At 40.5% G+C, this 1,153,433-nt stretch overlaps 1 protein-coding gene, 3 long non-coding RNA genes, 4 other non-coding genes and 1 pseudogene across 44 annotated transcripts; 7 read left to right on the top strand and 2 right to left on the bottom strand.

Annotated features, from left to right (window-relative positions):
- LOC100514051 lies at nucleotides 207,032-352,983 on the top strand. Of its 37 annotated transcripts, none has more exons than XR_002344223.1 (17): nucleotides 207,317-208,044; nucleotides 208,313-210,410; nucleotides 210,826-210,886; nucleotides 211,619-236,195; nucleotides 237,110-237,317; nucleotides 237,904-238,015; nucleotides 238,573-238,761; nucleotides 239,804-239,932; nucleotides 268,154-269,487; nucleotides 270,782-270,897; nucleotides 273,558-273,762; nucleotides 294,259-294,466; nucleotides 302,729-302,891; nucleotides 302,990-303,235; nucleotides 342,278-343,018; nucleotides 343,212-343,311; nucleotides 351,864-352,983. It is a non-coding gene; the product is annotated as an uncharacterized LOC100514051 (long non-coding RNA). The 37 variants fall into 37 exon arrangements; XR_002344226.1 differs by having other exon boundaries at nucleotides 207,318-208,044; nucleotides 208,313-208,459; XR_002344225.1 differs by having other exon boundaries at nucleotides 207,347-208,044; nucleotides 236,047-236,195.
- On the top strand, nucleotides 305,994-306,093 carry MIR135-2 (microRNA 135-2). The gene has a single exon (NR_038483.1). It is a non-coding gene; the product is annotated as a microRNA 135-2 (primary transcript).
- LOC102160458 lies at nucleotides 405,693-975,267 on the bottom strand. Its single transcript, XR_002344204.1, has 18 exons — nucleotides 975,035-975,267; nucleotides 798,478-798,619; nucleotides 637,460-637,556; nucleotides 590,570-590,682; nucleotides 582,966-583,094; nucleotides 564,612-564,724; nucleotides 526,654-526,958; nucleotides 521,267-521,330; nucleotides 484,392-484,580; nucleotides 481,935-482,138; nucleotides 478,753-478,864; nucleotides 469,208-469,342; nucleotides 462,931-463,056; nucleotides 460,735-460,783; nucleotides 459,087-459,206; nucleotides 436,767-436,881; nucleotides 413,107-413,706; nucleotides 405,693-409,538 (listed from the first exon to the last, which is right to left on the bottom strand). It is a non-coding gene; the product is annotated as an uncharacterized LOC102160458 (long non-coding RNA).
- LOC100621777 lies at nucleotides 1,011,621-1,012,260 on the top strand (annotated as a pseudogene).
- On the bottom strand, nucleotides 1,033,002-1,055,444 carry LOC110260789. Its single transcript, XR_002344205.1, has 2 exons — nucleotides 1,053,220-1,055,444; nucleotides 1,033,002-1,033,601 (listed from the first exon to the last, which is right to left on the bottom strand). It is a non-coding gene; the product is annotated as an uncharacterized LOC110260789 (long non-coding RNA).
- On the top strand, nucleotides 1,089,040-1,089,111 carry TRNAD-GUC. The gene has a single exon. It is a non-coding gene; the product is annotated as a tRNA-Asp (tRNA).
- TRNAW-CCA lies at nucleotides 1,089,749-1,089,820 on the top strand. Its single transcript has one exon. It is a non-coding gene; the product is annotated as a tRNA-Trp (tRNA).
- TRNAW-CCA lies at nucleotides 1,091,336-1,091,407 on the top strand. Its single transcript has one exon. It is a non-coding gene; the product is annotated as a tRNA-Trp (tRNA).
- Nucleotides 1,100,750-1,129,630, top strand: TMPO (thymopoietin). The gene is given in 13 exon segments (NM_001348754.1): nucleotides 1,100,750-1,100,991; nucleotides 1,100,994-1,101,034; nucleotides 1,101,036-1,101,148; nucleotides 1,101,151-1,101,169; nucleotides 1,101,171-1,101,266; nucleotides 1,106,513-1,106,639; nucleotides 1,109,839-1,109,997; nucleotides 1,115,301-1,115,398; nucleotides 1,124,533-1,124,652; nucleotides 1,124,752-1,124,847; nucleotides 1,125,249-1,125,359; nucleotides 1,126,281-1,126,369; nucleotides 1,127,346-1,129,630. Coding segments are annotated over 13 exon segments (1,359 nt in total). The 5' UTR covers nucleotides 1,100,750-1,100,987; the 3' UTR covers nucleotides 1,127,632-1,129,630.

The raw sequence follows: 1,153,433 nt of genomic DNA, 5'->3' as shown, positions 1-1,153,433 counted from the left end.
TGTTTTCCCTTCGATTCTGTCAGTTTTTGCTTCATATATTTTGATGGTCTGTCATTAGGTGCATAAGTATTTATAATTTTTCAACCTTCTTGCTGTACTGAACCTTTTATTGATATGTAATGTCCTTTGTCTCTTTTTTTTTTTTTTTTTTGTCTTTTTGCTATTTCTTGGGCTGCTCCCGCGGCATATGGAGGTTCCCAGGCTAGGGGTCCAATCGGAGCTGTAGCCACTGGCCTACACCAGAGCCACAGCAACTCGGGATCCGAGCCGCGTCTGCAACCTACACCACAGCTCACGGCAACGCCGGATCGTTAACCCACTGAGCAAGGGCAAGGACCGAACCCGCAACCTCATGGCTCCTAGTCGGATTCGTTAACCACTGCGCCATGACGGGAACTCCTGTCCTTTGTCTCTTGTAACCTTTTTTAATTTAAAGTCTATGTGTCTCATGTTAGGAGGGCTATCCCTGCTCTCTTTTAGTTGGTTACTCTGCATGGAGTATTGCATGTGCGTCTCCTGTAGACAGGATATAGTTGAATCATATGTTTTCACCCATTCTGCCAATCTTTGTCTCTTGAAAGGAGAGTAGGAACTTCCTCAGTTTCTACTCTGTGCAGTCAATGTGCTTGGCTCTGGCAATAAATCCATAAATGAGATAAAGACAGTCACAGAATTTATGACTTCAGAGAATTTATGTGTTCCAGGAGGTATACAGTCATTAAAACACAATCACACAATTAACTTCTTACAGTTATATAAATCCTACAAAGGACAATATATAGAAGAATGAGACTCAGAATGACATACTTGAGATTAAAATCAAGCTTCAAGCCCTAATTAATTATTTAAATCTGGAACTGACAAAAAAGTAATAGTGTAAATGTTCCTGTCTCTCCATGACTCTACTTGATGTGCAACTTACATGTAATTTTTTGATGTATCACTATTCCTCTTAATGATTAAAATACATTAAGAAGCCATTTAAATGTTTAGAAATAGACCACAAAGGATATACCAGTAATGATAACTTTTCTTAGAAACAAATAATATTGCCCTATTTAATACTTGACTCCATCACAAGAACAGACACTTTGTGCTCTTTTTAACAGCTAGATTATAGGTATTAGAAATGGAAAAGGCAGAATTGGCCACAAAAGTCAATCCTCCCCCCACCCCACCCCCCTTAAGAAAACGTCTAAATCTCCGGGAGCCTGTCTGACCTCCTCATTTTGGTCCACCACTTTAGAATGATTGCATCAGCTCGCCCATTGTGTTGGGCGGTGATAAGCACTCCTAAATGTAGCCCACAGGAGGTAGCTGTAGGAAGGCAGGCTACTTCCCAAAGCCCTGTGATTGTCTCAAGTGCTTCTATGGACTGGCCAGCCACATAATTATCTGATTACTTCCTTATCCACATTTTTGAGTTTTAGTTCTCTTAGCTAAAAGTTAGTGTAACTTTTAAAACTCTCTGAGATGTGATTATTTAAATACATTTAAGTGGATTCAATATCGACAACCTCATTATACACTGTTCCAAATCCATTAATAAATTAGCCATAATTCAGCTGGCTTCTATATATTAGAGTTTTTGCTAAAGGTGCTGTAATTGGAAGAACACCATCAATTGCTTGATTTATAAAGATTTTAAAAAATGCTTATAATCGGAAACCAAGTAGCATTAGTTGGGAGTGTTATTGCTCAATTCATTCCTGGACTCTCATAATTAAACACAGCTACCTGAAATAGCTGGTTATGAGCTGCAACATGAGGAAAAGATAAATGTTAAATTGACTCATCAACTCATGTGATGCAAACTGATTAGTTAACATATTTTTAGGAATTTGAAAAAAACATCTCGTTGGAAGAAGAGGGTTGAGGGTGGCCATGGCCATAAGTAAGAAACTCTAATTTTCTCCTTCAACATAAGCTTTGTGAATAGTTTTAAAAGCTCCAAACATCTGGAATTAAAAAATGGGCTTTGATAAAGGTGGCAGGTGCTGGAAGCCGGTGATGTGACAACTCGGGGAGATTTTTGTCAGGCCATGCGATTTTATCACAAAAGCCTATGGCCTGCAAAGGAGGGCAGGTTTCCACGTTTCTGTTTCGGTCAGCTCTTTGCATTGTTGATTGATTCACTGTAGTGCTGTTGTCAGGATTTTGTCAATAGTCACAAAGATCTCATGACTGGCATTTTGCCTTTTTAAAACCATCCCCGTTGCTGTTATAGAGAATTGGAATCTAGAAGCCTGGTGGGACAGGTTGGTGCCTTTTTATTATTATTTATGAATTCATCAGAAAGGAATATTGACCTCTAATTAAAGCCAGAAAATTACTCCTGGAATAAACTGCTAAAGGTTAGTCTCTTTGCATAGAGCTTGCTATGTGTCTCTTGTACCTCATGTTATCGCCATTATAAATAAGGCAGCACTCAGCCTATTTGTAAGAATAGGTGAAGATATTGAATCATTGTATTAGTTCTTGCTTTTTGTATTGAATTTCAATTAAATGTTTCTAATGCTTTTTCCATTCCCAATGTTTTTCTTCTGAGTGTAGGAAAAAAAATGCTCTGTAATTAAAAACAATTAGAATGTGCAATTTTTTTTTCCTTAAGAAAAGTAATATGTGTATTTTTGGTCTAAGGAAATTAAAATGGCAAAAATGCTTTAGAACCTGCTTTCCTAACAAAAGAGAAAGTTTTTCCTCCCAATTATAGGAAGGTCTAGAAAAGCATTTGTCTATTTTAGATTAGGAAATCAAAGTGAATCAAAATACTGTAATAATCAAAAGAAATAATCAAAAGAAACAGCCTCACTTGAGATTTTGGCACAGTGAATAGATATTTAAATATTTAACAACTCTTTTTATCTTTATCTGTTCACAAGTTATAAACAGGAATTTGGAATGAAATGAAAAAAAGCCGCCTATTGACTTTGAAATTAAAGTAGGTATTATGCCCAGGTATTGAATAATTTGCCTTTTCTCTCTCATAAGGATCTCAGTGACATGAGCACATAATCCCTTGCCAGGGTTAAATTAATTGTGTGCCTAAGAAGATTTTCATCATGCTGTATTGATGCTAAATACTCAGTTATATATTTAGATTATTGGGCAAGTTTTGAAATTTATCAACCCTGAAAAAATATTTTGGAGGTAATTTCTGAAATCTTCTTATTTATTAAGTTAACAAGTAAATTTAAAAATTACCAACTTTCTAATTAGGCCTTTCCAGCAGAGGTTCTCAACTGCGAGTGATTCTGGCAACATCCAGAGACATTTTGAGCGTCACTAGTGGGGTAGGGGTGCTACTGGCTTCTACTAGGTGGAGACCAGAAATGCCGTGAACATTTTACAATATTTATAAGACAGCCTTTAACAACAAAAAATAATCTGGCCCAAAATACGAATAGTGCAGGGGTTGAGAAACTCTAATTTAGAGAAATATGATAAAATGTTTTTCAGTGTTAAGAGTGATTCAGCACAAAAATTTCACATGGGGAAATACGAGTTAAAATAACCATGAGATGTCTTTTTCCATCTGAAAAGCATACATCAGAGGAACTAATAACACTCAGTTCTGGCAAAGATGGTAGGAAACAGGTACACTCATGCATTGCTGATGGGAGTAATTTGGCAAAATCTACTAAAAATAAAAGCATAATTTTTCTTTCACTTATTAGTCCTTCATTTGAAAATATTTGTATACAAAGATTCGGACTTTTTGTTATAGTTAAAAAATTACTGGAAAAAACCCTGAATATTAATAGATATGGGAGTAATTTGTGGTATATCAATAACATAGTATATTACATACTTAAAATACAATGTGTTAGATTTCTATATATCTAAACATGGATAAGGATATCCATGATGTTTTATTAGGTGAGAAAAATCAGTTTCATAATAACATGTGTATTACGAGCTTATTTTTGTAAAACAAGCAGCAATGTCTTCTGTACATTTGCATTTTTTAATGAGCGTGTAACAGTCTCTTTAGCAGCTACTTAACTTGGTTATCTTAATGGAATAGATAAAAATGAAGGTGGCTGAAGTTTAATTATTAACTTCCCCCTTTTCTCTCTGCTTTTCATTTCCAATCTTAATCTTAATTTCAACATTACTTTTGTAATTTACAAACAGTTTAACAAAGAAAACCTTAAGGAAAGTTTGTGTCATTCTTCAGCAACTGTTTTATGTTTAGCATACTTGTCTTGTAGGCCTCATGGAAATTTATACCTGAGCATAATTACAAGAAGGATATTGGATTTTGTTTTTGTTTTTAGCAGGTGAATAATGCTGAAATTTAAGGTTTTCTAAAGTGCATCTATGTCGGTACTTCTTTTTTGTATACATGGCAAATATTTTATTCTACCATTTATGGTAGGATACAGATTTCATGTGATAGAAATTGCCTGCATTAAGAAAATTGTAATAGAGTATCATGAAATGATGGCCGACAACGAAGAGGAGAACTGGGAGCTGCAGAGCTGCTCCCTGGCTTGGGCCCATGGGTGGGCCATCCCGAGCTGCCCAGGGACCTGTGGAGGAAAGGGCACTGTTGTTTTCCAGGAGTCAGCCTCAAAGGTTAGGAACCTTCTCTGAGTCTTTTATCATCTCTATGTTATGGGTAGTTTCGGCATCTCAATAACATAGAAGTTGTTGGAGATGAGACTTGATTTAGTTACAGTTTGAGAATAATGTTGAAATGACTTCCTCTACTTGAAAATGACATGTGAACACTTCGGTGTATAAATTATGGTGAAAATACGGCATTGGCTACTATCTAGAAAGAGAAAGAACAGTGAGAAAATATGAGGGTCAGCACCGTCTTTAGAATTTAAGTGTGATGGATACTGAAATCACAACCGGAAAAGTATTAACTGACTCTCTGACTCCATTCACAGCTCCTCCCCCCAAAAAAATCAGGCAGCAGTGTGGATCCTAGTCTAGCCAGTTCATATGTATTAACTGTTTTAATTTTATCACAATTTAGTGAGTCATATGCTATTTTAACCTCATTTTACGTATAAGAATACAGACACAGGGAAATTCGGCAACTTGCCCAAAGTCACACAATGTCCATGTAACATGGCCAGAATGCTGGCCAGGGAAGAATGACTCCAGGGCCATTGAAAGTTTAATGGAAATTCAAGACTGTGGAAAGAGAAGAATTTTATTATTTTCTTCTAAAGATGATAAAAAGAAAAACCCAGACATCCTAATTCAACAGATTCTTAGCTTTCTTAATCAGTATTTGGTAAAGATGACCCTTGTGAATTAATTTGAGAATTGACATCACCTACTGTGGAGGTTGGTGTTTGATGTTTCACTAGGAGCTGTTGATAATTTTTAAGATGGCATTTATTTTTGCCCAGTAAGTAAAGAATAGAATTTCTTCAACGTCTCCTCTTCTTTCAAATAAGTATGTCTATGTACATATATTCATGTAATTAATTTGCCTTGGAGGTCTGTTTGTAGGCAACACAACCTGCTATAAATAAAAAATACTGAAAATTTAAACCATTTGAACCAGAATCCAGCTTTTCTGGCCTGGTGATTCTGTGACTACAGTTATCATGAATGCAGTTCTATTACCATTTAATATCTCATGTACATGTTCAACTGAATTGTGACACCAATACATCACAGAATGCAGGTTATTAGGTGAATAAAAATAAATAGTTTGAGAGTACGTTCTCACATTTGAGGTTTAATTCTCTCTCTGCTGGGAGTGTTATATTGAGAAGGACATAGTTTGCAATCTTTCCGCCTTTGCAATTACAGTTCTCGATTTCTGTCCTCCCCCTGCCTTTATAATTTCCATGTTCTTATACAATTCTTCAGCCGTGAAGCCTACCACTAGATGACTGACTCTGGGGGGGCAATTTTGTATCTAAGTTTTCTCGCCACTAGTGACTCTTTTTTTCCCTTCTCCTTTTATTGCATAGATTTTTCACATAGCTCACAAACCACACATCCCAAAGTGGAAACACTGGTATAAAGTCCATTTTTCGGAGGCTGAGCACCCCCTCCTTTTTTTGCCCCCAGCAACAGAAAATTCAAAATGTGAAGAACTGTAACAACGTATCCACTGCTTTTGATGAACAAACACTTGTACTGACAAGGTGAAAGGATGGCGAAGTGTGAAGGTCTTTGAGCTGGAAGATTGCTGACAGTTGAGGTTATCAGAGACGGGAATGAACGATGAGGTGGGGGAGGTGGTGGGGTCTCTCATTCCTAGAGATGGCTGCCACAGGACAGACGCCCTCGGGCCAGGCTCCCTCAAGGATAATTCTTCATGAAGGCGCCTGGCGTGATGGGGGGTGGGTGGGGTAATATCTGCTAGTCCTTCTTAATGCTTTCCCAGAAATAAAATCTAGCCTGAGGAAGAATCAACACGGAGGTATTATTACACCATGGGGTTTTCCCTAACGAGGGTAATGTCTTTGGGAACAGTTAATCCTATTGAACCAGTGTACTTCTCTTTTTTCATCATAACAATCTTTCACCTACTAGATGGAGAGGGTGAACAATGTTGAGTAAGACATGGCTGGCACTTATTGTCCAGAGATACATGATCAATTGATTATGTGGAGATAAGCATCCCCAGAGCTAAGTCTAGAACAAGTCAGATTGAAGTAAGAATTGTTATGGAGTATATAAGTTATATGAAATGGAAAGAGAAAAAGGGGAGAAAATCTAGGAGTAGCTCATGGAGGAGGTGGCATGAGAACAGGGCTCTTAAAGATGCTTAGGACTTTGACAGCAAGGAAGAGAGGGATGTGTGGGAGGAGCGTTGAGTAAAAGCAGAATGCAAATTGTATGAAGTGACTCTTTGGAGATGGTAGGAATAGAGATCATCAAAGAGGCTGTAGTGAGATTTGGGATTTAGTCTTGGAAGACTTGGTGCCTTTTAATCCTTTGCTTTAAGGGAAGGAAACCTTGTTGCATAATGCATTGCCTGGCACTCAGTAGATGCCCGCTATGTGTTTCTGAATAAATATCCAGTTCTCTGTAACCTAAAGAGTTAATTCCAGTCTGGCTGTGAGCTCAAGTTTATGTTGGCAGTCGTCACTTATGTCCATTGTCGGTGTAAATTTCCATCATTAATCCAGTTTTCAGCAGTATGTTTCCTGATTTTTAAATCTTATGCAGAGTGGAACATTATCCTGTGACACAGCATTGTGCACATGGTTGTAAATATGGAATAGGTAGCACTCGACTGAAATGGAATTAACACAGTCCCCCACTTGTTTGGCCAATTTGAAGGAGATAAAATACTTCTGTATCTGGCAGAAATGCCCCCCAATGCTATAACTCTTGGCATTTAAAAAAAACTGATGAGAGGTGGCCTGGCTACTCCATCTTTTTCATCCTCTCCATCTTGAACATCGGATTGAAGGGAAAGCAGGCTCTGAATAAGGCAAAACAAATCATGTCAGTGTGATTGATCGTGGCCGGGCTTGGCACACCCCAGGTGATTGTGTTGAGTAGAAGAGTCATCAATTTGCTCCCCCAAAAGCATGTGTGGTAGTCATAAATATTTCACAAAATGTAGGGTGGCATCTGCCTTTTTGTTTATTGAGAACAATGCCTGCTAGAATGTTCCTCTTCCAGACAGTTTTTCCTAGTTCTGACCTATGAAAAACTTACCTACCATTGGGAGGTGTTGCTATTTGTTTATTTCCTTTGAATTTTCATTTTGATTTTTGATAACTGCATATTTTCCAGAGGCTGAACTATTTTTTTTTGTTATGCTTTTTGTGGGAGGCAAAAGAAAAATACACATTCTTGGTTACAGGTTTGAAGTAGCAGTTTTAAAGGGCAGACTCATTTTTCATGTATTGGTATTTTGCGATTCAGGAAAGAGAAGCTGAGGTCTTATAACACAATCGAGAGAGATCAATGTACACTTTGGAAATTTTGGTTGGACTCCCGTTACTTTTGTACGTTTTCACAATACTTTATATTTTAAAAGTGCTTTTATATATATAACCTTTTATGGTGATCACAAAAGCCCTGCACGGAAGGGTAGAAATTTTTTAAAAAAATTTTTAGAGAGGCGCAAACCAAGCCTGAGTTGATGCACAGCTAGTTAGTGGCAGAACTAGGATTAGAACAGTGACCATCCTTATAAAATTCTTAAAATATACACAAAAAAGGAGCCTTTAAAATGCAGCATCTTTTTGCCTGGTAATTTTGTTATGTATGGAGCATTCAAATGTCAATGGAGATTTAAGATCATGGTTGGTTATGAATGTTGTTGTTTATGTATTTTTGCCCTCTTTGCAGTTAGGAGACCTTGGGGTGGGAGCAGAGGAAGTGAGTGATTTGTTTGTGGTCAAAGATCGAGCCATGGGAAAGAGACAAGGCTCCATGTATTTTTAGGCGCATCTTAGGTCATGCTGCAGTTGAAGCCTCTCCCTCTTAATCCAAGTAATGAAACTGCAGAGGTGACTGTGCACTAGTAATCACCCAGCGGGTCTGTAGGTGAACTCTGCTGTCATTGTCATGTGCTGGAAATGCAGCTCCTACCCAGCTTGCCTTAGCGAGCCCCATCCATTGTTAACAGTACGGTAACTCTAAGTCATCATGAGGCCAGGCTGCACTCAGTGCTGTTTCCAGTAGAGAGGAGTTGTCGCCTGGCTCCTGATTGTACACACTAGCAATAAGTTTTCTTTTAAAAATTTCCAGGAGTCCTGTTGTGGTGCAGCAGAAATGAATTCAACTCGTATCCATGAGGATGTGGGTTCAATCCCTGGCCTCACTTAGTGGGTCAGGGATCCGGCATTGCCTTGAGCTCTGGTGTACGTCGCAGTTGCAGCTTGGATCCTGTCTTGCTGTGGTTGTGGTGTAGGCCGGCAGCTGTAGCTCCAATTCGCCCCCTAGCCTGGGACCCTCCATATGCTGTGGGTACAGCCCTAAAAGGCAAAAAAAAAAAAAAAAAAAAAAAAAAAAAGTTTCAAATAAACACTGGAAATAATTTTGAAATAGAGTTTCTGCAGTTGCTGAACATTCAGATGGACACAACCTGAGGTTATTTCAATTTTAATATTGCTCCCTCTCTGGGGATCTCCAACCGAAAGCAGCTTATATTTGCAATAGGATCCTACTTTCAGTTTTTTTTATTTTTACAAATATTTGAATTGAGTGCTGTTTCTCCTATTCCAGGGCCAATTTTTTTTTCCAATGAAAAATTGAGGGGGCATAATATTGAAGAAAGATAGTATGAAATATTATTTACAAGGATATATTTTAATGCTTCTGTCTTTGCAGTAATTGGCTTGTATCTGTCATCATTTACACTTTGAGACAGCAGTGAACTCAGTTTGCCACTGTTGGTGGTCAAGCTGTCTTAGAGGGAGTTGGGCTGGGGTTTGTCACCAGGCTCTTGCTTGTGGAAGAATACAAGTCATGTTGGTATTTTTTTGGTTGGGTTGTTTTTGTGTTTGGTATTACTAGGAATGTATTCAAAGTCATAAATGGGACCTTGGGGACACAGAAGTGGTGCCGAGCCAGGAGGCTTATTCTTTAATAGTGAGGCTTATTCTTTATAAGCCAAGTAGGAAGCCTTACTAGTTATGAGCGAAAACTTGGTTTGGATGGATTATTCATCCAGCCCTCCATTATAACATAAACCAGTGCACAGGGGCAAGAGGCTGATGCTCTAGGGGGCACTGTGGAGACAAGCTGTCCCTGAAAATGCCAGGTTAGTCTTCCAAACCATCTCAGGCCTCTTTGATGACATACTCTGATTGGAGTTAGCCAGCTCTTGAGACCTAAAATTTCTGAAGATTTTCTTTCATTCTCTAAAATTGAGTTTCTTATGAGTTTTCAGTTTGGGGCATATTTTGGCTTCCTGAATAAATTTTAGGAAATGATCAGACTTGTCTTTATGTAATTCATATATACAATGGTTTTTCCATTGGTTTTAAGTTAATAATAGTTGATTTGGGCATGGGAAATAGAATCAGATGAATTTCTTACCTTGAAATGAGTTTATTGGGTCTGATAGACAACTCTAATATCCATTCATTTATTTATTAAGTCAGTCATTCAATAATGCCCAAGGTGTTGGGATAAAACAATGAATAATTAATATAACAAATATTAAAAGGTTGAACATTTAGTGTTCACTATGTACCTGGGATGATCCTAATTGCTTTTTACATATTCACTTACCACAAACCTATGAGGTGATTTCCTATATTATTTCCCATTTCACAAATGAGGGAATTGAGGTACAAGAAAATCGCTCACATAAAAGTAACTTGCCCAAGGTCAAATCCAGTGTAACTCCAGAGCCCAATCTCAAAACTACAGAATCTTACCACTTAAAAGGCTATAAGCTGAAGGACACTGGGTCACATTTTAGCTTATTCTAGAGTGGACAAATAAATGAATGTACTGATTTCAAGACGGGGCTTTTGCGGAAAGTGGGGACCACATGAGCTGGTGTGTTCAAAGAAGGCCTCGTTGAGGAGTTGACAGTGGAGCAGAGAGCTGAATGACTAGAAAAAGCCGGCTTTACACAGTCCTGGAGGAACTACACACTGGGCGAGGTAGCCGCAAGAGTGATATCCGTAAGGTATGCACAAACCAAACATATTCTAAATACAAAAGGAAGGCCACAGTTCCCAGGGTGTGGAGAAGATGAGATTGTATAAGACAAGGTAAGAGTGGGCAGAGGTCATATCATGAAATCAGGGAGTTTGGGTTTTATTCTCAGTGCAATAAAGAAATTTAAGCAGGGGCAAGAATGCACCTGGTTTGTATCTTACAAAGGTTCCTCTGACCTCTCTTTGAGAAGAACTTGCTGGCTGCCCAGGGTAGAAGTGGGGACCCTGAGCCTGATGTAGTGGCCCAGGGGGTGAGAGTGGCTTGGCCTAGGTGGTAGCGGTGGAAGGGGAGGGGCTCCTCCAGATCTGGAGGGATATAAAACTGCTGCTTATTCATCCACTTGTGGGCTAGGGCTCTTCACTTTCATTACTCATGCTTGTGATGGTGTCCTGCTTTCAGGGTTTTTTCCTTATGCTTATTTTTGCAACTCTTTGAATGAAAGGCTGTTTTCCCCGTCTTTCCAGGCCCAGGCCAAATATGTTTGTTCTTTTATTAAGAACCTAAACAGGAGTTAATTGATTAGGCCATTCAAAACATTGTAATAGAATCACATATAAATAAATCATATATCTTGCCCTCAAGTAGTGGATAGTCTAATTGGGGAAATAAAACATAAATACTAAATAAAAGGCAGGGGCTAAGGAAGGAGATGAGTGTTTTAAGAGGCGTGTAGATAAATACTAGGGGGGTGCTTAGGAGACAATAGGAAAATTCAGAGGAAGGAGGTAATACTTTTAAAAGGAAGAAATCAAAGAAAAGAGAAGTAGCATTTGAATTGGGTTTTCAAAGAAGGTCTGTTCAAACAGGAGGAAACACAGGATGGAGCAGTCAGCTAATGCCACAGTGGTGCTGTGTCATAAACCACCCCAAACACCATGTATTTAATATCACTCATGTGTCTATGGGTTGACTGGGGATTGGTGATCTAGCCTGAGTCTGGCAATACCGTAATTTTACTTTGGGTAGTGAACCTGCCCCCCTATTAACTCATGTAACACTGACTCCAGCATCCTAATGCCAGGGAAGGAACATTTGACCTTGGCTGCACCAGTCAGCACTTGGTTTGGGGACAGGCACGTGAAAGAGTCAAGCCAATAGGAGCCAAAGAGACTTAATTCTGCCTTTTTTTTTTTCTGAGATAAAGAGAAAGCTCCCCCTCCCCGTGCCCCCGCATTCTCCTGCAGTTATGAAAAGTCTAGAGCAGCCACAGCCAATGTATGATCTATGTGATAATGAAGCCAATGCACAAAGGAGGGCAGAGGTCAAGAAAGAAACAGAAGCAAGTGGTTCCAGTGCCAGGGGTGTGGCCTTGCCATCAAGTGACGTGTGAAGCCAGAATTACCTCTTGCTTGTAGTCTACAGACAAGAACAGACCAGTGGGCTATCTCTGCCATACTTAAATAGTTCGGGGATATAGTTTATTGTTTTGCACTTGCTGATGATGTCTCTCACCAGAGTTCTTTAGCCACTTCATGTGTCTGTCCATAATTGTAAAACTCCTCAGATGGGAAGGTTTCCCTCCAGGAGGACGTAATTTCCTTTTTGCCTTCTCCATACCTGGTGCAACAGAGAGGGCACATGGAGGCTGATGCCTAATTGAAGGCTGACAGCTCTTGATGAGGAATACTCACCCCAGAATGTGACCTGTTTCTCTGTGTTAATTTTACAGTTTGCGATTTGAGCTAGTGAAGAAAAATGGTCTTCTACCAACTGGTACCACTTGTCTCATCTATACACTTTTCCCTCCTAAAAATAAGCAACTTTACTCAAGAGGACACAGCCCCAAGCTTCAGAATATGTAGTCTCTCCTGAAATACCCCCGCCCTGAACACGCTCATGTCTTCCTAACAACCCACTCACTGGCCTTTTCCACTAATTATTCTCAGAGTGGGTTTGCACTGTACTTTCTGTAATTGCTCTTTTTTCTTAATCCCTAATATGTCATTGACACAGCACTAAGATGTATTGTATGTTGCTCTGGAAATTATCTTAATTTTTTGGAGTTCCTGAAACATCCTTAAGATGGACAGCTTTATCTCGTATTTACTTCGTATTCTTCTTTCCTTCTCTGCCTCGTCAAATTTTGGGCTCAGTTCAATAATAAGGTTGATCTCTTGAAATATAAAATGTAGACAAAAGGGGCAGAGCTTCTGTGCCTGCCCACTTGCATCTCTCACAAGGGTCTTATCTTAATAAATCTATGTCTTGCCCATCAAAAGAATGTAAGCAAAAGATCATAGTAGTTAAGAGGGCAGACTCTAGAAGAGAATGGTATGCGTTCAAGCCCTGGCCCTGACACCTGCTGGCTCTGTGACCTAGGGCAGACTATTTAGCCTTTGTGACTCTCAATTTTCTAATCTGTAAAAGGGGAGTAATGTTTGTACCTACATCAGAAGGTCATCCTGAGGATGATGGAGGTAAAACATATATGAGTTTAGACCAATACCTGATACCTGGTAGTTGCCCAATAAACATTAACTATTGTTATTAATAATAGTCTGTGATTAACTGCCATCCAGCTTTAAAGTTTGACATTTTTTACTTATTCGGTGGTTTCTAATCCTTAAAAAAACATAGACAAATTCTAAATAAATTGTAAATGCTTTCTGCCTCAAAGACATCTTGTATCACCCCACGTTCTTTATCTGTGTCTCTGTGTGTACACACACACTTATATACACAGATATTTTTAGATCAAAGTTAAAGACCATATAGATTTTGTTCAAGAAAATAATAGAAGTAAAGCTTAACATTCTTGCACAAAGAAATATGTTTGGAATGCATCTAGTTGAGAGGAAGTGAAAGGAGATTTCCCATGCTCTTATTGCTATGTTATGTTTAAAAATTATCCTTGGTACTCTCATCATTTACTAAACACATCATTTTGTTCTTCACAACAAATGTGTGCAGTCAGAATAGCAAGTACTGTTTGTACTGTTTTTCATGGATGAAAAAACCAACACAGGAGGAATTTGCCCGAGCTTCCATGTAAATGACCAGGCAAGGATGATTCCAGCTCCCTCTCCCTGTCCCGAACACCTCTGATTCTCACCTCTGCTGGCATTCTTGTTCACAATGCTTTTGCAGGATGGCCGGCTAGATTTCCTAATGTCTCCACAACAATCAAAACCAGTTGGGAGTATACCGGGATCCGGACTGGTTAAAATTTTGAGAGGAAGAGAAGGCTTGTGACTTGGAGATAAGCCTGATGAGCCAGTCACTGTGTGGCAGTCATGATTTCTACGTGCCCAGCAGGTGTGTGAGGGAGCTGCCGTCTTCCGCATCTCACGAAGAGACGAAGAAACTGTGGTGCGGTGTTGTGAAGGATTTATTCAGGGCAAGTCGCGGAAGCGGGATTCGAGCCCAGGCTGTTGTACTTCTTCAGTCTGTCCACTTCCCCTTGCACAATTCTGTTTTCCATCCTTATAAGAGAATCAGTTCACTGCAATTCTCAGTATTGCCATAATCTTCAAAGGGATGTGAGAGATAATGTAAAGCTGAGGTGGAGGGAAAAAAGCTGACCCTATTCCATTAAAGAAACAAAAAATACTTCTAGAGAAACTGTTTTCACTGCTTATTAACCTGTGTGCTATTAAAAAAAAATGTAAGGGACAAAGACAACGAAAGCTTTATAATATTCCTTTGAAATCTACATATTCAGTGAATTGCCTTTTGAGTAGAATGTGATTAATTTAGTCTCTTATTTTGAGAAGTCAAAAAGGGCCGTTTCTCTTGCTTATTCAACATCTGTGAATAAGCAACAGTAGGATGTAAAGGGCAGAAAGAAAATGCGACCGTATCAGGCAGGTTCCCATTAATAACCTGGATGGTTCTGGAAGCAAGCCTTTGGCGGTTGCTCTGATGATTTATTTGGGCATCTGCCCCAGTTCTTCATCCTCTCCAGAGTCAGGAGTGCAGTCCAGTGGCATCAGAAGCAGATGCAAGTCCCTAAAGTTCATGGTGTGACTGTGGACAAGTCATTGCTGGCCCCTTCAGGCCCGTTTCTACCTCTGAAATTCCACCCAATTATCTTTGGAAAGGTTTGGGGAAAAGATTCATTAAGGAAATTACCACTCATTTAGCAAACTGCTGCTCAGGCTCCCTAAATGTTTCCCGGGTGGGCTTAACGAGCACGAGGCCCTCCTCAAGGTGGATGAATCACCTCTGCTTCCCCGGGGGAGAGCTTGGCTTCTCCCCCGCCTCACTCCTTCTCTGGGGTGCCCAGGACTAACAGTTGGTTTCTTTAGGAAGAACACTGACCTATTTACCCAATCTTTAAAAAGAGCCTTGCTTCTCCAAAGCCATCTGGTTTATTTTGAATATTTCCTTCCTGTTCATTCTAGGCATGTGAACACTGGGGGGCCGTGTGGGGGAGGGTGTAAAAGGCAGAGGCCCCCCTTGGTGTTTCTATAATCACAAGTGATTATTCACTCTGTAATTCCCAGAGATGATTAGTCAGGATAAACACTATTCGGTGCCGAAATGATTTATAAAAGCACATGAGAGTGGCATGCCAGACGGTTCAACCATCTTACCCACTGTTAAGTATTTCATAACCTACTCGCTTCTCAAGTCATCAGTGAACACAGGAACAAAATGCCAAAGACAGCCCGACTCCTTCAGTAATCAGGCGGGTAGTTGAAGATGCCCAGTAAGAATCCTCAGTGCGGGGAGTTCCCGTTGTGGCGCAGTGGTTAACGAATCCGACTAGGAACCATGAGGTTGCGGGTTCGGTCCCTGCCCTTGCTCAGTGGGTTAAGGATCTGGCGTTGCCGTGAGCTGTGGTGTAGGTTGCAGACGCGGCTCGGATCCCGCGTTGCTGTGCCTCTGGCGTAGGCCGGTGGCTACAGCTCCGATTCAACCCCTAGCCTGGGAACCTCCATATGCCGCGGGAGCGGCCCAAGGAATAGCAACAACAACAACAACAAAAGACAAAAAAAAAAAAAAAAAAAAAAAAAAAAAAAAAAAAAAAAAAAAAAAAAAAAGAATCCTCAGTGCGTATTTGACTGTGGGAACAAGATGATGAAGTAGACACTGTTATTATCTTGGAGCTGATGGGTGGAAAGACTGGAACGTAAGAAACGCGTCTGTTTTTTCCCTTGTTCACTGATAACTTCAGGCTTCAGCCGTCTTCCATCCACATTCTCCTCTTGAAAGAGAAAACACGGGAATTATTCTGATTGACTGAGAACACTGGCTGATGGGATATTGTTCTTCTCTTCTCTGTCTGGCCCTGTGCGTCTGTCACATAATGAGCTCTAAAATCAAGGACTGGGCTGGCAAAAGCTGTTAGCAGAGACCCCTCCAGTGGAAGCTTGGTGTGATAAAAAAAGTTTTTGCCTTTATCTTTTTGTTGATTTGGGGGCCCTCTTGTCACTGGCGAGAGGCTCTCACACAGGGCTACAAACTCACACCTCAGGTGACTTTGCAACTTCTGATGTGTGCTTTCTCTAAGTCTATCATTTCTTAATATTTCTCTAACATGTCCCAAACTCATGTATGAGGAAATATGAGTCCATTTATTCATTCGTCCATGGAGTATTTTATTGAGACTTTCTAAATGGCATTATCTCTGCCATACTATCCAGAGGGTAGTATGTCTCCAGTCATAAGTAGTAGAGAGAACACAGAAAAAGACGTGGTCCATGAAGCTCAGATCCTTTTCCTCAGTGAAAAGCAGACAGAGATGGTGGAGTGTGTGTGTGTGTGTGTGTGTGTGTGTGTGTGTGTGTGTGTGTGTGTGTGTGTGTTGGAGGTGGTGGGAGGGACAGAGATCAAAGGCCTATAGACACATTGGCCAGTTCATCTCTCCTTTGAATATATTTGTTCTAAGCATTGGGGGAAATTATGGTGACTGGGTCTCTGCCTTCATTGTGTTTTCATTTGAGTTTATGGAATAGTTTGGAAAATTCTGCTTCAAATATTTAAGTTCCTTTAGTGGTATCCCAACATTTGATAAGTAGTGGAGGGAGGTCCAGGTCTTTGGAGGTCTGTGGGGGCTGGGGCTAAGGAGTAGATGGAAGGAGGTAAATGACACTTCCTTGCATCCCTCCTGTGAGCCCCTACCCTGCCTGGTACCTTCACTGCTCTTATCTCACTCAGGGCTTCTACAGTCTGGCCGGTAGGTCAGATTCTCTGTTTCAATGACAAGGCAGCCTCGGTGAGATAATTTAGCATCTTTAAATGAGGCAAGAAAAGAAAGAAAACCACCCACATCCAAAAACTACGTCATAGTTAATAAGTGCTTCTTGATCTTGGCTGCACATTAGAGCTTTTACCATCCTTGGTGGCCAGGCTACACCCAGACCAATCAATTCCCACTCTCTGGGGGTGGAGTCATAGCATGGATATTTTTTAAAGCTCCCAAGATAACCCCAATGTGCAGCTCATATTGAGAGCAACTATTGTAAATGACTCTTAAAATATGTTACATGTGTATTTCTTTCTTCAAGATTCATAATCCAGGAATGTTAGGGCAGAAAGGAACTGTAAAGTCACCCGATTTAACCACTTAATTGTACAAAGGAAGAAACTATGGGTGAGATAAGTAAGGTGACTTACAAAGTCTTATAGAAGGGCTTGAACACACTTACTTCCCTAGAGCTAAGGCGAATGTTTACTCTTTGAGCTTTATTACGAATTTTCTTGATTTTTTTTTTTTAAACTGTGGAAGCCATTTCTAAACATACCACAGCACACCAATATTTTAGTAAATTAGTATCAGTTTTGGTGGGCTTTTTGTAGGGGTGGCAGTCTTTTTTTTTTTTTTTAATCAAAAGAATATCCAGAAGGCGAGGCTAGAAAATAGAAAAGTAATTTAAAATTTATCAAGTTTTTGCATAACCGGTGTGTCTTTGCTGTCTCAGAAAAGGACTAGGGAATCAGAGGTCAACTTGAAGCACCTCATTTATATGGTAATTACCAGTAAGCAGTGGCCAGTGATTCATGATACAAATCATTTGTTCCTCTGGGACGTGTATGTTTACTGGGCAGAAAGTATGTGATTATGTCGTACTAATTAGTTTCTAGGTGACAGAAAGAATGTAGCACAATTGAGACTGAGTTTGTTAATTGTGTGCTGTTTAGTTTCTTTATTTACTTGTTACGGCAGAGTTTTTAATTTAATTTTTAATCCACAGGAAGTCTCTGAGTGAATACACACCTGGATGACTAGATACGAACTTCATATTATCACTTTCATAGTTTATAGCATACTTTAATATGCTAATCTTAGGTAATCCTACCACCAGTCCTCTGAGGCACATATTACCATTGTTATAAGACCCTTCACAGATGAACAAGCTGAAGGTAGAGAAGTTAGAGTAAGACTTGGAGATCCTACAGCTCAGAGTGTATCATATTACTTGGTGTTCACATCATTAATAATTATGAGGAATGATAATGAACGGCCAGAAATGATCATAGTTTAGCTGACTTCTCCTAATTTCCTCAACTCCCAAGAAAAAGACTATGAAGAAAGGAGATAATAAGAAACATAGAAACCATCGTATAAAGGGATGGGGAATAAAATTACTAGGGGAGTATAGATTTGGAGAGGTCGTTTCTTCACAGCTGGAGAAAAGAGCTTCGGTGAGCAGAAGCTGAATTAAAAAAATAATGGAATTCTCTTTGTACGTTAGCTGAAAAAAAGACAGAAAAGCAAGGAGAAGGTAAGAGCAACAGCACAGACCCCCACAAAGAACAATAACTGTAAATAGGGAAGGACAGAAGAAAATGAAAAAGTATGAGCAGATACAGTGGGAAAAAAATTCTGACATTAAACCAAGACAAGATGGGAAATTAAAATTGGATGCATAATAAATTTGGTTTTTAGTGATTTTCAAAAATGTTTCTGTGGCCCAGAAATACTCATTTAGATGATAGATGGAAAGTCATTATGATCTGAAATGGAACAGAAAGAATGGATAGGAGCTACTTCTACCTATAGTGTGGTGTTCACTGCCTCTGTTTCCCAGGCAAATGTTTCTGAATATGTATGACAGAGCCTTTCTGACAAATAATACCGAGAGTTGTATTGCCTGAAATATTGGAGAAATGCTAGCTAGCATGGAACCCAGAGGCCCTCAGACATGGCTTATGTGGAAAGAATATTATCTCTGCGATGGCAGACTTTGCTACATTTATAAAAAGCCTTGGGCAAAATGTAGATATTACAAGAACCTGAGACTATCATTCTAGAGGTAAAGCATTCCACAATCTGATAGGCAGAATGGCGCTGCCATAGAAGATTAAGATTCACAAATGCTAAGGGCATCAAGTTTGATTTAATGCCTTTCTTAAGTTCCAAATGCTTTCCCGAGGAAATCTTTCCACATTTCCATAAATTCACAGTCAAAAAAGAATTTGGGGTCAAGGGTTTGCTATATATTGTTACCTGTTAGATCTCCATTAAATAAACTTTGATCATCTTAGGTCTTCAAGTAGCCCATCAGGAGAACATCAGAAATAACGCGGGGGAGAGATTTATTATAAGGAATTAGCTCAGGTCATTATGGAGACCATCAAGTCCAAAATCTGCAGGATGGGCTGGCAGGCGGAGAACAGCAGAGCTGGTGTTGCAGATGAAGGCTGAAGGCCATCTGCTGGCAAAATTCCCCCTTGCTCAGAGGAATTTATTCATTTGTTCTATACATTCCTTCAGTTGATTGGATGAGGCCCATCCATACTAGGGAGGGCAATAGGCTTTACTCAGATTCAGCCAACTTAGATGTAAGTCTCATCCACAGACCCCCTGCCAGATCCAACCAGAGTAATGTTTTACCCAAAGCCGGGCTCTGTAGCCCCACCACACTGACACATAAAATTAACCAGACTGGTGAGATTTTATAGTCGCTGACTTTCCCACTATCTGAACTCTAATATTTAAGCTTTTACAAGGAGTAAGTGTGTGTGTGTGTGTGTGTGTGTGTGTGTGTGTGATGTCACTTTATCCCCACAAAAGAAAGGGAAGCATCATTGGCTGAATAGAGAAATCAGTACCAGAATTCACCTTTTTATTGGCGTGTATGGGAAGTCCAAGAATAAACACATAAAGCTGGACATAATTTTTGACAACTGATTCTAGTAGCTTTGGATAACGGTTACTGTGGAAACTACTATATACGATTATGGAAGCATAGAGAAGTATATTTTCATTTAAAAGGAACATTCTTTGGGTATGCCTAATAACAGAGACATGTAAAATTCACGGAATGTTCCCAAGAATGGCACTTGAGACCCCAAAAGAAAAAGGCACTACTGTATTTGGTTTATGGAATAATAATAATAATGGCTAACATTATAACAAGTCCTTTAAATTTATGATGTTTATATAATCCTCAAAACAGTTGTTCTGAGTCTCCAAACGAGGAGCCTAAAGCACAGAATGGCTAAGTAATCTGCCTGAGATCAAGAAGCCAGCAAATGCTAGGCAGAGGCAGTCCTTGGGCAGTAAGGGACTTTGACAGTCATGTGGGATGCTCTTGAACCCAGTGTCCAGTTCCTCCTGACAGTAGCGCTGGCAGACAGCCATCCTGCTCACACTGATCTCCAGACACAGATGACCACCGGCCTGTCATGTCTGCAAATCAAGGAAGGATTCTGGGGAGGTGTCTGTTTGTGAACCATGACCTACATTTCATTCTAAGCCCTGCCGATCCCATTGGGCCCTCCATGCAGCTTGTCCATCATTTCATTCATCTCTAGCTGGCAGTTTTCCCTTGTTCCCTTGATGGATATTTTGAACCCTCACCAGGTTTCTCAGTACCCTTCCCATCCCTGGTCGCTCAAGGAGAATGATTTCTTGCCTCACTGAAAATGAACGGGCTGGTGGTCATGCACTCCTACACCTTACTTCTCTCCATCCAAAGTCAGCCCCGTCTTCACCGTCCTTGCATCCTTCAGTGCCCTCAGGCCTTTATTCCAAACTGATCAGTTCAAACTGGTCCAGGTCATAGTTAAATACTTCACATGGAGGGGAAAAAGGGGAATTCCTCATGTACACTTTTTTTTTTTTGGTTTTTTTAGGGCTCCACCCGAGGCATATGTAGGTTCCCAGGCTAGAGGATGAACCCAAGCTATAGCCACTGGCCTACACCACAGCCACAGTAATGCAGGATCCGAGCCACATCTGCGACCTACACCATAGGTTAAGGATCACGGCAATGCCAAATCCTTAACCCACTGAGCAAGGCCAGGGATCGAACCTGCATTGTTATGGATGCTAGTCAGATGCGTTTCTGCTGAGCCATGATGGGAACTCCATGTATACTTTCTATACAAGCCAAGTCTTGAACTTTCCCATGTGATCTTTTCAAATTTTGTCCACCCTATTTTTGAATTGCCTGACTCAGGGCTGTTTATCCTATTTTCTACTCACCCTTTAGATTTAATGCACAGATTTTTGTTTTCCTTTTTTTAAATTATAATTTTGGCGTTTCTCTCAACCATAGTGATGACTTGCCTTCCGAAGTTCTTCCTTGAAGTATTTAGAGCAGACTGTTGGCTACATAATAATAATAGCTAAATGCTTACTGAGTGCTTACCATATGGCAGGTACTATTTTAAATGCTTTCCAGGGGCCTCCTCATATAAAGATACTTAACTTGTCTTGTACCACTAATTCCTTTGAGAATCTGAATCCTTTTCTCAGAAGAATCTGCCCTCAGGAGCACCCACATATCTTCTGTTTTACTGTCTGTTACTGTGAAACAAACGGCCCCAGAACAACAGTTTTTGTTTTTTAAAATTTTCTCATGATTGCATGCATTGACCAGTGATTCTTCTACTTCATCTGTTATCAGCTGGGACTCTGGGGCAGCTGGAAATTCCAGAAAAGCCAGAGTTGGTGCCAGCTGCTAGCTTTTGGCCATGGGCTTCAGTTGTCTTCCTTGTGGGCCTCTCAGTGTGGCTTCTTGGACTTTTGACAATCTGGTGGCCGTAGGGTCACAGGAATTTTTACATGGCAGCTGGCTTTCCTCAGAGCTTAAAATCTTAAGGCTAGATCTCAAAACTGGCTCAGAGACATTTCTTCTTCCAAATTATACTGGTTAAAGTAGATCACAGAGCTTGCCCAGTTTCATGGAAGGAAACTACATAAGCACATGAATACTGGGAGGCATGGTTCAGAACAGGCCACCAAAGTTCCAGCCTACCATGTGCATGCACAATTCCGTATAATGATTCCAAGAGGTATGCGTGCCTCACAAATCTACTTAAGGACCCCAAGGAATGGATAGACCTCAGGTTAACAATTCATGACTTAGGATCAAGCAAGGGAACCCTTTTACCCAACCAGTCTAATGTAGAGACTGGGGAGATGACCTCAGTTTGAAGGGAATTGCACCTGCTGGTACATTGATGGGCATTTTCATGGTATGTTCCAGGGACAGAAAGAGATCAGTTAACTAAAAGGCTCAGAATTAAGGTTGGAATAAGGTTATGGAATATTTTGAAAGGAGCATTAACTTCATTAGTGGGCACTGGGGAGCCATCACAAGTTGTTTTTGTTTTTGTTTTTGTTTTTGTTTTTGCTGTTTGTTTGTTTTTAAATAGGCATACTAGCACAAATGCCAGAATAGTTAGGAGAATTACAGGTATTAAGACATAAGGAGAATGGTGAAGAGGGAATTACGTTACAGAGCTTTAGGAGGTGGTGGAGTTTTTTGACTCAGAAGTAACTTTTAGAGTCAAGACTAACAAAATCACCCTAATGAAAAACGGAAGCATTAACATTTAGAAAAGTGTTTGTAGTGCGTGATGTAGCAAACAGATGACAATATAGAAAGCATGATATATCTAGTATCATTTTGTGTGTTTGGATTAAGGAAGAGCTGTCAGCCTTTATGGCTTCAATTGATATGAAAAAAAAAAAAAAATCAGGCAGGGGATTTTTGGAATTTCTTTCTACCCGGAGTTAATAGAGTTTTCAAGAGTGACTGTAAGGGAGTCTCAGACCGAGACATTCTGATTTGGGTCCCTGAGAATAAAGATGCCCGTGGGGTCAAAGTTAGTAGGTTACTTCTCACTAAGAGAGAATATTAAATATACAGCAAAAAATCCCAAAGGGCAGAAAAGCATCGTTAGTGGTTCAATTACGGTTTGTCAGCCATAAAATTTAAAAGGGGACCTCCCCACTTTTGGTCCTAAAATGATACCTGCAGGATATATACAAAAGTTTAGGTGGTTAAATTTCTTTTGCAAACTTGAATCTGCTGCTTGTTTTCTGAAACTGCCTCTGTTGGTCTTTATCATTGAGTTTTGACTCTGTGGTACCTCAGGGTGGCTCTGCTGGCTGAGGAGATGAATTGGTGCTGAGCTGTCTACATTTACCTTGGAATTTTCTAAGGCCTACTGGCCAATATTTGAGGAATTGGACAGGATGGGTTGAGAGTGCCATCCAGGGGTGTGGAACTGATCAAAGTCAGTGAGGCTGCAGGGATTTCTCAATACCGGTGGTTCTCAAATTTTTTAAAAAAGAATGCTTCTCTCCCACCCCAGAAATTTTTATTTAATTGGTCTAGCATACAACCTTGGAATGGGGAATTTTGTGTGCATGTGTATTATTGGTTTTCCTTTTCCTGTTTTTGTAATTTTATTGAGGAATAATTGACAAACATAATTGTATACAATTAAAGTTTAAAATGTGATACATATACACTGTAGAATGATCACAGATATTAAGATAAGAGGAACTTTGTGCCCTTTGGCCTACACCACTGGCATGGGGCATTTTAACGACCTGACGGGGTGATTCTAATGGGCAGCTGCATTTGGAAACCACTGCTTTACACTCTCTGCTTCTGAGTATGGGGCTCTTAGCTATCGAGCTAACGTACCCCGCCATGGTTTCTGATTTTGTGAATATTCAGATTACTCGGGGGAGGTGTTGTCAGGCACCCATCAGGAGATGGAGGATGGCAATAATAAGACCTGTGTTCATGGTGTCATAAGGTATTGGCTCAGAAAATGCAGAGAATACTGGCACAGGTCTTAGAGGGTTTTCAGCTTTCTGTTTTCTTAGCAGTTAGGTCTCTGTGGTGGAAGCCAGGCAAAAACCAACCTTGGAAATTCAGTTGCAGCAACACTTGGACTAAGAAGGAAAGCAAAAGAAAGAAACCCTAGCTGTTGGATTTTTCACAGAACTGATATTCGGGTTGGTGGCTTGGATGTTTTGTCCTCTTGTACTTGATTCAGGCAGTTCCAGCCTCCCTCCTCGGCAGCCTAGCACCGTGGCTTCTGGGTTTCTATCCTCTCCTCAGCCGTTTATAATGATCTCTTCCTTGTTGCAGTGCGTGGCTTCCAGCCCTCAATCTGCTAATTAAACTTTTAAGCTCTAATTCCACTTGGGCTGTTGTGCACTAAGTAAGGCCTTCCACCTCTCAGATCTGTGTTTTCAACACTGTACCCACCAGCTAGGGTTGTAGTCAACCAGTCTTCTCTCTCTCTCTCTCAGTTCTCCCCTACCCCCACTTTATAATACTATTTCATCTCTCTTATTCTAACCTTCAACAACACAAATATGCTCTCTCAGGCAAAAGTCACATTCAATAACTTTAGGTTTCCATTTCCTATATTGGAGCACACTTTTTTTTCTCACTTCAACAGCAATAGCCTTTATGCTGACACAGCAAGAGCTTTGTTCTCAGGATACCAAGAGCTACAAATAAATATGTGTGTGTGTGTGTGTGTGTGTGTGTGTGTGTGTGCATAGCGAGGGAGGGAGGAAACAAGAGGGGCTGAGAAACTGAAATGTGGACAAAGAGAATGGTCTACGCTGGGCTTGAAAACTAGTTGTCTTGACTTTAGTTGAAAACTTTTCTTATTGAATTGCCCTCTTGGAGATTGGATCCATTCAGATTGATCTTTTCTATGAGAAGGCACATCATTCTAGAAACGTTTCGGTGAAGATGTGCTGTTTTCATGCTTAGGGAAGCACACTGCGTGCTGAGGGAGACTGGAGGAAATGCCAAATTAATTCATTATTTCCCTGGCAGTGTTCTTTTCCCAGGAAAGGACTGCTTTAATAAAGCAGGTGGCCGTGTGTGCCGGGGTGTGCCTGCCTCTGTAGGAAGCTTGGTAATCCTCTCCCTGGAAAACTCAGCTCCGGTGTTTGTTGTTTGAAGCTCTGAAGTGTAATGTTAGTTTATAGTTCCATTCCTGGCCATATTTTATAAACAGTGGGAGAAGAACAACAATGGAAATTATGGCATAGAATGCTTTACTTAAGCCTTTCAGAATGGACAGCGTTGTGCATGGCTGTGGGTCTGTTTTCAACACCCTGCCTGAAAGAGTGAATGGCTGCTGTTTCCAGCCAAATACTGGCGACAGTAGGGCCACTTCAAACCGTCAGTGTGACAATGTTATCAGGCAGCTGAGTTCCTGCTTCTGTCAGTAAGCCATCATTATTCCTCATGAGCCAACTGCAGGAGAGGGCCACCGCGACAGGTACACTATTATGTTGCATTTTAATGTGTGCCAGTCAGCTTCATGCTGGCCCTGACATTTATCTCAGGTATTGCTCTTTGCCACAGCAGATGCCTGCGTGTTCCCTTCAGCTGCAGCTCCTGAAGGGGTCTGAGTGGGCCAACAGGCCCCAGGAGAGGTCACCTCCAAAGAAGTAGAAGGGAACCAAACCTGTGGGATGATCGAGCTCCTTCCATTGAAGTTCAGAGATAGAGTCCAAAATCGTGTCAACATCGGTGGCTGAGCTGTCTGCACGCTCGCTGTTGAATTAGGGAATCAGAGGCGGACATACCTGTCTGGCCAGGATGGGCTTCTGCTACCAGATTTCACCAGAGTCTGCTGAGCTTTGAGGACCCGTAGGTCCTGTGGGGACTTGCTTTTGTTCCTTAGGGAGCAGTGTACAATGTGGATGTGATGCTTGCCATCACTCGACACTTAGGCTTGGGTTTGGAGGGCTCCAGAGGTAATTTCCTTTGAGCTTCCATACCTCAGTTCTAGATGGCAGCCACCTAGATGCTGTGGTAGCTGGTTTATCACTTCTGGGTCTCTGTAACCTGTCCTCCCGGTAGAAGAGACACTGAGACACTGACTCGGAGTAACATTTCTGCCTAACCATGTCTGTCCTGTGAGGGAAGGGAAAGAATTTTGTTAAAATTTCTGAGTCTAATAATCACTACACTTTTAAAGGTCTGAAAATGTACTTCAGAACAAGGCTGAAAGAAGCATATCCTTTGGTAAACTTCTCAGTAATCATCAGCTGTTATCATTTATACATCTGGACTTTATATTAAAAAAAGTTGACCTTGAATTTCCTAAATAAGTTGAAGCTCCTTAGAGGTGGTCTAAGCGGTCTTAGGTCAAAAGCCCATTATCTTTTGCTCTGTTAGGATATCCTTCAGCCCAGGCTTCCCAGATGCTGTGATGAGCTGGCAGGGAAAGAGAAAAATATGGACAATGTGATGAATTTAAAGATGGATTTATTTTATTTTTTTCGGGCTGCACCCATGGCATATAGAAGTTCCCAGGCTAGGGGTTGAATTGGAGCTGTAGCTGCTGGCCTACAACACAGCTACAGAGACATGGGATCTGAGCAGTGTCTATGACCTATGCTACAGCTCACAGCAGCACCAGATCCTTTAACCCACTGAGCAAGTGCAGGGATCAAACCCACGTCCTCATGGATACTAATGGGGGGTTCGTTTCTGCTGAGCCACAGCGGGAACTCTGAGATGGATTTATTGAAATTACAGTTTTGTTTTGAGATTATGACTTTACTGCTTCTGGTTCAGTTGTCCTTTCTTTTGAAATGACAGTGACAACATTTGTTGTTTTCAGTGTCCTAACTTGGCGGAATGAACTTACTGTCTACGGCAGTATACTCAATCCATCTTGTCATCTACCTACCTATGTTTTTAATTTTAATTTTTCCTGATTCTTGAAATCCAGAAGTCTAGGAACTATTGTTTCACCAAATAAATCATAAATTCTTAGGCGAAAGATTCGAAATGTCTGGGGGCTCTCCCAGCTGCCAAATAATAACAAACCAGACTACAACAAAGAACCAATTATGTAGTGACATAATGTGTAAACCTGTAAAAAAAGCCACAGTATCTTCTAATTGGCAATTCTGTACTCCCTAGTTTTTCAATCCCTTCAGTTTTCTCTCCCACCGAGTATCTGGCTAGTAGATATTTACCAATTAATGTACCTCACATATCATTTATATACTTAGTCACGAAGGGCTCACCTTACTGTTACACTGTGTAGCTTTAGCTCCTTTAAAAATGTTTGCCCAGCTACAGAGACACCTAACATAGACTCTTTTAATGTGGCCAAATTGCCGGCTTCTTTTAAACGTTACTTTTGGGACACTGAGGCCAAGGTTTCCAACAAAGTTATCATGTGAATCCTTAATGATGGTTGCTTATACTTTCAAGCATCTACCAGGTAATACAGAGGACATTCGAAACCTCTCCCGCGTGATGGCAGGGCTTCCACGACCGGACGTCCACACTGAATATCTGGGTCACAAGGGCGGCTCCTTTGACAGGTGTACCTTTAACGGTGAGAATCACACAGCTAGCCTTTCACATCCTGTGTGTGTTTTCCATCGCTGCCTACAAATCTCTACACACTTAGTGGCTTAAAACAACACGCCTTGATCATCTCACAGCTTCAGTGTATCAGGAATCTGGGCACAGCTTAGCTCGGCTCTCTGCATCCAGGTCTCTCATGGGCTGTCATCAAGGTATTGAGGCCCGAGTCTTCTGAGGGATCCACTAGGGGAGTATCTACTTCCAAGCTCACGTGCTTGTGGGCAGAGTTCTGTTTCTGGAGGGTTGTTCTGGTGGAATAAGGACCTCAGTTCCTAGCTTACTTTTGGCTGGAGGCCACACTCAGTTCTTTGCCATGTGAGCCTCTCCAAAATGGCTACTTGTGGAGTTCCTATTGAGGCTCAGTGGTTAACGAAACTGACTAGCATCCATGAGGACACAGGTTCAATCCCTGGCCTTGCTCAGTGGGTTAAGGATCCGGCGTTGCCATGAGCCATAGTGTAGGTCACAGATGCAGCTCAAATCCTGTGTTGCTGTGGCGAAGGCTGATAGCTGTAGCTCCGATTTGACCCCCCTAGCCTGGGAACCTCCATGTGCCAGAGGTGTGGCCCTAAAAAAAAAGAAGAAAGAAAAGAAAAGAAAAGAAAAGAAAATCCTATCCAGCACAAATGAACATCTCCTCAGAAAAGAAAATCATGGACTTGGAGAAGAGACTTGTGGTTGCCTGATGGGAGGGGGAGGGAGTGGGAGGGATCGGGAGCTTGGGCTTATCAGACACAACCTAGAATAGATTTACAAGGAGATCCCATTGAATAGCATTGAGAACTATGTCTAGATACTCATGTCGCAACAGAAGAAAGGGTGGGGGAAAAAACTGTAACTGCAATGTATACATCTAAGGATAACCTGACCCCCTTGCTGTACAGTGGGAAAATAAAAAAAAAAAAAAAAAAAAAAAAAAAAAAAAAAGAAAATCCTGAACAAAATGGCTACTTACTTCATCAAAGCCTACCAGCAAAAAAGGCAAAAGAGAGCTAGCAGGACAGAAGTCACAGTCTTATGTAACACAGTCATGAAAATGACATCTCATCCCTGTGCATAGTCTGTTGGTTAAAAGCAAATCATACATCCCACCCACCTTCCAGAAAAGGGGGTTACATAAGGGCATGGACATCTAGAGGCCAGGATAATTAAATAACTTTCAGATTAAATAGCTTGAAAAGCATCATTATGTCCAATTCTCTTTGAAATGTCATTCCAATTCAATTCTCAAAATTGAGTTACACAATTTTGTGCAATAACATTGACCCGAAATAAATACGGGGAAATAGTGGAAAGAGCTGAACTGTTTTTGTTTGTTTGTTTGTTTAAATTAAAAGTTAAGAACATCACCAATTCAAAGTATTTGTAGGATAAAGTGCATCAAGAGGGCGATGAAAACCAACCCTCAGACTCGGAGTTGCACTTTCAAGTGGAGTTGTCCTTGTTCAAAATTCACAATGGATGCTCTGCCGAGATCCCGCGCCATGCCCTCTTTGACCACCTTTAGGAGGAACCTGGTCTCCGTGGTCACACGACATGGCCTGAAAGCCATGCAGAGACTGTCAGAGTAGTGCAAAGGGGTTTTGGATTGAGTGAGGTCATATACAAACATCTTAGGGTTTGCCTGTCGCATTACCCTGGACTTTGGAGATCTGAAACCTAAGAGCCAAGTGTCTTAGGTTAGTTCTTGGTTTCCGTCCCTTCTTAGAGAAAAGAGGTCTTTGAATCCATTTGGAGGAAGTCAGTCTGAAATGATGAAAGATCCAAACTATATAATGGCATTTAATTTTCCTGCTTACAGTATAGAGTATCTTAAAATTAATGCCGGTAAAGTATTACCAAGCAAAGTTCCTGTTTGGCCTTCTTTAATAATGACATCATATCCATTCATAATTATCATTTTGTTTTCATTCCAGTCTATAATTGAGGAAGTGCTTCTTATGATTCCAGTGAATGATAAATGTGGTAGGGAATACAAATTAAGATTATGACAAGGTTTGCTCTCTGAAGAGACTTGTGTTTAGAAGCAAGGAGTGATGAGAGGGGAACAAAACATACACAACTATAATGGAGAACGAAATGGAATTAATCAGTCCAGTGCTAAATGCATTTAACACCGCCCTCAGCTCTGAGGTACAGGAAGGAGAGATCAGTGTTGGGTGAAGTGACTAGAGGCCTTCCTGAGGGGAGTAGAATTGGAAGATGAGTGGAGCCTGGATAGGAAGTGAGAAGGAGAGACTCTAAAAAGAAAAGAAAGGAAGGCAGGAAGAGCCCGGGACTCAGAGAGAAAACTTTAAGAAGCTGTCCTCAGTGAAGGGAAGGGGAGCAATGAAAATGAAAGTCAGAGGGACATGGCTAGCTTTGCTTTTGAATGCTGAGGTGCGGTTTGTGACTTTATGGGCAGTGGAGTATCATTCTAGATTCTTCAAGCAGGGGAGAAAGGGGCATCGGTTTGGTGGGTATGTGCTTGATGAATAAGAAAAGAGAGCCTGTAGGAGACAGGTGAGGTGATGAAAATCCAGACGAGGCTGATTGCAGTGAAAGTGATAATGAAGAAGTATTTATGATGAAGAACTCCACGGTTTGGAGAGACCGACTGGATATACTGATGGCACCAGGATGTGTTCACCCTGCCCGTGGCCAGCCTCGTCTCTCCCTTTGGAATTGGACAGCATCTAGGCAACGAAGGGGCTAGTTAGGATTCCCACTGCTCATTGGTTGTGCTTGTTATCTCTAGGCTTTATTCCTGAGAATTTGTCTATTAATGAAGGCCTCAAAAGCCCAATAGCTTCTAAGAGTTCTTGATATTTTGGGGCTTATAACTACTGTAGAACACGTGGAAACTTTATATATTCCTCAAATAACACCATATATATGATCAGATGCAGGCTGTAACAGTACTTTCTAAGGTGTTTCGGCAAACCAGTGGTTTCCATAATATGTAATCAGTTTTCTGAAAAAACAGAACCATATGTATGTTGTCAAAAGGTCCATGGTCAAATAAGTTTGGGAAATCCTGAGTTAAAATTTAAAAAATCTCCAAAATTTCAATGTTAATGAGCTACCAAGAGGAATGTGGGAGGAGTTATAATCAGAAGTGTTTCCCAGACTTCTTCCTGGTGGAACCCCTTGTGTCTGTGTAGCGGGCATGCTCATCATCTTAGGACTGGTGTTTTTCCCAACACACTGAGTATTAACAAGTTTTCAGTGATGTCAGTTGATGTTTTGGCTTGTGGATCATTGGGTTTCTCATCATAACTTCCTTTGATATTTTATATGACTGAATTTTTTTTTTTTGTCTTTTTGTCTTTTCTTGAGCTCTCCCACGGAATATGGAGGTTCCCAGGCTAGGGGTCGAATTGGAGCTGTAGCCACCAGCCTACACCAGAGCCACAGCAACGCAGGTTCCGAGCCGCATCTGCGACTTACACCACAGCTCACAGCAATGCTGGATCCTTAACCCACTGAATAAGGCCAGGGATTGAACCTGCAACCTCATGGTTCCTAGTCGGATTCATTAAGCCACGATGGGAACTCCTATATAACTGAATTTTAAAGCTGTTTCTTTCCCCAAAGTACCTGTTCCAGAAATTGGAAAGGGAAGGGAAGGGGAGAGAATGGAAGGGAAGGAAGGAAGGTAACTCTTTTGGTTGATGTTTCTTTATAAAAGATGTTTGAGAAAGGCTTGGGGAGGGAAATGACTCAAGCTAAGGTCGCTACTTCCCTGGGTTGTCTTATTGCCCCATTTTCAAAGATTCTTTGCGTTCTGCCACTACCCTCATTTCAACAGGCAGACGTGGGTTTAACTCCTGCCTGGATCACTCTCGTCATCAGGCCTTGGATAATTTATTTAACCTTCCAGAGCCCTCCCTCTTTTTCTTTTTTTCCCCCATCCATTTTTCTATTATGTGAACTTTGTTTCTTAGAGTTTCTGTAGGAAGAGCAAGCATCCCTTTAAACTCATAATTTGAAATGTATTTAAGCTTTTTTTTTAAACTACCACTAAGCTATTTTATTAAATTGGGATTCTAGATTATAAATTCTAAGATGCTAAGAAAAGCATCATAAGAGGTGGTGGTTGGTACATAGATTGGTGTTGGCCTGAGGTGTCCAGTTGACCTACTTTATTAAACGCATTTTCACCTGCTATTGAAATTCAAAAGGTGCTATTTTGTTTTGCAAAGTCAGTGTCATAGTAGAAAGTGTTTTGTCTGTCCATGTCATGTTATGTTTATGCTTTGTTTGTGAGGTTTCTAACATGATTTCAGTCATGTAACTTTTCATACAGGGAGAGAGAGGGAGAGAGAGAGAGGTGGGGAGAGAAAGAGATTTTACTAGGCTACTAAAATGGTTATAGTTTCTGCATCTTTAAACTCGATGCTATATCACAAAACCTATAAAATCCTCCCTGCAGAGCCCACCTGATATGTGTTGTCATCATTGAAATTAATTTTATTTTCATCATGTGGGTCTTGGGTAAATCTTTGAAAAATAGAGCTTGGGACATAATCATTTGAAGGTTCTTTTAAGTAGGTTATAGCTAAAACCATGACACTGGATGAAGTTGCCCATGAAGAGTGTGTACTTGCATGTTGAATATAAGTTCTGGGGATGTAAGTTCTCCGTGTGATTCCTCGTTCAGATTTGTTAATACCAAGAGAGAGCAGTCTTGACATATAAAAAGCTACACTCAGTGAAAAATGACGGCTCTTATTTTTATTATTTATTGAGCACCTGCTATATGTGAGGTGGTGGTAATGCAGCTGGGAACAGCAGCACCAGATAATGACAACACTGGTTTAAGTCTGAGAGCAACACAGAAATGTTGCTTCCCCAAAGGCACGCATACTAGATTCTCACTCATCCTCGACATGCTAACTTCCAAGGCATCTACCTACCCCTAGGACCCAAGGTGGAACCCGCACTGATGTCTCATCATGATAGAAGTTCTTTAATTATCAACCGCCAAAAGCACTAAGGTACTTTATCCATTTTTTTTGTTGTTGTTGTTTATTTGAGCTGCCCTTGCCTCTCCCAATTCCTCATGGCTGTTATTGAGCTAAGCAGCAGTTAGCTGCCCATTAATATTCTCCAGTTTAAGGTTTCCCTGTGCATCTCATACCTAGCTTTTTTAGTACCAGTTAAAATGCACCTTAACTTTTAAATTTCTAATTTATGGAGTTCAAATTCTGTCATCTCATGAGGCTGCCTCTGTGCAATCTTCCTGACCTCCCACCCACCCCAGATGGAGCCAACTGCTCTCTCCACTGTATTCTGCCTCTATTATACTCCTATCGCATGAATGCCATTTAATTATTTAGATGTTGAACTCACAGAGCACAGGAGCTATATATTAATCATCTCTGTGTTGCTATCACATAGCACAGAGCCTGAATCATAAATATTAGTTGAATTGGACTGAAAAAGCACAAAAAAAAAAACAACCACTGCCAGGAATTAGAGATAGTAATATATTTCTGGCCAGTCTTTTCCTTGTCTCCAAGCCACCATATACAAAGCTGGGAAGAGAACCAGGTATGTGAAAACTCATTTGTGAAATTCTTGTGAGTGTTGCCACGATTATTAGAACAGAGGAGACCCTTTTCTTGCTTCTTTTGATGAACACTCACCAGAAAACCTTAATAGGCAGCAATTTCTAAGGGTTCATATCAAAATAGGACATTTTCAACATACTTAGTGGCTTGTAAATATTTATCTTTTGAGCATATGAAGACAGAAGTTGTTGAATCTGAATGTGTATGCAAGGGAAATGCAGAATTTGCCCTTCTGACAACCTGCTATGAATTTTAACAATATTTGAAATATTTTATTGCTAATTAGCCAATTTGATATTTGGCTGCTGCCTTGGGGAATTTACAGTGACCTATTAACAATTTAACACTAGGCCAATTAGGTAAAAATTTGAGCTTCCTGGAAATGCCTACGTACTGTAGAGGGAAACCATGACATCGTAATTGGGTAACTAGATATTAACCAATGCCCTCTTCACTCCCACCTAGGAGACAGGGATAAGGTTCCCAAGAACCACAATTCTGTGGCCCAATGAGCAGTTGATAGCCGTCCTGTTCCCTGTGGCTGGGGCGGTGATGTCGGTAGTGATGGGGGAGGGGGTTGGGGTTAGAGGGAGTGGGCTTCCTTCCTCCTGCCTTCTCTCTGACCTCTTTCTCCCCTGCCCTCCCCTCTGCTGAGCTACCTTACTGCCACATCAATCTTCATGAAGCCCAGCTCACTCCCTGGTTTCTGAGAGAATTGAATTCAAATTTAGTAACTTTAGTAAAGAGTCAGAGAATGGGGTAGAGGAGGAATACAGGGCTGGACCATGTGGGATGCAACCGTTAGCATTCTTGTTGCTTCCCCCATGCAACTCATCCTCCTCTCTTATATCCAGTACATCCAGGTTTTTCCATTTCCCTCATGCAGAAAGTTCTGTCTGCATTCAGGGCTAATATCTACTCTAATGTGACTTGTCAAAGCCTCTTCCCACAAAGATAAAGCTTTTCTTGAAATGAGTTCTAGAGCCAGCAGCTACATTTTTTTTCCCATATTGTTATTCCCATGATATTTTAAAAACTAATTGGTGTTGTTTTAACTTAAAACTTATGTGACTTAGGGGGTTTTATTTAACTCTGCTCGGTTTTGAGTGAGGCAGAGGTTGGAAGTGACCTGGACTATAGAAGGTCTGCAACCAACAACATTTTTAGTTCTATCCTATCCATTCGAGTGTCAATTCATTTTTTTTTAATATTCTTGACACAATTGGTTGTAGGGACCAATGCATGGTATATCAAGGTTCAACCAGAGAAGTAGAACCAGTAGAAGATATGGATAGATAGATACAAGGGATTTATTACAAAGAATTGGCTTACATGAGTGTGGAGAGTGGCTAAGCAAACCTGAAACCTGTGGAATAGGAAGGGAAGGCCATGGGCAGATGGGCAGTCCGAAATTCATAGGCCAGGTCTGGAGCTACTGTCCACAGACAGAATTTCTTCTCTTCTGGGGAGAAATGTTAGCTCTAATTTATTTTTTTTTAATTTATGGTTGTAAAATACATATAACAGGTCTATTCATATTATATAGGATGAAATCCTGGATGTATTTAGACTTTATGTAAAATCAGTTGGTTAGGAGCTTTAATTACATCTGCAAAATACCTTCATAGAACCACCCAGGTTAGTGTTTGATGGAATAACTGGGGATTGTCCTAGCCGAGCTGACATATAAACCATTATTGCAGATGAGTAAGCTGAATACAATGTTTAACAAAGGATGATGGTTTGAATGTATTCAACAGAGACTGTAATAGTTTAATAATGACAAAAAAGGAAATATATATACCGAATAACTCTCCTTCTGCTCTCTTAAACTCTTCACCAAAGTGTTTTTCCTCACATTTAAAAGCATTGATTGCAAATATATAAGGAGTTATTTTGATTTGTATTGGGAGAAGTAATGCTTATTTTACTTATTGCATTTTCAGAGTTCTACCTAAATTTATAATTATGGCCCGAGGAGGAAAATGAGATTAATTTCTTTTTAAATGGACTGCTAAGTTGTTTTTCTTTATAATTAGAACTCATGAAGCCAGTAAATTCATTCATTCAGCAAATATGTAATGTGAATGTAGTATATGGCAGACACCATTCTAGAGTCTGTGGATTAAATGGTGAATAAAACAAATGCTGAACCTACCTTCAGGAATTCTACAGTCTAGGAGTTGCCTTGTGGTAGAGCAGGTTAAGGATCTGGTATTGTTAGTGTAGCAGCTCAGGTCACTGCTGTGGTGCAGGTTCGATCCCTGGCCTAGGAACTTTCACATAATGTGTGCATGGCCAAAAAAAGAATTCTATAGTCCAGTCAAGGAAAAAAAGTATTAAATATTGACACAAACAATTTCGCCGATAGTTTCTAGGAGTCCACATTAAATGGTTCCTGACCTTCTGTGGGATGTCAGAAAGTTTACTTGAGGGCAGATATGTGAGTTGGGATCTAAAGAATGGAGAGAAGTAATTGGGGTAAAGAAAAGGAGGAAGAGATTTCCAGGCAGAGGTAAAAGCCTATTTAAAGAACCCGACCAGCGCCATGAAGGCTGGAACACAGAAAGTGAGAGGGGACATGGCAAAAGGCAATGCTGGAGAAGTTGGCAGCAGCTGGCACCTTAAAAACCACATTAAGAACTCTGGTCTTTCTCCTAAGAGCAATGGAAGGCATTAAAGGATTTTAAGATTTCACACAATCAATATATAACTTCTAGCAGGACTTTGCAAGATAGAAGTTCCATTTTAGCCCCTAAGGCAGAGATAGCAAAATTTAGCATCTATATCAGTAAATCCTTGTTCCTTATCCATGGCAGACATCACCAATCGATCATGAGAAAAAAATTTTTTTCCCCTGACTGAACCCAGACTTAGTCTCAGAACATTCCAGACAGCCAATACCAATGTGATTTAATACTTAAGACAAACCCTATTTTACTAAATTCCTTGGTTCTTCTTAATAAAAATATAAGATTGTTTGGATTGAGGTTTCCAGATAAATACAGAACACCTAATTAAGTTTGAATTTCAAATAAACAAATAATTTTTTAGTGTAAGTATGTACCAAATGTTGGATGGGACATATTTACACTAAAAAAAAAAATGTCGTTTAGGTGAACGTCATATTTAACTGGGTATTTGCTGAATCTGACAGCCCTCATTTGAGAGAATTACATAGGTCTAAAAAGCCCACAGCACAGTACCAGCCCCCAAATAAATGCTTAATAAATGTTTATTCATTCAATCAGTTCATTTGTTCTAAAGGTATAACATTAGAACAGTGTAAAAAGTATTGGTTTATGACTTACCTTAATTTTTTTCTTCATGTGTTATTTATAAGAAATAGTCAAAGAATATCTGAAGCTATCATTCAGCTGCTTTTCCACATTCTGTGTCCAGACTAATGGCTTTCCATTATGCTTTCCTGTACCCCAGAAAACAGTGCAGGAAACCCATAGTCCACTCACTCCGTCCATTTCCACTTTCCAATGGGAAAAAGCAGGATCAGAACGTGACAGTGCCTGAGAGTACCACATGGTTAAACAACCCACCCACAACAGCCTACCTTGATGAGGATAAAAATAGTCTTTTTTTTTTTTTTAATTCAGAAGGAATAATGGCAGTTATTCAAATCATGAACAACTTGAGAAGATTCTTGATGCAGTAAAAACAAATCACACTTCCTGAATTTTGTGGGATTTCTGGTAGTCTGCAAGTGATCATAGACAGTGGGAGTTTCCCTCCCTGTCGACACTGTGTGGCAGTCCGATGTCTTAGAAGGATGTTGAACTATATTCCTCAGTAAACTCTAGGCACTGCCTAGTTTTAGTTTATGAATGCCAAATTTTAGTGACTGTCAACTGATTTAGGAATTTACAGGAAAATAAACCTGAGTTATTTATAGAAACTAAGCCTATGGAATTAAGTGTAATTCACCCCAAAAGGCTAAAGCAGAGACTTGCAGACTGAGCGTTACAAGCTGGCCCCATGTGCTCCACACTTTGAGAATCGCTGTCTTTTTCTGACATTTGAACTCTAAAGTACATGGTAGATATTGCAGTGTCTCAAACTATAAATTCAGGTAAACCTTATGAAATAAAAACGTGATTCGGGCTTCTAATTTTATCATCAGGAATTGGGGAAAATGTGAGTTAACTAAATATATGAAGCACTTGGACCTCTTGGGTCCAAAATGTATTATTAGGCACATTATCTAGTATCTGTAATTAATTCCAGCATCTCAGTGTCTCTAAGCTGGCTGGAATTAGCATCACCTTTTTTCTGAAAGAGATTACACCGTAAGATTAACTACCATCTTTCTTCATGGTTGTGACCTGGCTTGACCATGGTCGTATTATATTCAAGACTGATGCACTTCAAGCTCCCTTGCGGTCTCGCCCAGATTCTTTTCAATATAAGGGTCCTGTAATTAAGGCTGGGAGGTGTGGTTTTGACTGAGTGCCCTGCAGATTGCTCATTAACATGCCATCTGAACAATTTAATAACCTTTTTAATTAATCCAAAATTGGCATGTCCCCCTTCAGGCTACTGTGCTGCTTTTACAAGAGTTGGTCTCTTGGTAGTTCTCAATTTAGCTTATTATTTGAAACTTAAATCTGCCCAGGCTAATGAGCGTGACCAATTCCTCTTACCAAGACCACATAGGAGTCTCCATCTGCACTTCATGAAAGGAGGAGAGGACCAGATGTCTTGGGGTGATATTCTGGTTCTTGGTTTTTTAAAGAAGTTCCCGTCAGACTAGAGATGAAAGAAAATAATTTATAGGGTGGTTGAAAATCACTTTTTACTTTCACTTTCTTTTTCTTTTCTTTTATTATTATTTTTTTCACTTTCAGGTTTGATGTTTTAGAACTTTCCGTCTCAATCACTCCTTCATACTTTGATGCTAGATATAATTTAAAGTAATTTAATGGTTTTTGGTAATTTGATATGCTGAAGCTTTTAGTGTTTCTGAGAAAAATGGCTATTCAAATGGACTTAAAATATAATTTTGGCAAGGTTAGGCTTGTACTTTTTTTTTTTAACTTGGAAAGATAGGACTAGGGGATACTCTTTTTTAATTTTAAAAATTTTTAACAAATTTTTAAGGATTGCACTCCATTTATAGTTATTACAAAATATTGGCTATATTCTCCATGTTGTACAAATCCTTGAGCCTATCTTACAACCAATAGTTTGTACCTCCTACTCCCCCACCGCTGTATTATCCCAGCACCACCATTGTTATCACTAGTTTGTTCTTTGTATCTGTGAGTCTGCTTCTTTTTTTGTTATATTCACTAGTGTGTTGTATTTTTTAGATTGTACATATATAAGTGATATCATATTGTATTTGTCATTCTGTGATTATTTACTTAGCATACTGCTCTCCAACTCCCTCCATATTGCTGCGAATGGCAAAATTTCGTCTTTTTTATGGCTGAGTAGTATTTCATTGTGTGTATATGTGTGGGCATATGTGTATCACATCTTCTTTATCCATTCATCTGTTTATGGGCACTTACATTGCTACCATATCTTGACTATTGCAAGTAGTGCTGCAACGAACATTGGGGTGCATATGTCTTTCTAAATTAGTGTTTTTTTTTTTGTCTCTGAATGTATTGCTGGATCCTATGGTAGTTCTCTTTTCAGTTTTTTGAGAAACTCCCATACTGTTTTCATTGGATGCACCAATTTACATTCCCACCTCAACAGGGGGACAACTCACTCTTTAAAGCCTGAAAACAGTGTGTGTGTGTGTGTGTGTGTGTGTGTGTGTGTGTGTGTGTGTGTATTTCACTTGGCCCTGATCTCCAGTGTTTACTTACTCCCAACCAAACAGAAGATTTCTCTCCCCCCTTAAAATGTACCCCCGTTGTTTTTGGAGGCCCATAAAGGAATGCCTCACATAGGCCAGCACTCTTCTGCCTGCCAGTTGCATTCCCTTTCTTCCCCATTTTTAGACGTATTTGTTTCTGCCTGGGACAACAGCTCTCAGCTGCCATTCCTGAGAATCTCAATCATTCATTCTTGCAATAAGGATTAGTTGAGTACCTACATGTGGCAAGTGATGTGCTAGAAATTTGTGAAAATCTAGTATCTTTGCCTGTGATGCTATCTCCATACACCCCCTAAAAGTGTCTTCTTAAGGCTGCAGACCATAACAATGATAGAATGCCCTCTCCGCACTGGCCCCTCTTGACACCAGGACTTTACAGCGGCTTGGTTCATGCCCTCGATTTCATAAAAATCTCTATAGCCTCTACCTCTTACAAAACAAAGAAAGGTTTGAATATAGATTTTCCTGGCTATCCTCACTCCTTCAAAGACTGTTTTAGTAGAGATTTTCCTGACTGTAAGCTCTGGCCACCCTCTGGACAGCCATGTATGTGAGAAGAAAACTTGTCTAAGAGTGTTGCTCAGCCCTGTGATCTGGCAATGGGAAGTCTGCTTGTCTGTCCCACATGGATTAGCTTGAAGAGAAAATATTTTGCATCTGAAAGTACCAAGTCCCATCAGAGTTTGGCCCTGGCCCAGTTCACATACTGCCGTCTCCCACGTGATGGAAATCAAAAATCAAGAAATTCTCCCCCCCATTATCCACATCAACATCTTCCACCAGAGTGGAACATATATTGTAATGGATGTGCACATGGGAGGAGGTGAGGCCATATGTGTGTGTGGGGGGGCATATGGGAAACCCCCATACCTTCCTCTCAGTCTTGCTCCCACCCTCTCCCACAGACCTTGGCGACCCCAGTGCAGCTCTCCAGCCTCTGGCTCTTAGTCTCCGCCACCATAGTGTCCCGGGTTCCTGCTCCCAAGAACAAATCCAGATGGAGGTGAAGGGAGACAAAGCCCTGCTCCTGGTGGAATGGGAAGTGGGACTCACCTCTGTTTGTAAACAAGAAGGAAACTGATTCCACCTGAACTTCACTGAAGCCTGAATTATCCTTTTTATATTCTGTAAGATTATTTTTTGATGCTCTTGTACCCTAGGGTAAAAAAATAGCCCTTCTAAAAAATATATCAGATGTCCTCCCAGCCCTACAGACTGTATTTCTGGTACAGCTCTAAGCTGGGGACCAAATTTCTTTTTCTTTTCTTTTTTTTTTTTTTTTTTGGTGGTGCCTGAAGCATATGGAAGTTCCTGGGCTAGGGATCAAACCCATGCCGCAGCAGCAACCGGAGCCACAACAGTGTTATCACTGTTGTGTTAAACTGCTGTGTTACTAGAAAACTCCTGGGAATCACATTTCTTTTAGCCACACTCCGCACGTTCCCTGCATGCCTGGTTAATGTGGGTGAAGTGCTTTGTCCCAGATTAGGGCTTCTTGTTGAGTTGCTGCGGAGTGTTTCTCCCTTCTGCTGAATTTCTTCATTCTGTCTGTGGATGGATAGTGAGCATGTTACTGACAGCCAGAAGTGCTAGAGGATATATTATATAAAAATGATAAACAGAAGAGGTCCTTTGGGCATATCTTTTTAATTGGAGGAAAATGTAGGCTTTTGAGTGACAATATTTTCCACGTTTCCTTAAATATAGCACCTTTAAAGAGCCAGAGGGCCAACAGGTATGAAAAGGAGAGAGGCACTGAGTCTCAGGTGTCCTATGTATAACGTGAGAATATTGGGATGTGGAAGAATTAATTGCAGTAAAGTACACTGATTCACAAGATATATAGTTCTTTTTGTCTGTTTGTTTGCTTTTTAGGGCCGCACCTGCAACATATGTAAGTTCCCAGGCTAGGGGTCTAATGGGAACTACAGCTGCTGGCCTACACCACAGCTCACGGCAACACTGGATCCTTAACCCACTGCTCAAGGCCAGGGGTCGAACCTGCATCCTCATGGATCCTAGTCAGGATCGTTAACCGCTGAGCCATGAAGCCATATATATTCCAAGGTACATAGTTCTTATATATCTTCCTCCTTCCCCCTTTGAAGGCTAGAAAAAGTGGGGAAGAAAACCCATAGGTCAGGGCTTTACACTGAACTCTATAGAGAAGGAAAAGGTTTTTCTCATTTCTCTTAGGCTTCTTAGCTGGGTCTGAAAATTAAGACAGATTAACAGGAGAAAACTTACAATTTTAAGTTTTACATAACCCAGGAACCTTCGTAAGGAAATGAAGACCCAAAGAAACAGACCTGAGTATTCGTCCACCAGCTTTGATGGAGCCTGCTCAGGGGTGGAGGGGTGTGACCAGCCAAGGAATATGCGGTACCTGCATAAACTGGGGGAAAGCTCAGCAAAGCCTGTTTGTTGTGTTTCTTCTTGGCCTCCCTTTGTCTTTGGAGATAAGCATGTCCCTTCCTTCCAAGTGTAGGGAGGGCACCACTCACAGGACGGTTTGGTGACCTGTTTCGGCCAAGGGAGGAGTTCAGAGTGCCCTTTAGTTTACAGTTTTCAAGATGCCAAGGGTTGGGGGGCAGTGTGGCTGAGCGCCATCCTCTCCAATAACTCATGCACAAGAATTCACTTACAAAAGCACGTATCAACTTGTGCCCGGTGGAAAGATCACAGTGCCTTTTCTCCTTCGGTCCCTTCCCATGCCCCCTCTCAGAACCCCATCTCTCAATGTCTGTTTTTTGGTGTGAGGAGATGGGAGGGGCTGCCTTCCGTGCCTCTGTCCCCGTGGACAGAAGCCAGCTCCAGCGGGCTCCACTCTGCTGAGTGTTTTTCTGTCATTTTTAAAGGAGAACAGCAAAGATGCAAATTGCTGAGCCTGCTGGGGGCAGGGGGGTGCGGGGCCGGGAAAGACACACAAAGAGGCGATTCAGGGGGCCGAGTGTGCAGGGGGCGGAGGGGAGGAGGGGCCAGGGCACGGCGCAATCTTCAGGTTCTTTGTTCCGCCTTTTGTGATCAGATTTGCTGGGCTTGGTAAGGACTTAGGAAACAGTGTGAGGCTTGGCAGCCTCCAGGCCTGGGAGGCCCTTTAGAATTCTAAACTCAGGCCTCTTGGGGCTCTCTGCCTCCTAGGATCCCCTGAGACCCCTGGGAACAGGCACCTGGGCTCCTTAGAATGCAGAGATGAATCACCTTTTCGTTCAAGGTGGTGGGGATATGACAGTCCCTGACACAGGCAGGTAAAAGTCACAGCCTCGTAGTGTCTGACACGGCGGCCCTCTTCCCACCCACACCTACTCCCCTGCCTTCCTCAGCGGCCCCCCACGCACCCCAGACCCCAGGCTTCCTTTCAGCAGTAGGTTAGGCCTCCTCCTGAACCTGGCCCGTGTGCCCTGAAGGAAAGCCCAACCCAGGCCGCTCAGAGGGAGCCCTGAGCCGCCTTCTCCTCCCCTGGGTCTCAGATGCAGCCCTTCACTGGGTGGGGTTTGGGTCCTGGCAGAGGCAGAGAATTATGATTTCTGGAGACCTGGTTCCCTAGTTGGCACTGTGACTCTGGACAAGTCCCTCTCCCCAGCTGGGCCTCCATTATTTCTTCCGTAAACCAGGGGGTTGGCCTGGGGTCTTCAGAGCCGCCCTGCTCTGACAGGGGAAACCTCAGTGGCTCTAATTGCCTCATTAGAACACCAGGGAATGCCTTTCTAGGAAGGGCCTCCCTGGCTCCTGCGTCGTACCCACTCCCTCCTGGGCTCTGCCGCCAAGGGAACAAAAGCAGCTGCTCTCTCCTCTGGGGTTTCCACAGAATCTGTGAGCCCTTCTTGACAGCAGATGTGCACAGCCGTCCTCTGCCAGCCTTTTCACGCTGTCTGAGGCCTCCCTCTGAGGGCCGCGGAGGGTGGATGGTACCCTTTTGAGCCGGCCCCTTCTCGCGTCTCCCTCTTTGGCTAGCATCCGCGGTCCCCATCCCAGGTGAGATTAGAGCTTCCTTTATTGTGCTCCATGCTGCACGTGGACTTGGTGGTGAGAGCTGCGATGAAAGCTGAAAAATCTCTTATAACTGTCCCTGGAGAAATTTACATGCAGAGATGCAACAGCTGCCCTTAAGAAATGGTCCCTTTGCTAAAACCTAGGATATTTCATTTTGTGTTTTAAGAACCAGGCTGAGTTGACAGTGAGGCTTTAGAATTTGCCAAATGAGCCAGGCCTGTAAGTCTCCCACAAAACCCTTAATATGTTTAGGATTGTGCCTGTTTCTGAGAAGTAAGGAAACAGTTTTTGCGTATTTTTCAGGGCACACGCGGGGATGGCCCAGTGCAAGGTCGGAGATGTGTGAGGGGCTTGGTGGGGAATGCAAATTTAGTTAGAGACCAGAGAAAACAGTAAGTCTGGGAGAATCCAGAACAGCAGGATCTAAAAACAGAGAGAGCGAGTCTAGGAAGGCAGCCAAGGTGGGAAGGTCAGTTACTCTGGGGAGGTTATGGTAGGTGGGGTCTGGCATCCAGCAAGGTGGAGGATTTCCCATCCTAGACAAGAGCAGCTTCTCTCTGCCCTGCGGAGGGTGGGTGCTCGGAGACCTGTGCCCAGAGCCAGAGCTTTCTTCATCCCTGATTTATTCAACGTCATTCCTTCAGCTGTGTGGTGTGAGGTTGAAGAGTGTTAAGCAGAAGGGGTTCAGATCTCAGGTCTGCCAATTTACTTGCCAATAGCCTATGCCTCAGTTTTTCTCATCTGCAAATTGGGAATAATTATAACAATTGCCTCATCGGGTGTTTGGGTGGATTAGAAGTGCCTACTCTAGAGCTTAATACATTGGAGGGTTCGCTAAGTGTCAAATACCATTACTTATTTTGATATGTTTTTATTTAGCTCTCTAATAAAAGCCAGAGGACAGAACAGACTTCAACATGCATCCGAATCACCCAGAGGACTTGTTAAAACTCAGATTCCTAGAACCTACCCCCAGAGTTTCTAGTTCACTTGGTGTGGGATGTGGACCATGGAGCATCCTTTGAGAACCACCCTTCTGTATCCCACACACGAGACATGGGTACAAACGGGACCACTATTTACTTAACGAACACTTCATTAGCACCTACCCTGTGCCAGACTTTGTATGTATACACAATACATAGTATTACAATTATTGACTCATTTACTCATGACAGAGACCCTGTGAGGCAGGTTCTGTTGTACCCACTTTTATAAAGCAAAACCCAAGGCCTTGCCCAGTTTTAAGTCCTTTGCCCAGGCACTCTGAGCTATTAAGTGAGCGTGTTATACAACTGAATAAAGGCCGCAGGAGGTGCAAAACCTTCCACAGGAGGCATGGAGATTTTAGGGTTCTCAGAAAGTCTTCAGGGTCTGACGCTGAACTATGCCTGGGGGGTTCTCGTAAGAACCGTGTTAAGGCAGGGGAGGTGCAGGGACAGGAGCGGGGATGCTGGAGCCAAACTAGGCTGGAGACCCCGTGCTGCCACGTTCCAGCTGAGTGGCCTTCCGCAGGGGAATTCATGTTTGTGTGCCATGCTCTTTGTCTAGAAGAAGAAGAAGAAAGGCTGAGGAGAACCACACCCAACTAGCAGGGTTTTCTTCTGGGACCAAACAAGAGAGCCCACGTGCCGTCCTTGGAGGAGACCGGCTGCTTCTGGCAGGACAGCGTCCCATGTTTTCCTCATCTTTTTGAGCCATCAGCAAAGGCTTTTGGTTGATGGCGATGCGAATTCATTTCTCTTCCTGCAGATCACCCTTTCCTCAACCCAATTTCAGCTTCTCTTTATCAGTTGACAGCATCTTATGACGGTAGAAAGAGAAAATACTTCAGGTTGTTTATTCCTGACTGCGGATGAGGATTAAAAAAAGATACTCAATTTCTTGCCTCCTGGGGCGAATCGGATTATTCTTCAAAAGTATTCACTCTGTCCTCCTAATTTCCTTGGGGAGAACATACTTCCTCCTCCCGTGTTAGCCCCGGCTTTGCTTTGCTTAACAGGGTGTTAAACAGACATGATGTAGTAGAGGCTTGAAAGGAGCTCGTGAAGTTAAGCTGCCTCCTTTGGAGCTCTCCTGTGGCCGTGGGAAAGCACTCCTGCTCCGGCATGCTGTGCCCTGGCGTGGGATAAGATACACATCGATCGGAACTGGGCCACCTCCATGGAGCCCAGCTCTCAAAGGACAACCCCCAGGGGCCCCCAGATGTGACGACTGGGTGGCCAGGATCGGCAGAGGCACTCGGCTGAGCCCAGCTCAGGTCCAACCAGCCCAGACTTGTGACCTCAATATTTGAGATGTTGTGGTTCTGTGTTAAGGGTCTGAGTTTGGCTCCTTCTCCGGATGTGCTGAGTAGGGCCCAGGAATCTGTTTACAGAAGCTCACCTATGTGATTCTGTTCTGCAGCTGGATTTGGACAAAGTATCTGACCTAATCTCTTCTCTGAGAAGGAGATGTTGAGACCCAGAGAGGTAAAGTGACTTGTCCAAAGTCCCAATACCTGGCGAGGTTAGTATTAGAATTCTTGATATTTCGCTTTAATAGTCTTTCTACTATATCACACTGTTCCCATAAAAAAATTTAACGTGGAAGAAGAAATTCTGCATGTCCCCATAACTTAGGCGCTTTGGACTGGAGGATTTCAACCCCATACTGACATCAACCCTTTGAAACCCACTGATGAAAGGAAATACACAACGGGAAGAGTATATTGACTTTGGTTGTAATTGTATTTGCTATGCCAAATGGCTCAACTCAGGGTGAAAACGTGGTCACTAGATCATGTGCTTTAGAGGGAATTTAAAGTGTGGTATTCTTTTTCAACTTGGGAAAGTTTATGCGATTTCTAGGCAATTATTTCCTGTAGGAATAAAAATATGTGTTCCTCTTTCATCCTATTCCTCTTGCCGCATTTTCTCCTCATTAGTGGTTTCCTTCCTCTTGAGCTGCAGTAATGCCCACAAAGTACTGAATCTATTACAGCTGAGGCTGGTCTTTGCAGACCTGACAGAAATACAGATGGGCAAACGGAAATGTCTATCTCAAATCAGGCTAATATTTATTGAGCACCTGCTATGTACCCAGCTTATGCGGACTGCTTTCACATACACTGTTTTTATTAAGTGTGCAGGCATTTGCAAGGAATGGGTGTAGCCTGGGTAGAAGAAAAGAAGAGAAAAGAGACACTCACGGCTTAAGGCTGTTATTGCAGACTCCTTTCGTGACATTTCTCTATTTGCCAACACTCTCCTGTTTAATCTCCCCCATCTGTTAAGTAGTGAAGAATCATCTCTTTTCCGTATCAGCCCTCTAGCCGAAATATCACCTTTTCCTTCTGTTTACTATGCCAGGGACGACTTGAGTAGATATAGCCAGACAAGGTGTGAAGTATTTCTCGGCTGAACCAGGCAAGAAGAGGGCATCCTTCTTGGTCTGAAACTCTTTCCCCATGCGAGTCATTACAATATCCCCTCACGTCTTCTGCCCACCTGTTTCTCCCTTGTGTAATCTCTCCTGCCTAATTCTCAAAATGTCACAACACCCCCCCCCGCCCCCGACTCCTGAGAGGCATCATTCTCATAGAGCTCTCTGCTGAAACTCGTCACTGTCCTTCCTTTATTACATTGCTCAGCGCCCATCAGATCCGTCCATTCTGCTCTAGGTGGTGCCATCACTCACTTTTTACCCCCCTGACTTGAACGACATCCAGATGCATGCACAGACACACAGCCTGATAAACTTTCGGTCCTTTGCATATACTCTTTCCCCAGCCTAAGTATATCTGCCTGCACTTCCAGTCTCAATTTCCCACAGGGGCCATGCAGTGTAAATGGGTGAATTTGATGGGTGTGACACAACAGGGAGTGGTGGGGAGCACGGCAAACTGGAGCAGGCACACCATGTCTACAGGGAACAGGCACCACTCCCTAATGAATGAATGGAACATCACAGCATAGCCTGGTGTTGCTATATCGTCTACATTTTTAGAAGCTAGAAATCCAGATTTTATGTGAAATCTCTAGGTGTTTTTTTTTTTTTTTAATTTCCTTCTTTTTTTTTTTTTGGCTGTGCCTGCAACATCCAGAAGTTCATGGGCCAGGGATTGAACCTGAGCCGCAGCAGTGACAATACTTAACCACTAGGCCACCAGGGAACTCCGGAATCTCTAGATTTTTGAACGTGTGAAGTACATTAAAATAAAGATGAAAAAAGTTTGTATGCCAGATGATCCAACCTACTCTGCACTTTTTGCTTATTGAAATCCTGCCAAACCTTAAAGTCCAGCTTAGGCGTCCCCTCTCCCCCAAAGCCTTCTTTGGGGATTCTGACTGCTGCATTCTTTCTTCTCTGACAAGGAGAACTGGATTGTTTTGTGTACGAGGTCAGGAGCAGAGTGTCTGAAGCAAAACCACCTACTAGCTGTGTAACCCTGGGCAAGGTAATTAACCTTCAGAGCTCTGTTTCCTCATCTTCAAAAGGAAGGGGCAGCCATAATCTCTATTTCATAAGCATGTGATGAAGATAAGATGGAAATAGGGCTTTGGAGCACTCAACCTAACGTCTGACATTAGTGAGGTCTCAGAAAATGTCTTATTACTTATTGTCACACAACCACAAGCATCATCATTCCCCTTTATGGTGAGCATGCTGTTCGCCATTGCCAGTAGAGGGCGCTGGAGGAGCTCCATGGGAGGAGGGAGGGGGCTCACATAAATGGTGCTGCTCTGTCCCAGCCATGTGCCCAGAGGGTGCCACCTTGCCCTGGCCCTCCTGACAGGACACTTCCCACTTCAGGTCAAACCTACAGCAGTACCCACCCTCCCTGCCCCTGGCTTTGACACACCTGCGCATGGAGGTCTGGTGCCTGCTTGCTCTGCAACGGTGCACCAGCTCTGGCTCAGGCAACCCAGCAGACCTCTCAGCGGTCTGTTCCTCCAGTGGGGACTGATGACAGCAGTGGGTCCTCTCCTTCCGCCCGAGGGCAGGCTCCCTTTAGATTGCTCTCTACATCTTTGCATCTGTTCCTCTACCCTGGTTTAATAATTTTTTATATTAAACTTTCTCTGTTTAAGTGACTGTGTGATTTCTGTCTCCTGATTAAACTCAGACTGATATATACCTTGAGTCTAAACCTTCTCCCTGACAACCCAGACCTCCTGGTCATAGTCCTTTCTCTGGCTCTACTTATACAACAGCTGCTTCCTTTCCTACTAACATGTTATTTGGTACATAAGAGATACTGAGGTCACACACAACCTGGTTATAGGTATGTTTGCAAAGCCCCTTAACCTAAAGAAACTCATATGGGTTGTGGAAGACACTGTTGCTTGTCAGTCTACTGTCTGTGGTGAAGATCATTTTTGAAAATTTAATTTCCAAATCTTTCATAAACCGATATTTTGTAAAGCATAATAAAAATGAAGTATTAGAAACATAAAAAATTTTAAAAGATATACAGAATACAAGCCCAATGTTTTAGTGCTAGATTCAGTAGACAGACTTATTCTCTGAAACTGCCATAGAAGTTTGTAAACACCCTCCGTTTGTGTCCTTGTGTTGCTGCAGGTGGTGACACAGTGTGTAGAGGACGCATTGAACAGCCCTGATCTGGGCTCTTTGCCACTGTCAGGAGCTGTACGGTGTTCTACACCCTGATTCTGAAATCTTATCCTCTCCTTGCATCTTGCTTGCATTTGTGGGTTTGCTTTGCTGCTTTACTGCTTCAGGGAGATAGTGACAGGATCCTCTTCCATCCTGTGGCTCTGGCCGTGTGCCTTCCAGCACCTGCTCCTATTCAGCCTCACTTTCGTGAGCCGTCTTAGCCTAGTGCAGTAACTTTGATCTCTTTTTCAGAACACAGTTCCTCTTCCATTTATCAGGTTGTAGCTGTGGCAGTAAAATGTCCCCATATTTCCCTGGGCTCTAGGCCACTGAATTAAAAAACAGACATGCCACCACTCCCCTCCTCCACTATGTTTGTGGCTGATAAGAGCCAGAAGCTGAGGGTTATTTGCACCTGTGACTTTTCTTGATAGGATGGGTTGCACCTACTCTTAGAGCCAAAAGCCATGTGACAAAACCGGAATTCACCCAGTCAGGCAGAAAAATACAAATGAACTGGCTGTGATGTCCAGCAAAAGCACCACAATTGGAGCTTTAAATGTCAGAGTGGAAGCTATAGTACCCAGTCTCCTCGTCCTTCTGTTCTGATGTGGGCACGGCAGCCCTGTCTCCTAGTGCTTATCATTATACTAGTCTATCTAAAACTGTATTAGTGGAAGTCTTAGTAATCCATGGTAATCCCACTGAATTTATTTCCCCATCTTTCCTTTGGGTTTAAGACCTGCCTTCTCAGTTCAGTTTGTCAGCCAAAGATTTATTCCGTATTCACTAGAGCTGCCATCCCATGGCTGGTGTTCGCTAGATTGTAATAGAAATACCATGCCACCGAACTGTGAGTCAAAGCTGTATTACAATGACACTGCCCCAATTTTGCAGATGCCGTCCAGTGCCAAAGAGCTTCCATGAAATGCTCAAGGTCACAGAGCAAATCTGATGTAGAATCAGGGGTGGGACCAGCTGTTGTGAATTTTGAGCCCAAACCTCTTTTCATTGTATCAGATGGCCTCTCAAAACTGAGATACTCTTATCAGTGTTGTTTGGTCGGTATTCAGTTCACTGCAGTTGACGCTGTCAAATGAAATCTTCAAATGCCAGAAGTATGCTGTCAGACGCACCACCTTTATGAACCTTAGCGTTAAAAGCTGCAGCAGCGCAGATGCAACCGGGAAATCTTTACCTGCAGTTAACACTAGTTGTTAAAGGTATGTCTGCTTAGAAGTTATTCTACGGTGACAGTGATCAATGCTGGCATTCATGAAAACAACAGTGACAAAAACAGCAAAACCCACAACTCGCCTGAAACAAAATCTACACAACCAGAAATACAGTCCACGGCTCCTATGGAGAACCGGGAAACGTATCGCTAATTATCCAAGTGATCTGATTCAAAATAATAATATTGAACATGCTTTTTTTCAAACATGACTCTTTCCCTCCCTCCTTCTCAGGATATTCTGATCCCTTCTCCCCACAACCCCTGGGGTCAGGCCAGTGGAAATAAAAGTGTGGAAAACTAGATTAAAGAGAATTTGATCCACGTTGCTAGCCTAGAAAGGTATTTAACATTTATGTGTGACTATGAAGAGAAATGCCGTGATGGATATTTTACATACGTTCACTCTAATTCCTACATCAGTCTTGGAGGATAAAAACTGAATCTCAGAGAAGATAATTTGCCCATGATCTAGATGGGAAGTAACTGGGTTTCAGCATTTCTGGTTCTAAGTTATCCTTCTGCTCCACTCGCAGCTTTCCTTTAAGAAGTGATTCGTTACAGTAATTAATGGCAGTAGTTTATTTATTCACCTTTAATACCAACTATTGGTGCCTGGTTGGAGTTGCACCAATAGTCAATGTGAATTGTTCAATCTATAAACAAACTCTGGATACTGAAAGCAGAACAACCTAAAAAAATTAAAAGTCAGAATTCTGACTGTTTTATAGGTTCTATTTTAGATTGCCACCTGCTAATCATAAAATCAAAGGAAAATAATGAGAACGGAATCATAATTTTCCTGGCATTCAAAGCAGTTTGTTCTGTCTCACTTTAAAGCTTGGTGATTGCAGGGCATGAGAAGGAATTTGGACTGGGGAAACAAGGCATTCAATGGCAGGTTTAGAAGCTTTCTTTGTTTTACTAGCACTCCTCCTCTCCCCAGTTCCATGTGTATCTCAACCTTTTCACTTTTTTCTTTTTCTTTTTTTGTGCATTTGAGGGCCACACCCTCGGCATATGGAAGTTCCCAGGCCATGGGTCAAATTGGACCTACAGCCGCCAGCCTACACCACAGTCACAGCAACACAGGATCCAAGCTGTGTCTGTGATGCACACTGCACCTCACAGCAACGCTGGATCCTTAACCCACTGACCAAGTCTGGGGATCGAACCCTCATCCTCATGGCCACCAGTTGGATTTGTTTCTGCTGAGCCATGACAAGAACTCCCACTTTTTTTTTTTTTTTAAACTAAATTAGACTAAAGCAGATTTAGGAATTTACCTTGTCGGTAGAACTGGTAGAGGTCTGTGATAATGTGTCTAATTTGAGGTAAAGCAGAAATGATAATAATTACAAGGATATCTTGAATATATTTGATTACTTTTTTAAGCTTGATTGAAGTATAATTGAAAAATAAGAATTGTATATATTTAAGGTATACAACTTGATGTGTTGGTATATGTATACATTGTGAAATAATCACCACAATCAAGCTTGATTAATGTTTCCAGCACCTCACATAGTTACCGTGTGTGTGTGTGTGTGTGTGTGTGTGTGTGTGTGTGTGTGTGTTGGGGGGGGTACTTAAGCTCTACCCTCTTAGCATAAAGTATACAATGAAGTATTGTTACCTATAGTCACATCACTCTAATTAGGTTTCCGTAACTTATGCCTCTTGTGTAACAGAAACTTCGTACCCTTTGACCAACATCTCTCCATTTCCCTTTTCCCCTAAATCCTGGTAACCCACGTTCTCGCTGTTACTATGGCTTCAACTATTTTAGATTCCACATATAAGTGAGGTCATGCAGTACTCATTATTATGTATCTGGCTTATTTCCTTTAGCATAATGTCCTCCAGTTTCATCCATATTTTTTGAAAAGGCAGGCAGGATTTTTTTTTTTTTTAAAGGCTAAATAACATTCTATTACACACACACACACACATAAACACACGCACACGCACTCTCATCCATCGGCGGACATTTAACTTGTTTTTCATGTGGTAGCTATGATGAATACTGCTGCCATGAACATGGGAATGCAGATATCTCTTTGAAATTTCTTTCCTTTGGATGGCAGTTGTATTTTTAATTTTTTTGAGAAACTTCCAGACTGTTTTCAGTAATGGCTGTAACAATTTACTTTCTTGTAAATATCATATGAGAGTTCCCTTTTCTCTACATCCTTGTCAAAACTTGTTATCATCTTATCTTTTTGATAATGGCTATTCTAACAAGTGTGAGGCGATATTTCACTGTGGTTTTGATTTGCATTTTCCTTGTGATTCGTAATGTTGAGCACCTTTTCCATATGTTTTGGCTTTTTCTATGTCTTCTTTTGGGAAATGTCTGTTTGTGTGCCTTGCTCGTCTTTTAATTAGGGGTGTTTTGTTTTGGCTTTTTTTTTTTTTTTTTTGCTATTGGGTTGAGTTTCTTATATATTTTGGATATTAACCCCTTATCAAATAGATGGTTTGCAAATCTTTTCTCCCATTTTATAGGTTCCTTTTTAGTCTGTCCGTTGTTTCTTTTACTGTGCAGAAGATTTTTAGTTTGATGCAGTTGAACTAGTTTTGCTTTTGTTGCCTGTGCTTTTGATGTCAGAACCAAAATATCTTTGCCCAGACAAATGTTTAACTCCTTTCTTTATTTCTAGAAGATCATGGCATTCCAAAGCCTTATTCATAGAATATTTTGAACCTTAGTTTTTTCAGAATTGATAGACAATAGTTAATGACTTCATTTTGCACATGTCAAAATTGAGGCATATGGCTACATTAAAAGATTTGTCTGAGGGAATAAAGTCAATGAGGGGGAATATAAGCTGGAACTTCTAATTCCTCATTTGATGTCAGTTTAACAACACATCAGATGTTCAGGTATTGCCAGTATTTTCCTCATTGTAATCATTTTAATTATATAACAAATTCCTGGATGAAATATATAGAAATATCATCCAAACTGGATTGAAGTGTAGCACTGTGATGGTTGCACTTTGCTCAATAAGCAGTGACTATGTGCGAAAGTTCTAAATGTCAAGCAGAGTTTTAGGTCTCAGGAGGATATTAGGAAAACATGAGACATGATCCTACCTTCAAAATGCTCAGAGTCTGATCTGAGAAACTAAACTTACTCCTATAAAGTCATCATAGCCCCAAATATGAGGTGCTGACCAAACAACAAGAGCAGTCGAGGGAACAGAGATTGACTGAAAGCCTCAGAGTCCATGGAAGACATATTGCTGAATCTTAAATGTGGATACATTTCAACAAGGACAAAAGGAGAGAAGGAGAACATCCCCTACAGCATTTGCATAGCGCTTGTTGGTTGACACAGTACCTTCATGTTTATCTTGGAATTGATCCCTACAGTAACTCACTGGGAGATGTTATCATGCTTTTCATTTTACTGTTGAGGATCCCGAAACTCAGGTTAATTAGACTTTTTAAGATGACACAGCTTATAAGAGGTAGAGCTTAAAGTCATATTTACATCTGATGCACATGCCTTTGCGCCAGATTCTGGAAGGTTATAAAGCCAGGTAGAGGGATTATTGTAAATTCTGGAGCAGGGGTATAAAGTAATAAAAATGGACTGTAAGAGAGTTGGAGAAATAGGAGAACTTAGGATCTCCCCCAGCCCGTGAACCTCTGTCAAGTGTCCGTGACCTACGGTTGTGCTCATTCATTGCTGCTCTGTCTGTCCCCTCAACTCTAAGCTCCTGGAGGGCAGGGCTTCAGCTTTGATATCAGTGAGGACCAGCCTGTGGTTCATCTAGTAGGAGGTGCCGGTAATATTTTAAATGACTGAATGAAGTAGTTACAGCTTTGATCTTGGTATGGGGTAATGACAACCTGTTGACAACAATGAAATTAGAGCAGTGAAGCCATGGGAACTGGTGAAGTAAGAAGTGATAGGATTATCAGGGTTGAGTCCATAAGGGACCTCTAAAGGCTCTGCTAGTGTTCTGTTTTTTTTTTCTTTTTTCTTTTGGGGGTGGGGGGCATGGTGCCACACCTGTAGCACATGGAAGTTCTCAGGCTAGGGGTCAGATTGGAGCTGTAGCTGCAGTCCTATGCTGCAGCCACAGCAACGCAGGATCCAAGCTGCATCTGTGGCCTACACCGCAGCTCATGGCAATACCAAATCCTTAACCCACAGAGTGAGGCCAGGGATCGAACCTGCGTCCTCATGGATGCTAGTCAGATTGGCTTCTGCTAAACCACGATGGGAACTCCCCTATATCCTGTTTCTTAACCTGGATGGATGGGCACCAGGTACTTGTTATTATTCTTTAAAATGGACATATACTTTTATGTATTTCCTATTTCAATAATAAAATGGAAAAAAATTGAAATAGATCAAAATACATAACATTTGGTGATAGACTTTATATGAAGAGTAAAGGGGAAGAAAATAAATAACAAAAACAACTTCAAGTTCGTTATTGTGACACACTTAAAGAATGGTTACCTGGCAGAAATGGGACACTTGAAGGCAGAGATGAGAAGGTTAAGTTTGGACATTTTCAGAGAGCTGTGTGCTCCCTTGGAGGTTAAGTCCTTTCCATCCTGGGAAGTCCCTTGTTTCCTTTGCTCCCATGTCCCGGAGAGTTGACTTACTCCCCTTTCTTCTTTCAGGTGCCAGCATCCATTTGACATTGAGGGGCTACTGTTCTCCTCAAACAGATTTGGGAACCGAGGATTCTTTTAGACATCCTCTTCATTATGTCCCCTCCTCCCCAGATAAAGTCAGAGAGACTCTATTTAGAGATTTCACTGCTGACCTCTGTGGGACTATAGATAGAGGTTAGCAAAATTACAAGCACTTGGGGACCTATAAATTTTGAAGAAGTCTTACCAAGTTCTGTAACAGTCCAAGTCAGCATTTCTGTGTTTTGTAGATAATATCCAGAAATCTCTTTTATGTAGTCCTGAGAGCCTTTCTTAGATGATTCTAAGTGAGCATCTAAACTTTTCATATATATAACTAATCCTGGTGGTGTGCTTATCATATACCAGGCAGCAGTCTGAACACATGGCACATATCATCTATTTTAAACTTCGCAAAGACAGCCCTAGAGGTCTGTACTATTATGATCCCCATTTCACAAATGAAGAAATTGAGGCATAAAAAATACAAACACTGAGACCCAGATGGCACGCTAGTAAATGGCAGAGCTAAGTCTTGAACCCAGGCAGCCTGACTTCAGAGCCTGTGTCTACTGTGTACACTGCTTAAGTATCATCCCCAGAGGGCTGAGGCCAGGAACTTTGGGAGCTTTGATATAGTCGGTGGCTCTTTTCTGAGTCTCATGGTCCAAGGATGGTCCTAGGCACTTTTTGTCATCCCTACCCTTTAAACATCCCTCTTCTGGGCTTTAGGCCATTGCACAGCAGCATCCAAGCTGCCCCCTGGCTGCTTCCCAGGCTGCCCCCAAAAACTCAGCTTTTGTCCCAGGCTCCCTCTCAGGGAAGCTCTCTTCCCTATCTGGTTTCTACAGATTCTTCCCCTGGGTTTTGAAATCATTCTGCATAGACTTGAAATTGTCCCTCATTCATCCTTCATTCACTTATTCATTCAACAAACGTTCAACAGCTTATTACTTGCTGGACTCCAGGGGATACTTGGATAAATAATTCATCACCCTCATCCTCTAAGGTATTCTCAGTCTTATGGGAAATTCAGGTGTTAAAATAAATACAGTTCACTGTAGTAAATGCTGTGGTGGAGGTATATATGAGCAATGAAGAAAATGCATTTGGAAGTTATTGTGTGGGGGAGAAGAGAGGGTTCCACAGTAGAGATAAGTTTACTTTGGATGGATAAAACTTTTCTAGAGTATCAGGATAGAGGAAGGTTATTCCACAGACAGAAAAGAGCTCATGTATAATTTATGATTGCAGAGAATCTTGAATGTGAAGATTTAGTTCAGTGATTCATTCACTCATCCATTAATATTTATCAAGTACCTACTTTGTGGAAAGCCTCATGTTACATGCTGGTGATGCCATGTAAACGTAGAGTTCATTGCCCTTTCGGAACTTTCTATCAAGCACTAGGAAAGACCTGTTTCCCTCACTTTTCCAGCATCCATGGTTGGCCTGCATGACTTGGCTCGTGGTCCCTTCCTCCATCTTCAAAGCCAGCAGAGTAGCATCTTCCAACCTCTAACTTTCATCCCTATTCTGTCATCATAACTCTTCTGTCTCTGCTGCCAAATTGGTTGTTCTATAAATGCCTTTTACACTGTGCATGTTCCAAGATCCATGTACATGACTTTTTCTAAGACCTGCTTATTCCAATTTTAACTTCCATGCCTCTGACCAATATGTCCAGCCATTCACAATGTCCAAGAGTCTTTATATATTTTGCCACACAAAGCAGATGACCAGATGAGCCACTGTGAAGTTCTGTACAATGAGAAGATTTTCTCTCCTTGCGGTCTTTCAGGGCATCGGAAGTCTATTTTTTGTGGGGTTTTTTATACATTGTACCAACTCTTTTGTAAAGTAGGCACTTTTTTTCTTTTTTCACCAGCTGGTTATAAGGGTTCCCACTGTGGGACCATAGGTGAGAGTCGAGGGTGGTGGTACAGCAATGCTGACATGGGGATCTGAACCATTCGCTAGTATAGCTCACTTGTTTACTATGATCTTGCTTATGCCTGACCGCAGGTGTACTATTTCTACCTGATACTAGATTGTTAATATGATTTGAAGTGTATGCCAGGACCAGCTCATTATGGGCACTTCCAGCTGTATAGACACTGGAGTTCAGACACTCGGTTTCTAAGGCCCAGTGTGCCAGGAACTGTTTTGAACAGTGTATAATTTTCCAGTGCAGCTGGTATGACCTTGCTCCAGAATACTAAGGGGCTATATTGTGACTCTCCTACTGAGCCTTGGCCCATAGCTCCATGCAAGGTAGTTTAGGACAACTACAAGGTTAGAGGAAATAGCCTCCTTTGGACACCAATTGCATGTTTTGGGTCGAGGGGGGGTGGGAGGGGGCAGGGTTTCTAAAACCACCCTCAGATTTGATAATTTGCAAAAGAGACTCAGAGAATTTTATGAAAGCTATTATACTCACACTTATGGCTTATTACAGGGAAAGGATACAACTTAAAATCAGCCAAGGAAAAAAGTGTCTAGGACGGTGTCTGGGGAAGTACCAAATGTGGAGTCCTTGCTGTCCTCATCCCAGGGGCAGGGTACAGCACTTCCCCAGCATTGATGTGTGACAGCACTCTCGGGAGTATTGCCAACCAGGAAAACCATCCGCACCTCAGTCTTCAGAGTTTTCATTGGGCTCTGCTACCCGGACCAGATTGACTTTCCACATGCTTGATCTCAGTCTCCAGGTCAACTGCTATCATGTGACTCCAAGCCCTCCCTCTAAATCACACTGTGGATCTTTTTGGGATAGTCGCCACCTTAAGGTGACATCACGTTGTTACTGGAAATCACTTCGTCACTCCACAGCTTGCCCCCAGCCTCCAAGCAAACACTGATTACCTTCCAGGAGCCAGACTTAGCTACGCACTCTTTGCGGTGCTTTTTCCTAACCACGGGTATCTCTCCTGCCATAGGGACTGACTTGCATTGAGGTCTGACCTGCTCAGGCAGCCTTCTGTGCCACGTGGTGAGTGAGGTGGAGCAGACTATCCAAGCGTAGACTGTGTTGCCTCTAGAACCCCATACCCTGAGGTTTTCCTTGTCAGCTGGCGCGCAGGCAACCATGTCCACAATGCTTCCTTAAGTGGGGTGGCGGTATGAAATGCCAAAATCTGCCCTTTCTTTTGGAGTGGATGTTCTGGCATGTCCCAGGTTACTTGGCTCCTTAAATCTCCACCAAGTCAGGGGGCCCTTGAATCCTCACAGAGTTACTAATGCCTCCAATCAACTTGTCGTGTCTTGATCATCACGTCATTGATGTAGCCAACCAATGTGCTGTTCTGAAGGATATCCAGATAGTCCGCTTCATTTCACTGTGTTGTAACAGGGGGTGGGAAAATTTGCCTAGCCCTGAGGTAAGAGCACAGATATATACAGGGGTTTTTTTTTTGGTCCCATGTGAGTTCAAACTGCTTCAGATCTTCCTTCGTAACAGGATTGAAAAAGAATGCATTCATCCAAAACTGTATTGATCTCCTCTAGCAGAGATACCAATTCTGCACACTCCTGCAGGTGAAGAAGTTTCTGCGGAATCTGGGGACTCAAGGTTCCCAAATGCATTGATCCAGATGTACCCATATCAGGTTTTGGGCCCCTTCCTTCCCAATTAGATCCCTAACTTTGGCATAGCAGACTTGCTCGCGTTGAGAATTCAACATTTGCTGGAGCTCTCATCTCCTCAAAATAAAGTCCTGGCCTGATCCTCAGCTTTTCTCCCCTCTGCCTGCAGGAGATAAGAGCCTTTCATATACTGCCAAGGAGGCCCTCTGGTTTTCACAGTTCACCTTAAATTAGAAGTAGGTTTATCCTCAGATTTTCATTGTCTTTCTCCATTTCACTGATAGCGCACAATAAGAGCCACTCAATACCATAGTCCTTCTAATTATCATTTTCCCCAAACCTCTCTAACTTTGTAGCTATTGCATCTGGCAATGTACTTTCTTTTGCCGTTAGCCCATTCTGTTTGAAAGTTTTAAAAATTGTACCACTTCGGCACACCCGGGGATATGAGTACTTTACCTTCCAGAAGTGATGGGTGTTTTCTTGCCAGCTGGCGTGCAGTTGATTCATCTCCAAAGTCCCATGTTAGAGTCGGCTTCCTAGGATGCCCTTCAGCACCAACTGTCATAGGTCTAATTCCCAAGGAGACAGAAGACTCTCAGCAGGGATTTGCATACAGGCATGTTATTGGTGGGTGTTCTCAGGTACAACACCTCTGAAGGAATAAAGGGAGAACGTAAGGACTGGAGAAAAGCAGATGAACTGCTATGAAGTTGTGTTGCAAGAGAGACTTGGCCAGTCCTCTACGGAGCTCTCACATGGGGATGGATGGCCCTGAGAGTTGTCCTTAGGTGAGGGAAGAGGCCTGAACCTTTCTAGCCTATGCCAGCCGGTCATTATGTACAGGCTGCCCTGTGGGAGGGGCATGGCCTTGGGAGTGGCACCTCTCTTTCTCTGAAGACAGTGGAAGGCTTCAGCTGTAAGTTGCAAACAGTCAGCATTCCTTGATGCTGGAAGAATGAACTGCATTCTAGTTGTACAGCCTCTCTCAGCCTAGACCTCCAAGTGAACATGTGAGGCTAACCCATGGCGAACATATTTCTCTGTGAGAGAGAAATAAACTTTTGTTTGGTTAAGCCCTTGAAGTTTCAGCCTTCATTTATGGCCTTAGTATAGTCTAGTCTTTTCTAACCAATGGATTCTATAAAGTAATAGTATTATTTCCATTATTATTTCTAACCAATGTATTTTATAAAATAGTTGTTACTATTTCCAGATCCTGCACAGAGAAATTAAGTGACTTGATTAACATTACAAAGTAATTGACAAAGTAAGAATTCAAACTTGGACTTGCCCAACAAAAAAGGCTGAAGGTGAAGTAAAGGGGTATTTTTGCGATCTTGGAATAGGCAATGGATTCTTAAACAAGACTCCTAATCACAAACCCTAATGTTGATGGATTTGGCTATATCAAAACCAAAGATTTCTGCTCAATTCAGGACATATAGACAGAGTTGATAGTGGGGAAACAAAAGCTGTGATGTTTCAAACCAGCAAGGGATTATTATCTAGAATTAAGCAAGACATTGGGGGTAAATCAGCAATAAAAATTGGAGAAATGAGAAATGGGGAGAAATAGGTAACTTCTAAAGAAGAGATCTGATTGGCTAATAAATAAATGACCAAATACACAACCTCACTAGTAATCAGAGACTTCCAAATTAAAATGACAAGGAGATACCACTTTATACGCGATAGATGGGCAGAAAGTGCTGGCAGAGATGTGGGGATGCACATGCCTTTTATGCCCCTGAGAGTGAAGCTTAAGTAGAATAGCCACTCTGGAGAGAATTTGCCTCATGTAAATGCATTTAAGTGTATACATATCTCGTAACCTAGAAATTCGGTCCCTGAGAACAGACCTTTGACAGGTTGGCTCAGGGCCATATAGGTACTCTTATGAAGCTGTTCCTTGCCATGGGGTTTGTGGAATGCTAAGCACTGGCTCGCCCTGTATGTGTTTGTCCCTAGGGGAATCAATATGTGAAATCAAGGCAAACAAATGAAAAGCTCAATTTCTTTCTTTCTCTCTCTCTCTCTAAGCATATGTATGTGTGTACATGTACTCATATGCACACACACACGCACAAACACATACATTTATGGAAGGTGAAATGGAAGAATATGTACTGAACCATTCAGTGTGGAGGTGAGGGGAGTTGAGTATGGTCAACTAAACTTGATGCATTTGAGATTGTAAAAGAAAAGGAAAAAGGGAGTTCCCATCGTGGCGCAGTGGTTAACAAATCCAACTAGGAACCATGAGGTTGCAGGTTCAATCCCTGGCCTTGCTCAGTGGGTTAAGGATCTGGTGTTGCCGTGAGCTGTGGTGTAGGTTGCAGACCTGGCTCGGATCCCGCGTGGCTGTGGCTCTGGCGTAGGCCGGCAGCTACAGCTCCAATTCGACCCCTAGCCTGGGAACCTCCATATGCCGCAGGAGCGGCCCAAGAAATGGCAAAAAGAACAAAAACAAAACAAAACAAAAAAAAAAAAGAAAAGAAAAGGAAAAGGAAGGTTAGCAAAAAAATGGTTCATGGAGTTCTCATTGCTGTGCAGTGGGTAAGGATCCAACATTGTCTCCGTGGCAAGCTGCGTTCGATCCCCAGCCCTGCGCAGTGGGTTAAGATTCTGGTATTGCTGCAGCTATGGCATAGGTTGCAGCTACGGCTTGGATTCGATCTCTGGCCAGGGAACTTCCGTATGCTGTGGGTACAGCCAAAAAAAGAAAAAAATTGTTTCATAACTGTGGCTTTTGCAAATACATATTTATACGTTATTAATCCATGAACTCTAATAATGCTTATTATTTAAAGTTACATAGAGACTTCTTCTGATCCCCATTCATAATTTCATCCCGGTGTTGGGGGACTCTTAAACGAAAACATTAATTAGCATTCTCTGAGGGTTTGGCTAACATGATGGCCCTTTCTGCAGACCTCTGAGGAAGGAACCGTATGTAGTCTCTGTTTTGTAGTTGAAGGGAAAAGGTTCCGAGAGGTTAACAGCGTGTCCTTGGTTGTGCAAGTTCTCAGTGAATTGGAATTGAGGTTGATCTAACTCCAGCAGTTACATTCTTTTCTCATCAGTTGGTTTAGTGCAAGTCTTTGCAGAGTGTTGTACAAAAGCAATTGAAATTTGTGGAGTGGCAGAGTGCTTATGCTACCAACAGGAAGAAAAGTTGAATTATTTTGGAGACGAATTACAACCTTACACCAGTACTGGAGTCTTTTCGAGGCTCAACTGTTCAATGAACCATGCCTGGCAAAGTTCAGACTTGATCTGAGGAAAATGACTTTCTCTTTGGAAAGTGAGGTGGTTGGCCTCTCAGCTTTAGCCAGTTTCTCTCCTCAGGAGCTTTCCATTGAGAATTAATTTACTGGCATAGAAGAATAGAATCTTCATAATCTCCCCCATGTCCAGCGCTGTTGTCTCTATCTCCTTTTTATGTCCTTTCTGTACTTTGCTCAGGACACAGATAGGATTGAACTTGGCTGGTGATTCATCACATACTGTTTCAGGAACAGCCGCTGGAGCTGTCTAGTGCTTTACAGTTTATAGAGGTCTCCTCCCTGGCATCCTCTCATAGCCTCTGAAGGTGGCCCTCCCCTCTTGATGCAGAAGAACAGATGAGGATTCTAAGAGGTCATGTGGTTTCCCTAAGGAGTAGAACATGAATTTGAATCTTACTCTAAATTCCACGCCTCTCTCATAGGAGCCAAAAAGACTGTCACATGTCCCAAAAGCTTTCCCGTATTCCAGCCGCCATTCCCCTCTTAGAGCTGAGACCCAAGTGCTTGTAGAGGTTGGGAGACTTGCCTAATATCAGACCATCAGCTGGGCTGGGAAAGCAGGATTTGAACGTGGGGGTTCTGCCTCCACGTCCCTGAACTTTGTTCGCAACTCTGGACATGAATACTCCTCCAGTCTCATGTGCGGTTTCGCTAACGTTCGTCAGAGATTGCGCCAGTAATATCATGCTCCGGGTGATGAATGGTGCTTCCCCTTCTGTGAGGCTCTGGGGGTGAAGCCGAAGTTTCAAGAGAGAAAATAACCTGTCGGGAGTTACTCAGTGGAGCTGGAATGGGAGCTCGGAGCCCCAGGCCCAGCCCATTTCTCAGTGACTCTTAGTCTGTGAAGGACAGCCCACACGGGAGCAGCAAGTGGGCTCTAAAGTGGATGAGACTTGATGAAGCTTCCTTCCGAGCTTTGTAAAGCGGCTGACATGCGAAGGGTAGTCCAGAGGTCCGGAGGAGTCAGAGGGTGGTCGTCAGCGGTGCCTTCTGGAAGCCCCCTTGGCTCTCCACCTCCCCGGTGCCTGCCTCCCTACCTTCCCTTTTACATTTTCGCTGCTCTTTGGCACTTCCAGGAGAGGGTGTTAAAGAAAGTGAATGCTGGAGCAGTTGGTTCATTGCTTAAAGCTGTGGACATTTTGGGGTGTCAAGGAGTTTTTCCTCAGGCTTCTCAGGTCAATAAGCCCATATACCCAGAACACATCTCCAGATCCTGGGAAGAAGCATATCTTGCAAATCAGGCTCGGATTAGTAAGCTTAGAACTGGGTCTTCCAGAGAAGGTCTGGCTTTTAAAGGCAGTGCTCAGAAGGAGGTCCCTCTTTGAATCACGTGTAGGATGGCGTCTTATATAGAAGAGGCATTCTTTTACAAAGATGCTTTGATAGTGGGCTGGTTAGCCTGAGAGCATAAACACAGACAGACTATGTTTCTCACTTGCTCAGTCTGTTCCTAACCTTGGTCTTTTATTTATAAATGCATGTAGACCATAAGGTGACTTGGTAGATGGAGTTTTGATGACTCAGGGCCCCTGTCATCTCTGCTGGTAGATAAACAGCCCTGAGCACATGTTTGTGGCATTATTTCTGCAAGTGAAAGGACAGCCCTGCTGTATCACTACGGTATGAACCAATTAGCAGATCAGTCTCGATGATGGAGCTTGTGCAGTGTACTTGGAATCTGTCCTTTCCTCCCCATTTCATCAGCCTCCACACTGACTCAGATCCTTTTATGCAGTTACATTCATGGGCTCTTACATGGTCTCCTGTCCATTGCGTCTTTCCCCAGGATCCACCCAACCCAAGGCATTCAGATTCTTTTTCTAAAGCATGACTTTCTCTGTGCTACTTACTAGCAATGAATTTTTCAGGAGACCAAATGCCTGCATTCCTGACCCTTTTGAGATTTCAGAATACTTTGTTTTTGCTGTGTTATATAGAGACTTTAATCCTGCATCCTTTTCCAGCTGTTTTATAAAAATGAATAGGCATGAGGGTCTCTTTCCTTACATGATGAGCTTCCCCAGGGCAAGTCCAACCTTCTTGATCTTGCTTGTCCTAAAAACCCAACCCAGTATGTGTCCCATAATAGGGACCCATCATATGACCAGAGAATTAAAATATTTAATGTGAATTAAAGTTTTAAATACATATGTCCTGTTACTTCTCCTGGAGCATGGGATGACAAACTATAGCCAGCCTACAGCCAACTAAGCCAAAGGCAATCATAACTACTTGGTTTTTATAAATAAAGTTTTGTTGGAACACAGCCATGTTCATTCATTTATGTATCCCCATGGCTTCTTTTTTTCCTTAGGATAGAGTTGAGTGGTTTTGGCTGAAATCTTCTAGTCTGCAATACTTTCCAGTATTTACCACCTGGCACTTTACATAACCCATAAATGCTCTGATAGCAAGCATTGTGTTTTGTTTATTTTTATATGTAGTCTCCGTAGGCGAAGCAGAATAAATACTGATTGAACAAATTAATCAGTGAATCAATACTTTCTGAAGTACTGTAATCCAAAAACTTGGTCTTCTTTTAACTTGTGAGATGACCCAAGCTGGCTAACGTCCTGATGATGGATCCATCCTTTCCATTTATTTCTTTATTCATTGATTCATTCATTCAGTGATTATTGAGCATCTACTGTGTCTCAAACACTATGTTTGGTACTGAAACAAATGGTGAGTTAGGCTAATACACAGAGGAAGGCTGCTGTCCTGAACATCAGGGTTTTCTGAGGGAGACAGACATCATTCAAAGGTCAAGTGTATCATGTTAATTACAACAGGAAGAGAGCAGTACGTGGGGTGCTGAGAGCCTGTTTCCAGTGGAATGAACTCCATTAGGGAGTTTAGGGAATGCTTCTCTGAGAAAGTGGCTCTGGAACTAAGATTTCAGGGAAGAGTAGGGGTTCGTTGGCCATCAGTTAAGGGAAGAGTGGCCCACACTGAAGGAACAGCGTGTTGAAGACAGTGGCAAGGGGAGCTTGGTGAGTATGCGGAACAGGGCAGGGTGACTCAGCCTGGAAGTAGGGGCTGTGGCTGGAGAGAGGGGTCTGGTAGAGAGCCTTCCAGGGATCTTCTCTCTCCTGGGAACAATGAAAGGTAAGCAGCAAAATGTTAGTAGAAGGAAGGTGAGAAGGGGTGGATTTGAATATCATTTGCATTTTGCAAAGATCACTCTTTTAGTGACAGCTGCTTTCAAATCTTGATTGCCTGTTTCTTAATAAATCAGCCTCAGGAAAATGACAGCCCATGTTCTTATTAAATATTGTGATAGTAATACCTTATACTTGTTCAGCTTAAAAAAAACCCCAACCCTCTGTTTTCACATTTAATGCTGTCTCCTTTAATAGGTATTGTGCATGTGGGACTGAAAGGTAGAATATGTGAGCCAGCCTACTGTGTCACCCTCCCAGGAACTGCACACAATTGTACATTGATGGAGGCTTTGGGACACTGGTTTTAGTTCTAGGGCTGATTGATGTTTCTGGATCTCCTTAAGCTGAATGCCCCTAGTCCAGGCTAGTTGCTTAAAGGTAGGAGGGCTCCATTGCCTGTAACGGTCTTGGTAACAGCGAGTGGCTGCTACATTTTGTTCTAAGGTTCAGAAAACCTTGGGATTGGCTGCAATGAGCCACTCTTCCCTACTTGTTCTCTAGCTAAGCATCGTCTTATTTCTTTCTTGCCTTTCTTTTACCTTCCTTTCTACTTAGTCATTAAAATCTCTCTCTTCTGCCTTGTTGTTCTTTCTCTTAACAATTTCCCATCTCGGAGTTCCCGTCGTGGCGCAGTGGTTAACAAATACGGCTAGGAACCATGAGGTTGCGGGTTCCATCCCTGGCCTTGCTCAGTGGGTTAAGGACCCGGCATTGCCATGAGCTGTGGTGTGGGTTGCAGACGCGGCTGGGATCCCGCATTGCTGTGGCTGTGGTGTAGGCCGGCGGCTTCAGCTCCGATTAGACCCCTAGCCTGGGAACCTCCATATGCTGCAGGAGCAGCCCTCAAAAGGCAAAAAGACAAAAAAAAAAAAAAAAAATTTCCCATCGCTTCTCAGCTGAAGCAGATGCTTCCCTGGCTCTTCTGAGAAGAGCTGTGAGATGGGGGGGGGCGGGGGGGTGGTACCAGCTGTTGGAAGCACAGGGACACCTTGCCCTGGATAAGCTAGGACAGAAACACAGGATGTAGGCCTCAGTCTTTTTGTTCTTATTTTCCTTTAGTTGAATCATGGCAGCTAAATACGTGAAGCTGTCATGCAAAACCAGGAGAAATCATGTTGGTACGCTGGGTCTCCTGACAGTTGCAACCAGGATACCTGGCAGAGCCTCTGGAAGTTGGAGGACTCTTGGCCAATGTGTACCTTTTTTTGAGGCAGCGAGATAGGTTAAGGCGAATGTCATGGTTTTCTCCTTGGTGCCATTCTGTATCACATCATTTATTTATTATTTGATGAAGACATTTTAATGAAACCACAGCCACTGTTTAGAAAGGGAGGGGAATTACTCATCTTTAAATTCAGTTGTCTTTGCCATGCCTAACTCAGCTCATACTTTCTTTGTATCTAACCTGGTATTCGTTTACCATTTTAATTGCAATTAAATGTAAACTTGACAATTACATCAGTAAAATGCTGTGAAAACATTTTTTTCTGTTTGAAAGAGTCCCTTTGGGGTTAAACTCTCTTTAGGTTTTTCTTCCCTATTTTTTTTTTTTTCATTATCTGTAAATGCTTATGATGCTCACGTTTGATTGCCAGATCTGTATTTCCATTCACCTTCCTTCTTAGGCCTGTTTTTTCTGTCCTAAAATTGTCTGAAATATATTTACTCATTTATCATCCTTTGGTTCACTAGGTTCTTTTTCACTATAGCCATGATTTCATTAATCTCTTGGTCCAGAAAGAAATAGTTGGCTGTAGAGAAAGAAGGGAGAGAAAACAGATTCAATTTGGGAGCAACCCTGATGATCAAAGAAGAGATGAGATCTGTGAACCATGAAAGATAAGAACTCAAAGAAGTCTGATATTCATGCCCTTGCTCTATGTTAAGTGTCCAGAGTATCATCGTTAGTGAAATTACAGTAGACATCCCCTGTTCTGATCAAAACAAAACAAAAAGTAGATTGAAGGGGAATATTATTCTATAAATTGCATTACAAGATTTTGACTAAAATTATTTAAAAGTCTCTTAGGTTTTTCTTCCTCTAAGCAGAACTGATCTTAGATCGATGACATCCCAGTCTCTCTCACTGTTAGTGAAACAAAAACAAATTTGCAATTTATTTTCATCTTAGATGCTATTCGATAAAAGCTAATTTTTGGTTACATAAAAATATAACTCTGCGTGTTTGGTTCTGAGATGCCCTGTGGATAGGACGAACTGTTCCATTCTCTGTTTGAGGTAGTGAGGCCAATTAGCTAGGAACTAAATTAGCCACAGATAAAATGCTGCGACCCTGCACAGACTGGTAGGATAGAGAGTAAGACAAAGAGCCTTTCCCACCTTTAAGTTGGTTGGGATCAGCTGTTTGAATTATCCCACAGAGGAGCTAGAGTGACCGACTGACTCACATGTTTAAAAAAATGGTAGTGAATCCTTGGAGGACGCCATATGTTCTGTGCTTTGCAGCAAGCTGCTGACAGTACATGACAATCACAGACCTGAGAGGCTGCACCACCCCAAAATCCAGGGGACAGGAATTTCTCTAGGCTTTTTAATCGCTCATGGGGACACACGTCTCCATTTCTGATATTTATCGCAAAGCGAATTAGTTAAAATGCAAATTCTCTCTGCCTAGAGATCTCTGTATGTGGACCGAATTAATAAAACATTATTTTTAAAGTACTATGTTGGAGGTATGGTTAGAATTCGTCGTGCCTCTCAGTCATCCTAGCCTTGGACATCCTCACATTCTGAAGTTTTGGCCTTTTCAACTTAACCTATTTGATTGCAGCCCCAGTCTAAAATGAAGTTGTTGTTCCAGAAGCTTCTTTATAAATATTCATCTCAAAAGGCAAGGGTGACAGTGTTATAACAGGACAGTTTTGCATGCAAAGCAAGTGGACATGGGCCTGTATTGTTAAAGGCACTTTTACTTCCTTTTTCTCCGTGCCCAGGAAATTCTCGTGCCTGTAATTACTGGCGAGTAGCATGGCTCATGCAACATGGAGCAGTTGGCCTCTTGTACAAGCCATGATGGATGTGTACTGCGCACGGCAGAAGGAGCGTCTCCTTTAATAGGCATGGTTTGCTGCATATTTATGATGTATTATTATAGTCTTCTTTGTAACCTAGCCTAGAGTGAGGATTGCAGTGTGATTTCCATTGTAATTTCTTATTTTCATTCACTCACAGCACTGAGAAATGAGGTGAATTCTTTCATGAGGGCACTGAAAGACCCTTTAGTTGTACTGGGGCTATTCACCTGCCTCCATCTGACCCAATGAATGTAACTATAACGGCGCTAATATATATTTCAGAAGATTGAAAGACGGATTCATGAGCCAGTGATATTTTGCTCTGGCTTTTGCGTTATATTCACTCTCCATATTTTTGCTGCTGATAGCTCTCTCTATTGGCATGGAAGCATCCTATGTCATGTTACAGCATCCTAGTTAGTGCCCAGTCAAGAATCCAGCCTGTCTGCTAATGACTGAGCAAAACAATAGGCCAGAGGAGAGGGAACTCAGTTCCAGATTTAGAAAATCCAGGTTAGGGAGGCCTTTGCCGGCTATTCTCAATGAAACTCTTCTCATTTGATCACCGCTTTACTTACTCTCTTAGTCTCTTAATGGTTTTTGTCTATTGCTCTAAATTCAATGTTCCAGAAATTATAACTCTGTTATGGAGCTGTTTAACTTGAGATAAAGAATTCAGCACAAACACTGAGGTGCTGGACAGGTTGATAGGAAGCAGTGACATAACCAGCAAAACATTTAATAACATGGAGATAAGGGCAGAAGAAAAACAATGGGATGACACAGGACATGATTAAAATATCAACAGAATAACAGTGTTATTGGATTGAGTTCCAGTCAGCCAGAATGTAGCTTGTTGAGCTCTAGAATGAAGCTTTTTTCCCCCTGTATATGGACATGGTGTTATGTTGATTGTGTAATGCAGGCTTTGGCAGAGAGCAGTGGTTCTCAAAGTGTGGTCCTCGGACCAGCAACAGCATCACCTGAGAACCAGTTAGAACTGTAAATCGTTGGGCCCCACTGTAGACTTACTGAATCAGAAACTCTAGGGGTAGGACCTACAGCCTGTGTTTTAACAAGAACTTCCAGGTGCTTTTGCTCCAGCTTAAAGCTTGAGAATCACTGGCCAGTGAGGGCCCAGTTGAATCTTCAAATGTTAAGAGCCACTCAGAATTTAGTACTCTTGACTTGAACTCTTATTTATATTTTGAATGATTTGTTATCAGCAATTGGTCACACCAAAGGTGGGGAACTTCAAATCCCAGATTTCTCTTAGTTGTGTGGTCAGGCTAATGGCTGGCTTCTAAATCAATGACCAGGCAGCTGTTTTGTAGTGTAATTCTCATTTTGATGCCTGTGTTATCACTAGGGAATGAGGATTTTTTTATTTTAGTTTTTGAAGTGAACAATCTGTTGATTACCAGTGTGTTGTTAACCAGGCAACTGCTAGTTTCTTCCTTAGTATATCAATTTCCTATTTTTTCATCAGTGGAATGCCAGTAAACACTGTCTTTCTGAGAACTTTTTTTCTCAGTATGTGTGTGGTGGGAAGGAGGTAGTGAGGGTCTCAAAGGATGCGTGACATCGTCAGTCATTTTATACAGTGACCACAAAGTTCAGATTTCGGTAAAAGTGCTTCCTCCTCTAGCTCTTTTGCATTTATTAAAATTTGGTCGTCCAGTGTATCTGTTAATAGTGACCTCTGCTGTCTAGAAGCAGCACTGCAATCATACAAATCAACATGGGAATTAGCTAAGAATAAGTAATGGATTTGCTGAAGTTATGTCAAAGGAAAAGTAGAACAACTTACTGCAGAATTGGCTCTTCCCAAATGAAAATGCATTGCACTTGTCTTGAAAAGAAAAAAAAATAGTATTTCATCGTCAGATATCAGATGTCACCTTGGATGGCACTCCCCAGTAGGGTAGGAAATTACTAGTGTTAAAGGAAAGGAAGTCAACATGACCTAAGTACCAAGACGATTCTCAGTCTTTAACAAGCGACATAACTTAACATTAGGTTACTTGACACTTAGGTTATTGCTGATCATCTGAAATAAAATCTTACAGTTCTCAAAATAAAATACTCAGTTTTATGTGCCTTAAAATATCAACTCGAATTGTGGAATTGGTGGGACTGGAGTTCCTGGCATCCAGTAGGTGATCGAAAATATTTGTTGAATTGTTCTCTAAAGACAAGCGGTACAAGGTCGAAGTGGTACATCTGCAGCATCTAAGACAATCCTGCTTACAGTAAAGATGCCATCAGCGGGTGGCTTGCCTTTCAAAAATGTAGGATCTGACCCAGAACTAAAGGGCCATTATCCAAATTCCCTCTTCCTGTGTTTATAAACTTTGCCAATGAGTAATTTAAGTACTTTGGGACAAATATTAACTATTCAAGGTTACTTGGCTAGTATTTTATAAACTACAGCCTTTGGATGCTACTCCTGTGTCAATCAATTTAGAAATATTTATTTAATACCTAACTGTATGTTATGTGCCTAACTATATTATGTGGTAGAAGCAAGTCAGACTTTGGAATCAGACAAACTTTAGCACAGATTTATGATTCTTCTACTTTTTTTGTGGTCATAGCAAGGTCTCCCAACTACTCAGTTTCCACATCTTTAAAATGGGGATAAGTTATACCTTCTGTTAAAAACTTCCAAAACAAGAAATCAGGCAGAGAGAACATAAAGGTATTCTTTTAATGTCATTGCTAAGAACATTTTCTAAACGTCATCTAAAGGTCATCTGACTATCTAGGGAAATGTAAATTTGCATAATCGACCAGAGTCCAGATATTTTCTAATTCTGGAAAATTAATGTGATGATATATATTTCTGTCCAATGGAGAAGATAGCCACAAAAGTTATGGTTTTATTGCCTTGTAGGACATTAACTAGTTTTGCAGCCAACTTAGCAATACTTCCTCAGCATTTCTTTCTCCCCCCATTCCATCCCCCTCCCCAACTATAATACTTGATTTCATAACTCTTTTGAATTCGCTTAACTATCTTGCTTGTTTCTCTTAATAATGAGCTAAACAACATTTGATACAAGCTCACTGTATGTTTATGTAAGAATTATGTTTTTAACATTTGGAAAATTAAGCTTTGAGATAACACACCCTTGCAACCCCACCTTGAAGAGTTTTTATCAGAATTAAACGAGAACTCATGTGGGAACCCTCTAGCACAGTGGTTGGCACATAATATGCTTATTTTCCTCTTTCCCTGAATTAAAAATGTTTACACATTGTTTTGCCTTTGAGGAAGAAAACTCTAGCTAGGAAAACACGGTGATTACTTAAGAGGAAACTGGAGAATGCCTGTGATCTGGGCTGTGAAGTGTCACTCTGAGGGCAGAGCTGAGAGAACAGAAAGATGAGGGGCTGCAGGAAGTTGTTAGAGAAGAATATTTCATGGTGTCCTCTAGAGACTGGCACTTGCCATCTGCCTCTACAGAGATTGAATCACGAGCTGCAGTGGCTGCTGACTTTCAACACCCGTTGAAAGGGTTTAAGGTGGAGATCGGGAGGGAGGCCTCTGTGCTCTGGAAGAACTGGTAGAACAGGTCTTCAGATAGTTAGATATTTTCAGGAGAAGGTTTTATGAGCCAATTCCTATATCTTCTCATATCTAGAAAAGCACGAAAATCCTTCATGGTGACGTCTGCTCCTCATGACTAGTAGCAACCTCCAAAACACAGCAGCACCTTCTAGAAATTGTGTGTTTGGTTGCATGTACCTCCTTCTTCACCAAAAATCACAGATACACTGACATTCCATCCTGCTTCTTTGGAACAGTATTTCAGAGCTGGATACATGCTGCCTCCGGGGCTAAAGTCCTCATTTTGCCCCAAATAAAACTGAACTCACAACTTTGACTATGTGCTTTTTTTTTTTTTTTTTTTAAGGTCAACAATGATCTTGGACTTGTTGAGGCTGATTCCTAAGACCCAGGAACTTGCATTTTACATAAATACCTCTGGTGACATGGATTATAGCAGTTTAAAGGCCAAAGACAGTTTAGCTTTTTAGCAGAGAGAATGGAGAGGGTGATGCTTCTTGTCCAAACACTTATTTGTAAAGTGACAATATTTGGTGACAGACAGGATATTAGGGTTGAAAGAGGATAAATCCTATAGTTTAACATATTCAGACTGCTGGAATGGGGAGGAAGAGTAACAGGTATGAATCTTGGTTGAAATTTCCAGTGTGCCAGAAACGTACGTTTATTTCTCTATAACTGAATTTAATTTCTACGTGGAACTGTCTGTCTGCCAAGAGATACCACAGTGCTATCTTGGGCTACCCTTAAAGCTACAACCTTCACAACCATACATAGCAACCCTGGCGGTCTGTTCTGGGTGTACTCACTGTGGTCCTAGAGCTGTGGTAACCATTGGTTAGAGGAAGGGGCTGGATTTTTGACTGGTGCTGTGGCTGCCTGGGCTGGCATCTGCTAGAAAAGTGGTTTCCCTTTCCATTTCCTGAACTGCTAGGTGTCCAGTCACCGAGGCTGGCAGGCTATTTTCAGTATTTACAAATATTTCCCTGACCAAGTGTCCATCTCCCATTCTTTCTGCAGACTGAACTCTCTCCTAATAATCCATACTCCATCCTAAAGTTCTTAACTAGATCTTCCTACAAACACTCAGGGAGTCTAAGTCTGGTTTTCCTTTGAAATGTAGATGTGTCTTCCAACAGTCCTTGGAGAGCTCAAAGATTTAGGATCAGCATCTCAGAGTGCCTTTGTTTTTGTCTTCTGCGTTTCTAAATGAAGCCTCCACCTGGGGCTGGCAAATGGCTTGGGTGGGGGTGGAGTGTACTTTGGTGAAGGCAGAGCTTTTATTTTTTCCCACTTTCCTTGCCCTCAGTATAAAAGACTTTTAAGAAATCATTAGAAGAAGTGGAATAGAATAAGGAAAGGAAAGTAGGCTGGCTTTCCCTGGGGCCAGGAGAGATGCCTTGGGAGAACAGATTCTGTAACACTTTGGATAAAGGTGATCGTGGCTACCTGAGTTTCCATTTTTCCCTGTAGCATCCCTTCCCCATCCCCCATCTCCACAAGTATCTGCCTTTGCACACAGTCTAACTTCAGAGAGCCCATTCCCACTGCATTTCTAGCCCCTATCCAGGTGGGAAAGGGGGCTTATTCATTCGTTGAGCAATGTTAATATGCATTGAGCACAGGGCACCGTGTGGGGAAAGGTCCTGAGTGTTCCTCCTAGCTAGAGCGAAGGAGGCAGATGGGAGAATCCCTGCTCCTTCCACTCTCCTTCATGGGCAATCCCTGACTCCAGTTTGAAAGAGGGATCCCTAACTCCATCTTACTATTTTTTATTACTCAATGAATTTATTACATTTATAGTTGTACAATGATCATCCCAATCCAATTTTATAGGATTTCCATCCCACAACCCCAGTGCATCCCTCCACTCCCCAAACTGTCTCCTTTGGAAACCATAAGTTTTTCAAAGTCTGTGAGTCAGTATCTGTTCTGCAAAGAAGTTCATTCTGTCCTTTTCTCAGATTCCACATGTCAGTGAAAGCATCTGAGGTTGGGGTCTCATCGTATGGCTGACTTCACTTAGCATGAGAGTTTCTAGGTCCACCCATGTTGGTAAAAACGCCAGTATTTCATTCCTTTTAATGGCTGAGTAATATTCCGTTGTGTATATGTACCACATCTTCTGGATCCACTCCTCTGTTGGAGTAATATTCCGTTGTGTATATGTACCACATCTTCTGGATCCACTCCTCTGTTGATGGGCATTGAGGTTGTTTCCATGTCTTGGCTATTGCAAAGAGTGCTGCAAGGAACATCGGAGTACATGTGTCTTTGCGAGTTATGGTGTTCTCTGGATAGATGCCCAGGCGTGGGATTGCTGGATCAAATGGTAGTTCTATGTTTAGTTTTCTGAGGCATCTCCATACTGTTTTCCACAGTGGTTGCACCAATTTACCTTCCCACCAACAGTGGGAGAGGGTTCCTTTTTCACCACACCCTCTCCAGCACTTATTGTTTGTAGACTTTTGGATGATGGCCATTCTGGCTGGTGTAAGGTGGTCCCTCAGAGTGGTTTTGATTTGCATTTCTCTAATGATGAGTGATGTTGAACATCTTTGCATGTGTTTTTTGGCCATCTGTATGTCTTCGTTGAGGAATTGTCTGTTTAGCTCTTCTGCCCATTTTTTTGATGGGGTTGTTTGTTTTTTTGGTATTGAGCAGTAGGCAATGTTTATAAATTTTGGAGATTAATCCCTTGTCAGTCGATTCATTTGCAAAGACCTAACTCCATCTTAAATAATGAGAAATGTTACAGGCCTCCTGGCTTGGAATCCTAAATGTATTTTTCCATGCGAACTTCAAATCTTTGCAGATGCTCTAACTTCCCTCTGAAATGCCCTTACCTTTTTCTATCAGTTTCCTTTGGAACATTCCTTAGCACCTCCCCCAACCATGAAGCCTTCTCTGCAGTGTGTCAGGGTATCCCCCTTCCCTTCCCAAGACAGAGACCACTCCCACTGATTTTACAGCATCTTCCCATCTCAGGGACACTTCTGCTCAAGCATTTATGTTACCAAACCAAACTCGGGCTGGTTTGCCTATGCTGGTTCACCAGTCTATTGATACCAGGTTGTGAGGAAGGAAAGTGCAGGGTTTGTTGTAAGGAGTCTGGGGCAGCTCATGCTCAGAAAGCCCTATCTGCCCATGGGCTTGAGGAAAGCATCGTAAAGGCCAGGTGAGGGAGGGGAGTTACAGGGTGTTTGATGAGCTCGTGCACAGTTCTCTGATGGGCTGACGGTGAGGTAACAGAGCAGCGTCACAGGGGTTAACGTATCCATCGTCAGGCTCTAGTGGGTCTGGGGGTTACATGCTCAAAGTCATTGAGTATTTAACTTCTTCCATTTGGTGAGAGTCTTAGCAGCTGTAAAACAACTCAAGAAATGTGCATCGAATACTTTTCTCTATATATTTCAGAGAGGAGCTAAAGCAGAGGTCCTGGGGACAGGGTCTGTCCTAGGAAGGCCTCAGAGGGTCCTGCTCAGTTACACTTAGCTCTCTCATTGCAAATATTAGTTGAATTCAAAATCTGTTTAATGAGTCCCTACCAAGAGATAGTGTGGAGTAGTAGTTAAGAGCATATGGCTTTGCAGCCAAGAGTCCTGGGTTTGGATCTCACTTTTGCCACATATTAGCTGTGTGATCTCAATTAAGTTACTTAACCTGTCTAAGCTTCCTCCTCTGTAAAGTGAAGGTTAGTAGTAGAATTAATCCAGAGGATTTCTGTGTGTTAAATGGTGTGATATGTGTGAAGTTCTTTGAACAGCGTTTTGTTTAATAAATATTATCTGTTACCCCGTGCCAGATATTTTCTATTTGAAATTGTGAAGCAGTCTGTATCTTATTAATTTTTGCCTTGCTTTTGTGTGTATATACACACGTATAATACATGTATGTAATAATATATACATACACATGTATGTTATGTATATATACACATATATTGAGTAAATGGATAAGTGAATCAGTGACAAACATTCACATACCATCCACCTGCCAATCTACGTAAAACAATCATTTTACGCTTTATACATTCATTCTGTGATTACCGGTTCTCAAATGGATGATTGATTTATACTATATTTTCGAGAAATGTTTTTCTCCCAGATTTTTTTGTGCTAAAGATCGTAAGTTAATGGCTTCTATGAATGCATCCATAATATTGTCACATCATTGTCATCATTGTCAACATTATGGAGCGCTTATATAGTAAGCTCTGGGCCGGCTTCCTCCTGCCATATAGGCCAGGCGCTGTACCAAGTCATTTATGAAAGTGATATCATTTACTTCCCTCAGCCGCCCCAGGAAGCACTTTCACTTTATTAGCCCCACTTTATAAGACAAGGCAGTGTTCCTGGCTGCCTCACTTAGCTGTCTGAAGGTGGATACATTGTTTGGCCAAGGGAGTGAACTTGTTGGCATCAAGCCACCAGCGACTGGAGGAGAGAGAGTGAGGAGAGAAAAAGTAGTCTCATTCCTTGTAGACTGTCCTGGAAGTGCCTGGAGATCCTCATGGAGACAAATATTCCGAAGTATTCCAGAGCCAGCAGATGGATGGCACAGGATTTGCAGAGATGCTTGGGTTCAAGTCCTAACTCTGTTCATCTGTAACTATATGACTCCAGGTCAAGTCATTTAACCTTGAGACTTGATTTCTTCACCTGTAAAACCAAGAGTGACAATAACCTACCGTCAGGGATATCCTGAGAGTCCATTCAGATGAAATTATGGTGAAGGACAGTATGCAAGCTTCTATTGTTTTGTTATCGATCTTAGCTAGGAAAAAGCATTAGGTGTCTGAGGCCAGAAGGATACTAGCCTGGGAACTTACAACTTGCCATATCCAGTCCTCTAGAGATTAAGTATCAGTAGCAATCTCTATGTCAAAGGGAGGATCTTTGACGTTGTCCACTGCTGGCTGATGTAGAAACCTGCAGCAGCCAGCCCAAGGGGTTCGGAGGCACTCGGGTCTCCTAGTGACCTTTGCCCTCTTGGGAGGTCCCTCCTCCCCTCAGTGCCATATAGTTTATATTTAATTTTTAAATTACAGTGTGACCACTGAGTCTGTGAGGACAAAGAACACGGAACTAAAGCCAAGGGATCTGATTTTTTATCCTAGCCCAGTCAGTTACTATGTGGGTGACCTTAGATAAATCCTTTAACTACTGTAGTCCTTTATTTCTTAATCCAAATGTGAGATCATAATTTCTCACTGAAGCTTCATGGTTGCTGTGAGGGGTAAACATATGCCAGCATTTTGAAACTGATATAAAAATTAATGTAATGTTGGAGATAAACCAAGATTAAAATCTTGTATTGACCTACACCTCTGATAAATCTTCAAAGCTGCCATATGGAAAACATTATCCTAGACATTCCAGGGGTGCGGTGGCAATTGTAGTTTGCTGGGTGGTAAGTGAAGAGGATGGGTACATACAAACTACAAATATAGGCCCAATGGCAGATGTCTTGTGAAGGTATAAGGTACAAAGTTTAAGACAGGGGGAGGTTGAGGTGACCTTGGAATTGAATCTGAAAGATGAGTGCACTGTTTCTACACTTGGGTATGAGAGGATCAGAGGAGAAAGAAATTGAATCGCGGAAGGAATTCCGTGGCTGGACCACAGCTACTGCAGACGTGATTTCCCTTTTGCCCGGAATCCCTGATGAAACAGTGAGCAGTAGAAGAAGAGGAGGATGGTTAGGAACTTTATGACCTGGATAATTTCTTTTTCTAGTCCAGAGAGTTTAAAAAATGTTTTTGAAATGTACTTAGCCTTTCTGCTTATCAGTGGACAGATCTGAGCTATTGCAGGACTAACCAGCCATGTCTTTTTGGCTTTGGGATTCTTATGTGCCATACCTAGGCCATGATGCCTTAAAGGAATAGCTGTGGCCAATTTTATCCCCTAGAAATTGCATCCATTTTTATCCAGTGTCAGAATGTGTAAGTGGTATTAACAGGAAATGTAATTGTATCGGGTTGGCTGTTTGTAACAAGAGGAACATACTAAGGAATATCAGGTACCTTGATGGGCAGAGTCACCTAGAAGAAGCAACCGTAACTGATCCTGATTACTGCCACGCAAGAATGCAAGCGAAATTACCAGATGTAGGAGACCGCATACGTACAAAAATAGCTGCAGTTGTTCATGCATCCCAGTATCCACTGCCCTTTGCAAAGGGCCTTCGGACCTCCTCCCATCAAGAGATGAAACCTCTTTTCCCACCCTTAAAACCCAGATTGGCTTTATAAATTACTTTGCAAATAGAATGCTGTGGAGCAACTAGATGCCATTTCTTGTATGCTTCCTCGAAACTCTGCCCAACCACGCTATGAACAAGCCCAGGCTAGCCTACTGGAGAATGAAAAACCACGTGGACCAGAGTTGAGACAGCCCAGTTGTCCTTCTCTAAAGATGTCACAGTGTCCAGCCAAGACCAACAAAGCCTGCAAGTAACTGCTGATGCAGAAAGAAGCCCAACTAGAGAACCACCTCGCAGAGCCCAGCCTAAATTGCCATTCTGCAGAATTTCAAGCTAAATAGATTTTGTAGGCCAAATAAAACAGACCTACAGACTGAATCAGTTCTCAGGCTATCAATTTGTATGTATGGTGTGCCCTTGCATATTTTCCCTAAGCCATTTAAGGACCTGGCTGGAACCTAGTTAGACCAACAGTTTGTCATTCTTTCTCTTAGGAAATTATCACTTTATAACTATTCTGTAGTCCCCCTTCTTGTTACCCCTGTCCCACTGCAACAGGGTCCCCATTCTGAGACTGTCTCTAGTTGCTGCACCCGTAATGCTTACTCTAATGTAGGACATGTCTTCCACATCTGGCCCTCTGCTGTCCATCTTCCCATCTGCCTCTGAGGCTGAGTATTCAGAGGCCACAGAGATCATCATTTTATAAATAAGAGCTGGAATGAAAAGGCACATGAATGGATAAGGTTATCATCATTGGAATGCTTCTCTCAATAAACCCGAGAATCTTCTTTGCTGGGCAGGAGGGCTCCAGTGAAATATGCATCAGTTATGAAATTGTTCCTGATAACCACTTGAGATAAAGCGGCTGTTGTCATTCAGACAACTCAGATTTCATACTTTGTCCTCCTGCCTCCTCTCTTCCTTCAGCATCCTCCCTGGTTCCCTCGGCAATCAAGCCTTTATTAGGTGTGTGCGTTGCCTGTGTCTATCCCTCTTCCTAGTTTAATATTATACCCATTTTTATGTGTCCTACTCAGCAAATCCTTTCTCCATACATTCTTTGTTTTGTTTTGTAAAAAAATATTCCAACATCTATGAGAGAAGAGTTTTTAAATAAAGGCACATGCATGTACCCAGTAAAGTCCTAGTTTAGATGTCCCCTTATTAGCTTTCTGGACAGGGTTTCTATGGAGAATTACATTTTAGGTTGAATCTGAGAGTGAGTGCACTTGCGTCCCAATGCTTGTGTCACTCTTCAAGTGACATCTCTTGTAGATTTGTAGGACAAACCATTCAAAATTCAGTTTTATTTTAAAGGCGCATTCCCTAAGTGTGGGATTATTCTCTCTTCTTTGGTGGCTAGTTAAATAAAATTCAGATTGTGGTTGAAGAAATATTATGATTGTGTTAGCTGATTAGTTACATATTTAGACATAACTGAAATTAGAAATTATATGACAACAATCCTGATTCTCATTAATTGGGCAAACCTGTTCCCAGGATACATGTGAAGGGATGTCAGGACGGCAGGTGACTACTCACTCTGCATTACTCATGTTTTGATCTTTATTAACCAAGAGTTGGCGCCACATGTTCCTGCTAAAGTGACTGGCTTATTCAACACCCCCACTCCAAACCCCAAGCCTTTGTATTTGAGTGTTGCTCTTAAAAAAAAGAAGAAGAAGAAGAAGAAGAAGGCTTTCCATTTCAGTTCAGTGAGATGAAAGAAATCAGTGTGCTCTTGGGCATGGGAGCCCCCCTCCCAAGCCCAGCCCCAGCCCCAGCGCTCTCCAAAGACGCCATCTCTGTTGTGGGTGTTTAACGTGCCCTTCCAGAGCTGAGAAGCCCCTTTCCTCTCACAATAGAGGAAGCGCACCACGTTCCTGGACCGGGTCAGAAAGGGGAGAGCTAAACATCAGACTCTCCAAGAGCTCAGATGAGCCTTTGCAATGCAATTTTAAAGGGAGCAAACCTCTTCTTTCAAGTCAGGTCTTAGAGCAAAAACAATACTGCTCTGCATACAGATATGGCTGGCAAAGGGCCCCAGAAGCAGGTGAATTTAGGGAGCATGAGGGCCATGAAATGAAGCCTGTTATTGTGCTGGAGTTTTTGCTGTTTACGGTGAGGGAAGGTGGTGGCGGACTGAGTCCAGTGTGGGCTGGAACACAGGTCCTCGTCTATTATGTTCCAAACCTCTCCTATTAGCGAGACCAGCCCTGTTTCCAGCAGTTCTGGGGAAATGGGAGAGTTATTTGGGCTGTGTGCTTTATTGACTCGAGACCAAATGGGGCCACAGATGTCATAATTTCCCTATCATCACTTTGTCGAGCACTTCCTGGCCTCCCTTCATTATCTTGCTCCACATTAGCGGTTATAAGTAGCTTCTTTATAGGATCCGAACGCTGTTGGCTCCTCTGGCAGTGCTTCTGCTTGTGGGGACCCAGTGGGAGGATGTGCAGGAGCACAGCCCCCGTGTTTCCAAAGTGGCTCGTGTGGAGGCCAGAGGAGCACACAAACACCAGAAGGTGGAAGGCACGGACGAGGGCTGTGTCCTGACAGAAAAGGTTAGGACAGATCACGCGCAGCCCTTCAGGGGACAGATGCCACCCAGGGTGGCTTCGCACTAGGTATGTGCGCATCAGCGTGCCAGGTGACCCAGCCGAGCCTGTCAGGCCATCAATTTTGCATTTGTACTCTGAGCCCGGGTCTTTATTTTCAGGTGTCTTTTCTCGGAGGCTTATTCAACCTGGGCTTAGAAAGTTACTCTTTCATGAAAGAGACCGTACCTGGCACATAAGGCAGAGAACTCAAAAGAGGCATTTCTGACAGAATATTTGATAACCGCGGTGCATATTTCTTTATCGTCTTTATGTCATTACAGGTCTGGCTGCTCTGGGCATAAGTAAGAGTGAATTAAGTTGTGTTTCTTCTCATTCCTAGTAATGCAGGTTGTACGTATTTGTACACAAATTTTAGCTTCCTTAGCAAAGAGGTCCTGTGGAGTGCAGTGCCTGGAACAGTGCCTGGCTCACAGTCAAGGCTCAAAATAAATTACTGTGGGACAGAGAAGTGACCCATCCTGATTCCACCATGTACAAGCTGAAAAAAGGCCCCATTTCTTTACCTTTGTGAGCATGGATCATACTCACTGTGATCCAGCTCTGTGTGGCTGGCCCGAAGGGTTTAGTGAGATTGTGTATATAAAACCCACTAAAGGTGCCTGCTTTTGGTAGCTAGTCATTTAAAGTTGGTTTTGTTGGTTTTTTCCCCTTATTCCTTTTCTTCCTTCCTCCTGGACTTGTTATAAGCTGCTGAGGGAATACTGGGTGCAAATGTTCCAGAACATCTACACAAATACACGGTGGTTTTATCGTCGTCTGGTGGGACCTCATGGACAAATGCAGATGCGTACTGGCTCCACGTATGGCCCATTTGAAAGCCTTCCCATTCTCCCACAGGCAGATATGCACAGGAAACACAGTGAAGTCTGCCTAATGGTGCTTTGTCGGAGCCGGGGGAGAAAGAGAAGGAAAGCGCAGCGTGTGTAACGTGCAAGCGTTTAGCTGGAGCGTCTTAGATGCCTGTGCCACCTGTGCTGCTTGCAATGCTGTCTCTTCGAAATTACTAACTGGCCGCCCTGAGCATCCAGGACTGGGGAGATATGACCTGCATCCTCTTTAGACATCCAGGCCCTGCTTGAGATGACCCAGCGAGTAGATACAGAACAAGCAAGTTTGGACAGCGTTGCATTTTTCAAAAGCTCTTAGGGAAGAGTAGTCCTTTATGTCTTTTTTCCACTAGCTTGTTTATAGACTATGTAGGGTGAGGAAGTAATTGTCTGCATGTGTTTGTGTGGGTTTGTGGAGAATAAAGAGAAAGAAGGAGGAAGCTTCGTGCCAGGGAGAAAGATGGTCAAGGTCCCGCCTGGAGACTAGAGACCCTGGGGCAGGAAGGAAGGGGGCCGGGGGAGCTAGCTGAGCGCACGCGTGAAACGGAAAAATGTAAACGGTCCAGTTTATATAAAAGGAGCCAAGAGGTGGACTCACAGGAAGAGAGAGTGATGGTGGACCCTGGAACAGCAGGAGAGACACAGGCCTGGTGGCTGCACACAGCGGGGGGGCGTCGGCACCTCCTGGGGGAGAGGGAGCGGGTGTCAGTAGCAGAGGACGCGCTCTGCGGGGGAGGGGCGAGTGCGAGACGGGCGGCAGATGCGCACAGCGGGGAGCAGCCGAGCGGCAAAGAAGTTAGGGATGGAAAAGCCCTGTTAGGTCACTCCTTGCTCCCCACCGCTGGCTAGTGCTGCCGGCTTCTGTTGTCTAACAGCTATTTTCTAAAGTCTTCTGGGTTACTGCACCCACTCCTTCCCCTCCAACGCTCTGCTGGAGGATAAGGTTTCTTTCCACCACCTTGAGTTTCTGAATATACATACAGAATACACAAAGCAAGCCCGGGAGAAAGATAAAAGAGAGCGAGGTCCTGCCTGCGGAAGCACACACCTGTTTGGTACTCATTAGGCTGCCGCTTCTCCCACGGCCCCGTCGACAAAGACAACCAAGATAAAGATAACGAAATTTGCAGATTTCCAAAATGTTATTCAGAGAGCCGTTTGGATCTTGAATTGGGGAAAGGAAGAGGTGAGGAGGGAGAAGGGGTAAGAGGTAGACAGCTGGGCTGGAAGGACAGGAAACCATCTTCCTTGGGGGCGCGGTGGGGGGTGGGGAAGAAAGCAGAGGGTACAGGGGAGGTGTCGGGGTGTCGAAGGGGCGCAGGGGAATATAAAGTCGGTAGTTTGCTTTGAGAATTGAGAGGCCAGGAGTCATTCATTGTCAGAAACGTTTTACAATCAGTACAGCTGTTCTGCACTGGGAGGATTTTTTTTTTGCTCACCAGGAGATGTTAGGCAATGTCTGGGGACATTTGCGGTTGTCCCACCTGCGCATGGGGATGGTGTGTAGAGCATCTGATGGAGGCTAGGAATGCTGCTAAACAGCTTACAGTGCCCAGGACAGCCCCTCACAACAAAAACCATCAGCCCCAGAACTTTAGCAGTGCTGAGTTTGAACCGTATCCACATGCTTGCAGAGTTTGTACACATGGGTGAAATGAAGGTCCCACAGATAATACTTATCCACCCTTCCTATGCATTGTACTTTCATGTGTGTATTCTGGTTTATTCTGTCACTATGTTGATCACATGCCACTGAATTAATTTTTTGACCCACTTTTTGCAAATATTACAGAAGTGATGGAAGGAGCACAAAATTCTTTGCTCCTTGAAGAGTGCCTTGCATGGTAGTGGGTGCTCAGGAAAGCCCTAAAGACCTTTATGATGTGACTCCTGCCTACCTTCTCTGACTCCTCCTCCCACAGTCTGTCCCTGGCACAGTGTCTTCCCGTTCCTTCCTGCCTTAGGCCTTGGCTGTCTCTCTGGGCTGCGCCTTTTCTGGCTGTGCACAGGGTTGGCTCTTTCTCAGCACGGAGGTCTTGCTTGTACATTTTCTGTATCTGCCCACCAGAATGAGGCTTCTGGAGGATGCGGAAGAAGCCTCTGTCTGTCTTGTTTACCATTTTATCCCTCAATGTGTGTGTGTTTAGCACAGTGCCTGGAACATAGCAGTCACGCAACAACAATTTCTGGAATTTCTGAATGAGTAATGACTGAATATCTCCTAGTGCAGAGTGAAACTCTGCCGTGCAGTATTCTTTAGGAGATTTTTGAGATCAGAATATTTCTGCTTAAAAAGAATATGAATAAAATGCATCACAGGGATATGGTTAATATCTCTTGCCTTTGTCTTTTCCCCAGTATCATCTTTTTCTAAAGGCCATACTTTGTGCCAGCACTGCTCTTTGAAAGGAAATGCTAGCCTTTTCTATTCTAGAAGCTTTATGGAAGGATCCTAGGGGCACTGGCGTTTGCAGTGGTTTTCACACCACCTCATATTCTTATGATGTGAGCATAATTAATAGATTCATGTTACTCCTTTACAGTCAGTAAGAGGGGCAACCTTACCTCTTCTGGGTGAATTTAGATAAGTCTTATTTCCAACATTTGACATGACTTGTGCCTCTGTTTTGGGTGGACACTGGCAAATGATCCCTCAAATCATATGAGGAGGGCATTGTTACATCTTTCTTTTTTCATCCTACTTTTATCATTAGGTTATTGGGTTTAAAGTGGAGACAGGTCCATGCAAATGATGTGGATAGACTTCCTCATTTTTCAGAGGAGGCGACTGAGAAAGGGTCAGGTGCACTCATCGCGATGGGTCTCACCACCACCCATGAGTGAAGTTTCGTTGTTATGTGTCCCCCTAAAATGAGAGTAGGGGGCACGAAGAGAGTGTGGTGGCTCAAGCTGATCAGGTAATATGTGGCACAGCGAGGCTTCAACCTTATGTCTTCTGACTCAAAAAGCAATATCCATGGATAAATGTTGAGGAAACATCAGCATTTATGTGGTGCCAGAAGCCGTGGAGGTAGAAGATTCCTTCGGGTAAATTGTGTAGCATGAGACAAGAAGGGGGCCTGGGAAGGAGTCTAGTAAACATGATGGTATAATATCCAGGCAGAGGAAGCTGAGCCTGAAAAGGGGGTGACTGAGAAGCAGCAGAGACAGGCCGGGCAGGGGAGAAGAGGATGGTATCACAGAAGCCCAGGGGAGAGAGCTTCACAAGGACAGGAAGGATCCAGGAGGCCTAGTACTGCAAGAAATAGGGTCACAAGTATCCTGGTGGACAGTGCCCTAAGGACTTGGCAACGTGGGTGTAAGGAGATGGTTGATGACCTTGTCGGCAATTATTTGAGTAGCCAGGTTTCAATGAATTGATGAGAGAATGTGACGTGATAACTGGAACAGTGAATATCCATTTTGGTGTTTGGTTGAAGAAGAAAAGGAGGATATAACTCAAGGTCAACATAGGTTGTGTTTGTTTGCTTGTTTTTAAAATAAGAGAGAATGACTTCAATTTAAGGGCTCTTAAGAAGTCTTCAGTAGAGAGTTAAGGATACAGAAAGAGAAGATCGTCAGGAGCTGAGGCCCCTGCGTTCAGGAGGGTGTTGGTTTGCATTCTCCTAATTAACAGGAATTGAAGTGAGGTTTAGGACATAAGAAATTGAGAACTCACAGAGGGAAATTTATAGCAATCCAGGCCTTTCTCAAAAAAGAAAGATCCCAAATTGACAACTTAACCCTCCACCTAAACGAATTAGAAAAAGAAGAACAAAGAAGTCCTAAAGTCAGCAGAAGGAAGGAAATTATAAAGATCAAAGAAGAAATCAATAAAATAGAGACTCAAAAAACAATAGAGAAAATTAATAAAACCAAGAGCTGGTTCTTTGAAAAGGTGAACAAAATTGACAAACCCCTGGCCAGACTCACTAAAAAGAGGAGAGAAAGAACCCAAATAACCAAAATTATAAATGAAAAAGGAGAAATCACAACGGATACAGCAGAAATACAAAAAACCATAAGAGAATACTATGAACAACTGTATGGCAACAAGTTTGACAATCTGGAAGAAATGGACAATTTTCTAGAATCTTACAGTTTGCCAAAACTGAATCAAGCAGAAACAGACCAACTGAACAGTCCGATCACTAGAAATGAAATTGAAGAGGTCATAAAATCACTCCCTACAAATAAAAGTCCAGGACCAGATGGCTTCACAGGTGAATTTTATCAAACATATAAAGAGGAATTGGTGTCCATCCTCCTTAAACTCTTTCAAAAGGTTGAAGAAGAAGGAATACTCCCAAAGACATTCTATGAGGCCACCATCACCCTCATTCCAAAACCAGACAGAGATACCACCAAAAAAGAAAACTATCGGCCAATATCATTGATGAATATAGATGCAAAAATTCTCAACAAAATCTTAGCCAACCGAATCCAACAACATATCAAAAAAATTATACACCATGACCAGGTTGGGTTCATCCCAGGTTCACAAGGATGGTTCAACATAGGCAAATCAATCAGCATCATACACCACATTAACAAAAAAAAGGTCAAAAATCATATGATCATCTCAATAGACACAGAAAAAGCATTTGACAAAGTTCAACATCCATTCATGATCAAGACCCTCGCCAAAGTGGGTATAGAGGGAACATTCCTGAATATAATCAAAGCCATTTATGATAAACCCACAGCAAATATAATCCTCAATGGGGAAAAACTGAAAGCCTTCTCACTCAAATCTGGAACAAGACAGGGATGCCCACTCTCACCACTGCTCTTCAACATAGTTTTGGAAGTCTTAGCCACAGCAATTAGACAAAAGAAATCAAAGGCATCCATATAGGAAGAGAAGAGATAAAACTGTCACTGTATGCAGATGACATGATACTATACCTAGAAAACCCTAAGGACTCAACCCCAAAACTCCTTGAACTGATTAATAAATTCAGCAAAGTGGCAGGATATAAGATTAACATTCAGAAGTCAGTTGCATTTCTGTATACCAGCAATGAAACATTAGAAAAGGAATACAAAAAAATGATATCTTTTAAGATTGTACCTCACAAAATCAAATACCTCGGAATACACCTGACCAAAGAGGTAAAGGACCTATATGCCGAGAACTATAAAACCTTAATCAAAGAAATCAAAGAAGATGTAAAGAAATGGAAAGATATTCCATGTTCCTGGATTGGAAAAATCAATATTGTGAAAATGGCCATCCTACCCAAAGCAATCTACAGATTCAATGCAATCCCTATCCAATTACCCATGACATTGTTCACAGAACTAGAACAAACAATCCAAACATTTATATGGAACCACAAAAGACCCAGAATCGCCAAAGCAATCCTGAGAAACAAAAACCAAGCAGGAGCATAACTCTCCCAGACTTTAAGAAATACTACAAAGCCACAGTCATCAAAACAGTGTGGTACTGGTATCAAAACAGACAGACAGACCAATGGAACAGAATAGAGAATCCGGAAATAAACCCTGACACCTATGGTCAATTAATCTTTGACAAGGGAGGCAAGAACATCAAATGGGAAAAGGAAAGTCTATTCAGCAAGCATCGCTGGGAAACTTGGACAGCTGCATGCAAAGCAATGAAACTAGAACACACCCTCACACCATGCACAAAAACAAACTCCAAATGGCTGAAAGACTTAAATATACGACAGGACACCATCAAACTCCTAGAAGAAAACATAGGCAAAACACTCTCTGACATCAACATCATGAATATTTTCTCAGGTCAGTCTCCCAAAGCAATAGAAATTAGAGCAAAAATAAACCTGTGGGACCTCATCAAACTGAAAAGCTTTTGCACAGCAAAGGAAACCCAAAAGAAAACAAAAAGACAACTTACAGAATGGGAGAAAACAGTTTCAAATGATGCAACTGACAAGGGCTTAATCTCTAGAATATATAAGCAACTTATACAACTCAACAGCAAAAAAACCAATCAATCAATGGAAAAATGGGCAAAAGACCTGAATAGACCTTTCTCCAAAGAAGATATACAGATGGCCAACAAACACATGAAAAAATGCTCAACATCGCTGATTATAAGAGAAATGCAAATCAAAACGACCATGAGATACCACCTCACCCCAGTCAGAATGGCCATCATTAATAAATCCACAAATAACAAGTGCTGGAGGGGCTGTGGAGAAAAGGGAACCCTCCTGCACTGCTGGTGGGAATGTAAACTGGTACAGCCACTATGGAGAACAGTTTGGAGACACCTTAGAAATCTATACATAGAACTTCCATATGACCCAGCAATCCCACTCTTGGGCATCTATCCGGACAAAGCTCTCCTTAAAAGAGACACATGCACCCGCATGTTCATTGCAGCCCTATTCACAATAGCCAGGACATGGAAACAATCCAAATGTCCATCGACAGATGATTGGATTCGGAAGAGGTGGTATATATACACAATGGAATACTACTCAGCCATAAAAAAGGATGACATCATGCCATTTGCAGCAACATGGATGGAACTAGAGAATCTCATACTGAGTGAAATGAGCCAGAAAGACAAAGACAAATACCATATGATATCACTTATAACTGGAATCTAATATCCAGCACAAATGAACATCTCCTCAGAAAAGAAAATCATGGACTTGGAGAAGAGACTTGTGGTTGCCTGATGGGAGGGGGAGGGAGTGGGAGGGATCGGGAGCTTGGGCTTATCAGATACAACCTAGAATAGATCTACAAGGAGATCCTGCCGAATAGCATTGAGAACTATGTCTAGATACTCATGTCGCAACAGAAGAAAGGGTGGGGGAAAAAACTGTAACTGCAATGTATACATGTAAGGATAACCTGACCCCCTTGCTGTACAGTGGGAAAATTAAAAAGAAAATAAATTAAAAAAAAGAAAAAGAATTTAAAAAAAAAAAGAAATTGAGAACTCAAATCTGATATTAAATAGCAACCATTCATTTCCCATAAACATCAAATAATTCACATATAGATATTTATCCTCTTCTAAAGAAGTCACCGCTCCATCTTTTTTTTTTCTTTATAGCATTTATAACTTTAATATACTTACCTTTGTTTCCTTATGTTTGTCTCTGTTCTTCAGTAGAATATAGGATCCAGAAACAGGGCCCAATGCCAGAGAAATGGCCTGAAGACTTAGGAAATTTCCCCCTTGAAACCATCCTATTTGAAAGCTAGGGTGATACCAAGACATATCTCCCATAAGAAAGTTTTAGATTCATATTGAAAAGTGAGAAAAAATAGTGAATCTTTTTTTTTTCTTTTTTGTCTTAGGGCCACACCCACGGCATATAGAGGTTCCCAGGCTAGGGGTCTAATCGGAGTTGTAGCTGCCGGCCTACACCACAGCCACAGCAACTCAGGATCCGAGCCACGCCTGCAACCTGCACCGCAGCTCACAGCAACACCAGATCCTTAACCCACTGAATGAGGCCAGAGATCGAACCCGCAACCTCATGGTTCATTTCCACTGCGCCACAACAGGAACTCTGGGAATCTATTAAAAAAAGATGTGTGCGTGGACTTGGATTGCATTGGACAAGTAATAAGCCTAAGGGCATATAAAAAACAAAAACTAATTCTCTCTTGAGCATGCAGGGCTCTTGAAGCAAGCTTACAACATGGCCTTCCTCTTAATTCTTGCCACTCTGCTGGATAATTTTCAATTTAGAACGTGTTTGTACTAATTTGAAGAAGGTAGAGCGTCCGGACAGGAGTCTTCAGTGGAAACTTTGTATGTTCTTCACTTTCTCCTCTCTCAGTTCTCTCATCTCTCTCTCACTAGCTTACCCCCACTTGCAGAATGAAGTTGGCATTGCCTGGGAGAAAACCGGGACACACACCACCTCTTGTCCTATTGGTGGGTGTGATGCAGACTGTGGCAAACTTCCCCTCAGCTGCCAGGGCAGGTCCAGGAAGCCAGACCTTTCCCTTGAGAGGATCTTGTTGGTTTTACAGATTTCAGACTGATTCTTGAAACCAAGTAAGATGGAATAATGCTGCATTTTTCCCCAAACTCACAGAAAAAATAGGTACCTTGGGCCTGTGTGGGGAGGATAGTGAAGGAGAGGGCAGCGGGCGCCATGCGAGGAGCAGGGCCCAAGGTTTCAGTTTAGAATCAGGGGCCAGTAGCATAGAGTAGAGTGCTCAAGGCCTTGAAGGGAGTCAGGGCTGGATTTAAATTCTGTTCTGTCATGTATAGCTTGGCCTGTACCTTAACCTCTTTGAGCACTGGCATCCTCATGTGGAAAGTGGAGGTGATTATGCTGTTGTAGAGCTGTGAGAACTGAATGGGATCATCCGTGAACGTTACCTCTTCAGGGCCTCAGCAAATACAAATAAGCCATCTTGTCATTGAATTTGCATTCTAGATTTCTCCCCTCCTCCAGCTCTGTTTTGAGTGACAGCACCCTTAAATAGGTCTTTTTTTCTCAGGTACAGTTGGCCCTCCATAACTACAAGCTTCGGATCTATGGATTCAACCAACTGTGGATTGAAAATACTTAGAAACAAACTCCAGAATGTTCCATAAAGCTAAACCTGAATTTACTGCATATCAACAACTATTTACATAGTACTTTTATTGTATTTACAGTCTTTATGTAGCATTTGCTTTGTAATGGGTATCCTAAATAATCTAGAGATGATTTGAAGTATACAGGAGGATGTACCTAGGTAAGATGCAAATAGTGTGTAAGAGACGCGAGCGTCTGTGAATTTGGGTATCTGTGGGGGGTCCTGGAATCACTTCCCCTCGGATAGCAAAAGATAACTGTATGTGGTGTGGTGATGAGGACCTGGGGGGAGGAAAGTCAAAGGAGAATTAGGACGTGGAGGCAGGAGATGAATTTGGTTTGGAGCATGTTAATTTTTTTTTTTTTTTTTTTTTTTTTGGCTACGCCTATGGCATGTGGAAGTTCCCAGGCCAGGGATCAAACCCATTCAACAGCAGTAACAATGGCAGATCCTTAACCCACTGAGCCACCAGGAAACTCCTGGAGCATATTTTTTAAAATATCTCTGAGACTTTCAAGAGGGGAACTAGGAGTCAAAACTTCTAGAGAGATGTTAGGCTATAAGTTATTAATATATAGATGGTAGGCTCTCTCTGTGTATAATATGTATAGTTGAAGAGAATGAAAAAAACTTGAACCCAAGGAGTACCCTTGAGCCAGGCAATCTGAGAATGAGTTGCTCTAGGAGGCTGAGATAAGTGGAGCAGGGAACCACAAGTACCAAAGGAAGAGAAAAGTTCAAATAACAGAGTCATCACTATTGTCAGATGCAGCAGTGCAGTTCAGGGAGATGGTAGAAAATCTTTAAAATATGGAGCTTGTTGGTGAACTCGATGGCAGCATTTCTGATGAAACAGTGGGGGCAGCAGCCAAATACTGTGGGAGGGATGGAAGCTGAGGAAGTGGAGACCCTGAGTGTCAACTGCTCTCCCAACAAAACGGGTCATGGCTAGAGAAGGAGGCAGGGTCAGGGTGACCTTCATGCTCTGGGAAGCAGAGGTCTTCCCGTGTTCATAGCGGAGAGGAAGGAGGCTGAAGGAAGAGGAAGACATTTGAGACATAAGAAAAAGAGAGTAATTTGCAGAGAAATTGAGGGAGATTGGAGGCAATTGAATTAGGAGCCTAGGATGTGGGGTTGGCCTTACACAAGATGAGGGTGGGGTTACCTTGGGCTCCTGGATTGGAGGAAAGGGGTTAAGGATGGGTGTGCAGGTGGAGGGACTTGAGATGGACAAGGATGACAGGTTGATGAGGCTCATGGCAAATCATTTATTTTACTTTTGCCTGTCAAGAGGCGGTGAGGTTTGGGGATAGTTATTGAGGAATTTGAAGATTTTTAAGGATTTTTGAGGTTTAGAAGGTGTTTGCTTAGCTCTAGGCCCTTGACTCCTATTGCATTTGTCCTACAAGTGTACAAGAGGCCTCTGTGTGGCTGGGTCCTGCCCACGCTACGGCCCAGGCTTCTAAGCTGTGGCCTCTGCACCCTTTGCCACTTTTTTGTTGCCAGCCTTAAGCATTTAGGGGTGGAAGCTCCTTTGTTGTTGTTGTTGTTGTTGTTGTTGCTGTTTTCCTTTTTAGGGCCTATGCCACAACCACAGCAACACCGGATCCGAGCCATGTTTGCAACCTACGGCGCAGCTTGCAGCAGTGCTGGATGTGAGCCTTTAACCCACTGAACCAGCATCCTCACAGACACTGTGTCGGGTTTTAACCTGCTGAGCCACAATGGGAACTCCCTCCATTGGTGTTTTTAGGACAGCACTTATCCAGTAGCAGCATGAGCCCCTTCTAGGGGCTAAGTCTGTGACTAAAATCGCATAGTTCCAGTCTGCATGGGACCTTCCGTCTGGTGAGGGTGATAACAAAGCTAAGTATAAACTACAAAGGCTGCTTAGAAAGTAAAGCACGGGGCATGATGCTAGGGCATCACAGGGGCCCAGACGGGTCTGCAGAGTCAGGGACGATTTCCTGCTGGAGGAAGAGACATTCGACGGGAGAACGGAAGGTCGACTAGAAAATTGCTTACAGGGGAGCTGCGTGGTGGAGCTGAGGGGAAAGCCTCTCAGGCAGAGGGAACACGTTGAGCAGTTGTTCAAAGGAGAGGGTGAGCATGGTGCTCTCTTTCAAAGAAGAATGTCATTTGAGTAAAAGATGTGGAGAGAAAAGGACAAGCAGTTGATGGAGAGAGGGAGATACGGCCAGACTTCACTGCACCTTATCAGCCATATTAACATCTGTGGACCTTGTATTGAGTACAAGGGAGACCATCGGAGAGGCCGAAGCCGTACGTGGGGCCAGGAGAAGGGGAACCTAATCGGATTTGCTACTTTAAAAAGATTCTTGTCACTTTATGGAGAACCACAGAAAGGGGACCCAGTGTGGAAGGAGAAGCAAGGCGACACAGTAATTGTCCAGTGAGAGAGGGTGGGCGTTCGGGTGAGGGTGATGATAGAGGCTGTGGAGGAAAGAGCCCTGACTCCAGGTCTGCTTGGGGAGGTGGATTCAACAGGCTTGGACATGGAAGAGAGACGGTGCTGTCATGATGGCTCTCGGGTTCTGTTCCACCGAGGTCACCAGACCTGGAGAGTCCTTTGGTCTTTGTTTCTTCCAGTGTGTTCTCTCTGGAGCTTCAGGAAAGGACCCATTTTAAACTAAGACTGATTCAAGCAAGCAAGCCCTGAGTCATGTTATTCTGATTCTTTGTGATCTTCAGCTGTTTCATTGTGCAGTGACCTTAGGTAAGTCACTTAATCACTCCAGCCTTAATATCTTTATCTGCAAAGATACAAATTCCTGGATGAAAATTTCAGAGTTCCCCTGAGGTTATGAACTAAGGGACTATGGTAAAGTTGCATTTTTATGAGATTAAATTCCAAAGTCAGTACTTAGAATCAGCTATGAAGTGGTCTTACATCTAATCAAGCATATTGATTCATCTGATCTTCAGGTTACAAGAAAGTCAAGGGACAACAGAACAAATTAATTAGTGCTAAGAAACAATCAGATAAATTCAGCATGTGGGATCTCCTATAAGATACCAAGCTTGGTCTTCTAAACAGTCGATATCATGGCAGAAAAAAAAAAAAAAAAGAGAGAGTAAAGAGACATATCAGTGAAATGCAGTGTGTGAAGCTTGATTAGATCACAATTTGAAAAAACTAGCTCTGAAAGTTATGATAGGGACAACTGGGGAAATTCGAATATGGATCACATGACTCATATTAAGGAACTACTGTTACTTTCATCAAGTGTGATCATGGTATCTGGAAGGAGTGAAGTGCCATGGTGTCTGTAACTTTTAACAGTTACATAAAAATACAAATAAGGGTGGAGAGATGGGTGGAGAGATGGAGCAAAGTATGACAAAATGTGCATACTTGCTGTAGAAACTGGAGAAACGATAGTCACCATCCTGCTCTTTCAACTTTTTTATATACTTGAAAATTTCAGGTTGAAAAGTCAGCACAAAAGGCAAAAATTATGTATGACCGGCATTGCCAAATAAGGAAGTTGGTTTCTATTTAGGCTCCATGTTGTATGAAATCGAGTGTACCTGAAAACACTAGACTCAGGCTCAGCCAGGAAGGCACTGACACTAGACGAGGGCCTTGGGGACTTGAGAGCCAAGGAGTAGTGGGTCTGGGTGTCCCACGTGACACTCTTGGGTAGGCTGAGTTTATGCCCCACCACGGAGGGCAGGGGCACTTGTATGATGCAAACTGTTCATTTCTCTCTTTGTAATCTGTTTGGCCTGGATGGTATGATTGACCCTCCTATGAGGTCAGTGCAGGCACAGTGCAACTATGGTGTAATTTATTTTTGGAAACCGCTCACCACTGTGTATATATAATGTGATAAACACATTTTAATACCATAACCCTTCATTGTTCCAGACCAAAGACTCCCTGTCTTTGCATTCTGTTCCCACTGACCTACTCTGTGCCATCAGCATCTGCTTTCTACTCTTTGTCTTCTTTTCCTTAGATACCATATACTTTAATTTTGGAGGAAGATGGAGTCTTAACCATATGGCTGGTGTCTTAATCAAGTGGTTATGGGCTGATGCTTGTGTTTCCTGAGTCAGAAGTGGCTCTGGGTGGGGAGGGGGAGCTGATGTTTTGAAAGGCTCTCTTTGAGGAAAAGAATTCAAAATTGCAAGTATAAAAATTTATATGAAACTGAATGTTTATTTAGAATGACAAAAGAAACCACAACAAATTAAACTTTAAAAAAAATCTGTGAAGTTCATGGACACATCCACACCAAAAATTAATAACTTAAAAAAAAAACCTGTCTTTCTGGCACATACCTGTAATACTCCCCCCGCCTCCCCCCTCCCCCACTTTTTGGCTGTATCTTTTAGTTCTTAAATATGGCAACAATTTTGAAAATCATTTTCTGTGGAAAAAAATAAAAAAAATAATCCCTCCTTTCCTCCAGCACTCATTATTGAAAGGTATGAAAGGTTCCTTTCATCTTAAAAGTTTGTTGTTGGTAATGTCAGATACATTATCGGCGTTATTGTTGAATTTGGGAAAGGTTCTATTAAGTTTCTCTCAGAGATGGGCTATGTAAGACTTCAGGTCATTTCCAGTTTTTCATGTGCATTGACTAATCACAAATTCCCCTCAAATTGACAACATTCATTAACCAATTTTTCATCAATGTCACAATGAGTTTTTTGTCAGCCCTGAAATTTCATGTCACTTGCCTGGGTAAGTCAGTGCATGGGCAATAGGAATATTTCTGCAAGTCATTGCTGTATTAGGACAGCTAGCAATAACTTCAGTATACACAGAAATGACAGTAAATCATGTAAATATATTCTACTACACCAAAACTAGTAGAATATATATCCTCAACTCAATTTCCCTTTCCCCACAAAAGTGTTGCTAACCACTCTGACACCACCAGGCACAGGGAGAAATGTGATGGGACAGTTAGAGGGAAAGAGATAGCAGTGATATAAAACCATATGATTGTTGCAGATTTTATAAAAATATATGAAGATGTCAACACATTGCTATTGGAAGGGCTCTGTGAACATGAAGGCCCTAGAATTTAACTCATTAGCTTTCTGGTAGGTCTTACTCTGCTTGAGGGAAGCTTGTATCCTTTTCTCATAAACTTACAGCATCAAGAAAAGTGTCCTGCTTAAAATGGGCTCCTAGTAGTTGTTAAAGTTAAGTTGATTTTTTTTGGGGGGGGGGTATGTTTTACGTGGTACTGTTCATGCTATTTAAGCGCTCCAAATAAGGTAGGCCATGAAGAAAATATTTTTAAAATATGATTATTCAAACTTCCCCCTATAACTTATATATTTCCAAAGAATCTTTTGGTGCTGTGTTTTTCAAGCCTGGCTGCACACTAGAATCTCCTGAGATACTTTTAGAAAAATACCAATGGGAGCGACTTGGACAATGGTATTTTTAAAGAGCTCTCCAGGTGATTCTAATGTTCAACTAGAAATTGATATCTTCTATTTTAAGGGTTGAAATTCCTTTGTAAAATTTTTGTCTCTCATTTTTTTTTTTTGCTTAAATGCAAAATATTATTCTAGTTCTCCCAGGACTCTTTTGAATGAAGTATAAAGATATGATATTCAGGAAATGTGTTAACCCATGCATGGCAATCTAGGCATTATGTAAAATATAGCTTTGCTAGAAAAGAACTCTTCTGGTAAAAATTCCTGTTTGTGTAGAATGCAGGACCACAGTGTGCTGACAGGATGAGATATGAACCAGATGATGTGAACAGCTCCTAATTAAAAATAAAATTAATTTTCTACCGAGCATCCTCTGTTGTACTTGAAGGCAAATGCAATTTTTCCCCTGTAATAAAAGGTGCCTTGAAGGGGTCAGCTACAAGGATATTTCAAACAGAAAAGTGTCCGGCATGATAAATCCATTCCAGCTCATCAGACACCCACGCTTTCTCACTGTGGTTCAGGTCACCTATGGAGCCAGGCTGGGCGGCCAGCTGGCTGTGCCTCTCTCATCTCCTATAGAAGTGGACTGTGCATTACAAATGATTAATATCTGCTTGTTCAATCTGTCCACCTTGAATAGATTGCACTTATTTCTCCTAAGATGGCTACTTTGAATAATAAATATAGTAATTTTATGATGATAGAAAATTAGGATTAAGAATTTTTTCATGTCAGATATTTAATGCTTTCAAAAATTATTAATATTGCCTGAATACAGGCTTAATCTCCATTTTCTTAGACCTGTTTTTTTTTAATAAATTGAGGAAATTCTACATGCCCACTTTTCATAGTTATTTCACTCACACCTTCCATAGTTATCAATGAAAGTGTTTTTATATGTCCATTTAAAACTCCGTATTATATGTACACAGTCCTCTCTAATCTTGGAATATAATCTTGCTCTAATGTAAAGAACTTACCTCAGATGTGATACTGGCCCATGATGGCCTGATTTCATACACTTAATGCTGGGCAGCTTAGCTACTGGAAGGTTTGAAAGTGGTTTCCAGCCCAAGAAGGATTTATAACATGAAGAAGAAAATGACATAAAGATTGTCAAACTTAAATAAATTCTATAATAAAGAAAAAGTAAGCGTTTGAATCTGCTCCATGCCAGAGCTAAAAATTTCTTTCTGTTTTGATCTCTTGTAATTTGTCAGGCAGGGGCTCTTAAAGCTGTAGTAAGAGCATATCCTATCAGATCTATATTTCTTACAACAGGAAAGAGGGCTGCAGAGTATATCCTCAGCCATCTGAGAGAAGAAAGAGAAGCCGGAAGTACAATTTGATGCATCAATACCAAGTATACTAAAAATCCAACCAGAGAAAGTAGGCATGAGCAGGCAGTTGCAAGAAAAAATTTCTGAATAATGGCTCAACTGTTTTAACTTCTTCTTTATCTAGAATGAGAGATGGCCGCCTGGTCAGGTCAGGCTCTCGATTTCACATGGCTCAGAGAAATCTTCTTAAAACATAAAATCTTATCACCTCTGCTTAAGACCCTACAATGCCTTCCTCTAACTTCACGAATCAAGTGCACAGAATGCAAGATTACTTTAAAAATAGAAGCCCTCTGCTTTCCTCTCCAGTTTTTTTCTCCTCTTTCTTTAAACATTAAAATACTTGCGGACACATACAGTGTCATGGATCTTCAGGCTCTTTTGTCCTTGCACATTCTGTTTGCTTTTTTCTGGTTCACTTGAAAAACTCCTTCTCCTTCATGAACACCTTGCTTTAGTTTTGTTTTTTCACGAAGTTTCCTCTGAACTCTGACAGGATTATTCACACCCATATCGCTAAGTCTTCTGAATTTCTAAAATTTCATAAATTCCCCTGTAGATTTACAATATGGTTTTTCTACCACAGACTATTAGTGCCTTAGAGTAAGGGGCGTTTCCTTTTACGGGGTCTCCACTACTTAACTGTGGACCAGCACAAAGAGGCACTTGATAATTGTCCTATGATACATAAGGGGCTCAAGTGTATTATTTCCATTCACCCTCACTTGTTCTGCTCTCTCACATTGGGTGAGTCCCAGGATCACAGATGAACACATACTTCTTACACAAGTCCATTAGCTTATTCATAATTCCGCGTGGGTACAAACATAACCACAGCAGCTAGTATTTAACTCTAAGTTCTGTCTGCATATGTCATTGCTTTTATCAGATTATTTGCCAAAAAAGCTTACCTGGAAAGATAATTATAGACTATGGCAGAATAAAGAAGGCCTCAGATTCTGTACCCTTCCTTCCATTGAGAGGGAGAGTCTTATTCTTCTCCTCTTGAGTGTGGGATGGCCGCTAGGTATTTTTGACCAATAAAATGTAGAAGAAGTTATATTCTGGAGTTACTGAGGCCAGGTCATGCCTTGAAACATCTTCCTGACCCCCTTGGGACCCTCCAGGAACTCTGAGCTATCATATAAGATTCCATCTACCCGAGACCACTATGTTAGAGGGCCCATGTACAGGAGTTCTGACTGACAGACTTAGAGGTGCCCCAGCCTTCCAGCCATCCCTGCCAAGGGGCTAATGTGAGTTAATCCTTCTTGGATCTGCCAGTCTGCTTCATCTGCCAGCTGGATAAGTACTACTATGTGACCTCTCTGGATACCACATAGAACAGGAGAATCACCAGCTGAGTCTGGCCTTAATTCCTGGCCTGCACACTTATGCAATAATAATAACGTAGTTGTTGTTTTAAGCCACAAAGTTTTGGAGAGGTTTGTTACACAGCAACAGATAACTTCAACACAGCCACTTTCCCCCACCACTTCTGCCTGATTACTGAGCACCCTTACTGGCTGAGCAATCGAGGATTTCTGCTCTGGGTTCTTTAATTATGGGATAAATTCACTGCTACAGATCCCTTTTCCCCATCCCTGGTGAGGCATGTTTTCTATTCCTTTCTCAGATAATGGACTCTCTGCCTGACTTATTATTCTTCTAAAATTTCCAAACTTTTTCTTATCATTCTCTAATTTGCTTCTGTCCCACCACACTCCCACCTCTGTTGTGTTGTTATTATGGACATCAGTAATTCCTGAATCTCCTTGCCTTTCTCCTCAAAGCAGTGCTATAGAATTATCCAGCAACCAAACTGATGATAAGTATTAAAAGGGGCAGTTAGAAATGTTGGAGACATCCCTGGAGGACTTGAAAATAGGATATGAAATAAGTAATCTTTTGGGTGGGTGGTTTAAATATTCCTCATCCCAGAATCATTGGGCCTGGATTAGACAACCTCTAGTGACTTGTTTAAGCTAGAAGGTTCTATAATAGATTCAGATGCATAGATTCCAGGCACAGTCCTGAAACATGTAAGCTGTAAGTTTCTTAATCGCATAATTCGATTGCAAATAAATAACTGCTTGAATCATGTTTTTGACATATATTTGAAGAATTTCATCTTCAAGGAACATGTTTTATTTCTTGAAAAGAACTGTTAAGTATGAGGTTTTTCCAACTATAATCAATGTTTAGCTCTACATTGATTTTCTTTCTGGTATTTTGCAGTCCACGAATATATCCAAACCTTAGCTATAACTTTTCATTTCTGGTGTATTGAATTGTTACTCCAGAGTGTGTGATTTATCCTCCTTGTATGTAGAAGAAAGAGAGAGAAATAAACATTTTTGCTTTGGTGAGTAATTTGTGCACTTTAGAAATGAGTTAAGATTCACTTCCCTACTTGATGGCAAGATGATGTCCCCATAGCATGTGGAGAAGGTGTACAGTGCTGCTTATCTCTCCTCTGAAGGTCTTTTTTATTACTCAATGAATTTATTACATTTATAGTTGTACAATGGTCATCCCAATCCAATTTTATAGGATTTCCATCCTACAACCTCAGTGCATCCCTCCACCCCCCAAACTGTCTCCTTTGGAAACCATAAGTTTTTCAAAGTCTGTGAGTCAGTATCTGTTCTGCAAAGAAGTTCATTCTGTCCTTTTCTCAGATTCCACATGTCAGTGAAAGCATTTGAGGTTGGGGTCTCATCGTATGGCTGACTTCACTTAGCATGAGAGTTTCTAGGTCCACCCATGTTGGTAAAAACGCCAGTATTTCATTCCTTTTAATGGCTGAGTAATATTCCATTGTGTACATGTACCACATCTTCTGGATCCACTCCTCTGTTGATGGGCATTGAGGTTGTTTCCATGTCTTGGCTATTGCAAAGAGTGCTGCAAGGAACATCGGAGTACAGGTGTCTTTGCGAGTCGAGGTGTTCTCTGGGTAGATGCCCAGGCGTGGGATTGCTGCATCAAATGGTAGTTCTATGTTTAGTTTTCTGAGGCATCTCCATACTGTTTTCCACAGTGGTTGCACCAATTTACCTTCCCACCAACAGTGGGAGAGGGTTCCTTTTTCACCACTCCCTCTCCAGCACTTATTGTTTGTAGACTTTTGGATGATGGCCATTCTGGCTGGTGTAAGGTGGTCCCTCGGAGTGGTTTTGATTTGCATTTCTCTAATGATGAGTGATGTTGAACATCTTTGCATGTGTTTTTTGGCCATCTATATGTCTTCTTTGGGGAATTGTCTGTTTAGCTCTTCTGCCCATTTTTTTGATGGGGTTGTTTGTTATTTTGGTATTGAGCAGTAGGTGTTTATAAATTTTGGAGATTAATCCCTTGTCAGTCGATTCATTTACAAATATTTTCTCCCATTCTGTGTGTTGTCTTTTCATTTTGTTTAGGGTTTCCTTTGCTGTGCAGAAACTTTTAAGTTTAACTGAGTTCCATTTGTTTATTTTTGTTTTTACTGTCATTACTCCAAGAGGTGGTTTGGAGATGTTGCTGTCATTTATGTGGGAGAGTGTTTGGCCTGTGTTTTCCTCTAAGAGTTTTATAGTATCTGGTCTTATATCTAGGTCTTGAATCCATTTTGAGTTTATTTTTGTGTATGGTGTTAGGGAGTGTTCTAATTTCATTCTTTCCATGTGGCTGTCCAGTTTTCCCAGCACTACTTATGGAACAAGCTGTCTTTTCTCCATTGTATATTCTTGCCTCCTTTGTCATAAATTGGTTGGCTATAGGTGTGTGGGTTTAATTCTGAGCTTTCTATCCTGTTCCACTGATATATATTTCTGTCTTTGTGCTAGTACCATATGGTTTTGATGACTGTAGCTTTGTAGTATAGTCTGAAGTCAGGTAGCCTGAATCCTCCAGCTCCATTTTTCTTTTTCGGGATGTTTTTGGCTCTTCTGGATCTTTTGTGCTTCCAAACAAACTTTAAAATATTTTGTTCAAGTTCTGTGAAAAATGTCCTTGGTAATTTGATAGGGATTGCATTAAATCTGTAGATTGCCTTGGGTAATATAGTCATTTTGATGATATTGAGTCTTCCAATGCAAGAGCATGGTATGTCTTTCCATCTGTTTGTGTCATCTTTGATTTCTTTCATCAATGTCTTATAGTTTTCAGAGGATAAGTCTTTTGTCTTTTAGGTAGGTTTACTCCTAGGTATTTTATTCTTTTGGATGTGATGGCAAACGGAATTGCTTCCCTAGTTTCTTTTTCTGATCTTTCATTTTTAGTATATAGAAATGCCATTGATTTCTGTGTATTAATTTTGTATCCTATGACTTTGCCAAATCCATGGATGAGCTCTAACAGTTTTCTAGTAGAGTCTTTAGGATTCTCTAGGTATAATATCATGTTATCTGCAAATAGTGATAGTTTTACTTTTTCCTTTTCAATTTGGATTCCTTTTATTTCTTTTACCTCTCTGATTGCTGTGGCTAGGACTTCCAAAACTATGTTGAATAGTAGTGGTAAGGGCGGACATCCTTGTCTTGTTCCTGATCTCAGCGGGAATTCTTTTAGCTTTTCACAAGAAGAGATGTAAAACACAATAACTGAAGTAAAGAATTCGTTAGAAGCAGCCAACAGCAGAATACAGGAGGCAGAAGAACAAATAAGCGAGGTAGAGGAGAGATTAGTAGAAATCATAGATGTGGAACAGAAAAGAGGAAAAAGATTGAAAATGAAAAGTGTCTCAGAGAACTCTGGGACAACATTAAACTCACCAACATCCATATTATAGGGGTGCCAGAAGAAGAGAGAGAGAAGGGGACAGAAAAAATATTCTAAGAGATAATAGCTGAAAACTTCTCTAACGTGGGAAAGGAACCACTCACTCAAATCCAAGAAGTGCAACGAGTACCATATACAATAAATCCAAGGAGTAATACCCTGAGACACATATTAATCAAACCGACCAAAATTAAAGACAAAGAGAAAATCTTGAAAGCAGATAGGGAAAAGAAACAAATAACATACAAGGGAACCCCAATAAGGTTATCTGATTTTTTAGCAGAAACTCTGCAGGCCAGAAGGGCATGGCATAATATACTTAACATGATGAAAGCAGAAAACCTCCAACCAAGATTACCAGCAAGGCTCTCATTCAGATTTAAAGGAGAAATCAAAAGCTTCACGGATAAGCAAAAGCTAAGAGAATTCAGCAACACTAAACCAGCCTTACAATAAATACTAAAGGAACTTCTCTAGGCAGAAAGGAAAAGGCCACAACGAGAAACAAAAATACCACAGATGACAAGGCTCACCAGTAAAGGTATACATACAGTAAAGATACAAAATCATCCACACACAATTATGCCACCAAAATCAGAAACTGTGAGAAGAGGAGCGTACAAATGCAGACACTGGAGATGCACTTGCAATTAAGAGACCAACAACCTAAAACAATCTCTTACATATATAGACTCATATCAAAACTTCAGAATAACTGCAAACCAAAAATCTACAATCAATGCACAAACAAATAAGAAAAATCAACTCAAATACAACACTAAAGATAGTCATCAAACAACAAGAGGAGAGAACAAGAGAAGAAGGGAAGAAAAAAGAGCAACAAAAACAAATCCAAAGCAAGTAATAAAATGGCAATAAGAACATACATATCAATAATTACCTTAAATGTTAATGGACTAAACGCCCCAACCAAGAGACATAGACTGGATGAGTGGATACAAAAACAAAGCCCATATATATGCTGTCTTCAAGAGACCCACTTCACTTCTAGGGACACATACAAATTGAAAGTGAGAGGACAGAAGAAAATATTCCATACAAACAGGAGTCAAATGAAGGTCTTCACCTCAGACCAAGCCGGGAGAAGCAGCACTGCCAAGAATAATTGCTCAATAGCTTATTAGGTTGACCTTTAGAATGTGCCCAGTTACCTGAGGAAACAATTTTTGGCCAAAAGAATCAAGATGGTGAGTGATTCTGTGTCCTTCACCAAAAGCAGTGAAAGTAAAGGGTTCTCTGAATGTGATGTCTTGATCAGCAGAGGAGAGCTGTCATGGATCCACATCCTAAAGTAGCAAGAGGGGAACTAGGGCAAGGGATGGCTGTGGGGGAAGTATGCCCTAGACAGTACCCCCACTCCAGCACCACTTGCTGGCTCTCCCCACTGTGGCAAAATTTAGTTGCTGTAACTAAGAGACCCAACATCTATAAAGAGATCTTTGAAAAAAAACTTTATTCACTTTTTACTTTGAAATATTTTCAAACTTATAGAAAAATTGCAAGAGTAGTATAAAAACAGTAACTTCTCAAAAGATTGCCCGGCTGTTAACACATTAGCACATTCTTTTTATCATCTTCTATCTGGGTAGATGGATGCATAGACACACAGACAGACAGACAGATAGGTGATAGAGTACGTATGTGTAAATTAACATTTTTCTGACCATTTTAGAGTAAGCTGCAGACATCATGCTGTTTCCCCAACACTTCAGTGCACATTTCCAAAGAACACAGTATTCTCATACAGTTATAAGAGTTAGGTTATTTAATCTTAATATAATGTTGATACTCTATTATTATTCAAATATTTCCAGTTTTCCCAATAATAACCTTTATATATATTTTTTCCATCCGTGAACCAGTACACAATCACACAATGGATTTAGTTATGTTAAAGAGTTCTTATTTCAAGTCTAATTCAAGGTGTGGTTGGAATCAGGTTGGGTTAGACTCCCAGAGAGATTCCTCAGTGTTATTGCAGGTAAAGGCAGTGTCACGTGGAGTCCAAGAGCCAGACACAGTCCTCTGGGAGAGCTGTCACACAATGCATGGTGCACTGCAGAGCCCAGAATAGCAGAAAAGCCCAAAGACTCAGGAAAGGGAGAGGGAAAAGGCTGGGCCTTACAGCAGGAGTGTGCCCACAGGTGAAGAAGCCAGGTTAGACAGAAAAGCTGCAGAGCACATCAGCCTTAACAGATGTGGGGAGCCACACATGGTGCCATTCCTGCCTCTCTGCTTAAATCACTCGGTGTCTTTGGGCAAGGTTTTACTCCCTCTGTGCCTTAGTTTCCTTCTCTATGAAAATAGCACTCCAAAAATTATTGTGATATATTAAATACATTTATTTTTGTAGTTCCTAGAACACAGAGTACTCAATAAGTATTTTATTGCATCTATCACTGTAGATTTCTTGAGTCCTCTTTTCTGTTTATATTGTTTGATGCATTCTGTACTTCTTTTATAGACAATCAATTATTTATTGATAGTATTGCCTTATTGGCCAAGATGACCCTAAAACCAGATACTGGAATTAATCAAATTCTCTTTTATTAACTGGGATAGAAGCCACCTGAAATATTAGCTGTCTCTGCCTACCTAATAGCCTGATAGCTGAAACCACAAAGGGGAAACCAAACCAACAGAAAGCCGAAATAAACTTCCTAAAGGGTATTTTGCTCTTTCAGCCTTCTGCATAATAGACCAAATAATACACTAGACATGTAGCTCCTCTAACATTGGTTGGAGCCTTTAAAGCCGGAGGCAAAATGATTTTTTCACCAGGATGCTTAAAAATTAGTAGCAACTTGTTTTCCATTTAAACTGTTGACGTTACGAGAACAGGGACTGTATCCATCATACTTACCATGCACAAGGCCTAAGATGGAATGGATAGTTGTCTAATGAATTTTGTTTTGCTTGGTCAATATTTATTGAGGGTCTATTACATGCCAGGCGCACAGTGCTCAATGGTGCAGAAGACAGCCAAAGCCCGTTCCCTCATAAAGCTTATATAGCAGTGGTGAAGACAGATAATTAACAACAACAAAAAAAAAACAATGATAGATAAATCAATCAATGGATCAGTGTTTAATGTCATGTCAAATGATAACGAATTCTGTGAAGACAAATGCAGCTGGGCAGGTAGGGAGAAAGTGATGGGGGCTGCTGTCTTAGACTAGTGATCAGCAGTAACCTCTCTGTTCATGAATGACCCAATTGAATCAAGAGAGTGATTCTGAACATCCCTGGGGAAGGTCGTGGCTGTAAAGAGTAGCGAGGCTGGGGTGAGGGAAGCCGAGGGGAGCAGAGGGAAGAGAGTGGGATGAGGGAATCAGGGACCAGGCCATGTAGCAGGGCTTCCTGTGCTGTGAGAGAACTTCAGAGCTCACTCATGACGTGGAGTGTCATGGAGAACTCTGAGCAGTGGAGGAAAATGGTCTGACTTCCTTGCAGAGGTCACACTGTGGTTATGTGAAGCATCAACTTCTCAGGGAATGAATGAGTCAGAGACCGGATCTGGAAGAACACTATTAAACACCTGGTTGCATTACTACCCATGTAGCTGGGCTCTTCTCGGAGTCAGAGGAGCAGGAGGAGAAGGAGGTAGACCTTTTCAGAGAAATCTACCTACTCCCTTCTTGAGAGGTACGGACCTTGGAGCTTATCATCGTCTTCCAGTTTTCATACACGGATTTAGGTGTCTTTCTTGAATTTGTTAGGCTATCATATCATATCATAAAATATTATATTTTTTGGTTCATCTGGTAATGAACCAACTTGTGTATCATTGAAATAAAATTACAGATTGGATCACTGGGCTCTAACTATGCAGGAGAATTTAAACTCTATGTCAAATGCTATAACTGCATAAAAGTTGTTATCTAGTACTAACCAATCACCTCCTAAAAAATTTGCCACAAATTGCTTAACTCAAAAGCAGAGAGTAAACATGAAAGAAGAAACTTGACTGGGGTTTAACCTTTAAGAGACTGAGGTTGCCCCTCCCCAACGCAGTAGGTAGAATACCATGTATCACTTACGTGTGGAATCTAAAATATGGCATAAATGAACCTATCTACAAAACAGAAACAGACTCACAGACATGGAGAAGAGAGTTGTGATTGCCAAGGGGGAGGGGGATGTGTGGGATGGACTGGGAGTTTGGGGTTAATAGATAAAAACTATTACATTTAGAATGGATAAGCAGTGCGGTACTAGGAATGGCACAGGGAACTATATCCAGTCTCCTGGGACAGACCATGATGGAAGATAATATTAAAAAGGAATGCCCTGTGTGTGTGTATGTATCTATATCTATATCTATCTATATCTGTATCTATATCTATATATCTCACCTTGCTGTACTGCAGAAATTGGCACATTGTAAATCAACTATAATAAAATATGTATATATAAAGAAGCTTATGACTTTTTTGCCAAGGAGGTTGGTTAATCAAGGATTACCCTGTGAGCCAGGAAAGTTGGCAGAAGTTGCTCTGGGAAGTATGAGAAAGTGGCCAGGGATAAGAAGAAGAAAGCGTTGAGGGTGAAATGACATTGAAGGTGATAGTTGAAAGGAGGGTACGGGGGGTTGGGAATAAGTGGGAGAAAGTCATCCTCAGCACCTTGTCCAGAAACACAAGGAAGCGCAGCGAGTCCCACACTGAGGGCAGCAGAGGAGAGGGAGGAACAGCCATGAAAGCCTCATTCCCAAGGCAGGAAGGAGCAAAGGAGACACTCTTCCCAATCCCTTGCTAGTTACGTGCATCGATTATCCTTATACTCTGGGACCACATCTAGGTGGAAGGATGACCAAGAAATATAGTCTTTATTCTGGGCAGTCACGTGCCCAGATAAATGTGGTGATTACGTCGCCAAAGCAAGAAAGAATGATCACGGAGGACAGTACAGATCTCTGACTCGTGTGTGTGGGTGTGTGCACGCACGTGTGTTTGTGCCTGTGCATGTGTGTGACGCTGGGCACATATCTAAGTGGCAAGGGAGAGAGGTGAAGATTGAATGGGATGAAATGTAAGAAGTTACCTTGTAAACAGAAGACTTACAAATAAGGAATTATCCTATGACAAGTATGTATGTTAGTGGTGACATATTTAACGTTTAAAAAAACTCACCTGCGTTTACAATACATTGGCAGATAAACAAATTTGGTTACTTCCTCATTTATGTTTCCGTGACACTTTATACCAATATTACTACATAACCTATTTTTCTTGTTAATAGTTTATCTCCGTTTCTCCAGATTATAATTTTTTCATTTGGGGAAATTGTCCCCCCCTCTTTGATGCTTCCTTCCACATGGAGGAGAAATCTATCTGTGTAATACTTCTAGACTTTCCTTGCCTCTTGGAATAAAGTTGGAGGTGGGGGAAATGGCATAACTGAGAGGATTGGGGTGAAGAAATTGATGTGTACAGCTCTATCCCTCCCCTCTTTCTCTCTCTCTCTCCCTCCCTCTCTCTCTCTCTCTCTCAAAAATTCTGTCCCCACAGACCATATATTCTGTCCTGCTTCTCTAAACAAAACTTTAAAATTGGGGAGTTAGTTCAGTTCAGGAGTATCAACATCTGGTGCACAGGCACAGACTATTGAGCAAAAAATCCAGCAGGTTAGGTTTGGAGTGGCTGGAACAAGTCGATTTAAACTTTGGGAAGAAGGCTGAACTCCTGAGAATGTGTGGTGCCTTGTTTCTATTTATTCTTTCATCCAAGAAGTATTAATTAGTGTCTACTAGCTGCCAAATACTGTTCTAGGCACTGGAAATGTAGCAATAATGAAAGCAGTCACAAAGCCTGGTCCTCAAAGAGCTTACACTGCAGCCAGGGAACTAGCCAATAATAGACATTCCTTTTTGTAATTGCAGAGTGGCAACCAATGCTTTGCAGAAAAGTAAAAGCAGAGCAAGGGGGCCAGAGGGTGAGATGGATGAGCGCTTTTAGTTTTAAGCAGGGATCTCAGAAAAGGTGTCTTTGATAAGGTGACATTTGCGTGAAGGTCAGGGGGTGAGCAATGCCAGAACCTCAGGCAACAGCAAGTATGGGTTTAGTTGGTGTGTGGCTCTGCCCAATTTGGAACCTGGGTTCGGTGGTGCCGGGGTATCTGCAAAGGAACAGTGTGTGCTGCAGATGGCTGTAATATAGCTCAGCAGCTACAGCTCTGATTGAAGCCCTAGCCTGGGAACTTCCATATGCTGTGCGCGTGCAGCCTCCCCCCCGCCCCCCAGTAGTGGATGTTATGATAAAGAAAAGGCATCTTTGGAGTTCTGGCTATGGCATTTCTGCAGTACCGGAACACAGGTTTGATACCCAGCCTGGCACAAAGGATTAAGTGTCCAGTGTTGCCACGCTGTGGCACAGGTTGCAACTGTGGCTCTGATCTGATCCCTTGACCCAGGAACTCCATGTGAGAACCTGCAGAATTTTGAGAGAACACTGGATGGTCTGAGAATCTAAAAAGGTGTGCTTCACACTAACTGCACTTCCTTGACTTTGGGTTATTTTGTGATCATGTTTAAAAGTGTTTTTTTTTTCTTCTTACAAAGTTATTGATGAGCCTAAGGGCTCAGACAAGAGAGTAAAAGCAGGAATCGTGCGAAAGACAGTTTGCTTTTCTTTTGTATTTGCTGAGCATTAAAATTATGTTTCTGTTTTTAAATAGAAATTGCAGCATAAAGAGATACCATAATCCATATTTTGGTTCATTTGGGTGGCTGAATTAGGGTGTAATGGGATTTGCTTATATTCTACTAGCTGATAAATGTGACACCATAAACCAGCCTGGAGCTTTTTTATGTAAACAAAAGACCAGAGAAATTAGCATTAGGATGAACTGCATTTATAAAATGCTATTAGCTTTTGAGGTGGATTTAGATTTTTTTTTCCTCTAGATTGTAAAAATCCTCTGCTTCAGTCTCTTTTCTGCTCTGTTTTCTGCTGAATTCAATATTATAAACACAAAAGTATTCACTAAATATAACCCGACAATGACAGGCTTGGATATGAAAACAAAACAGCGCTGAAAATTGCTAAAGTAGGTTGGTTATGGTTAGTGTTTTAAAGGCCATGGTGGTACAATTTGGTGGAATTCCCAGCTCCCTGTACATGATGACAAAAGGTACATGATGACAAAAGGAGCCAGGGCTGTCTCTGTAAGGCCCCCAGGTGTCAAGAATAAAGATGAATTGAGGAGAAAATGTCCAGGAGACTTAGCAAAGAGCTTTGTCATAATAGGATGTAGGGTGGCATAGTTCTTAAAATTCTCCGTAAGGATCATATCCATTGATAAGTTCCCTACCCTCCTCAGAAAGGGCACGGCAGAACTGCATTAACTTGCCGTGTGAAATAATACATTACCTTGTCACATCTGGCGCATTATAACCGACTTGGTGAGCTTCACCAATATCCCTTCTCTGCGAGTTCATCTGGGATGCTTTCTGAATGACGGCCAAGCTCTGAAACCCACACAGCCTTTCTTATATAGAATTGGTCATCCATAAAACTACCGTCCCTTTAAAGAAATGACCAATTTTGAACAGATTTGTGAGAAAGGGGACCTTTACTTCTAAACTGTGAGATCACATTAATGTGAATAGGGACAGAGTTGGGAGAGAAATCACCCTGAAATATTACTATTTCAATTCTTTTTGAAGACTAAAACTAGGAATAATTACACCTAATACATTCTTTAGGGATTCTTTATTTTCGTAGAAATTCGGTTTAAACTACCAGGTACAGTTTTTCAACTTTGTGCTTGGGGATTGCTTGACTCTTCCTTCAAAAGACATGAGGGTGGTTTATTGGCAGTTAATGGTTGGATTTTCATAGCCAGCATAAAATAGTTGAAGCAGCAAATGATTTGTGGTGCATGTGGTGGGCAGAGGTAGGGAGGTATGCATTGTTTTCTCTGGCAATCTGCAAATATACTGCCACTCCTGCCTTCTTTAATGATTTACTTGTACCTCTGTGTTTCTTGCAATTTCCCTGTCCTTAGATGTGCTTTGTAGACCGAGGGAGAGCAAAATTAGTACACATCTCAATTGCAAATTATTTATCAGCTTCCTTTTTAAAAAAATTCACTTTTTAGATTTTCTCCAGGTTATTAGAGACCAGGCCTGAATATGTGGCATGGTTTAGCCTCTCCCATTGCTTTTCATACATAATAAAGCCTCTTTGTTCTTCAGAGCCCATCTTATTCATGCAGATTTATGCTAATGTTACTTCCTATGCAAATATTTCAATTTAGTATTTATAATAGAGAAAGCACTGACCAGTAGATCTGAAATTGAAGCTTAGCTCAGCTCTTAATTGTAAGACCTCATATGTTTTACTTAATCTCTCTGGGACATGGTTTCCCCTCTGTAGCATGAAAATCTTAATAACTACCTTACAAAGTTGTGGTAAAGATCCAGTAAATGAAAAGCTCTACGGACTTTGAAGCACCTTACAGGTGTTAGGCATGTAGCAGAAACTGCTGTCTTTTCACCCAGGCATTCCCTTCTTAGTAATGGCATTCTGTCTGGATCTGGCTTGAGACTATACTTTCTAGCCTCCCTTGCAGCTAGGTGTGGCCCTGTGTTTAAACTCTTACCAGAGGAATAAAAGAGGGAGAGATGTGTATCATTTTTGCTTTATTGACCTTGCAGGATATAGCTGGCCCTGAACTTCAACTTGTCCCGTTTCTGATGGCTAGTAGGGTTATTAGCAGAGTGACCTTGGAGAGCAAGTGCTGTTACATCAGTTCCCTGAATCAAAGGAGGGGGCAGAGCTGTCAGCTGCTCTAGAACATTTGTCCTGGACCTGTGCGACAGGAAAATAAATTCTATTTTGTTCAAGCACTTGCACTTTTGGGTCTATTTGCAACAGCAGTTTAGCCTACTGTAACTAATACTGGCATTATTTTGAGTCCCGGTTGGTAGAGATTCACAGAGTAATAGAGCTGGAAGGAGTTCTAGAGGTCATCTGGCAAATAAAAATAACAATCAGAGAGGAAACAATTTTTACTTGGTTGCAAAGCAGGTTAGTTATGGGACTAGAATAAGACCCAGGGTTCACAACTTTGCTTCTTTATAAAGTGAGTAATAAATATATGGAATCTGATACTTGAGAAGTGGTACAGACACATGATTAGATCCCAGAAGTACCCATGTAAACTTTTTATAACCCTTCTAGAAATAACAGGTTAGAGAAGTGGCATTTTACCCCACTTTTTTACATTGAGATCTGTGTAGAGAGCCAGCTCTTTGGAGAACACAAGCTCTGGAGTTCCTTTATCAACAGCCCCCAAGCTGGAGGGTCCATGTGCCAGGTAAAGGGTTACAACCCCTTTTGGTTCTTTGTGAGGACAGCCTAAGGGAAAAACGACCAACCTAGCCATGGTGCTGGGTATGTTTTAGCCACAGCTGCTGGGAGCTTCTGTACTCAAAAAAGATTGATCTAAAATGGCTTCTCAAAACATAACCCAGCGAGAGAGAAAGAGACGAGATTATGTTTCTAACATTTGAACCAGAACACGTTCACTCCGCTTTAAAAGGTCTTATGGGACTGAAAAAGCCCAGGGAAATAGAAGTTGCTGTTCTCATTAAAAGAGAGAGGTATTTTTATTCATTGTTTTTATTCACATCAGTTAATTCAACATGCCTTGGAGGGGCCTCTTCCAGGCTCGCAATATTAAAGTAGCAGCTTACTCACTAATTATAAACAAACATTAGTCAAGTTGACTTACAAAAGATGGTGCACGGATAAAAAGCAAAAGAATCACCTTCTACCTGACAGATGGAATGAGTCCCCAAAGTCTCCTTGGGTCTTGTGATAGTCTGCCGTGCAAGAAACTTAAAATGAAATCCAAACTCTTTGGTTAACCAGGACTTGGAAGCCTCTCTGTGATCTGGCCCGTACCTACCTCTCACCTTATCTCATGACCCTTCTCTCATAGCTCATAACCAAGAAGCTGCACTTGGCTTTTCTGTTCTACAATCACAGCCTCTTTCCTGTGCTGCGAGGTTCTGCGCTTGCACTTGCTGTGGCTGGCTACCTCTCCTCTTCTTATACCTCAAGATGCAAACTACCTCTTTAGAGATATCTTTGCTGACCAGCCTACAAAAGGAGGGTCATGCCACTCCATTTTTCCTTCAGTTTAGTTTATTCCCTTCAAATCACTTATAGAAATTGCTATTTATTTTGTTCATATGTCAATTTATTTACTTTTGGGCATGAATCTCCCCCACTGGACAATGACTGAATCAGCAAATGACCCATTTTTACCATAAAAGGGGCAATAAATCAAGTAAGGGCCAGAAAACCCCATGTTGAGGCCAAGCTAGAGCTCAGGCAAGAAGACATTGAAACCTCTTAAGAGACTTGGGTGGAGAATGGGATTTGTGACCTGAGAGAATTTCCTTGGAATGACAGGCCAGCTGGGGTAGACTCCAAGTGGAGATCAGGCTAGTATGGGAAGATGGACAGGAAGACCTTGAAGGTCAAGGACCTGAGAAGAAGCCAATGAAACAGAAGCTATGGCAGAGAAAGAGGCAGAGTCTTAAATAGACTTATTCCTGGGCCAGTGATTCACATCCATCTGAAGACTGTGCTATTTGTCCTTGGGTCAGATAATAGCAGGGTGATTCTCGCTTCTATCTGTGTCACCCCTGACCAGTTCTTAACTTTACACCATATCTCAGCAATAGGATATTTTCCTGCAGCTCTGACATCTGACTTCTCTGATAGAAGCGGTGCACCTTTGGCCGAGAAGCAGCTTGTGAATCTTGAGCTGCCTGTCTACCTTCCCCCAATCCTGACCGCCCTATGCCCCATTCATACATCAAACCCCTCTTCAGTTCTGCTTCTTTTAATGAAAATTCACCTTTCACTTCTTAGAGAGGAACCCAAGAATCCTCCTGGTGTGTGGACTGCCCTCAAGTACAGATGATTCTCTTTAGACACTGCCTTTCTGTTGTTATAGTAACAGCAGATGTGCCTTCTGGAATGTTACGCTTCCTGAGGACACTGTTGTGAGGATCATAAGAGAGATTTACTTGGTCCCAACTCTATTTCAGACTTAAAAAAAAAAAGAAAAGCTTGTGCCCACAACTGTATTTTTTTTTCTCGCAATACTGAAACTAGGAGAAATGGACGGGGTAATAGAACCAAATCTTTGTAAGAAGTAGGGCATGTAACATGATGAAATCTGATATCTAGCATGTTCTACTTTACTGAAGAAAACATAATGCTAATAATTTACCTGTACTGTGCTTATCAGCATAAGCCGCGCAATAAAATATATGAGTATAATGGAAACTTCGAAAGTGTCCAATAGATGATAAATGATATAAGACACAGTGGATTACTTTACTTAGCTTCGATTTTAGTGTTGGTAAAATGAATGAAACAATGCATTTCAATGCAGAAACCCATATTATCATAAACATATTTGCCAAAACAGGAAACATAAATGGTGGTTAAATTTCATAATGTCTGATGGTATGCTTGAATGTTTCTTTGTGATTAAATGTGAACAATTGCTCCTTTAAGGTAAAGGTCTGTGTATATGTGATTAATCAGATTGAAATGAAAGTGCAGACAGCTCATGCCATGCCTAGTTATCAGAATGATTGATTTTAGTCTGTGCTTCTAGGTGAAAAAATATCTGTTAATAATCCCGGCAGCCAAACCCCTGATGTCACTGATAGCTCAGTGATTTGTGCGCATCCTGCATTATCAAGCTCATTTGCAGGTAGATAGTCTACACAATGATCCATCGGATTGCAAAATTATAACATGAAAAAAGTGACATCCAGATTTATGCAAGCGTTATGACTGCAAAGTGCATTTCATCAGCGAGAAGTTTAAAATTGCTGCTGTTGTAGCTGTCACAGGCATGTTATTTTCTTTGGTTTGTGTGTAGGCAAAGCTGTCAAGCTTTTATCACGCAAACTGGTGTTTTTGTGTACCATAGCTCTCTGCCTGCTGGTGACAGCCAGTCTCTGAACCGGGTTGTTATTAAGTCTTCAGCTTTAAGATAGTACTTTACCAACTTGGTTGAATTACGCTTGATCATAAACACCTTAATGTTTTACTGGGTATAAAAGCTTCAGAGGAAAATCGGAAAGCACTCTGAAGTGAGTATTGGTGCATTGCTGGTGGAGACTTGTTCTTTAACCCTGCGGAGGAAGCAGTGTCATACTTCAAAGTCTCTGTTCTGGGCCCTCTCAAACTGAAGGACTGAGTTTAGCCAGAGACTTTGCATGTGAAACTGGGATGTCTTCAAGCCACCCTGTAACCCCTGATTTTTCAGACCTAGTCACTGTATTGTCCAATTGCCAAGCACTCCAGCCCTGTGCCCTTCTGCCAGGAAATGTTTTCTCTCTACCAAGCTGTTTGTTTCTGGATGCATGTTGATCCAAAATATCTAGGGGAATTTATTTGGCACCAAGTGTCCTTCAAATTAAATTTTTTTTTCTCAGACTCACAATTGGTTTTGGTGCTTTGCTGTAAAGAAACCAGGAGGAATTGGCAGAGCAATAGAGCCAAATCTTGGCCAGAAAGCAGTGAAGATGTTTTTTATATGGTGAAATATTATACATAACATGTTCTGCTTTTATGGAGGGAAGCGTAATGCTAATACTTTATCTGCTTTTGCTTATTAGCGTATATTGTGAAGTAAAATATACGGATATAAGGGAAACATCAAATGCTGCAGAAAACACATCTAAACCAGATTGGATTCATTTATTTGGCTTCAACTGTTATACTTGTGAAATGAGTGAAGCAAAGTACACCAAAACCTTTCTTAGAAGATTTTATGCGGTTGTGTCTGGTACGACATCTTGTCCTCAACAGGCAATCAATAAATAGGAGACATTGTTATTATTATCGATATCATAAGCAAAAAGGGATATAAATACATGTACATTTGTGTGTTGAATGGCCAAATAATGAGTAAATGAGAATTCTTGAAGAAATGGACACCCATGGGGCCTGCACCCCAAGAACTTTTCCTGGCTATGTGTGTATATATATGTTTATATTTTGCTTTTTAGGGCCACACATGTGGTATATGGAGGTTCCCGGGCTAGGGGTCAAATCAGAGCTGTAGCTGCTGGCCTACACCACAGCTACATCAATGCAGGATCTGAGCCTCGTCTGCAACCTACACTACAGCTCATGGCAATGCCGGATCCTTAACCCACTGAGTGATGCTAAGGATTGAACCTGCGTCCTCATGGATGCTCGTCAGGCTCATTAACCACGGAACCACGGTGGGAACTCCAGCCTGGCTATACTTTTAAATAGCCTGTATTAATCCCAACCTAAATCCCTAGGAATATGCTATCCAGCACAGTAGCCATTAGCCGCATGTGGTTATTTAAATTTAAAGTTCAGTGAAATAAAAATCCCTTCCTCAGTCACACTAGCCACATTCCAAGTGCTAACAGCCGCCACATATGGCTACTGACGACCATATTGGCCAGTGCAGAGAACATGATTGTCATCCCTGCCCAGAGCTGTACGAGGCGGTGCTACTCTAGGGTAAATTCTGCGAAGAATCTGGGATTTATAGCCTGAGGTCCACAACATACAGGAGAAAAAACCTGTGCAGTCAAGTGAGTACCAGACCTGTTTGTGGAAATCAATTAGCAATGAATTGAAGAAGAACAAATTGCACCATGTGGATGCATTTTAAAGGCTTTGGCGCCTCGTGAATGAAATTTACAAGTAAGCAGAAAGAATCATGGTCACCATTCAGCATCACCTCTCAGCAGCCCGTGGGCCCTACGGAAGTGTGATGGAAGGAAAACCAAAGCTCAGCCCAAGTCCCAAACTGGGATTATCTAAGAGAAATGTAATTTGTTCAAATGGATATGGAACCATATGAGTCATCTTAAAAGTGGCTCTTTTCAAACACAATTTGATTTGGTAGTTTTTTTTTTAATATACCTGAATTTATTTAATCACACTTTGAAGGGGAGCAAACTCAGTCTTGGCTCTTCATTCTTGTGTAAGTTCCCAGTGATCCATCACATCATCCTGAGTTGTGCTACATTTATTAATGATACTCACTTAATTAATCCCAAGAGAGGCAGGAGCTAACGTCTGTCTTAGTCTTGACAATTACTAGAAATGAAACCGATGGCTTTGCCTTCAGAATAAGTGACTAGAATTAAATACGTGTAATAGTATGTTGACATTCTGTCACAGAAACAATGTAAAAATATGTGACATTTAAAGGTTTATAGGTTTTTCTCCATAGAAGTTTTTGTTTTAAACTTCCTTCATATATTTTTCAAACAATTGAAGTCTCTTCAGTTAGAGAAAATTGTAGAACCCTGTTTTAAAATATTCTACCATGTGTGACCTCCTAGGGAATTTGAATACAGTAAATTTTGCTGAATTTCCCTGAATTGAAAACTGAAATTGTCACTTATCGCAGAGTGCAGTGGATTGTATGGTATTGTCCGCGTATTAGATCTTGGGTGAAAGTTATAAATGTTATTGATTGTTTTTAAATTAGAGAAGTGTCTGTTCAATATCAATTTCAGTTCATTTTTTAGAAATCATGACACATATTAGAATTGTAATGCTGGCAGGGACCTCAGCTAACAATCTTGTCTTTCGTCTTTGGCTCTAAATCAGGCTGGATCAAAGTGGTGCTCGGAAGCCTGTGGGAGAAGGGACGTGGGATGGGGAAAAGAGCACTGACTGGACTGTGGCCTATGCTCTGGTTCCAGCTTTACCACCATCTCCCCCCAAATTCTACAGCTTCCTGGGTCTCAGCTCCCTTAATGATAAAATGAGGGAAATGACAAAATAGTTTCTATAGCACTTTCTATTAGTTTTCTGTGGTTACATAACAAATTACCACAAACTTAGTGACTTAAAATAATGCCCCCTTAGGGCAAATGACCTGAATAGACATTTTCCCAAAGAAGACATCCAGATGGACAACAGGTATATGAAAAGATGCTCAAAATCACTCATCATCAAGGAAATGCAAATCACAACTGCAGTGAGATATCCCCTCACACCTGTTAGGATGACTTTTATCAAAAAGACAAGAGATATGCTGGCAAGGGCTTGGAGAAGAGAAAAGCTTGGTGCACAGTTTGTGAGAATATAAATTGCCAGAGCCAGTTTTGGAAAACAGTATGGCTGTTCCTCAAAAAATTAAAAATTGAACTACCACATGATCCAGCAATGCCACTCCTGAGTATATAGCTGAAGGAATTGAACTCAGTATCTTGAAGGGATATCTGCACGTATGCGCACGCGCGCGCGCGCGCACACACACACACACACACACACACACACACACACACACACACACACACACAATGGCACAGGGAAGGAGCAATCCTGCCTTCAGATCCTAGTAGCAGCCTTTGTTCAGGCCATTTATAGGGAGGCATTTTAAATTAGGTTGACCTTTCTGCAATCCAGTCCCTTTGTGATGATTTCAAATGACTTAAATGGTTATAGCAAATGCTTTTTCATGTGATTTTTTGGGCACAGATAAATGAAGTAACATCTGAAAATACGGAAGATCCAGGAGGCAAAATGAAAACCATCACAATCCCATCATCCAAGGGTACCCACTGAGAATGTTGGGTTGCATGTCCTTCTAGGATATGTGCAAAAATTATTTTCAAATGGATATTACACAACATTTATCAATATATAGTGAAAATTTTCATGCCAGTAAAGAATATTTCTATAGTATTTTAAGTAACTTTCTCTTTTTTTCCATCTTGTGGATATAATAGTGTTTATTTAATCGTTTGTGCTAAACATCTGTGTTGTTTCCATTTCTCAGTGTTATAAGTAATGCTTCAGTGAATATCTGTATAACTAGATCTTTGGAGTTCCCTGGTGGCTCAGAGGGTTAAAGATCTGGTGCTGTCACTGCTGTGGTATGGGTTCAATCACTGGCCCAGGCATTTCCACATGCCATAGGCATGCCCCCCCCCCAAAAAAAGAGTATATAGCAAGATCTAATTATTTAGGATAAGTTTCTAGAGGTGAGATTTTTTTTTTTGGTTAGAGCATACAGACATACTGAAATCTTTTTAAATGTATTGGTGATGCCTTCTAATTGTAAAATGCACATTAACTAATATGATAGCCTGGAAAGAACACTGTGTTTGTGGTAGGAAATTGGGCTGGAGTTTTCTTTCATTGATTGCTTAGTCTCTAATTTTGATCAAATCAATATCCCTCAAACTCAGTGCCCTCATTTGTAAAATAGGAATAATAAAATTATCTCTATCTACCTCAGATATGAGGGTTTATATGCCAGCAAAGAGGGAGACTATGGGGCAAGAACGTTTGAAAATTGTAAAGTTAAAAGGATAAGTACAGGGCACTCATTTATCTTTTTGTCTAGATGGAACAGTGGTCTTCAGAAACAATGCCCGTCATCTCCACTTCTGTGAACATGTCCTGTACGGACATCCCCCAAGAGGGTCCTGTGGATTCGATGCCACTCTGTTGAGGACACCACTGGCTCTAGTCCTGATCCAGAGGTATGCTTCCATATTTGTGTGCCTGTTTCTTTTCTTGCACAATGAAGTCTAGGAATGGGGAAGTCTATTCTGTATGGTTACTGTATTTATTTATGTTTTTGTCACCTTGCTTTTTCAAGCTGGCTATTCACTCATTCCCCTGCCGATCTATTGTGTTCTCTATGAGGTTTCCTTTATTGGTACTCAGAGGTGGCATTTACCACTCATATGGCACTTTTCATCTTGAAAGCACTTTACAGACATTAGCTAATTAATTTTCACATCACAGCATGATAGGTTGGTAGGGAGCTAATCTAGGCATTTAAGCTATGACGATGAAAGGTGTCTTACAAGTACAGTAAATTATTTTTTTTATTATTCTTGGGAGGAAGAAGAGATGGTTATGTAATTTGTCCCAAACTGCATAAAGCATTTACGTTACAGTTGAAATTCCAGCCTAGTCTCCTTTTTAAAATAAATTTTATTGTATAGTTGACTTAGAAAGTTGTGTTAGTTTAGCAAAGTAAATCAGCTGTGCATATACACATATCTGTTCCTTTTCAGATTTTTTTTCCCAGATAGGACATTACACAGACTGAGGAGAGTACCCTGTGCTATGCGATAGGTCCTTGCTACCATCCACTCTATACACAGAAGTGTGTATATGAATCCCAGTCCCCTAATTTATCCCTCCTGCCCCACGTTTCCCATTTGGTAACCATACATTTGGTTTCAAAATCTTTGAGTCTGTTTCTGTTTTGTAAGTTCCTTTGCAAATTTTTGTTGGATTCCATATATTAGTGATCTCATATGACACTTGTTTTTCTCTCTCTGACTCCCTTCACTCAGTATGATAATTTCTAGGTCTATCCATGTTGCTGCAAATGGCATTATTTCTTTCTTTTTATGGCTGAGTAATAGTCCATTTTGTATATATGTACCACATCTTCTTTATCCAATCCTCTACTGATGGACCTTTAGGTTGCTTCCATGTCTTGGCTCTTATAAGTAGCACTGAAAGGTACATTAGGGTGCATGTATCTACCAGCCAACTCTGGTAGATACATGGTAGGCCTTCCAGCTGGTCCTGATCGGGCTTCCTCCCAAAAGCAGAGTCACGGGAGTGAAACCACCCAGCTGGTTTCCCTTTCCACGCTGCAGGGGTAGCAGCATTATTGGCACTCGAGTCACTTTCTTTCCTCCTTTCTTTTTTGAATGATTCATTTCTTATTGAAATGAATCTGATAAGAAGTTTGAAAATATTTCAGAGGGGCTTCCAAGTTTATGAGAGAAAAGGATGGAGAGCAGCAGGGGGAAGGAACACCCCATATGGGGCAAATACGGTTGGATTGTAATTTGTTTGTTTGTTTGTTTTTTGCTTTTTAGGGCCGCACCCTTGGCATACGGAGGTTCCCAGGCTAGGGGTCCAATCAGAGCTACAGCTGCTGGCCTACACCATAGCCACAGCATCTCGGGATCTGAGCCATGTCTGCAACCCATACCACAGCTCACGGCAGTGCTGGAGCCTTAACCCCCGAGCAAGGCCAGGGATTGAACCTGCACCCTTGTGGTTCCTAGTCGGATTCGTTTCCGGTGCGCCACGAAACTAGGTTGTAGTTTCATAATTTGCTTTTGAAACTAGGTTTATCTAATTGGTAAAATGATGCTGTCGCTCTTGCTTGGGGAGATGGAGAAGTAGTAAGGGTAAACCCCCCTGGCCTTGGCTTTCCTGAGCTATAGCAGTAGGGATCTTAGAGTGAAGAAAGGCAGGAAGAGGAAGACCCAGGAGCTGTGCTCTGGATTTTGTTCTTTGGTCCCTGAGCCTCCACGGGGATGAGATTTCCCAAATGCTCTCTGATCTTGGGGCACCAATCTGAGTTCCAGCATTGATTTCAGAGAAGAAAGAATGCTAGTAAAACCGGTTATTAGGAAGAAAGGGAGCTTGGTCAGGATTCTCTAGAATTCTTCCTGAAGTGGTCCTGGATGGAACTTGGGCGGTGATGGGCTCTGAACCCACCGTCCTTCTCTTTTCGGTGATGTAGCTGAAGGTAGCGTGAGAATCACATTCTTGCCAGAGATGATGTAACGCTGTCCCTTGTGTCCTGACTTTCACGGCAGGAACGCAGATGGTAAAGTCTTTAGACTGTGGAAGTTGCCGGTGAGGGTTCTAGTGGAGGAGAAGCCAGAATGAGCAAGTCCTGATGTTTGATCCATTTGCCGGTAGCTTCTCTCCGAGAGGCAGATTTCCCTCGTCTGTATAATTTCTCATGCCAGTGGGTATCAGTCTGAACACCTCAGCAGATGGCCTAAGTAAGAGGGGAGATTTGACATTTAGCTGTTAATTTATTTTACGATGTGGGCTGCCATGTATTATACATGAGGTAAATAAACGTGATGGACTAATTATGGAAGTGTGCGCTGCCTTCCAATGACTCTTAGATTACATGTTTACTATTTTGAAGAATTCCAGTGAGGGGGTGATTTGTCACTGCAGCAAACTTTTATTTGTGGGATTCCAACTTTGTCTGCTGTGAGGCTCAGCTGATTTTGTTCTGCTAAGTAAATGAACATCCTAGACTTTCCAACCCAATTGGGATTTTTTTTTTCTGGTCGAATCATATTTTAGACTTATATTTTTGACAACCTATTTCGCAGTTGACTGGCTTCCCCTCCCAATCTGGGATTCTGGTCCACTTTCAAATAGTAGATCCACATTTGTTATCATAAAAGGGCAATCTTGTCATTTTAAAAAGATCACTTCTGGTTAAGTCAAGATCTGTAACTTGTTTTGGTCTATTAACTCTCTCATATTTCTTTCAAGAACAATTTGATTGGGAAAGGAATGGATCAACACAGCAAAATGGTTCAACATTATCCAAATGCATGGTTAAAAATTATATATATATTTTAAAAAGCAGAAACAGCTCAGGTCTTTGAAGCTTAGGTTAGCAGTAATAGAAACTAACCTTCTATGTTTTAAACCCAGAGGATTGTTTGAAAACGTAGGGGATTGTTTTATGTTGTATCTAAAGACTTAATGAAACTCAATTTTGGTTTTTTTGGACTTGTATTCTAATTTATGCTAACCACACAACCCAGAGTCATCCTTCACAATTTCATAAAAATTTGAAATTTTGTAAAAATGGAAAATTTTTTTTGCTTTTTTTTTTTTTTTTGCCTTTTAGGGCCACACCCATGGCACATGGAAGTTCCCAGGCTAGGGGTCGAATCAGAGCTGCAGCTGCTGGCCTATACACAGGCACAGCAATGCCAGATCCAAGCCTCATCTGTGACCTACACCATAGCTCATGGCAATGCTGGATTCCTAACCCACTGAGTGAGGCCAGGGATCGAACCCGCATCCTCATGGATGCTAGTTGGATTCACTTCCACTGAGCCACAGTGGAACTCCCCAAAATGGAAATTTTTGCTTTGTTTGTTTTTCAGTTTAAGATAATTATTGCCTCTAGTCCAGAGCTTACCAGTTTTATTTTGATCTTTTAAAAATGTAAGCTTCATATAATAAAGTGCAGTAGCTTTATTACAGCGGAGAGTATTATGCATTTTATGGTTTGAGCATTATATCCATAAATGGTTACACTAGTTTTTTATGCTTATATCTAATCTCATTTCAAACAATCATTTGAGACAGTTTATACAAATGCATAAACTGAAATAGACAAATTATAAATGAGTTATAAATCAGGAATAAGAACAGAATAGGAAGTCAAAATTTGGGAAGAGTGAATATAAATAAGAGGACACAGTTGCTAAAGAAATGGAGGTTCCCAGGCTAGCGGTCTAATCAGAGCTGTAGCCGCCAGCCTATGCCAGAGCCACAGCATCGCCAGTTCTGAGCCATGTCTGCTACGTAACATCGCAGCTCACCGCAATGCCGGATCCTTAACCCACTGAGGGAAGCCAGGGATTGAACCATCAACCTCATGATTCCTAGTCAGATTCATTAGCCACTGAGCCATGACAGGAACTCCCAACTGTGTGTTTCTTGGTATCCAAGTGAAAAGGGAAGCAGGATCAATTTTATAAGACAGATGATCCTCAAGTAACAAACATACCTGTTCCTCAGGGGAAACAAAACATTTTTTTCCAGGTACTTAGTTTTTAATATTAGTGTCTTACTATACATAATATTAATATATTAGCATACATTTTTTGGACTAACCCTCAATACAAGTTGTGTCATTTTTTGTGTCATTTATTTTTCTATAACAAAATCCAAGCATGGTGGCCTAAAACAACAAACATTTATACTGTCTCTCTCTTCTGGAGGTTGTGTGGGTGGTTATTTTGGTCTGGGTTGGTTCCACTGGGGCTGGATGGTCTACGATGGTCTGACCTAGAATTCCTGGCATGCTTGAGTCCTATCTCTGCATGGTTCCTCATCCTCCAAGGCGATTAGGCTCTTTCATTGGGTGGCATTTCTGTTCCCAGTAGTAAGAGAACATGCTCCAATAAGCAAGCACTGTTCAGGTCTTTGTTGGTTTGCTGATGTCCTGTTGGCTAAGGCAAGTCATATGATCAACCCAGATTCAAGGAATGAAGAAAGAGACTGGCCCTCTTAAGGGTAAGAGCAGCAAGATCCCATTGCAAAGAGCATGGATGCAGAGAAGGGAGGAGTTACTGTGTTCTTTTTGCATGTGGTCTACCACAGTCGGAAAGCACATCTTTCTCTGTACCACCCACTAGTCGTTAAGGCTTAGCCCAGGCCTGGAGTAGAGAAACTGTCAGCCATCAGTTTGTTGCCTCTCAGCTTGAAATGCACCCTTCAATATATGTTCTCTGTGATAACCAGTGGAATTCATTTAAACGGTTCTCCTTAACGTGAGCACAGTGGTAGGCTTTCTCAGTAGAGGGCCTGGGAGGGACACTACAAGAGAAAGAGGCTTCCTGCAATTGCTGATGGACTGAGAGGTCAGCAGTGTGGGTGTGAGGCACCCTGTAGAGCCTGCCTTAGCCAGAGGCCCTGGGTCCCTCTGGGACTTTGTAGCCTTGGCCTAGTGATAACCTTCCACAGTCCTCTCCACGTGGAAACCCAACCCTGTGCAGCCTGCAAGCAGCTGCCCCTAGCCCAGAGAGTCACACACTGAGATGGTGTCCCTTCTGCAAGCACTGGCTTCTTCTCCACCACCCTGGGCAGCCTGAGCACTGATGGCCTCTGCCCCAAGCCCTCTAGCACCTAGACTCTCACTGTGCACCTGTCTCTGGTCGCTGATCGTCTCTTCCCCTGCCTGCTTGCCTCCGGGTTGCCTAGTGTTTGCTCAGCAACTGCAGACCAGCTCTGGCCTTGCTAAGCCACTCATTTCTCTGCTCTCCAGGGGCCAAACCACCCCCCACCCCAAGTTTGTCCTTCCCTGGGTGCTCTCCCTCAGCCCTAAGGTACCAGAGTTTCCTTTTCTTACAGCTTCTCTTTAATCAAGGATAATAATTCTTGGAGTTCCTGCTGTGGCACAGCAGAGTCAGCAGTGTCTCTGGAGTGCTGGGACGCAGGTTCCATCCCGTCTTGGCACAGCTTGAATCTGATCCTTGGCCCAGGAACTCCTTATGCTGATAGACAAAACCAAAAAAAATAATAATAGTAGTAATTCTTATATTAAATTTCCCCTGTTTAACCTACTGTGTGGTATCCATCTTCTGGTTGGACCCAGACTGCTGCAGACAAGAAAGAGAGGACATGGCAAAGCTGAAGACTGCCCTCCTTGATCTGGGAAGCAGGTGGACAAAGCAGGTGGATGGGAAGGGAAATGAAGGAAGAGGGTTGGGGAAGAAGGAATGGAAGCAAGAGAGCTGGGTTTCTGCTTTCCCCTGAGAGCAGAAGCTTGGGAGGCATGTTTTGGAAATTAGAGCTACCCAGGCAGTGGAGATTCTGGATTCTCGTACGTTGTTGTGAGAGGATGTCGTGGCACATACCCTGACAAATGCCTGGCAGTTGTTGTTTTTTTTTTAATGAAACTGAAAATATGAATATTCTATGACCCAGAGATTTCAATTCTAGGAATTTACCCAAGAGAAATGAAAACATGTCTACAAAAAGATTTGTACAGGACTGTTCAGAACAGCTTTTTCATAACAGGCCTAAACTGAAAATAGCTTGTGTCTGTTGATAGGAAAATTGATAAAACAAGGTATAGTCATACCCTGAAATACTGTTTCGTAATAAAAAAAGATGGACTTTTTTTTTTTTTTGGTCTTTTGTCTATTTAGGGCTGCACCCATGGTATGTGGAGGTTCCCAGGCTAGGGGTCAAATCGGAGCTGTAGCTGCTGGCCTACACGACAGCCACAGCAACGCCAGATCCGAGCCACACCTGTGACCTACACCACAGCTCACGGCAGTGCCTGATCCTTTACCCACTGAGCAAGGCCAGGGATTGAACTTGCATCCTCGTGGATACTGGTCGGGTTTATTAACCCCTGAGCCACAACGGGAACTCCAAGATGGACCATTAATACATGTGATAACATGGATGAATCTCCCAGACATTTGCTCATTCATCCATCCATTCATCTTATTTTTTTATGTATTTCAAAGTAAATTCCAGATGTCTGTATACTTTCCACTAAATATTTGAGCACACGTATTGTTAACTAGTTCTGTTTGCACACAGTTATGTGAAAGAAATTTTATGAAAAGGAACGCAAGTACTATTCATCCTTATAAAGTTCTAGAAAAGGAAAATCTAATCTATGGTAAATAAAAATAAGAACATTGATTGCCTTTGAAGAGGTGGTATGGTGGGGGTGGTGAGTGGAAGGGGACCTAAGGAAGTTTTCTGGGGTGGTGGTAATATTCTGATATCTTGATAAAAGTTTGGGTAGCACAGAGATAAGTAGGTGTATGCGCTTGTCAACATCCACTTCAGATTTGCATAATTCATTATATAAATTTTATATCGAAATTAAAAATGGACACAAATATAACTTGCTAATGATAAATATGCTGATGGATAGGTGGTTAGGTATGTGATAAAGAGAAAGCATCTTTAAATGTTAATGGCGGAAGCGAGGTGGTGAGTATATATGTATTCACTGTGGAATTCTCCCAAGTGTGCTGCATGTTTAAACTTTTCATAAGAGGAAATGCAGACAAGTAGGGGGAGCTAGAGAGCATCAGCGTAAGAGCACACGTCCCCTGACTACTGGGGAAGACTGTAGTTTTTTAGGGTGACAGTCTCACTGCGGGCACTGGGGTAGCAGCAAAAAGTGTGTAGACAGATGTGTCCAAGGCAAAACTCCTCATGCTTTGACCGTGATGTTCTTATGCCGATGGGGACATGGAGGTGCCTGTGAATGACATTTTTGGGTCAGGGTGAAGAGGCCATTGTAGGTGACCATGAAATTAGGGGCAAAAGGCCAAGACTTGGACAGAAGGCCCACACAATAGGTGTTAACATGATGTTAATGAGCCAAGGATCAGAGAAACCTCCTAGGTCACCTGCCCATTTATTCATTCAGCAAATATTTAGTGATCATATCCTATGCACTGTATAGTACCCGAGGTACGAGAGGTATAGCAGTGGACAAAGCCAGTTGAGTCCCTGTGCCAAAAAAATCTTGTGTCCCGGTGGGAGAGACAGAGACAGCAAATGAATAAGCAAGTATAGAGAAGATGCCAGAGGATGACAGATGCTATGGAGAAAATAAAGTAAGGGAACTAGATGGGGAGTATCGGAATAGAGGGATTAGTATTTTATAGAGGGTGGTCAGGGAAGAACTTAAACATAAGGTGGTATTTAAGCACACATCTTAAGTGTATGGAGAATGAAACCATATGGCTTTCTTAGGAAGGAGTATTTTGTGTTAGGAAAGCAGCAAGTGCAAAGGCCCTGAGGTTGAAGTTTGCTTGTCCTCTTTATAAAAGAGTTAGGGGCTTAGTTTGACTTGAATCAGCAAGGAAGGAAGTGAGATTAGAGAGGTGGTTGGAGACCACAGCAGATAAGCACTTAGGCTTTTACTTTAAAATAGGTTTTGAGCTAAGTCATGAATCAGAAGTACCATTTTAAATGGATCACACTAGCTGACTGCAAACAGACTGAGAGTAAAGGGTGGAAGCAGGGAGGCCAGTTACAGAGCCTTTACATTTATCCAGGTGGTAAATGATGGTGGTTTAGACCAGGGAGAAGAGAAAATGGAACTGGTCAGGTGCTGGATATGTTTGAAGGAAGAGCCAATAAGATTTACTTATGGATGCAAATAGGATCAGGAGGAACCAAAAATGACTCCAGAGTCATATGGCGTGAACACCTAAAATGATAAGCACCTGCCACAGCAAGAGATGGGAAGGACCCATCTGGGAAAATGATTAGGAATTCAGGATTAGACATGTTGAATCTAAGATGACTTTTAGCTGTCTGATTGAAATTGCTGGGTAGGAAATTGGACAAACGAGTTGGAGTTCCAGAGAGAGGTGTGATCTATAGATATATATTTGATAGTTACTGCATCTAGATGCTTTCTAACACCATTAAGCTGGTAAGATTTTCTAGAGAGTAGGTGTAAGTAGAGAAGAGAGAGGACAAAGGATTGAAGCTTGGGGGCTGTAATGTGGAGAAGTCAGGGGATGAGGTGCAGCTAACACAAAATATTGAGAAGGTTTGGCCGGGAAGTGGGGTCTTATGGACTGAATGTGTGGACTGAGATTCAGATATTGATGTGATGGTACCTAAGGTGATGGTATTTGGAGGTGGGGCCTTTGGGGAGAGTTAGGTCATGAGGGTGGAGCCCTCGTCAGTGGGATCAATGCCCTTATTTTAAAAGGAAGAGACACAGGGTCTCTCCCTCTCTCTCTGCTCTTCCCGTGTGAGGACACAGCAAGAGGATGGCCATCCACCCCAGAAAGGGGTCCTCACCAGAACCCACCCAGGCTGGCACTCTGTCTTGGACTTCCAACTTCCCGTACTGTGGGAAATAAATGTTTGCTGCTTAAGCCACCCAGTCTTTGATGGTCTGTTATCACAGCCTGAGCTGATTAAGACAGGCAGCCAGAGCCAAATGAAGAAAGTGTTTGAAGGAGAGGGCGTAATCAGTTACATCAACTGTTGCTGATGGTTCAGGGAACAGGGAGCAGCACTGTCCAGCCACTTTGTGACAGAGAGCCACAAGGACCCAGGGAACACTGTGCATCCAGGATTCTTGCTGTCTCTCCGTGGGTCGTATAAAACACCCTCTTAGTGCCACAGATCCAGTCACCCCTCAGAAGGAGATGGCCAGGTTCAGAAAGATTCCAAAATAGCAAGACACAGCATTTAGGGAAAGGGGTTCCTGAAATAATTTCACTGGATTAATGTACCTTCTGGATTAGAAGGTTCTGCCCAGCAGGAAGAATCTCTGAGGGAGGATGATGCATCAAATAAATAAATAAATGAAGCTGCATTTTCTTTACACATCTGAATGTGTGATAAGTAATTAAGTGACCTTATTTCATTAAGAAATAGTCACACTCTGAAGGGTTTGTTTTTAATGTACTTGACTTAAAAATCACTCTCATTTTTAAAAGTATAATTAACAGTGTGGACCCAAGTTCAATGTGTGTGTTGATTGTAAATGAGATGCATAGTTTTTAATAATGCAGAGGGTGATCCAAATGTATATGCAGCATACAGGAGATTGTAGGCACAGTGCTGGGCAGTCAACACATTTTTTTGTGTGTGTCTTTTTAGGGCTTAGCACTCATGGCATATGGAGGTTCTCAGGCAAGGGGTTGAATCGGAGCTACAGCTGCCAGCCTACACCAGAGTCATAGCAATGGGGGATCCTTAACCCAGTGAGCAAGGCCAGGGATCGAACCTGTTGTCCTCCTGATCCTAGTGATACTTGTTGCCACTGAGCCACGATGGGAACTCCAACAAATATTTGTTAATTAAACAAATCTAGTTGCATTTTTAGAGTTTACTTTATCTTTTTTTTTTTTCATGAGATTCCTACTTTCAAAGATGAGTCCACCATATAGATGTCTTTCTTAAAGGCTCTTCTGGTTGTTTTCGTGGTGATACAAGAGCCATCACAAAGTCGTCAGACTGCAGGAGGGACAGGTGTTAATAGATGAAAGTCTTAAACCAGCAAAGAGAAAAGATTTTTAAAAAGGGGATAATTAATTAAAACTCTTGCTTAATTAAGCACCCTTTAACTAAGCCAGGGTCCACGTATTATTCATAATGAATGCAGCCTCTGTCTGTAACAACCTCCTAGAATCAGTGTCAGAACCAGCTCTATTACTTTCAGATCGGAAATTGAGGACCAGGGAGACTGTGAGGTGTGCTGGGTTACTGGCTAGATAATAGCAGTGATGGCTCTTGAACTAGCCTCTAAATTTTCTTCCAATACCTTATCAATGATCCTAAATTCATAACCTGTGTTTCCTTATGAACGCCAACTATTCATTTTATTTTATTTTTCCTTTTATTGAAGTATAGTTGATTTACAAATGTGTTAATTTCTGCTGTACAGAAAAGTGATTCAGTTACATGTATGTATATATACACTCTATCTCTTTTATTCTTTTTCCTATTCTTTCCAGTTATGGTTTATCACAGGATGTTGAATATAGTTCCCTGTGCTATATCGTAAGACCTTGTTGTTTATTCATTCTATACATAATAGTTTGCCTCGGCTAATCCCAAACTCCCACCCCTTCCCTCCCCCATTCTCCCTCTCCCTGGGCAATCACAAGTCTCTTCTCTGTGAGTCTCTTTTTGTTTCATAGATAGGTTCATTAGTGTTGTATTGTAGGTTCCACATAGAAGAGATATCATGTGGTATTTGTTTTTCTCTTTCTGACTTCACTTCACTTTAGTATGATAATCTCTAGGTCCATCCATGTTGCCATAAATGCATTATTTCATTCTTTTTATGGCTGAGTAATATTCTGTTGTATATATGTACCACACCTTCTTTATCTACTCATCTGCCATGGACATTTAGGTTGTTTCCATGTCTTGGCTATTGTGAATAGTGCTGCGATAAACACAGGCGTGCATGTATCTTTTCAAATTATAGTTTTGTCAGACCATTCATTTTAAAGATACTCAACAATTCTGATGTGTGCGCGAAAAGAAGAGACTGAGAAATCATCAATATTTGCAAAGTATTTATATCAAATGAGTCCTTATTTTCCACATTCCTTGACCCACAAAGGGAGTTAAAGGGATCTCTCAGAGAGACCAGAGGTAGAAAATTCAAATACTTACAGGACCTGAGGTAGAAAATTCAAATACTTACAGGACCTTTGATAAAAATGAACAGGCCACATGAAGACTATGGCAAAGGAGTGGAGAGGCTGATGGTCAGCTCCAGCCAATCTGTGCAGGCTCATTGTTGCATCACCTTCTGTTTTTCCAGCATGCACTTTTTCTATGAGAACTTTCCAATTTTGTGTATTGGCCACTAATTCAAAATTTCAAAAAACCGAGTCGACAAAACACTGTGCAAGTGAGGACCCAAAAATGAACAAACATGTCTGTGAGGTGGATTTGGCTGGAGGCTTTGTCTTTGCAGCTCTTGTGTAGAGGTGTGGAGGTATTTTGCAAAGTCTGCTGGTACATAATATACATTAAGTTGCTCATGTGGGCCTAGCATTGTACTAACACTGTGGAGATGGGGAGAAGGAAAACCTACAGCGATTTAGGGCATGTTTCTTATCTTGTGGAAATTCCTTATTTGGAAAGACCTAAATATGTGTATCTGTGTGTGTGTGGTGTGTGTGTGTATGTATGTGTAAAAAACATAACTAGGGAGGGATGTAATCAATATGAGATTCCAGTAGGTGCTGTTGGAATTCAGACGGTGATTAGTAGAAACAAATTGAAGTGTGGGCTGATTATTGGTGTATTATCTCTCAGTTCCAAATGGATTCTTTTTTGCCTGATCAGTGAAAATGGATCTGGGCCCTTTAAATATTTCCCTTTTACCAGCTGACCTGGTAAGCTTTGTCTTTTTGTAAGGAAATGGTCTGAGGGGCTAGCTCGGAAGGCGCCCTCAACCACTCAGCATCTGGCTTCTCCAGTCCCAGCTCCTTCTGTGCACAACAGCCAATAACTGCTGTTGACCAGCAGCTCCTCCCCCATCCCCCTCAGGCATTTCTAGTGGATTTCTTCCAGTGAGAAACCTCCCAGTGGGCAGCTCTTCCTGATACCCTAGGCAGTGGGTTCTGGAATGTTTCTTAGGGAGGACTTCCAGCATAGTTCAGCAGTGTGATACCACCCAGCCATTCAGTAAGTCGTGGGGATGTGCTCTCTAAGGCCTGGACCTCAGCCCTGGGAGGGGTGCCTCTCTCCAGGATGCTCTGTCTCAGCCCTAGGGATAGAGGCCGTTCCTTTTATAACAGCAGTTTTGACACTCTTTAGAGTTCTCTTTGCTTCTTATTAGCCAAACCCTTGTTATAGTTAATATATTTTATACGAAAATTTCCCTGTTAACATTAGTATCTTATTAGTATCTTGGTCTCCTGATTGGACCAAGAATGAGATAGGATACGTCCCCCCTCCCCAGACTATTAATGATGTATCCAGGAATCACCCGTAGGCTACAGACTGTACCCTTTGTTCTTTCTCTACTCCAGCCTTCCAGCATATGATATTAGCGGGGGATGGGGTCGGGAGCTGTCCATCTTGTTTCTCAACTTCGTGATGGTCAGTTTATAGAACACGTACTGACCCAAAGCTCGCCAGAGTCCTTTAGGTTTTCTAAAGCTCGAGCTGGCATGCTGGGCATAATCTATAGTGAAGCTGTAAAGATGGTTTTATATAGATGTGTACATTTGCTACAACTCGTTCAAATGTACACTTAAAATGGGTATATTTATTGTATGTTAAGAATGTCTCAGTATAGGTAATTTGAAAAAAACCCACTTGTTTTCTGGGACTGAAGCTGAGACTCTGTTCTCAGAGCTGCCCGAGACCTCAGTCCCAGCCCTGTGGGGAAGGCCAGTCTGGGAGAGAAAGCTGGCGTGCACACGCACAGGTGAGGATGAGAGACAGGAAGAGGAACGCCTTCCGGTTCTGGCCTCTTGTTCCTGATGTTTCCAAGAGTGACTCGATCCCTTTCCTTTCTGCTCTTTGCTCTTGTGAGCTAAGAAATTCCCCACTTTGCATAAACTAGTTCAGGTTGATTTTCTTTCCCCCGTAACTAAAGTATCTAACACAGAAAGAAAAGGCCATCGTAGGCTGAGCTAATCACTGCGGGCAGACTTTGTCTCAGAGATGAGCGTGAGCTGGACCGCATAGGATGCACAGAGAGGAGGTAGAAAGGCACTGTAGGTGACCATGTAGAGAAAGCAGAATAAGGATGTGAGTGGCATTTGTGGTGAGAGGCCCACAAAATATAGCAGTTCAGAGCAGGGACTTTGAAATCAGATGGCTTTAGGCTTAATTCTTAGCTGTGTTGTTTGCAAGTTAGTGTCCTGGGATAGAGACCCAAGGTCTCTGAGCTTCAGATAGTTTTTGCAAGGTTTAAATGAGATTAAGTATTTAAAGCATCACAGTGAATGGCATAGTAGTAGAAATGATAAGAAAAACAGTATCAGTAGTTATTCGTGCTCATGATTATGGGAAAAATTAGCACTTGAAAAACAATTATTTATTTCCAAATTAATAGGTGGTGTAGCTGACATTATTCTCTAGAAACTCTAAGAAAAAATATTAACCAAATTATAGTCTCGTATCAAAGAATTAGGTGGTTCCTGAGTGTCAGCAATGGCTCACCAAGATCAGGTTGTGTCAAATGAACTTCCTGACCCCTTTGTTAGTTTTATGAGACAGAAGGAACAGGGAAGTGTTATTGGCATGGTCTGTCCTTTTTGGAAGACCCTGGATAAAGTGATCCTGTGGGCTGACTTGGATGCTTCCAGCCAGGGGACCTCTGTGTGCCCAGAGTACCCTCGATTTCTCATAGCTCTTTTCAGTGTTTAGAAAGCCTTTCCTTTTATGACCTGAAATTTTTATATTCACATCTTAGTTTCATTTGGAAGTGCACAGAAAGAAGACTGGTTCGTCTTTCCAGTATTTACAAATCCCTCTTTTGTCTTTTTTTCAGATATTTTCTCCTCTGTTACATCAATCCTCAGCTTCTCACATTGCTCTTCATTCCAAATAAATTCTAAACATTTCCAGTTGTGCATCTCTTTGGTGCTTTATTTTGTCATGAACCTTATGAAATGTAGAATCTCTTAGAATGGTTGTGATTTTTTTTTTCTTTTTAGGGCCGCACCTGCAGCATGTGGAAGTTCCCAAGCTAGGGGTCGAATCAGAGCGGCAGCTGCCAGCCTACACCACAGCCACAGCAATGCAAGATCCTAGCCACATCTGTGACCTACACCACAGCTCATGGCAGTGCTAGATCCCTAACCCACTGAGCTAGGCCAGGGATCAAACCCGCATGGATACTAGTCAGGTTTATTACCACTGAGCCACAATGGGAACTCCCTAGTTGTGATATTTCTGATATTTCAGATTTATGCAGATTATAGAAAGACTGTTCCATAGGATGCATTAGTATTTTTATCTTTAGATTCCAATATTATTAACATTTAAAAGGAACTCCGTCACTTTGTGAATTCATTTTGAACGTGAGAGGAAAAAAATTTAACAGTTCCATTTAAAATATACCTTTATAAAAAAATAAAATAAAATATACCTTTATAAATCTAAATCTGTAGCTGTGCTATAACTATTGATTTTTTTATCTAAAATGTAGGGTTTTACCATTATCCTTCTTGTTAGTTTCAGCACAGTAACTCAACCTGTCAAAATCTTGATCCCGTCATCTGTCATGTTAGTTATCCCTTCCTGGCTTCATTTCATCCTCAAATTGGATTTGCATGATCCTATATCATAAGCCACTGACAGAAGTGTTGAATAGGACAGAACCAAGTGTGGAGCCCTGAAGCATGTCCCAAAGACTTCCTTCTGCATTGACATAGTTTTACTAATTGGTACTCTTTCAGTAAAGTGTTTCAACCAGCTAAGAATTTTTTTATTTGCACTCTGGTCATCTTCTCACATGGATATCAAGAAAAACTTCTTTGGAGTTGTGAGAAGAATCCAGATTCTAAATTCTGGTTATATTAGAGCTCTTCAGAGAAACAGAACCAATGGTGTGTATCCATATACATAATACTATACTATATACATATATTTTTTGTATGTATATATATATATATGATACTATATATACATCATACTGTAATAGACGTGTGTGTCTGTGTGTGTATATTTATATATCTATATCTACGTTAATATAGATATGTCCTTTGACTGATAGGGTGAGGCCTACCCACATTATAGAGGGTAATCTGATTTACTCAAAGCCCACTGATTTCTTAAAAATATATTTTACTGAAGAATAATTGATTTATAATGTATTAATTTCTGCTGTACAGCAAAGTGATTCAGATCTCTCCCTCTGTCTCTCCCTCTATATATATAGATATATGTAATTTTTCATTTTCTTTTCCATTATGGCTTATCGCAGAGTATTGAATATGGTTCCCTGTGCTATATTGTGGGACCTTGTTCAGATCTGCTAAGCCCAAACTTCCCTTCCCTTCCCCCTTGAAAACTACAGGTCTGTTCCGTCTGACTGTGAGTCTGTTTCTGTTTTATAGATAAGTTCATTTGTGTCAGATTTTAGATTCCGCATGCAAGTGATAGCATATGGTATTTGTCTTTCTCTTTCTGAAAGTCTCCTGATTTAGATACTAATCTCATCCCAAAACACCTTCGCAGAACTACAAAATATTGTCTGACCAAATATCTGGGCCCTGTGGCTCAGCCACACTGACACATAAAATTTAGGATCTTTCTGGGAAGGTTAGACATACCTGGCCTGCCACGAGGACTGCCAGGAAGAATTGTTCAGTCCACGCCCTTCACAAAGGCACTGTGCTGAGGGAGTGGGTGCTGAAGTGTGCCCTGAACTGGGACTGCCTCTCCTAGCAGGACGGGCAGCTTGTACTAATTAGCAAGGAGGCACAGTCTGTTCACCAAGCCACGTGCCCTTCGCTACTTTTTCTAATTTGCACAAAGCCTTTGAATAGGCAAGCCAGGGTCCTGCACTTGGCTTCTAATCCTGACTTAGCTTCCTAGTAGCTCTATGCCCATGGGCCAAGTTACCTTTTTCCTATGAAGCCAGTTTCCTCGATCTGTAAAACGGGTATATGCCCCTGGTTGTAAGACTTAGATCAAATGGGTTAACACGTATGAGATGCCTGGCCAGCCTGATATCTGGCCCACAGTAGTTACACAGGGAAGAGTAGCCAGGGTGACGATGATGAACAGCTCCCTGCTCCGGTATTCCCTCCAGAGTTACCCCTTGGCAGGTGCTCCGTTCCAAACATCCCTTCTTTAGTTGGCTTAACTGTGGATCCTATTTGGAACCATTGGCTGACCTCAAGGTCTGGATGGCCCCCAGGGCCGCTTTCCCAACATTTCGAAAACAAGAGGCTCAGACATTGAAATTCCTCGTCTGGCTTAAGCAAAGACCGTCAGAGTCAAGGGACGGTGAGACAGGCCCCCAAGTTCCCACTGCCTGGAGCACACAGCTGGCAAGTCGAATTTTAAGTCCTTGCTCAAGTCCCTTTTGACACTCATAAATGCAGAATGTCCTATCTTATCAAAACAATGACTTCTAGAGAGACACTCAACAGATGACAGCCATGCAGCCTTCCCAAGTGGAGCAGAACACATGGTCGCAAGTAGTGTTTGTAAATAAATTAATAAGTCGTACAAAGAAACACAGGATTGGGAATGGATAACTAACAAGAAAACTGCCCCTTAATGAAAAGGGCTTGGCTGCATAAAATACCAAAGCACCCTTTGCCTTTGTAGAGGAGGGATACTTGGAATCAAGTGTTCAATCTCTTCTGATAATCTGATGACAGCCTAAAATTTCAAATGTGTAATGGTTTTAGTGTGACACTCTTCTCCAAAAAAGGGGCAGTGCTTTGAATAAATCAGTTGTCAGTGAAGAGAAAATTAAAAAAAAAAGTTGCATGAATTGATTTTTATCAAAGTCACAGTTTAAAAAGAGCTAAAGATGCAAGTCCTCTATGGAGGATATTCTACCACAATACTGTGTTCCAGATTAATTTAAAGATTTTCTTAACAAGCCTGCTAGCATTCTTACTGTCTTTCTTTTTGCCCTTCTCTTCCTCTTCTCTGTAAAAAGGCAGACTTGACATTGACAGTGGTATCTGTGCACACCTGGCAGAGAAAATACCAAAAGCTGGTAATTCTCTGTTTTCTTTTCAGTAATTTCCCCCTACACCTGGCTTTCTCTCTCCTCCCATCGCCAACCCCTCTCTGCCCCTACAGTCAGGCCTTCCTGTGTGTATGTGTATAAGAGAGCAAGAAAGAGGGAGGGTAGGAGGGAAGGAAAGAAAGAGAGAGAGAAAGAGACCAGTAGGAGATGGGACAGCAGGAGCGAAAGGGGGAGGGAGCGACACGATCTTGCTGGTCCGTTGGCTCTTTCGCTGGTGTCCACTGAGGGAGATTGATTCTGGGATAACTTCGAGAGGGTAGAAAGAACTTTGGGCTTTGGATGAGATTTGTGCTTCTATTGCCTTAATCTACTCACAGCTCCCAAGACCCTCCATGGATTCAATCCCCTCTAAGCCATAGATAATAGCATCACAGCCTCAAGAAAAGGAAAAAAAAAAAAAAAGCCTTTGAGGTTGTCTAGTTCATATTGTAGAGAAAAGGACTAAGACCTTGTGAAGGGTGACTTAGCCAAGGTCATTCAGCCAGCGATGGCTGCAAGCTGTACTGGAAATTGCCTTTCCTGAAATCTGTTCAGAGCTTTTGTCACTGTCATATGCAATGTCCCTGTACTCAGGTCACCATTCCCATTATCTCTAGTTCGATGTCACTTTGAGCTGTCTTAAAAATACAGTCAGATAAATGCCAGTTGGTTTGTGCATTAATTTACTTCCCTTACACTTTTCTGGGAGACCGAGGAAACAGGCAGTCTTATTAACTTTAAATACTTTGGCTTAGCATAAAAGTTTCTCCACTATCATCACCTTCTCTGGTCTTCCCAGGGCTCATGCCTCAGGGGTCTTCATCTAACCTCTGTCCCTTGTGCACATCTAGTCTCACTTTGGCATCCTTGCACATGCCACATCTTCTGCCAGAAAGGTCATAACAACAGTGGCAGTGGTGGCATTTACTGGTGGCATATAGTGCTTCACCGGGAGCAACTGATTGGCAGGCCACTGGGATCAATCACCTAGTGACTTAGAACATTAACGCACTGATGAAACATGCAGGGGTATTAAGAAACCACAGCACTGTCATCCATTGCTTCTGGGGCTGACAGAAATATTTCGCTGTATTATCCAGGGGATATTATGGTGTATCTGTCAAGGCTCAGACAGGAAAACAGAAACTGCTCTAGGTATGTCCAACAAGAAGGGCTTTAAAGGAGGGAATGGATGCATTAAAAACCACTGGAAGAAGGAGTGTTTTAAAGATCAGGAAAAAGGCTCTGCTAGTTCTCAGATTCCTACTAAAGCTTTCTTCAGGGCCCATGGAATGGTCACTGCAGCCTTGAACACTAAACCAGGTGGTCTTCAGAGACCACTGCAAAACCTTTTGCCCACCACCTTGCAATCCTACCGCCACTCTGCCGGAAGAGCGCTAGTGTCCCTCTGTTTCATTCTGTTTCTCCTCTACTGCCTACATTTCATGGGACTTCATCTTACTGATGCAAACTGGCCTACAAACCTTCTAGCAAGGGGTTCTGGGAAATGTAATTTCCAGACCGTTAGCCTGTGAGATACAGGGGATAATCTAGGATAGAGAATAGTATCAAACTTCCACCAACCTGGCACAGGTGGCATCCATATTTCTTCATGTTGTGGTGGGAGAAGGGAGAGGAAAATCCCTTTTTAGTGTTTATTTCCATTCTAAGTAGATTTTTCTCATCAAATGGATTTTTTTTTTTTCTTTTTAGGGCCACTCATGTGGCATATGGACGTTCCCAGGCTAGGGGTCAAATCAGAGATGCTGCTGCCAGCCTATGCCACAGCCACAGCAATGCAGGATCTGAGCCACGTCTCTTGACCTACACTCCAGAGCCTTAACCCATTGAGCAAGGTCAGGGATCGAACCAGAGTCCTCATGGATACTAGTCAAGCTCAGGACCCGTTGAGACCGCTGAGCCACAATGGAAACGCCCTCAAATGGATTTTAAACTTCCTCCTCTCATCACCATAGCCTGCAAAGAATGCTGTATAGGGAATAAACACAAGACACAAGTGTGCAAAGGGCTGTAGTCATTCCCAGGTTAATAATCTAGATCAAGAAACTTCATGCAAACACCAGATAGTATATGCTTCAGGTTTTGTGGGCTATCTGTTCTATCACAGTTACTCAGCTCTGCCCAGGTAGTGCTAGAGCAGCCATAAACAGTATGAGAAAGAATGAACATAGCTATGTTCTAACAAAAACTTGACATAAATATAGATGGTGAGCCAGATTTTTCCAGCAGGCCGTAGCTGTCTGATCTCTGATCTAGATCATTGATAAGCAAAAAAAAAAAAAAAAAAAAAAAAGCACCCCCCCAAAAAAAGCGAAAACAAACAGAAAGAACCAGCCTCCCAACAACCTCCTCCTCCCAAACAGAAAGAACCAACCAACCAAAAAATACAAAAAAAAAAAAAAAAAAAAAAAATTTGAACCACCTAGTAGAGCTATCTGAGACAAAGCCAGTGCAGGAGATATGAAGAGGGTACAGAATGGGCAAGAATTTTTGCCTTGCTGTTTTGATTAAGAGGTGGGATAGAGATGGAGACGTCCCTAAACTTGGGTGAGGAGAAACAGAGACTAGTAACACAAGCCACGTGTATCCTTTGTCTTGCTTGTACATGGCAGTATGCATAGTACCTGGGACATTTGATTCTCACTATGGAGTTTGAACCTACGCATTCTCTACAACACGTTTTTTCACACCATTATCAACAGTCTTTCAGTGGCAAGTGATGAAAACCCAGTCCACGTTGGCTCAGGCCAAAGGAAGGATGCCTTGGCTCACATGCCTGAAATCACCAGGGCTGTTACCCACTTGCTGTAAAGCTGGCTCTAGGGGTGTGTCGAGAGAGATCAGTCTCCATTGCTCAGCACTGCCTCTCTCTACTTTTCTTCGTCACACTCAGGCCGCTTCTCCCTTTGGGGTGGTGATCCGTGATCAGGCGGCTCACAAGCTTCATGGTTGAAGAAGGGCCCCCCGACTCTAGGTGGTCTGAATTGAGTCTCAAGCATAGTGTAAGACCACTTATTCTGGCAAAAGCCAAGGAAGATACTGGGTGCCTAAGCCTGAGTTGTGTGTCCTGTTGCAGGTGGGATCAGGCCTGTTTCTGCCACATAGACTGGGAATGGGGAGGAAGCATCATTCCTGAAAGAAAATCAGAATTGTTGTCAAATTGTAGTAAAATGGAGGCTCTGCAAGTAAAACCCACAGCTCTGCAGTGCGGCTTGCTTTCTTAGAGGTCCAGCTTACCCATGCCTGATTAATCTTGGATACTGAGCAAGGCAGATGATCTCTGATGCACACAGTGCAGCTGCCAATGTCCCTCTAAGCGGCAGTGCTGCCTCGGCCTCAGGCACAGAGCTGATGGGAGGCAGATGAGTGAATAAGGTTGAAGGACCAAATGGAACTCCCTGAATTAGCACAAGTATAGCACACTTTCTGGAGGGATACCTTTCTGAAGAACCTTAAACAAGATGGAGACCATTTTCCTTAATAAACCAGAATCATTTCATTGTTTGTTCTTCTTTCTCCTTCGTTCTCTCTCGTGAGTGAGAGAGAGAGGGAGAGAGAGAAAGGTCACAGTGAACTTTTCTAGGAAGCTGTGTCACTTGACTTCACCTTGGCTTCAGCTTATCCACTGAAATGGATGAAGACTTTGAAGCTTTTAAAAGCAAAGAGCACATAGATTCATTTGATCGGGTTAGAGAAATGTGAGTTTCATCACGCCTGAAAGAGACCCTCCCCTACCAGCCGTGGGTATGTGTTTAAGCATGGCCACCAGTACCATGGTGTGAGCAGGCACTGACCTTTTAGATTAGTGCCTAAGCCTTCATTAAGAAGAGCATCCAAAATGACAGCCATGCCTCTAAGGAAGCCCGGCATTCCACACTGGTAGCCCAAGCAGTGAAAATTGACTTGGCGTGGGATTCTCCTCTCTCGGGCCCCCATACTGGGAGCCAGGAGCACAAGACAGCACGTTGGCAGATTCCAGTCACTTAGGAGCTTTCCTTTATGATGCTGCTTTGTAAGAATGCATCTAGTTAAATTCACAGGGTCATTGACTGTGGCTTTCAAAACACAGGCTTTTATGAAGGAATGCGGACCTGGAATCCAAGGTTCAGAGCCCAGACCTTCAAACAGATTAATCGCCATGGGGAGCATCGTAAGAGTTTTCCAACTTTGGCTTCATCCCGTGCCCTAGCAACCGTGGGGCCCCTATTCAGCAGACCCAGGTGTCCACTCTGGTCTATTGGACAGAGCCCTGGGCGGGGAGCCAAGAACTGGGACAGTCTCATTTCAGCTCCCCGACTGGCTCCCATGTGCCCCCTTGAGCAGATTTCCAGCTTATTAAGTTAAGAGGAGAACAATAATGCCCCAAAACACAGGGTTCCAGGGTGGGGGTAGAAATGTGACAGGGGTGTGTGTGTGTGTGTGTCTGTGTGTCTGTGTGTCTGTGTGTCTGTGTGTGTCTGTGTGTGTGCTTGTCTGTTGCTGCGAGGAGTGTCTGGAGGGCAAGTAAATTATTTGCGATGGAGATAGCAGCCTGCTCTGTCTAGTGGATAAGACAAGTGACTATTTGCTGCGTTTACATTTCCTTCTGATAAGCTGAAGGGGAGACAAAAGATAAATAGGGCTGAGGAACAAACGAAGAATTGACAGTCTATCTTGTGAGTTTAATGTAACCTTCCTTAAGAATTTTCTGGCACCCTGTATTAAAATTTAAAACTAATTTTGTCTAAATTTGAATTTTAAATAGTATTTTCCTCCAGATAGGGGGCATATGGGAGATGCCAAGTGTTTATCACATCAGTAAAATAATTTTACATATTAGCTAGAATGCAGCCCTAATTAGCAAGTAGATTACCCTCTGTACTAGACAAGGCAACCTGCGGCGATTACTGTAGCTTAATAATGGTAACTGGCATTTATTGAGTGCCTACTGTGTGCCAAACATGGAGCCTCACTTTACAGATTGTGTCGCTTCCTCCTTACAACAGATGCATAAAGTAGGGTATTTACACTCAACCCCATTCTACAGATTGGGAAACTAACTGATGTACAGGAATTAAATGCATTTTCTTGAGGTGATAGAGCTGGGATAAAAAGTCAAGCAGTACAGTTCATTCGCGAGTTCACATAACCCCATCTGCTACCCTGCCAGTGATTACCTTGTCTTCCTGTCACATGTAAGTACGAGGACCTGGGACTGCCAGGTGGGAAGGCGCCAACCAGAAAGAAGTGGGAGCGTTGCCAGATTTGGCAAGTAAAAAATACAAGATGCCCAGCTCAATTCGAATTTCAGATAAATAAAATATTTTGCTGTAAGTATGTCTTATGCTATATTTGGGACAGACTTATACCAAACAATCATTTCTTGATTATCTGAAATTCTAACTGAACTATAGTTTATCTTACAACCCCCTGCCTGGCTGACATGGCTGCCATTGAAGGGCCAATTTCTTCCATAAATCCTGGCTGGTCTGGGATCCCAAAGGACCTGCGCCACGAGTCCCTCTTCAGAAGTTACCGCTCAGTCTCAACTTCTCACCCAAGGCTGCTTGCTTCCCCCAGCCAGCTGAAATCTAAAGTTCCCTAGGTGCTTGGAGTGGGGTTAGGTGACTGAGCACAGTAGAGAAAACCACCCTTACATACATGTGTTTGTGGGAGAGCTCAGGGGGCAATTTCTGCCCACATATATATATAGTAATAAGACCTGATACTCCAGCTGCCTGTGGCTAAGAGGTGTGTTTCGTTGGCTCTGTGGTTATTGTTGAGGCTCTGCCCTTTGTCCACTTGAGTATCCACTTATCTTTTTTTTTCTATTTAGCTATTGGCCCGCTCTATTTATGTTATCTCTCTGACCACCTCCACAGCCATTTGAGTTAACTCCTTTTAAGAAGACACCTCCCCAAGAGATAGCCAGAATTCAATTTCCATTCTAAAACTGCCTTGGATGAGATGTCATAATTTAGGCAAATGAATGCAGGTTTTAATATGATTTATGCAAATTCCTTGTGATCCTCCTCTTTTGTACACATGGCAATGGCCGTTGGTAAAATCCTAGTGAAGCCCACAGGTAGAAAATATGTGTCATTGAGCACTGGACTGAGTCAGAGTTCTCTGAGCCTGGAAAGGGCAAACGGTGCAAATGTTCACAGGGGCTAACGTGGAGAGGAAGGCTGGAGGGGCTGGACTGGAACGTCTTTGGTTTAGAAGCAGTGAAGCACTTAATCTCTGATTTATAAACAACCCAGAACCAGATGTAGGAATATTCGTTTTCTGTGAATATAATGCATCCTGCTTATGAGACTCTTTCTCCAAAGAAATAAAGAGAGGATCTGCCAAACCATTTAAATGAAGAAAAATGTGTCTGGTGCTTTCATTTTGCCTGCCTTGGTGTAAACCAGATTGTGAATTTAGAAGACTTCAGCCTTCCTCACGGCTCCATGTCTGAACAGGATTGTTCTGCAGACTGCCGATTGAGATCTGCTCAGTTGTAGAAGAATTGTTTAGGGTTTTAAGAGATGATGTTAACATGTTTACAATTTCATTAAGGAACTAGTTTTCGTTTTTTTCTTTCGACCTCATTGTTATTTCAACACCCTTTATTGTCAGTGGATTAAATAAAGTCATACCATGGAAGTGATTTGAAAACTATGCAAGGTGAAATGGTGTTGAGGCAACCATTAAGTATTCTGTAAATTTCCTTTGTCTTTGGTCAAAACTCAATTTTTGATTTATAAACGGTCTGCTCCATGTTGGAAGAGAAAGACTTCTACAAATGAAAAGTAGCATTTGGACCGGGGAGCAAAATGCGTCTCAGCTTCCTTTCCTGTTTCTAGCCTTGAGGAAGATCAGTGCTGAGGGCCCATAGGAGGTACTGGATATGGGAGTATAAAGGCCAAAGCCTGTTATGTATTTAAAGCTAGCTAGTGACTCGCTATCTTCATGTTCCTTTTATCCTCACCCAAACCATTAGGTAATCAAGTTTACACTATTCAGATATGCATTTTCAATATTTATCTCCAGGTCATTTAAACCAAGGTGCATTTCCGTGATTAAAAGTGGCACAATCAGGAGAGTTATGAAAAATGACTATATAAAAGAAGAAAATTGGAGAGATAAGCTAAATAAACGAAACCAATTAGAAAACAGGCTTCACAAAGAGATGAAAATACATGTAATTTTGTGGAAGAAATAGATAATGTTAGTTAAAGGTTTATAAAGTGCTCGGGGGGAAATGAGAGTCAGCCATTTAAATGAGAGGCAGAGATGAACTAGAAATCAGTAGACTTGATGGAGTGGGCGAATAAATTATTTGAGATTCAAGGTTTTAAATAGAGTTTCAATAGTGTTTTGAAACAGAATGTCAAAAGACCAACATGGGTGAATTACAGAGATCAGGATGGGAAGTAATGAATAAACTGGAGGAGCCTGGATGAAGGAAAGAAAGAGAATGAATTCTAAAAGGATGAAAGCAGGTTTGAGTGGTAATGAATAACATATTGAGAGTAAAATATGAATATTCAACAGTAATATAAGACCATCAGATTAATAGTTAAGAAATGATATGAATATAATAGGAAATAGAAAAGACAGAGCAGATGGAAAATAAGGCATTTTCCATTTCTCTTTTAGGATTAAGGGTTCTGATTGCAAATGGGGAGAAATAAATGTCAAGATAAATAAAATTAATGTGCTTTTGGCAAATGGAGGAAGGTAATACCAAAGAGAAATGAAATGACATCCCTCTTCCTCCCCGAAACGTAACACAAACTAAAGTAAACCATATTTGGCCATTTTTGCTCCTTCCAGGAAAGTTTTCACAAAATTTCTTGTTTATTATTATATTTGGACTTTTAAGGTGGCACAATTTATAGTATCTTTATGTCTTCATTTGCAATGATCTTTGATTTTTGGGTCAATTTTTTTTCTCTCATTGTTATATACATGTGGGTTTCATGTCTCTTTCACTATTTTTCAAGGGTGAAGAATAGAGCCTTAATTTCATTTCTCCTTTTCCCCACTCGATAGCAGCTGCTCACGATGTTTTTTGACTGCTTTACCAACTCTTACACAAACAAATTAGGTATGTAGAGAATGTCATATTTTACAAAAAGAGACTAAAATTTCGAGTGAAAGTTAAATTCAGAAGTAAGTAATCTGGATAAAAATATAGAAAAATATTAAACTGATGAGAGCTAGTTCAAGCACATGTCTGTCTTCAGGGAGGTCATAATGACCGTGATACAGCAAAGACCTTTCATGGTGAAAATGGAAAGTTAACTCCCGAATTATTTCACCTGGCAAGGAATATCCACATACTTACACAAATGGATGTTTTTCTTTTCCTTGGGCAGGCAAAATCAATTACATTTTTTCTTTTTTTTTTTTTTCTGAAAAGGATGTCTGCTTGCTCTCTGGTAATGATGGAAGGGTTTGTTCCTCACCAAGATGAATGTTCTTAGGTCCCTATGTCTGACCTTGAATTTGACCAGAGTTTCCGCTAAGCTTTTTTCAAAGACATTGAAAATTCCCATCTATAAAGTAAAATGGATTTAACAATCAGAGCCATTGAGAAGACCATGCTAGTCAACCCACTCTCAGTTAAGCAGTCAGCTAGTGTACTTTTTTTTTTTAATGTGAAGGATGAGCTGGTCTTCAACGGAAATCACAGCTAAAAGGCAGAAAATTGTTGGTGACTTATTAATTTAGAGGCAGAATCAAAAGAGAGGTAATTTGCTCTTCTAAGGTATATTCAGGTAGTTTGTAGCAAGTCTGTCTAGAAGCCATGCATATGCTCAAATATTGTTTCATTAACTCTCCAGGCTTCACTCACTAATAGATCTATTGGCAGAATGCAGAGATCTCTATTCCTTATCATCAAATGACCCGTTGAATTAGGTCCCTCATATTAGGTCTCCATAAAGCCATCTTCCTGCTCTCAAGTGATTGCCCTCTGACTGTGTGATTAAGGATATCCATTTGCAGTTTTCCAGTGCAAAACAAATTGAGAAATTTTTCTGTGGAACAGAAGTCTGAATTACAGGGCATTAAGCTTTCTTTATGACACCAGCAAGATTCAAGCAGAGCACAGATCCTTTCTCTCCTGAAGTGCTAATGTGGCACTTCCTGGAATCAGAACGTGGCACAGGAAACGGGAGACAGTATTGTGCACTTGAAAACTCCCCAAATTACTTTCTACTGAGTTTCACCATGACTCAGGCCCTTGAATCCTTCAGGTGGGGGCAGCAGTTGTTTCGATGGAATGAGACTGAGAAGTGGTGAATTTATGAGCATGGTGTCCAGAAAAGAGAAAGCACATTTCATGGTGCTTGCTCAGGGCTTTGGATTGTAGGGTGGGATTTGAATGGTGTATGGCTTTGTACAAATTGAAATTCTTTCTAGATTTACCTCTAATCTAGGTTTAAAAGGATTGAGATGTTTTGTTTCCCCTTCCCCTGACTTCTTTAAAAACCAAAAACCAACCCCCCCCCCGACACTGCAGTCTTCTTTCCATGTCTTCTTTTTGTTTTCATATAATAGAAGTCAGTTTTGTGACCCTATTCTTTCTTTCTTTCTTTTTTTTTCTTTTAAATCTTTTTAGGGCCGCACCCACAGCATATGGAAGTTCCCAGGCTAAAGGTCAAATCAGAGCTGCATCTGCCAGCCTACGCCACAGCTATAGCAACACCAGATCCAAGCAGTGTCTGTGACCTATACCACAGCTCACGGCAGTGCCGGATCCTTAACCCATTGAGCAAGGATGGGATAAGAATCTTCCTCATGGATACTACTTGGGTCTGTTCCTGCTGAGCCACTATGGGAAGTCCTGTGACCCTATTCTGACCTCTTTCTCTTTTCTTCTTTCCTCTATCCTTTCTTACTTTATTTCTTCCTCAAGCCTTGTTATGGGCCAAGCAGAGGTGGTGGTGGGGATTCAGAGAAAAAAGATGGTAAAACTGCAAGGAGAAATGGATAAATCCACTATTACAGCTGGAGACTTCAACGTACCTCTCCCAGTAATTGACAGAGAGAAAGGAAACAGGAGGGGCTCACAGTCTTGTGGGAGGTGAGAGATGCGTAGCATCCATCATGGGACAGGTGATGAGTTTGCCAACAAAGATAGTCTCCCTGTGCTTCGTGAGAGGATGGCCAAGGGGGTCTGAGAAGGGCTTTTGAGTTGGACCTTAAGCTCTACAAGGGCTCAGAATAGCCAGTATCACACGCTAAAGGAAATTAAGGATTGGATGAAGATGGATAGATGAATGAAAGGAGAAAGAAAGAAGGAAGAATTAAGTGAAACAATTTGCACCTCGAGGATGAGTGAGCAAATCGCAGGGTGCATGAGAATAGCATACTAAGTGTGTGAGTTTAGCTGCTTGAGAGGGTAAAGCAGGAGACAAAGTTTAAAGCTTTTAAGACATATGTATATTAAATTTATATTTTATGTAGGTCTAATGTGTTATTAGGGCCCAGACTGTCTTTTTACCTTTTTAACTCTGGTTATTACAGAGTGGCCCTTAGAGATTCACAATGTAAAAGTGTTGTTGGAAGGAATGAAGGTAATAGCGGCCACCAGAGGATTTTAATTAAGGGAGTGAAATGATGAGATCCGTATTTTAGAAAGGTGACCCTGGCATCAGTGTGGGGTACAGCTTTACAGCTTTAGTGTATGGATTATAGCCGTTTGGGTTATGGCCCGTACTTGAAAATGGAGAAAGTGTGTGTGTGTGTATGTGTGTGTGTGGCTGAGAGAGAATAGAAAAATCAGCATGCATTGCTCTATTTTTATATATTTGCACAGCTACCCAATGTACTTCTCAAAGTGTCATGGACAAAAGCCGTTTAAGAAACCATTTAAGAAACATTGGATTTGAGTTTGGAGAAGTAGAGAGCAACACAGGCTATATCTGCAATTGAGACAACAAACAAACAAACAAACAAACAAGAAACAAATGAAGGTTGGACAAGGCAGCTGCTTTATATTGCAGGGAACTGCATTGGGCTAATTTTCTGACTCATCATATCTATTCCTGTGTTGACCTTTGCAGGACACTGAATAACGGAGGAAATTGGTAAATTGGAAGGAAGCTCTAAATTTAAAGTCAAGGAACTTTGGTTGAGTAGTTCCCTCTGTTACCAAGCTGGGACATCCATCTTCATCCTAACGTACTTCATTTGTTTTAGAAAAAAGAAATCTTTTGGAATTCCCGTCATGGCTCGGTGGTCAATGAACCTGACTACTATCCATGAGAACATGGGTTCGATCCCTGGCCTCTCTCAGTGGGTTAAGGATCCGGCCTTGCTGTGAGCTGTGGTGTAGGTTGCAGACATGGCTTAGATCCCGTGTTGCTGTGGTTGTGGTGCAGGCCGGCAGCTGTCGCTCTGATTCGACCTTGACCCCTACCCCGGGAACCTTCATATGCCTCGGTGTGGCCCTAAAAAGACAAAAAAGAAGGAAGGAAAGAAGGAATGAGGGAAAGAAGGAAGGAAGGAAGTCTTTGAAAGTATACATTAAAAGTGTAGCTCCTGATTTCCATGGTGTCTGAGTCCCACTCCAGTGCTGAAGTGACCAGATTCCTCATGTTTTAGAGAAGGAGAAATGGCTATGTTAGGAAGAATCAGGCTGGGTCATTGGAGGCTGTATTGGTTTCCTAGAGCTGCTATAACAAATCCACAAGCAACAGAAATTTATTCTCTCTCAGCTCTGGAGGTCAAAAGTCTGAAATCAAGGTGTTGCTAGGGCTACACTGCTTCCAAAGGTTCTAGGGAGAATCTGCTCCTTATCTCTTCCAGCTTCTGGCGACTATTGACATTCTTTGACTTGTGACCATATGGCTCCAGTCTCTGCCTGTGTCTTCATATTTCCTTCTCCTCCATATTGGTCTTCTCCTCTCTGTGTCTCTTATAATGACACTTGTCACTGGATCTAGGGTCTCCCCAGGTAATGCAGGATGATATCCTCACCTCGAGATCCTTAACTTAAATTTATACCTGTAAGGATCCTTTTGCCAAATAAGGTAAGAATCACAGGTTCTGGCCATTGGGACATGAATATGTCTTTTGAGGGGCTACCACTCAGCTCCCTACAGAGGGAAATTGCACTTTGGTCAATATTTGTGTATGATACATCAGCAGAAAAGACCTGGCCCGTGCATCTGCTATGGACCGAATGTTTGTGTTCCCTCCCCTCTGCCATCCAAAAGCATAGGCGACTTTCCATCCCCAGTGTGATGGTGTTTGGAGATGGGGTTTTGAGAGGTAGGTAGGAATGGAGGCGGAGCTCTCACAATGGGCTTAGTGCCCTCTTAAGGAGAGAGAGGAAGGTATGTTCTCTCTCTCTCTTTCTTTGTTCTCTCTCTTTCCCCCTCTCTCCCCTCTCTCCGTCATGTGAGCTAAGCACCTGTCTCCAAATCAGGAAGTGGTCCCTTACCAGGCATGGGAAATGCCAGCACCTTCAGAGATGCCAACCTCCAGAACAGTGAGAAATAACTGCTTGTGGTCTAAACCACCCAGTGTATGGTATTCTGCTGTAGCAGCCTGAGCTGTACCAGAGAGCAGCCTAGTGAACACACAGTGGAAAAGAAGCCTCCATTACATGGATAATGTTGAGGAAAGTGGGTGGCCAGGTGAGCAAGGTGGCCAGGATCCAGAGCTGAGATTTTGTGTCTTTGTTGTCATGGGAAAAAAATGTTTATTAATGGGAAAAGAAATATATGGCACTATTCCGGGAAGTAACCCCAAATATTCAATGCAAAAGTTTATTAACAAGGGATGCCTATGTATATAATTTGGGGCAATTGCCTGAACTCTCAGATTGTCCAGATCTCTTCTATTACATGAGTTAAACTGGATTATTCCTTTCCACTTTTATTTTCTTCTGTAAGAACTTGAGAGCAGGTGTCCAGCTCCCCCAGCCCCCTTTCCTTTCTTCGTGCATTGCTCTGTGCTTGGAGTTTCCTCCTGTTATCACAGGCTGGTTTGCTGGGGTGTGGGAAGTCTGTTTCTCTTCTGGTGAATGGGTCTTGGGAGAAGTCCAGAATGGAAGCTGTGTCCTTGGGCAAAGTAAAAGTTTTACTGGGAAAATAGAACTTGATAATGTCCGTATACATTAGCATTGCAACTTAGCAAAGAAGAGGATCCTGTTCGAAACACCAGCCAAAGAATAGACCTAAGTTTGCATGTGAAGCACATAGCACAGCCCCACGGAATTGTTAGGGGTTCAGTAATCGCTTGTTGAATTTAAATGCAAAGGTCTAGGAAAATCATTCCCCGCAGCCTCTAGTTTGGAAGGAACCTACGGAGCCCTGTCATGGGACTTGCCCACTTTTCCTTCCACTTCAGAGCTGGAAACCTGGGGTGGTACTCGCCGCAGGGTTCAACACCACTTCAGCCTGGAGAACTCCAGCCTTGTTAGGATGTGGCTCTCTTCCCTTCCCTTCAGGGTCTGGAGCCCCTGGCGTTGTATTCACTCCAGGGCTCCAGGATTCAAACGGCCCTGCAGCCACTGGCAGCTTGGTTCTAAATGGCCTCAAGCAGTTTTGGCACTTTGAGCCTCTAAAGCCTGGCATCTCTGCGTTTGTGGCTTCAGCGTTGAGAACCCCCTGTACTGCTGCCCACTCCCTGTAGGCATCAAACCTGCAATTAGATGCTTATCGGAACACCCAGCAAACGTGCTTCTGTGGGACCCCCTTCCAGTCCGTCAGAGCCTCCTCTCTTCCTGCCACACGTCAGCATTTCCTTCTTCCCAGATAGAAAAGGGCAGGGAGTGGGGTTCAAGTAGAACCAATGCTTATGTGCAAATCTACAAGATCTGGCCCAGCTCTGGGGTCCCCCACACCCAGCAGCTCCTAGGCTGCCTCAGTTACTGTGGCAACTGGACAATCACAGGGCTCCCGGCCTTTGTTAATATTTCATACGGATTCAGCATCTTACAGTTTCTCCACTTCAGACTTGTCAGTTTAAACACAACTTCCTTCTACCTTCTTTAACTGATTAAACCTGTTGTTGTTTGTATTTTTAAAGAAGCTAAGATTTCACACATAAAAAGTCTCCAACAAATATTCAATAAATGAATAAATGGTTTGAAATGCCTCCTGTCTGTGACAATACAACATAGCAAGCTCGGGGGAATGGATTCCTCTAGAGAATGAGGTTAAGATTCGAGAAAATCTATATGAGCTTGGGACACAACCTTTTGTCATGCATGATCTACTCTTTTCACAAAATGAGTCTGCAGTTATTTTATAATTCCATACTATAATTAGCTATAGCTATTTAATCATGGCAGACGCTAGTCTTCAAATAAACATTTTTACATAAACTGAAAAAATTTAAAATTGTTGTCATTCCTCAAAGACATTGCCTTCCATGTCAGAGCTTGTGTGCATTTTTATGTGGTTTCCAATCCACTCCATTCCTTTGTTCTCAGTGGTCACTAACTAATCTTAGATGTGTGTCTATCATCAAACATGATATGTTATTAAATCTGGGTGTGCCTTTGCCTCCCTCAAGCTGAAGGCTTCGTGGTTCCAGACTTAAACCGTCTTATTTTCCCAGCGTCCACGCCCTTGTTGAACAATAGCTTTCGACTTTGCTGAACAGTGTTGGACGTTGTCATTGAGCAGTGTTGAACACTGTTTGTTGAACATTGTTGAACATTCCTGCTTTTGATTTCCTTGCTCCCTCCCCTCCTCCCAGAGGGCCTTTCTATTTTATGCTTTAGTTTCTGCCGTGGGCCTTTGCACGGCTATTCAGCTGTGTGCTTGCTGTCTGTTATGGGGAATGGATATCAAGGTGGGGCTTGGGATGGAAAACAAGGCCAAGGACTAGTCTGTTTAAGAAAGAGTTAAATCTCTAGCATTAGCTATAAACTGTCCAGCTAGGGAGAGGTTCCTAGAGCTCACAAGCTCCCTTTTCTGAGGATTTTTCTTGATAGGAACAGCAGGAGAACTTTCCCCCAAAGAGTAATATGCATCCTCCAAATCACAAGCATTTTCCGAGCGCAATACTCACTTGCTTGTTTAGTGGAGAGATATTTATGGTGCCTACTATGTGCCAGAGCCCTTCAGATCTGATGGGCTAGAAACCAGGGGTGTTTTAGAAACAGGCAGCCCGTTGAACAGGTATCTGCATGGCAAGAAAACACGACAAAAGGAGTTTCAAATCCCCATCTTGGGTGGTCAATATTTTCCTACTTTAAAGTGGCTTTTTGATGTTGAAAATGAAAACCAAAGTGCTACGACTTCTTCAAGAACCAAATACCTCCCCACCCCCAAAGAGATTCTTGTTTTTCTCAGTCTCAAAGGATAACTTTAACTTTTCAGAGCAGAAACCGGCTTTTTATGGGCTTCATCATAATTTTTCCATGCTTGCTGTTAAGCTGTAGGCTTTCAAAAGATGGGCCATTCCATACCCACTTTTCCCCCTTGTAAACATTTAGGTTTCTGGGCTTAGGTAAAACTGCTTAACTCTTTCAAATACCCCTCCTTATTCATCTTAAGTTTCTTGTGTTTTAATTTTTATGTGACTTTTAATTTTTATGACTTTATTGCAGCAAGATTTACTGATGAGTGAAAGTGATGTTGATTGTTCTGCAGAGTTTCTATTTTGGTTTTGTTTTGCAAAGAATTAATTTCCAAAACTTTCCTCATATATATATATATGAACATATAGTTTTCTTTTTAAAGATATCAGAACTCTGGTAAAGAGGTGAGGAGACTTGGGTTTGAGCCCTAATTCTGCTACTTTCTAGCAAGACAGACTAGCACATCACAGCTGTCCGTGTGGGTCACGTGGGAGTCAGATAGACCTAAGCCAGGAACCCCATTCTGCTCTCTCTTCTTTTCTCCATTTTTCTACCCTGTAATCCTCTCCACCTCTTAGCAGTGATTCTCATTGCCAAAAACTTCTCACTATAGGATCCGCCAATCTACCTTTTTAAAAAGGTTCTTGGTTGATATAGCCCAAAAGACTTACCATTGCTTTGGTTTTATTCTGATGACCAGCTAGGTGACCTTGGACCAGTCTCTTAACTCTTTAAAATGGACCTCTAAAGACTTCTCTAGCTCTAAAATTTAAAAAGTGTAACATTCTATACTATATAGTCAAGGTAGGGTCAAATTCACCCTCCTTAGAGGCAATTTTGTATCCTCTTTATTCCTTACCCTACTTGAATCTTCAGGAGAGTTTCCAATTCAGTCTTTTATTCATTCGGCAAACATTTACTCAATACACACTAGATGGCAGTCTCTATAATAGACACTGGGTTTAAAGATAAATAAAATGTAGTCTCCCTTGCTGAGATGTCTACAGAAAGAGGTACCAGGTAAACACTGTATTAGAACATATATAGAGATATGGAAAGAAGTGTGTGGAAACTTCTGGAATATATGCTTATGAGAGGATGGGCATTTATAAACAGGAAGAGAGAGAGTTTTTTTTCCCCCCCTCTATTTCCCCTGCCTCCTACCTCACAACATATGAACACACAAATGCACATGTATTCAACACAACTTAACAAATGTGAAGGGCCACTATGTGCAATTGATTCTGAAACATATATAAATGAGAGGTATACTCCATTTTTATCAAATAGTTTATACCCCATAAAGGAAGGTAAGATTGGTTCATAAGTGTCTGCGCTGTTACATAAAATGAGTACATACTATAAGTCAGGTCTAAAGACATCGCTGAAAGGATTTCTAAGAAGAGAGTATTTCCAATAGAGCATCAGGAAAGGCTTGATGGAGAGGCTGATATTTCAGGCAGAATTTCAGAGTGGCTGAGCAAGTCCAACTAAATACTAGGTATCTTAGAACTATTGACTTTCAAGGTGAAATTTACAGCTTGAAGTAAATTCACTTTGTATTTCTCTTTTGGTACCCTTCCTTTTCTATTTAGATGTGTTTACAACTTCTGATGTAAGTTAGCAATTCTGGCCAAAAGAAGCCTGTTTAACTGACTCCCCAGTTTACCTGTGCCCTTCCACTCCCACCAGCTGCTTTGTATGCTTACCAAGAGTCTGTTGTAGTTGTTCCCAAACTGGGTGTAATTTAATTAAATATGATGTAAAAAACTGATGAAATAGGAGAGAGAGAGCGAAGACAGGAATTGTTATTTCTATAAAAATTAAATTGCTTTAGAAAGTCTAAATAAAGGTGAGTCATTTAAAAATTGCTATTAAATTGGAAGCAAATGAAAAAATAAAAGATTTGAAGTAAAGTAATGAAAAAAATCCTTTCAGCAGACCCACACTTAAAAGCTGTAACTTTACTTAAAAATTTAGTTGAAATAAAATTCTTGGGAAAAAAAAAAAAAACTATGGAGTGAGATATGCATCATTTTTAGAATCCCCTGCATAAATTGACTTTTTATATTGAATTTTTAAAATTGTGTTGGGGGGGTTCTCATTGTGGCTTAGCAGGTCAAGAACCCAACATAGTGTCCGTGGAGATGTATGTTCAATCCCTGGCCTCGCTTGTGGATTAAGGATCCCACATTGCCGCAAGCTTATGGCATAGGTGCAGCTTGGATCCAGTGTTGCCTTGGCTAAGGCATAGGCCAGCAGCTGCAGCTCCAGTTTGACCCCTGGCCTGGGATCTTCCATATGCCACAGGTGAAGCCATAATAAGAAAAAAAATATATTTGGTAATAAGGTCTCTATACTAACTCTATCCTCACTCTGAGTCCTTTTGTATCATTGCAGACTTTATCAGAACCTTTAGAGTAACACTGCAGGAGTTCTGTGGTTTGAATGACTGTTCTAATATGTACATTTATTATTAAGCTTCATCTCCAGCTTTCACAAAACCAATGCACATGGCCAACAATGTGCATTCTGACAAAAGAGTAAGAGAAGCATTTTCTCCAGGGATAACCTCTACCACCTCTACTTTCTTCCCACAGGCTAACTCTTAAGTCTGTATTTTCTGCCCCATGTTCTCCACATCTTTCTTCTTGATGATTGTACATCTTTCAACTAGTTTTATAAAGCCTTTGGCTGCTCATGATGACATTTTTAAACCATATTATGATAGTTAGTCATCTAACCATATTTGTTGATGTATATTAAAGTTCCTTTCCACCTCCCAAAACAGAATTTCCAAACAACAGCCTAGCCAATGAGCATGCATTACATGCAGAAAATGTACATAACGGGAAAGTGATCCAAAACAGAACATCTCACGGAGATTAAGGTTTCATGGGGTCCTGGTGGTTTTCTGAAAAAAGATAATAAGGCACAGTTGTCCTTCTCCTATCATTTGAGATTTAGGAGTTTGCGAATGTATTACCACTACGACTCTCGATAGATGCCAGAGTTTACTGATGCCAGCGTTTTTCTGTTTTAGGTGTGGGGTTTTTTCCAGGTAGCAGCCTGTACATTCCCACTTTTCTCTCAGCCTTGTGCTTTGTCTGAATCGTCTTTGGTCATGGTAATACTTCTAAACTGCAGTTCGTTCTGGAGAACACTGTCTTTTGCAGAGACTAACTGGCAAGAGGGTTAGTGATTTTGGAAATAATGGTTTTCTTGGCAGAACAGCTTTGTGGTTTCCTTGACGTTGCTCTCCTTGGCTGTCTTTTGTCACTGGTCTGACAGTCCCACACCCTTGATTTTCTGCCCAGAGAATCGGGTTCTTGATGTTCAGCTGCCATTTGCCTGTTCCTTTCCCTTGACACTTTCCCCTGGTTCCTCTAAGTGGGCCAGTTTCCAATTTATAGATTGAAATTTTTTTTCTTTTACCCTTCTTCCTGTCTCAAATTGTTCCTCCTGAGCTTTCCTGCTTAATACCTTTCTGCAGGAGTCCAAAGGCAAAATCAACAATCTGTTTATTACTGAGAGAAAGGTTATTAACCCAAATTCCTGCAAGGGCCCGACGAATACAGTAATGAGTCAGGCATGCAGGTCGGGGACTGGGGTAAAGGACCAATAACAATTTGCCCAGCTGGATATTGTCTTGCTAAAATATGGGCTTGGGGTGCCAAGCCACCCAGGGTTTTACAGAAGGTAGTAACCCAGAATTCTAAGTGGAATATCCTGATTTTCAATGTTTGCATCTTATTTAAGTATTTTATAACCTTGTGAAAGGAAAAAAAAATAGAGTCCTGGGTAGAAGATGGCTTGCAGGGCTTTTTTGTTCACTTTTCTAGAAACGATGCTGTCTTTCGTGTTCTTATCTCCCCTTCTGCCCCTGGAGGGTCTCACTGTTGCTTAAGTTCAGGTCACCTCCTATAAGGAAAGCCACGAAGATAGTAAATGCTCAGGTCTTCCCTGGGTGTTCTGTGTCTCCCCCAGATTCATATGTTGAAACCCTAACTCCCAATGTGATGGTATGAGGAGGTAGGGCTGTTGGAAAGTAATTAGGTTTATATGAGTTCGTGAGGGTGAAGCCCCCATGATGGGATTAGTGTCCTTATAGGAAGAGGACCCTACAGCTCTCTCCACCGTCTGAGGACACAGCCAGAAGGGAGCCTTCTGCAAACCAGGAAGACAGCCCTTACTAGATACCGAATCTGCCGGCACCTTGCTCTTGGACTTTCCAACATCTGCAGTAGCAGTGCTGCCTGTGACTCAGTGAATAGGTTTTTATAATTCCAAGCTTCAAATTAGGAAATCCTTGTTGCTGCACACCTAAGCTATGTTTTCTACAGGCCAATAAAGCTGGCACGTGGGTTTCCATCTGCCTAATGTCTCCATCTCTTCTGCCTGTCTCTAAATTGGTTCAAAATTCTAGCAGTGAATTGGGTATAATTTCTAATTTCAGACACCAACTTTTATATTCTTTGAAATTAAATACACTCTAATTTCAGGCCTGTTCAGGAATCATCTGTCTTTCTGTGCTTCCCTAGAAGCAGATGTAGGATTCTGATCCTGTCTTTTCTCTCGTGTTCCAAGGATCGGCCCAACTTATCCTCAAAAGTGGGATGCCAGACACAGTTTTGTTTTGCTCTCAGGGCTTAATCAAGGCAAAATCAATGTGTATTCTTAAAATATCTTTCCAAGATCTCTGTTTGGGCATCATACTTGGCTTTATATTCTGTTATTATTCTGTAATCATTAGCTTTCTTGTAATTTTCTTCATCCCAGTAAGTTCATGGACTTGAGTTATCATACTTCATCTCTTACGATATTAGATCAGAAAATAGGACCAGTACCTTTCTTCTTCTCATCAGATGTCATCAAACATCATCACATATTTGTATCAGAAATGTTTGTTTTCTTCCAAATCTTTTCATCATGCCCGTATTCAGAAAGGAAGGGAGAGAAGAGAAGCCAGTGTGGAGTATAGCGCAGATCCTAATTATACTAATCAAAGCCAAGTTCCATTCAGCTGAATTCATTAGGAGCTATGAAGATCATCATCAGGGACTCAACAATGAAGAGGAAAAAAATGTAGGACTTTATGAAGAAAACCACAAGCTTCAAACTGTAAAGAAAAATAATATTATTCTTATGGTGGTGTGATTTGCTAAGGCTCAGCATGTGGCATTCCTCACTATCCACTAACCATGTTAGGACAGAAGATTTCACTGTTAGAGTTATAATCCTGACCCTTTTGTAGGAGGGTCTTACCAGGAAGGCAGTAGGTCCTTCCCAAGCCTACTCGGAATCCCCTGCCACTCAGACAACCCTTTTCATTATAACCAATGGAACTCTTATTCATTTAGGGTTGAATTCCACCCCCACCTTTGCCTCAAATCCTTCTTCCATCTTCCCCTAATTAAAACGCATTTCCCTGTGACAATATCATTTCTTAGAATCTGCCTCATTTGGAGGGTACTCTTTTGTCCATCTTTGGTCAGTTATTTAGGAACAAGTATTGGCAAACTATTTTTCGCCATGAGAACTCCCAGGTCTTTGTTTTATTGCCAACCCTCGGCAAAACTCTTCCTTCTGAAGATGGATACAGTGTTTTGGAGAGGTACCATGTCCTTGAGATACATCGCTCCCATCCAGAGACTTCAGTACCTAAGTCTCTTCCTTACCCTACCCCACAGAATGGCTGTCTTGATAGCATCCTGGGTGTGCATGTTTTCAATGACCTGTCTTAATGTGGGCTCTCACACTATCTAATATCACTCCTGCTCTCTTTCTAATTGCCCAGACCATTTCTCAGCCTCCATTCAGCTTTTGATTTTGTTTTGCTTTTTTTGTTTGTTTGTTTTTGATTCACCCAAGCAGTTGTCATCTTTCTTCACTGAACACTTTCAGTGCTTTGTTTCTCTCCTCTTTCCATCTCTTACTATGTGTCTTGCGTTAGAGTCATTTATGTTCCTCTCTCCCTAGTACCTTATCAGAGGCTGAATGGAGTGGAAGACGAATGTGGAGCAGAGTCTGACTGATTTAACTTCAGATGCCAACAACTCTGGTTATTGGCTTTGTGATCTTTGGTAACATAGACTTTTTGAGCCTTAATGATTTGGGTCATTTCTGAAAATTTCAGTCAGTAGCATCTAGTTATATAGGTTGGTTGAGGATTAGATGGAAAAATGTATGTAAATCTCCTAACAGTTTTTGTTGGACAGCAGTCAGAAACTACAGAAAAGATATTACTACTAGAAACTAGAATAATGAGTCTAGTACTGATCCTCATGCTTAGTGCCTTGCCCAGCAGATATGATGGTTAATATTTATGCAATAGGTAAACAGGTGAATAAGTGAATAATTGAAAGATATGTCCAGCACACTGTGGTGTTTGGAATGACTGGCCAATGGGGACCTGCTGTATAGCACAGGGAGTTCTATCCAATATTTTGTGGTAACCTATATGGGCAAAGAATCTGAGAAAGAATGGATTGTGTGTGCATATATACCTGAATCACTGTGTTGCATAGCAGAAATTATCACCATATTGTAAACCAACATTTCAATAAAACTTTAACAAATAAAATAAAAAGGATGATACTTCCTGCTAAAGAATGATTTTATTTCTTAATAAAAATAAAAGCTATTGAATTCGAAACTGAAAATGACACAAATTAAGTGATTAGTGTTGCCTTCTATATTAGTTTGCTAGGGCGGCTGCAACAAAGTACCAGAAAAACCAAGTGGCTTAGGTAATAGAAATTTATTGTCCAATAGTTCTGGAGGCCAGAAGTCTGAGATCAAGGTCCTGCCAGGTTTGGATCTTTCTGAGGAGGGTGAGGAAGGGATCTGTTCAGGGCTCTCTCTGAGCTTCCGGTGGGTTGCTGGCACTCCCAGGTGTTTCTTGCCCTGTAGAAACATCGCTTCGTCTGTGCCTTCATCTTCACATGACATTCTTCCTGTGTCTCCACCTTTTCTTTCTCCTGCACATATCTGTCTCTTGTGTCCAGCCTCTCCCCCTCTTTTATAAGCATGTAGTTCTGTTGGGTTAGGACTCACCCTGATGGCCTCGCCTTAGCTTGATCGTCTGCAAGGCCCTAGCGCTACATCAGGTCGCATTCATATAGTGGGGACTGAACTTCAACATCCTTTTGGGCAACACAGTTCAACATATCACAGCTTCTCATTTTTAGTAATTTTAATAGAGAGAGAGAGATAAAGACCAAGATAAGAATAATTAATGAACAATATAGAAAAGAGTATATTCAACCATTAAACTGAATGATGTAAACCCCTAAGTATTCTAAAACTTAATAAAAATGATGGTTTACAGGGTCAAGGAAAACTTTATGGAAAAAGAGTGATTTGAAGGTGAGCCCTTTCCTTAAATAAGTGTTATTTCTAAATAAGCATATTTTCTATGTATTATTACTGGTTAACATTTTGAAATAGCTTTAGATTACTCGAGCTAATGAGACAGCTCAAACAATAGGATCAGGCTATTAATGCTGCACACAATAAATGTGTGTTGCAAGAAGGAAGTTTCCAGGGAACACGAATTGCTATGGTAACCTGATATATCATTAAAAATGTAATGAATAAATATCATCAGGGTCTCAGATTCATCGCACAGAAAAAACTTCAAGACTCGTAGTTCTCATGCTGATTGCTCGATGTTTTGTACGCTAAATCAGAATGATTGTCCATTAGCAAAAAAGTAGTAATAGTCAAGGAATTCAGGACTCTGTAAGGTGCCTGAAAACTCCTTCAGTATAACCTTTTGATTTAAATCACTGCCGTTTTCCTCAAAATATTAATTTTAGCTGCAAGAAATAGTCATAATAGTAGACCTGATTATACACGTTTCAAAAGAAATAATATTTTGCCAACTCTTAGAGTATAATAGACACTGTAGTATCCTGGTATTCAGCACAGAATTAGGAAGGCGATCTTTTTCTTTGCTCTCTCTCCTGCTGTTATTGGATCCACCTTCACACCCCACTTTTCTCTCTCCCTGCAACTTTACCACTCACGTAATCCCTAAGTCATATCTTGCTGTTTGTCCATTTCTTCCACCTCATTGCCTCTGTCTCTGAAGAAATGGGGCAGATACGCTAGTGCTCCAAGTGTTAAATAAAATTCAGTGTCCTTCTTGGGAGGCGTGATAGAGGAAACATTGCAAAGACATCCCTGCTCCTATTTCTATCAGTTCTTTCTCCAGTAGCTACTTTCTTCCTACCTGACATCTTAAGTATCTTCTCAGTTTCTTTCTACGCATTTTCCATGAGAGGAATGTGGTTATATCACCAGCATTCTGTGTCTTTGCCACGATCCTCCTACCTCAGGGCCTTTGCATGGGCAGTTCCCTCTCTCTGGAACACTGTTCCCCCACATGTGGTCTAGGTGATGACCCATTTGTCCTTCACATTTCAGCTTCAGCTTTACTTTCACAGATAAGTCTTCACCTGACTGGTCAAATCCCCTTTCTATGAGCTCTCATAGCACGTGTACCTTTTGTTCATAACACTTCTCATGGTGGCACCTGTGTGACAGTTTGATTAAAGAGAGAACCATCCTGGCACCTACTGTGCATTCCTGCTCACCATTGTGTTTCCAGTTCTGGTGTGTACTATGGTCTCAATAACTACGTATTGAATAAATGAATGAATAGCTTGTGTTCCCTGGATTACGCTTAAGAATTTCTGACTTAGATATGCTTGCATCCAAGGGGGATTCTGTTTCCTGTTTGCACTGGCACAGTATGTTGGCGATTAGTGTGCTGTTGTCTCACAATCTACAGTGATACCATTAATGACTGTTGAAACTGAAACTTTATATAGCTCTCTTATTTTGGGTAGTATGTTTTCTAAATAGCGTCACACAGTTATAATTTCACTGGCCCTGTTGATGTGTATTGTTCATCATATAATGCACACAGTTGTTGATGTAGTGTAGCCAGAAATTTTCTATGGAGAAGAGTGTTAGGCTTTAAAATGGTTTTTGATGTGCTGAATGAATGAATACCCCTGTGAAGTAGCTGGAAAAAATGGTAATAGATGTGCAGAAACACTTTGAAGTATAATTAGTTCTTTAGGATTCTGAGGCCATATTGATATTTGGCAGGAAAGGATTAATGTCACAGACCTTATGGTCTTAGGAAGCAGGAAGTGATGATATATTTGCCCTCTTTGGTGTAGTATTTTGGAATCTCAGAGAAATCTCCAAGAAATATAAGATATGTTCTCTATCTTCAAGAGGCTCATAATCTTGTTGGGACATGGTCCATACAAAAACAGAAAGCAAATATGGATTTTTAACGATATGGTAACACACACACACACAGGACATTCTTCCAGAGTCATAGTTACGAGGGAGAAACAGATCATGCTAATGATCTATAGTCCCTGCTCAGTCTCTGACTCCACCTTCTGTTGTTCTTTCCTCTTTCACCCCATACTGATCCACTCGCTGTTTCTACCTCAGGGCTTTTACACTTGCTGGCCCCTCGCACTGGCATGCTGTTCTCCCAGATAAGCGCGTGCCTGGCTTCCTCAAATCCTTCAAGCCCTGACCCAGTTACCTTCTCAATGAAGTAACTGTTAAAAACTGTAAGATCAGCCAGCCTCACTGCCCTCAGAAAGCCTTTCTAACAATAGCAACAGTTGTCATTTATGGGAGCACCCATCGTATGCCATCAACAGGGCCACCGGTGTAAGGATGGGGGCATGACTATCTCACTTGTACAGTTCAGTTAGAGGTGGCACCTAGAAAAATAGTTCTAGGTAGTAATGGGGGGGTGACTCTTCATTTTACAGATGAGGTTCACAGGGGCCAACTCTTGTGCCTGGGATTACCCAGAAAGTACAGAGAGAAAGTCTTTAACTCTGAAGCCTGTGTGCTTTCAAACCCTTTTATCCTGGGCAGTGCTTTCGTTCATTTATTCAGCAAATCTTTATTGAGCTCCTATTATGTATCAAGTGTTGTTCTATATACACTGGAGGTCCAGGAGTGAGAAAATGACAAAAATCTCTGTTCTCAGGGAGCTTATGTTTTAGAGAGAAGGCACAACACAGCGGGATCATATAGTGTTATTTGAATAGATAAGGACTTGAAAGCAGCATTAGCAGAGTCTACAGAAACAAGGAGTTATGTGTGGGGATTGAATGAGATAACGAATATTAAATTAAGTACAGAACTTGCCTATAGTAGGGGTTTGATACCAGTGGAGGAGTGTTTGCTGTTCTTATGGTGCTTAAGCATAAGGTCTGCTCTGCCCAGAAAGCAATGAGAGCCTTGGAGCAGGCTAAGAATCACCAAGCTGTGAGAAGACAGCAAGATGAAGAAGCAGATGTGGAAACCATCTTAGGAGGCTGTGACATGACCAACTATTGTGTGGGGAAAATTCTTTCTTGAAACTTGTGCGGATGTTTGGAATTGTGAAAAGCCAGTCGCGAGGGCTGAGAAGTGGTGACAGGTAGCCTTCTGGGGTACTGGAAATATTCTTTACCTCCATCTGGCTGGCGGTTACATTGATGAATACAAATGTTAATTCATGAAGCTCTTCACATTACAGTGTGTTAGCCAAAATACATCGAGCTGTGCACTTGACCGTGTGGAAGTTACACTTCAGTAAAAATGTAAACTTATGCCCGTGCGTGTGTGTGTGTGTGTGTGTGTGTGTGGGGTGGGTGGGGGGGTCCCAAGGAGACTTGCTTTGCAATGATGAACTGATGATGATACGGAAGGCTATGCAAACCACTAAGAAGGGAGAGATTCAAGCAAGAAACGTCAGTGATGAGCGGCATAGAGAAGAAGGTGGACTTGAGAAACCAGAAAGATGGTGGCGCGACTGCTTGTAGTCTGTCCATTTAAAGCTAAAGAGAACTTAAATCTGCAATTGTTTCTTAGACTCCTCGCTCTCCCTTCCTTCCTGAGTCCTTCCTTTCTTTTTCAAATTAGGAAGGCACATTTAATAATCCCCTTCAAAACAGGGTGAATAATTACTTTTTAGATATTAAGAAATTGTATTTATTTCAGTTCACTCTGGTCGACAAATTGTTATTTGGATTGAATTATTTAATATATTGAAATGTATTCCAAGTTCTTTACCTAAATAGCACTGTGAAGTAAAATAGCGTATTTGTTTTCTGTGTAGGCACTTGTTTTAAAATGTGTAATAAGATTGTTTTAGGGTCAATAGCACCTTCACAAAAGGAAAGCAGAAACATTAATATTATAATCCTTGGTAAGCTATTCAAACAAACACAACAGCACGCTTTAATTTCTTTAATTCACACTAAGTTGTTAGGAAAATTACTCATGTTCACAGCATGGGTTCTTATTTCTGGGTCTGTAAAACTAAAACAAAGGGAAATGACATGGAAATATTGAGAGAAAAGTCAACAATTAAAATTTTCATACTTAACCTACTCATCATCAATTAAACAACCGAGGAAGTGAGTCAGTTTTGAGATGAATCTTAGAACATTTTCAATTAAAAGGAGCAAATTCATTTACATCTCTTAGTTGTATCTAAGGTGCAATTGAAATCTTAAAATATTATTTTTGAATTAGGCATTATGACTAAAATTTAATAGATCATCCTTCATTATATTAAGGCTTTTCCTTTTTATTTCAAGTATCAAAATGTGAAAATGGTTATTATTACCTTCTGGTAAAAGAGAATATATTATGTGAAAGAATTAAGACATTTTTCTATCCATGTAAGTTCATCTGGGGAAAGAATTTGAAAATACTTGTACCTTGAGCTCATAAGGGATTCTGCCCCTAAATGGACTTTGCGTTGCTTGTTCTGTTCCCACATGTGAATCGTTTTGACCTCTAAGTCGGGAATGGAAAGAAAAACAGGAATGAGATGTGTCTTTTCTTTGATCCATTCTCTGATCGTAAAGGAAACTGGGAATATGGAAATGCGTTTTCTCTTTGATGCAGGTTTTGATCAGCATATTTATAAGCAGCACAGGGAGTTCCTGCAGAGAAATGAAGATGGGAGAAATCTCCCACCCTGGTGCTTCTGGTGCTTCCAGTGTGTCTGACATGATTATAGAAAATACAGATGGGCTCAGCTTTCATGGTGGGGTTGAGTCAGATAGTCAACAAGTGTTTGTCAAGCATCCACAGGGAGGATAACTTTGAACCACACACACCCCAGGCATAAACCGTAACCTCTCACAACTCAGCTCTGTGGGTAGGAGATTTAAGCATGGTTAAGAGCTTCATACTGGCAAACATTGCCTTATTTATCCTTAATCTAGAAACTGGCGTTTAAATCTCGTATCAAGCTGCTGTTGCTGTGGTCGCATTCACAAAGTTGGAATAGAAATATGTCCATGTCCTGGGAAGCCTACGTCTGTGCTGTCTGTTGGCCTGACGGGAGGATGGTCTTATCATTGTTTGAGTTCTTCAATTCCCAACATCAAATGGAAATCTCACTCCGTTAGTGATCTTAGTTGTACCCCTAGCAACTCAGAGCGTGTCAGTGACATAATAGGGTTGTACTTGGATTTAGTATTTCCCCTATCTCCTCTCCTCCTCTTCCTTCTCTCATTCATTTCTGTTGCTACCCACCTCCCCAGAAGAGCTCTAAATGCTTACCCAACTTTGTTTTTATGGTCGTTCACTCCTGCACCCAGTCAGGTCAGGATCCCTCCTGGGGCCTTGGCGCCATAAAGTCTGGTCTGGGTTGCTTGATTCTGGAACTTCATTCTCTGCTCCTTGTTCGCAGAGTGTGACAATCCAGTCAAAAGGCAGGGCAGTTGGGAGTGATGCTTCTCACACCCTGATGATGACCTGCATGATCTAGGGATTTTCTTTAAATAAAAGAAGTCTCTTGGCCCCAACCTTAGGAATGTTGATTTCAGTAGGTCTGAGATGAATTCCAATGATGGACCAGATTTGGGAAACAGTGTTTTCCTAGAGAGTCTACCGTTTAGAGTGTGGACTGCAGACCAGCAGCATCAGGGTCACCTCGGGGCTTGATAGAAATGCAGACTCTCAGGCCTCACCCCAGATCTCATGCATCAGTCAGAATCGGCATTTTACCCACTCCCCGTGCATAAGCATATGGAAGTTTGAGAAGATCTTCTGTGGAGAACTCTGACTCTGAAGCAGAAAAGCTAGATCATACCCTCAAAATTACTAGTGACTTAGGACGTGTGCTTTAAAACCTTCCTACTCAAGGAGTTCCCTTCGTGGCTCAGCGGTTAGCGAACCTAACTAGCATCTATGAGAATTTAGGTTCGATCCCTGGTCTCACTCAGTGGGTTAAGGATCCGGCGTTGCCGTGAGCTGTGGTGTAGGTCGCAGACGCGGCTCGGATCCCGCATTGCTGTGGCTCTGGTGTAGGCTGGTGGCTACAGCTCCGATTAGACCCCTAGCCTGGGAACCTCCGTATGCCACGGGTGTGGCCCTAAAAACAAAAAAACCTTTTCTACTCATTTCTTCATAGGAAAGAAAGACACCACACACACAGCGGAAGAGTTAGTGTAAGTATTTTATTTTGCAGGAGTCTGATCAGTTTTAAGAGTTTTGGTGGGTTTTGTTTTTTTTTTTAAGCAGCAAAGGTGAGTTAGAAAGATATTTAATAGAAATGAGAATGTCAGGGTGTGTGGTATGTTCAGCATGTAGATGTGCTGTGTGTATGGTGTGGGGGAGTGGGGGATGTGTGCATTTTTGTGCTTGGTGATGGGAAAGCAATGATTGCATTCCCCACTGTATTCCTTTGCTAGGACTGCTGTAAGAAGGCACCAACACTGGGTGGCTTGAACAACAGAAGTGTATTGCCTCATATTCTGGAGGCCAGAAGTCTGAGTTAAGGTTTCAGTTCCTTCTGAGGGCTGTGGGAAGGAGGCTTCCCTCCTTACTGCTTCATGCTTGTGGTGACACAGCCGTAGTCTTCACATGGCACGTCTGCCTCTGTGTATGTCCCCAAGTTTCCCCTTTTTTATAGAGACACCAGTCATACTGAATCGGGGCCTATCCCAACGACATCATTTAACTTGATTATTTCTGTAAAGACCTTATTTCCAAACAAGGTCTCATTCTGAGGTTCTGGGGATTAGGATCTGGACATGTGAATTTTGGAGACACGACTCAACCTGTAACATCTAGAAGAGTAGCAGGCTACACATGACAAGATGGGGGTGGGGTAGGCTCCCGAATCTCCCTCTCTGTCCTCCCCACATCCACCTGGGATTAGATCAGAGCTATTGTGGAGAAATAGCTCCTGAGAAGGCCCATTCCCTGGCTGCGAGGTCACACCAGCCTAGGCTGATTATGCTCAGCATCAGTCGAAAAACACAAATCCTTCCACTTTGCTGACTTTTACTTCTTGAACATAAGTGAATGGAGGACCAAGACAAATGATCCTTGATGGACTACTGGCAAGGCTTATTTCCACCAAAAATCAAACCCACCATAATTTCTTTCTAATGGCCCAACTGATTCCTCATCGAGCCTACAAATCTACCCACCCCTCTGTCCTCCCAGCTTAAGGGAGACAAAAATGTCAGTGATTTTCTGAACTAGGCACTCTGCCAGGGTCCCTTGGGTCCTAGTTTTATTATTGCTGTACTCATGAGGTGTGGTCTGTGCATAATCTGAGAAAGTCAGCCGCATGTTGGGTGACCTTGATTTAAAGCAAAATGCCGTGGATGGACTAACTTCCCCAGGTAGTCATGGGCTCAGAGAATGGAGTGAAATGAAGTCTGTAGTGAGAAATGGCTGGGATTTAAATTCCTTCAGTCCACAAAACCTGAGGGAACAGGGAGCACAGCTACAGCTAGGAGAAACCTGCACCCCACAAGTATTTCTCTGAGAGCCAACAGAATTACAGTCAGTGACTCAAACAGTGGAATAAAATATATTCATATTAAATCTGCCAGTGACACTTGCTTTTGTGAACCTAAATCAAGTTCAAGGTGACCTTGACAAATTGGAGAAGTGGATACAGGCAAACAGGGAGAGGTTTCACAGGTAATTCATGTAGAATAATTCAAACTTTGTAAATATAAGCCACTGATGGGATTGATTTTGCAAAAGAATGGCAACTAGGTATCGGAGACAGGTCAAGGTGATGGAGTGTGACGCTGTCCTGATGTGGATTAATATGTGCACGTTAATTAATAGCATTAATTAATAGGATGGATAGAGCCTAACATAAGCATTTTCAAACTTTTTGATCATGACTCACTATAAAAAGTAATTTTATATTGTAACCTACTATATGTGCATTACACATATGTATCTGAAACAAATGTTTAGCAAGATAATACTCAACCTTACTACATGTGAGACTCTATTTTCTCCCTTCTCCTCCCCTTCCCTCTCTCCCCTTCTCTTCCTTCCCCTCCTCTCCTCTTCTCTTCTCTCCCATCCATCCCATCCCATTCCAGGCTATTCTATTCTATTGTATCCTACCTAATCTATATCTTTGCATTATTTTTTAAAAATTTTAATGTGGGTATGAACTAACTACATTGATTTTATAACCCACCTAATGGGGTAGGTACAACCGGGAAAGGATGAAAAGATTATCGCTAGATCAGTGGTTCTCGACAGGGCAGGGGGCAGGCAGTATTTGACAATATCCAGAGATGCTTTAGGTTGACTCAGTTGAGAGGATACTACTGGAATCTGGTTGGATAGAGGCCAAGGATGTTGTACAACATCCTGCAATGCACAAGACAGCTCCCCGTGACAAAGAATTACCCTTGCCCAAAATGTCACTAGTGCTGCTGCTGAGAAACTTGCTTCTGTGCTTTGCACTCTTCTAAATATTCTTGAAAGCATGATTTTCAGTCTGAGTTCCTCGGAGCCTTGGGAGCTCTGTCAGAGCGCGTCAGGGGGAGAATGATAGGACCCTGGGACCCTCTGATACCAGTCCTCCCAAACAAAAGCAGGATAGACTTTTATTTGTAACCACACATCCCCATTTGCCTAGGATGTTCGATCATGATTTTAGCACTGCAAGCCCCATATCCCAGGAACTGCCTCAGAACCCAGCAAACCAGGCCAGTTCATCATCACCCTATACTAGACAAGAAGAATTTCTTTTTTTCTTTTTAGGGCCACACTTGCAGGATGTGGAAGTCCCCAGGCTAGGGGTAAACTGGAGCTACAGCTGCTGGCCTGCACCACAGCCACAGCAACATGAAATCTGAGCTGTGTCTTCCACCCTATGCTGCACCTTGTGGCAACACCAGATCCTTAACCCACTGAGCCAGACCAAGGATTGAACCTGCATCCTCACGGAGACTACTTTGGGTTCTTCACCCTCTGAGCCACAATGAGAACTCCAGAAGAATGGTTCTTGTGAAGAACGGGTCTTGCTTAAAATAAGAGGGGAATGCTGTTATTCAGAAGCATAAATCTTACAGTGGAAGAGTGTTGAGAACTTGGAGGAGACCTCTACGGGTTCCTTTTTGAAATGTTATTAATGGTTTGGGGAAGGATCTTGCGCAGAAATTTTAAAGAACCAGGGTTTTCTTCCCAGCCTGAGAATCCTGGGGAGAGAAAGATCTTAATGATCATCTTCATGGGAAGGAAGCAACCACACTATTTAAATGCATTTGAGCAGCTGTTCTCTGTTCTGACATCTGAGAGGTTAAGAAGGATTCATCTTGCAATATCAAGAAGATCTTCTTGCCTTGAAGAGCATGTTTGGAATGTTATATTCTGGGTTTTTTTCTGAGAAAAAAAAAAAGAATTTACATTTTTAAAAAATGTTTTTCTTTGAATTGGCTATTTCTTATAGTCAGGGGACTTTCACTGTGGCCCCTTGAGCTTCTTTTCGTCCATAGTTCTATGAATGGCTTGAACCTTTGTCTAGCAAGTGCCCTGGGCTAAGTTCACTCTGGAATTAATGAAAAAAAGACACAAATCCTGTCCTTTAGTCCTTAATTCCCCAAACAGTCAATCAAAAATAAACTGCAAAAAAAAAAAAAGAATAAAAAAGGAGTTCTCTTAGCTCAGCGGTAATGCACCTGACCGTATTCATGAGGATGTGGGTTCGATCCCTGGCCTTGCTCTGTGCGTTAAGGATCTAACGTTGCCGTGAGCTGTGAGCTGTGGTGTAGGTCAAAGATGTGGCTCAGATCCTGTGCGGCTGTGGCTGTGGTGTAGGCCGCCAGCTGTAGCTCCTATTCGACCCCTAGCCTGGGAACTTCTATATGCTGTTAGTACAGCCCTAAAAAGACCAAAAAAAAAACAAAACCTGCATCTTTTTTTAGGTCATAATATTCTTGAAAGTGTCTCTGAAAGGATATGCTTTTTTTCTGTTTCCTGCAAGCCAGTTTATTGTGGTTACCCAGGTACTTTCTCTCTGACCTCAGAGGTACAGCTAATTAAACTTGAACAACGTAGCACCTGACCTCACTGCCTGACCTCCTTTCGGTGCCATTTTATTATGCTGTGGTTCAGGGTTCTCATATACCCTTAGTCGAAGGTCGACAAACTATTTCAAAGCTGTAATTACTAGTATTTTTGGTTCTTTAAATGTTTAAAAGCAATAGAAATCCCCCCTGATCTCTATTAGCTGCCCAGAATTAACATAGCTATGTATCAAGATAATTGCATTTGAAATTCCTTTCTCTGGAAGAGTCTATAATAACATTTGCTCTTGTGAAGATGAGTTATCCACCCAGAAGTGAGGAGAAGACATTCCTGTAGAGAGAGTGTCTCCAACCATTTTAAAAATAGAAACTACTTTTTCTTTCCCTGATGCGTGGAGGTCTTTTAGAGTGTGACATGATGGTGAAGTCTGACTCAGGAAGTGAGAGGGCTGCTCACTGAGATGGAAAGCCTTAGAAAGAAGCAGTAGAGTGAGCTCGGCGGCAGTTGTCTTTTACTGCCCTCTTCGTGGCAACTTCAGGGGAACTGCAGAGGCAGGGCAGCCGAGGGGCCACGGGGTCATACATGAGGCTCTTCCACCAGCCTGTCACGACACTTCTAGACGTAAACAGTGCATGTCTAACAAGGCAACACCTCATTTCCTTCCCTTAGAAATAAAGAGAATCTCTTTGAAGATGCAGGCACTGTGTCACCACCGGTGTTTACAGTATTTTAATTATTATAGACCCATTTGTTCAATTTAAGAGGCCATGGATAACACTTAAATACCTGAACGGTCTATCCTGCATTCACAGAGTCACTGAGCGATAAAACACTCATTTGCCAAATCCTGTTGTCTTAGACCGTCAGTCACCACCGAGATCCGTAATGGTTTGGCCATTTCCAGCGATAAGCGAAAGGGAAGCGGCTCATTATCTTTAGCACCCACGACTAAAATTACTTATTGCAACTCTTAACTGAATGGTTCTATTTGCTAATAGTTTTTCCAAAAATTGAATTTTTTTAGTCAAAGAAACATCATTTTTTCCTCAGATAACTATGGATATATTTTGTTCTGGAATACCTATTATGTCTTAGCAAAAATTGAATGTGGCCCTCTTTTTCGCATTTAGAATAAAAATATCATTAAGCAAAGTTCTTGCTGCTTGAGTGAAAAAAATCACTGTGTAAATAGTATCATATAAAGTAATGGCTTTATTCCAGTTCCCTTTCCGATGGAACACAATGGCTCAGCACAGACGTCTAAGAACCAAGTTGGAAAAAGGAACAATACAAAGAAAATAGACAGGAATCGTAGATGCAGGATAGTTTAGTAATTGCCTAACATTTCTCAGCTGGGTGAGGAAAAGAACTTAATAAATATCCCAGGGTTGGAGGATGAGAACCTGAGGGCCTGGGTTGGCAGGGGAGTGAAAACCAAAGAGGACTCAACTAACTTAAGTACATAGTAAATTGGAATAGGGGTGTGAAAGGGAACAGATAAGGAGGAGGAGGAATCTTAGAAAAGGAAGGCTGAGGCAGCTGGTGAGGAGTTAGCCTCTGAGCAGCAGAAATGATGGCCCTCGAAGCCGAATATTGAATTTTGCATATTTGAATGTCAGCCCCCTCATTCTCTCAAAACCTTTGGTAAACTCTGAAGTGGCTCTTGCATCCTTGTCTCACACTTGTTGGTTTTGAATTGTTTGGTTTTTATTTTGCTTTGTTAGAACTTGTCATTTTCTGAAAATCTTATATAAGAGTTTATAATCTATGTGTTTGTTTATGGCCTGGATTTTCCTCCTAGAGGAGGGGATTTTGTCTGTTTTGTTTCCCCCTGTAGTCCGAGGCCCTACAGCAGTGCCTGATTCAGAATAGATCCTGATGCATATTTTTGACTGAATGAATAAATGATTGAATGAGAGCCACCGCTACCCTGAGGCTTTCAGAAAAATTGGGGGAAATCCAGAGGAGGTTTGATGGCATGCCTAAGATGGTCTTATGTAAATTTATTGGTTCCAGTTACTTTAAAGTTCTAACAGTTCTTCCTTTTTCCAGTTTTCTCTTTCCCAGAAGCCCAGCTTTTACCTGCATAAATTCATGGCCTCTCCCAGGTGCATGGACCAAATTATCTACTATTTTGTTTAATGAGGAAAAGGATTATGGTTTTTCAGATTCTGTTAATTTGTTTGGTGATAGACCTTTTTTCGATTCTCATTAATAAGTGGTTAATGATAAATTAACAATAAACAGCATTTAGCAATGATGTATTTCCAGCTCTAGAAATACGGATGAGATTTATATGACTCTCGATACCTCATATTTTACATTCTGCCTTCGGATTTTCAACTCTAGACTCTGAAATTTAACAACCCAAGCATTAAACTTGCTTGATGCATGGAAGTTGTTATGAGGATGGCAAACGGAAGTGCTTCATGGTCCAGAATGGGAAAGCAAAGCAAAGAAGCAGACCTCCCTAGAAAGTACGGGGGGGCCAGTGGTGAGTTAGAAAGTGCTGGCTTCATCTGAAGGTATTCTGATTCACATTCTGAAAAGTTGTGATAGCCAAATGCAATGCATTTATATTACCATTTGAGGAATGCTGTTATATAATTATGATTCCTAATCTTAAGCATAATAGGGTGATAAAAAGCTGATTTTGCTCATAAATCTAATTTTTGTTTTACAAGTTCTTAAAAATTGTCCAGTCAGTTGTGACTCATATGAAGATCTTATATGAATATACATGTACACACACACACACACACACACACACACACACACACAACACACACAAGTTGTCTTTCAAATCTATGGTGTTGAGATACACAACAAAAAAATACGCAGAGGATGATAAGACAATATATGAACTGCCGTAATTCCGCAAAATATGAAATTGGAGCCAGAGGTGATGAGGAAAAATATAAAGTGTCACCTTGTCTCTAAAATTCCTGGAGAGGAGTTCCCGTGTGTCGCAATGGAAATGAATCTGATTAGTATCCATGAGGATGCAGGTTTAATCCCTGGCCTCGATCAGTGAGTTAAGGGTCCGGCATTGCCTTGAGCTGTGGTATAGGTCACAGTCGCAGCTCGAATCCCGCGTTGCTGTGGCTGTGGTTGTGGTGTAGGCTGGCAGCTGTTGCTCTGATTGGATCCCTAGCCTGGAAACCTCCATATGCAGCTGGTGGGGGCCTACAAAAGACTAAATAAAATAAAATAAAATAAAATTCCTGGAGAGCTCAGTAGGAATGAGGCTCTCCCATCACACGTGGAATATGATGTAACAAATTCTATGTGCAGCTAATTCAGATCCCAGTTCCTCCCTTACTAGTTGTTTGGCCTTGGACAAGTCACTTAACTTGTGCTATTTCTGTGTTAAAGTGTCTTTATCCGCATGGTGGGGTTTCTAATGGGAGGTGCTCCTTGGTTCAACCCAGGAAGGGCTGTTACGAGGATTAAATGAGGTAAGGCACACAAAGGCACACAACAGGAACTGAAAGGATGGATGGACGGATGGATGGATGGACGGACGGACGAACGATTATCACTGTAACTTGGCTGCTATTTCAAAAGGCTCTGCTGACACGTAGGCTATCCTAATTCACCCCCTCTGCCTTCCCTGCCACATATGCCTACTTGTTCAGGACAATTATAATGAGTTGTCCTGATCAGTGTAACTCCAGAACCCCTGCCTATCATCAAGGGATGTGCCCTTTATATATTGAAAAAAAAATTCATAGGTGCTGTTGATTTCTTCTCTATGATAAGCCACTGAAATACAGGAGCTATGCCCCATCCTAGACCCAGATTGCTGATAGTCCCAGACCTAGCATCTTTTGAAAACTAATGCCAAGCCCTAGTGGCAGTGTTTCCCAACTTGGCACAGCACATAATGGATCCTCAATAGGAGCCTGTGGAATATATGAAAACTTTATGCACCATGTTTGCTAATCAATGGAATCTTAACTCCTGGAGATTTGATTAGAAAAGCATGCTCAGTGTTTTGTGTCCTAAAAGCACTGTGGCTTATGCCCTTAATTTTGCAGTCCTTCTGCAACCCTGCTCTTCAGCTTCTATACTTGATTACACTTTCCACAAGAGAGACTTGAGTGCATCTTTCAGCTAGTACGCATCAGATGTCCTGCCAACCTGTCCCCAGTCTGCATCATTTTTCCCTCTCCTGGTTACACACACACACACACACACACACACACACACACACACACACGCATGCAAAGCAACAGTAAAATCTTTTCCCTTGAGCCAAACGAAACAATCCCCTATTCTGCCCAAAACAAACCCTCTGTGCCTGTCAACACATGACATCAGTGCCCACTGAAGTGATTGAAAAACCAGTTCTGCAAACAGGAAGATTAATCTGTTCCTTCATAACCTGACTAAAATGGCAGGTTCTCTCCAGGCCCTCAGAAAAGATGGGCTCACATCCTATAGCCAGAGATGAGATTGCTCTCCATGGGCTGTGTGCCTCTCTGAGGCTGCTCAATCCCTTTCAAATCCATTTTTAGGCATTTAATTGCATCAATAAAGTTCTAAGCAGGGCAGCATGTATTTGAAGAGGCTGCATGAGATTAGCTGCTCACCACTTTGAGTTTTCAGACTGGTTGTCTCATCTTTCTGAGCTTTCAGCTTTCTTATGGTTGAAAGGAGAATAATGTAGGACCTTGCCAAGCTGAGGGTAGGTAAAAAGAGGCAACCTATGTAAATGTGCTAAGCCAATCCCTAGCATTTTCTCTACTTCTTAGATAAGGAGTGTGGTGACCAACCTGGGACCAAGCAGGTGATAACCCCCACCTATCAGTGCCTCGGCTCCTGGCTCACAGGTTCTGAAGAATACATGTATGTATAACTGGGTCACCATGCTGTACAGTAGAAAAATAAATAAATAAATAAAAGTTTAAAAAAAAAGAGAATAGTTTGGGAGTTGTTAACAGTGGTTCACTTTTTTATTTCCTAAAGATTTTTCCTTGACTTTTTTTTCTAGTCTTCACAATCATTATAGCCCCTAGACCCAAACTCTATTGCAAAAAAAGTGTATTTAACATTAAAAAAAAAGTATCAGCATCATGAAATAACTGCAATTTTCAAATGTTCCACAACCTCCGGGCAGTTAAGGAGGGATACAGCCCCACCTAAGCCCAAATAACAAAGATAAAGCAATTGCAAAATGTTACCGCAGGAAGGAATTTAAAACCTGACAAATTTTGAATGTCAAGGAACTTTTAGAGGATTTTTACCAAATAGTCCACTATAGCTAAGATCCTCAGGAAACTTTCTAAAATCGACATTATTGCTGCATACCTGTTGAAAATGCACAGAATTCCAGAAAGTTATAAACCATTTGTTTCAGCTAAACAAATATTTGAAAATAAATGATTACTAATAAGCATACTTTGAGTGTACACGGTGTGCCAGACACACTTCCAAGTGCCTTATATTCATTAATGCCCTTAGTCCTCATAAGAATTGAATAAAGACTCTCATCCAAGGTCATACAGCTCATAAGGGGTGAGCCAGGATTTCATCAGAGACAGATTGCTGTTTTCTAGTACAGGTGATACCACACTAAGTCAAGAATTTGCAATGAGGAAGTGCTGCTGTTCCATTCTTCCTGTCCTGTGTGGTAACAGTACCCCAACAGCAACTGTTGACATTGTTGCCTGGTTTTAGACAACATCACTCCGTCTGCTTTACAGTTACATGTGGCCTTATGACCATGTGCTGACCGGTGAGATGCAAAAGGAAATGATGCACAAGAATCCCAGGAAACCTGTTTAAAGGGAGCTGATCCAACTGAGAGGCATCCTTCTGTCCTTCTGCTTGTCCTCCTTCAGGTTGGCAACGTGGATCAGAAAGTTGGGATAGTCACATGATAGCATGATTTTAAGGTCAAAGCCATGTACTAGGATGGTAGAGTCGAAAGAGAACCCCCCCCAAGCCTGGGTCTGTCTACATCCAAACTTTTTTTAAAGACATTTTTTTAATATCTAAGAAAGGCCTTTTATAACCTCTTTTCGGAGGGTCTCACTTGACCTTAGTTTCCTTACCTTTTCCTCCAGTTTTGTCTGTGATGTTTTATCTCTTGTTCGATTTCCATCCAGTCCCTTGATTTTTCTTTCTCCTCAGCCCTTTCCTTCTCCACCTCCTCCTTTCATCACCTGTGGCTCCTTTTCTATTCCTTCTGCTTATTGTCAATCCTAGCTCCCTTTCATGCTCTGTAACTAAGTATAAGAATTAAGGATGCACATGGAAGGTGCTATGCAACTTTGAGGGAAATATGGCCATTGTATTTGCATGGTACAATTATGTATGCTTTCATTACTACTCTACCACGAATAAGACATTCTAAAGTTACATGTGTTTTTCAGTACAACAGTGATAAATTGTACATTTATAATTCTCTCTAAAAATCAGTATTAACCATTTTGTGTTTATTCATAGTTAATTTTCCTAACCCTCATCACTGAAGTGTTCAGAGGTTACCATTGATGTGTGGCCTGGATCAGCAAACCCATTTTAGTATTAGGGCAGGGTAAATATAATTAGAAAGTTAAATATATATTTTAAATCATATAATACATTTTAATCCCCCAAAACAAGGATTTGGGGATTGTCTGCGGGTTTGTATTATCCACGTGGGTGAACTCCTCCATGCAGGAGTTGCGTTAATTGAAAAATAGCAGTTGGCTCATGCAATCCTAGAAGTACATTCCCTAAAATCACTTTCAGTTGTAAGAAAACCAAATGTATGCTGGGAGTGAACAACATAGCATACGGTATAAGCACCCTCTCTCTTCATTACCGATACCTGGGTGTTTGTACAGAGAGAGGAGCCCTTAAAGTTTCTAAGTATCTTCTTTCATAAACTCAGCGGAACCTTCATTCTCAGAGCCATTAAGTATTGTATAGATTTGGGAAAGAAAGGTAAGTCCCTTCCAAGTTCTCCAATTCTTAAAAAAAAAAAAAAAGAAATTTACTGAGAAAATCTATTGTTTAACAGAGCCACACGACTTGAAATGAAATGATCCTTCATTAATACACATTTTCATTTCTTAAGGCAACATTTAGCTCCACATATAGAAGAGAGAATTTAATTTTTCTTTGAATGTTGACATTATGAAGATTCCAGTAGAGACTTCTGCTGAGGAAACTAAGAAAAGGGGAATATTATCCATGTCTGTTTCTTAAAAGAAGAACATTCCTGGCAACTATAAAATAAAATCTACCTTCATTTCTAGAACTTGTGATGTTTGGGCAAACTGTACTCCATCATCGACTACCTTGGAAAAATTGCATGTATTCTGATACTATCATGGATCTGTATGTATTAAATCATTCTGCAACAGGGATCTATTACCGTAAGAGGAAAATAAAGCATTTTCCTGGGCATTTAGCTTTCTTCAAGCTTTCACTGCTATTTGTGCTTTCAAGAGCAGCCTGTCAAGTATTGCAGCTTCATTACTCCCAGGATTTCAGCTGTTCTTTAACCCTTCCATGCTACCTGATTTTCTCAGAATGTTTTCTTCTGCTATCAATGACAAAGCTGGAAATTTTGATTCCAGAGAAAACATAACCTGTAGTTTACAGTCAACTATCAAGAAATATAATTATGTTCTGTGAATTGTAAATTGTGTTGTCTCCTGTAGGTAGTTCAGATTTTTGTTGTCTGCTTCTACAGTCTCTCTTTTTTCCTTTCTCTCTCCTTTTTTCTTACAATATTAAAAGCCAGTTCAATGATTTCCTTATCTAAGGAGACCAGCTGTTTCCTGGAGGTTGGATCGAGTCCCTCCTTTCTAAATCAATGTCTGTCATAGGGAGACAGAAATATGTGTATGACTTACAGGATTTGTCTTCATAATGATGAATGTTTAGTTAGAACATTGATTATAAAAATAGAAACCAGACTTTGAAAAGCAATTTAAAGCTATGGTATCTGTCTGTTACGATCATTAAAAGATAATGAGTATATTTCTTTGGTGTAGTTAATCTTTCCACAGTCTAAAAACAAGTTAATGTGAGAAAGATTACATTTTAGTGTATGATAAACATTTTGCTGATTAGTCCCCAAATTATATGCTATTTAGCCCATTATTTAAATGTGGTATAGAATAGAATCTGCTTCTTAACTAACAATCAGTGAGAAAATAATCCAGATTCAGGCAGAATTGAAAGACCATTTTTATGTTCTATACTTGAAGATACATTACATGTGATTAAAATTTTAAATTGTTGCAGGAACAGTTGTTTTCAAAGAGATCAAAGGTTGGTTTTATGCATACATCTTACTGCAGTTGGTTTATAATTATTTATCAAATGTATGACAAGGCTAATGAGCTTTGTCTACATTTTCCATCCATCTTACTACAGTTTATTCTCTCCATTTTTCAAGACTGTAAATATGCATAAAACTGCAACTGGCAGAATTTTCTCTAAATTGGGGGAGCTTATCACAAAGCACATGGCTTCATGAAACACCTGAAGCTTAAGTTTGAGACATCTAAGATTAAAAAATTTCGTGTCATTTTAGTTTTAATTTTCAAAGAAGCATGGGCTTTTAGATCTGAGAAGTAGATATGGAGAGTATCTAATTCATTTCCTATTTATTTTTTTCAAAAGAAAATATTGAAGAAAAAATTCAATTGGAAAGTCACTCTTAAAGCATTTACTTAAAAATTTGAGGTACTAGTGCAGAGGAGTCTCTCTCTATACACTCTTATGAATGGTATATACCCCCACATCTGACTCTGTTGCATAAGTAATAGAAAATGTAAGCTGGCTTTCATGATAAAGGAGACCCATTGGCTTCTGTAACTGGGCAGTCTAAAGATATGCCACGTTCAGAGCTGGCTTGATTCAGCTGTTCATCAGCAACATGGAGGTCTTTGTTTCTTTCCGTCATTCCTTATCGTCAGCTTCATCCTGGGGCTGACTTCTCTCTTTCTGGCCTTGGCATTTTTAGGCTTTATATCTACATATCCTGCCAACCAGATCAAAAGAGAAAATCCTGGTTTTTCTCAGATGAGCAAATCACCTTCTTACCCAGAAGACCCCAGAAAACTGCCCAAAATGTTTCAGTGGGAGCAATAACTCTGGCCAGAACTACACCACAGGTTGAATTGATTAGGGATTTATTTGACAAGTAGCCAGGGGTGTAAGTAAAACCATAGGTTTAACTATGGGTTGAACTGACTGAGTTGAACCATCAGAGACTATGCTTTGAATAGGAGGAAGACCCCACCACTGTCGCATACTTACAGGGCAAACAACTATAACTTCTCCCACTATCTATGCACCTTTTACCTTAAGTGATCTTAAAAGTAACTTCTGCTTATTGTAGAAAAATTGAAAATGTCTCCCAGAATAATAAAAAAATCATCCATACTCTCACTTATAGAAATTATAACTAGTCAGATGTTAACTAACCACAAACATTTGGTGTATCTTCTTTTAATTGTTTTTAAAAAATGCAATGTTAAGATTTCACTGTAGCTATGTCTATCTGTCAACCTGTCACTTTCGGTACCTAGCTTCGGTTTTATATCTTATTTTATATTTCAGCCTAACACTATTGGAAAGCTTTCCCCATAATGTTTAGAACCTTTATTTTTAAGGGTAGTTGAGTAGAACTATTAGGGGAGACAATAAACAGTTATAGGCAATCCCTTGTTTCTCACCATGTTTTTTATTTTTTTTAATTTTTAATATAGTTAATTTATATTGTCCTGTCAATTTCTGCTGTACAATAAATGACCCAGTCATACATCTATATACACTTTTTCTCATATTATCTTTCATAATGTTCCATCACAAGTGATTAGAGATAGTTGCCTATGCTATAGGACAGGTCCTCATTGTCTATCCATTCTAAATGTAACAGTTTTCATCTATTAACCCTGAACTCCCAGTCCATTCACCTCCCTCCCCTTACTCATTGGCAACCACAAGTCTGCTGTCCATGACTGTGAGTCTGTTTCTATTCTGTAGATAGGTTCATTTGTGCCATATTTTGGATTCCACATATAAGTGATATCATATGATATCTGTTTTTCTCTTTCTAAGTTACTTCACTTAGTATGAGAATCTCTATTTGCATCCATGTTGCTGCATTATTTTGTTCTTTTTTATGGCCAGGTAATATTCTATTGTATATATGTATGATATCTTCTTAATCCATTCATCTGTTGATGGACACTTAGGTTGTTTCCATATATTGGTTACTGTGAATAGTGCTCCAGTGGACATAGAAGTGCATGTATCTTTTTGAATTACAGTTTGGTCTGGATATATGCTGGGATATATATATAGGAGTGGGATTGCTGGACCATATGGTAGTTCTATATTTAGTTTTCTGAGGAACCTGCATACTGTATTCCATAGTGGTTGTATCAGTCTACATTCATACCAACAATGCAGGAGGGTTCTCTTTTCTCTACACCCTTTTCAGCATTTGCTATTCGTAGTCTTATTAATGATAGCCATTCTGACTTCTGTGAGGTGGTACCTCATTGTAGTTTTGATTTGCAGTTCTCTAATAATTAGTGATGTTGAGCATCTTTTCATGTGCATGTTGGTCACCCATATGTCTTCTTTGGAGAAATGTCTCTTCAGGTCTTCTGCCCATTTTTCAGTTGGGTTGTTTGTTTTTGTTGTTGAGTTGTATGAATTTCTTATATATTTTGGAGAGTAAGCCCTTGTCTGTTGTGTCATTTGCAATTATTTTCTCCCATTCTTTAGGTTGTCTTTTTGTGTGTTTTTATGGTTTCCTTTGCTGTGCAAAAGCTTGGAAGTTTGATTAGCTCCCATTGGTTTATTTTTGTTTTTATTTGTGTTGCCTTAGACTGACCTAAGAAAATATTTGTACAGTTTATGTCAGAGAATGTTTTCCCTATGTTTCTTCTAGGAGTTTTGTGGGATCTTATCTTATGTTTAAGTCTCTAAGCCATTTTGAGTTTATTTTTGTGCATGGTGTGAGGGTGTGTTCTAGTTTCATTGCTTTACATGCATCTATCCAGTTTTCCCAGCACCACTTGCTGAAGAAACTGTCCTTTTCCCATTTTATATTCTTGCCTCCATTGTCAAAGATTAATTGACTGTGAGCATCTGGGTTTATGGTTTCAGGTTTTTTTGGTCTTTTTAGTGCCACATCCACAGCACATGGAGGTTTCCAGGCTAGGGGTCGAATAGGAGCTGTAGCCTATGCCACATCCACAGCAACACCATATCTGAGCCATGTCTGTGACCTACACCACAGCTCATGGCAACACCAGATCCTTAACTCACTGAGCGAGGCCAGGGATCAAACTTGCATCCTCATGGATACTAGTCAGATTTGTTTCTGCTGAGTCACGACGAGAACTAAGTGTCTGGGTTTATTTCTGAGCTCTCTAGTTTGTCCCATTGGTCCATATATATGTCCCTTTTTGTACCACTACCACACTTTTTTTTTCACACTTTCTTGATTACTCTAGTTTTGTAACATTGTCTGAAGTCTGGGAGAGTTATGCCTCCTACTTCCCCCCCCCCGCCCCCTTAGGATTGCTTTGGAAATTATGAGTTTTTTATGGTTCCCTATCAATTTTAGGATTGTGGTTCTAGTTCTGTGAAAAATGTCATAGGTAATTTGATAGGGGTAGCATTAAATCTGTAGATTGCCTTGAGTAGTATGGCCATTTTAACAATATTAATTCTTCCAATTCAGGAGAAGGAATATGGTTCCATTTCTTTTAATCCTCTTTAATTTCCTTGATTAATGTTTTCTAGTTTTCAGCATATGTCTTTCACCTCCTTGATCAGGTTTATTCCTAGGTATTTAATTTTTTTGGGGTGCGATTTTAAAAAGTATTATTTTTGTATATTCATTTTCTAATATATTTCACTGTTAGTATACACAGATGCAGCTCACTTCCGAATGTTAATCTTGTATCCTGCTACTTTGCTGAATTCATTGATCAGATTGAATAGTTTTTGTGTGGAGTCCTTAGAGTTTTCTGTATATAGTTTCATGTTATCTGCATAGAGTGACAATTTTACCTCTTCTCTTCCAATTTGGATACCTCTTATTCTATCTTATTTTGTCTTTTTAGGGCCACACCCATGGCATATGGAAGTTCCCAGGCTAGAGGTCGAATCAGAGCTGTAGCTGCCTGCCTATGCCACAGCCACAGTAATGCCAGATCCGAGCCATGTCAGTGGCCCTTACCACATCTCCTGGCAGTGCTGACTCCTTAACCCACTGAGCAAGGCCAGGGATCGAACCTGCATCCTCATGGATAGTAGTCACTTTTGTTACCACTGAGCCACAACAGGAATTCCTTGATACATTTTATTTCTTTTGTTTATCTGATTGCTGTGGCTAGGCCTTCCAATACTATGTTGAATAAAAGTGGTGAGAGTGGGCATCCTTATCTTGTTCCAGATTTTAGCAGGAAGGCTATCAGCTTTTCTCTGCTGAGTATTATATTGGCTGTGAGTTTGTTAAATGGCTTTGATTATGTTAAGGTATGTTCCCTCTTTACCCACTTTGGTAAGAGTTTTTATCATGAATGAATGCTGGATTTTGTCAAATACTTTTCTGCATCCATTGAGATGATCGTGTGGTTTTTGACTTTTCTTTTGTTAATGTGGTTTATGACATTGATTGATTTGTATATGTTGAACTGTCCTTGTGAACTTGGGATGAAACCCATTTGGTCATAGTGTATGATCTTTTTTATGTGTTGTTGGATTTGATTGGCTAAAATTTTGTTGAGAATTTTTCTGTCTGTATTCATCAAAGATACTGGCCTATAATTTTCTTTTTTGGTAGTATTTTTGTCTGGTCTTGGTATTGGGTCTCACCAATTTTAAAAGTGTATCTTTTAGCATTGTTGGACTGAAAAGGTCATTAAGACTTTACCTCATCTCTAAAATGGTTCTAAAAAATTCCTCAAAGGTTGAAGTCTTGCTATGGAATAATTAGATGTGTAGAGGTTGTCAGCTGTCTGTTTCTTCCCATCACTGAAATGTAAGGCACCAAAAGGTAGAAACCATGTCTCATCTGTTCCCCATTATAACCCCAGCAGCCAAACACAAGGCAAGTGCTCAATAAATATTTGCTGAATGAACAGATGTAAAATCGATCAGAAGGGATTCACAATAAACTGTTAACAGTGATTTCCTCTAAAGTAGGGAGAAAACTACAGGAGCTAGGTGAAGGGAGTTTTTATTTTTTACTCCAGTTTCTAAATAGTTGGTTTTAAAATAGTTAAGTATGAATTACATTTATCACTAAAATATAGAACTGTGCCAAAACATTTAGATTTGACTAGGAAAGAATTGCTGTTCATTATCTGTCTTTGCCTTGAGCATCTCTCTCCTTCTGGAGTTTCAGTGGGGGCCAGCGACAGTGAGAAGTATCTGTGTCATCACCCTCCACTTCTGTTGGAAGGATCTTTCAGGTTTCTGAAAGAAGGCAAAAGTCTTACTGGCAGATCTACTCTTTACCTAGGATTTCTGTTTTCCTTAAGCATATTATTTGATTATACGTACATTGCTAATGAGTTTATTTAAAATGCATTTTCTAAGAGCCTCTTCAGGTGTGTTGAAGTATGGACACAGGTGGTTGGGAAGATTATTTACCTATTAATGGTGATGAGTAGGGAGACAGAAAGTCTTAGAAAATTAGTGCATAGCAACACAGGCTTAAAGGGAGAGTCATTTCTATCCTTGTCAGATGAACAGGTGCTAAAATTGCAGATGGGACAAAAGTGTATCCTGAAGACGTGACAGTACTTCCAAAATGATGACAAGAGGCTACCCCAAACTGCAGCAACTCAAACCCCCACCTGGAGATATTTTAATGATTCAGATTTGAAGCTAATTTTCTATGTACTATTGAAACCGTCTTTCTACATAAACATCTGCTGTTCCTTCTATAAAGGCAGCCTAAAGTTGCCATTGGGTGATGATGGCTTGATTGGCAAAATGCTTATCTCAGACACACAAGGTTCAGCCTCAGAAAGCTGGATGCCCAGTAGGTGCCTAGAACAGAATGGAAGAGAAAACCTTGACTCTACAAATCTCCCCCCCCCCGCCCCCCCCCCCGCCAACACATACACATACATACAATGATGTTGTATCTCTGCAGCTGCACAAAACAAACACTACCCTTCCACTAGACTGGTTTCTCAGCCTCAACGCCATTGACATTGGAGCCAGAAATTCTTTGTTATGGGAGTCTGCCATGTGCATTGTAGGTTGTTTCACAGCATCCTTGACCTCTGCCCACTAGATGCCAGTAGTACCCTCCCACCCCAATTGTGACAACCAAAAATGTCTCCAGACATTGCCAAGTGTCTCTTGGAGGGCAAAATCACCCCTGGTTGAGAAACACTCCTCTAAATCACAGCTTTCCAATAATGAGAGCAGTTATTAGTGTTACACCTTCATTTGTCTAGCACTTCATAGTGTGCAAAGCCCTAAGAATATGTTTCAGAAAATCAATTTTATTGCCACCAGGGAAAACAGTATGAAAAAGTGGTTGACCGTGTCTTACAGTGATCTTCCACAAGCTCTTATCAGAAGAAATTGTTGGCCAGCGGGAGGCTGATGAATGGAACTTTCCTCTTGGTTTTTGTTCCTTTGATGCCACCTGCAGTTTGGAATCCTGGGGCAAGTTTTTTGTTCACTTTTTTTTTTTTCTTTTTAGAAAACGTCAAAAGAAATACTGGCTGTAAAGAATTTAAGTCGTAACTTAAATTATTAACTCTATTTCATTAGTTTATCTCTTGTATTCCTATTCTTTAGGGGCTTAGGGGAGAGTGTGAAGGAAAGTCAATGAAATCTCACCCTTTCCCTGATACTCAAAATTCTTGAGTCAGATTCTGTAAGAGAAAAACCTAAAAGGTGGCTTAAATGCATTCAGTAGGAAGAGGCTGCTGGTACATGAAGTAACCTTTGGTTCTTTAACGCTGGGTGACTATTCCATTTAACGGCTGTATCAGCTTTGTTCAGGGAGTTTTTGCCCCTTTATTTATTGATGTCTTTTCTCACACATGATGCTGTTGTCTAACACTGTTATCCCTTCTCTGGCTCTGGCTCTCTCTGTTTATGTCTGTCTCTCCCACTCTTTGTCTTTATCTTCCTCTCACTGGTATCTGAGACCTCAGCATCAGGGTGCTGTAGGAAGAATGAGGTCTTTGGAGCCAAATAATCCTGAATTTAAATCTTGTTTTCAACGATTTTAAAATTCTGACATTGGGCAGCATATCTAGCTTCTCAGTATTTCAGCAGTCTAGAGTTTATGGGTCAGGAGAATAACAGCTACTCTGTCAAGGCTATTTAGTTATGAGTGACATATAACCTTACTCAAGTTGGCATAAGGAAAAAGGAATTTTTTTTTTTTTTTTTTTTGTCTTTTTGCCTTTTCTAGGGCCGATCCCGTGGCATATGGAGATTCCCAGGCTAGGGGTCTAATCAGAGCTGTAGCCACCAGCCTACACCAGAGCCACAGCAACGCAGGATCTGAGCCACGTCTGCAACCTACACCACAGCTCATGGCAACGCCAGATCCTTAACCCACTGAGCAAGGCCAGGGATCAAACCCACAACCTCATTGTTTCTAGTCAGATTCGTTAACCACTGAGCCACGACGGGAACTCCCGGAAAAAGGAAATTTGTTAGCCAGTAGGAACAAGAAAGTCTGTGAGTAGAGCTGTCTACTTTCAGGAAGGGTTTGATCTAGGTCTCAAATAATGTCACAAGAACTTATTTCTCATTGTGCTTTCACTGACTGAGTATATTCTCAGGTCTACTTAGTGATCCCTGCTCTCCCAGCTCCCCCCACCATCCACTTTACTTACATTCAACACCTGCTCAGTATAAGAGAGTCTGCTCCTCAGTAGATCAGCCAAATGTTCCGGGCTTGAGTCTTGTTGTCATTGATTAGCCCCAGTTGGTGAAGAGTTCAGATCTGAAACAGTAACTATGGTAAGATGGTAGGAATGCACTAACTGGCTTGATCTGAAGCATGTGGTGAAAGAAATGAGAAGGATGATTCTTCAAAGTCAAAATCCAGGGCATGCCCTAAGAAGAGGACTGGATGCTAAGCAGAGAAATAAGACAAAATCAAAACAGAGAATAACACAAAACTCGTAAGTCCACTAAAGCTACCTTGAAATATTGAAATATATATTAAATTATATAATATACAACTGTCTTCTGGAGTAGTTTTCTCCTACTCCAGAATTTGGAAAAAGCAAGATGTTATTTCATTCATTTTCCTATACTTTTGTATGTCTTATGTGCAGGTGAATGTGTGGATGTGTGTTTAGTTGGCATTAAACTCTTTCTGTAATACCTGGGTCACTTAAATTATGTATTTATTTGTTTTGGGAAAGAGGTATTCTCAAAATAGTCTTCTATGTCACCTTTAGAAAAAATAAAATGTTATGTTATACACAGTCTTCTCTCATCCCTGTTCCTCACCCACCTAGTTGTCCTCCCCAAAGGCATTAAGTATTAGCAGCTTCCTATATAGACCTCTAGAAATAATTCATGCCTGTACAAACAGAGACCTATTTAAGCTTCCCCTCCCCGGCAGTGCTCCCCCCAACCCCCACCTTTTCTGCTCCTCGATTCTTCTTTTTCTGCACAAAATAGTAGCATATTTTGCACAAACTACCACCTATGACATTTTTTCCCTTAAAAATATCCTACAATTTATCCGTAACTATACATAAAGGGCTTTTTCATACTTTTGCATAATATATCATTAATTTGTCCAACAGTAGGTGTTTATTCTATGCCAGGCCATCGATGAACAAAACAGAGAACAAGTTGGGCAAAAATATCTGACTCTGAAAGTTACATTCTAATGGGAGCAGACAATAAAAACCTAAGAAAATAAGCACATTACGTAGAATGGTAGAAAATAATAAATGCTGTGGGGAAAAAAATGATGCAAGCAAGGGCAATGTAGTGTGAGAATTCACATGTTTAGATCAAGAAAGGCCTCACTAAAATGACATTTGAAAAAAAATGAAGACGTAGTCCCTCGTTCATAGTACACCATAGTTATGTGGGCTAAAAATTTCCCAGGCAGAGGAAGTGGCAGGTTCAAAGTGCCGCTGAAACCGAGGTGTACTTGGTGTATCCAACAAAAACCTGAGAGGCCAGTGTGGATTGAGTACTGAGCAAGAGTGACAGGAGGTGGTGCCTGGGAGCCAGTGAGGGGAATAATGGACGGCCTGCAGCAACTGTGATGACTTGTTTTACTGCATGAAATGAAGAAACATTAGAAGGTCGTCAGCAGAAGAATAATGCGATTTTACTGCATTTAAAAGCCATCCCTGTGGTCAACATGTGAAGAATAGACTGTGGTGGGGAGCAGAGCAAAAAAGGATGCAAGGAGCTATGTTAATATCTTTTCCCATAATTTCTACTTTGTTACGAATGTCTCTCAAGAATGTATTTTGAATTTTATCATGCATTTATTTTAGCGTGTTTGGCAATAATTATGACTTTTCTCCATAGATCTATCTTACTAATAGAGTGAATTATAGTAATAGATCTCCAAGTAAAGACTCAATCTCGCATTCCTGAAATACACCCTGCTGGGTCATAGTATACTTTCTATGCTCAGTTTCCTCATAATAATACTTGATAAGGGGTTTGTTTGCTTATGCTTGTAAGTCTGGTTGGTTGTTTTCTTTCTGCAGTGTTTTAGGAGTTCTGCATCAATGTTTTTATCACTACAGGAAAAAAATTGGAAACTTTCTTCTCTTTTCTACGGACTGAAACAATTTAAAAGAGCGCGAGAATTAGCTGTGCTTAGCAAAGTTTGTTAGAACTTTTTTGAGGGGATAGGGAAATGAAACTGTGTCACTAATTTCTTTATTTCTTTTGTAGTCATTTATCAGTCTAGATTTTCTTTGTCTTCTGAAGTCAGTGTTGGAATGTTCTACTTTCCTAAAAAATTATCCATCTCAGCCAGATTTTGAAATTAATTTGGAAAAGTTTGTGATCAAAGCCATCTGATGTTATTACTTAAATTTCCTCTGTATTTATAATTATTTCTTATATTCTGTTATATGTCTCCTCCTTTCTTGATTATATTAGTTAATAGTTTATCCATTTTATGTGGCATATTGTTGTTCATTATTTTTGAAAACCGTCTTTTAGATTTATTTGTCACATCTCCTTTATTCTGTATTTTAATTAACTAATTTTTGCTTTAGTATTTACTTGTCTTCTGGTTCTTTGTCTTACTAGTCTGTTTCTAATTTCATAAGCTGGACACTCAATTAATTTAATTTCTTCTTTTTTATTAATATGTGTTTATGTATGACTTCACCGATGATTGCTGCTTTAACTGAATCATGTAGTTCTTATATGTAGGGTTTTTATTGTCAATTTTCAAACATTCTGCAATTTTGATTTATGAATATTCTCTTTGACCTAATAGTTCTTTGAGACTGAGCTTTTAAATTTTGGGGTGGAGGTGATTTCTTTTCTTTCTTTTTTTTTTTTTTTGTCTTTTCAGGGCCCCACCTGCGGCACATGGAGGTTCCCAGGCTAGGGCTCTAATCGGAGCTGTTGCTGCCGGCCTACTTCACAGCCACAGCAACACCAGATCCAAGCCATGTCTGCGACCTACACCACAGCTCAGAGCAACGCCAGATCCTTAACCCACTGAGCAAGGCCAGGGATCAAACCCGCAACCTCATGGTTCCTAGCTGGATTTGTTTCAGCTGCACCATGACAGGAACCCCCAGGAGTGGGGTGGGGGGAATTTCTGTTTTCTGATTTGTTATGCTGTGTTGGGATCAAGTAATATTTTCAGTGCTACTTCTACTACTCAAAGTTTTTTAACGTTTACTTTATGGCCTAAAATATGTTTTTTTCTAACGATATTCATTTGATATCTAGCAATAGGGATATTCTGTTTTCAGGTGATAGGGCTTGATATGTATCTATTAGAGCCACCTTATTCATTTTTTAGGCCTCTTATATATGTATAATTTTTGTACTTTTGATATGTTATGGACTAAAGTGAAATAAGTTTCTTCTAACTGCTAATGTGGCTTTATTTCTTATTGTATCACTTACAGTTTTTGCTTTAGGAGTGTTCAGGTATTATCTGGTAACTAGATATTGAGAACGTCTTTGTGGATTGTACCCTTTGATTTTATGAAGTTGTCTTTATTTGTTTTAGCTAATATTTTATGCAGTGAACCAAACTTTGAGATTAAGATAACAACCCTGAATTCTTTTTTATGCTTATTTGCTATGCATTTGCCTATCTTTTTGTTCTCAACCATTTTGAATATCTTTGCTTTGCCCATTTTTTAAAGGGGTGGGGGATAGTACGTTTGGTTTTTTTTATTTTGGTTTGGTTTTGGTTTCACCCAAGGCATTCAAAAGTTCCCGGGCCAGGGATCAAATCCACACCAAAGCAGCTGCCCAAGTCACAGCAGTGACAGCACTGGATTCCTAACCTTTGAACCACCAGGGAACTCCATTTACCTACTTTTTATATAGCACACAATGGAGTAGTGGTGGACAGGCAAAAAAATGATTTTTCCTTTGCTTCCTTGTCTTTTTCCCTTCCCCCTCACTCTTCCTCCCTCACTCTCTTCCTTTTTTTCTCCTTTTACTCACTTCTCTTATTTTCTCCTTTTATTCAATTTTCTTATTTCTGTTCTTTGTCTCTCTTACTGCATTTCAGCAGTGTCTATACTCTCTTATACTGCTAATTTCATATTCATTTCTTTGTTTAATTTTTCTTTCACTCTTTTTTTTTTTTTTTTTTTTTCAGATCTCTGGGAGCTGGTGTTTCCTCTCCAGTGTCCTAACCATCTCTTCTCTGGGGTCCTCGACTCCAAGTTGTGTTCTTACTTCTTAGAAGCAATTGTCATAATAATCACAGTAGTAGCATTTAGATCGTTAAATATTCATCAAAATTTTCATCTACTCCATTGAAACATTTTTTTCAAAAAATTTTTGGTGAGTGTTCTTCATTTATCATAATATTTGTGAACCTTCTTAGGTTTTTATTATAGTATCTGTATGTATTATCCTTATCTGTTCCCTTTTGACTATTCACCTGGAAGTAGAAAAGTTTCTTTTTCTGAACCCACCGTTTGCAAGAGGTTTCTGTATGTGGGTAGGGAAGAACCAAGATCATGCTTTAGTTGAGTAGGAATTTTCTTTTTGGCCCAGGGGAATTAGGAGACTTTGTTTAGTCTTTAAATCTCCCAGTTACTAGAAAGAGCCAACTATGGGGTGGTTCATGATGCAAACTCTGTTTTCTCATCATTGCCACAGGCTGCTTCCTGCAAATTTTGGCTTTTCCATGTTATTCTTCTTTGGCTGGGATTCTTTGTTTTTCAGAACCAAATCATATCTGAGGAAACTCCTGTCTCCAGGTGGTTCATATCATTCTTATGATAGTAGAGCAGGTATTTAGATTTTAAACTTGTGTTTGGGAAAGAATAATTTAGTATAATTTAATATCTCTTCCTGATTTCTGCAGCTGAAGGACCTCCCCTCTTCATTCTTCTGCATATACCTCCATATGATCTATAATGCTGTTGGTAGCCACTCCATCTACTTTCTGATACAAGGTTTCAAGTTATCCTAATTTCATAAGATACAGAGCTTAAATTTCTTATTCACATTCACCTAATTTCTTTGAGGGAAGAGAATTTCCAACAGGATAAAGGGAAAATACTAACTTCATATCACCATATTAGAACCCAAATATTTTTATTTCAGTTGTTTAACCCAAGTACTTGTTTAAAGTTTTCCAGCTATGCCTTTTCATTTTGATCAGAAATAATCACATGGCACATAACCCAAGTTGACAACATTGTTTTATTTATGAGTTATTCTAATCCCTTTTCTTTCAACCAATTTTAATGAACAATACATTCTTTTTGTTATTTTGAACAATGATTAAATAAGTGAAGCCAGATTTACCTTATAAAATTTATATTTTAGCTTTTATGTTAAAAGTAGCAACTAGTGGTCCCCAAGACCTAGAAGATCAACACCTACTTCTAAATTGTTTTTCTTTTTTAAGTAAAAGTAACAGCATAACTAGAAATACATACTGCCTTAGAACTGTCATTGTTTGATAACCTACCTGGTTTCTGGGTCTGCTGGTTAAAGAGTATTTATGGCTGTATAAGTCAGATCAGCACCAGCAATGTAGGAAATTAAATCTAAGCCCACCATAATAATTAATTTTATTAAGAGAGTCATTTCCTTTTTTTTTTTTTTTTCCTTGCTTTTTATGGCTGCACCTGCAGCATATGGAGGTTCCCCAGGCTAGGGGTTGAATCGGAGCTATAGCTGCTGGCTTACATCACAGCCACAGCAACTCGGGATCCGAGCCACGTATGCAAGCTACATAGCAGCTCACAGCAACATCGGATCCTCAACGCACTGAGCAAGGCCAGGAATTGAGCCCGAGTCCTCATGGATACTAGTTGGATTCATTACTGCTGAGCCATGACAAGAACTCCTGAGAGTCATTTCTAATTGAAGAGATTGTAATAGAAAGTATCCCTTCAGGAGTTCCCGTTGTGGCTCAGTGGTTAACGAATCCGACTAGGAACCATGAGGTTGCGGGTTCAATCCCTGCCCTTGGCTCAGTGGGTTAAGGATCCCGCGTTGCCGTGAGCTGTGGTGTGTAGGTCGCAGATGCGGCACGGATCCCGCGTTGCTGTGGCTCTGGCGTAGGCTGGCAGCTACATCTCCGATTCGACCCCTAGCCAGGGAACCTTCATATGCTGCGGGAGCGGCCCAAGAAATGGCAAAAAAAAAAGACAAAAAAAAAAAAAGAAAAAGAAACTATCCCTTCGTTATGTGAATTGGAAGTAAGGAAAAAACCTAAAAGGAATTCCCAAAAATTATAACAAAATTATAATAATAAATTCAGAAAGGACAATCTACTGCTTCCCCTCTCCCACTCACCCTATTTCTTACAACTCTTGATTGGTTTTCCATTCCTTTTAGAATAAAAATCAGAACTCCTAAATATAGTCAACCAGCCTTTTTGTGATTTGGCTCTTAACTACATCTCCAGCTCCATCTTATAACATGTCTTTAAATTGCTTTTTCTGGGAGTTCCTGTCATGGCTCAGCGGAAACGAATCCAACTAGGAACCATGAGGTTATGGGTTTGATCCCTGGCCTTGCTCAGTGTGTTAAGGATCCAGTGTTGCCATAAGCTGTGGTGTAGGTCGCAGACGTGGCTCGAATCTGGTGTTGCTGTGGCTTTGGTGTAGGCCAGTGGCAACAGCTCCAATTGGACCCCTAGCCTGGGAACCTCTGTATGCCACGGGTGCGGCCCTGTAAAAGGGCAAAAGACAAAAATAAATAAATAAATATTTTTTTCTGGAGCAGAAAATCTTTACTTCTCATACTTGGCATACCCTTTCCTACTCTAGGGGCTTTGCCCCTGCTTTTTCCTTTGCCTACAGAAACTTGTCCTTTATCTTTGCTTACTTAACAAACTTTTATTTTATTTTATCTTTTGTTTTTTTAGGGCCACTTTGCATTTATTGAGAGCTAACTTTGTGTCAGGCATCTGTGTTATCTTACCACAAATGCAGATCTTCCTTTCAGAAAGTATGAAGTAAAGCAAGGAGAAAAAAAAAAAACTAGAGGAAGAAAAAGGAAAGAAATGGATCTAATTGTGTCCTTGCAAAAGAATTTTTGATCTTGTAAAGTTTTGTCTATTTACTTCTTACGTTGGTTGAATATGAAAGATACCCAGGAGTCCAGAATTTGCATCAAAGCTATCTAAACTCTTAAGCTTATAAAAATGAGGAAGGAATCTAATGATGGGTTTTTAGAAGATATGTTTGGCATTTTCTGCTTGTAATTGGATTAGAATTACAAGCCGATCAAATTTTCCCACACATTTCTTATTTCTACCCTTGATCCTATACTAAATCAGAAAGCCTGAGGTAGCAAGGGGGAAATACAGTTTTTTTTTTTTTTTTCAATGTGTTGTAATCTAGGCCTTTGTCTTCTGAAACCTAATGAGAAGTTTGCTTCAGGTTTTGGTTTTTAATTTCTCATATTTATTCCATTTTGCAATGCCTGCTGGATATTTTCCCATCCAATGCTACTTTGAATTTTGAGAGAAGAAAATGAACAAATTAAGAATTACAGAAGTTTTGAGCTAGAATAGGCCGAAGGAATGATCTGTTCAGTGCTTCTCATTTTACAGATGAAGAAACTGCTGCCCAGAGACCATATGTGCCAGAACAGTGGTGAGAACTCTGGTTTCCATGCCTCCTTCCCAAAGTCTCTTCCCACCAATATCTGGTCATAGAAAAAGACAAAGGTTAGACCCAGTGTTGAACCTTACTTGTATAGGTAATAGCAGAAGTAGTTTTCTCACTGACTTAGCTTCAACATAGAATGATGAAAAAAATCACATCTTGAAAATACATGGATTTTATTACTGTAGCAATAGTAACATAAATGAATTTCAACTTTTGAATCTATTTTCATTGTGGGTTTTTTTATTTGTTTATTTTTTGGGTTTTTGTTGTTTTTTTTTTTTTTTTTTTTTTTTGTCTTTTTGTCTTTTTGCCATTTCTTGGGCCACCCCTGCGGCATATGGAGGTTCCCAGGCTAGGGGTCGAATCGGAGCCATAGCCACCAGCCGCAGCCACAGCCACAGCAACTCGGGGATCCGAGCCGCATCTGCAACCTACACCACAGCTCACAGCAATGCCGGATCCTTAACCCACTGAGCAAGGGCAGGGATTGAACCCGCAACCTCATGGTTCCTAGTGGGATTCGTTAACCACTGAGCCACGATGGGAACTCCTGTTTTTTTATATCATAGAGAAGTTACCACTTTTTTTTTCCTTTTTTTTTTTTTTTGTCTTTTTAGGGCCGCACCTGCGGCATTTGGAGGTTCCCAGGCTAGCAGTCTAATCGGAGCTGTTGCTGCTGGCCTACACCAGAGCCACAGCAACACCAGATCGTTAACCCACTGAGCGGGGCCAGGGATCGAATCCACAACCTCATGGTTCCTAGTCGGATTCATTTCCATTGTGCCACAATGGGAACTCCGAGAATTTACCGCTTTTGATCCATATATACATATACAGCAGAAAGCTTTGTTATAAACATATATCTATGTTCAATTCCTGTCTCCCTTCACTTGTTACTAACACCTTAGGCAGACTATTTACATTTAGAACCTTGGTGTCTTTATGAGAAAAATTAAAATATTAGCACCTATTTAATATACTACCTGAAATATTTTCTTGGTATATTAATATTCAGATAAATATGTATTTAATAAAATAGTTTACAGATTACCACGAGGAGTAAATGATATGACAGTGCCCGGCATATAAAAGATGTGTTCTACATCTGAATTTCCCTTTTTTTTTCTAAAATTGTGGAGCTGTTCCACTCAAGTCAGCTTGGGTGAAGTTCTGCTTTTCATCCTGCAGAGGCAGGCTATTTGAGATCTCTTAGGGAAGGCACCATTGGAAATAATTCATGTCACTGTTACCTGACATAGAACATGTACTGAGAATTTTTTTTTGTACTGTTTAAGTGGTTTATAAAATGACCCCTATGGTGGTTGCTGCTGTAAATGACAGGAAAATGCACACACTCTTATGATTGAAAATTGCTGCTTACTGGTATGCCAGACTTGTTAAAGTATTGATGGAGAATATTTGCATACTAGGTTTAAAGTTCTGTCAGTTTAATAGATTTGACTATCAACCAGAAAATAACAGATTCTTTTGTACAAACAAGCAAGTCAAATTCAATCTGCCTTATGAAGCAGATTAAAGTCTTTAGAAGAGAACCATTGCTCCATGACACTTGAAGAATATACCACCTCAGGGTGAAATGTTATTTCAGACCTGGAGATCCTGGCTTTTCCTGCTTAGAACCCTAAAACCTTGGGGGAAGGCAATAGAATTTAGTGGGATAATTAACACTGCTTTCCTCTAGTTCCCAGAACCATGAAGAAAGAGCTGAATTAGCTTCCAGGTACCATATTGTTATGGAAGAACCATTGAACTAGAAACTCATAATCTTGGGTTTTCTCCTACCACTGTATGGCATTGGGCAAAAGCACCTAACCTCTTTCAGTTCTCAGTTTCTTTATTAATAAGTCATAGAATAGAAGCAGACTCTCAGTAAATCTTTACAATCAATGAAGTCATACTTAAATATATTTTAATGAAAAAGGAGAAATGAAATGAAGTGAGTATCCAACTCATGAAGTTAGAAGCAAATTAATAAAACAAATATAAAGAATCAGAATATAAGTAGATACTAAAGCAAAAGTTAGTATCTAACTTTTTGTCCCAACAGCCACAGGGGCTCAGCAACTGGGATGCCATTCTCCTATAAGGGAGTCTGTAATATGTTTGTTCACACCTTACTCTTCTTTTATATAACACACCTTAAAGCTTTCAAAGATAGATTTTTGTACCCACTTCCCACTCTTGTCTTTTCTAGGCCAAATATCCTAATATGGTTCCAAGTTATTTTACTGACCTGGCTGTGTCCTCTGGATGAGGTTCCACTGCTCATGGTCTTGTCATGGGCTGGGTCCCTTGACTGCAACATAGTGCTCTTCATAGAATGTCTCCAGGGCAGAAAGCAGAGGCAAGATGTCTCAGCTACAGTTCTATCTTAGAGTTCTTCATCTTGTCTGCAAGAGGTCCTAAGGCAATGATCTGCTAGCCCGGAATACTCTTATCAAAGAAGGAAATATATTTTGCTCAGGATTACGTATTTCTTAAAGAATCCAGGAGGCCTTCCATTTATTTCCATTTCCTTTGCTAATTGCTCACAACTTCTCTATTCAATTGTCTCTACTAGAATTTTCCCCAGAAGTTGATGTCACACTCATTGATTCATAGGCTCAGGAATCTAACATTTTTCCTTTTTCTTGGGTACACCATTTATCCATGTTCCATAAGCTGGACTTTTACCCATTCATCTATTTGCACTAAGACCAAAAATGGCCTATCTGTTCATTATTTTTTGTGACTTGACTTCTTTTTCAAAGTTCCTAAATGCTCTTTTTTTGAGTAAAAAAAATGTGTTTATTGTCCAATCAGTGCAGATGAAGTTTTTTTTTGTTGTTTTTTGTTTTGTTTTTGTTTTTGTTTTGGCCACACCTGTGACATACAGGAGTTCCTGGGCCAGGGATGGAACCCATACCCCAGAAGTGACCTGAGCCACAGCAGTGACAATGCCAGAACCTCAATCCACTGAGCCATCAGGGAACTCCTCCAAATGTTCTCTTTCTCTCTCTTTAAAGTTAGAAGATATTTATTGAATACACTGCTAAGGGAAGGAGTGGGCAGGAGAGCTCATCTGCCCTGGGGTAATGGTTGGGCTCTTTATTAAGGGAACTGGCTTCTGACCATCTTCTCTAAGTTCCTGCCATGCAAACAAGGGATTGAAACATGGCAGTTCTGGTTAGCTGATATTCACAGCCACTCATTAGGTGGTTGGAAGTTAACACAAAATGGCTTATATATCAAACAGCTTCCACACTCCCCACAATAGATTGACAACACCAAATCTTTGGCATTTAGTCTAAATGCTTTTTAAATCATCCTACCTCTAAATTCCCCTAAGCCAAAGGATGCAAAACTAGTGCTCCTGGAAGTCTGAATTTGAATGCCTTGGATCAGGCACCCAATCTCCAGTCCACCCAGTCCTTGCTAAGCTTTCTCTTTTCTTTTTTTTGTTTTTTTTGTCTTTTCTAGGGCCGCACCCGCAGTATATGGAGGTTCCCAGGCTAGGGGTCTAATTGGAGCTGTAGCTGACGGCCTACACCACAGCCACAGCAACTCAGGATTGGAGCCACATCTGCGATGTACACGACAGCTCACGGCAATGCCGGATCCTTAACCCACTGAGCAAGGTCAGGGATTGAACCTGCAACCTCATGGTTCCTAGTCAGATTCGGTAACCACTGTACCACAACCGGAACTCCTGCTTTCTCTTTTCTTAACCTCACATTTTCACACATTTATATGACAGGACTGGTCCAGGAAGTGCTTTGAGTTTGCAACCCCTGTTATTTCTACCCCTTTCATCTTGAGGATTATTTTCCTTGGTGAAGAAGGAATCACAAAAGGAGTTGCTGCCAAAGGTCCCTACTTTTGTTCACAGAGAGTTCTTTGTCCACTCCTCAAAATCTTTCCTACATTATCTCATGTAATAACAACAATAATAGCAACTATTAATTGTACACCTACTATGACCTAGGTGCTATGCAGGGGATATGGATATGAATGAGACCTAGTCCCAGGCTCAGGTCCTTGGTCCTGTATGAGGGACTGACGTGTACGCTGCCCTTATAGTATGCTGTGTATGGTGTATTTTTGCACATGGACTTAGGAGCCAGAGTGCCCGGGTTCAAATCCAAGCCTCAACACCTAGTGACCATTTAGCCTGCAAAAAGCTTTTAACCACTCTCTGCCTCAGTTTCCTCACCTGTGAACTGGGGATAAAAGTAGTACCCCCTTATCAAGCTTTTGTGGGGATTAAATATGTAAATTAATGCATATAAAGCATTGAGAATAATACTTCAGCACATGTCAGGTCTCAATGTTTGCTATCATTTTCATTATTCTTAAAGTATAGGTGTAATAAGGAAAGCATTCTCTGACATCCTTCCTGCCTCCCTAACCACTCCCATGGATTATGTGTTCCTTCCCTTTGCTGTACCACTCTGTGTATATATTTATAACAACCAAAGCTGAAATGATATAATGTAATGGTCTCTCTCCAAGGTACTAGCTGGTAATATTTTGAAATCTTTCCTCTTGTTTGTTTTAAAAAGCTGTCACCTCAAGTTTACCTCTCTCCCCACTGTTCCCATTTATGGTCCCCTTGGAAGCCCCAGGACCCATCTCTGGTGTTCTTTGGCCTTCCTTAATGTATAGCATTAAAAGGTTAATTCTTGACATGGAGGGGTCTTTAGCATCCCACCCCAGTGCTAATTTTCCTTCTTTCGTTCTGAGCTATGCTTTGTTAAATATTTGGAATTTCACTGTCGTTTTATCCCTCTGCAATTATATATAGAATACAGGTCTGCAGTTCTTCATCCATGATCCCCAAATTAGAAAAGAACTGAAAACCAGGTTTCCTCTTCCTCCCTCCCTCCCTCCCTCCTTTCCTCCCTCCCTCCTTCCTTCCCTCCTTCCTCTCTCTCTCAGCTTATACTTAAAACATATTTAACCACAAATCTTAACCTGGACTGAGGGATGGAATTTACAGTCTTTATCTGTTATCCCATTTAGTATTAAGCTAGTATGTTTCACTACAAAATTATTAAGAAATGTATCATAACCACTACCTCAGACTATACTGGGCATTTTAAAAAATAAAAGTGTATATATTATGTTATATTCTGAAGTCCAAAAAAAATTCCTGAATTCTAAAAGATGTCTGGCTCTAAGAGTTTCTGATCAGAGATTTATGATTTTTATGGACTCCTATCTTGGATTTAAACCTTGACCCTTTTATATAAGTTGTGTGATTTCAAACAATTTGGTCACCCTTTCTCTATGTCAAAAATACTAATTTATAAAATGGAAATAATATTAATACCTATACCCATAGAGTCGCTGATGGTATTCAATAGCTATTACTTTTAAATTTGTTGTTGTTTTTATTTGAAGGCAAGATTTGTGCTTTGCAGCTTTGTGCTTGTACAGTGCCTTCTGCTCAGTGGGGAATCCATGAAGTCTTGCGGGATGACTGCAGGAATGTGTGGCCCCATTTTCCCCAAGTGGTGACTTGATCCCGTTCCTGTTTTTTCTTTAGAAAAACAGACTAATCAGGTTAAAATGCCTGTTTCTTTTTCTTTCTTTTTTTTTTTTTTTTTTTTTTTTTGCATTTTTCACACACCTTGACTTATTCTAGCCTTTTTCTTTCTGACAGCATCTTACAGATCTTTGGCTTCCTGTTCTTTCCATCCTTGGATATATGTTTTTCTTTCTATCTTTTATATGTGACTTCATTCAATCAAGCTTGGTTAAAGTGTACATTGTCAAGCAATACTGCTTTCTTCAAATTTTCCTTCTTCATCATTTTTTTTCCCCAGGGTTGAGATTCTAAGAATTTCTCATCATCCTTGAGACCTCTTCCCTCTTGTATTCCTCCTGGAACACACAGACTCCCGTCTGCATTTCTTTGAAACGTTCTGAAATGTGCATCACAATGTACATATCTCCTTCCTGCAGCTACTATAAACTATGAGGAATAGGGATGTTCTTCTGAGGCTACCATCATTTTAACCCCAAGAAACTTTGTCTCTGGTCCTTAGGGTTCACTTTTGGTTTCCAGCAAAACGCATTTCAGTACATTTTTGTTTTGGAAGAATTCAAAACAACTATGCAAAACCACCTCACACCAGTCAGAATGGCCATCATTAATAAGTTCACAAATAATAAATGCTGGAGAGGGTGTGGAGGAAAGGGAACCCTCCTGCACTGTGGGTTGGAAAGTAAACTGGCACAACCAATATGTAAAACACTGTGGAGGTACCTCAGAAAATTAAATATGAAACTACCATATGACCCAGCAATCCCACTCTTGGGCATATACCCAGACAAAACTTTCCTTGAAAAAGACACATGTACCCGTTTGTTCATTGCAGCACCATTCACAATAGCCAAGACATGGAAACAACCCAAATGTCCACCGACAGGTGAAAGGATTAAGAAAGTGTGGTGTGTATATATATATATATATATATATATATATATATATATATATATATATATATAATGGAATACTACTCAGCCATAAAAAAGAACAAACTAATGCCATTTGCAGCAACATGGGTAGAATTCAGAGCTTTTTTATTGGTCAGAGTGAAGTTCAGAGAATCTGCCCCAGTCATTTCTTGTTCCATCATCTGAGAGGTGAAATTGTTGCAAAAATTGACTAGGCGGTAATAGGTTGTTCTGCTTGAAATAGACTTTATGAACAAGTCTAGATCATTGGAGTTGTTCAGGATTATCATGTCTGTCTTCTGTAGTTATTTATTTTATAAATCGTCTTTTCCAGCGGGGAAATCTGCAGGACACCCCAACAGCAATAGTCTTCCCATTTCTTTTCTCTTTCATTTTTATCCAAGTTCTTTTTATCTGCAGTTTCATGCAGTTCTCTGCTGGCATCCTCTTTTTCGATACACTGTTTTACTTCCACCACTTCTGTTAAATATATTGCTTTTGAGCAAAGTATAACTTTTAGTTCTCATAGTCTTTATAATGACTTCTATCCCGTCAAACAGCAGGAATATTTAAGATCATACTTGCTTCCTTTTTTTGGATTTTCCTTTTCAATTAATTATCCAGTATTGCTCATTGATACCTATGTATTGGAAGGTAATTTATATTCGTGACCCATTTCCTATTACTTGAGAACTTACGTACCTCTTTCCTACTGTTCACTAGGCGTACGTGCATCTTTTCTACGATTTCAGGCTTTTTTTCCTGTCTCACAAATGCCATTTTTATCACCCTTATGATCTAGTTGGAAAGTCTCTGCTAAGAACATTCTTCCTAGAACACATTATTCATTATCAAGAGTCCTCTATTCAGGAAATATTTACCATGTTACAGAAAGGCAACGCTGTTCCTTGGTTTTTAACTTCCTGTTGCCAGTGGCCTGTGTCTTCCTTTAGTATCAGTTACGTACTCATGGCCTTGATTGGAACCATGCTACCTCTGACGTCTCAGTTCCAGACTGTCTCTCATCTTTCCAGCTCATTCATTCAATCTTCATCCTTGTTGATACCTACAGTCCATTAAACCTACCCATTCTCATTCCTGAGGAGAAAGGAAAGTCTTCTCTTCCCTCCTTCCCAAGATAAGATTCCATAATTCATTAATATTGCCAGGGTCAAGCAAATGTCCCCAGTTCATCTTATCTAATTCCCTTTGTTGTTTTTCTTGGCAAAGCCCCAGTCTGGTACCTTTCAAATTGAACACTTAAAGTTTATTGGAGAAAAAAATCAAATGTGTACCTAGATTTTTGTTTCATTTAAATTCAAGATTGTCAACCTCAAACCTACTTGATAACTCTTCTGTGTTATCTAGTAAACTTATATTTCTACCCAACCAATGATAAAGTTTCTCAATGACCAAACTCTGGACAAGCTCCTCTGAGCCCTTCTATGACTAGGCCCCAACCTTGGGCTCTGTCCTTGGTCTGCTTAGCCTAGTTTTAGCAAGAATCCTGCTGAGTCAGTTGAGAAAAATTTACCACCTTTGGTATCTGATTACCTTCTGTCTCTGATCAAATCTCTCATGCTCCAGCTCTTGATATCTTATCACCTTGGCCTGCCTTCAGCAAGAACCCTGTTGAGTTGGTTTAGCTGGAATCTTCTCTACCCTTGATGTTTCTTTCCTCTTGGTAATTTTCCATGCATTGACCCCCTACCCTGCCCCTTGTCTATAAACCTCCACTTGTCCTTGTTGTATTGTGAAGTGAACTGATCTCTCTTCCCTACTGCACACCCTCCACCCCCACTGCGGTAGTCCCTCACAAACAAAGTCTTCTTTACTCTCTTCAACAAATGCTATGAATGATTTTTAGCATAAGGTGATGTATTTTATACTTTCTTTTCAAACTTCCACATCCTCTCTTCTTGCCTTGCTCTTAGCTGATCACCTTGACTCATACTTATTATGTAAGTTAACTTGCAGTTTAGATAACTTTACTTATAGATCGTATAACTTAACTTATCGATTATCGAAGCACTTGGTTAATCAAGAACTCACTCCTCTTCTCACCACCAGATCTGCACACCTGACTGCATCTTCTCTTTCTTGTCTCCTGTGATAATGATGGAACTATCCCCTCTCTAGAAAGGTCCAGTCTTCCACTGGTGCTCTAAATCTCTTCCTTTCTTGCCTTATCAAAGATGTCATTTCTTCTCTCATTCTCTCTTTCTCCTCAATCAATAAACTCTTCTTTATAAGTCAGTGCATCTCATCACTGTTCACATACTCCATATTCTTCAAGATTGAAAGAATAGAAAGAAACCTACTTTGACTGGCTTTCCCAACAGCTACTGAACCATGTGTTTTTTCATCACTAAGCTTCTCAGAGATTTGTCCAAACGTGAGATCTCCACTTCCTTATTTCCCAGTCATCCCTCCACCCATTCCAAGGTACCTTTTACCTCCAGCATTCCCTTATACCACCAGTGAACACTTAATCCAAAATGTTCTTTCCTATTCCTGTCTTGCTTGACCTTTTAGCAATATCCTGCACAGTTGACCATTCCATCCTTCCTGAAGTAGCTTCTTTCCTTAATTTCTGAGGCACCACTAACTTTGTTTTTTCCCTATCTCTTTGCTTCTTTCTCATTTCCTCCTCCTTTTGTCATACCTTTAAATGCTGACATTTCTCAGATCTCTGGTTTAGGACTCATTTTCTTCTTTCTGTGTAGATTTTTTCTAGGTGATTTTTTTTCTGGAAGAGAAAGAAATGTCTTCATAAAATATCTATACGCTGACAACTCACAAATTTATGTTCCCAACTTAGACTGTATCTCTGAGACATCCATGATGTCTAAAATCCAACATATCTGGAACTAAACTTTTGCTCTTCTCACCTCACCGAGCATTTTCCTGCCTCTGTATCCCCCTCCCCCATAGTCCTCATTCACAACAATCTGGGAATTGTTAACTCCTCTTTCTGACTCACCGGCCTCGACCTATCCCTTTCCACATGCTAACAGTTGTACCTTTCCTGTCTACTGAAATCCATCTTCATCTTCTCATATTGACAGCATTCCCCTAGTCTAGGTCATCAGCATCTCTTTACTGAGTCTCTGCAGTAAGCTCCTAATTTATTTCCTTCTCTCTACATTCATGTCGTTCGAATCTATTTGAAATGTAGCATCCAGAATGATCTTTAAAAAATAATTTTATCATGTTACTTCTCTGCTTAAACCCTTCAGTTAGTCTAAGACTAATTGACTTCGAATCACAGTCTATGCCTTCTCTAACCAGCTCATGAGCCACCATCAATCTCACTCATCTTACACTGGTCTCATCTTACTTCTTCAAGCAAGAATGACCCTCCTTTGCCTGGAACACTCCTCCCAAACAACTGGTGTGTGGCAGCTTCGTTCTAAAGGTCTCAGATTACAAATGTTCTCAGAGGCACTATGGTTTTCTTTAATACAATATATAGTTTATTTGCTTGCTGTTTCTTTTTCCTTCCATCTCCTCCCCAGACTAGAAGGCAAAATAATGTCTCTTATTCACAAATGAGATACACCCAACACCTACCAAAGTGTCAGTTGTATGATGAGTTTAGTAAAAATTTATTCAAAGACTGAATCTGGAATTATAGCTGGCAAGGTCTTTAGTGATTCTTTGACTCCCATTTTTGTCTCTGTGAAGTAGTATGGTTCGACAGACTGTTAGGAGATTTCTATGTTATTTATCACTTGGTGTCTTCTTGTACTCAACTATGCCACTAGCCAAGGTAAATCAAGGGAATTCTTATTCCTTGGTCCTCAATGAGCTTGTCTAAAATAGCATCCCCAACCATGTCTACCTTCCTTACCATCCTTTGGCATTCTCACCATATAAGTCAATATATGTATGGTTTTTTTTCAAAATCCATTTTACAGTCATTTTCTCTGATGAAAGGGGGATGCAAAGGAGAAGAAGAAATCTCATTATGATGTGCAGTTTTGTTCATACTGAGTAAAAGTTCAGACATAGCTAGCCTATGTAGGCTAGGTGTTCTTTGGATGTTAAAAAAAGCATGAGATGGAGTAGAGTATACGTGGTAATAACCACAGGGTAAGAAGAACCCACATGGTCTATATCTTACAGAAATCCAAAAGTTTTAATATGAAATGTATGCAAATATATCATGTTAACTGTCTTAAGTACTGTCATAGAAATGTTCTTTTTTCCTAAAATGACTGTTATTTTTAATTTATTACCATTTCAACAGTTTAATATATATAAATAGAGCATATACTTAAGTGGTAATCGACAATGGTGCTATTTTACTCACAGTCTTAAAAACATAGTCAAAGCTAAAAGTTTACTTGCAAAACATCCACAGAATCATGACAAGAATTCAATATATTTAATAAGTAGTTAGAGAGCAGACATTTCTCTTAGGATTATAGCAACCTATGACTAGGATTATTCAGGTGCCAACATCACTAAATAATATGAGAGTTGAAAGAAAAATCTGTGTAACATTTAAACTTCATTTAAATACTCAGTTTTAACAGGGGGGAGAAGTGCACAAAACAATATAGATCCAGATTAAGTACTGAGCCCTCACTTTATTAAGGCTAGAAGGAAATGCATGAATTTCTTCCCCAGGTTTTTACTGTTTTTCTAAGGACAGCCTAGATTAATTTGAAGAAACAGTGCACTTTTTCTTAACAGAAAAAAATTGAATCAGCTGAGAGATAAGCAGAATAAACACTGAAATAAACATTGCAGCCGAAACTAAAGTAACTGAAGTGAAAATGTTTTCATAATGAACTTTTATGTTTAACAAGCCCAGACACTTGGAACAGTGTAAGCTATATTAAACCCTTCTATGAAAGGATTACGTTTTGTATGATGAGTGTTTTAATATAAGTACGGTACACAGCGTAAAATACAACTACATTTAACTCAAAGTAATTATGAGAATTCAGGCAAAATTATTTTCTCCTGTACTATCACACTGATACAGGGAAAAAAAATTCTTCTGGAACCTTTCACCAACATGTCTCTGTTTCAATTATTTTTGGCAGTATATATATTGCGTCTCTGCCTCAGCTACCTTTTATATCGACAGTTGGTAGCACAAGCCTTTTAACGCACAAAGGGTAGCAGCTCTTCAGCCAATCTGTGATAAAAGGGAAAAAATGAAATCACTATGGAAACTGCAGGAAGGATCTAAAAGCTCTCTTTATAAAGTAAACGTCTGATGTTTGTGACTGCAGGGGTAAAAAATTCATAAATCTCTATGATGCTATCATTTCTGATTTGTTATCACTGCAAATGCCAACTCGAAGCAGCCTGACCTTAGCTTCATTAAGTGTTGTCTGTTCAGAAGTAGTTACTCTTCAACAGGAGGAAGACGTGGTCTGCAGAGAGGTCAGGGGTTTAAGGGGATGGTGTGGGACAGAACGCAGAAACTCATTTGCTTAGACTGTTTCCTTTCTTCTCTCATTTGAGTGTCTTTTTCTTTTAACGCACAGTGACTTGATGGAATCAGGCACACAGAATTGTTCTGGTCTGTGGTCTTTTTGGGAGGTTTCCTGTGTGTATGTCTGTGTGGTTTTTTTGGTTTTGTTTTGTTTTGGGTTTGTTTTTCATTCAGAAATGCAGCAAATCCCAGATCCAAATTCAACTTAGAAAACTCTGTCTGTCTTTGCTCTTGAATTGAGAAAAAAAAAAAAAAAAAAAAAAAACTAACCCTCTCCTTCCAATCAAAAAGCAAATACATACCAGGGAGAAGCCATTCTTACTTCAGCACCCTGGACCCTTCAGGAGGAAAAAAGGAAGGAGACTGTGGCTATACACGCTCTGATCTCTGATGAATTTGAACTGACAACAGACAGCAAGGACACCTTTGTTAAGGAATAAGTTTCAGAATATCTCATCAGTTCTCAGAAGTTAAGTGACTTAGAAGAGGGTCGCATGGATGTTGGGGTGGGAGCTGTTTATTTAATAATGGTTCACCTGTGGAGGAGGGACTAAGAGGGCAAGAGGACCCTGAGAAATTCTCAAAGGTGACATTCTGCAAATTCAAGAGTAGTCTTAATTCAGAGGAAGATGAATAGTCAAGTAAATAAAGCAGTTCAGCACTGCACATGCTACCAGATGCTTATTTTTTCCATGTTTGAAATTGAATAGTACTTCATTAGGTGTTCAGGCAATAGAAATTAAAAAAAAAAAAAGTTTATGGTAACTTGACTACAGTTGAAATGCATTGAAATGTCAAAGATTGATGTGCATGGTAATTGATTTCATATCGTCATGCCGTATTTAGACAACTATAAACATTGCTAATCTAATGTTTCAAGGTACTTATGAACAATTAGCGATTCTGCACTAGCATCTCAAACACACTTTTGATGATAATAATATATTGAGATAAGTTCTATGAATCCTAAAAGGGCTGTTGTGTAAATGATGACTAGAAAAACAATTAGAGTTTCTGTTTCCAGTGAAATGATTATGGCTTTGCAAATAAAAACAGGAGGATTCTAGTTGTGATCATGCAAGAATTCAGCACAATTCTCAGGGAGACTACATTGCTTTACAATAATATCCTTGTTTAAAATAAAGGAACATGACATCTGCCATTCTAACTTTATGGAACTTCTGCTACTGCTAGTGACTAACTTGGCTGTTTGTGCAGCCTTTACAGTTTCCAGAGTGCTTTTTCTCCTGCTGGAAGGGTGTTAATGGCCAATGATATAGAATGGAATGGAAGTGTGTATTTGGGAACCCAAACATAAATACATGCGGACTTTCATTTGAAAATATTTAAATGCCTTATACATACTGACTTCACTGATGCTTTTTGTGCATGTAAAGAAAACCAATTATCTGTGGAGAAAACTTGACTGGGTGGAAGGAAATTAAATTGGTGCTTAAAGACTTCCTTAAACAGCAGTAGCTAGGGAAAGCGCCAATAACATTTTAGCTCAGGATTGTAATGACTTGGCCATATTAATAAATCATGCTTTATCCTGACTTTTATCAAAAGACTTGGATGGGGAAGACTGCACGTGACAGAGGAGGAGAGAAGGGCACTTTCAGCAAAGCTGTGCCTGTGTCAGGCCACTCTCCCAGTGCCTCTGACGCTCTGGAAACAGCTGTTGGAGAAGTCAGGTAGGTCCTAGTTCACTCAAAGAGCGGAATGCGGGATAATATATGTCTCCTAAGAAAAAAGTTCCAGTCGTAATTTCTTGAAGGCGATGTTCCTGTTCTGGAATGGTCTGTGATTTTTAAAAGGCTGTACAAAATAAATATGAGGAAATCTCCACCAACTTTTCTGCCTAATTTCCTTCCGGGCGTTTCCTAACTTCTATAAGATGCTTTGTGTTGAATATCAACTCTCATCCATCAGCTCCATGTTAATTTTTTTTTCCCATTGTGCTGTGACTCTGAGCTCCCTTAAGAGGACATCCATGGAAACATGGAAAACATATTGTTCCATTTACACATGGGACAATGCAAATACTTTCCTTTTGTTACTCTTCAAAATCTTAACGTTCTGTTCTCTGTGTGCGTGTTCCCAGAGTTGGCTTCCCAGCTATTGTAGAATAAGGAAGGCAGAAGACTCTATCATTAGCTCCAAATATTGGATTGCTTACTAATTGATGAGTAAAATATTTCATTGAGTTTTCCTGAAACCAGATATTTATCTAATTTAAACTCTATATCAGGAAGTCGATTAGGTAGACTATCTAATATGTATTATTGTGCTGCAGTGAGGGGATTGTTAGAGAAAATGCGTATTTTCCTTCTATTAATTATCAAATGGCCAAACTATTACATATTGCAGGCATTTGGAGGATGTAAAGTAGCCTCTAATGTTTTCCACTAAATTTTCTCTGACTTTTCAGAACAGTGCTCTTAGAAGTATTGTTTTCATGTAGTGACTTAAAGGAAAACCTCTGTAGCATTTACCCCATCCTAGATCTTAAATATTGAGACGTTTAAGGTGATATATTTCATGATGTGTTTCTAGTCTGCCAGCTGCATGATCAGATTTTTAAGATGTTGGTTTTAAATATAATCATAATACTAGCCTCTCACACCCTGTAGAAATTTCATCTCTCCTGTTTTTCTCTCTCTCTCCAGTTCTCAAGAAAGTAAAGTTCTATGGAATAAGTCCTCAGGGAATCTCTTGATGGCACTAAATACCTAGGGTCTAAAGGGGGTTTCTGAAGTTGTTCACCGTTGCTGGTTTTTTCTTTCTATTCAGAGTCCTTTGTAACACTGCCATTAACTGACAACTTGCAACCTTCAGAAATCTCAGTTCCACATGAGCTTTCACTCTGAATCAGAATTTACCCTCTAATCTCAAATCGGCCAACTGAGATAAGACAAAAACTTTTAATTAGAATTTTAATATGTAATCCAAGCCATTTATAGATTACGCACAGAGGTGATCGTCTATGTATTTAAATAACTGTGTGGAGAACCTAGATAATGTTTAATTTGGTAGAGAGACTATTTTTAACTTTGCTGGAGTCGGGTTACCTGAAAGATTCCCAGAGAGTCTCTTAGAAGTTCTGTCAGCATGAGGTTTATTGTGTGAATGAATAACTGAATGTGTCCTGGGGGGAAATTATAAAAATTGGAATATTCTGTAATACAACGAAGGCATTCTGTTTTTCTTTCCCATTTCTTCCGGGAAGCCTAATTTCATGTCTCCAAGTTCAAACTCTGTGGATGAAAGGAGAGAAATACCCAGTGGTGTCCCAGGGGAATTAGCTTACCCCTTGCTACTGTTAATGAGTGGTGCCCCTAACCTCATGTGTTTATTCCTCAAAAACCCAGCACATGAAACAGTGTTGTTTTTTTTGTTTTTTGCTTTTGTTTTTTTTCTCTTTCCTTTCAAGAAACAGTTGGCACTTTATGTTGGACTTCTGCTTGACATGAATTATTTGGCAAATTGGGGACTGAGGTGTGAATTACAAACTTAGGGCTATGTAATAGGCTTCAGGGGTGTTCTAGGACAAAGCCATCCTAGTAGGGTTTTCACAAAGAACTTTATTGAGACAAAAATGGTCTTTTCTCCCACTCCTGAAACAACAAAAACATGTGTACCTTGCTAAAATACTGATCACGCACACACACACATGCACACGTTGCAGGAGTGTGTCCTCTGGTTTTTGTTTCCATGTGCACATGACTCATTAGTGTTGATAACCCTCTGCATATGCCTCCAGAAAATAATGGACCCCGACTGTGAGAACTGTCTGTGTTCAAACATGTTAAGAGCTGAATATTTAAAATCTGTTTGGCACACCAAGCTTGGTTTTTTTGAAGACAGCAGAAGTTGGACAGAAAGATCAAAAGAAAAAAAAAAAACAAAACGTAAAAGATAATGACATCTGGATGGGGCCTGGGTAATGCTCTCATTAAAGGTACTTACACCTAAGTCTTATCACATGCTCAGGAGCAAAGCTTAGATGCCCCTTTTAAACTGCAACATTAGAGGCAGTCGTGGGAGCTTTGCCTGTGAGCCGGAGCTGTCACCTCCCCTGTGATCCAGCTCAATTCTGTATGTGTACCTATAACCTATCTTACTTTCTTTTCTTGGATGGTCTTCTGCCATTTTGCTATTAAGATGGTCATGAAAAATTAGGTTATCCCTTAAGCTTACAAAGATATGCATGTTCTCTAGAATGGGTTTGAAAAGACTCTAGAGAAAACCGGCTACAGGATTCTTTTGTTTTGTTGCTGTTTCATAGTTGAAGATGAGCTGAGTAAGAAACCCTGTAGACTTCCTGCTCAGGTAGTCTTTGAACACCCTTCCTTTCTGAGCATAATAGAAGCTCTCCCTGAGGACAACACACAAGGTTGACTTCCAGGAGTCACCACGTCTAGCAGTGTTAACTTCTAAAAGAGTTCTATATTAATTGCACAGAGTTCTGGTTAAATTAGCATGCCTTGAACGGGTTTCAAAATGCTGGCATTAGAGACAGCGTGAAAGGAGGAAACTATTTGCTAAGTCATTTTCTTCTTTTTCTTTCTTTTTTTTTTAATAAGGTTTAGAAACGTGCAGTGTCTTATTTGTTTCCTAAAAACGTAAATAAAACAACCCTAGATATTTAGAAGAAGCTGCTGGGCAGTGCATAAACATATACTGCCTATCTCATTACCATTAACAGCCATGCATGGTTAAACCTCCCCCTATTGCTTTGAGTATTTGCCCTCTGGCTTTGTAAAGTGATGCTTGAGTGTGGGTTTTACTAAGGACCTTCATAACCATTTTATAGACTCGGCAGCCTACCTACTATATCAAAATATGCATACTGTTTCTTGGGTAAGTGTTAACAATTAATAAAATTGGTGTTCATTCTAGGAAAAAAAAAAAAAAAAAAAAAGAGGACCTCCAAAGGGCTTTATATTGTCTTTGGAGGAGGGTGGAGTATAAGTCTATCTCTTATTTTAACTCAATGTGAAGCTACTTTTTCTCTTGCTTCTACCTTCCCTACCTTCTAATGGTGCTAAACAATCAAATGCAGAGCCCTTTGCCTTCTTTCAGACCTTAGAAGAAGAAAATTATTCAATTCATACACAAAGATGAAGGTTAGAATCTAGAATCCAGAAAGGTCTAGGAATTTAGAGAATCAGATGTACTCTCTGGATCTCGGGATCCATCAAGGAGAATCAGAACGAGTTATTTTTCTCTGAGCTTCCTGAATTTTGTTTTATGCTTTGGGCATAATTAGAACACCCGCGAGGCTTTGAGGAAGGGAGATGTTTGCAGGGGTGCTTCAGATGTCTAGTGGGGTCTAGAAAGAGGGAGACCAAAGAGACTCCAGCCCCTAGGAAAACAGAGGTCTAGTGGGGCAGCTTTTGTGTGGAATTCAGTGTGCCACACCCCTCTGCAAAATGTTGGGACCCCTTTGGCTCAGGTAACCCCATTCACGTTCTAGGGTGCTTTCAGCAACTCCGGTTTCCGTCTTCCCTTTGCAATCGGCTGTGCTGTTCATCTAGGACGTCAAGGTTTTCCTTTCCTCGCTAAGTCTTCCCTGTGTAATCTAATGCTTCGTTTCTTCCCAGAAAAATAAGATAGTTGCTCCAAATTCAGCATTTCAATAAGTCATGGAAAGTCCCTCTTTGCAAAAGATAGGGGATTAGTTCCTGCCATGAGCTCATCGGCATCATCTCCATTTATTTCTCAGGGGTGATGAGAAGACCTTTGCATTTGACCAAAAAGCACTAGTAAATAAGGAGTTAAAATGAAGGCAGGCTCGCTGGTTTGCTGAGATCTGTCAGAGTCTGACTGGCTGGCTACATATCTGTCTCTGGAACAATAGGTACCTGTATTCTGCACGGACTGCCGGGCAGCACTGACACTCTGGAGAAGGTCTGCCTCTGTGTGCGCTGCCCCGGTGAGAATCCCCAACGACAGCTCCACTTTCCAGTGGAGGAGGAAAAAAATCTCCGTCTACTCTCTTGATGAAGGACAGAGCTTTGATCATTTTTATTCAGGCTTGTTTTGGCCGGAGGTTTCAGGTTCTTAGTCTCAAATCAGCAGTCTCTCCCTTCCTCTCTCTCTTTCTCTCTCTCTCCCTCCCTCTCTCTCTCTCTCTCACACACACACACCCACTCTCTCCCTCTCCCTTACTCTCTCACTCTCTCTCTCATTCCCCCTCATAGGTTGCATGCGAGCAGATGAATTCCACAGCTGGAACTGAGGCACAGAGCAATAAACACAGTGGAGCCCATCTCTGCCGTGGTGAGAGGGGGCATCAGAAGTGACAACAATGACAAGGACCCAAGGACCGTCCTTCTGACAAGTTTCAGGTAAGATTCTATTTATGCCCCAATTCTTGTATTTTTGCATCCTTGTGGTTGAAAGGGACATTGAGCTAGAAGGCAAGTGTCGAGAGGGAAATCTTTCCGTGAGTAGCATCTGCTGTCACTTGCCTGCAAACCTGTGTTCTCAGGGCTTTGTGTTACTGGAATCATCGGAGGTGAGGTGTGAGCGGGGCTGGGCAGAAGCATGAGTTGCTTTTTATGTCTGTCTGGTGACATTTATCATGCTGTATAAATTCCTATCTGGAAAAAATTCTGTTTGATGATAGTTAGCAATGTTTTGTGCAATATAGAGCATATGGCTGTGGAGAATTCAAGTGATGCTCTTTCATTCTTAATTTGTAATTATTTTTACACTCAACTGTACTGAGGTCAGAGAGTTTTAAAAATTAATGAGATTTCCTGTGGAGTTCAAATAGTAATGCCTACGTGAGCTGCCACAAAAAGATAAGCTGATGCTGGTATATTTTAAAGATAGACTTAACTGTCTTTTTTGAACATACTCCATTGGAAATATTTGGGTTTTCTATGGTTGAATGGATGCTTAAGTATGTGGGGATATTAGTCCTTAAAAAATTTTTTTTAATGACCTGGAGAAATTTTGTCAAAATTAGACTGTAGAAGATGAGTGTATTTTGTAGAAATAGTGCTAAAACTCAATCCATTTATTGTTATGGCATTGGAGAATAGCTTATACTTTCGAGGAAATGACAAATAACGAGTGAGACACATGCTAAGAAAAGCTGCAAATTGCTTTCATCTGAAGTAATAGAGAAAAATTCAGGAGATACTTAGGGTACAAAAATTGCTGGCACGAACAAAGAAGCAAGTATACCCATAGATGAGAATTCTTTGTCACAAAAATGAATCCAGGGCATGGATTTAGAAGGTTAAGTGATTTCCACAGTTCTTGGTGCCCCCACAAAATGGGTGAGTGCAGGCATTTTAAAACATACCGAAAACTTTCATTTCCCACAATTTAAAAACATTGTTTGTGTTCCTGATACAACACGTTGTTTAAAAGAGCGAGATTGGAAAGCAGTCTGAGTATACAGTAATGGGGCTCAAGATGCTTTTTATCCTGAGTCCCCCATTTACAAGACCCATTCTGAGCTTCCTGCGATATATTGTTATGTAAATACTGTGCAGCCAGGGAAAGCAGTACTATGGAGATTCAATTTACTTTGAAAGTTGTTCATTATAGCAGGGATGAATGTTATTTATTTGATGTGATTCAAAGGCTGGAAATGACTTTTTCATTGTGGCGCCTTTTGTAAGGGGTGCAGGGTGATCTAATCTTTTTAATTTTGGCTTTCACACCAGTGGAGATGAAAAGAGATCTGAACTCATTTATTGGTTGCTAGGTCTTTCTGGAGACCCAAGTCCTGTTCTTGGTTGCTATGGCCAGTCTGACCTCAATCTCTGTGGTTTGGGGGACTTAAGCAGCGTGGGTTTTTTTATTTTTGTATTTTGTGTGTGTGTGTATTGAGGAGCATGTACCTTGAATTATGTCCAAAATTGTAGCTGAACGTCTTTGTCTGCAAGTGATAAATGGTGGCGAACAATTCATCAGTTCTTACAAGTAAACACCGCTGTCCCACTAAAAATATGTTTTGTTCTGAGTTAATGGTATGGAACAAGGCAGCCTCCACACACAGCTATCTTTTATTGTAGAGGGGCCTCTGAAACTTGGAGCAAAGTGGAGGAAATTGGCATTCATTTTCGTGTCCATTAGCATTTCATTTGTGATTCGGACGATGCGGCTTTAGGTGGATTGAGGAGGAGAGGGTAGACCTTCCATTCCCTTGCTTTCTCTTTAGTGGGGGCTGCCTGTGAAACAGGCCTTCTTCCGATGCCTGGATTCTGCTAGGGTGCCGAGAAGTCAGGACTAGTTTCTCCTGCCCAGCTTTGCAACTGCCAAGAGCTGAGGCACCAATAGGTGGGTGTGCTGTGGCTCTGGCGCCTTCGGTCTCCTGCTGGTTCTCGGAGGGAAAGTTGTGTCTGTCATTGGTGACTCCCAGGAATGTTTGTGTGCTACTTAATGGTCCCTGGTCGTCCTTGCATTCTAGAACCTTGTTAAAAGGAGCCGTGGTGATTAAGAGGCTGTGGAGTATACAGCCGTGCTTAGCAGATGAGCCCTCGTACTTGTCCCCGTTCCCTTAAAAAACTGCTTAATTGATGCTGCGGGGAGCACACACTCTGATAATAAGACAATGATGACAGAATAGGTATCAGGAAAGGCTTTTATTGCTTATAAGCGCCATCGGCTTCCTTCCAAGAGAGATTGCTGCTTTGTGGTATAGTTTTTTCTTTTAATAGTAGTGTGCTAATGGTTTTTATTCTAACTCGGCCAGCACTGAGTGTCTCCAGGAAAAAGGGGTTCCATAAGAAGTGGCATCCTCCTCCAGTTGAAAGGTAAAAACTAAACATTTTTAAAAGCGCAATTTTCAAACCATTTCATGTACCTCTTGCCGGTAGCATTAGAAAACTCCTTTCTAAATGAAACTGTTTAAAATGTAAACTATTGTTCTTAACATAAAAGGTTTAAAGAAGAAACTATTTCAGGGAATTTTATTGTTAGTCATTTGCTAAAGATTGCCTAGCTTTTCTGAACAAAATAGGATCAGGTACCTTGTGTTTTACCTTCAGCCTGGAAAATAAGTAGACTTTATATTTTAGAGAAATGATCATTTGGGGATCAATAAAAATGATCTTTATTTTATGTAGACTTTATTTCTAGAACTGGCCGAAAAAACACAAAACAAAACAGGATTAGGTGATATGGATGGTCTCTTCTGGCTTAAAAACTCTTCAAAGAGTGCTAGTTTTCTGAAAAAAAAAAAAATATATATATATATAAGGATGCCTTTATTAGTATAATTGGACTAATTCATCTAATGTTTAGCTCTTTCATTGAACAGCAGTTAGAAGTTCTATGCCCTGTTGTATAGGTAATAATTGCGGTGGAGGTAATGTCCAAAAAATTGAATTTTGGAAGTATTTTTAAACTGCTGCTTTAGTGCTTTATTAAGAGTGAGGTTTTGCAAAGCTCAGTTGTGGCTGCTTAACTTGGGTTTCTTACCTAGATCTTCTTGAAGGTAATACTTTCTATGAGGGGTTAATTTCAGAAGAAATATTTAATTCCAGGTACCCGAAGACAAATATTCCCGGTATGTGGTATGTATCTATGTATGTATATGAATGTATTTTAATGTAAAATGTCCTATAAATTTTACATTGTGTTTTGCTTTGCTCTTATTTCAATGGATTTAAGTGAATGTTGGATAGCGCTCAATTTCCTGAAATGATTAAATTCAGTCTCTGAAGAATCTGGGGAAAAGGCCTGTAATGACATTTTGATGACTTTCATTTTAAGGTGTAATAGAAATTGAGTAAAATATTTTAATAGTTATTCTCTAATATCTCATTCCAAATACAATGTTTTTATTGCTCATTCTAGCTTACAATTTTCTGGTGATAATAATGTTAGCTGGTAATTGTTTCTTGCATAGAAACCATTTTCACCTTATGTAAAAGTATTTTAGAAAAGTCTTCATGAATTTATCTCAGCTGAAGCAATTATATTGAACTCTAGATAAAACAGTGAGCATTCCCAGATTCCTCCTGGTTTAATTTAGTACTTCCCTATAAGATTTAGCTTTATCGGAAAAGGAGGACTACTCCATATGATAGTTTGTGATTCAAAGAAGAAAAACAAAGAGTCATGTAAGTCAGGGCAGACTGAGAGAACAGAAGGAATAAATGCTATTGCTACCCATTCTCACAAAAGTGGCTTGGCTTTTCTTCCAGATATCCTGTATGTTTTAAAATTTTAGAATGTACTAAAGTGTGTGTATAAATACGCAGTTATTGTATCTATCTTTATTGAACAGATACATGCAGATGTGTAAACTTAATTTGATTGCTGCTAATGGTACCAGAAATATCTTTGTTTCTCAATTCTTTTGGGAGATGTAGACACAAGTAAAGTTAATCACATAGCTTTTAAAGAATCAAATCTTTTGGGAAGTGGAGTTGTGACATATTAGATCAATTTTCACGTACGTCAAAATGAAATCCTTAAATCAGTTTTTCTGTGTATGTTACACAAAGCCATTAGCTTCCAAATTGCGTTCTAAATACTAATTAGAAAAATTTTATGCAATTTGACTTGATTGTAGTGAATATTTGAAGTCAATAGAATATTATTGCTGCATTAGCATGCCATCAGTGCATTTTTTAATAAGAGTAAAATTAAATTCTAGTATCAGGTTATTCTCCTCCCCTAATGTGTTTACTAAATTTCTCCAAGTTTGCTTTCTTTTTGTAATTAACATTCCTTTCCAAATACCAGTGCTGCCCAGTAATCGGTTACTCTTAGTTTCTTTCTGCCACCTATAATTTTGTTTTTTGTCTTTTTGGTGTACCATTATTCTTACCTGTCACCTGGAAAGTTGTATTGACTTTGAAGCTGTTTATCTGACCTATTTGTCTGAGTTTGGGGTTTAAAAAAAAAAGCAAACTTGTTTTATTAGACATTGTGTATAAAGTGCTGAAAGATTTGAGCTGGCCTTGGGATGTTGTTCAAGGGCTTGATATTAGGATGTAGGATTTTCCCAGTAGTGGCAACTTACTTGCGTAATTCAATAACATCTTTCCTTTATCTGTTAGATTATTTTCCACAAAATAGTGTGCCAAGTGGTAAACCTCAAATTACACTGAGCATCATCTAAAAAATTTATTTTAGACAAAGAACTGGCAGGGGAGGCGGGGCTCTTAGAGAGCTAATGGATTTGCCCCAAGTTACCACCCTAGCATGTTGACAAGGACACATGGTAGTTTTATCTACTGGTATTTTGTGTTTAATCACCTCCAAGATCCAATAGCAGGTTTTAATTTGCACAGCTATCACTCAGATACTTTTGTTTAAATGATACCAGAGTGATTTAAGAAAACAAAATTTTGGCTAAAAGGCCTAATTATATATATATATATATATATATATATATATATATATAATCTGCTCTAGCCCTCAGTAATAATTAGCTGAAACATTGAGAATTTGTTCAGATTTTAACATGTGAAAGTGTAATTTGCTTAATGGTGTTTATAAATTTTTTTTATCAAAAGATGGCCTATATAGACTTACAATGACCCCAAGTCCTTCTAAAGATGCTAGACTTTATGATCCCACACCATATGGTGAACAGAAGCTTTTTACATTATTAATAATATCTCTAAGCCATTATTTACATTCTTAATGTTGCTTTGCATTATTATTTAAGCACGATGTACTTGTGATGCATAAATCCTTGAATTTCCTGTCTTTTTCACAGTCCAAAAGCAAAGACTGAAATATACCATAAGGCTAGGAGTGTCCTTAGAGAAAGGAAGACAAGGTAGCTTACCATGGTCAGGAACATCTGGTGTGTAGTTAATTATCACAGCCTCAAGGGTTTTAACATAGTTTACTGCAGGCATCTTTGAAAATATTGGATTTTCAGAAAATACTTAAAGAATTCAATTTGCTAGAAATCTGAAACATGGACATCTAATAAATTATAAAGATGTCTTTCCATATGGATTTAGAAAATAGTCATTTGTTCATTCGACAAACACTTATTCGGGACCTACCCCAGGCCAGACACTCTTCTCGTAGCTCTTAATTTAATATTCACCATTGATTCAATATTCATTATTTGCCTCGTTTGCATGTATAGGAGTCTCACCAGCTATTCATACATCATCAGTTAATCACATCACAATCCATATTATTTTGGCACTTGTATTTCTCATGGTTTAAAATATATTCTAGGCATAAACACTGATTTAGAAGAATGTATTGGCAAAACAGTCACAATGAGTTTTAATAATTCATTGATATTCAGGCCCACGATGCCACAGACACTTTGTTGGCTTTATTGTTACTTATACTATTTTAAGGGAACTTTAATTCTAATTATTAACGGCTAACACTTATTTTCTCTGTGCCAATCATTGTGCTTAGCTCTTTACCTTTGTTCTTTCAATTACATTGTGAGAAAGATGGTATCACTGTCCCCACTTGTGGATGAGGAAGTGGAGACTTTAAGAAGTTAAGTACCACCCTGGAGGTTACAGAGCTAGTTTAAGCAGCTGAGGTGACTTAAACCCAGGTCTTTCAGGCCCTAGTCATTCAACAACTATCATTGAGCATTTGCTCAAGAGGTTTAGAAAAAAGCTGTGGATACAACAGGCAAGTCCGTGCCCTTAGACAGGGACTCAAAGGCACTTTGATGCTTTCATTGCGTCATTTCCCTTTGCATATGTGTTCCCTAGAGCCAATAGGATAATGTTTTAAAAGTTCCAAACTTCTTCAGCCTTCTCTCCATTTGGCTTGAGTCTTTCTTTCTGATTTCAGTATTGCCTATTTCTAAACAGGAATTTTCTGCAATAGGCTGATCTGCTCATTGCCCCCACAGTTTGCCTATATTTCCTCTGATAATTCCTGCACCTGAAACACTTTTGCTATTGCTTTCTCAATGCCTTCCATGGTTGTTGTGAAGCCTGTCTCCAAAACAAAGCCCTAAAATTCTTTTATTTATGTTGACATTTGACGTGGGACATTTGCAACAGCTAAGGCCAGTTGGGATTATTTCACACGTTTCCTATGTCCTGACTGTTTCCATGTTTGTGGATATGCCCAACTGATGTGTTGACAAAAAGTTCAGAGAACCATCAGTAAAATAAGAAAGTAAAAAAGCTAACACTGAAGGGCTTGGAAGCAAGAGCCTTGCTGCCTGGTACAGCACCTGGCATAGATCATACGGTGCTATACATTTGAGGCTGGGATAAGGGGAAGAGAGGACCAAAGGAGGGAGAGATTGACAACAGAAGGAGAGTTCACAGAGAAAAAGAAACTAGCATCCCTAAATTTATAGCCCAAGGCCTTCAAAGGTCTTTAACTATTGAATGAGGGTCAAGGGTCCTATTGAGGAAAATATTAGATTTACATAGTAATCTTTACTTTCAAATATGTTTTTGCTTTTTCTGAGAATAAATTGTCACTCTTATCAATATTAATACATTCAGTATATAATGAACTTTCTGATGTTTCTAAGAGAAAGCACAGTTGTGTTCTGTCTGTGTATGTTTCCATCGCTACTTAGGCCCACTGTGCAGAAGCTGCTGACCAACCCTCCTCGAAAAAGAGCCATTCTCGTAACCATCATAAAGTTTCCTTAGTTAAAACTTCATGTTGGATATTTTTTTCAATAAAATTTAAATTCAGCATTCAAAATCCTGGTTCAAATCTCCTATGTCAACAAGCTGCTCTTATGGTTAATTTTCTTTATATTTTTTTACCTAGTTGTACTCAAAAAAAGTAGCCTTGAAATCTCAAGAGACATTCATATGTCTATATTTTTATAGATTCTCAACTCAGTGTTTCAGGTAGGAAGTTTGCTTCATAGAAAAATCCAGGTGAATATTTTTTAAAGGCTACCTGATCTGACCTCTGCCATGGAGCTATGTTGCCGACTGTAAGAGCCATGATGTGTATATATAGATATGAATACAGGGCTCACTTCAAGGAGGTATTGCTAATGCATAATCCATGTGTACCACATCCTGATGGTGTGAAGCAAGCTGGAACCAGTGAACATGGCAGTCTACGCACACCCTCTGATTTATAGGGAGGGCCTCTGATGAAGCAGTCCCATTCATTGGGCATCCCTGCCTGCTAGTTGAGATAAGTGAGGATGAAGTTTCCCATGAGGCTTTTTATCTATATCCTGCTTTTAAGAAACAAGGAATATTTCTGCAGTACCAGTTACTGTAATAGTAGCAGCTAAACAGCCCCTAAGAGTTCCGAAAATAAAACTGTGTCCCAAATGCTTATCTATTTATCACATGCTGTGTTGATGTTGGTAAAATGCAAAGGATAGGCTTGTTTCCCCTTTAACCCTAATTTTCTTTGGTCCTTTCATTTTGACACTAATTTCAGGCATGGACCTTGGCACTTAGCTGCAGTGTGTAATTGTTGGTATCTCGCTGCCACCTGGGTGCACAATGGAGAACAATATTTAGCCCCTGTGATTTGCCATAAGAACACACCACATGCAGTTGGAAAGGGAAATATTTAATCAGCCAGGTTTCTCCATGCATTTCCAATCATTTGAGTCCTTTGAAGATTTTATTTGCTCTAAATTAACTGCTTGTTTTGTCATTGCTCAGGTAAAACCGTTGGATCCCCCTTGAATTCATACTGTATAAATTTGGGGACATTCCATATCAATTTGAATGTATAATCAAAAAGATATTTTAAAATATGCTAAGTTAATAAGTCATTTTGGTCAAAAGATTTTTTTTCAAAGTTCCTTGAGTCCTCTGTTCTGTTGTGGGCTCTGGACTTAATATGTGAAAGGCTCAACGTGACGCACGAATAATACCATTCCATTTTTAGGCACGTTGTGTGATGATGCTGTTGATCTTTAGAAGAAATTCCATTTGGTGACATTTACAAAAATAGTTTCACGTTAGCAGCTTTTAATTTTAATTTTTAAAAAATAACCAGAATGATATAACTTGCAAGTGACAAGAAAGTCACCTAGGAAGTGTGTAAACTTACATAATGAACACACGAAACATACCTGGCCTCCCATCTGATGTTGTGCTTATATGTAGTCCAGGGATACTGTTTTGACAAGTGGAAAATGGTATAAGAGTAGAATTACCTGTTTAAATAGGCACAATATCATCTTAAAGATTGAGATCTATTTTTGCAAGGCTGGTGCTTTCAAAGTGCTGGAAAGATTTGAATCCAGAGTTTAGTCTTCATTGTAACTTTAATCCTGCTAATATAGTGCAGTGCCATGCAATCCAGTCCACTGCATTTCACCCAGTTGCTCACTGAATTTCTAATATTTATGACCATTTTAACCTCCTGTATTTCATTATGTCTTTAATGGTTTCACATTATATTTTATTTTCTTGGTCGGGCAGATACAATAGGAAATGTCAGTACATATGGCAAAGAATCTCTGGTTCTTTACTACAAAACAAAATACTTTAAAAAGTTCGGAATTGCTGTGTGGTTCAGGGCATTTTTTTTTTTCCATTCCAAGCTAGGTAAAAGATGGTACAGAATACGATCTTTCTAACAAAATGCTCTCTCTTTTATCAATAATCATAATTATTGTCATATATTTGGGAAGAATTCAAATCATTTATTTACTCAGTTATTCAATTGGCTTTTTTCCCTAATTATCTTGTCTGACCATTGTTGCTAAAGGCACTGTGGAGGATTTTATAAAAGGAGAAAATGTGATCTTTCCCTCATCAACTATGGTATAATTGGAGAAAGAAAAAGAACTCTAAAGAACTAATTGGATAATATAATAAAATTACTCTTAGTAATCACGCTTCAGCACTGTGAAGGGAGAAGCTATTTTCCCACAGGTGGAAAACAGTATTAACAATCAACTATAGCTTTTTGGCTCAGAATATTGTTTCAGATTATTTGTTGTGAGAACAATAATGAGAACATTTAGAATAAAGGCTAGTTCTTGAAAATAGGTTTTACAATTTTCAATTGATTTCATCAGCCAAAAAAAAAAAAAAATTCATTTCACGAAGACTTAAAAAAAAATTTAGCCGAAATAGCTTAGCTGGGAGAGTGTTAGACTGAAAAAAAATTAACTGTGTTGCATGGTTAGTCATTAATCCAACTGTCCAAAACTTTAAAATGCCTTATTTTAATTGATGAATTATAATAAAATACGTGGGTGTTGGGGAGAAGGGGGTGAAGTTTACTCTATTTCCAAAAACTGTATTCCTAAATTATATTTCCAGATATTGGACACAAATGTAAATTGAAATATATTTTTAAATACTTCAACTTCCTTGCTATTTTGAGAAGACAGGCTAACACATTCTATGAAATGGAAAACTTTTCAAAGCTGTCTTTAACAACTTCCCTGGATGTATAAAGCCCTGCCCATAGCTTTGCTCTCTTGACAGAAATGTTACACCATTCACCCACGTAGATAAAAACACGATTCCAGATAAAACCTAATGTCAAGTGAAAAACTTTGGGATTGGTTCAACTTAGTTTCTATCTCAAATATAAAATTTCACGATTTTCAGGAAAAACAACTTTTTTTTTGGTATCTGGATTATCATTTTCCAAAGCCAAAGATTAGTCAGCCAAAAATTTTAAAAACTTTACTTAGCAAGCCTTGAAGTGTTTACCTTTATTTACATTGACAGCTGTATTGAAAAGCACAGTAATAACTTAAGTACTCTTTTATTTTGAAGAGTTTGTATTTTGTAGCCATAGAAGAGCCTGTTTTCTCTGCTCAGGAAAGGGAAGAATGGGGTAGAAAACTGCACAGCCCAGACCTACCAGACATTTCCTATGGACAGTGTATGGCCTCCACTCAGCAGAAGAAGGCAAATGTCCTGTTTTAAGAGGCCGGGGTGGGGGACAAAGAACAGATTCTCCTGGGTCTGCTTGCCTGGGAATGGACTTATCCTTGACACGTCATGGAAGGATCAGACAGAAGGCTACTTACTGAGACGCACTGGGAAACTAGACAGGAGCATCCTCTCTAGAATGTAACAGTTCTCGATTCTCAGGGTCTTTGGGAAGCAGGGCTCACCACCTACCTGTCTAAACAGGTGCTGAGAGCAGAGACACGACACACCTCCCTGCGACGGACTTGTGAATGCTTCCACTGCCCCCAAATATGGAACCCCCCCAACTGCCGTCTGCTCTGAGCTCCATTTCGTTTTGACAGCCACTTGCAGTAGGCACTTTTAACTCCATGCACTGTAAAAGGTATGGTTGAAAAATTCTTCAGTAGGATTTCTCTCTACCCCCCAAGTAGGACCTGGGACATGAAGATTAGAGACTTAGAGACATTTTATCTAGCCTACCTCTCAATTTACACATTTAGGCTCACACCCTTTGAAGAAAAATCAAACAAACAAAAACCTTGAGAAGGCCAAAGTATTCTACATCAGGCAATATGGAAAATGGTGAAATTTGTGAATTGCAAAAGATAAAAGAAAAATATTTAGGGAAAAAAGAGATCAAATTTTTGTTGAGTTACAGATTCACCAATTCTCAGTTTCATTTTCACTTGCTGGATCACGAAGCCATTGTCTTCCCCAAATGTAAATTTAGCATCACACCCCTAAAAGTAAGTACGTTTAGCTTGGGCATCATCACTGTGTTCACTTTTTCAGGGGGCAGCACACCTCTTCCATCCCCGGCATGCTCACTCTTCATAATTTCACTTTGGCATAACTTGCTCATTGTCACTCAGTTTTTCCTCTCAATAAAATAGCCAAATTATTTTGATGAATGGTGCTTCTCATGACCAACACAGCTTTTAATGTTTCATCTGGAGATACTTAAATGAGAAATTACTGTATCAGTGTCCCGGAGCACAGAGCCTTTTCTTGCACCTGTGGTGAATCCACATCTTGTTAGTGATCTACAGGTGTCAGACTTTCAGATTCATGTTCATTTTTTAGACTGTATTGACCAGTCATAGTTTTAGTCATTTTCACATTTGAGTTTAGTGCTCTGTGATTTGAGGACCTTGAATGGTTTTTGCAAGTCTAATATTCTAATATATGAATACACACTTTGGAAGAAAGGGTAATTGGGACACAGGCATCTTTGAGTGAGCATCAGGGTAGCATTTGGAGAATCTTCTCAGCTGATGTCTCCTTTTCTGGTCACTTTGGGGCTCTCAGTTAAGCAGCAGCCTTTGAGGCAGGAAAGATAGAGTCTTTGAAATCAAACCAAGTTAGATCAAATCCCAGACCTGCTATTGTCTTGCATCAACCTCTGTGAAACACAGTTTCTTCCTCTGCAAAATCAGGATTATCACACACACTTTACTAACATTCCTTGACCATTTCCTGCTTGCCAGGCCTCAGAGCCACGTGGCTGTAAGGCAAGTACTATTATTATCCAGTTTACAAATTACCACGCCGAGACTTGGAGAGGTAAAGAAAACGCACTTAAGCATACGTGTTTGTGAAGTTTCAGGGCCTCTTGTTGGTTCTTTTATTTCTGTAAAATTTGTTTTTAGGAAAAGAAATTCAGGGCCAAAAGGTACGTACAAGATAAATTTAGTTAATTTTCAAAATGTTACTTAGCGTCAAGCGCCGGATGGTGGAAAGCGATGTTAAAGCAGTAACTTGTATTTCCCCATGTTGCTGCCTTGCGGACTGAGGCCGTTTGAGAGTGCGCTTTCTAAGGGGTCGTGGAGAGCTGTGGGCTGCTTTGTGCTTTTCTTCGTGAAGATGGTGGTGGGGCTCTCATCCTGATGAGCACAACTCCTTTTCAGTAAAGAGTCTAGATAAATGGCTGTTCCATCGAATTGAATGCTAGTCCACATGGCCATTGTTATGCCCTCGATGAGGAGTGGATGCCTTTTCCAGAAGAGCTTGACGTTCTCAGGGAGGGGTTTCATGACCTTGAAGAACTGGCTACCTGTGATTTGATTCTTGATAAAGAAAAAATGAGAATTGTTTACTAGAAATTTAAGACTTTTCTTCTCTTGTGGCTTCGTTTGCTGCCCATTCCCCATGTGCAAGACACTGCCAACTTTGGTTTCTTCTCTTGCCTCATCTGCAGGCTCTTGAAGTCTGTGGGATGCCCAAGTGTGTATAGAAACAGGAAATAGCACAGTCCCTTTGGTTAAGAATAACACGTCAGTTTTCTTTCCTTGCTTTTGTGTGCTCTCTGGAGCTCACCCATGCATGATGTTCCAGTTGACTTCAAAGACAAGTCTGTGGTTGGATTAGCTCCACGGGACCGGGAGCAAGGTAAGAACAGGCTTAGTGCTTTCAAAGCCCCCACTGGGGAGCTGATAGAGCCAAGCTATGTGGTTACCAGGACAACTCGTTCATTGTGTCCCCCTGGAAGAACAGGTAAATTTGCATAATGCTTTCTATATTATTGTTACTACTAAAATTATTTTTTAAATGATGACTGGACAGTACCCTAAAATGGTTGACTTACAGCTGTATAAGTCCTGCACTTGGGGAGTTTCGTGCCTAATAAAGCAGGCATTATAAATTTGGAATGAGATAATACCACTAAAGTTATGAAGGTATAAAACATGCAAATCATAGGATGATTTTAGGTTTTAAAAAAGGAAGGGCATAGCAAGTTGTGTGGGCTTGAGACATTGCATCTTAGGTATGTTCATTTCCCAGACATTGCCAGCCAAAGTAATCTTTCTTACAGAAGACTAAAACCAGGCATTTCTGAGGGAAGGAAGGAAAAAGGCTGGACGTCTTGAAGGCATCATCAGAACCTTACTTTGGGAGAAGGCTTAGTAATGAAAGAGGAATGGTTGGAAGCCCTGGGCATGGAGGTGACTTGCTGGAGGAGAATATGGTAGACTGGAGAGGGTTAAGAGACAGAGCAGATAGGGCAAAGTGAGCTTTCCCCATGGACTGTGAACCTAGAAGAGCCTGCAGGATAAAGTGTCAATGAGGAGGAAGTGGAAGTGATGGGGTCCATGGGAAAATAAAGGAAGCAGCCCCAGTGTTCTACTGTGTGGTTATTGACCATAGGCTTTCTTAGGAAGTTTCAGAGCCATGTAAAGGCAGATGGAAAGTCTTAATTTTCAGAAATCAGAGGACCAGACAGAAGAGGCCACAATAATTCAGGTGAATGACTGCCAGGTCCTTCCCTGAGACTGTAGGTGTGAGGTGAGGGGAAAAAAAAAAAAAGCCATAAAGTTAATAGATGCGAAGGAAATAATCAACAGAAAAGCAACAGCCTTGACAAAACCCAACACCGTGGAAGAAGGACTCAGAAACAGTAAGGGATAGGAAGGAATTAAAAATTGTTTGAAGGTTTTTGCTTATTTGATGGAGGAATTACAGGTAGAGCCAGACTCAGTGAGGGTATAGAGTAAATTCTAGACAGAGGACCAAACATACTCATTGCATGGTTTTCCTTCTGAATCTGGAATGAAGAAAGAGAAAAAGGCTGTTTCTTTACACTTTGATTTATACCATTCATTTTAAATCCAGGATCACAGAGTATTAACATCTACTAACATGTGGAAGTTACATGAAGCTAAAAGCACCTTTTAATCCCCTGGCTCCCACACGCTGGAGTTCTTTGAGCCCATTTCATTCAGCATTGTTTCGGGAGACACGGCGGAGAGAAACTGCTGTCTGTGTGGTAACCAAAGGCAGAGACTTTGTATTACTGAACCTCAGATTGAATCTTGACTGTGGTTCTGTTCTAGTGAATAGAGCAGAAACAGAAATGAATCACTTGTCTCCAGAAATTGTCATTCTGACTTTGCTTTTGGAGACACTGGCATGTGTACTGTGGCTGGAACAATTCTGCTTTGATTTGTTGTCAAATACTTGATATTGGCCTTTGAAAGAGAAGGAAAATATTGTGTGATTCAAATGGGCTTTTCATTTGAAAAAAGAAGACTGTGGATAAACTCTCTCTTCTAATTATTACCAGTAGGTATTCCTCTCCCGAGATATATGCCATCATTTTATGACCTTGGAACTGCTCAATATTTGTTTCAGCATTCACAGAGCATTTTTTTTTTTGTCTTTTTAGGGCCCCACCTGCAGCATATGGAGGTTCCCAGGCTAGGGGTCGAATTGGCGCTGTCGCCGCCAGCCTACGCCACAGCCACAGCAACGCTTTAACCCGCTGAGCAAGGCCAGGGATTGAACCTGCATCCTCATGGATACTAGACAGATTCTTTCTGCTGTGCCACAATGGGAACTCTTCACAGAGCATTTTTGTATATAATATCCTAAATCTTAGGAAATATAACAGGAGTTTTAGTCTAGCTGGAAATTCTGGAAGAGAAAATTATCAGGTAGAAGCCCCTCATGTCAAAGTTACTATGAAGGCTGAACCTGGAGGAAGGATTTTGAAGGTCAAGAAGGCTAGGTAGTGACAAAGCCAGGAGAATTTCAATTCTCTTTGTATCCAGATGAGCCTCTTTTTACGCCCTGCTGTCCCTTCCAAGTGTAGGAGATTCTAAATGGTTAAAAACTAGTTGCACATATAATTGCCACTGACCAGTAAATCATATCTCACATTTGATGTCTCCTAATGTGACCACACACCTTATCACAAAAGCATTATTCCAAAACAAAGCATAAGCACTCAAGTCATGATTGATAGGGTTTAAATAGGAATTAAGGAAGATTTAAAAAAAAAAAAAAACTAATTATTTAAGAAAAAAATCATATTTTCTCTGATTTCCTCAGGAGATATAGTAAGAGAGTTAGGGGTCTACCGCTATGTCATTCCATGTTTGCTCGCTCAAGAGCCCGCCCTCTTAGGATGAGGGCTGATTGCCCAGAAAGTTTGTCAAATGTAAACGTGGTCGAAGAGTAGAAAGGCCAGAGGAAGAGAAAGGAAGGGGGATGGAGCAGCCGTTGACCAAGCCCCAGCTGAGCTTGCCGTGGTCTGGGTGGCCCAGACTCAGACATGGAGGGTCATCTCTTCAGGCGTCTTTTCCTGTCCTAAAAGTGCTCTCCTTGCTTTTGGTCCCTGTCCGTCTTCATTCCCATCTCTCTCCTCCCCATCCTACTCAAACCTCTTGAAAATTTGGTCTGGATGTGCTTTGCACCCTGCCTTGTCTCCACTTTAGAGTTCCCAGTCTCTGATACCTTCTTTCACTTCCCAACTGAGCGAATGGTTCTTGGATTGCTAAATCCAGTGGGTTTGGGAGTCTTTCCTGGACCTCTCTGTGCTCTCGGCCCCACTGATCGCTCCCTCCTCCTTCAAGTTCGCTGCTCTCCTGTCTTCCAGGCATCATACTCGCCCTGATCATCCTCCTCTACGTCTCTTCTCTGTCTCTTTCATGGCCTTCTCGTCTTCCTCTTCCCCAGGGGTCATCCTCAGCCCATTGCTTTTCTCACCCCCTACGCTTTCTTTTTGCACATTCGTCCATTGTCACAGTTTACAATTGCTCATAAATTTTAAATGCAGTTTGAATCTCCTTCCTGCAGTTCAGATTCAAATATCCAACATCCTGAACGGCCCATCAGGCACCCAACCCAGCATGTATTAACCTGTTGTTGTTTAAACAACCTCCTCATTGTTCCCATAACCTGGTTTTTCCATCCGTGCTCTCTGCAGAGTTTTGGGGAACTGCTATCACCTCATTCGCCCAAACTGCAAACCCAAGGGTAGTTTTTGGCTTCTCATGTCCCACTTCTGTTGTTTTTCACATCAAACCCATTACCAGGACCTGCTAATCCTCCATTCTAAATAGTTCTTGAACCCAACTCTACTGCTCATCATTAATACCGTTATAGCTCAGACCTGCTGCCACTTGCTGTGTCCTGCTAGGTCATCTGCAGCATTTGAATGGCCTTTCCTACACCAACCTTGTCACCATCGAATCCATCTTACATATAACCCAAAGTCAACCTGCCACTTGCAAGCTTAAAGCCCTCTTGTGTTTTCCTGCCCTGCTGGATAAATCCCCAAATAGTCCTATCTTAAATTCTACCCTTAAAATGCTACTTCCTGCCTCTCTCTAGTCTTATCTCTAACAATTTCCTGTTTTAAACGGCTGTCCAGCAGCACACAAGAGCTGGGGAGTCCACATATAATCCATATCATTTCTTTGCTTTTGCAGACTCCCCAGCCTCTAAGTCTCTCCTCCTCTTCCCTGGTCACTCTTCATCTTCCTATAGGCAACACAAGTGTGTCCCCTCCTCCAAGAACCTTTCCTTTATGTGTCTTGTCCATCCTTCATCCCAACTGTCCTTATCAATACTCCGTGCATACTCCAGTGATTGAATTAACTGTCATTTTCTAATTTGTATTTTCGTGAGCTGTACGGCCCACTGATAGCTGTTAACAGCTTGTTAGCTACTTATTTCCTTCACTAAATTCGGATGTCTTTGGGAAAGAATTTGGTACAGACATAGAACAACCTTTGTTAGTTCCACTGCTGACAGTTGAGTTAGGAGGCTGTCCGTGTGTGTGTGTGTGTGTGTGTGAGTGTGTGTGTGTATAAAAGGATATATACATATATATAATATATATATAATATAGTGTTTTTAATCTTGCCTTTCCTTCGAAACAGTAACTGAGTCGCAAATATACAGGTGTCTTTACCCTCTCTCACAACATCCACAGTTCACCTATATTTTACCACCAAAAAGAAGCTGAAATTTAAAAAGAAATTTAAAAAGAAATTTAAAAAGTTGTTGGCTTGCACGGAACACCACGTATCATGTAGAAATATCACAAGAGTCTTTTTTTCTCAATTTCCAGATCAACCCTTTTAACTTTTATGGTATTTCTTCTCTGATTTTTTTTTTTAAACACTTAAAGGGATATTTTATGTGACCTTTATTCAGTCACATGCCTAAAACATGGATTTTCAGTTACCATGTCAGAGAAATCATTTTAAAGCTTTATTTGTCCGTATTTCAGATATATGATTTTTCATACCAAGAGGTAATTATGCTGAGCTTTGCTGTCCCCCAAAATATGGCAAATGCTGTTTTCTCAGGCAGAAGAAGTGAGGTTTATTTTTTGTTAATGAAGTGCCAGACAAGCTGAGCCAACTTGCCCGGCATGATTAAATTGGAGCATCTTTGGCAGTTAGCAGAGTAGCTCTATCCATGCGAATGTTTTGTAAAAATTTATCTTAAGCAATTTTTTTTTTTTTTTTTGCCAGATTCTTTTCAGGATAAAGTTGAGACATTCAGCAATTGGGGCAGTTTTCACAACATCATAAACATTTCTAAAGACTGGTCAAATAAGTTCTATTATTGTCTTAATTATTCAGCTCCAGTCTTTCTTCCCCTCCCCCCACCTCCCCCAGAGGCACCAGAGCTTCAGCATTTGTCCCATATGGGTGTGAAGGAAGTGGCAGAGTTCAGATTTAGAAGCATGGCTTGTAAAGTCACTTCATTTCCAATTTACATTTCCTCTACTTATGCTTTATAATGCTATTTGTTCACTATCTTTTTTTTTTGTTCTTCCTGGTATCAGAGAGAGAACAAACACACATTTCTTAAGAATTCACTCTTAGAATATCCTACAGAAATAGATTCCCGAAAAAAAACACACCAAAAGTGGAAAAATAGACAAATGGGTACATTCTGTGTTTTAAACATACCATCCAATTTTATTTAATATGTTTTCTATTGTGTCGACTCACCTCTTCTGTCGTAGCTCAAAAGCAGCCATAGGGGAGCAGTGACTTTGTTCCGGGGAAACTTGATTTACACGAATAGGTGGCAGGCTGGACTTGGCCCGCGGGTCATAGTCTGCCACCTCTCTGTTTAACTCATCACTTCTATTAGTGTTATTTTTTAAAGTCATAGACATAAAGATTAATCCTTACTTCAGTAATGAATAAAAATTTAGGTTATATCAAAGACAAACAGGAATTCTTCAAAGCTGTTAAAAAGGATTCATTTTTAAGGTTTTTTTTTTAGAATTGAAGTTATGGCTTTCACAATGGTCAGTTTCTTGAGGAGAGTGAATAGATAATTCATCATAGGCTCCCACCTTGACCAGAGCTCGTGGTAGAGGCGTATTTTAACACCAACATGTGATTAAGGCCAACTCCTAAGTCAAGTTGCTCATATTGTAGACAAACTATGAGACCCAATTTTTAAGATTCTTTGTTCTTTGTGCTCTGTTACTTCAAAGGATCCCAGAGTAGCTGCATTGATAATGGGATAAAGAATGGAGCCTTTGGCAGTGAGGAAGCTTTATGTGCTTCCCCCGAGGCTGTGTTCTAAAGCTTGTGGGGTCTTCTGTGGTAAGCATGTAGGGATAGGTTTGTGATAAGTAAGATATGTGTTCTTTCACTAGTGCTTCAAATCTGTTTCGTTACAAACAGGAAGAAAAACACTTCTGGCTGTGAACATGGGCTGACGGTGGATTTACTAGTATTTTCGACTCCTTAGATTTGAGGTTATCATGGACTAGTGTCCTGGGTGAAGCTTTGAAAGTACTCGTGACCTGTAAATGGCCATATGTTGGAAAAGGTGCTACTTGGCAATTAAAAACATCTCTTCTGTGGAACTCTGTGACCACCACAGTAGGCTCCATTACAGAGTACCCGAAATATATATCTTAACCATTCCAGGCTAGCGGGTGTAAATCTCCCTCGTTCTTTTATGGAAGTACTGCCCGTTATAAAACCACTTTATGCTTTTCTTCCCCCCGCCCCCCATAAACACTGTGCGGTGCTTACGGTAGTATTCCAAAGATGCTTATGGTAATTAATTAAGGAGGTGAAAAACATCCTTCCCATGGCGGGGAAATGAATATCAACTTTTATTAATCTAGTTTTAATTGGTTCGAGGATGATTGCGGATAGCCTTGTGCCAAATGTGTCCTTGATTCTTACTGTGGCATATTTTTTGCATAACTGTGCGTTTATAATTACACAGCTATAAGGGCCCATGCCTGCACACACGCACATGCACATATGCAGATTAATTAATTTCAAGGAGACAATTCCGATGGCCACGCTCAGAATGGAGATCATTATGGCATATGTCTGCCTCTTGTGACAGGGGCGTCCTAACAGATAGAGTTGAGCCTCAGAATAGTCTACCATCCTACAATAATTGCTGTATGCTTTTAGCCCCATTAAAAAAGCGCATCTTTAACCTTCTGTAAGAAACATCTATACCTTACTATTCAGAGACAGCTATTTTTAAAGTTTCCAAATTCACTTACAGCTGTTCTCTGCAAGGTCTTCCCGTCTAGTCCAGCAGCGTCCAACTGTGTCCAAACCAAAGGAAACACGAAGAGACTCTCTGTCCCTCACGGTGGCTGAGAGATGAGTTAAGAAAGCAAGAATTGGATGATGGGGGAGTAAACGTGCCATCATTTGAAAAAGAACTCTTTTCCTTTAAGCTATATATAACTTATCCATTGTAAACTGAGTAAGGCTGTTAATAGTAATGATTAAAACAACAACTGACCCTACATTTGTCTGTGCCAGTAACCTACAAAGTCTTCCTCAAACTTGAATTCACTTCATCTTTTTGACAGTCCTATCAATTAGGACAGAGCTGATTATTTCCTCCCTATTCCCACCTCTGCAGTTACTTCCAGCTGCTCTTTCCAAACCTGGTGCCCCAGATTTGGAGTAGACCTCTCGCCTTGAACACCGCCAGGAGGCATTGTGTTTGGGCAACATGTTTGGTGATCCATTATGAGGCTGAAGCACTACCTACTGCGCTACTGAGTCACCTAGCTGATACCTTAGAATGTGGAAATTTCTGCTGTGGCAAGATCTCCTTAGAGAGAACTCAAGTCAATAAAAAGTGCAGATCAGATATCTTAGAATTATCAGGGTGATGCTACTTTTTTTGACATAGAGACATGTGACAGTATTAGAAATGAGCAGCATGGATTAATTCCTAAAATTTCTTCTCAGTTATAGAGTCATTTAAGTTTCCTCCATCTCTCCAGTAAATTAGCCACGGATAATCATAATTATGACCCTTAGGTGTGATAAGACAGTGAAATGCCTCCTGAATTATTAAGAAGTGTTCACTTCTGTCTACCTTGTATGTCATTATCACTTCTTAAAAATCGGTCACCTGTATATATGATATATACATAAAATTAAATTTTAGTAATGGTAATATTTTTTAGAAGAAAGCCCTGTTCCCAGTGTTGAATAAACATGATTATATTTTATGTGGATGTTCCCCCTAGATTTCTGTTTGTTGTCCATGACTTCTTTGCTCATTCAGCATAGGTTATTTGAGAAGATATAATGCTGAGCATTTGTATGATGCTTTATTATGAACCATTGCATTCGTTGTCATATACCCTGTCCAATTTATTCTGTTAGCTTCTGGAGGTATTATTACTAGTGTTTTATGAAGTAAGCCGTGGGGAGTGTAAGTGGTTTGCTCAAAGCCACGTGGCTAATACGTGGTAGAGAGGAAATCCAATCCCATCTGTCCAAGTCAAGAGTTTTTTCCATAAGCCACAGCCATCTCAGAAACTCATCTTCCAGAATCGTGTTGTTGGGAAGTTCCAGCCAGCTTGGGACTCTCTACTTGTAAACCCATCTAGCGGAGTTTTTTTCCTAGAGCCCATCAGAGGAGCTAATATCAACCAACAAACCTGACATTCAGAAAATGTGTTGTAATCCTGATTATCAATGCAAAGGGATAATGTCCCCAACATTAGATTGCATTCCACCTGCCTGGAGAGGTACATAGAATGCATCGTTTTGCAGAGAGACGACTTTATTTATCAAACAATACGACCAAGACTGTGCTAAAGAGGACCCTTTGTAACAGCTTTTTACCATATCTGAGAACAGTAAGCTTTGAAAAGAACTATGGATGTGGGCATTCTCCATTTACCTTCGACACAAAACAGATTTTCTGCCTTTGATGAAAAGAACAGGCAGTGCCCATTCTAAAGAGAGAGTATGAAATAAGAGCTCTGAATGCAAGGTTTTATCGTCACATCCTGGTTTTATTATTTTTTTTTCCATTCTAATCAGAAACCTGCTTTAAAACAAGCTGCCCTGATATTAATAAGTGACAGAGAAAAGTCACTGCCTTGAACTTGCTCACATGAAAAGTGGCACAAGAAGGCGAGGGACACATTAGAGGAAGAAGTGCCTTCTCCATTAATAATTATCTATAAGGAACAAACAGTGCCTGGAGGTAGGGCTGGATCCAGAGAAATAGAACTCGGAAACATTAGGGCAGGCCTCTGCTTTTTCAGGGGATACAGCTGATGCTGAATGCAAATTTACAACTAGAACAGAGCTGCTAACAAAGTCTTTCTACACTCACCCATTCTGGAACAGTAAGGAGAAACATCTCCTGTTTTTATTAGGCTCCTTCTAATTACTTCTGACGTGTCAGTATATATTGGGGATAGAGAGAAGAGGGAAAGATTGGGGGGAACCTTTTTTAATGTGATGTCAGTCTTTAAAGAATTGAATGAGTCGCCCCAGAAATGATCTTCTGTAAGCATGACACTGCCACTTAATAAAGCAACAGAGAAAATATTGAAAGGAATGCTGTCAACATTCTGGGACTGGTGTAATTTTGAACAATCAAGCATAATGGCAAGATCAAGTTTGATGCCATGCTGTACAGCTTGCAATTCTGTGAAATTATAAAACTTGTGAACGGAAGGGATGGAGAAGTACGTAACCGCCGGATGGAGGTAAGGATACGGGAAGCCTGAGATTCCAGTGGGGTCGCGTCTGACCTTACTGATGTGCGGAGTGTTCTCTTGAGTCAAGGTAACAGAGGGGAAACAGTCAAGGTTTCCAAAGGAAAGAATTTCCAGTTTCATAACAGGAAAAGTTTTTGCATTTGGAACATCTGAGAAGTGTTGTCTCATTAAAATTTATGATCAGAATTAATTCTCATTCTGCTAAGAACCAAATCACCTGGGTTGAATCTGGATGTGGGATCATATAAAAAGGATAATGAGAAATGACAGTGAGGACCACTCAGCAGATCTGAGCTTTCTCTTTTTCCTTTTTTATTGTTTTAAACTTTCCATATGATGTTTGGAGGTTATATGGTGTTGGAAAGTCAATATCCTTGGTTGGCATTATTATACAGTATGAAATAAGTAGGATCCTTTTTCAAAATCACTCAGGTTAAATGATTTAAATGGCCTTAAATGAGACCCAAATATGTAGCCATAAGGAGATACAACACTGCTGCAAGATAATGAGAATTTATTTATTTTGTGCCTGGCACAGTGTCTCTGCTGACTTAAGGATGCTCACATATAGAAAAACTAAATAAGCATGGGATAACTTGCCCACGGGGTTGTTGAAACAGTCCATTTCCTTTGCTCTGAATGGCTCCTCATCGCAAGTAAGAAACCAGATTTATGCTCTTTGGCTCCCCATCACCCCTGTTCTCTACATCCTCTTGGTGGCAGAAGGCTGAGTACTGCATCTCCTCTTTATGCCTTTATTGTTGCATAGATAATTCCAGCTAAGGATATTTACATCTCTTGCCGGTATTGTTTCTCGGTCTTTCCATTTTCCTTGGAATAATTGAATTGCTATCAGAGAATCTATTTCTCCTCTGACACTTCAGCCCCTTCCTTGACCTCCATGAGTTCTAATCCTAAAATTGCCCCCCTCTCAATGATACTTTAGGCGGGTGTCTATTTCTGGGACACACCATGCCTATCTGGAGAACTGTAGGCCAATTCTTGCTACATTCTCATTTCAGAATGAGAGTCTGGTGGTCTTTGTGTTTGTAAGTCCAAGCCTTCTGGAGGTTGATGGTGGTGCACTTTCACAGGCGCAAGTGTGGCATTAAATTTAAGACTTATATTTGCCTCACCATTACTTTTTCTGTCTTCTCACTCTCTCTCTCTTTTGTCTTTTTAGGGCCGCACCTGGGGCATTTGGGTGTTCCCAGGCTAGGGGTCGAACTGTCACCTGTGCCACGGCCATAGCAACGCCACATCGGAGCTGTATCTTCAACCTACAGCAATGCTGGATCCTTAACCCACTGAGTGAGGTCCAGGATCAAACCCACATCCTTAAGGGTACTAATCAGATCCGTTACACACAATGGGAACTCCTCTGTCTACTCTATATACCCGATGAGGCTACACACTGACCCCTTTATTCAAAATTTTAATTCTAGACTAGGTATACGCCAATACTTTCTTCCTCTCAGGATTACCAAAGAGGATCCCGTGTCTGAGACACTGGTAAAGGAGGCAAATGTTCCCTTCCTCACTGCCCACCTCTTGGGTACCAGCCAGTGATTCCCAAGTCCATTGGTGCCTGGACCACAGAAAGGCAATTTAGTGCATCCTGGGAATATCCCAACAAAAGTGGGAGCTTTACCTAGAATAGCTTCTCATGTTTCTCATTTGGGGCCTCCAGGCTTCTAGCTCTCTCTCTCTCTCTCTGGTGACCGAGTCCATTTTAGAACTGAAAGGAGAAAGGTGTCAGTCTGTTCCTTTTTCTTTGTATAATACTTACTGAAGAGCACAATGCTAGTGGGCATTCAGCACGTCATCTTCTAGTACCTACATTACTTTCTCTTTGCGATGGAAATTTCAATTTTAGGTTCCTAAGTAGCCATTTCTAAGTCTCCTTTTGGCTTCAAAGAGTTGGAACTTAAGCATTAGCCTAAGCTTCTAGAAGATAAAGAAAGGAAGGGAGCAGAGAGAAAAGACAAGCTGAGAGTGTGGACAGTTTTATGGCTGCTGAATCGTGCAAGTTAAATCACATCTCTGCTGTCTGGGTCAATTTCTGTTCAGTAACTCTGCAGAGAAATCTGGATTATGATCTAATCAAGCAAGAGTTAAGCAAGCCGTCCTTTTATGTAACTTAAAACCTAACCATATAGAAAATCTACTCTTGACTTTTGAGCTGAGTGTCTGACAACATTGTAAGCACTTATTTTTATTTAAGATAGTTCTGTCGTGTTTTGTAATTTGCCTGTGCTCTCACCAAATAGAGGGGGATGGAATTATTTGTAGAGCTATGTCACAGTGAATTTTAAAAGCCAAATTGTCCCTGGGCTGAAAGAATTTCCTGTGACCACAACCAATTTTCCTAAAATCTGTATTAGTGCTTTTACACTGAAATGGCAGAATTTGGATTGTTAGTGCTTAGTTGCAGTTCAGGTAGTCTATTCTAGGTGAACTAAATGTAAATAAGAACAGCGTATATTTATTGAGTGCTTGCTGTGTGCCATGCACTACATCAAGGATTTTATGGGGATTAATTTACTTAATCTTCACAACCCTAAAATGTCGGATCATTTTTTCTTCCTATTTTATAGATGAGGAAATTAAGTTGTGGAGAGATGAATCACGTGTCCCACTTGCAAAAGGTAGTGTTAGGATTTGACCTCAGGAGGCCTGACTCCATTAGGCTGCAGTTCGTTCGGTACCTGCTCTACACAGAGACCCTATTTAATAATGTCTGTTCTTGCAGTTCCTTTCTGACTTGAGATTTTCCACATTCAGTGAGCATCTTCAAGAATTTAAGTTTTAAAGGAGTAAATGGTATCCCCAAAATGACGATCAATGGGAATCTGTTTTGCATTTGAGTACATGGAACTTGTTGGAAAGAAGGAGATGCTAGGAGCAAAGTAGAAGAAGCAGATACGTGAGCCTAGAGCCCAGAGCAGTTCGTAGGATAAAGCTTTAGTTCCAGGCATATTAATTCCACTTATATGGAAAGAGCCAATGTAAAGAACTCATGTCTTGATATAAATCTCTATCCATAATGACATTTGTTTTGTAACCATGCTGGGCAAGGAGAATAGAAGCAGTGAAAAGGACTCGGGAGCAAGACTGCCTGGATTCAAATCCTAGCTCTACCACGTCCTAAACATGTGGTCCAGGGTCAGTGCCTAGATGCCTCTGAGAGACTCTGTTTCCTTATCTGTGAAAGAGAGATAATGGTACCTACCTTACAGAGTTGTCATGGGGGTTGAATGAGTTCATATACATGAAGGATTTAGAACAGCGCCTGGCCCATAGTAAGTACCCTGCTGTGAGAGTGTTTGCTCTATTATCATCACACCACCATCACCATTATCATCACAGGGTGCTCAAACATGATAAGGCAAGGATATCAACAGGTGTTTTATATTTAGACATTCCTGGGGCTTTCGTATAGGAAAAGAAGATTCTAGATTCGGTTGATCTTAGGTAGCATTTGCTATATAAAGTGACTCAAATCACCTGGATTTATTTTGGTTTTAGAATTTGAGTCATAATTTATATGTTAGCCAACAAATGTGTTGCCATACCTCAGTCTGAGGGTGGGATTTTGCTCCCAGCAAAAGGGGCTTTAGCAGCCACATCGAATGATTATTAAGCAGAGAGATTAAGCCCTATCCTCAAAAATCTGAAGCTGGAAGTGGCAAAAAATGAGAGCTAATCCTACCTGCATTTGGGAAAGTGGGGTTTGGAACTTATGTAGCATAGCAAATCAACATAACTGATTTATTTTGGGATAACGTCAGGAGAGGTAAAATGTGGCTTATAGAGCACAGTTCTGATAGAGTTCCACAAATTTAAATGTTTATCCCTCCTTTCTTAAAAGAATTGGAACGGATGCTCTCTGACACCCTTTGAAGGCATCTGTTGGGGTGAGAGAGGCTTTCTTCCTTCAAGGCAATTTGGTCCAACTCTGCCCACTCACTGATGGGGGGGGGGTCCTGGCCAAATTCCAAATGTGATTAGTGTTGTAACTATTATTTCACAGGGTGGAGTGTGTTTGGGTGGATGGAGGGGGAAGCCTATAATTTCAGAGTTGTTAGGGGAACATTTCTGCTAAACCTCTTTTTAGTCCAAAAATTGATGAAAAGATCTCAATGTTCAAGATAATTTGAGGGCATTATACTGTCCCCAGAATAGAATGCACCCACGTTGTTACTGAATCTTGATGGTGCAGGTTGGAAGAGTGTAAATATTTCCTCCAGAACATTGATAACCATTTTGACCCATTTTTTGGTGAGGTCGAAATCATCTTTTTAATTATTTGAACTCTGAGAATCACTCCACGTAAACATAAAATCAGAGGTAGAAGCTTAACATAGACCAGTTAAGAAAAAGTATTGCATTTATTTATTTATTTGGCCCTGACCGCAGCCTTTGGAAGTTCCCGGGCCAGGGATCAGACCCTTGCCACAGCAGCAACCCAAGCCACTGCAGTGACAACACTGGATCCCTAACCTGCTGCACCACAGAAGAAGCCCCAAGTATTCCATTTTTAAATCATGCCACCATTTTCCTATTTAGGAAGAATATGACTTAGGTTAAACTGAATGCTATCGATTATTTCAGTACCCATATTCATCATTGCCTGTGAAGTGTAAGCATTTTTATTTTTTATAGGTTATTTGAATTACATTCTAAATGACTACCATGTAAATAAATTAGGACAACAATCATGCCATGCTTTTTTGTCGTCATGGGTCATTTTCGTCAAATGCTGAGTAATTTCATTGCACTTGTGTAATTAGGTGAAGAAGCTCCCCCCCCCAAGCATCCATGGGTCAGCTATGTGGACTCTAGCTGCCAAAGGCGCTTCTCCTTCTGAACAGAGCGCTTTGCTCAGCCAGTGTAGACATGGCCTGATACACAATGGAACTTCTCCCTTGAGAACTGGAGTTTGGACCGATCTAATTCTTTAACTCAAAAATGTGCACAGGTTTGATGAGCAGTTAAAATGCCTACATTTTAGCAAAATGGGCGTTTCAATTGACAGTAATGTTAAGAATAGCATTAATTTATAATGAACTTGAAAGGCAGTAGCACTCACGGTTTCACAAGCTAATCAAGGGACTATCACATCGAGGTTTTAACGTGAGCTTAAATAGCTGTGGCAGGGAGGTTGTTCTTGCAGGTTTATATCTGTCAGGTCTTAACACTAAACCTGTCAGAGTGCACCACGGCCGTGTCACTTTTAACCAAGATGTCACATGTCACATACATTGTGGGAAACAACCTGCTTTGTGTTTTCTCTCCTCTAGGATTTTAAGAGGAAAAGCAAATGTACAAGGAATTTTTTTTTTAACACTGCATTTTTATTTTGCAGATTCTTGGGCTGATGGAGTAAGTGAGTGACGGAGTGGGTTGCCAACTGTAGTTACTCCACTCAATGCGGAATGGCTGCAGGGAATATATTCTGATGTGCCCAAAGAAGTCTGCCCAGGGTGAAACAAATACCTTTGAGGTTTAAATCAGGTGTGTGAAGAATGCTAGGGAGTCTCATACTAAGTGAACTCAGTCAGAAAGAGAAAGACAAATACCATATGATATCACTTATATGTGGAATCTAAAATGTGACACAAATCATCTTACCTGCAAAAGAGAAACTCACAGACATAGACACACTTGTGGTTGCCAGTGGGGAGGCAGGCTGGGGAGAGATGGATTGGCAGTTTATGATTAGCAGATGCAAACTATTACATATAGGTTGGATAAATGAAGTCCTACCGTATAGCACAGGGAGCTATAGTCATAAATCATAATGGAAAAGAATATGAAAAAGAATGTATATATGAATAAGTGAATCACTTTGCTGTACAGCAGAAATTAACGTTGTAAATCAACCATATACTTCAAGAAAACTTTTAAACTGTAAAAAATAATGACAGTCACAAAACAAAAAGAAGGCTGGAAATATGACTTCTTGGGTTTTAGATTTTGTTTTTTGTTTTTGTGTTTATATGTCTCAAGCAAAATGGTGGCTCTTGACTGTTCTCCCAACTCTTGTAATGTGGTAAAATACAACCAAAAGTTTAACCCGCCCTCTCTCCTAGGATTGGATATGCTAGACTCCACTGCCTGGAAAGGTCCTCTACTTTATCAAAACTTTTGATTTTAAAGGCATGTTTGTGGCTTTTCATATTTAAAAAGCATTTTGATTCTGGATAAATTTTTAAACTGGGAATTTAAGTTTGATAGGCTTTATTTTACCATTTGTCTATTTTCTTAGAAAAAAATAACTACTATTTATAATATAGGAGTTAGCTACAAAATTTTTAATAAAAGTATGTTCAAACTGTCTTTTAAAATATATGTTCACATTATCCTTAAAAAGCTAAGTGGCTCAGAAAAATCAATCAAAGGTGACGTCTTTTTTTTTTTTTTTTTAGAAAACATAAACACATTTCCCTTATAGGAAGAAGTTGTATTTAAAAGCCTCTGTTTAATTTATTCAGAAACTACACGATTTTTGTTGCTATATTTTGTTATAAAGGAAGAGAGGCTGTTTCTACAGGTGTCATAGAAAAGTCGATGCTGAGCCATGGATTATTGGATCTCATAGAACCACGGAGACTTGGCAGTAAAATCCTTCCAAAGGTGAGTAAGGACATTGATTTTCCTTCTTGTGCCTGAAGAAATATGACCCAAAGAACAGAGGCTAAATTTAGACTGGAAACAAGTCTGATTTGAAAGGATGCCTTTAAAAGATTGGTGACAATTTTTTCAAAAAAATTAAATTTGGCAATCCAATAAAAATTTGAGCACCTAAATTTTTCACATATATCTTCTTAGATATGCTTCTTTTCTTTATTCCTTTGGGTACTTTTGGGGGAAAAAAATGGCTCTTTGACCAACATTTTACCTGCAATTGAGATCCAGTGATTTTCTGGTGACACGCTTGTGTTGTACAATGCAAAACAATCTCTCTCGTAAACTTGTAACCAAGAAAGCTTTGGCTTCCAAGAAAACGTGTTTTTTACAACAAACCAAAAAATATGAGCCCATCACTGATCTTCTTTATTTAAACTGTGTACTATTCCAGGAATTAGAGCCATAATTTTTAGACACATACTTGCTTATTTGTGTACTTATTTTACAGTTTCTTCTAGATTTCACAGCGTTGAAAAGCTATACCTAATGCGTTGGTTGTTTTACTGCATTGCTTAGCATTCCATCCATGCAGGCAGACGGTGTTCCTAGGTTTGGAAACGTACCTCCCAGGGGAAGTGAGCTGAGGAACATTTTATGCATCATTCATCCGGTTATGAGCCCTTGCTGCTCCATCTCTGCACAAGGTAAGTGATATATTGTGAGTTGGCTTCCGGCAGTGGAAAATGACGTATGCTAATGGCTCTTGCTGCAAAGGGTATGTTTTGGGGACTCATCATGGGGAATATAGAAATCATTTTAGAAGCAAAAGAATAACTGAAACAATTTAAGTTACTCACACACACTCTCGCTTGCTCATCTGTCACACCCTCTCGCTTGCTCATCTGTCCCCAGGTAGCGTTTGGTTGTTTTATCCTGGGACCCACATTCTGTAGTATGGTCTTCCTCATGTGAAGTGAGGTGGTAAATTGGTCATTTTTATAATGAATTTGAGCAGAGTAGGTGATCAAGGAAGGTAATTCAGGCCTCCAAGTAGAAAATTGCCAAATGATCACCACTTTGCTATGTCCGGGGGTCGATAAAATTTGACTTTGAATGCTTTATGGGATCAACAATTGATTATAAGTTAAAATACAGAATGCTAGCAGGTTCATGATAATATGGAGAATTACCTTAATACGTTTTTCTCTTTGATGTCCAGTGGAAAATTTTTAGCACTTTTTCTCTTATCTTGAACTTTCAGATGTTGAAACAACAGCAACAACAAAAATTGTTTATAATGTGTATTCTAACTTTGGATCATCTGGTTAACGCCCTGATGCTATTACCCAGAAAGACAATGCTCTGTCAGAAAAAACCATTAAAGCTCGCTGCTGCGTGATTAGTAAAATAATAGGGAAAGTTCAGCATTCTGGATGTCCCATCTAATGAGGTAAGATTTTATCATGTCCCTTAAATTGAGATTACATTTCATTTTATTTGTTATTATCCCAGCCTAAAGAAAGTTTTGCGTTTCAATTTGACACGAATCCATGATATAAAGCTTTGTATTCATTGTCTCATCTGTGACCAGTTTGAGGCATTTAAAGCCAGGCTATTTAATGTATTTTATTTATGAATAAACTACATTCTTTTCAATGTTTTTCCATCTTTTCCAGCTTAGACAATTGTAACTCAGTATGTCATGCGTATTTAAATAAAAATAAATTATGTACATCATTATAATCCTTATGGGCGGGAAGGACGTACATTGTCTAACCTTTGATGAAGTTTAACTTTGGACATGTTAGTTCTTAAATTTTGAACAAACCAAAGTCAGTGGGATACTTTGAAGTATTCTAAAGTTAAAATGGAAATTAAGATTTCATGGTAAGTGGCAGTCTCATGTTTACTGTTAAAATAGTATAACATCTGCGTGGGAAGAAAAAATGTACAACAGACAGTGGCGAGGTGATGGAGGAGCCAGACATATGGAAAGTTCCAGGTGCCTGTAGACACAGCCTGAGAATTCTCAAATACTCAACCTTCTTTATTTGGTACATATACTGTCATCCACCAAAGTCCTCCTATTTTGCAGACCAAAAATATTAATGTTTCCAACATCACTACCCCTTATATTTATACCAAAATCTCCCACAATGTGTGAAATACAGTTTATTCAAGCCTAAGCACCATGATAGTAGCCATCGTCTCTTTGTGTTAACTATATCATATGACCTTTCCTAAAATATTACAAAGAGGAATTTCTACTAGATAATTTGTGGTTTGTAAAACCATGAATTTTTGAAGGGAAAGAAATGGCAGTTAATTGAAGCATCATTGTCTTCAGTGTGAAAACAGTCTGGGATGCCAGCCTTGGCGGGCAGTGTCTTTGACTCAGTTTCATTTTCTTTGCTTGCTTTGTTGTCACCCTCGGGCTTCTTTCTGGTTCCATCTCTTTTTTGTCTCCCTTTGACTCCCCTATTGTATTCCAGTTGGCAGTTACAGAACAGAAACAGAGCAATAAGACCGCATGGTTACATTTTCCCAGTGCCACCAACTGGGAGTTAAGCTGACTAACATTTCGAAAGCCCAGCCCATTTCATTCACAGCAGGCATGGCAGGTAAAAGCATTTCTGTATTAAAGTACACACTTTGTTTCTTCAAGTTCTTGGTCTAATTTCTCTTGTTTGCCAGTTGGGGGGAGAAACAAAAGTAGATTGGGGACCAAATGCCTGGGGTATTTAATCAAACACCCAGCAACTGTTGATTATAGGATGCAGAAATTTCACTTTCGAGGATTAACTATGGTGGATTTTGCCAATCCAAATGGGTATCCCCTTCCACTCAGCATGTTATTGGGCTCCTTCCTACCACTGGCTAAATAAGATGTAGTGGGAGAATTCCAAGTAGTTGTAATAATAACTCTCGGGTTAGCAGAAGCTGAATGTGCAGGGTGAAAATTCTCATTAGATGTAAGTATTTGTGAAGGTCCTCAAACAGTACATTTTAGCATGTTATTGTTTGCTTCTATTAGAGCACGTAATTGAGAATTGATTTCACTGTGTTCTGTTAATTTGATTACTGTTTTCTAAGTGGTAAGTATAAACTCCTTAAATATTTTATGAAGCTCACTTCATCAAGCCAAGCCCCTAGTGCCCATCACTAGCACATCACTGTATTGATCCCTGACCTTTTGACCTGTCACTCTGCCACGCGGGATGCCTTTCTCTCTCGTCCTTGCAGAGGAGAGCTTAGGGAGCAGGAGTGAGGAAAGGCGTTAGTCTTTCTCCCTGAGTAAACTCGGGCTGTGGAATTATCAGAAGGGATTTCCTTGCCAGCGGTGAAGTTGGGTTGGATAACATCATTTTGCATCTATGCTGAATATATTTTGGAGGAAGCCTGAGAGCACTATGTGAGAGTCATCTAGGAGGGATGAATGTAATACACCTTTCAGGTGGGAAGATGCAAGTTCTGAGATGCATGCAGTTATTGTAATAGTAGCTCATTTTATGAATAAATAAGAAAATTCCTCAGCTGGTGCGCCCATGCTATATATTGAAACAAATTTTACAAACCCTCTTCTTTGACTAGAGTTAGAGCCTTCACATGCACCCTATTAAAATGTAGGATAACCCTAGTTTGTTTTGTTTCATGTTCTATGACCATCCTATGGCTATTTCTTATCAGACTGGATCAAAAGTTAATAGAGGGTATAGTGGAAAAATAACTGTTCTTTAAAATGTTAGCAATGAATAAATAAATAAATAAATGTGTGCGTATACACACGCGCGCACACACATTCATGATTAAAGGCCAGTGGATGCCCACACCCTGACTGTATCTGAAATCTTTTCAAGAGTGTGAGATTTTTTTTTCTATTTTAGCCATTAGATGCTTTGGCCAGTTTGGCCTCAAAAAATTTTTGTGTTCATAAACATCACTTGGGATCCATGAAGAATCTCCGGTACTTACTTATTTTTAAAGAAACATTCAGGATCAATAAGTTCAAAATATTTCACAGTTACCAGAGTAGGTCTTTCCTTGACTAAAGCGACACAGCCATGGTGTAACCGGATTCTCTGGGACGCGTGACCCAGCGCACCGCTGGCGCACTTCACTGGATGAAGCGGTCTCCTGCTTGTCGGATAGCGTGAGACCTCCCATTTGTTTCCACAGTGCTTTCTGCTTTTCAAACCCTTTCCCAAGACAGTCATGGTTAGAGGCCAAGGGTAGAATAAGGGGGAATAAGGGTGATTTTTGTGTGTTTCTTTTTCTTACATGGTAGATGAAAAATGCTAGAGAATGAAATGTCTTTCTTTAGCTTTGGGTCAAATTACTGCATGAAATATGAATCACAATGTAATTGTCACGGTGAAAAGAGAGGGAAAGAGGCATTTACCCTTCAGCTACTGTGATTCTTGGGGCCACTGTGCTGTCTGTTATTGAGCTAAGAGGCAACTCACAGCATTTCTCTCTAACATAACATGAAGGTAGCACTTCCCTTAAACAGATTCATTTTTAAACGTGAACATCTGTGGTCCATGATCCAGGTTAAGTACGTGTACGTACGTATTCATATGTATATGCTTGTCCAGATTTTTCAGCCAAGCAATAAAAATGGTGGAGGGGAGGGAACAGAGGTTCTTTAAGGGTCTAAGGGTTGGGGGGGGGAGTGTTACCTTAAACAGAAGCCAAAGCAAGCGCATTTTTAATTTGAAGCTTTGGGTTTTAGCTTAAAACTTCACTCACATTTTACTTTCTGTTCTATTATATATTATAATTGTTCTACTATTTTAGAAAATTTTAATTTGCTTACCTTTGAGTAAATCTGCTATTTGAGAAGACTGCAATATTTACCCTGTCATGACTCATTCAGAGAACATTTATTGAGCTTCTACTATGTGCCAAGCACTATTTTCCTCCCCTCCCCCAACACTCTCAGGTATTCTAGATACTCCTATTCAAGTCTGAAAAGCACAGAATAGAGGTATACACATTTGTGAGACAGATGAATAGATAGGTGAATTGTAAATTACCACAATTACCTAAAACTGTGCACATTTTTCTATGAAGGGATTTTAGATAATCATTGTCAGAATTTAGCAGAAAGCCCCAGGAAGTCTCTAGGTTTTTGTTGAATTTAAAGCAATTCCTTCATACTTTAGAAGGTTACATTTTCGTTGTCTGTTTTTCAGAGATAAAGTTCTTTCTTTTCCATTTCTGCTTTGACACGTGTTTCACGTTTTATATCCTTTCAAGTTTTATATCCTTCCTCTTTCACTCTTTCCCTCCTGTTTCCCATCTTTCCTGAAGTTGAAGTGCTGCATTGTTTTCCTTCTTAATCCGACTTTTGTGAACTTGCTGTATACAAGTACAATCTCCTGGCGTATATAATCCAGGAGATTAAAAACTCAGGAGATGGGGCTCTGGTTTCTGTTACAGGGTCTAGAATATTGATGTGTGTGTGTGTGTGTGTGTGTGTGTTATGATGAAAACACTGCAGCTTAAGTTTAGTGTACAAAGGTAGTAGTTACGCTGAAATTGGATTGGCTGGTTTGAAATCTTGCTCTACCACTTACTGGCTATATAAACCATTTCTAAACTTGCTTCTTCAGCTATAAAACAAGGAAAGGAATTGTTCCCATCCCTATTTGGTTACTGTAAAGATTAAATGGAATAATGAGTGTAAAGCACAACACTTGGTAGATAGTCAGAGGTCAAGAAATACGCAATGGTCTTCAGTATTGCGTGTTATTACTTAGTATTTAGTAAATTATTATTATTTAGCATTATTTATTGCATGTCAATGCAGATACATGCATACCCGGTAGATGCAGTTTTCTATGTGATGCATCATTCCAAGAATGATGGCTAATCTTAGGCACAGTTGTGAAAAGTCAGTGTCTGCCTTCGGCATTGCCAGCTTTGACTGAGAAGGAGCTCCTTCCTCCCTTTGAGTGCCTCGTGCCCTGCCCCTCTTCTTCCCTTTACTGGTAAAACCTCCTTTCAAATAAGGACCTGAAATTTATCCACACAAAGGTCTAGATGACTGAGACCATTTGAGGTGTTGTCCTTGTAAAGGTCACGGACCTCTTATCAAAGATCAAATACCGAGCGGATGAGATTTCAGGCTTCTGACCACAGCAGCTGGATGTTTGACAGTGTGATTGCTCCCTCGCCTTCTGGAGATCTCCCCAGAGTGGGAATGGTTAACTGGGCCAAGGGGTAAGGTTAGTTCTGCTACTGAAGAAGGCGCCTGCCGGGGCTCTCCTGGAGGGTGTCGGACATCCTCAAAGGCTGCCTTTCTCTCAGCCTGGGGCTGTTTAGGAATGTCTATCAGCCATTCTTTTTTTTTTTTTTCATTTGTGTCGATGGGTTTTGAATCTAGTTATGACTTAGCCACAAGCAGTAGCCCTTTGAACATTTTTTTCTTAATACTCTTCTTTATCTTGGGATATACATCCATTTTTCTTCTACCTACATCCCATCCATATATTCATTCTTGGTTGTCCATTGTGTTTCTTTCACAAAGACCTGTATTCATGATTTAAAGTTTTCACACATCAAACTATTATTCTGAGACATTCTCCTGAAATAGTCTTTTTTTTTTTCTTTTAATGTAACGCCACTTTATCTGTGTATTCTGTGCCCAGGTTTGAGGATTTGAAGGGCTGAGTTCATGTTTAAGGTATGCCTTCACCAGCAACGTAAGGTTGGAAAACCACTCCCTTTCTCAGCTTTAGTTGGTCAATGAAAGGGGCAGAGAAGGCTCTGCCGTGGTGTTGTAAGAATCAAATGAAAGAGTTTTGTAAACTCAAAAGTGAAGTAGAAGCTTTTTGGTCTTCTTTTCACCCATTATGACTACCTCCTCAAGCAAAAAAAAATTTTTTAAAGGGAGGGCATGAAAAGACAAATTACGCTTAGTGCTTTGTGAAAGAAGAGAGAAGAATCTCTCTCTCTGACATTTTCCCTTATTACCTGACATAGATCATTCTGCACATTCTTATACTATTGCTGTCAGTTGCCTTCCACCAGCATGATACCTTTTCATGCAGAGACAGCCCAGAGAGAACTTCTCAGATAAAACTGTAAGAGGAGAAATGTCTCCTGGTTAAGAGAAGGGGCCTGTAGGGATGGGCTAGATAACAGTTTCTCAAAGGGTCCAGAGCATTCTTTCGCACATCTGCATGCAGCGTGGTCAGGCTGAGATACTTCCAGGTCACGCAAAAGTTTGGACTGAACCAATGAGGCATAACATTTTCAAGATCCTCTATACAAGTGAGAAAAGATAAAAGCTCATATTTTATCCAGTAGCTGCCATGTGAGACAACACTTTCGACAATAATCACTGCCAACTTGGGGGTTTGGGGTGACAACTACTAGTTACCGAGCTACAGACGTTACCAATAATCTAATCCTTACAACTTTGTGACACGGTATTATCATGCCTGTTTTACAATGGAGGAAACTGAGGGCTTTCTGACACTAAAGCCAGTGCTTTTGGATTTTCACACATATCCCGGGATCTAAATAGTGTGTGCATTTTGCAGATGAAGCAATTGACAACAGGGAGTTGAAATAACTTGTCCTGTGGCTCTATGTGGAAGAGCTGGAATCTCATCCGGTTGGGCCTGACCTTGCACACTGCCATTCTGAGAGCCCTCCTTCCCCAAAAGACCTCCCTCCCCACCTTAATTTACAGTCTGATGCACAACATAGGATCAAATTGAATTACTGCAGGAAAATTACAAAAGACACATAAAACACAAGCAATTATTTATTATTAGATTCAGCAAACATAGACTTTCTCTCACATTGTTCTAGACACTTCTAAGTGCTTCCTCGAAATTTCTGGCTTATCTCATGGTGGACCAATAACAAAACTGCTTGCACCGGCACCAATGCACGGACAGTGCTTTGGAATATGAAGATAAGGCAGTTTCCTCATTAACTGAAGTCTTGTAGCCATAGATTTAATTTCAGTATTTACCTGAGAGGCCTTAAATAATACCCACGTTGGAAATATACTAAAACACAGTTAAAAGTTAAAAGTCATGGCCCCTACTTTTTGTGTTTTTTTTTTTTTTTTTTTTTTTTTAATCTAACTGAAGTTAAATAGAAGGTCTTAGCAATGTACCCATAAGAACAAAATTAATTTTGTATGGAGTACAGCTAGTATGTGAAGGCCTATCCTCTCATAACCAATGTAACCAAGACATGAGGACAACTGTAAATTAGCTTATTTGATAGAACAGAGATAGCACTACATTGCAGGTATATGCACTTTTTCTCCAGAGGACAGGTTCATTGTTGTATTGATTAATTAATTTCCTCTCCCACCGTATCAAAATAGGTGAGAGAAATTAAAAGTATGATAACAAAGCCAGCAAAGCAAACATTTCTGGTTACTTCTCCCAGTGACTAGAGAAATGCTTGTCACCTTCTTCCTCTTGCTGGGCAGAGCAAGTTGGCTTAGCAGCAGTCCCTTCAGCATTCCTAAAAGCGAGTCTTAAAACAGAATGGCCACGAAAAACAGCAAACGCGTGTTTCTCAGGGGAGAACAGGGTCTGTGGCAGGTGCCCGTCTCCGCATCCATCCGTAGATTGTCTGCAGGAAATAGATGAGGGGAAAAGGCTTAATAAAGAGAAAATGTCAGAGTCGCTATTTTTGATGTTTATTTAGCAACATCATATCTTGGATTTCAAGACAAAGCTTCGTTTTTGCCTAATTCCTGGCCCACCCTTCCAAGCATATGGCTGCTGTTCAGAGCACTGTCCTCACATAGTATTAGTGCTAGCTATGATTAATCTTAATTGGGCTCTGACTTCTCAGAAGAGGTGCTAGATTCGAAGATCTGTCTGCGTCAGTCATTGTGTTAACATCATGTCACAGATTCTTTGCCATCCGTGGAGGTATAAATGACGGCAAAGGTATGATGATCTTTATTCGTCCTTGGAAGGGAGCCCTTTGCCGACTGTTACCTGGGTGACCTTAGTACCCTGAAATTCAGATGCATCTCCCTTCTTGTCGTTAAGCAGTGCCCTCACTCAATATCTAATTTGTTATTGAAATTTGCTGCAATCATTCACACACTGCTCATTCGTTTATGGAGGACTGACCATGTGTTAGGTCCCGTGGGAGATTGCTGTGTATTAGAGATACAATTATGAAGACACGTTTCACCTTCCATCCACATCAAGAGTTTCCAGCCTGGTGGGGGAGGCGCAGGGATGCAGAGATAAATTTAAAGCATTGTAGCACTTGCCATAATAAATAGGGATTGACTGTCCTGTGAACATGGAAGTGACAAACTAGGCTGTGGAGTCAGGAATTGCTTCACAAAATGAGTGGCATGCAGCCTAGATATGGAAAAATAAAGAAGACTGACATTTAATCATGGTAAACACTTACAACAATATTTTTGCACAGTGTGACTTTCCTTGAGTTCTTTTCATTCTTGACCTGTTTCCTTGGGACTCTTATTATTAAGTCTCCCAAGGGACCTACTGTTTTTATGGAATATTTTATATTGTTCCTCTGATTCTCCACACCATATTCCTTGTGCCTGGACAACAGCTAAAAGTTTAAGTGGTTAAAAGCATGTTTTTATTTATGCTTTCAGCCTACTGGCTGTCTTTGCCATATTGATTGCCAGCAGCTTTCTTCTAGTTTCAAAAACTCACCATCTGCTAATGATTTTTATTTCCTTCTTCCCCTATGATAAAATTCATTAGTAGTTAATGAGTTCCTAACAGTTAAATAGGACTTTAGCCTTGCCTCAAAGATCTATAAGACAAGATGTACCTAAGATAGCATTTAATTAAAAAATAAGCTTATACTTAATCAATTTTAGTGATGGTAATTTTGATAAAACCAAGGCTCTTGTTTTTTAAAAAATTAGTGAACTTATAGGGAGATTAGAGAATGTTTTAAAACATCCTTTTTCATTTTTTATTTTTTTAGAATTCCAGGGGAAAAGTGTGGTGCTTTTAAAAAAGTAAATAAGCACTTTTGAGAATAAAGGCTGTCACCATGCATTGCTAACTGGCAATTTAGACAAAGCCAACCAGAAAAGAGATTATATTGAACAACAAGAAAATTTGCCCAAATGAGCCAAATAGGCTGCTTCAGAATGCTGGCTACAAACTGGACATTGGGTGAGGTCACGTAGAATTTGAGGTCATTGATAAAGAATGCCACAGCTGTGGTGTATGTCCGCTAAAGTGTGAAGGTAGCACATCCTTCGACGTGTCAGGAAAGCAGACAGAGTAAATCCCAGTATTCTAGTTTTGAACAGACACATACTCTGCCACATCCAGAATCCTGCTGTTCTGACATGAATAAAGACATCTGAACATCTGAAGAAGCTGATGAAAAATGCTCGATAAATGTCAGTCACTGTTCATTTATTAAGTTAGACTGATATAATTAAAACAGTATTTTTAAAAACAAAACCAGAAATTTGGCACCAGGTCTTTACATGTGCCAGACAGTTCTTCTAGGGATTGAAGGCAGGATAGTGAATGAGAAACACTTACTCCCATCCTGTAGCACTTATGCCCAAACAGGGAGACAGATGCTCATCTAGAGTTAAGCATGTGACAGCTGGGTAGGTAGAGGGTACAGTGGGGAAAATCTTGGGGTAGCTGGGAAAGTCTTCCCGGAAATTGAGGAGTTTTTTTCAAATTTTTAAAAAATGTTTGGGCTATGCCCACACCATGCAAATTTACCTGGCCAGGAATCAGACTTGTGCCAGAGCAGTGACTATGCTGGATCCTTAACCACTGGGCCACCAGGGAACTCCAGGAAGTGAGTTTTTGTTCAGAACTAGAGCAATTGAAGTTAGTCATTTGTGATTAGAGGCTGAAACTCAGTGGCATTTGGAGTCCAGTGGCAGGATGGGGTGGGGGAAAAATGTTGAGCAAATGTGAGAGATGGGAATAGATTTCATTATAAGGTAGACTTTTTGGCTAAATCACAGGGTATAAGAATTGGAATTTAGTCCTGGGAGCTTGGAGGAGTGGGAAGACCAGTTACCCAAAAATGAAAGATCTAAGACCTAATGTCAACTCAGACACTTACCAGGGGTGAGCTTCAGTATATGTCTTTTGGTCTCTTCCAACTTCTTTTCTCTAAAATGGTGGGAATTATATGGGATAACTGCCTAGCTCATGGGATAACTGTGTGGATAGCATTATAAGAAATGAAGCATATATGATGATAGACTTTGTTTATTAATACTTTATATGGCAAGGGAAACTGAGAAAATTTATTTCAAGGTATAAATACATTTTGGAGGATACAGATCTGAGATTTGTGACCTCAACTGAGCCAGCCCTTCACATTAATAGTGAAGGGAGCTCAGTCAGGGCAATGATGTAAAATAGTGGGGACTGTGGCAAAATGGAAAAGGCATGCTCCACGTGAAAACCAAGACAATGTGGCATATAAAAACATGGCAATGCTAGCTAGGTCTTCGAATTTGAACTTCTAAATGTAAAGTAGGAAATTCACATGCTTCTGTGAAGCTAGTTGGTGGTAAGTTCAAATATTCAACACTGACACTGTGTGTTTCAATGTGAAACAACCCTCACTCTCCCTCCAGCACACATACATGCACACACGCACACATGCACACACACACAAACTGTGGATTCTGACCTGCAGACTGAAATCAGGCTAGGGGTCCAACTGGAGCTACAGCTGCCGTCCTATGCCACAGCCACAGCAATGCAGGATCCGAGCCGTGTCTGTGACATACACCACAGCTCACGGCAACGCCGGATCCTCAACCCACTGAGCGAGGCCAGGGATTGAACCCGCAACCTCATGGTTCCTAGTTGGATTCGTTAACCACTGCGCCACCAAGGGAACTCCTAGGTTAGGATATTGAAAGATGTAAGTGACAGTCTTTATGTTCCATGTTATTAGACTGCTAAGACAGTTTGCTTACTCTTTCATCTTTTTCCCTTCTGTAAAACCCATTGCAGCCTTCAGAGTCGTATTTGTTGAATTCTTTATTGAACATGTCCCTCCCTTGCTCAAGAACTTCAGATGGTTCTCATCATATATATCAAAACTCAAAATCGATACTCTGTCTTCTTCACTCATCACACCTGATCCATTCTTTCTGTTCTCCTCTTTGTTTTCTACATCTTACGAAGAGCCGGCTCTGCCTTTTTCCATGCACACTGAGTCTTCTGAAACCATTTATTGGCTTTTAGCTCTCAGAGGTCTTTAGAATCACAAACACACAATTGAAGTGCTAATAGTTATTTTTAATGGACTTTCAGAAATTTTCTTAGGCTGAGCAAGAAGTGTGGCTCTGGTTAATCATTTATTATTTTGGCCCTACCTCATTATTAAACTGTATTAAATCTCAAGCCGATGAAAGCAGATGTAAATACATGATGAAGAACACAGAGACACACCCACTTCAATGGCTAGGTTTAGTCCAAATTTCAATGTCTACACTTCCTAAAATACATTTCTTATTTTATGTTAATGTTTTTATCATAATATTAAAATATTGCCCTAAAAGTATTTTTAGCACAATAACCTGCATGTGTGATGTGTGTGATATCATATAACCTCAGTTTTTATCTTTGGCTTTTGAATGCCTGATAAAAAAGAGCTCTGAGTACTGTATGTCATTTTATAAACATGAAGTTCAGAGACAAAGTTATATTTGTTAAAAGTGGTCACCAACTTATATTTATTTGTATATTTCTGTTTACCAACTCTTGGATATTCTAATACATATGGTCTCAGACTTTAGTTTTTTTTTATATCCAGGATATGGGATAGGGAAAGTTAATTATTTCTTTTCACTTATTGCTATACTTCGTTCTACCCTTTGGAAACATGGCAAAAAGGCTCTTGGTCATATTCAATATGATTAGAGAAGGAAATGGTAAAGGAAGTAATATAAGAAGGATTACTTTCCTGGAAACTTTGGTCACCCCTGTTTGAGAGTCTCTCATTTTAATTTTCATGTTATGTTCACTTTAATTTCACTTTGCTGTTGATGCCTTATGAAAGATGTTAATGGAAAATATTAGGTTCCCTTTTTCTCTCTGTGATTTCTACTTTGATATAAGCAAAATTTAGTTGTCAGATCTGTGCACATTATTTAGAAGTGTCTAAGGCAAAATCAACATCAACGTAACAGGTTCCCTTAAGGTACTCAGAAAGCAATTAGGAAAATACTAATACTCAAATCCTATTAGTATGCTTACAGAATCACAGGTTAGCGTAAAAACATTTCTGAGTTAAGAATGCCTAAGTGATCAGTGATGAATGCTAATCTTCTTAAATGAATGACTGCTTGCAAAGAACTTGCTTTTGTCAAAAGTTTAAACAAAAATTGACAGCTGCAGAGAGTTGTGTGTGTTATTTCTTCTACGGTAGTACAACAAATGCGTGCATGTGGCAACAAAGATGGAAGAGGTTTACAGTGGGAGACTGAGAGTAACACTTGTCCTCTGCAGTAATGAATACTTCAGGCTCCTTCACTGTGAATTGAAAATGGTTTTTTTTTCATGAAAAGCATAAATATATATAAGGCGACAATGCCATGTATAGCTAACTCTGTCATTCTTCTGATCCAGCAGCTAACGAAATGTTTGTAGTTGCTGTTGTATATTGACAATGGGTAGGTATGACATAGGTACCTTCTGTTTTACTAAGATCACTTTTGTTTTTATTCTTCTAAAGATTTCAACATAATACAAAGAAATTTCAGAACTGGATTTAAGTTTTGATATCACTGCCATGACAGAGTGTTTAAAATGAATTTAAGAAAACTTCCACATATATAGATCTTGTCAAAAAAATTAAAATTTTGATTTGTACATTTTCAGATAATATGAAAAGAAAATATAGTCAGATCTAGGTACCTGAAAAGCAGTTTCGTTTCTTATATGTTTTCAATATACAATAAATTTAATACATGAAAGCGTGAACCATTTAAAATATTTATTGACTTCTGTATATATGAAGTCATTTTATTACTAAAATGTTTATTTTAATAAAAGTGGCCATTATAGCTGTTGTGAGTACGTTTAATGGTGAGTCATATTCTTAATATATATATATATATTAGGTAGAATGAAAAATATGAACATGTATGACCAAAAAAGATATTATATTAAAATATAATTGATTAGTTATGTATTAGTTATCAAGCAATCTTGTTAACTGCCCCAAATATATTCCATAAATACAGTTCATAAAGTGGCTTAAAAATCTACTGTCTTTATAACCTATTTACCTAATTTGTTTTTTTGGTTTTGGTTGTTGGTTTTTTTTGTTTTTTGGGGTTTTTTTTTTGTTGCTTTTTAGGGCCATACCCACAGCATATGGAGGTTTCCGGTCTAGAGGTCTAATCAGAGCTACAGCTACCGGCCTACACCACAGACACAGCAATGCAGGATTCAAGCCACATCTGTGGGCCTATACCACAGCTCACAGCAATGCCAGATCCTTAACCCACTAAGTGAGGCCAGGGATCAAACCCACAACCTCATGGTTCCTAGTAGGATTGTTTCTGCTGTGCCACGAAAGGAACTCCTGTCAACCTAATTTGTAAAAGTAATCTTTGTAACATGGGAGACATACTGAAAAGAAAATAGTGGAGAGTTTCTTTTCCTATGTGAATTCTCATCATTAATTTTCAGTGATTAATGTAAAGCATGTATGTATAAAAATATTTATCAATTTGGCATTTACTACTTCCTATGATCCAGACTCTCTACTAGGCACTGGGCATTACGGAAATGAGTAGGATAAATTCTTTGTTCTAAAGGACTAGATTGTCAAGACAGGGTGACAGGAAAATGGATATGTTGCCACACAAGGAATTGGAGATTTCGTTGGTTTTGGTAACTCTCTGGGGTAACTGTGGGGTAACTTTCCAGGTTGCACCTAAAAAGATAAAATTCAAGCTGTTTACTAAAAGATGTAGAATGAAGACATGGGGGGAAATCATTCTAGGCAGAGAAAGTAACACCTGCAAAGGTACCCCCATGTTATGGTGAGAATTTCAATATGGCGAAGCTTGGAGTTGTATGTACATATGAAGAAGGAGAGGTGATGAGCTAGAAAGATGAGATGAACTTTGAATGCAATGGAAAAGAATCTGAATTTTTAATCTCGTAGAAAATAGTCAACCAAAGTGTAGGATTGCATTGTTTTTTAAATAGGCTTATGATTTGAAATGCTTAATTGTTGTTATTATTTATTTAAGATGGTAACTCTGCCAATGATGGCAAAATATACATACTGGCTAAAAGGAGAAACAGGAGGGAAAGATAAGGAAGATTTTATAATTTTCTAGCCTTCCAAATAATAAAGAGCTGATTTTAAGGATAATTATGAGATTGAAGCAAAAAGGACTAGATTGAATAAACATTTCTGAGTTAATATTGATAAACATTAGCAACCAATTGAATGTGATGTGACAGAAAAAAGGGAACCTCTAGGGATGGCATTGAATGTTCTGGTTTAGAAGACTATAATGGATGATGATGTTGTTACGGTTAATATTGGAAGTGGGATAATTTACTGGGGATGGAGAGAGAAATAAATATTAAATTCGAAATACTTGAAAGAAATTCTGGTAGAGATCTCCAGAGATTAGTAATGGGGACTTGGAACTCAAAAGAACTGGGACTTTTATTCTTATTTGTACTTTTTGAGGCGGGTGAATGTCCGTTAACTGAGAGGTGGTGTTTATGAAGCAGTAGAGTACCTTTCCTCCACCCCCAATCTAGGAAAATGAGTGAAAGCGTGAAAGAATACCACAGATGGAAACTTTGAAAATCGGTTCACGTTTAAAGAATGGGTAGAACGGAAGAGTCTGTCAAAGGAGACAGAATGAAGCCAGGGAAGACTTAGAGAATAGATTTTGAGCAGAAGGGTGTTAGGATGGTGCCAGATCACTAAGCTGCCAAGTAGTGTGAAGATTAAGCATCATTCCTTGGGTAGAAATACGGACGTTCATGGTCATCTCAAAGAGACTGAATTAGTGGGACTGTAAGCCACGTTATAAGGGGTGGAATATGAATATGACTTGAGGAAGTTGATTCAGTAAAGGCAGGCAGCCTACATTTTCTACACGTTTGGTGTTGAAGGAAAGGAGGGGATGGATTAACAGCTACAAGTGCTGGTAGGATCAAAGGAAGGCTCTCGAGAAAGCAAGGGGTGTGAGAACATTTATAGGGAAAGATATCTGTAATGAAAGAGAAATAGATTATCTAATGGAGCAACTCCTGGTGGGGGTGGAAGAGAATATAGTCCACCTGGAGGAGGGACCTTGGGGAAAAAAATGTGTGCCTTTCTCCACCAAGAGAGGAGGAAAGAAGCTCAAGACAGTTGTCAAATATAAAATGAAGAGGTTTCTCCCTCTTTGGCTCTTTTATTCTTTAGGAAGTAGGAAGCAAGGTAGTCAGCTGAGAGTTGACCAGAGAAGAGGAAGAGTAAAGATTTGTAACAGCTGCCTTGAGGATTGGGACGGAGAGATGCGTAGGTGTAAGTGAAGGAGTTTCTAAAGTCATCCCTTTGTCGTGACAACAATCTGCTCCGTGGTGTAGGTTTGTTCAGCATCACTGAATAGCTTTGGAGCATAAATAGAGAAGAGCTATTACCTTGAGTTAGAAATTGGTCCAGGGGTATGACAGAAGGACAGTAAGGCAAAATATAGAAGTCTGAAAGTGGTAATGTAGTTATGTAGGGTGAGAGAGACTAAATAATCAAGATTTATAACATAGCTTCTATTTTTTACTACAATCTTGGAGGTTTAGTCAGAAAGACTTAATTTATTCTAAGTCAGCTTTGAAAGAAGACAAATATTTAGACAGGAATCAGCTTGCCTTCTTTACTAGATTCCTCATTGTGTAAAGCAGCATAAGTGGAGGAAACCTAGACTCACTGGCTTAATTTTCTCGCGCTTTTATAGTAAAATGAGTTCTCAGAAAGTTCGTCATTTGAACAGGGTTTTAACCAGGAGACCATCATTACTTTGTCTCAACAGCTGTGCTTGTAATTGCTTAAATTCTCACTTGCACTCTAGTTAGTCAGGGGTAGTAAAGATAAACCTTTGAGAAGGGCGATTGTAAATTTATTTAGAAAGATTCCGTTGTAGGTATACAGCTGATGCTAGGGTTCCTCTCTTCTGTTCGTGTCTGAAGTCCAATCTTTAATTTACTGTCACAGAAATTTATTGAAGTCTGCCTTCAAGTATTAAAAGCGTTTTCATTAGTACACTCTCGAGGGGTGTGACAAAGTGGACGACATACCGAACTTGCTGGCCTGATGCTGCTCTCAACCACTTAAATCCAAATATGCCACTTTACATCTCACGGCCACAATGTAATCAGCATAAAAATAACTGCTTTCCTCCAAGGTTCAGGCTGAAAGCCTGCCATTTAGGAGAAATCATATAATACAATCCTAAAAGGTAGTGAAGGTAGAACCGCTCTCACTTAATTAAGATGGACAATTAAGATGGTTCTGCCTTCTCTTACTACCTTTCCCTTTCTCCCTCCCTCTCCCTTACTGAATGAGGTCAGAATATTCTGGAGGCAAATATAAGTAGAGTCAAATATCTCCTCCTTATCCATCACCCCAGGCCCCAGCACGAGAGCCCTGGCTCCATATAGGCATCTCTCCTCTTTGTTCCTAATATAATGTGATGCATTCACTTGCTCCTCTAGTCAACAAGTATCCTTTGAGTGCCTACCATGTGACAGTCACATTTCTGGACACCGGTGACATCTGTGAACTTAAATGATTCTCTGTAATGCGTTTTTACCTCACCGAGTTGAAGTTTTACTCTCATGTTTATGTCTTACCCACTAGACTGTACCTACCTGAAGGAAAGGGATTATGCCTTATTTCTTCAAATCCCCATAATCTAGCATAGTGTTTTATACATAGTGTGTGGCCAAAGTTTTGTTGAATGTGTTATTTATTTTGAATAGCTCAGTTAACATGAGCACAATTACACCCCGAGACACATAATGGAGGAAACATACTTATAGAAGACTTGGATTAATTGTCTCTTAAGATTTAATGATCTGCCATGTTAAAATCAAAGAAATACATTTAATTAACTTGATTTGTTTGTGACCTCAGAAATGAAGCCACTTTGTAATTTTGGAGAAAGTTACAGTTAAACTTCCATGAGACACGTTTTCTAAAAGTTCCAATAATAGATGGAGGCATTAAAAAGTCCTATTCATGAAAACCAGAGAAGGGCAGGTTAAACCCATAGAGATAATAAAAGCTTTGGTTTCCATCATTGCCATCTAATAAGTGATTTCTGTGAGCTACTTATTTACTTTGTAATTGAGCAAGTTGTAAAATGATTTGAACATCTGAAAAATCTGTGGGAAATGAAGGTGACCCCAACATGTGCTTTTATTTTATAAGAAACTGAATTTTTAAGATTGTTGAAAAACTTGGTGCATAGTGTGGTCACAATGCCATTATTTCAAACGAGTGATTGTCCTGTCCAGTTCGTCTCAGTAGAATGTTAGACTATTTAAGAGCAGTATTTCACTAAATTGGCTTTTTGAATTCACAAGTCAAAATTATCTTATCTTTTTATCACATAGAGAGTTACTTCTGGAAACTCAATAAGTGATGGAAACATTTGTCATGCTTGTTTACTCTATGTGATATCCACCAAATTGGTTACTTTTTTAAAAATTAAATTTATCACATTCTAGCTCATTCTAAATAAGCTAAATTTTTTTCATGCACAGTCTTTTTTTTTTTTTTCTTTTTTGTCTTTTTGCCTTTTCTAGGGCCGCTCCCTTGGCATATGGAGGTTCCCAGGCTAGGGGTTGAATCGTAGTCATAGCCGCTGGCCTACACCACAGCCACGGCAACATGGGATCCGAGCCACGTCTGCAGCCTACACCATAGCTCATGGCAATGCCGGATCCTTAACCCCCTGAGCAAGGCCAGGGATCGAACCCACAACCTCATGGTTCCTAGTCGGATTTGTTAACCACTGTGCCATGATGGGAACTCCTTTGCACAGTCTTTTAAGTTGAATATAGTACTTGATTTATCTTTGTGCAAACATAACTTATTCACACGGAGTCCATGACTGGGATCTTGTTTCTCCTCTTGTTAACTTTTTATTGTTTTCTACCTCCACCAGCTTCTTTAGTCATAAAGAATGGAAACTTAAAATTTGACATACATTTCAAATTTCTTTTATTATTTTGATCTCAAATTGAGACTGTATAGCAGAGATGGAGATTATGTTAAGGAGAATTTTAATAAACTCTTTGGGAAATCATACTTATCAGAAATATACAAAGCATTCCAGCCGGTCTCTCTTTAAAAATTCATTGTTGTTATTTTTCCTTTCACATTATCTTTCAATATTGCAAAGAAGGAGAGCTTGGAATAGTGAAAAACATTTAAGATGTGGTCCTAAGGTAACTGAACTTGAATCCTGACCCTGAAATTTACGATTGGAGAACCAGGGCAAGTTGTCTCTGTTGTCTCAAGTAGGAGATGATGAGTGTTATTTTGAAGAGTAAATATAACTAATTATAGCAGAACTTAAAATGGAGTGAAGCAACTCATAGAAAGATATTCACTTTGTTGTTGAAAAGTATGGGGTGTGGTAATGACAAAATGGCTTTGAATCCAATGATTCATAGGCTAACCAGAGCCATTGCTTTAGCCACATTTTGTTCATGTATATGCATTTGGATATCGTTTTAGCTGTTGAAAAATATGATCAAAACCAAAATAGATGTCTAGATACTCATGTTGCAACAGAAGAAAGGGTGGGGGAAAAACTGTAATTGTAATGTATACATGGAAGGATAACCTGACCCCCTTGCTGTACAGTGGGGAAAAAAAAAAAAATAGGATCAAAACCATACTCATCAATACAAAGCTCTATATTTAGATTTTTTAAAATCAGTTTTATGAGTACAGAATGGAAGGGACCTGGCTTGTCAACAGTGCAAATACGCAAAGATCTAGCAGCTTTAAATGAATGCTTTGTTCCTACATTCATTCACCAAATATTTATTGGTGCATACTGTGTGCTCAGTGCTGGAGAGGGACAGTAAACAAAACAGACAGGATTTCCTGCCTTCGTAGAACCTCTACTTGGTCATGAACTCAACCCAAAACAAATCCACTGAAGCTGCTATGAGAGAGAGGGAAAGAGAATTTGCTTTTATATAAAGAGAGAATTTTATTTCATATTCTATTTCCAATTTTAATAAATCTAATGGATTTTATGCTTTTTGAACATGCTTGTTGTCTTATGTTTATTTTTGATGGAACAAATGAAAAGTGATATTGATAAATTGAAATGGTTTGGGAAGACAATGCCATGAATTTTCTGAAACCATGTGCATGATAAATGGTGTGCTGGGAAGAATAGGTGAAGGAATTAGATAGGTTATATCTAAAAAAGAAAAGAGCCAGAAGAAGTGATAGCTGACCTTAAGCATTTAAGGGGTTGATTCAGAGGAAAGGCAACAGCCTGCCTTTATGTTCTTCCAAATATGGGACTAGAAACAAAGAGTAGCAGTTTTTTAGAAAGTAGGTATCAGCTCAAGTCAGAGAATGTTCTATTTAGAAGAGTTACTCTGTAGACAAGAGGTTGTCAAGGGTCAAGCATCCTCTTTGCTGAAGGTAGCTCAGCAGGAGCTGAGGGTCAGGGATCTGTTCTGAGTGGGCGACTGACAAGATGTGTGTCTGATTCTCCAATTGAGCCGCATCCTTACCACTGCAGTAATTTAAAAGCTCAGAGAAAGTGTGAATCCCTATAAGGTACACCTGTTAACTTATATAATGTTATGTATCAACTATACTTCAATTTTAAAAAGTTTTTTTTTAAAGTCCCCAAACAAATTCCAATGACAATATCTCTATAGATTTCTTGCCTTTAAGGTTCCTTACAGTTTTTCAACTCTTAAAATTATCTCTACGTGGTAAATTTTATAGGAAAAGAGAATGAAGCCTTTCTTATTTATCAGCCATGTTCAAGAAATGTTTTCTTGGAGTTCCCGTCGTGGCGCAGTGGTTAACGAAGCCGACTAGGAACCATGAGGTTGCGGGTTCGATCCCTGCCCTTGCTCAGTGGGTTAAGGATCCGGCGTTGCCGTGAGCTGTGGTGTAGGTTGCGGACGCGGCTCGGATCCCGTGTTGCTGTGGCTCTGGCGTAGGCCGGGGGCTACAGCTCCGATTCGACCCCTAGCCTGGGAACCTCCATATGCCGCGGGAGCGGCCCAAGAAATGGCAAAAAGACAAAAGAAAAAAAAAGAAATGTTTTCTTGGCATGTGATTTCACTTTTGCTTTTTAAAATTGGTGACCCCTTAGAGATTTACCTGTCTAAATCCATTTTCTTGTCAGGATTGGAGATGACAGGTTATTCTGATACCTAAATATTAATTTCTATGGCATATCTATGTATTTCATTGGCCAACCCTCGGTGAATTTTCTGGATTTCTATTAGCTTGTCTTAAAATCCTGGCAAGCTAAATTTCTCTAATGGTTTTCAATTCGATGCATTAAATGTCTGTTCAGCCTTGGAAGATATATTGATTTTTTTCCTCAGCAAAGTGACAAATACCATTTTCATGACTATAATAGAGATTGATTACATTTTATGGAACACAGAGAGAATGCTGATCTTAGTGAGACAACCTTGGGGCTTACAAAAATGAAGAAATCATTTGAAATAATAATGAAGTTAATGAATTCATCTCTTGCTGATGAAGTGGAAGTATTTTGAGAAAAAAATGAAAAGTTCTGCAGCTGCACAAACACTAAGAATTAAGACCAATTTCAATACTTTGGAGGTGCGAGTTTTGTGAAACCTTCTTAAAAAGTTAATAGTAATTGTTCTTAAACTCAAAGCTATGGCATTAACCCCCAGCACACCTGGGCAGGTTGTGTGACAGTGTTTATATTGAAAGACGGCTCTTCAGTTAAGTCAGAATGAAATTAAATCATGATCAGTGCCAATCAAATTTGAAATATTAAGAAGTCTATGGGAGCAGTCTGTGTTCCTGTTATGATTTATGTAGCCTAAATTTACAATTGAACCAGTTTCCTTTTTATTCTAAGCTTCTTAACAGGCCTAAACTAGAACAAATGTTAATGTGTTTTTACTATTCTCTCTTGCTGTTTTTTGCTCTTCTGCCTTTTAAATAACGTAAAAGGTATTTAAAAAACAAACAAAGTGGAATTCCCTTGGTGGCTCTGAGGAAATGAATCTGACTAGCATCCATGGGAACGCAGGTTTGATCCCTGGCCTTGCTCAGTGGTTTAGGGATCCGCGTTGTTGTGAGCTGTGGTGTAGTGTAGGTATGTGAGTCTCAGATGCGGCTTGGATCTGACGTTGCTGCGGCTGGGGTGTAGGTCAGTGGCTGCGGCTCCAGTTTGACCCCTAGCCTGGGAACCTCCCTGCACCTCAGAGGCATCCCTAAAAAGCAAAAAACCCATGCATGCATGAGCTTAATATGTGTAAAAAGTATGTACTATATTTTGTGAGAGCAAATAGAAATAAGGAACAAAGGTAAGTGTTTGAAGGCGTTGGAAGTCAGCTATGGTGGCCCTGCAAACATTGCTAATGGAAGATTGTAGAATTGTTTTCTCTGAAAAAACCTTTAAAACAAGGAAACCAGCTCATGTCTGTTTAGGGACCATATCCATTTATTCATTTTCTGTCCCCCCCCCACCTCTCATGTAACAAACACCATTTCTTGCACACAGGAGGAGCGCAAGTAGTAGTTGTTAAATGAATGAATACTTTTTCCCTGATAGCAGAAAGAAACTCAAATCATCACAGCAAACAGTGTTTGTTGAGCTACCAATATGTGCCCTGGAACTTTACCTTTTTTATGTCTGATTTTTGCAATTCTTATCTGGCTACAGGGTGATAAGTCCCAGGACAAGACTAGCATTGACGAAGCTGAAGAATATTTATGCATATTCTGAAATATATATTTTTACATGTTTACTGTAGTTATGAGGGAAAACGAAGAAACCTGAGGATTTGGGAAACACCAGAGAAATTATCACGTGTATTTTTGCAGCCCATCTCTTTATTCTATGATTGTACTACACATAGTAACACCATTATTGTAAGAATACTTTCTAATTGTTTCATACGTATATATTTATCTCTTCTGTAAGCTTTTTGTTGAGAATTTTTGGTCCATCCTAGATGTTCTCTGTATCGACCTTACTGTGACTTTAGAGTCAGAGAGTTCTAAAACTCTTAGGTCGCTGACCCATACGGTGAAGAGATAAAATCTTCAATTTTAACAAATTCATACCTAAATGATACAGAAACTGCTCCAACAATGGTTGACTACTTCCTTTGATCATATAGCTAGAGAAAAGCTTTTATGTAATTTTATTTTATTGAACTTTCCAATTTTACAGTTTTAGAAAGAATACTTTAGTTCAGTGTTTGCCGAGTCTTACAGTTTGTAAATCATGACTTTAAAAGTAATTTAAATAAAATAATAGCTGTAGGACTTGCTAATTAAAACTCCGCAGTAAATAATTTTCTCATCATTTCCTATCTGAATAGGCTTCGTAAAGCTATTTCTTTCACTGTAACACAACACAGCCTGCAAAGGATGCATGTGTACCTTTGGTACCATTAAATATATGAGAATATGATTTAATTTACACCATAACTATTTGATATTTTACTTTCCCACTCCTGTTTCTTACAATTAGAATGAAGCTAGAATTCAGACTAAAACCAATTGCTGAAAAATTGGAAAATTAAACCTAAGAAATAACATAATCTATATAGAAATTCATGATGAAATTATGTCCTTTTCTATAATGTTTGAGTAAAAAGAGACTTCCAGACTTTTTAAAAGATACATATATTAGTTTCGTGTTAGTTGTTTTTAATTGCTAGGTTGGTGTGGAAAAAAACCCCAGTCTTTAATATAGTATGAAGTTAGTGATTTAAATAGCATCTCTTAGATATATTTTGACAACAAACAGCTATTACACTTAAATGTAAATTAAATATTTATATTCATCTTTCCCATATGTCAGTATATTTTATGAGAACTAAGCACCTAACAGTGTTAAATCGTAGAATGAGTGAAGATGGTCTTATGAAAGGTATCTAACGAATGATTAAGTAGTATAATTACATAATTTAGTCTATATGCTCTAATATCATGGGTGTATATTTATTTCATACTCTTTAAAATGTAAATATAAAGTTCCCTTCATATTAAGACTAATAGATTAATTAAGATGAAAAGGTTTTTGTAAAGTGGAAGTCAATATATACACTAGTAGCTTTTATGAATGATTTTAAAAGTCTGCCATTCCACTAATTTTTAAGAATTAACTATTCAAAAAGAAAGGAAGCCAGTTTGCCCTCCACACCATCTTCAAAAGTGACACTATTTTCAGAAATTATTAAAATCCTTGGCAAGCATTTAATAGATTTCAAATGCTATATTTTTTAGTTACTTCAAAGTTACATTTTAAAGCTTATTTTTAAGTTACAGAAGTGTTTTTGCGCATTGTTAAAAAAAAAATCAGTGATACAGACACATGTAAATTAATAAGTGAAAGCCCTACCCTCACTTCTTATTCTATTCACCAGCCCGGCCAATGTTAACTGAGCTTTTTCTGTAAGCAGAGAAACATATACCTAAATACACTTCTGAATACACGTTTCTTTTTTCATTAAAAATTGAATTTTTCTATACATATTTTCTGTTTGTCTCTATGCATTTTGAATATTCTACAATAACACAGATTTTCAGAATTCATGGCTATAACTGCATAGTTTTCTGTAACATGTATGTACCTTGACATAACTATCCCCTTATTAATGTTCATGTAAGTTGCCTCCCCTTTTTTTCTGCATATTAAGGATAACACAAGCATCTGCGAGTGTGTGCACACATGCACATGATCTGTCATTCCTCATGCATCTCTGCTAGACCACTAGAAACACTTTTTCTTTTGTTAGAGTGTTGGCATTTAAAATTTTGTTAGGTTTTACCCATTGCCCCTTGAAGTGGTATATCAATTTAAACTTTCAAACTAGATATAAATAATCCTCTTTTCTCAATGCCTTCATCAGCAGTGAATATTATTTATTCTCTTAATTGTTAAACACTCTGATAGTATTTGTGGATGCCTAGCTGATTTCTCTAGGATTAACCAAACGAATGTTTATCTGAAGGGTTAGAATTGAGTGAGACCTTCTGAAAACGGGCACCTAAAAAAGAATTATCAGAAGTAGGATAGTGTACTTTAAAAGGTTTATTTTTTAAGGGAATAGTATTCTTACCAAAATCGGTTGAATTTCAAAGCCAGTCCTAAAAACACATAGATAGGAATATTGATATGTAGGAATTTCCGATGAGACTTTGGATTAAGTTTCTTTGAGATAAGTGAAAACATCAATGTTTATTTGGAGCAAAAGTGATTATTGTTGCCACACACGTGGATTGAAATAAGAAATTCTGGTTTTGGTTTCTTGCCCAGAGTCTCTTCTCATCTCCCAGTCTCCCTTCCTCAAGTCCTTCTAACACATCCTTCAGTTCAGTCTTCCCCGAATACGCTAAAGGTTCCCTTTAAGCAATTAAAAATAATATCACAACTTGCAAATTTGTTCAGAAATGCAGTTTTTCAGGTTTCATCCCTGAAGATTCTGATTCACTGTGTTTGGAGTGGGTCAGTTCGTCTGGGTTTTCAATAGAAATGCCAGTCAGGGAGTTCCTGTCATGGCTCAACGGAAACGAGTCTGACTAGCATCCATGAGGACACAGGTTCGATCCCTGGCCTTGCTCAGTGGGCTACAGATCCGGCCTTGGTGCCATGAGCTGTGGTGTAGGTTGCAGACGTGGCTCGGATCCCGCGTTGCTGTGGCTGTGGTGTAGGCCGGCAGCTACAGCTCTGATTCGACCCCTAGCCTGGGAACTTCCATGTGCCTTGGACACGGCGGTCAAAACAAAACAAAACAAAACAAAACAACACAGGCGGTTCTCCAGATTACATCTTGAGAAGGACTGGAGGAAGAACAGTTCAGGACTAGCAAAAACACCTAAAAATTACCTTTCTTACCTTTTTAACCTCACACTTCATGTCTCTCCAGCCAGTGTCTGTCTAGCCGATGGAATGACCTGCTGTCTCTCAAACTGAATGCTAGGTCCTTCTCTCTCTACTTTCCCCCAGGAAAACCAGTTCCCTCCGCTCCACCTCTTGCTTCCCCTTATCCCTCATGCCCTCATCAAATCCCACCTCTTAAACAAAGACTTCTGTTTCTTCACCCCCCAGGGGCCCCTTCTCCAGCGTTTATCCACAGCACGCACTTGGTGCTATGGTGTAGTGCTGTTACTTAGGGTTCGTGTGGAATTCTTCTCTGCGGCTCCCCTAGTGCCTGGCACATAATCAGCACTCAAAGTGTGTGGGTTGACTGGTTGAGTGAGTGAGTGATAATGTAATTAGACTAATAGGGAGCAGGTCAGAGACTGCACTTCGACTCTACGAAGCCACTTCTTGACATTTTGCAACTTGTTCTGTTCCCCAGCGACTCCGTTGCCCTCACTTCAAATTGGATTGCTTGTTTTGGTGAATAAAACAAAAGCTAACGCTTACCATTTATTTGGGTCTGTCAATTACATGTTTAAATCATCCCTACATGCAGGGCTTGAGAAAGTTAATCCATAGCAAAGGCAGAGTTTAAAAATTGTATTTGAAATCTCCTGTTACAACTCTATATAATTTTTATCCCAGTGGGTGTCTGTTGCTAAAGGTCCAGACATCTTAGCTTTCTTAAAGTAGTTGAGCTTTCTTAAATCTGGTTTTGTGTTCAGAATAATTTCTTATCCACAGTTACAACAAAACAGTGCAGTGAGGTCTTTAGAATAAAGGCAGCATTTGTCACAGGCACAGCATTTGAAGTATGTTGGTTCCTGTGCTATACTCCTGCTGTATAGAGCCAAATTATGCAGTTTAGCATAGCCAGTGTGTGTTTCGTAAAAACTGGCATGTCCTTCATGCTACTAAGAAAACGATCATTTCTGAAGAATGCAAAATGGAACGAGCATGTATTTACCAATGATATGCAAGGTTGTGTTAAGAAAACACTATCCATTTGAAGAAATCTAATCATGAGGTAGGCATCTTCCTAATACTGTTACATGACGTAGGGAGATTTGCACTATTTTTTCTCAATTTTGAGAAGCAAGCACTTAGAAAGTCACCTTGGAAAAATGGAAGTGATTTATTAATTTGTCATTTTCCAGCACTGAAAATATCTTGACAAATAACAAGTCGTCCACTGGACATATATTCCTTTTTCTTAAAACCGGCAATTTAGTACATTAGTGGAACGTCTTTGGCCAGGCTGGTCTCCTGTAGGTTTGACTGTGGAGGAGCAGGTGTGTGCTTCCAAAGTGTCTTTACAAGTGTCTCAGTGGGGCTTCCCTCCCACGCCTCCGCAGGAGACAGCTCATCTGTTTAATCCTTATGTTTTAGTCAACCTTTCTTATTATGCAGACAGGGCTTCGAGGCTCAGCTGGATTTTGACTCTCTGAATGAATTGATGGGGCTCTTTGATCTTAACTGTGTATTGCATCTGTTTCATCTTTCCTCTTCATGCTTAGTCTTCCAAACCCCGATTCTAGCTGGTGTTCTTAAGATAAATGGATAATTAAACAAACAAATAAACACATAAAAATTGCCGTTTAAAACTCAGGTACAAACACCACTTTTCCTGTTGGACGTTTTTGTTGTTGTCGTAGTAAACTTTCTTGGAAAAGAGTCCCCAGAGCAATGTAATGTTACTCGGTAAGGGACTCCCAGACTTCGGAGTATCTAACTGTGTGTGAGTGTGGATGTGTTTTTGTAGAACAGATTTGCACAGAGAATAATAATGAGTGATCTTTGAAGGTTAGTATATTGTATGATGTAAGTAATATCTTATTAATAGACCATATTGGAGCAAGAGGTATACAACTCGCTTAGAAAAATCTATCTTAGAACTATAATGAGTCTGCTGGGTAATATTCCTCTTTTTAATGGGGCTAGGGAAGCCCAAATTGCAGAGGAAAGTCAGAGTGAGAATTAATCCATATGGGAAGATCATACGGTTATAGGATGCTAAAATAACATTTCTTTTAAACGAATCTCTAAAATGGAAAGGGTGGGTATGAAGTTGTGTGGGGTAGGAGTGGAGCAATGTTGAGGGAACAGCATGGATTGTTTGCTTCCTCACATTAAAGCATATAAAGTTATGATTAACTGAATCGGAAAATATCAAGTTTTTATCTGAGTAGCCTTTGATAGTCTAATCTGGTATTTTGGAGACTTGTATTAATTCTTTTTATTTTTAATCCCCCATAAATCTTGATTTATCTGTAAGTATACCATGATCTGGTGATGATAATTTAATGTCAGAGCTGTCAGAATAATTTCAGCTGAGCAAAAAACTGATGTTTCATAAGAGCCAGAGGCCCTTGAGAGAGTATGAAAAGGTTTCTCCCCAAGAGCAGGAATATTGTGATAAGACCTTCTGGTCTATTAAACATGTGCTTTATTCCAACGTACATACCCTAAATATACTAAGAGCTCTTAGTGAATTTTCAGAATAAACATTTTCCTTGGAAACATTTAGAGATAAAATATGTAAAGAATTCAGACCCTACTCGTAACCTTATACTATTACTGTTTTAAAAATATTCAGCTAACTTTCTTCCGCTCAAAAGTACCTCTCAGGCCCCCGCATGGTGCTCAGCTCTGAACTGGGTAGACTTTTCATCATTATTTTTGTACTTTCCATATGGAATCCGAGAATAGTGCTGCAGGAAGGAAGGAAGGAAGGAAGGTCACTAAATCCTTCTTCGAGCAGAACTACTCTAAACCACCCACTAAAGATCCTGTTACTCCTCACTAACCAGTTTGCCTGCTTCATTACCAACTGGGAAGGGCTTCCCGTGTATTTATTTTTTCCTTATCTCCTTACTTCTTTCCTACTTACTTATTTATTTATTACACAACACTTCAGTTAAAAAAAAAAAAAAAAAAAAGATCCAGCAACCAGCCAAGCAAAAATGTGTGCTTTCAATAAATTTCATTTAGGCTCCCTGATTTTATTTCCTTTAGTGTCTTATCTCACATACCTGATTGCTGTGTTTCTTCTGTAAAACTGAAACAAAAGTGCCTACCTTCATAGTCTATAAAGATTCTGTGCTGCTTGAACTGCTAAAAGCTTTGGCCTTGTCCTCATGAAATAGATCAAAACATGTCAGAATCTTACTTAATTTCTATGCTTTTCTGTGATTTACAAGTTCTGAAAATTTCCAGTTTATGTTAGAATGTGTTCATTTGCTTCACTAATGTAACTCCCAGGTCGATGCAGCTCACAGTGTTAGAATTTATTTTAAAAAGGCTAAATTGCCACCTGCACATTTCCTTACGTTCATAGATTCTGACCCACATTAATTCTTAACTTGCTTTCTTATTGGTTCCTTATAGTAATTGAGTGATTCATTGGACCTCTTGTAACCTTCCTAACCGTGAAAGGTGGTTTTCTTACATTATCCTCCAGAGAAGGGAGAGAAGAAAACATGAATGGGGGGTGTATTGGTGGAGATGTGGTTTCTTACCACTAAGTGCCCTGAAATGCCCTTGTACGGGCTCTCGGACTGTCTCTCGTGCTGTGGCCTCACCTCTTGAACACCCCTTGCACCTATAAATTTCTAGAGAACCAGAAGTTACCCCAAGCTATGTTATCTTCATCTCAGAAGTTTGCATGACTAATTAGTGGGTCATGAAATAAACATAGTACATAGACCATAACCAGCATTAAAAGAAAAAACTAAGAGGGAAAAAAAGAGTTGTCGGAACGCATTGGGAGTTCCTGTTGTGGCGCAGCAGAAACAAATCTGATTAGGAGCCATGAGGTTGCAGGTTCTATCCCTGGTCTTGCTCCGTGGGTTAAGGATCTGGCATTGCTGTGAACTGTGGTGCAGGTCATAGATGCGGCCTGGATCTGGCGTGGCTGTGGCTGTGGTGTAGGCCAGCAGCTACAGCTCCCATCAGACCCCTAGCCTGGGAATCCCCATATGCCGCAGGTGCGGCCCTAAGAATACAAAAAGACAAAAAAACAAAAACAAAAAAAGAATGCGTTGAATGTAGTAAGATTAAATATCATTTCATGAACAAATGTTTTCAAAAATATTTTAAGTGTTCTATGGTACTTGGTTGTGCTGTAAATATTTTCTTACCATGGATCTCAGTTTAAAAAAAAAAAAAAAAAAGCCTGAAAAACCAAACCAGACCCAAACTGGATCATATAGCCTCTAATAAGGTTTTGCCTGGTTGCTGGTTTTAGAATTAGAGTATTATTTTACCATATTTGAGTTATACATTTCACCAGTTAACCTCAAGCAAATCAAAGGAATTAGCTCAAAGCAGTAGAAATAATAATGGAAACTTAGCAAATGTTTGTAGAAATGTTAAGAGGTAAGCTGTATCATGACAATCTTCTCATCTTCAAATGATTTAGCTTTAAGTAGTTGTTTTAGTTACATAAGAGAAGCATACAGATCACAGAAAAAGTATTTTGTTGGTACCTTATTTTGTCATTGGCCCAGACAGAATGAATATAAACTATGACTATACACTTCTGTTGTGACAAGAGAGGAAATAATAGTTATCACTCTTTTAAGTTAAAAGGATAAAATCTCAAGGCTAAAATCCCCTTCTTTCACTTAAAAAATCTCTATAAATGTGATCCTTTCGCTTTGAATGATATAATCGGGTTTTCCCCCATTGTCTTTGTATTCATCAGGAGTTAACTAGGGAGGAGACTGTCATTGTCATTGGATTGCACATTTGCATTTTATTTCAGGACTGAGAAATACAGGTGCTGCTCAGCAAGGTAAGATGAGAGGGATGAAAATTATAACTTGGTTGCACACATGTGTATATGGTTTAAGGTTCATTGTCATGTCATTGTGTGAAGTCCACAGTGGTAAATAGCCTTTGTACTCCGAGTAACTTCAGAGCCTGTCAGAAATGTGGGGTGTCAGGCCCACCCTAAACCTACTGAATCAAAATCTGAATCTTAAAAAGATCCCAAGGGAATTACATTATCATGAAAGTTTGAGAAGTGCTAGTGTATAGAATAAGTATTACCAATTCCTATACAGACTGTATCCATTTCAGGGATAATATTTGCTTGACATTTGCTGCCAAGGACAGTTGACAGGTGAAAAGAACCAACAGTTTTTCATATCCTAGAGCTGCAGTTGACCGTCTAATGGTGTTTGGAATTGATGATGATGACTGTGCTGCTGCTGTTGATTAGAGCACCATTATCCAGTGCTCCCAAGTCATGGCTTTTGTGTCTAGGACCTCAGGTAACCCATTTAACCATTTTTTTTTTTAACCCTAATCAGCTGGATGCCTTTTTACAGATGCCACAGTAGAGGCCAAAGATTGCCTAAGGTCACCAAGCATCTGATGGCTAACATCTGTGATTGGTAGTCTCACCTTTTAAAAGTTAAAAAAAAAAAAGCCTTATTTGTTTCAAATAGGGAGAAAACTTGCCACTTGAAAGATTCCTAAGAAGGGATCAATGAACATTTGTTTAGATAATTAACAGTGACTTCTCATTTTTCTAATTAACAATGGCTTCTCAAATTTGCATACTTAAGTAGACAAAAGTCTTACATTTTAAGCCCACCTCAAACTTCAAGGTTATCAGTTTACAGTTTATTATATACTAATCATATCTGCTGTGCTGCATCTCGTACCCCCTTGGCTCTGGATATTCTGCTGGCATCTTGGGAACTTAGCCTTGAGAGTGAACTTCCTGTCTCAGGACAAACATTTATACACTTGTACCACGAAGAGAAGACACCTTCCTTGAAATGACTCTAAAATTGTACATAACGTAGGATGTACATATGCGAAATGAAATCCTTTATGAGGAAGACATCCCGTGAGAAAGGAGATGCTGCAGAAATGTCAACATTTTGGCATGTATTGGCTGAGGAAAATCAACTCATGTAACAAATGCTGTTAAAAATTAAATGAAATATTTTTTTCTTTTTCTTTTAGCATGTATGTATATGAGATGATGGATATTCACCATACTTATTGTGGTAATAATTTCACGATGTATGTAAGCCAAATCATTATGCTGTATCCCTTAAATTTAGACAGTGCTGTATGCAGTTGTGTACCAATAAAACTGGAAGGAAGAAAGAAAATCCCAAATTACATAGAACTGGAAAAAACAGCCCTGAAATGAGAGTTGGAAGCAAAAGTTGGCAAGGTCATGTTGTGGTGCAGAAAAATGTCTACGTCCTTCAGGTCAACTGGGCAAACCTGAGCTGGTGAAGCAAGTCCCTAGCCTGGGGAAATGAAGGGCGTTTGGGCTTTTTTTGTAAAGAAACTAAAATAGACTGATTGCAGTCTATTCAAGTAAGGATACAGAAAAAAAAGTTTAGATGTTAAATTTGTTATGTTTTAGGAGTTCCTGTTGTGACTCAGTGGACGTGAACCCCACTAGTATCCATGAGGCTGCAGATTTGATCCCTGGCCTCGATCAGTTGGGTTAAAGATCCGGTTGCCAGTGTAGGTTGCAGATGTGGCTTGGTTCTGGCATTGCTGTGGCTGTAGTACAGGCCAGCAGCTGTAGTTCCGATTCGACCCCTTGTCTGGGTGCAGCCCTTAAAAAAATTGTTAATGTTTTAAATACACACACACACACACAAATTCATATAATAGCAAAGAATCTACAATGAAGAATAGTTGTCCCTCCGCTCCTGCTCCTCAAGCCCCAGTTTCTATACTGAAGCAACCATTGTTAGCAGTTTCTTATGTATTTTTCAGAGCTATTCTCTCTATATACAAGCATTATGTACACAATTCCTATTAAACAAAATGATAACATACAGGACCCGTGGTTCTGCACCATTCTCTTTTGGCATAAAATGTATCATAGAAATAATTTCATATCAGTATCTTCATTTTAATTCCAGGCAGCACTCTGAAGTATGAATATAACATAACTTATTTAACCAGTTACCATTGGTGATCTTTTAGATCATTTTTAGCGTCTGGCTATTGCAGATAGTACTGCAGCTAGGATTACTATCCATGTAATATCAGTCATATGTGAATATTTGTATTTTTAGGCATCCACAATCAAAGTCCTGATTTATTTTTACTACGCAGTAGTTAAGCCGTGGGGAAAAAGAACCAGTTAGCACAGTGGGCAGAACAATACTAATAATTGCAAATATTATTTACTGTGTGGTATGTACTTTAGAGTAGTTGTTTAATTCTTATAATTCTATGAGGAAGTTATTACTACTGTTAATGTTGTTGTTAATTATGTAAATGAGAAAGCCAGCTGCTGAATTCCCTTCAAAAGCTTGACTCCTGACCCCTTGCTCATGCTTTCCAGGCTCTGCTGCTTCCCGGTGATTCCATTGCCTCTGCAGCAATAACAGATCATTTATTAGACACCTACTATGTGCTAAACAACTGATATGTATTCTTGAATCACAACAGCATTCTAAGGTGATTTTTTTTTTTTTAACAGTCTGAACAAAGTTTAGTAATTTTCACCAAATCCCCAGCCTAGTGAGGAGCCAGGAATGGGATGGAAGCAGGATGTCTGATTCTGGAGCTATGGCACAACAGTGAAGGGAATTCAGGCTTTTGATTCTTCATGCAGCAGGCTGGAAGAAGGGAAGGAACACATCTATGACATTTAGTTAAACATATTCAAGTGATCAGAGGGTTTCAGAGGGGCTGTTGCTGAGGCCAATGGATGATAGTTTGTGGCACCCCTGCATACCATCTGTAGCCCCAGGGCTTTGTGGTCTGTTTGGATCCACCGTGGATACTTCATGGTTCTCCATGGACAGCGTGTCCAAGTCTAGATTGCCTCATTCTCACTGACTGCTTCCATCTTTACAAAATCCACACCCTTTACATAATACGCAACCCATTTGATATGTGGTGCCGGCATGCCCTAGAGAAAGAGCAGCCTTAAGAGAAGTTAGAATTTGTGCCCACTGGGATCCAAAATCAGCAAGGGCTCACCCAGGAAAATGAAAGGAGAAGCACTGAGATTGCTCAAGGTGTTGACTATTCCTCCAGGTCAATTTCTGTTTCAACTTCAGTGTTTCTAGCAGTCCTGCCTCTTATGGGCATGTTATAAGTTGCCACAGAAGAGTCAAAATTGGAGCCCTCTCTATAAGACCTATATGTTTTATAAAATCTTATGCAAATTATAATTTGTCACCAAGGTCACAAGTATCTGTTTGTTGTTCTTATTGTCATTATTTTAGAAATCAGTTTTACTACCTAAGCCATGTTTCTGTGCCTCATCTCTTGTGTTTAAAATACTGAGTTTTCCTTGTTGTAGATTGCCTCTCTTAATTCAGTGACTCTTTGGTAAGGTTTCCTAGAAAAAAATAAAAGCTGTAGTTTAGATGGACAAGCCAGGATTATTTATGTGGTGGTTATAGTAGAGATAATAAGTAAGGCATGTAATGAGTGTATACTAAGCAGGTCACGAAATATGCAAAAGGTTGTAAATACATTATCTGAGTTAACACCCAAACCCGATCAGGAGAGTATTATTATTGTTGTTGTTGTTCTCATTTTGCAGGTGGGGTTTTTTATTCCTACTTTTTGAGATTGACAGAATGCCTGAAGGCATACTTGCCCCTCCCATCTCTGTTCTAGCTCAATTTAAGAAACTCTTGTCTTCTTAGAATGAAGATGTCTTTCTCTACAATTGGAAGGGTTCCTCAATCATCTTATCCTCATTGTATATATTTTAGATTGTATCTGAATACATTTATCTTTTCAGCAAGTTAGCCTAAATAAACCAAGTGCAGAGGCATTGGACCCTCGATTACAAGAATATCTTCATGTGAAAATAAAATGTAAATTTAGGCCACATACCATGATGTACTAATACAGTGCATTGTAAGTACAATTTTCACAGGTAGAGATAACCATTTTGGTCCCCACTTGGGGAGCCAAATATAAAGAATCACTATGAAAATTACCCTTCAAAATTGCATCTTAACGTTTTACCAAAGTCTTCCATCCCAGAAAAACCTATTGATTTCTGGATGAGTATAACTTTTTATCATATTGTCTACTATTCTTTTTTAAACTCTGCAGTGCAAACGTTTTACGTCATTGATACTGAAACGTTGCAGTGGGAGAAGCTAATTCTTTAGTAAATATTACCTCCGTCTAATGGCTTACCAAGCAGATCAAGTGAATGTTTCACTTTCAAAGATATTGTCATATCATTTTATAGGAGTGTATGTTACCTAAATATGCACTTAAATTTTACTAAATTCTCCATATGGACATTTGTGTATTTCTAAGCATTTCTATATGATTCAGTAGACCGACTTGTAGGAGGGAGAATATGAATTAGAATGTAACGATATCTGTGTTTCTAGCCTAAAGTTTTATAAGTTATTGTTAGCATAGATGCCCAAATTAGTTTCTCACATTATTCTGTATAAATATGATTTGAACTTTTACATGAGGTTATGTTCCAGATATTGGAATTTATAGAGTACACTTCTTGTTGAAAAAGAGAAGGATGGAAATGACTCATTAGTGTCGGATCACCACTTCCACGAGTTGACTAAAAGCTGTGTAGCCATTAAGTTGGCTCCTCCTGGTCACAGTATGCCCATAGACATTACCAAGCTAGTAAAAGGTAGAAAAGAAAATACAAAGGCATCTGAAAATGGAGCTCCAGTAAAAGTAAAAATTCCTCCTTATTCTAATATCTCATATCTTTAACGTTGAGATTTAAGTCCTCCTTATTGTAACTTTGCACATACCCTACTGTTTGAACTGAAAACCCCAGGAACTACACGTCTGAGATCTGAATGTATTCTTGGTCCCAAATCAATCTTGTCACTTCTCGGAAAGCAATGCAAGATAATAAGTAGTATTCACCTGATTGCTTTCCTGCTCCGAGACAGCTGGTGACGCGTGTCTTCCTGATAACCAGGAGTTTCAGATCTAAGACAGGGATAAAGGGAAGCTGGGAGCTTGCAGAATCTAAATTTGACAGTCGATGGCTGAGGAGAGGGGTCAGAAGGGATAGAATCTGTGACACATATGAGAAAAGAACAAAATTTATCTGCTCTGGTTGCAATGATTAGATGTCTCTTTGTCTGGCTTTCTTACAGCGGTTGACTGATTGTACCTGCCAGCTGGCTAATATCATAATTAACAAAGTTGCTACTACGTGTGCAAAGTTTAATCGAAAAATTTGCCAGTGCTATGATGGCATTGTCACAAAGATCACAAGGGACTCGGAGTCGACTTTTGCTCAAGGTGGAACGGCAAAGCTGTGTAGGCAAAATGAGAAATCTTGAACTTGTTCAGCCAAAGGTAGGTTTCTTTCATTCTCCAACCTTCTGGGCTTTCTTATTAAGGTTTTTTGTTTGATGGTTAGTGAGCTTTTTTGGGGTTTGTGACCAAAATGATTCAGAAAAAGAACTATATACTTCTGGAGCACTTACAGCACCATCTCGGAAAGCTTTGGGGTTTTTCCAAATATGGAAATGCAAAAATATAATGGAATAGCTTTTGATACTGAGAACGAAATATAAAGCCATGTATTTTTCTGTTGTGTCCAGCTATATCTGTTTACAAGAATCAGTAACAAATATCAATTGAACATTTATATCGTATAGCACTTATTTTGCTCGACAATGTAAGAGCCATTACTCTGTTTTATTCTATTGTGTCAACTTAGGTATAGGAGTGAAAAAAAAAGCCATCGTAGTTCTAGAATATGTTAGAGGTTCTATTTCAGTTTCAAGAAATGCTCAAAGGGGCGGGGGGGTGGGGGAGAAGGCTGAAGTCTTAAGTCAACAAAGTGACTGGTGCTTTTTTTTAAACACTAAGACTGGTAATTTTTTTGGGGGGGTGGGGGGAATTATGTGCTATTCGTCAGTGTCAATCTGGCCATTGAATATTATACCTGTATTTTCTTTTTACTGTGATTGGCTTTGCTTGATTGAATATTCGAGCTCTGAGGAGTTTCCCAAATGATAGCCTTCACATACTGCTCATTAGTGAATGTGAATATCAATGAGAATGCCGGTGCCCTTCCTCTGAGTACAGATAGAGGGGAGAGCGTCTCAAAAAATATGCAGGAGGTGAAGTTTGGGTTATTTATGCCGTGTCACAGCACCAGTATAACAATAAGGCCATCAATTTGCAATGTAATTGCGGACATACCTTAAGTCCCAATTACTTACCCTACATAGTCATCCAGGCCACTATATCATGGCAAAAAAAAGCGCAATAATTTGTTTTTTGTCCATTGCTATTTGTCTTTAGTGTCAATAGCAGTTTTTAAACATAGTGAAATAACATTTTGGATACAAATTAATGCATAGCATGTATATTTTTTAATAAACCATAAACCTTCTCATGGTTTTATTCCTACCCATAGGAGACTAGATACTCTGAATATACTCATTTTAAAATTTGCCAGTCAAATTTGATATGCCCAAATTTAAAACAAAGAATCCTTTTATTGGAGTATAAATTTCAAAATCTTTAAGAGTCTGGATACTTTAAAAAAAAACTCTTTATTGACATTTTGGTGAAAATTTAACTGAATATGTTTCCGCCCTTCACTAAAAATTTTGTGACGTCGTTAAGAAAAGCTTAAAGTGAGGGTTTAAATCATTATCTGATTATATTCTGGACATCATTTGCAGAAGAGAACGTTGTTCTCCTGATCAAGGCTTTCTTTCTTTTTTTTCTTTGACTTTGTCTCTCCCTTCTAGTGTCTGGCATATGGTAGGTGTTCAATATATATTGAGTAAATGAATTAATGAATTTGAGTTTTTCTACTGCTATTCAAATGTTTACCATTTGCTTCCTCCAAATCAATAACTTTTGTACACAGTAACAAGTAAATGAATGGCACAATTACAGACAATAGGGAGGATTAGGTTTCTAAAATAATATAATGTTGTTTTAACCTAAACCACCATAATATTTTGTGTAATTGAGATTTGCTATTGTAAGAACTCAGTTGGAGGAGCAAAGGTCTATGAGGATTAGAAAGGGCTAGGAAAGTGGTTCACAGCTGATGTACCCGTTCTTTTAAACAGGATTATCTCCCGAGATGTGTAGAAGTGAACTCTTGTCAGAGTTTCAAAGGAATTAATATATTGTGGTAAAATGTGCTAATGTAAAGAGTTAGAAGATGAGTGATGCATAATGAAAGCAATGCATTCTTTCACATGGAAATAGGAATATAATAAATGTCCTGCAGGTGATTAGGCTGTAGCAATTTTATTCAAGATTAAAGTTTGATTGACCTTTGTTAGGGTGATTAACCCTTCTGAAATTAAAAGCCAGAGCTGAATTATTCTGGCCAATTTAAATGCAAACATTGAACAGGTCGTATGTCATTCAAATAATAATAATAAAAAACCCTCCTATTTTAATTTTCATTTGTGCACGTCTGAATGGGATGCTGCTTCGGAAGGATTATAGTTCAGGCCAGAGCCTGCTGGTGGCAGAGAATATGGAATAATGTACAGATAATTGGGAGCACGTGGGAAGAGTCCCAGGCATCGCTCCCTCCCCCCCCCAGTTCAAAACATCAAAACCACCACCCCAACAAAAGCAGGGAGCCTGAAGGCAATCTCCACACACTGAAAATGTGTGCTCTCCGTAGGAAAACAGTCTAGGAAAATGCTGAGAAGGCTAGGGATAAATAACAGTGACATCTCTATTCTAATCCAGTGCCAACCACCTAAACTGCGTATGAGAGCCACATGAAATTTATGTGACAGCTCCTGAAAATGGGGGCTTTGGGGTACGGTGGCTTATGAAGCTGTGCATGAAAGTTGATTATTTGCGATGTCTGGGATTTCATTCCCCATGGTCTCTGAGAGTCTGAGGACAGAGCCAGTGTTTTCAAAATCCTTCTAAGAGAAGCAAACTCTGGTCATTTACAAAGCTATTCAGTGGTTTGGTTGGGTTTTTCTTCGTTACATTTTCTTGAAGCCTTGTAAAAAGTTGCATATTCATGTCGCTTCAAAAACCCATTTCCATTTTTCATATTATATTAAATTTTTTTATTATTAAGTCAGTGAATATTTTTAGTTTTGGTTCCCGCCACGTAGTGAACGCATCTTCCTTTTATGTGTCTGTGGACTATTAAAATGATAATAAAGGCTCTCTTCCTTCCATGTGTAATTTATTTCTCTCTCTTTTCATCAAAGAATTTACTCTGAATGTGTCAAGGTAGGAAAGTCCAAGATATTATAGTGTAAAAATTAAGAAGCCCGAGGTGCTATAGTTTATTTTTGCACAAGCTTTTCATGTACTCTTTTAACATCCTTCTGAAAGATAGGCTTCTACTCCAGGCCTGTGAAGAAAGTCAAAGACGAAAAAACTTGTGATAGACTGACTGAGATTATTCAGCAGGCAAAGTGACTCTGACAGCCTCCAGAGAGCTGGATAATACCTTGCAGCATAGATTAATAACATGTTTAACTAAGATCTGTTTGCTCTAAGGATAATTTCCTAATTCTTAATCGTGAGGCTAGTACTCAGCCATAAATGGTAAACAAAGGCTTTCTGTCCCTTGCCTGATAAAATGTAGATTATAGGCTTTAGTTTGGGGTACATCGAATTGTCAAACTTTTTAAAAAGCCCCATTCCGTGCTAATATTTTCACGAAAAGAAAACAATCATTACTGCTTAATCAAATCCCTAAAATAAACATTTCTAATTCTTCAGATTTAAGTCAAGAATCTTCTCTAATTTGATTATTTTTTCTTTTACTTCTTACTAGAGCTGAATGAAAATAATGTGGGACATTATAAATACAGTGTAAATATAGCATTTTCAAAGCATAAAAGGCTAATGTACCAAACTACTGATAACATCTTCCCTGTGTTGCCATGAATTGTCAGCAGTCTTTTCCATAAAAGAAAATCATGGCTCGAGAAAGTGAAATTCTTATTGTCTGTGGGTAGAAAAAGAATTGGTGAAAAAGCAAAGGCACATAAGATTATATTTTGTTAACTCCCAAATCCAATCATTTGTTCTTCTTCAGTGTGCTTTGAAGACATTTTTATTTCTTTGTTGCCTTTGTTTTTGGCAATCTGTTCCCCCACAATCCATCCAGGCCCAGACCTGACATTTTTGCTTCTAGTTGTGAAATAATGTTCTCTGCCATTAACAGGCCAAAATTAATCTGTTTGATATTTTCATGGGCCACATATTTTGGAGTCCTTCTGTTCAAAAAGCAGACAGTTTAAAAAGCAACCAGTGGTGTTATTTTATACATCGTGTATTATTTGCGAGTCAATAATTTAATTTAATTTAGAGTAGGCCTACCATGAGCAAATTTTATTGTTCTGGACTAAAGAGAGAGAGCGAGTGGCAAACTCGAGGATTTTCAGGGTTTTATTCATCATTAATAGTGAAAAAATAGCCACTTATGAATTTTTCAAGATGTTATTCTCAACGTACACTCGTTCTCAAAAAAATTAGTGGGTTACGCAGGTCCAGTGAATTATTTTTCATAATTTGTTTGGCAAAATAATATGCTCTAAAGACAATAAGTGCTCTGATGTTGATTTTCCAGCTAAGTGTGAAGGTTAGTTCCCTAGCTTTAGTTTTAAAGTGAATGGGAAGGCTACTTAATATAGTGCAGTGACCTGTGGCCTGTTGATGCATTCCATTCTATTTGTATTAAAATTATCATACTAGCTCTACATATTACCTTGGAATCTAGAGAACTGCTTAATATGATGACTTTGAATAAAATGCCTTTAGCATTAGTAATTCTGAAGCCATTGCTAGCTGCCCCTTAATTCAGTTTCAGCAAGTATTTATTGAGTCCCTCCTATGCTCCCGATACACCCTCCAAGTGGGCGGGTGGGTCCATGAGCACATTTTATGGACCAGAAACTGAGACTCAGAATGGAAAGTGATTTGCCTGAAGTCACACAGCAAATCAGTGACACAGCCTGGGTTGGAAGCTGTGCCATATTTCAAGGCCTTCAAGATCAGAGCTGTCCTGTATTATCCATAGCCTTCCACTTGGCTAAAACTTAGTGATTGTGAGCACAAGACTTTTAGCACTTTGCCCAGACAAAGGAATTTCCTAAATTGCAGGAGCTATAATGAAAGAGTTAATTCTCCGCTGATTCCTTCCTAAAGAAGTAAGAGAAGAGGTGGTTTAGAATGACACATGTTATTCGCGGTGCGTCCAGGCAGTGAACGGCACTGAGCTGGCTCACTTCGTGGAGACCAGAAGTTTTCCACCACAAATATTAGTTAGTTGAAATCCAGTCACTGAACTCTTTGAAAAGTTGTCTCTAAAATATGTGTGTTTACCTATCTTTCATTTAAAATTCATAAATAAGAGTACCCGTTGTGGTGCAGCAGAAGACAAATCTGACTAGTATCCATGAGGATGTGGGGTTTGATCCCTGGCCTTGCTCAGCGGGTCGGGGATCCAGCGTTGCTGTGAGCTGTGGTGTAGGTCGCAGATGCAGTTCAGATTCAACCGTTAGCCTGGGAACTTCCATATGCTGTGGGTGTGGCCCTAAAAAGCAAAAAAAAAAAAAAAAAAATTCAAGTTCTGTAGGGTTACTGCAGTATGAGAAAGATACATCATGCTACACGGCAAAAACAATTTTGGTCATCATTTCCCGATTTATTATGAGAATAGCAGAATTAGCATGGGTTAGACAAAAAGTAAACTCTGCAAAATTGGCCTAGGAGGTTCCCAGAGTTTGAGATTGACAGATAAATTTTCCCTTGGAGACTTGTTCTACCTTTTGAGGTCTATAAATTCTTAGAGCACAGCTCAGAGCAGTGTAATGGGTCTAAATCATCTCTATACCTACACACAGGGCCTAGAAGAGTGCCTTATTGATACATGCAGGTACTGAGGAAATATTTAAGTTGGATTGAAACCATTACCGTTAAATACAGCTAGGGATGCTGAACTCAATACTTCATTTAAAGGCCTGGTGTCTACACTAAGAAATAAACTAAGAAATAAACTTCAGAGTCAGAAAAGGGAAAGGAGAAATCGAGAGAGAGAATGAGAGTTGGAGATGTAGAGATAATTATAGCTATATTCCCATCTCTATTTCAGAATGTTTTTAAAAATGGCCAAATTTCTCCTTTACTTCCACCGCCTCTAGGCCTATGCACCTTCCCCAATCCCAACTTGTTAGTCACAGTAGTTTAGTCACTTATAACCTACTGACCGTGAAACTAGTTTTTCTGAACTGATTAGAATAGTTATTTGAAATGATCAGATTGGTTTAGATCTGCAGGAAAACAGGGAAAACAATTCACAAAATTCACTTTGAAAAGGGTGTTGTGTAGAACCAGGAAAGTTTAAGAGTAATTTGCAGGAAAATAAGAAATTACTGTTATGATCCTGACTGCAAATAAATGTACTTCGTAGCAGAGAAAATGAACATGTGTGATGAGCCGAGACAGACTGAGAACATCTTCCCTAAGAGATGCTCGGCAAGATGGGAGAGCAAGTTTGACCAGCCTCTCTTCTAATGAGATAAATACTTGAGCGTTCCTTAACCATTTGGGTCCTGCTGCATGATGATTAAACCCTCCAGCAGATGTGAATCAGCTTTACTATGTGGAAACATTGAGGAAAACATTTATGAAAAATATGATCCAATTTCTGAAAATACAGGCCAATTAAAGTTTGAGATTTAATTTAGGAAGTTTTATCCCGTCTGCATGATGTATATATTAATGATGATTTCTCTCCCCCTCATTCTTCTTCTTCTTAAGCAAAAGGAGATTTTTACTTATTGACATATTACTGAAGAATCTAGCTTTTCTCCAGAATTACAGATTTTTTTTGCATAAATGTGCCTAATTACCTGAATTCAGTTTTGATTAGCAGTGTTAATTGATGCAGCTGTGGATGGTATCTGTTTACCTAAATTACCATGTGCAAACAGCAATATGTCTGGAAGTGAATATGCTAAACTGAAAATACTAATTAGCTAAGACAGATTTTTATTCAAGTCACATCGTGGAGCTTTCTAATGAAAGCCTGGATGTGTCAGGGTTTTCTGATATTCAGACAGAAATGTCTATATTACATATGATTTCTAAATTTAATTCATAAGAACAGATGGGATGTCAGCCAGGGCTCTTCTGCCATATTCCAGTATTAGTGTGAATATTTGACTCAACTGGAGATAAATTCATATGTTTTTTTGGGTCAGAAATGGGTTGTGTGCTTTGACGGCGTGCCAGCGCTGCACATGCAGAGTCTTTTATTTCCTGACCGGTATATTCCCAGATTATATCCACCTACTGTCCCAAAGATGAAGACGAATAAACCACCTTGTAAGTTTAATCACATCAGCTGGCTAATTTAGTGAAATCAAGTAGCAGAAAGTTTCCTTAAATAGACAACTTACACCAAGTAGTATTTTATGGGTGTTTTCTTCTTGTATCCCAAATAATAATAATAATAACAATAATAATAAAAGTTTGATCGTAGGATTCTTAAGAATCAGCCAGCAGCTTGCAGGGTTGAACCGTTGATTTCTCATTGACTGTCTCTCATCTTTAATCATTTGAAAACGAATAGCAAGGCAGTGCTTATCTTAAGTGCCCAGTTTTAAAGTATTACAGCTTTTTCTGTGTCTGTGGTTCCCATTACCTTTGTCCTGGAGCATGATCTGCTTTACTTAAGATTTCTCCCCAAAGAGAGCATTAATCTTTCATCATTTGCCGAGGCCCTTAGCACTCATTAATGGCCATGTGTCTTAGAGGTACCCAAAGAGTATAGTACAAATCCTACACATTATATAGTGAAGAAATAATGGACCCGTATTCTCTTTCCCAAAAGGCAGAGTAACAGTGCTTACTGCATAAGAAGTCTCTTCTTCCCAAGGCTGAGAGAATAAGGCCTCTTGACTCAAACTTAAGAGTTTAAGATCCTTTATTAGATATTTTAAGATGCCATGAGCAAGACGGGGATAATTTTCATGGTGCAAATTTGAACATAATTATAGTTTGGCATATTTAATTTAGGTTTAAGTGAGAATTATAATTACCAAAAATTGAATTATTTCAATTATGTTAATTTCTATCCCCAAAGTTTTGTGTAATTTGGATTCTCAAAGATAGGTTTAGACCCAGCAAAATCACAGTGGAATCTAATATTAAAAATAAGGAATTTGTGAAAATGACTCTGCTTTTAGCTGCAAAAATGTTAAAGTGCTGTTAACTGGCCTAGGAGAACATGAAGCGCTTGGAAGAGCTTAAATCAAAGCAGAAAAAAGGAACATTACACACTGCTTCAACTGTTAGCATTCCATTTTCTGTATCAATACCAACGGTAGTGTATTATTGCTGTTTGCTATCAAATCAATAAATCTAATCCCAGTATTTTTAAAATAAAATTCATGGAGGTTATAGTTATGATTATTCAACAGTACACTTTGAAAAGTCACCTTCCGAATAGTCTTGCCTTTGATTTGCATTTTAGCGTCAGTCCTTTCAAAGAGGCTTCATGTAAAATTCCTTTATTCTTAAAAACTTGGAAGGTCTTATCTCCCAGTGGCTGATGGTAGTTGACTGAATTGTTCTGTGGACAATCCAAGAGCGTTCGCTGTTATAAAACCAAAGTGTGTCTGTGTGTGCGTGTGCGTGTGCATGCATGCATACACACATTCATAAAATCACCTAAGTGCAGAGTTGAATTCAGACACTAGAGTCAGCCAACCAGTTTGATTGTCGGGTGTGTTTACGTTCTGTGCTGCTGGATTCACCTAAACAACTGTTGAATTACTATAAGTCTGCTTTCCAAGTATCGAAAAGGACGAGCAGTCCTCTCTATGAAGTTCAGCCATCTATTCTATTCAAAGCGATGTTTGGGGAATTCTTTGCTCACCATGAGAGTCCCTAAATATTGTGGTAAAAGGGATTTTTTGTTTGTTTGTTTCCATGTATAGAACATGCACATGGACTCGTGTCAGAATCTTTTCTAGAATCTTTATTGACCCATGTGAGCCTTTCTGCATGATAACCTTAAAATGGGAAAACAGGTCAGTGATGTGGAATGTGCAGTGGAGTTAAGGAGTTTAATCAGACTGCCCGTGAATTGTCTGTAGGCAAATCACTTAACTTCAGGGTGCAAATTAGTTAATTTTAAGAATAAATATAGCTCTCTTTCTGACTTATGAAGGATTTATCACTTGTGCCCAAGGTTCAATGGATCTGTAAATGAAATGTATGAATCTTTTCTTTGAACTCTAATTGGCTAGTGAGGGAAGCAGGTCAGACTAAGTTAAAGGCTGAGGAACTTAATCCTTTGAAGAAATTTTGATTTAGTTTTATTACTTCTAAGTATTGCTAATGTATCCTAAGATTAATTTGACTCTTTCACTTCTTCACCTATGCTGGTTTCTTTTCAAAAGGATAGATTGCAGGCTCCCTGAGGGATCTCTTTTACTTTGTTGTTAAATCACCCCTCTCCCTTCACACAGCTTTATCACAAGAGAAGTGGAATGCTCATACCTTGTTTATAAATCTCAGTAACTTATGACACAGGATACCATATATTATCTGACCTAGAGGCTGTAAATGCTCTGAAGACATTTTAAAAATTTTAAAGCTCTTGGTTATTTTGAAAAAAGAAATTGCATATTTTTCATCAGTTTACATTCTGGTCAAAGGAACGCTAACATTTTACAAAGGATAGAATTCATTTGAACTTGCTCCCTGAAAAGCCTAACATATGCTACACTTGAATTAATGCAAATTTCAAATGACTGGGATTTGAATTGGTAAACAAAGCTTTGAAGACAGGCAGACCTGAATGCAGATTTTGCTTCTGTCATTTGCCAGGCAGTGTGACCTTGGAGCATTTCCTTAATTCTTCTGGGCCTTGGTGTATCCATGGACCAGAGAGAGAACGATGCCTACTTGTAGGATGTTATGCTGAATAAACTATGTAATGTATGTAAACACCTTAACCCGGTGCCCATCAAGTTAACAATAAATAGCAGGTATAATTACTGTATAAAATACAGTAGCTCTGCATTAAAAACCAGCAGAGGCCATTAGAGAAATGCTTTTAATGTGCCATTCATTAACTCTTAGTTTTATGCAATAAAGTGATTCAAATTTCCCACCAGTGTATATACAAGCTCATTTTGCCCCAGGTATATATGTATGCATGCGTGTGTGTACCCATACGCGGATCATTTACATAAGAAGGAAATTAAACACCTGGCTTCCCAGGGTATGTGGTTCATGAACGTCTGGCTTCCTTCTTTTCCAGTAGTTTCTTACAGCTATGTAACAGTTCAGAGCTCAAAAATTATGCTCTGCACATGATCATCCATAATCTTCACAGTAACTAGGTAGGGCAAATGGCATTACATTCTTCTTTATAAATGAGATGTGCAGAGAGGTTAAATGACTCACCCACTGTCTCTTGGGGTGGAGTGGGGTGAAGGAAGGCAGGAGAATATACTCTGAGTCTTTATCTGCACCGTTTGGAAAAAAAGAACCTAATGATGCTGTTTCTCCATATGCAATATTGGCAGAGGTCTGTCCTAAAAGAATATTACATTTTTGTAGAGGACCCAGGGATGAGCGTATTATAAATTCCAGGGCATTACTCAGGTTTTGACAGGTGGAGTGGAATTTGCTTCTCGTCAATAAACCTTTATTAAGATATTCTGACTGATCGCATGGTTCACAATGGTTGGACATTATCATTTCCACAGCTGTCACTGGGGCTCATATGGAAAAGGTGTGGGCCATATTTGGAAAAGCTGGAACCTGGAATTTAGGTCCTCCTCAGGTCTGGAAAAAGGCCCAAATGTCTAAACATGAATGCACACCTAGGGATTTCTCAAGAAATTAGTACCTAGAGCCAGATTCCAGAAAAATGTATTCTTCCTTCACATAAGGAAAAGAAAAATGACCCAAACATGCCCTTTTACTCACTTGTAATTTATTGTGTTGGGTTAAAATAGTCACTTATTCAACAAATATCTTACAAATACCTTGTATTTGTGAGGTATTGGAAAAAGCACTGTAGATATGTAGAATAGAAATATGGAAAGATAAGATGCAGTACCTTCACAGATTTTAAGTCACTCTCCTGTCATTGTATCCCTGTTATTGCAACAGCAGTAGAGCTTCGCTGGTAAATAATTCTTCCTTTAATTCTAAAGATATTAAGTGATGCATTTGTCCATTCATGTACTCATTCCACCAGAATTTATTCCTTCCTGCACTGGGTAGTGTAAGCCAAATGTGGTCTTTGAAATTGGATGGCCTGGCTATAGATGATTGGTTCTTCACTAATTAGAGGCGGGGCAAATTATTTGAATTTTAGCTTGCTTATCTATAAATTTGGGTTGAGCATAATAAGATTGATATGAGAACCAACGATATTTGTAAGGCTCTTCTCACTGTGCAGGGCACACGCAAGTGCTATTATTTCATGACTGTGAATGCTCTTCCACTCAAGGAGCGTTAAAACAGTTGGAATGGATATACACCCACGCAGAGCAACTAGTGAGTTCTAACATGTGAGTAAGTACAAATGAACATTGTCCAGACTCCATAGGTGTGGACAGAATTTGGAAACAGGAAAGGTCTTTTAGAGAAAGAGAAACTAGTAGACAAGGTGCTTTCTGAACAGTGTGGTGTCTAGATTGTAGCCATGCATTTTTCAGTATATGCAGCTGGATGAGCATCTCCCTGGAGACCACTGTTAATTTAGGAACCTACCCCGTCTGTGCAGTTTAAATAGGACCAGAGCCCAAACCCAAACCACATGGAACACGATTTCTTATGCAGTGTGGTTGAATAGGACAACATCCGTCCCCAGGCTTTGATTCATAAACGACGTGGACCTAACTGACATCAAGTTGTTGCCATTTCAGATAGTACTCATGGTAGCGTTTTGGTGTGTTTGGATTTGGTCAGGGTTCTTATGTCCAGAAATTCCAAATTAGATTTTTGTCATTAGTTTGTCAAGCTTCTCTTAAGCCCATTTAATGAGGTCTGCCAGTGGCATGTCTTTTATGTTCTCTGGCCTTTATGCCTAGTCTCAGCTCACTCTCATTGTGGCTGAGAAGTTAATGAAGTTATCACAGTGCTCGCTTTTCTGCGGCTTTTGAAAACACACCTCGTGTGTGTTTGGATATTTAAATTCTGTTTTCTAGCTTTTAGGGTTTATATCCTCGTAGTGCATTCAAGTGCTATGGAAATAAGACCAGATGGATGTGACAACCAGCCATTCGGGAAATTACATACACATTACATTTTAGGAAACCAGTGTACATATGTCTTTCTGGATGCCTTCATATGCTGGATTATTTTTGTGGCATGCAAACGGTTGGGCTTTCAATGAACCAGTTACCTAGAATGTCAGCCTGAGAATTCCTTTCAGAGGAAGAGCATGGCCTGCAGTGAGCCTTTTTGTGAAACACAGCTGAACGTGGAGGCAGAGTAAGGGTCACTCACATTTCCCTACCTTCCTTTGGTTTTCTCCTTAGTCCTCGTCATTATAGACATCACAGTGTACGTTTGTTTGTCTATAATCCCCCTATAAGGTGAAATCTATAAGGAGAAGAAATTTTCCTGCCTCATTTAATATTGTACTGCTCGGCACATGGTAAGCATGCTATGTGCAATATCGAATAAATTGGCTATCACTGAGATAACGAAATGGTGTTTAATTCCCCCTCGTGCTAAAACTGACATAACATGGAGATTTCCTTTTGTCTCTTAAATGATGAATATATGATGGTGAATAATGATGGTCATACCTAATACCTATACCGTATTTGCTGTGTGCCAGGCACTGTTCTAGGTGCTCACAGGGACCTTTGGTTGGGGAGGCTAGTATTCACCCTATTTAATGGATAGGGCATCTGAGCCCCAATGCTATGGCATGACAGAGCCAAGACACAGCCAAGATTCACACTCCTCAGCCTGCCCTCGTAGCCTGCCCTTTCATGTGCTGTTAAATGTGGCTCCCAGGATTTGACAGTAAGTCATCTCAGGAATTCATCCACCCTTTCAATTAGCAAAAATCATCACATAACCATGATTTATTAGTTCTGCCCTATTCTTAAATATGCTATTCATTCAACTCAGTGGTGCAAGAATAATTACTCGTATTTTACTCTAAGAAGTGGGAATCTGTAGAGACAATCACTTTTCTTATTTTGTATTACCCTCATCATTGATTTGCCTACTTACCCCTCTGTGGAAAGAAGCCTAGATAATAAATGCTGTAAATAAATATGTCACCTTTCTGTGCTAGTTAAAATGTTATGTTAATAAGCCTGAAACATATTGTCAAGCTAAATGGAATGATTGGTATTGGGGATTCTACCTTGGCTTACTCATAGTTACTCAGGTGTCACTCTTACTGATACAAAGGGTGATGGAATAATCTAATTTAGAGTTGAAATCAAAACATAGAACATAGCAACAAATGTGTCTGCCCAACTGGGTTTACTTGGATTGATTAAAGATTAATTTATAGGGAGTTCTCACTGTGGCCCCCATTGTTGGCTTAAGGACCCAACATAGAGTCCATGACGTTGCAGGTTAAACCCCTGGCCTTGCTCAGTGGGTTAAGTCCTGCATTGCCGCAAGCTGCGGTGTAAGTCCGAGACGCGGCTCAGATCCTGTGTTGCCGTGGCTGTGGCGTAGGCCAGGAGCTGCAGCTCCAATTTGACCCTGGCCCAGGAAATTCTATATGCTGCAGGTGTCGCCATAAAAAGAAAAAGAAAAAAAAAAAGATTAGTTTCTGTGCTTCCGCACAGATCTTCCGTGGTGGTGTAGGCTTTGTTCCAGGTGAGTATCAGAATGGAATTGTTAATTCCTACTAATTGGCAAAAGTCACCTCTAGACATGGAGGTAATCAGGCAGTAGATAGAATATAGAATGTAGTGGCTAACAGAGCTTCAGAAGACTAGTGCAGTTTGCAAGGATGCATTTGTGTACTGAGGGAACAGCGTTCCATGGCCATGGGAAGCGTATCTTCACTAGAATGGGGAGTTATGTCATTATCAGCAATTTTCCCTGAAACCTTTGCTCTTGTCCATCCATAAAGCAGCATTATTTTGCCAATTTTTCCTAACACCTCCTCCAATTAGTTCACATGTTCCAACGAATCTTCCTGCAATCCTTGTTTTCCTGAATTTGTCATCTCCATGAAATCCCTTTAAAAATGAAATAGTTTTATTTTGGGTTTATATAGTCCTATATATTCCTTGTATATAACATGCATTCATATACTATGCAATTTTGATGTTATGGTAGGATATCAATTCCTGCCACAACTACCTGCATGAGATAACTAATGCAGAATTGCTGAGCAATGCTACGTACATAAGAGCAAAGCTCAAGAAATGGCTTCTGTTATTAGGCACCTATTCCTTGTAAACATATTCAAATACACTAGAAGAGGAGTTCCCATCATGGCTCGGTGGAGACGAATTTGACTAGCATCCATGAGGATGCAGGTACTATCCCTGGCCTTGCTCAGTGGGTTAAGGATCTTGCATTGCCATGAGCTGTAGTGTAGGTCGCAGGATCGGCTCAGATACCACGTTGCTGTGGTGTAGGTTGGCAGCTGTAGCTTCGATTGGACCCCTAGCCTGGGAACCTCCCTATGCCGCAGGTTCAGCCCTAAAAAGACAAAAGACCAAAAAAAAAAAAAATACACTGGGAGAAAGCTGAAGAAATCCATTTTACACAAGAACTTTTGGATGAGCCCAAGATTCTTCCCATTCAGAGTCAGAGAAACAAAATTGTGTGTGATTCAAATGACACTCTTGGACCTTGTCGTGGTACTCCAGCTTGCTTCTTCATGCCTTCCCTTTCGTATGTTAGGACATCCGCTGGTCCACATCTAACAATCATTGTCATCAATGTCATCATCGCCACCAACACCATGATAACTGTATCTCGGAAAAATACCACCAATATTTACAGACCACTTGACTGTTTATAAGGCACCTCTTCTATGTCTTCTTCTTTCCAGAACCCTCTGTGGTTGACGTTGCAAGTATAGAGGAAACAAATCATCTTGCCAGGATGGGACAAATCTAAGGTTCAGAATCTAATGCTCAGATTGTGTATCACAATAATAAATGGGAGATGTGTGTGATTATTAGTGCTACATAGAGTTTTAATAACACCGGCGGGCATGCCCCATCTTTAGAGAACAAATGTTGGAAAAGACTTTTTTGAACTCACCAGTGATTGAGCCTGCCCTGCAGGGATGTAGACATTCTCTCCTGCGTCTCTTCTCCCATCACCTCCAGGTCGTGACCTGAGAAAAGATTTCTCAGACGTTGGCTTCCAGCTGTTCCCAAGCTCTTCTAGCAGGCCGAAAGGCAACCAAGTATTCAGGGTATAGGGTGGAGAATATTTGATTTTTCATCAGGATCATAATATAGCAAGGCCAGTAATATTGGAAGGCCATGGGACTTTTTTTTTAAAGATTTTATTGTTTGAGAGCAGTTTTAGATTTACAACAAAGTTGAAAGGAAGGTACAGAGCTTTCCTCATATAACCCCTGCCCTCACATTGCATAGCCTCTCCCATTATCAGTATCCCTCAGCAGAGCAATACATTTTTTACTAAGAATGAGCCTACACTGATGCAGCATAATAACCCAAAGTCCAAGGTTTACCTAAGGTTCGACTCTTGATGTCATACATTCTGTGGGTGTAGACACATGTATAGTGACGAATGTCCGTCATTATAATATCAGAGTATTTTTATGGCCCTAAAATTCTCTGTGCCCGTCCTATTCGTCTCTCCCCAGCCCCACCTTTGCAACCACTGATCTTTTCTGTGTCCATAGTTCTGCCTTTTCCAGAATGTCATATAGCTGGAATCAAGCAGTCTATAGCTGTTTTCAGGTTGGCTTCTTTCACGCAGTGATGTGCATCTGAGGTTCCTTCATGTCTTTTCTAGCTTGATAGCTCCTTTATTTTTATTGCTAAGTATATTCTATCGTCTGGATGCATCACAGTTTATCCATTTACCTACTTAAGGATATCTTGGTTGCTCAGGTCGTGGAATTAGGTGAGGAAAAAATCCTAGTGATGGAAAAGTTCTACTCATTCTTGTTTCTAACATTGCAGTGTTACTGCGACATCACCCAAATAAGTCCTAACAGCTTTAAAGCTGATGAGATGAATGGGACATGGTTTTTACAAATTATATGCGTCATTGGATGGCATGAGAAATGGGACTATGCTAGGTTTTATTTAAGCAACAGTTTACTAGGTGACAAAACAGTCAAGATAACGAGAAGGACTTATCTGTAAGTGCAGTGTTGAGAGTTTAGTCACTGCAGGCACAAGAGGAAGTGAGAGACGGGGAAAAGATGATTTAAGAGAACTGAAGCAAATGTGACTCAATCATTACTATTATCAACTAGCTATTGTTATTTTCTATCAGATATCCCCAATCTGGATGCTCTCTTCATCCTAGAAGGGCTGATATCTTGGTGAATGTTGGTATTTTTGTTATTTTCTTAATTATTGAGAATATTTGAAGAATATGTGTGTGTATACACATATGTGTGTATATGTATATACATATATATTTTTTGATGACAAAGGTTTAACCTTTTACATTTATGTTTTTAATCAAGGAAATATTAGTGTCCAAGTAAATTTTTGTGACTGTGACTATTTTGATGTGAGAGTAAAGAAAAATATTTTGATTATATAAAGAACAAATAAAAGTCTACCAACTGAATATTAAAAATAACCAGCGGAAGGGTCCCCTGGCGGCTCATTGGGTTAAGGATCCAGCATTGTCGCTGCACAGTGTTGGTCACTGCCGTGGTGAGGGTTAGATCCCTGGCCTGGGAACTCCCACATGCCACAGGTGCAGCCTAAATAAATAAATAAATAAATAACCAGTGGAGGTAGACTTGAAAAATTTATTTTTATTTGATCAAGCTCTGACTCTAAATTCTGAAAGCAGGAACTTTGGGGAAGAATGATTTGGGAACATAGCTAAAACAGAAAAAAAGATACTAGATTTTGCAGGAATACAGAACTCACTCCCTGTTACTCACCTCGAATGGTTTTAAACTCTGAAAATGTTGCTAAAACAAACACATCTGCACATCATTAGCTGTAAAACAAGGCCTTCTAACACGTCAGAAGATCCTTATGGGCACAAATCTGTAGAGCCTGAAATCCTTTTTGGGTTTCAGAAGGGAATGTCTTACCACGTGACTGGTAGAGTGTTGAGAATGCCTCTGTATACAGGTGTTTTTATTTGATTTGTGCAACAGGCCCTTTCCCTTTATAGCCAGAGGAGCCAGTCTCAGAAGGCATGCAGGCAGTCAAAATATTTTCAAATCCTGAAAGCCAAAGAAACACTAGATTTTGGTTTATTCAATGGGCTGTGTCTTTCTAAACCTTTTCTTTCTTAAACTGGCCCTAAAGGGAAATCAACTAGGCCTCTCTTAGGCCTGAGTGAATAGAAAGATGAGGATTAAATGACATTCAGCAGGAGGGTCACAGAGATGATGTCTGTCTCCTGATGGATGGTGGTTGCGCTAAGTTGAAATAGGAAAAGGTGAACAGAGGGCCGATTCTCCATGTTCGTACCAAACGGCCAAAACAGACGCAGCCGTCTGCTAATCACAAACTCCACTAGGTAGCATACTTGTCAAGAAAACGTGCATATGAGGGGTTCTCTTTCTTAGTCTTCCCCTATCCCTATCTCATGTGTCAGTGGTGTGCTAGGTCTTGATGAGGCAATATAAACATTCAAGAAATTGGAGTTCCCGTCGTGGTGCAGCAAAACGAATCCGTCTAGGAACTATGAGGTTTCGGGTTCGATCCCTGGCCTCGCTCAGTGGGTTAAGGATCTGGCGTTGCTGTGAGCTGTGGTGTAGGTCACAGACGCGGCTCAGATCTGGCATTGCTGTGGCTCTGGCATAGGCTGCTGGCTACAGCTCCAGTTGGCCCTCCAGCCTGGGAACCTCCATGTGCTGTAGGTGTGGCCCTAAAAGGACAAAAGACCAAAAAAAAAAAAAAATTCAAGAAATTGATGGGTGTGTTTTACTGGAAAAGCAACTGTTGATCCATAAGCGGGTATTAATAATAAAGTGTAGGTTCAAGACTATGCTCCACAGAGAAAATGAAGTGACATAAGCCAAATTGGAATTTCCAGTTTCTACAGAATTCAGTATTTTGTCCTTTGCTGTTTTACACGCCAAGAGATGAAAACATACAATGTTTGTTAAGTCACTAGCATCATTTGAAGGTTTGAAGACAAACTGAGAAAATCAAATAGTGCTATTGGCAAAGGACCCTTTCTTAGAGTTCTGGGTGCTGGATTGACAGCCATTAAAAGCAATGATATAGTATAAGAACTGAAATAGTGTAGATGTGTCCAAATCTAGGGACGTGGACTGGGTTCGATAGCCCGACATGGACTTTCCAGAGAATTCACCTGTGTTGCATAATTTAAGATGTGATTGACAAATCCTTACTTCCTCACCACATGAGACAGTTGTGGACCCCTGTCAGTTGCTGCAAAGTTAAATTTAAACCCACACTCTTGGCTTCATGAGATGAAGTATTTCGGTAGTATCTTTATTTTTCCTGACTTTATTATTTTCAGTGCCATTTATACTGCCACCTTCCTAATCCCCTGCCACCAGGGATCCAGAACAAAACATATTTTGTGGCATCGCTCCTTAATGGCTGTCTTTTGGCCATACATTCACCCACATATATCCCAAGTGGGGCTGGAAATGCGAGTTTAGAAAGTCGCCTTATCAAATCTCAGGATCTCTGAACGACAGAGTTTTCACTAAAACCATCAAGGAAAGGGAGTTGAGCTACCTTTATTGAGCATGTACTTTATTCCAGTTTACATACACAGGTTTCCCCCATCCCCCTGCTATCCAAAAGTAGAGTGTTTCTAAGAAACCTTTTGTAAGCCTAAATGGGCATAAAGCAAAGAAGCAATGACCTCAGGAGACATCTTGGCAAGAGACACAGAATAAAATGAGGTAAAACACAGATGCCCACAAACATAGTTCAAAGCTATGGCGACTTGATGCCTAGATACTGAGTGTGGTTCCCGGGGAAAGGAGCTTGGTAGAGCCACTTGCTGCTGGGATGCACTGTCTCCAGGATGGATCACTGTAAAACAAACACTAAATACTATCTTTGCTTTTCTCCTTGATTCATAAAAGCCAAAATCCTCTTTGGATTTCTTTCAGTGAGATATATATATATATATATATATATCTCACTTTTATATATATATAAAAGTACTGGAGTTCCCGTCGTGGCGCAGTGGTTAACGAAGCCGACTAGGAACCATGAGGTTACAGGTTCGGTCCCTGCCCGTGCTCAATGGGTTAACGATCCAGCGTTGCCATGAGCTGTGGTGTAGGTTGCAGACATGGCTCGGATCCCGAGTTGCTGTGGCTCTGGCGTAGGCCGGGGGCTACAGCTCCGATTCGACCCCTAGCCTGGGAACCTCCATATGCCACGGGAGCGGCCCAAAGAAATAGCAAAAAGACAAAATAAATAAATAAAGTACTAATGCATGTCTTTTGTACGAGCGAATTGGCATAAACTTTCGAAAATCAGGGGATACCTGTATAACCTCTGATTGTTACCCAGCCACTCCGAAAAGTAGACAACACTGTCACTATTTTGTAGCTGAGAAAACTAAAAACAGAGTGTTAATGAACTTTTCCAAGGTTGCCCAGATCAGATCTGTAAATGAGGGTTGACTCTGGACACCCTATTCTTCGTATCACAACACAACGTGTTCTCTTACCACCCGGAGAGGCTGTACCAATCTGAGGTATAAAAAAGAATCAATGGTCCCTTGTTAACAAACACGAAGCCCTGTTCCAGTGGCCCTTTAGTTGTCTTGGTGATTGAAATGACCAGGCCCGCCGTTTTCTTTCTTTCTTTCTTTCTTTCTTTCTTTTCTTTCTTTTCTTTCTTTCTTTCTTTCTTTCTTTCTTTCTTTCTTTCTTTCTTTCTTTCTTTCTTTCTTTCTTTTTCTTTCTTTCTTTCTTTCTTCCTTCCTTCCTTCCTTCCTTCCTTCCTTTCTTTCTTTCTTTCTTTCTTTCCTTCTTTTTTTTTTAGGGCCAAACCTGCAGCATATGGAAATTCCCAGATTAGGAGTTGAATCAGGCTACAGCTGCCAGCCTATGCCACAGCCACAGCAACAGCAACGAGGGATCCGAGCCACATATGCCACCTACACCATAGCTCACAGCAAAGCCGGATCCTTAACCACTGAGTAGGGCCAGGGATCAAACCTGCATCCTCATGGATACCTGTCAGATTCAGTTCTGCTGTGCTGCAATGGGAACTCCAAGCCTGGCATTTCTTAGGTCATCTTGGGAAAGATAGAAAGTTAGCTGAAGGAGGGAAAAAACAGAAAAAAAAAAAAGGGGGATACCAGACCAGTTCTTGGTGGTGGCTCTGAGAGGAAATAAAAGGAAGATACATGTTTTCGTGCTAATTTTTTCAGTTTAAACGAGAGCAGGGCTGGCCTGCGGTGAAAGGCAAATCGAGAATACTGATGCTGTGATAATGAGCAAAGGAGGGTTGGTCTGGGGATTATTTCTCCATTTCCCTGGTCATCCCATTCTTCACAGAATGAGAATATTCTGTTTGGCTTTCAGGCCGGGGTTGTCATGCGAGAAGTGTACGTTAATTTCCTATTTTCTCTTAACTTTCTTTGGGGGATAAGCATTTTGGTTTTTCTGCTGTTTATTATTTCAAAGGCATCTATATGCTAATATGTTTTATGCTAATTATTTTCATGTTTTCCCCTTAGGTTATGCTTCATATCACCCACCAGGGAGGATCATCTCTCATGAAAACTTTCAAATTTGATTTTGAAAATTATTCAGAAAAATTTAAGCCATGCTCTCTCCCAATGTAGGAAAGAAAATACTCTGGAGATTCCTATAATTCAAAGAAAATGGACTGGAGTAACATCTGAGTTCTCATGCAGCCAGAATCCTCTTGAGAAGAACAGCCAGGTACACAAAGCATTTAACATTGTGACATTGAAATGGTGGAAGAATAATTAAAATACAAATCTAATAATAGGTTTTCAGCAACCACTAAATTACTCTTTGGTCCAGAGAGGAGAAAGGAAAGGCTGTTTTCCTTCTCCGCAGTGTCTGAGGTGGACTAACCACTTCTATTGCTACGAATACCATGTTTTAATTGTATTTCATCATTCCTTCGCATCATTTCTCAAAAGTTAATTGCAAAGATATTAGTGCCTGAAACGGCATTTGTGCTGACAGGAAGAATCAGGTGAGAGAGGAATTTCATATAATAAGCTAGCTTGATGTTTTCCTCCATTTTTTAAAAAGGCATTGCGATTGGTTTGGAGAGTAGGTTGCCCTTTTTTAAAAAACACAGAAGTCAGCCAATCTGTCTTAAACCATTTTGCCAGCATCTTCTTTAGAAGATACCCAAGGCTTAAAAACTGATTCCTCAACAGGAGATATTAAAACTTAGGTCCCCTTGGAGAAGGTTTTGCATTTTTCTTTGGTGAGGAATTGGACTTCTTTGGTTCCCCAGCACTTTAGGGGTGCAAAGAAAAGCCCCCCATTTCCCCACTCCTCTGCATTGTTCTCTGCCCTGTCATGTGCTTGAGAAAAGCGAGGAATCAGAAGCGCTGGGGGATGCACCCTCCAGACTTCAGTTCCTGCAGTGTCCCGCCTCCTCTTACCTCGTCCTCTCCCCACCTTCAACAGCTGCACCTCATTCCGTTTCTGTGTTTAAAGGCTCTCCACTTTAGACCCCAGCAGTATCTTCAGCCCTCGAGAAGTACAGCCCAGCTGCTGCTGCTTCCCCTCTTGGTTCACTTCAATACCTCTCGAGCTCTAAGGCAGCTCTGTGAGTAGGAGCGCCCCCTTTCGGGGTGGGGAGAAAGGTCTCCCCCTGGAAGGGAGCCTGACGAGTAAGCCAAGCTCCCTTCCAGGCCGAAGGGGCTCAGCGTCAGCCTCCAAAACTCAGGTGAAGACAGGTACCTGGGCCACGTGTTCTGGGGCTGCCAACCAGCTTTTCAACACTTGGTAGTCATCACCTCACTCCAGATGGGAAGCATGGTTGCTGGGAAGACATTTGGTAAATTGGTTAGAACAGGTAACTGTCAGTTAACAGGAAAATAACATTTTGTTGAAACCTGGCTGTGTTGGGTACATTCTGTTGAAATAAAAGACCTGTGATAGTTTATGTCCTAAACCTTTATGACCCATCATTTTTTTTCTTTTCGTTCTACTTATTTGTAGGTGACAATAACAAAATTGCTACACATTTTCTCTTTTAAAGTTGTGTTAGGAGAAGGGTTCCTTGAGCGAACACATTCGATCTTAAGGCAGCCCAGCTGAGAGAAAACTTTCCCTTCTTGCTCTTCTCTGTACATAATTCAAAGGTGATTCAAATAGAAAAGCAATTTGCGTACACTTAGGCTCCAGAATGGATGAGGTGCAGGCGAACCAAGTGATTCGATTAAGGAGCCCGCTATGAGTGTATTACGCCCCTTCGAGAACTAAACTCCATGAGGACAGAAGGGAGATCCATCAACAACTATTAGCCTGTCGTAGCTCTAGAAGGTGGCTGCGGTTGGTGGCTTGAGTCCATCTGTAAGAGGAGTGAAACCGGCTCGGCTCAGCTCCAGAAGTGCTGCCTGGTCTGAGAGGAGTAGCACTGCTTGGTCTTGAGCGTGGCTGAAAGTACACAGCTTTGAAACGATAGGAACTACAGTTGGAGGAGCGGGACTTACCATCCACATCAGCTCCTGCTCGTTTTCTGACCTGGATGAGCTTCTTGACCTCCTGAATCTCATTCTCCCTGTGGGTCATGTGAGAGGGAAAAAAAAGAAATCCCACTTAATTTTTGAAGGTGGCTCCGAGGATTAAAGGAGATGAGGTCTTTACGTGGTGCCCACACCTAATAAAATGCTCAGTTAATGGTCTTTCCTTCTAGTCTCATCATTATTCTTACTTTTAGGATTGTTAGTATCATCAGCAGCATTAATGATATTAATGGCTTTGGGAAGGGTTCACAATTTTCCTTTATGGAGAATTTAGGTAGTGGAAATGCAAAGATGCACACACCAGATACTCGTTCTGCTGGTATTGCAGCTCCTGTGAAATGAAGATGTGGACAAGCTCGAGCTTTAAATGGTTCACTGGCATCCTCTGAAATGCCAGCGAGTCCCTGGAAGCCTTTATACCATCACAGACTTTCAGTAAACACTGATTTGGGGGCAAATTTCGCACGAGATGAAAAATTTTTTAAATCCACCAAATGTTACTGCCTATATTAACCTGATGCCAGATATTCAGTAAAGTAGGAAGAGAGTCATCCAGAAGGTTGATATTTTTACCCTTACTGCCAAGAACTCAGACGTCTAGCTAATGAGCTGGCTTTTTCACTTGTCTTTTCCGTACCTGAGACTATGAAAAGCTTCTAGTGCTGGCGGTATTGGTGGCCTTGTTGATTATGGGGTACAATTTGAAATTCCTGAATCTCTCACTAGGTGTGGAGTTGCTCAGTACGAAGACTTTTTAGAGGAAAAGCCATTTTGCTGATTGAAAGGCCCTAGCGAGCTTCCAGGCCATCTTCATGGAGCCAGAGCATCGCAGAAAAGCATGCAGTCAGGTCTCAAGGCCATTAAAAAGTGCAGCCTCGCTGCTAAGCAGGAGAAGAGTAAATAGGTTTGTGTTTGCCTCCAAAACACATGGCTGTTTCCCAGACAGAAAAGCCAGATGTTAATTAAACCATTGCAGGCTTAGAAAGGATCATGCCATTCTGTATTGAACAGTCAGCTTTGACTTTCAGCTGCACGCCAAAAGAAAAAAGAAGAGAAGCTCGCAAATGTATTTGCTAACAAAGGTTCCTATTTCATACAAGGCACATTTAAAGAAAAAAGAGAAGTCTTTTCTCTTTGTATGTAGAATGACTCTAATCACAAAAGCCTTCATTAAAACAGTATCTCGAGTATATATTTATATGTTTTATTTAATTTCCATCCTTTGCATTTAATTTTTTGTTTAATTCTCACCCTGTGTATTTTCCTTTTTCATTTATGGATATTACTTAATCAATAAGTTAATATCCATACCCTCCATTCGATTAAGGAGCCTGCTATGAGTGTATTTTGAGGTGTTTCGTTTTAAATATTCACACTTGGGCTAAAAGTGAAGTAGGTTTTACCTTTCACAGTGCTTAGCATATAGTAGAGGCTAAATAAATAGCAATTACAATAAAATAGCCTTACCAGCATCATAGTGAGACTCTCCTAGATTTCATTTCCATTCTGTCCTTCAGTGAAGTTGGTGTAATTTCTCCTCAAATGGGCAAGATTTGGGGTTGTTCACAGTTACAAGTGAGAGGACAAAATAAGAGAGATTTTCATTTGCAAGATCGCCTCTCTCTTCTCTATTGGTCTTGCCTCCCAGACCGTCTGTCTGTCTCTGGAAAGCAAAGTCAATAAAAATGATTAGAGCTGGCATCTCACAAATGTACACCCTTAAACCATGAAGCAGTAATGCTGTGCAGGAAATATTTTTCTGACCTTTTCAAATTGCATCCAACTGTCTCGGGAATTTCTCAGTGACTAGAGGTAATAAGGTTCAATCCGTTTTACTGGCTGGCTTCAAATTTAGTTCCCCGAATCTCTAACTTATCTATTCTTTGCATCTCGGCTCTGGCATCTATTCAGCACAGAAATCCATGCATCTAATCTTTTTTCCCCTCCTCAGGTTTTGCTAAAGGATCACACCGTGGAACCTACAACCATGACAACTTTCCACTTATTGCCCCTTCAAAAGCAAAACATTAGCAGGGGGAAGCTTCGTGGGCATGATGTCTTTTGAGAAGCCCCTGTTGAGTTTAATTAGCTTGTAGATTTCACCTCCATCTTCCATCTCAGTTTTTACCTATAAGATTTATGCCTCAGTCATCTTCACTATATAAAACTTTTTCAGCCCTACTGCGGGCACTCTTGCAGAATGTCAAAGAGGCAAAAATAGGTGAATTTCTTCTGTGTTAAATTGATTTGGGTTTTTCTTCTGTGAGTCCAAATGCAAAGAACACACTCTCCCAGTCAGGACAGGAGTCATCCAAGTGTGACTTGCTAAAAGGCAGCTGGGCGGCCCCGTGTTCCCTGAAGGAGAACAGAAAACAGAAGCTGAGGACACATTTCTTGACCTCACCAAAGTGTTGGATGTCAGGAAGCCTTGTCAAGGAGTTAAAAGGCTTGCCTTACTTTTCATATTTAGAGCACCTCCATGCTGCATGTGGTGCAGGGGAGACGTCCATGTTTTCTCGTTTGTAGGAAACACCAAATTCAACACGTTTTGTTGCTCCCATCCATCGCCTTTGTACTGCCTTCTGCAGCAGTGATTAGAATCTTGGCTTGGTTCCTGTGGTCAGCGGAGCTTGGAGCCTCTTTCTGGAGACTCTGTTCATGGGCAAACAGCCACCAGGAGGAGGAAAATCTTTTTGAAGTTCCCCTTCTAAGAGTCTGTTTTTGCTTGTTCGGTAATTGTCGAGTTAGATCATCATAAGATATTTGGCTTTATGAAAATGAGATTATTTCAAACAACTCTATTCAGAAAATAGGTTTAGAGGGAAGAGGATAAAGAGCAGACTCTTTAAAATTCACAACAGTGTACTTTTTTCTTGAAAGAAACTGAATAAACTGATGCCAGAGTTTATAATATAGCTTATGGCTTCCATTTTAGAAAACAAAAATTATGGAGTTAATGAAAGTTAAAAGGAAACGTACACAGTACATTTAAGGATACGAGTGTTTTTTGAAGTTCCCATTTTGTCATTTGAAATTCAGTTCATCTCAACAGTAGAGTCACAGTCCTGACCTTGTTCTCTTAGAACCTGGGTATGGTTGGCTGGTTTGTTTTGTTTTTAATAGAGACAGCCATTTGGGCAGTTTTGCACAATCAGATCACCCAGTATGTGCAGTGCAGCACAGTGGTTTTACCACTAGCTGAGGAAGAGTGTAGACTTTCAGGTGAGGTAACTAGAGGTCTGTCCTTTGAAAGGAGCTGCAGTCCACCGAGTAGGTTGTTAATGAACGTGTGTGTCAGGTGTGTGCACGTCTGCGTGTGTATCTGCACCCGTGTGTGAGGTGTGCATGAAGACCTGAATTCAGCCTCTGAAGGCACCCACTCCGGAACAAAATGCATTCCAGTTTCTCCCTGGGGTCATCATTTCAGTAAACTGGAAACGGCTCTACCTACGAACCAGAGTAGCTTGGCCCACTAGCTCTGATGATTACACATTTCCTGCCTCCTCTTTCCCAATTTCAGGTAGATCATCTTCCCACCCTTCAGGACTTGGAGGTAAAGCAAAATCAATGTCCAGACCTTTCACTGAAAGCGCAAAGTGATTTGACTCTGGTGGAAGAAGGGAACGACGGGGCGTCGGGTTCCATGTGTCATGAGTTATTCTGCGTGGCTGGCCGTTCTTACGTTTGGGGGATGGTTGGGAGCTAATCAGGAGCTCCCAGGTAGAGGCGCAGGGGGAGTGAGACATCTGCTTAGCAGCGCTGGGAATACGAACAGCTGTTCCGTATGGGATAACTGCTCATAGCAGGTGTGTCAAAGGGAACTCAAGTGGCCTCCCGTAACCTTCTGGGAGCCCCATAAGACAGGCACGACTACCTTTGATTTACAGGAGCAGAAAGCGAGGCTTAGAGTGGTGAAAACTGAGTTTGCTTGTGAGTGGCGGGGCAATGTACAAAGACAGTTGTTTTTCAATGAAAAGGAGGAAAATACTTCATTTGTTGAACTCTTTGACATTTTGGGTCTTTGACATTTTCTCCTCTTCTTTCTTCTTCTCCTCCACCTCCTCTTCCTCCTTTCTTCTTACTTTGCTTCTCCTTCTCCTGCTCTTTTCTCAAAGAAATAATGAAAAGAAGCCCCAGTGGTAAAGCCCTCTCCCGCTGTGTCCTCTTCAACCAGATGGCCATTCTTCTCTCCAGCACCATAGAGGTGCTTTCAGGGGAGTTACGTATTTAATGATGTTGAAAGTTTAAAAAGAGCCAAGAGTTCTGGCTAGTGGCCGATATTATCTTCACCTAAGGTCATGCTTATTACCTTAAAATAATAATGCAGGGGCAGAAATGGTGATTCTGTGCTGGGCTCACAAGCTCCCATTCAGCCCTGTCTAGGGTGTCTTTCGTCTGTATTAATGATTTACCCGGATGAAAGAAGGGATTGAAGAAAGCAGAAGTTCAAAGGTATTTTTCGTGAGTAACCCAGTAAAACCTCATGTTTCTAAATCAGGATATCTAGGAGATGAAATTCCTTCAGATATATAGCTAAGATCTTTTTGCTTCTTCTATTTACTTCACATCTCAAGATTACCAAAATAAATATGCTTCATTGCCAAAGCAGGCTTATTACCGTGGCCTTAGCCCAATGAAGATATTGACACCTAAGGATTCAATTTCACTCATATAGCAGTGCCTAATATACTTCCATTTGTTTCTCGGTGAAGGGGCTTGGTTATTTATTCTGGGTAAACTGGGCTTGTGTTGCTACAGCTCCACTTAATCTCTTACGCCAAGGCCAGCCACCTGACGGGGCCTCATTTGTCCCCGGCATATCGGAAGACAGAAAATTGATTCAAATCTAAGCAGAGTGGTAGAATCTCAAAAGCTCTGTCACCACTGTTCATGGCAAATATATTTCTTCCTATAGTGGGTGTTATGAAATTTTGGTCCGCATCTCCCCTGAAATAAATTACCCCCTTGAAAAAAATCTCAAACGGAACTGCCCAGGAAAGGCTGCATGGCATTAGAAGGAAATATGATTTCAAGGTTCCCTCTCTCTCTCTCTCTCTAAGGCCTCTTGAATAGGCATGTGATCCCCGCACAGATTCTTCTATGAAAGCCTTTATGTTTTGCTCAGAGCTCCTTTGGTTCCCCCCATCACCCTTATTGGAAATAAATTTAAAATAACATAAACAAACAAGAATAAATGGTTCTGAAATGTTCTGTCACACAGAGTCCCCTTCAGCACTTTGCTCTCCATCACTGCTGAAGGAAGGAAAATGACAGCATCGGCTCTAAGTGTGTAGATTCCGGCGTGGGCACCTGCCTGGGCTTCTGTGATATACTGACAGTCTCCACTTCCTGGCGGTGTTCAGAGTATTTGTTTGTCCTTAATTGGAACCCCACTGTTACCCTTGGGATTTCCTCTCCTTGGCGAGGCGATATATCCATATAGACAGAGAGCATAGCCACCGTGGCCTCCTGTAATATTATAGTCAGAAATACCAACATTGGGATCAGAATTAAACCAACAGCTAGGCAGGCAGAGTCTCTAGACTGCCTTTTGATATGATTAGGAACTTGCCGTTTTCCTCAGTGTTTATCTTTGGACTTGATGGCAGCAGAAATGCCAACTGAACATGCGTCATCACAGTGGTCCCTCTTTTGTTGGAATTGCGTTGCTTCCAGAAGGGAGGGGAAGCCTGAGAAAGTTACAGACGATGATGCGATGATGCGTAATGAACACATATACAACGGACACCAGGGGTCTGGGCCTCCGTATAGAACTGTTAACGTTATGCCTCCTACCTTTCCAAGTGAATCAATACAAGATCAGCTTTATGCAAACATACCTGGAAAGCCTTATTTTTACTAAAATGAATTAACATGACATTAACAAATAAGTCACTTTTAAGTTGCCGTGTCAAAATATAGGACCTTGGACATCAGAGGGCCACTTCATTGTCTTTATTTATGGTCACAGCATTTGCATTCCCGTCTCCCTCGTGCTGTTTTTATTTTTGTCACTGGAGTCCATGAAGACTTAATCATCAGCCCTCTAATTTTCCAAAAGAAAAAAAAAAATGTTGATTTATCGAAATGGCTGCAGAAAAAGAAGAAGAAGAAGATCAATCTGACATTGTAGGTTAATAGTAGGGAACAAAACACATTCATAATTAGAAGAGAAAAGGACCTTCCTTGTTCATTCCAGTTTATAATAAAAAGCGCCTCGCCAAAGTGTCTTAGAAAATAATGCATTCAGACTGAGTCGAATTACCGCCTAGCAGATTCTATTTATCTGTAGCTTAAAAAGCAGCTGCGTTTTTGTAAAAAAGCAATGAATGTGGCAGTCCTACTTAAAGGTAGAAGAAAAAGAACACCCCTTGTTTTGTAATAAGGGGATTTTCCATTTAAAAGAGAGAGCGAGCCTGTTGTGTGAAGTCCGATTATTACATTCACTGTATTCTATCTCACCCACCAGGAGGCTAATAATGGAGGGGCCAGAGAAGGAGGCCAGTGCTCCGAGGGTTATCTCACAGCCTCAGATGCTGGATAAGCCGAAGGAGGCAGAATCGCTTCTGGATGACATTCAGAAAGGCCGGAGTGATTATTGGAAGAGAAAAGCCTGCCTATTCTTTTCCAAGGTAAACAGTTCATTTCATCCGTCCACTGCATGTTTTATTATAAAAATATGTTTACATAAAGCTCTCTATAAAGTTTGCCTTTAAAAAATTATTTGTAGGTGCCTGACTATTCCCCGGGCCCGCCCGTCCGGCCACTGATGAATGATTAGCCACCTGCCTCAGACAAAGGATGCCCTGGGAGCCTCCCCACACCTACGGCCGCTTTGAAGGCTCTGCCAAGCTCACTTTTAATCACGAGAAAGGAATTACCCACATGGAGTCAGCAGAAAATGAGAAAGTAGAGCTCGTGCTGCGAATCATTCCAGCAAGTGCCAAGGGGCTAGTTGAGGAATGGCTTCAACGAGGTGAATATCTTTAGCTTGTACTTAGGGTTTGGGTAGCGTATAATCATTTTCTCTTTTAGGAGCGATGATTGTCCTAAGTGCCTTCCCCAGCCCGAGAGCATCTGTCAGGCTGCCGGCAGACTTGATAAGCGTCTCCGTCCTTGTTGGTATTTACTGTTACTCCCTGTACCTCTGCGACCGCGCCACCACCATCCGCCGGGGCGGGGAGGCCGCCGAGCCCGTGCCCGTTCATAGCTGTGTGTCTTTGTTGGCGTGTGTCCGGTGATCTCTGTCTCTGTGTGTGTGTGTGCCCTCGTTCGCGTCTTTCTCCCTGTTGTGCACAGCGGTGGGGAGGACTGGCCAGCCAGGGGGTTCGCAGATGTGGTCCGAGGCTTTCATTTGAGTTTTGGACCTGGGAAAAAAGAATGTGTCACATCATGATTAATGGTCAATCTGAATGTTCAATTCATACGGAAGGAGAAGGGGGAGGAGGATATGAGCCCAGTGATGAGACCAACCTTTTCCCTTTGGGAAGAGCAGGATTTAAATTAAACATCACTTTCGGTGTGAAATTAGTTTGAAGCCCTCTCTCTCTTTTTAACTCCTTAACGGGCTGCTCTTTCAGAGAGCATCCTCTCTGTCGAGCCCCGTGCCCGAGTCTGTTCCCAGCAGCCACCCGTAGTTCTTCCTTTGTTCTGTTTTCCTAAAGATCGGGTCTGAAAAACCAAGAGGGTAGTATTTTACTGTTTTCAAAACTCCATTATTCACGAGTTAGCATTCGCCCTAAAACATGTTATTTCCTTCTGTCCCAAACTCAAGTCTCAGATAAACAAACAGAAAAAACGTTCTTCTTTTAAGGCTAAGTCTGCTGGGGGTTGGGGCGGGGGGAGTGGAGGGATGCTTTCGAACCCCCCCCCCGCCAGCCCCGCTCTAGGCCAGTTTCTGCTGGCCCAGGGAGCCACAGAGGAAGAGCAGCAACACGCAAGCCCAAGCTGTCTCTCACTGACCTGGTCTCCCACATACCTGAGTCACAGGATTGCCACGCCAACCTACAGCAACTTGGGCTTCAAGCAAGCATGTGCCCGGGATGCTCTGAAACTGCCCTTCAGTACTTACTGGTCCAAGGACCCAGGCCCAAACATGTAGAAAGAACCGCTGTCCGTGGACACGCGAGGCCGCTTGCCCATCTGGGGGCGTCCTTGCTGCCACTGGTAGGCACCAGCAGGCTTGAAAATGTGATCAGTCTCTTTCTGGGGTTTGCTGGCTTGCGGGGAAAGGGACAGTACTGAAAAGGCTAAGAGACAAAGTTGTTCTTCCAATGTATTTTCAAAAGGAAAATGTTGGGGCCTTGCCATTCCTTTTCTAAAGGAAGGAGAGGTGTGGCGGAGGAGGCCGTGAGGCAGCTGGGAGTGGAGTGAGGCTGGGGAGGTGAGGCAGCTGGGGTGGAGGTCGAGGCGGGGTGGGAGGGAGGTGGAGGCGGAGGAGCAGCTGTGTTTATTTTAATACATATCATTTAACCCTCCCCTAAAAACAAATTGGAGAGGTTTGGGAGTGCATTAATCTGGACCCAATTAGCATGTCTTCCTCCTTCAAAAGTGCAACCTGAGATTAATGAATATAAACTAGAGTTTCAAATGCAGGGCTTAAATCATTTGCATGTTTCATGCATGATGATTGAATTTATGTCTGCCCTTCCTTTCCCTTAACTATTTCCAGTCCCCTTTCTGTGAGTCCCATAAAGCAAGATTTTCTTTCTTGTCACTTCTAGGTGGGAAAAGCTTGCCTAGACCTCACTCCTAACAAGAAACTCAAGTGCTTTGTTTCTCTTATTTGAATTTGAATAATACAGTATGTTTCAAAAAACAGAAGGCAGTTTTTAAATAGTCTGGGATGCTTTTTCAGGAACCGGTAAATAGGCAGTCCAAGTTTGTTTTTTGAAAGCCAGGCAAACGGCAGGCCTTGAGTTCTCAGGGGTCCCAGAGACTGGGGTTTCAGTGTGGCCACTTTTAAGTGTATTAAAAATTCCAAGAGCAATGTCACTTTAATGCAGCTTAAAGAATGTTCTCGGGTTCTGGACCGGAGGTACTTAGATCACAGGGGTTTAGCGTGCAGCCTTGTTTCTGGCACAGTTAGAGATTTGCTTCTGCAGATGGGGGTGGGGCGGTGTCAGCCTCCACGAAGGTCTGTGGATGTGCAGTTAGCACGTGTGAACCCTTAGCATGCAATAGGTTTTTTCCGTCTTCTTCTTTTTCTCTCTTTCTTTTTTGTTATTTAGGTGTAGAAAGCTTAATGCTGACTTAGTGCAAGCCGGTGATGAGTCCTCCCAGCCCCCCATCTGCTCCAATGTGAAAGGTCTAGAAGCTGGCAGTGGGCATATAAGAACGCCTCCTAGGGAAAAAGTTGAAACCAGCGGCTGGAGATAGTCCCCCTGGTTTCAATGTGTATCAGTGATTTGTGTGTCTTCTGTCTTTCCTCATGTGTTTCCAAGTCCAGTGTCAAAGTAATGAGCTTTTCTCCAGGAATTCTCCCCAGTGTCCTTTGTTTTTGGTGAATTCAGTGGTTGAGTGTTGCTGAGTGTCTTCTGGTCTTGTTTCCTGGTCCCTGTAGCTAAGAACATTGTTGAAGGATAAAATCTTGTTAATTTGTGATGTCACAATTTAAGTGTGCTTCCTGTCACTTATGTGTAGTTTAAAATGTTCCTTAATGTAGCATGAAATGATTGGTTAGCTTTGAAATGGTTGTGAAGTCATGTGAAGAAAATAAGTTTTGCATCCGACCAAGATAAATTCACTCTAGTGCTTTATGGCTTTTTATTCCTATGTGATAGTAATAAAGTCTCATGTAGGGATGGAAGCCATGAAATACATTGTGAAAAATCATCAACCAAGAAGGGGCCATCAGGATAGAACACGTTAGCCTGTGGAGCTGGGAGCATGCTGGAGAATGGATTTAGCTACAGCTTTGCTTCGTGCGTGGTGTCTGTTTGTTTCTTTACTTTTAGATTTTGATAGCCAGAGAATCTAGGTGCCAAGAGTTGATTCATTTTTGTAATCATTGATTTACATGCACTTCTGGGTGTGCACCTGTCTGTCTCTCATACATTTTCTCCATTTTCTATTAACGACCATGCTCTAGGGGAACTATTTATAGCCCACCCATCGAGGAGGCCCACGTTTTAGTCACGCCAGGCCTCCTTTCTCCCGTGTGGTCTTTCTTCTGAAACAAAGAAGAAATAGTCAAATCAGACTTACCCTCTTGGAAATGTGGTCCAGATTGCTCTACTCCCAAGCTCCAAAAAAGGTATCCTTGAGTGGGCTCGAGCCACACCTCCTCGGAGCCGTGAAGCCACGGAGGTGTTTTCCACATTGCAGGTGGGGCAGAGAAAAATCCCATCTCAGAGCAGAGGGGGGGCTTTGGAACAGAGATGGTTACTCATCTCTCTGCCACTCCAACTTCGAGACCAGGGGCAAGTCATTTAGACGCTGTGAGCCTCTTTATCTTCAAAATGGGGAGAAGTAATGCGCCCTAAGGGAAGATTGTAAGAATTAAGTGAAATAATGCATATCCATGCCTAACAAAGCGCTTAGCATGTTAAAAAAATAGTTCATGAAATATTACTTATTCCCCCTTCCCTCTCTCTTCCCTGTCTCTTCCTTTTTCTCCCCCTCTCCCTTCAGATGTTAGTCTAAAACCAGCCCCTTCAAGAGAGAAAATACTAGAAAATGCCTAATAAAATACAAGCAAGCAACTAAAAAAAAAATGCCTAGTTGCCTCCTTTCCATATGTGGCTGACATCCGTCAGTTGGATCAATAGTTTAATTCTTTTCCCTTGAACTGTTTTAATGATGATTGACCTATTTTCACTTCTGCTGTTTTCTGTATGTTTATTTTTGCTTGACTGTTTTAATATTGACTATTGATCTCTACTCATTTTTACTGGTTTTCTGTAATTTTTTTTTCAATGAGAATTCCAATAAAACTTACTCTGTTTATCTTTGGCCTCTCCATTTCCTCCACACAACGGGATTTTAGCCTACGCTCTGAAAATATCTGGGCTGCTCCAGAAAGATAAATGATGCCTTTTCCTTAGAAACTGCCCACTGGTAGTGCCAGGAGAACTGGATCCTTTCTGTTCTATTTGCATATCAGTGTGCTTGGGGTAATGGGTCGTGTTAGTTGTAACTTTTGATGCTAGTTTAACTTTCAAACATACAGAAATTATAGTCGACTTTATCGCTAAAGTCTATAGGATAATTGCGGGCAAGGAAAAGGACTTCACAACTGCACAAATGCCGAAACAGTAAAAAAAATTTACAGAGTTCCCGTCATGGCTCAGTGGTTAATGAATCCGACTGGGAACCATGAGGTTACGGGTTCAATCCCTGGCCTTGCTCAGTGGGTTAAGGATCTGGCGTTGCCATGAGCTGTGGTGTAGGTTGCAGACATGGCTCAGATCCCGCGTTGCTATGGCTCTGGCGTAGGCCGGTGACTACAGCTCCGATTAGACCCCTAGCCTGGGAACCTCCATATGCCGCAGGAACGGCCTAAGAAATGGCAAAAAAAAAAAAAATTACAGAGTAATTTAAATGTATTGCTATAAAAAACAGAGTATAAGTAAAAGTCTGTAAAAGTCTGTGAGACCATATTTGTATCCAGAGTTCTTCTTTAATTGAATTTGTTTTTCAAACCATATTCTTAGCCATATATATAGATATATATCCAGATCCTATTAGCATCTCTCCCCCTTAGTACGTATTCAAATAGTAGTGGATAAGTTAATGGGAGAGAAAGGAAGGGAGAAGATGTGGGGAGGGAAATAAAGAAGTAAAAGGCCCTATCACCATCAGAAATAGACTGTATGGTGAGGAAAGTAGGGCATACACGCATACTCAGCTAAAGGTCTACTACAAGAGTTCAATTCTGGAGCAGGATAGATATTACTAGGACATTCCGGATGAAATGTGATGAGTGACATAAACAAAATTCCTGTAGGGATTCAGAGCAAGGAAAGTTCTCTAGAATCAGGGACGGATCTGTGTCAGGATTTAGGACATCAGCCAAATTTCCATGGGCAAGAGTCAAGGACTTAGAAATTAATTTATCAAGGAATTTATGAAAAGCTCAAGTGAGTAGTTCTTGGAAATTTTTCCAGCATACAAACTGTTCGACCCTGGAGCACGTATTTACTTCTAAATATCATGGCAAGTGCCATTAGAAGCAGATAGTAGAGTTTAACGGACACACTTGCTCAGATTAATTAATTACTGCTGAATCCCAGTGGGCTGCAATTAGCTCTTACCCATGTGGGAGAAGACAAGTCTAGGCTGCCAGCAGGCCTGTGATCTTAAGGATGGCCATACACTTGTCCGATCTTTCCCCTCTTTTCTTCTTGCGTGGTTGTCTCTAAGCTCCAATATTACTGAAGTTGTGAGGCAGCTTGTGCAAAAGTGGTTGCCTTCAACAAGGACCCAGCATCCTCCAGCAGCTCTAGATATTGAATCTGTCACTAGACACTGGCCTTTCAGGGAGATGGGGTGGCAACAGATCTCACACTGCATTCCTTTGTAAAGTGCGTATCAATCACTGCCCAGTGGAACAAAATGCTGTCGTAAAAAGCGATGTCACCCAACAAACAAATGAGTAAAGACCTGACCGTGGTCATGCCACAAGCAGGAGACACAGGCATCGGCACAGGGTGAGAGTGAAATACGGGACAGAACAATCCTTTTCACTTTCTTTCCTTCCCAAAACCTCATCAAAAGTTTCACATCATCAGAGGTTTCACCAACAAAATTACCTTAATCAATAGACAGTAATATCCATGGGATCTGGGTTGGGCAGCTTCAAAAAAACCACGCGTTGTCTTCCACATTCAAATCCTAAAGCAGCACTATGGAATGATAAGACTTCCTGTTTGGTGGAATAACAAGTTCAGAATTATGTCATTCTTTGGACAGTTGCAGGAACTCTGAAGCCATGGTTCCTTGCAAAGACTTATCTTTCTCGTCCCAATCTGGACCTCCCACTTGTCTTTGCCTGAGCGAGAGTGGACGTATGCTCACCCCCACTCTCACCTGCCTACATTTATGACCCAAAGTCACTCATATCCACATGTCAGGCATGACTGATGGGGAGGTTCAGCAGCAGCTCCAGGTGAGAGTGGAGTCTACACAGGGGAACAGAGCCCAGGACCTCAGGGAGCCCAAAATAACATGACCCTCTTGGTCGTGAGCTTCAGGTCTTCCATCTCTAAACTATTCTTAAAATCAGATCTCCCAAGGGCAGCCACTCCAGAGAGAGTAGCCCCAAACCTGTACTTACCCAGTTCTCCTTGGGTTGGAAACACTGAGGGTCAGTGGGTAGAGTGGGAGAGGGTTTGAAGCAATCTCTCATGATGCTACTTACTGGATGGCTCTTCTCTTCAAGACCTTTCATCAAAGAGCCCCTAGACATAGGACTGTCTGCTAGTCCAGGCCTCCTCATCTCTCTTTTCACCTTTATCCAGATGAATATAAAATGAATTGGTTGGTTTAAGGTAATAATATTATGGCCCTCATGGTTCATTCTTTCATTCCATTAGCTCTTTTCTCTTTCATATGTTTATTTGGACATTACAAAATAGAGCTTCCTGGCCAAGAGATATAAACATATTCTGGGAATAGGTTTTAAAAGGGAACATACAAGCAACTTATTGCTCATCCAAAATCAGATTGCAAAGAGGGCTCAGTGAATATGATGACTTAGTTGCTTGCTGAATTAAGTTCAAAGTGCCAACCGTGACCATCAAGTCCCCATGAGGCCTGCATTTGTCCCCTCTCTCTGACTTCATCTCCCGCCTCTAGTTCAACCCCTCGCGGATTTTTTTCATGTTCCCTAAGTAAACCAAATGCGCTTCTAGTGCAGAGCCATTGAAATTGCTGTTCCCTCTGCCTAGAATATTCTTCCTAGACACCTACTTGTCTCATCTTCTCATTGCTTCAAGTCTCTTCTCAAAAGTCTCCTTATCAGTGAGACCTGTCACGTGACTAACCTCTAGCAAATAATCAGTCCCATGTATATATAATATAGATATATGAGTCTGTGGATAACTGAATCACTTTCTTGTACACTTGAAACTAACACATTGTAACTTAACTATACCTTAATTAAAAAAAAAAATAAGTACCCTCTTCCTCCACACTCCCACCACCTAACCCTGATTCATTTTTGCCATAGGTAACACCTTTCATTTATCTGATATACTCCATGTCTACCTAATTTTTAAAGATCGCTTGGTTGCCTTTCCTCACTAGAATATAAGCTCCAGGAGGCGAGGGGATAGATCTGTCTCTTGTTTACTGCTTTATCTCCAGAGTCTGTGCATTGTAGACATTCAAATATTTGTTGAATGAGGTAATAGTCATCAGGTACTTCCTGGCATCTTTGTGTCTAGATGCTGACATTATGTATCACAATAGCAAATAATTGCTTGTATTTCTGCTCATTTGAAGTAACGATGCTTTAAGCATTATCTTCTCATAAGACCAAAAACAAAAAAACAACAAAAAAAAACACTTTATGTTTTCCAGTGTCCCCCCCCCTTATAAGTAATAGCATGGTGTGCATCTTTGCCCATCAAATTTTATACAAATTCTTCCCTATGAAAAAATGTTTTGTTGTGGAATTACTGAGTCAGAAGTTAATGGGCATTTTTATGGCTCTTTATTTATGTTACCAAATTGCTTTCCAGGGAGAGCAGTCCATACTCCAACAGAAGGAAAGTGTCAGAAATTTTTGTTTGACTTTTTGGGGGGCAGTATCATGTTGATTTCTAACCAAGTTAACCAGATTCCCTTGTTCTCCCGGTTCTTTTATCCCTCCTGACAAAGTCCAATTGTGCTATTCTTATTTACATTTTGAACTTTGATTCTAGATATAGGAGGAAAGAAATTTTTTAGAAATAGAAGCAAGTCAGAAACTGTATTTTCCAAGTCCTCTATTATACATAAGAGGCAAGGAAGTTCCAAAATCAAACTATTGGTTGCGAGCAAGGCTAGGCATGAGGGATTAGGGCCTGGTGGCTCTCAGGTCAGCACCTGAAAATATGTGAAAACAGCGAGTTAGTTTACAGGAATCAGAGTACACCGTGCTACCTCTGAATGATCAGTGTCTACCTGTTCCTTGTTGAAATTAATGTCAAAATGTCCACAAGAGTCTCTCTTGATGTCGAGAGATTAGATAGATTTCTGGCGAGTAGGATGTAACTTTTAAGCTGAACTACCTGTTCCACTTGCTACATTAACTTGTTCTGGAATGCTGTTTATCTTATTTTCTCTTGCACAATCTGACCTCTTCACATTTGCCTTCTTTATTTCATAAAATGACAACCAAGAAACTAGTTGCATTTGTTGCAAATCTTTGAATAGAAGTAAAACAATTAGATAACCGGTCTCCTTCCCAAAGGAAAAGGGTTTGTGCTCCTCTGAGCTAACACAAAATTGTCGTTTGGACACTGTGGGAATGACTATTCAAATGAATGCATACATTTATAGAAAGCTATATGCCTTTGAAGACATTTCTCTCACATATACACACACACCTCCTCTTTCTCTCTAGGGAAATGTAGGCTAATGAAAACTTGGAATTATATTTTGCCTTTCCTTTTAAATCCTCAAAACCAATACTGTATTTTGGTTTTTGTTTTTTTTCTTTCTCACATGTGTATGCCTTCATAAGATCTCTTTTCAGATAAGGTGTTCTTACCTTATTCATGGATTGATTTGCTACAAGAATGTCATAGCAGAAGATCAAACAGTGCTTAACATCCGTGGTAAACAAGAATAATTAACAGAGCTCTGTTTATTTCTAAAAAGATCTTGAGGGACGAATCAATTAATAGCTTAAATAGAACACTGTGTCCTGATTAAAAAAAAAAAAAAAAAAAAAAAACCTTAATATATGAACATGTGTCTTAACCTGGGTACCTCCTCTCTAAATGCAGGAAATCTGAAATTCCAAACTATTTATGGAGAACGCTCTGTTACTGATCGGCATTAATGTCTCTAAAGAAAATGTAAGAGGAGTTCCTGTCGTGGTGCAATGGTTAACGAATCCGACTAGGAACCATGAGGTTGCGGGTTCGGTCCCTGCCCTTGCTCAGTGGGTTAACGATCCGGCGTTGCCGTGAGCTGTGGTGTAGGTTGCAGATGCGGCTCAGATCCCGAGTTGCTGTGGCTCTGGTGTAGGCCTGTGGCTACAGCTCCGATTGGACCCCTAGCCTGGGAACCCCCATATGCTGAGGGAGTGGCCCAAGAAAAGGCAAAAAAAAAAAAAAAAAGAAAATGTAAGAGCCCAAGTAAAATAAACAAATTGCTCAAATTCACAAGAAACCTCGAAGGGAAGCAGAATGCATGAACTTAATTGTCATTCACCATAGCTGTGTGGGCTAGACGTGTATATGTAAGCATTTCTATTTGTTTCAGAAGCATACATTTATTTTATTTTATTTTTAAAAATTTTATTAGAATCCAGTTGACTTTAAAAGTGTTCATTTCAGGTGTACAGCAAAGTAAATCCCAAGACGCTGCTGATACTGTTACATCATAGCAGGAGCTCCTAACACACACACACACACACACACACACACACACACACACACCCCTCCATCCGTTTTCAAATTCTTCCCCCATGTAGGTTAGTATACAGTATTGAGTAAATTTCCCTGTGCTATACAGTAGGTCGTTGTTATCTATTTTATATGTAGTAGAGCACACATTTATTTTAACTTCATGGGCCGAAAGTTGTGAGGCTCACCTGAAAGAAACCAGGCTTTGCACAAATAACACACATGATTTGGAAAATTCTGTTTTTTACTTTGAATATATGTGCCTTGGTTATGGCCACTTCTTCCTTATGTTGTAGGAAATAATTCCAATAAATATTTTCCTCATTTTATCAAATCTAGATCTTTAAAGCCAATGGACTTCCAGTATGTGTCAACAGCTATACCTTCTCAAGTGTAGAAAATAAACTTTTCTTAAGATATCCAAAGCCTCATTCGCTCTCACTCCATCTCCACACCATCTTCCCTTCCAAGGTGCACAGGAACTAAGAAAAAAAAAAAAAGCAATAATCCACCAACAGCCTGTTTCAGGCGATGTTGTTTATGTGTAGCATCTCGATTAATCCTCGGCCATCTCACCAGGAAGTTATTGTCCTCATTTTTTTTTCCAGTTATAGAAACTGAAGGTCTGTGAGATGGTGAGTCACTGGGCTGCTTTTCGCCTCCTCTCATTGCATCCCTGGTGTCTGTCCTCAAACCCAGGGCATGACTCATGCTAGATGCCCCGGTTGTTAAGAGAATGTGTCTCAGTTCCAAACCCATACTCTGTGATACAATAGGACCCCCTATCCTCACTTCTCCTCGGAGGGTTGAGTTTGGAGTGAGTGCCCAGCCCCATCCCCCCATACACATCCCTAAGGGTGGAACCTGCCCAGGAAAAGGAAGATTCGTGAACCCCAATCGCCCCACACCCTCTGCCTCCCAGGTACTGCTTTCAGGCTGTTGTTGCCAATATTTTCCCATAACTCTTGCTCAAAAAGTGATGCGAGAAAAGGCAGGGCAGGCCCTATCAGGGTGCCTGTCCTCTGGGTACCTGAGCAGTAAGCTCCCTGCCTCCCATGAGGGAAGCACAGGGCCACAGATCACTGGGTCCCTCGGGAAGGCTTTCCAGACCCTTCCCCACTTCCTTGTTAGACAGCACAGTGGAGGAAGATCTGTATCCTAATTCTACTAGGGCAGGTGGCATCAAGAATAAAAGGGGGTGGTGGAGTAGGTATTTCATAGTGACTCAGCCATCCTTTTGCAATCCACAGAAGCTTTCTGAGGTCACCGGGTACAGTGCCCAATGATGGATGGCACATTCAACAGTAGAATTACAATCAGAAGGCTCAGCTCTGCCCCTGGCTAGACGTGTGAGCATGTGAAGGTCACTTGCTCTCCTGACCCAAGTTCCTCATCTGTAATCTGGGATAGTTTCCATCCTGACTCCAGGTGATTTTGAGGCTCAGCTCTAGCGATTCATGAACAGAAACGCTTTGGTGAAATACAGCACTTTGGAGATGTAGCATCTAGGGGTTATTAGGTTGGAAATGGACACAAAAATGGCAGAAATGTAATTACACTTGAAATTTAACCTGGCGATTTTAAGTTCACCCACTGATTCATAGGCCAAGCCCTAGGCCAGGGGACGGGATGCTGCCAAGAGCAAGGCAGCCACAGTGCTGGGTGGGGGGACTCATGGTGCGGGTGGAACACGCAGACGGAGCAAGTGGTCAGAGTGGAATGAGGGCTGTGAAAAGGAATGCCCAGGGTTCAGGAGTGTTGGAGGGATCAGGAAAGGCATCCTAGAGAGGCGACACTGACGCCTGCTTTCAGAGGTGGGAGGCCACCACTTCCCAAAAACTGTAAAACTAGCGCCATCAATCTGCCACTGTCTTCTCTGACTTCCACTCCTGGAGAAGAAGAAGTGCTTTCTGTCGCACAGATGTAAAAGTAAAATTCAAAGGAATTCTTAGTCTAAATGTGATACATTTTTACACAAAGCACTTCCCGTCCCGATCCTCCTTGGATCTGCTGAACCGTGACTGGGACACACACCTCCTTCTCCTCGTGGGGATCAGATGGGAGCCGTAGCTCCGTTCCTTTGAGGGGATAAAAAGGACATTTTCCTATCCCTGCAAAAACAAACCTCTAAGCTACTTTTAAAGTCAACCCCTCCAGCTACTTTCCCAAATAAATCTCTCTTCTCCTTCATGTACAGAACTTTTTCAAAGAATGATCATTGTGTGTGACCTTGGACGAGTTATTTAACCTCTCTGTGGAGGACTAGTAAAATGATAGGGTGTTTCTTTTGGGGTGTTGTAAGAGCTAAATGAGTTACGATTTAAAGTAGTGCCTGGAACGTAGTAAATGTTAGACAAATGGAAATCAATGTTGTGATATAATCACCTTCTCCCTTTTCCTTCTCCGACTTCCTCTCAGTTCTCTACAATATGCTCATAACCCATCCATGACTCATATCCTTAAACAGCTCTTCTTAAAGGTCACCAATAACCTCCACGTAGCTGAATCTAAGCAACTGGTTCAGTTCTCATTTTACTGCTGACTCCATAGCCAACTACCCTGTTCATCAGAGCCTTTTAAACATAGATATTCTGTGAGTTCCCGTCGTGGTTCAGTGGTTAATGAATCTGACTAGGAACCATGAGGTTGCGGGTACAATCCCTGGCCTCGCCCAGTGGGTTAAAGATCCGGCATTGCCGTGAGCTATGGTGTAGGTCACAGACGCGGCTCGGATCCCGCGTTGCTGTGGCTCTGGCGTATGCTGGTGGCAGCAGCTCCGATTAGACCCCTAGCCTGGGAACCTCCATAGGCCACGGGTGCGGCCCTAGAAAATACAAAAATATATATATATATATATTCTCATCTGTTGACACAACAATTTTCTATTTTCTATTCCCTTTTCTCTCTCTGGCTATGGCTCCCATTTTTTGTTGTTGTTATCGTTGTTGGCTTTTTCTTCTGTGTCCAAAACTTTAATATGAAGCTACTCAAAATTTGGACCTGAGTCTTTCTCTTCTCTCCCTGGGTAAGCTTCTTTAGGCCGATGGCTTTATAACCTCTTCTGCTATCACTCTTCTGGTTCCAAATCCATATACTTAACTGTAGACATCTCCACAGGACATTTCAAAGGTATATCACTTGCAACACGTTCAAAACAAATTCATTCTCTCTCTCCCTAAACCTGGGCCTCCTTCACAGTTTCTCCCCTCTTCAAATTATACCCACTGCATAAAGCAGAAATTCAGGAATAATCCCTGGTATAGTTCCTACCCCATTTCTAATGTCAAGTTATAGTTTCTATGTATCACTTCAATCCATCACCTTTCCTCTGACCCCACTGCTAACAACCCGAGGTCAAAATGCCAGGACGACTGCAACAGCATGGCACTTCCAAGCTGTCCTGCACCCTCCCTGGGTCTCTAGTCTCAAGGTGCAGCCTGACATAGCTCTTCAAATTCAAAACTGGGAATTCCCGTTGCGGCTGTGCTCAGCAGTAATGAACCCGACTAGCATCCGTGAGGATGCAGGTTCAATCCCTGGCCTTGCTCACTGGGTTAAGGATCCAGTGTTGCCCTGAGCTGCAATGTGGGTCGTGGAGGCAGCTTGGATCTGGCGTTGCTGTGGCTTCGGTGTAGGCTTGCAGCTTCGGTGTAGGCTTGCAGCTACAGCTCCGATTAGACCCCTAGCTTGGGACCTTCCATATGCAGTGGCTGTGGCCCTAAAAAGCGAAAACAAACAATCCAGTTCCAAACTGACACGTCACCATCCTCTCCGTCTTAAAACCTTTTCTGTGTTTCCCAAACTGTTAGAATAAAGGCCAGAGTCACCACCATGCCCTCCAAGGTACTATAGGATCTGGGCCCTGGCTCCCCGTCCACCCCCAGCCTCGCCGCACGCCCCTCTCCTCGCGTCCCTCTGTCCCTGGGTTCTGTCCGTGCTTTCCACCTCTTTACACTCGCGGCTGGGCTGGCTGCCTCCATCTGAAGGCGGCCTCGTTGACGGCTCCGTGTCTGTCTTTCCAGGAAGGGACATCTCTTCACCCTTCAGACTCTCCCCCTCCCACAGCTTCCCAGTCCAGGTCAGGTGCCTCTGTTCCATATTCCCAGAAAAAAATGGTCTTTTTTTCAGGAGTTTTGACTCCGTTTATAATTAACCCTTCATTGTATAAGTAATGAGGGGTCTCCGTCCCACCTGTAACTTCGGCTCCATGAAAGAAAGGACTGGTTCTGGCCTTGATCCTCTTCCCCTCAGGCCCTTGGCAGAGGGCCTCGTATAGAGAAGGAACTCAACATTCACTGAATAAGTGAAGGAGTGATTTGCCCATCCTGGGTTATCAGAATGTTTCATGTTTTCAAAATCCTCAAATCCCCTCCAAAGCTTGTGCTTACCACGTTGTAAGAAAGATTTGAAGGTTATCATTAAATTTTGGGCTAAAACATAGCAAGGGTTTCTTTTTAATAGATGGCGTTTCCCTATAAAAGTGAGATTCATTAACGCACACGTTGAACGATTGTATGTAAACAGCCTCAAATCAAGTACACAAGATTCAAACAGGAGAGAAGCTGCAATTAACATGAAACCTAAATTGTATTTCTACATCAGCAAGGTTATAGAAAAACAAGTCATTAAGTAATTGCTATTGTGACATAGATTCATGCTATAGTTGAAGTCCTTTGCACAGCTGTAATCTCAAACTACCCGGAGGTTTGCCACATTCTTTAATTTCTGATTGATTAAATGGATTATTTGACATTCTGGCAGATCATAGAAATTGCTGAATAACAAAGACGCCTTTCATTCCTCATTATTTGCTCTCTCAGAGCTTCATGCAAATTCTTTAGAAACAAAGGTGTGATATTTCCTTTTCTCTAATTTTGTTTCAGCGTTGTATTTTTACTGATAATAGGAGCAGTTCCTACACAAAAATTTCGCATTATTAACTTAGCACTCCCTCTAATTAAAATGTAATGCATAATAAGATATGAACTTCATATCATATTCAGCCTTTTATCTCCTTGTCATTTGTGTAGAGAATTGCGTACTTTTATATTCTTATCATTGAAACAGAGGATTTAAAAAAAAAAACCACCTATGATGGAAAATTTCTTCAGTTTTGGACACCAGTGCATCCTTTGGGAGATTAGGTATTTCCAGGTGGCCATGATGATCGGACAGTGTTTACATTAACCAGACTGGCCAGGGAAGGGCTTTTTGGTTCCAAGCTCATTTTCCCAAGTCTATTCAGTTAGTATGAATTTTATAAATATTGCACAGTTTTCATTCATCCACGAGGACACCCGGGCTACAACTAGGACCTCTATTTACAACCTTGATCCAACTTTTGACTTGGGTAAAATTCCATAAGGCGGCCTCTCCCATCAGGTTCTCATGCCCACTCAAGGAGAGAGCATGTTTGTTAAGGGGCTGACTGCCTAGAAAGACGACCCCAACGAATATTCATTGTTTCTACTAATTGATAAGGAGCTGCGCAGGGCATTAATTAGAAGGAGATACTAAAAAGACACGGACTTCTCTTTAGCACAAGATACTCAGACTCCAGTGGCAAAAATAATTGTGATGTAGTATAGTAACTGCCATATTGGATGATTAAACCATTCCCTGTCCAACTTGGCAAGCAGAGAAGGCTGGCCGGGGACTCGCATCTCAGCTGAGATTTGAAGGCTAAGTAGGAGGAAACCCAGGGAAGAGGCAGGTGGAGGAGAGCAGTCCTCGGAATAAAGCAGCAGCGCAGTTGGAGCTTGGAAACTTCATCCACTGATTCAAGATAGGCGATCAAGTCCAATTCACGGGGTCCCAAGCACAAGCTCTCAGAGGAGTAGCTTGAAGAGGAGATTCAGGTAGAGACCTGAGAGGTGCTTCAACTACAGAGCTCTATGTTAATCTTTGTAAGCAGCTGAGAGACACTTAAGACTGCAAGGCAGGGAATGCTATGATCAGCTTTGCTTCTTGGGAAGATCTCTCTGTTGGCAGGGGTGGAAGGAAAAGATAAGGTGGACCAAGGAAGGCCCACGTGGAGGCGAATTCAGTAATCCTTTACTGTGTGGTCAAACCACTGGGGTGGCAGTGGAGATGGTGACGACAGGAGACAGATTGGAAAGCCAGTTAAGAGGTATATGAGGGAGGAATTTGCACCCATTGGATGCAGTCAGGGTGAAGTTGAGGGATGACTTAGCCTTAGTACTTAGCCTTCCTGGGGCTCCAGCATGGATGGCATCAGTCTGTGAGATAACACAGGCTGCCCCCTGGCAGTATTAATTAAAAATAGCTAGACACGGAGTTCTGGCTGTGGAGCAATGGGATCAGCAGTGTCTTAGGGATACAGGCTCGATCCCCAGCCCAGCACAGTGGGCTAAGGATCTGGTGTTGCCACAGATGCGGTGTAGGCTGCAACTGCGGTTCAGATCTGATCTGATCCCTGGCCCAGGAACTCCATGTGCCATGGGGCAGCCAAAAACAAAAACAAAGTAAAGAAAAGAAAAGAAATAGCAGGACACACCCTTGGATCCTGGACCCTTTACCAAAAGGATCCAAAGCATTCCTCAGCTGGTCACTCTCCTCTCTGTGGAAGAGATTTGAGACTGTGGACCTTCTCCTCCAAGGGAGTCTCCAATTAGGTGGCTTTGTATTCTCAGCCGCCCGCCCTCCTGAATCCCTCTCTGTATAACATGTATCGGATTGTGCTGCAGTTGTCCCTTTGTTTAACTGTTTTCCTCTCAGGAACACCTTTTGAGCAGGAACAAATCATCACTCAGACATTCCTGACCTCAGCAAGGTACTCGGCCTTCACAGTGAATGCTAGGCCCCAGGCACGAATTATAGGGGGCCCCTCAATGAATGCTTGGTACATTGAATGCAGGCCAGTATTTGACTTAGTTGGCTACTGGTCAAAGATTTTCACTCTCATGTGAGGAAATCTCAGAGTAGTAACCTTGCAGACAGGTTGTCCAGACTAGTCTTTTTTTTAATTTCATTTTTATTTTTACAGAATAAAATACATATATTTAAACACAATTACATTCACACAGATTATTATATCATGGATTTTAAGAAAGCGATTAAGTGACTCCCTCTGGAGAAGTGGAATGGAAAATATGCTGAGACAAATAGGAAATTTATTCTATACTTTATCCCATTTTGTATGGCCTTCATCTTAATTATTTAGTATTATCTATTACATTTCAATTTTTCTTTAAAAATTAGCATTATATTAAAATTGTGTATATTATGCAACTAAAATTTATAAAGAAGAAAGCCTTATATACCATTAAATATTTTACATAGCATAATAAAAAGAATAACTGGTAAGAATAACAAAAATAATACACCCTCTGAAGATAAGTAAAATATAAAATGCATAAATTGGTTAAAAACCAGTGGAACTGTGTAAATATGTCCTTACAATTTGTTACATCTTATTGATTCTTCAATATAGGCATTACGCCATTCTAGGTGATGTGATAAACAAGACCTTATAGACCTTACATTGTACCATGGAGAGAAATGGTTATTAATAATACAGCGGTAGAACTGTATTATTTAATTGCACAGTTGCGTTATTTAATTCAGACTAGTCTTTCTACTCATGTGGTCCAAGGACCAATAGCATTGGCACCTCCTGGGAGCTTGTTAGAAATACAGAATCGACCTACTAAATACCCACCTCAATCTACTGAATCAGAATCCGTGTCGTAATGAGGGCCCCAGGAGATGTGCGTGCCTGGTAAGGTTTGAGGAGCTCAGCCCTGGGGCATCAGTGTGAATTCCTCTGGGCCTCAGATGAGGAGTGTGCAAATGGTGATGCCCCAGGATTCCGTGATTAGCCCTCAGTGGGCTCCAGTCCAAACTAAACTTTCTTCTTCACTCCCTGCTAGCACTAAACGCTACTCACAAAAGGTCAAGTTTTCCTCCTGTTCTTGTTTTATCAGCCGCCTACCCTCTGATCAGGTTGCATGGTGGTGATGCCCGATATAGAGAGCAGTAACAGCCGCCGTTTCTTTAGGGTGGTGGTGATTAACCATTGGTGCTTTGCAGTCATTCAATTTATGTTCAAATCTTGACATTTGTGGGATGTCACAGCTGTTGTATTTTATTGTCTGGGCACCCATTTTCACATCAGTAAAATATGGACAGTAATAGTACGCACATCCTAGAATCAAGGGGGTGAATAACTGAGGTATTAAGTGCCTATCTCAGTAATTGATGCACAGAACTCATTAAATTTATCTACAGTTATTTCACTTATTTCCTTTTCAACTTTTCAGCACTGATGTAATATGACTTATGAGAAAACTATGATGTATAAAAGCCTCTGACATGGAGGATGCAAAGATGCTTACCTAAGATGCTTACCTTGAGTCTAAGGAAGGAGATAAAATAACACATAGACAATTTACTGTACTAAAGGGAGCATATACTAAGTGCTGCAGTATGGAATGGGCTGTTGTTATAGGTCTGTGGTTTTTCATGTCGCTGTTGAAACCAGACCCTACCCCAGAAGTTCTGATTCACTTAGCCTGGGCAGGTGGTATTTTTTAAGTACCACCTGGATAGTTCTATATGTAGCAGGCTTCAGACCAGGGACATTAAGAAATCCAATGAGGGAGAAATTTTTTAAGAATGAGATTCCCAAGGAAGGCTTCTTATAAAAAGAATTATCTTGTGGGGTGAATATGCTAAATTTTTTTTTTTTTTTTTTTTTTTTTTTGCTTTTTAGGGCTGCACCCACAGCATATGGAGGTTCCCAGGCTAGGGGTTGAATCTGAGCAGCAGCTGCCGGCCTATACCACAGCCACAGCAATGTGGGATCCAAGCCCTATCTGTAACCTACACCACAGCTCACGCAGTGCTGGATCCTTAACCCACTGAGTGAGGCCAGGGATCGAACCCAAAACCTCATGGTTCCTAGTCAAATTTGTTTCCTCTGTGCCACAACGAGAACTCTGTGAATATGATAATTTTAAAATGTAATTAATCATGCATTTTATCATAAAAATTAAATGGTAAAGACTATTTTAAAAATGAGCAAATGCACTCCCAAATCCCAGCATTCTTCTCTTTCTATATCGTTTTTGCCTTTTTTTTTTTTGTCTATAGGCATACATATTTGTCATGTTAAAGCAGAACCACTCAATAGAAATACAATGTGAGCTACAAAATTCAAGCCACACATGTAATTTTTTTTTTTTTTTTGTCTTTATAGTGCCGTGCCCACAGCATATGGAGGTCCCCAGGCTAGGGGTCTGATCAGAGCTGTAGCCGCCAGCCTACCCAGAGCCACAGCAACACCAGATCCAAGCTGCATCTGCGACCTACACCGCAGGTGACGGCAACGCTGGATCCTTAACCCACTGAGCAAAACCAGGGATCTAACCCGCAACCTCATGGTTCCTAGTCGGATTTGTTTCTGTTGCGCCACGATGGGAACTCCCACACATGTAATTTTAAATTTCTCAAGACTGACACCACAAAATTTAAAGAGATACAGGTGAAAGTAATTTTTAAAATATTTTTATTTAACCTACTATGTACAAATATTGCCAATACAAAATTAATGACACATCATACATTATTATACATGCTGTCTTCAAAAATCCAGTGTGTATTTTACACTTGATGTAAAATCCAGTGTGTATTTTACACTTGATGTAAATCTTAATTGGGACCAGCCTCATTTCAGGTGCGTGTGGCTTGTGGCTACATGTGGCTGCATGTGGCTTTTGGCTACCATACCGAACAGCATAGTTCTAGAAGGTATGATCTATACAAAACATTTAAGGGATTAAAAAATGGTGACTGTGTTTCAACTATTATTCTTTTTGTTGATATAGAGCTACAGTAAGACAAATCCCATAGAGTCAGATCACAGTATGGGTTATCTCAAATCCTGAGTTAAAGGATTTGAATTTTGCTTAATGGCCATGCGAAAGCACAGGCAATTTTGAATAAAAAACGCTCACGTAACTGGGCTATGTTAGAGCAACTGGAAGAAAGGGTGGTTGGAGGTAAGAAGACCAATGAGAAGTCCCAGGGAGAGAGAATGATGGCACGGATTCCAGCCAAGGCAAGGAAAATGTAAGGAAAGGACCAATGGGGTACTGTTTCGCAAAGACGTGTCAGTTGGGATTGGGGTAGAGAAACAGTGGAGCCCAAGGTGACTCCCTGACAGGTGGGAACGTCGGGGGAAGCGCTTGTCCAGGGGTGGCGGGACTGGTGCTCTTCAGGCTTGGTCACGTTGCTTGAGCTAGCTCTAAGCAAGATGAGCTCCTGATCCAAATGTCTAGCAGGTGATGACGGGAATTGGGCTTGGAGTTTACTGAGAGTGAGCGTTAAACCAAAGAAGAAGGGAGAGAGCCTAACAGGAGAAGAGGAAAGCTTTCGAAACACTTCATATTGGGGGAAATGGACACGGTGGGCCGGTGCAGTTTAGCAAGTGGCATTAGTGAGAAAAGGTAGAGCGAGGCAGAGTTTAGCTTCCTATGTAAATAAATTACTTAGCATTTTGATAATTGTCCATTCAGAGAAGAAGTGGCCTCAACAGGTGGTCAACTCCTTGGACCGTTTTCAGAGCAAACGTTTCGAAATAAAAGCACATGTAAATACAAACCACATGGCTTTCTTCTTTTCTAACTAGACTTTGCGTCATTTCTGTAAGAGCTTATTTATCCTCCAATCTTGAACATAGACCGTGAATAAACTGTTGACCTCTATCAAACTCCTTTATTCTCGAGTGGCTGGGCCTCTGCCATCCCCATTCATCCTTTAACCGCTGACAGACAGGTTTCATTAGCCTACCTGAAGTCGTTCTTCCTCTGCTTGCTCCCTGAGCCCTTCTGGTAGAGTGTTCACACGTCACGTGGCCCTTCTGTTCTCCAGCCAAGGATCCACCTTCTTTTAGCTTTCTTCTCTCTGTTTAACCAGGGCTGACGATGGCGAGGCCATGCTTGTTTGGGCTTCTAGGAAGATTTCATTATGTCCTTTGCTTCTCCTCCCTGTCCTCAGATTGAGTCGGAATCGATAAGAAGAAATTTAGTCAGTTGCAGGATTGTGTTGTGATATGAGTTTGGTGTGAGGTGAAAAGAAGTCAAGTCTGAACCACGTGAGGTTCCCCTTGCCTCCTTCGTTCTCCCCTTCCCTCCTTCTCTCTTTCCTTCCTCCGCCTTTCTTCTCTTTCTCCCCTTTTCCTTTTCCTCTTCCTCCTCCTTTCGACTCTGTTTGTGGCTTTGGCTTGACGGAGGAATGGGCCTCACTCTTTTTCTCCCCCACTGAGGATGGGATTCTTTCTCTGCTATCCTCATCTGTGTAGAAAATAAGTAAGACTCGGGGAGGCTCCAGGGCATCCGACATGACACCATTGTATTGTCTCCTTTGGTTTCAGGCAACAATCCTGAAAGCAAAAGTTTTGTGAATCCACATGGTTTTTGTTCATTGAAACCTCCTCCATTAGACAGACTGCAGTGTAGTCAATAAGAGCACAGACTCCGGAGTTAGGCTGCCAGGTTCAGGTTGCTTAACCTCTGTGTTCTTCCCATTCCCAACCTGTAAAACAGGGATGCGTTCTTTCTACAGTTTTGCGGCTGACATTCAGGATAAAGCAGTAATGAAACAGATACCATTCCTACTCTGAAAGAGCCTGCATTCTAGCAAAGACAGAACCCAAACAAATACATAGATGATTGGTTGAGTGGTGATAAGAGCAAAGAAGACAAGCAATACAGGGTGGAGTTCCCACTGTGGCTCAGTGGTAACAAACCCAACGAGTATCCATGAGGATGTAGGTTCGATCCCTGGCCCCGCTCAGTGGGTTAAGGAAACGGCATTGCCCTGAGCTGTGGTGTAGGCACAGACACAGCTTGGATCTGGTGTTGCTATGACTGTGTGTAAGCCAGCAGCTACAGCTCTGATTTGACCCCTAGCCTGGGAACCTCCATATACCGCAGGTGTGGCCCTAAAAAGACAAAAAAACAAAACAAAACAAAAAAAAAACCACAAAAAGCAAAAACAGGGTAAAGGGACAGAGAATGCTGGAAGGGGTATAAGTTTTATGCAACAATCAGGCAAAGCCTTTGTGAGGAATGATGTTTCAGCAAAGACCTTGTATGATGGACCAGCAGGTACAAGGTCCCAACGGAGGAAGCTCCTTTGAATGTTGAAGGAGTAGCAAGGAGACCGGAATCACTGGAGTAAAGTGAGAGGGCAGGAGGCAGCAGGAGATGAAGCCAGGAAGTAGAGAGAGGACGGATCATCTTGGCCTGTAGGTGGTGGCACGGAGTTTGGACTGTATTTCTAAGTGAAACAGAAAAAGCCACTGGAGAAGAGACAGAGGTGATTGAAGCATCTGGTCGGTGCAGTTGAAATTCTGTACAAAGTTGTCCTTTACTGAGGTGAGGGAAGATTGAGAGAGAAACATAATGGAGAGATCAAGAGTTTATAGCTAGACACCTTAAATTTGAGATGCCTATTAAATTTGTAATTGGAAAAGTCAAGCAGAAGGTTTGGTATCAACCGTCAGAGTTCAAATGCTGCTGTGCGCCTTTCTGAGATGAGAACTAAGAGTTGACCTTCGAATTTGATAGCACCGAGGTCATTAGTGACTTGGACAGGGAAGTCTCAGTGTTTCAGTATTTTAATATTTCACTGAGAGGATGGAAGCCTGATGGTAAGGAGTTGGAGAGAGAATGAGAAGATTCTGCTTTTGGCTATGATAGTTTTTTTTTCTTTTTTAGCCCCACACGCAGCATGTGGAAGTTCTGAGGCCAGGGATAGAACCTGAGCCACAGTTGTAACCAGAGCCACAGCCATGACAACACTGGATCCTTAACCCAATGGAACTCCTTGGCTATAATGATTGAGCTTGTATCAAATGAATCTCTTGCTGAAATAACCAGAAAAGATGGATTTAAAAAGTCTGTTTGAATATATTTGAGATATACTAGTATTGAAACTGCTCAAGAAGCCAAGATGCAGAGAGAAATGACATGCACGGAGGAAAGCTCAATATTTGATGGGGTTTTTTTTTCCACTTAAGGCATTTGCCTGTTCATAAGTGGTACTGAGAAGAAACTAGGAGACAAGAAGAAAGTGATAGCCAAGGAATTAAGAAGTTGAGTAAACCTATGAACGGTCTAATGGAACTGCAGAGAAAAAAATTAGGGAGGGGAGAGCTGGTGAAAAACTCAGGATTTCATTTAGGGCCCCTGAAGGCCTTCATCCTAAGAGTAAGAACAACCATGGAGTCCCCGTCGTGACTCAGTGGTTAATGAATCTGACTAGGAACCGTGAGGTTGTGGGTTTGATCCCTGGCCTTGCTCAGTGGGTTAAGGATCCAGCGTTGCCATGAGCTGTGGTGTAGGTCACAGACGCGGCTCGGATCTGGCATTGCTGTGGCTCTGGCTGTGGCCGGCAGCTACAGCTCCGATTGGATCCCTAGCCTGGGAACCTCCATATGCCATAGGTGTGGCCCTAGAAAGAGACAAAAAGACCAAAAAAAAAAAAAAAAAACAGAAAGGGAACACACTTCTGAAAGAGTAAAGCCCAGATTCTACTCGCCTCAATTATACCTGGAGTAACCTTCTTCCAGAGGCAATAATAAACCCTCTGAGCAGAGCTGTCCAGAACGTTTCATGATGATGTCAGTATTTTGCATCTGTGCTCCTGATGAGGTAGCTGCCAGCGTATGGGCTGCTGAACACTTGAACTGAACCTAGTATGACCAAAGAAATAATTTTTACTTTTATTAATTCTAATTCAAATTCACTTTTTAAGTAGCCACATGTGCTATTAGACCTGTAGCTCTGGCGGAAGACAGTATATTTAAAGCCTCATATTACCCCTTTAATTTTTCACACATCTTGTCAATTTTCAATGAAAAATCATCAGGCATGTCAGAATGTAAGAGCCCAAAAGACAAGAGAAAGAAATTATTAAGGAGAAACATAGATGATCCAAATGGATCAACTGATTAATATATTCCTAAAAATGAATGAAAAGATGGGGAATTTCAGCAGACGCTTGTACCAGAAATAAATGGAAACTCAAACAGAAAATTGGAAAACTTCGATGAGTATGATTATAGATTAGAAACCACTGATGAAAAGATCGGTGAACTGAGAGGTAGGTCATTAGAAAATATTTGGATGGAAATACAAAGAAAAAAGAATGGAAAATAAAGAAAAACATCAATAAGTCATCTGCAACACAGTGAAGAGTTCTAGCATATATGTAGTTGAAGTACCAGAAGGAGAGGAGAGAAAATAAGCAATCATTCAAGGTATAGGAATTTTCCAAACTGATAAGAGATTTCAGACCACATTCAGGAGAGGTGAGCTATAATGGTATAAATTTCAGTGTTATGGGTTCAAACGAATCTTATAATTCCCTTTCAGATATCTTATAGCAGCTCTTGGCCAAAATGAGCCAAGAGCTATATCTCTTACCGTACCAAGAGAAGCTAGCATAAATCCATGCACAATGCTACATTGGTTACCAGCTTACCCCTGTAAACCTAAGCAGTTGATCTTATTAGAACAACCACAGGTAGAAAAATTAAGCACACCAAAACAATGCATTGAAGAGAACAAATGAAAATCATGATTTTCGTGCTGAACTCCAGACTGTCCTTCTCACCACACTGGAAACTGCCAGCCTGAAAAGGATGTGCCATGCTAAATTCCTGTGCACCTCTGTTTTGTTTTAAGACAGTAGACTTGAGCTTGAACACATACTTTAGAATAATCTGCCTTCAGGCTCTCTTCTCCATTTTATCCTCTTTTTTTTTTTTTTTTTTTTGTCTTTTTGCCATTTCTTGGGCCACTCCTGTGGCATATGGAGGTTCCCAGGCTAGGGGTCCAATCGGAGCTGTAGCCACCGGCCTACACCAGAGCCACAGCAACACGGGATCCGAGCCGCGTCTGCAACCTACACCACAGCTCACGGCAACGCCGGATCCTTAACCCACTGAGCAAGGCCAGGGATCAAACCCGAAACCTCATGGATACTAATCGGATTCGTTAACCACTGTGCCACGACGGGAACCCCTCTTCTCCATTTTAATCAGAAGTGCTTCACTTATTTTAAACATTGATTTTAGAAGAAGAATGCAAAGAATGAAAATACCAACAATGAACCAGACGCTTGAAATGGAAAGCTTACATAAAGTAAAATGGTGGAGCTTCCATAGGGTGGCTCAGCGGTTGGTGAACCTGACTAGCATCCAAGGACACAGGTTCAATCCCTGACCTCACTCAGTGGGTTAAGGACCCGGCATGGCTGCGAGCTGTGGTGTAGGTTGCAGATGTTTCTTGGATCCCATGTTGTTGTGGCTCTGGCATAGGCTGGCGGCTACAGCTCTGATTGGACGCCTTGCCTGGGAACCTCCATATGTTGTGGGTCTGGCCCTAAAAGGACCAAAAAAAAAAAAAAAAAGTAAAATAATGGAAGGAGAAAGGACCTAATGGTTATTTAGTTCAAGGTGTTCTGAAGCTTTGGTAGAAGGAAGGCGGTGGTAGGGATGAGCAAAAGATCGGTAGGGGCTCTTCTGATTTCCTTCTTCAGCCAGAATTGTTCCGGGTGTTCGAATTGGGTTTCATTTGAAGGAGTTTCCACTGATTACAAGAAGGGAAAGAAAAATACTTTGCGAATTAAATGGCAGCCACTGGTCTAGTGTAACCCACTTAGCGGGGAAACTGCCTCCGAGAAGAGAACAGCTCTATGTTAGAATTTTGTAGGGCTTCAAAGCAATTTTTTTTTTTTTTCTGCCAAAAAAACTCTCAAGCTTTATCCAGCAGGAGTGCTCATGTGTGAAATCTTACATTAGTAAGGTTGAGAAAATTACCTGGATAATTTTACTGGCAAATAAATCAGTAATCTGAAATGATTTAGCATGGGACTAATGACGCTTTATATCATTTTAAGTACAGTTAAACTTCTTAATTACAGACACTCTAGAGACTTAGAAAAATGGCTACAATAATGGCATGTCATTAATTCTAAGGAAACAGCTTCCTGGGCAACACCTGCTAGGTCCATGTTATTGCCAGGTTAATAAGGATGATTAGAAATTAATAGTTTCCTTGCTCTTAAACCACAGTGAACTCCTGAAATCTTTACCCAGAGGTTGAGAAAATTCAGTGCAAGTATCGAGTGCTGGACACGGACTAAGTAGAGGCTGTCTCAAGACTGCATGTGTTAAACATGAATATTTTAAGAGAAGTTACATCTGCTTAGTGCAAATGTAGAGAAAGGGAAATAAAAGATGGCACTCTCCGGATAACTTTTTCATTTCCAACTGCCAACGTTGAGTAAACAATAATGCACTTACTGTTTTATCACGTCTTCCGCTTCTGATGGGCTTAGAAACCTGTTCATTTTCTTCAGCCTTGATCAAATGATCCTCCAGCTTTACCCATGAAAGCTTTCAGATCTCCCACTTTTTAGATTTCAGGCATAATTCTGCCTTCACAGGCCACGAGCGTTGTATAACTATAAGAAGGAAATGGCAGCCACACAACACAGCCGTGTCCTTTCATATCAGGCTGGTGATAATGACAGCTAACACCGAGTACCGGCTGCGAGCCCAGTCATGGCTTTACACGCATTACCCCAATATTATCCAACCAATAACCCTATAAATACTGTCATTATACATGTTTTATAGATTCAGAAACATAGGATCGGAAAAAAAAAAAAAGAAAAGAAATTGCCTAATATCACAGTGTGCATAGGGGCTGAGCTGGGCCTGCAACCTTGCTTCTTACTCCAAAATGCATGTCTGAATGAGAGTGATATTTCATGCTGCTTGTAATGCTATGGCCAGAAAAAAAAAAAAATACCATCTTATTTGAATAATAATGCTTTGTATTTACAGAATTCTTCATACCTCTTGGTCTCACTCGATCTGCAGAGTTTTCCGCTGAGATAAGAAAGTGAAGAATTGGAGACATAAAAAGATTGTCACGCACAGTCTTCCCTACGTGGTTTTTATTCCAAAGCCCGAGTTCATCCCACTAAACTCTCCTTCTCTACCATGCAGTGAAATACATCATCACAATAATAAATAATGTAAACATGGGCGTTCCCATCATGGCTCAGTGGTTAACAAACCCGATTAGTATCCATGAGGACACAGGTTCGATCCCTGGCCTCGCTCTCTGGGTTAAGGATCCTGAATTGCTGTGACTCTGGTGTAGGCCGGCAGCTGTAGCTCCAATTTGACCCCTAGCCTGGGAACCTCCATATGCCGCGGGTGCAGCCCTAAAAGACCGAAGACGCAAAAAATAAACATGTGTTGAATGCCTACCGTGTGCCAAGAGGCTTTTATCCTCTCTACCATTTTTTTTTTTTTTTTTTTGTATTTGCAAATCTCCACTGTTTTTAAAAGATGTTTGTGTCTACAGCAGTGTTAATGCCCATGATTGTCTCGGCTTTCCACTTGGATTTATCTTTCCACTGTGCGGTCCCAAACATCTGCACACATTCATTCAGGAGCCTTGTAGATCATTCTTTTATATATGTATTGCTTTTCCCAACGTCACTAATCTAGTACAAGATTTCGGTTTTTTTTTTTTTTTTTTTTTTTTTTGTCTTTTTGCCATTTCTAGGGCTGCTTCCACGGCATATGGAGGTTCCCAGGCTAGGGGTCTATTCCGAGCCGTAGCGGGATCTGAGCCACGTCTGTGACCTACATCACAGCTCACGGCAACGCTGGATCCTTAACCCACTGAGGAAGGCCAGGGATCGAACCCGCAATCTCATGGTTCCTTGTCGGATTCGGTAACCACTGAGCCACAAGGGGAACACCAAGATCTCTTCATTTTATACCTGATTTACTACAGCTTCCCAATAAATCTTTTTTTTTAGAGACTTCATTTTTTTTTAAGCAGTTGGAGATTTACAGCAAAGTTGAGAGTAATGTGCTGAGATTTCCCACATATCCCCCTGTCCACACCGATGCATAGCCTGTTCCATTATAAACATCCCTCCCCAGAAGGGTGCATTTTTTTAACAAGGATAAACCTGCACTGACGTCATACTCACCCAAAGTCCAGTTTACCTTAGGGTTCAGTCTTAGTGGTCTGCATTCTGTAAGGTTGGACAAATGTATAACGACATATATCCATCATTATAGTATCATTGAATATTTTCACTGCCCTAAAATCCTCTGTGCTTTGCCTATTTTCTCGAGTTTCCCCACCCCCCAACCCAGGCAACCACTGATTTTTTTTTTTTTTTTTTTTTTTTTTTTTACTGTGCCCATAGTTTGCCTTTTCTAGAATGTCCTACAGTTGGAATCATAGAGTGTTTGGCCTTTTCACATCAGCTTTTTTCACTTAGTAATATCCATTTAAGTTTCTCCATGCCTTTTCATGCTTTATAGTTCATTTCTTTTTAACACAATATTATCCCCTTGTCTGGATTACCCCAGCCTATTTATCCCATTTGTCTTGGTTGCTTCAAAATTTTGGCAATTATTAAAAAAAAAATTGCTGTTAACATCCATGTACAGGCTTTTGTGTGGACATAAATTTTCTTTTTTTTTCTTTCTTTTTTAAAAATGAGAGTTGCAGCATTTATTTCAGGTTCTCTCTTGTGGGTTTTTTGGTATTTTTTTTTTTTCTTTTTTGCCACACGGGCAGTACGTGGGAATTCCTGGGCCAGGGATTGAACTTATGCCACACAGCAGCAACCATAATCACAGCGGTGAGAACGCAGGAGCCTCAACCTGCTAGGCCATCAGAGAACTCCTTGGATATAAGTTTTCAAGTTTGAGTAAATCGCAAGTAGTGTGATTACTGGATTGTATAGGTTATGCTTAATTTTGTAAGAAGCCACAAACCTGTCTTCCAAATTGGCTGCACCCTTTGGTGTTCCCATCAGCAATGGATGAGAACTCCTCTTGCTCCATATCCTCGTCAGCATTTGGTGTTGTCCGTGTTCCAGATTTGGGCTGTTCTAATAGGTGTGTAGTGTCATCTCGCTGTTGTTTTAATTTGCATTTTCCTGATGACATATGATGTGGAGCATCTTTTCATATATTTATTTGCTATCTTTATATCTCCTTTGGTGAGGTGTCTGTAAAAATCTTTGGCTCACTTTTTAATCAGGTTGTTTTCTTATTGGTGAGTTGTAAGAGTTCTTTGTACACTTTGGATAACAGTGCTTTATCTTTCGAAATGTTATCTCCGAGACTGTAGCTCGTCTTCTCATCCTCTTGACAGGCCCATCGCTGTGCAGAATTCTTAAATTTAAGTGAAGTCAGGCTTATCAATTCTTTCTTTCATGGGTCGTGTCTTTGATATTGTATCTGGAAGGGCATCACCAAACCCAAGGTCATCTAGGTTTTCATATAGATTATTTTTCTAGGAGTCTTATGGTTTCACATCTTAGGTTTTTTTATTTATGTTGAGTTAATTTTGGTGAAGGGCATAAGCTCCATATCTAGATTCATTTTTTGACATGTGAATATCCATCTTTTCCAGCACATTTGTTGAAATGATCTTTGCTCCATTTTATTTCCTTTGTTTCTTTGTGAAAGATCAATTGATTAAAACCATTTCTTGATTTCTGGACACTCTATTCTTCTCTATTGATCTGTTAGTCTATTGTTCCACCAAAACCATGCTGTCTTGATTAGTATAGACTTATAGTAAGTCTTGAAGTCAGGTGCTGTTGGTCCTCCAACTTTGTTCTTCAATATTATGCTGGGTATTTTTAGTCTTCCAATCAATTTTCTTGCCTCCTCCAGTTTTACCTATTACCTCACCTCTATAAAGTGTTTTCCCTTAGTTCTATGCTCTTGAGCAAAGGAAGTTATCTCACAAATTCTATTTCCTTCCCTGTAATTAAAGCACTTGTGTCAGAGAAAAAGACAAAATTCCTTAAAATTCTGATATCTACTGATCCCTGGATTTTTTTTTTCCACCAGATCTGCTTCCTGCTTGACCTTTCGTGGTTCCCTATTTACCTACATTATAAACGCCAATATTTCTAACTTAAGGTAATTCTCTTTTAAAATGTGTTCCAACATATTTTCCAGTCTCTTAATTCTTTGTTTTAATCATGTTTACTCCACGAATGTCACCTGGTGCCGGGCTTCATTCCATGTTCTTTCTTCTCCAATAACTTTTCTTTTTAAGCCTTATAACTGTCCCCACAGAGAGTTCCAGAAGACTATGACAAATAAAAGAGCACAATCTGAGACAATAAAACAAAATGCTTAAAATATTTAGATAAAGGAAGGAACAGAACCAATAAAGAAAAAAATAGGATTTTATGAAGCATAAAAAAGGAGATTTGAAAAGGAACCAAATAGAGTTTATGTATGAAAAACTAAATGGCAGACTAAAGCATAAATTAAAAATAGTTGAAAAGAGAATCAGTGAACAGGAAGATTGATTTAGAGAAATCATCCAGGATGCAAAACACAGAGATAAATAAGTGGAAAATTTAAAAGAACATTTAAAGATGTGAAAGCAAGAGTGAAAAATTCCAATAATACATCTAAGAGCTTTAGGAATGAGAGAGTTCAGGGAGTAATTTCAAAGAAATATTGATTCAAAAAAGTTTCCTTAGAAACTTAAAGATTTTAAGTAAGTAAAGAGGAGTTCCCATCATGGCTCAGCAGTTAATGAACCTGACTAGAATCCATGAGGATGCAGTTTGATCCCTGGCCTTGCTCAAGGGGTTAAGGATCCAGCATTGCCATGAGCTGTGGTGTAGGTTGCAGATGTGGCTCAGATCCTGTTTTGCTGTGGCTGTGGTGTAGGGAAGCAGCTACAGCTCCGATTCGACCCCTATCTTGGGAACCTCTGTATGCCGCGAGTGTGACCCTAAAAAAACCAAAATAAATAAATAAATAAATGCATAAATAAATAAAGTGATTCAAGGAACACTGATTATAAAGCTATTGCAGAAAATAAAAATAAATCTGCTATTACATAAATCGAAGTAAAGTTGCAGAACATGAAATAAAAAGATACTATGATATGGAATAAGACAAAAATATAGATTGCCTTCATAACATTTTCAAAATGACAATATAGAAGTCTATATTCTGTTAATTTTCTCTACCAGATAAGAATGAGATATAAATGTATTTCTTACCTTTAAGGAATCTATATACTGCTAGATAAGATGATGAAGATTGGCTACTTAAAATCATATAAATGAAGGGTCAGCAAACTCGTTCAGTAATTACTTTAAATATTAAGTGAATATTTTAGACTTTGTTGATCACATAAACTCTGCTGCATATTCCTCCTTGTTTCACATCCCTTTTAAAAATAGTGAAACCATCCTTACTTAGCTCATGTGTTGTACAAAAACAGGTTATGAGCAGATTTACCCGAGTCATATTTGCCGACCTTGATCTAAACTTTCAATTTGTGAGTTAATGACCTCTACTTTCTTTTCAGGCTTTTTTATCCTTCTTTTTTAAAGAACCAATTTTTTAAAAAAAATATCAGTTCTACATTCGATTTTCTTTGCTCTTTGGACAAACAAACAAACAAACAACAACAACAACAAACAAGCTATCTTTTCAATGCTGTTCTGCAGAGACACTCTATTCTGATATATTTAACAGGATGGAATACGTTTACTACGAACAACAGCAGAAAAATATGTAGTTCTTTCTGTGCTGTCTCAAATGCTATCGGTTGACCTGGGCAGGGGGTAGTTGTTGGGCAATGGGATTCAGAAAAATGTTTCTCTTTAACAAGGATATAATGTAAAAGTGAAGCAGTCAACTAGAGGCTTTGTCCATTCATATTTATCCTTGTAATTATGAGCATATATACTAAGACTACAAAAATTAATAGGATTCTCATCCTAGTTATGAACAATTCAGTTGAATATTTGCATTTTACAAATACCCTGACCAAGTCAAGCACTGTCTAATCGCGGGGGTTCCAAAGATGTTGTTTTTTTCTTCTTTTTCTTTTTGCCATTTCTTGGGCCGCTCCTGCGGCATGTGGAGGTTCCCAGGCTAGGGGTCTAATCGGAGCTGTAGCTGCCAGCCTACGTCAGAGCCACAGCAATGCAGGATCCGAGTTGCGTCTGCAACCTACACCACAGCTCACCGGCAACGCCGGATCGTTAACCCACTGAGCAAGGCCAGGGATGGAACCTGCAACCTCATGGTTCCTAGTCGGATTCGTTAACCACTGCGCCACGACGGGAACTCCCCCAAAGATGATTTTAACAGTCACCTACTTGGACGACCTCAGAATCTACAAAGAAGAGAATTTAGATGAAGGGGGTCAGTGAATACGTTTAAATTCATGATCATCAGTTTCAAATGATTGTCTATCAAAGGACCTTGCAAGCAAAGTCTAGAGATTAATCTTGCATGCTCACCGTTAAGTCACTTTAAAAACAAAACCAGGAAGTTCCTGCCATATCAAAAAATACATAGCTATTTCATGATTCTGTTTTCTTTGGGCTATAAGTTATTACACAAAAATTTTAAAGAAATCTGTTTTTTTCCTCAGGTACTTATCTTTTCAGTTACACTTTGTCATCTTGGTATCAACCACTAAGCTCAGGGACATAAAATAAAGACCATTCTAACTATTTCATGCTTTCTGCAGAAAGTGTGGCTGACTATCGTGTGTGTGTGTGTGTGTGTGTGTGTGTGTGTGTGTGTGTGTGTGTGTGTGTGTGTGTGTTGGGTACGGGGTAAAGGGATTGCGTATTATTAACAGGGGGATGGGATGATCTCCCTTAACAGAGAAACTGCTTTGCTTTCCTGATCTTTGCAACAACCAAGACGTCTCTGTGGCATCTCCTCCCCATCATCCATCACATCCCTCAATCAAAACCCCAGGGCAGGCTCCTCCCAGCTCCCCCACACAGTTCCGCAAACCCTAACACCAGCCGTCTCAGCCCTGAAGCACCGTCTTCACAGAATGTATCAAGTGGCTTGTGCTGCTTCCTTCGCAGTAATCAGAAAAAGAAGTCAAGTGGGCACATTTATCATGGTGACCTCAGAATTGGTAGGTGAGCTGCTCCGAAGGGAGAAGATACCTTCGATTAAGTTAAGACAAACTGTAATGGATGAGAGTTCTGCTCCAGTCCAATAAATCACCAGAGCTAGCAGGAAGAGGCGTCGTTGGGAAATTAAAATTTGCTGCAATGGCTACATTGACGCCTTTCGCGTGGATTCTGCCCGGATACCTCTGCCGAGGAGAGCTGGAAAAGGAAGGCTAAATAGTCTTGAGGGGATGTTTGTGATTGACGACTATAAAATGTATTACCCATCAGGCTTCTTCGGGGCTATGCTTTAATAAACCTCAGGCCCTTTTTAGCTGTGGGATGCGGTGAGATGTTTCTGGGCTCGGGTTTAGCAATCAGACTGGCAGGCTGAAATGGCAGTGGTGGTGTGACCATCGTGTATGTGAATCAGCCTCTGAGAGTCCGAGAGTCAGAAGGTGTCATTCGAAGGAAGAGAGTGTGAGCCTGTTTGTTTGGGGTTGCTCTGTGTCTATAAATTTTTGGATTTTTTTCCCCCCTGGGATTCTGAGCCATGAATAAAATATGAGTAGGTTCTATTTCTCCTCTTCCTTAATGAGAGGCTGCCTCGGATGGGAGGCCATTCCTTGCACAAAGAAAGCCACACGCTGGATTTATTAACTCTTAGCAAATGTGTGTTCGATGCTGAGTAATGAGGAGGTTTGCCAGTGCGGCAAGATAAAAGGCTTCCCCACTTTGTGTGTATCCTCTGGGTAATGAAAAAACAAATTGGCGATTTTGTATTTTTCCTGTTGGAAATCCATACGGTCACCCGGGGAAACCAGAGAAGGTTAACCGGCAGGACCACTTGCCTGTAAGCACGGTGTCGGGGAAGAAAGGTTGCAAATGGATGAAATCCCCCAAACCGTAACCAGGGCCCCTGTAAAGGTAGGGCCCGAGGACAAGACGCTGCGTTCAATGAAAGCAGAGCCTCGGGAATAGCCCTGACTGCCGGGCGAGGAATCCTGTGTTCTCAGCCTGCATGTTGCAAAAACGTTTGTAAACCTGTGGGATAATATCTCCCTTTCAAAAGTTTTGCATTTGTGCCACGTGCCATTATCTCCCCCTCTGTGGGCGTTTTTTTTCCCTTTCTGCCTTTGTAGTCCGTTCGTCCACCCTCTCTCATTTCACATCTCTCACTGCAAAGAAAAGCTACTCGCTAAGGATCAAAGGGAGATGGAAGGAGAAGGCTGCGAACCTGAGGCTGAGATTGATATCTCCCTGGATTCCGGAAGGTTCAGACCTACCTTAAGCGTCCGTGGATGACTTTTCTTAACGTGGTCCAAGATCGGTCCTTTTTTTTTATCCTTTGTGTAACTCATGAGGAACCGAGAAATGGGATTGCCTACAAGTTTGCAGGGAATGTCAGTTGAATATTTTGTTGTGAAGTCAAACCTGTCATTCCCTTTGGATGAATGAACCTGTGTGGCAGATTCAGTTAAGTTCATGGGCAAAAGCCATGGTCATTTCCTGCCAGCGAGCTTATTTCTCTGCCCTGGGGAAAACTGCTTTTTTCAGCCCTTTAGGAATCCCTGTTTTGCTCCAGAACAATCTAAATTGGGTTAAAATTGGAAGAAGATTCTTCTGGTTGACTGCTTTTGCTGAAGATGAAATAACCCCTGTCCTGGATGGGGAGGTAGGTGATGTCTGCCCCAGAATAGGAAAACTGGAAGGCGCATGAGAGAAAGAAAGTGAGACGATGGAAGGGGAAGAGGGAAAACCTGGAAAGAGCAGTGGAAAGGTGAGAAGGGTGAAGGCCCAGGCTAGGAAAAGAGGGGAAATTGTAGGAAAAAAGAGGAAGAAACGGAGAGAAACCAAACTGGGCGGTCAAGTCAGCATAAGCTAAAGTGGACAAAGGTCGTGGGAAATACATTCATTCCGAAGAGGCCCATATTAGATTTTAATTGTCCCCCCAGGTCTTCTCTCCGTCCCAAGTGACAATTACAGAGTTCTGATGGGAGAAATGCCACCTCTTCATTCTGTATAAAAAGGAAGGGGAACCCAAAATGGGCTCAGAGGGAAAGACGTGCAAATGTCCACGCTCCACGTTGAAGCTTTGAAGAAAACTACATGGTCATAGAATCTTCAAGTTGAGAGGACTGTTGACCTCTATCTAATCTAATTGGCCCATTTTACTGATGAGAAAATCAGGGTCGAGATTATTGCGAGGGCTTATCCCTATTGCGATATTCGTACGAAGGATGCAGCTGGGAACTGGACCCCGATTGGCTGCCTCCCTGTCATGTGACTTCTAGAGCTGCTGCTGGAGTGGACCATTTATTTCTCATTGTCGGTGCCTGGCCCTTGATGGAGTGCTGGGCTCCTGTCTGCTGCGTGCCCCCCACAGTTTGGACCCTAGAAACAATAGGGGACCTCAAAACGTTTCCAAGCAGGGGAGGGATGTACCAAAACGGGGCTGCCAGAGGATCTTTCTAACAGCAAAGTGTGGTAAGCAGGTGGGGGATAGAGAAACCACAACACCCTAAGCTCTGATAAAGTACCTGTGTGACCTTGAACAAACCCTGTTAATCCCTGAACTCAATTTGATCACGGATAAAATAACAGCATTGGCTGGTCCCATGCACCTGTAACGTTTCACGATTCTGAGCCACCCCCTTCTGCAGTCGTGGCAGTTAATGTTACTTAATTGCAGCAGCCGGCAGGCTATGCCATGCCTGTCATTTATTTCCCTCTACGTTGGCCACACAGGCCCTGAGGTAAACTGGCCACTCCACAAACAAATCCCTGAGAAACGGCAACTCCAGCAGCTTGCCAGAGGCTGGGCCGTGCCAGTCAAATGGGGAGAGAAACAGGCGCACACAAATACCTGTTTAACGCTACTCCCTTTGATTAATGAATATTACCCAAGGTAATAGTCATAAAATACAAGGAATTTACACAGCCAGAGACTCTACGCCAGTGTCCCCAACCCCAACCAGCTAATAGGAATAGAATCCCAGGGGTTCAGCTGATGTGGTTCAGTATCTAATTGAAGGCAAAGAAATAAGTCAGCTAATTTTGGTGCTGGTAACATGTCATCGTGAAGAAAACTCAACTCCTCAATTGTTTCAAACCAGTTACTCTCCTCTTTTACATTTTAAAAGTTGTCATTTCAAAGGAAAGGCTGTCTCTTGGCAGAATTTACCCTTTAGAATCAGGTGGATAATAGCCCATTATATGGAGAAAGAGGTCAGTAATGAGAGTTCTGAAAAAATAGTACGCCCTTGTCATATATGAAGATAGACAAGTCTTCTGAAAGAGAAAAATGTTATGGAGAGAATATTGTTCTAGTATTTTCATAAATGTTGCATGGGTTGTTCATAAAGCATTCTCTGAGGTTTGAGAAAATTAAGTTACTTTTCTGACTAAATTAACAAACAGCTTAGGGATATATGATAAGCATGGGGAAACTAAACTAGAATTTATTACTGGGTAATCAAACTTTAGACCCACAACCAGTAGGAGGAGCAAAAATGATGTCAGGGGGAACAGATTTGTCTGGAAGGAAGAAATGGGTCAGCATTGAGGGTTCATGTCCACTCAAAAGTGCAATAGTGTGTGAATCTAACTCTCTGATCAGACTGAAGAAAGACCTGGGATTAGGGGGCGCCATCTAGTTCTTCACTGAATTTTTTTTAAGAGGAATTAAGTCAAATCAGAGAATTGACCATTGCGTAACTGGGGCTTTTATTTTTTGGTAACTATTTAGAGGTATTTATATTTATATTAGAGATATCTATTTACCTTAACTAAAAAGACTTCTGTTTGATTTCCTGGTAAGAGATTTGTCTTGGGTGCTAGGCAGTGACATTCAGCTGAGTCTAAAAATCCAACTAAATGTTAACAGCATGGGCAACAACTGTGGGGGAAAAAAAAAGAAGAAGAAGAAAAAGAAAGGGAGTTCCCATTATGGCACAGCAGAAACAAATCTGACTGTTACCCAGGAGGATGCAGGTTCGATCCCTGGCCTCACTCGGTGGGTTGGGGATCCGGTGTTGCCATGAGCTGTGGTGTAGGTCACAGATGCTGCTTGGACCCCAAGTTGCTGTGGCCATGGTGTGGGCCGGCAGCTGCAGCTCTGATTCGACCCATAGCCTAGGAACTTCCAGGTTGTGGACCTAAAAAGCCAAAACAAAACAAAAAAAAGCAACCCTAGATGGGAAATGAGAGCAAGTTTATTAATTCTCCATACAAAAACATAGTAGGGCTTCTATGTGCCAGGCACTGTATATATGTTCATATATAGACCTCTGTTTGAGTTTTCAGAAATTTCCTTTGAATATTGTGTCAGATGACCACTACCTAACAAACGCTTTCATGCATCACTTATTGGAAGTCATATATTTGAAAAATAGGAAGAAAAGTGATACACTTTCACTCTCAGTTTTAATTTCTGATTGTCTTTTAAATGTACGTATTTCTCAGCACAGTTTTAAAAATCTCTCGTTGTGAAATTTTAAATGAAGGTAATACCAATATTATCTCTTTATCATCTCTCTTCCCTTCCCTCTTCCCTTTCCCAATGTTTTCAGATGTAGGATATAAAAGTACTTTTATTTTTACTTTTATGTGATCCAGGGTCATAGCATTTACATTTTGTTCTCTATTTATAGTGGAATCTTTGCTGCTTTTCCTAAATATGGAAAGCATTGAAAAGCACTCGCATTATGATGACTGTGTAAATATATTTTGCTGCAGAGCCAGTGTGTGCTCATATTCCATCTCTTTATGTTTCTCTTGGCTACTCAAAAATATAATGTTTTCAGAACCAAGGTCAAAAGATTCTTTACTCTTACGCTTCGTTAAATTCTAATTTGTTTTATTTTGGTGACACAATATTCTTTTCTGAGTTTTTGATTGTCTCTTGTCCTGAGAAAAAAATGGCAGTGATACAGTTCAGCTCTTGTTCATTGCAACTGCTCTTCGAAACCAATTCCCTTCCTCCTGAAGCCGTGCTTGCTGGATGGCAGTAACTTTTTGTGCTGTGGTTTGCCAGGTTTTTTTGGCCTGTTGTACAGCTGTCATGCTGATCGTTCTTCTCACTGGACTCTTGTTTTAGTTCCTGTTTCTTTCCCCCTACATCTGCATTTTTTTGTTCTTGGCTTCTATTTTGCCCGAGTATATCCTTAAGTACTTTGAAATAGGGTGATAAACCTGCAGAGTCCTCATAATTCTGAAAATGACTAGAATTTCCTCATATTTGATTATTAGATTCTGTAGTTACAGGATTCTTGAATCAATAGAATAGTCTATGAATTTTGAAGGCTCTAATTTACCATTTTCTAGCATTTATTACTGATGGTGATATGTTCAATGAGGATCTGCCTCTAATTCTCTTTAGAAATTATACAGGGTTTCTTATTGTGGCTCTTTGTTGGCGCTTAAAAAACTCTTTTAAAGTAAAACTTCATCTTTTTTCATGCTGCAAATTTTTTCTTTTGTTTTATTAAAAATTTTTTATTTATGGATAATCTACTTAGAAATGCACAAGTCATAGGAGTACATTTAATTATTTTTCATGAGCTGAAAATATCCTTGTAACTGCACTGAGAACAAGTGCACCCCAGAAGCCTGCCTCGTGATCTCTTCACATTATTCTGCCAATGGAACCACTATCCTGATGTCTAATCGGAAGATTCGTCCTGCTTGTTTTGTTTTCTTATCTAAATGGACTCAATAAATTATTTGGTTTTAACTTCTGTCTACGCAAATTTTTCACCCTTTCTCTGGATAAAACTCGTAGTAGTCAGATTTTAGACCTTCTGGATTGATGCTTTCTCTCTATTATCAGTTCACTTGTATATTCCTTCTTCTGCTTTTTTTTTGTTTGTTTGTTTGTTTGTTTTGCTCTTACTAGTAGAACAAATTCTTACCTTCCAGTATTTTACTTTGGGGACATTTTATTTTTTTCTCTGTTACTTTTCTGTATAATGTAGGGTATTGATATAAATAGCCTACATTGGTTGGTGTCACCATAGGCCTCCAAATATGGTGACAAATAATACAGAATTTTTTTTGTGCTCATGCAACTGATATGAAATGGATGGGATAGCTGTGTCACCTGAAGACTTTCAGAAATCCAGGTCCCCTCCATCAGTCACTGTGGGCACATGAACATGTTAAAACATTAAATTTATATAGGAGTTAAAAAAAAAAAAAACCTTACTCTCTTTCCTTCAGGATTTTGACATACTTTTTCTTCTGTTTAATCATTCAGTAGATCTGTAGAGAATGATTGCTGTTAGGGAATCTTTCTGCCACCAGAGGTTTGAGGGTATATATTCTAGCTCCTACCTTCTTTTCACACACACACACACACACACACACACACACATATATATAATTTCACAATGTTTATTTTTTCCCCTTGTGATCATGTTATTTTCTTATCTATTTTGAATATGACTTTTTCCACTTATTTTGTGCTGTTCTAGTTTGAGTTTAATATGTTCAAGAGAGAAAGTATGCTTAAATGATCATACACCACCATACACCCACCATCTTGAAACGTTTTTTCCGGAAGGAATATTTGTAAGACATATGCATGCATTGAGAAATTATTGGATTCATACTGGACCCCAGGTGAGAATTATGCCTAAAAAAAAAAAAAAAAAAAAACCTAGATCTGTCCAACAGTGTTGCTAGAATACAGCAGAGCAGCTAAGAAAATCTGTATTCTTTTCACATGTAATTGAAAATGAAAGAAAAAAAAGCAATTAACATCCCAGTATTTTTGAAATGTGCTTATTTTTTATTTATTTTTGTTTGTTTATTTTGCTCTGAAGACCAAATTTCAAGAGAAATACTTGAACTGCTTGGTTAGTCATAAGTTTAGCAAAGATTGCCATTGGTTATAAACTTGATACGAATCAGCATTGCTGCGCTATGGTGGTAAAGCTACCGCTATTCTGAGTGGTGTTAACTAAGTATGAGGCAAAAGAAATCAGAATTGATACTTCCAGCAATCTTTGTCAGACTTTTACTTTGAAAAACTATCTAGTTTTGCTCATGAATATTTATTATGCATCTTCTATCTATCCCAGGCTCTGTGCTGGGCATCGATGACATAATGGGGGAAAGTTTTATCCCCTCTTGCCCCTGCTTTGAAGTGCCAACTTCCTCTCCATTACTGTACGGACCCAGTGCTCACAAACACCTTCCTCAGAATTTCCCAGGTACCCATTCCTCTGTCTCAGGAGATGCCGTCCAAACCAGCAGGTGGGGAGGCTCAGGTACCCCAAGGAGTTCTGGAACTTGGGCCTTTGCAGACATCCTGGGCCTCAGACCTGGCACCCACTTCCGGGGTGGCAGGGGGGGAAGCCTGGCAAGCAAATCCCTTCTGCTGACCAGTATGATATTTCTTTCCAGGATCTCTTGAGCTTCCAGAATGGTTCTGACTCATTGTTTATATCAGCAGAAATCACTGGGAATTGCCTGGGGCGCTGCCTACCTTCAAGGTGAAGCTGGGGTAAGAAACACACTTTCTGTTCGTTATCAGAACATTCAGAGGCCAGATGCAGGAGAGCACACTGGAACCAGGGAGAGTAATTTAGATGCTAGGATGTGAGGTGCTGTGTATCCCCCAGAGAGAAAGTAGGACTTCACGTTGAGGTCAGTGGGAGCCATGCTCAACCTCGGAGCTGGGTGAATGGGACCAGCCTCACCTAAGGGCCTCAATATGATAAAGAGCTGGTGGTGGGTGATGCCCAAAATTATATTAGCGTGATTTAATAAGGATGAAGAAAAATATGCCAGACAGGCAAAACAGACAACAACAAAACAAAACTCATGTCCCTGCCACACCCGCATATGTCCACTCTACCCTTTACGGCCTCTGTAAAGTCTATGTTTACCGAGTTTCATATCTTCAGATTATGAATCCAGCCAAGAGCATTCCTAGATTTACTAAATTTTACGCTGCGATCATTTGTACATGTGCCGTCATCTTCTACAAATGTGTTTTGTTTCCACCCTGCACACTTTGCAACGAAAGCCAAGGCATCACGAAGCGAACTCCTTGGCTCTGGATCACCCAATAAGCGGTGTTCCCGTATATGCTCTGGACTGGAAATACCTCTTGGCAAGAAAATAATGGAACTAGCTGCCTTCACCACAAGGGAGAAGAGCCATGTGTAGCTTATGCCTGGAATAAAAAACCCAGTGTACCACTTTCAAACAACGGATTGTCCCCAGCAGTAGTGAGCCCTGGGCAGTGACAAATGAAGCCTTCTCGGGCTGTGCCCTGAACCTTAGTTGTGTTTTGAATTGAGCAGAGCCACAGCTGAGAGTGGTTGAGGCAGGCACAGTGCCCAGTTAATCCTTAGCGCTCATGCCAAGACTGTCCACAAAGGGCCCCATTGTCAGGGCACCGTGGGGCGGCAGTACCAGTACACTAGGAACTGAATGGAGACCACCAGGTCATTGACTGAATGCCGTCTCCGGCTCCCTTCCCCAGACGGAAATCAGTGGTGGGCACTTAGCATTCATGAGCCATCTGACACCACCATTCTTGATGTGCACATGCTCGTGAGCAAAAGGAAATGGGGGTGCTAACAGCAGCCTGCACTTCCAAACCTCCAAGGGGTGGCACATATCATTGAGAAAAATTGATCTAGCGAAATGATGGCTGGTCCTGAGGGGCCTTTTAATTACATGCTGAATTTGGAGATGACGTGTCTGCGTTTCCTCATGCGTTATAAAAAGAAAAGAGTAGAAAGAAAGAAAAAATATGGGAATCAAGAGTCCCTGAAATTTCCTTTTAAACTTTCAGTCTCAGTACTTACGGTGCTGGCTCTTTCTCTTTATTCCTTGCTAAATGATCTCACTTTCAGTGTTGGAGGTTATTCTCTTGAACCGTTTCAGACAGTTTTCTGTTATTACTTTAATTCTCAGTAAGCTGTTGGCAATTGCTATCAAATTGCTTCATGGATCAATTCTTCCCTCATAGCCCATTAAATTTTGCTTTTTCGACCTGAGCAAGAAGTCACAAACACATTTGGCTACATTTGGTCAGCGGGCCATAAGCCCTTAACTCTTCTTTAGAACTTACTGCAATAGACTCCCATTAGAATTTCTGAATGCCCCATATTTATGGGGCTTTTCCATATTCAGCACCATACCTTGCTATTACGGAAAGGTCTGTTGGGAGGCAATGTTATTTGCTTGGATATGTAATCAGGAAGGGGTGTGAGTATACTGGATGTGGTTATTGTCTAAATCCCAGTAGTCTTGCTGTAGATGGCAAAAATGGCCACAGATTAGTCCTCTCCCTTTTTACCGGCCACTCGGCAATATGACTTCGCAGCACCTTTAGCCAGTAAGTGGGTCCCTGTCCCCACCTCTTAAATGTGAGTTCGTCCTGTGATCAACAGCATGTGGCGGGAGTCATGATGAAGCCTGGGCTTCAGGAGGCTGTGCCCGCTATTGCTTGCTCTTCTGGAAGCCTGCCTCCCCCAGGTGACCAGACCCAGACCAGCCTGCTGGGAAACGAGAAGCCACTTGGAAGAAAGCCACAGTGTCCTGACCGACAATAAACCAGACCCCGGGTGATTCCAGACATGGCCCAAATTACTGACCACAGAGCCAAAATAATGGTGATGATTTTTAAGCCATTGAATTTGTAGTTTATTATGCTATAAAAGTTAATTGATGGAATCCTTACTTTACTGAGTCTGGTGGTCCTTGCCATTCTTACCTTGTAAATATCACCTTCTAACATTTACCCTAAACTAAGAAATCCTTGCTGTACGCCTAGTTGGAAAATTAATGAAGATGAGGCTCTATCGCTGTAACATTTATATCTGTGATGGTATCAGCCCTCTGTTAAAAGATTGAACAGCTGGTTACTGCCTTCTGAATAATTCTCAAGCTTATTAATCCAACATTTAAGACCCGCCACAATTTGGTTTTAGCCCACCCTTTCAGCCTCGTATCTAATTTCATTCAAAATATTTTTCTTTTTTGTCCTGGGCTATCTGGATTACTCTGTTTTCCCAGTTTTCTGTGCTGCCCCACCTCCTGCCATTCTTCACACTGTTTCCACTACCTGGAATGCCTTTCCCCTCATCTCTGCAAGGTCAAATCCTGCGTAACAGCCAAGGTTCATTTCAAACACGAACTCTCTAATGATACTTTTCTAAAACATCCTCATCCGAAGGGATGATTTCTTCCTCCCCTTGAAAGGCTGGAAGAGCTTGCCTTCCAGCCTTCAGGAGGCCCCCAGGGGTCTGGGGTTCTCGCTGCTTTGACCGCGCTGTCTGGGATCAGCTCTGCCATCATCGTCACTGAACCACTGAACACGTGTCGTGCTAGACCCTCCTGTTACTAGCTCATTTAATCCTCTTAATTATCCTGTCGAGGAAGCGCTATTGCTCTCAGCTCCTATGTGATAAAAGTGAGGCTCGAAAACCTAAGTAATTGGTCCAAGGTACCACCACTCTTGAGTGGCAGGTGTAGCAGTAAAGCTGAGCTTTTATGGTGTCTCTTAGGTTGCCCTCACAGCCTCTTGTTCAGGGACACACAGCCATTGCTAAGTCCAGGTCTTGGAGAGGGCACGGTCAGAGCTTAGATCACACATTTTAGACCAAAGGAACCTCTGTAATGAGTTCAGGAATCAAACAAAGAGAAGACATTGCTGAGAAGAGTCAGTGGGGGTAGCTGGTCGGTAATACTGAGCTCTAACAAGATGTGTTTCTTCAACTTCCTTTGCCTAACCTGGAAAGTTCTGAAATATTTTATGAGTTGCTATTGCCAGAAAGTGGTTCACCGTTAGGGACCGTTGTTAAGCTTCCTGCAGTTTACTGATAATTGGGAACTAATACCACCACCCCCCGCCCCCCGCGGCCACTCTTAGTTGTAATGAATTTCTGTTTGTGTAGTCTAGCTTGTCTGTGAGGTTGGCTATGTGACACACAAAAGGTTGACCCCAATGGACCGGATTTCATTGTGGCAGCTGCCTTTTGGCCCAGGTACTGGGAGCACATCGTTGGCAATGGAGACCCAAAGGTGAGAGGCAGAAAGTTTGGCTTGGCCACTCGGGAAACGCAGACGAGGCCCCTCTCCTTTTACGGGCTTATTTTATGCTTAGTTTGACCAGGGCTTATTTTATTGCTTAGTTTGTTTGGAAAGGCACCGTTCATTCTCTCATACTCATGAGGGAAGTGGAACAATTTCCCTATACATGTGAGTGATTTTGTCTTTTTTTTTTTTTTTTGTCCTTTTTTTTTTTTTTTTTTTTTTTTTTTGTCTTTTTAGGGCCATACCCATGGCATATGGAGGTTCCCAGGCTAGGGGTCCAATTGGAGCTACAGCTGCCAGCCTACACCACAGCCACAGCAACACCAGATCCAAGCCACGTCTGCGACCCACACCACAGCTCACAGCAATGCCAGATCCTTAACCCACTGAGCGAGGCCAGGGATCGAACCCACAACCTCATGGTTCCTAGTTGGATTCATTTCCGCTGCACCACGGCAGGAACTCCGAGTGATTTCTTCTTACAATAGTGGAAGAGAAAGGCAATCAAAAGGCAGCATGTTTGGTTTTGGAAAGGTGTTCGCGTAGACGGAAGCATTGGGGTCTTTGCTTTGAAGGGCGGGAATGATGAGTTGGACTTGGTGTCCCTGGGCCTGCCTGGCCACAGGCTTCAGCACAGCGATCCTGCTGGCAACCTTCCATTGGGTCGGGAGTTGGTGTTTGCTTGACAGAAGGCGCTCACAACTGGGGCCTCACACTAGGAGAGGTTTGTCCTTGAACCTGCCTTCTATAGGATGTAGGCTTCCCAACTAACCCTGTGTTCTCATCAAGGAGATTCCTGGGGCTCATTTGCAAAGGGTCCTCCCCCGGCTAGGAGCTCAGAAGACAGCACACATGCCTGGAAGACCACAGCAGGACTCCACTTTACCTGAGGAAATAGCTGCCACTGCAGAAGGCTCTGGCTGTGTGCGGATCTTGCTACCACCCGGGCAGTACCTAATTTGGGAGAGGGTGAGCCATGCCAAGTTCCCTCCTTGGCTTCTTGAACGTCTCAGCCGCAGAGGCGTTGCAGCAGGCCAGTGCCAGACAGGTTCCCAGCTCAATCTGATGCAGCAACTATCTGTAGACACTAGGAAGGCCTGGCAACCACGCGAGGCCCAGAGGGGAATTAGACTTGGTTTCTACTCTCCAAAATCTCTTCGAGGCTGTGATACAAATACATGGATTAGAGAAGAAAATCAAAAAAACACAACAGATCTGGTAGTTCACAATGCTGCTTCTTATGTTTTCCCTGCGTTTCCTCCATGGGGTCTTATTTGCTTCCCCTTTCATGAAGTCACTTGCCTATTTTCATTTCTAAAAACAGCAGCGACAGCAGCTAAGCCATGTTTCTTTAGCATCTTCTTGCCAATTATTGTGCTTCACTCCAAACTAATAACCTGCCATTTGAGAAGAGCTGTTACCGGAGGCTCATGGTTGGACTCCGGCAGTGCCTTGCACAGAATAGGTACGGAAAAGGCTTACGTCGGGGAAGAATTATTCAGTATTATCAAGGAAGGGTAGCCAAGGGTTCTTTAATATCAGGAAGCCTGAGTGTGCGACGTGGTCCTGCCACTTACTTGCAGTGACACCATGGGGCAAATGTCTTTACCTCTCGAAGTCTCTCCGTGTCTTTGTCAGTTAAGATAATAATAATAATAATACCTAAATTATAAGTTGTTATGCGGTTTAAGCAGTAAGCTCAGTAGGTAGGACGTATTAAACACTTAATAAATATTATTATTATTATTCCCATTATGATTGTTCTCTTTGCCAAGCATCTACAAAGGGCTTTGTCTTTGTCACTGAATGTTCATGTGTACGCTTTGAAACAGGTATTAACATATATGTTAATTATATACATTTCCCAGTGGAAAATGAAAATCAAGACTCAGATAATGAACTTCTGCAAGGCCATAGAAGCAACTGACTCTGAGATCTAGTCTCTCAACCCCCAGCAGCTACAGCAAGTGAAGGTGCGAGAAAAGAAAGGCTCTTTATGAACTTAAAAAAAAATTTTTTTTAACACTCTGTACAATTAGTGGAAGGCTCATTATTCCAGAACTGGCAAAGGTTATTCTACGCGACTCAGTTGGTCAATAAGTCTGGCTGTGTCCTTGAAGTGGGATAATTCAGTTCAGAGCTAAGAGTCTCTGAAATCTCCTTGCCGAATGCTCATGTTATTTCCCATCAAATAGAAGACAGTGGCTCTCTTTTCCTTTGTTACTGGAACCTTCCCTTTCTCAGGCCACTCGTTATCCCAAGAAGGAGTTACAAATTAGGTTATAAATGAGGATCCCTTCAGCAGTCTTCAGTCCCATCCAAGTTTGGGTCTTCACGAAAGAAGACTAAACAATTCTCTCTGTCTGATCAGCTCCCTCCAGGTCACACCCAGACAGAAACAAGGACGCACACACGCACCGTGCCTCGAGGGGCCAAGGATGTCTTGGGCAGGTGGAGAGGCTGGAGTTCCTGAGCAATAATATTTGGGGAGTCCCCCTTGTGGTTCAACAGGTTAAGAACCCGACTAGTATCCATGAGCATAAGGATTCGATCCCTGGCCTCTCTCAGTGGGTTGAAAATCTAGCGTTGCTGTGGCTGTGGTGTAGGCCAGCCGCCGCTGCTCCACTTTGACCCCTAGCCTGGGAACTTCCATATGCCACAGGTGCAGCCCTAAAAAGACAAAAACAAACAAACAAAACAAAAGCCCAATAATATTTCTACAGCACTCAAATCTGGAACTGGGGGTTCCTGTCGTGGCTGAGTGGAAACAAATCTGACTAGCATCCATGAGGACACAGGTTCGATCTCTGGCCTTGCTCACTGGGTTAATGATCTGGCATTGCTGTGGCTGTGGCGTAGGCCAGAACCTGCAACTCCGACTCTACCCTAGCCTGGGAACCTCCATATGCCGTGGGTACAGCCCTAAAAAGGCATAAATAAATAAGTAAATCATAAACATATCAAAGTTTTTTTTTTTTCTTTTTAAATCCGGAATTGGGTCACTCCTGGTCCCTATGACCTCAGGCTTTTCTGCAACTGCAGATTCCTAAAGGGCCAAGCTCCAGTGGCTCTCCCGGTGATGATGGCGGCAGCTCCAACAGCAAGGTCTTCATGGACCTAGTGCACAAGACAGCCTGTCTGCCTTAGGAACCCCCCTTTGAGTGTGGGGCTCCTGGCAACAGCATCTCTCAGTGATGGCAGCTGCCGACATCCTGTACTGGTGGCCGTGGACCTTCCTCCTGGCAACGGCACCAACCTCTGTACCTCTCAGGTTCTCTGGGGTCTTAAGAGCCCATCCTGAGCATCATCCCAGATGGCTGCTTCCAGCTGGGCCTCTACAGAGCCCTCTGCTGGCAGCAGTGAGAAACAGGCTCTTAAAGAACCACTGCAGCCTTCAGGACTGCTCATGTCATAGCCATCGCTGCTACTAACGATAATAAAATTAACAATAGTTGCCATTTTTACACACTTCCTGCATGCAGGCACTATATTCATATATTTTATCTTCATCACAATTTTATGAAGTAAACCCCCAATACCCATTTAAGATGTGAAGAAATGGAGGCCCAGAGAAGCTAAATTCAAAGCCACTGGTTGGTAGGTGGCAGAGTTAGCATTTGAATTCAAATTTATCTGACTTGAGAGTTCTTGCAGGAGTTCCTGTCGTGGCGCAACAGAAAGGAATCTGACTAGGAACCATGAGGTTGCGGGTTCGATCCCTGGCCTTGATCAGTGAGTTAAGGATCCGGCATTTCTGTGAGCTGTGGTGTAGGTTGCAGATGCGGCTCAGATCTGGTGTTGCTGCGGCTGTGGTATAGGCTGGCATCTGTAGCTCCATTTGGACCCCTAGGCTGGGAACTTCCATATGCCGTGGGTGTGGCCCTTAAAAAAAAAAAAAAAAAGAAGAGCCCTTGCTTTTATCGCCAAACTTCCATTTGTCAAGTGATGGGTGCTGTTCTGGGAGCCTCGTACACGCTGCCTCACATAAAGAAAGCGTGGGCAGTTAGTGCTGCGCCAACCACCCCTCCTTCTGAGATGGCCCAGGTATCCAGCTAGCTCCATCTGAGCCCTCAGGTTCTGGGCAGGCACTCCTGGCTCCTGGCAGTACCTGTCAGGACACTGGCAGCAGCTTAAATTCTACACCCCATCCCTAACCTCTGTGCCCCCCCTCCCCCCCGCCGCCCCACAGAGCTAATCCCTAAGACATGCAAACCAAATTCCCAATTTTGGCTGACCTAAGTTCACTGAAAACTGGTAGCAATGAATGTGTCTTACACAAAATAAATGGATTTGTGGGTCCCCCAGAAAGCCAGCTGAAGTCAAATCTAATAACTGGCATAAAACTCCAACTTCTATCGCCGTGAGTAGAGTATCTATGGCAAGTGTTTAGTCCCCCGTGAGGTAACATATGCAAAAGGGCTTCGAACAGTATAAAATATTCTGCAAATGCCAAGTACGATTATTCTTGCCAAGGCCATTTTGGCCTCTCAGGTACAAAGTACTAAGAGTATATAAATGACTTCAGGACTGGTCCACGCAGGCACAGCTGGGAATATAGCACGTGTGAAGGGGAGGCCCGGTGATGTCAGAATAAGAGCCCTCAACGACAGGCAGGAAGCCTGGGTCTGAGCCCTCACCCTGCCATCGACAGGCTGGGGAAGCTTCGGGAAGCCGTGGCCCTCAGCGGATCTTCAATGCAATACGCATTCGATAGCAATCATAGCTACATATAAACAAAATGATGTATTATTACTCGCTCCAGGCCCCGTCCTTGTCTGAGGGCACTGCATACCAGAGTTCGCTTCACTCTCCAACAGTCCTCTGTGCTGTTAGCAGCCCATTTTACAGGTGCCTAAACAGAGACTGGGAGGGATGAAACGACTTTGGCTTCCTATCAAGCGCAGAAGGAAGCCTGTGTTGGATCCAAGTCGCGTTCTGTTTTGCTCTTCGTTGCAAAATCAAGTGGAAGGGGTTATGCGAGCCCTGTTTCTATTTCACTTGTAGGAAAATGAGCTGTGGCTGGATTTCGAATTCTTAAAGAAGGAGGACGAATCATGTTAGAATCCCAGAGAGAACAAACAGACTCCTGATACGTGAAGCCGGCGCGTGATTGATTATGACGTTTTCTTAATACATGAGCTGCGCCTGCGCTCTCTTTGGAAAATGCTTCTCAGACGGAGCGCCTTGCTCCCGGCAGAGGCTACCTTGGGAGAAAATGGAATATTGTACTTCACTCCTCGTGTTACCACTATCGATCGAGCCTGCTCTCTTGCTGCTTCTAGACCGTGAGCTTTTTAGGGAAAGTGCTGGAACTCATCTACACCCCCAGCACCTATCACAGGGCTGGTCACACAGTGGATCAGCGTGCAGTGGCAGGATGAATGGACGTGTGTTTGCGGGATGAATGGATGTGTGAATGAATGCATGTCTGGCTCCTTGCCCTGGCGATGCTTTGTTCTTTTCTAGCAGAGCTAATTGACTCCCGGGTAGAGCTCCATGACGAGTCTTGTCCTCTGTCACCTGGAGCCTAAGAAATCTAGTGCCGCGGCTCAGGTATTGAGTCCACCTTGGCATTCCTGATTCTCGGCTGTCGTCGGTCTCTGTCTGACTTCTCATGAAAGCACAGGGGACATTTACTGTTCATGAATACCCAGATCCCATTTTACCTTCTTTCAGAAACACCTGCTCCGTCCTCTCGTTCGGGGTGATTCTGATGAGGGTGACACTCCTTTCCTCCCTCCAGCCCTAGGAGTGGACCGAGGGTCCAGGTATGAACAATCAGGGTTCCCCGTCCTCTGGCCAGAGTGATTGCTTCATTCAGAAAAGACACATCACTCCTCAGAACACCTTCCAGTGACTCTTAGGACTTCCGTTGAGCCAATAGGGGAAAAGTAGCTCTTTCCCACTGGGGATGCCAGGCTAGTTCAGTGTGAGCCTCCAGCCGCTGGTGGTCATCTTGCTCCTGCAGGAGAATGACCTGCCTGAGAATGAAGCCACATTAGGAAGGGGTGTTTTAAGAGATGCAGAGAGAGGTATTCTGGACAGCACGATGTACATGTAATTTAAGAGTTCATCCATGCTTGGAACCCAGTCTGCTTATTGGACTTCCACCTATATAATCCAGTAAACCCAGCCCGCCACCCCTTGTGTGTGTGTGGCGGGGGCGGGGGGGATCTGACCACCAGCTCAGACTGCCATGCAATCCACTGCCATGTTTGTTGAGTCCTGTGCTTTAAGGACCTAACCTAACCCTAACCTAACTTGTTCCTAGTACAGTTTATACCCCTCTGACCAGTGTCTGCCCCATATTGGTGGTGATGTGTAGTCTCTAGTTCTTTGTTCTTTTTTTTTTTTTTTTTTGCTTTTTAGGAGGGCCACACCTGGACGTTCCCAGGCTAGGAGTCAAATCAGAGCTGTAGCTGCCAGCCTACACCACAGCCACAGCAATGTGGGATCCAAGCCCTATCTGTAACCTACACCACAGCTCAAGGCAACGCCGGATCCTTAACCCACCGAGCGAGGCCAGGAACAGAACCCGCGTCCCTCTGGATACTAGATGGATTCTTAACCTGCCGAGCCACAATAGGAACTCCCAAGTCTTTGTTCTTTCTTTTTTTTTTTTTTTTTTTTTTTTTTTTTTTTTTGTTGTTGTTGCTATTTCTTGGGCCGCTCCCGCGGCATATGGAGGTTCCCAGGCTAGGGGTTGAATCGGAGCTGTAGCCACCGGCCTACGCCAGAGCCACAGCAACTCGGGATCCGAGCCGCATCTGCAACCTACACCACAGCTCACGGCAACGCCGGATCGGTAACCCACTGAGCAAGGGCAGGGACCGAACCCGCAACCTCATGGTTCCTAGTCGGATTCGTTAACCACTGCGCCACGACGGGAACTCCTAGTCTTTGTTCTTTCAGTGTGGGTCTGTTCCATCAGGAAGAGCATTCTGAAGTTGCTGTTTTGACGTATGTCAGTGGAGAAAACTGGTGGTTTTCAGTTAAAGATACAGTAGCCTGGCTTAATAGATAAGAGCCTTTGGTCTCAGGTAAATGGGGTTCAAATTCCACTTTGACTATTCAGAAGCTGTATAACCTTAGAAAATTGCTTTATCGCTCTGAAACTAAGCTCTCTTCACTATAAAAAGGGGGGCTGGAATGACTCCACTGCAAGGAATTAGATAAGTTATGTGAAGCGCGTAGAGCTTGGCAATACATAGTAAATGCTCCATAAAGGGTATCTATTGTATTATTTTTTTTATAAGCCTAAGGCAATCTACCAAAAAAAAAAAATCCTCTTGGTTTCCCTTAAATCTGTATACTGACTGTCGTATGAAAAGCAGATATGCGTGTGCCTGGATAGAAAAAACTGTAAGAATGACCATTACAACAGATTGTGTGATTATTAAAATCTTCAGAAACAGGAAATGATCAGGTGTGTATTGTTGTGTAAGGCGGACTTTGGAAGGAAAACAAAAGCCCCTGAGGGTTTTGGGGGGTTTTTTGTTGTTGTTGTTTTTTAAACCGAGAGCTCTTGGGAAGAACAATAAAGACGTTAAGATTTAAAAGGCACCCAATAATTTACATGAACACAAAAAATGTGGAAAGCCATTTTAGATTTCATTAAAAAGGATTAGGGAAATATGGGTAGGACTTCTTGATATGAATCCAGCTAAATCAAACATCACAAGTAAACAAATATGTGGAGGGCTTTATTACAATTATTTACCCATATGTGATCTTGTACTATGAACTTTTTAAAAGGCAGGCATATAACGTAGAAGGAGACAAAAATAGTTGCTGTGCAATTTTTTCGAGTGAAAAAAAATAAAGATGAAGCAGGGAGTGAAAAAGCAAAATAATTGCGGTCGAAAAGAAATATTAAGGGAAATATAAAGATGTACGGAGAGCAATAGTTCTAAAGATACGAAGGTCCTTAGAGAAAAAATAAAGTGTGGTTGACAGAGGCCGTAAAACGTAATGTCAGCGAGGGGACCTTCCCTTTCTGTCCCTCTCGGGTTCTTGTGGCCGAACTCATAATAAAATTGACACAGGACAGATTAACCGGAGAAAGGAGAAACAAATTTAATTCATGTGCACAGAGGTCTCATAGAAATGGGATCTAAGAAGTGGCCAAAGCCAGGCAGCTTTTTATACTTTTTAGACAAAGAAACAATGCATGTGAGAGGAATTGACAGGACAAAGGAACTTAGGCTTGGCTGCTTAATTAGGAAGGAATTTAAGCAAAGTTTGGGCCTGGGGAGTAAATTAGCAAAGAATAACAAGTTGCTATTATACCATCTCCTCCGCTGTTATTTCTCTCTCTCTGGTGCGAAGGATTTAGTCTTTCTGCCTCCGGGTCCCAGGAGGGCCCCTTTCACAGGGGAGATTGGCTTCCTGCCTTCAGGGAGACAGAGGAGGGTCAGAGTGGCTCTTGTGTTGCTTGTTTCTTAAGCAATTTTTATTTCAAAATAATCCATATGGCACTGGGGCGTATTTGGGGAAGGCCTGCCCTGGGCCCCCATGTTACCAAGCGAAGGGCTAGTTGGCGAGGCCCATAAAAGCCAACACGAGGACAGCGGCTTTTGAGAGAAGAGAGGTGTTGGTGTGAGGTCCAGTTAATTCCAGCAAGGGGACTGGAGGCTGGGCTCAAATCTGTCTCCCCAATCTGGGGTTTGGTTTATGAGTCGGGGAGGAGGTGCGTACCCCAAAGCGCTGGTGGGCAGGTTTGGATGGGAGGGCTTGGGAACTTGGCCTTTTATGGCAAAACGTGGGACAGGGGCTTCACCGCATCTTCCTGGACAAGAGACCCTTCGCCTCTGGAAGGGTTCTCACCTTCAGGTTTCGGTCCAGTCCCGCCCCTTGGTTTCAAGGGGAGGAGAAGCTCTGGTTCCAGATGTTATGTGAGATCAAAATTTGCTCCGCTGCATATACTTTGGCTGCATGATTTGTGGCTTTAATCTGTTGTCTCCGAAAACCAACTCAGTATCATGTTAGAAACAGGATGGTGCCAGCTCAGGGTTGGTTCTGCGATCCCATTGCTAGCCACCCACCGCAGTGAATTCTTTCCTCATTGATGCATTTTTTAGGAGGCCAATGCCTTATCCATTAGGCTACCGGGGCTGCCTGATGCATTTTTTAATTGGTGTTTGCACCTCTTCTGCATCCCATTAAGGAAACACTTAATGTATTCATAAATGTTAACTAATGGCTCTAAATTCAGGCCTCAAGCCCTAACACCATCAGCGACAAAGTCTTTGGTCCAGTTTCTCAGAGTGGGCTCTTGCCTCGGGATTGATGGCTGCAGGAGGGAGAGGAACGGAGGAGGCGCCCTCTCCTAGGAGCGCCCCAGACGAAGAGATGCAGGCTCTGCAGTGGCAACTGATTTCCTTTTTCAAATGAGGCTGAATTCCGTCTCCGTTGCCTTTGGCCCTCTCTGCCGTCCCTTTAAATGTCACATCTGCCTGCATCATTCAGAATGTTTTTGCATAGGTCAAGATGCCTCTCCAGCTCGGCTGAGGAGAGATGGAGTCTTGGGCACTGAGGATTCGTCATCTTTATGGATGTTGAATGTGCTCAGTGTTCGAAAGAAAAGCCACAGAGCAAGGCCTTTAGAGAAGGGTCTGTGCCATCCCCTAATCCCGGGAATTTTGTCCCAGGAAATACGTTGAATGCCATCCTGGGGCTCCTTCAGTGGCATCAGAGAAGGGCGACTACTAACTGCTTGGTAAAACCCACTTGCTAATGGTTGTGTAGCTGCCGTGTGGTTATTATCTTCTTATGACTCCTGGGTTAAGTGTCCATCGGGTACGAGCATCCAGGGCTGATGGAAAATCAGTCTAGATTATTGCAGGGGAGGTCGAGCAGCCTTCATGCCTCTTGGCCACCAGCTGATTATTGCAGAACCCAGGCAAAGCTCCACATGCAGCATGTGTGGTTTCCATAGGAAAGTTATCCTTGAATCTTTTTCTACTCCCCCCCCACACACCCCGAAACTTGTAATTGGTGTGTCGTGTTTAAATGGTAGTTTAAGTTTTGTTTGCCATTAACTCTCCCGGGATGTCTATTTGAACAGAAATAGCAAGAATAGGAGGCGAGTGTTTTGCCTAGAGAATTAATCTAAGAACCCAAACAGAATCCTTTCCGGAGGCAAGAAAATTGACAGAAAATGATGGGTGAGACACGGCTTGCTGTCAGAGTCATCGTCTTTAGCCGTGGGAAGGGGGGATGGAGGGCGAGCATGATCCCCATTAAGTGAAACAGGTATCACGGAGAAGGCGTTTCTGGGAGCACATTTTCATGGAGATGCCTCATCAGCTGCCACGTCTCTCGCAGCTCAGCGAAGACGGTTCCGCAAATGGCCATTACGGCCTGGATTTCATCGCTTCACATTCGCACCTTGCAGCTTTTAAGGGCCATTAGAACCTAAGTACTGCCCCATCGGAAGCCCGATCTAAAAGGGGTTGTTGCTGGCAGCCAGGGAGCCCCTGGAATCTCAGCCTTCGAGCGTTCTTAATAGGTAAATACCTTTGCTTATGAGAGAGAATGATGATCTGGAAACGCTGATGCCCTCAAACGCTGACGGCATCCACACACACTTGGAAATTTGACACTGATGCCCACCGCCACCTTGTGAGAGCGTCATTACCCCGCAGGGGTGGGTGGGGGGTGGCTGGAATATCAGAGACCTCGCCTTTTGAAAATTTTGCCTAATGTGAGGCATTAAAATTAAAGGTGGTGTTCCTGTGCAGCTCTTACCTCGCTATTCCCAGGTTCACAGCGAGATATTATTTCCCTTGAAAATGCTTTCTGTCCCTGCCAGTTACCGAATGCAATCAGATAGCTTTGCGTGGGCTGGCATACCAATTAGAGGCCTTGTCTGGGTGAGACGCAAGTGTGATGTCTCCCCTGCTAAACTCAATAGCACATCTGCACGTAAACAAGAGAGAGAGAAAGGAGAAAGCCCGACCGACTCCCACAAAAACCTAGAGACGGTTTCTGTTCTTAAAATTCCGTGTGTACGGAGCCTCAAAGTGGGAGGCAAAATAGCCACACAGCGTGGCGAATAAAAGAAGATTAATGAGGGAAAGAATCTGACAAAAATATTTAAGTAGAATGCAACCGCCTGGCCCTATTACCTTGTATTATTATACATCTTGTCATTAACCAAATCTGTAGCTAAACGGTAGGCATTTGTCTTCATTATGTAGTAAAACATATAACGAGCAGGTTCCCAACAACGCAGAACCGTCCTGAAATCATCACAAACCCGGAGAATGGTAAACATTTCCATTTCGAGTCCATGGGCTCTGGCAGCTAGAGCTCAGGCCTGCTTTGAGCAAAGAAGCAAGAGGGCACCTCCTCTGTTTAGAACGGGGAGTGGTTGCATCAAACCGAGTTGTCACAGGCTGTAGAATTCCACGAAAACGGCATCCAGGGGCCCAGAGGCCGGGCTCTGCTGTAAAGTCACCGTGAGACCTTTTGGGATCGTAGTTTCCTTATCTGTCCATGAGTCGTGTGTATTAGTCCAGCCACAAGAACTCAACGGAGGTTGAGGGGGGATTTTCTCTCCCCAACAGAGGGAAAGCAGATGTACTCCTGGAAGAGAGTTTTGGGGGCATCAGACAGCCCAGCGGTGTCTGGAATCTCAGAAAGTTCAGTATGGCCAGAGCCCAGGGGAAGGGCTCACCAGATGAGGTTTAGGAATGAGGTCCTTTGGGAGTTCCCTGGTGGCTCAGTAGGTTAGGGATCTGGCATTGTTACTGCCAAGGTTCCATTCCTGGCCTGGGAGCTTCTACATGTCATGGGTGGGGCCAAAAGGGATAAAGCACTTTGGTGGAAACTGCTAGTGGTTCCCCAATAACCCTTACTTAGTTTTAAGGGGAGCCTGTAACTACCCAGTTAGCGACCACCTTCCCAGCGCTCTGGCAACCAGTTATGGCGACAGATCTAAGTTCTGGCCAATAGGAATGTGACTAGAAATGATGGGACCAACCTCTGGTTTTAACATCCTCGGGTAAAACATCTCCTTGCCTTCACGTCCTCTTTCTCCCTGCCCGTGAGTTGAAACACAAAAATTGTGCCGCAGCCATGCTGGTCAACAGCATCCGAGGGAATGAAAGATAACAGATCAGAAGAAATCCCTTCTCTAAATGATACTCGGATCATCCACTAGCTTCCACGGATACCCCAAGGGAGAAAGAAAGCTTTCCCTTTTGCTGGAGTGACTGTTTGATATCTCACACAGCAGTGTAAACTCTCCTCTAATTAATACACCACTGGAAGGTTACTTTCTGGCAAAGACAAAGAGATCACTGCTTCTGGAGGGGTGGCTTTTATAAACAGCAGCTTTCATGAAGTTCTCTTGTAGAAAGTACAACATGGGGCCTTTCTCAAAATCCCAGAAAAGAAAGACATCGTCTGAATGACAATTTTCTGCTAATGACCCCCTTGCTCTCAATGCAGTTTTAGTGTATCTGACATGGGCTGGAGTGTCTAAATATCTCAAGATGATAGGTAAACGTGCTCATTCGTGACTACGTCTGTCATGGTTTAAGGCAGGCCCACGTGGTGTAATTCCAAAGATCTGTATTCTTAGAGTGGGCCTGGAATTGGCCTGTCATTCAACATTCTGGAATATGATTTTAGCGTGCCCTACTCAGCCTTCAGGGTGGTACAAGCCCTCCGACACTTCATTGGGGTTTGATTGAGAATATTTGTGGGAGCGATTTCCAGGGGACACTTAGGTGACCTGCCTCAGGAGGCTGCGGAGCTGGCTGCAATCTCAGGTCCCGAGGGGAAGGAATCACCAGTGGAAACATCGGGAAAATAGGTCTTCGTGACAGATCATCAATCAGAAGCTCTGACCAGACCTGGCAATGGAAGTGGCCTCGGTCGTCCTCCGAGAGCGGAGGCGTTCACCTCGTCTGAATGCCTGAGACCGCCCCCCGCCTTGACTCTAGGTCATTCACTGACATGTGTGCAGACACTGGGCAACCGGGGGCCGTGGGTCCAGTGTGTTGTGAGGTCTGTCTTCCCAACAGATGGGCTGAGTTCTCTCACTCGGTCTCGCCCCTAAGACTGCATCAGGGCCAAGGGCCCTCTCCCTCCCACCTCTCAGGCTCCTATTCTCAGTCTCTCTTGCTGCTGTGTTGGTTCCCAGTCCTAAAATCTTTCATGGGAACCCCTAAAATCTTTCATCGGGTGGCTCCAAGCTCTTCCACCCTCCCCGGGGCCTCTCCACTCTAAGGTCATGCTGTAGCCACAGACCCTTCAGGAGCACAGGTGCGACCGTGCTGCTGGCCTGCTCCAGCCCTCCCGCGCCTTCCCTGTGCCCAGCTGCTTCTTATCGGACCAGGTCTGCCAACGTCCTACAGCTCCCTTGGTCTCCCTCCTCATCTTCCTTCTCTAGATGGGCAGACGCCTGGCTTCGCCTGCTTTTGTGAGTGGGTGACATGATTTTCTTTGCAAGAGATGAGGGAGGCATTCCGTCCCTCAGGGCGTCTCTGAGCCCAGAGTTCCTGCTCTGCTTCCGTTCGCCTTGCCTCTTGGGGAGCAGCATTTCTGCCCAGTGGATGCTGCCAAAAAGTCCAACAGCTGTCTTCATACATGTAGGTAGCTTCACCATCCGTGGTGCTTGTGCTCTCAGGGTAAGAAATCAGATGGGCTGTGGATGGTTTGTATGATGCACCCAGCCTGTGGCAGGAGAGGCTATTTATTTTTTTTTAATTTGAGGTATAGTTGATTTACAATTGTGTAAGTTTCAGGTATACAGCAAAGTGATTCCATTATGCATATGTGTGTATCTATATTCTTTTCTCTCATAGGTTATTACCAAATATTGAGTAAACAGATGCTCCTTTCACATGTAGTATGATTCTAGAAGCATAAATAAGCCTCTTCCCAACACACACACATCTGATTCCTAAGAATCAAAACATTATTTAGAACACCTCGGACAGCAATAGAGAACAAGAGAGTATTAAATGGGGTGACGCAGTGTCAAAAAAAGAAGCTGGGAGCAAATGCTTTTGAAAGGGAGTTTAAGAAACCAACTTGGAAACTTTGAATATTTAGTTTTGTCAAGAGCTGACCGGGACCCAGGCCAGAGTCGTTTGGATTTAGGTGGCCTGTGTATCAGGGGTTGCAGAGATGCCGAACATTTGTAACAGCCTATGTGAAATCCCTCTAAGGAGTTGGCATTCTTGATCACTCGTCCACTTTCTCCGAATCGCTTGAGAAATGAGGAAGCAAGATATTGAAATGCAAAGAGCATGACGCTGTAAACAAGAAAAATTGGCTTTCGGTCCCAGCTTTCCCATGTACTAGCTGGGTGCCCGCAGATAAGTAGCTTAACTTCCCTGAGCCTCCGTTCACATAATGGCAAACACGGGAACACAAACACCTACGTACCAGCCTATCGTGAGTCTCAACGAGATAAGGACGTTCAATTGTCGGTATTGAAGCAGCACACAGAGGTGATCAATAGATGCTTTATCTCATCTCTTCTAAGCATGAATCTCCTCCCCGTCAAAAGGTGGAAGGACTGTTTGCCTTGTTTCTCACAGGGCTCTCAGGACCTGTCATTGGATAATGTGCATTGAAAGACCGTGGCGCCTTATATCCTTCTGCGTGATGTACGTTACCATTGTTGCTTTGTTCATTATTCCCGTGATTCCTTACAATGATTATTTGTGAGGATCTGAAACTTAACATTCTGTTTTTGAACGGTTAATGATCCTTAGTCGAAGAAATGCAGATCCCTGGTTCAAAGGCAAAGGCAGGTCACTCCTGGCAGCTGCCTAACAGTATCAGAGAGAAGGGAGAAAAGCAGTGACAGAGAAAGGCCTGGCAGTGCCCTGGGAGGCAGCATGGGTGGAGACCTAGTGAGGATGTGGTCTGTGCTGCACAGTCTCTGGCTCTCGGATGGTAGGAGAAAGCTCAGAGCTGCTTTGCTGAAACAGGGTGTTGGTGAGGTCACGATACGGTGTCAGTCTTACATGACGGGAACCACAGTCTACTGAACTTCTACCCCACCTCAAAACGCAGCTCAAGCACCCACTGTCTTACGTGGGTTTGGCTTCTTCTCCTCTGTGCTCTTATGACACCCCGTAATTCCCTCTGCGCATGCAGCTACCATACTGCCTTACGCTCTACCTGTCAACCCAGCCAGCCAGCCAGCCATCGTTCGATAAATAGCTATTGCATGTCTCTCACGGACTGGGCACTGTGCTAAGTACAGAAGTTATCCAGGTGGTTCATTCACCTGTTTCTTCCACTAGACTGAGTGAGAGTCCTGTGACTTTTTTTTTTTTTTTTTTTTTTTTGTCTTTTTGCCATTTTCTGGGCCACTCCCGCGGCATATTGGAGGTTCCCAGGCTTGGGGTCGAATCAGAGCTGTAGCCACCAGCCTACACCACAGCCACAGCAATGCAGGATCCGAGCCACATCTGCAACCTACACCACAGCTCACGGCAACACCGGATCCTTCACCCACAGAGCAAGGCCAGGGATGGAACCCGCAACCTCATGGTTCCTAGTCGGATTTGTTAACCACTGCGCCACGACGGGAACTCCCCTGTGACCCTTTTTAATTCTTGCCTATATCCTTGAGGCCTGGCCCAGGGCCGGGTACATGATAGACACTCAGGAGTCGGTATAGCGTGGTGACTAAGAGCATGCCAAGTCCTGTATTAGTTGCTTAAGCCTTGAGCCTCATTCTCCTCACCTGTTACACTAAACCTACCCCTATGTTTACTCTGGGGATAAAAATAAGATACATAAAGCACTTGGAAAGGTACCTGGGATGGAGTTAGCGCTATATAAATAATCAATCACTCCGACTTACGCTCTCAGGCGGAAGAGCCAGCCTGTCACCATGGATGAGGGGCTCAGGCTTCCTTTCCCCTCCTCTTCTCATCCGTCCCCTCCTGCCCCTGTGACCACACACACATACGGAAGCATCTCCTGGGATAAAGAATTTGCTAAGATCTCTGACAGGCCTCCCCAGTTCCAGATGTCCTCTGTCCAATTTTTAGCAACTTTGTCCCTCTTTCTGTTCGCACATCAAGGAGCGTCCCAAGGGGCCAAACCCACAGCCGAGCACAGAACACTCTAGAAGCAACGCGGGAACTGTCTGACCACGAACCATGCCCTTTTCCCCGGGATCAATGTTCCCTTCTCATAACCGCTGATCAAATTAAGACGACAACGTGAGCAAAGGCAGAGAGGGCAGAAGGGAAAGCTTAGGGTGCAGAGAATTCTTCTCCCCATCCCCTGCCCCGCCACCAGCTAACCACACGGGGCTAAAATAAAATTAAAGGGAAAGAGAAAGAAAGGGGCCAAACTGATTAGGTGCTGGTATGCAGTTTAGAAAATCAGTTTAACAGAAGTTTAAAAAAAAAAAAAAAAGTGCTGTGGAGGTTCCTGCAATTGGATTTAAAAAGTCATCTCTTGTGCTCAAACCTTCTTTGTCACTCTGCTGCCTCTGTCCCTCTGTCCTGCCTCCACGTCATCCCAGTGTGGGGCCAGTTGTCTCTGAACCGTGTTCCCCATCTCCGTGGCCAGTCACTGTGACGCTCCGCTAGGGACCGTCACCAGGAAGAATATTAATAAAAACACGGGTACGGCGTCAGTGAAACCTGGGCTCATTTCTAGATCCGTGCCCTCTGAGTTCCGTGGCTCTGAGCAAGTTTGCAAACTTCTCCGAGCGTGTTTCCCATCTGTAAAATGGGTATAACAGCCCCTCCTTCACAAGGCAGCTGTGGAGATTGCACAGGCTTTGTCCATTGCTCGGCATACAATAGGTGGTCACAGTTGAGCGTTCCTTTCCCTTTGACTCCTGAAGATGCTACTTTTGTTTTTGTTTTGATTCCCATTAACAGTGTAGCTCTTTCAGCTGTGCTCAGTTATTTGCTCCCAAATGGGTTTCAGATTTCTTTTTTTTTTTTTTCCCCGGAATACAGGCTTTGATAGAGGAGAGAGTGGGCAGGCGGAATGGGATGGATACAGAGTAACCATGGAATCGGGGGGGGGGGGGGAAGACAAGTCTGGACTATGGAAGGAAGGATTACAGAATCACGAGACCAGGAGCCCAAGGCCACCACGTCTCCTTTTAAAATTCTCAATCCTGCCCTTTCCTCCCTTCCTCTTTTCCTCTCTTCCTCCCTCCCTCCCTTTTCTCCCTCCCTTCTTTTTTTTTCTGATCCTTTTAAATATTGATGTTCCAGATCACAGCGGCCATATCATACAAGGACGTGAGGAATTTTAAAAAGTGATCTGTCGCCTAAATACAAGATTAAAAGTGTCCTGGCATTACGGGATTTTGCAGCTGTGGGTAGAACTTAAAGCCTCGGCTGTTCTTCTGCTTTTGTCTCTTTGGGCAACTTTCACATGCCAGAAGGAGAAACATGCGCATGCCACACACACCACACACATGCATGCAAACAATGTATGACTATTTATTAAACTCTTACTATATACCCTGTATATAGTATATACTAAGCACTCGTGCACATTATAACTTAATTCTCAAAACCCACGTATAAATTAGGTTTATTTCAATTAAGATTTTAGAAATCCAATTCAAACAATCCAGTATACAAAGGAGAATTTGTTGACTTTTAGAACTAACTAGTCTAGAGCTACAGCAGGATCCAGGGACTTAATTGTCTTTCTCCGTCTCCTGTCTCTGACTGTCTCCATCAGGGTCGTGCTTGGACAGGCTTCACCAAGGCTTCCTGCAGCTTCAGGTCTAATTTCCACCAAGGCTTCCAGCAGTTTTGGGTCTAATTTCCACCGGCTCAGTTACTCCAGTGCCCAGAGATCATTTCCCCTCATAATTCCCTAAAATATCTTCAGTGACAGTCTCATGGGCCCAGCCCGTGTCACATGCATGCATGACCTTGAAACAGCTCCATGGCCAGTGGTTGCACAGGGGTCTGAAAGTCCAAGGACACCTCCCACGTCCTCTCCCAAGAGCTGGAGGCAGGGTCACCCTGTGAAGCCACGTGCCTTGAGGGTGGAATGTGTGCTCCTCCAAAGATAACTGAGGTCCCATCACCGAGAGGGTTGAAATGGTGGAATAAAGAGGTGCCCTGGAATATTCCAGAAAGTGACTATTACTGTCCTTGTTCTACAAATAAAGAGATTGTGGGTTAAAGAGATGAGTGACCTCCGGCGAATGGCGGAGCCAGGACCCGAGCTGACGTCTGCCACCACTTTCAGGGCTCCTCTCATCCAGGGCTCTGGTCCAAAACTGGAGGTTGATTCTGAGTGAAGCAGGCAAGTGTTAGATGGTTCCTCGATGGAGAAAACTCATTTTTGTTTGTTTTAAAATCAATATCAAATGAATGTTCTTTCCCAGTTCACTCTGTTCAATCCATCTCGCTCTCCTTCTTCCTCCTGGACAGTGAATGCTTCTTCCTACCTCCACTTCTTCCCAAGCAGAGCCTCCATGTAAATCAGTTATTTTTTTCTTTTTTCTTTTCAGGGTCGCACCCTCAGCACATGGAAATTCCTGGCCTAGGGGTCGATTTAGAGCTGTAGCTGTCGGTCTACACCACAGCCCTGGCAACACAGGATCCAAGCCATGTCTGTGATCTACACCAGAGCTCACAGCAATGCCAGCTCCTTAACCCACTGAGTGAGGCTAGGAACCGAACCCGCACCCTCATGGATGCTAGTCAGGTTCTTAACCTGCTTAGTCACAATATGAACTCCTAAATAAATTCTCATTAGTAAATTTGGGGGCATATTTAATCTGCTTCCAGCTTAAAAAAAAAAAAAGGAAAGAAAAGCAAGAATTTCTCAGCAGTGTCAGCCTCATCAAACTGAAAAGTGTGGAAATCTTAGTGTGGCAGCCAGGGGTCCAAAGTGGGGATGGATTTTTTTTTTTTAATTTATTTCTACATTTGTGTTAAGGTCAGTGTATTCATTTCACAGTAGGGAAGGATGAATTTTGACATTTTTATAAGGGTGATTGATTGGTTTGTGTCCATTTGTGAGACTCGACATGGCAAGAGGCCATGGCTAATGGAAGAGAAAGAAAAAAGAAAAAGAAAAAAAACCAAACAACTACTTTTGTCAGAAGTCTGCCTGTCACCGTTTTGGAAGCTGCCCAGAAATGTTGAACGTGGACACAGATCTGAGCAGAAGATAGAAAAGTGTTCAACACACATTAATTAAAGTGCAAAGGGAAGGTGACTGACAAATATTTAATTTGAAATATGCACCCAGCTGCCCTGAGCAAGACTTACCCATCTCCCCGCAGCCCCCTGCTTTTTGCTGACCAAGCCTCTGTGTTGGTCCCACAGAGGAGTGACCACCCCACCAAAGGGCCCTTCTTCCTGGAAGCCTCTTGCCCACACTTCATGTCTCCATTGGAGGTTCAGTTTATGGGGACCTTGGAGCATAGGAAGCTTCCCGAGCCCCAGACTAACGCCAGCATCTCGCCTAACCTTTGACCTCCACATGATTAGAATCAGAGTAGCTCCTCCCTCAATCATTGTCCTCTTGGCTAGATCCTGACTTTGACGAGTTGGTGAGACCAAAGAGCACACGCATCTGTCCCTCGTTGTAGCTCATGTGCCAAGCATAGGGCAGAACATTGATAGCAGGTGTTACCAGCGTTGGTTAAATGAATGAATGATTGGCCCTTAAGCCATTTCAGTTGCTGCCTTTTGCACTGTAGCAAAGAGCTATGCTCTCATTTTGGAGAGACATGCCCCAGCTATTTTACTCAACCACCCTCCTGAACCGTGATATTAGTCCCTTGGAGTTCCCGTCGTGGCACAGTGGTTAACGAATCTGACTAGGAACCAGGAGGTTGCAGGTTCGATCCCTGGCCTTGCTTAGTGGGTTAAGAATCTGGCGTTGCTGTGGCTGTGGTGTAGGCCGGCAGCAGCGACAGCTCCAATTAGACCCCTGGCCTGGGAACGTCCATATGCCATGGGAGTGGCCCTAGAAAAGGCAAAAAGACAAAAAAAAAAAAGAAGTAGGAGTTCCCGTCGTGGCGCAGTGGTTAACGAATCCGACTAGGAACCATGAGGTTGAGGGTTCGGTCCCTGCCCTTGCTCAGTGGGTTAACGATCTGGCGTTGCTGTGAGCTGTGGTGTAGGTTGCAGACGCAGCTCAGATCCCGCATTGCTGTGGCTCTGGCGTAGGCCAGTGGCTACAGCTCCGATTGGACCCCTAGCCTGGGAACCTCCATATGCCGTGGGAGCAGCCCAAAGAAATAGCAAAAAAAAAAAAAAAAAAAGAAGTAGCCCCTTATGAAATAGACGTAAGTTTTGGACAGCCCACAGAACCATGAGTAAAGTGTAGCAGGAGTGCTTCTTGGCTGGTTAGGGCACTGCTCAGGAATACGCAGAAGCAATGAGGTTAGCCAGGCATGTTGTCATATTTCTGCTCTGAACACCCAACTCCTTTCCTTCTCACCAAGAATGAGAGCGAGCTTCATCTAAATTATGATGTTTATAGTTGATGGGTAGGGAGTCATAAACATTTAACTGGAAAGCATTTCTCTGTAAAAACACAACACTCTTCCTTGGTGACGTCACATTTTTCTGTGATGACCTCACCTCCTGTTAACCACACTGACGCTTCCATGTTGACTCTTTATTCCCGTGAGTTCTTGCACTTTTGGCTTTGTGATAGAGTGTGTGAAGTCAGAGACTCTGTGTGGACGTCAGGGTTGGTCCCTCCAGAGCCCTCAAGCTGAGCTTTCTAATGGTGATGGCCGGGGTTTGAGCAGTTCATGATGCCTTGCTAGTCCCATGGGGCCTGGAGGTGAAAGTCCTGTGGTTCGGTTGACACCCCTGCCCCCACCACAGACAGTCCCTGGAATAGTAAGTTACATTGTTCAGGGATTCCCTGGGGTCAATAATACCCAGAAGGGTAACCTCAATTTTCTCGTTTGGGGTTCAGCTTGCATGCTCTCATACAGGGTTGGATATTTACTCATGGATATTCCCAGTCTGTCTGTCCCCTTTCCACTCTCTCCCTCCCCTCAAAAATTCCAGTGTTAGGGTCAGATTTTTTTCCTCCTCTGTTCTAAAAATTCCCAGGGTGGTTCTTTGGTTTCTGTGTTGCAGAATCTGAAGGGAGGGTAGAGTAGGAAATGTCTAATCTAGGAGTTCCCATCATGGCTCAGTGGTTAGCAAATCTGACTAATATCCGTGAGGACGTGGGTTCCATACCTGGCCTCGCTCAGTGGGTTAAGAACCGGCATTGCTGTGAGCTGTGGTGTAGGTCGCAGATGCAGCTCAGATCCCATGTCACTGTGGCTGTGGTGTAGGCTGGCGGCTGCAGCTCCGATTCCATCCCTAGCCTGGGAACCTCCATAGGCCAAGGGAGTGGCCCTAAAAAGACAAAAGAAAAGAAAAAATCTAATCCAGGAAGTGGTTTTGCAGTAAAATGGGCCTGATCAAAGTGCAGGCCTCAGGGCCACCCGGTGAGTTGAAGGGGCAGGAGGAGTAGGATGCACAGAGAGCCCATTCCTGCCTTCACACCTGCCACACAGTGTGGATCGCAGGTGCAAGGAGAGTGAAATGGCATGAGGAGGAAATGAGTTAGAATTCCCAGATGGCACAGGCTGTTAGAAAAGTGGGTGATGACTAAGGTTGCTGATAGCCGTTTCCGTGAATTATCTGCAGCCGTCTGCTCTAGCATTTTCAAGAGGCTTGAGGATGATTGGAAATTCTACCACCTTCCTCTGCTTAGAGCTCTGCAAGTAGGTCAGGCCCAAACAAGCAGACGGGCCAGAGCCCTTCTGCAACTTTCCACACGTCGCCAAAATAAACGGGCTTCCTCTATGCCTGGTTTCAGGCCCCTTCGTAAGGCTCCTTCCCCTTGATTTTAATACCCTCTGATCCAAGTCCCTCATCCCATCCCTTCCCATTTGAACTTGACGTTCACGTCTAGACTAAGCTGACTATGGAATCCACCACTGGGGGTGAATGGCCCTCTGGGAAGCTTCTCTTACTTTCCCTTGTGGTAGAAGGCTTATCACCCAGGATCAGACGGCTGCTGACTGGCCAAGGGATCCGTAGCTGACCTGCCCTCAGAGCAGAGTTGAAAAAGTTTCACTCCGCCATCCAGAAGCATCACCTAGAACGAAGTGCGTCTCCAGGGCACAACACACCTGGGCCTTTTCCTAACTTTGCCCTTTTCAAAATTCGAAGGATAGCTAATCACATACACATTTTCCAAAAATTTAGCCAGCCCCACTCCTGTGTTCTTCAATAGCACAGCTCTTCCTCCTTCTCCAAACCCGATTTATTCCTTCGTGTTTCACCTGTAAACTTGGAGTCTGCCATTCTGCCTTCTTCCCAGAAGCTCTGCGTCAGGCAGAGGGGCAGAACCAACCAGCGGAGAAGCTACTCTTTCCCAGGCTCAGCAACTAGCACCGTATTAACACACAATAGGTGCCCAATACGTATTTATTGAATGAATGGTTCTGCTTCAGAGACCCCTGGAACTGGGTTCTCACAGTATGGGCAGGAGGGTGGGTTAAGTTATCGAATCAACCTACTTAAAAATTGCTCAGCTGTCTCACATGGGGTTTCATGTATTCGAACAACAGGATCTGCCCAGGCTTCAGGACAACATCCAGGGCCATGGTCTGGTCTTTATACCTCTTTCAGATGGATAACGAACTTGAGTTTGGTTAAGAGGTTGGTTCCAATCTGGTTCCAATTTGGTCCCAATCGGTTCTATTCCATTTTACTTGTGTGAGTTTAGGGAGGTGGTTCAACCTCCCAGGCTTTCATCTAGCCCATCTGAAAAGTGGGGATAATAACGGCTTCCTCCTCGAGTTATAATGAGAATAAAATGAGATAAGAAAGCCTGGCACGTGTTGAATATTCAATAAATGGTCCCTGCTGGTATTGATTGATTCACTGAAGAGTCTGCTCTGGAAAAGTCAAAGTTTTGGATTCACTTGAAAGAGAAACAAAAATCCATTTTTATTTTTATCACAAGACGGTTGCTCCAGCCTCCCTCTGCAACTTACCTATCCTTCATTGCAAAAGTCTCGCTGTTGGAAAATTTAGGCTCACCTTACCTAGGCAGGGGCTAATTCCCTCCATAGAAAATAATTTCTCAAAATTCTGGGCAGAATAACTCCTCACATGCTTGGTGGTCATTCGTCGACATGAAGCTCCACATGGTAAATTTTTCATTTGCGCTAACACGTTCGTTGTTTTCCCAGGTATAAGGGAAATAGCTCCATGGCCACGCGCCCTGCATCCTGGGCCATTGCCCGTGGAGGAAAACTATCACTAATTAGCACCTTTGTGCGAGCCTGTGGAAGGGCTGGTTTTTTGGTTTTGTTTTTTTTCCTCCTCCCACTTTCATCCCTTTGGCAAACATCCCTGGAAAGCTAGTCATAAATGCTAATGAAATCGCCATTTCTGTTGGACGATGCAATCCCAGAACATTAGAAAGCTCAAAAACTCCCTTTTCTGTGTAGTACATTGTTGTGTATGTTAATATGCCTTTGAGACTGGCTTTTTTAAATATATACTTTAGTATCTATTTAAAGAGCATTTGTCCAAAAGTAAAGCACAGCCTATCCCGCTTCCCCCTTCTGCAGCATCGGCAGGGAAAGCGCATCCTGACCCCGGCGTGGGAAGAGTACGTCACCTTTATCGTTCGAGCTTCAGGGTGATCTGGTCATGAGAACTACATAAACACCTAGGTGGGTGGTTACCAACCGTCACTCTTTCGAGAGGGATGAAAATATGGGTCCCAGGAGTTCCCCTGGTGGCTCAGGGGTAACGAACCCAAATCGTATCCATGAGGATGCGGGTTCGATCCCTGTCTTCACTCAGTGAATTAAGGATCCCGCCCTGCCGTGAGCTGTGGTGTAGGTCGCAGATGCGGCTTGGATCCCACTTTGCTGTGGCGGTGTTTGAGGCCGGCAGCTGCAGTTCCAGTTAGACTCCTAGCCTGGGACCTGAACTTCCATATAACATGGGTGCATCCCTAAAAAGACAAATGCATATATACATTCATATATACATATATGAATCCCTACAAGAATATGATATAGCTGTTTCAAGAGATGCGCTTTCTTAGAGCTCTGGCTTTCGTAGGATGCAGCACCTATCAAACCCCGAAAACTGAACAGCGGGAGCAATCAGAGTCAGAGCCGCAACATTTTGCCTTTCACCGAAGCTTCTCGATAAGCAAGTCCATCTGCTTTCTGATCCTGGCAAAAACGTCAGGGTGTCAGGCCTACGGTCTACACACGCGTGCTTAGATTCCACGTGAGGCCACGTGGAGGAGAAGCCAGCCAGGTGCCCTAGTTAGTGGGTGACGTGCACCCTGGCTGAGCACCCTCTGGAGAGGGGGGTGGTCTTGGTTGTTTCTCCATCATTTCCCATTCCGGCTCGCCGGTCCGTTTTCAGCACCCTGTCCCTCTTTCCCCCACGCAGCCCTACCCCTCACTTTATCTGCGATTTCACACTGGTGTCTGAGGCTTCGCTATAGAGTTTTGGGTCTTGACAGTGTTTCCCATCACAGTGTGAGAATTTTCTATTTTCCCAGGCCCTAGAGATCAGCTCTGTCTTTTGTGAGAAGGAGGCTTTCAAAAGACAGCTCAAGTGGATAAGAGCAGCGGCCGGCTCGCCAAGGAGGAGGCCGCGCATGAGCTGCCAAGCGCGGCATTAGCCCTGCTCCGGCTCAGCGCTGGAAGAGCTTGCTCTGAGGGGGTTGGCTTAAGCCTACAGAAATACAAAGACTTTTCAACTGTACCTGTCCCCGGATGGGCCGGAGTTATCATTCAGAGAGCACAGGAGGACCCAGCCAGGAGGAACACCAGCAAAACTTATTTTAATTGGGCAGCAGAGGCCCGCAGCCCAGCGGCTTTCACAAGGTCAGAAATACACAGCCCTGACTTTCCTGGCCCTCTGTTATTTCCTTGGTTTATTTCTATTTTCTTTTTAAGATTTTTTTTTATTACTGTTGATTTACAATGTTCTGTTGATTTCCGCTGTCCAGCCAAGTGACCCAGTTATTCATATACATAAATACACACACACACACACACACGTTCTTTTTCTCACCTTCTCCTCCATCATGTTCCATCCCAAGTGACTAGATATAGAGTTCCCTGTGCTGTACAGCAGGATCTCATTGCTTATCCACTCCACATGCAATAGTCTGCATCTACGAACCCCCAACTCCCAGTCCACCCCGCTCCCTCCCCGCCCCCCTTGGCAACCACAGGTCTGTTCTCCAAGTCCACGAGTTCGTTTCTGGTCTGTAGACAGGGTCATTTGTGCCATATACTAGATTCCAGAGATAAGCGATGTCATGTGGTGTTTGTATTTACATTTTCAATAACACCATCAATGGTAACTTGAACCCTTTCTCTTTGAGTCCACGATGCCAGGAGCAGACTTCTGAGCAAGAGCTTTTACATTTCAGACAAGAAGATTGCTGTCCAGGTTCAGCAAAGAGAATGTTGTCATGCGTGTAATACAAGAGAAGACGATTGTGCAAAATCAGTATCTCCTTTAACACAAATTACGCTAATTAGGTCGGGACAATGGAAGGACTGATCTGTGAAGAAGCGAGCTGACTTGTTGCAACACTTATTTATTCTTTCAAAATAATCTTCCATCAGGTGAGTCAAGACATTTTGGAAGCTCTTCCCGACATCCCAGAGCTGACTTCCCTTTCCTCCTCGGCTTTTTGAGCTGCAGCAGAAAGACTATGAGATTGCGTGAAGATTATTAGGGGCAGCCTAGGAAGTGGAAGCTGGCATTAATATGAGCTCAGACTGGCCCTTAATGTCACCTATGAGACAGTGTGGAGACGTGAAAACTAGAGGCATTTCTTGCTGGTTCTGTGGGAAGCAATGCATGGAAGGAACGTTGGTGTTACTTTGGCTTAAGTTTCAGTAACATTAATCTTCATTCCGTTATGCTGAAATCAGAAAGCAAACACAAATGCCTCCATCAGAAGCATTACTTTCTACACAATAACGTTTTGGAATAAAATCTTGGTGTCGGTGGAGACTTATTTCCACATATTAGAGAGGTTTTGACTTTTTGCTGTAAGAAACAATCCCATATATGTAATTAAAAATGCAAAAAGATAGTCTCAACAGAAGACATCCTAGCTACTCGATCACAAAGACAAACCTAATGAAAATGATATTAATGTTGAAGCCTGTAGCAGTATTCATAGCTCCGCTCTCCAGTGGGAACAATAAGTGTGCTTTTATCAGGAGCCATAGGATGCTCAAACATTTAATGTTCTCCAAAATCTAAAGGGAAATAACGCACGACAGGCTCTTGGCGTGATGGTTTGGCTGATAGGATGAAGTGTTAGCCTGACTGTGGCTGGTGGAAGCAGAAGAGGCTCCAGCATGGATGCGAAGAGTGCCAGGTGCTTGATTTTGGTCCAGAGGAGCAAAAGGAGAGTAAGAGAGGGATGGGAGATGGGAAGAAGGCAACACGCTGTCAGCACATGTTTGTACGTGCTTGCGGAGAGGGTGAGCAGCTTCTGAAATGGCCCCTAATTGTCTCCCCCTCCTGGTGTTCATGCCCTTGTGTAATCGCCTCCCTGTGAGAGCAGTGACTTAATTATAACGAATTGAATACGGCAGAAAGGACAGGATGTTACCTTCAAGATTCGTTTACAGAGAGATGCTGACTTCTGTCCCATTTGCCTTCTCTCTCTGGTACCGCCTGCTCGTTTGCTCTGATGAAGCCACTGCCATGTTGGGAGATGCTCTTTGCAGTGTCTCGAGTGCCCAGGAACGGAAGGGAGCCTCCAGCCAACAGCGTGGCAGGAACTGAGGCTCTCCGGCCAGCAACCCGCGAGGAACCGAATCCTGCCAACCGTCAAGCCTGCTTGGAAGCAGCTCCTTCCCCGGTAGAGCCTTGAGGTGACTACACCTCGGGCCGACACTTTGATCATCGCCTGTGAGAGGTCCTGAGCCAGAGGACCCGGCTCAGCAGCACCTGCATTCCAGGTGTATCTCACAGACTCTATGAAATAATATGTGTTGCTCTAAGCCTCTGAGTTTGGCGGTAATTTTTTTTACTTGTATTGATCACACAGCAATCGATAATGAATGTGGTGCAAAACTGAAATTTTGTATCAAATCAGGCATCACTTCTGAACTGGCTCAAGCCTCGTTATTCCTCTTTGCATAGGATGAGAACAGCAATCTTGTCTATGCCTGGGTATATATACATTTTCCTTTTTTTTTTTTTTTTTTTCCCAGCTACTCTTAGGCACTCCAGTTGCTTAGGGTCTGATTCTGATTCTCGTGGTGCTAGATTTGATCCCTCAGATCCTCTGGGGCTTTCTGGTGGCCAATAGACCAGTGCTCATGTGGTTATCAGGATGGAGAACAGTTATGGCAGATGGGAAAGCATCTCGCTCCCCGAGTTCGCAAGAAGCGGACTGCAGAGCCACAGCGGCAAACGCATCAGGCCTGATGCATGGAGTTCCGTCCTACAGCTGACACCTCTCTGACAGCTGTGTATCTCGTGCACCAATGGGAAGGCACCGTGCCAGGCCTTTGAGGGATGCCAAAATAAATAAAACAGTTCCTGCTGTCTAAGAATGCCCGGAATAATCAGGGAGACAGACATATCTGTGAATAATTCTACTTTGAAGGTGGAGCAAACATCTGAGTGAAGTTACTCCCTGGCTTCTTTGAAGGAAATGATTTAAGAGAGAGGAAGTTTGGGGAAGTTCATGTCTTCGGACTCTGTGAACTTGGGACCGCCAACCGAAGTGATTTTTCCTGATGGAACTTTCCATTTTCTGAGAGAAGATGAAACGGAGGGGGTTCAAATTTGACATGTTGTCTCACGGCTGACACGGGGTGGCTTGGGCCGTGCTGACGCGATGATCCCCGGGGAACCTCCAGAAAACCTAATCAAAGGCCCGAGCTGGTGGGTGGTGGGTGTAGCTTGAGGCAGGAGATCGAATGGGAGTTAACTCTTGCCCTGATAGCGTGTGATCTGCGAGCTGACTTAACAAATGCCCTCTTGCTCCCATTTTTGGCAGTTGGGTGAAAGCCCCAAGAAAAATGCCCTGGGCTGTGGTTCCTGGAGCACAAAGAAACAGAGTTCAGTATCAGGGGAGCCCAACTTCCCTGATATTACATTGTTTCTCTTCTTGCAGGAGGCAGAGCAGGGACAATGAGCTTCGGCTGTAAATTCCCACAGGTTTACAGGAGAAGAAGAGGGAGAGCAGAGGAGCAAGGGTGCCCTCCTGGCCCTTTCCCGAGGCCGTGTGCCCTAAGGAGAAGGACTACTCCTCTCACAGGTGGCATCACAGGTGTCGGTTGGACCCCACTTACTAGCGGTCGGTTTGCCTCCTGTCAAACGGTCATGCGTGCACCTCAGGCCCTCTTCCTCGTTGCCATTTGGCTGTGTGGCTGAGGCTGAGGTGGGGAGAGGTTTGGAGCCAAGATCTGCCACAGGGAATCTCTACTGTCTCGCTGCTGTGTTTTCTTCTCACGACCGACTCGGGAGTGTTTACGGAGACTCAGTAGAGAAAGGCCTGCCTTCGTCTCAGGGACGAACCCACAAGCGCCAACCAAGCATTAGCAGAGCCCTGGATTGAGGCTGTGGCCCAGCTGGTCACGGACACCTTCTTTCCCATTTGGTTATTGGTCCCTGCGTGTGTATGAATACACGTGTATTCCTTCAGAAGTTCAGATTTGCTGTCATAAAGTTGTACAGCGCTGTGGTACTTTCGGGGGTAAAGACATTAATTTTGATGAGAAAATCTAGGGAAACTTCATGGAGCTATGAAGTGATTCTTGAAGAATGGATAAGAATTTGGTTAAGCGGATATGAAAGGTCGGGGCATGCCAACCTGTTCCAAGTTCAGGAAGCTAGCTCTGCTGCCTCCCCGGGGAAGGCATTAAAGCTAGAGGCCTTAGGAGACCGTTGTTGTGGTTCTGAGATGAACCTTACAAAATACTATAAAGAGTAACATCTGCAGAGAGTGTGGTAGCATCAGGAGTGGTATAGATTGAGTTATTTTTTAATAGGGGATATCTTAGCAACATCTCAAACTCGTGGTTTTAAGCGAGATCTTAAGCTAGAAGAACATGAACTGTGTTGAAAGCATTGTGTCCAACAAAGAAACATGATCAAAAGGAAATGAAATGCTTCGGAACCTCCTTTGAGGAGGCTTATGTATAACCTGTTTTACAGAAAATACCCAGATGTTCAAAATGATTGAAAAAAGCTTCTGAAAAATTTGCCTCAGAAGTGCAAATACATGTGATTCTTCCATCACCCATTTCGGATTGGTGAGCGAAGGGGAATGGAATGGACTGAAATGCCCATTGCTCCAGGGCATAGACATGTACCCTGAATGGATAAGCATATTTATTTTCATTCCTGGGCACTGCACTTGCCTACAAATATCCCATAAGAATCTTACATCTAGTGTGTGTCGTCCAGGAGAAGTAGGTTCTGCACAACTTTAATGAAATGAGGTGCATCTGTTGGTGGAAAGAAGTGGGTTGTTTGTCTCCACTGGGAGAAGAGGACTGTGAAGTGAAATGTATATAGGAGTTCCCGTTATGGCTCAGTGGTTAATGAATCCAACTAGGAACCATGAGGTTTCGGGTTCAATCCCTGCCCTTGCTCAGTGGGTTAAGGATCTGGCGTTGCCGTGAGCTGTGATAAAGGTCGCAGACGCGGCTCGGATCCCGAGTTGCTGTGGCTATGGTGTAGGCCAGCAGCTACAGCTCTGATTCGACCCCTAGCCTGGGAACGTCCATATGCCGCGGAAGTGGCCCAAGAAAAGGCAAAAAGACCAAAAAAAAAAAAAAAAAAAAGAAACTATATAAAAGTGATTTAGGACATTCCCTTAGTAAGAGATGAAGTTTAGAAAAAACTAGAAGCCAGATATGAGCAGATTTAATGGCCAGACTGAGGATTTTGGTAGAAGTCTTGGTGACAGATGGTTATCACACTTAGAATACCAAGTGGTTGCTTTTGCATGAAGTCTGAAGGATGTACGAAGATTTGCACTTGAACTAAGAACATCATGTTTGAAATGGACCATTTCTTTGTGTAGGCGATAAACTCTCTTAAGCACAACTACCTTAGAAAAGCTAACATATGAAGCTGGCCTTCGATCATTCCCACTTACATTGGTGTGATAATGTAATGCTTTTCTTCTGAGATCGATGTCTCCAAGGTCCAAAGTTTCCAGAAACCAGGAGAGGTCTGAGCAGAAACTTAGAAGTTGAGGGTACTGCCCAAGAGGGACATTCTGAGTGGGTTATCTCAGGAAGGCATATTCCATGAAGAGAGGAATGATGGATGAGACTGGACAGAGGTGGATAAGAAAGTTAAAGAAAAGTGGAAGTGGGAGATAAACCAAAGCTAGTTTAAAAAAAAAAAAAAAAAAGTAACAAAAGATTCTCTATTGGAGGAACACATAGGAAGCAAGAGCCAAGAGGCTTCTCCTCTTAGAATCATGGTTCTGAAAGAAAAGCCAACATGGGTGTTGCTAGTTGGCTTGTGTTCCTTGATAACCATGATAAGCAACAGAGGAGTTGTTATCTCAGAGCAGGGCAGGCCAAGAGACTTATAGACAGTATTGGACCTGGCTGGAAAGTCAGCACAGAATAACCATGTAAAAAAAAAGAAAAAAAAAAAGGTGCTACATCTGGGGCTTCTGTGAGTATCGTACAGTGGTCAGCAAAGTTTTTCTTTAAAAGTCCACGTATTTAAACAGTTTTGTGGGCCATATGGTCCCTGCTACAAATAATAAATTCTGTTATTATCGCATGAAAGCAGCCATAGACAACAACAACAAATGAGTGTGTTTGTATTCTGATAAAATTTAATCTACAAAAAATAGGCTATGGGCTAGACTTGGCCTATGGGCCAGAGTCTGCCCACCCTGGCATAGATCAAAGTCTATTGCTGGTATAGTACATTTTTTTAAAAAAAGCAACCAGGGCTAGGTTCAGCATATCCTGGCTAACAAGTAGTTATAGGGAAGGTAAAGAGTCCGGCATCAGGATCTCGGTATCAGAACTGGGCAGGATGGCCCCGACAGCTACTCTGTCTGTCCTTGGGGAGGACTCCTTGTTCAGAGTTCAGACAGGCCAGGAGAAGCTGGGTGAGGATGGAGACCATGGGGGAAATCTCAAGAACACACAGTGGCTGTTAATGAGATGAAAGGACAAATTTGGTTCAAAACAAAAATGGGAGTTTCCATCGTGGCTCTGTGGAAATGAATCTGACTGGCATCCATGAGGGCACAGGTTCAATCCCTGGCCTTGCTCTGTGGGTTAAGGATTGGGCGTTGCTGTGAGCTGTGGTGTAGGTCGCAGATGCAGCTCTCATCCCGTGTTGCTGTGGCTGTGGTGTAGGCCGGCAGCTACAGCTCTGATTCGACCCCTAGCCTGGGAACTTCCAAATGCCATGGATGTGGCCCTAAAAAATCCAAACAAACAAACAAACAAAAAGCAACCAACCAACCAAACAAACAAACCAACAAAAAAACAAACAAAAAAAAACCACCACAAAAAAGTAGCATAGAAACCAATGAACCATATGGATCTAATGTTAGGCATCCTTCCCTATGGACAGGTAGGGCTGGCAGGTATGATGCTGACTGGCTACTACTTCACAGGTGAAATGGCACCTGTGCTGGAGCATCCTGCCCTTTTTAACAGGCAGTGGTTTCTCAGATGTCTCCACCTCCCACAGCCCTGGAGTTCAGCCCCCTCACCAGAAATGTACTGACTGATATTCCACATAGTTAATTTGTTTCTGAATTTATTAAAAAAAAAAAACTCAAAAAGAGCAGTTTGGGTTGGGACATTCCATTTACACTCAGAGAATGAAACTGTAATTCATCTTTTACGCCTTTCTGCCTTGCATGCCAAATAAAAGCCAAATTGTCATTTTCCCTTCAGAACCAAATACCATCTTGAAATTGTTTATTATGGTTTAAAACAATTTTGATTCTAGATGTTCATCTATCTTGATGAAGCAATGCACATTTAAGAAATTAAAAAGTCAGATTATTTTTTTCTATTGAAATAATTTTCTTTTAGGAAGAACATTGTTTTGTCAAAAATTGGGATGTCTCAACGCTTCTTCTTGTTTTAATAATGATTTTTATTTTTTCCATTATAGTTGATTTACAGTGTCAATGCTTCTTATAATTTTTTAATGTGTTAGGTAACTGCCTAAAATCTGAGTCCTAGTTCTAATTCTGCCACTTATTAACCCATGTAATTTTGGGGAAATTGTCTAAATTTATTTTTATTTAATTTTGTTGCTTCTCTTTTTCATTTTTGGCTCAAAAAAGAGATGCTACTTCTTACTCTGGCTCTCTACTAAGAATCTGAGTCAATATATATAAAAGTATAAGACTCTGGAAGAACAGTAGGTATTACTATTCATCAGTCATTGATTTTTTTCTGATTTTTTAACCAGGAACTATAAAATGGGTGAGGGATATAAAAATGAATAAGACTAGTCTCTTCTCTCCAAATGCTAACTATATTAAATAGTTAACTACAATAGATAATACTTTTACAGCATTAGCTATTTTCTAAAGCAGTCTGCGTATGTTTCATCTAATCTTTATAGAATAAATACAATTGTTGTTCCCATTTTTAGATAAGAAACACAGAGAGGTTAAGCAATTCGCCCGAAGTCACACAGCTAGTGAGTGGTTGAGCCAGGATTCCAACATAGGGTATTCTACTGAATAATAGGACTACAAATACTTCAGGTGATTAGCATTTTGATTTTAAAAAGCAAGTAATCAGGAAATAAAAGTAGGGATGGCCAGAAGTAAGAAATATTTCCCTAAATGTTTTCCATGAAGCCAAGTCCCATAGATGCTCTGTTGAAAAAAAAAAAAAAAAAAAAGGTTTTGTAGAAATTCCCTGGTGGCCTAGCAGTTAAGGATTCAGCACTGTTACTGTTGTTGCCTGGCTTTGATCCCTTGCCCAGGAACGTCAGCATACCATACCCTGGATATGGCCAAAAAGGCCGGGGGCGGGGGGCAGGGGATAAAAGTTAGGTTATGCTTAGAAGCCTTGCAGAAAAGATATCTCTTTTTGGTTGGTCCAGTGTTTCCTAAAAGTAATTGTCAGACTCCATTTTTTCAGCAATAGAGGTTTGGTTTTTTTTTTTTTTTTTTTTTTGTCTTTTGTCTTTTGTCCTTTTTTAGGGCTGCACTTGCGGCATATGTAGGTTCCCAGGCGAGGGGTCTAATCAGAGCTGTAGCCGCTGGCCTACACCACAGCCACAGCAATGCCAGATCCGAGCCGCGTCTGCAACCTACACCACAGCTCACGGCAACACTGGATCCTTAACCCACTGAGCTAGGCCAGGGATCGAACCCGAAACCTCAAGGTTCCTAGTCGGGTTCGTTTCCACTGCGTCACGTCGGGAACTCCGAGCAATAGAGTTATAAATGAGTTCTACTGAGTATTGTGTCTCTTGACCCACTGGTGTAGAACTTACCTTTAAAGAAACTTTGCACGGAGTAGGTAGTGATTTGAAACAGCTGAATGAGAATAAGAAAGGGCTCTAACCAGGGGCAAAGTAAGAAATTGCTGAAAAGCTTGTGAGTGCAGCTGGTCTTGAAAACCATCCATTGGTGATCGTGCCAGTTGGCATGGTTATGGGTTATCTGTAGCTGTGCTTGGCAGTCGTAAAGTAGGCGCAGAGAAAGTGGAAGTTTGAATTGATCTAGGATTAAAGACTGGCAAGAAAGATGAAAGAGAAGAAGGGAAGAAATGAATTCTCTATCAATATTTTAAAAGAACAGGCAGACATAATGTTGTTATACTGTTAGGTTTCTTGCACGTTGTACAATATTTAAATCAATAAACCCACAACCTTCAGAAATGTCCTTGTAACTTGACAAAGAAAACAGAGAAACCTGTGCTTATCAATTCTGAGGGCAAGATAACTCTCCCCAAGTTCACTTAGCATCCCTTACGTTCTTGTTGGGGGTCTAAGACTTCCAAAGTTCTGATGCTCAGACACCTCTGCCGTTATTCCCAGTACCTAGTAAATGCAGGGGTTTCCAAGCCATACGCATATCTTGATATGGAGAGGTTCCAGCCTAACCGGTTGTTATCGCAGACGCTGGGGGCTGGGTAAACAGCCTTGCCCAGTTGTGACTAATGCATAGAAGCTGGCTAAGGAGGGCACTTCACATGGCATCTGAGGAGTGTTGGAGTGTGGCTTTCTGAAAAAGAGAAAGGAGTGGGGCTCAGAAGGCAATGCTACGTTCTGGGCTCTCTCCTGTGCTATTCCAGAAGAAATAGTGGCCTCTCGCAGCAAATGCTGGTTGAGTTACTAAGCAGGGCGCTTCCTAGGGCCGGGGTCCTTATTTTTAGCTCTTCAGGACTCCTCTGCATCCTTAAAATGTATGAAAGTCCCCACAGGGCTTTCGTTTATGTGGATTGTATCTATCAATATGTATTTTATTTGAAATGAAAACTGAGAAACATTTAATATTTATGAATTTATTTTAAAATCGAAATAATAAACCCACATGTGCACATAAATATTTTTGTAAAATATGCATATATTTTCCAAAGTAAAAGAAACTTTCACGCGAAGTGTGTCATTGTTTGCGTTTCTGTGAGCCTCTTTAATGATCGGCTTAATAGAAGACAGACTCTCCCTATGTTTTTCTGCCATCAGTCTGTCATGATCTGTTGTACACATACATATAATTGGAAAAGGGAGAGGCATTTAATGGCTTTTTCAGATAAATGTGAACATTCTTCTGTGAGATCATACCAAAACTCAAAAAGTGGTAGTTTCTTAATGACGAGTTGCAATATAGAACCTGAACCCATGTGAATGAACTCTCAGTACTTGTTGTATCAAAATTCATTGCTCATTCTCAGACTTTAAATGGATGTTTTATCCAGGCAGGATTTTGTACATCATCCATTGGCCATTTGGAAAATATCAGTTCACTGAGATGTGCAGATCTTCCAAATGTTCATGTATCTCACAAACACTATCAAATATCACATTCCTAATATCACCTTCATCTCGTCAGAAAAGTCAAGTTTTGTAAAGCCGTGAAGCTCACAGTGGCCAATGCAAGTTTTCCAAAATTCTAATTTTTGCTCGAAAGCTCAGATTTTATCCTGGCAAGACAAACTGTCAGTGTGTTCTCTGAAATGACAGGTTCACTTAGGGTGACCAACCATCCCACTTTGCCCAAGATTGAGGGGCTCCTGGGAACGTACGAGGGTTTCAGCACTAACGCTAGGAAAGTCCTTGGCAAACCTGACGAGGCGCCCTGGGTTCCTTCACTTTTGAGAAAACATTCATCAAAAACTCAAGTCAGGGTAACCAGAGTTTGCCTGTCAGTCCTACTTTCCAGCAAAACATGGTGTTCCAACACAGAAACGAGTGCGATTTGGGAGTTCTCCTGCGGTGCAGCGGGGTAAGGACCTGGCATTGACAGTGCTGGGGCTCTGGTTACAGATGTGGCTCAGTTTGAACAGCGTGGCCCAAACCACAAAAGCAACAACAAGCACAAACCTCGTTCCGTTTGTAAATCAACCACGCACGTGCTTTTCCTCGGATGACCATCTTCTTGGCCTGCGGTGGACAGGCTTGGAGACTGCTTCCTCTTTTGTCACACAGAATGTTAAAAAGACACGTACTCCATGGTCAATGTTTAAAAAGATATTAATTTCTACCACTTCGTTATAGGCATTCGCAAATGCAACTGGCATTTTTAAAAAGGAAGCCTGCAGCTGTGACGTCTCTCATAACTGCAGGAGTTTGGTGCCACGGCTTTAATTCACGCTCAGGTGTCAGTAATTGGTCCCACCACGGCTTTTGCACCATGTGGATAAAAGTTAACACAGACAATAAAAAGGCAAATAAGGTCTTAGTATATTATGAAAATAGCTTTGGGCTCACAGACTGCCTAGTCCCAGGGTCTAGAAACCGTATTTTGAGAAGCTCTGTCCTGGGGCACAAGCCTCACCAGGGGAACCGGTTCAAGCATCTGCCCCCTTGTGAACCCAGAATCACCATCCTCTTTTCCCACCTCCGAGGATCTTGCCAAGGTTTGGAAAGGTTTTCCTTTTACATCCTCAAAGTACAAAAGCTTCAAATATACCTTCTTTTTCATAACAGAAGACGGACCCTATGCCTACGCTTCTGAATAAAGTCACTTGTAGTGATTCGAAAGCTCTCCATCTTCATCCTTCTAAGAATCTACCTGCTAGACCCCAACGTGGTCTCTGGCCCCATCCATCTAAAGAAGAGTGAACAGAAAATAGAAATTTCATCTCCATTGGGTCACAACCCTGCTACATTTTTTCATACACCTTGATATCCTCGTAGTCGCCATCAAGGCGGAAGACTGGCACTGAAAAGAGAATGGGATCATTTTCAAATTAGTCCATTTACTAATGCTATCATGTGACTAAAGGTCTTAACAGATTTTATTTTTGGCTCTAACCTACACCTGAGGTTTGAGGTTGTTCTTGCCAGTAAGAAACCTCCGTTGGAAGTATAAAAATAAAAATGATAGCTTGTAACCTTGAGGCCTCTGCATAAAAACAAGGCTTTGTAACAGAAAGTAGACGCTGAGCTACTTTTCCTCAAGTCTTAGAGCTGTCCAGGATTCTCATTATCTGGCAGAACACCTTCCATAGGCTGATGAAGAATGAAATAAATGTAGTCAGTGGTGACATTTTGCTGCATTTAGGGTTTGAAATGAGATAGATATATATATGAGACAGATGAAGAGACGTTCATGACAAGATAGGTAGACATATTCCCTGGAGACGTACACTGCTGTTCTTTGGAGTCAGAAACATAAGCCAGAATTATTTTAACTACATAGTTCTACTTTCATTTCATGTGGCATTTTAGAGTTGATTAAACATGTAACATGCACGATCTTATTTCTCTTCACAGCATTTGTAAAGTAGGTATATATTTTCCCTCTCCGTTTGACAGAGGAGGCCAAAGGCTGGACGATTGGCCCAAGGTGACACCTCAATTAGTATCCTATCTATGTGTGTGGACCCAAAATGCAATATTCATCCAGTGGACAGCAGTGGCTTTGTGGAAACCTTGACGGCAGAGAGGAAAAAGTGGGGGTTGAGAAGTTAAACAGAGCAGCCTGAAGCACTCTTGATCTCTGCCAGCTCCTTGTGCTACTGGAAACCCAGCACCACTCCCCTCTGTTTCTCCCTGGAAAACACTTTTCCCAGAACCCCTTGCTAGGGTGTATCCAGATTAGGTGAAGGCAGAAGAGAGATGGGCATGGTGCTATCGGTGCTGTAGCAAGAATGAGTGGAGGCGCAGCCTCAGTGGGTCTGAGTTTACAGCTCTCTGCAGGTGGTTTGCAACGCTGCACCGACCTCGGGGCTGTAAAGATCAGTGAGCACCGTGGGCGGTTTCTCATGGTTCCTGCAACTTCCTGACTCTGAAGGCTGATGGGGACCTGAGGACAGCAAAAGTTTTCCTTGCTTGGTCTTTGAAACGCCAGCCCTTATCACGACAGTCTAAACATCGACATTCCCTAAATTCTTTCCTGCTTGAAATACCTGCGAAGCTTATTATTTTCTGAAAAATACCAACTGGTAATTCCTCAGCCCCACAAAAAGGACAATAAGATTTTTTTTTTTAAAGCATTAGTCTTTAGGGACAATGAAAATGTAAGTTAAAACAACACAGGGATAGCAATGATTTTGGGGGGAAGATAGAGTTGAGATGATTGAGTTGTGACTGACCCATCAGAGAGGAGAAAACAACTTAACTCTGTGTGGTGGTGAAATGCTGATAAGAAGTAAGCAGATTTAGGCTGTACTGTTGATTCCTGGAAAGTTTCGGATAATTTTGAGGTTGATAACACAGGATGAGTTAGAAATAGGTAGACTGACTGGAAGTCTATAGAAGTATAATTTAGGGGCTGGAACACTTTTTCAATAAAGGGCCAGATAGTAAATACTTTAGGTTTATGCCTCATATGGTCTCTACCACAATTATTTCACGCTACAGTTGTAATGAAAAAGCAACCATAGACAATATTTCAACAATGGATATGCACTGTTCCACTTTACTTACAAGCCCAGGTGGCAAGTCAAATTGTCTGTAGACCACAGTTTGTGGACCTGTTTGGATCATTAGACTCTTTAATCAACTTGCAGAGGTCTTCCCTTCCAGAATAAGACAAAAGTTGACTCTCTGGAAAGGCTGAAATAAAGAGATTCTATCCGTGGGGACACCAGACACAGCTAGGGTGTGGATATGGAGTAAAGAATCATACAGAAAATAGAAGAACTATGTGCAAGCCTGCAAACTGAGCCAGGGACCCATAGAGACTTCACCTCACCTGATTCCTGAAAAGCATGCCTTTTGGAAAAGTGGGGGTAAAATACAAAGGGAAATTGAAAGTGGTTGCCGAAGGGGAATGAGAATCAGGTGGGGGGTGCTTTTTTCTTTTCATAGGTATCAAAGTAATTATTTGACTTTTAGAAACATGGCATGTATTATTTAGATAAAAATCAATATTATATTAAGGAAAAACTTGAAGTAGAGGAATTCAAGGTACTGCGTTTATATTGAATGGCCCCGGAGAGTGGGCAGGGCAGGTATTACTGTCCTGATTTTTCCCAGTGAAGAGACCGAAGTGTTAAATTCTGAAGCTGGATAACACAGAGGGGAAACAATGGCACTGCAGAAGGGAAATATATTGGGTTTAGGTGGTAAAAGTGGAAGGGATTATCAGCAGATTAATGGGAGGTATTGGTAGAAACCCACAAATACAGGAAGCACTGCAGTGTTTATACTTCTGTGATCACAAGTGTGAGCCAAGAATATGGTTGGACACCAACAGCTCCAACCGAGTGGAAAATCTTGGCGAAGACTGAGCAATGCTGGCATCACTCCTAGTTGCCCCAACTCTGAGCACCCTCATGTTAATGATATCATGCAAAAAATGCAAATTAAGTAAACAATCATTAGGTGCAGAGCACCACATGGCCCAATTAACTCCATCTTGGGGGACGTATTGGAATGGAATTTACAGGGCTGGGGTATAGACAAAGGATGAGATCCTGAAGAGATGGACTTGAATTATAAATAAATGTGAGGGAGTTCCCGTTGTGGCTCAGTGGTAATGAATCCAACTAATATCCATGAGGACGTGGCCTCAATCAGTGGGTTTAAGGATCCAGTGTTGCCGTGAGCTGTGGTGTAGGTCCCAGACAGCTCGGATCCCGAGTTGCTGTGGCTATGGTGTAGGCTGGAAGCTACAGCTCTGATTCGACCCCTAGCCTGGGAACCTCCATATGCTGGGGGTGTGGCCCTAAAAAGATAAATAAGTAAATAAACAAATAAATGTGAGCCAGAGGTTCTCTTGGTTAATGCTGACCTGCGCCATCTCTTTCTGATATTGAAGTAGGTATATGTTGGTGAGTTTCAACCCCTTCCCTGTTCTGTGCGGAGCCATTACTTCAGGGAAGGGAACTGCAGGGCAGGCAGATGACAGAGCTCATGCTTCACTCCCCATGGCTTTGGAAATTTACTTGGAATTATCACTGCCGCCTTTCCTAGTTAGTTTTCCCAATAACAGTGGCATTTCTTGCCACCATCAAAACAGAAAAATAACCCTTCCAACAGGTGTGTATAGGAGGAAGGAGGCGCCCACAAGAGGCTAGGCTTTAGCACCAATGCTTGGATATCACACCTCCTTCTCATCAGCGAGATGACATCAAGCAACTTCTGCAGAGCCCCAGCTTCCTCTTCTGTGAACAAGCATTTGGGGGGACTGTGATGGTTAATTTTATGGGTCAACTTGACTGTGTCGTCAGATGCCGGGATATCAGGGTAAACAATCTTCTGAGGGTGTTTCTGCATGAGATGAGCATTTGAATCGGTGGACTGAATAAAGCAGATTGCCTTCCCTGCTGTAGATGGTCCTCATCTGGTCTGTAGAAAGAACAGCATCAAAAAGCTGAATAAAGGAGAATTTGTTCCCTTTCTGCCCGATTGTCTTAAGCTGGGACATTTGTTCTTCTCCTGTACTCAGACCATTGGCTTTCATGTGTCTTTTGTGACTGAAGGTCTTGGGACTTCTCAACTTCTCTTATTATGTGAGCCATATATATATATTTGGGGAATGAGAATCAGGTGCGGGGTGTTTTTATGGGGAGACATATATATATATTTCTCCTCCTATTGGTTCTGATTCTCTGGAGAACCCTGGCCAATCCAAAGATAATAATACCTTCTTTCTCTCATTTGGGTTTCTAAGAAAACATTTTACTTCATACCATACCAGGTCAATTTTAAGTATACACACAGGCACAGAAAGATAGGTCTTATTATAACCTATAAAGATAGGTCTTATTTCCATCCTCTTGGGGAAAAAACAAAGTCCACAAGTGTAAATGCCTATGGGTTATTCTTTGGGAAGAAGCAGTAGCATGTGGGAGATTGGGATATGAACTTTGGGATTAGACAGAAACTCTGCTGCCACATATTATATGTAGGATTTTGGACAAATTCCCTCACTTTACACCATCTCAGTATCCTCTGCTTTAGAATGGAGTCAATAACACTTTTTTCCCCATAAGATTCTTTTTTTTTTTTCTTTTTATTTTACTTTTGTCTTTATTTATTTTTAGGGCTGCACCTGAGGCACAAGGAAGTTCCCAGGCTAGGGGTCGAATTGGAGCTGCAACTGCCAACCTGCTCCACAGCATCAGCAACCCAGAATCCAAGCCTCGTCTGTGACCTACACTGCAGCTCATGGCAATGCCAGATCCTTAACCCACTGAGCCACAATGGGAACTCCCCCCATAAGCCTGGCTTGAGGATAAAATGCAGTTAACATAAACATCTCTTACTCAGCAAATAGTGGCTAATATTGTTAAAGGTCAAATGATTACTAAAACCACTTAATTGATTAACAAGACAGGGCCCCCATCCAAGCCCATGACTGTTCAGTCCTAGGATCTCCCACTTTATTAGCCCTCTAGTGGTTGGAGAGCCAATCCCTGATTTTGCTGGGTGAGGAAAGATTTTTCCGGTGTCGCTTGAACGTGAATGCACACTTTTCTGCATGACCTTCCTGAACTGTACCCATTTATGAGCGAAGGGAATCTTCATTTGGCATCAGCAGTTCCTTCTCTCCTCTGCTAACCACTCAAGTCAGGCTGTCCCCTAAAGAGAGCCTGTGATCCTAAGTCTTGGGCTCTTTTTTTTTTGCCTTTTTAGGGCCACACCTGTGGCATATGGAGGTTCCCAGGCTAGGGGTCTAATCAGAGCTGTAGCTGCTGGCCTACGCCAGAGCCACAGCAATGCGGGGTCCGAGTCTCGTCTGCGACCTACACCACAGCTCACGGCAATGCCAGATCCTTAACCCACTGAGCAAGGCCAGGGATCAAACCCGAAACCTCATGGTTCCCACTCGGATTCTTTAACCCCTGAGCCACGACGAGAACTCCTTGGGCTCCTTTTTATTAAAGCTGTGAACGGCTAATGAGCAGGCTTCCAGGGGTGAGTGTGGGTGGGGGACAAAGTATGAGGAAGTCCATGAGGAGTAAGATGCTAGTGGCGGAGTTCCCGTCCTGGCGCAGTGGTTGGCGAATCTGACTAGGAACCATGAGGTTGAGGGTTTGGTCCCTGCCCTTGCTCAGTGGGTTAACGATCCGGCGTTGCCATGAGCTGTGGTGTAGGTTGCAGACGCAGTTTGGATCCCGCGTTGCTGTGGCTCTGGCGTAGGCCGGCAGCTACAGCTCCGATTAACCCCTAGCCTGGGAACCTCCAGATGCTGTGGAAGCGGCCCAAGAAATAGCAAATAGACCAAAAAAAAAAAAAAAAATGCTAGTGGCTGTACAGGCTATTGCATACCAGGCATCCAAGCTCATTATTCACAATTGCTCCAAATGATTTCTCAGATGTGGCATGTATGTATCAGGCACACACCCACCCAATGCCCTCGGCTGTCTGAGGCAGCAGTGGGGCCCTTGCTTTTCCAATGGGAAATGCCTTTCAGGGCTGTATAACCCAAGAAATTTGAACTTCTGCAGGTCAGCAACAAATAATGATAATTTGTTTCTGGATAAAATCCCGAATCTGTCATCTCGTTCAGCTTATTGCACATTTCCTGGAATGTAGGACACGGTTTATCACAGTTCTGAGCAGTTTTCAAGAGTGTGGATTGGGTCTCTTGATACAATGCGGGGTAGCTCAGGTCACTATTCCACTTTTGATTACAAGAGTCCCCTTGAGGCTTTGCCTATGGGTAGATGAGTGCTTTGAAAACTGTAGAAGCCTTTTAAATGATTTTTATCTTTTCTCATGTCTTGTGAGTTAAGGTACAACAAGCTCTATGCAGCTGTGGTTCTTCTTTAGGAAGTTAGAGGAGGCAGAACTCAGTCTTCTCGGACCCTCTCTCCAAACTGAAACGTATGCACATATAGGCGCACACACACACACACACCACACACACACACACACACACACACTTTCACACTTTGGATTTTAAGGAATCCTTGTTCTAAAAACCACTGGTTGGGGTGAGGGATGGAAAGAGTCTGAAGAGTAGTATTTCCAGGGCACAGCATGAATATTCCTGGGAAAATAGCCAGACCAGGTATGTGCGTCCATGAGTCACTTTCTTGAACCCATTAAAAGGGTTTAGGTCCTAGAAGGAGAAAAGAAGGAAGGAAAACTGGAGAGAAGAGAGGAGGGAGGGAGAGGTAGAGCGCTGGAGGGTGAAGAAGGCCGGTGGCAGAGACAATCGGAGAAGCTCAACCAAGACTGATGTCTCCTCTGCAGCAGGCACATGCGACTATTGGTTTGTTGGAAAAGGTTCACAGGACAGAAGGGAGCAAACGTGCTATCATTTAGCCTGACAACAGGTGCACGGAGCATCCAGAGAGGACAGTGGGGGACACTCAGGAAAGGCTTCAAAGCAGAGGAGATATTTGAGTTGGGCCTGAAACCTAACAATGATATCAGCAGGCCACTCAGGTTTAAATATTTTTAGACCCCTTGAATGCCTGTGGATTTGTGCTGGCAGCATGACTAGTGTCATTGTTTGGAACTTCTATTTCCACTGGAATCATTCAAGTATGTCTGAGGCTTCTGCTCTGAGGCAGGACTGGGGAGAAAAAGAACAGCATCTTACATGGCCTGCCACCTGCGGGAACTGAGGCCCTAGGCGAACACAGACCAGGAGAGGCCGGGGAAGGTGGGAAGCAGGGGGCCAGGCAAGGCCCTCGGGACAGCCTGGGCAGGAGGCCTCTTCTGGGCTCAAAGTACCAAGGTACCAAGGGCTGGAACTGGCACCTGAGCCCAGAGGAGGAGTATGCGTGGCTCAGTGTCTTGGCCCCTGGGCTTTTCCCAGCAGAGAGATCTTCCATTAATTAGATGCTGAGGATTTCCTTCTCTGCCCCTTCCTCCCATATTCTCAGCACCATCGTTTTGTGAATAAAAAAAAAAAAAATGGTTATTTTGGGAGTCCATCTCATGGCTCAGCTGTAATGAACCTGACTAGTATCCATGAGGATGCGAGATCAATACCTGGCCTCACTCAGTGGGTTAAGGATCTGGCGTTGCCAAGAGCTGTGGTGTAGGTTGCAGACGTGGCTTGGATCCTGAGTTGCTGTGGCTGTAGTGCAGGCTGGCAGCTAGAGCTCTGATTCAACCCCTAGCCTCAGAACTTCCCTATGCTGCAGGTGCGGCCCTAAAAAGACCAAAAAAAAAAAAAAAAAAAAAAAAAAAAAGATTATTTTTGTTTGCTCGTCTTTGTATAATCTCTCGAAAACGTGGGTATATTCCATCTGGAAGAGGAAGACCCTTGGAGCCCAGCCTGCTCTGGATAGATTAGCAGAGAAAATGGCAAATATTTTAAAAATGCAGTTGTGGTGGTTTTCCATTTTTCAAGAAAATCTATTTTGACTGTGCAGGAGAGGTAGAAAAATCTTTCGCCCTTCGAAGTTCTCAGCTGGGGCTCTGTTACAGAAGACAGATGATCTAGAGAAAACATACAAACTTATTTAATAGGTTTTACGTGACATGAGATTTCATCAAGAAATGAAGACCCCCGACCTGGCTAAACCTGAGTGTTTATGCTGGGAGAGATGAAGAGGGGACAGTCTGGAAAGATGGAATAGGACAGGGTGTGAACTAAGGGTAAAAAACCAGGGGAACTTAGGAAGACCTGTTCGTTTGGACTCCACGTGGTGTCACTCTGTCTTCTAAGGAGGTCCTTTCCTGGGGTGGGGCTGAGGGAGGCGGCCTTCACCGGAGGGCTTAGGGGAAGGTCAGGGGAAGGTGGGAAAGTCTTGCCAGCACCTGCCATTTCTCAATTTCCTTCAGCTTAAAATACTCAGTACACCAAAGCGCCCAGTTTTGGGGTAGCGTGTTCTGAATCCCATCACCTGTTCTCCCCACCTTCTAATAGATGTTATTATACCTCACACTGTTCCCTGTTCTACTTTAGTCCTTGGCTCAATATCCTTAAAAGAGAAACTCGAGTTCCCGTCATGGCACAGTGGGAACGAATCCGACTAGGAACCATGAGGTTGTGGGTTCGATCCCTGGCCTCAATCAGTGGGTTAAGGATCCGGTGTTGCCGTGAGCTGTGGTGTAGGTCGCAGACGCGGCTAGGATCTGACGTTAGCTGTGGCTGTGGTGTAGGCTGGCAGCTGTAGCTCCGATTTGACCCCTAGCCTGGGAACCTCAATATACCATGGGTGTGGCCCTAAAAAGTTAAAAAACAAAACAAAACACGGAGAGAAGGAAATGAATCCTTGTGTCATTGCAAGGGTAGCGAAGGAAGATGGCACAAGAACTATGTGTCCCACTCAGACTATTGAGCTTCTTCTAGGAATGTAGTCACTGATTTGTCATTTCAAAAATATTTATCAAGAGCCTGCACTATACTAGCCCCAATTCCAGGAACTGAGGATAGAGCAGAGGAGGAAAGAAATCAGTAAAAATCCCTGACCTCCTAGATCTTACACTCTAGCTGGGGAGATGCACTAAAACAGACAATGAAGGGAGTTCTCATTGTGGCTCAGTGGTAAAGAACCTGACTAGTATCCATGAGGACACGGGTTTGATCCCAGCCCTGCTCAGTGGGTTAAGGACCTGGCGTTGCTGCAAGCCACGTGCAGTGTAGGTCACAGACCCAGCTGGGATCCCGCGTTGCTGCGGCTGTAGCGTTGGCCAGTAGCTGCAGCTCCAGTTATAATGACCCTTAGCCTGGGAACTTATATTATGCTGCTGGTGCTACCCTAAAAAGACAAAGCAAACAGACAAACAAACACCAGATAAATAAAATGTCCACTTCATAAAGACAAAATGAAACCAAAGAAAGCAAGAAAGAGGCGTGGGCATGCTGAAGTAGGGGAGGATTGGCAGTCATAGGAGTCAGGGAAGGCCCCGCCCAGAGTAGCATCTGAGTTGAGGGCAAAGACCCTGCAGACCAGAGAGTCTGTGTGGCCACCAAGCCCTGTTTGGCCTCAAGAGAAGTATTTCTTTGCAAAGGCCTTTTGTTTTTTTGGTGGTAAAAAGTATATGCCATAAAACTTACCATTGCGAACATTTTGAAATCCGCAATCCAGTGGCATCCACTGCATCCACCACGTGCTGCAACCACCACTACTATTTATGTCCACAGCTACTCTTCCAAACAGAAACTCTGTAAACCATTTAACCTTAAGCGGTTACTCCCCATTCCTCTCTTCCCCTCACCTCCTGGTAACTTTTAATCCACTTTCTGTGTCTATGGATTTGCCTATTTTAGCTATTTCCTCTAAGTGGAATCATACAATATTTGACCTTTGATTTTATTTAGCATAATGTTTTCAAGGTTCATATATGTTGTAACATGTATCAGACTTCTCTTGCTGTTTATGAAGAGTATTCCATTGTACGCCTACATGGCATTTTGCTAGCCATTAATTTGTTGGCAGATGCTTAAGTTGCAGTCGTACTCTGGCTATTGTGAATAACGTTGCAATAAACATTAGTGTACAAGTATCAGTTCAAGTCACTGTTTCCTTTTTCTTTTCTTTCTTTCTTTCTTTCTTTTTTCTTTTTTTTTTTTTTTTGTCTTTTTAGGGCTGTACCAGCAGCATGTGGAGGGTCCCAGGATAGGGGTCGAAATGGAGCTGCTGGCCTATGCCAGAGCCACTGCAACACCAGATCCGAGCTGCATCTGCGACCTACACCACAGCTCATGGCAACGCCGGATCCTTAACCCACCGAGCGAGGCCAGGGATCAAAACTGCATCCTCAAGGATGCTAGTCAGATTCATTCCCGCTGAGGCACGACAGGAACTTCTCAAGTCACTGTTTCCAATTCTTCCGTTCTTATACCTAAGAACGCAATTGCTGGATCCCATGATATTTCTATGTTTAGCTTTTTAGGGAAGACGAAACTACTTTCAATAGTTGCCACACTTTGTACTTTCCCACCAGCAATGTATGAGGATTCTTATTTTTCCACATCCTTGCCAACCCTTGTTTTGTTTCTCTGGTTTGTTTGTTTGTTTTAACTTTCACCTGTGTAGTAGGTCTGAGGTGCTATCAATTTCCATTTCCCTAATGACTAATGATGCTGAACATTGTTTCATGTGCTTATCAGCCAGTTCATAATTTTCTTCAGAAGATGTTTAAGTCCTTTGCCCCATTTAAAATTGTGGTGCTTGTCTTCTTGCTGCTGGAGTTATTCCTATATTTTGGGTATTAAATCTTTATTAGATATATGATCTCTCCAAACATTTCCTGTTTGGAGAGATCTTTTAAATGAAAACCATATTTTAAAAGGTTAAGGAAGGAGGCAGAATAAAGCAGTGAAGGAAGCAGAAAGCAGATGATCCTTTGGGAAATTTGGTGGTAAAGAGAAGAGCAAGTAAGGAAGATGTGTGATAAAGCTGAGGGATAGTCAAGTGTAGTGAAATATAGAAACGAAGAAAGGACGGAGTTCCTGTCCTGGCGCAGCGGAAACGAATCTGACTAGGAGTCCTGATGTGGCGGGTTGGATCCCTGGCCTTGCTCAGTGGGTTAAGGATCCAGTGTTGCCGTGAGCTGTGGTGTAGGTTGCAGATACGGCTTGGATCTGGCGTTGCTGTGGCTGTGGTGTAGGCCGGCATCTGTAGCTCCGATTAGACCCCTAGCCTGGGAACCTCCATATGCTGCGGGTGCAGCCCTAGAAAAGGCAAAAAAACAAAAAGAAAAAAAAGAGGAAAGTGTCATGCCAGGGCTCTATGCCCTCCTGCCATCTTCATAGATGTGGGAAGTCAAAGGAAAACAAATCAGGTCAGTATCATCTTGAATTTATAATTTCTCCCTCATTTCATTGTGCTTCATGAATAGCTATTTATCTTCAAAACAGCCTCAAAGGTAGGCTTAAAACCTAAGCCTGTACCTTACAAACATGAAATCAAATGTCTTTCAAAAGCCCCTAGGTTTTCTGGGCCTCTCAATACCCAGGCCAACCTGTTTTGCAAAGAACTGCCTCCCACTGCTCATCATTAACGGCAGTGATGATGGAACATTTTATTTTGATAAGCCTTTCCCTGGAATTAAAGACCCTGACCAACTGTTCCCACAAAACCAGCCTTGTATCACCTCTGCTCCTGAAGTACTCCCTACCATATTAAAAGACCTGAGAAGAAATCAATTCAACTTGGTTAACCCAGGTTTTAAAAAATTCATTCACGTGGTGTAGTGGAAACGAATCTGACTTGTATCTGTGAGGACGTGGGTTCAATACCTGGCCTCACACAGTAGGTTAAGGATCTGGCGTTGCTGTGGCTGTGGTGTAGGCTAGCAGCTACAGCTCTGATTCGACCCCTAGCCTAGGAACTTCCATATGCCAAGGTGCAGCCCTGAAAAGCAAAATTTAAAAACAATTTTTGAAAAGCCTCATTGGAGCACAAAATGTTTTGTTTTCTCTTAACCTCCCAGGAACCAGAATTCCAGAAAATATACTTTGGAAAATGCTGATCTGGATAGACAGTTCCTTTCCTGGAATGCTCTGCCTCTCCTTAGTTTTAACTCACACATCTCAAGAGAAAACCTACTTCATCTCAGCCAGGGTTTTTCTTCCTCTGCTGCAGTTCCTTTGCTCTTTGTTTTCTCTAGGAAGCAGTAAGAGTGGCATTTCCATGAATGGGCTTCTACAGAACTGAGTCTCGTACTGAATACGGAAAAAAAAAAAACACACACACACACACACACACATGCACAAAGCACACACGTCTATATTTTGTTATTATTATTATTATTATTGGATCGAGTCCTTTCTATGGTTCTGTTCTTTGACATCCTCAGCAGTTTCATGGGCAACCTTCCATCACATGGAATTTTGAGCATAGATAACTCAGTGGTGGTACAGAAATGTGCCCCAGGGATGTGGAAATTGAAAATTGTGCCCCAAAGGAAGACCAACCCAACACCAAAGTGGCGTGGCAGCATGCTTCCAGCCTGCCTGTATTTATATAGAGAGGGCAGTCGGTCCGTAATGAGCTGGTTTCACAATTCTATAGCTTCTTCCCTGCTGCTGTGATCATGAGCCCCTACTGTAATTATAATGAAGTGATTCCATAAACATTATTACCATGTATTAAACATATGGGATAGCGTCAGATAGACACCATAATGACAACAGAATGTTAACAAGCACGAATGTGTTTGTGTTTGACAAAGCATAACACAAAACTTCTTTAAGCAGTGCCTTTCCTTTCAAAGGATGCCAGCAAGTCTGGAACAGAAGATTCACAAAAGATAAACAACCAAACAAAGAGCCATACACCGAGAAAAAGAAACCCTACAAAATTTGAATCCAAATTCCAGTTTTCAAAGAACACATTGAGTTTCTTATCCTCGGTCTAGAGTCAGAATGACAATATTATTTAGGTGTAAGCATTGAAATTTAGTGTAAGAAGGAAGTACACTTGATGGGAAAATAATTTCTAATTGAGATAGTGAGAGACAAGGAGAGACGGGACCAAAGCCAGGTCAATAGGGAATGGCAGGCATCTACCAGAGGACATGGGTCCTGCTGCTCCCGTGATAGGACCCTCCCTAAGGGTCAAGATAATGAAAGTGGAAGAAGAGTGTGGTCTCATTGTGGCGGCAACACAGAGAAAGCAGAGACACGTGCATCTGTGAAAAATACAGAGCTGATGGGAAATCAGTGATCAGAACTTGAGGAGCCTGTTTTGGAGAATACATTTTGACTCATTGTGTTGGGAGGTGGCAAAACACAGACTAGACATGAGTTAAACGTCCCAGGGTAGGTGGACTCCTGTGACAAATGCCCCCCAAATGTGAGTGGATTTGTATAATGAAAGTTTATTTCTCACACACATCACAGGTCCATGTGATCCAGCTGTGGGTTCTGCATCACCAAGGCATTTGGGGACCTGCAGTGCTTCTCTATCTTGGCTCCATGACTCCTAGGGCTTCATGGTCTTCTAGTCCATGTCTTACTGGAGAGGAAGAGAAGAGAGAGAAGGAGGGACCACAAGAGATGTTTTATGAGCTTGAAAGCTAGAAGTTGCAGGTTTTGCTCCACCCACATTCCACGGGCCAGAACCCCATAATGTGGTCCCATCCATTTGCAAGGGAGGCTGGGAAATGTAGTCTTCCTATGTATCAAGGAGGAAAATGAAAGGGGTTTATCTCTGCCACATAAACCTACAAGTGAAACCTTTTGGTCTCACTTTTCTCATCAATCAGTGGTCAGTTCTCAAATCAGAACTGGGTTATGAGCCAGTTATCAGCTATGCGGCCTTGGACAAGCTACATAAACGTTCAGAGTCTCAATTTTCTTTGCTTTTAAATTGGATATTATATTATAGTATATTCCTCATAGAGTGCCTATGAGGATTAAGCAATATAAAGAATTTAGCATAGTTTCTGGTATAGAATAAGCACTCATGAAGATTACTTGTACCATAGGATTTATTTCCAGTCTAGCATTTAAGGTTTTATTTTTCTTATATTTGTTATTGGCACGTCAGCCCACAGTCATTGTCATCAGAGAAGGAAAAGTTTCCAGGGTTGGTAAGCAACTGTGTCACATCTGTGTCACCACTCTCCTCTTCCATCAGCATTGTAGCCATTGCTAACTGATAGGCACATTCCCCCCTTTAAGTTTAACGAGTCCTCAGAGTCCTTATAAGCTTGGCATTAGAGTTGGCATGCATGATGCAACTATCTGCCACGGTGAATTTAAACTTTATCCTAATAAGAAGGGAAATCAAAAGTTCTGGGACCTGTTGTACTATACAGGTAACAGGTTTGGATGCAAGAAAGATCTTGATTTCAAAATTGAATTTGGCATTACTTGGAGAGGAAAAGAATATAAAATAACCTCCAGTTGTATGAAGTCTAGCCGGGAGCACATAAGTCATAAGAGAGAAAAGAGAATAAGGATAACAGAAGCTGATAAAGAATTTTAATGACCAATTGAATCCCCAAATCAGAAACTAAATTAAGTCAAATCAGGGCTGATGAAAACCTATTCGATTTGAGTGGTAAGAGGTTTTCAAGTAGATCTCTGGATGCTATTTGTGCGCTGTGACGAGCTCATGAATCCAGTGGGAGAGGAGCTGCAATGTCCGTCTCTGCAGAAAAGGCAGGTTGAGCTCCATTCTTAAGGAACAGAGCCAAAAATACGAGGGAAGAAACTGGCTCCTGCTTAGGCAGGAGTTGATGATCGAGGAAGGATTTTTTATAATAGGAATCATGAAAATATGCCTAAAACTCTATGGAAGAACCCCAGAAACCAAAGGTCTCTTTCATAACAGCAGCAGAAAAAGACAGAAAAATCCCAAAGAGAAAACCTGCAGGGGCACAGACGCGTGACAAGAAGTCAGAGGAAATTAATAAGAGTCTGGACACAGCCCTCACAAACCAAAGACTCCAAGTGCAGGAGAAAAAATGGTCAACTTTCTGCAAATGGAATGGTGCAGAGAACTGTGAAAATTAGGGCAAATGGATCTAAACTGAACGTTTCAAAGTGAGGAACATAAATTCCATTTCAGATTAGGACAGGGCTGCAGTCGAGGAGCCTGTGAGTCATAGAGAGAGGCTGCCCACACACAGTGGCTTTGCCAGGCCATGCTTTCATCTCCAGTTCCTCCCTGAACCCTAAAATCTTCTTTCCTCTCTGACAATCCCTTGGATTGTCATCCTTTCCTTCCGTGCAGCTCAGGTGGGGGAGAGGAACACCGTGGAATGAACCAGTGCAGCAGGAAGACAGCCCAGGGTTTGAATCCTAACTCTAGGACTTAATGCTTAGAACCATCACGTCCTCACTTGTTAGGTAAGAGTAATAACACATCTTTTAAAAGACTATTATGAGATTAACAGAAGAAAAGACATATTAAAACATCTAGCACTCTGCCTCACATTGATAGATTCTCATAATGACCAGCTTTCTTTTTTTTTCCCCAAGAGCTGCACCTGAAGCATATGGAAATTCCAAGGCTAGGGATCGAAATGGAGCTGCAGCTGCTAGCCTGAAGGATCCAAGCTGCATCTGTGACCTACACCACAGCTCATGGCAACACCAGATCCTTAACCCATTGAGCCAGGCCAGGGATAGAACCCGCATCCTCATGGATACTAGTTGGATTCTTAACCCACTGAGGCACAATGGGAACTCCATGACCACATTTTTTATTAAAAAGCAAAAGAATTCTACTATATAGTTCTGCTATAGATTGATACCCTAAATATTTTATTTGATTGCTTTGCACAGCATTGAAAAAATAAATTAGACAACCTCTGTTTCTGATTATGGCTAGCAGCATCCAGACTCATCCTCCCACCATAAGTAACTAGAAAACTGGACAAAATATGTAAACAGCTGCTTTCAGACACTGGACCACAAGCAGCAGAGGACGATGGTCCCTGATAAAGGAAAACAACCGAGCTAAGCCCTATTATAGCCCTGGCTTTTTTCCTGGAGGTGATTCCGGGATCAATGTGCAGAGAGATAAACTCAAACAAAGCCCTGCAGCTTCTTAGAGTTGAGGCAACAGAGACTGTACACCAGGAAAGCTGAGGGGGCTAAAAATTTCAGGGGAGAGTACCAGAAATAATGGAACCACAAGTGAAAGAGCTTGTGAAGTCTACACAGGGGTACTTTGAGTCTTTGGCTGAATACCAATCTGCCCTAAGTAAGGTGAAACTTCATGAAATCAAGCAAAGAGCAACTTTCAAGGAAAGTGTAATTCTGTGGACTTGTAAGCGAAAGTTCCCAGAGCTCACACAGGGCTAGAACTCGTTATTTTTCCAGAAGCCAGAGTGGAGAGACCATACTGAATACCTGGAGCATTCGGTGGAGACTTCAAAACACTCACAACTTACTAGTGGGACTAAAGGAGCCCCACACTTACTAAAAATAAAGCTTAAAGTCAAGTCTCAAAAGGATCAAAGTGATCCACAAGTACCTTCACTGCCACCAACACTTTTTAAAGGAAGAGGGAAAAAAAAAAAGCAGCACTTACACTGTAAAACTCATAAGGCTTAACATTCGATTAAAAACTGAAGCAGGGAAGCAGGGAAATGAGTCCTATATGTACAGGAAAAGAAAATTCAATAGATTCAGTCATGACAGAGATGATAGAAGTGGCAGACAGAATGTAAAACATGCTCAGTGTACTCAAAAATTTGAAGGAACATATAATGCAACAAGAATAGAAGACAGAAAAAGGAACCAAATGAAAGTTGAAATGAAAAATATAATATCAAAATTAAAATTTTACTGGACAGAAGTTACAGCAATTAGACACAAAAAAATCAACAAACTTGAAAAAGTGCTAACAGAAACCAACCCCAAATTAAGCATACAGAGTAAAAAAGACTTAAAAAAAAAAAAACAAACCCAAGAAGAACCTCAAAGAAAATATCTAATGGTCTAATACACATATCATTGGAATCCAAGAAAAAATGTTTGTGGGGAGAACGGAAAATATACTTACAGAAATAATGACCTGAAAATTTCAAAATTTGATGAAAATTATAAATCTGCAGATCCAAGAAAGAAACGAGGAAGGGGAAAAAAACAAGATTTATCAAAATGAAATTGTTGCAAAAGAGATAAAGAGAAAATCTTAAAAAGGGTCAAAGGAAAAAAGTCAAATAGGTATAGAAAAATAATAAGAATCATCTCAGACTTCATGGAAATTATGTAAACCAGAGGCAATGGAATGATGAATTTACAGTGTTGAAAGAAAGATAACACTGTCATTTTAGAATTTTACACTCAGCGAAATAGCTTCCAAAATTGAAGTGAAAATAAAAAAATTTTAGACATACCAAAGGTAACAGAATGCATTACTAGCAGAGCTGAACTATAAGAAATATTAAAGGAAAACTTCAGGCAAAGGGAACAGCATGCCAGATGAAAATCTGAATTTACAAAAAGGAATGAAGAATATAGGAAGTGGTAAATATATTGTAAAATATAAAAAAGTCATTTAAAAATAAATAAAATTATTTAGGGGATATTTGTTTAAAGTAAAAAATAACAATATATCATGTGTAGAAATAAAATGCATGGCGACAATAGCACAAATTATGGAAGGGGAACATAGATGGTGCTGACATTATATATGAAGTAGCATAATATTATTTTATAGAGACTGTGCTTAGTGAAACATGTAGGTTGTAAACTAGAAAAACCACTGAAAAATAAAAACAAAAGGAGTAAGTCTTGGTGATAGAGTATAATTATTAAAATGCTCAATGGATTCAAAAGAAAACAAGAAGGCAGAAAATTAACAAAAGCAAGTAGAACAAATAAAAATCAAATAATAGATGTAAACTAAACTTATTGTTATATACATTAAACATTTGGTCTTTTCAGAGTGGATGAGAAGTTTTGATGGTCTGAATGTTTACATCCCCCCCCCGCCAACCAGCCAAATTTATATTTTGAAATCTCAGTGCCCAGTGTGATGGTATAGGTGGGTGGGGCCTTGGGGAGATGATTAGGACATGAGGTGGAGCCTTCTTGAGAGGCGCTAGTACTTTAGGCCCCACAGATCTCCTTAGTCCCTTTCACAAGGTAAGGACACGGAGAAGCCTATGCCCTGGAAGAGGGCCCTCACCTCACTATGGTAGCACATTGATCCTGGACTCTCCAGCGAGAAAAAAACCCTTTGTTTATATGCCACCCAGTCTATGGTATTGTTATAGCCATCTGAACAGACTAATAAGACAAAAGCAAATCCCAAATATATGCTGCCTGTAAGAAACTAACTTTGACTATAAAGATACAAATAGTTTAAAAGTGAGAGGAAGGGACTACATGCAACACAAACACTAATCATAGGATGGCTAGAGCAGCTAAATTAATATCAAAGAAAGTGGAACAAACAATTTTGTTACCAAACTATTGCACTCGGAGTGGATAAGCAACGAGATCCTGCTATATAGCACAGGGAACTATATCTAGTCACTTGGGATGGAACATGATGGAGGAGAAGGTGAGAAAAAGAATATATATATATATGGATGGATGGATGGATGGATGACTGGGACACTTGGCTGTACAGCAGAAATTGACAGAACATGTAAATCAACTATAATAAAAAATGAAAAAAAGTATTGTTACTAATAACAAAAGGGTATTTTACCCATAACAAAAGTAAAAACAATAACTTACTAATAAAGCTCCAATTCATCAAGAATATGAAACTTTTTTTTTTTTTTTTTTTTGAAACATATGGAAGTTCCAGGCTAGGGGTTGAATTGGAGCTACAGCTGCCAGCCTTCACCACAGCCACAGCAAGGCAGGATCCAAGCCACGTCTGTGACCTATACCACAGCTCACAGCAACACTGGATCCTTAACCCACTGAGTGAGGCTAGGAATCGAACCCATATCCTCTTGGATACTAGTTGGATTCATTTCCGCTCCACCACAGTGGGAACTCCAAGAAGACATAACAAATTTAAATGTGTGTGCTGAACAAGAGTTTTAAAATACATGAAAAAAAAAAAAAAGACGAAAAGAGGAAATAAACAAATTCACAATGATAGTTGCAAATTTCAAAATTCCTTTCATAACAATTGATAGAACAAATAGACAAAAAAATCAGGAAGTATATAGGTGTCTGGAACAGCACTATCAGTCAACTTGACCAAATTTATAATTTTATAACACCCAGTCCATCAAGAGCAGAACATATATTCTTTTTAAATGCACACATATATTTACTAAGATATGCTGTTCTGGGCCATAAAAAAAAAAAACCAGTAAATTTCCAGTGATTGACATCTTAGAAAGTATATTTTATGACCACACAGAATTAAATTAGACAGCAAAAGTATATGTTCAAAGTCTCCAAGTATTTGGGAATGAAGTGACATACTTCTAAATAACTTACTAATTAAAGAAGAAATCACAAGGAATCGTGAAAATATATTGAATTGGAGAAAAAGAAAACATCAAATTTTGTGGCTGCAACTGAAGCTGTGGTAAAAGGAAAATACATATCTTTAAATGCTTACATTTAAAAAGAATAATATTCTAAAATTATCTAAACCTCCATTTTAAAAATAAAATGGAAGAAATATAAAAGCAAAGTAAGTGGAAGGAAGGAAATGAATAAAATGGAAAATGGATAAATTATAGAGAAAAAACCAATAATGCCAAAATTTGGTTCTTTGAAAACATCAGTACAATTAATAAATCTCTAGTTAGGCTGATATTTAATGAGGAGTGGGGGGAATGAGGAATGAAATGAAGATATCACCACAGAAAATGCAGGAATTAAAATAACAAGGAAATATATTAAACAATTTTATTATTTATTTATTTATTTAGTCTTTCTAGGGCTGCACACGTGGCATATGAAGGTTCCCAGGCTAGGGGTCCAATTGAGCTGTAGCCGCCTACACCAAAGCCACAGCAACACGGGATCTGAGCCGCCTCTGTGACCTACACCATAGCTCACGGCAACGCCGGATCCTTAACCCACTGAGTGAGGCCAGCGATGGAACCCACAACCTCATGGTTCCTAGTCGGATTTGTTAACCACTGAGCCACAATGGGAACTCCATACTAAACAATTTTATGTGAATAAGAGTTGACATCCTAAATGAAATGATAAATTATTTGAAAGACATAAAGTACAAAACAAACAAGAAGAAATAGAACACTTCAAAATTCTTTGTTTTAAGAAATTTTTTATTGTTATTTTCCCAATACAATTTTTTTTCTACTATACAGCATGGTGACCCAGTTACACATACATGTATACATTCTTTTTTCTCACATTATCATGCTCCATCATAGTTCCCAGTGCTACACAGCAGGATCTCATTGCTAATCCATTCCAAAGGCAATAGTTTGTATCTATTAACCCCAAGCTCCAATCTATCCCACTCCCTCCCCCTCCCCCTTGGCAACCACAAGCCTATTCTCCAAGTCCAGGATTTTCTTTTCTGTGGAAAGGTTCATTTGTGCCATATATTAGATTCCAGATATAAGTGATATCATATGGTATTTGTCTTTGTCTTTCTGGCTCATTTCACTCAGTATGAGAGTCCATCCATGTTGCTGCAAATGGCATTATTTTGGTTTTTTTAATGGCTGAGTAGTATTCCATTGTGTATATATACCACATCTTCTGAATCCAATCATCTGTCATGGACATTTGGGTTGTTTCCATGTCTTGCTATTGTGAATAGTGCTGCAATGAACATGCGATGCATGTGTCTTTTTTAAGGAAAGTTTTGTTCAGGTATATGCCCAGGAGTGGGATTGCTGGGTCATATGGTAGTTCTATGTATAGTTTTCTAAGGTACCTCCATACTTTTCTCCATAGCGGTTGTACATTTCAAAAATTCTATATTGGGGAGTTCCTGTTGTGGCTCAGAGGAAATGAATCTCACTGGTATCCATGAGGACACAGGTTCTATCCTTGGCCATGCTCAGTGAGTTAAGGATCCGGTGTTGCAGTGAGCTGTGTGTAGGTCACAGACACAGCTCGGATCTGGCATTGCTGTAGCTGTGGCCTAGGTCAGCAGTGACAGCTCTGATTCGACCCCTAGCCTGGGAATCTCCATATGCTGTGGGTGTGGCCCTAAAAAGCAAAAGCAAAAGCAAAAAAAAAAAAAATTCTATATCAATTTTAAACATTGAATTTATACTTTAAAACTTTTCTCAAAGGAAAACCGCAGACTCAAGTGGATTCACTGGTGAATTCTACCAAACATTGAAAGAAAACATAAAACCAATCCTGGGACATTACAAAAGAGGAAAATCTATAGAACAGTATTTTAATAAACATAGAATCAAAATTCCTCAATAAAGTATTAAAATCAAAGATAGCTATATAAAAATAACATCATATAATTATCAAGTAGGAAAGCACGGTTGGTTTAACACTTGAAAGTCAATTAACTTATTCACCACCATCGTAATTCATCAATGAATACATTATTTAATAAAAAAAGAAAATTTTGCTTACCTCAATAGATGAGGAAAAAGCATGTGAAAATTTCAGCATCCATTCATAATAAAACCTGATGGAACTAGAGGCAGAAAGAAACTCCTTTAACTGGAGAGAGGGCATCTACCAAAAACCTTCAGCAAATACTTTATCTAAAGATAAAAGACTGCTTTTTTGCTAAGACTTACTAAGGCAAGGTATTCACTCTTACAGCCTCTATTCAACATGTCCTGGAGGTCCTTGCCAGAGCCATTAGGAAAGGAAAAGGAGTTCCAGGCATACACATTCAAAGAAAGCAGTAAACTTTTATTTTTTTCTCATATAGAAGATCAAAGGGATTTATTAAAACAATGGTAGAATTAATGTCATTTAGCAAAATTGCTAAAATACACCATCAAAATACTAAAATCAAATGTTGCTCCATACCAGAAATAAACAATTGGAATATTAAACTTCAAAATATCACACCACTGGGAATTTCATTATAAATATTCATAGCAGTTTTATTTATACTAGAAAAAATTGGGAAATAATCCATATGGATTATTTAAAATGTGAATGACTTTCTAAAATGTGGTATATTCATACAATGGAATCTACTCAGAGAAAAAATTACAAACAGGAGAATAGATTTTTTTAATGTGGTATATTCATAAGATGGAAACACACTCAGGAGAAAAAAAATTACGAAACATGCGTGCATCTCAAAGACATTTATGCTAAAATAAAGAAACTAGACACATAGCAGTCCCCAGTGCTCAATTCAATTTTTATGAAACTCTAGAGAAGACAAATCTAATATGTAGTGAACAAAAGCAGATCAGCTGCTACCTGGGGTTTGGAGGTGAGGAGGATATTGGATGAAAAAGGGAATGATTAAATCTTTTGTGAAAGTAAAATATTCATCTCAATTTTATCGGTGGTTACAACTACCTATCAAAACTTATTGAACTGCATACTTAAAACCACTGCATTTTACCTTATGTAAATGATGTCACAATTAAGTAGGTTAAAGATAGAAGTTGCATTTGCCATTCTTTCTCCATTTAGGACCAGTCCCTATGACTCCCTACTGTCTTGCCAAGCCCACTTCCTTCCATGAGAGGGCCAGGAGCAGGTGAAGAAAGGAGGTGGAGGGAGTCAAGTAAGGAAAAAAAAATTTTTTTTTTTTTGTCTTTTTCTAGGGCTGCTCCCGCGGCATATGGAGGTTCCCAGGCTAGGGGTCGAATCGGAGCCGTAGCCACTGGCCTCCGCCAGAGCCACAGCAACACAGGATCCGAGCCGCGTGTACAACCTACACCACAGCTCACAGCAATGCTGGGTCCTCAACCCACTGAGCAAGGCCAGGGATTGAACCCACAACCTCATGGTTCCTAGTCGGATTCGTGAACCACTGCACCGCAACGGGAACTCCATGTAAGGAAAATCTGAGCAAGGTTGACGATCCTAATCACGTTGAAGTCCTGTATCCTTATTAGCTCCCAGCTATGGGTATGCTTCGGCTTTCCATGTTAGCCTGTCCATCCACTGCTGTGGTGGTGATTGTTCTGCTCTTCAAAGGGCTTCTACATCTTCCTTTGAGCTTTGCTTTCTATCCTGAGCTCCAGATCTAAATTGTCTCTGGTCACTGCATGGTTTTTACTTCACACTTCGCCAGATAAATCTAAAATCATGAACTTTGCTCCAAATGACCTTCTGACCTGCCTCCTCAGATGTTCTCCTGGTCACACTATTCCCTCCTGGTCACACTACTCCCTTCCATCACTGCGTCCAGTCAATTCCATCTCTTATTCCATTCTTGCTGCTACATCCACCACCTCCTCTCAAACTTGCAACTCAGTATCTTGTACAAGTGTTGCCTAAAGACTCCCAGCTGCTCTATGTCTCCCAGTCCCTCTTACTCTAATCCACCCCACGGGTCTCGTCTTTCTGAGGGTAGATCTAATAATTCACTCTCCTTTCAAAATTCTTAAGTGATTCTCCACATACCAAATAAAATCCAGGTCTGTAGTTTCTGTTCAAGGTTCTCCATTCTTTCACTTAAATCCCCTCTTTTTGCTCTCATCTCCAAATACTCCTCTTTTAAGGGGAAACTGCACTTTCCTTGAATATATTTCCTGCTCCATGTCTCATCTTTGCTGTTGATGATTGTTTAATTTACTAGGGTTGCCATAGCAAAGCAACACAGATGGAGTGATTTAAAAAACAGAAGTTTATTTCCTTATAGTTCCAGAGGCTGGAAGTCTGAAATCAAGGTGTCGGCAGGGTTAGTTTCTTTTAAGACCTCTCTCCTTAGCTTGCAAGGGTCATCTTCTCCCGTGTCATCTTATGCTCTTTCCTCTGTGTGTGTCTGGGTTCTAATTCTCTCTTCTTATAAGGACATTAGTCACACTGGAATAGGACCCACTCATATGACCTTATTTTGATTTAATTACCTCTTTGAAGACCCTGTCTCCAAATACAATCTCATTCTAAGGTATTTTGAGGGAGACATATGTTAGCTCATAACCATGGCCATTGGTTTAGTATGACCTTGTTCTGCTGATATAACTTCCCATCCAATACTCAGCCTCAAAGACCAGATCAGATATTACCTTGGTCTTGAAGTTTTTCCATATGGGCAAACCAGATAGGCCCACTTACTATTCTGAGACCCAGTAACATTTGGTTTGTACATCTGTCAGTAGATGAATCATAGACATTATGCATTAGAGCTACTTGTGAACTTTACTTTTCTTCTCTCTTCTTCTATACTCTAAGTTCTCTGTAGCCAGAGAAAGTGTTATTTTCTCTTTATTGTAACTCCCTGGACCACCAGCACTGTTCTAGTACAGATAAACATTTGTGATTGAATGTGGTACTTCTAGATAAGTCAGCCTTCAAGATAGGACTTCAGGAGCACAGAAGGTCGGGGGGTTTTGGCTGCCTTTCTCCTTATGCCTTGATGTATTTCATTAGTTCCCTTATGGCATGGATTCTAGATGAAGTACAATCCCTTGGTAAGTGTAGTGATATTTTAGTTTTTTAGAGTAGATTTAATCATGAGGAAGCATGAAGAATATTGAGAGTTGGGACAGGGAAGAAGGTGAAAAAGGAGTATAAATATTTATTGAGGATTTACCGCATGATAGGACTTCTAGAAACATTGTATTCGTATAGTCCTCATGACAACGCTGTGGACATGGGCTATAGTTTTTCACATTTTACAAAAGAGAAAGCTGAGGTTCAAAGAAGTTAAGCAGCATGCAGTTAGTAGTTACTGGTAGTCAGTGGCACAACCAGAATCCAAATGCAGCCCCAGCAGCTTTCCAGTACTTGACCTCAGCCTCTTTCTACCATGTCCCATTCAACAGTAGCCTGGGTAGATCTGAGAGTTACATAGTAGGTGGTGTTTCTTAAGTGGGGGCACCCATCCCAGTGCCTGAGAAACTGCAATTCATTTCATTTTTAAAACTCAGGAGGTAGGCCCAATATTATCACCATTTTACACACAAGGAGACTGAGGCACAAAGCTATTAAGGAACTTGCTCAAGATTAATAATACGTAGGAGGTCCAAAATTTGACTGAAGCCAACTGATTCCAGTCACAGCCCTAAACCCCTCTGCCATGCACCTCTCTTCACAAGTTGCCGACTTCCCATGTAGCCCAGCGACCCCCTGATTTGCATTCCCACTTGGAAATTCCGCTCCTAGCGTCTGCTTAACAGCCTCCTGGAGGCCAGCCAGACATAGACACACAAGGCAGTTAAATCGTTCACAGTTTTTTTTCCTTCTCAAACTTTTCATCCTTCAGTAGCTACTGAAATAATAGGTACTAGACATTCACTTTTCACTCTTTGGGAAACATGTTCCCCAGTCCACATGCCAGCACACATACCTTTCCAGCCCAAGCTGGGATGAGAATTGTGTTTGTTTGTTTGCTTTGTTTTGGGAAAAATGCCTTTCACACATCTAGTTGATCTCCATAGGTTTCTTTTGGGTTTGGGTTTCATTTTTACTTTTTTAAAAGAGGAGCACATCAATTGGGAAGTTGTCCAAAAGTATATGAATCTTTTTCACATGTATTTGTATATGCAGACACTGTATTTGTGCAAACACTTCTCCAGATGCTGCTAAGAGGCAAGAAGACATTTTACCAAATGTCTTACCTGTGGCACCTTGCTTCTATTTGTTACCTTTGAAGAAGAAAATTGAATTTTACCAAGAAGCAATGTGGGATGTGTTCTGGGCATCACATCTCACCTCTGATGCCCATGGCAGGGAGAGGACTTTTTCAGACTCCTTCACTCACGTTGCCCCTCTGGAGCTGAAATAATTCATCTGACTGGGAAACGTGGGACGAATGGCTGGATCAAACACCCTTCCTTTGATATGCCTTGAACTACCTTCACAGCTAAGAGAGGGAACCCACCTTAAATTTATGTGGCTGCTTCCTACCTCAAAAGACACTTTCCCCACAGGACTTCAAACGGACTTTGGATTTAATGACGACATAAGTAGATACCTTCTTGGAAGGAAGTTCTCTCAGGCCTAGGCAATTCTATGACAGAATCAGTGTGCGCAAATACAGCGGCATTAAAACCAAAATGTTCACAAGATTTTGCGGAGGCCAAAATCTAAATAGAGTTCACAGGGTGTCTGGAGCTGCCACCATCCAAATTCCTAAACATTGTTTGGAGGTAAGCTCTCCAGAGAGTCTCTGTGAGAATGAAGCCAATATGGAGACAAAAGCTTTATTTCCTGTCCATGGTAAATGCAGAATGCCAAAACTAAGCTCTTGTGGGAACATTTCTGCCAACCGTGTTTAAGTTCATAGATCGTGACTTCAGGACAACTGGCATCTACAAGGCAACAGCCTGGTGGGACTCAGACTTCTCAGAGCCCATGAAGTCCCTGCTCCCATCTTTGCCACTGCTATTTGAGGTAATGCAGAAGACCTGCACGATATGTTGGGATGCCTTTTCTGTTCAAGTTTTGAACAGAACAATCTGAGAAAATAAAAGAGATAGAGAATGCAAATAATTGAAAAAGACTTAGTTGGAATGACTAGGCAGTTCTAGAAGCCAAGCAGACTTAGACTACTAAATTGTAGAATCAGGCAGACCTATCTCCTGGGTCTCATCGATGCCGGGGCCAGCAGTGTCTTCTGTTCCCTCCGCTGCAGAAGCAGCAGAGAAACCAGGGCAAAAGAGTATTTGTCTTGCGGGAAGCTCCCTTCAAAGGAAGAAGAATGAGTTTGTGATAGCACGCTCAGTTCTGACTCTTCTACACGATAAATGGGGAGAAGCCAGAGAAAAACAGCCCTCCTCATGGAAACTAAGAACAGGAAAATGGTGTTTTCATCCAGCAATGTCCAATAGAGTTAAAGTTTTCTACTTCCCATTTTGGATTGATCTATAATGCATTCTACTCCAACTTATATCAAGGAGATCAGTTCTTACACTAGTTTTTTGTACTTTTGCAAATGCTGGTGGCTGTACGTACAGTAATTTAGAAGAGTATTAGCCCTTTACAAGTTGCACCAGGACTGTAATAAGTTCTTGCTTTTCCATAGCTGACTTCAAACAACACCTACATCATTTTCTATTATTAATACTTCCGGGTAGACCATTCCAGAGTGTCATGTCAGAAAAGGATAAAAATACTTCCCCCTATTCACTGGTGGGGCAAAAATCACAATTTTAAAAATAGCCTTTAAATCCAGGGATATGAGGAAGGAAGAAAGCACATCCCAGGTGCCTTTTGTCACCTGGGACTGAATCATCTTGTTCTCTTTCTTACTCATCTGTAACTCCCAGGATTTATATATACATAAATCCCTCCTTCATTAATCATACATTATTCTACCTTCTCCACCCCACAACGTCCCTTCTCCAACAAGTAGATTTATTCTATTTTTACATCTTTTTACAATGCTTTCATTGGCGAGCAGATAAGCTAAAATAAGCTATAAATTTTTTTAAAAAAATTCAATTGATACGGTGAGCTTAAACTCAGTGGAGCATGTCTGTAGAGCGGTAAAACAGTGACTCTTGTTCCTCTCCATTGGAGTGATGGGTCAGTGACAGATATGACCATTAGTTGATGTCCCATCTGGACACCGCAACCATCACACATGACACCTGCCATAGGATTTGCTAAGCTGATTTGCCAACATTGAAAAGGTTACCAATTTGATTGCTTAAATTTTATTCCGAAGTCAGTTCTTTTCAGGTATGCCACATCACTGGGGCTGGGGAAGATTAATGCACAAAGTTTGAATCTCAGAAAGCACGTCATTTCTTCTCAAGTTATGAAAGACTTTGAAAGGTTTTCTTTTTTAAAAAGCCTTTTTTTTTTTTTTGCAAGGCATTACCTCTCAGTAAATGTTTATCTTTAATTTTAACCTGAAACTAAGTTTGAGAAATTCCAGTCCACATGGATTTTGTTTTTTACAAAACTCATCAGAAGGCTCACAGAAGACTGCCTCTGATAAAAATAATGAAATTGCTACTTCAACTCCAGGAAAATTTGGAGTGTTTTATTTATCATGACCCCGTTTACTGAAAAAGCTCCAAGTGCTTGAAATTCAATTTAAATGTCAGAAATTTCTGTATTTTCCAAACCAAGAAAGAAAAGAAGAAGAAAAAGAAAAAAAAAATGGGAAGGGAGGGAAGAAAGGCAGGAGAGGGAAGAGAAGGGAGGGAGAAGGGGAGGGAGGAGCAGAGCAATTGAGAGACGTGAGGGAGAAGAAAGAAAGAAAGAAAGAAAAAGAAAGAAAGAAAGAAAGAAAGAAAGAAAGAAAGAAAGAAAGAGAAAGAAAGAAAGAAAGAAGAAAGAAAGAAAGAAAGAAAAGAAAGAAAGAAAGAAAGAAAAAGAAAGAAAGAAAGAAAGAAAGAAAGAAAGGGAGAAAGAAAGGAAGGAGGGAAGGGAGGGAGGAAGGAAGAATGAGGGTTGCAGAAGCGTCACTGACTTTCTGAGCAGCATCTACAGAAAGCGATGAGAACAAGGCTTGGGAGGGGATAAACTTATCCAAGAAATCTCTCCCCAAGTGCTCACTCAGGACACCACCCCCCAGGCTTTCCTCTCCACCTCTCCTCATTCTGTTCTGAACCTGAACTTCTGCCCAGCTTCACCAGGGAAGACATGAGCCCTGCAGAGGAGAACAAAAGCAATTCATTGCTTCCAGCTCCCGGTGGCCTCTCTGCTGCTCTCCAGCCTTTGTTTTCCTTCAAGCCAGGCCTGGAGATCAGCGTGCAGCGAGAGGACTCAGTTTTCATGAGACTTGGGGCTTATCTCACTTGGCCAGGCCGCCTTCCCAGGAAGCGCTCTGCTGGCAGTGCCCTTCACCTGCAGGAGTCCGCCTGGTGCAGTGGGAACGGCTCCCTCGGCCTTTAGCTCTGGACCTCAAGGCCTAGTTCTTGATTTTGTTAGCTGATCTCGGTCAGGGTTCTTCCCGAGATGCAGTTCTGACCAGGTGCCTGGCCTCCTTGGGGCGCCCCAGTGAGTCACTATTGCTTTTTTTGCATAAAAGCCAAACCTTGCCTTCTGTCTTATAGGCTTTGCAGACTCTGGGCCCCAAACCCCACTTGAATCTCTCCCCACACCACTCTCCTACTCCCACTGAAAACTGCAGCGCTCTGGCAACTTCTTCAGTATTAAGGGCTATTTTGTGTGACTCTAGAACAAGGAACAACACACCTTTCCTGCAAAGGAGCAAATGGTCAATAGGTCCTGAAAAAAATGGGTTGCAGACCAAATGGTCTTTGTCACAACTATTCACCTCTGCCATGGTGGTGCCAGTGCAGCCACAGATAATACAAAGATGAATGCGCATGGCTGTGCCAGGAAAACGAGCCTGGGGGGCAGTTGGGAGAAATCAGTGCAGATGCAGGTTTCACCCAAAGGCTGTAGTTGGCTGACACCAGCTCTTTACCTTCATCCATGGTCTTTATTCCCTCTGCTGGGTCACCTTCCAGCTGCCTTTCACACCAGCAATCCCCCCCCTTTTTTTAGGGCCGCACCTGTGGTATAAGGAAGTTCCCAGGCTAGGGGCCAAATCACAGCTGTAGCTGCCGGTCTACACCACAGCCACAGCAACGTCAGATCCGAGCCGCGTCTGCAACCTACACCACAGCTCACGGCAACACAGGATCCATAACCCATTGGGCAAGGCCAGGGACTGAACCCACATCCTCATGGATACTAGTCAGGTTTGTTGCCACTGAGCCACAATAGGAACTCCATAAGCAGCCCATTTTTAACTAGGTTTTTATCTTTCTTGCCTTAGCTTAGGTGCACTGCCTCTAGGAATTGTCCCTTATGCTCAGCTCTGGGTCACGTGCCCTGTCCCCATGAATTTCCAAGACAGCCTGTACTTTCCCCACTGCTGGCTCACCACGTTGTATTATAATTGCTTATTTACATATTTACACCCTAACCCAGACTGTCAGTTGCACAGGCCAGGGATCTAGCTTGCCTTGTTTATTTTATACCCAGTACCTGCACCTAGAAGGTACTCAATAAATCTTAGCTCCTATTGTCATTATCATTACAGTAGGGTTAGGTTAGGTGGGTCTTTTGGGTGAGCCTGCAAATCTACAACTCTTCTACGGAAAAATCAACCTGGCGGACTCACAGAGGCAAAGTTTTCCCAAGTCACAGTTGCCTCGGGGTCTGCACGGAAGTGATTTTTACCAATAAATAGGTACAAGAGCCTGAGCCCCAAATCAGCAATTCTTAGCTTTCAGGTACCAGGCATCATCTGGGACAGTCTTAAAAGTTACTGATGCTTAGATCCTACCTGTGGAGATTCTTCTTTGCGCCGGGTGCAGGCTGCCATGGAATCTTTACCGTCTCTTGAGGTCTGTTATTTCCCTTGGGCTGCCGTAACAAATTATCACAAACTGGGCGGCTCAGAGCAACAGGAATTTATTCCCCCAGAATCCTGGAGGCCAGAAGTCTGAAATCCAGTCCTTGCAGACTCTAGGGGAGTCTCCTCCGGGTTCTGGTGCCTGTCCACATTCCTTGGCACCTCGGCTTGTCCCTCCCATCTCTGCCTCCATCTTCACGTCACTTCTCTGCGGTGTGTCTCTTACAAGGACATGGTTATAGGTCATTTAGCACCCCCCCCCCCGGATAATCCAACACGATCTCTCAAGACTTCAACTTTTACATCTTCGAAGAGCTTTTTTCCAAATAAGGTCACCCTCACAGGTTCCAGGAAGCAGAACATGGACCAGCCTTTTGCGGAAGCCAAATACCAGGGGATCCTGATTTACAGCCACCCTCTGAACAAGACACGTGTATTTGTAGGTGGGCTGTCATGTCTCTGCCCAGGCTTGTATGGGAACTGACCACTTCTTTGCCAGGTGAGAAGCATCATTTAGGAGCGTTGCTTACCCTGATGAAAGAGGAACACAGAGTTAAGGGTGACGGCGAGGAAACGCCAGGCAAGTGAGACACAGCGGATGCAAGGCATGGATTCGATATCCAGTTTCCCTGTCCTTTGTTCTTCCTCACTCTTTCCTATGGGATTATCTTTCCCTTTATAGAGGAATCTGTACTATCTAGATTTTTCTCTCTCTCTCTTTCTTTCCCTTTTCTTGGTTGAAGCATTTTCTGCCCTAGACTGAATAACTACAATCCTACCATCTCATATTATTTCAAAGACAACCATGACCTTCACTCGGGTCAGACTTATAGACAAAATTATAGCCAGGCTTTTGGTAGGTGTCTTTGGGGTAAATGCGACATTCACAATTATGATAAAGGATATTGTGCTCTTTCTTCAGACTAGTTGAGGACAGAAAATCAGAGGTGCCCCAAATATTTCACTGAAACCTGAGCTGTCTCCCACTGAGTCTGAATCCTTTAACAACTGAAAAAAAGGAAAGAAACGAAATGTGTAATCCTCATGAAATTAGGACTCCTTCCTGCTTCTCTGTTTGCTGCTTAATTTTTACTTTAGCACTTATCGGAAGTGAAGTTGAACATCTAACAGTGATGACTACATTCTGGAAGGAGGTCATGAGACTGGGGATAGAATGCTTGGTTATCTTTGGTTTTTCCTCTCTGCCATCTTTTGGGAACCAAACATCATTAGAAGTTCCAATAATTGCAGTACAAATAGTACTTTCATGACAGTCCTTCAGCAACCTCCTTGAAGGGAAATGTCTAGTCCTTATTTATAATAACATAATGATGTGATTTTAAAAGAGGCAGCATGAGTGTGGATTTTGTTTTGGCTGAAAAAAAAAAAAACCTCCAATTTTTTTTAATGGAGGCATGGAAGGTTGTTGGATGCTGTTTAGCTAAGTATCACGAAGAATGTACTTGGTGGTGCATTCCGCTGTCTGGCATGTGGGCTAATACTCCCTGACTGCTGGCACCAACTTGCCTCTCCATTTTGCTAAACAGAAAAGGGGGGAAAGAAAAAAGAAGAAAATACCCATTCTGCCTGTTTTCACTGTATTGTCTCATTCTTATTCTAATCCCCAAATAAAAAGAGCAAAATCCTTTCTGCTGATTCGAGACTTTTTGCAATTTGGAGAAAAATCCTTTTTTTTCTCTCTCTCCCAGTTTTGATGAGACGGGGAACAATGTTGGTAGACTAATTTAGGTAACTTTTCAGGTGTTCTTAACTGAACTGAGAATTGCCAAAGAAATGCGAAAAATGCTAGCACTTATCGGAAATGCAAATGTGGCATTTGTTCAGCTTAATGTGAATAGCCTTGCCCAGGCAACAACAGAAGAGACAATTAGAATGCAGTCATGGTTCCAAAAATTCACCCTTTCTTCCAGCTAATATGACATTCTTTCAAAAAGAAAAGAGAGAAAGAAAATGAGGAAATATATGTGGTTTTGCTTCAGTTACCAATGCAAAAAAAAAAAAATGCCAATTTGGTATGGCTCTTATTTTAACTAAAAAAAATCTGTTATTGTGCAAGCATTGTCAGAACAAAGTAGCAATAAAGGAATTTTATGTCTGTACTGCCTTCATTATGGCTGGGTTTTAAGAGCAATGGAACTCAGGTCAACTAATGTTAGGAGCGACGGTGGACGTTATTCCCCGTTATTCCCCGCCGAGGACTGTGGTGGAATAGCCATGTTTATTGCCCATCATTTTTCAATGATTTTATGCCATCATTTGGGAGATGAATAAAATAACTCTGTAGCAGGCATGCATGTAAATAAATTAAGCATTAAGAACCAGCGAGTTGTAATCATCTTTCTTTGAGAATGTACTAAATAGTTGCAATCAGTGAAATGGACGAGAAATTGCATTAAATTGCAGTTCCAGTTACATAGCATACCAGCTAAAACAAGACCCCGGTGGGAGAGTCTGCAGGGAGAGAAGAATGCGGTTGTCTTCTGGGTGTGTTTTAGCCTACAAAACCACACTGGGCAAATAAGGCATGGGTCACTTAACCTTCCTAAGTGAGAGTATCTATTATTGATGAACAAACAACAATGAATGAACTCTTTAGCAATATATTACCATTTCCCTCATTTAAGCATTCAAGTCTTCAAGGCCTGAGAACCACGGCAAATATAAAACCAATTGTCCCCTTGTATCCTAATGCCTCTTCCACAATGACCACTTTAATTATTTAGAGGATCCTTTTAAACGTTAAGATTGATTGGCAACAGGAGGAGAGAGTTTGATGAAGAGATGTGGATTTTTTTCTTCCTTTTTCTTTTAGAAGGAAAATGGGAATTATGTACTGGGAAGCACTTTTTTCACTTGCTGAGTTAATGGTTGGACCTCAAGGGTGTAGACTGCAGATTTTCCAGCATCTTCTCCAAAAAAAAAAAAAAAAAATGTGTCCTCCCAGCTTTGCCTAATTCCCAGTTGAAATGAGGTACATTTGGCCTCCCTGGATGTGTGCTTTAGTCAGGAGACATCTTGGCCTAACATCTTGATTTGTGATGCATGTGAGCCAGTTTATTTGGGGAAACTCTCAAGGCAGAACAAAAAGCATAGGCTTCAGTCATCGCCAGACACTGGTTCAAATCCTGATTCTGCCACGTACAAAATGTCTGTTTTTAGGTTGCTTGTCTGAACCTTGTTTCCCTCCTAGATAAAATGGACATATTATGTTCCTGTCATATTCACCTCCTGGTACAATGTCTAAGGTAGTGTTTGCACAATTGATGAACGCTGAAACTGTTAGTTTTTGTTTGTTTTTTTATGGCTGCCCTTGTGGCATATAGAAGTTCCCAGACGAGGAGTTCCCATTGTGGTACAGTGGTTAAGAATCCGACTAGGAACCATGAGGCTGCAGGTTCGATCCCTGTCCTTGCTCCGTGGCTTAACGATCCGGTGTTGCTGTGAGCTGTGGTGTAGGTCCCAAATGTGGCTTGGATCCAGCGTTGCTGTGGCTCTGGCGTAGGCTGGCAGCTACAGCTCTGATTAGATCCCTAGTCTGGGAACCTCCATATGCTGCGGGAGCGGCCCAAGAAATGGCAAAAAGACCAAAAAAAAAAAAAAAAAAAAAAAAAAGAAGAAGAGGAAGTTCCCAGATGAGGGACTGAATCCAAACGGCAGCTGTGACACTGACAGATCCTTTATCCCACTGTGCCGGGCTGGGGATCAAACCAGCGCCTCTGCAGCAACCCAAGCCATTGCAGTTGGATTCTTAACCCACTGCACCACAGTGGGAACTCCTAAAGCTACTAGTTTTATGGCTCAGAAAACTCTCAGTCCAAAATTGTTCTTGGAATGGTGCAGCCAACAGTGCTAATGTTTCTTGAGCTCCTGGTAAATGCCAGGAGATGGGATAGAGACTTTCATGTACTTCGTCTCATTTACTTTTTACACCATTCAAGGTGCTTTACATAATTCCCACTCTGCAGTGGGACAAAAGGCAGTTCAGGCAGTAGGCGGCCTGCTCACTTAATTACTAGAAGCTTGGGTTGGATTTTGGATCCGAGTCTTCTAATTCCAGGCTAAGGCGTCTCTCTCTCCAGTGTTCCCTCGACCACATGTGCCAACAGAACTAGGAGATCTGAACGTAAGATCTGAAAAATACAGGCTTTATCGCTGGCTGCAATATTAATATGATTGACTTGGCCATTTTTCTGTGTTAGAATTCTTTGTCACAAATAAGCAAAATCTAAATTATACCAAATAATGAAAAAAGGGAGAATTTATTGACTCAAACCATGAAAAAGGTCAGGAGAAGTTGGTTTTAGGCACAGGTGGGTTCAGGGACCCAAGCACGTTCAATGGCTCTTGACTGTCTTCCTTCCTGCTGGCTGCATCTCAGCTGATTCCTCCCCTCCTCGAGGTAACAACAAGGCTGCCAGCATTTCCTTGCACATCTCTTTGTAGCGGAAATAAAGATCTTCTCTTCCCAACAGAAAATGCTGCCTCATTGAAGTCTTTCTTTTTGGCAATTTGAGCCACATGCCCATCCCTGAATCAGTCACTCTAACCAGGATAGCTGGGCAGAACTGGGTCATATGCACCCACTTCTGGAGCCAGGGGTAAAGTTCCATCAGCTGAAGCAGCCGAAACAGAGTGGCAGGAGAGATGTCCGAAGGGAAGTATTTGGAATTAATGTGGGTGAACCAAGTTACAGTTGCTGTTCTGGAAGGAAAACTGAGAACCAAGCATCTCATCTGTGACCTTGAGCTGATAAGAATTCAGGCTCTGGCACCAGGCAGATCAGACGAATTCTGGCTCTACCATTTTCCAGTGGTGTGACCTTGAGCAAGATACATCATCTCTCTCTACCTCAGTTTCCCCATCTGCAACATGGCACAACTATATATATAAAACTTGGCATATATGAAGTGTTCATTCATTGTTAGCTGATGGCTAACATTTTAAAATTATTATGATGCCTCAATTTCCTTGAATTTAACACAGGACTTTGCCTTCCTGGATTAACTCACCAAATGAACGTGAGATCTTACACATGATGGCATATTGAAAAAATAAAAGACATTCTAAAGGTTTTGTGCAGTTGGCATTGTTAGGGCATTTACAAGGGTCAGATGCCCTTCCCTCATGGAAACTCCTTCAAGTAAAGCCTCTGACCCGAACTTTGCAGTGATGTTGCCAGGAACCTACCATACTTGCCATTTTCCAGCGAGCCATTCCAGCGCAACTTTGCCCGGAGCCCCTGGCTTTTACTCTGAGTGAAAAGAGAGGAGCCATTGCTGGTTTTCGCCAGATCAACTCTCCCCTCTGCTCAGACTCTCTCGTGGCTTCCTATCTTACTCAGAATAAAATGCTGGTGTTCCTGTCGTGGCGCAGCAGAAACGAATCTGACTAGGAACCCTGAGGTCTCGGGTTCGATCCCTGGCCTCGCTCAGTGGGTTAAGGATCCAGCGTTGCCATGAGCTGTGGTGTAGGTTGCAGACTCGGCTCGGATCTGGCCTTGCTGTGGCTGTGGTAGGCTGGCTGTGACAGCTCCGATTAGACCCCTAGCCTGGGAACCTCCATATGCGGGGGTGTGGCCCTAAAAAAAGGACAAAAGACAAAAAAAAAAAAAAAAAAAAGCATAAAATGCAAGGTGCACACCGTGGCCTAAAGACCCCACATAACCTGCCCTCCTAACTTCTTTCTCTGTCGTCTCAGCACTTCACTCTGCCCTCTTCTCTCACTGGCTTCTTCCCCGCTGGCCTCCTTGATCTTTCTCAAATGCGAGCGTGGGAAGTATGGTACAGCTCAGGGCCTTTGCAGATGCTTTTAACTATGTCTTACTCACCTTCTCACTTCGGTTGAGAATCTGGGCAAATATCAATCTTGTCAGTGAAGCCTTTTCCAACCCGCCTGACACAAAATAACCCCCTCTTGATGCTCTCAGTCTACCTTACCCTGCCAAACTTTTTCTAAACACCCAGCCTCCCTCCCATTTTACACATTTATTTACTCATTCATTTATACTCTGTTGCTCTAAGTAGGATAAAAGCTCCTTCCTCAAAGGAAGGAGGGTTGTTGCTGTTGTTCATGGCTACATCCCCAGTGCCTAGATGAGCTGGCCATACTACCAGATATTCAATAAATATTTGAAGAAGGAAGGAATAAATAAAGGATGTAAAAATGCCTGGTGTGAAGCTTGGAACATAATCAATATTCAAGAAATGTTGGTTTAAAAATATATTTTTGGTTAACCTCTCAGCGAGATTTAGTTGGGCTTATTGGGTTATTGGAGATACCATTCAGCAATTGCACTCTGAGGTATTTATTCAAATGACTTGAAAATTATGTCCATATAAAAACCTGTAAGTGAATATTTATAGCAACTTCACATATAATTGCTGAAAGTTGAAAGCAACAAGAATGTCTTTCAATAAATAAGAGAATGGATAAACAAATGGTGGCATATCTGTACAATGGAATATTACCCAACAATAAAAACAAATGAGCTATCAACCCATAAAAAGACATGGATGAATATTAAATTCATAGAGCTAAGTGAAAGAAGCCAGTTTAAGAAAGCTATACACTATATGATTCAAATTTTATGGCATTCTGGAAAAGGCAAAAATCTAGTAACAATTAAAAAAATCAGTTTTGATTCAAAAAATATCAGTTTTTGAATTAAAAAAAAATTAAAATTACCAGGGATTTGGGGGGAAGGGAAAGAGGTTAAATAGGTGAAGCATGGGGAATTTGGGAGTGACGAAATTATTCTGTACGATACTGCAATTGTTGATAAATGACAGTATGCATTTACCAAAACCCACTGAATTTTGCAGCACAGAGAGTAATCCTTAATTTTTGTAAATTATTTGAAAATCATTTTAGGAGGTCTAGTAGTCACAGGATGTAAAGCAGACTGTCACCAAATAATCTAACTGTGTTGCAAATGTTTGAAACAATCTCACTGGAGTGGATGGGAGACAAAAATTACCAACCAACGTGACTTTGGAAATGAGTGGAATATAAAATGGTAGTGGATGGTTTATCGCTGCTGGAGTGAAAGTTTAGATATATGCACAGGGAAGAGGCTAGAGTGACCCATGTCTCACTGAATCAGAAAGACATCAGTATGAACTCATGTTTAGCTTAACATAGATATAGATGGTCCCATAGAAAAATATGCAGAGATATGCATGTATCTGCATATGTTCTTGCTCTCAGCTGAGAGAGCTGAGAGGCTCCAATAACACCAGCAGCACTGAGCACACATAGTAGGCAGAGCTTGGTTTCTAAGACCATTCTCCAACTAAAGGAACAAAAGCTCTTTGAAGAAAGAGCTGAAATGGTTGAATCCAGGAATAGAACAGGGACTATACACGATGAGTCTGGAGCATCTCATAGTGCCAGAAAGTAAGTGCTAAAAAGACGAAAACAAACAGATGCCACAATGACAAACGTATGTCAAAGTGATACAGGAACAAACTGAAAGAGTTCCGAGTGGCCAGAACTGGAACAATCTGAGCAACAAAATAAATAAAATAGCATTGGGTTACAATGCAATTATATGAGATAAATATCCATGAGTCATATCAATGTAAAGTAATGAATAAATAAATAAATGAGTGAGAAGAGGCACATTTCCCATGCAGAAGAATTTCAAATAACTTTAGATATTTCACCTTCTAGTATATAGAGCATCAATCCCAAATCACATAAGTACAGCTGCACAGTGGAGAAAGCTAACAAACAGGACCTTAGCCAGGTGGTCAAGCTCAACCACCTCTGTGATTAAGTCATGTTGATAATAAGCACCCTTGACATGACATGATAAAAATAGAGCTTCTCTGTGATCTTCCTTCTTCAAACACATAACCTCCACCCAATCATGAGAGAAACTTCAGACCGATCCCAACAGAAGACCATCTACAAAATATCTGACCAGTACTCCTCAAACTGCCAAGGTCATAAAAAAAAAAGAGCCTAAGGATACACGGTCATTAAATATGCTGTGGCAACCTGGATAGGATCCTGGAACCGAGAAGGAACATTAGATAAAAACTAAGGAAATCTGACTAGAGAATGGACATGAGTTATTAATGCTATATATCACTATTGGTTCATTAATTGTAACATACTAATATAAGATGCTAATAATAGCAAAAACTGGGTTCAGGGTATGTGAGAACTCCCTGCACTATATTTGCAATTTTTCTATAAATATAAAGCTCCTCTACAAAATAAAGTTTGCATATATTTGGAAGAATTACTGAAGACAGAGTCTCTGGGTAAAGAGCACATTGAATAGGGTGTCCTGAACTGGCTAGAGGGATTCATGGAGAAAGAGGTGGACGGGGGATCCCAACAGTCCTTACCTTGGACTAATTAACAATTTCTTTTACCTTCCTTCATACACTTATCCAACACAGACGCACTGCACATCTGCATTTTCCAGGACACGATGGTGGACAAAGAAGGGGCATGTCTGCTGTGCTCAGGAGTCCAGATGAGTAGGGAACACAAACATCACTCAAATAATCATACCAGTAAATGTAAACTTCCAGTGGTAGGTGGTGTCACAACAGAAGTACACAGATCCACGAGAACAAGAAGAAAAAGGGACCTCTACGTGCAACAGTGAAGCTAAGAAATGTGTCCCTGGCGCAGTATTAAAACCACAGTGGTATTATATGTACCACTCTGGGAGGGCAGAGAAATCCTTGAGCAGTTTACTGCACAAAACATAACTATTTGAGGTTTCTGAGCTTCATCCTGTCTTGCAGTCAACCTGGACAGATCAGCTGTTGTGCAAACAGCTTCCATTTTGTTTAGTTTCTGATAATTGTCATTTTTGGTATAGGTAACTGCTTCCTGTTTGAAGTAGGATGCTCAGTGAGAAAGGATGCAAAAGACTTTAAGACTACCTGACAGGATTGCTTCATGACAGCAAACAGAGCCATGAGAATGTTTGAAGGGTGAAAGATGACTTCCTCGGGGTTTTTTGCATTTTTGCTGTTGTTGTTGTTGTTTTCCTGGGTCCCCCCTCACCCCCACCTGCCAATGGTTTCCCCCAGTAGATAAGAAATAATTACTTGTTTCTCGAGGAATAAAAAGAAGGAATATCCTCAGGCTGCTTTCCTCATATTTGGTATGAATATGACTAATGTCTAGTCTAATCCTTGAGGCATTCTTAAGAAGAGCCAGCAGAAGAATGAAAAAAGGCTTTAACCTTTCTCCTTTGCTCATTATGTAAATTCTATTTTTTAGCTTCCCTTTTGCCTCTCTCCAATCTCAATGCTAACTCCCCGCCCCCTCATTTTTCTGAATGAGTTTTCTTCTCTTTCGTCTTTTTCCAAGATTCACATTCTTTTGGGGTGGATGGGTATCTATTAAGACTATTCATGTGTTTTTTGTTTTTTTTCGATTTAGAATGTAGTGATACACAAGGAAAATAAACTGAGTAAGCAGTGCCCTCTGGATAACGCCACGGAGCTGACAATCATGGCAAAATCTTTTCCAAGCATTACGTGGTAATCTGGCTGCATTGTTAGAGTAAGCAGTGTTCAGCTTTCTAATCTCTTACAGATAACAATAGCCCAGTATATATACATATAATTATAACTTGAGATATCGATGTGTGCGTCTAACACCTAGGCACCATCTTCCCCCAGGCAAGATGAAACAGTGTGAGCACAGATATAAAATAATCATCAAACTCATGGCCAACCTTTGCCCTCATTCTCAGTCCTGGTTTTATGCAGGAGTAACTGAGCAGGTTAATGTCACAGAACTGGCTGTGATTATTTTTAGTTTAAACAACAGTGTCTGCCTAAGATAAATGCATGTGCAAGAGAGATTTCACCCTGGAGAACAGTTCATCTTTCTTTGGCGTGCCATTTTCCCTTTACTGCCCTGCAAATGGATTCTGAATGTATAGATTACATTATCACATTAAATGAGGATGGGCAAACTTCAAAGGGTTCAGAGTTAAAATGCACCTGGACTTTTAGATTTGGACTTGAAAGTGAGCTCACATTAACTGATGTATGAAGCCGTAATGGAGACACCTAATGTCATTGTCGAATTCCTTTGAATGGTTTTAAATGAGGCAAACCGAACATAGGACTTAGGAGCTTTTGAATTATCCTCTCTAAACTGATGCTGCAGAAGAAGGGAAAAGAAAGAGTCAATATTTTTATAAAATCATATATTATAAAAGTATATTGATATCAGTGCCCAGAGCTAACCTTATATCTAGATGTGTCCATTTAGTCATTTAACAAGGAAAAAATGTGTGTAAATCACAGTTGTTGGCACATAGAAGCAATGTTACATATAAATTATTGTTATTTCTGTTTATTGCTTCATTCCTTCATTTATTCATTCAACAAACATGCACTGGGCTACTGCTACATCCAGGCACTGTGCAATAAAGTGAATTCATGATGCTAGTTCTAGGCACCAGGCTATGAGCTGAAGTGATGTGTTACTTCTGGGCCAAAGAGTTATGGATGCTGGTGCAAGACTCCCCAGAGCTCTCTTCCTCTCCTGGGGTGACTGAGAGAGCCACGTCCCATATGAATAGGTTACGACATGGGGGAGAGTGTCAACCTGGGTCCCTGAGTGTGGCCCACTAACCCACAGTGGAGATGTGATATAAAAACCAACTTTTGTTATGTAAAGCCATAGGGTTTTGATTTGTTACTGTAGCATCACCTAGTTTATCCTGACTAATAGAGTATTTCACTGCTTAAGCAGTCCTAAGGATGATAAGAGTTGCCATTTATTAAGTTTATAACAAAAATCTTATGGGGTAGCCATTTCATTCATACTTTAGAGGTGAGGAAACTGAAGCTCAGAAGGTCAAATGACTTAGTCACAGAGTTTAAGAGAAGCCAGAGAAAGGCATTTAACCAAAGCCCCATGTCTATGAAGATGTCTCCCACGCCACACGCTAAGTGTCATAATTAGGGGCTACATATAAAAATAAAAATATTTTACAACGCAAGGAAGATATTTACTAATGCATCCATGTAGTTCAAACTTGTTCAGTACTCATAAAACAGAAATACACTAATAATATCAGTACATCTTGAAATGGATTCTACAACACTCCGGATCCTCACAACGTCGATAAGACTTGTTTTATGGTCAAATAATTTTGTGAAACACTACAATTTGTGTATGACTCAATTCATGTACCCATTCAGATTCATTTAATTTCACCTGTCCCCCAGCTGCCACTACTGTCTCTATGGCTATAGCTTCCACTACTTGGTTTTGCCACTACTATCGTTACCATAACAATTTGCCAATGATTGGGCCCCAGGAAGGCCTCCATCACTCCTGCTGTTGTGGAGCTAAATCATGGTACAGAAGTGTCAATGGGACATACTGGTACCGGCTGGAATAAATTGCTGCTGTATGATGGTCACACAAGGGCTCAGCCTGAAGCCTCCCCCTCCTGCCCCCGCCCCGGTGTGGTTCACACACTTGGTGTGGAGGAGAGGTGCTCAGGGTTTGGATAAACACTGACTTCTGGGCAGTACGAACGGGCTGTCTGGTTGGCTAGTGAACTGAGAGAAATAAGACTGAAGGATTGGTGAACAGAAGGTCTGGGATAGACCTCTGTGAAAGGACCCAAGGAAATACAAATGAGCCACCTTGATAGCTTTGGAGATCAAAGGAGACTATCTCTAAAAAAGATCAGAGTAGAAGGAACTACAGTAAGACTTCCCCTGAGACCCAGTGTCCTTCAGCTGCCCACCACTGTGATTTTCATCACAGTAACCTATTCCTTCCTGAACTCAGTGCAGAACTAATCTGTACTGGACAAGCCAGTTTATGAAGGCTAATAAAATTAATACATGACCCTGCCAAAATAACATTTCCATCTTAGTAAAGGCCTCCAGAAGTCTAATAATAAATGAAAGGGGGTTGGGGTGATGTCCACCAAAGCAACAAAATGGTAGAGAAAAAATTCTGAGCAAGCTTCTTGCGTTAAAGTCATCAATTTTGCCCGATGAAGATCAATTTGTCAGTGGCATTAGTGCCTCCCAGTAGTACACTGGTTCTCCCCAGTAGGTAGGGTACTATTTGGGGCCACACTGTGAACTTGAGACACGTGAGGGTTCAGCAGGACTAAAATGCTGGTGGAGGAAGGAAGGGTAGATGTGCCACTACCAGCACCTCCAGAATCATTATCCCATACAGGTGTTTTTCTGGGAAGTAAGCTGTAACCAAAATATGACAGTAATTCTGTAAATGGGTAAAGTCCTCTCAGGTGATTCAGACTTGAATCCTGGCTGTACCATTTTATTCAGGAGATTAACCCTGGGGAAACAGTTAAAACCTGAGTCTCAGTTCTCTCATCTGCATAGTAGATGTAATAAATAATATCAAATATAATATGTATTATAATATATCATATATTAGCATATATCATCAAGATATCATGAATTTTCTCTCTTTTTTTTTGTCCTTCGTGCTTTTAAAGCCACACCAGCAGCACATGGAGGTTCCCAAGCCAGGGGTCCAACCCGAACTGTAGCTGCCGGCCTATACCACAGCCACGAATTTTTGTAAGATCATGATTCTTCCATAATTTGAATAATTTTGGTCAAGTAACTTAAATTATCTGAGCCCTATTTTCTCCATGTCAACTCTATATTAGAGGCTTTGTTCAGATAATCAGCTAGATCCTGCTAGCTCTGGGGTTATAGATCTAAGCATCTGAAAGTGTTCATTAGGCAATGTTAGAGAAATGTAAATTTGGTTGCCCTATGGTTGATAACATTTGTATTACTATTGCTATTTTTAAAGAAGAAAGAAGCCTGGTCTTTGATAGCCTCCACATGGGACTACGGTCAGTGGCAGGGATTTGTCTCTGTAAAGGCTGTTGGTCAGAAGCATAGAGCCTTTCGCTCCTTCTGCTTGAAATTGATGACCTTCTGCTCTAACCACCAGAAAGGAGACATCATCTGTTTCCCGTTCTGCTTTACACACAGGAGCTTCTAGAGGTGGGTCTGAACCCACACCCTCCACAAGTCAGAAGCAGCGGAATCATCCATTCCTCATGGATTTCAAGGAGGAGGAGTGAAGGCTCTGTGCTCTCACCTCCTCTCCTCTGCTCTCCTTGGAGGATGGACAGAGCACTACAAGAAAGCTTGGTTTCCAAAGGGTCATAAAAATGCTCCTGGAAGTCACTTCATGCTCTCATTCCCTTACAATGATGACAAACCACCCAGGAAGAGTCGACTGTGCACTCAACCCTGAGCTCTGTTGTTTGCCCGTATTTTCTTATTTAGTCCTCACAATAACTCCACGACGTAAATGTCACTCTTATGCCCAGGACGTGGAGGCTTAGAAAAGGTAAATAACTGGGAAGTCAGTGAAATGGAGATTTTAACCTATATCTGTTTGACTCCAAAGCTAGTAATTCTCAAATATTTTACTATCAGGACTGCTTTACATTCTTAAAAATGATGAAGGGCTCCCAAAAGCTTTTGCTTGTGTCTGTGATATCTATTGATATTTATTGCATTAGAAATCCAAGCCAGGGTTCTCTTGTGGTGCAGTGGGTTAAGGATCTGGCATTGTCACTGCAGCACCCTGGGCCGCTGCTGTGGCCTGGGTTAGATCCCTGGCCCAGAAATTTCCAAAAAACCCCAAAACCAAATACATACATAAATATATACATACATACATACATAAATTCAAGGGGTGGAAAATTTAAAACACAAGAATACACAAGCAAACATTTCATTAGTCATTAGGGTGATGATGTGATTGCCTTGTTTAGCCGCTGGAAAATTCCATCATCTGCTCAAAAGAGAATGAGGAAAAGAGGCACATTGCAGTATAACGTGAAAATCATGCTAACTTTGTGGGCTCCCAGAAAAAGTTTTGAGGATCACTAGAGGTCCCGAAACCATCCTCTGAGAGCTGCTGTTGTAAATTTTCACATGCTCTGCCCTGTGCTGTCATGACTTAGACGTGAAACCTAATGATCACACTGACATACAAATCAGGCAGAAGTGTACAATTCCCAAAAGCTCTATCGCCACAGTGAGGAATTCATACGCTCTGTCCCATTTGAATCTGAGAGTTAGTCTTTTTTGTCCTCTTCACATGGTTATTATAAAAGGTCTATACAAATGAAAGGTGATATTACTGTTCTTACTCATTATTCACAACTTCCCCTTGCTCCCTCTTTACTATGGAGTTCTGAAATCAGTCTTATCTGGTAACATTTTATCACACACCAGAAAAGAGTTGGAAAGAGTTTATTTTTACCTTCCAGAAATATTCAATGCCTACTATGTGCCAGTCACTGAGGCTGGACAAGATTTATACCAATGAATGTCACCCAATCCTTATGTTCCAGAAACTTAGATTCTCATCTGATGGGGAAGCATAGACAAATCAAAAGATAATTTACAAAAACAATGTGATAAGTTAGGAATATGGGAGCACCTAATTCATCTCACAAAGAACAGAGAAGATTAAGAAATACCCTAGAAATTTTACTGCTATATTTCAAAGGACCCATTTTAAAATTTAACTCCATTATCCAACTCGATGCCACTTTCAACATTGACTTCTAGTTTCTCCCCTCTATTTAAATGTTGAAGGTTTCTTTCTTTCTTTCATTCTTTCTTTTTAACATTCCGACACATCGCTTTGCATTTTCAAAGTCAAGTCTCATTGTTATTCCTTCTCTGGGTCCTTTTGTATCATTTCCCTGATATCGCTGGTATTCATAATACCTCCCAAATGAGTACCATCTGTGAATTTCATCAGTGTGCTGTCTGTTCCCTATTCTGGCTTATGAATGAAGATGTTAAATAAGAACAGACATTGTAGGGCAGCTGCTTCCTGCAGCTCTCCATCAGGATGCTCTCAGTGCTTAGGACACCTTCTCACTGGCATTCATTATATTTTGTTTATAGTTCTTCAGGTAACATTGACTCCCAAGTGATAAGGATGATGGCAAATGAATTCAAAGTTTAGTGATGAAAATTTGAGGTAAGATGTGGCATACTTTCTATGAAGTTCTAGGTTCTGGAAAGCAGTTATCTAACTTCCTCCCCTCCTTACCTCCAGCCCCAAATGACTCTAGTAGCTGCTGATAGACTTAAAAACCTGCATGTGGAGAGTACTTTATCTCAGTGTACAGGACAATGAAATGGAAATAGGTGTCACATTTTGATGTGAGGTGAGAAACCATGAGGTGGGATTTGCAAAAGAAGCAATCAAAAATCAGTTAAAAGATCCTTAACCCAAGATCCCAATGGGCTGAATTATTGGGGATTAGAGAGTGATTTTTGGAGTCATTTGCTATACTGTGAGTCCCATCCATTCACTAAGGTGTAGGAGGGGTATTTCTCTCCTCACCTCAAGCCAACAGAGAGAAAGTTTAAGATGATTCAGAAAGTTTGACACCTATGCTCTGAAGTTTGGGAGATACTATATATTGATATTTTTCACAAACACAGCAACATCTAAAGGCAAGAGGGAGTGGCTACTCAGCAGCCTGCTATCCTAGAATTAATCTGAGCAAAAAATATGGGATGATGTATGGGCTTTGCACAAGAGAAATCCGCTTGGTCTCATTGTTACCTTGTTCAAAACTGGTAAAAAGGGATTTTGAAGAAAGAAGCTAAAGGTACCACTCAGTTTCTATTGATGACTAATGAGATGTAAGCACTCAAGTAGAATAGAAATGAATTTATCTAGGTCAATGAACCACTGTTGGATATAGGGTAGGAACAGTGCAACTGGGAAGAGCCCATGTGTATCAGTTAGCTTATGCTGCATAAGAAAACACCCCCAAACTGAATACCTTAACCATTTATTTAGCTTGTGATTCCTTAGGTCCTCAGTGTAAGTGGGGCTCAGCAAGGCATGCTTTGCAATCTAGGCTGGCTTGCTCATACTGCTGTGGTTAGATGTAGGATATAGTGTAGCCTCAACCAAGATAGCTAGTCTCTACTCCACATGAACTCTTGGCCTCCAACAGGCTGTTTTAGTGGCATCAATGCTGGTTTCCAAAAAGAGTAAAGGAAGGCAGGAATTCTGGAGGCCTAGACTTATAACTGAAATATCTTCAATTCCTTCACACCCTATTGCTCACTGCAAGTTAAGAGGCCAACCTAGACTCAATGGGTGGGGAACAAGACTCCACCTCTTTTTGGGAGGACTTTAGTCCTTTCCTGTAATTTTCTTTGTGTAATGTGAACAGCAGCCTGGAGGTACAGCAGTCAACTACTGACCATGAAGTTACATGAGAAAAGCCTCATTCTAAGGATAGCAAAGGGGGAAGATTAGAGGGAAAAAAAAGAATCCTTAATGTTTAAAAACATCGAGTCACCAAGCTGCCGTGTACTGCCTATTCCTGCCTTCTTACTGTATGACACAAATTAGCTTCTTTCCTGTTTAAGCTACTGTTTGTTGAGGTTTCTATTACTTGCAGGCAAACACGTTCCTTATGGATACAATGGCAAATTTTCATATAAGATGAGCTAAACCGAGCTGCATGAATAAAGAGGGATCAAATTAAGAGAAGAGTCATAAAAAATGGATTATGAGTTATATGAGAAAACATCAAAGCAAGTCAACTCTTTATGGTCAGGAAAGAAATACAGAATTTGAAGAATGAGTTTAGCAAAATTGTGTGAATGGTTAATGTGCAAAGGATTATGAATAAGCTTTGTTATTTATAGAGGGAAAGAAACAAGACCCAGGATTACACTGTAAGGTAGTTAGATGGATATATTAATCTTTGAAGAGAAAACATAAACAGAGGAATTCTCTTTGAGTATGGGTCTGAATCCCTATTTCTAGAAATCTTTAAGAATGCAATGTATATTTTCGATATCTAAAATCAGAAATATTTTTATCCCAAAGAAAAATATATTAAGTAACCCCTCTCAGCATTTTTCAGCATTATGTCTCTTTAGCAAAGTCTTAGTTATACAAATAAGAAATAGATAAATATATGAGGCAAACCCGATACCTTCAATAACTGAATGTAGGCTTATGAGAAGTTGAAGGACTATGCCTTAGACTGCTGTCCTGGTAATATATGCTTCTATTTTTTGATATTCAGAGTCAGAATCTTGACTTCTTGACTGTCCATGCTTCATATTTAGTTTTATTTAATAAGAGAATCTCATTTTCTTATAGAGATTCATGGTGTTTCTATACAACTCCTTCATGGTAGAAAAGTGATTTATTTTACAACAGATAATCACAGATTTTATAATTGTCATTTAAAATCTTGTTTAAACTTTATCGCTTGCTTGAATCTATTGCCGTCATTTTCTTCATTTGCTCCAATTTCTATATATCACTTGAGGAGCCACAATCCTTTAGAGTTTAAGCTTTCAGCACAAGATACCCAGGTTTAGTTATTGCAAATACTGTATTCATAATAGGGGAGACTGTTTCAGTCTTTGGAATATTTTCTTCTACTGTAACTCATGGCATGCCAAAAAATATAAGCCTTATTAAGATAGAATTTTATGTGGGGGCTATTTATCCTGGCTTATTCCAACTTAGACACCAACATCACAGTTATGTGGTATTCATACAGATCAGTTACCTGCTGGAAGGTTTACAAAAACAAAGCAGAATTTGAGAATAAAAAATATACTTGTCTTGGAATAAAAAAGATACTTGTCTTAAATCACATTCTTAGACTTTAAAAATTGTGAATAAGATACTTCAAATTCTGACAGAAAAATCAAATTTCTCTTCAGCTAGGAACTAGAAGCTCTGTGGGATACTTCAATATATCCTGTTGGATTTTTCTTGCAATCTGTTTCATGCCATTCCCACCAGTTAACATCTTCAGAGAAATGTTTATACCTTGCTTTAAGACTCTAATTACTATTATTTTTTGGCCATGTGGAAGTTTCTGGGCCAAGGATCAAACTTGAGCCACAGCAGTGACAAGGCTAAATCCTTAACCACTAGGTCACCAGGGAACTCCAGGACCCTAACTATTAAACACGACTTACTTCTAGCCTTTGATAATACCTTTCTTTCAGAGGTTAGTCTCCAAATACTAAGTCATCATCAGTTAACTTCCATGGAGGGCTTAGCTTCCCATATTTCATAAGCACTTAGGAAAATGTTGGCTGGCACCAGATGTGGATTTACCAAGAAGCTAGCGAGGTTATGCTTCGGAACCCTTTGACCACGCAGGCCTCTTCCAAGGCTCTTGGAAAGGACTCTATAAATGTGCAAAATTTGCAAGAATAAGATAATTTAACCATAATTACTTAAGGTTGTTTCTTCCCATGCCAATCTCCACTCTGTCCTACTTCGAGTCAGGAAGCAACATGGTTGCAAGTATTTGGGGATCCAACCAAGCAGGGGTGGACTGGTTCCCACTTTTATTTGTGTGGCATACATTTCGGAGGCTCACCGTCCCTTCCGAGAGTAGTTAAGATACTTCTGGCCTTTCTGGTGATGACGTGTCTCCCAGGCACACACCTACCATCCACTAGCTACCTTACTTGTCTTCACAATACCAAGGTGCAGGGGCAGAGGTCACAGTGGCAGGACAGCCGCTGGCACAGGACACTTGTGGAGACTGGAGGAAAAACATGGTTTGAAATGTGGAGCAGGAAGCAGGCTTATGGAAAATCTTCCCATCAGAAGTCACGTAAAATTGAAAATAGAGGATTCAGTTCTCACTGCCATCTGGTCAGAACAGAATTTCTCTCCTATCAGAAATACACTCATACTATGGTATGTGCAGTTACAAACATACTATCCATTGCCTTTTTTGAAGGTAATAGTAAGAAGTAAAAATTTTCAGATTCCCATGTTTGGAGGACCCAGAATTATATCAATATTACAAATAGGGAGTATATCTATATTAGCTTATAAATAAATGAAATTTGACAGTTTCCCAATTTGTGAAATGTTACTAATAATTAGCATCAAAGATAAATTTTCCACATTATTGATAATAAAAAATAAATATTAATAATTCTAAAAGACTGGCTAATTTCTATTTTTTCTAGAAAAACTACACTTCAGAATGATTGTCATATGAAGAAGCAATCAGAGACTATGCAACCAAAAGTAAGTATTATAGAGATATGTTAGGTAGTGAATTATTTTTGTAATGTTTGTGGTATTAAGCAGCTTTTAAAATGCATTATTTGTTGTAATACCTATTCTTATTCTAAATAAATATTTATTCTAATAGTTACGTTGTTATTTATAATTTTGTGTTTTTTCTTAAAGTGGATTACCTAAATTGTAAAAGCCTCAGGCTTCCAGAAACTTAAATCCATCTCTGACAAAAGTCTCTATCTCCTTCTCTCTCTCTCTCTCTCTCTCTCACACACACACACACACACACACACACAGTTTACAGCGTCTGTGACCTACACCACAGCTCACGGCAACGCCAGATCGTTAACCCACTGAGCAAGGGCAGGGATCGAACCCGCAACTCATGGTTCCTAGTCGGATTCATTAACCACTGCGCCACGACGGGAACTCCAGGAGCAAGATATTTTAAAGTTCTTTCTTCCTAGGGGAATAGTCCCTTACACGGGGATAGGGGGTCTGAGCTGATAAGATGATTTCCCACTGGGCTTCCCTCTGAGCGTTTTCTAGTAAGAAGTTAGGGTGTTGAATCACTTCACATGTATAATCAGATTTGTGACATTCATAGCAATCACTTCCTGTATGTCATCATTGTCATCTTCTTCCTCCTTTAATAAACCCTATAATTTAGTTTTTATTTTTCCAAGAGAAAGAGAAAAGGACAATCCATGTACCAGGAAGAGTACTTCCAGCCCACACAAGAGGCCAACTTGCATTTCAGGTAGGGCTGCTCTTCCAGTGGCACCAAAGGATGGCACAGGGACAACAGCAGATGTGGAACCTCTGAATAGAATTAGGAGGATGTTGAGGCCAAAAGGCAAGTGGTTGTTTAGGGTGGGAGGAAGTTCTAGCACCAGGGATGAATCCACATAGACATAAATTTCCAGTAAGTATAAAACAGAGCCGGGGCAGTTTAGAGACATATTTTAAAGTCTAAATTAGAGATTGAAAGTCAAATGGGAGTTTCCACTGTGGTGCAGTGAGTTAAGAATCTGACCTCAGCAACCTGAGTCACTATGGAGGTGCAGGTTTGATTGCTGGTCCTGAACAGTGGGTTAAAGTTGCCACAGCCGTGGTTGCGGTTCGGATTCAGTTCCTGGTTCAGGAATTCCATATGCCACCAAGGCCATAAGAAAAGAAAAGAGAAAAGGAAATAGAAAGAGTCAAGTGGCTGGGGGATGGAGAATGAGTCCACTGGAAACACTCAGAGATGTGGGTTCAGTTTAAGTGCTAGATCAGGACCAGAATGGATGCTCCATCAAAGATGCAAACCTAATCAGGGTATGTGAGCCATGAATGACATCCAGGGTCAAGTTAGCAGCCAGGCCCCAACTTCTCCAAACCCCGTGTTCCTTACTTTGAAGGACTAGACCTGGCTATTGGTTGGACATAACAGGGATGAGAGGCTTCTTTCCTTGAGGAACAGTATGGATTCCAAGAGATTAGTTTAGAAGTGGAGTTCATGATATCCTCTTCAAGCAATAGTTCCAATTTCTTCTAGGTATAGGTATGACTCTCTCATACTTCAGTAGCAGGTGTCATATTTGAAAGGAGACGAAAAATTCGAGGATCCCAGGTAGAGTCTCTCCCACAACAAAGTCCTTCAGCCCAATGATCCTCTCCATTAATGAATAGCAACATCTTTTCTTTGTCTTGTGAGTAGTGGTTCAAATCATTTCCTGTTATTAGTCAGGTGAATTTTTACAAAATAATTCATTACATTAACACTGCTAGCCACCTTTAGAGGTTTTTACATTCTTTTTCATTAAATGAACATAGCACGTATCCTAGATGTTAGGGTTGCTATTATTAGAAAGAATAGCAGCATAACTTCATTTTACTTACACATTTTATTATATTTGTCCAACTGAGTGCTATTATGTCCCAGAATAATGGAGGATATTCATAACTTTCTCCGATCTCAAAATAAACCAAGGACTTAAAGTTTTCCCCAGGTACCTCTAGCCTTGAATTCAAGGATTATTCCTCCTTGTACATTCCTCCATCTTGTTCTATCAGACCTTCTAACTTTAATGCTTCAAACCCCTGAGGGCTTTATAAGCTTAACCACAGGCTGCATTTAAACAGACTTCACTTATAATTAATTAGTTGAATGTGTTTAACTATTACTCATTGTCCAAATAAATGCAAAATAAAGTGCCTCTACTTAAATGTAGAAAATAGCCATCTATAAAATCATATGTAATAAAGTTATAGAGTTGGATTCATTCCATTTTTTTTCACCAAGATAAAAATAGAACGTTAGCTTCTTAATAACATTTTCTTATACTAAAGGAAGATATAGCACTTTTGATTGCCTATCAACTTTAATATTTGCTGATATGGAAAAGCGCTGGCCTCTGCTAAATACGGAGAAGGCTTGACCTACTTTATTTGATTTTAACATCTTGCATTTTAAAGTGTAGGATCAAGCACTGTAGATTTTTATCATCTTTCCTTAGCCTTCCCTAAAATAAAGACAACACAGGGAAATTTTGGAAGTAGAAAAAGATGTGGGACCCTTGAGGCCAATTTGATAGAAAGGATTGTTTTAAATAAATTAAAAAATGGGATATGTTGAAACTTGTGCAAGGAGACACGGAATTTCCATCACATTTATATTAAAAAAAAAACAAAACAAAAACCATGTGTATTCACAATGAATGCTTGGCTTGGAAAGATTTTATAAGTCTGTGCCTCTCATTTGTTTGTCTCTCATAAATCTGTCAGATGAGGGGCATGAGATATCGGGAATTGTCCTCTGAGGTTAACAGGAGAGAGGGCTGTGTTTGTCTGGAGGGAAAAGCCTACCGTTATGTGTCAAGTTTGGGGGCTGTTATTAGAGCACTTACTAGGCTCAGTTACCCACACATATCAATCAAATCTAGACCAGAGCAGAGAAAGGCAATAATATTGCCTTCAAGAGACACAACTGGATGATAAGACAGGGCAAGAGATGCCTGCAAATATCAGTAACCTGGGCAAGAAGTTACCTGAGAAAATTCAGCAGCAGATAAGAGAAGGGGAGAGCTGGAGAAGGAAGGAGATGTCTGGGCAAAGTATGGCGCCTCCCTGATCCTCGGGCACTCACATAAATAGATATCTGGGGGTGGGGGTTGATTAAGAAGGGGGTGCATGCTTCTGCTAATCTCGGATGGCTAAACGGCCAGAGACGTATGGTTTAATAGCTGATGTTACCTACTTCTGCTCCCTATTATAATATGAACTGGGACAACATGGTCCCAAACAGAATTTTCAAAGAAATGATGGAATCTCAAACACTGCTTCCCTACAGTTCGTAGTGTCTGGACTACTGAACACTCAGATGTTATTCATTTATTAAAGAGTCTTTAAAACGTTCTGGTTTGTGTCTGCAAGGTTATGGTATACAATTGAGGATATATTATGGCCAGTTACCTTAGTTGAGTGTCCCCCAAAGCAGATCCTGACACAAGGATTTCTGAGCATGTACCTCTTAAACCCTGTCCACTTGTGAAAAATATTGCAAATGTATTGCTGGAGAGGTATTTAGAGTGTAACTGTTACAGGGAGAAGCTCTCACACCAAACTACTGGGTTTAGAGTCTGAGGTTGCCATTTACTAACCATGTGGCCCTTCAGTAGTTACCTATCTGTGTTTGACATTATCAAAAAATGTTGATTCAACTCCTCAAGTTGTTGTGAGTATAAAGTAAATTTATACAAATACTGTGCTTAGAAAAGGGCCAGGTGCATGACAGATAATGCCAATAAGCATTCACTCTTTTTATCACAGATATTTTTTTCATTCAGTCTCAAAAATCCTTCTCAAAACAGTGTTCTGGAATTCCTGTTGTGGCTCTGTGGAAACGAATCTGGCTAGTATCCATGAGGACACAGGTTCTATCCCTGGCCTCACTCAGTGGGTTAAGGATCTGGAATGGCCTTGAGCTGTGGTGTAGGTCACAGAGCCGGCTTGGATCCCACGTTGCTGTGGCTATGGGGTAGGTTGGCAGCTACAGCTCTGATTTGACCCCTATCCTGGGAACCTCCAAATGCCTCGGGTGTGTCCCTTAAAAAAAAAAAAAAAGACAACAGTGTTCTAGGAAGCCACTGTCAATGAATCGGGCTTGACACAAGAGATGAAACCAATCTGTCTGTTCTCCACCCTCTATAAATGAGAAGACCCTGGAACAAAGAGAGAGATCTGTGTTTCTGTGTCCATATTGCTTTAAAGACTTGTGAAATCACAGACTCTCAGAAGAAAGAGGGATCGTCACAGTCAGCCACGTTACCCTCTATCTTGCTCTGGAAATATCTTCTGTTATACGTCCTAGCACACATGCATCTGGTCCTCTGCCTGGTACCCCATGCATATCAAATTATTTAATTTTAATTTTAGGCATTATCTTAGTCCAAGCTGCCACAACAAAATAATATCACTGGATGGCTTAAACAACAGATATTTATTTTGCTCACAGTTCTGGAGGCTGGAAAGTCCAAGATCAAGGTTCTGGCTCCTTCAGATTCTGGTGAGGGCTCTCTTCCTGGCTTGTAGACAGCCACCTTCTTGCTGTGACCTCACATGGTCTTTCTGTGGTGTGTGCACATGAAAGAAAAGAGAAAGAGATTTCTTTCTTTCTCATCCAGTTCCATATGACGACCCTAGTGATCTCATTTAACCTGAACTACCCCCTAAAAGCCCTATATCCAAACACAGTCACATTGAATGTTAGAACTTCAACACATGGGTTTTGGCAGGACAGAATTTAGTCCATAGCAAACATTTTTAGTTCTACTGAACCGAATTCAGCCTCACTGTAAGTTATACTTTGGTTATAAAGGAGGAGATGAGATGGGCTCCACATGACAGAGTTATAAGAATTCAAAACACTTAAGGTGTCCTCTAGTTCATCTTGTCTTTAGGTTAAATGCCCCCAGTTCTTTCAGTAATTTTTCACCTAGACTTTGCACCATCCCATGAACACTATATGCTTTGCTAATTTCTATACCTAAAAAGGGTGACGATAATTGAAAATAATGTTCCAAATGTCATTTGATCACTGTAAAATGCTGAGGACTTAGTATCTTCTCTGTTGTTATAACTATTCTTGCTTTGATACAGACTGACACTGCATTCACTGTGTCAGTCATTGAGTGATAGTTTATAGGCAATTATCTTACTATCTGGTGTTTTAGGTACTCGGTAAGCATTGGTTGAATTGAACAGAAGTCCACTCTGGTGGAGTTCTTTGTCACAGTAAGGTGTATATTTTTCTGAATCATCTCCTATCTAAAGGGTTCATACAACACTAGAAACTCAGCCATTTTGGAGTTCCCTTGATATTTTTTCATTTACATTAAGAAAAATAGTAAAAGTCTAGACCACTATGGAGAGAAATTGCAATGGATCAATATAGAGAGTGTCTGCACTGAAGAAAAACTGATAATAGTATTTTCATCTCTTTCCAGAATAGCATGGACATAGAGAAAGAGTGAATAAGGAGCTATGCTTCTGATATGTGTGTCTTCAGTATTCAACATATAACTTGCCATTTAAGCAATAAATGACATTTATTAAAGGTTTACTATATGTCAGCTACTGTGCCAGACACTTTCACGTCATCTGGTTAATCCCCTCAATAGCCCTGGAGGTATGTCTTATTAGCCTCACTTTACAGAAAAATTATGGAACTAGCGTATTTTTACGTCATAAGATAGTCCTTGCATTGGCTGCCAAATCCCAAATACTTTCCACTACACCTGAGCTAGTGAAACTGGGGTGTGCCAGGGCCACTAGAAACCCCAGCTAATATGTGGCATATCATTCTGGGACATTAATATTCCTGATGGCAGGTGTATTCATTCATTAGGGTTGTCATAACAAATACCACAGTCTGGGTGGCATAAGCAACAGAAATTTATTTCCTCAGAGTTCTGGAAGCTAGGAGTCCAAGATCAAAACATGAATGGAGTCTGCTTCTTCTGAAGCTTCTCTCCTTGGCTTGTAGGTAGCTTCTTCAAATGTCTTCACATGCTCTTCCTTCTATTTGTATTTGGGGCTTAAACTCCTCTTCTTATAAGGACCTAGTCATATTGGAATAAGACTCACCTAAATGATCTCATTTAAACTTACTTATAATGGAAAAAATAAAAATCATTATATATATAAAAAATAAATAAATAAACTTATTTATCTCTTTAAAGACCCTTTCTCCAAATAGTCACATTCTAAGGTACTAGGGGGTTAGGACAGTTCAGCTTATAACAGCAAGTAATTAAAAATGTCTTAGAAAGAAAGTAACCCTAACCCTAACCCTAGCCCTAACCCTAAGGCACAACAGCCTAGACTCAAAAGTTTGCTTGCTTTGGTTAAATCCTGATTCTTTCATTAGTCAGCTGAGTCACCTTGGGCAAGTTATTTACCTATCTATATCTCAGTCTCCAGTCTTAAAGATGGAAATGCAATCATATATTTATAGGGATTTTTTAAAAATGAGAATTGTTTGAATAATGTATATTTATATATACATATATATTGCATTAAGTCCTGGTATATGTGTTAACACATTATAGAATAAAGTGAAAATGCAAAATTCCTTTAATTTAATTTTTTTTTGTCCTTTTCTTTTTTTTCTTTTTTTTTTTTTTTGCCTTTTCTAGAGCCGCTCCTGCGGCATATGGAGGTTCCCAGGCTAGGGGTCTAATCAGAGCTGTTGCTGCCGGCCTACACCACAGCCACAGCAACACGGGATCAGAGCCGCATCTGCGACCTACACCACAGCTCACAGCAACGCCAGATCCTTAACCCACTGAGCAAGGCCGGGGATCGAACTCGCAACCTCATGGTTCTTTGTCGGATTCATTAACCACTGAGCCACGACGGGAACTCCTGTCCTTTAATTTTAAAGTTGAAACATATTGTAGAGTTTTTTTCACTTAGAAAATGCTGATTCAATCATAATATCCATTCATAGTCTTCTAATGGGGTCAAGTGGAGAAAAGTTCTGAGGAGTAGTTTTTGCTACCATGGATTTGCTCTCCGTGCTAGGCAGACTTCTAAAATGCTTCCCAGTGATCCCAATGAGTGGTGTTTATGCCTAATGAAACCCCCTCACTGTGAGTGTAGGCTGTACCTAGTCACTCACTTCCAATGAGTGAAATACAAAAAATATGACAAAAGTGTTGGAATGGCACTTCCAAAGTTAGGTTATAGAAATCTGTGACTTCCACCTTGCTTACTTGCTCTCCCTTTGGATTCTTTTTGCCTGCTTGCTCTGATGGGGCAGGTCGTCATGTTTGGTGTTGCCCTAGGAATAGGCCCATGTGGCAAGTAACTGAGCACAGACTTCAAGGAATCTGAGGCCCCTGGGTTCAACATCCTGCAAAAACCTGAATCTTGCCAACAACCACATGATGAAGTCTGAAAGTGAATTCTTTCCCAAGCAAATTCACTGCTTTCAAGCATTGGATGATGGAAGCCCCAGTTGCTGCATGGATTAGAGCTTGTGAGGGACTCTGTGGCAGAAGACCCAGGTCATCTGTGCCCAGATTCCTGACCTACTGAAACCATGAGGAACATAGATACTGTAGATTCATGGCACTAAAATTTGAGGTAATTTGTTATGCAGCAACAGTTAACCGATACACTCTTCTGAAACTGGAGAATGTTGTGGAAGATGAAGTCATCATGATTCAAGTGGAAAACAAGATGCTTGCAAACAGAGCAGAAAGACCTAAAGAGGGCTAGAAAGGAGCTATCCTCAGAAGATCCCAAATATTTTCTAATACTTACTCTGTTCAAGTAGATTTTCCCTATCAGCATGTCTAGAATCAACCCTCAATTGGATACTTTGCAAATACCCTTGCTTTGCACCAGTTGCATTTCAAAGCACTTAAATTGCTCAACCTGCTCCAATACATTTACTCCTACTGTTTTCATCATTAATGAGGCATTCAGCTTTTATAATCTAGGAGATGACCTAAAGATCAGAGTTAATTTAATTTAAAATCAATGTACTAGAGAAAAAAGCCCCTGACTCCAGTATTGACATTGAACTGCAGGCTTCTGTAAACTCAGAAGCAAAGACACATAACAGCATATGCCATGCTATTATTTCTAGCCAGATGCCTACGGTCATGCAATTACAAAGTTCTACCAAAAGAGACTTTGAAAATTCATCCCCACCTGATTTAATACTACTTATTGGAAGCTTTTGTTTGATCAAGTGAATTGCAAACCATTTCCTGGATTCATTATTGAGTCTTAAATCCCACTGAGTAGCTAAGACCAATATCAATGAATCCTACATTCTTGATATTTTGGACAAAGTCACTCATGACTGAGATAATCAAAAAGTTTAGGTTTATGAGCAATGGTTCCTATAAAATATTTGTGTTTTTAGCTGAGTTCTATCTGCAAAGTTGCTTATTCCCACTGCAGGAAGTGAGGCAGCTCTGCGATGCAATGCCTGGAGGCATCTAGTTCACGTGTAATTTTTTTATCCTAAAAGTTTGCTTTCTGATTTCCAAGGGTCTGCAGTGAGATGGCTTCCCAGTTAATTGTTTTCTATTCATCTACTCATTCATGTTTATTCATTCAGTAAAAACTTCATATCTATTCTGTGCCAAGCACCATGCTAGGTTTTAAGGATTAAAAAATAAATAACACAGTCCTTCAGTCAAAATTGGCTAAGTTTTGCTATTATAACAAACGCGCTCAAGATCAGCTCAATGGCTTATCCCAAGAAATTTATTTCTTGCTTATACCAAGGCTGCAAGTTTCACATGATAACTCCATGGCAGCTGGGGCTTCCATGTTTGCTGAGACAAGGGACAGCCAGGATGGAAATTTTCTGGTAGTGGTAATTAAATGCTTCCATCAGAAAGAGATACGAGCTCTTTTGTCTGCATGGCCATGTCTGCCCTCAAGTAAAACTGCAACCCCCACAGAGTTTTCAGTAAGAGGAGAGCAGAAATAGAATGCACTACTATCTAGCACACAGAGACTCTGCCTGCTGACGCACCCCATCCAGTTTAGTTTTATTAGCCTGTGCAGACTTGTCATGGACATTTGTGTGACTGTATGATTCTTGTCAGGGCTTTAAAACATTAAATATATCTTAGTATTCTTACAGACAATTAAAGAAACAAGGGACTCCACGTTAGAAATGACCCATCTCCCTTTCTCTGAAGATATTGTGGTTCTTCCCTCACTTCCCCTCTGGCCCGGTGGGAAGCCTAGTCACTCCTTGAAAGTGGAGATCGAGCTAGGCTTTAAGAATTACATTAAATTCTCCATTATTTACTTATCTATATAATCATTTGACCATTTGACAACTATGTAATAAGTATCTCTACTATGAGATATTGATCAAAATAGATGGGATTCAAACAATATTGAGGAAGATTGTCAAGCCAATGAGCAATTAAAATGCAGTGTAGTAAAGGCCTTGCTTGAAAAGTGCAGACATGGAGTTCCCATCGTGGCGCAGTGGTTAACGAATCCGACTAGGAACCATGAGGTTGCGGGTTCGATCCCTGCCCTTGCTCAGTGGGTTAACGATCCGGCATTGCCGTGAGCTGTGGTGTAGGTTGCAGACGCGGCTCGGATCTTGCGTTGCTGTGGCTCTAGCGTAGGCCGGTGGCTACAGCTCCGATTCGACCCCTAGCCTGGGAACCTCCATATGCCGCGGAAGCGGCCCAAGAAATGGCAAAAAGATTAAAAAAAAAAAAAAAAAGAAACATAAGAAAAGTGCAGACAGCCCTGGGGACACTTTGGGGGGAACCCAGTGGATAGGGGAAGGCCCTTGGAGGGAATCATGTTCAAGCAAAAGTCTAAGGTATGCAGAGCAGTAAAAGACCTGGGGGAATGAGTGATTGCTCCAGAAGAAGAACAAAGACCTGGAGCAGAGGGAGAGGCAGAAGACGAGAAAGAAGATGACACTTTTGACATAATCAAGGAACTGCAAGAAGCCAGAACATAGATTCAAGGTAGGGGAGTTTTGAGAGGAGACTAGAGCCGTTAGAAGGAGCCAGTGATTCAAAACCCTTGTAAGCCATGAACAAGGGTTTGGACTTTTTCCTAAGAGCAGTGGGAAACCATTGAAAGGTTTCAAACAGGAGAAAGTGATATGATAGATACTTCATATTTGAAGTAACAACTGCCCTTTACAAATGCCTGGCAGTTATGCTGGCAAAGCACCCAACCCAATGCTTGCTCACAGCAGTCCTGATCTTTGGCTGGTTTCCCTAGTAGGGTAATTTATGAAGAAGTGGATTGGGGATTAGAGTGTTTGGTACGATTAGCAACACCAAGAGAGCCCCTAACACAAAACTATTTTTTTCCACTCTCTGCCATCAACACTGAAATCCCACTCTTTATTCCTTCATTTTTTTCCCCATTTATCTGTTCATCAAATATGCACCAAGCACCTGCTGTGTAAATGGAATAGATCTTACGTGGTAAAGAAAAGAAAACAAGGACTGGGCTCCTGCTTTCAAAAGGCTAAAGTCTAGCAGGGGAGATAAGACAAGCTGAATTGTATCTCATGTGGGAGGAGAGCAAAGCTCCAGGAACCCAGAGGAAGAAATGAGCCTTTCAGGCTGGGGACCCCGGGGAAGGCTTTGTGGAGAAAATACCACCATTGCTGGGCCTTCAAAGATGAAAATGAAAAGCTTTTGCACAGCAATGGAAATGATCGACAAAATGGAAAGACAACCTACTGAACTGTGGGAAATATTTGCAAATGATATGACCGATAAGGAATATCCAAAATACATAAACAGCTCATACAACTCAGGATAAAATAAATAAACTACCCAGGGAGTTCCCATTGTGGCTTAGCAGGTGCATCTGACTAGTAATCTCAAGGACGCAGGTTTGATACCTGGCCTTGCTCAGTGGGTTAAAGGATCAGGCACTGCCATGAGCTGTGGTGCAGGCTGCAGACACAGCTCAGATCTGGTGTTGCTGTAGCTGTGGTGTAGGCCCAGCTATAGCTCCTATTGACTGCTAGACTGGGAACTTTCATATGCTGTGGGTGCTGCCCTAAAAAGACAAAAACAAACAACCTGATTAAAAAATGGGCAGAATGACTCAGTAGACATTTTTCCAAAGAGGATATGCAGATGGCCAACAAGCATGTGAAAAGATGCTCAACATCACTAATCATCAGGTAGGATATCACCTCTTACCTGTCAGAACAGCTATCATCAAAAAAGCAACAGATAACAAATGTTGGAGAGGATATGGAAAAAAGAGAGCTCTCATACAGTGTTGCTTTGTATACTTGCTATGGAAAATGGTATGGAGGTTTCTCAAAAAACTAAAAGCAATCCCACTCCTGGATATATATCCAAAACCAAACCAAACCAAACCAAAAAAACCCAAAAGCACTAATTCAGAAAGATCCATGCACCCCAATGTTCATAGCAGCATGATTAAAAATTGCCAAGATATGGGAGCATATCTTTCTGATGGAAGTGTCCATTTTATATATCTATATATCTATATCTATATAGATATATATATATGCACACACACAGTGGACTATTACTCAGCCATAAAAAGAATGAAATTTTGCCATTTGAACTAACATGGATGGACTTGGTAGGCATTATGCTAAGTGAAATAAGTCAGAGAAAGACAAATACTTTACGACATCACTTATATGTGGAATCTAAAAAATTCAACAAACTAGTGAATATAACAAAAAGAAGCAGAGTCATGGGTATAGAGAACAAAGTAATGGTTACCAGTGAGGGGGAGGGGCAATCCAGGGATGAGGGGATGGAAGGCACCAACTCTTGGGTGTACGTAGGCTCAGAGATAAATTGCACAACACAGGGAATACAGCTAATATTTTATAACAACTGTAAATAGAAAGTCACCTTTCAAATTTGTATGAAAAATAAACTTAAAAGAAAGATGAATATGATGTTCTCAGTGCTAGGTGCTGAGCTACGTTTTCATCAGAAGTCTTTCAGCTATCCTTGAGAGAACTTTAACTCAAATGCGCTTCAACAAAAAGACAGCATTTTTGGTTCCCACACAGAGAAGTCCTGAGGTGCAGCTGACTTCCAGCCTAGCTGGATCCAGGGACTCAAGTTTATAATCAAAGCTCAATCTTTCTCTCCCTATTCTTAGACTCTCTCTGGCTGCCCAGATGACACTCAGCAAAACCAACATATTCACTCAATAGGGCTATTCTAACAAATCACCACAGACTAGGCAACTTAAAACAACAGAAATTTATTTTCTCATAGTCCAGGAGGTCTGAAGTCTGAAATCAAGGTGTCAGCAGGCTTGATTTCTTCTAGAGGTTCTGAGGTAAAATTCATTCCATGCCTGTCTCCCAGCTTCTTGTGTTTGACTGAAGACCCCCTGGACCTAAGAGTCCATGAGGACAGGTTTAAGGGCAGGTGCTCCCAGACCTGCATTTGGAGAACAGGAGGTATGCAGAGGTGGGACAAACCAGACAGGTACAGGCCCAGTGCAGGAGACATGGATTTTACAATAATTCCTACAGCTATCCTTGCCTTAGCCTACGGAGGCATTTTACCCATAGAGCTAAAAATTAGACCATTGGTTTTCAGAGGCTACTCTGAAGACCTGGGTTGATGTCATGTTTGCATCCGTCGTCAATGAAGTTAGAAATTTATGAAAAACATGGCATTTTTAAAGCTAAATTAATTTGATTTAGAGTTGCATTCTGTTTCCAATACTATCATTTCTACTTTTTTGGTGTTTGTTAAGCTATTTTTAAAAATTAAACCATGGTCATCATAGAAGGTAATTTTTATTTTGCATTATGAAGTTTTGGGGCCTGTATTTGGCAAAGGAAAATGTTGACAACCCCCGTGGTGGCTTTCCGTATTTTTGAACATGGAAGGGATTTTACTGACTAAAAAAAAATCCCAAGGTCTTGGATACCTAATCTTTTTTTTTTTTAATTAAAAAAAAATTAAAGTATAGTTGATTTACAGTGTGTGTCATTTTCTGCTATATAACATAGTGACCCAGCCATATATATATATATATATATATATATATATATATTCTTTTTCTTATACTGTCATCCATCATGTTCTGTCCCAAGAGGGTGGCTATAGTTCCCTGTGCCGCACAGTAGGACCTCACTGCTTATCCATTCCAAACATAACAGTTTGCATCTACCAACCCCAAACTCTCCATCCATCCCACTCCTTCCCCCCTCCCTCTTGGCAACGACAAGTATGTTCTCTATGTCTTGACCAACTGTTTCATCTCATTAGGTAGCTCCAGAGCTGAGAAACCCCAGGGAGAAATTGCAGGGGACTTTTCTGAACATTCACTTTCTAAAGAAGAAGGTGGCCTTGATTTTGAATTGATTTTTACTGTGTTTGGAATGTTTTAAAAAAAGCCCTGTTTTGCTCAGGATGAGATGGAGTTTGTTAGCTGCATTATTAGTTGCTAAGGGACATGCCGCCCTGAAGTAAAGCATGCCTGTGGTACCTCCTAAAGTCCTGTAGCTTAGAGACCTTATCATCATTACGGTAAGTGTTCAAAAAATACAAGACCCACTTGTTGGTCAAAGCAGCTGAGCTGTTTGAAAGCCTCTGATTCATTTGAAAACATTTACCTGTACTTTTTCACACAGGAAAATTAGCAGGGCATTCTTCAGAGTAGTTGACCTGTGAATTTGCAATTGATTTGTTTATCCACAACAGCCTTTACACTGTATTAGCAACAAGCACACTTCAGCCAAACCTCAAGGTTGGTGACATCTGAGCTGCACATCATCCATCATGCTACAAGCACTCAGGCCTCCTCTATCCAAGCCTCTCTTGTTAGAATAACTATTTGGAAGTGGGGGGAGGGCATTGTATAAGCTTATTTAAGGAACCAGTTAGACAGAAAAGAGTTCTTTCTTCACTAGAAGGATGAGTTATCTTTACCTAACCAGGAAGCGAAGAGATACTCAAGAGTAGCATACTAACTATTCACTGGGGTCTCTAGAGTTCTACCTGAAATTTTGTAGGTAGTCCTATTGGATCCACTCTCTCCACCTCACCCAGCTTTCTTTACGTTTGTTCAGTTCCTGAGAATGAAGTAGATAAATGATGCCAAATGTGTCCCCTTAAACTTCGAATATTAAAATCCAAATGCTCAATGTTATGGTATTAGGAGAGGGGTTTTGGGGAGGCAATTAGATCATGAGAGGGGAGCCCTCAAGAATGAGACCCCTTAAAAGAGACCCCAGGGAGCCCTCTCGTTCTTTCCACTGTGTAGAGATACAAGAAGTCAGCAGTCTGTAGAATGGATCAGCAATGAGGTCCTACTGTATAACCCAGGGAACCATATCTAGTCTCTTGCGACAGACCATGATGGGAGATAATATAAGAAAGGGGCAATATATATGTATGACTGGGTCACTCTGCTGTACAGCAGAAATTGGCACAGAATTGTAAATCAGCTAGACTTTATAAAAAATAAAATATCTACCAAAAAAAATAAATGAAAAAAGAACTCAGCAGCCTACAATTAAAAAGAGGGTCCTCACCAGAAGCTGATCATGCTGCCAGCCTGACCTTGGAATTCAACCTCTAAACTATGAAAAAATTTGTTATTTATAAGCCACTCAGACCATGGCACTTTGTTACAGCAGCATAAATGGACTACGGCAGTGATCATGGAAGGTCTCACCAGGAGTGACATTTGAGCAGCTGAATGGAGGGAAGGAGTGAGCTATACACGGAGGAAGAGTGCTATGTGGATACACGGAGGAAGAGTGCTCCAGGAGAGGGGAGAGCAAACACAGACCCAGATCTGCTCAGCTGCAGAATACAGGCCTTCGATGCCATATTTAACAAACAAAGATGAGTTAGGTTTCGACTCCGACCTCAAGGAGTTAATAGTCAGATAGGAGGAAACGGGCAGGTTTAAAAATATGAACAGTAAGGTTGATTGACTTCATGATGCAACTAAAAGTGAGGGTTAGGGCAACCTAAGGGCGTGAAGACAGGAAAGGAGAGATCAGGGAAGGCCTCACTTTGGAATCAAACCTTTGCTTCCTGGGGTTAAAAACAGAGCACCCTGGGAATTCCCCTGTGGCTCTGCAGGTTAAGGACGCAGCATTGTAACTGCTGCGGCTCCTGCTACAGTAGTGGCACGGGTTTGATCCTTAGCCTGGGAGCTTCCATGTACCGTGGGCTCCTCCAAAAAAGGGAAACCCCAAACGTCTCCAAAATATAAAACTCTGATCATCACACACAGTAAACAAAATCATGCCTGTGATTTCCATACTTGAGTCTTTAGTGATTGTTCCTTTTACCTTTTCCACAGTAAAACTTGTCAAGAGTGGCAAGATCGCTGTATTCGTGTAATGGCCTGTAGCATCTTCTCATTGATGTGGTGATGAATCTGAAATCCATCAAGGAACAATGGACAAAAAAGCTTTGCTTCACAAAGGTTAACCTTAAAATCTCATGCTGTCATGTTGCTGCAAATAAAGGGACATTTGCCAAGAATCCCCAACGAAAGCCACCAATCAAACTCACTTGCCCTTTCTGGCGTTCTCGCTTTCTATCTCATGCACTGAAGAATGATTTATCTTTTAACTTAGCCTTAATTCACAATTTCACAATTAATTAAACATCAGCCTAATCATTATACCCACAAAGCATTTAAACTGATGTTGGGAGAATGATGGGGAAATGAATAATGCTTTGAAGGTCCATTTCAAATTAGTTATTTGATTAATGAATATCCCACAAGGGCATTTGGGAGATGACCTCTGTTGATGGCTTAAAAAAAGACATGTCTGTTTAGATAATGAGAAGACAAAGCCGAGCTTGAGTTATCTCTGAATATACATTGTGTAGAATTACAAGGATTAATCCATACAAAATGTATTACTTTTCCCGTGGCTTGTTGGAGATAACATAGAATTGTAAGATCAATAAATAAAGTTTGGCATTTCAAAGATGCTGCTTGATGATAAACTGTGCAGTGCACAGCCCAGACCGCCAGCCGTGGTGGCTCTGAGCACCAGACGCCCACCAGAGGCTTATGAAAGAAAGCTGGGCTTGTTCCTGATAAGGCTTGCTGTGGGGCGGGCTGCTCGCCTCATAAACTCTCCATAATCCCTCCTAACACCTGACCTTTCGATTTCTTAGATGTCGAAGAAGAAATTGGTTGTCACCAGCTTCCTGTATATTCAAACAAATAAGAAACAGCTTACCTTGTTTTGCGGTTTAGAAAGAACCTTTTCCCAGCAGTTTCATGATCAAAAGTGAATATTGCAAAAGGGAATCAAATATAGGTCAAAGACGCTGACTGCTGCACATAAGCGGAGGACTCAGAGGAGGAGGGGCTTCCATCACAACCGGGCTGCCTTCTCTGAGGAGAAGTGCATATCGCAAACCCGACATCGCAATCTCAGCCAGTTAAGTTACTTTTCGTCCTTAATTATGCTAAATCTTAGAGCAGTCCAAGAACCCAAAATGGGGGTCATCAGGGTCCCCAAAGGACTGGAGTTGTTTGAATAGGAAGCAAATGCTAGAGAAGGTTTAATTACTACGGCAAACAAAACAGTACTTCCGTCCCTCCTGAGCTGTTTTTTGCCTTTAAAGTAGGGAAGCAATACTCCAAAAGCAGGATTTATGTTCTTTCAATGGAAAACGAATAATACAGAGCCTCCTAGTACTAAATTATTTCTTGGGAGCTGGTTGAAAACTTGATCTCATGGACCCTAGGGGACCTTTGGATGCGCAGCACAGGGAGTGTAAGGCAGGCCCTCTACAGGGAGAGGCTGGAAGTGGACCAGCTCTCGGTGTTCACCTTCTTCCCCAAGTACAAAGGATGAGTTAACATCTTCTAAGACCGTCTGTTCAGCAACTCTGAATGAGTGTAACTCCAAAGGAAGAAAGATGGAGTACTCTTTTAGAAAGAGAAGAGTTACAATGTGGTTCAGATTGCAAGGCTCTAGTTTGAAACAATAGAAGTTTTAGCAATGGTAAGACCCCAGATCTAGGGGTGTCACTGGAACTGATTAACTGTTCAGGTTTGGCTTTGGGCAAGTCACTTCATCGCCTTCCTCTGAAAATGGAGGAGCTTTGTTCAGCTCAAAGTTTCCTTTCAGCTTAAAATCTCTCTTCTATTCCTTTGCATGGGTGAGAAAATCAGGAAGTATGACATTGAGATTATTTGTAACTGCTGTCACACAACCATTAGGAAAAGAGTTTATTAGCCTTTTGGGTGGTTGTTTTTTAGAACTGAGCTCTCCATTTTTGGTTTTCAGATGTCCTTTTATATGTATCACCCAGCAGGAAGTTATTTATTACACTGCATTTACCTGCGCTCACTTCCAAAAATTACTTGAGAACCAGGTTTCTTTTATCATTTGTAGTATTGCATGATGATCCTGGCATATTTTGGCATGCAGTCCCTTTTGGACTTGAGATATTCTAGCTCATGCAGTATTTCTAAAGGTTATTGTCAAGGGAAAATCCTTGCTTTAATTTGGCCTTAAAAAGATTTCCTTATGCTGAATATTTCCAAGATAATCTTCCTCCAAGAGATCATTTCAAAGTCAAATGACAAGACTGTCTTGCATTTCCCCTTTTCGAGTCCAGAAAGACTTTCTTGAAATATGTGGCATCTTACTCTTTGCAAAGCAGCATTTGGGGATTGTCTGGGATGTCAAGCACTTCTTGATTTCTTACCTTTGCTCTCTCTTCTCATAAATGGAGACATCTTTGCAATTGGAATCAATTCATACCCAGGGGAGATTTCAGTAAATCTATTATCTCTCTCTGGGCCTTGTACCATGGCTCCTCAAAACCCCCTTAGCTTAGACTTTGGGCCTCACTCCAATGACAGACTTTCTACCATTGTGCCTTCATCTTTGCATCTTTTCTGGAGCCTCAGTTCCTGAGAGTAATGGTGGCCTGGTCTTTGAACTGGTGCTCATTGACTGGCTATCTGATGTTACCTGAAATTCTTCTCTGGATATAGCAACTTCTTCCCTGGATTTATTAATATTTATAAAATATTACATCTTGTTCTGGTTCAATAAAAGGTTCCAATTCGGTTTTTTTTTTTTTTTCTTTTTTTCTTTTTAGGGCCGCACCTGCGGCATATGGAAGTTCCCAGGCTAGAGGTCAAATCAGAGCTATAGCTGCTGGCCTACACCACAACCACAGCAACACAGAATATGAGCCAAATCTGTGACCTACACTACAGCTCATCCCAATGCCAGATCCTTAACCACTGAGCGAGGCCAGGGATCGAACCCACATCCTCATGGATACTAGTCGGATTCATTACTGTTGAGCCACAAAGGAACTCCAAAGGTTGCAATTCTCCAAGAGTGCTCTCAGGAACATCTACCTACCAGAGTTCTAGGGCCAAGGTCTTTGTACATCTGACTTTGGCTGCTCCTTGAATTCATTTCTTGACCCTAATCCAACAACAACTGATACCCAGATTTAACATCCTAGGTGAGTCCATCCTCACCTGTATGCATAACAATTTTAACAATGTACAACACTATCTTTAGTTGACTAGCATAAAAATTTTCTTTCTGAGAAACTGATCAACATGAAAATTCTTTTTTTTCCCCTGCTTCTTAGGGCCGCACCTGTAGCATATGGAAGTTCCCAGGCCAAGGGGAGAATTGCAGCTTCTGGCCTATGCCACAGCCATGGCAACACCAGATCCTTAGCCCACTGAGTGAGGCCAGAGAGCAAGCCTGCATTCTCATGGATACTAGTTGGGTTCATTACCTGCTGAGCCACAAGGGGAACTCCAACATGCAAATTCTTATTGGTCAATTTCTAATAAGGAATATACTTAAAAAAAAATAATCAAAAAATGGGCAGATGACCTACACAGACATTTCTCCAAAGAAGGCATACCAATGACTGTTGCACACCTATAAATGTAAGAGAATTCATTAAGTAATTATAAAAAAAGACTTACCAAAGGCCAACAGCACATAAAAAGATGTTCAACATTGCTACTTATTAGAGAAACGCAAATCAAAACTATAATGAACTATCTCCTCACACCAGTCAGAATGGCCACCATCAAAAAGTCTACAACCATTAAATGCTAGAGAGGGTATGGAGAAAAAGGAACTCACCTAAACTGTTGATGGGAATATAATTGGTACAGCCATGATAGAGAACAATTACAGAGAACTCTAAAAATAGAGTTACCATATGATCCTGTAATCACACTCCTGTGCATATATCCAGAGAAAACTCTAATTCAAAAAGATACATGCACCCTCATGTCCATGGCAGCACTATTTACAATAGCCAAGACATTGGCAGATGAATGGATCATGAAGCTGTAATGTGTACTTATATATGTGTATGTGTGTGTGTGTATATATATATATATATATATATATATATATATACAATATAATATTACACACAAAACAGAATATTACTCAGCCCTAAAAAGAATGAAATAATGCCATTTGAAGCAATATAGATGGACCTAGAGATTATCATATTAAGTGAAAGAAGTCAGACAAGAAAGACAAATGTCCTACCACTTATTTGTGGAATCTAAAAAATGATACAAATGAACTTATTCACAAAACAGAAATAGGCTCACCAACATAGAAAACACACTTATGGTTACCAAAGGGGACAGTGGGGGTAAAGGAGGAGATAAATTAGGAGTTTGGGATTAACATATACACACTACTATACAAAACGGGTAAACAACATGGACTCAGTATACAGCACAGGGAACTAGACTGATATCTTGTATTAACCCATAAAGGAAAATAATCCGAAGACAAATATATATTCTTTTTATATATACACACACACATAACTGAATCACTTGGCCATATATTTGAAACTATGGCAACATTGTAAATTAACTATACTTTAATTTTAAGAAAGAAAATGTGGAAAAAAACTTGTGAATTCTTTTAGTTATTGTTTCTGGCTAACGGGTCCAAACCTCCAGAGTCTATACAGGGACTGGATGCCACAATATCAGACATGTCTGGACAATGACAATACCCGATTGGACTCGTAAGTACAATTGCTGCAATGCTGAGTTAACCATCATGGTATCTTGGTACTTGTGCTTCCTGTCTGAGGACTGCTCCTGCCTAACTGCTCATTCTGTTAGGAATGTCTGGTTTCTTGTTTGGGGGCCTCCTCTTTCTGGCCCCGGGACAACCAACTACACTCTGCTTATCCACATGCAAATAAAGTCAAGAAACCAGACTGAACAACAGGCTAACCTACGGCAGCTCTGCCAATAGAAAACGCCCTATTTTGCAGGAACTGTAATGCTACTACCACTGCCTCTCCACTTCTCCACGTGCTCCTATTCTTTTCCATCGTTTCCCTTTCATCGTGGGTGCTACCTTCTCATTTGTGTCCCAGTAGGAAAGAATCTTCACAGAGAAAGCTGGCTCAACCTGTCCTTGTGGAAAGCTGTTCCCCGGCTTGCATTTTCGTGGCTGAAACCCATGGTTCCATTTGCTACCTACCCTTTATCACCTGGGCTTTCATGAGAGAAAAGGAATTTAAGAAGCAAATGTAAGAATCTAAAAAGATCAAAAAGTCACTTAAGCACCAAATCTCCAACAGAGCAGAGATGGCTGGGAGAGTGGGTGCAACTGCAATCTTTATTCAGAAATGGACCTGTTGCAGAGAGCTTCAGTGCAGGGAAATCACACAGCTGATAGTCATCAGGCATAATTTTTACATTGAACTGCCGTGGGAAAGTCCCATTGTGAGACACTAAACTTATTTCCCCCACTCTGTGAAAGTTCACAGTCAGGGCTATTGTGAGTATACCATACCTTTAAAGTTGGTAGGAGGGACTTTCCTATAGCAAAAGTCATTTTTGCACATGGAGATAGAATGCATGTAAAGAATTCTTAGGATCTTGGCATATGGCAAACGTTAAATTTGGCCTGAGGAGTAACACCTCTCAAAAAAGGAGACGTGAGGGAAGCCTTGCTATATAGTATCTTCAGTGCAAACTTGCAAGTCAAACGCTGGGGCTATGGGTGACTGTGGGGCAGAAATCTGAGAGAGTCTTATTTTGGATTCATTTCTCCTGCACTCTGAGGAGTCTTGCACTGCTTGGGGTTTGGAGGTGAAGAGGATGAGACAGACTCTAGCATCCTGAAGATCCTTGATTGCGAGTATTGTGATGTAGGAGGGTGCTGCTGAACCATTCTCAGCAATAATTCTTACCTGACAAATTCTAGGATTTGAAGGCACAAGTGGAAGTGGACTTGGAGGCAGAGGTGGCACAAATACAATGCTCTATACCTTACCTTGGTGAGTTATCTTTAAGACATCATTTATTTATTTTTTTAAAGTAGCTATGGTTCTTGCATACCAGGAAGATAATGTAATTAAGCTTTTCCTTTATGGTGCCACTGGAAGGGCACATTTCATTGCAAAGAACAAAAACTTTGCTAAATTAATTAAGAATACAGAAGGCACTCATGGGACCTATTTGTAAAGGTTCAGCTAAGCTTTACACTGCCTGATTCTGGAAACCATGGGGCCTCAAGACTGAAGGACTTTCTGAAATTGTTTTTTCTCTTCTTGCCCATGGCCCAACATGACCTTAGTTTGTCCATGTTCCCATATAGATAATTCAATCCACTCTATTCAACTTTAGTAGTGTTTCCAATATCATTCCCTGGTCCAAACAGCACTGGCCAGGAAGAGACTCTTTCATGTCTAACCTCTAGTATGGCAACGTGGTGGTCACTCAGTCAACATATGTTTGTTGAATTGATGAATGAATGGGTCAAATAGTCTTTAAATGGATTAGAGAAATATTACTGCAAAACCTCCTTATCCAAAATATCAGGGAAGCAATGATCTTAAGGAAAACAAAAAAAACCGACTTGAACGAAGAATAGACCCAAATGTTCACTAATACAAGGACTTCTGCTTTATATTCTGGATGGTGCTGCAGGAGGAAGGAGGCAAAAGAGAAAAAATAGCTGTAGGTACCCAAGACACTGGGGATGGGGTTTTTTCTCAAAGAAAGGAATATGGGATGCCAGCGTCCCCAAAGCTGCTTAGTACACTGGCTTCATGTTTCAACCTTCTCAGAAACATCGTGTCTTAAAGGAAGATTCCCAGGAGAGGACCACAAAAGATAAAGCCATAACACTTTACGAGTGTCTAAAACATTTTGCACAATTAGACTCCAAAACACTCCATAGAGATGCTCCCTGATAAAGACTCCCTCTTTGACCGAACGTTAGTCAGGCTCCTCTGAGTACTCTTTAACTAAGATTTAACTTTGGCCTGCCTTTAGCAAGAATCTTGTTAGGCCCTTACTCTTGGTATTTCCTCTTGGTAATTCTGTCTAATGACACGCTTACTGTCTTATAAATCTCTAGCTGTCCTTGCTACATTGGGGTTGAGTTCAGTCTTTCTTCCGTATTGCAATAGTCTTGCCCTTTATTACAATAACCTTAAATAAGTCTTCCTCAACATTTTTTTATTATTTATTTATTTATTTATTGTCTTTTTGTCCTTTTAGGGCCACACCCATGGCATATGGAGTTCCCAGGCTAGGGGTCTAATTGGAGCTGTTGCTGCCGGCCTATACCAGAGCCACAGCAACTCCAGATCCGAGCCGAGTTTGCGACCTACACCACAACTCATGGCAATGCTGGATCCTTAACCACTGAGCAAGGCCAGGGATCGAACTCGCCACCTCATGGTTCCTAGTCGGATTTATTTCCGCTGCACCATGACAGGAACTCCTTCCTTAACATTTTTTAGAAGTGTGGGACTGATGTATCTATTTATCTTTTACACCCTTTCTCCACTCATTAGTGATCCTTCCTCTCAGGCTACCTTTCCTGGTCTCTCTGGGGAAGAAGGGAAATGGCTGCCACTTCCTGTAGTTCCATCTAGAATATGACAGAGATCTTTATGTTAGTGGAATTTTGTGCTATTCCTCATTTGAGTCAATTTTTGTTTTCTTTGAGACAATGTTTTTCTACTCCGGCATTTTTGGTAAAGAGATTTTGCAATGCTATTCCTCTAATTCATGTCAAGATTATCTGATTCATTCATTCACTCAGCAAAAATACATTGAGGGCCTCCCACTTGCTCATTGTTATAGTAGGTACTAGGCATAAAGAATCCTTAAAACTCAGAGTCATGTCTTCTGCTTTTAATTAATTTTTAAACTGTTTTAAAAAATAAAAGCATACATTAGTAAAAATGGGATGCCCTCAAGCACACACTGCTTCCCTCCCCTCTCCCAAACTCTAATCTCTGGGGAGGTTTGTACAGATTTTCCCCCAAGCCCAAACATATAAACACAGGTTCAAGAGACCCAGACAGATTCTCTTTCTTGCCATTTGCAATTGATGTCTTGGGGCCATTCCATCTTTATCTCCTCCATCGAAAGTTTTAAAATAATTTTTATGTCAAGGGAGTCAATTTTGATATACAGTGTCTAGAACACTGCAGATGATCCACAAATATCTGCTGAATAAATAATCTTCCATGCAGATGCCTTGGCTAATTCAAGAGCACTTACTGTTCCCATAGAATTTTCTATGTGTATTTTGCCACCAATGATAGATTGTTCATCTAACCTACTATTACATAATAAATTTACCCTTGCATGTATATTCTCCCTGCTATTTGGTTATTCTTGTCTTATATGTATATCTTGTCTCCAAGCTAGAATAAAAACTTCTCGAGAGTTCAAGGGTAAGGCTCACATTATTAAAGAATGGCAATGTACCAGTCTTTTGACTAGGTGCTGGGGATATGTTAACAGCTAGTATTTCTGAGCACTACTACATATTTCATTAAGCACTTAAAGTGGAATAAACTCTTTCGACCCCCATTACAACTATGAGCCAGGTACTATGTATTATTAGCAACACTTTACCAATGAAGAAACTGAAGCACAGAGACGTTGAGTAACTTTCCAAAGGGTACTCAGGAAGAGGTAGAGACAGGTTTCAAACCTATACAGTCCCAATCCAGACTCCATGCCCCTGCTGAGATCTATGTTTTACAGTATGACTTATAATTCCTGGTTAATTAATTTGAATATATGGGAAGATAATTTTTTCTACCATTCACTCAATCTTAAAAGAACTGTGTTGGAGAAAATAGGTTGGCAAGTTTGACATCTTTTTAGCTGGAGTGCGTGAAGAGACGCCTGCTGTTCTGGAAATAACTTCAGCATGACACTGTGTTTTGCCAGCCTCCCAGCTAACTTTAAATCGTGTGGGTCACAACTATAAATGCTCTGTTCTTTTTCTTGTCGGGATTTTGAATTTGCAGAGCTTACATAAGTAGATGTTGTTAAGACAAGGATGAGAGAAGATCTGATTCAGGTGTATTTGCTTAGGAAGAAAGTGCAAAGGAGAATTAGCCCTGAAGGGAAGGGCTTGTGATATCAGTTTTTCATTTTCCAGAGAATCCACTGTGCCTCTAAGCAAGTCATTTTACTTCTACCTGCCTGTTTACCTTTTTCTAAAATGTGTTAGATAATCCCTATGCCTCTTGGAAGCAGATAAAGATGACAGCTTATTTTAAATATTAGAAGGCAATAGGATGAAAAATTCTCTGATTACATGTTTTTGTTCTACAAGACAACAACAGACCCATAAAAAGGTTGAGTGACTCAATGTCTTGATGTGCAGGTGGCAAAATTAAGCCCAAGGAAGGCAATGTTCTGAAAGAGGTGCCGCTTACATACTTATATCCACCCACTCTGGATCCCAGAAGTTTAATTGAAATAGCCTTTGAGAATCTACTCTAGAGGAATCAGTGTAAAATACCATCACGAGGGGCTTTAAGTCTAGACCTCAGGAAGACACAAGAAATGATTCCCAGTAATAATACACATTAAAAACAGACTAGGACATCATCATATGTACATAACAAGTGATAAATTCTATGCTAAGTTCTGAGATAAACTACCAATTTGTCCTCACCTAGAAACTGATGACAACCCTTTACCAGGTCAAAAGGAAAGTCTCATCCATTAAGGATTCATTATTCGTTATTTGTTCTGTGTTTCTCATTATCTTTGCTGAGGTTGGTAGTATCTTTGTATGAGTCTTTATTTCTTCGCAGATGACCTCCATCTCTGCAACTGGCATAAATTTCACTCTAGGTGTCCTTTATCAACTGATGAGGACTTTGACACTTCCCAATGGGCTCCCAAAGACGCCTGTAGCCGTGATGTGTTAAACCCAAACTGGTGTATCCCACTCACTCTGTTTAACATGCTCTCTATTGTGCTCTGTGATGAACAGACATTTTTCATCACCAGGTTGGGGTCCAAGACGAAGATGACAAAGGCTTCTTTCAGCACTCTGAAAATCTCCCTACTTAACATAGCCCTGAACTTGCCAACAAAAGCAAAAGCAAACACATGTATGCCTAATACATTGTTATGCTGTTATCACTAAGTCTTCATTGCCCTAACATCAAGTGCCTGCTGGCATCTTAACTTTCTTTCGGATAAATGGAATACAAAATCTATTCTGTGTGTGAGAAAGTGGCGAAGTAAAGGCGGTAACAAGGAACTAACTTCCAGAAGTGAAGGGGAAAAAAAAAGTACACTGCATATCATATCTGATTTTGCATTAGCATCATGGTAAGATGGTTTTCCTTTGTTCCTTCCTTCTGAGGAAATACATATTTTGGATGTGTCTTTGATGCAGGGAGTTATCTTTGGTTACTTCTATCCCAATTCAGTGTCTCAAACTTTTCATAGTTAATCAGCTGTTTGGAATTTGAGAATAGGAGAATAATTCTACATCTGAAATTCTGTGAAGTAAGAGGGATGGATTAGTAAGAAAGAAACTCAAATGCATTGACAACATGGCTTTCAGGCTGGGCTGTACTATATTTCTTTTTTTTCTTTTCTTTTCTTTTTTGTCTTTTGAGGGCCACACCTGTGGTATATGGAGGTTCCCAGGCTAGGGGTCTAATCGAGCTGTAGCTGCCAGCCTACACCAGAGCCACAGCAACGCGGGATCCGAGCCACATCTGCAACCTACACCACAGCTCATGGCAACGCCGGATCCCCAACCCACTGAGTGAGGCTAGGGATCGAACCCGCAACCTCATAGTTCCTAGTCAGATTTGTTAACCACTGCGCCATGACGAGAACTCTTGTACTACATTTCTAGTATAGTAATTCTAAGCATACCAGGTATGCCATCATACTTTGTAAAGGATGAAGAGTTATCTAAATTCAAGTTGTCTTTTGTGTAAGAGGAGACTGAGTCGCATGCCCTTTGGCCTTTAAATACATTATCAACGGCCAGTTAAGCTCAGAAGCGTAAGCACAGAACTGGGATAGACTCTCCTCCAGTTGGTGTGCAGAGGCTCTTTTCCACTGGATGTGGGCCACTCTTTCTAATTTTATTTTGGCGGAGCTGAGGTTTGTTTGCCAGGCAGCCCCTGATTGTGATCTTACCCCAGAAGTCTCACTTAATGAACTGTGTACCTGGTGACAAGATTTGTGTGCAGCTATTTGGCCATTAGTTCTGTGCCGTTTGTAGTGTGTGAGGACAGGCAGTCCTGGCGTCGGGTCACCACTCATTATCATACCTCATCATTACATTCTTCCCACAGGTAGAAGGCCATGCTGTCTTGGCAAAAGGTAGATGTTCAATTCCATCTTCCTTTTAACATTTCACAAAGCGATGAAGGGTCCCTTCAAGTAAACACTTGAAACGAATACTTATACAAGTAGGACCGAAACGGAAGTGTTGTATGTGGTACAGCGTTAGCAGGGAACTCCCTTACCTGGCAAGTGTCAAGAATGGCGCTCTGGGCTCCCCAGGAGTGACTGGACGGGTGGGCAGGATGCTGTGGTGGAGACGTAGAGCTGTCTTCAGACTTGACTTTGGCACCTCTGCTTCCCAGCTGTGTGAACATGGACAGGTTACTCAGACTTTGATAACCTTAGTTACCTCATCGACCAAACAGCAATAATAATACCCACTTCATGGGGTAGCATGCATGTGGGCTTTACCTGCAGGGGGTCCTTCAGCAAAGCATTCCTAAAAGGCTCAGCTTACTTTAAATCATTGTAATCTCTTTGAAGACTTTTAGCAGAGAGATAATTCTGTTTGGTAGTAACCATCAGTCCTCATTTGGGCCAGCGTGGCACTCATACATATGATGAATTTGTGCCCGGGAGGGACTGTGAGGAGCGGGCTTGGAATATGGCAGGTGCACTGCGGCCCCCGTGGAGCCCATGCCAGTGACTCAGGTCATAAATGTTACTGGTGTTTTCCATCTTGTGCAATGTAAATGAATATCTCTATCTATGATTTCCATAAATGGCCAGTTGATATACAAAAACCTATTACTGAGGGTTGGGGGAAAATATTAAATTATAATTTGAGAAAGGCATATTACCTCCAGATTTTGATATGTGTGGGCAAACACTGTTGCAATGAAAATCTTGGTAATTTACTGTTACAGGTAGCCAATAGTCTATCAGAACCAACTTACACAGACTAAAAATCTTTTCCATTGTAAAACAGAACAACAAAAACCTGTCTATCAAACCTCCTTCACTATATGGCTCCAAGTCTGTAGAACAGGGCCTGTACCCACCAACCCGGCCTTCATCTGGGGTGTGATGATTTTACAAATGCTATAGTCTGAAAGTTGTATCCCTGCAATATTCATATGCTAGCCTCCCACGCGACTGCATTAGGAGGTGTTACCTCTGGGAAGTGCTTAGGTCATGAAGGTGGAGCCCTCACAAATAGAATTAGTGCCCTTATAAAAGAAGCTTCAGAGAGATCCTGACCCCTTCCACCGTTGAGGACACAGTGAGAAGGCTCTGAAGTTTATGAACCAGGAAGAAGTCTCTCATCAGACTTCAGATCAGCTGGTGTTATGATCTTGGACTTCCCAGCCTCCAGAACTATGAGAAATAAATGTTTGTTGTTTATAAGTACCCAGTTTATGTTATTTTTGTTACAGAAGCTTGAACTGACTAAAATACTTTGATAAAAACAGCATATAGTGGGTATACAAGAAATTCGAGGGAGTTCCTGTTGTGGTGCAGCGGAAATGAATCCAACTAGTATCCATGAGGACATGGGTCTGATCCCTGGCCTTGCTCAGTGGGTTAAGGATCTGGCATTGCCATGAGCTGTGGTGTAGGTCACAGATGTGGCTCAGATCTGGCGTTGCTGTGGCTGTGGCGCAGGCCAGCAGCTGTAGCTCCAATTCGACCCCTAGCCTGGGAACCTCCATATGCTGTAGGTACGGCCCTAAAAAGCAAAACAAAACAAAAGAAGAAATTCAAGTTTCCTTCCTATTCCCTCCCCTATTAAAATGTACTTTGGTATCCTGTTAATATAAATGCTATTTGCATGAATATTGTTTGTGTGGAGTATTTGGTAGTTTTACTTAAATCCAATTTTTTACTTACCAAAAGTAAGTCATCTTTTATCCATTCTGTCTATGGACTTAAATAGTACCTAAGAAAAACAAATAAGGAATAGCCATTTAACCTACACTTCATTACAATGAAACTTTTGTTTTAAATCAGCAAGTGAAATCACAAGCTTATAAATGCTTTACACACAATAAAAATAGCTTAGACTTGCTCCAATAATTTCAACCTGAAAACCAAACATTTCACTTAGCCCTCATTATACCGCATGTTCATTTAGTGAAGCTGCTTCGAAGTTATTTTTAAACACAGCCATTTAAATCATCACGTCTCACATACTGTCTAGAAGATGCAATGTTTCATTATCAAACAGAAACATTATGTACTGTGGCATATGAGTCATTAAGGAATCAGCAAGATATGTTGTCACTCCCAAATAATAAGGCTTGTTACTATTATTGATGATGTCTTTATAGAACCTCTTAACTGAGAATCTCAAATAACATTCTAATTGAACTACAGAAAATTCCAATAATGCAGATATTCTAAAGGATTTTTATATCCTCAGTCCATGCTTTCATTTATGTAACAAGCATTTATTGAGCATTTATTATGTGCTGGGTCCTCAGCTCAGCTCTGAGGACTCAGAAATGAATAAGGCCGAGACAAAGCCTTATGCAAATAAATTGGTATGTAGGCAAATTTAATTAAAAACTCTTTTAAAGTCTGGTTTACTTTAACCTGCAGAGTGATCCTGGTACCCTGAAGAAACTCCTATTTAGCATAATTAAAAACAGAACCTGTTGGGATGCAGATTTCAAAATAAAAAAGCAAAGATGATTTTGGAAGCCATGTCATTTGAAGAGACTGAGACTTCATTTTTTAAAAATCTTACATCCTTCTGTTTAAGTATGGGTTTAAAGTATGAATAGGAGAAAAGTGGAGGACATCTCAAATTGGATTTTTTTTTTTTTTTTTTGGTTATCTTAAAAGCTTTCAAGCAAAGCTTGAAAAAACCTGAGAAAACAAAGACTATCACAAGGCCTATGTTTGTACCAGTGATTCACAGTGTATATATTGTCACTGATCCATTTCAGGTAAGAAGAGAAGGAATATTGATATAGTCAAGTAGCCAAAAACACTATACTAAGATAATTAATCTATGTTTTTCCAATAATGATGAAAGTAATTAGGTTCCTACTGTCAGAGAGAGAATTTTTTTTTGTTTTGATTTCATGTAGCTCTGAAACCCCCAAATACTAGAAATATATATATACATGTACATACGTGTGTATGCAAGTGACTCTGTTGTGTGTATGTGTGTATTTCCCAAGCACCTCTTAACTTTTATCCTTACAACACAATTCATACCACTGTCTAAGACTGCTCTATGGATCTGTAACCCCAAATTAAAGAAATGTTGAGACAATGATTGATAAAATCGATACTTATATCGATACAAATAGATTTTATATTGGTTTTCATTTTTATACTTCAAAATGTTCCTCTGACATGTGTGCAACCCTTCGAAATAATAATTCATTTATTTTACTGCATTTTATTCATAGGTACTGTATTAGGTATTTTATTCATAGGTACTGTATTTTATTCATAGATACTGTCTAATTTGTCATGGAAAGATGATAAATGAATAGAAAATTATATTCCACAATATGTGTTCATTCTTACCACAGCTTCGGGAAACCCAATAACACGGATCCTGAGAACAAAGCTGAGGCCTTATTGTCTACTCAACGACATTTACCCGAAGGTTACATTTACTACCAGGGAAAAAGGAACATTCCTGAAGCCATCTCAATCAGCAGAAATATTTTATAGAGTCACATAACATATACTGAAGCTCTACTGTGTGCTAGCTTTGCCCTGGGTGCTGACAATTCAACAAAGACTAAGACCCTCTTCTTCTCCAGGGGCTCACAGTTGTCAGAGAAGACACTCAAAGCAGCGTATGACAAAGACCAATGGAATTTTTTTGTGAGGCTTTAAGAACCCTTCCCTAACCAGACAGGGAGCAGTGGCATGTTTTCTCCCTGGAATGTCCAGTCCTCCATTTTCTGAACTAGCTAATGCTTAATCATGCTGCAGATCTCAGTGTAATTAATATTTTCCAGACAGCTTGAGGCCCTGAGGCCAAGGGTAGGTCCTTCTGTTTTATGTTTCCATAGCACCCTCTACTTTCTTTCTTTCTTCTTTTTTGTAAATTCACGGTACCTTATGATTATTTGCTTGATGCTTGTCTTTCCCACCAGCACATTTGTCCCACCAAGACAGACTTAACGTGTCTTCTGTTTACTGCCGTACCTCACATCTTGAACAGAGATTTCCACATCATGGGTCCTTGGAAGAGCACATCAGGGGAAATCTGAGCATTTGTAAGTTTTTGAATTATGCGAATTTGCCCGTTTTTATCAGACTCTCGGACTTCACTCTCATCCTGCTGTCTGCTTGGTCTATTATCTTTTTGTTACATAAAAACTAATCCAGGACTGCTTGCCTGTCCAGTCACCCAAAGGGTTCTTTTCACTTCTAAGAAGCACTCAGAATCTAAACTATTCTTCATGATTTGAACCCAAGATACTCCCAAGTCTCTCTTTAGAATGGCTGAGTTCTGAGTTGTTACCCGATGTTTTTATCACACAGTCCCCTGAAGGCCTAGGTTGAGTTCCAGTTGAATATTTCCAATCAGAATTGATGGTTTTGTCAAGCTATGGTGCTGACAAGGAGACTGGCAAGCACAGATCCAAAAAGAAACATCTCACATCAAAGGCTTTGTGTATGGAATTTTGTTTCTTTAATACTTAGGTTTAAATATTGATGAAGCTTGTATCTGTACAAATTAGATGAGAAAACAAGGTAAAAGAAAGTGCTTCCTAGATTCCCATGAGACAAATCAAGCAAGAGTTTGTGTTTCCTTCCACACCAGGACATATTTTGAATTTCCCCTCTCATCAATATTTAAAGTTGAAGTCTAGCAGCAGTTATTTATGAATAAGGATGACCAAATTTTTACAATGAGGGAAAAAAAATACATTGGCAATCCAACCAATTTCTTGGTCCACTAGGGAATTTCTAAAACATGACAATATTCCCAAAATAGAACCATCAGGGTAATGCATTTAGGAAGTACACACATAAGCTCTATAATGATATATTTGTACATGGGACATATATTACATATGATCTGTAATATAAGTTCTTTTTATTTGCTCTTGTTTATTTTTGAAAGTATCTATAAGGTACACATTTCAAGTTATATATTGTAACTCCTGCCCTTAAAGACTTAAAATGGGATTTTGCCTGAGGAAGAAATTTTACTGCTATATCCACATTTACAGTTAGATTTGGGCCAACATGGTTCAAAGAGCAAAACTCATTAATGGGAAATTCAGATTATTTCTTGAGGTATTTCCTGTTCTAGACCATACTTGAGTAAAGATACAATTTAATATCCAAAATAAGTGAATTAGCTTCAATCTTACAGTTTCTTAAAAGAAGTTCCCTTGTCACCTTTCTTTGAAATCATGAAATACTAAATATCCAAAAGGAAAGGTTAAAGGAGTTTTGATGTAATTGTTTTCAAACATCAATGAGAATACAGTCAATTATTCTCATCTCAACTCCATAAAATAACCAAGAGTGGGAGTTCCCATCATGGCACAGCAGAAACAACCTGACTAGGAACCATGAGGTTGCAGGTTTGATCCCTGGCTTTGCTCAGTGGGTTAAGGATCCGGTGTTGCCATGAGCTGTGGTGTAGGTCACAGATGTGGCTTCGATCCAGCGTTGCTGTGGCTGTGGCGTAGGCTGGCAGCTGTGGCTCTGACTGGACCTCTAGACTGGGAACCTCCATATGCTGTGGGTGCTGCCCTAAAAAGCAAAACAACAACAAAGACAACCAAACAAAGAGCTTGCATGCTTACTATAAGACAGTGAAAAAGAAAAGGCTCTTTTCAGGAATGACTAAAATACTAGAAAAGATTATCAAAGAAGACTCAGAAATCAGTTGTATTGTTATTTTTTAATATCATCATATACTTTTTCAGATTCCAAATATTGTAGGGCTATATAAATTGCAAACATTATGGAACTAATATCATGAAAAGAAAATATCACTCCCAAAGGTAACTACTTTGAAAAGTTAAATGCATATTTCTTTGATGCTCTTCTCTAAATAATCTAATTCATTATCTGAAAATTATATAATTGCTTTGCAACTTGATTTTTATATTATCAATTATCTTAATCATCTTTTCAAATTAGAAATATTATTTTCTCTCTCTTTTATTCTATTCTTTCCTTTTCATAGCTGCATTTCAGTAATTCATTAAAATGATTTTCTTACATTTTTAACCATTTTCATAGAGGTAAACCTTTCTGTTATTTCCATTTTGGTGTTAGTACAAACAACACTGCAATGAATGTTCTCCTATGTATTTCAATGTAATGTGGAAGTATTTCTGTAGGAAAAATATGTATAAAGCTTGATTTAAAAAAATTAGTAGATACTCTAATACTGTTTTCTGAACATACGTGCCTGTTTTTTACATACCTTTGTAAGTATGAGTGCCATCAATTTTTAAGTATTCTGAAATTTTGATAATGACCAATATTATCTTATTTTTGGTTTCATTTGGATATCTGATTATTAGGGACGCTTAGTAATCTACACTTGTAGATTTACACTTGTAGATTTCACGTGAACCACGTATTCTTTTTCCTGTTACAGTATTCTTCCCCTCCCTTCTCTGTAAGGGATACTTTCTAAGATCGCACCATGAGGGCCCCCACCCTCCTGTTCTAATTACCTCCCAAAAGCCTCATCTCAAATACCATCGAGTTGGGTATTAGGGTTTCAACATAAGAATTTTATGGGAACACAAACATGCAATCCCTAACACTGAGCCTTTTTTTTTTTTTTTTTGGTATCCTTTTTCTTTTCTTTTTTCTGCTACTTGGTTTCAAACCTCAGCTTCATCATTTAAAGCTAGGCAACTTTGGAAAATTTTTTTACCTCTATATGCTCTCATTTTGCCTATTTCCTCACCTGGAAACTGGAGGTTATTATATTTCCCTCATAGTATTGTGATTAGAATTAAATGCCTGTAATGCTATTCACAAATGTCTGTCTTGCTGTCGATGTAAAAATCCTAGATAATATACTAGTAAATAGAATAGAGCAATATAATAAGCAAGTAATTCACTACAAGCAAGTATGGTTTATCCCCCATGTAAGCATACTTCAGTACTAGAAACTTAGGTCTATAATGTGGGTACAATCAGCATTACTTGGAGATAATAATAGTATATACCATATAGAGTTGATAAAAGGATTAAATGAAATAGTTTTTATTGACATATAGTTGATTTACAATATTGAGTTAGTTTCAGGTGTACGGCAAGCTGGTCCAGTTATATATTTTTTTCAGGTTATTTTCCATTATATCTTATTATAAAATAATGAATGTATTTCCCTGTCCTATATAGTAATTTTTTGTTGCTTATCTATTTTATGTATAGTTGCTTATATTTGTTAGTCCCACAAGCCTAATTTATCCCCCCTCTCCCCTTTGGTAACCATAGATGGAATAGTTTATGGAATGCTTAGCTCAGTACCTGGTAAGAACTAACTTTGAATATATTTTGGCTACTTTTATTCTTAATATTATTATTATAGATAATAGGCAAGATAGCATATGAGCATCCAGAAAAATTTTGATTTTTCGGTAACATCTAGCAACTCTTCTTGATTTAAATATACAAATGCTTATAAGTAGGTGTAGAAAGAAATTTCTTTAATAAGAAAAAAAGCTGTGTAAAGATAGCTAGAAAACATCATATCTAAAATGAAACAACAGCAAAATTATCATTAATCCCAATACCAAGGACACTTGCTATCATAGCTATAATTTAACATTATTCTAGGAAGTGTTGCTAATGTATAAGAAAAGTGTATGAGATATGCATATCTTTAAAAAGTAAAATAGTTTATCACTATTAATACTAATAGTTTGTTACTTTCTTACACCAAGAAAACTTGAGAGTCAACTAGTAAGCAAATTTAATAATGTGGCTGCTGACAAAATAAACAGACAAATGAATAGATTTTCCTTTCCACCAGCAATAAGCAATTTAGAAATCAGAATAGAGTAAGAGTTCTCATCCACAGAGCATGGAAAAACCCTAGCAATGAAGTGAACAGGCAATATGCATGGCCTGTGTGAAACAAAGAATAAGATGCTATTGAGATTTTCAAAACATGTTTAAATAAAGAAGAAAATACTGTCTGCCTGGATGGAAATAATGTTCCTTATGAAGATATCAATTGCATACACATAAATCAATAAATTTAATGAAATTCCAAGAGAACTTCTGAAGACATTCTATACCAAATAAAGTCATAATTAAAAGAATGTTATATAACACGGGGAAATTTCCTCAATACACTGCAAAGTGAGGGAAGCAGATTAGAAAAGATATGCCCTATATGTATTGCTCCTGTATGGCTGACCCTTGAGTGACATGGGTTTGAACTATATAGGTCCACTCTTTTTTTCAATAGTAAATACTATAATACCATACAATCTGCAGTTGGTTGAATCATGGATGTGGAACCATGGATGTGAATGGCGGACCATAAGTTAAACCTAGATTTTCAGCTGCACAGAGCATTAGCATCCCTAACTCCCCGGCTGTTCAAGGATCAACTTTAGTTTTAACTTGTAAAAATAAATAGCAATTTAATGAAATTATGAATTTGTTAAAAATAAATGTATTTTATTATTAAATTAAATTTCATTTATTACTAAAATTAAATTATAGTTATACATTTTAAGTACAGGAGCAATACATATAAAATATCTTTTAAAAACCCACAAAATTTTAACACTGGGTTGGGAGGGTAAGGACAGGGATTCCTGGCGATATTTCCTTATTTTTTTCAATGTTACACAATGAGAATGTATTAGTTTCTGTATTTTTTAAAAGGTATGCTACAGAAGTAAAGTCTAATAAAATGATTCCATCAGTGTGAAATATGCTGATGATGACATTTGTTTTCTGTCACCCACACTTGGGCCCCACAAAAACATCATTATCCACACTGCTTTTTGTGCAATGGATAATATATTTAATAATTAACTCTCCACAGTATGTGGAAATTATGCTTCAATACTAAGTTTTATTTCACATAATAGATTTCAGTAATGTGTTTCGGCACACAGTATAATTAGTTAATGGGGTTATATTCATAAAGACTTGGTCCAACATAGAATTATGTTCCCTTTAAGACCTCTCCCTCTTGAAATTATGCACTCTGCTGTGCCTGGATCACACATATATGCAGACACACAATGTTTCATTCAGATGCTCATAATTTGTGGCTTTCAGAGAGGCTTTCTATTTCAGTTTCTATTTTTACTCTGTAGTAGTAAAATGTCAGTAGACTGAAAATCAGGTGAGGTTTAAAATATTAGCAAGACGGTTCATTAAATATCATACGTCCAGAATAAAGTCAAAGAAAAAAATTCCTGTCTAGAAAAAATATAATACACTAATTTTTTAAAGTGTACTTTTGCACATTCTAATGTAAAACTTTTTATTCATATAAATATAATGTTATTTTACACAATAGAATTTTTTAGAGGATTCCTCAAAATTTTTTTACCAGACCAAAAAAAAAAAAGCAGCTAATTACGGTCACTGTGGTGTCAATGAATGCTGTCTTCTGGAATGTGAGGCATTAAGAGACCATCTCCTGGTAGGAAAAGTGAATATGAACACCTGATGGCCAATGATGGAAAAACTTCCTTTATATGGTGACATAATAGAAAGCCCATATTCAGAAGCCAGGTAAACCATACTGAAATAGTTAATAAAGTTTATTTCTCTCCTAATACTCCATGTTATACTTTCATAAGTGCTATTGTAGGCATTTCATAACAGTTTGGTAAGTTTGACATAATTACTGCAATTTTACAGAAAAATGTTCATGCAAATATATTAATTTGCCAAATAACAAAGAAAATTGTGGAATTGAGGACAAATGCCCAGCTAGTTAAAAATGCATACTACTGTTGTTCTTCATAGTATAATATATGAATGTCCATAATATTTCTTCTGAAATTGTCCATACTTCAGTTATTTTACATTTTGAGGGATTCCCATTCATCAAACTCAAATGTCATGTAACTTAAACGGAGGGGAAAACTTTGTCTTTCTCCATTGTAGGTAAGGAGGATACCCAGTCTGAAACCTGGGACTGCCTTTGGTTCCTTCTCTTACTATTCACATTCAAGCCTTTGATGTAAGTCCTGTCAATTGTGCTTTAAAGGTATTGCATTTATTATTTCTCTCCAGCTCCATTGGTCTCAGTCCAAGGCAAGCCCAAATTTCCATCCACCTGGACACTATGGCATCTCTAACTTATCTCTTCCTCCCCCCACCCCACTCCCGCTTTTTGTCTTGTAAACAACAGAAATTTATTTCTTACAGTTTTCGAGGCTGGAAGTCCAAGATCAAGGCACCAGCAGATTTATGGGAGCCCTCTTCCTGGCCCATATATGTTCGTCTTCTTGCTGCAACCTCATGTGGTGGAAGAGATTTCCCTTGCTATTCAGGTCATTCTCTGCAAAGTAGCCAGAGTAATCATGTCAAGCTTAAATTCATTTATGCCACTCCCCACCCCTGCAAAAGACCACAGTAGCTTCCTAGTGCTCTTAGCATAAAATAATTACATCCTAATTCTTAACCCTGCTTGCAGAGCTCTGCACACATGGGTGGGCCCTGCACTGGCTCTTCAACCTCACTTGTGCCACACACCTCACTGCCCATTCTCTGGCCACGTAGCCTTCTGCTGGTGCCTAGAACACAGCCCAGAGCTGTCTCCAGCCAATTTACTCAGTTCTCCCTCCATCTGGATTATTCTTCAAATGACCAGCTTCTTATCCTCCAAGTCTCATCTTAAATGCCACTAACTTAAAGAGGTCTTCCTTGAGCATTAAATCTAAATAGGGCCCTATCCATTGATTCTTTTTAAAAATATGATAGCTTACTTTACTTCAATTTAATTTTATGACTGTACTATATACACATAATTTTTAAAAGTCAATTATTTTTGCGGAACTCAGAACAAAAGCTACTTTTCTCTATCCCATGCTCACCTCTCTTCAAGTTCTTCAGAGAAGCAAACATTTAATTTATTTATTTATTTATTTATTTATTTATTTATTTATTTATCTTTGTCTTTTTGCTATTTATCGGGCCGCTCCTGTGGCACATGGAGGTTCCCAGGCTAGGGGTTGAATCAGAGCTGTACCCACTGGCCTATGCCACAGCCACAGCAACACGGGATCTGAGCCACGTCTGCAAACTAGACCACAGCTTGTGACAATGCCAGATCCTTAACCCACTGAGCAAGCCCAGGGATCGAACCTGCATCCTCATGGATGCTAGTCAGATTCATTTCCACTGAGCCACGACGGGAACTCCATTATCAGTGTGTTTTTATTGTTCTTGAGTTCTATGTGTTCTTTGCATTTGGATACTAACCCATAGTTAGATAATATAATTTGCAAATATCTTCTCCCATTCAGTACAATACCTTTTCATTTTGATGATTTCCTTTGGTGTGAGATATAGTCCCATTTATTTATTTTTGCTATTATTTCCTTTGCCTTTGGAGTCAGAGCCACAAAACCATCACTAAGACTGATGTCAATGAAGATACCACCTATGTTTTCTTCTAGGAATTTTATGGTTTTATGCCTTACATTCAAGCCTTTCATCTATTTTGAATTAACTTTTGATATGGTATAAGATAGTGACCTAGTTTCATTCTTTTGTGTTTGGCTTTCCTGTTTTCCCAGCTTTATTTATTGAAGAGACTATTCTTTCTCTGTTGTATGTTTTTTGCCATATGTTGTAAATTAATTGTTGATATATGTGTGCGTGGGGGGGTTATTTTTGAGCTCTCAGTTCTTTTCTATTGATCTGTTTTTGTGCCAATACCACACTGTTCTGATTATGATAGCTTTGTAGTATAGTTTTAAATCAGGGAGCATGCTACTTGCAGCTTTGCTCTTCTTTCTCAGGATTGTTTTGGCTATTTGGGATCTTCTGTGCTTCTATACAAATTTAGGATTATTTGTTCTAGTTCTGTGGAATATGCCATTGAAATTTTGATAGAAATTGCATTGATTTCTGTATGTTGATTTTGTATCCTACAACTTTACTGAGTTTATTAGTTCTAAAAGTTTTGGGGTGGAGCCTTTAGGGTTTTCTATATATAGTACTATGTCATCTGCAAATACTGACAGTTTTACTTCTTTTCCAACTTGGGTTCCATTTATTTCTTTTTCTCATCAGATTTCTGTGGTTGTTGGCTTTTTTGCTGTTGAGTTGTATAAGTTGCTTGTATATTTTAGAGATTAAGCCCTTGTCCATTGCATCATTTGAAACTATTTTCTCCCATTCTGTAAGTTGTCTTTTTTGTTTTCTTTTTGGTTTCCTTTGCCATGCAAAAGCTTGTCAGTTTGATTAGGTCCCATTGGTTTATTTTTGTCTTTATATCTGTTGCTTTGGGAGACTGACCTGAGAAACATTTGTAAGGTTGATGTCAGAGAATGTTTTGCCTATGCTCTCTTCTAGGAGTTTGATAGTGTCTTATCTTATATTTAAGTCTTTCAGCCATTTTGAGTATTTTTGTGTGTGATGTGAGGGTGTGTCCTAGTTTCATTGATTTGCATGCAGTTGTCCAGGTTTCCCAGCAATTCTTGCTGGAAAGACTGTCTTTTTCCTGTTTTATGTTCTTGCCTCTTTTGTCAAAGCTTAATTGACCATTGGTGTCTGATTTTTTTCCGGGTTTACTATCTGTTCCATTGGTCTATACGTCTGTTTTGGTACCAGTTCCCCAATGTCTTGATTACTGTGGCTTTGTACTATTGCCTGAAGTCTGGGGAAGTTATTCCTCCTGCTTGGCTTTTGTTCTTCAGAATTGCTTTGGCAATTCTGGGTCTTTCGTGGTTCCATATAAATTTTTGGATTGTTTGTTCTGGTTCTGTGAAAAATGTCATGGGTAATTTGATAGGGATTGCATTGAATCTGTAGACTGCTTTGGGTAGTATGGCCATTTTTACAATATTAATTTTTCTACCCCAGGAGCATGGAATACCTTTCCATTTCTTTACATCTTCTTTAAGTTCCTTGATTATTGTTTTATAGTGCTCAGCATATAAGTCTTTCACCTCCTTGGTCAGGTGTATTCCCTGATATGTGATTTTTTGGGGTGCAATTTTAAAAGGTATTGTATTTTTGTATTCCTTTTCTAATATTTCAATGTTATTATACAAAAATGTGACTGACTTCTGAATGTTAATCTTGTATCCTGCTACTTTGCTGAATTTGTGGATCAGTTTAAGTAGTTTTTGGGTTGAGTCCTTAGGGTTTTCTATATATAGTACTGTGTCATCTGCATATAGTGACAGTTATACCTCTTCTCTTCCTATTTGCATGCCTTTATTTCTTTTGTCTGTCTGATTGCTGTGGCTAGGACTTACAGTACTATGTTGAATAAGAGTGGTGAGAGTGGGCATCCTTGTCTTGTTCCAGATTTTAGTGGGAAGGCTTTCAGCTTTTCTCCATTGAGTGTTATATTTGCTGTGGGTTTGTCATAAATGGATTTTATTACATTAAGGTATGTTCCCTCTAGACTCTTACGTTAAGGTAAGAGTTTTTTTATCATGAAAGGATGTTGGACTTTGTCAGATACTTTTTCTGCATCTATTGAGAGGATCATGTGGTTTTTGACTTTTCTTTTGTTAATGTAGTGTATGACATTGATTAATTTGCATATGTTGAACCATCCTTGTGAACCTGGGACGAATCCCACCTGGTCGTGGTGTATGATCTTTTTTATACGTTGTTGGATTTGGTTGGCTAAAAGTTTGTTGAGAGTTTTTGCATCTATATTCATCAAAGATATTGGCTTATAGTTTTCTTTTTTGGTGGTATCTTTGTCTGGTTTTGCAATTAGGATGATGGTAGCATCATAGAATGTCTTTAGGAGTGTTCCTTCTTCTTCAACTTTTTGAAAAAGTTTAAGGAGCATGGGTACAAGTTCCTCTGTGCATGTTTGGTAGAATTTGCCTGTGAAGCCATCTGCTCCTGGACTTTTATTTGTAGGGAGTGTTTTTGTGACACATTCAATTTCATTTCTAGTGATCAGTCTGTTCAGTTGATCTGTTTCTTCTTGATTCAGTTTTGGCAGGCTGTAAGTCTCTAGAAAGTTGTCCATTTCTTCTAGGTTGTCAAATTTGTTAGCATACAATAGTTCATAGTATTCTCTCATGGTTTTCTGTATTTCTGTAGTATCCGTTGTGACGTCTCCTTTTTCATTTGTTTTGTTTATTTGGGTTTTTTCTCTCCTCTTCTTGGTGAGTCTAGACAGAGGTTTGTCAATTTTGTTTTGGTTTTTTTTTTTTCAAAGAACCAGTTCTTGGTTTTATTGATTTTTTTCTATTGTATTTTTAATGTCTATTTTATTTATTTCCTCTTTGATCTTTATGATTTCCTTCCTTCTGTTGACTTTAGGTTTTGTTTGTTCTTCTTTTTCTAATTCATTTAGGTGGTGGGTTAAGTTGTCAGTTTGAGATTCTTCTTCTTTTGTGAGGAAGGCCTGTATTGCTATGAATTTGCCTCTGAGCACTGGTTTTGCAGCATCCTGTAGATTTTGAGTGGTTGTGTTTTCAGTATCATTTGTCTTGAGGTATTTTTTAATTTCCTTCTTGATTTCCTCATTGACACATGGATTTTTTAGTAGCATGTTGTTTAGTCTCCATGTAGTAAGTTTTTTCTAATTTCTTTTCCTGTGGGTGATTTCTAGTTTCATGCCATCATGGTCGGAGAACATACTTGAAATAATTTCTATACTATTAAATCTGTGGTGGTTATATTTGTGCCCCAGTATGTGATCAATTCTTGAGAATGTTCCATGTACACTTGAGAAGAATGTATATTCTGATTTTTTTTGGATGTAATGTCCTGAAAATGTTGATTAAGTCTAACTTTTCTATTGTGCCCTTTAGGATCTCTGTTGCCTTGCTGATTTTCTGTCTGGAGGATTTGTCCATTGATGTGAGTGGGGTGTTAAAGTCTCTTACTATGATTGTATTCCCATCAATTTTTCCTTTTATGTCTGTTAGTATTTGTTGTAGGTATCTGGGTGCTCCTATGTTAGGGGCATATATATCGATGATTATAATATCCTCTTCTTGAATGGATCTTTTTAAAAAATCTTTAAAAAAAAGTGTCCTTCTTTGTCTTTCTTTATGGCCTTCCTTTTAATTTTGTCTGATATGAGAATTGCAACTCCTGCTTTCCTGTCTTGTCCATTGGCATGAAATATCTTTTCCCATCCCCTCACTTTCAATCTATATGTGTCCGTTACCCGAAGGTGAGTTTCTTATAGACAGCAGATTGAAGGTTTTTGCTTTTTTATCCAATTTGCCACTCTGTGTATTTTGATTGGAGCATTTAGTCCATTGACATTTAAGGTGATTATTGATAGATACATATTATCGCCATTTTAAACCTTGTTTTCTAGTTGATTCTGTTTCTCTTTTCTTCTTTTCTTTTTTGGGGTTGGATGGTTTCCATTTATTTTATGCTTGAGTTCTTTTCTTTTCAGTTTTTGTGAATGTAATGTTTGGTTTTGATTTGTGGTTGCCCTGTTTTTTAAGTATGTTAACGCCTTCCTATATCTGCTTGCTTTAGCCTGATAGTCATATAGGCTCAAATACATCATTAAAATAAAAAAGAATCTATATTTTCTTACTTTCCTTCCCCACACTGTATGATTCTGATGTCTTTTTTTAAAAAAACATCTTCATGTTTAGATCTGCATGCTGGCTTATTTAAGTGACTGCTTTCCAATTGTGGTTTCCTCCATCCTCTTTTTTTTTTTTTTTTTTTTAATTAGAGAAGCCCTTTCAGTATTTCCTTTAGAAAGGATTTAGTATTGCTGTACCCTTTTAGCTTTTGTTTTTTGGAGAAATTCTTTATTTCCTCTTATTTTAAATGATATTCTTGCTGGGTAGAATATTCTAGGTTGCAAATTCTTTCCTTTCAGCACTTTAAATATATCTTGCCACTCCCTTCTGGCCTGTAGTGTTTCTGTAGAGAAATCAGCTGATAGCCTTATGGGGGTTCCCTTATAATCAACGCTTTGCTTTTCTCTTGCTGCTTTTAGAATCCTCTCTTTAACTTCTGCCATTTTTATTATAATATGTCTTGGTGTGGGCCTGTTTGGGTTCAACTTGTTTGGGGCCCTCTGTGCTTCCTGTATCTAGATATCAGTATCCTTTAGATTTGGAAAGTTTTCAGCCATAACTTCTTCAAATATATTTTCAATCCCCTTTTCTTTTTTTTCTCCTTCTGGAATTCCTATTACGCATAGATCTGCCTGCTTTATATTATCCCATAGGTCTCTTATATTGCTTTCATGTTTTTTTCATTTGGTTTTCTGCCTGCTGTCCTGATTGAGTGATTTCCATTATTCTATCTTCCACATCACTAATTCATTCCTCTGCATTATTCATTCTTGTCTTTATTGCCTTTAGCTCAGTTTGTATCTCTACAAATGAATTTTCTAGTTTTTCTTGGCTTCTCCTTATATTTTCTAGTTCCTTTCTAAAGGAATCTGCATTACTGTTCATATCCTCTCTTAATTCCTTCAGTATTTTCACTATCTCCCTATTGAACTCAATGTCTGTCAGACTGCAGAGGTCTGTTTCATTGTTGACTGCTTTACGTGAATTCTCCTGTGTCTTTAACTGGAAATGGTTTCTGAGCTTCTTCATCTTGCTTGTGTTTTTCTTTTTCTGTGAGTTTGGGGAAGCCAAACTGTAGTCTTGTAAGTCTATTTCTATGCAAGAATACCCCTTTGTATTTTTGGAGGGGGTTACCATTTATTTTTGGTGTGGGAGTTTGAATATTTGCTATCTCTTTCTTCAGTTTGAGCAGGCTGTTGTTCCAAGGATGCTCAGTGTGTTTTCAGGGAGAAGGAGGCAATGGGTAGGGCCAGCAGTCAGTGCCTGGTTGTTGGGCTCTCAACAGCAGCAAGCACCTGCAGGAAGGTGTCACAAGCTACTCTTAGTTGCAGGGCCCTGGGAAGTGGTAATGAGCTCTAGGCAGATCTACAAGGTGACCAGAGCATTTGGCAGCAGCAGCAGCAGGGTGCATGAATTCCCAGGGGAGTGAGAGCACCAACAGGTGGTGTTCAATCGCAATGTCCTCTGTGGTGCCTTTGAGGTTATGGGGCTGCAAGTGGTGTCTGTTCATGGTCCCCTAGTGGGAGTGGGCCATGACCATCTCTGGAGCCAGAGATAACTGCAGTGGTTTGCTCCTGCCACCTGTAGACCATGCCAGAAACACCTCGTCCTGCTTAGCTCCCACAGGAGGTGCTGCACAAGCTGCTCCTAGTTGCACGTTCCTGGGAAGGGACAGTTATCAAGCATTTGGGTTCTGCCCACAGTGTTTGGCAGTGGCAACAGCAGGGTGGGTGTGCTCCCAGGGGACCAAGAGCAACAATAGGTGGTGTTCTGTCACTATGTCCTTCTCTGTGGTGTCCTCTGAGGTGGTTGGGATTTTAAGTGATTTTTGTTCAGGTATCCCCAGTGGCAGTGGGCCACGCACACCTCTGGAATCAGGGATAACAGTGGCAGTTTGCCCCCACCACCTGAAGACCACACAAGAAGCACCCTGTCCCACTTAGCCCAAGCAGGATGTGCTGTACCAGCTGCTCCTAGTTGTAGGGTCTTGGGATAGGACAGTGACCAAGTGTCTGGGTGTCACCCAGAGCATTTGGCAGTGGCAGCTGCAGAGCAGGTGTGTTCGCAGGGGAGTGAGAGCAACAGCTTATGGCGCTTGGTTGCAGTGCCCTCTTTTTTTCTTTTTTTGCCAATCCCTGAGGTGACTGGGGTCGCAGGTGGGGCCCACTCACAGGCCCCCATTGGTGGCAAGCCACGCCTCCCTCTGGCCTCTGAGATGACCACTATGTCTGTCCCTGCCACCTGTAGATTGTGCCAGAGGCACCACGTCACACTTAGCCCCTGATCCCCTTAGCCCACACAAGAGGTGCCTGGCCACCGCCACTGGTAGCCAGCACAAGAAGCGCCCAGTCTTCCCTAAATGAGCAAGAGGCCTGTAGCCTATGCCAGAGCCACCCTGCCCTCTGAGAGCCTGCGGGCATACTTTCAGGTGCAGGGAGTTTCCTACGGCGTCCGCCCCTCCTCCTCTCGCCCTCCCCGACAATGGCATCTTTTCTCTCCTGCAGGTCTGGACCTTCTCCTGGGTTCCCTCTGCTGTGGTGTTCCCCTCCTCAGCCTGTGGCACACTGTTCCCTAGCCCCTCAGGCTGTCCCCACACAGCCAGCCCCAGTCCTCTCCCCAGGACTGACTTCCAGAGCCTGAGTTTCAGTGCCCAGCCCCTGTCTGAGCATCAAAGGCTGTGGTGTCCAAGCCAGTGGTTCGGATGATCTGTGCAGCTCTCACTCTAATTCGCCCTCCTCAGTTCAGCTGCTGTGCTTTTCTTGGCGACTTTGAGGTCCCTCCGACTAGGCTAGTCTTTCCATCAGTTAGGTGGCTTCCCAGGATGTGAGTTCCTTTTCTCCTTCACAGCTCCCTCTTGGGGATGCTAGTCCCATCCTGATTCCTTTTCTCTCTCTCTTTTCTTTTGTTATACCCAGTTATTTCAAGAGTTTCTTGCTCTTTTTGGAGGTTTAAGTTCTTCTGCCAGCATTCAGTTGATGTTCTGTATGAGTCGTTTTACATGTAGATGTGTTTTTTTGATGTGTTGGTGGGAGAGGGTGAGCACGACTTCTTACTCCTCAGCCATCTTGCTCACCATCTATGTCCCACAGATTTTGGTATGGTGTATTTCTGTTTTCATTTGTCTCTAAACATTTTTTGATTTCTCCTTGATTTTTTTGATGACACATTTGTTGTTCAGCAGCATGCTTTTTAATCTCTATATTTTTGTAGCTTTTTCTATTTGTTTCTTGTGATTAATTTCTAGTTTTATACCATTGTGGCTGGGGAAGATGCTTGATATGATTTCAATCTTTTTAAATTTATTGAGACTTCTTTTGTGACCTAACATATGGTCTATCCTGGAGAATGTTCTATGTCCACTTGGGAAAATTTGGATTTTACTACCTTTGGAAGGAATGTTCTCTACATAATTTAAAGTCTATCTTGCCTAATGTGTTGTTTAAGTCTAATGTCTGTATTGATTTTCTTTCTGCATGATCTATCAGTTGATGTAAATGGGATATTAAATCTCCTTACTAGTATTGCTTTCAATTTCTCCATTTAAGTCTGTTAATATTTGTTTTATATGTCTTGGTACTCCTCCTAGTTTTTTGTTCTTTACCAAAGCAACCTATGTATTTATTTACCAAACACAACAGCATCAGTAATACTTTTGTGCATTTGTTTACTTGTTTGCTATCTCTCCTCCAATCTAGAACTTAGATCAGTAAGAGCAGGGCCCTTGCATATTTCTGGCATGGTTCTTGGAGCATAGTGGGCTCTCAATAAAAACTGAGTGAATGTATACTTTTTTGCATGATAAACACATGAAGGCTGTATAGAAAATGTAGACACTCACTCTTTCAAACATTTCTAACTTCTCCTGTAAATTTCAGCAATACTAAAAGCAAATTATGAGCCATAATATAGGACAGTATTCCATTATTCTCTAAGACCAGACTTTTGAGAATTGGCTTATGAAATATTCAAAGAAAGCAAATTTTTATTTAATTTAATTCAGAAAAAATCTGACGTTAGTTTAATTGCTATAATTGTAGTAATATCACTTTAAAAAGATACCTTGGTTAAACGAATATTGTTACCATTAATATAATGTTTTCTTTCCATAATCAGTTTCCTGAAGCCTGTAGTTAGGAAATCTTTTCATTTTCTAATTAGTTTTCTTTTTGTTTGTTGTTGGTTTGCTGTTTTTTCCTGAATAGTTAATTACCTTTCACAGTACTTAGGGTAGACAATACATAATCTCTTGTATCCAACTTTAAACTTTTCATTTGGATTTTTATCATCCTATGCTGACTTCTCCTGCTTTGCGTTGCTTCAAACTGTGATTTAAAAACAAACACAAAATCAGTTGCCAGACTGTATAAACTCTAATAGAGAAAATACAAATGTTGCAAGTTAAATACTTTATTCTCTAAGCAGGCATTTATCCTATTCCTACTATATGGATGATTCTAGCAAAAAGTAAAAATAATACAAATGGCTGCAAGAAAATAGCATTTGTTATATCCTGCTATTTTTTAATAGGCATCTTCAAAGAGATAACCCCATAGAAGAGCTTATCTAATCTGAGTTAAAAACATAAAGGGGTTTCTTATAAATGGACTGGCATGCCTTGAAGTTGACATATCAGCATTAATTATTAAAATAACCTTTTATTTTTAAAATTTTGTAAGTTAAATTACTCCAAAGCATGTAAAAAGAAGAAATGAAATTAGCCAGGCAGTTTGCCACAATTAAAAGAAAATAATAAATTACAGCATCTTTCTGCCACATCTTTCTTTTGCACCATTATTCAAAAACCTGGGGCTAGGGCTTTGTTCACCAGCCAGCAGTAAATATATTGGCTATAATGTCAATGAACTTTAAAGCAAGCTCACCAAAATGGAACTCATTATTCTTTGAGGCACATCACTATTGGCAGACATTACATTCATGCCATGACTTTTCATTGTGTAAGTGGATTATATTTCTCAGAATGATTTTATTTTTTTAATGCTTAAACAGGCATGCATTTTTATTTACTGCAGATCTGAGAAGCTTTGTGTGGAGAAATACATCTTTAAGTAAATATAAATTTTGTCCTTGATGACAAGCTAATACATATTACACCAGGGAATTTGGTAGAGATTGATTTCTGTTGGTGGATAAGAATAATACTGGCATGTTTATTCTTCTATAAAGTTCACAAGGAAAGGGGATAAAGAAAGGATAGATTTTTGGAGTGGTTCTAATTACAAACAGATTACAGAATTGACATTCTATGATGGTAATGGAGAAGAATATGTTTCGATTATGCATCGACATAGAATGGTGGATTAGGGACCAGTGAGCTGGTGAATAAATCAGAAGCAAGAGTGATTTGCAGGGAGATAGCTTAGAGTTGACTTTTCCTAGGTTAGGCACAGCCTGAAATCAAGGCAATCATCTGAATAATTCTCTGCTGTGCTTGGGACCTGGGGTGGTTTAGAATCAGCAGATCATCTCAATAATATCAGAATGGAAGCATATTTTGCTCCATAGGGAATAAGTACTTCTCCAAGACAATAACGGCTGAAAAAATCGCATTTTTGGTCATAGGAAATCTATAAAACATAAAAATATCATTTCTCTTTCTCATCTTGGACTCAGGTCATCAACAAATATATGTTGTTTTTTCCTTTTTCTCTTTATGCACAATGCTATAAAGATTCAAAATGAACATAATTTAATGCATCAGGCATAAAAGTAAGGTTATAAGGAAAGAGGTAAAACAATAACACAAGCAAATGTACATTTTGGCTGTATTTAGTTCTTGATATTTGGATATCGAGCATTGTTCTTCCCTGTAGGCATATGAACTTGCCAAATTCTCCTTCGGTAGAACACTATTCAAAATTTATCTTTCCTTCTATTACCTTTAAAAAGGCTATCTACTTCTTTATTTTGAAATTACTTATTAGATAGATCACGTCAAGTCTTTTCTTGTCCCACTTTCCTCAAATGATCTTAATGTCATCTCCTAGGGACAGACAGATAAAATTTAGTACTCCAAATTTCTACTTTAATTAATTTTATTATTACTACTAATACCTGACATTTCTCATTGGTCCCTGACTCTAGTCCATGATCCTCTATTGGGCTCAACACCAGAGGCTTAGCTTTGCCCCACATTTCTGTTTCTGTTTGTTTAGGGTCATGACCAAACTTAATTTAGCAAAAGAAAAAGTTTCCAATTTTTAACTTCAGAAGTAGCCCTTTGCTCTCTCCCCAAAAAAGGAAATAAGTGATAAACACAGACATAAGTTAGGAAGCAAAGGTTAAGATGAAATGATGGCTGCATTTAAGAATAAAAGTCAGCTCTCAGTTTGTAATGGCAGCTTGCACACAATGGCTGTTGTTTCCACAGTTCTCTTCCTGGGGAAGGTGCCTGCCTTGATGGCTGTTCTGAACTAAGCACATTAAACACTGCAAATGCTAAAAATTTCAATTATCTGCAATCTCTCATGGATAACAAATCTAGTGAATTCTCCTAAGTTCGATTATCACATTTTAGTAGATCTATACATGTGAAAATTTTCCTATTAGTAATACAAAGAAGGTAACAAAACATTTTGAAATGCTACCCTTTAATAAGGTAATAACTGTATGAGCTAATATTTGTTGCAACAGTCTGTTTTATATTCATTTTCTCATTTGGTTTTCTCAACCACCCTATGAAGTGAGTCGAATGAGTGAGACTTACGGTATATAATCATAAGCTTTTTTTTTTTTTTTTTTTTTTGGTTTGACTCCCAACATTTCTTTAAGTCTGTACAGTGAGAGTTCTTTCCACCCCACCTGGAAACATGGTCAGGCCCCATAATGTCTTCAACATCTCTTAATTAAGCAAAACTCCTACAGTCACTTTAAGCCATAAAATATAACCTCAATTTTAGTATTTAATTTATGAGGAATATTTAAGGTAAAAGCCACTTATTCCTGAGCCCTCAAAGTCCCATGGTTCACATTTAGCATTCCTACTCAGGCCCACTTGCCCATCTCTGCAGTCCTACAGGGCAGATCCTAAGAGGATCTCCATGCCCAGAAACACTCATGGTTTCTTTTAAAAATAGATTATATACATTAGATTATATATATATATATATCCTGATCCCTAGTGCATTGACTGTTAACAATAGTTAGTATTTTCTGCCAATGCATAGATTCTCTTTTCATTTTCTTCATGATCATTTTTGATAAGGAGAAGTTCTTAAACTTAATGCGACAAATCTATCAATAACTTCCTTTATGCTTTACATTTTAAAAGTCTTGTTTAAGAATCCCTCTTAATCCCAAGTTTGCAAATATATTTTCTTATATTGTCTTCTACAAGTTTTATAGTGTTGCCTTTCACATTTATCTATCACCTACCTGGAATTGATTTTTGTATAATGGTATGATATAAAACTCAAGGTCTTTTTTTATCCATACGAATGACTCTCCCAGCACTGTTAATTGTAAGATCCAGTCCTTCCTCATGGCTCTGTGGTATCATCTCTGTCATTAGATTTCCATATATTAGGGAGTCTGCCTGAAGAGTTCTATATTCTGTTCCATTGATTAGTTTGTCTGTCCCTGCAATAATGACACACTATATTACTAAAGCTTCTGAGAAAGTTTCGACATTTTATGTGCCACAATCCCACGTAGTTTTTCTCCCTCAGGCATTCTGTGGCTGTTATTGGCTCACTGCTCTTCCAGATGGATTTTAGAATCAGCACATCACAATTCATACATGCATCACAACAAAACAATGACTGTGTTGACCTTAACTCCATAGATAAAGTCAGGGAGCATTGACCTCTTCACCGTGGCTTGGTGACATGGCTCAATAACAATAGGACAGGTCCTTTTTTCTTAACTATGGTGTTCAATGTTGCCTGGATTATTTGGGAACTTTTTTTTTTTTCATACAAATTTTAGACTAAGTTTACTGAGTTCTTCAAAACACCCAACTGAGATTTTATTGGGATTGCACCTGTGTGGATTAATCTAGGGGAAGAATTTACATTCCCATAAGGGATAAACCATCTTCTCTCTCTTTCATTCTAGTTTTAAGATTTTTCTCCATAGAAGTCTTGTATATTTCGTTTAGGTTAAAATTCTTTGTTGGGAGTTTCCATCGTGGCTCAGTGGTTAATGAATCTGACTAGGAACTGTGAGGTTGTGGGTTCGATCCCTGGCCTTGCTCAATGCAATGGATCCAGCATTGCCGGGAGCTGAAGTGTAGGCTGCAGATGCGGCTCGGATCCCGCATTGCTGTGGCTCTGGTGTAGGCCAGCGGCTACAGCTCCAATTAGACCCCTAGCCTGGGACCTCCATATGCAGCGGGAGCAGCTCTAAAAAGACAAAAAAAAAAATTTTTTTTAAATTCTTAGTGCTTGTTGCTCTAGTGGATGGTTTTTATTTTAATTAAATATTCTGGGTACTTCTTGCTTTTGTAGAAACTGCTCCTCATTTTTGTACTTTGGTCTTATATTTAGCTACCTTGCTAAATACTTATTAGTTCTAATAGTCTGTCAGGCTTTATTCTGGTTTTAAAAAATATTTCCTTCTAATCCTCATTTCTCTTATTTCTTTGTCTTTCCTTACAACATTGGCCAGGACTTCAGTACTATGTTAAGTAGTAGCGGGAAAATTGGTCCCAAATCACATAGTCCCAGTCCTGCTATAAGTTTCACTAGGCTTTAAGTACAAGAGAAGGGGTAGAGGTTCTCCCTACCTCATTAGAAGGTCTCCTCAAGGTGATATATCTCACAGCAGTGGGAGCTGTGATGAAAAGCTGCACCATTTCATTCCAAAAGCCTTGATTTTTGCACTGTATTTATAATAAATATGCATTGACTAGTGATTAGTTCTAAATAAATAGTATAAGTCATTGTGGTTTCTGCATGAAATCTGTGTTATAATTTTATGGGAAATACATTTATAAAAATATATATATAATATCCTACTTGATTTCATCAACTCCCTCTAAAAAATTAAAAAACAATCGCTTGAAATTTTCTTAGCAAGGAAACTCCTCAAACAGATTTGTTAACCAGAAAATTGAACAAGAACACTGTCATTTTTCAAAGCATTAAATTATCCAAGTGAAATCATAACATCAATTTTATAAAAGGAATATTTTACTCTTCACTTGAATAGTAGGCCTCAAAAGCTAAAAGTTAGTCATTTCAAGTTTGCCCTTCTTTCACAGCGGTATTTGATTATTCATAATGAGAAGCCAGTGCTTTTGAAAGTAGACTATAAGAGGAAATAGACCCTTTTTTTGTCATTTTCCTAGTGACTGCACAAATGAAGGACCTCATTAATCAAGATGACTCCTTGAAAAGCTGACATGAGACACATCACCATACAGTTGTCATTTTTGTCTCCCTGTGATCTATTTCAGTTTCATATACTTGCAAAACAAGTTTTATCCCCTTGCACCCAGTCAAGAATCTAACTGCTTGTCTTCAAGTATTTGAAATGCATTCAACAAATATTTATGAAGCGCCAACAAGCCTCTATGTTGCATGCAAGTCTCTCAGGATATGCAGAAAGATGTAACCATCTCGTCACAGGTCTCCAAGGCCAAAGGAAGCAGAAACTTCCAATAGCGAGGAATACGAGTTATAATCAAGGCCAGTTGCAGAGCTTTGAAAGTATGGATGGATAGAGTACTAGCTATCTATTACTACACAATATCCCTACAAATTTCACAGTACAAAACAACATATGTTATTTTCATCCAGTTCCTGTGGGCCAGGTCTTAGCTGGGTCCTCTCAAGGGTCTTACAAGGCTACAGGCTACAAACAACATGTGACTTGAGGTTGTGCTCTCACCTGAAGTTTGACAGTGAGAAAATCCTCTTTCCAGTCCGCATGGTTTTTGGAAACGGTTCTTTGTAGACTCCTGCAAAACTGGTCCCAGCTCTTGCCAGGTGATGCTGGAGGCTGTCCCCTAATTTCTTGCCATGATGCACTCTCCATCTTTGCAGCTTGCTTCTTCGAAGTTAGCAAGGAAGAGAGAGACTGCAGCAAGATAGGAACTACAACTGTGTATAACATAATTGAGTACAAAATAACCACGTTCTCTCTTTAAGCAAGTCACAGGTTCTCCCCATACTGAAGGAAAAGGATCACACCAGGGCATGAACACAATACATTGTTTCTGTCTGACACAGATATTTAGCCTGGCCCTAGGGTGCTGAGTCCTAAAAACACAGATAGTTTCCAGACAGAATGCATAATCTGATAGAGTAAGACAGCAGACTAGTCAGAAACTCCAGTAGTCTTTGGGACTTTTAAATGGTGGGAAGGGGGTGATTACAGGTTGAAAATCGATGCTAATCATAGTAACTCTCCTGTGCACTTACCATGGTCAAGCTTTTTTCAGAGGAAGTTACATGTGTTGTTTCCCATTAATCTTTAGTCTGTTTGTACTGCCACAATACCAACCATAGACTGGGTGGTTTAAACAACAGACTTTTATTTCTCACAGTTCTGGAGGCTGAGAAGTTCAAGATCAAGATGCTAGCTGACTCAGCTCCTGGGAGAGTTCTCTTTCTGGCTTGCAGATGGCCAGCTTCTCACTGTGTCCTCCTCACTTGGTCTTTTCTCAGTGTGTTCCCATGATTGGGGGGGCGGGGAGGACAGAGGGGAGATATCTTTTTTATAAAGTGAGTAATTCCAGCATTAGAGTCCCACCTTCACATGACCTAATATAACCTTAACCACCTCCCAAAGGGCCCATCTCCAAATCATCATTTTGAAGGTTAGGGTTTTAATATAGGAATTTTGGGGAGAGACAAACATTGACTCCTTAACAATACCATGAGGTTACTCTGTTAATATCCCCATTTTGCAGATGAGGTAGTAGAAGAGGAAAGAAGTTGAGAAACTTTTCCCCGGAGAGGTAGAGAGAGACCAGATTATAAAGAACTTGCTATTCCTTATCAAGGAAGTTTAATTTTATTCTGAAGATACTTAGGAGATACAAGCAGTTATATTCATTGGCAATTGTGTGTGTGTGTGTGTGTGTGTGTGTGTGTGTGTGTTCAGTGGGCTAGGGTCAGGGAATAGTGTAATAGTCTAGACAAGAAATGGTGCGGGACTGATCTGAGGCAGAAGTGGGGATGGAAGAGAGGGGGAAGAGAGATATATTTAGGCGGTGGAATCTATAGCGTGAAGGCTCTAGTTGAATACAAGCATGGAAGGGATCAGAGATGATGAGGGATGATTCCCAGGGTTCTGCTTGGGTCACTCACAAAGCGCGGTTAACAGGTGGTGGAGTGGGTTTGTAGGGCAGACAAAGGTCGCTACACGCTCAGTTAAGGGAACTTCAGTGAATTCAGTTTTTGTTAAAGCAGGAGGCGAGGCCATCAGCTAATATGTGGTGACTGAGGGGAGGGCTGAGAGGGGAAGAGGGCTGAGCCTGTTGTGATGAATGCAATAGGAAATTAATAAAAAGTGAAAACAATTGGCTATGTACTCAGGCTCAAAGGAGGCTTGAGACCATGAATTTGTGGTGGAACATGGCATTGGGCTCATAGTCTATCTTTTGTTCTGCCACCAGAGAAAAGAAATGAACGGTGAAAGTTGTTCAAGGATGGAGACTGGCAAGAGAGATCATCAGGAGGATAAGGTAGCATTTTTACTGTGATCCTCCCCCCCTGGCTGGGTGGGAGGCAGATAGAGCCAGAACAGAGAAAGGACTAGAAGAAGTAGCAGAGCATTGGGCATCAATAGAAAGTATATTGTCCTCCAACTACATAAAGAACAAAATCCAAAGCCCTCACCAAGACCCACAAGGTCCTACACCATCTTGCCCCCAGCTATCTCTCCAAAATACCCTGACTAGGGTCATAGGTATGGTCCTTCTGCAGGATTTTGGCAACTGTTATTTCCTCAGCCCAGACCACTTTTTCCCAAGTTGGTCCCCTCTAACTTTATTCAGTTTTGTCTTTTCATGTGACTTCTCAGAGCATCCCTCTTTGCCCCCTTATCTAAAATAGCTCCTCTTTTCTGTGGAAAGGTTCGTTTGTGCCATATATTAGATAATTAAAATAATTCCTCTTTTTACTAACCATCCCCTTACGGAACTTTGCTTCTTATTCTTAGTAATTACCATTATTAGATACTATGTTATATACTCACTGTCTCTTTTTACCTGTCTCTCCTACTAGACTATAAGTGCCAAGAAGACAAAGACTTTACAATGTCTTTGATTAAGGAATTCTTTCATGGATATCGAAAACCACATAAATGCAGTATACACTTAAAAATTGTGCAGTCTCCCATTCATTCAGTTACCCTTCTATAAGACACCCACATGTGCTGAATTCTTGTGTATTTTTACAGGTTCCCCATGCAAATATAAGTAAATACAAATATACATTCTTAGCTTTTTTCTTTTGTGCAGAAAGGGAAACATATGAATAAATACACAACTGGACCTGCTGTTTTCCTGTTGCAGCCCTTTCCCAGCAGTGCATAGAGAAAGTCCTCATTTTGCTTTTGCTTTAGAGATTTAGAGTTTTGGGGTTATTTGATTTACAGCCACCTTGTGTTTCATTATATAACTATACCATAGTTTATTGGACATTTGGGTGTTTTCTGTTTCTCCTATTGAATAAATAACTTTGTACATACGTTATTTTATCTGTATGTAAATATAGTTATAGACTAAATTCCCCAAGGTAGTTCAACGTCAATGTGCATTTATAATTTTGATAGATAATGCCAAATTGCCACCCATAGGGATTATACCAATTTATACCTCCCACAGTCTTGCCAACTGAAACTTTTGCCAACCTGAAAGGTGAAAAATGGAATCTTGGTGTAGTGCGGTGTAGTGTTTTATTTGCATCTCTCTGACTATGAGGGAGGTAGAGCTCTCTTTCTTAGGTAAGGTCCTTTATGCATTTATATGCATTGTTCTTTTCTATGAACATGAAAAGACATTGTACTGTGAGTTGTTCTGGGAAGAATGTGCATCCTTGAGTCTGCCAAAGGATAAGGATAAAAATGATTCTGTGACTCTAATTGGCTATTTGGGAGTCTACTTCTAAGATGAATATCTGGGCATTCAGATCTGTCTGCTTTGGGTCTAACCACATTCCTCAGCCTCCCATTATTTTTTATTCTATCTTTCACCCAGCTTATCTTGGTGTATCAGCTCCTCTGGCCTTGGATCCACTTATTCACCAATATCTCCTCTCCTTAGGCTTACTGTCGTTCAGATTTACTCTCTCTCATCAACTCCTTCTTGGACTCAAGGTTATCCACTGCGCCTCCTCCCTGCCTTTGTCCCCAGAGGGTTAGGTGTTGAATACAGAAAATAAATTTTATTTTCGTTCTTGCCCTTGTCTTTCAGCAGTAAGTGAAATCATTTGTAATTACCAAAGCCATGTCCTGGTAGATTCCTCCCTCTCAAAAATGTGAAGAGCTGTCATAGAAAATGACTTCCTAAACTCAGATGACTCTTTAAAAAATCAGAGGATGACAACCACTAAAATTAAAGTATATCTTTCAAGGTTTTTTTGGAGGGGCAACTTATAATCTATTTTGGAACCTTTGTAGTAGTGCCACTATGTTATTTAGCAGGTATTTCTTTTGTTCACCCTTTATATTATGAAAAACAATCCTATTACTGCAAATTCAATTGAATTTAGCAAGAATTTACTGAGTATCTAGCAACATTTTTAGCATTGTGCTAGAGGTTGTGGGGAAAATAGATGAAGTTTATGATATACCCTTGCCCTCAAGGAGTGTGTAGGATTTTAGGAAGAAACAATATGTATGCAAATAATCCAATTAGCCTGGAAACCCACAGAGTGCAAATATGGAAAAGTAGAGAATACAATAAGTCAACTGGATATGTTATGCTCCAGACACACTGGAGCATTCATCAACACTGGACAATCCAAACTTAGGACTTTGGTCTGGAAAAACACTACCTCAAAGCCATGGCATAGCTAGCTTCTATGTTTTGACCTCTCAAAACTCAATCAGACCTTTTGTACTGACCGATCTAAATCATCCAGCCCTCTCCAGCATCAATAACTTTTTCTATTTTTTATTTTCCTCATATCATTTCAGTCTCTAAAATTATCTGGTGCATTTATTTGTTTACTTGCTGATTATCTTCTATCTCCCACCAATGTAAGCTCCAAGAGCACAGGCATTTGGGTCTACACCCTTCCACATCCCCAGGGACAATATCAATGCCTGGTACACAGCCAAGATTCCTTGAACTAATGAAACAAGCGGACAAGACGGATGGGCCTGACACTAAAGGAGATGAGAAAAAAACCAAAGTCTGCTTGTGTTGGATATGATTTAATGAATGTGGTGGCAATTTAGGTAGTACTGAAGAATGCACGGCATTTAATTTGAGAAGAAAGGAAGGATTCTAACTGATTATCCAGTTAACTGGTAGGTGTCTTGATGGAGAGAAGATTTAATAGGTCTTTAGAATCTTTTCTTCTCGCCATAGATATGTGTCAAAACCAACAAGTCCACACCCAAGGGGAGCAGCTGTGCTATTCAGAGCACTGTACATTAGAGAGTTTCCTGAGTTGTGAAGGGAGAAGGGCTCCTGCTGCCACTGATCATCCATAAAGATCCATCAGGATGCTTGAGGTTTTTTTTTTTTGCAATGACAGAACCTCCTTCAGTGTTCAAAAACATACCTAATATTATTAGAGGCCATTATTCCAAAAAGAAGCTTCAAGACTTCGAGTCAAGGAATATGAGAGAAATTAAATTTCATGTCTCATGGAATAGTGTGGCAATGAGATTGGATTTTTTGGAACTTATTTTCAAAGACAGTTAAGCTCTATTGCCCAAGAAATAATCCAGCACTGTTGTTCTCCCCCTACCCCAATCTAGTCCGTCACCAATTCTCATAAAATCCACTTTCTTATAAATCCCTTCACTTCATGTTTTCCCTAATGCTACTTCTTTTGTGTAATCTCCATAGCTATTACTTGGTTGGCTTCTATCGTCTCCTAACTTCCTCCTAACAAGGAAGGAAGAATTCTCTTCTCTGTCCTTGACCCTCCACATTGTAGCCGAATAATTCATAAGAAGGAAATTTGACCACATCACACTCCTGTTTAAACCTGTAAAGGTCTTTCTATTATCTTGTGGATAAACTCCAAATCATGATATTCAAGCCTCTTAATGATTTAACCATTTTTTCTGCCCCAGCCTCATCCCTCAATGCTCTCCTATACCTTTCCCCATTCTCCTGTACTCTACATTAGGAACATATGGAACTGCTTGTTGGTCCCCAAACTAGCAGCACTATTTCTTGATTCTGAACATACATTCTTTCACCCTATTAACCCTGCACCACAATTCCACTTACGCCCTTACCCAAGCAATGTTTCCATGTTGCAATGATGCCTGTCTAATCTTGGATGCCTAATGTTCTGCGAAGCTTTTCTAGACAGCCCCCCGACTATTCCAATATCAGCTGTTTACAGTGCCTCCCTTCCCTACTTCTCACTGTTGTACTTAAACTCTATCTTAATTCCTTAATTCCCCCAACAGCCTGGGAGATCCTTAAGATTTGGATATTCCTTATTCATCTTTGTATCCATAGCAGCTTACATAAGTTTGGCATGATCCCAGTGTGCACCCAATACACATTTGTTAACTTCCAAAATAAGGCAAGAAGAGAAAAGACTAGAAAAGTCAAGTTTGCCAAAAGTTAATAGCTGCAATCTTATAGTATCAGTCACGAAAGTGCAGGTGGGGTGGGGAGTGTGGGATTGGATATAAAAGTCTATGAGTCCAATGCTGTGAAGGAACTGAGGACGCAGCCAAGAATAATTTTAAGTTCTTATTTTCCCAGCAAGGCAGCAGCTGGTGCCTGGCAGAAGGGGAAGAGCGTTGCCATGTCACTGAACAGCAATCTTGGAGTAGCCACTGAGCTAGCAGCCTAAACACTATTCCCTGGGCCAGAACGGGGCTGCAGGGAAAAGGTGGCTGTGCAGCAAGCATCAGCTGGAGAAAGCAGCAGAGGCCATGGTGGCACACAGGCAGGGGACCTGCTTCTCCAGATGAACCCAGTTAATTAAGACTAATAGGGCACGAGGCCAGTCTGAAAGGCTAAATGCCCCAATTTTAGTATGCAGCGAAACAAACACATGGTCTATAAAGTCTCCCATGCAAAGAACCTCCACAACACCCTTCCTTGCTTCCCACCACCTACATCCCACCAGCCATTAAGCTTTGATCATAATATCTGATAAACGTCTTTACACATTCCTTCCATTTATCATTTTTTGCCACAACTTTTACTCAGACCTTCATCATTTAATCTAGACTCTCCTTAACAGCCTACTAACAGATTTCTGTGCACAAAAATAATCCCTTCCATCTATCCTCCATATTCCTGGAATATATATTTCTATAGAAATTGAGCAAGGTCATGTCTCCTCCCCTTTTAAGGATACTTTGAGCTTCTAATTGCTGGTGGAATAAAGGCCAATTGCTTCACATTCTTAATACATTGTACCCTGATTTTCTCATGTGTACAATGGCATAATAGTCCTAACCTCGTAGTACTCTTTGAGGATTAAAGAGTTAAAATTTTAGTGTTAGTTGTTATTAATGTTATATTTTTATTAGAATGGTCTCCACGATTCCTTATAATATGATTCAGTCTAATTGGAAAAACAACAGAGGATTTATCAGTGCAGACGCAGAAGTCAGACTGACCTGGATTAAGCCAAGTTCCAATGTGTGACCCTTTCTAAATCTCAATTTCCTCATATGCAAAAATATGAATAAAACTTGTTGCTGCGTCAATAGGTTATTTTGATAAAAGTTCAGGAAGAGGAGCTGGCAATGGTGACTGACCAAGAAGAAGATATCTAAAAGTTAGGAGGAGAGCCAGGAAGGATGGTTTTCATGCCAAAGAAAAAGAATTCAAAAAGGAAGAATATGGTTGAGAGTTATAAATGTTCCAGAAGAGTCAACTTGAATGACGTTTGAAAAGAACTCTTCAACTTGACAATGAGGGACTGGTAGTGACCATAGCAAGAGCAGTGCTGGAAAAGTGATGGAACCAGAAAGCAATCGAAGTGGCTTGGAAGTATAGCAGGCACTATAGCTGAAGAAAAAAGTTGCCTGAAGTCAAGCTGCTCTGAGATCTGTGGGTGTATATGAAACCTGAGTGCCAGAATCACAGGCTCATGACTTTCACTACCTAAGAGACATGATCAATATCAATCATAACAAACACTTGCCAGGCATAGCATTAATACAGGCCAGCTCTTGGCTTAAGTACTTTCAGTGTATTCTAACCATCTCATCTTCACAACAAACCTAACATCCTCCTTTTGAAGAGGAGTAATCAGGCTCGTTAGCAGTAGAGCTAGGACTCAAGCCCAGTTATTCTGGCTCTAGATATAGTGTATCTATGCTCTATGTTATACCTCTCAATTCAATTCAATGTAACAAAAAGTTTTTGAGTGACTATATGGTGACAGAGATGATTCAAGTCTCTTGGGCACTCATCGGAGGCGAAACAAATACACAAAAAAACCACAAAGACATATCTTGCAGACATTAAAACTTGGCCTATACCTGGCCTAAAGGACCCCAACCTACTCTGTTGGATTTCTATGTCATGAAGTGTGGGCAGCATGTCAAGAATAATACACTATCAAGGATAAGTATGTCAACTTTCTTATGTAAGAAAGGGGCCCTTAGTTGTTTTCACCCATTAAAAACCATTCTGAGCACTCAATGACCTTTCTAAGTCATCAGTTGTCGGTCGAGGTTGCTTGAGCTGCTGGTCCTGCACCGAGATGCTTCAAAACCTTATTAAGAATGTTTGGACCCCCATGAAGCCCTACTAAAAATATACCCAAGTTTACCAGGAGATTTGGGTAGGAATGGAAGAATGATGGGCTTCATCGTTTATAAAATCATGAGTGCTGATAAAAGAAACGAAGCCTGGAAAGCTTCCAGTCCTGTACCTGCTCATAGCCATCATTAGCCACCTCTTCTTGTCAGTCTGGCTGAGCTGTGGGAACTTGGGATGTCATGCACACTTGTAGCAGTGCCGCTACCATGCAGGAATAAATGTCCCTGTGAGATAGCCCCCCCTCGAAAAACAAACAAAAAACCCACTCTGAGTGGCAGGTTCCTGCTAAGTAGCTATATTGAGGTGACAAAAGATATGATATTAGAATGATCTCCAGATGCCATAGTCCAATGATAATTTTTTTAATCTATTAGCTACTTAAGACTATGTAGTGTTATCAGTGGTTCCTCCTGTATGGGGACAATGACAGTCAGTGGCTCTTTTCCTAGTGAAAAGTGATTATCCTTCTCAGATAATCTGCTTCCCTGCCCATACCCGTGGGTAGTCTTTATTTCCATCGCACCACAGACTCTGCCTTACATCTGTCTGCACATCTGCTCCAGCAAATGACTTCAGTTTTCTGTTGGAATAGTAGCTTGGTTGCTCAAAGACAAGTTCTCTTTAATCTTTTGATCGTCCCCTGCTAAAGGCTGAAAACTTTTTTGTTTGGTTTTGTTTTTTGTTTAGATATCAGAAGTTTGGTCAACAAGTAACCCTTTCAAACTCCTTTATGAAATCAGATCTCTTTCATACCCCAGGAATTAGTGCCCACTTCCGCCTTGAGGTCCCCAGTGTAACTTTATTTAACTTACTGATTCTTCTCCCATGGAATTTTCAAGGTGATCTTTTGGTCTGTGGAAAACAGGATGGTGACTGACACGCAGTAACTCCTTCGTGTTTAATAGATTATAAAGGAGCTGACGGTGCCCATCACATCACAGTTTTCACTACATAGCCTCTCTTGGGTGTGTGAATACATGCATGAACAAATGAATGAAAAACAAACATAGATGCTAGATGTTTTCATCAGGGAATAAAATGCATAAACTGCTAGAATTTCCAAGGAAGACCTGGTGGGTGGTATGTTTTAAAATCAGTAGTAGGAACTGGTTCTTTTTGATGTCTAAAAGAAAAGAGAAAATTGTCAGTCGATTGAAAAGCAACGACTTTGCATAATTATTTTATTAATATTTTGAGTGATGCTGGGCCCATTTGCTGTAAAATGACAACCATTTCACAGAAATTGCTTGGGGCCAGTTCGGGGATGAAAAGTGCTCCCTTTCAAAGCGCTTTCATGTGCCATCCACAGGGGCAAGGGAGAGACAAAGAGCTAACTTAGATCCCGCTTAGAAGAATCAGCCCATTATTAGATACTCCAGCCTCTTTCCCTGAAAGCCTTGAGGCACAGGACTGACTACACAAAGAGGACACGACCACGATGTATAATCAACAACTGGCCAAAAGGAAAATGCTTCCAAAGGAGGCATCTATGGAAGCCACCAGATAACAAGAGGGAGAAGTCCCAGTCACAGTGGAAAGCCCACCTGTAGGATGTTACCAGCTGCACATGAGGCCCCAAGAAATGGGAGAAAGGCAACCACTACAGTAAAGAGAAATTATAAGCCAAAGACTGGAAACCTTGCCTTTGCCTTTCAAGCTCCTTCACGCTGACTCTCAGGGTCTTGCCTTGAGAATTCACTCTAGCCCCCAGCCAATTCCTGGCTAATGAGTCCTTGCTCCTAGAATTCAGACACCAGGTAAGCTCTCTAGCTTTCGTCATTTCAGGCCATCAACTTCCCTGCATTGCTTTCCTCCATTGAGACTTCATCTGAAACTTGACACCAAAGGCAAGTAATTTAAGCATTTTTTTCTTTATCTCCTGATTGTTTACTTTCTGTCAAAAAAAATAATAATCTTTACATCTGAGAAAGCAGAATTCTACTGAGAAGAGGGAAATGACTAAAGCCCAGAATAGGTCAAAGAATGGAAGAGAGGAAGTAAGAGATAGAAAAATAACATTTTTGTTAATTAATTTGTATCCTGATTTTCTCTAAAATAGAATTACAGAGACAAAAATTTATACGAGGTTAGAAAAATAGGCCAAGAAAAGATGAATTAGAATATTTGGATTAAGTTATCAATTTGAATGATGCACAAAATATATAGCCATAAAATCTGATCAACTTGCCAGAGGTTAAGCACATCTAGCCTTCAGCTTATTCCACACAAATTTTATTCTAATCTCACGGCTTTAATTTACGTAATAAAAATTTACTGGGAGTTCCAGTCGTGGCTCAGTGGTTAACAAACCCAACTAGTACCCACGAGAACGTGGGTTTTGGATCCCCGGCCTCCCTCAGTGGGTTAAGGATCTGCAATTGTGGTGAGCTGTGATGTAGGTTGCAGACATGCCTTGGATCCCGTGTTGCTGTGGCTGTGGAGGAGGCCAGCAGCTGCAGCTCCAATTGGACCCCTAGCCTGGGAACGTCCATATGCCATGGGTGAGGCCCTAAAAAGACAAATAAAATAAAATAAAAATGTACTATTTCATTATATTGTTGCCATAATAAAATTGTTGAAAATCCCATTGTATTCCATTTTATGGTATCAGTGACATGAATCTCATTTGTTCTTCCTTTTCCCTTTTCCTTTATCATCCATGGGATAACACGAAAGAGACTGACTGGAATAATCTTGGGGTCTTGGTAACAAGTCAATGTCCACTTAAAGCCTGACTCAAAGGAGCATTCGCCAAGACTGAGTACACCCCAATATGAGAGTCTTCTTCATTTCTTTCCCGCTCCTTTTCCATTACCATGGCAATCCACGTAATTAAGCGGAAGAAAGATCCCCAAAACTATCTTGTTCTGGCACCTTAGCTGGTTCTTTGTGATTGCAAGATTTACAGTGCTACCTACCAATTATGTTCAGCTTTGTGTTCTGAACATCTCAAATTACGTACAGTTTATACACACCTGTGGGAATGTTTGTCCATCAGAAAAACAAGAATGGAAAAACTGGTGGAAAGAACAAAAGTAGGAACAGAAAAATATACAAATCTGGGCATCTGACAGGGTTCTGCCTTTAGGAGATACTGAAGCCATTGGGAAGATCTGCATAGCTATTAGTGAACTCCCAAACAATTTTTTGAAATTCCTCAAGATTTTTTTTTTTTTTTTTTTTGTCTTTTTGCTATTTCTTTGGGCCGCCCCCACGGCATATGGCGATTCGCAGGCTAGGGGTCGAATCGGAGCTGTAGCCACTGGCCTACGCCAGAGCCACAGCAACGCGGGATCCGAGCCACGTCTGCAACCTACATCACAGCTCACGGCAATGCCGGATCGTTAACCCACTGAGCAAGGGCAGGGACCGAACCTGCAACCTCATGGTTCCTAGTCGGATTCGTTAACCACTGCGCCACGACGGGAACTCCCCTCAAGATTTTTAATTTACTACCATTTCCTTAACATTCTCATATGGTTGACATGCTGGTGACCTCCAACTCTCTGCTCTTATATGTACAGTGGGCACTTTTACCATGAAAGGTTTTCCACATTAAGGTATTTTGTTTGAGAGAGATTCTTGGTGAGATGAGCCACGTCAACTCTGAGTACGAATTTCCTTTTTAATCTTATCTCCATCATTCATTGGCTATGTAGCTGTGGACATGTTACTTTACTCTGTCACAAGTTTCCTCTTTTACTAAATTAAGTTAGTGCTAGCGGCCAAAACTATGATGCAGGTTATGAAATTTAGTTAACATAATATCTATAAAGGGACTAAGAAAGCGATTGATACATAACAAATGCTCCAGAGATGCTATTATAATTTTCTACTTGTGAAGATTAAACCATGAGCTTCCAGTTGTCTGTGAACTCCCAAGCACAAATGCTAAGCCTTCAATATATTTATACCTTCAGATCCCAGAACAGTGCCTGGTATGTAGTAGGAACTTAGATAAGCTCCAAGGGCAAGGACCTTCTGTGTTGTTGACTGCTGAATATCCAGAGTCTATAACAGTACCTAACACTCAAGAGCACCCTTCTCATTTTGTTGAATGTTTAACTATTTGTATAACTAAAAGTGAGTCATTTGAAACTCATGAGGAACTGAGCAGGAAATAGTTCACCACACTCACTACTGTTGCATGGACTGCTTGAGGTATAAGACTGGGGACAGGTACGTTTTAAATGTCTGCGTGTGGTAGCAGGGGCAGGAAGGAAGGAATAGAGCTTCGTATCAGAAAGAGGTGCAAGCTAGAAACTCAAGGAGGAGGCAGACATGCCCAGGATAGAGCGCACTGCAGGCTTGCGCTGGGGGAGTCCAGGAGACCCCAAACTCCTGGGAATGGGATGGCTGTAGAGAGAAAGGTTGAGGATAAAAGCAGGTAGAGGAGCCAGAAAAGTAGGCTTTGCATCTTTCCACTAAGACAGCTAAAAGAAAAAGAATAAAATTCTTCTCTAGAATAGCTGCTGACACGGTCAAGCTATGAAAAGGATTAATTAGGTAGTTTTTATTAAATCAAGGAACCATGGCACAGGGGATTGAATGGGATGCAGGGGTTGCTTAGAGCAGATAGATTTGATATGCAATTCTGTCTCTGCCACTCATCAGTATGTGACTTGACACCAAGCCTCAGTTTGCTGATCCTCAAAATAGGCCAGTATAGCGTCCCTTTCCAGTTTGTGGCAAGGGTTAAAATTTCCACTGAGACAGGGAGCTTGAAGCATCTCTGCTTAGTGCCTGGCACCTAGTGGGTCCTTAATAAATGGTAACTGGTAGTATCAAAATTAATCACAGTAATCAGGCTTCACAATAAAAACTGACACAGGGCTTATCAAACGAATTCTCTCCACCGCATGAAAGAAACATGAGAACGAGCCCAAATTAGCTTCCTATTTTCCAGCAGCAAGCAGAGGAGATTGCTGAAGGTCATAGCAGCCATCTCGTAGAGAAAGAAAATGACATGGAACACTGGATCCCTGCTCATCGGCAGTGAATGCCCACCCAATTAAGCAGATTAAACATTCACTCCTTGTGATGAAAAAGCCCGGTGCAGCTGAGCTAGGCCGCCTTCTCTGCTTCCTAGTCCAGAGCCTCTATCTGTTAAATCACCCTTCCTTTTCCTTCCACAGTCAGGAAATAATTGGCACTTGTTTAATGCCAAATTTACATTTGTTTTGCATGGGAACAAAATTTGCTTGCAAACAGCTATGTGTGTGAGCAAATGGGCATTTGTGCTGGTAAATAAAATAGACATGCAGTTTTCCAGTTTGCAGATGTATTATTCAGCAAAACAAGCAGCAATAGCCTTTAATTTTCAGTTATTCCTAAGTACTTAAGCACAAATTATAGCAGAAAAGCCCTTTTTGTTTTTGTCATTTATGTCCTGAGATTTTCACATTTGTCCTACATGTATATGTTATCAGAACTGACTAGATTTTCAAACCTTTTAGAACAAATCTTTTTAATGAAGCAATTTATAGATTTAACAAATTTTTGCTGAGCACCTACTATGTGCTGATTTGTAGGGATTCAGAGATGAATTCTCTATGCCTGCCTTGAGGGATCTTGCAAGTCATGGAGATTGATTCGTAAATGAAATATAACCATAAAATAAAAGAATTACCCCAAAAGAGCTTTATGTGACAAGTTAAGGAGCAAAAAACTGGAGTCATTACTTCTGCCTGCACAGCTGGAAGAGATGAAATTTTATATTTATTTATTTATTTATTTGTTTTGTCTTTTGTCTTTTTAGGGCCACACCTGTGGCGTATGGAGGTTCCCAGGCTAGGGGGTCTAATGAGAGCTACAGCCACCAGCCTATCCCAGAGCCACAGCAACGCAGAATTCAAGCCTCGTCTGCAACCTACACCACAGCTCACGGCAATGCCAGATCCTTAACCAGTTGAGCGAGGCCAGGGATTGAACCCACAACCTCATGGTTCCTAGTCGGGTTTGTTTCCACTGTGCCACGACGGGAACTCCTGATATTTGATTTTAGTGGTGAAAGCAAAGAAAGAATTGGGGTTCCCCAAGCTAAAGGAAAAATCGTGGGGAGATATGAGAATCCAGAATTATTTGAGAGCTTTTAGTGAGGTGGACTCGATTTGTCTGGCAGGAGTAGTGGGAGGATATGAAGCTGCATTTTGAAGGGCGTTGAAGGCAGTGTCAAGAATTTGGACTTTATTGATTCTTCTCTCACTTTAACATGCATGTGGATTTCCTGAGAATTTTGTTAAAATGTTCATTTGATTCTGTAGGTTTGGGATGGAGCCAGAGATGCTACATTTCTTACAAGCCCATAAGAAGTGATGTGCCAGTAAATATTTAACAGCTGGCTCTGGGGTCAGGGATCAGAAGGGCATTTTCCAATTCCCATGGTGTAACTACTCCTACCATGGCCTGTTTCAAGCTGTTAACATGACGTCAGCAAGGGTTAAGCTGGAAAGAGAGGTATACCATCGGCTTTTTCAAGCCACTGCAAACTGGCAATAGGATACCATGTCTCTGAGGTGTTGTCCAACCTTGCTGGTCCAAGGATCACCCTTTGAATTGGAAGACTCTAGTACAGTGGTTCTCAACCTTGGCTGTCATGAGAATTACTACAGCACTTTTTTTTTCTTTTTATAGCTGCACCTGTGGCATGTGGAAGTTCCCAGGCTAGGGCTCGAATCAGAGCTGCAGCTGCAGGCCTGCACCACAGCCACAACAACACTGGATCTAAGTCGCATCTGTGACCTAGACATAGCTTGCGGCAATGCCAGATCCTTAATCCACTAGCAAGGTGACGGACTGAACCTGCATCTTCAGGGAGACAACCTCAGGTCCTAACCCAATAAGCCACAACAGAAATTCCACTGTGGGACTTTTTAAAGTCAAGAAGGAAAAGTAAAGAAAACAAGTTCCTTCCAGCCCCCATTCACATATTTGGCAAATTATTTTTGTTTTTTGGTTTTGGGCCATGCCCATGGCATTCGGAAGCTTCCAGGCCAGGGATCAAACCTGAGCCATAGCAGCAACCTGAGCCACAGCTGTGACAACACCAGGTCCTTAACCTGCTAAGCCACCAAGGAAGTCCTATTCAGCAAGTATTTTAAGACATGATGGCAAAATGGTGCAAATGGCTTTATATTTTCCCCTCTTCCTTTCTGTCCCCTTGTGTTTCTACTTTCTCATTCCATGTGCTTAGAGCTCTAATTCAGTTCCCATTTTGCTTACAAATATTGTTTTTTTTCTTCTTCTAACAGCCTGTAAGTTCTATATTCCTTCAACTTTTTTCCTATCTCCAGTCCCCTTAAGGAAAAAGAAAACCTTTATTTCTCCACCTCAGACTCTGGCTGGACAGACATGTAACAATCAAGTGTTTTAGTAGATATTATAATATAGGTATTGTAAGGCCAATGGAGCAGGAGACAATTGCCATGGAAAAGGTATTTTATTATATCCGCAGATACCAAAAGCGGGAGTACTCATCACACTATGGAGGCCATATGAGAAAGCCTTGGAGTAGGTCACAAGGCAGAGAGGCCGGAACCTGTGAGCAAGAGCTTCGAACGTGGGAAGATACAGCCAAGGCAGAGTAAGCAGGTTTAGGATTGGCTAGTTTGAATAATTTCCTGTGAGTTCTGTGGTAGAAGAGATGTTCCTGGTTATGGGGTACCTGTCTACCTGCCTCTGGGGTGATTGGGGCCAGTAGATAGTGACTCAGAGCCTAAGAGCCCAAAAAGGAGGCTGGCTGGGGATGTGGACTCTGGATTGGTTGGCTTGTATTTGAAAAGCATGTCCCCAGGAGGAGACCTTCTTTGGAGAGGAGGTGGGGGGTTGACCAGGAAGGTAGGAGATCAAGGCAGGGGGACCCAGACATATCATCAGGTTGTCTGGAACAAGGCATGTCCAGCACATGCTGCCTGTGGGATGAATGTTAAAGCATCAAGTTTACAGAAGCTAGAAATGTGGTTACTACAAACTCAGAGTGAGAGAGACATTTCCTACAGTCACTTTACCTTTAATTTTAAGAGTAGATACATTTTAAGGCAAGTGACTCCCTAGCTGGTGGAGTCTTTCCTGTGTTACCATTAGTACTTATCCTATTATTCAATTCAACCAAACTCAGTACCCGGTACATGCCAGGCAGAGCAATGAATGAGTGCTAAAGATGGGGAAGGTGTGTCTGGAAGAGGGGGTGACAGAGAAAGGATGACTACGACACGGTTTTGGCCATCCTGTGCCTCTCTATCTTAGGGGAGGGACAACATGTAAACAGCTAATGGGGAAGCCAGGCAGAATAAATTGAGGCTTAGAGAATCTAGAAGAAGAAGATTTACCAGGTAATCCCTGTGGGGTGGCGATTGTCTCAGCTCATCTTTGACAAGAATTATGCGGAAGACAATTAAAAGTGGAAATCACTCACAAACCCCAGAAATGCAAATGCTCTGTGGTGTTGATTGAAAGGAGGATAATTTTCTCAGTGTAACAGCCCTCCAAGTAATATGCAAGGTGTTTTTGTTCTGAAAATTGAAGAGTTTAACTTGTAATTTTGTCTAGCGTGAAGACTACTTCCTCAGCTTGCAGGTCAGCTGCTGGAATGCTGGAGGGCAGGTTGGATCCATTAGAATATGTTGGCAGAAAATAACAGAAAAATTGTCTTGTGGTAATTTAAACCATAAAGATATGTATTGATTCAATGTTAGCTGGTCCCAATGTGGATTTGGTATTTGTGGCAGACAGAAAAACATAGCCATAATTCTTTGTAGCACCTCCCCTCAAGAAGCTGATCCTATTACCAGCCCTTGAGTATGGACTGCCTTGCCTCTTTCTTGAATTAATAAAATGCAGCAGAAAAACTGTTAGACAAGTTTTGAGACTAGGCTTCAAGAGACTTTGTACACCTTGACTTTCATTCTTGAATTACAACTAACGGTAATAAGCCTGGACTAACTTACAGAGGATGGGAGACCATAAGAGTAGAAATGGCCATCCTAGCCTACCCCTTCCTACCAACCAACGCTCAGCTGACCTGGCAGCTGACCATGGATGCATGAATCAGACCAGCTGAGTCCAGGAGACCCACCCAAATTACCACTTCTAGAATCTTGAGCTAAATAAATGTTATTGTTTTAAGCAACATTTTGGGGGTGGTCTGTTACTCAGCGAGAGCTAGCAGATACAGCATCTCTGTGATGTGACCAGGAAGTAGGCTCTTTTTGGTTTTCTCCTGTGCCATCAACTGTGTATTGTTAGCAATAGTTCCATTATGGCTGAGGGGTGGCCACTGCAACTTTAAGTGTCACATTCTTATGCTACAGCACCCAGAGCAGGAAAGAAGTAAGAGAGGCAAAAAAGTAAAAGAAAGAGAAAGGAAAAGTTCTCTCTTACTGGTTCAACTTTTTACCAGGAGCATAAGGTCTATCAGACAGCCCCTAACCCATTTCACTTTGTGTCTGGGTCTGACTGATTCACATGGTCTCCTTAGACAATCCCTGACAAAGGAAAATGAGAGAGTGTATATAAAGTCATTACATATTTATATGATGTTTGGATGGATTATGATTATTTTTTTTCCTGTTTTTGCCTCTCCTTGCCTCTGGCAATAGTCCTAAATTCACTACTTTCCGGACGAGGATAAAGTTCTAGGATGAAGTGACTTGTGAAGGTGGGAAGAGATGTTCTTTAGTAAATTTGCTATCAGTGAGAGGAAGGCTTTATAATGTTAAAGGGAGAGAAAAATAAGTCATGAGAATGTGCACGGTCTATGCAAATTAATCACAAAATTTAAAAATAATTTATATACAGTGAAGGTCAAGTGAGAAGAGCTGTAGCCAGGAAGTTGAGATAACTGAACGTAATTTTATATGTTTGGTGTTGGCATATGATTGGTTTGGCATGTTTTAAGCAACATTGGCATTCAATTGGCATTTAATTTCAAAGTAAAAATGCATTGGCTGCTAGTAGGATTTCTAAACATCATCAGTGAGTTGATCCAGGCCTCAGAGTGAAGCATTTGACACTGTAGAAGGCACTTCAAGTGTTCAATTTACGCATAGACATCTCTGCAGAAGGTTTGAGTGTGCATACAATTTTAGGGCCAGAAAGTTTGGGAGAAGGGTATTTTATTTTATTTTTTTGTTTTTTATTATTTTATTTTTTTTGTCTTTTTGCCATTTCTAGGGCCGATCCTGTGGCCTATGGAGGTTCTCAGGCCAGGGGTCGAATCGGAGCTATAGTCGCCGGCCTACACCACAGCCACAGCAACGTGGGATCCGAGCTGTGTCTGTGACCCACACCACAGCTCATGGCAACGCCAAATCCCCAACCCACTGAGCAAGGCCAGGGATTGAACCTGCAACCTCATGGTTCCTAGTCAGATTCGTTAACCACTGAGCCATGACGGGAACTCCAGGGAGAAGGGTATTTTATGTGACATAAGCAGAGAATATCCAACTCATAATGCCATTAGTTTGTTTGGCACTTTTAAAGGTATCATTCTGATAGTAGAAAATCTATACAAACATAGCACACCATTACTTGTTTTCTTATGGTAATATTCCTGAGAACCAGATAATCTGCATAAGGCAAAAATGTAGTGTTATTAAAGGAACAACTTATAATTGGGATTCTAATGGCTGGCAACTATAATGTGGCAACTAGCATAGTTATTTTTTTTTTAAGAAGCTGCCAAAACAAGGAGTTTTCTAGCACCTGTGTAGCAAAATCAACTACTTGGAGGCAAAGAAAACTCACAAGAGCATACATTATATCTTGTTTGGGTAGAAATGAGTATTTCTCCACTGAATGCTTTTAGACCATCTGCCACCCTGGTGTGAAATATGGGCACAACCAGTAGGTTGCATTTACAATATGAAATTAAATGTAATTTGACTGTGATTGAAAAACAAAACAAAACAAGAAGTTTAACTCCTGAGAGGACTTAGAGGGGCTGGGATGATAGGTCTTTAGTACTTGAATTGCATGTAAACAACAATTAAACTCATTGTGTGCTCATTGCTTGGTGTTTTTTTAAAGGGAAGATGGAGAAAGGGAAAGAAGGAAGAAGGGAGGGTGGGAGAAAAGAAAAGAAGAAAATATAAATATGAATAATCAAAGAGTGAGTTCAGAAATCAATCAAACAAACAAACAAACCAAAAACCTTTTAAGAACACAGATCTGTGCTCCACATAAGGAACAACTTAGTGAAATTTCAGTCTTGGCCCCAATGGGAATGGGCTGCCTGGGTAAGTCGAGGGTTACGTGCCACTTGAAGTATTCAACGAAAGGGTGCATGGTCACTTGTTAAGAGCATTATAAGGAATTCTCATGTAATAGATAAGGGTTGAATGAAGTGATATCTAGTATCCCTTTTGAATCTGAGACAATCTGAGTTACAATACTCTGATTTACTTAGCTACCAGCACCAGACCTAGTCAAAACTATGGTGAAGCTGACAACTTTTTTTTCTCCAAAATTCCTACCTCTTCCTTTCTCTGTATCAGTCATTTTGTTTCAATGTCCCCTTTCCTCTCTGTACCAAACATCCCTGTCCCTTCTCCCATACCAACAGGGCACGATAATCACTGTCTCCAAAGAAAAAGAAAAGCAATCTAATCAACTCACTGCCTTTTTGTGCTAGAGACTGAACTCATTGAGTCCCCTGCCTGCCCCACCAACCCTACCCCCAGATATTGTCCCATTCTAAAGGAATGGGAAATGCACTGCTTCCAGCAAAGGAATGAGGGAATTACTGAGCTCCAGACACCAGCCTTTCAGATGAATTGCTCTGCTTGCAAAAGAAACCTCCTTTAACCCCTCAAGGCTCTGTGGTTGACCATCCACATTTGAAGTCTACCCTGTCAAAAATGAAGACTATTTGGCAGTCATACTGAAGCTGCTGCTGAGGAGAACTTTGAGTTTGGCTGTACAGATGGCATAACAGCATAATTATCTCTCCTGCTCCTGGTTTCAGGTAAACAATGATGACTCCAGCATCCACTGGTATAGGTAATTTGTGCTTGATTTATACTTGCTGACATAACTAATAAGGAATATAAAAATTCACAGACAAGAGTGATCCATATGCCACCCAGCATTTATTCAGGTTTTTTGTAGATTCTGCGCTAACCATACATAAACGGCAACATTTTCTAAGATACTCATGACCACACATGAGAAGAATACACCTTACCTCAGGAACACATAAATGAAACTCACCCCCTCTCTTAGCCAAATTGCAACATCTCTTGCCTGGACTCCAAAAAGCAAATTCCTAGCTGCAGTCTCAGTTTTTTTGCAATTCACTTCCCCAAGGCCTCCAGTCACTTCACTGGAACATACCATATCATGTCACCTTCTGCCTAGGCACCTCCAAGGTCACCCTATGGCCAGCAGAATCAAGGCCAGACCCTCTAGTCTGCTACAAATAAAGCTAACATAAGAATCCTATTTTCCTGACAGTCTCAGTTTTAAAATCTCTCTTGTCTACTCTACAGCTTATTATGATTTCCCAGAAATACCAACAACTGCCAGTTGGACTCTCATTCCTACAGCAGCACCAAAGAAAAATATTTTGTTAAGCTGTGAGTCCCCACTGTTTTTGAAAAAGTTGATTACAAATTTTTGATTTGATGTTAAAAAATTCTTTTATAATTGACCCCTTTTTCATTTTCTGCCAAACACTACTTCTTTCACCTACTTAAATACCAAACAGTGGAGGCACGCTGCCCTCCTCTACCAAAAAATAAATAAATAGGAGTTCCCCTCTTGGCTCAGTGGCTAATGAACCTGACTGCATCCATGAGGAGGCAGATTTGATCCCTGGCTTCGCTCAGGGGCTTAAGGATCTGGTGTTGCCGTGAGCTATGGTGTAGGTCGCAGATGCGGCTCAGATCCCACATTGCTGTGGCTGTGGTGTAGGCCGACAGCAGCAGCTCCAATTTGACCCCTAGCCTGGGAACCTCCACATGCCATGGGGGCGGCCCTAAAAAAAAAAAAAAAAAAAAAAAAAAGTGACGATAATGATGATGAATCTCTCTTTGTACTCAGGGGAAAATCCAGAGACGCTAACATCCCACGGAGGCTTGCGAGATCTACTTCGTTTTCATTCTCTACCCACCCTGGGTTCCAGCCACTTTCACTTTTCAGTTCCTCAAACTCTCCACATTCTTCTCCGCGCAGGACCTCTCCCCGAACACCTTCTCCCTCATATGGATCAGGCGATTTCTTACTCATCCTTTGAAATTCAGGCCCAAACCACTTCTCTACTACTCAGATTTCCTGCAGTTTTCCTTAAAAGTGCTTATTACCATTTAAAATTCTAATGGAATTTGTTGGATTATCTGTGCTTATCTCCTCGTTTCTGAGGACAATTAAAATATATTCCCAATTCATAACTGCTAAGAAAAACCAATCTATAGTTTTGTATAAAAAAAAATTAGAGGCTGAAGAATGAACTGTAATTCAAAGCCAGCACTGTGAATACCCCTTCCTTTTTTTTTTTTTGCATTACTTCATTTAGATATGCTTCAGTCTTTCTGAAAATTGGATATATACCACAAAATCTTTCCTAAAAGTGAGAAGAAATTTCTTGCAGAAATCACTGAGGCTCCCACACCTAAGCAGCCTAATTACTTAATAATATAACTAAGATTTCCATAAATGGTCATCCATTAAATCACTTTATAATATAGGTTGAATAATATTTTTGAAATCAATTTGTGGAGTTATATATAATAGAGTGCAAATTGTTTATATTTTACATATATTTTAGATATATTAGGGTTGAGCATTTAAATATGTCCTATGGACATTAAATATGTGCAACTCCCAGCTATATCCTTGGAGTTGTCTGGAAACTTTATTACAGGAGAGTGGTGCTGTTTGTGTTAACTCTCTAATGAATAGCATCAGGATGGAGGAAAGAGGAAGAGCTGGCACTCTCAAACTTCAATCAATGGTACAGAGATTATATATCTACCTTATAGTGTTGTGAGGATTAAATAAAATAATATTGGAAACGCCTAGAAAGTGCTATTGCTTAGCAGGCATGTACTATATAGCAGTTACTATTATTATTTATCATGTTATTATTATCAACATGCCTCTCAAAACCATATGTGAACGGTGTTATTATGGAGCTAGTAATCAAAGAGCAATGAATTATATTGTTGGGATGGTCATTTTTGTACAACTGCCAAAACCTTAAAAGCTCCCCATTGCCAGTGACTCCCACTGCCAACTGGAAAAAGTCCCAGTTTTCTAGCAGGGCTTTCCAAATCCTTTACAAACAATGGTCAAAGAACAAGAAGAGAGAAGAGAAAGTGCAAAAGGTCAATAAACATTGAATTAATATTTGGCACCACTGGTACTCAAGGAAATATAAATTAAAACAATGGCATGCTATGTTTCACTATCAAATTAGAGAGGCTAATTTGTTATAATTCTGTGATAATATTTACAGTAGGTGAAGATGGCATTTCGCATTATCTCTTGCAGAAGAATAATTCATGAAAATAATTTTGAAAAAATTAATCATGTGTATTAGAAACCTTAAAAGCATTCTTACTTTTTGCTCAATGATTCCACTTCTGACAGGTGTAATTTAATATTTGAGCCAACTACTAAAGGACAATGGATAATAACGTTATATTGAGCCCACAGCCACTCCACAGCACCACGACTGACAGGAGACAGTTAGAGGGTCTTCGAAATAGGAATAAGGGATGTATAAAGAATCTGATACTACTTGGTTAAATATATCAATGCCAATTTTGGCAAATTATAAGGAAACTAAGACACAAATTCCTTCCATTAAAAAAAAACAGGATACTTTTTTTTAAGTCATGGAAAAACAACATACCCACCAAGTTCTTGTATTTATGAGTTTGAGTTGAAGATCTCATTTCATATGTTAGCTTTTTGGGTAGGAGTCACAGCTTTGCTCTAAGTTTTTAATTTGAGTTTTGAAGCTGTTTAAGGGGCTTTCAGCAGAGACTGGTCTTGAAATAACTTTTGACCAGAAGACTAGGAGATAAAGCATTTCCTTGAGTGCAATGAAGACAGAAGTACTTTTCATTGTGTCCAAATATTATTTTTCATCAAACCTGCAGAAAAGTTTTCAACCTGCCCTAATTTTTACCAATGAATCTAATAGACCTGGATTAAACTTCAGGGAAGATGAGAACACAAATTTCATTCCTTTCATTCCTTGTAATATTAGGGTTTGTATCCTTTCCAACTGTAATAACCTCTAGACTTCAACAAAATTGAAAACCTTTAAATAGCCTTTCACAACCTTTCAGTGGAATAATGAAGTTTTAAGTGCTCACTGGGGATTTTTCAGCTCAGAAAAATCTAAGCAGCAGTAGATATTAAAATCTAATGTTTACTTCAACTCTTTTACAGCCTAATGGGTTTTTCTGACAGTGTAATTTTTAAAAGGTTGGGTTTCATTTATTAATATAGTGCACCCATGCTGGAACCCTTTATTCTTAAAGTTCTCTGATGAGAGTCTTACGGTTAAACCTTGGTTGAAAGCCAGAGGGATCAGCAGGGATAAGGAAAACAGAAACCTGCAAAAGGACTTGCGAAGGCTGCCCCAAGCAGGTTGTTTTGGGTTTAGAAAATGGGGGAAAGTCTTCTCTTTATGATTTAAACACTACAGGAGGTGAAAAAACAAATGCAGGATGGAGAGCCCCTGGGTGTATATAATTAAGAGTGTGTGAGTCACCAGAGTTCACAGTTACTCACAACCAAAAGATCTGCCTAGGAAATCCAGCTGTTCACTAAACTGATGGAAGGGTACTGTTCTCTGGAGCTGCTCCACCAGGAGCCAGTGGGAGGGTATTTGGAAACTAAGGAAAAATTGCGGGTGAGCAACATAAGAACCCATAGTTAAGCAGAGAGAAGACGTGATTTGGAAGGATTCCATTTTACACATCGTATGCTGAAACCAGTATGCGGGGAAAGACTGAGTGAGCTCCCACCAAGTGGTAATAAAAAAACAAATGCCACTTCTCATATGCATAATGCCTCCATGTAGTTAACGGAGATTTGCAAGATAAGTACACTAGAGTGGAAAGGGGCAGGATTTATTTCCATTGACTATGATGTAGTAAAGCTACTCTCAGGTTTATATATTATCCAGTGCGCTATTTTAAATTATAAAATAAAAGTGCCACTTGAGAAGGTAATTGAAAATAATATTGTAAAGTAAAGGAGCTTGATGGTCATAAAGAACAGACAGTTTGGCGTGTTTTTCATCACGTTTCACAAATAGACGGTTTTATTCTCATATATATAAATATATATATATATATAGCTCCCAAATTGGAATCTTATCCTTATAGATAAGGCAATTTCAGAAAACGTAGAAGTGTACTGAATTATCCCTCTAAAAATTTTATAATGGTTTCAGTGTTCATTATAACTACTACCTGAAAGGTAGTTATTTTTTAAAGAATTTTAAAAATTCAAATAGGTAAAACCATAGCCAAAATCTCTTATAATTTGAATGGCCACAGGCAAGAAATCAGTATTTGAGATATAAATTTTTAGTAGATTCTACTTAACATTATGTCCTGAAGATTTTTTTTTATGTATCCCCTTCTATATTAAATACACAGCACTCCTTTGATTGTTCTGCTATAAAATTTTGATAAGGACCCAAATAAGAATCATGAGAAACTGAGTCTCATGCTATTTCAAAACTTTTATTTGAATGATTAACATTAACCCTGACATCTCAGCCAAGATCTTGTTCTGCTTCTCTAGCTGCTTTTGTGGATCTTCATCTTGGGCTACCATAACCCATAAGGTATAGTCAGTTCTTCCAAATATCTCTAACATCAGTGCCTATAGCTACTCCAAACATTTACCCTATCATGACCAGTGTATTACAGTTAACCTACTAATCTCTTGTATCGCTTCTCTCTTAATTTCAAATACTATCCCTTGACGCCTAAGTGATTAATTCATTTCATTATTTAGTCACTCAACAAGTATGTACTGTACGCCTACTATGTACCAGGCAATGTACTAAACACTGGGGATGTGAAGCAAAATTGAATCCTTTTTTAAAAAATTTGTTTGGTTTGTTTGTTTGTTTGGCCATACCTGCAGCATGTGCATCCCTGGGCCAGGGATCAAACCTGAGCTACAGCAGTGACAATGCAAGATCTTTAACCCACTATGCCACCAGGGAACTCCAAAATTGCAGCCTTCTTTCCTCAAGGAAGGCTAAAGTAGACTACTTTGGATGGCATTGAAGTGGAAACTAAAGAACTATGTGGTGAGAAGTAAGAACAATAACCCAATAATTATAAAATGATCCTTAAAATCAGTAGAAACACAGAACAATAAATACTTAGGCCTTTCTGAAAGACTCAGAAAAGATTCCATCTTTCAAAAATAACAATATTTTTGTGTCAAATCCAAATCAAGAGAATTCCTAACTGCCTCCTATAAAGTACAAAGCCCTCAGCTTGGCTTCATGACTCTATAAAATCAATGCCCCTCCAATCTGTCTAATCCTGCCTCTTACTTCCCCATACAAACCCTTCACTCTAGTCAATACACTTCCCATCTATAACTCTGCTGATCATGCTCTTTCCTCACACAGATACCTTCCCCAATCCCTTCTGGTTTCCAATCATAACTATTTATCCAGGCCCATTTCTTTCACAGGCCCATTTCTTTCATCCAGACTCCAAGACATGCCAACTAGTATTGATCTCTCTCTGCTTTGGCCTTCCAAGGCAATTATAATGTTTCCCATTTTGCTTAACCAGTGAGTGTGTGTGTGTGTGTGTGTGTGTGTGTGTGTGTGTGTGTGTGTTCGCGTGTGTGTCCTACATCCTTAGCTAGATTGTTAGATCCTGGAGAAACGATTTCTTTGTATCCTCAGGACATGGCACAACATTACATACGTCACATAATCTAAACAAATACTGCGTAACCAGAAGAGCAAATAAGTAACTGTGTAAACTACTTTAAATGGCTTTTAGCTCTTCATTATTCTTTTGGTATTCTGTGACTATCAGAGTGCGTATCACTTGATAATGTGGGTTTTGCATAACTGTTTCATGTATGTATATACTTCCTATCAACTTAGGCTCAGGGAGCCTCAATGTCAGGGAGCATAACTTCAATGCATTTAGCATCTGACAAACACAAAATGAGAGCCTACTGTGGAGTGTCAGACACCACACTAAGTCACTGGTGAGCAAGACTGCCATGACGCCTGCCCTCCCTGGGCATGCAGTCTATGAGTGTGTTATATTCGAGGACCTGGAACACATTCAATATGGCTAGAACATAAAATGAGGGGAATGAAAGATGGACCTGAGGAGGTCGGTGAAGGTGAGGTCAGGTTAAAGACTTTGAAAGTGACCCTCAAGGGTACTAGGAGCCTTTTAAGGGTTTTAAAGAAAGTGGATGACATGCGCAGATCTGTATCTAGAATGTTTCTTAGGCAGGTGGAGGAGGGAATGAAGGAGAGCAAAGGAGAAGTCAAGATTAGTTGAGGAGAGATTAGTCTGGGAGGAAGCTGATGATAGGCTAAAGTAGACTACTCTGGATGGCATTGAAGTGGAAACTAAAGAACTATGTGGGAGAAATAACAGAGTGGATGTGGTGTCAGGACATAAAAATCACATACTTATTGGACTTGCAAAACACAACGGTTCTGGAATCAGCCAGACTTGGTTCAAGTTTTGGATTGTTCTCTCCAGGTGACATGGGCTGAATTATTTCACCCCTTCTAGACCAGTTTCCTTATCTACGAGATGGTGATTATAGCTGGTTCATGAAAGCTGGGGTAAGGGTGATTTCAGTAAGAGAACACAGACAAACCTACTTCACTTAGTATTTAAGCACCCAGAAATTGTTAGTCCTTTTTCTTTCTTCCCTTCTCCACATGTGAACAAATTTTGCCAAGACAGGTATCAATTCTCTAGCAAAATTACTCCTTGATACAGCCTTTAATTGGAAAGCTTTCTAGGGCAACAATTTAGCTTTGTTCTGGGTAATACATATTTTGTATAATATTTGTACATGATGCATGATGGCAGGGGGCTTATGCACAATTAAGCAGGTCAAGTGATACTGACAGATGCATTGGCATATGGCAGGAGAGAAGAGTGGAAGAGATGGAGGAAAGCAGAGTGAGAGAGAAATGGAAAACTAGGGAAATGAAAGAGTATGAATTGAGAAGGTACACAGAATTTATCGCCTAGATACTTTCTTCATTTCAATCACAAATTTATGCAAGAAAAGGATTTGCTTTGGGGAGGACTGAAACTTTGCAACGGTGCAAGTTTCCAGCAACTTGCAAAGCAAAATATTCTTCTAGTATAACTGTTTTAGGGCCTAACCCAGATAGAGCATTGGTTTACATTTGAAGGATTATATCCAGCATTTATTTATCACTCCAGTAAAATGTTAATTCCACATAAATCTTCAAGTTTTATGTTTCAGATCAGTAATTTAAAGCTTGTATCAAAATAGCAACATTACCAGAGTGACGACAGTAATCTTTTATTGCAGTGATTAACTGTGGCTTTCTTTTGGAGAACTTCATTGGATTCTCTGCCACTCTCTGCTTACTCTCTGTCCTGTGCAGCTTTGAAATTTCCTAACCACATTGGTTGTTTCAGCATCTCTTTGGTAGTGGGAGATATTCATATCTCTAGCTTTCCATAGAACCCAGTTCAGCCAATAGAGCTCAAGCATGCACATGGTCTAGAATCCAAGTGCTTCTCTCCACTGTACCTGGCAGATACACGACCCAGGCTGGTTCACTTAGATCCTCCCTCAGGAGCTTGACCAGAGCCACAGGAAAAAAAAAAAAAAGGTGTTTGTTATACGGGATCAGGAGCTGAAAGGGCAGGTTGACCAAAAGAAGAGTGAGCTTCCTGCTTTAAACTGAAGCCATTAGGGAAGAAAGTAAAACTAAGAAGAAATAGAACAAGACAAGCCCTGATGATATTCTTTGAGCACCTGAATCCCGACATACCTGAATCCATCAACCCCTCCTAGGATTGAGTTAAATGAACCAATATGGTTCCTCGCTTTTTGCTTAAGCTTCTTTGCATCAGCTTTCCATCACAGCCAAAAACAGACTGGCATCACCTTCATGTTCAATGATACCTAAATGCTTATGTATTGATAAAGAAATACTTGCTGAGAGACACCTAAACTATTTTATTAGAATTCTCTCTGGATCATCCTTTTAACTCAGTTTTATATTATATCTTTCTCAGAAATGTCAATTTGATGGAACTTCAAATAAAGGCACTTTCACTCAACATAAGCTACAGGCATTTACAAAAGAATATTTGTGACTTTATAGATTCAGGATGTTGAAGAAGCTGTGTGGCTTACTGGAAGGAACACACACTTTGAAGACAGACCTGGAGTAATAGCCTACATCAGCCACCTAATAGCCGTGTAATTTTTCACAGGTATTAATAGTTATGTGGTGCCTCAAACTTATCAATAAAAGGGGAACGATAATGCAGCCTCACTTTGGGGAAGATTAAATGAAACTACATTTATAAAGTACTAATTCTACAACAAGGAGAGACTCAGAGGGTATTATATATTACGTGAAATAAGTCAGACAGAGAAAGACAAATACTGTATGATATCACTTATATGTGGAATCTAAAAAAGAAAAAACTAGTGAATACAACAAAAAAGAAAAAGACTCACATATATAGAGAACAAACTAGTGGTTAAACAGTGGGGAGAGGGAAGGGGAAGAAGCAAGAAAGAGGCAGGGGATTAAAAGGTACAAACCACTATGTGTAAAATAAATAAAGCTTCAAGGATACATTTGTACAACAGGGAATATAGCCTATACTTTAGAACTATACATGGAATATGACCTTTAAAAAGTTTGAATCACTATGTTGTACACCTGAACCTTATATTAATATTTTTATATCAACTATATCTTAATAATTTTTTTAAAAAGTACTTATCCCTGTTCACTGATACATTCCTAGGCCCTAGAAGGATGTCTGGCCCACATTCTATGCTCCTTTACTATTTGGATCAAACGGAAAGATCTGGTACCTAGTAAGTGTTTATTACACGGTCACTAGTATGACAGTGACGATGGTGATGACGTACATATAGGGCTGGCAAGTGTGTCACTCGTGGGTAACTCACAGGAGAAGTCTCCTATCCAAAGCAGGCACCTTGACATTACGCATGTTGACAAATACATGGCTTTCCAGAAGGTTTCTTTATAACCCAGAACATAAAAGAAAGCCACGCTTTTCTCACGGATATTAATGAGTAACAGTGAGCACACAGAGCCCAATGATAGAGGGTAGGAATGCATGAGGAGCAGCACAAGCAGTATTAATAATAACTATTGAAATTCCCTGGGGGCCTAGTGGTAGAAGGATCTGGCATGGTCACTGCTGTGGCTCCAGTCACTGTTGTGGCACGGATTTGATCCCTGGCCCAAGAACGTCTGCATGGTGGGCACAACCAAAACAAAACAAACAAAACAAAACAAACTGCTAAGTTTTCTGAGTATTTTCTTTGTGCCAGGTACGCCTCCAAGCACTTTACATGTTTTAGCTCATTCATTCTCACAAGTTCCATGTCATTGGCACTACTATTGTCATCACAATTCTATAAATGAGGTCACTGAGCATAGAGCATTTAGATAACTTGGTCAAGGGCAGACAACTGAGTGGAGCCAGACTCTGAACCCTGTTGCTCTGATTCCACAGCTTGCTACAGTTTCAGATCTTTTTCCTAAAAAAAAAAAAAAAAATTATTTGAAGTGTAGCTGATTTACAATATTGTATTAGTTCAAGGTGTATAACATAGTGATTCAAAGTTTTATAGACCGTACTCCATTTAAAGGTATTACAAGCTACTGGCTATGGTCCCTGTGCTGTACACTATATCCTTACAGCTTATTTATTGTACATGTAGTAGTTTGCACCTCTTGATCCACTGCCCACATCTTGTCCCTCCACTCCTCCTCCCCACTGATAACCACCAGTTTGTTTTCTATAATAGTCACATCTTCTTGAAGAGCCACCAGAATGTGAGGACCAGGTCTTAAAGTGTAGCCTAGCAGGTGACATGAGGTGGCTAGTGGGCAATGGAACAGTGTTTTCTTTGTCCTAAGGAATGAATAAGATATGGAAGGAGCTCCTGTTGTGGCTCAATGGGTTCAGAACCCAACATAATGTCCATGATGATGTGGGTTCAATCCCTGGCCTCATTCAGTGGGTTAAGGATCTGGTGTTGCCACAAGATCCAGCGATAAAGAGGGAAGAAAAAAAAAATGACATGGAAAACTATATCTGAAACCAAACTGGGTTTTCTTAGCTTAAAAGATGGGACTAGATCTAGAAACAATGTGAAGGTGGTTTCAAGGTCATCCCCTCATCCTTGCAGGCCTTTCCAACCAACTCTTGCCTCTTTGGATATAAAGGTCCCATAATTACCCTTTCTTCTTCCCTTTATACTTATCCCCATCACATGTACTTTTGTTACTTAATATTTTTCCTTGAATGGTTTTTACTTAATTCTTGTCAGAGGGATTGGAGACACAAATTCACAGAGCTGTTGGGGATTAATTATCATTCCTTGGTCCTTCTCGAAAGTAATGCATCTAACTTTTCCCTCTTAAACTACTGAATAGTTCTCTAATTCTTTCTCCAGACCTCAGTCTCTGCGCCCTTATTCTGGACACAGTAGAAAGGCTAAGCTTTTCCAACATTGCTTTTGAGTGACTTTCCTATTCTAAACTTTATGGCTGCCCACTTATAAGAGAAAAAAGTTCAAATTCCTCAAATTAGTATTTGACACTCTCAACATCTGCCTCGCTCTCCCTTTTGGAATGTGTTTTCTGCCATGACCTTGCACTTTGTTGGAGTTTCCTATGCACATCCGTGGACTCTAGCCAGCTCAGCATTTTGTATATTCTTCCCTATGCCTAGAGTCTAATTTTCCTCTTTGACTCCGTTCATTCACTGACATTTTTTTGAGTTTTTACTGCAGGCCAGTCATACAATGCTTCATTCCGGGCCCTGGGATTACAGCACCAATCGAGTGGGACAAGGTATCTACTTTCATGGAGCTTTTATTCTAATGAGTGAAAGCAGTAAATAAATAACACAGTAACTTCAGAAAGTGGTAAGTCCTCTGAAGATAAAAGAGAGAATGTGATAGAGAGTGAGTGGGAGGTGTCATTTCATTGAGTGTTCAGGGAAAGATATTTCTGGGCAGATGATGTTTGATTTCAAACTAAAGAGTGAGAAGGAGCCAGCTATGTGAAGATCAGAAGTTCTAGGGAGAGACCTCCGCTAGCACCCCAATATTCAAATACTATCCACTTTTGAAGCCCTGGTTCAGATGCAACCACAGCTTCAAACTTTCTCTTATCTTCTCACCTGAAATTCAACCCACAATACTTTGTCTCTGCAGTGCTTCTAACTACCTTGGATGTTGATGTTAGTTAGCTATTTACATACAAGTCTTTCTACCCTATTAGAATTTCCACCTCTTAAAGATGTGTTCCTCTTTTTATCACCATCTATGTCTGGTCCAATATTAATACAGATACTCAGATATTTCTTGAATGAAAGGATAAAGGAATGAATGAATGAATAAAGGGAAAATGGAATTTTATTTCACTTGTGGAACGGATGGGAACACAGATAGTAGGGAGACAGTCTTGGAGTGCCTCAAAAAGTGCCACAGAACCTGTGAATGAGGCTGGTTCTCCTTACGGAGAATAGAATTCTCCAAGTGCCTGTTGGCCCATTTTGGAGGAAGTTCTAAATAAATTTGTTTGTTTGTTTCTGATGAATGTTTCAAGCTTCTGTCTTTCACAGGGCACGCTGAGGTGTGCTGATGGGGGCAGACTCCAAAGCCATAGGGAAATTCTTTAAAGATCTGGCACAGTCTGAAGCCTGGGCATGCTTTGATGAATTTAAGCATATAGAGCTGGAGGTAATTGTAGTACCAGTTTCTTAGTAAGGTTGGTATTCAATGAAAGTGACAAGCCTGACAACTTCATTAACAGCATTGACATTAAGCAACAGTGACTGGTGTCTTATAGTTAAATAGGGGAGGAAAAGTTACAATTTGGGTACATTTTAATCAAACTCTGCTGGTAGTCTGTGTCAGATCTGTCCTTGTTATTTTGAGTGCTGTTTTTTTCAGCCTGCTCTTCCTTTAGGTGTTGCTGGGGAGATGTTTCTCTCCCAGCCCCCTCTCTGCATAGTAACCAAGGGAGGTTCAGGAAGACACTGCATATTGTTCACAATAGATGAGCTGTGAGCTCTCTCTCTGACACACAACCTGCCACTCACAGTGTCCAGCAGACAGTTGCTAACTTTCATCTGTGGAATGCTCACAGCCAGGGAAAGATGCCTTAATGCAGTGTTTATTACCTTTCTAGAACCGTTTCTGCCTTCAGATATTTTCCTGTAGGCTGAAATGCCTTTGTTCTTGACTGAGAAGGAATCCTGAATAGAGAATTAATTTTACTTCCCCAATTAACCTAAGAGAATAAATGTGGAGAAATATAACAGGAAATACTCTATAAGACATAGGAATGACACACTTTATCTGTCATGTTTTAGCAACAAATGCAGTTCAAGGTTTAAAAAAAATAGTTGAATCTGATTCAAATGTCTTGTTGAAGTCATGTCTTTTTGAAGTGGTGCAAATGTATCTTTTAAAATACTTTAAAGGATTTTTAAGTGTTTCCATGTCCTATATTTATGTTATGTTTATGATAATAACACATTTAATAAAAAAAATCACCATTTTGATGTCTTTCCTTTGAAATGTCTTTATTTTAAACATTTATTTCTTGTCGATGTTTTGAATAAATTATCTCTTTGAATGCATTCTCTAGGATCGTGCTTGGGTGGTACTGACCAAAAAGCTCTTAAAGGAATGTTATAAAATAATCTGACATCCAGAGCTAATTTTTAAAGTTATCCAATAAGATTTGTATGGAGTTTTAAGTTTTCTTCTTCCTTTACTATCCCTTTAGAAACCCAACTTTTTCCTCCAACACAGAAATAACCTTTGACATTGAGCCCCAAATTGGTAGTAATGAAACTAATTCTCAGATAGAACTGAGCTGTCATCTAATTTCCCTGAGACAGAGTGTCACAGGTATAATGCCAAAGCATCCAAAATGGGTCTGTGCTACTGGGACGTGACACAATTTTCAGAATGTCCATGTCAAAAGGACAGTGTTTGGCTTCCATCAAGGAAAGACATGCTCCTATATAAAATATAAATTGTATGTTCAAATAAAGCACATGGGAAGAGAATGTCTGTGTAAAATCTTTTTATGCCTTTGTGCATTTTTCCTCTTATTCTCTGAAGAGTCCCCACAGGACCAGCACTAAGCTTCTCTTCATTAGAACCCAGATTTCAATTTCAATTTTAATTAGAATAGGTGACTAGAATACTTACCATTCTCTGTAGTTTCTGCATAAAGCTATCAGCATCCAGAAGTATGTCCCATGCTTTCACAAAAAGATTGGGATCTTATTCCACAAAGATTTACTACTACCCATAAAAATTACTTTATATCCACCATACCACTATTTTTTGGATGAGTCTATTTTGGAAGAAAATACGTTTTTCGATTTATGTAGTCACAAAACCAAGCAGAAGACTTGATTTTAAATATGCACAAAACTTCCATTTTTATAAGATCATATAGCTTTACTAATACACATGCCATAAATCTCTGGACTCTCAGTGTTTCAAGTATAATTTTGAATATTGCAATAATTTCTACAGACTAAAAAGAAATGTTACTAAGCACCCCACCCGTGCTATTCTGTAACCCAAACTGGTTCCACGACAACAAACAGCGATCGGGGTGATCATGGTGAATGACTACATAACCAACACCTACAGTTACACACTTCAGAGTTTCCAAAACGATGGCATGTACACATTCATTCATTTAACAAGTATCTACCGACCTACTTTGGGTCAGGGACCATTCCAGTTTCGGAGGGTGGGAAATATTCAGCAGTGACTACGCCTGGCAAGGCCTTTCACACACAGCTTACATTTTCTCGACTAGGTAAGAATCTTATTATCCTGAAGAACCTCAGGCTCAGAGAAGCTATGTGACTAGCTTAGCATCATCACATGGCTGATCGGTGGCCAAGCTGTGACTTACACCTATACTGTCTTCCCTCCAAGGTCACTGTATTGGATAAGAGTAAAAATAGGTAAGGAATTCAAGATTCTCTTTAAGACAGTTCTTTTTTCCTATGCAATTGCTATAGAACAAATTTCTATTAAAATCACAAGTACGACAACTCGAGTGGAAAAGAAAATTAAAATAAAACATGGCTATTCCGTGGCACGACTAATACTTCACTGCCTCTTAGCTAGTTTGTTCTCTCCAAAATGAAAACAGCGGGCCATTTATGTTTATTACATAAGTTATGCATATGCTGTTAGTTATGGACAGAAACATTGTGTCCCTAAAATTTATACGCTGAAGCCCTAACCCACAATGTGATAGTATTTGGAGGTGGTGCCTTTGGGGGGAAGTTTGGTTTAAATGAGGTCACGAGGATGAGCCCCCCGATGAGCTTAGTGCCTTTATAAGAAGAGAGACTACAGGAGTTCCCATTGTGGTGCAGTGGTTAACGAATCCGACTAGGAACCATGAGGTTTCGGGTTCGATCCCTGGCTTTGCTCAGTGGGTTGGGGATCCGGCATTGCCGTGAGCTGTGGTGTAGGTCGCAGACGCAGCTCAGATCCCACGTTGCCGGGGCTCTGGTGTAGGCCTGCGGCTACAGCTCCGATTGGACCACTAGCCTGGGAACCTCCATATACCGCGAGAGCGGCCCAAGAAAATGACAAAAAAGATGAAAAAAAAAAAAAGAAGAGAGACTACAGTTCATCCTCTCACTACCCCCCCTCCGCCATGTAAGGACACAGTAAGAAGGTAGACATCTGCACAACAGGAAGAGGGCCCTCACCGAGAATCAAATTGACTGGCACCTTGATCTTGGACTTCTCAGACTCCAAACTGTGAGAAATAAATGTCTGCTGTTTAAGCCGCCCAGTCTATAGCATTTTGTTTTAGCAGCCCAGTCGGCTAATGTAGCTATACAAGAGAAATCAAGCATACTGAAAAGAATGATGAAAAAGTAAAAATCGTATAGTTTCATCATCCAGAGATAATCATTATTGCTCTGTCTCAGTACATATATATCCATATATTTATTACAATATGATCAAACCATACATTGTTCTATAACACAAATGCCTTCCATGTTAATAAATATAGATCCAAGTACTCAGTTTTCATGACTGTATAGCATTCCATTCTGAGTATATAACATAATTTATTGAACCAGTTTCCTTTTACTGCACATTTAATAGTTTCCCTTTTAACTAAAAAACAGCTAAAATTAACATCCTTTCATAAAGATCTTTACATACTTGTCCATCTGTCACCATTGCATAAATTCTTTGGGGTAAAATTGACTGGGTGAAATGGTGGACCCGTTTTAATAATACATGTCTCAGTTTATAACTTCTACCAACAGGATATGGGGGCACTCATCTCTCATGCTCTTATCTTTTAAATCTTTGATATTCAGATAAGCAGGGGAAAATACTGTCTCAATGTTGTGTTGTTCTTTCTATGTTTCCTTTTGTCTCATAGTAAATTAATACATATAGGAGTTCCCGTCGTGGCTCAGTGGTTAACGAACCGGACTAGTAACCATGAGGTTGTGGGTTTGATCCCTGGCCTTGCTCAGTGGGTTAAGGATCCAACATTGCTGTGAGCTGTGGTGAATGTCACAGACGCAGCTTGGATCCCATGTTGCTGTGGCTGTGGTGTAGGCCAGCAGCTACAGCTCTGATTCAACCCCTAGCCTGGGAACCTCCATATGCTATGGGCATGGCCCTAAAAAGACAAAAATAAAAAATTAATACATATATTATAGAGAATTGAGACAAGTATATAAACTCACAAAAAATAAAACTCATTCAATAATGGTACATCCAAGAGGTAAACATTATTAACATTCTGCTGTAGATTTTTTTTTTTTTTTGACTGCACTTGTGGCACATGGAAATTCCTAGATTAGGGATTGAATCTGAGCCACAGCTGTGAACTATGCCACAGCTGTGGCAATGCCAGATCCTTAACCCACTGCACCACAGTGGGAACTCCTGGATCATTTTTTTTTTTTAATGGCATAACTTTTCAAAGTAAAATTGGGATTATACTGTAAACAGGCTATTGTTTTCTGTCTTTTTCAAAGTAAACTTTTTAACTGAAAATATTATGCATACAGAGAAAAATTTACAAATCATAAGTGATGAATTTTTGCAAAGTTAACGCACCTACAAAACCACCATCCAGGTCAAAACCAGAACATTATCAGCCCCTTCCTCCATCCCCTGGAAGTCTCCCTTGACCTCCCTCCCTCTCAGAAACTACCCACTGTTCTCACTTTTATTACCACGTTAATATTGTCTGGGTATATGAAATCATATGTTGTGCTCTTTTGTTGCTGCTTTTTCACCCAATAGATCCATCCACATTGTTGCCTAGCTGTAGCCCATGTTCATTTCCATTGTTATAATGCTACGTTGTTGCATATGCCACTATTTATTTATCTTGATGATAGTGATGGACATTTGGGTTTTTTCCAATTAGGTTATTATAAATAACACTACTCCTTCCCCAAATCCCCTTCATCTTCCTTTTCTGAACCAACTGATTTCCAGGCATACCGTACAAGTACTATCCTGGGAATTCCATCTGTCCCTGTCCACTGGGTTGAATTCTTACCTGGATTCCACAGTGTTCTCATTCTTGATTTAGTCATATTTGTGGATACATCACCTGTAGCTTCCTGGGAAAAAAAAAAAAAAGGATGCATATGAAGTACATTTTTTGAAATCTTACAAACTAGAAATAATTTCCTCTTTGCATTATAAAAGTGTTGCTCCACTTTTTCTAGCCTACAATATTGTTAGTGTGAAATCTAACTTCATTCTCATTCCTGATCCTCTTAATCTCCAGTGCTGGGAAACTCCATGATAATGTGCCATCCTGTATATTTTATCCCATTCTCTGAAATGGGCATTCAGTTGGCTCTTTCAATGATTATACGTATGTTTTTCAATTCCTGGAAATTTTCATTATTATTTCTTTTGTAATTTCTTTCTCTCCATTTTCCCTCATCCTAGCACTATTGACAAAAAAAAAAAAAAAAAAAAAATTGAACCTACTACTTTGCATTTTGTTTTAATTCTTTATCAACGTCCTGAACCTTAGTTCATGTTTGCTTTTCTCCTTAGAAGTTTCTCTTAATTCTATCTTCAAATTTTCTATTGGCTTTTTAAAATGTCATGCTAATTTATTTTTAATGTCCAAGACCTATTAACATCCAAGGATTTCTGTTTTTTTTTAAGTCTCATCCTATTTTTCATTTATTTAAGGAAATTATTTGCTGTATTTTGTTTTTTATTTTTCTATTTATCTTGTTTTCTTTACATCCTCTTTGCATCTACTTCTTTGTTCTGATCTCTTTATATAACTAGAGAATTTCCTCAAAATTCTGCTGATTGCTGGCTATCTGTTCATATTTAAAAGTGGAGCACTGTATAGTCATAGGCTACATATTCATAGTTAGTAGATTTCACTCTAAGGTTACTGGAAGTGGTACTGGGTGACTCTCTAATGTCAGGGTCCATGGGTTTTTTGGTTTGTTTGTTTGCTTTTTAATTCCTGGGAGATTATTTCCCCAAAGAGGACTCTTTCATTATCTTTCTCGAAGGGTATAATCCTTACAACAAGGATTCTGTAAGAAGAGATTCAAAAGACGTGCTCTTCTCACCATTGTGAGTCTGTGTGTGTGTGTGTGTGTGTGTCTATATATGTTGATCTCTCTGTTTTCAGTACCTTCCTTCACCAACTGCACTGTATCTACAACACTGAAAACTGAACTCCTCTGGTTAAATGTTTTAGGAGAAGGCCAATCACCTGGTAGCTGGAGAGAGGGAGTAAATCTGGGTGATCTAGTTGATTCTTTTACAACCACTCCTCGTATTTTTCAGCCCAATCTTTAACCCCCACCTTTAGAAGTACCTGATGTCTCCAATTCCTGAGGCTTCTGGAAATTGGTGACAATAGATTCCTTCTTTGACTTTCTCCCCTGCGAGGAGATTTCTGTTTTCTCTATGTTACTGATTCAGTTCCTACTCATTCATTTGCAAATTGCATTCTTACATTCTCAAGTGGCATTTGTGGTTTTACCTGTTCTTTATGTCTTTGGGGATTGAATAGCTTTTTCATTCATTCACAAACCTGAAAAATCAGTCTTGAGAAGAGATGACGGCTCAAGAAGAGATGTTTATGGTGATTACATAGGAATTAAGTTGGGTACTTTGTCCTTTCCTGCCACTGAGATAGTAAAGCTACACTGGCTCTCCAAGACTCCCAGGAGTTATGTTGATCCAGCTTTTCCAGTGCCCTAGTGATTGATACTGGGCAAGTCATTAACCTTTCTAATCTTTAGTTTTCTTATCAATAAAATTAAATAATAACTCCCATTTCATAGGATGTTGTGAGAATTAAGACAGATAAAGCACATATAACATTGTATACATTGGATACATACAGCTCAATGAGTGTTGGCAGTTATCATTTTAATTGTTAGTATTATCATTGTTGTTATTTTCATAATCAACTGCACAATAGCAAGCATCTTGGATTTGATTTCACATCTTTTGCAAAACAATTTGCTCTAAGGATAGAAAGGGGGAAAGAGTAAGAATTAAAATCATATTGTCCAGATTACATAATTTTTTATCTTAAAAAGCCTCATCCAAGTCAGCATAGAGGTATTTGATGACAAGTCAGTGGAGCCACTACCTTCGGTTATTTCTAAGACCAGTAGTTTGCAAATGTCGTTTATAAATGGCCAGACTATAAATATCTTAGGGTTTGCGGGATAAACTCTCTCTGTCACATTTTATGCCACTGTACCATGAAAGCAGCCATGGACAATTCATAAACAAATGGACACGGCTGCACTCCTAATAAATCTGTATTTAAAAAACAGGTGGTGGCCCAATTTGGCTTGAAGGTTACAGCTTGAAGACCCTGCTTAAGAAAAATGTCTTTTGTTGAAAATATCACAGCTGGGTTAATTAACACTATTTCTGTAACTAATAATCCCAAATTCTCAGTGGCTTAACACAATTGATGTGTGTTTCTTATACAAAGTTTGGTGGACAGCCTTCCAATGGTGCTCTGGGGATCCTATCTCCATCCATCTCAGGGCAACCCCATCTTCCAGGGTTCCCTGGAGCCCCTTGCTGGATGCTTTGTATCCAGCCAGTCCTTGAGTGAAAAGAGAGAAGGAAGAAGAGAGGATCACGAGGAGCTTTTCAAGGCCAGGCCACACGCGAACCCACACGACAGGGGCCAGAACTAACTACAAATGATTCTGAGAAATACAGGAACTTGCTATAAAAGTACCCAGTAAAGAAATGAGGATTGACGAGCATCAATCTAGCCAATATCTAACAAATAAACCAAAAAAAAAAGTTAAAAAAAAAAATTCAGCTTTGGCAGCATATCTTCCCTCTAAAAATCTGGATCCTCCTTGTAGGACAGCTACATAATTTGTTGGGCACAGTATACAATGAAGATGCAAGGCCTCCTGAACAAAATCAGGGTAAAACGCTTTTGTCATAGTATTTTCTTTATTTGTATCTAACCTCTCATTCTCTTGGTCCTGGGGGGACTCACAAGGCAAGAGTGTTCACAGGCACCCAGCGCTTACCCACAATTCAGCATATGGGACCTACTCTGAACCCTGACTCTATCTGTATATGCACTGACTCCCCCACCCCATGTCACCCCCAGGGTAGAGGGGTCAGGAGCCAAGATCTAGTCTCAAGAAAAAGAGCCTGTTTGTGAGCCAAGACTCCAAGCCCCAACTCTTGCTCCAATGTCATCAAACTTTACTTACAATACACAAATTCAAAGATACAATTATTAAGAAGTTCAAGATGGTAACTACAGAACATTAAATGCCAAAGGCATGGCCCCCATGTGAATATGTTGTCCTGTGCAACTGCACTGGCTGTATCGCACGAGGCCAGCCTGCTGTCCTTTCAGCTTGATCACTTGCTGAAGGAGAAAAGCCTAGAAGTCCCCACGTTAAGAAATGTAGTAAAAAGTCAAACTCAGAGTGTCACACCCAGAGCTACTAACTGCTCTTGCCCAGCTTTTTCCAACCTTCTTCTCCAGAAAAGACATTGTATCAAGCCATTGTAGAAATCTGGCCAAGACTGAATTGGCCTCAACAAGACAACCCCTAGCTCTGGGCTGTCTAAATTGTTGCACGATAAGGAAATTCCAATGGACCCAGGGCTCCAACACTGAATCATTGTACTATTTTTCGTATGTAACATTTATTCCTATTTAAAAGTCATATAGGTGGACCTCAAGGAAGCTAACTATCCATTCATGATTTATTCTGTGCTGCTAACCATGTGAAAGACAATGTAGAGTCAGGGTGAGGAGTTCTGACTAACTGAATCCAATCCTACTTCCTGGATTAGCTTTGTGGCTTTATGCAAGATGCTATACTTCCATGAGCCCCAGTTTTATCATCTATAAAATGGGTTTAATAATATCCACCTCATAGTACTGCAGTGAGGATGACAAAGAGATAATATGTTTACAGATCTTGATACATAGTAAGTGTTCAAAACATGGAAACCATAATTGCTATGCACTGGTGATAATGCCAGCCATTATTTCTGGGAGGTGGGGAGAGGAGTGGATCTTCAGACACAACCCCCAAACTGGAAGGTTATGAGTTTCGAGGGAGAATGAGTTCTAAACAAAAACTGCAAAGCCAGGTGGTAAATACACAGAGCCGCAATAACAGGACAGATCATAATGTTATAAAAGCAGTACTGTTGGCGTAGCTTCTCATTTGGATTGGTGACACTTGTCAGAGACTTTTCAGGCTCTTCTTGAGTCTGCCAGCTCTAAAGTTAAACACCTCTACATAATTTTCTTTGGGAGGGGAGGGTACATGATTTAAATGCAAGGCTCTTTGGTGGTTTAGGAATTTACGAGGGGCAATTATCTATGTGAGTGAAATGTGAGTGCAAGTAAATAATGTGATGCATGTACCCACAGTAAATAATAAAAATCAGGCAATGTAAGTGGTTTCTGGATATCGTCTTTGCTTTCTGGATATTGCCTTTAGTACTGCAATTCAGCCAGCGTAGTTAGATGCTATAAGCTCAATAGGGAAGAGGAAGCATCCTCATAAAATAAACATTTGTCTGCAAATTTTCCAGTTGAAGGAAAGGCTGGCTCTTAGCTCAGCTACCTCCACTGCACATGATGATTGGACATTAGTGAATCATGCAGCCTGGGTCAGCCTAAAATTGTCTTATAATGAAACTGAGATATAATAGGAAGTTGTGCTATTTTTGTATTTCCAAAGGAGGAGGTCTCTCATACAGCTGTGCTCCTGTGTTGAAAAGTGACCCTCAAAACAAGAAAATGATACAGGACAAATTCAAGCTCTGGGATTAAAAGAGGCAACAAAACAATCTTGTTTCTGCTTCATAAAAGGATGTTCTCACAACAGACACATGTCTATGGTTACCAGTAATAAGAAAAGATCAGATCAATCAGCTTTCCTTGAACTTTGGTGATCTTATACACAATTTTAAATATGGAAGCTGTACTTCCTTCATCAGGCTGATTTTATTTTTCACTTCAAAAATATCTAACTATTCTTAGAGGGTCCATGTATAAGAAAGACAGAAGTCTGCTTAGTTCTCTAACGTCCTAGCAGAGTACTGGAATTTCATTTAATGTGGAAGATCACAATGAATAAGAGTTGCAAATCTCTTAGTGAATCACAAGGCCTGCAACATGCTTGAGAATACTGTTACATAAAGTATTTCTACTTGACCATGCAGTATATATGTTTGCCCTCTGTGGTCTCTGGAAACAAGTCTAAACCTGCTAGGTTCTCAGTAAGAATAGAGGTCATGATATTTTAAATGTGTATGCCAATGTTTTGTTTGTAAATGTCAGAAATTCACTTCTATGGCTGTATTGGTTTCTTATGGCTGTTACAACAAATTATTACAAACTGAGTGGCTTAAAACAACACCAATTCATTAACTCACAGATCTGGAGGTGAAGAGTCTAAAAACAGGTCCACAGGCCCATATTCCTTCAGGAGCCTCTTGGGAACAATCCCTTTGTTTTGTTCAGCTTCTGGAGCCCCTGTATTCTGTGGTCGTGATCCCCTCCTTCATCCTCAAAGCCAGCAGTACAACATCTTCTCTGTTCTCTGACCTCCAGCCTCCCTCTTATTAGGACTTTTGTGGTTTCATCAAGCTCACCAGGATAATCCCTCCTCCACAAAATCCTTCATTTTATCCCATCTGAAGAATTTCTTCCACTATGTAAGGTGACAGGTTCACAGGATCTGGGAATTAGAATGGAGACATATTTTGGGGGCCATGATTCATCCTACCACCATGTCTGTCATCACTGCAACTCTTTTTTCCACTTCATGTGCAAATGCCCATGTGATTTCATGTATCAGCATATAAACAAGCTCAAGTCTCTTCATGGCTTAAATAGACCCTCTCTGAATGCCAAATCTCCTTCTAGCTACCCTCCTTATCTTTCTTCATATTCAAAGTCAAGTAACTGGGCACAGTGACTACACTATCTCTGAGACATCTTTCTTTTTCCTAATCTTAAAATCTTCACCTGCTGCTGCCTGACATCTGCCCTCCCCCCCGCAACTCCATCATAGTTTGGCGAAAGTCAATAATGACATTTCCATTGCCAGAATCCTATCCTTATTTAACTTCTCAGTAGCATTCTATACTATTGATGTATCTTTTATTCTTCACTTTCTCTCTTACCTTGGATCTTGGGATGGACATTTATTGTTTCGGATCTTATTCTGATATGGGCCCTTGATTTGGTGCAGGGAACAACTCCCCCTCCCTCCCTTTCAGTCGTGCTAAATTCACCCTCAGTGGCTGCCCTGGGCATATGACTTAGCCTAACAATCAGAGTATCACCTGTCCATGGTCACAGTGGTTGGTTCAGGGACAGGCAAATGGTACAAACAAAGCCAGTGAGGTACAATTTCAGGACTTTTATTGGGACAACTGAGAGATACTTTTTCCAGTAAGATTAGAGAAGTGGGCAGCCATTCTGACACACTGACCACAGTTTGTGAATGAAGCGGATGTGAAGGAGAATTACAGGAAAGAGAAGAAAAACCACGTGGTGATTATATTATCTCTGGATTTAGCTTAGGCTGAATTCTGCCTCTGGGCTTTTTGATTATGAGATCCTGTATATTCCTTTCAGTTGCTTAAACAAACTTGAGCATCTTTTGGGTCACTCCCAACAGAGTTTCTCCTGACGTGGTTGCCACCATGGCACGTCTCTCTGGTCTCATCCCAGGACTTCCTTGTTCTTTTTTTCTCTGCTCTCCCTTAAACACAGGTCTCTGGTTCTGCCCTTGTCTGTCACATTTTCTCCCCTACATTCTCTTACAAATCAATGTTCACATTTTCTGTTACCGCCTGGGTGCTCCTGACAGCCTCATATATGTCTACAAACCAGACTCTCCTGAATTCCATTTCCATTTAGCCAACTGTATTCTTTTTATTATTATTATTAATAATATTATTTTTGGTCTTTTTGCCTTTTCTAGGGCCGCTCCCACAGCATATGGAGGTTCCCAGGCTAGGGGTCGAATCGGAGCTGTAGCCGTCGGCCTACACCAGAGCCACAGCAATGCGGAATCTGAGCCGCGTCTGCAACCTACACCACAGCTCACGGCAATGCCGGACTGTTAACCCACTGAGCAAGGCCAGGGATCGAACCCACAATCTCATGGTTTCTAGTCGGATTCGTTAACCACTGCGCCACGACGGGAACTCCTAGCCAACTATATTCTAACACTGCCTCCTAGATATCCCACAGGTAACCTCCAATTAAAGTGTCCAAAGCAAATATATCCTCTTCCTCCCCTCCACCACCCTTAGTCAATAAATTCCCACTTCTGTATTCTCTATCTTAGTAACCACCTGTTCAGGGTTGAAATGTGTCCCCTTATAACATGTTGAAGTCCTGACCCACAGTACCACAGAAGACACAATTCTGTTCTCCTCTGCTAGGAATCCTACAATGATTGCTTACCGCCTTCACGATAACATATAAACCTTTCAGAATAAACACAAGATCCCTCATTATCTCACCTCCGTAAGTCCAGCCTTGCATCCTCCTATTTTTCACCTTGAACTTCACAACTCCCAGTCACTGCATCTTTAGCTCCATAATCTTCCATCCTGTCTCATGGCTCTGTGTTTTATGTTCACTGCTGTCTCTGTTAGAATGTCCCTCCCACTCACACACCAAATTCTTCCTCCACCTTCAAATCTCAGCTCACTGACTATCTCCTTAGAGATGCTTCCCCAGATTCTCTCAGGAGTTTAAATATTCTTTCTTTAGTTCCATCATCTTTGGTGCTTCCTCTATTGCAGCAGTTATAGTACTTCCCCGAAGGTCTGGGTTTTCTCAGGAGTGTGAGCTCCCTGAAGGGAGTGACTCTGTTTTCACTTTTGCACACTAAGTAGGGGTTCAGTAATGTGGCATACACGAATTAATTAAGTAAATGAAGTAAACTAGAATTGCAAGGAACTGTTGCAAATAATTCAATATATCAGGAGCTGGCTTTAACTGGATGGGAATGCTCACTTATTATGGTAGTGCTTATCATTCACATTCATTCATTTATTCACGCCTGCATTTGCCAAACGTGCATTGCATACCTAGGATGTCAAATCGTGTGCCTGGCACTGAAGACGTGAAGACAAGGATGACAAACCACCTTGCACCAGGAGCTCACAATCAGAACTGCAAACAAACGTGTTATCAAGCATTATAAATACATGGACAAGAGCCAGTAGAAGATCCTTTTGAGATACTAGTTACGGAGCAAGGCCTTGGTGAGGTGGATGGCAGGGAGGAGTAATTTAATCCTCACATCACCTTACTGCAGATAGAGGAAACAACCCACACAAAGTAATTAAATAGGAATTCTGAGCTTTCCTCTATTTAAAGAAAATGAAAAGGATTTGATTTGTAACCTAGAGCCCTAGGTCTGAAAATATCTACTTTTTAATTTTCCTTCCTCTTAAATCACTCACACGATAGCAATTTAGAGCCTCTTCTGCTCTTAACTCCTGATTCCCAACTTCTCTCCTTCAACTGCTTCCTGTCCCATAACACACAACCTCTTGTGGGTTTTTTTGTGTGTCTTTTTTTTTTTTTTTTTTTTTATGTTTTTAGGTCAGCACCATGGCATATGGAAGTTCCCAGGTTAGGAGTCAAATTGGAGCTGTAGCTGTTGGCCTATGCCACAGCAACATCAGATCCAAGCCACATCTGCAACCTATACCACAGCAATGACGGATCCTTAACCCACTGAGAGTGAAAGCCAGGGATGGAACTTGCATCCTCATGGATCGTAGTTGGGTTTGTTACCGCTGAGCCACCACAGGAACTCCTTCACAACTTCTTTTGATTAGACTTGGCTCCTGGTATCCACAGATTAAGCATTTGCAAATTCAACCAAATGTGCTTGAATATTTTTCATAGGCTCAAGAGACTTGAGCATCTGTGAGGTCTGGTATCTGTGGGGCATCCTGGAACCAGTCTCCCTCAGACAGAGAGGGACAATTGCATGTCCTCCTCATTTCTACCTCAAGACCCATCATCGCCCAGTCCAAAGAGAATGACAGGCCTTCTGTTCCTATCCATGCTCATACTCCCTAGGAAAGACAGAAGGGAGGTGGCCACACCACTGACATTCTCCGAGACCCCCAGTTATTCCACACAGTGCCAGGGAACTCCTGAAGGATGAAGTTGTTCTCCAACTCTAATACTTTGCTAAGAGGAAACCTCCTTCTTTCATTAAATTCAGCAAACATTTTTGAGTATATTTGGAACAACTCGTGTGTGTTGAATTTGCTTTTTCAACTGCTAAGTTTATGAAATCTGAATATGGACCAAGAATTTCCCATGAGCAGTGCTTAGCATAAGCACTCAGAAAATAACTGTTTTCATAGAGTTTGGATTTTAGTTGAGGCATATAGCTAACAAGCAAACATAATAAATCAGCAAATTATATAGCACACTAGAAAGTGGTAAGTACTATGTAAAAAAATTGAAAGGAGTATTTGGGAAGAATAAGCTTACTCTCACCTTGAAATGGAAGAAAGCGTTTCAGAGATTGCCCAGTTAGTAACTAGTAGAATTTAACCTCTTTTCTGTACACCATGCTGCCCTAATTAAAATAGATTATTAAGTCATTATGTATTAATGGTAATATATGAGGGATTTTAAATTACAATCATATGTCTAGAATACATAGAATAAGTTAGGGGTGTACATTCATAGGGAATTTTTTTCATTTTTAAAAATTCTTATTTGTTTTATTTTACATATATATAAAACTATATTTCTATTCTATATACACTCTGTAAACACCAGACACATTTCAAATCCATTCTGGTAGTAATTTTGGATTTTGCCCTATATTTTTAAAAAAATACATATTTGATTGTAGAAAGCACAAGTTTTCTTTTCTTTTTTTTTGGCTTTTTAAAAATCTTTTATTTATGTGTATATATTTTTTTCTACTGTACAGCATGGTAACTCAGTAACATTTACATGTATACATTCTTTTTTCTCATATTACATGTTCCATCATAAGTGACTAGACAGAGTTCCCAGTGCTACATAGCAGTATTCCATTGCTAATTCATCCCGAAGGCAACATTCTGAATCTATTTATCAAACCAGTCAGAATGGCCATCATTAATAAGTTCACCAAAAACAAATGCTGGAGGGGGTGTGGAGAAAAGGGAACCTTCCTGCACTGTTGGTGGGAATGTGAGCTGGTACGACCACTATGGAGAACAGTATGGAGGTACCTTAGAAATCTATACATAGAACTACCATATGACAAGTTTTCTTTATTAGGGAAACATGGGATAAATGAGAGACTCAGAAGATCTGGGTTCCAGTCTCAGTTCAACCATTTCATACATTTCGGTCTTGCACAAATCATTGAGGCTTATCTGCTTCTCAGCCAGGCACTGAGTGAAGGGTGACTTCTGCACTTAAAAAAAGAGGAGTTCCCTTCCTGGAGCAGTGGAAACGAATCTAACAAGTACCTATGAGGATGTGCGTTCAACCCCTGGCCTTGCTCAGTGGGTTGGGGATCCGGCGTTGCTGTGAGCTGTGGTGTAGTTCGCAGATGTGGCTCAGATCCCGTGTTGCTGTGGCTGTGGTGTAGGCTGGCAGCTGTAGTGCCAGTATTTGACCTCTAGCCTGGGAACTTCCATATGCCACAGGTGTGGCCCTAAAAAAGCTAAATAAATAAATAAATAGCCCACCAAAAATGGCAACAGTCTGTGAAAGCTCATATAAACTTGAATATTCAATTTAGAAGTGAATTACTTACACACATGTTAAGTACCTGTTTTCTAGAGTTGTCATAAAAATGTCTAAGGGGAGAATTCTAATTTGATTCCCCTGTGGTGACTACGTGTATGAGCTGGGTTCTTTACCCTTTTACATGGAGAGTATCTATCTTTTTCTTTTAAAGGAATCAAAGAGCGAGACTACCACTGCTTCTCTTTATTGTCTCATTAGATACTGTAAAATTTTATTAATATGAGGCCTTTTGGGAGTCAAATGCACTGAATATTATTACTGTATATCATGGTGCCTTTTTGATGTCAAATATTTACATTGATGTATGATTACACCCACGATATGTTTGCGCAGGATTCCTATGACTTATTCAGGCATTTTTATTCCAAGTTCCAAGTCTTCTCACTTATCCCAGCTGGAACTCTTTCTCTTAACTGTCTTTCTCTCTGAATCCCACCCACTAGTTAGTATAAGAAGAGCTAAAGACAGTTTAGTATTTCAAGTAACATTGCACCACTGTCCCAGAGAACAAATCCTGCTGCCTTTCCTGAATTTGCTGCTTCCCCAAAGGTCTTCAAGCTCTCTAAGCTTTATTTTGTCTATCTGAGAATAAGACTCATAGTTTCTTTTCCCTTTTTATTTTCTGTTTCAGGACTATGACCATTCCCCTATTTTTTACCAACTGAATATTTGGAAAACAGTCCAGCAAATGGACTGCAGGGTTCTCTACACAGAATTCCAATTGGCTGAATTATTGAGCCTATCTGGTTCCAACCGAATCTCTTGAATTCTGGTCAGGCTTCATGCACCCTGGAGCTTTCTTCTTATTGGCACTGACCCAGTGGGATCCAGAACCATGTCCAACATCAGCCCTAACCTTAAGAATCTCACCGAAATGGGCATTATTTTCACATTCCGCTTTCAACAAGAATTTCGGGGACATCTCCAGCTCTTGCCCCAAACTAGGCTTCTTGGGTTTAGAGAGAATGAAAAGAAGGTTTCTATTGCACTCCCACAGTTGGCTGAATATGTAGGGACATGTACATCCACCCTTATGCAACTGCCACTAGTCACACATGGTTATCAAGCACATGAAATATGGCTAGTGTGACTGAGGAACTGAAATTTTAATTTTTATTTGAAAATTTAAATCGGTTAAAATAAAAAACATACTGAATTCAATAACTCATACATTTACTGAAAAACATTTAAGGAGCAACTTGTGTATGTGACTATATTGTCAGCTCAATTTTATAAAATCTAATTACAACTCAAATATTTCCAATGAAAATTTAGTGTCCAATTAAGATGTGCCCAAAGTGTAGAATGCACCCCAGATTTCAAAAACTTAGTAATGAAAAACATTAAATATCTCATAAAATCCAATATTTTATGTTGATTTCAGATTGAAATATTTTAGATAAATTGAGTTAAGTAAAATATCTTATTCAAATAAATTTCCATTATGTTTTAAACTTGTTAAAACATTTTAATTCACATTATATTCTCCCGGATAGCACTGCTCTAGATCGACCTCAGGAGTACTGAGAAATCAGTGCTTTCTAGTCTATCATGCCCAGATTGCTGTTGAGGGAACTAACTTCTGTTAATCAGCTTCTACACTCTGGAAATTATTCTAGTTTCTTTAACTTATTAAATCATGTAATAGTCATGACAACTCTGTGATTAAGGTATAACAGAGGCTTATAAAAATTCAGCATGAGCCCCCCTACCTCAAAGCACATAGCTAGGAAGGGTCACCCTAGGTTTAAGTAGAGTTCTTCTTAAAAACAATAATATAGTAATAATATTTAACAAAATCTATGACGTGTTTTCATAGAAGCTTTTTGTGTCATCTGTCATTTAATCATAAAATTAATCTTATGCATTGTAACTACACCTACCTTATAGAAGGGATGCGAGTTTGAACCAAGAGAATACATATAAAATTCTGAGAAAGATATATATGTTAATTACTATTTTATTTTTCAAATGAGGAAATTACAATGCTACCTTTGTCTCATTCCACAGGCAAACTATTTCTCCTTTCTCATACTGCCTTCTATTTCAGGATATTTATGATACAATTACCATACATTTGTATGCATTTTTTCCAGTTCAGTGTTATGGTTATTTGTTTTGTCTTTGACTTACAAATTGCATCTACCACTCTGCTTTTTCTTAACCTTTCTGGTTATATCATATGTGTGGTCAGTACCCCTTTCAGTATTAATCACCAAATTAATCTTCAGGCAAAATCATCTCCCTTTTATATAGCATATGGGAGAATTTAACCTATTATTTTTCTCCCATTTCCTTATCTATAAAAAGGAACCACTCAGAAATCATTGCCTATTAATTTTTAGCTAAGTTTAGCACCGACAGACAGTACAAAAAGAACCACTCAGTGAATTTTCCAATCTAATGTTTCAAATTGCATTCTTCTCTGACTAAAGTAAACAGATACAAAATAGGAGCCAATGCCTTCCTCAAAAAACAAGAAAAATTTCAAATAATCTAAAATACCATCTAAAGAATTAGAAAAAGAAGAACAAAAAGCCTAACATCAGCAGAGAGAAAGAAACAATAAAGATCAGTGAGGAAATAAATAAAAAAGATTTTTTTAAAATTATATAAAAAAATCAATAAAACCAAGAGCTGGTTCCTTGAAATGGTAAACAAAATTGACAAATCTCTGGCCAGAGACACCAAGAAGAAAAGAGAGAATGCAAACAAACAAAATAAGAAATGAAAAAGGAGAAATCTCACCTGATATTGCAGAAATACAAAAACCCATGAGAATACTAGGAAAAATTATATGACAACAAATCATGCAACCTAAAAGAAATGGGCAACTTTAGAAATATATAGCCCACCAAACTGAATCAGGAATAAATAGATAATTTGAACAGACTAACCACTAGAAGTGAAATAGAAAATGTGATTTAAAAAAAAAACAAACAAAAACTCCTGGAGCTCCCATTGTGGCTCACTGAGTTAAGAACCTGACTAGTATCCATAAGGATATGGGTTCAATCCCTGGTCTTGCTCAGTGGGTTAAGGATCTGGCATTGCTGCAGCAGCAGTGAAGTCTGCAGGCTAGGATCTGGCATTGCTGTGCTGTGGCTATGGCATTGGCTGTCAGCTGCTGGCTAAAGCTCCAATTCAACCCCAGCCTGGGAACTTCCAGATACCACAGGTGTGGCCCTAAAAAGACAAAAGCAAACAAACAAACAAATACAAACAAAAAAAAGCCCCCGCAAAACCAAACCAAAACAAAAAAACCCTCCCTACAAATAAAAGTCCAGGACCAGACGGCTTCACAGATGAATTCTACCAAACATACAAAGAAGAGCTTACACCAACCCTTCTCAAATTCTTCCAAAGACTGAAGAGGAGGGAAGACTCCCAAAGACATTTTGTGAAGCCACCATCACCCTAATACCAAAACCAGACAAAGCTACTACACACACACACACACAAACACACACACACACACACACACACACACACACACACACATATGTGTGTGTGTGTGTATATGTGTGTAGGCATATATGTATATATATATATGCCAACATATTTTGTTGGCATATATGTATATATATGTCAACATCTTTGATGAATATAGATGCAAAAATTCTCAACAAAATGTTATCCAACTGAATCCAACAACACATAAAAAAAGATCAAACACCATGACCAAGTAAGGTTTGTCCCAAGATCACAAGTATGGTTCAACATGCTCAAATCAATCAATGTAATACACCACATTAACAAAAGAAAAGTCTAAAACCACATGATCATTTCAACAGATTCAGAAAAAGCATTTAAAAAATTCAATATCCATTCAGGATAAAAAATTCTTACCAAAGTGGGTAATGGAAGGAACTTATCTCAACATAATAAAAGCCATTTATGACAAATCTACAGCCATATAATACTCAACAGAGAAAAGCTGAAAGACTTCCTGCTAAAATCTGGAACAAGACAAGGAGGCCCACTCTCATCCACTTTTCCTCAACATAGTGTTCAAAGTCTTAGGCACACAAAAAAAAGAAGGACAGACAGAAAGAAAGAAAGGAAGGAAGAAAAGGTATCCAAATTGGAGAGAAGAGGTAAAATTGTCACTCTATGCAGATGACATGATACTATATATAGAAAACCCTAAGGACTCTACACAAAACTACCCAATCTGATAAACAAATTCAGCAAAGTAGCAGGATACAAGATTAATATTCAGAAATTAGTTGCATTTCTTTATACTAACAATGAAATATTAGAAAAGGACTATTCAAAAATGTCTTTTAAAATTGCACCAAAAAATAAAATAAAATACCCAAAAATAAACCTGACCAAGGAGGTGAAAGACTTATATGCTGAGATCTATAAAATATTAATACAGGAAATCAAAGAGGATTCAAAGAAATTAAAAGCTAGCCCACACTCCTGGATTGGAAGAATTGATATTGTTAAAATGGCCACACTATCTAAAGCAATTTATAGATTTGATGTGATCCCTATCAAATTACCGATGACATTTTTCACAAATTATCCAAAAATTTATATAAAACCATATAACTCTCCCAGACTTCAAACAATATTACAAAGCCACAGTAATCAAGACAGTGTGGTACTGGTACCAAAGCAGACATATAGACCAAGAAATAAACCCCAAAATAAACCCAGAACCCAGAAATAAACCCAGACACCTATGGTCAATTAATATTTGACAAAGGAGGCAAGAATATAAAATGGGATAAAGACAGTCTTTTCAGCAAGTATTGCTGGGAAACCTGGACAGCTGCATGTAAATCAATGAAAGTGGAACACACCCTCACCCTACGCACAAAAATAAACTCAAAATGGCTTAAAGACTTAAACATAAGACAAGATACCATCAAACTCCTAGAAGAGAACATAGGCAAAACATTCTCTGACATCAACTTTACAAATGTTTTCTCAGGTCAGTTTCCCAGAACAACAGAAATAAAAGCAAAAATAAACCAATGGGACCTAATCAAACTGACAAGCTTTTGCACAGCAAAGGAAACCATAAAAAAAAAAAAAAAAAAAAACCAAAAGCACAACTTATAGAATGGGAGAAAATAATTTCAAATGATGCAACTGACAAGGGCTTAATCTCCAAAATATACAAGCAACTTATACAACTTGACAGCAAAAAAGCCAACGACCCAATTGAAAAATGGGCAAAAGATCTGAATAGACATTTCTCCAAAGAAGATACACAGATGGCCAACAAGCACATGAAAAAATGCTCAACATCACTGATATTAGAGAAATGCAAATCAAAACTATTATGAGGTACCACCTCACACCAGTCAGAATGGCCATCATTAATAAGTCCACAAATAACAAATGCTGGAGGGGTGTGGAGAAAAGGGAACCCTCCTGCACTGTTGGTGGGAATGTAAATTGGTACAACCACTACGGAGAACAGTATGGAGGTACCTTCGAAAACTATACGTAGAACTACCATATGACCCAGAATCCCACTCTTGGGCATATACCGGGACAAAACTTTCCTTGAAAAAGACACATGCACCCATATGTTTATTGCAGCACTATTCACAATAGCCAAGACATGGAAACAACCTAAATGTCCGTTGGCAGATGATTGGATTAAGAAGATGAGGTATATATACACAATGGACTACTACTCAGCCATAAAAAGAACAAAATAATGCCATTTGCAGCAACATGGATGGAACTAGAGACTCTCAGACTAAGTGAAGTAAGTCAGAAAGAGAAAGACAAACACCATATGACTTCACTTATATCTGGAATCTAATATATGGCACAAATGAACCTTTCCACAGAAGAGAAAATCATGGACATGGAGAACACACTTGTGGTTGCCTGGGGGAGGGAGTGGGATGGACTGGGAACTTGATGTTAATAGATGCAAATGATTGCCTTTGGAATGGATAAGCAATGGGATCCTGCTGCATAGTACTGGGAATCATATCTAGTCACTTACAATGGAGCATGATAATGTGAGAAAAAAGAATGTATATATGTATGTGTGACTGGGTCACCTTGCTGTACAGTAGAAAATTGACAGAACACTGTAAACCAGCTATAATGGAAAAAAATAAAAATCAATAAAGGCCAAATAAATACATAAATAAATAAATATGGGATTCTCAGTAATAAAAAAAAAGTGTAAATAGCAAGTGCTGGAGAGGGTGTGGAGAAAAGGGAACCCTCCTGCACTGCTGGTGGGAATGTATATTGGTATAGCTATGGAAAACTGTATGGAAGTTCCTCAGACAACAAAAAATAGAACAATCATATGATGCAGGAATCCCACTCCTGGACATATATCCAGACAAAACTTTCTTTCAAAAAGATAAACACACCCCTATGTTCACAGCAGCACTATTCACAATAGCTAAGACATGGAAACAACCCAAATGTGCAACAACAGATTATGGATTAAGAAGATGTGTACACACATACAATGGAATGCTACCCAGCCATAAAAAAGAACAAACTTATGCCATTTGCAGCAACATGGATGCAACTAGAGATTCTCATATGAAGTGAAGTAAGCCAGAAAGAGAAGGACAAATACCATATTATATCAGTTATATATGGAACCTACAATATGGCACAAGTGAACCTACCCACAAAATAGAAACAGGCTCACAGACCTAGAGAACAGACTTGTGTTGCCAAGTTGGAGGAGAGAGGGAGTATGACGGACTGGGAGTTTGAGGCTGGAAGATGAAAAGTATTATATTTAGAATAGATGGACCAAAAGGCCCTCCTGTACAGCACAGGAAGCTATATACAATCTTCTGGGATATATATGTTTATATATATGAGTCATTTTGCTGTACAGTAGAAATTGGCATAACATCGTAAATCCATTATACTTTAATTTAAAAAAATTTTTAAAAATTAAAATTGCAAAACAGGAGCCAGTGATAGAAGTTCCTATTACAGGGGCTTATTCATGGAAACTATAGGCACCAAACACACCCTGCTATTAGAAGCAGCATGTCCTCAAAGCCCTAGTGAAGTTGCAAAGGAGGAAAAACAGATATGTGGTTAGGGCTTCTGCCTATCCATTTTTAAGGCCCCTCATAAATCCCTGGTGAATCAGTTTCAATCATGGCAATAAGGATGGTTTATTGAGTAACCCACACCCAAGTCAGAGGGAAAAATCGGCACTAATTCTTTTTGTTTATACTTTTATAATTTAGAAAGTATATTTGCACGCATTGCTTTGAGCCCCTCAGCTTCACTGGGAGAATGTGTATAAAACCTCCTATCCGCTGTGGTGTTCAATTTGTTTCTTTGCTACTACCTCCCACTAGAATGAAAACTTCCAAAGAGCAGGAATTGTTGCTCTGTTTCGCTTATGGTTGTGTCCTCAACACCAGGTTGAATGCCCCGGCATGTAGTGGGTACTCGATAAAGATCTGACTGAAGGAGTTCTGCAGGTCAGAAGACTGAGGGGCAGGCGAAGCACAGACCGCAATGAAACTGGGAACCGCAGGCAGAGCTGAAGGAGTACGCTGGGCTCTCCTCACCACCCGCCCCTGCCCACCAGGGAGCTGCTTTCCCCTGATGAATGATGAACAGATTTCTTTCACAAATGCGATGTGTTCAGTTGTCCCCTCATCTTTGAGTCTGGCTTTCCAGTGGATGAAAATAAGGTTCCAGAGGACATCAAACCAAAGCAAATACCACAGTGAGCAAGTCGTTCTGAGCCAATTAGAGTCGACAGATGAAGAACCTGATTATGAAACCCCACGGCTGGGATGCAGGATGTGGTCAAGGCCCCTTTCATCATGTCACAAAAATGTCACACAATTGGAAAAACGCATTAGAGTAAATACACATCCATTTCCACACTGAAGTAGTACCAAAGCTGAACATTTGCATTCAGCTAGAAAGAAAGAAAAAAAGAGAGAAAGAGAGGAGGGAGGGGGGAGAAAAAGAAGTACAGAGTAGCTGTCTAGACCTTGGTCCCATATGGTGCTGAATACAATGCTTTTAGGGGCACACAGGCAGCACCTTGCTGTGAGAACCAGGAAGGACTTATACTAAAGGAAGACTAAACCCCAGGAAGCAAGGAAGGGCAAGAACATCTAATTTCCTTTGATTTGGTATGATGCTAAATAAAACCCAGCAAGAACCAGAGTGCACAGGACCGCCCTGACAGCAGAAAGGAGAATTCAACACTTACAGTCAAGCACCTTTCAAAAACCCAAACAAATGTTGTTTTTTTAACACTCTGTAGCCAAGACATGGAAAATTTTTTTCTGATTTATTTATCCATTCCCTCATTTGTTTAATAAATGCAAACCATGTGTCCTGTGCTGGGCTAGGTATAGGATGTAATAGTTAACTAAGGTATGTTTTGTCTTTCTGAGGAGCTTCACTCTATTACATGGGAGAGACAGTCACAAGCACATAATCAGATTGTAAGACATGTTTTTATAGGCACATCTAGAAGCCTAGTTTCCTAGGGCTGCTGTAACAAATTACCACAAACTTCTGTCTTAAAACAACCAAAGTTTATTTTCTCACAGTCCTGTAGGTTAGAAGCCTGAAATCAAGGTGTCAGCAGTGACATGATTTTTCTGAATCAAGGGGAAAGTGCTTCCTTGCTTCCTCCAGGGTCTGGGGGTTCCAGGTGTTCATTCCCTGGCTTGTGGCTACATAACCCCAATCTCTGCCTCCCTCGTCCCATGGCCTTTTCCTCTTCTCCATCTGTCTCTCCTCTGCTCTTATAAGGACACTAGTCAATGGAAGCAGTGCCCACCCAGATAAACCAGGATGGTCTCATCTCAAGACTCTTAACTTAATTTTATCTGCAAAGGCTCTTTTTTACAGGGAAGGCCATAGTCACAGATTCCAGGATGTGGACAGTTTCCAGGACCACCACTCAACCCACTCCAGGTAGTATGTGTGAATAATGATATTGGCAGGAAGACTCACCTGGAAGAAATGAGGCATAGAAATGTGTGAGTTATACAGGCAGTGTTAGGGCATTAGGTTGTCATTCTAGGCAGAGGAAATAGCATGAGCTAAAGAATAACGACAAAATTGGTGAGCATAAAACAAGAGAAAGCAACTCAGTGAATCTGGAAGGTAATGTGACGAAAAGTAGCAAGAGATGCTGGAAACAGAGGTGGTAGCCAAACCCTGGAGGAGACATTCCACACCCTGGAGCTTGAGCTGTTGGTCAGTAGTTCCCAGCCAGTACGCCATGGCACACTGGAGGGTTGCCAGCTCATCAATGTTGGTCCAATGTTGGTTGCACTCTAGCCATACTGAACTTCCAACTCTTCAAACTGGACATGCTCACTCTTACCTCTGAGCCTTGCTACTTGCTCTTTTCTCTACCAGCAATGTTGAGTAAAACTAAGGAAAATGAGATTCAGAATGAACATGGAGTCAGGACACAATCCCAGATACTCTGCCTCTAAAATCACCTATTTGTCCAAAAGGGGAGTTTATTTCTCTTAAGTAAATGAGGCAAGTTGCTCATGGTGACTTTGCTCTCTGAAGTCCTCAGGACCCAAGCTCCTCCCACTCCCTCGAGTATGGTCGTGTCCTCACAGAACAAGGTGGCTTCTAGAAATCCTGCCATCAGATCTCCGTTCCAAGCATAAGAATGGGAGAAAAGACAAAGAACAATGGACAGAGGGCACCTACCAGATGACATGTAAGTCTGTGAAAGCTGCTTTATGACATTTCTGTGCCTCTCTTAGGCAAAAAAGCCCACCTTCCTCTAGCCCTCCTGCCTGTAGTAACAGGAGTCAAAAGGAAGTTGTGTGTGCTCCTAGCTAAACTCTCAACCTGGCTTTTCCTCAGCACTACCAGTCTCACCACCACTATCCACTCTGCCATTATCTCAGTGTCTGGTACCCCTGAGTCCCAGGCCAGGCTTCATCCCCAGGACTTTAATTCCTGCTCAACTTCATGGACAGTGAGGTAACACCCACCTCTTCCATCACTCTCTATCCTTCCACCTTGCTTTATTTTTCTTCATAGTATACTTGCCATCACCTGAGAAAATGTACTTTAAGTTATTTCCTTCCAGTAGATGGTGGGTCAGAGATTACTGGAATTTTTGTTTATTTTATTCACTGCCATTTCTCTAGACTCCAGACTATAGTATGTGCTCAATAACTATTTGTTGAATGAATGAATGAACAAATGAATGAGTGAATCTCATTGGTCAGGACTTAAACACATGGCAAGACCTACCAACGAAACTAGGAAATGTTGTCTGTATGCAAGCGATCATATACGACTTGCTAAAAATTGGAAGGATGCAAGAAAAGGAATTGTGGGATAACTGGCATCCTCTACTGGGGAGGGGCACCCACTAAGTGATCTTACAGACATCTTATAAATATGTTTACCTTCACTAAACTCAAACTATAAAGACAGAAGGCAAAAATATACCTGAAAGACAGGATGATGGTTATATGACTTAGGAGTTAGGCGTTTTGGTGACAGAAAGCTCCTTTAAGAAAAAAAAAATCTGGGAGTTCCCATCGTGGAGCAGTAGTTAACGAATCCGACTAGGAACCATGAGGTTGTGGGTTCAGTCCCTGCCCTTGCTCAGTGGGTTGATGATCAGGCGTTGCCGTGAGCTGTGGTGTAGGTTGCAGACGCAGCTCGGATCCCGCGTTGCTGTGGCTCTGGCGTAGGCCGGTGGCTGCAGCTCCGATTGGATCCCTAGCCTGGGAACCTCCATATGCCGCGGGAGCGGCCCAAGAAATAGCAAAAAGACAAAAAAAAAAAAAAAAGAAAGAAAGAAAGAAAAGAAAAAAAATCTATGTATTTAATATAAGTGTATATTTTAAATATATGTATATTCACACATATGTTACTATATATTACTATATACACGCAATATATCATGAAATTCTACTGTGCATATGAGCAAATTGAGAAAATGAAGTAACCTACTCTGGGACACAAAAGCCATTACGTGTCAAAATGAGGGCTAAAACTTTGGGTTTTGTGTTCTCTAGGTGTTCCACGAAACTTCTTATCATACTGTTGGGTTGCTGATTTTCCATAGACAGAGGCATGTGGGAAGAGAGAGATGACTATATGTGTGGTCAGAAAATCCATATCCTTCAGACAGGGCTAAAGAGTAGGCGGTGAAGAGAGCTCAGGAGAAATGAGAGGCCAGGACATCCCAAATTTATGAACTGATGTGTTTTGAGTGAAAAGACTTTTAAAATAGTCCACTAATGACTGTCGGAATCCAGCTAGTTCTAGATGTCTTTCTAATAATCCAACACTTAGTCTGCTGTGTTATTTACGTACTGAATGCTGCATGTGTACATTTAAATGTAACCTTTTCAACTGGAATCATAGGTAAATGTCCAGGTTCTTTGGGTTAGCTGATTGTCCTCTACATTGCTGAAAATGAATTAAAGTAAAAAGTCATGTTTCTATCTTTTGCAGGTCCCCTCATAAGCTCTAAGGGTTGCAGCATGTTGGCGATTTTGCTGGTGATGTGTGAGGCTGAGCCAAACTCAGTTTTCTCCTTTTCGGATGTTGAGTCTAAGGAAGTGCTGACAAGCAGGAGTTAAAAAAAAAAAAGAAAAAAGAAAAAAAAAGGTTGGTACCTTTTTTTTTGGCAAGCTATTTGATATGTGGGACCATTATTATTTTAGAAAGAAAGATGGCTTCCTGTGACAGACACAATCCTCTCTATCCACCCACCACCACCACTATCACATGCACTCAGACACCTTGCCTGAAGTCCTGAAACCAGTTACTAAGAAAGAAAAGAGTCCTAGGACTACGTGTGTCTTCATACTGTGGTTTTAAGGTATGAAGGGAGGGGACAGGTCTTTCCAATACAGGCATCTGATCCCACCTCATCAAGGAAGCAGGATTTGAGTGATACTACCATAGTTCTGCATCTTCCTGCCAGAGTCCTTACTCTGTTACACTGTAATTTCTCCATTATTAGTCTTCATCTAGCTACTCTGTGCTCTGTGAGGGCAGGAACTGTCTCTATCTTTTCACCTAGACATCCCTAAATCTTCTTAGAGCCTGGTGCATAACAGGTACTCAATAAATACCATTGAATTGAATCGATTCAGCTATCATATACAAAGGGAGGATGTGAAGGTTAAAATAAGTGTGGGCATAGAGAGCATCAAGGTTAAGGAAAGAATATGTTAACATAGGAAAAAAATGCTTGAATAAAAACAAGAAAATTTAAACACCCACCCACTGAAATTTAGGTCCTCATAATTAGGTGAATTTTTATAACCTAATTTAAAAATTTTTAAGGCATCGATGTATTTCTTTAGCATGCAAACAATACAAGGGAGTCTAAACAACTTCAGTTATTATTAAAGATGGCATTGATTTGGGTCAGTGTCATTTTAAGCTTCAGAGGAGATAGAAGCATAAGTTGGTTGTCATAGAAATTAGGAAATGATTCAGATTCTTAAAGAAGCTTGACTGGAATTTGGAATTGACTTGAAATTCAATATATTTTTAGTTGATGTTGAAGCCAAACTCAAAATGAAATCTATCAGTTAATTAAGTGTATAGAAGAGTTTTAATTAGATTTCATCAAAAGAACTGCTGCAATGAAATAATGGTATCCTATTTAGCACATTGGCTCCAAATTTCTCTTCCTATTCCCCAATTCTATTTGTTTTTCCTAACCCCACAAACAAAAAAAGATAAATACAAACAAACAGAACAATCTTTATGAGTACATGGGAGAGCTGTAAATTCTTGCTTTATTTCTCATAGGACACCAGAGGTCCTTTACAGAAGGTGGTCTTTTAAGACAGAGAATGCTGTCAAGTCTTCAAATGTTTAAGTTCAGGGATCGGTGTTAGAATCCTGAAAGTTTAACTAATACATAACATGAAAGTTGTTTAACTTAGCATTTATATTTCTATACATGCATAAATTATGAAGATATATACATGTTTCTATAAATACAGGCTAAGGGGGAAAAAATGTCAGGAAAGATCTTATGTCAACCTTCTATTTTTACCCACACCTTTTATAAAGAGACCATCCTGACACATTTTTTTTTTTCTTTGTCTTTTTGCCTTTTCTTGAGCCGCTCCCGCGGCATATGGAGGTTCCCAGCCTAGGGGTCGAATCAGAGCTGTAGCCACAGGCCTATGCCAGAACCACAGCAACGTGGGATGTGAGCTGCATCTGCGACCCACACCACAGCTCATGGCAATGCTGGATCCTTAACCCACTGAGCAAGGCCAGGGATCGAACCTGCAACCTCATGGTTCCTGGTCGGATTCGTTAACCACTGTGCCACGACAGGAACTCCCATCCTGACACTTTTAACAGAAGTGTGTAATTACAGTCACTCAGCTTTTTGCTTATATTTACAATTTCTCCTTCACTAAATACTTTTCGGTTTAATAATGGCTAATGTCTATTAAGTTCTTACTATGCTCTGGGTATCACATAAAGAAATTCAGCATGGGAGTTGGTGTAGTGGCTCAGCAGTTAACGAACCAGACAAGTATCCATGAGAACATAGGTTCAATCCCTGGCCTTGCTTAGGGGGTTAAGGATCCAGCATTGCTGTGGCTGTGGCTGGCGGCTACAGCTCCCATTAGACCCCTAGCCTGAGAACCTCCATTTGCTGCGAGTGTGGCCCTTAAAAAAAAAAAAAGAAAGAAAGAAAAATTCAGCATGAAAAGATTAAGTGACTTGCCAAATAAATAGCAAAGTCTTAACTTGAATTCCAAAGCCCTCATCACCTCCCTCAGTTTTAGGACATGCTTATAAATTTGTACGGCTGAGTTACAGGTAATATGCGTAATAAAGGCATAATAAAGAGCCTTTAATGACCACTCTGTCACCTTCTGCCACCTTTCCCCCTGCCCCCCCCTTTTCATCCTTACTCTGGGTAACAGCTCCAAAGGTCAACTTTATCTACTTTTTGATGAGAAAAAGGTCTAGTTCCTTCTCTACCATCCATCTTGCCTCCTTTTCCCATCTCTGCTAGGAAAAATATCCCCAAAGGAAAGATTCACAATGTCTGTACACAAGAACAAGAAAAAAGAATTCTCCCAGTTACCCAAAAGTGTGCTATTACTTAGAGCAGCCGAGATCTGATAAGATAAAATTTGATCATCTAAGTTGTACCTTCAGTGACTGTATATGGCTTTCATGAAAAGGAAATCTACCTAGGAACTTATGCTAGTTCCTATTTTGAATTAAGCAAGCTTTTGAAACATTGCATAAAACTGTTTTACATTGGCAACCACATGAGATGAGAATGGTGTGTGCATCCAGACTGCCCTTTTATTCTGATAGAGTCATCACATCTGCTACACAATGTGCATGATGTTCCCTAGTCCATGGTTTGATGGCTTTTCATCTGGGTTTATCTGTGGACTGGGAGAAAAAATATATTAAATCCACAAGCAATGAAAGAACTCATTATGAGATGCACCAAAAAGAGTAGAAAAAAAAAAGTATAATGAGAAGCATCCAGAAATGCAACCACTTCCCAATGTTTCCTTTGATTGTGACAGATTTCAACTGGATCTGAAAGACATGAGCTGGACAGTCAACTTTTACTCTCTATCATAGACAGAAAAATTAAGTGGAATTACTCTCTAACTAATCCTTCTGTAAGCACTGCTAAAAGAAAAATTGAAGAGTATTAAAAATTTTAAGAGTTTGTTTGAGTAAACATTGATTGGACTCAACACCAAACTCTAAGTGATTAGGGGCACTCCAAAGACAGGAAGGAGCCAGGGACAAGACTTATGTAGAGAAGGTACAGAAGCAAAGCAGGGAAATTATGTTATTGGCTGTAATTTAAAGCCTAGTTGGTTATGATTGGTTGTTTTTAGATTTTGATTTCATAACCTTGAGGCATTTACATAGGCAGTCCAACAGCAGAGCCATGCCTGTCTAATGGCCTTTTGGTTTAATTAATTGAACAGCACATGGCTGAAATCATTTTTTTTTTTGGAGAAATATGGTACACCTTGCCAAACAGCAAACTGAGCTGAAAGAAGATGGGAATTAATTTGGAGTCAATCACACCCAAGCAATTCTAACCAACATGGGAAAAAAAATTCTGTCATATTTCTAATGATCTTACAAAAAGCTTTCAAATTCCTTCAGACTCTCCTTTATGATACAAACTCTCAGCAACAGTAAATGGTGGCTTCTTTCCAAGTGAAGACCTCCATATGGTAATGTTCATAGATTATTTTCCAAAAAATTTTAAGCATCTTTTAAGTAAATGAAGACAGAACAACATATCTCCATTCTCTTAGTCGAAATGCTAAAATTAAATATTTTTAATTTGAATTGTCCTTGATTTTTCTCTCCTTCAAGCTGAAAACCCCAAACCCATTTAATTTTTTGCTCTTCGACCTTTTGTTTTGTGTATTAGAAGAAGTACATCTGAAGGCAAAATTTAGATTAAAATGCCTTAGGGTTGAAGTGATTTCACTAAAATGTTCTCCATTTCAGAATACACTTTTGGCTTTTATTTACATTTGAAAGCCCTTGTAAATTAAGCGTTGTTTTTTTTTTTTCCTAAAATGGTTACAACTTTTGCATCACAAAATGCAGATCCCTTGATTATTTACTCAATCCAAAAATGTTAAAAATGAGCTTCTAATAAAAGCAGCTTCAAAGACACTTTCCTAAACTAGCACTATAAAAAAAGTCCATTTGCCTATTTTGTCTGCCATTGCTGAATGAGGAAACATTATAAATGCCATTGAAAGACAGACTATTTATTGTATTTTCCCATCTGCTTACTACATTGGTTATTTGAGGCTCTTCTAGGTGTAAAATGCTTTATATTAATAAATTCAAATGCTGTCTGATGTCTTGTACAAACACAGATGTCACTTTTGCAGCTTGAACTTGTTTAAGTTCACAAAATAAAATAATAAAAAATAAAAACATGAATTTTCAACTGAAAGAGAGAAAAAAACTGTAGTAAGTGTGAAAGCCCATGGTTGCCTTTTATATGTCCACCAAAAATAAAATATTTCAACTTATCACTAACCTCCACTACATGCAGCACTTTTAAAAGGTTTTTTTTTGGTGTGACAGCATCAAATGTAATATTTACATTTCTTATAACCCTTATAATTATTTTATACATAGAGGTCCAAATTCATAACCACAGTGAAATTTGGTTGTTTTTTTTTTATTTTTTTATTTTGTTTGTAAAAGTGGAAACAGGCTAGAATATTGGTCACCTATCTATTCTCAGCCTTTTGTCTCACAATGATCAAAACGATGATTTTGCCAGAAAATGGGAAGCTTGTTTGGTCCAAACAACACAGCCTAAAAGGTACTCTGAGGACACAGGTCTCACCGTTTGTTTTCAAAGCAATACAGAGTAATAATACTCCAGTATGACTGCAGGGAAACTTTAATATCAAACACTGGCCTAGCTTGGGAATCTAGCTCCAAGCAGTCCTCTCCCTATTTCTGTGAGATTCGTATTTGACACATCCAGATTATTTTCAAGAGCCACATCCAGCGGCCAGAAATCGGAGGCATGTTGTAAGACTGCATGTGTTTTCTCCAGGTGTGAACTTTGCACATGTTAGGACAACAGTGTCATCACTTTATCCTCTTGGAAGATGAAAGTGATGATGATGGCCATTTATCGAGCACTTCACCACAGACCAGGCATTGGACTAAGTTTTTATTGTTTAATCCATATGAAAACCCCATGATACAGATAATTATTCTTATTATTCCCATTTCACAGATGAGGATAAGCAGAAGCTTGAGAGCCTCAGTCTTCACTGAGATAATATTCTTATTAAATGAAAGAGTCAGAGCTGCAACCAGATTGGGCTGAGTCCAAAATGCATTCATAACCACTATGCTATATTGACTTCAACTATTTAAAAAATCCAAATGCATTGAGTCTAAAGTTCAAGAACATTTCCTTACTCATCTCATCTGAGACTCCTCTACCACTTCCTAATACCACTGACAAAAGTACTGGATAAAGTCATAAGGTCTATGGTTGCTGAGCTCTTTGGACTTAATTCTTGAAATTAAAGGAAAGATAAATCTTAGTTGTCTTTTGGGTTTACTATAAAACTTGATAAAGAGTCATCAACCTTTCTGCTGGGATATTTATCATCTTGGCAACTTCAGAGGAGGAGATTTTGCCTTCAACAAATAAGATTTTCCTCAAAGGTATATACGAAGTAAACACTAAATGTCCCCAGTAGCACGGAGATCTATTTCAGCCTAGCTGGGCTTAGACAAGGAAGCCCAGAAGAGTACAAACATTGCCTTCGACACTGGCTGAGCCCCTGAACAAAATAGGAGCTCATGCTCACCCCATATTCCCAGTTCTAAGCATCCAAAACCTATACCCTATGCTCAGATCTTCACAGCTGTCCTCTGCTGCTCCCCCCGCCCCACCCCACAGAGCACCTTCTGCTAAGGCCTTAATCAACCCCTTTAACCTTGGAAATGCAATTCTTGTTGTATCCACTTAGAGCTTAAGATTAATTTATGGAAATCCAAATTTCAGACATGAGTAAGATTGTAAATACTGTCTCTCTGGAATCTTCTTGATGCAGATAAGAGATCCAACACTCTCAGTCCAGTGTTCTTTGCATTGCAACATGTCACCTCCTCTTACACCATACTGTCAGCCAGTTAACCCAAAAAAGTAACCTGCAACAGAGATATGCAATAGTTCCTCTTCCTTTCCAATTGTCTTATGCACTTTAGTAGGGGATGCTTTTGAAGACAGGAATAATGTATAACCAGTAGTGATTTAAGAAGCTCCAGGCCTAAACAGTCCAGGAAGATAGACAGCCTTCTGGGCAAAGGACACTTATATTCATTGTTAAGATACATTCATCACAACTGTCTTTGGTTTGGCCCAACCAAAGCTCTAGAAAGACCTTGGAAAGACGTAGCTACTCATAGAATGAATTATGAGATTGAAAGCAGGGCCTGTGAGAGAATTTAGGATTATTCAGCTAGAAGAAGAAAAAGCAATGAAAGCTACTTTCAGAATTGCCTTTGGTCAAGGGGATTTATAATACAGAAAAGAGTGACTTGTCTCCCATGGTTAGGATACACAAAGAGAAATTGGGCTTAAAGTGTAGCAAGATAAATGGATGGCCCCACTGAGTGTCAATGTGGTCAATTAGGTAGCCTCTGGAGGCTTTCTGTAAGCCCAACTACAAGGGGGGAGCTTGACCCGCACTAAGACAGAAAGCTATCTTATCAGAGGCACTGGAGAAGAGGTGTAAGTCTCTAATGGTCAACCCAGGCTCTTTGCTGAAGGCAGAGGCATGCACTGTGCAATGTCTTGAGTTTCCCTACAATCACATTACCTAGAGTTGATTTTGTTGCTTTATAACTGCTGAGAAATTTTGAGGAATCACCTACCACACACAAGCTTCTATCATGTGGGCAATGAACCTTCTATTGTCATTGACAAAGGGATCAAATTTCATCCCGTCTCAAAAAGAGAGTCCAATTTTGGACCATAATCTGGTTAAAACTGCTCTCTGCAAAGAGGTTTCTAAATCAGTTTCTTTCCTAGCACAATGGGATAAGATCTGTAATTCTCCTCTTTGAATTACTCTGACTGTGCTCTGAGAAGCACAAAGTCAATCTTCATTGCTACCAAATCTGAAGGTTAAGTTTCCAGGCAAGAAAGGAGGTGATGCTGGAGCCATGATCAATCAGTGATGTCAACCTGCCAGAAGTAACTTATCACAGAACAGGTACTGGACATTTTAGTTTGAAGCCTTCTTTTTTTCCCTCACTCCTTGGAATCTGACATTCAGTCACTTTAGTGTTTTTCTTTTTTTCCTTTTTTTTTTTTTTTGCTTTTTAGGGCAGCGCCTGCAGCATATGGAGGTTCCCAGGCTAGGGGTCTAATCAGAGCTACAGCTGCTGGCCACAGCCACAGCCACGCCAGATCTGAGCTGCATCTGCGACCTACACCACAGCTCAAGGCAAAGCCAGATCCTTAACCCACTGAGCGAGGCCAGGGATCGAACCCACAACCACAGTGTTCCTAGTAGGAGTCATTTCTGCTGCACCACGACAGGAACTCCCATTTTAGTTTTTTTTTTAATTTGTTGAAAGAAACATTCAGTGGAAGAGAATTTATGATCTCTAGATAATGAAATGCATTTTCATTACCATCATCGTTGATTTCCTGTACACTGGTCCTAGTGGCATTTTCTCATGTCCTTTTGAAAACTTACAACTTTTCCAAGTCTAATTGTGATGTTTGTTGGAACATGTGTAAATCACCAATTTCTTTTTTCAAACTGAGAGATAAATTCTGTTTGCAAGGAAGAAGGAGATTTTTTTCAGTATTAATTCCAAATGTGAAATAGCCTTTAGTTAGTTCAGCTGGTTGATCTTTAAATGAAAGTCATCTTTTCAACACCTAGCCCCCCTTAGAGGTAGGCTAATGAGTCTCGAGTTGGTAGGAAAAATAAGTTATCCTCTTCAGCAAAGCTTTTTGAATATAGGGTGTGCAGAGTGGTTTTAGATATTTAGACTTAATGGTCCTAGTATTTAAAAATATTCTTTCTGAAGTTCCTGTTGTTGGCTTAGCAGGTTAGGAGCCCAACACAGTGTCCATAAGGATGCAGGTTCAATGCCTGGCTCAGTGGGTTAAGGATCTGGCATTGCTTCAATCTGCAGTGCACGTCGTAGATACAGCTCAGATCTGGTGTTGCTTTGGCTGTGGCATAGGCCTGCAGCTGTAGCTATGATTCAACCCCTAACCCGGGAAGTTCTATGTGCCGCAGATGCAGCCCTAAAAAGAAAAAATATATATATTTGTTACTTAAAATCCAAAATTAGCAAATCTGAACTATATCAGAGGAATTATAGTTGCAGTGGAGAAGACAGAGAAAGGGATTAAATGGTGGGGAAGATTCCATTTAAGAGCGAGTCATAGTCCAAAAGAGGTAAATTTATGGTCATTATTTTAATACAAGTCTTCCACTGAAGGTCTTCCATATTCAAGAACAAAATCAATGGTCTAGTTGATATATCCTCCAAAATTTACCTGACTCTTGCGATGGTGACTTCATCTACTAGGATTGTCATAACAAAATACCACAAACTGGGGAAACCTAAACAATAGAAATTATTTTTTTATAGTTTTAGAGGCTGGAAGTCTGATGTTCGAATGCCCATATGGTCAGGTTCTGGTGAGAGCCCTCTTCCTGACTTGCAGATGGTCACCTCCTAGCTGTCTGCTCACGTGGCTCTTCCTGGGGAGTGCAAGTGGGAGAGTGTATAAGCACACTCTCTGGTGTCTCTTCTTTAAAAGGGCACCAATCCCTCCCTGTGACCTCACCCAACCCTAACTGCCTCCAAATATCCCCATTCCAAATACCATTATACATATTAGGGCCTCAATATAAACTGGGAGAGATATAAACATTCAGTTCATAATGGACAGTAAAACTAGAGTTTAACTAAGCTGTGTATTGTACTCAATAAAAGTTTTGCCTAGACAAATCTTCCTTTTGTCTCTTCAGACAAAATCCACATCCTCCATCCCCAGGGCTGCACCTGTACTGGCTCCTTTCAACCACATCTGCATTCATCCAAAGGCTCCAGCTCAGCTCTCTTCCTTTCCAGTCTTCCCCATCAAACTGCCAGTTGTCACCCAAGAGTTCAGAAAAGGGACCGTGTGCATGATCAAAGCGGTGATCAGGCTGCATTTTGTGTTATTCCAGAAAAATATTCCTCCTTGTTCTTCTTGTACGTCTCTGCCACCTGTCTTGTGCATCTCTGATCTACTCTCTCTGGTTCATCGAAGTCAAGAACATGCAGTGTTCCCAAGGCCATAGCAGCCTGGGAGAAGAACGCGATCACGGCTTCCTCGATAAAGCGCCTTATGACTTACAATACTGCATACATACCAATGTGTGTGATCCTCGCTTTTATACGGTGAGTACCTCCACTTCACAGATGAGGAAAAAGCTAGCATCAAAGAATCGAATCTGTTGCCTGAGGACCATGGGAGTGAAGTAGTGTATTTGGGACCCAACCGAAGTCCTCCTGACCACAACGCCAGGGCCCTTCCACAACGTCGCAGCCATCCCCCCTAAAACAGTATCAGGTGGTCAGTAGACCAGCCAATTGTGCTTTGAAATGTTTCCTCCACAACCTTTGCAATGACTATACAATTAACTTTCTGTTGTTCAATTACTCTGAAATGCTTTTTCAAAGATAAAGACCAGTAAATTTTAAGAACTGAAATTCTATAAAGGAATGCATACATACATGCACATGTATGTTTCGAGGATGGAGAAAACTTTTCTACTGAGCTCCCACTGCAGGCTTCACTCAATGTCACTCTTTCTATCCAGCCACCTCTGTGGAGGGGACATTCATATTTTGAGCTCCTAACAGGTTTCCAGTATTAAGCTGTATCCTATATGAGAATCACAGGGTATCAATCAAGCGAATGTCTTTTGAAGCTAGACAAACCTCGGTCCCACACCTGACTGTGTGCCACTTGGCCATGTGACCGTGAGCTTACAAATTGTCCTTCCAAGCCTTGGTTTCCCCATCTGTTAAACTGGAATAAAAGTAATACCTAAACTGATTGTGAGTATTAAATAAGCCAACTCAGGTAAAACACTCAGCACACTATCTGCCATGTGGTAAATACTGCTTATCGTCATTATTGTTGTTACCAGTTATTGTTCAAAGATAAGCAAGACATAGTTCTTACCTCAGAAGACTCATGATATAATGGGAAAGTAAAGCAGGCTTAAATAATGCCAGTAAGGCACATTTCAGAAAGAGAATGGAACAGGAACACAGATTGTCCTCCAGCAGCCTTCTCCCTACTAATTCTCACATGTCATAACTCTCTCGCCCTAAGACTTAGCAAAATCCTCGCTGATTTATACCCCAGTACCTCTCTTCCCTGGGAACTAGAAATCTTAATGCATGAAGGAATGTCTGCAGAAATGGCAAGCATATGGGGTAAAAACTCAAAGCAAAAAAAAAAAAAAAAAAGTTTAACAGTTTAGGACTCCAGCTTGATGTACTGTTGCAATTCACAGCCTTGTCAGTCTGTTTTATAACACCATTGCTCAAATTTGTGACAAAGTCCCAGCCCCATAATTCTAGAATGGAAAAATCTGGCATGGGGTAGATTTGTTTACACTCTCTTCTTGCGAATATTTTCATTTAGAAGTTTCTTTAGCTGGTGTTTCTGGTGTAGGCACCCCCGATCATAAGCAGGGAGGTAAAAATATCAAATCTCAAGGCGAAGAGGGGCAGAGATTACGTTGGGTCTGAGGTGGTCTCTCCAAGCCCTCCCGCCTCCACCTGCCACCTTTCTGAGATGTTCCTAACAGAGACGTAAAAATGAGCACAGCTGGTTTACCAGGGATAGTCATATTTTCTTTTATTTTTCAAATACTTCTCACGGGCCAGGGGTTGCTTCAGGTAATTCACGATCAATTAATATAATTCATTAGTCCTCATAACAACCCTATGAGATGAACGCTTTTATTACTCTCAATTTACATATGTGGAAGCTGAGATACAAAGAAATTAAGCAATTTCTCCTAGGGTACAGAGACAGTAAATGATGGGGCATGTGTTATGAACCAAGACAGGCTCTAGAATCCCTGTTTTAACCTCTATGCTAGTGTTTATTTGTGGGATGTAGAGGTATTGGTTTTTCACTTGCCACTTATGAAATTAGCATTAGAAGTACTGAAAATGACTGTGAATGTGATTTGGGCAGCTTTGGGGCCGCCTGGCCTATGGAATTTGAAAGCATTAATGTTCCATCTAAAGAGTTAAACTTGCTTGCACGCTGGTTTATAAAGATTAAACCTCTCTTACCGAGATATTGATAGGTTTATAGACTTCAATTTTACAATAACATGAATTCTAATACAAGTGGGGGGGTCCTAATTTTTACTAGGTTTGTGATTTATGATCTTAAATTATAGTCATATGGATATGGGAGGAAACAGGGAACACCAGATATTGAACATATGGTTTCTTTTTAAAACAATTTAAATTGGACTTTTACGTAATTTTTCATTTCTCAAATCCCTCTTTCACACTCAAATTGCAAAGCCAAATTCTACTTTAAACCAGATGATAAGTGGACAGATATTACAGTCTGGGTTTTGGGTTTTTTTTAAACATTTGTTAGAAGGGAAAGTGGTATATTCATTTAACACCTTCTTTTTCTACTGCCGAAATCACATACCTGGATGCAATTTGGTAGTTAAGAAGCACTGCAGCCCTCTTACATGTTAGAAAATACGACCCCTACATGGCCAGGGACTAGCACTTAGTAGGTATTCACTAAAGAGTTGGTAAACGAATGGTCCCAGAGATTCAAAGATGAATATGATTCTGCCCTGCCATCCAGTGGTTTGTGATCCATTAGGTCAGTCCTGAAAACCAACAACTAAAATACAGTGTGGTAGATTTTGAGAAAAATATACATACACAAGTAGTATAAATGATTACTGGTGGTAGTAATATTATATACATAGATATGTTAATTAAAAAAATCTCCCCTGTTCTCTACCTTTGATCTCAGCATCCTAAAATACTGTTAATACTAAAAGTATGCTTCAATATATAGAACTTTTTTTTCTAATAATAAAGGGGGGGTACACTACACACACTTTGGAATGCCACAAATATCATGCCTCTAGATCTAGACCAATGATGTGAATGCAATCCTTAAAAAATACATAATGCTGTATAAATTGAATATTCACAATGTATTAAATGATAAATTATAGACAATCATGTTATAGCCTCGATATTACTTTTGTTTTTCTGTTTCATTTTTGTCCTTAAAACGTCCTCATGCATCTACCTTTAGTTGCAAGTGTTTGTTTGAATCAGCTTTACTGAGGTATTTTATATCCAGTGAAATTCACCCATTTTAAGGACATCGAATAAAATGTTTTAACAATAATATATACAAAATACATACTGTCCTGTAAAAAGCACAGCAAGCAAGCTGCAGAACACATCCACCACCCTCGAGAGGTTTCCCATGTCCCTTTGCAGCCCTAGCCCTCCACAATCACTGATCTGCTTTTAACATTTCTAAAAGTTTGAATAAATAAAATCATGTAATTTGTAGTTTTTGTGTATAGCTTCTTCCACTTAGCTTTGAGAAATAATAAACTAGATGTTTTCCATAAATGTTCTCCTAATCTGCGGCTCTTCTATCCATATCTTAATGTCTTCTGAATAGCAGATGTTTGTAATTTTGAAGAAATACAATTTACTAATTTTTCTTTTTTCTTTTCTTTTTTGTCTTTTTAGGGCCACACCCACGGCACATGAGGTTCCCAGGCTAGAGGTCGAATTGGAGTTGTAGCCTCCGGCCTATGCCAGAGTCACAGCAAGGCCAGACCTGAGTCGCATCTGTGACATACACCACAGCTCATGGCAACACCGGATCCTTAACCCACTGAGGAGGCCAGGGAACAAACCTGTGTCCTCATGGATGCTAGTCAGGTTCGTTAACTGCTGAGCCATGACAGGAACTCCTAATTTTTCTTGTATGGTTTGTGATATTTGTGTCCTATTTGACAAATCTTTACCTAAAATAAGACCACAAACATCTCTTCTTTTAACACATATTTTAGCTCTTAGGTTTAGACCTCATATATTTAGAGTTGGCTCTTACATATGATGTAAGGGTTGAGTTATTTTTTATCAGTATGGATATCCATTTATTACAGAATAATTTATTTAGGAGACTATTTTTCTGCATTAAATTGCCTAGGCGCTTTTGTCAGAAATAAATTGAGTACGTATGTATGTGTCTATTTCTGGACTCTACTTATACCAATGCTAAATTCAATTATTGAGGCTTCGTCTTTAATTCAGGTGATATAAGAGGTAGAGCTTTGTTTTTCTACAAGGTTATCTTGCTATTCTGTCCTTTCCACATCCATGTAATTTTTGAATCAATTTCTCCAATTTTTTAAAAGTCTACTGGTATTTGATTGGGATTACATTGAATCTATAGATCAATTTGAAGTGAACTGACATTCTAATAGTATTGAATCTTCCAATCCATGGTATGCCTCTCCATTTATGTAGATTCTTTAAATTCTTTTTAGCAAGATTTTATAGCTTTCAGTATACAAGCCTTGCACATGCTTTGTTAAATTTGAGAATTTTATGTTGTTTATGTTATTGCAAGTATGTTTAAATTTCAATATCTATTTACTTGTTGCTTGTATTGGTTACAATTGGGTTTTGACTACTGACCTTGTATCCTGCAACCAAGCAAAGTTCAATTAGGTTTTTTTGTAGATTCCTTAAGATTTCTTATATATAAACTCGTGATTATATGAAAGAGATAGTGTTACTTTTTCCTTTCTAATCTATGTGAATTTATTTTCTTGCCTTATTGAATTGATCAGGATTTCCAGTACATTGTTCAACAGAATTAGTGAGTGTGGACATCCTTGCCTTGTACCTAATCTTAAGGGGAAAGCATTAAGTATTTCACCATTAGTATGATTTTTTAATGGATACATTTCATTATTTATTTAGTTATTTATTTTTGTTGTACCTGCAGCATGCAGAGGTTCCGGGGCCAGGGAACAAATCCAAGCCGCAGTAACCATTCAAATCACAACAGTGACAACACCAGATCCTTGACCCACTGCACCACCAGGGAACTCCTAGATATCGATTATTAGGTTGAGAAAGTTTCTTACAGTTCCTCATTTGCTACAATTTTTTTAAAAATCGTGAATGGGTATTGAATTTATCAAATGCTTTTTCCTACTCTATTGAAATTAAAGCTTTAAAACATTTTAAAATCTGTTAGTATAGTGAATTACACTGATTAGTTTCCAAATATTTAACTAAACTTGAAATTTTTTGAAATAAATCTCAGTTGATCTTAATATTATTTTATATAGGGCTGGATTTGATTATTCTGGCCTGTGGTTTTCCTTCTCTTGTAATGCCTTATTTGTCTAGTTTTGATATACTGGCCTCATGAGGTTAATTGAGAACTATTCCCACCTCTTCCATTTTATGTAAGAGTATGCAGAATTTGCATTATTTCTTCCTTAAATACTTGACAGAATTCACCATTGAGGACACATTGGCCTACAGTTTACTTTTGGGGGAGGTTTTAAATATAAATATAATTTCTTTCATAGATATAGGGCTTTTCAGGTTATCTATTTTTCTCCTTAGGTGTGCTTGGTAGTTATCTTTTTCAAGAAATTTGTCTGTTTTATGAGAGTTGTCAATTTTATTGACATAAAGTTCTTCATATTTTTCATTTGTTATTCTTTAGTGTTTCTAGAATATTCGGTGATGTGCCCATTTTAATTCTTGAGGTCGATAATTTCGGTCTCCTGTGTTTTTTCTGGACTAGTCTTACTAAAGTTTTATCAATTATATTGATTTTTTTTCCCAAAGGACCAGGTTTTGGTTTCACTTATTGTCTCAAATCTGTTTCGTTATTTTGCACTCATCTCTATTATTTCCTTTATTTTTCTTACTTGGGGTTGTGGTGTGTGTACATTTTCTAATTTCTTACAGTTAAAGCTTGAATCATTTTTTGAAATCTTTTAAATCTCTTCTAATATAAATGTTCCATGTTATAAATTTCACACAAATGTTGATAACTCTGTTCCATGAATTTTGATATTTTATGTTTTCATTACTGTTTAGTCTAAAATGTTTTTTGCTTTCTCTTATAATTTCATTTTTAGTCAGTTACTTAGAAGTACGTTATTTAATTTCCAAACAGGTAGTGATACTTCTGATATTTTTCTTTTGTTGATTTCTAATTTACTTCCTTTTTGTATAGGATATAATCTATGATTTCAGTCCTTTCATATTTGTTAATTTTATGATCCGGAGTATATGTTTTTTTCTTTATAGAACTGTTCTCTAGAGCAAGATTGCCATGTCAAAAGAATATGTTCATTTTTATTTCAAATATATACTGCCTGATTACTTCCTATAAAAACATAATTTATAATGCCAATTTCCATGTTGTCTTTATTGTAATATGTTATCAAATTATATTTTCCCATATATTTGCAGAGTTCCTGCTGTGGCACAGCAGGATTGGTGGTGTCTCTGCAACAGCAGGATGCAGGTTTGATCCCAGCCCAGCACACTGGGTTGAAGGATCTGGTGTTGCCTCAGCTTCAGAGAAGGTAGCAACCGAGGCTAGCATCTGATCCCTGTCCCAGAAACTCCATATGCTGCAGGGTGACCAAAAAAAAAAAAAATTTTTTTTTTTTTGCATTTCCCAGGCAACAAATAAGGTTAAGGTACTTTTAAAAGTACATTATGTGTTTACATTTTTTTTAATGATTTGCTTGTCAATGCTCTTTGTCCAATGCTTTATTTTAAATATAAGTTCAAGAACTTTCTTGAGTTTTTTGAATTTGGTACTATTATTTATGGAAAAGACACATTTTTACCCTTAATTTTCATATAGTAGATAAAAACAATCAAATATATATATATTTTTTTCTCTAACCTTTAAAAACCCTCAAAGGACATACACGTTTATTTATATATTATCAGTATATGCCTGGTACTACTATCATAGCTTTCAAACTGCAGATGAAGAAACTGAACTAATTGGAGTTACTTGCTGAAGCTTACACAAGGAAGTGTAGATTTGAACCCAAGTCTGTCTATCTCCAAAATCCATGTTCTTATCACTATAACATACAAGCCTTCTCTTAAATAAAACAATCAAAGTGTCAATGACTTTTTTGTTGCTACTATAATTACATGTTAAAAGACAATAATGAGCCATTTACATTCAAAATTTGAAGTTATAGGAATCACGGAATTCCACAGTCAAGAAATAAAGTTATGCAACCTCAAGCGTTCAGAGCCAAATTCCACCCTCCTGTCGTTGGCCAAAGATTATGCCTCGTCTGTCCCACTCATAGTATATACTTTCTCTTTCTGTGGACTGAAAATCCTACTACTATGCCAGTTCCTTTCCCTCTCATATTGACTATAGTTTTAATGGAAAAATTCCAGAGAGTTATCTATAAAAGGTCAAGGTCCAAGAGCCTGGACTGATTCATGAAACATTCAATCACATTTTCCACTACAGGCCATGATCTGTGTCCATTTAGATGAGCTACTGGAGTCATAGAGTTGAGGAATCCCATTTGGCAGAATGACAATAAGTAGTCCTTCAAAATGCTTTGCATGCAATCATTATTATCTTGAATTCTGGAAACAGAGAGTGAGTAAAAGAGATGCTTTTCCTATTATCCTTATTATCTCCATGGAAGCAATTTGCGCTGGGTTGTCATTTTATAAAACAATGCATTGCAAATGCATCTGGCCACTGCTGTGGTTCTTCCATTATGTAATGGCAGCTGACCTCTGCTCCTGCTGACATCCCTCTAACACATTCTGTCCACCTCATTAACACAGGCTTAGAATGATATGCTTACAACCTCTCCGGTTGTTTGGTCTGTCCAGATAATTAATTCTAGTTAAGAGTTTTATCTCTTCCTCAAGTTGTTGTTGCTACCAATAGGAGTACTTAATAGTTTTGAATTAAAAAAAAAAAAAAAAAAAAAGGCAACTACCTCATCCTTGGCTCCAGAGAGCAAACAAAAATAACATGGCTCAGTTCTCTTAAGATCTGTTGAGTGGCAGTATCCAGACTCTAAGGGCTTCTTAATTGTAAATCAATGCCAGGTACTACTCTGGCTCTAGGACACAGCACTGAACAAAAGAGGAATAAAAAATTCCTACTCTCCTGGATCTTAAGCTCTAGAGGGAAACAAATGTCTATCTCATTTCATCACACCTTCCTTTATGGTGCTCAGCAGATATATTGTGTTTTTCACAAACTGAAGGTTTGGTAGCCCTGCATCAAGCAAGTACCATCAGTGCTACTTTTCTAACAGCATTTGCTCACCTCATGTCTCCGTGTCCCATTTTGGTAATTCTCACAATGTTTTTACATTTTTAATGTATTATACTTGTTGTAGGGACCTCTGAACAGTGATCTTTGCTGTTACTATTATAATTGTTTGAGGGGACCACAAATCATGCCCAAACAAGACAGCAAAATTAATCAATAAATGTGTGTGTTCTGATTTCTCCAACAACTCATTGTTTCCCCACCTCCTTCCCTCTCCTTGGGCTTCCCTACCCGCCAAGACAAAACAATATTGAAATTAGGGCCATTAATAACCCTACAATGGCCTGTAAGTATTAAAGTGGAAGGAAGAGTCATACATCTTGTCTCTCATTTTAAATCAAAATCTGGAAATGATTAAGCTTAGTGAGAAAGGCATGTTGAAAGCTAGGCTTCTTGTGACAAACAGTTAGGATGATAAAAAGTGAAACAGCGTTATTGCTGATCGGAGGAAGATGTAGTGGTCTGGATAGAAGATCAAACCAGCGACAACATTCCCTCAAGCCAAAGCATGATCCAAAGCAAGGTCCTACTTCTTCAATTCTATGAGGGCTGAGAGAGGTAAGAATACTAAAAGAAAAGTTGAAGCTTGTGAGTTTGGCTCATGAGAGTTAAGGAAAGAAGCCATCTTTATAACATAAAGTATAAGGTGAAGTAGCAATCACTGATGTAGAGGCTACCACAAGTTATCCAGAGGATCTAGCCAATATCAGTAACAAAGTGGCTACACTAAACAGACTTTCCATGTTGGAAAAAATAGCCTTCTCTTGGAATAAAATGCCACCTAGGACTTTCACAGCTTAGAGAGGAGAAGTCATTGCCTGGCTTCAAAGCTTCAAAGGACAGAATGGCCCTCTTGCTAGGGGTTAAGGCAGCTGGTGACTTTAAGTTTGAAGCCAATGCTCATTTACCAGAGCCCTTAGTAATTAGGTTGAATCTACTCTGCCTGTGCTCTACAAATGGAACAAGAAAGACTGCATGATGACACATCCGTTTATGACATGTTTTGCTGAATATTTTAAGCCCACTGTTGGGACATATTGATCAGAAGAAAAAAAAAAAACGATTTCTTTCAAAATGTTACTGCTTGGAGTTACTGTTGTGGCTCAGCAGTAATGTGGTGTAAGGTGGCAGCTACAGCTCCAATTCGATCCCTAGCTTGGGAACTTCCATATGCTGTGGATGCAGCCCTAAAAAAAAAATAAAATAAAATAAAATAAAATAGGGAGTTCCCGTGTGGCTCAGTGGTTAACGAATCTGACTAGGAACTACCATAAGGTTGTGGGTTTGATCCCTGGCCTTGCTCAGTGGGTTAAGGATCTGCCATTGCCACGAGCTGTGGTATAGGTTCCAGACATGGCTTGGATCCCGCATTGCTGAGGCTCTGGCATAGGCCAGCAGCTACAGCTCCGATTAGACCCCTAGCCTGGGAACTTCCATATGCCATGGGAGCAGCCCTAGAAAAGGCCAAAAGATAGATAAATAAATAAATAAATAAATAAAATAAAAAAGATATTACTGCACATTGAAAATGCACCTGGTCACCCAATAATCTGATGGAGGTGTACAATGAGATTAATATGGTTTTCTTGCCTGCTAACACAACATCTATTCTGTAGCCCATGGATCAAGGTGTAATGTTGATTTTCAAATCTCATTATTTAAGAAATACATTTTGCAAAGCTATAGCTGCCACAGATAATGATTCCTCTGATGGATCTGAGAAAAATCAATTGAAAACCTTCTGGAAAGGATTCATCCTTCTGGATGCTATCAAGAGCATTCGTGATTCATTAGAAGAGGTCAAAATGGTAACAGGAGTTGAAAAAAGTTGATTCCAACCCTCATGGATGACTTTGAGGGGCTCAAGACTTCGGGGGAGGAAGTTACTGTAGATGTGGTAGAAATAACAAGGGAACTAGTATTAGAAATGGAGGCTGAACCTGTGACTTGAATTGCTGGCAATCTCATGATAAAATTTTAAGGAATGAGGAGTTGCTTCTTATGGATGAAGAAATAAAGTGGTTTCTTGGGATGGAATCTACTCCTGGTGAAGGTGTTATGAAGAGTGTTGAAATGACAAGAAAGGATTTAGAATATCACATAAACTGAGTTGATGAAGCAGTGGCAGGATTTGAGAGGATTGACTCCAATTCTGAGAGAAGTTCTATTGTGGATAAAATGCTATCAAACAGCACTGCATGTTACAGAGAAAATGTTCATGAAAATGTTCAATCAATGTAACCAATTTCATTATGGTCTTACTTCAAGAAATTGCCACAGCTACCCTAGCCTTCAGCAACCACCACCCTGATCAATCAGCAGCTATCAACGTGGAGATGAAACCCTCCACCAGCAAAAAGATTACAAATCACTGAAGGTTCAGATTATGGTTAGCATTTTTTTAGCAATAAAGTATTTTTAAATTAAGGTATATTCATGGTTTTCTTAGCTATAATGCTGTTGCACACTTAATGTACTGCATTATAAACATGACTTTTGCACGCATTAGGAAACCAATAACTTTGTGTGACTTGCTTTATTGTCGTGACCTAGAACCAAACCCACAGTATCTCTGAGGTATGCCTATAAATGTGTCCTTTAAAAAATATGGCTCCCAGCTTTGTCATTTACAAGCTGTAAGTGCTTGTAAGTTACATAAGCTGAAAGTTACATAAACTCTCATTTTTCTTATCAGGGTAGTGATTGTAGCTAAGGTGGTTATAAAGGTGAAAAGACATATGGGTAAAGTGTTTTAGAACAAGGCCTAGCATGTAATAAGGACTTAATATAAATGAGATTTATTGTTATTGTTATTATTATTATTATTACTACATTTATCTTCACTCCTATTTTCACTCCTATTTTGTGACATACTGTTTAAAAATGTATTTTAATACACACTCAACCTAATCAGTCAGATGTCCACAATCTAATTCTCTATTGTATTATATCTGACAAAATTCTAACCATGTCCCCCCATATTATCTCTGCCCAACCACACTGTATTTGCTTTAAGTTCTTGTTAACTTAAAATGGATCATATATATCCTCCCAAATCAAATTTGTTCAGCCCAAAGTTAACTTCCCTATGCAGATAATGTAGGTCCCACAAGAGAAGGATGTTGATACCTTGGGTGATTCATGGAGATGGAAGCAATCATGAGAATCAGCAGCACTGTGGAAGCTCTTGCAGGCAAATAGACAGTCAAATGCATCACAAGGCAGGATGCTAAGGGACCAATCAGCTCAGAAACGTTGACTCTCTGTCAGTTATACTACTTAGAGGAAATGGATGGCAGAAAAAAGGGATAACAACCAAAAAACCCTCTTATTTAAAACACTATGTAAGTGGGAGTGTGGAGGATATGGGGTGGTCCTAGAACATTCAAATAGAATTAAGAGATCTGGTGTTCTAGCCTTCCTTCTGTCCCCAACCTGATGCATGACACTGAAAAAATCAATCATTCTCTCCATGCTCATCTCTAAAATCAGGCCAGGCTATCTTAAGTTTCCTTCTTGCTTCTAAATTGCTGTAAACTTCTGATGCAGCATGATTTTTGAATGAGAAGCCTGTAAGAATAGAACTTTTTAAACAGAATTTCTTCTTCATCAATAGTGGGGGGGAATAAGACCTACCTGATAGGACTGCTGTGAAAATAAACTTGGAGAGTACATGGAAAGCACTTCGCATCATGACTGGAATGTTGTAGATTTACCAAGACGTGACGTTCCATCAGGTCAGGAGGATCCTGGCAAGGCAACATAACCAAATAAAAATGTAAAAAATGGGCTGTCTTTATAATGAACTACCATAAAGGGAGAAGAAAGTAAACAAAGGTATAAACAAATTAAGATGTCTGGGTGCTGGGATTAGAAATATTTTGGGTTCACTTTTCTATTTGAGAGACATAAGATAGTGGTTTGACTCATGGCTTTTCTTGGCATTGACGTCAACTCTTTCACCAACCGTGGGACTTTAAACAAGTTTTATAACCTCTCTGTAAATGAATGTGTGCTTGTACTTCCTTATTAAAAATGAGTTTATATGTGTGAAGCACATATTAAGCATGATTTAAGTGTTTGTTAAAGAAAATACTTTCCAAGTCTGCAATCACGGACACATGCACTACTACAATGAAAAGGAAGGGATATTCTTTTATAAAGCAATGGTTATTGCCCCTAATTTAGTCATTTTCTTCCCATGCTGGGCCCTATTCAAAGATCTTTATATGGATCAACTAATCCTCACAATAATCATGTGAGATGGGTACTATTGTCACCAGAGGTGAGAAACACCCAAAGGGAGACTTCCTGGTCTCCTCAGTCTCACCAAGGCACAAGGTGGTGTCTGTTCATCCCTATAAGCATCCCCTCGTTTGCTGGCCTCTGCAGATGGTACACTTTGGATCTCATTTGCCCAGAAGCTGAGCTGCTCCAAGTGCACTGGGACAAAACTGGACCAGTCCCACCTTCTTCTCCTTTTCTCTTCTTAGCACCTGCTTAAGGATCCAGTTCACATGTTCCTCTTGCTTGTCCACTTACCAACACTAAACTCTCTTTTCAGATTCTCATGTAAGATAATGCAATGAGTTGATGGTCCAAAGACTTAGCTTGAGTCCTGGTTCTATCTTAAATGCTGTGTAACTTTGGACAAGTTACTGGATGCCTTAGATTCTGAAATTCATATGTCCTTAGATTCTGAAATTCATATGTAAATTTCAATCCACTCAGAATCTCTGAGAATTTTTGTCGGGGGGGGGGGCAGAGAAAGAGAAGGAGAAAGAGGGAAATGGTTACCCATTAAGACGGTGAGTGCATGTTGTCTCAGAAAACTTAAAGGAAAACAATGGTTAAAATGTCAACATAGGGAAATGCACTTCTGAGGGTCAGAAAAGGTCCTAAAATTTAAGGTTAGAGTTTCTGCATCTTTGATTTCCTATAATTGGATGGAATGATTTTCATTAGGCAGAGTCCCCAGTGATTTTCACAGTGATAAAACCCTACAATGGAAATTTTCCTTGTCTTCTGCATATGTGCTGCTCCCAAAGAATACGAAGAAAGATGGCGTTCCTGTCGTGGCACAGCAGAAACGAATCTGACCAGTACCCCTGAAGATGCGGGTTAGAGATTTAATACCTGGCTATGCTCAGTGGGTTAAGAATCCGGCACTGCCTTGAGCTGCGGTGTAGGTCAAAACGCTGCTCAGATCCCAGGTTCTGTGGTTGTGACGTAGGCTGGCAGCAGCTCCGGTTCAACCGCTAGCCTGGGATCTTCCATATGCTGTGAGTGTGGCACTAAAAAGCAAAAAGAAAAAAAAAAAGAATAAGAGGAAAGGGAAGCCATTTATTGAGTGATGTTTGTTTGCTTTCACTTATTATTACCTAGAATAATCCCAATTTGAAAGTCCAGGCAGAGGACTATAAATGTAATAATAAAATGTTAGCAACATTTCCATTCTGCTTTTTCAGAAATTGGCCATTTTGACACTATTTAGAGCAACGTTAGTGTTTTCAGGAGAATGCTACTAGGTGGCATTCATATAATCTGGCCTACCACTTTAAAAATTACTCTAACTTATAGTTTAGGGCCTGTTAAATTTATGGCATTACTTTTTTAAAAGTAGTGAATAAAAAGGCTCAGTGGAAAACTACAAATTTATTTTTTTCCCTAAGCATTGTAAGCTTGAGAAATAAATATAATGCATTGGTTATTTTGACCTTTTACAGGCCCATTTGCCTTGCAGGTTGCATTAGTAATTCTTCAACATCTACTAAAATTGCTAGTAGTTATGCGTACGAAGAAACCATTTCTCAGCCATTTCTTTGTCCAGATCCTTTATAAAGGGGACATTCTAATTTTCTGGTTCAAAACATTAGCATACTGTTTTCAACATCACCAAGTAAATATTCACTCAGTATGAAAGGAAGAATGGCTGCCTTTTATTGAACAACTTACCAGATCTTCTGCTAGGAGAACTGCATGTATTATTTATAAATTCACAACTCTGCATTGCAGATATTATCACTCCCAATTAACAGATAATAAAACTGAGGATTTGGGCATCTAAGATGCTTAACTGAGATCACATAGCTAGCAAGTTACAGAGCCTGAAGTAAAAAAATTAAGATTTGTCTTCGGACATTTCTCCAGAGAAGATATACAGATGGCCAACAAGCACATGAAAAAATGCTCAACATCACTGATATTAGAGAAATGCAAATCAAAACTACTATGAGGTATCACCTCACACCAGTCACAATGGCCATCATTAATAAGTCCACAAATAACAAATGCTGGAGGGGTGTGGAGAAAAGGGAACCCTCCTGCACTGTTGGTGGGAATGTAAATTGGTACAACCACTATGGAGAACAGTATGGAGGTACCTTCGAAAACTATACGTAGAACTACCATATGACCCAGCAATCCCACTCTTGGGCATATACCGGGACAAACTTTCCTTGAAAAAGACACATGCACCCATATGTTCATTGCAGCACTATTCACAATAGCCAAGACATGGAAACAACCTAAATGTCTGTTGGCAGATGATTGGATTAAGAAGATGAGGTATATATACACAATGGACTACTACTCAGCCATAAAAAGAACAAAATAATGCCATTTGCAGCAACATGGATGGAACTAGAGACTCTCAGACTAAGTGAGTAAGTCAGAAAGAGAAAGACAAACACCATATGACTTCACTTATATCTGGAATCTAATATATGGCACAAATGAACCTTTCCCCAGAAGAGAAAATCATGGACATGGAGAACACACTTGTGGTTGCCTGGGGGAGGGAGTGGGATGGGCTGGGAATTTGATGTTAATAGATGCAAATGATTGCCTTTGGAATGGATAAGCAATGGGATCCTGCTGCATAACACTGGGAACTATGTCTGGTCACTTGTGATAGAGCATGATAATATGAGAAAAAAGAATATATACGTGTATGCATGACTGGGTCACCTCACTGTGCAGCAGAAAATTGACAAAACACTGTAAACCAGCTATAATGGAAAAAATAAAAATCATTATTGAAAAAAAAATAAAAAATAAAAATTTTATCCTGTCAAAAAAAAGATTTGTCTTCTTTCCAATTTACCATAAATTTACCAAGCCATTTTATTTTATTTTATTTTTGTCTTTTTAGATTTATTTTTATCTTATTTTATTTTAATTTATTTATTTTGTATTCCTGCGGCATATAGAAGTTTCTAGGTGGGTGTCAAATCAGAGCTCGAGCTGCTGGTCTATGCCACAGCCACAGCAACTCAGGATCTGAGTCGTGTTGCGACGCACAGTTCACAGCAATGCTGGATCCTTAACCCACTGAGCGAGGCCAGGGATCATACCTGCATCCTCATGGACACTAGTCAGGTTCGTTACCACTGAGCTACAACGAGAACTCCAACCAAGCCATTTCAGAATCAGATAAGAGAGCCCTGAAAAGAAATGATTGACAGGACATTTTCCAATGCAAAGGAGTTCTACTTACAAATTTCTCTAATTAGAGGGAGTTGGCAGACTAGGGTTCAAATAACATGGGATTTGAAACCTGCTAAATCTGGATTCAGAATCAGCTCCACCCCTTGACAGGTACATGGCTTTGGAGAAGTTACTTAATATCTACATAAAGCTGGGAAAATATTAAGATAAACCTCATAAGTACTGAAGACATTACTTATACCTGGAATGGACTTAATAAGTGGTCTATCTTTTCAGTCTATTATAATTTTTTTAAAGCACATATTTTAAGCTGCCTTAAAATATAAGTATTCAAAAATAGTTATCTTATAGCTTCCTAAGGCCACAATTATTGTATTCCTTTTGCTGTGTCACTTATCAGCAGTGACATAAACCACCTTCTTAGAGAGGATTTGGAGGATTTGTAAGAGGACCTGCTTTCCTTGACGCATGTAGGAGAAGGAGCAATTCTCTTTTTTCACCACCAGAAAAATAGAGGCCACTTTCCTTCCTCAGATGCACATGGTTTCTATTATGTGAAAGCAGATTGAATGTGGGTCTGACAAGATTTGGCATAGGGTCTAATAGGAACTGAAATGGAACTGGGACTCAACATGATTTATCACAGTAATTTTTATAAATACCAAAATGGAAAACTTTTTTGGTGTTGGAATGAAAAAGTGAATTGACTGTCCCATTAAGGATCGGTCAGTACTTTTCACAGGTCATTTGAACTGAACCGAAGGGATGTTAAAAGGACTTGAAATACTCATGTCTGTAGCTACTAAGTGAAGTCTGACAACACCCACAAATATAATAGGATTAGGCAGCAGTTTCTTTGAATGGTGGACAAAGTTGCTTTTCTAAAAGATCATAGAGAACTGTGTTTACTGGGTCCAGGAAGAAGTGACAATTGATTTAATCTAAGGAGTTCACGAGAGAGAAACCTTGGCAGAGCTGAAGGGGTTTGCAGGCCAAGACCAAAGTGCTGTCTGTAGGGAGAGCTCGCCAGGGAGAAGCCACTGCCCTCTCCCAAATGGAAAAGCCCATGGAAAACCTGTGCTATGCAGATTTTTTTTTTTTTTTAACTCTTTTCTCATTATGCTTTCTGGCAAATTTGCAATGTTATACTGCATGGCTGCATGGAGTTTTTAATCTCAATTCCACACTTTTGTGTTTTGTAATGATACTGTTCTCATGTGTATCTCACTGGAATAGGCTTTCACTCATGGCTGCTGACTTTAAGAAACTCCATGACACTAGGAAGTGAAATCTATCTGCATCCAACATGGGCATTTATGTATTTATACAATGTCTATGAAGCAGCATAAATGCAGTGTTCTTATGGCCAGTTGCTTTGTCACAATGATGAAGATAAGTAGCTCTTCTAAATGCCTTACCATTTATAGAAGATTTTCATACAAGCAAAGAGAGAGAATATTATGCTGGGTGCACACGATGTGTGGGGTTCTAACTAAATCTTTTATTCCACCCTCTTCATCACCTGAAAGATAATCATCATCTACATTATTCAACTGAGAAAACCAAAGTTCAGAGAGGTTCAGCAACCTGTTCAATCCACATAGCTAAGGAACAGCAAATTCTGGCTAGAACCCAGTATTTGAATCTAAGCCTGGATACTAGAGGGCGATACAGCTGGAAAACTACATTGGAGTAAGAATTTATAGGATACTGAGTCCAGCTGAGGAATTCAGACCTCAGTATTTATTTTGTGGGAAAGAGAAAATTGTTCAAGGTTGTAAGGGAGGAAATGTCATGAGTCTTCTCGGTTCTCTCAACCCAAGTCTGGGGGCCTTTCCTTTTTCTTTATTTTGCTCATCCCTATCTACATTCCTTCCATGAACCTATCCTTTCATTCAGTTACATGCTTTCATCTTAGGAGGAATCTCCTCTTACTAACTCTTCTTCATAAATTGGGCAAAGGAGGCAGAGAGAAAAGGAGTTTGCCCGAGGGCAAGGGCAGGCAGAGACAGGATTAGACCTCAAGTCTCTCTGGACTCCTTCTTAATCCCAGAGCCTAGCTCCATGTATCTACTTACATAAATATATGAGGAAATAAGTATTTGAATATATAAGCTCATATAAACTTTCAACTTACTGTTAACCCCACTGTCAAAAAATTTTTCAAAACACTATACATTTCAGGTAGAGAATACCCAAAATGCCATGATGACCTATATAACATGAGGCAAAGAGCAAAAACAGAGGAATACAAATAACTGTTGTAATCACCCAGCTGCAATCATAGGATGCTAAAGGTTATTAGACTCTTTCACAAATATCTTGAAAGGAGTGCCTCTGTATTGATGCTGACTCGTCATCATTTTTCTCAGCTAATATCATTGCTGCACAGCACATAATAAAGGTTAGGAATAAAGAAAATAATTCTAGAATCCTCTACAGGAAAAAAAATACATTTCAAGGAGAAGTGGATTTTTTTCCACTTGTTGTTGTTTTATCATGGCACATTAACTTGATGAAAATTTCCCTTGTGGATTTGAGGGATTGTTTTGACCCTATGTACTTGTATATTTATTTTGATATTTCTAAATTTAGCAAAGCATTATTGTCACCATTGATCCTAGAGAATTATTCACCTGTTAGTGAGTCAATAGCTGCATGGGTTTATGGTATCATGAGGGGTTATTGACTGTCAAGTTTATTTACAGTAATTGATAATTTTCTAATTGTTCTCTGCTCCTGTTCCTAAAACAAGTAAACAAGGATGATCATTTCACTGGATGAAGAAAAGGTTCATATAAGTGAGGGAGGGGAAGGGTTCAGGTATACGTACTTGAGAAATAGGACATGCCTAAGCAGCCCCCAGAATTGTTATAACACTGGCACAATCTTAAATAATCTGCAGGAACCAATCAGATACTTGTCTCCCATGGGAAGTGTGCCTCCTCGAAGTGTTCCCTCCCTTCTCTGTCTCTCTGTCCTGACTTACTTCTTCTACCGCCTTTCACAGTGGATGACCTGCCTCCCCTACAACAGAGTCTGTACTCAGACATAGAGGTTGCACTCAATAAGTATGTCAAATTACTGAATATGTTCATTAGGCTGTTTCCATTATTTTACCGTGAGCTCCTAAAGGTATAAGAATGTTGTATGTTTACAGGGTTTGTATGCCCAGAGCCGTAACGTATGGTCTGCCTGGACTTCACACGTGGATGTTTTTTGAGAGGCAGTACAGGCAAACAGTAAGACTTAGGAGCCAGTCAGTGTGTTCAAATCCTGGCTCTGCTATTGACTAGATCTATAACCTTGGGCAAGTTACTAACTGCTCCATGCCTCAGTTCTCTGATCATAAAATGTAATAACAGAAACTTATAAGATATTTGTGAGGGTTCAATGTGTTTTTTATATGTAAAGTGCTCAATAAAATAAAGGATTATTTCTCCAGTGCAGATAGTCCTTGCTAAATGGCAGGTCTCCAGGTAATGATTCCAGGATCAAACTCTTCCTATCTTGCAATGCCATCATCTTTAACATCTGGTATTCAAGACTCTGTGGAAGGGGAAGAAAGAGGATAAGTATATCCTGAAGCTTTTGTTAGGGGCTAGGTCTGGTAATGACATGTGAACCAGTTTTAGGAGTCTTCCTAGATGCCAGGGGACTGATTCTGGCCAAGAGAGCCATCATAACCTGCTTCGGCATGACGTGAACCAGTGCAAAGCATTTTCTCTGCCATTGGAAAGACGTAAGTAGATGCTAGTAATTACTTATAAAACTCAAAGTTCTAAAAACATATAAGTAGATGTTCATAACTGGGTAGCTTAGTTTCAATTGCTTAGGTTCAATTTTTTAAATTTGAAATTCAATTATTTGCTGCATAGCCCTCTGTAAAATTCCGGCACCACTCTGCTACCCTTGATGCTTCCAGCCCACCTGAGACCTACTGAGGAAAGGCAGGTGACATAAAGGAACAATGCAGCAGAGGTGGGTGGGGACTGTAGAGCTTTGGGGAGTAGCACATGCTCCACCAGGCACCAAGACAGGGGTCAGCAGGAACACCATCCCAAATTTGCCTAGATCTGCAATTTTCTAATAAAAGCCAAAAGTGGGGATTTTTACGTGAAATCTTCCAGAGTTAAAATGTTGGCAACTATTTCCAGTGTTTCAAAAACACAGGGTGGTTAAAATATACATTTGCCAATAAATGTACAAACATATTATCATAAAGAAACCTGTTAAGGTGATTTTCTTATGTTATTTAAGACAGGATAAAAAGAAGCTTGAGAAAAAGGTGCAAAGTCAAGACTATGAGGTGCATAAAGAAGGTAGTCAAAGGGTGGAAGCTTAATTTATATGTCTGCTCCCTCGCCAGCCCAGAGTATGGATCTCATTCTGCCACCCCATTCCCTGAGTGTGGTCTTCCCGATATGAACATATGGCCCGCATTACAGGATGGTGGTTAAGTGCATAAATGCTAGAATCAGGCTCCCTTGGTTTACAGACCAACATTACAACTTAGCTGGCTCTTAACCCAGCTCCACCATTTGTAAACTGAGGAAACTAGTGGTATTCATCTCAAAGGATGGCTGACTGGGGTCAATGACTTAATATGTGTTAAATATTTAGACCATGCCTCATGTGTAGAAAACGTTCAATATAAGTTAGCCATTACTTTTTATGACTTATTGCTTGTGGAGTGCATTTGACCAGTTGGGCCCTCAGTTTGAAATTTTTGCTTTAAACCATGGCAACTGGAAGCCAAATCAGAAAGCACTTAGGAGCCCACCAAACCAAGCATTAGAGACTAGCCCTAGCTTCCTGGGAAACACCTGCCACCTTTGGCTTGGCTTTGCCCTACCCTCAGTCTTTGCTCCCTACTCCATTCCTGCTTGTACTTGGCTCTTGGTCTCTGTGGTTAAAGCTCAAAATTTGAACTCCATTCTTGTTTTTTGTACTGACAATGTTAATTTTCTGCTCTGAACTGATTTTCCCCTAGATAAGGCCCATCACATACCTTGGCCTCTCACCCTTTTTGACCATTATTACTGATTACTGGCCTGCCCAAGCTGAAACTCACAGAAGAAACAAGGATTGGAGAAGCTAGTCACTTCATCCAAAGTCACACAACCAATAAGACAAGGATCCAGGATCTGAAACAGATCCCGTGACTCTAGTCAGGGATCCCAAATTTTCAGCCATACTGTAGTAGATCTCTTTTGCTAAAGCAGAAATTTGAGAATCAAATGATTTTGGAGATAGCTGATAAGAACAAACCACTAAGGGAGAAGTCAGCCTAACCCCAGGAGTCATATCTCAATGGGTCTTTGCTCTTCTCAGCTCATTGTGGAGGTATGCAGAATTCCCATGAGGTGACCAAAGCTTTGTTTTTTCATGACAAGTGCTCAATATAGTGAAAGATCAAATTTTAGTGACAGTTAAAAATGCGGAACTAACTAGGAAATTGGTGAATCTCAGAATTAAGAAGAGATTCCTAAAAATCTGCATGTTTCTCTTAGCAAAAGCAAGGGTCTACACACAGAGTCACAAAATGATGGCCCACTAGCTAGGTCTAATGACTTGGTGGAGGAAAAAAACTTGAAATCTGTTAAACAGAACGCGGACTCTCCAGTATGCCTCAGCTACTGGCACTCTTTTTTGGAATTTTGGCTCATCAACCTATTACACAGCATAAATGAGTGTGAAAAACTCTTTCTAGGAGTTCCTGTCATGGCTCAGCAGTAATGAACCCGACTAGTATCCATGAGCATGCGGGTTTGATCCCTGGCCTTGCTCAGTGGGTTAAGGATCCAGCATTGCCCTGAGCTATGGTATAGGTTGCAGATGTGGCTCAGATCCGGCATCATTGTGGCTGAGGCATAGGCCGGCAGCTTCAGCTCTGATTCAACCCCTAGCCTAGGAACTTCCATATGCCACAGATGTGGCCCTAAAAAGACAAACAAAAGAAAAGAAAAGAAAGAAAGAAGTGTATCTATATACAATATTTGGTATTTCTCCTGTAGATGCACATTAATTTTGTTACCCTATTACTTAAGCAACACAGAATAGTTATTTGAAATATTTTAACAAAATACCTTTTCTCTGTGAGTATTTAAACTCATTTTAAAAAGTTATGATACTGGAAGAATGTCTGAGGATTAGTGAAACATCTTGTTGGTTCAGATTCAGGCTTACTTCATAGAGTTTACACAGCATATTCCAGACAATGCTAAGAAGTTTCACAGGCATTTCACTTCTTCTCCACAAAAATCTAATGTGCTTTAATAATATTATCCTCATTTTACAGTTATGGAAACTTTGGTTCAAAGAAGATTAGTCATCTGCCCAATTATCACACGACTGGGAAATGGTGGATTGGAGATTCCTACTTAAATTCAGTGCTCTTTGCCATTTCATGCTGCCTCCCACGAGTATGATTCAGCCCTTGGAAACAATTTTCCAAAATTTAAAAAAAAGTAGCCTAGAAAAGTATCCATCCATTAAAAATTATGCCACTGTCCCTCTACGTACCTTGTCACGACTGTGATGGAGGAGAGCATCAGTTGTTTGAAATATTCAATAACAATTCCTTGGACGGTAGTTCTAATTTTAGCTTCCTGTGGACCCTGTTTCTTCAGGCAATGAATAATTTGCATGGCAAGTTTACTTCTGCGCAAGGCACTAGAGTTGACTCCAAGGACACTTAGAATAGTTTCATAGGCAGGCTTGGTTTCAGAACTGCGTGAAAACGTGCTAAAAATTCTGCATTTATGGTTCACTATTGATTACACACTTAATCTTTTTTATGGTTTTCAAGTGTCTATTGAATTTTACTTCAACACAGTAACCATTTATAGTTCATAATGATAATGGCAAGACAGTGACTTCTTGCTCATTTGAAACTGTATTTTTATTTCGGGTAATAGCCTTCGCCACTCCTTGGCATTCTGCCTTGGGGTTTTCTGACCCAGGACACAGGGTTTAATCTCATGTCATCAGACTCTTCCATCTACTACCCTCCTTGGTATGGTCACCTACTAAACCCTATTTCCCCTAATTTTTTGAAGATGTTCACTCCTATTTCATTGTCACACTCTCCAGCACTATTTTATAGCAATTCTTCATTAATTCTATAGATTACAGCCCAGCCAGATAGTAAACATTGTAGGCTTTGGGAACCAAGAGACAAAAACAAAAATATTATGTAGATATGTGTATAACAAAGGAGAAAACTGCTGCCTGTCCCACCCACTTCCTTTGCCTGAGGCTCCATTGTAGTCCGTTTCACCCTCTGCCCCAGTGCTCCAGATCTCAGAATGCTCTTTCTTCCTGGAAAGCCCAGGCTTTTCAACTCAGGCAGCTGGCAGGAGGGGAGGGAAGTCACTGAATCACTGCCCCTAGGACTGAGATTTCCCAGCTTGGTGCCTGGAAGTTGCCAACAGGGAAGCCTCCGGGGATGGGTGATGACCAGTAGGAGTCTAGAGCAGCCATGAAGTGTGGTCCCAGCTGGCCCTGGGAGTGGAGGTGTGCACAGTGAAGAGTCGCAGCAGCTGTGGCTCACAATGGAAGCCAGCTCCAGGGATGCTGGAGGTGTCACATACAAAACCAGGCCCTGGGCCAGACTGGGCTGTGGTTTGCCAACACTTGATGTAGATTATCATCCCAATACTTGGGTCTCTCAATCTCTGGACTCTTCTTATGACGGTCTTGTCCTCATCCTGCGTTTGACATTCATGCCCATGGTTATACCTTCTCATTGCCAAAAGCTGCAACCACTCCCTGTAAATTTTCTTCTAAGCACCCTCTCTCTTACACTCGTCCTTCAACTCCAACAACTCTTCAACCCACCAACTCTGACAATCCACTGATCCTTCCCCTCTTGTCGCTGTATCTCAGTGTCTCAGGTTTTCTTTACCTGGCCATAGAGAATCACAGCCATCAGCCCCTTCTAGACAGTTCTAATGCTCTGGCCATTCTCTGACTTTGTCATCATCTGGCACAACTCCAGCCCCACATAAATACACTTTTCTGCCGGCTCCATACTGCAGCCACATAACTAAACGGAGCTGAAGAAAAACGCTTCCATACCAGGTAGTGTCACTCACATTCATGCTCTCCCCTCAGGTAGACTTAGTGCTGCGGGAGTAACCCCACACCCATTCATTCTTCTAGATTACTATTACATGTCTCCAACTTTTCCCTCCAACTTCTATCTTCTCATACTCAGTTAATAAACATGCTTCTTGTTTAAATTTTTTAAAAATTCAGAAGATAATTTCCCACGAGCTCATACTACTACATCGATCCACCCACTAGCATCTGTGCCCTCAGAATCTGCCTTCTCTCCTGAGCATGTCCTGCCCATGCTCCTCCCTCAGGAAACTTGGGCAGTAAATCCCACCTACCTTGCCTACTCCAGAACATTCTTCCATAAATGCTTCTCTCTCTCTGCCCCATCAGCTTTTTCTCTTCCTAGGTCATTCGTGCACATCTGTAAGAATGCTGTAATTTATCTCAGCCTTGAAGTGACCTCAACTCCACATGCCCTAAAGCTACATCCCCATTTCTCTGTCCCTTATTGATTCATATCAATACTTATTGATACTTTCTGGCATGAATTTCCTCCTTCTAGTCTGCCATTAACCCATTCAAATCGGGCGCTGCCCCCTGCACTCCTCCAAAACTACTCTGGCTTCCAAATTTTAAAGCCAAAAGAGCCAAATGACTATGACTCATCTTATTTCCTCATCTTAACTGATCTTTCAGCAGTTGATCATTCTGTCCTAGCAATTCTTTCCTCACTTAGGGCACTTCTCTGAGACCACACTCTCCACCTTCACTGACATGTGTGTCTTAGTCTTCATTGGTTCCTCATATCCTCAGCCTCTGAGCCCTTAAATGCCCAAAGTCCTTAGAACTTTTCTATATCCATACTCACTGTTTTGGGGATCTCATCCAGACTCTTGGCTTAAAATACTATCTTTATGTCAGCAACATCCAAATTTATATCACTAATCTAAACCCCTTCCTTGACTCCTGAAACATTTATCCAATTATCTCTCTTGAAAGGTGTCTCAACTTTAACATGGCCAGGGAACTTTTATTTCTGATAGTAAAAGTATCTTGGTACATGAGTCAATTATCTTACTTAAAAATAATTAAAACTCCTGAGTTGAAATGTTTCATAAAAACAACATCAATAATCTGTGAGGAAGCAAAAAATCTGAAAAATTAGTGAGGCAATGAAGTTTACTTTCATGCTCAGGCACTTTGTCCAGTAGAATAACTACAATGTTCAATATTCATGATTTATATGGTGCATGAAAATTGGAAAAAACCCTAAGCCTACCAAAGATGGAAAATTTAATAGGCAACCTTCTCCCCATAAAATTGGAAACCTAAAGTGCTATATTATCAGTTTATGGATGATATGTCACCATATATATTGCTATATGGATGACATCTGATGGTATATATGCGGCAACTTTGTTCTTGGCTGTCTTAGGTTCTTTCCATTCTCACATAAATTTTAGGATCCCTCTGTCAATTCCTACTACACATACACATTACAGACACACACACACAAACATGCAAAGAATTTCCTGGATTTTAATTGGGATTTTACTGTATCTAAAGATTAATTTGAGGACAGCCGACATCTTAACAATATTGCTATCTATAAACATGGTATATCCATCATTTATTTAAGAATTCTTATTTTTTCTCAGCTATACAGTAATATTCAAATTTTCACTATAGAAGTTTTATAGCTATTTTGGTAAATGTATTCTTTTGTATCTGATGTTTTAAAAAGCTAATGTAAATAATTTTTAGATTTATTTTTAATGTGTTTATTGCTCTAGCATAAAAACATAATTGATTTCTGTATACTAATCTTTTATCCAGAAATTTTGCTAAACTCACTACTTCTAATTTGGTTGAACATCCGTTTGGATTGCTTTTTCTTTTTTTTTTTGGCCCAGTCCACAGCATGTGCAAGTCATGGGTCAGGGATCAAAACCATGCCAAAGCAGCAACCTGAGCCACTGCAGAGACACTGCCAATCCTTAACCCACTAAATCACCAGAGAAAACTTCCTTTGGATTATCTCATCACATTAGCTTTTACGTTTAGCCATCCTACTGATTTAACATTATTTCTATAAAAAGTTCACTTCTACTTTACTTTTTACTTTTGTTTTGCTGGCGAGAAATTAGAATAATGTGAGAATATAATCTAGATAAAGAGCTACACAGGACCCAAAGATATAAAATATACAAAAGGTTATTCCAGTTAAGGTCTCTTTTTCTAGTCTGATCTTTCTCATTTCTCATTGAGAATTCACTTCAACGCCTGAAAACTTCTTCCATATTCTAGAAGAAAAGTATGAATTTCTCAAGGCATCTCTAGAAATTATTCCAAAGTTCTCCTTTATCCATCTCTTCCCTCAAATATCTTTTATGCCTAAACGCTGAAGAGTAGCACATTAAACCATAGCTTCAAACTTTTATATGTTTAACAAAATCAGGAATTACCTAGATGGCAAGGTGCACCTTATAATAAAAGACCAACGTTATAAGATGATTTTTCTGGTCTTATTGAAGAACAACATAGAGAAGTGAAAAGAGTCCAGACTTGACATTCCAAGACTTAAGGTTCAAATCTTCTCTCTTCCACTTGCTGGATGAGTGGCCTTGAATAAATTACCTTTGTAAATCTCATTTTCTGCCTCACTATGAAAGAGATATTAGCTGCCTCCTTCAAAAATGCTGTAAGGGTTCAGTTAGACGGTGCATATAAAGCACATAGCCAAGGGTCTGAGGTGCCATTGACATTCAATAAGTACTAGTTCTCCTTCTAGCCCTACTGTATTGAGATATGTCACACTTAAACATTCCCCAAGAAAACCTGGAATGTGACTTGCTGAAAATTAATTTGAGATTTTATTAGGTATACCTCATTTTTTTCTATTTTTAATTGTATCTATACCTCAAATTATTACTTTATTTCAGAAGAATTTAAAACTTGGATAATTTGCTATCACCATACATAAAGGCAGTAATGGCAGCTATTACAAATTCACATCATTCCACTCTGTTAGATCCTGACACCTTACTGCATCCCTAAATATCTCTTTCTCCTTCCTGAGAGCAGCTCTTTCAATCTTCCATTCTTTTCAATGCCTCAAGGACATCTTAGTCCCATAACACTCAGCAGATATGAAAAAATAAAAGCCATCAGCCATGAAATTCCCTTAGGACCCCTCCCCCACTTTCTTACGTCTCTGGCTCTTCACTTCTTCTTGCTCACTTCTTGCTTATTTTCCTTCTCATTTTAAGGATATTTTCCCTGTTCTTTCCAAGGAAATCCTTTCCATTATATCCTTTACCTCATATTTTTCTCTCTCCATAAATTTACTCAATCCTTCCTTTTTTCTGCCATATTTCATACTCTTGATTTCTTCATCTGAACAGTCTCTTCCCCCTGGCTTGCACACAGACTGAAAGTTTGGTCCTTGCTTTTTTTGTTTTCTGTTTTTGTTTTTTGCCACACCTCCAGCATGTGGAAGTTCCCAGGTCAGGGGTGAACCCACACCACAGCATCAACCCAATCTGCTGCAGTGAAAACAGCGGATCCTTCACCTGCTGTGCCACAGTGGGAACTCCAGTCCTTGCTTCTTTTCTCATCCTACATTAGTTTTTGGGGATTCTTATACTGTATCTACTCTCCTTTTCTGGTGACTCTCAAATTCTAAGCTCTGGCTCTGACTTCATGCATGTGCTTAAGATCAATATTTCCTACTACTGCCTGCATGACATTTTCCACTGGGCTACTCCATCCCTAATTCAAATTCGTGAGGCTAAAATGGAGTGTTATATTCTTCCACTCACCCACCCTCATTTGGTCTTGACCCTGAGCAATAATAAGCCCTCTGTGCTGGGCTAGTAGGAAAAGGAAGGAACTGGAACTAGCAGGCCTGAAGCTAAAGAAGCAAAGTCAACTCTCCAGATATAAAAGGCAAAATCATCACTGGAATGGCATAATCAGGGAAGCTAATGTAGTGAGGCAGGGGCCAGAAAGAGCAATGTGGAAGTTAGGCAGGAGGAAATGTTTTACTCCTGAGTTATCCTCCTGGTTGAGAATATGGTTCCATTCAATGGTTGAGGATACAAGAGCTACAAAAGCTTGTAACTTCCCAGAGCCCATTTCACTAAAAAGATTAGAACCCAAGGCAGTTTTCCTTGCCTCAGTGATAGAATTAGGTAAAGTTTAAAAAAGTAAGGCTGAACCAGCAACCCCATTTCTGGGTGTATATCCAAAGGAAATGATATCACAATCTTTATCTGCATCCACCACCTTTATGGCAACATTATTCACAACAGCCAAGACAACATGGAAACAACCTGAGTGTCTGATGTTGGAAAAATGCTCATGGGACAATACTCAGCCGTTAAAAAGGTAGGAAATCTTGCCATTTGCAACAACGTGAATGAATCTCAAGGGCATTATTCTATGTAAAATAAGTCAGACAGAGAATGGAAAACACTGCATCATCTTTCACATACGTGGACTCTTAAAAAGTCTAATTCATACAGAGTAGATTGGTGGTTACTGAGGCTGAGGGAGGTGTGGGAGAAATGATGAAATGCTGAAGAGTACAAACTTCCAGTTATAAAGGGAGTAAGTTCTGGGAATGCAATGTCCAGCATTGGTCACCAGTGGTCACTATAGTTAACAATACTGAATTGCATATTGAAATTTTCTAAGTTCTTACCACTAAAATAATAATAATAATAATAATTAGGTAACTATGTAAGATGATGGATATGTTAACTAATCTTCTACGGCAATCATTTCACAAGATGTACATATATCAAATCATTTCACTTTACACCTTAAACTTCCACAATGTAATTTGTTGATTATATCTCATAAAGCTGGGCAGGGTGGGAGAAAAGAAAAGCTGGGGGGTGTCATAATAGGAAAAATCATCAGGTATGAGATGTAGGTTCCTTAAATGCCAGCTTTATGAAAGCCAAACTAATTGAGCCAAATGTATTTTTTCAATAGATCTTTATTGAGCACTTACTGTGTGCAAGCAATACTAAGCTGGGGACTGGGAATGCAATTGTGAATACATAGAAATTCACAGAACACAGCCCTTTCTCTCATAGGCAGTCTGGGGAAAGTTACAAAACAGTAAAGAGCTTATTAGCATGTGGAGGTGGGAGGGAGATGCCAAGATGAGGAAATGCAGTGTGCTGAGGGGCAGCCAACCCAGAGTAACAAAATCAGGAAATGGATGGTGAACATTTGTCAGCATGTTTGATCTTTTTTTTTTTCTCCTTATGTATCCCTCTTCCCTAAAATAGGACCCAGGAAACTTGAAACCTAGCCTCTTTTTTAACTGGGGCACAGGTGTGTTCCCTAGACCACACTAATTGGGCTCATATCTGAGAGACTTAGATTTAAAATTGTGAAAGAGGAATACAAAGTCCCCTCGTGGAACCATTTGGCCTTCAAGGCATCCAAACCTTAGTAGCTACACTGGTTGGAAAATCAAGTTTCTAAATCAGGTTTGGTATCAACACTGGCAACAGTAAGCAGTTCCAGTCAAGTCAGGATGCTCTAAAACTTCATAATCCACGTAATAATCTTTTTTGCTTAACAAGCCAGATTTGGCTTCTTCCTCTTGCAACTCAAAAATCCCCAACAAATATAAAAGGCTTCCCAGGGTAAGTAAAATCTAAACTGAGACGCAAATGAGGAGTGGGGGTTAGTTAGGGAAAGAGGAAGTGTTTGGAGCAGAAGGAACAACATGGTCCAGTAAAGAGAGACAGTACTTGTGTATTTAGGAGACTGAAAGAGTTAGATGGCATGGGAGCTGGTGAGTGGTGAGAAATGATGCTGACTAGGGAAGCAGGGGTCTGGCCATGTAGGACAACACAAGGTTAAGAAGCCCTTTAGAAAACGGGCAGTATTGAGATCATGATGGAAGATCTTATTGCCAAGAAAGAAGAAAGAGGTTGAGACAGGCTCAGGCCAACTTCATTATTCTCCTAGGCCTCTTTGCTGCCTCCAGGAAGGATGTTTTCCTCAAAACCCTTTAGCCAAGGCTGAGTCTGATTACTTTTATCTTCAAATTAGACACTGCAAAAGAGAACACTCAGAGCAAGCCATCTATCATGAAATATTTTCCAACAAGGACCGGAAAACTACCTAGGAGAGTTTCATGCAACAGTGGTGTCAGTGAATAGGACTTCCCGCCCAACGCCTCCATCTCAGTGCTTTTGCCCTGGAGAACCCAGTGCATAGTCCATTTACCACACCTGGAGACCCGCCGTCCATTCCAGACAGTGAGTCAAAACAGCATCAACCAGCAAGTGCCAAGCTGTGAGGTAAGTAGAAAGATAGTCACAAAGTCGGCCACATCACCTCAATACACCAAGGACCATTTAGTACTAAAGACCTATAAAAATGGTGCTAAGATCAAATAATGTTGGGACACATTTATTGAAACAGTTTATGTGCCGAGAGAATGCTTACCATACACCGAAACCTCCAAAACAGAGAAGATATGCAGCATGTTCCAAATTGATTGATTATTCTGTGACCTGTATCTGGAGAGGTGACCCACAAAACTCATCTCAGGTCATTATCTCTCTTTAATGGGACCTGCAAGTCATGTAAAGCTGAGTCTCAGGTTAGTATTTACCAGAAAGAGAAAAAAACAAACCAAAAAAATAAAATAAAATAAAATAAAACCATAACCCAGGTCATGTCCCTTGTCCAGTGACTTTCCATCTCACTCTGATATAGTTTACCTTTTGGTGAGAAAGAAACTAATTCCACATATCTAATAGTTTCCTTTCTCACTGTTGTCTTTTTTCTTTCACTTCCTTTGCTTTTATTACTAACATCTTCCCTGTGGCGTTGGACTCCCTCTGTCCTGGGGAGAAAGTTCCTTCATTAAATTCACCTGGAAAATTTACACTCCCAGGCTCCAGTAAGATTTTTCACATTCTAACCTGGGTCTGACACATGTTCCAATTAAGATACACACACTCAGATATAAACAAAGCCGCGACCTTGAGGGGAACAGAGGAAGTTTCTTAATGAGGTCATCTGTATTAAACAGTAGTTGATAGAATCAAAAATAAAAAAGCTCAGGGATCAAAGATCAATTATAAATCAGTTTGGGGTAGGCAATGAAGGGAGAAATCCCACATCATGAAAATGTTCTGAATTCGAAGCTTGAGTGAAAAATCTAGTTCCCGATTTTAGATTTTGTCTGTCTCAACCAAAGACAATGAATCAGATTCACCTTGTCATCTGACATGGTTGGACCCCAAACAAACAGAAGGGCACTGCAGAACCTTCCACATTTGCCTAGACCAGTGGTTCTTGGATTTTAATTGGCTTCCAATCCCTGTTAGCTTGTCAAAACTCAGAGTACTGGGTCCCACCTCCTGAGGTTCAGGTTCAGCAGAGCACCTGCTTCTATTAAGTTTCCAGATGATGCTGACAATGTTACTCTGGGGACCACACTTTGAGAACCAGACCTAGACGATAGCCGACTACAGCCTGGAGCCAACCTATTGCTAATGAGGCACTTGCTCTTCTTCTTTCTTCTTTTTATTTTAAAACAATGAACAGCCTAATAGCAAAATGCTAAGGAGCAGATATTTGGATCAGAGAGACCCTGGGTTCAATCCCAGATATGCCACTCATTAGCTGAGGTCCTAAAACAATTTACTTAACCTATGAAAACCTCAATTGTCCCATGTGCAGAACAGGGCAAAGAACAGGCCCACAACAGGGACTATCATGAAGACCGAGCAGGACAAAGCTCTCAGCAGGGATTCTGGCTCACAGCAAAGCACTCGATAAATGGGGACCACGATGAGTATTGCTCTGTGAATTTTTCAAAACCACTGGTGGTATGCAGTCCCTAAACTCCAAGGACTGAACATGGAGCATCTAGGTGTTTTAAATAGCACTTTTCAAAAATTTGGTAGGCAAGATAGATTAAATCTCCAGACTTCCAGGACATAAACCAAGAATTATTATAGAACTCATCTGCAAATTATTGAGGGTTTTTTAAAATTTATTTTTATTTTTTGTAGATCTTTGAGAGGTTCCCTTTTTTTGGTTTAATTTTTTTAAATGAAAGTATAGCTACTTTATAATGTTGTGCTAGAGGTTGTTTTTGAAGATTCTTTTTCTTTCTTTTTTTTCCATTTTAGCACCACACCTGCATTATATGGAATTTCACAGGCTAGATGTCAAATTGAAGCTGTAGCTGCAGGTCTATGCCACAACCATAGTAAAGCCACATCTGAGCTGCATCTGTGACCTATGCTGCAGCTTAAGGCTGGATCCTTAACCTACTGAGGGAGGCCAGCTTTTGAACCTGCATCCTCATGGATACTAGTCAGGTTCTTAAACTGCTGAGCCTCAATAGGAACTCTAACGATTCATTTTTCTGACAGGGAAATATTTTCTCCAATAGCTTTTCCCTTTATATGGTTCCCGTCTGCAGCAGAAATTGGACTTTGGGGACCCCATGCAAAATAAATAAATAAATAAAATAAAATAAAGTAAAATAAAATAAAATAAAATAAATTCCAGAAGGGCTTCCTTACCCATTACTAATTGTAAAATAAGTAGGGAGTCCTATTTTCCTTGCGGATCCCCAGATCACATGGTAAATATAGGTCCTTGGGGTCCCTCTCCCTGATCTAGTCCTCGCTTTCCTCCCAGACTTGGTTAGAACACCTTGCGGTGAGCACACAGGGTATCCCCCACCCGTACATTTTCATATTTTATACATTTGTAATCATTTCCTAATTGTTTGTAGTAATGTGTTTACTATTTATTTTCTCTCATCTAATATGCCTTTTCATGAGAGAATCGTGTTCACTAAGTTCCCCGCCATACCCCCAGAATAGAATCTAGAACATAGAAAGTCCATAATAAATACTTGATGAGGATCAGACAAACTGATCAAATTCACAAGAATCTGGAAAAGCAGAATGAGAAAAGCAATTTATTTCTCTTGTGCATAGGTATACCAATCAGCATACTTTAGGAATGTATATAGTTGACAAGGAAAATAAGATTTGACTCCTCCAACATCTTTTGGTGATTGGATATTGGAATTTTCCACTGAATTAAGGACTTTATTAATCCATTTTAAGAAGCTGAATCAAGAACCCCTACTACAGAATGTTTCCTTAAGAAATAATGAGTTTGGGAGGTTTACACATGTTGGAAATTCAAATAGTGGCAAGGCATGTACATAGTATTTGGCAAAATTCATTCAACTCAGTTGTATTTTTTCTGTTGAAAATACTGCTTTTTTTCCTTGTTACTCTCCTTGGTATATTCCCTTTAATATGGATATAAATGTAAATGCATTTCTGGGCCTTTGCTTTTCTTTTCTCATTTTAAATTACCTCTCCACTTCACCACAAATTGTATATTTGGAGTTCCATTTGTGGCCAAAACGCAATTGTTTAATTGTGCAATATGTAATTTGTAATATAATTATGCTGGCCAAATTATTTCCTGGGCTGCTCAATTACTGTGATTACATTTGTTAAGTTTACAAGCCACATGCTGTTATTTTCCTTTCCCTCTGGCTGGTAAATAGTTTTATTTCGCTTTTAGTTCTCGGGTTCAGGGCTTCAAGTGGGTGTCATAAGGGGAGTGAAATTTGATATCTTGTTTTCTACCGTTACAGTCCCACTTGTGTTAATGAAGATGAGAGCTGGAGCTGAAAAACCACAAACTGACTTTTACCATTATGCATCCACACAACACTTAGAGAGACTGATGACAGCACATCTCAAATTCATCTTCCAGAACATTTCATCTCACATGGGGAAATGGCTAGCATTTACTGGGTACTTCCCACGTGCCAGCTACTAGACAAAGGACTTGGCGCACACTTCAATGTTCATCTTCAGAACAACACTGCGAGATCAGTACCACAATTATCACCACGTAATAGCCTAGGTTCCCCCCAAAGCAGAGCCTGTGACAAGGGCTTGTGTGCAGGTAACTTATTTGGGGATGTGATCAAGGAAAGGGAGAAGAAACTAGGAAGAGTGAAACAGCAACTTTGTGTGGAAAACCAATCCAAGGGTGTGTGATCTGGTTGATCTACTCTGTGGGCAACTGACGTTCTAACTAATGAAGGCAGCTATGCAGAAAGCACCCCACAATTATCTGAGCTCTAAGAAGAAGGATATTTTCCCCCTGGACTTTATTCCTTTTGGTCAAGAGTTGTAGAGTGTTGACACCACAACCCTTCAAGGGCTGTAATGTCTAAGAGCAGTGAGTCCCAAAGGTGCCCCATTGTGGCTGCAGTAGAGATACCCTGGGGCCAAATGTAAGACATGCAGGGGGCAGGCCAGGGGCGATTCATGTCAATTATACCTAGTGTAAGACGGAGGCAACAAGAAACGAGGTTCTGCAGGCGTCCACTACACACTGTTTTTCTTCCTTTTCTTTTTTGCAACATACCTCAAAGAACTTTCATTAATATTCCTATAATTCACTAACACTTTTTTGCAGCTTTAATTGATTATAATTAATATATAAATATAGTAAAAAACTGCTCATATTTAATCTGTATAATTTGATGAGTTTGGACATACACATCCACCCATGATCCTTCAACACAATCAAGATAATAAACATATCCATCACCTCCAAAACTTTCCTCATGCTCATGTCTATTTTCTTTCTTTTTTTTTTTTTTTTTTTTTTTTTTTTTTGGCTATGCCCAGGGCATGTGGAAGTTTCCAGACTAGGGATGGAACTCATACCACAGCAGCAACCCAAGCCCCTACAGTGAGGACACTGGATCCTTATCCCACTGTGCTACAAGAGTACTCCTCCCTTTGCTTTTTTTGGTTTTGTTTTTTGTGGTAGGAACATCTAACATGAGATCTACCTTCCTAACAAACATTTAAATGCACATCATATTGTTAACTGCAGACACAATGTTTGCACAGCAGATCTCCAGAATGTATTCATCTTGAAGAACTGTAACTTTGTACCCATTGAATAAGGACTCCCCATTTCCTCCTCCCACTATCCCCTGGCAACCACCATTCTATGTTCTGCTTCTATCATTCTGTTTTATATACTTCATAAAAGTGGAATCATGCAGTGTTTGTCCTTCAGTGACTGGCTTATTTCATTTAGCATAATGTCTTCAAGTTCCATCCATGTTGTCTCAAATGAACCATTCTTATATCCTAGGATAAATCCCACTTCATCATGGGGTATGACTCTTTTAGAATGCTATGGAATTCAATCTGTGTGCATTTCATTGAGGATTTTGCATCTATGTTCATCATGGAAATTGGCCTGTAATTTTATTTTCTTGTTCTATCTTTTTCTGGCTTTGAGTTCGCACTCTTAAAAAACTAAATAAAGAACTACCACATGATCTAGCAACCCCAGCCTGTGCATATATCTGGAGAAAACCATGATTCTAAAAGATACATGCACCCCAGTGTCCACTGCAGCACTATTTTTACCACAGCCAAGACATAGAAACAACCTAAATGTCCATCAACAGAGAACTGGATAAAGAAGATGTGGCACGTATATACAATGGAATATTACTCAGCCATAGAAAAGAAGGAAATAATGCCATTTGTAGCAACATGGATGGACCCAGATATTATACTGAGCAGACAGAGAAAGACAGATATATGATATCACTTATAAGTGGAAACTAATAAAACTGATACAAAACAACTTGTTTATAAAACAGAAACAAACTCAAAGATTTCAAAATTAAATTTAGGATTACCAAAGGGGAAATCAGTGGAGGGGGGATAAATAGGGAGGATGGGATCAACATACACAAACTACTATATACAAAACAAAGACCTACTGCATAGTGCAGGGAGGTTTACTCAACTTTCTGTAATAACCTATGGGGTTTATGTGTTGGGGGAGGGAGGAAGAATGGATACATGTATATGTATAACTGATCCACTTTGCTATAAACATGATGCTAATACAACATTGTAAATCAACTGTGCCCCAATCAGAAACAGACTCACAACACAGAGAACAGACTTGTGGTTGTTAAGGGGCAGGGGAAGGGAGTGGAATGGACAGGGAAGTTTAGAGTTAGTAGATGCAAACTTTTACATTTACAATGGATAAGCAATGAGCTCCTTCTGTATAGTATAGCACAGGGAACTGTATCCAATCACTTGTGATAGGACATGATTAAAGATAATAGGAGGAAAAAATGTGTATGACTGGGTCACCTGGCTATACAGCAGAAATCGACAGAACACTGTAAATCAACTATACCTTAATAAAAAATTTTAACTATCATGGGGGAAAACAAGAAAAAAAATACCCCAATAAAATTTTTAAAAAGAAAACTGAGGCTTGGAGAATTTACCCAAGGATACAGAGCTAGAATCTGGCAGAGTTCATGATCTTATAGTACAGATTCTGGCCTGTTTTAATTTCCTAGGGCTGCTATAACAAATCACCATACATGAGAATAGCTCTATAGTCAAAACAATAGAAGTTTAATCTCTCAAAGGCCTGAAGGATAGAAGGCTGAAATCAAGGTGCCAGCAGGACCTGACTCCCTCCATAGGCTTCAGGGGAGAATGCTCATATACCTTCTGGTGGTTGTTAACAATCCTTGGAATACTCTGGCTTTGGAAATACCACTACAATTTGCCTTCATTCTCCCATGGCTACCTTCCCTTCATGCCTGTGTCCAAATCCCCCTCTTCTTACAAAGACACCAGTCACACTGCATTTGGAAACCACCTAACCCAGCATGACCTCATTTTAACTTGATTATATCTGCAAAGATTGTCTTTCTAATTGAGGTCTATGACAGATTCTAGGTAAACGTAACTTTTGAAGGAACTTATTCCACCCAACACATGACCCCAGTTCTTCTCCTTTATTTGGAAATATTCTTTTTTTAATGTTTTTAATTTTTAAAATTTCATACATATCTCTTTCAACAATTGAACACTAGGAATGTCTGAATAACACCCCCTAGAGTCAGATATTTATTTTTTTCTTCTGAAGAAGGCTTTGTGTTCTATCTGCCTCCAGATTTCTCAGATGTCTTCCAGAAGACAAATCTACTAGCTGATCAGGAGCCTTTGAAACACACCACATTTTGTGTTAATCCAGTCCCAGCCAGAGTTCACCTTGAACTCATAGCTATTGTAGCCACTCCCTAGAAAAAATGGGCAGGCATTGGAGAAATGTCCAGATCTTTGCACTGAATCAATCTAAAAAAAATCTTTTTTATCAGGTTCTGGTAAGTTGGGCTACTTGAAGACATTTACAGGAGTTCTACTAGAATTGTTTTAGTCATGTCAGGTTTGATCATCTTTGTTTTGACCAAGTTTCTGTCCTGGTTGAATGACATGGTTCTAGTATTAAAGGTATTTTATGCAGCTATGACTATACATTGCCCCTTGACCTTTGTGTACAATGTATTTAATCCTCACAACTCCCCTTTTGAAATAGTATCAGTTTAATCATACCAGGAAAATGACATTTCAATAGAATAAGAAATCTACACAAGGTCACAGCTAATACTCTGGGGATTGAAACCAGATGTTTATGACTCCAGAACCTGGGCGCTAGTCTCTTGACCTGGTCCACAGACATCAAATGCTTTCAGCCATGTCATTTAGGTTTCATTATTTCTTGCTTTCAAAATATTTACCTAAAAATACATACAAAATTATGAACAAATTTAATAGTAGCTATCAACTCCTATTGAGTCTGCTTCTATGGACCAAGCATCTTATAACATTGAGGTTGGAAATATTCTCCCTGGTGTAATGAAATTAGAAGTCAGAGAGTTTTAGATCACAAAGGTGACAAATGCTAGGCAAGGATTCAACCCAAGTCCTACTTACTCCAAAGCCTGTTCTCTCAACTACTTCATATATTACTTTCTAATGTCAATTCCTTAAACAAAAAGCATAGGAGCTCAAAGTGAGGTTCATTTTGAGTGAAGGGATTGGAGAAAGACTTCTTGCAGAGCTGACACTAGAGATGTCTTAAAGCATGAGAAAGATTATGATGAACAGCTAAGGAACAGTAAGAGAAGTCTGAATACTCACTTATCCATTCTTTCAATTTGTTTTATGGAGCACGTACTCTGTTCTAAGGCTCTGCACTGGTGACTGGGTGAACACGACAGCCATGATCTCTGCCCTTGTGTTGCTTGCGGCTCCTGGGAGAACAGACAATAGTCAAAGAAAAATGCCAGTAACTGAACTCACGACAAATTATTTGAGAGCTATGTAGGACACAAAATACACTGAAGAAAAAGAACAAGGGGAATATTACTTAGTGAGAATCAGAGAAGCCTTCTCTGAGGAAGTGATACAAAAACTGGACCCTATATCTGAGAAGGCATCAAAACTTCAAGAACAGGGAGAAGATGGCTCCAATAAGAGGAGTCTGCAAAGCTCTGAGGTTAAGAAAGAAACTCAATACGAGAGACCAACAAAAAGGCTATAGTTACAACCCAAACAAAATATACTGGCAGGTGACCAGGGTGGTGGCTGTAGAGATGGACAGAATGAGAGAGAGAAGGAAAGAGAGAGAGAATTGACAGTTTGTCTTGATGGATTAGATAGAAGAGGAGAAAGAAGAGGAAGAGAAGGGAACAAAATAAGGATGGCTCCCAGCTTTCTGGCTTGAGCAATTGAGTGGAGGGGGTACCATTTACAAAGAGGGGAGAATGCCGTAGGGATGAGGCAGATGAGATGAGTGAGGCACGTCCATGTAAGGAGGATGATGAGAACAACATATGGTGGTGCATTTTGCTGATTATAGATAGAATGGATGGTATGGCACTTAAGTTTCTTACAACCTGACCCCCTTCACTCTCTCTTTTTCTTTCTCCTCTTTCTCTTCCTCTTTTTTTCTCTCTCTCTCACACACACACACATACAATCCTGTGATACTGTTCCCCATCTTAATGTTGCAAATTCCTCCTCATCTATACCTGGAGATGAAAAAAGTAAAGGAAAGAAAGGTTATGTGGATAAATTGTTCCCAAATGCAGCTAAAGATAGCTCTGAACAGGTGGATCTTGGTGACAGCAGCTTTTGCAATTTAGAACATAATTTCTTTCCCATTTTCATCAAGACCACCCAGCCAACAGTCTCTACCCCTTCAAATCATTCTAACATCATTGCCAGATTCATCTTCTGGGGGAAATCAAGTGTACATCACATTATTCCCCTGTTAAGAATCTTTCCCCAGTTTTCTAAGCCCATCAGGAAGCTCCTGCTGTTCTCAAAAGCTACAGAGCCCACCAGAGGGTAAATCGCTGTAAGTGGGAAACGTTCCTTTTAAAATTTTAAGATGAACTAGAAATATACAAGGAAGGAAGGGGATCAAATAAATATGTTCACCTGGATATGACTCACACAGCATTTGTAGCTAAGAACATGTTTGATGGTTTCTGTCCTAGCAGTCTGGTATGCTGCCCTGAAAGAGAATTGTCTATCAATACAATCATTTAATATGTTTGTTTTTTTGGAAGATGGTATGTGGGAGAAAGCCTGAGACAGGTGGTTGTACTATATTTACACCTGGCTGCTGTTTTTCCTTCATAATTGAAAGTGATGCTACTGGTGATAACTTCTATCTTTCAGTGCAGGTGTGCATAAAAAGGCAGATATGAAGCCTCCACATACACCACTTGCCCCTAAAGATGGAACCTTGATTTGTGGGCTCTCACAGCAACGCTGTCCAGTAGCACCTCCTGCAATGATGGAAATGCTCTCTCTGTGCTGTCCCAGGACTTAACTATGAGCCACATATAGCAATTGAGCACTCACACTGTGGTTAGTGCAACTGAGGAACTGAATTTGTTTTTCACTTTGTCCAGCTTTAATTAGAGTCGCCATGTGTGGCTAACGCTACCATGTTGAATACCACAGTTCTACACCTACCAAGGTCTTTTTTTCTAGTTCTGAGTCTCCTCTTTGTGTGTGCGCATTTTGTTTATGGGTGGTTTGATTTCTTTCTGAGGCTGCTGTAACAAATGACTATGAACTGAGTAGTGTATAACAACAGAAATGTTATTCCTTTACTGCTATGGAGCCAGAAGTCCAAAATCAAGCTGTCAGGGTTGGTTCCTTCTGCAGGCTTTGAGGGAGACTCTGTTATAGCCTGTTCCCTAGCTCCCAGTGGCTGCAGGAATCCTTAATATTCCTTGGCTTGTAAAGCATCACTCCAGTCTCTGCTTCTGTCCACACATGGCCTCCGTCTCTGTGTCTGTTTTTGTCCCATCTCCCTTTCTCTCTTACAAAGAGACACTGGTGTTTGATTTAGGGTCGGTCCTAGATCCACAATGATGTCAAGATCCTTAACTTAATGACATCTGCAAAGACCCTGTTTCCAAATAAGATCATGTTTACACTTACCAAGGATTAGGACTTGGACGTCTTTTGCGGGGACAAAATGCAACTCACTACTGAAATATTCTGCCATTTTCTTCCACAAGCAGGCTTTTGTATGCTTGCATAGGGATACATATTACCTTTCCAAACAACAATTTGCATGCTTATCCTCATGCTATCCAAAACCACAAACACACTTCTTTTCCCCTAGCTGATCTCCCTCCTACAGCCTTCATATCATGAGCCATTTTGATACTTTTATATTCAGTCAATTACATTTTTAATTGTTTTCTAATATTAAAGGTGATTCCTTCCTTGGAAACAGACTTTAATTTTGTTTTTAAAAAGCAATGGGGAGTTCCCGTCGTGGTGCAGTGGTTAACGAATCCGACTAGGAACCATGAGGTTGCGGGTTCGATCCCTGCCCTTGCTCAGTGGGTTAACGATCCGGCGTTGCCATGAGCTGTGGTGTAGGTCGCAGACATGGCTCGGATCCAGCATTGCTGTGGCTCTGGCGTAGGCCGGTGGCTATAGCTCTGATTCGACCCCTAGCCTGGGAACCTCCATATGCCGCAGGAGCGGCCCAAGAAATGGCAAAAAAAAAAAAAGCAATGGAACAGGAAGTTTCTTGTGGCAGAAGGGGTTGAGGATCTGGCATTGTCACTGCAGTGGCTTTTCCTGCTGTGGCATGGGTGGGAGCCCTGGCCCAGGAACTTCCACATGCTGTGGGTGCTGCAAAAAACAAAATAAAAATAAAGCAATAGAACAGAGGTCTCAGGACATTATGAGAGGATTCAAAGAGTTCCTTTCCTACCCTTTTTGGATTCTCTACGTGGAAAAATATTAAGCGATATCCAGATAGCACCCAGCATTGTTTCAGCCATCTGCATGTGACTTTTTTTTCTTTCTCAGGTGTAGGAGGATATATGAACATTTCCTGCCACTTTTTGTGGAAAGAAACAGCTTCAGACACCAGAAGACTGTGACTCCAGGGAAGAAAGGTGCCCTGACCCCATTCCTAAGTCCCTTGGAGTGAATCAATTGGTGCGGTAAGATCCAGCATAACCCCATCATTTTCTCTGAGGTGGGATGAGCGGCCATTTGGCTCAGTTCTTCATAACAACTCTATATTTAGCAAGCTGGCACAATTTTTAGACAGAGATTTCTCACAAGAACTTGGCAAACATTCCATGTTTCCTTTGCTGCAATATGTAGAATTGATATTTCTAACAAAATTGCTCACACGTCTTAGGGTAACCTGTTTAGTAGTTGCAGTTTGTTAATGTTATTTTTCTCCCCAAAGCAAAAGGAAAAAATGATTTATGCAATGACACTGGAGGCTGGGGAGGTGACCACAGATCTCCCGGAAAACCAAAGCCTGTCAAGTCTTCCGTGCTGGGGTCTCTCATTCCACACCTTCCCATCCAGCCTCCCACCCATTCTGGAACCATAACCATGTGCCTACAAGAAATGTCTGTATTGAAAGACCCCGACTAGCCTCCCTGCTCAAGGTTTCCCCTTCCCATTCGCTGTGCACCCCCTACCAACTTCATCTAATAAAACATGAAGGCGTTTATATATTAGCAACTGGGTGGGAGGGAGGAGGGAGGCCCTCAGTGAAGAATATACTACTTTTTCTGGATTTTGCTCTATACTTGAACTATTTAACTAAATATTTTTAAAATAAATTTATAAACACTATTGAGTCTTAAATAAAATTTTTAGAAGACTAAAGCCACTTGCTCACACATAATTAAAAGATTAAATTTATTTTTATTTATTTAACATTAAAAATTTTTTAAACTTGTAGTTCAGTCGTGTTCCAAACTCCTTTGCCCAACACTCAAGATTCTAAAACTCCACCCTCTCCTTCCATTGACTTCATCTCTCACCTCTGCCCTTCACAAATCAAATTCTTGTGTTGTTATCAAATATTTACCATTATTGAATTTCAATGGCTTTATACTATATATATATATTTTAAGATTAAATAAGAATGGCTTTCTTATTTAATTTTAAAAACTATTCCATCAGGTGGTTGTTACTTTTTTTCCCATTTTACAGATAAGGAAATGAGTCTTAGAAATATAGAGAGGCTTTTTGCTCCAAATCACACAACTGTTAAGTTTGAATCCAGATTTGTTTGATATCAAAATTCACATTCTTAACCTAAGCACAGTGTCAGGAACAATGGTGGTATTCAAAATCCAGTAGTCATATGGGGTATAATCAGGTACAATCACAGTCTGTTCCATCCTGCTTCCCTGATTTGGAAAGTCCTCTCTTGAAGACTTCAGTGAGCATCACTGGATGAACACACAGATTGTACAACACAAGAGTGAACCATAATGGAAGTTCCCATTGTGGTTCAGTGGTAGTGAGCCTAACCACTATCTATGAGGATGAGGGTTCAATCCCTTGGCTCACTCAGTGAGTGGGGGATATAGCATTGCCTTGAACTGTGGTATAGGTCCCAGATGCAACTCGGATCTGGTGTTGCTGTGGCTGTGGAGTAGGCCAGCAGCTACACTACAATTTGACCCCTAGCCTGGGAACTTCCATGTGCCATGTGTATGGCCCTAAGAAGACCAAAAAAAAAGAGTGAACCATAACATAAACTTTGGGTTTATGATATGTCAATATAGGCTCATCAATTGTAATCAAAGCACCACTTTGGTAGAGAATGTTGATCATAGGGGAGGTATGCACGTGTAGGGGCAAGAAAAATATGGGAGATCTCTGTTATCTTACACCCAGTTTTGCAATAAACCTAAAATTGCTCTTAAAAAATAAACTCTTAATTTGAAAAAAAGAGCATTAGATAAATTATACTCCCCTGAAAGCCAATGGTAAGGATTCTGGTTGCTATTGTTGCAAAACACAGTATCTCAAAACTTAACAGCGTAACATAACAGAATAAAATGTTTTCATAACATAACATAGTGACATTTTATTTTAACATAATAAAATAACACATTTTAATATGTTCACATATTCTGTGTCTGAAATTCCAACAAGGCCCAGTGGTCATGGCTTATCTTTGCCCCATGACATTTTAGACTTTATCTGGAAATACTCAAAAGCAATGGGCCATTCAATGGCTGGGGATGGAATGATCCGAAAGTGCAACCAGATGTCCAAGGTTGTTTACGAACAAGGCTATCCACTGATGCTCTCTGTCAGCTGGAGGTTTCACAGGGAGCACTGTCTGGAGCACCTATTCATAACTTCTTCAGAGTAACTGGACCTCTTACTTGGAGACTAGTCCCTCTAGAATGAATATCCCACGTGAATTGGGAAGAAGTTGCATGATCTTTTCTAACTTAGCTTCAGTGGTCATATGTCACTTCCTGTGCATTTGATCTGTTAGTACAGATTCATTCAGACTGGCTCAATTCAGAGAGAGGGAATGCAGACCCATCTCTTCGTGACTGAAGAGGTGTCAAAGAATTTGCTTACATGTATTAAAACCATGACATCAGTATCATCCATCATGAAAGAATAATTTCAGTGAGAGGCTGAGCACCTATTGCTAGAATTCAAGTACTAGAAATGGTATCGACACGAATGCTGAAATCACCATGATGATAGTTTAGGGAGCAAAAAGGAAACCTATGAACCAGTTGCCAGAGTCTTCAGAACAGAAATTTGAAGGAGTTTCTTAGATGGGGGCAGCAGGGAGTAGCAACAAGATGCAGAGGTAGAGGATGTCTTAACCAGATGGTGGTTATCATTAAACATAATAAGGAATCATCACAATCTGTTTCCTCCTGCCTCCTCAAAGGAAGGGGATTTTTCCCCCTCATAAGAGCAGAAAATTAATGATCCACCAAGGCAGTGCATATCTAAAACAATGCCATCTTTACCTCTGATCCCTGTGACATTAGGAGAATGAAGAATGGCATGATTTTCTGAAAGGGCTGCAACAGATTCAGGGCTCTCTGAAGAGAACCAGAGGTCAGGGACAAGAGTGTTGTGATGACATCTGAATTATTTACAATGGAACCCAGATTCCAGAGTTTCTGGTAAAGTGAGTTAGGGAGGAAGACAGCAGAAAGAAGAGTTATAGAAGATAAAATGTAGAAATGTTATGGTTGCAAGTAAAAGGAAAATACACAGAGAATTAAATCAAAAGGACATTTACTGTACCTAAGGAGAAATCTTGACAGAGATTGGGCCTGAGTTCCTTTGATTCTACCGATCTATCATCTAGTATGTGTAGCAACGTCTCCCTTCATCATACAAATATGTCTGATCCAGCTACATGCCACATCCTCAGAAATTAGCATCTACCCTTGAAGCAAAGTAAGAAGAAGCAAAAAAGACTTTTCTCCTCACTTGCCTATTTTTTTAATGAAGAAGGAAAGCTTACCCATAAGCCTTCAGCTGACTTCCCTTAAATCCCATTGTCACATTTTCATCCCTATATCAATCACTGGCATGGAGGAAGGATAATCATGCCTTGAACCAATCACGATTCACCCTGAGGCTGAGCACGTTGCTACCCAAACAACAAATCATGTCAGCAAGGAAAAGGCACTAGCTGCTGGGAAGGCAAGCGATAGTATCTGTCAGGCTGAAGGATGGAGCTTCGAGTACTGTGGAAATGGGAATGTCAGGACAGCAGGAGTAGGGAAGGCCTCAGTTTACCCAGCTACAAAAAGAAGCACATGTACTCACTAATCTCCAAGTTCCCTCCAAAACTGAGTGCCTAATCTCCTGTCCACGACAGTTATCACACTCGTAACTTTTCTTTTATTATGGATATTTCCTTGTATTTTATCTTGCCAACTAGATCACTGCACCTTGGTCTCAGGGACCTTGTTTGCTTTGTCTTTCTGTTCCACATGATCATTTTACATTTGAGGATGAAAGCAAGGCACAGCACTCTTCAAAGCTGCCTAGCTTTCTTTATGAGGCCAATCTGGTTTTCCCCCAGTACCTCCCCAATGTTAGAGATGAAAAGATGTGTTCCTTGTTTCCCTATATATTGAGCATTCACCATGTGATTCCTGCTCTTGTAAAATCTGAGAAAAATGTAAGAGAGACTGGCATAACAACTCTTAAAAACAATAGGCAGGCACCTGGAACGCCGTGCTGCATCTTTAGACAGAGCAGCTGTGCTTCCTCCACTGTATTCCAGAGAGATGTACCCAGACGATGGCCTGGAAACACCAGAACAGAAATTTATTTTTCTCCTTGTAGACTGAGTTATAAAAAGCTAGTGGACAACTGAGGGAAAATGATTGACAAAACAGCAATGGAAGAGGAGGGTAGGTAGGGAAGCTGGACATTTCTTTTTGCTATAAAACAAATCACAAATTTGATTATCATTTAGACTTAGCTAAACTGTCACTAGTCAATGAATATTTTAGGTATGGATTCATAATTTTTAAAACTTGCTGGAGTTTCTTTCCAGTTGGATGGTTTCCTATGAGATTCAAAGAGACAGAAATGATCAGATAGAGTGGATATTTGTAACATGAGAGAATACGTGTAGTTCTAAATTTAACTCAGAGTGTTTGAGACTTGATATTACAGTTTTCAAAGAGTATGAGAACAGGTGGACAGAGAATTACAGAATCCCATAATCTCAAGGTTGGAAAGGACCTTAAAAACCATTAACTCCAACCACCCTTCCAGTGTTTGGATTCCCTCTAAGACCAACCTTGCCACATCAACATCCAGTGAAGCCTGAGCATCTCCAATGATGTGAAGCTCACCATCTTCCTAGACAGCCCAGATTACTAAAGAAGTCTTCTTTCTATTAAATATATGACTCTATGGAGTGTCCACCTAGATGACCTGTTAAAAACGACTGAACAAGGACTCTTTCTTGTGAGAGTCCTTCAGTTTGGGAAAATAGTAGCAGGATCCTTCTGAATCTCTGTACTATCATGCCACTTTTGTGTCAATGGTTTCTTTTTGTTTTCTTCTTCATGTACAGTGCCTACAGATGCTCACAATTCTTATGTGAGAAAATAAGAGCAGATTTTTATCCTCTTGCATCTGAAATACTCCATAATTTCAGTGACTACATTGACAAGCTACAGTGTGGCATTATCAAAATATAACTTTGTTTTGTCTCCTACCTTCCTTTAAAATGTAATCAGAGATGGTAAAAAAAATTTTTTTCCTCACTCTTAAGTAATAGATATTCTTAAGGTCGCTTTAATTGCAAACATAGACTCAATTCAGTAATGAAAACGTCTACTTCGAGGTGTTAACCAAAATCATCAACTTGGTTGGGTCAGCTTCATGCTGGAAACCTGCAACAGAAAAGGGGTGGTGGATTCATGTCCTTGTGAACCGTGGTGGGGTGGCTGGCTTCTCTCTGTTTCTCTACTTGCTAATTTCTAACTTTCCAGAGTTAGAGTGGATAAGATGAAAGAAACAGTCTTAAATCATAACCTGGCTTTGCTCCCTCTGGGCTTGGCAGGTGTTTAATGCTTTTTTTTTTTTTTTTTTCCTTCGGTGGATGTTTTTGTACTCTCTGGCTGAGAATTCCATCTCTGAAGCCTATTTTCCTGAAAAATCTCTTGGCCCTACCATATGTATCTCTGCTTCACTTTGTTGTCTCAACGATTATTATTTGGGACCTAGAATCCAGCCCTCTCCATCATGTTCTTGCTGTTGGGGTCATTCCTCTCACACAGGTAGATAGATTAAACAGGACTCAGGAAAGCCCCACATCAGCTCTCTCTCTTCTGTATGACCCACCTGCAGTCCACTCCTCATCTCAACAAATACTGGCTATAGCAGCAGGTCGTATGTAGTCACCTGTATCCTTAGGTATGAGTCAGGCACCAAGCCACCCCTGACTAAGCTCTGTAGTGAGCAAATACTGTAAGTCTCCAAATGGCTTCATGGAAGCTCCGGTAAGGGGAGCAGCCTGTGGAGAAAGTTATAACTTTTGCCACAGTAATTTCCTGCCCACACTGACCCCCTGCTCCAGGTTCTGATCCGATTTGTAGCTATTCCTTTGTAATTCTCCATGCAGTGATTTATCTAACCCTCACTTCGGTCTCTATTATCTATTAAACTGGAGCCCAGGATGAACCAAGGCAAGAAGAGTCTCACTCTAACCTGCTGTTTCATACTCATAAACATGTAGCCTGAAGTCTTATTAGCCATCTTACTCTTTCAAGACACACTGAATGTATTCTTTGCCATTTTCCGTATGGCAGACTGCCAGTGTTCTATGAAATCTGTTCTTCCTTTCTTCTTAGTAAAAACAGTTTCAGCTTGTTTCATTACCTTAAGGTAGAAGATGCATTTTTCCTGTCTGCTTGGCAGCTAGGAGTGGCCCTGGTGTTAAGTTCTCACCAACAGAATGTAAGTGGAAATGAAGAGTGACCCTGTCATCCCATGTGTTTAGGAAATCATGAGGTTCAATTCTCTTTAACGTGGAGTGAGCACACCTCACACTATCTCTCCCACTTATTATTATTATTATTATTATTATTATTTTGTTTTTTTCTTTTTAGGGCCACAGCATATGGAGGTTCCCAGGCTAGGGGTCTAATCAGAGCTGTTGCTGCCGGCCTATGCCAGAGCCACAGCAACGCCAGATCTGAGCCGCATCTGCGACCTACACCACAGTTCACGACAATGCCAGATCCTTAACCCACTGAGCAAGGCCAGGAATAGAACCCGCAATTTCATGGTTCCTAATTGGATCGTTTCTGCTGCACCACGAGGGGAACCTAAAACTTTTGGGCAAATTATATAAAGCAACTACCAGAAGACTCTGAAAAGTACACATAAGAACATGAGGACAGATAGGAAGTTCAGGACTCCATAGCAACATAGTGTTGTTTGTTTGTTTGTGCCTCTGATGTATGTTGGCTTGGGCTCTGGATCGGCCAAAAATGGAATCACAAAGAGGAACTCCAAGAGAAGCTCATGTTCTCTAGTCAGAGAACCTAGAGAGGTAGTTACAAAGATCTAGGCATGTGTCAAAACTCACAGGACTATACAACCCCCCAAAATGAATTTTACTACATGAAAATTAAAAATAAATTTTAAAAAAGAAATCAGTCTTCTTCCAACACTTTAGGAAATTGGCATAAAACCGAGCCATTCTGCCCACGCAGGCAAGGTTACCCCCTAGTGGACGGCAGAGGAATGGCAGTGGAGAACACCCGGCAGTAACATCTGGAAGCTGTGTTTTCTGTAGTGACTTTACCTCTACCTTACCCCATCAAACCGCTAACGCGTTTCACACGGGGAACAAGTAAGGCGTGTCTGCCCCTTCTCTCATGGGTGCAGACAGCTGTTTAAACTCAGGCAATGTGTCATCCAAGCCCATCTGGACTGTACTGAATTTAGATTCTGTCATACAATATATTTGCCATTCCTCACAAGTGAGTCACATCTGAAAATTTAATACCAGAAAAGGCATGGATAAATATGTTCATTAGGACCACAGAGAGAGCCACAGGGCACTACTGACCTTTACTTCAAGGAGAAAAGGAGAGAATATAGAGAATGCTTACTGAAACATGAAGAACTGAAAAAAAAAAAAAAACTTTTTGAGTGGAATTTCTATCTGGCTGATAGCAATGAGTTTAATTGTCAAACAAATTATTAATCCATCGAATTACGTCAGGTCTAACTTATTTTTCCCCATTTTATCCGCAAGAAAATAATGGGAGATTTTCATTAGTGACTTGCTAAAATGCAAATATACTCTGTCTCTCACATTTCTCTGTCATTCTAGTTTTAAACAAAGCAAATAAAAAATTAATTTGGCCAACAAACCTTGTTCTTAGTGTGCTAAAATCTGTCTTAGTGGTAAGTTTCCTCCAGAAGGAAAGCAAAGAGTGTAATAATCAATTATAAAATCTTATTCAGGAGTGACCATATTAACCTGAGGTTTGCTGAATCTTTGCTTTACTCTTTTTTTTGAAAATCAGAAAAACTTAAAAATTTTTAAATATTTTTTCGATTAAAGTATAGTTGATTTACAATGTTGTGCCAATTTCTGCTGCACAGCAAAGTAACCTAGTAATATACATATATATACATACATATATATATTCATATATATATGAATATTATTTTTCTTATATTATCTTCTGTCATGGCCTATCCCAAGAAACTAGATATAATCCCTTGTGCTATACAATGGATCTCACTGCCTATCCATTCTAAATGTAATAGTTTGCATTTACTAACCCCAAACTCCTAGTCCATCCATCTCTCTCCCCCACCTCCATCCCCACCTTTGGCACAAGTCTGTTCTGTTTGTCTGTGAGTCTGTTTCTGTTTTGTAGGTAAGTTGATTTATACCATATTTTAGATTCTACATATAAGTGATATCACATGGCATTTGTCTTTCTGACTTGCTTCACTTAGCATTGGAATCTCTAGTTGCATCCGTGCTGAAAAACCTTTTTTATGTCCAGAGTTTTCTGGCACTTTTTTTTTTTTTTGCCTTAATTCTCCAATAATAATTAAAGTAGCTCAACGACCTGACTTATAAGTTCTTTACAACCACGAGGAATAATCTGGGTTCACAAGCCAAAAAAAAAAAAAAAAAGTCACTTGTACCTGAGTTATCTGTCTTTCAAACTCTTTATCCAACTGAGGTTTCAATCCTTCATGTCAGAGTTCACTTCTTCATTGTCTCATTCACCCATTCAACACATATCTACTGAGAGTCTCCTATGAGAGCAAGGCTCTGACAGAAGTGTTGAAGTTTCAGCAGAGAACAAACAGACAAAAACCACTCAAGCAGTTTATAACTAATCAAATGAAGTTTAAATTATAGAGTGTCAGATGGCAACCAGTTGGATAAAGATGGATATTTTAAGGAAGAAGAGGCTGGTATGAGTGTGGGATTAAAATTCTTAAAACGATGGTCAGGAAAGGAGCTCCTAAAAAAAAGATTCACTTGAGCAATGATGGGGAAGGAGAAAGCCATGCAGATATCTGGGGTAGAGGATTCCAGGCAAAGGAAGCAGCAAGTACCAACACCCAAGTTCAGTCTGGGGTGATTGGACCAATCTGGCTGCCATGCTAAAAATAGATTATCTAATAGTTCAGGAAGTAAACAGGAAGAACAATTAGAAGGATGTTGAAATAATCCATACAAAAAAATGATGCTTCAACCAGGATAATAGTGAAGAGACAATGTCCAAATCTGGGTACAATTTAAAATAGAGTCAACAGGACGGATGTGAGCATGGAAAGGAAAAGAGGAATCCAAGATGGATCCAAGGTTCCAAGTTTTTGTTTCCCCCTCAGAGGAATCAAAAAGAAAGAGTCACCATTGCTTTAGCTGGAGAAAACTGTTGGGGAAGAGATTTGAGTGCAAAAAAAATCAGGAGTTTTGTTGCAGACATTTTAATTTTGAGAGGTTTTATTATATATCAAAGTAGAGATGATGAATAGTCAAGACTTGGGAAATGTCCAGGTATAAGATAGAAATCAGGGAGTCATAAGCATATAGATGGACGTTAAAACTGTGAAGCTCAGTGAGGTCATCAAGGAAGTGAGGGAAGACAGAAAAAGGGGACACCCAAATGCTAAGTTCTGGGGCATTTGGACACTTAGAATTAAATGAGGTAAGGAGAAACCAACAAAAAAGAGCTGAGAAGAAGTAGTCATAAAGGTAGGAAAAAAAAGTAGCCAGGAGAGTCTAAGGATAAACAAAGAGGTCCTACTATACATACAGCACAGGGAACTATATCCAATCTCTTGGGATAGAATATGATGGAAGATAGTATGAGAAAAAGAATACATATATATATATATATATATATATATATATATATGGTGGATAGGTCACTATGCTGTACAGCATAAATTGACACACCACTGTAAATCAACTATAATTTAAAAAATAAAAAACCATAAAGCTTAAATAAATAAAATTTTTTGAAAAGATAGATAATAGGTCTAGAGAGGTACAAGAGAAAATACTAGCATGGGCACTGTCTGCTAATAAGTCGATAAAACTGACCAAAGATTTTTGTGCAAAAAAAAAAAAAAAGTTGTTTTTAAGATATATGAATTTGGAATTCGGTCCCCAAGTCTATAGCTAGCATATCTATTTTCTCACTAGTGTCTTTTAATAAGAGTAGGTGTTTAAATTTTGATTAAATTTACTTACAATTAAAAAAAAAAACAGGAGAGTGAGGTGTATTAGAAGCCAAGTAGAAAATCAGATCTAGGAGGACAGAGGGATCAAGAGTCGCTTTGAGGAGAAGTCAGACAAGGACTAAAGACTACCTATGTGGAGGTCATCTGTGACCTTTACAAAAGTAATTTTGGTGATGTGCTGGTCCAAAAAGAATTGGAAGAGAGGTACCGGAGCAGCAAGAACAGATATCCTTTTCTGTAGACTTAGGAAGACAAGGAAACAGGTTGAATTGGAGGTTATTTCTTTGTTTTTTTAAGAAGGGAACGATTACAACATCTTTGCATGATGGGAATGATCCAGTAGAGCACCAAAAAAGTATACTTTAAGAAGGAAAAAAAGAAATTTCTGGAATGTCATCTTTGAGTAGGTAAGGAAATGGGATCTAGTGGGCAGGTGAAGAGCTTGACTTCAGACAGGAGCACAGAGAGATTATGATGACTGCTTCCACTATCCGCTTTTTTTCCTCAGTAAATCACCAGGCTGCGCCTTTGGTAGTTTTATTATTTCTACATAGCATACATGCTCCTGCTCTCTAGAAATAATATTTAAGGTTTTATCCCCTGCCTATTGATCATGTGAACTGGCTTCCAGATAATTTTATATTCATTCACATTCATCAAGCCACTTCACTGTCCCAACACTGTCCTGAGCATCTGAGATGTAGCAGTGAACAAGACAGAAAAGGCCCCTGCACTCCTAGAGCTTGCACTAACAAAGGAGATGGTCCATGTGCCAGTAGATATGCAAATAAGAACATGCGTTGGGATGATGCTGAAGGCAGAGACAGAACCAACCTGGAGTAAAGAGGGTGGGAGCTTCTTTAGAATGAGTCAAGGGCTCCGGGAATACTTTCAACACTTGAGCTACAACCAGTATTTTGAGAAGGAACCTACTGTGTTTGAGGCACAGATGCTAGAAATGGAGGGAGAGGTGATGCAAGAGGAATAAAAAAGAAAACAAAGAGAAGCCCAGTTTGACTGGAGTGTAGTGAGCATGAAATAGGAGGTGCTAGAGGAGGTCAGGTGGTGAAGACTTGGGCTTCATACTTCAGGGGAAGGTACTATAGACTGAATGTCTGTGTTTCCCCAAGTTCCTATGTTGAGATCTTAACCCCCAATGTAATAGTATTAGGAATTGAGGCTCTGGGAAGGTGATTAGGTCATGAGGGTGGAGCCCTCATGAATGGGATTAGTGCCCTTATAAAAAAGACCCCAAAGTGCTCCCTCACCCCTTCTCCCAAGTGAGGGCACATCAAGAAGATAGTTATGAACCAGGAAGGGAGGTCTCACCTGACACCGAATCTGCCAGCACCTTGATCTTGGACAACCAGCCTCCAGCACTGTGAGAAATAAGTATGTATTCATTAAGTCACCCAGACTATGGCACTTTTTGTCATAGCAGCCCAAACAGATGAAAACAAAAGCAGATTCAATTTTGTGCCAAAGGCACTGGGGTAAGCCATTGGTGAGTTGTAAGCCTGACCCCTATTCCCATTTGAAAGAAAGCCTTCTGGATACCATATGAAGAATGTATTGTAAGGGAATATGGGAGCAAAGGGAACAGGAGCAAGCCTCTGCAGTTCTCCAGGCAAGACACGGGAGGCTTGATAAGAACAGTGGCAGCGAAGATGAAGAGAGGTGGAGAGATTTGTTTTCTATTTCAGAGGTTTGACCGGAATGATTTGCTGATGAATTGGATGTGAAGAGTAAGAGAACAAGAGGAATCAGCAATGATGCCTCAGCTTTTGGCCTGAGTCACTGGGTCAAGCTATTATTACAGAGATGGAAAAACAACACAGGAGATTGGCTTGGGGGAACAGTAAAACCTGCAATTCCATTTTGGATTTAATTTGGAAATACCTATCAAACATTCAAGTGGAAATAGTTACTAGGCAATTAGCTATAATAAATAACAATAGCTGACACTTCGATGGCGTTTACTATGAACCAGGCATGGTTCTCAGCACTTTGCAAACATTAAATCAGCATAGATTGCATTTACATATGGGGTGAGTTCACCTGGGGAGAAAAGGTAGCTAAAGAAGAAAGCTCAGGAATAAGTCCTGAACACACCAGCATTTAGAGTTCAGTTCAATGCCCTTCTTCCCCAGATCCCCAGGTAAAAGTCACTGGTTACAGGCTTTTACATAATAGATCAGAATCCCAAATCCTATTTGTTGACAACATCTGCACAGACAGCTGCTTACCTCCCATCTCTTGCTGTGTCTTCCAAAGTCCCAGGCATTAGTGGGAGGAATTCATGTAAATACCAGATGTATACATAAGCCTTTCTGTTTTCTGTCTAAAAAAAATGATTGTCTCTAAGGATACTTCCCCAGTCTTAGATGGCAGTTTATCTCTATTTGAACTCCCCCCACCTCCCAAATGTACTTCAGTGGGAAAACTTATTAAGTTTCAGCTGGCTCTCCCTCACGTGTTTGCTACATGCTTCAGGTTGTATATCTCAACTGGCCTTTCTGGAGAAAAATTCAGCTGCCTTCTTCACCAAATTTATAGCTAATTCCTTCCTCCCGGGATAAGTTTTCACCTCCATCAAAACTCTACTATCCCGTAAGTGACCTTCTCAATTGCGTACTAGCACTGATGTATATAATTCATGTTTCCTCCACTTGGGAAGTAAAAGGAGGAGACTGTGGATTCCCCTTTCGAGGAAAAACCTGTAACTAACATCATCAGTCTCAAGGGAGAGTAAGCTCGGGAGGGTTAGTGGCCAGCATGGTAGTTGTACAAGCCAGCACCACTCTTGGTGAAGCGTACAAAAAGTGTGTACGTATTACTGAAGGATCAGTAGTAGTTGCTTCCATACTGAAAAACAGTCCCTACTACACAAATTTCATTGTATTGCATTCTTAGGACTAATTTAATAATACTTACTTGAACCACTTTTAATGATGTGGTCCAAGTGCTTAAATTGTAGGGGGCATTATCTTTTTTTCCACTGTTTTATTATTTGAGGAAATCAGGCTTGGCTTCTATTTATGATCAGCTCCAAGAAACTTAAAAGGAGCTTTGATTCCGAAGTATATACATAAATCGTGTGGGGTTTTTTTCCTTTCGAGATGATGAAAGGCCAATATTTTTCTTTTATGTTTCAACACTAAACAGAAGGCCTTCTGAAATTTTTTAAATAGCAGTTCTTATTAATTACAAGTAAAGGCTTAAAGAGGGTTTAAATAAGACAAACCAAAATGACCATGTTGGTGGCAGTACTTCACGTATTATTTCTTAGTTTGTGCTACCTTGCATACAAATTCTCTCAATCTCGTCCCGTTTTTTTGTTTTTTTTTCCTCTACATCTCTCCCGCTCTTCCTTCCTCTCTCCCTCTCTCATTGTTTCCAATTTTCAGTCCTTGTCCCATGACATTTCTGTCTCTGATAGCATTGTTTCTGACCTCTTCCCTGGGGTTTTCCTGCTGGCTTCTCACCACAGCATCCAGGACGTATTCAACAGGGAAATCATACAGAAAATGAATCTGAAAGTAAGCCTTTGGTTCATCAAGGGGATAATACGAGTCAGAAGATGTCTCATCTAATTCTCTGGATTCTGTCTTACAATCTGCCATAAAATATTGTACCTCTGATTTTAAATCAGAACCTGAAATGAATCCAAGATGTAGATATTTAAAAGAAAATCTTTAGGGGTTTTACTCTTCCATATAAAATTAATATCTTGATTTTCTGCCAGTTTGGTATATGGATTTCAGATATGCTGATGAGTGGATTTTTTTGAAGGACTACAGAAATAAACTACTGTGGAATGACTTTATTTTGGGAAACAGCTTCTAATTAGAAAACTGCTTCATTATTATTTATAACATGTTATAAATTAGGTTTGTGCTATGGTTTCTTAACCTAAATATTTTACAAATCCTCCTCTATATTTTTAGGTTGAAATATGTATGCAGAGCTACAACATTTTATGGGAAAGCACTAATGCCCCTGGGTTAAGTATTTTAACATCTTAAGTAAATGTAAAATTTTAAAATAGATCTAGGAGGATAAACTGGCATGGATGTATGTTGGTAGAAAGCCCTCAAGGATATAAAACTTCTGTGTTGAAGGAAAAAATCTAGAATTTGGGAACAGCTAGAGGCAAAAGTTCTAATGGATGAACATGGACTGTTTTTCCTAAACCCCAAACCTATTAGGACAGGGCAACTACAGAGTAGAGGATAAAATTTCACATGAATAGAGGAAAGCTATGGTATCTGAAGAAGAAAAAAAAAAAACTCCTGTAGAGAAAGCTACTAAGAGACTTTAATCACACATGCATTTATCATGAATATATGTATTGATGTGTGTATGTATCTGTGTGTGGGTCATGACTCTTCAAATGCTGCTCTTGGGCCAGGCTGAAGGCATAAGCATCGGGTGGCTCTTAGTAACTCCTAATGTGTACACCAAGCTCTCTATCAGGAAGAAGGTGATGTTTCTTATGGAAAATACAGAGTTATGGAGATAGCCAGCCAGAGTGGGTTTGCATTGTGAGTCTGCATTGTCAAGTTTGGTAAAGGACTTCAATCTTTCTAAGCCCAATAAAATAAAGAAGTGAGTTCCCAGTGATATAGTAGAGATTAAATTCAATGGTATAGGTAATACTTAGTACAAAGAAACAAGCATCCCCTGACAATGTCCCTAGTATTTTTAGGCAACTTGTCTACCAGTACTTTGTGTAATCATTACAGGTACCCAATATGGTAACCAGGAGTTTAGTAACATCCCTGGTGTCTACCCATTACTTGCATACAGCACACCCTCTCCAGTTATGGCAACCCAAAAGATCTCCAGACATTGCCAAATATCTCTGAGGAGAGCAAAACCAACCTTGGTTAAGAACTGCTATTCAAGGGAGATAGGTATATAAATAGATTGGGAAAATGTAGTATAAATAGATTGGGAAAATGATCAGCATTAAGGGCATGTTTGATGCTTATGGATTTATATCATGATTGAGTGCTTTCTACAGTCATATTCAACTGTAAAGGTGCAGACATGGAGCAGGTAGAGAGTAGGATTTGACCAAGAGTGGGCTTTTCCAGTTGAATGTGATAGAGGAATATATGGGATAAGGAATTGAGCTCTAATGGGTAAAGGCCAGGAATGCTGCTAAATATCCTAGAATGTTCATGATAGCCCCCAATAAATAACTACCTGGTCCAAGATGTCAAGAGTACCGAGATAAATAAATCTTATTCTAGAGCCTCAAAGTGTGGTCCATGGACAAACGGTATCTTCATCATCTGATATCTTATCATAAACGCAGAATTTCAAGCCCTACTCTAGACTTACTGAATCAGAACATTTGTTTTAACAAGTCCACGAGTGATTTGCATTCATATTAAAGTCTGAGTAGCCCCTTTCTCATCATCTCATTTCCTCTCATACTTACAACACCTCCTCACTTCCTTCACTCTCACTTGTGCCCTGTTTGCTACTGCACTGAAAAAACAGATGTGTTCAGAAGATATCCAGCATATGCTTTCACTGTCAAAGCTTCCCACCCAACTACATCTACATACCTAGGAAGGATTATAGTGATAGACCATAGTAAAGAGGAAATTTAGAACATGAGAGGATGAGGTGTAATGAGAAGATGATGAGACCGATTTAATATAGATCCTGGTAATAACAAAGAATTGTTGGAGTTGAGGCACTAAAAGGAGAGAGCTAGGAAGATGGTGGGCAGCAGTCAAAGATGATGATAGAAATGAATATGCTAGAGGAGATGCAATTATTGATAATGAAAGATCAGGGCATGACCGTGGTGACTGAGGTATGTTGAAAGACATGACCACTAGAGAAAAGGTCAAAGAGCTAAAAAGCCAACATTTCAGAACTATCATCTATGTGAATATTGGAATCTCCAAGAATTTTGTCACCAAAAATATTAAAGAGAATGAAAAGAAATGATGAGTTAACATCTTCAAGGAAAAAATGAAGGGTTCTGGGGGTCTACTGATCACAGCAGTACAGGGGAGGAGTAGGCGATATAGTGGGATGGCATGAGTAGGGTCAAAGCTGGGTGTTTCTAGGGAGAAAGGAAGGACAGTGGTCTGAAGGCAACAACATGGAAAAAGAAGGGCACCACCACCACCTCCATGTCCAAGTACAAATGAGAAGCAGAATCCTCAGAAGAGAGTCAGAGTTCAGTTAGAAAGGAGGTTAAAGAGAACATTCAGGGAAAACACTTTTGATTTAAGGGAGCCTCAGACAGCACTTAGAAAAGATTTGGGAAACTGAGAAAGCTTGGGAAATGGGGTCAGATACAGAGATGTGTGAGGAAGAGAATCCATGGGGAAAGTGGTAGCCTGGGAATTTTAAGTTTCTTACAATGCCTGCTGTAAATACGGAAGAATAAAGTGTCCATGCAAATTATCATCCAAACTGGGACATTTTGAGGAGATAAAGAGGGTGTCATATTAGGCAAACCAGGATATATCATTCCCTTTGGGGTAAATAATAGGATTATTTGGGGTAAATAATAGGATTGATTAGGACAATCTCAGGCAGCTTGTGATGGTAAGGACATAAGCATTGAAAAATTGGGATGTAGTCATTCCGGGAACACAAAGTTCTCTGCAACCCTAAAAGCACTTCTGCAAGGGCAGAAAGAAATCAGAAGAGGGGCTATGCATTGCTGAGAGACCTGAAGTTCCAAGATGCCAGTTTCCCTTACAAATTAAGAAAGCCAATGAAAGAGACTCCTTGTGGGATTTGTTTGTTTGTTTGTTTGCTTTTGATTTGTTTTGTTTTACTGTTTTCAGTGTTAAACTGCTTGGCTATAATAAAAATATTTTCAAAACATTTTCAGCAAAATATTCAAAATGCTTCTATGGGTCACACACCTCAGTAGCCTCTGAAGCCCAGGGAATGTCTGTGGTTCCTGACTATTATTTGAGTGGCTTTCAAGGGCGAAAAAAACAATGAGTTCTTCTAGTTGCCAGAATGTTTCCAAGTAACCAATTAAAACATCACAGAGTGAACTGGAAAAAAATATGAGCCATCATCTGGTCAAGACAATTGCCTCTAATTAAGTAAATGTGGGAACAAAGGTCAGGACTATACACACCATAGGTCCTCAATAAATGCTGGAATTAATTCTAAGCCTAGAGGTTGAGTCTAATCCAAGAAACACTCTTGCTCTAGACACCACTACTGGAGACCACTCTACTACAGACACACCAACACCACCACCACCACTTGACCACCTCTGCCCTACCCCAGGGTATAGAATTTAGAGAGGAATAATGGGTTCAGATCATTTTAAACCTTGTAGACTAGTTTAAAGATCATGGGTTTTCTCTAAGTACAGTGGAAAGCTATTGAAATATTTTGCACTGAGATATGTTGGGGGTGGGGGTAGGGTCATGTTCAAATTTGCATCTTGGAAAGCTTCCTCTGGTCGCAGGTGAAGAATAGTCTATAGGGATGGCAGAGTAGATTCGGAGATATAAATTATGGTAATATAGTGGTAAAAGTGAGGGGTAGGCTTAGGATGGACTAGAGTAGTAGATGATGGAGGTGATGGAGAGAAGAGATTCAAGTGATATTAACAAGTAAACTCAGCAGAATGTGGAGGTATATTTAGTACAAGGATTAAAGAGTGGCAAGTGTCAAGAATGACAATAGATTAGGAATGTGTGATGTTGGCAGAGATGGACAAGACTCAAAGAAGACACAGGCTGGAAGTAGAGTGGACACAGAGCATGAGTTTGATTTTGAAGAGACTTTATTGTTATTGCTTTGATTTATATATACTGTTAGAGGTACTCTATAGGCATTGACTATATGGTTAGTGGCATGGAAGAGAGGCCTGGACTGGAGGCAGCACAGAGTAAGTTATCTGCATATGACTCTGTTCTTTTAATCTTTCTATAGGGACTATTTATTTATTTATTGCTTGCTTGTTGAATGGCAGGTTGATTGAATGTGGTTTGCTTGAATGAGTTTTGGCCATCTAAAATAGAAGCCCCTTCCTAATTGCACCTTTTTGACACAGTGTTGACCCTTCCTCTATGAAGGTAAGGATTTGACCAAAGTTCCCCTCAGCTCAACACTGTCAGAGGATGGGCTGTGACTTAGGCTCAGCCAGTGAGATCTCCTAGCCAGGGCTCACCAGTGACCCAGGATTGTGGCATCAGGTGGGGATCCTCATTAACCCAGCAGCAGCCCAAGTGGCCTTCAATCCAGTCTGTTTCTACTTTGCTGCCTTTGCTATGGTTCCAGTGTCCCAGCTCTTGATTCCTGCCCATTATCCAAACTTCTGGCGGAGTCTATGAGCTTCCCATATCTTCATGAAGTTGCTATTTTTATTTATTGTTTATTTTTTGTTTAAACTGAGCAGTTTCTTTCTTTCTCTTTTTTTTATTTGCTCTTTTTAAGGGCCGCACCTGCAGCATATGGAACTTCCCAGGCTAAGGGTCAAATTGGCCGACACCCCATCCACAGCAACTCAGGATCTGAGCCATGTCTGCAACCTACTCTACAGCTCATGGCAGCAATGAATCTTTAACCCACTGAGTGAGGCCAGGGATCAGATAAGCAACCTCATAGATACTAGTTGGGTTTGTATGAGCCACAATGGGAACTCCCAAAATTGAGCAGTTTCTTAAAATTAAGAACTCTGAGTGCTGATACCATTCCTTTAGATTTATATTTTTTTCTCTTTCTACAATTTCCCTAAAACCTTTTCTATCCCAAGCCCTTATTTTCAACTGGCTACCTCCTTACCTCCACCATCCTTTCTAAATTCCATCTTTCTCTTTACCTTTCCCTCATGGACCTCTGCTCCCCTTCCTATCTAGTCATAATATCAAACCAGGGATTCAGGGTTGAGAAACAGAGTGAATCCAATGACTTCATAAATCAAGAATTTAAAACTTCTGACAAGTTGGAAGGAGAAGCTGAAACGCATGGGCTGGAATTTGAGATAAATGTACATTTCTGAGTTTAGCTTCTAAAATGAAGTATAGAAGATGAAAGCAATGGTTTAACAGCAAATTATATTTTTAAAAAAACCTTAAGATTGCCAAATAAAATATGTGTTACATACTTACATACTTATACTAAATAATTATTCACCATTTATCTGAAATTTAAATTTAACTAGGTAATTGTGTTTTTGCACCCCAATATTCATAGCAGCATTATTTTAAACTACTAAAATATGGAAACAACCTAAGTGTCCATCAACAGACGAATGGGTTAAGAACATGTGAGATATATATTAAAAAAAACAAAATTTTGCCATTTGCAGCAACATGGATGGACTTGAGGACACTATGTTAAGTGAAATAAGTCGGAGAAAGACATACTATATCATTTATATGCGGAATCTAAAAAATACAAGTTAGTGAATAAAACAAAAAAGCAGACTCACAGATATACAGAGAACAAACTAGTGGTTACCAGCATGGAGAGGGAGGAGGGGACAATATAGGGGCAGGGAGAAAAAAAAGGCTATTATGGAATTACATGAAATCATCTGTGTGAAACTTTTGAAAACTGTAAAGCATTTTGGATTTAAAGAATCTTTCCTTCAAATTTTTAATAAGTAAAAAAATTAACTCTGTGTTCTGTGTTTTATTAGTAACTATAGAAGCCTTATTTTTAAGTTTCTAATTGACTGAAAGCTCAATAAAGGTCTTCAGACATGGGTGCCTTGGAAAACAAATCGATTTTTCAGTATATGAATGGAATCATGATGATTAGATGAGAGAAAAAAAAAATCCCAGGATTTACTGAGTTCAGCAGAGCTTCTATTGATTGTTGCGTGCCTTTCCAAGACCCATTCTTGGAGAGATGCTGGTGACCTGGACCACTGTCCACAGTGGGCAAGGATAATGGAAACCACATTTTAGGAAGAATAGCTGAAAGAATCTGAAAAAGGAAGACCTAATTGTATCAAGCTACCAAGACCACCAGAAAGACCTGATTCCTGTCTACTAAACCTTGTTCTCTAGGCTTCTCTTCCACAACGAGCAGCCCAATGTCTCACGAAGGAATTTCCTTTCTCCTTAGGTTTGCCAAAGTCAATTTCTGTTGCTTGCAACCAAATATTTCAAATGGTATAATGGGTTTTTGCCAATATCTGAAAGGATCTTCTATGGATGAGAATTGAATCATATTTAGAGAGCAAAGCTAGAACCTGAGAATGAAATCATATGAATCAACATGGAAAAGTATTCTCTAATTATCTGAACAACCCAGAATTAAAAAGGTCTGTGCATTAGTGAGAGGCCATTATTTAAAAATGAGCAAGATAACCCAACAAATGGGGACACGATTCCTCTCCTAACTGGGAAAAAAAGATGGGATCACTGCCTTATAATGGCATGTTTTGTTTTAACTTAGAGGACTTTGTTCAAATTAAAATCTTAAATAAAGCAAAATATCCAAAAGCTGAGAAACTTGGTGGTTCCAGACAGGGAACCTATTACCCCTGCTTACCCTTCCCCTAAACTTACAGACATTCCAGAATGGAATTTTGGTGCCTAAGACTCATTAAAGCATAGCTTAAAAATCAGTGGACTAAAAATAACTAATATTTATTGAGCACTTTCAATGTCTTAGGCACTCCACTAGGTACTTGCTATGTATCTTCTCATTTCGTCCTCCCCTAAACTACGAGAAGTGCTATTATTAGCCCCATTTTACAGATGAGAGAATGGAAACACAGAGAGGGTAACTGACTGACTCAAGGTCACACAGCTAGAAGATAGGAGACCTAAATTTCAAATACAGGTGCTCTGATTGCTAAGGTTGCACTCTGAACCAGTATGTTACTGTCCTTTTAAGATTTATGATTGAATGAAGTTTGATTTTCAGTGTTATCATTCCTATTGAGTTCTGTACTCCTTTCATTCATTACCATCAGATTAATTTAAGCTTTTCTAAAATAGCCCCAACTCGAATGAATTTAATTTGTTTTTCATGACTCTCAGTTCACAGTTTTCCTTTTAGCTGGTTTTCTTAATTAGTATTTTTAAAAAATGACTCACGTACCTCTCTAAACTAGTTGCTTTAAGGCATCAGTTCTTAGGGTTGACTGTAAAAGCCTGTTACCTGCCTGTGTTAGCACTCATTCCATCACTTTAAGTGTTCGTTGTGCCTCCTTTATCATTTCACAGCAAAACAAAGTGAGGGAAAGAGGCTAGGTTTGTTTGCCTGGCTTCATTTGACCAAATGAAGATGGAGATTTCTCTGATCACAGCCTGGAACGGGAGGCAGGCAGTGGAAAAAGCAACGCTGCACACTAATTGTCCTGGTGTTTGCTATGACCTCTCTCGCCCCTGTCAGGAAGCGTCAGACAGGTAGGTTTGAGGCAGCAGGAGGAGCAGCCTGACCTAATCAAATGCTGTCCTGACCATTCCTAGGAAAGCCGCCAGCTGCGGCTCCCAGGAATCAGTAGCCAATGTGAGCAGTGTTGCTGTCACCCATTCTCCTCGGCTCAGGGTGACCCTTGACTCTCATGCTGTCAACCACATCCTACTGTTCTCTTTTTTCCATGTGAGAAAGCAGATTCCTAAAGGCACAGGCCACCAGGACCAGGCTTTAAGTTAGGAGCCTGGGTTCCGGAGAAGGGGTGCAAAAGAGCATCTGTGTTCCACTTCCCAAGGGTGGGCCTTCTGCTGCCCTTCCAATCCACCCCATCCATCCCATTTCTAACCACCACTAACAGGCTGTCAGGGTCTGAGTTTTCTCTTTGTGGGGTGCTCTCAAATACTGTTTGCCTAATGTCCCCCATGAACCCTGGAACCCTGAACCATTACTTCACATTTTATAAAGGATGGTAGAAGTTCAGCACTCCATAAATATGAAATGGTGAATAGCAAATTTCCCCCATACGGAAGCCATTTCATTTTCTTCAGCAAAACGGCTCCTTTTATTTCCATGCAGAAAGCCCAATGAGGGAAATTTCTCCATTGCTCAGACAGCTACAAAATGTGATCACATTTTTCCCCACAGCTAATGTGCTCTTATGTATAAAATTTAAATTTGAAAGTCTGAGCAGATGGCCTATAAAGTTCTTGTTTTCCCTCTGAATTTAATTTCTTCCTGCTTATTGCGGGATTTTTTTAATCATTTGAAAAGGAACAATAAACTGTTTCTATAAAATATAATAATCATTATCCTAATGATTGTTCACTCCCAAAGGTATCCCACAGGAAAGACTGGACCTTGACTTTGGATCTGGAATCTTACCTGCCCTGTCACGTTCACAAACATTAATAACTTCCCATGAAACCCTGCCAGGTGGACCCTGCTCTTTTCGGAATTTGTCATCATTCTTACTTGAATGAGGCAGAAGTTCACCTTACTTTAGAAAACAAAATGACCTACGTAAATTAGCTGTATAAAGAACAGAAGCAAAATATTAAGGCTCATTTAGAAAATACTGGTTTTGAGTGCCTTTAGAACTATTTTATTTCATTTCGTCCAGAGACATTAAGGAGCTGATTACCTTGTTAATAAAGAAGGCCCATAAGACTTCAACTTAGCAATACTTAGTTGATCATCAGTTTTGATAGCTATACGTAACAAAACTGTGTTGTTTTACAAATTCCTCCATAATTCAGATTCTTTTTTGTCATTTACTACATTCAAAGGTTATCTATTCATAGGAAGGTTAAGTAAGTTGATAAAATACAGGGATTGACATCGCCTTTTAATCCTAACATTTTTTGTTTTAAAATGTATTTTTTAAAGTTTTGTTGAAGTATAGTTGATTTACAATATTATGATAATTTCTGTTGTACGAAAAAGTGATTCAGTTTTACACATACACATGTCTATTCTTTTTTAGATACTTTTCTCATATAGGTCATTTCAGGATATCAGGTAGACTTTTTTTTTTTTCCCACTGTATAGCAAGGGGGTCAGGTTATCCTTACATGTATACATTGCAATTACAGTTTTTTCCCCCACCCTTTCTTCTGTTGCAACATGAGTATCTAGACATAGTTCTCACAGGTAGACTTTCTTGTGCTATACCGCAGGCCCTTGCAAGTTGAATTCATTGGCATCCCCTGCCCTTAAAAGTTTCAGGGCTGAGTGGTGAGAGTACAAATGGATGTCCATCTACTCTATGTCCACATATTTAAAAGCTATAAATGAAGCCAGCACATGCGAAAATAAAGTTCTTTCTGTCTACTTTGAAAAATATATCTTGTCATATAGTTCTACTTTAGTCTGGAAAATTGAAGGCCCAGTTCAAATTTAGAACTCTTGGGTGATCAAGTACTATACCTGAACATGGCAGCGTAGAGGGCATCAGCACCCAGCCTGCTATTCACTCACCTTCTCTTCCCAGCCCCAACTCCATCCTGCACTGTGAGGGCCATCATGCACTCACAGTGTTTGCACCTCCTGGCTCATATTTCCAAGCTCCAGCTCTACCTCTTCCTCTCCCCTCTCTGCAAATAACTGCTCCTTGCCCATCCTTCAGGCCTAAGGATGCTGAACACTAGCCTCAGAATCTTCCCTTGGGAGAAGAGGCCAGGTCCATGCAGATTCTGGAAGTGGGCTCAGGACCACTAGGGTAGGAAATTTCAGGGTAATGGATATGAAGAATATAGTCTAGTAGGTGCAGAGAAGGGAGGGGTCCAGCAGAATCTTGTTTATCTCTCATGATGTTCACAATCATCTATTGAGATAACAGTAGGCCTATAGCCCCAACAGTAGGGCTATAGCCACAGAAGATCCAGCACAGGGGCCCCTCCAGGAACAGGACTGCCGATTGTCACAGCATGATGAACAAGCCAGCAGTGCTTATTTCACAAAGTGCTCACTAGGCACTGAGAAGTAGCGCTGGCAAAAGGTCCTACTATGTGCCATAAGGACGACAAGCATCCAGGAAATTTATTCTCTGTCTTCAAGAAACTTACAGTCTAGTTACGGAGTTCCCGTCGTGGCGCAGTGATTAACGAATCAGACTAGGAACCATGAGGTTGCGGGTTCGATCCCTGGCCTTGCTCAGTGGGTTAAGGATCCGGCGTTGCCGTGGGCTGTGGTGTAGGTTGCAGACACGGCTCGGATCCCACGTTGCTGTGGCTGTGGCGTAGGCCGGCAGCTACAGCTCCGATTCGACCCCTAGCCTGGGAACCTCCATATGCCGCAGGAGCAGCCCAAGAAAAGGCAAAAAGACAAAAAATAAATAAATAAACAAATAAAATAAAATATTTAAAAAAAGAAACTTATAGTCTAGTTGGGAAGATTAGAGGCACAGAAATAACTGTGCTTTGAATTTGAATTTGAGATGAAAGCTCAAAGAAGAGATATAAGTCAAGTCAATGGCTTATGCCTCCCCAGAAGCAGCTAGGGACCAAGTATTAGGTAAACAAGTCTTCTTTAACCACTCAGTTAAAATGTTCTACCCTTCTAAATCAGCCTTCAGGACACTCCTTGAAAAAAGCTTAGTATTATGCCATGGAACTCTGGAAATGAATGGGTTAAGCTTTGGCTTCCATCCTGAGCGAATCTGAAGCAGGCAGGATTAGAAGGAGAAAGATTCAGCTCCCAGTTCAGCACATTGTGTGCCAACCCATCTGCCCACATCAACGTCTATTTAAAAGCAGAACCAATCAGGCTAGCCCCATCTTTACCTGTCCTACTGATCACCCATAGCAAGGCAGGGACAGAAAACCCACAAGGTGGTCTGGAAATTGGGCCTCTATGCAATTTCCAGTCGTGTGTCTGCTTGGAGGCACACAGCCAACAAAGCCATCAATCTGGCAGTTCTTTAACACTGACCCAGTATATATTTGCTAGGCCATTTGCGCCATCTGCCATGCAAATGTCAGTTAAGGAAATAGCATAGAGCTATGGGAATACCAGGGTTAAAATGCCATTTAGCAGGAACGCAGCAGTTCCAGCAACAATTGCCCACAGGAGAACAAAGAGCCAGGAGAGCCAAGGGTAATAAAAAGAGAAAGAGGTGTAACAGACCAAGGCTCCCAACCTTGCTTTCTCTTCACTCCAGGGTTATTTTATTATGGCACTTTCAGGAACACATGGGTCTTCCTTGCTGAAGAGATACTCTGCATGATTCCATTGAATTAAAACTTCCATGTAGCAACTATACACTAACATGTATATATAAACATGCATTTCACATATATAAATATATAATTGTATGTATAATTTTATGTGTATATAAATTTTAATAAATGTGTATATACTATATATAGCATATATACATATATGTATATAAAATCTCTAAGGGGAAAAACAGCATCCATAATTCCATCTCCCTAAGATAGCTCCCCCACCTTCCTAAATACTGCCTCTTGGTTAGGGTCCTCCTAGTTTGGTTAGCAATACTTGTAACCAGCTATGGAGCCTTTACTATAATATGGTGGATGCTGTATTAGCTTCCAATTATAAATTTTTCTAATGTTCACATCAACACTAAAAGGTCAATATTAAAAAAAATAAAATAAAAGGAGTTCCCATTGTGGCTCAGCAGAAATGAATCTGACTAGCATCCATGAGGACACAGGTTCAATCTCTGGCCTTGCTCAGTGGGTTGTAGATCTGGCATTGCCATGAGCTGTGGTGTAGGTCCTGGACGTGGCTCAGATCTCGCCTTGCTGTAGCTATGGCGTAGGCCGGTGGCCACAGCTTGGATTTGACCCCTAGCCTGGGAACCTCCATAGGCATGTGTGTGGCCCTAAAAAGACAAAACATAAAATAAAAGGTCAATATTTTCTTCCAAGTTTATAATGCAACAAACAAAGCTCAGAGATGCATTTTTTAAGCCCTAGGACAACCAGCTTGTAAATGAAAGACCCAGACTTCAAATCATTTCATCCATATCCTTCATACTAAAGCCACTCCTGTGGGTATGCACACTTGTTTATATATGGCTAAACATCAGAGAGTATATACTATTTTGTATTTAGCTTTGTTTGAACATCAGTATTTTCATGTATCTTCATGTTTTTATAGAACTTTCATGTTTATTACTTTTAACAGCTAGGCAATAACCCATCTAATTATTTATACTGGTTTGTAGTTAATACTAAAATGAACTTACTGGTATATCTAGGTTTGTGCATCTGTTTTATTATTTTCTTAGGATCAGTTTCCAGGAGTAGATCACTGGGTCAAATAGTATGACCACTTTTATGGCACTTGGTACATATTGTCATGCTGACTTCCAAAAATATTCCATTAGAAGCAAGCGTGTTTCAACTTACAACAACCACACCACCACTGGATGTTTTATTAAACTTTTTTCTTGCTAGTTTATTACATTTAAAATGGCATCTCAAGCTTGCTTTGGTTTGCCTTCTTTATTCCAAAGTCATTGTGGCTACTTCTTCCAATCTACTTGTTTCCTGCTCTCAAGTTTCCTATAGCTGTTCTCTCTCCCTAGCCCACCAGTCTCAAGGTGCTTTGTATAAATATGTATGAACTCTTTAAGTGGGGCTACTTTTACCTCTTTGCCTAATTTTCTTTTTTCTTGCAGAAATGTCTGAAAAGGAAAGCTGACCTGACATACAAAATGCCACTGACAAAATCCTTCTCCAGAACTATGTCTAAATCTGAAATGAGAGGTAGGAGTATGAGGAATTTATTTGGAATACGTAGGTAACTATCAAGAGAAACAACTGAAAAGGCTTTAAAGAGGTAGCCTCTGTGGGGTGGGGAGAGCAGAGAAGGGGCCAGGGCTGGAAGCTGCTCTTTTTCATAAGTCTTGCATAACTACTTTTCTTATTATGCTGCAATTACAACTAAGAAAAAAAAGATTAAATTTATAAATTCTTTCTCAACAAATGAATTGGAGGCTCACATAATGCTCTGATCCCTGCTTGAGAAAAATCTTCCAATTAAGCTTTCTTCTCTCAAAAATTAAGGTATGTTTTCCATCTCCTTCTTATTGCTCACAGCTATAAGACACTAAGAGGAAGGGACAAAATCTGGCTAAATTGCATTCAAGGTTGCTATCAGAGTCATGTCTTTCTGAATTCCAGATTCTCATTATTTCCCTTTTTTATGTACTTTGCATAGACTTAATTAGAGCTCCTACATTGCAGTGGGGATCCATAACAGGAGGGGTCCTCTCTCCAGAGAAAAAATGATGCTCATTAACAAAAGAGAAATGAATCTCCAAATTAATTTTGTCTTGGGAACCTAGGATTCAAAACCAGCAAGCAGTGGTCCGTCATTTTGCTCTCTTATAGCAGCAAATCAAAATTACCTGAGATGAATCATGTCCCCTAAATCAGGCTGATTTCTAGACCCAGACCACCTGAGATGAATCCTTGCTCTCCTACTTTCCAGGCCTATGACCTTGGGCAGGTTATTTAACCTTTCTTTTTCTCTCACTTTTCATCTCTGTAAAATAGAGATAATACCAATACCTGCCTCATAGTGTTTGTAAGAATTTCTTGAGGGCTTAGAACAGTATCTGCCACAGAATAAGAACTCAATAAATGTTTTTCAAATGGCATTCTTGTTATTATTCTCATTTTGATAGTTTATCCTAGAGAGTAAGAGTCTTTGCCCATGGGCCTGTGGCATGGCAAAACTGTGAAGAGAGATTCATATTGAATTAAAAATTGGATATATTCAAATACTAACTTTGACTCTGCTACTTAGCTGTGCAACTCTGTGCAAGACATTAATTTCCTCATTATACATTGGATCCTGATATCTAGTGTGCAGCATTGACTGGAAGATCAAAGAAGAGAATGTGTCTGAAATCTGCTCATCTCATTTTTGCTAGGATATATTCCTCAAAGGGACAAAGAGAGCAGGGTCACAGGAAGAATTAAAGCAGTTACCTGAGATGGCTGGAGCTGAACCATCTTCTTTTGCCCTAATGGTACCAATTGCAAGTGATTGGTGGCAGAGCAGTGGGAGCAGAGAAGGCCATTGAATACATGTTCATTACTTAACACACAATTATTGTTGAGCCAGGTGCTGTGCTGGAAGATAAATCAGGTCACTGCCCTCAGTGAGCTCAGTGCAGAGCAGGAAACAAAGACAAACATAATTAGAATACTGTGTTCTAAGTACAAGAATAGAGCTACACAGATGGCTGCACAAAGGAGAGGTGTCTAGGGTGTGGGGAAGCCACTTGGAAGGAGGTGTATTAGCAATCTATTGCTGTGTAACAAATTATTCCAAAACTTAGTGGCTTAAAACAGCACACTATATTATCACATCATTTCAGTTTGGGTCAGGAATCTGGGCATGGCTTAGCTGGATCCTCTGTTTCATAGTTTCTCCCAAGGCTGCAGTCAAGGTGTTAGTCCAAGTATGCAGTCTCATCTGAAAGCTCTACCAGGGGAAAGACCCATTGCCGAGCTTTGCAGTTGTTGGCGGAATCCACTTCTGTGTGCACTATGGGACCGAGAGCACCAGCTCCTTGCTTTTTTGGCTCAGGTCCTGGCCATGTGGATCTTCCCAACATGGCATCTTGCTTCATCAAAGCACACCTGCCAAGAAGGCAAGAGAGAGAGTGTACTTTCAAGATGCACATGACAATTGTTTGTCACCCTACCATGGTAGTGACATCTCATTACTTTTCCATACTAATAATCACATTACATTTGCCAATGTTTGGCCAGTTACTAGGTTCAGCCCATGCTCAAGGGGAGGGAATTGCACAAGGGCATGAATACAAGGAGGCAGGGGACAGAGGGGGCTTTCTTAGAAATCAATCTTCCCCAAAAGGACTCCTGAGCCGATTCTTGAAGCAGTAAAAGGTGGTCTCAGTCTACATGGGAGAAAGGTAGGAGGTTGTGCAGGAGACAGAACAAGCAAATAAGAAAAAAAGAAAAGGATAAAAAAGGATATATGTTATCTTATTTCTTAAGATGTTATCTTGGAAGAAAAGAACAGAAAAAGGATGTGCTTCAAATAATGGAAGGAAATTAGACAACTGATATAGATATGGGAAGAACAGGGGTGAATTTTCAAGGGAAAAACAAAGACTGCTAGTGTCGCTTGTGGATTGATTTGAAAGCCACATTGCTGATGAGGGCGATTTTCTCAGATTTAGTTTGCGTGGTGAATGGAAAGGAGGTCAGAATGACAGAGGTGGGCATGCGCTGAAGCAAGGATGGCAGTCACAATCTGTTCCTCGGGCTTTTTACTTTTAATTTATTTCTCAATAAATACACCTCTTCTTTAGACTACACTCTGTGATGGTCATTTAACTAATTAATCGCATAACGCCAGTCATAACACTTCTCTGTGTCTTTGTAGTTTTTAGGGTACCCATATTCTTATAGCCTTGTTGTTTACCTGATGTGCTTGTAAAAAAGGAAAAAAAAAATGATTGCAAAGAATCACAGCCATTATGTTGTGTATTTCAGCCTAGAATATGATATTTTCATTGGTCTTCATTATCCTGGCCAAGACTTAAGTTCTTATAATAAGGAAGAATGATGGGTACTCTCAATTGAACTTGGGGTTCAGCTTGGTCACTCTCCTCTGCTTTGCTGTCCACAGCTATAAAATGGGAATAACAGGACATACTGCCACTATTTTTTCTAGTCAATGTCAGTACTGAGTATGATAATATGATCAACACGGTTTAGAAATTATAAATAGTACATATAATACATTAAAAAGTAATCCATTCCACAAATGGTTATTGAGTGCGTGGCACAAGACACAGTGGAAATGTCTAGGATAGGACCTAGCCCTTATGTCTGAGTGGCTCAACAGTAGTGGGAGAGAAAGACATTTCAACACATCCTTAGAGTACAGTTTCCTAAATGTGATAATAGAGACTTATACAAAGGCATGAAGGCTATTGACAAATTACATCATATTTTAAACATTCATCCTACATTAATGAAGTCACATAACATTTAGCAAATGTTATTGAGCATCTGGGTGTGTGTGTGTGTGTGTGTGCACGCGTGGGTGTGTGGGTGTGGTTTTTTGTTTTTTGCTTTTTGCTTTTTTGGGGGACTATACTGTGGTGTTTAACCACATGGACTATGGAGAAAACCTACCTAGGTTCAGGCCTCAGCTGTGATTCTTACAAACTGTGTGCACTTGGGCAAGTTTCTTAACCACGCTGTATCTCATTTTCCTCTTCTGTAAGATGTGGATAGTATCTACCACATAGAGGTATTGTGACAGTTAAACAAGCTGGTATAAGCAAAGCTCTCAGGAAGTCTTGTGTTCATAAACACGAGCACAGCCCTATGCTGGGCCCCAAAGAGGCAACACTGAACAAGAAGAATGTAGTTCATGCCTTCCAGTGACTTGGAGCTCAATGGATGAGTCTCATACTCCATTACACACCAAATCATCTAGTCCAGGAATCTGGAAGTCACCTGAGACAGTCTTCTTCCTCAATTCCATCACTGCACACCCAGCCCTCACAATTCGTCACTGAGTCGGATCACGTACATTTTCCAAAGATCTCATATCTATCCCTTCTTCCAAACCCCATAACTCCTATATTCATGCAATAACTCAGCTTTCCTCACCTGCACCAGTGTCTTTGGCCCCAATGCCTCCTTCACGATGTTGACTCTGTGTCAATCTGAGCCCCTTTACCCCGACTCAAACACTTATAACCTTCTTTACTATTTCCTGGAACAAATTCAAATTTCTTAACAAGATCCTTCATAGTCTGCTCCTTGCACATCTCACGACTTGCCCAGAGGTGGTGTTACATAGTGATTTATGGACACAGACTCAGGAGCCAGGCAATTAGAATTCAGCTCCAACATTTACAAGTTCTATAATCATGGTCAAATTTAACATATATAAAGTACGCTGGCATAGAGTAAGCATTATGTAAATGTTAGCAGTAATCCTTAGCTGCCTAGTCTTGAGTCTGTCTTTAACTCCTCCATCCTATTACAACTACACAGAATCAACTACTGTTGATTCGCTGCATGCCGTCTTGTCTGCTTATCTCATTCCTTTCTTCAGCCCATGTGTTAGATAGACCCTAGGATGAACCCCAGTGACTCCCACCTGCTGGTGTTCATGCCTTTGTGTAATTCTCTCTCCTTAGGTGCAGGTGAGACCTGTGATTGGCTTCTAACCAAGACAATATGTTAAGGCTATGGGATTCTATTATGCTGATTAAAACTCGGCCTTAGATTAGACTAGAAGCTCTCCTTGCTGGTTTAGCAAAGTAAGAGGTCTTCTGGAGAAGACCACATGACAAAAAACTGTGGGCTACCTATAGGACCCAAGGATGGCCTCTATCTCATAGCCAACAAAACCTGGGGCCCTCTGTCATACAACCACGAGGAAATGAAAGTTGCCAACAACATGAGTGAGCTCAGAAATGCATTCTTCCCCAATCAAGCCTCCAAATGAAAATTCAGCCCTCCTAATGTCTCGGGTATAGCCTTGTGTGACCTTGAACAGAGAACCTGGCTAACCTATGCCCAGACTCCTGATCCACAGAAACTGTGAGATAATAAGTGTTCACACCATTAAGTTTGTGGTAATTTGTAATACACAGTGATAGAAAACTAATACACCCTCAATCCTGTTCTCTTGGTGAATTCCTACTCAAGCCTCTGTTGAAGTGCTACCTCCTCTATGAAATCTTCCCTGATGTTCCCGTGTACAGATAGCATCTTCCTTCTGACACCCCAATGGCACCTTTTTCTCCCTTTCATAACAAAATAGTTGCACTACATTACATTGTTACTGTTTACTAAGCTCTAAGTCCTTAGGATGGGAGCTATATTTTATTCATCTTTGAATTTTCAGTTTCTGAAATATGATGTCAATTTTGCAGGAAAGAGGAAGGAAGAGAATGAAGAAGAGGGGGGAAAAAGGGAAGGAAACCAAGGCAACTAAATGCTCAATAAATGTTTGTTGATAAGTGGATGAATAAACAGTACTTTGATTATTTTCTTCTCTGGTCTATTGAATTCTACTGAGACGCTTTTATTTCTCTGATAGGCATCTCAAATATTGAGGCTATCATCATAATAGATGATGGAATTATCACTGACTGGAACTGCAAGCACAAAAATGAAAATAACTTTGAGAAAAGGATGCCTCACCAAGAAAGATATTTGTATTTACTTGTTTTGTTAAAAGAAAACCTTGGCAGAATAAAATCCAAATAGTAGATGAAGATGTGACGGGGATAATTTTTTCCAGTATGCCAAATACTGGAAATGCATGTTGAAACAGACCAATTGATAACAAACATAGATAAAACTCAACCAGCTTGGGAAAGATCTCTTAACATTTTCAATAGAGACAAACAATAGAACAAGCAGATTCTCACTTCCTTAAACTTTTTATGAAAAAATATTTGTTATTTAATTTCTTTGAAAGAAAAGTAAGACAATTAAATCTTCCTTTTGTAGGAATCTTGTCACGCTGAGATGCATGGTTCCTCATCCTTATTATGTTGCCTTATTGTTTACTATATGTGTTATGTTATATCCAAGAAAAAACAAAAGTAGAAGAGGCCCACTATACGTAAATACATATGTATGTGTATATAAAACCTGGCTGAAGCATAATTTAACCACAGGTAAATTCTGAATTTTTCCTGGTGTCTGCTTTCTGCAGATCAGGGCCACTGTAGGCAGGCAAATGATGAGCAATCCAGCTGGTGGGATGCAATGATAGATGGGTACACAGCCGGTCACCTGCTGCTAACATTCAGTGCAGCAGCTGCCCTACAGTGTTATGTTACTTGCTGAGAGGAATAAGTATTAACTTCTGACAATAACGGCTATTTCAAGTTGCCTGTGTGTCCAGTAACTTTGCAGTTTACCCATAATGTTGCTTGAGGAGACAGTCCATACATCAGACATGTAATGCCCCATGCCTGGCACTGAGTAGGGGTATAGTAATATTAGTTGAATATAAGTCTGAATTGCCGCTCTAAAATTGTCCTCGTCTCTGGGAACTGAATGCCTGTGATTAGAATTGGAGTTACCGGTACTTGTGTTAATTTGGATGGTACTCTGGCCGGGTAGGCCAAAAGTTGAAAATTTAAGGGTGCCACCAGAGACCTCATAGGGAACTGATTCTTTTAAACTTAGACTTGTACAATGCAAAAAAAAAAAAAAAAAAAAAAAAAAAGAATAAAAACATTGGGTTTGATTGTGATCTTTTGTGTTTAAGAGGAAAAAAAAAAAGCCAGTGATTTGGTGGGGAAAACAACACACTCAATTAGTTGGTTCAATCAACAGCCAGTGAACTGTGTTGCTCTAAGCTTTGTATAGCCTGGAAACCTTTCATCTTGGGCCACCTTGTGTTTGCTCCATAAGAATAAGGATTATCTAAATTTCCCATTCCTGCTTAACAAATTATCACAAACTTAGCAGCTTTAAGCAAAGTACATTTATCCTAAGAACTTCAAAATGGGCCAAAGTCAAGTTGTTTACAGGGCTGGTTCCTTCCAGAAACTCTGAGGAGAAAACTGGTTTCCTGGCTTCTTTTAGCTTCTGATGGCTACCTGTAATCTGTGGCTTCTGGATCGTTCTTCCAGCTTCAACACGGCATCCAATCTCTTCTGCTTGTATCACACGGCCTCCTGCTCTGATAGGACCCTTGATTGTACCAGGCCCACCCAGTTAATTCAGGATAACCTCTTACACCTCAAGATGCTTGACTTAATCACACCTTCGAGATCACTTTTGTCCTATCAGGTGGCATATTCCCAGGTTCTAGGGATTAGCACATGACCTCTCGAAGGATCATTGTCCAACCTACCTCAAAGATGTAGCCACAAATCTAATTGATAGAATACTGAAAGTTCAATAAGACAATCCAAATTTAGGATCAAAACCAAACCTTGGACTAACAAATGCCCTTTTAAGTATAAATAAGGCATGTTGCTTTGCGTCTTTAAGCCAGCAGTTCCTCCCCCTATTTTCCTTCCATAGGACAAGGCTGCCCACCTGAACTTCTCATCAATAAAGATTGCTCACTTCCTACCAGCTCAGAATCCCATAGCTGAGAACCACTGATTTTAGCCCTTGAGAAGTCCACAGGGTAAGCTGGAATGAGGAACTTCCTAACTTTGTAAGAATTCTTTCCTGGACTCCTCTGTGTCCCCTGGTGACCGAGTACACAAATTTATTTCCAACTGTGCTTAACAAACTCAGAGGGAATTTACTCACCTTTATTAGCATAAAAATGTCCTCACATCATGCTTTCCCCTAACTGGCTTCATTTTCTTTCTCAAGCTCAGCCAACGCAAAACAAAATCAGCTCCTGGGTTTTTACATCCTGTGACTTGTACTTATCAGGCCTATTGCTGCCAGTGGGTGGGTGAAAATTGGGAGCAAGAGGATAGTGGGCTGGGCTGAGCCTGACTCATTCCTCCTAGTTTATTTGGCTCCTGATGTCAAAGACCAGTATTCTATTTCCTATATTAGATAGGGGCAGAGCTGCCAGCTGGGAACAGCTTGCCCTCTGCCCCTGCAATAAAGCCAAGCAAAGTTTGACTTGCCAATTTTGTGCCCCATCAGAATATCCATGGGCAGAGACTTTCTCTACTTAATTAGAATCTATCTTAGTGGGCCCGCTAGGCCATGGGAGCCCAAAGATGCTCCTACACAGCAGTTTTCTTTCTTTCTTCTTCTGGTCTGGCACTTGCCTTGTCAACAGGTGTGATCAACAGTAAGGAAATACACAGTGCCAGTGCTCCCATTCTGGTCCAGGATGAAAACTTGCTACCAAAAAGATGGCACTCACAGCATTAGGCAGGCTGCCATGAAATCGTCCTTCCTTGGCACTGGTGCCCATGGTGAGCATCTAGGCAACTTTTGATTGGGCACCATGCCCTCCAAACAGATGGGCATGAATGTAGGCAGGCAAGAGACCATTTATTTATATCAACTGTATTTGCTGAGGGCAGGGTTCCCAGCTGGGAACATCAAAACAGCTCTTTGTCCTAGCCGTCTGCAGCTCTGATGGAGGTGAGGCAGCCTTGCAAATTCAGCTGGATTAATTTTGAAAAATAAGAACAATGTTTCTATGGACACTGGGGGACATTTTTGGCTCTCTTGAATGGTTCAGAGCACAGAGCAGGCTGAGCCCAAGTCATTTTAATAAAATCTCCCATCCCTTTTGGATTTGGTGGTAGAGAGCCAAGAAAGCTTTCCAAATCAGGCCAAATTTAGGTGAACAGAGTTAAGCCCCACATGGAAGCCAGCTTTGTGAGTCCTTTCACACACAATGGCAGTGGCTTCCAGAAAAAATTAAGCTGAAGTCACCCAAACGCGGGTGCTACAAACGGCCTTCTGGTTGATCTCCCCACTGCACTGTTTTTCTAAACAACCGTTGACCTTCCTATTGTTCCTCCTGTAAATGATGAATGAGATCAAATGTAAGCTAAAAACGTAAGGGTAACATTAGGGCCAACTTCCATGAGAGATTCAGTTGCCTTTAAGGGTAAATAGATAAATTTTAAAAGAAAGAATTATTATCTGCATTTAGACATCTGAGCAATTGTTGAGGTCTCTGAAGAGTCCAGCTTTATTAGTAGTGTTAATGGCATTCTTTGCAAATGCTAAATAAGACAATGGATAAAGATGTGTGACTGGAGATCCCTCCCAATTCCTAGTCATTTTCTTTTCTTGATGCCAATTTTTTATAACGATCCTGGAGACAGGTGATGGGATGGACCTGTTACTACCATGGTCTTTAACGTGAACAGCTGCAGGCAAGAACAGACTGAGATCAGCAACACCACTGCAGTGGTTGGAAGGCAGTGTAACACAACGGGAGCTGATGGAGGTGACAAAAAGTTATAATCAGAAACATCATCTTTCTATAGCATAGATTTTGTTGATCGTCATTTTTTTGGTTGAAAGGATCTGAAAAGGGAAACTCAGAGATATTCAAATCTCCACCGAGTTAAAACCTTTAATTAATAGCACATAACAAGCAATAGTATGGATCAGGTGCTCAATGATTGCATTTATTAAAGAAGAGCAATTGATTCCATGTTGTGGCCATGGCTCTTTCTGGGGTTTCCTACTAAGTGTGATCAAACCAAAAGGACTATAGATTATTAAATCCAAATCAATATTTTTGCTGGCAAAAGCAAAGCATTCAATGAGAGGGAGGACAAAGTATCCTATTTTCAAAAGATCTCAGTTCATGTATTATTGATGCAAAGATGATCAGATAAAAACTGGAACTTGGCAAGCTGTCAAATAAAAAATGCAGAGTGAATCAAAAATTTATAAAATAGTATTGAGTTATTACAATTCCATTATAGACACCAGTAATCATTTTTACTGAAACAAACCTCTTCTGTGACTGTACAGCTGGGATGTTAGGGTATGAGGATTTAGGACTCGACCTCATTTGGAGGGGAGAATACCACAAAATTAAAAATTAAATATGAATAGTAAATGATTTAGTCATAGTTCAGTAGCAGATTGAATAAAAAACAATAGAGTTAAAAAATAATGGCAGGATTTTCTTTCTTGGGCTACATTTTGCTGACTTCCTTGAAAAATTACTGGCATTAGATTCAGAGCAGGAGGAACTGCTTTACAGAATCTGTAAACTTAATTTATGCATGTGCCAAGCACATGCAAAATGCAAGACACTGGGAGGGGGGAATGATTTGTGAGATATTTTGTCAATTATGGATTTTCTTTTATAGGGAAAAAAAAATCCCAATTCTATAGTTTTATAAGCTACTTCATTTTATGTAGGAGATTTCTCCCTCCCTTTTTGGGATTGAAGCTCTGACAAGGCCAGAAATATATTCAAGAATGGAAAGATGGCTGTCACCATTCCTAAATATTCTGAAGGTAATTGCCAACCAAAGTTAGAGCATCTTGACATAAAACATTCCTTCCGCTTGCAAGCCGATTTGTCCATCCAGAATCAAATAAATAGCTATAATTATAAAATCGCACATACTGATACCTAGTCAGAATTAGGAAAATGACCCTGAGGACATGTGACAGGGAAGCCTGCTTTCTGTCCTTGGCTTTTCCTCAGTGCCTGGGCAGAGCACAAAGATGGTCTCTTCAACTAAAAATGACTCCAAAGCAGGATAAGTATAGAAAACAACCAGAAGAATCAGCCCTGGGTTCTCCTGCTTGAAGGCTAAATCTGAAAATTGACATTATTATAATGATTTAAACATAAAATAGCTTTATCTTTAAGAAACAGAATTGAATCTATGTAAATGGACTTTAATCAAGAGGCTAAAGGGGGAGGTCTCCTTGTGGTTCAGTGGTTAGCAAACCTGACTAGCATCCATGAGGACACGGGTTCGATCCCTGGCCTCATTCAGTAGGTTAAGGATCCAGTGTTGCTGAGGTGTGGTGGTCACAGATGCTGCTGGGATCCCGCATTGCTGTGGCTCTGGCACAGGCCAGCGGCTGCAGCTCCAATTAGACCCCCTAGCCTGAGAACCTCCATATACCTGGAGTACAGCCCTAAAAAGACAAAAAGACCAAAAAAAAAAAAAAGAAAAAAAAAAAAAGCCAAAGGGAGAAAATGCTTTATTTCATCAGACCCAGAGCCAAACTACCCCACACCATAAGCCATTCTATTCTATTGGGGATGGGAGAGTGTGGTCAACATTAATTGGATTTTGACAGGCAAAACCTTCATGTGAATTACGTATTTGCCCATTAGCTTTCATATTACACACTGAACACCTCACCTAAAGTGCTGATGCCAAGAAAACCTGCAGATTTCATCAATGCCTATGCATGAAAGAGCACAAAAAAACTTAGATTCTCTATCATGACCTATGAATTATGTTGAATCATTATTTTTGACCTGATGTTTCATTTAGGTCACATGGCTGCTTTCAAAGAACACTGGAAGAAATGAAAAAGCCAGAGGAATTTTCATTTCTCACCTAGAACCAACTTTATAAAGTTCCCATGACACTTGCGTATGTCTTGGGTAACTGGTTATACACTCCGTAGTGTTCATCTTCCCAAGATTAGGGTTAATGATGCAGTGTTGGCCTTCCTGGTCACTAGATGAAGAATCAGCATAAACTAGATTAGGACTAGAGACACCTCCAGTGAGAAAACAAACATGTTGTTTGAAATAGGCCTGTTGTGTGTTGTGTGTTGTGTGCCCTACCTCACCACAGTCCAGGCCGGAAAACAGAAACAAGACCAAGTATTTCACAGAAGGGAGGGAGTTGGTTACATGGGTGTAGTATGGGCACAGGCCCTTTTGGACAAAGTATAAATAAAAATCTCTGGGGTGAAATACTTTCAAACTAGAACACGGGAGTTTGATCGGCTTAGCCAAAAAAACCAAAAACTCTGGTCCAGCATGCATTTCGGCCATTTGAATTGCCTGACTCACTTCTGTTGGGAGGCATAAAAATCTCTCTTCATTTCCTATTGTCAATTGCAACATGGAGTAGCTGAAAATTGTTCAAGCAATTACTGTGTTTCACCAACCGGGTGCCTTTGGCCATAAGGGCATAAGGGGCCTTTGGGGTTTGCAATAGCTCCACTGTCATTTTCCTTCATTGGCTGATCCCGGTACAAATTACTGATGGCTCTGAGAGTGTGTCCTCTCGCTCACTGGAAGGGAAGTCAGTTCCTGCAGAAATGCTTCACTTTTAGATGCATCGTGATGAGGGGAGTAGAAGGTGGTGGTGGTAGGAGACAATAGGGACAGAGGAGATGGCTCCCCCCAGTGCCAATCAGGCCACCGCTGAGTCCTGTTGGTTCTGCCTCCTAATTATCTCTCAAATTCATCCCCTTCTTTATTCCCATGAATTTTTCCACTATGTCCCTTCAGGCCATTTCACTCCTCAGCTTAGATATCACAACAACTTTCTAACTGGTTCCTCTGCCTTCCACCCAGCCTTCTCCTAACCGTAATTCTCATAGCAGTGGTTCTCAGCCAGGGGTGAACTGCAGGCAGCAGCAGCAGGCATTTGGAAATGTGGGAGAGTATTTTGGGGTTGTCATGATAATATGCGGTGGGGGAAACACGCTAGCATTAAGGGGGCAGGAACCAAGGACACTGAAATACCTAGTGTATTCATTTTCTGTTGCTGTGGTAATGAAATACCACAAACTTAGCAGCTTAAAACAAAACCCATTTATTATCTCACAGTTCTGTAGGTCAGAAGTCTGACAAAAGACTAAAGGCCTAAAGCCAAGGTTTTAGTAGGGCCCTGGAGAGCTGGGGGGACCCCTGTCCAAGCACAGTCAGGTTGTTGGCAGAATTCAGATCCATGGGATTGTAGGACTGAAGCTCCAGTTTCCTTGCTGGCTCTCAGCAGGGAGCATTCAAATCTTCCAAGCGTCTCCCACATGACTTGGCTCATGCCCCCCTTCATCTTCAAAGCAGATAATGAAGGGTTGAATTCTTCTTACACCTTATGTTTTCTGCCTTTTCTTCTGCCACATCCTTCTCTGACTTTTGATTTCCTCTCCATTTTTAAGGGCCCATGTGATTAAATCAGGTCCACCCAATCTAAGTAATCAAGGACAACCTCCCAGGTGGAAGGTCCCATCTTACAAAGTCCCTTTTGCCATGTAATATAACATACTCACAGATTCCAGGAATTTGAACATGGACACCCTTGGGGATCCATCGACCTGCCAACCACACCTGGAATGATCTGCACAACAGAGAATGTCCCACCCAAAATGCCAATGGCAGCCTCATTGAGAAATATGATGTCGGCGATCTTTCTAAGATGCAAATCTGACTTATCTTCCTCGCCTTAAAATCCTTCAGGGGATCTTCATTGCCTTCAAGATAAAACCCAAGGCAGGAATTCCCTATAGTGCAGCAGGTTAAGGATCCAAGGTTGTCACTGCTGTGGCTTGGGTCACTGCTGTGGCATGGGTTCAATTCCTGGCCCAGGAACTTCTGCATGCCACTGGCTCGGCCAAAAAGAGAAAAAAAAAAAAATAAAGATAAAATCCAAGGCAAAGTCTTAGTATTCTTAAAAGAAAGAGATTTAAGAGCTATCATTTCTTTAAGCCTCTAGCTCATTGTTACTATTCTGCCTCTGCCTCTTAGCTCAACCACACTAAATGATTTTCTGACCATCTTGGGTGGTCTCTTACCTCTCTCTTTTTTTTTTTTTTTTTTTTTTTTTTTTTTTTTTTTGTCTTTCTGCTATTTCTTGGGCCGCTCCCATGGCATATGGAGGTTCCCAGGCTAGGGGTCGAATCGGAGCTGCAGCCACCGGCCTACGCCAGAGCCACAGCAACGCAGGATCCGAGCCGCGTCTGCAACCTACACCACAGCTCATGGCAACGCCGAATCGTTAACCCACTGAGCAAGGGCAGGGAGCGAACCCGCAACCTCATGGTTCCTGGTTGGATTCGTTAACCACTGCGCCACGACGGGAACTCCTTACCTCTCTTTCTTTACGAAGACCCTTTCCTCCCCCTGAGCACTCTTTCCACACTTACCTCCCTTAACCTAACTCCGTCTCAATTTTCAGGTCTTTCCTTAGATCTTACTTCTCACGAAAGCCTGTCTTTACCCTTCGGGTCTGAGTTAGGCACCTCTCCTACATGCTCCCAGAGTGGCTGCATGCCCACCCACACCATTCGCTACACTGTTTTGTGACTTCTTGCCTGTTTGCTGGGTCCCCCACAAGCTCTAAGCTCTAAGAAGACACTGATGACATCTTTTTCACCACTGCATCCACAGGACCCAGCTCACACCTGTTTCACACTTACAGTCTCAGCAGCATTTTATCTAAACTTTACGTCTGCATGAAGTCGGGCGTATTATTATTAAATCAGCATTACAGAGGAGGAAACTAACTCAAACAGGATAAATAATCACAAAAGCATGTGGCCCACTGGTGACAAAGCTAAGAACCTAGTCTAGTTTCTGATTCTCAAGCCAATACTATGATATTTTCTGAACCAACAAATAGCGTCTTCTGGTTTATAAGGCATTATGTTGTAGAATCCTCATAACCTCATATAAGATAAAAATGTTGACCCCTTTTGTTAAACATGAGGACAGAGACTCATCAATGTTAAGTGACCAAGATCACACAGTTTATGTGGAAAATGCAGAGCTAGAAATCCAGATATTCCATTCCTCTCGTTTTAATCACTTCACCTATGAACTAGGAAGACGGCAGAACCTGGAGAGTAGAAGAAACCATCCTGGAACTTTATTATCAACTTTTTCAACTCATCATCTCTCCCCTCCCTGCTCACACGTAAAGAACTTAAACCAGTGAAAAAACTGTTTCGATGAAAAGGGAACTGCTCTATTCATGAATCATTTGTATGTTATGCATGTGACGAAAAGAAAGAGAAATATATTATGTGAATTTTACCTCCAAAAAGATGATGGTTGATGAATGATGGCAATTACCTTAAGAACAAATATTGGTTATCTCGGTGATCAGAACAGCCCCGTGGTATAAAATCTAACCTATGGTAGAAACGGCTGTCACCATAATGGACTAGTCCGGACTCTTCTGCTTCTTTTTCAGCCAGCCTCCAAGACAGCCTCCCTTTGCCTTCATCTTTGGTAACACATCCTTGTATAATCCCTCCCCATATTGAATCATGGCTGACCTACAGCAGCAACAGAATACTGAAGAAGTGACCACGTGCGCTTTCAAGGCTGAGTCATAACGGACATCTGCATCCTCCACTTGGGTCCCCTGGATTGCCTATTCTAGGGGAAGCCCTTCATCATCATAAGAGCACAAGCAGCCCTGTGGAGAGGTCTGCGTGAAGAGGAACTGTAATCTCCTATAAAGAGCCAGTATCTATGTACTACCATGTGACCAAGCCACTTTGGAAAAGATCTTCCAGCCCCAGTTGAGCCTTCAGGTGATTGCAGCTCCAACCTTCTTCCTATCCATAATCTCACAGGAGTGGTTCTCAGCCAGGGGTGAACTGCCCTCAGCAGCAGCAGGCATTTGGAAATGTATGAGAGTGTTTTGTGGTTGTCATGATAATGGGGGGGGAGGGGCATGCTAGTCTTAAGGGGGAAGGAACTAAGGACCTAGAAAATGAGAGAGAGAAATGATAATAACTAATGATAATAGACACCATCTATCAAGCACATGTCAGACGCATGAGGTTTCTGGATGTCATGTAATTTTCCTCATCTCACAGAGCTGATAAGTGTGACAGCTAAGGCCACACCTGGATCTATCCATCACCTAAGTCCAAGTTCTTAATCATTATGTAAAACACCAGAGAAGGGATCACACAAACCTGGGATTTATCCTGAGCCTTATCCAAGTTTCCACTTAGTGCCTAAGCTAAAGAGAGGCAAAGCAAGCTGAACACAGCTCAGGAGTCATTGTCCTGTAGATTCTGTATCTAGCTAGACCTCAACTCAGTACTCCTCTGAGATCTGCCTGAAAGAACTGAACTCCAGCCCACACCTGATTCTCTTGTCTATGAAACAAAGCAAAACCCAAAACAAAGGTTTTCAGAATGTTGTTATACCAAAATATCTATTTTCATTGTCCTCAGAAATAAGCTTTGCTAAACCAGTACCATATCTGGGTGGCTCTCAGAGGAAGTTGTAGAAAAGAAGAAAAACCATGAGACTCATTCTGGCTGGGAGTAAGCCACATTGGAACAGAAGATTTTGGAGGCATGTCCTCACTGGAGACAAGTGAGGCCAACCCACAGTTGAGGACCATACCTCTGTCACATCAACTGTGTCTTAGAGAAGGCTTACCATCTCATGATATCTTTATCTGAAAAAATGAGCATGAGGCATATATCTCACAGTTATTGTGAAGATCAATTGAGGTACCATTTGTGGAAACACCCAGCAGAGTACTTGCTAAATGTTGCCGGAATTTTCTTTTCATCAAGAGGATTTGTTTTGTTCTGTGTCTCAGTGCATGAGACTTCTCTCCTCAAGGAGGTTATAAGTTGTTTATGATGAGACACTCTCTTTTTCCTGTTCTGTACTCCACACATCACTTATGAGCAGGTAGTGCTTGATGTGCTAATGTGGTGGGCTGTGCTGGGCTCCACAGGGATCATGTTAAACAAGCCAGCAGGCAACATGCTTTCTGGAACGGTGCAATATGCCTGCTTCTAAACCAGACAGCAATAATATGGATGAACACTTCAAAAGTTGGACAGACAGATATCCAAGCTCATAGGCTCAGTGACTTTAAGAAACAAGCCTATGGATACATATAAATATTTTAATCCTACAAGTCAAAAATAGTGTCAATGGGTATAGGAGGCCTGTTAACAGGATCTACTCCTCCACTATCTGATCTAGGCAACCATACCCTCTTTATGGCCCTTTTGACAAGGAAGTCCAAGATGGCCACATTTCAAACCATGTGACCCAATCACCCTACTCAGCTGCACAGCTGGGTGGACCAGGGCTTGCGTCTTAAGATACAACTAGGCACAGACTGAATAACTGAGCCAATCAGATTCTTTTCCTTGGATACCTGTCTTAGTCCATTTCGCTGTTGTAACAAAACACCATAGACCTACTGATGTAGAAATATTTATTACTCACAGTTCAGGAGCCCAAGTAGTCCAAGATCAAGGTTCTGGAAGATTCTTGTCTGATGAGAGCCCCCTTCCTCACTGATAGCCATCTCGTCACTGTGACCCTGTATGGAGGAGGGAATAATAATAATAATAATAATAATATTAATAAGGGCACTAATCCTATCATGAGAACTCCACCTCTGAGACTTCATCACCTCCCAAGGGCCCCCACCTCCTATACCATCACACTGAGTAGTAAATTTCAGCATGTGAATTTGAGAAGGAACATAAGCATCCAGTCTCTAGCAGAACGTGAACTTAGAAATACTGAGAGAATAAGGCAGTGCCCATTGGCGTTAAAACTGAAAGAGTACTGTTAGGAGGGAGATTACAGTCAGAAATAAAGACTGCAGTCAGATGGCCCATATTCATGTGCCAGCTCTGTTAGTTCCTACCTGTGTGATCTTGGGCCAGGTACTTTACCTCCCTGAATCTCAGAGTCTTCATCTGTAAAAGGCGGATGATCATAGAACCTGACTTTGCATGATCATAGCATAGAGATTCAAAGAGTATATGACTATGGAAAGGATCTGGAATGACAGCTGACATATAGCTAGTGCCATGCAAGTGATAGCTAGTATTACCAGGTAGACTCCAAGATAAAGGCAATCCCACGCTTTGTGCAAATCATTATGAGAAAACAGAGACTATGGCTAATACTGAGGGAGAATGGGGCATATGCAAGGAGAAGCCATGAGTCACAAAGACCTCTTAGCTCATGAGAGAGATACAAGTCATCTTGAAGATGACTTGCTTCATTTTCCTTAAAATAAACTCCCTGGAGGATGGGTCAACTTGACTATTCTCCAAGCTGAGCAACCTAAAGAACCTAAAACTTGGTTCAAGAAGGACCTTGAATAAGCAGAAGCATTGTGTCTTTATTGCCAGGAAGTTCACAAAGGCTTTGATGGAAATAACATATCCCAGTAAAGAAAAAAAATGAGGCTCTGAAAAAACCCATCAGTATGCCCCTTACGTTATCATGAATTTCTGGTGCAAGCCCCCAGTTGGCACATAGGAGATTTCTATATCTCGCCAAGTGATAACCCTTATCAAAGAGACAGAGTCTGAAGCAAAGAATGCCTTGCAGTCCCGATAAGCTCCAAGGCGCTGGGCCAGGGTAATGGACCATAGGCGATGGAGCGGAGGTCTGCCAACCTCAATAATACAACATTGTTGCTGCATTGGAAAATGCTTTAATTTACATTTTCAAGTGCAAAATATTTTCCCCTCATGCTTTGGCTAAATTAGGTAGTTAAAGTCTGTGAAGTGGCAGTAATTGGAAACAATGGATTTTATATTGACATTTATTATTTTAGTGGAATCTATTTTACATTTACATCAAACATCCAAGGACCCTGAAGAAGTTTCTTTTGCTACTGCATTGCCATTTAATCCTAATAATGCACTTCGAATCCCCAAGTCTTGATTATAATTACATCTTTTCAGATAGAGTAAGAGATGGGACTGAGATAAACCTTAATGGCAATTGCACCCCCGTGCTTTCCTTCCCTTTTGTTGAACTTTCAATTTCATAAGCTGATAATTCGCTCAATATATTTTTACCCTAATTTTTTACAGTTTCCTGTTGTTTTCTAATTATTTTTATATTTTGACCTTATGTCATCAAAAGGCTACTTACGAGCAAAGATCATGGTTTATAACCTCATAGCACTTGCTTTGAATCCAAGCATGTAATAAGAATTAATAAACATTTTATTGACTATTCAAAATACTTTAGTGTTATCTTACAGGCAATGAGAAGCAGACCATAGGGGAGGCAGATGGAAGGACCAAACTCCAGTTTGGTACAAGGAAAGACTCATAGAGCTGCTCAAGTTGGTTTAGGCTGACTGCAAAAGTGGTGAGTCCTCCATTCCAGTGGTGTTCAAACAGAAATTCAGTGACCACTTGATACTGAGGAAACCAGCCAGGAATTAAAAGGTTTTGAGTAAAAAAAAAACAATTGGATCAGACCTCTAGCTCCATACCTTAAAACTGTGCAACAATAGCCAAGTTACTTACCACTGTAAGCCTCCCTTTCCTCATCTTTGGTGGGATAAATAGTCTACCTCTTATGAAAAGTGAGGAAACACATGCATAGAATGAACCAGATGTCCTGAGGGTCCCCTAAATATTCAGTGGTTCTTTCTCCCTTAAAACAGCCCATATTTTTCATGGTTGGGAAAGGTCAAAAAGTACCACTTCATTATTGACTGACAATTAGAGAGAGACTGAGAAAGGTTTTAAAATAGGTCAAAGACGGCCATTAGAAATAAACATAGATTGCATACCCTCCAAATCACAAGAGAAACTGAAAGCAACTAAGAACAAAGGAAAAAGAAGAAAATCTAAGATAACAGAAACTATGAAGTAAAATAATACAACAAAAATAACATATTTATTAATGCAGATGAAAGCATTAGTAAAGCCTTTACATACTTTATCTCCTTCAGTTTCCACCTGTCCTAGAGGATGGCATGATCGTTATGCCCATTTTACAGGTGAGAAAACCATGGCTTAGGAAAGTAGAAAATTCCTCAATCTACCCAAATTTGAACAAGGGCAGCCTAACTAATGGCATCATCCTAAATATTATGCCACCCTGCAGGAGCAAAAGAAGGATGCATATATCCAGATGTCTAAATATGCTCACAGATTTATACTGGTAAGAAAGAATGGGTCATAAATACATGAAAATGTTAAATAGTATTTATTTATAGGTAATGCATTTATGAGCAATCTTAATTTTCTTTTTTACCGTTGTCTGTACCTTCTGAAATTTTCTGCAGTGAGCATATATTTTTATAGTCAGGGGAAAGGCTGTAAAATTTACAATAGATTGTTCCTTTTCTTGTTATACTAGGAAGCCTTAAGTCATGGTATAAAATTCTTGAGATTTTCATGGGATTTATGCTTCCTGAGGGAAAATGTTTCCAAAGTGTTCTCATTATTTCTTCCAGTGGAGCCAGAATTAAAGCTAGTAGATGAAATGGTTTGTTTTGTTGTCTCTAGTATACGGATTTCAAAACAAAAAAAGAAGGTTTTAAGTCAGAGGAAAATTAAATAATCTCTCATCCTATGTTATATTTTGATTCAGAGTAAAAATTTTAAAATACAGTTGTCAAAGTTCTACAACGAAGTTTGAAGCACTGGTGTAAAGCCTGTCTCATCTGAGGAGTTCTAAGAGAACCTCCAGGAGTTCCCTGGTGACCTGGCAGGTTAAAAATCCAGTGTTGTCACTGCTGTGGCTTAGGTCACTGCCTTGGTGTGGGTTCGATACATAGCTTGGGAACTTCCACATGACCAGCATGGCCAAAAAAATAAGAGAACCTGGAGTTCCTGTCGTGGCTCAGTGGTTAATGAATCTGACTAGGAACCATGAGGTTGCGGGTTTGATCCCTGGCCTCGCTCAGTGGGTTAAGGATCCCACGTTGCCATGAGCTGTGGTGTAGGTCGCAGACATGGCTTGGATCTGGAGTGGCTGTGACTCTGGCATTGGCTGGCAGCAACAGCTCCTATTAGACCCCTAGCCTGGGAATCTCCACATGCCATGGGTGTGGCCCTAGAAAAGACAAAAAGACCAAAAATAAATAAATAAATAAATAAATAAATAAATAAAATAAGAGAACCCCCCACATCCAGGGAAAGGCCCCACCCAAAAGGCAGCATGTGTGAATGCATATCTATACACTAATCACCTGTTCACAGAGCAACACACTCTTCCTCAAAGTATTTCCATTCCATCAAACCACATAAATTACCAGAAAGCCTCCTAGCATTGAGTCCAGCCCTTCTTTTGCAGCGAGGAAGCTGAAAGCCATAGGGCTATGTCACTTTGCTTCTAGCCTCACCTCCTTAGACCAAGACGTAGCTATCCCTTATTGGGATTCTTCCTTATTGATCTGAGTGCACCTACCTGAGCCTTGCTCATATCCACTTACCACCATGCTGATCACCCAACTCCCCCACTCGTGCCTTCTTACCATTCTTAACATAAACAATGTTCTTACCCTGTTCGACAAGGTCCCCCCTAACCTGACCCAGCCCACTCACATTATCTAAATCACCTCTTCAGTTCTCTAAATTACACCTGCACCCTTCTATTTCCCAGTCTTGCCATTCTACCACTCACCAAAGGATCATCACACATGCTCTCTCCCTCCATCTGCTCTTCCCCTAAATAATTTCCACTCAGAAGCCTTCCCAGATGCTAGTCCAAGTCAGATCCCTTTCACCTATCATTTATGTGTCCTTTGCTAGCACTCATCACAGGTGTAGCTTTACATTTCTATGTCTGTTTTCTCCCACGAGGTTGTAAATCTCAAGAGGCAGAGCTATGTCGTTTTCATCCACCTCTAGCCCCATGCCTGGCATGTTTTAGGGCTCTATCAACATTTGCTGGATGAATAGCACACAGTGAGTCTAGGACAGAGCAGGCTCAGTGCTTCAACCCACACTATTTCTTTTATACCCTTGGGGACAGAAAAAGAATCCCTGAATCCCTGGAATCCCAGGAATCTGTCTACTCTACATTGTCTAAAGTAGCTTATTCCTCTCCCATCTTAGAAATGTGGTTTTAGAAGCAGTTGGGGAATTAGATGTCATCCAATCAATAGTCTCATTTTATAACCAAAGAAACAGGGGCCTGGAGAGTTTACATGCTTTTCTCAAGGGCACACAACCAAGAGTGACAGGCTCAGAACCCAAATCTAGGAATCCAGTATTGTTTTCTATAGAACCCATTATCTCTTCCATGTAAGGCTACCTTTAACCATCAGTCATATCAAATTCTTTTTTTTCCTCCAGGACTTAAACTGCCAGACCTGGTCCCTCTGACTTCTCTCAAAGTCTACTCTCCACCCTTAATCCCAAGTCCCATTGACTTCCTTCATTTTACTTAGACTTGCAAAACTACTTGCTTGTGTTTGCCTCAACATATTTCCCTGACATTCCGAACTCCAATAAATCAACCAGTGACACAACTGCATTCAATCCCTCTTGTAACTTCAGAACTAAGCTGAGTACCACAGGTAATCCAGGAAAAACACAAGTGTCCTTATGACCGTTAAGAAACAGAAAAGCTACTTAAGAAACTAGGGTTTGCACACCTCACAGTACTGGGGTGGGGGAAGAATAATGATAGTAATCAAGCTTTTAAATATAGACTCCAAGTGCTACAAAAATTCAGCTGAAGAGAGATGGAAGATAGAAGATGATTTTGATCTTGAAGGAAGGGAAGAATTTGGACTTGCAGAGAAGAGAGAGAAAAAGCAACTCATCATCTTCCAACAAAAGATGATGCCTCAGAAAACCTCATCAACAAGTTCTGTAAAAATCAATCAAATGAAGAGCAGAGCCAGGTAAGAAAAGTAAGAGTCTAAGGTCTTTTCCAAACGCCACAGGGACAACTGACAGTCAAGTTAGGGAGGCATGGAAGACAGTATGACTCTCTGATTCTGCCATGACCTCTCATCATCATCTTTCCCAGGTGTCAGTATTAATATTTAATAATGGTGTTGACCATTACTGAACTCTAACTATATATAGCATGCATTGTGTAAAGTGCTTTGTATATATTGTCCCATTTATTCTCACTTCATTCTTCCCAAATTCCAATAAGAATAGGTGTGTTATTATATTTACTTTTTATGAGGAAACTGAGGCTTTGGCAGAGTAAATAACTTGCCAAAGAAGACGATGTGGTTAGACTACATAAAGACTATGTGGCTGGACTACATAAAGCCAGTCAAACTCTGACCTCAGAGCCTGGGAAAAAGTAAAAACAACTGAAACATTTCTGATGCATTTTAGAAAACCTAAATAACAGCACACAGCATGAACTAAGACCATCCATTCCACCTATTATTTCTAGATAATTATAGATAAATTTTCCTGAGCTGTGCAGGAATAGAGAGATGCAAAAGGGTCCGTTCCCACAACTTTAAGGTATTAGAATTTCATTAGTTTAAAATCACTGTCATAACTAAGAGAGAGAAAAACTATATGTATCTGAACTGGCAGTCCCAAAACTACATGAATTCCTCTCCATTCTTCCACCGACACTGTATTGTTCCCTCCTGATGTTAATAAGAGCATTTTTAATATACTCATTGCATGTAACAGAGATAGAGGATGTAAACTGAAGCACTGAAGGAAAGAAGAAAGGGAGGAGGGAGGAGGAGAGAGGAAGGAAAGGGGGAAGGAGGAATTCTGAAAAACTGTCTTCCGTTATTATCAAATGATGTTAGCCAATGCCTCTATCTTCCCTCCATCTCAGGTAATGTGTGTTGACAACAGTGACACCTCCTGGCAAGAACAAACTTGATCTCCTGCAGGATTTCATTTTGCTCACTCACTGGAAATTACTCTTTTGACTCTTGTTGCCTCCAGGTGTAATTTTCCTTTCCTTCTCTGTAAAAGTGTACACTGACATGGCCCATCCTCAACCTCGTAAACTCAATAACTCCGTGCTGATCTGACCACAGAACTCCACTATGCAGAGCCCCCGAGTTTCATCCTGAACACGTCAGCATGATGAGCCCAGAGACCCAATTCACAGTCTTCCTACTTACAGCTACATTAAATATAAATAAAGCAAACTAAATACCAGCTACTGAAAAATAGTTCAATTAAATCCTACAATGAGAGTGCCTCTTGATTTTAATGTGTTTAATCCCCTGGGAAACATGGCTGGAGTATGCCTTTCTTTTCTTGTAGAATGCTTTTTCGGTCTCAGATGTGTGTAAACCATACAGCCACCAAAAAGATTTGGTATTATTGTTCACCAAGAACAGTAAAAGATTTGTTTAGTGAGTTTGAAATGTATTGTTTCATCTCATTTGCAGAACATTCTAGGGTGTGATTCCTATGGTTCCTCAGCTGGAGTATAGCATATTGGAAAATATAGTAAGGTGTTTTGTCCCTTTTTTGAAAGAAGTGCAGCATTTTATTTGTTAAACTAGACCACTGAATAAGCATCTTTGAAGGAAAGAGGCATTGACCAATCACAGGAGAGAGTGAAGGGTTCAGATCCCATGGTATTCTCAGATTTTATAAATAGCTGAGGGCTTCTGTTGTTCTCTCTAGAAGGAAGGCATTGAGTAGTTCAAAGCATGAAGAATTTACCTTGAAACTGGGTTTGCTTCTATTCCATTCAATCTGCACAATGTGAATGTTTGGCTAACTCAGCCTTGTGAATTCACAGGTTGGAAAATGTCTATGAACTTTCCCTTAGTTATGCTTTTATTTTGAAAGGGTTCCTCTGAGAGACCTGCACACTAATCTCAGGTGAACCTGCATCCCAAATTAATAAAAATTCAAACCCTTTCGCCTTCTCACATCTAGTTTTTTTTTTTTTTCAAATAAACCTTGGAGATTAGATTATGTCTTTGCTATGCATGAACAGAAAACACTTGTATTAGAGTGAACAAAAGCCCTTCCAACTGATCAAAAAGGAAAAGGCAGTTAAGTTGTGGAACTATATTTTTGCTTCTGTTTTGTTTTTCAATGAAAATGTGATTGAAATTTCAACTTCATTCCAACACAGTGAAGATTCCAAACCTGGTCATTTCAATTCATTCATGCAAAAGCTAATTACGGTGGGAGTAGCCAATTCCCAAGCTCTCTACTTGCTTTAAAACACACATGAAAGGGGAGTTCCTGGTGATGTAGTGCTTAGGACTAGCACTTTCACTGCTGTGGCTCAGGTTCAATCTCTGGTCTTGGAACTGAGACTCCACATCAAGCCACTGCATCAAGCCAAGGCCAAAAACAACAACAACACACCACATGAAAGACAGATGACAGGACTAGAAGAATGTGTTTCATGATTAACGGAGCATCGAAACGACAGCTCAGGATCATGCCAACACATAATACACAAATAATGAATATATGTTTAGACTTCATTAAGTAGTTCATTCATTTTGTTGCCAATGAATAAAGTGTGAACAGCGGGTTAAGCAAAACGCTAAATGTTGAGAACAAGGATAACCCTTGCCCTCAAGTGATGTCAATCTAGCAGGGGAAGAAAGGTTTGTTTGGGACATGCATATACTAAAAATTATTCATTGTTCATCTGAAACTCAAGTTTAACTTAGTGTCCTGTATTTTTATCTATTATATCTTGTAATCCCAGGAGAGGGTAAATGAGCAATTTCAACACAATGTGAAGTGGTAAGTGAGATCTGAATGCTAAACAAGAGTATAAGTAGGTTCAGGTAAGCCATACTTGGGTACCAGGATCTGAAAGATAAATAGGAGTTTACCAGGAAAAGAGAAAGAGGTAAGGATTTCAAGAAGAAAAGGAAGCTCAAAGTTCACATGGAACCAAAGAGACTGGCGCATGCCTATCACTGTTATTCAAAATGACAGGACCTAGGGTGATAGGGCAGGAGAGATTAGCAAGTGCCAATCAGCGGGGACCCTATAAAGGCATTTGGGCATCTTTAGGACAGTGGAAAGTTGTAAATGTTTCTAGGCAGAGGTGTTATATAACCAGATTGTGATTTAGGAAGACCATTCCGGGTGAACGGTGGAAAATGGACTGACAGCTGGCAAGATGAAAGGCAAGGAAACCAGTTGAAATAATTTGTCTAAGTGATGCTGGTGACTTGAACTAAAATCCTAGCAATGGGGATGTTAGAAGTGGGTAAATTAGAAAGACATTTGTAGTAGAAATAGATTAGGAAATAGGCACAAGAAGATTTGATGACCAGTTGGATATGGGGTTGATGGAAAGGAAAGAATGAAGTATAATAAAAAAATAACATTAATTATAGATCAGCCACTATGCTGACTGCTACATACATATATGTACCAGTTAATGAAACAGGCATTATTATTCCTATTTTATAGATTATAAAGGTGATATTTAGAGAGACAAATAAGTAATTAGCCTATAAATCTAGTAATTGGTGCAGTAAGGATGATGACCAGGTTTGGAACTTGAACCAAGGGCTGAACAATGGTACAACTGACCAAGATTAGACATATAGGAGGGTGTACATTTGTGAGAAAGATGCTGAGTGTCTTTTTAGCCTTATTGAGTTTCTGGTACCCGGGAGTGATATCTGAGGGGAACTGGATAGATAGGTTTAGGGTTGGGCCAAGGGATTGAATCTTGGATAGGGAGGGAGTCATTAGAGTAGCACTTAAAATCAAAAGTATAGATAAGATGAAAGTATAGGTAACTGCGAGATTATAGATAATATGGCCTAGAGAAGGTATACAGAATGAACCAGAAAGGGGTTTAGGGAAGAATCCTGAGAAATACCAAGATTTAAAATCATGCATAGCCAGAGTAGTAGAAGAAAGCCAGGAGAACACTGTGTAAAAGATGAAAAGAGGAAATGTCAGCATTGTGATATGAGCCATGTGAGATGTGCTCTTATATAGAGGCAGAAAAGAAAGGTTTCGAAGCTAATTAGTTGAAGTAAAAGGAGTTGAATTAGTATGTTTAGAGTGTATACTGGTGTACAAGGAGAGACAGATAAAACAAAGAGGATGGTGGCAGTGTGAACTGCTGTGTATTGTTGCCAGCCCAGCAACTAGGCAGGATAAAGTCAATTTCAATAAAGACTAAACTGTACATTCTAATAAAGTTCAATAAAGACCTCCCATCACTTATATGCGGAATCTAAAGTATGGCACAAATGATCCTATCTACAAAACAGAAACAGACTCATAGACTTGGAGAATAGACTTGTGGTTACCAAGGGGGAAGAGGGGAGGAAGTGGGATAAATGGGGAGTTTGGGGTTAGTAGATGCAAGCTATTACATTTAGAATGGATAAGCAATGAGGAGGCCCTACTGCTGAGCAAAGAAAACTATATCCAATATCTTGGGGTAGACCATGATGGAAGACAGTATGAGAAAAAGAATGTAGGTATATGTGTATGTGTGTGTGGTGTGTGTGTGTGCGCGCGCGCACACACGCATGTATACATGTCACTATGCTGTAAATCAACTATACTCATAATAAAAATAAAATAAAAAAAGACCAATCCTACTCCTGGTTGATCTAATGACAGGGATGCTCCCACCCCATGCTGATGATATTTTGTGAAAAACAAGCATAGGGGTGGAGTCATATTCAACCAAGCAGGCTTTACCCAAAGGAAAAGTCTGGGGAGATGCTTTGAGGGAGGAGGAGATTCAGTTGACAGTGATCCCAAATGACTGACAGAAGGAAACTCAAAGTTTGCAGAGAAGTAACTGTCAATCCAGACTAACAGTGACTTGAAATGCTATGGACTGTAAAAGATTCTAAAGTGTGAAGAAAAAGAAAAAGTTCTCTAGACTCTAGGAAATAATGTAGTTATTTCATGTTTCTAGCAGTCAGCCCAAAGGACACACGGACTTCCTCTGGTGCCCCAGGAGTTGACTTAGGATCAGAACTTAGATGAGTTACCCTGGACTCAGAACTTAGGTTGCTCTTACTGTCTTACTCTCGTCCAAAGCACTGGGCCTGCCCTGAGGAGGTCCTGAAAGGAGAACAGGGAGTTGGATCAATGACCAGAGTAATGGAGGCTTCGGGCCATAATTGTTCCAGTCCAGCAGAAGTCTTCTCAAGGCAGATGGCAAGCTAGGTACAGGTAAACACAGGTTAATATTACTGGGATCACTGCAGATACCAGACGACACTCTTCTTCCAATTCAATAAAATAAGGACTAAAATAGCCCAGTGGGTTTAGCAACTACATTGCTACCCTCTTTCCAAGAACAATTCTGATGGAGTCAAGAAGAGAGAAGAAAAACTGTGTTGGGTTGAAGTTGGAAAGGAGGTGAATAAACAGGCAGCATGTGAAAACAATGGTTATAATAATAAGCTCAGTTCTAAACAAAAGGATAGATATGTTAACCCTCAAACATGGTGTCTGCCTATTTGACCTCTTATAGAAGGTCAAAATAATAAATTCCTAGAAAAAAACTTTTGGGGGTTTCACTGGTGAGGAACCTAATCTAAAATCAGTAGTCATATCCAACCAAAAGCTCTTGAATGAAAGATATTTTTCATGAACGTTAGATTTGTTAAATTAGACACTGAAGAGGCATAATCTTTCATATTAAATGATTTGTATCTTTTGGGTCCAGTGTGAAAGAATGTTTAAATTAATTTAACTTGCTTTATTCCACTGACTAACATATGTTTATACATTTCTGCCTAATACGTATTCTAGTTGACACCAAAGTGCTCTTCTTTAAAATTTTCCTGCAACCAGATTATCAGCTGTCAATGGCTCCTCCACTCTCACTTCATTATCCTAAATTAGTGAAGTCTTATTCCTATGTAATAATTATATTTAGAGATACATGTAATAGTTCTTACGTTCCACTCATGGTTTCCAAACTTGAAGAATAAAATGTAAAATAGGCATTGTTCTTGCTATAGGGGCTATCCAGCAAGAGATTCAACTTTCTCCCTCTCCGCAGAGAAGTAAGTCATACAGATACGTTTACACTCCAGTGACTAGATTCTTTTGCTTATAAGAAAAAGACTGGTTTTTCCAATGTAGCCAAAGAGATGTTTTGATGTATTCTCTTTCTGAGACTTGTCTCCCCAGTGAAATGGAACTCATAGGGCCAAAAGTAGGATGTCGTAAGAGAAAACTGACGAATGAAAAGACTCATCTCTGCACTTCTGATTTAACAGCCTTGATGAAAAGGACCTTTAAAATCCAGGGCTAAAAAAAAAAAAAAAAAAAAAAAAAAAAAAAAAAAAAAAAAAACAGGGCTGCTTTTATTCCCTAAGGATCAGGTGAGAGGTCAGAGCCTCATTAAGGGTAGGAACACAGTAGTGAGGATCTGCTGGACCACCTGAAACTCTGCAACCAAAGTTGACAACTGGTGCCTTCTCTAAGAACACGGCAAGCAACTAGAAACAGAAACATGGTAGCAACTGGATCTTCATCTAAGAGGAATTAGTTACATCACATCCAATGCTCTCTATGTACTTCCTGAGAAAGAATGTCCAAGATCTAAGAACTGGTAACTTCAGGCCAAACATAAGAGATAAGGATGAACTAATAGGTACCAAGTCGATATCTTCCTTTTGGTCTATCATCTTTATTCAGTAGGATTATTTTTCTTTTGTTACATATTTTGTGCTTATGATGTCGAATATGAAACAGGCAGCTAGACTATTCCAACTAGCCTAGAAGAGCATTCACAGAATAGAAGTTTTATATGCAGTGGAGGCTCATTCGGCTGGCTGGTGGGCCCTAATGTTCAGATGTTATAAGAGTATCTTATTCTACTAGTTTCCCACTACCATTATAACAAGTTACCACTTTCTTATTGGCTTAAAATAACAGAAATTTATTCTCTCACAGTTCTGAGGGCCAAAAGCCCTAAGTCAGTATCCCTGGGCCAAAATCCAGATGTCATCAGGACCACACTCCCTCCAGAGACTAAAGGGGAAAATTCATACCCTGCCTCTCCAACTTCTGAGGGCTGCTGGCATTCCTTGGTTTGTAGCCACATCACTCCAGTCATCAAGGCCAGTATCTTGAAATCTTCTGTTCCATCTCCACACAAGCTTCTCCTCTGTGTGTTTCAAGTCTTCCACTGCTTTGCTCACATAAGGATACATGTGATTGCATTTAGGGTCCAACTGGATAATCCAGGAGAATCTTCCCATCTCAAGATTCTCAACTTAATTACATCCATGAAGACCTTTTTTAGAGCCCAGTAAGGCAAGGTTCACAAGCTCTAGGGGTTAGAATGTGGAGCTCTTTTGAGGGCCCATTTTTCAGCCTACCCCACACTGAAGTCTTGCCTATGCACAAATAGAGGCAGAAATCCAGTCCAAAAGCAAGTGACAAGCTATCAGTTTATTCTTCAAACTTTGTTATATCCAGTTATTGGGAAAATTCACCTAAGAGCAACCTTTCTAGATGAATAAGATGCAAAAAACAAACAAGCAAACAAACAAACAAACAAAAACCCACCTCTTTGGGCCACCACTTTGCATCATGCTTTAGGAACAGTTTAATACGGAAGTGAGAATGAAAACAGAGAAATGGAATCTCCCTACTTCCTCTAATTGTGCTACATCTACCCTCACTTTTTGTCAATTTAGCCGGGTGGGTGAGGAGAGGAGAAAGAATGGAGTTTTCCACCTTTGGAATTCAGTATATCCTTAAAAATCCTTATAGAAACTCTGACAAAGTGAAAGCCATTTGCTTCCGTATTGGAAGAGGACATGCGTCCCTGGGGTAATAAAACTCAACTCAATTCAATTCACAGCCCAAGGGAGGATACAGAATTGGATTCAGAGTTATACCATTCAGAATTTAAATACATCAAATTCCTAATATCTCCAAATGTCATGTTGGTGAGTCATCCAGGCAAGATGATGTGGTGGATGAGATTAGGGGTGGGGACAGATCAAGAGCAAAAACAAGACTTGAGAGCCTGCACCTCCAAAAGAGCCCAAAGTGACCCCAAGCCTCAGGCAGAGAGGAAGATAAATGGTTCAAGTGAGGTCTTCCAAGGGAAATCTTTGCTTTTTGTTTTCACCTTTTACTTCTCTTCTATTAAGTATTTTCTTGTCCTATAATAAATGTGATATTCTGAGCAGGTATGAGTAAGAGGCATTGTGAGATTTAGACCAGAAATCACCCAACAGAGCAAACACATGCACGCACGCGCGCGCGCACACACATACACACACACACACACACACACACACACACAGAGCTATCCTCACACTGAAGACTATGTGAAGACGCCCCTGTACTGCATGGAGGGTAAAGTGACTCATGAAGCTAAATTGTGCTGACTGTTTCTAATCCCAGCTCACCAGGGATTTAAATTGTACAATGAGGAAACGACTTGTTGGATAACTTCCAGAGTTTGTCTTAAAATTTAATTGCAGCCTACCTAACACTTTTGCAAAATATATACATTTTACTTACGTTTCTTAGTCAAAATATTCCTCTAACCTTTTTTTTTTTCAAGTAAGTGACAAAAGTGTTCTTGTTGTAATTAATGGAGTACAAAAATATTGGGGAAACATGCCTAAAGGCTTAAACTATAATTCTATTACTAATATATTCCCTTGGCTTGCCTTTTGAACTCTGCTGCCTCTTGCCTTGCAGCTGTGTTTAATGAGTGGAGAGATTATTCAAATGAGCCCACAGTAGCGCATTAGTTCTGAGGTGCTCACCATCTTGAACAGGCATCCTCTCTCGCAACCATGTGGTTAGAACAGACCATCCCTCTTTAGTTACCTGGTATGTGGTGATATAATTCTGTAGACACCAGATCATATCCCTAGGCATGGAGAGAAGCTACTAATGATCCTGTGACCCAACAAAAGGACATCAGAAACAGCCTTCAAGGTGAAAAATGAGAAGATTTCTATACCAGCCTCTACCCAGCTTCACCTTTCAACTTGTCACTACCTGTCAGTGATGGAGACTGTTAGTGTCTAGTAATGAAAACATGCAGCTGTACAAAGCTATCTCTTTAAAAAGCACTGTTTGTGGGCATATGGCCTTTGCCCCAGCTAATATTGAAATGCAACCCGTTGCAAATGGGCAGGCCAATGTTTAATGATTTTTAGAATGTTAAAATGAATTTCTACTCATGTAAGATTTAAAAGTAAGAATAACTCTCTAGGGGAGAAACCCTTGAGACAGTTACAAAGTTGCCAAGAAAATTTAATAAGAACTAATTTTGAACTGATAAGCATTCAATCCAATATGGCAGGATTAAGCAATAAGAATTCTTCCTGGGAATTTACAGAGAGATAAGCATCTCATGAATAAGTAAATTCTGAAACAGGAGGCTACAGGGTGTTTATTGATTTTGAAATCATTTGTTTGAGAAATTGCCCTTGAGGAAAAGACTATAATGGCTGATAATATAATAGTTATATTCAGAGACAACCCACTTCTTTGGCTGATGGGAGAATATAAAGATTACCCACCCAATACAAAATTTATAAGCGAAAATTTAAATTGTAAAACCCAGGTTACTCATTATCATAATCTTCCATTTCCTAATTTCTAGAAGTTAATTTTCAGATGTAATACAAAATTCAAAAATAAGTAAAAGCTAAATAACTGAAATTCTCAGTTCACTAAATACTTTTGCTACAACTGGAATTGAGAAATTTTTTTGGAAAAAAAGACTCTCTCCAGGGACATCTAAATTCCATACCCATTAATACTAATTCTTTACGCCATCTGTATCTACCTCTGCAACTCAGGATGATTAGAATTAAAATTTGGAGGAAGTTTCTGAATCACTTCAAAATTTTAAAAAACAAAATATTCTTTCAATTTACCCTTCTCAGGGGAGACAAATGCAATCACTTTCAATAATGGCTGGAAACACAAAGGTTTTTTTGGTCAGAGTCAAATTCTGGGTCAGAAAATTCCCATATGACATCCTGTGTTTGCCAATAATTTTAAAAATTATTTTCTTCTAAACATTTCTCATGAAGAAAAACCCCCAATTGCCACCTTCCTTAACTGATATCCAACATAAAGTGAGAAAAGAGAGTTCCATTTAGTTGCCCATAATGACTCAGTTTCTATAATAATACTGTCTTCCATGACCTGATGAATCACTACTGGATTCCACACAAGTGGTAAGATGCCCAATCTCCCTCCTTACCTCTAGTTTTGGAGAATGAGTTTTTCTCAAAAGCAACCTCCCTCTTCCTCTCCTCTCTAAATGTTATCCTTTCTTATTCCTTCTGGAACCTTATTGCATCAATTGTGCCCTCTTCTATGTCTATCCTTGCCTCTTCTGTTGACTCTTTAGCTTTAGCCCACTAACATGCTCAAGTGATATTACCACACTAAAAAGTAAGATCATCCTCTCTCAAGTTACCTATTTATCTCCACTCCTATTCTTGAGTAACTACACCATGGTCTCCACACACTCCATACACCGCTTCATCCTTTGATCCATTTTCCACCAACAAGCTGAAATGTCTCTTAAACCTCACACATGTGCAACCACCTCAGATTCTCTTCAACATTTGATACTACAAGGTCATCCCCTTAATCCTTCTCTCTGCCTTCCATGACCCTGCATTCTCCTGGAAAGTCCTGATCCTGGCAGGTCTTCCTGCTGGACTCTGAATCTGAAATACCAGCCTATTTTCTCCTCCTAAAGAAATACTATGTCCTTCAAGGTCAACCTAAAATGCCACTTTGTCTGTGGAATCTTCCTGGACTCGGTCCAAAAGAAGAAGTCATCCACATCTTGTTTATACCTCTTTAAAGTCTTATGACATAAACTGGAACTTCCATTCATTAAGTCATCAAACATTATTTAGCATCTTCTTGGTGTGAGGTACTCTTCCAGGCACTTGAGATATCTCAAGGAACAAAATCAATGCCCCAGCCTTTAAGGAGTTGCATTCCATTGAGAATAACTGTTAATATTTTAGATGGTTATATGCTCAGGAAAAGAGAGAGAGAGAGAGAAGTACATCTTGGAAGGAGAATAAGGATTGCAATCATGGAGAAAGATAGCAGTTATATGATAAAATACAGTGTTTGCATGTTTGTCTCCTCTGCCGGATTGTGATCTTCTTCAAGGCAGAAGTTATGCCTTATTCATTTTTGTATGTCCATAGCTTAGCCTAGTGCCTTTAGATTATCATTTATTCATCTGTCCCTTCAACGAACATCTATTGAGGATCGACTCTGTCCCCAGGGACCATACTAGGAAATATGACAGCAACATTTATTGACTATTTTGTACCAGCTACTTCCATTTCATAGATGAAGAAACAGAAGCTCATGGAGGCTTAAAATCTTACTAGCCCAAGGTCACAATGCTAACAAATGGCTGAACCTTGGTTTGCACCCAGCCAGTCTGACTCTGAAGCCTGTAATCTTAGCCACCACATTATATTGCCTCTCTAGCTCATCCTCAAGTTGTGTAAAACTAGTAGATAGGACAAATATTAACAAACAATTCCAGAGTGACCAACTATCCTGATTTGCCCAGGATTGTCCCAGTGTCAGTACTGAAAATCCTACATCCCAGGAAACACCTCAGTCTCAGGCAAACTGAAACAGTTGGTCAATTAAAGTCTCTGCTCAAATTCTGCTTTCTCAATTAGATCCACTCTGACCTTGTAATCCGCTCTTCTGCACCACTCCCATATCCTGAGCCACTTTTTCTTATCATACTTACTATCTTATAAAAACTATATAATTTGCTTATTTATGTTCAGTGTTTATTGCCTGTCTATCATAAGCGTTTACTGCCTATCAATCAGAGTATAATGCAAGCACCCAGAACAGTATCTAACACTCAATTAAGAGCTGGTTCCCAGCATGATAAGTGTCCTTAAGGTAATATGCCTCTCATTTTAAAGGCTCTTCCCCGGAGGAACTGTGGCTGACTCAAAGACTGAGTAGGAGTTTGACTAGTTGACAAGAAGGAGCCCAAGGGCATGAGAATGATATTCCAAACAGAGGGGATGACAGCCACAAAAACCCAACTGGTATGGTGGTGTATAGGATATAGGGTGATTAGGAATTGTTTGGAATTGCTGGGATACAAGGAGTGAGGCAGGAATTGGCCAGAGGTAAGGATGAAGAAGTAAGAAGAAAATATATTAGGTTTTTCATTTGTCTTTAGGATAAAGTCCAAGCTCTCGAGATACAAAATCCTTCATTATCTCAACCTCTGAGCTCTCATTACTGCTTTATGTATTCTTCATTCCAACTGAGCTGAACAATCTGCCATTCTCTGTTCATAATCTAGATTGCCATGCCTTCATATCTTTACAGAGAAATGACACTATTTAAAATGCTCTTCCCAGAGTACCTTTCATGGCTCAGTGGGTTAAGAACACAACTGGTATCCATGAAGATTTCGGGTTCAATCCCTGGCCTCGAACAGTGGGTTAAAGGTCTGGTGTTGCCATGAGCTGTGGTGTAGGTCACAGACTCGGCTCAGATCTAAGCTGCTGTGGCTGTGGTGTAGGCCAGCAGCTGTACCTTCAATTTGACCCCTAGCTCAGGAACTTCCAAATAACGCAGGTACATCCCTAAAAAGAAAAAAATAAAATAAAATGCTCTTCCCCTCCAGCTTTTCAGGTGTTCTCTTTCGAGGTACAATTCAAAAATGCCTTTTCCACAAATACCAAACATCCCCACGAAAGTAATAGTTCTTCAAGCGCTCTGAATCATTAATCTATATATCTTAACTCTTGCCTGCTTTATTCTCTATGTCAAGGTTACCTTTATGCAGGATGTTTACCCCCTGTCTACCTCTGACGGCATCTTTGCCCTCTTACCTCCTCTAAGGACTTGGGCTTCTTTCTGCTCCAGGCAGTTACTCCTGCCTCAACACTGTGGCACCGGTGTTCCTTCTGCCCAGGACTCAAGCCCTCAAGATCATCATGTGACTGTTTTTTTCTACATCATCCAGATCTGCTGCTCAGAGAGGCATCCCAGCCACTTTCTATCATGTTACTTCTGTACTCATTTCTTTGTAGAGCTCATCAGTACCTATTTTTAAAATGTATTTACTAGAATGCAAACTAAACAAGAGCAGGGACTTTGTCTGTCTTGTACCCTGCTGACTCCCCATGGCTTATCACACATAATAGGACTCAATAATATGTGTCGAGAGAATGAAAACCTCATGGCCTCTATTAACTTACCAGCTACTCTGAGAGCATAGAAATTCCTTTATAGAGTCTTTGAACCTCCTAGGGTGCCTAATCTATTTCCTAATGGTCAGTAGTCATTCAAATACTTATTCAATAAATGTACAAGAGTTCTCTGGATGTATTCTGGTGACAAAAACTCTAAAAACCATTGGCTTTTCATCCTTGCTGCCCATCATCTGGAGAGCTTTTTAGAAATGCCAGTGCCCTAGTCCCATCCTCTGATATTTTAATTTAATTGGTTTGGGAAGGGGCCTGGGCATCAACATTTTTTTTTTTTACGCTCCTCATATGATTCTAATGGACAGCCAAAGTTGAGAATGGCTCTAAACCCTACAAAAGAATGCTGAGTCTAAATAAAATGTTGAATTACAAACAAGCTTTAGGATGTGGCCAATGATTTAATTCTTGAATTGCTCTTCATGAGGAACTGTGAGCAAGTGGCCTCTTTTGCAAAGTCCTGTTGAAAGAGAACACCTTGGGTGGGGGGGGAGGAGACTTTGGTGCCATACACTGAAGGAGGTAGCCTTTAAAGGAAATACTTCTTAGACCCATCTACTGTTCACAGTTTCTTTGGAAAAATCGTCGGCCATAGCACACGCAGGCCCCCATAAGTTAGACTAGGAAAATGCACACTGTGTCACATAAAAGCATTTCAGATCATTCTTGAAGTAATTTGGTGGCTTTATGCAAAAGGGTGGATTATACCTCCCGATCGTGGTATTACTATGAATATGTAAGCCCATTGTGTTTAGGATTCAATAGACCTGCAATGATTAGGCAGAGAGGATGTTTGTGAAGCAGAAGAAAGCTTGCTTAATTAGGAAACAAGGAACAGGAAAATAAATAAAGGGCTGAACAAAGTCAGATCTGGCTCTAATTTGCCTGGAGACATCCTAACACTTGCTGTAAAATAAATCGAATTTTTGCTGTATACATTCAATATTTGTTAATAAGCTGCCAGCTAGTGTGCGTGTGTGTGTGTGTGTGTGTGTGTGTGTGTGTTTTCTTTTTCTTTCCCTGTGTTTCTCGCACTTGCAGGGAATGGTGTGTGTGTTGTCAGGTTGGCACACACAATAAGCCTCATGGAGGCAACTCCTAGGCTATGGAGAGACAGCTTGGCCCAGGAGAAGACCTGTCCCCAACTTGTAAAAATAGAAGTGGGGGGGGAAACAGTACAAGTTATGGGCTTCACATATTATCTCTGGAGGAAAATAATGATTTTTAGAGGCAATTTGATAAGGAATTTCTATCCTGCTAGTCTGGGTTAGCGTTTCTGAATGTGATAAATAACAGGGCTCTTGGACAGCCCATTTTTTCTTTATTTTGATACCCTTACAGCAGTAATCATGCCTCTTGTCAAGTGTTATAAAGATAAAGACAGATGTTCCCTATTGCTATTCTGTCAATGCAGCTCAACCCAAGCCAAAGAAAGGCACCCCTGCCGGATGCGTAGAATGTTCCATTTGTCTTGTCTCCTTCAGAGATTGAGGCACATCCTGTCCCAACAGGATCCTTAGGTCAGAAAAATAGAAATCTGCTGCTGCTGACAGCGTTGAGGCTTGCTTTGCTTGCTCTAGAAACCAGCACCCCCATAAGCGTTCCCTTCATGCCGACACTGAGATTTAGCTTCCTATTCTGGGTCTATTGATTAGACAGTGCAGCATATCTCTAAGATCAAATAAGCAAAACAATCCCTTGGTCAAAAAAGATGAGTTTGGCATCAGCGATTTTTTTTTTTTAATCAGAAAGATTCCACACAGTTGTCATTTATTGATGGTAGCGATATTTGAAAAACATGAAATGATTTCCAAAGATGTGGTCCAGGAACCCATCTGAAAAACTGTGTATGCCAAAACAGATGGAGTTTGGCTTAATTGTTGAAATAAATTGCCATATGGAACAAAACACAGCTGATTATTGCATTAACACTAATGTTAATATGTTCCATTATTCTGTTGTCATTGTAGCTACAGTTGTCAACCAGACTTTAATCAATATGTTTACAAGGGAACTCAAAGTCTGGAATTTGGGGCCCAAGGGAGATTTCAGAGATAATCTAGTCATTTTACAGATGAGCAAACTGAGGCCTATAGAGGATGAATGATTTGTATTAAGGCATACACCTTACAACCTGAAGATGAAATGTATTTTTAAAATTCAGGCCAGGAGTTCCCATCTTGGTGCAGTGGAAACGAATCTGAATAGGCACCATGAGGTTGTGGGTTTGATCCCTGGCCTCGCTCACTGGGTTACCAATCCGGCGTTGCTGTGAGCTGTGGTGTAGGCCAGTGGCTGTAGCTCTGATTAGACCCCTAGCCTGGGAACCTCCGTATGCCACTGGTGCAGCCCTAAAAAGACAAAAGACAAAAAATAAAATAAAATAAAATAAAATAAAATAAAATAAAATTTAGGCCACATTTGGACAAGTTATTCATGAACAGCAAGGCCATTATAACTGAAGATTAAAAAACACCACTACTGAAATGAGCATTACAGGAGATTTTTGGGCAATTATATGAAACAGACAGGACTATCTAATTTGACAAGAATTCCTTTTCATGCTTAGCATCTCTTAGTTAACACTCAAAATATGATATATGTTCTCTTCCGAAAATTTTGCAATGATTTCTTGCTTCATATCTTCTTCCCAGGATATTCTCAATATAAAATAAAAATCATTGTGGATGATAGAAGGAAAACACAAATAAGCCACAGGAGACAGTGAGGGAAAGAAAATGGGACATGAGAGTAAAGAGATAGTTTCCATTTCCATGTGTGGTGAGCGGCGTTTTTTCCTCTTAGTTTTCTCATAACTGTTGATCCTTCCCTGGTCCTCTTTTTCTCTGTAAAGTGGGAAATGAATGGGAATTGATCCAAAAAGCTATTTCAAAACTTATTACAGGATTGTCAGTAATCCTCTAAACCCAACCTTCGTCCCTACTGCCACCCCTAAACCTGACACACAAAACCCTTTGAACAGCTAGTTTTGGAAGTCTGAAGTGCGAAAACAGTAAGCCAGGAGCCATCCCCATCCCTGCGCCAGCTCAAGGTCAGTGACCCAGAAACAAGCAAGAGGAGGCCTCCAAACTCTGTGAAAGAGTTGTACAGGTGCATTGAATGCATGCTCTGTTTCATGATCTGTGTTTCATCCGACTGTGGCAAACTTTTAAGAGATAGCCAAATCCTTTCATTTTTCTCTGGATACCACCCCAACAGAGTACTCCATTACAGTAGGCCTCTCCTTTAATTTCCTTTTTCTGTTAATTTTTTTTCTATCTTTCCCTTCTTATTTGTTAGCTCCCAACTAAAAACAAAACAAAACAAAACAAAACAAAACAAAGTATCTGTGCAAATCTTTGCCTCATACACAATGGGAGATCAGTCACTGTTACTGAATAAGTGCATGAATCTAGCATTTACTGAGCTCCAGAGTTCTAAGTGCTATGTTAGGTAGTATGTGTTTATGTGTTTGTGCCTGCAATGTATGTGTTAAGTGTGAGTCAGGATAAAAGTCAAGCTGCTATAATAAAGAGCCCTAAAAACACAGTGGCATACTTAAGATAGAAGTTTATTTTTCTCTCACATAGCAGATGAGTAGTAAGCAAGTAGTCAAGTGGTTTGCAATGGGTAAGTAGGTCTGATGTGCAAAGTCATTCTGAGACCTGAGTTGTGGGTTATCTCTACTACCTTCAACATATGGCTTCCGTATCCAGGTCTAAGGTGACTATATTTTCCAGCCTGAGAAAATGGGGAAGGGAAAATGAGAGGAAGGAAAAGAGAGTAGAGAGCAAGCTGCTTTCTCATCACACATTTCTCCCACTCAGATCCCTCTGGCTGAAACTTTGGCATGTGACCACATCTTAGTGGCAAGAGAAGCTGGGATATTCAAACCCAAAATTTGAACATTCAAATATGGGAAGGTTGAGGAAGTGGAGAGGTCTACTAATACAGAAAGAGAGAAAAGTCGATATTGGGAGGTCTAGTTGTCTGCAATATTGTGAGTTATAAGAAATATGAATCCCTATTCACTCAGATAATCAAAATATATTTCTCACATATATTTGATCTTTGTCCATGATTCTTGGCTCACAACTCCCAAAACCCTTAGCATTTCCTGATCTATAAGGACAATGCAGACATCTTTGGTTATATTTGATCTCTTATCCTTCCTGAAATCACCTCAGAACCATAAAGTTGAAATGGATAGCTTGTTATTCAAAACAAGACCCTTTCCACCATAAATTAGGTTTATGTTAATGAAATTACTTTTGCAAATTATCTAAAGAGGACAGCTGGTTACTAGGGGAACCAACCTTAGGTAAAGGGTGGCACTTCCTGTCCCACCGACCCCTGATTTCAGGGGAGGGGAGAAGAGCTGAAGGTTGAGTGGCCAATGATTTAATCATTTGAGTCTATGTAATGAAGCCTCCATAAAAAACTCAAAAGCAAGCTGTTCAGAAAGCTTCCAGGTTGGTGAATCAGAACATTTTCATATGCCACTGTGCCAAGCCCAAACTCCGCAGTACAGAAACTCCTTTGTTTGGGAGCTCACCTTAAGTATCATTTCATTTGGCTATTGATTTATATCCTTTATTGTCCTTTGTAATAATGTGGTAATCTAGTGAGTAAACAGGTTTCCTGAGTTCTTCAAGACACTAGCAAATTTACTGAACCCATGGAGGGGGTCATGGGAATTTCTGGTTTATAGCCAGGTGGTCAGAGGTATAGGTAACAACCCAAACTCGTAACGAGCATCTGAAGTGGGAGGACATTCTTCTGGGACTAAACCCTTAACCTGTGGAATCTGGTGCTATCTCCAGACAGTGTCAGCATTGAGTTGAACTGTAGGACACCCAGCTGGTGTCAGAGAACTGTTTGGTGATGTGGGGGAAAACTCCCCCCGCATCCCCGCCACACACTGGCATTCATTATCAGAAGTCTTTTTATTTCTACCACAGTGTGTGTTTAGGAAGAAAGAGAAGCAGAAAGAACGCGTACTTTGGATTTCACAAAATAAAAACAAAGAGGGATAGGAGCTGTATCAGATCAATTTTTCTGTCCCAAACTTAGCACTTAAAACATTTCTTTGATCGCTATTCTGTGGATTCGAGATTTGGGTTAGGCTCAGCTGGGTTGCTTCATCTGTGGTCCACATGTTGTTGGCCAGGTTCAATCTCGCATCAGCTAGCTGACAATAGCTTCATTGGCATGTCTTGTGATTGGTTGGCTATTGTCAGCAGTAAAAAATGTAACTGGCCATATGTTACTCATCATCCAGGATGTAAGCCTGAGCTTATCTACAAGGTAGTAGCCACAGGCTTACCAAGAGCAGCAAGGGAGGGTCCTGTGTGCTCTATTTTTAAATGTTCTACTTACACCTCAAGTGCTAATGTCCCACCAACAAAACAAGGCATATGGCAAAGCCCAGATTCAAGGTGTAGAGGAATTGATACCACCACTTGACGGGAGTTGCTGCAAAGTCACATGATAAAAGGGCATGCATAGGGGAAGAGGAAGAACTCCTGACCCATTGTTTTGAACAATTTATCACAAAAGCTAAACTCAAAGTACACAAAAGAAGTATCATGGAATATTCCGCAAAGCTTTTAAAGAGAAGGCATGTGCTAAAATTCTTGGAAAAAAATTGTGAAAGGAATAATTAGATATACATGATCTGTAGCATCATCCAAAGTACAAATCTAAGCAGAATGAACCATTTCATTCTCTAACTTAAAGAATTAAATAAGCTCTTAAAAAGGAGACTCACAGGAACATTATGAAAACAAAAATAATGTGATTTCTGGGTATCAAGAGTGATGTTTCTCAGCAAGAGTATATTTTGGCTAAGCAAATAAAATTCTATTAGCCCTAAATAAATATGGAGAACATTTTACATATCCTCCCATTTTACCTTTATAATTCAATTCCATAGATTTTCATTATATACCTACTATATGCTAAGCCGTGTGGCAATTATAGAGAGACAAAGAATATTATAAGATCATGAGTTTAGATATTATTTTATTTCTTTTTTTTCCTGTCAAATCATTAATAAAGTGAGCTTGGCGAGAGTATTCTCATTTTTTTGGTAGGAGAGCTGGAGAAAGGTGTTTTATTAAAGCTACGAGGACAGCAGCCAGAGCTGCCTCTGCAAAGTGCTATAGCACTGCTGATGAGAAGAAGGCAAACAAGACAGAAGAGGAGTAGATGGAGACATCTTTGATTTTAGGAATTTACAGATGCAAAAATAGGATCAAGAAGGAGTTCCCTTTGTGGCTCAGTGATAACGAACCTAACTAGTATCCATGAGGATGAGGGTTCAATCCCTTGCCTTGCTCAGTGGGTTAAAGATCCAGCGTTGCTGTGAGATTTGGTGTAGGTTGCAGATGCAGCTTGGATCCTGGGTTGCTGTGGTTGCAGTGTAGACCGGCAGCTAGAGCTCCAATTCAACCCCTAGCCTGGGAACTTCCAAGTGCTGCAGGTGCAGCCCTAAAAAGATTAAAAGAAAAAAAAAAAAAGATCAAGAACTAAATGCAAGTTATAAAATTAATTCTATGTGGTTAACATATGAATCATATGCTTCTAGAAGCTTCTGATCTCAGAATAAAATCCAAATCCTTACTATGCCCCACAAGGGCCTAAAAGACCTAGCGGTTCCTCTGACCTTGTTTCCTAGCATCACCTCTCCTGCTCTCTGCTCCTGCTACCGTGATTCATTACTGTTCCTCGAAAACACCAAGACACCTCACCTCAGGGCTTTGTATTTCCTGTCCCCTCTGACTGGACCACTTTTCCTTCCCAGACGTCTGCAAGCGTTCTTTCAAGTCCTGGCTCAACATTGCCACACTAAGGAGGCCCCTCCTAGACATACTGTATGAAACACAACCCTCCCTTAGCCTTTCATTCTCTGTCCCTGTAACGTGTTCTCTATTTTTATTCTTAGAGCTTATCTTCTGATTCAATGCACATGTATCGCCTGTCTGTCCTACTAGAATATAAGCTCTTCACAACTTGGTCTGTTTTTGTGGACTTTTTTATCCTCAGTACCTAGGTGAGTGTCCAGTACACAGTAAGTGTTAAACATTTGTTGAATGAATTTTTCCTCATTGACATGTATGCACATATCATGTTATGTATATATATCTATGCATATTCTATATGTATATAGGTGTAATGTATATACATAATCAAACATGTCAATCCAGAATTGCTACCATGTGATTCTAGGCATCATTAACAATCTCATCATCAGCACATTGTTGAAGCTCTAAATTATATTTTGCCAAGCAGTTATGCTGTGAGCCACATGGGAAATCCTAAACTTTATATTTCTACCTGGTTCTGATCTACTTTTGTTATTCTGTTTCATCAGTGCTTGCTGATTGGTTTCTGATTCGTATTTCACACAGATTCGTGAACTTCACTTTCTTTTGTCAGACCAGGTATAACTAATTAAAGAGAATCCCCATGACCATCAATTGCTCAAAGTGCACTCTTTCAAGTAAAGGGAACATCTGCCTTGCAATGCATAGATGCCATCTATAATAGTTATTTCTATTGATCTAGATGTTCCCTTTCCCAGGCAATGATGAAAGACAATGTTCTCTGTACCACAGATGCTGAATTACAAAATGCCCCTAACAAAATTCCTGCTACACCATAGCCACTGCAGATAGATAATGAAGAGTCTCAACTCAAATGCACCTCTCTATAGTTCAGTATCCTGAAAGAAAAAGAAGGCTTTCAGATTAATTACTTCCTGGAAGCCTATGAATTAAACAAAAGCTATTTATTGTGTGATTGTTTTCTGCTTCTAAAATATCCCCCACCTTAAACAAGTGGGAATAAAAGCTGTTGGCTTCCTAGCTCACTGAGGTCTTGCCATTCAACCCTATGCTAAGATACCTGTGGGTTACCGAATACAGCCAGATCACCCAGAAGAAATGCCACAGAACCTGTAAAGGTGGACAAGAAGAACCACAGCAGGGAGGAAAAGAAACAACATGGAGGTAGAAAATTTACCAGACAGCATCTACCTTCTCGGCTCTCAGCTCTCGCTCTACTCTTCACCCCAACCATTGCAAATTAGATCCTCATAATCTCCCACTAAACTCTTCCCATGGCCCCTACCTCTTCTCCCTGACTGCAGTTCCTCTCTTCTCTACTTTCTCCTTGACAGAATCACCCAAGTCTTTTTCCTAACTCACAAATGGGATCATATTGCTTCAACAGCCTTCAATGCTTCCTGTTCCCCATAGAGTCGACTCCCCACACCACTTAGCAGAGCACTAAACCTCTTGCTGGTTGAATCCTAGGCCACTCTCCCAACTGTATCTCCCAGTCCACCCTCTCACTCAGCATCAACTCTGCAGCCAAAGAGAGGTGCACATCAGAGACTTTCACCTGATTCCTTTTGTTTCTTCCACCAAGATATCACTCTTTTGACATTCAGCTCAATCCTCCATGTCCAAACCACAGCTGACCTAATTCATGAGACCTTCCCTGGTTCTTGCGGTTGAAATTAATGCTCCGTCCTCCTCGCTCCACCAGGTTCTACAATTTCTCCTCTGTTGAATGTGTATCATTCCCCTTTTTGTTCTTGGTATATGCTTTAATCTCCTCCTCTAAACTGCCAGCTCTTTAAAAATGTATTCATCTCCATATCCCTTTGGGGGCTTTTACTATGGGCTAGGCATGAGTTCAAGTGCTACAGGTGGATTACTAATTTATTTTTAATCCTCATAACAAACCTACAAAGTATATCCTTTTCTCTCTATTTTATGAATAAGTAGAATAAGGCACACACAAGTTAGGTAATTTGTCTACCCTCACAGAGTGAGTAAATGTCAAACTGACAGAGTCCATATGCTTAAATACTAGACTATGCATATATTTAAATTTATCCAAAGAAAGCATTTAAATATTTCCAAAGACTGATAGAAAATGCTATAAAACAGGTGATAAGAATATGAGGGAGGGAGTAACTCAGACTAAAAAAGCCCGAAGAAGTTAAGCTGCTTATTCAACTTCACCGGTGAGTTACTGGAGAGAAAAAAAAAAAAAAATGAAGTATGGGTCTCTTAGAGGCTGGCCGAGTGCTCCTTAAACTAGATCATAGTTGCCTGGAAGTTCCTATGGTGTGATTAGTTGTGAAAAAAAGAGATGGGAAAGGTAATGGAGTCTCATGTAATTGTAAGAAGTAATGAGGAACTTAGGCAAGGATGGATCTCAAGATAATTCAAGCAAACTCCCCAATAAACACCTCTCTGCACATGAATTTTCTTAAACTCTAAAATGTAAAAACCTAAATCTATGGATCCAAGTAAAAATATGGGCAAAATGTAAATGGACAGAACCTAAAGTTCAATAGCTCTTTTTTCAGCACTTACGGTATGTTGAGAGTTGTGTTGGCACTTGATCTAATTTAATCCTCACAACCAGCTAATCATTATTAATATGAGCCTCATTTTGCAGAGAAAGGAACTTTCCTAAGGTCACAGAGAGGGTAAGAAGTAGCACTGGGATGCATATTCTAAATTAGTGAATTTTTCAGATAATAGAGGCTTTTTCCTTGAAGCCCTAAAGCCATTTTGGATTTCAGCACTCTCGTAGACAGTATATATTTTCCTGCCTTTCAAGAGAAAGAACTAGAATATATTTTAATTTTTTATTTGGCTCCCAAAGTCATCATTATGTGTGTCCCTATGCACCAGCTCCCTTCAAAATGGTTGTAAAGAGGCAATTATCATACAACAATGCCTTATGAGGCAGGTACATCTAGTGTCTGACAATAAATGGTCTCTTAAATATTATTTCCTTAATCCCTTTGCCTGCTGTTATAGTTTCCCCACGTTCTCTCATCTAAACATAGCAGCTATGATTTCTTGCAATTACATGTCTTTATCAACCTCACCATTTTCTGCCATGGGCTGGGAGACCACATAAAAAGCATGTTAGAATTTGGTTTAAAAAAAAAATTCAGAGCTGTTAAAATTTGAGTGAGGAGGAGAGATACTGCACCACAGATAAAGTTTCTGAGCAGAAGTAAAGCCATGTGATTTCTTTCTACTGGTCAAATCCCTTTCTTTAACTATCTTCCTGATTATTTAAATCCTAAACAAATATTGGGGGTAGGGTTGGGGGTGGAGATGACCATGTAACATTACCTTGTAAGGAGAGATTTATCAGGGTGAATAAAAAAGCACCATTTTAAATGAAAAAATAATAAAACACTCCAATAAAATCATAATGTAAAAATTCAAGTGTTGCTTTTAATCTTTATTAAATATTAGAAAGGTGATATGGCAAGATGTAAGAACCTGGACTTTAGACCTAGAAGTACTTAAGTTATAATCTCTCTCCACTGCTTTCTGACAACTGACTTTGGGCCTTCACTTTTTATTTTCATATCTCGAATTGTGGATAATGATAAAACCTATCTCATAAAGTATGTAAAGTACCTGACACATAACAGTTAGCTTTAAAATCCCATATAATAGACTGGAGATCATATTTTTATTACATGAACTTAAAATATGCTTAGTCTCAAAGTTTCTTTCATGGTCTAGAATTTATAACTCATAATTATACAGCAGGAAACTTAAAGAATTTCATATTGTCACCTTACAAACTCTGAAGCTAGCAGAGTTTTATCCTCAGAGTTTTGGCATGGCTTACTTTTACCAATCATTATTTGAGCCACATGCCTCAAAATCAGTTGGTCTTTTTTTCTCCCCAGGCATGCCCACGGCATATGGAAGTTCCCAGTTCAGGCCAGCAACTGAACCCATACCACAGCAGCAACCGAAGCCACTGTAGTGATGATGCTGGATCTTTAGCCCACTGTACCACAAGGGAACTCCTTAAATTCAGTTGTTTCTTCCCAAATATCTTTTGGATGGGTGGATGAATCAATGAAAAGAACACTATGACTTAAAGTTATTTAAAAAGGATGAATTCAGGAGTTCCCGTCGTGGCTCAGTGGTTAACGAATCCAACTAGGAACCATGAGGTTGCGGGTTCGATCCCTGGCTTTGCTCAGTGGGTTAAGGACCTGGCGTTGCCATGAGCTGTGGTGTAGGTTGCAGACGTGGCTCGGATCCCACGTGGCTGTGGCTCTGGTGTAGGCCAGCAGCTATAGCTCCAATTGGACCCCTAGCCTGGGAACCTCCGTATGCCACAGGAGTGGCCCAAGAAATGGCAAAAAGACAACAACAACAAAAAAAGGATGAATTCAGAGTTGAACCTGTGTGTGTACTTGCTAAGAATACCATTTTACCTAGATTAGAAGCATCATTTAATATAATTAAAATCAATTTGGCAATTCCTACATAGGCTTGAGTTTTAAGTATGAAGAGACCTCAGACGTGGAATTGGAAGAAAGAGAAGAGAAACCAGGAAGGATAAGAACTGCAATGGAGATAGCACAGAATCTGGCCCAGCTACAGAGACTGGGTGGTGAGAATCAACTAATGAGAAGTCGGGAAGGAAGAAGCAAGAGAAACAATGCTGATCATATGTTTTGATGTAAATATACTTTGAAAACCTCCCTGTGGTCATGAACCAAATTTTCCTTAACTACTCATACCTTATAACACAGCCTTGCCTAGGTGGGCACCATAGTTAATTCTCAGCAAAACTTAAACCCATACTCATGGGTACAAAGTAAGTACATCAGTCACTGTTTGTTATAAGCACCACTTGCCTTTTTCTCCTTTGTTATCTATAGACAAGTATATTGTGCTGTATCCATTTGCTACTCAAAAATCTTTCCAACCTTATCTCTATCTGGGCACTGACTGCTTTTCAGAGAGCAGCAAGTACTTCATAGGATTTATTGGTTAAACTGAAACCCTCTTATCAAAGGTATTTTGGCCCATATAGATTAGCGTTCTGAGCTTCCGCATAATTTTTTCTTCATAGTGGTGTTAAATTTTAATTAAACAAATATTCATTCGGCACTACCATGGGGATTAGATGAAAGGATGCAAAGGAATGGTAGGCATTTGGAGCAAATATGATTATGAAAGGTCCCTGTCCTCAAGAAGCTTTAAAACTAGGCAAATAAACAAATACAAATAATGAAGCGTGCTAAAGTTAAATAAAACAAATACTGCAATAAAGATGCAAAGAACATAGAACCAATTAATTCCTACTCAAAGTGTGTAGGAATCTCAGTATTACCTCCCTTGTGCATAACCTGGGCCCTCCAGCAAATTTCATTTACCCTCCTCTCTGAAATTCCATAGTATTTATTCCAATCCATGAAGAGACTTTCTTAGATTTTTTTGTCTTAGTTGCAGGCTCCTCACCCTCCAAGTAGACTGAAAGGTGATGGAGGACTTTTGTGTCTCTGGCACAGATTCTTGGACATGGAAGGATTTAAGCTCCATTTCTTGAACTGAACATAACATGCACACACACACACACACACACACACACACACCTCTACAAACACACAATTAACGCCTCTTATTTCAGGAGCTAATCATTATTCTTAACACTTTGAGTCCAAAATATCCCCCCACCCCAAGATCCATGATTAACATGTTCAATTAGAGTTGGTTCATCTTTTACTAGTTGTAAAATAACTATTTCAGCTATTTTTTATAAAGAAAATTACAAAAGTATTATTCAATTTCCTGATGTAGGAACACAATTTACAGGGAAAATCTAAGCAAATCACTACTTTAAGACACACAATGTATAATGAATGTCTATAAAATGAAATTTTAGCTATATTTAACATACAAAATAGTCAAAAAATTATGATCAAATAACAAAAACTCACTCTTTGCAAAGACAATAAATATAGTCACTTGGTTACTGCTTTTGACCAAGACTTAAATCCACTAAAAGCCAACAGTGTACATCATCCACATTAATTTAAAAGAATTAAAATCTTGACATTGGAGCCAAATCCAGAATGTGGAACACTGACATCAAGAAATACATAATTTCCACCAAAGTATATTCCTGTAAAGCTCTGACTCCAGATGATTTTTGAAGTAAACATTCCATTATAAAAAGACCTTGTCTGATGTAAACTTTCCCAGGCCACATTTTTCACAGAATCTAAGGACTGCCATTTAGTGTCCACATCCAGAGTTCTTAGATCTCCAATCTTTGAAAGTTATTTCCCCAAAGAGTTTGATAAACAAGGATGGTTGGGTAAATTACTTTCCTCCTAATGTGATTATGGCACCACTAGAGGCCTTAATAAACACGTGTTTGAGAAAGAAAGGAGGGAAAAAAAGAGGAAGGCAAGAAGAAGGAAGGAAGAAAGAAAAGAAGGAGGAAGGAAGGAATTCCAATGAGAAAGAAGAGAGGAAGTGAGGGATGGAGAATGGATTCCATATTATCCAATGTACTTAAAATTTTAAAGTCTTTAGAAATTACCCTAACACCATACAGCAAAATGGAGAAATATTTATTGAAGAAAATTCAATAAATCTTGGAAAGAACAGTAAGAGTCAATGGCATTTGAGCCACAACATGCCCATACACTCTACACTCAAGCTTGGTGCAATGGAAGCTCTACTCTGGGCAGTTATACCCAGAAAAAAAAATGGGGCAAGAAGGAAAGGAGAGAGTGAGGGATTGAATGGATGTTATGTGACAAGGTGACTGGACCACAAGTTACCCCAGATATTTGATCAGCATTATTCTGAGTGTTTCTGTGAGGGCATTCTTTTTATTAGATGCACATTTAATCAGTAGGTTAAGGAAAAGAGACTTCCCTTCCTAGTATGGATGGACTTTATCTAAGCAATTGAAGACTTTAATAGAACAAAAAGCCTCACCCTTCTACAAGTAAGGAAAGACAAAGTATTTTTATACAGTATAGTGAATTCGAGAGTTACTCTTACATGGTTAAGTAATATTTCAATAATGGGAACACAATGTTCAACTTCGTTAAACTTGGTCCTAAAAGTATAATTTATTTTATGATAACATACCTATATTTTCTTTGTCACCAATTTTAAGAATTAGACTTGATTTAATTCTGCAGGATTAAAATCTTCTATTCTCTGATGCTAATTTAAAACTAAGTCCTGTTTAAAACTATTGGGCCCCTATCAAGAACCCAATAGTGAGGTCCCACTAAAAGGAATAATTCAGGAAAGGTGAATCTTGGAAAATGGGACACTCATCTTCTATGCAGTCCTGGAAAGATCAAAATCCTTGCTGCTGCATAAACACACGGTCTCTTGAGATCAACTTGGAGATTTTTTGGAATACAGAAGAAACAGCACCTACTCATGAGATATATAGGTCTCCCACCTCAGAGAACATGCAGTAGGGAGGTCCCATAATCTCCCCCACAAAACTCACACATACATACCCAACAAGAAAGCAAGGATTGGATACTGCCACATGGAAAGCATAAAATGGCCATTTGCTTGGGTCAAGCTGAAAGAATTTATTAGAAGATAATATAACCGCCCAATTATGTTAAAAAGATTAATATTCATTTATTTATTCCCTTAATTCCTTCTTCAAAACCTAGAAAATGAAATAGAAAGAGTAATACAAAAGGAGATCCACACCCTTCCCCACTTCAGCTTAGTTACAGTTGAATCCAAAAGGAAATGTGCATGGTGGCGTGAGGAGAAGATGGAGGGAGATGAGATTAAAATCAAGTTTGAGGAGAAGAACTTCTCCAATGATGATATGAGAATTTGTTCCACAGCAACACAACTGTAAACCATGAAATTTATTTTTAAAATAATTTCAAGTCTCTAGAAATTTTCATAAATGGCATATAGCAAAAGAGAAACATTTATTCAAGAAACGCTAATAACTCTTGATAGGAAAAGCAAGAATCTGTGGCATTTGAGTCATGTCCCACCCCTTCAACCCAGACTCCAATTTATTTCAATGGAAATTAAATCATGTAAAGAACTACCATAAGAGATCTAGAATGGCTAATATCAGACAAAACAGACTTTAAAACAAAACCATATTACTAAAAGTAATGATAATTTTATAATAATAAATGGATCAATCCATCAACGTAACACCTATAAGCAGATGTAACACTTATAAGCATATATGCACCTAACAACAGAGTTTCAAAAAACAAAAGCAAAAAAAAAAATTTTTTTTTTTAGGGCTGCACTCCGGGCATATGGAGATTCCCAGGCTAGGGGTCAAATCAGAGCTACAGCTGCCATCCTACGTCACAGCCACAGCAATGCCAGATCCAAGCTGCCTCTGTAACCTACACCATAGCTCATGGCAACACCAGATCCTTAACCCACTGAGCGAGGTCAGGGATTGAACCCACAACCTCATGGTTTCTAGTTGGATTCATTTCTGCTGCACCATGATGGGAACTCCTAAAAGCAAAAATTGACAGAGTGAAGGGAGAAATAGTTCAACAGTACTGGTTGGATCTTTCAATATCCTACATTATAAAGCAATATAAAACATGCCACCCAATAAAAGCACAGTACACATTCTTCTGAAGCACATAGGGAGCATTCTCAAGAATAGATCATATTATAACCATGATGAAAACCCAATAAAAATAAAAAGATTAAAAGTATACAAAGTATACTAAGAATGTTCTCCAACCAAAATGAGATGAATTTAAAAATAACAGAAGGAAATTTGAGAAATTCACAAGTATGTGCAAATTAAATAATACACTTTTAAATTAACAGCAGATCAGAAATGACAAGGAAAATTAGAACATATTTTAAGGGGATGAAAAAACACCAGAATACAGCAAATTTATGGGATGCAATAAAGTAGCACTTGGAAAGAATGTGTAACTAAAGCACTGTTTGGAAGGAAAGAACAAGAAATGCCTATTTTTTAAAAAGAGAAAGATCACAAATCAATAATCTAACCTTCTACCTTAGGACACTGGGTGGAGGGGGGGAGAAAATGAAACATAAAGCAATTAGAACAAAGGGAATAATAAAAACTAGAGCAGAAATAAAAGACATTGAAAATATAAAAACAACAGTTAAAATCAATAAAACCAAAAGTTGATTCTACTATCAAACCAAATTTAGACATATAAAAGTATTATACACTACGACGAATAAGGTTTATTTTGGGAATGTAAGATTTCTTTAATGCCAGAAAATTAATATACCCATCATATTAGCTAAATAAAGGAAAAAATCCACATCGTCATCTCAATAGTCACAGAAAAAACAATGGATAAAATCCAACACCTTTTCATGATAAATATAAAAAACACTTAGAAAAGGACTAGAAAGGACCTTCCTCAACCTGATTTTTAAAACATTTATAAAATACCCACAGCTAATATCATACTTAATGCGAAAGACAAAATGCCATTCTCCTAAAACCAAAAGCAAGACAAGGAAGTCTACTCTCACAATTTTTACTTAATATTGTACTAGAAGTTCCAGCCAGGGCAATTAGATAAGAAAAAATAAAATAAAAGCATCAAGATTGGAAGAAAGAAGTAAAAATATCTCTGTTTATAAATGACAAAATTTTTAATGTAGTAAATCCTAATACTTCCACTAAAAAATTACTAGAACTAATAAATGAGTTCAGTAAAGTTGTAGGATACAGATCAACAAGCAAAAATCAATTATGTTTCTATAAAAAATCAATGAATAATCTGAAAATAGAATTTAGAGAATAACTTCATTTAAAATAGTATTATAAAGAAAAAAGACACTTAGAAAAAAAATAACAAAAGAAGTACATAACTTGTACGCTCAAAGATCCAAAACATTGAAAAAGATAAAAGAAGACCTAAATAAGTGTGCAAATACCATATTCATAAATGGATGACAACATTATTAAGATGGCCATACTTCTCAAATTTATCTGCAAATTCGATGCAACCCCTTTGCTTTCTTGCAAAAAGTGACAAGCTTATCGTAAAAATCATATGAAAATACAAAAGACCTAGAACAGCCAAAGTAATTTTGAAAAGACGAAGCTGGCAGACACACTTCCTGATTTCAAAACCTGCTAGCTACAGTAATAAAGATAGTGTGGTACTGATATAAAGACAGATGTGAGGGTCAATGAGTAGAATTGAGAGTGCAGAAATAAACTTTTACATTATTGCTATGGTCAATCAATTTCTGACAAGGTAGCCAAGATAACTCAATAGGAAAAGCCTTTTCAACAAATGGTGCTGGAACAAATGGATATCCACATGCAAAACAATGAAGTTGGACTACTTATCTTGTACGCAACAATTAAGTAAAAATGGATGATAACCATATGTGTAAGAGCTGAATCTATGAAATTCATAGAAGAAAACATAGGAGTAAATTTTCATTACCTTGACTTAAAAGGTTCTAGGGGAGTTCCCGTCATGGCTCAGTGGTTAACGAATCCGACTAGGAACCATGAGGTTGTGAGTTCGATCCCTGGCCTTGCTCAGTGGGTTAAGGATCTGGCGTTGCCGTGAGCTGTGGTGTAGGTTGCAGACACGGCTCAGATCCTGTGTTGCTGTGGCTGTGTCGTAGGCCTGTGGCTATAGCTCCGATTCCTAGCATGGGAACCTCCATATGCCGCAGAAGCAGCCCTAGAAATGACAAAAGACCAAAAAAAAAAAAAAAAAAAAAAAGTTCTAGGCACCAAAAATACAAGTGAAAGTACAAATGAAGTGTATTTTTGTTTGTGGTATAAAAGCTTAATGTGAAATCTACCCTTTTAAACAAACTTTCAAGTGCACAATACTAAACATAGGCTAAATCTAGGCATTATGTTGTACAGCACACCTCTAGAACTCATTCACTTTATATAACTGTGTAAATGAACAACTCCCCATTCTCCTTTGCCCAAAGGCCCTGGCAACTACCTTTCAATTCTCTGCTTCTGTGGGTTTGACTATCTTAGGCACCTCGTATTAGTGGATTCATGCAGTATTTATCTTTCTATGACTGGCATATTTCACTTAGCATGATGTCCCCTTGGTTCTTCTACGTTATCATGAAAGGAAAGATGTCCTTTCTTAAGGCTGAATAACATTCCATTGTACGTATATACATTTTCTTTATCAGGATCATTAAACTTGAAAACATATTTCTCAGTATGATCATTCTTCCATGATATACCAGCTGTTGACCTTGGGCAAGTGACTAACCTCTCTGAGCCTATCTCCCCACTTCTAAGATGTGAATAGTGCCCCCCGGACATAGTTCTTGCCTTAGCCCCTAAAATGATGTGTTTACCTACCACACCTTCCCAGCCTACAATGTGTATTCAATAGTTGTTACTTCTAATCCTCCTTCCTCCCTTCTCCATTCCCTCTTTACCTCTTCATATGCAAATATAAAGATATTCACAAATATTTCCCTTCATTGATGGTGGTGGATGTTGTTTTCAAGAGTAGATTGAGGGAAGTTGGTCAAGTTTTTGGTTTTGTTTGTTTGTTTGTTTAATTTCCAAGCTTGAAGGTCAGGAAGGTAAGAGACAAGACCAACAGATCTCCATTGTAATACTAATTCTGAGTGATGAGAACATGGAGAAGCCCACCAAGGAAAAAATTATTTATGGCTTGGTTTCCCCATCTACAAAATGAAAACAGTTTCCCTTTTTTTTTTGTCTTTTTGCCTTTTCTAGGGCCGCTCCCGCGGCATATGGAGGTTCTGCAGCTAGGGGTCAAATCGAAGCTGTAGCCACCAGCCTATGCCAGAGCCACAGCAACACAGGATCCAAGCTACGTCTGCAACCTACACCAGAGTTCACAGAACGCCGGATCCTTAACCCACTGAGCAAGGCCAGGGATCGAACCTGCAACCTCATGGTTCCTAGTCGGATTCATTAATCACTGTGCCACAATGGGAATACCGAAAATAGTTATAATTAACCTACTTGCCAAGTAGTATTTTTATAAGAATTAGGTGAGTTAAAAAAAAGTGACATACATAGGAAAAAATAGACACACAAAGATATTATACTAACATAGTCCTTTTCTTTTCTTTTCTTTTGGCTGTGCCTATGGCGTAAGAAAGGGCCAGGGCTGGAGATTAAACCTGTACCACAGCAGTAACCAGAGCAACAGAAGCGACAACTTTGACCTTTAACCTGCTGAGTTACCAAGGAACTCCTATACTAACACTCTCATTTCACCTAGCTATATACTTCACTCAGTTGAAAACTGAGTTTAAAACAAAAAGAAGTTCATCCCTCCTGTCCTCTACGCACACCCCCTTACTCAAGCCCCCCTAGAAATGATCATTCGTTCTTGAACTGAATGAGGATTTTGTTTACTCTTTAGGAAATCATCACTGCATTAGAGCAATAGTAATAATTCAGATGCATTCCATTATTAGCATTTCTAAAATCTTCAAAGTTAGAACTAGGGAATTTACTGCAGCTTTAGGCAATGCTGAAGGTGCCCCCACAGCAATAATTGATGCTCTGAAAGCACACACATAGGCAAAAAAAATAAATAAATTTGAATTCTTTCAAGCTGTTTCTCTTCAAATTTATGAAATATTGATAGAAAAATATAAATAGGTATTAATGCTGTTTTAGTAAAGATGAAGTCTGGTAGAGACAGAGCATAATTTATTTCCAGCCTGCAGGATTAAGGCTGGAGTTGTGACTGATTCTCCACTAATAGCCAGAAATGTGTTTCATCAGTCTCTGTGCTCCCCATCTCCCAGGCAGGCAATGGGCCCTCAGAGTCCAAGGCATGCCTGTGGAGGACACTGCTTAAAGCCCATAGAGATGTCCTACTCAAAAATCATGGGCCAGAAACTCTATCCTGTCCTGTTTCCTTATTTTCCTAATGCCAACTTATATCAGTCAGGGATTGCACTTGGTTGTGAATTTTAGAAAACCCAATTGTTAGGACTTATACAAGAAATCTAGAGGTAATTGCTAATGTTGATTTATCAAGTAAAGGATATTAGGGCCATGGTCTCTAAGTTTCTTGGTTTTACTATGGCTGCTAGAGCTCCAACCATCACATTCATTCCAGACAGGAAAAGGAAGATAGAGCGTAAAACAAAGGTGAATGGTACTCTCCACTGCATCGAGAAAGAAAAGGCCTTATCAGAAATCTCAAGCAAGATTGCCTACTTATTTTTCATTGGCCAGAAAAGTGTTTCATGGCTACCTATAGTTTCCAGGCAATCTAAAACTGTGAGTGTTGGCTTTACAACTACTACAGAAAAAGGCAAGGGAACAGAATTTGGAATGGGTCCTAAGAATGCTAACATAGTATCTGGCTTGCAAGCCCTAAGTTATATTTGACAGATGAGTGAGGTTATTTGATCTGATCCTTCCCTCCCTAGTAACTGGTAGTGAGAATTTTGTGACTCTAGAAATACCCTTGTCAGATCCAAATTAGGGTTTCCTAAATGAAACTATAATGGGGCGGGGGGGGGGGTAATACAAATAATATCCTGTGGGAAAGAAAAGATGGCAGTGGAGTAGTAGGATGTGAGGTTCACCTACTCCCACAAATTCACTGAAAATCCATCTATATGTGGAACCATTTGCACAGAAAATTTTCTAAATGCTGACAAAAGACCCTAGGATTCTGATAGAGCAAGAAAAACCAGGAAACTGGGTAGGACAAAAGAAATAAGTAAAGGAGGAACTAAGCAGGGTGGGACCTGCACCCCTAGGCGGGAGCTGGAAAGAGGAAAAACTACCACACCCTGAGAAGACCCCAGGCCATCAAGGAGACCAGCTGGGATAGAGGAGGAACACTGGAGTATTGGAGGAGAACACAGCGATCAGTGTAAAGCAGTTTAAATGGAAACAGTCCTATACAAATGGTCAGTCTCACAGCCCTGCACTTCTCAACCATAGGCTTATGTGACCAGGGGTCAGCTTTGGAGATCAGACTCAAAGAGAGAGCTGGAACTGGCTACAGGGGAAATAGCTAGGACTGGTAGTATGGAGACAGCCTGAAGGGATTAGAGTCTAGAGTGACCACATTTGAGGCTGTAAGCTAAGGAAAACCAGTCAGGATTGGAAACTAAAGTAAAATTGAAAAAGAAAAATGGGAGTTCCCTTTGTGGCTCAGCAGGTTACAAACCAACTAGTATCCAGGAGGATGTGGGTTCGATCCCTGGCCACTCTCAGTGGCTTAAGGATCTGGTGTTGCCAAGAGCTGTAGTGTAGGTCGCAGATGTGGCTCGGATCACATGTTGCTATGGCTGTGGCTGTGGTGTAGGCCATCAGCTGCAACTCTGTTTTGACTCCTAGCCCTAAAAAGATAAAGAAAAAAGAAAAATGGAAATGGAGGAATCAGGCTCCCTGATTTCAGGCAATACTATAAAGCTACAGTTATCAAAACAATATGGTACTGGTGCAAAAACAGAAATATAAATCAATGGAACAGGACAGAAAGCCCAGAAATAAATCCAAGCACCTGTGGTCAACTAGTCTATGACAAAGGAGGCAAGAACACCCAGTGGAAGAAAGATAATTTCTTCAATAAGTGGAGCTAGGAAAACTGGAAAGCTTCATGTAAAAGAATGAAATTAGAACACTCTCTAATACCATACACAAAAATAAACTCAAAATGGATTAAAGACAAAAATATAAGGCTAGAGGAAACCACAGGCAGAACACTCTTTGACATAAATCACAGCAACATCTTGTTTGATCCACCTCCTAGAATAAGGTCTCTAAAAACAAAAATAAACCAATGGGACCTAATTAAACTCAAAAGCTTTTGCACAGCAAAGGAGACCATTTTTTTTTGGGGGGGGGTCTTTTTGCCTTTTCTAGGGCTGCTCCCACAGCATATGGAGGTTCCCAGGCTAGGGATCTAATCGGAGCTGTAGCTGCCAGCCTACACCACAGCCATAGCAACGTGAGATCCAAGCTGCGTCTGCAACCTACACCACAGCTCATGGCAACGCCAGATCCTTAACCCACTGAGCAAGGCCAGGGATCGAACCCTCAACCTCATGGTTCCTAGTTGGATTCGTTAACTACTGTGCCACGACGGGAACTCCAGGAAACCATTTTAAAAACGAAAATACAACCTATGGAATGGGAGAAGATCTTTGCAAATGATGCAACAGACAAGGGCCTGATCTTCAAAATATATAAACAATTCATACAACTCAACAACAACAGCAAAAAAACCCAATTGAAAAACAGGTGGAAGACCTAAGTAATTTCTCTGAAGACACATGGATGGCCAACAGGCAGATGAAAAAATGCTCAAAATCACTAATTATTAGAGAAATGCAAATCGAAACTACAATGAGGTACCACCTCACACCAGTCAGAATGACCATCAGTCAGCAAATAACAAATGCTGGAGGGGGTGTGGAGAAAAGGGAACCCTCCTGCACTGTTGGTGGGAATGTAAATTGGTACAACCACTATGGAAAAAATATGAAAATATCTTAGAAAATTAAATATAGAACTACCACATGATCCAGCAATCCCACTCTTGGGCATATATCCAAACAAAACTTTCATTCAAAAAGATACATGCACCCCTACGTTCATCGCAACAGTATTCGCAATAGCCAAGACATGGAAACAACCTAAATGTCCATTGACAGATGAATGGATTAAGAAGATGTGGTGCATATATACAGTGGAATACAACTCAGCCATAAAAAAGGACAAATAATGTCATTTGCAGCAACATAGATGGTACTAGAGATTCTCATACTAAGTGAAGTTAAGTCAGAAAGGGAAAGACAAATACCGTATGATATTACTTATATGAGGAGTCTAAAATATGGCACAGCTGATCCAATCTACAAAACATAAACAGATCACTATCATGGAAAGCAGATTTGTGGTTGCCGGGGGGAGGGGGGAGAGAGTAAGATGGACAGGGAGTTTAGGGTTGGTGGATGCAAACTGTAACATTTGGAATGGTGGGCAATGGGATCCTACTGCACAGGACAGGGAACTGTGTGTGAATGGGTCACTTTGCTGTACAACAGAAATTGAAGAAACACTGAAAATCAACTACACTTTAATTAAAAAGAAAAAAAATGCTAATATCCTGACAGAAAATTTGGATGGGTAGATGGATCGATGGATGGACAGTGGGATGGATGGATGGATGGATGGATGGATGGATGGATGGATGGGTAGAGAGAGAGAGAGAGAGATAATGTGTGTACATATATATAATTTAAAACATATTTTCTTTATTAGATTGAATAAAACTTTTTTTGCTATCTAGCTCAGGCTGCCTAAAACACTCATCCTCACCCCAACCATCCCACACCCCGAAACACAAACATGCACATAAAAGATACAGCACATTGAAAGTATAAAGGAAACAAAAGTGAAGGAATGTTAAAGAGGCCCAACACACACCTGTGTGTATATTTGGGGGAGGGATACAAAATAGTTGTGGGGGAAGACAATTATAAATTGTATCTATTTATAATCTTTGCTTCAGAATGTGGGAGATACTTTGCAACCACAGAAAGGAGAAAGAGAAACACCCTACCTCAGCAGCAAGGCTTAAGGTTTTGGTTCCTTCCCCATGGCTTCTACAACCTATTCCCCTCTGCCTTCCCTGCTGGCCCTCACCCACCCTAGCAGCAGGGAGGGAACGAGGACTGGGGCAGAAAGTCTGTGGTTCTGAGCACTGAGTCCTGTTCCCTCCACCTCTTTAGCCTCTCTCAAACCAACTGATTCCATTCCCCCTGTGTGGCCTGTGTTCTCTCACATCTGAGCCTACTCTGGCCACAGAGCCACCACAGGGGTTGCCTGTAAGGGGTCTCCCTGCTCCAGTGCTTGATCAGCAATATCCACAGTGTCATTCTCCCCTTCTTCTTCAAAGAGTATTTATGCATGTAAGTGCATTCATACATGGATGCACACATATATGCGCACACGTATACATACATGTATACATAAATATGTACATACAATACATTTATGCATACACATATGTATGTCTATAGTATTGTTTTTATATTCTACCTATTTTTTTTTCTTTTTACAGCTGCACCTGCAGCATATAGAAGTTCCCAGGCTAGGGGTCAAATCAGAGCTGCAGCTACAGGCCTGCACCACAGCCACAACACCACCAAATCTGAGCCACATCTTTGACCTAGGCCATAACTTGCAGCAACATCAGATCCTTAACACACTGAGAGAGACTAGGGATCAAATGCACATCCTCACAGACACTATGTTGGGATGTTAACCCACTGAGCCACAACAGGAACTCCTAATTTTTACTTTTATTTATTTATTTGCTTATTTGTTTGTTTGTTTTTGTGGCTATGTGCATAGCATGTGGAAGTTCCAGGGCCAGGGATCGAATCCACGCCATAACAGCAAACTGAGCCACAGTACTGACAACACTGGATCCTTAACCCGCTGTGCCATTAGGGAAATCCTCTATCTAATTTTTCTTTCTTTTTTTTTTTTTTTTTTTTTTTTTTTGGTCTTTTTGCCATTTTCTTGGGCTGCTCTCGCGGCATATGGAGGTTCCCAGGCTAGGGGTCGAATCGGAGCTGTAGCCACTGGCCCACGCGAGAGCCACAGCAATGCAAGATCCAAGCCGTGTCTGCGACCTACACCACAGCTCACGGCAATGCCAGATCTTTAACCCACTGAGCAAGGCCAGGGATCGAACCTGCAACCTCATGGTTCTTAATCGGATTCGTTAACCACTGCGCCATGTTGGGAACTCCTCTATCTAATTTTTAAAAGTCATATGTAAATCAAAGTTTCAAAATGACAAACAAATATCCCCCCACACACATACACTTCCCACCTCCCAGGACAACTTCCTAGAAGCAACCATTTCAGACCTTTAGCTGCTTCTGTGGGTAGTTGCCTCCATACTGCTAAGTAACATACTTCTGATGCTCTTTCTGGTGTATCATCAATTCAGCATCACCTTTTTCTGTTGTGATCTTCCTAAGACCCAAATCTGATCATGGCTCTCTGTCACCACATACTGCTGAGCAGCTGAGCACTGCCAATCACCCCGATGGCACCCTTCCCCTTGTACTTCTTAGAGATGAGCAATGTGGTATCTCCCCCTAGACTGCAATGACTCTGAGAGCTGCTTGGGTCCTGGGTCAGGCCTTCCTCACTCAGTCTCTCCTGGGTTGCAAGTTGCCAGTTTCACGGTATTTGCATGAGATGACTAATTTTAATTGTCGATTTGACTGGGCCAGATATCTGATTAAATGTTATTTCTGGAGGTATCTTTGAGAGTGTTTACAGAAGAGATCAGCATTTGAATTGATGGTGGACTGAATAAGCAGATGGCCCGCTCCAACGTGGATGGGCATCATTCAGTCTGTTGAGGACTTGAACAGAGCAGGAAGGCAGAAGGCAGACTAGCTCTCTCTGTATGAGCTAGTCCGTTGATCTTCTGTCCTCAATGCCTGTGGTTCTCAGGCCTTCAGATTTGGACAGAAATCTACACCAAGCTCTCTAGTTCTGATGTCTTTGAACTACCCCTCTAGCTTTCCTGGGCCTCTAGCTTGCAGATGGCAAATTGTGGGCCTCCATAACTGCATGACACAATCCTTATACAAAATCCCATGTATTATATATAGGAAAGATAGACAGATGACAGACAGATGATAGATGATAGGTATAGATAGATGATAGATAGATGATAGATGATAGAGAGATAGAGAGAGAGAGATTGGTTCTATGTCTCTGGAGAAATCTAATACATTGCACATGTCTGATAACTGAGATGAATAGCAAACATGGCTGGTCCTGGAATAACAGTAAGAGACTAGTACAGAATTTTGATTTTTTCCCCCCATGCCAGGAATGGAACACACAGAAGTGACCCAAGCCCCAGCAATGGCAGCACCAGATCCTTAACCCACTGTGCCACCAGGGAACTCCAGAATTTTGATGTTAGATATGGGTCACATACAGTCTGTACATGAGGCTTGAGAAGGAACCTTTCAGGGCTTTTCAATGCCTGTTCATCTCCATTCTCAACAGGAGACAATCACAAGGGAGTTGGGGCAATTCCAGAGGCTCTGCTCACTATACAGCAGGAAATAGGCACTACGTCTCTGAGAAGTCATAAAAAGTTTGTCTCTTTGGCATGGAACTTGCCCATTCCCTGAGAAGCTGTGTTCCACTTCTCTGAGGCCAGTAAATCTTATCTAGGGGTAGATAGATGATAGATAGATGATAGGTATAGATAGTTTACTTTCTCTCCCTTTTCTTCCCTTCTTCCTTCATTCCTTCCTTTATTCCATCCTCTCCTCCTTCCTTTCTTTCTTCATCTAAATTTATTTAATGGTTTATTTTATGGTTTATTTCAATTTTCTTTGAACTGGACCCAATCTGAGGTCTAAAATATGGAAACTCTGCTCCAAGCAAATAAGAGTATCTTCTAGATATCAAAATATACAAAGCAGGATCTAGTCTTTATAAAATAATTAAAATATATACTACTTTTGCAAAAAAAAAATTAGTCTACATGGGTAAGAATTTTGAAGTAGCTATTCAACAATCTCCTCAGTTAGATAAGGTTCTTTTTCTTTGTAATATGTACTTTCTTGCTGTAAGGATTTTGGTGAAAAACAGAATCAGCAAAGTCTTAGAATAGAAGGATAAATAATATTATTTATGTCATAAAGGCAGCAGTGATAGAGGATACATCTTCAAGCATAGACTCTCATATGCCTGGATTTGAAAGAATGTGTGTACACATGATCTGTCTAAACCAACCTCTCCTTTTGTTCTCTGAAATTCCATCATTAGAGATTCAGTCCTTTGCCATAAATATTGCCTAGTCCCTACATTTAACATGTAGTTATTTCTGAAAGAATTAACATAGTAAGTGTCTAAGAAAGCATGAGTATACTAAAAATGAGATAGAAATGGGAAGTGAAATGCAACAAAGACCGATTCCCAAGGGTTTACCCTAGGGTGTTTTTAATTAGGTTTCTTTTTTTTTTTTTTGCAAATGAAAAGTAATTAAAATAGAAATCTAGTAAAGGCTGCCATCAAATATTTAAAAAATGGGGAAAAAATGAGCATTCACAATGATATTTGATTAGCATTTTCATTACCAATTTTCCTTTATCCTTGCCTACAAATGTCAGCATATAAACTAGGCCTCTTTGGTTTTGCTTTCTCTCATAGCTTCATGTTTTAAGCCCAGAAAATCTGGCCATTAGAAATTTATTTTTAAATAGATTAAGTGCTCTCCCAGGAGCGATCTTTAAACTTTTCCATCTATATTTTGATAAAACTCCACATGAAGTCAATAACAAATTAGAACATAAATATTTAAGCAGCTCAACGATAAAATGAGAGCTTCCTTCTTTCTCTCTTTTTTATGTTGCTGGTAATGTGCCAAACAGAGAGGAATTAAGGGTCTTGGGGAATATGTCAAAAGCCTCCGCTTGTGCAAACAAGAAAAACAAAGCAAAAGGTCACTCATCCGAGAGAGGTTGGTGTCACCTTGGAGTTGATCTCATTCACGTCAAGAATTCCTAATACTCTCTCCATCTTCTTCATAGAAGTTTTTAATGCAGGCAGAAGTACACTAATCATTTTCCATGTGGGGCTTTTGCCCTTAATGAAGGCTTGCTATTAGAACACTGCTTTTTTTCTTTTTTTCTTTAATGTACAGGAAATTCTATTTATTTTCAAAGGACACCTAAAGAAGAAAAAGATTCTTTGCTTCAAAAGCAAATCAGATGAAATAAGGAGCAGACAGAGTATCCCCCATCAAAGAAACAAAGAATCAGTGAAACGAATATATGCTAATATATGCAAAGACGATTTCAGAAAGTGATGAACTTAAATAGATAAACCCATGAATAAGCCACCCATTTGCTAAAAATCACTCCAGAAAGACTGTTTACTGGAATCACCTAGGCGTGGAGAATGTCTATCAAGGAAGGAATCTTATCTGTTCTGTGTGCTGAGATAAGATCTCCTGCCAGGGAGGATTTTTCTCAGGCTTTCATTATAACTGTAGATATTTGATTGCAAATCAGAATGTTTGTTCTACTTAATGAACAAAAACACTGGATTAGTCAGAGCTGATATTAAAAGTTGTTTTTGTTTACAGCATGGTTTAGACTTCAATGTTTTCTGAGTATTCAAAAAACATTCTCAAATGTCATATTTGTAGCACACGCTAGGTTCCCACTTCGAGCAAGCTAGAAACTGACAAATGAAGTCTCTGCTTGCCCTTGACCAACAAGCCGAGTATGGGGAACAGGCTGGAAGAGAGTAGTTTGTTCTGATTCACTTTCATTTCATTAAGGATGGGAGAAGGCATTCAGTGCCATGGCATGTCATGTCATGTCATTAAAGGTGTACTTTCAGAGGTGACTTCATGATAATTTCATCCAACTGAAGGATGATAAAACAAGGGATGCTGAGAGGGGATGCCAGCCAATCTCTCTAATCCATCTCTTTGGGAAGGCAGAATGATTAGAATGCATTCATCCTTTCATTCATCCAACAAATACTGATCAAGTAAATTCCAGGCACTGAGCTTGATGTTGCAGATATGACAATCAGCAAAAGAAACATATCCCCTGATCACGTCTCCAGACAGACACACCTGAACTTTCATTGTCCAGCTGTATGAAATTTGAGCAAAAAATGAACATGAAGGCAACAGTTTTTGTATTCAGCCCTCAATTATTAACAAAATACAGAATCAGTGTTGCAGAAACCAGAATGTTAGCACTAAGAGAAAAAAGTAGGACCATCTCTTTGTAAGGGGAGGTGATGAAACAGCATCAGAAAGGCCAAAGATGTCACATGGGTATTTGAGTGGCAAAGTCAAGACTGGAACTCAGACTTGCTACCCTTCCTCTATAGCTTTAACACAACTCCATGGGGCCTCCTTCTCCCACCCGCTTCCGAGCAAGAGAGGGTCTGAATGATGGCTATGCAGATTACATCATGATGTAGTTAATGATAAAAGCAAGACTTCAATACATGCGTACTTTAAATAACACATTAGGCTTATCACTGCTGATATCTTTAATTATGCCAAGGCAAAACTGGAGACAGTCTAATGGGAAATACAGATTACTTGTTGAAATTATTAACAGAGTTAATGTGCTTACATTTGTTTACGTGTACTAGAATCAGCTCAGATATTTGACTGCAATGACAATATGTGTAAGGATCAATTAAAAGTCATAGAGATGAGATATTGGATTTCCAGACCTTAATAGGATTTCATCTGCACTTGCTATATTATGTTATACAATTATAATTGAGCTTCCATCAAACCACAGAATCTGTCACATCACCAATTTATTTCCCAAGTACTAATGAAACTTATTTCCTGTTGAGAATGCTTTTAAAAGTATAACCCTGAGAAAGAGAGGTGATAAAAGAGGTAACAGGCTTCTATTTACTTAGCAAACCTGGGTAAAAATTTGGACATAAGTAAAACAAATTTGGCAGTTTTAGGAGGGTCTTCAGTAGCCTTTGTTCATACTATAAAGAGCACCTAAGTGGTTTCCAAAGGAGTTGTAAGCAACACATATAACTCATGCTCACTTTAAGCCCTAACATCAGATTGACACTCTGCCTCTTTATTGTGAGGTAGTCGAGCTAAAGGCAGAATTGATATAATATTTTCCTCTGGATATTTCCTCATGGTTTTTCCCAAACTGATAATCATGCGTTAACTTATAAAACCAAAGTGGATTGCTTTCATTTGATATAATGAGAATTCTCTTTCCTATTTCACTTAGAGAAGCTGAGGCAATGTCTAGAGACCACAGGGTCACACAGCTATAAGATGGCAAGCATCCGGAATCACACAAGAATGATACTCTTTGGAGAGACTCAAAGCTCCTCTAATAATAATCTTGCGCTCCTCATACTGACTTGTGGTTGTACCATGTGAGTGAGAAATGGACAGCTTCCCCTCACTGGTAGGGAGTGTAATTTCTTCAAATCATTTATTTAGAGTTAGGCATTAGGGACAATAGAGATCATGTGATGTGGACCTCAACAAGAAAGAAGCCCGCCTGACAGATGTATGGCCAGATCCACCTGAACACAGCCAGGAATAAGGCATTCACCTCACTGAAACGACTGTCAGACACTGTCAGAAAGTTCGTCCTTGTCACTTCCTAATATCTGCTGCCTTGTAACTTTAACCCTACCCTCTGAAGCCCCACTGTGTGGCTCAGTTAGAGAAGCATTTACTTTGCACCCTTGTATACCCAACAAATGCAGCCGAGAGCTGGAGGTCAGCTGCCCTTTGTCTCATACCCCTAATTCCTCTTTCCCATCCCTGGTTCTTGGTGGAGACTATTTGGACTGGGACATATTCCCAGGCCTCTCCCGCTTCTAGGATTCAGTGCATGAGTTCAGGGAACACCTACACTCAACTCATTGTCTTTGGCCACATAATATTTTAACAGATACACTCTTAGCTGGCCACTCAAAGGGAGACAATAAATTTAAACAAAACATTTTTTAAGTGATGCTACACTAAATATTCGAAAATCTCTCTCATGTATCCTCTTCCCTTTACCTTCCCTGACTAAATATGCTCAGTTCTCTTAACGAGCTTAATCTCCATCGTCTGATAGAGAGTTTTCCTAAGGGTATCCTGGTCGCCCCTCACATCAATCAGTCACCGAGTCTTGCTGATAGTACCTCCTGGATTCTTCTTCATCCCACAGTCCTTCCCTGCCCTAGGCCACAGCCATCCCTCAGCAGATGACTACAGCAGCTTCCCGGGCATCTCTCTGCCTCATTCTTGTTCCGTTCCAATCACTGCTTTAAAATGTCACCAGTGATCTTTCCAAAATATTAATCTCACCATGCCACACCCCTGCTGAAAACCCTCAGTAACTCCCAAACTACACTGAGCATAAAGTTCTTCTCTAACATAAACTCTATAATCTCATCTCTTCTTAAATCCTCTCTCCCATCTCCCTCTTGGAAATATTAGCCCCAGGCAGAGAAAACTCCTTTCAAGTTCTACAACAATTTACACTCTATGTCACCTCTAGGCCTCTGCCCAGGCTGTTTCCTATCCACGAAACACTCTCCTAAGCCTCCACCAACACCCCTATCTCCCAGCTTATACAGGCTTCTAGTCTTGGCTTACATTGCCCTTCCTCAAGGACATCTTCTTGGACACTTGGGACACCCATCCACACACTCCCATGACACCTTGCAATTCCCTGGACCTCATGCTCATTGCACATGTTTGGTAAGTACTTTTCATAGTGCCTCTCTTCCTCTCTAAAACACACAGCTCTCTGAGGGCAAATGCCATCTTGTTTGCTATTGAATCTCAGAGCTTAGCCTGGTGCCTGGTATCTAGCACATGATGATAGATATGCTTGAAGGAGGAAAGAAGAAAGGAAGGCCTGGGGACAAAAGCAAATCTTAAGACAGAATCTGCCCTCCTTACCATTTTGTCCAAGGCGGCTTCTGAAACTTATACCTTTATTGAACTACCATTCTTTAAAGTTGGATTGTCAGCAAGAATTCAAGTGCTATCTATTGAATTTCAGCAGAGCTAAATTCCCCAGACATGTACTGTTTAGGTTTAGTTTATCCTTCTCTCTCTTTAATCTATTATCCAAAGCATGGTCAGAAAAGAAACACTGGTGATAACTGATGTTTCCATTTGCCTTCAAGGCATGGATATAGGTGTGCTTTCAGTGGTTGCTGAAAATATTGTACTACGCACAATTCATGGAGGAAGGGGGAACATACTGGTTTTACCATATTTCTGTGGTAAACTTAAAATGCTACATTGTCCTGGAAATTGCTCTCAGGCCTCCAGTGACTTGGATAGAATCATGATGAGGACTGTGAGATTTAATAACACCATGGTTACAACTGAAGTTTAAACCCATAAACCACAAATGCATGTCTGACCGGAAATAAAAAGGATCTGAGTGTTACATCCTCCTAGGTGGATTCTTCCACAGAGTAATGTTGGAGAAGAGTCTAGCCCCTAGTGCTTAACTTTGCAATTCAAAAGAGTTGTGACTTAGCTTCCCTTATATAACATGGGCAGCTTTTCATTATGTTTATTTGATGCAGTGTTATTGAGGCAATATTTCATATGAATAATTCATTTCTACTCCAACTTTATCTAGTAAAGTCAAAAGCAGAATCCTAAATTTCAAAACAGATCAAAGAGTTCCTTAAATAAATTGGAAATGCCCTGAGTTGCCTGCTTTCTGAATCTCCCTGTCTTGTCTATGCATTAAGCAAGCACTTACTATGGGTGGTTAGATACCAACGTTATTAAATGTTCACAGCACTCCCTGCATTTTCGTGGGCCAAAATGAATTTTAGTGTCCCAGTTTTGCACTGTTTCGTCTTGTTCTTATCCAGAAATTGAGTTCTATGAGAGCAAATCACATCCAAGTCATTTTTTTTACATAATTTTTAACTTTGGTTGTACGTGCCTGACTTTCTGAGGCCGTCTCAGCCCTGATTACCTTCTGTTCACTGGGCAGTCTGATGAACACAGCGGGCAGGCTGTGGTGAATAAAAGAGAGCAATTACATTTGGATGCTCAAGACTGCCAGCTGCCTGGGACGCCTCACCGCAGCCTCCCCATTGTAGCTATCCTCCTTTCAGATCTAACCAAGTCATGCAAGAAAGTCACCCTTCAAAATGATTGACATCCAAAGACTTGCCAGGCTTTATCCAGCCACAGGAGCTGCAAACAAGAGTGGAGCAGTCAGAGAGAAAAATTAAAAATGGAAGAAAAAAAGTATTCAGAATCACTGAATCATACCTAAGCACATTTTTAAATGGCTTTAGGTCAATGGGAAAAAAATAACTAACGGATCTCTCCAAGCCACCAAAGGACTCTTGCTTCATAGATGACTGTGCGAGAAAGGGCCTCAGAGTTAGTCATCTGGTCATCTGACTGCATCTAAGAGGAAGCCCATCTTTCCTGCCTGGGGTAGGTAGGCATTTGAAGATGAGCATGGTGGAGGCAAAGAAGTACAACAAACAGAGGAGTCAGAAAAATCTGGCTTCAAATCCCAACTCAGACACTTACTTGCTAGGGGGCCTTATGCAACTTGCTATACATCTCTAGATCTCTGTAATAGAGGAATGATACTACCTACTTTATGAGATGTTATTGGGAAATGTAAATAAGCTGATGTTTGTAAAGTGTCCAGTACATAGTAGGAAATGGTAACCCTTATTCAGTAACCTAAATGAAAAGTCTACACTTCAGATTTAAGTAAAAATATTCTGGAGTTGCTTACTGTTGCCTGGTAGCACCATGTGTTGAAGACGAATGAAAATATCTGCTCTAAACGTACTCCTTTAGTTACTTGATCTCTGGAGCTGTTTACCCAATAGTCAGTTCTATCCTCTACTTCCTCCTGGTGGAGCCTGCCTCCAAGACTGAGGCTCAAAAGGCTGTATACTTACTTCCCACCACTCCTTGTAGCTAAGATAAATGACAGTTGCTGGGAACTTCTGGGAAGGAGTGTCTTCCCTGATAAAAGAAAGAAGAATGTGAGGAGAAAAAAAACCCTTTGCCCTTCTCTAAACTTTCTGTCTCCTAAGGATATCCTTCAAGCTGCAGCAGCCCTTTAAATCTTAAGGAAACAGCCCAAACAGACACCGACCTGGCTCATTAACATTACAGAGCCCCTGAACTAACTGGAAGTGACCTAGCATCACACTCCTTGTTCTGTAAGATAATAAAGTATTTTTATTATTTAAAATATAGCCCCTCTTTATAGTTCCCGTTGTGGCTCAGCAGTAACAAACCCGACAAGTATCCATGAGGACACAGGTTCAATTCCTGGTCTTGCTCAGTGGGTTAAGGATCTGGAGTTGCCATGAGCTGTGGTGTAGGTCTCCCATGCAGCTCAGATCTGGTGTTGCTGTGGCTGTGGCACAGGCTGGCAGCTGCCGCTTCATTTTGACCCCTAGCCTGGGAACTTCCATATGCCGCAGGTGCAGCCCTAAAAGGCAACTAAAATAAAATAAAATAAAATAAAACAAAACCCCTCCCATTATTTATAACTGACAATACAGCCCTTACAACTGTGTCTTCCTCCAGGGTATTAAGAGACTCTTTCCATTTTATGCTTAAGCACTTGAGCAGGAACATGCAATGTTATAGAACATGGGTTCATCTTTATGAAAAATGATAACTAATTTTCAGAGAGATTGAGTAATTCATCCAATGACACACAGCTAACAGCAGAAAGAATTGGAATTCAGATCTGACTCAAAGGCCAACCTTTTCAAAATATTGCTGCTACCTATGTAACTGTTAGCCAGTCTAAGGAGAACTATTTTAAGTAAAGTTTCCTTTTCTTTTCTATCTCTCCTTTCAGTTTACATTTTAAGCTGTGTAATCCCAAATCTCCCAAATTTTGACTTCTTTAAGCAAATTCCTGTCCTGAAATTTCCCCTTCTTTTTCCTTCCTCCCATCAAAATATGCCAGTTCCATTTCCTCAGGAAGCCCATATGCTTATAAAGTTAAAGCTAGATAATAAATTTCTTTTAATGGGATCCAAGTTTGGACAGTGTCTTCAATGGAAGTTTTCAATGCCCTCGTGGACCAGAAAGTGAAATGATCCTTTCATACCACAGGCTCAGTTATCTTCCTTAGGCACAAAGGACTAATTCTGCCAATAGAGGTTAACTGGGGACATGGAGCATGGTTAGAATTCATTTATTCTTTAAGCAGGTACTTATATATACACACCTTACACACCATGTCAATAGTATTTTAGATGCTAGGAATATAGTCTGAACAAAAGAAACAAATTTCCTCCTTTCATGAAATTTAAACTCTAGCTGGGGAGAGATAACTTAAAAATAAGTATGTAGTATTTGAAATGGTAAAAAATGCTCTGAGGAAGAAATAAAGCAGGCTAAAAAGGATAGATTGATGGGGATAGACTGTTTCATTAAGAGTGATCAGGACATACTGTATAAAGAAAAGGATATAAATGTTAACAACACAACAATATAAAAGTCATGGAAAAGTAAAACGGGAGAGGAAGATGAAAGAAAACTACAAGAAAGCTATTACTCTCTTCTTCTAAAGTAGGAAATCAAGAAATATACTAAAACTTGATTGAACAAAAAAGAGGAAATGAACCCTATTATTGAAAGTAACAAAGATGATCAGTAGAAAAACTAAAAACTCCTGAAGAAGAAAGGATAGGAGAAGGGATGTTATAAGTAAGCTAAATCCTCATTTTTCATTTCTAGAAGTTTCTATTAAACTGCTTAATTGGAAAAATAAGTTTATCTCACATCCTAACATTCACTGATCAGTGGTGGCTGCCTGGGGCTCTACTGAGTAGAACTCCATACACAAGACCCAGCTCTTTAAGAAAGTGTGCTGTGATCAATTAATTAGTGCCATCTGCCATGGGGGCAGAAAGGATTGATGATGGCACATAGGCCAAGAACCTGTCATCTCCACTTGGAGCAATAGAGGGTCATTTGGATATGAGACGGCCCAGGGCAAGAAGAAAGCAATAGCAGCAGTAAGAATAGGCTATATCAAAATATAGCAAGAGAAACAGGATGGCAAGAGGGTTAGTGATGTGATGGATTCTTATGTCATACTTTTCACTTGGATTGACAACATTCTGAAATGTACACGGGACAATAAGCTACAGAGAAGACTAACAAAAAAGAGTTAGCTTTTCATTGCTAATGTAAGAATTGGGTCTGTTGGGTTCTGAATCTTGCCTTTCCCAAGTCTTAGAGAAGAATTTAAGCAACAGAGTTTCTAAGACGTATGACGTCTTTGGCTGGATTGTATCCAGTGACTCATTTAAAGTCAGTGAAATGTATTTGGGGTATTGTAAACCTTCGGTAGGGAAGACTTATCATAGTTCCAAAGATGCCCTCCCTGCTGTACCAATTGCCTAAGCAGAGGATGCTGAGATACCAGCGTCCCAGCTGTACTATCATGCCAAATCCTGGGAACACAAACAAAGCTTGAAATCTTGTCTCTAATTAAATCATGTGGTGCCTTGTGACTTTGCTGGCCTCCTGCTCAGTAGAAAATCATGTGAAACTCTGAGAAGGCTCCCTTGGTGGCTAATGTCTGTAATAAAGACACAACCCCCAGCCTGTCTTTGCTCCCCAGGACTAACACCAAATAAAGAGGACAGGAACACTTGTGGTTATCAGAAGGCACAGTCAGAGAGCTGCCTGATCACTAAACAGAGCAAGTGAAGCTTCATATTCCATCAGCACCCTAAGTCCATCTCTGCCTTGGTGAAAAGCACCCAGAGAGGTGACTATTGCAAAGAGCCCTATTCTAGAGTTTTTTTTACTCACCCCTGGCCTGATATTTTACTTACTTGTCCAACCAATATTCTGCCCAGTGCTGTGTTAAATGATAGATGACCCTGTCACTCCACTCCAGTACCCCAGGTTCCACCAGTAGCTGGGGCACCTCACTCCATAGTGTTAATTCCAGAAGGTATGAATTGTTTCCAGTGTGGCCAGACAGGCCATCTCCCTGCTAAGGGTCCCATTGCCCATGTGGGATGGTTAGAGGGACCTAGCCCCAAACACCTCTCCAACTTGCTCCAGGAACCTTAAAATTAGACACTTCTCCCTTTAGATGCCTTTTTTTTTTTTTTTTTTTTTTTTTGGCTATTTCTTGGACCGCTCCCACGGCATATGGGAGGTTCCCAGGCTAGGGGTCGAATGGGAGCTGTAGCCACCGGCCTACGCCAGAGACACAGCAACGCGGGATCCGAGCCGCGTCTGCAACCTACACCACAGCTCACAGCAACGCCGGATCGTTAACCCACTGAGAAAGGGCAGGGACTGAACCCTCAACCTCATGGTTCCTACTCGGATTCATTAACCACTGTGCCATGACGGGAACTCCTAGATGCCTTTTTAAACACCCCTGTAGAAATGGCTCTGCACAGTTATCAGTCATTAACACCTTAGCATGATGTTTCCAGAGAAGAGCCTACTGGGTGCCTTAAATAGACTCTGTAATCCTCAAAATATTCTAGCAAGGTCTATCCATTCAATACACACACACACACACACACACACAGACACACACACACACACACACACACAGAGATTATTTTTAAGGACCTGCTATGTGCAGGGCATTCATGCTCAGGTGGAAAGATGGTTTGGCATATGGTAAAAAAAAAAAAAAAAAAAAAAAAAGCAAATCATACATGGCCCTGAGCACCATCTAGTAAGAGTGATAAGATACATGTATAAACAAATATAATACAGTGCACAATGAATTTATTGCCATGATAAAGGTACAAAGTATTATGCTTGGGATTTAGATGTGCTGAAGACCAGCCTAGGAACTATTCATTCATTAAATACCTATTTAGAGAGCACAAATAGACTCTCCTATGAGAGACTGCAGGACCAAAGACTTTAATGTTAGAAAAAAGGAGTATATGTGGGATACATATGCAAGTGAAGGGTAAAGAAGGAGAATATCATATGCAAGTGAAGGGCAAGGGAGAGAATCATAAAACTATCAGTTTTGGATGGGATGATGCAGGAAAATGGGCAATGGAATATAAAATTAAAGAGATTAAGAGGGGTCAGATCTTGGAAGATTTTTGTATGTCACAAACTAGAGAGTTTGGACCTTATGCTATAGCCAATAGAAATTGGGGGCTATAGAAATTTTCAAGCTGGAAATTACTATAATTAAGATTCTGCTTTCTAAAAATTAACCTGGCAACAAAGTATGGAGGCAATTAAACTAAAGACAAATAAGGTAGAAGATCAGTGAGGAAATTACTGAGCACTCTAAGTAAGAGGGAATAAGGACATGAGCTGGAACATTTGATAGCAGAAACAGAGAGGATAAATGTTGGCATTTTTGGTTCTGAAAGAGGTATTACCCTCTCCTGAACCCCAACTCCTGGGTCATATCCTACCAAGTAGATCGTGCAGTGCCTGGTACAGACTAGGGACAAGATAAATGTCAGAGGTGGGTAAATGGATGGTGGGGGAAAGGAAAGAAGTAAAGATGGAGATGTTTGGGGCTAGACGTCTGGCACCATATTTTAAACAGGTTTGAGAAAAAGAACCATGATGGATCCGTGTTGTTGACTGAAGGAAATAGGAGAGCAGAAATTATCTGAATCATAGGGGTTGGGGACAGCACAAGGGGCCTGAGAGTTTGGCAGGAGAAAGGCAGAAGGCAGGAAAGGGGAACAACAAGGGTCTGATTCTAGGCCACCTCGTAGAACAGGGTGTGCAGGCTCAATACCCACAGTCTCTAGGGGTGGATGACCCTTGTAAGGATCATCAGATGAAAACTGTATCAGGATGGGTGCTGGCATGAGGCACTAGTTACAAGGATGGGATGTGTAATCAGAGAGAATTCCAACAGGCCTGTGTAGGAATCCTGATTATGCCACTTACTTAGGCAGGTCACGTTATTAAAAATTTCCAGGTCTTCATTTGTTCTTCGACAAATAGAGATAATCTTACCAGATAGGGGTATTCAGAGGATGGAGAGATGACAGCTGTCCACAAACATGCTCACTCTCCATAACCTATATGGTCTGTCATTACTAGGAGGAAATTATCCAGCCAGGCAACTGCATATCCCAGTCCCCCTCATGACCAAGTACTCCATGTGTTGAACAAAAGAATGTGAGCAGAAAAGACACATGCCTCTTCTGGCTAGGACTTTTTAAGGAGCAGGGAAGCCTTCTCTACACACTTTTCCCCAACTAGTTGCTGGACGCAGAACAGCACCATGGACAAGGCCTTCAAGGCAAGTCATGGCATGGAGAAAAGCTGCCCTGGGACGAGAGCTCCAACACATAGGGCCACATATACAATGAAATAGCCTCTTTGGTGTTCAGCCACGGCGATTTTGTGGTGTATTTGTGATGGCAGGAGACCTCATGCTAACAAATGCAGTGAGGATTACAAGGTAAATAAGAGATCAAGCAGGTAGTACTCTATCTATTCATGGTAAGTACTTAATAAATAGTAGCTGAGGTGGGGGGGTACTTAGGAGAAGAACTTGTGATGATGAATAGAGAGGAAGGCTCTAAGGAACTCTGAGATCCATGGGGTCTGGTTGGTTGCTCTTTCTTTTGTTCGGGGCCTGAAGCAAATCTTTCTATGAGGAATATTTATTTATTTATTTGCTTGTTTGTGTGTTGAATGGCTGGTTGACTGAATTTGATTTGCTTGAATGAGTTTTGGCCATCTAAAATAGAAGCCCCTTCCTAATCACACCTTTTTGACACTGTGTTGAGCCTTCCTCTATGAAGGTGAGGATTTGACCAAAGTTCCCCTCAGCTCAACACTGTCAGAGGATGGGCTGTGACTTAGGCTCAGCCAGTGAGATCTCCTAGCCAGGGCTCACCAGTGACCCAGGATTGTGGTGTCAGGTGGGGATCCTCATTAACCCAGCAGCAGCCCAAGTGGCCTTCAATCCAGTCTGTTTCTACTTTGCTGCCTTTGCTGTGGCCTTCCTATAGAAGTAAAAATAGGAGTTCCCGTTGTGGCGCAGTGGTTAATGAATCCGACTAGGAACCATGAGGTTGCGGGTTCGGTCCCTGCCCTTGCTCAGTGGGTTAAAGATCCGGCGTTGCCGTGAGCTGTGGTGCAGGTTGCAGACGCGGCTCGGATCCCGCGTTGCTGTGGCTCTGGCGTAGGCCGGTGGCTGCAGCTCCGATTCAACCCCTAGCCTGGGAACCTCCATATGCCGCGGGAGCGGCCCAAGAAATAGCAACAACAACAACAACAACAAAAAAGACAAAAGACAAAAAAAAAAAAAAAAAAAAAAGAAGTAAAAATACCTTGAGAATCTAAAAAGAGGGACGCTTCTGAAGGAATAAGGGAATGAATGATAATTCATGGACCTCTTGAACCCTATCTTTGTACAACATACAGACACACACACAAATAGGCCTACTTCACCCCACCTGCTACTGACACATATATACATGCTCACCCATCTCCCCATCCCCAAGCCAGGTTAAATTCCTTGGCTTGGAATTTGGAGGTACTGACAGCCTCCTACCTCTTGGCCCTAGAGCTCATCTGCCAAGCCTCTTCCCTGTGATAAGCAGAATAAGGGCCCCTTAAAAGATGTCCATACCCCAACTGCCAGAACCTGTGACTATGTCGCCTTACCTAGTGAAAGAGATTTTGCAAATATGATTAAGGATCTTGAGATGAGATGATCCTGGATTACCCAGGTGGGGCCAATGTAATCATAGGGTCCTTATAAGTGAAAGAGGGTAAGAGAGCAAATGTGACAATGGGAGCTAGTCCAGTGAACTGGAAATAGGTTTGAGGATGCTATGGTGCTGGCTTTAAAGATGGAGGAAGAAGTCACTAGCCAAGGAATATGGGTGGCCTATAGCAGATGGAAAACACAAGGAAACAGATTCTCCTCTGGAACTTCTAGAAGGAACCAGCGTATCAACAAGCAGCTTGATGTTGGCCCTGTGAAATGGATTTGGGACTTCTGACTTCAAGAAATGAAAGATCATAAATGTGAAGCCACTAAATCTGTGATGATATGCTATAGCAGCAATAAGAAACTAATACCCCTCTCAAGAACCAGTCACCATGGCCCTGTTGCTGGGCTCCTCTCTGCCTTGGCTTGCTGCACTCACCACACAGAAAAGAGGCCACTCTGGGTTCTCAATCCCTAGAGAAACAAATCCCTACACTAATGTGCAGAGCCTCTTCACAGCTCAGCTGTCCAACTCTGTGATCCAGCTTTTATCCATCACAGGCCAAACCAACCATGACAGCGCACCAGATAACTACCAGCTCTATTAACTGGGGAATGACTTCTCAGCAAATGAGAGGATTTCGCAGTGATCAGATTACTGATCCATTACTGGGAAGACCTGACACTTTTTCTTAAGTTCTTCACTAGGTAGTCAATTAGGCAGAGGTATCATAGGATAATACTATTTTTATTTAAACTTCTATATCCACTGGATTTGTTTCATGTGTTAATAAATGAGTGAGTTTCCGAATTCACTTTGTATTTTAAAAGACTACAGTGAGCATGTAATGGCACCTAGATCCACATAAAATCTCCACAACTGGAATGAGGCCCTCTCTATCCCCCCTCCATTGCTGTAACAGGGTTGGCAATATTGGGGAGTGTTACAGGCTGAATCTCACGCCCCTGAAATTTATATGTTGAAGCCCTAACCTCTGTATCTCTGTCTCTGTACAGAATGTGACTGTATTTGGAGACAGTCTTCCGAGAGATAACTAAGTTAATATGAGGTCATTAGAGCGTGCTTTAATCCAATATGACTGGTGTCCCTGTAAGAAGAGGAAATTAGGACACAGACACGCCCAGAGGGAAGACCACGTGAAGACATAGCATGGGCTTGTACATGGTCACCTACAAGGCAAGGAGAGAGGCCTCAGAAGAAAGAAAACCTGCAGAACTTTCAGTCTCCAGAAGTGCGAGAGAATTAATTTCTATTGTCTGAGCCCACCCAGTTTATGGTACTTTGTCACGGCAGCCCCAGAAAACTAACACAGGGCTTTTTCTTTACTAGCACCCTAGAAATTACACTGAAGATTCCTTTACTTTAATAGCTAGAATTAATGTACTAAGATCTTGTTTCCAATATATTCAACTCTTTTTAAAAAGGAGCAAATTGATATCTTATATTCTGTCAGTGCACCAACAAATTAGGTAAGAGGAACAAACATTTTTCAAATTCCTGCTATAAACCAGTCATTGTAATAGGCTCTTTACATCTGTTATCTCATTTAATCCTCAAAGAGGCATTATTGTTTCTTTAAAAAAAAAAAAAAATCAAACAAAAACACAGATGAGGAAATGAAGGCCCAAAGAAATTAAACAACCTGCCCAAGGCAACACTGATGCTTTTCAGTCTGTGGGGGTCTCAAGTTCATATGCTTACCCCAGATTTTGCACATTTTCCACACAGCTGCGTGTTATTTTTTCATTGAAAGTGCTAAGAGCTCCCAAGGAGGAATGAAGATTAATAGAGGCCCTATTCCACCTCCTTTGAGCTTACGAGCTATTTCTGGGGAGAGGGGTGCAGAGTAGTAAGAGGATGAGAAAAAGAAAAGCATCCCTTTTTATGTATACATAAGAAACAGAAATCTGGCTGCCTATCAGGAGGGTATGAGCACAATTTGCCCTCCCTGGGTAACACTCCTGATGCCGTGGCTGCTTGGGAGTGCGATAAACAAGCTGTAATATATTAGCGCCAGCAGTTGCAGTGAGCTCCTATAGCTGGCAGAATTCCTGAGAAATGGCTTTTATGGCACCGATCTCCTTGGAGACCTTAAATAACGGCCTAAAATGTATGGCACAGAGATCACGGTGTTTATTACTTAGTTTCAGTCTGGTGTTCTGCAATTTATAGTTTTCCTGATAAATTGGGATCCATTCAGCTGGTAGATATTATGTGGGATGGTGGAATTGTGGCTCTGCATTGAAGCATTAGAAATGGGCAGATGCCTTGACTGGATAATATCAGCTCCAGCCCAAGCTGTGCCTGTCAGACAGGGCTTGCTGTGCATCTGGGCTCATTTTGAAGAGGAATGGGCTCACACAGTAGGACTGCACCCCTTCCTCGATCTCCAAATACCTTCTAATCCCAGAAGAACCCAACACTGAGTTAGCAGTCTCATGCTTTCACTACAACCTGGCTGAAAGCAAACAAATTCAGCTCCCTTTGGGGGAGGGTGGAAGGGGTCTCTACAAAAATATGCAAATAAAAATTGCACTTCTGAATCTAGCAACAGAGGGATGGCATTTTATGCAGAACCTAGGAGTACACTATTCCCTAATTTCCTTGAAACTAAGTTAAAATAAAATCTTTTAGTGGCTGTGGCTGCTCTATATATACTTAATTAATTTGACATTGTTAGAAATCAGATTTTACAGGACATAAACAAAGTACATCTGAGAGAAAGCTGTTCATGTCCTTGACTTTCAAACAGTTGATAAGTCTCTTGGTTTAAAAAAAAAATTTTTTTTTTTTTTAAGGAAAGGGATATCAATTGAATTTTGTGTTGGTGGCAATCTAGTTTTTAAAAAATCAAGCTAGTATGCAGGAATAGTAATTTTCAGCTGAAATTCTGCTATAGAAATCTATAATTAGCATTTGGACATTGGAGCCCCCTTCAAATCCCATCTGTCCATTAATCTGCAAAGAAAGAAGGATTTATACAAAGGGTCTCAACTCCAAGGTGTCATTAAGTTCTATTGGGTCAATAATTCCTGAAAATGAATTTAAACAACAAAGCTCAATAATTCTATAGACATTGTTAGCTGTTTCTTTGAGGGGGAAAGGGGGACAGCGGGGAGAGAGGAAATGGACTTAGATATGAGAGATTGGAAAAATGGTTAGAAGGGAAGAACCAGTCCCTAACCCCCATGAATTCTAGATCTTCCTTTGAGCTCAGAAGGTGCTCAGTTTTCTGTAGTAAGAAATGCTTTCCAATGTGTGACTGTGCTTTGGGCTCAGTCCTGGGTCTTCAGCTTTCTTCCTAATGGGTCTGGCGCCGAGATAGTCAACACCCCTTTATGATGTCATTGGGGTCCCTGGAAAGGAGATAGGGCAGAGAATGAAACGGACATCCAGTATCATGAGAGAACCGCCACATTCCCTGCCTCATTATATTATGCTGCTGCAGAGCCACGCAGAGCCAGCGCTGTTGAAGGCTCATGGCTGGTCAGGTACAAGGTCATGAGTATCCTCACAGGGATTTTATCAAGGGTCAAGCGAACTATTTTTGATAAATGGAAAGATAACCCAGGGTGCTTACTATTGTAGAACTATAACAAGATTCTCGATTGTCTTATCTCCTGGGAAGGATGCATTCTCAAAATGACTCCTATGAAAGCAGAGATCCCATGTGCAGGGGACCATTCAAACAGAGAGGGAGGGAAGGAAAGGTGACAAGACAGGGGGAGAAGGAGCCATCCCATGTGCCAGGCAGGAAGCACTTCTCCTAGATCCTCTCTTTCTCACAACCATCTCGCAAGGTAAGAACTGCTACAGTTATTCCCATTTTACCCAAGAGAAAACTGACATAGACAAAATGACTCATTCTAATACCTACAAATGCTAAGTCACGGAAGTGTGGTTTCGTAACAGGAGATCTGGGTCTACTGTGCACAATTTAAGTATCAGAGTGCCCTTCAGTGGACAAAACTGAGTTTATAAAGTTCACCAACAACCTGAGACCCAACTTTGGAAGCATAATTCATTTGTCAAAAGAGACTGAAAAGTAATAAAGACACATGCAGACATCAAGACCCACCAGTGTTTCTACATATAAGAAAAGACCCAATCAAAGCTCAAGCACCTTTCAGCTGACAGCTAGATGATTTACAGTAGCCATTTTAACTTGGCTGTGGGACCATCACAAGGGAGCCACTTTTTAAAACATCCTCCTCTGCGATATTTCTCATAACTTTCCCACTTTTTCTTTTCCCTTACTCCCAGTGATCCCTCAATGGGTAATCCCTTCCTCTTGTCACTGGTTCCTTTCACCCCAAACATTTCCAATTACTGAGATGTTAACTGGAATAAAAAAACCTCACGAACCTTCCAGGGTAAGCCCAGAGAAATGGCAGTCAACCCAAGCCAAGAGATGGTTGGTCTCATCTTAAAAGAAAACAAATCAAAACACACAGCCTTCACAACCTGACTATTTCTCAGAGCAGAGTCAGTTATCCATTGGAGCAAATCTATTCTTTTTTCTTTCTTTCTTCCTTTCATTCTTTCAAGTAAAATTTCTAGCCATGCTTATAGAAATAGATAAGCCCAAGCCAGGAAAACCATTAACATTACGACCAACTATTTGAAGGACTAGGGGTCCTCTGAGCCCTCACAATGATGGAAAGTAGTCACTTCCTGAAGAAAAAAATAGTTAGGGGCCTTCTGTGACCAGAAAGAGGACACTATCTGTGTTCATTAGCAGCCCTGTGGGGCCTTACAGTTCAGATCCACACCCCCCATCAGTGTGGAGATGGGTGAACTGCGGTTACACATCAAAGCCTTTGTAGTTGACTTCTTGCTCAGAGCCAAGGCCCTCCCATATGCTTACTCCTGGTAGGAATTAGTTTCTCTGTCCAGGGAGTAGGGAAGTAGTTTGAAAGGCCAGTTATAGCTTCTTCATGTTGGAATGGGAGAGGAGGCCAGAGATGCACTCCCAAGAAGGCCCCATTATCCTGACATTCTTCTATCAGCTACTCCCATATTCTCCTGTATTTTGCTTGGAAAGACAATCTAGGATGGTCCTTCCAGCCTCTGGAGAAGACTCCGGTATGGATATAGATTAGGCATTTATTCCTTCAGCAAATATCTATGTAGAGCAACCGTAATGTACCAGAAAATATTTGTAGGGATCAAAAACACCAAAGATCTCATCCCCACCATGCAAGGAGCTCACAGACTGGTTGGAGAGAGGGATAAACAGAGGATTACACTAAAATACAATACGGGCTATGACAGAGCCAGAGTCAGGCATAGATTTCATGGGCACAGACGGTGGGGTGGGAGGCAATAAATCAGACCAGGGCTTCAAAGCGACACCAGAGGTGAGAACTAAGTTGAGTTTTTAAAGGCAAATGGGAGTTTGCAAAAAAGAGGTGGCCAAAGATAGATGGCCCAACAATTACTCCAAATTTTAAAATGACACAGCAAAGGAAATCATCAACAAAACAAAAAGACAACCTACTAAAAGGGAGAAAATATTGGCAAGCGATATGACCAAGAAGGATTAATTTCCAACATTTATAAACAACTCATACAACTCAACATCAAAAAAGCAAACAACTCAATTAAAAAATGGGCAGAAGAACTGAATAGATATTTTTCCTAAGAGGAAATGCAGATGGCGAACAGGCACATGAAAAATGCTTATCGCTAATCGTCAGGGAAATATAAGTCAAAACCATGGAGAGATATCACCTCACACCTGTCAGAATGGCTACCATCAAAAAGAACACAAACAACAAACGTTATTGAGGATGTGGAGAAAGGGGGACCCTCATACAGTGTTGGTGGGAATGTAAATTAGTATAGTCGCTGTGGAAAACAGTATAGAGGTTTCTCAAAAGACCAAAAACAGAACTACCATATGACCCAGCAATTCCACTTCTGGGTATATATTCCAAAAAACAAAAACACTAATTCAAAAAGATACATGCACCTCAATGTTCATAGCAACATTATTTGCAATTGCCCAGATATGGAAGCAACCTAAGTGTCCATCAACAGATGAATGGATAAAGAAGATGTGGTATATGTACACAATGGAATACTATTCAGTCATAGAAATTTTGCCACCTGCAGCAACATGGGTGAACTTGGTGGACATTACGCTAAGTGAAATAAGTCAGATAAAGACAAATACTGTAGGAGTTCCTACAGCAGAAATGATTCCGACTAGGCACAGCAGAAATGAATCCGACTAGGAACCATGAAGTTGCGGGTTTGATCCCTGGCCTTGCTCAGTGTGTTGATGATCTGGCATGGCAGTGAGCTGTGGTGTAGGTGGCAGATACAGCTCAGATATGGCACTGCTGTGGCTGTGGTGTAGGCCGGCGGCTACAGCTCCGATTCAACCCCTAACCTGGGAACCTCTACATGCTGCAGGTGCGGCCTAAAAGACAAAAGACCAAAAAAAAAAAAAAAAAAAAAAGCAAATACTATACAATACCACTTATATGTAAAATCGAAAAAAAATCAACAAACTAGTGAATAAAACAAAAAAGAAGCAGACTCACAGATATAGAGAACAAACATTGGTTACCAGTGGGGAGAAGGAAGGGGGAAAGGATTAAAAGGTACAAACTATTAGATATAAAATAAGGCACAAGGATATACTGTACAACATGTGGAATATAGCCAATATTTTATAATAATTCTAAATGGAGTATTTAAAAATTGTAAATCACCATACTGTGCACCTGTAAATTTAATATATACAGTAATTTAAGTATAACTATACTTTAATAAAAATTAAAATAATATAATTGTGCTATGGGCTAAGCTGTATGCTCCCAAAATTCATATGTTGAAGTCCTAAACCCAATACCTAGAATGTGACTATATTTGGAGACAGGGTCTTTAAAGAAGTAGTTAATGTAAAATTAGATCATATAGTTGGGCCTAATCTAATATGACTGATGTCCTTATGAAAGAAGAGATTAGGACACAGAGACACACAGAGGAAAAACCATGTGAGGACGCCAGGAGAAGACTACTATCTATAAGTCAAGGAGAGGCCCGAAAAGAAATCAACCCTGCTGACATCTCAATCTTGGACTTCTGTTCTCCAGAACTGTGGGGAAACAAATGTGTGTTAAGCCCTCCAGGCTGTATACTTTTCCACAGCAGCCCTAGCAAACTAATACACCCTCTAAGAAAGAAACTAATAAAATATAGTACATCATGAAGATATTCCTCGTAAGAGCAGCAATCTTGCCTCCCTTTGTTTACCATTCTATTCTAGCAACTCAAAAATGGTGTATCACAGGTGCCCCATAAACATCTGTTCCCTGCACATGTCAAGCACACCTGGCCTCAGGACATTTGCACTTGTTACTCCCCCTACCCTGATGTCCCCATTCCCGCATCTGCATCGCTCGCTTTTACTCTTCCTTTTAATCACTCTCAATGCCTTCTCCTCACTTGAGCTTTTCTCAATGCACCTACCACCTGACATAGCACATGACTGTTTACCCCACCCTCATTCACCCCCACTGGAACATAAGTTCTATGAGAGTAGAAACTTTATTTTTTTCTGTGCAGTTGATATCTTCAGCATTTAAATGGTACCTTGCATGGAGTGAACACCAATAAACATTTGCTGAACAAAGGACTGTATTGTTCTTACAGTTACTCTCTCCCTCAAAGCCATCCTCCTGCTTCCGCTTCAATTTTGTGTTCATCAAACCACCTATGGTCCTAATTCACTAGTTTTAATACCAGGAGGAGATTTCTTTGAAAAGTGTTTTCTTCTTCTTTTAGTTAAACAATAACGCCCAGACAACAGTTTTACAGTTCTAATAAACATGGAAGGACTTCCTATTGTGCATAGAGTCAAGGCCAAAACCTCAGCATCTCACTCTTCGTGATCAGGATCCTGTCCTTCCCTCAACCCTCCCTCTCACTACTCTCTACCTCCTAGTTTAGACTATGATACATGGAGTCACTCATGACTAATCCATACACTCACCCAATACTGAGTGGAACCTCCTCTGTGCCCAGCATAGATTCTTGCACAGTGACTTTGCATGTGCTGTTTCTTCTCCTTGCAAACCTCTTGATTCTTTGATGGGCAGATTATTGGAGTTGAAATTTAAATATAGAAGACCATGCCAGAGGAAATCAGAGAGGACCACCAGGGAAACTAATTTCTGGGTTTCTGGGGGAGCTTTAGGATCATGAAAATTCTCCAACAAAGAAGGCAGAGGGAGACCAAAGACAGCTACTTTACTTATGTGGTTACTTGATATCCATTTTTAGCCTGTATTGTCCTTAAGATCCATTCCCATCAAGGTGGAATTTATAAACTAACAAGGGCTTGCGGTGATTTAGCTCAACTTGTGCATTTCATCCACAATAGTGAGTAGAGAGAACAACATGAAAACCTGATTGACATGAAATAACAAGATTCCATTTTGCATTCGTGAGATGGGTAAAATGCAGAAAATTCAGATGATATATAGCATTAGAAAGGATGGGCAAAAGTGAGTCCTCTCATACATACCACTGGAACCTCTTAGTGGGGCACTTAGCATCTACCCAGACACATGCACATGTGCCCAAGGAGCCATGAATGAGTGTGCTCATGGTAGTACTGTCACAGCCAAACACTGGAAATAGTCTAAACATCCATCAATACAGGAATGGCTAGATGAAATCCAACATGCCCATATTATAGACTATTACACGGTCATTGAAAAGCATGCAATTTATCTATTTTACTGCATGAAGAGATTGCCCATGTGAACTCTATGAACTCAGGGGGGCTAATTTTCTCAGTTGGTTGTCCAGTTTATTACTAGAAATTCAGGACAGTGCCTGGAACCTTGCAACTACCTGACAAATAGTCATCAAATAAATGGAAGTTGAGTAAAAAAAAAAAAAACCATGTCACAGAGTATATACAGTATACTACTTTTATATGCAACCATTTATATTAGAAAAAAGGAAAGCAATACTGTTTTCCCTAAATGCATGTATGTGTATTAAAGCTTAGGAAAAGATCTGGAAGGATATAAACAAACTGGGAATTCACTGGGGGCAAAGTAGAAAGGGTCAATGGGACTTAAGCTTTAATGGTAATGTTTTAATTATTAGAAGGAAAATATTCACTTATTACTTGGCTAATAAAAATTAATTTTTAAATGTTCAAATGCATGATTAAAACTATGATGCTTGGTCCTGAGGGGGAAGAAAACAATTAGTACAGTGTTCTTTAATTTTCCTTTGTTGAAAAATGGGATGAGTCCCAGAATTTGAAGATACAAACTGATCTGCAAGTGCAAGAGAATCAAGATCTACGAGGGCAAGATCCAGCCCCTTGCAGAGCAAAGTGGTGTCTGTAGAACTCAAGATGAAGAAATAGGTCCCAGAAATTTTACTTGGGAAGAAAGGTAAGGGATAAATAAAAGAGATGGTTCATAAAGGATTCCAAAGTACAAATGGCTAGCATTGTTGAGTTACCAGCAGATGAACTGCTTGGGAGAGAAACCTTGCTCCAAGGGGAGACAATTTGTGATTTTGGAAATCTGGGGCTTGATGTGACTGTGAGACGTCCAACTGGAAATATCTGGTAGCAGAAGGACATTTGTGGAAATGGAACGGGGGTGATGCCAATGTGGAAGTTATTTGCATAGAAAGGATAATGAAGCAATGGAATCTGAACGCGCTATCCACTGTGGAGAACATGAGGACTGAAGAGCAGGGACCAGGTATCTAGTCAACAGCCACCCCAGTTAGGGAAAGACCCAGGGATGGCACTACTCTTGCAGTACCTCTGTCACATTACTCAAAGGTCAAGCATTCAGACAGTAATAACAAGGACAGAACTTTGACTGATATAAGTCAATAGGATGCAAGTATTAGCAAATTCATTAACAAGAGTCCTATTTATATCTGTGGCCAATTATAATCAATTTCCTGGCAGAGATGTCCTTGATTAATAGGTCATTCTTGCCTGTAAGAGTTATGGCTTGTATGAAATGCATTAATCTTGTGTTTCCTAGGGCCTCTCCCTTCATGTAGTACAAGACTAGTTTCACTAGACCACCAGGGCAGATTATCCACAGAGAAATACCAAATAACTACTTCCGTGTCATAATTTCAAGACAAGCATTCCTCAAAAAAAAGATCAGATTGATGCCCAAAACTCAATTGAAGGACCCAGTTCCTTCTTGTTAAGACCCTCCATTAAAATGCATGCAACCCCATGGCAGTAGCGCCTTGGAAAGCATGCTCACTTTGGAATCAGCCCAGCTGGAAGTCAAATCCCAAAGCTGCTGCTTAGCTCTCTGAGCTTGCCTCTCAAAGCCTCTGTTTCCACATTGGTAAGATGGTGATAATGTCTATATGGTAGAGTTACAGAAAGACGCAATGGATGTAGGTGGATTTGCTTCAGCACAGAATTCCAGACAACTCCAAGTGATGACTATGACCATAACGAATTCTTGATTAGGTAGTTCTGTGCTCACCTGGATCTTGCACATCACCAATGGGGGAAAAAAACAACTTATCTGACACTAAGAGGATTACATAACTAAGCAGTGTCAAGATCTTTTTCCTGGAATCCTAGGTGTGAGAAGAGGAAGAGGAAAAGAAAGGGAAGTGTTTTTACCTGGAAAAAGACAATCCCAAAGCATCCCCAGTTCCCTATGATCCCTAAGACTTCTCCTCCTACTCTGTGATGAGGCCACTCCAGCATATGCTAGAAGGAAAAGGATGAAGACAGGAGGAGGGGCAGGAATAGAAATAGAGTGGAGCCAAGAACCCAGGGCCAGTTATTGTCTTACTGTGCCTGCATGGGTGCCAGAGCACCTGGCCTCACAGTAGAGCAGTTCAGCCATCAGTATGTTTCATCCACAGGGTGCCAGACGCTCGAGTAACTATCCCCAACTTTTCATGTTGTGTTTGCATATGTGGCTGTGAAACGACTTAGTCATTCTAGAGGGCTGGAAATACATACACAATGAGGGGAAAAAGGATCTCCTCTTCATGTACCTTTCACAATAACCCCCAGCCAGAGAGTGAATACACACATCCTAGACACCCACATGCACTATTTCAGAGATTTTTTTTTTTTTTGTCTTTTTGCCATTTCTTGGGCCGCTCCCGTGGCATATGGAGGTTCCCAGGCCAAGGATCCAATTGGAGCGGTAGCCACCAGGCTACGCCAGAGCCACAGCAACGCAGGATCCGAGACACGTTTGTGACCCACACCGCAGCTCACGGCAATGCCGGATCCTTAACCCACTGAGCAAGGCCAGGGATCAAACCCGCAACTTCATGGTTCCCAGTCGGATTCATTAATCACTGTGCCACGACGGGAACTCCAGAGACATTTTAACCAACCCTCTAAATCTACCTTACATTTCACTACAGTATATACAGCCAAATATATGCTGGCATTTTGTCAGTTTTGATGATGACACAGAGGATCTGGAGCCTAAATACCACAGTGCATGCCTGCCTTGCCATTTATTAAGTTGTGTGACTTTGGGTTTGTTACTTTGTTTTTCTATGCCTCAGTTTCCTCATCTGTAAAATCTTAAAATGTGGATATTAGTACCTACTTTATTATTATGACCTATGTCCTAGGTTTATTTTGAGGACTAAGTGAAAAGACATAAAACTCTTGGGACAGTAGATTTTACTAATACAGTAGCATAGATCGGGCAGAGAGTTTAGTAAATATTAGTTATCATTATCAATATTAACAAGAGTTTAATATCACAAAGTTGTGATGGACAATAAAAGACTATCCCATCCCTGCATTTGAGTATTATTTTCAACTCTCTTCCCATCAATCATTCTGCAATCTCACTTAATTCTATGATTAACCCTAATTTTGAGGATATTCTTGAGTATGGGTATATATATCATTTAACCACAGCTTCTAGCAATGCTGTCAAAGCATAACACAGTGACCACATGTCCCAGATTTTCTTGGATAACCTAATTTTATTCTTTTTTCATAAAAAGCTTTGATTTGCTAAATACACGGCTAAATGGAACTTAATTTTTGCATCATGGCAAGATTTCCAAATACATAATTTTACAAATCAAGCAGAAATGTTTTAGTCCTGACTTTCCCTTCTGAAAATGGCTATAATAAGAGTATATGCAATTTTAAAAGAATAGTTTCTAATGATTCCCATGTTGGTAACAACACATCTAAGAATTAGAAAGAAAAAAAAACAAAAACGTGGTGAGGGCTTTAGGCCTAGAGATTCGTTTTGTCACTAAGGAAGCTTGCTGGCACCTTGGTCAACAGAGTGCTTTATGCAGGGTGTAAGCAATTAGAGTTCAACCTTTCTGATTCACACTAATGACCACAAGACCCAATGAACACATGATCTACTGACTTCTGCTTATTAGGGAGAATGTAAAAAGATGAGAGGAAAAACAAATAGGCTATTTTATACACTAAAAATATAAGAAATGCATCTTAGTGTTATTTGTATTCATTTTCTAATTTAGGATATTCACGCCAAAGGCATTTGAGAATCCAAAGCCTCTTGAAAACTAAGTAATTTTTGTCATCCTTGCTATTAATTAGTGTGTGAAGGGGTTCACAGGAGATTAAATTGGCTATGTCTCAAAAGGAAAATACTAGAAGAAACTATTTAGGTTTTGAGTGAGAAGACCTCAACTCTGTTATGAACCAGCTATGTGGCTTTAGGCAAATCATACATCCATCTTTCTGACTGGACTGCAAGGTCACTGAGTTCCTTTAGTGTTTAGAAATCTTGGAATTGTAAGACTGCTCAATTTTGTAAAATTAAAAAAAAATGATAAATTAAAAAAATTTAGGTGTTTCAAAAGGATTTTTCTGTATTCTTTTGAAAAATTCTTTTTCTTTAAGATTAATGGGAATTGCTTAGCTGCTTTACCTTGTTTAAGTTTCACTCCTTGCCCAAAAGCTTCTCTCTGGATAGGATAGAAGAAACCACAGCACATAGAGATCCCCTCTCTCCACCCATGGACTCTACACTAGAGCCATGCCTGCACCGTCCATTCAACTCAGCTAATGCATAAATGGTCCCAATTTAGAAATTTCTGGTGGGGGCTAGAAAGGTAATACTCTGGCCCACCAAAATTGAAAGTCCTTTTGAAGAAAAAAGATAGATAGGTTCATAAATATTTCTGCCTCACAAAGGAAATCATAAAACGAAAAGACAACCCATAAAATGGGAGACTATATTTGCAAATGAAGCAACTGACAAGGGTTTAATCTCCAAAATATACAAATATCTCCTGCAGCTCAATATCAAAAAAACAAAAAAACTTCAAAAAATGGGCAGATGGAGTTCCCGTCGTGGCTCAGTGGAAACGATTCTGACTAGTATCCCCGTGAGAACTCAAGTTCGATACTTGGCCTCACTCAGTGGATGAAGGATATGGAGTTGCCAGTGAGCTCTGCTGTAGGTTACAGACATGGCTCAGATCTGGGGTTCCTATGGCTGTGCTGTAGGCCTGTGGCTACAGCTCCAATTTGACCCCTAGCCAGGGAACCTCCATATGCTGCAAGTGTGGCCCTAATAAAAATAAATAAACAAACAAACAAAAACATGGACAGAAGATCTAAATAGGCATTTCTCCAAAGAAGAGATGGCCAAAAAACACATGAAAAGATGCTCAACATCACTAATTATTAGACAAATGCAAATCAAAATTACTATGAGGTGCCACCTTACACCAGCCAGAATGGCCATCATCAAAAAGTCTATGAACAATAAAATGCTGGAGAGAATGTGAAGAAAAGGGAGCCCTTTTACACTGTTGGTATGAATGTAAATTGGTGCAACCACTGTGGAAAACAGTATGGAGGTTCCTCAAAAAACTAACAATAAAATTACTATATGATCCAGAAATCCAACTCCTGGGCATCTATCCAGAGGAAACCATAATTTGAAAAGATACATGCACCCCGATATTCACTGCAGCACTATTTACAATAACCAAGACATGGAAGCAACCTAAATGTCCATCAACAGAGGAATGGATAAAGAAGATGTGGTATATATACACACTGGAATATTACTCAGGCATAAAAATGAATGAAATAATGCCATTTGCAGCAACATAGATAAACCTAGAAACTATTATACTAAGTGAAGTTAGATAACAAAAGACATACATTATATGCTATCACTTACATGTGGAATCTTTTTTTAAAAAGGACATAAAATGAACTTATTTTCAGAACAGGAGCAGACTCACAGACTTTGAACACATTCTGGTTACCAAAGGGGACAGGTGTGGGGGTGGGTGGGATTGGAAGGACAGATTATGGATGTGGGATTGGCATATGCACACTTAAGTATATGGAATGATTGGCCAATGTATAGCATAAGGAACTCTATCCAATATTCTGTGATAATCTATGTGGGAAAAGAATCTGAAAGAGAATGTGTGGTGTGTGTGTGGTGTGTGTGTGTGTGTGTGTGTGTGTATAATTGAATCACTTTGTTGTACAGCAGAAATTATCATAACATTGTAACTCAACTATACTTCAATAAAACTTAAAAAATACTTCTGCCTCAAGGCATATTATGGCAAGTTCTATGGTAAGAGGTTACAAGGTACTCTGAGAGTTTTTAAAAGACCATTATCTCTAGGGGACTCTGGGAAATTCTCACGGAGAAGTTGGAATTTGGGTTAGGTTTCAAAACTGAGCTAGCGTAGAGACACCAAAACGACAGAGAGGTCATTTCAGAAGCAAAGGTTCTTGTAAAGGAACAATTCAGAAGAGGGAAGTGTAATGAGTTGAATACTACTCCCCACCAAAAATATATGTCCAAGTTCTAACATCTGATAGCTGTGAATATGACCTTAAAAAAGCAGTTCTTTACAGACATGGATCTCTCTAAATGATATGAATATGAGATCATTCTTGGCTTAGATTGGGCCCTAAATCCAATGATAAGTATCCTTAGAAGAGACAGAAAAGAAGAAGACACAGGGACAAAGGGGAAAAGGCCAAGTCATGATGAATGAGGGATTAGAGAGACGCAGCCACAAGCCAAGGAACACCAGGAGCCATCAGAAGATGGTGGAGGCAAGGAAGAGTTCTTCCCTATAAATTTCTGAGTAGTTTTTGTTTTGTGTTGTTTTATGGCCATCTAGCTTGTGGTTCTTTGTTATGGAAGCCCTGAAGAATTAATACAGGGGATGTTCTCAGGAATGGAATGTGAGGGGTGTACCTGGCTCTCACTTGGGCAGCATCTGTTGGAAAGGTGGAGAACTGAAGGGAGAAAGGAAAGAGAAAAATGAAAGGATAGGACTTCAAAGAAAGCCACCAATGATGTGGCAAGCTCCTTGAATAGTAATTGAGAAACGCACAAACGTTTGAGACACAGTAGTAGTATCAAGACTGGATGATTTGGGTTGTGTGTGAGACAGACTCGCACAGGATGAAGCTAGAGATGGGAAACTACTGCAAAAGTTCAAGGAAATGTAACGTGGGATTAAGTGGAAGCAATGGCAGCAGAGTTGAGATCTAGCAGATGTTGGGCTAAAGATGTTGTGATTAGGTGGATAGATTAGGGAGCATGAGAGGGAATGCCTGGTGAGTCTTGTGGAAGCTCCAGTTTAAGGGTTTAAACAAGGGAAGAGAAGCCAGTAAGTGAGATCTGGATTCCACCAAAGAAGGTAAAAGAGAACTGGTGGAGTTCAAAAGGAGGCTGGAGATGAGAGGAGCAGGCACTGTCTAATATTATAATAGGTCAATAGGCTTAATATAGAGAGTTTAGTGATTGGATGGTTGGTGGTGATTTCTGGAGCTCGGCAGCTGTGGAATAGCAGGAAGGACAGGTAAATTATAAGAGAGTACAAAAGGCAATGGATATATTAAGTATAATGTATTCCCTTGAGATTATTTTGGTAAAAGAGAATAATGAAGGATGTAGCTTGAAATAAATGGTGTGAAGAAAAGGTCCTTTAGACTTTAATTAGTCTTTAGCATGTTAACATGCTATCTCCAGAGAGACCCTGCAAACCTGCAAATGACATGGGAAACACTAATTCATTGTATGAATACCTTTGCCTGATGAGCTAATTGTCACTCCGAAAGAGCCATCATTCAAGAAGGATGCCTAAGGGAACTGGAATATAGCATAAATCTGTGTTTACTAGGAAAGAGATCAAAACAGACCAGCTTATGTTTTAACAGAGTGTACAGCTGAAGGTTCTGGAGAATTAGGGGGGCGGGGAGGGGGAGCTGTTGTATGAAGCCATGGGAAACTAAAGATGGGAAGAGGAGATGGAGTAGGGCAAACCAGATGCACCAAATGACAATTTTGCCTTCTTTGCCATTCTGTCTAGGGACAGCCTTTGCCTTGCGGGTTCTCCAGTCACTCAGTGATTTGTTCTGATAATTATCTAGCAAGTATCCTCCAAAGAGATTTCAAAGAATGTGTAACAATCTGAAAGTACACACCGCCTCTGATTTCTGGTCCTTTTCGTATACTCAAGAGTATTTTTCAAGAGTGTTCAAGAAAGTGCAAGACAATTGCTGCCAGTCCAAGAAGGTTTTGTGTGAAGATCCTCACAGAGCATCAGAAACAGAGAATTTCTAAGTAGAGGAGACCAGAAGTCACCCAGCCCTGCTCTCTGCAGTCAAGCAGGTCATTATCCAATATGCATACTGTAGAACAAGCCATCAGCTTCTCATTTCCTCCTGTCTGTTTACCATCTTCTTCTTTTTTTTGGGGGGGGGGTGTCTTTTTGCCTTTTCTAGGGCCACTCCCTTGGCATATGGAGGTTCCCAGGCTAGGGGTCCAATCAGACCTGCAGCCACCGGCCTACACCAGAGACACAGTAATGCGGGATCTGAGCGGCGTCTACGATCTACACCACAACTCACGGCAACGCGAGATCCTTAACCCACTGAGCGAGGCCAGGGAATGAACCCGAAACCTCATGGTTCCTAGTCGAATTCGTTAACCACTGAGCCACGACGGGAACTCCAGTTTACCATCTTAAATATGGGGCCCACCATGCACAAGTTTCCTGGTAACAGAGACTATCCAGAAATTTAATGACATTTACAAAGAAATATAAATAGGATTAGAAAATCAGGATATCCAATGGTCATCTGAAAGGTCTCTCAGCCTCTCCTTTAGACCCTCCTCTTTCTATATCAGCAACTCTACCTACACCTTCAAAACTGATAAGAATTATTATAGTTTTAAAATGTTTTCTTCAAAATTCCACAGCCATATTTAGTAGCTGAGGATTATGCAGAGGGAGAAAGTTTGGGAAAATAGAATGTTTCCATTTTGTAGAAGACTGGACAATTCATAAAAACAGTTGACTTGGTTATTGTAAGGTTTGAATGGAGAGCACAGTCTGAATGAGCACCTACAAACTCGGGGTTTCATGGAATATAGGAGGAGCCTCAACCTCCTAGGAACCTCTGTGAAGAAGATGTTCGAGTAGGCAGTAAAGATCCAGCAACAATGAGGTTAAGACCTGAGCAAAGAGTGGCAACAAATATTTACCCCAAGCTCAGAAGTCAAATATTTCCAATCACAACAAATACATACCAATATCCTTCCATGAGCCAGAAACTGGTCTAGAAAGGCAAGGAATTCATTACGAATCAAGAAGAAGCCAAATATTCAGCCCTTATTACAGTATGAATCATTTTTAATGTGATGTTGCATGATGATCCTCAAATGTGGAAGAATTTTCCTCAACTTTCAGAAGTGGTGATGCACAAGGATAATGATAGAGGCTATGGAACAGATGGTGGCAATAGTTCAATACTGGCTGGAAGTGAAGAAGATTCCAGCATCCCTTATAAGTATGTGCCTCCACTGGAAGAGCAGCAAGAAGACTCTGAGTCATTGTCAAGTGAAGACTCCAGTTGTCCAGCTGTCCCACGCCAGGGTCCTCCAAAGACTTGATGAATGATTCTTGTTCTTCCTGCACAGTATCTCTTCTCCTTCTGCTAACAGAACCCCTTTTTCCTCTAGAAAAGCTATTCCACATGACTGAAGTGAGACTAACCCTGCCCTAAGTCTGACTTTTTGGAATACCCCTTTACCTGGTTCCTATGACCAGACTATCAGAGTCTTTTATTGTCAGAGCTCTCTTTCTTCTGTGCTTGAGAAAAAGTTTGTCTAAGAGATGGAGAGAAATGTGGAGCCATAAAGACATGGCTGGATCACTTGGATCCAGCTTTACCTGAAGCAGAATTTAACCGAGGGCTTTTCGTTACTTCAAACTTAGCTGCTTTGAGTCAGGTTTCTATTACTTGAAACTGCACAAGTCCTGTCTAATACAAAAGGAAGCATGCTCCAGATGCAATCCTAAACAAGTTTTGGTGAAAAATAATTAAGAAGTGGGAGGACCTGAAGTCACAGTGTCCCATTTTCAAGCCAGCAAAATGGTAAATCTTTTAAATGAAGCTCTGATGCATAGCTGCAAACTGCCTCCTTACCAGCAACTCTGCTCAACATCAAACTATTTATTTTTATTATTATAACGAAAGTTACTAGGATTTTTTCTAATTAAAAAGCTACATATTTCATCATAGAAACTACTGGGAAGCAGAATATGTATGTCCGCCACTCAGTGGGAAACAGCATTAAACACTGTAACATGCTTCCAGCTCTTTTAATGCAGGTACATCTTTTTATATTATTCTTCCCCCTTTTAACTTATATACACCATGAACATTTCCCTAGATTCATCAATATTTTTATGCAGCATAATTTAACAAAGAAAAATATTCTATCAAATAGATGTTCCATAATTTATTTAACCATAATCCTACTGCCAAAATTTTAGGTTGTCTCCAATATTATGCTGGTATGCATAACATTTACATAGATCTTCATCCTTGAGAAATATCCCCAGAGCCTAATCACTTGCTAAAAGTTATGAAGTTTTTAAAAATTTTGATAAATGAAATGGGATTTTTAAAAAGATACCCAAAGAACTTCTCTCTTGGCCCTTTTTGCCTAGTGGGAAATAAGATTCACTAAAAAGCTACATTCTTAAAGGTTTTGAGATATATACTATTTTCCTATTCCTGTAGTAACATACTGCACAGATTACAGCATCCATTCATTGTCTCATCATTCTCTAGGTCAGAAGTCCAGCGGGTTTAGGTGGCTGCTCTGTTTAGGATCTTGCAAAATCTAGGTGTCAGTCAGCCTGGATTCTTAACTGGAGGCTCTGGGGGAAACCTCTTGTTTCCACATGAGTTCCAGGCTCATTCAATTGTTGGCAGGATTCATTTCCTTCTCACAGTTTCCACATGACTCCCTGCACCTTCAAACCAACAACTGGAGTCTTTCTCATGCTCAGAATGTCATTAACTTTTTCTGCTACCTTTAACTCCAGCCAAGAAAGTTCCCTGCTGTTAGGGATTCAGAGGATTAGAATGGACCACCCAATAATTTAGAATAATCTCCCTATTTTAAGGCCCATAAGCTTATATACATTTGTAAAGTCGCTTTAGGCATGTAATGTAACATATTACATGTTCCAGGGATTCGAGAGGAGATAATTTCGGGGGTGGCTATCCTGTCTGCCACAGGGTAGAACCTCAAAACTGCACTAAACATCTTTACCATCTAGTCACCTGATTAGCCATCTTTCCCCTCACTGCAACGTTTGGGGGACTAGTTCAGTCTTTTCAAGTATATATGGAGAAATACTCTCTTTATACTTACTACATGCACCCAAGCAAGTTCCCAATTGGTCAGAAGGATTATCTTGTGAAACTTTCCAACATCTTCTGTTGCTAGGAAACCATGGTCCCCTTCCCTAAGGAGCAGGCTTCCCCTCAGATTTACATGCATTGCTGTACCATTGTAATAAACTACATTGTGTCATGCGCTCAAGCTGTTGCCAGTCAAAAACGAATCTAAAAATTCAAGTGATTTTACATACAAATATAGGCAACTCTGCCTCAAGCATATGTATAGGTATCCACACATATAAATGTTATTGTGACCTACTAAGTTCGTTTTTCCTCCCTTGAATCTAACTCATGTATTCCTTATTAGTTTTCTGCAAAGGTTTTCTTTTCTGTGGCTAATTTCGAAGGAAATAGTGTGAGTTTTCAGCAAAAGCAGTTTCCATGGTTACACTGAAGTCTTACTAAAAATAGCACATGATGTAATCAGCAAAACTTTAGCTGCTAAAGTAACTAGACAAAATGGATCTGCATTTCTGTAGGAAGTTTGTTCTGTCGTTCAAGCTGTGTCTATGACATATGAAGAGAATGGTCTGAATTATTTTTGATGCCCGAGATTCCAGCTCCTCAAACGCTTCTGTGGGCAGCTCCCAAGCTGTTCATGCTGGAATTATTTCTAACACGGTATGAAGGAGAGAGGGAGAGAGACAGGGAGGAAGGGGCAGGAGGGACAGAAGGGAATGAGAGAGATAAGTACTTACCTACCTCATTTCTTCTCCGGAGGTAACATCTCCCTTTTCTCAGACAGTCCCTGTAAACTCGCTACTATGGTGGCATTATATAAGGAAAAGGTGTTGCTCTCACTGGACTCATCTATACCCTCTAAATTCTGCTGCTAGCTACTCACTCTGTTTTCCTTACTTTGTCTTGTGGACTGTCTCTTGAGTGAGTGATTCAAGGTTCGGTACCAGAAGGAACTACAAGAAGGGGACCCATTCATGGGATTATTTCTCTTCCATTTTGCTGCTTGTTTCCTTTTGTACGAAGCTGGAAGAGCACAGACATCTGAGATTAAAACATCTTCCTTCTTGCACTTGCTGTTCTTTGTCCTCATTATGTTTGAACTGTCACTCTGCACAGCTGGGTCTCTGTTTCTAATATCCTTTTTCCTTACACTTCATATAATTAGAAAAGAGAATCAAGAATGGCAGTCCCACCTGCTTCCAAGGCCATTCTCCACCCCCCCCAAAATCTTTGAAGCCGAAAGTAGAAAGAGGTGCCCACATCTTCTCTGCTTAAGCCCTAAACTCAGCGTCACCCATCTGACCACAAAGCCAAGTCCGGCCTCCAAGCCTGCTTGTTTGTTATTTCTGACACAGTGTCTTCTTCAGATATCATTTCCTCTCCTTTCTCCATACAGATGTTCAAGAGGACGCTCTCAGAACAAAACTCAATCTCAAAACCAAGTTCTTTTCACTGAGTCACTATCTAGTAAAGCCCCAGAAATATCCTTGGCTTCCCTTTGGAACCAAGACAACAATGCTTGCTTAATGTCAGTTTGGGAACACAGCAGAGCACCATCATTTTATTCAGAGGCCATAGCTCTGGAGAGAGAAAGCTGGAAATGATTTGTAAAAGGCCATTGCCATTGCATATGTTGGCAATTTCTTAAATGTATTTTTATATCAGGGACGTTGTTAACAACTATAGGGCCAAAGCAACTTAAAAGTCTCTAGATTATGCTAGGCAAAACTAATACGACTGTTCCTTTTAAAACACTGTCTTTTAAAATAACTAGCATAAGAAGGCACTCGGAGCAAATATTTTTAAATAGCTTTTTATGGCACACCTTTAAGATTCATTTTTTTCTCATTACCTTCTATGGAACACTAACTCCCGAATATAGTCTCAGAGATGATGCCAAACCTGGCCCAGGAACTCTCGAAGTAACATGCATAGACGGTGTAATTCAAATGCAGAATATATCAGGTGGGAAGGAGATGCTGTGAGTTGATTGCATTTAAATTCCTACAGTTTTATTTATTGAGCTACTTGAATGGAAACATTCAGCAAAGGATTCTCATTTAAAAGCCTAATTAAAGAAATCCATTTTAAAGAGAAATGGAGGTAAGAGGAGAAAAGATACATGAGGGCTGAAGGCCAATGTTACATAGTGACAGTAGCCCAGGTGTTCCAGGTGGGGGGATCAGAAGATACAAAGAGATTCTTTCTGCAGGAGATATATGTATGGAGAGCAGGTGTTCAATAGGCGTAATGCCAGATATCTTTATTGAGTTACTGAGCCCTCCAGATGCACTCTAAATCCTCCTCCCTGCTCCCCGCCCAGAGGGGCTAGCCCTGGGTGGCAGACCCCCTCAGTGGGAATCCTACACCCTCTGGCTTCCTGCTGAGTCAGTCCATGGGGAAACCTCACAGGAGATGTGGGTTGTAGAGGTGGGAGAAGAGTGAAGTCAAGATATGTATTTCCCTGGTTCTTTGACTATAGGGTCTTCATGGGCTGAATCCAATCATTGCTTTTTCCCCTGATCTCTTCAAACCTCGGGGGGTCTTAAAAGAGTCTCTACTGGTAGCCCTGGGTTACTGCACTATTTCTTTTGGTTCCCACACCCTGTCCAACTCTTTTTTTTTTTTTTTTTTAAAGAACTCTCCTCAAATTAATTTGCTAATTTGTGGTATCTATTTTTGGCACTCTAATTTCAGAATCTTTAGTAAATGGACCCTTAGTTCATTCAGGCTACTATAGCAGAATGCCATAGACTGAGTGGCTTATAAACAGCCAACACTTATTTCTCACAGTTCTAAAGGTAGAGAAGTCCAAGGTCAGGGCCACTGGCAGTCTGGTGAGAACACGCTTTCTGTTTCATAGACAGAGGTCTTTTTGCTGTGCCCTCATATGGCAGGAGGAGTGGGGTCCCAGATCTCTGGGATCTTCCCCCCACCCCAGTTTCATTGATAAACAAAATTATTTCCACAGAAAGGTTCATTTGTGCTGTATATTAGATTCCAGATATAGTGATATCATATGATATTTGTCTTTCTCTTTCTGACTTACTTCACTCAGTATGAGTCTCTAGTTCCATCCATGTTGCCACAAATGGCATTATTTCGTTCTTTTTTATGGCCAAGTAGTATTCCACTGTGTACATATACCACATCTTCCACAGAAAAGAAAATCATGGACTTGGAGAATAGACTTGTGGTTGCCAAGGGGGAGGGAGTGGGATGGATTGAGGCTTGGAGTTAATAGATGCGGACTATTGCCTTTGAAATGGATTAGCAATGACATCCTGCTGGGTAGCACTGAGAACTGTCTAGTCACTTATGATGGAGCATGACAATGTGAGAAAAAAGAATGTATACATGTATGTGTAACTTGGTCACCATGCTATACAGTAGAAAACTGGCAGAACACTGTAAACCAGCTATAATGAAAAAAAAAATAAAAATCATTATATAAAAAACAGAATTATAAGATATTTAAAGTATACGTGATGATTTGATATACATGTCTATTGTAAAAGGAGTTGAGTGAAGTAACACATCCATCTCTTATATGCTTACCCTTTTGGAGGAGGGGGTGAAGAGAACATTTAAGTTCCACTTTCTTAGCAAATTTAACTTACACAATATGGTGTAATCACCTATAGTCACAATGTTTTCCATTAGATCCTCAGACCTTATTCATCTTGTTACTGAAAGGTTGGGCCCTTTTATCAGCCTCTCCCTGTTTCCTTCATCATCCAGCCCTTGGCAACTACTCTTCTATTCTCCATTTCTATGAGTTCAACTTTTTTTAAATTGCACACGTTAAGTGATACCATGCAGTATTTGCCCTTCTCATCTGGCTCATTTTGCTCAGAATAATGTCCTCCAGGTTCATCCATGTTGTCACAAATGACAGAATTCCCTTCTTTTTTAAGGCTGAATAATATTCCACTGTATCTATAAATCACATTTTCTGGATCCATTCATCCATTGACTGACACTTAAGATTGTTTCCATACTTTGGCTATTGTGAATAATGCTGCAACGAACATGGGAGTGGAGATAGCCCTTTGAGACAATTCGTTTCATTTTCTTGAGAGATATTCCTAGAAGTGGAATTGCTGGATCATATGACATTCTACTTTTAATTTCTTGAGAAACTTCCATTCCGTTTTCCATAGTGGCAATACCAATTTACATTCCTACCAACAATGCACAAGAGTTTCATTTTCCCCACATCCTTGCCAGCACTTGTCTCTCTTTTTTTTAGTAATAACCATGGGATTTCTTTTATTATAAGAACACTAATCCCATTCAGGAAGACTCCACCTTCATGACCTAATAACCTTCCAAAGGCCCCACCTCATAATAACTCACATTGGGGATTAGGTTTCAACACATGAATATGGAAGGACCCAAACATTCAGTCTATGACCCTTGACCCTTGATCATCACATTTCTTCAGGCTGTATTCTATGAGAGTTGGATAATATATAAACTATATATATAAACTGCTTCAGAATAAGAAGTCGTATAGGAGATCTGAAAGTGATCTAGAGAGAGGGACATGAAGTGTAATTAATAGCACCTAGAAATAAGCAGAGAAAATGAGGAAAAGGTAGGAGTCAGTAGGATTCATTGGAACTAGATGTGAAAAACAAAGAATTGATTAAAGCACAGGGGAAAAAGTGAGGTCATGTGGATGTCTTAAACATATTATTTCATGAGTAAATTAGTATCAATATGAAGTCAAATTACTTCACATTATTGTTTGTTATTTTTACAGACATAGTCCCAATATATTATTTCTTAGAAATAAATTATAATACTTTAGAACATTCTGATGCAGTTATTTATCCTAAGTATGATGATAAATATCATCACTGGGACCGAGAAGGAAATTCAGCCCTGCCAAAGCTTTGATTTTAGCCAGTAAAACCCATGTCATACCTCTAACCAATAGAACTCTAAAGATGGTAATTTGTGTTGTTTCAAGCCACTAACTCTTTGATAATCCGTTATAGCAAGAATGGAAAACCAGAACACCTACCCACTTATATTCCAGGCTATATCACCTCTCCTGACTTTCCCTGTTCTCTTAGTGATTTGGGGCTTTCTCTTGTCAGTATAATTATATGGTTATATTTCCCTCTTTCCCAACAGACAAAAGGCACATTCTCCATCTCCTATCTATACGTTAGCTATTATACATGTGTAATACACATATTTTTAATCAAAAATAGGAGACTAAAATGAAAAATGTAGGTATGTTTCCTAGCTCTATGACTTTGGGCAAGTTACTCAACATTTCTGTGCCTCAATTTCTTCATTTGTAAAATATATGTTATAATAATAGTTCACTATTTCCCAGACACTTAGAAGTAGACAACAAATACTCAATAAATATTAGCTACTGTTATTATTAATGCATCCAATAGGAGAGATTATTGGTGTCACACCTGTTTTAGAAATCCAAGAAGCCTAGACCCCCACACCATTAAGCCACACTACAACCAAATACTATATTTTTCCGTATTTTTGCAGTCAATAGCTTTCTCATGCTTTCAGGGATGATTTAGCCTATCACCTTAGCAGAGATTTTAAGTCTGACACTGCTCAGTGTGGACAGATATGGGGAAATAAGTACACTCACACTCATTTGACCTGAGTGTTAGCGGTAAGCCCACTGACCTCTGCTAATTCTGCTTTTCTGTATTGATCAAATTTTGTGTAATGAATGTAAGTTATATTTAACATAAAAAATTAAAAGCTGTCTTTTATTTTAAACAAGAGCAAAAAATTTAGCCTCACCGATTAAGTTTAGTAATCGTCTCTCAGCTTTCTCTGGAGAGTATTTGTGGCAGAGAAGATATGATCATGGAACACTCAGTATTCTTGTCCTCAACCCAGACCAAGGACTGGTACTTAGAATTTCCAAGGAGCACATACACAAAGGAAGAAAACCCTGAGAGCTAGAGGCTGTAAATATGTATGCAGAGGTAATAATCTCTATTGTATTTTTCCCACACAGAATAAGATTGTTGTAAAACTTAGTAATGTGGTTCTTTCTTGAGTGGTACAAAGAGTCCATGGGTGACAGTATAATGATGAAGAAACAGAGCAATAAAAAGAGTTAGACATTTGGTCCAATTGTTTGAGTCAATTTGCCTCTTTTGAGTAAACCAAATTCATTAGCATGTATTATGAGGATATGTGCCTTCTACAGCTGCTTCCTGCATTTCAAATTTGACATTAGATAGGTTTGACAGGTTTCTGATGAGTTCTTCCAACTTTGTAAATTAAAAAATCACTTTCCATGGCTAGTTTAATATTGTTGGGGGAATGCACTTGGGTGTTGAATTGGTCAACAGGAAGATTTTAAATACTTCATTCTGAACTTAAAGGTAGAGAGAATTTTTTCTATTTATTGATTTATTATTTTCTTCACTCACTCATTCATTCACTCAGCCATTTATTCATTCCACATTTATTTGTGGTCCAAACACTGTTTTAGATGCTGATGATACATCAATGGACAAGATCGACATGGTAGCTTCCTTACCCTTCATGTAAAAACGAAAAGGAAGAATCAAAACTAAAATTTCCCTTGAACTCTCTTGATAAGGTCTAGTAAAATTTCCCACTCCATATTCTTTGATTCTTCATATTCTTTCAACTTTACTAAAAGAAAAGGAGACCTATGCATGTCTCCCAAAATGGACACTATGGCTATGTGACAAAGTGCAGTAAGAAGCAACCAAGGACAGGCAATTTGTCCGTTCATTAATCCATTCATTCTTTCAACCAAAAAAACAGGGGGCGGGTGGCATCTACTAGCCACTTTTCTAGGTGGTAGGGATACAGCAGTGAACAAAGCAGATAACATGCCCATTCTACTGGAGCCTAACACTCTAGGGAATAATATTAACTACTTGCATTTATGAAGATTAAACAAAACATTTACCAAGAGAATAAAAAATTTAAGAAAACAGGTCTCTGAGTGCCCTTCCTCCTCTATTCTTTCCTGTTGAAATATTGACTTTTCATGAATACTCAGTTCAAATATCAAGCTGGCTATTTTCCCTCCTCTCTATCCCTTGTTTTGTTTGTTTTGTTTTTTGTCTTTTAGGGCCGCACTGGTGGCATATGGAGATTCCCAGGCTAGGGGTTGAATTGGAGCTGTAGCAGCTGGCCTATGCCAGAGCCACAGCGACACAGGATCTGAGCTTCATAGGTAACCTACACCACAGCTCACAGCAATGCGGGATCCTTAACCCACTGAGCGAGGCCAGGGATTGAACCTACGTTCTCATGGATGCTAGTAGGGTTCCTTAACTACTGAGCCATGATGGAAACTCCTTTATCTCTTTTATATCTTGCTGATTCAGAGTTCTTTATGCCTTGTGTTGTGTTCATGCTTTAAACCCATTATAGATTAGAAACCTCTTGTCTGTCTCCCCTTGTACCAGCACCTGGTATGTGGCATAGCCTTAATAAGTTCTTCTTCAATTAAGCAGATGTAAATGAGAGGATAAATGAATATCAAAGTGGTTAATCATATTCCTTTCCTAGAAGAAGGCTGGATTGGATTAATTCTTCAGCAGTCCATAAATAAAATTATTTTATGATAGAAGATTCAATTTGCTTGCTATGTAGTAATATTAACGTCAATTAGGTTTGACAGGTTTTCCCAAATTCAGCAGAGTCAAAATTAAGCTGTTTGCTTTGTTTCTAAAACCTGCTTCTTGTGTTTTTTTCCTTATACCATTTAGTGGCACTGAAATCCTCCTGCTTACTCAAGTTAAAAACTCTGGTCCCTCTTGATTCCCCATGCTCTTTTTGTTGTTGTTTACGTATTCTCCAACCTCCCCGATTCCTTTTTATTTTTCCTCATGAATATCAATTCATTACTCGAATGTTTCTTTTCCCCTTGGTCTCAATTGTCACAGCTTTCGCAAGTCTAATTATCTTTTGCTTTTGAACCACTGAAGTTTCTTCCAATAATCTCCCTGTCAACATTCTTTACCATCTTCAGTTCCATCTTTCACACATTCCAGGTCACTCTTATAAAAATCTTCAATGGCCCCCTAAAATTACACTGTCAGAAGTGTTTCATTGAGAAAGTTGTCCTAAGGTCAAATAATTTGGGACAATATTGGCTTAAACACATTCAAATAGGTATCCTTTTTCAGGACTTCTTAGAGACGGTGATACCCTGCCCAGTAGGATGACTCTCCAAGAGGAAGCAAGCATTTTCCAACATATTTGATTTGAGCCACTTTTGAACTTTGATATTGCAGGCTGGTTTGCTTATCATCCATGTCAACCTCTTAATTCTCTAGGTTTCTCTATTACAGAAGTTAGAAAAACAAAAATACTCATTTCCTAGCTTTCCTGGTGTCCAGGGGTACCTAAATGGCAGTTCTGGGCAATGAGATGTAGCAAAAGGCCCGGGAGAACACTTCCCTTTACCCCTTTCCTGTCTTTTTCTGAGGAATGGCAAGCATCTATGGAAAAGCAGGACCGTAGGAGCAGTCTGCTTCCCTAATGACATCATTGATTCATGAACCAACCCTGGACTTCCCATAAGAAAATTAAGCTCCTTTATCACTTAGGCTCCTCTATTTTTGGATGTTGTATTACTTATGGCTGAACGCAATCCTAATCAGTATAAACATCTCACAGACAAGGAGCGCCGTTTGGGAAACAATGAAGTACAAAATAAAGTTTAGATTTCTATGCATGGCATACAACCCATTATAATTCTTAATAGTCCTAGTGACTCTCTATGACTTTATATGATGTATATAATATCTATGTCATACATATGATATATATGTCACTTATCACGTATGTCCACGATGGCACCAGAATCTTAACTGTGATCCTTAGTTGTGTTCTTCTGATTCAGATGCCGCTCTTAGGTAACACCTGTAAGTACTGTTTATTGAACTAACTGTAGCCATGTCTGCTACTGTTAGGAACTCTACAGATCAGTGCACATTTGGGAACTTCAGGGAATACATCTTTCCTTTACTGCTCACTCTGAAAACTATGTCTGCTACAAGTGCAGAGAAACACCTATCATTGCCTCCTGAGTTAGAAGTTTTATTGCTCACTCAGACTCTGTGGCAATAGATCCTTCTGGGCTGAGCAGCGCCTCAGAGTGTTTTTCTGCCATTACCCCCATAGACACAGTCTCTGCGCTACACCAGCAACCCACTCCACTGGTTATAGCTTTTGCTTTCCAGTTATTTTATACCCACTAGCTTTCTCCCTTGGTCTGCCCTACCCTTTTCTTCATCTACCTGCTAAATGATTTCACATCCTGGAAAACACTGAGCTGAAATGTCCCCTCTCCTCTGAAGCCTTTCCTGCAAGATCCAGAGTTCTTTGAGCCTACTTTCTTCCTTAGCACATTGAACATGCCTCTATTGAGACACTGACCACAAAGTAATATAATTTTCTGTTCATGTAGCCCTTTATCCTAATAATCTGTACATTCTTTAAGAAAAGACATCACATCATCTTTATATTTGAAATTCCAGCCTCCTATATTAAGCATGATATATGCTAGACACTGAATAAATATTTAATTAATGAGTAAATAAATGATTCAAACCAATCAATGACATATAGTTGGTAAGAATATGGTGTTTGGAAAGGCTTCAATTTAGCCAAGGTTGAATTCCTTCTCTTAGCAAAACTGTATTAATCATCAAAAAACTAGTAAAAGGACAGAATCCTATTCTAAACTGACTATATAGTCATAGCTTTATCATTACATATTAGGTAATACATATTGTTTTATGAAGTACAGTCAACCCTTGAATAACATGGGCTCTGAACTGTGGGTGTCCACTTTTACACAGATTTTTTTCAATACATACACACAGTACCACACCATCTGCACTCAGCTGAATCCACAGATGTAGAACCACAGATATGAAGAGCTCGCTATAGGATTTTAGCATCCACAGATTTTGGTGTCCATGGAAACTTCTGAAACAAATCTCCTGCATATATCAATGGAAAATGATACTTAAAACATATATGAATTAGAATATAATTGTTATTAAGACATAAGAAGTTTTTACCTACTTATAAAACCATGTAAGTTACCCATGAAATATAATAATTTCTAACTTTCTAATATAATAATTTGTCACTGGTAACAAATGTGCCAAAAAAATAACAGTACAAGGAAAGTCACATCTCTTTCATTGTGGCCAATAAGTTCCCACCTTCCACACAAGCAAGAAATCCAGTATTATCCTGTATCCTGCCAACTGTCCAAGAATTCCTGAGAGCATCCAAAGGTCAATCCGTCCTCCTGCTTTTCCAGGTGTGCAGAGGATTCTGCAGGTCACCACTGCCACTGCTCCTCACCACGGCATGGCATCAATGTTAAAGCTTATCCCTAAGCAGCCCCACAGGCCCTCAGCTCGTGGCCACTCAAAGTGATGCCATCTCCAGGTTCTGTGGTGCGTTCCCTCAGTGCTCCAAGACTGAAGCTCTTGTGGACGTCTTTTCAGTTCACATAATTCCCAGCTGCTAGGGACTGAGTCACCATAAGGGCACCTATATCCATCCCTTCCCCACAAGGATTTGAAGTTTAAATCATCCCTGCACTGAAAACCATTCTTACGTTTCCCTAAGGATGAGGCCTCTTCCCTGTCACCCAAAATACAAAAAGCCTCTTTTTACCCTTTTTTCCTGATCATTCAGGCCACTTTTCTTACATAACTCTACCAAGAGAAGGTAGTGGTGTTCCTGGGGTGCTTGTTATGGACTGAATGTGTCACCCATCTCCTGAAATTCATTTGTTGAAATCCTAACCCTTGTTTGATGGTATTAGGAGGTGGGAGGGGAGAGCGTTTGGAAGACGATTAGATTATGAAGATATATCCCTCATAAATGGGATGCATGCTGTCATAAAGAGACCCCCAGAGAGCTCCCTCATCCTTCTGCCACATGAGGACACAGTAAAAAGGCTGCCCTCTATGAGGAAGCTGGCCCTCACAAGATACCAAGTCTGTCAGGGGCTTCTTGGACTCCTCAGCCTCCAGAAGTAGAAGAAATAAACTTCTATTGTTTATAAGTCATCTTGGCTATTGTATTGTGTTATAAAAGTCTGTAAAGACTGAGACTAAGTGCCAAAAGCTATCTTTCAGAGAAAAGATAAAACTACTGATGACCATGTTGTGTTAACACTTGCATGGTCTGAGCCCTAAAAGGTAACTTCTGTAGGTAAAGAAGTGAAGGTCAGCAGGTCCCCAGCATGACATTCCCCAAGGAAGACACACTTTAACGCAACTGTCTTTTATTCCCATGAAGACAAGAGAAAGAGAAAGGAGCATATCACAGGAAAGTATCTGGGATAAGACGATGATTATTTTCAACAGTTCAGAAAATAAAGGCATATACACATACTCACATGAAGCAACATAGAAACTTTGGGCAATGTTCCCAGCTAATTGTGTTTTAAGGACTATGCACCTTTGGAGAGATGAGGTCAAGCTCATTGTTTAAAAACACTGGCTAATATTCTCATCAGCATCTCTACTTCTCTGCTCAAACCTGATTTAAATTGCCTAGAAACAGAGATTGTGCAGTGAGATCCTGATATATGTCATTATATGTGATTTGCTTGTCAGACATTTTTTGCTTGAAAAATAGAATTTTTTTTCAAATAGTAAGATACAGAATGGACTTGCCAATATTTCACTCCCTGATAAACATTGATAATTTTACTATCCACAAATAGAGTCATCAAGACAGATGCCTTTGGGTGACTGAAATCCCTCTGCATGAAATGTTATTTACTGGCTAAAGAGTCTTGAAACTGATTCTATGGTGTAAGTCTCTCATAGGTGAGCCATCATCCAGCAGCCACAGGCTATGAACGGGGGTGCTGGTGTCTTTTTCATTCTTCTGGTAATGCTCTTCACAATTGACAAGATGTATTGTGCCAGAGGGAGCCTTTTTCTACAAGTCTGCACAAAATAGTTTCAGAACTGAAAATAAAAATTAAGACACATCAAGACACATAACAAAGTTCTCTCCTCTCTCCCTCTTTTTTTCTCTCTCCCTCTGTCTCCCTTATCTTGCTCTTTTTGTTCTTCTCTTTCTCTCCTTTATTTATTTATATTTTCTTCAATAATCCTATGAAGATCTTTTTCCCTTCAAGTTCATTGAACTTTGAAATCCTATTGAAATTGCCTGGGGAAGTAAGAAAGGTAAGATAAGAGTTTTAAAACCAGTACTTGTAGAGTTAATTCTGGCCAAATGAAAGCTCTCAGAACACACCAGGGAAGCTCTAGAGGTACTGTTTTTTCCTTAGGGGTTGGGACCATACTTGAGCATATTTTTCCTTGCTACCCAGAAGCCATTTCCCCACTTCTGGTACTAACTTCATCTGATAAGATTCTTGGGTTGCAAGAAACAGGAAACAACTCTGCTAATTTAAGCAAAAAGCATTTTATTTTAAATACATGGAGGAGCCCACAGATACAGGACTTAGCTCAGAAAGGCCAGAAACCAGGGAAGCTCTGAGAGTGTAGGTCCAGAGCCCTAAGGACTAGCTCCTCAGGCCACCACTACTGAGAGTTAATCAGCAATTCAGCCTTTTTGTAGCTTTGCTTAGGATTGAAATTCCAAAGAAAGAACATTCCATTGGCTGTACTTTAGCCTATGCCCACTCTTGACAAGGGAAATCAGGGAGCCTCAATTTGCAATCCATCAATTTGGTACCCAATGGGTAAATTATAACTGCTCCAAATTTTAAAAGGCTGCTGTTACTAGAAAAAAAGGGAATGTTGAGGAGATGTTGAGGAGCAAAAAGGAAAAAAAAGTTAATGACACAAGCTCCAGGTGATCTGAATACCTCTTAAGAGGTTTACTGTATCATATTTCTCTGGTATTTCCCAGAGTATCTAGTCCAAGGTAAGTGCAGAACACAAAGTAAGAATTTAACATATATTTTACTGATCGGTTTCAATCACCATACTAGACTATAGCCTCCTTGAGTGATGGAACAGCATCTTTTATGTATCCTTGATGCCTAACGAAGTATATGAAATAAAGGATATTTAATAAATACTTGAAAAATGAATAATTTTTTAGAGTATTCCAAGTATGTAGATAGATTTACTTTCCTTCCTCTTTGCAATTTTGTTCACATTTCTCTATTTCTCCTTTATCCATCTTTTGCTCTCTTTACCTTTATCCTGGGCCAATTTTTTTTTTGGGGGGGGGCTGACTTTTTTTAATCAGAGACATAAACACTCTTCAGTGTCCAAATATTAGTAATAAGAAAATCCACAAGAACAAAGAGCTTTATCTGAGCATGATGGTGGTGGCAATACGGATTATTCCATCTTATTTCCTATCATCTGAGCAAGAGAATGTGGAATAATACATTAAAAAGAAAATCAACATGTAAGCAAACTGGAGACTCTTAAAAATTTGCTTTCAGCAATTCACTGCAGACAGACCACATTCTCCATATGCTTAGAACAATCTCACAATTCAGAAAAGATGCTTATTATAGGAGGCAGTAACTTAGAAAACCCCTTTTATTGGAAAAATTCCAAGTCAGAAATACCATATAGATCTGATATCTGAATTGCACCTTTAATGTAGCCCAACTTTGCTTGATAAAGAAATGGGGATGGGGGAGATGGTACTGTGTTCTTGACAGTTCATTTAGTAGTTCAAATTTTAATTATATTTTGTCATTCAGAAAGATACACATCCCCAAGGAATATTCTCTCTACATGGCTGTAGCCAGCTTTCCTAACGAGCCTTTTGCACAATTTACAGAGTTCAGTGGATGCCATTGCTGCCACTTGGCATGGCCTTTGTGTTCTGACAATATGACTTCTCTTTATGACTAGACTTGCCAATTCATGGGGTAAAATCTTCAGGTAAAGGCCAAGGGAAAGCTTCATTAGGTAGCCTCAGCCTCTGAACTTCCTTCTTTTGAAGAAAAATATTTGCCAGATAATACAGGTCTTAGATCTGTTGGCAATTTTACTCTCTGGAGGATTTGGTAAATAAGTGGTGGGAGGAAAAGGTGAGAAATTTAAAAACTCCAAGGACCAGTATAAAGTACTAGACTATACCAGGACATCTTCTCAAATGTTAACATGCATACCAGTCCCCAGCAATTCTGTTAAAAATTCACATTCTGATTCAGTGAGTAGGTCTGAGAGTCTGCATATCTAATAAGTTCCCACCTGGAGCCACTGCTGGTAGCAAGAACCTGAATAATGAGTTCTGATCCACCCAGAGTATTTAAATCAGTCTGCTCAGAATATTCTCCTTTTTCTTAAAACTTTTGACACATCTTCCTTGCACACCCCAATTTTCTTTCAAGCTTCAGACTGTGAAAATTAGCAGATACAAAGAATTTCCTCTTCCATCCATCATCCCCACATTTTCTTGTTTCTGAGGTTCACAGTCCACCCTCATTTTGCATGAGCTATGAACCTAATGTTATATTACTCTAATTTGCCTCACCCCTCATATTTAATATAAATTTGCAATTCTTCATGAAAGTGTAGTAACTTTTTATTCTTTTCATGATTTCTTTCCTAATAAACTTTGCTTCTTATCAGGATAAAGGAGTACTTTCAGGTACACATAAGGTATTATTTAAAATATTTCCTCAACTACTTACAAAAAAAAAGAAAGCAAGAATAATCAACCTGCCCCGTAAAAAAGCCATGACAGTTAGTTTATTTTTAAATTTCAATCCACATCTACTGAGGGCAACAGAATCTCTGCTTAACTTTCTGTTCTTCTATCTTTTATAGCTCACTATTATGCAGCAGTACTTTTTCATCTCTGTTCAGAAATGGAGATGGCATTCCATCCACAGTGAACTTCTTTCCACAATGCAAAGAAGTCATTTCAAAGGGGCTCATTAGCTACTGCCAGGATCTGTGTCAACAATGGACTGAGACGAAAAACTCTGCCAGAGCTGCCGCCACATCAGTTGACAGCATGTCCTTGGGAGATTTCCCTGAGTCCTCCTGGGACCAAAATAGTTAAGTTCACAAGTCCTCCTGCCCTCTCTACTAGAGTGAATTGATGACTCGTTGCTTTTTTCTCCTCCAAAGATGATGTTTGTCACTGGGCAGGGGGATCAGTATTGTAATCCTTCTTAGAGTCTGTTGAATTGGAGTTTACTGCTTTGACCTTTGCAACAATACATATTTTCTGAATGACTGCATGTTCCTTTTCTTCAGGGGATTTGAAGCCATGAGGGCCAAGGAGCTAGCAGTGATGGGGAGGATGCTGGAGGAGGGATCCAGAATGATGGTGATATGGTTTTTGACCTTCGGGACCAGAGATTTATACTCTTGTGACTGAAGATATCCTGTGGCTATATGGATTAACATTGCAGAGGCTAAATGGCAAATCTGATTGCATGTAGCAGGAAACTAGAGAATTTTTCAAGTCTAACCAAGTACTATATTGAGGACAATGAGATCATCCATAATGGCTGCCTGGCACACCATGTCGGCCTGGGCTATTTTTCTCCATTTTACACTCTCTGCCTTAAAAACCATGCTGGGCTTATTCATGTGCCAGGATGGAACATTATTTCATCAGATCAGAAGTCATGGGATGCCAGCAGAGGTTGAGCAGGGGTAGACAGGCTGCCCACAGATGTTTTTAATACTATGACGAAGTAGCCAGAAGTCAAGCAGGAAAATAAAAATCTACAACATACACTACTGATTGCATGCCCTTCTTAAACATCTTGATTTTTCAGGTCTGACTTTGCAGAAAAAAACACTGGCATCCATATGTAGAATCAAGGTACATTTGCAGGTGCCACTGTGCCTAGCACTGTGCCAGACCTCAAAAGGCCTTACAGTCTCCAGAGATGATTGGCCCCAGGAGGGCTCACAGACCTGCCTTTGTGCATGATCTTGGACAATTACTGGACTGGGGTTTCCTTATCTGTTAGAAAATTATTTCTCTCTCATTTAACGATTAAATGATTAGGTATTTAGGTAGGGAGGTAGGTAGGTAGATGGACGGATGGATGGATGGATAGATAGATAAAGATATCCATGTAGATAGATAAAAATATATCTTAGAATAGGTAATAAACTATTATTATTATAAATGTTGCATTTAATTCTTACAAGGAAGGTAGACTTTGTTGTGCTCATGTTTTAGTCTGTTCAAATGCCTATAAAGGAAAACCACAGAGGCTAGGTGGCTTATAAACCACAGAAATTTGTTTCTCACAGTTCTGGAGATTGGAGGTCCAATACTGTGGCACAGGCAGATTCAGTGTCTACTGAAAGTCTGCCTTTTAGAGAGTTATCTTTTCAATGTGCCCTCACATGCTGCAAGTGGCTTGGGAACTCCATGGTGCCTCTAAAATTAGAGCCCTAATCTCATTTATGAGGGCTCCATCCTCATGATCTAAGCACCTCCCAGAGGCTTCATGTCGTAATACCATCACATTAGCCATTGGGATCTCAATATTATGAATTTGAGGAGGACACAAACATTCAGACCCTAGCAGCCCATTTTACAAATGAGAAAACTGAGCCTCAAAGAGAGGTTCATGGGGAATTTCATTAACTCTTTCAAGCCATGTGATGTCCTGGAATAAGTGCAAAGGAAAAAAGTACTTCCCCTACCAAAGGAATAAAGGACTGTACAAGAGTCCCAGAAGTCACAGAATATTCCGGAACCTCAGCTTAGATGATATCCTATAAAACTTGCCTTCTACTGGCCTTGTGAAGCTTTTACTACTCGCTAAGGATTGGTTAGCTGAGGAATACAGCAAGTTAAAGGAAATTCCTATGTTAATACCTAGAGTATCTAGCAGAAATTGACAGAACAACATAAATCAACTAAAATAGAAAAAATAAAAATCTAAAAATAAATAAATAAAAATATCTAGGGTATCACCCACCTACCCTTTTATCCTTGAATAAATTTATTTCATAGATAAACTCAGATAATTTTGCAACATAATGTGTATGGGATGTTCCTTCCTGATTTTTAAGCATAATAAAGCAAACAATAGCCTAAATATTTTTCAAAATGTGGCAATGTACATTTATCACAGTACATTTTTCCAACTTTACTGAGATATTATTGTCATATAACATATGTAAGATTAAGGTGTACACATGAGGATTTGATACACATATACCGCAAAATGATTAGCATAATGAGGCTAATTAACACCTCCATCCTCTCCTCTCACATAACTACCATTGTGTGTGTACAAGTGTGTGTGTGTGTGTGTGTGTGTGTGTGTGTGTGTGTGTGTGTGTGTGTGTAGTGATAACATTTAGGATTTACTCTTTTTATTTTACCTCCCCATCTTGATGTCGGATCCCATGTTCTTTGAGGATCAACATCTCCAGAGAGGTTACTCAGGGAAACACCTAAAAGGGATGGCAGGGATTATTAATTGTGGCCTGAATTGGATATGGTCTAACTGGGCTTTGTTCTTTGCTTGTTTGTTTGTTTTCTTTTCCCTGTTCAGTACCAACTCAGAAAATAAGTTCCAGATATACTAGGGCTTTCTGTATTTGCAAAAGAAGCCTACACTTTCAAAGTAAGTCTTGGATAGTGATATAAATAACCTGCAGAAACTTGGAAAGTGCTTGTTAGAATGTTGGCAGCAAAGTGAGAGGTAAGGTTAGCAGTGAGGGGCCAACTGCAAGGCTTGGGGTGATGAAATAAGTACTAGGTTGCTGGTCTGTGGTCCAGTGCTTTTTCTTTGTTCAGCAGATGATTACTGAGCCCCTCCTCTCTGGAATCTGTGCAGGGAGGATCCTGGGAAGACAGGGATGAATGAGATGCTGCTGCATCCTTCTTGAGAGGGGGCACCACTTACTCACATGATTGTAATAAGACAGGGTGCTACCCTTCCAGTTCATACCCCAGTACCAGCCCACTATCCCTCAAGCCCTCTCTAAGCCTTAACCATACCAGTGGTTCAGCATGCACAGACTTCTACATGGCCTGGGCAGTGCTGGTTTTGCCATTAAGTAGTTCTGTTACTTTAGGCTACATGCTTAAACTCACTGAATTTCCATTTTTTCATTATGAAAAGTAGGGTTTATAACACTCACTTCTTCAGAAAATTATTATGAGGGCGTTCCCATTGTGGCACAATAGAAACAAATCCAACTAGTATCCATGAGGATGCAGGTTTGATCCCTCGCCCCACTCATGGATGGGGGATCTGGCATTGCCATGAGCTGTAGTGTAGGTTGCAGACATGGCTCAGATCTTGTGTCACTGTGGCTGTGGTGTAGGCTGGCAGTTGTAGCTCCAATTCAACCCCTAGCCTAGGAACTTCATATGCCACAAGTGCAGCCCTAAAAAGAAAAATAAAAAGGAAAAAGAAAACAAACAAATTATTATGAGTGTTAGAGATGGTTTACATTAAGAACTTAGAACAGAATTAGGTATGTACTGAGTGGTCAATACTCAGTACACTTATTAATATGTTCATTGTAGTCAGGCTTTTGAGCTATTAAAAATAACAAATGCCATTACTTGGAATATTATTCAGCCATGAAAAAGGAGGATATCTTCGATTTCGAACAATGTGAATGGACCTTGAGCACATTGTGCTAAGTGAGATAAAGTCAGATAAAGAAAAACAAGTACTTATATGGTATTACTTACATGTGAAATCTAAAAGAGCCAAACCTGTGAAAACAGAAAAAATGGTGGCTACCATAGTGGGGACAAGATTGATGGTATGTAAAGCTACAGCCTTGTAATGAGTAGTAAATAAGCCACAGAGATCTAATGCATAGTATAACAGATATAGTCAATGTTACACTGTAATGATGTAACATGATAAATACTGCTGCATCTGCAATCATTACAATATTTAAGTGTATCAAAGTAACATACTGTACACCTTAAATTCACACAAAGTTACATGTCAAGTTTATTCGATAAAAAATTAACAATAAATACCATCACTATTTATTGCCAAATACACTCAGTCCACCTTAATAATATAGGAGTTGATTGGAAGGATGCACTGTATCCCCATTTCTGTGCCTCTGTCAGCCCCAAGCTCACTGCTTTCTTCACTAAACAGGGTGGTTACAAGATCTGGGCCCAAAGTCAGACTAACTGAATTCGAATCCCTGCTCCTTTACTGATATGCTAGGGTGGAGGGTTTAAATACATCTCAGCACATCTCTCTGCCTCAGTTTCCTTGACTGTAAGATAAAGTTCATAACAGAACATGTCTCACACGAGTGTCATGAAGCTAAAGTGACGCCATCATGTAACGGGCTTATCACCTAGTACCAAGCACAGGGTACAGGCTTGCTCAATTGTACAAAATTGTATGGAATGGAATAATACTTGCTTGGACGTGAAAAGCTCCAGCATGGAATTTTAACTCAAGTCCCCTTCAGAGGCAAAGGTGGCAATAAATAGGTGTGGCTGGAGTGGGTGATTTTAAGAAATGTCCCAAAGGAGCATCTACTTTTCAGACTCAAGTGTGGGAAAATCCTGGTTAGGATGGGAGGGGAGGAGGGTCACAGTAGGAGTCAGATGAGGGGCCATGTGCATAACTTCTCCCCTTGACAGTTCAACCCGCACCCCCCGCCCCAAAACTGCCTCACACTAGTAGGCACCCTCAACGCACTTCTGCTCATGACTTTGCAGAAATAAGCCAAAACACCTTTCAGTCAGAAAGTGGAATTCTGTGAACTTATAGAAAAGCAAGACAATATATTGTTCTTTGAATTGAACAATGTGGCCAAACTCTGGTTTAGGTTTGCAGTTAGGATGCAGAAAAAAACAAAGGGCAAATCAGCAGACCAGAAGCCAACCCCGGGTCAATCAACATCAAACAAATGGCTACTAGTGGAGAGTCTGGCCTCTCCTGGGCAGAAGCAGGAACCAGGAAAGGGGGCCCTCCCCCAGCTGCAGCTCTAGCTCACCACCCATAATCTCTGCCTCTGCCACCCTTCAGGTATATGGGGATGGTTTCACTTTTATTGTGATTTGAAATGATTCCATGACTCAATTCTACTGTTGTTCTGTGTACAATGAGTAATGAAACATTTTTAACAGCATCTTTTGGGCACCTTTTCCTTTGATTTTTTCAGCTTAATGACATTATTGTGAGGGCTTCAGGGACTGTTATGCAGATGTACTTCCTGGCGAAGTTGCTGCTTCAGGAGAAGTCATTACTTTTTGTGGGGCCCACAGGCACTGGAGAGGCTGCTCTGACAAACAGCTTCCTACGACAGTTACCTCATGAAAAATATGTTATGTGTCAAATTAACTTCGCAGTGCAGACCTCAGCTAAGCAGACCCAGGACATCTCCCTAACGGATCTTGAAAGGTACCCAGAGTTTTAATTAAAATCAAGAATGTAATTGTGCTTAGTTTACTCCTTAGAGATTATCCACAAAATAATATGAAGCGCTTGCCTTCGGTTTCTGACAGAATAAATGAAACTTGATTTGTTCCTCCCTGTAATGTTTATTACCAGGGAAACTACATTTTAATTGTTGTTGACAAATATTCTGATTTATGGGATGCATAAAATGGAACGCCGTCTAGATAGCATGCGTCTACTTAACTTTTTCTTTGCAAAATTTTGCTTCAGGAGGCTGTGCTAGCTGTCTGTCATGGGTATTCTTTAGGCCAAAGCATATTAAAGTAAATCACCAGATTGGATCTTGACTAGTAAAAAGAACCATCTGTTAGGGAAAGATGTAAGCAGTGGGCGAGAGAGTTGGTACTTGCCAACACAGGGAGGGCAAAAAGATCAGCTGGAAGAATGGCAGTGTCCAGGGGATTCTATCCAGAAGCTGGTTAGCTTTCCGGCATCCAAATCATGCATTTTTAATTCATCACATGGCAAAAAGACAAGTCAGACACTAATTGGCACCATAAAAGAAAGTTTGCACCATACCAGGAACTGTTCAGTCAGGGAGACTTTGCTTCCCATTCCACATGGACCATTTTGTATTCTGTTTAAAGTTTCTAACTGAAACCTGAGGATGCAGACATGGCTACAGCCTTTATTTAAATCACAAATTCCATTCATAATGCTTGTTCATTACTAGGAAAACATTTGGAGGTAAACACACCCACGAATTTTTTCCAAACAAAGGTATAGTAACTGGCATATATGAAATGTTCCAATTTATATACATATATGTTTATACATAATCTTTTACCTATATTATATAATAATATTTCATGTTTATTATAGGTAATCTTTCATTTCTATATACATTATTTATATATATTTATTCTCTTAGGTGTTAATAATAGAAAGTACTTCTACTATATCAACAATGTATTGGTTCTGCTAGTGGTCATCTTTTATTTGTGTGTCTTTAAAAAAAACTGTTCAATACAGATTGATTCACTTTAACGTCATATGTTAAAGTATACTTTATATATATTTGAGAACTATTAAGTTGAAAAATCTTAAGACTCAGTATTTCTTTCCATAGGGATAGGTAAGCCTCAATAATATGCAAAGTCACTATTGTGTTCCCCCAAATCTTCGTCCTAGAAAAAGCCAAATGGAAGTTAATAGAGGGCCCTCTCTGCCCTCAGCACGGCTGTGGGTGATTACAGACTTTGTGTACTTTGGTCTTAAGATTTTTCTCTGGCTCCTTTCTCAAACTTGTATCCCAACACATTTCACTTTTATTGCATTTTTAGCTCAAAAAGCTCTTTCAGGCATAATTAAATCATTTAATGTTCTTGAGTGTTATTTCCCTCCTTAAGAAATGCAATTTTGTGTCATTTCTTTAATTTGAACTCCTATTAGTATTTCTGCCTTGGAATATACCTGTCTTTATGAAGTTCCTGCAGGTACATTTCCAATGCCTGAGATTCTAAGAAATTAACCCACTACTGTCCCACCGCAGATTGGCACGGCCAGACCACTAGTCCCACTAGTGCACTTTCTGTGGTATATTCTGAGACTTAAACATAACTGCAGGGGGCTCAGCATTTCATCTCAGCCAAGTTCTCCATCCCTGTCTCCCGGGACGAGAACAATGTGACAATCAACCCCTTTCTAACAGTTGATATTTGCAGGGTTCGAATAGGAAAAAAATGGGGTTTTTTCTTCTTCTTTAGCCTTGAAACTTTTCAAATCTTATGGCAAGTCTGGGGAAATGCTGAAGAATTTTGATCATAAAGGTAGGAAAGAAAGGTTGGGACTCAGAGGGGCCATGTGCAGAATCTGGAAGAGAATTTGGGAATAACTGCTCAATTTGGCAACTTTACCAAAAATGAGGTGGTATCAAAAACAGCTGCTGTCTTCACTCAGGCTGCCATAGCAAAATACCACAGACTAGGTGGCTTAAACAACGGACATGTATTTCTTCACAGTTCTGAAGGCTAGAATTCCAAGATCAAAGTGTCAGCAGGGTTGGTTTCTCCTGAGATGTTTCCTTGGCTTGTAGATGCTATCTTCTCACTGCGTCCTCACGTGGCCTTTCCTCTGGGTGTATACATCCCTGGTACCTCTCCTTCTTCTTATAAGGATATCAATCATATTGGATTAGGGCCCACTTGGTGTGACCTCCTTAACCATACTTAGCTCTTTAAATACCTTATCTCCACATACACTCATAGTCTACGGTACCAGGAGATAGGACTTCAACATACGAATTTTATGGGAACAGAATTCAATCTATACCAGATGCAAATGCTCTTAAGTGTGGACAGAGCAGCCAGGGGGCCTAAAAGTAATTAACTATGCCCAAGATGCAGAGCACCTCACCAGACAACGTGAAGAAAGAAAGGCCCATCCTTTGCACTTGAAGTATTTTATTTCTGTGTCTCAAAGGGCGACATGCAAATCAATGGGATTCACAGCCCAAAACACTCTCTTCAAGAAAAAGATTCAAGAAATAGACAGAGCTAAGAAACCATTCACAAGACGTTCCTGGTTAACTCAGGCTCCTTTTCATTCTAAGCCCGGTATTAGAGCACCGGCTATCCCTTCTCTCAGTGGCTCTGGACTCTGAGCTCTCCCAAGGTAGCGATTCTGTCATACTTCCCCTGGGTCCCTCATGCCCAGCGAAGAACCTGACGCGTGCTGGGGGATATGCGTTTCTTGCAGGGAATCAAACCCTCTGCCAGCAGAGCAAAGGTAGAGATTGTGGAGAGCCTCAAGTCCTGCTGATTTCATTATATTAGGTGGAAATATCTGGTGTTCCTCTCAAATTAGAGCTTTTCCTGCCAGAGTGGTGTTTAAAATAGAATGCATGACAACTGTGAATAAAATGAAGCATTCACTTTAAAATTCAATTTATTCACACCCAGTGTTTACCCAGAAAGTATTTGCTGAGCATATTAAGGCATTAAAAGTTTCATAGGGATTAACAGCCTCCTTGGAATGTCAGGGGCCTTATGGAAATGATATAAATATTTCCTGAAAACTCCCATCGAACTTGAGCATGCTACTTCTTTTACCTTTATATCCTTTCTTATGTGCTTTCTTCTCTCACTTCTAAGTCTCTCTGCAATTGTACCAGATGGAAATTTCCACTCGGTCCCTAATTTTACCCCTTATTGGTTTCATTAAATACCAGCCATTCAGCCAACTCACTCTCAAATAATTGTTTCTTTAGTAAGAAACTCTGATTTTCATTTATTAGCATGGCGATAAAGGGACTCATAAATGTTTTAGGTCTAACATATTAACTTTTCAGTTGATAAGCTGGTAAGCATAATTCAGAGGCCATGAAAGAATCAGGCCCCATCCTTCAGACTCAAAGTGTTTTCTTTAAAGAATAGCTGGCATAAATCTTGGCTTGACTGTCCAAGTTTTCCTTTATTTCTAAATACTCAAAGCGTTCTCTTTTATCTTTACAATATCCCTGTCCAGAGTAGCCTCGGCGCCTCTGTTTGGTGAATGGAAACTCTCGCACAAGAAGAGGTGATTGTTTTCCTACAAGCCTCTGTGTGCACAGAGCCGGACGGACTTCAGGTCTGTGCTCGCTTCAGTGGTAGATCTGACCTTAACAGCTTGGAATGAACCTTCTTAAAGGTGCCTGTCATCTGTACAGCTCCTGGCATTTTGTAGGCATTCAGTGCAACACAACTTGATGTGGCCACAGATTTCAAATCAATTGAGTTTCAGTTAAAAATTCTACAGTGATTCAGGACCACTTATAAAACAAAGCCTTCTTATGAACATTGTTTTCATGATAAAAAAACTACTTGCAGCACCACTTTTAGCAACCTGGAGATGAGAGCTGGGAGGTGTTAACAATACCTCCTCTATAAGGAACAGAACAGTGATTATTACTGAAAAGACAGAAGAAACTATTCTCTCCACCACAGAACTCTATCTTCAATACCATTATTGACTAGTTCTAAATGAAGTTTGTTAGAACCATGCAAGTAGAGAATCTTAGTGTTGTAAGGAGTCTTAAGAGGCACTTTATCCAGCATTCTTAAATCTCTTCCATGCTATATCCACCACCTGACAGTCACTCACTCTTTGCTTAACTATGTCCAATGCTGTAAGGGGAATATCTCCCTCAAACATCTCTGACAGTTGAGTGATTTCCATATGCTTCATTGTCATACATTGAACAGAAATGTCATATTCTAATTTCAACCTATTTATTCCAGTTCCACTTTGCAGGACACCAGAGAACTGATCTAATCCTTCTTCTACAAAATGATACTTTTAATAGTTGGTGCTACCAAAACTTGTCTCCTTTTCTCTCAGATAAACAATCCCAGCTCCTCTGATCCCTTAATAGGACATGAATTCGGGTTGCCACCTCGCTTGTGGTCATGTCACAAAATGTATACATTTTGATATTCACTCATTTGATAGATATTTACTGAGTGCTACAGTAGCCAAGGACTCTCCTAATATGTCCATGTCTTCTCATGTGAAGCCAAGAACTAAAAATCATGCTATAGATATGATCTACAGCTCTCCTAACAGACTGCAAAGACTTATTCAATGCATTTAGTGTCTTTCTGGTTATGAGTTTCTTCCAGAATATCATTTCCCATCAATCTAGAAGTCATACTTGTAGTAATATAGCTGAAGCAGTTTTGTTTTGTTTCTAGTTTTGGTTGTTGTTATCATTTTTAGTATGGAGTAATGGTGGTCATTGTGGCAACAATCCAAAAATCTCCATGGCTTTACCCATTAATGGTTTACTTTGGCTCACTTTTCAGGTGTCATGAGACCACAGGTTGGGAAGCAAGGGCAGGGGAGGGGGGTTTGCTCCACACAGTCTTTCATGGACCCAGAAAGCACCTCCTAGGGCCTCAAGGTGCCCCACTGGATCAGCCCTAAATCAAGGGAAAAAGAAACTGTGGGGCAGACTTAGTGGCCTTAACTATCTTGGCCTAGAGAGGAGGCACATCTGTTCCAGTAGTAAAAACCAGCCACCAGGGAGGCTGGGAAATGTAGTCTAAATGAGTTCCCAGAAAAAAAGAGAAAAACCGAATTATGTTGATTACAGCAGTGTCCACATAGCTTTTTTGTCAGCTGTCACTCACCATGGCATTGAAGAGAATTCACAGCCCATTTAAACGCTCTCTTTTTAAAAGCCACATGAACTATACTGTCCTAAATTTGTACAGTTGGCTTATTAGATCCAAGAGCAGATATATTTGTTAAAAATTTGTCTGATTCAATCCAGAGATTTGTTCTGTTGGGTTTATCATCTGCATTGTCATAGGTTATATTTACTACCCCTTCTGGGTTCATATCATTTTATCATCAGCACATTTCATATTGCTGTTATAGCCTCATCAAAGACATTAATTGAAAAGTTAAATTATCGAGGGCAGAGGGTGAGCACTATGGCACTGTATGGGAAACTCCCTTGGAAGGTAACAGAATGAGCATCCTTTGTATTTATCATCATTCCAGAGATGAAGCCATATATATAGGCATTCTGCTAAAATATCCCTTCATTATTCTCTAGCTTGAAGTCCATCATTCATTTATGGAATTATTTATTAATTTACTGTGGGCCAGGTACCTTGCTAAGCTTTTGATACTTTTCTCTCTAATACTCACAACTACTTGCAAAGTAACTAGGCTCATCTTACAGATAAAGGAACTTAAACGTAGTAAGATGAAGAAATCCACTCAAGCTGTGTAGTTTGGAGTCAGAATTTAAAACCTGATGTCTGCTTCCAAAGACTGTTTTGACTGTATTTCACTACCTTTCCTACCTGAGTGGGTCCTCTGCTCTGCTCTCCCCGCTCTGGGGGTCCTACAGGGATGGGAATGGGAAGAGAAGGATAACCTCAACAGCACTTATCACCATTATTTTCCAGGAAACATTGCTATGTCCATTATCACATTATTTTCCCGAGATTCAATGTCAAATAACCAAATCATGGAATTCTCTACATCCAATAGATCTTATTGCTGGCCTTTTCTCTTGACATTCATTGACTCTGCTGGCCAACTCCTGCTCTCTTGAAAGACCTTCTTGGAAGTTCCCACTGTGGCTCAGCAGTAGTAAGCCCAACTGGTATGAATGAGGATTCAGGATCGATCCCCAGCCTTGCTCAGTGGGTTAAGGATCTGGCATTTGCTGTGAGCTGTGGTGCAGGTCCCAGACACAGTTCCGATACCACATTGCTGTGGCTGTGGCGTAGGCCAGCAGCTGTAGCTCCAATTTGACCCCTAGCCTGGGAACCTCCATATGCCACAGGTGTGGCCCTAAGAAGCAAAAAAATCAAAAATCAGGGAAAAAAAAAAAAAGACCCCCTTTCCTCAGCTTCAGTGATACCCCACTCTCCTGATTTCCTTCTCTCCCTCTAGCCGCTCCTTCTACTTAGCATTAATTGTTATTGGTCCTTAAAGTTGGAATCCAAGCCCCCATCTTTTCCTCCATGCCTGTGGCTATGCCACTACCTGTATGCAGATATGTCCCAATGCGCAGATGCCCTTTTAGACATTCCTCTGAGCTCTAGACCCAAATATCCAGCTGTTTCCTTGACTCACCACAGTCAACAGTCCAAAAAGGGACATAAGATTCCCTGGTGAACCTGGTTTTCTTCCACGGGTCTCTCTGCTTACTGAGCAGCAGCCCCATGTACACCGGAATCTAAGAATCACCCCTCTCCCCATCACCATCTGTCATTTTTGTCACCTCATTATCTTTACATTCATTCACTCTCTCCATCTCTTCCACTTTCACCCCAATCCATCCCTTCTGTGCTATCTCTCCTGAAATAACTAGCTGGCTGGTCTGCCCTTACCCATCCTGACAATCAATGCCCTATACTGCAGCCACAGTGATCTCACCTACACTTAAATCTATTTACATCTTCATCTGCTTTAAACCCTCAAGGGTCCTCCATTGTTCCCTGACCTCTAGCCATCTTTTCTCAGCAACCCCTCAGATTTCATGCTCCCTCCTGCCACAGGACATTGCACATGACGTTCCTTCTGCCTGAAGGGCTCTTTCCCGTGACCATTCCACCCCCTTACCAGAAATAAATCATATTCCTGCCTCACCTCAGAGCAGCCACTTCCCAGGTAAGACTATGTCAATGTCCCTATCATATGCTCATACTTACATCCCTTTTTTCCTTTCTTCTATCATAGTTGTAAATTTATACTTATCCTGGTGACTCTTTGATTAACATCTGTCTTCCCCCAACAGGCTACAAGCTCCACAGGGGCAAAGCAGTGTCTCCATATAGCCCCATGGTATTGCCATTGCCTAACAGAGTGCCCAGCAAATTTCTGTTGAATATGCCCCAATTCATGCTCTAACTCTAATCATTTGATTTCCAAGGAACTGTCCTGATTTAATAAAAATTAAAATATTGACTTCATTATTACATTTGCCTTCATGAGAATTTATTGTCAGTGAGGGCAGAGCCAATATTTCACCCAACCAGTAGATGCATATTCATTCACGTGCATGAAATCTGCCATATTAGTGCACTGCATATGATACGACATAAATGCCAATGCTGGAATGTTTTCCAATCATGAGCTATTAATAATTTAACAAAATTAATTCAAAACACTTCACTCAACAGTGAAACAGAGATGAGGAGGAAATGATGCATGCTCTGGTCTTCCAGAGTTGAATTAAATATGGCAAAACAAGTAAAAGGGACAAGCAACCAACCCGAGTTTAAAGTGAACATCCTTGTTTAGGATTTAATACAAATTTTATGTTTTTATAAAGATATTGAAGGACAAACATCAGAGTCATAAATAAAAATCTTTTCTCACACAAGTGAATAATTTAACACAGCAACAGTCATTTGTCAAGCCGTGGAAAAGGAAGGGAAAATTGAAGGGATTTTTTTTTTCCTTCAGTATGAAGCAATAATCAAGTCAAAAGCTTTCAGTAATTATTATTATTAGGAGTAATCATTAGGAGTAAAAAGTAAGACAGACAATCCACAGAGCATAGAATTAGCTCCTAAGCAGAGGATCCTACAATTTATACTAGAACAGCATAGGAAAGAAGAGATATTTGTTAGAAAAACAGGTGAGCCAGTAATGGAGCAAATCCCACCTGATATTTCATTTGGATAGGAAACCCAGCTGAATTCTCTACCCCAGACACCAAGATTGAAGAGGAGAAAGATGGTGGACAAGTTGCCATAATCATTATCCAGAAGACTGGGGGGGAAGGGGGAAAGAGATGTGTACTGTCAAGATGTAAGGCTGGTCAATGAAAAACATCAGAATGTAGACCAGTAGTCCCCAAACCTTAGAGCGCTACAATCGCATGAGAGTCAGTTAAAATGCAATGACTAGGGGAATTCCCTGGTGGTCTAGTTAGTGATTAGGACCCAGTGCTTGCTTTCACCACTGCAGCCCAGGTTCAATCCCTAGTCTGGAAACTGAGATCCCACATCAAGCCACAGCATGCGGCAGCAAAAAAAAAAAAAAAAAATGGGATCCACACCCAGAATTTCCTATCAGGTAGGTCTAGGATTGAAACCAAGTTCCCCTAAAACCAAGTTCCTCTTCTGAGTTTATGATTAACCTCTCTATCTAAAACTTTATTCGTTTTCTTTTCCTGAACATGTTCCTCTCAAGATTGAGGAGTATCAAAGAAAAGGGGGAGTTGAAACTATATATATATATGAGCCCCTGTGTCCCTGTCTTTTAAAGTAAAATGCTCTTGCTTTAGAATTCCAGGCCTCCCTTGAGTCTCAAAAGGCTGACTTAAGAGTTAATGACTAGGAAATATGAAGATATAGAAACAAGGAATAGCTGCTGGGCCAGGAAACTGGTAACAATTTACATTATAGCAGAATCACTGAACTCCCAGTTCCCTGAACTGGGGTACAGCTAAAGGCTTGACATATATTTCTAAATTGTTTCTGCAGAAAGCAGACCACCACACACACCAGTAAAAACTGCTGACCACAAGCTCACAGACCCTAGACCAATTGAAAGCAGAAGGTTGATGATGATTGATACTTCACCTTGATGCCAACAAATCCAAGAATTATGCACAATTTGACCATATACTCTGCAGCCCCCTCCTTCCTGCCTTCCCATCAGGGAACTCAGGTCTTTTTGGCATGAGCTGCCTGTTCTCATTGCTTGGTGCCCTGTAATAAATACTGTACTTCCATTCACCATGACCCAGTGTCAACAGACACTGTGAAGGGGGAATAAACATTCCTATTTGACAATGAGGAAACTGAGGCGAGGGCATTAGGTGGCTGGCTAGCTCACTGAGTGGAAACTTCAGTCTAATTCTAAATCCCAGTGAATTTAACTGCTATTCTGTATAGTCTTTTTGGCATTGGACCCAAATTTAAGAACCTTTCTTCAAACTAGGGCACTATCAATTCCAAATAAGCCATTGTTGATCTTCTCCCACGCCCTCAAAAAATTAAGAATCACTAAATGACTTTCAAAGTTTATAGCAGAAGTAAGCCCACAGATACACCGAAAGGTGTTTATGGTTCAACATTATTGGTGCTGCAATAATGCACTGTGAAAGGATAATTAACAATGTTGCAGACAGCAGCTGGATGGATGTGCCAGGCCCTTAGGGAGCGAGAAATGGAGTAATAGGATGCAAGGCTCCAATGGAACCGAATCAGGGACTAAGAGGTGTGGATCTTACCACAAATGAGTAATAGAGAGGACCACCAGGGAGCCATTGGGGGCCCTGGAGAGAGGATGGGGGCAGTCAAAATAGAAAGGAGTTAGAAAAGAGATGGTGAAGTCAAGAAAAATGACAAGGTGAAGTAATGACCCGTTCAGGAGCCAGGGGACAAGCAGCAGGGAGGTGAAGGAGCTGCTGTGTCATATAAATGAATCTCATCCACAGTCACCTCCCTTCCCCTCCAAAGAAACCTACATCCTAGAGAAAAGGCAGAAGTCAGGAGAACAGCTTTGGTGTATAACAGACAGGGCCTGGGTGTTAGTGGTTACAATACCCCTCTATACTTCAATTACTCTTCTATTTAATGGAACTAATAATTCCTACCACAAAGGGTTGTAAGAATTAAATGAGATAATGTATGTAAAGCACTTAGCACCTGGGGCATCGTACTAGCTCAGAAGACGCTGGCTCTTTTATTACTATTGCTATTGTTGCCTGGTTATTATCATCATTAGCATCATCATCCTGGAGGGGAAGAACAATTATTTTTAAAGGCAAAATATAATGGCCTAGATCATCTTCAGTGAAAAGTTCACGGGTATTCCTCCTGTTAATCAAAAGCTTGGCAGTTTGGGTCTTGAGATTTCTAATGACATGGGTGCTCCCGATAAAATTAGTAAAAAAAAAAATAATAAAATAAGGCAGCATTTGGTGCCCTACTTTTCTCCAGTGCTGTTTACATGTTCTTCTAATTAAATTTTTGAGTAAACCCGTTCCACAGCCGTGCTGGGTTTGCTCAGATGCACTATAGAATGATTCACAGCCTCGATATAAACTTCTCGCTCTGAGTGCCAAATTCCTTGCTGTAGGTGCGATATCAGAATCCATTTATTATTTCACCCTCGCTTAATTAATTCTGCTGCCAGCTACCTGTTGACGATGGAGTTCTGTTGACAATGCTGAACAAAGTTTTAATCCAAAGAGTTTTAGTAATGTGTTTGCTGCTCGGCGGTCTGCCACATTTGATTAAACTTCATGAGGATTTATAACCATCTTTCCCCCTACATGTCTGTAACCTTTAAGGGATGTCTGATAAAAAGCAAAGGTCATGGGTTCCAAAAGCCCTTGTTCTAATAAATATCCTGAACATGCAGCTGTTTCTCATCCTTCCTCCACCCTCCCCTCACTTATTATTTATAGTGATTCCCAACAAGGATAAAAATTAACACGAATAGAATTAATGGTTTAATTTTGCAAGAGAAAAGGGAGAGTTTACGATGTCTCACTGGGGAAAGGGGCTTCTGTCTTTGCTGATGACCCAAACATGTCTGCCAAGGAGAAATATAGTGTCCAGTCTCCCATTGAACTGCCACAGGAATGGATTGGCCGTGGCTTCTGGCTTGACAGGTGCAATAAATATTAATTAGAGTGCTTGGCTACAGAGGGAGTAATGATATACACCGCTCCTCTGAAGCGTTAAATTGTAGTGTTAGTCTTGATAATGCCTCATCTTCTCCATCACGGCAGGAAAACATTTTGAGTTACACACAACCCTGTACAGGCGAAGGAATAAAGGTTTATCTGGTGTCAGGAATTACAGGTGCAAAAAGTGGGGGTTACGACTGATGGTGAGTTAGGCACTAGGCATTCCCTGTGTGACTGTTGTGTTCTATTTTTACATCAGCATTTCAGGTGGCATGAACCAATTTCTAAAATGTTTGCTGTTGTTAAGGGATAAGGATGAAATACTTTGCTATTGTCAAGATATCCGATTAGGTTGGAAATGGATTTGAAAACTCTTTGTCTAGAACAACCTCTGAAAATATGCATTAAATATGAGAGGAACTGCATTTATTAGATTATGGCGAAGTTGGTAGGTTTATGATGTTGGATTGCATGATTAGGATGTGGCTGAGTGTTTGTGAAGAAGTACTTACAACAGCCTGGGAACTAGAGATGGCTGTATTTGGGAACTCACGATAAAATTGCTCTTAAAATTCAGCTCTGATCAGAAACAAACAAAAAAACCAGTTGAGGAAGCCACGATAAAGAAATTAACATTATCAGCAATTCTAGGCTTGCGACAAAACATGTTTTTGAAATGGGTGTGTTTAGCTGTTTACACCTGAAGTTACAGCAAAACAACAGCATTCCACCAAGAAAAGAGGCTCTAATTAAATACTGATATTTTCCAAATCCTTAATTATAATGGCTCACAGTTCTGCCTAAGGGCTTCTCTAGGAGCTAATTTGCTGGAATATTACCATTTACACTTTTTCATCTGTTGAGGATCTTGCTCCCTTGCGAATTGCCTTTTTTAGTTTGTTGTAACTTCCTTTGGCATTGTCTTTCTGGGAATGTTTCCTACCCCCTGTATAGGAAAGACTAGCAAAAAATCTGGCAAAAAAGTTTCATCCTGAGTGGAATTCTTCCCCCTATTGCGTGGCTTAAATGTGTTGATATCTGTTTCCGTATTGCAGCTGCAAAGAAATGTTTTTTGGCAATGGGAGTGTTTGTATGTTTCTTATTCTCTCCTGGAGTCCTGGGTTCTAGCAGCATATCCCCAGGCAAGCATTTCTAGAGCTACAGAGAGCACAGGAAAGCAGCACCCAATGGGCAGTGAAATATTAACTAATCCTGAGTTGCCCTGAGTCAGCAGGTGCCTGGGGGCTGGGGCCAGATCATCTCCGCAAAGTATGCTCGCCAGGCAGTCTCCCAGGACACAGGAGGCACCAGTCAGTGGGACATGCCATTCCCCTAGTCCCTCCTCCCCTACAACACTTCCACCTGCTTTCTCAGAGAGAAGTAGAGTCCATCTTCCCCCCAGGACCCTGGAAAAGGTTTGTCTACCCTCTGGAGGTGGGGTCCACAACTGTAATCCTTTATATTTCCTGCCTGCAAGATCCTCCAGCACAGAGATCACTGTGGATAGGCAGTTGATGGGAAGTAGGGACTAATATTTGAATAGTCACCTCTTGGAGTTCCCATTGTGGTTCAGCAGGTTAAGAACTTGACCAGTACCTATGAGGATGTGGGTTCAATCCTTGGCCTCACTCAGTAGGTTAAGGATCTAGCGTTGCTGCGGGCTGCAATGTAGGTTGCAGATATGGCTTGGATCTGGCTGTGATATAGGCTGGCAGCTACAGCTCCAATTCATCCCCTAGCCTGGGAACTTCCATATGCCTCAGGTGTGGCCCTAAAAAGACTAAATAAATAAATAGTCACCTCCTGTCCCCAACCTGGAATCACATCCTAGAACTTTGTCCTGGGCAGGGTGGACCAAGAGGTGAGCAGGGGAGGCCAATGGAATCAGAGCAGAGCATATTCTCTAGCCTCAAGGAATAAAGTGCCCCTCTACAATCCCCTGGACTAGAAGGTTTTGTCTAGCTGTTACGAAACAGTACATAGAAACGGCTAAGACTCTAACTGTCATTAAAACACAGATAATTAATGAGATTCTTGAAGAAGATTACATGAGATCAGGCGTGTTCAGGGTGGTATGGCCGTAGGCTAGATCCTTGAAGAAGATCAGAATGTGGGTGCTATGCCCCCATATTAAACACTGCCTTACTGGTGCTACCTACTTCGAAAATTTTCAAAATTCAATCCCCTCAACCAAAAGCAAGCTATCTTGATCCAATGGCAAACTAGGAGAAAGTATTCAGGAACATATTGGCCCCATGAAACTTAAAAGACCACCAACTAAATGCTGAGAAAAGTATATTAAAAAGTGAGCAACTGGAGCTCCAGTAATTCTTTAAAACCCTCTCTCACACATAAGATGCCATATCTGCTCCAGTCCTGGGTTATGATATAATGATTGGAATTACCAGTCTCCTTCTAGGCATGGTTAAGAGACTCAAACAGAAACACACCCTGTTAGATACAATTATGTTTTGCCCATAAGAACAGAAAAGGTCCTACTGAAACCTCTCTGTGTGTGTGTGTGTGTGTGTGTGTGTGTGTGTTTTAAAATCAAGTCTAAATAGGAGAGAGTTTAAACAAAAATGCTAATGAGGGGTTCCCTGGTGGTGCAGCAGATCAATGCTCTAGAGTTGTCGCTGCTGTGGCATAGGTTTGATCCCTGGCCTGGGAACCTCTCGATGCCAAGGGCACCGCCAAAAAAAAAGGCTAATGGGAGTTCCCACCATGCTGCAGTGGGTTAAGAATCCAACTATAGTGGCTCCGGTCGCTATAGAGGTGCAGGTTTAATCCCTAGCCCCTCACAATGGGTTAAATGATCCTGTATTGCCGTAGCTGCAGTGTAGGTTGCAGCTGTGGCTCAGACTCAATTCCTGGCCCAGGAACTTCCATATGCAGCCATACAATTTTAAAAAAGAAAATGCTAATGAATTTGGAGCCAGACAAATCTGGCTTTCAATATGGATTTATTAGGTGATTTTTGGTACTGAGTAAGTTGAATGAGCCTCAGTTTTCTCATGTGTAAATTGAGTCCAGTGGTACTTCCCTCAAAGGGCCATTAGGAGAATGAAATAGACTATGCCTATAATGTTTGGCATAGAGCTTAGTGTTAACAAGTAGATACTATACATACTAGTTACATGATGATAGTAATTACTGTAATTATTACCATTAAATTAAATTCCAAAATCTTCACCATGACCCATAAGGCCTTACAGCATCAGACTTCTCTCCCGTCATCATACCTTATAATAGGCAGAATTACAGCCATCAGAGAGATTCCATGCCATCTCCAATTCAAGACTGTGAATCTGATGAGATATCACACCCATGAATATGTTGCACTGAATATGTTTAAGGGACTGATCAACTGACTTTATTTATTTTTTAGCCAGGCCCACAGCATGTGGAAGTTCCGGGCCAGGGATCAAACCCACACCACAGCAGAGACCTGAGCCACAGCAGTGACAATGCCAGATCTTTAACTGCTATGCCAGCAGGGAACTCCTCAACCAACTTTAAAATAGAGTAGCAGAGATTATCCAGACGGGTCCAGTAAAACCATATGAGCCCTTAAAAGCAGAGGCAGGAAAGGCAGAGAATTGACGTTTGAGAATGACTTAACCTGTTGTTGCTGGCTTGAAGATGGAAGCGACCATATGGAAAGTGTGAAAAAGAAATGAATTCTTCCCACCACCAGTAAGACCCCTGAGCCCCACATGAGAACTGCATCCTGACCAGCACCTTGATTTCAGCCTTGGGAGACCCTCAGCAGAGAACTCAGCTGTGCCCAGACTTCTGACTCATGGAAATTGTGAGATAATAAATGGACATTGTTTTAGGCTGCTAAGTTTTTGGTCTTTTCTTAGAGCAGCAATAGAAAACTATAGCAGCTGTCTATCCTTTACCGTAACAGCTGTCTTTGAACATGCCATGCTCATTCTATCTCAGGGCCTTAGCACAGGCTAATTCCTCTGACTATGATCTCTTTCCCCACTTCTTCACCCAGCTGACATCTTTTGTTCGTATGTTGTGTCAGGTCAAATTTCACCTTTTCACAGAATTTCTTTAAATTTCTTATCTAAAGTGTGTCCCCACACCCAGCCATTTAAACTCTCTTGCAAGATCCTGTTGGTCTCTTCCCAGGTTTTTGTCAGAGTTCGTAATCATTTTGTTAGCCTTTCTTCTTGTTTATTTTCCCTACTTGACTGTAAATGCAACACATACGATGACTCCATAAACAACTGATGAATGAACATGGATTAATGCTTTATCTCACTGAATCTTTATGACACGTGTCTACTTCCATGAGGTAGATACTACCTTTATCCCCACTTTACAGATTAGGAACCTGAAAAGCCAAGAGATCAAGTAACATTCCCAAGATGACATAGACTTTAAAGTGATTGAGCCTGAGCATGACTCTAATGTTAACGCTACAACGTCTGAGCTACCATGCCCCTCCGATGTTAGTTCTACAGGTAGAAAAATATTACAGTATCAGAGTGAACCAACAGGTTTTATTCCCTCAATTCCGATATCTAAGTAACAGACCCTCACATTCAAAACTTCGTCCTACAGCAACTGAGGCATGGTCTCTGTTTCAGTGTCAGGACTGCCAAAACAAAGTGGGTGGCTGAAAACGATAGAAATGTATTATCTCACAGCTCTGGAGGCTAGAAGTCTGCAATCAAGGGTTGACAGGACCATGCTTCCTCTGAACCCTGTAGGGGAGAATTCCTCCTGCCCTCCTCTTAGATTCTGGTGGCTTACTGCGATCAATTAAGGCCAGAGTGTTCCTGGCCTTGTAGGCACATTGCTCCAATCTCTGTCTTCACGTGGCAGAGGCATATATGCCTGTGTCCAAATTTCCCCTTTTTATAAGAACACCAGTCACCCTGGACTAAAGGCCACCCTACTCCAGTATGAACTCATCATTACTTAACTAATGGCATCTGCGAGGACCCTATTTCCAAATAAGCTTACACTCTCAGGTATTGGATGTTAGGATTTCAACATATGAATCTGGGGGCCACAATTTCACTCCTAACAATCTTCAAACTACATTCGTGATTTTGATGTTTATCTCTATGTCCATGCAGGTCCCACTACTCTCTCTGCTGATCTGTGGCTCCTCGTTACCCGGGTAGACCACAGCGGCTGAGGTCAGAGGCTGCCGCTGCTGCCAAGGTGGCTGCAACAGGAGGGAGCAATTAGAGAAAAGGCTTGTTTGCGAAAGCCAAGCTCTGTCACCTCATTACTTTCTCCCCCACTTCCTGCTTCCTCCTTGCTCTCTGGTCAGGCTCTTGGGTGGTCATTTATAGGAAAGCATGTGATAGGCATGTATCCCTGTGAAAAGTGTGATCGCTGTACTAGACATTTGATTTTGCAAATGAGAGTTTTACAAAAGCATCTGCAGAAATCTGGTTGACTCCTTTCTTGATGGTTCTAATTAGAGACAAAAATAGAAACATGTACAGCAACCAAAAATTAATGGCACCAGATTATTAAAACACTAAAATACCCACTCCTCACTCTGCAGCCAGTCACGACTCATATATGTTTTATTGTACTAGCAAGAGACCACTGCACAGCTTGAAGTGTGACTTTGAGGTCACTGAACATGGGGAATTCTCCAACTGTTCACAGCTACTACCACTGGGTATGTGTGCAGAGCCTGCATATTTGCAGGGAAAAAGAAATCTGTGTTTTAAAATTAGCCAGTCAAAATTTTCCAATAATAGAAAAATGTGAGATGAAATCTATGAAATAAGCTTTAGGGCATCTACCATATTTTGGATATATTGAGACTGGAACAAAGGCCCTCTGCCTTTTAGGAAAATATGTGTTGTTTCTTGAGCTGTTTGTTCCCACTCATCTCAGGCTTCCCGATAGCCCATGGCTACCAAAAGGAAAGCAGTGAGAATAAAACATTTTAATATCTGTCCACACTGCTGTTCATGGAGCCCAGGCAGTCTGGTTCACGTGTTCCAAAATACTAATTAGATGTTTAATACTGGTATGGCTTGGGCACAGGCAAAAGGAACAGACTCTGCTTTTTGCAATACAGAGACAGGCATTAACCCACTAGTGCCTGCATGTTGGAGGAAGTCTGAGGGGTCCAGAAAAAGGATCAGGGCAGCCAGGGTAACAAGGGGCCCTCCACAGACACAGAAACATATTGATCAATTCATCAACTGTATCAGTGTGAACCAGGTAAATAGCAAATATTATGCAAATTTGTACCCTAAAGCTTGCCTTGAATGTAACAATCTGTAGACACACTTTACCATGAAGGATTTTGGTAGGTGTTTTCTTTGGGGTGCAGTGTGAGTTCTCCCAGCCGACCCTTGCTATAGCCGTCCCAGGTATTCCCAACACAAGTTGCAGCATTTCTACAAGAAGCACTACTTTTACAGGAAACAAATATATTCAAAGACATTCATAGAAACAGATCTGCTCAATAGGTGATGCTTGCTTAAAACATAGCTTCAGATGTCCCCCAGGTAATTTCCCACTACACCCTGTGATCCAGCCGTCACAGGTCAAAGTGGAACTGTGGTTAATTCCTATAGTAAAAAAAGAATAATTGGAAAACCCATAAACTGTTTCTCTTAAAGAAAGCAAACTGATGGCCATGAGAATAATCCATATTCTTAAACTGGTTATCAACAACTGAAGTTTAAATTTCCCATTTAAATAAATGTGAGAAAAAGAATGCATATGTTGATGTAACTGGGTCCCTTTGCTGTGCAGCAGAAATTGACAGAACGTTGTAAATCAACTATAATTAAAATTTTTAAAAATAAGTAAAAAATAAATAAAAAATAAAATTTGAATTTCCAGATTGGCTTTAAAAATTGGATGATATGGCCACCCTGGACCTTCCTTCCCAAAATCACAGCAGAGTCAGGAGGGGCTAGCCCAGTGGCCAGCCCTAATTCACCAGAGTCCCCACTTACTTGACTCATTTCTGTTACCTCATGTCTCACCTCTGTGGGCACTTAAATTACATCTGTCTATTGCCAAGGCCAATTTCCTTCTATAAGGAAAGGCCTCTGTGTTGATTAATAAAAGTTTTCAGGACATGAACCTGAATTTTCTTAGTCTTGGTCGCTGCATGTGAAATTGAATACTCAAACTATCCAAAACTCCCTCAATTCCTATTCAAGTCAGCTGCATTTACTTAAATAAGCAATTAGCCTTGGCAATAAAATCCTGAAAAGAAATGAAGTTCATGAATCTGCTACTTGTTCTTCCCCAGATGACACCATTAGTCAGTGTCCAAGTGTCAATATGTAGCAAATATTGTGCCAATTGTGGTACCAAGGAGATTCTTCAATCTCCATAGGAATTATCTTCATAGGAATGTCTAATGTTTCAAAAACCTCAAAGGGGCAGAAGATGAGGTTGGCTGAGAAATAGTAAATGAATTTACCAAATGTCTGCTGTGCATACAATGCTCTACTAGGCAGACTATGGGCTTGGGAGGAGGGTTTAGAGACTGAGACAATGGACCCCCAAAGTTATATAGTGTTTATATTATACATATTAATAGTGACTATGTAACATGTGTATTATATAGATATGAATATGAATTTATACATATATTGTGCATATATGTTCATATATATATATATATGAAATACTAGCCACTGGTTGGAAAATAAAAATAAATGTAAACTACATCTGTGAATCAATGACTGGTATTTAAGGTACAAGTACAACTTAAATACTTTACAGCCTAAATATTTTATAAATAAGAAAATCAAATTCACTGTTATCTAGAGTCTTTTTATAGAAGATTACTAGACTGTCCAATATATGCATAAAAATGCTGAAAAAAAATTCAAAAATATATTATTTTTACCTCTCTGCACAGAAACCAGTGCTGCCTTCAGTTTTCTCTATGAAACTTAACTTGGGTTTACCAAAAGGGAAAAGATGGCTCGATTAAAAGGCCATACATATTTTAACAGTGTCAATGGTAAAGGGAAAAGGAAGCCTTTGTAGACATCCCTGACATGCTCTCATCTCCCTCCTTTTCTCTACATCCCAATACTTTCCCTACCCAGGAAGGCATCCTCCCTGAACCCAGGATCCAGCACGTGTCCTCCCCTTGGGAGTCTCAAACCGTGAACTGGAGCCAAGGTGACTGACTGCTCCTTCTCTTGGACAAAAGGTTCTTAATTTCCAAATATAATGCTTGAAAGGAAAAAAACTTTAAAGAAGAAAAACTATATTTCTTTTTTTTTTTTTTTTTTTTTGTCTTTTGTTGTTGTTATTTCTTGGGCCGCTCCCTCGGCATATGGAGGTTCCCAGGCTAGGGGTCCAATCGGAGCTGTAGCCACCGGCCTACGCCAGAGCCACAGCAACTCGGGATCCGAGCCACGTCTGCAACCTACACCACAGCTCACGGCAACGCCGGATCGTTAACCCACTGAGCAAGGGCAGGGACCGAACCCGCAACCTCATGGTTCCTAGTCGGATTCGTTAACCACTGCGCCACGACGGGTACTCCAGAAAAACTATGTTTCAAACACTTTTATTTCACAATTAAGCACAGATTTGACTGAAACAGAAGCTCTGGCTAAATCTGAATGGCCAAAACCACACACTACATTCAGTTGTTACATAATAGATTAGGAGTGGAGGAGTTGATGTACATTTCCATTCCTTAATTTAATATTTATTGAATACTTATCATGTGCTAGGTTATGTGCTAGATACAAAAAAATGCAACTCCTGACTTAAAAGGCCTCAGTCCAACAGAAGACTCAGACATAATAAATGCTATAATAACAGTATATACAAGGTTCTAAAGGAGTATTTCAGAAAGAGGTATAGTGGATTTATCAGTTACTTACTACTGCATTACAAAACACCCCATGGAGTTCCCTGGTGGCTTAGCAGTTCAGGATCCAGCCTTGGCACCTCTGTGGCACAGGTTCAATAACTTCCGCATGCCAGGGGCATGGCCAAAAAAAACACCCTAACTTGGACTCAAAACACCAACCATTAATAATTTCTCACGTGTCTAAGGATCAGCTGAATGATACTGCTGATCTCAGCTTGATTAAGCATTTGTAGTCAGATGTTGGATGGCCAGTCCTGGGTAGCCTTGGCTCGGTCTACCTGGGTTATGACTTGGCTCGGTTTCACATATCTTGTTGCAGTAGAACTCTCTGTACATGTTCTCAGAGAAAATGCAGAGGATTTGGGCGGGGAGTGGTGGGTGGTGGCAGAAGCAAAAATTGACACATGGTTTTTTTTAAGCCTCTGTTTGAGTCAAGGTTTTACTATCACATCAGCCAAAGCAAGTCACATAACAAGCCCAGTGTCAGCTTGAGAAGGAACCATGATGTAACAGAACAAAGGACATAGACAGAGGGAGGCCATTTAATTAGTTATTGATGCAATCATTCTACCACAGGGAAGAAAGAAGAAAGGCTATGTTGGTGACTTCAGAGGATGAGAAGAATATGAAAAAGTATAGATAGGGAAAGCATATTCCAGGTGTAAGAGGAACAGAAACACACTTTCTCCTCTGTAAAGGAGAGGTTGGAAGAAAGGGAAAGCTAGGGAACAAGTGAGGAGCTGTTGCAGGTACACAAGCAAAAATAAGAATAGAAAAACGAAAAAGCAAAAAATAAGAAAAGAAGGACTTGCGCTAAGGTGACAGCAGCAGGGAAGGCAAGAAAGGGAGGGATTGAGAGGCATTATGAGAGTGGAATCTACAAGAATGAATTGATACAGGAGCTGGGCAAAAGAAAAGACTCAAACATGAGCTGAAGTATGTATGATGAGCACCTGAGCTGATGATAATGCTTGTAACAGGTCATAAAAGAGAAGCAAATTTGGGAGCAAAGAGAAAGGATGAGCTCTGTTTTTGTCATATTGATTTAGAGGTATCTGTAACAGTAGGGAGATCTGGTCATCTACCATATAAAGAAGAAAATTTTCAAAGATTAATGAGCTTGGCTGAGGGCAGTTGTGATAAATTGGAAAGAGCCATGAATATGGAGCTGGAACTGCTGGAATCCCAGCTCTTCTCCTTATTAATTGTGTAAAAATATGAGGATAAAGCAGAGAAGAAAATGTGGCAACACAGGGGGTTACCAATTGTTCATTTACTGATATGTTTTAAATCCTTGTCTTGCTTTTGTTCCAATGCTGCCTCTTCCCTCAGCCTATATTCCCTGTTCATTTTTAAAAACCAGCCATGCCTACAAAATTCTTTAGGAGAAAAAAACAATCTGTGTATCCAGAGGGACATGCATTTCACCTACAGCTTTCGTAAACAATTGGGGATTTTTTTTGAATATCAATGAGCTCTGTTCAGATAAGATACTGCTGTAATTTTTTTCTTTAAAACTTTAAGTTACTGTAATTTTAAAAATAACCTTAGCTGTTTTGCATTTATATTGACTTATTTTGGCATTACTATTATTTCATCAGGAAAAACTTGACTCAAATAACTTTTAGATATGATTTCCAAAAGATTACTGACTTTGTAAGTGTGATTTGATTGGATTTGGATGTAAAAAGTTTTTCAGTGAAACATGTACAATTTTATGTTGAAAGTGTATGGGAAAGCAGAAAGTCATTATAACAAAACTGACACCACAGACCACCTTCAGCAGTATACCCACTGCAAAAATTCAGATTAACTTCAGAGTGAAGAGAGCACAGAATTAGTAAGAGGTCTTTGGAATAACCAAGTCTAGTCAAGCCAATGATATTCCTGGATGGGACTGAATTTAACCTCAATTTGAAGAAGCAGAGAGATGTAGGTTGAATGAGAGAAAAGACAGTGTAGAACTGGCAAGGAAAATGGTCCACTGTGCACTGTATAATCAGCAAGTATTCGCAACTGGGCTAAAGAATTGAGCAGTGTGCAGAATCCTGAGACCATTGAAAGCTCGCTGAACTACATGTGAAGATCAGACTCATTTCCTTGGCCTTTATGGCCTTCCTAGACCTGCCCCATTCCCCTCCAAGCTTCTCTGCTCCAGCTAGATGGGTCCACCTCAGTATCCTAGCAGCCTGCCATACTTCAGAACTATCCACCTAGATTAAGAGAATGCTTCTCAGCCCTGGCTATACCAGTGTCACTTGTGAAGTTTTGTCAGCCTTGCTGTATGTTTTCAATACATCTGTCCTTCCTCTCCACAAGAGAAAGGACAGATATATTAAATTCCTTGGCATCAGAGTCTAGGTCTAATGCAAGTTTGTGGAGACAATGGTGAAGAAAGTCAACATTTGTTTTGAGGGTGATTTTAATGAGTCTTATAATGATTGACACCTTCCTAAAGAAACATGATACCTAGGTCACAAAGAAAAACATGAACTTGTCCTCCTAGTGGCAGATTAATGACTTTTTGAAAACTGCCGTCTTCAAGAGGCTGCAACAAGTATCATAGCAAGAGGCTACTGAAAAATAAAAGTCAGAGATTCTCCCTAATCTTTCATCCAGCATCCTGCAGATAGTCTGCTTGCTCTGTAAGTTACTACCTTCACAAAAGGGACTTTAGGCTTCTTTTATACTCCCTTTTAAAGGGTCTAGTAAAAGAACAGCCTTGTGAGGAGGGCAAAACAGCCCAACTTTGGTTGCTAAATAGTCTGTGTGTCGGTGCTAGCTGTTTACAGTTGTTAGCAACACAAGCTGCAAAGGTGAATGCAAGGACAGCTCCTCCTGCTGGAGAGAGGGTACTGTTGAAGGTCCCCCACTCCACCCTCAGGTTCGCTGATTCCTAGAAAGATTCACGAAGCTCAGAAAAGCTCTATATTCACTGTCATGGTTAACTACCGAGGAAGGATACAGATTAAAATCAGCAGAGAGGTCAGGTACAAGCTTCCAGCTATCCTTTTGCAATGGAGTCATATGGACAGCATATAATTCTCCCAGAAACAATGCATGACAACTCATAAGAGTATTGCCCACCAGGGGGATTCACTGAGCCTTAGGGTCCAAGACTTTATTCGGGGTCAGCTATGTAGGCATGGAGCATCCTCGTGGCCCACATTTGTTTCTCAGCCTCCAGGACCTCCAGAGGTCAAACTGATAGCACGTGGCCCCACCATAAATCACACTGTTAGTGTAAACCATCTGGTGTGGTCCAAGGCCACAGGTAAACAACGGCACTCTTGTAAAGGATCCTATTCCAAGGTCGCAGAGGTTATCTCTCAGGACCCGGTTGAGGGCTATATCTTTCTTCGAAAGGTACAGGGTTTGAACATTCCAGGTCTGCTAAGTCAAACCTTTGTAGCACCGAAGGGGAATCATTCAGGGTGTACCCTCAGGGCTGTCCACCGGAAAACCCTGCTTGTCTTTCCATGAAGGTTAAGAAGCACTGCTCTAGGACCCCACACTCCTTTTTCTTACAATGCAGGCCCAAACTGATGTCCAACCATACTTATCTTTGAGGTCTCGATTTGATGTCTATAGAGCACAGTACTTTGCAATCTCACATATAAGAGAAGAGCATAATGTACATGCTAAAAAACAAAAATGAAAACAAAAGTCTTTCAGAATTTTCTATGCTAATTAACCTTCTGCTAAACATTTTGAAAAGTCAAGAAATAGTCTTTAGCCTTGAAATAGTCTCTGGGTTTTCAGTATTTTCTTTCCTTCTTTCATACTTGGCTATCAGATATTTTTCAAATATATATATATTTTGTCTTTTTGCCATTTCTTGGGCCGCTCCCGCAGCATATGGAGGTTCCCAGGCCAGGGGTCCAATCGGAGCTGTAGCCACGGCCTACGCCAGAGCCACAGCAACGCAGTATCCGAGCCGCGTCTGCAACCTACACCACAGCTCAAGGCAACGCTGGATCGTCAACCCACTGAGCAAGGGCAGGGACTGAACTCACAATCTCATGGTTCCTAGTCGGATTTGTTAACCACTGCGCCATGATGGGAACTCCTCAAATATATATTTTATAGAAAAATCCAGTATTGAAGTTTTGAGAGGCCTCAAGAGCAAGTCAAAACATCTTAATACAGTTCTCCTAAAGAGAGACTAATATAATGTATACAAGACAATCCTCTCGCTCAGATTATTCCCGTCTCTTATTTTTTTAATACAAAACTCTGAAGACCTTTATCTTTTTGCTGCCTACTTGCAAATTAAATCTGTGCTCTTTGATCCATGTTGATTTCTTTGTGTCTGTGTTTAATACTTTCACCAAAGGGCAACGGCAGCTTCTATATATGTGACGAATCTTCTCTTTTTATGAGTTGAGAGGAGAACAATCTGCAACACTAAGAGAACTGAACAAAGATCAGAAGTTTGCATTGAACCTGAGACTCTCCCACACTGTACCCAGGCCCGTGCCAAATTTGTACAGGTGTACACCACATGAGCAGATGAACAAATGTGATTACAAGAGCTCTCCGGATGCGCCTGAGCCTGGAACGCATCTCTCCCAAAGTGGACTTGTGCATCTGTTATGAACTCGAAGTATTTGTTTACTTGCCAGCAAAAAGCTACTTCAACTGCTAAACCTGCATTCTATCAGGTCTTATGGTTTTCAAATGAAAGAAAGAAAAAAGAAATGATAAGATGGCATGACAGGGGTGTCATGGTGTGCTCAGTGTGAAGGGAGTACAGAGCCAAGAGAAGAGGCACAAGATTTGAGGTGCCGCAATGGTCAAAATATCATGGTGATTCGTTGCCATTCTTTTGTGCTAGGAACGCATTGTTAGTTGGGAGGGATGTTGAATTGTAAAAGGTTATCTAATGTGTCTTTTAAATAAGGTTTGTGGAGGGCAAAACAACTATAGAAAATTTGGAAAAGAAATATGGGAAGGAAGTTCTCCACTCCAGACTCTGGATATTCTTAAAGATATTCTCAAAGATAGTCTCTTTATCTGACTTACTTCACTTAGTAGGAGTCTCTAGTGCTATACAGTAGAAAATTGACAGAACACTGTAAACCAGCTATAATGGAAAAAAATTAAAACCATTATAAAAATTTAAAAAGATAGTCTTTTTATATATTAATCTTTCTTCTCAGTAACACCTATGCCATGCATTCTTGCTCCCTTCCCTTTGCTATCTCCCAAATCTGATCTTTTTTTAAATAAACTTCTTCAATTTTTTTATTCATTTCATAAATGGATTTTAGTGCCCAATTACTCCCTGACCCCATGGAGCTTAAATTCAAGTGGGGTAAAACAGATCATTAACGTAATGTAAATGCAAATTAAGTATGTTAAAAGGTGCTGAGAGCTATAGAAAAAGAAAAAAAACAAGTGATGGAGATGTGAAAGTGCCAGAGGGCTGAACCAAAACTTTCTGGTGTTCTTTCTGTTTTCCTCATACTTCTCAGCTGTTCTGGTACACTGATTCCGCTTGATTTGTTGCTAGGAGAAAACAAATTCTTTTCCTTTCTTCCTTGCTTTCTCCCTAGTGAGTACAATGTGTCAGTAATAACGAACATTTGAGTGGAACTTCCAAATCATTATTTCTTTTAATGCTCAAAATAATCTATTTGAAGAAGACAAGCCTCACAAAAAGTGAATAACTTGGTTAAGGTCAAACAGCTACTAAAAAACAAATAGGAATCTTGAACCTAGGTTCTCTGAAGCCAAGTTACATGAATTTTTGTACACACAGTCACTGCCACTGCTTGACACCCCAAAGATAAACTAAAGGTATGAATATCAAGCCAAGTGGAGGATAGAATGTCTCAGGCAAAATGGCAAAAGAATCACTCATGAAGGCAATAGGCAAACTGTCTTGGGGGACACTATGGCTGCTCAAGCAGTCATTCAACAAATGTTTATTTAGAGTGTCTACTATATTCTAGGTGCTGATTCATCATCTGCATGTAAGATATATTAGATTTCAATCAATAATACATGTTAGGCTGAGGAATAAATGTTTTAAATGAGAGCAAGATACATTGATAAATGTTTCACAAGTCTATTAACTTTAATTGGAGTCTAAAAAAAGTTACTAATATAAAGAGAAGAAGAAATAAAGGACACAGGAGGTATAAATAAATTAAATTTTGAAAAAAGGGCAGAATTAAGTGTTAAATCAGAGTGCCCCCATTACATTCATAGTAGGTTGAGTAGGGTGAAGTCGGGCTATAACATTAATCACTGTAAATTCCTCTTTTAAAAAAATCTTAAAGAGAGATATTGTGAGAAAGATTTATGGTGTAATAGACCAAGCACAAGACCTAAGACTTTCCAATCCTGACCCTGTCATTTAGTAGTTTTGTGACCTTTATCTACAGTGAAGCTAATACTGGGTTGGGATTACATAAGGTCACACGTGTAAACGTGGCACCAAGTGAGCATTTTTGTCAGAGCTCTTGCAACTGTAGGGGACAGAAATATAACCCCAAAGGTTATTCATTGGCTTGCATGAATAAAATAAAATGAGTGCTAGGGCTTTAGGTGTGTCTAGAGGCAAGACCTTGACTGCTGTCACCAGGAACACAGCTCTGTCCACCTCTTGGCTGTGCTCTCATTTGTACTTTGTCCTCAGATTGGCTCTTCCCTTGAGAGAACAAATTGGCGGCTGGCAACTCTAGACTCAGTTCTTCACAGTTAAAGGGCTTTTTAACCATAATTCCACCCAAATCCTTAATAGTGCTCTCCTTGGCCTGGACTGGACCACGGGGCTACTTCTAAACCCATCATTCTGGATAAGGCAATTCACTGCTCTGATTTGCCTGGCTTGGGTCATATGAGATAAAGGCAGGCCTAACTGACCCAGAAACACTAAAGCAGAGAAGGATGATGCCCCAGAGGAACCCAGAATGCTATTGAGAGAAGGGGGAATATAAAATGACAAAAGCAAACTAAACCCACCAGTATAGGGGTTCTGTTAGTATCTGTTGCCTCTGGATCAGTTGTATTTGGGTATCATGCTGCTGGATAAACCAGAAATAGAATATAGAACCCAACTTCTGTGCTCATCATGTTTTCTAAATAATGTTTCTTCTGTAAGAAAATGTAATAATAAAAATAATACTGTTTCCTCTGAGCACAGAGAGCCCACTCAAATAGCCTTGTGTTTTCAGGAAAAAAAAATCAGTGCTATGAAAAATGCATTTCTTGTTTGGCTCATGAGCTAGGAAGAAGATATTGAAATAAATATTAATATTTAGTGCATGCACCTAGAAATGACCCCGTATGCATAAATATGCCTTAGCATCTCCATTTATACCTGTATCAAGGGAAAAAATTACATTACGATATACTGCTGTGAAGAAATGAAATGAAATACCAGACATATATTAAACTTAAAGAATAGAAATGAACCCACAACACAGGAAAATTTGGAATTTCACATACTCCACTTTCCTTAATACGGATCCCTGTGCTTTCCTGTCTGTTTCTATATACTAGTTACAAACTTGGTTATATATAAAATTAATAGCTTTTTTACCTTTCGCTTTGTCTAAAGAACTTGATAAAGCAAGTCTCTCCCATTTTAAATACAACATGTTTTTCTATCTACCCAAGTTTCTCCCTTTCTTTACAGCTACAGTTCTAGAAAAGGCAGTCCACAGTGGCTGTTTCTATTTTCTCACCCCTGCCCGCATTCACACAAAGCCCATGAAAACCTGGTTTCTGTCTCTAACACCAAGAACTGCCCTCACCAAGGAATTTTTCCAAAGCCAACAGATCCTCTCCCATCCTTACTTTACTAAATGTACCTATAACATTCTCTCCTCTGGAAACTCCCCTTCTTTGATTTCCGTTTCACCGACCTACCCTAATTTTCTCTCGACTTCTTTAGGTGCTCCATTTCAGCCTCCCTCACAGCACTTTTTCCTCCATCTCCATTGTAAATATGATTTCCCTGGGTTGGTTCTTACTCTAAATAATCTCCCCTAGTCTTATACTTTCACGTTCCCCTAATATGCTGATGGCCCCCAAATCTTTATCTCAAGCCCACACCCCTGGACATCTCCACTGGACTGTTCCATGCTTGTGTGGACTATAAAAAAAGAACGCGGACCAGGAAAAGATCTCTGGGGAACAGCACTGTCTAACAGATGTATGAAGGCTTAGAGGCAAAAAACCAGGTGACTGATGCCCAAACAAGAGAGGGGGATTTTTTTGAAAGAAAAAAAGGGGGGGGGCATGTGTTATTCTGACTTAAAACAAAATTTAGAAACAAATAAAGCCATAAAAATTGATAGTGCAATTAAATATATCACTTTAAAAAAAAAGTAAATGAGTAGGAAAGTGGATATAGAGAATATGATCCATTCTTTTAAGAACTTGGCTGAGAGGGAAAAATAGCAGATGAGGGGTAAGGGAGTACTTGGTTTATTGGGTTGGTTGAGTGGGTAGTAACTTTTAATCGGGAAAGTTGTGGCTATTTATTAAAGGTGGGAAACAGTATGAAATTAGAAATAGAGGGTGATGTTAGTCGCTGATAAACTCCCAACCACCTCTACTGGGTTTTATCAAAATCACAACTGTGCATGAGCTGTACGGCCTTCACTTCCAATGCCTTTAGTAATTCTTTATTGAGCACAGGTTAAAATTGAATCCTCAGTCTTGCATTTAAATGATCTCCTCAAGATCTGATTTCACCCCTCCCATAGTACATCCCACAAGTCCTACTTAAAACAATGCTACGCGTCTTTCCTTACCTCTTCTCTGTCTCTCTGCTGGTTTATAAACAAGTTCTTAAGACCTAGTTCAAGTTTAGTTGCTTCTTAGTTTTCTCCAACTACCTCCATTCACAGCAATTATTCCCTGTGTAGAACTACTGTGGGCATTTTATATGGGTCTTCATTTTTCCTGACTTGTATATTCATTTACCCATTTAGGTACACATTCCCGTGTACTATCAGTTGTAAACCCATGAAGGGCTCTGCCCCTCCAACATCCAGAAAATCCCGATATTTGACTGTGGGGGTCCTTGTATTAGGGACAACTACTGGTTTTATAAGCTTTAGAAAAAGCTGACATTGACTCTATGAAGGTTACTGGTGACCTTGTGAGAGTAACTGACAGGTAGAATGGAGAGCAGCAGAAGCCAAATAAGACATGAGACAGCAAAAGGAAATGCACAATTCTAAGAGAGTCTATGTTATTTAACTAAATATTTATTGAGCAACTACTATGAACAAGGAAATGCTAAAGATATGAAAAATACAGCAATGAACAAAGCAGAACAAGTCTCTGCCCTCATGGAGCTTACAGTTCAGAATAGCAGACCTATAACTTGAAATGTGACATGTGGAAGAAAAAGGAAGAGTACTCTGTGAAAGCATCCTATCCTGTACATTCTTGGTGGCTTGAGCACAGCCTGTGACACAGCAGATACTCCCTGTCTGAAAGGACAGAAGAAAGAACAGAGAGGAGGAAAAGTGAAGGAGAAGGCAGGGAAGGAGAAAGGAGAAGGCACATTAATTAGGAATCTGAGTACTTTGTATGTTATTGATGGCATAAATATTGATGGATAAATTGTGCAAAGTTAAAAAGAAAAGGTTCAAGTCACTCATTCACAAAACAAATGTGTCTTAAGTACTGACTACATGTGAGCTATTCAAATGGGGTTATTTTCTGTTTCTTACAGCCAAGACATATAACTGAATAAGATTTTAGCTTGTGATAAAAATAAAAGGAAGCTTTTGAACTAGATGACTTTTGGAATCTCTTGTTTGCTTCTCTAAAACCCCAAGCCTCAACCATCCACTTTTTACAGGGGTCCTAAACACATTAGTTGTGCACAGATGTTCTTTGGATTGAACTGCTTATATTAAGGTGAGATTTTTCCAAGAATCCTAAATGAAGCAGATGACTTGTAGCCACTTATTAATTTCAAATGTTGTTTGTGACACCAAGGAGTATACTTCTCTCTTGTTCCTAAAAAAGACCAGAATTGGGGGGTAACTTCATACATAGCCAAATATTGAGAAATGAGAGAATGAAAAGTGGGAGATACCTCCCATTGTGTCAGCTAGTATCTCACCATAGAGACTGTTTCATGTGTCACCTTATTTGTCATTTTACTGCAATAACATAACCACAAGATTACAAAGTTAAATGTACGTAAATCATGTTTTGGAAATGACTGGAGCAGACTCTGGGGGCTGTTTATACTCCGTCTGCTAATGAAAGGAACCCCCCCCCCCAACAGAAAATCAAATGAAGGAACCATTTTTGCAGTACTTCCTTTGGTCTATTTTGAAGTTGTAAAGCATTCTGTTAAGAATACCGCCCCCCCCCACCCCCAACAAAGACTTTAATTTGGAAGAGATGAGGAGGAGAGAGAGAAGTCTGTGTCCAACCATTGTTAAAGAGGCCACCTCGGGAGGTGGGGAATGTTCCCTTTGGTTTATTGTATTTTCAGTGAGGCTGGTGGTATTTTTGCTCCCAGCTGATTAATCTATCAAACCCACAATGTTTTCAAGGAACCACAGACGACTCCGGCAATCCTTATGAAGATGATGTTACGGCATCATGAACCTAACATTCATTTCCATAGATGGCAGCATGACTAATGATGAGGCTTCACGTTTCTATAACAATTTACAGTTTCCAGACCACTTTCACATTCATCATCTCATTTGATTCTCATGACAACCCTGTGAGGTTTGGAGAGCAGGAATTATTGTTCTTATATTTCAAATGAGGAAGAGGAACTCAAGGCTCAGAGGGGATGTCACCTTCCCAACCTAGTAAATAATGAAGTCATGACTCTAATGGTGAACTTCTGATATTGATTTTAGTGTTCTTTCCATAGACAATTTCCCAAATGTTTTTTCTGAAGAACCATGGTCTTGAGAGCTATGCCATGAAAACAAAAGCACAAGGGATGTGTGTGGTGTGTGTGTGTTTATACACACATGATATATCCCTTATATCACTGAGGTTCAGTGCAGGGAACAGAAATCACTCTAAGTGCTTCAAGCAGAAAATGAATTTAATATGAGAAATTCGGTGATTAAAAAATTTTGGGAAGGGCTGGAAGAGCAGAAGTCAGGGACTGCCCCAGGCTATTCAGCTCAAGAGCCCATCACTGTCGCCACAATACCAAAGTCTGGAAGCTGCTACTGGCGCATGACAAAGTCAAAACTGCCTACAAATAATAATGTCCCTATGACCTTGCTTCAACAATAGCAGGAAAATTGTCTGCATCTCATTTTTACTTCCCAAATTTCACAGGAATGCGTATGATTGGCAGAACTGAATTCTCAGCCAGAATTTTAGTTGCAAGGAAGTCTGGGGAATGTAGTTTTTAGAATGGGGTTTAGAACACCAATCACAGTCTCAATGATAACCCCTTTTAAAAATGCATGGTCCTCATTAACATTTTAAGGCTATATATAAAAAAAAAATCCTGTGGTAAAGGAAACTATTAAACTTTAACCTTGCTAAACTCAGCTTTTTCCCAAGCTGTTTGACCATGGAACACTTTATCCAGCAGCTTCATTAAGCCAACGTGCTCAGGAAAACTGCCCAGCAGCAAGCTGGGGGAGGCCATAATGCAGCACACACACTGTCATCAATGTTGTCAGTCAAGCTCCTGATAAACATACAATCAATGAGCATCTGCTGTGGGCACTATGGTAGACACTGAGGCAGCTCCATTGGCCAATCCCAATCAATGCAACAAATGAAAAGCAAAATCCCATTCCTTAGGGTGATTACAGTGTAGCTGAGAAAATTTCCCCTTAGGCCCAGGCACCCAGAATTTAAGATGCTAGGCATTTGAGTTTGACACACAGAGGTGGACACCTGCAGGTGAGAAGACTGTGGAAAAAGTGGGATTTGAACTGTGCTTTGAAGGCTGAGTGGAACAACGTCCTCAGTAGTATTTCTTCTGGACATCTGAGAGAGTATTCACATTACCCACATTAGCGGGCATGATGTGGTTCAAGGGTAATCCTTGACTCAGGGCCTCACTGAGCACTCTGGAAATATGCTTCTGCCTCTTTATAGTGGAGAAATTTCTAATGGGAACAGAATATATGAGGCAGGTCTCAACTGTAATTTAGGGGACAGCACGAATCTTTCCCTAAAGCAAAGAGGGTGCAGAAGAGGAAGACAACATGTCCCTGGTTGTTTATGAGAGAAACAGAGAGAGGAAAGCACATGCCATATAATGGCTATTGCATCTCATTATTCTAATGGGGCTACCACCATGAATAAAGAAATCTTTTCTGCATCCAGACTCAACTTTTAAGTGGCTGAAGTGAATTACTGAAAACACAATTCCCCATGCACCCGAATTTGGAAATCTTTTTTTTTTTTTTTTTTTTTGTCTTTTTGCCATTTTCTTGGGCCGCTCCCGCGGCATATGGGAGGTTCCCAGGCTAGGGGTCTAATTGGAGCTGTAGCCACCAGCCTACGCCAGAGCCACAGTAACGTGGGATCCGAGCCGCGTCTGCAACCTACACCACAGCTCACGGAAACGCCGGATCCTTAACCCACTGAGCAAGGCCAGGGATCAAACCCGCAACCTCATGGTTCCTAGTCGGATTCGTTAACCACTGCGCCACGACGGGAACTCCCCGAATTTGGAAATCTTATCCTGCAACAATGTGGGATTTTTTTCCTTCCCATCCTCACCCCACTCCCACCTACTTATATTGAAGAAATCTAATACAATCCAATTTTTTTTTGATACTTTCAAAGAGAAATCCATTTTTAGGAGGACTTTTAAAAGCCCTAAAGAGCATTAATTAGGAAACACAGAAATGTATGTTTTTTTAAAAGGCAGTAGCATTACTCAGGGCCATCAAACTGACTTTGAGAAACTGAAGAGAAATTGGAATGAGTGAAAAATACTGGTGGGCAACTATAACAAACATTTAAAAAAAAAAAAAAAAAAAAGAGTGGTGGGTTTGAAGTAAGCAAAGCAGATTAAAAATGGAGGCGACAGGGCCAGAGACAGGGCCCACGGTGAAGAGTCCCGATTTCATTCTGGGGTAAAGGAAGCCACTAAATGATTCTGTATTAGCTTGGGCCACCGTAATAAAATACCATGTAGCGTGAGGGGTTTAAACAACAGAAACTTATTCCTCACCGTTCCGGAGGGTGGGAAGTCCCAGATCAAATCCATCTGTTTGGTTCCTAGTGAAGGCTCAGTCTCTCACTTGCAGATCACCACCTTCTTGCTGCATGTGCACAGGGCCCTTCTGCAGTGTATGTGAGGAGAGAGACTAAGCCCTCTTACCTCTCTTCTTGTAAGGACACGATCAGATCAGAGGCCCACCCTTATGACCCCATGTAACCTTAATTACTTCCATAAAGACCCCACCTCCAAATACAGTCACTGGGGGTAGGGGTCAGGATTAGGGCTTCAACATATGAATTTGGAGGAGACCCAAACATTCAGTCTACAATCGGTTTAAAACAGGGAAATAACCTCATCTTGTCATCCAATTTCATTTTTTAAAGGTCACTTTGACTACTGGGCAGAGTATGACTCATTAGGAAAAGGAGAAGAACAGAGGGACCAGGAGTCCTAAAGAGAAAAAACAATCGCTCAGACCAAGGTAGTGCTGGTGTTGCAAAGAAAAAAAGTAGGAAAGAATTGGGTAATCAGATATTTAAAAAAAAAACAAAAAAACAAAAAAACCTTGCCTAATAGTTGGAGAAAATGAATAAGATCTGGCATAATGAGAAGGAAAATCAGAGCAGGAGGTAACACAGTATCCACTTGTAAACGACTTTTTTAAACAATATCATTTAAGTCATTTAAGGAGAGAGACAACCTGTGTGGGTCCCCATATGGTAATGCTGCAGAATTGTTTTGATAATTAGCCTGCTTTCTTGTCTTATCATTGTGATTCATAGTTATGAGAAAATTCAGGAAGGTTGCAAGGTTCAGTTAAGATAGGCAATTAAACATACAAATGTTTATTAGAATATGTATTAGGTTCCTATTTCTACGTAACGAATTTCCACAAAATTAGCAGTTTAAAACACCACCTATTTATTATCTCACTATTTCTATGGCTCAGAAGTCCTGGCATAACTCAGCTGGGTCCTTTACTCAGTCTTATAAAGCTGAAAACTAGTGTCAGCTGGACTGGGTTCCTGTCTGGACCTCAGCATTCCCAAACTCACATTGTTGTTGGCAGAATTCAGCTCATTGTGGTTGTGTGACTGAGGCCCCTGTTTATTTGCTAATTGCCAGCTGGGGGACGCTTTCATCTTCTACAAGCTACCCTTGGCCCTTCTTTTACAGGCTCCCCAAATTAGACCAGGTCCACCAGATAATCTCCCTCTTGATTAACTAACCTGATCGGTGCCCTTGATTATATCTGCAACACTTTTTTTGCCCTATAACAACATAGTCATAAGAGCAGTACCTCATCGTGGTCACATTCAATGGGAAGGAATTTTACGAGGTTCAAAATCATTAGGGAGCATCCTAACCTGCCTACCAGAGAATATCACAAAACCTTGACCCTTGTGTAAAGACTTCCCATTATCACAATCTCTTGTAATGCAATTCCTTGCAATATACTCTGTTGAAAAACACAGACGTTGAAATAGAAAAGTCAGTATTTCGGCTGGAAAATGAATCTCTTTAAAACAGTCATGCCTATAAAGGGCCAGATTCTTGACTGGTCCATAATGGCTCTTTCATTCCATCCCAGTGTCCTCCATATTGCTTTTTGTCAGAAGATATCTTTGGAGGCCATCTTCTTCTAACCTGGGTTATTTTCTAGAGAGTACTGCTCTCTAACTGCTGATATGAGTCCTTCGATAAAGCAGCAAGAATACATCTTCCTGTAAAAAGGGACAAGCCTTCTTCCTAATTGCTCTAGGGCTAGACTGACTGACCTGAGCAGCAATCATACAGACAACCATCATTTCACCAATGAGCACGTGAGAAAATCTAAGAAGGAAACTGAGATAGGGAAAAGTGACAAAAGATGAACTACAGAGGGTCCAGAAAAAATATTTATGGAGGGTGACCTGGAATAGGATGTGTGTGGCAAGGAGACAGATGTGCTTAGCTGGGCTAACCAACTTTTTAACAGCCCTTCCATCAAAAAATATCAAAACTGAAACTGAGTTTTCTGCAGAGTGGGAGAAGACTATGGGATGGACATACAGTCTACCTCATCTGTGTGACTTCATCCCCATAGGCAGTATTTGATGACAGCTCTCCTCATATCTCTCAGTATCCTAGCAACACTGACTCCACAGGCCTTGGGCATCCTGGCTGTCACCCTGTCCTGCCCCCTTTGTCAGAAAGAGCAGATGTCCTCTACTCATCTAGCTCCAGCCACACCATAAGTCCCATCTTTTGGACATGACTCCCAAAATTATACATCCAGGTATCACTCCTGAAAGCAAATTCTGAAATTTCTACAGCCTGCTGTACATTTCCATATTCTAAATTATTTATTGAGTACCTACTATGTACTAGCTGGAGATACAAAAGTGAACAATATATAAAATGTCCTGCTCTCATGGAGTTTACACCCTAGCAGGGAGAGACAGAAAATAAACAGATAAATAAACAACAACAAGTGAGATCAATTTAGATAAGAGTAAGCCCTAGAAGGAAACAGAGTGAAAAGACAGACAGGAGTGGGAAAGAGAATGTCTCTTGGAGGAGATAACATTTGAACTAAAACCTGAATGCTGAGGAATATCCAGCTTTGGGAGAGCTGTGGAGAGGAAAAGGACAGGGCATGGGGAAGTGTCCTGGCAGAGAGGGTTGCAGTGAACTTGACAGTGGAGGAACAGAAAGCAGTTATGGCTGCAGCACAGTGAATGAAGCAGAGAGTAGAGTGAAGAGGTCATACAGCTGGGCAGAGGCCAGATCACGGAAGATCTTTACAAGCTTTGGGAAGATTTTGAATTTTAGATCCTAAACTATATCAAAATTACCTCATGCATCACCTTCCCTCAAACTATTCTTGTTAAATTCCCTGTCTCTGCTGAAACAGATTTTAACTCCATTCTTCTTATCACTTGGTTCCAAATTTGGGATTTAACTTGACTTCTTATGCCCCTTTGCCCTGTATAATTGCTCAGCTATGTCAACTGCCCCCTCCTCCATTCACCTCTTCATCCTTTCAGAGGCCCCCATTACCTCTCTGCTGCAGACTTTCCTGACCTCCTGCCTGGACAATTGCAGTAGCATCCTAACTGGTCCTCTCACTTTTATTTCTCCTTGTACTAATCCATCAAACATGATTATCATGTTTATTGTCTTAAATCATCATATTCATAATGTCACTCCCCTGTTTACAAACTTCCAGTGGACATCCATGACTTAAAGGATGAAGATCAAATCTTTGATAGGGATTGGGGGATTTAAGTCCCTAAGCTCCTGCATAACTTGAACTTGATGTGAATGCAGACCTTCCTTTCTCCATATTTCCTTTTCTTCTCCTTCCCAAACACAGCTTGCTCACTTTCTCCTTATGGCTTTTTCTCACACTATTTCTTTGGTTGGATTCCCCATATTTTTTAATCTAAAATCTATTCCATATAATCCAGTTCAACATCCAGCTCTTTCCTCTCTTTCAGTCTCTCTGAAAACTGCTAAGAGAGCAGTTTTCAAAGTGTGTTTCTAGGGGTCCTAACATGCCTTTAAAGGGTATTTGAGGTCCTCCTTTCCTGACTATAACCAGGTGAGGCCAGATTTTCTCCATGTACTACAACCAAAGCAACATATCACAATAAGACAGACTGCAAAAGCAGCCAGTAAACTGAACATTGAGATTTGTAAAAATATAAAACAACATGACTCTTCTCATCAATTTTTTTGTTTTGAAAATGACGAATAAAAGCAAAAACAGTCTTAGATAAGAAAAGACTTTTTTTAGAAATACTATTGCAATGAGGGAAATGCTTTGACCTCAGGACCGGCAACCATCTCAAAATCAAACAGAAAGAGTCTTGTCTTATATAGGGAGGGGTTGGAGGAGCTAGCAGGGACTTTGTGGGAAAGGAGAACAAGCTGATGGGGTGAGAAGAAGGCAAAATCAGGGCACTTCAATAAAAAATGTTTCTTTTGTAGTTAGCCAGTTCTCAGAATGAGCTGTTAAGGAGGGATGGTCTGAAACTTAGTACTGTGGTGTAAGCTCAAACGTGGAGGCAAGCCAAAATTTAGGGGCTGATGAGGAAGAAAGAAGCCTGATTAAAATTTGCTCAAGCCAAAGTTCACTGAATAAGCAATAGGCAATTGTAAGCACTTGATCAAAAAATAGTTATTTTTTATGAAAATCATTTTGAGCTTGTAATGAGCTTATTATTTTTAAATGTCTAATTTTTGTGTTAAATAACAATTATGTATGGTTAATGGTAATAGACATAACCCACATAAACAAAAGCTCTTTGGGGCTTTAATAATTTTTTAAGAGTATAAACGGATCCTGGGACCAAAAGGTTCAAGAACCACTGCTCTCGATCACTCATAATTGTGCCCATTAATCATAGAGCAGTAATGTGACTTAGAGATCTTTCAGTTAAATGTTCTCATGTGCTGTATATTAGATAGCAGGTATGAGTGATATCATATGGTGTTTGTCTTTCTCTTTCTGACCTACTTCACTCAGTATGAGAGTCTCTAGTTCCATCCATGTTGCTGCAAGTGGCATTATTTCATTCTTTTTTATGGCTGAGTAGTATTCCATTGTATATATATACACCACATCTTCCTAATCCAATCATCTGTCAATGGACATTTGGGTTGTTCCCATGTCTTGGCTATTGTGAATAGAGCTGCAATGAACATTCGGGTGCATGTCCACAGAAAAGAAAATCATGGACTTAGAGAATAGACTTGTGGTTGCCCAGGGGGAGGGGGAGGGGGAGGGAGTGGGAAGGATCGAGAGCTTGGGGTTAACGGATGCAAACTATTGCTTTTGGAATGGATTAACAATGAGATCCTGCTGTGTAGCACTGAGAATTACATCTAGATACTTACAGTGGAGCACGACAATGGGAGAAAAAATTATGTATACATGTATGTGTAACTGGGTCCCCATGCTGTACAGTGGTGGGGGGGGAGTGTGTTGGGGGAAATAACAATAAAAAATAAATTTTAAAATATGTTTTCATGTTATACATGAATTGAGACAAGGAAGGAAGGAAGAAAGGAGGGAAGGAAGGGAGGGAGGGACTTTTTACAGTCCCATAGGTCTTGACACTCCTGCTGTCTTCCAACAACACATACATCCATACCATTCCACATACATTACTCTCCTAGTGGTTATTTCTAGACACTTAGGGCCACAGAAATGTGTTCTAAGAGAAACTCCCAAATATCCCTAGGTGGTTTACTCTTCAGCCTGAAATACCAGAGGAAGACCCACAGAAACAACATGGACTGTCACCATTCTGATGTGCACAGACTCTCTTAGGCCACAGCAAGAATGTTGCTGATGCTTTGCTCTGTCCCACTGTGTTGCCCACACCCCCTGTGACTCACAGAGACCTGAGTGCTGTGGTGGTTCAGTTGGTCCAGAGGGAAAAGAGAGGTGGAGGAGTGTGTCAACACAGGCAAGAGCTTCTCCAGATGGGGGTACTAGAGCAGAGCCACAAGGGGGAACTGGGGTCAGGAAAACAAATAGTAACTGTTAGAACAGCCTGCTTTTCAAAAGCAAAAGAAACCAGAAAGGCTATTGATCTCTTAAGGAAAAGGGCTAAAAAGCTAGGAAATAATTGGGGGGAAATCATTTCTTAACAAAAGAAAACCATCCTCTCCTTACTTTAAGGAATACAATCTTCCACTGTCTCCCATTGGTTAAGCCCACCCAAAGGGAAGCTGGCCAGAGAGTTTGGGAAATAGAATTTGTTTTGCATTGGAGGGACACAGAATGGATTTGAGGATGAACGGGTCAATGATGAACAGGTGAATAACCAACCTCATGGAAATTTCTTCCCACCTGCTCACCTGGCTTTTACTTTTGCCCCTCTCCCATCCCTTCTCTACGTGGAGATCTCTATAAACGTCATCATTTCTACCCTTCAGTAGCTTTCTCTTTCTTCCAGGATAACATCTAAAGCCCTTAACATGGTCCACAGGGACCTGGGTGGTCCTGCCTCTGCTAATCTTCCCTATAGTATTTCCAGCCACTCTCCTCCTCAGTCACCAAGCCCCAATGCTAAGCACTATCTTCGGAGTCCCTATAATGTGTCAGACGGCAGGGCATTCACACCTGTCCTTCCATGTGTCTGAACACATCTATTCCCCCTGCTTTGGCTAAATCCTACTTATCCTCCAAGTTTCAGCTTAAATGTCATTTCTTAGGAGAGACTTTGCTGAGCTTTCCCTACTTCAATGAGAAGCAACATTCGGGGTCTTACTCAAACCCTGCTCTTTTTCCTTCCTGGCATATCACATAGTATATATATATTTTTTTTTTCATGGCACTTCACAAGAATATAAACATATACATCTCTATTTTTTAAGATATCTGTTCCCCACCTGCCCAGAAACTCAACAACAGAAGGTATCTTGCTGAGTGTTGTCTCTGGGGTAGCAGCTGCATCTAGTACCGTGCCTGGTGTTAAGCTATTCATTAGAGAATGACAGGGGGTGAGTCCAGAGGGATGCTGTGGTGGGAGCGTATTATTTAATTTGTATGTTTTTCCAAGATCCACCCAGTCTCCCTTCTGATTGTTCATTTAGAAACCCAGGAACTAATAATCTCTGAATAAAGTCTCCCCAGTGGTAAATAGATGTGCAAACCCACTGTTGCTAAATTGAGCCTCAAGGATACATTTTTTGACTTCTGTGTTTAGAAGGACAAAAAGTTTATTGTATCCTTTGGAGAATAACTCTTGCTGAGAAAACAGGAGAATTCTGAGGCCGCCAGTTACCTTTTGGTGACAACATGCAAAAAAGCTTTTCCCTTTTTATTTCTCAACAACATTGTAGCTTGTCCTTATTTTTTGTGTGTGGCTGTGTTTCTGTCACGCTTTGTAATGTTCATTTAATAACATAAGGATATCACAGTATGTTTATATTACTCACAAAAGACTACTATTCTTTCTGGATGTGTAGCATATTTGTTAAAAAAAAAAAAAAAAAAAAAGCTCTTTTAAGTAGGTTTTGTTTTTCATGCAGAAAGGCTACTGGTTTAATACAAGTCAAGGACACATCCATGGTTGTAACCATGGCCCCTCCTTGTGGTAAAACACATGCAATGACTCCAAATGCTATCTCTGTTTTCCTCTCTCCTCTAACCTTTACCAGCAAACTAAAAGAGGAGCAAAATCCCATGGTCTAGAATTTTAGCCATGACTTTGCTACATTCCTCCAAGTTTCCTCACCACCCTACCCAAAGCATTTTTTTAATGGGGCAGCCCTCAAGCCTTTCTAATTCTGGCTCGTTATTTTTCATTCTATTGAGCTAAGTGTGTTACTAATGACAACAACAAAAAATTAAGTATGGTGTGCACACTAATCTAAAATTTTGAGTTGGCAATTAGTTGGAGCGAAATGCAATTAGATGTTTTCCTTCAAGTCCTAATTTACATGCTGGAAAATATGGGCAGCCTTCACAAGTAATTGCAAAAATAAGCCCTGCTTTCTGTTTGTGTGCAAATACAAAGCTTCCAAGCACACCTGCCTTTGCCTAAATAGAATAGAGTCCCAGGGGTCTTCTTGCTTTATGATCATTGAGATATACAGCATAAAAGAGACTGATCGGCCTTTAGGTGAAAATGTGCTTTCTTTCCATTGCAGAAGCTCATTGTTAATTGGCATTGACTTTACCCGTGGAGAGCTGGGATATATAAACTAAATCTGAGAGTATCTCCATGTAACCCCATGAGGTGAATTAAGGCTCTTCAGAGCCCTAGCACCCCTTTTTTGTGCACTTAGAGTAATAGCTAATGCAGTTCAATCCATTACACATTTCATGAGCATCTACCATATGCAAGACTATTAGGAGCCCTGGAGGGTACAAATTGAATGAGATACTGTTGACATAAGAGGTTACGGTCTAGTAGAGCAGATAAGGCACAGACACAAACACCATCTTGAGATGGGGTCCACAAGAGGTTGGTTGGGTATGGTGTGACTAAGGAGTAACATTCCCGGAGGCTGCACCTCTATGTCTCCTGAGGAATGATGAGATGTGGGGGTATCTCCGCTTCCAGGTCAGTACCCCAGTGAAAAATATAGCTCAAATCACATTCAAGAAGTTACTATTTTTTCAACTGAATCATAGTTGATTTAAGAAGTTACTCTTGTAATACAGGGGCATGGCAGGAGGACCTCCCACCTCTGCAGAAAAACAAACAACAGAAAGGGAAAAGTAGGGTGATTTTGCAGAACATAAGAGCAAACAAAAAAATCAAGGACTACGGGTTTTCTGCAAACAGCTAGAAGAAAGCAACATTTTACTGCAGATGTGGAATCAAAACAACAAAGAACACACAGAAAGAATCCAGGAGCTAGCTGGGAGGACCTGGATGACACAAAAAGGAAAAAATTACATATATCCAGCACAAAACAGAATGTTTTGTGTTGACCACACAACTGAATGGTTTATCAATTTCTTAGTGAGGTAAAAATTGGCCAATGTCAGAATCCCCCACCCGCATATAATGTATAATTCCTTCTTTATAAATAATTTTGCCTGCTAACTCCATGTAGCTCTCTTTGCATAGTTTAGGTTCAGTTATTTTTGACTTATTTAAACCCCATATTATTTCAAGGCATCTAGCATTTGATTATCTTCATAAAGTCCTACAAAAAAGTGTGCCTTTTAGATACTGTCATATACATGGAATTCCAAATTGGGTAGATCCCACCTGACTGCAGTGATAAAGATTTTAATTCTCAGAGTTTATAAAACCACACAAGTGACACAACGGCATTGCATTTGCAAAGAGTCAAAAACCCTGTTGTGCCTGAGTGTGCTAGAAACTACAAAAATGCAAAGTATTGCTAAATGCTGTAATCCAGATATAAACAAAGAAAATAAGTAATTCCAGTTGGAGGGACCAGCTTCGAAGGGGGAGCACCATTTAAAGACGGATGGGAGGGTAGGAAAAGAGGCATTTCAGCCTGGAGGTAGGAAATCATCTGGCTGTATGCACTGTAGAAAAGAAAAAAATAGAGAAATGCTTCAAAATTTATGTTCTAATTTTTTAAAGTCTTTTTTCTTTTTACATAGAGGGAATACTTTCAAGGGGATGAAAGATGGCATAGCACCTATTTCCCTATGACAGATAATGAGATGCTAATGGAGCCAGACTCATACCAGATGGAGAAGGTCCGCCAGCACAGTTTTGAGTTATAGAAGGATTTCAGAGAGAACAATTCTTAAAAGTATCCTCACACCCTATACTCAAGTTCACCTTAAGTCTCTCAAATGGAAGGAAAAATTTTAATTTTACAACTGGCAATAGTGCTTTAAAGGGAAATACTCTTATAAAAGACAAGAGAGTGGCTGTCAATCCCATGGAAATGTAGATAACATCATTGCCATTATGTGTGGCCAGGATAGCTGGGGAAGGAAGAAGATAAAATAATGAAACTAACTGTAAGCCTGAAACAAGGACCAGACTAAGGTCCAGGTTTGAGTTAGGAAACAAGCAGGGTGAAAAAGGTTTTGTTGGTCTGTTTCTTCCCTTCTTCTCTTGTTCTCGTCTCCTGTAGCTTGATGATTATCTTTAGTGTTCTGTTTGGATTGCTTTTTCTTATTGTGTGTGTATCTATTGCAAATTGAGAGGAAGTAAGCTCAAGTCCTTCTATGCCACTATCCTATCTCTAATACGCTTGCCTACTTTATTCTTATGTGGGAAACAGGTATAGGTACAGAGCCATTCCCCAAATACCTGCTTGAGAAGGTCAGGGCAAATTTAGTCCACTGCATTTTGGTACAGTTCTATAATAATCACAAGCTTTCCTATAAAACCCAGCACAAAGATGTCCAAAGATGTCAAAATTTTTTTCTATATTCCTTACTGCTATTCCAGGTTTCAATAAGATCTTTTTATTCTATAAGGAAGGCCAAAACTGTGAACTGCTGAACAGTATTTAAAGGAGAACCTCATTTTTAAACATGGATTTATTTTATTTTTTAATATTCAGAGGTAATGCATCTGAAGTTTGGAAGAGGGAGAGTTGCCACAGAAACTAAGAACGTGCAGGACCCTTGTTTAATACCAGCATGGGAAGGGCTTCTAAACAGGAGTGGCATGATCGAAGAGGGGCTTTTAGGAAGAGCTGCTTTTATAAGAGAGCATCACTAAACAGACAAGGGAGTATGGGAGCTGTCAACTATAGTCCCACACTCTGTAGGAGATGTAAGGAGGGATCACAGGTGATTAGAAGTGTTTTGAGCTAACTGACTCTCCCAGGTAAGGTTAAGCTTAGCAAGAAGACCCCTGCCAGACTATCGCTCCCACTTTGATCTGCACTCAGTAAGCAGCTGGCATCATGACCCTTTATCAAAAGCATGTGTGAGTGGATGAAAAGATAAAGTAAAAGACAGTAGGTAGGAAGTATCCAGGTGTCCACGGCTAATTGCATTAAGCCTCACTTGTCCATCTGTGCATCGTATGGGGTCTTTTTTTTTCTTTGTATATGAGCATCATTGGCACAGAGCAAAGGCCAGAGAGGTGTGCACTTCCTTCATCAGTGATGTGGCGATTTACTCATTTTCAGACATCAACTGTACTGTACTGTTATACTGTCACCACATTCTCTTTTGTTCCCTGCTGGGAATGCCTTTTAATAATAACCAACTATTCTAATAGAATGATTCCTGGTTTGTTTTAAATTCATTCAAATTTAAAATCAACAAGCAGGTAAGAAATACAAGAGCCTAAATTAGAGTAATGGCTAAAAATAAAAGATAGATAATTCCAAGAAAAAATATCAGACTTAAAATCCACAGGAATTGGTTAATAATTGGATTCAGTTGAGAACCAGGGAGCAATGAATTGGGTGACTGAATAGAGGATGGTGCCACCAACTGAGGTGGAAAATTGACTACCTGCAGAACTCAAGGTGCCTAAGGGACACCGTATTAATAAAGATCAAGCTCTACTATGGCAACAAATAGCCCCCAAATCTCAGTGACTTAACAAACTTTTATCCCTTGCTCATATCACAGCCCATTGCAATTTAAGCAGCTATCCTAGAAAACTCTCCCTCAAGGAGTGACTCAGGAATCCAGGCTCCTTCCACATTTTGACTCTGCCATCTTGGAGAGCTTTGCTTCCAGCCATGAGGATAGGAGAGTGAGGGATTGGTACATAGCATTCTCACTCACATCAATACATAAGCTAGGGCTCATTCATTTGATCCCAAACCCAATGCAGAAGAGATCTGCAATCATAGTTCTCCTGTGTGCCCAGAAAGAAGAACAAGGTAGGATAAGCATCTAGTCATTTCTGCCATAGACATCCAAGTGATAATAGAGTAGGCAGCTGAATAATCCAGCTTAGGGTGAGAAGGGTGTGAGTCAGAGCTAGAGATGTAGATTAGATGTGACCAACTACTTAAACCTAGAAAAATCTATCAGATCAACAAAGGAGAGCATATATCGTAAGAAAAGAAGGGAGCTCTGAGAAACACCAAGGTTTAAAGAACCAGAGAAGGAAGGCACATGGAGAAAGACGGCCAATGTAGAAATTCAACAGGGACAAAGTGGGGAACACAGAAAGTAGAATAAAGAATTTTCTGCTAATAATTAAAAGATGTATTCAACTTTCACTGAAATGAAGCTGGGTAAGAATAAAGGGACCATGTTTACAGAGCCGAAAACATGAGCTCATTCTAATGAATTTTTATTCCTTCTGGGTAATAGAGAATTGCTAGGATTGGTGGTTTAGAGGCTGGAACAATAAATTTCTAGGACCTCTCAATTGTGTTAATAGAAAGAGTATTAGGATTTCAAGAAAACATATTCAGAACTGTTGGCATCTATGTAACAAGAGGTAAACTGGGCTAGTTCCCATATGAAATGAGTCCTAGTTCTAGCTCTGTGTAGCCATGATGAAGTCACTTAGTGTCTCTTGAGGAATGTCAGTCCCCAAATCTCTGAATTTGGAGATGTACTTCCAATAACAGCAATAATAGGTGACATTCTTTATTCACAATAATAAGTGTTCATAATGTACCAGCCCCTATGCTAAATCCTTTTCACTGATTATCTCATTTATTCAGTCTTATTTATTTCAATCCTATGAAGGAGATAATATGAGAATATCCATTTTACACATGAGAAAACTAAGGCTGGGAGAAATTAAGTTGCCCCTGATCACACACATGTGAAATTTAGGCACAGACAGATAGAATATGGGCCCAGAAATATCAGGATTCCCCACATCGAACCATGCTTCCAAGCTTTCTTCATTTATTGAGAAAATATATAAACAGTTCTTCAGAGAGACACTGTCCCTGCTCTCATGGAGCAGTTTTCCAAGAAATGGGAAGCCAAGCACAGCACAGAGGTGTTCCAACACCCAGGCTGGCAGGGGGTCGGGGGGTGGGCCTAATCCAGAGCAATGTCTCCTCAATACGAACTTCCTCTCCCTCACTCTAAGTGGGATAAATTTCAAGTCCAGAATTTGATGGGCCTTTAATATACTTGAAAAAGTGCTTTTCCATTTTTGAGAAGGTGATTCCCCTATCTTTGTTAGCTGAGTAGTTTAATAATTACGTTCTTTATCACTTTGTCAAAAATGGAACAAGAAGAGCTAAACAAAGCTAGACTTCAATGACCTGTATTCCATCAATATGAAGAAAATGGATAAGGTGACCCAACTTTTAAATCTTTTTCAAGGTAAAGAACTCAATCTTTTCACTTACCAAAAAAAACCTTTTCCTTTAAATCTATCAGTTTATATAGTATAATATTCTTATTATAATAATCCATAGAATTTAATGTATTCTATGAGGTTATGATCATGTAATGCAAATTATCAGGGAAAACAACAATATCACAATAAACTAAACTAGTTTACTATTTTACTTTTTAATTTCAATTTAAGTGCATTCTTTATTCCCCTATAATTGTCAGTAAAATTAAATTCTCTTTTCCAATTAGACTAAAATCAAAATGCTTAGCTGTTGAGCCTCTCTGAGCTCTCTATAAATCTCCTTTAACAGGTAAAATAAAAGCTATATCTGGAACCCTATCAGTCTCCAACAGTGTTATTACATATTGTACACAATAAAAAGATGGTGACTTTTTAAAAAAATTTCAAGGCCCAACTCTAGAAAAGAAGCCTCACTAATGATTTTTTTTCATATTACTACCAACAAACCTATGAAGCCTGGAGTCTTTTTATTGCTACACTCCCAGGAGCTAGTCCAAGGCCTGGGTCATAGTACATATTCAATATCTGGTTGTTGAATTATCTGAATACATAAAAAACATATTATTTATTAAGGATAGAGCAGCAAACAAGACATAAAGGCATCTGCTATCAAGAGGGCTACATTTGTGTGTTGAGGATGGGAAAAGCAAACACATAAATAAAATATTTTGGCAAGAGATCACAGCTACTAGTATACTCTTAACCAAATAAACAAACAAATAAATAAATAAATAATTGTCCTTATTTATACCATTGAAGTTCATTCTCTTAACCAAATAGCTTCTGGAGGAATAGAAACGGTATGATAAAAACGGGCATCCCACCAGCCTGTTCTTTCTACTGAGGCCCAGTGATCCATCTTGACCAGGCTTGCAATTTGTTCTTGGGTAAACAGATGCCCCAACCACCCCAGCTCCAATAAAGTGACTACTAAAAAAGAGCCTGGAGAAAACTGGATAGTATTAGCCTCTCACACGAGAGTGGAGAATCCCCCAAGGCAAAACTTAATTTCGTTTTTCTGCAGGGCAGACACTAAAGACTAACGTCATCTGGGTCTACAGATGTGAAACTGCAATGGCTCACTTAAGAATGCTGTTCTGGGTTAGCAGTATTCATGCCCATCTCATGTGTTTTGCATACATAGTTTTAACTTGTCTACACTTGGGTAAAGGTAAGCACAGCAGCCCTAGGCAAAACTGAAAATCAAGCCTGTCTTAACGATCTAGCTTACTCTTTCTGTACCCTGCTATTGCATACTCACATACTCACTGTATCGGTCAGGTTTTGTGCAGGAAAATGGGAGCCACTCTCAGTAATACATATAGATTGTATTTTAATTCAGAGAATTAGGTATTTCCAAAATCACTGGAGGGGGGCTTGAGGAATGAGAACCAAGGAGCTCAACTAGAGCACCAAAGAAAATAATTGTGGGGGTAGGGAGAGCAAGGTTCAGGGTTTGAAATTTAATTTTCAAATATAAACTGAATAAAGTGGCCCTCAGTTTCTCAAAGAACAAAAATTGCCCTATCAAAAAGTCTATTCAAATCCCTTTGCCTTTCTAAGGGATTCTGGACTCAAAAGCAAATTTCTAAAATTTAAGCCTTTCTTGGTCCATGAGCAAAGTCTTTCAAATTCCATGGACAATAACTATTTACTCCAAAAGTATCATTTGGAATTTGAAAAATGAAGAAGTAAAGCTAATATCCAGCACTGACAAGACTGTTAAATCAAAGAAGCCTTCCAAAGGTCAAAGCTAATAATTAATTCCAAACTTTGTTTTTTGTTACCATTTTGTGTAGGTTTAGGTCCTTTGGGTCTGTGCTGTCTCCTCTTTCCTTTTCTAAGCCCTGGGAATCTGTAGCTTATTTACAGACCACAGGTAGCAATATTACTCATTGCAATAGCACTAGATCTACAACCTAGCTTCGCACATTCAAGAATTTGACACTATTCCACAGAGCAACTTATGCAGAATTGCTCTATTACTTTAAAAATAAAATTAAGCTTTGAAGGGAAATTTTAAAACTATAATAAAGTTTAAACTTCACATGTTTCTAGCACCAAACCATTCTTGTACTCCATTTTTGTTTGTAATATATACTGGTGGTTTTCAATTCTCTTTGAAGCTTTGCCCATGCTGTCATTCCCTGCCATTCCAAACACCTATGGCAGCCCTCTCTTCCAGAGTTGCACAAAGAATCCTCTCTTCACATGGTGCTTGGTCCTGACTGGCTAAGAATGCAGCCATCTCCACAGCTGTGGAAGCAAAGCCTCTGTAGGGGCTATGACACTCTCGATGCCTTTTCCTAAGTCAAAATAAAGAAAGTATCTGTGCAGCTCCTCTTAGTGCCTTGACTATGGATTGTCCCCAGGATTAGTTATTGGGGACAATTGATTTTACACCTGTTACTTCATTTTTCTGTTTTCCTTGCTTTGTCAGTATTTGTATAAAAAATGGTGCATCAGCTAAATGCCTTCAGATCAACTTCCAAAGGACAGGAACATAGTAGACTATCCCTCTAGAACAGTGGAATGCAGACATTTTATCCAAGTCCTGCTTTGCCAGAGGCAAAGACCCTATGGCATTCCTATCCTTATCATGTCTACAAAAGAACAAAGAAAATCAGGAATTAGAGCAGAACCAAATGACATTAAAAATGATAACATACAGGAATCTCCCAGAATGATCAATCAAAATGAAAGCTTTAAAAAGTCTATTCATTTATGTAACAGCAGCAACTGGATACCATGACTCATCCAAAACCACACTGATGAGGCAGTGATAACAAAGCATCTTTTCCACAAGCTCAGAAGTTCCACCCAAATGCCTATAAATATGTAAGGCTAGAGTTTTGTAATAGTGATAAATACTGTGTAACTACTAGAGTTTTTATTATTGTTGTTATTGCTATTATCATTATGATTATTATTTCAAACACTATAAACAATAACTGAGGGACTTCAACAAAAATTATCCAAAGGTAAGAAGGGAATTTATTGAAAGGGACGTGAAAAAGAAGCCAGAATATTTTGTAAAAAGCAGGAACCAGGCACTGCCAGTGATAAGCAACAACGCCCATGACAAACAGTTTATTTAGTGAGCTGCCATCAAGGCGAATAAGATGTAGCCACTTGCATTTTGGCTGGCTACACTAACAAGAGAAATTTCAGGAAGACATTGTCTACCCAGATTAGTTCAGGTCATGTGCTTATTCCTTGGCTAGTGGAGGGCTGGGCACTGTGATGGACAGTGCCACCAAATAGAAGGAGGAACTGAAGCTATAACGGCAAAAACTTAGATGTCACAGGTGCACAGGTGTACATGGCTGCCAGGCTTCATAGCTGAATGCACACTAGACTGGGAAGGACCCTCAAGTAACACGATCACCTTTAACATCTCAATTCATAGCTTATTTGTAAGTAACCCTTAGTAATGTGTTGTTATAAACTGAATTGTGTCCCCTCAAAATATATGTATTGGAGTTCTGGTCGTGGCTCAGCAGTTAAAGAACCCGACTAGCATCCATGAGGATGCAGGTTCATCCCTGGCCTCCATCAGTGGGTTAAGGATCTGACATTGCTGTGAGCTGTGGTGTAGTTTGCAGACGTGGCTCAGATCTCATGTTGCTGTGGCTGTGGTGTAGGCCTGCGGCTACCGCTCCTGTTAGACCCTAGCCTGGGAACCTCCATATGCTGCGAGTGCAGCCCTAAAAAGACAAATAAAATATACATACATACATACATACATACATACATACGTATATGTATGTATGTGTATTTGAAGATAGGGCCTTTAAAGAAGTAATGAGAGATAAATGAAATCAGAGAGTGATGCTCTAATCCAAAACGACTGGTGTCCTTCCAAGAAAAGAAATACCAGGAAAGTGAGCACACACAGAGGAAAGGCCATGTGAGGACACAGAGAGGAAAGCTACCCGTAAGCCAAGGAGAAAGGCCTTAGGAAAAACCAAACCTGCCACATCTTGATCTTGAACTTCCAGCCTCCAGAACTATAAAAAATTAATTTCTGGTTTTTCTAAGCCACCTGTTCTATGGTACTTTGTTATGGTAGCCCTAGAGATTAATATACACTTGGAATATTTTTTAAATGAAGTCTCCCTAGAGAGAGAGACAAACTCCTTATGTGTCATTTTCAATAAAGACTGATGAGAAGACATACCTTTTTTTTAATTGAATATAGTTAATTTATAATGTTGTGTCAGTTTCTGGTATACAGCAAAGTGATTCACTTTGTGTGTGTGTGTGTATATATATATATATTCTTTTTAATATTTCTTTTCCATTATGGTTTTTTACAAAATATTGAATACAGTTCCTTATGATACACAGCAGGACCTTGTTGTTTATCTGTTTTATATGTAGTAGTTTATATATGCTAATCCCAAACTCCTAATTTGTTTCTCTTTGTGTGTGTGTAGTTTTTTTCTGTTGTTGTTGTTGTTGTCTTTTTAGGGCGGCTTATGGAGGATCCCAGGCCAAGGGTCGAATTGGAGCTGCAGCCGCCAGCCTACGCCACAGCCACAGCAATGCCAGATCCAAGCTGCATCTGCGACCTACACCACAGCTCACAGCAATGCTGGATACTTAACCTGCTGAGCAAGGCCAGGGATCAAACCTGCGTCCTCATGGATTCTAGTTGAGTCATTACCGCTGAGCCATGACGGGAACTCCCCAAACTCCTAATTTGTCCCTCCCCACTCCCTTTCCCCTTTAGTAACCTTAAGCTTGTTTTCCATGTTTGCGAAGGATAAACCTCTTTTGATTATGTCATGGCCCCATAGCCCTCCAAAAGTTTTAGACCATGCCTTGGAAAATGGCTCCAAGAACACGGGTTCAGTCATGCGGACACTCTCCCGGCAACCAATCCAATGTTACTTCCACTTAAGCCACAGCACATCTTATAAGCTAAATAAAATGAATTGCTGACAATTATCAGTCATTTTCCTCAAAGATGTTCACAGCCTGAATGAGTCTTTGACAGCCTGAGTATAAAATATACACTAATTTATTCCATTTAGTAAGTAAATACTACATGTTACTGTTTGCTATGCCCTAAACCAGCCCCTAATGATATGAAGAAAAATAAGATCTAGTCCCTGACCTCCAGGAGTTCACAGTGGAATGAAGGAAACAATGTGAAAAGTCATTAAACTTTATCATAATGATATTTATCTAATATTTTACAGCACCATGCTTTTCAAACCAGAGTTTTGTTATTCTACGGAAGTACAAAAAGTGATGCCAGAGAATACCTAAATTCATAATCTAAACATGGTTCATTATCCTGCAACATCAGTTGTATTTGAATATTTGGACACTAAAATTATGTTAACAGGAGATAAATATCATTTTTAAAGTTTAGTCTATAATGCAAAATTCAAGCTGGAATAGCAGACGCCTAGGATCTACCAACATTCAGTTTATCTAGTTATTGAAGCTTATGGGATGGAAATATTTTTAAAACACTAAGAAGGACCCACAGCCTTCATTCCCTCCTCCCTCTACATTTCTCTATATACTAATTATGTAAAGTTTTTGCTTTCTGATCTTTATTGAGTTAATGAGTATAATACTCTGTTGGCTTTCAATGATGTTATCCTCAATTGATTTTTTTTCTGTAACTCAATGTCTCTTGAAAGAAAAAAAAAAAAAATCCCCTTGCCACACTACATCAAGGTCCCCAAAAGAATATAAAAAATACATATGTAGATGAACTTTCAAATCCTACTAAAAGTGTACAGAAACTTATTTATGGAGTTTAGGTGTTTGTTTGTTTGTCTTTTTGCCTTTTCTAGGGCCTCTCCAGCAGCATATGGAGGTTCCCAGGCTAGGAGTCTAATTAGAGCTGTAGCCGCAGGCCCACGCCACAGCCACAGCAACGCAGGATTTGAGGTGTGTCTGCAAGCCACACCACAGCTCAAGGCAACACCAGATCCTCAACCCACTGAGCAAGGCCAGGTACTGAATCCGCAACATCATGGTTCCTGGTCGGATTCGTTAACCACTGCGCCACAACGGGAACTCCTAGAGTTTTTAGTTTTTAATAGAGGAGAAAAATCTTCTCATTGTCAGAGTTATCTGTCATATTTATAAAGATGTATATCTAATTAGCATCTCACCTACCACTATAAAGTGAATTTGGCTAGCATCTAAATGCATTTAGATACCTTTGTAGGTCAAGAATAAGTAGAAAATTATTTAAAAAGAAGTGACTAATAGAATTTTCTATCTAAAGTCATACTTTTATCATACTTAGGAAATATCTCTTCAAAGTACCTATTAAAACTACACTGAAGCTAAAATAGTTTCTTCTGAAAGAAGGACCTTTCTAAAACATAAGAGACACCAAACCGAACAGGGAAAAATACTCTTTTTGAGCTATTCCTCCCACTGTCCATAATCCCTAGTTGATCTGACAATATTCTACATTTCCAAGGCTGAAAGTCAGTCAATAGAGAGATATTTATTAAGTTCTACTTGGGTACAGAAACCAGTTGAGAACTGTAGGGAAATAAGAAAAGCAATAGAAGATATGGTCCCAGTCTTATAAGAGGTTCAACTGGAAGAATAAAACCTACCCTCTGCTAAAAGCAAAATTCTTTCCAGGTTGCCTCAAGTTCAGATCATATGTTTGACTCTCAATGGAAAGCAGGTTAATGAACTTTCCAAGAACAAATCAAGGCAAATCTGGGCAAACCAGCAGGGTTGCAGTTGACATGATCTCAATTCCCAACTTCCTTCTGAACAAAGAGAGTTCCATTAATTTAAGGGAAAAAACTTATCATACAGTTTATATGATTATATGCTTCACATTGTTTATTAAATTCACCAGCAAGTTTTTCCAGGAATTCTATTTTGTTTGCTGATATGAAATAGCAATGAGAGTAACTTCTATATTCACATTATTATTTGTGACTCTTCATTTTTATTCATTTTATTTCCTCAGCTTGGTTTTCTGATATCACCTAACATTGTTTTCTTTCTGCCACTGAATTTTAGAAATACCAATGGAAGTGAACAATCTGAAAACATAAAGAAAACCATAAGCTGAAAATGTGGGAGAGTTCTTAAAAATGAACCCAATACTCTTGGGTGCCATTAGCCCTATCACAGGGGTAATGGAAAAAGGGCCTAACCATGAATTGGCCCTTTTTTCAGAAAAATACTGGCACAGAACTCCCTAAATAAATTCATGTCCCAATCTTTATTGATTCATTTAATGGGAAAAATAAGTAAATGGACGATGGTTTATGGCATATGTGTGGTGTGTGGTTTGTTTTGCATAGAAGTGAGTAACATACATTATAAGGTTGAACCAAGATATGACTGTGGCACTAGAGAAGATAAAGAGGCATATGAAGAGATGGGAAATAAGAAGTGGGCCACATTTTTTAAGACAGGTGTTCTTACACCATTTTACATAATGAATGATTTTCCTAGAGTGCAAGACAAATTTGGGGAAGGAATATTATAACCTCAAGCAAAACTAAAGTTTGTGACATGGCAAACATCCCTTCTCACAATATTTTAGGTCATTTTTATACAATATGAAAATAAATTTAATGGATTCTACGCGGGGCACCCCTACTAACAGAATCACAAAATACACCTTGTCACAAGGGTAGAATAAACAGCAGTAATCTAGTGTACACATAGATCAATGGAATAGAATTGAGAACATGAAATAAGCCACACATATAGGGTCAATTACTTTACGACGAAGGAACCAAGAGCATGCAATGGAGAGAAGAGAGCTTCTTCAATAAATGTTGTTGGAAAAACTGGACAGCCATATGCAAAAGGATGAAACTTGACAAATAACTCTATTTAGGGCTCACCCAGCCAGAATAGAAAGACATTGCTGAGTAATTTGGGCACTCAGTTTAAACCCTAGAAATGTGATGCATCCAGAAGAAGCATCAGACAACAGAGTAAAGGTCATACACTATAATTAGTACAAAACTGAAATTAGACTCAACCTAACAAAGAATAAAAGCAAGTCCAGTAGAACCAAAAGAATTAGCCATTAATTTAACTGCCTGTCAAAATAAAACTCAGCACCTACTAAAGTAAGACATTACAAAGCACTTTTCCTAAAATGTGTCATCTTCAATGTCTGGTGTAAAATTAAAACCTACTAGACATGTGATTGAGTAGGAAAATATTAACTATAATCAAGGAAAAAAATGCAATTAACAGAAATAGACCACAAGATGACATAGATGATAGAATTAGCAGACAAGATTTTAAACTAGCTGTTATAAATATGTTCCAGGACTTAAAGAAAAGATGATTATAATAAGTGAGAAGATAAGGAATCTTGAAGTACAAGTGGAACTACACATATATTTTCTAAACCCCAAACAGAACTTACAGAATTGAGGAGTAAAATATCTGAAATGAAAATTTCATTGGCTGGGTTTAAGAGGAAATTGGAGCTGGCAGAAAAAGAAATGGATTAGTGAATTTGAAGACAAATCAATAGAAATTATCCAATCTAGGGAGAAAGATTAAGGGAAAAAAATCAAAGAGACCTAGTTACCTGGGAAACAATATCAAGCACACATGTAACATGAATCTCAGAAGGAGATGAGAGCAAATGGTGTGGGGAAAAATTTTTGAAGAAAAAATGGCTTAAAATTTCTGCAATAGATTAAAATTATCTACTCAAAGACACAGGAAGCTCAAGTTTTATAGCTGAATAAATTTGGGACCTCTTTCTAACCTAAGATATGAATAGTTTTATTTAAAACTTCTTTTCATTACCCTAGTACCTAATGTTGCTTTTTTCAAATTGTGCTTGGTTATAATAAATAGAATAACCTTCAGGATATTCAAAATTTTTCCTTTGATATCATTTTTCAATACTTTGAGGTCTAGAACAAAGCTTCTCTTTGTAAAACATACATTACTACACAAATATAAATTATTGGGAGTTCCCGTTGTGGGGCAGCAGAACCGACTAATAGCCATGAGGATGCAGGTTTGATACATGGCCTTGCTCAATGGGTCGGGGATCTGGCAATGCCATGAGCTGTGGTATATGTCGCAGATGTGGCTTGGATCCAGCATTGCTATGGCTGTGGTGCAGGCCAGAAGCTATAGCTCCAATTTGACTCCTAGCCTGGGAACTTCCATATGCCATGGGTGTGGCCCTAAAAAAAAAAAAAAAGGCAAAAAAAAATATATTCATTATTATTGGAGTCTTTGTGACATCCATCTCAGTATCAGTATGCAGACTAAGAAAACCACCCCCAGAGTTCCCGTCGTGGCACAGTGGTTAATGAATCCGACTAGGAACCACGATGTTACAGGTTCGATCCCTGGCCTTGCTCAGTGGGTTAAGGATCCGGCGTTGCCGTAAGCTGTGGTGTAGGTTGCAGACATGCCTCGGATCCCATGTTGCTGTGGCTCTGGCGTAGGCCGGTGGCTATGGCTCTGATTAGACCCCTGGGAATCTCCATACGCCGCTGGAGAGGCCCTAGAAAAGGCAAAAAGACCAAAAAAAAAAAAAAACCACCCCACAGTTGCTGTGAAATAAAAAATTGTTTGAAAGTTGAGGTGTTACCTTCTTCAAGATCACTGCAAAGAGAAAAGCAACCTCCCTCATGCCATACATTTTCAGCAAGCTAGAAAGAAACAAACTCCCTTTAGTCTTCCTGCTATGTATTCAGTGCAAGAGATCTCATTCCCTCACTAAAAATAGAACATATTCATAAATACTTAACTCCCTCAGCATCCCTACAAAATGAAATATCCACAAGTATCTTTAAATTGCATGTATAATTGGAGGTATACAGAACCTAGTACACCTAAAATTGTGAAAATCCAACTTCAGTCTTACAAAAGCCCCGAGGCAAATATTTAACACATTTATTAGTCAATAACAGTAGACTCCATCTGAACTGAAATCCAGGCTTTGACCACTTCATGCCTTGATAAAAACACAAACAGAACACATCTCTTCACTCCAATTATAAAATTTATTTTACCATTAAATTTATATACAGTAAGTTAGGTTTTTATGACTTTTTAAAATCCATTCCATACAAATATCATTGTGCCATCAAACCCAAAAGAATCAATCTGAAGATATTTAGATAAAACAAAGGCGCACAAAATCAGTGAGATCTGAAACTATAATTCTGTGCAAAATATATAATATCAAATTTATATTGTCTATTTTCAAATTAAAGGACAAAAAAGGGCCTGATACATCCCCAATAGCCTGAGTTCATCCCTAACAAGAGCCTACGGGAGAGTTGAGTGCGCTCCAGTGATTTAGCTTCTCTTAAATTCACCTTATTTGTCTTCATAGTGCCATATTCCTCTCTTTTGTTGTATTTATCACAGTTTCAATGTTATCTTTTATTTATATAATAAAGTCTTCCTCCCTTACTAGAATATAAGCTCTGGGCTTGATTTTTGTCATTACTGTGCCTCCAACAGGTAGCACAGTGCCTGGTACATAGTAAGTCCTCAGTAAACATTTGTAGAATGAATGAATGATACCCTCCCAGCTTGTTCTCCAGATCTCTTCCTTCACTGAAACCCTCCATAAAGTCCTTGGGCCTTGTATTAGCCACTATTCACCAGGGAAACAAAACTAGTATTTTACATATAAATATATGTAGTAGGATATTTATTATAAGAGTTGGTTCTTAGGATTATGGAAGCCAAGAAATCCCATAATCTGCTGTCTGAAAGCTGAAAAACCAGGAAAGTCGGTGGTATAATTCAGTTCAAGTCCAAGGTCTTGAGAACCAAGGGACCACCGATAAAAGTCACAGAGTCCAAAGGCCCAAAAACCAGAAGCTCTGATGTCCAAAGGCAAGAAAAGTTGGCTGCCCCAGCGCAAGAAGAGAAAGGAAATTCAACTTCCTTCGTCCTTCTGTTCTATTCAGCCCCTCGATGGATTGGATGATGCCTGTTCACATTACTGAGGGATGATCTTCTTTACTCAGTCTGCTGAAGCAAAGCTACTTTCTTCCAGAAACACTCCCACAGACAAACCCAGAAATAATGTTTTACTCACTATTTGGGCATCCCTTAACCTGGTCAGACTGATACCTAAAACTAACCATCATAGGCTCCTGCCGTGACTCTTCTACTCAGAGATACAGTTATTCCAGATCAGGAATCTATCTACTCAGGGATGATCAGTAGCACTTTTAATGTTGTGCCTTATATACTTAGCATTGTTCTAATTATTTTATTAACTTTTTTATTATAGTTTATTTACAATGTTCTGTCAATTTCTTCTGTACAAAGAAATGACCCAGTCATACATACATACACACACATTCTTTTTCCCTGTTATCTTCCATCATGTTCTATCATGAGTGATTGGATATAGTTCCCTGTGCTATACAGCAGGACCTCGTTGCTTCTCCATTCTAAATGAAATAGTTTGGATCTACTAACCCCAAATTTAATCATTTTAGAAATAAGGAAACTAAGGCTGAGAGAGATTGAAAGAGCTTCTGATGCAGTCATAAATAAAGCTCCAATCTTGTGGTTCCAATTCAGATCTCTCTTCGGGACACCACAGCTTTGGGATGAGGGAAAAATGAGTGACCTGGGCTGGTAGAAGAAGTCGTCATTTTAAGGCAGACCATGAAAGTGCAGCCATGAACAGTTACTGGAATTACCTATATAACTAGCATTAAGGAAGAGAACAGACTTGGTATTTCAGACGGATAACACTACCCTGCATCTAGGACTAGCGGGTCTCTTTTCTTTCAAAATTCACTTAAACTTTTCTACCCACTAACAACTTGGCTTTTAAAGGAGTTATATATGTTCGTTTTTAACTTGCATAAATTAGAAGAAAGTCTGCCATATGCTTTCTCTTAAATGCCAAGATTATCCTAGAGAAAAGTTTGTAAAACATCATCACATCTGGCTGAGTTGTAAAGATTGCAGGAGCATATTCCCTGGGATTTGTTTGGTTATGCACTACCATGCTTTTCTAATATGCTTGTGTAAATTATTATAAGAATTTATTGATTTTATAGGATTCATATTATCTGCAATTTCTCATTGATTAGTCCAGGGCTGATTTTACTGAAGCCTAAACAGGGACCTCTAGGAATTGAAGAAACATAAAAATGAATGCAGTTCTGAATTTCATTATATCTACTGAGTCTCATGTGGAAATTTTACCAGCATCCATGAGTGGAACTACCTAAGTACCAGAGCCAAGCTGGGAAGCTCTGGCAATTTTAAGAAAAATGTTTTAAGTTCAACAATAAGTTCACTGAAAGTACCTCTGATTTTCTTTTCCTGCCCTTTTTTTATGGGCTTGATTGTTTTGCTAAATTAAGTTTGAGGTTCACTCGCTTTGTTATAACACCATGTCAATGAGGCCAAAATATCAGGCGCCATCTCTGTAGTGACAAACTATGCCCCTAACCTCAGGGAGTTTCCCTGATAGATGAAAACAGGGAGGATATTTCCACAATACAGAGGAAAAAACCTCAGGCCACTAAAACTGGCATCACCTTCATTTATACAAAATAGCAAATTGTTTTCCCCTCTGTTAAGAAGGAAAATCCCAAAGGAAATTATAAGCGTCATAGAAGAAATGAGATTGCCAAAAAAAAAATATAGAGGGTCCAAAAATGATTAACAGAAAACCATAACCATGGTTTAGAAGATGGAAATTTTCAGCCAGTTGGTTTGAGATGCCCCAGTAACCACTAGGCATAAATGTGCTAAACAGTCAAGGCTGCACAACAAGTAATTAAAATCTGATTAATTCTTATCGGGTTAGCAAAGGGTGCTGCTTTTTACCCCCCAAACAAATTGGCAATGCACCTGAACATTAAATTTAATTTGTCATTTTGCACATTTCACCGGCTCTATTGTAACACACTTAGAAGCACATTTGCCACTCTGTCCCTTCTTGACATCACTTCTCCCTACACTATGTACACTAGGTAAATACTAAAATGCAGATAGGACAAAGTACTTTTAAAATTCTCTCTCATTTAGGAACATCACAATGAACTAATTGTGATGCAAGACATCAACGTTGCTTCTTGGCAGTTGCTACCAGCAAAAAATAATAAAATGTGAATGAACAAATTACTGTTTAAACAGCAATATTTTTGATAATTAGCAGATATATTGAGGGATAAATAGTGGGGAGAAAATCCGAAAAGGGAAAAAGGGGGATTTAAATTTAAATAGAATTTCTTTTAATGTTTCCCCCGTTGTACAAAAGTCCATCTTTAATTCATATTACAGTGAGTAATTTGTAATGCTGTGTCAAAATAGATATGCAAAGAGGATATGCATTTGAATTTTAAATCTGATCCCTAAGTTTGAATTTAATATCATGCCCTGAGTCCTGTATGAGGAATGGGAATTTTGAATCTATTTTGAATGTCACAAGGATCAGCAATCATGCATACTGTTATCATTGTTCATTATCTATCATGACTTCTGAAAGGAACACGAAATGGCATTAATCACTATTTTCTACTACTAATAATATACTTTGAATGCAAATTTCACCATTTTCTAAATATCTGGCAGCAGGAACTTCTCCTTCATCACACCCACAAACCACTCCTTCCTCTTTATTCTGGACTTGCAGCTGGAAGCCTTGGTGACTAAGTTCAGGAGAAAATGCATCTCCCTCCCCATCCCCACAAAGGGAAGATTTAGACCTTACAATATTAAAGAAAAACTAAATTCCTGATCCAAACCCAGTATCTAGAATCACAAAATCATCAGGGCCCAGGGGACCTCAGGAGTCATCAAATTTGTCAGACAGGGAAATAAAGGTCCATCTGGTAAACTGACTTGCCCAAGGTCACCCAGCTGGTCAAAAGCAGAGAGGAACATGGAAACCCCAAAGTTCTAACTTCAAGCTGAGTGTTCTTCCCAAAATACAAAATGAGCAAAATAACATCAGCTTTAGAAGCAAAGTCTTTGGGATCAAACAGACCTGGGTTTGAATTCTGATTCTGCCAATTCTTTGCTTTAATTTCTTAATCTGAAAAATGCATAAGCTAACAATACATGCTAGTTATGTCATTATGAGGATTAAATGATATAATGCCCAGAAAGCAGTTAACTGTTGGCCTGACAAAAAAGTAAATACTCAATAAATATTAACAACACATTAATAATTCATGTTGCCCAACAACAATTCCTGTTAGTATAAGTAACGTTTGTCTCCTACTCCCCCCAAAAAATACAAACACAAACACTTATATATATGAAATGCTTGAAACCTAGAGTGGAAGTAATGAAACTTGCTGATGTATCGATCAAACACTGGTGATAACAGTCAAGACCTCAAGTGAAACCCCAGGTAAGGAAAGCTGTCAAAGCAAACCAGAGTTTTCAATTTCCCTACACTGGTATATCAGCGGATGAACAAAGAAAGCGACCATCCTATTTCAACATTAAGCAACCTTGTGGGATGAGAGAGAACACACCCTTGAATCCATTTAACAGAGGAGCAAATGGAGGCTCAGAGAGGTCATGAGTGACTTGCCTAAGATTATACAGTTGGTAAGGATGGTGAAGATGAAGTCTGGACTCAAAACCAGTGTTCTGCTTCATCAAAAGAGAAAAACAAGAGATTCAGAGACAACATCACCAATTACAGGTCAGATCTTCTCCAGTGTGTCTTCAATGGCCTGTAAAATGATCCTAGGGACCTCGTTTGTCTGCCCAACCAACTCCCAACACATAGCTGTCCCCTTTAGCACAACTGGGAGGTGAGCAAACACGGTAATGGAATAAGAAAAGGGAGCTGGGTGGACCTAATCTAGCCCAGTATGGTATGTGTGTTTGTGTGTGTGTGTGTGTGTGTGCATGTGGGGGAGACACAGAGAGGTTGACTAGTGAGGCTAATTCCTTAACCAAAAAAGTTCAGTTTATTGCTACCAGGACAAGGGTCCTAGGTACTGTTAAGGAGCCATGGCCTAAAGGCCAGAGCTGGAATAAGGAGGTCATTGTGGCAGTTGCCAATCTAGAAGCCTTAGACCCTTATTGGAGATGGAGACAAGGGTATTCAGCAGAACTCTCTCCAGTCCGAACACAGTATGCGCTGAATGATTTGAGAGGCTGTCAAGAGTTTGGACTCCACAAGGATGTTGCTCCAGTGTGGCTGTATTGGTCTGGACTTTGGGGTTCAAATGATATGGCCCAATAATTTATCCTCTCAATCAGGACACTTCTGAGAGTGAAGTAAGACACTATTAAAAATTATACCGGGACAATAGGTATAAACTAGGACTGTCCCAAAAAGAGAACATACGTTCACCCTAGTTTTAAGTGCTGGAAATCAAATCAAACCGGCTTAAGCAAAATGACATTTAGTGATGTCAGTGTTTGAAAAGTCCAGGGGTAAGTCTGGCTTTTAAGGATGCCAAGACCCCCTGATGTCTCCAAGACTCAGTCTCTCATCTCTCTGTTCTGCTTTCCTTCTCTCAGACAAGCCCAGGAGTCCACATGATAGCCCCTGGAACCTCCAGACTTACATCCTACATCCCAGCAACATCAGCTTCTCTTTCTCAACACTTTACCCAAGTCCCAAAAAAGAGTTTCATTGGTCCACTTGGGTCACAAGCCCATTCTTGACCCAGTCACTTGACTCAGGCTAATTGGTCAAATCTGTATCTTAAGGCCAGTTCTGGACTTGAGGATAAGAGAGAAGAAGAGTCAAACCGCATGGACAAAGCTTGGTCAAGATATGCTTTCCCAACGGAAAAGCAAGGCATAAGTTCGCAAGAAGGGGATTATGCTGGACAGACAAAATCAATAATGTTCACTAACTCCAGGACTTTTGTAGCTAATAGTAGTAGATAACATTTTTGTGTAAGAGCTCTATGTGCCAGGATCCACATTAATGGCTCTATCTGGATTATCCCATTCTAAACACTTCTATAAGCTAGATACTTTATTACACGTATATTATAGATGAGGTAACTGAAATACACAGAAAATTAAGTAACTGGCCCGAGTTCACAAGCCAGCACATGAAAAAGCCAAGATTGGGAAGCCAGGCAGTCAGATTCCAGAACGCATACTCTTAGCTCTTACCCAGGGCATCATACCATGTGCAGACTGCAAGCACACCTGGTTAGACATCTCAGAACAATAGGGGAGCGGTATAGAGTGGATTAGAAGAAAGAATTTAGAGCCAGTCAAGGAAAGCATCCTCTCTGTTGACTAACATCCCAAAAGCCCTGATACAGATTACTTCAGTACCTGACAGAGTCCTGAGGCCACAGTCAACCGTTTCTTGGGAGAAGCACGTGAGGCTGTATCTGTTTGGTTTCATCTGTATCTCTAAAATCCCAGCAGGGAAGTCTCTTGACACAGCTGAGAGGGTATGCTCCAGCAGGGAGTCCTATGAATTCAAAAAGCCCTCCATTAACAAACAACAACAAAAATTTAATCTCAAGTAATGGGGAAAAAAAAAGAAAGGGATGTTTATAGACTACCTTTTTTATAGCAAAGAACTTCTAATTATAGTTATGCAAAAGGGACTTTAAAGATTTCAGAAATAGGAGTTCCCGTCGTGGCGCAGTAGAAATGAATCTGACTAGGAACCATGGGGTTTCTGGTTCGATTCCTGGCCTTGCTCAGTGGGTTGGGGATCCAGCGTTGCTGTGAGCTGTGGTGTAGGTCGCAGACTCGGATCTGGCATTGCTGTGGCTCTGGCATAGGCGAGCAGCTACAGCTCTGATTAGACCCCTAGCCTGGGAACCTCCACATGCCATTGGTGTGGCCCTAAAAGGACAAAAAGACAAAAAGACAAAAAAAAAAAAAAAAAAAAGATTTCAGAAATAATTTGGTTATGTCAATTCAGATCATTAGTTGGCAACTTTTAATGCAAGTATATTTAAATATATGTGGCCATGTTTACTTATATATTTCTAAAGTAGATCTGAATCACTAGCTGATAGATACATAGTACAAAGCAGCTTGTGTGTAACAGGAAAATTGTTCAATCTATCTTCCTTTATAACTGAGCCTCTACATTCTTGATTTATTGGTATGGTTCAAGAAATCTGTCCCACACAGTTATAGGGAATCACTTTCATTTGTATGCTAACTGCTTTTGATTTTTTTTTTTTTTAGCATCATCAGTAGCCTTGATGATTGATTTTAAGTCTAGCTAAACCCATTTGTATTACACATATTCCCCAATGGGAAAGAGATTAACTTAGCAGACAGTACACTTCATGGCACAAAGAAAGTTCTGGCTCATTCTACTGACATTTGAAAGTATTCATGGGACCCACATGAGTAAGGCTTCTGGGCTTTCAAAAGAGAGATGGTAGCAACAACCCAAAAAAGTAGGTAATTCTTTAATGAAATGACACAATGAAGATACACATAATAGATAAACAATTACTCAAGAATTTAGTCTCTGGGATCAAGACTCTAGGGTTTGAATCTTAGCATCACTGCTTAACAGATTTGTGACCCTAGGCAAGTTGCTTCACCTATCTTCATTTTCACACCCCAAAATCAGAGCCACTAGCACTATCAACAACATTGAGTTGTTAAAGGATTATGATGCGTGTGTAGCACATTTGGCATGGTTCTTGGCTCATAGGAAGCCCTCAGTAAATATCAGCTGTTATTATTGTTGCTGTTATTGTTATTATTGTTTTTGTTGTTAGAGCTGCAAGGAGATAAACACAAAGATACCCCTCTGGCCACCAGATACCTAACAACTTAAGGGGAGTCCCTCAAAAAATATCAACAATTTTCACTTAGCCCATTGTGATTTCTCTGCACATGGGCTAGAATTTATTCTTTTGACTATCAACCCACATTTGTCACAATGTCCCAGTCAAATAATGAGATGGGGTTATTATTCCAAGATACTTTTAATGAATACAGCAGTAAGTTTTCATTCATTTCAGAGTCTGCCTTCTTGATTCGTATCATATTCAATCATATATTATTTGCAGACCACATAAATGAGGTCTTTAGCCTACATTTTGCCTTGCTATATTATATCTTTTGCCCCGCAACAATGCCACCAATTCTCAAAAAACTTATATCATTCCTAGTTGTAACATTGCAAAATCCAAGGGTGGACTTCACATTATAACTGAGGCAGGTACCAGACAGCACATTTCCCATCCTTGACCCCAGCTCCCTGGGAAAGCTCATATGATACATAATGGACCTTTCTGTGGTTTCTGCCATCCATCCATGTTCTTTTCTTTGATGACATCACTGGATTTGCTTTGGAGAAGTCCCTCTAGCCCACTGCACTCAGTTTCAGTGAAGCTGCCAGATACAGTGCCAGCTGCTCCTGGGCACAGAATGGACACATGACCTGTATGTGTTTCCTAAGGGTACTGAAAAAAATTACCACAAACTTGGTATTTCAAAACAACAAAAACGTATTTTCTCACAGTTTAGGAGGACCCCAGTCCAAAACCAAGCTGTCAGCAGGGTTGGTACTTTCTGGAGACTCTCAGGGAGAACGTGTCATCCCACACCTCCCTTCTAACTCGCTGTCAATCCTTGGTGTCCCTCAGCGTATAGACACGTCACTCCACTCTCTGCCTCCATTTCACATCACCTGCTCCGCTATACCTCCCTTTCAGTTCTTCCTAAGGACATTCTCAGCAGAGGCAGGACTCACCCTCATCAAGGATGGCCCCATCTCTACCTTTTCCTTAACTACATCTCTAAAAAACCCTTATTCTAAATAAGGTCGTGTGTTTTGAGGTCCCGGGTGGCCAGGAATTTTGAGAGGATGCTACTCAATCCATTCCATGACCCAAGAAGTCCAATCCAACTCTCTTTCCCTGGAAAACCGAAAGAACTGAAACTATTTGCAACACATTCATTCTACCAGGAGAATGCCGGAGAGATTGCTACTAGCTCCAGAAGCTTATGTTACAGACGCGTCCCTGGTCTCCTACATTGCATGACTGAACTATTCAGAGTCTCCTTCATTCTGTGCATGACACAATATCCTGGCAATAAATTCCCACGTAGCTTAACTGGTGGAAACAGGTTCTGCTACTAGAAACCAAACACATCTTAAGCAGAGACTACAACATCTAGGCCACTTCAGTACTGAAATGTAGAAATAAGAACAACAGATGTCAAGGCCTGCTTTTCACACTTTCCACAGACTAAACAGTCCTTTGATCATAGCTTCTCCATCCATATAACTTAGAATCCTTTATTTCTGGACACTTTACCTGCTTGTCATAATAAATTTTCTAGAAGTCTTAAACATTTAGGCAAGCGAGTAGGTGATAGTTCCTGGCATCCTTCCAAATCCTGAAAATGCTGACAGACTGACTAAACTAAGAAGTTATCTTATAATCCTAGGGCAGACTAATTAAATCCTACACAATGACATTTTTGGCTAAAAAATAATAACTATACTAATTAGCCCGTTAGAAAATGTTCATATCTCATTGTGCCAAATGAAGGGGGATTCCTTATAATTGTTCCTATAGGATTGCAAGTGACTGCTGGGGACACGATCTAATTGCAGGAAACGTCATTACCTCCTAAGTCCCATCACCCACTTAACTACCAAAGAGGTTCCCACCCGAACAGTGAGGAGGAGTCAGAGCTGGATGGGTTTCCTAGAATCATGCCTCATTACCACTGCACTCCAAAGTTTTCAGGAACATAATGAGTCTTTGAAAGTGGAATGAATGTGGCCTCTGAGGTCCCACCAGATCCCACACTGTCTCAGGACACAAAGAAGCCAAAATGCTAACAAACTAGTACAGAGTGAACAATTAAAACACTGCAAACTTTGAAGGCACCATGGAAGCTATATAGCAAGCATGCTTATGAAGAACATTTGGCGCTTTCAGGAAAGCATTTTTTTGTTTGCTTTTTTGATATTTACATTTGCCTTTGTATTTGCTAAGATATTTACATTTTTTAATTTTTAAATTTTTATTACAGTTGATTTACAAAGTTGTCCATTTCTTTTTTTTTTTTCTTTTTTTGTCTTTTTTAGACCCACACCCATGGCATATGGAATTTTGCAAGCTAGGGGTCAAATCAGAGCTATAGCTGCCAGCCTACACCACAGCCACAGCAACGCCAGATCTGAGCTGTATCTGTGATCCACACCACAGCTCACAGCAACGCCATATCCCTAACCCACTAAACAAGGCCAGGGATTGAACCTGCATCCTCATGGATACTAGCTTTTTACCGCTGAGCCACAATGGGAACTCCCAAAGTTTTCAATTTCTGCTGTACAGCAAAGGGACACAGTCATACATACATATGCATTCTTTTTCTCATATTACCTTCCATCATTTTCCATCATAAGTGGCTAGATATATTTCCCTGTGCTATACATTGCTTATCCACTCCAAATACAATAGTTTGCGTCTATTAACCCCAAATTCCCCTTCCCCCTTGGCAACCATAAGTCTGTTCTCCAAGTCCATGAGTTTGTTTCTTTTCTGTAGATAGTTTCATTTGTGCGATATTTTAGATTCCACATATAAGTGAAATCATATGCTATTTAAGTACAATCCCTAAGAATTTACTAAATGTCAAGCAGAGAAACTAAAATGTTAATATATGGCAGAGGTCAAAATTGAATTAATACCATGGAGGCAAATTACTCAATTGGATACCATTTAACCAATCTAGGTGGACACCTAGTATGTGCCTGACATGGCAGTAGGCACAGCAGAGGATCAATGATGAGGAAAAAGAGGCTATGACGCCCAGAAAGTTTACAATCCAATAAGAAGGATGTGAGAAGAAAACAAACTCCAGAAATATAAGGGGAAAAATGTTATGAGAAACAAAGTGCTAGAGGAGAAAGGATTAATCAGCTGCAAAGATCAAGGAAGGCTTTCATAGAGGAAGTAAAATTAGGGATGGTCCTTGACTGACAGATACGTAGAAAAGATTAACCAGATGAAAAGTCAACCCAAGCAAAATCATAAAGACAGGAAAAAACAAGGTATAGCCAGAGGATAGAAATTAATTTCGTTTTTCTGAGACATAGGGCCCAGGAAAGAGGGAGACATGGCTGGAAACCTAGGTTGTAGCTACCCCAAGGAGGGTCTTACAGGATAAATGCAGTTTTTTCCACTCAAAGATGGTAATGGGGTTTTTCAAGGATGCAATCTGTCCAGCACTAGCTTTAGAAGGATTCATTTGGAGGCAATGCAAATGATAAATGGGACCCAGATAGACCAATCAGTTGAGAATCTGACTAAGTTTAACCAGAAGAGTTTGGAAAGAAAGCAGGAAGACACATATGCAAGAGATAGGATGACATCCAAACCCAGAATAGAAGCTCTTGACCCTTGGCAGACTCTCACGAGTAACATTATTAAAATCCTAAAGGCCAGGGCCCACCCCAAACCAATTACATCAGAACCTCTGTGGAAGGGCCCAGGTATAGGGATGTTTGAAAAGCTCACCAGTTGATTCCAACACAGAGATAGTACTGACACTCACTTATTCTTCAAGATATAGTTCAGGGACCAGCAGGCCCGAATCACCTGAGAGCATGTTGGAAATACAGACTCTCATTCCACTGCACTCAGAATATGCACATTAACAAGATCCAAGGAAATATGCCCTTGCACATTTAAGTTAGAGAATCACCAACAGATGCTTCTGGAACAGGCCTTGAGATGCTGCAGGTCTAATCAGAATCCAGATGATTATTATTGGCTTAATGCAGGTTCACAGACAAGACCTGAGAATGTGTTAGAAATGCTGACCCTGTGCACAGGCTGTCACTCACTGGAGCTTCTGCTCTGTTCCTGAAGTCCAGTTTCTTCCCTTTCGCTCTGTGTCCTAGCATCCGACCTCATCTCTGCAACATGTCACAAGCTTCACAGGTGTTAAAAACAACTCCAGGATAACAATTTGGCTGTTCCTCAAAAAGCTAAACATAGAATTACCATATGATCCAGCATTTGCATTCCTAGGTGTATACCCAAAAGAACTGAAAGCAGAGACTCAAGCAGACACCTGTACACCAGTGTTCATAGCAGATACAAGCACGCGCGCGCACACACACACACATACACACACCCCTCAACTTTAAAAATCTAGTAAATTCTGACACAGGCTACAGTATGGCTGAACCTTGAAAACACTATGCTATGTGAAGTTAACTCAGACACATAGGACAAACATTGCTATGCGTCACTTATATGAATTATCAGAAATAGGCAAATTCATGGAGACACCAAGTAGATTACAGGATACCAAGGGCTAGAGGGAGGAGAGAATGGATAATTATTCCTTAATGATTACAGAGTTTCTGTTTGGGGTGATGAAAAAGTTTTAGAAATAGATGCACAACATTGTAAATATGATTAATGCCACTGAATCATATACTTTAAGTGGAAAATTGTACATTACATATATTTCCCCACAACTAAAAGGAAAACAAATTCCATAACCACTATATATCTGAGGGCTCTAAGCCTCTTGCTCCTGATCTCCCTATCTACACCTTACTTGTGTGGACTGCTCCCATTCCCCAAAGGGGAAACTCCCTGGGCTCCACCCTAAACTCACATTGACACCAAGGGGACAGAGTCTTGATTACACACAGATGCTTCAAATCAAAACACTTAGCCTTTTTGTTTTCTTTTTTTCAACCATACCTGTGGCATATGGAAGTTCCTGGACCAAGGGCTGAATCAGAGCTGCAGCTGCAGGACTACACCACAGGCACAGCAACATCAGATGCAAACAGCATCTGCGACCTACACCACAGTTTGCGGCAACACCAGATACTTACCCCACTGAGCAAGACCAGGGATCGAACCTGGGTCCTCACAGAGACAACATCGAGTCCTTCACCCACCAAGCCACAATAGAAACCCCAACATTTCACCTTTAACCCCTCTCTCTAGGGTACTTGGAGTGTCACTAGCCTTCAACTTACAGTGGGTCCTCCAGTCTCTGCCAGGAATGCTGCACTGGTCATTCACTCTAAACAATCCCAAATTGGTCCAAACTCTTTGCCCCAGCATTCCTAGGGGGTACTCACAACACTCAGTATCTTAGCTGTGTGACATCAAAAAAAAAAAAAACCCTACATTCAACAAGCCAACACTTCTAAGGGCAGGAGGGAAAAAATCCATTTCACACAAGAAAATGCTTAATGCCCAGAACCCATGAGACTTAAAATGACCAAGATGAATAGAGTGAAAACATGAGTCTTCTTATTCACATTCTCTTCTTGAACCAAGAGGGTCCAGCTTGATGTCTGGTACAAAGACAAAGTGTTCTGGGCAGATTTTCCAGAGTAATCCAAGATCCCTGAGTCCCTCTACACGGTGACTTAATTTCATGTTTTTCGTTTTAAGGAGAAGGGATTTGGATAAATGTTCTAATGTAGTAATTAGCAGTTACATTAATAGCATTGATTTCCCATTATGTTGTCCCATTATTCTAATTATATTTCTCTTTAAACAATTTTTCAGACTGCAATCTTCTACTTCAATGAGCCTAATACCTCGAATAACCTCCTCTCTCCATTGTCCACCCAAATTGGTAATGAGTCCTGCACTATTTAACCTCACGTCACATTTTTTAAAAACCATTCCAAAGAGCCCCGGGTCAGTGTTCTCTCTTGAGCAATTACCGCCGGGACCCAGAACCAACGTTACAGTAATCAAAGCAGGTGGCCATTTGGCAGGGCGCTATACAAACAGCTCCTTGACATCCCACTAATATGCCTGAAATCCTACCCCTGAAGAGCTCTTTTCAGTGATTTGGGGGGTTTTCAGTCTTCAACAGTTGCTGAAAACAGAAAGTCATACCACAAAACAATCTGGAGAGAATATCACTTCATGTGAGCCCATACGATGTGCAAAATATTCTCAAGAATTGACACTTGCTGTATGTTTCATGCACTCGTCTAAGTGCCTTACATATATTAACTCATTTAATTCCCTCCCAAATATCTGTAAGGTAGATAATATTCTAATCCCTGTTTTACTTATGAGCAAAACTGAAGCTCATCCAAAATCATCTAGCAAATTAAGGGACACAGCCAGATTCAAATCTAATCAGGCTGCCTTCACAGGAGCTGTGCTCTTCATCACTGCTATTCTGCTCTCTGATACATCTCTTTTTCAGTCATCTCATGAGACAGGCATTTTATATCTGTTTGGACAGATGAAGCTAACGATCAGAGAGGTTAGATAGCTTACCCAAAGGCACACAGCTTGTAAGCATCCAGTTATAATACATATAAACCCAAGTATTTCTGACCCCAGAGACTTGCTCCATCCCCTCTGCTGCCTATCCAAGAAGACTATATCACAGCATCCAACCATGATGGCTATTTATGAGCAAGACCTAAAAAAAAACAGGAAATGACAAATAATGTAACAGGCAATATGGTCTACTGAGGGAAAGAAAGGCAAACAGGTGTGGCAGAGCCTACTAGCACATCAACAAACCTAACTCCTCGTCCTCCTAGGCACACACTGCATTTTCCAACATCCTTTGTAGTCAAATATTCAAGTGTCTGAGTTTTAGCCAGTGGCTTTAAACCAAAATATTTTAGCAAAATCCTCCGACTTTCTTTCCTTACACCCTTACTGAATGGAGAGGCCCTAAGAACCTAGAGCAGGAAGGAGCCACAAGAGTGAAGGAAACTGGGATCCTTGTTGCATGGAAGGCTACACAACAAGGAACACACCCAAAGATTTGCGGCAATAAGAAGTAAACTTATACTGTGTTGAACTACAAAGATTTCAAATTTATCTCTTAGAGCAACTAGTGTTATATCAAATAATATAAGATAAAAATTGAGTGTTGTCATCAAAAACTTAAAACACATGTCATTTATTTACAGTTGGGTTTTGACTAGAAGAGAAATAAGCAACTAATTCAGATTGGAAAGCTGGAGATCATGTGATATGTATCCACAAAGCGTTTGGTAAAGTTTTCACTGCAGGAACTTGAAAAGCACACATATGCCTCTTGGCTTTCATTCCAAGTGAAATGGGCTGCCCTTTGGATGTTTTGGGTAGCAGGGTGACATGATCTGATGGTATTAAAATTGATCACTGGGTTGAGAATAGGCTGGGGGTCAAGGGTAGAAAAACAAATTTACTGACCACGAAGAGTGAATTTGTGGGATGAAAACTCACCTCTGGCAGCCTAATGATGCTCTGCTCTCCTAAAGACTGTTTCTGAGCCAGTGGGCCAGACAAAGTTACCTTCACTTGTTCTGAGAACACTATTATTTCTGATCAATGATACTTCAAAACAAATTGAAAGTGGAGAAATGAGTTGTGTCAGAGCATTCAGTTTTTTCTTTGCTAAAAACTTCTTTCAGATGGTCTTAATTTTCTTTCTTATGATCTTATTTACATTAAAAAGAAATGAGGAGTTCCCGTCATGGTTCAGCGGTTAATGAACCCAACTAGTATCCATGAGGACACAGGTTCAATCCCTGGCCTCGTTCAGTGGGTTAAGGATCCGGCGTTGCCATGAGCTGTGGTGTAGGTTGCAGACACGGCTCGGATCCCCAGTTGCTGTGGCTGTGGCATAAGCCAGCAACTGCAGATCCGATTGGACCCCTAGCCTGGGAACCTCCATATGCTGTGGGTGCGGCCCTAAAAAGACAAAAAAATAATAATAATAAATGAATATCCAATTAAATAATTGGACACAGATGTTCGATTTACTTAAAGGATCCTTAAATACCTAATTTTGTTGCCTATGGAATCATGACTTCTCTCAATTTTGGATGTATGAAAATAGAAGTGATTTTTAGGAGTCTGCCAACTGTGACAGGGGCTGAGAGATTCACATGCGGCCATCCTGAGATACACCTACACAGTTCACTGAAACTCCCGAGGGCATAAGTATGAAGCCAGGTAGTAGGAAAAACTACCTTCCAAGCTTCAGTTTAACATCTCTCTGTCCCACCCTCAGGTACACCTGGAAAACACATTCCTCCATGGGACACACTGCATCTGTTGTCTGGTTACAAATAGCTGCATTACGTTCATTGTATCTCTGCCTACATCGCATTCTAGTAAAATCCTAAGAGATTTGCAGGCCTAGGAGCAGGATGTTTGGAGGACTATGAAGAAATAGGAATTCTAGCACATGGCATTTATCTTTCTCTTGTACTCAAATTCCAATTTAGCCAGTAATTAGAGAGCAACCACTGAACCCCACGCACTGGAGTCTGCTTAATTGCACAAGCCTGAGGGGTAGGCTTATATGTCCACAACTCATTTCTGATCCGTGTCATTACTGAGATTTACATTCTAGGAGTTCGGGCTCTAGTGGTTTGTTTGGGGGTTGTTTGAAAATTAAAAAAAACAAAAACAAAAAAAAACAAAAACTAGAGTGGATGGCCAGGGAGTCACAGTTTTTCTTAAATGGAGGAAAGACTCTCTTCCAAGTCAGTATTCAGATACCACATGCTCTCATCAATGATGAAATGATTCCTTGAAAGTGCTGAAAAGGGAAAGGCAAAATGGGACACCCACTGTTTTCCTGTTTGCTGACCATCATTCAAAGGTAGAGTTAGCCGTTATTGAAATAAACGGTGGAGAAAATATCAAAATAAGCCTATTACACTAGGACCCAACCATTACAGCCGAGGAAATAATACAATAAATCCTTTGAAATGAAGAAATGTAGCAAGAGGCACTTGAAAACTGAGAGGTGTTTTGTCACTAAATTGCAGCATTAATAGTGCTTTGATGCTCCTTGCTAAATTGTATAGTTCTGACACTCAAAACGAATATTAGGAAAATCATACTTATTTTAAACAACTCGTTAGCAGAAAGGAAGAAAATAAGATGATGTTTTAAAACCATAAATCTCCTTTATAACTAACTGTGAATCTGATGATGTTGGAAGAGGGAAGCAAATTGAAAGGAAAAGGATGATTCTAAACTGCATTATAATCTTGGGTGTAAATGAAATATTATCTCATCAGCCGAGGATAAGTCCTATTTGGAATATGATGTTGAATGCTAGCAATATTCCTTTTTTGATAATGATGGGAAACTAGGAATCACGGAAGAAGTTACTTCTTTTTCCATTACCAGCAGGACACTAATGTCATTTCTATATACCTGTGATCTTTTTTTTTTTTTTTAACAGATTTTTCTTTCATCCAGGTATACCCATCTGTCTCAACTAATGAAATATCGCTTGAGTTTAGGATATTTAATACATACAAAAAAAATTCAAAGAATAAAAAGGAAATTGGATGCTCACAGCACACTGCCCCATGGGCAAGGTTTAACTGGCACCATTTTTAGACTTCCGTTAATGCTTGCCTGGTACTCTAGATGTCTGTTTACCCGATCTCATTTTAATTTGTTAAAAGAAGTTGAGTCATGACTCAGCTATAATGTGGCAGCATTTGAGTATTAAACAAAAACACAAATCTGGCAGTGCATCCCTAATGATATGCAGCAAGCTCATTTTTCTTCATATCATTTATAATGCAATCTTTTTGGTTTGGGGGAGCATTTCTATGGCACATGGTCATGTTTCAACTTTATTTTATTACTCCTAAGCTACTCCCATGTTGTTAGTCCAACCTGAAGTCAACTAATTCTGAAATCTGTTGTCTTAGAGACATGCGGAAACACTTAGGAAAATATATTTTTTTCATGCAGTCGCTGCACCAAAAAGCAGGAAACGTCTGGGCTGTTCTAAAACTCTTCTGTCTGTGCACAAAAATGACAGCTAGGTTTCAGAGTTCCCAGTGTCTTTAGACATATGCAATGAGTCTTTCTCATCTAAATTTTTCATTCTAAATAATGCATGCTTCTGTCATTAACCAGCAGACCGAAGACCCCCCCAAGGGGTACCTGGCTGTCTTAACTTGGGTCTTAGATGAAGGAAGTATTGGGGAGGTGATCTTAGGAAACACCATGAGCAAGTAGGGAGAGTGGGAAGGAGAAGGAAGATCAGTGAAAGGTGGGTTAATAAGGGATTACTCCCTGGGCAACCCAGACTCTATCCCACAGTGGACTCTGTGAACCGTTGTATATTGCTGAAGGGCAAGGAAGCAGGTATTAATCTTTCCATGTCTAAATCTCAGTGTTTGAGGGTTACTCCTGGGGCATGAACTCCTTAGCACTTCTGAATTACCCTGAGTCCTAACCAAAGCCACTCTAGCAGCCAGAGAACACCCTGGGTCAGAAAGCTGCAGGAAACCACCTACAGGTATAGGAACTTCCATGTTGGTACTGCCAAGAGGGCCAAGGACATACAAGCAGAACCTGCCAGCAAATGCTACAGCACTGCGAGGTAGGATGCTGACAGGCTTGTCTTGAATCTGCAGGGAAGCAAAACTTAACACCTCAAAATGTGTCTCTTTGGCATGAGGATTATTTTGTGCTGAAAACAATCAAGTCCCATATGACTCAGGAAGAAACTCTGATCTTCCCTATAGCTGCCTTAAAAAAATGTTGATACAGGACCTGACATTGACCAGCTTAAACTGGTTTTGCCTCCTTATATAGGTTGTTTACTAATCAAATCTTGAGTTTTATATATATATATATATATATATATATATATAGAGAGAGAGAGAGAGAGAGAGAGAGCTGTCAACTAATCAAATCAAAGACAGAACTGCACGTGTGCGAGACAGGAACCCCCTATCTCCCAGATGACCCTGGAACCAAGAATCTCCAGTCTACAGAACTCAAAGAATAGAAATGTCGCCAACAAAGCCTTTTACAAAGAGAGAAGGCCTTCAATAAGGAGAATCTGGATTCCAGCAGCACAAGTAGCTTATGTGGACTAATTCTAGACTTGCCAATCAGCTTCCAAGTTTGAAAATCCCTTAACCCCTTAAATTTCTGCTCCAAACCTTATAATCAGGGAGACAAGTTTAAGCTGTGCCTCCAAAGGCCTGTCAACCACTTAATAAAGCTCTTCCTTTTCTCAAAAGCCTGTGCCATAATATTGGCTTCTATGCACATTGGGCAGGGAGCTCCTGCTCCATAACAGGCCATAACGGGCTCACTGAAATCACTTCTTTGATATGCACTATAACTATCTAGGGCCAGTGTCCTGGTTTTCTCCATCCTAAATCTCCTCAGTGTGCAAAGTCGGAGATGGCTACAGTGGCTGATGGTTTTATGGCAGCAACATCACTTACACACTGATGTAGCAGATGACATTCTTCATCTGCAGCAGTGATACCCACTCTTACTTCTATCCCTCCAGCAAAGCTCCAGTCCTCTTGAGTTAATGGTACCACCAGGTCAAAGTCACCTTTGTCCCAACCCCTAAACAACTGAACCTACAAGGTGAAAGTGTCATAACAGTAGCTGTCATCAGGTAGTCCTAACTGTTAAAAAGAATACTGGGAGTTCCTGTCGTGGCGCAGTGGTTAACGAATCTGACTAGGAACCATGAGGTTGCGGGTTCGATCCCTGCCCTTGCTCAGTGGGTTAACGATCCGGCGTTGCCGTGAGCTGTGGTGTAGGTTGCAGACGCAGCTCGTATCCCGAGTTGCTGTGGCTCTGGCGTAGGCCGGTGGCTACAGCTCCGATTCAACCCCTGGCCTGGGAACCTCCATGTGCCGCGGGAGCGGCCCAAGAAATAGCAACAACAACAACAACAACAACAAAGACAAAAAAAAAAAAAAAAAGAATACTGCACCCAAGTCCTAGCTAACGTCTTTTGATTTTTATAATGCCTAGCTTTTAAGATTCTAGTCCTACTTTGTTCCCCCTCTCTGTTAAAAAAAAAAAAAAAAAATGTAGGAAAAAAACTAACAAACTCATGCTCCAAGTTTATTCTGTAGCTAAACTATGTCTCCCTGGATCTGGGTTCTCTTGCCATTTGTAAAGTGTCAGTAAAGCCCTCAACTCCACAGACCACTGGGAGATATGGTTCTCCCTCCTCTTTGTATACACAGCTAAGTATCCCGAAAGTGTTCCTCCTGATCTGTACTTACAAATATGTGTCCCAGGGAAGAATCCAAAATGAGAACACTATGCTGTCTTCTATCCCTGGGAGCCCTGCTACTGACATTTCAGAGGAACCAAAGGATTGAAGGAAGAAAAGAAAGAGGGTAGGGAATGGAGAATCCTAACATCCATGAATGTGTCTTACTGTACATTCATTTGCATTGGAGTCCATCAGCTTTCTAGCACATTGGGTACCTAAATTGTACACTTATTTGTATGTGTGTTTTACACAGGAAGACTGAGGCAAAAGAATTATTGATATGGCCCTCAATTTTACAAAAGCAAATGAATGGTTAATGAAAATCTACCCACTTGGTGAATTTTCATATCTTATTCTGATGTGGCTGCATGTCTGGATGGCAGGCTGAATTATAAATAGTTGATGCTGTGGCCTGATACAGCAGTGCCTACTGAATTGTTGCCTCCATAAACCTTTAATGTGTTGCGCTGTGGAAGCGAACCAATTAAAAAGTTTTGCCAGTTTGAATCCTTAATATAAAATATCTTCAGCAAGGAGATAAACATCTTTGATGCCTCTGACTGCTTGCTAAGCTAAAACTTTATTCAAACTGTCTTTGTAATTTTTTTTTAAATATATATTCCTGTGATGTTTTGCTCTTATATTTGTACTAATTGAATATTTGGACATCATTAAGCAAGAATGCTTGCTGAACTTTTTTGCTCCCCCTTTTGTAAAATGAAATTTCAGGACAGACTTTTTAATTTGTTCAGGGCCTCTTTTTTGCTAAATTTGTTTGTATCTCTAACTATTCCATTCTGACCTCCCTGGCATCAATGTGAAGAAATGCTCTGAGAAAAAAGCTGATAGTTATGTTTCATGGGAGCCAAAGTTCTCCTTGCAAATTAAAATTACATTCCACTTTGCTGAACACTAAGAAAATCAGCTTTGGAAAATTACCTCAGCCCTAAAGATTGGGCTGCCACTTACCAGTCAAACTCTGTTCCTTTAATGCGCATCTGTGAGCAAACATGCTTGGCTCTGACTCATACTGGACTAAACAAAATCTCATTAATAGACTTGGCCTAAAAAGCACTTGAAAAGACAGCTAATCATGTTCTACATGATAGGAAATGTCACACAAAATCAGAATGGAGGTGAATTTTTGGGCAAGTACTTCCATCAGAGGACTGCACCCTCTCCAAAAAAACAGTTTAGAGTGTGTTAAAGTTGACCTTCCAACTGTGCCCACCACCCAAATTAGATTATTAACAAGCTATTTTTATTTTTTTATTTTTTTTTAATTTTCCCACTGTACAGCAAGGGGGTCAGGTTATCCTTACATGTATACATTGCAATTACAGTTTTTCCCCCACTCTTTCTTCTGTTGCAACATGAGTATCTAGACATAGTTCTCAATGCTATTCATAACAAGCTATTTTTAAAATGAAGACCAGAAGAAAAAAGAAAGAAGGGAAGGTGGCAGCTTGCTTGTGACAGGGAGAAAAGAGGCAGTAAAAATGGTCTGGGCACTGCAATAGCACTGGAGTTACGGATGTAAATGCGGAACTGATTCTGCCCTCCTGGGGCTTGCTGTATAGAGGGAAGGGAGACTGACAAAATGAAAGGAAAACAAAAACGCAATTACAAAATAGTAAAAGTATTGCTTGAATTGGGACTGCAGCAAATAAAGAAGCTCGAAAGTCCACTTAGGGAAGTCAACATCTTACAGAGAATGCAGAGTTGAGTCTCTGAGAATGAGCAACTCAGAAGACAAATGTGGGAAGGACACTGCAGGCTGCAAGAACAGTGTTTGCACATTCAGTTTTGCCAGAGGAGAGGCTCAAGAGAAGAGGTGAGGCTAGACAGGTAACATAGAGCCCCTTCAAGAACGACCTGGAATGCTTTGCAAAGAAATTTGGATTTGGTTCTGCAGTTTGTCCAGAGCCAGTTAAGATTATTGTGTAAGGGAATAATATGATTCTACCTAATTATTAGAAAAATCTGTCTGTTTACAGTACAGAAGAGAGATTTGAGAGGTGTAAGAATATAGTCAAGGTGAACTCTGGGAAGAATAGGATCCCTACCACAAATACAGTGGTATATTTCTTGGGCCATGTCTATTAACACTCCCCAACGAAGGTCTCCAAATTTTATGAGGGGGACAACTGGTCTAAGTTAAGGCTCCCTAAAGGTGCAGCCTAAATATGGGAATAAATTGTAGAATTTAGACTTTCCATCGATTCACCCAAACATTATTTAAGTCAAGTTTTTTGTAAGTTTTGGACAGCTGTGAATCAAAGGTTATACTTCCTGGCACTTTCCTGGCACAGTTTCCTTGAAAGCCCATTAAGGACATGCATATACTCTAACTTCAGTGCCAGGTGACAGATTTAACTCTCCCAGTCATTTGAGACTGTGAGGCAATATGCCTCAACACATTTAAAATGGTGAACTCAGGGTTTAGCTATCCAGGTGTTGCCTTTATCTGATTTCAACTTCTCAAGAATCCCATCGGTCCAATTTGCTTTCCTTGAGTACATTTAGCACTAAAACATGAGGTGATAAAGCTTGGACTAGCACATATCCCTATTTATCTGTGCTGAGAAGATAGGTGAGGAAGAATTCAGAACTTCTGTGTCACTTAAACATGGATATTACATTGGCTAGGTCTTCATTACTAAGGTTATATTGTGGGTCTGTCTAGTAACATAATGCCTAGACATTGGGTAGCTTACATGCAGTAACTGTATAGAAACATAGCCTCAGACAGGTTAATCAGCACGTTATAAAGAAACAAGAGTTGGAATTATTGCCCAGATCTTCCTGAACCTAAAACCTGAGACATTCCATGATGCCATTCCACCATCTTGGAAGTAATGTTCCTTCCTAACTTAGTTTTGGCTTTCATTCAGGAATATAACTGAATTTCATCAAAAATACAGCATGAGCAAAGAATGGATTCAAACTTCTCAGATACATCCCCACACTAAAGTTTCCAAAGATTGGGAACATACCTAGCTTTCTGGTGTTCATATTTTTCATATTTTTCCTCCAAAGTCTCTTTGTTCTTCTTGAGAAGTCAATTCCCATATCACTTTCTTATCTAAAGAAATGGGCTTTATGTGTGTTATGACAGTTAAATATTCCATCTTCTTATAACTAAGTATAAAACCAATAAATAGAAGTATGAATTTTTACAATTTCACATGAGAATGCATCTGCCTTTGGTTTCATCAATTTTTATGCGGTTATTTCTTATCATAAATAGGTTTTGAGCTGTCAGAATGATCCTTTTCTTCACACATTTCCCAAACAAAAATTTTGCACAGAGCTATCTATACCCCCAAGAAGCACGAAAAATACAGGTTTCCTGACAAGGAAGAAAACATGATAATTGATGACTAAGATAGGCTGCCCTTCTCTGGAGGTTTTTAATTACCACCTTTCATTTACATAACACTTGAAGCTCTTCCAAGAGCTTTCAGGTACATTATCACATTTGTTCCTCAGCACAACCCTGCAAGGAGAGAGAGCAAATATTACAATCATCACTTTCAAGAATAAGCCACTAAGAATGAGACAGGTAAAGTGATTTGATGAGGTCACAAAACTTGTTATGGATGGAGCTGGTGCTAGAACTCAGGACACCTAACACACAATCAGATATTCTTTCTACCACATTTTCCATAATCCCACTGGCTAGAAAGATCTGGCATGGCTCCCCTTAAAGACCTAAGGAGCGTGCAGCTGATGGCAAAATTAGTGTTATAGTTTCTTTTATGAGCATCTGTTATCTTTCCATTGGACACTTCAAAAAGCTACAGTTTGAGACAAGGGATTGGGGCTGTGGGCATCCATTCCAGAAAAGCCTGTTGGCTTTGAAGTCATCTCACTCACTTGCTAGCTAAGCATCTGTAAGCCTCATTTTCCTTAGCTATCAAATAAGCATGATAATAGTACCTATCTCATGGAGTTATTGTGAGGATTGGAAGAAATAATGCATTTAAGGCACTTAGCATCATGCCAGGCACATAGTAAGTGCTTAACAAATGGTTGCTGCTATTTTTAGGGTTGTTGTTGTCACATCATTGTCATTATTATTATTACAGATCATGATGAGTGTAATTCTGAACTCTGCGGGTAAGAATCTCCAAATACTGCCAAGATGTCATTGGGGGTTATATTGGCCTGTATTTTTCTGGCCTGGACTCAAATAATGAGGTTTGCAATTTCATTGACTGGGTGTGCTAATTAGAAGCTTTTTAAAGATTTCTCTTGTCCATTGAGGCCACTAAATAATCTCCACATGAGTCAAGCTCTGTAATCACCCCCGTTGTCTCACTGATTGTGCAAGTCAGCAGTTAGAGCCATGATGGAAGATCTATGGTGAAATAGATAGAAAAGAGTCTAAAGACCGGAAATCGAGCTTGTCTGTGGTCTGGTTTATTCTTTCATCACACCCAATACTCAACTTTTATCTACATGATAATTAAATAATAGGACGTTTTCTTAACCAGCATCCTGCCCATTTTTAAATACATCTTTTATTAAATGGTAGAGCTTATAAAATATTCATCAACACAAGCTATTGCAGTTTTTTTCTGCTGACCTAACCTCAGAGCTGCTCAAGTGGAAATTAGATTTTTTTTGTTAACTTGCTGAAACTGTCTGCATTTGCTAGATTTCCTAAGGAGGAGGGAAAAAGTAATTCTGTAGGATTAATAAGGGCAACGCACATTCTTATTCCAAAAAGACACACAAAAGGGGTCAGAAATGCTATTCAGTGAGGATAATTGATATTGTAACACAGAGTTCTGCCTAAGCTCATATTTTGAATAGGTGTACAGGTTCTTTGAATCCCCACTGAGAACAGCTTGTGTGCCTCTTATGTCTTACCTTGAATTAAAGAAGACTTTTAGGGATCTTGTGAAATATAAGATGCTTGTGATGCTAATCAGTAAAAACAGAGATCTGATTATACTTTTTAAAAAAATAAGCAAGAGATTTTGTCACTTTATAGATTTTGCTCCTAACTCAAAAGTAGGAAAACCTATTAATTGTTCTTTATCTGTTCCTTGCTCAACTTACACTTATATTTCCTATTCTTTCCATTCTCTCTTCTTCCCTCAGTACTTTTGCTCCTTTATTTCTCTCCCTTAATTAAAAAGTTCAAGTTTCCAGAAGGTTATCGGTTTGTTATTGAAGGTCTTGCTTGTTATCTTTGTGAAGATTATGAGGCCAGGACCTTGAAGTGCCCTCTCTGTAATCCAGTGTCTTACCTCGGCATCCTGGTTTTGAGGTAATTTTGCTGCAGACACTCAGAGACCTATTTGATGAGAATGTTCATCAAGACACTGAAAATAAACTAAAACACTCAAATTCATCAAGTAAGCCTCTGCAGAAAAGCAGCCCGCCCCCTCCCTGTCACCCTCACATGTGCCCAGTGTCTCAACCAAAGCATGAGACCAAGGGAAGTTTCCTTATTTTAATTAGATGTAAATTTCTTATTAGAAAAAAAAAAAAAAAGAAAGAAAATCTGCTTAGCATTTACATCACTGAAGGGAAGGCGACTTGTAGCCACACAAAAGAACTTAAAACCACCCTCCTTATGTTAATAATTATTGCAATGTTTTCTCGCAGAGATGTGTTTCTTGACCACTCAGACACTACCTTTATGATAATTGAAATTTATGCTATCGATATCAAGACCCTGTGAAATGAAAATGGAATATGGTGTTATCCTATAGTTAAGTTTTCTGTTTGTACTTTAAGGTCCTCGAGTTTACATATCAATAATCAGCTTGAAACTTTTCTATCTCCGAAGTAACCTTAGCAGCAGGAGAGTGTCAGCGTGGTATTTCCACTGACATACTTTCCATTTGATTAGAATATGCTTATCTGAGGTTTGAGGAAAACGGAAGGCATGATAACTGCCATGCGCTCTTGGTAAAGCTTTACTTTCCCATTTCCATCTCCGATTCTCATGTCACTATCTCTCTCCCCTTTGGAAACTTTAGAAATGGAGAATCCATGTCAGTGGTTTCCACTCAGCAAGCTCCAAGCTTTTCAGAAAGCTTTGGACTTATTACACGGGTTGAAAAATCCAGATGCCCTCCAAGAATTAGCTCAGTTTTGTCACCATAAGCCACCTAAAGCAATAAGCCTGCAGTGTATAAATCCTCCAGGTTTCTGAGGGAGCTGAGGAGATAACCCCACTTTTTTATTTTTCTATTGAAGTAGAGTCGATTTACAATGTTGTGTTATTTTCAGGTGTACAGCAAAGTGATTCAGTTATACATATACATATACACCTGCTTTTTCAGATTCTTTTCCCATATAGGTTATTGCAGAATATTGAGTATAGTTCGCTGTGCTATACAGTAGGTCCTTGTTGGTTATCTATTTTACACATAGTAGTGTGTATATGTTAATTCCAAACTTCTGAATAGCCTAGAAGCCAGTGGGCCTGTCCTGCTCTTTCAGACCAGGACACATCCATCTGGTCAGACAATGTTTTGAGACTTAACCCAAGGCTCAGGGCCATTGACCATGATGCTCAAGATGAGGGTCTATCATCCTGTCCACCACCAAATATTAAGGAGAATACTCTGACTGGAAACATAAATGGAACAATGATAAGGAAAGAGTTGGGGCTATCTGCTTCTTTTTTTCTTCTATATTCAATAATTAGGCTTCTCCTAATCCCACTTTTTTTTTTAAGTTATGGTATCAGTCTTTCACCATGGAGCTGACCATGTCACTGATTTGGAATTCTATTTACTATATTTTCTATAGTATTTACTAAACTACTGTTCTTATACTTCTTATACGGTATTTCTAAATTCTTGAAGTGCCTAAAAATCAATGTGCATGTTGGTTGTATTTATTTTCTAAAATGCTAATATTAAATCAAGAAGGGTCTGATAATCTATGTCATCTCAAAACCACTGAAATCAGGTTCTTCCTCTGGGTAACTTCAAAGTTGTCTAGATCCACACCCCAAATTATGCTTACCTCCCAGGTTTTTTAAAGCCCTCCAGGCTTCTATGATGAAGTCACTCAACCACTCCATAAATTCATTCTCATTTTTGGACTCTTTGGCTAACTCAGCTCCCCTTACCCCTCATATCTTAACAAATACAGGCCATCCTTACATCCCAATAATGAAACCTGAGCTCTTGCCTCACTTCCTTTAGCAACAATCTCCACCACCTGCTTGTTCCATGGTCCCTGTAAGCCAACAAATGCACCTCATCTCTGCTGAGTATCCACTGTGAGTCCAGTGTTCTACCATGTGTTTCCGGGAACAGAAAAAAAGGAGACGTTATTGAAGTTTGCAATGTTTACATTTATTTTTGATGTTTCTCATGTATTCACTTTGAATCAATGTGGCAGAGGGTATTATAATCTCTATAGCACTATATCCTCCTAAGAACGTAAATCTTATCCCTGAATTTTTGTTTATTACCAAATATTCATGGTATCTCAAGCTACTGGTTTTGGGGGCACTCACCATTAGCTACATTATAGCCACAGCAGCCCTCACTAACCTTGGCTTTGGTTCTCTCCTCTTACATGCTAATGACTATCGCCTCTTCCTTAGTTTTACCCTTGGAGGTCTATTGGATTTTCAGGACCTACACTGGCCATTTTACCTTGGGCAGCCATGGTTATGAGGCTACTCATTGTTTCATGAGCAGATTGGTGGAGGGAGATCAGTGTAGGAGTTAAAAATACAGATGTAATATCACAGAGACTTTGAGTAGTATTTAATTTCTCTGAACTTCAGTTTCACTTGTAAAATGAAGATAATAATAATATTTACCATTAATGTTATATGAGGATTAAATAAGAAAATTATGTAATTATCTGATCACATTTTCTGTTATACTAAGTATTCCATAATCTGTAGCAATTATTAACTATTGTTATAAGGTGACATACCAAAAGACAGACAGCAAGTGGGTGATGTAATTCTAAGCCACTGGCTTGCCCCACTTCATTTTTAGAGCTGACCTACTGGTGTGGATCTGTTTGTCCAAAGCAGAAATGTCTCTGGAGTTAGTTGATGCAAACTGTTACATTTAGAGTGGATAAGCAATGAGGTCCTACTACACAGCACAGGGAACTACATTCAATCTCTTGTGATAGACTATGATGGAAGATAACATGAGAGAAAGAATATATATATGTATGTACGTATGTATGTATGTATGTATGTATGACTGGGTAACTTTGCTGCACAACAGAAATTGACACAACATTGTAAGTAAACTGTAATTTAAAAAAAAAATTTTTTTAAAGAAATCTCTCCATCCTGAAGCTCTCTCATCACCAAGGCACAACAGGGACTTTGAAAGGCCAACATAGGTCTCCCTTCCCTTTGCCAGGAAAAAAGCTGTCATGGGAGAGATGAATTAAACTTATCTTATATAGGTTATACTGAGGAGAACTTGGATCTATTGGAGGAAACAAAAAATGACTCAAGAAAAAATGTTCTAATCACCTGCACTATATGACAATAAACAGACCATTGCATAAGATGAAGAGTTCTCTTTCACCGAAGATGTTCAAACTAGGATAGATGCTGTAAAGGGTTAAGAAATGACAGCCTAGTCTTTACGTTTCTTTCCAACACCGAGATTCTAAAGATCAGGAAACAAGACAGCCTCTCAGAGTTTATTCATTCATTCAACACTAACTATCAAAGAATACAGCATGACTCCAATTTGTGGTTTGATTTGGAGATGTCAAAAGCACTTTTTTAAAACTACTGTAGAGGAGAAACCATGAAGAGAGTTCCTGTCTCAAGCACAAGAAATTAAACCATGATTTATATAGTCTTAAAGATCAAAGAAGCTTTTCTCTGGATGGCCAAAAAATTAAAATCTAGGAAGTTCATTGTTGATTTATTTATTTCTAAAGTTACTGATGATAAGTCCAGTTCAGTTTATGAACTATAATATTTTCTACATTGGCTTTCTTTTATACTTTCCTTTGCAAAATTTGATATCTCTACAAATCGTTAGGTGGGTAAAGACAGCTTCCTTGGTAAAACAGTCTAACAAGGGAATTCATATATTTTTACATTGTATAGCAAGAAATAGAAAAAACTATGATTTATAAAAGAGAAATAGCTCAACTTAATCCTACATGGACACTTCTTAGTTAACTGGTCAACAACCCAATAATCCTTTTTGTTTAGTTTGCTGGGTCTGAAACAGAGCTTCCACAACAGAATAAAAAATAATTTTTATCACATTTTCCAAAAATAAAGTACTTTTAGGGCTAAAAGATTTACATTGTATTTTTCTTTCATGGAAAGCTGATTTCATTATTCAAAGGACAATCAGATATCTAATTTCATATCTTATTTTTTTCAAAGAAGGGGCTTTTCCAAACTAAGAATACATTGACAAATGAATAAAGAAGATGTGATATATATACACAGTGGAATATCACTCAGCCATAAAAAAGAATGAAATAATGTCATTTGCAGCAACATGGATGGACCTAGAGATATTAAGTCAGACAGAGAATGACATATATGATGTCATATCACTTACAAATGGAAACTTAAGAAAAGATATAAATTAACTTATTTATTAAACAGAAATATACTCACAAACAAATTTATGGTTACCAAAGGGGATGGGTGGGGATAAATTAGGAGTTTGGGGTTAACATATACACACGACTATACATAAAGTAGATAAACAACAATAACTTACTGTATAGCACAGGGAACTCTATTCAATATCTTATAATAACCTATAATGGAAAATAATATGAAAAAAATATATATACATATATACATGCATATATATGTATGTTTATATATATAAAACTGAACCACTACACCCAAAACTAACACAACATTGTAAACTAACTATACTTCAATTTTTAAAATGCTTCAAACAAACAAAAACAAAGAAGGAGCTTGTGGCTGAGGCTTGTCACTGTATTTGGAGATCCCTCACTCCTTCTTCCATAGATACTAGAATCTCTGAACTTTATCTGAATTGTTGAACACCAAGGATGAGATGCACTTCCCAGCCTTCCTTGCAGCTGGCGTGACCATGTGGCCAATTCTGTCTACTAGGATGTGAGAGGAAATGACGTGTTCAACTTCCAACTTGGGACTTGAAGGAAAGGGTCGTGCCTATCTACTGCCCTTCTCCTTTTGCCACTGACTAGAGTGCCAGGAGCTCAAGCAGCCACCTTGGACTATAAAATACAAGTCATGAGTAAGGAGAGCAGATTGTTGAGGAGGAAATGTTTGCCTTCTACTCTTCTAGGTTCTTCTGGCTTGTCTAAGAATTAAATTGACACAAGACAGATTAACAGGAGAAAAATCAAAGTTTAATAGCATGTACACACTGGAGAGACCCAGGAGAACAAAGTAACTCACCAAAATGGTCAAAGCTATCACCTTAAATACCAATTTCGGCCAAAGAAAAAAGAAGATGTTGGGGAACTCAATTCCTCACACTCCCCAGGTCTTTATTCAAACACCACTTTTCCGAAGTTCCCATTGTAGCTCAGAGGTAATGAGCCTGACTAGTATCCATGAGGATGCAAGTTCGATTCCTGGCCTCACTCAGTGGCTTAAGGATCCAGTGTTGCCGTGAACCATGGTCTAGGTCACAGGTGTGGCTTGGATCCCTTGCTGTTATGGCTGTAGCTCTGATTTGACCCCTAGGCCAAAGCTGTAGCTCTGATTTGACCCCTAGCCAAGGAACTTCCATATGCTGTACCTATGGCCGTAAGAAGCAAACACACACACACACACACACACACACACACACACACACAACAGCAACAAAAAAAACACCTTTCCAGTGAGAAAGTCTCTGACCACCTTCTCTAGAATTTCAACAGCACTCTAGAATTTCACTCCTCCCAAACCTTCCTATCCCTATCCTTGTTTAACTGTCCCCCTCAGCACTTATCACTATACGGGCTATTAAATGTGATACTTTCCATCATGTTCAACTGCCTGGTTGCTCCATGAGGACAGGGATTTCCTCTGTTTGATTCACTGCTGTGACTCAAGGTCTAGAACAAAGTAGGTGCCTAATATAGATCTTTGTTGAAAGAAAAGATAGAAAGGGCTCAGATCCCTGACTTTATGAAGCAGCCACACCACCTTAAGCTCAGAGAAAATTAAACCAGTAATTTAAGTCATTATTACGTTCTTCCTTTCTTAGAGCAGTCCACCTAATACTCAACTAAAACAGAGATAGTGATTCTCTCTTCAGCAGAGGTGAAACAGTGCCCCAATCCGACATCATCCTCAACTTTGGGGAGGGGGGGCGCTCTTCCAAAGGGGGATAAACTAATGAGCTAAGACAGACAGGGCCCTCCTTTCATGGAGTTTACATTTAAACCAGGAGGAAGGCATTAATCACAGAATCACACCAACAAAGAACAAGTTACAAGTGAGTGAGACAAAAGAGAGGTGACAATGAGAACAAATATAGGGAAGATTTGACCTGATTGGGGAGCCGTGAGGAAAAGATATGGAGAGGGCGGATATGTGCAAGGTAAGGATGTCTTTCTTTGGGAAGGAAGAGAGAGAACAATCTTCCAGGCAGAGGGAATAGGCTATGCCAAGTCCCTGGGGTTGGAGGAAGTATGGCAAACATGAGAGACTGAGGGAAGCCTGTTGGCTGGAACAGACTGTAGGGGAGGAGCAGGTGCTGCCTCAAGGAGCCCAGAGACAGGAGTTCAGGGGTTTTGACTTTTTATCGGGAACACTGGAAGCCCACTAACACATGCTTTAGACAAGACAGCGGGAGACCAATAAATGCCTCCTGACCTTCAGAAATATCTCTGGAACTTTTGTGCTTCTCTTCAACAGAGTCACTCCCCAACCTCCCCTAAGATGAGAAAAGACTGGAAACCCTCAAAATGGGAGTTCTGCTCCTGCTTCAGCTCTTTCACTTGGCGCCTCACAAATTAGTTGCAAGAACTTGCCCTGGAGACAACCGGATGTAAATGCAGACAATGTGGAATTGTAATAACATAAACATTATGAAACAATGCAAACCAGTTGGGCCCCCCGTGGAGAAATAATCCCCATGCTCCTTTCTGAATTGTCTTTATGGAAATTTCATAAAATTTGCCATTATTAAAACTGAGTAGCAATTATTTCTTTCTTTGGTTCATCAGTTGTGGGAGGAAAATTAATTGCAGTTCTCCTTCTTTACTGGAGTTCATCAGATAGAAATGAGGCAACAAGGATTGACAGGACCGGGGCCTCCGTTGATGGAAAGAAGGCAGGAGAGCCTGTGGGATGTTATCACAGATGTGGCTTTAGAGGTGGGAGCGGTTAAGAGAGTAGTCGTGGCAGATGCGGCCGCGCTAACAAGTGTGCTCAGGAAGCCGAAGTCATTACGGTGTGTTGACATAACATTTGCCAGCTTCACAGGGGCCATCATTGTAAATTAGATTTAATATTGATCAGGCCGTTCACAATCAGGGCCAGGAGAAAATTGGACACAGGGTTCTTAGTCAAAATTGGCTCTTAAGATTCTGCTTTCTAATTACCAAGGAAGAACAGAAATCCGGGGCCTGTCTGGCTGACCCAGCATGGCAATAACTGCTCTCCTGTTCCCTGAGGGCAATGCGGAAGTGATAGCAATTTCCAGTGTCTTTCCATTTTCTCTCCCAGGCCAGTTCCACTGTGCAGCAGCGGAGGAGAGAGAAAAGGTGAGAGGTGAGCTGTGGCAAAGGGGGCAGGGGGTTCTAGGGTACAGATGGTTGCATTTCTCTTCTCAGCCATCACTCCAGAAAGCCAAGACACTTTTTAAAGAAATTTGGATTTCCATTAGTCTAGTTTTGAAAATAAGCCATATTTTTAAAGTTTACTAGGGGCTGGGAGTTTGGAAAAACTGCCAGTAAAATCTCCCACCACCACTGGCCTAGCTTGTTCCTTTGTGGCAGCATGATTGACAAGCCTGGGTTTGAATCCTGACCTTGGCACTCTGCACTATCTGACCTTGGGCAGATGACTTGACATCTCGGAACTTCTGTTTCTTCTTCTATAAAATAGAAATCATGATACTACCTACCTACCTCAAGGGGCTGCTATGAAGACTAAATGGGACAATGCATTTGTCAGGCGTTCAGCTAACATTAGCTATATTTTTCAGTACTTTCATTATTATATGCTTATTGGTGCCCTTAACATGATATGGTTTGTTCTACTTAACAAGACTATTAATACTAACATAACAATAGAAAAATGACACCTAGTTTTGTCCTTTAACAACAATAACTGCCTAAGACAACTCTAAGGCAAGTAACAGGAAGCAGAAGCAGCCCCCAGGCCATTTTTGACATCTGTGCTTCCCTCTACCAACTCCAGCTCCAATTCAGAGGCTCTCAGAATCCTTGAACTTGAAGTTTCCCTTTTTATAGCTTTCCCCTGTGTGGTAGACATGATAATTCTCAAGGCTTATCCTTACCTTTCATGGACTTTCCAGGTGGAGAACTTACTGGAATAAGAGATCACACACATCCCATTTATCTTTGGATCTCTTGACACTTTACAGCGAACCTGGCCCATAAAAGCAGGGCCAGACTAGGGGAAAGCAATGGAGTTTCCTTGGGCATAAAATATAAGGTTGCAATCAATCTCAGGCACAAGCTCTATACTTTCATGATCCTGAGAGTGAGCGCTTCCTTAAACTTTGTGCCTTAGGAGCCTCACTTGCATCACCAGGGTACTGGCTCTGCTCAGAAGAGGTGCTTAATCAAGATGACCTGAATAGATGAATGATAAGAAAAGGATCTCCCAATGGTTCTATAATCCAAACTCCCACCCCTGAACCCCAGATGCTTTTGGTCCTTTGCAGGCCTGGATATACATGGGAAGAGAAGATTTTGAGACAAGAAAATTTTTACGAGTCCACTCTATCAAAAATAAATGCAAAAATACCCATTTTAAAAAATCTAAACAGCAGTCCCAGGCTTATCTCAGCTGCAAAGAGTTCTTCCTCTAAGTTTCATGGAGTTACTGGTTTTCAGAATGAATTACAAAACTCAAGTCCAGCCAGAAACATCTGCTGCCCTTCACTAAAAGGCTAACCAAGGAATTGAAAGGAAACGGGTCCCAGGGGCCTTAGCTCCCCATTTATTAATTTACAAAAGCTGCTTCCTCCTGCTCCAATGAACAATTTCCAGGAAGAGTCAAGCAGGTATAAAATCTCTGTGGGATTTTACTCTCTGTCCCCCAGGACTATTTCTTGCATAACCAACACTTTTTCTTAGGAAGAAAATATTATTTCCCTTTGACTGTAACTCTTCATTCAATTCCAGTCTCTGCCTTCAACTCCAAGAGTGTTCTTCCCTTGAAGCCATAGGACCCTCATCCATCCTTACTGTTTCTCATTTCAGTGAGTTCATCTACTCTTGGACACCAAACTGCAGCTGTGGAATTTGTTTATGGAGTAAGACCACATACTAAAAATGTTCAAAATTTTATCATAAGCACAATGCACATGATAAAATATGTATATATGAAAAAGCATCCAGATGATGATAAACCACTAAAATCTCAACCATGTGTTGTGCATTTACTATGTGCCAAACTTTTCACTTTATCCTGCTACTAATTACCTCCGTTTTCTCTCCTATAAAATGTGCCATGTGAACTAATTTAAGTTACCTCACTTAAATTTGAAGGCATCTATTGAAGGGCCACTCGGGTTGCTAAAGCTCTGAAGAGCCCAGAGCATGACTTAGTTATGCCCTGGAGTGGACATCTGTCATTTTTTCCTACCCAGCATCTACTCCCCTGTTTGTGAAAACACTTCCCCAATTTTCTTTTAGACCACCTCTCCTCCTCTCTCAGGGTGGGACTGACACTTTTGGTTTCAGAGATGGGAAGGGGTCATAGATCTGGCCGATCCAAATGGTGCCCATCTCAACCCCTGTGATTGCCCAGGTATGGACATGCAGTGAAAGCCAGAGGGATGGAATGCAGACCCAGACCATTAGCTGGAGAAGTGATTCCTTCTCTGCACAGGATAGCCATCAGCTGGTCACTTTGTTTCCATGCAGGAAGACCCTGCCTGTAGAAAACAGACCTGGAGCTGGGGTAGAAAGACTCTCCAAACACCTTATGTGCACTTCTGGAGCCACCTATGCGAAAGGCTGGACTTTGAAGTTGCATAAACAATTTGTTTTCACTTAAGCCAATATAGGATATATGAGACAGTCATTCACAACAGTCTGAAGCAATGATTTCAATCAACTGGAGAGCAGTGATTTTCATAGTAATATAACAACTTGGCCCAGACCAGTACTGCCACTGTCTTCACAATCAGATCTGCCAGGCATGCAACCAAATGATTAGTCCAAACTGACCTCAAAACAGGCTATTGCTGCAAGTATCTCCATTCATTATCCCTACAGATGGGTAGATCCCATCCCCATTCAGAGAGAGAAATGTAGTGCAGAGAATGTCAGGTTTTTGACAATTTGCTTCTGATGGAACTGACTTGCTTTTGAGAAACCAAGTTTGTTGTCCTCCAGTTAAATACTTGAGTGGTAAGAGTGAGGGGTGTTTTATTTTGCACTCTGGAATGGTGGAGATTAGGTGAGCTGCACCTTCACACCCAGAAGCTGCAGGGGCTAATGAAGGCTGAAATGAGCCAGGAGTTGGCATGCTGGGCAAGGGGAAATGGATGAACCTGGGAGAGAGGCTGCTGCAGGGAGTCTCTCACAGGCAGCCACCTCTAATTGTATGAGCAATAATGCTGACACGGTGGGGGGCTGGAGGCTTGGCAGAAGTTGGATGTTGCCTAAATGAGACCACACCGAGTTTTTAAACTTCTCTCTTGGTCACTAAGACCTGACTGGCCTAAAGACAGAGGCATTTACATAAATCCTCAGCCCATAACGCAGATTCCATGAGGAAGTTCTGGAAAAACCAGGATAGCTAAGAGCACAGTAGCACTATTAAAGGACCTGGAGACAGACATAGCTCAGCCTTCTCTCAGTGTTTTCCAGACTCCTGGGTTCTATTTAGGTCTTTCTCGAAATGTACACCTTTTCTTTCTCTTTGCTTCTTCAAATGGAGGTATCTCCTGTGAACAGTGCTAGAGAGAGGCAATGCTGGACCAAGTAACACATTTTTAATGATGTGAAACAAAGCTTTAATCACCATAGTTATTTACAAAATAATGTCTTCATTGCATTTGGTTTAATAGCACTTTGTCCACAGCTTTCATCAAAACAACTACCCATCTGACTTACTGGAAGATTATATTAAATGTCAGAAGAGCTCCCTAGACTCATAAAGTGGTTCCTCGCCCATCAGGATTTTAATTTTGGATGGGGAAATAATAAATACAATAATTATTGAACACTGTGACATTAACTGGTAAAGATACCCAGTTCCCTTGAATTATCAATTTCACATTGGCATAAAAAATAGATCAGTGACAATTTAATCCCACATCTGGTGACCTTTAAGTAATGTTGTAACACTTCACAGTTTTGTCATTAGAATGTCATCAGTCTTCTCTCTGAAAGAAATGATACCTAAATGCTTCATTTTAGAACTGTCTCCAAAGCTTGCTAATGTTTAATTTTTCTTAACAAATCTGGAGGAGCATAAAAGACCCAAACCGGGCAACTTTATCAAAAGCAATTTTTAATCTAGCTCCATTGTAATTTACCATATAAAAGAGATTAGGTAATCAAAAAGCCGTAGAACCACGATACACATTGTGTTCACGGGGAGATGATCCCAGCCATTCCCTCCTGGTGGGTAAGTATATTGGTGCCAGCGCTGGGGCTGTCAACTGGCTGAATCCATCAAGATTTCAAAAGCTCATCCTTTTCTCCTCAGCAGTTGTACTTCTAGACTCCTAATCTACAGAAATATTTATACATAGGCCAAAAGGCTGTCCATTACAGCACTGTTATTAATATCAATTACATTCAAAGGCAATGCTTAATTGGTATACCTGCATAATGGTCTATGACTCAGTCACTAAAAACCAATGAGCTACCAGACACACTGACCTTGTAAGTTCCTTGAGCTCTGTTAGCTCCACATCTGACCTCTCAGGAAATCTTCTTGGACTCATTTCAAACTATGACCAGAATCCAATCACGTCTCACCACTTCCCATTCTACCACCCTGATTCAAACCACCACCGTCTCTCCTCTAAATGACTGCAGTAGCCTCCTAAGAGCCTCCTCCATTTCCACCTTTTCCCCACCTTTTCTGAACACAGCGGCCAAAGTGATCTTTTCAAATGCGACTCAGATCAGGTCTCTTTCTGATATCAAAACCTTACAGCAACTTCTCATTCTATTCAACATAAAACCAAAGTCCTCACAATGGCATGAGGCCCTACCTGAGGAACTCATTCCCTCCACCCCAACAATTACCTCTCTGACTTCATATTCCTCCAACCCTCACTCTGCTTTAGCCTGACTGAATTTCTCGATTCTTCCATCGGGCAAAGTCCTCAGGGCCTTCACACAGGCTGTAACCTCTGCCTGGAACACTCTTCCTCAGATAACCACAGGCTTACTCCCTCTCCTTCTTCAAATTTTTGTTCAAATACCACTTTCTCAATAAGGTCCACCCTGCTCATCTTGTGTAAAATTGCAAAGCGACATCCCCTGGCACTTCTAATCCCACTTTCCTCACTGTTCTTTCTCTTTTCTCCATAGCACTTATCTTTTAATCTACCACATAACTTACTTATCTGTTGTATCAGTTGCTTACCGTCGACCTACCCCTCCCCACTACTATGCAGACATCAAAAGGGCAAGGATCTTGGAGTTCCTGTCGTGACTCAGCAGTTAACAAACCCAACTAGCATCCATGAGGACGCGGGTTAGATCCCTGGCCTCACTCAGTGGGTTAAGGATCCGGCGTTGCCGTGGCTGTGGTGTAGGCCAGCAGCTACAGCTCCAGTTGGACCCCTAGCCTGGGAACCTCCATATGCCGTGGCTGCAGCCTAAAAATGACCAAAAAGGGGGGGAGGAGGGGGCAAGGATATTTGTCTGTTTTGCTCAATGATGTATACCAAGAGCCTGAAACAGTACCTGGCACACAGTAGATGCTCAATAAATATTTGATGAACAAATCAATGGACATAATAAAACAATGTCCATAATTTTTAAAATGATTTACCAAGCATGGATCTCCCGATTAGCAATAAACTAAGCACATTACATATATGTCTTTTAAACCTTACATCGATTCTATAGAAAGTAGGAGGGGCAGGAGAAGGAGAAAGGTATTACAATTCCCATTCTGTAGCTAAAGAAAACTGAACACCAGGAGGTTAATAACCCACCAAGGTAACATTCTAACAAGCAGCAGAATGAATGAGGGAAAAGAAAGGAGATTTGAATGCAAGTCTGTCCACCTGCTAAATGAGAGATCCTAACCACTTTGCCCTCTTGCTTCTCCAAACGCAGCCTAACCAGTTAAAAAGCTACGTATTCACTCAACCTCCATCCGTTTGTAGATTTCCACAATACCTACTATTTAGATGGACGTCACTAAATTGAACATGCTTTAACTTTGTGTACATAAAAATTAACTGTGGTCCTGGGTAAGATGATGGATGAGGTCATAAGTCTCTAAGTTTCCTTCAAGCTTTGTGACTTTATCAATATTAAGTTGCAAATCATGCTTTGCTTCTGGGAGTAGTGTTTTGGTTTGTTTATTTTTGCTTTGAGGGACTGTATCTCTCCCTCTTGCCCAACTATTAGCTTTAGTCATAAACAGCAATCAGTGGAACATGAGAGGTTTTTTTATGAGATAGTTAATTCCAATGTGGTATTCTTTGGTATTTCAGAAAATTTTTAATGTCAGCAAAATTTGCTTTTGTATCTGCAAATATGGTTTTGTTCTAGATGCTCCTGTTTTATGAGTGAGATTAATTTTATTTAGGACACTGCTAAAATTTTTAACTTAGTGTTACATGTCAACAAAAATTTCTCTCCAGTAAACTAAATGATTTATGATTTAAAAAAAAAAAAGTTGAAGTATCTATAATATAGGTGGCAAAATTAAATTGGATGTCTTAAGGAGAAAATATCCTCACTGCTTTATTAGAATTTTTCTAGGATCAGTGACGTTACTGTTAATCCCACAATTCTCAATACTCATTTAGAGACATCCCTGCATGGGTAATAAAGCAGATTCTGTGGGTGCCCCACTCATACCCTTCTGAGCCAATTCACTTCCAACATACAGCCTGATTTCTAATGGCCAGCATCCCCATCCTTTGCCTGAGAAGTTTCTTTGGCCTCCTAAGCTTCTTCTGTCCAAGCACACAGGCCAGAATGTCAGAAATTCATCCCTCTGGAAACAGTCCTCAATTGCTAGGGATTAGTACATAAAGACTCTAGCGGTTTTACTCCATAGGATGATTCTGGGGTACCTCTCCTCCACTGGCTCCCAGTATGGTCCAATGAAACGCCAGTGGTAACCTACCTGACAATATCTTCTTGATTAGTGCCTCCCTTTTCCTATGTTAATTCTCCACTCACTTAGAATTTTCAATTCTAACTACCATTTCCTGGGATCATCTCCCAAGTGCTTATAACACGATCTGCTTCTGGGGAAACCCAGATGAAGACAACTGCCTTCATTTGGGACTGAGCTGTAGGTCTAGGGAATAATAATAATATATTCCTTCTTTTTTCAGCATTTATTGAGTATCTACCATGTTCCAAGCATTGTTTTTGTCAGTGGGAATCCAGCAGAGATCGAATAAACAAACATCTCTGTCCTCGTGGAGTTTACATTCTTATGGGGGAAAATAAAAAACAAAATAAAAATATATTGTCAGCCAGATTATGATAAGTACTAGGGAGGAAAACAAAGCCAAGGAGTGGAATAGGGAGTGCCAGCAGTTGAGGTATGCAATGGGTAGGCAGCGGAGGCCGGATCAGAGGGTAAAATGTGAACAAAGACCTGAAGGGGGTGGGGAGCAAGCCAGGGAGGAAGAAACAGGTACAGAAGGGGCCAGGCCTGGAATGTTCCAGAACCAGCAGGGCCACTGGGGCTGGAGCAGAGTGGAAGGGAGAAGGTGACAGGAGATGAATCGTTTCTGTTATTGTCAATCTTTGCTGTCAGTACTACTGTTTAATGGTTTCTTTTGTTTCCACATTTTGTGATGAAAATTACAGAGGCTGAAAGATTTTTACAGTATCCATAGACTCGCCACCTGAATTCTACCATTTTGCTGTATTTGCTTTTCCACACGTCTATCTCCAAGCCATCTTTCTAATGCATGTCAAAGTAAATTGTAGGCATTTCAAAAACACAGTCATTATACAGATGTTTCTAAACCCGACAAAAGCCTTGCAAGGTGGATGGTATATCCCCATTTTAAAGATGAGGAACCTGAGACTCAGAGAGGATGAATATCTGAGCTAAGGCAGTAACAAAGGCACTGGCTGAGTGGGGATTTTTGTTCAGGTCTGCTCAACGCCAATGCTCACATTCTTTCCACTATGAACATACTTGTTGCTTTTGGCCAACAGATTAATGATGAAGAACAGACAAGCCATTGGTAAGTAGTTCTGCTCTTCCCTGAAGGAAGCTGTTTCCGTTCCCATTTCCTCTGCATCGGAAAGGTGGAGATCCAATGATGTGCTGGTAAATGGTTACCAATCAGCTTTGTGGGGATGGAAATGAAAGAAGGGAGAAGCCCCAGTTTGCAACATTTGCCAATTCCTACCATGGCCAACTTCAAGCCACCAACCCAGTATCAGTGTGAAAGCTCTAACGAGCTGGTACCACCTGGTTCCAGCAGAGCATTGCAGATTTTCAGTCACACTGTGGAAAAGTACCACAGGCTCTTAGAACCAGCATCAAAGCCCAGTGCCACCTGTACCCGTGCTCAGTAAATATGAGTGGTGGTGCTGAAGATAAAGATCTTTACCTTTCCGCCCATGCCCACATCCAACATCACACATCACACACACACACCTTTTCTTCCCAGGGTGGACGATAGCATATTTGAATAACAAAGATAGGACACTATATATATAACACATTGTATAAAACAGACTTCTCCACATAAAGTAACTAAACCCCTTTCTCCATTTAATTTCTAGCTCTTGTCCATGTTTTTCCTCTCCATTTCTACTGCTCCTTGCACTGCTGACTATGATTTTCTTTGGTAAAAACACTCATAGTGTGCCTGATACCAGAGAATACCATGTTTTACATGGGCTGAAGTTATAAATCACATAAAAAAGAAACAATCTGCCCCAAGAAGCTTGCCTTTTCTCCTCCTTCTTGAGCTCTCCTCTTTGGCTGAAACATTCACTCATCTTCAAAGCATTTCCCAGGGCTGCCCCGGACTAGGTTCTGCCTGTTTCTTTTCATCATGCCATCATGTCACCTAAAATCCTGGTTCTTTTATCTCCCTGCTGCCCCTCCTCCTGACTGTTCTCTTCCTTCTTCACCTAAATTTCCCTCTGCTTCCTTTTCCCGGGGGCCTCACAAACCTAAAATAACATCCCTGATCCCATCACCTAAAGCCCCCTGTTTTCCACAGCTGGCTGAGGCTGTTTGCACCAACTTTGGTGGGTCAGCTCAGCTTTACAGACAGGCCTGTCCTCCTTCCTCCCCGCCGCAACGTCCCATCTCACTCCAAATCCCACCCCCTGCCATACTCTTGCCCCATGCAGGCCACATCCCCAGCAGTCTGTAGTGCAAATAACAATCATTGCTAGCAGAATCTGCATGAACAAAATCTGACACTTAACGACTTCAAAGCATTTTTATAGTACGGCAAATCCCATTACCATGCAACAAAGAACAGCTAATTGTTAAGAATTAATAATGAGAAATAAGTATAGATAATGGTTTAGCTGACACTGTCATATTTTAATACACTATGTTCTGAAATATTTGCTCCTTTGGGTTGTGAATGTGCTATTTTTGTCACTAATAGGCCTATAGAACGCTGGTGGAAATGAGAAGTTTCCTCAAAGAAAGTTATGCATTCTGAGATTTCTGTGATAAGGGGAAGGGGTCAATGTGCCTGTAGTTTCTCTGCTTCATTAAAATTCTGCTTCCGTACTGCATAATGTGAGTAATATTAATTTTCTAAACATTCGTGTACAGCAGCTGCTAACTAATTTCCATAACAGTGTTCCTGTTCTACAGACATTATAAAAAGGGGAAAGGAGATGACTGCTGACTGTCTGCCAAAAAGAAAGGCTCATCCTAACTCACTTCTGAACCATTCCTGACCAAAAAAGAAGGCCACATTAGGAATGCCAACACCCCACTCACAAGAATGTCTGGGAGGGAACAAGCTGCTTGGGACCCAGGGCTGACACACCTGAATAAGCTATGGGGTCACTCTCAGGGTTACATTCTTCCCCTACACACCTTCGAAATGGCCAGTTCATGTAACATAGAATGGAGAATAATCCAGGCAGCACTGTAGCCCTGGTCAAAATGAGCACTAGCTGTTTCCCTTCCCCTCATGGTCTGGGCCACTGACTGCTCAGTGGGACAAGCTGCAGTTACAGCCACCCAAGCTGTTTGGGGGAAAGCATTGTAGCTGGTGCATATGTACCCCTTGCTTTCAGGGTCTTGCCCTCAGGACATCCTCCACCCAACCCCCTCCAGAAAACAGTGGGATATCCAGGCTTACGGTCAGAATATAATTCTAAGTGTTCTATTTATACACATTCTCAGACTGGAGTTCTGTTTTCTGCCAAGATGAACTAGTATCATGAACTTAAATAATTAAATCTCCCTTTACTCTCTCCAGCAGTCCTGTCTTGTCAGAGGTACCATCCAATGTTGCATTCATTCACCTCTGCAACCCGTCTTTACCTTCATACTCTAGCCCCAGCTTTTCTCTCTAATCCTACCTTCCACTTCTCCAAGTGCCCAGCAACCCCACCACACTGGTCTACTTGACCATTCCCCCAAATAAATCATGTCAAGTCACTCCTCTAAGCCTTTTCTCAAGCTCTCATCTCTGGTAGTTAGCCCACTCCCTTCAATCCCAGCAAAACTTGACTCTTCATCTTTTTCTAACCACATAAAGTTAGTCACCTCCATTTTCAAACTTTCCTCTGTTTTTGTCTACACCCACCAACTTAGCACTTATTGTGATGTTGGTTGGTCAGTGGACTGTTTGGTTGGTCATTTATATTCAGATCCATTTCCTTTGCATCTCTGTGACCCATAGAATACAGGAGCCTGAGTTTTACCCATCTTTTTATACCCTGTGCTCGAACTCATAGGCACTAAACAAATCCTTGTTGAATGGAATTTACCCTCAAAATGAGCCTACACAAGCTATGTAAAAGTAGGTGACCATACATTTTGTCAAGTCATATACATGCAAAATTAGAGCCAGCTCAGATAAAACTAGGGAACCTTTGCTCCTATTCTGTAGGTCTCCCATCCAAAAAATGGCTACTGCTTACTGATCAATTACCATCCATACAGATTAACAAGTGAGGGTGCTCCCAAGAAAGAGAACCAACAGAGTATGTGTATATATATCTCTGAAAAGAGATTGATGATAGGGAATTGAGTCATGCAATTATGAAGGCTGAGAAGCCCCATGCTCTGCCATCTCTAAGCTGCAGACCCAGGAAAGCCAATGGTGTATTCTAGTCCAAAGGCCTGACAACCGAAGAACTGATGGTATAAATTCCAATCCAAGTTCGAAGGTCTGGGAACCAGGAGCACCCATGGTGTAAGTCATAGACCAAAGGCAGGAGAATACAAATGTCCAGCTCAAGCTGCCAGAAAGAAGAGAGTGAATTCGCCCTTCCCCCACACGCGTGTTCTATTCAGGCCCTCAGAAGACTGGATGAGGGCTCCTCACATTGGAGTGGCATGTGTCACGAACTCTACCAATGCAAATGCTAATCTCATCCAGAAACACCTTCACAGCCACACCCAAAAATATTTAGGCAAATACCTGGGCACGCATGATCTAGTCAAGGTGACACATAGAATCAATCATCACAGCAAGTGTTTTATGTAGATCAACACAAATCCTCACCAACAATGATTATACTGTTGTATTTTTATGATTGTCCCATCTAACATATTATGAGTTGAAGAATCAGAGAGGTGAAGTCTCTTGACCTAAGCCACACAGCTAGTGAGTAGCACAGCTAGTGAGGGGCTCAAATCTGAGTCTGGGTAGCTCCAAAGTCTGGGTATCTGCTTCCCCATCTACTGACTCTTAGCACAAAAAGGCGACTCCTGCCCCTTTACTTCACAAAGCCATTCAAAGGAAGAATTAGGAAATCAGCTGAGAGAGAAGCTACTCTGTCCCATGTGATCTACTTCTCAGGGCAGTATGGACAGAGATATTAGAGGCCAAACACTGTAAATAAATGTTAAACAGACACTGCTGCTGCAGAAAGGCCATCATGGAGGTTCAGACAAGGCTCAGCAGACCCCAGGAAAAAATGGCATCTATTTTTATTCCAGATATTTTCCCCTGTGTTCTCTCCTCCACCTTCCCAACACCCCCTTTACCCGCCTAAGTTGGCTCCGCTACTCTTATTCTGCTCTGTTATCATGAAATTGTTCCTTCCCTCTTTCATATTTCAATGCATACCCAGCCAGTCCCCAGAGTGTCTGACTTTTCAAAAACTGTCAAAATATCCAAGATACAAAATTGAAACAATAAACCAAAATGAGAATGCAACTCAATAGTGAAAACTCCATATGTGACAATAGTCAGAAATGCAGAATTACCATTCTTAAGTCTGCTATCATCAAGGATTCTGTGACTAAATTTTTTTTGCCTTAATTCTAAATGTAGTACTGGCCTCAACACACACTAAAATGGGCAGGAATATCCTGCAAATGATCTCCCTTGAAAGCCAATGAAGCAACTGAGGACATGTTAATCTTAATATCAGAGCCTCGACGTCATCAACTGAGTCACAAAAGACTAGTTCCCAATAAAAGTGAGAGACAGACTTCACAGTCATTTGGTAAAATCGCTATTGGTCTGGACCACTAACTGAGAGGTGATGGATTACTATTTTTTTTAATTGACTTTCTTTTAGAATACATAGAATTTTTTTTCTTTTTAGGGCCATACCTGTGGCATATGGAAGTTTCTGGGCTAGGGGTTGCATCAGAGCTGCAGCTACTGGCCTACGCCACAGCCACAACAGCATGGGATTTGAGCCACATCTGCAAACTACACCACAGTTTGTGGTTTCAGAACTGAAGACATGGAGAAAGGAGGTATCTGAGAGCATCACTGAGTTATTTTGCATGCATTTCCTTATGTTCCCCACATCCTAACCATATGAGACTGCCATAGAAAAGTCACACAACACTGCATCAGCACACACACACCCCACACACATTCTTTGAAATACCTTTTCCAGTTCCTCGTCACTGGGTTTCTGGGCTCAGCACCTGCGTTTTCTATACTGAACCAGTTTTAATAGTAACAGACCAAGCTCACTGGGTATTTAGTCTGTGTCAGTCAGCATCCTAAGAACTTTACAAGAATTATCTCATTTGAGCCTCACAGCCATTCCATTTCTATTGCACAGCTGAGAAAACTGAGGGTCAGAGAAGTAACTTATTTACGATCACCTAGCTTAAAATTACAAAGCCAGAATTTTAAGTCCAACTCCAGACCCCAAGTTCTAAATCTCATTACTATAATTCCCCATAACTTAGGCCAAAACTGTTACAATAGCCCTATTAGACATACCTAAGGAGCAATGGTCCCATTCTAACGTGGATTCAAGGTCCAGATCATCTGGGTCCTTAGTGTCCTCATCTGTAAAATTGTTAATAAGATCTCACGTGAGATGAGGATCAGATGAGTTCATGAACAAAGTGGCCAGAGTAAGCATTCCATACACCGCAGCTATAAGGCAGAAACTCCTTGCCTGTACTTCTTTGTTCTGGGAATGTTCCTCTTGCCCTCTAGGGGTTGCTCAAACCTCCACTCCCTGCCTCTCACACCAGGGAGTCATCAGCGTTCTCAGCCTGACTAGGTATTCAAATCTCCTAGGGATAAATACATATACACATACATCCATGTGTGTTTATTTGTATACACGTATGTGTGCAAATGTGTTCATATGTGTACACACGTGTGTGTGTGTGTGTGTGTGTGTGTGTGTGTATTTATAAATACACATCCAGGGGTAGAGTTATCCAAGTGATTAAAAGCCACGGCAAATGAAGAACTGCTAGAAAGGCCAATGACTTTTTGAAGTTGAAGCAACAAGGACATGGATGTTTCTGAGCAAGAAGTTAAAAAGTCTTGTGCCCAAATGGCAAGGTTCCAAGTTTAGAATCTGTTCTTCGGTTCCTCCACTTTAGACTTTCCCTCTTCACAGGAGTCCTTTCTTGGCTTATTAGTAAAAACCCTGAGCTTGACTCTGCCCCCAGGGGCCACCATCCCACAGCCTAGATTCCTTACCATGAGGCCCTGATGACCACTGGAACATGTCTCTGTCCTTGGTTCTGTCCTCAGCAAGCCTGGGTTAGAGGATGAGCTAGTCCTCAGATGCCATGCCCTTCCCCACCACAGATGACCTTCAAGTATCAGCCCCAGCATGCAGGATGGGTGTCCCACTACTATTCACCTCACAAGCATGACAAGAACCAGATCAATTTTGCTCCAAGTAAAATCCCCTTTAAATTCTGGGCTGAGAAAAGACTCCTAGAACCAGGGTCTCTTTCCCCTACAATAAAAATAAACAGGTATTTGACTTTGTTGATGACTATTGCGGGCTGATCACACACTCACAATCCAAAATCCAAAACCCTATCCTTGGAGTTCTCTGGTGGCCTAGTGTGCTAAGGATCTGGTGTTGTCACTGCTGTGACATGGGTTCTATCTCTTGAGCAGGAACTTCTGTGTGCCGCAAGTACAGCCAAAAAAAACCCAAATCCTGTCCTTTAGTTCAGCTGACAAGGCCAATAGCCTGCCCCATATGGACTGATGCCCTCATAACGCAGGATTCATATACTCTCTCCCCTTCTCCCTGTCCAGATTCTTCAGTTCCTTATTCATTATTTTCCCAGGCTATGAAAGACCCACGGAAGAAAGCATTGCTCACTACCTACCCTGCTTTGCACTGGCAATGCAAGCCGTTAATAAATTATGTGGATGTAAGAGCCTCACATTTTTTTCATAAGAGGCAAAATGCCCCCCTTTACTCACACACTTGTCACTCAAAGAGAGCTGAGCTTATATTCACCGAATTTGGCAGCATTTCACTCTGAGACTGAAAACAAACATGATAAATTTCTCCTCCAGAGATAATTTTGGTGATGTGTATAGGCCACTAAAAATGAGAATGTTATGACTTTAGTGCTGTGATAATATATGGTAGTAATTATATTAACAAGGGAAATTACATCCCTTTTCAGCAATTTCAGCTCATACCACCCACATGAATAGTGGGCAGAAGCACAAATGCTGAAATGGCGCTAGTAAAATAGAGCGAGCAGTATTTGCTGAATTTAGATCCTACTTTCATCACTTTTTAAATGTACTGAGCTCCTACTATGTGCCAAGCACCATGTGAGCACAGTGGGGAATAAATTCAACATAGCCTCTGACTTTAAGCTGCTTACAATGTAATAAAGGAAATAAAACATGCACATAAATCATTGTAACACCAGGCAGGAAGTGAAAGATGACAGAAGAGAGGCACAGAGAGAATTTTATGGGGATTGAAAAGAGGAAGACATCACTTCTAGATAAAGCTATGATGAAGCTCTGGCCTGCCCGGAAAGCAATCAGATGCCCAGGAGGAGATGGGTAAGCAGCACTCCACAGTTTTCCAGCATCAAGATAAACTGCAGTCAATTAACTCTGGAACTTGTGCCCACTGACCTAGCCCCAGACAATCTCCACCAGAATGCTCCATAACTGGATGACCATAAATGCAAACCCTACATCCCATGGCTCCAGAAATCCTTCTGAAGAAATTCACAGACTTGGAGAACAGACTTGTGGTTGCCAAGGGGGAGAGGGAGGGAGTGGGATGGACTGGGAATCTGGGGTTAATAGATGCAAACTATTGCCTTTGAAATGGATAAGCAATGAGATCCTGCTGTATAGCACTGGGAACTATATCTAGTCACTTATGATGGAGCATGATAATGTGAGAAAAAAGAATGTAGACATGTATGTGTGAATGGGTCACCATGCTGTACAGTAGAAAACTGGCAGAACACTGTAAACCAGCTATAATGGAAAAAATAAAAATCACTATTAAAAAAAAGAAATCCTTCTGAAGAGTCTTTTGTTAGGAACTTATAAATGTGTGGGTTAATGACCTATAAATAGGGATTAAATGCATGAGTAAAACTCTATAATTCCTTTTGAAATTTTATTCAAATCAAATTTGATAACTCTCCATTTACTTACCAATTTGATTAGTTTTTGTTTAGTTTCTCACACTTACAAGAAGGTATAGGGGATTCTAAGAGAAATAAGATATAGTCAGACCCTGAAGGGCCTTAGAAGCTCACATAGGAGAGGAAGATGTACTAAATAATTGTAAAGATGATCTGCTATTTTAACAACATGATCTGGTAGAAAGAATACATGGTTTAGAATCAAACAGACATGAGCTGAATTCCCACTTAGCAGCCTACAAGCTCTGTGACCTAAAAAAGAATTATTGACTCTCTCACTAGGTTAACATTCCTTTATCTGTAAACTGTTCAAATCACAGGGCTGCTGGAATTCCCTAGTGGCTCAGTGGGTTAAGGATCCAGCATTGTCACTACCATGGCATGGGTTTGATCCCTGGCCCTGAAACGTCTGCATGCTGCGTGTGCAGCCCAAAGAAAAAGAAAAAAAAAAATCACAGGGTTCTGGTAAGGATTAAATAATATAATATCATGAAAGTATTTCATCTAATGCCTACAAACATCTAATGAATCTGTTGTATAATATTTGTCAGAAGGCTTGGGTGTGTCAGAAGAAAGTTACAAAGAAAAACATAAAGTCATCCTCAAAGGAAGAGTTCATCTTGAATTTGGAAGAACCAGGAAATCTTCATGAAGAAGCTATCATTGGAGCAGGACTTTAGAGGAGAGGTAGAGATTTGTCGGTATGCAGTCCACTTTGGCTGGACTGAGCTTTTGAGATGGGGTGAACAGGGCTGTGTTGAAATATGACATTGGATTTCTATAAAGCTAAGAATTTTGTATGTGGAAGCATTTGACTGACCAATTCACTCTAGGCAAATCAGTAATTTAACACATATCCTCCAAGATACCAAGCCATGTAATCAAAAATCCAATGGTGTCCAGGAAAAAGAACCTACACATGGCAAAGGAGGACAGTTCTTCCAGAACATAGAAAAATGAGAGTTTCAAAAAGTCAGCATAACATTTATAACATAATTTTTTAAAATAGACTAAAGACTGAAAATTCTTCCTATAAGTATTGAAGTAGAAATGCTATAAAACATTGAAAAACAGAATTCAGAAGCATAATAAAAGAATTAAAAATAACACAATTCAATGGAGTATACTCTGGAATTGCAAGGAATTATGAGAATACAGCCACAACGGTAATTTCGTATAAGAATATTCTAAATCTCTATGGAATAGCATAAAAAAAGAAGGGGAAAAAAACCTGGAGAAAACTCACAATTCACAAAAAACAAAAGGACAGTTTTCCTAATGTATGAAAAGCATCTACAAATCAATAAACAAAAGATGAATAACCCAGTAGAAAAATGGGCAAAAGATGTGAACAGTTTTTAAGAGACAGAAAATATGAATAGCAATGTAAATATATGAAGAGCTGTTCACCTGACCCAGAAGAAGAGAAATGTAAATTCAAACCACAACTAGGTAATATTTTTCACCTAACATATTGGTAAAGGTCACTAATCACTAATGTTTAATAAAACACTGTGACAGTGAGAATTTGGGGAACAGCCTTTTTTTTTTTTTTTTTTTTTTTGTCTTTTTAGGACTGCACCCATGGCATATGGAAGTTCCCAGGCTAGGGGTCGAATTAGAGCTGCAGCTGCTGGCCTATGCCACATCCACAGCAATGCTGGATCCAAGCCACATCTTGATCTATGCAGCAGCTTGCAGCAATGCTGGATCCTTAACCCACTGAGAGAGGCCAGGGATCAAACCCATGTCCTCAGGGACACTAGTCAGGTTCTTAATCCACTGAGCCACAAGGGGAACCCCTAGAAACAGTGGTTTTTTTTTTTTTTTTTTTTTTTTTTTTTACATTTCAGAGGAGATTGTAAATTGCCATGATCACTGAGGAGGGCAATTGGCAAAATCTGTCAAAAATGAAAATGCCTACTATACCCTTTGATACAATTGGATTTCCAAGGAACTTATCCTGCAGACACTGTAGATAAAATATGTTCAGAGATATTCTCTTCAGTACGAAATCTTTGACGTGGACAAAAAAGGTTCCTTTTGATAGTTTGAGAAGGTACTATCACATCCACATAATGGATTTATCAAAGAGAGCAAGAGCCCCTTGATCATGCAGAATCTGGCGCTCAGCACAGCCTAATGCAAACTGTAACTTTAAACATCTGTTCACATGCTTAACGCCATTCAGGTCCTGAGGAAAAGCTGCAGATTTTCTGCCCTATATCTTCAAAATGAAAGGTGACTCTAACCAAATATGGTAGAAATTTGTAGGTCATGCCATTGCCAACATCAGAAATGACCAATGTGGGGAACAGGAAAGGTGTAGGCTGCAGAAGAATTTATGTAAGAACAAAGACTACAAGAATGCAGTAGATTCTTGTGTTCTTTTCACAATAAAGCTGATAATACATTTTCTTCCTTCATGTGTTTTGTTTTATTTTAATGTTTGAATTGTGACGGTATCTACAGAAGTTACTGAATAACAATTGGTTGAAGAACATTATTCAGTATAAACAATTAATTCTTCTAATTGTGGCATGATATAGAGTCCTTACAACTTGGTCACTGGGTAGACTTTGAACACCAGAACTGAAAAGCTTCCTTTCATGTTAAGTGAGGTTTAATTTAAATTAAAATATTGGGAATTCCCATCGTGGCTCAGCAGTTAACAAACCTGACTGGCATCCATGAGGACGCAGGTTCAATCCCTGGCCTCGCTCAGTGGGTTAAGGATCTGGCGTTGCCATGAGCTGTGGTATAGGTCGATGATGCGGCTCAGATCCTGCGTTGCTGTGGCTGTGGCGTAGGCCAGCAGCTACAACTTGGATTGGATCCCTAGCCTGGGAACCTCCATATGCCACAGGTGCAGCCCTAAAAAGAGAGAAAGACAAAAAAAAATTACTAATACAAAAATTATCATTTTATTAATTATATTTGTAATTTAAATATTAAATGATATTTAATTAAATTTCAAAAAATAAATATGCAAGAAATTTAGCTACATTCAAATTTTTGTCTTTGATATTCAGTCCTTAAATTTTCCTTTTGCCTTTACATTTAGTGGGGTTTTTGCTGTTGTTTTTGCTTTTCAGGGCCACACCTGTGGCATATGGAAGTTCCCAGGCTAGTGGTCAAATCAGAGCTGCAACCTATCCCACCGCCACAGGAACACGGGATCTGAGCCACATCTGCAAAAACCTACACCATAGCTCATGGAAATACCATATCCTTAACCCCACTGAGTGAGGCCAGGGATAGAAGTCACATCCTCATGGATACTAGTTGGGTTCGTAACCTGCTGAGCCACAAAGGAAGCTCTATATTTAGTGGTTATTTTAAAAGAAAAATAACTTTTCAAAGACATAACATGTGATTTTAAATGATTGATATTTTACATTTGTATTAATTATTTATACTTTGTTGCAAAAAATTTGTACATTTTTATTTACATATTCAATCCTAAAATCATTATTGAAAATCTTTATTAAAATAACATAGTGTTTTTGCTGAAATGAGAATAAGAAAAATAAGTTTTACAGAATACATAGTGAATGAATTATATGCTTTTTTTCCCTTTTATAGCTGTATCTGTGGAACATGGAAATTCCCAAGCTAGGGGTTGAATTGGAGCTGCAGCTGCAGCCTATACCACAGCTTGTGGCAACACCAGATCCTTAACCCACTGAGCAAGGCCAGGGATCAAACCTGCATCCTCAGAGACAACATCAGGTCTTTAACCCACTGAGCCACAATGGGAACTGCTATATGCTTTATTTTTATTATCAATCCAAATAATAACTGAATTCTACTTTTTACATTTTGCCAACTCTTAGTTATATAAGAAACATAGTTTTATTCATGTTTTTCCATTTCATGTTATTTGTCAAGGTGATGGGGAGAGGACATATTTTAGTTAATAGTTTGTGAGCTTGATTTAGAACCTTTAAATATTTAGACACATTTGTGGCGGCTCCATTTATACTATCACCCTGAGCTTCACCAATGTTTTGAGAGGGGTGGAAAAAAAATTTAAGAGATCCTAAATATCTATTAACATGACACTTGCTGAATATATTATATGTGGAATTTTTCAAGGACATATATGGGTTTGTTTATAAGTGGGTATGTATAATCTCTAGAATGATACACAAGACATCAATAGAAACAACTGTATCTTGAAAATGAAATCTTGAGAATAAAAATCATGTCTAGTTCACTGAAATGCCACTACGACCAGAAGAGGTATAAGAAACACAGTAAGCGTTCAACAGATAACTAACTTTGGGTCAAATAAATGAATAAACCGATCAAGAAGGGAAAATTAGCTGACAGGCATTTTACTAATTATCCTTTCATATATACTGAATTTTGAACTATATACATTGTACATGTCCCCCCTAATTAATTCATGGGCAGAGGGGAATCCAATGACTATTAAATCTTAACATTCCAAGTAGTTCTGATATTATCATCTCAGAACCAAGTACCACCAGATTTCCATTGCCATAAATTCTACTAGCCAGTGTCCTGAAATTGGAATTACCAGTGGATGCACATACACTGGAACATAGCACCACCTTGCATATGTCTGGTTCTTTGTGGTTAACCACATTCTACCACGTGTACTTTGCGGCTCATTCAAAGTAAGTAGAGAAAGTGTCATCATCTCTAATTTATAGATTAAAAACCTGCATAAGTTCAAACAATGCAGAATCTATTCACTTCCCATAGCCCACACAGTTGTTGTAAAAATATGTTCATGTCAATTGTTTACATTGCTCTGGAAAGACAGCTTTGTTCTATGGAATAGACAGCAGATTCACTTCCTCTAAATGGCCAGCATCCTTTACTGTTACGGCATCCAGTAAAGTTGAGTTTGTAGCCAGTTCCAAATTCACACTTTATGAAGAGAAAGAGGAACTGTATTTTGTCTCCTCCATTATTTATTTTTATGGTGCCCTGCCTTGAGGAATAAATTTTGTTACACAATTGTGGTAAAATGTAATACGTTTGCCTGAAAATTCTTCTCTGAGGTGATGAAACTTTCTGAAAAGAATTTTCCTTTCCACTTTTTTTACCTTTTTAATCCACTTCCCTGAGACTTTTTATTTAAAACATTTCAATGTTTAAAGATGACATTATCACATTTTTCTTAATTTCATCATCTTTTCAACTCCCTCATCCTTTATGCACTGTGCTTTTGTATCCTTTTATTTTCAAGTTCTTTTCATGTTTTCTCCCTTTTGTTTTATTTCCATGGGAGCTCTTATTGTCATCTTAGTCTTTATGTTTGGGCTTCTACACTAAGGCCTGACCCAACAATGAGGAAATGAATAGAGAAAGTATCTCAGCCACGCTGCAGTGGACGAGGCAGACAGGTGCCAAGGAAGGGAAAACGAAAAAGAAAAGAAAAATATTGGATGAAGACCTGATTATTTTTTTAGTCTCCAGGGTGTAATATCTTTGAAGGTGAAAAATCATGGTATTTACACTGGCATCGATATAAAAGTGTGATTTGCAGAACATAGAAATGAAGAGAAAACCATTTCCTTTATTTAGAAGCTTAGTTCAGTGTCCGATAGGCTGAGTCAAATTTACTCTGAAGGCATGAGTGAGAGTATTGCCCTGCAGGAGGCCAAACTTGACAAATGAACTTGGTCTCTATCCTGAAACCAAAACACTAGTAAGTGAAATTCAGAATTCTGCTTGAAGCTCGTTAACATTGATTTAGACAAAGCAAGCTCATGCTCCTTAAAGATCTCCAAAGCAAGGTATCTATTTAATATATCAGTAAGAGTGGTCAGAGTATAATTCTCATGTGGAAAGATCAACAATCACCATTAGAAATTTTGACAAGTAGTTCCTATCTCTATTTAATAGGCATTTCATGTTTCAGATCTAGCTGTTTACATGCCCTCTTGCCTGGGAGCTCATCCTGGCTTGATTTATCTTTCACCTGCCTGTCTTCCCACTGGTATTGCCTGACTCCTTAGTCCATCTATAATTCTACCTCGACTATCCCATAATCCCTAGAACAACTATAGATCAAAAATGAACAGTTAAAATAAGAGACAGATCACTACTAAATGAGAACATGTATAAAGTTTTTATTGCCTTTGCAGTGAACTAAAGTAAATCTGAAAATTTCATCTCACAAAAACATTAAAAGGTGATGCATGCGCATGGGTATGTCTGTGCACGTGTATGTATTTGTGAGAATGTTTCTAAATTTGTATATGTGCCTTTGAGTGTGCAAGTGTGTGTGAATATGTGACTATATGTTTGTTTACCATGAAAAGGTAATGAGGAGGAAAATCATTAAATCAGACCATTTTTAATCTACCTGGCACTAAATGTCTAGTTACTTCCAAATACATATGATTATTTTTTTATTTAAAAAATGAAAATTTGACTGGTGTGAGGTGGTACCTCATAGCAGTTTTGATTTGAATTTCTCTAATAATCAGTGATGTTGAGCATTTTTTCATGTGCTTCTTGGCCATCTGAATATCTTCTATGGAGAAATGTCTATTCAATTGGGTTGTTGGCTTTCTTGCTGTTGAGTTATATAAGTTGTTTGTATATTTTAGAGATTAAGCCCTTGTCAGTTGCATCATTTGAAACTATTTTCTCTCATTCTGTAAGTTGTCTTTTTGGGTTTTTTTAATGGTTTCCTTTGCTGTGCAAAAGCTTGTCAGTTTGATTAGATCCCATTAGTTTATTTTTGCCTTTATTTCTGTTGCTTTGGGAGACTGACCTGAGAAAACACTTGTAAGGGATGGAACTAGAGACTCTCATACTAAATAAAGTAAGTCAGAAAGAGAAAGACAAATACCATGTGATATCACATATCTGGAATCTAATATACGGCACAAACAAATCTTTCCACAGAAAAGAAAATCATGGGCATGGAGTGGGATGGATTGGGAGCTTAGGGTTAATAGATGCAGACCATTGCCTTTGGAACAGATAAGCAATGAGATGCTGCTGTATAGCACTGGGATCTATGTCTAGTCACTTATGATGGAGCATGATAATGTGAGAAAAAAGAATGTATACATGTATGTGTGATCCAACCATGCATCACCTTGCCATACAGTAGAAAGTTGACAGAACACTGTAAACCAGCTACAATGGAAAAAATAAAACTTATTATAAATGGGGAAAAAATGAAAATCTGGATGTTAAAACATATATAGCAAATGTGAATGATTTCATCTTTGCCTTAAATTCTTTTTTTCATTTACCCCTTTTCCTTTCCTTATCTGCTAGCTTTCACCCTCATTTTGCTTTTCCTATCTGGTGTTTCCTAGTTCTGTTCAGTCTAATTTATCCAAATGTCATACCCAATAAGTTGCTGAATTTCCACTCCATTCCTACTGAATTCCAGTTACTTTTAAATAACTTGCATCTGCTCTTGATTCTTCCATCTGCTTCCCTCTGTCTCTACTTTCTCATCAGGAGGCCCAGCTCTGGCTTAGGGACGTTGTCCAGGCACTCCTAATTTTCCATTTTTAACTGACACTAAGTTCATCATGCTTTCAGATTCACTCTCCAAAAAAGCTGGCCCCAGGAAAAATTATAAAGTAAGTCAGATTATGTGAATGCTGCCACACACACGTTTAGTACTTTCTCATTCGTGTTGGTCACCCTCCTACAGAGGTACCCTCTAGACCTTCCAGCTTCCCCCCCTTTAACGCCCATCCTTCAAAAAGTATACATCCAGGGTCACTTTTCCCCATTGCATCACTTCTAGGACAAATCCAGTCAGACAATTCCATCAAAATATGACTCATATACAATAACAATTTAATTTTTCATCCTCTATGAAAAGAGTCTTGGGATCTATGTTTCTGTGTTTTGCTGTTAATGCAGGCATGCGAAGCAGCACCAGAAAAGTAACCAGCTATAACAGATTTGAGGTACCTGTAAGCAGAGTTGGCTGCTCTCTTAAACTTGTATTTGATGATGTTTTAGAAAAAGAAAGGAAATTAACATGTCCCAAGTTTTTATTTTGTGCCAGACACAAACTAATTTCATGCTCATTTTAATCAGTGAAAAGCTAGAATAGAATACTTGCCCAGGGTGAAAAAGTCATATGGCTATAAAAAGTAGAGATGACAGGTATAACCCAACAGCAAAGCCTGATGCTCTGTCCGTTTCATCATGCTGTGTCTTGGGTCTAGAGTTATGAACTGGTAGCTTTCCTCAGTTTTGGGGTTCCAACCATGCATCATACATTAAGTGAGCAGCTTTTATGTGTCAAGACACAGCTGGATGTGAGAAACGACTTAGAGCGGATGGTGAACTGTTACAAGAGCACCAAGTCTGGAGAGGGATGTGACTGAAGAAAGATCACCTGGGACACCATTTTGAAAGCTTTGTGGTATATGCTGTAGAACTCAGACCTGACAGCAAAGACAGTGGAGCACCTTTAACGGTTCTAAGCAAAGGAATGAGATGGGCAAAGCTGAGGTCTAAAGTCACCATTCCAGAACAGGCTTTGAAAGGGATAATCCCTAACTAGGGTGACTAGTTGGCAATCTACATTGCTGTTACCCAGGCAAGAGATGAAAGTGGGCCTAAATAATGCAAGAGGGGTACAGAGAAAACCTCTCATTAGGAGGTAAAATTAGTAGGATTTGATCATTTGGATGTAAGAGTAGAGGAGGGAAAGGAATTGAAGGTGCCCATTTTTCCTTTGTATTTGTTCCCAAATTCCACATTCTTTTTCTAACTCGAAGGAAACTATTGTAATAAGCAGGAGTGCCTTAGGACAGATTTCCCCAACTGAACTGATGAATGTTTGAGGCTGACAAAATTATGCCTAAGCTCACCAGTGATACATTTGGCAAATATAGTTTATAGCCAGAATATATCTCATCCACACAATTAAAGAACAATTTAGTCTTAAGAAGGGCCAGAATTCTCTTTTCTGGAATACTGTCTCTTCCTACCTCAAGAGATGTTCCTGACAGGGATATTCTTTATAGTTCTTGGTTATGTTTATGGCAATTTGATTTTAGAAATCATCCTAAAGACAAATATCACTAGAAAATATTCCCAGCTGCCGTCTTTGGAAGGAGTAACTTGATTAGTGGTACTATGCTGAATTGCGTTATAACTGGTTTCTTCAAATAATGTCTATTACCTACATAAAGAAAAAAAGAAATCATAAAATAATATCTAGGTGATCTGCTTGGTACAAAAGTGATGGCAGGATGGGGTTAACAAGTGTTTATGGAGAGATAACAGGGAATGATGAGCTCTCAAGTTTTGATGTTTATTAAAGAGTTTATTGGAATTTCATAGAGCAGTAACAAATGATCTAATAAAACAAATAAGATTAAGCAGTGCCAGTAAACAAAATTATAATAAAACTCCAGGAGAGTAGATGTAAACCATTTTTATTTTTTTAATTCTTGCAAAAATCATACTAATATTTCCAAATCTTATAAAGAGTTTTGAGATTAGGACCCCATTTAAAAATGGGCATAAACATTCAAATCATGATTCATGTAATTTATGATTCATTTAATAGACTATTTAGCCACATTAGTAAACTTTTTAAAGAAAAACAATTTTTCCTGGCATGAGATACAGGGAAAACCACTGCAAATCAATCATGAAATAAATGATGTATGCTACAGAATTTTGTTGGAAAATGAAAACCAAGTAAACAAGCTTGAGTTGAAGAGAGGAAGTATAGTCTAGGTTAGAGAAAACAAACCTTCTGAAGGAAGAAAGGCTGGCTGAGATGTTTCTAGGATGCTCCTTTCTTGCCCACCTCTCTAAAAAAAAGCAAATGGCTGTAGATGTGCCATTTGTGAACAGCCTCCAGGGACTCCCATATCCAATATGTCCTGGGAATAGTAAAATGACTATTTTGGCCAAAACAAGGTGATAGGTAACAGAGCAATCAGCCTGAAAGAGCTAAATGGACAAGAGCCAGGCACATTTCAGTAGCTAAAACGTGGGCCCATGTCCCCATAAGAGAAAAGACATCTCAGTGGGTTCTTGTATGCACAGATAAAATTAGAGACCAAATACTCCCTAAATACTTTGGTGTTATATGAAATCCCTTAGAATCTAGGAGATTTTGAATTTCTACCACCCTGACAGAATGGGGACTTGGCACAGTAAGTTAAGACATAGGAAAATAAAGGTTCTATTTCTTGCCCACTTAAATAGTGGACTAGGCATCAACAGAGGAATCAATAAAGAAGATGTACATGTATGCAATGGAATATTACTCAGCCATAAAAAATAATGAAAATACCATTTGTAGCAACGTGGATGCAACTGAAGATTCTCATACTAGGTGAATTAAGTCAGAAAGAGAAAGACAAATACCATATGGTATCATTGTATGTGGAATCATAAAAAAAAAGGATACAAATGAACTTATTCATTTGTATGAATAGAAGAGAAACAGATTCACAGACTCTTAAAAATTTATGATTATCAAAGGGAACAGGTGTGGGGAAAGGGACAGACTAGGGGTTTGGGACTGGCATATGCATACTGAGGTATACGGAATGATTGGCCAACAGGGATCTGCTGTATAACACAGGGAACTCTACTCGATATTCTGTGATGATCTATGTGGGAAAAGAATCCGAAAGAGAATGGTTGTGTGTACATGTACAACTGAATCACTTTATTGTACAGAAGAAATTATCAGAACATTGTAAATTAACTATACTTCAATAAAACTTTTTTTTAAAAATTGGGAAAAAATAGTGGACTATGGTTCATACCTGCTGTGTATGGAAGAATGCTTTAAATCTCCTGGGTAGATACGGACAGGTTGGTTGAAAGAAACGTGAAAGACAGTTAAGGCAGCCTGGTAAGAAATCAGGGGAAATTCCTGAGACCCAGGAAGCTTCCCAGAGGGGTAAGAGCACTGATTTTTAAAGACCCTGGATTTCTAGACATCTTTCTGGATGGGGAAGGGTGTTTATGGACTAGATGTTTATGTCCTCCACAAAATTCATATATTGAAAGCCGAACCCTCAATAGGAGAGTATTAGAATGTGAAGCCTTGGGAATTAATTAGGTTTAGAGGATATCATTGGTGTGAAACCCCCATAATGGGATTAGTGCTCTTGTGAGAAAAAGACTAGAGCTGTCTCTCTCTGCCTCTCTCTGACTCTGTGTCTCCTTCCCTCCTCCCCCACCTCTCTTTTTCTCCCCCCTCTCCATCCCTCCTTCTCTCTCTCTCTCCCTCCCTCTCCCTCTCTCTCCCCACCTTCTATCTCCCAATCTCTCTCTCTCTCTCCCTCAGGTGAGGATACACCAAGAAACCAGGAAGAGGCCCTTCACCAAGAATCCAACCCTGCTGACACCCTGATCTCAGACTTCTGGCTTGCAGAACTGTGAGAAATAAATATCTGTTGTTTAAGCCTCCCAGTCTATGCTATTCTGTTACAGCAACTCTAAAGGACAAAGACAAAGGGTAATTCGAAGGGTAGCACAAGGGTCTTGCAATTGGTGCAGACAAATACTTGTACTGAAGTTCACAACAGCCATCCCAAAATTGAGCTTTGAGTTTTTATCTCTAGGCTTCCTGACACCCAAAAGAAATGGGAAATGTGAGTAAATTATGTGATTCACATCTTTTAAGAAAATCAACATATGCAAGTTCTTCTAGACACCAATAAAAATTTAAAGAAATACATTATTTTTGTCTTTATTCCATGGATATTGCTCAACATAAGACACAATGCTTCCAATGAAAGTTTTATTAATAAAATAAAATAAAATAAAAGTGGTATTTCCATGTTTGGCTCTGTTTTGTTTTGGGGTTGTTTTTTTTTTTTTTTTTTTTTTTTTTACAGCCACACCTGTGGCATATGGAAGTTTCCAGGCCAACGGTGGTCGAATAGGGGCTATAGCTCTCTGTACGCCACAGCCATAGCGACACCCTATCCAAGCCGTATCTGTGACCTACATCACAGCTTGCATCAAAGCCAGATCCTTGACCCCCTGAGCGAGGCCAGGGATCAAAACAACATCTTCACGAGACAACATCGGTTCCTTAAGTCCACTGAGTCACAACAGGAAGTCTTCCATGATTTTTTTCTTGCTTCAACTCTTAATAAAAACCTATGTCTTAATATTATTATTCATCTTTGCCACGTTTCTGTACTCATCTTTTCTGTTGGATTACATTTTCTGCCAGGATGAGGTCTGTGACTTATTATAGAAGCCAAGTTCCTAGCACAGTGGCACATGCAAGGACTCCACACGTGTGTGCTTAACCAAAAGGAAATAATGCAGTAGAATTACTTTTGATGGAAAGAGAGCATTGACATAAACTAATAACCTCCAGATATATAAACTTTTGTGGTCTGCCTCAGTCAGCTTAGGCTGCTATACCAAAATGCCATAGACTGAGTGACTTATATAACAGGCATTTATTTCTCACAGTACCAGAGCCTGGGAAGTTCAATAATAAGTTTCCAGGAACTCAGTTCTTAGAGAGGGGCCTCTTCCAGGCTACCTTCTCACTTCAAATTCACATGATCAAGACTGGAAGCTCTGTTGTCTCTTCCTTTTTTTTTAATGGTACAAATCCTACCTCAGGGGTTCTATCCCCATGACCTCATCTAACCCCAATCACCTTCCAAAGGCCCCACCTCCTAATATCATCACAAGGGGGTTAGGGTTTCAACTTACAAATGTTGGGGGGGGGGGGGACACAAACATTAAGTCCATAACAGGATCTAACCTGAACTATTGATTAAAACCTAAGCCACCTCACCTCTCCTAAGCTCATAGCTTTTTAACACATGCTGAAAAGAAGCTTACTATATCTAAAATTTCTTCTCTAAATATTTCCTTACTTTGCACTAGGGCTATGAGAATTTCCCTACATTTCTAGATTCTTTTTTAATGATGAATCTTTGGTTCAACTACAAAATAAGATTTTCTGATTTAGGGCAAAAACATCTAAGTATCTTAGAAATAAAGCTCAATATCAAATCCAATATTTGATTGTGTGAAGGAATCCATTTTCAAACTTTTGTCAGTGACATAGCATGGACACTTTCTAATCAGAATGTATACCAGCTATAAACAAGTGCTTTAATCATCAGGGTCTGAACCAGGAAAATATCTGTGGGTTATCAATGAGTTTAAGACTCAAAGTACTCAACAGATGGTGAATAAATAAATTAGTAGTCAATTAATTGTGATTTTATTCATACAGAGCTTTCTAGAAGTAGCAGCTATAAGAACATTCTTAGGATAATCTGTCTTTACTCAGGTAAAAATTGATTTTTGTTTTACTATTGAAACCACTTAGCCAACAAACTTATATGTGTAATTTGAACCTCAAAAAGGCATTCAGATTTTCCCAATATAATTAATATGACTGAATGTTGGAACTAATGAGGCAGTGACAATATTTCCTTTATACAAACAACTTTACAATTATGCAGGACAGTGGCATCTAATGACTGCTACCAACACAAAGTCACTGGGCATCCAGTTTCTATTTTATGCAGCAAGGGTAGCAATTATTCTGTAACACTTAATTTCCTGTTACTAATGCTTTCCCAGAAGCACTTAAGCATGATGGCCTTATGAATATAGTTGTTAGTAGAACAGCGTTCGGTATTTGGGTTCCTCTGGAAATCTGATAAAGATAATATTCCTCCAAAGGTTACTGTCCAGATTACAAGTCATTTTATCATCAGACCTAAGTTCCAGCCAGCTGTCATTAAGAGTGTCTCATTAGCCAGTGAAGGACTTTGTAGCTGGGTCAGGGCCGTGGAAGTCTGGGGCAATGTTGCTAAGGTAACGAATCTGTCCAAAGACTTCTCTCAGCATCAACCTTTCATCTTGTTAAATTTATAAAAGCAAAGCACTGTGAGGAGAATGCTAATAGACCAAATGCCAGAAACAATTGTACCAAGATATTTTTAAGCTTGATAGGTGTGTGCTGAAGCTCCTTTATAAAGATACAACAATATATGTGGGCTTAGAGATGTTCACAGAAATGAGCTAAATTACCCTGGGTTCACACATTGTTTACATTAGCATGTGAAATATGCAGCTCTACAAAGCAGAATTTAATATTATGATATACATTGATTGAGTGCCTGCTTGGTTCCTGAATTTATTTTTCAGTGTAACATTTGAGTCTAAGAAGAATTAAATTCTAAAGAAAGTGAAGCTTAGCATGCCTTCCTTAAAGTCCAAACTCAGTGAGGTAGAGAAGCTTCAATTCTTGCATTAGGGATTATTGGCTAGGTGAAGTGAGGCTGTTGTATTAAAAATACATAGACTGTCGAAGACTACTGGGGTCATGTCTAAAGGATGTAAGAGCCAAACTGAAGGGCTCCCTTTGACCTGAGACGGGCAATTTGAATACCAAAAAGAATAATTATGACAATGGATTGAAACACATCAGAACTATAAAAATCCATGAGTTCATAACAATACTGAAAAAAAAACCTCATTGACTTCTATCAGGAGTTGCTAAGACTAATTCAATATTGAAATTCAGTGAATAATAGGAAAGAATGAAGTATATTTCTTGTGCTTTTCCTGCATGAATTGTATTTTTATAAATCCAAATAGCAGATTAAAAGTAAGTTTTTTGAAAACAATTCCAGATAATAATTCCAGAAAAAAAATAATTGGATTAAAAATCACCACTTTGCAACTCTTACGGAAATGACTAGTCTAGACAACATATATCAATGAACGCCAAAACTATTAGGTAAAATGTTGGTAGGGAACTTAATGCTGGCAGGATTATGTTGACAAAATCTGAATTCACTAATCAATCACAACATCATTAAAGATGGGACAATCAGACCTGAGGTGCCTTGTAATGGGAAGTACACCCATCACCTATGAAATAGTATTGCCTAGGAATACTAATTGAACCTGAATCTAGTCAACCCTCTACTTCTAACTACAAAGGAATAGAGGAAATTGGTTTTTTAAAAACCAAAATTCAAAAACTGGGACATTTTAAAGACAAATGACCTGGTTTCTGCAACAAATCAATAATGTGAAAAGAAGGCAGGTAGAGAAGCTGCTTTAGAATAAAAGAACCTAAAGAGACATAACGTTCAAATACAACAGGTAGACCTTTTTGGATTCTGAGTTGAACAAATCAAATATGAAGCAACATCTTCGAGAAAATTAGAAAAAAAATTAATGTAACCGAGAATTAGATGGTACAAAATTATTATTTTGTGCATTATGATATTTATTGGTAATGTTTTTAAGATTCTAAGCAGCTAGAGATGCATAGTAAAGTATTTACAGGTGAAATAAAACAGTGTCTGAAGTTTACTTTTAAATTCCAGGGGGGAAACGTGAATAAAACACATTGGCAAAATGTCTGTGATTGTCAAAATTCTAAAGATAAAAACTTGTGGAAAACTGGATGCCTGAATTACAGTGTCAGAACTGATTAACATTTTTCCCAAATTCAGGGAGCTTCCATGATGGCGCAGCAGAAATGACTCCGACTAGGAACCATGAAGTTGCAGGTTTGATCCCTGGCCTTGCTCAGTGGGTTAAGGATCCGGCATTACCATGAGCTGTGGTGTAGGTTGCAGACATAGCTCGGATCTGGTGTTGCTGTGGCTGTGGTGTAGGCCAGTAGTTACAGCTCCGATTCGATCCCTAGCCTAGGAACCTCCACATGCAGCGGGTACAGCCTTAAAAAGACAAAAAGACAAAAAAAAAAAAAAAATCATCAATACTGGGAGAACCAGTAGCACCTGTCTGTTGCTTGTGTAAGGTATTCTTACTTCTGGCAAGAGTCCATATGAAATGGAATCAGCAAAACTATCAAGATTAAAAATTTAGGGAGTTCCCGTCGTGGCGCAGTGGTTAACAAATCCGACTAGGAACCATGAGGTTGCGGGTTCGGTCCCTGCCCTTGCTCAGTGGGTTAACGATCCGGCATTGCTGTGAGCTGTGGTGTAGGTTGCAGACGTGGCTCGGATCCCGAGTTACTGTGGCTCTGGCGTAGGCTGGTGGCTACAGCTCCGATTCGACCCCTAGCCTGGGAATCTCCATATGCCGCGGGATCGGCCCAAGAAATAGCAAAAAAAGACCAAAAAAAAAAAATTTATATTTATCCTAGTCTTTATTCTGAAAGAAGACAACGTGTCAATTCCTAAGGATAATCCGAACTCTGAAATGTGTCCTTATGTAAAAATATGAATAAAGGAAGAATTTGATACATTGAAAACACTGTTCTCAGATAAGATTAAATGACTAGGTAATTCAGAAGAGCATAATTTCAGCAGTAACCTCTGAAAATTCTAAGTTTTCTGCTAATTTGGACTGCTACCAAGTAATTGAGGCTTCTTCCTCATCAGGCCAGACACTCAGGCTTCTGTAAACAACATGAAAAACTGAAGGAGGAAAACAGGACTACATGGTCATTCTTCTTTTAAAATAAACTGAAGTTACAAAATAAATATTCATGATGTTAAGAACAAAAGAACTTTTAAAGAATTAAGGAATTATTTATAATTTGACATTGATAATATATACAGAGTTCCTACAAATCAATAAAAAGATGAACACTCCAACAGAAATATGGGCAAAGAACAGTAATCAAGACAGTGTGGTACTGGAACTAAAACAGACATACAGACCAATGGAACAGAATATAGAACCCAGAAATAAACCCAGACACCTATGGTCAATTAATCTTCAACAAAGGAGGCAAGAATATAAAATGAGGAAAAGACAGTCATTTCAGCAATTGGTGCTGGGAAAACCAGACAGCCACATGTAAATCAGTGAAACTGGAACACATGCTCACACCATGCACAAAAATAAACTCAAAGTGGCTTAAAAACTTAAATGTAAGACAAGACACCATTAAAATCCTAGAAGAGAACATAGGCAAAACATTCTCTGATATCAACCTTACAAATGTTTTCTTAGGTCAGTCTCCCAAGAAAAAAGAAATAAAAGCAAAAATAAACCAATGGGACCTAAGCAAACTGACAAGCTTTTGTGCAGCAAAGGAAACCATTAAAAAAAAGAGACAACCTACAGAATGGGAGAAAATAATTTCAAACAATGTAACTGACAAGGGCTTAATCTCTAAAATATACAAAAAACTTATGCAACTCGAAAGCAAAAAAACCAACCACCCAGTTAAAGAATGGGCAAAAGACCTGAACAGACATTTCTCCAAAGAAGATATACAGATGGCCAACAAGCACATGAAAAAATGCTCAACATCACTAATTACTAGAGAAATGCAAATCAAAACTACTATGAGGTACCACCTCATACCTGTCATTGATAAGTCCACAAATAACAACTGCTGGAGAGGGTGTGGAAAAAAGGGAACGCTCCTACACTGTTGTTGGGAATGTAAACTGGTACACCTACTATGGAAAACAGTATGGAGGTACCTCAGAAAACTAAATATATAAAAAAAAGAAAACTAAATATAGAACTACCATATGACTCAGCAATCCCACTCCTGGGTATATGTCCAGACAAAACTTTCCTTGAAAAAAGACATGCACCCACAGGTTCAGTGCAACACTATTCACAATAACCAAGACATGGAAACAACCGAAATGTCCGTCAACAGATGAATTAAGAAGATATAGTATAAATGCACAATGGAATACTACTCAGCCATAAAAAAGAATAAAATAATGCCATTTACAGCAGCATGGATGGGAAGAGAGACTCTCATAATAAGTAAAGTCAGAAAGAGAAAGACAAATATCATATGATATCACTTACATCTAGAATCGAATATACCACACAATGAACGTTTCCACAGAAAAGAAACTCATGGACTTGGAGAACAGACTTGTGGTTGCCAAGGGGGAGGAAGAGGGAGGGGGATAGACTGGGAATCTGGGGTTAATAGATGCAAACTATTGCCTTTGGAATGGATAAGCAATGAGACCCTGATGTACAGCACTGGGAACTATATCTAGTCACCTGTATGGAGAATGATAGAGGATAATGTGAGAAAAAGGATATATATATTTGACTTTGTTGTACAGTAGAAAATTGACAGAACACTATAAACCAACTATAATGGAAAAAATAAAAATCATTTTAAAAAATGGGCAAAGGATACAAAATCAATTGAGAAAAATATAAATGGCCAATAAACATTTTAAAAATCACTTTGAAATATTTAAAAGTCAACCTCAATAATAATCAATGAAAATTAAGACAAAGTAATAGCACTTATTTCTATCAGATTGACAAATATTTTCAATGATAAAACAGTATTGACTTTTTTTAGGAAGCAGTAATAAAACTTGGTTCAACACTTGAGAAGGTCAGCTTGGCAATATGTATAAACGTCATTAATTATCTTTGAATCAACAATTCTACTTTCTGGAATTAGTCCAAAGGAAATAATTATGGATATGGACAAATATTTTAGAAGAAAATCCATTCTAGTGATGTTTATAGTAGTAAATATTGAAAATAACCTAGATATCCAATTAACAGGAATACATTTTATACATACATGAAACAGAACACTAGGTTATCATTAGGGATGTTGTCATAAAGCTATGCAGATAAATATGAAAAGATACAGAAATCTGTTTATTAAGTATAAAATTGGGGCTATTAAAGTAGTATGTATTATACATGTCCATGTAAATATATGCAAAATATTCACCAATAAAATGTACTCAAAATGGTAAACAATACTATCAGTGGGATTGTAATTATTTTTATTATCATTCTTTTTATTAGTCAATATTCTCTAAAATTTGTACACTGAACATATAAGGATAAGAGCTTTTTTTTTAGGGCCATACCCGCAGCATATTGAGGTTCCCAGGCAAGGGGGCTAATTGGAGCTACAGCTCCCAGACTACCCATAGCCAGAGAAACACCAGATCCAAGCCACATCTGCGACCTACACCACAGCTCACAGCAACGCCAGATCGTTAACCTACTGAGCGAGACCAGGGGTCGAACCTGAGTCCTCATGAATGTTAGTCAGGTTTGTTAACTGCTGAGCCACAATGGGACCTCCAAGAGCTATTTTTTTAAGAGTGAAAAGAAAGAACTTTCTAAGCCCTAACTTCTACTCCAACTGTGCTCAATTGTTCTTTCACTCAATCTAGATTTATTGTACCCCGTTTCCTCACTTATAGAACATAAGAGGGAAATCATAGCCCCGCCATTTCTACCTGCTGCCTCTACCAAGAGCCCTAGGGGAGGAGACATATGGTAGCTGACCAACTAAGTGTGGAAAGCCTTTATTATTCGAGTTGCTATACTTAGTGTTTCATTTTACCTTACAACCATTCCACCAGAATCAACACCTCTATCTTTACTCCCTGGATAAAACTAAAATCCAAGCAACATAGAGCCCTTGCGCCCTTCTCTTCCCTGTCAATGGTCCCCTATCAGAAATATTCTGCCACCTAAAGGCTCATTCATCTAGCCTGACTTCTATTCCAATAAATGCTTAATCTACTGGTTACAATTTTTTATAACCTCATACTTCTATTTCCAGGGCAAATCTATATTACCTCTTAGCTGTATCCATTTGGGGCTCTCAAAGGCATAATGCCTTTTTTTTTTCTCCTTTGATAAAACTGTTTTAAATACCAGAGATTAATAAACAATTTTTAAATGTAGAAACCAATTGTTTTGTCATTGAAGGTGATCCTATTTCCAAATTAAGACATAATTTTAAGCCTCTATCCTCATAATAAAAAAGTGATTAAGGTCATAGAAATCAGTTAAATTGAACACTGTACAAAGCAGATTAGAGAAATTTAATCATTGCCTTCTGGGATCTTATAATTTCAGGCAAATCACTCACATTTTCATAGTGTGAATGTACAATTTCATCCTTATTTAACAAACATTTGTTGAGTACCTATAATGGTCAGCACACCTCTTCCACCAAAGTCCTGGGGGTACAAATATGTATAGGCATAGGCACCATTTGAGCAGCTTATGGATTAGTCAAAGACACAGACATATAAGTAAGCAATACAATTCAATAGATGAGTGCAATAATAGAAATGCGTTCAGGGTATCCTGTGTTCCCCATGGGGACAACTAAAGAGTCACTTAATACACATAAAGGAGAGCTTCTCAAATAAGGTGTTATTCAAGCTGTTAGTAGGTGATAAAGTGTTTCCTAAACCCCAGAATGGACTAGGTTGAACTGATTTCAGCAAGCTTCTTGGCTGTATCACTTATCAGAGATTTTCATATGTAATGTTCATTGCGAATTCCCACGGATGAATTTCCAAAGATTTGCAGTGTGAATTTCTAAGGATAAACTGGCATTTCCCAAGCTCATCTGACCACAGAACCCTTTCTTCACAGATCATCTTGATCAAGAGCTTTAGAGTTCACAAAATGCTTTTTTCCATGATATATGATTTCATGTGCCCAAGACTGCAAGCTTCTTATGAGGAAGAACTGAAGACATCAGTGAGCTCTGGAAATGGGAACGTATCTTACTCATTTTTCTATCTCTAGAGTCTAACACAGCATTCAGCACAAAAAAAAAAAAAATACTCAATAATTGGTAGATATGCCTGTGATTTACTGAACTTTCTCAGCTGAGATATCACAACCTGAGGCAGGGATTCAAGCATGTATTATCCTCATTTTACAGAAGAGAAACTATAGCTCAGGGACATTAAGAGACTCAACCAAGACTGTAGAATGAGCTATCGATACAACTAGGATTAGAAACCAGATCCACTCTTAAGTCCAATGCCCCTTTTCTTTTTTTCTTTTTAATTACTTAATGAATTTTATTACATTTACAGGTTTATAACAATCATCACAACCAAATTTTATAGCATTTCCATCCCAAACACTCAGTGCATCCCCCATCCCCCAACCTGTCTCATTTGGAAACCATATGTTTTTCAAAGTCTGTGAGTCAGTATCTGTTCTGCAAAGAAGTTCATTCTGTCCTTTTTTTAGATCCCACATGTAAGCATTTGATGTTGGTGTCTCATTGTATGGCTGACTTCACTTAGCATGATAATTTCTAGGTCCATCCATGTTGCTGCAAATGCTGTTGTTTCGTTTCTTTTAATGGCTAATATTCCATTGTGTATATGTACCACATCTTCTTGATCCACTCTTCTGTCGATGGACATTTAGGTTGTTTCTATGTCTTGGCTATTGTATATAGTGCTTCAGTGAACACTGGAGTACATGTGCCTTTTCGAGTCATGGATTTCTCTAGATAGATGCCCATGAGTGGGATTGCTGGATCAAATGGTAGTTCTATTTTCAGTTTTCTGAGGAATCTCCATACTCTTTTCCACAGTGGTTGCACCAGTTAACATTCCCACCAACAGTGTAACAGGGTTCCTTTTTCTCCACATCCTCTCCAGCACTTACTGTTTGTAGACTTTTTGATGATGGCCATTCTGGCTGGTGTAAGGTGGTACCTCATAGTGGTTTTGATTTGCACTAATAATGAGTGATGTTGAACATTTTTTCATGTGTTTTTTGGCCATCTGTATGTCTTCCAATGCCCCTTTTCTTATACCAGTATGACCATACAATCTGAATTTTCTAGGTAGTCTTAATTTTATATAGTCTGTTTCACTTTTAAACAAAGCCAGGTAACATCCTGGTTTTTTGTTTGGAAAATAGCCTCCATAACCACAACTTTTTAATGGTTTATAGACATAAAAAAGATATACATCCACCTAATAAATATGGAAACATAAAACATGATATAAGTGAAATCTACATTATATTGTGTATGAGGGATTAAACAAGAATGATCTTAAGATATCATCTGATTATTCTGGGAGAAAAGGGCATTTGCAATAATGGGAGAGTCCATTTTCAGTTCAGATTCTAGGTAGCAATAGCTACACCCTGGCAAAGAGGCTGAGAGTTTCCTCCCACATAGACATCACCCAGAGAGAAGAATGCCCTCTAGAGTTACACGTAGGTCCTTCAGAGAGAGATACTATAACACAAAGCACTATCAATTGTTCATCAGCTATCAAGCCAGGTGCCCCCCTTCACTGCAAGACTTCATGTTAAGAAAGCATATAAACAAAGATGAAACCAGGATGGATCAATGAATTTTCTACAGGAAGAGGTCTTCGGCAGCACCAGTTGCGTGGGATAATGGAAGATAGTCCCTACCCTTCCAACCCTAGGACTGTCTGCTCAGTCACGTAAGTTCAGGGGTATTGCTAGCCCTTTAGAGAGCAGGATAGAGGTGGTCATCAGAATGACCTCTCTTCTGGAGGCAGAGACACTCTGAGTCAGAACCTCGCCTCTGCTGTGACACCTTTCCAAATCAACAAACCTTCACCTTTAGCTTCCTCACAGGATGACTAGGATTTACATGAGATAAAAGGACAAAGTACTTACCAGAGGACCTAAAACAGTGAGTGCTCAGTATTTCTATTATACAAAAGAATTATTTTAATTAATAATTCTATTATCATAACTCATCACACACATTAGGCTATGACTCATTCCCATTATTGGATGTAGCTAGTCATCTTCAGTTAGTCCTTTTGTCTTTTCCTGAAAGTTTCCAGTTCAAGATCTTCCCAGGAATCAAGAGAGAAATTAAAGTAAGGGACTATCTATTTATTAAAGTCACTTCTCAGGGACCCAGAATGAGTTAAAAACATGGAAGTAGTCTCCTGATAGAATGCTATCTCAACAAGGCTTGGTTCTGTGTGGGAACCCCAAATTATGAGTAAGTACTACTCCAAATGAGCAAGTCTTCAAGTATATCAGAGATAGCACAGGTGGAATAAAGGAAAGAGCCTCTCCCTGCTATTCCTCCCAGTCAAAATCATCTTGTTTTTCAAGTACAGTTAAAAAAAAAAAACAATAAAAGAGTGGGCTATTTCTAGGGCTAGGCTCACAACACAGGTTTCTTGGCCCATGAGGCTTTGTTTTACATTAAACACAGTATTTCTTCGTTTTAGTTTCCTTATCTGAATAGAAATCCCTGATAAAATTTTCAAAAGAAGAATGAAGGTAATAGGTTGATATGCATAGTCTTGATCAGTCAACATCTAATTCCTGCTGGGTCTCTTCAATCTAAGCCGTGTATTGACTAATAAGAACCCCGTCCTGTCACATGCAGTGGCTTGCGTGCATCACAGACTTATTTGCAAGTTAATATATATTAAAATCACATATGCCCACACACATTACTTCTGTGTGTCAGGGGACCTCAAGAGATAATACATCCATCTTCATTTGTGACAGTATATGCACCCATAGTTCATAAATGGTGATAAATGAATTGTCATGCCATCCCAATGGTATAATACACTTATCCCCTATTCTTGCCATATTAAAACATGTTCATTTCAGCACCAGTCAAATCTTTTCAATGAGTGATCCAACATCTGCCTCCTATTGGTAACCACAGAAGAATGCTAATTTACCTCTCAACACCCAGTATAATTTGTTTGCTATATAAATAAACAGCAGACAGGAGGAACCAAAAAATAATAATAATAATTTCAACTCATTATGCCCCTCTGATTTGCTTAGATAAACTGAGATGGAAAATGCTTGCCTTGTTTACATTTCAGTAAATTCAGGAAGCGACTACCCTCAGCAGCTGACCCACCTCGAACTCATGGCTCACCACAGTGGGGAGGGAGGGTAAAGTAGGGAGAATTATTCAGGTTGATAAATGGGCCTGTGAACTTTTTTAAGCCAGTCTAGTTGATGTGTTTATCACTTTAGTATCTGCCTGTATTAAGCAGATTTAGCATCTGCCATCCTTGCCTTGCTTTATGCAGTCAACTTTCAATTTTTCAGAGGCAAATGGTAGTTTGTAACTTTACCCTACCTATAGCTTTTTAAGGAGTATGAAATATCTTTCAGCCATTGCACAGCCCCTCAGCACCTGCGCTTAGTGATGGCTGACAAAAGGAGATACAATCTAAGGTCATGAAACCTTGAGGCTGAAAGGGAACTTAGAGGTTGTGGACTCCATGATGCCCCGTATCATCTCTGTACCGCTCTGCTCCACACTTCCTCTTCCCACTCTCAGCCTCCCTCCCTCACACCTTCCTTCTATCACTCAAAGTGTTTTGGTTCGTTTGGCTGGTAAAAATGCTACTTAGGACTACAGATATAAAATGGATGGCTAAAATGAGGAGTTGCACTGAGTGAATCTTATTAACAAGGTCTCACTAAGAAAGGTGATGCAGCACTAATTAGTTGATTCCAAATTTTTCTGATTACACACACTACAGGTATAGAAAAATTTAAAACACATTCCATATACATAAATAAGTTCCATATATATAGGAACACTTCATATAGTGTACATATTTAAACTGATAACAAAAGGAGATAAAATGGGAATAGATATACTGTTTTTCTTTTTACCCAGCTTGGAGACAGTGGATCCAGCTAAGCTACTCCCTTTCATGAGCATTTCTCAGATCCCAAATGGTCCAATGTACCACTTTGGGTGGTGTCTTATGAACAGACACTCCTTTTGGTCAGAGTTCTGTGCACTCAGCACAGATTTTGTTTAATCCCTTGTTTGCTGGAGGTTTACATTCTGAGGCAGCGTTCTGTTTTTAGTAAGTTTAGGAATAAAACTTTCTTGGAAAACAAGAGTCAAACCTTCTGAAGTTATATACACATTAAAAATAAATATATTCTCAATCACTTCTCCATTTGAGACTAACAGGTGGTCCTGGGACACAGCCAGGACCAACTTGAGGCCTCCGTCAAAAGCAAACAAAGAACAGGTGAAGCTTCTCATAGGGGTGGTCTCAGGGGCGGCTGCCTGAACAACTTTCAGAGAAAAGAACGCTGGAGGGAAACACTGAACTGACAAAGTCGGTGATTTATAATCTCTCATTCCCATAAAATGACTCTCGTTATTCTTGGGAGCTTAGACTCTGAAGTGAGCTGTAATGGGCCACTAGGCTAAAAATGAAGTGCAGATTTATTTCTATAATCATCACCAGCCAAACCCTTCCCTGGGAAATAACTAACTTGGCTTTTAAAGTGCTAGGATACCTTTAGAATGCTTGAGATTTATCTTTGGGATTGAGTGCTTGTGTTGCTCTGGGAAAATCTAACTATTTGAGTTGTAGATGCCCTGATCAGTGTGCTGGGGAATGCTGGAAAAGACAACAGAAGTGAGCTCTGCTTCCCCTCACTCTCTACACAGAGAACATTCTTGTGCCTAAGAGACGGTAAGTAAACAGCAGTTACAAACACATCGAATACTGAGCTAAGAGACTACCTGATACAGCTTCTGTCCAGGAGACAAATAAGTTCAGCCTCAATGAAAATCTAAATTCTGAAATCGAATTTGACTCGTGGTAGACTCCTACACTCATGGCTTTTGGCTAGAGGCGGGGTACTTCCCTTGCTATTCAAAGACTCACTGAATCTAGAAAATATTCAGATATAATTATACAGTCATGAATCTCAAGAGTTAAGGTAAAAGATACAAAAAAGTGAAACAAAAAAGTAAATAAGTAAGAACCACAGGATCCTTAGTGTAATTCTAGCTCAGAGTATATTACATGATACTGCCCTTACTCTGGCACACAGGTAATCAGCAGCCATTGCCAGTCACTAATACCTCCTGGCAGATGTCTTAACTCATAACAAGTTCACTCACTGCTTTTATGCAGGCAAATATCCTTTTCTGACTTCCTTCTGCCTCATCTTTAAGAATTTTCCCAACTCTGTACAACAGCAAAAGTACTCCAAGCAGTCTCTGGAGGTGAAAACACATCCCACTTGTGGAATTACCATCACGTTCAGAGCATAATCCAAAAATCAGAGAATTTCAGAGCTGGAAAGATTCTGAAGGAGCATTTACACCCAACCTGATGGACAAAAACACTGAAGCCCAGTGAGAATGAGTGAGTTGCCTGAGGTCACCCAAGCAGTCAGCAGCAGAGCTGGGAGCAAAATCCGGTTCTCCTCTCTCTGCCATGATGCCTCCTTAAAATATTTTAAAGAACTATAGACCCTGAGGAATGACAGAAGAAGAAAGATATTTCTTCGCCTCGAATGAGTCAAACATCTGAGCAGTTCAGAAACGCTTTCCAACATCTAGAGCTTTAGCCCAAAATGAGATAGACTATCAGTATTTTGCTAGAAAAATAGCTGCTTCTCTCACTGGCCAATTAATTTTTTAATGATTTATGGTGATTCTCAAAGAAAATGCTTTTCCTACAAGAGAAATTAATATGCTGGACTTAAAATATTTGCACTAATTACTAAAGGCCAAAGTGGGATTGTGCAAAGACATAAATCAGAGGACCCAAGGGAAATGGGAATACATTGGACAAATAATGTGAAATTCTGATCAAAATATTGAAGAAAGTGCACTTTTTTGCTTACTGATTGCAAGGACATTCTCCCTTAACTCTAGACCATAGGGTTCATGATGACTTGAAATAATGACTGTAATATCAAAACCCCTCAATGGCTCTGAAAACCCTCAAGAGAAACTCCAAAGTTAATTAGTAACACAGTAGATAAGGCTCTTCTTAATCTGATCCTACCCTGCTCATCTCTTTTCACCATTGTCTTCTTCTATCTGTACACACTGGTCTTCTTTCAGTTCCTCAAACTCTCCACGTCTCTAGAACTGCCCAGTTGTTCTTTCTCCTCCCCAGGTCACTTCCTCCTCTGACTATCCCACCCACTTCCTTTCATCTAGGTAAGTCCTACTCATCCTTTTGGTCTCTTTAGGTGTCATGCTTTGTGTGGAAATGTTGCATCACTCTTCCCAAGTCTTCTTTTACTATGTTCTCACAATTTGTCCTGTGACTTTTCAGTTTCTCCCACTAATGGATAAGAGAATATTTTCCCACTCCTTAAATCTGGGCTCAACCTTATGCCTTTCATTCACTACTAGACTGAAGTAGTAGTAACAATATGCCAGTTCTGATGGTAGGCCTTAAGAGGTCTCATGCATTTCCAACTGCCTCCATTGATTCTTCTGTAGTATGAGAGGAACACATTTGTACTGGACTGGCCTGCTGACCCCACGAGAAGGATGAGAGACAATGCAGAGCAGAGCCACCCTAGTAAATTTCATCAACCAAGCCCAGACCAGATCAGCTATTTCCCAGGTGACCCATGTACATATGAGCAAGTCAAGAAAAGTCCTACAGAGCTATTTAGCCTAGGTGAGTTGACATAAAGATACCTAAGAAATGAAAAATGATTGCTGTTCTAAGTCACTAAATCTAGGGATAGTGTACTATACAATAATAGTATTTTTTCCACCATAGTAGTTATTAAACCTTATTACAATTCTTGGATTTCTTTCCTCTCTCTTGAAGATTGCATATTCCAATATAATTAAAACTACGCCCATCTTGCTCAACACAGTATTTCAAGTTTTAGTACAATCTACTGGTACACAATAGATACTCATTAAATAAATGGTTATAGAACAGATTCTTTATCATTGCCAAACAGTTTATCTTCCATTCTTCAGTTTCTCTCTAGCCCCAACAGCAAACTGCTCACCTATACTTTTCAAAGCCCTCCCACAGTAGGTACAGCATTTTAACCTGACAAGCTTCCTGCAAAGTAAATTATGCTTATTTGATCACATGCTCAACAGAATGATTATGAAGACAAGGCCCTATTTGGCTCATCTATTGTTGTTTATCTCATTGTGGTTTTATAGTTGGTACTAAACAGATGGATGAACATTTACAAATAAAGCATATTCTTAACATTTGGCATCACATTTTATGTTCCTCCAAATTTCTTCAACCTGTATAAATTATACTCAAAGTCAATCTCTGAATACATGCAAACCTGTTAGGAATTAAGATCCCGTTCTGTAAATGATTGTTGGAAACCTGAATATAGTGGTGAAAATTGCACTTAAATAGTCATCAAAGAGCCCATCTCCTGCACCTGTTTCCACATGGTGCTTTGGAAAAGGGGGAGATGCAGGGAATTTTATAATCTTTTGTTAATCTCTTGTGCCTTTATATCATATCCCAACTCTTCACTTGCATTGAAGGTTCATAATTGTAAAAGTTTGGCATTGTCAAGGGCTCAGCTACCATGAGCGAAGAGAAAATGGAGGTATGATTCATTTAGCCCATTTTTCAACTTATTTTTTAATTACTGCGGTAACAATGCTAAGGTACTTAATATCATTGAACTGTACTTTCATTTAGCCCATCTTTGCTGCTGTATGATCCCAAAGTCCTTAACCTCTAGGAAATGTAGGATAAAGGAAACTGATTACATTTGAGAGGAACACTGCTGGTCTCCACCACTGCAAAGCTACACACCTTCTTCTCATCTATAGTCCCTACTCTGTGGGCTACTTCCCATAGGGAAGGGGAGTGAAAGAAAAGTACTCTTTGTGTTAGAACCCATTCCCATCACCTAAGAAGAGTAAAATTCTCTTGATACAACCATCAGTGCCAGGTGTAAGCTTATCCCATGAGACAGCTCTCTCATTAAAAGATCAGTGTATCCTGGAGTACCCATTGTGGCTCAATGGGTTAAGAAACCGACCAGTATCCATGAGGATATGGGTCCAATCCCTGATCTCACTCAGTGGGTTAAGGATCTGGCGTTGTTGCAAGCTGCAGCATAGGTTGCAGATGGCCCTCAGATCCGGCATGGCTGTGGCGCAGGCTGGCAGCTGCAACTCCAATTCAACCCCTAGCCTAGGGACTTCCATATGCTTCAGGGTGACCCTAAAAAGACAAGAAAAAAAAACAAAAACATATATATATGTTAAGGACTTCCATATGCTTCAGGGTGACCCTAAAAAGACAAGAAAAAAAAACAAAAACATATATATATGTTTAAGGACCCTAAAAAGACAAGAAAAAAAAACAAAAACATATATATATGTTAAGGATATGTTTACATATATATATATGTAAAACATATATATATATACCCTTAGCTTTCTTTTTTTGTCTTTTTAGGGCCACACCATAACATATGGAAGTTCCCAGGCTAAAGGCTGAATCGGAGCTGTAGCCGCTGGCCTACACCACAGCCACAGCAATGCCAGATCCGACCAGTGTGTTGGACCTACATCACAGCTCATGGCAACGCCGGATCCTTAACTCATTGAGTGAGGCCAGGGATCGAACCTGCATCCTCATGGTTATCAGATTCTCTTCCCCTGAGTCACAACAGGAATTCCTCCTTAGCATTTTTCAAAGAGAAGTCCTCATTTTATGAAAAATAGTGTTGCAAGGTCTAGAATCTTATAAAAAAAAAAACAGTAATATCTTCCTAGAATACATATGTAAGACTAAAGGGGAGTGGAAATTCCATCTTCTGGGAAAATAGCAGCCCCTCTTGCCAAGCTGGTTTTGTTTTTTTTTTTTTTTTTTTGGCCGCACTTGCAGCATATAAAAGTTCCCAGGAATCAAACTTGTGCCACAGCAACAACCTGAGCCACTGCAGTGACAATGCCAGATCCTTAACCTGCTGAACCACATGGAAACTCCCCAAACTGGTTCTTTTCATAAATGACCAATGAGAATACAAAAACATTCTATATGAACAAACTGGTCCCATGTGCTCAATGCTCACCAGCTTGATTCATGTTGGGTGTGCTCCAGAATCACCTACAGAGCATGGAGAAGTCATTCTGATTCTTCTGTTCTAGGCCTGGCATCTACACTTTTAATAATTCCCTTAGCTGGTCAGATGTAGGTGGTCTATAGACAATGCTCCATTCTTTGCATGAAACCAAAACAAACTGAATCCAAAAGAATCCTTCTCCCACCTCAGGCCCCTGTGAGCCTTATGTGGAACTTGGGAACAGCATTTATGTCTTAGTGTGAGTATGAGGGCTAGACTATATGCTGCACATAAAGAAATTTACACTGAAGTTTACTCACAAATGTTAGCTATTATCATGATGCAGACTTTTCTGCGTGGTTGATTCCTAAAATACAAACAAGCCACCAGCTTTTCCAACCCTAAGTGTGAGAAGGTTAAAAAAAAAAAACAACTGGACTTAAAGTAAAATCTTTTTTGCCTTCTTTCCTCTGTCTTGTGAATTTCTGCTTTTTAAAAATTCATTTTAAATAATGTCTCTTCTGTCTCCTTGCTTCACACAGAGCTAGCTTCTCTCCAAGGCTACCTAAGCAGTCACACTTTCCTCCATCACACCACTTGTTACTTGGCACTGGAATACTCTGCTGACTTATATGCCTCCTCACTGGATTGTGACTAAACAAAAGGCCCATTATTCCTAGAAATACATTCTTCTGGGTATTGATCTGCACCTCCCTACTGCCTAGTTCAGTGCCAAGGACCCATAGATGTTCAATAAATCCTTGGGGAACAGAGATGAAACAGAAAGGGACACTTAGACTAAAAGAATGCACATGATGACAGACTTGGCACCTGGCATACCAAAGGAAGCAGACAAATTGAGAAGTCCAAGCAAGGGAGATACTGTCTGTGTCTAGAACCTAAAAAAGGGCACAGACTAATGTAGGATCTTGGCATATAGGTGGGAGGGCATACTGGTTGAGGCTACAGGCTCTGGAGCCAGAAGCCTACTGAGCTAGGCTCTAGGATCTTACCTGCTGTGAGACCTTTGAGAAGTTAGCAACAGATGAGCCTCAGTTTCCTCCTTTGCAAAATGGGAATACCACCACTGATACCTTCGTAAGATTCTGATGAGGATTAAATGAATTAAATAATGATAGAAACTATGTGCCTAGCACATGGTTAAGTGCTTAATAAATGGAAACTGCTGCTGGTATTATTGCTACTAATGCTCAAAATTACAGACACTGTAGTCACACTTGAATTGAAATCCGAGTCCTAGCTCCTATTCATTGTGTGACCTTAGGCAAATTAGTTAAATTCTGTAAACCTCAGTTTCCTCATCTATACTGAAGCAATAATATCTATATCATGAAAATAACAAATAAAAAATAGCACCATTGAGACAGGCTGGGACCTAGAACCTAGGACCCTTTGCTGCAATGCTTTTGCACCTGGACAAATGTCTCCTTTAGTGAGTAATAGAACACAAAGAAACTATAAGGGACAAAAAATAACCACACGCATGCCCAGCTGGGTCAAACCATGAACAACACGATTCAAAAAAAAAACCAAAAACCCAACTTCCACTTCTGGGGTGTCTAGAGCAAAAGCAGGGTACTTTGCAAGATCCCTGCACAAAGAACTACCAAGAGGGTGAGGAGACCACCCAAGCAATGCCTCTTGGGGGATCCCTGGACCTGCCCCTACACTCACCCCATGTAAGCGACATCTCCCAATCCCCTCAGGGAGAGAGCAATGGACTTTGTTCCTTGGTTTTGCTCCCTAGTGCTGCAGCATGAGTCCCAGTAAAGTTCTGACAGAATTTCTTATCTGACATCTTACCAATTTCTATTGATTGAAGAAGAGTTCAAGAACCCAGGTTGGTAACCCCAAGATGCCTGGAACCTATTAAGTTCTTCATAAAGGATCATTATCATTAAGGCAGGAGTTCCCACACAGAGTTCAAACAGGGGAAGGGACAGAATGGAATCCAGACAGAAACGGAGGCATGTCATGGGATCAGGCCAAGGAAATGGTGTTGAAAGAGGCCTGGCTGCCTTCTACCTTGTTTAATGCATGTGGAAAAGGAGCTAGGTGACTGTCTGAAGTGAGGCGAGACTCTGGGGATGTGACAGCCTCCCCCACACCACAGGCTGGACGTGCTCTGCACTCCCACAGCTCATTGTGTTTCCTCCATCTTGGCCTCAATTTAGAAGTATTTATGTGGGTATCAACATCATGTCTCATCTCCCTTGGTGCCCCTATTGCCTGGCTTATTGAAGGAACCCAATAATGCCCATTGAGTTGGCACTGACAAACAGCACTGATAGACAGCTCATTGCTCTGAAAAAGTCGCAATCCCAACACTTGGGGTCTATTGCCTCAATGTATTTCTTAATGTCTATATTCGCATTATTTATATATATATATATTGCTTTAAATTTTTGGAATTACCTTGTGCCAGCTACAAAGTAAACTGGTGTAAAATCCTTAGCCTTAGATAGTGTAAAATTTCTGAGGTCCACAAACCTAAGAGAAAGGTCAAACTCCCTACCATCCCTTGCCTATCCTCACCCCTGCTCCCAAAACAAAAATTTCTACAAAATCTCACTGGAAGTAAACAGACTATTAAAAATGGCTATTTTTTAAAATAAAGTTTTGTAATCAATTTTCCCAAAGAACAGGACAAAAAAGCAAACATGGTGTTTTTTAATCATATATACATACACACCAAGAAAGCTTAGTTCCTAATATTAGTGAAGTTGGTCTCTGTGTGTTTCAGAAACTCAATTTGCAGCCTGGGAAGTGATATTTATTTGAAGAAGCGTATTGCCAAAAGTGAATCATAAATCTGCTGGCTGTTGAGACTTCAAGGCAGGAAGAACAGAGGGAATTATTAGTCTGAATGTTCTACTGACAATATGAAATCTTTGTCTTTCAAAGCATTTGTTTAAGTAAGAAAAAGTTTGCCCAGGCTGAAGAACATTCTATTGTGGGAAATGAAACTTCTGAAACCTCCAAAGCTTATTTATATATTTGCTAGGCTTCTCTCTGCCAACTTTCTCCTCTCCCAGAGCGTCCGTTAATGCTAAGAAAAGCCTCCGAAAAGCACACATTATAAGCAGAGAAAAATCTTAATGAATGTAATATATTTGGCAAATCTGTTTTATCTACCAAGGAGATTTCCTTCCTCTCTTCATCACTCATCTCTTTTGGTTTTTTGTTTTTTAATGTTTTTCTCCTTCTCATTCCAAAAATTAAAAATAAAAATAGAAACCCAAACAGCCTCTTGACTTGCATTCTCTTGCTGTCATTTTCTAAGTCTTCCTACTTACTCAGTTTCCCTCCTTTTGGAAAATTCTAGGGGAAGGTTGGGGGCTAAGGTGGGAGCAGGTGGTGCAAGGAACCTTAAGAGCCCTGTGCTAACTTTCCTTCTCCAGCTCAACCATAGAAGCATCCATTGAAAAACCCAGCTCCAAACTATGCATGTGTGGACTATGCACTTTACAGATGGTCCTTGGACAATGTGCATGCCAAGCTCTCCTCCCCCTGTCGCCTAGCATGCTTCTTCTCTCAGCTGGTGTGTGCTTAGGAATTGCTAAGCCATCTTAATAGAGACCTGAACAGCCCCACATAAGCTGTCAGCTGTAGAAAGTGTTTTTTACCATCATACAAGGCATTCCAAATCCAAAAGATTTAGGAGTTGTCTGGATAATTTCCTCCTAACACCAATGAAGTTAAATATGAGTTGAATGCATTTGTATATCTTTGTACATAATTTTATTCTCCTTCCTATTGAAGCTGTGCAACCTGAAAGCACACCTGTGACCTAATATTCTCTTAACACTTTCTTAATCACAGCATGGTGTCTGAGCCAGCAGTACGAGCATCAGCCGGGAGTTTCTTAGAAATATAGTATCTCAAGGTCTATCCCCTGACCTACCATATTGGAAACTTCATTTTTTTCTTTTTACCACCACACACACCTGCAGTATATGGAAGTTCCCAGGCCAGGGGTCGAATCAGAGCTGCAGCTGCTGGCCTACGCCATAGCCACGGCAGCTCTGAGCCACATCTGCAACCCTACACCACAGCTTGTGGCAACACCAGCTCCTTAACCCACTGAGCAAGGTCAGGGATTGAACTGCATCCTCATGGAAACTAGGTTGGATTCTTAACCCGCTGAGCCACAATGGGAAATCCAGAAACTTCATTTTAACAAGATTTCCAGCTCTCCTGCATATCAAGGTTTGAGAAGCTATGTTAACACCAAGTGTATACAAGGCACCTGAGGTTTGGGTTGCAGAAATGAGGGGGCCACGCCTGCTCAGCGTGCTTCTTCTTCTGTGCCACACCCTCTGCAGGACAGTTCGTGCCTCTGTGGTGCCTCAAGGCCCCACCACCATCACCCCTTCTACATCTCTTATTAACTTCACCTTCCATCTGTAGGCTGCACTGGATTGCCAGCACCTTGGTCTCCATAAATGCAGGCACTGCTGGTGCATGGGCTGTCCACACTCCTCCCTCCCTGCCAGGTCTGCTCATACCTGTGTGAGCTATTATCACAGAAACTGACGATTTGACATTTACAGTTCCTCTCCCAGGGAGGAGCAGGAGACATTTCATGAAAGCTGCACATAATCCTCCTCAATCCCCTGTAGAATGGGGAGGAGAGGTGCATTTTAAAATAATCCCATTTGATTCATCCCACCTACATGGTATTCTCTCCGTTCTCATACAAGGAAAGCAAATAAATAAAGACACACTGCCCCTGGGGGAAGAGTGTGTGTGTGTGTGTGTGTGTGTGTGTGTGTGTGTGTGTGTGTTTTTTAGTTTTAAAAAGGCTTTCTGGTTACACAATTTCAGATTCTTCACAGGCCTTCTGATTCTGACTATAGGCACCTGTATGAGTATTCCACTCCCTTCTCTGGAAACTCTGACTGCCTACCAGAAGCTCATAACCCCAAACACCCACATGCCCATGGGTGCATGGGCTGGAAACAATGTGCAATGAATGGCTCCCATGAGGTTTGTCTCAGCTTCATATTGAAGACCCAACCCCAAACCTCATCGTTAGCCTTTCAGCAGATACTCTCCATGCTGAAGCAGTATAAACACTTCTCCACACACTCCTCCATACTCATGCATTTTTAGTTCCTTTTTTTTCCTAGGTTTCTTATTCTCCCAAGCAGCCTCTAGCACTAAGCCATTTGCCTAGAATCATGAGTTCTTCCTTTCTTTCCTTTTAGGTAGACAAGAATGTGGCAGGCAGTCTCCAGCTGATGTAAACACAGTGAGTTTCCCCTAGACATCAAAGGTTCTAGTCAGTTTGTTGTGGGTTTGTTCCTCTGAATAACCTGACACAGTCCTGGACAAGCTGTCAAGCTCATATGCTTGACACTCAACACCTCAGCCCTGGGAGGACAGCAGGGTCTGGAAGCTTCCAAAGGGATCACATCTCCTGTCCAGTCATTGTTGGACATCGCACCTCCTCCCAGCGGCCCTTGTAAGAGATGTCAGAATGTGTGCTTCCTGACAAGTGGCATTAGGCCTCTGGTTTTTAAAATACCTCAAAGAACAAAAAGAAAGAGTTTCATCCTCCTCCTATTTTAACATGACCACAGACATTTTTTGTTGTTAGCCTCCTACAAGTACAGGAGGAAGAAAGATGGACACGGGCAGCTAAGAAAGAGGACGGGACCTCTCATGGCATACCCGCCATTTGTTGTTCATGGAATGGAGCATCTGGCCCTCTGAAAGTCCCTAGGGCGGCTCTGTATGAACACAGCAGGCCCCCCTGAACTCAACAACATGTGCAAACTCTACGATCCCTGCTTCCGTCAGAAAGTCCCCACCGATCACCAGCCTGAGATGAATCTTCTCTCCTAGCTATGGAATGAAAGACAGCCTCTTAGAAATGAAACTTTTCATCTAAATTCCATGTACTAAACCCAGTTAATTCAGCTGAAACAGAGACCACAGGGGTGTGTTATGAACAAGGAGGATGCCATTGTTTTACTGAGTTCAGCAGGGATGCATAACTCAGACTCTAGCCTAGACTGTGACTTTTCTATGCCTCTCAGGGGTATGAAAAAAATTCTATTTGAATACTTTAGGATCTTTAGAAGGACCTGGTTATTAACAGGAAGTGACTTGCTTTCCACAGATTAACTTAAATGGAAAATAAGATCAGTCTAAACGACTTCCTTGCATATTTTTGGAATAGTCCCAAAATGGAATGTCCTTCTCTCTCAATGCATTTTTTTTTTTTTTGTCTTTTTGCTATTTCTTGAGCCGCTCCTGCGGCATATGGAGGTTCCCAGGCTAGGGGTCTAATCAGAGCTGCAGCCACCGGCCTACGCCAGAGCCACAGCAACGCGGGATCCGAGCCGCGTCTGCAATCTACACCACAGCTCATGGCTACGCTGGATCGTTAACCCACTGAGCAAGGGCAGGGACCGAACCCGCAACCTTCTGGTTCCTAGTCGGATTCGTTAACCACTGCGCCATGACGGGAACTCCTCAATGCATTTTGTAACACCATTCTTTAAATCAACTAAAGAAAAAAATGGAATGTAAAAATGGCCCTCATTTTAGTCCTTAGTCCTAATCCTGCCGATATTTAGAAGCTCTCAGACTGGGTGGCATATAACCCTTAGGTTACACCTTGCTATTATGTGCAACAAATATTTACAGTCCCTAATATGGGGGCATCAAGGAGGATACCAACATGTGAAACTCAGTTTACTACACAAGGTTGTAAGCCACCTTCAAGCCAGGTTGGCCTTTTTTCACCTAGAAAGGAGCTTAGCCTAGAATCTTAGTCAAAGAAATACAGTCAAAAAGAACAGAAAAGCAATTTATGTCTATATTAAAATAGATAAAAATCCTCCAAAGAGGAGTCCCACTACAGCACAAAGGGATTGGCGGCATTTTGGAGCATCAGGACACAGGTTTAATCTCTGGCCCGGCACAGTGAGTTAAATGATCCTGTGTTGCCACAGTCGTGGCGTAGGTCACAAATGTGACTCAGATATGACCCCTAGCCTGGGAATTCCATATGCCACAGGAAGGCCAAAAAAGAAAGGGAAAAAAAATCTTCCAAAGAGCTCCCACTCATTAAGACACAGCAAAACTGACTGAAACCAGCTTTTTCTGTCACTTTTAATCTACATATATTATTTGTGTGTGCATTTATATGCATTGTACTTGCCCCCAGAAACTCTCTTCTCCTCCTTCAAGCTTCCAAAATCTCTCCAACTCAACTCCCACTAGATTTTCTCTCTGTATCCCTTCCCTGCGTCTATAGCTAATACTCTTCCCCTGTCAGTAGTTCTCTAATATTTCCAGTGTAAACCTGGCTGGCCACCCTTACAATCAGTAAGTGACTAGCCCAGGAGACTACCTGGCAAGACACAAGGTGAGGTGGGAGGGAAGCACCAGGCGGTGCAGGCTGCTTCTCCTCAGCAAATTGAGGAGGGAGGGATGCTAGGAATATTTAAGTGATATTCATTTCCCTATCAGGAGGGAATTCATTAGCAATTATTAATTGAATACTCATCTTGTCAGCAACACATTATCCAATATAAACTTTATTGATAAAACATACCTGGTCCTTGCCCTCAAGGAGCTTACCATCCACAGGGGGAAGCAATTACTATTACGATGAGTCCTGCAGTCACCAGCAGGGTACGACTCTAATCTAGCTGTCCCCTAAAATATAAATTAAAGCAGTCAAATCCCATTCCATATCCACGGATTAAGGCAAGAGCCTTCTTCAAGATGCCTGCAAAATCCCTAAGATGAGGAAGATGGGGAAATTAGGTATATTTTCTAGCCTCTGCTGCATTCTCTCTCATTTCCTGCCTCTGCTGAATTCTTGTTCTCTGCTCGGTGCCTGGAGGTCAATCCTTTATCTCCCCAATTCCCTACTCAAGCAACAAGGGAACAAAGCCTGTGATGTGTAGCAAAACTTTCACTGAAGTTTTCTAGGTCACCGCTAAAGAGTTACATTCCTGCATGACACAGCAAGTAACTTAAAACTACATATTATTCATCTCATCTTAAATGTTCCCTTGGCCACCAAGACACAGGGGATTTCTCACTGGTCTCCATACTCCAATTAGCACCTAGTCATTGACCATCTTCCTGCCAACTGCACACACAATTGTCCAAGTAATTCCAAATTCCTCTCACTCTGTTATGCACAGGAATAAATCCTCTCTTAACTCTTCCATCCAAACTTAGCTGCAGGCCCAACCTTGGAGAGCCAAAACCTTCAGTTATTCAGAGGAGCAAAAAAGCTATCTATAAGTTAAAAGCAAAAAGAACCACAAATTTATAATCTTCCCTTGAATAGGATCTAGCCTCCCTTATTAAGTGACAAAAAGAATTATGGAGTTCCCGTTGTGGCTCAGTGGTTAACAAATCCGACTAGGAACCATGAGGTTGTGGGTTCGGTCCCTGCCCTTGCTCAGTGGGTTAACGATCCAGCGTAGCCATGAGCTGTGGTGTAGGTTACAGACGTGGCTCGGATCCTGCGTTGCTGTGGCTCTGGTTTAGGCTGGCGGCTACAGTTCTGATTAGATCCCTAGCCTGGGAACCTCCATATGCTGTGGGAGCAGCCCTAGAAAAGGCAAAAAAAAACAAAACAAAACAAAAAAACCCAACAAACAAAAAAAGAATTATGCCAACACTGAGAGGTATAAAAGTTGTCCCTTTATGTGTAATAAGATTAGACCAAATACTCTCTAAAACTCACTAGACTCTAAGTTCCCGAAGAGCAGGGACAGTGTCTGTCTTATTCTCTGTTGTATATAATATCTAGCTACCTCAACGAATGTTTTGAATAATTCATTAAAATCCCGTTCAGTACCAACATTCTATAATTCTTTAATATTTGCAATGCTTTTATCTATTTTTATTTTTCTTACACTTGTCTCACATTTGAAGGAAGTGTAAAAGAAAAGCTTTAGTCAAAAGAGTTAAAGCATTAGCTCTGTATGCTTATTACTGTATCAGTTAGGATGATTTCAACTACAAATAACTGAAGAGCCAACTCAAATTGGCTTAAATGATAAAGAAATTTAATATTTCACAGAATACAGCGTTCAAAGATGAGGTTGTTCCAGGGCCAATCAATTTTGCAGCTGGCAACATTATCAATATCCAGGTCCTTTACAACTTTCCACCCTGCCATCCTCAGTGAGGTCCTTAAGAACATCTTCTCATAGCCGCAAAATGGCTAGAGCCACACCAAACATCATATTCCACACAGCGAAGCACTTCTTTGGGTCCTTCATCAGGAACAGGGATAACTTCGCAAAGCACTTCTTTGGGTCCTTCATTAGGAACAGAGATAACCTTCCCAGAAGCCACTCTATAGACTTTAGCTCATATTTCACTGGCCAAAACCACATTACCTGCTCAGTCCTAAACCAATAAATGGCAAGGGAAATGGAAGATCCAGAGCTGCCTAAGACCAACTAGGATTTAATTCTTGGAGTTGGGACACCAGAGTCCCAGAAGAACCCGAAGTCCCTGAAGAACGTGGTTACTCCTTGCGTGAACAAAACTGGAGTTCTTTTAGCAAGGATAAAGGAAAGAGGGTCTGCTGGGTAGTCAACCAACATTGTATGCCATATTTACTGTCATTAAAAAAAATCCATTCTGAATGCAATGAAAATTATTTTGGGTGGGGAACTAATTCCAAATGACAGGAATATTTTTAAGATGGGATCACTGATTAAACAAAAATTGTCAATATTGAGGCATCAATCTCTTTTTCTACAAACCTTTAATTGTATTTTGTGTCCAAAGTAATTGGGAATATTAGAGATAATAATTGTGAGTGTCTTCCTTGGATTACTTAAGATTCCTGTTTTAACTCAAACTTTTCAGAAGGATGTATTGCCATTCCTGATGTTAAAACTCTGAAACAAAAACCACATGCAATAGATTACACAGAACTCTAAGAGGCTGTTAGTTATTCCAAACACTATATAACCCACCCTCTTAAAAATATTACCTTGTGAAAGTTTTTCTCCTGGATACCAAACTAGAACACACAAGAACTAGGCATTAATTCTAATGACCACAGCAAACTGTGAGAGACCTAGGCTGTCAGTGCAAACTGTCAGGCCATATAGTAAAGATCCACAGAGAAAGACAATAGGCCCTTTTCATCTCCACCACTCTTGATAAGTCAAAGACTCTTCTAGATGCAAGTCACAGAAATCTGACCTAAACTGTCTTAAACAAAAGAGGACTTCTATTGACTTGTTGTGACATTCTCTGTGATTCTCCATAGAAAGGAAATTTCTTTCTAATTTAAATTTTTATATCATCTTCTTTTAGGATTTTTTTTTTCAGAAAAAGCAAAAAGTTTAAAGACTTTCTACTTGCTTGCCAAATAGCACAGCATGATAAATCTTACAGCACCCAAATTACCATCAGTAGCATCCCAATAGCTCACATCTGCTTGTGGAGTTCCCTTTATAATCAATCAGGTGTATTGAAAAGGTCTTTGTGATGCAGAAGTGAACAAAAGTCACCTGTGTTTTTCAGTTTACTCTAATTTGTACACTAATTTGCTACACTGCAGGTCTCTTGCTCAAAGAGATTCAAAACAACAAAAGCAAAAATAATCACTACTATTCTGAGAGTGAGATAAGTGATAAGGAATCTAGCTGTGATCAGCTGGTAATTACATTAAATCTAAGCCATACACAGGAGCAAAGATTTTTAGAAGAGGAAAAGACCTAAAAAATGCATTCACTATAAACACTCACTTCATAGATGAAGAAATGAGGTCAGTGGCCTTATAGTTAACATGGCCAGTTGGATATATAAGTTGATTTTCATTCCCTACTCAATCCCAACTAGACTATCAGTAAAGGGATTTGAAAGGTGTAAACCCACTGGGCAAAAGAGAACAGGAGAGAAGATACACATAGATAGGAGACCACAGGGAAATGGACAAGTGGTGGTCATCAAGTGAGCAACCAAAGAAATCTAGAAACTAAGTGGTTCCAGATGGACAATCCAGTGGTGAGGAAAGCTACTTCTTCCTCTAAGCCACAGAAAGGCAGCTACTTGCTTGAATTGGTGATACCAGCTACCTCTGAAGGTTCGAAGGATGGGAATGAAGATCCAGAGGAGTGGTTGAAAGTCAGGATAAAGAACCAGTAAATCCCCTAGGTCACCTTCCCAACTCTACTTAGCCAAGAGATTGTTCATCCTTCACTTTGGCAGAAGGTAGGAGGGGTTTCCACTCTCGAAACACTGAGCCAGAGAAGCTCTGTGCTAGGGCAGTGGAGGGACAGGTGAGGCACAGTGAGGGAATTATACTGAATAGTAATGATGACAATAACAATAGTAAACATAGTTATAACAAATGGAACACTCATTATGTTTAAAACACCATAGGCATTGATTCACTTAATCCTAAAAATTGTAGGTATCCCTCACTTACTGAAAGTTCACTTTATGCCACCTCGAATTTATGAAAGACCTATATTAGTATCTGGTTTTGCTAAGCGAGAAATCAAAGAAGATTTTCACTTTACAAAAGAAGGCAAAAAGTGAAAATAGCGTTCAGCATTTGTTTTGCAGTGAACCGTTACAGAGGCAGCTGGCACTCTGAGCAGTGACAGTGGCTCCGCCAAGCTTCTTCCCCAGGAACCACACTCAGCCTCTCAGCATCAAGCCGCCATAGCTTTGAACTGTGCTTTATCTCAATTTATTTTGTGTGGCAGTTAGCAAGATGTGTCCTAAGGTAATTGCTTCTTCCCTTTAGACCCTTTCAGTTTATGAAGTTTTCATAGAAATGCTCTACTTTGGGATGGCAGGGGAAAACTGTATCCTATAAAGTAGGCATTACTAGTGTCCTTATTTTACAGATGACAGGAAACAGGTCAAACAAGTCACAAGGAAGGTTCCAGTGACAGAGCAGAATTTTGAAACCAGGCAGTCTGACCCCAGCATCCAATTATTAACCACTATATAGGGGACAATCATCCCTTGGTCAGTTTCCAGAAAGCCCTCATTCGAATGTACAGCTGCAACAGTAATTTCAGTACTCATCTTGAAAGAGTGGAAGAACCATAGAACCACAGAGGAAAGACCAGCAGGTCCTGCCTGATCTGAGTCACTGGTCAGCCTGATCCACCAAGCATCCAGAACTGTTTTATTCAACTCCTAAGAAACTTACAACTGCATATGAACAGAGAGCTAAGGACACCACATAATTGAGGAAAAACTCTCACATGAAAAAGAGGAACCAAAACAAACTGGAAAAATAGAATTCAGAAAAATCAAAGAGAAACTAGAATACCGTCGAGATATAAGAAAAAATACTACATCCAATAAACAAGTACAGAATGCTTTTTTTAGGAAAAAAAGTTTCTATTTTTTTTATTTTAAATAGGAAAATCAGGAGTTCCCGTCGTGGCGCAGTGGTTAACGAATCCGACTAGGAACCATGAGGTTGCGGGTTCGCTCCCTGCCCTTGCTCAGTGGGTTAACGATCCGGCGTTGCCGTGAGCTGTGGTGTAGGTTGCAGACGCGGCTCGGATCCCGAGTTGCTGTGGCTCTGGCATAGGCCGGTGGCTACAGCTCCGATTCGACCCCTAGCCTGGGAACCTCCATATGCCGCGGGAGCGGCCCAAGAAATAGCAACAACAACAACAACAACAACAACAACAGACCAAAAGACAAAAAAGAAAAAAATAAATAAATAAATAAATAGGAAAATCAGAAATTATAGTTGAAGTTAGAAAATAAATAAGAAAAACTAAGACAAGAACATAATCAATTTAGAATTCCAATATCTTATTAATAGGAGTTTTACAAAGAAAAAAAAAAACAGAGAAAAGGGAGGGGAGAAAATTATCAGAGAAATAATATCAGAAATTTTCTCAGAACTTAAAAAAATAGAAGGACCTACTGAGTGTCCAACACAATGAACAACAAAGGCAACTCCAAGGTACATTATTACTTTCAGAATATCAGAAATAAAGAAAAGATCCAAAAAACTTCAGAGAGGACAAGGAAAACATGTACAAAGAATTAGAAATCAGAACAATATTTGCTTTCTCAAGAGGAACCCCAGAAGTTAGTAGACTGAAGAGATATACCTTCATAATTCTGAGGGAAAGTAATCTCCAAACTAGCTTTCGCTGGAGTTCCCTGGTGGCTCAGTGGGTTAAAGATCCAGCATTGTCACTGCTGTGGCTCAGGACACTCCTTTAGTGTGGGTTCCATCCTTGACCTTCTTTCTGCATGTTGCAGGTGTGGCCAAAAAAACAACCACAACAGCAAAAAAAAAAAAAAAAAAAAAAAAACCTACTTTTGGCTAATTCTCCAACCTCTCCTGCTCTGCCACCTTATCCTGCCCAATCTAACTTGCAACCAGACTCAAATCCAGAAGAAATGAAGTAAATTCCCAGGAGCCCATGGACTGGCCTGCACTAGACTTGGTTTGGGATGGTGGCTGTAGCCACCACTGTAATCACACCCCTGCTGCTGTCACTATTCCAAGGAATCCAACTTGGGCCACTTTTCAGGGGCTCCCAGACCCAGACTATTCCACCTTTATGACAGGTTTCCAAAATCTAATCTTTTGGCACTAGTAAATTCATTTCTATATTCACTTTCTTTTGGTTCTTATAAATACTTACTTCTAATTTAGTGACATATAACAACACAAATTTGTTATCTCGTGGTTCTCTAGGTCAGAAGTCCAGGTAGACTAGACTGGTTTCTCTGTAACTGATCTCACAGGCTGAAATCAAGGTGTAGGCCAAGCTGAACTCTTAATCTGGAGCCTCGGGGTCAGGGAGAGTCTGCTTTCAGATGTGCTCATATTGTTGGAAAAATTCAGTTCCATGTGGAGGTAGAGCTAAGGTTTTTCTTGCAGACTGTCAGCCAGAAACTTCTCTCGGTGCCTACAGGTCTCCCTTCATTCTCTGCACACAGCCCTCTACATTTCAGGGCCAGCAAACAGCACATCAGATCCTTCTCACACTTGGAATCTCAGTAACTTCTTCTGATGCATCTCTTCTACCTCCAGCCAGAGAAAGTTCTCTGCTTTGAGGAGTTCTTGCGATTAGATTGGGCCCATCCAGATAGTGCAGGATGATCTACTATTTTAAGATCCATAACCTTAAATACATCTGCAAAATCTCTTCTGCCATGTTAGGTGCAATATTCACAAGTTCCAGGATTAGAACATGGATATCTTGGGGGAACCATTCTGCCCACCACAATTTCTGAAGAAAATAAACTCAGTTTATTAAGGCAATAGATAAATGTATTTGGCCCCTCACCCCTTAATGGAATAGGAGTATCTCCACTTTCATATGTATCTGATAAGATCAGAAATTACTAATATAACAAAATTGGGTGCCTACTATGTGAAAACACTATAGTGAGCCTTGGGAATTCAAAAGTGATTAAAACACAGAGCCTACTCTCAAGATGATCTCAGTCCAGCAGACGAGCTAGAAAAATAATCATAAAAATACATGGAAAATTCAGTGTAAGATAAACTCAAGAATCTTTTTTTTTTCTTTTTTCTTTTTTTTTTGTCTTTTTGCTATTTCTTTGGGCCGCTCCCACGGCATATGGAGGTTCCCAGGCTAGGGGTCGAATCGGAGCTGTAGCCACTGGCCTATGTATGCCAGAGCCACAGCAACTCGGGATCCGAGCCGCGTCTGCAACCTACACCACAGCTCACGGCAACGCCAGATCTTTAACCCACTGAGCAAGGGCAGGGACCGAACCCGCAACCTCATGGTTCCTATTCGGATTCGTTAACCACTGCGCCATGACGGGAACTCCAAACTCAAGAATCTTTAAAAGCATAATAATGAGGCACCAACCCAGCCCTGGGAAATGGGGGCAGGTTTCTTAAGGGAAGTAACACTGAATTGAATTTTTTTTTTTTTTCGCTTTTTAGGGCTGCACTTTCAGCATATGGAGGTTCCCAGACTAGGGGTCAAATCAGAACTACAGCTGCAGGCCTACACCACAGCCATAGCAACACCAGATCCTTAACCCACTGAGCGAGGCCAGGGATTGAACACACACCTCATGGTTCCTGGTCGGATTTATTTCCACTGCGCCACAACAGGAACTCCATGAATTGAATTTTCAGAATTAAGCAGGAGTTAGCTTGGAAAGGTTATGGGGATTGGGATGGCAGAGAAGGGGGGAAAAAGCAGAAAAATATAAATATATATGTGTGTGTATGTAAATATAACTATATATGTGTGTATATATATATATACACGTAAAATATATACACACATATTTCAGAATACAAAATGAACAACTGGAAGGCAGGAGTTCTCTTACAAGCAAACACTGTGGTTCCTGAAGAATAATGAGAATATTAAAGAAAATCATAGCTCCAATAACTTGAAAATACATTATATTCATACATGGTTCTCACATTTTCTCAACACTTACATACATGTCATTTTATATTTCACCAGCCCTGCAAGGTTAGAAGAGCAAATACTGTTATTCCCATTTTATCAATGTGAAATATAGAGTACAGAGGAATTAGGGACATTATCAGAGATGAGCCACCTGTTACCTGATGGGACTCAAATCAGAAACCAAGCCATCCAGATCCAGTTAGAAAGTCCAGTACTTATTTCGCTGCAGTGCATCACCTCTACTTCGCAACTTTTCTGTTCAAGGTATTTAGCTCCATGCCTCATTTTTTAAATGCATGTGATATAATGATGGGTTTATGAAATACCAGAAAGACACCAATTGATTTTTAGTTTTTGCCTTCGAGCTTACTGCACAAAATGGGAGCAAAATTATCACATACACAGACATTATTGCTTTGTTGATTTTCATGTTTCCCAAAATAAATAATTTTTTGTTGTTCTACCACAGTCATTAAAAGAAATAAGAGATCTGATCTGTGGGAACACTGTGATTGTCACAAGGAAGCCTCCTGGAGGACACGTGGGATATTGATATTCTCTCCTCAAGCCGGAAACGGTCTCTGGAGATCCATGAGAAACACAGAATCACAACAAAGACTGGAAAACAAATTGATAGAATCAGAGACGGCTGCAGACCCGTAAATAGCTTTTCACGCTGATGCCATTTCGATTTGAATTATACTTTAGTTTTGCAAATTGATGGGGGAAAGAAAATCTAGTTTTATTTCAGTATGTTTAACTTTTCGGTTAAAGACCAAAGAGTAGGTTTCTACATTCAAAATGGCTCCTTTTGGTTGCTTTGTTAAAAATCACAAAGCCCCGTCCCCCCAAAAGAGGCCTATTCATTACGCTGCAATGTTAGGAACAAACTCAAAGGAGAATGTGTGACTTTCTTTGTGCGAAGGTTTTAATATTTTCATAAAGATCCTCTCCTTGGCTCTTCAAGCATTTGCCTTTCATTTTGTTTTATTGAATTAGGCTGCAAAGCACTCGAGCATGAAGCTCTTTGTCATCTCTAACCAGCCTTACATTGATTCCGCGTACCCATATGCCTCGTCTTGGTATATTAATCTATACATCTATTCTACTGAAAAAGAGAACTCTTTAATTTATTATGTAAAAGGATAAGCCACCTCCATAGGCCATCTGCATGTAGGTATGCTTAGAAGTAGATTTGTTTCCTCAGACTTATAGCTGACTCCTTTAGTGGCATTAAACCAAGGGAAAAACGAAATTATATTGTGATTTTTATGGTGGATTATACTACAACCATGACAAAAGCAGACCGACATCAGCTTTTATTTCTTTAAATCAAAGCAAAATTTTTATACAAAGAACTCTAGACCAGTATAAACAAAACTCTGCACACACACATACCCTCAAAAATGCAAATCACACTATTAATTCACCACCTGCTACTCATTTGGGTCAGATTGTTCATAGCCCAAGCAGAGCATTTCCTGGGATGGTAAAGAGCTTTATGCAAGTGACCCCAAAAATGTATTTTCCTCCTAAATATTATTATTCCAAATATTAATAAGAGAAGTGTATCAAATAAGCAATAAAACAATCACAAATTTCAGAGACAGAAGACCTAAGCTATGGCTTATAACACACTGTCAGCCTAACCTTTCTCCAATATTCTTGCATTTGAAGCAAGATAATTGATATTTTTCAGAAGGTCCTCTCCTTAGCAACAGAAAGTTTTTAGGTATACTTTTAAGTTTCTCTTTCACTTTATTCTGATTCAGAGGCATCGTCTCTACTAAGAAGAATGAGTACCTCGTTTGTCCATTTTACAAATATATATTGAGTGTGTCTTCTGCACCAGGCACTATTCTGGGTGCTGGTAGTACAGTAATGAGCAAGTCAGATAAGATCCCTGCTGTTGTGGAAGATGAAGAGCAAACACATGAATATATTAGAAAACTTCAAAAGCAGAAAGGTCTTTGAAGAAAATTCAGTATGACAATGTGAAGACACTGACTGATGGAGCTACATCAGATGTGGGTAGTCAGCAAAGACCAGAGCTGAGCTCTGAATGACAAGCATCAATCACATCGAGTTCGGGAAAGAGTAGTCCAGGTGGGACAATAGCAATTTGAAAGGCCTGAGCTAGAATGGGACCCAAGGCAGGCCCACTCCAGCTGGAATAGGAAGATAACCCATCCTCCACTCACTGAGCCTCTCTGTTCAGCAGGGCCCGGGAATACACAGGTGAAAACTTCCATTGCTGTTTTTAAAGAGCTCTGTCTAGTGGAAAAGACAGACAAGGAGTTCAAACATAATGCAGTAAGTGCTGTGATAGCAGTATGCCCATGGGGATATGAAACAGAAGAGTACAGATCAGGTAGAGTCATGGAACCAGTCATAAACTAGGCACCAGCCAAAGATTTGCCTAACTGAAATGTCCAGGGGTTTGACTTCAAGTATAGGGTAGTCCAAGGGCCCAAACAATAAAGCTAAGTCCATCTCAACCTTATAATTGTAGGCCTTCAATTACAGATAACTTACATTTTGCACAAAATTAAAATTTTCCTCCTCTTTGCAATTGTGTTCTCTCAGTTTGATTCCTCTAATTAGTCCCACATCTTAAAGGGGCTGTGTTCAGCATGTGGTATTTGAGGATCCCATGGGCCTTTGTTGCTGACAACAATGCTGCCATCTCTATGTCTGGTTTAGAGTCAAATGCATATGTGTCGCTAATTGCTTTTATTTTTAATGGAAAGTTGATGAGGAAGATCCTCAGATTTTCTAAAATGTTCATCATAAAATAAATCCCTGTCTTAGAATTCTGTTCAAAACCTTAGTCTTTTTGAGACAGGTTGGCTGGAGTGTGAGTTTTGTCTATACCTATATTTGCTGAATATAAAAATCAATAGCTCCACCACTCTGCACATTTATCTAATGTAATAATCAATACCAATACCTTTCCTGATATTTACTTAATATAATAATCAATAACAATACTGTTTGTTTATTTGATGCCAGTGATCAAAGAAGAAGACGAAATCCATGGGCTTTACCCACCCCATGTACATTCAGACTGGGCCATCCACTGCCAACATCTCCCTTCTTTATCTACTTCCCCCCCTCCAGACCAAAAGAGAGCGCATCCTCCTCGCCTTGCTTGGAAGGCAATAGTGTGTGAGGCAGCCAGCACTGATGGATCCTTTCTCCACATTATTCTAGGCACAATGAAGCAAACAAAGAAATAGAATATGATTTGCCCCCATATTTGTTAGTGTAATACTAGCTGTTGCAACAGGTTAACCCAAGATCCCAATGGCTTAATACATGATAAGTTAGTAAACTGGTGGCTTACCGTCTAACAGGATAGTGTGGTTATTTCTGCTTGATCAAATATTTCCATATAACACTTCAGAGACTTAGGCTGCTTCCATATTACAGATCTACCCTCTCATAGAATCCCACAGTCCTTTGCATTTAGACAACATACACAAAAAGAGTAAGGAAAACCACGCTGGAATATTTTAATAAGTCAGACCTGGAAGTAGCACTTAGCACTGCTGCTTATATTCCTTTGGCTAGAACTCGATCCACATCTAATGACAAGGCAAGCTGAGAATATAGTCTGGCTATATGCCCAAGAAGAAGGGAATGGATTTGGTAAACAGTTTGCCAGTCTCTGCCTCCATTCCATGCTTGTGTTGCTTATAATTCAAAGAGGAAGACAAGATGAAACAAATGAAATATTATACACATAATGAAGAGGAAGAAACATTAGACTGGATTAGTCAGGATTTCTAAGAAGATACTTTAAAAATGGATAGAATTTGGAGATAACATGAAAAGCCACCCCACAAAGCAAAATAATACAGTGTCAGCAAAAGCGGAGATAGCGATAGAGAGAGGGAGGCACTGGGTGGAGGAATATAAGAAGCTTATCTGACAATTGTACCCAGTCTATGTCAGAAAGTAGAAAACCACATACCTGGCTAAGGAGACGAAGATGAAACTACCTTGACTAGGACCACTGATTCTGCCACCTTGAGCCCATGTTTGCATTGCATTAGGATCGCTCTGATCCAGCCACAGAACCCAGTGTACTTTACCATCTCCTCTAAATAATCTTTAAATATCAGCTGACATTTCAAGTTTGAATGGAAAATGTTGACATACCTAGTTTTGAGTTTCCCAAAGAACAAAACAAAATAAACAAAAAAAAAATGAATAGTAAATTCTAAGAGACCATGATTAACCTAAGTAACCATCTCACCTGTGAATTAAACAATTCTTTGTAATACAACAAAACTAAGAAGTCATTGAGAATCAGATGCTCGAGTTGAGGAAACACAGGAGGGATTTCAACTTTACGTGAGGGAGGCATTCCAAAGAACCTCTTACAATTTAAAATCTCCATTTTTCAGTAATAATTTCCCATAGGAACACCGTAAACTTCTATGGAGCTGCCCAGCACATTAGTGAAGACTATCTGCTTCCTCTACCAACTCCAATTTCCCCATTTTATAGATGAGAAATATGATGCATGGAGACATTAGTGGATAACTTAACATCATCCATCTCTAGGACGTGACAGAGCAGGAGAAAGTGACCAAGCAGTCTACCTCAAAGACCTTGCTCATACATATAAACACAGTGAGTAACTGCTCTCACTTCCCTGTTCTAATGATATATCCCTTCTATTTAAGAAAAAAAAAAAAAAGCAGAAACTCTTCTATCCATGTTACTGATGTTAGCCCTTAGGGGGTTGAATACTGCACATTGCTAATACTACATGTCCCTCCCACGCCCTTTGATCAAGTAAGCAATGAGGTATACCTTCATACACCCTTAGAAAGAACTCCTTACTTCCAAAAACTTATGCAGATGTGTTACCAAATGCTCTGCCTCTTTTTCCCCTAAGCTCAAGCCAGGCTACTTGGTTTCTTCTAATGCTAATTATTGAAGCATCAATAATGGAGGTCCCATATTTCTTTATTTTTAATCTCCCTGACTTTCAGGCCATACATCAAGACAAAGTCCTCCTGGATGGGAGTGGTATATACACACTACTATGTAAAAAATCAGTAAGTAACAAGGACCTACTGTATACACCACAGGGAAATCTACCCAGTACTCTGTAATGGCCCACATGGGAAAAGAACTGGAATAAGAATGGATGAATATATGTATATGATAAATGATTCACTTTGCTGTACATCTGAAGCTAATGCAACACTGTAAGTCAACTATACGCAAATAAAAAAAAATTTTTTAAAGACAAAGTCCTCTTGGACCTAGTGTTATTTTACACTCGACAGACACCATCACAGGAACATCAGTATTCTCCTCTTAATTTCCTATCACTCTGGAGTCCCTAAGGTTTGCAGTTAGACATACCATTGGTCAGGGAAAGACTATAATCAAAGCTCTTTCAGTCCAAGTTAATAAAAATCTTTTTTTTTTTTTTTTTTGTCTTTTTAAGGCCACACCCCTGGCATATGGAGGTTCCCAAGCTAGGGGTCAAATAGGAACTGCAGCTGCTAGCCTACACCACAACCACAGCAACGCCAGACCCAAGCCACATTTGTGACCTACAACATTGCTTGTAGCAAAGCCAGATCTTTAACCCACTGAGTGAAGCCAGGGATCAAACCCATGTCCTCATGGATACTAGTAGGGTTCACTACCACTGAGCTATAGTGGGAACACCAATAAAAATCTTTTTACTTTTCAATTTAAATCTCCTCATCTTGGTTTTATCTTGGGCTAAGACGCAGTCATATATAGCTAAATTGGGAGACAAACATTTTAATTGATTTACTTATTTTCTGTAATCTTAAGCAATCTAACACCCCACACTTGAGGTAAATTGTGTTATAATTCAAAATAAACATTATTTAATACTTTTTAAATTAAATCCAAATGCATATGTTTAAAATTTTATGTTTATGAAGAGCTTCCTCCCACCACCTCTCCAGAGAGGGACTGTGGCTAACAGGTGCCTTTATATCATTCCAGACTGGATTTCTGGCTTCAAACACAACTGAAGGCTTTCCCACCATTATCTCTGTCAGCACTTCACGATCTACTCCAAATAAATACATATTATAAGTGAAAATACTGTTCTCACTATGTAGTTCAACATAAAGACCATACCCAATTCCCATCAACCTGCTCTCAAGCTATTCCAAATAAACATGCACATCTAATAAAAATATAGTGTTTGCTATGCACACTGAAAATGCAACTATCATACAGATTCCTTAACAAGCTCTATAACCTTTCAGAAATGTTGATGCTCCCCTTGGTGTCAAACACTGTCAAAGAAACTCTGTGGCTTAATTCCACATTTTTCTTACCTAAAATATTGAGTGCTAAATCCAAATTTAGACATTATGTAAATGGTGTAAAAATCTGTAGCTAAGAAATAATTGACTTATAAACTAGTCTAGAATCACTGAAAAACATAACCCCCTAGCAAAGACTTGGGTAAAAGTACCCCATGGAGATGTTTCCAAAACTCAAAACTCAAACAAGACCCCCTAGAAACAACACCAACTGAAGATAAGCTCATAACCCACAACTGTGAAACACATGGGCACTTACAGTCCTGAGAGAAAAAGCCAACACAGTAAATGGAGGGATTTACAGCTGGGAAAAATTTGGGTAACAGAGCAATCTAAAAATGGAATCTTTAAAGTAAATATGTTAATATAAGGAAAAATATTAACAAGATAAAACCAAGATGCTATGAAAGAAGAACAGGCAGACTTGAGAAAGGAAAATATTTTTTCTAGAAATGAAAACCAGAGTCATTAAAATAATCAATCAGTGCCTTAAGCAAAAGACTAGACATAACTGAAAAAGAAATTTGAGTTGGAAAGTAAAGAACTAAGGCAAGCACTGATAATGAAAAGAAATTAAGAAACACAAAAGGTAGAGAGAGAAGTGTTAGTACACGTATTATAGGGGCTTCGGAAGGAGGGAAAGGGTAACGAGAAAGACTAATCAAAGAGGTAATAGGGAAGATGTTTCCAGAAATGAATAAATGTATGAACCATTAGATTTTAAGGAACATAGTGAGTTCTTAGCAGAATTTTTTAAATCATGCATCATAGCGAAACTTTAAAAAAGCACAAATAAAGGCAATAGGAGTTCCCACTGTGACTCAGCAGGTTAAGAACCCAACTAGTATCCATAAGGATGTGGGTTCAATCCCTGGCCTTGCTGAGTGGGTTTGGGATCCGGCATTGCCACAAACTGCAGTGTAGGTTACAGAAGGGGCCCAGATCCAGTGTTGCTGTGGCTGTGGTGTAGGCCAGCAACTGCAGCTTCAATTCAATCCCTAGCTCGGGAATTTACATATGCTGCAGGTGCGGCCCTAAAAAGAAAAATAATAATAATAATAATTAATAATAATAACAAAAGAGACAATAAAGCTACCTGGAAGAAATGACTGTTTATCTGCAAATAAACAACAATTAGACTGACAACAGAATAGTCATCTGCAAAAACAGGTTCCAGAAAACAAAGGAAAAACATTCAATGTTCTAAGTTCTCTGCCCAGTGAAACTTTTAAAAGTGAGAGTAAAATAAAGACATTTTTAGATATACACAGAATAAAGGAGGTTGCTACTTGAAAACCACCTGCCCTTCCCCCAAAAGAACCACTAAAAACAAAACTTGATAGAGAAATGAAAATCAAAACTACTATGAGGTATGACCTCACACCAGTCAGAAGGGCCATCATTAATAAGTCTACAAATAATAAATGCTGGAGAGGGTGTAGAGAAAAGGGAACCCTCATGTACTGATGGTGGGATACAAATTGGTATAACCACTGTGGAAAACATTATGGAGGCTCCTCAGAAAACTAAGAACAGAATTACCGTATGATCTAGCAATCCCACTCCTAGGCATATATCCAGACAAAACTTTCATAAAAAAAGACATGCACCCCTATTTCATAACAGCATTATTCACAATAGCCAAGGCGTGGAAACAATCTAAATGTCCATTGACAGATAAATGGATTAAGAAGATGTGCTGCATATATACAATAGAATACTACTCAGCCTTAAAAAAGAACAAAGTAATGCCATTTGCAGCAACATGTATAGATCTAGAGATTCTCATACTAAGTGAAGTAAGTCAAAAAGATAAAGACAAATACCACATGATATCACTTATATGTGAGATCTAAAATATGGCACAAATAAACCCATCTATAAAACAGAAACAGACTCACAGACATAGAGAACAGACCTGTGATTGACAAGGGGTGGGAGGGAGTGGGATGGACTGGAAATTTGGGTTAGTAGATGCAAACTATTACAATTAGAATGGATAAACAATGAAGTCCTACAGTATAGCACAGGGAATTACATCCAATCTCCTGGGATATACCATGCTGGAAAATAACATTAAATTAATATATGTGTATAACTGAGTCACTTTGCTGTATAGCAGAAATTAGCACAACATTGTAAATCAAATGGGATCCTACTATACAGCACAGGGAACCGTGTGTGATTGGGTCACTTAGCTATACAATAGATTGAAGAAACACTGTAAGTCAACTATATTTTAATAAAAAATTAATAAATAAAAATTAAAGATATAATGTTAAAAAAGAAAAATCTAAAAAAACTCTAATAAAAAATAAAAATTAAAAAAACAACTTGAGCAGAAAGGAAAGATGGAGTGGAACACAAGAGACAATGGTTTTTTAAAAAGACCTGGTTTTATTTGCAAATCTAAATAAACAGAATCTATAAATAACGACATTCACAGTAACTAACATTGAGGGGTGGTCTATAAACAGAGTGGAGCTAAAATGTGAGATTAACAATAACATGGAAGATGGGTGGGCTCAGAGAAAAATTAAAGCATTCTAAGGTTCTTGCTTTTTTTCAGGGAAATGACAGAGGGAAAATAAACCACATAGCACAAGGCAGAAAAAGTCATTCAAGGAGTTCTCCTATGGTGCAGTGGGTTAAGGCTTCAGCATTGTCATTGCAAAGGCTTGGGTTGTTGCTGTGGCACCAGGAACTTCCACATGCCATGGGAGCCGGGGGGGTTATGCCATAGTTATGATTGAGTTATAAGGTTCTAAGTGGGAGAAAAGTAGTTAAAATCTCTTTTTCCCAAACCTTCTGACAATAGGATTATGTCCTTCTCAAATAAGATTAATATAAATTGCTTTAAAGGTGTTTTTCAAATGTTTTCCCTCCCATCAGAAGAGATTACCATTTTCTAGAAATTGAAAGAGAATGGCTTTGTTCAGAAATGAGGAAAGTTAACCTGTTTCCTCTTTACCTATTTGTGACCCAGGTCATGCAGAATTAATTGTGATATTCTGTTTCCAAGATTAATATTTGCCTCTATGAGTCTCTGTGAGCTCTGAAACCTTCCATAAAAATAGACAAATTATCTCAGTAATTCTATACACTTCACAAATTAAAACTAAAAACATTCTTCAGGAGTTCCTGTCGTAGCACAGGGGAAACAAATCTGACTAGGAACCTTGAGGTTGCAGGTTCTATCCCTGGCCTCTCTCAGTGGGTTAAGGATCCAGAGTTGCCATGAGCTGTGCTGGAGGTAGCAGATGAGGCTCAGGTCCCAAGTTGCTGTGGCTGTGGCATAGGCTGGCAGCTGTAGCTCAGATTGGACTCCTACCCTGGGAACTTCCATGTGCCTCAGGTGCAGCCCTAAAAAGCAACAACAACAACAAAAGGCTATCTTAATTGATTTCGACAATAAAAATAAATGAGGGTAACATTAAAAAAACTGAGTGTCCTAAAAAGCCCTCAAGAATAGTATCTCTTATATTTCCCTTAAAAAGTTTTTCAATTATCCCTTTCTATTTACCTGAGGGAAAACCCATTGATAATATGTTAACTATAATTTATGAATAAATAATTATCAAGACCCAGGCTGCCCTATCACCAAAGAATTGATTTGGAAAGTCACCTGCAGAGTCTATGCTCATCTGAGAAAAAAATGTCCATCTATAAAATGATATTTTAGGGATTTACTGCACTAGCTAGCTACTGTTGCCTCAAAGAATCATTTTTCCCTGAATATAAAGTTGCTAAAAACTTAACTTTGCTTTTTTATTTGGTACTTTTGAAAGACTAAATTGAAACACAAAGAGTTATTAAGTCTGGATAGAAAAATATTTAGATTAAATATCATGCTCACATTCAAGAATCATTGTAATTGGTCCATTAAACAGCAGCACTGCAGTGAGATCCAGATTTTTATTTGCTTCATTACTTAAAACTAAATAGCAGTTATTATCTATACTGCAGCGGTTAAAGACTCTACTGTTTACATTGTTAATGTTGAAATTTAGCTCTGTATCAACTCATTGACAATTTCTTCTATTTAATATTGATTAAGTGATAGATGATAGTTTAGCTGAATTCTCTACTTTTACGTCAATTTTTTAAAAGGAAAGTTGGAAAAAATCCAATGAAGAAGATGTTTACATCCACAAAACAGAAACAGACTCACAGACAGAGAGAACAGACTTGTGGATGCCCAGGGGAAGGCAGGAAGGATTGGGATGGACCAGGAGGTTGGAGTGAACAGAGGCAAACAATTGCATTTAGAATGAATAAGCAACGAGACCAGACTGCAGAGCACAGGGAATTTACATCCAGTCTCTTGGGATAGAGTATGATGGAAGATAATATGAGAAAAAGAATGTATATATGTGTATGCCTGGATCACTTTGCTGTGAATTGGCACAATATTGTAAATCAACTATACTACAGTAAAGTATATACATAACATTATATATATATAACATTTTATATACATATATATGTATATAGAATGGGTTATTAGCAATTCTAAAATCTCAGCAAGGGTTTATTTTTCTTTGTGCTACATATCCATTGCTGGTTTGCCATGGGTCTGCTCCACATCAGCTTCACTCTAGGATCCAGAATGACAGAACACTGTGAGACAACATAGATCTCCATAGCAGGGAGGAAAAAAAATATGGCAAATCATGCAATGGCTCTAGAAGCTTCTAATGGAAGTGTCACATTTCACCTCCACTCTTATTTTATTGGCTAGAGCAAGTCACATGACCAAACTTCCTTCAACAAGAAGGAAAAAGTGTAATCTTCTCACGGGATGAGACATCACATGGAAGGCACCAAAATATGGTAAGCAGTCATACAATACACAACAATGACCATGTCAATATTTTCTATAAAACTGAGGAAAGAATCACTTCAACACACTCTTGGTTCTTCATAGCAAAATTGGTCCTGTTTCTTCACTGAAGAGAAAAAGTGACTCTCACTTAAAAAAATTCAAATAAATTAAACTTATTTACTTGAACCACTAGACAGTATGACAAGGAATGAAAAATGTTATTCTCCCCTGAAAAGCAAACTTTGGTTCAAGATTACAAAAATTAAATTGTCCTCTGACTTTCTGCTCAACCAGGAATGAGAGGACATGAAATGTTCATTGTAACTAAGAGCCTTAAAGATCATGATCATTTACAGAAAAAAAAAAAAAAATTCCATAAAAGTCTTCTAAGGGCATTTCACCAAAAGCTTACATTTGAATTTCATTTCATATAGAGGATGGAGAATATGCTTAAGAGGCAGAGGCTAAAAAAGTGAAGTTTAAAAAAATTTTGACAATTTAACACTCCCAAAATCAAGTGCCACCTCAGGCACCCTTATGATTTGTACTTCAAAAATCTTGAGAGGTTTTAAAAGGCTAAAAGTATTTAAGTCTAAAAAATGTTTTGGTGTTGTGGACAATATTAAGAAACCTCCAGATTATAGAATATATTAGTATTTGAGACTGACCTTTTTTCGCTTTTATTCAAGGAAGTAAATTTTATCACAGCAGTTACCTGATGTGATTATTAGAACAAGGTCACAAATTAGAAGCCACATGAAGCCATATCCCTGGTTTGCTTAAATGTCAATAATGCTTTGCCATAAGTAGCTTCATACATTTGCTGACCACTGAGACCTCGTCTCTTTTATGACCGCATGCCAACCCAAAATTAAATCAACATAAACCCAAGAGGGCTTCCTAATGTTGGGATTCAGAAGAATACAGTAAAACTTTTAGCACTATAATCACAATAAAGATCAGTTGTTAAAATAAATTCAAATGTGACAATCACCCTCAAGCCCATTCACTCAATGAACTGCTTGAATCCCATTACCACGCAATTCTGTTTATTCTGCTAAGAAATTTAACATCAGCCACATTAGCTTTTCCCAGAGTACCCCCAATAAATTGGTAGTTCTGTGGGACTTAATTGATGGTTATATGATAAATAGAGTCACAAGATCAAACAAGTTTAGGAAACACTGAGTTAAAAATAAAATGTTTATTTATTGAAAAGTTCCCACAGCTATTAAAAGACCAGTGTACATTAAGAATCTTCAAGAGAGGAGTTACCATTGTGGCATAGCCACAACAAACCTGATTAGTGCCATGAGGATGCGGGTTCGATCCCTGGCCTCGATCAGTGGGTTAAAGGATCCAGTGTTTCTGTGAGCTGTAGTGTAGGTCACAGACATGACTTGGATCTAGTGTTGATGTGGCAATGGTGTAGGCCTGCAGCTGTAGCTCCAATTCAACCCCTAGCCTGGAAACTTCCATATGTGGCAGGTGAGGCCATAAAAAGAAAAAAAAAAAATCTCCAAGGGAGAAGTGCAGCATGGAGCATTTCCCAAACATACCTGACCACACAATCCCTTTTTATCTTTTTTTGAAGACATCAACAGTGGGTCAGCTGTTCCATGGAATACACTTCAAAAAATTCTGGATTAAATTTTTTCAGATGTCTAAATTAGATTATTACTGTAAATATTATGCAGAGCTAATGCCTTAGTCACAACATCTGTTCGAAATTATTAAATCATGCCATTTGGAAAAAAAATGACTAATTAAACAGTAATGGCCATTACACAGCTGATTCAACCATAACACTGTGGATTTCCTCTTCTCCATCATTGTAAGACCACATTTAAAGAACTTTTGACAATGTGAGCAGTTGCTCCATTATCAGGAATTTATGAATAGAGGGTAAAAGGATGACAAATTAATCAGAAACTACTTTCATTACCTATGTATCATATTTTACCATCCTCTCATATAGAACCAGACAATGCAAAGCCAATCTCAGAGGTCCGTTCAGAGACGAGGAAACAACATAGATAAATGACAAGAAGCAGCAGTTTTCCCAAATAACCAATCTGGCTGGAACAGGGGTTGCTCATATTTTGTGAGAATGAGCCTACCTTGATTTCCCTTCAAGGGTCAAAAGAGTCAACAGGATTGAGGTACTGACAGTGGAGAATGTTAAGAGCAGAGCACCAGCAGCCCTCCTAGTTCAGGTGGAGATAAGGAACTGACGTCAGCTGACTTACCTTCTTTAATAGTGGGAGGTATGGTATAGAAGGAAAAGTGATGAACAATGCCGCTAGTTAACGATGTTATGAAATAATCAAGGCCTGTTGAAAGCTCAGTTGCTTTTCAGATGACGACCTTATGGCCATAGTAGTCACAACCATCTTGAAAGCCTTGAGAGGAAAAAAATCAAGAGCTGAGCCCTGAACCGAGCGACATACAGGCATTAAAAACAAGATAAAGAAGACTGGGTTAAGAGGAGGAGATAATCTATTAGATATTTGGGAGAGGGAATTGAGAGAATTAGTTATTTGGGGTAAATCTCTGAGGAAGGGACCATGTCCTCTCTAGCGGTTAAAAGTTGGGAAGGAGAGGGGCTCACAGAAATTCCAAATGACTTGGGGAGATCTCAGCGCAGAGCAGACCTGTGCCTTCCCTCCCAGTGTCCTCTGGAGAATCCGCAAGCCTTTCAGAGAAGCTGTTTCCGGCAAGCATGGGAGTCGTGAGTCAGCAATGGCAGAGGGAAGAATCTTGCTGGATGGGCCCAGAGTGGCCTGGAAGAGTGAGGCCCTGTAGAAGCCAATTTGGTAGACTTTCAACCCCAAGAGTTTCAATGCCATCAAGGGAAAAATAGAAGTGCTGAGAGAGGGTGGCTGACCCAAAAGTGCTTGGGACCAGGACAAAGTGGTCACAAAGAGCATGACCATCAATAAGAGGCCAGATAGGACCACAGAAGCAAATATCAACACTCACTGACAAGGAACAGCTTCATTAAGACACTTCATCAGAGGTGAGAAGATGAGCAGGGACCAGACGCCCCACATCCTTTTGATATCCATCCTCTGAGGACAAGCAAAAGAAAAATAAAGCAAGCATTCAGAAGTCATTGTATGTTTATCCCAAAGAATTTTAAGCAAGACTTGGCTGACCCTCCTTGTTTTTCGGCAAGATTAAGTTCTCCGCTATCTTTGGAATTTGGATTATGAGAGCTAAGACTCTCTTTTATCTAGAAATAAAGCAAATTAACACTGCTTACAAACCTGAGTTTTGAAAACTGTTGTGACTATGAACATTCACTACCCAACATTTGCTAATGGCATTGCCAAGGGGTGGGGGAGAAATAGCTGTACAGACAAGTTCATTATGACACCACAGTTTAACTGTTTTGGGTCTTGGAGAATTGGAAAAAAAAAAAAAAATCAAGGCCTATTGGCCACCAAACCCAAATACTTTCTTAATGAAGTTTGCCCTGACCCCCCCATTAACACTGCAACCTGCACCCCACCCGGCACCAGCCCCACCCAACCCCTAGAACTCCCACTCACATTGTCCTACATTTTTCTGAAATTCTTCCCACAATCCAAAACATATAATTTGCATATTTATGATACTTGTGGTTATTGTCTGTTTCCACCACTAATTTAAGCTACATGATAACTGCATAAATATTTGTTGAATTAATGAAGTTAATTAGAGAAAAATAAATCCTCAGAACTTTGGTCCTAGGAAGTTTCCCTTATAGGAAGGATTTCCAAAGACATCCATCCCAACAGTGCCTGTTTCTGCCTGTACATTCTCCCAGGAAGGAAAAGAAGACAGGAGAGATAGCTGAGATCCCCTCTACCACATCACACTTGCCAGTGCTAACGCCACTGTCTGCTACTACCCTCACCTTCCTGTTACTTACCCTCTTTGATTGAAAAGGATTAGAAAGACAAAAAGGGCAGAAGTCTACTGACAATATTCTCTAACATCTATAAAGCAGGAGAACATGGTGCAGAAGCCTCCTGACTGAGGTCCCTGCATTTTTATCTTCCTTCAGTCTACTCACAACACAGCAGCCAGGGTAATCCTCTGAAACTTAAGTCAGATCATACTACTTCTCAGTTCAAATGGCAGCCTATGTCCCTCAAACTGAAAACCAGTATTCAATACTGTATGTCTGGCCTTCCATTCCCTCTCAAACCTCAATTCCAATGACTATTCCCACCGCTTGACTCCACTCCTACCTCCTCACTGTTTCTCAAACACAATAAGCATGCTCTGACCCCAGGACCTTTGCACAAGCTGTTCCTTTGGCCATGAATTTTCTCCTCTGATCAGATATCCACATGGCTCATGTCATCACCCCCTTCAAACTTTTGCTCATGTGCTACCTTGTGAGGGAGGTTTTCTGTGACCATTCCACACTATGTCCCCCACTTTTCCCAACTATGTACCTGCTCTTTATTACCCTGCTCCCTCACTTTTTACTTATCATACATAACTCACTTACATCACATAATTTTCTTATCATGTTTATTGTTTTAATTCCCCACTAGAATTTTTTTAAAAAAGTAACGTATCTTCACAAGGACAGAGAATGGTTGCAATTTTTCTTCACTTTTTCATCCTTAAGGCCTAGAGTAATCCTAGCACACAGTGCCCATCAAATGTCTTTTGAATGAATAGAATGGTTAAAATAATGCATTTGGGTTACATAATCTCTGAACCCCAATTTCCCCCTCTGTGAAATGATAACAATACCTAACTCACAGAGTGCAATGTCTTATAGAGCCAATCAATAGAGGATATTATTATGCCTTGTGGAGGCTTGTGGAAGCAGAATATGGAAGCAAATGAAAAGGGCCATAGTATTATGTTGCGTGATTGGAAATGGAGAGAGAATGTACTCAGCTCTCATGTATTTCTGAGTATATAAATGTAAAACCAATATATATTAAGGATTAAAAAGGATATGATTTAAACAAAATGATCTACTACGCAGTAGATTTGATGAATAATGCAGATAATAAAGTGGCTGACCAGTACAATGCTTTGAAGGTGAGTGTCTTTCTTCATATTGGTTGATATGTACTATAAAGTATTTTTAATACTTCAGAATCAATGCTTCTATGGTATCTCTAGGTTATTCAGATTGTCTCCACTTCATATATTTTATAATGTCCTTAGAATGACTTTGCACTTGCCATTTCTTCCCTGTGTCTTTTAGTTAGACGGGCTTTGGCAGCAAGGAAAGGCCATATGGCGACCATCCATATGGATGGGCTGGCTGAGAGTTTTAGAATCTTATTCCCTATTGATGTTCCTGTTGCGTGAACAAAATAGCTTCCATTTAAGAATAAAAGACATATGATTCCAGCCTTGCATATTGTATTGGTTAGAAAACGTGTTCAACTGTGAGTAGCAGGGAGCTGAAAAGCAGGGCTTAAACAAATTAGGAGCGATACAGTGGCTCCACGACCTAATTATAGACCTTCTCTATCCCTTCTCTGCCTCCTATCTTCTCTGTCTTGAGACTTCCTTCCTCAAGGCTGCCTCATATTCACAAACAGGCTCCTGGAACTCCAGCTAGCATTTCCTCATTCCAGGCAGAAAAGATAAGACAGGAATAAAGGGATCATACGAGATGAACCACTGCCCCTTTCTTTCTCTTTCCTTTTTCTTTTCTTTTCTTTTTTTTTTTTTTTTTTGTCTTTTTAGGGCAACACCCAAGGCATATGGAAGTTCCCAGGCTACAGTTTGAATCAGAGCTGTGGCTTCCAGCCTACACCACAGCCACAGCAACATGGGATCCAAGCCATGCCTGCAACCTAAACAACAGCTCATGGCAACGCCAGATCCTTAACCCACTGAACCAGGGATCAAACCTGCGTCTTCATGGATACTAGTCGGGTTCATTACCACTAAGCCATGACAGGAACCCCCCACAGCCTCTTTTTATGGAGCCTTACCAGAAGACCTACCCAATAACTTCCCCTCATATCTCACTGGCTAAAATTCAGTCACATAACTTTCCCATCTCCCAGGCAGGAAGAGAAATCGGTCATATTTCAGCAAAGGATGTTGCTGCTCTAATAAAATCTGGGCTCTGTTTTCAAAAAAAGGGGCAGGGAGAGATAGTGGATTGAAAAAGATGACTGCCATAGCTTGCTAATGACTTTTTAGTTACTTTTGCACCAACCTAGAAATTAAAATTGTTCCTTTAGTTCCCCGAATGGTGGTTTATACGAGATTATCTTTTTTAGAAAGACCATCTTTATGTTGGTATCTACCCTACATCCCCAAGACTCCGGTTTAGCCTTTGCTGACCAGGTCTCCATTTGGATGACTACATAGGCAATTTCAGTTCTTCACTGGACTGAAGAATATACTTCTGAGAACCCCATCATTAGAATCTTCATTGTGCTACAATGCTCCAGGATCAGAAGCTTCTTTGTGTAATCAAGAACCCTGCCTACATCTTACCCCTACACAATACATACTGTAGAACTGATATTTGGGGAGCTTTATTTGTTTTTCATTTAGCAAAATTCTAAGAATCTGTTAAGCACTCGTTAGCTCTTTCAGGTCACCAGGGGGTGATCTGGGTACATCTCACCCTAGCCAACAACTTCTGTGGGTACCATTCCAAGGACTAATTTACTAAATAGTCCCTCAGTTGCCTGAAAGAATTACACAGCTTCAGAAAGTGCCTGACTTATTTCCATACAGTGGCCCATCTACTAAGAAGATCTAGAGGCAAAAATATATACATACAGAATTCCTGTTGTTGCTGACTATTTTCTAATACCACTTTGAGGAATGGGAAAATATGAGTCAATTTGTGCTAAAGTGTATAGCCACTTTGGACAGAGCCATGAAAAAAAAATGCATACACATACCCCATATCTTTCCCTATATTCCTGGTGCAATGCTTTCCTTCTGTTGTCTAAATAAAATAGAACCTGCATCCACTACAAGAAAAATAAGCCTTTGATTTTTTTATCTGAATTCTTTCTATCCTTCACAGAGCTTTCAACTTGTCGGATATAATCTGTTCCAACCACACAGTCGTGAGACGATAACAGCCACAGAATCTGTAGTGTCAGATAAAAATGGCATGAATGCAGATGCAAAGGCATAACAAAGGTGATGAATGAAGTTCTCTCTCCCTGAGAAGGAACGAACAAGATACTGGACCTGGAAGAAACAGTTACAACAAATGACACAGGCCCCTATGGACAGGGTGTAGCCCAGAGCCTCAGCTGGTCTTGTGGGCAGTTCCCAAAGGCTACACATCCTCACATCTCTCTTGTCACTACCACTGAGACCTTTTGGAAAGAAGGCCAAATCGCTTTTCATCAAGATATGCTGATTCAGGCAGACAGCTAAGCTGCGATGGCTTTGGTGAATGCACTCCATGGGTTGAAATGAGCTCCCCTGTGGTCTGCTGCCCTGTTGCTGTTAAACTGAAACCAGAGGAACTCAGAGTTGCTAAGAGATTGTCACATTGCTTCGGGAAGGATTTGCACGATTGGTGCCCTCAGGCAAGTAGTGCTGAATCTGTCAGTATTCAAGACTGTGTAATTTTTTCAGCTATTTCTTCATTCTAGCCTATATGGAGTGCAGCCTTCTCTCCGCACTGACAGAGTGGGTATTTACAGCACTGCAAGATCTGAGCAACAGCAAAGATTGGCTACCAGAGGTGTGGGTTCATGGGCTGACCGTAGGGGCAAAACTAGGAAGAAGGCAAACTGTCAGAACTGGGACTGTGGACAGCTCCAAGGACAGACAGAAAAGGCATCATGTGGAAGGAGGTGAGCCAAGGCAATGGCAGAAATGAGGATCTGTCCCTAGACACTGGGAGTCAGGATAGCTGAGGTCTGAAACCTACTGGGCAGTGTGAAAATGGGTTTGCACTAAGAAAGATCCAAGTCAAATGATAAGGCAGAACCAAGATGCTGCATGTATATTGCTCCATTTGTCCTGCTCCTTCTCCACGAATCAGAAAATCAACATCATAGCCCCAGTTGATGGTGCAGGGAGCTATGTAGCCTCACGTAACTTTGCCACTGCTCATTGGATCTCAGAGGAACATATGACTCAGTCAATCCGGCAGCAGAGTAGCAACCATCTGATTCTCTCTCTTGAGAATTTAAAATGAAAGATACACTGATTGCAACTGATCAGAGAGTACTGGACACTGGATCTCTTTTTTTTCTCTTTTTCCTTTTCAGGTCAGCAAGTGCAGCACATGGAAGTTCCCAGGCTAGGGTCGAATCAGAGCCGCAGCTGTCAGCCTATACCACAGCCACAGCAACACGGGATCACTTACCGTGTACCAGCTACAGGTTTGGGTACTTTCCACATGTAATCAAAATTAAATTCATAACAACACTGTGATACAGGTATTATTACACCCATTCTCCTAATGGGGGGAAAAAAAGGCTCAGGGAATTTAAATAAGTTGCTCAAGGTAACATATCCAGTGCTGGGACTAAAATTTGAACCCAGCTCTACGTAACTCCACCTCATCAAGCCACCTCTCAAAAATTAAATTTGAGATCTTAAAGCACTGAAACATTATAACTAATTTCCTCTGAAGTAAATATGTGATGGGGTTATCATTAAAAATCAAGTTATAGTGGTCATTTCTTCCATATCATTGGTGCTTCAGCTTATGCCAAATAGAAATGTAGAAAACGAGCTTAACTGATGCTTGGAGTATTTCTCATGGTCCTTGTGTAGGTGAATTTACCATGTAATTTGAAAATGAGATTTTTGAAGGCAATTAAAGGAAAACTTCTGAAGAGGCCAGTTAGCCCAGGAAAACAAAACAAAACAAAAAACGCCCAATATGCTGAAAAGCATTTGGAACTAATTTCCTATTAGTTGAGTAAAAAGAGAATAATTCCATTGATAACAGATTGGTTAGAGAGATATATCACATTCTGTTTTTACAAATATCACCACAAATCAAATTTCTGTTCACTTTAATGGGATTTGGCCTGCATCAACATCTTCCAAAGCATGAAAGCGGGGGGAAAAAAAATTTACTGGAAGAGTTTTGCTATGTTTGGGTTTTTCCAGTTGTTAACAGTCTATACTTACCAGCAAATGAAAGGCACCCTGCATCAAAAAGTCATAGGAGCGAAAAAAAAAAAAAAAAATTCTTTTTTCTTTTCTTTTTCTTTTTTTTTTTTTGGTCTTTTTGCTCCTGTGGCATATGGAGGTTCCCAGGCTAGGGGTCAAATCGGAGCTGCAGCTGCCGGCCTACGCCAGAGCCATAGCCACGTGGGATCCGAGCCACATCTGCAACCTACACCACAGCTCATGGCAACGCCGGATCCTTAACCCACTGAGAAAGGCCAGGGATTGAACCCACAACCTCATGATTCCTAGTCAGATTCCTTAGCCACTGAGTCATGACGGGAACTCCAAAATAAAAAAATTTTTTTTAAATTCTTAAGATAAAACCACCTGTAAGATTTTTTTTTTTTGCTGCCCTATATTAGCAAAATTCATTTACAGTCTAATATTAAAGAATGTCAAAATTCATAAAAACAGCATAGAAAATCATACCACATCTGTAATTTGTTTCATCTCTGCTTCAGATACATTTTGGACTAAATGTCTTTAGAAGAGCTGTACTGAAGATACTGCAATTGGAAGACTCTTCTGAAATAGAAAGTCTTGTCTTATCCTAAGATCTCTCTTGAAACAACAGAGATATTCTGGAAAGTCTGAAATTAAAGTTCAAAGTTTTGTCCTTATTGTACTTAAAATGTGAGAGATGAAAAGACAGAATAGTGTTTGATGAGGAAAGAAACTTTCTTTAAGACTTAAATGTTCAGATTCAGCCCATAAATAGGTAATTTCATTCAATGTAAAAGGAAAACAAGGTCCTTGTGTCCCAAATAAGTAACTGATACTCCAGAACTTGCTCTTCACCTTTCCATCTCAAGGCTGTGATTCAAACCAGTGTTTTAAAACACTTCGGGTCTTTATTCTCCTTCAGTTTCTTCCATTAGCTGAGAAATACAATCTTCTTTCATGTTGTGTAGCTGATAACAAAAACTGGCTAGCGCAAGAATAACCTGCTGAATTCACAGTCGGCTTTGCAGAGCTTAATTGTATAGAAATGAATGCAACTACTTACTGTCTTGCTGAATTATGGATTTTAGAAAACTGTTTAATAAGGAGGAAAACACTTAAGACAGCTTCTATTGAATTTTACAAACACAGAAAGCTACCATGAAACAGGAACTGATAACAGATTTTGTTGGGAAAGTTAAATTGTAATTTTATGACCAGTTAGAAGCCTAGATATCTTCACAAGGACTAACCCCGCAACTAACTGTATTAGTAATCTTGGATTTGTGAAAATATATTTTAAATTGTCAAATCCTTCTTTACCAACAACTTTAGATTTAAAACTTTTGATACTTTACCCTTTATTTAGCTCCTGGAATCTATAAAAAATAACAGACTCTCCAAATGTTTGCTACTTCCTCTCCTGCAGTTGTTCAGTTGTTCAAGGGACTGAATTATCACCAGAATCACTGATTACAAATTCCTAGAAGAAGGTAAACCTATTAAAACCTTAAATGTATTCATTTTTATATCTTCCGGGGCACTTAGTAAATTATAGGCACAAAACAGGCCCTCAGAAAATGTGCTGTAATTGATTTGAATTTATATGTTATAAAGCGAAGTCACAAGACTTATGTTTGTTATTTTCAAAGTGTTTATTCATTTAGATTTGCTGAGAGCCAAATGTAACTCAAAGTGATTAGAGTAAAACCCAAGAACAGTCTTCACATGGCAGCAGCTCCCAGTCTAGTGCAAGTGAAAGAAAGAAGGTGACAGAAAATCATAATACTGTGTGATCAACACCAAACATGAACCATAGGAGAGAACAGCCTAACTTAGAGGACTCAGAGCTTTGGTAGAAGCTTACATCTAAGCTGAAACTATAAGCACAAGCAGTGAAAAGAGAGGGGAAGGCGATTCGAGGCAGAGGGAAAAGCATGCTGCAAAGGTCAAAACTCAAGAGAAAAGCCACGTGTTGGGGAACTTCAAACAGCTCAGTAGAGCTGGATTAGAGAATGTGTTGTAGGCAGGAACAAAGACTGAAACTGTGAGCAAGGGGGGACCCCTGGAGAGCTTTGGGCACCAGGCTAACTCATTTGATACGTAAGACCTTGGAATAAAAACTGCTGATGCTTCTGTGTTCTTTTCCATTGCAAAGAGTTGGGTCTTATCCTAGCTCCCAACATGGAGTCATTACTAAGGCAAAGAGGAACAACAGGGAATAGGCTTTAAAATCAGGTGATATAATTCAGCAGTTATTCTTTGAATCCAGATGGTTTTAGCATATGGACACAAACATCATATCCTTCTTTCTTTCTCTTTTTTTTTTTTTTTTTCTTTCTAGGGCTGCACCTGTAGCACATGGATGTTCCCAGGTTAGGGGTCAAATTGGAGTTGCAGCTACCGACCTATGCCATGGCCACAACAATGCCAGATCCAAGCTGCATCTGTGACTCACACCACAGCTCACGGCAATCCTTTAACCCACTGAGCAAGGCCAGGGATCAAACCTGCATCCTCATGGATACTAGTCGGGTTCCTTACCACAAGCCACAGTGGGAACTCGTTGGGTTCATTACCACTGAGCCACAATGGGAACTCCATAGCCTTCTTTTTCTGCTTTCACTCCCTTCCTTCCCCTCCCTTAATCTTCACTAGATTCTGATCCTAAGTATAGAAAGCCATCCTAAGAGAGGGAAGAGGGCATGTAAAGCGAGAGATGCATAAGATGATGTTAATTTTGAAAAGGTCAGTGTGAGTACACTATACACAGCAGTCTACCCTTATGAGCCCCAAACTACTTTCTGAATAATTAACTCTACCTGTTCTTTATGCTGCAGCCGCACAGAGCTAACTTTCAGTAAGCTTTTGCCAATTTATAAAACATAAACACTAACAATATTGCTTTTTGGTCAAACTAATATATCCACAATAGGTCTTTGCTGTTGAGCAAATAAAATTACCTAACCTTTCCAGTGAGCATCTTAACAAAACATATGCCAAACTTAGAAATTTTTCATATGCTTTTATCTCAAATGTTTACTTCTAGGAAATTGCTCTCAGGAAATAAATAAGGACACGCACAAAGATTTGACCAAACGTCATCATGCTTTGATGATCATCATGATGAACAGTAATCTGTCTAAACATCATCAAAAATATTCCAATCCCAACCAATTGCTAACTACCCACATCAAGTCACTGAACACAGAATTAGGAAGAGATACACGTATCGGCTTCAACACATCACTGAAAAGAAAGCACAGGGAGATCTCACTCCCTGTCTTCTGTTTTGGAAATGACACGTGTCTCTCACACACAGCTCACCTACAAACACACACACACTCACACACATACATGCACACACACTTCACTTTACTCACAGCCTGTTGGCCAGAATTAGTCACTAGGCTTCCTGACTGTGAGGGTATCCAGAAGGAAAAAACTGGATATTGATGAGCATAACAATGTTCTCCACAGAGCCCAATCCTTGGGCTTCCTCTTTCACATCTGGTAAATCTATCAGATAATTTTCTCAAGCAAAGATTATTCTCTCTGTCAAAGAAATTCTACCACTAGCTTCAAAATAATTATTTGGCCTCACTTATTACATACAGGATACACAGATACAAAGAAAAAAGCAAAATTATTTCTGAGTAAAGAGTTTAGGAATTTTCTAATTTTCTTTTAATTAAATCGTATTTCCTAATTTTCCACAATAAACAGATTACTTTTTACAAGAATAAAACATATTTTTATGTTTAATATAGGTGTGTGTGCCTTTCGTGAATAATTCTTGCAAATTCTTCTTATTTTGACACTCAGATGGGGGAGACAGAATACATAATCGTTTGGTAATCAATTTTCTGGTGACTTCCAGCACCTGTGCAATCTTCCTTTATCTTTAGAAGTTTCTCTTACATTTTGCCTTAGAAACCTTACTTAACATTGACTGGCAAAGTTCCTCAGAATCTAGATTTTCTTATAAGTTTCTCTTCCCTGTCAAACACCACAGCTGCCGCCAGATCAATGTGCCTGAGGCACAACTAATTAATAACTTCTCAGTTCCTCCCATGGCCACTAGCTAATGTCAAAAAAACAAAATAGAAATTTGGAAATCATTCAAGGAAAATATGTTCTCCTGATTTCCTCCAATAAATTGTCTGAAGAAGAATACTTTTAAACATTTGGTAGTCAATTTTTTTATCTTCATTTTCCATCTCCTTTCCAGGATATGAAAATTAATCCTCGAGGGACATAAGAAAACTTTCTCCATCTACGAAAGCACAGGGGTAGAGAGAACCGTTCAACTAGAGAAAAAAAAAAAAATACCCTAAATGAGCAATGTGGGTGAGTGGACCTATAAACTCGGAGGCTTTATACAAAATTATTATAAAATATAGACTGCATTCCCCGTGCTGTGCATCCCTGTATCTTATTTATGTCTAGAAGTTTTACCTTACGTCCTCTTCACTTATTTTGCCCCTCCCTCACTTCGTCTACCCACTGGTATTGACTAGTTTGTTCTCTGTAACTGTGAGTCTATTTCTGTTTTGTTATATTTGCTCATTTGTTTTATTTTTTAAATTCCATGTATAAATGAAAATACGTAGTATTTGTCTTTCTCTGTCTCACTTATTTCACTAGGTATAATACTTTCCAGGTCCATCTATGTTGTCACAAATGGCAAATTTTCCATTCTTTTTCATGGCTGAGTAATAGTCCATTGTTGGTCTTTTCAATCTATTCATTTGTTGATGGAAAGTTAAGTTGCTTCCATGTCTTGGCTTTTTTTTTTTTTTTTTTTTTTGTCTTTTTGCTATTTCTTTGGGCCACTCCCACGGCATATGGAGGTTCCCAGGCTAGGGGTCCGATCGGAGCTGTAGCCACTGGCCTACGCCAGAGCCACAGCAACGCGGGATCCGAGCTGCGTCTGCAACCTACACCACAGCTCACGGCAATGCCGGATCGTTAACCCACTGAGCAAGGGCAGGGACCAAACCCGCAATCTCATGGTTCCTAGTCGGATTCGTTAACCACTGCGCCACGAAGGGAACTCCTGTCTTGGCTTTTTATTGTAAGTAATGCTGCCATGAATATCAGGGTGCATATATCTTTTCACAGAGTATAATGTATAAAAATATCACATTACTATGTTGTATATCTGAAACTAATATAATCTTGTAAGTCAACCACACTTCAATATTTTTTTTAAAAATGAAGAAACTGACAGTTTTATAAAGTAGTTGTAACATTTATACCCCAGTTAGCAATACATGAGTATCTACTGCTCCATACTGATTCTGGTGAGTAGGTAGTGGTACTCTTTGTGGTCTCGATATGTGTTTATACAACAAGCTACTGGTCCTCTGCAATAAATACCAAGCGAATCTCGTGAAAATGATGTTAAAATAATTATCCTGATGTTTTATAATAACAAGGGTTAACAAAATTGTTAATCAATTACCTGTATATATTAATAAAACAGTATAACCTAAAAAAAAAAAATCTAAGGCTCTAGATATATATGTCATTATTACTACATTGTAGTATAGCTAATACTCATTTGTACTTGGTATACCTGAGTTTTCTAGGAGAGGTTTTTACTTGTGCATAAACTTCTATTTATTTTATTATCATTCTTCAGTACAATGCACTTGTTTTTGATTGTCTTTAGTATTGGAATAATAAAGATTTGCATCTATATTGTAACCTGGAATAAATTCATTGCAGTCTCTCTTAATTGTTAACTTGTAATCCAAGTCATTTTTCAAAGTGAATTCTAGAATAGCAAATGCATAAATCCAAATTATTCTATTAAAGGTAAAAGTAAAGCTTGAGGACAAACTTATAAACATTTTAGAGGATATTTGACACAACTTTATTACCACTGCAATGTTCCCTTACATATCAAGTAACCATATTCCAGCACTGAGTGTTTTGTCAGATAATGGAGGAATATTCATCAAATTGAAAAAGGCTAGACAACGACATTATATTATAACTTTTACATACAGGAGAAGTACATCATAGCAATGCCTTTTCTTCTCTTTATCTGCTTCCCCTTTCCCTTCAGGCAAAAATATAAATGAAAAATGTCTTCTACCTTCAATCAAATACCAAAGATAAAATGCCGATTGCTTGCTTGACTGCTTACAATGGAGGTATAACAAATGTTAATCTATTTCTGCAGCCAGCAGAGAGGGGAAGCCGGAAAGGGGAGAAGGGGATTAGAAGAGCTTTTCCTCTGTGGCATTTTTGAGACTTCAAAATGCTCTTAGAAGCTACTTAACAACAAAATCAGTTGATCCCATTGTTGTGGCTCAAAATTCCGTCTCAGTACATCACAGCTGAGTAAGGAGGCTAAGGTTCTGGAGTGGCATGAATGCACTGCCCATGGATATTTTCAAAACCTTTTAATTGGAGCACTTTAAAGAAGCCTTATGAAAATCCTCTGGCCTGCCACAAGACGTGTGTCTCTGGGGCCAGGACCACCATGGAGAGAATCAGAGCCCAGATCAGCATCTCAGAGGATCCCACCTAGTTTATTTCTGATGCTCTAACTCTGCCCAGCCTCTACACCCACCCACCCATGCTCTTGTTTCACCTCCTCTCCGTGGTGGGTGTGTGACAGACCCTCTCCTCTTCATCACAGGTTCTGTATGGCTCCCTGTTGTGCTGTTACACTTTCTGGTCCCACTCCTTCTCTGCAGCCACCAATGCCTAGCCCTGAACACGAACACCGCCTGAGGCACTACCCTGACCCACTACCACCAACACCACCACTGAAGATTCATATCCTGCTTAGCTGCTGCAGAAGAGAAAAAGAAGAGGAGGAATTTGAGAGACAGCATCTTTCCTTCCTTCCTGCATCGGTTAATTTTATGTGGCAATTTGACTAGTCCATGGTACACAGCAGTCAGATGTCACTAGGAGGGGAGGGGAATCAAGGTGGCAGAATAGGAGAACGTGGAGTTCACCTCTTTCCATCGAGAACACATCTACAAATGGAACGATGTTCACAGAACACCTACTGAACACCAGGAGAAGACCTCAAACACCTGAAAGGACAAGATATATGTTGCATTAAAGTATTATTTAGATTAACATTTAAATCAGTAGCCCTTGAATAAAGCATATTGCCCTCCATAGTGTAGATGGTCCTCATCCAATCAGCTGAATGCATTCAGAGGGACTGGGTGCCCTGAAGAGGAAGGAATTCTGCCTCCACACTACCTTTCAGACTCAAGACTACAACATCAACTCCTGCTAGAAGTTCCAGCCTGCTGGCCTACCCTGAAGATTTTAGATTTTCCAACTCTCACAATCGCCCGAGCTTATATGTAAGTATGTATTATGTATATGTGCATGTATGTATGTGTGTGTGTGCGTTTTTTCCTTTTTTTATTTTTCTTGGCCACATGCACAGTGTTTGGAAGTTCCCAGGCCAGGGATTGAACCCATGTCTTAGCAGCCACCTGAGCTGCTGCAGCGACAATGTCAGGTTCTTAAGCCACTGCGCCACAAGAGAACTCTGTATGTATGTATTCTGCTGGTTCTATTTCTCCTATTGGTTCTGCTTCTCTGAAGATCGCTAACTAATACACTTTCCCAGCCGTTTTCCCTCTTCATGGGACAGTATATATGTCCTAAAAAGGTAGACTTGCACACCCAGGATCCTAGACCCCTCAACAAAGGGATCACCCAAACCTTCAGGGTGTAGGCTGTGAAGACCACTGATGTGACTTTTCTCTAATCAGCTTCAAGAGCTTTTCAAGGCTTGAAAAGAAATCAGTATCAAAAGAGCTCTCCCTTCTCATCATGTTGCTGCCTCAAACCCAGTGACCAGGGGATTTGGATTCCTTTCTCAACCCAAGGGGACACTTTCTTTCTTTCTTTCTCTCCTTTTGGTGACTCTCCTGAGGAGAAATAGCTCTTCCATTTAATGAGAATCTTTCATCAGACAGACCATGGAACTAGTGGATAGGCCACTCTGAACATGTGTCTGTATCCACCACATACTTCTTGATAACTGTGTACAGGGGCTTCCCTCAAGCTTCCAAAAAGGTGAGAGATCCCTAGTGGGTATTATAAGATGAAACTGTGCATGATTTCCATTTATCCGCTTCCGTGGAACAACAGTTCCAACAAGAGATCTGAATTCTGTCTTAAGGTTTTTCATTCTTTCTAGCTTTTCAGTTTGAACTCTGCAGGCACAAATCAAACTCCAAGTATCACCTTCTAAATTATTCATTAGTCACTCAGAGTCATGACTTTCCAAAGCAGGATGAATTTTCCTGATTCATACCCTTTCCATGTGACCTTAGGTTGTTTTGTCATCACCCTTCATTTTCTGAAAATCAAAACCAATATTTCATATGCTTTCTTCCTCACCTTTCTCCATTCATTCTTCACCATTTTCCTTTTCTTTAGTCTCTCTCCTTTATTGGACTTGACCTGAATTATTCCAACAACTGCATTTTCCTTCTATTTCACAATTGCTCTAAAAACCAAATATCAACATATTTCGCCATTCACTATATTCTGGATTTTTTTTTCTCTTTTACCAGTTGAGAGTTCCTGTTGTGGCTCAGTGGTTAACAAACCCGACCAGTATCCATGAGGATGCAGGTTCAATCCCTGGCCTTGCTCAATGTGTTAGGGATCCCATGTTGCCTTGCTCAGTGTGTTAGGGATCCCATGTGGTATAGGTGGCAGATGCAGCTTGGATCCCACGTGGCTGTGGCTATGGTTGTGGTGTAGGCTGGCAGCTACAGCTCCAATTAGACCCCTAGCCTGGGAACCTCCATATGCCTCAGGTGCAGCCCTAAAAAGACAAAAGACAAAAGACAAAAAAAAAAAAAAAGTAGCCAATTGGCTTAGCTACTTCATCTATATTCATCATCTGTTCTCACATAAACAAGGCACCAAAATTCTCTGATAAATCAGCTCTGCTACTCCCAAAGTATAGGAAAGAAATCGTGTAAGATTCCCTGAGAGATTTAAAGTCACCATTGTGGTAACTTATAAAGAACCAACTACAACTGCTCCACTGAGGCCAAAGACTCAGCTAATTACCACTGCTTAATTAATCTAACTGAATTCCCAATTGGGTTGTGAAAATAATCACTAAATAACCAAAAGGTCTTCTAGAAACCAAGAGAAGAGCACTTGGGTCTGCCTATAAAAACAGAGATTGAATTCCTCCTTTCTGGCTCACTTATTAGATGGTTTTAGAGAATGGGTTTTGGCTTCAAGGTCTCAGAATGACAGACACGGTGGGGGATAGGGCTGGTATATGGGAAAATCCACTATCAGCAGCATAAACAAAGGGGTGGTATATTCAGGTAATGGCATACGACTCACAATTAAAAAAAGAATTAGGTCCTGAATACACAACATGTGGCTAAATTGCAAAAACACCATGAGTGAAAGAAGCCAATTACAAAAGTCTATATTGCATGATTCATAAAGTTCTAGAAAAGACAAACCAATCTAATGATGACAGAAAACCAGTGATCATTTCTGTGGTAGGATGAGTGGAGAGGGAATGATAAAAAGAGGCAATATGGAGAAGGATGAAAATGTTCTATATCTTATTTTGGCGGCGGCTTATCAAAACTCATTGAAGTAAAATATGTGGGGTTTTTTACTGTTATCTTAATTATCACTCAATTAAAAATAATAAGTGAGAGCAAAATAAACACATTTCAGACTAACAAAGACTGAGAATTTCCCACTCAAGGCCCTCTTTGAAAAATGTACTAAAGGATGTTCCTCATAAAGAAGAAAATTAAATGAAGAAATGAAAAAAAAAATAAGAGCAAAGCAAAGAAACTAGGGCAGTATCAACTGTATACAGAAATAACAAAAATATTCACTCATGTGTGCGTGTTTCAAAAGGTAAAATTAAATATTATATGATAATAACATGAAAGGCAGGAGCTACTGCTTTTTCATGAAATGAGCAAAGATATGATTAAATTTAGACTTTGTAGTAAAAGAAATTATAGCACCTAAAAAGATATAGTGATGTACATACAGCTTGTGGACTAGAAGGAGATGTGTGAAGGTATACGGGGATACAGAAAGTCGGTGAATCTACAGACACCATCAAACATACACAAACACACATATACACAGACACAAGAGAATGTAGTATCAAAGAAATATGTGAGAATCATAAGGTACAAAATAAAATGGTGGAAATAGAGACATCAAATGATAAAAAATACACACAGACTAAACTCATCAGTCTTACATTGGTTTTTAAACACACACACTCTCCAATTATATACTGCATCCAAGCGACATAGCTAAATATAATGCCAAAAAGATTAAAAGAGGGGCAAAATTACACAATGGGAAGATATCAATGAAAACAAAACTGATAGTCATATTAAATCAGACAAAAATATATTAACAGGAGAAAACACATGGTAAAAATACTACTATGTAACAGTAAAGTGAATAATTTTTCTGAAAGATATAATAATCTTGAACCTTGAAAGTTATAATAGTCTTGTATATACTTTATAACATAGCTTTAAAATATATAAGGCAAAAAGAAAAAACAAGGAGAAATTAACAAATCCACAATCATTAGGGGAAGATTTTAACATCCTGCAGTAACTACTGTATAAGGTTAATAAACTTTCCCAAAAGCACTGCAATGTATATCTTACACCAAAAATTAAAGAATACATTTTATTTTCAATCACACAGGAATGATTTCCCAAAATTTGACTGGGAACTTTCCTACAAAGCAAAATTCAATAAATTCATGTAGCATACAGGTCACATTTTATGGCCAAAGTACTATAATATTATAAATCAGTAGTTTGAAAATAAAATTGAAAGCCATTTTAGGCTCTCATAAATCATTTATAGGACCACAAATAAATCATAAAGAAAATTATTATTATTCAAACCTGAATGGCAATAAAGTCCTATATATCAAAATTGATGTATGCAACTATCCATAGTAAGTACTTAGGGACAATTGTAGCCTTAAATGCATATGCTAGATAAAAAGAAAAATCAAAAGGTTATGACTTCAGCGTCTAACTCAAAAAATTAGAAAATAAGGAGTTCCTGTTGTGGCTCAGCCAGTAACGAATCTGACTAGAAACCATGAGGTTGCAGGATCGATCCCTGGCCTTGCTCAGTGGTGTAGGTCGCAGACACAGCTCAGATCCGGCTCTGGTATTGGCTGGCAGCAACAGCTCCGATTAGACCCCTAGCCTGGGAACCTCCATATGCTGCAGGAGCAGCCCTACAAAAGGCAAAAAGACAAAAAAAAAAATTAGAAAATGAAAAAAATAGTAAATGCATATGAAGGAGTAGAAGAAAGGAAATGAAAACTAGAAGGGCAGAAACACAAAAAACAAAGTAAAGAGGGTCAACAGAATCAAAGCCTTAGCCTTTGCAAAAACCAAAAACAAGCCAAGCCTGTGGTAAGATTAAATAAGAAAAAGAACTAAGGTACAAATTAGCCTTATTAGACATGAAAAAAGATGTACAAATATGGATACATTCAAAATTTAAAGCATCTTAAGAAAATGCTTGGCCAACTTTGATGCCAATAAATTTGAAACCTAGAAGGGCATGCATTTTTCAAAAAAAAAAAAAAACCTTGAATTATAAAACTCTCTCATTAAAAAAATATAGAAAACCTGAACAGACTTATGATTACTAAAGAAGTTGAATCAGTAATTAAAAATCTATGCTCTCCCCAGCCTCCAAAATAAAAAGGACCACAATGATCTTGATAAACACCAAAGTCTTACTGTATAACAGAGGGAACTGTATTCAGTATCTTGTGATAAACCATAATGGAAAAAGAATGTATATAAAACTGAATCAGAAAGACAAATACCATATGATATCACTTATATCTGGAATCTAGTATATGGCACAAATGAACCTATCCACAGAAGAGAAAATCGTGGACATGGAGTGGGATGGATTGGGAGCTTGGGGTTAATAGATGCAGACTCTTGCCTTTGGAACAGATAAGCAATGAGATCCTGCTGTATAGCACTGGGATCTATGTCTAGTCACTTATGATGGAGCATGATAAAGTGAGAAAAAAGAATGTATACATGTATGTGTAACTGGGTCAACCATGCTGTACAGCAGGAAAAAAAAATGTATTGGGGAAATAAAATTTTTAAAAAGTATATAATGTTATGCCGTGAGTGTGGCCCTAAAAAGACAAAAGACAAAAATAAAAAATAAAAAAATTAAAGTATAAAAAATAAATAAATAAAAATAAAACTGAATCATTTTGCTGTACACCAGAAACTAATACAACATTGTAAATCAACCATATTACAATATTTTTAAAAGGAAGAGTCAAAATGATTACACAGGTAGATGCCAAACCTTCTAGGAATAAATATTTCCTAACTTATGTAAATCTTACCAAGCACATAGCAAGAGGAAAAACTCCCCAACTCATTATATGAAACTATCTAACCTTAATGCTCAAACTGAAGAAGAATACAAAAAGCAAAGATTACAAGTCACGCTCGCTCATGAATATAGATGTACAAGTTTTAATAATCTATTAGCAATCAAATGCAGTGAAGTATTTAAAAACAAAGACCCTATGAGAAAGTAAGGCTTATTTCAAGAATGCAAGGATGATTTAGCATTAGAAAATCAATAAAAGTAATAAACAACCCTAATAGATAAAAGCAGAAAATCCATCTGATAATCTCAAAAGATTTTTTTGCAGAAAAAGAACAGATGAAATTACATCAACTCAAGTAAAAACTCTTAGCAACCAGGACTGGAGAAGAACTTACTTTACTTGATTAAGGGTATCTACCAAAAAACTTCGACAAACTCTGTGCTGAATAGTGAAATGTTAAAGGCGTTCCATTTTAAGGAATAAGGATGCCCTTTAGCATTGCTTGTATTCAGCACTTTGCTGAATGTCCTGGCTAAAGCAAAAAGATCAGGGCAAGAAAAAAAGATGTAAAGATCAGACAGGAAGAATCAAAAACTGTCACTATTCACAGATGATATGACTGTCTACATGGAACAATCTTTGAGGTTATAAAAAAACTTAACAGCAATAAGAGTGTGGTAGATAACTAATACACAAAAAATCAATAGCATTTCTATATATACCAGCAAAACCCAATTAAAAAACGTAATTTAAAAATCACCTTAGGAGTTCCCGTCGTGGCGCAGTGGTTAACGAATCCGACTAGGAACCATGAGGTTGCGGGTTCGGTCCCTGCCCTTGCTCAGTGGGTTAACGATCCGGCGTTGCCGTGAGCTGTGGTGTAGGTCGCAGACGCGGCTCGGATCCCGCGTTGCTGTGGCTCTGACGTAGGCCGGTGGCTACAGCTCCGATTCAACCCCTAGCCTGGGAACCTCCATATGCCGCGGGAGCGGCCCAAGAAATAGCAACAACAACAACAACAACAACAAAAAAGAGACAAAAAGACAAAAGACAAAAAAAAAAAAAAAAAAAAATCACCTTAGTCACAAGAGCAACAAAAATGTAAGGCACCTATGAACACAGCTGACAAAAGATATTCATTAATATCATAGAAACAGTATAAAATTTTATGGAAGGATATAAATTTTTTAAACCCAAAAAAAGAAATGGAAAATGCGGGAAGTTCATGGGTAAGAAAGACTTGATATTTTAAAGATAGCAATTCTCTCCAAATTAATTTTAAAGTCAATACATTCCAGTCAAATCCTCCTAGAAAGTTTTCCATAGACCTCACCAAGCTGAAGCTAAAATTCCCACAGAACAATAAAGGGCGAAGAAGAACTAGGACAATTTTGAAGAAAATAAACGAAGGGGAATGTACTCTAGGAGATAATCGAGATTTATTATAAAGTCAGATCACAGAACAAGGTGAGAGAGTAGACAGACAATCAGAACAGAATGAGAGCCTGGGAGTTCCCATCGTGGCTCAGTGGAAATTAATCCGACTAGGAACCATGAGGTTTCGGGTTTGATCCCTGGCCTTGCTCAGTGGGTTAAGGATCCGGCGTTGCTGTGAGCTGTGGTGTAGGTCCCAGACGCGGCTCGTATCCCGAATTGCTGTGGCGGCTCTGGCGTAGGCCAGGGGCTATAGCTCCGATTGGACACCTTGCCTGGGAACCTCCATATGCCGCGGGAGCGGCCCTAGAAAGGCAAAAAGAAAAAAAGAAAAGAAAAAAAGAACGCAATGAGAGCCTGAAAACAGGCCTGGGTTTACGTACCGGAACTTAGTATGTGACAAAAGAGGTCTTTTTTGAAGCACGATCTTTTTTTCACAATATAAATAAAATATTTATTTTATTTTATTTTATTTTATTTTATTTTTTAAGGCTGCACCTACAGCAACAGGAGATCTGAGCCACAGCTGCGACCTACCCTGCAGCTTGTGGCGACCCTGGACCCTTAACCCACCGAGAGAGGCCAGGAATCGAATCCACATCCTACATCCTCACAGACACTATGTTGGGTTCTTAGCCTGCTGAGCCACAATAGGAACTCCAATAAAATCTTTGTTCTAATGGTTAATCATTAGCACAAACTGTTGGCAAGTGCGTGGGAAATGGAACACAAGTACCTTCACAGGAAGGTAAAATACCTAGCCAATTAGGAAGTGACACACACACTTTTGACTTGGCAGTTCTACACTTGGTGTCTACCCTCGAGAAACCTTGGCACATGCATACAAAGAGAGATGTATAAAAATGTCCACTGTATTATTTCTTTTTTTCATTTGTTAAATATTACATTATTTCCATTAAATGCAGTGTTTCCATTTTTAAAGTTTTATTGTAGTTGATTTACAATGTTGTGTTAATTTCTGCTATATAACAAAGTGATTCAGTTATAATATGCACATATCCATTCTTTTTCAGATTCTTTTCCCATATAGGTTATCACAGAATATTGAGTAGTGTTTCTAAAAAGAAACAACCAGAACAAAGCACTTATCACAACAGTCTGTAAAATGTGGTTTATTCACAGAATGGAACACTTTAAGCTATCACAATGAACAAAATCTTGATAGAATGTTGATGAAAAAAATTGCAAAATGATTTGCATGATACATACAGATTTGTCACTTATGTAAATTTCTCAAACACAAAAAACAATATTTCATGTTAGTAAAAATAAAAAAAGCACAGTTCCCATTGTGGCGCGGTGGAAATGAATCTGACTAGTATCCATGAGGACGCAGGTTTGATCCTTGGCCTGGCTAAGTGGGTCAGGGATCCAGAGTTGCCATGAGCTTCGGTGTAGGTTGCAGACTTGGCCTGGATGCTGCGTTACTGTGGCTGTGGTGCAGGCTGGCAGCTGAGGTGCCCAGCCCATTCGACCCCCTAGCTTGGGAACTTCCATATGCTTCAGGTACAGCCATAAAAAGCAGTCAATCAATCAATCAATCAATCGAAGCAAGCATGAAGGGGTTCCCACTGTGCCACAGTGGGTTAATGATTCATCTTGTCTCTGTGGCATTGGTGGGTTCAATCCCTGTCCTGAACACAGTGGATTAAGGATCTGGCTTTGCCACAGCTGTGGCGTAGGTCGCAGATGCAGCTCAAACTCCACACCTGGCTTGGGAACGTCCATGTGCCACAGGTACAGCCAAAAACAGAAAAATAAAAATAAAAAAGCAATCATGAGAATGATTTCCTCTCACCTCAGGATGTGTTTTTTTCTGTCATTTCCTTGAGTGGTCTGAGGTTAAAATATAAAATGCGAACCTCCAGTAAATCTGGGTAATGGTATGTAAGTGCCTGATAAATTATTTTCTGTACTTATTTGTAAGTCTGAAATAGGTAGGACTAAGCCACTGAAGATAGAATACTTCTAAGAATGTGACTGACAAAATCTGAGAAGACAAGTTCAGTGACAGTAAAATGGAGGTGAACATAAGTGGGCAGAACGGAAGGATAATTGCATTAATTAAGGCTTAGAGAAGGTTGGACCAGACAGCAGGAATGTGGCAGGTATCCTGCAGTCCTGTCCTGCACAGGGAAGAGCAGCACTGGGCACTATCATTTTTTAGAGAAGAGATAATTCATTGGACCTCAACTTGTGAACCGTCATGAGCTCAGAAACTACTCCATCAAAATTCTTTCCCTTCCTTTTCTCAACTCCATGTGTAGTTAGCCACCTCTGGTATTAATCCAGCTTCCTAGGTACCCTAAAACTCTGCTATGGAGAGTCCAGACAGTATTCACTGTAAAGGAAGACTCCTACCATTGAGAGTGTGGTGAAGCAATTATGGCATGGCCTTTGGATTAGGGTCCAAAAACCCCAAAGCTCAGATCCTGCACTACCGGTAGCTGCCTGAGACTGGGCAAGTAAACTAACCTCTCTGAGCCTCAATTTCTTCATCTTCAAAATGGGTATAACAAGAATATTTGCTTTATTGGATTATTCTGAAGTTTAAATCATATGATATGTGCCAAGAAGTTAGCACATTATCAATTACAAAGAAAATGTTAAATATTAAACAGACCAGCAACATCTGCACCACCTGGGAACTTGCTAGAAAGAAAAATTCTGAGCCCTGTTCCAAACTTAGTTAATCAGAAACTAGAGGAGCCTAGTGGTCTGTGTTTTGTTTTGTCTTTAACAAGCCCTCTGGTCATACTGATGGCACAAGAATTTGAGAACTACTGGGTTCAAATCATCCCACCCCAAAAGCTGAAGTCAATTGGCCTCCTCCCCTTCATGGGCTGCACAGAAGAGGGATGGACCCATAAACAAAATTAATATATTTTTAATAAAGAGGAAGGGGAAGGCTAGGTAAGAAGCCATATATGCTAACATTCATTGAGTACTTACTATAAACCATTGGGTCAACCATTTTGCAATCATTATGTAACAACTAACATGAAGAAACATTGTAAATCAACTGTACTTTAATACAAAATAAATATTAAAAAAAAGCAGGCAGTATTTTTATACACATAATAGGTGCAAAAATTGAAGCACAAAGGGTTTAATGCAACTTGCCCAAGATCATTCATCCAACCAATAATGTAGCCAGACTCCCATCAAGCTAGACTCCAGAGATTGCCTTCTGAATCATGCTATGCATGGGTTTGTTTTTCTCTTCAAAATTTTTCTACATGTGAAATGGAGGACTAGCTTCAGATCTCTAGCAACCCCTCTGCTGCCTGGAAGAAGCCAGCTATCTGTAGCTTGCCTTACTTTACAGATAAGGAAATGGATAAAGATGAAGCTAAGAGAAGCTAAAATACTTCCAAGAGTCACTGAGTCTGTTTCCACCACAACCAGAACTTGAAACCCAGTTTCCTTAGAACAAGAAAGTTTATGACATCTGTTAAAAGTACATCTGTCTTAGCATTCAGGGACATTTACTTCCTTTTTTATATTTCATTTAATTTACCGTTAAATCTGGGGTTTTAAACAACTGAGATATTAGCAATTTCTTGACTGGAATAGAAGCTGCTGAAAAGATCCATAAATGAGCAGTTTCACTTAGAGAGGAATGAATGGTCCTCCTCTTTCTTCATAAACCCTCTAAAAATTGCCTTCTGTGCTGTGGCAGCAGCTGTTCCAGTCTCATATTTGACTCCATGGGGAGTCAACTAACGTTAGGGCTCCTTTTTTAAAAATTGGAAATCAATGTCAAATCGGGTGATGGAGAGAGCCAATGAAGCCCTTTTGTTCATATTCCCTTGCTACGGGGCACAAACACTCTTCCCTTCACCAGCATTGATCTGATAGCAGACAATTGTCTGCATTTCTTATGTTGGCATACCAAGATCCTTCAAGTACTCAGAGCCTGGCATAGGCTGGACTTGCTTTAGACTAGAAAAAGAAATCTATATTTCTTTCTAAAAGTTTTACTTGGGGCAGTATTCAGAAGCCTTCTATTTCTGTTGCTTTGATCAAAATGACTGAAAGATTCAGTATGAGACTTTCACTCTAATTTCTGTAAGCTGCTGCCTTAAATTCCTAAATTAACCAAAAAGGAAGGCAAAGAGTTAGGGCTATCATTCAGGCAAAGGAAGAGTCAGCAGAATGACTATTTCTCCTGAAATTATCACCTTTTGCGATTTGGGTACCTAATGTACCACTTGATCATTTTCTAGCTTCACAGCACTATCTTTCATCTTTTCACCCTCTTTGTGGTAAACTGAAATATGGGTTTCAATTCTTTACCCCTCCCTTCTCGTGGTCTTGCCATGGCCAGAATGTATTTCCTGCCCCTAATGTTGGGCTCTGCTATGTGGCTTGCTTTCATCAGTGGCAGAAGAAGGAAGTGATAGCCCAAAGCCTACACATGAATTTTTCTGATTGCCATCTTGTTCCTCTGCATCACCATGAAATGGACCAGCCCCACTAGCTCGAGCCAGACGGCTCCTCCAGGAAGGATGAGAAGCATGCAGAGCCCATCTAGCCTACACCTTTCAAGGCAGGCCCACCCCAGACACTGCAACTTGACAGGTGACACACAGCTGTGCCCAGCCCCTAAGAGCTGATCTCTACCTAACCTACACATCCATGAGCTGAATAGGTGTATACTGCTGTATGCCACTAGGATTTTCTGCTACATTGATGGAACAATAGCTAACTAGAACACTCTTTTAAAAGAAAATTAGATAATTCTATGCATAAATAAACCTAAAAGAAAACATGACTTCTTTTGAAACACAAATATGTAAAATGTACTTGTCTCAGATCCACAAATGTGTCCCCTTTGGAGGGGACACATTTACTCTTTTGGTACTGCCTTCTTCCAAAAAAAGTTTGGGGAAATGCTTTGAGGAATTTTTTTTCTTAATCTATATCACAGATTTTGGATTATCCTCAGTAATAGAAACATTTTGTACTTTGAGAAAGCCTTTTTGTTTTTTAACTAAAAGACATTAGGGGGTATTTAAATTTCTTCAGAATCAACAAGAATTATTTTAAGGTTTAGTCCAGAGAAAATAATATAAACATAGTTTAGAAAGCTTAGAAAATTAAATGTTTCACCCTCAAACTTACTACAATAATTCAATTGTTGTTTTGTTGTATTCAATTTCTTTTTCCTCAAATGCATGTTTTCCTAATGTGTTACAAAAGCTCTTTCCTAAGAAGAAATGGGTTTCTTGTTACAAGTTTGCAATGTGAAACTTGAACTGAAAATAAATATTTAGTATCAACTGGAATCATTTTTAAAACATCAATAGCCATGTGTCTTTTATATATTTTTTACTTTACTGAATGCTAATTACAGCTTCCAGAATGTGTGCCAATAAAATTGCCATTCACGTATCTCTGTGTTCCCTCTGAAATAAAACCAGGAATAGAAAGATAGTGGCAAGAAAATTCAGGATTTAGAGGAGTTATAAGTTAGGGTCTAGAACTGTAAAAACCAAGAGTCCAAATGGGAAGCTTCACTAGATCTTTGACACAAGGAGATGGCGGTGTGTGTTCGATGAAACTTTGAGTGAAAAGGTTCACAACTTTAAGCCAATTCTTGATGGTTATACCATGAAAGCTACAGTGAGAATGTGTACATGAGTTTTAACCCCTGCTACCTGGCTTTCACTCTTTGGTATGCCAAAATCATCATATTCCTTCAACAAAGCAATGTCTCAGCTTGGTGAAAACTTTTGATTTCCGTGAAAATCTAGAATTTGATGGGATGCAAGTTCTGACACAGCCACTTATTCAATGCCACTGCAACATGGTTCTTCTAGATCATGGCCATTTTTCTAAACAGAGTCATCAATTCTTTGCCTCCAATTCCAAGGAGTGACACTAATGCCCAGAAAAGAGTCATTTATCAACAAATATGACAAGTTATATTTCACAAAATAATTTTATTTAGCACCCAGTGGATCATCTTATGGAAATGAACTTGTGATAAGCCTTTATGTATAACTGAACATCTACTTTTAAAATGTATCCTGGAGTTCCCGTCGTGGTTCAGTGGTTAATGAATCCGACTAAGAACTATGAGGTTGCAGATTCGATCCCAGGCCTCACTCCGTGGATTAAGGATTCGGCGTTGCCGTGAGCTGTGGTGTAGGTTGCAGACACAGCTCAGATCTGGCGTTGCTGTGGTTCTGATGTAGGTCGGTGGCTACAGCTCTGATTAGACCCCTAGCCTGGGAACCTCCATATGTCACAGGTACAGCCCTAGAAAAGACAAAAAGACTAAAATAAATAAATAAATAAATAAATAAATAAATAAATAAAATGTATCTAATCTTTGCCTAGAGTTGTAATTATGGTATGCCTACAAACTCTTTCTTTTAACATAACTACACCTATTTAACAACTGCATAATATCCCACAATTGAAGACATCACATTTATTTAGTCATTCTCTTACAGTTGGATATTTAGTTTTTGGGTTTTTTTAAATAAGTAATAAAGTAACATATCTGTGCATATAAATTTCCCCTTTCACATTAGTGCCTGGTTAAAGATTGCTAGACATGGAACTATTAGATCAACAGTTGTGAATATTTTTGGGGTACTTTGTACACAGTGAGATACTGTTTTCTAAAAGGCTATGCCATTTTCACTGGAGTGAAGAATATCAATTTTACCACAGTCTTGTAAAATTGTTTACAGATATTGTTTATAGATAATTTTTGCTGATACAATAGGCAAGCAAGTTACCTCTTTATATTTTCAAAAAAGCATTTGTTTGATTATAAGGCAGACTGAATATTTTCCATGTTTATTTTTAGTTTTATATATGGTTTATTTGCTAGTAATCTTTTCTTTTTTATTTTTGCTAGTTTTTTATTTAGTAAGGAAAAGATATAGCTAAAGAATCAGTGATTTGCTGTGATTGGGGAGATGGAAAGAAGACAGACTTCAAAATACAGAGATTGCAAAGACTCGTCCTTACCAATAAATACATTAAAGATGTTCTCATCCCCAAAATGTTCTTTGAAAATTGTGGGTTAAGGGATAATAGTGAAAACTGTGTTAAAAGCATAGAGAAACTGGAAGTAAACAATGTATATAGAGTTAATAATAGCAATATAAGAGTTTTCAAACCACTCAAAAGTGACACTGTGGAGCAAATGGACAAAGATTAAAAGCTATGGCCAGACTTGGTGTCTGTGCTAAGAACCAGGCAGGGGATCCAGTACATCAAAACTCAGGAGAACCTGGGCCTTACAAGGTTAAGCTAAGTCCACATTTGGGGACACTGACACTGAGAGGTGTTTCTGGATGTGCAAACAGAATGACCCTTTCTGAGTCCAATGATAAGGATACTTGGGGGGCATATAGTGGCATGGTTAAGGGACAGAGATTTGCATTTGATCTCTACGATCTCCTAGCTGTTTGACCTTGAAAACATGACTTCGTCTCTCTCTCAGTTCCGCACATGCCACTTGACTGACTGTGCTTATCTCAAAAGACAGAATTCAATACAATATTTGGAAACTTGGATACCTGGAAACTGCCTAGCTCAGTGCCCAGCCCAGATTTAGCTCTCAGCAAACCTGATTTACTGAGCACTTATTATTAAATTTAAAAGAAATGTCTACATGAATGATATTTTAGACTTCTTTAAAAGACCTAATGAGGAGTTCCCATCACAGCACAGCAGAAACAAATCCGACTAGGAATCATGAGGTTGCAGATTCGATCCCTGGCCTCACTCAGCAGGTTAAGGATCCGGCGTTGCCATGAGCTGTGGTGTAAGTCGCAGAAGCAGCTCAGATCTGGCATTTCTGTGGCTGTGGTGTAGGCCAGCAGCTGTAGCTCCAATTAGACCCCTAGCCTGGGAGACTCCATACACCGCAGGTATGGCCCTAAAAAGCAATAAATACATACATACATACATACAAGACGTAATGAGACCAAGAGCAGGGAGTTAATTGTAGTCATATTTGCCAGGTCTGGCCTTGCTTTTTTTTTTTTTTTTTTTTTTTGGCCACACCTGCAGTGTGTAGAAGTTCCCAGGCCAGGAATCAAACCCACACCACAGCAGTGATCCAAGCTACTACAGTGACAATGCCTCATCCTTAACCTACTGCAGCACAAGGGAACTCCTGGCCTTCCACCTTTGATTTGGCTAACTTGCCTGGCCCCCATGTCAGATAGCCAGATAAGTCTAAAATATCATTCAGGTAGACATTTCTTTTAAATCTAGTAATAAGAACACAACCATGGCAATGTGAGATTATTCTCAGCCAATAATGAGTTACAATTTAATACCAAAATATTAATAATAATACGGTTAATATTAGCTATTAAAATATTGATTATTTGCTAGGTGCTACTGTGCTAAACCCTAAATTTTATGTTACAATAACACTGTAAGATGAATATTATTATTATTCTAATGTGGAAGAATGAATAAAGGATTTTTTTACCACCTGGCATCAGAGGGCCTCTTATGGAGGGGACTGCCTTGTGTAATGGCCACTTCCATAAAAGATAGACAGTATACATTCCTTTCCCCCCTTTTCTTATTTCTCTTTTCCTCCATTCTGCCACTTGGAGCTTGGCGTGATGGCTGGGACTCCATTTGGGGCCCTGAGGACAGGGAATACACCCTACAGAGAGTAGAGGGAAAAGCTGGAGGCAGCCTGAATCCCAGATGATAGAGCTACCATGCCAGTCCTGGACTGTCCATCACTGGAATTTATAAAAAATAGTTCCCCTTTTTTGAGCTAATATTTTCAAGTCTCTAACTTTAACTGATAGGAGAGGGCACTGGCCTATACCCAGAAGCCAAAATTTGGACTCAAAGAATAGAATGAACTCAGCTGACATCTAGGTCATGACCATTTTAGAGACAGGGTAACAGAGGGTCAAAAAGTATACGTGACCTGCCCAGAGCTAGATGTGTGGCAGAACTAAATTTGGGACAAGGTCTACCTGATTTAAACCTTTTGTTCTCTTATTCCTGCTCTCCTGATTTTGGCCTCTCCCTTGGAGCTCACACTAACACTGCTGTCTGAGCACTGAACTTGTCCCCCTTCTCAGCTATAATCTGCACTTTTGCTCTTCCCTCCCCCCAATGGTGGTCAGCTTCTAGACCTCCAAGGAAACTGACACTTCCCCCATTCCAGTCAAAACTAGCTCCCAGGGTAAATGCCTGCAGAAGCTCCCCAGTAACAAGGAATTAGATGTTAATTCAGCCATGCTTCCCTTAAGACTTTTATTAAAATTAGGCACAAGTGCAATTTTTTTTCTTCAAGTCGTAGTGAGATTCAAGAAGAATTTCTAAAAATATGAGGATAAGAATTCAAATCAGCTATTATTAAAGGACGCTAAGAGGTGTTTGGGGTATGTCCTTCAACCTCCTGAGATTGATAGCAGGGAAAAACATGCCCTTTCAAAAAAGATTCTAGAATGCCACTGTAAGAGAGAAAATGCTAAGCTGGCCTGACCCTTTTGGCATTTCTTTGGATCAATCTAATAAATTTGTCCTTAAAGTAATTTTTTTTCTATTATGAAAGTAGTTCCTGTTCATTATGGAATAACTAAAATAAAGAAGGATTATAACTCAGTAAGAATCATTGTTAACATTTTCATGCCTTGCTTCATAAATGTTTTTTTTTTGTTTGTTTGTTTGTTTTTTTTGTCTTTTTGCTATTTCTTTGGGCCGCTCCCGCGGCATATGGAAGTTCCCAGGCTAGGGGTCTAATCAGAGCTGTAGCCACTGGCCTACGCCAGAGCCACAGCAATGCAGGATCCGAGCCGCCGCGTCTGCAACCTACACCACAGCTCACGGCAACGCCGGATCGTTAACCCACTGAGCAAGGGCAGGGACCGAACCCGCGACCTCATGGTTCCTAGTCGGATTCGTTAACCACTGCGCCACGACGGGAACTCCCATAAATGTTTTAAATCCTTGCAATCATATGGCATTTAAAAACTTACAAAGAGTGACTGTTAACAACTATTTTTATTTTTCAAGTTACAAATACACATATCAAAATATTTGGAAAATAGAAGTATGGCAATATAAAACACCCAGAATATCTATGCCCAGAGAAAATTAATGAAAAACATTTTAGTGTTCATCTCCCCAGCCTTCCCTGCTATATATTTCCACATCATTAAAAACAAATTGGAGAGGCTGGATTTAAAGTAAAGTCAACACAAAAACACCAGGTACTAAATAAACATTGCACAGTCTTTCCCTTGGATACCTAAAGTCTGAGGCCATTAAGCGAATTTTTAAAAAGCAGACCATCAACTCTCAATTTCCTCGGCAAAGAAAATGGCTAATATATTGCTCTTTGTAACTCTGATTTTGTGGAAGGAAGAGAATATAATTTGTTTAGTAATTTTTCTGGCAGAGTATCCCCAGCATGTAAATAGTTTTGTCATTCTTAGTAAGTGCTGGAAGAATAACACCAATTATCATTTCAAGTGGTTTTCAAACATGGCAACAACGTCCGTCTGAATTATGATGGGAAGAATGTGGCCCAGAAAAACACATTTCCTAGAACTATAAAAAGAGCAAAATCAAAAAATAATAATAATAAAGAGCTGAAAGACCCGCTGTCTTAATCAGTGCAGGCTCCTATAACAAAAATCAGACTGGGAGGCTTAAACATTTCTTTCTCACAGTTCTGGAGGCTGGGAAGTCCGAGATCAAGGCCCCAGCAGATTTGGTGTCTGGTAAGGCTCTATTTCCTGGTTCACAGATGACTCTTCTCACTGTCTTGACATGATGGAAAGGGTGGGAGAGCTCTCTGGGGCTCTTTTACAAGATCACTAATCCCATTCAGGAACACCCCACTCTCATGACCGCCTCACCTCCGAAAGGCCCCATCCCTTAATACCATCACATGGGGAGTTAGGTTTCAACACATGAATCTGGGAGATGGGGGGACACGTTCCGTTTATAGCACCCACTTTCTCCCTTTTCATCCTTTTTCTTCATGTTGTTCACTAATAGCATCTGCTGCCTTTGTTTACAAAGGACGTGGCTTCTTGCTACTTCTGTGTTTCCTCTTTCCTGCTTCCTGACCCTAATTTTCTAGACTGCCTCCTCTGAATAGATGAAGACAGACGAGGGAGGCTATAACTCACACTTCAGACGTATACAAAGGTGCAAATGAAACCCTGGCACAAGGATCCTCAGAGTTAAACAACTCTGGACACAAATAAGCCATGTAACCTGTAGAGTCAGCCCATTATTACCAGAGTGCACATAAAACCCTACACGGCAGCATTGTGTTTAAAGAAGCAAAGCCTAAGAGTTTCTAATCTTCATCCCTCTCTCCTTCAACATTAAAGGGTACTCACAAGAACTCATTAAAATTCCAAGGAGTGCCTTACTTCATTTCCCCAAAAGATAGCTCCCTCTTCTTCTCCCTCTCCCATCTATACCACCATCCCTACAAGCCTGGTGCCTCAATGACCTCAAGAAACAAGCTATTGGCACTTCTGTCTCCCACTAGACCCGAGGAGAGCTGTCATTCTTCTACATATCTGTTCTTCTCTTCAGAATACACCTAGAGTTTCTGGTCTTTTCTTGGAAGAAGTGGAGAGGAGTCAAGAGGACAAAGAGCAAGTGAAATAAAGCTGTTTTCCAGCCCATCGCCTAATATGGTCCAGAATTGAGTGCTCTAGGATGAATGAGATGTTGGTGGTATATGGAGAGGAAACCAGTGAGACTGGAGTACAAAGCATCACCACTGCAGGGACACAGTAAAGTGCAAAGCATGCTTCTACTCAAGTTCCAAAACTCTTGCACAAGAGTCTGGATTGAGGAACACAAGGGGGAAGAGTTCATGCCAAAGGTACATGAGAACACATATCACACAGGAGACGTAGCACTAACAACCTCCACTAACCCTCCACACCTCTACCTCCTTCTCACCTGCACCCGCCGCCACCTCCACTACCACCCCCCACCACCACCACCTTGGTGCAAGTTCCTATCTTTTCCCTTTTTACAGAAATTTCTAAAATATGAAAAATATAGAGAAAAAAGTTCCACTAAGAATAGGTCATTGTTAGCATACTGCCATTTGTTTTAGAGTCCTTTTATGATTTTATTTATGCTGAGTCGGTAAGACATTCACATGTTTCAAAATATAAAAGGTAAAAGAAGCTATATATCTCCCACCTACAGCTGCCCAGACATCCAGTTCTCTGTCCCTGAGGCTTCTATATTTCAAATATTTTTTAAATAAAAGAAATAAAACATTCTAGTTTTCCCTTTTCCTTCAATGCTCCCTAGAGGCAACCATTATCATGCATTTGATGCATTCTTTCAATGTCTTTTTATGGTTCTTACATACTTCTGCATGTATTTGTGAACCACAAAGTTTTATACTGCGTGCTTTTTTTTAATGTTCAGTTGATTTATTTTTATTTTTTAACTGTTATTTCTCCAATACAATTTTTCCCCAATACAATTTTTTTCTACTATACAGCATGGTGACCCAGTTACACATACATGTACACATTCTGTTTTCTCACATTATCATGCTCCATCATAAGTGACTAGACATAGTTCCCAGTGCTACACAGCAGGATCTCATTGCTTATCCATTCCGAAGGCAATAGTTTGCATCCATTAACCCCAAGCTCCCAATCCACCCCACTCCCTCCCCCTCCCCCTTGGCAACCACAAGTCTATTCTTGAGTCCATGATTTTCTCTTCTGTGGAAAGGTTCATTTGTGCCGTATATTAGATTCCAGATATAAGTGATATCATATGGTATTTGTCTTTCTCTTTCTGACTTAACTTCACTCAGGATAAGAATCTCTAGTTCCATCCATGTGCTGCAAATGGTATTATTTGGTTCTTTTTATGGCTGAGTAGTATTCCGTTGTGTATATATACCACATCTTCCTAATCCAATCATTTTCCTAATCCAATCATTTGTCAGGGACATTTAGGTTGTTTCCATGTTTTGGCTATTGTGAATAGTGCTGCAATGAACATGCGGGTGCAAGCGTCATTTTTAAGGAAAGTTTTGTCTGGATATATGCCCAAGAGTGGGACTGCTGGGTCATATGGTAGTTCTATGTATAGATTTCTAAGGTACCTCCACACTGTTCTCCATAGTGGTTGTACCAGCTTACATTCCCACAAACAATGCAGGAGAGTAATTCACATCAATCATATCATACCTTTAAACACTACCCTATGTTGCCAGTACATTCCTTTTGACTGATATATGCTATTCTAATGAATAACTAGACTGTGTTTTATTCATCCATTTTCCTGTTGATAGGAAATTCTTTCCTATTTTTCAAAAATATAGACAATGCTACACTTTTGTGCTTTCTAAATTAAAATAACATTTAGGGCCATTTCTCTCCCAGAAGAATCTGTAATTTCAAAATAATCAAGTCAAAACCTAAGAGGGATATATTATGAAAACTGATGAGCTAATTTTAAAGTTCATCTGGAAGAGAAAACAGCAGTGGGCATATATTTCCTGAAAAAGAGGCAAGGGAAATGGCCCTTTAGTTTTATATCTGTTTTTTTTCTTTCACTTTGTGCGTTATGTATGGGAGAAGGATCAGCTGGGTGCTTCTAGGAAAGAGGAGGTGATTCTTCTTTCACAGGAGGTTGTTTTCTCTAGAAGGGATGCGGAAAGGGCACAGCCATCTAGATACCAGCCTGGGAGGAAAGCCAATATAGCAAGGTCTAAGAAGAGGAATCAAGAGCAACTAAACAAGACCTTGAAATACCTCAGTTGGGACCAGACCTACCTCTGCACTTGTTATTTAGATAATAAATGTATTCAGTTGTAGACCCTAATACAGAGGCACAGGGGAGAGGGGGAGGATTACTGTATTTGTAACTGAAGGCTTCGTAACTGATACATCTTAAAACAGTATCTGATTTAGCCAATCCTGGACTGTCAGATTTTTTTCAAGTGATTTTCAATTTTTAGCCACCCCCGCCAAACAAAACACTACAAGGAATATCCCTGTTTCTAAATCCCTATGCAAATCTATGATAATTTTCATAGGATAGATTTCTAAAAATTCCTACTCATGGAATTAGTCCACCCAGAATGTAGGAAAAATAAGTGTGCTTGATAGAAACTGTAACAAATTCTAACTCAGTAGAGAAAAAATATGGGAATTCCGAATAATCATGGGAGTTCCCAGTGGGTTAAGAACCCAACAAATGAGGGTTCGATCCCTGGCCTCACTCAGTGGGTTAAGGATCTGGCATTGCTGTGAGCTGGGTGTAAGTTGCAGACTCACCTTAGATCCCATGCTGCTGTGGCTGTGGTGTGGGCTGGTAGCTGCAGCTCCAGTTCAACCCTTAGTCTGGAAACTTCAATATGCCACAGGTGCAGCCATTTAAAAAAAAAAAAAGAAAAAAAAAAAGAATGATTTCTGAGTAGGAAGCCTGAACTCAATGTCTCCTGCTTCACTTACTATCTCCCTGCCTTGAACTCCAAGGCCTCTACTGCATTTGCTGCCAGTAATAATAACAACAACAGTAATGATAATAACCAACATTAATTAGCATTTATTCTGTGCAACAAGGTATTCATATATTATCCCATTTAATCTTTGGAACAATCCTATCGATAATATGCTGTTATTATTCCCATTGTATAAGTAAGAGGACGAGGCTTAGGGAGAGTTAGTGACTTGTCCCAAGTCACACTGCTACATGAAGGAGCCGGGATTCCAACCTGGGTCTTACTGCTTATACTTCTGCTCCTCTGACCTCTCCCAGAGTCTTCACTGAGAGCTTTAACTTCCGGATCTTCCCACCAGAGTTTTCTAGCTTTGTCATGTGTCCTTTTAGTTAGCATTAAATATAAACATATTTATACAACATTAAATATAAATATATTTTATATATATATATATAAAGAATATTCAAAATAATAAATGCCAGGGTTTCTAGGAGTGAGGCAAGTAAACAGACGTGTTCCCAGCAGCCCTACCTCTCCCCTCAGTTACTCCAGAGGTAGGGACTAACCTGGAAGGATGCCTTGGTGTCGGCAGAGCTGAGCAAGGGAAAACATCTTCTAATCATGTTCCTGTCTCATCACCATCATGATCCTTCCTTCTCTTTCAGAACTAAGTCATGAGGTCCCATTGTGGCTCAGCAGTAATGAACCTGACTAGTATCCATGAGGATGTGGGTTCCATCCCCAGCCTCACTCAGCAGATCAGGGATCCAGTGTTGCTGTGAGCTGTGGTGTAGGTCGCAGACACAGCGCAGATCCCATGTTGCTATGGCTGTGGCCTAGGCCAGCAGCTGTAACTCCAATTCGACCCCTAGCCTGGGAACTTCCATATGCCATGGGTGGGGCCCTAAAAAAACAAAAACAAAACACAAAAAAGAACTAACGAAAACCTCAGCAAGTGCTACCAAAGGCCATGCACAAAGATCTCTGATTACAGACACTGGTATTGGTTCCCCCTGCATCCATTTCTCCTTTCCTTCTTCCTTAAAGCTCCTTTACACTGGAAATTCATGTGCTTTCAGGGAATGTGATTTCACCCCCAGCTTGAGGGAGATGGCCATGACTGAAGCTAAGGCCTATATGAAGTGAATGATTCAGAGATGAGCTGTGATCTAAACTGGTCCAATCAGACTCATTCTTGAGCAAAAAGCCTTAAGATTCCTCTCAGCTTGACTCACCTTTAGACAGGCTTCCTGACCAGGCCCCTGACCTCTCTTTTCTTAGAACATGTACTTTAGAAGATTTGCCATTTTCAGAAGATGTAATTCTTCCACAACCCAAGGATGTCTTTCTGATGGGCCTAGGAGCTATCCCTTTAAAAAGTCACCATCAAGGATAGAGCCCCTATCTCCCAGTCTCTGTGGGAAGGGAGGAGTCTAAAGGACAGAGGCCAATTTAGCAAACAGATGGCCTAATCACATTGACCAACCTCCCTACAAAGGTCCTCCACTATTTTCCACTAGTTCACCCCAGCACTTACAAATTCCTGTCTTGGAGTTCCCTGGTGGCACAGTGAGTTAAGGACCCAGCATTGCCACTGCTGTGGCTCAGGACGCAGCTGTGGTGCAGGTTTGATCCTTGGCCTGGGAAATTCCATTTGCCACGTACGGGAAATATATATATATATATATATATATATATATTCCCCTATTTTTTGTTTCAGAAGAATTGAGTTCAAGCTCTCCCCCTTATGGCACTTTCTCTTGGATACTCTCAGCACTCTTCCTGGGACTGCTAAAATGAAGACAACCTCCCACTAAACAGAAATGAGTATCTTGGGATCTAGAGGCAGTCCAGCCTCGGGATGAAGCTGACATCATCATGGAAGGAGGACAGAGCAAAGATATGGGGGGAGGGGGGAAGGTGTCTAAGGCCTCAAGGACACACAGGTACACTGGATCAAGTCTTATCCCAAACCTGCTCTCCCTCTCAGCTTTTTAAATATATGAGTTAATAACTTCTCTGTATTGTTTAGGCCAACTTGGGTTAGGGATTTTTGTTCACTGCAGCCAAAAGTGTTCTGATAGCTTTCTTATCTCAAGCTTCACAGCACAAAATTTTTTTATCACAGTCTCCCAATAACAGAAATGCTAGCATTCACATAGTACTTACAATACATCAGGCACTGTCCTGTGCATTTTTTATTTAACCCTCACAACAGCCCTATGAGGTGGCTGGGATTTTTTAAAAAACCTTTTTTTTTTTTTTTTTTTTTTTGGTCTTTTTAGGGCCACTTCCATGGCATATAGAGGTTCTCAGGCTAGAGGCCGAGTCTGAGCTGTAGCAATTGGCCTACACCACATCCACAGCAACGCCAGATCTGAGAAACATCTGTGACCTGCATATACCACAGCTCACTGCAATGCTGGATCTTTAACCCACTGAGTAGAACCAGGGATTGAACCTGTGTCCTCATGGTTATTAGTAAGCTTCATTTCTGCTGGGCCACAAGAGGAACTCCTTAAGCCCATTTTAGAATTGAGGAAAGTGAGGCACAAAAACATATTAAATAACTTTGCCAGAGTTAGCAGGTGGCAAAGCCAATATTCAAGCCCATACAGATCCTCTGGCTCTAAAATTCTTGGTCTTAACTGGGTGCCAGCAGCTCACCCACTGCTGTCCTGGGTTCCCTGGGGAAGTTGGGAGTGGGGTGTGGGTGAGAAATATACAGATGTTCATTTCTGCTTTTTTTTGGAGGGGGGACCTGAAGGTGCACGTGTCAGTTTTCATTATCCCCAAATGCAACTGAGAATTCGACTTTGTTCACCCAAGTCACTAATGAAACTTCTTCTGCCAGGTTATTTCTCAGCCGCTGACTGTGCTTGTCTATGGTTGGGTCGATATTTTCATGTCTACTCATAATACTGTGTGTCAGGATCACTGAAAAATAAATGCCAGTGTTTTTTCTTGGTGTTCCAGCTGCTGCTTTGATTTTAGACACAAAGTCTAAAGTCTATCTCTCAGGTATTATGGGTGCAGAATTTAAAAGGTGTAAATTTTTGCAGAATTTATTCACATAAACATGGAAGTATTCTCAACTATTGTGCTTTTTGAAGCAAAGCAGCCCATGCATCTTCTTCATTTTGCTGAGGTAGCTGTGGAAGCTTAAACCAATGACACTTGAGTTTCAAACTATGCCTTTATCTCCAAGTCAAATATTCTTAAATTTTGTGTTAAAAAAGAAAAACCAGAGTATTGCAAAAATTCTTTTTGCTATCAGGAGCTTGTGAAGTTTTAGATTAATAAAAATATTTAATGTAACTGAATGGACACTATTTATTACTTTACCTCTTCCTCTCTTTGGAATATTTTTGTTTTTGTTGGTTTTCTCTTTATTAATTCAACCATGAAAGGGGCTCAAGAAGGAAAAGAAAAAAGAAGAAAAATGAGGGCAGTACCTGCAAGTTCAAAGACCAGCTGTTTAAAAATCATAGTTCATAATAACTAAAAGTCTGAGATGTGATGTTTGCAGAGGTACATTTCAAAGTGAACCAGAAATCTTTCCTTGGGAGCCAGTAGGGGAAAAAGAGGCTTCCAATATTCTTGTCCTATGCAAATGATTCCCAGAATGGTCTGTGGAACGAGTGAGACCACTACAAAAACACACAATCTAGCCACAAGTACATACTGCAATCTTACTTTTTAGTGATATAAGCTTCCATTTTTTTTCACATTTGTAATTATTTCTTTTTCTCCCCAGTTTTATTGAGATACAATTGACATACAACATAATTATTTCTTTATCATTTTATCTCAAGCTATACACCTCCATTTTTTTTCTGTTTTTACCACCACTCCTGTGGCATAAGGAAGTTCCCGAGCTTTGGGTCAAATCAGAGCTGCAGCTACAGGCTTATGCCACAGCCACAGCAATGAAGGATCCAGCAGCATCTGCAACCTATGCTGCAGCTTGAGACAGTATCAGATCCTTAACCCACTGAGCGAGGCCAGGGATCAAACCTGCATCCTCAAGGACACCATATCAAGTTCTTAACCCATTGAGCCACGATGGGAACTCCGTTTTAAAAGAAGCTGGAATCTATCTCACAAATATGGATTTATTTTGCACCTTGGGGAAAAAAACCCAAAGATCACTTCTCAGAACCTTCCTTTACTTTTCAGTGTCTATATGCTGGCCAAACATAAATGGACAATTGAGACCAATTGTTAAATTTCTACTAAACTCTAAGTTCTAAAGAAGATACTTTACATTCGTTGCTTAAACCTACAAAAGTTCATGACATGTTCACCATCACACTTTAAAGAGGAGGGAACTAGAGAAGCTTAAGTTCTACTGCAGTAAATAATAATCCTTCTGATTGATGCAATTTCTGCTACCATGCTTTTTTTCTGGAACAACTAAAAAGCAAATATGCTTAAGGCCAATGATTGCAGCACAATGGACAAGCCAGTATGAGATAATTCCTAGTGTGAAGACTTCTACCTCATCCTTGATTCTTAGTGTGAAGACTTCTACCTCATCCTCAGACAAACACAGAAGGCAGGCATATTTGCTAAACTTCCAATATCACATATGTTATTAATACAGTAGCTAATATGAATAGGAATGTGACCAGTGTTGGAGAGAAAGGCAGCTGATAAAGACCTCATGCTTTACATCTAGTTATTAAAAATGTAGACTGAAAGGCTGGCAAGAAGCTTCATATCACATCACCAACCAGAGCAGGGCACCCAAATTGATGTCAGTACCCAGACCCGAAACACCAACAAAGGAAAATATCCAAACAGGACCAGGACACTTCCCTTAGGTATTTTATTAATACCTTAGTGTAGCGGAATTAGTAAGAAGTACCAATAGACTATGGTGCTATGTTTATCAGTGTAATTTATTTGCAGCTTACTGTTCTGTGGACTATATCATTCTTCCCTTAGTGTAGATTCAGCCATTCTCAAATAATCACTGGTAAGCATTTAGAGTCCCCTGTGAAAAGAATCACCCTGAATAAGATAAGAGGACCAGAAATCAGGAATACTGCTTTCTCCACTGTTGCTAATGGTGCTCAAACCCAATTGGCAATTGCTCTGAAAATTCTGATGCCTGAAAGAGGGACAGTGTACACAGCATGAACTCTTCCTGAGCAGTTTTATTTCTGTTTGATTTCCTGAACGAGTTTCATTATGTATTAAATAAGTAATAGGCTGTAAGCATACAGTACTGAATATAATAAGATTTACAGCAAATCCTTCACTAACTTACTAAGAAATATGCTTGAAAGCCTAATTCTTCCATAGATAAATCAGAGTAAAATGCATCTTTCCATTTATCCTCCAAAGCTTTGTAAGCTGCTGAAAGGAATTGTGCAGGAATGTATGCATGTCAGAGACTGTTTTACATCATATATGATTGGTGGCCAAAGCAGATTCCAGACTTTTCTACAATTTACTTTACCTTAAGAGATGCTTCAATAGTTCATAGATACACATTCCTTATTACCCTTTATGGGATATGCCTCCTTTTCAAGGCCAACTCCAAATAAATTATCCCTTTGCCTCTCATAGGTTTTTGACACATTCTCTTGAGTCACTTGCACGCTTTCAGAGTGTAAGCCTTGGAGAAAGAGGCTTTGTTTTGTTTTATGCAAAACCTTTGACTCCTATAATGTGCAGTTCACACCTTCAGTGTCAGATAAATGACAAATAATCATTGTTAGAAGCAATAACACATTCGGATGTGATGTTTTACAACAATCCCTGTTTTCCTTGAGCTGCTAAAATCATTAAATTTAGGACATTGGTGGATTAGTGGAACTGTATGCCTCTGCTCTATTTACTTAATTTTTGAATTGACTGGAACGTGCTTTTAATGTGGAAATTGTATTATGGTGTTCAAATATCTTGTGCTCTGAACAAGATTATTAGCTGTAGAAACCAAATGGGATTTTAGCCCTTGTCATCGTCCTCTATTTTTCTTGACATGTTCATCCCACCTATTGGCAAACCAAATTTGATGTCAGAATTTGCTCCAAAATACCAACAACACGTTTTGTAATTGCAAAGCTAACACCAATGAATAATAAAATTGCAAACAAGCAGAGAAACCATCAAAAATTCAAGATGATTATTTTTTAATGATTATATTACTCCCTGTATGTGATTTTACACAAAGCATAGGGCACTGTCTTTCTCAAGATTGAATTCCAGGGAATTGCTGAGCCTGAGGACCCATGAGGGCAGAGGCAATATTTTTTCCATCAATCTAATAGTAATGCATGTCTTGGAAAGCAGCAAGTTAGGTAAAAGAAGAGGATTCCTAGCTCATTCCTCATCTTCTCTCAAATACTTTTAGGCTAATTACATCAACACTGCATGAGAAATAAAATATCCTTTGCCTCCAGTGCTAAGGGGTGGGAAGACAGAATGTCAATACAAGTCCTGTCATTGATCTTCTGGACTTATTAACATACCCTCTAAAATCTACCCCACTTTAATTTTATCCTAGAACCAGTAGATGACAGACTAACTCCCTCACTTTTAGGTGAAGAAACCAAGGCTCAGTGAGCTTCAGGGACTAGTCCAGAGCCTTTCTCCTTTATTCTATGGCTTGTTTAAGTGCATACCTATCCCACTGCTTCACAGCAAGTGTCCAGCTTCACCTTAGGGTTCAATTCCTTGGTCCCAAACTACCTACTCAGACCCAATTCAAGATCCACATCCATCCCTCTTTCAACTCACAACCCTTTCCTCTTATCTCATTTCCTTCAAATGCAACAATAGGAGTGTCTCCCTTTAAAGTGTTCTGTTCAATTGCAAACACCCTGGGAGGTGTGATGCTTTACAATCGAAGTATGTCTACCATTTATTGAATGCCTTTTATGCCCCAAACACCAAATGGGCATTTAATCTTCACAACACTATAACATTGGTACCATTATAAAGGTGGGAATACTGAAAGTCAGAACATAATTAACTTGCTAAGGTCAGTCAGCTGCTAACCAGACTTTGTACCTGCCTCTATCTGGTGCTAACTGCCTGTCATTTCCTCCTAAAGCATTTGGTCATTCACCCAACATACATTTTCCAACATCAAACATATGCTGGGCACAGTGCTAGAAGAACAGGGAATGCAGGAATGAAAGAACAACCTGGGGTATTGGGGGAAGCTGTGACACTTGAGATCTGGAACTATTTGTCCCCACAGTGCCTGAGCCTAGTCACATCCCAGGGCTTCCAAAGAGGCAGATCTCAGGGCTGTTCCCAGCAATAATAAATTAGATGTGGTCTGAAGAGGGCATGCATCCAAGCCTCCATATACTCAGGTGACTCTACAATTCCAAATATCTCTTTCTGAATTTCTTCCCAGCCGTGGTTGCCATTTCCCCAGAGCTCTTCAATTTGCAGAAATTTCAGACTCTCCTCGCCTGGGTCTATAAGGCTCAGGAAAGTGTGGTTCCTGCCCCCTTCCGCCACCCAATACCCGGACAGGATGTTCAGCAATTCGCTCATCTGTTTTTATTTGTTATGCAGTCACACTCTGTGGGTATTTCATAAATCGCTAGTGTTTGCAGAATTTGGTTCTCTGGCTGCTTCCCCGACTCTTCCCTCATTCCCCGACTGCCAATGTAGCGGCTGTTCTTCCCCTCATATTTGAACATTGGCTCAAACTTCCTCTTTTAAATTACTTCTGCTGTCAGCTCATGCAGCGGCATCACTCAGCCACAGGTTGGCGGGTTGCTTTAAGTTTCTTTCTTCAACAAAGCTTTGAAGATAGGGTCCTAGACTGATCACGCTGTGTTCTGGTCATTTGCTATTTGCATCTTGAATGTATTTCATCAGCAATATGCTTTTTCTACTGCCTCTTTATCTCTGCAGATTTGTGAAGTGTTCTTTATTGGGTTATAGGATATGGGGGAGGCGGGAGGTTGGGGGGACCCTGCCTTCGGTTCTGCTATCTCATTTGAGTTTACGCATTTGTCTTAAGCAGGTTCGTTGAGCTTGGGAAAAACAGCAATCAAAGCAACTGAGTATCCGTGAGATATAAGCAAAGCAAAACAGTTAAACCCTACGAAGATGAATTGTGTTAAAAAAAAAAAAAAACAGATGATTTACTCATAGCAAGAAATTAAAAAGTTGAATAGAAAAGGAACAGTGAAGTGTGAGAGGAAATACTGACAGCTAAATTACCCATCAAGAAAAGAGAGATAATCCTCCTGCCAGGCCTAGAAAAGGGGCATTCATGCCAGAGCTCAAATTTAAATTCCAACAGCCCTATATGGGCCTTCGGCCCATTATTCTCTTTCCTGTATTTAGTTATCAGTTCTTTCTTTATTGCACTAAATGTTTGGATACATTCAGCCAGAGGCTTTTTAGATGATGAACACATTTCTACAAAGTGGAAAAAAATAAACATGATATGGTTGCTGCCTATTTCCAGAACCCCATATGGCTTTCAGAGGGAGCCGTCCACCTCTGGAGGCCCGCTTCCATTTAAAAAGATGTACAGTTCATCCTGAGACCAGCTTTCTAAATCACTTACAAAATTCCAATCTCATTCTGTTACTCACTTCAGCTTTGTAAGAAGAAAAAGGGGGAAAATTTTTATCACTCTGGAAACTTCTATATGCATAAAAACTATAATCAGCAAATATTCAATTTCTTCTTTGGCAGATGACTCTGGTAATTAAGGTAAAACACTAACAACCCTTTTCAGAGTGCTGGGTAGATCATTCCAAAACATATTGAGAGGAATCATATTGAGCAGCTTGAAGTCCAGACAGATCCTTAGAGACAGCCCTGCCAAGAACAAAAACAAAACAAAACAACAACATGCCCACAAGGAAAAAATAAACCTGGAGGAGTCAAAACTCAAGACTGCACCAAAGTTTTAATCCATCTGATATGTTCTTTGCTATACCTTTTTATGAAAATTCGCCTTCCAATTCTTCTCAAAAGGTGATATAAAATTGACCAATCCTCTTTTAAAGCAGGTATTTTAATGACTGCCTTTGCCAAAAAGTCTTTGAGTATGGTTGGCAATTTTCTGCTATAAAAGGCCAGATAATTAATATTCTCAGCTTTATTGGCTATACTGTCTCTCTGGCAACTATCAACTCTGCCATTGTAATAAGGAAGTAGCCATAGACAATAGTAAACACAACTGGTCTCTGTGCCAATAAAACTTTATTTATAAAAAGAGTGGGCCATATGTAGCATAGAGGCTATAGTTTCCCAACACTTTCTCTTGGGAATAAGGAGTAGGGTATGACCCAGAGCAAGCCACCATTCCTTTTCCCAGGGAATGGATTTCCCAGTTCCAGGCATAAGCAGTAAGTAATGCCTGCGAAAGATCAGCTCAGTCTAGGGGGAAAACAACCCATTTTGGAAGTCTAGACTTCTTGAGCCCTCTGACAACTATGACACATCACAGCATTATTTTGTCTCTGGCTCATTTACAATGACTCACCTCTTGATTTGCAAGATGCCCTACTTCAATGATAATATTGAAAGACCACTAATATCAGTCACAGCAAGAAGCTGCCCCTAAAACTAGGAGAGGAAATTACAATTTTAATTTCAGACGGTAAACTAGAATGACTATACATCAGATAGCTTTTAATGCTGCCTTCTGTACTAACACAAATAAGAATGATCACTCTCAAATTATTTTGTTCTCCATAGCAGAACACTGTCTGGAATCTTGAATCAAAGGACAAACAGATATGCCCTACAATATACAGAAAAGGACATTGGCTTTGGACTCAGAAAGACCTAGGTTCTAACCTCTGTTCTGCCATTTACTACCCACGGGATCTTGCAAATTGTTCAACCTCTCTGACTTCATTTCCCTGATTACAGAATCAGGCAGTAAACCCTGCCCTGACTCTCTCTACCTCAAAGGATTATTGGCCAAGAATTAGGGTATTGGGACAGAGGGCTGCAAAATGAGATATTGGCTAAGGAATAGCCCTGTCCATTGTACAGGGCTCCTCACACAGGAAGAGTTAAAATTTTTGAGATGGGAATCAGCCACTAGAAATAAGAATCCCTCCACTTGCACTGCACCAATTTGTGCCTCTGGTGTGACTCTCAGAGTAGATTTACCCACTGAAAAGCTATCTGGTCTCGTGCATTGTATCCACTGAGAAGCATCCTAATGACCAGGCATTGATCCTGAGACATATTGGAACTCAGTTCACACATACCATTTCCCATTTTCAGCTCTTAGGGCAAGAATCACTAAATAACTCTAGAGGTAGCAAAAACATTCAGGCAGATGACGCAGGCTAAATGAAGGGGTCACCTCTTTTCCTATCCTGAACTCTCCCATCTCTCTTTTACATTAACCCTGGAAATGGACAGAAGGATGGTGCACTCCATCCTTCTCTTGGTGATAGATTTATCCCGAGGCCAGATATTCTTCTCACAAGATTTTTCTCCTCAACACAAGACGTACCCCATCTTGATATTTCCATCTCTCCTGGTTATAAAAAAAAAATTATATCATGTATTTTTTGCCATGATATTGTGCCTTTGCAGTGGTCAGAGGCAATTGGTCAGTATGAGATAGGCCCAGGGGGATGAAGTAGCATTTATCAAAAACATCCTGTAGAAAAGAAAATGTAATTTAAATGGGGTGAGCAGTGGGGATGCCAACCCCACTCCTGGATGATAAAACTATTGTCAAGGTATCTCTTACCTAACTAATATCATTTCTATGATTTATATATTTCCCAAGAAAAATTCCAATGCAGGGGAAGTATTTTGTCTTATATACCTTGACAAGATTATTCTAAGTTCATGCAAATGAATAAACAGATGAAACCAGCTGAGGAAAGATTTAAAATGAAGAGTGATGAATAGATGTTTGACCTAACATTTCTAATTTTAAAACTATGATACTCACATAAGAAATTTAAAAATGAAAGCCAGATCAGTGGAGATAGTTTCACACTGAAACAGATTCCAAAGTATTTATGGGAAAATATCAAAGATATATGGCAAAGGTACACCTTAAATTTATACAGTGCTGAATGTCAATTATATCTCAATAAAACTAGAAGAATATATACATACCTACATACCCCAAAAAAGATATACGGCAAAGGTAAGGATAAAGACTGAGAACCACCTCTTACAAGAAGCTTTCCTTGGTTATCTTAGTTCTGGTTTACATGTCCATCTTCAGTAATCATATAGCATATATATATAAAGAATGTTTATATATACACACATATATATGGTGAAGTATGCCATACAGTTGAGTGCAAAGCATATGGGTCCATCTCAATGAATTTTCACAAAGTGAACACACGTAAGTCACCACCACTCAGACCAAGAAATGAAACCCTATCAGAATATCAAAGCCCCCTCATTCCCCTTCCAGGGACCATCCCCCACCTCTAGCACCGAGGTCTCCGTCACTATTATTCTGACTTCTTCTTCTTCTCCTTCTCCTGTTTTTTTTTGTTGTTGTTGTTGTTGTTGTTGTTGTTGTTGTTGTTGTTGTTTTCCTTTTTAGGGCCACACCTACAGCATATGGAAGTTCCTGGACTAGTGGTCAAATCAGAGCTGCTACTGGAGCCTATGCCACCACCATGATGACGCCAGACCTGATCTGCACCCACAACCTATGCTACAGCTTGCAACAATGCCCGATCCTTAACCTACTGAGTGAGGCCAGGGATAAAAGCCACATCCTCAGGGATACTATGTTGGGTTCTTAACCCACTGAGCCACAACAGGGACTCCTATTCTGACTTCTAATACAGAGATTCGCTTTGCCTATTTTGGAACTTTCCATAAATGGATTCATATAGCACATACTCTTTTGTGCCTGGCTTCTTTGGTTCAATATTATTTTTCTAAGATTTATCGATGTTGCTGGAGTTCATGTTTTCATATTGCTATACAGTATTCCAATAACTGAATATACGGTAATATATTTTTCCAGTTTACCATAGATGATATTTGTCTTGTTTCCATGTGGGAGCTATGTGCTACTATGAACATTCTTGTGCAAGTCTTTTGGTTGAACATACGTGCACATTCCTGTTGGTATATGCCTGGTGATGGAGGTACTGGGGCATTAAGTATGCATACTTTTATCTTTAGTAGACAATGCTAAGCAGCTTTCCACAGTGACTGTACCAATTTGCATGCTCCCCAGCAGTGTATGAGTTTTCTTTGCTCCATATCCTCACCAACTCTTGGTATTGCCTGTTTCATTTTAGCCATTCTAGTGGGGTTCTAGGCATATATCTAAAAGTACCCTGTCATGCTTTATCTGACTACTTGTCTCTCTCCCTCACAAGTCTGCAGGAAGTCATTCTAAAAAGTCAAGAAACCAAAGCCCAGAGAGGTTGAGAGATATGCCCAAGCTCATAACTTTTAATTATTCTTTACAGCACATAAGTCCCTAATGGGCAATGTTTATAGGATCAGGGAAGACAAACTGCCTTCTATAAAAGAATTTTAAAAACTATTTCCAGGCCAATGCAGAACTGCTGTATAGCACAGGGAACTCTTCCCAATATTCTGTGATAATCTATATGGGGAAAGAATCTGAAAAAGAATGAATGTGTATATATGTGCAACTGAATCACATCGTGGTGCAGTAGAAATTATCACAACATTGTAAATCAGTGTAACTACAATTTAATAAAACTTTAAAAGAAACTGCTTCCAGATAATTAATACAACTTGCTCATACAACTAGAAAGTCACTTAGATACATATGTGGAAGCATGCACATGCACACATACATTCAGCATTTCTAAATGGAAGGTTTAATTTGGAAGCATACTGCTGTTAGTTAAATGATCCTGCAACCAACAGCCACACATCTCTCCCTTATCTCCCTTTGGTTAAATGTTTTGAAATGAGTTTCAAATGGGGTTGGCTCAAATGACAGCTCTTCATTTCACCTTGTTTCTGCAGATGCCATTTATGGGAATGTTTTATGGTTCCGTTAATTACCCACGTCAAGAGGTTATTTTATTGTTTCCAGAGAAGTAGAGTTATAAATGTAAATATTCTGAGGTAGCAAATTGCCTCTGCAAACTAAAATTAGGAGTTCTTACTATACGAATCAATGCATATATTTAAAATTTGCATTATTTCAACTATTGCTAATACCCTAAAATATTTTTCAGACACAGATCAATTTGTGGAAGAGCTGAGGCAGATGATATGCTTTAAAAGCAGACTGGAAGTCCAAAAGATGTGGATTTGCATCCTGGCTGTAACATTCAAACGATACTCTTAACTTCTCTGGGCCTCAGTTTCCTCATCTCTAAAATGGGAGATTATAATACTAGCTATCTGCTAGTATCATCAGAAAGCCCATTATCAATTCCCAGGAAATAAAACTATAATCTGGGTAATAAAGACTAACCCTTTTATTTTTCCCTTTGTGCTCAGTTTCATTTCACTTGCTCACAAGGTGCCACGTGCAGAGGCCTTCCACCCAGCACTTCAGACCAGAGTCCCCATTGTGAAACGGCAGTGCTCAACATCTCTGCTTGGTATGTAGAGGCGCTGGGTGGACACAGAGATCTGGAGCTGTGAGCAAGGCAGCTGTGCCCCCTCTCCACTATAAGGCAGACCCCACCTACAGCCTACCAGAGAATGTGTGCTCTAGAGCACAAACTTGCACTTCTCCGTTCCTTGATCAAAGTTCTCCTTTGCTTCTGAACCGAACTCGGTCTCATTCTCTGGGCTTGAATGACATCAAGAGGGGGACACTTGGGGACAGACTCTGGAGAGTAGGAAACACTAGTGTTATTGAGGGGTTAAGTCGACTATCACATAAAAAGATTTGACAATCATCAATGCACAATTATTGCCTGCTGATGACTGAGGGCTGAGGGATTCTTTCTCAGACAAATGGTGTAAAAAGCTTACAGCATAATGGCTGAGAGTTGAAGTCATGGAGCCGTACTGCCTGAATTTATATTCTGACTTTGCCAGTTACTAGCTGTGCTTCAGCTTCTGCATCTAAAAAATGGGCAGCAATAGTACCAGTTTCAGTGTTGTGAAAACCAAATGAGATGATCTTTGAAACCTGCTTCAAACAGAATTTGACACGTAGTTGAGTGAATAGTAAACACTGGCTACAAACAGGTGTGGGTTTGTCCTGTGGATGATCAAGTACTTGTGCTTTGATGATGAGATAGTGTGGCGATAAGGAGGATTTCCGTTGTTGCATTTCACTTGCTCCAACCCACTGGCACCCCTCCAAGTCTAACATTTCTCCTGCTATGTGCCTTGAAATGGAAAATAAATGCCTTAATTATGAATAAAAATGGAATGCTTCTCTCCTAGGTGTCAATAAAAATGATTTTTTTTCCTGAGGAAGAAAGTACTCTTTAGCCCTCCTGGCAACTCCTGGCATCAGAGCCTTGCTGTGCTCAGCGTGAGGGGCTTGGTGCCTGCTTGGAGCCATGATGTGTACGCGCCTCAGCAGCTCTGAGCACAGTGAGGGGCCTCAGCACCTTGGGCAGCAGCTGTAGGAGCAGTTCAGCATCCTGACAGACCAGTGCCCACCACAGAGCCCTTTCAGAAAAGGTGCCAGAGAGGACAGCCTCTAAGGCCATGGCCACCAAGACAAGGCGTCCTACAGGAACATAGCCCCAGCACACCACAGCCTTGCTCCAGGAGGGACACCTCAACTCCAGCTCTAGGAGAAAAGCCTAGAACCCTTGACCTGGATTCAAATTCCAGGTCCGCCATTTAAAATATCATGATCTGGAGCAGGTTATTTACCCTGAGCATCAGTCTCACCTATAAAGTAGGGATAAAATACTTACCTTGGATGTGATCATGAAGAATGAGATAAAGTAGGTTCGTAAAGTTAGGTCTGACAAACCTCAGATGGAGAATTTAATTTAAAGTAATTAGGATTGACAGTGCCTCAGGCAATTGGCAGCAATAATGAAAACACTATTTCAGGCAAACACAGGATTACACCTCAATGATTTCATAAATCAGCATGGAATTTTACACAGAGTGATGCTGTAGGGTTAAAACCCAGACCCATGGACAGGCCGAAGAGCCCCTTTCCTGTTCCCCCCCTTTCGAACCCAGATGTCTTGGCCAAATTATCGGTAATCTCAGGTTCTACATGTGCAAAACAGCATCATAATAGCACTAATTTTAAAGGGTCATTGTGAGAATTAAATGAGATAATCCACAGTAATATGCTGACTACCATATCTTGTACATAATAAATACCAAATAAATGTTGGTTAAATTTTTTAAGTAGGTGTGTAAAGTGCTTCTGCCAGGAGCTGGCAAGTAGCAGCTATGATTATAATTTTCCAAACCTCAGCACTCATGTATCTGGACTTTTCCACATATGAGATCTACAAAAGCCATGAAAGAAATAGGAGGCTCCTGCAAAAGCCTGGACTACATCTTCTGCGTTTTGGAGTAGAGAAGCAATTGGCTGTTTTGGCCTGAAGGGTGTCACGTGATCAGAACCTCAGTCAACCTTTAGGCTGCAGACCACAGACAGAGAAGGCAGGGCCTCCCCTTGCACAGCTTAATTACCTTTCATCTTTGCTTACAAACTGGCCAGATTTCTCTCTCACAGAAGTTTGCTAAAAATGTCAAGAAGAAGCCAACACACATTGATATTCTGAACTTTTTCAACCACTTCTAGAGGAACAGGCTTGCGAGATATCTGGTCTCACTACCAAGGTTGTCGCAGGCAATAGTTGGCTAAATGTTTCACCATATACATCATAAGAAGGATCACCAACTTCCCAGACTGCAGTCTCTTCATTCCTGCTGCCCAACTCTCAACACCTGCCCAGCAAGCCAAGATCGCTTTTTTTTTTTTTTCCGTCTTTTCTAGGGCTGCAACCGCAGCATACGGAGGTTCCCAGGCTAGGGGTCTTATCAGAGCTGTAGCCACTGGCCTACACCAGAGCCACAGCAACTCGGGATCTGAGCCACATCTGCGACCTACACCACAGCTCATGGCAACACCCTAACCCACTGAGCGAGGCCAGGGATCGAACCCGCAACCTCATGGTTCCTAGTCAGATTTGTTAACCACTGAGCCACGAAGGGAACTCCCCAAGATCGAATATTGTTAGGGGTTTTACAGCAGTTTTATTACCAGTTCCAATTTCATATTTCAAAAGGATTCAGATCTCAGCTACTCTAATATATCAGGAACTGAAATAGGGTACAGGCTCTGAAGTCAGACAGCCTGGTTGCAATCCTGACTCTATAATTTACTACTGCATGCCCCTGGACATGTAATTTAAATGCTCTTAGCCTCAGTTTCTTCATCTGCGAAACAGAGGTGGTAATCAGATTACCCTCCTCATGGGGTTATTGTGAGCATTAAATGAGTTGATATTATGTAAAGCTGTCTATGCCAGGCATGTGATAAGCTCTCAATAAATGTTTCTCATTATTATTAAACCCTTTGTTGTTCTGAGCATTGTGCTAGTTATTGGAAAGGTCATGGGTAACAGGCTATACACATTGTCCCAGTCTCATGAGGTTTACAGTATAGAAGCAAACCTACCAACATACAATTACACAGATAATCATTTGTATTGCAAGAACAATAAATGCTACAAAGACGTTCTACTTTGTTTCCATCCTTCTTGGCACACTGTTTGAAAGATTTGCTGAGGGGAACTAATAAACGCAGAAACAGCATTTGTAACATCCAGCATGGAACGAAAAACCTAAAAAAAGTCAACTCTGCTCATTCGTTCCACCTTATATTGCTTTAAAGTAGCTGGCATTGCATTATAACATCTGTAGAGAGGCAAGATATTACCGTAATTAAGAATAGCCTCAGCTGGAGTTCCCATGGTGGCTCAGCAGAAACAAAGCTGGCCGGCATCCATGACGATGCAGGTTTGATCCCTGGCCTCGCTCAGTGGGTTAAGGATCCGGCATGAGCTGTGGTGTAGGTTGCAGATGTGGCTCGGATCCGGGGCTACTGTGGCTGTGGCACAGACCAGCAGCTATAGCTCTGATTTGACCCCTAGCCTGGGAACCTCCATATGGCACAGGTGCAGACCTAAAAGAACCAAAAAAAGAAAAAAGAAAGAAAGAAAGAAACAGCCTCAGCAATCAGACTGCCTGAGTTAAAACTCAAGTTCTACCACGGGCCAGCTTTGTAACCTTGGCTACTTTCCATATCTCTCTGTGCTTTGGCTCCTCATCTGTAAAATGGATGTGGTAACAGTTCCACCATGTTATTGGGAGGGTTAACTAATTTAGTTGCTATCTATAAGTTAATTAAAACAGTGCTTAACATATAGTAGTCACTCAATAAATAGCAGCTCTTATTATTATGTCATTTGAACTTCTCAACAGCCCTATAGGTAGGGTAGTTATTGCAAACTTTTTACAGATAAGGAAAGAGAATCAAGAAATAAGCCAATAATTCACAAAACTGGAATGTGAAACCAGATCTCCTGGCTCCGTATCAGTGGTGAAGTGGTGATTTCCCCTACTGAAAAGCGTCTCAATCAGTTAAAAAAAAAAAAAAAAAAAAAAAAAAAGCTTGTCTTTGAAAACTCAATACATAAAATGTGTAAGTTAAAGTCTTTTGTGAAGAGGGGCAGTATTGTGACATACAACTGAGTAACATAGTAAAATAAAACTTTTGAAAAACCAAAGGTTTTATTTTAAAAGACAAATGAGTAGCAAATCAGCTGACTTAAAATAAGAGGGTTAAGAATATTTCTCTGCATGATTAAATCTCAAAAGGTTTGGTTAGAGTAACATAGTTTGTATCGGGTTAAAGCAAAAGATCACATTAGCAATTGCACAAGCTTACATTCAGTACTTTACCCACAGAGCAACATTAGTAAGTCAATTTTAGAGTCTGATCAAACTGTTACTGTAAGATAAAAGAAGCAGGACATTTAGCGGTCAAGATTTTCCACGCAATACACACAAAACTCCTATATTTATTCTATCACCAGCACTTACCTAGAATTTTTTTAAACTGGGGTGAAATATACATAGCATTAAATTTAGCATCATAAGGAGTTCCTCTGTGGCTCAGCAGGTTAAGTATCCAGCATTGTCACTGCAGTGGCTCCAGTCACTGCTGTGCCTTAGGTTCGATTCCTGGCCTGGGAATTTACACATGCTGTGAATGCAGCTAAAAAAAAAAAAAAAAAAAAAAAAAAAAAAAAAAAAAAAAAAAAAGCGTCTTAATCATCTTAAGTGTTTGGTTTTAATTCCTTTTTTGTCTTTTTAGGGCCACACCTGAGCCATATGGAGGGTCCCGGGCTAGGTAGGGGTCAAATCAGAGCTGTAGCTGCTGGCCTACACCACAACCACAGCAACACGGGATCCAAGCCGAGTCTGCCACCAATGCCACAGATCACAGCAACATCAGATCCATAACCCACTGCGCAAGGCCAAGGATCAAACCTGTGTCCTCACGGATGCTAGTCAGATTCGTGTCTGCTGAGTCACAACAGGAACTCCTTAATCATCTTAAGTGTTTAGTTCAGTGGCATTGAGTGCATTCGTATTGCTGCACAACCATCACCATCATTCACTTCCAGAACTCTTTCATCTTGTAAAGCTGAAATTGTGTACCCATTAAACAGTAGCACCCCATTCCTCCCTCAAAATTACAACTTCTAAATCAATAAATTTCCTATTCAGGATCACTTTTCTTTCGACTATTTTTTTTATGCTTTTTTTTTTTTTTTTTTTTTTTTGTCCTTCTTTTCTAGGGCAGCACCCGCAGCATGTGGAGGTTCCCAGGCTAGGGGTCTAATCGGAGCCTAAGCCACCAGCTACAGCCACAGCCACAGCAATGCCAGACCCAAGCCACATCTGCGACCTACACCACAGCTCATGGCAACGCCGGATCCTTCACCCACTGAGCAAGGCCAGGGATCGAACCTGCAACCTCATGGTTCCTAGTTGGATTCGTTAACCACTGAGCCATGATGGGAACTCCTATTTTGTTTTTGTAAACAAACTTTATTACAATTTAAAGGCTTTTCAAGAATTCAAATATGATACAGCTTATTCTAATCAGAAAGTCATATTTAGTCACTTCCAATGTTTGGAGACTACCCTCCATCTAATGCTATGCTGTTGTTTTTATGGCCCCACGATAATCCTGATTTTAGAAAGTCAAACAACAGAAGACAGCTATTTGTAACTCTAGCCCAGATGACAAGGGCAGAGTTTCTAGAACTCACTCTGGGAACAGTTTGCCCCTTGCTATCAGCCTCATTTCCATTGAAACAGGATAAAAGAGGGGAACTTCCTACATACACAAAGCCCAGTGACTATCTGGTCAGTCTGGGAGAACGTGCTGGTCACCCCAGCCTATATTCCATAATTATGCCTTCAAACATGTTCACCACAAGAAGCAGAGTACTCTAGCTGCTATCAGAGCCCTCAAAGAGACTTCATAACATCCAGTTCAACAGATAACAAGTCACAAAGAGACACCATTCTTTGCAAATGACAATAAATTTTTCATCTCAGGCTTTTGATGTGAAAGGACATATATTTAGAAGGAAAAGCTTTTATTACAGCTAATCACAAAAAAGGGGGCTTTTTTAAAAGGAAAAATTTATCAGGAGTTTCTTCAGTCAAACGGTGTGATCTGGGGCTTTATTTCTGGAGATGGTGTGTCTCTGAGGACAATGGAAACTGCTGCAACATCATCCGATTGCTCCCTCCCGGTCAACACAAGCAGCCCCTTACAAATGGGCTCCAGCCGGCCATGAAGGTGGGGATGAAAATTGTCAATCGCCTCACATTTATTTAACCTCATATGGTCCTCATGGGTTTCATTTCTTCAGTCTGAGCTTTGTAGATTCTGCTGTTCTGCTTGCTAATGACATTAAGGAGTGTCCTGTCTCATCTATGAGCAGTTGCCATTTTTAACAAAAGCTAAAAAAAAAATTGGAAGCTCCAAATTCACTAAATATACAGATGCAAAGGATTCCTGCAGAACAAACTATTTGTACTAAATCTGATTTTTAAAAGAACTGATGGAGAAATATCCGTGTGTGTGTGTGCGCGCTCATGCAAACCCATCATGATAAAAAGCAGATATATACTATGAAGGGAAAAAATTTAGCTGTGTTCCGCACTTTAGAAAATCAACTTTCTCCCTGTAATTATATTAATATTCTGTCAAGGGTGGTGTCTATATAGTTCAGCCCTGTTTATTGATTACACATCCAGCACTTCAACTCCGGTACCCTTCTTAAGGAGACTGGGTCAGTGTCAGGGTAGCCTGACCAGCTTGCCTCTCAGGTGAAGCTGGCCTCCTCAAGTCCTGGCCACAGTTATTTTTTCCTGCCTGCTGGCTTCAAAGACTCAGTGAAAATAAAAACATCAAAAGCATCTCAGTTTGGGCAACACTCCTCGTGAAAATGTTCACTTTAATGACACTGTAATGTCGAGCCCCTCGGTGTGCCATTTTATTGTGAGACTTAATCAAAAGCAAAAAAGAAATAAAGATGTCTGGCTTGGGTGCAGGTGCTTCTTTGCTGGAGTGCTGTCCTGGGAAAGGGAGAGTGGTCCACAATAGAGGCTTATGCACAAAAGCTGAGCTGCCCAGGGTCTGCACATGTGTTTTTGTGTGAGTCCAAAGGTCTGCATGTGTGCTTTGTATAGACCCATATATATGGACCCCTGGATTAAAACAAACAAAAAAAAATACACAAACACACACACACACACACACACACATACATACATACAGAGGGAGAGAATGAATGTGTCAGGGAGCCCTGGAGTTACATGCATGCAGTAGTATGTATGTACGTCCATGCATGTATGGAGGAGTGGGGAGTGTTTGTATGAGTGATTGGTCTGTATGGATGTGGTATACATGTGTGGTGTGTGTGTACTTTGTCGAGGTATGTGTATGTGGTATGTGTGTATGTTCATGGGGAGTATGCATGCACTGTGTGTGTGCATTTGGAGGGTATGATGTGCAACTGCATATATGTGTTTGTGTGCACTGTGTGGTATGTGTGTGTGTGGTGTATGTCCATTCATCTGATGTGGGTGTATTTGCATGTGGTATATGTGCAGGCATATGGTAGTGTGTGTGCATGTTGTGGGTGTGTAAACACATCAATGTATACTCACATGTACATGCATATGTACATATGATCAGCAGAGTCCTCTATAGACCCTGGGAATCATGTGTTCTTTCTATAGAAATGTCTTCTATTTGTGGGCACATTTGGCCAATTGGGCTGCCCGTGGCCCTATATATCATTAGGGACCAACCACTGTTATTCAAAGAAAAGACAAAACATTTAACCTAGTGCCAAGCTCACAGTGGTCACTCAGTTTGGTAAATGTTTTTGAAGAAGGGGGAAAAGAGGGGGAAAAAAAAATCTCGAAATTAGGATTTTTTTTACCTTGGCATTGATATTAGGATTTAAGGGATGATACTAAGAAATCATACCTCTTCCTTGATGGGTTCTGAACCCATTGAGGATATAGACCTAAATCAGCAGACCTGAAATGATCAGCTTTATTTCCAAAAAGGCTGCCCTGGAGAACTTGCTTTGACCTCTGACAGAACTGACTTGACAGCAAGAACCCTGATTTCCCTCCAAAGGGTTGAGCCTCTCTGCTGAGTTTATGGCGCAGAGGGGCTGGACTTTCACACATCATGACCCTCTTCCCAGGCAGGGAAGGGGATGGAAAAAAGGACAGAGGCTTTCTCCCCAAGTCTGCCCTTCTTCCACAAGGCAGAAGTTCCTACTTTACCCAAGATTTAAAATTAAAAAAAAAAAAAAAGGTGAAAGAAAATGAATTCCTTATGATCCAAAGATTTTTCTCTCTTAACCACCAGCCTTCAGCATCCAGGTCCAAGGAGTATGAGGAGAGTGCGGAGCCCCCATGGGGGCGGAGATCAGTGGTTAACCAGGATACCCTCATGTATCCCATACATCATAGTCCTCCACCATCTGGTCCTTTTCCATGTTTATCTCTGTTTTTCTCCAAATCCTTTTCTTCCAGCAAACCCAGACCTACATACCCATAGGAATTCCCATCTTTCTACTCTTACACTAATGTCACATTTAGGTAAGTTAACCTTATGAGAATTCAGCCTTATGCAATCTTCCCACCACCCCAGTCATTCTTCCACTCCATGAGTGGCACATGAGATATACATAGATTGTGTCTCCTTTTGAGCAAGGTTCATGCCACTGCTGACTATTCCCCCTTCTCAAACTGAACACCAGTACCTCAACTTTGTTCCCCAATATTTAACATGCTTTCATATCAGCTTAGCTTGGGCATCAAAAATGTAGATGCATTCATTTCTCCATCCTTGAGCTCACTTAGGCTTGTTCTCAGGAAACCGAGATACAGCTTAGAGACACCAGAGAGCCAACCACAGAGGCAAAGGACCACTCCTTGTCCCATACCAACCTTCAGTTGTCACACATCCCCAAGCGTTTTGACTCTAGTTCTTAAACTAATGTTATTTTTTGTTCAACACCATCCCAAACACAAGCCAACTATAGAAATTTGAGAGGTGGCAGAGGCTCTGTAGACCAAAGAAGTGGGAATCTGTGCTAACTGCCGGAAAAAGTGACCGGGCTGAGCTAGAAGACAGAAGGTGCACGCACACCACAGAATCAAGACAAGAACCTACACTCTGGTATATTTAAGGGAGTTTTAAGAGTACAATCTAACTTTCCATGAATTTATGTTCATATACCCCTCTATTAAGTGCAATTCCTGCATAAAACATGACACTGCTATGCCTAATCCAAGTGCCCAACCCAATACCCTCTTTGTTTCAATGCACAGTTGCAGTCCCTCCTACTCCTTACTGCGGCTTCTGACCACTGAGCCCTCAGTGATGGCTCCCTTCTCTGGACTCACTGGATACCTGTATCATTCTCCCGGAACAAACTTGTATCATTACCCATCAGGTTATGGGTGATGTGTATATACACAGCCAATCTGTCTGATGGGTTTATAACCCCTGGAAGACAGAGACCTTAGCTCTTAGTCTTTGCATTTCTAGCATCCAGCCAGAGTAAACTCTGGGTAAACATGTAAGATGGCAATGAATGAATTAAAAATATGGTTCTTTGGAAGGATCCCAAAGTCAAGGTGCCAAGAAAAATGTTTGCACATTCTGTCCACCTAGAAATGCCTGTTCATCCTTTATGATCCAAATCAAATGCCAGCTCCTCTTCACTGTAGATGAGACAGAGACAAACACAGGATTTGCAGTCAGCCAGAGAGGGATTCAAATATTTTCTGCACCACAACTGGGCTGAGTAATTTTGAGTAACAAGTGTTCTGAAGCCTTGATTTCTACTTCTGTTAAAAGGAAACAGTGATATCTACTTTAGAAGGCCCAAATAAAACTGTATAACATATGCAAAGTGTTTAGAACAAGGCATACATGGAATAAATGGTAATTATTAATATTCTCCCCATGTTCTCCTCTGTGCTCCCATCCCACTTTGTACGTGTTGCTGTCACAGCCCTTTTACACTACATTGTGAGTATTTGTGTCCAACATCTGTCTCCTCCACTAACAGGCTGGGAGCTCTTTGAGGACAGGGATTATTCCACTTTTATGAACACTTATTTATGGCCAGGCTCTGTGCTAGGCCCTGTATGTATACTATCTCATTTAAACCTCACAACAAACAAGAAGAGCCCCATCTTCATCTTTAAAGATGAAGAATTTAATCCCCACTACAACTGACTATTATCCCCATTTTAAACATGAGAAAACTGGCCTTTAGAAGGTTTTTAAAAACTTGCACACAAGTTCACATGGGTACAAGTAATGCAGGTGGCCTCTGTACCCATGTCACTCCAACTCCAGGTCCATATCCTTAATCACTTCACTATGTTGGAACCAAGGATATCTTAGCCATCCTTGCATCAAACCTCTAAAACTTAGTAGCATGTAAGTGGAATAAACATTTACAAAGTAATTATTTAGTAAATAAAGGGATTCCGAGTTTATATAAACGAATAACTATGTTCGAACTTGAGGTGATCCTATATCTAGAACATTGCCTGAGACGTGAAAGCAATGGCCTAAGTAACTTTCAGAAAAAATGCCTCTAAATTTACTGGCTCCTGTTTCATTGGAGGTATACATTTAGTATATAATGGAAAATCATTGTTTATATCCCAAAGAGATTCTCCCATAGGTCCTGAGGGAGGATGCTCATTGCAACACTATATGTAGAAGGAGGAAACTGGAGTATCATCACTGGGAGAGTAGAAAGGCAGCATGTGATAGAAGTTCACCCTGAGGTACAGCCACCATAAGAATGGATCATAAATGGACAAGCAACATGGATTCTTCTTAAAGGCAAAGTGTTGAGTGAAAGAAGACACAAATTGAGACTCATAGCTGTGCTTACACAATATCATTTATGTAATTAAAAACTGCATATACACATAGCCTAGCACTCATTCTGGTGGTGTAGCTGGTAATTAAGAGCATAATTTAAGACCTCAACTGCCTAGGCTCAAATTCAAAACTTTTTGCTTAGTAGCTGAGTGATCTTAGGCAAGTTACTTATCCTCTCTGTACCTCACTTCTTTCTTCTACTAAATGGGGATAATAAAGGTTCTTAACTCATACAGTGTTATGAAAATTAAATAATAACATGTAAAGGGCTTAGAGTAGAACCTGGAACATAGTACTTCTATATAAGTATTATTTATTATTATTTTTTAACACATGCAAACAAGAAGTACACATGAAACACATCAGAATTACTGTCTAGGAGTTCCCGTCGTGGCGCAGTGGTTAACGAATCTGACTAGGAACCATGAGGTTGCGGGTTCGATCCCTGCCCTTGCTCAGTGGGTTAAGGATCCGGCGTTGCCGTGAGCTGTGGTGTAGGTTGCAGACGCGGCTCGGATCTCGTGTTGCTGTGGCTCTGGCATAGGCTGGCGGCTACAGCTCCGATTAGACCCCTAGCCTGGGAAAACTCCATATGCCGCGGGAGCGGCCCAAGAAATAGCAAAAGACAAAAAAAAAAAAAAAAAAAAAAAATTACTGTCTATAGGGGATGAAATGAGGATGGGATAAAAAGGAATAAATTCAGACAAACAAAAGGAGCTTTTTGGGGAGAGAGGGGCCACATCCAGAGCATGTGGAAGTTTCCCAGCCACCCATATAGTGACTCAAAATTCTTAACTGCTAAGTCACCAGAGAACTCCCAAGAGGAGCCTTGTATGAAGCAGTGATGCTAATTTACCTTGTATTCAGAAGTATGATTAATTTAATCCTCTTCAATTTACATTAAAAAAAAATACAAGAATTTACTAACCAAGCCATTACTAACCATTTGCCCTATTGAGTTGGTAAGTGATTAACGCAGGTCACATTTGTGGTAAGTCAACTGTTCAAAGTTCAAAACACTCTGAAATTAAGATCAACATACACTTAAGATATGACTACAGGGAGTTCCCATCATGGCTCAGTGGTTAACAAACCCAACTAGCATCCATGAGGATGCAGGTTCAATCAGTGGGTGAAGGATCCTGCAGTGCTGTGGCTGTGGTATAGGGTTGCGGCTACAGCTCTGATTTGACCCTTAGCCTGGGAACCTCTATATGCCAAGGATGTGGCCCTAAAAAGGCAAAAGACAAAAACAAACAAACAAAAAAGATATGACTACAGCTAAGCCCAGTCCATCCCAATACCCATTCTGAGCCAACAAAACCACTGGGTAATAAATAAATGAGCATTTGTTAAGTGCCTACTATGTGAAGGACACAAAATTGGCTATAAAGAAGCAAAAGAAAGTCATTAATGTAAACTTTTAAAATATAAAATATTGTTTAAGGACAAGTTGAGCAGTACCAACTATAGCTGTTGAAAGCCCTTTTAAACTACTAGCAGCTAAGTACTAGGAAAAGAAAATCCTCACAGGAAAGTTGGAAAACAGACTTAACCCCATCAGCAGCTTGAATAACTTCTAATGGATCTTCTTATTAAGAAAGGCCTCAGAAATGTCAGTGTCCAATGAACAGAAAGGATAAAGAAAATGTGGGATATACATAACAATGGAATATCATTCAGCCATAAAAGAGACTCTAGGGAGTTCCCACTGTGGCACAGTGGGTTTAAGGATCCAGCATTGCCACAGCTGCTGTAGGTCGCAGCTGATGCTTGGATTCAATCCCTGACCGGGGAACTTCCATATGCTGTGGATGGATGTGGCCTGAAAAAGAAGAGACTCTTGTTATTTGCAACAACATGGATAGAGGGCATTACGCTAAGTGAAGTAAGTCAGCCAAAGAAAAACAAATACCGTGTGATCTCATATGTGGAGTCCTTAAAAAAAAAAAAAAAAAACTGAGCTCATAGAGTCAGAGAACAGATTGATAGTTCCCAGAGGCAGGAACTGGGGCAGCGGCAGCAGGGGAGGGGTAGGTGAAATAGGTGAAGAAAGTCAAAAGTTACAGACCTCCAGCTACAAAATAAATAAGTCATGGGGATATAACATACAGCACAGTGACTACAGTTAATAATGCTGGATTGTATATACTAAAGCTGCTAAAAAGGCAGATCTTAAAAATTCTCACCACAAGAAAAAAATTATAGCTATCTATGGTGATGAATGTTAACTAGACTTATTGTAGCAATCATTTCACAATATATGCAAATATCAAATCATGTTGTATACCTAAAACTAATATAATATGTCAATTACACCTCAATTTAAAATTTTAATAAAATAATTTTTAAAGAGATTTTTAAGACACAAATTAGCCAAGAACTACACAGAAAGGAAAGACTCATGTAACAAAATAATTTCAACTGACCTTAGTCTTCAGATTAACTAACATCTCCTGATATCTGATATGACAGTTAAGATGGGTTCATTCCTTAAGACATGAGCCAGCAAGGCACTATGGACAGCAGATCAACAGGACGAAATTATTATTCCAGAGACTGAGGAGAGAGGGAGTTTTTTACACCAATTTCTTTTGAATCTTATCAAGTCATTAATAATTACTAAACTATCAGTAATAAGATGCAAATGCAAAGTGATAGGATTATGCTGTGGGTATAGAGTTCTAATTTTTAAAATGCATGCTTTAGTACAAACATCAAATATACATACGTGTGATTCCTACACTACCACAGATGATCCAAAAATCTAGTACAAAGAGAAGTCTAATTAGTATATCACTACTCTCAACATGATTCTTAGTAATTCTAGCCTGCCATGGTCCAAAATGATGCAGAAGTTTAGAAATGAGTAACCTGTGCACACTGACACTATCTACGTCTCCTTTAATGACGAAAATGTGAAATCAAAGCTTTGACTTGGCCGCCCTGTGTTGGAAACCAACAGACTTGGTTGTTTTTCCTTCCTTATTTTGATAGGATACCTTTTTTTTTTTTTAGGGCCACACCAGCGGCATACGGAAGTTCCCAGGCTAGGGGTCGAATTGAAGTTACAGCTTCAGGCTTACACCACAGCCACAGCAATGCAGGATCTGAGCCGCATCTACAACCTATACCACAGATCACAGCAATGCCAAATCCCTGACCCACTGAGCGAGGCCCGGGACTGAACCCGCATCCTCATGAATACTAGTTGGCTTCATTACCGCTGCACCACAACGGGAACTTCAGTATATTTTAAAATAAGTTCTTGTGAGGAATTCATATTCCTTTTGGTCCTTGACTTTGTCTCCTAAAATGTTCAGATCCCCTTAAAACCATGTCTTTCAATCACTGTATCAATGATGAAATAATTATTAGGATTAGATTTTGCTTCAAGTGACCAAGAGCTCACAAAACAGTGGCTTTGAAAAAAATAGAGTGTATTCTCTCTCTCCAATAAGCATCAGAAGTCCAGTGCTGAGCTGGTAGCTTTATAGTCATAAAGGACCTAAACTTCTCTATCCTTTAACAAAGCCCACACTTTGGAACCCAGATGACTATTCCTCACAGTTCCAGCAATCACATCATATTATAAGCAACAGAGAAGGCCGGGGGGCGGGGAGCACATATCTCTCTCTAAGAAAACACATTGGGAGAAGGGAAGAATTGGGAGGGTGGGAATAACATACACACACTACTGTATAAAACAAATGATTAACAAGAACCTACTGCATAGCACAAGAAAATCTACTTGATAGTTACAAATAACCTACATGGGAAAAAAATACATATTTATATATATAACTGAACCACTTTGCTGTATACCTGAAACTAATACATTTTAAATCAACTATACTCCAATAAAATGAAATTTTAAAAAAATTTAAAAACACATATATGTACATAAACACATACATATATGTTAATGTAGGTGTGCACATGTCATTTTTTAAAAATTATGTCTACTGCTTGGCATTTCAGTTCCTTAATTTCATAGTGTTCCAGTCATCCATCTCCTTTGCAAGAGTGAATTGGTTTCTTAATATCCTTCTATGAGTTTATTGCATTTTATTTGCCGCTATTGAAACCCTGACTCATTCTCTCTTGGGCTGGGTTGGAATATAAATGAAAAATATTAAATATCAACAGGAAAAATGAAGGGAAAAAAAAAGAAAACATGGTAGATAGCACACCCCACTTCCCTCATGGCTCACTGTCCATGGCCACAACTCCTGCAAAAGAGACTGGAAAATGAAGTCATTATTCCAAGGAGCCATGGGCCATCTAACAATGAGGGATTCTTTACAACAGGAGAAAAGAAGAAAGGATTTTGGAGGATAATCAGCAAACAGCCACACAATTCCCAAGTAAAACAATAATTTTTATGTCTATGTGTTCATTTGCCAACTTGGGGAACCATTTTGGTATATCATACGTTTTTTCCAAATGCTACTTTTTCCATTGTTAGGAGAATAAAAAAGGTAAATAATATTGGATATTTCTTGTATTCAAGAGCTATCGGGCATTGTATTGGTAATTTCACATTTGTTATCTCATTCAATGCTCACAATAAGGCATTATCCTGATTTGCCGAAATTAAGATTCACAGCATTGATATGTGAAATGGGAGCATGTAAGCTGACAGCCCCTCCTAGTTTTCTCCCCTATGAAATGTATTTAACTAAATTCTTTTTCTCCTTAGAATCTATAAACACCCCCTACACAACTCTCCACATGACCAAGACCTTTTTTCTGAAGCACTATTAAATACATCAGGATTCTGCTGTTCATCTATGGAAAGGTTACCAACATTTGCAATGTAGAACATAAGTTCTCAAATGTTTCAATCTTTGTTTTAAGTCACAAATTCAAATTCTTCATACCCCCCACTATTAACCAGATGTTTTATTTTAGCACATACTACTCAGAAGTACCACGTAATTTTATCACTGGCTCCAGTACCACAGAACATTGGAAGGGATTTGCTCGGCTTCCATCCCAGAAAAATGCCCAACTTCCAGGACATGCATCAGCAATCCTTCCTTCCTCTCCACTCGAGTATTTAACATCTATAACACTGGAAATTTCAAGGCAATTGAAATTCATAATTGTAACAGAAGATATTTATTGCGTGTTTCACATGTGCCAATGATGAGGCAATGATCTATGAGATACAGTGGATTGCTGTAATTATTCTTATCCCCATTTTTATGGATGAAAACACAGGACCTTAGAAAGGCTAGTAACATGTCCCAGTTCTCATAATTAATATGCAGAAGAGCTGGGACTTGAACTTGCTTCTCTTTGACCAATACCTCATATTCTAAACCTGCCTACAAGGAACCAGGTACCAGCTAAGGTGTGGACATAAGAGCAGGTGTGCCAGCATCAGGTCTGTCCTCAAGGAATTACAGTCCAGTGGGGTAAATGTCACCATGCCTTCAACTGCACTGCATTGTGACAAGTTCTAGGACTGCCTGAGACCCAGTGTTATTGGTGCCAACCCAGAGGAGTAGCTAATCCCACATTCAGAATGTAAGACCTTGCACTGTCTCCTTCCTTTTATGTGTTCAGTATCTCTCTACCTGGGGACTAGAGTCTTATACATCTTTGTTTCCTTAGTCCCTAACACAATTCCTGACACATAATAAGTGCTCATGAAGTGGCCCACACTATGGAACCAGCTCTGTACCACCCAGAGTGAAGAGTGGGTACCCTGACAAATAAGGCAATTCAGGACTAAATCTACACTTTGAAGCTGAGATTGTCTAGCCCAGATTTACACCAATTTCATTTTTCACCTAGTGGTATTAGAAGACACGTAAACTAGGTGGACAGGAAAATCCCAGAGTGAGCAGCAGCTGGACTATTTCCAATCCCTGGGGAAGCTTCTGGCAAAGTGAGAAGGTCATGTGACTGAGGAAGCAGCCACAAGGCAGAAGGTTTCTGACAAGTACAGAGACTTGGAGTGCTCAGGACTAAAGTTGTTTTCTTTTCCCAAAACGCCTATCAACTGCCTAAAAAATCCTCCCTTCAGTAACAAAGATGAGGATATTATGCAATGACCCAAGTGGACATTTGAGAGAACTGGAGGACAGGTCACTTCAGTAGCAAACTGGAACAGAAATAGCTAAAGCAAAAGAAATACAATTGACCAACTGATGAAGTCACAGCACTTTAAGACTGCACAATGAGCAATTTCAGACAGAGAAACTGAGAATTCTCTGCAGCTGCAATGTCAACTCAAATACAAAGGGAAAAAAAAGACCAAACATGAACCTGTTTAAATCAGCATGGAAAGCAGGTGTGGAACATGAAAGAAAATTAGCATAGCCCAGAGAAAATACATGGTGACCAGTGTGGAAATAACACCAATCAAATGAGAACAACCAAATCCTGTTTATTCAGAGCTTGCTAAATAAAGCAAGGTAGTCAGCTACTATCACTTACATTCGGCAGACCCAAAGGCAGACAAAAGAGTGGGAAAGCTTCACAGTGGAAAAAAGAAGGTGGCTTCAGGGATGCCCTAATTGGTGACTGGCCTGGGGAAGCTATAAGCAGGCTGGCCAGAAAAGAAACCTCCTGTGTGGCTGATGATGGGTATGCATTTGGCTTTCTCTAGTTGGTCCTAAGTTGAAAGTATGGACAAAAATTAGGAAAGCAGCCAGTGATTAAGCTTGGCCATTTGGGGCTAATTGTTGCAGAGGTTATTCTTTGGCTTTCTGGACTACTTGCTAGAGATAGTGCTCTGACTTCCTGCAAGTCTGACCTAAAGCTAGCAGGTTGGTTTCCTGGGCTGGTTATTGTTGACAATGGGTTGGTTTCCTGGGCTGATTGCTGCAGACTGTGGATCAGCGTTCTATTTTTATATATGGTCTGGCCTTTGTCTGTTTGTATATTCCATCTCTCACTGAGGAAACACAATTTAGAAAAATCCAGTGCAATTCTGATGTCAATGTACTGTGAGCAGGCTTAGGTCCACCTGCCACTTTCTGGCTGTGGGATTTGCATCAAGTTGCTTGACTTTCTTCACCCTCAGTTTCCTCATCTGCAAAGTGGAAAAGTTGCTTAAATGTCTGATGAGGATTAAATGAAACAGGGCACATAAAGTGCTTAGCACAGTGCCTGGAACATGGAGACCAGCCAAATGAGGTTAGCTGCCACTAATATTACGAATAGTGTCATTGTCTTTTTTTACCTAAACTAATCCAGGAATTTAGTCAGATAAAGGGGATGAAATTCCAAAGGACATCATTCTAGGAAAACCCTATGGAAAAGTTTAATAGGATGTAAATAACATATATATTGTGTGTTCTATATGATAATAAAAAAGATTAACTGGGAAAAGGATATGAATCCCCTCACCCTCAGAGAAAAATACCACCAGAGAGTTGCCTTTAATAGCTTATGTCTGCTATCTTATGATTGGTTCTAATCTGCCTGAGAGTAAATTTACTCCAGAAAGAGTCACATGGCAACAATATGAAAAAAAAAACCAAAAGTACAGGGGAGGTTAAAACAGTCTGCAAACTTGCAGAGAAGAAAACAAAAGAACCCAAGATACTAAGAATCTCATGACATCTCCTATTTTACAGACAAGAAGACTTAGGCAGAAAGAGTTTAGTAACATGATGGTCATAATCAGAATCAAGAGGACGCTTAGCAGCTAAGTGGAAATTTATAGAAAAGAAAAAGAAAAAAGAAAGAAAGGCCTGGATAGTTCTATTAAGAACACGCCACAGAAAAAAAAAAAAAAAGAGTTCCTGTTGTGGCGCAGCAGAAATGAATCCAACTAGGAACCATGAGGTTGCGGGTTCAATCCCTGGCCTCGCTCAGCAGGTTAAAGATCCAGTGTTGCCATGAGCTGTGGTGTAGGTCACAGACATGGCCCAGATCCTGTGTTGCTGTGGCTCTGGTGTAAGCCGATGGCTACAGCTCCAATTAGACCCCTAGTCTGGGAACCTCCATATGCCCCAGGTGTGGCCCTAAAAAGACACCAAAAAAACCACACACCACAGGAGCCTTCATGGCTCAGTGGTTAACGAACCCAACTAGGAACCATGAGGATGTGGGTTCGATCCCTGGCCTCACTCAGTGGGTTAAGGGTCCAGCGTTGCCATGAGCTGTGGTGTAGGTCACAGATGCGGCTCAGAACCAGCATTGCTGTGGCTCTGGCATAGGCCGGCAGCTGTAGCTCCAATGCGACCCCTAGCCTGGGAACTTCCACATGCTGTGAGTGCAATCCTAAAAAAAAAGAACACACCAAGGAACAGAGGTTTAATTAGGTACACATGAACTGAGAATGTGGAGCAAAAAAGTTTATAACCACCAAGTTGTCTTTTCAAAATTTTCCCATATTATGAAATGCCAGCATCTTCCATTTTTCTACTTAAGGAATCATTGTTTTTAGTTATACTTGCTTCCCACATTTTGAATTAAGTTTCTCTGAAGTGTTACTTTCTTATGGGGAGAAAATGCCTGAAAGAAACAAATTAATCTTTTTTTCACCTAAGCTAAACTTCCCCTCTCTCTCAGCCTTGGCCTCCAAGATCCCAACGACTTCCTCTAAGCAGCCAACACCAGAGCAGGCTTTGGTTCAAAGAGCCTGAGTTTATATTGTAGGAAAAGAAGAGGAGAAGCCACTAAAAATATTTGGTTGATTTAACGAGGCAGTTTGTACCTTCTAGAATGTACAAGTTGTTAATAAATTGCATTTCTTCCCTTTTTATAGAGTACATTCCTAGTGTGGTGTTTTGGTTTATGTTTTATGATAGGTGCTATAGTTTCAGTGTTTGAATATGGGTTTCATTAATCCTTAATTTGTGCCTCCACCAGAAGGGACTGAGTCTTCTAGACTTTGTGCACAGTGCCCTCTCCTGGATGAAGTGACGTCTCCTCTCCTTATTTGCAAAGCTGATAAAGGAAATGGATGTTTAAAGACAAGGGAGACCCTGCATAGTGGAGATTGCTGCTGTCTCCTGGGGACGCGAAGAAAGGGGCTCAAGGTGGTCAGCAAGACCCAGGCCAGTCCTGTCCAGTGAAAGATGAGAGCCCCAGACTTCTATGGCTATAACGAAAAAAAGAAAAGAGATGCCAAGGAGAGGATATGATCGCTGTCTGGATCCAGAAGTCTAAACACCTGACAATGAGTTGGATGGATGAATTTAATCTCACTTCAGACTAGTGCAGGGACTCAGAACCTTGATGGGCTTAAAGAAAAAAATGTCACATACTTAGTGCTTAGAATGACTCCTGGAAATTAGATCTTGTTCATCTGCTAAATTGGTTTAGTTCCATCAAAGTAACTGAGTTAGATTGCATTTAAGGGATGCTTTTTGAAGTGTTAGTCTAGAACTTGAGGAAATATTGGCTTCTCTAAATACATATATATAGAAGGGATGTGGGATCATTGGTGCTGTTCACCGATATTTCTGGTTCTCTTTCTGGGCTAGGATGAGGACTATACTTTTTATACCTCCATGAAGTTAGATGTGACCATGTGGCTTGCTATGGTAAATCAAGTGTGAGTGAAACCTAAGCCTCAAAGAATTGGTATAAGGAGTTCCCATCATAGCTCGGCGGAAACAAATCTGATTAGCATCCATGAGGATGCAGGTTCCATCCCTGGCCTTGCTCAGTGGGTTAAGGATTTGGTGTTGCCATGAGCTGTGGTGTTGCTCGTAGATGTAGCTCAGATCCTGCATTGCTATGGCTGTGGTATAGGCCAGAGGCTACAGCTCTGATTTGACCTGTAGCCTGGGACCCTCCATAGGCCTCAAGTGAGGCCCTTAAAAAAAAAAAAAAAAAAAAAAAAAAAAAAAAAAAAAAAAAAGAATTGTTATAAGGTTCGCCACTTTTCCTTCTCCTTTCCACCATAGGGTAGGCAAACCACAGCCTATGGACCAAATCTAGCCCACTGTCAATTTTTATAAGTTTTCCCAGAAGACAGTCGTGCCCATCCATTTACATAGAGTCAATGGTTGTTTGCATGCTACAACAGCAGAGTTGAATGGCTGCAGGAGAGGCCACATGGCCCACAAAACCAATATATTTACCACCCAGCCCTTAACAGAAGAAGTTTCCAAACCCATGCTATCAACGGTGGGGGGTCCCTGAAACAAAGCATCGTAGAGCACAGCTCATGCTGGACAAGATGGACATGTCGTATGAGATGAAATAAACCCTCACTGTTTTAAACCACTGAGATTTTGAAGTGGTTTTGCCATCCCAGCATGACCAACCTCATCTTGACTGATACACAGGATTAAAAAAAAAAAAAAAAAAAAGGGAGTTCCCATCGTGGAGCAGCGGAAACGAATCCGACTAGGAACCATGAGGTTGCGGGTTCGATCCCTGCCCCTGCTCAGTGGGTTAAGGATCCGGTATTGCTGGGAGCTGTGGTGTAGGTCGCAGACACGGCTGGGATCCCAAGTTGCTGTGGCTCTGGTGTAGGCCAGCGGCTACAGCTCCGATTCAACCCCTAGCCTGGGAACCTCCATATGCTGCGAGAGCGGCCCAAGAAGTGCCAAAAAGACAAAAAAAAAAAGATCTCTAACAAAAATAGAAAAGGAAAATGTACACCCAGAATCTAAAACACCTTGAAAGAAGCTCTCCAAATATTAATGACAGAAAATATGCAAATTCAATGTCATTGACATTATTCTTTTAACCAGGTGGGGAATAAGCATGATCCCCACATGCAAATGAGGCTGTTATCAGGTAAGCCAGACAAGTGTGATATTTTCCCCCTAAAATCAAAATGAATTAATTTCTGTATCTAAGGAGGGCCAGCCAGCTCTAATCAGACACTGGTTTATTTTATGAGAGGAGTGAAGAGGCTCATTACAGCAAATTCCAGGCATGTTGATAAATTCCCAAACTTGGACTCATAAAACCCACGAACACACTTCCCATTGCCTTCCACGCTTCTGAATCATTGAGCCAGAGGCAGCCGCCTGATTTGTGACCTTCAGCCGACCGCCATCCCTCATAGATCATTTCTGCCTAATAGAGCCTTAAAATTGTCATCATTTTCTTTACTTCAACATTTGAAAGAAATGTTAAAGATTGATCCGATCCACCACTGCGTTGGCTATTTTGCAACTTCTCCCAGCTGGTTAAGAAGGAAGTCATTGTAAATAAATGCAGCTTTCCTGGATGTTTTAAACGGTAGCAATCACAACAAATTTCAGTAACACAGAGAAGAAGGAGGGGAAAGAAAGAGACGATGGGGGGGAGAAAATGGTCCACAGGCAATGCATATAACCCCTAGGGAACCAGAGGAGAGCTCTTCGCTGTTCCCTCTGATTGAAAGTTGTAGCCACTTAGCAGTCAGGAGCTTGGAGGGAAAAAAAAGCTCCTTCCTGTTCCCTGCCCATGTTCTTCATAAACCCTGAGGTCACATCTGGCTAAATCTAATAGCCCCTCTCTGCCCCTAGGCAGGATCCTAAGCACTAAAAAGCCACGGATCCTTGTTGATCTTTGCTGACCAACTAGCAATTTAGAAGTTGTTCCACTGGACTCTGGTCCCACTGGTGGTTAAAAGAGATAGCAGGTCCCCCATAAGGTCACTGCAGATAAATATGGAGATTCCATCAGAAAGGCAACAAATGAAGCAAGTCAGAAAGAGAAAGACAAATACCATATGACATCACTTATATCTAGAATCTAATATATGGCACAAATAAACCTTTCCACAGAAAAGAAACTCATGGACTTGGAGAACAGACTTGCAGTTGCCAAGGGGGAGGAGGAGGGAGTGGGATGGACTGGGAATCTGGGGTTAACTGATGCAAACTATTGCCTTTGGAATGGATAAGCAATGAGATCCTGCTATATAGCACTGGGAACTATATCTAGTCACTTATGATGGAGCATGATGGAAGATAATGTGAGAAAAAGAATGTATATATGTATGTGTGACTGGGTCACTTTGCTACATATATACAGTAGAAAAGTGACAGAACACTGTAAAGCATAATGGGAAAATAAAAATCATTTTAAAAAAGAGAAAGGAAGAAAGGCATCTGTGGACCTAGGAATCAATTCATCTGAAACTAGGAGTGGAACAGAGGGGAGTGGGGCAGGAGTGACGTAGAGTCTCAGAGAGCAGCCTCTGTGCATTCTATAAAGCAGATCCATACCCCTGATTCTATGGATTTGTGCTGCTCACCACTGCTTCATCCAAATTTGGCTCAGAACAGAAATTCTTCTAACTAATCCAGAACTCCACACTCCCTCAGGCTGTGACAAGTGTTCTCTACAGGCCCAAAAAGTAAGCAGAAAGAAAGGAAGGGTTTTTTTTTTTCCTTTTGCCCTTAGTGCCAGCCTTCTTTCTCTGCGAACCTGATCCTTCCAATCTATTCCAGGACAATATCTAGAAATGAGCTTCCCAACAACCTGGAGAGCAGGTAGGAGCCACAGAAGGGACATAGAGCTGGGGGCCTCAGTTGGGGGTGGTTGAACTGAGTCTGGCGTTTGAGTTTTGTCAGTTGCCTATGGTTGCTTTGTTACATTTACAGATAACTTTAACTAGGGCAGATGCTGAACACACTGGAAAAACAAAAGTTCAAAATGCCCTCACTAAATTAAAGGTGAGACCTAAAGCCACCAGCAAATGAAGGTCAATAGAGGGCCCCTACTGCATCTTAGACTAAGGGAAAAATAATAAAACTACCCAATACAAACAGCATTTGAAAGTGCTGGCCATGAGTGCATATGGCAGAAGAAGATCCAAAGGTCTTAGTGGACAAGCTCACTGGGCCAGCAATATAATAGAAATGTTAAACCAGTATATAACAGAAATAATCTTCATAGAGTTATACATTCTTTTACTCAACAAACGTTACTGAATGCCTACTATGTGCCATGCATTTGTGCCAGGATCTAGAGCAAGAATCAGCAAACTTGAGTCCACAGCCAGATCTGGCCTACCACCTGTTTTTGCATGGCCCTTGAGATGAGAATTATTTTCACACTTCCATAATGTAAAACATAAAAAAGGGTACTAGCCTTTCAGAGACGAGAGCTGTTCAAAGAATAGGGGACATTGTCTCTTGGCCTACAATGCCTAAAATATTTGCTATCTGGCTCTTTTCAGAATAAAGAAAAAAAAAAAAAAGGTTTGCTGATCCCTAATCTAGGGGTACAAAGTTGAATAAGAAATAACCCCTGCCCTCAAAGAACTCCCAGTTTGGCATGAATTCAATAATCAATATCATAGCACTTTGTCCTTTCCTGGCTTCATAACTTAGAAACAAGATAGAAAATTTGAAGAAAGCTCATGGAAAGTTATAAAGATTAATAAAAGAATGGGAAGAAGAATTTATGAGAAAAGTTTAAAGGAACTTGGATTATTTATTCTCAAGGAAAGGAGACTATGGGGAGACTTAAGAATAGTCTTCAAATATTTGAGGGGATATTATCAAGCAAAAGGCTTTTCCATTGTGGACATAAAGATTAATAGAATGTAGGCTAAAAATTTTTATTATAGAGATGGAAGGATTTCCTGGAAAGCTTTTAAACTTCTACAATGAATTGAGAAATCCATTTTCTTTAATACTCTAAAACTAGTGTCTTTTCTCATCTGTCTCGGAGCTGTTAAGTGTTGTTTGAGTGTTGTCTGAGCTAAAGGTAGAGGTGGACTAAATGCCCTGTGTCCAAACCAGCTCTCTGATTCTTCCATTCAGAAGTTGGGGCTTTTCAGAAGAAGAAAGTCTTTTTCCCCCTTCTGGATCTCAATTTCCCTCTCTTATAAAATGAGTGCCCGACATGCTCTGATTTCCTAGGCCAAAACTTTGAAATGGTTCAGCAGCCAGGGAAAGCTAAGGAGCTGCACCAATTTCATCTCCTGAGAAAGGAGGCAATAAATGCTGTTTCATTCTTGATGTGAACAGAGAAATTTAAACTCAATATCCATTTTCATTCAAAGATAACTACTAGTTAGAAAAAAAGTAGACTATACTTACTAGAGGGGAGAGAAAAACAAAGAAAACTTGAATAAATGACCAAAGATGGTAAAAGCATAAAAGAGGAAACGTCAAGGAGACATACACAAAGAAAGACATAAAATAAGAAGACAGTGGTAAGAACTGACATTCCACAGTCACAGGCCATGTGATGGGGTGATAGGCTCCTCTTTAGAAGAGGTACTCTTAGATTAGATCCAAATTCAAAACTCTACTCCATACTGTTTACCAGAGAGCTACTGAAAACCAAATGGCCCAATACCATAAAAACATAAAGGGTTTAACTATGGAATTTGGCTCATGACATGAATGCTGACATCTTTAGGGATGAAATGTATTGATGACTGCAACTGACCAGGGAATTCATCAAAAAAAAAAAAAATAAGACAGACTGATGCTTAGATAGAGGGATGGATGGACAGATAGGTAAAAAAGCAAATATAGGAAAACATTAAATGTAGAAGCTAGCAGGTAGACACAGGGATGCTTTACTCAACAATTCTGTATATTTGAATTTTTTAAATAACAATTTGGGGAAAACATAAACAATTAGCCACAAATAAACCAAACAAGTACAAAGAGTAAGATTCCATTTCTTTTATGAACTCCATCAATGCATAAAGAAAAAGAAAGCTTTAAAAAATGATATTTGAAGTAGGCAGAATCTGAGTTATTTGTCTTTCTTTGCCCTGCTCTTTTTATGATTTTGATAATGATTGCAAGGCCCACAACATAAGGTCAACTTCTTTTACTGTGCTCTGTGCCTCTGTCCAAATGTGACCATCCCTCGCTTTTTAGGGGAGATCATAAAGAAGCACAGTTTAAAGACAGTTTTTAGGAACTGGTGATATTAGAGGCTTCTTTGTTTATGCTGATTTATGTCTAGAACTCTCCATCAGGAGAAGGACATTGGTCTTAGAATCAGATAGAGTGATTTCATCCCAGTTTCATCACATTGTAGCCATGGTCATATGAATTAAACACTGGCCTTTGGTCAAAGAGAAATGTAACACTGGATATGTTACACGCTGCTCAATATGACATAACTACATCTCCACTCAGATCTCTAATAAGCATATTAACATGTTAAAACCAGCACTCCTGATTCTTCAGCTCAAATCTATTTCTTATGGTTTCCCCCATCACAAATGGGGAAGTTTCTCAGACCAAGATCTTCGGAGCCATCTTTCCCCTCTCTTTCTCTCGTCCTGCATACATGATGCAAATCCTATTGGCTCAATCTTCAAAAGATACCCAGAATCAGATGGATCTGACCACCTCTAATGCAACCTCTCTAGTGCCAACCACTATTGTTTCTTTGCTGGATCATTGCAACAGCCTTTGAATAAGTTTCCTAGTTAAACCTCAGGCCCTGTGGTTTAGCCTCAACACAGGGCCTAACCGATCTCTTAATATTATGTCTAATCATGTCATTTCTCTGCTCAAAACTCTTCAGTGGCTCCCCACCGCAATCAGAGTAAAACCCAAAGTCCTTCAGTGGCTTACCAGGTCTCTGACCACTATCTCTGAAACCCCACCTTTCCCCTTTCCCTGCTGCTCCCTCAGGTGCAGCCACACTGGCTTTCTTGCCATTCCCTGAACTTGTCAAGCACACACCAATCAACCGATCCCATAGCGTTTGCTGTTCTCTTTGCCTGGAACTCTCCCTGGTATCCACATGATTCACTCTCTTCCATCCTTCATGGCTGTGCAAAAATACCCACCTTGCTCACTGACCATCCCTGCCCGGCCGTGTGACATGGCAACACCTCCGCCCTCCCTATTACGCTTATTCTGCTTTATCCTTTTCCACAGCACTTGTCTTTCTCCAGCATATTACATATCTACTTGTTTCCTGTGGTCTGTAGTTCCTGCCCTTCATACATAAGCTCCAAGAGGCCAAGAGACTGTTTCAGTCATTTCTGTATGCTCAGAACTACAACAGATCATGGCACTTATTTTCTCCTCAATAAATATTTGTCGAAGGAATACAAACGTACTTTGAAAATTATAAAGCCCTAAATACATGTGGTGGGGCATTACTACTATTTACATGGAGAGGCCAAAGAAGAGCCTTCTTTTAAAAATCCCCAGTTCAGAGTTCCCGTTGTGGCTCAGTGGAAACCAATCTGACAAGTACCCACGAGGACGCAGGTTCAATCCCTGGCCTCGGGGGAGCTGTGGTGTAGGTCGCAGACGTGGCTCGGATCCCGCGTTGCTGTGGCTGTGGCGTAGGCCGGGGCTACAGCTCCGATCGGACCCCTAGCCTGGGAACCTCCATATGCGGCCCACAAAAAATAAAAATAAAGAAAGAAAATCAATAAAAATCCCCAGTTCATTTTTCTCCTCAACGTACGCTCTTGGCTGCCAATAGGGAGAGTCTTCCTGTCACTTAGAGAATACACACTGCCAAACTTGGTCTAGGGACACCCAGGGGTGTGACTCAAAACAGTTACCAACCTGCTCCACAGAAACCCATCAGAATGGACGCAATGAACAACGTCACCAGCAAAGTTCCTTAACAATTCCAGGGGGATAAAAAAGGAATGCGGGTAACAAAGTCTAACCTTTTTTTCCGTTGTGCTCAGTCTGGTTTCACTTGCTCCCAGCAGGCCACATGCAGAGGACGTGCCCCCGGCGCTTCGGGCCAGAGTTCCCCGCGTGTAAGGGCCAAGCCAACGCCTCAGCTCAGGAGCTCCCTCCCTGCGCAGAAGCGCTGCTCCCCACACTCAATCCAAGATGGCTGCCGCGGCCGGTGAGCAAAGGCGCCTGTACGGGAGATCTGGAGCCTGAGAAGCACTCCGCCCCGCCCCCAGAGACTCCGCCCCGCCCCAGAGACTCCGCCCCGCCTCAGAGACTCCGCCCCCTTCCCCACTGCCTGCCCAGGACTCTGCCGGGCAGCCTGCCTGGCCTCAGTCTTTAGGGAGAGACCTGTGCTGGACATCGTGAGCTCCTGCATCTCCATTCCTAGATCAAAGAATACAGCTCTGCTTTGCTTCTGAACCAAACTCATTTTCATCCTACAGGCTTGAGTGACTTTGAGGAGGAGGGCCCTTCTTGGGGACTGACTCAGAAGGGTTGGAAACACTAGTGTTGCCAGGTTAAGTAGACTCTTACATGAAATCAAACAACGCAAGTAATACCAGCTGAAACTAACATGGTCCAGAGGAATACCGGCCTGGAGAAACTTAAGATCAATGACAGTTCTATTACACTGTTATCTTTAAAAACGTGTAGAGCAATAAGCATTGAACTAGGAATCCAAAAAAACCTGGATTCACTGCCACTCCCTCCAATTCAGGGTTTCTCAGCCTCAGCACTAGTGGTATTCTGTGCCATCTAATACTTCGATGGGGCTGGGGGGGGGGGGGATGTCCTGTGCATTGCAGGGTCCGTAGCAGCATCTCTGGCCTCTACATATTAGTAGTTTTCCTCTCAGTTGTGACTGTGAAAAATGTCTGCAGACAGTGCTGAATATCTCCTGGGGGTTCCAAACCTGGCCATGGAAACAAATAAATGAGCAAGCCCCTTTGGAGGTTAATTCCCTTACTTATAAAAGAGGACCGGTAGTACCACTCACATAGGATGGCTTTAAGGACTCAAAGAAATAACGCATACAAGAAGTACTTGGCGAATTTTACTGTATTACCATTTTTGTACCTATTCATTTGTACTCCTGATAAATAATAAGTTATTTTGCTCTAATGAATGACTTTGCTTATGTAGGTTATAATGATGGGCATCCTGCATTTCTATAATCATAAAGTGGAGCTTTTTAGTGCCTTATCAGGTCACACCTGCAACACACGAATTATCTCCAAATCCATTCCCTGGTTGGTTTCTCCCCTTAAAGAGCATGCCCTTTAAAGAGTGCATTTAGACACAGTCTGCTCACCCATGGTTAATTTTATGGGCTGTTTATCTACAGTAGGATTTACTTGAGTCTATCTTGGTAAATGTAATGAAGCCTGGGTGTGCTTTCACGGGGATGTGAGGTGAGGCTAGTGAGAGCACAGAAAAGTCTTAAGCTAGTTTTAGAAATGTCATTTCAGAATCACTTAAATTGGAAAAGTTCTAGACAGTTCTAAAAGAAGAGCTCCAGTAAACAAACCCATCACAACAAATAAGACAGAAAACCCACATCTGCTCTTTCGAGCCAGAGAATTGTGCAGCATTTGGTGTGGATTCTATCTTGAAAACTATTAATAACCTGGTCTGCCAATTTTTCAATCCCCTCAAGGACTAGACGACTACACTGTGCAGTAGACTATATCCATCGTGATATTAATTTATGTCTTTCTCTGGTGAAAAGATTTAAATGGATGGAAGGACTCTCAGAGGGATGGATAGAATTGCCATCATTTTACAAATAAAGAGACGCAAAGAGCTTTGGTAGCCTATGCAAGGTCACACAGATAATAACTGATGGAGTCAAGATTTGAACTCAAGTCAGCTACATTTGGACCCCAGCTCCTTTCATTAAACTGCAATGAAATAACTCAACATTCTGGGAGTTCACTACCCCTTGCCCCACGGAGAGCAGTGGCAGAAAATATAAGCAGCTTTTATTTTTAACAGGATCAGCACTTTTACCAAAGGAAAAGCAAAAACATAAATAAATAAGAAAAAAAGTTGGGTTAATGACAGGAAATGCTATCAGCCCCTCCCTGGAGCAACTGTTGGTGAAGGTATATAGGCAAGGGCTTACACATCTGAAGCCTCAGGGAGATTCATACATTCTCTCAGAGAATTATTAAGCTACTGAACCCTAGCCTTCCAGGTGGAATGTGTGCCATGAAAATTACCTCCACCAAGGACGATATTCAATATTCAATACATCTAGTGCAGCAGAGGGACCATCCAGTGAGAGCAGATGCTGACTGCAAAAACCCACTACTGTGCAAACCCTCTTTAGTTGGCTGATCATGGAGCAGTCTAGGGGTGTCCAACACTCAGAGGGGCTTGTAATGACTACTTACCACTAGAATAGGCAATTTTTCAGCATTTTAATGACTTGCTCAGCCATTCAGCCCTGCTCCACCCTTCCTAGATATGTGACCTTACATAAACTACTTAACCCTTCCAAGCCTTCATTTCATTGTTTGTAAAATGAAGATGATGATAACAGTGGCTTAACATTCATTATTAACAAAGGAGAAAGCTTGAAATATATAACATATCAATTAATTTTGGTGACAATGAACCTGAGTTTCATATATGAGATGTAACTATATCCTAAGGTCAGGCAAACCTAGGACCATCTGCCCACTCACTGAATCACACTGCCTAACCCTGGCAACTCAGTCAACTTGATTCCCTTTGGTTCCTTTTTCAGGTACTGATACTAATTTTGTCTCCAAATAAGACAAATAGGATGACCTGTCAACAGGGTGGCTTATAGAGTCAATCATGACAATTTCTGTTTCTACCAGCAGCTGAGTCCCCCATCTTGCATCTCAAGTTTTCAAAAGCAAAGCCCCAACCTTCCCAGATGTTATGTAGAATTTTATGCACAGACCTCCATGGCTAGGTTTCCTGTTCCTTAATGCCTGTCACCAGCTCCCCCAACCACCAGTTCCTGGCTTTCCCAATGATTCTTGCCAACTTGATCAGAACTCACCTTCTTCAAAGCTGTGTGAGTCTTAGGCAAACACATTTTTAGACCTTGGATCCTCGGTAGACACTAGATGAAGAGATTCAATAACCCCACATCATCATCCCCTGGACTCAGCTCCCAATGGTGGATCTTCTAAACATCCCTATGAGCCAACCTTGCACATGCTCCTAGACATGGTCCCTGTCTTTGGCCGACTGAGATGCCACGCAGTAAAGCACAGTGGTTATGAACGCGGTGCTGGAGTTGTACAAAGGAGAGTGTGAATTCCAGATTTTGAGCAATTACTGACACTTTCTGAATCACACTATAAAATGGAGATTCAAATGCCTACTTCTCAGAGTTGCCGTAAGGTGGAAAGAGGTAGGTTAAACGTAGTTCCATAGGTGGCACAGAGAAGCATTCTACCAGCAATCCTATGTTGGATGGAAAGTAGCACTCCTCTTCTCCACCGCAACTTGATGTCTGGTCATTTTCTACCTATTTAAACTAAATCCTCAACAAAACTACTTAGAAAAAAGCCTAGATAGCTGCTCACACCAATACTGTTAGATTTCTCAATCGAAATTATCCACAATCAAATTTGGTCATGCACTTTTTACTATTTGTTTACAACTTCATTCCTTTAACAAATACACAGTGAGCATCTAATGTGCTAAGGACTGGGCCGTGTGAACAAAACAGAGTTGACACTTGCCCTCATGAAGGTTACAGCCTTGTGTTCCACAACCAGAATCAAGGAAATTCTTTCTTTCATGGAAACACCCTTACTAATCCAGAAAGAGATCTAGCACAGTGCTTGATAAATAATTATCTTGATAATACTTGCCTACATTTTCCAATTTTTTTTTTGGTCTTTTTATGGCCACACTTGTGACAAATGGAGGTTCCCAGGCTAGGAGTCAAATTGGAGCTGAAGCCACAGGTCTATGCCACAGCCACAGCAACGCAGAATCTGAGCCACATCTGCAACCTACACCAGAGCTCACAGCAATGCCAGATTCTTTAACCCGCTGAGCAAGGCCAGGGACTGAACCTGCATTCTTCATGGATACCAGCCAGGTTTGTTACCGCTGAATCACAGCTGGTACTCCCCACTTTCTAATATTTTCAGTGGGAATATATTATGCTTATAATTTAAAAATTCAATAAATTTAAAAAATACTGGCTATCTCTCTGAGAAGAGCATGAAAGTAATCTGTCAGACCACTTTATGCAGCAGGGAAGTGCTGGCTGTCCCAGTGCACTTTTCCCAGGTAAACTCCTGAGCAAAAAGGCACTGCTGGCTCTTCATCTGCTGCCCAAGATCTATTCTCTTCTCTCCAAGTACATTGCCATTTTTCTAGGCCTGAACCACCCAGTATTCCAAAATCAATACTGTGTTTAAAATTCAACCAATTTTGGGAGTTCTCGTCATGGCGTGGGGGAAATGAACCCGACTAGTATCCATGAGAATTTGGGTTCCATCCCTGGCCTTGCTCAGTGGATTAAGGATCCGGCATTGCCATGAGCTGTGGTGTAGGTCGCAGACACAGCTAGGATCCTGAGTTGCTGTAGCTGTCTCGTAGGCTAGTGGCTGTAGCTTCGATTCAACCACCAGCCTAGGAACTTTCATATGCCTCAGGTGTGGCTCTAAAAAGCAAAAAAAAAAAAAAATCCAACCAATTTCTTCTGGAAATTTATTTATTTATTTTTTTCCATGTACTCTGTAAAGTTCTTTTTTTTTTTTTTTTCCCACTGTACAGCAAGGGGATCAAGTTATCCTTACATGTATACATTACAATTACATTTTTCCCCCACCCTTTCTTCTGTTGCAACATGAGTATCTAGACATAGTTCTCAATGCTATTCAGCAGGATCTCCTTGTAAATCTATTCTAAGTTGTGTCTGATAAGCCCAAGCTCCCGATCCCTCCCTCTCCCTCCCCCTCCCATCAGGCAGCCACAAGTCTCTTCTCCAAGTCCATGATTTTCTTTTCTGAGGAGATGTTCATTTGTGCTGGATATTAGATTCCAGTTATAAGTGATATCATATGGTATTTGTCTTTGTCTTTCTGGCTCATTTCACTCAGGATGAGATTCTCTAGTTCCATCCATGTTGCTGCAAATGGCATTATGTCATCCTTTTCTATGGCTGAATAGTATTCCATTGTGTATATATACCACCTCTTCCAAATCCAATCATCTGTCGATGGACATTTGGGTTGTTTCCATGTCCTGGCTATTGTGAATAGTGCTGCAGTGAACATGCGGATGCACGTGTCTCTTTTAAGTAGAGTTTTGTCTGGATAGATGCCCAAGAGTGGGATTGCAGGGTCATATGGAAGTTCTATGTATAGATTTCTAAGGTATCTCCAAACTGTTCTCCATAGTGGCTGTACCAGTTTACATTCCCACCAACAGTGCAAGAGGGTTCCCTTTTCGCCACAGCCCCTCCAGCACTTGTTATTTGTGGATTTATTAATGATGGCCATTCTGACTGGTGTGAGGTGGTATCTCATGGTAGTTTTGATTTGCATTTCTCTTATAATCAGCAATGTTGAGCATTTTTTCAAGTGTTTGCTGGCCATCTATATATCTTCCTTGGAGAAATGTCTATTCAGGTCTTTTGCCCATTTTTCCATTGCGTTGTTGGCTTTTTTGCTGTTGGGTTGTATAAGTTGTTTATATGTTCTAGAGATTAAGCCCTTGTCGGTTGCATCATTTGAAACTATTTTCTCCCATTCTGAAAGTTGTCTTTTTGTTTTCTGTTTGGTTTCTTCTGGAAATTTAGACCAGACACCAGTTACTTTATCTGAATTCTTTAAGTAAGGGGGAAAAAAAACTCCAATTGCCACGGTTAGTCTTTTAGAAAAGCAAATATACTTCTCTTTGGGAGTTGCCATGTATGACGCCACTCTGTTCTAAAGGGTCTTAGATAAGTCTTCAATTTGGGGAAGTTTAGAGATTAATAATACCTTTGAGGGAAAAAAATGCTGAAAGGTAGGCAGGTCTTGTCACAGGAAAAGAAAAGAATCTTCCCTGCTTTGCTGTGATTAGCTGCATAAATTGCAGTACAAGTTCCAGAGCTAAATGAATTAGTATGCATCCCACCCAGAGTTCTTTATTTGTTGAAGTAAAATGCTTACAATCTTTGCTTGGGGGAGAAAAAAGAGGGTATGTCATTGAATGAATATGAATTAATCAGTACTTTATGGACAGAACCCATAATTTTAAAGCAGCAAAAAAAGGCGAGGCATTTATCAGGGTTCCACTCAGCAATCTCCCTCTGTCATTGCTAATAAATCTTTTATGAAATGGAGTTTTGCAATCTTTGCAGGAACATCCCCCCCCCACCTTTCCTTGGAAGAAAAAAAATAATAAGTTGGCATTCATCTCTAATATTTTCTCCTCCCTTCCCTATTTGAATTTCCTGTGCTCAGAAAGTCTCTGAAGCTCTTTATTTTTAAAGCTTTTTCCCAAATTTATAAGTTCAAGACCTCTTTCATCAGAAGAAATAATTTGTATGAAACTTCTCCCAAGAGAATGGAGGCAAGCAGCTGAGTTTCAGGTGAGAAACAATATTTTAGTATGTATAATACCCTGGGCCTGCTAAACAATCAATATTTATAGATGGAGTGACACAGTCTGTAGACTAAAGGAGTTTCGAGACAGATAAGAGGATAATTAAAAGATTCAACATTCCAGTTTTAAAGCTTTATAATTTTCCTATAACTACTCATAGAAACAAGATTCTGCCGAATTATAAACAGCCTGCCAATAACCTCAGGATGCCCTGATTTAATTAGGATTGTATGCTCCTACTTGAAGGTTAGGTTCATTAACTGTGAAATACACCACCGGATGTCTGGATTAAGATTTTAAGAGAACCCTAAATATGGCCTGGCACGTCGCCAGTTTCTAGCCGCTTAAACTGTGCAAAGGGACGTGTGATCATTCTCCCTGAGGTTGGTAACTTTTTATTTTTAGCCACAAATCCACAGGCCCTCTCTCTTGGTTAGGGATGGGGCCTGATGGCCGGTCGAAAGCTTAAAAAGGTACATGACTGAGAAACAGGTTGTTAAGAGGCTGTAATGAAGGGTTGGCAGGAGGGGGGTAGGATGCCAGTAATGATTTTGCCATTAAGAGTGCGTTCCATTTTACAGCTTGGATTTATTTATAACAACAGGTGGTGGTATTTGTGGGGAATTGCTTGTTTTTTCATTTGAGAAGGGCAGCTCCATACATCTGCTAGAAGGCGAAACAAAACCTTTTCCAAACACCGTTTTCCTTGCTTTCTGCATCACCATTAGGAAGCAAGAATTTGTAGCAAAAGGCCACCCTGCCATTATTTCTTCCTGATGACACTCATTTAGCAGCCATTAAAATGCAAATAGAACTATGATTTTTAGATCACAAAATTAACATTAACGGTTGGATGATTGATTAAAGGTCATGGCAACGGTATAACTTAATTTCTTAGATAATTGTGTTCGGTTTTCTGCAGACTGTTTGGGTTTCTGAATTAATTTGATCTGTTGTTGAACACTGACAGGTGCAGTAATTGGCAGCGTCTCCTTGGGGCTCATTTCTTCCCTTGAACCAAGCCCTCTTGTCTTCCTCGAAGCCATCGTCTAAAGCACAGAAGAGAAGGCCAAACCAGCCAGTGTGCAACTAGCATTCTTGTGAGTCTGGGTGAGGTCACTGGAGGGGTTATTACAGACCTGGAAAGCTCCAAATAAAATTCCATCCATGGCTAACGAGTTTTCCCTCTAAGAACTTATGGCATTGGGCTCACATGGGTGTAAAATGACCCCTGGCCCTCCCCTGGGGCTCAGGGTAGCCTCTTCAGAGTCCAGGTTGAAGAATCCCATCTCTGACCCATTTTTCTTTAGTCGAGGCAATAAGAAAGGTAATAATAAACCACCAGCTTTTCATGTCACCTCTGTATGTGAGAGTTCAGGCAGTGACCCTGTAAGCTGAGATGGGAAGCAGCCAGATATTTGGGCTATCTGCTCTGCTTCTCGAATGTCAAAAAATCAAATATATATATATATATATATATATATATATATATATATATATAGAGAGAGAGAGAGAGAGAGAGAGAGAGAGAGAGAGAGCTTACCCAGTAGGCTAAATGCCGTCTTTAATCCCAATCATTGTAAAGTCAGGAATTCACAAGAAAAGCACATAGCATTGAGAGAATTGAGTTAAACTTTATTATTATTATTATATACTACTACTGCTGCTACTATGATCTCTTAGGCAGTTTCTTCTGGAAATTTCAGAGGACTTTGTTTCATCAGGATGGATTCTATTTTGTAAACCTCTGTCCATAAGCTGCTGGATTCTGGCCCCAGTCAAGTGCCTCTCGATAGCTGAGCTACTGAGTACTTATCGATAACAGCTGGTGTTGATGACGCCATCCTGGCACAGCCTCCTCAAAGTCAACAAATTCGCCCTTAGTAGAAGGGGAAAAGGTGATGTATGAGGGGAAAAGAGGTAGTGTAAAGCAGCAGTTAGACCTTTGGTCTCTAGAACAAAGGTTAGCAAACTACAGTCTATGGATTAGCTGCCTGTTTTTATAAATAAAGTTTTATTGGAATATGGCCAAAAAAAAAAACTGGATTTGAAATTGTAACAAACTAATACCAATACCCAACAAGGTCACAACCACGTCTCCTCAGGATTTAATTCAACGCAAGTATTGATTCAACAAATATATACTGAGCACCTACTGTATGCCAGGCTCTGTTCCAGGACTGGGGATACTCTAATAAAAGGACATGATCTCTTCAGAATGTAACTTACGGCCTCTGATGAGATACGAGGGAAAGGAGAGCAATGAACCATCCTTAAGGGTGGGCTGAGTGCTACAAAAGAAAAAGAAAAAAGAGAAAGGAAAAACCAGCCTTTGTATTCCCAATGCCTTTCATAGTGCCTACTAGGTGCTAAATTATGTTTATTGAAACCATCAATCTCTTTATTAATGAATCAGCAAGAGGATATAAGGATATAATTCTGGGAAGTCCTAGAAAAGTCCATGGAAAAAATGGGACTTGCAGGCTTCCAGACTGTCTATTGTCTGTTCCTCAAACACACCATGCTTTCCCTGCCCCAGGGCCTTTGCATATGCCACTTTTACTGTGAGACTCTCCCTCCCTCCTATATGCCTAATTAATGACCACTCATCCCTCAGACCTCAGCCCAAAGGCCAGGACCTCAATGAAGACCCCCTGACTGCCTCTCTCCTTCCCCAACCCAGAGCAGGTCCAGAGCCTGGGTATAGAGCCCTGGTCAGGTATCCAGGTGAAGTTTCCCACCGACTCCATGGCTCCAAGCCCCTATCCCACACCTCCTGCGTGGCCCACATCCCGCAATTTACGCTGATCTGGATGATTATTGGATGAATGTCTCTCTCCCCACTCTGGACTCTAAGCTCCATGAGGGCCTAACAATGTCTGTCTTGCATTGCTATGTCCATTGCAAGCCCTCAATAAATAGTTGTTAAAGGCACAGATGGAGTTTGCTGTGGTGGATCTTTAAAAAATCTGGAAAAGGGAGTTCCCCTCATGGCGCAGTGGTTAACGAATCCGACTAGGAACCATGAGGTTGCGGGTTCGGTCCCTGCCCTTGCTCAGTGGGTTAACTATCCGGCGTTGCCGTGAGCTGTGGTGTAGGTTGCAGACGCGGCTCGGATCCCGCGTTGCTGTGGCTCTGGCGTAGGCCGGTGGCTACAGCTCTGATTCAACCCCTAGCCTGGGAACCTCCATATGCTGTGGGAGCGGCCCAAGAAATAGCAACAACAACAACAACAGACCAAAAAGACAAAAAAAAAAAAAAAAAAAAAAATCTGGAAAAGAAGAGCAAACACCCTGACTGGAAAATATGCAGAGTGTGTCCCATGGGGCTGTGCAGAGTGGATACAAAACATTTCACCAGCTGTCAACTGGGCTCAGAACACACAGACTAGAAAGTCCGAGGCTAGCACTCCTGTCTGCCTTAACGCTTTTGCTCCTGGCTTATGGGGTGCAGGCAAAGGTGAACCTAGGGCTGGGGATGGGTAGGGATGCTCCTCAAGGAAGCAACTATCTAACATTTTAACAAGCTGAGGATTCTGTCAGAGTACCAGCTGTCTGAGAGCAATCTCAGAGGTGAAGAGGGCCCCCGGGGGGGCTAGCCTCATGGAATATATATTTAGAAGATACACTCAATTATGAGAAGCCTTACAACTTGGGCATAGGCTTTTGATCTTAAGTTCAGCAAGCAACATAGGAAGTCACTGTAGATCTCTAAGAAAGGGAAAAACGATGAAAGGCATATTTTAGGAGAACTGGTACAAAGTTCAGGCCAGATGCTGTGTTAGATGCCAAAGAACTAAAGATGATACATAGACATTAGGCTTTGCCAAAACAAAGTTTCCCTTTTTATGTATGTATGTATGTATTTTTTTCTGCTGTACAGCGTGGGGACCAAGTTACACATACATGTATACATACTTTTTCCCCCCACTGTTGTGTCGCAATGTAAGTATCTAGACATAGTTCTCAATGCTACACAGCAGGATCTCATTGTAAATCCATGCCAAGAGCAATAGTTTACATCTGTTTTTGGGGGGTTTTTTTGTTTTTGTTTTTCGTCTTTTTTCTTTTTTCTTTTTAAGCCACACCCACAGCATATGGAGGTTCCCAGGCTAGGAGTAGAATTGGAGCTGCAGCTGCCGGCCTATGCCACAGCCACAGCAACGCAGGATCTGAGACATGTCTGCAACCTACACCACAGCAGACGTCAATGCCAATTCCCTAACCCACTGAGCGGAGCCAGGGATTGAACTTTCGTTGGGTTTGTTAACCATTGAGCCATGATAAGAACTCCAAAAGTTTCCCATTTTATAATGCTCAGGGGAAATTCTGAATTTTCCCCAGAGTTAAAATCTCCATTTTTTGTTTTTGCTTTTTTTTTAATTTTTTACAGTTTTAGGGAAGTATAGTGATTTACAATGTGGTGACAACTTCTGCTGTACAACACAGTGATTCAGTTATACATGTACACACATCCATTCTCTTTCAGATTCTTTTCCCACATCGATTATCACAGAATATTGGGTAGCAGGGCACCACTGACCAATAATTCCATATACCTCAGTGTGCATGTGCCAATTCCAAACCCCCAGTCTATCTCTCCCGCAACCCCAAACCTGTCCCCTTTGGTAACCATAAGTTTGTTTTCAAGGTCTGTGAGTCTGTTTCTGTTCTACAAATAAGTTCATTTGTATCCTTTTTTCAGATTCCACATATAAGCGATATCATATAATGTTTGTCTTTCACTGTCCAACTTCACTTGGTATGATAATTTCTAGGTCCATATATGTTGCTTCAAAAGATATTATTTCATTCTTTTTTACAGCTGGGTAACATTCCATTGTTTATATGTGGTTTCTAGGGGGGGTGGGGGTGGGGGGCACACCTGTGGCATGTGGAAGTTCCCAGGCCAGGGATCAAACCCACACCACAGCCGTGACCAGAGCCACTTCAATGACAACACAGAATACTTAACCCACTATGCCACAAGGGAACTCCCCAAAGTCTCCATTCTCAACTGCTATGAGGCTGGTCTGGATGGTTTTCTCTTCTGACCTCTGAGCTCCCTAAAAGCAATTTCTCACATCCTTAGTAACAAGGACATTGTCTATTCCTTAGTAACTGTCAAATAAATAAATGAATGAAGGGCTTTATTTTACAATATACCTATAAAAAGTAGCCCCCAAGCCTGTGCTATTGTGGAAATCCTCTCTTCCCTCCAACTCTTTCTTAAACAAGGCTCCCCAGCTAAAGCTTGTCTTTCATCAGCTTTGCCAAAACCAAAGACAGCCTAAGTCTTCTCCTTCTTCATCTGCAATCTGATAGAGCCCCAACTCTGGGTCAGATTGCCTGCTCCCCTCTGAATCCAGCGCAGTCCCCCTTCTTGGCAAACACTCACTGGGTAAGCTGTATTTCATGAAGTTAACCAGGCTCATTGCAGGGAACATATTTCTAGGAGAAAGGATGTTAATTTCTTCCTCATACAAAGACCAAAAATCAATATCGTAAATCCAGGAAATCTCCCCTAAATGTCTCCCCTGTCATCACTCTCCCCTGCGCTCCAGGTAAATACCGTTATGACAGGTTAGCTATATTTCTCCTCAGCAATATGATATTGAGGCAACTGCAGGACAAGCCACGCTGCTGAGACATTATTCCTCAAGGTATTTTGTGTCATTGGAATTCCATCACATCGAGCTGAATGTACCTAAACAAGCCCCAGTTCCATGCCTTGGCCTGCTTAGAATATGCTGAACTTGGAGGGTGACCTATTGATTTTCAGCCTGAGTTAGAGGTAGATGAAAAGGAAGCAGTTTTCTAGGGCATAGTTTTCATCTCCATATATTCATTTACTCAAACTGTATATTCATCTATACCAGCTGCATGCATTGTATAAGAGATACATAAAAACATGGGGACAACAGCACCGATGTTGCAGGAATTGACAAAAGTAAGCAAATAGAGTTTAAACTAAGACTTAGTTTTCATTTTAATGCACACATATATCGGATCCTGGTAAACTCCTGTGCAGAAATGAGAAATCTCCAGGTGATGTTTTCCCTGCCACCTTTTGAGAGTCCCTTAATCGCATGCAGCATCGGGAGGGGCGGTGGGACACAGCTTCATTTTAGGAGTAAACAAGAATCTAATTTTAGAGATCCTCCAAGATGCTGACCTTTGTGTCGGGATCTGTCAGCCTGAGACCCAGGGTCTTGGATGGGTTATTATAAATTAAAATCTAATACCCCTTCCTTCTCTCTGGATCTATAACACCCTATTCAATCAGCAACGTCCAGCTTATGTGTGCAATTCAGCTCCAAGAGGTAGACTGCAAAACCTACTGAATTCAACATCCCAAGGGCATAGGCAAAATTAATTAAGGCATTGCCACTAAATATTAGCCCTTCTTGAGTCCTCCCTCCCAAGTTTATTTCTAATTATCTCCCATTGAGTCATGTCTCCAATGAGTCAAAAATTTTATTAGATTTTTAGCAGCCTATCTCCTGACAGCTTCAAAGGATTTTTATATTTTAAGCATAGTTGATTCCTTCTAATATGCTTCCATCTCTTAACTAATCTCTATCCTGAATTGTATTATAAAACTATAGAATGGAAAGAGTCTTTTGAGGTCACCTAGCCCAGCTCCATCTGATTACAGACAAGGAAGCTGAGGCCTAAGGAAGTTTGGTATCTTGAGAAATAAGAATAAGTTAATGTTGCAGAAACCTGATGTAACAGAAACCTACTGTTAGATCCTATCAAGACCAGATGGAAATGGTCCTAGAATAAAGGTTTACATACTTTGATTTTGAAGATACCCCATCAAAAGGTTATCCTATGCTCCAGTCATCCTATATCAACAAGTCCAACCCATGCCCTCAGAGCTCCCAGCTGACCTTTTTGGCTCCTACTTCTTTAATGTGGACAGATGGGCAAGGAATCCTCAAACACAGGAGCAAAGATTCCACCATGAGAGACACTAAAGCGAACTAAAAGCAAAACAGAAGAAAATGAAACCAGAGACAACAGAAAATCCAGGAAACAGAGGAAAATCTCAAAAAAGTATATTCTCAGAGTGATATCTTATACATAAAACATGATGCTATGAAAGGGAATTTATTAAAGAACAAGAAAGAGTTCCTAGATATTAAAAATATGAAAGCGGGGTTCCCACTGTGGCTCATTGGAAAGGAACCTAACTAGTATCCATGAGGACTCGAGTTCAATCCCTGGCCTCCCTCAGTGGGTTAGGACTTGGTGTTGCCGTGAGCTGTGGGTTAAGGATCTGCTGTTGCTGTGGCTGTGGTGTAGGCCAGCAGCTATAGCTCCAATTCAACCTCCAGCCTGGGAACTTAAATATGCCATGGATAGGGCCCTAAAATGACAAAGACAGAAAATAAAAATATGAAAGCGAATAAAAAACTTCATAAGGAGTTTGGACAATCAAATGCAAAAACCTCACATCAAGGAAAACAAAAAGATAAAGAGAGGAAAACTAAGCCCCCGAAATGATAAGAATGCTAGAGGGGTTAATTCAGAAAGTCTGCCATGCAACCAACAGGAGTTCCAGGAATTCGGCCCAGAGAGAACTGAGGGAAGGGAACTCTCAGAGGCATAAAACAAGAACATTTCTCAGAATTGCAGGATGGACTTCTGCTTTAGGGAGATTTCTGGGTGCCCGATGTCAGGGTACAGCTGTGTGGAATTTCCAAGGCCAGGGATAAAGAAGGAGATCTGAAGAGCCTTGAAGAAAAGGAGGGTTTTCATCGAAGGACCAGTAATCAGGATGGCTCTGCACTTCTCTTTTTTTTTTTCACTGCACCCACAGCATGCAGAATTTCCCAGGCCAGGGATCAAATCCGACTCAAAACAGTGATAATGCCAAATCCTTAATCACTAGGCCACCAGGGAACTCCCTACACTTTTATTCACTAGGGATAAAAAAATAATGGAGCAAGACCTCCAAAATTCTGAGTAGAAATGATTTGAAGGCTAGCATTCTATACCAACCCAATGATGAATCAAATGTGAGGATGGAATATTGACAATTTCACACCAACAAGGTTCAGAGTATGTCTCCTACGCATTCTTTCTTAGGAAGTTGCTGAAGGGCTGGGCTTCTGCAAAAAGAGAGAGAAAAAAATGAAAGAAAAACATGGTATTCAGGAAACAGACCCAACAGAGAAGAACAGTAAAGGGGAGTTTAAAGGGGAAAGCTGTGGAGTTCCCGTCGTGGCACAGTGGTTAACGAATCCGACTAGGAACCATGAGGTTGCGGGTTCGGTCCCTGCCCTTTGCTCAGTGGGTTAACGATCCGGCGTTGCCGTGAGCTGTGGTGTAGGTTGCAGACGCCGCTCGGATCCCGCGTTGCTGTGGCTCTGGCGTAGGCCGGTGGCTACAGCTCCGATTCGACCCCTAGCCTGGGAACCTCCATATGCCGCGGGAGCGGCCCGAGAAATAGCAACAACAACAACAAAAATAAATAAAAAAAAAAAAATAAAGGGGAAAGCTGTGAAGCATGCCATGAAAGGAACCATCTGGACCGAGGACTAAAGAAGGAGGTGTCCAGGGAAAAAAAATAGGAACTATAGATTATCTGTTGATTTGGGGGGAGGGAGCATTTTGCCTGCCTGCACAACAGCCATTTCCCATTTATATATACCACTGGATTTTGTTTGAGCTGCAATCTCCCCAGCTCCCAGGATGAATTGGAATTGGCCTAAACCAGTCATGGAGACCCATTCCCAAATGCCAATAATTCATCGAATACAGACATGTGACTGGTTCTGGCCAATGAGATATAAGCGTAAGACTTCATGGGGATACAAAGAATTTCTTTCCTGGGAAAAGCGAGGAATCAAAGGCAAAGCCCCAGGTTTGACTCCTGTCATCTTCCTTCCTGTTCCTGCCTGCATGGTATAAGGATATGCCACTTGGAGCTGCAGCAGTGGTCCTGGGATCACCCAAGAGATAAGGCCAATGTGCTGAGGACGGCAGAAGAAAAAGACAGGGAGGAGCAGGTCTAAACTCAACCTGGAACCACCTATCGCCCGTGATTCTTCTTATGTGAGATAATTACGTCTTTGGTATTTATGCTACTATTTGTTGGGTTCTCTGTTACTTGAGGCCAGAAGCATCTTGCCTGGTATGGAAAATACCATGGACAGACTTTGACAGATATGTCAGAACATCTTTTTTTAAAAAAAACTAACCATATGTATATTGAAATCTGAGCACATGAATATGAGACAATCATTTACTCTACAAAGAATGGCCAATAAACTTAGGAAAAGATTTCAGCCTCACAGGTGAAAGGGAAATGCAAATCGAAATCACATTTAGATGCCATTTTATATCCGTGATCTTGGAAAAAAATAAAAGTCTGACCATTCAGGAAAACCCTCATACAGTGCTAGTGGGCATTTAATTATCTCAACCATTTTGAAGAACAATTTTGACAATACCTGGCAAAACTGAAAATGCTTATATACCAAAATTCAGCATATTTAGAGAAACTCTTCCTAATGGCCCAGGAAGGCATTATGAGACCATTTTTTGCAGCATTGTTTATAATGGCAAAAAAAAAAACTGGATAAAAATGCAATTTTGTTTATCACTAGGAAAATAGATTAATGCGGTGCATTATAATCATGCAGTGAAATACCATACATTAGTTTTAAAAGCCAGAGCTACCTGGATAAACCTCAAAAGCAAATATTGAGGAGAAAAGTAGGTTCAGATTCTTTTGTTTTTGCTTTGGCATATGGAGGTTCCCAGGCTGGGGTCCAATCGGAGCTGTAGCCACCAGCCTATGCCAGAGCCACAGCAACGAGGGATCCGAGCCGTGTCTGTGACCTACACCACAGCTCACTGCAATGCCGAATCCTTAACCCACTGAGCAGGGCCAAGGATTGAACCTGCAACCTCATGGTTCCTAGTTGGATTCGTTAACCACTGAGCCACAACAGGAAGTCCAGAAAAGTAGGTTCAAAATGTTAAAGTATTATGCCATTCACATAGAATTTAACATACCAATACTACATATCATTTAGCAATCATGTGTATGTAATATAAGTAAAAAAAAATAATTCACAGAATGACAAACAGAAACTTCAGGATCATGGTTATTCTAGGGAAATAAAGAAAGAGAAAAGAACCAGAACGAGATTAGGAAGGGAAGACCAAAGGGTTTTCAACTGTATCTGTCATGCTTTGTTTCATGCCTGAAACAAATGTGGCAAAATGTTAGGTTATGAATAAATGAGATAATAAGATCTGGCTGCTCATGGTATTTTTTTCTATAACCGTTTGCTTGAAATTTTCATAATGTAATCATAGTACTCTAACTGGCTCAGTACTCTGTTCAAAGCAGAAGTAATGTTAAAATTGGTTATTGAATGAACAAAAAAAGTCATAAAAAATACTAATAGAAGAGCAAATAAGAGGCTTAAGAATTCTAACAGAAAATAAATCTAAAACATTCACAATTTCTAAATTGAGACAAAAAGTCACTTTATTATTTAGCAATGAACGCGGTGACTACCAAAAGAAGCTTTCAAAGTTGAAGCAGTCGGCTCGGGCAAGGAGATGGAGAGTGGATGGAGAGGGGACATTCTTACTGCTACTGAGGACTGAAGCCACGTATGTGTTATTCTGGTTCTTTAAAAGAAAGCAGATTTAGTGATTTTTGCCATCAATTTTGGTCAAAATTATCTAATATGGCTAAGACGAGTTTAGTCTGTTTTGCCCTAGAAAGAGAGACTAGTGGGGCTGAAGCCCAGGGTCACTTGGGATCATCGGGAGCGGCAGTCCATCGCTGAGCAGCTGCATGGCAGCCGTCAGCAACCAAATGGGCTGGGGACCCAATACGGACAGTCCGTGGACAAAAGGCAGGCGTGGTGTTGAACCCCGGCACAGAGGAGGTCCTGATGGGGAGACAAAGGGGAAGAGAAGATCTGATGGAGAAGGAACGTTAGAAACACACACCTCAAAGGGAGCCAAGGTGGACTTGGTGAATGTGTGCTGGTGTTCAACTGGGCAGAAGAAGAGTCAGGAGTGAGTGTGAAGAATATTTCTGGAAGTGGCACTGAGCTACCCCAGGAAGGGACACGTTTCAGGAGCCAGAGAATTCCATGATTTCTCAGAATACGGGGACTCGGGGACCTAGTAAATCTTCCAGATGGCTTCCTCTACTCCTAGCATGGTTTTTGCTGAGCTGTTCATATACGAATTATGTCTCTTCCCCTAACCCCTCGGAATCTCAAAAGCTCTCCCTGGCCCATGTTCCTACTGCAATAGTCCTAACACAACAAGCATATTGTGTTCCATTAGGAAGAACAGCTAGACTAGATGATTTGACTTTTACTGCTTACTAACTCTGTGACTGTGGGAAGTATGTATCCTCTCTGTGCCTCAGTTTCCTTTTTTTTTTTTTTTTTTTTCTTTTGTCTTTTTAGGGCCACACCTGCAGCATGTAGAGGTTTCCAGGCTAGAGGTCTAATCGGAGCTTTTGCTGCCGGCCTACACCACAGCCACAGCAATGCAGGATCCGAGCCACGTCTGTGACCTACACCACGGCTCACGGCAATGCCAGATCCTTAACCCACTAAGCAAGGCCAGGGACTGAACCTGCAACCTCATGGTTCCTAGTCAGACTCGTTTTCACTGAGCCACTGGGAACTCCTCAGTTTCTTTTAAAATGGGTATGCGTACCTACCTCATAAGGTAATGTGCTTACCAAATACCTTGGCCCATAGCAATCATGCAATAAATCTCAACAGTTGTTTTGGAAGCCAGATCTCAAAAAGGCATCATCAGAGACATGCTTGGAGGAAAGCAAGCAGGCTGATGAAGGAAAATGAAATCAGCTCAAGTGAAGAACATTGGGGAAAAAATCCTTATCACAGCTGGCGTAGTTGAATTCTTGGTGTCAAAGAAGCAAATAGTTTGGAAGGGAATAGAGAGAGGTTCTAATATGTAGCACAGTTTGAGCAGCTATCCTCTGCTGGGCCCAGTGGGAAGAACTCTGGCAAATTCAATGAGTTTCTCTCCAGTACTGCTACCAAGCAAAAAGTTATCTCCAAAATTTAGTCTTTTATTTTTTTTTTTTTTTTTTTTTTTTTTTTTTTTTTTTTTTTTTGTCTTTTTGCCATTTTCTTGGGCCGCTCTCACGGCATATGGAGGTTCCCAGGCTAGGGGTCGAATCGGAGCTGTAGCCACCGGCCTACGCCAGAGCCACAGCAGCGTGGGATCCAAGCCGCGTCTGCAACCTACACCACAGCTCACGGCAACGCCGGATCGTTAACCCACTGAGCAAGGGCAGGGACCGAACCCGCAACCTCATGGTTCCTAGTCGGGTTCGTTAACCACTGCGCCACGATGGGAACTCCTTTTTTTTTTTTTTTTTTTTTTTTTTTGTCTTTTTGCCAAAATTTAGTCTTTTAAAACAATAACCACTGAATTATGCTCACAGAATCTATGGGTCAGGAATTCAGACAGGCTTGTCTTTACTATGTGATGCTAGAGCTTCAGGTGGGCAAACCCAACAGAGGGGGCATGGGATCATCCGAAACCGCATTCACTCACATAGTTTAAGCCAGTATTACGTTTCCCCTACTTACAATTGAAAGGATTCCCAACCAATACAAACTCATGATTTCATTTAAGTCTCATTATAAATGAATTAGGTAGTATTCATTTAGGCTTTATTACCCCCATTTTACAGGCTGGAACTTGAGTAAATTTTCTAAGGTCTCAGAGCTAGAGAGTGAAGCCAGATTTTGAACCCAGGGATAATTTCAAAGCCCAAGGTTTTCTCTCTACCCCTTGCTATTTGCAGTATGTCTCTTGAACCAGTAGTGGTGGCATCACTTGGGAGCTTGTTAGAGATCCAGAATCTCTGGCCCTGTCTCATAGCCACCAAATCAAAATATTTAATTTAACAAGATCCACAAGTCTTGCCTAGATATTCCCAGGGGTTAAAAATGTAGTCCCCTGGCTGAAACCTACAGGAGGCCAGATTTCAGATCAAAGAAAATGAGAAAAATTTAACAATTAAAACTATCAGGAAGGAAAACACCTGCTTGGGAAGCAATGAATTCCTCATCACTGGATGTATTCGACATGAATCAAACACCAAATTGCCAAGGGTGCTATGGAGAGAAACTTGAGGACCTTACATTCTAGGAAGCATTCCCATTGACCTTTCTAGTGCCTAAAATTGCACCATAATAGACATCCTGGGACGTTCAAGTCCTGTCTAAAAAAAATCATGTAGGAAGTTCCCATTGTGGCTCAGCAGCAATGAGCCCAATTAGTATCCATGAGGATGAGGGTTCCATCCCTGGCCTCACTCAGTGGGTTAAGGATCTGACATTGCTGTGAGCTTGGTGTAGATTCCGCATTGCTCTGGCTGTGGGTAGGCCAGCAGCTTTACCCCCGATTTGACCCCTAGCCAGGGAACTTCCATATGCTGCAGGTGCAGCCCTAAAAAGAAAAAAAAAGTCATATAAAGTCACTGATATTCCACATAGTAAAGAAAGTTTGCAGTGCGCTCTGTGTGGGGATAGGAGTAAGTAGATAATGTTGGGAGATGGAGAGAAGGTCTGGGGCAGGGTGCTGGTCCCCTGAAGGCCAGCTCTCACGAGGCAACCTAGCTGGGAGCAGAGGAAGAGCACAGAGACTGAGCATCTGAACCTGGGGCAGCAGGTGCATAGGGGATGGGACCTCAGGGCTATGGCTATCAGTGGCCCGGGATGCAAAATTTGCAGTTGCTTTTGCTCCAAGAAAATGCCACCTGCTATTGAGTTTGAGGCTTCCCTCAGCTTCCCTTGCAATTGCATCATCCTTGCCTGAGCCCCAGGCAAAAGCTGCAAACTGGAACGGCTTTGGAAATGCACACATGTAACCACATTCTCACCCTTTTGAATTTAATTCCACATTATAATTAAGCACATATACTGCACACACATGGTTATAATATGAGCTGTCGGTTCAATCTGGAAGTGTGCATTAAACAAATCCAAGTGAGGAACAACAATCTGAGTCTTAGGCCTGTGAAGGAGCCATGCGCCAGGCCCACAGAAATGCGCATTTCATGGGACACACTGCCACCCAGTGGCCACAAAGGAAATTGTCAACACTTGGAAGCACAAAGTAAACCCTGCCTTGGAGTCAGTCCTTGGACCTCACCCCACCCTCCACACCCCCCAGTGCCTGGCAAACTCTCATAAATGTCTCAAGCCATATTACCCCTAGGGCTCAAAAGCTCAGAATGATGGTAGACGTTCTGTTCAAGGGGCAATAGGCCTGTGTCAAAACAGACAGAAAAAAATGGTTTTGTTGGAATTTGCTTCATTGCAACAGTAAGAATGACTTCCTTCCTCCCTTCCTTCTTCTTCCCTCCCCTCGGTCCCTCTCTCCCTCCATCCCTAATCTGCTATGTGATGGGTATGTGCTAGGCACAGGGGATCAAAAGATACCTCTGGAAGTTCACATCCCAAAGGGGACAGACTCTAAACCCACCTTTAATACGCAAGGTCGAAATAGCTGGAATGGGAGTAGAATGTTCAAAGTGCAGTTAGACATCAAGGAAAGGGCTCCTGAGACTGATGGTGGCAGTTGAAACTATCACTGCCATGCTGGTCTGTTTGTTAAGGATTTGAGTTCATGTTTTGTTTATATATGGATATTTCTTTTACTTTATTGAAGTATGGTTGCTTTACAATGTTGTGTTATCTCAGGTGTATAGCAAAATGACTCAGTTGTACAGATTCATATATCCATTCTTTCTCAGATTCTTTTCCCATATAGACTAATTTAATAAAGAATATTGATTAGATTTCCCTGTACTATACAATAGTTAGTTATCTATTTTATATGCAGTAATGTATATATGTTAATCCCAAACTTCTAATTTATCCCTCCCTCCGTGTCTCCTCTTTGATAACCATAAATTTCATTTCAAAATCTGTGAGTCTGATGAGTTCCCGCCATAGCACAGTGGAAACAAATCCGACTAGGAAACATGAGGTTGTGGGTTCGATCCCTGGCGTTGCTCAGTGGGTTAAGGATCCGGCATTGCCATGAGCTGTGGTGTAGGTCACAGATGGCGGCTCGGATCTGGCATTACTGTGGCTGTGGTGTCGGCCAGCAGCTACAGCTCCAATTTGACCCCTGGCCTGGGAAACTCCATATGCCATGGGTGTAGCCCTAAAAAAAAAAAAAATCTGTGAGTCTGTTTCCATTTTGTAAATAAGTTCTTTTGTGTCATTTTTATTAGATTCCACATACAAGTGAAGTGATACTTGTCTTTCTCTGTCTGACTTGCTTTATTTAGTATGATAATCTCTGTGTCCATCTATGTTGCTGAAAATGCCATTATTTCGTTCTTTCATGGTTAATATTCCATAGTATATATGTACCGCATCTTCTTTATCCATTACTCTACCAACAGACATTTAGGTTGCTTTGTATATGAATATTGCCATGCTTATTTATTGAATATTTATTTGTAAAGTATCAGAAACAGGATTTATGCTGTAGTCCTGGTAAACCACATCTGATTACCACTTGAGCCAAGATACAGGTTAAAGCCTAACTTTTTTGAGATCTTTTCTGATAACAACTCTTCTTTTTCTTGATGCCAGTTGCAAGGAGAATGGCTCCCTCTGGTCTAAGGTATACTGTGCTTTCTGATGTTTAGGAGTAGGTCAACAAACCCCGGCCATTGTTCCAGTACAACCCTTCCTTCTCACTTCTTTCCACGGCATCTTCACTCAGAAAGGGACCTTCAAAAGTTATTGGGGAGTTCCTGACGTGGCTCAGTGGTTAATGAATCCGACTAGGAAACATGAGGTTGTGGGTTCGGTCCCTGGCCTTGCTCAGTGAGTTAAGGATCCGGCATTGCCATGAGCTGTGGTGTAGGTCGCAGATTCGGCTCAGATCTGGTGTTGCTGTGGTTGTGGCGCAGGCCGGCAGCAACTGCTCCGATTGGACCCCTAGCCTGGGAACCTCCATATGCCACGACTGCAGCCCTGAAAGGATAAAAGACAAAAAAAAAAAAGTTATTTGGGCGTTTCCGTTGTGGCTCGGTGGTAACAAACCCAACTAGTATCCATGAGGATGTGGGTTTGATCCCTGGCCTCACTCAGTGGGTTAAAGATCCAGCGCTACTGTGGCTGTGGCCTAGGCCAGCAGCTGCAGCTCCAATTCAACCCCTAGCCTGGGACCCTCCATATGCCAAAGGTATGGCCCTAAAAGGACCAAAAAAAAAAAAAAAATGATTACTGAAGTTTTTCAAAACTGTATCCCATCATGATCATCTAGGTAACTATTTCCCAAAGATAAACTCCTGGGGAGAAATTTTGTTAAACCAGGTGTGAATCAAAAATGAGGATGACACACAGGCATTCTGGAGAGAAAAGAGCAGCAGGGGCGTCTTCACTGGGAAGAATATTTAAACTGAGATTTTCATTTACAGCACCAATGAGTCCAAAACTGAAGCTATCACCACCATCAGAGCAGACCATATTTGCACATTAATATTTTTCCATTCATCTTCATTTCCTTAAAAGATTCCTCTCACATGCACGCGTGCACGCGTGCACACACACACAGTCACACAGACACACACCCACACACCCCTCTGTCTACTGAAAGCTATACTCTTACTCAGAGAATTCACAGCTAACCCTCTCTGGGAAGCTCTTCCAGCTGTCCCCTTAGACAGGCCAAGGCCAAGGACAACCCCCACCTCTGCCCTCCTGCAATGGACTGAAGGTGTGTGTTCCTCCAACCCAGATCCTAACCTGACGGTGTAGGGAGGGGGGTGGCCTTCAGGAGGCGATTAGATCATGAGGCTGAAGACTTCGTGAATGAGATTTAGTGCCCTCAGAGACCAGAGGGCTCACCGGCAAAGAGCAAGCTGTAGGGACATAGCAAGTAGATGGCAATCTTAAACCAAGTAGATGGCACTCTTAAACCCAGAAGAGGGTCCCCCCCCCAAACCTGACCATGCTGGCACCCTGATCTTGAACTTCCAGCCTCTAGAACTGTGGAAAACAAATTGTTGTTTAAACCACACAGTCTGAAAAAATTTCCTGCAGCTGCCCACACTGAATAAGATGCTCCCTCCACTCCATGGCTCACCCTGCACAATCACGGACCATACACATTTTGGTTGCTTCACTAGCCTGTAAGCTTCTTGAGGTCAGGAATGGTGTGAAAGAGAAAATAATCATTCCCACTTTGGAGTTCAAAGAGCAACCAAGATGATTCCAGAGAATTATCAACCCAGTCACAGGCCCACAGCTCTAGCCAAATATTGCACTGGGCCTGATTTATTGAGTTGAAAAACAAATTTTTTATAAATACATCATTGTTCCAGATACATGCTTGTGGCTATTGTCAAGGAAAGGAAAAAATACCCATCCGTGGTGCCCTTGCAAATGTCACAAAGATAAAAGAGCCCTCTTTTTAAAATGAGAGAGGTTCATCTTTCACCAGCTGATCCTAGAGGATTCAGTTTTCAACCCTTATAAAGCTTTTATTCCAAATAACCTTATGGTGTCAGCTTTCAGGCTATGAATTTACAAGCTCCTTGAGGGCAGGAACCAACCCTCCTAAAATATATCAGTGGTTTTTAACCTTTTTTTGAGATAGGAGTTTCAGGGAATCCAATAAATAATTCCTTGTCTTCCCTTTCTGAGTTCCAGATCAAGTGAGAAATAAGGTACCAGCATCATGGAGATCAAAATATCATAGTCATTATCAGTAACACTTAATTGTGTCCTAGGACCATAAGTACTAGACATGGTAAGTCATTTGATAGTATTACAGGATAGGATGCTGAGAGACATGAGGCTGACTCACTTGCCCATGGCCAAGTCACTAGTAAATGGCAGAACCAGGATTGGTACCTGGCAGTGGTGCCAGGGCCCAACTTACAACCACTACACTGTGCCACCCCTGAAAAGATTAGCATACCCATGAATCTGGCTGGAGAATGTGCCTTAGTTTTATGGCCAAATGGACTTCCTCATCCTAAAACTTACCTGCTACATTGAAATCTACCCTCTACAACTGCAGGCCTCCCCTTGCAAGGGCAAAGCCTTCCCCTTAATGGAGAAGCAACGAGAATACACCTTCTCTCCAGGACCAGCTACAAAATTTGCAAGGATCGGTATGAAAAAAAAAATGCAAGGCTCCTTGTTTAAAAATTGTTGGACTTCCCTCCGTGGCACAGTAGGTTAAGAATCTGACTGCAGCAGCTCAGGTCACTGGAGAAAAGTGGGTTAAGGGATCCAGCATCGCTACCACTGCAGTTCAAATGCAGTTCCTGGCCTGGGAACTTCCATATGCCACAGGTGCAGCCATAAAAAGAAAAAATAATCATTAATAGTTTCATTGGCAACAGCAGGACATTAACCCAAACCCAGGGCCCTTCTGCACACAGAGGCCTGCGCAACTGCATACGTTACACACCTCTGAAGCTGGCCCTGCCTCTGCAGCAGGCAGAGTCCAATGAGAGGGAGGCCAGAGCGGCATTCTCAGACCCTCCCGCCAGAGAAGTTGCTGCAGGGGAGGAGTGAGCCAGATGGCTGCAAACACGAAGGTGGGACGGGTCTTCCCATCCTCGATCCTGCTGGGGAGAGAATGAAAATTCCTCCTTCTCCTCAACAGAAAATGAGGAGTGGGGAAGAAACAAGCCACCACGGAGGGACCTTTTTTGAGAAGATGCACACACTTCCATGGGCTTCACAAATGTCCTTGAGTCGTGTGTCTGCTCAGACTACTATAGCAAAATACCATAGACGGGGTGGCTTAAACCGTATTTATTTCTCACAGTTCTGGAGGCTGGGAAGTCCAAGATCAACGTGCCCTTCAACTCAGTGTCTGATGAGAGGTTCCTTCCTGGTTTGCAGGTGGCCGCCTCCCCATCGTGCCTTCTCAAGGCTACGAGAGAGGGAAGGAGCAAGCTCTCCTGCGCCTTTTCTTATACGGGCACCTATTCCTTCATGGGGGCCTCGCTGTCATGACCCCATCTAAGCCAAATCCCCTGCCAAAGGCCCCACCTCCAAATACCAACACATTGGACGGGGTTAGCACTTCAACATAGGAACTTCGGGGGGAAGACAAACATTCAGCTCATTGCAGGTGTTATCACTTTAAATCCACTGCCTTAGCCCTGAAGGGGATGCACAGGGGTACACACACATACATGTGCACACGCAGAGATGTACACAAACATGCACATACATAGGCGTATATACTGTATACATATACACCCATATATACACCAGCATATACACATATGTATATGCACGTACATAAACGAGAGACCCCCTCAAGGTCCACTTCCAGCTCTCAAACGGATCTTCCCGAAACGTGCATCCCGGCAGAGCTCCCGTGGCTGAGAATGAGTCAGCTCATCCTCTTCCCCAGGTAAAGGTCAGACCGCATCTACCGAGCACAGGAATCTTCAGTCTCTGTCACCCATGGCTGTCCATCCAAAGGGCCAGATGTACACTCAGTGTGGACTGGGCTCTCATTAACTCGAATCACCTCCTCCCACACAGAGCCATGACATTTAAAATCCTATCAAAGTCGCCTAAAACGACCATCGGATTGAGCCTTTGGGGGATAAAATAAATGACCCATGAGCCCAGGATGAGAAAGAAATAAAAACAGCCCTAAAGAAGGACGATCTCGAGCAAAAACATCACTCACATCCCTTCGTGCTGGTCTTTGGTGGCAGAATACCTGGAATTGAGTGATGTTTATCAAATTGAGCCCTTTAAAATTACGTTTGATTCTGAGTTCCACCTTGAAAATGCCGACCAATCAAAATTTCTGGGAAGGTATATGGTACTTTTTAGTGGGTTTCCATAAATGTTACACAAATTCCAAAGACAGTCTTATTTTTTTTAATCAAGTTCCCATACACTGTTGTAAAATTGATTCTCCAGTATCTTTATACTGCATCAAATATGTCTCTCACCCCAGCCAGGCTGGTGGGAATCACTTTTACTTATTCATTGGTTGAAGATGTATTGAGAACCTACTATGCGCCAGATGATGCAAGAGGATTTAGGAATACAAAGACAATGCAAACTAGCTTCTGTCTTGAACGGCTTCCCAGTGCAGGCAGGAGAGAGTCACATGAGAATAAATGCTGTGATAGCAGCCTGTTCACAATACAGGCTGTAGAAAGACCAACAAAAGGGCCTGACAACATCGAGGAGACATTCTGGGCAGAGGAAAGTATGTGACCCAAGACAGCGTGGTACAATTGTGAACGCAGCTCAGAGCCCCTAAATACAGCGAGCATGCTGTTGTGTTGGAAAGATGAGTCTCGATTCTGTCATTTGCGGACCTCATGACCTTGAATAGATCACCTGACTTTTTGAACCTCAGTTTGCTTATCTGTAAATTGAGATGGCTACCCCATGCACGGAATTGCTAAGAGGTTCTGATGAAAATTTTTATAAAAATGAGTTGCAGGAGTTCCCGTCGTGGCGCAGTGGTTAACGAATCCGACTAGGAACCATGAGGTTGCGGGTTCGGTCCCTGCCCTTGCTCAGTGGGTTAACGATCCGGCGTTGCCGTGAGCTGTGGTGTAGGTTGCAGACGCAGCTCGGATCCCGCGTTGCTGTGGCTCTGGCGTAGGCCGGTGGCTACAGCTCCAATTCAACCCCTAGCCTGGGAACCTCCATATGCCGCGGGAGCAGCCCAAGAAATAGCAACAACAACAACAACAAAAAGACAAAAGACAAAAAAAAAAAAAAAAAAAAAAAATGAGTTGCAAATTTGATGAGCTCTACCAATGTCAGTTGTGCTTGTCTTTTACTTTAAGCCTATTATTTCTCTGTTCTCGTAATCATGAAAACATACTCTCAGAAGAAATGTCATAGGCCACTGCAGTCACTCAGATAACAAAGCTGAAGCCCAGAGGGATGGTGGGCGGCATCAACATCAGTAAGAGCCAGAGCTTCGGGATGACACCGTGGTTGACACCGTCACCATTTCCCAGGACTTGCCACATCCCGGGTTCTTCCCCAAAGATTTTATGAGTCTCACTGCATTTTCAACAATCCCACGTGATCAGTGTGATAATTACCTTCACCTGACAGAGAAGACACGGAGGCTTGTCTAGCGACCCGCAGATTAAAATGGCCAAGTCAGGAGTTCCCATCGTGGTGCAGTGGAAACGAATCTGACTAGGAACCATGAGGTTGCGGGTTCGATCCCTGGCCTCGCTCAGTGGGTTAAGGATCTGGTGTTGCCGTGAGCTGTGGTGTAGGTCACTGACCCGGCTTGGATCTGGTATTACTGTGGCTGTGGTATAGACCAGCATCTGTAGCTCCAATTCAACCCCTAGCCTGGAACCTCCATATGCTGTGGGTGTGGCCCTAAAAAGAAAAAAATAAATAAAAATAAAATAAAATGGCAAATTCAGAATCCGAATCCAGGTCTGGCCCGTGACCCAACCCTTCATGTGAAGCTGTAATGCCTCCCGTGTGGTCCTTTTCCTCCTTTCTCCTCTCTTTTACTTCCTTCCTTTTCCTTAAGGTGGACCACTTGTAAACACTCATCCTTTTCAAGGAGATATATTTTTAGAAGGATAGTGAGGACAAGGAAACAGACAGTCTGGTCCCCAGCAACAAGTGTCTGAGTCCCGTGTCACTGTTCGCCCCTGTGACGCCGGGAGAGCACCACGGGACACTGAAGAAGCCTCTCCCCAGATGTGGAGCTCTTGCTAGAAGCAGGAGCTGTGCAGAGGAAACTCTGGGCAAATCTCAGGAGAAGCTGTCTGTTCAGGAACCTTCCAGACCCATGAGCAGGAACAGCGCAGAGCCCCTGCAGAGGGGGGAGGTGAAGAGAGGGGCTCATAGCGCTGGCTCCCTCCACTTTTTTTTTTTAAGATTTTTACTTTTTCTGTTATAGTTGATTTGCAATGTTGTCATCGGCAGAGTGACCCAGTCATACACATATATACACATTCTTTTTCTCACATTCTCCTCCATCAGGTTCCATCATGAGCGACTAGATACAGTTCCCAGAGCTATACAGCAGGATCTCATTGCTCATCCACTCCAAATACAAGAGTTTGCATCTATGAACCCCAAGCTCCCACTCCATCCTCGTCCCACTTCTCTCAATTCAGTCAGGGGTCCCTCCTTCCTCCTCTGAGTTTCTGCCCTCTCTCCTCACACACTGGTTTTTGTTTGTTCCACCATATTTTTACTTCCAGAGTGGAATCATTGCCTCCCTTTCTGATTACAGCAAAACGGACGTTTCTTGGGGTGTTGGGGGAATGTTTAAACACCTTTGCTGCCCCAGTCACCGTTGGAAGAAAAGGGGACACATGATTGTCCCTTGTACTCCAGAAGCCTAGGTCAGGCACCTGTTGCATGAATTTGTAAATAAGATGGGCCCACGGGGACACAAATCCAAGGAGAGAATAAAATCTATAATCTCAAAGGAATGGGGGAGTTCCCTTGTGGCTCAGTGAGTTCAGGATCTGGCGTTGTCACGGCAGCAGCTCCGGCAGCTGCTATCACAGGGTTCCATCCCTTGCCCAGGAAGTTCCATGTGCCGTGGGTATGGCCAAAAAAGGAAAAAAAAATTTTTTTAATAAAAATAAGTAAAAGGAATCACGCTGCCATTGTTTGGTTTGGGCATACCCAGTAGGGCCGCAGGTGTACCCCCCCCCCACAACCCAGGGTGGAATCCAGCACTAACTCTGCTGTGGATCTACTTCACGTTCCTCTCTTCAGAACCATTCGCAGGTTTTTTGGTTTTTGCGGGATTTTTTTTTTTTTTTTGCTTTTTAGGGTCACACGGTACATAGAAGTTCCCAGGTTAGGGGTCAAATCAGAGCTACAGCTGCTGGTCTACACCACAGACACAGCAACACGGGATCCGAGCCACATCTGCGACCCACACCACAGCTCATGACAATGCAGATCCTTAACCCACTGAGCGAGGCCAGGGATCGAACCCACAATCTCATGGTTTCTATGAGGTTCCAGCTGTGCCACGATGGGAGCTCCCATTCCCAGGTTTAATCCACTCAGCTCTAAATCTCACAAGAGTCGTGTTCATGGAGAGACCCAGAACCTGGCACCAAGTAGTTTCAACAGATACTCATGGAAAAAAGGAGTGACTGAGTGAAGGCATTGAAGGCTCTGGGGAAATGGAAGTATGTCCTGAAAGTGGTGGGGAAAGGCAGTCATGAAGCCACGCTCCCCACCAGGAATGTGGAATTGCCCTCTGGGAATGACGTATGCGAGGAAGAGTGAGGAAAGATAGACTCTAACCAGCCTTGATTTATGACCCAGCGAGAGACATCATTTGTATCCTACATGCCAATTCCAGTCAACGGACTGCGGGCCTTGGAGTGCTGTATAGAGAAGGATTATTGAGGCTTCATCTGAGCCCAGTGGGAAAGAGAGCCATGATCAATTAGTAATGTCTGCTATGCACACAGGAAGGGGGGTTGATGGCAAGATAGCATGTACTTGCCATCCCTTTATTGACGCATCCAAAAACACTGTTAATCAGAAATGGGATTGATCAGCCACAGAAGAATGGGAAATGGGAGCCACTGAGGCAAATGTAGACACTGCCCAGAGGAGCCAGAGAGCAAGCATTTCTCCTGCGTGGATGGGCACAGAGCTGCTGCATGTCATGAAGTATTCACCACCCTAACGATTCCACGATTACCAAGCAAACTCTTACTTGCCTTCCAAGTACCACGCCTTCGGGGAAAAAATATTCTGGGTCAGGACATATTTAGAGTCAAGTGGCCTGTTCCCTTGACATTTATCGTTCTTGGTGGGGATTTAAAAGATGCCTTTCTGAAAGTTCCCGTCATGGCTCAGGGGTTAACACACCCGACTAGCATCCATGAGGATGGGGGTTCAATCCCTGGCCTCACACAGTGGGTTTAGAATCCAGCGTTGCCGTGAGCTGTGGTGTAGGCCACAGACTGGCTCGGATCCTGTGTTGCTATGGCTGTGGTGTAGGCCGGCAGCTACAGTTCTGATTTGACTCCTAGCCTGGGAACCTCCATACGCCGCAGGTGTGGCCCTAAAAAGACAAAAGACAAAAAAAAAAAAAAAAAAAAAAAGGCTTTCTGGTTTCATTGATTACTCAGTGCAGACCATGTTCATGTGTGCCCGTCCCAGAAAGATGAATCTGCACTCAGGGTAAATTAAATCTTTGGCCACTGTTGATGAATACAACCTCCAGCTTGGCTCTCCTCTGAGGAGGTCAGAAGGTGGAGCTGAAAGTTCCAACCCTCTAATCACACGCTTGGTCCTTCTAGCAACCAGCCTCCCCACCTCCTCCAAGAGCCACCTTGCTAGCATAAACTCTGGTATAGTGAAAGGGTTTACTATAGGAGTACCCACTGTGGCTCAGCGGGTTAAGGACCTGGCGATGTCTCCAGGAGAATGCGGGTTCCATCCCTGGCCTCACTCAGTGGGTTAAGGATCCAGAGTTGCCGCAAGCTGCAGGGTAGCTTGCAGATGCGGCTTAGATCCGGCATTGCTGTGGCTATGGCGTAGGCTCAGCTGCAGCTCCAAGGGGACCCCCAGCCCGGGAACTTCCATATACCCTGAGTGCAGCCATAAAAAGAAAAAAGGTTTGGGATACTATGGATAACAAAAAATGCCCACCTTTGGGAGTTCCCTTGTAGCCTGGTGGTTGAGGACTCAGCATTGTCACTGCTGTGGCCCAGGTCCAATCCCTGGCCCACAAGCTTCTGTCTGTCATGGGCGTAGCCAAAAAAAAATTCTTTAATAAAACTAAAAACAAAAAAACCCCACCCGATCTGCTGCATAATAGAGGAGAATCTACTTAATATTCTGTGATAACCTATATGCATATATATAGCTGAATTACTTTGCTGTACAGCAGAATTTAAAACAACAATGTGAATCAACTGTACGTCAATAAAATTTTAATAAATGAAAAAAACCCACCCATCTTAGCTCTACCCCACAGAAATTCCAAGGCATTTAAGAATAGGGCCTGTGTGCCAGGACCTGGGGACAAAGACCAAATCTGTATTTCTTTTTTTTTTTTTTTTTTTTTGTCTTTTTGCCATTTCTTGGGCCGCTCCTGCGGCATATGGAGTTTCCCAGGCTAGGGGTCCAGTCGGAGCTGCAGTCACTGGCCTACACCAGAGCCACAGCAACACGGGATCCAAGCCATGCCTGCAACCTACATCACAGCTCACGGCAACACCAGATCCTCAACCCACTGAGCAAGGCCAGGGATCGAACCCGCAACCTCATGGTTCCTAGTCGGATTCGTTAACCACTGCACCATGACGGGAACTCCAAATCTGTATTTCTTATTCTGTCACAACAGAAGAGGTGCAAAGTGCTATGGGAGCATGCCACAGGCCTGAGCTACACAAAGACATCAGAGAAGGTTTGCCTAAAGCAGTGATAGTAGCTGGGACCTAAACAGTCATAGGAGTTGTCTGATGCAAAGTCTGTAAGAAAATGCTTCCATGAGGAAGGGAACAGCTGGGCAAAGGCATTGTCGTAGAGGCAGCTGAAGGAACTCAAGGAGAAAGATGGTACCAGATGGGGCTGGAAAGGGAGGAAGGAGCCAGTACCTGTGGGACTTAAAGGGCAAATGAAGGATGTTTTTCTTTATCTACTTGGGAGAGAGGGAGTACATGCTTATACGTGTGCTGCAGAAAACCTTAGTGTGAAGAATAAATTATCACATCACGTTCATGCATTCGGCACCCCCAAGCCCTGCCCTAGGCCAACCTCAGGGAAGGTGAACAGAGTCGCCTTCAACAGCAGCCCCCACCCCCGTGGGCCATATTTCCAAGATTGGTTCAGATTTGATATATCACATATGTATATGCAATGCCCAAGAAAAACACTTATTTCCAAAGAATGCTTTGGAGAGAAACAACTTGGCTCTACCCCTCACATACAGAGGCACAGAGAGATTTATACTGGCTTTTTTGCATTTAATTTATTTTGCAGAAAGAAATTTAAAAGTCTTCAGGATTGGAGGTTTCCTTTGAACTAACATCAAACCACCAGACCTGCTAAGGAAGGTTCAGCCAAGCTTTGATATGCCTTAGCACACACATAGCATTGCCTCTGCTTTGGACATGCAAAGGGAAGAAAAAAAAATAGCACTCTGCATCGTGAATCACTCCTTATTAAAAATAATTAGTGGAGATAGTGCATAAGTCACTTTTAAACTCGGCCTTTTCTCTAATTATCCTCTTATATACGTACCAAGACCAATTCACTAAACACTGCTTTGGACATTTTAGAAAAATATCTTTTGATTCTATCCAACAAGAGCTTAAGCAAGAAATTGTCTGTACTCAGGCCAAACAAAATATTAATTAAACTGACTTTTTTCCCTTGTTTTTAAATCTCACTCTTTTTCATGCTTAAATTTTTTCTGTCATGTTTGTTGAGAATTGAATGAACTGCTTCTCCAACATCACCACCCAAATTATAATTTCATTAGAAGCTATGGATAGATCCACAACCACCATTAATTCTTTTTTTTTTTCATCTTTTTAAGCCCACACCCACAGCATATGGAAGTTGCCAGGCTAGGGGTCGAATCAGAGCTGTAGCCGCCGGCCTACACCACAGCCACAGCAACATGGGATCGGAGCCACATCTGCAACCTACACCACAGCTCACAGCAACACCAGATCCTTAACCCACTGAGCCAGGGATCGAACCCCAATCTTCATGGATTCTGGTCGGGTTTGTTGCCACTGAGTCACAATGGGAACTCCCACCATTAAATTCTTATGGGATGGAAGTTCCCATTGTGGCTCAGCAGAAACGAATCTGACTAGAATCCATGAGGACAGAGGTTCGATTCCTGGCCTCGCTCATTGGGTTGAGGATCTGGCATTTCTGTGAGCTGCGGTGTTGGTCGCTGATGCAGCTTGGATCTGGTGTTGCTCTGGCTGTGCCATAGGCCAGTGGCTACAGCTCCAATTCCACCCCTAGCCTGGGAACCTCGATATGCCATGGGTGTGACTCTTAAAAAAAAAAAAAAAAAGACCAAAAAATAAATAAATAAAACAAAAATAAAATATATACTTTGAAAAAAATGCTTATGGGATTTTATATACTTTTCTGGGGATTAAGCAGAAATTTTGCACAAAACAAGAAAATGTACTTTGTGCAATAGGGTTTTTGTTTTTTTTTTAAATTAACTATCTAAACTGTCTTTCCATAAATTCTAACATCAGTACCAATAAAATCCATTTTATGTTCATGGTCATTCTAATCTGACTCTGTTCCTTCCTAAGCTTAGCTAGCCCTTGACATGTCTGAGGTTTGGTTTGCTTACCTTTAAAATGGGAATAATAATTAAACTAAGGTTAAGGAAGGTTTCAAAGCAAAAGGGGAAGCTATCAGGCCTGTGTTTCCGAGGAATGCTGGCAATGCTCTGGCTTTTTCAGAACCTCAGTGCATTAACCACACTCTCTCTTCAGCATGCCTCGCTCCTGCTGCCCTGAAAGCAGGAGCCGTGCTTTTCATTGCTTGGGGCCTTGCAGACTCTCATACCCGCTCTGTCTGAAATTTCCCAGCTTCCATATCTTGAGGTGATCACCCCTGCCTCTGTGTTTTCCTGAACTCCCCCCAGCTTATCACATTATAACTACTTATTTATGTCACTGGCTCTCTCACGGGGACAGGTTGCTCCTTGGGGCAGCAAGGATGGCTTATTCATCCTGTATCCTTATCCTCCTTCAGACTTCCTGCCCTTAGAAATGCACTGGCAGGCCGGCAGCTAAGCTCCGATTCGACCCCTAGCCTGGGAACCTCCATTTGCCGCAAGTGTGGCCTTAAAAAAACAAAAAAAAAAAAAAAAAAGAAAAGAAAGAAAGAAGGAAATGCACAGCTGAACAAATGAATGCACAATGGTACACAATAAATCTAATAAAAATAAAAGTTACAGGGAGACCAAAAATTACCATACCATATGTCAAGTTTACTAAATGCTGGTTTTGTCTCCATTCAAATATCATGAGCAATCTTAGTTAATGATAAAACACTGAAAGGTGAGATCTACCTTTAAGCAAATCCGCTCTATCAAAAGCCACACTCTGCCTTTCTTATCTCTTACCCTTTGTTTCTTTCCATCCTGGAATAACTGCAATTCGTAACAATTTCTTCTTGCTGTTATTTTTTCACCACTGGAAGTTCTCAAAGGCAGGGATTTGTCTGTCTTGCTCATTCTTGAGACACAGCTCCTGAAATACAGTAGATTAAAAAGAAAAATTGTTCAGGAAATGAGTGAACCAGAAAGTATGGAACAAACTATCATATAGAATCTCTGCATTCTGTCACCAAGTTGTTAAATTTTCAAGATGATTAAAAAGGGTCATAATTACAGCCTCATTGGGACCTAAAGATAAATAGCACTCTTTTCCCCTTTCTGGGCCAGTTGACAATTAAAACAAGGGAGCTGACAGAGGATCAAATTTTACGTTTGTTGGAGTTCCCATCATCATGGTGCAGCTGTTAATTAATCTGACTAGGAGCCATAAGGTTTCGGGTTCGATCCCTGACCTTGCTCAGTAGGTTGAGGATCCAGCATTGCCATGAGCTGTGGCATAGGTTGCAGACGAGGCTCGGATCTGGCACTGCTGTGGCTGTGGTGTAGGCCGGCAGCTGTAGCTCCAATTGGACCCCTAGCCTGGGAACCTCCGTATGCCAAAGGTGCAGCCCTAAAAAGACAAAAGACACCAAAAAAAAATTATGTTTTTCAACAATCAAGCTAAAATTTAAATATGTGGCAAGTGACCCCACTGCACCAACCCCCAATCTCTGGGCAGTCTCTGCTTGGGAATAGGGGAGCTTCCCTTAAAAAATTATGTCATAGGCCACAGCGCAGATGAATCTTGAGGACATTATGCTCAGGGAAATAAGCCAGTCACAAAAAGGCAAATATTATTATATACAATGGAATATTAGCCATAAAAAACAAGGAAATCCTACCATTTGCAACAGCATAAATGGAACTTGAGGGCATTATGCTAAGTAAAATAAGTCAGGCAGAGAAAGAAAAATACTGTATGTTCTCACTTATATGTAGAATTGGAAACAACACACACAAAAAAAGCAAACTCATAGACAAAGAGGGTGGACTGGTGGATACCAGAGATGGAGGGATGCAAGAGAGAGAATTGGAAGAAGGTGGTCAAAAGGTACAAACTTTCTGTTATAAGAGAAATAAGTACGAGAGATGTAATGCACAACATGAAGACTCAACCTAACACCGCCGTATGATATGTAGGGAAGTTGTTAAGAGAGTAAACCCAATGAATTCTCATCACAAGGATAAAATTCATTGTGTTTTTTTTTTCTTTCTTTCCTCTTTATTGTACGTATATGAGAAGATGGATGTTAGCTGAAGCTATTTCGGTAATTATTTCATCATATCTGTAAATCAAACCATCATACTGAATGCCTTAAACATACAGTGATGCATGTCAATTATTTTTCAGTAAAAATGCGGAAAGAAGAATTTTTTTTTTAAATGACAAAAACTGGAGTTCCCTGGTGGCTCAGCAGGTTAAGGATCCAGCATGGCCACTGCTGTGACTCAGGTCACTGCTGCGGTGCAGGTTCAATCCCTGGCCCAGGAGTTTCTGCATGCCATGGGCACAACCAAAAAAGAAAAGACAAATGCTGTGTGATTCCATTTATATGAAGTACCTCCAATAGTCAAAACCGTAGAGACAGAAAATAAAATGTGGTTGCCAGAAGCTAGGGATAAGGGGGAGGGAGGGATTATTGTTTAATAGGTGTGAAGTTTCAGGTCTATAAACCAAAGAGCTCTGGAGATGGACTGGTGCTGATGGCTGGGCATGAATGTATTTAAGCTCATTGAACTGTTCACCTAAGAAATGGTTACAACGAGCTCTTCTCTGGCTATTGCTGCTCCAAGCACCATGAGCAGCAAAATCTCCCTCAACACCCTCTACCAGGCCGTGTGGGAGGTCCTACCTGAGAACCAGTGCAAGTGGCGGAACTTTTTGGAGACAGTGGAGCTTCAGATCAGCCTGAAGAATTGTGACCCTCAGAAGGATAAACACTTCCCAGGAACCATCAGGCTTAAGTCTGCTCCCTGCCAAAAGTTCTGTGTGTGTGTTCTGGGAGACCCACAGCCTTGTGATGAGGCCAAGGCAAAGGACATCCTGAACCTGGATATTAAGGCACTGAAGAAACCAACAAGAATCAGAAACTGGGCAAGAAGGATGATGCATTTTTGGCCTCAGAGTCTCTAATCCAGCAGATCCCACGAATCCTGGGACCAGGCCTGAATAAGGCTGGACGTTCCCTTCCTTGCTGACCCACAATGAGAACATGGTGGCCAAGGCTGAGGAAACGAAGTCCACCATCAAATTGCAGTGGAAGAAAGTCCTGTGTCTGGCAGTGGCTGTTGGCCGCATGAAGATGACAGGTGATGAGTCTGTGTACAACACCCACTTGGCTGCCAACTTCCTGGTGTCATAGCTCAAGAAAAACTGGCAGAACATCCGGGCTTTGTACATTAAGAGCACCATGGGCAGGTCCCTACTCCCGTACTAAGGCACGGCTTAAAAAACCATAGTGTTATCATTTAAAAAAACACATGGTTAAATTTTGTTTAACCAAATTTTATGTTATGTGCATTTTTCCACAATTTTTTTTTTTTTTTGTCTTTTTAGGGCCACACCCTCAGCATATGGAAGCTCCCAGGCTAGGGGTTGAATCAGAGCCATAGCCCCGGCCTATGCCACAGCCAAAGCAACACCAGATCTGAGCCAGATCCAGGACCTACATCACAGCTTATGGCAACACCAGATCCTTAACCCACTGAGGAAGGCCAGGGATCGAACCCACATCTTCATGGATACTAGTCGTGTCATTAACCCACTGAGCCACAATAGGAACTTCATTTTTTTTAACCACAATTCTTGAAATGGGGACAATTACGGTAGAGAATTGCAGGAGGGAGCATAGGCTCCTGTGGACGACTCATTCCAAGAGTAAGGGTGCAAGGGTTTGGGCCCCAAATGTCAGCCTCTTCATCCACTCACAGCTCAGAGCCATCTCTCGACACCCGCCCCCTCCACCCAGGCAGAGGGAGACAGGAAACCGGGAGGCTGGTGAAAGAATGGGGCTCCAGGTCCCTCCCACGGAGAAGACACCAGAAATGGAGAGGTCCCCCCAACTAGCCCTGGCTCCAAATACACCTGTGTTCAGATGCTCTCTGCTAAGATTCTGAATTAGACACGTGAGTTAAGTCCGCCAGGTCAATGCTAATGGTCAGAAAGGCAGCAGACGGCATCAGTCTCAAGTCAACAAAATCACCAGACCCAGGCAGTCTGGTTAATTCAGTCATTTTGCATCAGGTTTGGGACCCACAATATTACTAGCCAGTAATATAACTAAGAGGAAAAAAAAATAAACTTTAAAAATAACACTTTCTATCACCTTTTGTCCATCCAGGTTTGGTCCCATGGCTTGTTCTATAGCCTCCCAGCCAGTTTGTTCCCTGATTTGGCCCCACATACTTTCAGCCCCTGAGCTATCAATTAGGATAAAAACCTTGTTTTGCTTTTTAGGGCCACACCTGCAGCATATGGAAGTTCCCAGGCTAGGGGTCAAATCGGAACTGCAGCTGCTGGCCTACGCCACAGCCACAGCCATGCCAGATCCAAGCCTCGTCTTCGACCTACACCACAGCTCACAGCAACGCCAGATCCTTAACCCACTGAGCAAGGCCAGGGACTGAACCCATATCCTCATGGATAATAGTTGGGTTTGCAACCTGCAGAGCCACAACGGCAACTCCAGGATGGCCCTTTCTTAAATACTTGAGATGCCCTGTATTGAAATCATTCTTTTCCTGGATGGCTAAAGGGCCTAAGGAATTCTCCAGAAGCAGTGCTCTCCGGGTGACAAAGCCAGATAGAGGGAGGCAAGTGGAGAGGGAAGAAGAGACCCTTAACACGCTTTGAGAACACTTCTGCAAGATGCCAAAAAGGAGAAACTCAACGGCATTTTCCCCAGACCTCTCAGTCTACTGGAAGCAGGGCTTGTGTGGAGGGGTTAGAGGGAATTTATCACAAAACAGAGAGACAGCCCCAAATGTAAATGTTTGAAGATTTGGTTTGGTGTCTGCCTTTTGAGCTCAAAGAGGGAAAAGTACACGGAGAAAAAGGCCCTTAAAACTACTAAGTAATTTTTTTTTTCTGCTTTGCTTTTCCCTTGTGCAGAGCAAACTCTTGTGTTACATCCCAGCCTGGAATAAATCTTCTGGGCTGAATGATAAATCAGGGATTGTAATGGAAATCACTATTGACCTTTAAAAGGGCACTGTCTTTATATTTTCACACTGTGCTGTTTGAAATGTCGACTCAGAATCAGGAAAATAATATGCCATCGATTTCTCTCCATCCCTCTTATCACAGAGCCTGAAATTGACCCGGGAAGCATGGGTATGGGTTTTCTCATTACGGTTTCAGCATCATCGGAAATGATGATTAATGATTCAGTCTTGGGAACGGCAATGTCAGACCTCGTAATTACTTTGTGACTCGTGTCCAAACAGCAACTAGCCTACCCTGCGCATACCACCCCTCCAGAAATGGATTATTTCCACCCTCATGTGGTAAAACGTTGTGGTTCTTCATTAAAAGCCCATATAAGATGGGAACGTCATTTTTTAGTATTAGTGTTTATCTTGTTTACTGTCTTCTTGTCCAGTTATTCCTTTTTCATTTCTCCTCCCATTTATTAAGGTACCAGAGCTCTCTGGCAATTTGTTAGTTTTAGTTTTTCATTCTTCCTTTTTTTTTCTTTTTTTTTTTTTTGTCTTTTGTCTTTTTAGGGCCGCACCTGCGGCAACTGGAGGTTCCCAGGCTAAGGGTCAAACAGAGCTACAGCTGCCAGGCTATGCCTCAACAACTGGGGATCCTACAACACAGCTCACGGCAACGCCAGATCCTTAACCCACTGATCGAGGCCAGGGATCAAACCTGTGTCCTCATGGGTACTAGTCGGATTCATTAACCACTGGGCCACGACAGGAACTCCTCATTCTTCATTCTTTCTAATTTCCCTTCTTATTTTTCCTCCAATTTCATAACACCTACCTCTCCCTCTCCCTCTCATTCACTGGTCTTTTTCACACCTTTTCCATCTTGCCTGTGATTTATCCATCTCTCATTGGCACAGGAGGAGACCCTCCAGAGTCTCTCGCCCTCTCCTGTTCAGGCTGACACCTTGGAATGTCTTCTCTCACTTGCCTTAATCTTCGCAAGATCTGGCCCATGGAGGATGGTAGCTGAACTGCACATGGGCAGCCCTTACTGCCAGCTCTCCTAGCAACCTGCTTCTGTGGAGAAGCGTCTGCAGACGTCCAGCCAAACACAGAAGCCGGTGAAGGAGTCCACTTTTCATTTTAAAAGCAGCTAGATAGAAACCGTTGATATCTTTCTCTGTTAAAATTTAAATAGCTTTTAGATGACGTGACTCAGCTGAGTTGTTCTGTGGGCTCCGTTGGAGCCTCTCTATAGAAGCAGGAGGGACCTCCACTCAGGTTGGTTTGGATGTCAAGACTGAGGCTGTTACACATACACCAAAAGGCTATGAAAAGCCTTGTTGTGTGCATAATTGAGGCTCTTCTGAGGAGATCAGGGCAGGCCTCCCAGTCAAGTCCAAAATGGCTAGAGACACAAGAAAAGGAAGCACGGCTGGGTTATAAGGTGTAGACAGGGGGTGGGGCCAGGGGGAGGGTACCCACATGCTGGCAGGCGCTAGGGTCCTTTAAATCTCCCACCAGCACCAAAGGAGAGAACACCCTGGCTTTTTCATCAGCTTGCCCAGATGTGGGGCAGAGAAGGAGAGAAAGAGGTGAGGCTTACAGCCTGTCAACAGTGGAATATCGAATAGAGTCCGACTCCTTGGAGAGCTCTGACCCAGGATAACGTAAAGCAAACTGACAATCCCAGACCTAAACACAACTGCAGACACCCAGGGAGAGAGGGAGAGGAGGCTTGGACAGACTCTCTGGGGCCTGGAAAAGAGAAGCATCTCCCAGGTATGGTGAGCTCATTCATGCACCTCTCTGGCCAAAGGCCCCACAGGAACCTGAAGTTTCAGTCAAGTAAAAAAACAAAGAAGAAAGGTTCACCCAGCACTTAAAGGCAGTCCATAGCCAGCCACAAAAGGTGATAGAAACGTCACAAAGAAGTCTTCTGCCCTAGAGTCAGACACACTCCATCAGCCCTCCTTTAAACTCAAAGACTCCATAACGTTCGGAGCAGCGCTGAAGAAAGAGCGTGTTTTGTGGACCCAGATTCCACTCCCTCTTTTGCCACTTTTATAACCTTGAGAAATATACTCCTTTCTGAGCCCCTCATCTAGACAATGAGGATAAATGATATGCACTCCATTTCATCAATTCTAAAATGCCTTTTTCCTTGCATTTCGGCATTTCCAAAATCTGGATAGATTTGGGGGCTTCTGACAAATTGTGTAACTGGCGGCTTTTTCTCTCAGGGGCACCTAAAACAGTGGTGCATCTTATGATCAACGGCACCTTATATTAGTGGAATACAGTACTTCGCAGGACGTAGAATGCAAATATGAAAAGGTTTTATTCATTATAAACTGCATATAAATGTTTTGTATACCTCTGGGGGCCTTAGTTTCCTTATCTGTAAAATGGACGTAATAAGAGTATCAACTTCGAGGAGCCGTTGTTAAGGGTCAGTTAACACAGAGTGTTCAAAACACTGTATGGCTCGGGGCCGGAGACCTTCGTATTCCTGTCATTCCGAGACTCCTGACGCATCTGAAGACAAGTTGGTTATTGATCTATTCACCCAACATTGAATGTTCTGTGGGTGCCAGCAGGGCTCTAGGGTCAAAATGAATGGTTTCGACTCCTGGCTCTGCCGCTTACTAACGCCTGGGCAATGTCTGTAATTTCATTCGGCCTCCTCTCTGGCATCTGTGACATGAGAATGACAGCACCTGCCTCAAAAGTGCGAGGGAGCCTTCAATGGTTCAGTCCTCGGAGAGAGGCCAGCATGGTGCCTCTTCGTTTTAGGGCCACACCCAGGGCCTATGGAGGTTCCCAGGCTAGGGGTCTAATCGGAGCTGCAGCTGCCAGCCTACACCACAGCCACAGCAACCCAAGCCCTGTCTGTGACCTGCACCACAGCTCACAGCAACACTGGACCCACTGAGCCACAGTGGGAACTCGCTAGTTAACATCTCTGGTAAGTGACTCAGCTTTGAAAAACATCTGGTCTAGCTGTAGAGATGCCCAGAGAGAGAATTACAATACCACAAGGGAAGGGTGGCCTTCTTAACACATGGCCCTTGTATAAACCCTGTCAGTGCCCCCTTGTCAAAAACCATCCAGAAACACACCTGAGATCAAACACAGCTGGTGTGACTCCCTGCTAGGGGGACACCTGACACCATGAAGACACACGAAGTGTCTCAGAAAGAGGGTATCAGAAAGGGCTTGTTCTCGGATTGGACCCCTAGCCTGGGAACTTCCATATGCTGCAGGTGCAGCCCTGAAAAGCAAAAAATAAAAAATATTAAATTTTTTTTAAATAAAATAAAATGAGGTTGGTAGGAAAGCTTACTGAGATAATGGCATCTTCAAAAATGCCTTTACACGTCACAGGCACTGCGCTGGCGTTACTCTTCATTCCTCCCCTAACTCACACCCCTACCCCGGTTCCGTATCGGCCCTGCACCGTTTCATGCAGAGGCCTTGATTGCCAATTACATTTCAGGAAACCTATTTTTATAGCTCGTAGTATGGGTCCAGATGCCTGTAAACACTTAAACATTGATTTTAGTTATTACAGTTCCTTTTTCTTCTCTTTGGTACTCCACTTATTTCTTAGGCTTCTCTATTCCCTTTTCCTGCAGGAAACTTAGACCTGTAAGTAATGACGATAATAATAATAACAAGCCCTCCATTTATGGAAAACTTTACATCTTATAAAATGCTTTTTGGAGTTCCCATCGTGGCTCAGTGGTTAACGAATCTAACTAGGAACCATGAGCTTTCCGGTTCAATCCCTGACCTTGCTCAGAGGGTTAAGGATCCGGCATTGCCATGAGCTGTGGTGTAGGTCGCAGACGTGGATCCTGCGTTGCTGTGGCTGTGGTGTAGGCCGGCGGCTACAGCTCCGATTAGACCCCTAGCCTGGGAACCTCCATGTGCTGCAGGTACGGCCCTAAAAAGACAAAAGACAAAAAAATAAAAATAAAATAAAATAAAATGCTTTTCACCAGAAAACAAAAACAAAAAAATCTGATTGGCAAGTATTATTACTCTCCTGTTTACAAATTAACAAACCAAAGCTGAGAGAGGCTGTGCCTGATTCAGGATCACACGCCTAGGGGTTTCCGTGGTGGTGCAGGAGAAATGAATCTGACTAGTATCCATGAGAACACAGGTTTGATCCCTGGCCTCGCTCAATGGGTTAAGGATCCAGTGTTGCCGTGAGCTGTGGTGTGGATCACAGACACGGCTCAGATCTGGCATTGCTGTGTCTGTAGCATAGGCTGGCAGCTGTAGTTCTGATTAGACCCCTAGCCTGGGAACCTCCATATGCCACAGGTGCAGCCCTAAAAAGCAAAAAAAAAAAAAAAAAGATCACAGGCCTAGTAAAGAAAAAGGACCAGGAATTCTCTTATGGCACAGCAGGTTAAGGATCCGGCGTTGTCACTGCTATGGCCCAGGTTCGATCCCTGGCCCAGGAACTTCCACATGCCACAGGCATGGAAAACAAAAGAAATAGAACCAACTTTCTGAATCTCCACTCTGCTCCAAAACAACTTCCCCTGGGGACTCGAAACTGGATGCCAGTGCGTCCCCATTCCTCAAATAACAGGGGCCCTGGATGGGGCCTCTTGACCAGATGTGCTCTTGAGACAAGCAGCTGTCGTTTGTAATTTCCTGTGTTATCCCCCAGAGTCCACAGCTTAATTTCACTCTAAATCCAGCATGCCTCTTGCCAGATCCATGAGAAAATCCTATTTGAGACCGCATCGCTGAAATCTGATTCAGAACTCTCTGCTGGATCTTCTTCTGACTGTCAATTCGGCTGAGGCCCTAACAGCAGCGCTGGGCTGTGACTGGCATTCTAACTTCCTGTGACTTGCCATCCCTTTCCTACTGGCCCGAGAAGGGCTACCAAACGGACTCACAACTGCTGCCCTTGGGAATCCTTTCAGTGTCCTGGCCTCAGCAGAAATTACAAATAGGGCTTGGTATTTAACTCAGACGGATTCCAAAATATTTCCCTGTCCGGAGCTCTTCCATGGAAAAAGTATTTGCAGTATGCAGAGGCGGGGTGTGGGGCTGGAGGAGAGCCAGGAACACACGATCTGCTGCCTTGAGTCCTACTAGCAGAAGGTGTGTGAACACAGATTACCTTTCCAGGGTAACAAAAGCCAGTGGAATTTATGATGAGGCAGAAAGAGGCTAAGTTTGGGGTCAGCAGATGCAGGTTCAAATACCAGCTCCCAAGGTGAGTGGCTACATGCTATGTATGTATTCAGTCTCTTAAGTGTGTGTTCTCCTTTGAAACAAGAAAACAGTAATGCCTGCCCTGCCCCTCTCTTTAGGGTAGTCCTCAGCTAACAGACATAAAAGCGCTTTGGAAACTGGAAATCACTGGACAAGCATAGGCTGCTAATATCAGGGTGCAGCTTTCTAAAGTTGGCAATATATTTTTCAGACAGAGATCCACTGAGCATTCCAATTCTCTTTGGTCTTTGTTGTTACTTCTGGTTCCTTTGATCTCCCTGCACAAGCTCAAAGTTGCCAAAGAACAGGTCTGCATTTGTTTCGTAATTCACAGTTATTCAAGGCAGCATCTGGTACTCCAACCCACAAAGATAGCCCAAGAAAATTTAAATGACTGGAAGGAGAGAAAAAAAACTTTTCCTTCAAAATTTGCTTGGTGTTTTCTGGTCCCCTAATCTATAAGGAAATTTCACATTTTGTTTCGGAAGCAAAAAAAGAAACAGGAAAACAAGAGAACTTGAGACCTGGAAAAAACATTGCAGCTCTCACATTTATGGATGATTGAAAAGAGATTATAAATAAGGCAGTTAGTTACCAAAGTAAGAGTTGTGAATTCACAACACAGAGAGATAAAACTGTCAAAGGGATCTTCCAAGTATTTGAAAATCTTTGCTAAGCAAAGATGAATTTGTTTATCATAACCCATGTCAAAATTCTAGTAGATTCTCCTAGGGCTTTGTCCAGGAGAAGAGATTTTTAGAAAATATGACCCAACTGTTTTTTACCTCTTAATAATATTTCTCTTTCACCCACACAGCAGTTAATATGTTCTCTGGGAACTGGTTATATTGTTTATAAGCAATAAACAAAGGACTGAGACTAGGAGAGTCCGGAAATGTGGTTCTCTCTACATATGCTGTCCTTCCAATTTGGCCCTGCTTCTGTTCAGATATCCCCTTATTACATGTTTCCAGCAGAACTTTTTGTTTTAGCAACTTTCAGCAGGATGATTGACAGATAAGACCAGCTGTGAACAGGTGACAGTCAGGGCATGTGCATATATCTTAACCACATGAAATCCTTCTACAGCACTCACAGCTCACGAACAATGGAATTTAAATTTGGCAGTTGAATTGTGGACTCATTCCAGAAGATTTAGGTCAGGAAATACCAAAAGGCCTCACCACTGCGCAGCAGCCTCACTTTCAAGGTCACGCCTCCCCATGTAGGGGTGCTGTGTGGGAATGCAGAAAGCATCAGGTGTCAGAAATCAGAAACTTTTCCAAGTGGCCACAAGAGGGCCTCACCGTTCAGACCAATGTTACCCGTTCAGACTGCAGTTTTAATCCTCCAAGCAGGGTGGTGGGCACAGAGTGTATTTCAAAGATCACCACTGAAACCACCATCAGGAAGTGGCTGCCTTCCTGCTGTTCTCTGGAAATTTATCAACTTATCTGGGAACTTATCAACAACATAGATATAGTGTCTCTAGCAGAAGAAAACAGAATTTTATGCATGTTTCACTCTAATGTTATAGCTAAAATATTTTCTGTTCAACACTATATATACACTTTTGTTAAATCCCCCAAAGGGAATCTCTATATTCAGTCGCTTGTGATAGAACATGATAGAAGATAATATGAGAAAAAAGAATGTACATATATGTATAACTGGGTCACTTTGTTATACAGCAGAAATTGACAGAACATTGTAAATCAACTATAATTTTTAAAAATTTTTAATAAATAAATTTCACTGGTATCTTTTTTTTTTCTTTTTATAGCCACACTGAAGCGCATGGAAGTTCCTGAACTAGGGGTCGAATCACAGCTGCAGCTGCCAACCTAGGCCACAGTCATAGCAACATCAGCTTGCAGCAAGGCCAGATCCTTAACCCACTGAGAGAGGCCGGGGATCAAGCCCACAACCTCATGGAGACTACTTTGGGTTCTTAACCCACTAAGCCGCAGTGTGAACTCCAAATTTCCTGGTATCTTGATACATAGCAACAAATCCACTAATTAATAAGTATATTCCCATAATTTTTAAAAATTGATATACTAAGGACTCTTTGAACACATAAATTGGTTCTACAAAAGTTAATAACTAGTTTTAGGCTAACAGACAAGATGATAATACCCATTACCTGTATCCCATCCCCAGTGAGATACCCTTTTTTTTTTTTTTTGCTTCTTAGGGCAGAGCTGCAGCATATGGAGGTTCCCAGGCTAGGGGTCCAATTGGAGCTACAGCTGCGGCCTACACCACAGCTACAGCAATGCCAGATCCTAGTCCCACCTGCAGCCCATACCACAGCTCACAGCAACGCCGGATCCTTAACCCACTGAGCAAGGCCATGGATCAAACCCACGACCTCATGGTTCCTAGTCAGATTCGTTTCCGCTGTGCCACGACAGGAACTCCAAGGTACCATTTTTAATCTCTCTTTTGTGTTCAGATGTTCTCTTCTGGATCTTTCCACGTAATGCACTAGAGTTTGGGTGAAATTTCACAACATGACATGACATGGGCTAAGGAATAAGCTGACCTGGATAAAGAAGCAGCTTTTGGAGTTCCCATAGTGGCTCAGCAGTTAATGAACCCGACTAGCATCCATGAGGATGCGGGTTCGATCCCTGGCCTCGTTCAGTGGGTTAAGCATCCCGCATTGCCCTGAGCTGTGGTGTGGGTTGCAGAAGCTGCTCAGATCCCCTGCACAGCCTGTTGCTGTGGCTGTGGTGTAGGCTGGTGGCTACAGCTCTGATTCAACTCCTAGCCTGTGAACCTCCATATGCTGCGGATGTGGCCCTAAAAAGACAAAAAAAAAAAAAAAAAAAAAAAAAAAAGGACAAGAAGAAGAAGCTTTCGAGTTTAAGTCAGCATGACAAGGACCCACAGTCATTCCGTCGGCCCATGAAGAGGCATGTCAGCGTCTACTGGACCCGCACTCTACTCCATCTTCTAGGACAAGCAGGAGAAGCTATTCATGGGAATTGTCTTTTATCGCCAGCTGCCCAGCTCCTGCAGACTCTGGAGCCCCAAGGATGTTTCAGCTCAGTCCCTCCATAGGCAAGAGTACGAAGTCCAAGTTCCAGGAGAAAGTGCCTTTCCCACCTGTCCAACTGGGGGAAAGGCAAGGCCCAGAGCCCTGACCCAGGCAATTTAAGTGTCTGCTAGGGCTGCCACAGTCTGAAGTGGCTTCAACAGCAGAAATGTATTTCTCATAATTCTGCAGACTGGAAATCCATAATCAGGATGTCGACAGACTTTGGCTCTCCTGGAAACTCTTGCCTTGGCCTCGTCACTGTGTCCTCATGTGGCCCCCACCCCGTGCATGTGCTCCTGGTATCCATTTCTCTGCCTATAAGGACCGGTCCTATTGTTAGGGCCCCTCCCTTATGATTTAATTTAACCTCAATTATCCCTTTAAAGGCTTTATCTCCAAACACAGTAATTGTGGGGTTTAGGGCACCAACCTGTGAACCTTGGCAGAGGATGCAATTCTGTCTGCATCACCAGATAAGCACACAGGGTTATTTGGGACAATTCTGCTCCTCGAATAATTCTTAATCCACTAATTAAGCAAAAATGGTATGACATAATAGCTTTCCCTTTCATTTGTTTGATTACGAATGAAATTATATACCTTCCACATACTCAATGGCCAGTTCTACTTATGCACTTTCCCCATTTTTCTTTGGGAGTATTAGTAGTTTACTCTTGAATTGTCAATTTTTTTTTCTTTTTTTAGGGCCACACCCGTGGTATATGGAAGTTATAAGGGGTCCAATCAGAGCTGCAGCTACTGGCCTACACCACAGCACAGCAAGGCCAGATCCTTAACCCACTGAGTGAGGCCAGGGATCAATCCTGCATCCTCACGGATACTAGTCGGGTTCTTAACCCACTGAGCTGCAACGAGAACTCTGAATGTGTCAAATATTTTTATAAAGAATGTCTTTTATTCCATTATAATTACCATGTGTTTGTTTAATTGGACATGTTGATGACATAATTTGCATTAACATAGAAGATGGTTTTTTTTTTTTATCCCCCCTGAATCCACATTCGCCCCTTCCCTGTGGCCTCCCAATGCTTGCCAGGGGATGCAAGTAGTTCCAGGAAAGCTGACTCCACCCCAGCTGGGCTACAGACTTCGATCAAGCCAATCAGCACAAGCTGTGCCCTATGAATGGTACAGGGTGGGCATGTGACACACGTTGGCCTAATTAAGGTGCTTTGAATAAGGACACAAAGACACCCTTATTTCTTCCTAAATCAGAAAAGTGAAGCACATGAGCTTAAGAGCTACTGTCAACTACCTTGAGGAATCCGTTTAGGATAAGCATACAGCAAAGAAAGTAGAGCAGAGAGAATAGCAGCTGAATATATTTGGAATATTGTTGAGCCACCAGATCAAGCCTCACCTGAAGGAAGCCTGCTCCAGAATTTTTCAATTACATAAGCCCAGGTATATTACTCATTTGTACAGACTGGAATAGCCATCCTGGTTGTACATCCATTCTTATTATTCAGGTGTCCACTCTAATTGGTCAATACCCATGTGGCACTGGTTTTAAGAATTTTTAACATTATCCTCATATATCCAATAATTGTCTTTATCACTAAACTGATTTCAGTAAATTTGATTTTTGTTTAGTGTTTAGATTTGGAGGTTTCTCTAGTATAGCCATTAGTGTTGCCTTCACTAAAACATAGAAAAAGGCCTTTTCTTTGAGTATCAGTTGGCTAAGTAGAAATCTGTACCATCTTTTCCACCTAAGTCAAATCTCTACTGAAGTGCTAGTCCCTGTGTAGTTCTTTAAAGAAGAGAATTGTAGTTGTTCATAAAGCAATATGCATGCAGAATTCTTCTAGATTTGGTGAATTTTCCCCAAATATTATAGTTGCCTTATCCTCTTTTTTCAGGGACTCACTTGCATTTTATCCCCGGGCTCCAGGTCAATAAGCAATCTGAGGTGCCCCAAAGTTCAGCTTACAGGCACCAACCAGAGTGGATGCAGCAACCACTAGAACAAACTCTGGTTGCAGCTGTTTTTAGTTTCCTTTCTGGAGCTGGGGCGCCTCACTCCAGGCATCCATGGGGTATTCCCATTCCTGTTGCCAGGGGTAACAGTCTGCTGGAGTGCTCTGGGCTGCCCGAGTGCCTGTCTATGGGCTCAGTGATGGTATCTCCAACATCATCGTGGGGCAGGAGCACCTAAGACCTGGGGACCCCATGGACTGGATGGAGATAAACCTCAAAAGCACAAGAATTGGGTGGAGAGGATCAGAGAGAGAAAACAGATGGGATAGTAAAGATAAAATCTTCCATTGAAGAAGGGCTTGTGAACCAAATCCCCAGAATACAAGAAGAAAAGTAGTATAAAGAAAGATAACCAACTCTATTACTATGGATGATAAAATCACTACTAAAAGAAAATTAAAATGACACACTTTACCTACTCTAAAAAAGGAATGTGTTTTAGTATCCTCAAAAAGTTTTTAAAAATTTTAAGTAGCCCAGGAAAAAAACAAGAAACTATAAAGCAAAAAGAGGCAGAAGCAAAAGAGGAAAAGGGTGATATGAAAAAGAAAATATAAGCAAATTACTTCTTTGGGAGAGCTCCATTCATGGTATATTTCGTGAGCCCTTATGCGTCTAAAGTCATTCTGATGTATTTTTTACACCTGAAAAACAACTTGATGGAGTATAAAATTCTCCAAGTGTGCAGTCATCATCATTCTATTTCCTTCGACCATTTACTTTCACAGGAAAGAAGGCTAAGCCAATCTGTATATTATTCTTGAATAGATTTGCAAGGGGGCAAGGACAGTTGTCTGGATGCATCTAAGGCTCTTTATCTTCGCAATACGAGAAATTTGCCCCAGTGTGTCTAGGTATGATTTTCTTTTCATCAGTTTTGCTGGTATACTTTGAGTCCTTTTCATGTTTATTTATCTGGTCATTGCTTCTCTATCAGCCAGTGCTCAATTGCAGAAAACACAACCCAAAAGTTTAAGCAAAGAGAGATTCATTACAGCACATTAAATTATTTACTATATTGCCGGGAAAACCAAAAAAATTAAAAAACAGACCTATACTGTCCAATAAAGAACCACATAAGGGACAATGAGTACTAGAATTATGGCTAGTCTCAAATGAGATATGCATTAGTACAAAAAATGCAATATATTGACTAGATGTGGAAATACTATTTTTGATCTGCTGGGTTAAATAAAAAATATCATTAAAATTAATGTCACCTATTTCTTTGTACTTCTTTAACTGCAGCTAGTAGAAGTTTAAATTGCATATGTATGTTCTTACATTTCTATAGGATAGTGCTGCTTTAGGCTGACCTTCCATGAGTGACTCCCAGAGACACATCTGAGAAGTGGGCTGCCAATAGAGCCACCGCTCCAGCCTCAGTCAGGGAGTATAGAATCAGGATGTTGTCTGCCAAGACAAGAGCCACTGCCACACCTGCTGGCTCCACCCCCACCCCCACCAGGAAGGTGACTGCCGAATTGGAAAGCTGCCTCTGCCATAATCAGCACCAGCAAACGGGATGCCCCACGATGTCCCCACTTCCCTCTCTTCCAGGTGATTCACTTAAGTAAATCCAGTCTCACTGGAGAGCATCATCGTGGCAGAACCTAAACCACATTCAAAGCTGCAGGCAATTCTAGGAAGAGCGGGACTTGACTTTCTAGCCTCTGCACACTACTAGAGGGCTGGAACGCTCTTTGAGCAAGCCAATCTGCGGTAACCAGCACTGCTTCCATTAAAATCACTTTTATTTCTTCATTATGAACACAAATACCTCTTGGATTGAATCACTTTATGTCTACGATGTGCTTTCCATTTATCCCTCCGCAGTCTAGGAAAACCTCACCAATTTCCTTTCAATGTTACCACTTCCATTTCCTACAGTGTTAATTTGCCTCCTTAATACTTCTAATTCAGATCTTAATTTTCCTATCAAATATTAGTTTCCTTGGAATTCCATGATGAATGGTACAAAGTCATGGAAATGTAGAGCTAGGGGCCACAACCAAGTCTAGGGATGGCGTGCTTTTTTCTTTAGTCAGCAGTAATTTTCCCCTAGACCTCGTGTTTGGCTTCATTTTACTGTTTGCTCATCTTTGAAAGAGAGACTAACCCCTAAATGGTGTTTTCCAAGTATATATTATCTCATGCTCTGCCTATCAATGCCCTCAAGTAAAAGGCCAACCAGTATCACACTGAACGTATTGAATTGATTACCCGTTGTGGTCAGAGAATTATGCCATGAGGAACCATGGGGCATTTCAGTAAGAGGATGTTACAAAGAATTCATTAGAGGATTTGGATTTTGATTGGGTGAGTTGGCAGATTAGGCACTATCAGAAAGCAGGGACAATTTTATAATTGAGTATCTAGGTAAGTCTTTATTCATAAGGAGGGCAGAGTGGAGCAAGGTGGAAGGGGGTAATTGGCAAGGAAGAGCCATCACTCATTTTAGCTGGCCGAAGCCGCTTGGTACTTTTTGGCTTGGACAGTGTGCCTGGTCGTCTGTGTTCAAACATGTTACCGAGTAATCTTGTTTTGGCGCTTGAAACATCCTGGTCATGGAGAGACCTTGTCTGATGTTGACATCCTGTGAAATTTATGTCCAAGCGGAGCACATCAAGACTGAACTGTGAGTGCAGGCCAGCTTACACACCAAGGGCTAGTTCCTAAAGATCAAGGACTGCATTTCTCTCGTTCGCATCACTCAGATGCTAGTATAATTCCACTCTGAAATCCGCTGCTGGAGGGAAAGCTGTTGATGGTTCCCTGGCCCAGTTCCCAGGATCAAGCAGACATCCATCCAGTGTCGCTGTATCTTCTTTGTTGGTTCTCTCATCTCTGAACAAAAGCAAAGTGTTCTAGCTTGAACTTGTACTAGGGCTCACTTCCAAGATCCCTCTGTGCCAACTCCAATCCCTTCGTGCTTCTTGCCATTCATCTCTGGAAACTGCAGACTCTGAGAGTATGAGGAAAGACAGCTGCCTATGGGAACAGTGGGGAAAGGAGTACGCCAGGCCTCTCCTCCAGCAAAACCCTCTCTGTACAGGCAGGGTCATAGCATATCCTGTGATTTGAACCAGGATACCAGTTGTGGTAAGGGAATTGGATTTTGGATTTTGATTGGGTGAGTTGGCAGATTAGGCACTATCAGAAAGCAGTAGAAGAATGATAAAAAATGTCTTAAGGAGTTTCCATTGTGGCTCAGCGGGTTAAGAGCCCAGCCAGTATCCACTAGGGTGCAGGTTCGATTCCTGGCCTCGCTCAGTGGGTTAAGTTTCTGGGATTGCCACAAGCTGCAGTGTAGGTTGCAGATGCGGCTCAGATCTGGCATTGCTGCGACTGTGGCAGAGGCCAGCAGCTGCAGCTCAGATTCGACCTCTAGCCTGGGAACTTCCATATGCCTCAGGGGCAGCCCTAAAAAGAAAAAAAAAAAGTGTTTTGAGAATCTTAATTTTTTTATTAAAGTATAGTTGGTATACAATATTGTATAAGTTATAAGTGTATGGTAGAATGATTCACAGTTTTAAAGGTTATATTCCACTTATAGTTATTTTAAAATATTGGCTATATTCCCTATATTGTACAATAATACTTGTAGCTGACTTCATACAAAATAGTTTGTACCTCTTGTTATTTTTAAACAAAAATAACTTCCTCTATTTCAGCCACATTATGTTTCTCAATCCATTTCTACTGGCTGTTCAGAAACTGAAAGTTCTCCCAGATTCTGCCAATATATCAAGCGTCTGTTCTAGTTTTTGAAAATGTATTTATTGCCTTTTCGTTTTTTGGAGAACATACACCAGGAACTTCTAGCCAGGTAGCATGATCTTCAATTTTGCTAAATTTATACTGCAAACATACTTACTCTGTCCAGCTTTCCACTCCCCAAGATATCTCTAAGAAAGATGTCAACCTTGTCCTACCCACTCACACAGGCGCCTGGATGACCCGCTGAAGTTCACTGAAAATGGCTCTTTAATTAGCATGGCTACCTACAGCCTGCCTCTCTCTCTAGAAATGAAGCAAAGGCTAGTGCAGTCTTGGCCTGCAGAGACACAGAACGTGGAGAACGACACCTGTGATCTTTCTCTGTTCAGGCACCACATGGACAAATACCGAGACCCACATCTACATCTGTATACACAACAGGAACTTGTCTGGGGTGCAGTGACCCACGCGTGAGATGACTTAAAAACATGTCACGTGCATAAGTTAACAGAGCTGAAGATGGCCATCCTAAAGAAGAAAGGGTTTGGTAGCAGGAATTGGGGATGGGGCTTCAGGGGAAGTAGAAATATCACGGCCCTCAAATATTTGAAGGCTGTCATGTAGAAGGATTATTCTAAAAGTCAAGGGAAAGGTAAGAACCAGAATCAACAGGTGGAAGCTTTAAGAAAGCAAATCAAGACTACAGACTTCCTTATAGACCTGGGCCCCATTAGAACAGACTGTCACTGGAGGTGTCTTCTTGCAAAGGAAAAAAAAATTGATTAACCGGGATAATTATAGAGGGGATTCAAGAATCCACAGGATAATTCATCTAAAAAAAAACCTTTAGGAGTTCCCATTGTGACTCAGTGGGTTAAGAACCCAACTAGTATCCACGAAGATGAGGGTTCAATCCCTGGCTCACTCAGTGGGTTAAGAATCTGGCATTGCCAGGAGCTATAATGCAAATCACAGATGTGGCTTGGATCCAGCATTGCTGTGGCTGTGGTGTAGGTCAGTAGCTGCAGATCCAATTCGACCCCTAGCCTAGGAACTTCTATATGCTGCACGTGCAGCCCTAAAAATAAAAATAAAATAAACTTTAATGTCTTTTCCAATCTTAAAAGTTAATGATACAAAGAAACACTGAGGAGGTGACTCTGGATGACAAATGTAAGGTGGGATCCCAAACTAGATTCTGGCCAGAGAAAGAATGTTGATGGAAAAGCCGGAGAAAATCAGATAAGGTTTGTAGATTAGTTAGCAGGATTGCATCAATGTTAGTTTCTTAGTTTCAATCATCATACTATGTTTATATAAGATGTTAACATTAGTGGAAGTTGAGGAAAGAGTATGTGAGAACTCTGTACTAATTTTGAAACTTTCTGTAGTTAAAACATCATTTCAACATAAAAACTTTCAAAAAATTAAACAGAACTATCAAAAACTTCAGAAAGACAAAGAGTCCATAATACCAAAATTCCAAATACCTATCCCTTGAGCCTGGCCCTCCTGAAATTTTCCTAAAATTATTATTTGTTTGGTTTATTTATTTATTTATTTGTGGTTTTCCAGGGCTGCACCTGCGGCATATGGAGGTTCCCAGGCTAGGGGTATAATCGGAGCTGTAGCTGCAGGCCTACACCAGAGCCACAGCAATGCAAATCTGAGCCACGTCTGCGACCTACACCACAGCTCACGACAACGCCGGATTCTTAACCCCCTGAGTGAGGCCAGGGATCGAACCCACAACCTCATGGTTCCTAGTCGGATTTGTTAACCACTAAGCCACAATGGGAACTCCAAATTATTGCTTTTTTAATCCATCTATCGAGGAAATTAAACTCAGTGGTGAACATCAGATAATTTTATTTTTCCCTAATCAATCCCTCCCAACATGCTCTGTCAAACCACCCTTCCCCACTTCCAGGCAATATCTCAGGCTATCCCACAGATTTTTAAAGTTACTTTCAAGAACTAAAACCCTTAGAGTTCCACTGTGGCTCCGTGGGTTAAGAACCCGGCATAGTGTCTGTGAGGATTCATGTTCTATCTCTGGCCTCGTTCAGTGGGCTAAGGATCTAGTGTTACCACAAGCTGTGGTGTAGGCTGCAGATGTGGATCAGATCCAGTGCTGCTGTGGCTGAGGCACAGGCTGGCAGATGCAGCTCTGATTTGACTCCTGGCCTGGGAACTTCCTATGCTGAAGGTGCAGACCTAAAAAGGAAAAAAAAAAAAAAAAAAAAAGAATTAAAACTCTTTTAAAAGTCCTATCTAAGGAGTGCCCATTACAGCACAGTGAAAATGAATCTGACTGGTAACCATGAGGTTTTGGGTTTGATCCCCGGCCTCACTCAGTGGGTCAGGGATCCGGCATTGCCATGAGCTGTGGTGTAGGTCACAGAGGCAGCTCGGATCCCCAGTTGATGGGGCTTTGGCATAGGCTGGCAGGTGTAGCTCTGATTTGACCCCTAGCCTGGGAACCTCTGTATGCTCATGGTGCAGCCCTAAAAAGAGAAAAAAAGAAAAGTCCTATTTAAAACTTGAATCACACAGTCAAGCCAAAGTCCCCCATCATCCCAACCTGTTGCCTAGTGAATACAGCCCTCCAGTGCAGAAAGGAAGCACCATCTGTCCCACCCCCTTCTCCTTCATGCTCCATGGGGTAGGGTGTTAGAGAAGAAGTAGCACATGTTTCTTTCATGGTTGGTACCATTACAACACAGTAGACCACGGTCTTGAGGTAGGAGCCCATTTGCTGGCTTTCCCCACTGGGATGCGTTTGGGGGGCTTTCAAAGGCTCGCTGTGGTGACCACCTGGCTGAAAAGCCCCCTTCAATGCCGGTGCACTCTCCCACTTCTCCCAGAAATCTCTTGTAAACTGCTCAGCTCCTGCTCAGATGTACCAAGAGCAGCTTATCGCTGGGGTCTCTTCACCCCATTGGCAGCCCTCCTGGCTCAAGGCCAGCTATCTCCCTTTGGAACTCCTGGAAGATGCTTATCCTTGCCATTAGACATTCTGATGGTGCAGACACCGCTCACTGCCTCCTTCCTCACTCATTTAGGGTTCACTGGTTTTTCTGACCTGCCTCCCACATTCCAGATTCACCAGGCAGGAAGCAAGCACCAGGTCCCATTCATCCATATCCCTAAATTCCAGAAGATACATATCCATTTCTCCATGAACTCTCTCACCAGCTCTATTCCAAGCCCAGGGCACCACTGGAGCCCTCCATGCTCTTAAGGGTCCCCTCATGAGACGAGAAAGGGAAATGCCACAATACCACCCCACAGAGTCTTTCTGATGAGCTTCTGCATCCACTGCATTAGTGTGTGATGGAAGGTTGATACCAGTTTTGCTGTCTTTTTGTAAGTTCTGCATGGATATGTCTACTGCTAGTACCCCATTCAGAAATCTAGGATATTATCACTTTTTGTTCTCAGCTTTGGGGCTTCTATTAAGATACCATGAAAATTGCCATTTGCTGTACTCAAAACACACTGTGATGCCGTCCATACAAACTCATCAGGACTATCTGCAGACTACACAATGGGAAACAGAGAATCTGTGACTATTGGCACAGTCCTGTGTCTGGGCCACTGCGATAAGACTTTGGGAAAGATCCAAACCACAGTCTTTGGTAATATTTACGCAATCACTTCCGGCCCACCCTCATGCTGAACTCACTCCAGAAAACTGACCATTCCTTACGAGGCTATCATATAACTAAAGTGGAAAGGTTTGTAATTGAGGTGCAGAAATATCCTTTAAGGGACTGAAAATATACCACATGAGAAGAAAAGACTTAATTAGGATAGGCCATTCTGCAGAGAAGGAATTTAAATCATTCTAAGTTGAACCAAGGGAGACACTATGGGAGCCACAGAGCAGCCAGTCTGGGGCCCAATCATGTTCATTCACTCACTCGTTCATTCACTCATTCATTCACTGAGTTCCTGCTTTGGGTGAGGCTCTGAGTTGGGGCTAATTGCTGCCATGACAATAAGATTTTGTCCTTGCCCTAAAGGAACTCAAAGAAAATCTCCGTAATGGAATAAACTGCCATGGGAAGTACAAAGATCCCCCCGAATCCCTTCAACTCATCCAAACCTGAAGTTCCATGTATGCTCTGGGAGGCAAAAACTTCAGGCGGGATGTCCTGCTGGCAATTTGCATAAAACAGAATGAGAGACTGAAGGAACTGACTCGGTTGCAGAAATAGGGTAAAAAAATAGGATAAAAAAATTACAGAGCCCAAGACGAGGGGTGTCTTCCTCAAAATGCAGAGGACACCCAATAACAGGATTTCCATCAAAGAGACCTAGTTCAGCAGGGGAATTCAGGTAGCTAGTGAGTAATAGAAATGCTTCGACATGGTCTATATGCACAACACACAACAAGGGACAAATATTTAAAACTTGTTCAACAATGTCAAATGGGAATTTTTCTGCCTTTACACTGTGACTGAGGGAATCAGAGCATTTAAATAATGTGCTTGATGGAGTTCCCATCGTGGCTCAGCAGAAACGAATCTGACTAGCATCCATGAGGACGCAGGTTCAACCCCTGGCCTTGCTCAGTGGGTTAAGGATCCAGTGTTGCTGGGAGCTGTGGTGTAGCCCAGCAGCTACAGTTACGATTCAATCCCTAGCCTGGAAACTTCCATATGCTGTGAGTACGGCCCTAAAAAGATAATAAATAAGTAAGAAAATAAATAAACAATGCGCTTGATACTCCAAGACATCGCCTATACACAATTCGCAGTGCCAGCGAAGTTGTCAGTCTCATAATACAGAAAGTACACCGCTGCCCTCCCAAACCACGAGACAGGAGCTTCCAGAAGAGCAACAGTAGAGAATGGAGGTGGGATTCACCCCCAAAGGAAGGACACATTCTCGCCTCTTTCTCATCCCATGAGGGTTAAGAAAGGTAGAAACTGGTAGAGAGAAAGTCTGGGGGAGAGAATTAGTTTCTATTGCTGCCATAACAAATTACCCGAAACTGATTGCCTTAAGACAATGTAAATTTACTGCCTCACAGTCTGTGCAGCAGGAGACCAGTAAGTGTCTCACCCAGCTAAAATCAAGGTGCTAGCAAGCTGAGTTCATTTTTCAGAGGCTCTAGGAGATAATTCATTTCCCGCTCACTTAGGCTGCTTGCACAATTCAGCTCCTTGTAGCTGTAGTTCGGTCCCCATCCTCTTGTGAGGGCCATTCCCAGCTTCTAGAGGTCCCTGCATTCCTTGGCTTGTGGTCCTCTTCCTCCATCTTCAAGCCAGCAATGGTGAGCAGCGTCCTCATGTCACATGTCTCTGACCCTTCCTCTGTAGTCACCTCTCTCTCTCTTGACTCCACCTGGCATAGATTTTCCACTTTGAAGGACTCATCTGGTTAGAGGATTAGAGCCACCCCCCCAGGCAATCCAGGATAATTGCTCCATCTTAAGGTCCATAACCTCAGTCACATTTTCAAAGTCCTCTTTGCCATGCGAGGTAACTTACAGGTTCCAGAGCATAAGGTGTGCACCTCAGCAGGGGCATTATTGCGCCTCCCACAGGTGATTTGATCTCTGTTCTCTGGAGTCTGGGGAACACAGAGATGGAGTCTCACCTAGAAAAGTCCAAAGGGGAGAGGCTGGCTGGAGCTATCTATGATGGACAGCAAAGCAGGAAACTGCACGTCCAGAATAACCAGAGAGGCAACACTCCAGGTAACCTGTGGGCTAAATGGATGCTGCAGAAGATAGTCAGCCTAGAGCCTCCTTGAGAGGAGCGCATTTAAGAACACTGCCCACCAGGGTCCAGGCTGCCTCTGCAGGAAGAGGCTACACAGTACCAACAGCTAGAGTAGGGTGGAGGGCACGTCAAAAGACGGCACCAAGAAAGTGCCTCTCTCATGCCAGGAAAGGCTGCCATCAGAGGTCTCCAACACAGCACCCCCAGAGAACCAACAAACGCACCCTCTTTGATAAATGGTCAGTTTAAAAAATGTCCCTCAACCTCTAGCCCCTCCTTGCGACCTAACCCCTGAGCACACAGCAAGTAGGTACAGGAGCTGGAGAGAAGAAGAAGGAAAAGGCAGACCTTGCCCCCGCCCCCGCTTCAGGTCTCTGGGAGCTCATGGAAGGGGGGAGTCTCTCAATTAGACAGGTGATTAAAGTCATGATTTAGACGGGGCTGGAAAGTTTATCCACCCACAGTTCTCACCTTCCATGTCCAGAAATACGAAAGCCTGAGATACCACCCAGGAGCTTGGAATGGAGTTTATTTGAAGGTTTTATTTGATGACAGTGGTGAAAAAAAAGAATAAAGTGGATTCCTCCCAGCATAGCCCCCAAAGCCAGTACCTTCAATGTGCTGAACACATTTTGCCAGGGGTGGAGGTGGGGGGTGCGATTTAGGATTCTTTAAGAACCTGAATACTACTCAATAGATGTGCGCTTGCCCAACAAAAACTGACACATAAAGAGAACCACCAATCCATCTCTGAGAGGCTAAAGCAGCTTTTGAGGTACGAGATTCTACTCAAAGACTTACCTTTGCAAAGGCACCTCAATGTCCCTGAGTGAGCTCTATACTATGCTTTGTTTTGTTGAATGTCACACTTGAGCCAGGGTTGGACAAGTGAGTCTGGTTTTAAGTGAGGAAAGGAGGGAAAGCATTCCAGGAAGAAAGTATTAGGCATAGAAAGTTCTACAGACTGGATGTTTATGTCCCCCTAAAAATTCATATGTTGAAACCTAATCCCCAATGTGATGGTATCTGCAGGTGGGGCCTTAGGGAGGTGATTAGGCCATAAGGGTGGCGCCCTCAAGAACGAGACTAGTGCTGTCATAAAGAGACCCCAGAGCCCCCTTGCCCCTCCACCATGTAAGGATATGTCTATGAATCAGGACGTTGACTCTCCCCAGACACCAAAGCTGTGGGATGCCTTGATCCTGGGCTTCCCAGCCTCCAGAAGTGTGAGAAATAAATTTTTGCTGTTGATAAGCCACCCAGTCTGTCGTATTCTGTTTTAACAGCCAGAACAGGCTGCCAGAAGGAAAGCCACAGCATAACAGGTGGGAATGAATAGAGCAATTGCAAGGAAAAAAGACCAAAGGAGCTTGACTAGAGAAAAAGGGACGTGTGTCCAGGAAATAGGAATAGCAAAGTTACCTGAGAAGGGAGAGAAAAAGAAGTCTGGGCTTGTTGCAATGTATAATGGAAAACTATTCGAGTTTCTGAGACTTAAGGATGGGCACATAAGAGTGTTTTGTTTTGTTAATGAAAATAAGGGAAATGGATTAGAAGCTAGGAATAGGGGTGAGAACAGCTGGGGGTCTGTTGCTGAATTCCTATGACGACTCTGCTTTTTGAACATAAGTTGGGAACCGAAGGATGCAACGTCGTCAGCAAAACAGAATATCTAAGTTGAGGATGTCCCAGGAAGTTTTTGGTTATGGTAAGAAGAGGCGTGTGGCAATGAGGAGGTATGATTTCTTAACCTCTCCCTCTTTGTTACAGCATGTTGTAAGATGAGATCTCCCCAACCTTCTGAAAATGGTCAATTTGGGGACAAGCAGGAAATTATTAAGCAACAGTTGCACCAGTGTCAGGTTTCATTCTTTCCCAAAGTTACATGTGAGACTTACTTTTACAAGTAATTCATCTCATGCAACCAAAATGAAATTATTTTTAATATGAATAAACTAGTTGGCTGCCTCCCTAAAGCTAAATTTCTCAGAAACTGCTACTCTCCCTACCTCATTCTTACTGCACAGTTGGGTCTCACAGGTACCAGCCATGCTGACAATATTAATATTTCTCAGGAAGGACAGTGTAATTTCTCTGAGGGAAAATGACCCTCCCCCCGCAACATACACACACTCTGTTTAACCATACAGCTATTGTATAACCTTAGCTCTATCTGTCCTGATTTCCTTATTCAGTTCCAACTACCATTAAGTTCCCCCCACCCCTGTGCCCTGGCACTAGGGCCTCATGAGGTTTAACAATGAATTTGATATAATTTTCTAAGTTTGGAAGCAATAGAAGAAACTACAACTGATAGGACCGGTCATTTTATCATTAAAAATTCAAAACCTGGAGTTCTCTGTCGGCTCTGTGGGTTAAGGATCCAGCGTTATCAGTGCTGTAGCTCTGGTTACTGCTATGGTCCATGTTCGATCCCTGGCTCAGGAACTTCCACGTGCTACAGGCATGGCCAAAAAAAAAAAAAAAAAAAAAAAATTAAGAATTTGTACTAAACAAACAAACAAAAAATGAGAAACAAATACAAGGGACAAAATAATATTTACAGTAATTAAACAAGCAAAGGATTAGTACCTAAATTTGGTAAGAATACTATTGAGGCTCCCTGGACACAAATGAATATATGACATAATCAAAGAGTTTGCACCCAAAAATAGAAATTATAAATAATAGACACAAATGTGGGAAAATGTTCAATCTCTCTAATAATCAAAAAAAATAATCACTAAAATAACAACAAGGCACCACTTTTTTGGCCTTGGCCATGCCCATGGCATGTTGAAGTTCCCGGGCCAGGAATCAAACTTCAGCCAAAGCAGTGACCGTGCCAAGTCCTTAACCACTAGGCCACCAGGGATCTCCTGATTTCAGCTCAGATTACTCAGATGAGGTTGTGCACTGTAACTGCACAGAATAAAAGGGTATGATAACTGGACAAAACTTTCATTCAAAAAGATACACGCATCCCTATGTTCACCACAGCACTACTCACAATAGCCAAGACATGGAAACAACCTAAATGTCCGTCGACAGATGAATGGATTAAGATGTGATACATATACACAATGGAATACTACTCAGCCATAAAAAAGAACAAAAGAATGCCATTTGCAGCGACATGGATGGAACTAGAGATTCTCATACTAAGTGAAGTAAGTCAGAAAGAGAAAGACAAATAACATATGATGTCACTTTTATCTGGAATCTAATATATAGCACAAATGAACCTATCTACAGAAAAGAAACAAACTCATGGACATGGAGAACAGACTTGTGGTTGCCAAGTGGGAGGGGAATAGAGTGGGATGGACTGGGAGTTTGGGGTTAGTAGATGCAAACATTGCATTCAGAGTGGATAAGCTATGAGATCCTGGTGTATAGCACAGGGCACTATATCCAAACATTTCTGATGGAACATGACGGAGGATAAAGAATGTGAGAAAAAGATTGTATATACATGTGTAACTGGGTCACTTTGCTGTACATCAGAAATTGACAGAATATTGTAAATCAACTATAATAAAAGGTATGATGACAATTTTTTAAAGAGGAGTTAACACAGCAAAGAATTATTAAAATGTTAATGTCCTTTGATACAGAAATCTTATTTCAATGGATTTATTCTAAGAAAATAATGCAAAAGTTTTTCTTAAACTTGCAAAAGACTGGCAATATTATAATATTAAACAAAACAAAAGAAACCTGGGCTGTCCGCCTTATAGTTTGCAAGTGGTGACTAAACAATGTTCCACCTAATTGATAGCATAAAAGAATCCTACAAAAAAAAAAAAAAGGAAGTAGAAAAACAGATTGACTGCTGGATAGCAGGAATGTGAGTGCATTTTTTTTCTTTTATGTACATTTCCACTGATGTTGCTGCAATAATGTTTCTATAGGTAATTTCTTTCTTAATAAGTTATTATGGTATCTACGATAAAGAACCTTCCCTTCTTTCCTCTCCTTTTGCCCTTTTCTGTAGCATTGGCAACTAAACACATCATTGGCATTCAAGATAGTCATTAAGTAATCCTCAGGTTACATTATAAATGCTTCCTTTCAAAACATGCTAACTGTTAGTTTGGCTTTGAATTTCAGCTTTCCAGACCAGCCAATTCCGAGCTTCCTACACACAAGGGAGATCTTCATGACTTTATTATCTGACAATGTATTTCATTTTGCTCCAGGAACTTATCCCCCTGAAGCAGCCTGTCCCTATTTTACTTCTAAGTACAAGAGAGCCATCTGTAAAAAGTAAGGAGAGGTATTTTTCTTGAATCATTAACACTTTGACAATTAATAATCACTTTTTAGAGTGAAACTGACATTCTGAACTAAGAACTAGGCCCAAAGAACAGCATACAGAGTAAGTTTTTCAGATAGGTCCAGCAATATATAAAGCAGCTTTTAAAAGGCATTGTTTCAAATCAAATCAGATCAAAAGTACGAAAGAATAGTTTGTTTTGTAAATCATGATCTAAAATTAGCTTAGAATTGGCTGGGGGTTTGGGATGGAAATGCTATAAAACTGGGTTGTGATGATCATTGTACAACTGTAAATGTAATAAAATTCATTGAGTAATTTAAAATAAAATGTAATAAAACAAAATAAAATAAAATTAGCTTAGAATTTCTCCAGGAAATGATGCCATTAACCATTGATGAACCATCTTTGGGAGTTCCCATCCTGGCTCAGAGGTTAACAAATCTGACTAGCATCCATGAGGACGCAGGTTTGATCCAGGACCTTGCTCAGTGGGTTAAAGATCTGGCGTTGCTGTGAGCTGTGGCGTAGGTCGCAGATGAGACTTCGACCCTGCATTGCTGTGTCTGTGGCACAGGCCAGCAGCTACAGCTCCAATATGACCCCTATCCTGGGAAACTCCATATACCACGGGTATGGCCCTAAAAAGACAAAATAAGATAAAATAAAATAAAACAAACTGAACCTTCTTTATCCTAGCAGAATATATTCAACCAATCAGGAGAGGTAACATCCTTGGGGGACTCAGCAGAGTTAAAAATATCACTTCAAGTTTCCTTATATATTTAAAATTGAAAAGAAGTAGTAGAGCGGAGGCTATTATATGAGAACACAAAACATTTTGAATTAGATTTTAAATGGTCTAAATAACTTAAAATTACTGTTCTCTTACTTGAATACATTTTTTAAAATTCATGCAAGATGTTACAATTTTAAGATCTATTTAAAGTCCAAAGTGTTATAGTTTCATGTTATATTTCACATAATACATGAAAGTTACCACTAATTTTATCACAGTACTGATATTTTTTCATCAAGGAAATAGTCTCTTGGTTATTAAGAAGCCACATCTGGGAGTTCTCATCATGGTTGAGTGGAAACAAACCTGACTGGCAACCATGAGGACGCGGCTCCGATCCCTGGCCTTGCTCAGCAGGTTAAGGATCTGGCGTTGCTGTGAGCTGTGGTGTAGGTTGAAGATAGGGCTCAGATCTGGCGTCGCTGTGGCTGTGATGTAAGCCAGCAGCTACAGCTCTGATTCAGCCCCCAGCTTGGGAACCTCCATATGCTGCGGGTGTGGCCCCAAAAAGACAAAAAAAAAAAAAAAAAAAAAAAAAGAAGAAGAAGAAGAAGCCGCCACATCCATTTCATGGGTATCATATTTCCATAAGGGAAGTTCCACTTTAGCAATGGTTCACAATTCTTGCTATGTATTAGAATTATATGGGGCTCTTTTAAAAATATAAGGTTTCGCCAAAAATCTACTAATTCAGAAGGAGTGGAGTGGAGAACTTGCGTCAGATTTTATAAAAGCTTCCTAAGAGATTCTTAATGCTTATCCATGGTTATGAATCACCACCATAAACTCTTATTTCTATTCTCTCTCCCTACCCCTCACTTTCTCATCCCCCAGTGAGAAATTTATATGGCTTGTTGAGTGTTTAGAGTAAAGCATACATTGATTCATGTTCCTCCACTGAGTGAATTAATGTTTCAAAAGCAGTGTGCCATTTCCTACACAATTAAACATATACTTACCATACGATCCAACAATCACACTCTTGGGAATTTACTCAAGGGAATAAAAACCTAAGTCTACACCAATACCTGCAGACAAATGTTTACAGCAGCTCCATTGGTAATAGCCCAAACCTGGAAACCCAAATGTCTAGCAACTGGCGAACAGATAAACTGTGACACATCCATGCAATGAAATTCAACTCAGTGATACCGACAGAGGCAACAACATGGCTGCTACGTGCTACACAAGTCCATTTATACAACATTCTAGAAGCAAAACTATCAGGGCAGAAATCTGCTCAGGATTGCCAAGGTCTGGAGGTAAGTTTAGAAAGAAGAGGAGACTGACTGCAAAGACATAGGAGGAAACCTCCTGGGGTGATGAAAACGTTCTATACCTTTTTTTTTTTTTTTTAAGGGCCGCACCCGAGGCATATGGAGGATCCCAGGCCAGGGATCGAATCGGAGCTGTAGCTGCCCGCCTACACCACAGCTGCAGCAAGGTCAGATCCAAGCTGCGTCTGCAACCTACAGCTCAGCTCATGGCAACACTGGATCCTTAACCCAATGAGTGAGACCAGGGATCCAACTGGCATCCTCATAGATGCTAAGCAGGTTCATTTCCACTGAGCCACGACAGGAACTCCAAAAAAGTTCTATATCTTGATTGTGATGGTCATTATATGATTTTATATATTTGTCAAGACTCACCCAACTATACATTGAAAGTGACCAATTTTACTGTATTTAAATTGTATTTCAATTTTTTAGCTTTTTAATTGAAGTATAGTTAATTTACAGTGTGTTAGTTTCAAGTGTACAGCAGTGATTCAGTTTTATATGTAGATAAATATATTTTTTTCAGATTCTTTTCCATTACAGGGTTATTACAAGATATTGAATATAGTTCTATGCTATACAGTAGGTCCTTGCTGTTCCCCCCGCCTTTTTTTTTGCCACACCCATGGCATATGGAAGCTCCCAGGGATCAAATCTGCAACCCGTGCCACAGCAGCTAACTGAGCCACTTCAGTGACACCACCAGGTATTGAACCTGCTGTGCTGCACAAGAGAACTTCTGTTTACCTATTTTGCACATAGCAGTATGTATCTGTTAATCCCAACTCCTAATTTATCTCCCCCCACTACCCACTCCATCCCCTTTGGTAGCCAGAGCTGTTCTTCATAGTGGCTGCAACAGTTTACATTCCTACCAACACTGTAGGAGGGTTCCTTTTTCTCCACATCCTCTCCAGCATTTATTCTTTGCAGACTTTCTGATGATGGCCATTCTGACTGGTGTGAGGTGATACCTCATTGTAGTTTTGATTTGTATTTCTCTAATAATTAGCAATATTGAGCATCCTTTTATGTGCCTGTTGGCCATCTCTATATTTTCTTTGGAACCATTTAGGTCTTTCATGTATTTCAATTTTTTCTTAAGTTCAATTCCCAGTTATGAATTTCTTCTCTGTCTGCTCTCATACTTGGGATCGCAGAGTATAAGGCAGCAATTCTGCGTACACAAGTCACTCTTAACACTCAAGCTTTGGAGTTCCAGCCTCTTGGGATCAGTAGGACTCAGGTTTGATCCCCAGCCTGGCACAGAGGGTTAAGGATCCTTCGTTGCTGCAGCTGCAGCTTAGGTAGCAACTGTGGCTCAGACCTGATCCCTGGCCCAGGAACTCCATATGCCATGGGGCAGCCAAAAATGAAAAAAGCACTCAAGCTCTCCCTCAGGCAGGTTAACCCAAGGTCTAGAACTTGAGCCCAAGAGGAGATCTAACCACATTTTCAAATCCACTTTACAACAAGGCCTATGTCCGTCACCTGAATGACCACTGAATCTACTTCTCAAAATAATTCTAAATTCAGAGGGTAAGAGAAGGTGAAAATAATCATCACTCCAGCTCCCTTCTCCCCAGTATATGGCCATAATGATCACAAACTCTTGTGAGATCAGAACTGTGCTAAATTAGGGCAATCAAAATCAAAATAAGGGTGAAGATGAAGGTAGACAGAAGACCTTAACTTCAGTACTTTTATGAGTCTTGGCCCTTGTAGGCTGCAACACATTACGCGTTGGCTGACATTTATAGACACAAAGCCAGTTTCTCCTGGCATTAATAAGAAGATTTTTCTGGAGTTCCCATTGTAGCGCAGCAGAAACGAAGCTGACTAGGAACCATGAGCTTGCAGGTCCGATCCCTGGCCTGGCTTGGTAGGTTAAGGATCTGGCATTGCCCGTGAGCTGTGGTGTAGGTCACAGACGCAGATCCTGCGTTGTTGTGGCTGTGGCCGTGGCATAGGCCGGCAGCTCTAGTTCCAATTTGACCCCTACCCTGAGAACCTCCATATGCCATGGGTGCGGGCCTAAAGAGGAAAAAAAAAAAGAAAAGAAAAAAAAAAGATTTTTCTGACAGACTTAGATCTAAGCACATTAAGGACTGAATCAAACATTAATTTTCTAGGGGAAAAAAAGGTATTTTCATACCATATAAGACATAAAAAATGTCATTATACAGGATTATTAGGCTTTGGTTGGTGGAATAATTTTTACTCCCTATAAGATATTTATTAGAAAGGACGTAGACCAGGAGTTGAAATTACAAAGGACAGGTAAGTACACATAGGCCATGGAGAACTGGCCTTTTAATTAAGGCATCTGAAGTTCCCGTCGTGGCGCAGTAGAAACAAATCCAACTAGGAACCATGAGGTTGTGGGTTCAATCCCTGGCCCCGCTCAGCGGGTTAAGAATCCAGCATTGCCATGAGCTGTGATATAGGTTGCAGACTCGGCTCGGATCTGGTGTTGCTGTGGCTGTGGTGTAAGCCGGCAGCTATGGCTCTGATTGGACCCCTAACCTGGGAATCTCCATATGCCATAGGTGTGGCCCCAAAAAGACAAAAAGACCAAAAAAAAAAATAATAATAATAAGGCATCTGATATTAAACAGGCAGCAATAATTCAGCAGACCCAGGTTCTATTCCTCTCCATCTTGTTTTGATTTTCAGCAGTTTCTAGAGTCAAGGAAACAACAGAGAACAAATCTCTTGAAATCTGGCTTTGCCGCCATAACTTGTCAATTACATGAGTCCACCATGGCTTTCTTTTTTTATTTTAGAGACTCAAATTTTGGCTTCAAATTCACGAAAGAGTGAAAAGTGTTTCAAGGGATAAACAAAAAGAATTGGAATACAATGCATGCACCTTGATGGTTCTCAAAAAAACCACCAAAAAAAAAAGAAAATATATTTGGAGAAGATGAGGGATACTTGAATATGAACTAAATATCAGAAGATGTTAAATGTGTTCCATTTTTTTGGCGTGATAATGATATTGTGGGCATGTAGGAGACTATTTCAATTTTTATGGGATATTTGCTAAAATATTAGGGGCAAAGTTTCCTGGTTTCCATAATTTGCTTTCAAGTGGTACAGAAAGTTATATACCATATATTTTTTCATACACATATATGCATTCACAAACACAAAAATATTTAAATATATGTATACTTAGATGTATAAATTTCATATACATATGGACAGACAAAGAAAATACAGTTAAATAGTATTGTTGAATGGGTGTATATGAGAATGTATTGTCCTTGGGGTTTTTTTTTGGGGGGTGGGCTTTTTTTTTTTTTTTTTTTTTTTTTTTTGCTTTTTAGGGCCATACCTGTGGCATGTGGAGGTTCCCAGGTTAGGGGTCGAATCGGAGCTGCAGCTGCCATTGGCCTACACCGCAGACACAGCCAGCATGGGATCTGAGCCTCGTCTGCAACCTACACCACAGATCACGGCAATGCCAGATCCTTAACCCATTGAGCGAGGCCAGGGATAGAACCTGCATCCTCATGGATGCTAGTCAGATTCATTTCCGCTGAGCCATGACGGGAACTCCTGTACCTGTCTTTCAACTTTTCTTTATAGCTAAAAACTTTCATAATAAAAATTTAGAGAAGAAGTATTCATTCTATAGAGGCCATGTCATCTGCTTGGCTTTAGGAAGAAAACTCAAGTAAATTGTAAATCAAAGGTTAAAAATACTTTAAACACATCAATGTTAATGTACTTAATACTAGTTATCTATACATTTAATGGTTAAGATAGTAAACCTTCTGTGTATTTTACTGCAATTTTTTTCATTTTAAATTAAATTTTTAAGGCCTCTAACTGGCACTGTCTCTGGGAATCAGTTTTGTTCAGGAAATAGGAGACAAAAGCACAGATTTTAAAAACATGCTTCAGTTTTACCAGTGCAGTGAGAACACAGGAGAAAAAGCAAAAAATGAGAAAATAAAAGAACGCTAGCTGATCAGGTGAGACTCTAGAAGAAAAGAGAGAATTTCTTGGGAGAAAGAAGAAGGCCCTAGAGAAAAAGCCAAATCAATATAAAAGGAAAATAAGAAATCTTCAAAGCTAGGTTAGAACACTAAAAAGAAAGGACATATGCTATAAAATGAAAAGATGAGTTGATACTAAAAGAGAGAGGATACCTGAGGTGCAAAGAAACCTTATAGAGGAGGGGCCGAGGTTTGAGAGAGAAGCTTGGAATGAATTGTATCCCCCCCAAAGTCATATGTTAGAGTCCTTCTCACAGCCCTCAGAAGGAACCAGCCCTGCTGACAGCTCGATCTGAGACTTCTGGCCTCCAGAACTGAGACAATACATTTCTGTTGTTTTAGGTCATACAGTTTGTAGCAGGTACTTTGTTACAGCAGCTGTAACACATTAATTCACCCCACAAAGGAAGCCCAGGTCAGAACACGTCTCAGAAGCACCCCCATTAAGTCTGTTAAAAGTCCATCAGGAACTGGAGATACATCCTGAAAACTAGGGGTGCTACATGAGGTCATCACAGAATATGTGGACCAACTGGCGAGGGAAGACAGGCTGTCAGGGCCGAAATACCAAAACTGTATTAAGTTTGACAAGACGACACAGCTATTTCAAGAAGAGACATAGGTATTGCTTACGCCCTAAGGAATCAAGCCTGGGAATTTTCTAAGTGAGGAGTTTACGATGAAAGAGAAAGGGGGGAGAGACATTCTAAGGCGGAGGCAGGCAGGACAATAATACATTGAGCCCAGGCCTAAGCAGATGCTCGTCTGATGGGAGAATATCTCCTGGCTGGAATTACACATTTTAAGAAGCTGAAGGCAGACAAGATGCATGTCAACAATGAATGCTCTAGACAGAGCCAGAACTCCTTGATTCTCTCTCTTGCGTTATGAGGAAAAGCCACAGTATGAAAATCTAATAGAATAGGTTAGCAAAAGAGATGTCTTGGTGCAGGAGGGGGAGGTAAAGAAGTAAAGAAAAAGTAGGCGTTCCCATCGTGGTGCAGTGGAAGCGCATCCGACGAGGAGGAACTGTGAGGTGCAGGTCCAATCCCTGGCCTCCATCAGGGGGTTAAAGATCTGGCACTGTTAAGGATCTGGCACTGTTGTGGGCTGTGGTGTGGGTCGCAGGTGCGGCTCGGATCCTGCCTTGCTGCGCCTGTGGCGTAGGCCAGCAGCTACAGCTCCAATTTGACCCTCAGCCCAGGAACCACCATATGCTGCAGGTGTGGCCCTAAAGAGCAAAATAAATTTAAAAAAATATTTTAAAAAATTAAAAAAAGAAAGAGTAAAAAGACACTAGGATCGTTCAGGATTAGCCCTGTTTACGAAGAGAAAGAATGGGACCAACTAAGAAGTTAGGTCTTTATTTTGTTTTGTTTTTTAAACTCAACTGAGACATCCCAGGAAGATTAGGGGAACCATGGAGGAAAATGGACCAGTAGGTCACATCCTATCATTTCAGGCACAGGTGTAGTGAAGGAAATGGTTTTGTTCTTCTGAAGTATCAGAAGTCAAGGCCAGAAGAAAAAGGAAAAAAAAAAAAAAAAAAAAAAAGGCAGGAAAGGCAAGGTCCAAGATAAAACCCACTGTAAAAAAGTGTTTATTTTCACCCGGGCCCTAGGAACACATGAGAGACAGTAACAACAGTTGTAAGCCAGGGATCGGCTGAAGGAGGCAAAACTCATGTGCCTGGGTGAGAAAGTCAGCAAACTTTCCTGTAAAGGGCCAGCTTTACTAAGCATTTTTGTCTTTGTAGGCCACACAGTCTCAAGCGCTACTCTTCAACTGGGCCTTGGGGTATGAATGAAGCCACATGCCGTGTAGAAATGAATGGGCATGGCTGTGGTGCAATAAAACTTGATATATGGACATCAAGATTGGTTTTCGTGTAAACTGCGTGTCATGCCATATGTTTCTTTTGATTTTTTCAGCCATTTAAAATGTAAAAACCATTACATTTATCAGTAAATGTCATAAATGAATGTTTCATATAAATGTAAATATAAACTGATAGTTTACCAATTTTTAAAAAAGGCAATGGAGTAGATTCTGCCCACAGGCTACAGTTTGCAAACACCTAGTCTAGGCAATTCCAAAACAAGAGCCCATGGTAACAGACACTGTAGCAAAGGCCTAGAAATGCCTCTCCCTGGAAAAAGCAGAGGCAACACCCCACAGGGCTCACGCTCAGTTCTCCCCTGGGGTGGCAAAGCTGTAGCCCTCAAAAGACAGATGGGAGTAAGGAGGTTTTGCATAAGCTAAAGGGAAGAGAAGGGCATCACAAATAATCATCTAGGCATGTCACTTGGGTAAATTTCTAAATTTCACAAAAGCTAGTCTCTGAGACAGGAAGTATTATGTATAGAGGAATTTTCCCCAAGATACAGTAAACACAGGGTCTGGTGCCATAATTAATCTCTTGAGAAAGGTTCTCCTGAGTTTCTATTTGTTCATCATGGTCTCCAAGCAACTGGCACAGACTAACTGATATCCTAGTGAGGCTGAGACTTGGCTGACTTTCTCTTTGCACGTGTGTGTTTCCACTGTCTCTCTTCTTCTTTCAGATACCCCTGAATGTCTGGTCAAGAACATACCAAGTTCAGGGTTCCAGGAAGATCATCTTGCTTATAATAACTACTCAAAAGGCAAAGGATGTGACTATGTTTTAAATTTTCTGCTTGATAGCTGTATTTATATGTGACCTATTCAGATTTTAGACTCCTTAAAAGTGGGGCTTTTGAAAGACTGTAGTTTGAGCAATTTCAGTATTCCTGAGAAGGTGTATCAGTCAGCATAAGCTAGGTTATTATGTAGTAACAAACAATTCCAAAACATAATCTTGCCACCAACAGTTTGTTTTTCCATCCGTACCTGTCTATTACAAGTCAACAAGGGGATTCTGCTTATCACAGTAAATCAAGGACCCCGTCCATTGGATATTCCACTTCAAGCTGATATTTCCACAACTGCCAGGGCAGAAGGACTAAGCAGAGTGCACACAGGCTCTTAAAGGTTCCACCAGGAGGTAAAACATTCCATTGGTCAATGTGAGTCATATATTAGGTATAACTTCAAAGCCAGTAGCAATGTGAAATCTATCATGTGCCATGAAAGAACAAAGCAGAAAATATTTAATTCATAGTACTGAAAATTCTCACAGAAAACAACATCCATTCCAAGAGTTCTGCTCTTGGAATGGGATCAGCAGGGACTCTGGAGCCCCAGGATGCAGGTTTGATCCCCAGCCCAGAACAATGGGTTCAGGATCCAGTGTTGCCACAGCTGCGATGCAGGTCACAACTGCAGCTCAGATCTGATCCCTGGCCTAGGAACTCCATATGCCGAGGGAAGGCCCAAAAATAAAACAAAACGAAAAACAATATCCATTCTAACAGAAGAAAACCAGAGCTGCCAATGGTAAGGAACTCGATTCTATCCGGGGTCTGAGGAAGACCCCTCTGAGATTTAGCAGAATGGCAAATTAGTAAGAGCTCTAATTGCTTTGCACTTAAATTTATATAAAGGAAAAGAAAATTTCGTTCTTAGACTTTCAATTGGGGGGATGTTTTTAAATTGCTGGTATGATATTCTTTGAAGATTTTTAGTTGTCATCTGGGCTCACAACCTCATTTCTGATATACCATATTAGCTAACATAGCTGAGCAGAAACTGAAATGAGAAATAGAATGGGGACTTACTTTCAGCCAAGAATGCAGACCAATCTTGCTTATGATTTAATGCTTGTTCCTCTTCTGTCCCATTTCAGAGCCTTCTGGTAACAGAAGACACACCTCCTACTTTGAGTCACAGGCGGACACACAGAGGAGCTGTGGTTGGTGTTAGGAGTGTGGTTTTGAGCAGTAAGGAAGAAGGAAATCACCACACCGCACGTGGAAATTCCTAAGAATTAATACAAGAGCGAAAAGCTGGGGACTCTCAGGGAAGTACATTAGTCCCTTGGATGAGTGGTCCTGAAGTCAAGGTTTAGAGAAACAACATCGGGAACCTGGTTGTTGCCACAATCAGGATGCAATCCCCAACTGAGTTTTACCCACAATAAAGCTGATTTTTTTAAAATCTCCATCTGACTACTACATCTACTTCTCAAATGGTTTAAAATCTGGAACAGGAAAAGGTGTGATTAAAACCAGAACAGAGGAGTTCCCGTCGTGGTGCAGTGGAAACAATCCAACTAGGAATCATGAGGTTGTGGGTTCGATTCCTGGCCTCACTCAGTGGGTTAAGGATCTGGCATTGACGTGAGCTGTGGTGTAGGTCACAGACACGGCTCAGATCTGGCGTTGCTGTGGCTGCGGTGAAGGCCAGAGGCTACAGCTCCAATTCGACCCCTAGCCTGGGAACCTTCATATGTCTTGGGTGCAACCCTAAAAAGACAAAAGACAATAAAATAAAATAAAATAAAAACAGAAAACCTTCAAGCAGAACACTTCTTTCAAATATAATCTTAGAACCTGAAAATACAAACAGAGTAAAATTGGAATAATTTTAGTGAAAGGGGAGAAAAGAGAGTTAGCGTGCTCCTCATCCCCTATGGAGCCTATGGGTGCTCCTTAGAGCACAGCTTGAAAATCACTGCCTTAAAAGAATTAGAAATGCCAGTGGGCCATTTAATGCATATGGTAATCTGGCCACTTTTAAGGTGGTGAGGCCACCACAAGAGCCTAATCCCGACATCATCCCATACAAAACATTCCTGTGCATCTACAAGCATCTATAAGGAGTCTTTTCCTCATTGATTATACTGGGTACTCTTTTTTTGTTTGTTTGTAAGATTTTTTATTTATTCAATTACACTTGATTTATAGTTGATTGCCCAGTTGTCCAGTCGATTTCTGCTATACAGCAAAGTAACCCAGTCATTCGTCTGTATATATACTAGGTACTCTTGAAGTTTAACATATGTAAGAATCACCTGGGATTCGTATCTGCAATACAGATTCCTGGGCTCCACTCACAAAGATAACATTCACTGATTCTGGGGAGGATCTTAAGAAACAGGTTAAACCTGGGTCAGGTGTCCTGAAGACTACACTTTCAGACACACTAGACTCAAGTGCAGAGAATGTGAAAAGAAAAACTAATGAATATATTTAAAACATCCACTGGGCCTAGATGACAAAAAGTGCCTTGAATGCCAAGTGAAGACATTTGGACCACAGGGAGCCATTTAAGCTATTTGAACAGCAGAGGGACATGATTAGAGGTGAATTTTTAGAGAGAGAATCTGAAAGCCGGATGTGAAATAAGCAAAATAAGGGAAAATAACTTGAGAGGTTATTACAAGAGTCTAAGAAAGTGATCTGGAGTTTTTGGATTTGAACGGTGACATTGAGAATGGAGAAAATGACATAGGTAACAGCTTATGTTACGGACTGAAGTTTGTGTCCCCTGCAAAATTCACATACTGAAGCCCTAACCTGCATTGTGATGGTATGTAGAGATAGGACTTCTGCAAGATAAGTAGGGTTAAATGAGGTCACCAGAGTGGGACACTCTTGATGGGATTAGTGTCATTATAAGAAGTGACACCAGAGAGCTTTCGTGCTCTCTCTATACCATGTAAGAACACAGCAAGAAGACGGCCATCTGCCAGCCAGGAAGAGAGCTGTCGTCAGGACCTGATGATGATGGCACCTTGATCTTGGATTTCCTGGCCTCCACGTTTCTGTTATTTAAGCAATCCAGTCTATGGTATTTTGTTTTGGAAACCTGTGATGACTGACAGTCTGCAAAGACAGAATCAATACAGTTTGGCAGGTAGGAACTGAAAAACAAAAGGAAAATAGGTTCCTCTAGGAGATCAGGGTTTCCCATTTAACTAAAAGGCAAGACGGTTGTTCCTTTAACAAAAGGGAAGAGAATGGACTGGCAATGCCACAGGCCCTGCCGAAGTGGTAATGGGTCAGTCCTCAGGGACCACATAATCCCTCCAACCATAATCAGATGGTGTGGTGTCAACATTCAACAACAAGGCAGCCAATCTGCAGGTTGACCAAGGATGTATGAGCTGCCCTGGCTCAAAGCCCTGAGCACAGCTGGTCAGGTTACTTGTCTCAGGAATCTGGGGAGAACACAACACACACACAGGCACAAGGAAATAAGACTATTAAATGCAGGTGACCCTGAAAGGGTGCTAAGGAGAGTCATGAACTTGAAAAGAACCACAAAGCATTAGTAAAATAAAGAAGCAAAAACAGTAAGAGGGAAAAACCTAATCCAGCAGTTAGGTCAGAAGGAAGCAAGACATGCAGAAAGTGAGTCCCATTAATAGTGAAGCACTCAAGTAGAAAACTACCAAGAGCTGTAGCTGAGGTCCCTTCACTGGGCATTTGGGGATCCTGTGGTCACTTGCAACACAGTAAGCGCTCAAGAAACTTTGAGAGTTGAAAACAAAGGTCATTCGAGTCTTGTCCCATCTTCCAGTCCCTGCCCTTCTTGAAGCTGTGATGTTTCTTTTCTCCAGGTTTCCACATGCTCAGAACCTGCTCCTCATCGTTTGGCGACCTGAATGAGAATTTGCTCACACTGAAGCAGGAGTGTGGCTGAGGCAGGGACATACCGCATCCAGGGTCCTTCCAGGAAATCGACGCATAGAGGACCAAAGTGCTGAGAATCTAGAACTGGAGCTTGGGAGAGAGGTCAAGGCCCGTGTGGATTTGAACTTCATGCCCATAAAAGCAATGCATTAAGACTAACGCAAAGCAGATCACACAGGTGGAGAAAAGAGACCAGTAAGCCCTGAGGGAATCCTTCTAAAGGGGAGAAGAGACGGGGAGACAGAAGCCATCTTTTGGAAGGTCCTAGCCTATTTTGCACCAAGATCATATACGATCCTTTGCACTGACGATTCAAACAGGGCTGCTTTTATCTTAAACAAAGCACCGTTTAGTAGGAGACCTCCTTCCCTGGCTTCATATTTTCATGTAGGGGGGCCATCGCAAGAGTAACTGTCCTGGCTTCTTGCCCGCCCCCCAGGAGAAGAGGAATGACTTACCTAATTGATGCAAAGGGAATAGGAACAGCTATAAAGCAGGCTTAAGTGGGATGGACTCTGAGTAAAAGCAATTGGGAATGACATATGAGTGAACCTGTTAGATTCTCAGACTTAAGCCGTGTTCTCTCGTCTCTGCTCTGCAATAATCAACCTAAGGAGATCTATTGGATCCAGGTGCCCATCTCTCAACTGGTCCTAAAATTTGGGCAGGGCAAAGAAAGGCATTTTGTTTTAAATTTCACTCTGTTGCAAACTCATTACTCAGAGAGCAGATGCCGAGACAGAGGTCAGAATGTGGGAAGTTGGTTGGGGAATCAGCATCAGAATCAACACCTGCGGAGTAAGGGAAAGAAGCGGGACTGCAGGAGAAGAGCATAGGCTGCGATGCCTCATGGGGCTGCCAGATTTAGCAAACTAAACATGCTGGGTGCCCAGTTAAATGTGAATTTCAGAGAATCAGCAAAAAGAATTTTAGCAGCAATATGTTCCATGCAATATTTGGGACATGCTGATTCTAAAAAATTATTTGTTGCTTATCTGAAATTCAAATTTACTCAGACATCCTGTATTTATTTTATCTGGCAACCCTAAATCCTCAGCCACCCGGCAGGGAGCTCTGGAGCTGGGAGAGGCCTTTCAACCTGTCCTGATTTGGGCAAGGGTGCTGGATATTACAGGCTAGTCACTGGATGCAGCTGCTCCAGGGAAAAGCCTACAAGCTTGAGCAAAGTGGTTCTCTTCAGCCACGGGCAATTCCTGGAAAGGATTGGCAGCTGGAGAGCGTCAGCCAATGATAAACAGCCAGGAGGCTAAGTCCTTCAGGACTGGAGGCAGGTGGCGGAGAAAGTGGGTGGTGCAATAGAGGCTCCATGTCTTGCATCTCTCTCCCCCAAAAACCCTCTAACAATGATTCATTGTTTATTTAGCCCCATCTGTGTTTTCAGCAATATGCTAGGTCCTAGAGGCACTTCTACTCTTGTTGAAAACTATCCTTTGAATGAAAGAGAGAAGCCAATCTAAATATTTGAAAACCAGGCAAATCCAGGCAAATCTGACCCTGAAGGTGGCCCTAAAGTAAATTCCTTGAAGAAATCCAATCCCAAAGATTCTAGGTGGGGAAAGGCTTGATCTTATCAGTGTGTCCATATTCAACCAGAGATAAAAGAAGTCCAACTAAAAGAATCACGGTCTTACTGATAGGACAGCTGTGGATTAAGCATAGGTTCTTTCTTGAAGATAAACCCAGAGGCAAGCTTTGGAGTAACTCAGGTGATAACCGGTGGAAGCAATCACATGTAAAATCCGTTAAAGAAAAGGTTATTGACTTTAAATAAGTTTGTCTGTTACACATAATTGTATAAAACACTTCACACTGTTAAAAAAAAACCAGCCATCTAATTAAAAGTAATCCAGTTGAAAAACAGGTAAAGATGTAAGCATATAACTTACAGATGGCAAGAATCAAATGTTCCAAACCACTCATATGAATATGAGTAAATATGAATATCGCTCATATGAATAAATTCAGTTAGTAAAATGATATATAAAGTTAATGAAATTAAGTTAATAGATCAAGCTATTAAACTCATGATGTATCAATTTTTGACCATTACTCTGTCAAAAACTGTAAAGAGCCCATGATTTTACCCTACTTTCAAGCTAACAAGTTAGCTTATGACAGCATTATATACACTCTGACAAAAGAATACAAGCTCCCTACCCCCCAAAAAAAATTAGATGTTCTGACCAGCAAATACATGTATAAAATCTGTTTGGTGCTTATGTTCCTAATTTTAAGCAACTGGCATTCTGGTATATGCATCAGTCTCTTAGAAGTTTGGTTAGTGTGAGTCAATTACCACATGTATGATAAGCTGTGGAAGTTGATTAAATGATATAGCAATATCCTCAGACAGGCAAACCTGGAAACAGAGTCAGGACTCAGCATGATTATACAAAGCTACTGTCAACCTGCTGCACGGTCTTTCTCAAAGACATCTATCTCTCCGACCTTTTGCGGGCCCTCATCAAACAAAAACATTTTCAGCTATTCCTCTTTTGAGATTACCTCCTACCCATCTTATTATCATAGTTATTTCCAGTTTATTCGTACCTGTTAAAAAATAGTATCCAAACTTGAACATACTACTTCAGAGGCACTCTGAACAGCACAGACTATATCATCTTCGCTGGACCTATTTTTGTCTGAATATGCCCTAAGTATGAACCAGCTTCTTCCCCAGCTACTATGCTTGCAGAGTCTTCTCAAGCTTGTATTTCACCCTCACTCCCAAGTTGTTTTCACCTGGGAAAGGAAGCGAGTAAAAGCAGATGAGAGTTTTGTGCTGTGGAATCAGACTTCCTAAGTTTGAGTTCTTGTTCTGCCGTGAGCTGACTAGGTTATGTTGGGAAAGTTACTTCATGTGTTTAAATCTTAATTTTCTCACCTGTAAAACAGGAATGATGACAAAAATATCCACTTCAAAGGGTTGTTGTAAGGAGTAAGTAAGTTACTGCAGAAGAAATACTGGTACAATGCAGGCTATTTCCCATGCACTGCATTCCACGTTGCACTGAATAGATCTTATTTAATCCTTACGAGAATGCTATGATGTATATATTATTGCGTCCATTTTACAGATGGGAAATCTGAGGTGCATAGAGTTTAAGTAACTTGCCTGAGGTGAAATATTTGCAGAGTTGCAATAAGATTTTCCTGACTTCAAAGACCATGTTCTTTCTCTTGCACCCTTTAAAGGCATCCTTCCCCTTCCTGTATTTCCACATTTTTTCAAGTCTTCACACGGTATAATAAAGAGGTTATTAAGAGGGCAAGCTCTCCGGGCAGACCGTCTTGTTTGATGAACTGGAGAAAGTTACTTAATCTCTTAATGATCTGTGCCAAGTTACTCAACGTCTCCATGCCTCAGTCTCCCCATCTCTAAAATTCGAATTTTAATAGCAATGCCCACCTCAGAGATTTCAGGGCTGATTAAATGAGATAGCATTTAACACGGTGCCTATCCATTGGCTAGGACATAATAGAGGTTAGTGTTGCTATTCCCACTCCAGGTCAACTTGCTGATCCTAAGTCTGCTTAGGAAACAATTCTAGAGTATTTCCAGGCATCCACATCAAATTCACAAAACTTCTCTAAACTTTCTCAAATACATGTTCCTACGTCCAAGATAAGTCAGACTGTGTCTAGATTCTTTTCCTCACCTGTATGAACTCCAAGATGATAGGACTGAAAAGAGGGAGACAGAGGCCCTCACAACTCATAAAATGCATCGGAAGGCCCAGAAATAACAGAAGGCTGTCTTCAGCTATGACTCATCAAGGGCTATTTGCATCAGTTCCTACTGCTTTACCACAGCTCCCTCTAAATTTATCCCCACAACTCACATGTGGGGGGCACTGATTAGAAAAAGTTATTTTGTACATCCACCCAGCCGCCAGGAGACCCTCACCCCCACACTCAGCAAAACGGGTTCAGATAACGAAGCTTCTGGCATTTCAAGGCAAAGACAAGGACCCCACAATCCCCAGAGAAGGTCTGCGGAATATTGATCACTGTCCCCATTTTACTGCCGAGGAAGATGGGGCTTGTCCAGGCCATTATCTGTATTTTACCCAAGCCACAGATTTGACTAAGGGGTGGAGATGAGAGTTCACTCAGGGTCACTCCAGGTGGAAGGAGCCTGTGGGTTGCAAACAGCAACACCTCCCACACGGGCCCCCCCTCCACATGGCACCCACATGAGTTTTACCGTATCTTCCTACCTCCCACAGGATTGTTAACGTAAGGTTTGTTTCATCAATGCACTTTTTCACTACCTAAATTGATGAGGGAATACCAGTCTAAATAGTAAAGCTATGAAATAACAGGTTTCATACACCATGTATATTTTATTTAAGACATTTTTAAGTGTATTCATTTCCTAGGGCTGCCATAACAAAATACTACAGATGGGGTTAAAACAACAGAAATTTATTCTCTCACTGTGCAGGAGGCCAGGACTTCAAAATAAAGGTGTCAGTAGGGTCGGTTCCTCCTGGAGAAGAAACTATTCCATAGCCCCCTCCTAGTTTCTTGATGTTCCTTGGCTTGTCCATACACTGTTCCAACTTCTGCCTTCATAGTCATGTGACTTTTTTCTCTCTGTACAAGTCTGTCTAATCTCTCTCTCCTTTGTCTTATAAAGGCACTAGTCATGGATTCAGGGCCAACCCTAAGTCTAAGATTATTTCATCTTTGGAGTTCCTGTCGTGTGTAAATCCAATGAGGAACCATGAGGTTGCGTGTTCAATCCCTGGCCTCGCTCAGTGCCATGAGCTGTGGTGTAGCCGGCAGCAACAGCTCTGATTAGCCTGGGAACCTCCATATGCCTCGGGTGCAGCCCTAAAAAGACAAAAGACAAAAAAAAAAAAAGATTATTTCATCTTTGATCCTTAACTAATTACATCTGCAGACTCTACTTCCAAATAAGATCACATTCTGAGGTTCTGTACGAGCTTCCGGAATTTTTAGGAGGACACAGTTCAACCCACTACCAGTGAATAATGACTAAAATGGTTTTGAAAGCTCAGCCATGCATCACCTAAAATCATCTTGCATCCTGCTAGCGGTTTGCAAACCACACTAGGGAGACCTTGGTGTTCAAACATTTAGAGATCCTTGGGCAGCTCCTCTAGTTTTAAAAGCAGCATATTAAGGAGTTCCTGTTGTGACGCAGCGGAAATGACTCCGACTAGCATCCATGAGGATGCGGTTCCATCCCTGGCCTTGCTCAGTGGATTAAGGATCCAGCGCTGCCTCGAGCTGTAGTGTAGGCTGCAGACACGGCTCGTATCCCGTCGCTGTAGCTGTGGTGTAGGCTGGCAGCTGTAGCTCCTATTTGACCTCTAGCCTGGAAACCTCCATATGCCACAGGTGCAGCCCTAAAAAGAGCAAAAAATAAATAAATAGAATAAAAGCAGCAGACTAAGGAGGCTACGCTTCCTTCACTACATTTGAACCAATGAATGTTTTGGTAAATCAAGAAGTTGGTCCCCTAGGTAGAACTGATTCTCTGGTTTTGAGAACTCAGGAAATATTATTAATAATAGATTTTTTCAAGTGCTCTCTCAATAAGGTAGGTGAACACTAGCTTATGGCATGGTTCATTATTTTCTGAAATCTGCAGTTGTGCACGTACAGCTCTCTCTGTGGGTTGTATTTGGGGATTTATTAAGTCTTCTCTCCACAGAGACAACCAAAGGATCTTCAGATAAATTTGCAATTTAAAAGAAGCTATTAGGCAATGGTGGACATCCTGAAATTCCATTTTGAGCATAAAGGTAGGATGCCTGAGAGCACTAAATAGGAACCCAGAGGAAGCCCAAACATTCAGTCTACAAGAGAAGGGTGGAAAGGGAAATTCTATTCTCAGCAGTCTTTATGTGACTCACAGGTTAAATAATATCAGAAGACCTTACTCTTTTAAATGCAAGACTTTAGCTCTCTCTAAAAAAGTATGTATTGGATAGGAGTTCTGGTTGTGGCACCATGGAAACAAATCTGACTAGTATCCGTGAGGACGCGGTTCAATCCCCGGCCTCCCTCAGTGGGGCGGGATCCAGCGTTGCCGTGAGCTGTGATTTAGGCTGACAGCTGTAGCTCCAATTCCAGCCCCTAGCCTGAGAACACCATACCATGGTGCAGACCTAAAAAGCAAAAATAATCAATCAATTTTTAAAAATTAAAGTATGTATTGTATAAAAGAAATTAAAAGATCTCAGGGAAGGAGTTCCCATTGTGGCTCAGCGGAAAGGAACCTGACTAGTAAGGATACTATGGTTTGATCCCTGGCCCTGCTCAGTAAGTTAAAGATCTAGTGTTGCCACAACTGCGGCTTAGGTCACAAGTGCGGCTTAGATCCGATCCCTGGCCTGGGAGCTCCATATGCCACAGGGTGCCCAAAAATGAAAAAAAAGCAAAACAAAACAAGAGAAGAGGGAGCTCCCTTCTGACACAGCAGGTTAAGGAGCCAGCATTGGTTCAGGTCACTGCTGTAGCTCGAGGTCGATCTCTGGCCCAGGAACTTCCACATGCCCACAGGCATGACCGAAAACAACATGCGAAGAAACTGTCTTAAATAAAAAATTATCAGATGGTGGAGATCAATTACTGTATGGGCTTGATGCAAAATATTATAAAAGATGCATAAGAGCAGATGCTGTACTTGGAAACATCTCAATAAGCCTATTTCCATAAACACATATGGTGTAGGAACTTTCGCATCCATACTACCTTAGTGTTTATACTGAGTTAAATAATTCAAGATGGTGTAACCAGCTTATAGAAATGTGATAAAACACTTTAAATAAACTGAGTTGTTGCCATGACGAATAACCTGAACAAAAGAAACAACCACCACCAAAAAACGAGAAGGGGAAGGCCCCCAAATTGAAAGTTTCAGTATTTTTTTTCTTTGGCAAAAACTCAAAGTACAAGATCTGACTAACCCTACCTTGTGTTTCCACCAACGACCTGTCTTAAAGAAACCACCCACTTTCATGTATGAATGTCTGCTGGCCTTCAAACAGTCTTTGTCACTATCTGACTCAACAGCACTCGACATCATCGCCAACAGAGAGAGCTTCGTAGAACATCCCTGCAGAATTTGCTCAGAGACTGTCCACTCATCTCACAAGAAATGCATTGCCCAAATGAGTAAGAAGGCTTTGGAGGGCCAAGAAAAGCAACTCCAAATGAAACTGTGTTGCTTTGCCAGAAACACACTTTTTTTTTTTTTTTTTTTTTTTTTTTGCTTTCTAGGGCCACACCCACAGCATATGGAGGTTCCCAGGCTAGGGGTCTGATCGGGCTGTGGCCACTGGCCTACACCACAGCCACAGCAACACCAGATCCGAGCCATGTCTGCAACCTACACCACAGCTCCATGGCAACGCCAGATCCTTAACCCACTGAGCGAGGCCAGGGATTGAACCCACAGCTTCACGATTCCTAGTTGGATTCGTTAACCACTGAGCCACGACAGGAACTCCAGAGAAACATACATTTTTAACAGGAGACAGGTAGCATTCTGATACGATTTTAGAGGGAACGAAATGGGCGTGGGGTAGGGCAGAAGGGCCCACTGGAAGAAAATGTGGAGAATGAGAAAGAAATTGTGGTTTACTCTACCCCTCTTTCAGGAATTCAAAGCAGGTATCAATGTACTAAAAAAAGTATGGAAGCAGCAGGAAAGAAAACTGTTTAACATATCCTTTCTCAAACACTGACTTAACTACAAATCCCTTTTTTTTTTTTTTTTTTGCCATGCCCATGGCATGTGGAAGTTCCCAGGCTAGGGATCAACCTTGAACCACAGCTGTGACCCAAGCCACAGCAGTAACAATGTCAGATCCTTAACCCACCGAGCCACCAGGGAACGCCTGCAAATCCTTTTCTTCATGTTACAACTTTTAATATCCCAAGTCTTCAGGATGTGTTTTGAGGACCGTGGTAGCCTAAGACAGCTCCAAGATGGCCCGCTGATTCTTAGCTCTTAGGAATCCCACCTTTGTCTAGTCCCTTCCCACATTCAATAGAGCTGAGCAATATGTGAAAAATGGTAGAGTGTGACTTTGGGGCTAGCCCATTAGATATGGATTTCACCTTGTCCTCTCCTGATTGCTCACCCTGGGAAAAGCCAACCACCATGTCATGAGGACGCTCAAGCTGCCCGTGGACAAGCCCACGAGGAAAGGAACTGAGCACATGTGAGTGAACTGTCTTGGAAGTGAATCTTCTAGGAAAGCCTTCAGATGACTTCAGCCCCAGTTGAAATCTTTTTTTTTTTTTTTTCTCCTTTTAGGGCCACACCGGCAGCATATGGAAGTTTCCTGACTCGGAGTCAAATCAGAGCTGCAGCTGCTGGCCTACACCACAGCAACACAGGATCTGAGCCACATCTGCAACCTACACCATAGCTTGCAGCAATGCTGGATCCTTAACCCATTGGGTGAGGCCAGGGATCGAACCCACATCCTCATGGATACTACGTTGGGTTCTTAACGCACTGAGCCACAATGGGAACTCCTCCAGCAGACATCCTGACTGATCCTCAGAAGGAACCCTGAGCCAGAACTACCCAGCTAAGCCAGCACTGAATTTCAAACCACCAGAGACTATGTGAGATCATAAATATTTATTGTCATTTTAAGTCACTAATTTTGAAGGTAACCAGTTACGCAGGGATAGATAACTATATTAACCTAAAGCATTTGGTATTAATCATTTTAGTTTGTCATTTAACCAAATATGAAACTCTAATGTGAAATATGTTTTTACACCTTTCTGTCTCTCTAGACACAAAGGGATGGACTCATACAAGTGAATCAAGTTCATTCCTTAGGTTATTGTAACTAAAGCTGAACAAAAAGATTTATTCCAGTTCCCATCGTGGCGCAGTGGTTAACGAATCCGACTAGGAACCATGACGTTGCGGGTTCGGTCCCTGCCCTTGCTCAGTGGTTAAGGATCCGGCGTTGCTTGAGCTGTGGTGTAGGTTGCAGACGCGGCTCGGATCCCGCGTTGCTGTGGCTCTGGCGTAGGCTGGCAGCTACAGCTCCGCTTGGACCCCTAGCCTGGGAACCTCCATATGCCGCGGGAGCGGCCAAGAAATGGCAAAAAGACAAAAAAAAAAAAAAAGATTTATTCCCTGGTGGTGAGGCCAAGAGATATGAGACTCAGGAGCTGCCAGTGGCCATATTTCATGCTGTGTAAAGAAAACTTTCCCAAGAGGAAGAAGTTGACAACACAGAGAGAAGTAAGGCTGAGAGACGAAGAAAAAAATATCTGGTAGGAATCTAAACCCTAGTTCCAGTGGCCCCTGATACCACACCTGCCACTCAGGCTTCTCAATGTGAAACTTCCAACAAGTTCCCCTTTTTGTATAAGTTCGTTTTAAGTTGGGTTTCAAACCCTTGCCTCCAAAAGAATCTTGATTGACACCCCCCACACACATCAGTTCATGCTTCCCCTAGCACAGCACTGGCCACGCTGGGCTGTAACTGCCGTTGCTTATCTACCTCCCCGCCCACAGAGTGGCCTTCGGGTTCACAGCATTCGGCCCTTCTCTGGAAACTGCACTCAGCAGACAGGGCAGGACTCCAACAACCATGTCTATACTTCATCACCTTGGGCCCTGAACCATAGCTGATTCACCTGAGGTGGACTAATCAGATTCTCCCTCTAGGAATGTGAAACTGACGCACACAGAGACTGGACACAGAAACCCCTTGGCACTAACAATAGCAGTCCCAGAGAAGACTGGTAACCTCTAGCTAGTAAGGTACCCCAAGGTGCCTTAATCTCAGCTCCTTCTGTGAATTCTCAAGAACCTGCAAGATTCTTCGAGCAAGCTTCAGCGTCACTTCTGCTCCTTAAAACCAAAAGAAACTTGACCAATGCATGCTCCCACCGTTGTACTCTCCATGAAAGCAGAAAAGCTCACAAGGTCATCATTGTGTCTCAAGGGCCAGCACAGTCCCTAGCATGGAGTCAGACTCACTAAAGAGTTCACGAATGACTGAAGTTCACTGCACTCAGTTGGAGATACTCTTCTCAGCTAGATGGGAAAATCTCGATTCTTTTACTCCCTTGCCTTCAAGGTCTTGAATTCCTCTGTCCTGACCTTGGTTCCCCCCATGCTCTCAGCTATAGGACCAGTGAGTCCTTCGTAGGCAGCACATCGCATCCCTGATCAAGATACACATGAGAACTAGAAGTCCCAGGCCTCCCACCATCCAAGAAACTGTACCTTTGACCGAACGCCCAGGGTCACGAGTCCTACCATCCTGCTTTCACTGTGTGCCTTGTCGTTGCTGAGCTGGAGCCATGCCGACGGGATGACTTCCTCGGCCAGGGCTGGCTTTCTCCTGACAATGCCATGTTTCCAGGAGGCTCTGACCTTCAAATGTTATTGCTCCTCTGGTCCTTGTTCCCAGCACTGTAGAAGGGGCTTTTTACCATGACCTTATTGCTTAGGGTGAGGAAGAATGAGTTCCAGGATCCACCTTTCCATAAAACCATCCTTCTAAGAACAGACTGTGTAGGAACAGAATGAAAAGAACTGGTAGGGAATGGGACAGAGCATGGGGTTATAAATCAAGTTCAACAATTTCCAGTTGCAGGGAGTTTCTGTTGTGGCTCAATGGTTAACGAACCTAACTAGCATCCATGAGGATAGGGGTTCAATCTCTGGCCTCGCTCAGTGGGTTAAGGATCCGGCGTTGCCATGAGCTGTGGTGTAGGTCGCAGACAGGGCTCAGATCCCGAGTTGCTGTGGCTGTGGTGTAGGCCAGCAGCTACAGTTCCAATTCGACCCCTAGCCTGGGAACCTCCATATGCCACAGGTGCGGCCGTAAAAAGAAAAAATAATAATAATAATGATTATAATAATTTCCAGTTGCAAGGAGAGGAGCTAGGAAATCGTGGCTAGCAGAGACTAAAGGACCAAAGTATATTGGGCAATGGCTGAGTTGATTACCTAAAATTCCCCCATTTTCTTCCTGTTCTAAGAGTCAGAGTTCGCTTTGGGGAATTGCCCCTCCTCTTTGCTTCATCATACGTGGAATTGATACACTTTCTCTCCAAACCTAAACAGCCTGAGCCAATCACCTTTTACCTCAGTGATCTATCATCATGTGGTATTTATCTGGTCGTAGCAACTGCTAAGCACATGACCTAAACTGGATTAATCAGAGTAAAGCCCCGCATCTTTTTTTTTTTCTTTTTGGAGAAGACAGTTTGTCGTTCTCTGACATAGAAGTATTCTGACCCAGGAGCTATTGACAGCTGTCTTGCACCCATGAGGGCAGGAAGACTTTGGGTAAAGTTGGCACTTTGAAAGGTGAACTTGAAAAATGAACTAAGTCCTGGATGACATCATTGAGCTCCTAAATCAAACTAACCCTGAAGGCCATTCTACCACTCAACTTTGCAGTGATATAAGCCAATAAACTCATACACAGGTAAGTTTGAGTTCTGCTTCCTAGTACTTAACACCAAAAAGGTACGAACCAATACACAAGGGCTAACTAGCAGGCACCACACACTAGAACATGCACAGACCCATAAAGATGATTTCCTATAGTCTCTCATCCCTGCCCCACAGTGGTTATAAACCTACTGGTTTTAAAAGGGTGGATGTAGAGCTACTCTCTTAGAGTCATGTTTTGTACAGCCTCTCTTAGAAGAGCTAAAACATGATTCACTCCACTGAATCAACTAAACTTCTTTTTTTTTTTTTTTTTGGCTGTGCCGGTGACATACAGAAATTCCCAGGCCAGGGATCAAACCCACACCACAGCTGCAACCCAAGCCATGGCAGTGACAACACGAGATCCTTAACCTGCTAAGCCAAGGAATTTCTATACTTCAATTTTTAAAAAAGATATGGTGTGCATATATGTACAATGAAATATCATTCAGCCATAAAAAAGAAGGAACGGAGTTCCTGTCATGGCTCAGTGGTTAATGAACACGATTAGTACCCATAAGGATGCAGTTTCAACCCCTGGCCTCGCTCAGTGGGTTAAGGATCCGGCATTGCCGTGAGCTGTGGTGAAGGTCTCAGATGCGGTTCGTATCTGGTATTGCTGTGGCCATGGAGTAGGCCGGCACCTGCAGCTTTGATTCAGTTCCTAGCCTGGGAACCTCCATATGCCACAGGTGCAGCCCTAAAAAGACAAAAAAGGGAAGAAGAAGAAGAAGCAATTCCTGCCATTTACAATAACAGAGACGGTCCTCGAGGGCATTGTGCTAAGTGAAATAAGTGAGACAGAGAAAGACAAATACTGTATGATCTCTCATGCAGGTGGAATCTAAAAAACAATAGCGAGAAATAAGCAAGCTGGTAGATACAGAAAACAGATCGGTGGTTGCCAGAATCAGGTGGGTGGAGGGTGGAAGAACTGGGTGGAAGGGGTCAGAAGCGACATGCTCCCAGTGATGAAAGGATGAAGTCTTGGGGATGTGATGCACAGCCTGGTGACGGTGGCTAACAAAACTGTACCGCATATTTGAAAGCTGTTAAAGAGAGGAGATCCTAAAAGAGTCATCACAAGAAAAAACAATTTTTTAAACTACCTATGGTACCAGATGTTAACCAGATTTATTGTGGTGATTCTTTCACAATATACACAAATATCAAATCACAATGCTGTATAGCTGAAAATAATATAATGTCAATATACGTTAACTATACCTCAATGAAAAATTATTTTTTTTGTCCTTTTAGGGCTGCGCCAGCAGCATACGGAGGTTCCCAGGCTAGAGGTCAAATCGGAGCTACAGCTGCTGGCCTATGCCACGGCCACAGCAACGAAGGATCTGCGTCCCATCTGCCACCTACACCTCAGCTCAAGGCAGCACCAGATCCTTAACCCAGTGAGCAAAGCCAGGGATCCAACCCAAGTCCTTGTGGATACTAGTGCAAAAATATTTTTATTGAGGAGTTCAAGTCATGGCTCAATGGAAATGAACCTGTACCCATGAGGATGCAGGGTCAATCCCTAGCCTCCCTCAATGGGTCAGGGATCTGGTGTTGCCATGAGCTGTGGTGTAGGTCCCAGACGAAGCTCGGATCCTGTGGTGCTATGGCTGTGGTGTAGACCACAGCTGCAGCTCCAATTTGATCCCCAGCCTGGGAACTTCCCTATGCTTTGGGTGAGGCCCTAAAAAGAAAAAAGAAAAAAATTTTAATTAAAAAATGTTTTAATTTTTCGAAAAAAGCTACCCCAGGAAGTTCCTTGATGGTCTAGTGATTAAGGATTTAGCATTATCACTATGATAGCTTGGATTCTATCTCCGGCCCAGGATCTTCCACAGCAGCACCCCCTAAAATATGTGATCCCACTGCCACAACACAATGGAAAAAGACAGTATGTTTGGCAATTAACAGTACATGGAACCTCAATGAAATTTTCCTTTTAAGGACCTACACTGTAAACAATGGAACTAGGCAGTTGTCTCACTAATTTCTGTTTCCATAATGCCACACACTCCAGTGCATGAGTGTGAAGATGACTGAATTGTTTTACTCTTAGATCATTTATATTATACTATCAAAACTTGAGAGCTCCATACATTCAGCAGACTTATTCAGAACACTTTTTTGATTGAGAAATTAAAAATTGGATTGTGGAGTTCCCCTGGTGGCTCAGCAGAAATAAACCTGACTGGTATCCTTGAGGACACAGGTTCAATCTCTGGCCTTGCTCAGTGGGTTAAGGATCCAGCATTGCCATGAGCTGTGGTGTAGGTCGCAGATGTGACTCAATCCTGCATCCAGGTGGCTGTGGTGTAGGCCAGAGACTGCAGCTCCAATTCAACCCCTAGCCTGGGAATCTCTATATGCCTCGGGTATGCCCCCCGCCGAAAAAAAGACAAAAAAAAAAAATAGATTGTTTTCACATTTTCAAGAATTTGAGGTGGGAAAAATATTAGCAAGTTGCAAGGAAATAACTGTAATGTAATTTCTCACAACTGATTTTTATGATAATGAAAGTGTTTCCATCCTGCTCATTATTGAAACTTAAAAAACAATCCATGGAAGTATAGCACAGGGAACTCTATCTAGTCACTTGTGATGGAACATGATGGAGGATAATGTGAGAAAAAGAATGTGTGTGTGTGTGACTGGGTTACTTTGCTGTATAGTAGAAAATTGACAGAACACTGTAAACCAACTATAATGGAAAAAATAAAAATTAAAAAAAAAAATTCATGGAAGTTCTCATTGTGGCACAGGAGGAAAGAATCCGATTAGCATCCATGAGGATGCAGATCTGATCCCTGGCCTGGCTCAGTGGGTTAAGGATCCAGCGTTGCTATGAACTATGGTGTGGAAAATGGAGCTCAGATCCCGCGTTGCTGTAGCTGTGGTGTTAGGTCGGCAGTAGGCCAGCAGCTACAGCTTTGATTCGGTCCCTAGCCTGGGAACTTCCATATGCCCTGGGTGCAGCCCTAAAAAGCAAAAAAAAAAAAAAAAAAAAAAAAAAGTTCCGTCGTGGAGCAGTGTAACGAATCGATAGAACATGAGGTTGCGGTTCGTCCTGCCTGCTCAGTGGTTAATGATCGCGTTGCATGACTGTGGTGTAGCTGCAGACGCTCGATCCTGCGTTGCTGGCTCTGGCGTAGGCGTGTACAGCTCCAACTCAACCCTAGCCTGGAACCATATGCCGGAGCCAAAAATAGCAAAACAACAACAACAGACAAAAAAAAAAAAAAAAAAAAAAAAAAAAAAAAATTCTATGAACAGAAACCTTTGGAAATAAAAACGCTTATTTAAGTTTTGTTTTGATACACAGTTCCTAAGATCTTAGAAAAAATATATATGTATATTGAATCAACAGGTTACACAAGAAAAACACATCATCTGTTTTTCCTCTCTAAAAGGGTCACTCCTCGATGACTTCCGTGCCTTAAATCCTGGTACTGTACTGATTTCAACAATCTAGCAGCCTCCTCTGACTCTCCCTTTGTTTAGGCTTTCCAAGTTTTACAACTTGGTTTAAAACACCAAATCAAAAGCACACACTCTCCTTTCCCAGACCTCTCCTAATAATCTCATTCTCTCCAAGGAGACTGGCACTTCCAAGGGAATCTTCGTTTTCCTCTATGCTCAGTCGTCCAGGAATGCAAGCCCTCTGTTACACTTGCTGCTGACAGGCACGTTGGCCTGGCGGCAAGAACACGCCCTGGGCTGAAGCAACTACCATGCAGCTGCCAAGAAAAACAGCACCCCCATCTCCCTTCCCTCAGGGACTACGTGTGCCTGAAACAGACTTGGAATCTGCAGTAGGATCTAAACTCTAGCCTAGGCACTCCAGGCCAGGCACCTAGGATTCTTCCGACTGAGGAGTGACTCAGGAGTTAAAATCCACCAACCTAACCTAACCTAAAACAGGAGCTGCCTCTGAACCATTCCAGGATTTACTCTTCCTCCAGCGACCTCATTAGCCTCTGCAAAAGTTATCAAAGTTCAAATGGGTTATAACTCTACCCTTTTAAATATACTCCCTAAATAGCCCATTGGCAATGTAAACTAATATTTTACTAGGTGCTATTGCGTTACACTAACTGAAGTTATATCCTGGGATGATTTGATATTTTAAAAACCTCGATTTGCTGGAATATATGGATAAAAATTTTTAATCCTGTAAGTAAACTACAGTGCTTTATAGTATGGAGCTTAGAAATATAAACAAAAAGAAATGAAAAAAAATTCCCAGGATTTTCTCATCATCCAGATGTACATCATTCTTTTTCCTACGCATATGGAGCAGGATGATACATAAAATATTAATTGCTTTGCTTTCTAAGATCCTGTGTTTGTTGCTCCCTGCCCCAGCTAGATAGACGGGGACCCATTACTTTAGAGATTTTTAGCAGAAGTCTAAAGAGAACACACCACATTTTTTTTTAAGACCACAAGCTGCACTGCAGTGTAAAACAGAAAGGATTGGAAAAGATGTGCAAATAGCTGAAAACAGTTTTTCCTGGACCCTCCCCCACTCCACCTCCCACTTCCTGACTGGGGAAGAACCTCCGAGTTGGAAATGTGAGGAGAGTCTAGAGGGTCAAGTGCAGGGCGGGGGCTGGGGGGGCACAGGGCCCTGCAACAGACACTGCTGGCTGGGCGCTGGTATCTACCCTCCCCTCTCTTCCTTACCCACAGAACCCAGTTGTGCTTGGGTGCCCTTTTCCTGGCCTTCTTTGCAGCAAAACACAGCCGTGTGACACAATACTAGGCAATCAGATGTGAGCAAAAGTCTGCTAGAGATTTCTAGAAGATAATTCCTTTCCTTGATATAGATGTCATCTTTTCCTTCTTTCTTCCTTGAATGCCTAACTGATACCTAGTGTGAAACAGCCAGTTTGTAACCATGAGGCAACAAGCTGACAGACCAAGTTAGGTTAGCAAACAAAAAGATAAAAGCCCTAGACGTACACTGTCCAAGCGGCCACTCATTGCATGAGGCTACTGAGCAGCTGAAATGCTGCCAGTTCAGTTGTGGCACAATGGAAACGAATCCAACTAGAACCAGGAGGTTTCAGGTTCAATTCCTGGCCTCGCTCAGTGGGTTAAGGATCCAGGGTTGCCGTGAGCTGCGGTGTAGATAGCAGACGTGGCTTGGATCTGGCGTTGCTGTGGCTGTGGTGTAGGCCAGCAGCAACAGCTCTGATTGGACTCCCAGCCTGGGAACCTCCATATGCCACAGGTGCGGCCCTAAAAAGACAAAAAAAAAAAAAAAAAGAAAGAAATGCTGCCAGTTCAAATGGAGAGGTACCATAAGTGTAAAACACACAGCGAATTTTAAAGAATTAATACTCGCCAAATGAAAAATACCTCCTTAGTCATTTTTATACTGATTGCATATTGAAATGAAAGTTTGGGGATATATTGGGTTAAATAATATATATTATTTAAATTCAATTTTATCTGCTGTTTCCGCTTTTTTTTAATGTTGCTACTAGAAATTTTGACATTACATACGCAGCTCCCATTATATTTCTGTTGGACAGCGCTGCCCTGGAACATGAAGGAAATCATGGAGTCATTGCTTGTGAGAAAAATGAAGCCTTACTGATTTAAGCTGCCTTTAGTCCAGTTCTCTGTTTTCTTGAAACCATAGCATTTCTGGCAGATATTCCTTAAGGTGGAGTTTCATAATGGGTGGAAATTTTTAAAATCCTTTAAAATTTGGGGAACCAGGAGTAGAGGTCAGTAAGTTGAGTGCAAGCTGGTGAGTACAGAGACGAAGCAGAGAGAAGGGCAGAGGGTCATTCCATATATTAAAAGAGCCTAGTCGGCTCGCTGGATCTCCGTGGCTCCCAGGTTGTCATGTAACAGCACCCAACATCTCCCCAGGGCCCAAATGATGCTCGGAAAGAAGCTGAGAGAAGAAGAGAACAGCCCAGAAGAAAAGATCACCCTTCCGCCCAGACGAGAAACTACTCCAGTGGGTGGATGTGACGTAGATTGACCACACTGGGGAACAGCTGAGGATGAGGCCCCCTCTCCAGAGAGACCCAGCATCAGGAAACCAGGTGGAGCCAGGCCAGGGCCTCCGGACTGACGGATGAGCAGAGAGACATCCAAGGCAGGATGTCATGGGCAAGATGAAAAAGCAGGCACCTCCTTCCTGCTAATGCTAAAGTGGCATTTACACAAGCTCCCGGTAAGTCAATTAAACGAGGAAGCCATTGCACTGATGCGCCTCTAAAGTCATGGCAACCGCTGCAAGCAAACCAAAACCTGAGCCTGGAAAGGCCTCAGGGTGACAAAATCAAAACGCTGAGGACAGGCAATCACTCGCAGCCATCCAGGCCTCAAGCTGTAGCCACACGATTTCCTCTCTTTGCTTCCACGCCGTCTCTGTAGGTCTTTCCCCCTTGCCCCTGTCTGCCCGGTGCTCCCAACCACTTCCTGTGTGGCACCGCCTCGTTCCAATCAAGGTTTGCTCAAATAAACTCTGAAACTCTTTCACATGCCTCAGTTTTTCTTTTACCATTCCCCAGGGCTTAGCGTCAACTCCATGAGGGCAAGAGGAATACAGAGAGGAAATAATTCTGAACCTGTCAGAACTGTCCAGGTTGACATGACTGAGAAACTAGTGACGTCCGCTGGGTTCGACTGGAAGCACCGAAGCACCATTTTCTTTTTCTTTTTTTTTTTTTTTAGAGGTTTATTTTTTTTTTTTGTGGTTTTTTTTTTTTTTTTTTTAGGGCCACACCTGCAGCATATGGAGGTTCCCAGGCTATGGGCAGAATCAGAGCTATAGCTGCTGGCCTATGCCATAGCCATGGCAATTCAGGATCCTTAACCCACTGAGCAAGGCCAGGGATCGAACCTATGTCCTTATGGATACTAGTCAGGTTTGTTAACCACTGAGCCACGAAGGGAGCTCCCCGAAGCACCATTTTCTGTATCAGGAAGAACGGGCAGGGAAGGACGCTAGCGGTGGGAATCTGGGGCCAGTAGTCCAAAATCGAGTTTTAGAAAACAATTAAGTCATCTCTGGCACACCCGATTTCTGTGACCTCGATGTATCACACCCATACATGCATGCAGTCACACACATATGCACAAACACAGAGAGTTTTGCATCTTTTTAAACAAAAATGGAACTGTAAGGTACATGCTATTCTGTAATCTGCTTTTCTTGCTTAATAATCTCTCTGAAACATTTTTACAAGGACCAAACTTTCATGGCAGGCTGAAATGTGCTGAATCTCTGGGAGACTGCATTTTCCAAAGAGGCCTCGATAACATCTCCTCTGCCTCACACTCCCCTGAATTGTGACCTGGCCACTCCAGCATCAGGAAGTGGAGCCTAATTCCCCTCCCCTTAAATCCAGGCTGGCTGGTCTTGGTGACTCACTCATACCAGAAGAAGATTGCAAAAGTGATGGTTTTGTGACTTCTGGGACCAGATCAAAAGGCCATGCAACTTCCTCCTGCTACACTTGGATTGTCTGCAGGTTGGATGCTCTGTCTTAGAACCCACTTGCCGTGTTTAACAAGCCAAACCCCCCTGGGGAGGCCTAATGCCAGTGCTCCAGGTGACAATCCCGGGTAGGCTCAGCCTTCATATCATCCCAGCCCAGACACCAGTCATGTAAGTAAAACGTCTCCTTAGTTATTCAAATCTTCCCACCTGAAGCCCAAGACTGTGGATCAGAGGAAAGCTGTCTCCATAGTCCCTTGCTAGATCTTGGCCCACAGAATCTGGGAGCATAGCAAAATTATTGTTATTTTACACCAGCTAGTTTTGTTTTTTGTTTTTGTTTTTTTGCTTTATAGGGCCGTACCCGTGGCATATGGTAGTTCCCAGGCTAGGGGTCAAATCAGAGATGCAGCTGCCGGTCTACACCACAGTCATGGCAATGTGGGATCCTCAACCCACTGAGCCAGGCCAGGGATCGAACCCTGATCCTCATAGATACTAGTCAGATTCATTTCCTCTGAACCACAACAGGAACTTCCAATACCACCTAGCTTGACAAGAGTTTGTTCTGCAGCCATTGAAAACCAGACCAGAGGTCCAACAGTATGCAGGAGGCTATAGACAGAATGTTTGTTCCCCCTCAAAATTCATATGTTAAATCCTAATCCCCAAAGCACTTGTATTAGGAGGTGGGAGGTGATTAGGTCATGAGGGTAGTGCTTTTATAAAAAAAAAAAAAAAAAAACCCAGACAGCACACTCATCCCTTCCACCACGTGAAGACACAGGCAGAAGACAGCCGTCTATGAACCAGAAAGAGAGGCCCCTCCAAATACCAAATCTGCCACAATCTTGATCTTAGACTTCTCCAGAACGCTAAGAAATAAATTTCTGTTGCTTCTAAGCCACCCAGTTTATGGTATTCTGTTACCGCACCCCAAAGTAATTCACAGGAAAAACATAAAATGTCGCCAGCCTAAATCTAATTATCAAAGCAAATTCTTTATAAACAGTTAATGAGGCACGTTAAAAGTCAAGCCCCAATTTAATTTTTTAAAAATATTTTGTCACTTTTTCCCATTTTCAATGTACAGCTTCATCATGTAAGGGTTTTTTTTTGTTTTGTTTTGTTTTGGTTTTTTTGGTTTTTTAGAGCTGCACCTACAGCCTATGGAGGTTCCCAGGCTAGGGGTTGAATCGGAACTGCAGCCACTGGCCTACACCACGGACACAGCAACACCAGAACTGAGCCACTTCTGTGATCTACACCACAGCTCACAGCAACGCCAGATCCCTAACCCACTGAGTGAGACCAGGGATTAAACCTGTGTCCTCATGGATACTTGTCAGATTCGTTCCTGCTCAGCCACGACAGGAACGCCCATGTGAGCTTATTATGTGTATTATGTGTCATTTTACTAAGCACCAAAAATACTAAATCCTTCATTTAATTCATAAGAACCCTGCAAAAAGAGTATTTTATTTCCATTTACAGATGACAAATCTGAAGCTCTAAACAGTTGCTCGGGTAATAAATGGCAGAGCAGAGATTTGCATGGCAATGCTCTGACCCCAAAACAATGCACTCTGCCCACTACACCATAAGAGAATTAGCTGTGTAGCACATGCAAAGCTTACGGAGCATAATAAAACTATATTTTTACCATTCAGCTAAAGATAGACAGGGGATTTCGGTGATATCTGGTCACAGAAAGAATTCCACTGTCTCATTCCTAGTTCTCTTTTGTGATGGTATACTCTGGCAATGCATCCACTAAACCTTTACTTCACAGGGATATTTATATAAGTTAATATACTTTGCTCAGCCAAAAATGTTATCAAGTCTGTTTATTTGTCAGTGTATTCATATATGAAAGATCTCTTCCACTGAGAAACACCAAATATAATATCATCAATACCAACATGCAATGAGCTGTTCTTTTTCTATTTTGATTTTTAAGAGGGTATATTTTGACTTATAACTGGCATTCTGTGATTATAACAAATAATAGACAAATAAGGGGTGGGGAGGGGGGGAGATACAGGAAAATCGGGAGAATAACAGCCCTATTTATAGCTTATGATCCTGCAATCCCACTCCTGGGCATAGATCCGGAGAAAACCTAATTTGAAAATATACATGCACCCCAATGTTCATAACAGCACTATTCACAATAGCAAAGACATAGAAGCAACCTGAATATCCATCAACAGATGAATAAAGAAAATGTAACATATACACCTATAATGGAATATTATTCAGTCATAAAAAAGAATAAAATAATGGCATTTGCAGCTACATGGATGGACCTGGAGATTATCATACTAAGTGAAGTTAAGCCAGAGAAAGACAAATGTCATCTGTTATCACTTATATGTGGCATCTGAAAAATATATATAAATAAGTTTATACACAAAATAGAAAAAAAACCACAGACATAAAAAAACAAACTTACGCTTACCAAAGGGGAAAGAAAAAAAATAGGAGTTTGGGATTAACATACATATACTACTACATAGAAAATAGATAATTAACAAGATCTACTGCACAGAGAACTGTACTTGATATTCTGTAATAACCTAAATGAGAACAAATTTGAAAAAGGATAGATAGATAGATAGGTAGATAATAACTTAATCACTTTGTGGCTCACTTGAAACTAACACATTGTAAATCAACTATACTTCAATTTTTGTAAAAATTTCTTAAAATAATTAAAAAAGAAAGAAAATGGCAAGAATGATAGAGACATTTGTAAACTACCAGGACATTGGTATTAACCCCTCTTAGGTTATCTGCATTTTACATATGAGGAAACAGGAGTGGGTAGCTGACCCAGAGTCAACTTAGGGGAAACTGTAGCTCTTTTTGAACTAAGGTCCATCTGACTCCAAAGCCCATGCTCTTAGCCCTGTCTGTCCTCTTTCCATTAGGTATGTGCCCTCTTCATGGAGTCCCGGCAACCACTGTGCCTTCTTCACACGTTTGACGAATTTATGAGTCTCACTCTCAAAGGTAGAAATCAGAAACTTGCTTTCTCAGCCTCTCTTGCAGCTATAGTCTCACTGACATGTGACACAGGCTCTACCAACCAGACACACCCATGTGCAATTCAATTCGCCTCACAATTGGACGAAACAGGCAGTGGTAGTAGAGCTATTCTTCCTGGAAGAGTGGAAGGGAAGAGCCCAACTTGGAAGGCAGCAGCTGCAGACAATCCAATGGGCGTGGGACTGTCTTCACCGCAGAGACCAGAAGAGGGCGCTCTAAGAGGGCCTTCCCTAATTGACACTGTAAAAGTTCTTAGTGCAGCCATCTTGCCTTCTGCTTCTGGTTGCCAGGCCACAAAGCCTGACTCTGACCCTCCCAGGGGGTCACTCTCAGTTAGAGCTTAACAAATTATGTTTCTGCTGAAAGTAGCTAGAGTAAGTTCTGCTACATGGGTCTAAAAACCCAAATCGCAAAATCCCTTCAGAACTCCGGAACAAGTATTTTGAAAGGAAATACACATACCTGTTCGTTTGGTTTTTCCCAAACTACAATTTCATTATTAATGATTTATTTATTTTATTTTATTTATTTATTATTATTTTTTTTTTTGCTATTTCTTTGGGCCGCTCCCACGGCATATGGAGGTTCCCAGGCTAGGGGTCCAATCGGAGCTGTAGCTGCCGGCCTACGCCACAGCCACAGCAACGCTGGATACGAGCCGCCTCTGCAACCTACACCACAGCTCACGGCAACGCCGGATCCTTAACCCACTGAGCAAGGGCAGGGACCGAACCTGCAACCTCATGGTTCCTAGTCGGATTCGCTAACCACTGCGCCACGACGGGAACTCCAATGATTTATTTTAAATGCACTCAGTTTTTTCTAAGTGGGTGAGTTTTCTAATAATTCATCAAAAGCAGCAGGACTAGCTAAAGTCATCAGCTATGTACAAAAGTCTACCGACCTTTTCACAAACTGAGAACCATTTCTTTCAAAGATAGAAACTGAAAAATATCTTCAAATGTACTATTTTCCCCTTTGGAAGTATTTTCTTTTTGGATTTTTTGCTATTAATGTTAATGTTATATATCTCATTCTAGCTGTGAATTTAATCCAATACATATTCCATTGTCTTAACTTTATTACTAAAGCCAAACTGAAACTTTTGTTAATTCTGGTCAGATATTTCTTTTTTTTTTTTTTTTTTTTTTGCTTTTTAGGGCCATACCCACGACATATGGAGGTTCCCAGGCTAGGGGTCTAATCGGAGCTGTAGCCACCAGCCTGCACCACAGCCCCAGCAATGCAGGATCCGAGCTGCATCTGCGACTTTACCACAGCTCACGGCAACGCCGGATCCTTAAGCCACTGAGAGAGGCCGGGGATCAAACCTGGAACCTCATGGTTCCTAGTCGAATTGGTTTCCACTGTGCCACAACGGGAACTCCAGATATTTCATTCCTATAAAATATACTCCTTACCCTCTACCTCTGTTCTACTAATAGACTGATCATTGTACCTTAATGCTGTTACACAGTTGTGAGACATTCAAAACACTTTCAATGGTTTTGCCTGATTGTCAACTAATCCAGTCTTCAATGTTACATGTGATGTGCTTACATCAGAAACATGGCAAACAATGTTGATTGCCTACCTGACAGCCCTTTTTCCTTATTACTTGCCCACAGAGGCCCCAGTTTATGCAGGCATGTGGCAGAAATATGCTCTGAGATGGTGGCCTCTCTTCCCAGCCCAAACAATTGAAAGCTGATGGTTTCCATTCCTTTTTGATGTGAATGATTTAGGGGTGGGCATGTGGTGAGCAGACAAATCTAATCAATTTGATTGATGGGGACAACTTATCTCCTGATAAAAACTTTCTTCTTCCTATTTCAGATGCTTTAATGTATGGATGTGATGTCAGGAGTTGCAGCAGCCATTTTGTGACTGTGAAGGACTTTTTTTTCCCCCTCCCTGTGTACCTGCCCATGGCAAGCAGAAGTTCCCAGGCTAGGGATCAAACCCAAGCCACAGCACTGACAAAGCTGGATCCTTAACTGCTAGGCCACCAAGGAACTCCAGGACTTTAAAAACAAAGACAAAAACACACACACATAAATCCACAAGGTCTGGAGGAACAAAAGAGGATGCAATAACAAGAAATACTGGAAACCAGAAAACAGATGAATGAGGAGTAATCAGTGGCAGACCCAAGAGGGTTGAATTCTAAGCTGGTAATGACAAAAGCTGAGAAATAACTTAAGACATCAGAATCTTCAAAGGTCTCAGGAACTGGTAGTACCAAGGACCTCTAGAGCTGGGGATGGAAGAAGATGATAAAATACGGAGAGAGCAGTTTATCCCCTGGAACAGATTTTTCATCCTATGTGGCTAGACCGATGCCCATTTCCAACACCAGCAAAATACTGATGCTTTATTCACTAGAGAAGGTAAAATAGTGTTCTCTGGACTTGAGGACTGTTTAAACTATGGATACTGTCCTGAAATCAGGTATATGAAGTATGTTCACTTTAGTGAATGATGAGACCTTCAGCTCTCTTTCCTTTTTTGGCTCCCAAAACATTGGCAACGAGATCTTAATCCTCCAGATAGATCAATGAATTACTCTGCAAGTAATCTAAGTAGTTCAAGAGGCAAAAACTAAAGCTACAGCCAAGGGGATGGAGGTTAGTCACTCAGGACACCTACAGTGAGGCTCCTAAAGTGAACAAGTTTGCCCACTCTCTCGAAACTGCAAACTGCCTTTTCTCACTCTTATCAGGAGCAGATGACCCAGGATTTCCAATCATCGGAGAAAAGCCCCTAAGCATAGACACTGCGAACCAAACAAACAGGAGAAACAACTCGAAGGAAACAGAAGGGAGAGGAAAACTTCAAAGGGACTCTCTAATTTTCTCACAGAAAAAAAGAAAATATTTTGTTTTCATAAAACAGGAGCTAAATGCTACTTTAAAAGTATAATCTAAGTATAAGAATGAGCACTTGAAAGTTTTAAAATATGCTAACAAGACAAAGCAGTGGGAAAATATTTAAGTGAGAGAACTAGCCCAAGAAGTCCAACATCCGGATAACAGAAGTTCCAGAAAAATAAAACAGAGAAAATAATCAATTCAGAAAGATGTCCTAGAACCACAGAGCATGAATCACCAGATTGATAGGATTTTCTGGAAGCCATACACCAGGGACAAAAACAGAACCATTCATGACACATACAAAAAAGATCCTGGTCCAGAGACAGAATCCACACCACAGCAGTGACAACACCAAATTCTCAACTGCTAGGCCATCAGGAACTCCGAATCATTGCAGAATTTTAAAATTCCAAGGATCGGGAATTCCTGTTGTGGCTCAGTGAAAACAAATCTGACTAGTAACCATGAGGATGCAGGTTTGATCCCTGGCCTCGCTCAGTGGGTTAAGGATCTGGCATTGCCGTGAGCTGTGGTGTAGGCCCCAAACGTGGCTTAGATCCTGAGTTGCTATGGCTGTGGCACAGGCCAACGGCTATAGCTCCAATTCAACCCCTAGCCTGGGAACTTCTATATGAAGCAGGTACAGCCCTAAAAACAAAAAAGACAAAAAAAATTTAAAAAATAAAACAAAAAAGACAAAAAAAATTTAAAAAATAAAACAAAAAATAAAATGCTGAGGATCAAAGAGATGACTCTACCACCCCCCAGAGAAGAAAAGGGGGTCACATATAAAATATCGGACTCCAAACAAACAAACAAACAAAAAAATGTATTTCCCGTCATGGCACAGCTGAAACAAATCCTACTAGGAACCATGAGGTTCTGGGTTTGATCCCTGGCCTTGCTTAGTGGGCTAAGGATCCAGTATTGCCATGAGCTGTAGTGTAGGTCATAGATGCGGCTCAGATCCTGCATTGCTGTGGCTGTGGTGTAGGCCAGGAGCTGTAGCTCCAATTAGACCCCTAGCCTGGGAACCTCCATATGCCACAGGTGCAGCCCTAAAAAGACAAAAAAGACACACAAAAAAAGAAAAAGAAATGTTGAAGCCAATTTGACTCAGGGAATCTGTCCAGCTTATCGCCTAAGAACCTGTCACAAGGGTTATGCTTGCCACTCAGTTGCCAAAGATATAAATAATATTATCTAAAGATATTTTAGATATATGGTTACCTCTAGAGGAGGATGGAGCATAGGATTAAAGAAAAGCACACAGCGACTTTCAAATTACGGCAAAGTTTTACTTGTTAACCTAGGTAACAAGGACACAAATATCATTTTACCGTTTTCTTTTTTTGGCCATGCCCACAGGATGCACAGGCTAGGAATCAAACCTACACCACAGTAGTATCCAGAGCCACAGCAGTGACACCAGATCCTTAACCAGCTGAGCCACCAGGGAACCCCTATTTTACCATTATTCTTAAACTCTACATATATGTTTTATATAAACCTCTGTGAATATTATATTTGACACATGAGTGCCTAGCAAAAGGTACTGTTATTATAAAATGAACAGGTGTATGGAATTCCCAACTAGTATCCATGAGGATGCAGATTCGATCCCAGGCCTTGCTCAGTGGGTTAAGGAGCCAGCATTGCTGCAAGCTATGGTGTAGGTTGCAGCCACATTATTGCTGTGGCTGTGGCATAGGCCAGCAGCTGCAGCTCTGCTTTGACCCTTAGCCTGGGAACTTCCAAATGCTGCAGGTGCATCTGTAAAAAAAAAAAAAAAAAAGAACAGGTGCAAAAACATGAAAGATTAAATTTTCATCCTGACTACTTTGCCCTTGAATTCCTTCCCCTAGACCTTACTAGAATGTTAAAAGCACTGGTCATGGGAAATGGAGCCCCTGAAAATCAGGACTCCTTAGAGTTTCCATCATAAGAAAAAAGTGGAATATTTGATAAACAATATTATACTGGATTCATACCTGTGATATTATGATTTATATACTTTTTTTTTTTTTTTGTCTTTTGTCTTTTTTGTTGTTATTGTTGCTATTTCTTGGGCCGCTCTCGCGGCATATGGAGGTTCCCAGGCCAGGAGTTGAATCAGAGCTGTAGCCACCGGCCTACGCCAGAGCCACAGCAACGCGGGATCCGAGCCGCGTCTGCAACCTACACCACAGCTCACGGCAACGCCGGATCGTTAACCCACTGAGCAAGGGCAGGGACCGAACCTGCAACCTCATGGTTCCTAGTCGGATTCGTTAACCACTGCGCCACGACGGGAACTCCCTATATACTCCTCATATATATTTGATCTTCATCCACAGTTCCTGGATCACAATTCCCAGCTCACAGTTCCCAAAACCTTCAGAATTTCCTGAGCAATAGGAGCAATGAAATATTTTCTCTCTTGTCTTCAGTTCCTAAAAAGCCTTCAGGGAAGGTAACTTCCGGATTCCACCCAAGGGTAGGGGCTGGTTGTCAGGAGAACCAACCATGTGATTAGACTTTCAGTCACATCCCCTGACCTCCAGGGAGGAGATAGAGGCTGGGGGTTAAAACAAGTTGCCAGTGGCCAATGATTTAATCAAGCTGTGCCTGTCTAATGAAGCCTCCACAAAAACTCAAAAAAACAGGGTTAAAAGAGCTTCAGGATTGATGATCACATGGACGACGCATAAAGAGGGCATAGAAGTTACACACCCTTTCCCCACACCTCCACCTTTGTACCTCTTTATCTGGCTGTTGATTTGTATTCTCTCTTTTTTTTTTTTTTCTTTTTTGGCTGAACCGCAGCACATGGAGTTCCCAGGCCAAGGATCAGATCCAAGCCACAGCTATGACCTAAGCTACAGCTGTTGGCAACACCAGACCCCTGACCCACTGTGCGGGGCCAGGAATCGAACCTGCATCCCAGTGCCCCCAAGACACTGCTGATCCCATTGTGCCACAGCAGGAACTCCGATTTGTATTCTTTAATATCCTTTTATGAAATCTTGGTAATTTACTAAGTAAACAGGTTCTCCTAAGTTTTGTAAGCCATTCTAGCAAATTAATTGAGCCCAAGGAGGGGGACATAGGAACCGCGGATTTATAACAGGGTGGTCAGAAGCACAGGTAACAACCTGCGCTTGTGTCTCATGGGACTGAGCGCTTTACCTGTGGAATGTGCTTCTATCTCCAGGTAGATAGTGTGAGAGTTGAGCTGAGTTCTCAGAATTGTGCTGGCATCCAGAATTTCTTGGTGATGTGGGGAAGCATCCACACACACACTAGAATTGGGTCGGGCAACATTTCTGGGATATCTCAAACCATACACCAAAATAAACTCCAAGTGGCTCAAGATTTACATGTAAAAAAATGAAAACCTAAGAGTATGAGAAGAAAATACAAGAGGATTAATTTATAATCTGGGGAAAAGCCTTTGTGAGCATGACATAAAACACAGAAGCTACAAAAGGCAAGCTAAGTATGAACGGTATGAATACATTTTTAAAATTCTGCTCAGAAAAAAAAATCGCCAAAAACAAACTCAAAAGTCATGAAAAACAGGGAACAACTATTTGCATTCCAACAAATAGATAAGAAAGAGACCAATAACCCAATTGAAAATGGGCAAAGGATATGAACAGACAGTTCCCAGGAAAGGAATTCCAAATCGCTTTTAAATATATGAAAATATGCTCAACCTTCTCCGTAATAAGGGAAATGCAAATTACAACTACCAGATTGGCAGACATAAATTTTGCTAACACCATGTGGCTAAAGGTTAGAGAAACAGATGCTCTCACATATTGCTGGTGAGAGTACAAACCGGCTCAATCCCTGGAGAGAACAATTTGACAATATTTATCAAAATGCATGTTTTGGCAGGCACCATTAGTTTATACCCCAAAATCATTCCTCCATATTCCTTGCTAACAGAGTCCAGGTGCTCAGGTGGCAGTGTGCCAAGCTCCAAGCAATAAGTTTATTTATTAATTCATTCATATTTATTAAGCTCTTGCTATGTACGAGGCACTTGCTGTGTACTGGGCTCTGCGGATACAATACTCAATGAAGCGGACCACACTCCAGGCTTCATAATAATCCTGAACCTGATTGAAATTCCAGAGCAAAATGGCAACTGTGGCATTTTGATGTACATTTGAAATAATAGATGACCATAAGATTTTTCCTTCAAACTAGGACTTGGGAGTGCAGGGTGGCAAGCACACCCACGGCATGTGGAAGTTCCCGGGGCGGGGATAAAATTTAACAGCTGGAGCAATGCCAGATCCTTAACCCACTGAGCCAGTTGGGGGAATTTTTCCATACCTCTGCAGCAACCCAGGCCAATGCAGTTGGATCCTTAACCCACTATGCCACACTGGGAACTCCCAAATTGAGACACTTTTGAGAGTGAATAAAGTGCTATTAATAAAATACACTGGGGGAGTTCCCATCGTGGTTCAGCGGAAACAAATCTGACTAGTATCCATGAGGACACAGATTCAATCCCTGGCCTCACTGAGTGGGTTAAGGATCTGGCATTGCTGTGAGCTGTGGTGCAGGCCAGTGGCTATGGCTCGGATCTGACCCCTAGCCTAGGAACCTCCCTGCATAGGCTGTGGGCACAGCCATAAAAAGCAAAAATAAAGTAAAATATACTGGAACAAAGAGGCACAAACTAGGATTGTCACAAGCAAACTAGGAAATACGGTCGCTGCTGATAATCCTGTTGCCACCATCTCAGTTTCTGTTCTAAAATGACTCCACTAGGGAATTATGGAAAAAAGTGAGACCCAAATGAGCTCTGGAGAAGTACGAATGACAAATACATATGAAAAGACACTCAACCTCTTTAATTAGGAGGAAAAGCTGGAAGTCAGCAATAGGACGCTTTGAAAGAACTTGAGGGAGTTCCCGTCGTGGCGCAGTGGTTAACGAATCCGACTAGGAACCATGAGGTTGCAGGTTCGATCCCTGCCCTTGCTCAGTGGGTTAAGGATCCGGCGTTGCCGTGAGCTGTGGTGTAGGTTGCAGATGCGGCTCGGATCCCGAGTTGCTGTGGCTCTGGCGTAGGCCGGTGGCTACAGCTCCGATTAGACCCCTAGCCTGGGAACCTCCATATGCCTCAGGTGCAGCCCTAGAAAAGACAAAAAACATGTATATATATTTCTTATGTAGATTTAATCCCCAGGCCCAACAGAGACTCTAAGAGGGTAGAAACAAAGCTTTGCTTTCCCAACATCTATTCAAGTAAAACTATAAAGCCTGGGACCCCATCAATCCTTAAACAATCCAAAAATATTCTTTGTCTACACTGGTTAGTAGGTTGGTTTTTTAGTGGGAAATGTAATTTTTAAAGACACATAATTTGGGAGTTCCTGCTGTGGCGCCATGGGTTAAGAACCCACAATGGCTGGGGTAGCTGTGGAGGTGTGGGTCCAACCCGCAGCCCCTGGTACAGTGGGTTGAAGGAGCTGGCATTGCCTTATAGGCCACAGCTGGGACTCAGATTCAGTCCCTGGCCCAGGAACTTCCATACTGCTGCAGGTGTGGCCATTAAAAAAAAAAGTAGCTTGACGAAAATACCATATGAAGAAATAAAAACAAAAAGGTCTTTCTGTAACAGCTCACATTATACTGATAAAGCTCAAAGTGGCAGAAATCATTATCACAGCCAAGCTAAAGCCTAGGTACCCAGACCACTTTCATCTAATTTATTTGAAACTAATCCAAAATATTGACTTATGTCTTAATTTAGAACAAAATTTGATTTCCTTAGTTTCAGAACCCAGAAACCGGTGCCAAATGCTTTGAAAATTGACTTTATTATTGGCTTCAAAAAAATATTCAGATACTGACTTTGTTTTTTTAAAAATAAGTTTCCAGACCTATGATTTCAAAGACTAAACCTGCCAAACTTGTTGGCGTGAGATTCCTTCCTCTACGATTCCAGACATTCTCTTGGCAGCATCACCATGTGGGAAAAGCACGGTGTAAAAATGGCCGTTGTCTCTGTGGGTTACTGTCTGGCTATACCTCACTCGGACACCAGAGGGCGCGCAAAGGAACAGCGCTTGTTTTTCTTTCAATCCTGCATCAAAGTCCGTGCACAAAATAACAAAAGACTGGGAACACAAGAGCCGGGAGACAAAGGGACAAGGGAAAAAGGCTGCACGCCCTGTTTTACGGCCGGTGAAGTTTGCTTCCTCATCCACCCACCTCCCCGCCTCAAGGAACTAGATGTAAACAACTTAAGCTGCAAAATAATGAAATCTTGAACTAACAAAGAAAATCAAAGAATAGTCACCCTAGTTCTAGGAAAGACTATCACAGGTGTGCATTTGACCTATCTGCTCTGCTTGATATTAGCAACTTTTCCCAAAAAGTATTCGTTTTTCTGAGTTCATGAATAATACATGCACAGAGTAGAAAATATAGAAAAGCAAAAGATCATCAAATACTCTAACCCAGAGATAATTACTATTAATATTTTCGCATATTTCTTTCCAGCCTTTTTTCAATATCTAGAAATGCATAGAAAAACAGTACTCTATTATTTTGTGCTGGCTCTTCGCATTTACTATATCACTCTATTATTTTGTGCTGGCTCTCTTCCCATCAACTCCATCTTTGCCAATAAATTCCGGTAACGTAACTTTGCTAATCACATGAGTGAATCAGAGGAGAAAAAGAAATTTCAAAAGTGCTACAGATAGCTTTTTCCCCAAGTTAAGAACTCGAAGGCCAAATGCCGAGTCGCACATTTGGAGGAGGAATTTTTCTTTAGCGTTTAGAAAAGGAAGCAGGTAAAGAGCAAAGAAAGGAGAAACTATTTCATTCACACCCCAAATAAGGCGCATGAACCTGTCCTTCTTGGCTGCCTGAGGATGACTCCAAGAGGCCAGGAGGGAAAGTAAATCACTAAGACCGCTTGGTGCTGCCAGTGCGGCCAGCTCATGCCTTAAGGTCAAAGAGATCAATCCGCACAGCTACTGATGCTGGCGGGTCTGCAGGTGGCCAGCAAAACCAAGAAAAAAGTCAGGAACAGCAAGGTCAGTGACCTTGAGGCTTGGGGCTGGCACCAGCAGGTGGTTTCCTCAGAAATCGGAAAGGAAGCTAGACCTGGCCCCTGGCAGACAGCCACAGGGAAAGTGAGGCCACGACCTGAGGCCCTGGAACACGGCCCCTCGCCCAGCCCGACGGGTAATCGCTCTGTCCGCAGAGTTCTTTGTTTCAGTCGAGCAAAAAAGGGAAGCCTGGCGTTCTCTCTCAGCCCTGGGAATTTAGGAAAGTCACTGAGCTCCCCAAGCCTCAGTCTCATCTGTATAAATGAAAAGGTGGAAGAGAGCTAAGGTTCCTGCTAGCTCTCAAAGCCCGTGAGTTTTCACTGGACCCAACTGTGCACAGCAATGAAAAGTAAAGACATGCCCTGCCCACCACAACCCATGAGCAGCAGCCCCTCTACTTGCTTTTCCCAGATCCCCACATACTCCTTCCCAAGCTCTGTGCCTTGGTGCTGCCCCCTTGCAGAAGTGCGGGAAAGCCTTGCCCCTCCTCTTTCCAAGTTCATCACCCTTTCAAGGCCCAGCTGGGCTTTCTTCAAGCACTTCAGGCCGAGAAAGTTCTTCCTTCTCTGAATTCCACAGGATTTTGTGCATACTTTCATTGCTTTCTACCTGTGTGACCTTAGCCTGCCTGTGCCCCAGTTTCCTCATCTGTAAAAGGGGGAGCATTATTCTATCAAATTCAAAGGATTGTGATGGGATTAATGGTTAACACATGTAAACCACTTAAAGCAGAGCCTACACTTAGTAGGTTCTCCATAAGCCTGGACTATGCCTCCATCATGACACTTAATAAAATAACATTTAATCAATTATATTATAACTATCAGATAAAGGATCCATCTACCCCATGATCTCAAGAGGGGAAGTGAGGAGTTCCGGTTGTGGCTCAGGAGGTTAAGAACCGGACAGGGTTCATGAGAGTGTGGGTTTGATCCCTGGCCTTCCTCAGCGGGTTAAGGATCTTGCCTTGCTGAAAGCTGTGGTGTGTGGGTCACAGATGTGGCTGGGATCTCATGTGGCTGTGGCGTAGGCCAGCAGCCGCTCCAATTCAACCCCTGGCCCAGGAACTTGCACAGGTGCAGCCTAAGAAGAAAAACAGGAGGGGAAGTGAGTTTTACCCATATTTTTCTCTCTAATGCTTAGCTTCAGGCCTGGCAGAAAGAATAAATCAATAAAGGTTTTTTGTTTGTTTGTTTGTGTTTTAATAAGAAGGAAGAGAAGACTGGAAGCTTTTATGTGTTTGTTTCCCTTTTTGCCACACACGCAGTATGTGGGAATTCCTGGGCCAGGGATTGAACCTATGACGCACAGCAGCAACCAGAACCACAGTGGTGAGAACACAGAAACTTCAAATCGCTAGGCTATCAGAGAACGCTCAATGAAAGGTTGATTGAACTAGAGGACACACTTTTGCCTCTTGGTTTTCACTTTGGATTATTGTTTAAATAAATTAGGCTAAGAAATGGTGAAGTATGATTTTTTTTTTCCCCTTAATAATCTAAACATATATACATCCAGGTCTATCTTCCAGGCCCAAATCATAAATACTCACTTGTGAATTTTAATGTTTATAGAGGATTAATTCCCATATTTGCATGGGAAATTTTTAGTTTTAATAGTTATAAATAATGTTTCTGTGAGTGAATGATAATAGAATCCAAAAACTACAATTTAGGCTCTTCTTTAATTATGGGGAGGAAGGAAAGGAAGAAGCAAAGTTGGGTAACAAGCGAGCTCAAGTTTTTGTTCAAAGGTTGGATTGAGGAAGTGAGCATAATAGAGAAAAAGGAGAAGATACACAAGAAACCAGGTCATGCACGCTCTAATAAAAACAAAAGTTACGTAAGAGAATGAAAAGACGAGACACAGCCTGGAAGAACATACATCTCCCAAGATATATATTATATGTGTTGATATGTGTATATATATATATATATATATATATATATATATATATTACATATGTGTTGATATATCTACCCCAAAATATATCTAATTAAAAGACTATAATCAGAATGTATAAAGAACTCTCTAGCCAAGTCATGGAAGCAACCTAAATGTCCATTGACAGAGGAGTGGATAAAGAAGATGTGGTACATATACATAATGGAATATTACTCAGCCATAAAAAGGAATGAAATAATGGTATTAGCAGCAACATGGATGGACCTAAAAATTATCATGCTTAGTGAAGACGCCAAGGTCACATGCTATCGCTTATATGTGAAATCTTTAAAAAGAATACAATGAACTTTGAAGGACAGATATTGACTCACGGATTTTGAAAAACATGGGTTTTCAAAGGAGACAGGATGGGGGTTGGGGGGATGGTCTGGGGGTTTGGGATGGAAATGCTATAAAACTGGCTTGTGATGATTGTTGTACAACTGTAAATGTAATAAAATTCATTGAGTTAAAAAAAAAAGAACTCTCAAACTCAATAATAAGAAAACAACACAATATTTAAATGGGCAAAAGATTTTGATATTAAATAAATCCATGAATATGCTCAATACCATTAATCATTAGGGAAAGGCATATTAAAACTACAGTGAGGGAGTTCCCACTGCGGCACAGTGCATTAAGAATCCGACCACAGCACCTCCAGCTCCTGTCGCTGCAGAGGGATCCCCAGCTCAACACAGTGGGTTTGCCTTAAAGGATTTGGCCTTGCTTTAAAGGATTCAGCCTCACATAGGTCACAGCTGCAGCTTGGATTCAGTCCCTGGCCTGGGAACTTCTATGTGCCATGAATTCCGCCATTAAAAAAAAAAACCTACAGTGAGATCCCACTGCACACGTACTAGAAAGGCTCAAATAAAAAATACTTACAATACCAAGTGCTAGCAAAGATATGGAACAAGAACTCTCATATCTTGTTAGGAGGAATGCAAAATGTTACAGCCCACTTAGGAAAACAATTTGGCAATTTCTTATGAAGGTAAACAATACACTTATCCTAAGATTCAGCAAACCCGCTCTTAGGTATGAACCCAAGAGAAATGAAGATATATGTCGACACAAAAACCTATACACTAGTGTTTGGAATAGCTATTTTTATGATACTCAAAAACTAGAAAAAATACAAATGTCCATTTACTAGTGAGTAGATAAAAAAGTATCCATACAACACTAAACAGCAATTAAGAAAAACTACTGATACAACAATGGGGATGACTCAAAAACATCACGCCAAGTGAAAGAATCCGTATTCAAAAAGCTACACATTGCACACAGTTCCACGAATAAAACATTCTGGAAATGGAAATCTGAAGAGTGGTGCCTGGGGCTGGAGGCAGAGGATCAACTGCAAAAGGGCGTTAGGGGACGTTATGATAGAAGCGATGGAAATAGTCTAGAGCTTGATTGTGGTTAAAATTCACAGAATGGTATGCTTAAAAAAAGAGTGGATTTTACTGTTTCCAAATTAATTATACCTCAATAAACCTTGAAATAAATAAACAGTAATGAATGAGAGGCCAAAGTTCTTAACAGAGCCTGAAAAGCCCTGCGTTGTCCTATTTCTTCAGCCTTTCAGCCTCATTCCTTCTAGGACGCTCTTCATTGTCCTTGGGTATATTTATAGTGTGTGTGTGTGTGTGTGTGTGTGTGTGTGTGTGTGTGTGTGTGTATCTCGCCTCCTCTCACATTCCCAACCACTCCTACTCTAGCCTTGAACCACCATCATCTCCCACAGGGATTACTGCAATAGACCTCTTTGCTCTCCCTCCTGCTGCCGTCACCCACTAGAATCTACTCTCAACCTAGAAACCAAAAGCCTTTTAAAACATAAACCACACCATGCCATCTCCCTGTTCAAAACCCTACAGCAGGAGTTCCTGCTGTGGCACAAGGGGATCAGGGGTTTCTCTGCAGCACCAGGACACAGGTTCAATCCTCAGCCAGGCTCAGTGGCTTAAAGGATCCAGCATTGCCAAAGCTGCAGCTGGAACTCTCTATGTCACAGGGCAGCCAAAAACAAACAAAAAAAAACCTATAGCAGCTCCCCATTTCTCTTCAGAATAAAAGCCAAAGTCTGCAATGACCTCTAAGGCCCCACAAGCCTCCCAGACAGTTACATGTCTACATCTCTTAATTCCCTCAAGTCTGTTCGAATGTCACCTTCTTAAAATGAGGCCAACTTTGACCATTCGATTTAACCTGCCATTCTCAAAACCCATTTACCATGGTATTTTTTTTCCAATTTCCACTCTTGTCATCATCTAACATATTTATTTATGATAGCCATTGTTTATGGTCTATCCTTTTTCTGTAAGGATAGATATAAGCTCCACAGGAACGAGATTTACTAATTGAGGAGTTCCGGCTGTGAGCCAGCAGTAACGAACCTGACTAGTATCCATGGGGATGCCAGTTCGATCCCTAGCCTCTCTCCAGGGGTTAAGGATCTGGCCTTGCCGGGAGCTGTGGTGTAGGTCGAAGACCCAGCGGGGATCTGGCGTTGCTGTGACTGTGGCATAGGCTGCCAGCTGCAGCTCTGATTCGACCCTGGCCTGGAACTTCCATATGCCACAAATGTGGCCCTAAAAAGCAAAAAAAAAAAAAAAAAAAAAAAAAAAAAAAAAAAATTACTAATTGAAACTTCCTCCTACATCTAAAGCAATGCCTGGCATACTGTGGGCTCAACAGTGAATTAATACCTGCAGTGCCTGAAAAGTAATTATAGATTAGTAAATATTACTACTGGAACAAGTGTGACACATAAAGCGATAAAGCTTTTTCTCTCCATAACTCATATTTATTGGTTAATATACACATATGTGGAACTGTGCAGCAGGGTGAAAACTGCACAAGGTTTGCTGTCAGGTCTTAGGGATTCTTGGCCTCTCACTACTTCCAGCCTGTATGACTACAGAAGATTCCCTTTTAGGGATAAAATACTTGCCCTATCGACCCCACAGGGCTCTTGGGAAGATGAATGTGAATGGTTTGCAAGCTGTGATAAGCTCGACAGTTACTTAGGTAAAGCAAGATTTGAAACTTTGAATAATATCCATCTCCATCACGCTGTTTACCTCCAAAGAAAGTTCTGTGCCCTCTTTACTGCCCATCTCCCAGTGCTGACAGTGAGGAATCTCTGAGCTCCCTTACCCTGTTCAGGTTAATTACTCTCTCTTTTCCTTTCCATTTTAGGAAGATGGACAGCAGGTGTTGAGTTCCCTGTTCCATGATCTGTGCTGACTCAGGCGGCTTCTTCCTGTCCCTGGGGAGGATGAGAGAGCAGTAAGAACACACGTATGGCCACTGACACAGCTTTCCTAGGACTTAGGTGGAGAGGATGGTTTCTCTTCTGAGATTAAACCTCTTTCCCCACAATATGGAACCCTGTGCAACAGCTCAGGAGAGCTGCTTTCCCACTACCCTGCAGCCTCTCCAGCTGAGAGTCCCTCCAATCTTACCCGAAACTTGGACTTGGCAAGAGTTATTAGAGGGTCAGAAGTAGAAGGAGGTTTTGCATGTATTTAAGAGTGAAGGGGGACAAGTGCCAAAACGGGCTTCAGAAATTACATTTTTTTTTTAAAATGTCTGCATTTAGACACAAAACCCCTTCACCAGATGGAAAATACCTTGTAACCTATGATCTATAAAAAATACATTAATCCATAGTGTGCTATAAGGAATGGATTTCTTAAGGCACATACGTTTAAGTGCCATAATTAAAACGTTTAATTGTGTCAGTTTGCGACTTTACAAATTCACTCACTTAGAGATTAATGTCAGAAGTTTGTATGTGAGGCCCTTCTGGGAACAGGCTTGATTCTGTTTATGAAAAGGCTCAGGATAATACAAATTATTATATTAGAGTACTTTCCTAACCCTGTTTAATCAAGGGCACATCCTAGTTTTGAATTATTTAAATGTATTACTATTTAACCATTTAAGTGTTTGTCAATTCCGAGTAAATGGAGATGCCTCAGGAAAAGGACCGAAATACAGGGGGAATTAGCTAATACAATTTCATTTGTCCTGCGTGAGCTTTTGTATCTCAAAAGTTTAAAAATGGTTTGAATAGGCACTGGGCTGTGGGACACTCACGGCCGGGACATCTGGCCACCAGATGACTAAGAAAAGAAAATATAAATTTGTGAAGGTAAAACACTTCTTCAACTCACATACTCTTGGTCATTATTAAAACAAAAATCTCCCGCCAGAAACCTAAATCATCTGGAGAGCATAAAAGTCCCGTCACACCATGTTCAACAGCTCACTATCACTAAAACTGGAAGGGCATTTTGTTTCATTTATTCTAAACCATTTCTTCCTTTCATTGACGAAAAGAGTCCAAGGTGCCCAGAATGGATAACATAAATAGGGACAGTACAAGCGTCACGGTTTTCACACTTGCTGATGGCAGGCAAAAGGTAAGGGACCATTCCTTACCTTGAAGTAGTACTTGAGCAAAACGAAAACAACAGCTCCTCGTTAGTATAGTGGTTAGTATCCCCGCCTGTCACGCGGGAGACCGGGGTTCAATTCCCCGACGGGGAGATGTCAACGCATTTTACTAACCACTACTTATTTCACCTAATTCAATGGCCCTACATTGTTGACAAATACAACATGCTGATATCTTTTGTAGGTGCCTCTTTTCAAAATAGTAAATCTTAAGCTCACCGTGAAATAAAAGCCAATCCTGACTGTAAACGCTTCATACTGTTGACAGAAGATTTTGGGAGGAAGCAAACCCTCGGAGAGCCCAGGACTAGCTTCCAGCCGCCGGCTGCCAATGGCTGGCAAACGCCTGCGCGTGCGCAGTAGCTCCCCGCCAAATTCCAACTGGGGGTCACGAACTCCGCGCAAGGAGTCCGTGGGGGGAGGGGCGAGAGGGGGCGGGATCTCCGCCCCTGAATGGGCGGGTAAGAACGGAAATAGCTGGCTGAAGAAGAGACCGATTTCTTCTGACCCTCGAGACTCGGCGAAACAGGGAAGCTCCATTCTCCTGCCTCTGCGAGTCCCGTCCCAGCCTAGATAGAGGGCTAGCCATCTGACAAATAAAGGAATCAGTCTCCAGCCTAGACCTACCCCGAGTGGAGGGACAAGAAGCAAACGGAAGAAAAGCGAAGCGCGCCATGAAGACGCCATGTTGTCGGAGTCCTAAGAAACTGCGCGGAACCCAGCCCAGCAGGACCTCGTGGCGCAACGGTAGCGCGTCTGACTCCAGATCAGAAGGCTGCGTGTTCGAATCACGTCGGGGTCATGGGTTTTTGTGTTTAGGCTTCACTAGCTTTTTAAAGCCTAGGTGTTTCCCGCCATTTTTTAAAAAGGCCTTTGATTTTAGAATTAAGTCTTCTTTTTGTTATTCCAGTTATCGATAGTCTTCAAAAACACAGGGATTACTATGTAAAGCAGAGCCTTAAGGCTGGTGTGTTTTTTTTTTCACTGTCTGGGCCTAGGAAGTGAGTTCCCTGTCATTTAAGGTGCATAATGCATAAAGATGTGGGCTATTACTGTTGTGCATTAGTGGGCACGTCAGCCCATGGTAGTCCTTAACAAGAAAAGTACAAATATACACCGTACAAGCTGTTTTTACAAAAACAGTTTGAGACCCATTTGCCTTTTGAAAGCAAGTACAACAGAGTATAATTTCTAACTTTGAATAATATTTTACATGTTTTCCCCCATGTGCCAGGCACTGCGAACCCCTACAACATGTGATTAATATCCCATTCTTACAGATGATATCGTGGCACACAGAAGAATAGTGACTAGTACCCAGGATTCCAAATCAGATGACTTGACTCCAGATCCCACTCTTTACTAAATATTTTACAATTGAGGTGGAAGCAAATTGTTGAAAGAACTTGCTAGAAGCCATTGAAACTAATTGATACACCAGCGTATATTTTCATCAGTTCATGCCAGTAGTTGCAAATCAGGTACCCCTTTCAATTATTAATCTCTCATTGCAGGGCACAGAGCTTACTCATACATCTTTGTAAGCTCCAGGACTCTTAGTACTTAATAGTGCCTTACAGGCATGTGTCAAATATTTGTTGTACAAAAAATGAATGGCAAGACTATAAAAAATTAATAATTTTTTATTTTTTACCGGGCATGTTCTATGGATGTTCCTAAGTTTTTCTGTTCAGTGTTTTGCAAATATCAAATATTAATCTCTTATAATTCAACCTAATGTGCAATATAGCTGATCATTTTGTTTTCATTTTGTGTAGTTGCTCTTCCCTTTCCTTTTTGGTTGGATTGGGATTAGATAATTTATTTCAACAGATATTTATGTACCACTGACTATGATGAGCCTGATAATGTGCTTAAACAATGAGGAAAAGGATACACTGAATAATATCGGCTGCCAATGGCTGGCAAACGCCTGCGCGTGCGCAGTAGCTCCCCGCCAAATTCCAACTGGGGGTCACGAACTCCGCGCAAGGAGTCCGTGGGGGGAGGGGCGAGAGGGGGCGGGATCTCCGCCCCTGAATGGGCGGGTAAGAACGGAAATAGCTGGCTGAAGAAGAGACCGATTTCTTCTGACCCTCGAGACTCGGCGAAACAGGGAAGCTCCATTCTCCTGCCTCTGCGAGTCCCGTCCCAGCCTAGATAGAGGGCTAGCCATCTGACAAATAAAGGAATCAGTCTCCAGCCTAGACCTACCCCGAGTGGAGGGACAAGAAGCAAACGGAAGAAAAGCGAAGTGCGCCATGAAGACGCCATGTTGTCGGAGTCCTAAGAAACTGCGCGGAACCCAGCCCAGCAGGACCTCGTGGCGCAACGGTAGCGCGTCTGACTCCAGATCAGAAGGCTGCGTGTTCGAATCACGTCGGGGTCATGGGTTTTGTGTTTAGGCTTCACTAGCTTTTAAAGCCTAGGTGTTTCCCGCCATTTTTTAAAAAGGCCTTTGATTTTAGAATTAAGTCTTCTTTGTTATTCCAGTTATCGATAGTCTTCAAAAACAAGGGATTACTATGTAAAGCAGAGCCTTAAGGCTGGTGTGTTTTTTTTTTCACTGTCTGGGCCTAGGAAGTGAGTTCCCTGTCATTTAAGGTGCAATAATGCATAAAGATGTGGGCTATTATTGTTGTGCCTTAGTGGGCACGTCAGCCCATGGTAGTCCTTAACAAGAAAAGTACAAATATACACCGTACAAGCTGTTTTTACAAAAACAGTTTGAGACCCATTTGCCTTTTGAAAGCAAGTACAACAGAGTATAATTTCTAACTTTGAATAATATTTTACATGTTTTCCCCCATGTGCCAGGCACTGCGAACCCCTACAACATGTGATTAATATCCCATTCTTACAGATGATATCGTGGCACACAGAAGAATAGTGACTCGTACCCAGGATTCCAAATCAGATGACTTGACTCCAGATCCCACTCTTTACTAAATATTTTACAATTGAGGTGGAAGCAAATTGTTGAAAGAACTTGCTAGAAGCCATTGAAACTAATTGATACACCAGCGTATATTTTCATCAGTTCATGCCAGTAGTAGCAAATCAGGTACCCCTTTCAATTATTAATCTCTCATTGCAGGGCACAGAGCTTACTCATACATCTTTGTAAGCTCCAGGACTCTTAGTACTTAATAGTGCCTTACAGGCATGTGTCAAATATTTGTTGTACAAAAAATGAATGGCAAGACTATAAAAATTAATAATTTTTTATTTTTTACCGGGCATGTTCTATGGATGTTCCTAAGTTTTTCTGTTCAGTGTTTTGCAAATATCAAATATTAATCTCTTATAATTCAACCTAATGTGCAATATAGCTGATCATTTTGTTTTCATTTTGTGTAGTTGCTCTTCCCTTTCCTTTTTATATAGGTATTTATTACCTGATATATATAACCTGGGGGTTGTTTGTAGCAGCAAGAAACAAATATGTAAGTAAACAAATACATATGTGGGAGAGTGCCATAAGTGCATGAAAAAAGTGGTGTGAGGCTGCTAAAAAGGGACATTAACTCTGCATGGGTAGTTCCAAAAGGGCTATAAAGAAGATAGAAAAAAAGAAAAGTTCTTGTATTAAGCATTATTCATCCAGTGGACATATCTGAATGCCTCACGAGTCAAGAACTTACTTAATATCCTGGACTTAACTCTTCAACTATAAAAGTAAAGTTATATATATATAAGCTGCTAGGGACTGTAGCAAAATACACAGACCAGGCACTTAAACAACAGAGGTTTATTTCTTCACAGTTGTGAAGGCTAGGTATCAAGACCAAGGTGACAGCATCTGGCTTTTTGAGGCCTGCATTGGCTCATAAATGGCCACCTTCCTTGCTGTGTCCCACATGGTCTTTCTCTATATGTGCACATCCCTACTGTCTGTGTGTCCAAGTCTCCTCTTACAAGGACACCTGACAGATTGGATTAGGACTCCATCTAATAGCCTCATTTTAACTTAATCACCTCTTAAAAGCCTCATCTCTAAATACAGCCACATTTTTGAGGTACTTCAATGTATGTCCTTTTTGAGGGTGGGGGGTGTCACACCCAAAGCACATGGAGGTTCCCAGGACAGGGGTCCAATCGGACCTGTAGCTGAGAGCCTACACCACAGCAACAGCAATGTGGGATCCAAGCTGTGTCTGCGACCTACACCACAGCTCATGGCAACGCTGAATCCTTAACCCCGAGCAAGGCAGGAATCAAACCCAAGTCCTCATGGATATTTGTCAGGTGAGGCACAACAGGAACTCCAGGCTTCCAATACATGATTGTCAGGTGGAGGCGCACAATTCAGCCTGTACAGAAGTTATATTCTTTTCCTGAAAACTTTGCATTATAGCATGTATCTATAACACACTTTCTTGATCTTAGTTGGACCAATGTGTTATTCATTTTACAAATCATACACTTGTGAGGTAGACAGAGCAGTTTTATTACCTCATAATCACTTTATTTGGCAGCCCTAGCAACTCATACACACTTTGGAGAACTATATTCTCCAGTATGGCTGGAGAGAGGAGGTAAAGCTATAGACATAACAGGAGTCAGATCACTTAGGACCTTGGTGCCATTCTAACTAGTTTAGATTTCATTCTGAGGGCAATGTGGAGCTTTTATTCAAAAATGTGACAAGGTCAGGTCTGGCTTTATAAAGAATGTGAAAAATGGCCTGGAATTGTTGTTGCTGGACCAGCATCCTGGGAACAAGTTAGAAATGCAACATTTCAGGCTCCACCCCAGACTCAGAAAACTGCAGATTAAGCCAGGCCTTCCAGGTGATTCTGATACAAGCTAAAATTTGAAGACCATTGGCCTACAGAACAAGGCTGGACCGGAGGCCCCACTTCCTCACAGGGTTTGTTTTGTTTTTTGTTTTTTTTAGGGCCACACCTGCAGCACACTGAGGTTCCCAGGCTAGGGGTTGAATAAGAGCTGTAGCCCCTGGCCTACACCACAGCCACAGCAACACCAGATCCAAGCCACGTCTGCAACCTACACCACAGCTCACGCAACGCCAGATCCTTAACCCACTGATGGAGTCCAGGGATCAAACCTGTGTCCTCATGGATACTAGTCAAATTCGTTTCCGCTGAGCAACGATGGGAACTCCCTTCACAAGGTTTTAAGAGACTCAAGGTAAAATACATAGAAGTCTTCAATATTGTAAATATATATATATATATATTGCTATAGCTCTATCACTTCACAGGTTCCAGCTTCTTTCCCAAGCCTGGACATTTATAGTTTTGCAGAATGGCCCCTTGCTGACTTACTATAACTTGGAATTTTTTTTGGTTTCTTTGGTTGCATTCCGAATATGAAGTTCCCAGGCCAGGGATCAAACCACAGCAGTGACCCAAGCTGCAAATCCTTGAAACATGCACCACAAGGAGACTCCATGTAACTTTGAAATGACCCAAATCCAACACTTCATTTTTAACTTTAACTTCTACAATCATTATGTAGAAATGATATAAGAAAAGAGGCTCTGGAGTAGAGAGATTCATATTTGAATTTCCAAATCCTGACACTTAATAGCTCTATGATTTTTTTCTATTTCACTAAAAATCTTCCAGACTGTCGTTCTATAAGTGGATTTATCCACTTGTACAGAATCTCTGAGCATTATATCACAGTTTTAATAAGCTAGCTTTCTCTTTTGAATTATCTTCAATTAGTTACCTAAGACTTATGTACTATGGATGAACTGAGTCCTAACCATGAGACCAACAGGGAACTCCTTCCCCCCCCTAATTATTCTGCAGTAGATGAGCTGACAAAGCAGCCTTTGGAAATGAAAACTGAAAGACAGATTCTGAATTCTGAATAAGTGATCCCCAATTTCTCACACTAATTCAAAAGAAAGTAGTTATGATTATAAAATCTTATGTGTTGAAATCTGGGAAATATTGTTAGAAATCTTGGAATTATAGAATAACATTAAAAAATAAAAAAAAAAAACTATCCCTACCACCTAGAGGAAGCTACTACAGACATTTTGTTCTGTATCCATTTAGTCCACTGAAATACACACATATCCGTACATGTATGTTTTTATAGAACTGAGCTCTTACTCTTACATGTTCTCTTTTTTTTGGTATTTTATTAATCCTTGTGTGTAAATATTCATCAGTAAATGTCAAGAACATGATTTTTTATGACCATGTAGTAGTATCATCTGCTCTGAGTGACATCCTTAAATTCACACCAAGTCCTACGCAAAACAGAAATAATGAAAAACCAAAATCAGCTGTACATTAAAACAATAAGAATTCCCAAAAGAAGAAATAAAGCCAGCTAACCAAATGTTTTGGAAGAGTTTCTGACAACGTAATTGCATCTCCTTTTTTTTTTTTTTTTTTAATCTGTAGCTTCACATAAAATATCTTTCCACTATTCCAAAATTTAGGTATCAGGACCACAACTTTCTTTTTTTGGCTGCTTTGCAGCATATAGAGTTATTGGGGCCAAGGATCAGATCTGAGCCATTGCCACCTAAGCCACAGCTGAAACACCAAGATCTCTGACATACAGCCTGCCTGGGATCAAACCTACGTCCTGAGCTTGTAGGGACACAGTAATCCATTGTGCCACAGCAGGAACTCCAGAACTGTAACATTTTAAAGATTTTTTTGAAGCCTAATACTTGTTTCAACATAAAATACCATTTAAAAAAAAAAATTTTTTTTTTTTTTTAGCTTTTTTAGGGCCACACCCTCGGCATAACGAAATTCCCAGGCTAGGGGTTGAACTGGAGCTGCAGCTGTTGGCCTGTACCACAGTCACAGCAATGCTAAATCTGAGCCACGTCTGCAACCTACACCACAGCACACAGCAATGCAGGATCCTTACTCCCCTGAGCAGGGCCAGGGATCAAACTTGCATCAAGGACACTAGTCGGATTTGTTACTGCTGAGCCACAACGGGAACTCCTAAAATTTTTTATATTAGATAAATGTAACATAATATAAGTCTTTTAATTGAGAAATTTCACAGGAGATGACTACAAGAAGCAAGTCTTGAGGGAGAGGGCTGAGATTCTGAGTACAACTGGGGAATTCACTCTGATAGGACATCTCTGCAACTTAAACAGAAAGAGATGCAAGAAAAATAGTGCAGATTTGACCATCTGAATTTGAGGCATTCCTCAGATGGTCTATTTTGTCAAGTTTGAGGGCAAGGGCACTAGCTGAAAAGAGGAATTTGAGGAGATACGTGAAGGTATGAATGGTTAATCCAGAGAATGAAGCTTGTCAGCCAGTGGTGTTGAGTGCTCCTGTGAGGTCTGAGGTCATGAATTAAAACAGGTGTTGTATGATTTTTCGCTAGCAATCTAGTTAACTGGTACAAGCAATGAGAAGCTTGTTCCGCAAGGGTCAGTTCAGTCAAGATAAGTACTTCCTAGCAAGAAGATAGTTATTGGGGTAAAAGATTTGAAATGTTTGCAAAGAGTGATTACAAGATTGATTGGGAATCTAAGTTAAGTGAGTTGGAATGAGTATGATAGTGGAAGCAGGATAATGATTTTTTCTTAATTGTTGGAGGTTAATGGATCGGAGGTCAATGAGAATATGATAAATGAGCTGAGGGGTAGAGGCTAGTGATTGACATTTGGGATGCTGGAGTGAGAGAAGGTAAAAGTTATTGGTTGACAAGGTTCAGAGTCTTACACTGGAGGGATGAGTGAAATGAATAGAGGAACAAGCTGTTGGAGATGAAGAGGTCAAGACCGAAGAGGTCCAGTGTTGGTGTTACATGGGTCATCTAGGAGAGTGCTGAACTCCCACAGAATATAAACAAGCTAGTGTGGGGAACAATGGTCTACTTTCTGAGGAAGAGTGGTCAGGGGGTTGATAAATTACAGCAATAAAGATAATAAAGGGTGATCTAGAGTTCCCATTGTGGCTCAGTGGTTAATGAACTCAACTCATATCCATGAGGACTTGGGTTCCATCCCTGCCTCGCTCAGTGGGTTTAAGGATCCATCGTTGCCGTGAGCTGTGGTGTAGGTCATAGCCTCGGCTTGATCCTGCGTTGCTGTGGCTGTGGCGCAGGCCAGCAGCTACAGCTCTGATTTGATCCCTAGCTTAGGAACTTCCATATGCTGCAAGTGTGGCCCTAAAAGAAGACAAAAATAAAGGGTGATTTAGCCAGATGATATGAACTTCAAATATTTTTGAAGAAGAAGAGGAGAAATACTTGAACAGTAATCAGGAACCAAAGAGCCACACAAACTCTGCAGCCACTTCTTGGCCTTACGGTACATAGAGTATGAGAAAAAGTAACTTCTACTTTGGAGCTCTACAGCAGTTAAAAGCATAATTATCCTCATTATTAAAAATAGCGGTGCTGAGGTATATCTGGAAGGACCTAGGATGATCCCCAGTCTGAATTTGGTAACTCAGGATTTTGTGGATGATGTAGAAAGGCAGTCTCACTGTTCGATAGCTTATGACCCTATCAACCCTGTCTCCTGAGAAACACAGACTCTGCAGGTAACCTACTATTGATAGTGTCCAGGGGTAAGAAAAGGAGAATGAATGAAAGGATGTGCGAAAGATATTTCTGCTCAAGGAACATAAATTTCAGGCATCTAGAATGCAGTTTTTTGTGAATTATATTATTTAACAGGATCTATTTAACTTTCAGAGGATATACAGATGGCCAACACACACATGAAAAGGTGCTCAACTTTACTATTCATCAGGGAAATGCAAATCAAAACTGCAATGAGATACCACCTCATGATCAAAATGGCTGTTATCAAAGACAAGTGTTGGTGAGCATGTGGAGGAAAGGGAAGGAAGCCTTATGCACTATTTGTGAGAATGTAAACTGAAGCAGCCACTATGGAAAATAGTATGGAGGTTCCTCAAACAATTAAAAGTAGAACTAACATATGATCTATCAGTTCCACTTCTAGATATTTATCTCAAGAAAACAAAAACACTAATTTGAGAAGATATATATATATATACCCTATGTTTATTGCAGCATTATTACAAAATCCAAGATATGAAGCAAACTAAGTATCCACCATGAGATAAAGAAATGTGATACAGACAGATGTGCACGCATGCGCGCGCACACACACGAATATTACGCAGCCATTAAAATAGAATGCAATCTTGCCATTTGCAGCAATGAGGATGGACCTGGGGGCTATTATGCTAAGTGAAAAAAGACAGAAAAAACAAATACTGTATGATTTCACTTACATATGGAATCTAAAAAACAAAACAAATGAATACACAAAAGAGAAACTGACTCTCATATAGACGACTGCGGTTGCCAGAGGGGAAGTGGATTAAGGGGTACAAATTTACAGCTATAAGATAAGTCATAGGGATGTAACGTACACATAAGGGAATAATCAAAAATATATCAACAACTTTGGAGATCATTTCATAATATATAAAAATAAGGAATCGCTATGTTGTACACTTGAAGCTAACATTGTATGTTAATTATAACCCAATTTTAAAAATAAGAAAAAATATAACAACTTTAAGACTCAACAGGTGATTTTTTTTTTTTTTTTTTTTTTTTTTTTTTGCTTGTGGTAAAAGTAGGATGAACTGCCTGGAAAGTTTCTGTACAAAGGCCCTATGAAAAAAGCCAGAGTTCCAATTCCAGTGCAGCATCCTCAGATGGCTCTCTCAGGTTGGCTCTGTGACTATAGCACTGTACTCTATTTGCATCAAATTTAAGTAGAAGATTATTTTCAAGTGTCAGTAGATTCATCCTCTGAGGATCCACTTCGGGAACCTAGCTGCCCACGTATCCTCAGATCGCAGGGCAGCTGTTAGAGCCCGGAGACCCTTCTGTGTCCTTCACCCTCTTCAGATCAAATCTAGGCCTGGTAACTCTGACCCTTTTCAGATACTTTTTAAGAGGTAGGTTTTGCTGCTCTATCAGTACAGTCAGGCCAGAGCCAGACTCAGCAAGGTAAAGATTTAACAAGATAACTTGCTAACTCAAATAGGGTAGAATAAACCTATTAACTGTGGCCCTGCAGAGATTATGCTCAGGATTTTGCTGCTCTACGCATTATAATTTGAGACTCTGTCCTAGAGGAGATAACTGAAGTGTGGTAGCCACACTGCAGATTGGGACTATCACACAGACTACATTCTTGTGGTTACCAGTCTCACTGCAAAATCATGGTCCTTTGCCTATCAGCTTCCTTCACTTTCTGAAGATAAAACACTTGCTTCTGTACCCAGTAAAGCTGAGGACAGGGGTTAGGGGTTGAGGTGACTTTTACAAGGCATCCTAAGTAGCTACAAAATAACTTGCTAAAATACAATTTTTAATTTGCATTTCTGAGCTTAATACCATTGCTTAACTATATGCAAATGCTGAGGCTTCTGGAAAAGAGTTAGTAAAATTGCCTCTACGAAAATAAACTACTGTTAAAAGAAAGGTCTCTTCAATTTCAATAAAATAAAATGGCTTAATTCATAGCAAACATTTTTAGTGAAGGCTCTTTAAGTTTACTTGAACTTAACCCTGCAGAAATCAGATTTTTTATTTTTATTTTTTTTTAATTTTAAGCAGGTTGCAAAGAACGATTTGGCGGTCAGAATCTGAGAAATGATTAAGACACTCCAAATCCAGGTCAGCATCTTTCCCTTCTTGGAAGAACGCATCTTGAAATACACATAAATTCGTAAGATATACAATTATTTGTCACTAACGGTGTTTGTTTTCAGGAAGGCTTTTTTTTTTTTTTTTTTTTTTGGTAACACATTTCTGAGACCCCCACCAAGTTTTAACTTGGATCAGTAATATGGGTTTGATTAGAGTTTCCGGCTTCCCCTAAGATTAAAAGCTAGAGTGCACCTATCTCAGTTATCCTATGTTGCCCATTAAGGCATTCCTAAATCATTTCGTTTTCTGGTTCAGCATTTGGTTTAAGTCAAGGTAAGATACTTACGGGTGGAGGGAGCCAACCGAGAGACGGCTCTCAACAGAAATGCACTTGAGCCCCCGAAAAACTAACTAAATGAAATAATTTAAAAATGCTCCGACATTCCTTAGGGTAAAAAGCAAGTGCAGTATTTGGCAATACAATTTCGTCACAGATTCAAGGGCGGTTTAAAGTGCCCAGTAGTAGAGGTCTGGCTTTTCTCGAGTTTCGGACAAAAGAAGCGTTCGCCAAGCAGAGCCGGGCATCTAACTGACCGCTCTCCCCTTCCCCAAGTAAATCAAATCGAGTAAGGTTAAGTGTCTGCAAGCACGCCTCGCTTCTTTCTTTTCGCTGCAGGGCTTGCGTTTGGGGAAGAAAGGCTGCGGCTCTTCTTCGGTGAATCTGTGTCCCGGATGGAGAAAGGCCCAGCCCGGGGTCCTCGCAGCTGCTGTGAATTCGGCCCGTGCGCGGGCCAACGACCCCGGCGAGAAAAGCTGCTTCTCCAGCAAGGGGGGGAGAGGAAACGGCGCACGAAAAGCAGTACGACCTGACCTGACCCTTATCGCCGTCCTAAGGGGAAGGGTGGAGAAAGGGAAACAAACGGCCAGACGCCGGGGCTCCCGCCCGAGCGGCTTTTAAACTGCGTTTCTACCACCTCTTCAGGGCGCCGCGGCTAATGGAACCGCGCGAGGCGTCGCGCCAATCACCGCCCCGCTTCTCCGGCCGCGGCCAATGGCGGCCCGCGTTCTTGGGGCGTGGGCGAAGAGGCTGCTCTCCTCTGGCCGCCGTGTGTGGGCTGGGGTTGGTGCGGGCTCCTGCCTTGGCCGCACTTGGCCGCACTAGTGCTGCAGCGGTTTTTGTGTCCGGCTTGGGATTTGCTTTGGTTGTGCGACTTTCCGCTGTGCTGCGCAGCGCAAGTCTCGGCCGGGAGCCGTGAGATTAGGCGGCCAGCTCGACCCCCCCCCCCCCCGGAGCAAAGAGCGAGCGCGCCGGCGTGAGCGGCGGGTGTGAGGGCTGCGAAAGGGGATTCGCCGCCGAGATGCCGAGTTCCTGGAAGACCCCTCGGTCCTGACCAAAGAGAAGTTGAAAGAGTGAGCTGGTCGCCAACAATGTGACGCTCCCGGCCGGGGAGCAGCGCAAAGACGTGTACGTGCAGCTCTACCTGCAGCACCTTACGGCGCGCAACCGGCCGACGCTCGCCAGGGTGCCAACAGCAAGGGGGCCCCCGGACTTCTCCAGCGACGAGGAGCGCGAGCCTACCCCGGTCCTCGGCTCCGGGGCCGCCGCCGCGGGCCGCAGCCGCGCCGCCGTCGGCAGGGTTAAGGACGCCAGCAGGGGCCACAAAGGCAGGCGTTGAGCGGCGGGCGCCTCCCCTCGCCCCGCGCGCTGGCAGCCCTCTTCCTCGGCGCCCTCTCGGGCCTTGTCGGCATCGGGGCGGTCCACGCGCGCGACCAGAAGGCTGGCCTGTAGGTCTGCGGACGCTGCGCTCGGCCCCTTCGTCGCGGGCTCGTGGGTTCTGATCGGGGAGGGCGCCGGAGAGAGGAGTCCCGAAGTTGGGGCCGGGAGGCTTCGGGAGGTATTGAACTCGGCGTTGGCTCTCGGGTTGGTGCGGGCGATGGGCGCGCGCGGGACAGCTCAGTGCTGCTGGACCCCAGCCCCGGGAGTGGGTAGTTCGGCGAGGCCTTCTGTGCCCTTTCGAAAGCCCCTAAGAAGGGTGAGCTCGAAAACGCCTGTAGGTTACGTTCGAGCGTTTTCCCGCTTTATTAACCGAAAAGGCTAGCAACCGAGTCTCAGAGCGCTCCCTGGAGGGCAATTTGTGGCATACTAATATCTAACCAAATTTTGAAATAAAGACATTCCCGCCCTTTTATGTTTTGCATATGGAGGGCTTTTGAACGGTGTATGTTTTTCCTTGGTTGTGTTGCTCTTTTCCAGAAGCAGGCCGTCTTTTGGCGGGGCAGCGTTATTCTAAATCGAATGAGCATTTAAAAATACATGTTTGAGCGGTTATCACAGATGCTCAAATATTTGAAAATTCTGGTTCCTAAGAGCTTGGGGTTGGGTTTTGTTTTGTTTTTTCCTTTTGGTAAACTTGCATGAAGAAAGGAGAGACTTTGGAATCAGGAAAAATGTTTATTTCGTGACATTCTGCTCTGTCAGTGTTGCAATTTGGAATCCCTAGTCCCGGTTAAATCTCAGATTGGCTCCGGCAAATGCATATTTTGTTTGAGAATAGTTTGGGTTTTTTGTTCTATGGGGTTTTATGTGCTGTTTTGCTAGTATGCATCTGCCTAGTTGTCAGGCCTCAAATCATGATCGAATGTAGTTAAAACTAGTGATGGGTGTAACGTACAGTGCTTTCTAAAACATTGAAAGTGGAGCGTGGAGTTGTTGGTACTGATTATACCAGTATAACTCAGAAGCACTGTTTCTTTCAAATTTAGGTTACTTTTAATTTTAAAAAACGTATCGATGTGTTTCTTCTATTACCCAGCTGTGAATGAAAAATATAGTAAACGTATGTAGATTTAATTAAAATTGAAAGCTTATGTCTTAAATCAGTGCCTGGCACATAGTAGTGCCAAATAAATATTTGATAAGTAAAAGATCAGTCGCACCTTATTGTTTCCAGTGTCTTGTTTTTGTGGATTTAAAGAAAGTCACTGTACTCCATGATACATGGAAATTTACTTTTGAAATAAAGCATATCACGTATCTGTTTTTCCTAACTCCTCAGAAAAAGAAAGTAATATTTAAACTATTAGTAAAAATCTGGTTGCAAATGAAGTATTTTCCATTTAAATCATCACACTTTGAAAAAAATAACATGTCCTTTATAGAACCCTATATTGGTTTTCTGTGGCCATATAAGCGTACATCTTTTATTTAAGCATAGTTTATGAGATGTTTGTTGTTGGTTTTTTTTGGCCATGCCCCCATCATGCGGAAGTTCCCTGGCCAGAGATCCACCTGTGCCTCCGCAGCAACTACGCCCAATCCTTAATCTGCTTAGCACCAGGAAACTCCCATGGAATATTTTTCATTAAAGAAGAAATTGTTTCATTTCAGTCATTGCCATGGTCAGATTCACATGGTGTAGTAGGACAAGAGTATTTGCATGTTCAAATTTTGGTTTTGGTTTTTAGTTTTCTTATTTTTCAGCTTATTTTATGCATCTTGATGATGACCAGTATTTTACAGTGTTGAAATCAAGATTGTCAACACAAAAATAAACATTTACAGTGTTGATGATCTGCCTTTTAGTTCCAAGGTACAAAGCAAGGTGGCTCTTTGAATCCTGTGGAGCGTAGCATTCTTGAACTATCTGATCTGGTGAATTAATGGATTCTTAACAAGAAATATTTAATGAAGTGGAAGAGTAGAGTAAAGAGTATGTTAGGTGGTCAATGTTAAATCATGAACAGACCACCTTACTTTACAGGAAGGTGTTGAGTGTATAGACTTCTGAATCATTATTATAGATTTAAATTCCAGGTCTATCCTTTTGACCTGAACAGTGAACATTGCCTATCAGATGCTCAATTATCCGAAATATGAATAAGTACTTAGAGTGAGTTGTGAAGATGTCTAGTGCTCAGCAGTTGCAGCTCTTACCTGTTAAAACAGGGGATATCTGAACTTTGTTGTCTTTGTTTAATGCCAAAGCGGTACAGTGTTACCTAATGTATTCAGAAATGGATAAGTTTGTGAAGTGATGTATATCTAAAGTCTGCTTAAATGTTACCGTGTAATTTGATATGCAGACTACTGAATTAGCTGAACAACTTTGCACTTCAAATTCCTCTTTTATAAAATGGGGATATTAGTATCTATCTTAAAAGGTTTTTAGGAGTCAATAATTAGTATGTATAGGTATTAATATGTACCTGGAACATAACTGGTACAGAAATGGTCAGTAGTCACCCTGCTGTACAGTAGAAAATTGACAGAACACTGTAAAGCAGCTGTAATGGAAAAAAATTAAAATCATATATAAAAAAATAAAATGTTTTAAAAAAAGAGATGCTCAATAGAATTTGGTGGGTTTGTTTATGTTTTTAAAGTATAGTTGATTTACAATGTGTTAGTTACGGTATACAGCAGTGATTCAGTAATACATATATGTGTGTGTATTCTTTTTCAAATTCTTTTCCCTATTACAAAATACTGAGTATAATTTTGTTATACTGTTTGTTGTTTATTTATATGTAGTAGTGTGTGTGTGTTAATGCCATCCTCTTAATTATCCCTTCCGCCAGAATCTGTTTTATAGTAATAATTATGTTATACTTCAGCAGCTTTGCTAATGGTAGAGATTTAAATAAGAGGGGATCGTGGGTGATGTCATAGAACTTTTGGATTTTAGGTTGAAAAAGACATGAGATCATCTGTTAGTTGGAAAGAAACTGGAGAACAGTGCCTCGCATGTAGTTGGTACTCAGTATTTTTTGACTAAATGAAACCAAGATATTACATGATTTACTTAAAGGAACAGAGCTTCCTGGAGGCAGAAATCGGTACAACTAATGGTTCCTCCTTGCTGGTTGAAACTGCTGGTTTGGTAATTATGTATACCACACAAGTTGGGTTCTAATCCTTATTCTTATTAAATGTAATATTTTATAGAATGGCATTACTTTTGGAGTTCTCTTGTGGTGCAGTGGCCTAAGGACCCGGGCTTGTCACTGCAGCGGTTTATGTTACTTCTGTGGCACGAGGGTTCAATCCCTGACCGAGAACTTCCATGTGTGTGAGCACGGCAAAAAAAAAAAAAAAAACCAAAAAAAACAAAGGCATTACTTTTCAGGAACTTTTCTCCATAAAAATAAATTCAGATAGCCTATATGAACCCTTGCTCTTTTTGACTTACCTTATGCCAATTTGTTGGCCTCTTAAGATTTCTTTGTTACAGTGTAGTTTTTCATTGTTTTAAGAAAATATGAGAAATTTTCCCCTCACCAGATTGTGCTTTGATTCATTCATTCAGCAAAACATTTAACAGGTGCCTATTCTGTGTCAGGCACTCTTTTTTAGTTTTAGATGCCTGGGATACAATAGGACAGTGCTCCTGCTGTTACTCCCTTAAATACTATATCCCAAATGACCTAGTTTAATCACATTAAAGATTCTCAGGTCCAAGATTGAGACTCAGAATGGACTGCTTTTCCAAAAGTTCTGAGGTTTTGATAACAAACTAGACTTAAGGACTGTTGCTCAAGAAGTTTACCATCTGGAGAAGGTAAAACATATATACAAATATCTAATAAAAAGTAAATAGTTGGAGTTCTCACCATGGCACAGAGGGTTAAGGATCTGGCCTTGCTGCAGCTCGGATTCGATCCCAGGCGCCAGAACTTCACATGACACAGGTGCAGCAAAAAAAAAAAAAAGAAGAAGAAGAAGTAGGGAAGTAGAACGTGGTGAGTGCCAAAGACAGATTTCTTGAAAACCTCAGGCTGTTTCAAGAAATTGAACTTCCTGAATGGTTTAGTAGAATTCTCGTGGTGAGAAAAATTTATTTGTTAAGTAAATCTGTACCTGATTGGTTTTCATTTATTTAAAATATGTTATATAATGGAAGTTTTTCTTTTCAGCCTGTCCTTTTTTTTTTTTGGAAAATTCGAGTAGGTCAGAGGATCAGGTCTGTTTGATTTTTTTTTAATAGTCTTTAAGACTTCAAGGATTTGGCATCTAAAACTCTTAGACCCTAGGCAGCTATTTTGACATCAAGGTGTGGGTTAAGATTTGAGCCTAATGATCCTAGATTAATACATTAGAGCCTCTGAAAAGTACCCTTAGTAACTTTTCACAGACAGTTTTAAAATTAAATATTTCTTTGAATTGACATCACTGTTCTTATTATGGTCTTTATTTGAGGCATCTATTTCACATTTTTATTTGGTTGAAAAACAAATTCTAATACACGACCAAAGAATGCTTGATTTTTCTTTCCCCTCAGCATCACTGGAAAGTAAGCAGCCCATATGACTTTATGATTTTCATGGTTTTGCATAAAATATTTCTAGGATGAAAAAAAATAAAAATAAAAAAAATCTATATTTCCAGGATGCAGTATTGACTCTTCTGCCTTAAGTTGTAATTTGGGCCCACGTTAACTTTGATATTTGTGGCTTTTGGGCTGGGGGCTTTTTAGGGCCACACCTGCGACATATGGAAGTTCCCAGACCAGCGTTCCAATTGGAACTGCAGCTTCCTGCCTACACCACAGCCAAAGCAATTCAGGATCCAAGCCACGTCTTCAAGTCTTCGAGCTATATACCACAGGTCACGACAATGCCGGCTCCTTAACCCACCCAGGTCAGGGATCGAACCTGTGTTCACTCGAATGCTAGTCACATTCATTTCCAGCGAGCCTCAATGGGAACGCTGTTTCTTTCTTTTTTTTTTTTTTGATGAGTTGGCTTTTAATGTAACCAAACAGCTAAGCCCAAATATAACTAACTATAAGTCAACTTGAGGGTACTTTGCGTATACATACAGTGTTATTTTTATGGTAAATGAACATTTTTAATTCATGTGGAAATAACTTGATTTTACTTACAGAAAGCCACAAAGAAAACAGATAAACCCAGACTAGAAGATAAAGATGATCTAGATGTAACAGAGCTCACTAATGAAGAGCTTCTCGATCAGCTTGTGAAGTATGGAGTGAACCCTGGTCCGATCGTGGGTAAGTTGATAAAACATCAACTATCTTTTGATGAAGCAGTACCCCAAATTGTTATCCCCTCTAGTCACGAAGGTAGAGTTGGGGTTCTAAGGACCACCCGTCTGTCCTTAGTCATTTCTATGACTAAGATCTTACTTTCCCTTCAAGAAATAAAGTGAGAGAATGGAACTAGATAATCTCCAAGACTACCTCTGCTGAGATTGCTTCCTATTGTGCCCATATCACAGTACCTGGTGAGACATACTTGTCTTATATGGCAGTTGAGGAAAATCTGAGGCATAGCTGGCCAAAGTAATCTACATCATTAAGTTAATGACAGATGTTAATGTAACTCAAGTCATTCAATTCCCAGCACAGTACCCACTTTTAGTTGTAAAAAGTACCTTTTCGAAAGTCTGGTCTTCGACTTCCCTAGTGACCTAGCAGTTAAGGATCCGGCACTTTCACAGCTGTGGCGCAGGTATGATCTCTGGCCCAGGAACTTCCACATGCCATGGGCACGCCCAAGTAAATAAATAAAATAAATAAAAATAAAAAGCCTTGTCTTAATTGGGATTCAAGACTGATAGCCTACAGAAAAAACAAAAGAGAAAACTTGGAACTAAATACCCTGGATTTCCAGGAGTTCCTATTGTGGCTCAGTGGTAACGAACCCGACTAGTATCCATGACGATGCAGGTTCAATCCCTGGCCTCGCTCAGTGGGTTAAGGATCCTGCGTTGCTGTGGGCTGTGGTGTAGGTCTCAGATGAGGATCAGATGTGGCGTTGCTGTGGCTCTGGTGTGGGCTGACAATTATAGCTCCAATTGGATCCCTAGCCTGGGAACCTCCATGTACAGCCCTAAAAAGCAAAAAAAAAGGGGGGGGGGGAGAAAGAGAGATGCTGAAAACTGTGTATGTTGTATCAACACACATTAAATTACGTGTTAGTATACCAGTTGTTCATTTCCTCCCCAGCTTTTTTTGTTTTGTTTTGTTTTTGAGAGCTGCACCCACAGCATATGGATGTTCCCAGGCTAGGGGTTGAATCAGAGGTGTAGCTGCTGACTAGGACATAGTCACAGCAACGCTGGATCCTTTACCCACTGAGCTAGGTCAGAGATCAAACCTGCATCCTCATAGATACTAGTCAGATTTGTTTCCTCTGAGCCATGATGAGAACTCATTTTCCCCAGCTTTATTGAGCTATAATTGACAAACAAAAGTTGTACATATAATGTGTATAGCTTGCTTTAATATGCATATGTATTGTGATTGCCATAATCAAACTATTCAACATATCCATCACTTCACAGTTTTCTTTTATGTATGTATGTGTGGTGAGAACACTTAAGATCTAACTTCTTAGCTGGGAGTTTTGGCTGTGGTGCAGTGGGTTAATGATCCACCTTGTCTCTGTGGAAGCGTGGGTTGCATCCCTGGTGCAGTGGGTTAAGGATCTGGCATTGCTACAGCTATGGCACAGGTTGAAGCTGCAGCTCAGATTTGATCCCTGGCCCAAGGAACTTCCATATGCAGTGGGTGTGGCCAAAAAAGATGTACCTTCTTGGCAGATTTCAAGCATATAATAAATGTTAACTATCGCCCAGGCTATATATTATATTTCTAGAACTTAATTGACTTGTATAACTAAAATTTTGTACCCTTTGACCAGGGTCTCCTTATTTCTCCTTCCCCAGCTGTTCATCTTAAGACTGCTTATATATAACATTCCAAGATATGTGTTGTTTGTAAAAAATAAATGTTTATCATTTTACTCATAGAAATCAGGGAAAGATATACAGCTAGCATAAAACAAAGTAAAAGCATTTTTGGTTTTATTATCTATTTATTTATTTATTTATTTTGTCTTTTTTGCCATTTCTTGGGCCGCTCTCACGGCATATGGAGGTTCCCAGGCTAGGGATCGAATTGGAGCTGTAGCCGCCGGCCTACGCCAGAGCCACAGCAACGCAGGATCCGAGCCACGTCTGCGACCTACACCACAGGTCACGGCAACGCTGGATTGTTAACCCACTGAGCAAGGGCAGGGATCGAACCCGCAGCCTCATGGTTCCTAGTCGGATTCGTTAACCACTGTGCCATGATGGGAACTCCCGCATTCTTGGTTTTAAATTGTCATTGATGTTGAACTGTGTTACTAAATTGTAATTGGTATATAATTTCTATTTGTAATATACATTTTCCACAAAAGGTCATTTTTACTTTAGCAGTTATACTTAAATATGTTTTAACATCTTAAATTTACGCAAAATTGTCACTACAGCAGCTCTGGTCATTGCTGTGGCATGGATTCCATCCTTGGCCTGAGAATTTTCATGTGCTGTGGGTGTGGCCAAAAAAAAATCCCACAACTCTAAGAGATTAATATGCCTATAAATGGCATTCAGTTATGGGGAAAGTCCTATAAATCATGTTTTTAAAAATCAAATGTATTTGATATAAAACAAGAACTTCTAGAGTTATGGGATTTTAATCATAGTAATTCAGAGGAGTACAGTCTCTTTGTAAAAAATAATAATTTCCCAGGCTCTTGGGAGCTCTGGGACACAGGTTCAGTCCCCAGCCTGGCACCGTGGGTTAAAGATCTGGCATTGCTGCAACTGTGGCGTAGGTCCCAACTGCAGCTCGGATTTGATCCCTGGCTCAGGAGCTACATATGCCTCGGGGCAGCCAAAAATGAAAATAGTAATAATAGCTTTTCTACAAAGGCAAGTACTATGACATAGTACTAGGGAAATTACACAAAGTTCAAGACTTTTCAGTCAGAAATACTCTATAGTAATGGCTCTTCAGTAGGTAGTCTATAATAAGACCTAAATCAAGGAGTTCTCTTGTGGTGCAGCAGGTTAAGGATCTGGCATTGTCACTGCAGCACCTCTGGTCACTGCTGTGATGTGGGTTCCATCCCGGACCTGGTAATTTCCACATGCCACGGGCACAGCCCCTCCACCCCCAATAAAAGACTTAAATCAATCTATTGTATATTCCATGCTACTATTAAAAAACATTGTCTTAATCATGTATTAAAATCCCAGAAAAACACCTGTTTCAGGAAAGAATCCATTTATATTTTTAAGCACTAATATTTAGAAAAAGAAATAGTGAAAAAATAAATTTTAATGTTTCTAAAGATAATATCTGAGCTGGATCTTAAATAAGAAAATACAAGTACTAAAGCAATTCTTCCTTAATACAGGAACAACCAGGAAACTATATGAGAAAAAGCTATTGAAACTGAGGGAACAAGGAACAGAATCTAGATCTTCTACTCCTCTGCCAACAATTTCTTCTTCAGTGGAAAATACAAGACAGAATGGAAGTAATGACTCTGACAGATACAGTGACAATGAAGAAGGTAAACTTTTATATGATGTTAAAATATGTAATCAAAAAAATTAATTTTTTCAGACTCTTAAGATACAGTAACCATGAGGAAAATAAAATTTTAAATAATATTACCAAGATACGTGTAAATTTTGTTCACATCATTAAAATAGACCTCCAAATAATTTGATTTAAATACTTTTTGTTGATAATTCTAAGAAACAGAAGAGTATAAATGTCTAATTCTTTCTTAGAGAATATAGTATTACAAGTAAAGACAGTTGCCCCACTAATCACTTTGCAAGTATCATCTCCACAGAAGCAACCACTGTCATCAATATTGATGCTTATCTTTTCAGTCTGTTTTTAAATACTTTTTCATATGTATCTGCCTGATACATGGTATTATTTTGTACTTTAAAAAAATCTGTGATATCATGTGAAATCTTATCACTTGCTTTTCTTTACTCTGTTATATTGAGATCTCTTACTGATATATTACATATACTTAATTTCAAGTAATTAATAGGTAGCAATAGTATTTACATATGGTATCTTTTCTCTGTTCTCTATTGATAAGCATTTAAATTTATAGTTTTTGTTAGAAAATCTGATTTCAGGATAGCTTTATAGCAAATATTTTGACATACATTTAGTGGACTATTTTAAGAAAATTTGGCCATGGTATGTAAATATTTTTTGAGAGTAGTACATGAAGTATACGACCTTTTAAATTTTATTTTAAGAACAGCTTGATACTTCTGAACTTTTAATTCATATGCCTTGCTTGTTAATTTCATGACTGTCTAATGAGTCAGATTGCATATATCTCTGTAAGCATTGCCTGCCAGGGCACAGTCTGTCAAATTGGTTGTTCAGAGTATGAAATATAGAGTCTTTTTCTTCAACAGCACTATGTTAGCAAAGAGGCAAAGAATAGAGTTAGCTTAAACACAAGTAATGCTTAAACTTCCTGCCTCTTTTGCCTCTACAGGAAAGAAGAAAGAACACAAGAAAGTGAAGTCCACTAGGGATTGTGTTCCTTTTTCTGAACTTCCAACTACTCCCTCTGGTGGATTTTTTCAGGGTATTTCTTTTCCTGAAACCTCCACCCGTCCTCCTTTGGGCAGGACTGAGCGACAGGCAGCTAAGAAAGTACATACTTCTAAGGGAGACCCACCTAGGGAACCTCTTATTGCCGCAACCTTGCCTGGCAGGGAACAGTTGCAAAAGTTAGCCTCTGGAGAGAGTTTGCTTATTTCCTCCAAGTCTAGCCATGGTAGATGTTTAGAGAAAAGTTCTTCAACATCATCTCAGCATGAACTCGCTGCCTTGTTGGTCTCTGCTGCAGCTTCTCCTTCACTGATTAAAGAAACCACCAATACTTGCTATAAAGATATAGTAGAAAATATTTACTGTGGTGAGAAAAGTGGAATTCAACCATTATGTACCAAGAGGTCCCATGATTCAGATCAGTCAACTCTCTCCAGTGAAAGGAAAGCACTAGAAGAGTCTGAGAGATCACAAGTTATTTCTCCACCACTTGCTCAGGCAATCAGAGATTATGTCAATTCTTTGTTGGTCCAGGGTGGAATAGGTAGTTTGCCTGGAACTTCTAACTCTACACCCCCACTGGATGTAGAAAATACGTGGAAGAGAATTGATCAGTCTAATTCTCAAGAGACTGAATCCCTCTCTCCTCCACGAAAATTACCTAGGCTCAGTGGAAAGTCAGCAGAGGGAAAGGATTCAGGTTCTTCTGTGGCATTTCAAAATATACCTGAATCTGAACTGATGTCGTCTTCTGCAAAAACTGTTGTCTCTCACTCGCTTACTACCTTAGGCATTGATATGTCTAAGCAATCACAGCGTGATAAAATAGATGCCCCTGAACTATCTTTTCCCTTCCATGAATCTATTTTAAAAGTAATTGAAGAGGAGTGGCAGCAAATTGACAGGCAACTGCCTTCATTGGCATGCAAGTATCCAGTTTCTTCCGGAGAGGCAGTGCGCATATTATCAGTTCCAAAAGTAGATGATGAAATCCTGGGGTTTATTTCTGAAGCCACTCCACCAGCAAATATTCAGGCAGCTTCCACTGAGTCCTGTGAGAAACAGTTGGACTTAGCACTTTGTAGAACATACGAAGCTGCAGCATCAGCATTGCAGATTGCAACCCACACTGCCTTTGTAGTTCAGGCTATGCAGGCAGACATTAGTAAGGCTGCACAAATTCTTAGCACAGATCCTAGTCGCATGCACCAGGCACTTGGGACGCTAAGCAAAACGTACGATGCAGCCTCATTTCTTTGTGAAGCTGCCTTTGATGGAGTAAAGATGGCTGCCCATACCATGGGATCTTCCACTTTAGGTCGCCGATATCTCTGGCTAAGGGATTGTAAAATTAATCCAGCTTCTAAGAATAAGCTGGTTGTTACTCCCTTTAAAGGTGGAACATTATTTGGAAGAGAAGCATTAAAAGTAATTAAAAAGCGTGGAAACAAACACTAATAAAATAAAGACATCCGTCTTACCTTTGATATGGGGAACTTGGCAGCTTTTCTAGGAATTTGAAGCACTTTTATACCAGAATTTTCTTTTAAGGTCTTTTACTTTCTAGAATAGGCTAATTTCAAAATTTCAAACGTCTGCCTGTTAAATTGCAGTATAAAAGTAATTGCCTGTATATAGCTGCCCTTTTTTTTCAAGTTGCACAGATAGAAAGCCTGATACTAACAATTTAAAGCTTTTCTAGATTACACTTTTGTCTCAGATAGTTCAGTCCTTCCTATTTTAAGACTTAATTAATCTTCAAAACTAAGAAAATTTCATTAACTAGATTATAAGTTGAGTCCTCACGGTTTTAAAAATTACTAAATATCTTTTTACTTTCCAGAACCAGTCTGCATATTTTTTATTTTCTCACTTGTGTTGTTTTTTTACTTATGTCTACAGTACATTTGTAGTATTCCAAATCAGTGCAATTCAAAAGTGCCAGGTTACAAACTATTACTGATCCACAGACATAAGCATTCACCAAAATTTGAATCTAGATCAATGTCAGAGTTTATTTTTGTGGTAAAATTTTATTGATAGAGGAAAACAGTGTGCTAATTTACATTCTGGTGCAAATGCTTGTTTTTTTTCATGGACTGATAGCCAACAGTTCATGGACCACATTTGGAGAAGTACGACTCTAGACTGTAGTATTCTGGGATAATGCATTCTCACCATCACTGTAAAACTAGTCAGATGAACTAAGAAAAATGAGGCTTTTTTTTTTTTTTTTTTTTTTAAGTAACACTTGTATGTTGTAATTCATGGATGATTAGGCTTAATCTAAGCTAAATCCTAAAGTCATTAAGAAATACTATATCACAGTTTCTCTGTGTTTATGTAAGGCAGTATATTCTGTTTTCATTTCTATGATTGTAAGATGAGAGAGTCTAACTGTAGAGGCACTTGATAATTGAATTGCTTTGTATTTTTATGGAAATAAGTAGTATTAAATATAAGCAAAATATAGTCCCTTGGGTACTTCTAAACATTTTTATATTCTTAGACTATCCATGTCCATCTTTGCAGCTTTCTAGGAGTAATTTTGTTATTTGTCTGCTGAAATGTACATGTATACATGTACCTACTAAGTGCTATGTGATTTTTTTTAATGTATTACTGTAGAATGCTTTTGCAAATTCAATAAAGTTGCTAAATTTAAAAAGTTTTGTGTGGTCTCCACAAACATTTTGTATGTGTGATTTATTCTTGGAGTTGTAACAAGTTAGATATTTGTAGATGAATATCCCTTTTCCATTTCATCGTTGAAACTCACTTGACATTCCAATGATACAGGTGAAAATACTCAAATTATTATATAGGGTTTTTTTCTATTTGAGGACCATGTTTTTATTGGCTATTGGAATTTAAGTTTATAAGAGGAATTACTCTGTATTAATAAGTCAAACAGGTATTTGTTTAATCAGCTCAACTATTATTAAATTCTTTACTTTGTGCTTTCTTATGCTTAGGTTTTGAATTAACAAACATAAGACTTTATAATGCTAAGTATTGTTCCAAAGATAACAGATCTATTAATAGAATTATTGGGAAGTGGAGTTGATACGTTAATCCTAAATAAAGATTGAACTATTTGAACTGGGAAGTGGAGTTGATACGTTAATCCTAAATAAAGATTGAACTATTTGAACTAACGTAAAAATAACTTCATTTTTGAGAAATTTCCTAGTAGATTCGACTAGTACTAGACCAGATAGTTAGCAAAACACATTACTCTCTTGACTACTTTTTGGCATAACTGCATTGAATGCATGCAAAATTAAGCTTTTGTTTGAGAATTGACTCCATTTCTGTGCGTGGTAAGAAAGTAACTTTTTGGTGATAGATGTTTTAGAAATGACAACTGACAATTTTCCTATACTGTGGTAAATGGCCACAAAAATGTAGAAGCTAACTAAAACCTTTATGAGTCTCTTGAAAAATCTAGCCCTTCAAATGATGATAAAACCAAGACTAGGAAAGTGGGATATTGAAGCCTATGAAAAGATACATGTGTCTGAGTTTTTATGATAATCTTCATGGTGACATGCAAAGTAATACATAATGCACTAGCTTCTCTTGAAAGAAGTGCTACTTTATTATGGGGAGGAGGAGGAGACGTGACATGTGATCAGTTGTATTTTTTATGTGAACAAGATTTCTCCTTAGCTCTTCAGCTGTATCCAAGGTTTTTATAATCACATTAGGAAAGGAGGAGAGAGTTAAACTGCACTTACATTAACATCATCGTACTTCCTGTTACTAGTCTTGATGCTATACAGTATACAGGTGGTTCTTTTTTCATCCTGAAAATTCCCTATAGCCTTTTACCTTCCGTATTCTAAATTTTAGTTTAATAACTAACCTTTGTTTATGTAGTAATAATGCACTGTATGGACAAAAGAATGGTAACAGTTATGTATTTTAATGTCCTTTTCTCACATCTAAATTGTTTTTAGTAAAAAGTGGCCATGATAGCACTTTGAGTTCGCTTTATATTTCAGGCTATTAGTCCCAGAAAAAAGAAAGAATAAATAGAAAAAATGATCATACTCAGGAGTTGGGGAGATAAACAAAAATGGGATAAACTAAGAAAGGAAAAGGAAAGTTTTTAAAGGCAGAAATTGCAGTTAACCAGTTTGGGTCTCTTGAGGTAATACCAATAAACTTATTTTACATACTAGTATGCCTAAAAACCAGAGTTCTAAAGTAATGTTAGGATGACGTTGTAATTTATTGTGTTTCAAAGAGTAATGATTTTTCCAATGTTATTTCCAGACTCTAAAATAGAGCTCAAGCTTGAGAAGAGAGAACCACTAAAGGGCAGAGCAAAGACTCCAGTAACACTCAAGCAAAGAAGAGTTGAGCACAATCAGGTATCTTTAGCTTTATGGTCGCTGTATTCAGGTATAAGTAATCTCCTGACAAGAGAAATTTGCCTGTGTCCTTGCCTTTGGTTAATAGGCGACAGCCAAAATCCAGCATACTCCATGAAGTGTTCATTAAGTGGCACCAGAAGTCTAAACATTGTGTGTTTTGTCAGTAGTGTAGCCTGTGCTTACTGCAAAAGTCTGTTGAGTAAATGTCTCACTTGTGCTTGATTCTGTGCTAAGCATGGTTCCAAGCCAGTCATGCTGCTTTTTAAGAAAAATATTTTAAAAGGTGGAAATACCTAAGCAAGTCTGATACAATAAAAGATAGGGGGAGTGTTTTGTATTTGTGTCTTTGTCTCTAGATTTTTGACTTGACTTTGCTTTTACTTTGTTTGGCCTGTGTTATGTTCTGTGGCTTTTCCCTCATCTCTGAAGCTGGTCTGATCCTAAGACCACACTGATCACTTTCCTTACCCTAAATAGAAATTTACCTTTTTTATTGTGGGTGAGGCAAGATGCAGTTTTCCAAAGGAAAATGTAAGAAACTAAGGGAAAAATAAGCACAGGAATAAATGAACTTAGTTTCGAGAAAACCAATTATTGCCTAATCTAACATTGATTTCGGCTGACAGTTTACAAGTCAGCCATCTCTGGAGTCATTTTCCCTACCCTTTTTCTGTCTCATTGCAAGATTTGTCTGGCTGACTATTTATCTTTTCCATTTTCTTCTTGTCATTTTATTTTATTTTATTTTTTGTCTTTCAGGGCCGCAGCTACGGCATATGGAGGTTCCCAGGCTAGGGGTCAAATCAGAGCCATAGCCTCTGGCCTACACCACAGCCACAGCGACGAAGGATCCGAGAGGATCCAAGCCGTGTCTGTGACCTACACCACAGCTCATGGCAATGCCGGATCCTTAACCCACTGAGCGAGGTCAGGGATCGAACCCGCAACCTTATGGTTCCTAGTCGGATTCATTTCCGCTGCACCATGAGAGGAACTCCCTTTTTGTCATTTTAAAGCCATACATCTTCAGTGGAAATGTTCTTGATTTCTTAATCTGTGTGTCTCTCTTGGTTTGATGTAGTTAAAGTTGAATTTCAGAACTGTTTGTTAGAAATGAACTTGGTGACTGTGTGAAGAATGTGTAGAGCTTTGAATGAAAGAAGATTTTGTTTAATATTGAACCAAAGACTGGAGTAGATATTTTGTTGTCCTTTTATCTGCTATTACTCGGGAAGAACTACAAGGGCCTGCTGAAGAATAAGGAAATAACAGAGCAAGAGAAACTAGGAAAATCAGGTGAAGGACACTGAAATAGACATGGAGAATTTTGGTCCAATTTATGAAGGCAAGATGGCATCACGCTAGCGAGAATGCGTTGACTTTGAAGTAACAGGTTAAAGAGAGGGAGGATGGTATTAAATATGGTTTAAGGGGTAATTGTTTGACTTGGGGAATCTTAACTGAGGGACAAAATAGTCAAAAGAGAATAGATTTAGGAGATACAGGCAGGATTAGACAGGGGCCTTATACAAAATTTAAATCTCATAGAAAACTAGAGGCAAGAGTTTAATGACCCTTCAGTTACAGAACAGTTGTCAACATTTTACTAGTTTTTTCATCTTCACCCTCACCCTTTAGCATTTTTAATTCCTTTGGTTTTGTAATTTGTTGCTTAAATATATTAAAACAAATCTCTGACGTCCTCTCATTTCTACATTAAGATATCAGTATTTCAGTATATATCTCTAAAGGATATAAGCTGCTTTTTGTTTATGTATATTAGATGTGAAAGAACTATTTTATTTGGAGTGTTGTGGCATTGTGTGTATGTGTAAAATAAGGTTTTCCTCCTGTGTTCAAAGCTCTGTACATCCTATATACAGTCACCTGCAGTCTCAGAGATGTCTCTTTTATGATTGAAGTGTTCAAATCGGGTTTCAAACAAGGTCCACAAATCATTTAGTGTTTTTTGGATTTGTTTTGTCTTTTAAATCTGTACTTATTGCCACTATAACTTTCCCCTCCCTCTGTTAATTTGGTGAAGAAACTAGGTTAGTTCTCTACAGAATTTCTCACATTGTGGATTTGGCAGATTGCTTCTTCAAGGGTCATTTCATTTGCTTTTCTGTCCCCTGTATTTCCTGTAGAATAGGAAGTTAGACCTCTTTGGTGGGGGATAGACCTTTCTGTGATGATGAAAATGTTTTGTATCTGCTATTCATTCGGTAGCCATTAGCCACAATACTTGGAGTGTGACTTTTGTGGCTGAGAAACTAAAATTTTGATTTTATCTAATTTAAATAGCCATGTATGGCTAATAGTTACCATTTTGCACAGTACAGATCTAGAGGATTAGTGAGATTTGAGTTCAGTTACTTTGACAAGAATACTTCATAAAGAGTTTCCATTGTGGATCAGTTGTAAGGAACTAATATCCATGAGGACGTGGGTTCAATCCCTGGTCTTACTCAGGGGGTTGAGGATCTGATGTGGCTGTGGCTGTGGTGTAGGCTGGCAGCTACAGCTCTGATTTGACCCCTAGCCTGAGACCCTCCATATGCTGCGGTGCAGCCCTAAAAAGACCAAAAAAAAAAAAAAAAAAGACTACTTCATAAATAGTGTTATAGCCATCACGTTGCATCATATCAGAGGTACATCATCCTAAAATTAATTGCTAATGGGTTCAGATGTTGAAAGCCTAGTTCATCTATTGTAAGTTCCACATTGTCTTTTCATTTAGTGGTTATGACAGCCGTTTATGATTATTGCCTAGATCCATTATTTCAAGTCGTTAAGGTGGTTTTTCTCTTTCTCTCATTCCTTTACATCTATAACTGGAATTCCCCTTTTTTTTGGCCATGCTTTGTGACATGAGGAAGTTCCTGGGCCAGAGATCGAACCCATTCCACAGTAGCAACCCAGTCTTCTCCAGTGACAACACTAGATCCTTAACCCCCTGTGCCACAGGGGAACTCCCTATAACTGGATTTTTTTGTTTGTTTGTTTTTTCTTCTTTTTGCTATTTCTTTGGGCCACTCCCACGGCATATGGGAGGTTCCCAGGCTAGGGGTCGCATTAGAGCTGTAGCCCCTGGCCTACGCCAGAGCCACAGCAATGCAGGATCCAAGCCGCGTCTGCAACCTACACCACAGCTCACGGCAACGCCGGATCGTTAACCCACTGAGCAAGGGCAGGGACCGAACCCGCAACCTCATGGTTCCTAGTCGGATTCGTTAACCACTGCGCCACGACGGGAACTCCTGGAATTTTTTTATAAAGAACTTTTTGTCATGAATTGTCTAGTTGCCTTGAAATAAAATTCATACAGGAAGGCCAGGATAAATACTTACTTGGCTTTTATTTGCCATTTTCCAAGTTAAAGCACCATAGTCTTTTTTTTTAGGGTCACACCCACGGCATATGAAAGTTTCCAGGCTAGGGGTCCAATTGGAGCTATAGCTGCCGGCCTATGCCAGAGCCACAGCAATGCCAGATCCAAGCCGTGTCTGTGACTCAAACCACAGCTCATGGTAACACCAGATCGTTAACCCACTGAGCGAGGCCGGGGGTCGAACCTGCAACCTCATGGTTCCTAGTTGGATTCATTTCTGCTGCACCACGGCAGGAACTCCAAAGTGCCATAGTCATTTTGAAAGGTGATCAATAAAAGTCTTTTTACTAGTAAGGTTTTTAATATATTTGATTCTTGATCACTTGATCACTGTTTTTTCACATTCAAATTGTACCATCATTAGCTGTTGGGAATTACTGAGTTGGTTCCTCTATCCTTTTATTGACCCCCATGTGTCTTTTCTTTCTTTTTTTTTCTTTTTTTCTGTTTTTTTTTTTTTTGTGTTGTTGTTGTTGTTGTGTTTTTGGGGGGTTTTTTGGTTGGGGTTTTTTTTTTTTTTTTTTTTTTTTTTTTGCTTTTTAGGGCCACACTTGCAGCATATGGAAGTTCCCAGGCTGGTGTTAAATCAGAGCTGCAGCTGCCAGCCTGCACCACAGATTGAGCCACATCTACCACCTATACCATAGCTCACAGCAGCACCAGATCTTTAATCCACTGAGTGAGGCCAGGGATTGAACCCACACTCTTATGGATACCAGTTGGCTTCCTAACGTGCTGAGCCACAAAGGAAACTCCTGTCCCCATGTGTCTTGGATACTTTCTTGTTTTCTGGCATAATAATATACCCTGGGCTCATGTGTATTTCTTGCCTCCTGTCAAGTCAGTCATTTTTCCAAACAACTTTAATCCTTTTAATGGAAAGTATTATTTGGAGGCTACCCACAGTCTAAATACAAAGGGTATTCATTCCTACCTGGTTGTCACTGTTTTGGGCCTTTTCAGTAGGTAGACCTAGGAGCACTTAAATTTTTTTTTTTCCCCTTTTTTGTCCACACCTGTGACATGTGGAAATTCCTGGGCCAGGGATCAAATCCAGGCTGCAGCTGCAACCTACACTACAGCTGCAGCAGTGCCAGATCCTTAGCCACTGCACTGGACTAGAGATCAAACCCGGGCCACTGCAGAGACAATACCGGATCCTTAACCTGTTGTGCTTCAGTAGGAACTCCTAGGAATATCTATTTTTTTAGAAAGACTATAGGTCATGAATTCCTCAAATTTATGAATATATGCCAACTTATAGGTGTTAAACTTGTATCTTCTTTCTCTTACGCTGAATATCTTGGTTCTTAATATTGTTTCTCAAGTTTTTTTTGTTTCTGTTTTTTTTTTTTTATTTAGGGCTGTGCCCGTGGCATATGGAGGTTCCCAGGCTAGGGGTCGAATTGGAACTGTAGCTGCTGACCTACACCACAGCCAGAGCAACGCCGGATCCGAGCTGTGTCTGCAACCTACACCACAGACCACAGCTCACAGCAATGTCAGCTTAACCCACTGAGCAAGGCCAGGGATCAAACCTGTGCCCTCATGGATACTAGTCAGATTCGTTACCCCTGAGCCACTTCAGGAACTCCTCAAGAATGTTTTTAAATAACAGTATTACTACTAAAAGTAAGCTGACAATTGCAATTTCAGATTTTGGGGGAAGGTTTTTCTAATCTGTAGAATATAAAATACTATGCTTAAAATCACTTGAAAGAATTTTTTTTATTTGTATTTTTTAATTATTGAGACTATATATGTGGGTTTTTTAAGTTTTGGTTTATACTTTGTTTCTTTTTGAGAATATAATACATAGATTTATGAATTTATTTATGCTCCCATCCTTATATAAAAGGCAGCCTACATTGCACATTTCTGTTTCTGTTTTTAATCTAAACACATATCCTGATGATCACTCCATAGGACAGTGTAGTGTAATCATCTTCATCGCTTGTACCACTGTGTGGTATTGCATTTTATGGATTTACTGTAATCTGTTCAGCCGCTTTGCTTTTGGTGGATATTTAGATTGTTTTCAATTATGTGCCATTCCGAATAAAGCAAAGGTAAACCAACAGAGCCTTTTTACATGTCATTTCATATTTTAGCCAGTTTATCTTCAGGAAGCCTATAAGTGAAATTGCTGGGTATTAGTGCTATATGTTAGCAAGTTCCCCTGCATAAGAGTTGAACCATTTTGCATTCCCCCAAATAATGTGTGAGAATACTTCTCTAATGAAAGAAATATGATGCTGTTTAAGAACCAAAAAAAAAAAAACAAGTAAATATGAGAAACCATATTGATTACTAAATTGTTAGTTCTTCAGAGCAAGGTTATAAATTTTTTATTTAGAGCTTGTATTTTACTGACTGGGATTTACAGCCTCCTTTAATAACCCAGCTCCTGCATTCTCCATGTGCCTCAACTGCCTGATGTCTTCTGAATAACTTTTTAACTGATAGGGTTTTTTGTTTCTTCCTCCTGTTGTCTCTGTGATAAATTGAGGACTTTCTATAGACCATCTTGCTGAAAATGGATGATGCTGCAATTCTTATGTTGGCCACAGAGCATATAGTAGTCACTGTACTAATTTTACATAACAATGAGTTTCTTCCTTTTCAATCAATAATTGTTTGGTCCATCTTACTTACTAAGTAGTTAAAACACTGAATTCTAATTTTGTTATTTTTTATTTATATTTTCTTCTCAAAGTCATTTGTTTTATAGTAGATTCTGGTAGAAAAATTTTTTTAGTCTTCAGGATTAGTTGCGTGAAAGACAGTTTTCTGTAACAATGATTAATTCTAAATTAGATAATGATATTAAGAACTGATAAAATTGGGAATTCCCGCTGTGGCACAGTGGGTTAAAAATCTGACTGCAGTAGCTCAGGTTGCTGGGGTTGTGCAGGTTCGATCCCTAGCCCAGTGCAGTGGGTTAGAGGATCCAGCATTGCTGCAGTTGCAGTGTAAGTCACAGCTGTGGTTTGGTTCATTCCCTGGTGTGGCAACTCCCACATGCTAAGGGCGCAGCCATTAAAAAAAGAACTAATGGAGTTCCCGTCGTGGCACAGTGGTTAACGAATCCGACTAGGAACCATAAGGTTTCAGGTTCGATCCCTGGCCTTGCTCAGTGGGTTGAGGATCCAGTATTGCTGTGAGCTGTGGTGTAGGTTGCAGATGTGGCTCGGATCCCGCACTGCTGTGGCTGTGGTGTAGGCCGGTGGCTATGGCTCCAATTAGACACCTAGCCTGGGAATCTCCATATGCCGCGGGAGCCGCCCTAGAAAAGGCAAAAAAGACCTAAATAAATAAATAAATAAAAAATACTTGGCTTTGGAGCTCCCATCGTGGCTCGGTGGTTAACAGATCCGACTAGGAACGATGAGGTTGCAGGTTCGATCCCTGACCTTGCTCAGTGGGTTAAGGATGTGGTATTGAGATGAGCTGTGGTGTAGGTCGCAGACGTGGCTCTGATCTGATGTTGCTCTGGCTGTGGCATAGGCCAGCAGCTGGAGCTTCGATTGGCCCCCTAGCCTGGGAATCTCCATATGCTGCGGGTACAGCCCTAAAAAAAAAAAAAAAAAAATTGGCTTTGAGATGCATCATAAGTCAGTGACATTGTCTTAAACCAATTGTAACCCCAGCTGCACATTAGAATCCCCTCAGGAGCTACAAAATTTAATTTTGCTCAGGTTGTTCTAGAAGGGATTCTGACTTAATTGGTCCAAAGCAGGGTTGGGAGCATTTGGTATTTTTAAAAAGCTTCCCAAATGATACGGTGCCTCCAGGATTGAGAATCTGTGATTAAAACTAGTGATCCCTTTGAGTTCCCGTTGTGGCGCAGTGGTTAACGAATCCTACTAGGAACCATGAGTTTGCAGGTTCAATCTCTGGCCTCGCTCAGTGGGTTAAACGATCCAGCGTTGCCGTGAGCTATGGTGTAGGTTGCAGACGTGGCTCAGATCCCACATTGCTGTGGCTCTGGCGTATGCTGGTGGCTACAGCTCCGATTAGACCTCTAGCCTGGGAACCTCCATATGCCGTAGGAGTGGCCCTAGAAAAGGCAGAAAGACAAAAAAAAAAAAGAAAGAAAAGAAAAGAAAAAATAAATAAAACTAGTGGTCCCTTCTAGTCACATCATCAGGAATTTAACTATTAATAAGCATCTGTTATGTAATACATGTAATTTGTTTATAGATTTGTCTTTTGACTAACATTAAGTTTACCTTCAGCAGATTTTTCCTAATTGATAGCAGGAAAATGAACCCTGAGTTTCAGATTGTGAGTCAAAGGGGAAACTCTTAGGTCAATCCCAAATATAGATAAATACAAAATAAGATGTATGAGATTGTCTGTACCTTGTGGGGTTTTGATAGTAATTCTTCCAGCCAACTAAGCATACTTATTGGATGACTGCTCTTGTCCTGAGATAAAATACACCTGTCTGTAAAATTGATACTAACTTTATATAAAAACATCAGTTATTTAGATAAAAGATTAGCTTGAAAGCAAAAGTGACAATATAAGCATACTCTAGTGTAGTTAATCATTGATGGATGTCCTTAAGTAAAAGAATCTTCTGGTAATAGTGGTTTCAGAGTTGAATAACTTGTTACTTGGAATGTAGAATCTCAGGCCTCACCTTAGAGCTACTGAATTAGAATCTGCATTTTAACAAAAGCTTCTGGTAATTGATATGTATTTTATAGTTTGAGAAGCACTGATCTAGTGGTTTTAAACTATGTGAGTACTCTTTTTTTTTAATGCCTCATATGCGGCATATGGAAGTTCTGGGCCCAGGGGTCAAATTGGAGCTGCAGCTACAGGCGTACACCACAGCCATAGCAGTGTGGGATCCAAGTCACATCTGTGACCTATGCTGCAAATTGCAGCAACACTGGATCCTTAACCCACAAGGAACTGAACCCACATCCTCCCAACACTATGTTGGGTTCTTGACCCACTGAGCCATAACGGGAACTCCTGAATTATTTTTTTAAAAAGGAAAATCAGTCCTCTTTTCAGGGAGAAATAAATCTGGGACTCGAAGGGAACAATGGTCTGTCTATTCCTATTACCATTTTCTTTTAGTAGTGAGGATTGAGTAGCACTGAGGCTTGGCAATGATATTTTAGGCTTGCCTGTTCATGAAAGAGGTGACTGTCGGGTTTTTGTTGCTACTCAGTTTTATCATCTGTTTGTAAGATGAGTTTGAGACCTGGGAATTTTTAAGTTCAGATAGCTGTGTATGGATTATAATTGCAACTGATTCTATTTGAATAATCCTAATCCTAACAATAATGTTTAATCTATGATAACGATTATAAAATTTGTTTTGTTTTTTTTTTTTAAAAACTGACTTGTTATATGTAACAAATGACTTTCTTACAAGTCATGCCTGCTTTTTTGTGTAGACAGCCAAGGATGCAGCTATAATACTAGAGCTAGATAGCAAACAGCAAGTCACAAGAGGAGCCAGTGATAAATTGACATACTTTCCCCACACACACTTTAATTATAATATGCAAGCTCCTCTAGTTGGATTCTATTGTATTTACCATACTTTTAAGTGTTCTCTGATGCCTACATATCTGTTCAATCAGTACATTTTGAGGGTGTAGCATTATTTGCACATACCAGCATTTGGAAACTTGGCTTCTCAGTGTGCTAATGTGGCCATTATTAAGGTATTTGCTGTTAGAATATAACTTTTAATATGTCGATGCTTGAATAGAGCTATTCTCAAGCTGGAATAACTGAGACTGAATGGACAAGTGGATCTTCAAAAGGCGGACCTCTGCAGGCATTAACTAGGGAGTCTACAAGAGGGTCGAGACGCACTCCGAGGAAAAGGGTGATGCAAGGCTTATTGCTTAGAATTGGGTTTTCAGATTGGTAGGGTTTTAGTGGTTATTTTATATTTATTGTTTTTGTTTTGTTTTCAAACTAACAGGTGGAAACTTCAGAACATTTTCGTATAGATGGTGCAGTAATTTCAGAGAGTACTCCCATAGCTGAAACTATAATGGCTTCAAGCAACGAAACCTTAGTAAATATGTTTCATAAACTATACAAGTGGTATTCTTTGTAAATTAGCCTTTAATTAAAATCGGGGAGGTGGTGAATTTTGGCAGACCTCAAACTTACATGTTTTTAAACATTTTAAACTCATTTTCCCCATGTAACTCTGAATTCTAGAATTTTTCAATATAGTTATTTTAATATATATATAATTCATTGTGTAAGAATCCTTAGTGCTTTAAGGATTAAAAGCAAATGATAAGGCTTCTCCACCACATGTAAACCACTGAATATATTTATTTCTAGGTTCTTATGCCTAAATTAAGAGAAAGTTTCACATATTACAGAAATCAGCTATCTTTTTTTTCTTTTAACGTGTCTTTGTTATGTTTGGATAATTCTGAGTCTGAATAATTTGAATCTTGGCAGGTTGTCAATAGGGTGACTGGAAATTTCAAGCATGCAGCTCCTATTCTGCCAATCACTGAATTCTCAGACATACCCAGAAGAACACCAAAGAAACCATTGACAAGAGCTGAAGTAAATGAATAAAATTTAGATCGATGCTATCATTGATCTTTTAATGAGGAAATATTTTTATTTGTTGTTCAGAGTGGGAGGGAGCAGAGCTTTCTTTATTGGGTGGGGGTGTCTATATATGACAAACTAATGCTATCCTCTTGCTGCTATGTGCCTCTTTAAGTTCCACTTTTCAAGGGAGTGGTCATTTTTGTGCTGCTTATAATATGTTCTCTTTGTTATGGATGTGGGTTCAAATTGTTAACTTGGGCTGTGGGGGAAGCTATACTATCTTTCATTGAAAGGTCAGATGAGATTTTGAAGTTACTTTGTATGATACTTGAATTACTTCTGTAAAATTAAGCTTTAAACTACTAACTGCATGATACATTATAATTTACTGATTCTTTACCAAAGATTATTTTTATCTAGGCATAAAAGTAATACTCCATCAGAACAATCAGATTGTTAAAAATTTGTTTTTTAAGTTAGGAAGATTGGATTGATCTACAGTTAATTAAAAACATACACTAAAATTTGTTAAAAGAACCATTTTAATGTGATATCTTTTATACTTAATCATTTGTTTTATTACAAAATTAACAGGAAGAAACAATGTACCCTTAATGCAAAGTATTGGAGGGAACTTAACTTGCACTGCCATATTAGCTGTACTAAATTTATTTTTTAACTTATTTGAATGTGTGATGATTCCCATTCCCCTGCCTCCATTACAGCTTTAACATATCTTCACATTGAGGAAATTTGAAGAGAGCCTTGGACATGTATGGATAATTAAGCAAGAATGAATTTAGAAATGGCAGTTGTAAAAGTTGGATAGATTTAAGTGCATTCTGTTTCCAAAATTTCTGTCTAAAACTGTGTTCTAATTATTGCACATTTACACTAAGTTTTAACTTGCGTTTGTTTGTTTCTTATTAGGTGGGAGAAAAAACAGAGGAAAGAAGAGTAGAAAGGGATATTCTTAAGGAAATGTTTCCCTTCGAAGCATCTACACCAACGGGAATTAGGTATTCAGATACATTGAAACAAGTATTAATGTATTTTATTAGGGCATATTGATTTATTTGTTTCCACCTTTATTGAGATATGCTTGACATATTAAAAATTGTATATATTTAGAATGTACAACATAATTGTTTATATATACACACACACATAAACAGGAATTTTAGTTTTTGATTCTTCAGAAAATTACTATACCTCTGTTGTCAGAATTAAACTGTTCTTTTGGGGAGTGCTTTAATTCTTCTAAGTGCTAACTAGTTCATATTCTTGAAAATTGGGTTAGTTTCAAAATCTTTTTTTTTTTTTTTTTTTTTTTTGTCTTTTTGCCGTTTCTTGGGCTGCTCCCACGGCATGTGGAGGTTCCCAGCTAGGGGTTGAATCGGAGCTGTAGCCACCGGCCTACGCCAGAGCCACAGCAACGCGGGATCCGAGCCGTGTCTGCAACCTACACCACAGCTCACGGCAACGCCAGATCCTTAACCCACTGAGCAAGGGCAGGGACCGAACCCGCAACCTCATGGTTCCTAGTCGGATTCGTTACCCACTGCACCACGACGGGAACTCCTAGTTTCAAAATCTAAACTGAAACCTAGTAAGAAGGAAAACATTTTTTATTCATGGGTTTCTCTTTTCTAATTGAAAAAACTGCTTTTAGATAGCTGTTGAATTGTTTCCTGACTGAAGGAATCACAACCAAACTACCTTTTTTCCTTTCTTATCTCCTAAATATATTTGCTCTGAAAAGCCTTTAAGAAGGCAAATTTAGTGAATATCTATCAGTACTCTGAATATTGTTTTCTAATAAGATACACATCTAACTCTTCAAATGGAAAATGTATAGGAGTTTTACTTTTTAAATACATTGGCTGACCTCACTATTAATAATACATGGAATGTGTTTGGATTTAGGAGTGGTAATAACATTTTCTATTATTTATCTAATACTTATTTTTCTCTTCCTCCTTTCCTTCCCAACAGTGCTAGTTGCCGCAGACCAATCAAAGGAGCGGCAGGCCGACCATTAGAACTCAGTGATTTCAGGATGGAAGAATCTTTTTCATCTAAATATATTCCTAAGTATGTTCCTTTGGCAGATGTCAAGTCAGAAAAGACAAAAAAGGGACGCTCCATTCCCATGTGGATAAAAATTTTGCTTTTTGTTGTTGTGGCCATTTTTTTGTTTTTGGTCTACCAAGCTATGGAAACCAACCAAGGAAATCCATTCTATCAGTTTATTTCTAATAACTCTAAAAATGCCAACTGAACAATATCTCTTTGGCACATTCAACTTGGTCTCCTATTTTTAATAACTGTATAAAGAAAACATTTGCGTACATTTCTTGACTCAAGAACAAAAAAAATGTGATTTCACCTCAATAAATGTAATATTCCATTGAAAAGCAAACAAGATATATATAAATGGACTTCATTTAATGTTTTGGACTTTGGACTAGGAGATCACTTCGTGCCATATGAATAATCTTTTTTAGCTCTGGAACTTTTTTGTAGGCTTTATTTTTTTAACGTGGACATCTTATTTCTTTTTTGAGAAAAATTATATTGTTTTTGTGTATTTGGGAAACAAGAAGGGCAAAACATGGTGGTATAATGTGAAGCTATACATTTAAATACTTTGAATTCTTACAGAAAAGATTTTAAGAATTCTCTGCTGAATAAAAACTAGAGATGTGAAACATGAAATTCGGTAAGAGAAAAAGTAATTTGGGATTGTTCTTTTTGTAACTGCAACAAAGTTTGATGGTGTTTATGGGGGAAAGTATAGCGATAATCTCCTGTAATTTTATCAATTGTAATGTTATTGTAGCCCTATTGTACTCACTTTTTAAAGTATTTCTAGTATCATGAATGTCCAACCCATTTAGATGCAGTTGATTTTTAGCAGGGATCTATCAGTGTAACATGTCCGTGCTTTGGAGAACTGTTACAGCTATCCATGTTTTTAAAAAACAGCCATACATGTTTTTAAAACCTGTTTAGCTGGCTATAAGGCTAAAATTGGAAGCTCGTAACTTTTTATTTACAACAGAACATTTATTCTGTCAATCCAATTTGTTACCAAAATATTTTTTAGATAAATAAGTGTGTGTGTATTTAGAAGTTAGAAATTTTAAACACCCATCTTAGGTTCCATTTGGATTCATTAGTGAATTATCTTCTGTTACCAAAAACAAATTTTGCCAAGTTTTTGTTTTTTTTGGGTTTTTTTGCACCAAATTTCCCAACATAATTTGATTTGAAAGTGTAAAAACCATGTGCTTTTCATTTTAAATCACATAGTGAACTTTTCTTGGATACACAGGATTTATAAACTCTGAAATTGAGGCGGGCATTATGATTTTTGTTTACTCTTGAAAGGGTTAACTGTATCTTTGTGATTAATTTTTTTAGCTAAAACTTACCTCACGTATAACTTGGTTTGGTAAAGTAGGTAGGTATTTGAAATTTCCATAGAATCAAGTAAAACAAAAATTTTGAACTTAATCATTGAGTTTCGACTTTACAGTCATTGACCATAAAGCACATTAAAAATGTAAGTTGTTTTTAAATATCATCTGAAATAAAAAGATCCTTTTTAAAAAGGAAAAGCTAAAGATGTATATTGAGACCAACACAGCATTTTGATTTGGATCAGCCCTCATCTGATAATTAGCTTGTAGATATTTTGTAGATATTTTTCGCTTACTTGGCCATTGACTAGAAACATTTATAGTTCTGTTCCCTGCAAAGGCAATGGGAAACTTACTCCTACATCAGAAATGCTTGCCTCTCTGAGTAAAAGTGTATCTTTGAAATGAGCCCCAGAGGGAGCACTTTTACTCAGCCTTGCCTTTCTACAGCGATAACAGTCTACTTGTACTTTCTTTGTTTCCCATATTGTTTTCAATCTTTTGTTTATAATTAGAAGTTGTAAGAAGCTGCATTTAATGTTCAGAAATATGGGAAAAGAAAGCAGACTTAATATGTATGTAAGATCAATTTTCTAATAGGAAAGATATGTTCCAAAATAGCTAAGTAGGTCAAGATAAAAACATGTAGTCTTTTCTTTTTTTCGTTTAATGTGTACTTAGTCTTTTGTCTGTGTCTGTTTTATTCCACTAGAATAAATGTGTCCTTGATGTAAATGCAAAGCATTTCTTCCTGATTAAAATTGTAGATGTAGATTTTACAATATAATTCAGTAATAAAAATGTAATTAACCTCTAGTTTTGTCATTGCAATAAATACTTTCCAAATAGGACAAACTATAAGATTTCCTGATAACATTTTTTTTTTTGCTTTTTTTGCTTTTTAGGGCCACATCTGCAGCATATGGAGGTTCCCAGGCTAGAATCGGAGCTACAGCTGCCAGCCTATGCCAGAGCCGCAGCAATGCCAGATCCGAGCCACATCCGGATCCTTAACCCACTGAGTGAGGCCAGGGATGGAACCCACAACCTCATGGTTCCTAGCTGGATTTGTTTCCACTGAGCCGTGGTGGGAACTCCCTGATAACATTTTATATGTGAGATTTATGGATTATTGAGTTTTAATTCTCATTTCAGTCTACTCTGTATTTTGCTTCTAATCATGATAGTAATCTGGTCCTCTTTTGTTCCTAGGTAAGCAATCTCTAGCCATTAGACTCTCAGAATGATGTAGGGAAGCTCTTGGAGGCGCTTATCTGTGGTGCTCATGATTGTTAGTCTTGCTTTCTTTTTTTCTTCCCCCTCTTTCTTTTTCAGCTGCATCCACAGCATATGAAAGTTCTCGGGCCAGGGATTGAATCTGAGCCACAGCTATGGCAAAGCTGGATCTTTAACCCACTGTACCACAGCAGGAACTCCTTTCAGTCTTGTTTTGAGACAAAGCAGAGATGTTGCTGCAGTATATTCATCATGGAGCTACATTCACAAGGTGAAAATGCCTCTCTCTCTCTGCGATTCTTGTGTCCCCCCAAAGGTGATTTTATTTACATTAGTAATTCTCAAAGTAATATATACACTGTACTTAATTAGAAAGCAGATGGCATCAAAGACTTAACAGAGTGTGCTTTATTGCGTGCTTATAGTATGTGCTACGTGTGCTGTTCTATACACATGCTATGTATGGATTCATGATATGTATTGATCCTCATGATAATCCTGTGAAGTAGATATTTTCTGCCCCACAACCCACAGCATGCAGAAGTTCTGCAGGCTGGGGACCGAACCCATGCCACTGCCAGAGTGGCAGAACCAGAGCTACTGCATTGGGCCAACACTGGATGTTTAGGAGTTCCCATCATGGCTCAGTGGTTAACGAATCCGACTGGGAACCATGAGGTTGTGGGTTTGATCCCTGGCCTTGCTCAGCAGGTTAGGGATCCCGCGTTGCTGTGGCTCTGGCATAGGCCGGCAGCTGTAGCTCCAATTAGACCCCTAGCCTGGGAACCTCGATATGCCGCAAATGCAGCCCTAAAAAGACAAAAGACAAAAAAAAGCTGGGTGTTTAAAGTGCTGAGCCACAAGAGAATTCCAGAAGTGGGTATTTTCTTATTCTGTCGTTACAAATTAGGAAATTGACACTGGGACAGGTTAAGAAACTTGCCTGAAATGATGAGTCTGGCTGCACACGGTAATGGCAAAGGAGACCTGAAGACCCAGGCTCTGAATACTGGCGGAACCAGTTCTGTTCATCCATGCTCCTTCCACAAATTCAGTGGCGCCTGTACGTTTCAGGCTTTTTAGGCTCACTTCTAGTTTTAATCTTCGTCTGTAGCCATTTAACTTTGAACCCTCTTGACTTTAATTCATTTTCTGTTTCTTAATCTCTTTACCATCTTCACACAGGTTTTTTTTTGCAATGTATTTTTTTTTTATGTCTTCGATTCATGTGATCAGTCTGTCACTTTGAATTAGCAGTCACAGTTCACACAGCATCTTCCCACCAAAGATTTAGGAAGAAAACAGGGAAGGAGACATGGAATTTTTAGTGCAGGGAGACCTAAAACAGATCAATTTTGTTATGTTCTGGTATGGACTCATTAGTTGAACTGACACTTGATAACATTTATTCTGTCTGTGTTCACAGTGCTTTGAAATTGATTGCTTGTAAAATTTTACTGCCCATTTCAACAGATATTTATTTAATGCCTCCATTGTGCCAGGTATAATGTTTGGCAGTGCATGGATGCAGTTTTAGAAATATCTTGAACTTGTCTTGGGCATTCTTTAGGGGAAGTAGTTTTATTTTTTATTTTATTTTTTGGGGGGCGGGGAGTAGTTTTTAAAAAACATTTGATCCTCATTAATCACAATATAGGTTTATTAGCTGTTAAAATGTTGTTTGTTCTTTAATTAAAAGGAATTAGTAATGTTTAACTCATGTAAGTCAAAGAACCAAAAATTTGTCAGCCTTTTTGGAATAAATCAAAGCTATCAAAATACAATCCTAATCAAATGTGTTTATGCTAAATTACTACTGTCTTTGTTGTCCAGAATTTAACATAGTGATCTTGTGATCATGAATAATTTGAAATTGTGAAGCAGTGTAAAATGTACGTGTTTTATTCTAGTAACAAATTAATACTAAGTTTATGGTTTGATTGGGAGAAGAATTAAATTATCTATTGCTACGGAATCACAAAACTTAGCTTAAAACAATTATTGCCATTTCTATGGGGTTGGAACTCAGGGAGTAGAGTTCCTGTTGTGGTGCAACAGAAACGAATCGGACTAAACTGTGAGGTTTCGGGTTTGATCCCTGGCCTCACTCAGTGGGTTAAGGATCCAGCGTTACAGTAAGCTGTGGTGTAGGTCGAAGACTCAGCTTCTATCCTGCATTACGGTGTCATAGGCTGGCAGCTGTAGCTCCAATTAGACCCCTAGCCTGGGACCCTCCATATGCCTTGGGTGCAGCCCTAAAAAGCAGAAAAAAAAAAAAAAAAAAAAAAAGTCAGGGAGTGACTTTGCCATATGCTTCTGGCTCATATAACTTTGTAGTTAACAGTCAGCCAGAGCCACAGTGCCATCTGAAGTTTCAACGGGGGCAGGATGTGCCACACTCAGGGTAATTGGCAGTCCTCAGTTCGTTACAGGCTATTGGGCTGGGGACGTCATAGGTTACCCTAGTGCCCTCAGGGAGAAGCAGCTGGCTTTTCCCTGAATAATCCAAGAATATGCACCCACAGCTGGAGGCACAGCATTTATATAACCTAATCTCGGAAGTCATATATCATCACTTCTGCCATGTACTATTGGTTTTACAGGTCAGATAGCAAAGGGACTACACAGGGTGAATACCCAGGAGGCAGGGTAATCAGAGCTTATCTTGGAGTTTGGCTACCACAACTATCTTAATGGGAAGGGTTATGTAGATAAGTTAGTTTAGCCATGCTACAGCATTTGAAAACAATGTTAAGTATTGCTTTGGAATTCACAGGGACATTTCTTTGGAGTGTTTGCTTTGATCTGTTCATCATTCCAAAAGATATATCAAAGCATATGGATGAAGAGCCATGAGACTGGAGAAAGATAGATTTGAGTTCTCTTGCAGAGGTAAACTTAACAGACTCAATAAAACATGATGAGACATAGATAAGTAAAAAATTTCCTGGAGATTTTTTTTACTTGGCTAGCCTAGTGGAAGACAGTTCCAGTCCCTGAAAGAATTCTAAAGAAAGACTAAATATGGGGGGACGAAGATGGACATTGGATTTGAATACATTGTATTTCTGTGAGATATTCTAGCAACCTAACACAACATTTGGGCCATAGTAAGTAAGCAGATGCTGTATTGAATAAATCCAAATGGAGATCATCTGTTGGCAATTAGGTAACTATCTGAAGGTTAGAAGAAAAACCAGAGTTCCCATCATGGCTCAGTGGAAACCAATCTGACTAGCATCCATGAGGACGCAGGTTCAACCCCTGGCCTTGCTCAGTAGGTTAAGGATCTGGCATTGCTGTGAGCTCTGGTGTAGGTCGCAGACACAGCCTGGATCCAGCGTTGCTGTGGCTGTGGTGTAGGCCTGCAGCTACAGCTCTGATTAGACCCCTAGCCTGCGAACTTCCATATGCTGCTGGTGCGGCCCTAAAAGCAAAAAAGACGGAAAAAAAATGAACCAAAAAAAAGTAGAAATTGTGTGTTTCCATTGTAGCTCCAGTGGTGGGGGTGGGGGGTACAGAAAGAAAGAACAAGAGGTGAGGAGAGCCCCACATGCTTCAGAATTGGTTTAAATCACTTGAATGGTGGGGGTGGGGGTCCTTCCAGGCTTCCTCTGGCCAATCACCTTGCTTCATCTGGCTTTGAGCTCACATTTGGCCTGACTCAGCCCTCCCCTGTGTGTGCGAGCATCTTTTAGCCAGGATGGATTCTAGCACAAGGGTTTGTGGTCTGGTGCCCTCCTTTCCCTGACCCTCAAGGAAACTTTTTGTGAATTTGTGGTTGTGTTGCAGAGGTCTCCTTGACCTCAAGAATGAGAAATAGATGGTCCCTATCTTTTATCCAAGCAGGACACAGCTCCTTCTTGCTCCTAACTGTGATCTTTATCTTTTTTTAATTTTTAAATGATTTATATTTTTTCCGTTATAGTTGGTTTACAGTGTTCTGTCAATTTCTACTGTACAGCATGGTGACCCAGTCACACATATATATGCATTCTTTTTCTCACATTATCCTCCATCATGTTCCATCATAAGTGTCTAGATACAGTTCCCTGTGCTATACTATAATCTTTATCTTCACAGGAAACAGATTACATTTGCTCAGTCTGGGACCCATCTGTCTCCTGCTTCAATTCTACTCAGGTTTTTACCCAACCTGAGTTGGACATGGAAATATACCCACAAAAAAATTTAGTTAAATGCTGAAAATAAGGTTTGTTTTTTTTTTTCATAATATCTCCCAACTGGAAATAGTTCATACATTCACCAACAGACTAGAGAATAGAATATTCTGATTTGTAGAATGGAAATAATAATGGAATACTATGTCGAAATAAGCAAACTACAGCTACATATAACAACACGGATGAGTTGCACAGACATAATATTGAATGAAACAAGCCTGGGACAAAAGTATTTAGTGTATGACTCTATTCAGATTTCTTGGAAGTTCCCTCATGGTGCAGTGTGCTAAGGATCCAGTGTTGGGGTCGCTGTGACCCAGGCTGCAATTCAGCACTATTTCTATCCCTGGCCCAGGGACTTCATCGTGCTGCAGGTGCTGCCAAAACAAACAAAAATTCCTATAGTAGGAAAAGAGGCAAGGATATTCTCCAGTGGTAGAAGTCAGGATAGTGCCTGCTTTGGGGGAAAGGTGGATATTGGCCGACATGAGGAATACTTGCAGGATGGTAGAATGCTCTATATCTTATCCAGGTTGTGGTTAACATGGTATGTACATAACATAAACATCGATTTCATCAATCTGTATACTTAAGATTTTGTGCAGTATACTGTGTTTTAAATCTCAGTAAGTAAAAAAATATCAAGAAGACTGAGAAGCTTAATTTAACACTAACGCAGCTTTCATCTATTTATTGATCATTTAATATCATTTTTGTTCATTGCCCATTTGTATTTTTGGTAATTGGGAAGCTTGGTTCTTACTGGCAGATGGGGTCTTTTTTTAATATTCCATGATTACGTTTAAGTTTTCCCTAGCCTCTTTTTTTTCTTGTTTTTTGGCCGCTTCAAGGCGTATGAAGCTCCCAGGACAGGGATCAAATCCGAGCCACGCTTGTGACCTATGCCGCAGCTGAGGCAATGCCAGATCCTTAACCCACTGTGCCGAGCTGGGAATCAAACCTACGTGCCAGTGCTCCAGAAACTGCTGTTCCCATTGCACCAAATCAAGAACTTGTTTCCTAGCCTCTTTCAAATGGTTTACAGTATTTTTGCCTGTTATTAGATGGTAAAAGAAACAACATTGCTTTTCACATCTGTCTCTAGACATGACCAAAAAACCAGTAATAGATTTGTCTTCCCATTATAAAAAGCTAAAAAAGTAGGCAAAATACATGAAACAACTCTGACATTGGATAACATATATGACTGGTCCCTGAAAGAAGAGAAAAGTGAGCTATAAAATTGCACTTTTTTCCTCTAGCACTTTATGACTATTGATAAAAGTAAGGTCCCAAAGCAGAGCGCAGGGTCTTTGGTTCATTGAGGAGGTAGAGATCAAAGTTCAAGGAGGGTGAGGCAGTTAGAATGTGTGGGAAAGAGTAACAGGAAAGGGAACAAGGGAGGAAAAGAGCTGCAGAAATTTGCATAGGAGCCCCTTGAGCCTGGCTAAATACCAAACTATGTATGCGTGTAAACAAGACCTACCGGAGGCTTTGAGCTGAACACTTGCAGAACTCACAAAGGGCTGAGAGATTCACATTACAAAAACCAGAGGGGAGAGACCTTGTAAAATACCCAGGATATTTAGTATACATCCTTGAAAGGCCACAGAATAGTACTTAACGAGTGCTAGAATAAAAGCTGCTCTCGATACATCCTAGTAGAACTTAAAAAAATAAGCTTTGAAGGGATCAAACTGACCTAGTAAGTCTTCTGGAACAAAACTGACCACTCTAAAGGAAGGCAATAAAATGCAGACCTTCAATAATAGTCACAGCATTGAGCATCCAATAAAATAACTAGATGCAAAGGAGTAGGAAAACGTGAGCCATTAGCAGAAGAAAATAGAAGCACCAAGAAATGATTTATTAGTAAATATACTGAAAAAGTTAACAACATGAACAGAAAGAAACCAAATGGAACTTGAGATGAAAATCTGCAATATCGAAACAATTTTACTAGGTAGATTTAGCTGATTAGACAGTGCAAATGAATGAACAAAGCAATGCAATTGTCCAAACTGAAGCATGAGAAGGAAATGTCTCAGTGCTTTGCCTGCTTTGGATGATACCAAGCGGTCTTCCATACATGTAACTGGAATACCAACCAGAAGAGGGGAGCAAACAAACAAAACATTTGAAGAGACAATGGTTAAAATCTTACTAAATTTCACAAAACCTGTAAATCTAGTCATGTAAGTAACAATAGAATCAACATACAAAATATTTCTATTACCCCAGAAAGTTCCTTCATTGACCCTTCTTAATCACTCTACAATATCTGGAGGTGTTCAGTTGTTACAACTTGATGCAAGTGGGGTTGAGGAGACAGCTACTTATGGGAAGAGGCCAGGGATGCTGCTAAACATCCTACAATACACAGGACAACCCCATAAGAAAGAATTACCAGACTCAAAATGTCAATAGTGCTGAGGTTGAGAAACTTGACTTAGCTTAAAACTTCTGATAATTGTCACATTTAATTAGTTCTTTTTATTTTTAATAGGTTTTTTTTTTTTTTTTGTCTTTTTGCCTTTTCTAGGGCCACTTCCTGCGGTATATGGAGGTTCCCAGGCTAGGGGTCCAATCGGCGCTGTAGCCACCGGCCTACGCCAGAGCCACAGCAACACAGGATCTTACACCACAGCTGGAATTTACACCACAGCTCATGGCAACGCCGGATCGTTAACCCACTGAGCAAGGCCAGGAATTGAACCCGCAACCTCATGGTTCCTAGTCGGATTCATTAACCACTGCGCCACGACGGGAACTCCCTAATGGGATTTTTATGTGCTCATTTTCAAATTGTATGTCTCATTTGCTCAAGTGGCTGTTCAAATCTTTTGACCATTTTCAAAAGTAATTGACTGCAGGAGTTCCCTGGTAGCTCAACAGGTCAAGGATCCAGCATTGTCACTGCTGTGGTTCAGGCTGCTGCTGTGGGGCAAGTTTGATCCCTGGCCCAGGAAATTTCACATGCCTCAGGCACAGCCAAAAAAAAAAAAAAAAAGTAGTTGACTCCAACTGTCAAAATTTAAAGAGCTTGAGGGTTCCTTGGTGGCCTAGTGGTTAGGGAACGCCAAGAGTGAATTATTTTAAGTGAAGTTAAATGTGGCGCTGATTTCGAAGAGACAGGTCTGGCTTAAGAAGTGAACCTGGGCAGCCTGGATGAAAAACCAGAAATCGTAGCCACTAGACCAGCTAGAGGCTAAAAGCAGAATCGCCCTGGTTCTTGCTCCTTGTTGAAAGCAAGAATGTTTCAAGGAGGCAAAGACTGTAAAAAGAGGTACAAAGTTTATTGTTAGAAACATAGTACAACATGTGGGAGAGCACACTGTCTATTTATCTAAAGCAGAAGCAAAGCAGTAATATCCCCCAAAAGAGGAGCTGCGGGGGTGTCCCCATGAATGAGGAGCTCACCAGAGAGGTGATATCAATCACTTGTATAGGAGAGTTCCTCTGGATCTTTGGGGAGTTTTTTTTTTTTTTTTTTTTGCCAATTATCTTGTTTTATTTCTCACACCTACCTGACCCAGGGCCCTCCCTAGTATGTGTGTGCCTCTTTTGGCCAAGAGGGATTTCAAAGTGAGGCCTCGTGGGAAGATTAGCTCGACATGTTATGGCTTAGCGTCCCCTCCTTTTGGACCCAGAGGGGTCTTTCTGTGCATGTGGAGTTGGGGTCTCTTGATCTTTTGCCCAAGCAGGGCTTAGCCCCTCTCTGCCCTGCCATTACCGTTGTCAAGGGGTCTGCAGAAGACAAATGCCAGTTATTTACCTTGTGCTTGTTATTTCTAGCCTGAAGTAAAAACAGGTGGCTAGTTGTGTCTATTCCAGAGCCCAACTATCTCCTGCCTCAGGGCTAGTTTTCTGGGTTGAGGAGAAGCAGAAGCAGAATATACAGGGAAGTTGGATCTGAGGACAGAAGAGACCAAGGGGTATAATTTCTTGGGATTTAGCAGAGATTCCCAGGAGAACTTCAGAGTGTGGAATTAGTGGGGTCTAAGCTTAGATCCGCAAGGGGTAAGTAATCCAGCAAATGTCTAACTTATTGCTGGAAATTCAGCAAATAGCTGACTTCTTATACCTGGGAGATATATATATATATAAACAAATATATATATTTGTTTGTTTTAAATGAATGGGTAGAATTAGAAATCAGGAAGTTCCAGAAAGGGTAGAGAGATCTGCTTGGCTGGATGGTGGCCAGGGGCCATGGGTTCATCTTCCTCTCTCTCTGTCTCCTCTCCCACCCTGAGGACGCCTTACTGACTATTTCACAGCTCTGTGTAATGGGCCTGGAACCCTCTTGTAGAGCATGCGTTTGCCGTGCCCAGTTGTCTGAGGCAGAGTACACTCCAGATCATGAAGAACGACCTTTTTTCTGAAAGGCTTTACCACTCTGTGGCTGACCTTGGGCTGGATATACCAACTTTCTTTTGCTCTGAAAGATGGGGCAACATTTTTTGGGCAGGACAGGAGTTGCAGTGATAATTAGGATCTGAAGCATAGAACATCTCCGTAGGTATGGCAGATGGCTCCAGTTTAAACTCTCAAACACAGCGATTCATGGCCAGGGATTGGAATTTTGAGCCCGTTTGGGCTCCCTGTGGAACAGAGCCCTCGTGCACATTTATCAGCTACCTCCCCTCATGCGTCTCTGGACAAAGCCTTCCCTGTGTGTTAAGGCTGGTCTCCAGAGCAGGGTAGAACATCTGAAAGTCTCTGTCAAGAAACATCCTGGACCTGTAGGTCCAAGAGTCTGGGCTGCTCCTAAGCAAAGGAACACCCAATTGACAACCCTATACAAAAGGCCTTTGATGAGGTTTTCAAAGAAGAAAAATAGAAAATGTTTTAATGCACTTTAAAAATGTATAAGGAGTTCCAGTGTGGATCAGTGGTAATGAACCCGACTAGTATTCATGAGGATGAGGGTTCAATCCCTGGCCCTACTCAGTGGGTTAAGGATCTGGCGTTGCTCTGAGCTGCGGTGTAGGTTGCAGGTACGGCTTGGATCTGGTGTTGCTGTGGCTGTGGCATAGGCTGGCAACTGCAGCTCTGATTCGACCCCCTAGCCTGGGAACTTCCACATGCCACATATGCAGCCCTAAAAACCAAAAATAAATAAATAAAAATGAAAATGAATAAAAGGGGAGGAACATAGACCTCCATTAATTCACTTGACAGTGATGCTTCCCCATGCTGGTTTTTTAAAAAATATCTTTAATATCCATATCCATCCATGTACTATCTACTCTAGTCTGTTTTTCTACTCTGTTTTTCATTATCTATGTTTTTCATTCTTCTTTTCGAATCAGGCAATTATGGCTCAGAATATCCCACAAATAATTGCTTTTGCTGCACAGATTGTAATAGGTAAGGTATAAGCATTTGCCTACAAGTTTTTGAGTGGACACACGTTTTCATTTTTCTTGGTTACTGAAAAATGCAATGGCTGAGGAGTTCCTGTCATGGTGCTGCGGAGACGAATCCTAGGAACCATGAGGTTTCGGGTTCGATCCCTGGCCTTGCTCAGTGGGTTAAGGACCTGGTGTTGCCTCGAGCTGTGGTGTAGATCACAGACGCAGCTTGGATCTGGCATTGCTGTGCCTGTGGCGTAGGCCAGCAGCCGTAGCTCTGATTTGACCCCTAGCCTGGGAACCTCCAGATGCCATCCATGTGGCCCTAAAAGCAAAAAACAAACAAAACAAAAAACAAACCAAAAAAAAAAAAGCCATGGCTGAGTCTTTCAGTAAGCACATGTTTAACTTCATAAAACATTGCCCTTTTCAAAATGGCTTTAACATTTTGCAATCCTACCAGAAATTCCTGCCATTAGTATTTTCAGTCTATTTGATCTTGGTTTGTTGACTTAAAAAAATTTTTTTTAATTTAAAAAGCACAACTTAAAGTTGAGAACGATGCTTTATTTGGCAGACTTTCTGCGAACTTAAGCCCAGAAGACAGCCTCTCAGATAAACTCTGAAAGACTGCTCCAAAAAGGTAAGGGAGGAGCCAAGATGTGCAGGAGTTTTTGCAACAAAAATCAGGTAGCCATAGCATCAAAGGATTACTGTTAATTAAAGAAAACCAGACATCTCAGTTTAATGAATTTAGTGCTTTTCTACATGTGGGAAGATGCAAGAGAAATGCAAGAGCCTGGGCTCATTGAAATCATTCTTTTGTAGGCACTTCAACTATCTTGGGCCAGTATTCTGTTCTTTCCCATCCTGAATCCCCTCAGGGTGCACTGTTAGGGGCATTCTCTTTGTCTCCATCCTAAATTCCCTCAGAGCTCACAGTCCATGCTGATAGCTTGATGGCTCCAACAACCTTTGCTTGCTGACAAGTCAGGTGGCATTCTTTGTCCACAGATAAAGTAGGTATGTAGCAATATCTCATTGTGGGTTTCATCTGTAGTCCCTTGGTGACTAAGGATTTTGAACATTTCACATTCTGATATTCTGATTGGACATGTGCATATTTTCTTTTATGAACGGTTTGTTTAAATCTTTGGCCAATTTGGAGGTTGTCTTCTCATTGTGTTGTAAGAATTCTTTATGTGTTCTGAATACAACACTTTGTTGTCTTACCTTTTTTTTGGCCTTTTTAGGGCCATACCCACAACGTATGGAGGTTCCCAGGCTAGGGGTCAAATCGAAGCTGTAAACTCAGGCCACAGCCAGAGTAGAGCTGCGTCCGCGACCTAAACCACAGCTCACGGCAACACCAGATCCTTAACCTGCTGAGCAAGGCCAGGGATCAAAACTGTGTCCTCATGGATACTAGTCAGATTTGTTACGACGGGAACTCCAACCCTCTGTTTTTTTAAGCAACGAAGTTTTGTCGGTTTTTTGTTATTATTGTATAACAATTGTTAACTGACATAACATATGTAGAACACCTCTTACAACAAAGACAGAATGCATGTTCTTTTAATTTTCTATTGCTACCATAACAAATTACTACAAATTCAGCAACTTAAAGCAATACCCATTTATTCTCTCACAGTTTCGATGAGTCAGAAGGCTGGGCACACTGTGGCCTAGCTGAGTTCTCTGCTTATGGCCTCACAGCACCAAAATCAAGGATTCAGCAGAGTTGTATTCTTTACTGGAGCCTCTTGGCAAGAATCCACATCCAAACTCATTAAGGAATGTGGGTGAATTCAATACCTTTTCATGCTTTACGTCTGGTCCTCTCCATCTTCAAACCAGCAAACGCAGCCGAGTCCTTCTCGTGTTTTAAATCTCTGCCTTCCTGTTATACTTTTAAGGGCTCATGTGATTGTAGTTGACCCATCTGGATAACTAAAGATAATCCTCCTATTCTAATAATTACATCTGCAAAGTTCTTATGTGGTTTAACGTAACATAGCCACAGATTATTACCAAGAGGTAAAGGTCATGACAGTCATAACTCTGTCAACCACACATGTTCTTTTCAACTGGAAGTGGAACATTAACTAAAATTGACTACCTGTGGAGTTTCCTTCGCGATGAAGTGGAAACAAATCCGACTAGGAACCATGAGATTTCGGGATCAATCCCTGGCCGTGCACAGTGGGTTAAGGATCCGGCATTGCCACGAGCTGTGGTGCAGATGGCAGGCGCAGCTCGGATCTGGCATTGCTGTGGCTGTGGCGTAGCCCGGCAGCTGTAGCTCCGATTAGACCCCTAGCCTGGGATATGCCGCGAGTGCAGCCCTAAAAAGACAAAAAAAACCCCAACAAAACAGTATTTGTCAGACTTCAATGTCAACTGTAGTAAATTCTAATCCAGTTAAAACGTATATAGTGAGAACCCCAAACAATACCACATTTCACAATATAATCTAAAAAAATCATAACAAGGACTAATAAGTAGACTTTGGTTAAGCTGTTTACTTCAGGACTTTAAAAATAGTGCCTGGTCATATGGCCACAAGCTACCTCAGAAACAATATCCCAGAATCTAAACAGTTTTACAAAAAGTGGACACTAGGTGTCGCTATGGAACTCACTGTAATTTGTAATATTTCCTACTATGAGAGTTTTGCCAAGCAGTCCTGCACTGGAAAGTAACAATTGAAATGTTGAGTTGCTGTTTTGGATGCTGGATGGAAAAAATGCCATTAAACTTTAATCTTTATGCTCATATCATTACACTAGAATGAGCACACAGGTGGAGTACTAGAAAATCAGTAAGTAGGATATAAATGGCCTTAATTTTGGCTTATTATTTTCAGCATAATATAGCTTGATTATCAAGATTTTTAAATCAGTCTAGGGTAATTTACTTTTTTTTTTTTTGTCCCCACCCACAGCATATGGATGTTCCCATACTAGAGCCACTGCAGTGACAGCACCAGATCTTTAACTATGGAACACTTTCTTATGCATCTCGGGCACCCTAGGTGCTGAGAATCCACAGATAAACCAAACAAACTCTTGTAGAACTTACAATCTTATACAAATGTAAAGAAAGTAAATGTGTTCTCAGCTTGAGCAAATAGAACCTAATTCAATTCTGCAGTTAAGAATGCCCAAAATAGGAGTTTCTGGCGTAGCTCAGTGGGTTAAGGACCTGACATAGTGCCCCTGAGGATTAGCGTCCGATCTTTGGTCTCATTCAGTGGATTAAAAATCCAGCCAAGCTACGGCGTAGTTCTCAGATCTGGCTGGGATCTGGCAAGACTGTGGCTGTGGCCTAGGCTAGCAGCTGTGACTGCAATTGGACCCCTAGCCTGGCAACTTCCATACATCACAGGTATAGTTGTAAAAAAGAAAAAAGAAAAAAAAAAGTAATGTATTATAACCCAGAATACAAAAGTTCATAATGATAGCAAGTAAATGAGAAAGGAAAGCTCATTTTTAGAGTAGAATGTTCAATTAAAAAATGTAGAGGGAACAAGTATTCAGAAAATTACCATTTTCAACCATCATTGAATCAGGCAAGAAACATCAATGGATGTTAAAATGAGAGGGTGTGAGATTTTTCAGAAACAGGATATTGACATAGTTTCAAAATTATCTCCCCACACTACCATATGACCCAGAAATCCCACTCTTGGGCATATATCTGGGCAAAACTTTCCTTGAAAAGGACACATGCACCCACATGTTCATTGCAGCACTATTCACAATAGCCAAGACATGGAAACAACCCAAATGTCCATCGACAGAAGAATGGATTAAGATGTGGTGTATATGTACACAATGGAATACTACTCAGCCATAAAAAAGAACAAAATAATGCCATTTGCAGCAACGTGGGATGGAACTAGAGACTTTCATACTAAGTGAAGTAAGTCAAAGAAAAGACAAATACCATATGATATCACTTATATCTGGAATCTAATATACAGCACAAATGAACTTTTCCACAGCAAAGAAACTCAGGGACTTGGAGAACAGACTTGTGGTGTCCAAGGAGGAAGGGGAGGGAGTGGGATGGACTGGGATTCTGGGGTTAATAGATGCAAATTATTGCCTTTGGAATGGATTAGCAATGAGATCCTGCTGTATAGCACTGGGAACTTGTGATGGAGCACGATGGCAGATAATGTGAGAAAAACAATGCATATATGTATGTGTGACTGGCCACTTTGCTGTACAGTAGAAAACTGACAGAACACTGTAAACCAACTATAATGGAAAAAATAAAAATCACTTTAAAGAAAGTATCTTCCCACAAATTACTTATTAATTACAAAAGGAAAAATAATAACTTTAGGGTGAAAAAGCTTAATAGACACTACCTTAGACCAAATGATAAAAAATAACCTCACCAGAAATGGTATAAATCAACAGCAAATGCCTCCCAAGGCAGGCACTGAGAAGAATTCATCACTTACACAGACTTCCTTCCCTAAACACACAACTGGAATCTAATCATTATGAGACATCAGAGAGGGACATTTTACAAAACAGATGGCAAGTGTTCCAGAGTGGTCCATGAAATGAAAGATAAAGACTGAGAGACTTAGAGAACAAAGGTAACTAAAGAAACATGACCCCAATGCAGCATATCTTCTGAATTGGGTGTGAACCGGAAAAAGGCATTACTGTAAAGGGCACTACTGGGATAAGTGGCAGCCTTCATATGTGCGCTGTAGATTACATTGTCAGTTAAATTTCCTGTTTTTTATTATAATTTTACCTTACTTATGTAAGAAAATAATGCTTCTTAAGAAATTCTCTCTGAGAGTTCCTGCTGTCATGCAATGGGTTAATGATCTGGAGTTGTCTCTGTGGCAGCATGGGTTCAATCCCTGGCCTGGCACAGTGGGTTCACGATCCTGCATTGCTGCAGCTGTGGTATAGGCCACAGTTGTGGCTTGGATTTGATCCCTGACCTGGGAACTTCCATATGCCAAGAAAGAAAGAAAAAAGAAAAAAAAAAAAAAAGAAAGAAAGGGAAAGAAAGAAAGGAAATGCACTCTGAAGAACTTAGGGTTAAGACAGTGTAAGTCTGCAACTCATTCTCAAATGGTTCAAATTATAAAGATGGGTAGATGGATGGATGGACAAAAAGGAATCTATTAAAGCAGTTGTGGCAAAATATTAAAAACTGGTAAGTCTGGATGAAGTATACCTATGTACTATTCTTCCATCTGTGATATCTGTAAATTTGAAATGATCTCAAAATTTAAAAAATAATTGTAATTAGGAGTTCCCATCATGGCTCAGTGGTTAACGAATCCGACTAGGAACCATGAGGTTGCGGGTTCAATCCCTGGCCTCGCTCAGTGGGTTAAGGATCCGGAGTTGCTGTGAGTGGTGGTGTGGGTTGAAGACACGGCTCGGATCCTGAGTTGCTGTGGCTCTGGCGTAGGCCAGCAGCTGTAGCTCCGATTCGACCCCGAGCCTGGGAACCTCCATATGCCTGCTGCAGGAGCGGCCCAAGAAATGGCAAAAAGACAAAAAAAAAAAAAAAAAATTGTAATTAAAGAAGGAAGCACAGGGCTGTACCTTGTACTGAAGGGTTTTTTGTTTGTTGGTTTGGGGTTTTTTTGCCACACGTGCAGCATGCAAAAGTTCCCAAACCAGGGATCAAACTCCATGCCACTGCAATAACCAGAGCCACAGTAGTGACAATGCTGGATCCTTAGCCCACTGAGCCACAAGGGAACTCCTATAGTGAAGTTCTCTTTTTTTTTCATTTTTCTTTTTTAGATTTTTTTATTTAAAAAATTTTTAATTAAGGTATAGTTGATTTATAATGTTTGTTCAATTTCTGCTGTACAGCAAAGTAACCAAATCACACACAGTTCCCTGTGCTGTACAGTAGGACCCCATTGCCCATCCATCCCAAATGGATGGATCCACCAACCCCAAACTCCCCGTCCATCCCACTCCCTCCCCCGGGCAACCACAGTCTGCTCTCCATGTCTGTGATCTGTTTCTGTTTTGTAGATAGGATCATCTGTGCCATATTTTATTTTATTTATTTATTTATTTATTTATTTATTTATTTTTGTTTTTTTGCCATTTCTTGGGCCACTCCCGTGGCATATGGGAGGTTCCCAGACTAGGGGTCTAATCAGAGCTGTAGCTGCCAGCCTATGCCAGAGCCACAGCAATGCGGGATCCGAGCTGCGTCTGCAACCTACACCTCTGTGCCATATTTTATTTTATTTTATTTTATTATTTTTTTATTTTTTATTTTCCCACTGTACAGCAAGGGGATCAGGTTATCCTTAGATGTATACATTGCAGTTACAGTTTTTTCCCCCACCCTTTCTTCTGTTGCGACATGAGTATCTAGACATAGTTCTCAATGTCTGTGCCATATTTTAGATTCCACATATAAGTGATACTATATGGTACTTGTCTTTCTATTTCTGACTTTTTCCATTTTCAGCAACTAGAGGTTTTCTTTTTTTCTTTCTTTCTTTTTTCCTTTTTTTTTTTTTTTTTTTTTTTGCTTTTTAGGGCTGCACTAGTTAATTCTTGATGAAGGAACAGCAGCAGAAGCAATGCTTTACTTTCACTCTGGGGCAGTTGAGAGAGGGTGTGCCTTTTCCTTATTGCATCACTTCTCCTTTGGCCAAGCATGCAGCAGTTCTGTGTTGAGATAGCCGCGTCATAAGATAAAAAGCACCTTTGATTCCTGAGTAACCACCTGCAGGAGAGCTCCCTGGAGAAACACTCACTCATCATTAAACTTTATAGCAGCATGAAGTAAACTTTTATTGAGTTACACTGTTAAGATTTGGAGTTAATTTGTTAGTAAATAGTCATAGATGCTTTCCATTCCTGTTCTTCTTCCTCCATTACTTTTTTTTTTTTTTTTTTTTTTTTTGTCTTTTTGCTATTTCTTTGGGCCGCTCCTCGCATATGGAGGTTCCAGGCTAGGGCCAATCGAGCTGTAGCCCCGGCCTACGCCAGAGCCACAGCAATGCGGGATCCGAGCCGCATCTGCAACCTACACCACAGCTCCCGACAACGCCAGATCCTTAACCCACTGAGCAAGGGCAGGGACCGAACCCGAAACCTCATGGTTCCTAGTCGGATTCGTTAACCACTGCGCCACGACGGGAACTCCCCCATTCCCTTTTTTTTTTTTTTTTTTAACGAGAGTTGTGACATTATTTCAGTTTCTCTCTTGTGTGTGTTTTTTTGTTTTTCTTTTTCTTTTTTGCCACACAGGCAGCATGTGGAAGTTCCTGGGCCAGGGCTTGAACCTGCACCACAGAGGTAAGAATGCAGGAAAAGGAGGCCATCGCAGAACTCCCACTTTTTCTTTTCTTTTAAAAAAAAAATTGGTTTCTTTTCTTTAACTTATTGGTTTCTTTTCTTCACTTCAGGCAACCAGAGCCAGTGGGCTCCGTAAGTTTGATGCCAGGGAGACAGCTAGCAGGACTGGGAGTTGGTTACACATGGGGGAATGAACACATATGAGATAATATCTCGAAGGTACTGAAAACCAGTTTTATCTCTGTCAGAGATGGGAGTTACAAATATGGGAAGAAAAAGAAAAGCTAGAATGAATTCTGACAAATTCTGATTTGGAACCCAAGTTATTAGTGTGAGCTCACGGTTTTTCAAAGAAGATGTAATCAGTGACGGATAGATAGAAAGGTGTATATATGTGTGTATGTATATGTACTGAGAAAATCTGGGAATACTAACAACCCAGAGCGTTAAGCATATTTTGTCCCCAGATCTTAGTTTCTAAATACTATTCTCTAAAGAAAACAAAAGCTCTGGAGAATTGGCTGATTCCAGTGCTCAAAAAATGATGGGGACTTGTAGAAAAAAATATGAGGCCAGCTTGGAGTTCCTGCTGTGGCAAAATGGGTTAAGAATTTGACCCCAGAGGCCCGGGTTGCTGTGGAGATGTGGTTCCATCTCTGGCCCGGCTCAGTGGGTTAAAGGAGCCGGCACTGTTGGGAGCTGTGGTGTAGGTCACAGACACAGCTCGGATCCTGTGTTGCTGTGTCTGTGGCATAGGCTGGCAGCTGCAGCTCTGATTTGATTCCTAGCCTGGGAGCTTCCATATGCCATCGGTGTGGCCCTAAAAAGACAAAAACAAAACAAAACAAAACAAAGGTTGTTGAAGAACAAAATAGTTATATAGTGTCTAAGTATCTCCCACCAAATTACTCATTAATTACAGATGAAAAATAGTAACTTTACAATGAAGAAACTGGGCAAAAACTGCCTCAATCAAGCGATCAAATTTCCCATCAGTAAAACATCAACATCATGTGTCTTCTGATATGATACTCTTGAAAAAAACAAGGAATGATTCATACGAAATTGCTGCCCTAAACACTAAACACATACTCTGTATCTAATCATGAGAAAACATCAGAGATATGCAATATGAGTAACATTCTCTAAAATAATTGTCGTGTACTCTTCAAAAAGGTCAAGGGCATGAATCACAAAGAAAGATAGAAGTGTTCCAGACTGAAGAAACCTAAGGAGTCACAAACATTACATGCAGTTTGGAGTTGCTGCTGTGGCTCAGTAGTAACAAATCCAACTAGTACCCATGACAATGAGGGTTTGATCCCTGGCAATGCTCAGGGGGTAAGGATCCGGTGACGCCAGTGAGCTGTGGTGTAAGTCACAGACACGGCTCTGATCCCATGTTACTCTGGCTGTGGTGTAGGCCAGCACCTGCAGTTCCAATTCGACCTCTAGCCTGGGAACGTCCATAACCGCAGGTATGGCCCTAAAAAGAAAAAAAAAATTGTTAATTCAATTCAGACGTCTTAATCTGATCATTCAAATTCCCAAGAATAAGTTATTCTGACCTATAAACTGCCCCGGGTGAATAAATTGGCTGACAAACTCTACTTTGATATTTATTTTCTCCTACTTTGTAATTTAAATGATGGATGACTTAAATATTTCTCAAAGTTGAAATTCTTGCAATCAAAAGAGGAAAAATACTGGGGTTTTTTCCCCACAAGATTTCAAAGCAGCACAAATTATAGAAAATTTAAGTAATTGCTAGTGTTATGTAGGTTAATTGCAATTGTATAATAGTCAGCAATATTCAGCTTCTCGGAAAGAATAAAATCAGTCAGTTAATTCGACTAACATACAAGGCTACTGCTCTCTAAACATATTTTTGATTCCCTAAAGCAATTCCTTCCCAGTTGACTATCTTCCAAGTTTAGAGATATAATAGCAGAATTCAAAAATTTTTCCTAAAGTTTTATTATGTTTGCAAATGTAACTTCATTTAGAGCTGACTGTAATTATATTGCACTTATTTGTAAGCCCCTTAGTAGCTACAGCAAAAATACTGTAGGTGGCATGAGGTTTGAAATGTGATAAAACAATAACACATTTCAGTTTATAGTAACCCAGGATATAAACGGAAATTTAGATATTCCATATATTCTATTCCATGTAAGGACAGAACAAAACTATTTCTACTCCTTTTAGGAAGTCTTAATCCCTTCATTTTATACTCATTATTTTTTCATATTTGCTGTTCTTCAGGCATATATATTTCTCCCTAAAATTTCCTGTATGTTACCAAGTGTGTGGCTGTGTCCATCTTTAAGCAGCTGATGTACTATTCCCTTTTACACCTCTCTTCCTGAAGAATTTGCCCCATTTTGCATGGGGTTACTGATGGTGTGCACTGCAGCTTACACACAGAAGAACAAGGTGAACCGTCAGTTTGAAGCAAACCAGGAGAGCAGGGATTCCTTTCTGTGCATTTTATATTCATGGCAAACCATGTAATTCAAGATGCTGTCAGTGCTGGGTTAGTCTTGTTCCACAGGAATTACACCTATCTTTGAATTCCTTAGATCATCAGTCCCTTAACCTGGCTATTTATAAGAGTCACCTGGGGAATCTTTAAAAAAAATGGCAGGCGTTCTGTCCTGGCTCTGTAGGGGAAAGGAAACGATGAGCTTAGAGTTTTTTGTTCGTTTTTTTCTTTTTACAGCTGGACCCCTGGCTAGGGTTCAAACCAGAGCTGCAGCTGAGGCCTATGCTACAGCCACAGCCACACCAGATCCAAGCCATAGCTGCAATCCAGGCCGCAACTTGTGAGAACACTGGATCCTTAAACTAGGGAGCGAGGCCAGGGATCATATCCTCACTGAGACTACATTGGATTCTTAACCCACTGAGTCACAACAGGAACTCCAAGCTTAGGGGTTTGTTTATTTATTTATTTATTTATTTATTTATTTATTTATTTATTGTGTGTCTTTTTTTGCCATTTCTTGTGGCCGCTCCTGCGGCATATGGAGGTTCCCGGGCTAGGGGTCGAATCGGAGCTATAGCCGTTGGCCTACACCAGAGCCACAGCAATGCCGGATCCTTAACCCACTGAGCAAGGCCAGGGATTGAACCTGCAACCTCGTGGTTTCTAGTCGGATTCGTTAACCACTGAGCCACGAAGGGAACTCCGGGAACTCCCTATTTATTGTCTTTTTAGGGCTGCACTTTCAGCACGTGGAAGTTCCCAGGCTAGGGGTTGAATTGGAGCTGTAGCTGCCGGCCTACACCACAGCCACAGCAACTCAGGATCCCAGCCACATCTGCAACCTACACCACAGCTCATGGCAATGCCAGATCCTTAACCTATTGTGTGGGGCCAGGGATTGAACCCGTGTCCTTATGGATACGGGTCGGGTTTGTGACCACTGAGCCACAACAGGAACTCTGGGTTTTAAACTCTCAGTTCAAAATGAGATAAAGGACCAGAATATGTGTATAACTGCCTTCCTATATGTAAAAGGCTGTAATTTCTAAAAATCAAACCCAAAATTTAATCCTGAATTATGATACAATTTAATTCCCAATCTTGCAGGCTTCATGTAAGGGCATTTTTTTTTTTTTTTTTTTTGAGCAGTGTGAATGGAAACACATGGGATAATTCAGATGACACGGGGCTCATGAACCCCTAAACTCTGCTGAGCCGCCTTTGCTAGTAGACAGAGGCCTTCCTCCTTTGTCTGTGGAGCCTACTCTCTCCTTACCTATAAAAACCTCTAACGGCCTTCCCTGAGGTAGTTGCCTTGTAGGCTGTGCTGGTCCTTCTCTATACCAGCTGTCAATACCTCCCATTGCTACTAGACTCCATTGCAAGGAGGTCCTAGATGGTAAGATAGAAAGTGTGTGAGATTTATACTGACAGACACCTGGGCAACAAGCATGGAGTGGAGGCTAAGAAGGTCTGGTTGTTGGATGTGTCGTAGTCCCTCTCTGGGATGACCCCAATGATCCCCACCTCCCTTCCCACATTGTATCAGTGTTGGCGTGAGCAATAAAAAGCAGAAGTGGGAGTTCCCGTCGTGGCGCAGTGGTTAACGAATCCGACTAGGAACCATGAGGTTGCGGGTTCGGTCCCTGCCCTCGCTCAGTGGGTTAAGGATCTGGCGTTGCCGTGAGCTGTGGTGTAGGTTGCAGACGCGGCTCGGATCCCCCGTTGCTGTGGCTCTGGCGTAGGCCGGTGGCTACAGCTCCTATTGGACCCCTAGCCTGGGAACCTCCATATGCCGAGGGAGCGGCCCAAGAAATAGCAAAAAGCCAAAAAAAAAAAAAAGCAGAAGCACTTCTGAGACCAGGTTATAAAGGACACTGCAGCTTCTGTCTTGGTTGCTCTTTCTTTTCTTTTTTTTTTTTTTTTGTCTTTTATCTTTTGTTGTTGTTGCTATTTCTTGGCGCTCCGCATATGGAGGTTCCGGCTAGGGTTGAATCGGCTATAGCCCCGGCCTACACCAGAGCCACAGCACGGGGATCCGAGCCGCGTCTGCACCTACACCACAGCTCACGGCAACGCCGGATCCTTAACCACTGGCGAGGCAGGACCGACCCGCACCTCATGGTTCCTAGTCGGATTCGTTAACCACTGCGCCACGACGGGAACTCCTTGGTTGCTCTTTCTTTCTTGAATCACCCACTCTGGAGAAGCCATGTCATGAGCAGCCCCACAGAGAGGACCACATGACAAGGAACTGAAGTTTGGTACCTTGGAAGCAGATCTTCCAGCCCAGGTCAAATCTTTAGAGACCATAGCCCCAGCCAAGGGCTTGACTCCAACCTCATGATAGTCTCTGGGACAGGCCATGATGTTGAGCCATGACCAGATTCTGGATCTCAGAAAATATGAGATAATGGTGTTTGTTGTTTTATGCTAAGTTACTTTTGCTTTTTAGGGCCACACCCACAGCATATGTAAGTTCCCAGGCTAGGGGTTGAATCAGAGCAGCAGCTGCTGGCCTACAGCACAGCCACAGCAACATGGGATCCAAGCCACGTCTGTGACCTGTACCACAGTTCAACAGTGGATCCCTGACTCACCGAGCACGACAAGGGATCGAATCCGCATTCTCACGGATAATAGTTGGATTTGTTTCCACCATGCCATGATAGGAATTCTGGTAGTTTATATAGCAGTCCAAGCTAAGACACCAGGGTATGGGAAATATTCTGAATCTCAATATAGGTGCTGGTCACATGAGTGAATAAAAATGTAAAATTTGCTAAGCTATACCCTCGATACATATTAAGAGTATATATTAATATTAATAAATATTATACATATATTAAGGTTCATCACAGACAGCATTTAGAAATAATAGCAAGAAACATAACATCAGCATAGCAAGAAACTTAGCCTTACCTTCAGAGAGAGAGCAAAGCTAAGAGTTGGGAGATTTCTACTTTACATGTCATACATTCTGTCAACCTGAATTCTTTTCCATAAGTATATGTGACCTTTTCTTATTTTTAATAACTTGTTCATTTCAAAACTGCTCTAAACTCGCTGCTTCAGAGTGTTTGTTTAACTACTACCCCTGGATCCTAGAGGGCAATGAATGTCGAATTCACAGCCCCATCCTGCTTGCACTCACACCCCAAGCCAGGAGCACTGCCTGTGCATTTCCAATCAAACCCATAATTTCCACACCCAGCATGGAAGTTTCACTCCTTGAGCAAACTTTACCTAGGCTACTCTGAGCCGTTTTCCCACTGAGCCCAACCTTAGGCATGATCTTAAAGAGCCAAGTATAGCAAGAATTCTGTCAAGTCAGTGTAGCCAGAATCTCCCAACCTTGATATCTGATCGCCCTCAATATCTGATCAAATTCCTCTTCTCCCATGTGGTGTCTGATAATCTCGGCCTGCCTTCTGCAAGAATCCTCTTAGGTCAATTTAGCAATAATTATCCTAACCTCTTACTAACTTCACATCCACTGAAACTCCTCTCCAACTCTGCTTCATGGCTAAAAACCCTCACTTTTAAAAATTTTTTGTATTTTCTATTATCCCACTGAGAACTAGGAGAATCAAATTTCTGTTGCTTTAAGCATCTTGGTCTGAGGTGCTTTATTACCACAGCCCCTAGCAAACTGATACAGCAGATTTTGAATTAGTACTGAGTGATTAGAAAACTAAACAGATGCCAAAAGCGACAATTATTATCCCTAGAGGAGAACAGATTTTCAAAGTTGGATATATAATTATAACATTCACCATAGTTTACTACATATAATAGTCATAATAATGTAAACACTAAATACTGATCTCACCAAAATTATCATCGAATGAACTCTATTCCAAGAATGGGAAATTGAAAAAAATGAAGCCCATGGCGCCCTCTTTTTAAAGAAAATGTCCGTTTTTTTCCTTAAGAGGATAACATTAAAAAAATTCTAGGAGTTCCCGTCATGGCTCAGAGGAAACAAATCCAACTAGGACCCATGAAGTTGTGGGTTCCATTCCTGGCTTTGCCCAGTGGGTTAAGGATCCAGCGTTGCCATGAGCTGTGGCG

Source organism: Sus scrofa, chromosome 5 (genome assembly GCF_000003025.6).
Source record: "Sus scrofa isolate TJ Tabasco breed Duroc chromosome 5, Sscrofa11.1, whole genome shotgun sequence".
Taxonomy (NCBI): domain Eukaryota; kingdom Metazoa; phylum Chordata; class Mammalia; order Artiodactyla; family Suidae; genus Sus; species Sus scrofa.
This window is presented reverse-complemented; position numbering and strand designations above follow the sequence as displayed.